Raw genomic sequence first — 1,000,870 nt, 5'->3', positions numbered from 1 at the left:
GGATATGTCTCCAAGTGCTGCCCGGGAGGGAAAGGTTAGGACAGCTGTTGTAGTTGGTGATTCGATCATTAGGCATATAGATAGCTGGGTGGCTGGTGGACGTGAGGATCGCCTGGTGACTTGCCTGCCTGTGCGAAGGTGGCGGACCTCACGCGTCACCTAGATAGGATTTTAGATAGTGCTGGGGAGGAGTCTGCTGTCTTGGTACATGTGGGTACCAATGACATAGGAAAATGTGGGAGAGAGGTTCTGGAAGCAAAATTTAGGCTCTTAGGTAGAAAGCTCAAATCCAGATCCTCTAGGGTAGCATTTTCTGAAATGCTACCTGTTCCACGTGCAGGGCCCAAGAGACAGGCAGAGCTCCAGAGTCTCAATGCGTGGATGAGACGATGGTGCAGGGAGGAGGGTTTTAGATTTTTCGGAACTGGGCAACATTCTGGGGAAGGGGGAGCCTATTCCGAAAGGATGGGCTCCACCTTAACCAGGGTGGGACCAGGCTGCTGGCGTCGGCATTTAAAAAGGAGATAGAGCAGCTTTTAAACTAGAAATGGGGGGAAGGCCGACAGTCGCTCAAAAGCGCATGGTTCGGGAAAAGGTATCTTGCAAAGATACCTCACAAACAGGGAAGATAGGGTTTCTGGATAGTGAGGTTACACAACAGACCGTGGTAGCCAGGTGCCCTTAAATACAACTAAAGATCAGACAAAAGATGTCAAATCAATAGTGTCAGGTACTAAGCATCATGCAATAAGAACAACAAACATACTCTGAAATGTCTATATGCAAATGCTAGGAGTCTAAGAAATAAGATGGGAGAGTTGGAATATATTGCACTAAACGAAAAATTGGATATAATATGCATTACTGAGACCTGGTGGAAGGAGGATAACCAGTGGGACACTGTCATACCGGGGTACAAAGTATATCGTAGTGATAGGGTGGACCGGACTGGTGGAGGGGTAGCATTGTATATTAACGAGAACCTTGACTCAGATAGATTACAAATTCAGCAGGACACAAATCACACCTTTGAATCACTGTGGGTTGAAATTCCATGTATAAAAGGGAAAAAAATGGTGATAGGAGTGTACTACCATCCGCCTCGCCAGGATGAGCAGGTAGACACAGAAATGATAAAAGAAATCAGAGACGCGAACAAAATGGGCAATGTGATAATAATGGGTGACTTCAATTATCCAAATATAGACTGGGTAAATGTAACATCAGGACACGCTACAGAGATACAATTCCTTGATGAAATCAAGGATAGCTTTATGGAGCAACTGGTGCAGGAGCCGACGAGAGAAGGAAAAATTCTAGACTTGGTCCTTAGTGGAGCGCATGATCTGGTGAGGGACGTTATGGTACTGGGGCCGCTTGATAACAGTGACCATAATATGATCAGTTTTGACATCGACCTTGAAGTAACTGTACACAGAAAGTCAAATACGTTAGCGTTTAACTTTAAAAAAGGAGACTATGATAAAATGAGAAGAACGGTAAAAAAAAAACTTAGGGGGGCAACTAAGAGAGTAAAAACTGTACAACAGGCGTGGACGCTGTTCAAAAATACCATCCTGGAGGCCCAGGCCATACATATTCCGCAAATTAGAAAAGAAAGACGGAAGTCCAAAAGACACCCGGCCTGGTTGAAAAGTGAAGTGAAGGAAGCTATTAGGGCTAAAAGAAACGCCTTCAGAAAATGGAAGAAGGAACCGTCTGAAAATAACAAGAAACAGCATAAGGAGTGTCAAAGCAAATGCAAGGCGCAGATTAAGAAGGCCAAGAGGGAGTATGAAAAAAAGATAGCATTAGAGGCAAAAAAACATAGTAAAAATGTTTTTCGGAATATTAAAAGCAGGAAGCCGGCAAAAGAATCGGTTGGGCCGCTGGATGACCGAGGGGTAAAAGGGGCGATCAAGGAAGACAAAGACATAGCGGAGAGACTGAATGAATTCTTTGCTTCGGTCTTCACCGAGGAAGATTTGGGTGGGATACCGGTGTCGGAAATGGTATTTCAAGCGGACGAGTCGGAGAAACTTACTGACTTCACGGTAAACCTGGAGGACGTAATGGGGCAGTTCGGCAAACTGAAGAGTAGCAAATCTCCTGGACCAGATGGTATTCATCCTAGAGTACTGATAGAACTGAAAAACGAGCTTGCAGAGCTACTGCTAGTGATATGCAACTTATCCTTAAAATCGAGCGTGGTACCGGAAGATTGGAGGGTGGCCAATGTAACGCCCATTTTTAAAAAGGCTCCAGGGGAGATCCGGGAAATTATAGACCGGTGAGTCTGACGTCAGTGCCTGGGAAAATGGTAGAGGCTATTATTAAAAACAAAATTACAGAGCACATCCGAGGACATGGATTACTGAGACCAAGTCAGCATGGCTTTTGTGTGGGGAAATCTTGCCTGACCAATTTACTTCAATTCTTTGAAGGAGTGAACAAACATGTGGACAAAGGGGAGTCGGTTGATATTGTGTATCTGGATTTTCAAAAGGCGTTTGACAAGGTACCTCATGAAAGGCTACAGAGGAAATTGGAGGGTCATGGGATAGGAGGAAATGTCCTATTGTAGATTAAAACTGGTTGAAGGATAGGGAAACAGAGAGTGGGGTTAAATGGGCAGTATTCACAATGGAGAAGGGTAGTTAGTGGGGTTCCTCAGGGGTCCGTGCTAGGACCGCTGCTTTTTAATATATTTATAAATGATTTAGAGATGGGAGTAACTAGTGAGGTAATTAAATTTGCTGATGACACAAAGTTATTCAAAGTCGTTAAATCACGACAGGATTGTGAAAAATTACAAGAGGAACCTTACGAGACTGGGAGACTGGGCGGCTAAATGGCAGATGATGTTTAATGTGAGCAAGTGCAAGGTGATGCATGTGGGAAAAAAGAACCCGAATTATAGCTACGTCATGCAAGGTTCCACGTTAGGAGTTACGGACCAAGAAAGGGATCTGGGTGTCGTCGTCGATAACACACTGAAACCTTCTGCTCCGTGTGCTGCTGCGGCTAGAGAAAGCGAATAGAATGTTGGGTATTATAGGAAAGGGTATGGAAACAGGTGTGAGGATTGTTATAATGCCGTTGTATCGCTCCATGGTGCGACCGCACCTTGAGTATTGTGTTCAATTCTGGTCGCCGCATCTCAAGAAAGATATAGTAGAATTGGAAAAAGGTGAAGCGAAGGGCGACTAAAATGATAGCGGGGATGGGACGACTTCCCTATGAAGAAGACTAAGGAGGCTAGGGCTATACAGCTTGGAGAAGAGACGGCTGAGGGGAGACATGATAGAGGTATATAAAATAATGAGTGGAGTGGAAACAGGTGGATGTGAAGCTTCTGTTCACGCTTTCCAAAAATACTAGGACTAGAGGGCATGCGATGAAACTACAGTGTAGTAAATTTAAAACAAATCGGAGGAAAATTTTTCTTCACCCAACGTGTAATTAAACTCTGGAATTGGTTGCCGGGAGAAAGTGGTGAAGGTGGTTAGCTTAGCAGAGTTTAAAAAGGGGTTGGACGGTTTCCTAACGGACAAGTCCATAAACCGCTACTAAACGGACTTGGAAAAATCCAAAATTCCAGGAATAACATGTATAGAATGTTTGTACGTTTGGGAAGCTTGCCAGGTGCCCTTGGCCTGGATTGGCCGCTGGTCGTGGACAGGATGCTGGGCTCGATGGACCCTTGGTCTTTTCCCAGTATGGCATTACTTATGTACATATGTACTTATATAACGTTGCACACAGAATAATGGGTCTCCGAGCCTAACTTTAGAATTTCCTTCAGAATACCCATATTCTGCTCTTGCTCTGCCCAGGTGCTATCTGGATAGTGTTAGGGCAGTCTGTAAGAATTTTCAGCAGCAATATCCATATACTGCCGGATTCTATATAGCACACCTAGAGTTCCGCGCTGAGATTTAAGCATAGTCCATAATAACATGCGTAACTTAGTTGGCTTAACAAGCTAATTAGTATTGATAGCAGCACTTAATCCTATATAATAAAAAGCACCTCCAACATTCTGAAGCTGATTCCGTGGCACTGTGGCAGTGTAGGGTTCGTAAGTCTGTAACTCAGTGTTTCATGGCTCTCACTGTCCCGCAACGCACAAGAACGAGGAACCAATCAAGGTCTGTAAAAAACGCCCCAACCTGCCTGCCCAGTCCATCATTGCCACCCAGCGATTCTCTCTCTCCCCTGCTCCCCCCCTCCAGGCACCCACCGAGCCTCCGTCGCTCCTTTGAAAGCCCTGCCCGTCTGTAGCCTTCCCTTCCAGTTCGTTCCCTCAGAGTCCTGCCCTCCCGGAAGAGGAGGAAATGACATCAGAAGGCGGGACTCAGAGGGAACGAAATCGAAGGGGAAGGCTACAGACGGGCAGGCTTTCAAAGGAGTGATGGAGACTCGGTGGATGCCTGGAGGGGGGGCAGGGGAGAGAGGAAAATCGCTGGGTGGCTACAGGAGGCCAGGGGACGATGAGAATTGCTGAGTGCCTGCGAGGGGGGCAGGGGACAGAGGAGAATCGCTGGGTGACTGGAGAGGGGGGCAGGGGAGGAGAGAAGAATTGCTGGTGGCTGGAGGGGGGGCAGGGGAGAGAGGAGAATCACGGGTGGCTGGAGAGGGGGGCAGGCAGAGAAGAGAATCGCTGGGTGGCTGGAGGGGGGCAGGGACAAAGGAGAATCGCTGGGTGCTGGAGGGGGGCAGGGGACAGAGGAGACAGTCTCACTCTCTCTCTGTCACACACACACACACACCTCGCACATTCACTCTCTCGCTCTCACACACAGTCACTGTCAAACACACTCTGTCAACATACAAACTCTGAGGAAAACCTTGCTAGCGCCCGTTTCATTTCTGTAAGAAACGGGCCTTTTTTACTAGTAAGCAATAATGAGCACTAATGGCAATAATTAGAATGTAAGCCTACAATGAACTGTGCCATAATTCCAAGGCATGCAATTCAAAAGGGGCATGGTCCTTGGTGGAGAAATGGGCGTCTCGTGGGCATTCCCAAATTTATGGACGTTGTTATAGAATATGCCCAGTGCATGTAAATCTATGTGCAGGGATTTATGCCATGTTTTCATTGGTATAAATGGAGGCATGTAGTTTTAGGTGCTGGGATGTCAACTAAGTGTATTCTATACACCACACCTAAATCTTATAGAATATGCTTAGGCAAAAATGTTTTCTGCACGGATATTTTTTAAGCACCATATAAAGAATCTAGCCCATGGATAGGACCCAGATAGGGCAGCCTCTATCCAATAATTGTTTTTGAATATCAGGCTGTTGGAGTTTAAGATTAAAGTCAATAGCAATGGAAGGTGATCAAAGTTTGAGATTAAAATGAGCTTGTGGGAAAGGTTAGTCTTAACTAAGGTTAAGTGTTAAATTCAGAAAAAAAAGAGAACAAGCCACTAGTAATAACCCCCATAATTCTATAAAAGCACTAAAATTGTGTGTGCAATTTAATTGAATAATGAGCCAATTAGTGCCAATAATTGGCTTTTTAACAAGCAATTATTGGTGCTAGTTGAAATCAATTAACATGTACATGCGTAAATTTACGTGCATGATCCGTGCCTAAATTTTACATACATCCCGGAAAAGGGGGCAAAGAAATGAGAGTGTCATGGGCATTTCAGGGTGGAATGCGGGCGTGGATTCCAGTTATGCATGCAATTATAGAATAAGGGGTTCTGCGAATAAATTTCGGTGCAGGCATTTACACCACATTTTCATTGGTGCAAATGGATGTGCCTAAATATACATGTAACCCCTGTGCTTAAGCGCTATTCTATAAACTGTGCTTAATTTTAGGTGTGGCTTATAGAATACCACTTACGTGTGTGTGTGGGGGGGGGGGGGTGTTCGGCACTGATCTTTTAGGCATCATTTATAGAATTCATCCCAAAATATCCTTTTGGAATAAGGACCTGTTGATCACAGATGTTTGAAAGGTTTAGTATCATGCTGCATCCACATATTCTAAGAATGGAAAATTTCATTAAAAACTCTCAGGTTAAGAGTTAAAAGTTCAGCTAGTGCATTTTCTTGATTGAATTTAATAAAGTATTAATGTTTTGTTTTATCACCTTTCATTTGTTTCTGAGCAGGGACCAAGTTTGGGCTTTACAATTGTGCAGTTATTGTTTAAATTCATGAGGCTTATGATTTCAAATGGATTAGCAGAGTTCCAAAGTTTGATTATCCGACTCACACTCTAATCCTCGGATTTCCTTCCTGATGGAAATGCATCCACTTTCCTCTTCTTTATTTCTTTTTATCAGCTTAACTGTGCCTGATGGTGCTTGTCGGCTGTAGAAAGTATAACCAGGCGGAAAAGTGCAAACACTTCTATCACATTTTATCTCTGCTAAATCAGCTTAAATTTTTTTTATAGATTTTATCTCATCAAAGGTGCAGGCTTACCATTTCCTATCCTGCTCCTGTGCTTTGAAATGTAGAATGGGCAGAGGAAGCAGTCACTTGCTGTCCACCATGGGCTGCGTTAGGCTCGAATCTTGTTGAATGAAGAGGTGGTAACATCTGTTTTAATGAAAAATAAAATCAAGCTGCAGAAAGTTTAAATGAAAGGCTTTAGGCTCTATCACAAGGGAGATGAAAAAAAAAATCACTAGAGAACAGAAGGGCAGCACGGATTTCTTTTTACCCAGGATGGGAAACATGTTGTTATCAAGAATAATATTGAACAAAGATGTTAAAATGGTGCTGTCTTGATGTCCCAAAACATAAAGAGACAAAACAGTGGGAGTGGCAGAAGAAAGTGAGATTGGAAGGGCAAAACAACCTCAGCAATCTAACTGAAGTTAGAGGGTCCTGTACTGTTAAATGCCACGTGGATTGAACCAGTCCTGGTTGAACTCTCTGTACCTTTACGTACATGGGGAGGTATCTGGTTTTCCTAACTTAAAACGCTTGTATACAAAGAAGGGCCAGATTTTTTGAGCTACAGGTTGTCAAAAGTAAAACATATAGAGCCAGATTCTATATGGCACCTGAAAAATCTGCATGGAAAACATTTCCGCCTAAGCATATTCTCTAAGCAACGCCTAGATTTAGGTGCGGTATATAGAACACGTTTAGTTGGTATCCTAGTGCCTAAAACTATGTGCCTCCATTTACACCAACAAAAATGTGGGTTAAAGCTCGGCACATACAGTATTGGAAATAAGTATTTGATCCCTTGCTGATTTTGTAAGTTTGCCCACTGACAAAGACATGAGCAGCCCATAATTGAAGGGTAGGTTATTGGTAACAGTGAGAGATAGCACATCACAAATTAAATCCGGAAAATCACATTGTGGAAAGTATATGAATTTATTTGCATTCTGCAGAGGGAAATAAGTATTTGATCCCCCACCAACCAGTAAGAGATCTGGCCCCTACAGACCAGGTAGATGCTCCAAATCAACTCGTTACCTGCATGACAGACAGCTGTCGGCAATGGTCACCTGTATGAAAGACACCTGTCCACAGACTCAGTGAATCAGTCAGACTCTAACCTCTACAAAATGGCCAAGAGCAAGGAGCTGTCTAAGGATGTCAGGGACAAGATCATACACCTGCACAAGGCTGGAATGGGCTACAAAACCATCAGTAAGACGCTGGGCGAGAAGGAGACAACTGTTGGTGCCATAGTAAGAAAATGGAAGAAGTACAAAATGACTGTCAATCGACAAAGATCTGGGGCTCCACGCAAAATCTCACCTCGTGGGGTATCCTTGATCATGAGGAAGGTTAGAAATCAGCCTACAACTACAAGGGGGGAACTTGTCAATGATCTCAAGGCAGCTGGGACCACTGTTACCACGAAAACCATTGGTAACACATTACGACATAACGGATTGCAATCCTGCAGTGCCCGCAAGGTCCCCCTGCTCCGGAAGGCACATGTGACGGCCCGTCTGAAGTTTGCCAGTGAACACCTGGATGATGCCGAGAGTGATTGGGAGAAGGTGCTGTGGTCAGATGAGACAAAAATTGAGCTCTTTGGCATGAACTCAACTCGCCGTGTTTGGAGGAAGAGAAATGCTGCCTATGACCCAAAGAACACCGTCCCCACTGTCAAGCATGGAGGTGGAAATGTTATGTTTTGGGGGTGTTTCTCTGCTAAGGGCACAGGACTACTTCACCGCATCAATGGGAGAATGGATGGGGCCATGTACCGTACAATTCTGAGTGACAACCTCCTTCCCTCCGCCAGGGCCTTAAAAATGGGTCGTGGCTGGGTCTTCCAGCACGACAATGACCCAAACATACAGCCAAGGCAACAAAGGAGTGGCTCAGGAAGAAGCACATTAGGGTCATGGAGTGGCCTAGCCAGTCACCAGACCTTAATCCCATTGAAAACTTATGGAGGGAGCTGAAGCTGCGAGTTGCCAAGCGACAGCCCAGAACTCTTAATGATTTAGAGATGATCTGCAAAGAGGAGTGGACCAAAATTCCTCCTGACATGTGTGCAAACCTCATCATCAACTACAGAAGACGTCTGACCGCTGTGCTTGCCAACAAGGGTTTTGCCACCAAGTATTAGGTCTTGTTTGCCAGAGGGATCAAATACTTATTTCCCTCTGCAGAATGCAAATAAATTCATATACTTTCCACAATGTGATTTTCCGGATTTAATTTGTGATGTGCTATCTCTCACTGTTACCAATAACCTACCCTTCAATTATGGGCTGCTCATGTCTTTGTCAGTGGGCAAACTTACAAAATCAGCAAGGGATCAAATACTTATTTCCACCACTGTAGGTTTAGGTGCAGAGGGCTAAATTCTATAACAATGCGCATACTACATAACCACCAAAGTTTGATCAGACACACCATACCTCATCAAACTGACTACCACCAAAACAAAGGAGGAACACCTACATGTGGACAATTTCAACACAAAGGAAAGAAAGGTCATAGCAAACCCACACCAACAAAAAAATCAACAATTGAAAAAATCCACATAGCACCAAAGATAGATGACCCTTACCAAAAAATTCAAGTAGGCTACATCAACGCCAGATCAGTAGTAAATAAAACAGCAATATTAACAGATTGGATTACGTCAGAAAACCTTGACCTGCTTTTCATCAATGAAACCTGGATCCATGATCAAAAGGACCCTATAATCCTAGACTTGTGCCCCCCCCCCCCCCACCGAGTTACAAAATCACTCACTGGACCAGAAAGGAAAAGAGAGGCGGAGGCATAGCACTGATCCACCAATCACACTTCACTACCATAACCACTGCTGAGTCCGTATCACCGCAACTTGAAATCGCCTCCATTAGAATCAACCACACCACCCTGCAGGATCACCTAAACTGTGTCCTGTTTTACAGACCACCAGGTAACTGGAACGAATGCCAATCACACTTCATGGACTTCATATCAAACACCTGTATTACCCACTCAACATACTGGTATTGGGAGACATCAACCTCCACCTAGAAGACCCATATTCGACTAACGCATGCGAATGCAAGGAATTCCTCCATTTATGGGACCTCAAGAGGCCACACACTCAGGCAACCCATGTACCCATGACAAAGGGCACACACTCGACCTTATTTGTCACAAACCGTCCTCAGACCAGAACCTAATAATATCAGATATCAAATGGACAAACACACCATGGTCAGACCACTACAAACTAAATCTATCCCTACTTTGGCGGAAAAAGGGTTCACACCGTACACAAGAACGCATAACCTACAGCACAAGAGGCCAAATAGATTTGAAAACATTCTGGCAACAGATGTATAATAATGAATGGACAGCACAAACGGACTTTACACACTATCTCTCTGACTGGGATATAAGATGTAAAAACATACTAGACAATATTGCACCCTTACAAACAAGAATCTCACGTAGGTGTAACTCGATACCATGGTACAATGAAGAACTGAAAAAACTAAAAACACAATCCAGGAAACACGAACGAGCATGGAAAAAAGCAAAAGATACACAAACACTCAATGCATGGAAACAAACTCAAAGAAAATACAAATACGCAACAAGACAAACCAAAAGGTTATACTACAAAACCAAAATAGGGCCTGAATACAAAGACACGAAAAAATTATACCAACTCGTGAACAAACTACTAGACACCACCTTGGTCACCGCAACTGCAGACAAACTTGCCAAATACTTCAACGAAAAAATTGTAAACCTACGTAACACACTACCTCAAAACATCACTGGCATTGAAAACTTCATCAAGTGTCTGGACCCAACCCCTGGTGAATACCCAGCAGACAGACTCTGGACAAGCTTCACTCCCCTTACTGCTAAAACAGTCAACCAAGCGCTTAAGAGGTTCTCAAAGACTCACTGTAAATTGGATACCTTCCCCAGTTACCTTTTAAAATCCACTCCCCATCGCTACATAGCAGACCTCACATCCCACCTAAACTACATGCTTCAACATGGTCTCTTCCCTAAGGAAAACGGCAACATCCTACTCACACCAATACCAAAAGATACCAAGAAAAAAACAGACGATATCACCAACTACCACCCAGCAGCTTCAATCCCACTAATAGTCAAACTGATGGAAAGCATGGTAACCAAACAACTTACTGACTACATAAGCAAATTCACAATACTACATGAATCACAATCAGGATTCCGCTCAAACCACAGCACCGAAACAGTACTAATTGCCCTATTAGCCAAATTCAAACAAGAAATTGCAACAGGCAAAAGCATACTTCTCCTACAATTCAACATGTCTAGCACGTTCGACATGGTGAACCATAACATACTACTAAACATCCTAGAATACTTTGGGATTGGTGGAAGTGTACTTAACTGGATCAAGGTCTTCCTAACGACTAGAACATATCAAGTGAAATCTAAATTGACCATATCATCACCATGGAAAGCAGACTGTGGAGTACCTCAAGGATCACCACTATCGCCGCTCCTTTTCAACCTAATGATGACCCCACTAGCCAAGTCCCTATCCAATCAATGCCTTAACCTTTACATATACGCCGACGACGTCACATTATACATCCCTTACAAAAATGGTCTAACAGAAATCACCAAAGAAATCAAACTCAGCTTGAACATCATGAACTCAGGGGCGAACACTTTTCAACTAAAACTTAACACAGAAAAAACACACTGTCTCATCCTCTCATCCCAATATAACACAATCAAACCTAACAACATAACCATCCCAGATTACACCCTCCCCATCTCAGACAGCCTGAAAATTCTCGGAGTTACAATCGACCGAAATCTCACACTAGAGAGCCAAGTGAAAGCTACAACAGAGAAAATGTTTCACTCAATGTGGAAGCTCAAACGAGTGAAACATTTTTTCCCCGAGGGAAATATTTTGCAACTTGGTACAATCCATGGTACTAAGCCATCTAGATTACTGTAATGGAATCTATGTGGGATGTAAAGAACAACTCATAAAGAAACTCCAAACTGCTCAAAACACAGCAGCCAGGCTTATATTCAGAAAAACAAGATTCAAAAGCGCCAAACCCCTATGAGAAAAACTACACTGGCTTCCAATCAAAGAACGCATTGCGTTCAAAATCTGCACCCTGGTTCATAAAATCATCTATGGCAATGCCCCGGGATACAGACCTCATAGACCTACCAACCAGAAACACAACAAGATCAACACGAACATATCTAAATCTCCACTACCCTAGCTGCAAAGGACTCAAATACAAATCAACCTATGCATCCAGCTTCTCTTATATAAGTACGCAACTATGGAACGCACTACCAATCGTTGTGAAAACAATATACGACTACCTAAACTTCCGGAGACTCCTAAAGACTAACCTGTTCGAAAAGGCATACCCTAACGATCCAACCTAAATGCCTTAACCCCGAAACATAACAATATATAAGATCGTACTGGACATAACCCAACTCTCCTTCCTCATGACCCTTAATGCGTCTATCATACTGAGCATTACTCTGTCATAACCTCACTTTGTATTTGTTCATACTGGTATTGGCGATCGCCTTTACTGTACTATGTAAGCCACATTGAGCCTGCAAATAGGTGGGAAAATGTGGGATACAAATGTAACAAATAAATAAATAAATAAATTTTGGAACGCCCATGAAATTCCCATTTCCCTGGCTATAAGCATGCCCATTTTTGCCTGTACGCATTAAAAGTTAGACGCATTGCATTACAGAATGCGCTTAGCGAGTTATACGCGTACATTCTAATTATTGCCAATTAATGCTCATTATTGCTTGTTAAGTGCTGTTAAAAACGCTGATTGGTTGTTAAGCCAATTAAGTTACAGTCGTTGTTATAGAATACGAATGGATTTTGGCATGGAACACTAGGTGCAATATATAGAATCTGGCAGATAGTGGGATGAAAGATAAAGGCTGAATATCCTATTCAGCCCACCTAGAGAATCTGGTCCATTGTGCTAAGAATACATTTCAGTTGCTAGCCATAGAAACTTGACCACTTGTAGCATTAGACTCCTCCTTCAGGTCAGCTTTTGATGCCTTTGTTTCTCAACCATCTCAGAAAGATGAGCAATACAATTTCATATATTTAATTCAACCCCCCCCCCCTCGTCCCTTCCCCCTCCCTGACCTACATTTTATCATCAAGTTCTGTAATAATTAAACAGGTAACCAAAATCAGAACCCTGAATATCTGGCTGCCTTGGTACCTGTAGCCCTGCTGGATTGTACTAGGCCACCACCATTGAAAGCGTGACTGAGCTGGGACCATGATCCAACCATCTCTAACTGCCCATCTTGACCATTGAATCATATCTGAAAAATGTACAATGACCTTATACTGACTAGGACTTGGGATGGCTCTTACTAGGAAACAAGACAAATTGATTTCAGTCCAATAAAATCTTTCCAGGATAGCACATATTGTCTATGGCTACATAGAAGGTTTGAATTAGGTTGTGTGTGTTTCACAAATGCCCAAAAATTAACTGATACAAACCTTGAAGGTATTCTGAACTCACCAATCCTTTCCTTGCTTACCTGTGAACTGTCAAGTAAACACATGGACAGTTCCCAGGCCACAGACAGTTCTGTAGGAAATATACATGCAGAAGAAAAACATCTCTAGTCTACATAGAAGAAGCTTCACAAACTTTGTACTGTGCATTTAATTGGAGATCTTACAATGTTTTGTGTTATCTAATTGCATAGTGATAGAAATGTTTAGACAAATAGCAAATGTTATATTTAAAAGCATCTTACACATGCAGCTGTTTATCCATTGGAAAAAGCTTTGAAAATTGTTCTTCCTTTTACTATCCAAGACCCAGATGCATGAAAGAAATGTAGAACCGAAAATGTAAAGGTTCATATTAGAAGATACTGATTATCAAAAAAAAATTGAATGCAAATGAGCCGCGCGGTAATCCAAATGTCGATGCATGAAAGTTTTGCTAACCTGTTGAAATCCATGGTAGCGGTGTAGCAAACACATGCGCAAAATAGTCATTCGCTAAGCACATGGTAAACGCTGTAGCTGTTGTACAGGCATCCTGGGCGTGTGAGATAGACATCACTAGTAAGCAGAGCCTTATAGGCCCCAATAATATGAAGGCAGCAATCCAACTGTTCGATAATGGAGGCAAGAGGAAGATGGGAGGGAGGAAGGGACAAAAAATGGTGAAAATATTTATAGATCTCAGGTATGAAGACTGCCTGTTGAAGAGGCACTGCAGCACCTCCCAGCCCTCGTCCATTCTTATTATGTTTCTTCTCTTCCCCTATTGGGGGAAAAGCACTTCTCATTTATAACTATGAGCTGCACAAGCCAGAACACATCCATGTCGGAGAAGTTGGGCTTTCGCCCACGGGGACCATGTGCAGCCATGGCTTCTCCAGCACGGATGTGCACGTAGGCATGCACGCATACACACATAAATAACACATCGATGACAGCGCTTATGCACGCACTTTATGGACGTGCTTATGTTGACAGCAGATGACAGCTCTCTGGAGTTACTGACAGCCCCTGAGCACCTGTTAAATATATCATGTTAAAGGTGTGCGGACCTTTCTGTGCATTGCCCGTAAACGGCTGTGCATCGTACTTTGCCTTCATTTAAATGAGAACCACATAATTACAATACATTTGCATAGCATTTTTGATGCGCATTTATGAGTGTGGTAAACAGGTTGCTGTAGGCTTTTGCGCATTCATCACTAGATACCGTGATCACTAAGCCAGTTCAAACTGGCTAAAATCAATCACTCCCAGCACAGTAAGTTTGATTCATCTGGCCCCAATTTCTTACCAGGCCAATAACTTCCACAAGGGATACAGTTAAGGGCAGAACTTTTAATTCATTATTATTTGTAAGAAGGTTATTCTCTTGCTAAGAGCCTTAGACAGTATTTTTTTAGCTAGATTATATAAATTGCACCTATAAAATCAGCGCCAAAAACACCTGCTTAAGCACTATTCTATAAGTCAAGCCTAAAGTTAGGTGTGGTTTATAGAATAGCAGGAGTTGAACATAAATCTAGGCACATCCATTTGCACAAAAAATGTGGTGCAAATGCCCATGTCTAAATTTACACATGGAAGCCCCATATTCTATAATTGTGTGCATAACTGGAATCCACATCCATACTTCTCCCTGAAATGCCCATGACCCTCCCATTTTCTGGGACACACGTAAAATTTAGGTTGATTTCAATTAGCACCAATAATTGCTGGTTGAAAACCCAATTATTGGTGCTAATTGGTCCATTATTCAATGAAATTGTGCATTATTCAATTAAATTGACGACTTTTATAGAATCAGGGAGATGTGGAGGGGCATAATCGAACGGAAACGCCTATCTCCATGGGCGTTTATCTCCAAGAACGAGTCCGTGAAGGGGCGGGCCGAACCGTATTTTCCAAAAAATGGACGTTTTTGAGCTGGGCGTTTGTTTTTTTTAGCGATAATGGAAACTAAAAACGCCCAGCTCAAAAACGTCCTAATCCGAGCCATTTGGTCATGGGAGGGGCCACGATTCATAGTACACTCGCCCCCATGACATGCCAGGACACCAACTGGGCACCCTAGAGGTCAGTGCGGTGGACTTCAGACAACGCTCCCACATGCATAGCTCCCTTACCACGGGTGCTGAGCCCCCAACCCCCCTCCCCCAAAACCCACTACCCACAAATATACAACACTACCATAGCTCTTAGGGGTGAAGGGGGCACCTGCATGTGGGTACAGTGGGTTTTGAAGGCCTCCCATTTACCAGCACAAGTGTTACAGGTAGGGGGTGATGGGCCTGGGTCCACCTGGCTGAAGTGCACTGCGGTACCCACTAAAAGTGATCCAGGGACCTGCATACACGCAGGCCTCTAGGACTTGTTGCTGCTGTATAACATTGGCACACCAGTTGACACCTGAAGACTAATCTCTCCGAAAACGTCCTTTATTGGAATATCCGCCTTTACTCACAGTTAACTGCAGATCAGAGGTTGTGCCCCACTGGCAACGAGTCTCCCTGGTACTGAGATTAGCAGTAGGTCAGAACTGGCAGAATGGTGTACAATGCCCTCTTTCAGCCACATTCAAGGTAAGAACTAAGTTCTGTAACATGGCTAACACAGGAAAGGGAAGTAAACTGGCTTACAAAAAACGGCCACTACCGCATGGACTACAACAGGAAACACAACAGGGCACACTCTGACCCAGTAGGCAGGGGGAAAAGCACCATGGGAGAAGAGCCTACCAACTACCAACATCGTGAGACTGTAACACAAGCTAATGAAATCACGAAGCCCAATACCCTACACCCACCACAATGTGATGCTGATGTGACCCTGTAGTGCACCCGAGAGCCACATCTGACCCAGGGAAAGGCTGTGAGAGGATCGAACATATTCTGCTGTCATGGAGGTGGGTACGGCATTTGAGGCTGGCATAGAGGCTGGAAAAAAGTTTTTAAAGATGGGTTTTTTTGTGGGAGGGGGTTAGTGACCACTGGGGGAGTCCGGGGAGGTCATCCCCGATTCGCTCCAGTGGTCATCTGGGCAGCTGGGGCACTTTTTTGGGACCTGTTTGTGAAAAAAAAGGGTCCAAAAAAGTGACCCAAAATCGCGGTAAAAACGCCTTTTTTTTCAATTATCAGCTAAAGACGCCCATCTCTCCTCGGCCGATAACCACGCTCCAGTTCCGCCTTCACCACGCCTCCGACACGCCCCCGTCAACTTTACCCGTTTCCGCGACGGATTGCAGTTGGAAACACCCAAAATCGGCTTTCGATTATACCGATTTGGGCGCCCACGGGAGAAAGACGCCCATCTCCCAATTTGGGTCGCAATATAGGCGTTTTTCTGTTTCAAAAATAAGCTGGATTGCCTACCAACTCAGCAGCTCTTTGAACATATGGACACCTCATTAGTGTTATTGACCCTTCTCCTTTCTTTTGGTTCTACCCCATAAGGCATTGACATAACTGCTCTACTGGCAGACCCTGAATGCATTATTATTATTATTATATTTGTATCCCACATTTTCCCACATAGCAGTAGGCTCAATGTGGCTTACAGGTTCCGGAGAGGAGAGTACCAACTCCGGAAATATATACTGAGTGGAAAATAGAGTAACAGTAGGTGCAAGGAAGCTGATAAGGTTCCGGAAAAGAGAGTATAACTCTGGGACGAATATATAGTAGCATATAGAGAAAAGTAATCCCAATGAGGCTGCTAAGTCTTAGGGGATGGGACTATAGCTTCTAGTGAGCAATACAGAGTAGGATAAGGGTAGAAGTACACTTAATATCACCTGAGTGGTAAAGTTCGTACAGTATGAAGTAATATGATTATGTGGAACCTTGGGTATTGTTCATTTCTTAGTTTGAAATGTTCATGGCAGGCTTTCCTGAGTATTCAATTATGTCTAAAACTTATTGTCAAGTTACTACAACTGATAAGTCACAGAATCTCCTATGGAGTTCACGCCAAGGTCACACCCTGTCTTAGCTAAGGCTTTTCCTTTCACACCATCCCTACTTCCTTTCACATACACTTTGATATTTGCCAAGTGGGCTTTGCACATCTCTTACATCCATCCAGAGTGACAAAATATAATTTGACTTGACGGGTGAAGAAACGAGCACAAGAAAATTATTTTATATACTCTTATCTCTGCATCAGCACTTTCCTGCATGTCACACTCAGCTAAAATCCCCAAGGGCACAGGCAGGTATGGAAAGGTGTTTTTCTGGAGGGGAGGGGTCACAGAAAGTTTGTCTCCATCCTGAACCCCTCTGCCCTCCATGGAATTCATTAGTACGCTGAGCTCTGAAATCAACTGCAAACCAGTTTCAGATGCACCATGGAGAGAATTAAATGTGGAACTGTGCTCAACGTTTGAAGTAAGTAGGAAAAGGAATGAGTGTATTTTCACACTTTTCTTATCCCTTCCATCCCACCTTTCTCACCTTTCCATTCCACACCTGTCTTTTGATATTTCTCTCTCCCCACCTCATTCAAGTCGAACCAAAGTGATAGTTTTGCCTCAGCTCATGCTTTTCTGTTGGATGAGAAATTAGAACTGTAACTTCATGTAAACAATGAGCAAATCCATGTCTGGATTTAGTTATTTGCCCAGATCCAGGTGAGATGGCAATCAATGTTCCATCTAAGCTGATTGGGAGGCCTCAAACTGCACTGTTGCCAGTGGAAGGCGGTGCTTTAATATTGTTTTCAGTCTCAGGAGACAGGCAGGTTCCTGGGGTCCTGCAGAGCTTGCTTGTCCCTCGTTATTGAAAATGTGATAGTGAAACAGCACCACCCACTGGCAGGAGTGTAAATGGAGGACTCCCGATCAGTGATGGCAACCTTACCCATATCTATCTCTCCATCTCCTTCCTTCATGTTCTTCACCACCTGGTAGAAGAGGCTGGAGGCAGAGAAGATGGAGAGGAATCAGTGGAACTGAAATGATGTAAAAATCCAGGAAGACTGGCACAGAGTAGTTATTTTAGATCCTAACATAACATACTTGTTCCAAATGAGGTTCTCACCAATATATGCAAAGACAGCAGCAAAACAAATCCATACAAATAGAACTCTGACTGAAATAGGATTCCCTTTGGAAACACCTTTGATTGAATATTCCCCCTGGAAATCTTTCATCATAGAATATTCCATTTCATTGTGTTTCCGAGGGCACTGATTGAAGTTACCAGCTGTTGCCGTTTTCAACTTCAGTTTTCCTTTTTGTTTTAAGTCATAATTATATTAATAGAGGCAACTGGAATTTTCATCAGGGAGCATCAAACATGCACCGTTACAGTGTTATTATCTTGCATGAAATGAGTGTTGCATTAATTTTGTACCATATGAATCATTTTCATGTGTGTGAAAGGAGTAATATGGCATCTAAACAACCCATAGAGTGCCAAAAACAAAACAGGTTTTGCAGTGCCAGTTCACCACCTTAATAATCTTCTAAAGTTACTTGATCGTTTAAGAATGGAATAACCTTGATGCAAAGAACTGAGATCATTAATGAGGTACTTTATGAGGGAAAGGATTTTTGGCTTGCCTACTAGGAACATGTATGGGGTTAAAAATTGTTTTCAGATGAGGACTTCTAGGCCTAACCAATCTAACCATAGAAATAGAGAAAAATGAAGGCAGATAAAGATCATGTGGCCTGTCTAGTTGCCCATCTATGCTACTATCTCTTCTTCTCCCTTAGAAATCCTATGTACTTGTGACAAGCTTTCTTAAATTCAAATACATTTTTTTGTCTCCAGCGCCTCCACTGGGAGGCTGTTCTATGAATTCACCACCCTTTCCGTAAAGAAGTAGTTCCTCAGCTTACTTCTGAGTTTTTCCCCTTTCACCTTCATCCTATGCCCCCTTGTTCCAGAGCTTCCTTTCAACTGAACGAGACCCTCTTCCTGTGCTTTTATGCCACGTAGTTATTTAAACATCTCTATCATATCTCTCCTCTCCCACATTTCTTCCAAAACCAGTTGCATCTGCATTCTGAGACTCAATCATCTCCATTGCCCATAAGTGTTTTCTATTGGGCAGTCCATGGTGCTAACTACACCTATATATCCAGTATAGATCTCTGCCTCCAACCTTCCCCTTAGTTAAAATCTGGGATCCCCATGTTCATATCCCATGGAAAGGAGCTTTAATATTTCCCCACCTTGTTCAGATCCTATTCGATCTCTAGTTATCCTCTTCCCTCTTCTTTATTTTTCCCAAGCTAAGGAAAATTTTTAATTATAATTAGCTGTTTAAGGACCGTGTTTATAAAGGCACGCTAGTGTTTTTGACGTGTGCTAAAAATTAGCATGTGCTAACCGAATAGATGCCCATAATATTCCTAAGATGCATAGGTGCCTACGTGTCAATTTGGAATTACCACCCGGCTACCACATGACCCAGAGAGTAATTTCATTTTTTATGCGCCAGAAAATAATTTTTATTTTCCAGCACACAACACTAACTGGGCGGTAAAAGGCATTCTACACACGCAGACCATTACCGCCTGGTTAACGCATGACACCTTACCACTAAGTCAATGGGTGGTGGTAAGGTCTCAGACCCAAAATGGATGCACTCCAATTTTCATTTTGCCACACATCCATTTTCGGCCAAAATTTTAAGAAGGCATTTTGTACAGTTGCGCTGAAAAAATGGATCTGCGCATGTCCAAAACATGCACCTGCGCAAAACAGGCCATTTTTCGGTGCACCTTAGTAATAGGACCCCTAAATGTTGAATAGCAGAAAGACTTCTTCAAAAGATTTTATTCCCTCTTTTCCTTCTGAAAAATATATATATATTCTTAGTCCACCTGTTTTTACAATTCGTTAATGTCTCATCACACACCCACATAAAAAATATAAATGAGTGTTGGACAGATGGATTCTTAGAAAATAGACTATTTAAAAAAATGTATTTAACAATAGAGATAAATAAACAAAAGAATATAATTGAATGTGAAGGTGGGAGGGAGGAGGCACAAGAGGGCAAGGGACAGATGGGGAATTATTTAAAAATTTACCCTGATGATCATTTTAATTAGACAAGAAAAGAAACAGCAGCCATACACTGAAGAACAAGAGAATGCTTGTTTTCACAAACAATATTTTCATTTTTATGGTGCTACTAGATGCATCGGGTACTATGTTCGCCTGCCTTAATGAGTCTCAGCGAGTCAAGACCTGATTTTGGACTTTTCCTTCCTTCCTCCTCTTTTTGGCTTTCATTTCCCTGCCTACTTATTTATTTGTTTTAAGAATGTATTTATATTCCCTTCCCTTCCTTCCTTTCTCTTTTCCTTCTACCCTCTCAATTCTCATTGTTATTATTTCTTTAGTTCATTGTAAGCCGCTTTGAGTCTGCTAAACTGCGGCAAAAGGCAGGGTATAAATGACCTAAATAAATAAATAAATAAATATTATGGAGATAAGCTCCCATTCTAAGAAACAGTGGTTTCTAAGGTGCACTGAAAAAATGGCCTGCACTGGTGTAGACATGTGTATTGGATGCACACAGGTCCATTTCTCAGCGCACTTGCAAAAAAGGCCTATATTTTTGCCGACAATGGACGAGCGGCAGAATAAAAATCATCGCGTGTCCATTTTGGGCCCGAGGCCTTGCCGTCACCCATTGATTTAGCGGTAAGGTCTCACACGTTAACTGGGTGGTAATTGTCAGTGCACATACACTGCTGATTACCGCCCGGTTAGTGCCACTCGGTAGAAAATAAAAATGATTTTCTGCCGCGTGTTTTGGATGTGCGTGGAAATTAGAATTACCACCAGGGGCACACGGTAGCCGGGCGGTAGTTATAATTTGATGTGAATTGTACGCGTGTAGGTGCCTACGCGTCTTAGTAAAAGGGCCCCATAAAGGGCACGTCTATAACAAGGTGGTCAAGGGTGTCCACTACTTTGTGTGCAAGCTGTATTCTGTAAGGCTCCATGCAAGTGACAGGAGGGAATTCAATAAATGGCACCCAAAAAATTGAGCACTAAGTACTAAATGTTAAGGGGCCCTTTTACAAAGCCACGGTAGAGCTACTGTGGCATTGGTGGGCACCAATCTGGCACTATCACTGGCCACCCCCATTATGCGCCATTTCCAGCATGAGAGAAATTATTTTAACAAAGGAGACATGTTGTGGGCGTGTTGAGGGTGCCACTAGGCAGGGCCACCGAGAGGGAGGGCAGGGGGGACAAAATTCTTCTGGCCCGGGCCTCCAAGGGGGGCCCGGCGCCAGGGTCAGGCCGCTGGCGCTGCAGTCTCCGGTTTCACCTGCCTGCCTCCCTCCTCGGCTCCAGGCCCCTTGCATTCGAAGCAACAGTCACAGATCACCTCCCTTCAGGCCTTCCCTCCCTGTGTCCCGCCCTCGTGGAAACCGGAAGTTACATCAGAAGAGGGCGGGACACAGGGAGGGAAGGCCAGAAGACAGGCGATCTGCGACTGCCGCTTTGAATGCAGGGGGCCTGAAGCCGTGGAGGCAGGCAGGTGGGACCGCGGACTGCAGCGACGGGGGGCGGCAGCGGCAGCGACGGGGGCAGCAGCAGCAGGGGAGCAGAGGCAGGGCGGCCTTGCCCCGGGCCCGGCCTAGTCTCTCTGTGGCCCTGGGACTAGGAAGGGCCCAAAATTTGGACATCCAAAAGCGATAACTGAATGGGAAGAAACATCCAAGTCAAAAAAGAAGGGCTTCCTAAGTTAGACCTGTTTCAATCACATTTAGTGTATAAAAAGGTGCCTTGATTGAGCAGCTGACCACTGGAGGGATTAACGCATGACACCTCCTTACTCCCCAGTGGTTGCTGTTCCCCTCTCTCTCCCCTGAAAGTGACACTGGAAAGGGAAACTTGACTCCCTGACATCATGAGGTATTATGGGCATTCTGAACATAGCAGCAAGCAGGTCTGAAGGTTAGGCTAATGGTTAGTGCAGTGGACTGTAAACCAGTGGCATAACCAGAATGCAATGTTTGGGTGGGCCAGTGGATAGGTTGGGTGGGCATGCATTTCCTCTTCCCTCCCCCCACCCCCAACCACCACCACCACCACCATACTTTAGCTGGTGAAGATCCCTAGACCATCGACCCATATTTAGAAAGGTCAAAGGCAACGCTCCAAGCCACAGACACTAGCATCATAGGCATGCTCAGTTCTCATGCATGAACTGAATATCTATGAGGACCGAGTATGCCCATGGTGCTGGTGTTAGCAGTTTGGAGCACCACCATTGACTGCCATGTTTTTCAACTGAGGGTTTGACAGACTGTGGATGTTTTCAGTTGGTGGGGGCTTGGAGATCCTCGCCAGCTATGTGAATGATGAACCTAAGGTTGACAACTTTTTAAAAGATAAAACCCAGCACCTGCCACAGCCCTGCTTCACCAATGTTCTGACCCTTACCGCATCCTATCCCAGCCCCCAACAAATAACTGCAATGAAGGCAGTAGTACAGGATTCAGCACCTGCAGGCCACGTTGAGGGCTGGGAGGGGATGGTACAACAGCTGCACTCTTCAGCCTCCAATTAACCACAGCTCCCTTCATATTCCCTTGACATACATAAACTTCCTCCATACAGTATTAAATCCAAAAATATGTTCTGCTTTCATAGAATCATTTGGCCTCTCCCCCAGCAATTGTTATATAGCAGAGCTAGGACATCTCCCCATAAAACATGCTGTACAAAACCAAATATTTGTTTCTAATACAATCTCAGTAACAGCAACGTAAAATTTGTCAGCATATTGTGAAGTAATACAAAACTGAACAAAAATTCACTTAGGACCTAGAACAAATGTACCATTCTGGCATAACCTACAACTCACATAACAAGGACCATAAAGAGCAGTGGGCTCTAGAACATCAGTACACCTACTGGGAATACTGAACAAGCCAGATTACCACAAATCTTTACATAGAAATACTATGTGAGTGACAGACCCTCACCAAATAGAAACTAGATGACCATACATTAATAGAAATATATAGACAAAATTCACCTGAACCCCCCCCCCCCCCTCCAAACCAGACTTGAATGCAGAACACCACCAGAAATTCCCCATGTACTGATGCAGAGATAGTAGATGTCAGAGTCAGCATTTTGGGGGAGAGGAGGAGGGGACTGGGGAGAGTTGCTACCAAGGCAATGGCACTAATAAAGTCTGTATTTTGAGCTCATTTTCCACACTGTTCTATACAATACAGTAACACATGGCTAAATTTCAGTGAGGCTATCCTGTTTCCTGAAGGGTTCGTCTTAACTGTTGTTGTAATGCCTTGGGAAGCCTGGTGTTATAAAGAAGGAATATACTGAAATTGAATTAAAATTAAACTCTTCTTTCATTGGGGCACATGGAATCACATCTTCACCTCATCTCTTTGAACAATTGAATTATTCTGTTTTGAACATGTTTCAGGGACAAGTGGTTTTCTTTCATAAGTCAAAATAATAACAATAAATATTTTCTTTCATGCAGATCTCTCATTTGTTTACATACATAAATGGGCTATAAACCCCTAATGTAGTCCATTGGTTTTCTTATATTTTGTCCTTGTGATGTCTTATACAATGCCAAAACTGGAACTACAGTGAGACAGAATAATAGATTTGTTCCTCCTTTGTTAATTTTAAACAAGAAGAAATGATTTACTCTGGTCTTACAACAAGGACATCCCATCAAGCTATGTATCACCATTTGGAAAACATAAATGTCATATTGGCTTCAACTGTTCTACTGCTGCTTTCCCTTAACTATCATTATTCCTGGGACTCATCTATATACAAATACACAACCAGAAGACAAAGATTACCCTCCTCCCCCCCACTCAAAAAAACATGCATTTTACAACCAAACAGACTTGAATAAGAAATAAATATATACCACAGAACTAGAAAATGCTGGAAAACTTAGACTGAATTTGGACTGCTCTATAAAGATAGCTCTGCCCTCATTATTCAATATCTCTCTTTTAGATAGTATTAATAAACAATATTAAGTGCATTTTTATAATATACCACTGCATTCCACAAAACAAAAGGAGTAAGTTCCCACAAACCATCTTGATCTAGGCACAGGAAAAAATATTTTAAATGCTCTCACGTTTCAACCTAATTCATGTGGGATTTGATATACTGTCTTTCTTTGGTTTATGTAACTACACTCAAAGTGGTTTACATAGTACATACAGGTACTTATTTGTATCTGGGGCAATAGAGGATTAAGTGACTTGGCCAGAGTTACAAGGCACTGCAGTGGGAATTGAACCCAGTTCCCCAATATCATAGTCTACTGCATTAACCACTAGGCTACTCCTCCACTCCCATGCCCTAAGTAAGTAAATAAATAGATTGTTTTAGTGGCTCTTTACCAGGCGAAAAAAAACCTCTGCACAAATACAATAGGTGCTAGGGTTTCCCTATAACCAGCCTCTCCAAATGACACACTGATTACGATTTATAACAAATTACTACTCTACCTATGAAAAGTTATTCAGTTATTATACTTTCTCTGTGTATCTTCGTAAGCTGTACAAGCTGGCATGTTTGAAAATATAAGTGAGATTAAATAAAAAATGGTACTAACAATATAAAATGACAACGTGGATTCAGCAGCTCATAGGTTTGTTTGCTTTGTGTGTATGGGGCAGACTAACCTCTGTGGCTTCAACTTTTTTAGGTCATGCCGTCTCCTGTTCTCACCATATCGTGCTGATGGCTCTGCAGCAATCGCCCACCCTTGCAGAAACAGTAAATCTGTGTCTTGGAGGTTGGGATGCTGCAGAGCCATCAGCACAATGTGGTTGGGGTTGGCTGTGTTGCTTTGTAAGGAGGATGTCATCGCTGCAGGCCCTTGAATGCAGACCGTGAGACCACGGCAAATGTGAAAGAGGGAGCAGGTCAGGAGAGAGTGTCTTGCGGTCTGCTAAAAACTAGCAAGTGGCCGATTTTTGTTTTGCTGGCCACTGATGGGTGTGGCTGGGACGAAGGTGAGTGGGCCCAGGTCTACCCATGGCTGCATCCCTGCTGTAAACCAGGAGATTCAGATTCAAATCCCACTTCAACTCTCTCTTTTTTTTTTAAACCTGTAAATTGTGAGCCCTCCAGAAACAGAGATATACCTAGGGGGGCTCATTTTGAAAAAGAAAAAAAAAGTGGCATAAAGCAGCAACTGGATGTTTTTCTCACAAAAATGTCCAAATCAGTATTTTTGAAACCTAATTCAGACTTTTTTTTCTATGCTGTTCATCTACAGTGTATCTAAATCTCAAGGGGGCATGTCGAGGCTGTGTTAAGGGCAGGATTTGAGTATTCTTGAGACTTGGATGGTTTTCAGCCGTAATGGAACAAAACAAACTGTCCAGGACTAAAACTAAGATGTTTTGAGCTAGACCTGTTTTTATAACGAATAAGGCACAAAAATGTGCCCTAAATGTCCACTGGAGGGAATCAGGGATGACCTCCCCTTACTCCCCCAGTGGTCACAGACACCCCAACCCCCCCCCCCCAACAATGTGAGTAAAAATATTACTTACCAGCTTCTATGCCAGTCTCAGATATTATACTCAGATCCATTTGAGCAGCATGCAGGTCCATGGAGAATCTAGTGGTGGGTGCAGTGAACTATAGATAGGTGAACCCAGGCCCATACCTCCCCCTACCTGTTACACTTGTGGTGGAAACTGCAATCCCTCCAACACTCACTAAAAACCCACTGTACCCACATATAGGTGCCCACTTCACCTAAGGGCTATTGTAGTGGTGTCCAGATGGGGGTAGTGGATTTTTTTTTTTTGGGGGGGGGAGGAGCTCAGCAGACAATATAAGGGAGCAATGGTGAGATGTGCATTTATTTGAAGTCCACTGTCATGCCCCCTAGGGTCCAACATTGCTCTTCTGGGATGTATGGGGGACCAGTCTACTAAAAATGCTGGCCCCCTTCTACATCTCAATGACTTGATTTCTACATTTTTCGCTTGGACCTTTTTTTTTTAATGGTTAAAAAAAACATGTACAAAGCACAAAAACTTGTTTGAAACAGTATTTTCAGAAGAAAAAAAAAGAGATGTTTTTCTTTTTCAAAAATGGCCTTCTTTCCTATTCAGATTTTGGACATTAGATGTCATATCAAAAATGCCCCTCCCCTGTACCTAATATTAAAGACACCTGCAAGCCGAAGGAATATTGAGGTGGTGAGCATTCAGACACAGTACGTAATTTCCCTGTGTCTGGAAGGATCACCATTTAAAATGACAGAGTTGCACTGAATATGAACCTGGGTGCCCTGGATTAAAGTCCACTGCACTGACCACTAGGCTGCCCCTCTGCTCTGCAGAAATGTCTATGTAACCATTTTTGTACAAATGCTGCTAGACAGATATCCTTGTACCTGGTTTTAAGGCATTCATAATTTGGACATTTTTATTGTGGAAAATGGCTGTTCATTTTGGACATTCTCATGTATTTTCAACATTTTTCCTGCTTGTAAATGGCTGTGAGATGAACCTTTTTTGTTTTTGGACATTATGAGCAGGATGTCCCAATTCTGATTTGGCTATCCTTTTGAAAATACCCCTTCATGCGTCTTTATAAAATAGGCCCAAAATAGGCTCCCACCTAGGGGTAATTTTATAAAATTTTGTTTCTACAATAAATCCCTATTTTATGCATATAAAATACTTTTATAAAATTATCCTATGGATTAACCCCCAGATTCAATATAGCTCACCTAGAGATCTGAGCCGAAATCCAAGAATATTCTATAACAATGTGCTTAACTAGCTAATCAGCGATGATAACAGCTCTTAATAAGCAATAATGAGCACTAATTGGCAATAATTAGAATTTATACACACAACTCACTAAGGGGTCCTTTTACCAAGGTGCGCTGAAAAATGGCCTGCAGTAGTGTAGATGAGTGTTTTGGGTGCGCAGAATTATTTTTTTAGTGCACCTCCAAAAATGCCTTTTATTTTTGCTGAAAATGGACATGCAGCAAAATGAAAATAGCCGATGAAGATTCCACCCCGCGTATTCAGATCTTAATATTCTGAACCTGGAACTCAGAGGCTTTTTCCTTCACAAACATATGTTGTAACAGCCACGCCACAGACAGCCATTCGTTAATAACTTCTAAATGTGCCCAGGCACAAAGGAGCATGGTTATGGGTGGGGAAATGAGCATTTTGTGGGCATTCTGAAACTTACATGCATAGTTAAAATATGGCCTAGTGCATCTAAACCTACACGCCAGGATTTGCGCCACGTTTTCATTGGTGTAAATGGAGGTGCATAGTTTTAGGTGCTGAGATATCAACTATGCATATGCTATATACTACGCCTAAATCTAGGTGCCGCTTATAGAATAGACAATCAGCATTGATTTCCATGCAGATTTTTTAGACGCCATATATAGAATCTCCCCCTATGTGCACATGCGCAGTGGTTCACGCATGCATGATAGTTCTTGCATGGGCAGTGAGCACCTCTTTCCAAACAATGCACATGCTCTCAACATAATGCACACTATTATTGACAAATGACACACATTTTTATGTTTTTTTTCTTCTTGTTTTCATTTGATAATGACATGCAATGACATGGAATATATCGTTGACTTTTCCCTTTTCATTGCAAATGAATTCCCATCCCTCATAATATATTTGGGCAGCTAACCCCTACTGCAGTTTTCCCTCCCAATTCTGTCATACTGACAGACAACAGCACTATTTATCCTGCCTGCCACATTGGCTCAATGTTGTGGCAAAAACACTCTAAGCCCCTAGACCAGCATCCTCCTTTTCCCATCCCCCACTGCCAGCCCCAAAGCTTCCTGAGACCTGCACTGGTGAAACAAATGGCATAAAGGCACAGTGCCACTCTCTAGTCCATGCCCTCTCTGGTATGGATTTTGTATTCCTGAGAGGGCAGAAATGGCAAAAGTCATCAGCAGCTCAGACTAGAGAGTGACCTTTATGCTATTTTTTCAGGGAGGAGTAGGGGAAGGAAGATATTGGATTGTGGGAGGAGGAGGAAGATGCTAGACTGGAGTGGAGGAAGGATAATGCTGGGCTGGGGTAGTGGGAATAAAGAGGCTGGATTAGGGAAGGGGGAGAGGCTGGACTAGGGGGAGAAAAAGAAAAATTTTGATGAGGGGAAAAGAAGATGGGTGACAGAGGGGAGATGCTGAATCAGGTGTGGGAAAAGTAAGTCTTGGGGAGCAGCTGGGGTGGGAAGAGTTTGGCAAGAGAAATGCTGGGCACAAGGGAAGTAGGAAGAAGAAAGGGAGATGCTAGACATGAATGAGAGGAATACAAATACAGAGGAGAGATGCTGGGCATAGGAGGAATAGGAAGACAGAGGGGAGATGTTAGACACAAGGAGGAGTAGGGAGTAGAGGGGCAATGCTGGATGGAGGGGGAGATAAGAGAGATGCTGGATGCAAGGGGGAAGAGTTCATGAAAGACTGGTGAATAAAAGGAAGGGGAATGAGAATGCCAAGGTGAGGGAAAGAGATGGAAAGCTGTTGTTAGGTACAGTAAAAAGAGGACAATTTAAGGCTGGATAGTAAGAAAGAATAAATGCTAACCCCCTGTTTACTAAGCCGTAGAGGCTGTCACACAGCAATACAGACACAGCCCATTCAAAGTGAATGGGGTGTGTTGGCATTAGCACAGCTTACTAAACAGGGGGGTAAGTTGACAGAAGCAAAACATTGGAGAAAGTTGAAAGGAAAAGATCAATGTCAGAGATGTAGGGGAGGAAGTGAAGCAAACAGGAGGAGAGAGATAAATGAGAAATGAACAGGAGACTCTGGAAAGAGAGTTAAGACAGAAAAGAATGCAGAAATCTGAAACTGAGACCAACACATTTAGAAAAATAAAAGGCCACAGGACTAAGGTTAAAAAAATAGTGATTGAAATGTGTCAGTTTTTGAAATGTAAAGGCTCTTCTTGGTATGTTTCTTTCTATGCTCTAGAAATGTTAAGTAGTAGTAGTAGTATTTCTCTAGTGTTGCACTGTATGCAGAGTCTATCTAGCTCCTGGGGTTTTAATTTTATTGTATTCTACATATTTCTATTGGTGAGGATCTATTAATGCTTGTGTAAGATCAATCTGTAGTAACCTGGTTTAGTTTTCCCAATATGTGCATTGATGTCCTAGTGCCCACTGCAATGTGTATGGTGCTACTTTTCCAAGGTAGGCACTCCTTGTGTTATGCCTTGCTCTATAGGTCCTGAGTGACTCCAGTACTTTCATGATGTTCATTTTACTGGAACTGTTACCATAGGAGCCAACCTTTCAAAATAATCTAGGAGGGGGATGGGAGGGTGCTAAACTCAACACAAATAACCTCTTCTTGGACACTGTGAAGGAGTTTGACCGGTGTGGGTTGGGGGGAGGGCTGGCTGCTACGATTTTTAGCACCTAAATGCTACAGTTTGCCCGAACCTCTCTAGCAATTCATTGGGGGGGGGGGGGGGGGGGCGGAGGCAGCACATGAAATACCCCACTATGGATCACAGACAGTGAAACAGTCTGCTCAGCATTAGGGGTGCTCAAGCCTAGCTCTTAAGGCAATTTACCTTTTTTTTTTTGTTACATTTGTACCCCTCGCTTTCCCACTCATGGCAGGCTCAATGCGACATGGGGCAACGGAGGGTTAAGTGAGTTGCCCAGAGTCACAAGGAGCTGCCTGTGCCGGGAATCGAACTCAGTTACTCAGGTCCAAAGTCCACCACCCTAACCACTAGGCCACTCCTATCTCAACGTAATCCCACTTAAACCATTACGGAAAAGGCATGAGCTAAAATAAATGTTTAAAAAAATAAAAAGTCTCCAGCACTATCTCTCTGTTATGATTTCTTCTGGAGGCTCCAGCCTTAGACCATGCCACTTTGCTTGACTCTCCTATAATTCAGCACACAGGAAGCCATTTAAAAAAAGATAGTTTAGAGGTCGGCCAAAAATATGTCGAGGCTATGCCGAGGGCTCAATGCCGCTCTCGATTATCATCTGCCCCCATCGCCTAGTTCATGCAAGCAAAAAATGCAAGGTATCACCTCTACGGGAGCGTCGCGCTCCGGGTAAACTTCCTCCAAAAAGCCCAGCCTTCACGGCTGACAGCTGCCCCGCCCCCTTTCCCGGAGAAACCCCACCTCTCTTGCTCCGCCGCTCTCATTGGCTGCCTCTGGGCGGAGGGGCGGAGCCGGGGGTTGGTGCTTGGGTTGGCTGGGATCACGCCGGCTAGTACCGCTGCTGAGGCTGGGAGGGGAGTGTGGTGCAGAAAAGCAGCGGAGGCTGTACCTCCTGCCGGCCGCGGGGCCGCTCCGAATCGTTGGACTTGTTGTCGTGCGGTGGCCTTTGGGACGAAACGGGCTCGTCCAGAAGGAGCATGGGGAGGACAGGATGCGGTCCCGGTACCGATCTCTGGGCTCTGTGCCTGCTGCCGATGTTGCTGGGATTCGGCTCTGTACTGAAAGGTAAGGGCGCAACAGCCACCTTTACAACGGGGTCACAACAGGCAAAACTTGAACTGAACAAATGTGTCCTTGCAGCACTTCGGTAACTCTGTGCAGTGCCGAGAGAATCCTTTTGCCTCTTTGTTTTATTCTGTTTCATTTTTGTACTTGCGGTATTTTGGTCGTTTCTCTCTTTCTGCTCGTGGAAGTTTCTGCAGCTTTGCCCTTCTGCATCCTACAGGTTGTATTCGCATAGATCCAATGTTCTGCTGCTTTATTTCTATCTCCTGTTTTTCTCGATTTGATGCTGAGCCGCAGTAATTCTGCATGGAGTCTGATTCTTGCTCGCATTGCTTCGAGCTGGTGAGAGACCCCGGGAGGTTCGGTAGAACTAAGCTGCCATTGGCAAGACAGGTAGGTTAAGGGTATTTCACGGGGAAGCTGTACTAAAAAAGGTTGATGAGCCTGCTACCCCTCTGCCTCCGTCTTTTTTTCCCCCTTTCTTTCTTTTGTGGAGCGCTTGCAAGCTTTCTCTCTTGGGAATTTAACTGGATTCTGCGAGATGCAAACGCATGGTTTGTTTTCTTAACAGCTTTATTTTACGTTTGTTGGACTTGATTCGGTTAGGAAACCATTGGCGACCCCTGAGAGAGAGTCTGAACTAGTACCCATCACTTTATCAAGCACTTCAGGTGGGACCTAGCTAAGAGACCTCATTTAGAGGCTTTTGGATTTTAATTGTGCTTTTTTATTATTATTATTATTATTGTTTTACAAAAGAGAGAATAGTACGCATAGCCTTTGGAGCCGTAAGTCTGAATACAAATATTACAGTATTTAATGAGGTGCTACTACTGCAACCGCCAAGCATTTCGCTCCCTTTCTTGATGATTCTAGGCTTTGAGTTTTCCCAGGCTTCGCTGCAGAGGGAGAGCTGTCTGGTTAGTATTTTCAGTAGTCTCATTAGGGTTAGAAGCACAACACCTGGCAGGGTACAGGGGGGGGGGCACGTGAAAATAGAAATCAGGCTTCATAAACAAGTTGTGGTCTATACGTGACATAAAGAGACACTTTACAAACTTCTGCCGTGAGATGCGGGAATCAACTTTTCAAAGCGATCGGAGATGGCTCATTGTCGGGTGAACCCTAACACAGCTGGCACCTATATAGCCTGCATCCTTTAGGTGTATAATTTAGTTGTTTCTCATACAGCTTTTACGCACAAGCTGTTTTCGCGCTCGTCTTCCTTGGTTTCAGTTTTCGTGGACCTCGGGAATAAGGCGTCAGTGTGCAGTTAATTGTACTTGACAATTCTCCATGGGTAGGCTCCCCATTCACATTTTTTTTTTTTTTTTGTGGCTACCTGTGTGAATCATTCAGTTCCTGCAGCCTAGCAGGCTAAGATACTGCATGCCTGCAAAGCTTTCGGCTGTCTTGGAAATGAGAGTTTTGTAAATACATCAATGGAACGTTGAATGCTGCTGTGTTTTTAGTGATTATCAAAAGTGAATGTGTATCTTGTCTTTAGAAAGAATGTAGACAATGAATCTGAAGGAGGAGGTGGGGTAGAAAATGCACCTGTTGAGAGGGGAAAGTGGAAAATGTGTGTGTGTGTATATATATATATATATATACACACACACACACACACACATACTTACATATACACACACATACATATACAAGGAGAGCTTTTGGGCACTGTAGGGAACCGAATTCTTATCAGTCATTCGAACCTCATGCATTCACGGTTTATGTTCTAAGACGTACGTGTATCTAGCGTAAAAAGATTTTGCTTTCAATCTAGTTTGCGTGTAAGTGTATATAGCGTAAAAAGATTTTATTTTCAAGCTAGTTTCCTAGCGGTGTTCCCCTCCCCTCCTTTTTTTTTTAAACTTTCCAAAATTAGACCCCCCCCCAGTGGTGGACGTCTCCTTTGCTAAAACTGCAAGGTGCATTCAGTGCTGAAACATTTCAAATCATCACCGGTGCAAGGTTCGGGAAAAAAAAGTGAACTTTGAACTAATGCTTAATTGTGAGATGTAGCCAGTATGAACTACATTTCTGTGCGCTAATATTATTTTCAGGAAGATCAGTTGTCAGTCTGGTACATTTCTTAAAGAGTAAGTCTCTAACCTCTTGTCCATGTGCAGTAGCGAGCGCTTGGTATCTTTAACTCGTTCACTGCCGTGAGCACTCATACATCAAACATCTAAGGATTAGCCTTCTGACCATTTGAGTTAAATCATCCCATTTAAGGCATTTTTTCCACTGACACAAAGGGAAAATGTATAAATTTAATTTGCGTATGAAAAATGATAGATGGAAGCTAATTTCATTGAAAGAGTCAGGTTGCCTAGAGAGAGAGAGAGATTGGGGGGGGGGGGGGGGGGGGGAGGTTATGGAAGAGTTCTTTATAAATAGTTGTTAATTAGAAGCGAGCAAATTACAAAATTGTGCCTGGCCTGTTCTTTAAGTAGGTCTTGCAGAGTTATGTCCGTTGACTTCCAGCCACAGAATAGGTGGGTCTAAAAAAATACTGCTGAATGGTCTTGGTTAGGCTGCAGAACTTTCTTTTGTTTGGGAGGGGCAAACACAACAACCGTACTGTGTCCTACCCCCCCCCCCCCCCTCACCATTCCCTATTTTTTTAATGTCAGGTGGGGCAAAAAGTTGGTTTGGTTACGACCCCAGTGCACATCTCATTCTGCTTTCAATATATTGATCTTGCAACATTTACAAACTGCTTTTCTTCACGTCCTCTTGGCCTGCTCCCCCCCCCCAGTTCCTTTTATTACCTCCTTTAGCCCCACTGGAACTAGGGCTGGGACCATTAGTCTTTATTCACAGCCAGTTGGGACTCCCTTCCCATCCCTCCATGCCTATCATAACGTTCCAGTTGACAGCTGCATCTACCGATGTGTAAAGCTTCATCCTTGTTGCTGACTGGCTTTAGTGAAGATACACAAGGGCCATCCTGATTTTTAACTCAACCTCAAAATTGGACCCTTATGCTGCCTCCAGATGGTACAGAAACCGAGAGACTTCTCCCTTTTGAATATTTGGGCCACGGAGCAGTACATTCTCAACCCAGTCCTCGGGGCATACCTAGCCAGCTAGATTTTTAGGCTATCCACAATGAACCTGCATGAGAAGATTGGCGTACCAAGGAAGCAGTGCGTGTAACTATCTCATGCAGGTTCATTGTGGATATCCAGAAAACCTGACTGAATGGGTGTGCCCTGATGGCTGGATTGAGAAGCACTGCTATAGAGTATTTTCACACAAAGCGAAACATATCATCAGGTCTGCTGAGTTATACATTTTTCATGTTAAATCTTTTTATTGTAAAAGTCAAACAGACAAATAAACAATGTTTCCTTCTTGTTATTAAACAGGAGATGTGCTAGAGACATTTAAATATCTCAGGGGCATTAATGTACAAGAAGTGAGCCTTTTTCAAATGAAGAAAAGATTTGGAATGAGGGGGGCATACGATGAAGTTACGAGGAAATAGGCTTAAGAAGAATCTAAGAAAGCATTCACGGAAAGGGTGGAAAGGCCTCCCGGTGGAGGTCATGGAGATAAGGACTGTGTCAGAATTTAAGAAAGCGTGGGACAAGCACGTAGGATCCCTTAGGAAAAGGAAGAGTTAGAGATTTCTGAGGATGGACCATTCGGTCTTTATCTGTCGTCATGTTTCTATAAATAACTCACACAAAAATAAAAAATAAAAACAAAGAGGGAGAACACAGAGGGGAGTAAACCTACACAAAGCGGTGGGTAGAAGCCTATCAACAAAGGGGGGAGGATAACCTGTACAGAGTAGCAGGTACAACCCTAACAAGAAAGAGGGGGTAATTTGCACAGAGCAGCAGGGTAAATCCTAGCCACCTTTCAGGGCAGACTGGATTGACCATGCTGGTCTAATCCCATTCTATTTACTTTGTTATTATAGACTTGTGAGCTGTAAATCAGGTGGAAGAAACACAACACCTTTTTGAGGTTGCAGAATGAGACTCTAGTGAGGTAGACTGAGACAAAACATCAGAACATTTCTTCACAGAAAGAGTGGTGGATGCTAGCGGTGTGTATATTGGAAATTTTGTGTCATTTCTGGTTTCTTTTTTTTCCTCATTGTTTTTGTTTTTCTTAATTCTTCATTTTGGGTTATCATGTCATCAGTAGCATGCAGTGTTCTTAAATAATGTGTACTATTGAGGACCCTCCACATTACATTTCATTTTATAAAATGATATGAAACAGCATCGGAAATGTCAGTTCAAATGAATGCAAATGCCCAGTGGATGCATGGAACTGCCTTCCGAGGAAACCATCTTTCTAAAACAGTAAAGGAATTTTGTATCATTTGGAAGAAACACAGGGGGCTGCTAGTTGGGAATAAATGAGGGGAAATCTGGAGATCAACTGAGGTTTAAGGTTTTGCACAAGCAAATAATAGAGCAGACTATATTGGCCCAATGGTTTTTAATTGCCATATTGCAGGGGTCCTTAAATCCAATCTTTGAGGTCCACCACTCAGTCTGGTTTTCAGGATTTCTACAATGAATATGTATGAGATCAATTTGCATTCAGTGCTTCCATTGCATGCAATAGGTCTCATACATAGTCATTGTGAAAATCCTGAATGAGGACATGTAAAAAGAACACTCCACTCTACAGGTTTTCACTTAGAACCAACTCGGGGGTAAGTTGTAGATATCTGTTTAGATGGAACAAGGCCGGACCCTTGGGCTGCGTCTCTCTTCGAGCCTCTCATGCTAGAGATGGAAGAGCTACACATGGTGAAATGTAGTTTGAGATTTCTGGCAAGCCTAATAATTCATGAGAGTAAAACCCTGCAGTGTAGAGCCCACCTCATGTGAAATAATGTTTTTCCACCACTAAGGCTGGACTCCCTAGTTCTTAGGGGAAAGCCCTCCATGACTCAAGTTCACATAAAGGTTGTTTATAGGTAGTCATGGTTTGATCCGTGAGGCTGCAGTCTTCATAGATTTTCCACTTGAATAAAATACGCAGATCTCTGAGCAGGAAACCCAGAAGGTTACTTACCATTCTTTGAGGCCCCCATTTATGTGCCTACAAGGCCATTCCACTAACAGAAGGATCAGCAGATAGCTGCTGACAGGGATGTAACTAAGGGCATAGGCAGAAAAGTTTTACCGGAGTGCGCCTCCTCCCCCCATGCCACCCCCCCCCCCCCCCGGTACCTTAAAATCCTGTATGCAGTGCTTCAGTCTTCAACCGAGCAGTGGCACTCATGGGCTGCCCGCGGCCTGCGCTGGGACTTCCTCGCTGAAAAGTCCCACACCTCAGGGCGGGACTGTTCAGGGAGGAAGTTCCGGTGTAGGCTACGGGCAGCCTTATGAGTGCTGCTGCCTGAATGAAGACTGCAGCACTACAGACTGGATTTTAAGGTGAAGGTGGGGGCCAGGTCTGACGGGGTGTGTATGCTACTGACACACCTTGTTTAAATATGCCACTGGTTGTAACCCTTCCAAATTAACATCGGTGCCCTTGAATTGAACTAACTCCTGGTAACCACACAGTAGGGGACCCCTCCTTGTAGTTTGCATGGTTTCATTGTCTTCTGTACAGTGTGAGCCACTGCTTTTGGCCAACGAGGGGGGGGGGAGCGTGACCCAGATTAGTACTGCTGCCAGAACCTGCCCAGCATCAGACCCATGGCAATGGGGGTTAAGTTACTTCTCAAAAGCCACAAGAGCTATCATGGGATTTGAACCTGGGCCTGCTAGTTTCTATAGAATAAAAAGCAGACTGATTGATTAAAAAAGGTTAAAAATATACAAATGTATTTTATTGAAACAGAACTCAAAGGTAGAGATAAAAACAATACCCACCGTGGCCACGTTTCGCCCTCAGGCTGCGTCAGGGGCAAAACTATAAGATAAAATTAAAATCATCACATATACTATTACAGTACATATCAAAACAAAACACATAAAATGAGAAGAACGGTAAAAAAAAACTTAGGGGGGCAACTGAGAGAGTAAAAACTGTACAACAGGCGTGGACGCTGTTCAAAAATACCATCCTGGAGGCCCAGGCCATACATATTCCGCAAATTAGAAAAGAAAGACGGAAGTCCAAAAGACACCCGGCCTGGTTGAAAAGTGAGGTGAAGGAAGCTATTAGGGCTAAAAGAAACGCCTTCAGAAAATGGAAGAAGGAACCATCTGAAAATAACAAGAAACAGCATAAGGAGTGTCAAAGCAAATGCAAGGCGCAGATTAAGAAGGCCAAGAGGGAGTATGAAAAAAAGATAGCATTAGAGGCAAAAAAACATAGTAAAATTTTTTTTCGGTATATTAAAAGCAGGAAGCCGGCAAAAGAATCGGTTGGGCCGCTGGATGACCGAGGGGTAAAAGGGGCGATCAAGGAAGACAAAGACGTAGCGGAGAGACTGAATGAATTCTTTGCTTCAGTCTTCACCGAGGAAGATTTGGGTGGGATACTGGTGTCGGAAATGGTATTTCAAGCGGACGAGTCGGAGAAACTTACTGACTTCACGGTAAACCTGGAGGACGTAATGGGGCAGTTCGGCAAACTGAAGAGTAGCAAATCTCCTGGACCGGATGGTATTCATCCTAGAGTACTGATAGAACTGAAAAACGAGCTTGCGGAGCTACTGCTAGTGATATGCAACTTATCCTTAAAATCGAGCGTGGTACCGGAAGATTGGAGGGTGGCCAATGTAACGCCCATTTTTAAAAAAGGCTCCAGGGGAGATCCGGGAAATTATAGACCGGTGAGTCTGACGTCAGTGCCTGGGAAAATGGTAGAGGCTATTATTAAAAACAAAATTACAGAGCACATCCGAGGACATGGATTACTGAGACCAAGTCAGCATGGCTTTTGTGTGGGGAAATCTTGTCTGACCAATTTACTTCAATTCTTTGAAGGAGTGAACAAACATGTGGACAAAGGGGAGTCGGTTGATATTGTGTATCTGGATTTTCAAAAGGCGTTTGACAAGGTACCTCATGAAAGGCTACAGAGGAAATTGGAGGGTCATGGGATAGGAGGAAATGTCCTATTGTGGATTAAAAACTGGTTGAAGGATAGGAAACAGAGAGTGGGGTTAAATGGGCAGTATTCACAATGGAGAAGGGTAGTTAGTGGGGTTCCTCAGGGGTCCGTGCTAGGACCGCTGCTTTTTAATATATTTATAAATGATTTAGAGATGGGAGTAACTAGCGAGGTAATTAAATTTGCTGATGACACAAAGTTATTCAAAGTCGTTAAATCACAACAGGATTGTGAAAAATTACAAGAGGACCTTACGAGACTGGGAGACTGGGCGGCTAAATGGCAGATGATGTTTAATGTGAGCAAGTGCAAGGTGATGCATGTGGGAAAAAAGAACCCGAATTATAGCTACGTCATGCAAGGTTCCACGTTAGGAGTTACGGACCAAGAAAGGGATCTGGGTGTCGTCGTCGATAACACACTGAAACCTTCTGCTCAGTGTGCTGCTGCGGCTAAGAAAGCGAATAGAATGCTGGGTATTATTAGGAAAGGTATGGAAAACAGGTGTGAGGATGTTATAATGCCGTTGTATCGTTCCATGGTGCGACCACACCTTGAGTATTGTGTTCAATTCTGGTCGCCGCATCTCAAGAAAGATATAGTAGAATTGGAAAAGGTGCAGCGAAGGGCGACTAAAATGATAGCGGGGATGGGACGACTTCCCTATGAAGAAAGACTAAGGAGGCTAGGGCTATACAGCTTGGAGAAGAGACGGCTGAGGGGAGACATGATAGAGGTATATAAAATAATGAGTGGAGTGGAACAGGTGGATGTGAAGCTTCTGTTCACGCTTTCCAAAAATACTAGGACTAGGGGGCATGCGATGAAACTACAGTGTAGTAAATTTAAAACAAATCGGAGAAAATTTTTCTTCACCCAACGTGTAATTAAACTCTGGAATTCGTTGCCGGAGAAAGTGGTGAAGGCGGTTAGCTTAGCAGAGTTTAAAATGGGGTTGGACGGTTTCCTAAAGGACAAGTCCATAAACCGCTACTAAACGGACTTGGAAAAATCCAAAATTCCAGGAATAACATGTATAGAATGTTTGTACGTTTGGGAAGCTTGCCAGGTGCCCTTGGCCTGGATTGGCCGCTGTCGTGGACAGGATGCTGGGCTCGATGGACCCTTGGTCTTTTCCCAGTATGGCATTACTTATGTACTTATGTACTTATGTAACATATGTATACATCTATAATAAGATACAATCACAAAAAAACCAATATGATAATAATAAAATCAATAAATATCAAACTAATTACATTAAGAATGACATGAATGAAACACAGTCAAAATGGTAAAAACAAAAACAACAACAAAAGTAAGAAACATTTTTTGTGTGGTGAAAAACCAAAACATATTACTAATATATGCCACTAATAAAAAAGAGAATTTTTAATGTCATGGCGTTTACACTCTCATAATGCCTATACTTAATCTCTTTTTTATTAGTGGTATATATTAGTAATATAGCATTTCCAAATGCCTGGTCCTAGGTTAGATGTACGTCAGATGTGACCACATTCAGAAAATGCATTGACAATCTGTTCTGTCTGCATTTGGATTACAAAAGCTGAATATCTTATCATGTGATATTAGCAGGTACCAATCAGTCACAGAACATCAGCATCCCAGCGCGTCAACATTCATTTTCACCAGAATCTTTGGGAAGTGATAAATATATAAGTACATAAGTAGTGCCATACTGGGAAAGACCAAAGGTCCATCTAGCCCAGCATCCTGTCACCGACAGTGGCCAATCCACGTCAAGGGCACTCATGGTGAGTTATGGAAAATGGTGTGCAGAAACTCTGCTATGCATCATTCCTGGGATAAAAATAGTTTTTGTGTTCTAGGGATGAGTCATGTTCAGGACGGTCACCAGGAAGAGATGTTGTACCGTAATGTATTTTGATAGATTGTGTTGGGCAGGAATGCATCTTTGGTCAGGTAAAACATGGTATTTGGTTATAAGGCAGCACAAGCTTATAACTGATAGAAGTGACTCCTCTGAAAAGTTTGATATTACTTTAGTTTTCTGAGTATGTGCATGCGTGGGTTCCCCCCCCCCCCCCCCCCCCATTTTGTCTTGCAGGGTTAATGGGTGATTGAAGCCTTAGAACTGAGTGTTATCTTCAGCGGCTGCTGTTTCTGCTGATCTGGATTCACATGCTGCTTCTGCCATGTGCAGCAAATGGCTGGATCAGTAGTGTTCCTCTTTTTTTGTAATTTCTTGGCACATTATTTCTCTATGGTCTCAGTTGTCCCCAGGCAGTGCACTTTTATTGAATAACTTGCGGATAGATCTATTAATAGGATAGGAGCCTCTCCATCTTCCCCCTATGGGTGTAACCTGAATGTGCCAAACTCCTGCCATTCCTTGAATGGCACTATCTCTGAGGCTCATATGAACTATGAATGCACATGCCACAACAGGAAAGCATGTATCCTTTTTACCTGTAGAGTGGCTGGATGGTGTTTGGAAGTATGGCTTAGGTGTGTATTCAAGCCATTTTCACACCTGGACGAACGACATAAAATGTGAAAATCTTTTAGAGGGACAGTTTTATATAAGGGGTTTTCTGCATGTAAAAGTCCGTTTTAAACATGTATGTGACAGAACAGTGTGTTTTAAACCTGTAAAATTGCCTTTATAATCTCTTGAAGTGCATTTCTCTAGTTTGGCCCGCAGGTGGTGCATGTTTTATGTTAAAGCTGTTATTGAAAAGTGCATGCTGTCTTTTAGTTTCACTCAGTGAAGAAGTGACTGTACAGTACTGTGAGCAGTATACTTTTAAAACTTGTTGACTGGGCTCTGATTGGCCTGGAGTTTTGAAATTACCCAGCAGTTGCAGGCTTTTGCTCCAGTTTCAGCCTGGGAGAAGAGGGAGAGAGATCACTTTGCTGAAGCTCTGTGAACAGCTGTATGCCCTGATCTCCCCAGGTACTTTGTAGGAAGTAAGCAAATGTTTGGATAGTGTTATAATTGATCCATATTTCAGTTACCTGTTATTGTTTGCTGATTGCACATTTTGTTTGTTCATTGTTCACTTTTAAGACAATAAACTATTTCGTTTGTTGACTTTGCCTGTCTGGACTGATAAAGAATCCTGGTGATTTGTGTGTTGGGTTTGTGAGTACTTTCTGGGACTGTGGGACCACTGGGAGTGTGGCCCCCAGTAACCCAGAAATCAGTGGGGATAATTTGAGAGTGGGAGACTCACCCAGAGGAGGTTGTGACCCAGTCGGTGGGAGGAGGGTGCTAGTGTAGAACACAAGTGGCAGGTGCAGGTGGACCTGAGCTGTGCTGGGGTAGATCATCTATGTGGCCGTGTTGTAACCCCAGGCGGGTGGATAGGTGTTTCGTGACAGACCTTGTTCTTTTTTTGTGGCAGTGGTGGGACTGTCAGACTCAGTGTGTGGCATGAGGGTCACCATACACTGAGTGGTTCAGAGTCTTTTTTTTTAATCTGTATCCTCCAGACACAGAGCACAGTGAACAAGTGCAACAATAACAGCCTGGATGGTATCAGTGAGGAGGAGATGCAGGACCGGCCTGTGCAGAGTTCTCCTGTGGGAAGAGCAGATCTCTTTTGGACAGAGGCCCATGAGTTGGCAGGGCCAAATGCCACACCAGCTGAGATTTGGCAGATCTATATGCTAGAGCAACAGCAGCTAGACCAGCTACGGCATGAGGACTGGGAACAGCAGCTGCGGTGAGAGGAATGGGAAGAATGACAGCGGCAAGAGGAACAGGAAGAGTGACAGTGGCAAGAGCAGCGTGAATTCCAGCTGCAGAAAATGAAGCTAGAGATGGAAATGGCTCATATCCAAAGCTCCAACCCAACCCCTGCACCAAGGTCCGAGGCAGGAGATACAGCTTGGATCGGGCCCAACTTGTTTTCGCAGTTTGGTGACATAGATGGATATCTAATTGCCTTTGAAAAAATTTGTCGCCTCAGTGAAATTCCTCAGAAAGACTGGATGCACTATCTGGGAGGAAAGCTCACTTGTAGAGCACTTGAGGCATTCCAAGGACTGTACATGGAAACATGCTCCCAGTTTGAGGAGGTATACAAAGCTTTGTTGAATCGTTATGCCATTACCCCTGAGAGACTTATAGACTAAAGTTCCGGACTTTGCAAAAGGGTGCAGATGATACAATGAATTTGTGATTCAGCTAGGATACCAGCATCAGTGATGGTTCAGTGGAGCTGAAGTTAATTAAAACCCTGGAGGACTGCCTAAACCTGATGGTCCTGGAGCAGTTTCTTTAGCGTTGCCGTCCAGAGGTGAGGAAACATGTTCAAGATCACCAGCCCCATACTCCATAGAAGGCAGCTGAGTTGGCTGACATCTTTATGGCTAACCGTTCCTGGTTGGCAAAGAGAAGCCATCCTTATCCGCAGCCAGGGCCCTAAGCCAAATATCTCTGCAACCTCAGAGACTGTCAGCAAACCCTCCAGTATACCCCAAAAACCAAAAGACTTTAGGCATGAACGTCCTTGTTTCCAGTGTGGGGGTGTACAGGACATTTCAAAGCAATTGCCCAGATAATACCAAGCCTGCACTATAGAGCATTCCAGTTCCTACATCAAAGCTGGCAGCTTTCGTGGGTGGTTCCATTACCATGAAGGAGACCTACGCAGTTGCCGCAGCACAAAATGTTATTGGCCATTCATCAAGCAAGGAAGCAGATGGGTTTCCACAACACTACAGCACCCCAGTAACTGTGAATCAGACCCAGGTAGCTGGGCTTGTGGACACTGGCTCTAGCATGACTTTGTTATGCCCAGAGCTAGTGCTGGAAGATGCAATTCTTCCAGGGCACACTTCCAAGGTAGTGTTAGCCATTGGATCCAGAGAGACTGTACCCATTGCTTGACCTCCTAGCAGAGGCATTACCAGAGGGATCTGACACTTAAGAGAGACCATCTAAATGTACAGACTGTGGAAAAACCTTCAGTCAAAACGTAGAACTAAAACAACAGAAAGCATGTATAAAAGACACATTTTACATGCTCTAAGTATGAGAAAGATTTCAGTATGAAGAAAGAGCTAATGCAGCCCCTGAAAAATAATAAAGAAACTGGAACATGTACAAGTAATAGAATATGGGAAAAACTGTATCAATAAAGGTGGAGTCCATCCTTTTGGAACAGGCTCCCCCTTCCCCAGAATGTTGTCCAGTTCCTAACAAATCCAAATCCCTCATCCCTGCACCATCATCTCAACCATGCATTGGGACTGCGGAGCTCTGCCTGCCTCTTGGGTCCTAGCGATCCTTACATCCACCATCCATCCGTCTATCTACATGCCTAATGATCAAATCACCAAGTACAGCAGCTGTTCTAACCCCTCCTGGGCAGAAGCTCCTGGAAGCACATCCTCAGTGTGAGAGAATATTGCATCCCCTAGTGGGCAAGTCTTAGCTACAGGATTCTTCCTACTTCACCATGGTGATGTTTTCCTTCTAGGAGATCTCCCTCCTCCAATGCAGCACAGGGGCTGCCAGACTGTAAGTGAGACTTCTCTAGAATGTCCCTGTAGGCCTCTTCTATGTACCTCTCTGTCTCCCTCATCTCCTCCAAGTATGCTACTCTAGCCTCAAGAGAATGGACTCATTCTTTGAGAGCTAGGCGCTCTTTGCATCAAGTACACTCATATAACCTCTCACCAACTGGGAGATGATCATACATGTGACACTTAATGCAAAAGACTGGATTGCACCCCTCTTGCTGCTGGACTGCTGTCTGCATCTTAGTATTATTGTGTTGTTTAAACTTCTTAAGGTACTAGGAATATTAGATTGATATAAAGAACCATAAGATTATATGGTATATTGTGTGATTTATTTAGTGTTTGCTTCTTAGAAAGTAATTAAGTGTAATTAAGACTCTAATGAAAACGCCCCTCTTGTTATTCTAATTATTTATTTTATTTTTTTATTTGTTACATTTGTATCCCACATTTTCCCACCTATTTGCAGGTTCAATGTGGCTTACATAGTACCGTTAAGGCGATCGCCAGTTCCGGTATGAACAAATACAGGGTAAAGTTCATGTGTAACAAACACAGTGGAAGATCGTAAGAAGGAGGAAGAGTTTAGTTATGTCCAGTATGGTTTTGGCTTTTGTTGTGTTGCAGGTTAGGAAAAAAAGGGTGGAGGAGTGGCATTATATGTTAAGAATAATATTAAAGTGACAGCATTGCAGGATGGGAAAGGAACTTGATATACTGCCTTTCTTTGGTTTTTGCAACTATTTACATAGTATATACAGGTATTTATTTTGTACCTGGGGCAATGTAGGGTTAATTGACTTGCTCAGAGATACAAGCAGCTGCAGTGGGAATTGAACCCAGTTCCCCAGGATCAAAGTCTGCTGCACTAACCACTAGGCTACTCCTCCATTCCAGAAGCACTGTGGGTTAAACTGTTTAAGAGGGAAAGGAAACTGTATTTACATTGGTGTAATACACAGGTCACCCTCACAGTCAGAGGAAATGGACAGAGATTTAACTGAAAACTTTTCACAAGATAGCTAAGAAAGGGGAGGTACTTATAGGCGACTTTAATATGGCAGACGTCGATTGGAGCGTCTCTGCTGCGGGGTCGTCTAGAAGCAAAGGGATCTTAGATTCTATTCTAGTGTTTACAAACGGGGAGAATGTTTCCGATGTTACGGTGGGAGATCATTTTGGCATCTAGTGACTACTAAATGGTGTGGTTTAATATTAAGACACAGAAGGAGAAGGCTTAGATTTCAAAAGAACTAACTTTGCTGAAATGAGAAATTTCTAGGGAAGAGTTAGTTAGATGGGCACAGCTGAAAGAAGTAGAACATCAGTGGGCAAAACTGAAAGGAGCTATTCTAAAGGCAACAACTTACGTTAGAAAATTAAATAAAAGTAAGAGGAAAAGAAGGCCACATTGGTTCTCGAACATAGCTGTTCAAAAATACCATCCTGGAAGCCCAGGCCAAATATATTCCGTATATTAAAAAAGGAGGACGGAAGACCAAACGACAGATGGCATGGTTAAAACGTGACATGAAGGAAGCTAGAAAATCCTTCAGAAAATGGAAGAAGGAACTGCATAAGGAATGTCAAGTCAAATGCAAAGCGCTGATAAGGATGGCAAAGAGGGACTTTGAAAAAAAGATTGCGTTGGAGGCAGAAACACATAGTAAAATTTTTTTTTTTAGGTATATTAAATGCAAGAAGCCGGCAAAAGAATTGGTTGGACCGCTAGATGACCGAGGGGTAAAAGGGGCAATCAGTAAAGACAAAGCCATAGCGGAGAGATTAAATGAATTCTTTGCTTCGGTCTTCACTGAGGAAGATTTGGGAGACATACCGGTGCCAGAAATGGTATTCGAAGCTGACGAGTCGGAGAAACTGAATAAAATCTCTATAAACCTAGAGGATGTAATTGGGCAATTTGACAAATTGAAGAGTAGCAAATCTGGATCAGATGGTATTCATCCCAGAGTACTGGAAAAGCCTCATGAGAACATGTGTCCACGTGGATAAAGGTGCACACAGTGAGCAGCATCAGAAGACAAGCTGGCTTTTAGGAACAGGTTAGGACAGCTGGAAACAGGGATGTGCTTTCTGTATGTCAGCTGCCATTTCTGCTCTGTTTTAAAGGAGGTGCCCTGGTTCTTTTCCTGTCTCTGTGAATCATCCAGGTCAGAGTTGCTGAGTATCTAGGTGGTACAGTTATTATTTTTAGGGTTGCCTACTGACTCCATGTCATACAGAATAGCCTAATCCAGTTCAAGCTTTTCCTCAGGTTTGTAATTCTGATTTTCCACGGGGAAATCCTATGGGAGAAATCAAAAGTACAAATCCATGCATGCAGTTCGGTAAAAGCAGGACTGAATCAGACTTTTATGACCTGGAGCCAGATGGCACCCTTACTTTGCTGCCTGTGACTGAGCATCAAAGACTGCTATGGCCTTGTACACTCTGCATGTTACACCGAGGAGCAGCAGCTAGCTGATAGATGATGCTGTGGGGTGTAAATAAATAGTCTGATTTCACTGCCCAGTGACTGAAATAGCAGAAGATAAGTGCATTCTGGCTTGCAAAACTAAGCAGATAAGGGCAGAGATTCCATCTCCAAATATAACAGCCACTGACAGGGTGTGATAATTTTTACAATTGGAATCATAAGAACAGAAGGCTAGGTCAGTTCAGCATCCTGCCTGTAAGAGTGGCCAAAGTCACTAAGGGGTCACCTTACTAAGGTGCGCTGAAAAATGGCCTGCGGTAGTGTAGATGCGTGTTTTGGGCGCGCGCAGAAATATTTTTTAGCGCACCTACAAAAAATGCCTTTTTTTGGGCTGAAAACGGATGTGTGGCAAAATGAAAATTGCCGTGCGTCCATTGTGGGTCTGAGACCTTACCGCAAGCCATTGACTTAGCGGTAAGGTCTCACGCGGTAACCAGGCGGTAATGGTCTACGTGCGTCAAATGCCACTTGATGCGTGTAGCTGCCGCGTGCCAGAAAATAAAAAATATTTTTCAGATACGCGTAGTGGATGCACACCAAAATTGAAATTACCGCAAGGGCCATGCAGTAACTCCAATTCGGCGCACGTTGGGAGCACGTAGGGCACCTACGCGGCTTAGTAAAAGGGCCCCTAAGAAATACCCAGCATATCCCAAAAAATAGATCTTTTTTTTTTTTTTTTGAGTAGCCTAGTGGTTATTGCAGTGGTCTTTGATTCTGGGGAACTGAGTTCAATTCCCACTGCAGCTCCTTGTGACTCTGGGCAAGTCACTTAACCCTCCATTGCCCCTGGTACAAAATAAGTACCTGAATATATGTAAACCGCTTTGAATGTAGTTGCAAAAACCTCAGAAAGGCGGTATATCAAGTCCCATTTCCCTTTCCCAGGAATGAGCGGTACCTTTCTACTTGGCTAATAATTGTGTAGACTTTTCTAGTAATTTCTCCAAACCCCTTTTCAACCCAGCTGTGTTGGATCTGTTCACCATATCTTCTGGTAACAAATTCCATAGCTTGACTTTTGATCAGGTAAATAAAAGCTGTTTTTTTCCCAGTTCCTCTTCTGCATGTACCTCAGAGAAAATAAAGGAAGCTTGTTGCACTGATATCTCCTGAATAAAAGGTGCTCATACATAAAAAAAAAACCCCAAATAAATAGAAAGGAAAAGTGTAAAGTACTATAGATAGATGAAAAGCTCCTGTATTCAAAACAGCAGAGGCATGTGTGAAGCTGAGTTGACAGAATCCTCTTTAAAAACCCATCTGTGGTTACCCTTCCTCGGAGGCTCATTACAGTCGTGTCTTGGGATGCTGCTGCTGGAGCCATGCAGAGATCACAGATGCTCTGGCATGAGATGGGGAACGTAAATGCATGTGTAAGGTTTGAGACTTTCTTTGTCATCTGAATAATTTTTTGTTAGACCCAATTTTGCTGCTTGTTTTGTCCTCTTGTTTAAAGGTGGGTAGAAAGCATATGAGGGGAAGGCACATTTTGTTTTCACAATGCAGGGCACTTTTCCAGAAGCATGAAGTTCATGCTATGGACACTAGGTGGTGTAGGTGTTAACACTGCTGCTTTGGTCAAAATTGGGATGACCAGCTCTGGTCCTGGAGTCAATAACCAGTCGTGTTTAAGGTTACATACAAGCAATATTTATGAGATTTTATATCTACTTGGGTTAAGATCTAGGATGTTTTCTGTGTGCTGGTTGCTCTGAAAACTGGATTTGTTTTCTGTCTGTGGATACCAGTATTGACTGGTTCTGTGATGATCCGGATGAGGAGTACCCTCATAGGCCAGTGCTCTGAAAACCAGGGGAACCAGGCTCAAGTCCTACTGTTGCGTCTTGTGATCTTGGGCAAGTCATTTAACCCTCCATTGCCCCAGGTACAAAAACTTAGATTGTGAGCCCACTGGGGTCAGAGAAAGTACCTCTATATAATATGTAAACTGTTTTGTTTGTACCACAGAAAGACAATATATTAAATCCATGACCTCTATCCTGCAGAATCCTAAAGTGGGCAAAAAAAAATGTTCAATAGAATAAAGCTCCATTAGGCACAGAGCCAGAAATATTGGGGTCTGTTTTATTTTTCCCCCGTAGATGTCCTCTGCAAACATGGGATCATATTAAAATAGAAGTGTTAACAAACTGAGGAGCCATTTTACTAAGCCGCTTAAGCGTCTATGCGTGCCCAACACGTACCAAAATGGAGTTACCATGTGGCTCTTGCGGTAATTTCATTTTTGGCATGCATCCGATACGCACGTCTGAAAAATAATTTTTATTTTCGGACAAGGGTATCAGATGCACGCCAAGTGCATTTGATGCGTGTAGGTCATTACCGCACGGTTACCGCGTGTCTTTACCGCTAGGTCAATGGCAGGCGGTAAGGTCTTAGACCCAAAATGGAAGCACGGCAATTTTCATTTTGCCGCATGTCCATTTCCGGCAAAAAAATGAAAAACGGCATTTTTTACAGGCACGCTGAAAAATAGATCGGCGCGCACCCAAAACCCACGCCTACACTACTGCAAGCCATTTTTCACTGCACCTTAGTAAAAGAACCCCTGAAAAACCTGTAACTTATGAGTTGTCCTCTTAGCCATGATAAGCTATGAGTTTATCTTGTTGGGCAGACTGGATGGACCGTGCAGGTCTTTTTCTGCCGTCATCTACTATGTATGTATGTTCAGGCCTGGGTTTCATAAATACTTTTCTATTGCATTCTGGGATTGGTAGTAGAGAATAACAAAGTCCTCAGAATACATTGTAGTGAGGATGGGACCAGATTTATCTGTTGGCTTGACTTAGGTCAGGCAACAGCCCTTATCAGTAATTTCTTTTTTCCATTTTAACACCCTAGAGCGAAATGGACTTAGGGGTTTTTTTTCCTCCCCTTTATAAATAGAAAGTTCCATTCTGGTGGTTTCTAGTTAGCGTGTGATTATTGTTGCAGTGCGAAGCTGCAGAGCGGATGCTGCTGCTTGTTCCATTGATCAGCAGCTTCTCACTGGTTTCTTCTTATCGCTACAGAGCTAAATGGCGGGGGATCTTTTTAATTAAATGCATACATATTTCAGACCACCTTATCTTCAGAAAATAACTGTCAGGAATTCCAGGTGACATGCTGAATTCTCTGGCTAATTCTTTCAGTAGAGGATATGGCCTGTGCTTTGAAGCTGGCATTGGAAAGCTTTTTAGGGTGGGGGTACAGAAGACTTCCTGTTTTTGGATACAGGCTGAACCACTAGCACAGAGAAAACAGAGGTGATCAGATGAGATGATGGAAAAAAAAAACATGTCACCTTGTTAAAAGGACCCAACACAACTGAGTTTTGGCAAGATTGCCTGCATCAGGGGTCTCTGTTTCTCACAAAATTTCAGAGATGCACAGTTAGTGTTTCATGAAGGTTGTTGTTATCCACCTTTGTTGAAACAGTGTTGAGCTGGGTAAAAACGGGTACGGGCTGAGCCAGTTCTGCTTATTACCATTACACATAGGTACTCAGTTTCAGGAACTGCAAGTCCACAACTGCAGAAGACAGTCTGTCCCCAGTGATTTGAAGTCCTGCCAGTCACTGGGGCTATGATGACCAGCTTGGCATTAGCAGGGACTTGGCAGTGTGCTCCTTTATGTGGAGGCCATGGTTGATGTGACGACAAGAGAGTATTTACGGAGACAGTACCGACTTCAGCAGGATGCCCTATTCCATTCCCCACTGTCACATCTCACCTCAGCCAACCATGTCCTAGTTGCATACATCAGAGTAAAATGCCAACAAAGACATGACTTCTGACTGCAGGTCCTGGGATGGTATTAAACTGCTTTACTTTATTTTGGTTTGAAAACTTTTATTTTGAGCCATTAGTTTACACATTATGAGTAGCGGAAATACATGAGAAAGTATACATTTAGTGATAACAGAAGGATTTGGGGTAACATGATAATGATAGAACATGATAGTATTTTAGCAAGCAAACATAATAAGAAATATATAAGAGATATATAAAAATTATATAAGAAAATATACATTTAGTAATAGCAAAAGGATCTTGGGTAGCATGATAATGAAAGAGCATGTTAATATTTTGGCATGTAGATATTCTGGAGGCAGTTCTGGATACTACTACTACTACTACTTAACATTTCTAAAGCACTACTAGGGTTACGCAGCACTGTACAATTTAACAAAGAGGGACGGTCCCTGCTCAAAGAGCTTACAATCTAAAAGACAAGTGAACGGTCAGTGTGATGGGGGCGGTCAAATTGGGGCAGTCTGGATTTACTGAAGGGTAAGAGTTAGGTGCCGAACGCAGCATTGAAGAGGTGGGCTTTAAGCAAAGACTTGAAGATGGACAGGGAGGGGGCTTGGCGTAAGGGCTCAGGAAGATTGTTCCAGGGGTTCATATGTGTACAGGGGTTCATATTTGTTGATCACTTGAATCATTTGGCATGCTCTACTCTTATTCTGCTATTGTCTGTAGTCAGGGCCGGTCTTAGCAATTGTGGGGCCCTGTGCAGACCAGTTCACTGGGGCTCCCCTGTCCCACCCCCACCCAGCCCTGCCCCTTGTTGACAAGATATGTTTTAAACATTTTCTTTTATTTCAAATAAAGACAAATCAAGCAAAACTTGTATACAAAAACTAATTCAAACATGAAAAATGCTATACTAGGAAGCCTTTGGGTTTAAAAAGCAAAACCATGTGCACGTAAGGACTAGATAAATGAATTAAAATGAATCCCCTTAATATGTAATACTTGGTAGCAATAATGAAACAGTGATTGAATATTCAGATAGCAAGCAGCCTGAGCCAACAGATTTATTTTCCACTGAACATAATTAACTGTATGAACTTGACTGCTAATAGTGTGCTGAACTGGACAATGTTGGCACATTTAGCCACACCCTTTTACCAACCATGGCGCATATAAACAGTAATCATTGAAAATATTACACCAGTACAGGAGAAGAAAATAACTTGTTTTTTTTTTTTCATTATAAATAATTTCTTTAAGCTGTTACAGCTCCAGTATACCTAAAATGACACAAACCAAATTAGCATACAGATTCTGTATGCAGCACAATACCAGGAAAAACAGAACATTATAATACATTGCAAAATAAAACAGCTGATGTAAATTCTTAAATTGGACATATTCCAAACACTAAAATGAAAATAAAATGATTTTCTCTACCTTTGTTGTCTTGTGACTTTGTTTTTCTGATCATGTTGGTCCCAGTCTCTGATTCTGCTGCTCTCTATCTGCTCCTTTCCTCCTTCCTTCTTCATTTCTCGCCCTACATCCATAGGTAAAAGCTGGGTCCTCCACAGACTTGACTGGAGGAGGTATAGAGTGGATTCAGTTTTTGCCTATTTTCTCCAGCCATGTGCAGTTTTTCTCCTCTTTTCCCTTTCCCTCATCTCCGTCAGTATGCATCTCCTTCCTCTTTCTTCCCTCCCCTCCATCCATATGCATCTCCTTCCTCTTTCTTCCCTCCCCTCCATCCATATGCATCTCCTTCCTCTCTCTTCCCTCTCCTCCATCCATGTCCAGCGATTCTCCTGCCCTCCCCTCCATCCATCCATGTCCAGAGATTCTCCTTTGCCCCCTGTCCTCACCTCTCATCCACATCCAGTGATTTTCCTCTGTCCCCTGCCCTCACCTCTCATCCATGTCCAGCATTTCTCCTCTCTCCCCTCCCCTCCACCCATGTTCATCTCCTTCCCGTCTTCCCTCACCTCCATCCATGTCCAGCATTTCTCCGGTCCTCTGCTCCTTCCATCCATGTCCAGCAACCCTCCTCTCTCTCCCCTGCCCTCCCTACCCATCTATGTCCAGCGATTCTCCTTTGCTCCCTGTCCTCCCCTCTCATCCACATCCAGTGATTTTCCTCTGTCCCCTGCCCTCCCATCCCATCCATGTCCAGCGATTCTCCTTTGGCCTCCCCTCCATGTCCAGTGAGTCGCCACATCTTACCCCTCTTTTCAACCCATGAGTTTCAGTTCCCAACCCCATCCCCAGCCCCACCTGTGCCCTCAGTTTTCCACAGCCCTCCTTTCCTCTCAGCCGCCCTGCGTTTAAAACGTCACAGCGGTGTCAGCGTCAGCGAAAAAGCAGGCTCGCCCTTAGCCTTTATCCTTCCCTTCTCTCTCAGTGTGCACTGTGCCGCCTTTGCGGAAACAGGAAATTGCATCAGAGACAGGCGGCACAGTGCACGCTGAGAGAGAAGGGAAGTCTTAAAGGCTAGAGGCGAGCCTGCTTTTTTGCTGCCGCCGCTGCAACTTTTTAAACGCCGGGCAGCTGGAAGGAAAGCAGCTGTCGCCCCTGCCTAAGACCTGCCCTGTCTGTAGTACAGAGAAGTCAGAAAACAGGTTTGCTGTCCCCCTAGAGACATCACTGCTTCTTCTTGTGTCCTCTAAATGCAGTGCCCAAGACAAAGCTCAGTGTCTCCATCTTAGTTGGGGCCTTGGTGGAAGACCCAGGTCCCTTCACATGACCATACATAATACTGCCAATAACCTACCAGGTTGTTCCCTGAAAGCTTTTAATGAAAAGATTTTCTGCAATGTCTGCAAAAAGCATGGATATTATTAGCTGTATTTTCTGTGCTTATTCCCTTGTTTTCATTTTTCTGTTTTTCCTAGATGAATTCTTATTACATTTTTGATAAGCAAAATTTCAAAGCCTTGTAAAGGTCAGAATATGTGGAAATAACCTAAAATCCTAGGCATAGTTTTTTATTCCCTCAACTTGCTAAGAGAGACATTCAGATTGGCATGGTGGGAGAGCGCAAAATTGTTTATCCACCATTGCAGGTGTCTTTTTATAGCTTGCATAGTTACGAGGGGCCTGATTTCAAAAAAAGGCTGAGCTCCCAAATTTAGGAGGCCATTTGAGAAGCAAACTAGACCTGTAATTGAATAGTTACATTGAATATATGGCTGTTGTGGCCTGTAGTTAGTGTTTGCATGTACAGAAATTCTATAAAGGGCTTCGTCGGCATTGCCGTGTGGGAATCGCTGGTGCGGTTTGGAAAAAGAGGCCCCTAGATTGCATAAAGATGCAACTAGCAATTTTTGAAAATCAATATCTGCACCTCTGTCCTCACTAGGATGCAGAAAGGATATGGTGGAGACATCGCCTGGGTGTACTTCTATGTGTGCTTCTCATTTTACAAAGGGAAGCAAAGTTTATATTTACAAAATCTTTGTTGGTTTTTGCACTTCCCCCAAGGCATGTGCAAGTGCAGTTCCCAGGGTGCATAAGTTGATGGAATACCCCTCCCCTATCTCCCAGACCAGCCCTGGCACCTCCAAGACGTCCCTACCCCCATACCCTGGACTCCCCTGCCAAAAGCCATGACCCACAGCTCACCCTTCTGGCTATCATTGGTGGTCTCCCTGATTTCCAGTAGGGGCAGAAATGATCCCCAGACACTCCAGCCCTTTCTGTGGCAGGGTTCAAAATGGTACCTCTGACCCCTTGGTAGTAGTCTCTCTGCACTGCTACTATGGGATCAAATTGCCACAAAGCAGGGGCGTAGCCATACCTTATGGTGGAAGGGGGCCAGAGCCCAAGGTTGGGGGCACATTTTGAGTGTCGCCGCTGCTTCCCCCACCGCCATGCCTTGCTTCGCCTCACCTCACCCTGCCACCGCCTCGCGCCTCCTCGCACTTCCCCCTCGCCTTGCACCCCCCCTCACCTTGCAGTCACAAATACCTTTGCTGGCGGGGCTCCCCAACCCCGGAAATAGCTTGCGCGGCAGTAACCCGGCAGTAATCTGGCATCGCTGCACATGGCCGTCACATGACCCGCAGCTTAGTAAAAGGTTCCCTCAATTTGTTCCTTATTTTTAGTGAAACATAGAAGCCTAAAGGCCCTGTTTACTAAGCCGCTCTGTAGGCGCAGAAACATTGTAGCATGCGCTAAAAGTTAGCACGCGCTAACAATAGAGTTACCCATTATATTCCTATGGAAGTCTCTAGCATTAGCGTGCGCTAATTTTTAACGCGGGCTAAAACGTGTGCACGCCTACAGTAAGGCTTAGTAAACAGGGCCCTATGATTTCTGCTGAAAATTCACCTACGTTTAGGAGCTTCAGTTAGGCTTATAAATTTGCCTACATTTAGGAGCCTACTGCCATATTCTATATATCGTGCCTTAATTTCCATGTGGAGGAAGAGAGTCATTTCGTTTATTAATAAGGACTGTTTTACTTAAGATCTCTTTTGGTCCTGTCTCTGGATACCCTGGTTTTTATTCCTACTCTCTTCCTTGACTTGAGTTTCTTCGTGGGATCTTCTCTTTGGTTTTTAATTTCCATGTGGAAATAGAAGTGTATTCTATAAAAAAAGGCGCATAACTTAATTGTTTATCAGCGCTGTCATTTGGATGTTCACAAGCAATTATCAGCATTAATTGGCAATATTTAAGATTTACGCACACAACTTGCTAAGCGTATTCTGTAACATGGTGTGCATAATTCTAAGTCACATAGTTGAGAAGGGGACATGGCCATGGGAGGGACATGGGCGTTTCTAAAATCTATGCATGTTGTTATACATCCTCTCTGTGCCTAATTTAGGCGTCTGGATTTATGCCAAGTAAAACATGGTGTAAATGGCTTTGACTGAATTTGGTCACGTGGAGAGGCGCTCGGCGTATTCTATATACCACACAGAAATTTAAGCCTACTCTATAAAATTTAGGTGTACTTTACAGACTACGCCTAAACGTGTCTTTTTTTTCCGTGCGGAATTTTCAGGCACAATATATAGAATCTAACCCCTAGTCATGAAATCAGTGCAAAGCTCCTAACTTTTTTCACTGCCCTAAATTTGCCCCTGTTGCCACCCACTGTATAGGGTCCTACATTTTGTCTAGTGAAATTTTGAGCATAAATTTAAGAATTTTGCCCTAGTGAATTTTCAAAGAGGACAACTCTCAAAGTTGTTAGGAGCATAAATTGAGTCTATTTCGGGCTAATGTGAGATATAAATATCATGAATACAAAAAATAATAAATAAATTCTTTGAATATTGGGTTACAGAAATTCCTGGCTTTGGAATGCCAGTTTATTTTCTTCTTAGAAAGGTTCAGATTTGGATTTTAGATTTATTTATTTACCTCTTCCAAATCTGAACTCCAGGTGAGTTTCATTCAAGGCTTATGATCTGATGAGTCTATAGTCTAAGTTACGTTCTGGTAACAATTTCTATCATTTGCCAATAAACAGCTTAACACAGGATTTGTACTGCAATGCATGTTAAATAATAATGAGCTATAAAACATGCAAATATATGGAAAGCTACTCATTATTATGCAAAATGAATATTGCAGCTTGCATTAAACAAGCTGTCTTATTCATGGAATGTTATCTGCTCGAGAGATGGTGTTCACTTTCCCCTTAGCTCCCTAACTCATGAGCTATGCTTCCGGTGAGCAAGTTTGAGGCCACCAGTAGTCGAAAAAAATTCCAACATACCTTGATCTCTTTAAAAATAAGAGTGTTCCTCTCCCCCTAATCCAAAACCCACAGCCCAATCCATATAGAAATGACAGTTTTAGTACTCCCTCATTGCACCTTCTGGGTAGCTGGGGACAGTGATTTTGGTGGCTGCCATTTTGCAAGTGGCAGCTGCTGAAGCAGGATTTCTGTAAATTGCTACCGTCTCTGATTACCCACCAAGGATACCCTAGTAGGTGCCATGAGGGTTGAGAGACTGGGACTTTTCCATTTCTTTGTGGCTCAGGGGACTGGGGGAGGGGGGCTATTTTTGAACATTATTGGTTGCTTCTTTAGTGGACCCTACTTGGGGCCTACTAACTTTGTGTTGTGTGGTCAGAACACAAATTCCCAGCTGCAGTAGTGCAAATCTTACCATGGAACTGATGACCCTTTGGGATAGTGAATGCTCTGTTAATATTCCTAAAGTAAGATAGTGCACACAGGAAGAAAGGGGGTCCACACCTTCAATTTTTACTTGGTCTCTGCCCCTATTTTATACTAGCACCTATATGTTGGTGCTGGTGCTCTAAACCATTGACATATTTTTCTGGCTGTACCTCTTAAGCTATGGCATTGCACCTATGTTTATATTACTGTAACATGGGGTTAGGGAAAGAAAAAAAAACAAAGTTGTAAAATGGGGATTTACTTGTGCTGGCGAACATTCCACCAGTCAGCAATGTAGCTTGGAAGTTTGAGAAGGGTTTGGAACCCCAAGCTAAAGCCAGTTTCCTAGGTGACCGAGTGAGTGGGCAGTTAGCAGAGTTGGTTAGGCAGCCAGATTGACTGGATGTGTTGTGGAGGGTGTGTGCAAGAAAAGAGGGCTAAAATGAAAGAAATAGGTATAAAGAGGGGTTTTTGAGTGACAGTGTCTAACTGAAGTGAAGGTAATAGTGAATGTATGGGTGAGAGGAGGTTTATTTAAAATTTTATTGAGTTTGGGGTTCCATTATATGTGTAGTGGGGTGGAAAAGGGAAGCAGGTTTAGAAATTTGTATGAATGAATAGTGGTGAGCTTGGGAACAGTAAGGGGGTGATTTTGGGAAATAAGATATTAGTTTAGGGGAAAAGGAGCTGAGTGATTTGAGTGTATTTAAAGTAAAGAGTGAGTTTGGCGGTCAAGGTGAGAGGTGGTGTTGTGAGTGATGGGAGTGTGAGAGTGGTTTAAGGGATAAAAGTTGAACTAGTTAAAGGGATTTAGGGATACAGTATTGAAGGGTAATGCAAGTGGGTTGGTGTGTGAGGCGTTGTGGTGATATTTGATTGGAATGATTGGTATCTGAATAAGTGGACTGAGGGTGTGTTCTGTTTAGGGGGATTGGGTTAGTGCAACAAGGTGGGGGGATGGAATTCTGGAATAGAGGCAGCGTCTGGTTTGAGGTGTGAATGTGGCTGCGAGTGTAGGACTGCTAATCTCTCTCCATAGTTTAGGAATAAAAAAAGTTTAGTTGAAGGATAGGATAAGTCTGAAAGATAAGGGAATCTTTAATAATTTTTATTTCATTAGATTATCCTGGCCACAGTATTTGTTAAATATATTCCCCTAGTGGAACTGGTTCCAGCTAATAGGAAGCTAGGGTTTTGCCTACCTTTGATTTGGTTAAGGATAGGTTTAGGAGGAAGATCAACAGCACGCCGTGGATGACAAGGGCCCCACCGCAAGAAAGGCTGCATAACGTATTGGAGAAAGAAAGAAAATCCACCATAGATAAGTGACTGGTGGGGGACACTGGGGTTTTGGGGAACACAAGGAAAGGAAGGGGAATAGTGAAAAGGGAAAAAAATAACACATACTTACCTGAGTTTTCCTGAAAGGTTGATGTGAAGGGAGGAGACCTGCAAGACAAAACAAATGACACAAAGAATCAAATTCTTGTAATATAAGAAGTAAAGAAAGTAAATAAGCATTCCTTGTTGTGTAATTAAATTTGGATTTGAAACGTAATACTTATCTGATTGTTCATCCAATTGAGGGTAAAGGTATCTACAGAGAAGGGAGAATTGTGTTATAGTTTGCATTATAAGCTTTATTTTAAGAAAACAATATTGAGCAATAATTTGAGTTATTTGTTGCATTTAAAAGGGTTATCTGTTATATATAAAAATTAATTGTTCTTTATAACCTATAATCGGAAAGGGGTTTTCAGGCAATATTATTACAATAAAATTGTTATCATTTTAAAGAAATTCTGAAGTGTTGCATTTCTCTACAAGGTAAATTTGGGAAAGAATTCCAAAATTAGTTTATTTTTTCCTCTTCCATTCTTTGAGAGTGGGAGATGTGGTTAGTGTCTCTGCATCACTCCCGGTGTTTTGCTGTGTAATTTCAGAACCTGGCCCGACTACAACCATCCAGTTCTGGGAGATGCACAGATTTCATCAGGAACACCGGGGGTGCATGTTAGATTACTATTACAGATTCATGTCATCATCACTAATCTATATTATCATCACAATATTATGCAAGAGAGCTGGACCACTTTGTTACACTGGTTTATTTGATCATGCTATTACCATATTCTGATGTGATCATCACTGTCCTACAGTTGGGATGGATTTGCTCATTATCTTGATGATACCTATAATGAGAACTCTATGTACACATTCATTTATGCTTTTATAGTTCTGTGTGTCATTATCAGTATTATCATACTTGATATTTTGTATTTTTTATAGTTATACATTTGTTTTTATTGTTGCTTTATGATTTTATGTATTTCTAATTTTGTATATTAAAACTTATTCCCTTAGACCCCTGAGGAAGGCTTCGTGCCGAAACACGGACCGTGTTTGGTCCTAATAAACTTTTTTTGAAGCTCTTACTTCCTTGTTTGGACTGGTCATTTGGACTTGGTTCTCTTCCACCCCTGGTTTGTTTTGTAAGATAGTGAACAAAGATGCTTGTACTTTAGGTTAGAAAATCGGCCCCTACGTTTGTATATGAGAAAATGGCTGGTGAAGTGATTTGCTGAAGCTAGCAAAGAGCATCACTGGAAGAAGTCAGATTTGAACCTTGGCTTGTATGTTTCTCAGGCTCCTGCTTTAACCAATGGTCTGCTCCTGCACTTCATAACCTTTTTTATAGCAAATTTTCTGTTCTATTTTAAAAACTTGTAGGCAGATGATCAAAAGCCCTGCGCTGTTCCAAACAGCGCTCTAAAATAGCACTGGAACAGAGTGGGGCGCTATTAAACCTATGATCAGAGATAATGCATGCAAATTTAAGCAGCGCAATTATCTCTGATCATGGGGTAGAAGTGCGGGCGAATTTTGCCGAGAATGCGCGCAGCACAATCCTCCCGCACTTGTTTGACAGGTCTGGGCTGTCAAAAGCCCAAACCTGTCAAACACAGGGACTGGAGGTCCATGGGACCACCAGGCCCTGACTACCCCTGCCCCGAGCAACGGGGACTGGAGGTCCAGCGGACCTCTGGTCCTCCCCGATGATCCCATCCCCCAAGGTTCAGGGAGGGCTAGAGATCCGGTAGGTCTCCAGCCCCCCCCAAACCCCAGAAAATGGTCCCAGGTGGTCCATTGGCCGCCAGCCAAACCCCCCTCTCTCCCAGCGAGCGACGGGGGTGGGGGGGTTGGAGGTCCGCCGGACATCCAGCCCACCCCAACTCCCCCCCTCAGTATTCTCTGTCGAATCCCTGGTGGTCCAGCGTAAATAAGAACCCCCTCCTGGCCCCCCTACCTTTTAGTTGAAGGAGGGAGGTAGCCTGCATCCCTCCTCTTCCTTGGGTTGACGACGCACAAAATGGCGGGGCTGGGCGTCACCATTTTGTGTGTCATCAACTCAAGGAAGAGGAGGGAGGCAGGCTACCTCCCTCCTTCAACTATAAAAGGTAGGGGGCCGGGAGGGGGTTATTTTTTACGATGGTCCACCAGGGATTTGACGGAGAATGCTGGGGGGGGGGGGGGTTGGCCCACCAGGGACCATTTTCTGGGGGGGGGGGGGCTGGAGACCCACCTGATCTCCAGCCCTCCCTGAACCAGACCTCCAGCCCCCTGTTGGCAGGTTTGCTTTGGGGGGGAACCGGGGCCTGCCAGCATGCAGCTCGGAGCTGGTGTAGGGTTTGCCGCGGCCAGCGACCCAAATTTTGGTGCACTGGCCGCTGATCATTGGCGATGAATGTGCTGAGCCCTGTTTAGCATGCATTTGCATGCTACTTGCGCAAAGAGCCCTCGAGTGTGTTTCACTTGCTCGAGGGCTCTAATCATGGGATGGTAGCAAACGCCGGCGCTAGTATGGCGCTAACAGCATCTAGCGTCGGCGTTTGCTTTTGATCATCTGCCTGTTTGGGTGGTTTGCCGTGAATGTAAGGCATGTACCAAAGTGCTGGTTGTGTCAAGCCTGACAGGCTTTGGATATTGCTGTGAAAGAAAACAAAGGTGGTGCCAGGAGCAGTTGAAATGTAAATGTACCGTGGATGGGTTTAGTGATAACTCTTCCTAATGGAAGCCACAGGGAGTCTGAAGCCTCCACTGCTGTGGTATAAATAGATTGCCTCCAATTCTGTCCGTTCTGCATGTGCATTGAAGCAATAATGCTGGGCTCCGGAGGGTGTGTCACTTCCAAAACACAGCAGCAGCAGAAGATCTGGAAAGAAAGAGCAGCCTTCTGGTTTATGTTTTGTTTTATTGGGGTGATATTTGATACTCCGAACCAAAGAGAATGTTCTGTTAGAATCTGTGCATTTTCATTGACGAATGCAAGGAGTTAGAATCATAAATATGTCTTGCTTCACTGACTCCATGTGTGAGGCTCTACTTACAGCTTTACAAAAATTATGAGTACAAAGGGAATTGATCTTTAAGAGGGCAACATTTTAACCTGTTGGTACTCATTGTGCCTCATCAGAGAATTTAAAACAGGAGTTTAAAGACCTGATGCGAAACAGACAGGGCATTCTCTAGCAGGAAACACCCTTCCCTTCTGAGGTTAGAGAAAATTAAATTGGCAACACTAAATAATAAGAATTATACAAGGAGCAGCATGATGTGCAGCTAGGGTTTTGGCTGTCCTGACCATGTACTAACATACGGATGATCAGAAACAAATGCCGGCGCTTGTCACGGTTGTGCCCATGTTTCGTGCTCTCCTTCTTCTCGCCACCTGGTGGCTGCAATGGACTGTCTGGTTACTATCACCCGTTCCAGATTTCTGTCCGGTCCGGATCTTCCGGGCTGCCAGACTTGCTTGTTTTGTTTGGACCTACACAGCACCCGTAGTTGCCTGGTGATTGCTGCAGCTGAGCCTCAGCTGCTGCTGGGCTTATTAGCCATTTGGAACCTCTTTGCCTTTGCATCGCCTAAGGCCCTGAGGTTTGTTGGGGTGCACTTCTGCTTAGTCTGGTTTCTTGCCCTGATTCTTGTCTATTTTAGTTAGTCTGTGGGTAGTTAGATTAGGTTATTGTTTGTTTGCTAGTCTTGTCTCTAGGTTTTAGTTTTGTGTTTAGTCTTTGTTTGTTTGTGTCCTAGTGGCTGCTCTGCAGCTTTTAGTTCTGTGTCTTGTTATTCAGTGTTTTGTTCTCTGTTTTAGTGGCTGCTTGCAGCTTCCTGTCCTGTCCTTTAGCTTATCCTTTCCCTGCCTTGCTGTCCCTGTATGTTCCTTTCCCCTCTGACCCTCAGTCCTGGTTCAGCCTAGTGGGTATCCAGTCCTGCCTTGCCCAGTAAGTCCTGCCGGCCACCTGCAGCCAGGGGATCAACTCCTTGTGAAAAGCGATCAAGCGCAGGTGAAGCCTGTTTGTCAAGAGTTCTGCCTTGTCTCTGGTGTGGGGTGGTTTTGCCTGCCACTGCCACTCCTCGGCAGTGGCCCAAGGGCTCACAAACCTAGTTCCAGTTTTGAAAACATGACAGAGCTAGAGGCTCTTAGCGCCATACTAGCGCTGGCATTTGCTACTGCCCCATGATCAGAGTCCCCGAGTGCATGAAACAACGCGCTCGAGAGCTCTGAATGCAACTAGCATGCAAATGCACACAAAACCGGGCTAAACCTATTCATCCCCAATGATCAGTGACCAGCGCGCCAAAGATTTGGTCGCTGGCGTTAAGGCTTGCAGACCATTGGGGAGGAATTGTGAGCCCTGTCCAGCATGCATTTGCATGCTAGCAGGCCCCCATTTCCCCCAATGAAGCAAACCCCCTGGAACCGAAGGCCCCCCCGATGACCCCCACCAGGTTCAAGGAGGGCTGGCGATCCGATGGGTCTGCAGCCCCCCTAACTCCCTTCAGCATTTGTAAAGGGTCCCTGGTGGCCCAATGGGCGACCGACCCCCCCCCCTAGCGACAGGGGGCTGGAGGTCCGCTGGACCTCTGGTCCCCCCGACAGCCCCCCCAACACAGTTCAGGGAGGGCTGGAAATCGAGTGGGTGTCCAGCCCCCCCCCCAAAACATTAACAAGGGATCCCTGGTGGTCCAATGTCAATCCCCCAACCCCCACCACCCCCACCGTGAGTTGGAGGAGGGAGGTAGCCTGCCTGTCTCCTTCCTCTTCCTTCAACGACAAGGGCTGCAAAATGGTGGCACCCAGCCCTGCCCAGTGTATCCTGGGATGCGCTGGGCGGGGCTTCACACCATATAAGGGAGAAATGGTGTGAAGCCCCACCCAGCGCATCCCTGGATACATTGGGCAGGGCTGGACACCGCCATTTTGTAGGTGACGAAGAAAGAGGAGGGAGGCAGGCTACCTCCCTCCTCCAACTCAAGGTACAGGGTGGTGGGGGTAGGGGGATTGACACTGGACCACCAAGGAACCCTTGTTAATGTTAGGGGGGGCTGGAAACCTACCGGATCTCCAGCCCTCCATGACCTGTGTCAAGGGGGTGTTGGGAGGACTGGAGGTCCGGCGGACCTCTAGCCCCCCTGTCTCTGGGGGGGGGGGTGGTCACCCACTGGGCCACCAGGGACCTTTTACAAATACTAAGGGGAGTTAGGGGGGCCTGGAGACCCACCGGATCTCCAGCCCTTCCTGAACCTGGGGGTGGGTCGTCGGGGGGGACAGGAGGCCCGTTGGACCTCCAACCCCCATTTTGCCTTGCTCGGGACAGGTGTAGTTGGGGTCTGGTGATCCCATGGACCTCCAGCCCCTGTGTTTGAGAAGTCTGGTCTTTTGACAGCCCAGACCTGTCAAGCAAGTGCGGGAGGATTGTGCTGAGCACATGCTCAGGCACAATTCTCCCGCACTTCTACCCCATGATTGCGAGCTTAAATTTGCATGTCATTATCTCTGATCATAGGTCTAATAACGCCCCGCGCTGTTCTAGCGCTATTTTTAGAGCGCTGTTTGGAACAGCATGGGGCTGTTGATCATCTGCCTGTAAAGGAGTTGCAAGTAGGTGCCCTAAACAAACACCTCATGAAGTGGTACAGAGCTGCAAGTGATCACGTTAGGTATTATCCAGCACTGGCAGACAGCTCTCTCCCTCTCCCCTCCCCATACGCACAGTTCAGTGACCTTCTATATACCTTTTGTATATACAGAAATATAGTGGAAAAAAGAGGCGAGGCACCCCAACCACAGGAGATAGAATCGAGAACAAAAGAGTGGTCGGGAGCAGCAAGTTCTTTTCTTGTCAAAACCAGATTTTATTAATGAAAAATACAATACCTAAGCAATACTGCATTAAATGGTAACAATAGTCACACTCACACTCGGCATGTACTACTGATGAGTAAGCTCAAGGCGAACTATTGTTGACATGGCTCTGTGTAAGGAGATAACATGTAAAGTGAAAACAGAGAATACTAGAACACACTGTACCAATATGATTCTTTAAGCCAGGACCAGCTTCAGACATGAGCTAAGTAAGGCACTGGCTCAGGGCACCAACAGCCTGCCTTATCAGGTCACTCTTGAGCATGTTTTTTTGCTCTCGTAAAAGTTGGGTCAGGGTGCTGCAACCCCTTGATCCAGCCCTGTTTCAATCAAACAGATGTTTTGCTGGATATTCCTATGGGCCTTCAAAGATGCTGTTTTAGTTGTTGTTTATATGATGTCAATACTTTACACATCCCATCTAGACTGCTTATCTTTCTAAGAGGAAAGCACCCAATGAAGATCTGTATTAGCCCAATAAGTTGACTACTGTCACTGTCAGCATTACATAGACCCACAAAATTGGCATGACCAAAGGCTTCTTTTGGGCCTACCCAGAAAGTTAGTTTAACTGTAAGTCTCTGAAAGTATTACTGTCCTGATCCCTGGTGATACTTTGTGATTCACATATTAGAGGACCTGGCTCCAAACTTTGGACTGGTCATTCACATATTACCACAAAGGACCCAGCTTGAATGTTTCAATTTCCCTCTGCATGACATATCTAAAATGGGGCTTTTAGGCTCCTAGGTTATACTAAAAAGTGTTAAGCCGTAACACGCAGTTAGTGTGCCAAAAACTGGCTACTTCATAACGTGTTAAAGCATTTTGCAGTATTTTGCCTATTAGCATGCACTAACCTGTGTGTTAACTATTTTCAAAAATATTTTTTGCAGGGGGGCGTGTCATGGGTTTATGAAAGTGCCAAGCCCTTACGAGAAAAACTACATTGGCTCCCAATCAAAGAGCGAATTGCGTTCAAAATCTGCACCCTGGTTCATAAAATTATTCATTTTCCAGTCTACATGGCAGACCTTATAGACTTACCAACCAGAAACACTACCCTAGCTGCAAAGGACTAAAATATAAATCAACATATGCATCCAGCTTCTCTTATATAAGCACACAACTATGGAATGCACTGCCAAGCGTCATTAAAACAATGCACGACCTAACAAACTTCCGGAAATCAATAAAAACCAACCTGTTCAAAAAGGCATACCAGAATGATCCAACCTAAACACCTGAACCCTGCAACACAATCGAAACTCATACCAGAACTGGACAAAACTTAACACTCTCTCTCCTTGAATACTTAATTTACTCTGTAAATTATGAACTTTAACGCAAGAACACTCTGTATTTCTCTTACCGGAATTAGCGATCGTCATCACGGTACTATGTAAGCCACATTGAGCCTGCAAATAGGTGGGGAAATGTGGGATACAAATGCAACAAGTAAATAAATAAATAAATAAATAAATAAATAAATAAAATGGGTAGAGAATGGGCCTGGAAGTATTATCTAGCTGGTGTATTTTATCCACTAGTGCATGCTAACTGGATAAAATGGAATTAACGCAGGAGCACTTTGCATTTCCTAAATAGGCGGTAGGAAGTGCTCCTGGTTTATTAGTTTGCAAGTACTGCACACCAGACCAAACGTTAGTGCATGACCTGCACATAAAAACAGAAATATCCAACTTTTATGCCACACTGAATCTGGGCTTAGCTCATGCTAATACAGGACGTAGATTCCTAAGGGGCCCTTTTACTAAGTAGCGTAAAAAGTGGTCTGCGGTAGTGTAGGCGCATGAATTGGGTGCACACCGGGCCAGTTTTTACCGCATCTACAAAAAAGGGCTTTTTTTTTAATGGGACGGGAAATGGGCCTGCGGTAAAAATGAAACGAGCACGCGCCCAAAAACGGCCTGAGCCCTTAACGCCACCCATTGATCTAGCGGTAAAGGCTCATGTGCTACACATGCGGTGACCAGTAGGCACACACTAAGTGCCGATTACTACCGGAACTGGCGCACGTAGGAGGAAATAAATAAATAATTCATCCGCGTGTTATGGGTGTGCACCAAATCTGAAATTACCGCCCGGAGGGTGCACTGGCTTGGCGGTAGTCTCATTTGGGCACGCACTGCACGTGCGTAGAGCCTGGCACAGCTTAGTAAGAGGGCCCATAAATTTGTTCCTTATATTTAGTGAAACGTATTAAAAGACCATAGCGCTCTATATCGAAAGACCAGACTTCCAGGCTCTGGAGGTCTGGGTCTTCGAAGAAGATCACAGCTACTTGAAAAGAGGTGCCTGTAATTCAAAAGCTCTATACAAGAACACATTTGGGAAAAGAGGCCTTTGCTGCAAAAAAAATTGTATTTCTTTCAGGTATAAAGAGACAGAGACTCGGAAACACAGGGGCCGATACTTAGACTGTGGGAGGCAGCCCGGCTAACTCCTGCAGTGGGCGGTGAGACCAGATGTTCAGGGGTCCTTTTATTAAGGCGTGCTGAAAAATGGGCTGTGCTAGTGTAGGCGCATGTTATGGACGCCTTCAGGTCCATTTTTCAGCGCCTGTAAAAAAGGCCTTTTTTTTTTTGTCCGTAATTGGGCCTGAGACCTTGGCACCACTCATTGACTTAGTGGTAAGGTCTCACACGTTAACCTGGCAGTAATTGTCAGCGTGCACTGCTGATTACCGCCCAGTTAGCGCCACGTGCCAGAAAATAAAAAAATATTTTCCGACGCATGTATCCGATGCACCTAAAAAATGGAATTACCTCCCGGGCCACATGGTAGCCGGGTAGTAGTTCCAGATTGACGCGCGTTGCACACGCGTAGGCCCCTATTCACCTTAGTAAAAGGGCCCCTCAATGCTGTTATTGAATATCTGTGGTTTTTTTGGGCCAGTTTAAACTTAACCGGCCAAGCCAATATTCAACACTGGCTGGTTGAGTTTAAACCGGCCAAAGACAGGCCTGCTATTTTGGCAGCCCGATCTGGCTGTCAAACTTAGCCGGTGATGCGTTGGATATTAGCAGATAGTCGGTTATATTGCATGATTTAACCGATTAGCCACTAAGCACTGACCGTGGATATTCAGCGGATAGCCGGTTAAGCGCCATTTAACAAGCTAGGAGCCATTACTGGCCGGTTAAATAGTGAATATCGGGAGGACATGTACACCTCTTCAGACACACATAGAAAGACAAACATATTCACACATACATGTACATTCAGAGATTCAGATGGACAGGCACACACCTGTACTCAGCCACACACACACAGACACAGAGACCCACACACTACGCCAGGTGCTATATATATTGTAACTAGCCGTTAAGCCCGTTAAACCGGGCGAGATTTCCAGCTACCCTGCTCGATGCCGCTCCCTCCCCCCTCCGTGCCGGGCCCCCTGCACTGACCTGACAGTGCCTCTCACCTCCGTGTGAAAGCGCTGCAGGCAGCAGCAGATCGCTCTGCTGCTGCCTGCAGCATTTCCACACGGAGGTGAGAGGCGCTGTCAGGTCAGTGCAGGGGGCCCGATACAGAGGGGGGCGGGAGCGGCGGTGGGGATGGGGGGGAGGGTGGAGGTTGGTGCGCGCGATGTTCGTTTCCAGTGGCAGCGTCCGACAGTCTGACTCTGTTTTTCTCTCTGTTCCGCCCTCTGACGTCATCATGTCTTGACGCGAGGGTGGGACAGAGAGGGAAGTCTGTACTGCGCATTTGCAGGTGAGTCGGTCACTTGCCATTTATATGTTTGATAAGCTTATTTTCCAGAAAAAACTATATTTTCCCCTGCAACATCTCTTGGTGTACTATTGTGCCTATAACCCACTGCCTCTCAGAGGTGAACCCTGGTCTAAAGAAAAAGATACTAATATCAGAAGATTACAGTAGTAATAATAGTTTTGTGCTCAACACACAATTTTAGTCTTTTAAACACCCTGAACCCTCTAAGGTTGAGTCAAACTCTGCGGTGGTCTGTAGGAGAAGCAATGTGAAATTCTATATAGACTGATTAGGGAGAAAAAGGACTGATGAATGGATAATAAACCTTTAAAAAAGACTGTAGACCACTTAGCAAGCTAGTTAAATGTGCATCAGATGTGTAAGCAAAGCCAGTTATCCTCCGCTGAATGTTCCCGGTTAGCACCTAGGAGATAACCGAGTATATCGCACAATATAGCCAGCTATCCCCAAATATTCAATTTATATCCGGCTATTGTAAGCGTCCACATCAGGTCGCTTAAATAGCTGGTGTATCTTTAGCCGGTTTAAAGTTAGCCGGCTATCTTCGAATATTGACTTAGCTGATTAACTTTAAACTGGCTAAAGATAAACTGGATATTCAGTACCAGTCGCCGGAAACAGCCGGCACTGAATATCCAAGCTGACCGCCGACCGCGGAAATTAGCCGGGCACCTTCCAGCTGTCTGAATATCACTCCTATAAAAGTTGCCAAAACTTGCGCGTGCATTTAATTGCATAACAAGGAATGATTGGCACTAGATTTAATTGGAATTTAGCTCATAAATTTAGGCGCGGATCTGTACCTAAGCTTTATGCACAAGTACGAAAAGGGGAACAGAAATGGGAAGGTCATAGGTGGAATGGGGGCATTCTGGCATTTACGTGCATTGTTATAATAAGGGGGGATACTTGCCGAAAATAGTCGTGTACATTTGCATCACGTTTCAGTTGGTGCAATGGCCATGCCTAAAGTTAGGCACGATTCCCCGGGTGTAAGCGCTATTCTATAAGCCATGCTTAACTTTAAGTGTGGCTTATAGAATAGCAACTTGTTTGACGCCATATATAGAATTCACCCCAAATATGTGGTAAGCTAGTATTCTGTAAAGGTTGTTCATGCGGAGTGCCCTTTACAGAATACTATCTTAACACACATCATTTTGGCGTCTTATCTTTCGGCACCATTTACAGTATCTAGCTCTTAAAGGAGCTCAATAGACTCAGAGTGAGCTTGGTCCAATACATCTAATTGTCCTCATTTAGAGAAGATAGGTCCATCTTTAGTTGAAGTTGAAGTCAGCTGTGGGTAAGGCAAGTTCCTGTCATTCTCTCATGCCAGTGACTTATAGATAATTTGCTGTGAGCGCAGATGTCTAGCATGCTCCATTCCCAAGGCACTGCCCTGGACTGCAAGCCTATAGCAGTGAAATGTGCCCTACTGTTTTGCTAACAGAGCGCTTCCAGCACTAGCTAAGGCAGGCTGACCTGTAGGGGAGCACTGCTGATCCACCGGTGCTTTCTAAAGATTGTTAGGGCCTTTTTCTTCCCCAGTTTTCAGTTTATTTCACATACTTGTGAAAATTTAACACACTTTAGAAATGTATAGTGCACACTACTTAGCTTAAGGTTTGTTAATTCATATATTTATTTATTTATTTATTTTATTTATTTATTGCATTTGTATCCCACATTATCCCACCTCTTTGCAGGCTCAATGTGGCTTACAATATATCATGGGTAGTGGAAATGATAGGAGAATTGACATTTAGTATTACAGAAGTGTTTTGAGTTGCGTGGTAATGGAAATCATGATAGTAATATGATATAGACATTCTTAACGTAGCTAGATATGTGTGGGAGTTTCACATGTATTGGTCTTTGTGGTATATTTTGTCGAAGAGATGGGTCTTCAGCAGTTTGCGGACGTTGGTCAGTTCATAGGTTGCTTTTAGGTTACGTGGCAGAGCGTTCCAGAATTGCGTGCTCATTTAGGAAAAGGTTGATGCGTGCATTAGTTTATATTTTAGGCCTTTGCAATTGGGGAAATGAAGATTAAGGAATGTGCGAGATGATCTTTTAGCATTCCTGGGTGGTAGGTCTATCATGGTCGACATGTAGGCTGGGGCCTCGCCGTGGATGATTTTATGTACTAGGGTACATACTTTGAACGTGATGTGTTCTTTGAGTGGTAACCAGTGTAGTTTCTCTCGTAGGGGCTTAGCACTTTCGTATTTTGGTTTTCCAAATATGAGTCTGGCTGCTGTGTTCTGGGCTGTCTGGAGTTTTTTGAGTATTTGCTGTTTGCAGCCAGCATAGAGAGTTACAGTAGTCTAAGTGACTGAGTACTAGTGATTGAACCAAATTCCAGAAAACAGTTCTTGGGACGTATGGTTTTACTCTTTTTAATTTCCACATTGAGAGGAACATTTTTTTGGTTGTGATTTTCGCGTGATTCTCAAGTGTTAGGTGCTGGTCGATGGTAACTCCAAGAATTTTCAGGGTCTCCGAAATTGGTAGATTTAGTTTTGGGATGTTGATGGTGGTAAATTTGCTCATGTTGTGTTGGGAGGTGAGTATTAGGCATTGGGTTTTTTCTGCATTGAGTTTTAACTGAAAGGCATCTGCCCAGGAGTGCATGATATGTAGACTTTGGTTGATTTCATTGGAAATTTCTTTTAGTTCTTGTTTGAATGGGATGTAGATCGTTACATCATCAGCATAAATGTATGGGTTGAGGTTTTGTTTTGATAGTAGTTTGGCCAGTGGTGTCATCATTAGGTTGAATATAGTCGGTGAGAGGGGAGATCCCTGTGGAACTCCACATTCTGGTGTCCATATTGCTGATGTAGTTGAATTTGATGTCACTTGATATGAGCGTGTAGTTAGGAATCCTTTAAACCAATTGAGAACATTGCCTCTGATGCCGAAGTATTCAAGGATGCGTAGTAGGATTCCATGATCAACCATGTCAAAGGCACTTGACATGTCGAATTGTAGAAGTAAAATATTCTTACCGGTTGCAATCGTTTGTTTGAATTTATTCATGAGCATAACTAGTACCATTTCGGTGCTGTGATTAGAGTGAAATCTTGACTGGGACTCTTGTAGTATTGAGAACTTGTTTAGATAGTCTGTGAGTTGTTTGGTAACCATTCCTTCTGTTATTTTGGTTATTAGGGGAATGGATGCTACTGGTCTATAGTTGGTTAATTCACTCGCATTTTTCTTTGCATCTTTGGGTATGGGGGTGAGTAGGATGTTTCCTTTTCCTTTGGGAAGAGTCCATTTTGTAGCATGAAATTCATATGTTTCGTTAGATCTGTTATAAAGTGTTGAGGGGCCAATTTCATAAGGTTATTTGGGCAAATGTCTAGTTTGCAGTGAGATTTAGCGAATCTTTTGAGCGTTTGGGAGATGAGATCTTCTGATAGTGGCTCGAATTCAGTCCAGATCCTATCTGCTGGGTATACTCCAGGGTCTGGGTCCAGGCAGTCTAGGAGTGCAGTGTATTCGATGAGGCTAGCAGGTATTTTTAGTCGCAGTTGTACTATTTTCTCTTTGAAGTACTTTGCGAGGTCATCAGCTCTTGGTGTGTCTTTGCTGTTGTTCGTGACTGATGTGGTGTCTATTAGATTCACATGTTAAATCAATTTAGCACACTAACAAAGGAATGGGGCCCTTTTACTAAAGCTTAGTGCATGTTGTTCAGCCCGTGGGAGGCAGCCTGCATAAGTGCCGCGATCAGTGCCGACCCCTGGATAATCAATGCTGAGGCTGTTTCCTTTGACCAGCATTGAATTTCCGGATTTTATTTGGCCAGCTCAAACTTAACCGGCTAAGGGCCCCCTTTTACTAAATGGTGGTAAGCCCAATGCGGGCTTACTGCTCACTAAACAGGAAGTTCCACCAGGCTACTGCAGCAGCCCAACGGTACTTCCCACCCCTAGTGCGCCGTCATATCCGGTGCTACAAAAATATATGCATTTTTGTAGCGCCGGGGTGTATCTGTGGGCTGTGCCATGTGCTGCCAGGTTAGTGCGGAAGCCCTTACCGCCACCTCAATGGGTGTTGGTAAGGGCTCCCCCTGAAATGGCCGAGCGGCAAGTGTTTTACTTTCCGCATGGCCATTTCTTGCAGGAAAGAAAGACTTACCTTTTTACCCACTGTGGTAAAAGGGGGCCTCGGCGCAAGTGAAAAACATGAACCAATGCCAGTGCAGGCCCTCTTGTGCCACAGCTTGGTAAAAGGGGCCCTAAGTGAATAGTCAGCACTGGCCGGTTGAGTTTATAGCGGCCAAATAGGACTGCTGTTTAGGCAGTCCAATTTGGCTGCTAAAACTTAGCTGGCTAATGCTTGAACATTCACGGATAGCCGGCTATATTGTGCTAACCGTGAATATTCAGTGGAGATAACCGGCTGTCTCCTGCTGAATATTAGTAGTTAGCTGGCTAAATGCTATTTAACTGGCCAGGAGCCATTCCTGGCCAGTTAAATAGCACTGAATATCTGTCAGCAGGTCCGCTAAGAGGGGGTTGGGGGGAAAATTCCATGTGGCAGAGTGAAGAGCAGTGCTGGAGGAAGACCTCTTCTGCTGGCCTTGGGATACTCGCCAGCCAAGGTATTTGCAGTTGCAGCAGGGGGGGGGAGGGGGTATGGCGATTCTGGGAGGGCAGCAGCGGTGGTGATCCTGGAGGGTGGCAGCCCGGGCCCGGCAGCGGTGGCCCTGCCTCAGGCTCGGCTCAGTCGCTCGGCCGCCCTGTCAGTCGGTAAGAACCTGACTTTTCAACATTTAATGCGTGTTGATTCTGTTAGCACTCACTAAGCTTTAGTAAAAGAGCCCCTAATGGGCCCGATTCTATATATGTTGCCTAAAATTAATGTGTGTTAGGCAATTACGCCTAACCATATTTTAAATACCGTGCGTAAATCTATGAATAGTATTTAGAATACGCTTAGGTGTAGTTCATCAAGGAGGAGTAGCCTAGTGGTTAGTGCAGCAGACTTTTGAGCCTGGGGAACTAGGTTCGATTCCCACTGCAGCTCCTTGTGACTGTGGGCAAGTCACTTAACCCTCCATTGCCCCAGGTACAAAATAAGTACCTGTATATTTGTAAACCGCTTTGAATATAGTTGCAAAATACCACAGAAAGGCAGTATATCAAGTCCCATTTCCCTTTAAATCTACGTGCATCCATTTACGCCAACAAAAAGCTGGTGCAAAGCGCATTGACCCATATTTTATAACAATGCGCATAGATTTTGGAGCACCCACGAAGTGCCCACATCCACACCCCTAAGAATGCCCCTTTTTGCCTGTGCATGCTAGAATTTAGTGTGCAGTACCTTACAGAATATGCTTGGTAATGTATGCGTGTAAATTTTTTTTTGTTACAGTTATACTCCATGCTTTCCCACTCATGGCTGGCTCAGTGCGGCTTACATGGGGCAATGGAGGGTTAAGTGGCTTGCCCAGAGTCACGAGGAGCTGTCTGTGCCTGAAGTGGGAATTGAACTCAGTTCCTCAGTACCAAAGTCCACCACCCTAACCACTAGGCCACTCCTCTACTCAATTCTAATTTTTGGCATATATTGCTCACTAGTAAAAGAGGCCCGTTTCTGGGCGAAATGAAATGGGAGCTAGCAAGGGGATTTGAGGGAAAGGTTTTGAGTGTCTGCACCGACTGCACCCCCTTTCCACTCCGATGCAGGTTGTGAATACCGCTGCTCCCCCCTTGTGTCCTGGCGACGCACCTAACATACCTGGGGAAACAGGATGAGCAGGTTTCGTTTCGTCGCGTTTTCGAAGGTCGTGGTGGGCGCCATTTGTGTATCGCCAGCGCACTGGGAGGTCATTGTGAGGCAGGGGGTTGCGTCCGCGACGTCACGCGTTCAGCGAAATGGGTCCGCCTGCCTTCCTGTTGTTCCTCTGGCTGTGGTTGTGACATCACGGTTTTCGCGAAATGGGTCCGCCCCCAACATAACACGAAATGGCTCCGTCTGCGTTCCTGTTGTTCCTCTGGCTCTGGTGGTGACGTCACACTTTTGGTGCAATGGCTCCGCCCCCGACGTAACGACGTTGTACGCAAGGGCGTGACAGACAGGCTTCACCACCATGAAGTTACGAACCCTTCACGGAAGTGGCAGGAGCTTGTGGCCTCAATGGAACGTTCAGGTAGAGAATTATGTCCGGGAGGGGCGTGGCTGGGGGGGGCGTGGCTGAGGGCGGGTGTATGAGTAACAGTGAGAGTGAGTGGTGCTGACAGGCAACAACAGTACAGGGCTTCAGTGTTTCCCTGCCACACTGTGAGCTTCAGAATTGGAGGTGAGAATTATTAATATAGATTATTGCTTGCTAAGAGCTGTTAACGCTTAACAGCTTGTTAAAACAATTAATCTACGTGCTTAATTATAGAATACGCCTAGATTTACATGCAACTCTAGGCGTGCTATATAGAATCCAGGGGAATGTGCACTTTAAAGTCCAGATAAAACGATGTTGGCGCTAGTAATGCTTTTGATGAATCCCATTGACCCAGTGACTGTTGCTAGCAGCCATGACTATGGGAGAGGAAGCTGTTGTGCGAACAGTAAAGCTTTGCCATCCACCGACTCAGTCATGCTGATGCCTGAACTAGAGGGTGAATTTGCCCATTCGTAGTGCCAGCTTATGCTATGTTGCATCACACTGTGCTGTCGTACTTATGTCCATATAGCCCTGCACTATATAGCATCCTCAGCACTGCACAGTACCACTGCACAGACCCTGGTGCTGCACAGTTCACTGAGATATCAATTTGCAGACACTCCCTTGTGCTCTATGTCATTTTCTTTTCTGATGAAAATGTTTTAGAGTGTACCCTGGCTTTTCCTGAGCTAAAGGCATGGTCAGTTCCTTTCCCAGGGACAAAGTGGAGCTTGTTCAGTGTGGAAAATGATTTGGTAAATGGAAAAAAAAAACTGCACATTAGGGAGTGGGGAGTGTGTGTTTTTTTTTTTTTAAGCAGTTGACCATAGAGGAATGAGTCTTTGTAAAAACAATCTTAGTTTGCTTTCGTCTCTGACGGTCTAGGCTGCTAAATTGCTGTTTAAAATTCATACGCTGTAGCCACCGTGGAGAAAATGCCTGAGACTCGTAAATAAAGCAGGCCTTTCCCTAATTTATTGCCTGCACCCTCTCTGCCCAACGAGCTTTTTTTTTTTTTTCTTCCCGGAGTCTTGTGCAATTGATGTGGCTTTACTCCAGTTATTCCTATTGAAAAATGAACTCTGCTTTATGCTGCACAAGCAAGGCTAATAAACCCAGCTACTTGCTGCTCATAGAAGAGGCAGGCTTGTCACCTGCTAAAATATGGAAGTGTCCTGGTAAGATTTAAAAAAAAAAAAAAAAAAGCCAAGAAGGAGAGTTTAATGGTGATGAACAATGTTTCAATGCATGTAGGTCCCTAGTTTTCAAAAGCTATTTACCCAGGTAAATTGGCCTGGCAGAAAACTGGCATTCTCTATCCAGCTTCCACAGCACAGGCACTTGTAGCTGATTACAAAAAATAATGGACCAGATTCATTATATGGGTCTAGATTCTGTATATGGCACCTGAAAATTTCGTGTGGAAAAAAAATTCATGGCTAGGTGTTTTCTCTAAAGTACGCCTGCATTGTATAGAATAGGCTTAAATTCCTGCATGGTATATAGAATATGTTGAGTGCCGGTACACGCGACTACATTTAGTAATGGTCAGTTATGTCAAGTAAAACCCGGTGTAAATCCTGACGCCTAAATTAGGCGTGGAACGGGTGTCTTCTATAATAACGCACATAGATTCTATAAGAGCACCCGTCATCCACCCATAATGCCCACTTTCAACTATTCGACTTAGAATTTACGCACACCACGTTACAGAATACACTTAGACAGTAGCGCACGTAAATTCTAATTAATGCCAGTTAGTACTGATAATTACTTGTTAACATCCAGTTATCAGTGCTGATTAGCTTGTTAACTAATTATGTTATGCACATCGTTATGGGATATGTTTTGATTTCTGTGAGGAAATCTCGGCAAAATATATAGAATCCGAGGGACGATGCCAAAAAAATAGATGCCAGAAAAACCTCACACTTAGTGTGGTTTATAGATTACGTGTAGCATCTGTCATGCAACTAAAATTAAGGCACAATTATTTACACCACTAAAACCTGGGGCAAATGTCCGCGCCTAAATTAGGCAAGGATCTGGCATATTCTATAACGGTGCGTGTAATTTTTCAGACCACCCATGCCCCGTCCATGCCCCTCCCTTGGCCACACCCCCTTTTAAGATCCACGTATTAGAATTTACGTGCTCCACTTTACAGAATACACAGAGGGGTATGCTTACTAAGGTGTGTTATCATTTTTAACATGCCTTTAAAGTTAAGGCACGTTAAATGCTAACGTTCCAATACATAGACCGCTATTAAATGGACTTGGAAAAATTCCGCATTTTTAGGTATAACTTGTCTGGAATGTTTTTACGTTTGGGGAGCGTGCCAGGTGCCCTTGACCTGGATTGGCCACTGTCGGTGACAGGATGCTGGGCTAGATGGACCTTTGGTCTTTCCCAGTATGGCACTACTTATGTACTTATGTACATTCCTATGGGCGCATTAGCGTTGAACATGCATCAGCCATTAACACATGTTAAAAATGCTAACACACCTATAGAGCGTCTTAGTAAACATACCCTTTAGAAAGTTGTGCGCGTAAATTCTAATTAGTGCCAATTAGTGCTAATAATTGCTTGTTAGTGGCCAATTATTGGCACTGATTGGATTGTAAAACAATTGTGTGTGCAAATTGGCCGCATGAGTAATTTGCACATGCAACTTTAGTCGCCATATAGAACATGTGCATGCATTTGAGGACACCAGTGTGCATGTATTTGATTTTCAAAAGCATGTGCATTATTTTACTTTCAATAGTCAGTGCGTACAAATAACCAGTTCAGAGTAGCTGAACACTTTTTTGGGGCTGTGCTTTACGCCAGGGGTTCTCAATGTAGTCCTCAGGACAGTCTTTGTTTTGAGAATATCCATAGTGAATATGCATGAGGTAAATTTGCAAACACTGCCTCCATTGTATGTAAATCTCTCTCATGCATATTCATTGTGGATATCCTGAAAATGGGCTGCCTGGGTGTGTCCCAAGGACTGGGTTGAGACACCCTGCCCTGTGGTGGCTCATTGTGAAAGAGAATCTGCCGAAAGCTATTCCCCCTAATTCTATAAACTTGTGTACACAATTTTACACTTAGGATGAAACGTTGCATGTGTAAGTTATAAACCACTGTCAGTTAACCATCTGTTCACAGTTCAGCTTTATTTAATATACTGCAAATAATAAGATATCTAAGTAGTTTACAAATTAAAATTAATAGGGTTAGAGCAATGGGTAAAGACAAAAGGTGAAATTAGGTTACATGGGGGATTTAATAAAATTTAAAGGAGAGTTGATTTTTCCACACTTGCAAGTTAGTGGTTGTTTGTGTTGAGTTAGAATTGGTTTGTGTATTAGTTAATTTTTAGATAATGAGTAGTACAATGTGTTTGTATGTTTTGCTTCTGTTCTGTAATTTCTCCAAAATGTTTCAATAAACATAGGGGTCCTTTTACTAAGGTGCACTGAAAAATGGCCTGCAGTAGTGTAGACGCAGGTTTTGGGTGTGCGCAGAATCATTTTTCAGTGCACCTGTAAAAAACGCCCTTTTTATTTTTGTCAAAAATGGATGTGCGGCAAAATGAAAATTGCTACGCATCCATTTTGGGTCTGAGACCTTACCGCCAGCCATTGACCTAGCGGTAAAGATTCACGCGGTAACTGGGTGGTAATGACCTATGTGTGTCAAATGCCACTTGGCGCGTGTAGCTGACGCGCACCAGAAAATAAAAAAAAATTGGGGGACGTGCGTAGCGGACACACGCCAAAGATGAAATTACTTCAAAGGCCACGTGGTAGCCGGGTGGTAACTCGGAATTGGCATAAGCAGCTTAGTAAAAGGGCCCCATATCAAGTCAAATAAGGAAGAACATGAGGTGGGGAAGGGAGAGTGAAAAGAAGAAACGATAGACATAGATGTGCAGGTTGTGATCTCGCTGAGAAGGGTGGTGAAGAGGGAGTTATAATCAATGCTTTTTTTGTGCCGGTACGGCATACTGGCACCTTTTTTGTGAGGTCCAGCTCACCTGCCCGCTCCCTTCCGTTCGTGCACCCGTGCTCCATGGGCGTAGTTTGACTTTCATTTGGGGGGCAAAGGATGGGGTGGAGCATATTAGCATATTCATTTGCTAATATGGAGGAGGGAAGGAAGAGGAAAAGAGCTGGCTTTTTTGGGGAATAACCATAATGCAAATCTAGCATTCCTTTACTCCAACTCTATACACCTTACAATCATCTCTAAATGCTCACTAATTCTGTGAGATCCGATCCTTTTTACCTCCCTCCCCTCTCTCTCTCGCCACTATTCCACTAAACGACCCTCTAACAACTTCAATCCTCCCCAACTACCCCTTTCCCTTTGCCCCTTCCCCCCCTTGTAAGGCACTGCCTACCCACCCAACAAAAACCTACATTAGACTAAAGAAAGATGGACCAACATAAAGAACGACAACGTGGGGATGCGATGCAGGCAGCAGCAGCTCATAGGTTTGCTTGCTGACTGTGTTGAGTGAACGGCGACGGCTGCGTGGGAGAGTGGAAAAAAAGATTTGATTTCATTTACCAATGGCGCCGCTTCTTCCTTCCTTACAGGGGACTAGGTTAGGTAGGCTGAGGCTCACTGGCTGGCTGGCTCACTTCCACAGTTCCACTAAAGAGCGGCGGCGAACTGGCGGTAGTTGCAGCGGCGGGGCACCAGTAGTAAAAGCACCAAACAGGCAGCTCGACTCTGTCCTTCGCTTCCCTGCCCTCTCAGCATTCTGCCCGCCTGAAAGGAAGTGACATCAGAGGAAGGCGGGACGCAGAGAGGGCAGGGAAGCGAAGGACGGAGTTGAGCAGCCTGTTTGATGCTTTTACTACTGGCGCCGGTGGCGCCCCGCTGCTGCGACTTCTGGTAAGATAAGAAGATAAGTCGTTTGGGGGGGGGGGCAATGCCCCCCTCACCCCCCCCCCAGTCTACGCCCATGCCGTGCTCTCTGCTTTTAAATCTTTAATTTACCTGAAGTCGCGGCCCCTTGGACATCTTTCCTCTGTCAAATATTTGCAGTGATTTCCTTGGCGTAAGCTAGGGGATAAAAATGAAACTACAACAAACTGAAGACCATGTACTTGTACAAATATTCAAAAAAAGTACTAAACAATATGTTACTCTATTAAAGAAATATAAATTAAAAAAATAAAAATAAAAGGTTCTTAGTGAAAAGTGCTTCAGTTCAATAAACTGACAATACTTTACAACTATGTTAGCACCTAATCCACCAAAAGCAAAGATGGTAAAAGTACTTATCTTGCTGTCAACGTCTCTTAAGGCTTGAGCCACAAGAAATTATAGTGCAAGGTTGCAAATGTCACCATTACCAGAAATATATCTAAACTAAATGTTCCCTATTAGACCCAGATGAACATCCATAATTAACTCCTCTTCTCAACACGAAATTGTGTTTTCCAAAACGCTTCTTCAGGATTATGAAATCTAAAAAATATTAATGACACAAAATAACAGCTATCCTCCAAAAATTTCTTAAAACTATCGAAAATTTATTACAAAGACTTTTTGACACTTTAATTACTTATAAATTAAAAAATAATGTAAAAAAACATAGACAAGAGTGCACACATTCATGGTCCTGCATGACTTCTAGAAACTTGCAGCCACTTTTCATTCCCGCTCTCTGCCTGCATGTGAGAATGCTGAAAATGTGTGGGGTAGTCCTGGTTCTCATGACGAATGAGATCAGTGTGGGATCTGGGCCTACCTGCAGGTTTTGAGCATGCTCATATGCATGCAGAGAGGGGGAATAAACATCAGCAGCAAGAGTCTACAGGTCACTGACATTTGCACCATGAAGCTGTGGCTGTCCTGCAGGCCTGCTTGGCCCTGTGACACAATGGCGTATTTAAACTAGGTACATAGGTAGCATAGTACCCCCTGTCAGACCCACCCCCTCCTGCTTCCACCCTAAAATCCTCTCTGTTGCAGGGGCACACATGGTCTGCCTGCATCTTGCACTGGGACTTCCTCCCTGAACTGTCCCGCCCCTCTGATGTAAGTTCCTGTTTTGTGAAGGCCAGGACCAAGGTTGCCAGATGGGCGGTTTTCCGCGACCCACTGAGGGAAATTTTTGCCCGCTGCGGGTTGCGGTTTTTTGGGCGGCTTTTATTTGGCCGGGCGTTTTTTTTTTCGACGTCTGCAGTTTTTTTCCAGTTTTTCGCCCCGTGGGAGGCGTGGTTTGTGACGGGGGTGTGGTTTGTGACGGGGCGTGGTTGATGATGGCGGGGGCGGGGTTGATGACGGCGGGGGCGGGGTGTGAAATTTTGGGCAGGTTTCAACCGGTTCAATCTGGCAACCCAGGCCAGGACAGTTCAGGGAGGAAGTCCTGCCTATGAGTGCTGCTGCCTGGGTGAAGACTGCAGCAGAGAGGATTTTAAGGTGTGATGGGGGCGGTGGCACAGGGGGGGGGGGGGAAGACTCACCCCCCCCCCCCTGTAAAAATGACTGGCTACATTACAGCTGTGACACACCTCCCTGATTCTCACATCAGTTGAGGAACCCTGATGTAGAGCAAATGAATAGAGTAAAAATATATTCCCTTTTTTATCATTAAATTTTTACTTGAAAAAAAACTAATTTGTCAAGAGAATAGAGAGGATTATATGTAATAAAGCAAAGATTGAACATCCATATATGAAGGGTTTCTTTCCCTTGTATTTTCCTGTATCAGTTTGATTGTATAATTCATATTCAGATACTCTCTCCCCAATAATGAGGGCTGTGTTTTTGTTCATTTTTTTCTTTGTTTCAAGTATTTGACTGATCCCTAGATAAGGGAACAGACTTTCAATTGTTAACAGTTTTCTTACTGATATTTCTGGAATTCTGTAATAACATGGTAAAAAATGCATTCCCTTTCAAAAAAATACTAAGTGCTCCTTTTACTAAGCGGTGGTAAGCCCAACACGGGCTTACCACTTGCTATACAGGAAGTACCGCCGGGCTACCTGGTTACCTCCAGGTTAACACAGGAGCCCTTACCGCCACCTCAATGGGTGGCAGTAAGGGCTCCCTCGAAATGGCTGCACGGTAGGCGCTTTACTTGCTGCACGGCAATTTCCTGCAGGAAGAAGAGACTTCCCTTTTACCAGCTGTGGTAAAAGGGGGCCTCGGCGCACATGTAAAACACACAACGACACTAGCGCTGGTCCCCTTTTGCGCTCAGGCATCCTGCAGTAGTTTTGGTATCTATGCACGCTTCCCTGGTGCTATGTCGGGTAGAAGTTCAGTTTATTGAAGCTCTGACTGTGGGAGGCAGTGATGAGTCATTCATCCTCATTACGATAAGTGTATATTGTTGAAAATCATACAATAAGTGAATTGTCCTTTATTCTCCAATAAGATATGAGCTGTATAAGAAGAATAAAATATATATAAGAACAGTAAGATATTTACCCCCTGTTTACAAAGCCAGCTGATTGAAAGTGAATGGGCTGTGTCGTTATTAGCCCACCAGCAGCCACTAGTGAGGCTTTGTAAAGGGGGAGGGGTGGTCAGTATTTTCATAGTATAATTTTTTATTTTAATGGACTGATGAAGATTTCAGTGCTGGTGAGCGAGTGTTCTGCCTCCCACTCTAAGAAGAATCACCCACTTTCTGATGGTCCACAAAAACATTATTTAAATATATAGTTGGAGGAGCCCTTTTTAGTTGTTATTGTTATAAGCTAGATAAGGTACAGCTTAGGACCTCACATTTTAACAAAGAGCTTCATGCTTCGCTAAAAAAGAATTAAGGGAGCCTCTTACTAAACTGCGCTTAGGACAAGATTCTATATCTCATTCCTAAAAAATCGGCGCCAAAATGAAAATCGCCTAAGTGTATTCTATGAAGTACGCCTTAATTTATGTGTACTTTGTACAGTAAACCTAAATTTCCACATGGTATATAGAGTAAGGTGAATGCCAGTCCACACAAATATAGTCGTGGGTAGTTACGCCAAGTAAAACTAGGTGTAATGCTGACGCCTAAATTAGGTGCAGTCTGGGTGTATTCTATAACAACGCGTATAGATTTTAGAAATGCCCATGACCCCACCAATTCCATGCCCATGGCCATGCCTACTTTTCAACTGTGCGACTTAGAATTTACATGCAGCACATTATAGAATACGCTTAGACTGTTCTGCACGTAAATTCTAATTAATGCCAGTTAGTGTCAATAATTGGCAATTATGGGTGTTGATTGGCTTATTAACTAATAAAGCTGTGTGGGCAAATACAGAATATGATGTTAGTTACGCTATATAGAATCCGGGGGTTAATGAGGGATAAAAAGGCTTACAGGGAGGAATTCTATAAATGGGGCTCAAAACTAGGAAAAATCCACACCAAGTGCTGTTCTGAAAAAAATCCTGCACCCAGCTTTGGGCGAGAGGACTTAATGCCTGTTGAAACCGGGCGCACAAGTTGGGCAAGCAATTCTATAACACTGCATCTAACTATTTGGAACACTCCTGACCCATTCATGCCCCTCCCATGATCGCACCCCCTTTTGGGTTGTGTGTGACACACCTTGGGTGCATGGCATCATAGAATAGCGCATAGGAAGATGTGCGCATAAATCCATTGTAGTGCCAATTACCTCTGTCAGTAGTTGTTAGCATTCAATTGACTAATTAGTTCATGTGCGCATCAGAGTTGAGTGCTGAAATTTGGGCACTCAACTTTGGGTGACCTATGTAGAATCCAGGGAAAATACGTTAAAGCAGTTTGGGGTAATTTCCCTGTCAGCATGCACTAATTGGCAATAATTAGAATTTATGTGCACAACTCACTAAGCATATTCTGTAATGCAGAGTGCCTAAATTCTAATGCGTGCAGTCAAAAAGGGGCATGATTATGGGCGGGGAAATTGGCTTTTCATGGGTGTTCCAAAATTTACGCGCTCTATTATAGAATATGCCCCTCTGTGGCTAAATCTACGCGCCAGTATTTACGCCACATTTCCTTTGGTGTAAATGGATGTGCGTAGTTCTAGGCGCTGAGATATCAACTAAGGGTATTTTACATACTGCGCCTAAATCTAGGCACTGTTTATACAATACGCTTGCGTGGAAATTTATTTCACGCAGATTTTTCAGGCACCATGTATAGAATCTGGCCGTATATATGCATTTGTACATAAAAATGAAATTACACATGCATCTTAATTATGATAATTAGTAGATATGATATGGAGCACATTGTTCTTGGTGGGTTTTGTTTGTTGATCACCAGTGTGGAGCTTTGTGGCAGTTTAAAAGAGGTTGAGCGCACACAGGAAATTTACAGACTGTCAACTCTTCAAGCACTAGCACTCTGAACTATGGCAGCCATTAAGGACCGGCTGTCCATGTCTCTCCTATTTGGAACAGTGAAATGTGTCCTTCAAGCAATTACACTCTGAGTATTGTGCCAGAGAAGGTTCTTGATTTTGACTTATTCTCTAGCAAATAAAGCTGGTCTCTTGAATACTGGGGAGCTCACTGTTTTGTGCTTTTAAACTAAGTCTGAAAAAAATATTCTGTGTTATTAGTTAAACTAATATCTAGGATATTCTGTAAATGGCACATAAAGTTAGGCGCCAATTCTGTGCTCAACTTTCGACGCAGAAACACGTTCTAATGGATGCAAGGTGCCGAAACAAGGCTGAAATGGCAGATCGGCAAGGAAAAACACTTACACAGCCAGTTATAGGATAGCGGAGGGCGGGACACAGTGAGGGAAGGCCCGCCCCGAGGCAATCTGCCGCTTTAACAGAGAAGGCGCTGTGCTGCCAATTTCAAGATTTTTTTTTTGTTTTTTTTAAATGAAAATGGTCGGATGGCAGACAGAAGGGAGCTGCGGGTAGGTAGGTGGAGGCTGGGGACTGCGGCGCCGGTGGCCTGTGAGCAGAAGACGGCAAGAGACCCTGGCGCCGGGCCCTCCTTGGAGTCCCGGGCCCGGAGAATTTTGCCCCCCCCCCCCCCTCAGCGGCCCTGGCTGTTACCACTCCTCCTAGCTTGTGACCATCACCTCTGTCAGGTATCTGAGAACATAAGAGGCGGAGATGGATGGGCAGACTGGATAGGTCAGCCATATGGTCTTTATCTGCCTTCATTTTTTTATGTTTCTGTATTCCCATGGGAGGGGCATGGGCAGGTCAGAGGCATGCTTGAAAATTACGCACAGTATTATAGAAAACTGCGGATGAACGCCCAGCTCGTGTGCCAGAATTTATACCTGGTTTCAGTTGATGTAAGCCCTCGTGCCCAAAGTTAGGTACAGAATTCGGTGCCCAATGCTATTGAATAAAGTTATTCTATTCTCATCCTGGAGAGCCCTTTATAGAATAGCTCTGAGCATTGATTTTTTTACTGAATTTGGCCCTATATATCCTATATAATAATTTGCACCTCCAACATTCCATGTCTGGCTGCCTGAGTTCGTAACATCTCCTGACGTCAGCCAGCCTCCAGCGTAACATTCCCCCTCACTGTCACCCTCGCGTCAAGACATAATGACAGAGGGCGGAACAGTGAGAGGGAAGGGAACGCTGGAGACGAGCTGACGTCAGGAGGGATGTTACGAATGGAACGGAAGCCAGCGCTAGCCAGCCACAGAACGTTCAGGTACAAATAGAGGGGAAGAGAGAATCGCGGGACATCGAGGGGAGGGAGGAAGGAAGGGCAGGGCAGAGGAGAATTAATGGATATGGATAGGATGGGAGGACAGTAGAGGAGAAAATCGCGGAACATGGATGGGAGGGCAGGGAAGAATTGCTGGACATGGAGGGGAGGGAAGAGAGAAAAAAAAGCTTACATGACAGCCTTCCTAGGGCCCGTTTCATTGTTGAGGAAACGGGGATGGTTCCACTAGTGTTTACATAAAATACCAAGTGCGAGTAAACTAAACAACCCTATATTGTGCTCACTGTTCCCTCTAAGTTGGGCACGTGTATGGGCACACACAGAAAGGGGCTCTTTTACGAAGCTGCAGTAAGCCCAATGTGGCTTACTGCTCGCTAAAAGTGAAGTACCGCTGGGCTACAGCAGCAACCCGGAAGTGGTTCCATCCCCCAGCACATGTCATTTCTGGTTCTCCAAAAAATATTTCAATTTTCTTTTGTTACATTTGTACCCCGCGCTTTCCCACTCATGGCAGGCTCAATGTGTCTTACATATACAGGTACTTATTTGTACCTGTATTTTGTAATGCCGGTGTGTATCTGGCGGTAATCGTGCAGTGCCATGCGCTGCCTAGTTACTGCAGAGTTAGCGCGGGAGCCCTTACCACTAACTCAGTGGGTGGCAGTAAGGGCTCCCTGTCGCATGGCCATACGGTAGAGTTCTCTTACTGCATGGCCATGTGTGCCTGGGGTCTTTTACCCACTGCTTGGGACCCCTTATAGAACAAACAGTCTATGCAACTCAGTGATTGGCTAGAAGAGAGAAACTGGCTAGATCCATGTCAATCTGTATTCAGATCCAGTTATGAAACAGAAACGGTCATATCCTACTAGATGATCTTCACAGAAACCGAGACAGAGGATTTGCCTCGGTGTTAGTACTGCTAGATTTCTCATCAGCTTTTGACACTGTAGATCATGATATCATGCTAGCACGACCGGCAGAAACAGGTATCAATGGAACAGTACTTGCGTGGTTCAGATAGGCATCAATGCTCATAGCTGCTGATACCCGTTGAACCTGACTTACCTACAACCCTGAATAAACTGATTACCTAACATCAATTCAAGAATGGGCTAAGCACAACAGACTTTGCCAGAATCCAAGTAAAACTGAGCTTTTCTGGGTTACTAACACAAATGGACACATACCTAATATCAAAATCTCTTTTGGGAAGTACAAACACCCCTCAGATCAGAAGTCAGGAACCCTGGAATACAGGTAGATTCAACTCTGATTCCCCAAATCCAAGCAACCTTCAAGAGCTGCTTCTACTATTTATGACAACTAAGCTGCCTCTCTCCTTACATCCAGAAGGAAAATCTTATCCCAGTTGTGCATGTCATGATAACATCAAGACTGGATTTATTGTAATGCACTCAACAATGATCTGACTACAAAGGGTCTGCACCAGCTCCAATTGATTCAGAATTCTGCAGCAAGACTCATAGAAGGTTGCAAGTGATGTGACCACATCACACCATTTTTGCAAAACCTTCTTTAGCTACCAGTACAATACAGGGCTAATTTTAAAACTCTATGTCTGACCTTCAAGGCCCTTAAAGGAAATGGGCCCGAGTACTTGAAGAGCAGGATGACCCTCTACACACCTCCAAGGACACTAAGGCCCTCCTAAGGGGTATCACTAACCACACACTCTCCAAAAGACATTACACAATGTGATATCCGCAAGCGAGCCTTCTCAGGAGTAGCCCCCACACTCTCACTCCTAGTTGAGATAACATTTAATCATCTCTCTGACCTCATGTGCAACTTTCTTTAAATTAGTCACCTTATTTTCTTACGCTTACCTATCTGTATGTTCCATCTTTGCTTATACCCTACGTCTACGTCTATTAGAATGTACATATTGTGTTGACGTTGTAAGTAGTGTACTATGCCATACTTTGTATTGTTACTTGAACAGTTTTACAGTTGTAATTGTCTGTTGATTATATTTGATTTACTCTTACTGTACACTGCCTTGAGCGAATTCTTTCTAAAAGGCAGTAAATAAATCTTAATAAATAAAATAAAAACTGCAGGTACCTAAAGTGGAGTATGTGATTTCTGGGGTTAATTACTTTTGTACTGATAAACATTTCTCATTTTTTAAAGACATAATTACTCCATACTTGAGGCTGAAATTTTGCAGGATTATGCAGTTGATAGCCTCCTATCTTGTGGTATAAATAAGTCACAAACCCCACTTTTGGTACCTTTTCACTCAGCAGGTCACATTTTTTTTTTCTGCTTAGCAACCCATTCTGTTCAGTACTATGTAAGACTCCACTACATCTGTGACATAGTCCACCCTTTGGTCTTGAGGATCAGAAGGCCATTTTGTTTGGAAGAAAGAATTAATATTAGTCCCTGCTCGTTGGAGTAGCTGGAAGAGGAAACATAATAATAAAAAGACTACACTTGCTTTTGCTGGGGGAGAGAGGGGTCTGTACTTTTAATGCAAGCATAAAAATCAATTTTTCACAGGCTGTAAATTGCTCCCAGCCTGCATCAGCCCTTTCAGAGTACAGATCTAAATTGGGAATGGTTGTGGCATGTTGTGTGTGGTGTGTATCAGAAACGATGAAGAACATGCTGAGCAGCAGACTGTAAAGTGTGTAAATCCATGTTTTCTGTCATCCTTTGGACCAGTTAATAACCAGTACTACCCTCATTACAGCCCAGCGCTGCTTGTTTCATGCTATTTATTTTTTTTTCCCTTTCATGTTTTGCAGAAACCGTTCCTCACAGTGACCTTGCTATATATCAGTTCGATGATAAACCAGGGTGAAGGCGTGCTGCAGTAGCTGCTAGCTTTTCCCCTAGGTAGAGCTCCCTGGTTCCCAATTAGCTGCAGAAGAAATCAAGTTGTCAGAGGGAGTTCATACAATCGAGGCATAAAAACAATACCTTGGGCCTGGCTGCAGCTGTTTGAACCTTTTGCTGCAGACAGCACTGGCCTGCCTCTGTCTCTTTTTGAAATAGTCTGTGTTGTCCAGTATCTTCAAACTCATTATGCCCTATACAACTCTTGGGCTACACCATGTGAGAGGGCAGGCATTGTTTTTAAATGGGATAATTGTTGGTTGTGATATCTGGTGCGGGCACAGCAGAGAGATTATGAAAAGCTGTATAATACATTGGCTTGTGAGGCCACATAAGTCCCCTCTTCATCTTTGTAATGGAAAATCAGAGTGTGTGACTAATATTTTTAACCCTGCTGAAAGTATTTGCCTTGATGGACACTCTGGGGTATTACTGTATAAACAAAAGGGGGCACTTATATTTTCTGTGTTATGTTGGTACACAAACCAGTAAAATATTAACAGCTGCATTAATTTGCTGATGAATGCATTAATTCAGCTGCTATTACTTGGGTGCTCAAACCCGTCCTGGGGGTCCATAGGCCAGTTGGGTTTTCAGAATATTCCTAATGAATGTGCATAAGAAAGATTTGCATTCCATTATATGCAAATCTCTCTCATGCATATTCAATAGTGATATCCTGAAACCGCTGACTGGCCTGTGGACCCTTTTGAGTTACCCCTGTGCTATTATATGATACTTGAATTTAAAATGCTGATGACGTACGTAAATGAGGCTGCAGAACTGGAATTTTTTTTTTTTGCTTGGCCATTGTTCCTTGGACTGCTCATTCAGAACCAGGACTAGAATCTGATGCCATGAGCCTTTACTCATAACTACTTAAGCTCCTTTGAGCAGGGACTGTCCTTCTTTGTTTATTGTACAGCGCTGCGCAACCCTGGTAGCATTTTAGAAATGTTAAATAGTAGTAGTAGTAGGTTATTACCCATAATTTTCCCCTCAACTTACGTTAGTCCAGTCATTGTAGAGATGGGTCTTGGCTGGTCACATACACACAAGGAGGGTTACTTCCAGAACTTTGCAATCATGGGCCCTAAATCCAGCCACAAGGTACTGCTCTTAATTAATGTCTGACTCTTTCCTCGGGGCTGCGAGTACTGCCTCTGTTACATCCTCATTGCCCACTGACCTGGAAGGCATATCATAGGCAGCAGAATGGGGTGGGCCAGTGTGGCCATGGTTCCACCAATAGTTTGCTCAACATAGCATCAGCAGTTGGAAAGCTTGGAAGTAGAACCGGTGATTGGTTTGCGTAGCCCCTTCAATCAAAAAGGTGTTCTGCTGCCCCTAGGGCATAAGATCTGATCGCAGTACCACTGAACTATTGGGCTCGTTCTCCTTTTGTTTTTTAAAAGTTGATTCTCATTGATGGCCGTTTTGACGAGCCACTAGGCATCCTTGCGTTAATAGCTTGGCTCATAACAGTCCTGTTGAAATTGTTCATGTTGCTTAAGAGGCTGCTGCTTTTGACTGAAGACCTGCTGAGTCCTGGGAATGTTGAAGGCAGGAACAAGGACAGAGAATCAAATTTGTAGAAAGTTTTGAGGTGGATATTGGAGCCATGACATGCAGAGGGTTGAGTTGTCCAGTTGGACCTACATAAGCACATAAGCACCGCCATACTCAGAAAAGACCAAGGGTCCATCAAGCCCAGCATCCTGTCTCTGACAGCGGCCAATCCAGGCTTCAAGAACCCGGCAACCACCCCCCCCCCCCCCTAAAAAAAATTAACAATGTTCAATGTACTTTTCCTTCAGGAATCTATCCAAACTCCCCTTAAACTCCGTAAGGCCAGCTGCTGTCACTACATTCTCCGGCAACGAGTTCCAGAGTCCAACTACACGCTGAGTAAAGAAAACCTTTCTCCTATTTGTTTTAAATCTACCATATTCTAGCTTCATCTTGTGTCCCCTGCTTCTATTATTGTTTGAAAGTGTAAACAAACGCTTCACATCTGTCTACTCTACTCTGCTCATTATCTTGTAGACTTCTGTCATATCACCCCTCAGCTGCCTTTTCTCCAAGCTGAAGAGCCCTAACCGTCTTAGCCTTTCCTCATAGGGAAGTCGTTTCATCCCTTTTATCATTTTTGTCGCCCTTCTTTGCACCTTCTCCAATTTCTTTATATCTTTTTTGAGATGCGGCAACCAGAATTGGACACAATATTTGAGGTGCGGTCGCACCATGGAGCAATACAACGGCCTTATAACATCCTCGTGTTTTCCATCCCTTTCCTAATAATACTCAACATTCTGTGTGCTTTCTTAGCCGCCGTAGCAGCACACTGAGTGATTATCAACGATGACTCCTAGATCCCTTTCTAGGTCTGTGACTCCTAACGCGGAACCTTGCATGACATAGCTGTAATTCGGGTTCCTCATACCCACATGCATCACTTTGCACTTGTCACGTAGTCAGGACCAGAGCAGTAATAGGTAAGAAATGGACGAGTTAAGAAACAAACAAACAACTGTGGAGGTTTTCAAGAGTTAGTGACAAAGAAGAAGAGAACCTAACAGTTCCTAATTCTTGGTCTCCTGCTTTTATTGACATCTTTGTCTAAAAGGGTTTGTCATTGAATTTATGCAATTGTAGTGAACATCCATGTGTCTCCTCAATACTTTCAGAAACTAATTTGTTGTGGCATTAAAAAATCAATATACTTATTAACTGGACTTCCTACTTCTGTTTTTTATATACTGGACCATTCATAGCAGTGTTCTGTAATAAAAATGATTTCTGTATCTCGTACCTGTATGGGCAGACTGGATGGGTCATATGGTCTTTATTTGCCTTCATTTTTCTATGTTTCTATACTGCTTTTTCACCAAAACAGGGACCTAAGTGACTTTTGCATCTCCCTTTATGGTAATTGAATAGTATAAATAGTTATATTTCGGACCCACTTTGGTTATGTGAATGCATGGGTAATTTAAATATTTTACATGATTTCAATCTTAATTGGCTGGAATATGGCTATGACAATCATTAGGGCCTACTCAGAGACAGGTGTTGGTGGAGCAGGGAAATGTCAAATGGGCAAACACTGAGAGAATATGAGCTGGAGCATGGATTTTTACCATTAGAAGGCATTTAAAAGGAAAACCTGCTGGCTGATCAATTCCTGGATTTAACCTTATGACACATATGGAATTGTAATGTCTGTTTCTTTTTTGTTTTTTTTAATTGGGAAATCTAAAATAAAAACCATGACTGCATCAGTTTTTGGTGGAAAAAACAAACAAACGCCAGCTGACATCTGTAGCTGGGGTAGAAAAGGATAAATACAGAAGAGGCCAAGAGGAAAGTTAATACTGACTTTGTGGGGGAAAATGAAGTTAGACATGACAGAGACCAGAAGACGATGCACAATGTATGCTAGATTACTAAATCAAAGTGAGGTTCTTGTGCCTGGGCACTCTAGCTAAGTACAAACTGAGAAAGCAGAATAAGTAAGCCAATTGCGTTTTCACCCCCTTCCTTAGTAACAACAGAGCTTGCTGTTTGAGGCAGGATTAAAATAATTTATTATAGTCCGAACATGTGTGGTTTAGGAATGTGACCCCCTGCGAGCATGCCCTTACAGGGCAGGGGCATTCCAGAGGTAGACGTGTCCAGTTTCTACATTGAGCCTGCAAATTGGTGGGAAAATGTGGGATACAAATGCTACAAATAATAATAAGAGGAAAATGTAAGGAAATTGAGATGGGAGTCACCAGATTTTTGTTAATTATCTTCTGCTGCATGCTAGAGACGTTTAGTTCAACTTCAGACTCTGAATTGTTCAGATCTGTCTGATTCATTAAAATTATTGGGGTGAACAATGTTGCATTCAACAGTGAAGATTTTCATCTGTTTTTAATCAAACTTGCTTAAAATATGATGGCAAGCACCAGACACCAGAGGCAGCAGTACACAAAGGGCCCTGTTTACTAAGCTGCGTTATAGGCGCGTTAACCATGTACGCGCCTACAATATCCCTATAGGCAGTTACACAGCGCATGTGCTAATTGTAGGCACGTTAAAAAAACGCTAACGCGCCTTAGTAAACAGGGCCCTAAGGGCCTCATTTTACTAAACCGCTCTTGTGATTCCTGGCATGGCAAATGTGATGCAGCCCAAATGGGCTGCCTTACATTTGCCTCATGGGAATAGCTAGCATGGTTCAGTAAAAGAGGCCCTAAGATGTCAAGAACGGCACGAAAACTCTCACAGAACCAAAAGAAAAGTTAAGGGTGCTAGCAATGGCATAAAGATTCCAAGCCATTGTCAGAGGGGCACAGCAAATGGAATAAAATTCCAAAACGGAACAAAGCTTGCCTGCTACTGTGTGTAGTGCAGCATGGAGTTGCTGGCCTAGGATATGCACACTCCCTTGAACCTAGCTCTAAAAGGTGATTATGCATATGGTGCATTACGCTACAGTTTGAAAGATGCCTTTTAGCTTTTCTTTGCTAATGGCCTTCTGACAGTACGTGCATTCTGCATTATTTGTGTACGGTGTACAGCGCTGCGTATGCCTTGTAGCGCTGTAGAAATGATAAATAGTAGTAGTAGTAAATGGACCCTCAAGCCCTTTGAAATGCCTTCACACCTCTGTTGTGTTATGGGACTTCCTGTCTGCTTCTGTGGGGGTTGCAGGTGTTGTTGGAACTGGGGCTGAGAGCAGAATAGAAGATGAAAAGCCAGAGAGCCTGAGAAATGTTTAAAGCTCATTTTCTCAGCCTCTGCAACAGATTGAGTACCACTTGTCTGTCTCTTGGAGGCTTATGGTGATATTTGGATGGTTTGTGTTTTAGACCTTTTGCATTTCAGCAAAGTAAATATGTTAAGCATCTGTTTGTAATTACCTTCTCTTTCTGAATGGAGAAGAGAAAATAGTGCTCTGCTGATGCTTCTTCTGCTGAGCTGCTGATATCATCAGTCATGGGATTTGGGAGAAGGGAGACAGGGATAGGCTTGTTCGGCTGCTTGTCAACAAGTTACAACATGATTTAGTGGAGTCATTCATGTTTCTGTCTTCTTTTTCCTAGCCTAGCTCCATGTCTGGTCTCTCTGGGCTGCCTTGCTGCCAAAAATTAATGGCATTTGAGTTCTTAGTTAATTCCAGTCCCTTTGTCATTCCTTTGGTTGAGCAGTATATGATTAAAAAAAACCCCCAAAATTTGTCACATCTTACTAATTTGTCTAAAAATGAATGTACATCCCTGTGGTGTGAGCAAGATGGGCCAGAGGGTGCCAGGTCCAAGTTGAGACCAGTGATGCAAGCTGCAGGAAGATGGACCTGTTTACCATGGCTACCTCTGCCTATCTTCCTTGTAAGATTATGCTGTGTTGTATTTACTGATTACGCTGATGATAGGTATGTTTTCATTGTCAGAATCAATAGGGGAGAAAACAAGGAGACGGAGAAAAAGATACTCATCATGGAACTGAGGGGACAAAATATCATATGTGTACAATCATCAAAAGCAGAATTAATGAAGTGTCCTATAAATGTTCAAATGAGAAAGGTCAAGGGATGAATAGTTAAGATAAAAGTGAACATGATAAAAGACTAAATATCAAGACAGACTACTTTTGTAAGAACAAGCAAACACTGAGAAACTGGAAACACTTATGAGAATAAGACAAGTCAAGTACCCATACTTAGAGCTGTTAAAACAAACTGTAAGTGGAATACTTGAAGCTGAGCTACGGGATAGATGTACAGAAAGGTGTGCACTGGAAGCCCAGGCAGCGCAGCAGAAGAACCTACTGCTGGATTAACGCTGAGGTAGGGGGGAACCAATATCCTATCTGGACAAGGGGACTGCCACGAAGGTTCAAAACTGCCAATCGGTTCAAAACTCTGCTGCCCGTCTCATCTTCCGCCAGGGTCGCTTTACTCATACTACCCCCCTCCTCAAGTCGCTTCACTGGCTCCCTATCCGTTTTCGCATCCTGTTCAAACTTCTTCTACTAACCTATAAATGTACTCACTCTGCTGCTCCCCAGTATCTGTCCACACTCGTCCTTCCCTACACCCCTTCCTATGCACTCCGCTCCATGGATAAATCCTTCTTATCTGTTCCCTTCTCCACTACTGCCAACTCCAAACTTCGCGCCTTCTGTCTCGCTGTACCCTACGCCTGGAATAAACTTCCTGAGCCCCTACGTCTTGCCCCATCCTTGGCCACCTTTAAATCTAGACTGAAAGCCCACCTCTTTAACATTGCTTTTGACTCGTAACCACTTGTAACCACTCGCCTCTACCTACCCTCCTCTCCTCCTTCCTGTACACATTAATTGATTTGATTTGCTTACTTTATTTTTTGTCTATAAGATTGTAAGCTGTTTGTGCAGGGACTGTCTTTCTTCTATGTTTGTGCAGCGCTGCGTATGCCTTGTAGCGCTATAGAAATGCTAAATAGTAGTAGTAGTAGTAGTAGTAGTAGTAGTAGTAGGACAGTCTATGAAGAAGATTGTAATATAGAAAGAGTAGAGAAGGGCATAGCATACCTGAGCAGAACCAATGTGAGTTTATTCCTGTGAAGTAAAGTTTTGTTTTTTTTTTGTTTTACTAGTTGCACATGTTCAGTCAGTTCCTGTTTTTAATTTTGAGCAATAATCTTCACAACAACCCAACTTACTGTAAAAAAAAAAATGGCTCCCCTACCCCCACCCGGTGCCTTATTTATCCTTTTAGCCAAATTGAATATCGTCATATGCTCACATTCATGCCATCTAATAACTGAAAAGAATGTTAGCAACAGTTCACAGAATAATTTAGTGCTCATCAGAGACAACTCATGAACACAGTAAATGTTAGTTAGAAATGCATTTGTGGAAGGAAAGAGGAGAAAAAAAATCCTCTAAGCAACTGCAAGGCGGCTGTGCCTGCCGTTTCTCAGCTTGCAGAGCCAGGGTCTCAAATGGATATGCTGGGCAGAGGGCAGAGATTCTGTATAGAGTTCATGTGATTGTATCGATCTTGGGGTCATAGGAGGCGCTCTGCTGACAGTTGCTTGTATTTCCGTTACGGCTGCATGGATAAGGCTGAAAAAAGTCAATGTCTAAACATTTTGTGACACCTTATGTCCTCCTTTGGATTTCTGCATGGTTAGCATAGTGCTTGTAATACAGGCAAAGTTACCATTAGGCCTCCCCCACCCTTGACTCTACGAAATTGAAGTTTATAATTATTATAGGCCTTAGTTTATTGGTTGCCTTAACCTTTGCTCAAAGGGTCCATTACCTGCAGATTACCCTCATATGTCCCCTCTCCTGGCATCTTGGCAGTCACTCGGCCTTCAACCACCTCAGTTTCAGTTTCTCTGAAGACATGCTTCTTCTTCAACAAGGCCTACAATGAGAACCAATAGCCTCACTAAGTCATCTCACCAACCTACTCAATTTTGAACGCTCAACTCTACAACTACCCTAATCTCTTTCTTCCTTCTTCTTTCTCCCCTTCCCAATCACTACACATTACTAAATGTATCTAATATCCTGAAATGAAAATGTTAACAAATCTGTGTGAGCCACATTGAGCCTGCAAATAGGTGGGGGAATGTGGGATACAAATGCAATAAATAATAATACCATCTATCAGTTATCCACCAACAAATCAGGCCACCACCCAGTATGGGGACCCATCCCTGAGGTGGTTCCCATGTCTAACTCCCCAACCTCCTGCACAGCCAGCATTTCTTTATCTCCAAAGACTACACCTTACTGCTAGTTCTTTTAGCATGACCGAGAAGATCTAGGTTTCTGCCAAAGGTAAGGGACAACCCTTGGCTGATCCTTGCCCACCCTACCGAAAAAAACACTGCAACCATAAACCAAATCATGTATGGTTTCCAAGGCCTCCTGGAGAGCATTATCAACAGATCATTTCCAGTATTTGGATAAATGCACACCACCTAATCAGTGAAGGTCCCATACTCCTCTGTGGCTCAATCATGACATACCCTAAAACCTCTTTGAACCCAGACCCACTTACCCATCTGTTTATTCAGTCTAACCGTTCCTACTTCCATAAAAGTTCATTCTTGAACTTTGGGCCTCATGATAATAATATAAGTACCCCCAGCTAGTCCTGGGACAAAGCAGCTTGATCTCACTTGGATCTTTCTGAGCCACCTCCAGTAATTCCCTGTGCATTCTCTTACCCAGATCTTTCCCTCCTGAGTGAACAGTTGCTGATGAATTAACCCTCTCAGATTTGGCATTCCAAAATGTATGTGCACTGTTATAGAATATGGCCTTCTGTGCCTAAATCTACGCGTCAGTATTTATGCCAAGTAAAACGTGGCTGGTGGATGTGACCAAATTTGGTCGAGTGGAGAGGCGCTCGGCGTATTCTATATACCGCACAGAAATTTAAGCCTGTTCTATAAACTTTAGGCGTACTTTAGAGAATACACCTAGGCACATTTTTTTTATCTTGCAGGTTTTTCAGGTGCCATGTATAGAATCTGGTCCTTAGTGCTGATTCCCAAGCCTAACTTTTGGTGCCAGACTTACACCTGCTGAAACCTGGAATAAATGCTGGTGCCCAAGTAAGGCGCGCTGAGGCAGTATTCTGTAAGAATGTGTGTATCTTTTCAGAACATCCCTGTTGTGCCCATGCCCCATCCATGGTCACACCCCCTTATGGAGTTGTGCGCTATCACAGTTAGGTGCCATACCTTATAAAACAGCACACAGCTATATATGCATGCATATTTTAATAGGTACCTATTAATGCCAACAATTAGTTGTTTGCACACAATTATTGACTAATTGGCTCGTTAGCCAATTACTTTGCATGTGTATTTCAGAAGTGTGCTGAAAAGTTTGACACACAAATCTTCGCACATATAGAATCTGGGGGATAGTGCATAAGTATGAGGGGGTGTAAACATGGGAGGGTACGAATTAAACATCCACGGAGTGGAGTGAGCTTTTGTTCCATGAGCCCTAATGAAGGTCGCAAAACTTTGGCCATGGTTGGCCTTGGAATAGAGTTACTTGATTGAGGAGTCAGCACATCTTTAAAAGTCAAAAGTTAAGTAAAAAGCTCTTTTGAATTGAGTATATTTATAGATGGGAAAGGGAAATGGGACTTGATATACCGCCTTTCTGAGGTTTTTGCAACTACGTTCTAAGTGGTTTACATATATTCAGGTACTTATTTTGTACCAGGGGCAATGGAGGGTTAAGTGACTGGCCCAGAGTCACAAGGAGCTGCAGTGGGAATTGAACTCAGTTCCCCAGGATCAAAGTCCACTGCACTAACCACTAGGCTACTCCTCTGAATAAATCTTTTTGGGGAGGTTTTTCAGCCAATGATGACCACATGAACTCCCAGAAATATTTGGTTTTGTAGCCATTAAGGAGTCAGGTGATGCTTTTCCTCCCATTTTTTATGAAAAATATAGACATAAAAAGTATATAAATTGAAAAATTATATGAATTTAATGATTGTTATATACTCATTTGGAGAGAATTAGTGTTTGGTTACATATGATATAGTTATCCTCGGGATTCCCTATCTACTAAGTTGCAGAGAGTACAAATCGGTCATGGGCGTGTCTCTAAGATTACATACGTAACGATTAGAATACTATAGGTTATGTATCCCTCAGGTAGGCACCAACAGTTACAACTGCCATTGACTTGGCGTAACCGTGTTGGTGCCAAACTTTAGATGCATCAATGCCGGATTAGGCTAGTATTCTAGAACAGAATCTTGGTGCCAAGATGCCATTATAGAATTGGCGCTAAGCACATGGCATTGGAGCACCTACATCTTGCTGCCAATAATTGCCATCAGTGTGTGTGTGTTTTTTTTTCCTGTGTCATCAGTCATGCACACTATTGTGCAATATTACTCAGTATTAATCCACAGGTGCACTATCTACTATAATAAAACTCACCCTCAACGTTCTGAAGACAACGTTCTGAAGTCACTCGGTCAGTCACTGAAGGGTTCATGGATTCATGGTGGTGAAGCCTCAACACTGACCATGTCTCTCTGCCCTGCCCTCACATGACGGACCAATCAGAAAAAACACCCTCAACATTCTGAAACACAAAGGACCATCACAACACCGTTCCCAGGCAACACTAGGCAACGTAAGACGGACCAATCAGAGGAAACTAAGTGACAATAAGGGAGGAGCATTCCCCAGCAGAATGGCTCATTATCTGTGCAGCACGGAGAGCACAGAACCACCGCTGGAACGAGAGAAGAATATTCCTGCTGTGGGTATGTGCAAAAATTTACATTTACATTTCACATTTACATTTCACCAACAGAAAGACCCCCCTCCACAAACCTCCTTGACAGACAAAACCACACACACACAATACAACAGAAACAGGCCCTCAAAGCCACACACCAATCCAACCCACTTTGCCAGCACAGCACAGCACATCCCCCAAGCCCCAAGCAAAAAACAAAACAAAAAAAGACACATCAACAACCTGCACACACACCGCACCCTCACTCACACTCACACACACACACACACACACACACAAAATAACTCTGTGACACATATACACACACAAAAAAAAAACCACATGCTAGCGCCCGTTTCATTGGTTTCGGAAACGGGCCTTTTTTACTAGTTGAAGAATATTACACACTAATACACCGGCCCTGAAACAAAGAAAATTAAAATAAATAAAATAACATGACACAAATGGCACGGGAAACTAAATAAAAGGAAAACTTTAGGCCTGCACACTCCTACTGTGTAAATACTTAAAAGCCTGCTCCTGGCAGGAGGTGGAAGGGCAGCAGAAGCAGAGAAACTCTTGTTACTTCTCTGCGTTTAACATTCATGAGACAACCGTGGCAATTGTTCTGAAGGCAAAAAGAGTAGATAAAAAATGTTCCATGCAAGAGTAGCCCCTTGCTAAATTATTTTTAAGGCTGGAGGTGATTGTAGAATAAAAAGAGACAAGAGCTTTGCTGTGTCTGTGGCTGGCAGCATCTCTGAATAAAGTGCTACTGTCAGAGGGAAGAGTAGCTGTCTCCTGAGCTGCAGATGTAATGACAGGTATGCTAAAGGGCTTGAAATTATGGAAGCAAACATGTCTTCGAAAGGAGTACCTGCAGAGATGTTTTAAATGTATAAACAATCATGGACGTGACAGAGGTTTGAAAGGTGATATGTAGCCAACAAAATAACGCCCTCCCTTCCGTGCTTTTCCTGACGACGGTAAAGGAATATAAAGTCGAAGCGCTATCAATGAACCTGTGGGAGCGGCACTCGCTGCCAGACGGAATGCCAAGTTTGAAACTACCACCTTGGGCTGATGGGGCTAAGAATGCAGTCAGGGCATGCATAGCTAGGGTTGCAGAGATGAGAGCCTGTGGGTTTGGCTTCATAGTACTATCGCATAGCTGTTTACAAGCTCCTCCAGGTAAGTTTGAGTGAATAATCAATAGAAGAGTGGATAAAAAAATTTGGTTGCCATGTTAGTCTACTAGAATGGATGCGTAAACCCTGGCAAGTATAGTGTCACTTTGTGCGGTCACCTACAGGCTTATTTTCGAAAAAGAAGGACGCCCATCTTCGACACAAATCGCAAGATGGGCGTCCTCACAGGGTCGCCCAATTCGGCATAATCGAAAGCCGATTTTGGGTGTCCTCAACTGCTTTCTGTCACGGGGACGACCAAAGTTCACGGGGGCGTGTCGGAGGCATAGCGAAGGCAGGACTGGGTTGTGTCCTCGGCCGACAATGGAAAGAAGAAGGGCGTCCCTGATGAAAACTTGGACGACTTTTTACGTAGTCCTTTTTTTTTCTTACGACCAAGCCACAGAAATGTGCCCTAAATGACCAGATGACCAGCGGAGGGAATAGGGGGTGACCTCTACTTACTCCCCCAGTGGTCACTAACCCCCTCCCACTCTCAAAAATTAAAAAAAAAAAAAATATTTTTTCCAGCCTGTATGCCAGCCTCAAATATCATACCCAGCTCCATGACAGCAGTATGCAGGTCCCTGGAGCAGTTTTAGTGGGTGCAGTGCACTTCAGGCAGGCGGACCCAGGCCCATTCCCCCCCTACCTGTTACACTTGTGGTGGTAAATGTGAGCCCTTCAAAACCCACCAGAAACCCACTGTACCCACATGTAGGTGCCCCCCTTCACCAGTAAGGGCTATGGTAGTGGTGTACAGTTGTGGGTAGTGGGTTTTGGGGGGCTCAGCACACAAGGTGAGGGATCTGTGCACCTGGGAGCAATTTCTGAAGTCCATTGCAGTGCCCTCTAGGGTGTCCGGTTGGTGTCTTGGCATGTCAGAGGGACCAGTGCACTATGAATGCTGGCTCCTCCCACAACCAAATGCCTTGGATTTGGTCGTTTCTGAGATGGGCGTCCTCGGTTTCCATTATCGGCGAAAACCGGGGACGACCATCTCTAAGGATGACCATCTCTAAGGTCAACCTAAATTACGCGATTTGGGTGTCCCCAACCGTATTATCGAAACGAAAGATGGGTGCCCATCTTGTTTCGATAATACGGGGTTCCCCGCCTCTTCGCAGGGACATCCTGTGAGGACGTCCTCAGGAAAACGTGGGCGCCCCTTTCGATTATGCCCCTCCTAGTGTTCACTTGAGAAAACAAGAGTGGGCTGTGTGCATAATATTTATTTTTATGGAACGTGAGCGGACAAGCCAGAGAGAAAAAAACAGCACAAGCCAAGTAGTAGGAAAAAGTGTGGTGGGCCTGGATGGGAATCAAAGGAATCAGCAGAGCCTAACTGGAGAAAGCAGAATTTATTAAGGACCCGCTACAGCCCGTGTTTTGCCTAAATGCCTGCACCAGAGGTCATACAGTAGTTGCTTCTTTATGTAGTTCAATCAGAAAATATCCAGATATAAGGTTACAAGCATAGTTATTTGTATACTCATCTCTTTCCAAAAACAGAAAAGCCAAGCTTTATCAAAGTGGTTTACAAAATAAGCTAAGGAGTAGGGAAAGGAGAAAAAGACTAGAGAGCAGAGGATAGAGCTCACATGAGAATGCTGATAACAGTGGTGTAGCGAGGTGGGGGGGCGGTCTGCCCCGAGTGTCAACGGGTGGGGGGGTGCTCCGTCCACCCCCACCCCCGGGATGGCACCCCCCCGGCATGGACCCCCCGGCGCAGCGCCTCTAACTCCCCCCACCCCATCCGACAGTCCCCACCTGCCTATCAGCTGAGCTCCGTGCACCCGGCACCTCAAATCTGCAGCGCTGCTGACTGTAAAAGAAGAAAACTGTCTCATCGTTGGCCCTTCACTCACTGTGTCCCGCCCTTGAGGAAATAGGAAGTTACATCAGAGGGCGGGACTCAGTGAGTGAAGGGCCAACGACGAGATGGTTTTCATCTTTTACAGTCAGCAGCGCTGCAGATTCGAGGTGCCGGGTGCACGGAGCTCAGCTGGTAGGCAGGTGGGGACTGTCGGGGGAGGGGAGTGAGAGGCGCTGTGCCACGCCGGGGGGGGGGGGGTGCGCGCAGCGGCGATCCGCCCCGGGTGTCAGCCAAGCACGGAACGCCACTGGCTGATAAAAAGAAGGACTGGCAGTTGTGCAAGTGGTTAGCCAGGGGCCAGATCCGGAGAACCTGGCAATGTGTTAGGGTGATGAGATTTGAAGGCAGTTCTAAACTTATGGTAGGACAAGTCTGATTCAGTGGTAATGGTAGTGAATTGCAGAAGTGTAAGGCAGTGAAAACAGGCAGCAGTGCCTTGAGTTAAGACGGGCTTAGGATATAGCTGGGAGGGTAAGACGTTAGTCATGCAATGAGTGTAGAGGATCTGGGATGGTGACAGAGTACTAGTGGTGGAGATGAAAACAGCAATGAAGTTCAAAAATGCATGGGGCAAACACAAAGGAATCCTGTATAGAAGGTGTGGAACCAGACAAGCTTAGCGGTGATTAAATGGCAACACCATAGCCAGATCTGAGCAGACTTCTATGGTATGTGCCCTGATCATGTCTGGACAGATTGGGGCAGACATCTATGGTCTCTGCCCTGAAAATGGCAAGGACAAATCAAGATCAAGTATACATATCATACCTTATACCGAGTTTATCCTGATGGGCAGACTGGATGGACCGTACAGGTCTTCATCTGCCCTCATCTATTATGTTGTTATATGTTACTGCAGAACAAAGATAAGAGAGAATACTAGTGTGTAAAATTTTATGCTTCAGGACCGAGGTCTTGAGGTGAATGTGATACTGCAGAAGGAACCAGTGGTGGGCATAACGTAATATGATAGTGATATAATTTTGATTGGACAAAATATGTTTTTTACGAATGAAAATGTTTCCCCAGGTCAGAACAAAATGACCAAAGATAGCAGTACTTCAAAATTATATAAATCATTGAAAGCATTCCAGTGATAGTTGGATGGGCGGTGGGGGAGGGGGTGAAGATGGATGATCAGATGGTGACTTAGTAGAGTTTTATTGCTTGTAATACATTAGAAAGCCCAGTCTTTTTAGGTCTTTTCTTGTTAGTTTCAAAGTCTGTGATCATTTTAACTTCAAAATCATATGTTCCTGGATTGTTGTAAAGTTTCCTTTGAGAATCCTGATCATAAGTACATAAGCATTGCCGTAATGAGAGAGACTGAAGGTCCATCAAGACCAGTATCATGTTTCCAACAGTGGTCAATCCAGGTCACAAATACCTGACAGGATCTCAAAATAGTAAAATAAACTTCATGTTGCTTATCTCAGGAATAAGTAGTTGATTTTACCCAATTCCACCTTAATGGTTTATTATGGACTTTTCTTCCAGTGCTGTGGTCTCAAAAAGTGCTTTCACACAGAGGTATCACCTTGGTCTACTTCTACTTAGTTTTGTCTGATCTTATGTCGGCGTGAATTTATTCTTGTATTTAACATCTGGCCTTTTAGAATCCTTCACATTTTGGGCCCCATTTTATATATGGTGCCTAAAATTATCACGCGCTAGGCAATTATGCCTAAGCGTATTCTAAATACCCCATGTAGGTTTATGCACAGTATTTAGAATACGTTTAGGCATAGTTAATGCCACTGAATCTATGTGCATTTATTTATGCCAATGAAAAGCTGGTGTAAATCCTTGCACATAGATTTACATGCACTGGCCCATATTTTATAACAACGTATGTAGATTTTAGAACGCCCACAAAACGCTCATTTCCATACCCCTAACCATTCCCCTTTTGCCTGTGTATGTTAGAATTTAGGCGCAGTACATTACAGAATACACTTAGCAATTTATGTAAATTCTAATTTTTGCTAATTAGTGCTCGTTATTGCTTGTTCAGAGCTGTTAACGCTTAACAGCTTGTTAAAACAATCAGTGTGTAGCTATAAAATACACCTAGATTTACGCAATGAATCGCATGTAACTCTAGGCTTGCTATATAGAATCAAGGGGTTTATACAGTAAATAACATGTAAAATATTGGAGAACGTGAATGTGGTCTTCTGATGTTGAATGGCTTTGCTTTGTGGGGTTTGTGTAAAATGAGCTGGAACAGTTTGCAGAGTGGTATGATGCAAGGACTTGTGCCATTGTTGTAGTAATAGTATTTATTTAGATTTTGCTCACACCTTTTTCAGTAGTAGCTCAAGGTGAGTTACATTCAGGTACTCTGGATATTTCTTTGTCCCAGGCGGGCTCACAATCTAAGTTTGTACCTGAGGCACTGGAGGGTTAAGTGACTTGCCCAAGATCTGAAGGATCAGCAGTGGGATTTGAACCGGCCAGCTGTGGATTGCAAGACTGGTGCTCTAGCCACTAGGCCACTCCTCCACTTTCTGCATTTACTTTCTGTGTGTAGAACAGCTTTGCATGAGGAAAATGCTTTGTACAATTACTCCGTTTAAGTCCTGAGTATAAACATCTATGAGTATAAAAATACCAGATATGATTGGTCTGTCAGGGTTTCTGGGTTCAAAGACTTCAGGTAGTATGTAGAAGGTGGCAGTGGAAGGATGGGTTGGTGTGAGGTTTTGCAGAAGAACACTGGTAGAGTAGGGAATTGAAAACCCTTAGCACGTTTCCAAAGCAAAAGATTACATGTGGTATGATTTTCAATTCTCTGCTCTGCTAGTGCTGTTCTTTTGGAGAGTCTTCTGTAACACTTGTTTGCCCAGTCAGCATCAAGCAGGTTGCTTAAAGTAGTTTAGGAATGGTGTACGAGATCAGAGCTGGGGCCAGCAAAGCTGGAAACCCAGAAGGCACTGTAAAGTCCATTTACTCAGCACACTTCCATCCAATAAGTTAGCCAAAACCAGAAGGTGCAAGTCCAACCAAAGGGGTTAACGTTTCTTGTGATACATTATCAATGTATGTACCTGAAGCACTGTGTCAAAGTTTGTTATATATTTATCTTTAACTACAACATTTTTAAATTCTTGAAGAGATCTACATCTTTCTGTATTGTGATTACCTTAGTTGTAAATTCTTGCTTTACTAGTTCTACCGTTTGTTTCACTTCCTCAAACTTCTCATTTAAGACGTGGACTTCACCTGATGTCTTTAAGAGAGTTTCACTGTCAAAAATACAGAAGAAACCAGTCTTCGCAATGACAACAGTAATCAAAAAACAGCGAAGATGACACAAAAAAGGAGAACCAAAGAAAAAAAGATAATTAAAAATTAAAATGAAGAATATAGAAAATATGAAAATCAAGAATATAGAAAATATGAAAATCAAAAAAAATCAAAAAAGGAGACGACACAAAAAAGAATAAAAAATAAATGGATTTATTAAGGTGATATGACTCGACACAGCTGTGTTTCGGCCCAACTGGCCTGCGTCAGGAGTCTGTTGCACCATATACCTGTTGTACCATATATGTCTTCTCTGGCAATCAAAAGTCCTTATAGAGTATTCAAATGAACACGCTTTTATTCAGTAACACTCTACCTTTAAAAGGCTGTGTGCACAGTTTGAACAAAATTCGTTGTGGAGGACTCTGATGTTGATAATATATATATATCTCTTAACAAGGAAAGTTCCAAAGATACTTGCGTACGCTGGCAAAAAGAGAGTTTCATTCATTTTATTCAACTTCGACCAAATCAGATCTAGATTTACCTCTGGAGTTTTTTCTGAGACAAGTCTCTAACCTCGGCGTCGTTTGTAGCAGCTCTAGTCCCTCTCTCGACGCCTCTCCTACCACACTTCCGGTGGTGAGCTGGGTCGTCCCTGGAACCGCTAACGCTGGCGGACACGGAGGAAGCAACTGCAATGGTGGAGAAAGGGAAACGTCTTCTACCCGTGGAGATTCCGCTTCTCTGGCTTGCTCCACTGCGGGATCGGCTTCCCTCAATAGTAGGGAGGTTGGTGCAAAGAATTGCTCCAAACTCTGTTGGGTAGGTGTCGAGGTAGCAGAGGGCAAGGGGGCCCTTTTCACGACCCCTTTCCTTTCAGTGTGAGGCATTTTTTAAGGAAAAACTGTTTTGCTACTCAAGTGAGCAGGAGCGGGGCTCACATCGTCTCTATGCAGCAGCCATCTTCTACAATAAATTGTTTAACCATCTACAGCATCGTCTACTCCCCCCCCCCCCCCCCCCCCCCCGAGTCATCTTCACTGTTTTGTTATATACTAAACATACATGGGACAATTCTATAACTAGGTAGTAGAAATTAAGCACCAGATCTGTTCCATAAAAACACTGATGTTTATATAGAATACTAGTATAAAAGGCCCGTTTCGGTAGGCAATGAAACGGGCGCTAGCAAGGTAATCCCCCCCTGCAGCGTCCTTCCTGTCTCCCCTGCCCCCCCTGCAGCCACCCATCTGGTCTCAAGACCCCCTCCCCACCAACCCTCCTTTGCCCCTGCAGCCATGCATGTGCAGCGGCCCTCCTCTCTCCCCTGCTCCCCCTGCAGCTACCCATGTCCAGCGACCCTCCTCTCCCCTGCCCCCCTGCAGCCCCCCATGTCCAACGACCCTCCTCTCCTTCTCCTTGCTCCCCCTGTAGCCACTCATGTCCAGCGACCCACCTCTCTCCCCTGCCCCCCCTGTAGCCACCCATGTCCAGCGACCCTCCTCTCCCCCTGCCCCCCCGCAGCATCCCTTCTGTCTCCCCTCTCCTCCCCTGCCCCCCTTCAGCCATCCTTGTCCAGCGACCCTCTCCTCCCCCCTCGGCGCATCACCCAAACCCCTACCCCCCCCCCAGCGCATCACCCAAGTCCCTACCCCCCCTCGGGCACATCAACCCCCTCGCCACCCGCAGCCGCCAATACTAACGCTGTCCGGCCGCTGCTGCGTCTCCTGTTGAGCAGTAGCGGCCGGTAAAAAAAGAAAAAATCCCAAAAAAGATTTTAAACCTCAAACACGGCTCCATAGACAGCCATCTGGCATTGGCTGTCATCTCTGCAGCTGCTCCTCCTCTCCCCTCTGACGTCGCTGTGCTTCTCCGGGGTCTTCCTGCAGGGGCAGTAACGTGGAGGGGAGAGGAGGAGCGGCTGCAGTGATGACAGCCAATGCCAGATGGCTGTCTACGGAGCCGCGTTTCAGATTAAAAATCTTTTTTTGGCTTTTTTCTTTTTGTACCGGCCGCTGCTGCTCCACAGGAGAAGCAGCAGCGGCCGGACAGCGTTAGTATTAGCGGCTGCGGGTGGCGAGGGAGTTGATGTGCCCGAGAGGGGGGGGGTAGGGGCTTTGGTGATGCGCCGGGGTAGGGGCTTGGGTGCTGCCCCGGGGCGGAGGGGCTTGGGTGTTGCGCCGAGGGGGGGGGGACACTGAGAGCTGATTGGTAGGCAGGGGGAGGAGTAGGGAAACACCCTCCCCTTGCCTTGGAATCAGCTGTCAGTGACATCACTGATGTCAGTGCATTCTAAACTGCCTAGCAGACCACCTCCGAGGGAGCCACGGTCCCAGGCACATTAGAACGTTGGAGGTGAGAATTATTATATAGGAAGAGGGTAAGTTCACAGAAACACATTACCCTTAGGCATGCCCACTTACACCGTGTCAATAGCAGATGGAAGTGCAACAATTTAGCATGTAACTTACAGTATTCTGGAAGCTACATGTGTAAATGTACACGCCCATGCCCCGCCCTTATGCCTCCCCCTGTGCACACCTTCTTGCATTTATGCACTAACCCCCGGATTCTGTATATGTCACCCAGATTTGGGTGCATGCAACATAATTAGCTAATGAGCGATAAACAATAATTGGATGCTAACAACAAATTATTGATGTTAATTGGCACGAATTGGGATTTGCACATGTATCTGGCTACGCGCTATTCTATAACACTGGGCACCCAAATCCCAATGCATGTAACTCAAAAAGGGGTGTGGCCATGGGAGTGGCATGGGCATGTCAGGGATGTTCCAAAACGTTGTGTACATTGTTACTGAATAATGGGCCAGTGTGCTCAGTTTGGGTGCCAACATTTACACTAGGTTTCAGCAGGCGTAAGTTTGGCACCCAAAGTTAGGTCATGGGAATTGACGCTAAGCACGAGTCTATAAAGGGTGCACGCCCTTTATAGAATCGTACTTAGCAATGATCTTTTTCGGTGCCCATTTTGAGCTCTATTTATACAATCCAGCCCTAAGTGAGTTGCGCAGTAAGATAGTAGATGATGGCAGAGAAAGGCCTGCACGGTCCATCCAGTCTGCCCAACAAGATAAACTCATATGTGCTACTCTACATGTATACCTGACTCCGATCTGTATCCGCCATTTCAGGGCTCAGACCGTAGAAGTCTGCCCAGCACTAGCCCCGCCTCCCACCACCAGCTCTGCCACCCAATCTCCGCCAAGCTTCCGAGGATCCATTCCTTCCGAACAGGATTCCCCTATGTTTGTCCCACACATTTTTGAATTCCGTTATCGTTTTCATCTCCACCACCTCCCGCGGGAGGGTATTCCAAGTATCCACCACTCTCTCTGTGAAAAAATACTTCCTGACATTTTTCTTGAGTCTGCCCCCCTTCAATCTCATTTCATGTTAGTAAAGTTACAGAATACCACATAGGACTACATTCTATATATGGTGCCTAAAAAACTAAAAAATCCACAATGGAAAACATTTTCGCCTAAGCGTATTCTAAAAATGGCGTCTAGATTTAGCTGTGGTATTTAGAATACCCTGTCGATATCCCAGAGCCTAAAACTATGTGCCTGCATTTACACAAATGAAAACGTGGCATAAATCTTGGCGTGTAGATGTAGGCACAGAGGTCCATATTTTATAACAACGTGCATAAGTTTCAGAATGCCAACAAAACGCCCATTTCCCCGCCCATAACCATGCCCCTTTTTGCCTGTGCACATTAGAAATTAGGTGCACTGCATTACAGAATATGCTTAAACTGTGCACCTAAATTCTAGTTATTGCCAATTAGTTCTCATTATTGCTTGTTAAGTGCTGTTATCAACATTGATTATGTTGTTAAGCCAATTAAGTTACACGTGTTGTAGAATGCGCCTGGATTTCGGTGCGGATCTCTAGGCGTGCTATATAGAATCCGGGGTATAGTTCTCAACTAAAACCGAGCATGCAAGCGACGTGAGAGGAAACAGGGCAGTCAATGCACAGAGAAAGGCTTCAGCTGGCAGGGTTTGGGGAACCCCGACAGTCAGACCAGGGGCCCTGGATCCAATTTGGGGGGCCCAGGCCCCCGAGGCCCCACCGTAGCTACGCCCCTGCCCCAAACACGCTCACAGTGCTAAAAAAATAAGTATTTTTTTAGTGTGTGGGAAGTGCACACAGATGCTAAAACAACTGCGGGATGCTTGAGCGTGCCCTGCAGTAGTGGTTTTTAACCTGCGATAAGCATGCTTTAGTGATTACCACATCTTAGTAAAAGGGCTCCTAAGTTACTCTTCCACTCCGAGGCTTTTAAAGTTTGGTTGCAACTGTTCCCTTTGATAATCTAATCTAAGACTTATTAACTGCTTTATCCCAAGGAAAAGATCCAAAGTGGTTTACAAATTAAGGGGCCCTTTTTACTAAGCTGTGTAGTCACCTATGCGCATCCAACACACATTAATTTGGAGTTACCGCCCAGCTACCACATGGCCCGTGCAGTAATTTCATTTTTTACTTGTGGCGCGCAGTGAAATTAGACGGTAACTCCAACTTGACGTGTGTAGGCAATTACTGCACGGTTAACACGAGAGACCTTACCGCTAAGTCAATGGCTGGCGGTAAGGTCTCAGACCCAAAATGGACGCGCGCCAATTTTTATTTTGGTGCACGTCCATTTTCGGCAAAAATTTTAAAAAGGCTTTTTTACAAGTGCATTGAAAAATGGATCTGCATGCACCCAAAACCCACGCCTACACTAGCGCAGGCCATTTTTCAGTGCATTGTAGTAAAAGGACCCTTAAGGACCCTGTTTACTAAGGTGCGTTAGTGTTTTTAGCGCACCTACACTTAGCGTGCACGGTAACCATGTAGGCGCCTATAGGGATATTGTAGACACGTACATGGTTAACGTGCGTTAAAAAAGTTAACGCACCTATAACGCTGCTTAGTAAACAGGGCCCAATGAAACATAGCCAATACAATCATTGGGAATTACTATTCAAAACCAAAATAAACACAAATTACAATGAAGAACAATAAATAAAAAAATGTAATTTGTTAGAAATTTTTTGAATTTTCTTGTGAAAGAATAAATGCCGTCATTCTTGTTTAATGATTACAAGTAGATTTTTCCAAACATATACCGCTTGATATGAAAACAAAGAAAAAAACTGATAAAACTGATTAAATTTTGAATAACATTTTAAAGAAAAATAATATGTTTCAACTATCCAATTAATCATTTATAATTTTATTGATTTGACTTTATTTATAGTTTGGATTACCCCTAATGCATCTTCACAGTGAAACATGGCAATGTTGGGTTGTAATTTCTGAATGTATTGTAATCTTTTAATAAAGATTATTTTGTTATTTTTTCCTTCACACTTTTTTGTCCCCCCCATCCCCCACACTTCTGCTACAGCCAGTGAATCCCCCTTTGAATCTGTCTGTGTAAGAGAGTTTGTTATGGTCTCAGTTATCCTGTGAACAGGGTCCCTGAAGTGGGCTTTTTATAGCTAATTATTTACAGTTTTGACAGGGTGTGTGGGGGGGGGGAGGGGGGAATAACTTCCTCCTTCATAATTAAGTATATCAATACATCAAAAGAGGAAAAGAGAACCCCTGAAACTGATCAATCTGCATGCAGACTGTTCTAGTTAATTCTGTAATAACTTAATTTGTGTCAGGCAGAATAAAAATTAATCAAATCTTAAATAGAAGGGAATTTTAATGAAAACAGAGGTGATCACCTCAGCAATGGACTCTGGGAAGTTTTGTCTATAATAAACTGCATGAAAACTCAGATGCGAAGAAATCACTTTTTTAATCACACTATCAGGCTTATTTTCGAAAGAGAAGGGCGCCCATCTTTTGACACAAATCGCAAGATGGGCATCCTTCTCACAGGGTTGCCCAAATCGGCATAATCGAAAGCCGATTTTGGGCGTCCTCAACTGCATTCCATCGCGGGGACGACTAAAGTTCATGGGAGTGTGTCGGAGGTGTAGCGAAGGCGGGACTGGGGCGTGCCTAACACATGGGCGTCGTCGACCGATAATGAAAAAAAGAAGGGCGTCCCTGATGAACACTTGGGCTACCTTACCTGGTCCTTTTTTTCTTACGACCAAGCCAAAAAAAGGTGCCTTAAATGACCAGATGACCACTGGAGGGAATTGGGAATGACCTCCCCTTACTCCCCCAGTGGTCACTAACCCCCTCCCACCCTTCAAAAAAATTTTTACATATTTTTCGCAGCCTCTATACCAGCCTCAAATATCATACCCAGCTCCATGACAGCACTATGCAGGTCCCTGGAGCAGTTTTAGTGGGTGCAGTGCACTTCAGGCAGGCAGACCCAGGCCCATCCCCCACACCTGTTACACTTGTGGTGGTAAATGTGAGCCCTTCAAAACCCACCAGAAACCCACTGTACCCACATATAGGTGCCCCCCTTCACCCCTAAGGGCTATGGTAGTGGTGTACAGTTGTGGGGAGTGAGTTTGGGGGGGGGGGGGGTTGGGGAGCTCAGCACATAAGGTAAGGGATCTATGCACCTGGGAGCAATTTTTGAAGTCCACTGCAGTGCCCCCTAGGGTGCCCAGTTGGTGTCTTGGCATGTCAGGGGGACCAGTGCACTACGAATGCTGGCTTCTCCCATGACCAAAGGGCTTGCAATTGGTCGTTTCTGAGATGGGCGTCCTCGGTTTCCATTATCGCCGAAAATCTGGGACGACCATCTCTAAGGTCGACTTAAATTTCGCAATTTGGGCGTCCCCGACCTTATTATCGAAACGAAAGATGGACGCCCATCTTGTTTCGATAATACGTCCTTTGCTGGGACGTCCTCAGGAAAACTTGGGCGCCCCTTTTGATTATGCCCCTCCACGTGGTGTATTGGATTTTTATTTTAATTTTTTAAATGTCAGTTCTGCCTTGTGTTTGTGCACCATCAGACTTTAAGGCTGCTATAGCTTCACTCTATTTCATTGACTGGGTAGGAGTTGTTTCTATCAATGTCATACATTGTATCTATGAATATTTGTAGGAAGACAGCAGGTTGGTCTCTTTCCAAGTTGGTTGTATGGGGTTTGTTGCTCTCCGTGCTACCTTTTTAAGAAAAACTGCAGGACCTGGAAGTTGTCAGAGGGAAGGCTCAGGGCTGCCGCAGGCAGATGGTATGAGTCGCAGCTCACTGCTGACCCAGCACTGAAGGATTTAAAAGGTACTGGGGGGGGGGGGAGGATTGGTTGGAGGAGTGAAGTTAAGGAAAACCAGACTATCGGGAGTGTTCAGCTGTTGGGGCTTGGGGATCCCCGCAACCAGTTATGTCATTCCTAGGTGGGCCTCAGCTCAAAGTGGGTAGGCCCGTGCCCACCCAGGCCCACCTGTGGCTACACCACTGATTTAAACAAACATAGTCAAACATTCCTCACGTGAGCTTCCAACACTGGAGAGTTAACCTTAGAATTCTCTAGGTTCTTTTGTCTTAACAACAAAGCATATACACAATAGACAGCACTAAACATTTCTTAGCAAGAAACCTTGGAATACAGTTAGATTCAACACTTACTCTGATTCCCCAAATCCAAGCAACCTTCAAGAGCTGCTGCTACTACTCACACAGCAACACTGTCTTTCTCCTTACATTGAGAAGGTAAATCTTATCCCAGTCCTCCCAAGGCCTATCACTAACCACTCCCTCTCCAAAAGACATTACAGGATGTGATACCCCTAAGGGAGCCTTCTCCAGAGTAGCTCCCACACTCTGTAATGCACTGCCTGAAAGGCTCCACTTAACACAAGACTATCTCTACTTCAGGAAGCAGGTGAAAGCTTGACTCTTCAACCAGGCCTTTAATGGAAGAAGTAACTAAATTGTTAGTCTCACACACACAAGGAATGACTTGGTCTACACATACTGCAGCAGGACATGTTTATCCCAGGGGTGTATCTGGCCTCCGGCGGTCGGGGGGGCCAGAGCCAGAGGGAGGGGGCACATTTTACCCCCCCCCCTGCCGCCACCGACCCCCCCCCCTCCGCCATTACCGGACCCCGTCACCGCCACCAACGACTCTCTCCACCCCCCCTCCCGCCGCCAGCCCTCCCCCGCTGCCGTTTCTTACTTTTGCGTCCGCTTCCTCCTGCGCCTTTAAAAATATTTCTTCAGCTGGCGGGGGACCCCAACCCCCGCCAGCCAACCTGAGGTGACAACTTGCAAGTTCTTCCTCCGCCGTGGCCAACATGCTGGAGTTGAGCGTCTGAATCCAGTTCGGAGTCTGACGTCGTGCTGCGACATCAGACTCCGAACCGGATTCAGACGCTTTCAACTCCAGCATGTTGGCCACGGCGGAGGAAGAACCTGCAAGTTGTCATCTCGGGTTGGCTGGCGGGGGTTGGGGTCCCCCGCCAGCTGAAGAAATATTTTTAAAGGCGCAGGAGGAAGCGGACGCAAAAGTAAGAAACGGCAGCGGGGGAGGGCTGGCGGCGGGAGGGGGGCCAGGGCGAAATATGCGGGGGCCCAGGCCCCTGTGGCCCCACGCCAATACGCCCCTGGTTTATCCACTCCTACCCTAGCTGAGATAATATTTAACCATCTCTTTGACCTCATGTGCAACTTTCTTTAAATCAGTAACTACTTTCTAAGTCGTCTTACTCTCTTACCTATCTATATGTTACATCTTTGCTTTACACTTCACTATCAATTAAAATGTTCTATTATGTATTGTGTTGACATTGTAAGTAGTATACCATGCCATACTTTGTTTTGTTATTTGAATATTTTTACTGCTGTAATTGCCTATAGTGCACTACAACGAGTGTGCACGGCACAACAGAAAAGAGCAGGGTAGGCAATGCGGCGAGACCAGCTCGGGACAAATGCTTCAGCTAGAGGGGGTTGGAGACCCCCACCAGCCAAACTAGGGGTCCCACAGCCAATTTGGGGGGCCCAGGCCCCCGTGGCCCCCAGTAAGTATGCCACTGGCTTCCTCAAAGCCCTCCTTACTCTTTTTGTGCAACCAGAACACTTTTCTTTAAAGATACTTGGCTCCCAACCAGGGGCGTAGCCAGACAACAGATTTTGGGTGGGCCTAGGCAAGAATTGGGTGGGCACCAAGTTTTCTCCCCCCCCCTCCCCAAAAAAAATGATCTCAGCTGGTGGGAAAATGCTTCATTCCACCTTGGCAGCAGGCATGCACTGAAAACTGAGCATGCGCAGGTGCCGGTGTCGTGGAGAGTAGCGTTTTTGTTACCATCAGGGGAAAATCTTCAGCTGGAAGAGTTTGGGATTCCCACCAGTTACCACTAAACATGTGCTACTGTTGGGTGGGCCTGAGCCATAAATGGGTGGGCCCTGGCCCACCCAAGCCCACCTGTGGCTACGCCACTGCTCCCAACCTTCATCAGGCTGTACCTTACTTCCCACTGCCTTTGCCTCTGTTCATCTTTCTGGCCTGGGGATTAGCTTCTCTTTCAAGCCCTCCTCCCACTTTGCAAACAGAGCACCTCCAAAGGACAGTTTACCTGACAGCTTTTCCTGGATTTTTACAAACAGCACCTGCTTCCTGGTGCAAGTTTCTCCCTGTTCCATCTGCAGGCTGCTTTGTATTAGAGAGTTGCACGGGGACAGAAATCTTACCCATCCCCACCCGTCCCTGCTGGAATCTTACCCGTTCCCACCCGTCCCCACTAGAATCTTACCCATCCCCATCCATCCCCACAAAAATTTGACCCATCCCAACCCGTCCCCACCCATCCCCGCCAGATTTGAACCCATCCCCACCCATCCCCGCAAGAATTTAACCCATCCCCATCCATCACTGTAAGAATTTAATGGTACATAAAAGAAGATTCCAGTCAGCTCCCTCAGTCTCTCTCTGGATATGAGCCACAGCACAGTAGGCAAGGAAGGAATGGAAGTTGAAACTTGGAACACTCTGGTGTGCATATGTAAAATTTGACTCTGATTTACTGGCACTGTGTGCTGAGAGGTCACCACATGCACGCGCCAGTAGGTCAGGTGACATCTGATGCTCATGCTTGTGTCAGAGCTAAGGTCTGCGCATCAGCCCGGAAGCACAGAGGATTAATTGTAACATAGTAAGTGACAGCAAATAAAGACCTGAATGGTCCATCCAGTCTGCCCAATAGTCACACTCATTATCAATTCATGATTAAATCAACAAGTGTGATATATACTTGATTATGGTCTTTCTTTTGTGTTTCTGGAACATAGACTGTAGAAGTCTATCTGGCCCTATCCTTATGTTCCAACTGCTGGAGTCGTCGTTGAAGCCCACTCCAGTCTATGCGTCTTCTCATTTGTGGGCCACAGATCGTAAAAATCTGTCCAGCACTGTCCTTATGTTCCAGCCACTGAAGTTGCTGTCTAAGCCCTTTCTAGCCCATCCTAAACCAGACTTCCATATATTAGACACAGACCATACAAGTTTGCCTGGTATCGGCCCTAGTTAATCACAGCCAGTTTCGCCATCTAAGCATTACTTCACACATCCACACACATGAAGCCATTTAAGGTTAGGTTTTTTATACCTTCCATTTTCTAATTAGAGTTCCTCTGTGTTCATCCCAAGCATTTTTGAATTCCATCATCATTTGTGTCTCTACCACCTCCTTAATGGAAGATTTTCCATATTTGTGCTGTTAAAGCAAGGAGGAGGAGGAGAAGACAGCACTCAAAGAACTTGGTACTCGGTAGATGAGAGCCTGGTGCAGGTGTAGCTTACACTACCAGGGGAACCCCGCAGAACTGCTTCCATCCCCGCGGGAACCCCACAGGAACTGCGTCTGTCCCCGTGGGAACCCTGCAGAACTGCTTCCATCCCCGCGGGAACCCCACAGAACTGCTTCCGTCCCTGCGGGAATCCTGCGGGTTCCGCGGGATTCCCGCGAACCCCGTTCCCGTGCAGCTCTCTACTTTGTATCTCCCAGGGCTCCCTCCTTCTCTGTCTGTAGCTTTCTAATACTGTGGTTTTGTGCACAGTGTCAGCCACGCCCCACTCTCTCTCTCTCACAGGTGGGCCAATTAGTCCTCCCCTGGTCTGCAGAGAGAAAGTCCCTGCTACTACAATTCCCAGGATCCTCATCTGCCTTCCCCAAGCTGTGGGACTGATCAGCTTCCTGGCTTTGTTTCCTTCCTGCCCCTACCCCCAGGGCTTCTGCTTGTTCCAGCTCCATGTATTTGCTAGAACTCTTAACAGCTGGAATTCATTGGTAAGGACAGTTTTTCTCCATTTGTTCCTGCTTTCCTTGGGGACAGGGAAAACAGCTCAACCTTTCCTGCCCTCTCCCCTCTCATTTCCCCCTCTTCTTTTTCCTTGACAGGGCCATAAAAGAATTAGCAGAACCAGCAAAGTTGTTGTTCCAGGGCTAGTGTGACTGCTGGAGAAGCCTTATACGATAGTTTGAGGCGATCTTAGGTGATTTCTGTCTGTGAGTTTGTGTCTCTGTCCCCTGGATTTTATATATGGCGCTCAGATTTGTGTCAAATTTGTATGTGTCTAAGTTAATTGAATAACGAACCCTTAACTATCAATTGGATGCTAACAACCAATTATTGATGCTAATTGGAACTCATTAAAATTTGTGCGTGCATCTCTGTGCACTATTCTATAAGGCATGATGCGTAATTCTACTAGCGTACAACTCAAAAGGGGACTTGGCTATGGGTGTGTCAGGGGCATTTTGAAAGTTGCATGTGTAGTTATAGAATACTGCCTCAGCGGGCCTAACTTGGGCATCTGCGTTTACACCAAGTTATAGCAGACATAAGTCTGGTGCCTAAAGTTAGGCACGGGCATAGCTGCCGAGAGGGGGGCAGGGGGGACAAAATTCCCCGGGCCCGGGCCTCCAAGGGGGGGGGGGGCCGGCGCTGCACTCACACCCGACCTCCGTTGTTGACCGTCTGCCCTCTGCATTGAAATTGCAGCGCCTCTCACCTCCGTGAAAGCAGCGCTGAAGGCAGCAGGGCAGCAGATTGCCTCCCTTCGGGCCTCCTTCCCTCCCTATGTCCCGCCCTCGTCTGACATAACTTCCACGACGGCGGGGACACAAGGAGGGAAGGAGGGATGAAGGGAGGCATTCTGCTGCCTGCAGCGCTGCTTTCACGGAGGTGAGAGGCGCAGCGATTTCAGTGCAGGGGGCCTGGCCCGGTGGCGGATGGAGGGGGGGAGCGTTGGCGGCGACGACCTTGGGAGGGGGATGGAGACCTCGAGGGGTGGTGGAGGGGGGAGCGGCGGCGGCAACCTTGGAGGATGGAGGGGGGAGCGGTGGCTGCGGCGATCTCAGGGGGGGGTGGAGGGGGAAGCGGTGGCGACCTCGAAGGGGTGGAGGGGGAGCGGTGGCGGCAACCTTGGGGGGCGGGGCAGCAGGGGGGGGGCTCCGGGGGCGGCCTTGCCCCGGGCCCGTCCCAGTCTCTCGGCGGCCCTGGGCGTGGGAATCAGCGCTACATGCGATTCTGTAAAGGGTGCACACCCTTTATAGACTAGTGCTTAGAACCTGTTTTTTTTCATCGTCCATTTTTCAACACCATTTATAGAATTTCCCCCTTCTGCAGGGCCATGAGCCAACTTTTGGTCTGACGCATTCTTATTGACGTACCACCCATTGGCATGCCCCCCAGGCCATCCTCACCCACGCCTACCTTTAAAGGCAGTTTCCCCCTCATGAATACCGACAGTGTTTCGCTTAATGCTACCCACATCAACCCCAGCGTCTTCCCTTTGCCGTGCCCCTGTGGAAGCAGGAAGTTATGTCAAAGGAGGGGTGGGGTGTGGTAGAAGGAAGACACTGGGGCTGGTGCAGGTAGCGTTAGGTGAATTGCTGTCTGTGTTTGGGAGGGGAAACCTGCCTTTAAAGGTAAGTGGGGGAAAAAGTGACCTTAGCACACCCTTTTGCGGGTTTTTCCCGTGCCCTAAGGCCTTTTTTACCACAGCTATAAAAATGGTCTTTTTGTATTTTTTGTATTATGTTACCATTAGCATGCAGCCATTAAAAAAAAGTTACCATGTGAGCACTCACTTTAAAGGGCTCGTACACTATTCCTGCACTAAACAGGTAGAGCGCGGTAATGTAGCTACACTAGGTGATTACCACTGGAATGCCCACTCTCTGCTCCCAATACGCAGTCTCATTACGACGTGCCATTGTACTGTTAACCCCAGTTATTAGTAACTAGGTCTTGTTGCCTAAAATGGGACTTGTGGTAAAATAACAGCTGTTAAAAGTAGGGCATGCTGTAACCATGCCCCCTCCACCACATTATAAAGCTCTTCAGGGAAAGAGAAATACGTAGTGTACCTGAATATAACTCCTTTTGAGTGACTACTGAAAAAAAGTGTGAGCTACTCCCCCCCCCCCCCCAAAAAAAAAAAAAACATTACTGAGCCACTTGATCAGCAACCTTAAGTCTCTCAGAGCCACATGGGAGCATTACTGTATTGCAGCCTTAAAATCTTCCGGTCAATATTCAGCCTGCAACGGTCAGCATTTTTGTAAACACTGACCTCCACAGGTCACTGGCACTGAATATCTGGGGCTAATTCTACATGTCCCAGCCGATATTCATTCGGGATTTGCATAAGTAGATGCCAGTGTTTCGATTCCTCCTGCTTCCTGAAGTCAGATGAGGCACTGACCCACGCCCCCACCCCTCTGGTCCTAATTCCCCCTCCCTGAAAACAGCTGAAGCAGCAGCCTGAGCCTCGCAAAGACAGCTGAAGCACTGGCACGGGGCAGCCCCCCCACCCTTGTAGGTATTCCCAGACTTTCCTTAAATGTCCTTCATGGTCTTTGGCAGGAGGGGGGTGACACATTCAAGCAGGAGTGACGCCCATTCATTCCTGTTTGTATGTGGTCTCAAAATTGCTGCTGCCCCCAGGGCCGCCGAGAGACTGAGTTGGGCCCGGGGCAGGGCCACTGCTGCTGCCACCGGGGCAAGGCTGCTGCTGCTGCTACCCCCAATCGCTGCCCCCTCCCCCGGATCGTCACCACTCCCGCAACTGAGGTACCTTGGGACTGGTACGGATTCTGAGGCCCCACCAGCGGAATTTCCGTTAGCAAGTACCAGGGACTTTCACCCACTTTATTCTTGCCCCCTTTCTGATATGCAACAGCAGGGTTAGACAACCTCAGGCCTGGAGGGACACAACCCAGTTGGGTTTTCAGGTTTTCCCCAATGAATATGCATGAGATCTATTTGCATACAGTGGAGGCATGGCATGCAAATAGATCTCATGCATATTCATTGGGAAAAACCTGAAAGATCAACTAGGTTGTGGCCTTCAGACCGAGGTTGCTCCTCCCTGTGCTACAGCTTGTACACATCTGTACTATGTCAAACAATTATTAGAATAAAAGCAGTCTATGCATTAGCTTTGGGACATCTGATTCATGTTTCCTGGATTCATTATAGCCTATGGAAATTGACTTCTGGAACATTCTAGAGCAGTTCCCTGGACACACCCAGCCAGTCAGGTATTCAAGACATCCACAATGAATATGCATAAATTAATCCAAGGGCTATCACAATTTCAATGTAGTTATTACTACTTCCACTTATTCCAAACAATATTGGTAACTATCAAAACTTTTACCTTATTAAAACTTTTGTATTAATACACCAAAGACACATTTTTATAAAGCACATACCCCATACTGCACATATTCATGATATTCAGGCTTATTTTCGAAAGAGAATGGTGCCCATCTTTCGACACAAATCGCAAGATGAGTGTCCTTCTCACAGGGTCGGCCAAATCAGCATAATTGAAAGCCGATTTTGGGCGTCCTCAACTGCTTTCCATCGCGGGGACGACCAAAGTTCACGGGGGCGTGTTGGAGGCATAGCAAAGGCGGGACTGGGGCGTGCCTAACACATGGGCATCTTCGACCGATAATGGAAAAAAAGAAGGGCGTCCCTGACAAACACTTGGACGACTTTACCTGGTCCTTTTTTTCCTACGACCAAGCCACAAACATGTGCCCTAAATGACCAGATGACCACCGGAGGGAATCAGGAATGACCTCCCCTTACTCCCCCAGTGGTCACTAATCCCCTCCCACCCTCAAAATTTTTTTAAAAAAATATTTTTCCACCCTCTATGCCAGCCTCAAATATCATACACAGCTCCATGACAGCAGTATGCAGGTTCCTGGAGCAGGTTTAGTGGGTGCAGTGCACTTCAGGCATGCGGACCCAGGCCCACCCTCCCCACCTGTTACACTTGTGGTAAATGTGAGCCCTTCAAAACCCACTGTACCCACATGTAGGTGTTCCCCTTCACCCATAAGGGCTGTGGTAGTGGTGTATAGTTGTGGGGAGTGGGTTTTGGGGGGCTCAGCACACAAGGTGAGGGATCTATGCACCTGGGAGCAATTTCTGAAGTCCACTGCAGTGCCCCTAGGGTGCCCGGTTGGTGTCCTGGCATGTCAGGGGGACCAGTGCACTACGAATGCTGGCTCCTACTATGACCAAAGGGCTTGGATTTGGTCATTTCTGAGATGGGTGTCCTCGGTTTCCATTATCGCCGAAAATCTGGGACGACCCTCTCTAAGGTCGACCTAAATTTCGCGATTTGGGCGTCCATGACCGTATTATCGAAACAAAAGATGGGCGTCCATCTTTTTTCAATAATACGGATTTCCACGCCCCTTCGCCGGGATGTTCTGCAAGGACGTCCTCAGGAAAACTTGGGCACCCCTTTCGATTATGCCCATCAATTAATTACAACATATTTATTTATTTGTGACATTTATATCCCAAATATAAAATATAAATTATAATAAACATATATAAATATAGCACTTGCACATTCAAATGTTTCAAAAGGTCACTGTTGGAAACTTAATTATTCCCTCTCATACAACACAATCTCCTTCTTGAACCTTTGTGTCATGAACACAATAAATCACAACAGTCCAGTGACTAAATAAATTAAAAGGCTTTATCTATTGGTTAGACTCACTGTTCCCCAGAGTCTGTGATGACAACTTCCAAGTCCCTATTAAACATCGGATCCAGCAAGAAGCTTCGAAATTCCACATCCAAAACTTTTCCAGTTGTAATGACACCTCAAAAAGACTTGATTGAAAAGTAACAACCACTGTTATGTTTTTCCCCACAAAACCTGACATAGGCTATGTTTCGCTATACAAGCGTCTTCAGGGGTTTAGATTTACTAAAGTTTTAAACAATTTTCATGGCTAGATACACTGGAATATCGAAATCAAGTGCACCATCCGGCAATGAATCCGGTCAAAAATGTTGTATAAGAGGGACATAATTAAGTTTCCTACAATGACCTTTTGAAACATTTGAATGTGCAAGTGCTATTTGTTGTAATTGGGGTATAATATCATGAATATGTACAACATGGGGCAATGAATATGCATGAGATAAATTTGCATGCTCTTCCTCCATTGTGTGCAAATCTGTCTCATGCATATTCATTGTTGGTATCCTGAAAATTTGGCTGGATATGTCCCAAGGACTGGGTTGAGAACCCCTTTTCTAGAGGTTTTGATGCACAACATGACGTATGATGCTGCAAAATAAACCAGACTTACTGCCCCACCTACTACGGATTGAGCTTACCTTGCAAATAATGCCAGGCATTCACATTTTGATGAATATCAAATACTATAGATTTTATGGTGCATATGTGCAGCTAAGCACAACCTGTAAAGTTTCTGTTCTTTTGTTTGTTTTTGTTTTCTATTTAAAGGCTAATGGCTACATGTGCTAAGGAGCTTTTCCCACTTGTCTGTCAGAAAAAATGCTTAGCACTTCTGGCCTAGAGCATGTATTGATAAACAAGAAGAAAGTGTTACAACACTACTACTATGTAAGTCATTTGAAGCAGAATCTTTACGGGGAAACCAGAGCATAGAGTAATAGGTTCTGATTGTTTAAACCAGTGGCTCTTCAGCTCTTGAAGTTTGTTGCAGTGATTCCTTCACTTCCCCCTTAGCGCTGATCAATATGAACATGTCCATCTGGAAGTCTTGTCAAGTTTCCTGTTTGTCTTCATATGAATGTTCTAGGCTCATTCGATAATTGGCAGGAGAATATTTGATGGCCATGGAAGACGTAGGAGAAGAGCTGCCGGCAAACATTAAGAATTTACTAGCTAGATGGTAACAACTAACTGTACAGATACTATAAACTGAAACATGGCAGGGTTTGTGTTAACACACCAAACCCTGTCCTTGTCTCTGAGGGTTCATGACCCCATAGCACCCTTACTTCAAAATACACAAAATGCCCTTAATGAGCACCATTTGGTGTGGAATGAGCAGAAATTCTGCCCTGTCCCGGCCCAAACCCATGAACTCTGTTAACCAAACTGACCGCAAGGTGGGAGGGTTGTAATGACAGTGCTGCCCACCTGAGTTCCCAAAGCCTACAACTCGCAGCCCGTCAAAAAAATTTTACCACACAAAATTCCCTCTTCTTGATAGGTTCGCTGTCTTAGCTTACTGCACCCATCACTGCTGCCCACTCCTGTCTCCTTGCTTCCCTCTGCCCTTCAGCCCTAAGTCTTCACTTCCCCTCCCTCTCCCCCATTAATCACTGGAAATTAAATTAAAGTGAAGGGAAAAGGGGAGAGATTGGCTCAGCAATGTTATGTGTTGACATTGTAAGTAGTATACTGTGCCATACTTTGTATTGCGATTTGAATTCTTTTACTGTTGTAATTGCCTGTTTCTCAAGTTTGATCTATTCTTATTGTACACCGCCTTGAGTGAATTCCTTCAAAAAGGCGGTAAATAAATCCTAATAAATAAATAAATAAATTATGGCACCCCCCCTCTATACATAGAGGGTGCCAGCCCTATGCTGTTTCTACAAACTGATTCCCACTGCAGCTCCTTGTGGCTCTGGGTAAGTTATTTATTTGTTTGTTTGTTTGTTGCATTTTTATCCCACATTTTCCCACCTATTTGCAGGCTCAATGTGGCTTACATAGTACCGGAGAGGCGTTTGCAGACTCCGGTGTAAACAAATACAAAGTGATATTGTGGTTAGATAGAGTTAATGTGGTACAGCCACATTATTGAATTGTACAACGGAAGAGTTGTGTTATGTCCATTACGTACTTTAGTTTTGTTGTGTTGCAGAGATCAGGCATTTATGTTGGATCGGTAGGGTATGCCTGTTTAAACAGGTTAGTTTTTAGTTTTTTTCCGGAAGTTTAGGTGGTCGTACGTAGTTTTACCCTCCATTGCCCCATGTACAAAATAAATACCTGAGTATAATATGTAAACCACTTTGATTGTAACCCCAGAAAAGCAGTATATCAAATCCTATTTCCTTTCCTTTCCTCCTTTCCTGACTGCATTCGTTCCAGGTCCAAGTAGTCAGAATGCTGATCCCTGACTCAGATACTGTACCTATATAATTCAATGCGCCTTCCTTTCAAAGCCACAGAGTGGGGCACTTAAAACACATGAGCTTGCCAGAATTGATTTATAGGTGGGCTTCCTGTAAGTTTAATAGAAAGGTCAGATCAGCGTTAATGGAAGTGATCATACATTTTAATCAAACCAGAGCCTAATTATACATTTTATTAAAGTCTTGATCTGAATTGCGGTCAGGCTATCCTCTTACATAGTTTTGATCTTGTCTTCTATGACCTCCAGTAAAGCTGTTGAATCTTGCATTGTGGATTGGCTTCTATCCGCTTGCAGGTGCACTTAAAGTGAAAGAATAAAGACATGGTTAAATAGCATATCGATGCCTAACCACAGATATTTAGCAGGAGATAACCGGTTATCTCCCACTAAATATCCACTGTTAGCAGGTAGCTTTGCGCAACATAGCCGGTTAGGTGCAGATATTCAGTGCTTAAATGACTATGTTCAGCGGTTAAAATAGGCCGCATAAATAGGCCTATCTTTAACTGCTAAAATGTTAACTGGTTAATATCGGCTTAACTGGTTAACTTTTTAGCAGTTAAAACAGCTCCGTAGATATTCAATGCCGGTTTACGGAAATGGCCCATCATTGAATATCAGGGGTTTAACACCGGTGGTGAACAGCAAAAGCACTTTCCACCGGCTAAATATTGGGCCTCTTATGTACAAGAACAATGAGCATATATCTGAAGGTACTGAAGGAACTTGGGGGAAGTTCTAGCAGTTCTGCTGCCTGACCTTTTCAGTGCTTCTCTAGAGTCGTGAGTGGTCCTTGAGGACTGGAGAAGCGCAGACGTGGCCCCTCTCCACAAAAGCAGAAGTAAGGAAGAGGTTGGGAGCTACATGCCAGTAAGCCTGACTTCTGTGGTAAGTAAATTAATGGAAACGCTTTTAAAAAAAGTGAATAGTACAGTTTTTGGAATCCAATGGATTACAGGACCCGAGGCAATATGGTTTCAATAGAGGCAGGTCTTGTCAGACAAATCTGATACATTTTTTTGACTGACCAAAGAGTTGGATTGAGGGAGAACGCTAGATGTGGTGTATTTAGATTTTAGCAAAGCTTTTGACATAGTTCCGCATAGACAACTAATAAATAAACTGAGTGCCCCCGGTATGGGCCCTAAAGGGGGGGATTCTATTTATGGCACCTAACAAATCCTTACGGAAAACATTTCTTCGTAAGCGTATTCTATAAGCGGTGTCTAGATTTAGGCATGGTATGTAGAATACGATTTAGTTGATATCTCTGCACCTAAAACTATATGCGTCCATTTACACTAATGAAAACATTGTGTAAATCTCAGCACATAGATTTAAGCACACTGGGCCATATTCTACAACCGTGTGTAAATTTTGAAACACCCACAAAATGCCCATTTGCCCACCCATAACCATACCCCTTTATGGCTGTGTGCTTTAGAAGTTAGGCACACTGCTTTATAGAATATGCTTAGCGAGTTGTGCGTGTAAATTCTAATTATTGCAATTAGTGCTCATTATTGCTTTTTAAGTTCTGTTATCAATGCTGATTGGCTTGTTAAGCTAATTAAGTTATGCACATTATTATAGAATATGCTTAGATTTTGGCGCGGATCTCTAGGTGTGCTATATAGGATCCAGGGGGAAGTGACTGACTGGGTTAGGAACTGATTGAGCGGAAGGCGACAGAGGGTAGTGGTAAATAGAGCTCATTCTGAGGATGAGGATGTTACTAGTGGTGTACCACAAGGTTCGGTTCTTGAGTGAGTTCTTTTTAACATTTTTGTAAATGTTATTGCTGAAGAACTGTCTGGTAAAGTTGGCTTCTTTGTGGATGATACCAAAAGCTTCAATAGGGTAGACACCCCTGATGGTGTGGATAAAATGAGGAAGGACTTAGCAAAGCTAGAGAAATAGTCTGGAATCTGGCAGCTATGATTGAATGCTAAAAAAAATGCAGGGTCATGCATTTGGGTTGCAATTCTGGAGACCGTACCTACAGGATGGAGTCAGTCCAGAGGGAGGCTACCAAATTGGTAAACGGCCTCTGTCATAAAACATATGGGGACAGTATCACGGACCTCAACATGTATACGCTGGAAGAGAGGTGGGAGAGAGGGGATATGATAGAGATGTTTAAATACCTCAGTGGCATTAATGCACACGACATGAGCCTTTTTCAAATGAAGGAAAACTCTGGAATGAGAGGGCATAGGATGAAGTTAAGAGGATATAAGCATAGGAAGAATCTAAGAAAATACTACTACATGGAAAGGGTGGTAGATGCATGGAATAGCTTCCCAGTGGAGGTCGTGGAGACGAGGACTGTATCGTAATTAAGAAAGCGTGAGAGAGGCACGTGGGTCCCTTAGGAAAAGGAGGAGCTAGTGGTTACTGAGGAAGGGCAGACTGGATGGGCCATTTGACCCTTATCTGCCATCATGATTCTATGTTTCTCTGTTTCTAAAAACCCAAGGGAACGGTACAGTTTAGGGGGTGAAGAACTTTTGTGCATGAAAGAGGAGTGGGACTTGGGTGTGATCATATGTGATGATCTTAAAGCGGCCAAACAGGTAGAAAAGATGATGTCGAAAGGAAGAAGGATGCTTGGGTGCATGGGGAGAGGAATGGCCAGTAGGAAAAAGGAGGTGTTTATGCCCCTTTTAAGATTCTGGTGAGATCTCCTTCAGAATATTGTATACAGTTCTGGAGATCGCACCTTCAAAAAGATATAAACAGGATGGAATCGGTCCAGATGGCGGCTACTAAAATGGTCAGTGACCTTTGTCATAAAGCATATAGGGACAGACTTAAAATTTCAATATGTATACTTTGGAAGAAAGGTGGAAAAGGGGAGATATGATAAAGACATTTAAAAACCTCCATAGCATAAATACACAGGAGGTGAGTCTCTTTCAATTGAAAGGAAGTTCTGGAACAAGGGAGCATAGGATGAAGGTGAAAGGGGATAGACTCAGAAGTAACCTCAGGAAATACATCTTCACGGAAAGTGCAGTGAAGGAGTGGGATGGCCTCCTGGTAGAAGTGTTGGAGACGAAAGCAGTATCTGAATTTGAGAGGTTGGGACAAGTACATACGATCTCTAAAGGAGTAATAAGGAGAGTAGATGGCATGGATGGGCAGACTGGACAGGCAGTATGGAATTTATATACCTACATTGTTCTCTGTTTTTATGTTTAGTACAGCATGGGAGAATGCTGACCAGAATGGGGGGGGGGGGGGGGGATTCTATCATCTTGGGAAGTGTAATGTGATGTAGTTAGAGGGCCTTTCTCACACCATGACTGAGTTCCCCCCCCCCTCCCCCAAAGGGTGAATTTATTGGCAGCACCAATATTTTTACACCGATAATTCAAATGTCTAGAAAAAAACAGCAGGTAATCTATGATAACCAGGTGACTGTCTCTTTAAAGCCAGTGTGCTGCTCCCATGCAGTCCAGTCCAAATTTTATGAGAGGCACAATGTCTTTTAAACTATCTCAGACATCTCTTAGCTCCAAGTACTGCTTCATTTAAGCAGCAAGGAAAACTGCCTTCACATTAGGGATGCATATAAGGAATCACCCTTTGCAGTAACAGTCATAGGAGCCGACTCTGTGGGTGCTGTAGGTGCTTGAGCACCCCCAATATTGAAAAAATTCATTGTGTGTGTCCAAGGAAGGGTTATTTCCACTGGGCTTAGCACCCCCAATAATTTTGAAAAGTTGGCTCCTATGTTAACAGTAACATAAAGCACTAGATCTTTTTGTTGTGCCCAAAACAAAAACCAAAGATAAGTACCTTGCCTGTTGGCTGTTAGTAAGACCTAGTATATTGTTCTCTCTCTCTCTCTCTCTCTCTCTCTCTCTCTCTCCCCCTCCCTCCCTTGTTCTTTGGAGCAGCAAGGTCTAGAATCACTGAATCCACATTCATACTTCTGTTGGAGGACCTTCCCCTCCTCTGGAGTGCTCTCGTATAGGGTTACCATATTTTCCCCTGTCACACCCCTCATGGCCCACCCCACTCCCGTCACATCCCTGCCCTGCCCCCTGCCACTTTGACACCCCCCCTAAGAGAGCCAGATTCCCTCTCTCTCTCCCCATGTTATCACCTCCCTAATTTTCCAGCTGCCCTCCCCTCCACCACATGACTCCATTCACTACCCATCCCCTCCTGTACCTTACTGTAGTGCCCTGGTGGTCTAGTGGTCTCTTTGGGGCAGGAAAGAGCCCCCCTTTTCCTGCCTGGTGCAGCTGTAGACCTCTCTTGCTCCTGACGCCGATTCAAAATGGCTGCCGAGAGTTCAAGCAGTGACCTTGCAAGACTTCTGCGGACGTCTCTCGAGGCCACCACTTGAACTCTCGGCAGCCATTTTGAATTGGCACCACACTAAGGTAGGAGAGGGGAGGAGAGGATAGGACACCCCTGAGGCCCGCCCACCACTGCCAGCCTGCCCATTCGTACGCAAATCCGGACAAACAGGCAGGCTGGCAAAACCAGCCCGGATGCCCAGCTGTGTCCTCAAAAAGAGGACATGTCCAGGTAAATCCGGACATATGGTAACCTTACTCCTGTGTATCCTTCATATGCTTCCAGGGAAACTGGGAAACTGTTGCTTCACCTCCCAATCTATATTGTCTTGGGATTTTGCTGTGTTGTGTTCTATTCTCAGAGCTTCACCTTCCCCATCTCGTTGAAGGTGCCTTTCCTCAAGGATATGTAACCCAGGTCTCACGCTCTGCTAGCTCGGCTCCATTGCACCCAGAATCCGACTCAGGTCAAAGCTAAACTTCCCGTTGCCACAGGTAACCACACACATTGCATTCACAGTTCCAGTTCACCAGTCATTGAGCTTGGGAGTGGGTCAGTGGTCCAGAATAACAATCTGGGGTATTTGGAGATCAGGATGATCTGTATGGTGGTACTTCTTTGTCTGAGAGCAAGCGTCCGCGCTGTAACTCCACAAACCACACAGTACTCCAAGAATTTCATTTAATGCAAAGTAGTTTTACTGGCAACTTCTGCAATGGGCAGCCAACACTGGCGGGGGGTACAGACACCAAAGACCTCATCTTCCGCACCCCTGCTGTCACTCACTACAAGGAAACACTGTATTTCAGCAACTGCTCTGCCAACCCCTCCCCTGGGCAGGCCTCCCAAACTCTCTCTCCGATCCACTGGCAGAGACTCCCCCCTCCCCCCAGGGCCTCTGGAAAACTCCACTGTTCTAGTAATACCCCTATCATGGGGTATTATAGATACAACAATCTCACCATTCTTAGCTGCTCTTTTCGGCTCTCCTCACTATCACAGTATGATCCAGTGTTGTCTTACAAGTGTAATACCCCATGATAGGGGTATTACTAGAGCCTACAGTAATAGATTTTTCCAGAGGCCCTGGGGGAGAGGGGGAGAGTTTCCTGCCAGTGGTCATAAAAGAGTCTGGGGTGAGGTACATGAGGTCTTTGGTTGCCTGTACCCCTGCCAGGACCCTTGGGAGCATTGGGGAATCCTGGATTAAAAGGACTAAGTGCAGGCTGAGTAAAGGAGTAGTTGCTGCCCCTCTAAGTGGCAACTGAGAAGGAGACAGAGCTTCAGGTGGATAGGGGAATCCAGCCTGTAAGTAGGACCAGGACAGGGGAAGCCTGTCCAAGGCTGGAGTGTAGCTTCAAGGTGCACTGCTGGAAGGAGGACAGCCTAAAGGGTCTGTGCCTGGGAAAGTCTGGATTTATGTCAGGAGTAACAGAAACAGCCTTGGATTTATTCATGACACAACAGAATGGGTAAAGGACAAGAAGTCTGTGTAAATATGTACAGTACTGAGTATCTACAAAGAGTAAAGTAGAGTGGCTAAGATTATCACCAATAATCTTGGATGGACAATGTATATAAAGAGTTTCTGAAGAGTAGATTTCTGGTTGCAATAGTGTCAGTAAAGTTGGTTTGTATTTCATCAAACTCCTGGAGTGCCTAGTGATTTTTGGAGAAAGAGAGAGCTTGTTCCTTTACTGAAAGCAAAGCAGCTCAACTCAAGCTCCCAATTCCCCGGATTGCTATTCTGGACCATTGACCCATTCCGAAGCTCAACTGCAGGCAATTTGGGATTCGAATGTGGTTGGTATGTGAGTCCCTGACACATCTGGTGAGAATAGACGAGCTTTATAGCTGTGCTGGGACCTGTGCTAGCGGGAACCGTGAGACCCGTGTTACATAAGAAATAGCAATTTAGATGTCTTCCACATAAGAAAAAGTCTACATCCAGATCACAGAGCACCTGACTGAAGGAGAAGAAAATTATTAAACAAAAGGGAAGGGGGACTAGAAAACTTTGAAGGACTTTCCACACCACCAACCAGGATTCCTAAATACCTTTCCATTTTAACCTTCATAGAATAGTTCTGCAAAAACACAGGAAACCATCTAAAAGCAGAGCCAGAAATCCGAAACTCACTCAGCCTGGTTAGCATGAGATCATGATTCAGTAAACTGAAGGTGGTGGAGAGATCCAACTGCATTACTACCCTTCTTGGTTCAATTAATAATGCTGCCATAACTGTTTTAACAGGTACGCGAAGTCGCACACATTCACCCCGGGATTCTATATATCGCACCTCGATTTTTGCATGGAAATCGAAGCATATTCCATAGCAATGCACATACCTTAATTAGTTAACAAGCTAATCAGCACTGATAATTGGATGTTAACAAGCAATTATCAGCACTAAGGAGGAGTAGCCTAATGGTTAGTGCAGTGGGCTTTGACCCTGGCAACCTGGGTTTAATTCCCAGTACAGCTCCTTGTGACCTTGGGTAAGTCACTTAACCCTCCATTGCCCCAGGTACAAAATACATAGATTGTGAGCCCCCTAGGGACAGAGAAAGTACCTGTATATAATGTGTACAGCACTGTGTACATCTAGTAGTGCTATAGAAATGATCAGTAGTAGTAGTAGTACTAATTGGCATTAATTAGAATGTATGTGCACTACTTGCTAAGCGTATTCTAAGTCACATAGTTGAAAAGTGGGTGTGGCTATGTGAGTGAGATGGGGGTGGGGGGTCATGGGCATTTAAAAAATCTATGCGCGTTGTAATAGAATGCACCCTCTTTGCCTAATTTAGGTGTCAGGATTTACATCCAGGTTTTATTTGGCGTAATTGACAGCAACTACATTCAGTTACGTGGAGCTGCAGTCGGTGTATTCTATAACATATGCCTAAATTAAAGTGTACTTTATGCTTTGATTTCTGCATTGAAATCGAGGTGCGATATATACAATTTAGCCCTCAGCGTGTTACACATGCATTTGGGTCCCTTCTCCAGCTCACACACTTACAGGGCCCAAACTCACACACTGGCTCTCTCCAGCTGTAATTTCCTTCTCTTCGTTTCAGCGATAGTAGGCTGCTTCAACCAATCCCAGGGACCTTCCTTCAGTCGTGTCCCACCCTTGAGGAAACAGGAGGTTGCTTCAGAAAGGGCGGGTGTGAAGAAACAGTGTGTTTTAAGCCTGTAAAATGTTTTGCATATTTTCCTGTCTTAAATATGTTTGAAGTGTATTTCTAATGTTGGCCAGCAGATGGTGCATGTTTATGCTTAAATTGTTGCAGAGGACTGACTTCTCTTTCTTTTAGTTGACACACAGATAATAGGAAGTGCCTGTAGTGATGTAACCAGTTTTTATTTGAAACGTTGACTGTTCTGGGCTGTAATTGGCCTGGAGTTTGAAATTGCCCAGCAGATGTTGGCTGTTGCTTCAGTTTCAGCCTGGGAGGAGAGAGAGAGAGAGAGAGAGAGATTTTTCAATTAGTTGTTACTGTTTGCTATTTGCACATTTTCTTTTGCCCACTGTTCCAAGTTCTGTCAATAAACACATTTGTTTGTTTGTTCTGCCTATCTGGACTGATAAAGAATCTTGGTGGTTTGTGTGTTGTGTCTGTAAGTGCTTTCTGGGAACTGTGGGACCACTGGAAGTGCAGCTCCAGTAACCTAGAAATCACTGGGGATAATTGGAGAGTGGGAGACTTGCCCAGAGGCGGTTGTGATACAGTCAGTGGGAGGGGACTGCTAGTATAGAGCACAAGTGGCAGGTGCAGGCGGACCTGAGCTGTGCTGGGGTACCTCTAAGTGGTAGCGGGGTAACCACAGTGTGTGTGTGTGGGGGGGGGGGGGGGTGGCTAGGCATTTCATTACAGTGGGACATGCTTGATGGATGGCCCCGTGATTGACTGAAGCAGCCTGCTATTACTGATACTGCCAGCAACTGCAGAAAGGAAAGAGAGGTACAAAATTGCAGGAGAGTGAGGAGAGGGCAAAGAGGGAGAGAGGTTCTGCAGTGGGGGGGGGGGGGGCAAAGAGGGAGAGAGGTGCTGCATCAGAGGGAGGGGGGCAAGGAGGGAGATAGATCCAGTGAGGGTGGTGAGGAAAAAGTGTGTGTAGAGGGAAAGAGGTGCTGGACTTTGTGGGGGGGGGGGGGGGGGGGATGAGAAAGAAAGAGAGATGCCAGGATCTGTGGGGAAAGAATGAAGAGGGAGAGGTTCTGGTCCTGCAAAGGGGAGACAGAACAGGAGCGAGGGAAGAGAGAGGAATACTTGCAGGACCCCTTGGGGGGGCAGTGGGAGGGAAGAGAGAGGGAGATAGGAGGGAAGGAAGAAAGAGAGAGATAGAGTGAGATGCTGGCATGTGGGGGGGGGGGGGGGGGGGGGGGGGGGGGAGGGGAATAGGAGTACCAAACAGTTATGTTGGACAGGGCAAAAATGAGGACACAGAGATGGGAGATGCTCAACATGGCGGGAAGACAGGGGTGATGCTGGGTCAGACAGATAGGGATGCAGAGAGACGAAGGATGGTGGACATGGAGAGAAAAGAAGTACCAAATGGACAAGGAGACACTGACAAGACAGTTAAGAGAAGAAAGAGGAAAACAGAAACCAGAGTTTAGTACCAACAGAATAAGAAAAATAAAATGACGAGACAACAAAGGTAGAAGTACATAAGTAATGCCACACTGGGAAAAGACCAAGGGTCCATCAAGCCCAGCATCCTGTCCACGACAGCGGCCAATCCAGGCCAAGGGCACCTGACTTTTATTTTCTAATTATTGATTGGAATATGTCAGTTTTTGGAATGTGCATCTGCCAGAACTAGTTTTAGAAATGGCTGGGGCCTGCAATAAATACCTCACTCACTGCCCTTTAATCTCCAGCATTTCGGTGGTAAATCTCCAGCTTTGGGATGGGCCACCCTTGGTGTCTCTGTTTCAGTATAATAAAAGCTCCTAAAGCCTAACTGTGATGGGTCTGACAAATCTTGCTTATTTAGATTATCCTGCAACTAAGCTTTTACTGTAGCCTCCAAAAATGGAATACAGGCAATGAAGCGATTACTTCAGCAAATTAGAATTTTTCAGGATAGCAGTGGCTACAATCTGACTCATGGATGGCAGAAAACAACCCTTTAATTGCCAACTTGTCAATAATTGCAATTTGCCCCCCAGCCCTCATTATTGTAAGCTCTTTTCTTCATATGCAGTATTGGGTATTATTGCAATGAAGAGTACATACAGTGGGGGAAATAAGTATTTGATCCCTTGCTGATTTTGTAAGTTTGCCCACTGACAAAGACATGAGCAGCCCATAATTGAAGGGTAGGTTATTGGTAACAGTGAGAGATAGCACATCACAAATTAAATCCGGAAAATCACATTGTGGAAAGTATATGAATTTATTTGCATTCTGCAGAGGGAAATAAGTATTTAATCCCTCTGGCAAACAAGACCTAATACTTGGTGGCAAAACCCTTGTTGGCAAGCACAGCGGTCAGACGTCTTCTGTAGTTGATGATGAGGTTTGCACACATGTCAGGAGGAATTTTGGTCCACTCCTCTTTGCAGATCATCTCTAAATCATTAAGAGTTCTGGGCTGTCGCTTGGCAACTCGCAGCTTCAGCTCCCTCCATAAATTTTCAATGGGATTAAGGTCTGGTGACTGGCTAGGCCACTCCATGACCCTAATGTGCTTCTTCCTGAGCCACTCCTTTGTTGCCTTGGCTGTATGTTTTGGGTCATTGTCGTGCTGGAAGACCCAGCCACGACCCATTTTTAAGGCCCTGGCGGAGGGAAGGAGGTTGTCACTCAGAATTGTACGGTACATGGCCCCATCCATTCTCCCATTGATGCGGTGAAGTAGTCCTGTGCCCTTAGCAGAGAAACACCCCCAAAACATAACATTTCCACCTCCATGCTTGACAGTGGGGACGGTGTTCTTTGGGTCATAGGCAGCATTTCTCTTCCTCCAAACACGGCGAGTTGAGTTCATGCCAAAGAGCTCAATTTTTGTCTCATCTGACCACAGCACCTTCTCCCAATCACTCTCGGCATCATCCAGGTGTTCACTGGCAAACTTCAGACGGGCCGTCACATGTGCCTTCCGGAGCAGGGGGACCTTGCGGGCACTGCAGGATTGCAATCCGTTATGTCGTAATGTGTTACCAATGGTTTTCGTGGTGACAGTGGTCCCAGCTGCCTTGAGATCATTGACAAGTTCCCCCCTTGTAGTTGTAGGCTGATTTCTAACCTTCCTCATGATCAAGGATACCCCACGAGGTGAGATTTTGCGTGGAGCCCCAGATCTTTGTCGATTGACAGTCATTTTGTACTTCTTCCATTTTCTTACTATGGCACCAACAGTTGTCTCCTTCTCGCCCAGCGTCTTACTGATGGTTTTGTAGCCCATTCCAGCCTTGTGCATGTGTATGATCTTGTCCCTGACATCCTTAGACAGCTCCTTGCTCTTGGCCATTTTGTAGAGGTTAGAGTCTGACTGATTCACTGAGTCTGTGGACAGGTGTCTTTCATACAGGTGACCATTGCCGACAGCTGTCTGTCATGCAGGTAACGAGTTGATTTGGAGCATCTACCTGGTCTGTAGGGGCCAGATCTCTTACTGGTTGGTGGGGGATCAAATACTTATTTCCCTCTGCAGAATGCAAATAAATTCATATACTTTCCACAATGTGATTTTCCGGATTTAATTTGTGATGTGCTATCTCTCACTGTTACCAATAACCTACCCTTCAATTATGGGCTGCTCATGTCTTTGTCAGTGGGCAAACTTACAAAATCAGCAAGGGATCAAATACTTATTTCCCCCACTGTATGTCTGAATTGAATTCTGCTTTGAAATCACTGCACCTTCTCTCGGCTTTCTGCACTTTTCCATGCAGAGGGTGTTACAACATCTGGGTAACGTGCGTGTTTGCCAGTAACATCACCACTTTCATCCTTTATTTGTATGTATTTGAATTTAGCCCACACGTTTTCAGTAATAAGTCAAGGTGCATTACATTGAGTCATAGTAAGTAGCTGTCATTGAAATAAACCTTGATGTCTTAAATATGTGACACATTTTTGTTTTCAGGGACAGGGAGGCTGGAGGATGAGAGCCTGATGTTTTTTTAAAATGTTTAATCTTAAAATAGAATATTAGCATAAGAGTTGAGCAGTGGTACCTACGCTTGACTCGCAGTAGAGGTAGGAAGTAGCCCATGGTATTGCGAAAGAAGGATGGAAATAACTTTACCCTTTCAGTCATGGTGTTTTGATAAATACAATAGATGCAAAAACAGCTCAGAAGGATGCTAAAAGCAGCAGTACAGGTTTAGCACATCTGAGTAGGATGATGATGGATATAGCCTGAGGTACACTGCTGTATTTTTAACATCGTGGAATATGTTATGCATGATGTAGTTGTGCTGCAGTCAGCTTCTCTTGAAGGCATGAACCCAACATCCCCTTCCCAGCTCTGAGTTTCAAAGGCAATGTAAATGTAACCGGTAACTGCTTGGGGTTGATAAAGGAACGATAGTGTTACCTCCAACAGAAGGTAACTTCTCCACTGAAGATCAATGCCAAGTGAACAAGTGAAGAAAAACAACCTCTCTCAGATGGTGTCCTTAAAAAAAGCTCTTTATTCAAAAACAGTAAGCAAAAAAATTACCCAACACGAGCCGTGTTTCGGCCCTACCAGCCTGCATCAGGGGTCTAGGAATATTGTGAAGCAGTATATTTTCCTAGAGTGGTTGTATTGCAGTCAAACTCCTATGTGGTACGTATATCACAAAGTCTTTCCGTCCAAAAAAGTGAATCACCTCGGTAAGATGCTGTGTAGCACTGTCTTACTGTTTTTGAATAAAGAGCTTTTTTAAGGACACCATCTGAGAGAGGTTGTTTTTCTTCACTTGTACGATAGTGTTACACCAATTCCTCGTGGTGTCTTTCACAATATGCCCGACACACATGTAATTTGCACACTGTGAGGGGAGCCTTGACCTTTCTTCTGTTTATGCGCCCAAATGCAAGATAAAGGAGTAGAGTAGGATATTTATTTATTTTATTTATTTATTAGAACTTGCTATACCACCATTAGCTAACTTGCAGATCAAAGCGGTGTACAATGCTAAAACAAAAACATACATATCCATAGGGAGAAGAGGAACTACAAAGTTAAATAGGATAGATAGCATTCAAACCAATAGAAGGCAACTAGCTAAGCCAAAGGGAGGCAAAACATAAAAGGTAAGGGGGGACAGTGAGAAATGAGTAAACCAGAACCTAGGATTGATCAAAGGCCTGACTGAAAAGCTATGTTTTCAAGGCAACTTTAAATTTTTTAAGGAATGGTTCAGCTCGAATAGAGAGAGGCATAAAATTCTAGTGAAAAGGCAAAGTACAAGGCATTGTGTCTGGTGGATTCCAATTGAGCATTTTTGGGACTTGGTAGAGAGAGACGATAATCGTTTAAAGAATGGAGAACCTGGGCTGCAGTACAGGGAACAGTGAGGTTGGAGAGATAAGGAGAGTGGCCAATTCTAAAAGCTTTAAAGGCCAGGACAAATAACTTGTAGGTAATCCGTTTGTCGATGGGCAACCAGTGGTGTTTAATGAATAAAGGGGAAATATGATCTGATTTGCGTGCATGACAGAGGAGTTGGATTGCTCTTTTTTGGAGTGATTGTAGTTTTTTGAGAAGGGATTGCGGGCAGCCCAGATAAGATATATTGCAGTAGTCAATTCTTGAGGTCAGTAATGAGAGGATAAGTGAGAGAAAGGTGTTATGGTTGAAATATCGTCTAACAGAGCAGAGTTGATATAAAATGAAGAAGCCAGTTTTACATAACTAAGATATCTGAGGTGCAAATGACAGCTGGGAATCAAGGATGATTCCCAAATAGCGAAAAGAGTCTACTGCTTGGATAGTGCTACCTAAAAGGGTAAGGGGGATCTTAGGGGTTGGGAGGCTTTGGGTGAACCAACATGTTATACTTTTGTCTTTGTTAAGGATCAGTCTATGCTTAAGCAACCAATGTGATATCAAGGATAGACAAATTTAGAGGGGGGAGGGCAAAGAGTAGGGGAAAAGGGGTTGGCGGGGTTGATTAGAAGTATATCGTCAGCGTAGAAGTGGAATGAGGTACCCATGGACTGGATAATAGTGACTAATGGTCTAAGTACGTAAGTGTTGTCATACTGGGACAGACAGAAGGTCCATCATGCCCAGCATCCTGTTTCCAACAGTGGCCCATCCAGGTCACAAGTACCTGATAAGATCCCAAACAAGTACAATACATTTTATGCTGCTTATCCTAAAATAAGCAGTGGATTTTCTCTGTCCATTTTAATAATGGTCTATGGACTTTTCCTTTGGGAAGCCATCCAACCCTTTTTTAAACCCAGCTAAGCTAACTGCTTTTACTAGATTCTCTGGCAACGATCAAGAATTTAATTACATGTTGAGTGAAGAAAACTTTTCTGATTCTTTTAAAATTTACTACTTTGTAGCTTCATTGTATGCCCTCTAGTCCTAGTATTTTTGGAAAGAGTAAACAAGCAATTCACATCTACACGTTCCATTCTATTCATTATTTTATAGACTTCTATCATATCTCCTCTCAGCCATCTTTTCTCCAAGCTGAAGAACCCTAGCCGCTTTAGCCTTTCCTCATAGGGACCTTGTCCCATCCCCTTTATCATTTTCGTTGCCCTTCTCTTTACCTTTTGTAATTCTACTACTATATCTTTTTTGAGATGCGGTGACTAGAATTGAACACGATATTCAATTGTGGTCGCACCATGGAGAGGTTTAGTCAGCACTAGAGAGTGAGTTGGGCGCGATTAGTGAACGAAAAATAGAGTAGAGTTCTTTAGACGGGTTAGGGGCAGTTTTAAGGCAAGTGGAAAAATATACAGCCTTTGCCTTCCTGAGATGGTAGTTATAGTTTTTAAGACTGAGTTTATAGATTTGTTTTACATTTTTTCCAGACCCGTTCAGATTTACGAAGCTGATTCTTTAGAAGACAAAGGCTATTGTGGAACCATGGCTTTCATTAATCTGTTTGAAAGGAGCTAAGGAATGGAGGACATCTGAAGGAACTGAGTGCAGGCAGTTTGCCTGCTCATCTAAGGGCAGAGTGGGGAAATCTAGGGGGAAAGTGAAAGAGGGAGAGAGATAAATCGTGAGGGTCAATTTTGGAAAGTTGTCTAGTCCATATCTGAACTTGATGGAAAGTAGGTAAAGGAATTGAGAAAGATACTGATAATTGAAGAGCCAAATGATCTGACCAGGGAACTTGTATAGGGACAGGGGTAGACAGCGGAAAAGAAAAGTGTGTTGGGGAAAGAATAAGATCTAACGTATGACCAACTTGGTGGGTAGGAAAAGGGACCCTCCTTAGAAGGTTAAGATCAGATAAAAAAGATTAATGGTGAAATGCGAAGGTGAGGTCCCCGGTGAAACGAGTCACCAGCTGAGGCTCCAATGTGTAATTTGCTCCTGTATGTTGCAATGACATGATTATAATAATTTAATTCAATACTTCATAGTGTTTGACTCTTTAATTAGAGCTTCAATTTTGCAAAGAAATAGAGTATATGTTTTCGGGACACTTCTTGTCATCTCCTAATCAGAAAGTGCCGTTGTTTTTTATGTCACTACTTAATCGACCCCTGATGCAAAACACGGCCTGTGTTGGGTCATCTAAAGAGAATTGATGCTCAAGTTCTATGATTAAAGAAATTGTATCCTGATTTTGAAGGCTCCTGGTGCTTTTTATCACTACTTGAACTTTGTTCTGTACTTTGGACCCTCTCTGTGCTGCTCTTTGGACACATAATTATAGATGAAATTACTGCAAAGATTCATTTTTACCCATCCCTGTGATATTTTCACAATGTTGCAATGCAGATCATCATGCAGGTACACATTAGTGGAGGAGTGGCCTAGTGGTTAGGGTGGTGGGCTTTGGTCCTGGGGAACTGAGGAACAGAGTTCAATTCCCACTTCAGGCACAGGCAGCTCCTTGTGACTCTGGGCAAGTCACTTAACCCTCCATTGCCCCATGTAGGCCACATTGAGCCTGCCATGAGTGGGAAAGCGTGGGGTACAAATGTAATAAAAATTAGGTTTAATCTGCTCTCTGCTAGGTGAGTTGGGCATGTTTTAAGGGACATAGAGATGCTATTTCATTACTTCATTATTGTATTATGATGCCTTTCCCTTTTGGTCTTATTTATTTTAATTTCTTATATACCACCTGCGTGCCTGAAAGCTATTGAAGCAGTGTACATTCAGGTTCCAGGAAGGTGGCAGAAAGGAACACCATGAACAGCCCCCACACTTCTCTCTCTGAATTTTTTAAAAAACTGTTTATTTATAGAATTTTAACATAATAATACAAGCAATACTCTTCAATAGAAAGTCAGTTGCAAGAAAAAAAAAGTCATACAGTATTCACATATAAAACTAAGGCAATACATTCTTACAAACATAGTCCAGCATTTTGAGGGAAAGAGCACACCCGTTCAGGAACTAATCAAGCAGAACAAAAATAGGAAATGGGGCACAAGATTTGGTGTAAATACACTAACAACCACTCTGAATTTTTTTTTAATAACACATACATATTTCTGCCTTAAGGAAGCAATTTTATAACTGGGTACCAGAATGTAGTGCGCTGAGCACGAATTCCATAACGGCACCTCGGTGCCAAGATTTCATTATAGAATATTAATGTAAATTAGCATCTTCTTGGCTACAGTTAGGCATGCCCGGGGTAGACTGACCACTGGGACAATAGGGCAGTGCCAGAGGGCCCACAACAGCAAGAGACCCACTCTCCTCTAGCCTCTGTTTACTTTCATAAACTTTTTTAGGTTGCCCATGACCATTATTGCCAGGGGACCCAGACCACTCTGTCTACCTCCTGGGCACGCCCACTTACACTATGACAATAGCAGGCATAAATGTAGGCACCTAAATGCAGCACTTTAGTGCGTAATTACAGTATTCTGTAAAGGGCCCAAGTGATGGGGATGAGAGAACAATGTTGCTGTAGCTGGATGGGGGCTAGACAAAGACATGCATAGTTGCAAAAATTGTCCCTATGGTAATTTTAGAAAGGAAGAAAATCCACCAAGGTGGAAGGATGCTGAAATCCCACGGGAGGTGCATAGAGAGTGATGAACAGTGGGAAGTTGACCATGGGTTCAAGAGACAGACAACAATGTGAAGCTTCTCAAACAGGTTTTATTGATCAGAGACTCAACACAGTACTGTGTTTCAACCACAGGCCTGCTTCAGGAGTCTTCACAGCTTGATCTGGTATACAAAAACTCCAATATGCAGTGTACTCGAGTGATAATGAAATGGTCTGGCCTTGAAAAAGACCTTAAGTTGAATGGTGAAGAAAGGCATGAATTGTCTGCGTAGCGCGTGCAAGTGGCAAAATGCATTTGAGAAGCTTCACATCTTTGACCTTGTCTCTTGAACCCATGGTCAACTTCCTACTGTTCATCATTTTCTGTAATTTTAGAAAGGCACGTGGAGGGGCATAATCGAACGGCGCCGGCCATCTCCGGGGCTTGCGCCGTAAGTGGGCAGAGCCAACTGTATTTTCGAAAAAGATGGCTGGCCATCTTTTTCTTCATTAATATGGTTGGGCCTGGCCAAATGTCACAGCTCGCTGGGTTTGAGATGGCCGGCATCGGTTTTCAGCCATAACGGCCATAATGGAAAATAATGCCGGCCATCTCAAACCCGGCGAAATGCAAGGCATTTGGTCGTGGGAGGAGCCAGCATTTGTAGTGCACTGGCCTCCCTCACATGCCAGGACACCAACCGGGCACCCTAGGGGGCACTTCTAAAAAAAAAAAAAATAGCTCCCAGGTGCATAGCTTCCTTCCCTTGGTTGTTTAGCCCCCAAATCCCCCCAAAAACTCACTCCCCACAACTCTACATCATTACCATAGCCCTAAGGGGTGAAGGGGGGCACCTACATGTGGGTACAGTGGGTTTTGGGTGGGTTTTGGAGGGCTTCCGTTTACCACCACAAGTGTAACAGGTAGGGGGGGGATGGGCCCGGGTCCACCTGTCTGAACTGCACTGCACTCACTAAAAACTGCTCCAGGGACTTGCATTTTGCTATCAGGGAGCTGGGTATGACATTTGAGGCTGGCATAGAGGCTGGCAAAAAAGTTTTTTGTTGTTTTTTGGGTGGGAGGGGGTTGGTGACCACTGGAGGAGTAAGGGGAAGTCATCCCCGATTTCCTCCGGTGGACATTTGGTCAGTTGGGGCTCCTTTTTGAAGCTTGGTCGTGAAAAAAAAGGGACCAAGTAAAGCCGGTGAAATGCTCGTCAAGTCAGGATTTTTTTTCCATTATCGGGTGAAGCTGGCCATCTCATGAGCACGCCCCCATCCCACCTTCACTACCCTACCGACATGCCCCCTTGATGTTTTGCCGGCTCCGCGACGAAAAGCAGTTAAACCTGGCCAAAATCGATAGTTGCCTATGCTGCCCTTTTAAAATAGGTGTAGCATATACCTGTGTGTTTTCCCAGCCTTGACACCTTGGGTCTGATATTCAGGAGAGGCTCCCACTGGGTTAAGTAGTACTAAATGGGCCTTACCCAGATTTTCAGCAGCACATAACTAGAAAGAGCCACTGAAAATCTGGGCCAACTACCGTGGCAATATCCAGTTAGTGCTGGGTGGTCCGGGGTGGGGTCTGGGTGAGGGCAAGAGTTACCCAGGCACAGCCAGTATTCAGCAGTGGTACCTAGGCAAGTATTTGGTTAACTTAGGACAGCAAAATGGCTGTTCTAAATTAACCGGATAGCTATCCAGCTGCCTCTGTTGAATATTGGGCGTACCTGGGTAACTCGTGACAGCTGTCATATGCTTGGATATTCAATGAGGGTACCAAGATAGGCACAGACACCATGTGGGCAGAATTCAGCTGGTGGTAGGCAGAGTTTATAAAATTTCTTTTAAAGTGTTTCCAAGTTAAAACAGATTTTCCTGTCACAGCTGGAGATCTTCATCTCTGTTAGTGGTAACCTGGTGACAGAAGCTTGTAACTTGATGTCATCTGTGTGGCTTTTGTTTCCAGAGGAGCCAATATTTTGTCTATTTTATTTATTTATTACATTTGTATCCCACATTTTCCTGCATAGCAATAGGCTCAATGTGGCTAACAGGTTCCGGAGAGGAGAGTACAAACTCCGGGAATATATACAGAGTGGAAAATAGAGTAACAGTAGGTGCAAGGAAGCTGATAAGGTTCCGGAAAAGAAAATACAACTCTGGGACGAATATATAGTAGCATATAGAGAAAAGTAATCCCAATGAGGCTGATAAGTCTCTGGGGATGGGACTACAGCTTCTAGTGAGCAATACAGAGTAGGATAAGGGTAGAAGTACACTTAATTATAACTGGAGTGGTAAAATTCGTACAGTTTGAAGTAATAGGATTATGTGGAAGGGGTATTGTTTATTTCTTAGATTGAAATATGTGATGCATTGTTCATGAATTAGTTTGGGTCTGCTGGGTAGGTTTTCCGGAAGGGGTGAGTTTTGAGGTCTTTTCAAAATTTTAGGTGGGTGTTCGCAATTCTGTTTCTAGGTAAAGCGTTCCAGAGCTGAGTGCAAATGTAGGAAAAGCTGGATGCATATGTTGATTTGTATTTTAGGCCTTTACAGTTCAGGTAATGCAAGTTTAGAAAAGTTCTTGATGATTCGATGATGTTTCTAGTTGGTAAGTTGATAAGTTCGGTCATGTAGGTTGGTACCAGACCATGGATTATTTTGTGGACCAGAGTGCAAATTTTGAAGGCTATTTGTTCCTTGATTGGTAGCCAGTGCAGTATTTCGCGTAGGGGTTTAGCACTTTCGAATTTTGTCTTTCCGAAAACGAGTCTAGCTGCCATGTTCTGCGCAGTCTGGAGTTTCCTTAAGATCTGTTCTTTGCATCCCGCATATACGGCATTACAGCAGTCAACATGTGATAGTACAATTGTTTGAATTATGTTACGGAAAGTTTCCCTTGGGAAGAATTGTTTGATCAATTTGAGTTTCCACATTGCATGGAACATTTTCTTCGTGGTGGCAGAGGCTTGGCTCTCCAGGGTTAGGTTGGCGTCAGTAATTCCAAGGATCTTCAGTTTGTCTGATATTGGGAGAGTATGTTCCGGGGTTTTTATGGATGAAGGGAGGTTTGTTTTGTGGTGAGAAGAGAGAATAAGGCAGTGAGTTTTTTCCTTGTTGAGTTTGAGTTTGAATGCCGATGCCCAGGCATCCATTAAGCTTAAACTAATCTTTATTGCAACAGTGATTCCTGTTGGATTAGAGTTGAACTGGTTGAAATGGTGACATCATCCGCATATAGAAAAGGATTAAGATTATGTTTGTATAGGGCATGAGCAAGGGGGATCATCATCAGATTAAATAATATGGGTGAGAGAGGTGAACCCTGGGGTACTCTGCAATCGGTACTCCATGATGGTGATATGTTTAAGTTTGCTTTTACTTGATAAGATCTCGTGGTTAGGAAACCCTTGATCCATTTGAGTATATTCCCTCTTATGCCTATCTTGTCGAGTATTCTTAATAGTATATAGTGGTCAACCATATCGAATGCGCTTGACAAGTTGAATTGCAAGAGGAGTATGTTTTTACCTAATGCGATTTCCTTTTTGAACTTGGCTAGGAGAGTTACCAGGACAGTTTCCGTACTGTGGAGAGATCTGAAGCCCGACTGTGATTCATGAAGGATTGAGAAATTGTCGATGTATTCAGCAAGTTGTTTAGCTACAATGCTTTCCATCAGTTTGGTTGTAAGTGGGATGGATGCCACAGGTCGGTAGTTGGTGATATCGTTAGTTTTCTTTTTGGTGTCTTTTGGTAATGGTGTGAGTAGTATATTACCTTTGTCTTTGGGGAATATGCCATGCTGGAACAAGAAGTTGAGGTGGAAGGTAAGTTCAGTGATGAATCGAGCGGGAGGGGTGGGGGGGTTCATTAGATAACTGGGGAAGGTGTCAAATTGACAGTAGGCTGTAGAGATCTTATTGGTTGCTAGTGCTATTTTTTTTCTTGTGTGATCTGGGCGAAATTTGTCCAAGTTCGGTCGGCTGGGTATTCTTCTGAGCGTGGGTCTAGCTCATTAAGGAAGGTATCAAGGTTGTTGTAGTCCTGTGACATATTTTTGCGTAGATCAACAATTTTGCCTTTGAAGTAGTTAGCAAGATCGTCTGCTGTTGGGATTCCTGATTTTGTTGAGGACACTGGTTTTGTGTCTAGTAATTTATCCAGTAGCTTGTATAACCTTTTCATGTCTTTGTAGTCAGAACCTTGTTGTTCATTATAGTAGTTCTGTTTGGATTTTTTTTATTGTATATTTGTATTTTCTATGTGATTCTTTCCAAGTGTTTAGATTTTGATAGTTTTTGTTTTTTCTCCAGACTAGTTCGAGTTGTTTGGTTCTAGATTTTAATTGTTTCACATTTTCGTTGAACCATGGGGTCCTGTTTGGTTTGTGAATGGTTTTTGTTCTTAAAGGAGCTAATTCATTTAGAATGGTGATACATCTCAATTCCCAATCTGCAAGATAGTTGATGGAATCAGATGAATAGACCAATTGTTGTCGTAAATTGATTGCCAGAATGCAGCTGTGTCCACTTTACCTCTGGTTTGGTAAGATTTTTTTCACCAGCTTTGAGATGCCCATTCTTCAGCCAATGTAGGGTCAGATTTAATTTGAAGTGATCTGACCATGGGATTTCCATCCATTTGTGGTCAATGACTTTAATGATTTGGTTTGATGCGAATTTATGGGTTAGCAGGTCAAGGGTATGGCCTTTTCTGTGGGTGGCACTTGGATGTGGCCATTCAAAATCCCATAGTTGGAAGAATTCCTTACAATCTTGGACATCAGTTGAGTTTGGGTCTTCTAAATGAAGGTTTATGTCCCCAATGACTAGTATGTTTGAGTTAGATGTACAAGTGGCCGATATGAAATCCATTAGGGTTATATATGCTTCACTCCAAGTGCCTGGCAGCGTGTAGAATAGGACACAATTTAGATTGCCGGCTACACTTTTATGTTGCAATCTGATTGAGGCAATTTCTAGTTGAGGTGTGATTGATTCAGCAGTGGTTTCTAAAGTGAGATGGGATCTGTAGATTATGGCAATGCCTCCGCATCTTTTACCTATTCTGGTCAAGTGTGTAATGTTGTATCCCGGAGGGGAAAGGTCCAGTATTATGGGATCTTTTTGGTCATGGATCCAGGTTTCACTGATGAAGAGTAAATCTAAGGTTTCCGATGTGATCCAATCTTTTATCATTTCTGTTTTGTTTACTGTTGATCTGACATTGATGTAACCTGTTTGAATTGTAAGATATGGATCTTCCGTAATGGTGAAAGTGGGAACCTTTATTAGTTGTCGTTTGTATGTCAATTTGGATTTATTATGTTGGTTGTGAAGTTTGTTTGTGGGATAATGATTTGTTATTGTAAGTTCTGTTGCCGGATTGGTTGAGGTTGATGTGTCTGGTAATCCTGAATTGGCTGTGCAGTATTGGAATGGTGTTATAATCATCAAGAGGTGTGGCAAACAGTATTTGGACCAATGTTAAGGAGTAGATTCCTAGGAGTAATTTCATTACGTTCATTCTGGCTCCTTTGTGTAATAGCAAGTGCTTTCGGTTTTGCACTTTCTCAGGGGATCCTTTGTGATCCGTTGCATGTTAAATGTTAAATCTGTTGTGTGTTTTTGTGTTGAAAAGATGCAAAACGTGAAGTCTAATTATTGCCAATTAGTGCTCATTATTGCTTATTAAGTCCTGTTTAAAATGCTGATTGGCTTGTTCTTATGGAATATGTTTAGACTTTGGCCCATAACTCTAGGTGCGATATATAGAATCTGGCAGCAAATGCCAACGTCACTCCTATGTCACTGCATACCATTACTAAACAAAAACAAGCTGAATAAAACACATTTTGCATTCTGTCATTTACCAATAATAGTGAATAATGCACACTACGGAGGAGATTATATGGCGCCTAAAAATTGGTGCAGAAATCAGTGCCAACTAAGTGTATTCTAGTTTTAGGTGCTGATTATAGAATATGCTTAGTTCAGCGCCGATACCTGTGCGCATCCATTTACACCATCGAAAACCTGGTGTAAATCTCAGTGCGCAGATTTAGGCGCACTGGGCCATATTCTATAACTAGGCGCCTACATTTTGGATTGGCCATGAAATGCTCATTTCCCCACCTATAACCACATTCCTTTTTGCCTCTGCGTGTTAGAAATTCAGGACACAACGTTACAGACTACGTTTAGCGAATTGTGCATCTAAATTCTAATCAGTGCCAATTAGTGTTCCTTATTGCTTGCTAGGTGCTGTTATCAGCACTCATTAGTTTTGTTAAGCCAATTAAGTTGCGCTCGATGTTAAAGAATCTGCGTCGATTTTGGCACCTAAATCTAAGCTCACTATATAGAATCCGGGGTATGTGGAAAGAGAATCTACAATTTCAGAAAGCGGGCGCACTCTTTCCCTATAGTGGCACCACTACACATACATGAGCTACTGTGCATGCGCAAACTTGTGTACACATGTGCACCTTATCGGGAACAGAGTGTGCTCTCTTTCTACTTAGTACGCACCATTTTCGAAGACAAACCTCCAGATTCTATATAATGTCATGGCGAGTTATGCATGTTAAATTGGGCATGCTCCCAGCAGTAGCGGCAGCTGCGACAATCATCATCGATCAATGACCGATTGCAGTGTCTGAACTCGACCCCCGCAGCTGCCAATCTGACATCACTTCCATTTCCAGAGCAGAGCCAGCAGCCACAGGTAGGCACATGCCCCATGATTATCCTGTACTAACTAGCATTTTAAAATTGTTTTTGCTGCTAGTTTGGAGCTGCAGCATTGGGGAGAAACAGAGAGAGGAGAATCTCAGAATGGAGATTGGAGGTACAGATACAGAGCGGGGAGATGCTGGATTTAGGAGATGGGGGGGCACAGGCTGGATGGAAGCAGGAGGGGGTATACATTGGATAGAAGGGAGAGAGAGGGAAAACAGTGGACGTAAGGGGCAGAGAAAGAGGGCAGACGCTGGATGAAAGGGGCAGAGAAAGAGAGCAGATGCTAGATGGAAAGGAGAGAAAGAGGGCAGCAGGCTTAGATTGTAAGCTCCTTCGAGCAGGGACTGTCTTTCTTCTTCATGTTCAATTGTAAAGCACTGGGTACGACTGGTAGCACTATAAAAGTGATTTATAGTAGTTATAGTAGGCACCATGTGGAAAGGGGGGAGAGGACAGATAGTGGATGGAAGGAGGGAGAGGGCAGACAGTAGATGGAAGGAGGAGAAAATATTATGGGACATGGGGCTTGGGGGGAGGTAAAGCTGGAGAAGAGATTGGCCCAACGTAAGGGGAGGGGATGGGACAGGTGGGAAGTGGGGCACGAGGGGTGCAAAAACAAAAGCTGGTCCGGGGCACTATATCCTTTTGAGTCAGCCCTGACTAGGGGGTTAATGTGTGGGGAAAGTCCCATGTTAAGATGCACTAAGCTCATATTTTGACTCCCTTTGGTAACAGGTCCCAATGTGCATTCATGCATGTTAGTGCATGGTAACATGGTCAGCTTCTTTTTGTAAATGTAGTATGTAGTTTCAGATGGCTGAAAAATCTTCGTATGCATGCAGGTTGGCTAGCTGTGTTTGATTCCTGACTACACTTGTACCCCTACATATATACATTTTTAGCTGTTGCGTGCCTTCTGTTTTTGTTTTTAAGAAGTATTTATTTTGCCAGTTTTACATTTCATAGCAGTGGGGCTTTGATGCAAGTTTTTGAAAGAAAAAAAAATGAAGAAATTGAGATTTGAGTGGAGGGGCTGTGCCAGTCTGAACACAAACCAGAGCTATGGTATATTTGTAATTTTATCTTGTCTGCAGTGAAAACCAATTACTGACTCTGAGATCAAAACAGTAAAACTTGACCTAGGGGAAGATGGTGGGTCACCATGCCCACTGATCTGTGTTTCGAGTTTCCAAGTAACCTTAGTCAATTATACTTATTCCTTAGATAAAATATCAACCAGACCATTGAATGGGGTGAGTTTGAAGATGAACTCCCTACATCATCCTCCTGCATTGGTTTCCAGCTGAGCATATTTTTACCCCAGGAGATTATACACCTTATTTTGAGCAAAAGATAAGATTTGTCATTATGAAAATATTGGTAAATGCCTTTTGCTCTGAGGGTGTAATTACAGATTACAAACAAAGAATTCATGAATTCAAAAAGACATGCAGGCTTGTTTTCGAAAGAGAAGGGTGCCCATCTTTCGACACAAATCGGTAGATGGGCGTCCTTCTCCCAGGGTCGCCCAAATCAGCATAATCGAAAGCCGATTTTGGGCGTCCTCAACTGCTTTCCGTTGCGGGAACGACCAAAGTTCATGGGGCGTGTCGGAAGCATAGCGAAGGCTGGGGCGTGTTTAACACATGGGCATCTTCGGCCGATAATGGAAAAAAGAAGGGCGTCCCTGATGAACACTTGGCCGACTTTACTTGGTCCTTTTAGCAGTGCATGGCAAAGGAATAGGAAACATCCCATGGCACTACTGGGGTAATTCTGTAAATATCTGTCTAGAGTTAGGTGGTAAGAATTGCATAAATGCTGTAATTCTGGTCATTTACATGCATTTATATGGACACACACGTGCAAATGGCCGTTTTTCATCTATACACTATTCTATAAGTACTCTTCAAAATTTGATGGCACGTACTTTACCGTTGGGTGTTCACATGAGTAGGTTTGGGCAGAGCGTGGACAGGGTGTACATTTATACACATAAATTATCCTCTGGATTCTATAAAGGCTGCCCAAATTTGGGTGCCCAAAATAATTAGTTAATGGGCTCCAATTATTGGAACTAACAACCAATTAATTGGATTGATGTCTTAGTACCAGAGGTGCTATTGTTGGTATGAAATCAAGTATGTATGTTCATAGAGGAGTAGCCAACATTCAGATCTCACCGACACTCCTCCATGACCTCTGGGTCAAACTTAAATTGTAACCCTTTGGAGCAGTGGCTTCCAAACCTGTCCTGGGGGAACTCCCAGCCAGTTAGGTTTTCCTGGCCATTTAACCGGCCAGGAACATCACCGCCTTGGGTGAATCTCTTCATAAAGGCGGTTAATAAATCCCAATAAATGATACATAACTGGCTATCCGGTGATATTCAACGCCAGTTAAGTGGCCAAATTTGGCCACGTGAATACCTGGTATATCCATGAGAAGATTTGCATGCACCTCCTCCACTTCAAGCAAAGTTGTCTCATGAAAATTCATTGTGGATATCTTGAAAACCTGACTGGCTGGGGGTTCAGGTTTTGGAACCACCGCTCTGGACACAGGATGATATCTACTGTAGCTGAATGTAACTCACCTTGAGCTGCTACTTAAAAAGTGTGAGCTAAATCCATATCCCCTTCCATGTGCTACTGGGTGTTGTCAGCCTTGAAAAGATGCAAAACCCGAATTGAGGGTACGTCAAGGGAGAGATGAGAGAGTAGAGGGGAAGTGGTGTTTATCCAATATACGCTTATTTTAAAATTTCTTTTTTAAATTGGTGGTGTTTTATCGGTGTTTATCAGGTGAAAACTAAAATCAGAAGCTCTAATTGTAATGTAGAAAACAGTTGAATATTTCCTTTTGAAGTGGGAGTATTCTTCACTGAGGGCCTCGCTATTGTCGAGGTTTTAGAAGCAGTGGCTGCCTGTTGAGGGTCTTCTAGCAGGAGACCTGTAGAAAACAATTCAGTCTTGCTTTTTGGTTTCTCTATATAGTAGAATAATTATATTTAATGGTAGGGTGTGATGTAACATTACAGATGGAAAAAAAAATCAAAGCCATGGAGAAGACTTGAAGTGAAATGTGCTAATTTTCTACATAGTCAGATGTGGTAGGCATGTGGCTATGTTTACAGACAGGCGTTACTATGATGTATTAATAAGTAAACAGTTCATTTGTTAAGGGTGTGCTGGGGTTCCACCTCTTGACCTGCTTGTGCTTTTAAACTGATTGGGGGATTAGCAGGAGTTTACTGCAGGTTTAAGGGTTCCATATTGGTAGAGACAAAAAAAAGAGGACACATACATAAAATGCCGCCTCACCCCCAGCCTTGCCCCCAGCCCCACCACACCTTGACTCCCCAAGAAAGCCAGATTCTATAAGCAGTGAAAATACTGGTAAAAGTAACAAATGCATGTACTCTGCTAAATACAAAATTAGAAAAAATGTACATTTCCAAAGAAAAACAAACATCCATCAGCAGTATGTCCCCCCTTGCCTCTCCATCCTCTTCTATCAATGTGCTATATTTCCCCCTTTTCCCTTCCCCCTCTCCTCTATTCCCTTCCATCACATGCAGCTTGTCCCCTTCTTCCCAGTCATCTGTGAGCAGCTTGTCCCCTTCTCTCCCTCCCATTCATGAGCACCTCGGGAGGTGGAAGAGACAAAAACAGCTTTTCTAATTCTGCCGTATCTTTTTTGAGATAGGGTAGTGTCTATAGCTTGGTGATGTGACTACAGGGCCGAGAGTGTGTAGGAACAGGATCTACAGAAAAACAATGCGTTCACAAATGGTTAATGGTGGAGCCATCCTCAGTGGATCACTGATCAAGCTGGACAGTTAGCAAGTGAAAATGTGGGAGATTGTAAGTTGGATCACATGGCCAGAGAGGCCAGTGACCACACAAAGTTTTGGCCTGGTTGTATAAGATAGGCAAGTCACACAAAGAGATCTGACTCAGGTTTGGGGCTTTTAGATTTTGTTTGCTTTGTATTTCTGTTGCTAATTAATACATTGAGGCCTTTTTGCAAAACAGTGTCTATCATTTTGATGTCAACGGACCGATGTCAGTGGAAGGGGTGGACGAAGGGTTGTTTCAACTGACAGAGTTAATGCATGGTGTTATCCATCTATCATAGGGGGTTGTTTACTAAAGCTTAGCTCGAGTTATCCGCAGCAGGGCCCATAGGAATAAAATGGGTCCTGCTGCAGATAACTCGACCTAAGCTTTAGTAAACAGGGAGAATAGTATTTATTTACATGGAGGTCAGTAGGTAAACAATGCAGTCAGTGTTTTTTAAATTCCCGCTGTGGCGTTTAAACTTATACCTGAATATTCAGTGATATCCTCATATTGGGGCTACCCTTGTGATCTGGACAACTATTTCCCACATAATTTAGGACACCTTTTGTGCTGAATATTGACTATTTCAGGGTAAATTACTACTACTACTACTTATCATTTCTATAGCGATACTAGACGTACGCAGCGCTGTACACTTGAACATGAAGAGACAGTCCGTGCTCAACAGAGCTTACAATCTAATTAGGACAGACAAACAGGACAAACAAGAGATAAGGGAATATTAAAGTGAGGATGATAAGATAAGAGTTCTGAATAAGTGAACAAGAGTTAGGAGTTAAAAGCAACATCAAAAAGGTGGGCTTTTAGCTTAGATTTGAAGACGGCCAGAGATTCTGGCTCCACTCCACACCACCCAGTGCTCTCTTTGAATGGTGTGGAACAGTCTAGCAATTTTCAGTTGGGTAATGCCACGGAATCTGTGGATGGCCCCAGTCAGTGGAATTTCTCCCTGGAGCAGGTGCTCCTATGCAGATAAATGTTTTTAAATATCAAGCTAATCGTGTCTTAAAACAGCACAGTTTTGCAGAACTCATATTTCACAGAGCTTAGTACATCATGGAGCAGAATAAGTTAAGGAGCATTCAGGAGGTCTGGGGACACAATAGCTCTTTTTTTTTTTTTTTTAAATATCAAATCAGGAGGGAAACAATCCCCTATTGACCTTTGTATAATGGAAGTGAGCAGCTGCTTGAATGTAGATTTCAGATTTAGTTATTTGCCTTTTTCATAACTCAGCTTAAGATGAGTTACATATTCAAGTACAGCTGGTAGGTTAAAGCCCAATTGGGCAGTGACCAGAGCTGTATCTGACTGAGACAATGGAGAAGGAGGTGACTTGCTCAAGGTCAGAGAGAGTGAAAATGGGGCGAACAGGATTTGAACCCTGGCCAGTCAATATTCAGCTGATGGTGGCCAGTTTTTTATTAAATGTTGACAGTCACGGGCTGATATAGAAAGTGTTGGCACCTATGTGGGTACCAGCACTGAATATTCAGGCCTCGCCACACTTTAACTGCACGTGGGATGGAACTGGGTAAATGTGGTATTCGACCTGCTATCTGGTTTACTAAATGGGTAGTGAGCAGAATATCAGTTTTACATATGTGGCTAATCCTACTTCAAAAAAAATGTCCTCCCTCAAGAGCTCCCCCATCCCCCCACTACCCACTAGAGCATCTTCCCTCATGACCCCTCCCCCATAAGATCTGTTCCCTATGACTTTCCCTTTCTCCAAGAAGACCCCCTCCACTCTAGTGATTCAGCAGATTGCTAGAGTAGGATCAATTGCCATTCGCTCCTGCCTATGCCCACTCTGGGTGCAAAATAGCTGTCATGATCTCTAGTGGCAATCTTACAGTGCTCGGTAGTACTATGAGACTGCAGCTAGAGGTTGCAGCAGCCACACGGAGTTGGCGTGGGCAGGAGCAAGTAGGGGTCACTCCTGCCCCGACTATCTGCTGGACCACCAGAAGCCCTAAGGTAGGACTGGGATCTTCTTGGAAGGGGAAAGGTCATGAGAGAGGAGAGATGGTCAAGTGGCAGGGGAGGGGCGTGCAGGGGAGAGCTATTTTTTGGATGAAGGTGGCTGCATTTGTAAAATATTCAGCCTGCTGGCCAGTTAGCAAACTGGGTGAAATCAGAACAGCCTTTTTACTGTCCTAATTTTATTTGGTTAGCAATTTGGGTAGTGGGCTGAATATCGCTGCCATCTGGTTAACTACTAACTCTGCCCCTGGACTGCCCCAGTACTAGAGAATGACATGGAGATAAGGTTTGTCCCCATCCCTGTGAAGTCTGTCCCCATGCCCACAAGCTCTGTCAGATCCCATCCGCACAAGCCTCGACCAGTTATGATTTTATATTTAAATCATTTTATTAAAGTATAAAAAGAAACAATATTCTGTACAACTGTTGTTTTATAAATCACAAACAATACAGAACAAGGATCAACAAAAACCCTTGTTTCCCCTCACAAACATCCTCTCCACTATCGGGAAAATTGAACAAGCCAAATTACTACAGAATGCTACAAAGGAAATTTATGCCAACAGAATACCTTGGTTACACACACACACAACACAAATGCCAAATACATAATAGCAGACCAAAAATGATAAACATAAATTAAACCGAAATCCCAAGAAGCCACACCAAAGAAATAGAAAGAGATGCATTTCCTCCTATACCGTGCAAAATATAAAGATGACACATAACAGGGATGGTGTTAGGAGAGTGCAACTAGGACAACTGTTCTCTGGCCAGAGAAAGCCCTAAGCCTGCTGGGAGCTGAAGAAGGCATAGGCTTTGGGTGGGAAAAAAATGATTATTCCAGATCATGGAGCACCTCTGTCCCCAGAAACTCCAACATCCCCCCTACTGTCTTTTTTTAAATTATTATTATTTCAAGCTTAAGGACCAGTTTCCTGGTCAACAATCATTTCTCAGCCAACAAATTTGTCAACTGCCGCAACCATACCAGGGCTCACCTACAAAGAAGTACAAACATTTACGGCACAGGCTACGGCCCTCACTTCACTTCAGCACCATATTCTTCTCTGTCTCTCTCAGGATCTTGGCTGTGCTCAAGCCAATCTCCTTGGCTGTGCTTGTACTCGCAGACACCAATGGCGTGCCTGGGTCTCACCTTCTAATGTACAGGAGCCCCGCCCATTATACATGTGAATGTTACTTATATGCATCTCCATGTATGACAAACAGTAATGAAACAGGCTAAGTCAGCATCTCTCTCTATGGAGACGCTTGCAAATAGCTTAACGTTTTCTGTGCATATGAACAGACACATGCATATGTCCTTATAGCTATAAGTTGTCCAGGCACATTGATTCGTTTGTACATTCATCTTACTAGTAAGATACTTCCCTGTATCCCAGAAACTCAAGGAATGCGATGGGACTCACAGTCTCGCATGTAGACGGACAGTAAATGACACAGCAGCAAAGACACCATATCCTCTACCGTATACCATCAGACACAAGACCCTGGGGATACAGAAAAGAAGATCAGCACTGCTTAGCTTAACCACTCTCTTTGGGCATGGGTGGCACGGTTCTCATATTTAGGTTTTTATTTCTTGAAGCAAATAAAAAAATAGTTATTTCAAATTCAGTTTTTAAAAAGAGGGCTCCACGGTAAACTGAGGAATGGGTTCAGAAGCAAACCACAAACCACTTGAAGGTGAGTCTGAAGTACCTCATTGATGAGGTTTCAAAATGTGGAAAAAAAAGCGTCAACGAAGGGAAGGCTGCCAAGAAGCGCTGGCTCTGAGCTACATGAGGATGCTGTGGATGTGCCCGTCCTCCATCACACTGCAGCTCTCCCAGGCTCAGCACACTCCGTCTCTAAATAAAGAAGAGAAAGCAACAAAAAAAAAGCTTGACTTTCCCCCTCTCTCCTGCCCAGCCTCTTCTGATTGGTCACAATGTGCAATTTCCTGTTTTCGCTAAACAGGAAGTTGTGTCAGAAGGCAGGACTGGGCAGAGAGAAGGCCTGGAGGAGGCCTGTGGAGATCACCCGCAGCTTTTTTTTTTTTTAACCGCAGGAACAAAGCTTTTTACTGTTCCCGTGGGGCGGTAAAACGTTTTGCTCCCACACCCGCTGTAAAAGGGCCAATTTGTTTCCCCTTTTACCATGGCTCCCTGTCCCCGTGTCATTCTGTACCCAGTACTAACCAGATAGTGCTGAGGTGGTCACAGGCAATAACCTGCTTAAGTGCTTCTGAATCTTCTCATATGACCAGCTCAGTGAGGTTTACCCAGGCGGGAGCCTCTCCTGCCTGGTTAAACCCTTTTGAATATTAGATGCTGCGTGTCTTGATTTTCAGCCTATTGATCTAACCACTAGGCTTCTCCCCCCCCCCCCCCCCACCCCTACCCCTCTGCCGAAGCTCATAATTTACATTTTGCCTCAATTCCTGATTTTACTGTGTGGTGAGGAATGTTCTCCGTTCCCATTAGAGGTGAGCAGGTATGTGGGCCATGACAGAGCTTCACACCCTTGGAGTGAAGGAGTAGCCTAACGGTTAGTGCAGTGGCCTGAGAACCAGGTGAAGTGGGTTCAGTTTCCACTGCAGCTCCTTGTGACGCTGGGCAAGTCTTTTAACCCTCCATTGCCCCATGAACAAAATAAGTATCTATATATAATATATAGTAACATAGTAACATAGTAGATGACGGCAGAAAAAGACCTGCATGGTCCATCCAGTCTGCCCAAGACAAACTCATATGTGTATACCTTAACTTGAATTTGTACCTGTCCTTTTCAGGGCACAGACCATATAAGTCTGCCCAGCAGTATTTCCCGCCTCCCAACCACCAGTCCCGCCTCCCATCAGCGGCTCTGGTACAGACCGTATAAGTCTGCCCTCCCCTATCCTCGCCTCCCAACCACCACCCCCTCTTCCCCCCAACTGCTCCGCCACCCAATTTCAGCTAAGCTTCTGAGGATCCATTCCTTCTGCACAGGATTCCTCTATGCATATCCCACGCATGTTTGAACTCCGTGGATGAATCACTTTGATTGTAACCACAGAGAGTTGGTATATCAAGGCCCAACCCCTTTCCCTTTCCCTCCAGGGACAGGGAAATAACCTAAATGTAACTCACCTTGAACTACTACTGAAAAGGTGTGTTAAATATAAGTAAATAACTGAATAAACAAACATTTCAAAATTATTGGGGTGCCAGACAATGCGAATTACCCCTCCAGGACTCAATGAAGGAGCTTGCTCAATTTTGGGGTCCTCAGCGTCCACTGGAACCCCCAGAGTTGGCTCCTATTAGTCTGCCAGTGGTGCTGCTTGATACGTTGCCCAGCAGTGGCAGAATAATAATGATATTCATAAGGAAGTAGAGATGCCTTTAAATATTGAGAAAATGCTGACTTTGACACATTGGGGATAATGATGCAGAAACACTCTGCTCCTTTGTAAACTGTCTAATGGCAACAATTTTCTAAATCAAAGCAATCTACACTTCTGCATTTACAATTTTATCTATAACTACTGGAGGCTCATAAAGGGCTTGCTGCATTGAATCTCCGGCCTCTGTGTGCAGATATGCTTCACCATTTTGATGTGATGACATTAGCTTCAAGGCTTTTCAATGTTATATCTTGGAAGTTATATTGAAGGGTCTGGAGGGTTTTTTTCTTTATTGTTGCTGTTGCACTATAATGTTGCCTTCGCTGATTCCAAAGTTTAGGTTTCTCAGAAGCAGAGTTCATTTAAGCAACTTGAATCTGAAGGTTTGCAGACAATTAAAGTCTTTTCCCAACTGAGCAATTCTTCGGTGCTCAGGATAAATACTTATGCATGCGAATAGGCGTATATGAAATAAAACACATTTTGCATTGATTTTTCATTTAATGACCTACTTGATATGTTTCAATATGAGTATAGGTGCTTAGTAACGTGAATGTAGTAAATGATGATTGAAACAGACCCTGAAATCAAATGATGGCAGCCTCAAGTCATTCCAGTGGTGTCTCCAGTCTGCCTGGTGGATATTCTTCCACTTAGGGAGGGGGAGGAATGGTAAAAGGTGGACTTTTTTCACACCTTGATTTACCACAGAAATCAGCAGTCTGCAGCCTATTACTAATCTTTTCTATAGTACTACTAGACGTACACAGTGCTGTACACATTACAGTACACCTCCTTGAGTGAATTCCTTCAAAAAGGCAGTAAATAAATCCTAATAAATAAAATAGGCAGGTACTTTCTCTGTCCCTAGAAGGCTCACAATCTAAGTTTTTGTAACAGGGGTAATGGAGGATTAAGTGATGTGCTTAAGGTCACAAGGAGCTGCAGTGGGAATTGAACCCAGGTTGCCAGGATCAGAGGCTGCTTCACTAACCATTAGGTAACTCCTCCACTCCAGGTTGTTGGGTCCCATGGTAAATGAATGATGCCACTTGCATGCCACCTTCCAGTGGCCCAGGAGCATTGAATGTCAAAACCGTAGCTCAATGCTTCCTAGCTGTATCATAAAGGGGCTGTCAGAGCTTCTTCTCCCTGATCAAGACCCCCCAACCCCTAATCACCATTCCCTTCCCTAATCAAGACCCTCTCTCCCCCAAAGAACCTCCCCAAAACTTGTGGATATACCAGCATGCTTGGGCTAAGCTCAATGGAAATTACCTCTGCTTGGTGGTCTAATGGGTCACCAAGTAGTAAACATGAATCCTAGTGGTATTACTGGAAGACTACTGCTAGGGACTGGTGTGCACTTAGTGTTCACTGCAATCTACGCTCTTGAATTTAAAGAGTAATGAACTTCTTTACATGCCATGGTGACTTGAATAGCACTGTGTTAGAGCAAGACAACCTGCATTAGTGTTAAGGGGAAAATAACTTTGGTTATTACCATAATGCAACTTGATAACTGTCCCTTTAAGCTAGATGCACGTATAAATTCCTATATGCAGCCCAACACCAATTTCCACATCCCTATGTGTTTACCTGACTTCTTAAAATAGTACTAACCACTGTCCTCCATTAATATATTGATGATGTGAGGAGCAGAGATGTTGGCACCTTGTTTGTTAGTCTTTCTGCAGTTACTCCCACATTCATTTTTGACATGTTCTAATACTTTTCTTTTCAAATGCAGCTTTATTGGGACACTCCAATGAATGAGCAGTGAAGGAAATCATAGGCCTATATTTTCTGCTATTACAGATTGGACAGCCAGTCAGTGTAACATACAAAGTAATGTGGGGGAGGGTAGTAGCAAGTATTCAGTGAGTCACACTGAAGGTCATCACAGGCATACAGGAAGGGGTCTGTACAGAAACAAAATTTGATGGTCACGTAGAAGTTATTTAAATAAAAAGGATGTGTCTTATGTAGAATACCTAGCACATAGTATAACCCTATCATACAAGTACAAACTGGTTTAGGGCAGAATTTGTTTTCCTCAAAAGTATGTGAATACCTGAGAGGTCAGGTATTGACCTCCTCAAGCTACCCCTTTGACTGACTTTTGCAAACTAGACATGTCTGGCCTGTATCATCCTATATAATAAAAAGCACCTCCAACATTCTGAAGCTGATTCCGTGGCACTGTGGCAGTGTAGGGTCAATTATATTCAGAATACAACCGTGGAAACATTAATGGCAAGAACTCATTACATTGCTAGCGCCCGTTTCATTGTGTTAAAAAACGGTCCTTTTTTACTAGTTTATGCATATTCTGCCAAAACAGGTAGTGCTAAAGGGCCCTCACTCATTAGTGAGAGGCAGCAAGATTAGCAAGTGTTATGTTATTAATCAGTATTACTTGTATGCACTAATGAGCTATGTATGTATTATCCTGGGTTGTATTTACGAAAATCACAGTATTTTAACACTATATAAGAGAGCACAAAGCTTGTAGCTCAGATAGAGAATCTGATTTCTGAATCTCTGTCTCTCAGCACTGATATCATAGACACTTTCTTATAATGCTATGAGAACTGGTCATTTAATTCTTTACTAGTGTTGGTGGATTAGAATCTGGAGACTTTGAATTGGACTGTTTAGAGTTGCTCAGGGATACCGGTTACCGTTTGTTCTTCCTTTATGCAGTGCTGTGTGTGGCTGGGTTTTCTCTCTGGTCCCTTTAGTACCTATTGATCTCTCACTTTTTTTTCCTCCTAATAGTACACAGTCAGTATACCATTATGGAAACTTTGAAGGTGGTTTATTTAACTGAATAATTCGTCCAAATACTTCTGCTTGCACTTTTGTTACTTCCATCTCGCAGTTGGGATTTTTTTTCTGTTCTAATCTCAGTGTTTCACTCTTAGGGTTGGTTTCAGGGATACCTTTCTTTCCAGTTTGAAGGATCCTCAAGCCCCCTCTGGGTGATGCCCCTCTTTCCTGGTTGAGGGGCTTTTCCATTTCACAGTTGGAATTTTTTTTTTTCTGTTCTAATCTCAGTGTTTCACTCTCAGGGTTGGTTTCATGGATTCCTTTCTTTCCAGTATGAAGGCTCCTCAAGCCCCCTCTGGGTGATGCCTCTCTTTCCTGGTTGAGGGGCTTCTGGGTCTTTCCCATCAATAGCAAGTGAATGTTTTGATTGCTGTGCTGGGTTTAGGTTGACTGGGACTGAGTATACTGTGAAAGCAGCACTTATGCCTCATGCAAGAAGGGAGTCTTAATATCCACATTGTGGTGAAGAGGGTCCATGTTAGCCAAGTTCTGAAGGGAGCTTCAGGTTTGTGATCTTTGGCTAATAACTTTGATGGCTGGGCTGAGCATGGTGGGGTGGAATATACAAATAAGGGAAAAATCCTTTCTAGTTGCAAATGAAGACTCCTGGTGTGAAATCTCAGGTCCTTGTTCTGATTCATCTGGAAGCCCAGAGGAGCAGATGGAAACACTGGGATCAAGAAAAAAAAAGCATCTCCACCTTCTTCAACCTCACCCCCACCCACCCACTTTGCTTGTAAGAGTAAAGGAATAGAGGGGGCTGAGGATGGTCATGCTCTCAGTTCCTGTGGAAAAAATTGCCCTGGAATAGTGCGTGCAGGCTTTTTGTCATGAGAGAGAACAGATGCTACGTCTTAATTATACTGGTTCTCTGTAGTCAGTGGATGTGTGAAAAGTTATTGGAGTTGTATATTTCAGTACAGAGTTTTAGTGGCTGTTCTGGTGCTGGGGGAAATCTGGATTCTTTGAGGGTCATGATTCTTTTGAGCTTCCGAGACCACAGAGGTTAACTCCTTTGGTTGTGTATGAAAGAGGTTTGAAGAGGGATGATTGAAAATAACTGATGTTGGTCTCAATAGCAATGTAAACCTGCTCTTTATACCCTTGGATTAACCCTGTAAAATTTAATTTGAATGTCCCAATGACATTCTTTATTCCACTTTCCCTTTTTCAATGGAATACAATATCCAGTAAGATAAGGTTAACATTTATGCTACTGGCCCAATTCATCGCAAAGACTGTCTGTATAAACTCTGCATTCCTAATGGAAGCCAAAAGTAAGTTGCATTGGATGTGCAGAGTCCCACTTCCTTATGATTTTTGTATTTTTTTTAGAAGCTGCATTTCTTAAAGCATCACTTAACCAACTGTTTACCCCATGCCCTAAACTCCTTGGGCCTGATATTCAAAGGATTTATGCTCCTAACTTTGAGAGTTATGCTCATTCATTGGCCTCTTTGAAAATGTTAACTCTTGAGATGAATTTTCAGTAGAAAATTTCAGCTCTTAAGTTTGGCTGAAAATAGAGCACAAATTTAAGAGCCTAACATAAGAGAATAAATGTAGGAGCTCAGCATATTCTGAATATTGGGCCCCTTTGCTTTCCATGCCATTTCTATATGTACTGGAGAACAAGTGCATGACAGTAGGTCTGCATGAGCCCATATGCAGATGGTCAAAGGCCTGTTGCCGTGGTTTATTTTCTGTTAATATGTAGGCACCATTCTGATGGCAGTTCAGGTAGGGCAACAGCAGCAGCAGTGGTGGCAGGGGGATGGAAATTTTGAGTGGTGGGGGCGAGATGCTGGACATCATGTTTGTCTCTGTATTGTCAATGGAAAAATCTATGGTTTGGCCACTTCTATTGAGAGGCATGGAGAGTTTTGCAGTATAGCATATCTGGAAATTGTAGAAGACGTCTACCTCATCAGTGATGATTTGATGGCATAGTCCAGATGTATAAATGTAATTTTACCAAGTGTCCCAAACATCCAAAACTTCATCACAAATTTCTTATAACTGTAATGAGATAAATAATTTTTTGTTTTTTATGGGGATCATCAGATCTAACTGCAGCTCACACCATATGAACAATCATGTTCTTTCTTCTCCGAGAAAAATGGTTGTGGTGCAAATCTTCATAAGATCACCCTTATTTTCTAATTTTCTATTTCCTTCTTTTCTTATTTTACATCTCTCACTATACCATAGCTTTGCAGTGTACCAGCATTCTTTAAATATAAGAAACGTGCATTCTTTCACGGACTTATCTTTGTAAGGTGGAGGCTTTTAACCGCAGGAGAACCTCCACCCCATAAAAAAAAACCCATAAAATTATTTATCTCATTGTAGTTATAATTTGTGATGAAGTTTTGGATGTTTGGGACACTTGGTAAAATTACATTTAGACGTTAGTCCGCACACTTTCTGTTTTTGGTGGGTTTCAATTAGAATAGTCCAGATGTAGGCATCTGCTGTGTGATTGTACTTCGGATCATTTGTTCCCTTCCCCCTACAATCCAGTCCTAATGACTTCAGTCGCAGTATAAAATCTGTACCTGCCTGGTATATAACACTTCAGCTTGAAGATTGGTGAGTACCAATAAAACTCCAATCCGTTTTTATTTGGTCCTCACTGCACACGCTGGATTAGTAGCTAATGCGTACAGGTTTTCCATTATTGTTTGGAGAGTTTTCATAGCAGGCACTGTTTTCTTGTTGTTTTATTTAAGTCATGCATTGAAGGAATTCATTAAGTCAGAGTTATGGAAGATCTGGTCCCTGATACCACACTTGCTGCAAATAGCAATTGTCTTAATAATACTGTTATTAACATACTTGGGATTGGGCCTGTGCCTGAGCGTTATGTAATCTGTCTTCTTTAATGCAGTGCCTGTGGGTTACCGTCATTATTGAGGAAGAAAATTGTTCTGGCTTCTGGTCTGTGTATTTATCTGCATTTTCACTGCAGTTTACCTATCTTATTTGTCCATGCTTGGTTTATTCTGTACGTCGATGGCTGTTTCAAGGACTGATTGAGAAAGGAGATACTGCTTTTCCTAGGTGTTCATGTGTTGTATAGGTCTGTATATGTAACAGAGGAGCTGTTTGTATTCTGAAAAGGATATATGCATGTAAAGTTTGGCTATTGTACTGTATATCTGGATGGATGACTTGAAAAGAGTGTACATGCAGTGCAGCCATGCAGCAGCATACAGTGCATTCTTGCTTTTTGTGCATTCGGTCTTCGCGATTTAGCTTACCTGCGACTATGTACATTGAGACCACTATTCGTGCTGCATTGTTTACGTATTTGCGTATATGCATGTTTCAAAACAGCCTTCTTTGCTTTCACTTTTGCTTTTCTCGTTTTGGTGTTTGCTTCTGGGATTGGCCACCAAGCGTCCAGGCAATGAGTTGCAATCTATCAATCCTATATGGTTTTCCAGAGCAGGAACCTAACTCTCATAGAGTTTTATTATTTGCTATCCGTGGGGTTTTTTTAATACCACAAGCATTTAAGTTTTGAGCATTTGCTTGAACCCAGACATTTTGAGGCTCATTTTCAAAGCACATTGACTTACAGAATTACAATACTTACACATGTATGACAAACACAGTTCCCTCTAAGCTAAGGGGTGGGAGTGGGGTGGGAGGTGCTCTTTCACTATATGTTTTCGGCAGGCCAGCTTTGCAGGACTCCAGGAAACCTGCCTGTCTCTAGTGATTGAAAACACAATATTGAAGCATTACCCACCCCTGCTGGCAGAAATGCAATTGGAGAACTCTCGCTCAGCTTAGAGGGAACAGGGATCACAGATTTATCTCACATGCTGGGTCGGCCCTACCACTTGGTAAACTAGGCATCCTCCTAGGTTGGCAGACTTGGGGTGGAGTGAGCTGACAGTGCAGCACTGGCAAAGCAGTCCTTTAAAACTACTGTCAGCAGCAGACCTTGAGTGTGTACGCAAATGATCAAAGCCCTGCTGCCATGGCTTATTTTCTGTTAATGTGTAGGCTCCCTTCTGATGGCAGTTCAGTTAAGGTGGTGGCAGCGGTAGCATGAGCAGTAGTAGCTGGAGGAAGGGAAGGAGGGGGAATGCTGGATATCTTGGGAAGGAAGGAAGGAAGGAAGGGGAGAGAGGTTCTGAACACTGATGGGGGGGAGGGAAGGAGGATACCTTCTGAGTTGATAGGAAAGAGAGAGATGCTAGACATCTGGGAAAAAAAGAAGTAGGGAGGGGGAGATGCTGAAGACAATGGGAGGAGGGTCTGGTGCAGAGAGGGAAGGGAAGGGGAAATGCTGAAGACCTGAAGAGAAGGGGGGTAGGAAAAGGGAAAGGGAGATGTTGATTATGGGCTGGGTGGGGTGCAGCACATGGTTGATGCTTTGCTTAGGCCGGGTGTCAGATATCCTTGGGCCATTGCACTGATTATTTAATTCAATGTCACACCTCCCTGTCTCAACAGGAGGTAAATGTGTATAAAATAGATACAGAGGATGTTCTCACTTTTATACATCCCTAGTATAGGCATGTTTGGGGGAGGAGTTTGGATGGAGCATGGGTGGAGTCAGAAGCATACTTCAAACACGTAAATTTACACAGGTGCAAATATACACATGTGATGGTTACAGGTTTTCTGAGGTTATTTTATAAAGGCGTATAGATGCCTATGTTGTCTTTATAAATTAGCTCCAAAATAGACAACTACTATAGGTGACCTATTATGAAATTACCTTCCATCCCGCAAATTCTATATAGTTTGTCTAGAGTTGCATGTGAAAATTTGGACGTATTCTGATTTGCACACAACTCAATTGGTTAACAAGCCAATCAGCACTGATAACTGGATGTTACAAAGCAATTATCAGTACTAATTGGCACTAATTAGAACTTATGTTCACTATTCGCTTAGCATATTCTAAAAAGTAGTCCACGTAAATTCTACCACGCAGATCTCAAAAGTGGGTGTGGTCATAGGAGGGTTGTGGACATTCCTAAAATTTACACGCAGTACTATAGAATAACCTGATCTACGCCCAAAGTTAGGTATGGGCATTTATACCAGCTTTTCATTGGTGTAAATGACTGCACCTAAATTTTAGTTGCGTGGATGGTACTGCGCGTATTCTATAAACCGTGCCTAACTTTAGGTGTGGTTTATAGAATATGCGTAGGCACATTTTCCTTTCCGCCCCAATTTTTTTCAGCACCAAATATAGAATCAGGCCTCAACTGCTGGATTCTATATAGTGCACCTAGAGATCCACGCCAAAATCCAAGCGTATTCTATGACAATGTGCATAATTTAATTGGCTTAACAAGCTAATCAGCATTGATAACAGCACTTAACAAGCAATAATGAGCACTAATTGCCAATAATTAAAATGTACGTTAACAACTCGCTAAACATATTCTGTAATCAACTGCACCTAAATTCTAATGCACGCAGTTCAAAAGGGGTATGGCTATGGGTGGGGGAAATGGGCATTCATGGGCGTTCCCAGATTTGTATGCATAGTTATAGAATATAGCCCAGTGCACGTAAATGTATGCATCAGGATTTGTGCCACGTTTTCACTGGTGTAAATGGAGGCACGTAATTTTAGGCACTGGGATATCAACTAAGCATACCTATATACTGTGCCTAAATCTAGGTACTGCTTATAGAATATGCTTAGGCTTTTTAAGTGCCTTAGAATCTGGCCCCATTTGTCTAAAGTGGATTCTAAATATTAACTTTTCAAGTTGAACAATTATAGAAATGTGTGTTTTATTTATTTTTTTATTTTATTTGTTACATTTGTATCCCGCATTTTCCTACCTAATTGCAGGCTCAGTGTGGCTTATATAGGACCATAAAGGCGATCGCCAATATCGGTTTGAACAAATACAGAGTAATGTTTTTGCAGAGTAGAGATCATGTGTGACAGACACAATGGGGAATCGTAAGGAGGAAGAGTTATGTCCAGCACGAGCTTTGGTTACGTTGTGTTGCAGATAGGACATTTAAGTTGGCTCGTTGGGACATGCCTTTTTGAACAGGTTAGTTTTTAGTAGTTTCCGGAAGATTAGGTGGTCATATGTTGCTTTCACGGCGTTTGGTAGTGCGTTCCATAGTTGTGTGCTTATGTAGGAGAAGCTGGATGCATAGGTTGATTTGTATTTGAGGCCTTTGCAGCTTGGGTGGTGGAGATTTAGATATGTTCGTGTTGATGTTGAAGTATTTCTAGTTGGTAGATCTATGAGGTCTGTCATGTATCCCGGGGCTTCGCCGTAGATGATTTTATGTACCAGGGCGCAGATTTGAACGCAATACCCTGGAGGAAAGGAGAAACAGGGGTGATATGATACAGACGTTCAAATATTTGAAAGGTATTAATCCGCAAACGAACCTTTTCCGGAGATACGAAGGCGGTAGAACGAGAGGACATGAAATGAGATTGAAGGGGGGGCAGACTCAAGAAAAATGTCAGGAAGTATTTCTTCACAGAGAGAGTGGTGGATGCTTGGAATGCCCTCCCGCGGGAGGTGGTGGAGAGGAAAACGGTAACGGAATTCAAACATGCATGGGATAAACATAAAGGAATCCTGTTCAGAAGGAAAAGATCCTCAGGAGCTTAACCGAGATTGGATAGCAGAGCCGGTAGTGGGAGGCGGGGCTGGAGGTTGGGAGGCGGAGATAGTGCGGGGCAGACTTATACGGTCTGTGCCAGAGCCAGTGATGGGAGGCGGGACTGGAGGTTGGGAGGTGGGGATAGTGCTGGGCAGACTTATAAGGTCTGAGCCAGAGCCGGGGGTTGGGAGGCGGGGCTGGTGGTTGGGAGGCGGGGCTAGTGCTGGGCAGACTTATATGATCTGTGCCCTGAAGAGCACAGGTACAAATCAAAGTAGGGTATACACAAAAGTAGCACACATGAGTTGTCTTGTTGGGCAGACTGGATGGACCGTGCAGGTCTTTTTCTGCCGTCATCTACTATGTTACTATACGCTCTTTGATTGGGAGCCAGTGCAGTTTTCTCATAAGGGTTTGGCACTTTAGAATCTTGCTTTTCCAAATATAAGCCTGGCTGCTGTGTTTTGAGCAGTTTGGAGTTTTTTTATGATTTGTTCTTTGCATCCCACATAGATTCCGTTGCAGTAGTCTAGGTGGCTTAGTACCATGGATTGTACCAAGTTGCGAAATATTTCTCTCGGGGAAAAAAGGTTTCACTTGTTTGAGCTTCCACATTGAGTGGAACATTTTCTTTGTTGTAGCTTTCACTTGGCTCTCTAGTGGGAAGAGACAGTGTGTTTTTTCTGTGTTAAGTTTTAGTTGGAATGCATTCACCCATGAGGTCTTATATCTTAGCTTTGTCTGGTTAAATTGCACTAGGCTGCCAGGAGCTGATATTCAGCACCTCTTAAGTAGGACAGTGCCACTGAATATTGGCTCTGACCACTGTGGCAGTCTGCAGTTAGTTCCAGGGCAATGCAGAGTCAGGGAGAAACCAAGAGTGATGAGGGTACCATCAGCATTCAGTACCAGGGCCACCCAGAGGGAGGGACGGGGGGGAGGGGCAAAATTCCCCAGGGCCCGGGGCCTCTCTCTCTCTCTTGCTCCTGACAGGACCCAGGTGATTGCTTCCCAACAGGAGAGCAGGAGAAAGAAAACTCCGGCACCAGTCCCTGCTTGCATTGCCTGCCAAGTGGCTGCTGGGCCTTCAGGCCGTGCATGCTCAGTTTTGAAACTGAGCATGCACAACCTGAAAGAAAAGCAGCTGCAGGGGCAGCAAACACAGCAGCCGACAGAGGAAAGAGCAGCTCTGCCTGGAGGAAGACTTCTTCTGCTGGCGGGGCCTCGGGATCCCCGCCAGCCAAGGTACTTGCAGTTCTGGTGGGAGAGCAGCAATGGCGGCAATCTTGTGGGGGTGGCGGCAATACAGGGGGACGGCGGTGATCCTGGGGGGGGGAGCGGTGGTGGCCCTGCCCCGGGCTTGGCCCTGTTCTGTACAGATGCCCGCATAGCTAACCTGGTATATATGGCCACATAAAAAGCATTCCTAACTAGGCCCGGTTAGCTATGCAGGTATGGCAATGAATATCGGTCGTACCTACATAGATTCTGGCCACTGCCAAAGATATGGATATTGAGTGCCAGTGCCTGGATAGGGTCCAGTGTTCAATATCCAAATCTAATTTAGCTGGCGACATTCAGCCTTTAAAGAAAAATCTGACTTCTGCCGGCTGAATATTGACAAGATTATTAACTGGCTGTTAAAAAAATTTAACATTTCATCTGTTACTTCACAGACAATATATGAACGACAAAAATAGAAAAAAGAAAATAATCGACATAGTTTAGAGGCTGAGATTTTAGTCCTGGGTCTTCTCTATTCACCACCCGCCAGCTCCTCAAATCCAGATCTGTCTGGTGGGTGTCAAAATATTAAATCATTTTAACTTCAAAAGTTTTATAATCCTGGATGATTTTAAAATTTCCTTTTAGTATTCTCACTATAATGCCATTAATACAGTTTTCTAAAACCTGGGCTTCCTATCACATTATAAACTATAAAATTGCATTATCACTCTCTGATCAGCCATCCATCTCTCCGTTTCTCTCCTCCCCACCCCACCCACTTCTACCTTTTCCCATGAAACAGTCATTGGAATGCTTTTATGTTTCACTTACATATTCTTATATAAGTCATTTCCTCATTTCTGATCTGAAGAAGAGGAAGGTATTGCCTTTGAAAGGTAGTCAAAAATGTATTACGTTAGTCCAATAAATAAAGGCATCTTATTTTTTTCCTTTATATTGTTTTCTCTCCATTTATTAATTTTAAGTGGACGAACAGTTTCCACACCATTTTACTTATATATTCTCTAAAATCTCTTGGCCCTTCCAATTAGGAAGCCAGCTAGAATATTCTTAGGGGTCCTTTTACTAAGCTGGGGTAAAAAGGGCCCTGCACGAGCAGCGTGGGCCATTTTTGCCATGTGCTGCGGCCCTTTTTACCACAGTGGATAAAAATGCCTGAAAATAGCCATGGCCATGCGGTACGATTGTTCTTACTGTGTGGCCATGTGAGGGGGAGCACTTACCACCACCCGGGTAGTGCTGCACGATTATAGCCGGATTTGCACCACACTAGAAAATAGCCAACTATTTTCCCTAGCGTGGCAAATGGTATGTGCTGGGGCTGGACCTTCTGCCGACGCCCGCGTTGGGTGGCAATCGTTCCAGATTAGCACGTTGGGCTTACTGCCACTTTGTAAAGGGGCCCCTTATTTACTGGAGCGGGTCTGCCAGAATGAGCAGTGCATTCACTCCATCTCAAACATATTGCAATTCACATTCAGATAACTATGGGGTCCTTTTACTAAGCTGTAGGAAAAAGGGCCCTGCGGTAATGGCGGGGGCTGTTTTTCCCACGCACCAGGGCCCTTTTTTCCTCAGCAGGTAAAAAGCCCCCCCCCCCCAAATAAACATGGCCAGGCGGTAAGATAACTCTTACCGCATGGCCAAGTGGCGAGGAACACTTACCACCACCCATTGAAGTGGCAGTAAGGGCTCCTGTGGTAACCGGGCAGCGCATGGTGATGCCTGATTACCGTCAGGTTAGCACTGCACTAGCCCAAAAAACTTTCCGGGGAGTGATGGAAATGGTGAGCGCTCAACCCGGAAGTACCGCTGGCAGTTGCGTTGCCCTGGCGGTAGTTCAGTTTTAGCATGTGGTAAAGCCCACATTGGGCTTACCGCCGCTTTGTAAAAGGGCCCCTGTATTAACGTAACAATATGTGTTGGCAAAAGTAGTACATTCAGCAGTTAAGGTAATAAAGGAGAAAAATAACCGGAAGGAGATTTTTTTTAAAATAAAGTAATAGTAACAGCAGTCAGATGAGAAAACACAATATACAGAGAGGCCAATCAGAAGAAAAATTTCCAGGTTCTGGTCCTAGTCTTTACTACCCCTGGTCAGGTCATATTTTTTGCCTGGTGGCAGGATAACTATTGGGCTGTTATAGCTGCTGTTTCTCCTCTTTCCCTCAGGATTATAGAGTTTTTCCTGCTCATTCTTTTGTGGGAAATCTTTGATTTTTCTCTGATAGTTTTGGGATATGTATGTCTCTGATGTCGTATTTTGCACAGTGTAGGAAGAAATGCATTTTTGTTTCTATTTCTCCAGCATTGCATTGCATACAAAGTCTGGCAACTTGGATTTCCAGTTCAGTTTGTGTCCGCATCTTTTTATTTCTAGTCTCTGATCACTTATTCTGTATCTAGTGAGGGTCTGTCTCCTTTTTTTTTTTTCATGTATGACCAAAGTTGGGTATTCTGTGAGTGTGTAGTTTCTATGCACTCCTTAACGTGAGGGTACTTGGAGCCCAGTTTTAGAAAGGATGTGGAGGTAGGAATTGAAAGATGCAGGTTGAGATATCTCTGCTGCCTTTGATACAATAAAACACAATATTTTACTTTACTTTGGGCCCTATTTACTAAGCCGTGTGCTGTAGGCACACAAACCTTTTAGCGTGTGCTAACGCTAGAGACTCCCAAAGGAATATAATGGGTGTCTCTATCATTAGCGTGTGCTAACGTTTAGTGAGTGCTATGTATTGAGAGCAAGATAACTTTCAGCCACTGTACAGCCAGGGCCCTCTGAGTTCCTTGAATTGCGTTCAAGATCTGCACGATTGTACACAAAATCATTCACGCAGATGCCCCAATCTACATGCTAAACCTCGTGGACTTGCCTCCCAGGAACGCCATAAGATCACCCCGCAAATTTCTCAATCTGCACTTCCCCAGCTGTAAAGAACTAAAATACAAGCTGATACATGCCACCACCTTCTCTTACATGAGCACGCAGCTGAGGAATGCATTACCTACAGCCCTGAAAGCTATTGACGAAATAACCAACTTCCGCAAATCTTTGAAGACACATCTCTTCAACAAGGCCTACAAAGAGAACCCATAACCTCACAAAACTACCTCACCAATCCTTCCAATTATTAAAGTCCACCTTCCATACTATCCTGCCTAACACCTTCCTTCTCTCTTCCCTTACTTAATCTCTATACAATACTAAGTGTATCTGATATCATGGCATGACTATGTCATAACAAACTCTGTAAGCCAAATTGAGCCTACAAATAGGTGGAAAAATGTGGGATACAAATGCAATAAATAAATAAATAAATAATAGTAATAAGACGTTTGGAGCTGGGGTGCCCAGAACTGCAACATGGATGACGTAAAATGGATATTCTTGGAGTGACCCAAGTCAGGATGTTCAGAACAGAGTAAAGTGGTCACTTTATCTCCAGAAATAAGGCCCCTGGCCAAGAGGTATAAACAAAGCATCTCTGGGGATCACCAGGCTATCTGATCACCCTGTCAGATCCCAGCTGAGACTAGTTCCAGTGCTGTTGCAGCTGGTATCCTCTGCTGGACATTTCTGCCTGATTCTACACTGCGGCACCACTTCAGAGTTCCTCTGCCAGCCTCCTCTGGACCTGCAGCCTCCCCAAGAGGGAGGGGATAAGGCTTCTCTTCACTGACAGGTTGTATGCAGCTCTGTTACTGCTAGAGGGTAACTTAGGAGGCACAGTTGTAAGGCCTGTAGGGAAAATTGTGTGTTCACTCTGAAAATAAGTGTTCTCTGAGGGGTCCTTTTACGAAGCAGCGGCAAAAAGGGGCCTGCGCTGGCATTGGCACGTGTTTTTGACGCACCCCAAGACCTCCTTTTACCGCAGAGGCTTTTTTCAGGATTTGGCTGTGTGGCAAGTGAAGCACTTGCTGTGTGGCCATTTCGAGGAGGAGCACTTACCATCACCCACTGAGGTGGCAGTAAGGGCTCCAGCACTAACCTGGCAGTGACTGGGCCGCGCACAGCACTGCCTGATTAATATCAGGTACACACACTAGCATTTCAAAATTAAAAATTTTTTTCCAGCGCCGTAAATGGCATGTGCTGGGGAGGGAAGTACCGCCGGGTTGCTGCGGTAGCCCGGCGGTACTTCCCTTTTAGCGAGCAGTAAGCCCACGTTGGGTTACCGCCGTTTCGTATAAGGGCCCCTCAGAGTTATAGAGAGGTGTATTGTGTTTCTCTGGGCATCCTAGCCGGTTCAGTGCATAAGTCTCCAGAGATGCCAAGGCTGAACCATCCCAAACAGTGATATTTACCATACCATGGAGTGAGATTGAAGGCCAAATAGTGAGATTTTTCAGAGGATACATCCAGGGTATAAGTCTAGAATGATTTTAAGTGTAGCATTGATTGTAAGCTCTTTGAGCAGGGACTGTCTTTCTTCTGTGTTTGTGCAGCGCTGCGTACGCCTTGTAGCGCTATAGAAATGCTAAATAGTAGTAGTAGTAGTAGCATTGCTTTGCAAATGAATCAAGGCAGCATTGAACGATATTGGCTTTTCTTTGGGCCTCTGAAAGAATACAGACAAAGTGGGGAGCAGTTTTTGGTAAATTTGTTTGAGCTGAAAATTGTCTTTCTCCCAGTTGTTACAAGTATGTTCATCAATTTCAGAGCACATGTACTTGCAGTAAAGGGGAAAGGAACAGGGAAAGGGGAATCAGTATGCAGGAAGGTGTGCTCAGATTTCTTCTTATTTATTTTTTTTATTTTGCTCACACCTTTTTCAGTAGTAGCTCAAGGTGAGTTACATTCAAGTACACTGGATATTTTTCTGTCTCAGGAGGGCTTACAATCTAAGTTTGTACCTGAGGCAATGGATGGTTAAGTGACTTGCCCAAGATCACAAGGAGCAACAGTGAGATTTGAACCGGCCAGCTCTGGAGTGCAAGATTGGTGCTCTAACCACTAGGCCACTCCTCCATTTCAAGCTTACTGATTGAACCACTTGGTTTACTTCTCTAAGGCTTGTCTGTCATGGAAATAGTGATTAAGATTAGCACACTGGTACTGAAGCTCTAACGAGTGAGAAATGGGGCTCAGAGTGTGAGAGTGAGAAAGCTTTCAAATGAGTGTGACATACTCCTAATGAGTAAGACTTGGCATCTCTGAGTCTCACATTCTAACTTCACTGGGGCCGATATTCAGCCGGCGGGAAACAAACCTCATGAATGCCGTGGTTGGCACTGAGCCTGGATATTCAATGCTGGGGCCATTTCCGGTGACTGGCATTGAAAATCTGTTTTCATTTTTGGCTGCCGGAATTTAACCGCTTAAACGATATTCAGTGGTGAACTAAGACTGCTATATATGCAATCCTAGTTAACCACTTAACCCAGCGCTGCATATTGGCACTAACAGGCTATATTGCGTGATATATCTGGTTAGTCACTCTATGAATATTCTGTGGGAGGAAAAGCCTCAACTGACTTCTTCTTGGCTACAGAAGCTGATCAATTTTGGGAGATCGTGCAGTCATCATTGGCTAAAAAACCTCCCTAAAATGTTACTTATTTTATATATAAAGTCCAATCAAACTTTTACTTAACTTTTTGGAGGTGCATTGACTTCTCACATCTCCATATCTCTCCATATATTTCTATTCCACGACCAACAATGGCCAAAGTTTCACAACCTTCGTCATGGTCCGTGGAACATAAGCTCACTCCACACTGTGGCTGTTCAACTCAGCTTCTCTCGGTTAGCCAGCTAAATGCTATTTAACCAGCCAGGAGCTGTTCCTGGCTAGTTAAATAGCGCAAAATATCAGGGGGACTGTTTTTTTTAATCTTTGGCAACTATTTGCTTTAAATATATTAACTTTTATTTTTATAATTATTGGCCTGTTTCATTGCTTGTCAGTATTATTGAAGAGTTAGAACTTAGATCTGCTTACAGGGGAATGTAATTAAAAAAAACAATAAATTCAGAGTGCTAAAATAAATATTCCATTACACACTTTCATGCTCTTCATTGCACTGTTCTCCAGTAGGAGGCAGTATCACTGTAATCCAGTCCTATTACAGTGCTAAAATGTAAGAAAGTGCCAAAATTGGGGTGAAACAGCAGTAAGGTGTCTAGCTGATGTTCATAAGAACATAACAACAGCCATACTGGGTCAGACCAATGGTCCATGTAGCCCAGTATCCTGTTTCCAACAGTGGCCAAGCCAGGTCACAAGAACCTGGCAGAAACCCAAAACATGGCAACACTTCATGCTACCAATCCCAGGGCAAGCAGTTGTTTTCCCATGTCTGTCTCAATAGTAGCCTATAGATGTTTACTCCAGAGACTTGTCCAAACCTTTTTTAAACCCAGATAAGCTAACCACTGTTACTCATCCTCCATCACTCAGGGGCCCTTTTACTAAGCCACGTAGGTGCCTACGTGCACCGAACGCACACCAAATTGGATTTACCGCCCGGTTACTGCGTGGCCCTTGCAGTCATTTCAATTTTGGCACGCGTCCCTTACCTATGCGCATCTGAAAAATATTTTTTATTTTACACGCGCCAAGTGGCATTTGACACACGTAGGTCATTACCGCCCGGATTCTTTACCACTAGGTCAATGGCTTGCCGGAAGGTCTCAGACCCAAAATGGACATGCGGCAATTTTGATTTTGCCACACTTCCATTTTCGGCAAAAACAGAGGCCTTTTTTACAGATGTGCTAAAAAAAATGGAGCGGCGCTCCCAAAACCCGCACCTACACTACTGCAAGCCATTTTTCAGCACGCCTTTGTAAAAGGACCCCTCACTTAGGAAAAATATTCAGCATAAGGGGATCCTACATATGCTCCTCTTCAAATGTGGTATATATCATCCAATGTAAAAAGTATGAAGAAGGGTGCTATATTGGAGAGACAAGCCAGATGGTAAAGACTAGAATCAATTGGTGTTTTTTGCGCTGTTCCAGCGATATGAGATCTGCGTTGTTGGCTTTACCACGGAAGTTCTGAGCATCGGCCTGTGCTTTTCTATAACTTAGCACCTGTTGTCTAGCACATAACTGCAAAGGGGGTGTTCACATGGGAGGGACATGGCTGGGTTATGAATATTCCAACCAGGGCCACAGAGGGGGGGGGGGGGGGGGGCGGGGGGCAAGATTCCCCAGGCCCAGCATCCAATGGGGGCCCGGTGCCGGGGTCTGTCTCGTGGCATAGCCACAGGTGGGCCAGGGCCCAGGTCCATACACTGTGGAGTCAGGCTCACCTGAAATCAGTGCTCCGTAGGTGTGGCTGGCGGGGATTCACAAACCCTGCCAGTTGAAGATCTCCTCCTAGCAGAAAGAACACTTATACCCCATCCAGCTAGCAGTGTCACTGAGCCGCTGCTGCTCTACCCCTCGGTCATGCACAGAGGCTGGCTATGTCAGTGGTTCCGGGACATTACCACCAACTGCACAGCAGTGACGTAGCTATAGGGGGCCTTTGTCTTTATAAAATGAGTTTACCTGGCTTTCACATATAGGTGACCTAGTATAAAATTACCCTCCGTGTGTCTGTGAAGGCTTCTGCATTGAAGTTTAAATCCGAGCAGAGATTTCAATTTAAAAAAACAAAACCCTGGAATAAGTCAGTTACTACCTGGCATATGGTTACCTTTTAAGATAAAGACAGAACAAGTTTATAAGAACAGATGGATGTGAGCTATATTTGGATCAGCTGATACTTTTTAATATTTAATTCATAATGAATCTCAAATACTGTATTTAGCCAGGGGTTTACTCACGTGCATTTCTAGAAATGGAGCCCTTTTTGAACACAAACATAATTACAGCTGGAAGGTTTTCTTTGCTTAAAATTAAACTGTCACTGAGAGGAAAAATAAATGTTATTACATAGAGTTTGTTCTCTGTATTAGTTGTTCCATTAATTTACCATATTCTGAGGCCAAGTTTCAAGGGTTGTAGTGGGGTAATTGCTCAGTTAGTCCTTGGCAGGGGCAGTAGAGCACACCTCCTTCCAGAGCCTGCACTTTCTGACTTCTAGGTAGTAATGAGCAGTGGCCAAGGACCCTCTCCCCCACTCTACCTCATGGCAAGGGGGTAACCAGACACTTAATTTTGGGTTGGCCTCAGCCCGTAGTGGGTGGGCACAACAACCTCACCCTCTGCCTGGCATCTCTCCCTCCACTCCTTCTCAGGTGACCAGGCCTCTCTGAACTCCACTCCCCCAAGTACCTTCTAAAACCTGCAGTTCTTCGCCAGCAGTGAGCAGCGATTCATATCCACTCCCTCTGACCTGGTCCCACCAATGCGGTAACAAGAAGTTGCACAGAAACAGGAAGTTGTGTCAGAGGGAAGGCTCGGGGCCAGTGCAAGCATTGGGTATGAGTCGCTGCTGGTGAAGAACTGAAGGCTTTGACTGGTGTGGAGAGGCGGGAGGGGAGATGAGAGACACTGGAATACCTGCAGGGAAGGGGACGGAGAGATGACAGGAGTCTTCAGCTGGCGGGATCCACATCACAGCTATACCACTATTGGGTGGGTCTGTGCCTACCAGTGGCTATACTACTGCCTCATTGTTGTAAGCACTATCTCCACAGCATCTCCAGTCCTGGCCAACATGGAGAATAAAAGATCTGAACTGGGAATCAAACCCATGTTCCCTCCCATAACAGTGTGTAGCACAACAGGGCTGGTGCAAGCATATTAGGCTTCCTAAGTGACATGTCAGCCTAGTGTTCCTCCCAATTAACTTTCATGCCCCTAGACCCTCCCCGAGACTTTGATAATTAAACTCACCATCCCTCCCGAAACAATCCTGTTAAAATCTATAGTTGGGAATCATACTTTGGAGTGGAGGAGTGGCCTAGTGGCTAGAGCACCAGTCTTGCAATCCAGAGGTGGCCAGTTCAAATCTCACTGCTGCTCCTTGTGATCTTGGGCAAATCACTTAATCCTCCATTGCCTCAGGTACGAACTTAGATTGTGAGCCCTCCTGGGACAGAGAAATATCCAGTGTACTTGAATGTAACTCATCTTGAGCTACTACTGAAAAAGGTGTGAGCAAAATGGAAATAAAAGAAAAATAGATATATAGTGATGCAGACATACCAAGTCACATGCATTTGGCATGTGACACATGCATTGAGCCCCCAACTCTGGTGTCTGGTCAGGAAGCAGCAATCCTCCAATTGCTGCTTCCTGTGCCAGCTCCCCAGTTTAAAATGGTGGCCACAAACTCTCATGAGATTACCACAAGAGGCCACAACCACCATTTTAAACTGTGGATGCAGCAGTGGCTGGAGATCGCTGCTGCTCAACAGTACCTTAGACCACCAGGGCCAGGACTGAGAGGTGCTACTTGCGCTAAGAGCACTGTTTTGCATGCATTTGCACGCTAGGTGCATTCAGAGCCCCTGAGCATGTTGTTTCACACGCTCAGGGGCTCTGATTATGGGGCGGTAGCAAACGCAGGTACTAGTATGGTGCTAAGAGCCTCTAGCGCCTGCGTTTGCTTGTGATCATCGGCCCATCAGAGACATCCCAAGGGGTTTAGCAGCACATGGAAGTTAACCCTGTCACTACTGACAGGGGCAGAGTCAGACCAGCAACGTCCTGTGAATTCCACTAGTATGGTCTAAATAAATCAGAGCTAGGTTTTGCCCAGGGTTGTGGAATCGGTACACCAAACCTTCAACTTTGACTCCAACTCCTCTATTTTTCTACTGTCCAACTCTGACTCCTATTGATATTAGGCTTTAAATTTTTTTGTCTAGGATCTAAAGTACTGGTATATATATCTTATATTTACCAGTACTGTAGATCCAGGAAAATATATCTATATCTGTACATCTAAGTATAAAATGATAAATTTACCATATATTATAAGGTGGGTTTTTATTTTGAACCTGGAGTCGGTACATTTTTTACTGACTCTTATCCCACCTAAAATTGCCTCCAACTGAGTCCACAGCCCTGTTTTTTGCCAATTAGCTGCTTGCAGACTTTGCTTGAGTCCCACTGCCTCTCTTTCTGTTTTTATGCCAACCAGGGAAATAAACCTTCAGTAATTTGGCAAGATTAATATGCAGTTCTTTATAAAGGGAAGGAGACAGGGTCCTCCTTTTTAGTGAGGCCCTCACACTAGCACTGCAACTGTTCTGCCCCCATATTTATGGAGAAAGGGTATATAGTTATGTATATTTAGTATGAGTACTAGTCGTATTCAATTGCATTGTCTGTGTAATAGCTAGCACTGTGTAGTAGGGCTATTATCCCTATAATTTGCAGTTCCTGTGATTGACTCCTTCTGAGCAAGTGTCCCTGGCCCCTGTGTATTGTGGGCATTCCCTATTGGCTCTTAGTTCTGGGCCAGAGCCAGCCCTCTCTCTTTTCACCCTGGGGGTTGTGGAGAGAGCCCACTTTTCCTAGCATACTTTTGTGATCAGCAGCTGTTCTAGGGGCAGATCCGTTTCTTAATCTATCTACTTATCATTTCTATCTACTGTGATTCTATCAAAAATTTTCACCACATTTATTCCCTTTGAGTTTTACAGCTTTTCCTCTCAGGTAGACTAAGGTTCTGGCCATCTCCTTGCTTCTGAGGTGGCTAGATATGGATTCTGTTTGCAGAAGGCAGCAATTCTTTCCAAGGAACTTATTTTCTTTGTTTGCTGTGATTACTACATTAAAGGACAGTTGGATTAAGAATTGAGAGTCTACAGGGGACCAGTTTATGCTATCTGTTGAAGCTTTGTGACCACACTTTGCCTAGAACAGCAGGGCAATTGAGCCAAAACTTAGTGGCATTGCTGAGTACCAAGATGCTGTACCCCATCATGATGGGGCTGACACCCTTATGTAGTTTCCTGTAATTACTTGCCTTGCATCTGCTAAAATATTTATCAACATTTCTTTAGTTTCAGATTTAAAATGGAGGTGGTAAGGAGGGAGAAATCATAAGTTAAAAAGCTTTCTGACATCTCTACCTGGAACAGCTGCAAAGTTGGGGTTTCTGCATCTTTATCCTGATTGTGACACCTGGGGCTTATTAGCTTTGCTGGGATGGAGGGAATTTGCAGCTGTAGCTTAAGTGTAGGCTTCACTCTCCACCTGGTGAAGGTACCTTCTTCATTAGATTTGATAATTGGTTAAAAAAACATACAGAGAGAATGCAGTGCTGGTATTTTCTGCTGAGTGGCCTGACTTTAAGAACAGGATCTGAGAATGTAGCAGGGCTCACGTAGGAAGGCTGGGCTACTAATTGACTGGAATTATACAGTAGAACCTCACTGAGCTCAAAATTTCCTGACAAAAGGAAAGGAAAAGATCTCATATCAGAAGATGGTTTAATTGCTGTCTTTTCCCCTTAGTGCACCATCCTATAGGTAAGCTTCAGAAATGGTCCATGCTGATAAAGGATGACCATCCCCCCTTTCAACATCTTAGTACAACAGTATCTCCCTCTCCTTACAGGAAGGTTTTAGAAGAGTAAAAGATTGGTTTACAGTTGCCTAGTTAGAAGTGGGTCTAATTGAGAGAAGAGCTAGAGGTCCACTGAGCCCAACCTTCTTCTGATTGTACTGTAACCCAGAGGAATATGAAAACACCCTATCTCTCTGTAGCCAATTCTGCAGCGAGTGAGACATTCCCCTTTGACTGCCAATTTGGCAAATGGCTCAGGAAAGCTGGATCAGCACTTTTTCCCAGTGTGTAATAGCTCTTTATCACTAAAACCACCTATATATTTTTTTTCTGTACCAAACCTTAGCCCAGTTTTACTTAGAAACATAGAAACATGACTGCAGTTAAAGGCCGAATGGCCCATCCAGTCTGCCCATCCTCTGTAACCCTTAACTCTTCCTTTTCCTAAGCAATCCCACATGCTTATCCCTTGCCTTCTTAAATTCTGACACAGTCCTCGATTCCACAACCTCCACCGGGAGGCCATTCCATGCCTCCACCACCCTTTCTGTGAAATAATACTTTCTTAGATTACTCCTAAGCCTGTTCCCTCTTAACTTCATCATATGCCCCCTCGTTCCATTAATGCCCTTGAGATATTTAAACATCTCTATCATATCTCCTCTCTTCCAGCGTATACGTGTTAAGGTACATAAGCCTGTCTCTATATTTTTTGTGTTCAAGACTGCTTAATAATTTTGTAGCCGCTCTCTGGACCGACACCATCCTGTTTATATCTTTCTTTAGGTGCGGACTCCAGAACTGCACACAGTACTCTACATGGGGCTTCACCAGAGACTTACACAGTGGCACTATCACCTCCTTTTTCCTGCTGGTCATCCCTCTTTTTATGCACCCAAGCATCCTTCTGGCTTTGACCGTCACTTTTAATAATAATAATAATAATAATAATAATAATAATAATAATGCTATAGCTGTGATGGTTTCAGTTGACAAAATGGTCCATATTTTCACCTCTTTGTGAATTAGAGAATCCCTATTGCACTTTGATCTGAGGGAGGAAAAGAGGGATGTCCCTTTATTTTATTGTTTGCTCTTGTGGATTACAAGCAAATTTCCACGTACCTATTTATGTGAAGAGTGTAATTAAATTGTCCACCAGTCATCATTTTTCAAGGTAAAGGAGCCTCAGCCTGCATTGTACAATCGTTTCCTATCGTAAACCCTTGTTTCTCCATTATGTAGACAACAAGGATGATCCTAGAGGTCGTACACAAAAGAAACAAAAGTGGCTGGCTGGTCTTTAAGTAGGAAGAAAATAGGGCATGGAACAAAGTGAATAAAGTCCTGGTTAATAGATGGAGGCTAAGATCAGGACCTAAGCTGGAATGACATTAAGGGGGGAAGTTATCAACAGGCTACTGTTAAGTTGGGTTATTTTACAAGTCAGTTCATTTTAGCATTGGGTCCCATTTTATTCAATGAGACCCTGTGCTAAAATAACCCAGCTTGTGGTAAAATAACCCGTCTTAACAGTAGCTCACATTGATAACTTCCCTCCTAAAAAACATAAAAGACAATTCTGTAAACTGGCAGCTATATTTAGATACTAATGAAAATTCCACCATAATATCTCTTATATATTATAATTACTCAGTTTTTCTATTTTTTATTAAGCAGTGCTCAGAATTTGCTCAAGTGCCTTTATACCATAAAGAATGGATTCGGCCCGAAGCAACCCACCATCATAGCACCGATCCTGCTTACCACCAGAGTTACATTAAACTCCGTTGCACTGTTATACTTGAATATAATGTGGATCACTTATCTGTAGGCGGTCTGCTAGTTCCTGCTTTTATTCTCGTATGGTTGGTGCCAAGCCTTCACCCTTGTGTTCTAGTGACGTGCAGCTGGAGTTGTATAGAACCCAAAGTTTAGCACAGCTATATTTAGATGCCAGTAGCACTTGTGAGGCTCATATTCTTCTGCATGTCATTGTGCATTTTTCTTTACAGATCCAGCATTTTGGAATTTGTTGCCCTTGCAAATTTGTAATGAGCTTTCTAGTAAGCACTTTGCCATTAAAACCTGTTTTTTTTTTTTTTCGGCAGGCTTATCCATATTATCTTAGAGTGGTGGTGGTGGTGGGGGGGGGGGGAGTATGTCCACTGGGCCTTGCATTTTGTGTCAGTACTTTTTATTCTTAGGTGTTTTGGTGCTTGAGTTCTTTACTGTTGATGTATAGTAGTTCTTTTCTAATCTGATTGTACACCGCCTTGTCCTGCATTGTCAAATAAAGGTGGTATAGTCGGTTGAAAATACGCATCGATTTCTACTTCGTGGGACCTTTGTGTTCTTTCCACTCTTTGTGGGGTTTTTGCACATGGCATGGATATGTCACCAACCAACTTGCAAAACTTATAGAATGCTATCAGTTGCATACATTGCATGATGCACAAAGGTTCACCAACCTACACCAGCCATTGACACGGCATAAGTTGGTGTGCCAAACCTTTCAGCACACCACATGTCTTTTTGTTCTTTTATAATGACTTTGGCACATCTAGAAGAAGCCTTTATAGAACTGATGGTAAGCGCCCCCCCCCCCCCCCCCCCCCCCCATTGTAGTACATACATCTTGGCACCATTGAATTGCCCAGAGAGGCAAAACAATTCTAAGTGAGCACCAAAGGATAAGTTCAATAAAAACATCTTTGTTATAATCCCCACAAATAAAGTATGTACAGTCCTCAACAGAAAAATCAAAAGCTTAATTGAAGTGAAAGTGGTCTTGATGTCTGATTCAAAGTCCATGGACTTGATGCCACATTCCTCCAGATCTCATTTTCTTCTCTGGTCTCCTGTAGGTCCCTGGGTGGGTACCTCACCGCTTTCAAATAGCTTTAAAGGCAGTTACTCTGGATATAGTAGACTACAGTGTATATATTCAGTTAGTATGGCACCTGTGATAAGCATTCACCCCCTAATTCCATATAGAGGGGCATAATCGAAAGGGACACCCAAGTTTTTCTGAGGACGTCCTTGCAGAACGTCCCCGTGAAGGGGTGGGGAAACCCGTATTATCAAAACAAGATGGACGTCCATCTTTCGTTTCGATAACACGGTCGGAGACGCCCAAATCTGGAAATTTAGGTCGTTCCTAGAGATGGTCGTTCTTAGAGTTGGTCGTTTCTGATTTTTGGCGATAATGGAAACTGAGGACGCCCATCTCAGAAACAATCAAATACAAGCCTTTTGGTCATGGGAGGAGCCAGCATTCGTAGTGAACTGGTCCCCCTCACATGCCAGGACACCAACCGGGCACCCTAGGGGGCACTGTAGTGGACTTCATAAATTGCTCCCAAGTGCATAGCTCGCTTACCGTGTGTGCTGAGCCCACCAAAACCCACTACCCACAACTGTACACCACTACCATAGCCATTAAGGGGGAAGGGGGGCACCTAGTTAGTAACATAGTACATGATGGCAGAAAAAGACCTGCACGATCCATCCAGTCTGCCCAACAAGATAAACTCATATGTGCTGCTTTTTGTGTATACCTTACCTTGATTTGTATCTGTCATTTTCAGGGCACAGACCGTAGAAGCCCAGCACTAGCCCCGCCTCCCACCCATCAGCCCTGCCTCCCACCACCAGCTCCGCCACCCAATCTCGGCTAAGCTTCTGAGGATCCATTCCTTCTGAACAGGATTCCTTTATGTTTATCCCATGCATGTTTGAATTCCGTTACTGTTTTCATCTCCACCACCTCCCGCGGGAGGGCATTCCAAGCCTCCACCACTCTCCCTGCGAAAAAATACAGTGGGTTTCTGGTGGGTTTTGGAGGGCTCACATTTACCACCACAAGTGTAACAGGTAGGGGGGATGGGCCTGGGTCCGCGTGTCTGAAGTGCACTGCACCCACTAAAACTGCTCCAGGGACATGCATACTGCTGTGATGGACCTGAGTATGACATTTGAGGCTGGCATAGAGACTGGCAAAAAATATTATTAAAGAATTTTTTTGAGGGTGGGAGGGGGTTAGTGACCACTGGGGGAGTAAAGGGGGGTCATCCCCAATTCCCTCTGGTGGTCATCTGGTCAGATCGGGCACCTTTTCTTGGCTTGGTCGTAACAAAAAAAGGACCAAGTAAAGTCAACCAAGTGCTCGTCAGGGACACCCTTCTTTTTTCGATTATGGGTCGAGGACGCCCATGTGTTAGGCACGACCAAGTCCCGCCTTTGCTATGCTTCCAACATGCCCCCAGGAACTTTGGTTGTCCCAGCGACGGAAAGCAGTTGAAGACGCACAAAATCGGCTTTCGATTATGCTGATTTGGGCGAACCTGGGAGAAGGACGATTGTACATTTAACAGTTACTCCGGAGACATAACCACATCTCCATTTCCACTAGCACGAAGGAAGACCAGCCCTAAGATAAGTGCACGATTTAATAAGTTGTTAGAATAGTGATTTGACAAACAGGTACAACATTGAGAAAGACAGAAATCATGAACGCATAAGGAGGAAGGCAGGGCTATAGTGCAGTGTTGTTGATTACTACATATTGCTAAGAGCATCCTAGCCGGAGTAATACAGTACTACTGAACACTATTATGTATGTATTAATAACAATAGAGAAATTCACCTTAAGAGCCAGTGGCGTAGGAAGGGGGGCAGTGGGGCGGTCCGCCCTGGGTGCACGCCGTTGGGGGGGTGTCGGCTCCGCTGGTTCCCTGCTCTCTCTGCCCCGGAACAGTTACTTCATGTTCCGGGGCAGAGAGAGCAGGGAACCAGCGGAGCCGATGCAGCTCCCAAAGACATGCACTCGGGGCGGTTCGGCCCTCCCACCTGGCCCTCGCCGCTTTCCCATGTAAGTACGCGCTTCGGGGGGGTGCGCTCCAGAGGGGGGAGGGCACGCTGTGCTGCACCCGGGGGGGGGGGGGGTGCGCAGCGGCGACCCGCCCCGGGTGTCAGCTGCCCTCGCTAAGGCACTATTAAGAGCATAATAAAAAAGACAACAAAAAGAAAAAATGGTTTCTTCTAGCTTTGATACGTTAGTTAAAATTTAATGCCAAGAAGTGTAGAGTGATGCACTTGGGGTGCAGAAACCCAAAAGAGAGATACCGAATAGGAGGGGAGAGATTAGTAAGTTTGACTCAGGAGAGAGAGACCTTGGGGTGTTGGTGGCTGAGGATCTAAAGGTGAAGAAACAATTAGACAAGGCGGCAGCCGTGGCCAGAAGGATGCTAGGCTGCGTAGAGAGGGGCATAACCAGCAGAAGAAAGGAGGTGTTGATGCCCCTCTACAGGTCGTTAGTGAGGCCCCACTTGGAGTATTGTGTTCTCAGTAAAAGGTCCCGCAGCATGAAATGGAACCTATGGTTAATAACGTGCTTTAATACTTGTTAGTGCACAGTAATGCCATAGCACCTTTTAGTAAATCTTCCCCTTATGTTTTTTATCAACTAATATGCTCGGGAGCAAGGCTATCCTGCCAGTAGGGGCAACCCCCCCCCCCCCCCAAGCTGCCTGCTTTGTTTAACACACCTCCAGCACTGTAACCTCCTGTCAGTCTGCAGATAGAGTCAGACATATTAGCATACTGGGTTTCTCCTGCATCTGCTTTATTTCAGGCTCTGCAATCCTCTAAAGTCCACCCTGCTAAGGACTTTTTATGTTAGCTAAAAGTGTCCTGATCAGATTGTATATTCTTTCTCCTTAGCTTGTAAAAATTAGATTTCACATGCTGCTCCTCTGCTTATTTGCCTGGCACATTTAATACCATCTGAAAAATCAGTCTGCCCTATGCTATGAATTATTTACAGTGTGACACGGTTTGGTGCCACCTGAAAAAAATGGCAGTGCTGCTGCATCCTTCTCAAGATCACTGATGAAAATATTAAATAAGAGTGGTCCCAGAACAGCTCCCGGTGGGACCCCATTTGTCAACTTATTTCAGCTGAAATTGTGCTATTAGTTATGACCTCGTGCTGACACCTCTTCTGGCGTTTGTGTGTACACACAAACAGTATCTTGAAATCCATCTTCCACATTTTGAAAAACAGCCCTTTTAGTCTATTTTCTGGAAGAAGAGTAGGCTTATGAGATCAGCATGTCTGTATGTGAACATGAGAAGATAAGCTTTGCCACCCGAAGACAGACCGAAAGTCCATCAAGCCCAGTATCCTGTTTCCAACAGTGGCCAATCCAGGTCACAAGTACCTGGCAAGATCCCAGAACAGTAAAACAGACTTTATGATGCTTATCATAGAAATAAGCAGTGGATTTTCCCAAGTCCATCTTAGGAAAATCCATCTCTTATTTCTTTCGTGTTTGGTTCTTTCATATCAAAATTTGAGGACTTGTCAGGAGATCCAGCAGGATCATGGAGGGTATTTTGGGGCATCTGCATATATATTGTGGACATGGGCATGTTTGCAAGGTCCAGGAAATAGGTGTCACTATTTGAAACTTGTTAGTATGGGACACTATCCCCTAAGTTCTATAAATGGCACCTAAAATTAGGCACTCAAGTGTGCACCTATTTACAGAATAAGGTCAATTACATGCATAACATAATTAGCTAATTGACATGGAATTGAAGTACTGATAATTGGCCTTAACAAGCACTAATTGGCAATAATTAGCAGCAGATACACAAATAGCTAACTCCCGCTTCCCCTTCTGTAAACTGAGGAGGGAATTCAACAAACAGAGGCAAAACTTAGGTGCCAAAAAAATTCCTATTCTATAAAGGGCGCACACCATATATAGAATAGCATTTAGCGCAGACCCCGTGCCTAATTTTGGGTGCCAGACAGTGACAATCCTAGGTCGACTGCCACCCGGGGAACGACCCCCTCGGTGCAATGACCCCCCCCCGGCGCATCGACCCCCCCCCAGGTGCATGTTTAGCTGCTGGGAGCAGCCGCGTGGCTCTTGGCTCCGCTGGCTCCCTGCTCCCTCTGCCCCGAAACAGGAAGTAACCTGTTCCGGGGCAGAGGGAGCAGGGAACCAGCGGAGCCGACAGGCGAGCGGCTGCTGTCTGCACCCCCAGAGCCGCGTGCACCTGGGGCGTACCACCCCCACTGCCACGCCCTTGGTACGCCGCTGGTGCCAGATTTATAACTGCTGAAACCTGGTGTAATGCCTGCACCCAAGTTAGGCAGGGTTAGGCAGTATTCTGTAATTCTGCGTGAAGCTTTTCGGAATGCCTATGTCTTACCTGTGGCCACGCCCCCTCTTGAGATACACAGCATGGGAGTGAGTTGCCATGCCTTATAGAACAGTACACATCTAGATGTGCGTGCAAATGTTAATGAGTGTGAATTAACGTCAATAATTGGTTTTTGCACCCATTTGTTGATGGTTTAGAGCTCTTCATTCAGTTTATTTGCACACTTATCTCAGAAGAACACTCACAACTTTTGGCACCATATATTGAATCTGGGGTGAGTACCTAGCTTCTGTTGCACACAACTCCAAAGGGAATGGCCAAGGGAGGGGCATAGGTGTTCCCAGGATATAGGCGTGGAGTTATAGAATATTCTACACCTATCTTACGTAGGCATGAGCATTTACACCAGTCTTTGGTGAAGTGACTTAAGCAAGTATTCTATGAAAACAGTTCTGTGTGAGACTTCCTTTATAGAATTTGCACTTAGCGCACATCATCCTGGCTTCTTACTTTGGGCACCATTTGCCAAATCTACCCCTATAACGGAAACTGTATAACAAGTCGCTTGCATTTATGAGCCAATTGTATACCTAAATGTACAGATTTCTGAAATTAAGGCACATAAGAGTACACTTACCTGTGAAAATGTGATTTGGGCACCTAAGTTGTAGTCCTGTGTCCTCTGATGCAATTTCCTGTGGGCGGGATGCAGCAGAGGGAAGACCTAAGGACTGGCCGAAGGCAGGCTGTCATGCTGCTGCTGCCACCTGTGACCAGTGTAAACTTTACAGAACCATGGGGAAATGAGAAAAGGGGCCGTGCTAGACCCATGGGGAAGGGGACAGAGAAGGGAGAAAGACTGGACCGTATGGAGGGGAGAGATGCCAGCCCAATGGAGGGAGAGATGCTGAACCTGTGGGGGGGGGGGGAGGGGAGGGGAGGAGGGAAGGGTTGCTGGAAGTGATGCAGTGTATGTGTAGGGGGGGGGGGGGCATGCCACCAAAGCAAGTTGGCTAAGGGCAGCACTAACCCTTGAGCTGGCCCTACCTGTAGGAATAACCAATCTCATAGATTGAAATCTGATTCAATAAAGATTTTCAACCCATTGGTCCATGAAATGTATAATTAAGCTAGATGGGTGGCAACATTTATTTGTTTGTATTTGTTTCCTTGATCTGCATAGATTCTGCTGCTTTAGCTTATGAACTGAACTAAGCAGGATAGTAGATTCAAATCATAAAATAAGCAGCAGGGTAGTATAATTAACTACTTTCTGGAGTCTGTGCTAACTGGCAGCTCATGGTCCAACAGAACACTCTGGAATCGCCATATGGTGGAAGAAGTCTCTCCAGGAAGAGCACATCAGGATTCGGTATTGCTGTTAGAAAATCTTTTTCCTGGCAGAAGACTGGATTTTGTTTTCTGTATTTGTTGAAATTGAAGCTACTTCTGCCAGTTTTGCCTCAGTGAAGAAACTCCTTTCACAGTACTGGGTTGGCAAATGGGGATAGTGGTTCTATACCAGGTCTCTGTGCAAATAGTATAGGGATCCTGAGTGTAACAGGAGATAATGGGCAATACTTTAAAACAAATCGGAGGACTACTACTACTATTTAGCATTTCTATAGCGCTACAAGGCATACGCAGCGCTGCACAAACATAGAAGAAAGACCGTCCCTGCTCAGAGAGCTTACAATCTAATAGACAAAAAATAAAGTAATCAAATCAATTATTGTGTACAGGAAGGAGGAGGGTAGGTGGAGGCAGGTGGTTACAAGTGGTTACGAGTCAAAAGCAATGTTAAAGAGGTGGGCTTTCAGTCTAGATTTAAAGGTGGCCAAGGATGGGGCAAGACGTAGGGGCTCAGGAAGTTTATTCCAGGCGTAGGGTGCAGTGAGACAGAAGGCGCGAAGTCTGGAGTTGGCAGTAGTGGAGAAGGGAACAGATAAGAAGGATTTATCCATGGAGCGGAGTGCACGGGAAGGGGTGTAGGGAAGGACGAGTGTGGAGAGATACTGGGGAGCAGCAGAGTGAGTACATTTATAGGTTAGTAGAAGAAGTTTGAAAAGGATGCGAAAACGGATAGGGAGCCAGTGAAGCGACTTGAGGAGAGGGGTAGTATGAGTAAAGCGACCCTGGCTTTTATTTTTTTCGCTCAAGGAATAGTTAAGCTCTGGAACTCGTCGCCGGAGGATGTGGTAACGGCGGTTAGTGTATCTGGGTTTTAAAAAGGTTTAGACAAGTTGAAAGGTCCATTGTCTGTTATTGAGATGGACATGGAGGAAGTCATTGCTTGGCCCGGGATTGGTAATATGTAATGTTGCCACGATTTGAGCTTCTGTCAGGTACTTGTGTTCTGGATTGGCCACTGTTGGAAGCAGGATACTGGGCTAGAGGGACCATTGGTCTGACCCAGTATGGCTATTCTTATGTTCTTATGTAACAATGTCCAATCTAAGATTGTGTTTACATTTTTAAAGCAAAACAAAAGCAGAAAAAAATCTACCAAATTAGGTCTCTGCTGAGTCCCATTAAGCAGAGCCTGGAGTCCCCCTGCTGAGATTGGAAATTCAAATTCTGCTTCTTTAAAGAAAGCAACAGATTCATTTTAAACAGTTGAGATATAAGAAGGAAATACAGCTACATATTTTATTGTTCCATGTTTGCTTTCTTGCTTTCAATAAAGGTAGCCAACTTCACCACCTCCCCCTTCACCCCACACGCCCTCCCCTCCAAACAATGGATTCTGCTCCTTTTTGACTGAAGCTGCACTTCCTAGAGCAGAAGAGAAATTGCTACACTTGCAAATTGAACTGGTACTATTTTGTAGCCAGTGTACTTTAGAAAATAGGGATTCATGGCTTTAATCCATCTTTTAAAAAAATGTAAAAATGTGTAATAGTTTTTTGGAATGGAAAATGTATGCTTTCATGTTTTAGTTTGATAGAAGAGCTCCATATGGCAGTCCCTCGCAGAACTGTGCTTTGTAGTATTAAATTGAATATGGAATGATAATTGTATTAAAAATAGTAGTTGTAAATTGGCTTTCTTCACACCTCATAGAAATCCACCCTTCCTCCTCTCATATAGTGAGCAGTAAACAGTCCAGAAAGTAGAATGTTTGAGTTGAGATGTGAAATATTGGATGGGAATTACAATAGCATGGTGCTCGCTGACGGAAAGCCTTTCATTATTCTGTGGCATGTTCCATTTCCAGACTTATTAAAAGTCATCATGCTATGAACGTCTTCTGAATGGAAGTCTTAATGACACCTTTTTGTTTTGTCTCTTCCCCCCTCCCTAATAAAATGAATTAGGTAGCTCAACATGGTGTCAAACTAATGGAAAACCATAAGTGCATCAACGAGAATTCAAAACAAGATCTCTAGTTTGTGCTATAGCCATGTTAAACGTTGGGAACAAAAAATTCAAATGAGATGTTCTGTACAGGACTGTATACCTGGGATAGATAAGTATAAGAATATATTGATAATGTTTATGTTTCTTATGAGACTTCATATATCGCCTAACAAGTCTAGGCGGTTTACAAAAGTATAAAATAACACGTATAATAATGAAAAGGAATGCCAGCAAAAATAGGGAAGGCACATGTACTTCAAGAATCAACCACACAGTTGCATATAGAACACATACAACAAATAATATGTAGTCACATTAAACTATACTATACTATAGTAACCACTGGGCCCAATATTCAGTCGCTGGCGGGCAGCACATTTGCTCTCTGCTGCCAATGTTAAACCGGGATATTCAATGCCAGGTCATATCTAGCAACCGGAATTGAATATCTGAGGAAAGGCTAAAGCAGCTAGGGCTCTTCAGCTTGGAGAAAAGACGGCTGAGAAGAGATATGATAATGGTCTATAAAATAATGAGTGGAGTGAAATGGGTAGACTTGAGTCACTTGCTTACTCTTTCCAGAAATACTAGGACTAGGGGGCACGCAATGAAACTACAAAGTAGTAAATTTAAAACGAATTGGAGAAAATATTTCTTCACTCAACGTGTAACTAAACTCTGGAATTCGTTGCCAGAGAATGTAGTAAAAGTAGTTAGCTTAGCAGCATTTAAAAAAGGTTTGGATAGCTTCCTAAAAGTCCATAAGCCATTATTAAAATGGATTTGGGGAAAATCCACTGCTTATTTCTAGGATAAAGTAGAAAAATAGAAAAGTGAGTGTCACACAGTACAATACTACATGAATTTTGGGGATGTCTCATAGATAATGATTTGGCTGTGTGTTATGACAAAATACTCTTGTCTATCAGCCATAACAGTCTTTAATCATTGACCACCCCCTCCATCCAAATTTTAGTAAAAATAAATATTCATATGAAAGTACTTAGGGCACACACTTATAATGGTAGGAAGAAAACTATTTAAACTACCACTTAATCAATTGTCAAAATAACTTATCTTATGTATCTTATATGTGTAGTGAGGAGCATCCAGGAACCTTCGTTATCCCGACAGGACCTGTTTCGCCAAATTGCTTTGTCAAGGGATAATCGGTTCCAGCTTCCTGGTATATCTTATGCTCGCTCTACCATTATCTATGAGACATCCCCAAAATTCATGTAGTATTGTACTGTGTGACACTCACTTTTTTATTTTTCTACTTTTTGCATATGTTTGCTGAGTTTTGATAACTTAACAAGTAGAACGCCTAATCCGTTTTGACAGTATTTCTAGGATAAGCAGCATTAAATGTATTATACTGTTTTGGGATCTTGCCAGGTACTTGCAACCTGGATTGGTCACTGTTGGAAACAGAATGCTGGGCTTGATGGACCTTCGGTCTGTCCCAGTATGGCAATACTTATGTACTTATTTTGGCCACTAAAAAGTTAATCGGCTATGATGATATTCAGTGCTAAACAGCTTTTAGCATTCAAAGATAGCCTGCTATTTAAGTGGCCTATTTTGACGGTTCAGTATCCATGCCTAATTGGCTAGCCACTAACTGGGATATTCCGAGGGAGACAACCCACTGAATATCTGCAGTTAGGTAAACCCTATTTAACTGGCCAGGAGCCATTCCTAGCTGGTTAAACAATTTTGAATATCAGGGGGGAAGAGGGATTGTGACCAAACCTTCCCTTCAGTTTGGAGTACAATACAATGCATAACTATACTAAATCCTTAATGTGTATGCACAGGGTGAAAGGGGGGGGGGGGGGAGAGATAGAGTTCATTTTCCCTATTGCATTCCTAAGAAAAACAAGACTACAGGTCCCTGCATGCAATGGGGTAAACCTAGGACTGCATCAACCCTGTTGGGCGAATCTGGATCAAGTTGGTAACCTTAAGGGAAGGTTGTGTCTTTGCTGAAGATTAGTCAAGGAATAGAACTCAAGGAGTTTCCTCTCGAGTATTTCCTTCTCCAACCACTTTCTCACAGATTAGGTTTTCTGTTCAGAATACACTTGACAAAGACACCCTTACCATTCATAACACACAGGCCAATGCTGCAAAGAATAAGAGTTCTCTGCCATTTTGTGCGGTGTTAGAAGGATTATTGGTATGTGATTAAGATTAAGCTTTAATTAGACTGTCCACTGTAATCCTTTCATTATTCTGTACATTTGTGTTGGAATAAATTAGACACTTTGCACATGTCTTGTTTTTTTTTTTTCCTAAGAAAAGGAAATTAATTAGGTGGAGAAATTATCAGCACACAGGTTAACTGTATAGGATGCAGCTGTTATCTTCACAATTTCTTACTAATGGACAGAATAACACCTTGGGTAAAGGACATGGTTCTGTAGCAAGTAATCCCAACATTATTGCTTTTGCCATGTTTTGAGAAAGGAAAGATGAAATTGTTTTTCTCTAGCACTGATGCTTGACTAGTGAGCATTGGAAGATGTGGTTTAAGTGGCATGCTGCTTTGGAATCACTGACCAGCAAGTCCGCATATGGTACAGTGGCATGTATATGAATACGATTAATGAAGATTTTGTTTTAAAACATACACATATATAATGGGGGGACCAGGAAGAACCAAAAACCGATCGCCGTCAGGACTTGAACAAAAGGGTAGGCGATGTCACAGTGCTATTATGAGAAATCATTTTAGAGGGGCCCTTTAAATTGTTTAATTCGTAAGACCTGCCATGTCACATTAGTGAGTTTCACATCACGAGATAATTTTATGCACCAAACACACTTCGGCTCTTACCTGCCAACAGTCTCCGGCACAGCTCTGTATGTTTTACACCATGCTAACATTTACAGTGCTGTCAGGTGTTCTGTCTGAAATAATGTACCATAGCGTTAAAGTAATGGGACATGCAGGTAAATCAATCTCTCCACAGAGAGGCTGGGCAGATCATTAGAATATCGCTCAGTCATCTTCACTTGATGAAGCTTTTCTCGTTTTTGCGTTCAGCCATGATGCTCTGTCATGCACAGAGTGGAAAATGGAATCCATGGACAGTAACAAATTCAGCTCTTGTCTCATCTGTTATTTAAGCTCTGTCACTAGTCAACAGATAATTGGTAAAGGAAAATTATTTTTCCACCTCCCGCCTCCCTGACCTGCTACTAAGAGGTAAAGCGGGTTCATCGCTCCTGCCACTCTGGTTTAGCTATTTTGCATGTGAAATATGCAGAGATTGCTAAGGTTCTTCCTGTGCAGCAGAATCAGAACCATCAGTACCAAACCCGAATAGAAGCAGTTCTGACTAGAGAATGACACGGGGACGAGGACAAACTTTGTCCCCGTGTCATTCTCTACTTTGAAGCCTGTTAATGAACTGGACCATTATTTATGTTTGAGTGATGCAGACAATGATATTTTGATTTTTTTGGAAAAAAACAAGCAAACATTCTGGCCACAACTGGCAAAATTTGCATGGGGGATCCTGTACCTTTGTGCTAGCAGCACATCTTTTAAGAAGACATTTTCTATTGCAGGAAGGACTGTGGCAGACAGGAGAGCTAGACTGAATCCTGAGATTGTTGATGATTTATTCATCCACAGATTAAAAAATGATAACAGTGCTTCATAGGACATATTTCTCCCCCACTAGGGCATACAGAATGGGTTGTGTTTTGTACCCCTGGACATTTTAGCAGGGTGGATTAGGGTTCCTTGGGGTAGTAGAAATCAGCTATTGTTGGGGTTGGACCATCTTTAAATCTAGATTGAAAGCCCACCTCTTTAACATTGCTTTTGACTGGTAACCACTCGCCTCCACCTACCCTCCTCTCCTCTTTCCTCTACACATTAATTGATTTACTTGCTTTATTTTTTGTCTATTAGATTGTAAGCTCTTTGAGCAGGGACTGTCTTTCTTCTATGTTTGTGCAGCGCTGCGTACGCTCTGTAGCGCTATAAAAATGCTAAATGGTAGTAGTAGTAGTAGTGGGGGGGGGGGGTATTATAGTTGCTCATCTCATCTGTTTTGTAGACGTTTACATTTTAGATACACAAATGGATTATTCTGTTTTGAACATGTTTCAGGGACAGGTGATTTTGTAAGTCAAAATAATAAAAATAAATATCTTGTTGCGTTCAGATCTCTCATTTGTTTAAACATAACTAAATGGAATATAAGCCCCTAATGCAGTCCATTGGTTTTCTTATACTGTGCTAAAACTGAAAATTGTTATCTCTTCCATCTGGTCGATAATAATAGGAGCTTGATGTGAACACTATCTAGTCTAAAAGGTTGCTTTGTGGCTGTACATGAGGAATTGTTACCTGATCTAGGGTCCACCTTAGGAGTCAGCACTCAAGAAAAAGATTTAGGTGTCATGGTAGGCAATAATCTGAAATCTTCTGCCTAGTGTGCGGCGGCAGCAGCCAAAAAAGTAAACAGGATGCTAGGAATTATTATGAAAGGGGTGCAAAATAAGACCAAGAATATTATAATGCCTCTGTATCGCTCCATGGTCACGTGTATCTCAAAAAAGATATAGTGGAATTGGGTTCAAAGAAGAGTGCCCAGAATGCTAAAGGGGAAGGAACTCCTCTCATATGAGGAAAGGCTAAAGAGGTTAGGGTCTTTAGCTTGGAAAAGAGACGGCTGAGAGGGGATATGACTGAGATCTATATGATTGAGATGAGTAGTGTAGAATGAGTAAAAGTGAATCGATTTTTCACTCTTTCAAAAAGTAGGGGACATTCAATGAAATTACATGTAAATGCTTTTAAAACAAATAGGAGGAAATATTTTTTCACTCTAAGTATAGTTAAGCTCCTGAACTTGCTGACGGATGATGTGGTAACAGCGTCAGCGTATCTAGATTTAAAAAAGTTTTGCACAAGTTCCTGGAGGAAAAGTCCATAGTCTGTTATTGAGATGGACAATGTGGAAATCACTGCTTGCCCCGGGATTGGTAGCATGGAATGTTGCTATTAATTGGGTTTCTGAAGCAGGATATGGGCTAGTTGGACCATTGGTCTGATGCAATATGTCTATTTTTACGTTCTAATTGTAATATTGAATAAATAAGTGTATGTTTGTGTTCCTAGTCATGCATCCAAATATTATATAATACTTTCCAGAAATCCAGTTAATAAATCCAGTTAATCATTTAACTTATTAATGGAACATAACCATAAAGGCATGGTATGGTCACATTTTCAATATGGTAATACTAGATCCCAGCTAAGGAACAGGTTGTTTTGAGTTAGTCTGCACTGGCTAAACTTCCTTTCCTTATGCCATCACCATCCAGCTGGATAGGCAGTGCCTTAAAAGGTGGAGGAGAAAGGATTTTATTTTTTGACATTTACATCTGACATTATCCCAAGCAAACTCGGGTTCACTGTGGCTTACATTTGAAAATGCAGTGAGACAGAATAATAGAATTCAATTATATCATGGGAGCAAATAAATGGATATGTCTGAAACGTTTAACAAAGTTGAGATTAGCATATATACCCAACTGAGCATTTAAAAGTCTGTCCTGTAATGATGCTGCATGTTCGAGTATAGACAGTTATTCAAACATTATCACATGCACACAGGCATCCATTACAAAAGTAAACAACAACTTCTACAGAGTAAATCCAAAACTTAATTTTTATTTTCTCATTTCCATCTTTCAAAATTCTAGACAGCAGATGCACAGATCAGTAGGAGTTAGTCCAAAACAAGTAAAGTCAGAAACAACACAGTTTATACCTAGTTGTTCAACCACTCTTAGGATTCGCCTTTGGGTTTAAAAAGCAATACCATGTGCATGTAAGGTCTGTATAAACAAATAAATTAAAACAATCAAAGTTTAAAGCAAATGCCCTTAATATGTAATACTTAGTAGCAATAATGAAACAGTGATGGAATATTCATATAGCAGGCAGCCAACAGATTTATTTTCCATAATTAACTTTGTATGAACTTTACGGCTAATAGTGTGCTGAACTGGACAATGCTGGCACATTTAGACCAACTCTGAACAGAACTTCTGCATGAAGGAAATTCTTCCCTCATTATTCAATACCTCCCTGTGAAATAGTAGTAATAAAAAAAAAGCAAGTGCATGTTTATAATATACCTCTTTATTCCACAAAACAAAAGGAGCTGTGAAAAGAATCCACGACCACTTGAATTTCAGGAAATCACTAAAATCCACCCTCTTCAAAAAGGCCTTATATAGAGTAAATAAAGTCTATTCTTCCGATATTCAGCCGGCAGCGGTCAGAATTTTTTAAAACGCTGATTGTTGCTGGCTAAATTATCCTCCACTATTCAGTTCCGGGCCATGTCAGGCACTGGCACTGAATATTAGGGATAATTTTGGGCAGCCTGGCCACCCGGAGCTTATGCAGATCCAGTCGATATTCAGCCGAGGCTGAATAAGATTTATGCAGCCATGGCTGAATATTGGGATGGGACCCACATAACCTTTTTCTTTTTTTAAAAAAAGTCCCTGAGCCCTGTCTCCTCCCCCCCATGTCAGTGTCCCCTCTTTCCCTCCTTCCCTCTCCCCAACCCACATTAAAATGCTTCCCCCACAAGATCCCCCACTCCCTGCCCAACCCCGGGCTCACCTACACCCCTGGTGGTCCAGTGGGGTCATTGGGGGCAGGAGCCCCCTGACTTCTACCCCTTGTGGCGCCTCTGTAAAAGGCTGCCATAAACCTCTCACGGCAGCTCACGGTACCATACGAAGTACCACAACAGAGGCGCCGCAAGGGACAGGAGTGAGGTGGCTGCACTCCTGTTCCTAATGATCTCGCTGGACCACCAGGGATGTAGGTAAGTTAACGGTTGGGGGTTCGGAGGGTCTTGGGGAGACTTGTCTTGATGTGGGCTGGGGGAGGGAAAGAGGGGGAACATTGTCGGGGGCAGGAGGGGGCTCGGGGTTTGGGTTTTTTTTTTTAAGAAAATAAAGTTATACAGGTGCCAGCCTGCTATTCAGGTGCTGGCACCTACATAACCTGGGGCTCCTCCCCAGTGCTGCCCCACAACACCACCCCTGACCTGCTCACTTTTTGTTTGGGTGATCTTAGGGGATATTCAGTGGCACTGTCTGGTTAGGCGGCGGGAAGCTATTTAAGAGGGTAGCACAAGCTCCTCCCCAATTAAATCGTTTTTAATATCAACCTCTTATTTCTTTAAGGCTAAAAGATTTACAGGCAGAGAATCCCAGAACACCTTGAAGTTCCCAGGCATCCTGCTTCTATTGCAGCTACTGATAATGAATCTCTACATGCGTTTTCTGGTTTTTGAAATTAACATATGGAATAAAATAAAAGCTTCTGAAGCCTTGAGTGTTAAAAGTGGCAGAGGTCAGGTGTGGCCTAAGGGGTCTTTTTACTAAGGTGCGCTGAAAAATGGGCTGTGCTAGTGTAGGCACGTGTTTTGGACGCACGCAGATTCATTTTTCAGCACGCCTGTAAAAAAAAGCCTTTTAAAACATTTTTTTGCCACAAATGGACATGCGTCAAAATAAAAATTGTTGCATGTCCATTTTGGGGCTAGGACCTTACCACCACCCACTGACATAGCAGTAAGGTCTCACGCAGTAACCTCGTGGTAATCATTTGCGCTTATAGAATGACGATTACCGTCTGGTTTCTGCCGTGCGCAGGAAAATAAAAATGATTTTCCGGCGTGCATAGCGGACATGTGTAAAAAAACTGAAATTACCGCCCAGGCCTTTCAGTAGCTGAGCGATAACTGAATTGACGCGCATTGGGCGTGTGTAGGCACCTATCCAGTTTATTTTCTAAAGAGATCGCCGGTCATCTTCCGACACAAATCAGGAGATGGCCGGCCATCTCCTGAAGCCGGCCAAATCGGTATAATGGAAAGCCGATTTTGGCCGGCTCCAACTGCTTTCCGTAGCGAGGACGGGGACGGGACAGGGCGTGGTTATGAGATGGCCGGCTTCAGCTGATAATGGAAAAAAGACGGCTGGCTCTGACGAGCATTTCGCCGGCTTCACTTGGTCCATTTATTTTTAGGACCAAGCTTCAAAAAAGTGCCCCAATTGACCAGATGACAACCGGAGGGAATCGGGGATCACCTCCCCTTACTCCCCCAGTGGTCACCAAACCCCTGCCACTAAAAAAAAAAAAATATTTTTTTTTTGCCAGCCTCTATGCCAGCCTGAAATGTCATACCCAGCTCTCTGACACCAATGTGCAGGTCCCTGGAGCAGATTTTGTGGGTGCAGTGCACTTCAGGTAGGTGGACTCAGGTCCATCCCCCCCTACCTGTTACACTTGTGGTGGTAAATGGGAGCCCTCCAACCCCCCTCCCCCACAACCTACTGTACCCACATGTAGGTGCCCCCCTTCATCCCTTAGGGCTACGGTAGTGGTGTAGAGTTGAGGGGGGGGGTTTTGGGGGGGGATTTGGGGGACTCAGCACCCAAGGTAAGGGAGCTATGCACCTGGGAGCAATTTTTGAAGTCCACTGCAGTGCCCCCTAGGATGCCTGGTTGGTGTCCTGGCATGTCAGGGGGACGGACCAGTGCACTACAAATGCTGGCTCCTCCCACAACCAAAGGGCTTGCATTTGGCTGGGTTTGAGATTGCTGGCATCGGTTTCCATTATTGCTGGAAACCGAATCCGGCCATCTCTAAAGTTGGCGAAAATGCTGAGATTTGGCCGGCTCCAACCGTATTATCGAAACGAAAGATAGCCGGCTATCTTATTTCAATAATACGGTTGGGCCACCACTTTACGGCGCCAGCCATCTAGATGGCCGGCGTTGTTCGATTATGCCCCTCCAAGTGGCTTAGTAAAAGAGCCCCTTATAAATTTGAACTGATATTGTGATCATGCTTATGGGCTTCCTCTGTCCAATTACAGATATTCCTGATTTCACGTGAGTCACTGAAAGGGTAATGAGCCCCAGGCATATTGTAATGGAACCTACCATTCTATACATTCTGGGTAGAGTTTCCTGGAGTTTCCATGTTCTGCGTTTGGGAGGAGTCTGAGAACTCGCATGTTTCTCCTTCTGATGCTGTTCTCTTCTCACATGGTAGAACAGATCCGTTCTTCTCTTCTGGTTTTGATTCTGGGGAGAACCAGACAGGTTATAATAAAACAGCTTCTTGTTCAGCAATACCTTGGTGGGAGAATGTTTTGCTGTACCGGTGTGTGATATTGCATCCCAGAGCATGTAGAATTTGCATAGTTTGGAACAAATATTTCATTAGGAGGGTAAAAGAGGTACAAAACCTGACTGGTAGCTTTGGGCGTTTTGCTGCTGTTCCTTCATATGGAGCACACTCCAATTTTTGGAGTTCTGTTTACTAAATCAACAGAAAACAATTCTGATGACCTTTTCCAGCTCTTCACAGCTGGAACTAGAATTCACCATGATACAAGCCATTAAGCCTGACAGACTGAAACACCACATCTTTCATTACTTTGTGATGTAAGCTGGAAGCAATAGCATTTAACATTCTTTTTGTCTTTCGTGTTGGCAAAATGTCAGTGGCTACCTTTATAAAATTACATTGTATGCACTTCATACATTCCCTGTAATCATTGTACATGTAATATATTTCATGTTTGGCTTTGCTGTTCCTTTTATGTTATTATTTAGATTTTGCTCACACCTTTTTCAGTAGCATTTCAAGTTGAGTTACATTCAGGTACACGGGATAGGGATATTTCTCTATCACAGGAGGGCTCATAACCTAAGTTTGTAGGTGAGGAAATGGAGGGTTAAGTGACTTGCCTAAGATCACAAGGAGCAGCAGTGGGGTTTGAACTGGCCACTTCTAGATTGCAAGACCGGTGCTCTAACCACTAGGCCACTCTTCCACTCCATGTTGTAATGGGGATTTTTCCTGTAGCCTAGCCATTTCTGTCGGTGTTTTTTCCTCCAGTCAGCTTGGTGCTCTGTCTTTGCTAGTGGGATAAACTCTCACAGGAAAGAACATTGAAGTATGTATGTGCTGGAATGAACGCTGGATACAAAACAGCATCACTGTACCTTCAGGTGCATGGTCTCTGCACTAGAACTAAAACATATAGGGGTCCTTTTACAAAGGCATTCCAAACAGTGGCCTGTGGTAGTGTGGGCGTGTGTATTGGACACACGCTGGACCATTTCTCCACTGCATCTGGAGAAAAAAAGGGGTGTGGGCCAGGAAATGGATATGCGGCAAAATGAAAACCAGCGCACATCTATTTACTGCTTGAGCCCTTGACTCTACCTATTGACTTAGCGGTAAGGGCTTACACGTTACCTGCAGAGTAACCATCAGGGCCGCCGAGAGATTGGGCCGGGCCTGGGGCAAGGCTGCCCCTGGGGTCCCGCCGCCCCCCCCCCCAGGGTTGCCGCCACCGCTACCGCTCCACCCGCCCCCCCCCCCTCTGTCCGCCACAAGGCCGGGCCCCCTGCATTGAAATCACAGCGCCTCTCACCTCTGTGTGAAAAGCGCTGCAGGCAGCAGATCACCTCCCTTCGGGCCTCCTTCCCTCCCTGTGTCCCGCCCTCGTCTGACGTAACTTTTGCGAGAGCGGGACACAGGGAGGGAAGGAGGCCCGAAGGGAGGTGATCTGCTGCCTGCAGCACTTTTCACACGGAGGTGAGAGGCGCTGTGATTTCAATGCAGGGGGCCCGGCCCGGAGGCAGACGGTTGACGACGGAGGGCATGTGGGACTGTGGCGCCGGGCCCCCCCTTGGAGCCCCGGGCCCAGGGAACCTTGTCCCCCCTGCCCCCCTCTCGGCGGCCCTGGTAACCATCCAGCATTCGCCAACTGCTGATTACTGCTGGGAATGACCCCGTGGTAGAAAATTATTTTCTACTACGGGTTTTTGCTCAGAATTACTGCCTAGCACACATGCTAGCCGGGCAGTAATGCCAATTGACGCATGCTGATGCTCGTAAACCCTTACTCGCCTTTGTAAAAGGGCCCCAAAATAAGCAAGGGATGCTTTTTCAAAAGAGCAACTTTACCAGCTAATTTTCAGCCAACCCTAGTGGATCTAGCACCAGGGTTAGACTCTATGTTCCCTCTAAACTGGCTGGACGTCCTCTCTGTGGATTATCTTAGGGTATGTTGCAATTCTTTCAGATTTTTAATGCATTATGAGTGAGAGAGAAATTTGAACCGGGCTCTAAGCTGGCTGGATGTTCCCTCCCTATGGTTCATCATAGGGTATGTTGCAGTGCTATCACATTTTAAATGCATATGGAATCTGCCTGCCCAGTATAGTTTGAACTGAGAGTTGCAGCGTACCTTGAGGTTGGAATGTAATCATGGGTTCCCACAAAGCTTAGAGCAGTCATGTCAAACTGCAGTCCTGGAGTGTCACAAACCAGCTAGGCTTTCATGATATACCTGTAACACGGCGTATGCACCGGCATTGTTCAGTGCAGAGCGTCATTGTTCACGCTGCCACACAGAGGTCCGCTTCAGTCTTGCGACCAAGAATATATTTAAGTTATAAGCGGTATGTACAAGTTTATGAATATGAGTTAGGGTTTGAAGGGGTTTACATTAATTAGCTCTTCTTATTAGTGTGTATATTATAGTTTAAATCCCTGAAGATGCCTTGAGCGAAACAGTGACTTTGTCGGGTTTGACTGAGAAGCAAAATTGATTGAGTAGCTAAGAGGGAAAAGAATCGACTGAATATAGTGATGAATCCTGATGGAAAAGATTGAGCTAAGTGAGTTTTGGATATACAGGAACCTTTTTGAAGGATATTCCACCTTTGAAGCAAGAATATTAATGAACTAGCCGTTGAGCCCGTTAAAACGGGCTAGAATGGGGTTTTTCCAGAGCCCCCTCCCCTCGCCGCAGGCCCCCCCCCCCGGAGTCGCCGCCACCGCCACCCCTCCACCCGGCCCGGGCCCTCTCTTCGCTATTGAACTTACGTCTCCGAAATGCAGCAGGCAGATCAGCAGAGCTCCCATCGGCCTTCCTTCTCTGCCTGTGTCCCGCCCTCGTGTGACGTAACATCGGTGAGGGCGGGACACAGGCAAGGAAGGAAGGCCGACAGGAGCTCACCTGATCTGCCTGCTGCATGTCAGTGATTTAAGTTCAATACCGAACAGAGTGCTTGGGCCGGGTGGAGGGGGGGCGGCGACTCCGGGTGGGGGGAGCGGTAGCGGCGACCTCAGGGGGAAGCTGTAGCAACGTCGGCGGTTCCCTCCTTCCCCTTCGCGCAGTTTCCCTCTCTGTCCCGCCCCCATCATCACGTATTGACGCGGGGGCAGGACAGAGAGGGAAGTCTCTACTGCGCATTTGCGGGTGAGTACGGTCACTCGCCATTTATATGTTTGATTGTGATGGTTAGAATGGACAGTAACAAAAATGAACGGCAGATATTTGATGTTAGATGTGTTACAAGCTGTATAGTTTGAATGCAAACTTTCATCGGAGCTTATAGAATGGTGAAAAGAATTACTCATGCCACAGGAGGACTATTATTTTATTATATATATATATATATATATATATATATATTGTTGAGTGTATTTTTGAATTGATTTTATGCAGTATGAGAGGTTAACCCACCACCATAAGCACCCCAGAATATTTCAGACAGCCTGAAAATTGTCGGAGTTACAATAGACCAAAATCTCACACTAGAAAGCCATGCGAAAACACAACAAAGAAAATGTTCCACTCAATGTGGAAACTCAAAAGAGTAAAACCTTTCTTCCCAAGGGAAATATTCTGCAGCCTAGTACAATCAATGGTGTTAAGCCAGCTAGATTACTGCAATGCCATCTACGCCGGATGCAAAGAACAAATCATTAAGAAACTCCAAACTGCCCAAAACACAGCAGCCAGACTCATATTTGGAAAAATGAAATACGAAAGCGCCAAACCCCTAAGAGAAAAACTACACTGGCTCCCACTAAAAGAACGAATTGCGTTCATAATTTGCACCCTGGTCCATAAAATCGTTCACGGTGAAGCCCCGATCTATATGTCAGACCTCATAGACCTGCCAACCTGGAACACAAAAAGGTCAGCACGCACATTCTTTAATCTACACTACCCCAGTTGCAAAGGACTTAAATACAAATCAACATATTTATCCAGCTTCTCCTACATACGCAGGCAACTATGGAACGCACTACCAAATGTTAAAAAACAATGCATGACCTAACAATCTACCGAAAACTACTGAAACCAACCTGTTCAAAAAAGCATACCACAATGATCCATCCTAAATACTAGAAACAAAACTTCACCAAAACTAGACAAAATGGAACTCTCTACACTTGACTGCTTCATTTACGCAGCCACTAATGAACGTTACTCACTACTCAATACCACTCTACTTCTTATGCAGGATATGAACTTTCTATATTTGATTGTCTAACTTACTCTATAATCTAGAATTTATGAACTTTAATGCAAAGCTACTTTGTAATTTACCTTATCATTTATGAACTCTAATGCAATATCACTTTGTATTTCTCAACCCGGAAACAGCGATCACCACTCCGGCACAATGTAAGCCACATTGAGCCTGCAAATAGGTGGGAAAATGTGGAATAAAAATGCAACAAATAAATAAATAAAATTAGTGAATGAAAGGTGTGCATGACTAATAAGAGCTAAGTAGCTTTGGTAGATATTTTATATGGATATTTAATAAAGGTTAATTTGTGACTAAGGGCTCTGTTTACTAAGCCGCACTATAGGCGCTAGCATTTTTAGCACACGCTAAAAATTAGCACGTGCTAATGCTAGAGACACCCATAGGAATATATGGGTGTCTCTAGCATTAGTGTATGCTAATTTTTAGGACACGCTAAAAATTCTAGCGTACCTTAGGAAACACAGCCCTCAATATTTTAGTAGTTACTTGGTATATTGGTTAAGATATGTTGTAACTAGATTGAAAAAGGGATAGTTGGTGAGTGTAAATAATGAATATTCATGAGATATATTTGTATGCACCACTTCCATTGTATGAGAATATATCCCATGCAAACTCTTCTTTCTTCTTGCTCCTCCTGTGCACTCCCGTGCAAAGGGGGCAGGCTGTGAACGTGGCTGCCCTGGAGACCGTGCTGAAGAAGGCTTCGGCTAGCGGGGGTTGGGGACCCCCACCAGCAAAAGTATTTGTGAGGGGGGCGAGGCAGTGGGAGGGGGGCGAGGCGTCGTGAAGCGGTGGGGGGGGGGGCGAGGAGGCGAGGTGTGGTGGGGGGTGGTGGGGTGGCACTCAAAATGTGCCCCCAACCTTGGTCTCTGGCCCCCTCCCACCTTGAGGTTTGGCTACACCCCTGATGCAGAGCCTTATGTAGGAAAAATACATGTGTAATGAACTTCTCAGATAATGGGGCTGAGGGATACACTGAGGCTGGTGTACAAACAAGTTAGTTAAGGTCCATGGATATAATACTTAAAATCTCCCCCTTCCCAAAAAACTCTCTTTCCCAGTGCCCACAGACTATCAAACGGTTCCCTTATGGCACGCTGTAATATTAATAATTAGTAATAAGTAGGCACACTAAAGTCACAGAAAGATGTAACAACGATTTTAAAAAGGGTTCCAAGGCAATCTAGGAAATTACAGACCAATAAGCCTGACTTCAGTACTGGGCAAAATAGTGGAACTATTAATAAAGAATAAAATTATGGAACACAAAGACAAACATAGTTTAATGGGACAGAGTTAGCTTGGATTCATCCAAGGGAGGTCTTGCCTCACCAATTTGCTTCATTTCTTTGAAGGTGTGATTAAACATGTGGATAAAGGTGAGCTGGTTGATGTAGTGCATCTAGTTGTTTAGAAAGCAGTTGACAGAGTCCCTCATGAGAAACTCCTGATAAAATTAAAATTACCACCGGGTTAGCGCGGGAGCCCTTATTGCTAACTCTTTAAATCTAGACTGAAAGCCCACCTCTTTAACATTGCTTTTGACTCGTAACCATTTGTAACCATTCGCCTCCTCCTACCCTCCTCTCTTCCTTCCCGTCCACATTAATTGATTTGATTTGCTTACTTTATTTATTTTTTGTCTATTAGATTGTAAGCTCTTTGAGCAGGGACTGTCTTCTATGTTTGTGCAGCGCTGCGTATGCCTTGTAGCGCTATAGAAATGCTAAATAGTAGTAGTAAATAGTAGGGTGGCATGGCCACGCAGTAAAGGTTATCTGTGTGGCCATTTTTTGGGGGTGGGGGAGGCTTTTACCGGTTGCAGAAAAAAACAACCCTGGCACATGGGAAAAATGATCCCTACAGCTAGCGCAGGGCCCTTTTTCCTGCAGCTTGGTAAATGGACCCCTCAATGAAGTTGCTTGGTAAAACTTCTAAAATGAATAGGAGGATATCATTACCAGAGGATGTGGTTACAGAGCTTAGCATACCTGGGTTTAAAAAAAGGTTTGGGCAAGTTCCTGGAGGAAAAGTCCATAGTCTGGTATTGAGAAATACACGGGGAAGTTACTGATTGCCCTGCATTTGGTAGGATGGATTGTTGTTACTATTTGGGATTCTGCCAGGTGCTTGTGACCTGGATTGGAGGATACTGGGCTTGATGAACCATTGGTGTTATCTGTGATTCAGAAATGGATGTTCAATAATCACTTAGGCCCCCTTTTACTAAGGCATGCTCACGTTTTTAGCTTGTGCTAAAATTGGGCGCGTGCTAAACGTTAGAGACGCCAATGCATTCCTATGAGCGTCTCTAATGATTAGCGCGCGTGCGCGCTAAATACCTGAGCGCACCTTAGTAAAAGACCCCTTTAAAATTGAATGTCACCAAAACGCAGGGTTTTTTTTTTGGCAAATCAGTTGGATTCTAGTTTTGCAACAGAGTTTGATTTTGAGGGAGAATCTATCCCTATTGTTAACACAGTACGCAACTTGGGCGTGATAATGGATACCACTGTGTTAATGATTATTGAACATGCATCCTACCAATCCTAGGGCAAGCAGTAACTTCCCCATGCATTTCTCAATAGCAGACTATGGACTTTTCCTCCAGGAACTTGTCCAGTGAGCACAAGGAAATTGTTTTGTTATCCATTATCACACACACAAAAAAAAAAACGTACATCATGAAAGATCGTCCATCTGATGCCCACGACACGCCCCTGAAACACCCACTCTCAAAATGTTTTTCTTTTGGTGAACATTGGACTTAAACTTTTTTTGTTTGTTTGATTATATGGTTTAAAGGTTTTCTTGTTAGAAACACATCCATCTGCCCCTTTTGCCACTTTTTGCACATTCTTTTCTCTTGAAAATGAGCCCCTTTCAGGCTTATTTTCGAAAGAGAAGGGCGCCCATCTTTCGACACAAATTGGGAGATGGGTGTCCTTCTCCCAGGGTCGCACAAATCGGCATAATCAAAAGCCGATTTTGGGCGTCCTCAACTGCTTTCCGTCGCAGGGACGACAAAAGTTCACGGGGGCATGTCGGAAGCATAGTGAAGGCGGGACTGGAGCGTGCTTAACACATGGGCGTCCTCGGCCGATAATGGAAAAAAGAAGGGCGTCCCTGGCGAACACTTGGCCTTTTTCTTTTACGGCCAAGCCACAAAAATGTGCCCTAAATGACCAGATGACCACTGGAGGGAATCGGGGATGACCTCCCCGTACTCCCCCAGTGGTCACTAACCCCCTCCCACCCTAAAAAAAATTTTTAAATAGTTTTTCCAGCCTCTATGCCAGTCTCAAATATCATACCCAGCTCCATGACAGCAGTATGCAGGTCCCTGGAGCAGTTTTAGTGGGTTCTGCAGTGCACTTCAGGCAGGCGGAACCAGGCCCATTCCCCCCTACCTGTTATACTTGTGGTGGTAAATATGAGCCCTCCAAAACCCACCGTTATACTTGTGGTGGTAAATGTGAGCCCTCCAAAACCCACTGTACCCACATCTAGGTGCCCCCCTTCATCCCTAAGGGCTATGGTAGTGGTGTACTGTTGTGGGGAGTGGGTTTGGGGTTTTTTTTGTCCTGCGAGGACATCCTCTGGAAAACTTGGGCGCCCCGTTTCATTATGCCCCTCTTTCTCATCCAGATTCTAGACCGTGATCCACCACTCAATATCTAACCACATGCATGTGACTAAAATACAACACCTTTTAGGCCCGTTCCCAATTTTCTGGCACTGCCATACCTGGATGCACTCCTTCATCTACAGGAAAGTGTCTGTAGGCTGAAGTCTGCCTTTGCTGTTTATTTATGTACTTTTCTTATCAGGTATGGCATGAGACGTCCGCCCTCCAAATTTTGAGCTCATGTAGCACCTGCTTCGATAAAGAAATCTGGTATTTATGTGTTTTAATGCTTTTTGTTGATGAAGGGAGAAGGGTTCATTATTTACTCAGGTGTGTTTTTTTTCAAACCTTTTGTTACATACGCACATCATTTCACTTTTTCTCTCTCTCTCACATCCCCCTCCTCCTTCTCCCCATCTATGCAAAGGGTTTTTTTTTTTTGATAGGGAATTAATACACTCTTCTGGTCTCAGTTGTGAATGACTGTTAAAGGTCACCACGCTGTCTGTGGGCCTTTGCCGCTTGGTTTTAAATACCAGCCACGACCACTTTTGATCCCTGGTCGTGCAGTGAAATGTTTCCTGTCTGGGGATTTCAGAAAGGTGCTGATTAATCCCTACTTTTCTGGAAAAAAAAATATGCCTTCCAAAGGATGCGTGCTGTTCTTCTGAACTGCATTCGTGAATCAGAGAGAAGCATTTTATTTAGTGTGACTGTTTTTTTTGTTTTTTTTTTATCTTTGTGGCTAGAAAGGCTACCTTTTTTGATGTGTTGTGGGCCAAAACTCTAATTTACACTGTTTTGGGCATATGAGGCTGTGCTGTTCCTAGAAATTCACTGAATATGATAAACAATACTGTCATATTTTTTTACCAGCACTTTACAAAACCAGAACACTGTACCAGTGATTTCATGGTAAGAATCCTGAAAGGGAACTTTAAAACAATACAGGAACGTAAGACCTTTGAAGTCAGAACGATTAAATATTTTGACACCCACCAGACAGGACTTAACAAAGATCTGGGTTTTCTAGCCCATTATAAACCATAAAATTGTACTGCTTTTTCACCCTCATATCTCCCTGTCCCTCATCCACCTGACTGCTCCTGTGTCTCACCTATCCACCCTCATCCTGTTAGACTGTCACTGAAATGCTTTGATGTTTCACTTATATATACTGTCATCTACCAACATTTGCTTATTTCCGATCTGACGAATAAGGGCAACCTTCGAAAGCTAATCAAGAAATGTATTAAGTTTATGTCCAATAAAAAAGGTATCATCTTATTTTCTTTTCCATGTTTTATTTTGTTTTATTTCTATTGATTACCTTTAAAAGTGGACTAACATGGCTACCACACCTCTCTTCTCATAACCTGGAAAGAGTTGTGTATACTGTCTAGAATTTACTTCAGCACTTGTTTGAGTTTTGTTCAGTAAATAGATGTTCAGTTACACACCAGGGTGCGCTATAGAGTTATTTTTAAGAGCTGGGGAGCTGTGGAATTCAGGATACTGACTGGGTGTGCACATGAAGGTCTCAGATTAGTCTCCCGGTCATGTGAAGTGGAGAAGTAGCCTAGTGGTTAGTTCTGTGGCTTAACTCTGGGCAAGTCACTTAACCTTCCATAAGTACACATTATATACAGGTAAACTGCTTTGATTGTAACCCCAGAAATGGGGTATATCAAATCCCACCCCCTTTCTAAACCCAACAAAGTAGAAACGTATTCTGAAGCCCTATGAATCTACCACTAATTTGAAAGCTCTCTTTCTCATTCATCCGAGCTTCAGTACCAGTGCACTCAGGGCTTATTTTGAAGGGATACTTGGGGGTACTGAGTACCTGCACCTTTTCCATTGCCTGCTAAAATTGACCCATGATTACGTTTTAATAAAAGACCTCAGGCTCTACACACCAATATTGCCTTGTCACAGATTCTATGACTGGTTGCAGGGGGTCTGGCTATTGTGGGGTGGGTCCCTCAGTGATCACCCCAAACCCGAAGGGTGGCCTGGCATTTGAGTACTGACACCTCTTTTGCTAGAAAAAATGCACTGAGTGCACTGATCTTCATCACTACTTTCATGAGAGGCAAGTCTTAGAGAAGTAAATCAAGTGGTCCAATCAGTAAGACCAAATCTCAGCACACCCTTTACTGCAAGTACATGTGTTCTGAAATTGAAGTACATACTTTTAACCACTGAGTAGAAGACACATTTTTAGTTCAAACAATTTACCCAGATTGCTCCCCACTTTGAGTGTATTCTTTCAGAGGCTCCAAAGAAAAGCCAATATCATTTAGTGCTGCCTTGATTCGTTTGCAAAGCAATACTACACTTAAATCATTCTAGATTTATACCCTGGTTGTACCGTGTGAAAAATCTCACTCTTTGGCATTCAGTCTTACTCTTTGGCATGGTAAATATCACTCTTGGGGATGGTTCACCCATGACATCTCTGAAATAGGGGGTTTGACGAAGATGCCTACAAAGATGACTGCTGAGCAGGGTCCTTTGGGAGAGGGCCTCAGTTATTGTTTGTCCATCTGGATACCAGCTGCACTAGTCACAGGGTGCAGCAGTGATCCCTCTCAGTTAATATGAGTGTCTGGTGTGTTACCTAATTGCTGTTGAAAACATTTCTGCCAGTCCCAGTGAACAAGAGAAGAAAGTTGGCCTGCAATAATATTCAAGTATCTCACATGGGTAGTATCAACAGGAGAAGCTGGCATTTTACATGCTCTCATTTTTGTATATATGTTTGAAATGCCCCCTTGTGGGAATCTCTGGGTCCTGTGCCCAACCTGGCTGGAGTCCTCCTAGGGCAGGCTCCATTGGTCTCTTAAGCTTCCACCTGGGGAAGAAAAGGGAAAATCCGAAAATTACCTATGTGTGGCCTGTGTCCCACCCTTACTCCTTCCTTGCATCTTTCCCTGGTCCTCCCCCACCAAATCTCCAAGTCTGCCTCTTGACCTGGGGCCCTCTTGGATCCCCAGGGTCTTCTGCCTCACCATGAGCTGCTCCCAATGGTTGCTGGTCTTCCCTTCTTACTGAGGTGCCTCTAGGGGTCCTGCTGTGGCCCAGAGTACCAGCTCTTAGAAGAGGTCTGCAGACAACAGTCCCAGAGTTCCCCTGTACAGAAACCCATAGGGTACTTTTCCGTGCTGTAGCCCAGAACACAAGCCCTTAACTCTGCAACCTACAGTTCTAGGATTTTCACAATTGAGAGCATAGACTTTCTGAGTAACAGATCTGAACATACAGACCTCGGTTATCAATCACTGCCAGTGTATTCCTCTTTTATTATGGTGAGTATATTCTCTGATTCCCCCCCCCCCCCTCCCCACCATTAACTTCCAACTATTCTTCCTTTGTGTTTATATTACTAAACTCACTTTACATTTATCCCTTTTAGGGGATAATATTCCCAAAGTGTGTCAATGTGATCCCATCAGTCTGCCTGTCTCGCCTTCAGTGAATAATTAAAATAAGGTACTGCCAGTGGCGTACCAAGGGGGGGGCGGTGGGGGCGGTCCGCCCCGGGTGCCAGTGGATGGGAGGTGCTCCGCTCCCGCCGCCTCCTTTAAACAAAAATCGGCGAAGCAGCGTCGCAGGCAGCGCCTCGTCTGCACTGCTTGTGAAAAAATCAAATCTCTCCTTCTGCTCGTCTTGACGTCGACTTGGGCCTTCCAATCAATCACTATGTCCCGCCCTCCTCTAAGGTAACTTCCGCGAGGGCGGGTGCCGGGCGGGACATAGTGATTGATTGGAAGGCCCGAGTCGACGTCAAGACGAGGAGAAGGAGATTTGATTTTTTTACAAGCAGCAGGGCAGATGAGGCGCTGCCTGCAATGCTGCTTCGCCGATTCAGACAGTAGTGAGAACGGGACTGAGGTGGGGAAGGAGAGGGGCGAAAGGGACTCGGGTGGGGGTGTTCAGAGGGGAAAAGGGGAGGGGAGAAGGGGACTGGGGTGGGGATCTCAGACAGGGGAGGGGAGAAGGGAACTGGGGTGGGGGTCTCAGACGGGAGGGGGAGGGGAGAAGGGGACTAGAGTGGGGATCTCAGACGGGAGAAGGGGAGGGGAGAAGGGGACTGGGGTGGGGTGTTCAGAGGGGAAAAGGGAAGGGGAGAAGGGGACTGGGGTGGGGATCTCAGACAGGGGAGGGGGAGGGGAGAAGGGGACTGAGTTGGGGATCTCAGATGGGAGACAGGGAGGGGAGAAGGGGACTGGGGTGGGGGTCTCAGACAGGGGAGGGGGAGGGGAGAAGGGGACTGGAGTGGGATCTCAGACGGGAGAAGAGAAGGGAAGGGGAGGGGAGAAGGGGACTGGAGTGGGGGTGTTCAGAGGGGAAAAGGGGAGGGGAGAAGGGGACTGTGGTGGGGGTCTCAGACAGGGGAGGGGAGAAGGGGACTGGGGTGGGGGTCTCAGACGGGAGAAGGGGAGGGGAGAAGGGGACTGGGGTGGGGGTGTTCAGAGGGGAAAAGGAGAGGGGAGAAGGGGACTGGGGTGGGGGGTGTTCAGAGGGGAAAAGGGGAGGGGAGAAGGGGACTGGGGTGGGGATCTCAGACAGGGGAGGGGGAGGGGAGAAGGGGACTGAGTTGGGGATCTCAGATGGGAGACAGGGAGGGGAGAAGGGGACTGGGGTGGGGGTCTCAGACAGGGGAGAGGGAGGGGAGAAGGGGACTGGAGTGGGATCTCAGACGGGAGAAGAGAAGGGAAGGGGAGGGGAGAAGGGGACTGGAGTGGGGGTGTTCAGAGGGGAAAAGGGGAGGGGAGAAGGGGACTGTGGTGGGGGTCTCAGACAGGGGAGGGGAGAAGGGGACTGGGGTGGGGGTCTCAGACGGGAGAAGGGGAGGGGAGAAGGGGACTGGGGTGGGGATCTCAGACGGGAGGGGGAGGGGAGAAGGGGACTGGGTTGGGGATCTCAGACAGGGGAGGGGGAGGGGAGAAGGGGACTGGGGTGGGGGTCTCAGACAGGAGAAGGGGAGGGGAGAAGGGGACTGGGGTGGGGGTGTTCAGAGGGGAGAAGAGGACTGGGGTGGGGGTCACAGACAGGAGAAGGGGAGGGGAGAAGGGGACTGGGGTGGGGGTGGGGGTGTTCAGAGGGGAGAAGGGGGCTGGAACTGGGGGCTGAAAAAAGGGGCAGAGAGAGAGGGGACAGATCCTAGATGGAAGGGGGAGCGAGAGGGAGGGCAGACCCTGGATGGATGGGAGAGGGAGGGCAAATGGTGGATTGAAGGGGCAGAGAGGGCAGACAGTGGAGTGGATGGAAGGGAAACGGCAGACAGTGAATGGAAGGGGCAGAGATAGAGGGCAGATGTGGATGGAAGGGGCAGGGAGAGAGGGCAGACATTGGATGGAGGGAACAGCAGAGAGGGCTGACACTGGATGGCAGAGAACGAAGACAGATGCTGGATGGAAGGAAGACGGTGAAAAGAAGATGAGGAAAGCAGAAACCAGAGACAACAAACTGTAAATAAAATATATATTTTTGTTTTTTGCTTTAGGATAAAGTAGTATTGTAGCTGTGTTAATAAATGTTTATAATAGAACATGTAAACAAGGTAATCTTTTTATTAGACTAATTTTAATACATTTTGATTAACTTTTGGAGAACAAAACCCCCTTCCTCAGGTCAGGATAGGATACTGTAACAGCACTATACTGTACTGACCCGAGGACGGAGGTTTTGGCCTCTGAAAGCTAAATGTATTAGTCCAATAAAATGGTATTATTTTACTTTCTATATTTGTTTTATTTCTATTTATTAATTTGTAAAGTGGTGATTGGTACTTGTTAGTTTTTTTCAAATTTACATCTGCTGTCTTTATATTTTGCACAGTACTAGGGGACAGTTTCTGTTTCTGTGGTGTTGCATTGTATGCAGTCTGGCATTGGGGGTTCAGTTTAATTTTTGTCTAAATAGAAAGTTTATGATTACTTATTTTATAGTGGATTAGGGTGTATCTGTGTTTGTGAAAAAGACATGGCTTTCAGTTGGCATTGACTGTGCAGGATCTACGATCTGTACTATTCTGTCTGGTTTTGTTTTACAATAGGTGAATTGATGTTCTAGTGTTCACTGTAGTGTTTAAGATGCTTTCCTTTTCCTTTTGTGACTCGTAGAAATGACTGCTTATGGTATGGTAGAATTGCTGTATAGGTCCTGAGTGTTTTGTATTCTCGGCATGCCTAGTACTGGATTTTGTTTTTGTGGGGGGGGTGTTAAAAAATGACCGGCCCCGGGTGTCAACTACCCTAGGTACGCCACTGGGTACTGCCCACCTCCCTCTCTGCTGAGCTCAGCCATGTAACATTTCATACAATGGATTCATTTCTACTGCAGAATAACTGTTAAGGCAAAGTGACGGAAACCTCTTATTCTCTTCATACAGTACAAAGAAAATCTGCTTTTGAAACTCACTGTGACCAAAGGTCTCCTCTCTCCCCTATTTCTCATTAAACCTGGGGGGGGGGGGGGGGGGGGGGGCTTGCACTGGGCTCCTTCCTTCTTACCTCAGATCCTTGTCTTCCTCCTTCCCACCCCCACCAGTCCAAGGTATGGCCATGATGGGAGGGGGAGGCTCAGGTACCTAGCTCTGATCAATATTCAAAACATGGACTAACTACACAGATACATTCAACCAACATACCCGGAGCTGATGCGCAGAGGGTTTATGATCCTGAGGCCCTCCACTGTAAAAAAAAAAAAAAAAAAACAGATGACGACCGTAAAGAAGGATTATAATTCAGAATACCTGAATGCTAAATTTTGTGCAGGTAGAACATGCAAATCAAACAAAATTAAAAGGAAAAAGCTAAGGGGAGCTGTGCTGTTCCTGCGACTTAGTCTTATGCTGCTTGGGTGGCAAAATGCGATATAATGGAGTAACCTGTGTCAGAATCAGATCTCTGGCTGTTCTTTATCAAAGTGCTTTTTTTTCCCCCAGTCCCCCTCCCCCATTAATTTTTAATGAAGATGCTGAAACATGCCAGCGGGATTGCAAAGGAAAAGTCATTAAGACGGCTCAGACCTTAAAGCAACCACCGAGACAGCTGCGGGGAGCCACAAAACCCCTCCTGGAAGAGATTATCCCTGTATAAATGAGTGAAATGTGCCAAGTGCCTGTAGCACAGCACAGGATCAGGTGACTTAAAAAAAACTTCCAGAGGTGTGAGGGGAGAAGGTGGCTCAGGAAGGGACAATACAGATGCAGAGGACCATGAGAGATTGATCCTAAGAGCTACCCCAAGTCTGCATTATTGTATTTCAATTGGATACACAGGCCAGAATAATACGATGTGCCAAGCTTAACTTACTATTTTAACTCTTATTTTAATACACCTTTTTTTGAGTTAAACTTTACTCATGATTTAATAATATTATAGCACACAAAAAAGGGTGATATAAAGCAAGAATAAAAATGTGCAGTAAGATTACTTCATCTCCATGTAAATCCTATTTAAATGAAGGGATAAGCCATTACTCCCCAGTGCAGGGAGGTGTGTTAAATTCCGGAAGGATTAACTTTTTTTTTTTAATGCTCGAAAATTTATTTCTAGGTCAGAAGTGGAGTAAAGCTAGCTCACATTTCTAGGCCGAGTCATAGTCTATGGTGCATCTGAGCCTGGTATTATTTTGTACAAGAATCCTGGTCTCAAATCTCTTAGGTCGGGGGGTGGACCACCACGCCCCAGCAACTCCACGCTTGGGGACCATGCTGGCACACTACCACAGACTAACACTAGCCCCAGAAATGTGAGTTAACTATTCCATCTGTGACACAGGAATTCCTTTCTCAAGCCGAAAATAACGGGCTGGGGAAAGTATGAAGGTTGCTGTGTGAAGATGAATCCATGGAGTTCCTGAGTTGGTGTGCTTTTTCCTTGTTCTTGCTTTAGAGATGCTTAAGAGGAAACAAAAGAAAGTTATCTACACAGCTGGCACGTCACCTGATGGCATGGGACTAATAGATAGGCATGTTCTGGTGATATTTATTTATTTATTGCATTTGTATCCCACATTATCCCACCTTTTTGCAGGCTCAATGTGGCTTACAGTATGGTATGTGGTACAGTATGGTCCCCTCCCACTAACTGAATTAGTGAATGAGAGGAAGCGCATGTGAACATACGTATTATAACTTCAATCCTTCAGTTTAGGAAACAGTTAAAATCATTTCTTTTTGCCCGTGCTTTTTCAGTTTAGCTTGAGTATTAGTTTTGCAGCCACACATTTCTAGTCATGGTAAGGGGAGTTAATTTGGTGATTCTTGTAGTTTTTGTGTATTCTGCTATGCCTTTTGTGCCTTATTGTGTGTGTTTCTGATGTACACTGCCTAGGACTAATGGATAGTGCGGTTTAGAAATATTTCAAATAAATACTGTAAGTTCCCATTCCTTTCCCAAAATGGCTGCTGCAGCCTCCAGCAGCAATCTGATGAGACTGCCGCTGGAACTTTTGGTAGCCATTTTTGCTACATTGAACACATGGGCATTGGACAGGACCATGCCCAGCTCGCCACTGAACCACCAGGGCTGTAAGGTAGGCCTGGGAAGGGGCCTATGTTAAGTCCAGGAAGGGAAGCTTCTCTGCACAGTGAGAGGGGGAGGAGGGAGGGAGGGAGGAAGTGTAAGTTTCTGATTTGAGGAGGAGGCAGAGATGGCAGTGGTGGGACAACTTGGTTAAGGGAGGAAATGGAAGGAATGCCAGATGACACAGGGAAGGGAGAGAAAGAAGAAGAAAGAGAAATACTTGAATATAAACCCTCGGGGAAAATGTTACCTCGGATAGGTTTATATTTGAGTATGTACAATAGTTAGTTGTCTAGGGAGTGGGTTAATAGATGGATGAAATTATTGGGCAGTTGGGTTAGTGAATACTTTGCAGGAGGGGGTCCTAAGCTGTGCCAAAAGGCCTCAACTTTCTTTAATTCAATCATTAGAGGTAGAGTTAAGAACATAAAAATAGCCATACTGAGTCAGACCAATGGTCCATCTAGCCCAGTATCCTTCTTTCAGCAGTAGCCAGTCCAGGTCTCAAGTACCTGGCAGAAACCCAATTAGTAGCACAATTCCATGCTACCAATCCCAGGGCTAGCAGTGGCTTCCCCTATGTCCATCTCAATAACAGACTATGGACTTCTCCTACAAGAACTTTTAAACCCAGATATGCTAACTGCCATTATCACATCTTCTGGCAATGAGATCCAGAGCTTAACTATTCTTTGAGTGAAAAAAATATTTCCTCCTATATTTCCATGCAATTTCATTGAGTGTCTCCTAGTCTTTGTACTTTTTGAATGAGTGAATAATCAATTCACCTCCACCCGCTCCACACCACTCAGGATTTTGTAGACCTCAATCATATCCCCCCTCAGCCATCTCTTTTCCAAGCTGAAGAGTCCAAACCTCTTTAGCCTTTTCTCATATGCAGTGGCGTACCAAGGGTGGAGCGGTGGGGGCGGTCTGCCCCAGGTCCAGGCAGCAAGGGGGTGCATGGAGCAGGTGCACGGTTGCCAGCTCTGCCAGTTCCACTGCCCCAGCTAACGTTACTTCCTATTCTGGGATAGGAGACCAGCAGAGTCATCAGCTGCGCTCCTGCCCTGCACACCCCCTGGTAGGTGGAAAGGTGGTGGGGTGATGCGCTTTGGGAGGTTGTTATGCTAAGGATGTCATTGTAGAAGTCTTAACATAGTAGATGACGGCAGAAAAAGACCTGCATGGTCCATCCAGTCTGCCCAACAAGATAAACTCATATGTGCTACTTTTTGTGTATACCTTACCTTGATTTGTACCTGTCCTTTTCAGGGTACAGACTGTATAAGTCTGCCCAGCACTATCCCCGCCTCCCACCACCGGTTCTGACACAGACCGTATAAGTCTGCCCAGCACCATCCCCGCCTCCCGCCACCGGCTCTGCCACCCAATCTCGGCTAAGCTCCTTAGGATCCATTCCTGAACAGGATTCCTTTATGTTTATCCCACGCATGTTTGAATTCCGTTACCGTTTTCATTTCCACCACCTCCTGCGGGAGGGCATTCCAAGCATCCACTACTCTCTCCGTGAAAAAATACTTCCTGACATTTTTCTTGAGTCTGCCCCCCTTCAATCTCATTTCATGTCCTCTCGTTCTACCGCCTTCGCATCTCCGGAAAAGGTTCGTTTGCGGATTAATACCTTTCAAATATTTGAACGTCTGTATCATATCACCCCTGTTTCTCCTTTCCTCCAGAGTATACATGTTCAGATCAGCAAGTCTCTCCTCATACGTCTTGTAACGCAAATCCCATACCGTTCTCGTAGCTTTTCTTTGCACCGCTTCAATTCTTTTTACATTCTTAGCAAGATATGACCTCCAAAACTGAACACAATACTCCAGGTAGGGCCTCACCAACGACTTATACAGGGGCATCAACACCCCCTTTCTTCTGCTGTATGTATTTGCACATGCAAATAGGTGTCATGTTTAAATGGCTCTATATATGTAACAATTTCATAAAAGCTGGTACTTACACATGTATACCTGAGGGCCAGCTCTCATTGTGGTTAGTTTAGGCTTAAAAAATATGCAATAGTAATACCTGCACACTTCAAGAAATCCGCCTGTCAGCATTTACACCTTTTTTGCGTTGCATGTAAGGGTCAGTTACCTCCTCGTGTGGACCTAGGTATTGGAGGCGTGATTGAGCAGGAATGTCCTGCATACACCTGTTACATTCACAACCACCTGTAAAAGCCCAACCTTGGATCTATGATTGGCTACAGTTGGATCTCTAGATCTGTAAAATATAGCACTCACGTGGAGGCTTCAAAAATCAACTGCTTACACATTTCGTTTATTATCATTTCTATACCGCTCTTATCCAGAGCAGGGTACAAATAGACACACATAGTAAAAATCATATCAATTACAAACATATAAATAAACACAAAATGCAATCATCGGAGCACTGTGTCTCTATGATACTGAAGTCAGATACCAGCCCGCATCAGAAGATTCTGTTTTAACAGTTTCTTAAACGAATCCAAGTTCTTCTGGCTTCTGAGGGAACCTGGGACCTGTATTAGAATAAATCCTCCTCCTTGTATATTCCAGTCGAGAAAGTCGAAAATCATGTAAGTGCTGCTCTTATGATGGATGTTTCTTGGTAAAATGGCCATTCCCACCTTATATACCACCAGCTACTCTACATGTGTTATTTTCTGTGGTCTTAAAGGCATATTGAGTGAACCTTTTGTAAAATAACTTGCAAATTTTGAACATCTTGACTATGATGCCCCTTTTTCTACCTCGAAGGCCTATGTGAAAGTGTGCTTAACGATTCAACCTGTAATCACAAGGTTTGAAACAGTAGTGAAGTTAGGGACTTTGCTACCATAATAGGGGTCACTAATCGCAGCACACCTTTATTTTACTGTGTAAGGCCGACCTGTTTGATGCTGCATTTGATTCCTAACTTGTCACCTGCTCATAACCTTTATCTTGTCTTCCTCTCTTCAATAGTCCCTTCTCCCTATGTGTCCTATCTGTCTGTCCTACCCTTATTCCTTATTTGTCCTGTCTGTCCTGATTTAGATTGTAACCTCTTTTGAGCAGGGATTGTCTTTCTTCATGTTCAATTGTGAAGCGCTGCGTACGACTGGTAGCGCTATAGAAATGATTTGTAGTAGTAGTAGTACTATGCGTAGTTTTCATTAGTCTGCTTATTGCATTGTGGGTGAATATTAATTGCCGAGCAAAAAATAATAAATTGCGCCAGGTTTTAGTGCACATATTATACTCATGTTTTATTATATCAGCCTCAAGATTAGCTTCTTAGGAAGAACACCACTGAGGGCCCGATATTCAGAGAGCAGCAATTAGCCTTTTGTTAAACACTGCAGGCATTAAACCTGGAAATTCAGTGCCGGGCCATGTCTGGGCACCGGCATTGAATTTCCGTGTTTCCAAAGCTAGCTAACTCGTAGCCGGTGAAGTGTGTAATTCAGCACCTAACTAACTATAAAGGGCCCCTTTTACAGAGGCATGCTAGCATTTTTAGCGCACGCTAAAAATAAGCATGTGCTAAATGTTAGAGATGCCGATATATTCCTATGGACGAATCTAGTGTTTAGCGTGCAATAAAAACGTTAGCGCGCTTTTGTAAAAGACCCCCAAAGATAGGGCTGACTTTTATGCAGTCTCATTTATTCAATTAACCAGGCCGGTTAAGTTCTGAATATCAGGACTTAACCGGCCAAATGCTGACTCTGATCTCAGAAAGCCCCCCAGATAGCTGGTTTTCATTTTTACGCTAACCGGTTATTTTCATAAGTACATAAGTAATGCCACACAGGGAAAAGACCAAGGGTCCATCGAGCCCAGCATCGTGTCCACGACAGCGGCCAATCCAGGCCAAGGGCACCTGGCGAGCTTCCCAAACGTACAAACATTCTATACATTATTCCTGGAATTGTGGATTTTTCCCAAGTCCATTTAGTAGTGGTTTATGGACTTGTCCTTTAGGAAACCGTCTAACCCCTTTTTAAACTCTGCCAAGCTAACCGCCTTCACCACGTTCTCTGGCAATGAATTCCAGAGTTTAATTATGCGTTGGGTGAAGAAACATTTTCTCCGATTTGTTTTAAATCTACTACACTGTAGTTTCATCACATGCCCCCTAGTCCTAGTATTTTTGGAAAGCGTGAACAGACGCTTTCCAGTTCTAACCAGTTAAGTGGCGCTGAAAATTAGCGGTGAGCCCTGAATAAGCAATTTAACCTGCCAGGAGCCATTTCTGGCTGGTTAAATCACTTTGAATATCGACCACTGAGTGTCTGTAAGGAATCTGTGTTACATTCACATTCTCTGCTTTGTTTAATCCCTTCTTTTTCAAAATAAATATTTATTTTATGAAACAATATAAAAGACTGAAAAAATGACAATGTGCAAAATACTTTTGGAATACTAAATAATGGCAATTATGTGCATAACTGCTAATTAGTGGCAATTAGCGCCAATCAGTACTGATTATAGCTAATAATTGGTTGTTAATTAGGGGATAGTATTAAACATGCAGTCTACAGACTTATTCTTTCCCTTGTGACCTCCACACATCCCCAAGAACACCTTTGAACGCAGCTTAAATGCATGGATATTGTGAAATATTGCCCAGATTTTTAGCTGTACTGAAGAACCGCTGTTTTTAGACAACTGCCTGCTTTGGGTAAAGTGTTTCTCATACCCATAATGGCTTTGGCAATTGTTCTCCATGAATACAACCAAAGGCTTCATCAGTGAATTGCTTTTCTTCTTGGCAAAATGCATTTTTAAGATAATCATAGAAACATGGCAATGTAGCTTCAGCAACAAATAGAAACAGACTGACTTATACATGGAGAACAGACATTCAATAAACTGTAGCACAATAAAATCCTACTGGATCAATACAGCTCAGTCTTTAGCTTGGTCGAGGTATCCAGAGCAGTGCAAGTCAACATCCCCATGTTTCATTAAAAAAATAGTTTTATTAGAAGCCGAGATGACTTCTAATCTCAGATCGATAGAATTTTCCTGTCTTGAGAACAGAAATGCTGACTTTCTTCTTTGAATCCAGAAACTGGTCTTCAGCTGATGAAGGGTCTTCAGCTGATGAGTGAAATTGAGCTTGGAGGAGGTCAGAGTTCACAGACTCTAGAGGATTACAAATATTCCATATATATAACTATTATGGTGTATGAGTAGCCCTAGTGGTTAGTGCAGCAGAGTTTGATCCTGGGGAACTGGCTTCAATTCCCACTGCAGCTCCTTGTGACTTTGGGAAAGTCACTTAACCCTCCATTGTCCCAGGTACAAATAAGTACCTATATATACTATGCAAACCGCTTTGAATGTAGTTGCAAAAACCACAGAAAGGCAGTATTGTTTGATTCAAGTTGTTTGATTTTTCTGGTCTACATCTCCAGAAGTGCAACCTTTCTGTTGGTCCCTGGCTGTTCTTGTAGGTGGTGTGTGGTGTTAATAAGGGGACAAGCCAGTGGCGTAGCCACAGGTGGGCCAGGGCCCATCCACTAAGGGCTCAGGCCCACCCAACAGCAGCACACATTTAGCGGTAGCTGGTGGAGATCGCAAGCTCTACCAGCTGAAGACTTCCCCCTGATGGCAATGAAAACGTTACTCTCCACAATACTGGCACCTGTGCATGTTCAGTTTTCAGCACATGCCTGCTGCAGACTGCCAAGGTGGAAAGAAGCATTTTCCTGCCAGCTGAGATGTCTTTTGGTGGTGGTGGTGGGGGAGAACATTTTGTGCCCACCCACTTCTTGCCTAGGCCCACCCAAAATCTGTTGTCTGGCTACGCCCCTGGGACAAGCATTCAGGTGGAGGAAAATCCAGGTCTTTGTTGCATTAACACTGATTCTGGTAAGCATGTGTAATGACGTTCGAAACAGCTTTTAAATAGCAATGGTTTGGCGAGCTGGGAGCAGTAATGCACTGTAGCCAGAGGGCAGCTGCCTCATTTCAGCTTAATAGAGTGTGGGAAATCCTTACTGTGGCATGGGAGGACCTTCATCAGAGACAGGGGTCCACGTAGGCAGGGCTTCAGGGAATCGTAAAAACTGCTCAGTGTGTCCAAACTCTTAGGAATGTAGAACTTTCATTGGTGAGGGGGCTGTTAAAAAACAAAACACAAATTTGATCAGAAAGTAGGGCTGAGGAGAATAACTTTTCCCCTGTGTGTTGACAGCAATGTGGCAGATCATTCGTTCCCCCTCCCCCTCCAAAATAAATCTCTGTGAAGCTACTGAGGCGTGCATTCCATTTTCACAATTCCTCATCAGTTCCTCTTTATGGATTAAACACTGATGCTCCCAGCCAGAGCCCACAGGCCCAGCTGACGAGTGTAATTGGCCTTTAATAGATTTTTGCTGCTGTTCATTGTCATCAAATCTGACAAAAATACCCTATCCAACTGTTTTCTCTGTCCATTTAGGGGAACTGAAGAAGGGGGGAGGGGGAGCAAGCAAAGCTCACTGGGTAATATTTGGAGCCTTTCGATCAGTCCAGAAGCACAGCGAGAGCCGGACATGTATTTTTAGCTGCTGAGTATTTGGATTTAGGAAGAGTAGGGTTTTACACCCAAACATGGAGCCCAATGGGTACTTAAGAGCTTAGAGACAGTCTGTAGCTGCCTCTGGAGGCGCCAGGGCCAGCAGCACCGATACCACCAACCAGCCTGTAAGAGAACAAGTGCAGAAGGGATAAAGGGGGTGATTCTGTAACATAATCGGTGACATGTACTCGCTGATTATGTGCATATATGGTTAGAATAATGGCATTTACACGCACACACACAAGGAGTACTCAGGCTGCATATACTGAAGCAGGACATGTTTATCCACTCCTACTCTAGCTGAGATAACATTTAACCATTTCTCTGACCTCATGTGCAACTTTCTTTAAATCAATCACCTTATTTTCTAACTGTTCCTACTTTCTTACCCTTCTATATGTTACATCTTTGCTTTACCCTTCGCTATCACCTATAATGTTCTATTACATATTGTGTTGGCATTGCAAGTAGTATACCCTGCCATACTTTGTATTGTTTTTGAATATTTTTACAGCTGTAATTGTCTATTGCTCATGCTTGATCTATTCTTACTGTACACCGCCTTGAGTGAATTCCTTCATAAAGGCGGTAAATAAATCCTAATAAATAAATAAATATGTGTGTAAATATATACATAACTGCCAACATTCCATGTAAGCACTATCCCTCGGATTCTATATACAGTGCCGAAGTTTTGGAGTGGATCCAAGATGCACACGCAACTAAATAAGGGGTCCTTTTACTGTGGTGCGCCGAAAAATGGCCTGCGCTGTTGTAAGCGCGTGTATCGGACACGCGCCGATCCATTTTTCAGCGTGCCTGCAAAAAAGGCCTTTTTTGGGGGGGCCAAAAATGGCATGCATCCATTTTGAGCCTGAGACCTTCCCACCACCCACTGACTTAGCAGTAAGGTCTTATGTGTTAACTGGGCAGTAATCATCAGCATATGTACACTGCCAATTACCGCCCAGTTAGCACCACGCGGTAGAAAATAAAAAAATTTTTGGATGCGCATATTGGACGCACACGTAAAAAATGGAATTACCGCCCAGGGCACAAATCAACATGTGGTGGACGCACGTAAGTGCCTATGCACCTTAGTAAAAGGGCCCCTAAGTTAAAGAGCTATTAACTATGAATTAATTGACCTTAACAATCTATTATTGATGTTAATTGACTTTACTGCCTCTATGATCAGAGATAATAGCATACAAATTTATGTGCGCTATTATCTCTGACCATAGGGTAAAGTGTGAGAAGATTGTGCCTGAGCAATCCTCCCGCACGTGTTTAACAGGTCTGGGCTGTCAAAAGCCCAGACCTGACAAACACAGGGGTTGGAGGTCCATGGGAACACCAGACCCCAAACAGCATGGCCCCTGTGGCCTAGTACCCCCACCCCAAGCCATCGACACGGGGGCTGGAGGTCCGGCAGACCTCCAGTCCTCCCGACCCCCCCGGACACAAGTTCAGGGGGGCTGGAGACCCAGTGGGTCTCCAGCCCCCCCAACCCCCCCTAGCATTCCCCCAAGTAAAGGCTGCAAATCAAACCCCCACGACCTGGTGATCTAGCGGCCCTCTTCCCCGCCCCCACAGTACCTTTGTTGGAGGAGGGAGGTAGACTCCCTCCTGTTCTAGCAGCACCGCCTCGAAAATGGCAGCACCCAGTCCTACCTAGTGCATCCTGGGATACGCTGGGTGGGGATTCACACCATATAAAGGAGAAAACTCCCTTATATGGTATGAAACCCTGCCCAGCACATCCCAGGATGCACTGGGCAGGGCTGGATGCCGCCATTTTCGAGGCAGTGCTGCTGGAAGAAGAGGGAGTCTACCTCCCTCCTCCTAAAAAAGGTAGAGGGCGGTGAAGAGGGCCACTAGGCTTGTGTCAAGGGGGGGATCGAGGGAATTGGAGGTCTGCCGGACCTCCAGCCCCTGTGTCGCTGGAGGGGTGGGGTTCCTGCTCCTGTGGGGGGGGGGCTGCATTGGGGGAAATGGGGGGACCTGCTAGCATGCAAATGCATGCTGGACAGGGCTCACCATTCCTCCCCAATGGTCTGCAAACCCTAATGACAGCTCCGAGCTGCCGTAAGGTTTGCCATGGACAGTGCACCAATGTTTGGCATGCTGCTCACTGATTATTGGGGAGGAATAGGTTTAGTACGCATTTGCATGCTACTTGCGCTAAGAGCCCTGTTTTCAATCCATTTGCAGGCTAGTTGCGTTCAGAACCTGTGAGCGCATTGTTTCACATGCTCAGGGTCTCTTATCATGGGGCGGTAGCAAACACAGGCGCTAACAGCCTCTAGCGCCTGCGTTTGCTTCTGATCATTGGACCATCAGATAGTGTTCAATAATGGCATCTGGGAGCCCAGATTCTGCTACAGAATAGAGCCTAAGTTGGCATTTGGGCGCCAATATTGAGGTTCCCACACTTATGCCATGTAAAAGGCAGATGTAAATGTTTGCACCTAAATGTCGGCCCTTGGTGTGCAGCTTACATTATTCTAGAACTTTAGCCCCTATCCGCTGGATCTGTATATCGCACCTAGGTTTCCACACCGAAATCCAACCATATTCTATAATAATGCGTGTAACTTCATTGGCTTAACAAGCCGATCAGCGTTTATAACAGCACTTAAACAATACTGAACACTAATTGGAAATAATTAGAACTTACACGCACAACTCGCTAAGTGTATTCTGAGCAAAAAATGGGCATGGTTATAAGCAGGAAATGGGCATTTCTTGGGCATTCTAAAATTCATGTGCACTGTTATAGAATATGGCCCTCTGCTCCTAAATCTACGCATTGGTATTTGCACCACGATTTCTTTGGTGTAAATGGATGCACGTAGATACTGCGTCTAAATCTAGGCACCACTTATAGAATACGCTTAGGAGGAAATTTATTCTGCATGGATTTTTAAAGCACTATATATAGAGTCTAGCCCTATGTGTGTGCCCCACCTATGCCCCGCCCACATGAACACACCCTTTGCAGTTACGTGCTAAAGCACTTAAGTGCTACCTTATAGAATAGCGCCTAAGTGCATTTAGGTGCCCAACAGCCATTTATCCATGGTTTGGTGCTTAACTCCCATTTCAGTGCCCAAATTAGGCACCTAATTGGCGCCTAACTTGTGGCGCATTCTATAGAATTGCCCCAGATATGCATATAATGATATGTTGAAACCCTCTGCTCAGTGTGCAGTGGCGGCGGCTAAGAAAGCAAACAGAATGTTAGGAATTATTAGGAAACGAATGGAGAACAAACCGAGAAGATTATAATGCTTTGTATCACTCCATGGTGCCACCTCACCACAAATACTGTGTGCAATTCTGGTCACTGCATCTCAAAAAAGATAGAGCGGAATTAGAAAAGGTACGGAGAAGGGCAACGAAAATGATAAAGGGGATAGAACGACTTCCCTTTGAGGAAAGGCTAAAGTGGCTGGTGCTCTTCAGCTTGGAGAAGAGATGGCTGAGGTGAGATATGATAGAGGTCTATAAAAGACTGAGTGGTGTGGAATGGGTAGATGTGAATCACTTGTTTACTCTTTCCAAAATGCTAGGACTAGGGGACATGCAATGAAGCTACTAAGTAGTAAATTTAAAACAAATCAGAGAAAATATTTCTTCACTCAGTGTGTAATTAAACTCTGGAATTCATTGCCAGAGAGTGTGGTAAAAGCAGTTAGCTTAGCAGGGTTTAAAAAAGATCTGGATAATTTCCTAAAAGAAAAGTCCAAAAGCCACTATTAAGATGGACTCGGGAAAATTTGTTTTACTGTTTTTGGATCTTGCCATGTACTTGTGACCTGAATTGACCACTGTTGGAAACAGTGTTCTGGGCTTGATGGACCTTCAGTATGTCCCAGTATGGCAATGCTTATGTTCTAAAATAACATAAGCCTATAAGTAAACATAAGTCTATAAGTAGAAATATGTATATACTATTTATGCATGTGATCACTTATAAACTTTCCTCCTGTTATGTAATAAATCACCTATTATGCCATGCACACAAGTAGATACCCTGCAGTGGTGTACTATGATAATGTATTCTAGTGTATACTTCATTGCAGAGCTTGGAGCCTTCTGCCTGGGGTGTCCTTTGTCACAGTCCTGTAGCAATCTGTGCCTTACCGAACAGAAAAGCACTTGAGATGTGCATGTGCTTAGCTTCTGAGATTGTTCTGTGAATTCAGACAGCAAGCACCAGTTTGCAGGCGTAGAGAAGTGTGTGTTCATTTAACAGATTTGTTTCTTCCGCAGATCAATTTGTTTTGTGTTTGAGCTTCAAGTCAGCTGGGAGCGAGTTTATTGTAATTTCTTTGTTCCTTTGCCGGCCCTTCCTTTTAAGCACTGCACTTCTGGAAGCCGGCATCCAGTGAGTCACGCTTTGCTGCACAGAAATTGTGTGCTTTTTATTGGGTCTGTTCATGGTCCTTTTCACTCATTCAAAGCTTCTGGTTTCCACTTTACATGATAAAGCTGCCATTTCCATAGACATTTGTGTACATGTGAGGTAGAATATTATTGGGGGCTGGCAGAAAAATGTCTGTTCAGCTCCTAAGCTTGCTGTAATCGAAAGTGTCTTTATATTTAAAAAAAGTGTTTAATGTACTTTTATAAAAAGGTGTTAAATATACTTTTGAGAGAGAAGGTGCCTGGATTTCTTCTTTAACAAGGAGAGATGATTATCTCTCTGAACAAATTTATCATTTCCTGCTGTTCCTTTTCTTCATTGGTGCCCAGGGCATTTTAAAATTATTATTTACATGTTGGGACAATGTCATCATTGTGCATATTTTGCAGTAGTGCACACTGTCTCACAATAGTGAGTATAGTGCTCACTATTGTGAAATAGCCTTACACTCTTTTTTGCTTGAATATTTATTTATTTATTAGGATTTATTTACCGCCTTTTTGAAGGAATTCACTCAAGGCAGTGTACAGTAAGAATAGATCAAACATGAGCAATAGACAATTACAGCTGTAAGAATATTCAAAAATAATACAAAGTATGGCATGGTATACTACTTACAAAGTGAACACAATACGTAATAGAACATTATAATTCATAGCGAAGGGTAAAACAAAAATATAACATATAGAAGGGTAAGAAAGTAGGAAGAGTTAGAAAATAAGGTGATTGATTTAAAGAAAGTTGCACATGAAGTCAGAGAAATGGTTAAATGTTATCTCAGCAAGGGTAGGAGTGGATAAACATGTCCTGCTGCAGTATATGCAGCCTGAGTGCTCCTGTGTGTGAGTGAGACTACCCAGTTAATTACTTCTTCCAGTAAAGGTCTGGTTGAAGAGCCAAGCTTTCACCTGCTTCCTGAAGTAGAGATAGTCTTGTATTAATCTCAGCCTTTCAGGCAGTGCATTCCAGAGTGTGGGGACTACTCCGGAGAAGGCTCGCTTGCGGGTATCACATCTTGTAGTGTCTTTTGGAGAGGGTGTGGTTAGTGAAAGTCCTTGAGAGGATCTTAGTGTCCTTGGAGGTGTGTGGAGGATCATCCTATTTTTCAGGTACTCAGGGCCATCTCCTTTCAGGGCCTTGAAGATCAGACATAGAGTTTTAAATTTAGCCTGTATTGTACTAGTAGCCAATGAAGGTTTTGCAAAAAATGGTGTGATATGGTCACATTGCTTGCAAGGAGTGGAGGAGTGGCCTAGTGGTTAGAGCACCGGCTCTTGCAATCCAGAGGTGGCCAGTTCAAATCCCACTGCCGCTCCTTGTGATCTTGGGCAAGTCACTTAATCCTCCATTGCCTCAGGTACAAACTTAGATTGTGAGCCCTCCTGGGACAGAGAAATATCCAGAGTACCTGAATGTAACTCACCTTGAGCTACTACTGAAAAAGGTGTGAGCAAGATCTAAATAAATAAACAAACTTTTATATATGTGCACACAACTATGAAAGTGGCTAGTAATGTAAAATAATACCCACTACTATTGACAGGAAAAACCTCAGAATTCTGCATTGATTCTATGCGCATGCCCGGAATAGCGTGTGTATGGACACGCCTCCACAGCGTTCTACTGCTACACACGGCTTTCGTACATGCATATAAGCAATAAACCATACGGGCATGAAAGTTTCTTTTTGTGGGGTTCCACACCAACTTTCATGCCCGGGGGTGAGGGGTAATTGTTTATATATGCGTGTATGAAAGCCATTTGTAGCTTTTTTTTTAAACTCTGGGTGATGTGAATGCGCCTCCACAACATGCTTTTTTATTCTAAGACACCTTCTTCACAATGCTGTTACATGTGGGGGACACACACGTGCAAATACTATTTAAAATATGATAGCAGACTGCTCTGCCGAGAAGCCACCATCATGCTACGACAGCTCTTGACCTCCTGTAAAATTTTTCTCATTAAAGGTAGGCGCCTCTTTCTGTGCAGTACTCGGAAATGGCTGTGCATTGCTCGGAATGCAAATTTAAATACGAACCATTGTAATACATTTGCATATGATTCTTGTTGGCTGCTATCGTGAGTGATCAAAACTACGCAGGACTCCTTTGTGTATTACTCACTGAATAAAGTGCATGCTAAACTGGATTGAACTGGTCAAAATTGGATGTTCCTAGCATGGTAAACTTTGTGCATCGGGGCCATAGTAGGGTGTTTTACTACAGGAGTCTTATGTGAGAAGCCTGAAAAGGTGTTTATTTAAGCCAATTTTATAAGGGCTCGACAAGGCACCGTGTTTCAACTAAATGTGCCTGCCTCAGGAGTCTACTGTAGAAAACTGTATAAGAACACTTGATTGAGAAAGCAGACTTGAAGTAATGGTCTTTAAAAAAGCTTTTGCTTAGTGGAATTGCTAACGACTTGTTTGCTGTGATATATTTAACAGGTCTTTTTAAAGACCATTACTTGGCAGGCACATTTAGCCGAAACAAGGTGCTGTGTTGAGTTGTTTAAAGCTACAGTCATTAAAAAGTGTTTATCCATCATTTGGGTGTCCCTTGGTTTGTTTCTGAAGAGCCATCATCTGTTTCCCACCCCTGGTTTTTGTTGTGTTCCTTTTGTGGGATTTCGATGTTCTTCCAATTCTGTGGACTTGGAGTTTTATAAGAGCAACATTAGGGACTAGATTCAGTAAATGGAACCCAAATTTGGGCACTGAAAAAATGCCTGCTGAGCGCTATTGTATAAACGGTGCTTCGAGTTGGGTGCCATTTGTAAAATTAGCTTGTAGCACCAGGATCCATGCCCAACTTTGGGGACAAGGATTTATACCTACTAAAACCTCATGCATAAATTAGGTGTGGATCCCCCGAATTCTATAATATTGTGTGCATCTTTAGTGAAGGCATCTGACCTGCCCATGCCCCTCCCATGGCCACACCCCCTTTTCAGTTACACGCTGAAAGATTTGCGCGGGCATCTGTAGAGAATAGCATTTAGCAGCATGCACGTGCAAATCCAAATTGATGCAAATTAGTGCCAATAATTTATTGTTCAAGTATCACCATCCCAGACACTATATAGAACTAATAAGTACACACTTAATAAAGAAGCTCACTTCTTAGATGTTGCATATCAAATTATCAATTAGGTACTGATTGGTGTTAACAATCAATCATTGGCTATAGTAAGAATTAATTGGCGCTATTTGTCACTAATTTATAGTTACCAGTGTAACTGTACTTAGTCGGTATTCTATAACCTTAGCGCATAATTTTCTTTACTGTGCAACTGCAGGGATTGTGGGCATGGGAGGGGCTTGGGCAGATCTGTGAGCATGCATCGCACATACATGTTAAGGTTACAGGATGCTGTCATTTACGCACCTAACTGACACAGTTAGGTGCAAGCATGTACACCAGCCATTGAGCTAACGTACGTGCTTATGTCTAAAGTTAGATGTGTGACTAGTGTAATTGTCATTACGGAATTCACACTGCAGTTGCCTAATTATGGGCAACCTTTTGAGAATTACACACTTTACTGCCATTTCGAAAGGATTCTGTGTCAGAGCATTGCACTGGCTTCCGATCAGAGAGCGCATCACCTTCAAAACCTGCACCCTGGCCCACAAGATCATCTATGGTGAAGTCCCAGGTTACATGACTGACCTGATTGATCTCCCAACTAGAAACAGAACCAGTTCATCACGGACTTACCTGAATCTCCACTACCCAAATTGCAAAGGAATTAAATACAAAACAACCTATGCGTCCAACTTTTCCTACATAAGTACACGACTGTGGAATGCACTGCCACAAGCTGTGAAAACAGTCTATAACCATCTACAATTCAGAAAATCACTAAAGACCCACCTGTTCGGAAAGGCGTACCCTAACGACCCAACATAAATGCCTCAACCCTGCAACATATCAACACCAAAGATCGTATTGGACATTATCTTACCCCTCCTATCCTCTACCCCCCTAAGTTGCCTGAATCTTATCTACCCTATTCCATCCTAACATCTAATTGTATTTGTTCCCTGCCGGACTTGGCGATTGCCTTTACGGTACTATGTAAGCCACATTGAGCCTGCAAATAGGTGGGAAAATGTGGGATACAAATGTAACAAATAAATAAATATGGTCAGTCACAAGAATTCAATCCCACCATCAGGAGATCTAATAAATACTTTTTAAATATGTAGTTTTTAAAAAACTTCAGCAGTGTAACTTGCTAGCTGGCTTTCACTGTTGCAAGATTTTACAACACCAACCTCGTCATCAGTTCTCAATTTTATCAATTTTTCCAATATTATTTTTTTATAACTTTTACACTTTTATATAACTCATAATTCAATACTCATCTTAAAAATCCATATAGATGTGAGATGGGGGGATGTAACGCCCAACATGATCATGTTTCACCCATCTAGGCTGTTTCAAGGACCGTCTTCCAAATCACCTAGGGGTCCTTTTACTAAGGTGCGCTGAAAAATGGACGCACACAGATCCATTTTTCAGCGCACTTGTAAAAATGCCTTTTTTAAAATTTTGACTGAAAATGAAAATTGATACGCGTCCATTTTGAGTCTGAGACCTTACCGCCACCCATTGACTTAGCGGTAAGGTCTCACGCGTTAACAGGGCGGTCATGGTCTATGCGCATCAAATGCCGTTTACCACCCGGTAGCACTGCGCGCCAGAAAGTAAAGATTATTTTCTGGTGCAGACACGCGCTATAAATGAATGAATTTACCACCCCAGGCCACGCGATAGCCGGGCAGTAAGTACAAATTGGCGTGTTGGGCACGTGTAGGCACTTATGCGGCTTAGTAAAAGGGCCTCCTATAGCGCCAGCTTAGCTCATTCTTACCAAGGATTTTTCCTGCCACATTTGCTGTATGGGACTGTTCGCGGCTAGCCAACAGCTGCCAGCAAAGAGAGTCTGGTATGATGGGGTGGTGGTACTGCTGCTGCTATTAGGAGTGACCTAGAGAAAAGTGGGATGGGACTAGAGTCCCAGACATAGTCACTCCTGACAAATTTCAGTCTTCAGGATGGTAGAAGCCAGACTGTGCAAACCCGGAATAGCCTACAGGCAGACCGAGTGGCAGTTGCTTGGTTTGTGGAGGACAGAAAAAAATCAGCTGCAGTCAAATCCAAACAGATACGGACAACCCTACAGACTAAAAGAACCCTCAGCGCTTACTTTAACACATTTATGCGATTTTCAGGATAGTGGTAGGAGTGATGGCATTGAGATAGTCATAATTGTTGAGTTTAACTATCAGAATGTCAGGGGGAGGAGTCTACAGGCCTTGAAGTTAATTGAGAGGACACAAGACTGAAGGTTCGCCAAAGGTGTCTAATACACTTACACTGGCCTGAGGCTATGTGTAGTGTATGGATCGATTCTGCCACTGGACCATTACACAAGGTGCATCCCTGGTCTAGGTAGCATTTGGCTGATCAAACTGGGCCTTTTCCAAGCGCAGCATCTTAATTGCGCTTAGAGGGAGAAAACAATTCAATTTTGATTCTGACTGAATGGTTCTTGTTTATAGTGAATCAAGCAAACCTGGCCTCACACATTGTTAAAACAAAGGCATCTCCAGTACTATTCTGTTCACTCCGAAATTGGCCCCCTGGGATAATCCTTTCCCACTCTCGCTAATTATGCAAATATTACTACCCGTTCCTGCTCTGAAATCTAACGTCTCCCCTGACATGGTACTGTTTCAAATGATCTTCTGTGAATAATGACCTGCATTTAGCTTTTTATATTGAACTGTCATATATATCTCATTTTCATTAATACTTAGCAGAAATGAAGAGCCCTCCTCCCATGCACTGTGCCACTGGCTCTTCACAGAATCTAAAGTGGAAACAACACAATTTGTAATTTGGCAACAACAAAATAATTGCATCTTAAAATCCAGTAATTTGCATTAGTTTAAGACTATAGCACCAGTCAATTAGTAGTGATCCTGTTTAGCAGCAGCTATTCAAATATTTCAAAGGTATTAATCTACAATCTACAAACAAACCTGTTCCAGAGACAGGAAGGTGGTAGAACTAGAGAACATGAATTGAGGTTGCAGGAGGGTCGACTTAGGAATAATGTCAGGAAGTACTTTTTTTCACGGAGAGAGTGGTAGATACCTGGAATGTCCTCCCGCGGGAGGTGGTGGAGAGGAAAACGGTTACGGAATTTTAAAATGCGTGGGATGAACTGAAAGGAGTCCTGTATAGAAGTCATGGAACCAAACACGTTTAGCGATGATTAGATGGCAACACCAATAATTGGGAAGCAAAGCCAGTGCTGGGCAGACTTCTATGGTCTGTGCCATGATCATGGCTAGACAGATTTGGATGAGCTGGAGTGGGGATTCAATGACAACTTCAGTAGTTGGGGAACAAGGCCCGTGCTGGGCAGCTTTCCACAGTCTGCGCCCTGAAAATAGCATGGAAAAATCAGGATCAAGTATACATATGTAGTATCACATCATACCTTATGTTATGAGTTTATCTTTTTGGGCAGACTGGATGGAATGTACAGGGGTTTTTTCTGTCATCATCTACAATGTTTCTAAGTAAGTCAAGAGCAAGAGAGAGATATTTTCTCATTCTCCACCTTTTACCTGCTGGGTGGACCACAGACCATAGCAAATCCATTGGTACGATGCTTCCTAGATGTGCTGTGTGCGATGGAAGGCTATTGTCAATCTGACACTGGAAAGGCCCGTGATTGGAATGGTGGGACACAAAAGAGATCTGTGAGACAGCAAATAGAAACGAGATATCTGTAAGTTCTGTCTGGAGTCTGAGGCACTTTTATTACCTTTTCCCAGCACACCTCCTGGCTAAGTGAGCAGTTTTCAACCTGCTAATGGAATTTAAGTTGTAAGAATTCATCCTTTTCAATCTACAATTTGTTTTCAAACATTTCCCCACCTCGGTTTCAGATGTATGCAACCTGTCCCCTTCCTGTTACATAAAAATATTGGTGTCGATGTTCAAACCAATTTAAACAGCCAGGAGAGACTTACTCTCAGATTCTATATATGGTGCTCAAAATTGTGCACGGGAAATTGGATACACGCCCAATTTCTGTGTGCACTTTAATTGATAAACCAATTAGTGCCAATAATTGGGTGCTAATAATCAATTATTGACTGATAGGCAAGTTAGAATTTACTTGCATATCTGGCTAGCTGCACACGTAAATTCTAGTTCACAGATCTGCAAGGGTGCACGGCAATGAGTGAGGCGTGGGCATTCCAAAAATTTGTGCGCACTTTCGTATAATATGTCTGATCCGTGCCTAATTTAGGCATGGGGATTTACACCAGGATTTCACTTGGTGTAAATCCTCCCACCTAAAAGTTAAGTGTGACTCCTGGCACTAGGCGCTATTCTATAAACAGTGCCAACTTGGAGCGCCATTTATAGAATAGCACTTAGCGCTTAGTTTTATTTGGCACCATATATGGAATCTAGTCCTTAATGGGCTATGCATTAGAACATTCTAATAACATAGATATGATGCTTGAAATGTCAGTACAATACAAAAGACACGGGGGAAGCCACTGCTTGCCCTGGGATTGGTAGCATGGAACGTTGCTACTATTTGGGATTCTGGAATGTTGCTACTATTTGGGTTTCTGTCAGGTGCTTGTGACCTGGATTGGCCATTGGAGGAGTGGCCTAGTGGATAGAGCACCGGTCTTGCAATCCAGAGGTGGCCGATTCAAATCCCCACTGCTGCTCCTTGTGATCTTGGACAAATCACTTAACCCTCCATTGCCTCGGGTACAAACTTAGATTGTGAGCCCTCCTGGGATAGAGAAATATCCAGAGTACCTGAATGTAACTCACCTTGAGCTACTACTGAAAAAGGTGTGTACAAAATCTAAATAAATAAACTGTTGGAAACAGGATATTGGGCTAGATGGACCATTGGTCTGACCCAGTATGGCTGTTCTTAATGTAATATCTTAATAAGCAGCTAAGGGTGCAGGTGCAGTTGGGACATAAACCCCCTCATTCTATAACAGGTCACCTAAAGTTAGGCACCAACTGCACACATGAGATAAAGAATGCTAGTACTTAATGCGTAGCTGTTACAGTTATGTGTGTAAGTGGTAGGTGCGCTCAGCAGTATTCTATAACTTTAGCGCACAACTACATAGGGAGGAGCATGGGTGAGCAATGGGCCTGACTCTTATGTGCATAACTTACAAAACGCTGTCAGTTACGCGTGTAAATGGCTTATGCTAGTATTCTATCATGGGAATTACATGCATAATTGCCATTATAGAATAGGCTCACAACCTGCATGACATTGGCGTAGCCACAGGTGGGCCTGGGTGGGCCAGGGCCCACCCATTTAGAGCTCAGGCCCATCCAACAGTAGCACACGTTTAGCGGTAGCTGGTGGGGATCCCAAGCTTGGCCAGCTGAAGACTTCCCCCTGATGGTAATGAAAACACTACTGTCTCTACGATACCAGCATCTGCGCATTCTCAGTTTTCAGCGCATGCCTGCTGCAGACTGCCAAGATAGAAAAAAGCATTTTCCCGCCAGCTGAGATATTTTTTGGGTGGGGGGGGGGGGGGAGGGAGAGCACTTGGTGCCCACCCGCTTCCTGGCTAGGCCCACCTAAAATCTGTTGTCTGGCTACGCCCCTGCTGCATGAACTGGGCACCTAAATTGTGGTGCCCAGTGACAGAATTGCCCCTAAAGACAGACAAGATGGGCGTGAGAAAGCCACTGGAATAAAATATAAAGCTGTCTGGATCTTAGGTAAAGGTTTAAAACTAGAACAAGCTAGAAAACAGATTTAATTAGCATCCCTTCTTTTTCCATGTGTCTCCCCCCTCTGCATCCCCATTTCATTCCTGCATTAATAATTCCTTTTCAGATGCTTCCTTGCATGCACATGTCATTTAGTGATTGGTATCTCCAAATGGCGGCTATGAATTTAATAGCCAAGGTGATTTGGTGGCTGCATGTTTCTTATTGCTAGGATCTTCACAATTATATCTGAGCCTGCTTTGGTTCCCAGTAACACAGGGAAAAACAGCTGGAGGAAAAATATTAATGTTTTGTTTTTTTTTTTTTAAATCATATTCCCCCCATACCACTAATGAGGTATCAGAAGAGCCGTTTACTGACAGTTTTAAACCCCACAAATAGCCTCACCTGGCATTTGCTTAACGTTCTAGGGAGAGGCACTTTTTGTTTCCTAAGACATCAGTCTTGGTGAACACTTAATGACTCACCCAAACACAAAAAAAAACCCAAGTTTGTGCTGCAAGGGAAAAAAGAAGAAATCAATTTTGAGGCTAGGCATTGATTTTTATAAACAGTATGAAGTAGTCCGCTGTTAAAATAATCATAAAACACACACAAAAAAAATTTCTGAGCTGGGCAGCGGGAGAAATTGGAAAGCAGGATACCACCAACTGAAGAGATATCATTGACAGGTTGACGCTGGTGTGAGTTATCATTGATCCAGAGTAGCACCTTTTCCCCCTAACTGATCAGGATTGCTAACTTTGCTAGAATATTAGAAATCCAGTAGATTGGACAGAAAATAATGTTTCATTTTAAAATTTAGAAAAAAAGGATTTTCAGTTAGCTTGGGCATTGTTCTTACTGCTAGAGCAGGGGAGGGCCACATGAATGTCAGCACTTTCCCTAGTGGGTCGCAACCAGAGATGGGTAGTAACAAAGTACTTGTACCTTCTTACAGTACTTAAGTACAATTGGCAGTACTTTTATTTGTAACGAGTTACATTTTTTTTTTTGCAATACTTTTTACTTGTAACGAGTTACATTCAAGCTGTACTTTTGCACTTAGTAACAAAGTATAAATTTGGAAAGTAGTTTAAAAAAAAGTATTTTCCATCCCTCTGCTTCTCCCCCTCTACAGGCTTTCCAAACAATGTTAGGCGCAGCTTGCAGCTGATTGAGCCTGAACTTCTGGTTCCAAAAACAGCGAGCTGGGACCGGAAATTCAGGCCCAATCACATGTATGTCAGGGTCTGACATCACCTGGAAATCCTAGTCCCCGCTCTCTACACCTGCCCAGAACAGCTGTTGATTGGCTATTAGTTTGTTGTTGTCAGGCTCAGCTGCCTCCCCCCGCCTGAACCACACCTTCACTGCATGAAGTGCCTGCTCCCTCTCCCCTCCCATCCCATCCACCATGGCTTTGAAGCTCAGTTTGCTCCCTCCCTCCCATTGCACTTCTTCCGGACTTGCGTTAATAAACTACCATGGAGACACATGGGACCTGGCTGTCTGCGGTGCCGCTAGTGCTTCCTGCCCTTGGTCTGACTCCTCTGATGTAAACTTCCAGGACTGGCACAGGAAACACTAGCGGCACTGCAGAAAGCTGGGTCCCGCATATAGCCTATGGAAGTTTATTAGTCCGGACCCAGCAAAGCTGCAAAGGGGGAGGGAGGGAGCGAGACTGTTCTGCATGGCCGCAGTGGATGGGAGGGGAGAGAGAGAGAGAGACAAAGAGAGAGAGAAATTCGGCAATACTGCATAAAATGGGGGCGGGAAGAGAGAGGCTATGGGCTGGGGAGAGAGAAATTGGGCAAGATTGGATAGGTGGGGAGGGAGAGAGAAACAAGGCAAAGATGGATGGGAGGGGAAGGAGAGAGAGAATGTGACAGAGAGAGAGAGAGAGAGATGGAGTGATACTGGATAAAGGAGGAAGAGACAGAGGCTATGGACGGGGGAGCATAAGAGAAATTAAGTATGACTGCATATGTGGGGAGGGAGAGAGAAATGAGACTGGATGGAAGAGCGAGAGAGAGAGAGAGAGATGGGGTGATATTGGATAAAAGGGGAGAGACACAGAGGATATGGGCTGGTAAGACTGAGAGAAATTGGGCAAGGCGTGGGGACATAGGAGTCATCTTTTCAAAATGATTGGGGATCTAAACAGTGGCGTAGCCAAGGGTGGGCCTGGGTGGGCCTGGGCCCACCCACTTTGAACTCAGGCCCACCCAGTAGCAGCACACCTATGATGTGGCTGGCAGGGATCCCCAAGCCCCACCAGCCTAAAACTCCCAATGACTGTCCCTCCTGCATACCTTGTAAATAGCAGATCTTCGCCTGCATTGAGCAGCGACTGATACATACTGCTCGCACCAGCCCCACTGCCTTCTCTCTGATGTATTCCCGCCTATGTGGAAACAGGAAGTTGCATCAGAGGGAAGGGTGTGGGGCCAACATGAGCAGTGTGTATTAGTTGCTGCTCACTGCTGGTGAAAATCTCCTATTTAAAAGGTATGCAGGAGAGGGGGGGATGTTTGAGAGACCATATGGCATACAGGCGAGAGAGGGAGAGATCAAATCACCTGTGGGACAAATGGAATTCATCTGACCACCCACCTTGGACCCAGGCCCACCCAAAATTGGGTGTCTGGCTACGCCCCTGGATCTAAACCTAGTAGAAATTACCCCTCCCTGTACACAGTCAAAGGGTTTGCTCAATATTGGAACAAATCAGTGTTGGAGTTGGTTATAGTGGAAGAGGTGAAGAAGACAGAAGAAGAGAAAAAATGACACATGGACAGGAGACCCTTGGATAGAAGTTAAAAGAAGACATGAAAGCAGTTACCAGAGGCTAGGATCAACACAATTAGAAAAATTAAATGGCCAGACAGCAAAGGTTAAAAAAAAAAAAAAAAAAAAAAGTCCATTTAACCGTATAAGCAGCCAGGCTTATATTTGGAGAAACACGTTTTGACAGTGCCAAACCACTCAGAGAAAAACTGCATTGGCTACCAATCAAAGAACATATCACTTTCAAAATCTGCACGACTGTTCATAAAATTATTTACGGCGAGGCACCGGGATACATGACAGACCTCATCGATCTACCAACCAGAAATGCCACAAAATCTACACGATCATACCTAAACCTCCACTACCCAAGCAGCAAAGGACTCAAATACAAATCCACCTATGCATCCAGTTTTTCCTACTTAAGCGCACAACTATGGAACGCACTACCAAAAGCAGTAAAAACTACGCTCGACCACCTAAATTTCCGGAAAGCACTAAAGACAGACCTGTTCAGAAGAGCATACCCCTCCGACCCAACATAAAATACCGAACACTTGTGACACAATGTAACCAAAGACCGTAATGGACATTACCTGACTCTTCCTCTCCTCTCCTCTCCTCTCCCTCTCTAAGTTCCCCCCAATTGTACCTACCATAAATGTACCCCATTCTACCACAATATCACTTTATATTCATTCATACCATGTATTTGTTCAGACCGGAATCGGCTAACGCCGGTAAAATGTAAGCCACATTGAGCCTGCAAAAGGTGGGAAAATGTGGGATACAAATGTAACAAATAATAATGATAATAATAACTTTCGGAGACCAAACCCTACTTCTTCAGGTTGGGACAGTATACTGCTGTAATAGTATTCTTGCCCTGACTTAAGGAAGGAAGTTTTGGCCACCAAAAACTAATCAAAAAATGTAATACGTTAGTCAAATAAAAAGGCATCGCTTTATTTTCTGCTTTTATTTTAGTTGTCAGTTTTTAATGTAGCAATTGAATATGTACGTTTTTTTTTAAATTTACATCTCCTCTCTTTATATTTTGCATGGTACAAGGGTAGGTGTCACTGTTTCTGTTTGGCTTCGCACTGTATGCAGAGTATGGCTTCTTGGGGGTTCCGTTTAAGCTTTGTCTACATATTTCTATTTTGTATACTTCATGATGGGCTACCTATGTTCATGTGTGAAATAGTCGGGATATTATCCTGCTTATTTTCGAAGGAGAAGGCCGGCCATCTTCCGACCCAAATTGGGAGATGGCCAGCCATCTCCTAAACCCGGCCAAATTGGTATAATCGAAAGCCGATTTTGGCTGGCTTCAACTGCAGTTAAGTGCCAATATTCAGTGCTTAACCGGATAAGTTAACCAGATAAACAGGACCACATAAAACACAGTACTACCTTTATCTGGTTTAACTTATCCAATATTGCACATAACAGGATATGTGTTATGGAAGAGGTCCAATAGGGGACCAAGGGAAAATGGAGAATTTGTGTTAGTGAGGTCCAGTAGGAAACAAGGAGAAATGGAGAGTTTGTGTCCGTCATATAAAGAAGAATTTTTAAACTCTTCTTTTGATGAGAGCTGTAACCAGGGCCGGTCCAACCCGGTAAGCGGGGTAAGCACCGCAGGAGGGCGCCTGCCTTCAAGGGCGCTGGCTCCCGTGGCCCGCCCAGTGGTTAGACGGCCTTCCCGCTTCCAGTTCTCACCATAACGCTGCACGCGGCGATGCGTGCGCTTTAAACCTCTGCGGTGCTGCTTGTCTCCTTCCAGCCTGGCCAGTGGCTCCTCCGCTCTCGACATCATGAGATGACGCCTCCTCCCCCTGCGGCACCCTGCGTGCATGCCAGTGCGCCTTGCGGTTGCGGCAAGTGAGTACCCTAACTGCCTAAGCGTCTCATGTCCTCCTCCGGCTGGCTCACTCCTCCATCCCAGGCGCTGAGGCTCCCAGCTGACTGCCTGACTCACTGCCTAAGCTTCTGCCCCTGCCCTGGCCTTTCCTGCACTGGCTAGTGCACTCCTCATCCACCCCTGCCGTCCATGGGACTCGCCACGCCACCAGTTGGGACTCGCTCGGCAGAGCAGAAGAGAAGAAGAATCTTCTCAATCAAGTTCTTTAAGCCAGGTAATGGCTCCGCGGGGGGGGGGGGGGGGGGCGCTGGGGGTGGTGCCAACTGATAGTCTACAGGGGGGCACCAGAGACCCTAGGACCAGCCCTGGCTGTAACCTTGGAGGGATTCACAAAATCATTCACGGAGATGCACCGGCCTATATATTAGACCTTTTAGACTTACCACCCAGGAATGCCAAAAGATCATCCCGCACATTTCTTGATCTGCACTTCCCTAACTGCAAAGTTCTAAAATACAAATTAATGCACGCATCAAACTTTACCTACTTAAGCACACAATTATGGAATGCACTGCCACGCAACTTAAAAACAATCTACGAACTAATGAACTTCCGCAAACTACTGAAGATCCATCTCTTTAACAAGGCTTACCACAAAGATCAACCAATGTGAATATACACAACTCATCCACACACAGACTGAACTATCATACAATTTCTGCTTCTTATACTACTATCATGTTTTTATCAATTTCATGTTGCACAAAATCCTTCTGTACACTAATTGTATATCTTCTAATATATTTCCACCACTTATGATGTATTGTAAGCCACATTGAGGCTGCAAAGAGGTGGGAAAATGTGGGATACAAATGCAATAAATAAATAAATACATAAATATTATATGTTTTTTTGTAATTGCTGAACCAGAATTACAGGACCTTGAGAAACAAGGTGTAAGGGAGGAAATGTGTATGTAGTCTAGCCAAAGAAGATAAGGTGGGCTGTAAATTTTGCAAGCAATGTGTGTGAGAGAGAGTATATTGTTCACCAAATTTGTGATCATGTGTAGAATGCGCAGTCATGCTTGATTATTGTTAATAAAAAGCCAGAGCTTAGAAAGGAAGTCAGAAGTTAGTTGGTCAAGGCTGCTAGGCTTTGCAGTTGTGACCCTGATCTCCCTAAGGCCTTATCTAACTTACAAGTACATTTGGTGATGTTGTGTCTTATTCCCTCTTACAGACCCCAGGTTCCGAGACACAAGGGCCAAGGATACACATATTGGGTACCCGGACCACAGTGTTATAACTGGATAGTCAATGCCAATGCCCGAACGTAGCACAACACTCAATATTCAGGGATACTGCAGGTGGTAGGCCCCCCCCCCCCACCCAAAAAAGATGCTGAATATTGACCCCTCAGAATCCATTCACACTTCCCACTTCTCAAAGTATGGCATTTGCGTCAATTTAGACTCACTGTCTAATCTCTACCAGTGCTTTTGAAGTTCAAATCATCAATCAAAAAAACTTCCTATCAATAAAGTTTCAATTGTGTAATAATACATTCAAAAAAGCCCACTGGTAGAGATTAGGCAGTGATTCTGTGTTGACTCAAATGCCACATTTGAGAAGTGTAAATTATGATTCTGAGGTTTTTCTTCTTTTGGACATTTTTCCTTGGTTCTCAACCTGCTGCTCTAATCACTAGGGCTACTGTTGCACTTTGGTGGTAATTCTTTCTAATAGGCGTTAACATTTATGTGCCAGTTACATGCAGAAATGATTAGAATATGAAGATGAAGCTAGAATATGGTAGATTTAAAACAAATATGAGAAAGTTTTTCTTTACTCAGCGTGTAGTTAGACTCTGAAACTCGCTGCCGGAGAATGTAGTGACAGCAGCTGGCTTTCCGGAATTTAAAGGGGGTTTGGACAGATTCCTGAGGGAAAAGTCCATTGAATATTTTTAATTTTTTTTTTTTTTTGGGGGGGGGGGGGGGGGTTGCCGGGTTCTTGAAGCCTGGATCGGCCGCTGTCGGAGACAGGATGCTGGGCTTGATGGACCCTTGGTCTTTTCCCAGTATGGCGGTGCTTATGTACTTACTGAATACTGATATGTGCATGTAAATGGCAACAATCTTCTCAAGTACTATTCTGTGAATACACGCATATCTTACGCAGTGAGCATTTGACTGGTTGGCACACACATGGACAAAAAATGGCTGGGACTTCCAGAATACCAAAAGTTATGTACATATCTCTGGCATTTGAGTGCGAGTACGTACACTAGCTTTATGAATGATGTTAGTGCTTGTGTCTAAATTATAGGACTGTGCTTTACCTGTTACCAGTGGCGTAGGAAGGGGGGCGGTGGGGCGGTCCGCCCCGGGTGCACGCCGCTGGGGGGGGGGGGATTGGCTCCCGCTGGTTCACTGCTTTCTCTGCCCCGGAACAGGTTACTTCCTGTTCCGGGGCAGAGAGAGCAGGGAACCAGCGGAGCCGACACAGCTCCCAGCGATGTGCACTCAGGGCGGAGCGGCCCTCCCGCCCGCCCTCTTTGGTAAGAATGCGCTCCGGGGGTGTGTGCGTGCGTGCGCTGAGGGGGGATGCGCCGTGCTGCACCCGGGGGCTGCGCAGCGGCGAACCGCCCCGGGTGTCAGCCGCCCTCGCTACGGCACTGCCTGTTACAATAGTAATCTATAAAGTAAAGAAGGCAGTACATAGATGCTAGAATTTCTCTCTTTTTGACTGCTGACTGTAAGTGTAGGATGGAAAGCTACAAATCCCACAATGCACTAGGAGCAAAGTTCAAAGAGCCAGGTCTGGTCTAAAAAGTTTTCTAAAAACTGGGTTCCATCACGTACCTGTATGTACCACATTATGCAGGCCAGATCATTCAAGTTGTTCATCTGTTACCAGTCCCCTTCTGTGTTTGGAGCTGTGTTTCAGCATTAAGCAACTGTATTTTGCTTTTCAATCCCTCCAGATGACTTTTTGAATAGGGCAGACTGCTGTGTCTCATTAAGTACCAGCATACTCCATACAAGGAGGGGGAAATCTGCCTCGTTAGTAACTCAGTTGGACGTGAGGTACCAGTTCTGAATCGCCCTTGTTGCAACAGAAAAATGCAAACGTTAGGAGATGCCTTCTGAGCCATCAAAGTGCTGAAGGGGGCAAACTCTCAGCTGGCTGTAATAATCCTGAACCTGGAAAGAGCATCCAGTCCCCCTCAGGTGCCACAGTGACACTGAGACAAGGCTGCTAATGAAGGATATTGGGGGAAGCAGCTTTTGTCTGAAGAAATCTTTTAATAATAAAAAGATCAATTCTTTTCATTCCTCTTCCCTCCAAGACTCCACAGAAACCTTTGGGGACTTTCAGACAGGCTAATATCCTGAATGATAGATCAGAAAAGGAGACCAAAGCAAAACCTGGATCCTTCAGGGTATACAGCATTATTCATTATTTAACTTAAAGACAAATCTTACTTTTCTTTGGTTGTAAACAAGGTAGAATGTGAATGAATCTAGCACCAGGGTCAGGGATGCAGAGCTGCATGTTTTAGGATGGGAGTCGGGTTGATAGTGGAATTCTTCTAGACGGATCCAAAAAGCCACTGGTCAGATCACACTGGAAAAGCCTTAGGGAGGATACCCTTGACCTTCACAGTACTACAAAGATTTCCTAAAAACAAATTAAAAAATGAAAAGGGGTGACATGTGGCATGCATGCTGCAGTCCCCAGAGTTGCAAACAGCTGCAATTAACCTTTAGCAGGCACTGTTCTCTGTTTCCACCTTTAGTAGCCGCCCACTTGCAGGAGGAATGCCCTGTCTCTGCTTCAGAAATAGTTCTTCCATCCTGGTGACAGCTTTAAAAAAAAAACAAACCCACAGCTATTAGTGATCCTTTAACCACCTCTGCCATAGTATACAAATTCAGAAAAATCAGAGTGAATATAGGCACAGCTGCTTTCTTCAAAAACCTTCAAAGATAATTGAGATTTATAAATACACTAGTAAAAAAGGCCCGTTTCTGGAGCCAATGAAACGGGCGCTAGCAAGGCTTTCCTCTGGCCCCCCCCCCACCCAACGCACCTTCGTTGTTAGTGACGCCATTGTGCCGGCGTGGTCGCCGTCGATGTGTGACTCTGGCCCCCCCCACCCAACGCACCTTCGTCATCAGTGACGCCATTACGCCGCCCTGGCCGCCGTCGATGTGAGTGAATTGCTCCGCCCTCAACGTCATAACGTTTGACACGAGGGCGGGGCCCCGAGACTGTGTTTTTCATGGCTTCAGAGCTTCGAACTTACGAACCTTGGCTTCAGTGATGTCAGACAATAGAACGTTGAGGGTGAGTTTTATATATATAGATATAACACAGGACTGACATGTACATACTGTATAGTGAATTCTAATAAATATATGTATATACTAAAGACAAAACATGAGAATTTGCTCTACCCTTGGGAGTCTGGATTTGGAATTACTGAATCGTCTTTCTTAAACCCTAGGTCAAAGCAAGTTATTTTCAAGCACAGTAGGTGTTGCTCTGTTCCCAGAATACTTGCAGTCTAAAGCCCATTTTTACCAATCCATGGTAAAATTACACATTTGTGCACTAATTTACCACAGGAAAATTTGCCAAAAGTCACTAATCCATGGTACCTCGGTACCACAGGTTAGTGAATTCTTTGGTCAATTTGTTTGGTGTTGCTGTGAACATTATGCAATCCCAACCTTGCAGGTGGAAGAAAGAAGCCCACATCATGGACCCACTGTCTTAAAAGAGCTGTGCATATATAAAAAAGCTTCTCTCTCCTCCCCCCCCCCCTCCACCCCACTCCAATGATCCCTTTCAAATAAGTTGTCCTGGTTTTGGGCCCACTCTGTTGCCAACATGTACTGTTTGTCTGGGGTCTAGGTGGGAACTGTTTTATCCCTAGCAATAGTATTGTGAGATTACCGCTGGGGACTTGGCCAATGCCTTTTGGGGGGTGCCCTTTTACTAAGCCACAAAGAGGGCATAATCGAAAGGGGCGCCCAAGTTTTCCCGAGGATGTCCTGGTGAAGGGGCGGGGAAACCCGTATTATCGAAACAAGATGGGCGTCCATCTTTCGTTTCAATAATACGGTCGGGGACGCCCAAATCTTGACATTTAGGTCATCCCTAGTGATGGTGGTCCTTAGAGTTGGTTGTTTCTGATTTTCGGCGATAATGGAAACTAAGGACGCCCATCTCAGAAACGACCAAATGCAAGCCCTTTGGTCATGGGAGGAGCCAGCATTCGTAGTGCACTGGTCCCCCTGACATGCCAGGACACCAACCGGGCACCCTATGGGGCACTGCAGTGGACTTCAGAAAAAGCTCCCAGGTGCATAGCTCCCTTACTTTGTGTGCTGAGCCCCCCAAAACCCACTACCCACAACTGTACACCACTACCATAGCCCTTACGGGTGAAGGGGGGCACCTAGATGTGGGTACAGTGGGTTTGTGGTGGGTTTTGGATGGCTCACATTTACCACCACAAGTGTAACAGGTAGGGGGGATGGGCCTGGGTCCACCTGCCTGACATGCACTGCACCCACTAAAACTGCTCCAGGGACCTGCATACTGCTGCGATGGACCTGAGTATGACATTTGAGGCTGGCATAGAGGCTGGCACAAAATATTTTTAAAGTTCTTTTTTAAGGGTGGGAGGGGGTTGGTGACCATTGGGGGAGTAAGGGGAGGTCATCACCGATTCCCTTCGGTGGTCATCTGGTCAGTTCGGGCACCTTTTTGTGCCTTGGTCGTAAGAAAAACTGGACCAGGTAAAGTCGCCCAAGTGCTCGTCAGGGACGCCCTTTTTTCCATTATGGGTTGAGGACGCCCATGTGTTAGGCACGTCCAAGTCCCACCTTCGCTACGCCTCTGACACACCCCCATGAACTTTGGTCATCCCCGCGATGGAAAGCAGTTGGGGACGCCCAAAATCAACTTTCGATTATGCTGGTTTGGGCATCCCTGTGAGAAGGATGCCCATCTTCCGATTTGTGTTGAAAGATGAGCGTCCTTCTCTTTCGAAAATAAGCCTGATAGTTGCCTATGAGCATCAATTTTGAGTTACTGCCCGACTACCGCGTGGCCCTTGCGGTAATTTCATTTTTGATACGCGCCGGAAAATATTTTTTATTTTTTGGTGCGCAGGCAGTAATTAGACAGTAATCATCATTCTACGCAAGTAGACGATTACCGCCCGGTTACCGCATGAGACCTTACCACTAGGTCAATGGCTAGCGGTAAGGTCTCAGACCCAAAATGGATGCACGGCAATTTTCATTTTGTCACACGTCCATTTTTGGCAAAAATTTTAAAAAGGCATTTTTTACAGCTGTGCTGAAAAATGATTCTGTGCGTACCCAAAACACGCGTCTACAGTACCGCAGGCCATTTTTCAGCATGCCTGGATGAGGGAGATGATAGGGCAGGAATAGCGGGTTCAATTCTGGCCCCCAACCCTTAATATACCCAAGGGATAAATGGTACGTGTGGTGAAGTTAGGGGAAGCTGGGACTAGCACAGCTTCATTGAAAGGGATCTGAGTTGGGGGGGTCAATATTTTCATATTCACTAGCCCCCTTAAGCTGCTTCCTTGAAGCAATGTGCTATGCGTTAATTGAGGTGGTGTTAATGTTCCTGGAATAACGCAGCTAACAAAAGCTGTTTACAAAATAATTAACCAGTTTGCATACATTTGTGAGCCTCATGGCTCATTTTAACAAGCATTGAGGTCAAATTGTTTGCATTAATCTGCAATTATGGGTAAATAAAGCATGCTCTTGTCAATCCACATGCATTAACTAGCCAGTAATGCACATTATTACCATGATGCAGCTTAGTAAAATGAGCTCTGAGTTTCTTACCTGCAGTAATGAAGGCTGAAGAGACCTTGCCAAGGTCACAAGGAGTGTTGGTTGGAGAAGCGGGATCTGCTGCTCCAACCATTGCTTTCTTTTTAATAGAGTACAGGGTGAAGCAACCGCTTGGAATTTCAACATGAAATTTTACTGCTTTATATGTCGTTACTATCTACATTTATGTGCTGAGTGGAATGAGATTACTTGTAAACACGGCGAAGTTACAGACTTTTTACCATGACCACCCAGTGATTTTTTTCCACGTTCAAAAATGTTTGTACTGTAAAGCTACCATTATTTGGAGAAAAACACAAAACAGGGTACCAGCTTAATGTTAAATAACATCACAATAATATAAACTTTTGTCTGGGAAACAATGTTAGAGGCCTATCACAAGCTCTACCCAGAGCTGCAAACAATCGCCAAAGTCAAGAAAACTCTACAGATGATCTTGCATAGCCTACTACAGGGACCAATTGACCTATAAAATAATGGGTGGAGTGGAACAGGTAGACATGAATTGTTTGTTTACTCTTTCCACAAATACTAGGGCTAGGGGGGGCATGTGATGAAGCTACAAGGTAGTAAAGTTAATACGAATTGGAGAACATTTTTCTTCACTCAACGTGTAATTAAACTCTGGAATTAGTTGCCAGAGAATGTGGTAAAGGCGGTTAGCTTAGTGGGGTTTAAAAAAGGTCTGGACACCTTCCTAAAGGAAAAGTCCATAGACCATTATTAAAATGGACTTGGGGAGAAATCCACTGCTATTTCTGGGATAAGCAGCATAAAATGTATTGAACTTTTTCGGAATCTTGCCAGGCATTTGTGACTTGGATTGGCCACTGTGGGAGACAGGATGCTGGGCTTGATGAGCCTTTGGTCTGTCCCAGTATGGCAATACTTATGACCTATCCAAGAATATGGTGTCACAGGCAATATTAGCCTGTGTGGTGGTGATAGGAGAATCTGAAGGATCCTATACCATGTAATAAATATCTTTAAATACCTTTGATTATAAATGTAATTAAGGACATTTTTGTGAGCTGGGTAACACTTGTGTGAAATACTTATGACCTGACACATCTCTGTCTCTCCTCCTCTCTTGACTCCTCTCTTCAGTCCTTTCCATCATACTAAGTCTCTCATTCCTTCATTTAAAGTTGGGAGTGGACCCTTTGAGCATTCACAGTGACTGTAAAATTATGACACATTCCCTCGATATTTAGCTGGCGATAGGCAGCATTTTTGCTGTCCGCCACCAGCGTTAAACCTAGATATTGAATGCTGGTCATTTCTGGCGACTGGCATTGAATATCTGTGGGTTTTTTTAACTGCTAAAATGTTACCCAGTTACGCTGATATTCATCGCTAACCAGTTAACTTTTTAGCGTTTGAAGATAGGACAGCTATTTATGCGTTCCTATTTGACTACTAAACTGACTGTCAGTGACTAACCGGATAAGTTGCATGATATTGCCGGTTATGTGCTAACCGGCAATATTCAGCAGAGATAACTAGTCATCTCCCACTGAATATTAACAGGCACCGATATGCTATTTAACCGGTCAGCGGCTGTGTCTGGTTATTTAAATAGCTTTAAATATGGGGGGAGGGGCGGGGGAAATGTTAATTGTATTGCTTGAATGATGTTATTTACTGTTTTAGCTCAAACATTTTTAATGTGGAAAAATTGCTAGGTAGTAACGCTAAAATGTCAGTACTATCAACATAGCTTAAGATAACATAAATGTTGTTTAATAGTATTAGTGCAAACCCCTACGAGAAAAGCTGCATTGGCTCCCAATCAGGGAACGGACCATCTTCAAAATCTGCACCCTGGTACACAAAATTATCTACGGCATAGTGCCTGGATACATGACAGACCTAGTAGACTTGCCAACCAGAAACAGAGTCAGATCATCACGATCATACCTAAACCTACACTAACCAAACTGTAAAAGACTAAGATATAAAATAACTTACGCATCCAGCTTCTTCTACATAAGCGCACAACTATGGAACGGACTCCCAAATGCTGTGAGAACAATCCATGACCATCTCAACTTCAGGAAATCACTCAGGACTCACCTCTTCAAAAAGGCCTATCCCACCGATCCAACATAGATCCCTGCACCATGCAACACAGCATAACTAATGATCGTACTGGACAACCTATAATCTCCCCTCCTTTGACCCCACCTCATCTGACCACAATATAACTTTGTATCTGCTAACAACCATACTGGCAAACTATGTAAGCCACATTGAGCCTGCAAATAGGTGGGAAAATGTGGGATACAAATGCAACAAACAAATATGTAAGTATGATGACTAAGTTCATAAAATTTCTCATTGAAATTCAAAGTTGTTGCTGAGAAAATGGCAACAAAAACTCTAGGAGGTTACCTTTTTTTTTTTCCTCACCCTGTATCTCTCTGTACTAATTCTGGGTGATTAATGAGAAGCTGTTTGTGGCGCCTTTGTAGTTTTAATTGCACTGGTCACTTCTCTGTATTTGACAATAAAACTAGAATTTATCTTCAAACTGTCATCAATGAAATATGAGAACAGTGTCCTAGTTCTAGAGGACAAATGAACTGAAGCTGAAGTAAAGAGTATATACTGATTTGTTCCACTTTTGTGATGTGTTTGCTTTGGTGCAGAAGTTAATTAGTTTGGTTAATGTTGCTGCTCTTATGAAACGTAGAAATTTTGTATTTGTATCATGCTTTTCAAACAAACAGGATTTCAAAGTGCTTTGTAAGTACAGCAGCTTTGAATCCTACGTACTGTCAGGGAATGGAAAGGAGTGCGAGGTGGCTTATTGGGCTTCTCCATAAATCCATCATGTATTTATTTATTTATTGAGATTTATTGATCTGAACATCAAGCTCTAGGTGTTTTACAACCATCAATAAAAAAATACACAACGAATACATAATTATCCAAACCCGCCCCACCATAATCCTTTGATGTCTATATTAGATTAGTTTAACTGGGTCACCAGCTGTGAACTTTTTGACTATGACTCACCTTTGATTCTTGGTTTAGTCTTTCATTCTGTTGAGACTGGATTAAGGAATTGGATTGGTGGTTAGGTTATGTGGAGGGGCATTTTCAATAAGACATATAAGTTGGACTTTGGACGTTTTGCGCGAAACATCCCAAATCCGAACAGAAACCACAAAAAAAAATTTTCAAAAATACCATTTGTAACAAGGTTTTGTGCTCTATGTGTTTATTTTTTGAGGCCATTAAAAAATGTACAAGTGAAAAACAAAGAAAATCAAGCCATTGGGATGTAGGAGGGGCCAGCATTTTTAGTAGACTGGTGACACAGACATCCCAGGAGAGCAATGGGGCACCCTAGGGGGACTGCTGTGGACTTCATATAAATGCTCACAGGTATACATCTCACGTTGCCCCCTTATCTGGTCTCCTGAGCCCTCCAAATCCCACTACCCCCAACTGTACACCACTAAAAAATAGCCCTTATGGGTGAAGGGGGCACTGGAGACAAATTGCATAGATCGACGTTTGCAAAATAGGTTTTGAAATGTTTGGCCGTTTTGAGAAGATTTACGTCCAAATTCTGCTTTGTCACTTCTTAAACGTTTTTCTCTTTCAAAAATGAGCCCCGTAGAAATATAGAAAATGACAGCAGATAAAGGCCATATGGCCTATCCAGTCTGCCCATCCATCTCATCTGCTGTCTCTTCCCCTAAGAGATCCCACATGACCGTCCCTTGCTTTCTTGAATTCAGATACAGTTCTCATCTCAACCACCTCCACCGGGAAGTCATTCCATGAATCTACCACACTTTCCATAAAGAAGTATTTCCTTAGATTACTTGTCTATCCCCCTTCAACTTTCTTATGCTCGCTTGTTCCAGGGCTTCCTTTCATTTGAAAGAGACCTGTCTCCTGTGCAGAGCTGGATTTAGGGCATAATCAAACTAGGCATCTGTCGTAGGCCCAAAAGTTTAATGAGGGTGGGGGCCGCGTCAGATGTGCTCAGGATTCAGGCGTGTAGAATTGCCATCTGCTAGAATTTCTTCAGGATTCTAAAAATTTGTACACTACTTGTCTCAAAGCCAGAAGGACAGCTAAGTGTATGGATATTTTTCAGAGTTTAGCCCACTATATCTCTCTATGCTCCCACCTTCCAGTGCAAAGACTGTGGTAGAACCCAGTCAATGGGAAGGCTTCTAGTCACAGGAAGATGAAGGTGAGGCTGAGTTGCAAGGGCTGTGGGAAGCTGACTGAGGTCTGCACAGGGTCTTTGGAGAGTACCAGTAGACCTAGTATATGTTCTTGGGGGAGGGGGAGATTGATGAAAAGGTGTAGGACTGAAGAAGGGGGAAAAGTGTAAAGGGGTCTGCTGTCAGCTGAGAGAAAGACCTAGCAGCAAATGCCAATATTTTACATGGTGCTAGGCAGACCTGGTGGGGAGTAGAGGCATTGCTATGATGAATACATGAGCAGTAGGACAGCACTAGAAAAGAGAGCTAGAGAGTGCATGCATTTGTTTAAGTTTCTGTATCCTTGGTGAGGACAGTCTCATAGAAATGAAGCTTCCCTTTGAAAATCTGGGCTGGAATGGAGACGTTCACTTGTACAAACCTACCTGTGCACATACTGAATGAAGGGAAGTTTTCAGCCCAGGGAATTTACCCCATGGAATGACTTGGGCACATTCCTATGAATACTGTCTCCATGTTATTGTGCTTTTCCATTTAGGAACCTTTTTTCACACTTAAAACTTGGTAAATTTATATTATGGACTCATGCCCCCCCCCCCCCCCCCGCCCGATATATTCAAAGCTACTTAACTGTCCAGAAATGGCTGCTGACCTGTTAAATAGCATTTTGGTGGCTAACCACAAATATTCAATGTAAGATAACCAGTTATCTCTGCAGAATATTCACGGTCAGTGCCAAAATGTTAACCGGATGTATTGCATAACTGGCAATATTCAGTGTTGACCGGCTAAGTTTAGCGGGCAAATTGGACCACATAAATAGCAGTTCTATCTTTGCCTGCTATTAACCAGTCAATTGAATATTTGCTTAACCGGTTAAGTTAGTGCCGGCCAACCCTCCCCCCCCCCCCTAAAAAAATATTCAGTGCCGGTCACCAGAAATGGCCCAGCATTGAATATCCAGGGTCAGCGCCAACTGCACTTATGCGGGCTGCATCCCGACGGCTGAATTTTGGCCCCATGGCCCTTAAATCTCACAGTGCACCTGTGTAATCTGATTTGTACCAGAGGGGATGGAGAGTGAAAATGACTTGCCCAGCTTCCCTGGTTCTTAGTTTACCTCTGCAGAGCTGCCAAGTTACCCACCTCCAGGAGGGAAACTTTTTGACCAGTCCTATTTTTGAACTTATATCCCAATTCAGTACTCTATTTGTAATCTCTGATGCAACCAGTAGAAATCAGCACATCCATACCCTTAATGTACCAGGTTGGGGTTGCCGCAATCCAGGACTGGCTCAGAATTTCCCTCCTGGAACTGAGTAACTTGGCGGCTCTCCAGCTCTAACCCAGAGGCGTATCTGGACTTCGGTGGGAGGGGGGCCAGACCCAGAGTGAGGGGGCACATTTTAGCCCCCCCGGCGCCGCCAGACCCCCCCCCCCCGCCATTGCCGGACCCCCCCCCACCGCCAACTTTGACCCCCCCCCCTACCGCCGACCCTCTCCACCCCCCTTCCGCCGCCAACCCTCCCCCCCCCACCATCGCCTACCTTTGCTGGTGGGGGACCCCAACCCCCGCCAGCCGAGGTCCTTCCGTTGCCAAGCTGTTGGGGGACCCCAACCCCCACCAGCCAAGGTCCTTCCATTGCAAAGCTGGCGGGGGACCCCAACTCCCGCCAGCCGAGGTCCTCTCTTCCGTTGCAGCAAAGCTTCCTTCAGTTTCAAATTCAGAGTCTGACATGTCCTCTTGTGATTTGGATGTTTTTCACGCATAATGGAACAAAACCGTGCCATCTAGGAGTAAAACTAAAATGTTTTGAGCTAGACCTGTTTTTATAACGAATAAGGTACAAAAAAAGCACCCTAAATGACCAGATGACCACTGGATGGAATCAAGGATGACCTCCCCTTAATCCTCCAGTGGTCACTGACTCCCACCCACTTCCCAATAATGTGATTAAAAACATTACCTACCAGCCTCTATACCAGCCTCAGATGTAATACTCAGGTCCAATAGAGCATCGTGCAGGTCCCCTGGAGTAGTCTAGTGGTGGTGCAGTGCACTACAGACAGGTGGACCCAGACTCCTACCTCCCCCTACCTGTTACACTTGTACTGGAAACTGTGAGCCCTCCAAAACTCACCAGAAACCCATTGTACCCACATATAGGTGCCCCCTTCACCCATAAGGGCTACTGTAGTGGTGTACAGTTGGGGGTTGGGGGTTTTGGGGGGGTTTCAGCAGACAAGATAAAGGAGCAATGGTGAGATGTGTACTTGGGAACATTTATTTGAAGTCCACTGCAGTGCACCCCCTAGGGTGCCCCGTTGCTCTCCTGAGATGTCTGTGTGGCCAGTCTACTAAGAATGCTGTCTCCTCCTATATCCCCAATGGCTTGATTTTGTGCATTTTTCACTTGGACTTTTTTTTTTTTTTTTCAAAAATGGACCAAAAAGATAAATGCACAGAGCATGAAAACATCTAGCAAATAGCCATTAAAAAAAAAAAAAACCTGACAGACGTTCTGCTTTGAAAATGGCTGTATTCCCCACTTGCATTTTGGACATTTTTAGCAAAATGTCCAAAGTCGGACTTAGACATATCAAAAATCCCCTGCCATATTTAGATTTTGCTCACACCTTTTTCAGTAGTAGCTGAAGGTGAGTTACATTCAGGTACTCTGGATATTTCTCTGTCCTAGGAGGGCTCACAATCTAAGTTTGTACCTGAGGCAATGGAGGGCTAAGTGACTTGCCCAAGATCACAAGGAGCAGTAGTGGGATTTGAATCCTCCACCTCTGGATTACAAGACCAGTGCTCTAACCACTAGGCCACTCCTCAACATTCCATGTAGAATCACCAATAATAGCAACATTCCATGTAGAATCTCAAATAGTAGCAACATTCAGTGTTCCACTGCACTAACCACTAGGCTACTCCTCCGCTAGCAACATTCCATGTAGAAGCCTGCCCTTGCAGATCAGCAATGTAGCCACGCAGGCTTCTGTTTCTGTGAGTCTGATGGCATGCAGGACGTCAGACTCACAGAAACAGAAGCCTGTGCAGCCGTGTTGCTGATCTGCAAGGGCAGGCTTCTACATGGAATGTTACTAGTGGAATAGCAACATCCCATGTAGAATCTCAAACAGTAGCAACAGAATCTCAAATAATTTATTTGGATTTTGCTCACACCTTTTTCAGTAGTAGCTCAAGTTGAGTTACATTCAGGTAAACTGGATATTTCTGTGTCCCAGGAGGGCTCACAATCTAAGTTTGTACCTGAGGCAATGGAGGGCTAAGTGACTTGCCCAAAATCAAAAGGAGCAGCGGTGGGATTTGAATCCTCCACCTCTGGATTGTAAAACCAGTGCTCTAGCCACTAGGCCACTCCTCCAAGTCTAAGTAGTTTGAGAATATGCCTCCATGTACACTAAATTATTTTAAAGAGCACTTCTGAGCCGAATCCACATCCTTATTTTCTAAAAGCCAGCTCGCTAGAACTAGGAAAGGATGGTTCTAGTCAGGTTGTGTTTTCAACATGGTGTAGCAGGGAGTCTGCAGCAGGAGCAGAAAGGCAGACATTGGCGTTCTCTGTTGAAGGAAGGCAGTATATGTATACAAGTTGAATTTTTTTTTCGCAGTGAATGGAATTGTCTACCTTTTGTGTCATTCTGTGCTGCAAGGGAAGGGAAACTTGGCATGGGAAGAGTTAAGCCTGAAAAGAGACTGTTGGCTGGAGTTACTGTGATATATCTTACTTAGCCCCAGCGGGACACTTTCCTTGGCAGTTGTAAAAGAAGACTTGCAGGTACTCCTGTATCTAAATGAAGAATGCAAGAAGGACACTGCAGTTTCCTTGCTATTGGTTCTTTACTCATTGGGGAGGAATTGCTGCTAGGACTTAGCATAAACATGAGAGATTCTCTTCCTTACTGTTTCCTAAGCAACCTCTTTGGTTAACCCAGAAATGTAGTTGGAGCCAGTTAGATAATCTCTAAACAAATATGGTTACCTTGTCCTCATGCTTGGATCTTTAGATCTGGGACCCTGCAGGTGTGAGTATCTAGGCATGTGCATTCATCTGAAATATTTCCCTTGCCCCTTCATATCATTTCTAGCCCAAGAGGGCATGAAAACCTCCCAAAACGAGGTTTGTTTGTTTTTCCCAGTGCTTTTAAATTGCAGTATTTTTCCCCCAGTCTTAACTGCTATCAGGTACCAGCCAGCCTTGAATTTATGACCTTTGTGTAAGAAGACAGCTACCTTCTAGGGAGAAAAAATATTCTGCCTCTTAAGTCTGCTATTTCTTCTGTCTTGTATTTCTTATCATCTTAGTTTCTGTCTCATGATTGGCTGTTTGTTTTCAATAGTGCTTTGTGCCCTTTTGTGCTGGATGTTCTTTTTAGAGGTACAATGACATTAAAACTTATGCATCAGTCCTAATTCTTGTCTTGTTCTAGTCTAGTGTTCAAGCCTCATGAGTCCCTGCTAGTGATTCTGTGAACGATTGAACCAGCCAAAGTAAAGGTACTGAAAGGTTGATTAAGTCACTTAGATTTAAAAAAAAAAAAAAAAAAGCTGATAGAAGAACTCAGCTAAATTTGAATCTAACCAAAAAGGACCACCTCCCCCCCACCCCCTGAAATGACAGTTTTTTCCTGGGTCAAATTTCAGCATGCCTTGAACCTATGATATATGAGTTAGAAGGCAGCTGCCCTCCAGAAAGATATATTCTTGAGAGTCCCCTGTAGCCAGCCCATGCCTAGCTGTGTCTTGTGTTTCAGGTAATCTTTGTTTCTGTTTCCTGATTGGCTCTTTGCTTTCAATAACCTTGGTGTGCTCTTTTGTGGTGAATTCACTTCTTGGATGTACAATGACATTAAGACTTACCTTGAACAATCCTAGTTCTTGTTTTATTATAGTATTCAAGCCTCAGGAGTCTCTCCTAATGATTCAGTGAGAGAATGAAGCAAAGTAAAGGTACTGAAAGATTGACTCAGTTACTTAAATAAAAAAAAGCTAACAGACTCAAATTTAGCTGAGTTCTTCTAACTGAAAGGCAAGACCCCCTCCCCCTCCAAATGATGGGTTTATTTCCAGTGTTGATTGTTATTATACACAAGCTAGCCTTGAAGCTGTGACCAGGGCCGTGCCTAGGGTCTCTGGCGCCCCCCTGCAGACTATCAGTTGGCGCCCCCCCCCCCCCCGTGAAAATGATCACGCCCCCCCCCCCCATGAAAATGATCGCTCACCACTTGCCACACTGAAAGGAATTGTCAGCAATATTCTTAGAAACAAATTGCTATACATTGCAAAATAAGATAGCAGATGTAAATTCTCAAAGTGGACATATTCCAAACGCTAAAATGAAAATAAAATAATTTTTTTCTACCTTTGTTGTCTGGTGACTTTCTTTTTTCAATCATGCTGGTCCAGTATCTGATTCTGCTGCTATATGTCCTCTTAACTCCATTTCCAGGGCTTCCTTTCCATTTATTTCTTTACTTTTCTCCTTTCTTCTTCATTTCTTGCTCTATATCCATTTCCAGCAATTTCTCCTCTCTCCCTGGGTCCTGCCCTCCCATCCATGTCCATTCTTGTCCCTCTCTGCCCTTCCCTCCTCCATCCATAGCCAGCAATCCTCCTCTCTCCCCTCCCCTCCATTTCCAGCAATTTGTCCTCTCCCTGGGCCCCCATGTCCATCCTTGTCCCTCTCTGCCCTTCCCTCCTCCATCCATAGCCAGCAATCCTTGCCTACTCTATCCCCTCCCCTCCATTTCCAGCAATTTGTCCTCTCCTTGGGCCCTGCCCTCCCATCCATGCCTCTCTGCCCTTCCCTCCGCACCCTGGGGCCTTTAAATCTTTTACTTCCGGTCGCAGCAGCGTCAGTGAAAGCGGCGCGCTGCCGACGTCTCCCTTCCCTTTGCGCTCTTGGTTCCCTCAGTGTCCGCCTTCTTCTGACATCAGAAGAAGGCAGGACACTGAGGGAACCAACGAGTGCAAGGCAAGGGAGACGTCGGCAGCAGTGGCGTAGCTAGGGTAGTTGACACCCGGGGCCGGTCATTGTTTAACACCCCCCCCCCAAATCCAGTACTAGGCATACCGAGAATACAAAACACTCACGACCTATAGAGCAATTTTACCATACCATAAGCAGTCGTTTCTACGAGTCACACAAGGGAAAGGAAAGCATCTTAAACACTAGTGAGCACTAGAACATCAATTCACCTATTGTAAAACGAAAACAGACAGATTAGTACAGATCGTCGATCCTGCACAGTCAATGCCAACCGAAAGCCATGTCTTTTTCACAAATAGATACACCCTAATCCACTATAGAATAAGTAATCATAAACTTTCTATTTAGACAAAAATTAAACTGAACCCCCGATGCCAGACTCTGTATACAATGCAACACCACAGAAACAGAAACTGTCCCCTAGTACTGTGCAAAATATAAAGACAGCAGATGTAAATTTGAAAAAACTAACAAATACCAATCACCACTTTACAAATTAACAAATAGAAATAAAACAAATACAGAAAATAAAATAATACCATTTTATTGGACTAATACATTTAGCTTCCAGAGGCCAAAATCTCCTTCCTCAGGTCAATACAGTATAGTGCTGTTACAGTATCCTATCCTGATCTGAGGAAGGGGGTTTTGTTCTCTGAAAGTTAAAATGTATTAAAATTAGTCCAATAAAAAGATTACCTTATTTACATGTTCTATTTATAAACATTTATTAACACAGCTAAAATACTATATCCTAAAGCAAAATAATAAAAATATATATTTACAGTTTGTTGTCTTTGGTTTCTGCTTTCCTCATCTTCTTTTCACCGTCTTCCTTCCATCCAGCATCTGTCTTCGCTCTCTCTCTGCTCTCCAGTGTCTGCCCTCTCTAATGTCCCTTCCATCCACATCTGCCCTCTATTTCTGCTCCTTCCATCCACCATCTGCCCCAGTCTGCCATCTCTCTCTCCCCCTTCCATCCACCATCTGCCCTCTCTCTCTCCTTTCCCTCTAGCATTTGCCCTCTATCTCTGCCCCCTTCCATCCACTTTCTGCTCTTTCACTCCCTTCTATCCACTGTCTGCCCTTTCTCTCTGCTCCTTCGATTCACCATTTGCCCTCTCTCTTTCCCCCTCCCATCCATTCAGGGTCTGCCCTCCCTCTCACTCCCCATTCCATCCAGGATCTATCCCCCCCTCTCTCACTGCCCCCTCTTTTCGGCTCCCAGTTCCCACCTGCGGCTGCCCCTAGTTCCAGATCCATTGATTCTCCCATCCACCCCTGCCCCAGGCATGACCCCATTCTCCCTCCTGCTCACTTTTCAGACCCCAGTTCCAGCTCCATGCCCCTTCTCCCATCTGTCTCCCACCCAGTCCCTTCTGCCCATCCGAGTCCCCCTCACCCCATCTGTCTCCCACCCAGTCCCTTCTGCTATCCAAGTGCCCCCACCCTCACCCCATCATCTGTCTCCCACCCAGTCCCTTCTGCCCATCCGAGTCCCCCTCACCCCATCTGTCTCCCACCCAGTCCCTTCTGCTATCCAAGTGCCCCGCACCCTCACCCCATCATCTGTCTCCCACCCAGTCCCTTCTGCCCATCCGAGTCCCCCTCACCCCATCTGTCTCCCACCCAGTCCCTTCTGCCCATCCGAGTCCCCCTCACCCCATCTGGCTCCCACCCAGTCCCTTCTGCTATCCAAGTGCCCCCCACCCTCACCCCATCTGTCTCCCACCCAGTCCCTTCTGCCCTTCCGAGTCCCCCTCACCCCATCTGGCTCCCACCCAGTCCCTTCTGCTATCCAAGTGCCCCCCACCCTCACCCCACCCTCACCCCATCTGTCTCCCACCCAATCCCTTCTGCTATCCAAGTGCCCCCCCACCCTCACCCCATCTGTCTCCCACCCAGTCCCTTCTGCCCATCCGAGTCCCCCTCACCCCATCTGGCTCCCACCCAGTCCCTTCTGCCCATCCGAGTCCCCCTCACCCCATCTGGCTCCCACCCAGTCCCTTCTGCTATCCAAGTGCCCCCCACCCTCACCCCATCTGTCTCCCACCCAGTCCCTTCTGCCCATCCGAGTCCCCCTCACCCCATCTGGCTCCCACCCAGTCCCTTCTGCTATCCAAGTGCCCACCACCCTCACCCCATCTGTCTCCCACCCAGTCCCTTCTGCCCATCCGAGTCCCCCTCACCCCATCTGGCTCCCACCCAGTCCCTTCTGCTATCCAAGTGCCCCCCACCCTCACCCCATCTGTCTCCCACCCAGTCCCTTCTGCCCATCCGAGTCCCCCTCACCCCATCTGGCTCCCACCCAGTCCCTTCTGCCCATCCGAGTCCCCCTCACCCCATCTGTCTCCCACCCAGTCCCTTCTGCTATCGGAGTCCTCCCCCACCTTCACGGTCACCCCATCTGTCCCCCACCCTCACCCTGCCTCGTCTTCTCCCTGCCACCCGTTTTTAAAAAGAAATTGCCGACGCGATAGCGAGCGCAGCACCTCGTGTGGAAGTAAAAGAAGCGAATCCGATCATCTCATTGGGCCTTCCTTCACTGTCCCGCCCTAGAGGAAATAGGAAGTTGCGTCAGAGGAGGGCGGGACAGTGAGGGAAGGCCCAATGAGATGATCGGATCCGCTTCCTTTACTTCCACACGAGGTGCTGCGCTCGCTATCGCGTCGGCAAATAAATTTAAAGGGCTGGTGCGGGGGGTGCCAGGATGAAGACAGCGGGAGCGGCGGCACCCCCCTTTCTGGTGACACCCGGAGCGACCAAAAGATTTAAAGGCCTCGGCGGGGCGAGGGTAAGCTCCGCGGCGGCGCCCTCCAGAGGTGGGCGCCCCCCTGCGGCGCTTACCTCGCTTACCGCATCGGCACGGCCCTGGCTGTGACCTTCTGGTTGGAAGGCAGCTATCTTTGAAGAGGAGCTGTTTTGCCTTTTGAGAGTCTGTCATTGCTAGCTCATACCTAGCTGTGTCTTGTATTTCTGGTAATCTGAGTTCCTGTTTCCTGATTGGTTCAGCAGGATAAGAGAATTAATAGGAGCCAGCTCAGGGCAGACTTGGGCATTTCTGCCCCATCTTTGAGTTTGCTTTCTGTTGATTAAGTGTTGTTCTTGTCCAGTTGTGTCCTAAATAAAGTCTATAAAAACCATACCAAACTAAACAAAAAAGCCTGCACAAAACACAGGAAACTAAACAACATTGTTTTTTGCCTGCACATCCCTATAAGTAACTTATTTGGTAAAAGCACATGCTTAGTCAGCCCCTGTAAATATGGTTCCCAAACTCTGTTTGCCACATATGTGTGACTTCCAAATGCAGACTGCAGTTTAGACTCCCATGTCATCTGGTAATTGTGGCAGTTGTGATCATCTAAGCCAGCTGATTAAGTGTACTTTGTTGGTGATTTCATTCTAAGATATCAACACTCTATTTTATAAGAGCTTATTGACCCCTGATGCAGGCACTGTTTTTGGCGAAACACAGCTGTGTCGGGTCATCCCATTCATGCTGGTTGGAATAAAGTTTGTTTGGTTCTAGAAGTTGACTGCAATTCCTCACTGTGTGTATTCTTCTTCCTATGCACAGATATGTGCCATTATTCTAAACATTTAGGTGCATAAATGTGAGTGTTTAGGTTATAGAATTGTTTTTTTATTGTGTATACATATATAAAAGAATCCAGCCCAATTATATGTGTACAGGATTGTTCTGGGGAGGGGTTGAAGTTCGAGTGATCATGATTGAGTTTAACTATCAAAATCTGATGGGGGGGGGGGGGCATGGCTGGGACCTAAAAGTTAATTGAGAGGGATGTAAAGCTAAAGGTTGAGGACTCCTAATACTCTTAAACTGGTTGTGACTGTGCACTCTAGTCTGTATGAATAGATTTGGGAAAACAGGGCTGGAAACAGAAAACTGAGTAGTTTTTAAGCCAGAGACTAAATAGAAGAAATGCCATGGTCGGGTGGTGCTGTCCAAAGATGATTTCCTTGTCCTGTAAACGTCAAATCAGCAGGTGGACCCTTTAGTATTAAGATTAGAGATCAGCATCTCTCATCTGTGCTGGTACAGACACCCAGTGTAGTGCAATTTCTGTGACTTCCCTGCCTTGTATTGATCCCTGTACCCTCTGTGGCAAGTATCCAGACAACCACTTAACACGTACGAATTGATTTCTCTGCGGTGGTGACCATAGCTGCACAGGTGGTCAGACATAGCAGAGACTATACTGTCTATGACCTGCCCTTCCCTCAGCTGTCAGTTTCCTGATCTGTCTCGGCAAATCTGAGAGGCTAAAAAGGGCTTTTGACCTCTGCCTTGGGTTACCATATTTGCGGAGACCAAAAAGAGGACACAGAAAATAAAAATAGTTGCTACTTTTGCTAAAAAAATATTTAATTGTTGCAAATGTGGAAATGGTTTTTACTTAATGAATTCACATCAGACAGTGGCTGAATTACAGTACATAAGTAGACAATAATCTACTTTTCAAAAACTTCAGGATTTGAGTTTGACCAAAACTGAGCCCAAACGTACTTATCAGAAGAGCAGATATCTCTCAACAACTTTGGTTGACTTCTCAGATATGTGTGAAAGTCTGTGCATGATATATGCTTTAAGTTGTGCTGCACAAACAAAATTAGTACATAAGTATTGCCATATTGGGACACACTGAAGGTCCATCAAGCTCAGCATCCTGTTTCCAACAGTGGCCAATCCAGGTCACAAGTACCTGGCAAGATCCCAGAACAGTACAACACATTTGATGCTGCTTATCCTAGCAATATATAACAAAATATTCAAACACACATGAATACAAGTATGTTTTTTGCTTTTTTTGCTTTTTCTTGCTTTATCAGTATGCAAAGTGGAGTAGTCTCATATGTGTCACACGAAAGAAGTGATTTTTTCACCCAATAACTGAGTGTATCATCCGTGTGTATGATCTAATCATTGACTTAACCTCCACCAACCTTTACTATTGACTTGCTTTTATATTAATACATCTCTCTTTAACAAATCGTAATCAACAATGTTTATGCAGCACTTAACTTGAGCAGGTTGGTGCACTCAAAACCCCGACAGGTCCCCGTTTCGTACTGACTTTGTCAAGGGGGAGTCACCAATTCCGGTAGCTGCCTCGAGTGCATGTGAAGCACCGGAATTGGTGACTCCCCCTTGACAAAGTCAGTACGAAACGGGGACCTGTCGGGGTTTTGAGTGCACCAACCTGCTCAAGTTAAGTGCTGCATAAACATTGTTGATTACGATTTGTTAAAGAGAGATGTATTAACATAAAAGCAAGTCAATAGTAAAGGTTGGTGGAGGTTAAGTCAATGATTAGATCATACACACGGATGATACACTCAGTTATTGGGTGAAAAAATCACTTCTTTCGTGTGACACATATGAGACTACTCCACTTTGCATACTGATAAAGCAAGAAAAATCAAAAAAAGCAAAAAACATACTTGTATTCATGTGTGTTTGAATATTTTGTTATATATTTCACGCTCGACAGAGTGTTGGCACAGTTTTTGTTTTGACAATTATCCTAGCAATAAGCAGTGGTTTTGCCCAAATCCACTTTAATAATGGCTTATGGTTTTTCTTTTGGTAAGCTATCTAAATCTTTTTAAACCCCACTAAGCTAACTGCTTTTACTATATTCTCTGTCAACGAATTCCAGAGTTTAATTTCAAGTTTAAATGTACTACTTTGTAGCTTCATTGCGTGCTCCCTAGTCCTAGTATTTTTGGAAGGTGTAAACAAGCGATTCACGTCTACCCGTTCCACTCCACTCATTATTTTATAGACCTCTATCATATCTCCCCTCAGCCGTCTTTTCTTCAAGCTGAAGGGCCCTAGCTGCATATCCTTTCCTCATAGGGAAGTCACCCCATCCCCTTTATCATTTTCGTCGCTCGTCTCTGTACCTTTTCTAATTCCTCTATATCTTTTTTGAGATGTGGTGACCAGAACTGCACACAATATTCGAGGTGCGGTCGCACCATGGAGCGATACACAAACATAACGTCATTTTTTGTTTTCCATTCCTTTCCTAATAACATTCTATTTGCTTTCTTAGCCGCCGCTGCACACTGAGCAGAGGGTTTCAATGTATGATCAACGATTCAACCAGCAGGGAAACAGAGAAATCAGCATTGCCTTTTTTCCTCTGTTTAGCATGTGTCCAGACTGACTAATACGCCATAATAGTTTCATTATGTGGGTAGGTGTGTTGGCCATAGGCACATAAAATAAAAAGGATATTTTCCTAAAAATTAAAAAAACCTGAAGGACATATCTGAAGAAGTCTAAAAGGAACATATGTCCTCTTAAAAGAGTACGTATGGTAACCCTACCTCTGCTCAACCTGCAGAGAAGTAGCAGTCACTGAATATGTGGTTTGCACTTTGCTATTCCTGTTGTGGTTTATAGAGATATTGGGCCTGATGCACAAAAGTCCCCTTAAAGCACTGATCGCTATTTCTACCTTGGTAAAAAATACCGAGGTGGAAATAGTGAGTGATGTACAAAAAGAAAGTTGCATGCAAATCAGCTGCATGCAAAAAACAGCTCGACTAGTCACGAAGCTGTGCATGCACAAAACAGCCAATCACTAAGCCTGGCTGCTCTGCGTATGCTCAGAACGGCATGTGCTACACAGCTTTTATACACATGTACAAGCTGTGTTTATGAAAGCCAGGTGTAGCTTTTTTTTTTTTCAAAAGTGCAGCAGCTTTTAAACTAGAGACTAGGGGAAGGCCGACAGTCGCTCAAAAGCGCATGGTTTGGAATAAGGTATCTTTTAAAGATATCACCAAAACAGGGACGATAGGGTACCAGATAGTGAGGTTGCAAGAGAGACCACAGTAGATCAGGTGTCCTTAAATAAAAATAAAAATCTGACAAAATATTGCAAATTAATACTGTCAAGTACTGAAGCATGATGTAAATAGGAACTACAGACATAGTTTGAAATATCTATATGTGAATGCCAGAAGCCTAAGAAATAAGATGGGAGAGTTAGAATATATTGCACTAAATGAAAAATTAGATATAATAGGCATCTCTGAGATCTGGTGGAAGGAAGATAACCAGTGGGGATACTGTCATACCAGGGTACAAATTATATCGTAGTGATAGAGTGGATGTATTTAACTTTTTGGAGATCTTGCCAGGTATTTGTGACCTGGATTGGCCACTGTTGGAAACAGGATGCTGGGCTTGATGGACTTTGGTCTGTCCCAGTGTGGCAATCCTTATGTACTTATGAGATGTGTTCCGGGGCTAGAGAAGCGATGGCTGATGGGTACTCCCCCCCCCCCCCTCTGGGAATGCCATTGATGCAGTGACCTGCTGAGGTGCTCGCACCAGACAGCCACCTCCTCCAAGGCTTTCTCCATATCTCTGCTTCCAGCGGCCTAACCAGAGCCGGAGCCACCGCTAGAACCATTGTCATCACTGAAGTTCCCCCTTCTTCTCCTTCACTGCCAGACACAATAGAGGAGAGCCACCTGCAAAGCACAACTTCCCACCTCTCCTTATACTCGCATTGTTGCCCCGGCTCTATTTAACAACCTTTCACCTGAACAACCTAACACTGAAGTCTACAGTATGGATATAATTAAAGGGCTCTTTCCAATATCTTTTTGGACTGAAGAGGATGGAAGCTGTTACTTGCAAACATGCCAGGCAGGCAGCCGGTGACTCCTTTCCTCCTGGGAAGATGCTGAAGAACAGCTATGACAGCTCTTGACTGCCTGCAAATATTTCCACCTTAAATGTAGGGGCTGTATTTTGTGCATTGCTCGTAAAAGGCTGTGTGTCGCTCAGAATGGACATTTGAATGCCAAACCGCTCATTTAAATATATTAGCATAGGATTCCCATTGTCTGCGGCCTCACATGGTAAAAAGCCAGCAGAGCCACTTTGTGTATCTCCTGCTGAATAGCGTGCTCGTTAAACCGGCAGAAATTGGTAAAAAAAAGTATGTTGCTGGTTATGCGCATCAGCTAATTTTCTTTTCACATACAAATATCAAGTGAGGGAGGTCTGAGTCTGATGATAACAGTCAAGTTACATGAAGGTGTGAGTACAGGATGGCTCTTTATCCTCTTCCCATGTGAATTATGTGGCCATTTATCAAGGAAACAAAGAAAATGTCACTTTGGCCAACTGTTTTAATTCCCTTTCTTCAGATGGACCGGTCCCCAGCAGTATATACTTTTTAGTTACACCTCTGCAGTTGTGGTTTATAGATTCTCATCTTGTTACCAAAATGAAGTTATAACCGCACTCGCTGATTGTCCTCCATTCAGATCCTACTATAGAAACCTAACTGTGACTTACCGATTCCTCCTTGCTCTTTTATTAATTTCATGTTGGGTTCATATATGAAGGCCGACACGTAAATGAGCAGCCCTGCATCTAAGTCAGATCTGATGCATTTCAGGTTATACTGATACTGGGCATCTAAAGGACAATTTCCAAAATGTTTGCATGCATAAAAATGTGTTTACAGGGCTTGTTCTACCACTAGGCAGAGTAGGCATCTGCCTAAGGCAGTATGCTTTGGGGGGGGGGGGGGAGGGCAAAGAAAATAGCAGCAGGTGAGCTCTTTAAGTGCCACTGTCACTTGCAGGCATTTTAGTCGCTTAGCATGTGCATGCACTCAAGACCTGCCATGTCTCACCCCTTCTGACAGCATACAGGGGGAGGTAGAATTTTTAGCTGGATTTTAGTGTGTACACACGTTTGGATGCTGAAAAACCCTCCACTCACAGCCAGGGCCAATCTTAGGCAGGGGCAACAGGGGTGGTTGCACAGGGCCCCATACTTCTAGGGGCCCCGCATCTCTGGCACATCTGTCCTCCTGTCTCGGAACAACTCCCTGCGCTGTACCTTAATGTGCATCCATATTGCAGTAGAGAGCATCAGGTTGTGGTAGCGATTTTTCATATCCCGTCAGCTGCCGAGCCCAGAGCTTCCTTGCTATTGTGTCCCAACCTCTTTTGATGTTTCTTCCTGCTTCTGCAAGGGCAGGATGCAGCAGCAAGGAGGCTCTGGGCTCGGCAGCTGATGAGATATAAAAATCGCTGCCGCTGTCTGCCGCTCTCTACTGAAACGTGCTGGATGCACGTCAAGATATGGGGTGAGGTGGGTTCCGAGAGCTCTAAACCTCCTTTTAAACTCTGATAAATTATGGCTTGTGGTGGACGGAGGCGGGGGGAGCACAGAGGGGTGGGTGGGGGGGGGGTGTCCCACTGAACTGGTCTGCACAGGGCCCCGCAATTGCTAAGACCGGCCCTGCTCACAGCAGCTTTAAAAGGGCTTCCCTGTGGCTATTTTTGCCGGCTGTGCACCCCATTTTCCGCAAGTTTTTATAATCCTCTCTTCAAGACACTCCACTCAACACCCAACCACCCTAATCACTCCCGATGTTACAATCCCAATATCCGACAACTTGAAAATCCTAGGAGTAACGTTAGACAACCATCTAACTCTAGAAACTCACGCAAAAGCCATGACGAAGAAGATGTTTAATATGATGTGGGTATTGAAAAGAGTAAAACCATTCCTCCCCCAAAAAACGTTCCACAATCTGGTACAATCCGCAGTGCTCACCCATGCTGACTACTACAACAATATCTTCATTGGTTGCCAAACCCAAATCCTAAAAAAACTCCAAACCGCCCAAAACACGGCAGCCAGACTCATTTTTGGCAAATCACAGTTCGAAAGTGCAACACCTCTCCTTGAAAAACTCCACTGGCTCCCCATCAAGGAACGAATAAACTTCAAAGTCCACACACTGATCCACAAGATTCTCCAAGTTACATGACCAAACTAATCGACCTTCCAGCCAGAAACGGGTCCAAATCTTCGCGAACATATCTCAATCTTCACCTGCCTAATTGCAAAGGTCTCAAATACAAAACTTACTGTAAATCCAACTTCTCTGTTATAGGCAGCCAACTTTGGAACGCCATACCAAGATTCATCCGAACAACAAACGAACATCTACGCTTCCGAAAGCTGCTGAAAACATACCTCTTTAAACAAGCCTATCCAAACGACCCAACTTAACTTATGATCCTAATCCACACCACTAACATTAAACATGCCTCAATCCTTCCACCACATTTCCTCCTCTTGTCCTTCTCAATACAATTGTATTATCTTTCTGATACTTTTTACCCACACATTGGATTACATCTATGATACTCTGTACCCATACTTTGTGTTATCTCTGTGATTCTTTGTATCCATACATTGTAAGCCGCATTGAACCTGCTATTGAGCGGGAAAGAGCGGGGTATAAATACTATAAATAAATATTTTTTAAGGTTCCTGTGGTATTAGGGTGGTAAGGGTGGAAGAGGGGTAAGATGTTTAATATCTTGTGAAAGGAGAGAGGGAAGGAGAGAGATATTGGACACCTTAGGGAGGAAGTAAGCAAAGGAAAGAAATGATGGACATGAAGATGGGGAGGGGATAAGGAAGGGGGAATGATGACTACAAGGGATCAGGTAAGTAGGGAACAGAGATGCTAGAGACCTGGAGATAAGGAAAGGAAGGAGAGAAGTTATATTATAGGCAGAGTAGGGGAGGGGCATGGCTGATGGTTTGCCTGGGACATCAGACACTCATGGACTGGCCCTGTGTGTTTATCAAATAGTATCAAAAACTGAACTACATTGATCCATAAAAGTACTTAACTCAGGAGGAAAAGACCTCAGATGTCTCAAAAAGGGAGTTATGCAGAGCCGGTAGTGGGAGGCGGGGCTGGAGGTTGGGAGGCGGGGATAGTGCGGGGCAGACTTATATGGTTTGTGCCAGAGCCAGTGGTGGGAGGCGGGACTGGAGGTTGGGAGGCAGGGATAGTGCTGGGCAGACTTATGCGGTCTGTGCCAGAGCCGGTGGTGGGAGGCGGGGATAGTGCTGGACAGACTTATACGGTCTGTGCCAGAGCCGGTGGTGGGAGGCGGGGATAGTGCTGGGCAGACTTATACGGTCTGTGCCAGAGCCGGTGGTTTGGGAGGCGGGGCTGGTGGTTGGGAGGCGGGGATAGTGCTGGGCAGACTTATACGGTCTGTGCCAGAGCCGGTGGTGGGAGGCGGTGATAGTGCTGGGCAGACTTATATGGTCTGTGCCAGAGCCGGTGGTTGGGAGGCGGGGCTGGTGATTGGGAGGCGGGGATAGTGCTGGGCAGACTTATACGGTCTGTGCCCTGAAGAGCACAGGTACAAATCAAAGTAGGGTATACACAAAAAGTAGCACACATGAGTTGTCTTGTTGGGCAGACTGGATGGACCGTGCAGGTCTTTTTCTGCCGTCATCTACTATGCTACTATGAGATGTGTCACTGTGATTGCAGTACTTGCATGAATAGAGCTGCTATGGTTTAAAGCTGGATTTTGTGAAGAACGAGTTTTTTTGCATAATTGATAAATTTGCACCAGTAAACAGAAGTAATAATTAAAAACATATTCTGAAAAAGATGTGGTTGAGAGAGGAGGTTTCGACCAATAATTACAGTAGTCGCTGAAAGCTAATCACCGGATCTGTCACAGACAGAGCCGGCAAGAATCCTTTGCCACATCTGAGGTCTTTTCCTCCTGAGTTAAATATTTATATGGATCAATGTAGTTCACTTTTGGGTACTGTTTGAGAGAACTGAGTGAACGCTATTCGCCATTTTTGTGGAAATTAAGTGTGTCCTGTGTGTTTATTTGCATAAAACAATAAATAAAAACTTCAAATGTTTCCACTCAGCAGCTGCTCAGTACTTGTCTTATCTCCTTTTTGCCAACACTCTTCCTAATGAACTCAGTTCCTGGCAAGCATCTCTTATTTGTGCCCTTTTCCTGCACTACTGACTCTCTCAACTTCACTCTTTCAAAGCTGCGAGAATGAGTCAGTGCTTCATGTTTCCACTCCAGCCATATTCAAACCTAGACTTAAAAACTCATCTTTGAGAGGTTGCTTTTGTATTTTGGCCATATTTCTTATCACATTCGAGCACAATCTCTTTTTGTCTCTCTTAAATGTGTCTTTACAGCACAGCGTATGCCTCGTAGAGCTTTATAAATAAGTATAGTAAGTGATAGTATAAAATGGCCCTTTGTAAATTGCCCACCTCATTGCAGAGCAGAGATAGGTCAGGTGAAGAAGTGTAAGTGAAAGGATTTTCATTTTGAAATCACCATGGGGCTCATTTTTAAAAGAGAAAAACATTCAAAAAGTGGCATAAATCTGTATTTGGACGTTTTTCTCACGAAAACGTCCAAATCGGTATTTTCAAAAACAATTTTTAGACGTTTTCTATGAAGTCTGTCAGAGGTGCATTCAAATCACAAGGGGCGTGTCAGGTGTATGTTAAGGGAGGGGGACCTGGGAGTTCCTAACACTTGAATGTTTTCCTGCCATAATGGAACAAAACAAAACATCCAGGGCTATAAATTGGATTATTTGGCCCACACTTGTTTTATTAACAAATAAGTCTCAAAAAAGTGCCCTAAATGACCAGATGGCCAATGAAGGGAATCAGGTATGACCTCCCCTTACTCCCCCAGTGGTCACTTACCTCCTCCCACCCCTCCAAAATGTGATTAAAAACATTACTTACCAGCCTCTATGCTGCCTCAGATGTTATGCTCAGGTCCATTAAAGCAGCATGCAAGTCCTTGGGGTAGTCTAGTCATGGGTGCAGTGCACTGCAGACAGGTGGACCCAGGCCCATTCCTCCCCCTACCTGTTACACTTGTGGTGGAAACTTTGCGCCCTCCAAAACTCACCAGAAACCCACTGTACCCACACATAGGTTCCCCCTTCACCCATAAGGGCTATTGTAGTGGTGTACAGTTGGGGGTAGTGGTTTCTGAGGGGCTCAGTAGACAAGGGAGCAATGGTGGAGCTATATTCCCCACTTGAATTTTGGACATTTTTTGCAAAATGTCCAAAGTTGGACTTGGACGTCATATTGAAAATGCCCCTCCATGTGCACTTGTAGATATTTCAGAAAGGACATATATAAATTTCAACTTTGCCCATGCTTTGCTCAGAATCCTCCGCAAACACGCCTGTAGGCTGAGTCACGAAAAAGTACACGCTTTCTTGAAATCACACATACTTTTATGTTACAGGTAACTTGATATGCAATATTCAAAGCATGCATCCTGATATATGTTCACACAAAAAGGCCTTTTACCTCTTTAGTTATAATAATGGGACTTGCATTATGTAATATGCATTAAATCAAATTAATGCGCGTTAGTACACAGTAGGAAATCTAGACCTCAGTTTCCTCATATGGCTTTTGGAGTGCCCAGCATCATTGTGGTAGCCTTTCTTCGGTCTTCCTTCAGCTTTTCAGACTGATGGAGGTATTAGCTTCAGAATGACACACAGCATTCTAGCTCCATTTTTTTGTACTAGTTGTGGCTCTTCTGTTGCACACTAACTCTCTCTACTGCTGTATCACTCTGTTTTGCTACCTTGAGTTTACTAGGTACTGTTATCCTGAGGCCCTATGCTTCCAGGGGCCATCTTGGCAGGCCAGCACATATTTGTGTGAGGCACTGAATAGATAATGTAGTATAAGAACAACTTTTCCTTTATGAAATTTTGAACATAAAAATAAATACTAAAAAAATAGGACCTCCTGACCCCTCTCGCAGAAGGCTCTTCCACCCCAACCATCCTGGAAGAAGACCAGCCACCCTCCAAAGACGATCCCAACCCCAACCCCTAGCAAATCTGTCATAGGCCTACCTTCCCAATCCCTGGTGTCTAGTGGTAGAGATGGGGGGAGGAGCAGAATTGATCCCCAGTTGATCAGGTGCTGAGCCCTAGTGGTAGTCTTGCTTGACCCCCTAGTGGTAGTCTTATGGTACTACCATTATGAGTCAAGCTGCCAAATAACATCCAATAGTCTTTCACTGGGGAGGGACGGAAAGGGGGGGATCTTATTTTGTGATTCAGACCCTTTAAGAAGCCTCCTCTAAATAGCCTGATGCTTCCAGGAAGAAAAATAATGGAGCTTACGATGTTGATCACAAACTGTGTTGTTTAGCTTGCAAACTACTAAAATGCAGTATTGATTTACTGCAGGTTAGTGACTCCTACTATACATTCAGCTGTGGTAGAAGGTGATATTTTACAGCAGCTTAGTAACTCCCCCCAAATATATTTTGTGTTTTCATGACCTTGGTGGAAAAAAATTGAAAAATATGCAGGACAGTTCTATAACTTGGCACCTCAAATTATGCACTTTGATGCCGCATGCTGAAGGCCAATTCTCTAATGGCATCTTGGTGTCAAGATTCCATTATAGAATACTAGCACAAGTCAGCATCCACGTGCCTACATATAGGCATGACCACTTATGGGAGATCTATAGCTTGTATAAGTTGGCATATCTTAAATGTGCCATGCAGTTAATGTAACTTATATTCCCCAATATTTAAAACCATTTATTCATCCAGGAATGGCTCCTGACTGGTTAAATGGCACTTAACCGGCTATCCAGCAATATTCAGCATGAGATAGCTGGCCACCTCCTGCTGAATATTGCCAGTTAGCGATTAGCAGATAGCTGGTTATATTGCGAGATATAACCGGCTATCCACCAATATTCAGTGCATCGCTGGCTAAATTTGGCAGCCAAATTAGTTGCAGAAATAGCTGGAATATCTTTGGCTGGTTTAAACTTAACCCGCCAGTGCTGAATATGGCCCAGCATATTGGAAACAGCCCGGCATTGAATATCTGGGCTCAGTGCTGACCACGGGAGGCAACCCAGCTACCTCCTGCAGTCTGAATATCAGCTCCATAGTATTCTATGAGTTAAATGTGTAAGAGCTTCTTGTCTTTCCCCCTAAACACACCTCTCCTCTTCCCATTCTCTCTCTCTCTCTCTGTGGATAACACTCTCATCCTCCCTGTCTCATCAGCTCGTAACCTTTGAGTCATCTTTGATTCCTCTTTCTGTACACATATGTAACAGACTGCTAAAATCTGTCGTTTCTCTATAATATCACCAAAATTTGTCCCTTCCTTTCTGAGCACACTACCAAAACCATCTTCCACATTCTGATCACCTCTTGCTTAGACTACTGCAACTTGCTTCTCACAGGTCTCCGTCTCCCACTAAGCCATCTCTCTCCCCTTCAATCTGTTCAAAATTCTGCTGCACGACTTATATTCCGCCAGTGCCGCTATGCTCATATTAGCCCTCTCCTCAAGTCTTCATTTGCTCCCTATCTGTTTCTGCATACTGTTCAAACTCCTCTTATTGACTTACAAGTGCATTCACTCCGCAGCTCCTCAGTACCTCTCCACTCTTATCTCTCTTTACACTCCTCCCTAGGAACTCCACTCATATGGTAAATGTCTCTTATCTGTACCCTTCTCCTCCACTGCCAACTCCAGACTCTGTTCCACCATACGCCTGGAATAGACTTCTTGAGTCAGTACATCAAGCTCCATCTCTGGCCCTCTTTAAATCTAGGCTAAAGGCCCACCTTTTGTGGCCACTTTTAACTCCTTACTCCTATTCACTTGTTTGTTTTATCATTCCCACCTTAAGTAATTCCCATATTCCTTATTTGACCTGTTTGTCTTTCTTGATTAGATTGTAAGCTCTGTTGACCAGGGACTATCTCTTATATGTTTAGTGTACAGCACTGCGTACGTCTAGTAGCGCTATAGAAATGATAAGTTGTAGTTGTAGTAGTAATCTTTGGCAAAAGCGTAGCCAGGTTTTGACGTCAGGGGGAGCATACTTATTTAAAATAGGCACCAGTCAGTGTCAGCCAGGCAGCGTGCTGATGTTTTTGCTCAGGTGTGGTGACTGTGGCCAGTAATGATTAACATAGGCTGTCTCTGCTGCACCCCGCCTAGAGGAAACAGGAAGTTAAATCAGGAGGCAGGATCCAGCAGAGGTCCTGTGACTGGCTGGAGCAGGCAGCCTGTCTTCTTAACTACAATTAAAAATATTCAGATTGTGACCATCACCTCAGGAACAGTATATACACTCCTTCCACTGCTAGACACTTTGTTTAAATCAGATGGGCTTTTGTTTGTGTGGTGACTCCTCTACAGGATGTGGAGACCACTAGTCCTGAAATAACACAAAACCCTGCAAAAAGACACTTAAAACTTATACAGAAAACTTACCACACTGTAACAGCCCTAACCCACCTATGAAAAAACAGTGCTATATAAATTTTGAACTGAATCATAGAGCACCAAACTTACCCATGTGTACATGCTCCTACACTATTGTGCCATAGCTCTTCCATACTACCTTGTAGAATATCTTGTATTACATTTGGGCACATAAGTGGCATTAATCGGTACTTTTATTTATTTATTTTACACATTTATACCCCACGTTTTTCCCAAAGTTTTGCAGGCTCAAAGTGGCTTACAATATACTGATAGGCTATCGCCAGATCAGCGGTGATAACGGCTACAATTAAATCAGATAGAATAGTAGAAACAGGGAAAGAAGAAAATAGGGAAAGGAACCTGGCACAAGGTTAGCATAACTGCACATACCCGATTAGAGAATTGCCTTTTTATAGTATTTCAACACTTGGGGATCTTTTACAAAGGCGCACCACTGTTTTTAGTGCATGCTAAAAATATGCACGCTCTAAGGGGTCCTTTTACTAAGATGCATTGAAAAAATGGCCTGCAGTAGTGTAGGCGCATGTTTTGGCCACGTGCAGAATCAATTCTTAGTGCACCTGTAAAAAAATGCCTTTTATTGGGGGGGGGGGGGGGGGGGCAAAAATGGACGTGCGGCAAAATGAAAATTGGCGCGTGTCCATTTTGGTTCTGAGACCTTATCACCAGCCATTGATTTAGTGGTAAAGTCTCACGCATTAACCGGGCAGTAATGGTCAATGCGCATCCAAATGCCGATTACCACCCGCGCACCAGAAAATAAAAATATTTTCTGGCGCGCATATCAGACACACATCAAAAATGAAATTACTGCCTGGGCCACGCAGTAGCCGGGTGGTAACTCAGAATTGGCGGCGTTGGGCGCACGTCGGCACTTACGCAGCTTAGTAAAAGGGTCCCTAAATGTTAGAGTTGCCCACATATTTCTATGGGTGTTGCTAGCTTTTAGCGCACACAAATGATTAGCACGCCCTAAAACTGCTAGCGTGCTTTTGTAAAAGGACCCCTAAAATTATTAATAGTTAGAAATGTTACATTTGAAAAATAAAACCATCTTAACGTAAACCGTAGTCTAAAATAAGCAATCTCAGTGTTAAGCCTACAGAATCAAAACCTTTTTTTTTTTTAAGATCACAGATTTGACCCAGGTGGCAGCAAAATACTTGAGCTCAGTAATTTTACATTTATAATGGATGGTGTGGAATAACACAGTTGCAAACATTTTGTCTGTTTGCATTTGCTTTTAGTGAGTGCAGTAAAACAGCTGAATGGGCTAATTGGAATTCATTTTGTAGACCTGACTAGAAAAATCAGCTTCCAGATTTGTTGTCTTCTTGTTCATTCAGACAGTATCTAAGGGTCAGCAAGCTCAGGGTCACTTTTACCGATGGATATCAGAGAGAGAGAGATGCATTCTGCATGTATTATGGAGAGAAGTTGTGCAGCACAGAGGCAGTAAATGCTATAGGTAAAAAGATAGGTGGGTAGATTGATAGAGCAGATGTGATAGAAAATGTGCATGTAGATCATCTGCTCTGTAGCTGAATAAAGTTTAAGCTGAGCGGGTGTCCTCCAACTGCATTGCCACCAATAATGGGTGGTGCTTCAGTATTATGTTTTCAATCTCTTGGGTCAGGCAGGTTCTCTGAAGTTCTGCAGAACTTGCCTGTCCCTCACTATTGAAAATGTAATAGTGAAATAGCACCCCCCACTGGCTGGACTGTAGATGGAGGACACCCACTCAACTTAGAGGGAACAATGCTTGTAAGATGTGTATACAAAATCCTGGTGTTGTTACACTGATGATTTCAGGTGAAAGCTGAGTGCAGTGCTGGCAGCTTTTGCCAGACCATAACTGAATGAGCCTCATATAGGTAGATGGCAGGGATGTGCATTTACGTACATAGAAACATGACGACAGATAAAGGCCATATGACTCATCCAGTCTGCCCATCCTCTGTAACCCCTAATTCTTCCTCTTCCTAAGCGATCCCACATGATTATCCTATATCCTCGACTCCACTTGAAACAACATAAATGTCAATGACATTTCCCATGTTGTTTCATGTCACTTTTACCCCAAAATAGGAAAACCATGACATTTTGAATTTTTTCCTGTGTTGTAAGGAGTGTGCATGTCCTATGGAAGAGCGTATACTGTTCTGAAAAAGTAAGCACTATTTGCGAAGAGGGTCCACTATAGGGAAAGAGTGTGACCTATTCATGAATAGCGTGTGAAACCCCTCTGGAGAGAGGGAATGAGATGGGTTTTGTTTGTTGAAGGCATACTGACAGTTGGGCTAGTTCACTGGCAGGCAGAGAAAATGTTATATTACATCCTGAATCCTTAGTGTGGAGCTAGGATCAGAGCCATATGCAAATTATTGAACGTACTGTGGAAAGAGGAATCAGTAACTGTGATCATTTGTACATGTAAAATGATTATAACTTCTAAAGGTAAAGGGTCAGAATATGTTCAAAGAAAGGCACATATTGTACAGGAGTTACGGAAATGGTACGACACTCCTGAAGAACCAAAAAAAAAACCAACTTTATTCCAAACTGCATCGGTGGCATATACAACAGGACCCGACAGGAGTAACGGAAGCATTCTTTGATGGCAAGACAAATGCCTCACCCTGCCTGATAAAGAGGGCAGTTGAGGTGGCCCTAAGTGATCTGTTTAGCTTTTGGGTGATGGATATAGGACAGTGGTTTCCAAACCTGGTCCTGGAGACACCTCAACCAGTCAGGTTTTCAGGATACCCACAGTGAATATTCAAAAGAGAGATTTGCATGCTCTGCCTTCATTGTAGATATCTTGAAAACCTCACTGGCTGAGATGCCTCCAGGACCAGGCTTGGGAACCACTGGATTAGATTATTACCAGAGCAGATTTTGGTTGCAATATCGCTAACCACACCCTCTCCAAAAGACATTACATGATGTGATACCCGCAAGCGAGACTTCTCCGGAGTAGCCCCCACTCTGTGGAATGTACTGCCTGAAAGGCTCTGCTTAACGTAGTACTGTAACAGCAATCGCCAAGTCCGATAGGGAACAAATACAATTAGATGTTAGCATGGAATAGGGTAGATAAGATTCACCACAAAATACCAGACATATAGCTCAGTGCAGTTTATGATAAAAAAGAGACCAGGCATTTCCCAGGAGTTACATTTCTATTCATTGTTTTTGTGAGTGATATTGCTGAAGAGTTCATATGAAAAATATGTGTTTTTGTAGCGATTGGAAAGCATGAGAAATGATGCACAAAAATGAGAAGCTTGGGCTAATGTTTGGCAGTTAAGCTTTAATGTAAAGAAATGTAGAGTGATACTTTTTGGGTTCAGAAATCTAAAGCAGCTGTATACAATAGGAGGAGAGAGGCTGATGTGCAGAGACCAGGAAAGGGTGATATAGTCTGACATTCTCGAAGTTTATATAGGCCCAATTTAAACAGCAGGAGTAAATATACAGAAACAGATAATATCCCAGTGTATATCCACTGCTTCGGGGCTTGACCCTTTATACGGCATGTCCTTCTACTTGTTCACAACTTCATCTTGTAATTTTGAATAGAAATGAAGTTGTGAACGCGCAGCGACTCATGCAGTCTGACAGACCACACCCTGAAGCCCCGACTATTGGAGCGAAACATGGCCCATGTCGGCAACAGGTCCTTTTGAGCTAAGTCCAACAAGTTGACATGGTGATATTAAGAAAAACAAAAATAAGATGTTTGGCAGTATAAGCTGTTACTGAAATCTGTGACGATTTTGGTGAGACACGAGGCTGTGATTCCTTGTGTGAAATGAGTCAATAGCATAAGTTTCTGAAGATAAATATGTGTAAGAGAGATATGACTGTGTGCTTGATAGAGCTTTGTCATTAAATTGTTTGAAGAAATAAGCGGATATTTGCTGGGATATTATCTGTTTCTGACATCTCCAGGTGGCAAAACCGTGTGAAAAGGGGTGGCTAAGACCAAGGCCAGGAGGATGCAGTGAGAGGAGCATAACCAGGAAAAAGAGGGAGGTGATAATGCCCCTTTCGTGAGACCACATTTGGAGCATTGAGTTCAGTTTTGGAGGCCATATCTTCCAAGGACATAAGACTCAATGTTGTTCAGAGTGTACTCACCAAAATAGTATGTGGTCTAAACCAGAAGACATATGAGAAGAGACTTGAAGACTTCAACCTGGAGGAGAGGAGGGACAACGGAGATATGATACTGACATTTAAATATATGAAAGATTAATGAGCAAATAATCCTTTTCCTAAAACAGGAAGGCTAAAGAACATGAAATGAAGGTGCCAGAAGGGAAACTGGGAAGCAGAGAGTGCTCGTCTACGGGAGGTTGTGGAGACAAAAATAGTGATGGAGTTCAAAAAGGCATGGAATAAACAAGGATCCCTAATGGCAAGAGGATGGAATGAAAATATAGAGTATTTTCACTGAAAGCAAAATACAAATGATTTTTGCATTTTATTTTAAAAGATATGTGTATGCGTGTGTTGGGGGGGGGATAATCTTTGCAGAGTACCAGTTACAACCTTAAAGATGCGGGGGGTGGGGGGGGAGGTTAAATGCAAGGGGCAGCAGGTGTAACCCTGGTTACTTTTCTGGGTAGAGGTGGCCTGTTCAAATCCCACTGTTACTACTAAAAGAGCTGTGAGCAAAAACAGTTTTGATTTCCCCGTTCAGGGAGAAAGACGGCCATTAAGGGAAAGTGCACGTCAGGGATTTTTAAAATTTGTATGAAGTCTTTATTGAACATTTCTCAAAACAGTATCACAAAATAGAGCACTCCAGTACAAGTAAGTCATAGGATAACTGATCAGCAAGATCTAAACATCCAGAAGTACCAGTGCACTATGAATGCTGGCCCCTCCCACGGCCAAATGCCTTGGATTTGACCAGGTTTGAGATGGCTGGTTCCAGTTTCCATTATCGCTTAAAAACAAAGTCGGCCATCTCTAACCCGGCGATCTATGGCATTTGGCTGGCCCCAACCGTATTATCGAAACAAAAGATGGCCAGCCATCTTTTTCGATAATACGGTTCCGGACAGCTCTTTGCGCCGCCGCCAAAATAGATGGCCGGCCATCTATTTGGCCAGCGCCATTTGATTATGCCCCTCCATGTTACTGTGAGCCATATTTTCAAAGCACTTAGACTTACAAAGTTACATAGAGGGGCATTTTTAATATGATGTCTAAGTCGGACTTTGGATGTTTTGCGCTAAACATCCCAAATCCAAATAGGAAATATAGCCATTTTTGAAACAGCAAAACATCTATATTTTTATTTCAAAAATGGCCACATGCTAGATGGTTTTGTGCTCTGTGCGTTCATCTTTTCAGTCTATTTTCGAAAAAAAGGTCCAAGTACCAGGGCCGCCGAGAGGGGGGGACAAGGGGGACAAATGTCCCGGGGCCCGGGCCTCCAGGGGGGCCTGGCACCGCCGCCTGGCCCACTCTCTGTCACTCCCAGAACTAACCTTAAGCCTCCTTTCACTTTGCAGCAAGCAGCAGCAAGGCAGGCCATTTCTTCCTTCCATGTCCCGCCCTCACCTGATGTAACGTCCGCGAGGGCGGGGCACAGAAGGAAGGAGGAGAGGTCTGCCCTGCCGCTGCTTGCTGCGAAGTGAAAGGAGGCTTAAGGTTAGTTCCGAGGGCCCGGCCCAATAGCGGGTGGAGGGGTGGCAGGGGGGGCCCGGCGATCTCAGGTGGGCGGCGACCTCGGGTGGGGGGGGCCCGGGGACGGCCTTGTCCCGGGCCTGGCTCCGGCTCTCGGCAGCCCTGCCAAGTACAAAACGCACAAAATCAAGCCATTGGGATGTAGGAGGAGTCAGCAATCTTAGACTGGCCACACAGACATCCCAGGAGAGCACTGGGGCACTGCTGTGGACTTCATATAGAAGCTCACAGGTGCATATCTCACCGTTACCTCATTATCTTGTCTGCTGAGCCCTCCAAAACCCACTGCCCTCAACTGTACAATAGCCTGTATGGGTGACAGGGTCACTTATATGTGGGTACAGTAGTGAGTTTTGGAGGGCTCACAATTTCCATTGTAAGTGTGACAGGTAGAGTGAGATATGGACCTGGGTCCCCTTCTTTACAGTGCATTGCATCAATCATTACACTAATCTGGGAACTTGCTCGTGCCTCTAGTAGGACTGGCTATAACATCTGAAGCTGTCATAGAGGCTGATAAATGCTATTTTTATTCACATCTTTGGGAGTGGGTGGGGGTCAGTGAACACTGGGGGAGTAAGGTGGATCATTCCTGTTTTCCTTCAGTGGTTTCAAAAATGCTTTATAACACTTTTTGGACATTTTTCTCTTTCAAAAATGATCCCCATAGTAACCTATGGAAGTCTAAGTGCTTTTAAAATGAGCCCTTATGTAACTTTAAAAAAATATCCTAAGCTTAAATGGTGCAAATGAAGTTATCCTAAGCTGAAAGATATTCCAAAGTAAAATGTAAAGGCAGTGTCTGATCTGCATGACCTTACCAGAGGTCACTGGAAACAGCGAAGATGACTCAAAAATAAGTCTCTTGACAATGCTTAATATATCCAGGTTTTATTGTGTCACTGTAGAGACTCGACACGGCCGTGTTTCGGCTCACTGGCCTGCTTCAGGAGTCTGTACAATCTCTCAGAGACGTATTAATGGAAAGAGCAATATAACTTGCAAGAGATGAAAAGCCAGTGTATAAACTGGTATGGTAGAGTTGTTATGTGAAATGCTGTCTTTTGGTGGGAAAAAGAGAAGCAGCCAAAATACACGGCACAAAAGCTCAGTCAAAAGTGCTGTTCTGGATAAACCAACAATTGTCTCACACACAAGTTTTAGGCATGCGGAGTCAGATCACACAAACTGAGCCATATTCAGCCCATAATGGTTGGTGGTTTTAACAGCCGTGGGCTGAATTAGTCCTGGATATTCAATGCCAGTCCATGTTTGAGCACCAGCATTGAATATCTGGGTCCTTGGTACTGTTACCCACCTATATAACTGGGCAAAGATAGGACCGCATAAAAAGCAATTCTGTCGCCCAGTTAGGCTCATGCCAACTTCGAAATTACCACTGTGTAGGTGCGCTAACCGGGCGGTAGTGTCAATTTGGCGCATGCTACACACGCAGTAGCCCTACTGCCGCTTTGTAAAAGGGCCCCTTAACCCTTTATTGCCTACATATAAAAGGGTAGATATTCAAAATGAATTACCGTGCAGTCAAATCGCTATGGCTGGCTCTGCCCCTGTATCCAGTTAGTGGTGGGGCAGCCCAGGGGCAGAGTTAGGGTGAGGCAATGACTTACCCAATTAGTGCCAATTTTCAGTTCACCAGGGTGGGTAATTGCCCAGATAAAATTAGGACAGCAAAACGGCTGTGCTAACATTATTTGCTTATTATCTTTGCTTGACCCAGATATTTGCTGACAGGGCTTGGATTAGGCCCATCATTGAACATAGAGTTCCAATACAGCAGCCCACTGCTGTCAGTGCTCACTCTTGGGGGTTGAATATCGGAGGGGTGGGGGGAAGATTGTAAGCTCTCCAGGGAAGGTTCCTTCTACCTATAGTACCTGAAGTCTAACTCATCTTGAGCAGAGGTTTGGAAAGGCAGGTAATTCAATCCAAATCCATCCTCTCTCAGGTTATACAGGAGGCTGCTGGCAGAACTGAAATTCAGATTTGGCAGTTCTAATGTATCCACTCGATATTCAGCCTGTGGGAGGCAGGCCGGCTAAGCCCTGCAATCAGCACTGAACCCGGATATTCTATGCCGGGCTGTTCCCGGTGAACAGAATTTAATATCCTTTTTTTTTTCTGGTTTAAGCTTAACCGTTCAGTTAATATTCAGCGCTAGCTGGTTAAGAGGGTCTTTTACTAAGGCGTGCTCACGTTTTTGGTGCGTGCTAAAATTGTGGGCGCACTAAATGTTAGAGACGCCAATGCATTCCTATGGGCGTCTCTAACGTTTAGTGCAACTACAATTTTAGCGTGTGCTAAAAACGTGAGCGCACCTTAGTAAAAGACACCCTAAGTCTACAGCAGCCAAAGAAAGGCCTGTTATGTAGGTGGTCCAGTTTGGCTGCTAACAGCTGGCGAAGCACTGAATATTTGTGGCTAGCCAGTTATATCATGCAATGTAGCCAGTTAGCCTCTAAGCTCTAATATTCAGTGGAAATAATCGGCTATCTCACACTGAGTATTAGCACTTAACCGGTTAAGTGTCATGTAACCAGCCAGTAGCCATTCCTGGCCAGTTAAATAGCGCTGAATATTGGCCGGCATATATTTTATTTGGATTTTTGGCTCATGCTATTCCAGTTGTAGCTCAAGGCGAGTTACAATTCAAGTAGAGATATAATTCCGAGTCTCCACCTTCTCAGCTATGTAATGGGTGATATAAAACCTTCAGGTTGCTATCCTATTACCAAAGAGGCTGCTGTAAGATGCATGATAGGCCTGGGGAGGTGTGATAATGTGACAGGAAGAAGCTAGAGTAAGAAGCAGCTACAGACACGTGATGACCATCTCATGTGTCTGTAGCTAAGCAATGAGGCATAAAGCTGAGGGTCAGACAGTTTCAGCCATCCAAATGCTAAAATGAACCATTTAACCACAAGCCCTGAAGGGTTTGTGCACTGCTAGAAAACAAAATGTTGGGGCATTTCGTTTTTACAGCTGTGCTGTGTACGATCTGATAGGAACGGTTACAGCCCCAGCAAAAGAACAATGGCAACCTATCAGACACACAGAGATTCCCAAACTTTTTTTTATGGCGGAACCCCTAAAATATTTTCGTACACTGAGGAACTCCATTCCCTCCTCCTCCTCCTGTTACCCTGGCACAAGGAGCCCCCCCCCCCCCCCCCCCCCCCCCGGGCCTACCATATTGTTGTTGGTCTAGAGGGAGCAGTTGTGATCCCCAGTTGCTCCTGCCCATCCTAGCTCCGCTGACAAAATGGCTGACGGGAACGCCCACAGCAGTCTCATGAGACTGCCGCTGGAGGACCTGTCAGCCATTTTGAGATTGGATCCAGAATGGGCAGGAGCAACTGGGAATTGCTGCTGCCTTGACTGACTTGGATCCCCTAAAGAGAGTTCACAGAACCCAGTTTGGGAATCACTGCTGTAGCATCTAAGAGCAAGGCTGTCCTGAGGGATGTATGAGTGGTGCGGACACATGGTGCAACAGAATGGGGGCATCAAAATTGCTTCCTATCCATTGTCTCCTCTGTGGTAGCTGTGGTGCAGTGGGCAGGGTGGAGGTGCTAGGGGGGCATTCTGCAAATGGTATGATTCCGGCTTGAAACATTCCTTCCTGGATTCCTAAAGGTTCAGGTTTCACTATAGAAACATTTCTGTATTTTAAGAGCCAACTGGAAAAATTTGACTATAGTAGCTGCTGGAATAATGGGGATGGACAGAGATTATGTACTAAAAATAAGGAAGTGGTTAATACTGGGGCGTGTTTGGATTTCTCAGCTTTTGCTCCCAGATGTTATTTGGAACCCACTTACGAGCTGCAAGAAAAATGATGAATCACCAAATGAAAATACAATGCTCGCAATGAATTATAAACCGCAGTCTCTTGTACTTATTTTCAATCTTGATTTTCCTGGTCAAGGTCGTCCAGTGGGGCTTCATCTTGAGAGCTTCCCTCAAGCCTTCTGAGCACCACTAACTGATGAAGACCAATAGTAAACAAATTTGTTTATTACAGCACCAAGGAAGCCAGCTTACTGCTAGCCAGTGGATGGCTGATCAGATGGGAGTGTTCAGTCTGTGAGCAAATTCTGAGATCTGTGATTTATAAAGGGTACTACAGTGGTGCATTGGCATGGAATGCTTTTGTTAGGCAAATTCACAGCAACTTGAAAAAGAAAAGGCCAGGAACAGAAATGTGCGTTAGTTGACATCTGTAGTTCCCCCAAAGGTCTGGATTTCAGGGTATCAAACTATGCTAATTAACCTTGTTCTTACATTCTGACACACAGCAGTGCATCTTGTAAGGATGTCCTGAAAACTAGACTTGACTGGTGGGGTCCCCAGGACCACATGTGGAAACCACTGATTTCTATATATTGAGCATCACTAGTTAATTTCATCTGTCTCTGTTTTTGTGATTGGTCTGTGAAAACATCCTCCAGCTGAATCCATCTGACCCTTGAATGCAGGCATGGCATTTATTATCTATCCCCTTCAAAAGGTTGAGAGGATGAATTTAAGGTTTAAAAAAAGCACTCAAAGCTTTCAAGTTCTGTTCTAAATGTAACAAAACAGAATTATTTTCTCTTAGGGAATGGGGAGGAAATTGGTTGCTTGAGGTCAGTGAAAAAGAAGCCAGTGGCACCAGAACATAGACGTTGGCGTCAATACCATTGATTTAAGGAGAATAACAATGTTATGCTCAATGAACCACAGAGAGAGTAACGGGTAGATTTATGTTTGACTTAAATGAAGAAGCATTCTTCTTTGATGCCTTGGTTTATCCAGGGGTTAGAAATTAAGGTTATTTCTTTTTGATTTCCTCTCTAGTTTTCAATATAGAAAGACCAATTCTGCATAAGTTGTCTAGTTAGGAAAAGAGATACCCAAGTTGGGATGTTCACAGTTTGCAATGTATATTATAAAAAGCTTGCTGAATGTAAAGGTGTCAATTCCACAAATTGGCACCATAAATTAGGTACCACAAAAAGCTGTGCTTAGTGCCAATTCTATAATGGTGCTTGAGTGTGCCTGAGCTGTTATATAATACTGACTTAAAGTGGTATTGGGTTCACCAAAGTATAGGCATGGCCACTTATGTCAACTCAATGGCAGGTGTAAATGGGCACGCCTAAATGTGCCATGCCATGTGCATAACTTGTCTTATTCTACAAATTGTGTGCATCACTGGGTGAAACACCCATGACATGCCCCTGCTCCGCCCACATTAAGGACTAGATTCAGTGAATGGCACCAAAAGAACATCCATTTGGAGCACTATTCTATAAGGAGTCCTTTTATTAAGGTGTGCTGAACAATGGCCTGTGCTGGTGTAGACACGTGTATTCGACACGCACAGGTTCATTTTTTAGCGCACCTGCAAAAAAGCCCTTTTTTTGGGGGGGGGGGCGAAAATGGACATGGCGGCAAAATAAAAATTGGCGCACATCCATTTTGGGCCTGAGACCTTATCACCACCCATTGACTTAGCAGTAAAGTCTTACGCCTTAACCGGGTGCTAATCATCAGCACCCTTACTGCCAAGTAAATGAGTGGCGGTAAGACTCAGGCAGTAAATAGCTGCATGCTACTTTTAATATTAGCGCTCGGCCATTTACTGCCCCGTTAAAAAAAAAGGCCTTTTTATCCACAATGGTAAAAAAATGACCCAATGTGCAGTAATTTCACACGTTCTGCTAATTTCACACATCCAAACTAGCGCAGGTCACTTTTTACCACAACTTAGTAAAAGGGCCCCTTATAGAATACTGTAAATTGTGTTCCTAGGTGCCAACTTTTAGGCTCCTACATTTACACCTGACTTTTACATGGTATAAGTGTGGGTCCTTAAAGTTAGGTGCCTAAATGTTGATGCACAACTTAGTTTCCATTATAGAATAGGGCATGTGTGCAAAGATACTGTTAAAAAGCACTATTTTAGCACTCAGATTTTGGGCACCTAATTTTTAGCTCCCTTTATAGAATTGCCCCATTATGTCCCCCAACATGCAGCGGGAACATCTATTTTATAAAAGATATATATACCAAAAAAGAGTGCTATCACTCAGCAGCTTCTACTTACGTGCATGGGCAAGTGCCGGATTACACGCATAACAGTCACAGCAAGCAGTTAGCTGACACTCAGAGGAGATGCAAAAGCCACTAGAATTTTTTTAAATATTCATACCTGCATTCCCATGGAAATTTGGAAGTATATGTATATTTTTGTATGTTACCTAAACCGTGCCCAGAACACACCCCTTAGAATCTGTACATCCTTTGACTTTTGCAGGTATGAATAAGGTCAAGGCATCAGCATTTTCATGTGTATGTCATCTATACATGTAACTACTACCCAAGGCTGCTAAAATGATGTAGATATTTCACCCTACTCTGAGAATAAATCCTAAATCAATTATTTTTTTGTGCATCCAATTCCTTGAGGTGGATAGTTATGGGATTTGTCCTGTTTGTCTGTCCTAATTAGATTGTAAGCTCTGTCGAGCAGGGACTGTCTCTTCATGTTCAAGTGTACAGCGCTGCGTATGTCTAGTAGCACTATAGAAATGATTAGTAGTAGTAGTAGTATAGTCATGGATTTAACTTCTCTAGCTGTCCTATAGCTAACCTTTTTATATAGATAGATAGATATACACAGTGCAATCCGCTTAAGTGCAAGGGTCTGGGACCAAAGAAATACATGCAGTTAACCGGAGCATGCACTTAACCGTTGTGACACAAAGAAGCTTGACATATGATAAACATATATACAGTAATGTTTATTATACGTACAGTATACAGTCTCCGTTAACTGACGTTATATAGTCTCTGTTAACTGACATTAGGCTTACTTGAAGTAATCAGTCATAGTCCTCTGTACACTCTTGTGTCTGTGAGTTCCATAGACTACGTCTGCCAGATGGTAAAAACTGTCATAGCACTGACATCCAGTGGCCTCCAGATAGGCCCGCACGGTGTTGAGACTCTCCAGCGCTCTTGCAAAAGTGACAGGAGGTTGTTGAATTTCGTCAGCATGTGCCTCGCTGCTCATTTCATCATCTGTTTCATCGTCAGCCGTTGCCTGTGTGTAGGCACATATCTGGACATCAGTGCTGTCGTCAACTGTTTGTAGATCGTAATCAACAGCTACGTAGTGATAAAACTCCTCTTCAGTAACACAGGCTGGGATGTCAACAGCCTGTTCATCTGACGTGTTTGCAACAGCTGCATCTGTTTCGTCCCTCTCCACATCCCTAACAAAGCTTGCCCACTTGTAGCAGTTCACAATGGTTGCCTGTGTAACATGATTCCTGGCTTCTTTCTACATATGTAGGGAATCCAACAGTGATAGATTACTAGCCAGTTCAACAGCATGTTTATCCTTGCCAGTCTGGTCATCCATAACGCTCATCAGACAACGTAGCACAAGAGCCCGATAATATTGTTTGAAATTGGCTATTATACCCTGATCCATAGGTTGGATCAGAGAGGTAGTATTTGGTGGCAGGAAGACCACCTTGACATTAGACAGCCTGACATCATCACTGTGTGCAGCACAGTTATCACAAAGCAACAAAATCTGACGCTTTTGTGCCCGCATTCTAGTGTCTAACTTCTTTAGCCACTGCTTCCAAATTTCCCCAGTCATCCATGAATTTGCATTAGCCACGTATGACACAGGAAGTTGCTTAACATTCTTGAAGCAACGGGACTGTTTGCTCTTTCCAATGATGAGGTGTTCCAACTTCTCATTCCCATCCATATTGCAGCAAAGGAGGATCATCAGTTGGTCCTTCGACGTTTTACCTCCTGTAGTTTTGGCTTGTTTGAATGCAAGTGTTCCATCAGGAATTGCTCGCCAGTAGAGACCATTTCCATCAGCATTGAAAATGTCAGGAGGTGCAAACTCGTTCAAGATGGTAGGAAGAACGGAAACAACCCAATTTTCAGCACCAAAGTCATCAGCGTCTTGTTTTTCACCATGCTGTTTCTTGAATTTTATGTTGTTCCTCTCCTTCCTTTGAATTCAGTTAGTCCAAGACTTTCAGCTAGCTGATTAGCTTTCTCCATAAGCAGTGGACCACTAACAGGAAACTGTCTGCTCCTGACTTGAGAAAACCACCAAAGAAGAGCATCTTCTACTTCCTCAGCTTTTCCCGCATGTTTTCGTTTCCGTTGTGGATTTGTATTGTTTTGCCAGTCTTCCAGAAGCTGGTCTTTCTGCTTCAAGATACATGAAATTTGACTGGGATTGATACCATATTCTTTAGCAGTAGATGCTTGACTTTGAGGCATATTTTCAAAGCACTTTGGGAGGCTAAGTTCCATATGTTTCTATGGAACTTTGGGAGGCTAAGTGCTTTGAAAATAAGCCTCTTTGTTTGTTTACTGATTTTTTAAGACCTTCTATTCATTCAGCCAGTTTTAAAGTCTTACAGTTGCTCGACGACGACAACCCCAGTGTACACTCTAACAACATTCTTTCACTTATTCTGCCTGTGACAGTTAAAGGGGCGATAAATCTGAAATCTCGTCGGTTGTCACGCACCAATCGTCTTCCATATTCCATGTGCACACTTATACGGAGTCTTTCCTGCAGAGGAGCGGTCTTGAACCATGCATATAAACGAATCTTGCACTTATCAGTGGTGCACTAAACCAAAGTTTGTCCCCATAGAAATTGATGGCGCCAAAAACGGGACCGAAGTACGGCATGCAGTTAAACAGAACATGCGCTTATCTGATGTGCATTTAAATGGAGTGCACTGTATATATATAAAGAAGATTAGCATGGAAAAAAAAAACAATTTTGTGTGGAATAAATGAAGGTCTGCGGCAAACTACTTTATTTTCCTAAAAGTACCAGGTCAGTAAATTGTTTATTTGTTTAATTATAATAATCATATGTTGGAATTTTCATGCTGCTGCAATAATTCAAACATTCATTCTGCTCAATTTTTGATTCAGTTGTTGTTCTGATTGATGTACTTTCTATTCCTTTGGGATGAGGTGTGCATTTTCAAAAGACCAACGCACAAGTTATATTTTTGTTCATATTTCATCTCAAGTACCAAATCAAGAGCTAAAAGATTTTTCTTCTATTTTTCTTTTTCTTTTTTTTTTCCTCTTTATGATCAATATCTTATTGAGCACGGAACGGAGAATGTTTTTTTTTATGTACCATGGCATGACTGAGTGGATTAAATTGGATACACTGTAAGCCGTGGTAATTTTCTTTTTTTAAAGGTCACATGTCAGAGCCAGCTAGTGGTGGAGGTGGTGGTTGTGGTGTGTGTGTGTGGGGGGGGGGGGGGGGGGGGAGAGGGGCCATCTTTCATTCCAGCAGCAATAAGGAAAAATAAGACAGTTCAAAAAGTTTCCTGGTGAGTGACCTGATACAAAATCGTGGCTGAATAAAACTGCTTAATATTTCACCTTCTGTTCTAAGGCCATTTTATTATTGGATGTCGCACAAAAGAGAGGATGTTTACTGCTAATAATCTTGCAGGACCTCAGTTCCAGGCTTTTATATACAAATATATGGAGTCTGTTTTCCAAGAGCTGAAGCCCACTGGACCCTAAAGCCCTGAACTGCTGTTGAAGCCAAATTGGTGGACCTAGGGGTGGCTCCATTCTCAACCCATCTGTGTTTCTAAATGTCACATCTACACATTCTGTAGGACAACTGGCTTGCACCTTTTATGGGAGTCAGAAAAAAACAAGTTGACTAGTATCTTGGGATGACATGGAATTAGATTGGGTACAGGCACATGATTTTGTGCAGGCTTTCTCATGATCATGGTATAGGTTCCAAACTTCATTGTGCTTCTCAATGCTGTACTCTATTTATCTAGCTAAAGACCTCGGGAGTTGAACCTGCAATCTTTAGCTCTGAATTATGGGTACTAATGAGCTAATAAAGCAGCTCTCCTTCCTCAGGTGGAATGAGAGCTCATGCTGACTTTTGTTTTTCCATTTGCATTCTATTTTTTTATTACTTTTTCCTCTTAAAGAACAATACAGAGTAACAGGAAAAAAAGAAAGGAATACAGCAGCGTGCTCAATGTACAAAAAGAATAATAAATCAAATATACTGTTTTACCTATAACAACATAATAAACAACTAAACCAACTCCATGTGTGCATCTATTGTTCTACCAGTACAGTGAAAAATATACCTACTCATCGGGGAGAAGATGAGACCCAGACCACCCTCCTAAAAAAGAGAGAAGGAAAAGAACACAAAACATGTAGACATAGACTGTAGGATAGTGAGGGAAGTCATTGAAAGAAAAGACGATCGTCCAAAGCATCTGTAAGAGGTTTCCAGTTTTTTTTTCCAATTGCGTAACTATTTTAGTAGAACAGCCCTGAAACATTTACAGTTTGTTGAAGTTTTGTAATACATTCCATTGTAGTTGGATTCTTCCATTTAGCAGCAATGGTTAATTTTGCTGCAAGTATCGAAAAGCCAAGGAATGTAAATAATTGCAGGAAGACCTAAGGAAATTGGAAGACTGGGCATGCAAACATCAGATGAAATGTAATGTGGACAAATGCAAAGTGATGCGCATTGGAATGAATAATCCAAATTATAGTTACCTGATGCTAAGGTCCACCTTGGGGGTCAGCACCCAAGAAAAAGATCTAGGTGTTGTTGTAAATACACTGAAATCTTCTGCTCAGTGCGTGGTGGCAGCCAAAAAAGCTATCAGGATGCTAGGAATTATTAGGAAAGGGATGGTAAATATGACCGAAAATACTATAATGCCTGCGTATCGCTCCATGGTGCGACCTCACCTTGAGTATTGCATTCAGTTCTGGTCGTTGTATCTCAAAAAAGATACAGCATAATTAGAAAAGGTTCAAAGAAGAGCAACCAAAATGATAAAGAGGATGGAGCTCCTCTCAAATGAGTAAAGGCTAAAGAGGTTAGGTCTCTTCAGCCTGAAAAAGAGACAGATGAGGGGAGATATGATTGAAGTGTACAAAATCTTGAGTGGTGTAGAACGAGTAGATGTGAATTGATTTTCCACACATTCCAAAAGTACAAAGACTAGGGGACATTCAAGGAAGTTATGTGGAAATACTTAAAAAAAATAGTAGGAAATATTTTTTCACTCAACGAATAGTTTAGCTCTGGAACTCTGCCAGAGGATGTAGTAACAGCAGTTAGCATATGTGGGTTTAAAAAAGGTTTGGACAAGTTCCTGGATGAAAAGTCCATAGTCTGCCATTGAGACAAACTTGGAGAGCTACTGCTTGCTCGGGAATTGGTAGTGACTTGGCTTTGGCACTGTTGGAAACAGGATATTAGGCTAGATGGACCATTGGTCAGACCCAGTATGGCTATTCTTATGTTCTTATGTTGAGGTTATATCTGTCCAGTATTGAAATACCAGAGTCTGTATCCAATAATACATCTGCCCGACCACTGTCCAAAATAGATGTAGTTTTGAGCAGTCCCACTATATGTGTTTAAAACTAACAGTTTCCCCACAAATTCTCCATCATTTGTCAGATTGAGATTTACAAATCTTAGGAAGTTTCAGGGTGTGGCCTAAAATATAATATAGTACTTTATATTTATTGGGATTTATCAACCGCCTTTATGAAGAGATTCACTCAAGGTGGTGCTGGTCCTGGCCAGTTAAATGGTTTTGAATATCGGGGTGATTGTGGATATCCTGAAAACCTGACTGGCTGGGAGTTCCCAAGGACAGGCTTGGGATATTGAGAATCTTGATAAGAAGTAGAAGTTGCAATCTTCTTGTAGTTAAGGCTGATCATTTCCCATTGATCCTGTGAAAGAGAACTGAATGTCCTGTTCCCACTGTTGTTGAGTGTCATCTATAGGACCTGGGTGAGAAGTTAGTAGGACCTGATGAAATAGAGCAGTTAACCATACATAACTGTCAAGCTAAGTTATGTTATGTTATATTTATTGTATGGAGAAACTGAAAGCTATTAGGCATAACTCCCTTGAAAATGAGAAAAAGTGTGGAGTCCCCTACGAGGTATGGACTTTACCAGAATTAACCTCTGGACCCTTGTTTGGTACCAATGCCATCTTCATAGGCTGGGGGGGTGGGGGGGCTTGTTCCTTATCTTAAATTGTTAAACACTGTAAGTTTCAACTGTTGAGATGTTTGTGTGAACATATTGCTTTTATTGCTCTATGTATTTGTTAGAATTTTAACTGTCTCGTTGATATTTTGTCAATAAAGATCTTCTATAAAATAAAAATAGAACAATTAGGCCTTTGGATGAGTGACCCTTCTATAGGATACATTCTATTTGATTTAGAGCCCTCAAGAAGTCACTTTTATGCATTGCCAGAAAATGTTTCAGTTGGAGCATGGCAAAAGAATGCAGTCTAGAAGTTCATCATTCCAGAACCTGAGATCTAGTCAAGAATTTCCCATCTTGTATAAAGTCTATTACACATCACGTGTTATTTTGGGCTAGCCATCCAAATGTGGTATGACTGTCAAAACCAGGAGGAAATAAGGAGTTTCCTGGTATGCTCATCAATGGATAAAGTTCAATATTAAGTTTATGTTGAGTGATGATTTTGTTCCACACGCACCAAGTAGCTGTAAGTATTGGATACCTCTGCATCAGAGAGGAAACTTGGTCACTGTTGGAAAATGGGATAGAATGGATATCATTTGGGACAAGCAGAAACTGTTCCAATTCTAGCTATTGTTGATACGGATGAGCCCGCCTCAGAAGTAGATAGTGCACAGGTTTGAAGCTCAGTAGTACTACTTCAAACCTGGAAGAGCCAAACCTCCATGATCAAGTGGCAACATCAGGGTCTTCAACTTAAAGCTAGATAAATATCCTCAAAGAATTTATCAGGTAGTATACATGGTACTGACTGAAACAAATACAGTAAGTGTGGAGCAACATTTATTTTTATCACATTACCCCTGGTGTTTAATGACTTTGCTACAATTTCCACTTATTCAAATTAGCTTGTACGTTTTCTAACATTTTAGGATAATGTACTTTATAAAGCATTGTAATGTGAGATGGGAGCATAATGCCCAGGTATCTCATTCCCTGAGTCTGCCATACAAAGGGCAGCACAGGTCTCAACCATTCAAGTATGGGATCCGGGGCATTAATTGGCATTACTATAGATTTGGTACCATTCAGCTTGTACTCTGACACATAACTGTAGGTTCTACATACTTTCATAAATTAAGGGAAGGACTATTCTAAGGCATCATCTGCATATAAACTTAATTTATGACAGGAACTATCCACCACAACTCTATGGATGTTATCTGCCTGTCTAATTGCTTGGGCAAAGAGTTCTAGAGCGATCACAAATAGTAAAGGGGAGATGGGTATCTCTGTTTGGTGCCTATCTTCAAACTAAATTGCTGTGTTAAATGCCCAATTATTCCGATCCTGGCCAAAGGGTTGCTGTACAGAGCTTGAATAATTCTCAGGAAATTGGGGCCACAGTTCAGCTGTTCTAATACCAGATGCAAGAATCACCATTTCACCCTGTCACCCTGTCAAATGCTTTTTCAGCATCTAGGGCAAGACAGGCATCTGATTTCTGCTGCTCCAGATTCAAGTGCTGGAGAACATTCAGAACTCTATGGATACTATGAAAGGCCAGTTTTCTGTAGATGAACATGAGGCAAAAGTGGGTTTAATCTGTTGGCAAATACTTTGGCCAAGATTTTGCATCCTTATTAATGAGTAAGATTGGCTGATAAGAACCGCATAATGTATTATCTTTCACAGGTTTTGGTAAGATTGTAATTACTGCCTGAGAGAAAGTATCTGGCATCCTGCCTGAGTTGAGAACTTTATTATAGACCCTGGTAAGCAGAGGAGTAAGTAAAGAAGAAAAGGTTTTGTAAAACTCTTGAGGGAAGCCATCTGGGACCGCTGCTTTTCATAGTAACATAGTAGATGACGGCAGAAAAAGACCTGCACGGTTCATCCAGTCTGCCCAACAAGATAAACTCACATGTGCTACTTTTTGTGTATACCTTACCTTGATTTGTACCTGTCCTTTTCAGGGCACAGACCGTATAAGTCTGCCCAGCACTATCCCCGCCTCCCAACCACCAGTCCCGCCTCCCACCACCGGCTCTGGCACAGACAGTATAAGTCTGCCCAGCACCATCTCCACCTCCCGCCACCGGTTCTGCCACCCAATCTTGGCTAAGTTCCTTAGGATCGATTCCTTCTGAACAGGATTCCTTTATGTTTATCCCACGCATGTTTGAATTCCGTTACCGTTTTCGTTTCCACCACCTCCCGTGGGAGGGCATTCCAAGCATCCACTACTCTCTCCGTGAAAAAATACTTCCTGACATTTTTCTTGTCTGCCCCCCTTCAATCTCATTTCATGTCCTCTTGTTCTACTGCCTTCGCATCTCCGGAAAAGGTTCGTTTGCGGATTAATACTGGTGAAATAAAGGAATGACCCCCCCTTACTCCCCTAGTGCTCTCTGACCCCACCCACCCAACCCCAAAGATGTGAAAGAAACAGTACATACCAGCCTTTATGACAACCTCAGATGTTATAGCAAGTCCTATTAGAGCAGCAAGCAGGTCCCTGGAGTAGCCTCAGTAGCGTACCAATCCTACATCTGACATTACTTCCTGTTCCGAGGCAGGGAACTGGTGAAGCCGACAGACACACGATTGCTCCATGCACATCCTTGCTGCCTACACCCAGGGTAGACCGCCCCACTACCCCACCCTAGGTGCGCTACTGAGGCTTGCTAGGAGGAAGGGTGGTGGGGGTGATGCATTTTCGGGAGGGGGGTGATGCACTTTGGGGGGGTGACATAATGGGTAAATGTATGCTAACATTTACACATTATGTTTTTATCTAGACCTGTTTCAATTATGTCCAAGTTTAAAAAAAGAAAAGATGCTTTGAATGACCAGCTGACCATTGGATGGATTACTGCTTGACCCCTCCTTAATCCCCCAGTGGATGCTGTCCCTCTCCCACCCCCCTAAGAACTGGAATGGAAAGGTGATAACCAGGCGCTAGGACAACATCAAGTATTATGGGTATACCCAACAGAGCAGCAAGCAGCTCCCAGGAGTAGCCCAATGGTCAGTGCAGTGGACTGTGAACAAGGGGATCCAAGTCCAAATCACACTCCCCTTAGTGCATTTGTGGTAGAAATTGTGAACCCTACAAAAACAAAAAAATCACCTATTGTACCTAAATAAGGTGGAAGGCGATTCTAATGGTGTACATTTAGATATAGTAGGTTTATCCTGTTCCTGAAGGGCCCACATTACAAAAGAAGGAAGTTATGTTGGAAATTGTACCTGGGTGCCATTGTTTAAAGTCCACTACACTGACCACTAGGCTGCCCCTCTGATTTGCAGGGACATCTGTGTGGTCATTTCTCTCAAAATGATGCCAGACAAGTGATCTAGTGCCTGTTTTTTTGGCATTTATAAATTGGAAGTGTCACTTGGAAAATGGCTCTTCTTTGTAGATCTCTTCTGTGCAAATACATCCATCTTAAAGCCATTTTTGAAAGGGAAACCCAGATGTTTTTCCTGTTCGAAAATGGCTCTAAGATGAATTTTTTTGGGGGGATGTAATGGACTAAATGTCCCAATTCTGACCTGGACGTTTTTTCAAAAATGCCCCTCCACGCAATATATGCCAGAGCAATACAGGTAGAAATAGGTAACAGAAACTCTTAAAATAAACCACAAGCAAGCAGTGAAATATTCAGAAAGAAGTAAGGAAAAATTTCAGTTTAGCACAGTGATCAGCTCCACTTGTGTGTGTGACTGCCTGACTGAGGGGTCCATGCACAAAAGCTGCCATTAAATACAGCAGCTGCAGGAGAGCTTACCAAGTCACAAACAGCACAAAGGGGATGGCATGCAAATGAGATGCATGGAAATCCCTTTGTGCATTGGTCGCTATTTGCAACCTTTTTTGGGAGTGTGGGGGGGGGGGGGGGGGGGCAAATGAACTACAAACATTGGCTCTGTCCCCAGCTAATCTTGTCTTGCTACAGAAATTTCATGGTACTTTGCTGATTTACATTAATTAGCAACACATTATTCAACTTGGCACAGCACAGGTCAGCTTCTGCTTGCACAGTGACACCTCACTAATGAGCTCCTCCTTTCCTACCAGTAGGTTTCTGAAAAGCTCCTACAATGCTAGATTAGACTGCCTAATGCTGGTATTTTTAGCACTGGCATGATCCCCATTTGCTGTTAAATGTGGGGTGATCGGGAGGCAGAGGTTGGGGGAAGAAGATGGCCCCGGAGTTGCCAGTGTGGATGAAGAGGGCTTCTCTCCGACACCTCCTTACCTGCCATAAAATCCAGCTCTTTAAAGTTAGGTGCTGCTTTCTGTGCATTGCACAGAATGCTCATTATAATTCTAATGAGCTGCTTGTAATACTCTTGCATAGGGTTTCCCTTAGCTGCTATGGCAAACAGTAAAAAGGACAGCGGAAACCCTTTGTGCATTAGACACTAAATAACGTTTGCTTTAGCCTGGTTACTGTGGCAGAGGAGCAGAAAATTTAGCCTGTGTCCAGCACCTCTGTTTATTTTTGAACACATGTCCAGAACTTTTGTGAAGACAAAGTATATCCCCTTCCCACATCGGAGGATCCATGCCAGGTTTTGGTTGTGGGAAGGAGTGAAAAGTAGAAAACAAAGTGGCTCTCTATTTATGCCCAAGAGCTAGATTGGGTGAGGGGGGAGATATATTTATTTTTCTTTCTGCATTTTTTTCCCCCATTCCCATTTTGGATTCTTTTGCTCTATGCTTCTTGCTGATGCTTTGCTGTGTTGCTATGCCCAGGGGTTCTTGACAGGATGGATGAATCCTTTGCATACTGCACTGTGCAGCAAAAATAAAAAAGATGCGTGGAAGTGAAAACTTATGGGGTCTTATAATCCCAGTTAATTGGGATATAATTAGTGCAGAATCTGCAAGAAAAGGAGTTCAGTAATGAAGAACAGATGGATCTGAAAACACCCTGTTTTCTCTAAGGATCCAGCCCAAGCCCCCCATTCCCTACCTTCTAAAAATGTGTGAGATAAATATATATGTCTACCAGTCCTTCTGAAGTACACTGTGCTAAATAATTGCGGAAAGTAGCATCCACCACTGTATTCTTTTGAGTTTCTCTGCAAAGGTTAGAAGGTTATATGCACAGAATCTTCCAGACTGTAGGATGTAGCATCTGGCTGTCCTTGCCATCTGTTAATCTTATTCTCTGTCTAGAAGAAATACTGAAATAAATGACTTAGAAAAACATGCCAGCCTGAATGAGCAGCGATCCCTTGAAAACATATGGAAGCAGGGAGGCTTTAATGCTGTTCTATAAGTTGGTGCCTTAATTTTGATGCCAATAGTGTACTTAATTTATTGAATAGTTGTGCTTACAGGTGTGATTGACACCAATAATTGGCAGTTATAGAAACAGAAAAATGAAGGCAAGTAAAGACCATATGGCTTATGCAGTCTGCCCATCCATTCCATCTACTCTCCTTTCATGCCCTTAGAGATCCTATATACTTGTCCCAAGTTTTCCTTAAATTTAGATACTTTTTTCATCTCCACCACCTCCACCAGGAGGCAGTTCCATGAATTCTGTAGCCTTTCTCTGAAGAAATATTTCCTCAGGTTTCTGAGCCTGTCCCTTTTCACCTTCATCCTATGCCCCCTCGTTCCAGAGATTCTTTTCAAGTGGAGACTCACCTTCTGTGCATTTATGCAACATATGTATTTAAACTAAGGCTGCAAGTCAATTGCAGTTAACTATGCGATGAATGCAGCATTAATCATCAGCCGTGATATAAAAAAATTAATTGTGATTGAAAAGAATTTAATTGCACTGCGGCATCTCCTGTTTCCTCCAAATGTCTCTTTGCTGTCTTCTACTCCCAACTCCTGCCCTCAGCATGATGCATCATCTTTCCCTTCAACCAGCGGTAATTGGGCAATGGGTGGCGGTAAGGGCTCCCCACTGAAATGACCATTTCTTTTTCCCAAAAATGGACAGCTTTTTACCCTCTGGTAAAAGGGGGCCTCATCGCACATCAAAAACATGTGCTGATGCCAGCCCAGGCCCCCTTTACCACAGCTTAGTAAAAGGACCCCTAAGTGCTTCTGCATTAATTGGGAACAGGTTTCATGCATTAATCTGAATGTAAACACGTGAGCCATGATAGAAAAGAATAGGAACGCTCCAATAGGTGCTGCATTAAAAAAGATGCAGCTGCTGCATGGTACAATCCTGGGTTAAGTCACGGTAGCTAATAATTTACCTCAGTTTAGTAAAAGTGCCCTTTGGGCACGTGGTTACTGTACTCTTATAGAATACTAATGCATCAGCACACCAAAATGTAGACGTGAACATTTATCAAAATACAACAGTTCTCAAAAACCAAGCTAACAAGAAGTTCACAAAAAGAAAAAATAGAGATTGTATATTTAAAAAATTCTACCAAAAATGTTTATTTTCAGTTAAATAGTAACATATTTTAATGTGCTAAATGCCTCCTAAACCCAACCCGGTTATTATTCAAGGCCTCCTGCCAGTTACATTGCCTGCACCTGCCAAACCTCTGATATTCAGTGGCAAGTAACCAGACAGGGTCGCTGAATACCAGCATGGGATTTTTTTTGTGTGTGTGTGGGGGGGGGGGGGGGGGGGGGGGGCTCTCAACATCTCTCTAACATTACCTTTTAAGTATGAATGACTAGCTTTTCTATTATTAGTTTGGCATTCTTTTTCTCTTTCCTAACTTTATATATGTTATAATTATATGTAAACCGCTCTGCTCTGCCTTGGCGGTTAGAGCAGATACATCAAGTTTTAATAAACATAAACAAGCACTAATCCCCCCCCCCCCCCCTCTCTCTGGTTGGTGCTGAGATGGCCATTGGACAGAGCCAGTACTTAACTGGTTAGTGGCTAAAGTTAGGACAACAAAAAGGTTGCCAAGCTAACTGGGTACCGGCCTGAATATTGGCCACTGCCCCATTAACTTTTGGGTAGTGACATCAGAGGTTTCTGGTCCCCAGATACAGATCCTTCCTTCCTCCCACCCTCAAAGACAGGAAACACCCAACGATGACCCCACCCCCATAAGTCCATCAGATCTACCTTGCATAAACCTGATGGTCTAGGAGGACCTATAGGGATGGACAATGCCCACTCATTCCTGACCATCATGGCTTTGGCCTTAAAATGGCTGCTGCGACCTCTAGTGGCAGTCTCAAAGTACTTGCTAGTACTGTGAGGCTGCAGCTAGAGGTCGCACTGGCTATTTTGAGACTGGATCCATGATGGAAAGGAGCACGTGGGCATCATCTTCTGATTTAGGAACCTCTAGACCAGTGTTTTTCCCAAGTTCGGTCCTGGAGTACCCCTTGCCCAATATCCACAATGAATATGTATGAAAGAGATTTGCATATAATGGAGGCAAATCAAGTTCATTCATAGTCATCATGGATATCTTGAAAACCTGACTGGCAAGGGGTACTCCAGGACTGGACTTGGGAAACACTGACCTAGACCACCAAAGTTATCCAAGGTATGTCTGGAGGTACCTACAGGGATAGGTGGGGAGGGGGTGTTTGGGGGCTCTTCTGCCTTTGAGGATGGAAAGAGGGAGATCCAGATTATATTATATATAATTATATATAATATATAATTATATTATATATAATATTATATATTGCCCTTTAGCTTCCCGTTGTTTCCTTCCAAAGTTTCACTGTTCTTTTCCATTGCTATATTCCTTAAAGATACTTGATTTGTCTCGTATAACTCTTCACAATGTAATCCATACCGAATTGTAACAAATTGTACTTCTATCACTCATAATGTATTGTAAGCCACACTGAACCCGCAAAAGGTGGGAAAATGTGGGATACAAATGCAACAAACAAATAAATAATAAATAAATAAATCATAGGGCAGGGAGAGGGGACTCAGAGGTGCTGAGAGCACCTGCTTCTCCTTGTATGAGTCCTGGCTGAATATTTGCCACAAGTTTGGGACCCACATAAGACCTGACAGGCCTCAAATATTCAAAGTCGGTACCTGGACATGGCCCAGCATTGAATATCCGAACCTAATTCTGCCTGTGGCAATCAGTGATTAAAAAAACGGGAACATTTTTTGAAACTTTATGAAATTTATATTTTATTAATTTGTCGATGCTTCCGCTCCTTTCCTTGCTAAACTACAGTATTTAATTATCCATCCATTATTAATTCTTCTAGTAACATGTACTTTAAATTATTGCAAACCACATTTGTTTTGGAATAATGAAAGTAAAGCTCAGATAAACAGCCTTACAGCTGTACTCTCTTGTAATTGGGCTTTCATTCATCATCACTCATTCCTTAAGTGATCACTTTTTCTGGTAATATTTCAAATCACACACCAAACCTCCCAAATCTCCAAAGCACACACTTCTCTTGAATATAGTATCCCAAGAAAAGGCTCCTTCATTAAAAATTGGCTAAGAGATATGATGAGTCGTTGTAACAGTCACCATATACCCCACTCAGTGAAACTATATGTTGTCCAGATATCCAAAACCACAATATTTAAGATCTTCTGACCACAGCCAATAGGTTTTTGCACTCCTCAGGCTTCTTCAGTGGTACTCGCTCAGGAGCCCTTTTACTAAAAGGTTGCTGTGCATCAACAGGCTTGCCACATGCCAATCCGGAACTACCACCGGGCTACTGTAGAAGCCTGGCAATAGTTCCTACCCCCAGCGTTTGCCATTTCCAGCACTACAAAAATATTTTCTATTTTTCTAGCGCTGGTTCTTACCTGGCGGTAATCGATTACTACCGGGTTAGCGCAGGAGCCCTTACTGCCACCTCAGTGGGTGGTGTTAAGTGTTCCCCCCAAAATGGCCGCATGGCAAGTGGTTCACTTATCGCACAGCCATTTATTTTTCCAGAAAAAAAAGACAGCCTTTTACCCACTGTGGTAAAAGGGGCCCTCAGCTTGCGTCAGAGTCATGTGGTGACGCTAGTGCAGGCCACCTTTTACCACAGCTTAGCTAAAGGACCCCTCAGAGCACTCACCAGAGAGCTCCTGTGTATGAAAGATAGATCTATGACTCATGTAAAGGCTTATGCCTAATAGACAGTATTCTATAACTTGCTCACATAAATGCATCATTTACATCAGCCAACAACTCGGCAATTGCTATTCAGCGGTTTTACAAGACAGAGGATAACCGAAGGATTTTGATTGCCAGATCCATGTATTAAATTTCTCCGTTGTAGAGTACTATACTGCAACACCAATCAATTTATTTAAATATTAGCTTTTATTTACTGCCTTTTTGAAGAAATTCACCCAAGGTGGTGTACCGCAAGAATAAGTGTAGCATTTAATTTTTTTAATTTTCAAAACTTTATTGAGGGGCCATTTTACTAAGCCATGTAGGCGCCTACGTGTGCCCAATAAGTATCAATGTGGAGTTACTGCCCGACTACTGCGAGGCCCGGGTGGTAATTTTGTTTTTTTACGCGCGTCATTTTTATTTTCCTGTGTGTGGTGGAAACCAGGAGGTAATCATTCTATGCACGTAGACGATTACCTCACAGTTACCATGTGAGACCTTACTGTTAAGTCAATAAGGTCTCAGACCAAAAATGGATGTGTGCCAATTTTTGTTTTGCTGCACATTCATTTTCGGCAAAATTTTTAAAAAGGCGTTTTATACAGGCGTGCTAAAAATGGATCTGCGTGTGCCCAAAACACGCGCCTACACTAGCACAGCCCATTTTTGACGCACGTTAGTAAAAGGAACCCTGAAGCAGAGTGGCAGAGTGGAGTGGCCTAGTGGTTAGGGTGGTGGACTTTGGTCCTGAGGAACTGAGTTCGATTCCCACTTCAGGCACAGGCAGCTCCTTGTGACTCTTGGCAAGTCACTTAACCCTCCATTGCCCCATGTAAGCTGCACTGAGCTTGCCATGAGTGGGAAAGCAAGGGGTACAAATGTAACAAAAAATAAAATCATAACATCACAAAACTTCAAGGAATCATCTGATATTGCAGGTTCAACAACAGACAGAGGAAAATAAACCTAAATGGTTGCAGAATCTATTTCTGACAATTAATCCCCCATGAACTCTGTGCAATAGAAAAGTAAAATACTGTATGCATGGCCATGAAGATATCATTAAGGTACAAACTCATAGAGGTGGACATACATCAGAATTATAAACTCTAGTGTTGGCATCCATATCCAATTATGTATCTCCAGTGGGCAACAATAAAAGAGGAAACAGCAAAACAAAGCAGAGACCTTATTCAAAATAATGCAAAATGATAGCCTTCCCTAACTAACCTTCTCTGCCTGAAGGCCTAAGAGGAGTTCCCATTTCCTTATGTTCCAAAGGGCTTCTCATATTCTGTACTGGGTAATAATCCTTAAGAAGGCAAGACATTTTTTCCATTGCAAAGCTTTCCCAAAGATTGCTAGTCCAACGTATATGTGAGGGGTGATGTGTGTTTCCAATAGCGTGTAATTTTACTGCATGCAGGAGTGGAGGAGTGGCCTAGTGGTTAGAGCACCAGCCTTGCAATCCAGAGGTGGCAGGTTTGAATCCCACTGCTGTTCCTTGTGATCTTGGGCAAATTACTTAACCCTCCATTTCCTCAGGTACAAACTTAGATTGTGAGCTCTCCTGGGACAGAGAAATATCTAGTGTACCTGAATGTAACTCACCTTGAGCTACTACTGAAAAAAGGTGTGAGCAAAATCTAAATAAATAAATGCTGTGTTCAATAAATAGTTTAATAATCTAGTCCTACTCTTTCTCTCAGTTTGATAAATCCTTAACTTGTGACCCAGTAGTAGCAGAGCAAGAGAATATACCCAGGACAAAATGTCTGATCAGTATGTTTGAATAACTGAGCATGTCCATCATCTATGAATAAAACAAGCAATATTCCCACAATATTTTCAGCCATAGGGGTCCTTTTTATTAAGGCACACTAACTGATTTAGCACATGCTAAATGCCATGTAATTCATTGGAATACAATGGACTGTGCAATGTTTAGCACACGCTAATCATCAGTGCATGCTAAATTCGTTAGTGTGCCTTAGTAATAGGGCTTCTTGGGGGTGAATTCTATAAATGGCACCAAAATAATTGGCACCAAAAAAACTTGCTTGAGCGGTATTCTATAAGCCACACTTAAAGTTAGGCACGGTTTATAGAATAATGTTTAAATGGAGAAGTCATGCATAAATTTAGGCTCCACCATTTGCACCAACGAAAATGTGGTGAAAATGCCTGCACCTAAATTTATGTGTGGAGCGCCCATATTCTATAGTTACAGACGTAACTCGAAACCATGCCCCTGATCTGCCGCAAAATGCCCATGAGCCTACCATTTCCGTGCCCCCTTTTTTGGGCGGCATGTAAATTTTAGGTGCAGATCCTGTTCCTAAATGTATACACTTAAGTCCCGATTAAATCTATATAGTGTCAATAATTACTTGTTAAAAGCCGATTATTAGTGCTAATTGGCTCATTATTCTATTATGGAAAAGGATTGGGACTTGATATACTGCCTTTCTGTGGTTTTTTGCAACTATAGTACAAATAAATACATGTATATATCAGTGGCGTAGCCAAGGGTGGGCCTGGATGGGCCCAGGCCCACCCATTTTGGGCACAGGCCCACCCAGTAGCAGCACACCTATGATGTGGCTGGCAGGGATCCCCAAGCCCCACCAGCCAAAAACTCCCAACAACTGTCCCTCCTGCATAACAGCCTTCCTTCTGATGTATTCCCACCTATGTGGAAACAGGAAGTTGCATCAGAGGGAAGACTTTGGGGCCAACATGAGCAGTGTGTATTAGTTGCTGCTTGCTGCTGGTGAAAATCTACTATTTAAAAGGTATGCAGGGTAGGGGGATGTTTGAGAGACTATCCAGCTTATAATCGAACGAGAATAACGCCCAAGTTCCGACCTAAATCGGGAGATGGGCGTTCTTCTCACAAAACAAATAAAGCGGTATAATCGAAAGCCGAACTTTGGACGCTTTCAACTGCACTCCGTCGCGGGTGCGGACAAAGTTGACGGGGGCGTGTCGGAGGCGTGGTGAAGGCGGAACTGGGGCGTGGTTATCGGGCGAACAGAGATGGGCGCCCTTCGCCGATAATGGAACAGTTTTGAGCTAGAATTTAGGACACTTTTCCTGGACCCTGTTTTTTTCACGAATAAGGCCCCCAAAAGTGCCCTAAATGACCAGTATGACCCCCAGAGGGAGTCGGGGATGACCTCCCCTGACTCCCCCAGTGGTCACTAACCCCCTCCCACCACAACAAATGATGTTTCACAACTTTTTACTTTCACCCTCAAATGTCATACCCTCCTCCCAAGCAGCAGTATGCAGGTCCCTGGAGCAGTTGTTAGGGGGTGCAGTGGACGTCAGGCAGGTGGACCCAGGCCCATCCCCCCCTACCTGTTACAATTGTGCTGCTTAATGCTACTAGTCGTCCAACCCCCCCAAACCCACTGTACCCACATGTAGGTGCCCCCCTTCACCTCTTAGGGCTATAGTAATGGTGTAGACTTGTGGGCAGTGGGTTTTGAGGGGGATTTGGGGGGCTCAACACCCAAGGGAAGGGTGCTATGCACCTGGGAGCTCTTTTACCTGTTTTTTGGTTTTGTAAAAGTGCCCCCTAGGGTGCCCGGTTGGTGTCCTGGCATGTGAGGGGGACCAGTGCACTATGAATCCTGGCCCCTCCCACGAATAAATGTCTTGGATTTATTCGTTTTTGAGCTGGGCGATTTCATTTTCCATTATCGCTGAAAAGCAAAAACGCCCAGCTCACACCTTGACGAATAAAACATGGGCGTATTTTTCTTTTAAAAAATACGATCCGCCCCGCCCCTTCACGGACCCGTTCTCGGAGATAAACGCCCATGGAGATAGGCGTTTCTGTTCGATTATGCCCCTCTATATGGCATGCAGGCAAGAGAGTGAGAGACCAAATCACTTGTGGGACAAGGTGGAGTTCTGCCCACCTATCTTGGGCCCAGGCCCACCCAAATGTGGGTGTCTGGCTACGCCCCTGGTATATATTATGTAAACCACTTTGAACTACATTCAAAGTGGTTTACATTGTATATACAGGTACTTATTTGTACCTGGGGCAATGGAGGGTTAAGTAACTTGCCCAGAGTCACAAGGAGCTGCAAGTGGGAATTGAACCCAGTTCCCCAGGATCAAAGTCTGCTGCACTAACCACTTGTGCATGCAAATCGGGGGCACGCCTAAATTTGCACACACAATTTTTGGCGACTATAAAATCAGGGGGTTACTTTCTAAGAGCCCAGACATACCACAATTGAGTTCAGTGTTAAAGATAGAAAACAGCACAATTTAAATATTAAACAATAAATACAGTCCTTTCGAAAAAAAAAAAAAACATTTAGCATATTAAAAGCAGAGAACATAATAGATGTCCCCCTGAGGCCATCATTATAAATACAAATAGCTCATGAATGATAACTCTGATGTTCACTTAAAAATTGCTGAAACAGCATAGTTTTCCGCAAATACCTGAATCTGGTCTAATTGAGCTCTCATCTAATAATCGTTAGGAGTGAATCCCATTTCCATGCCCTAAAACTAAATAATTTGTCTAAAGTGGTCTTAAAATGAGAATTTGTAAAAGAGAGATTTCATTAATGTATTATAGGAAAAGAGTGAAGAGATGTAGAAGAGACATAAAAATCCACCGAAACAATCAAGTAGGACTGTTACGAGACAAAACTCAAACGTTTAAACAGAATTGTGACATAAATGGGCATCCAGTTTAACTGTCTCAAGAAGCCTGCCCACCCCTATCCCCTGAATTCTATGTAGTGCGCCTAGAGATCTGCGCTGAAATTGGTGCAGATTTTATAACAATGCACGCAATTTATCAAGCTTAGGGGCCCTTTTACTAAGCTGCATAAGCATATACGTTTGCCCAACACGTGCCAAAATGGAGTTACCGCACAGCTACTGCATGGCTCTTGCAGTAATTTCATTTTTGACATGAATCCAATATGTTCAGCCGAAACATAATTTTTATTTTTGGCCACCCATATCGGATGTGTGCCAAGTGGCATTTGGCGCGCATAGGTCATTACTGCCCGATTATCGCATGAGACTTCACCACTAGGTCAATGGCTGGAGGTAAGGTCGCAGATCCAAAGCTGAAAAATGGATTGGCACATGCCCAAACCCCATGCCTACACTACCGCAAGCCATGTTTCAGTACAAGCTAATGAGCACTTAACAAGCAATAATGAGCACTAATTGGCACTGATTAGAATTTAGGTGCACAACTCGCTAAGCACATTCTGTAATACAGTACACCTAACTTCTAACTCGTGTAGACAAAAAGGAGCATGGCTAGGGGTGGTCGAAATGGACGTTTCATCAGCATTCCAAAATTTACGCGCCTAGTTATAGAATATAGCCCAGTGCACCCGAATCTACACGCAGGGATTTACACCAAATTGATTCAGAAAGGGCACATGGGTGCTGAAATATGAACTAAGCCTATTCTATAATTGGCTCCTAAATCTAGGCACCAATTATAGAATACGCTTAGTCAGAACTGATTTCAGCACCGAGTTTTTTAGGCGCCGTATATGAAATCTCCTTCCATGTGCCCTTTCTGAATCAATTTGGTGGCTGGGTTCTTTAGTACCCATAAGTTAAATAACAGCTTTACTAGGTTTTCCCCAAAGAAAGAATATTACAATAACCCAGCACAAGCAGAGTCTATTTGTCATATTTATTTTTGTTACATTTGTACCCCGCACTTTCCCACTCATGGCAGGCTCAATGCGGCTTACATGGGGCAATGGAGGGTTAAGTGACTTGCCAAGAGTCACAAGGAGCTGCCTGTGCCTGAAGTGGGAATTGAACTCAGGGCCAAAGGCCACCACCCTAACCACTAGGCCACTCCTCCACTCTATGTCATAGCATTTAAAATATCTAAGGGGTAAATATTCAGCCGCTGTTGGTCAGCATTTTTTTTTGGCCTCTGCAGGCATTATACCTGGATATTCACTGCTGGGTCATTGAATATCCGGGTTTGTGTGGCCAGCTACCCCTTATCTGATCAAGTGCAATATTCAGCATAACCACCTAAGTGAATCCAGATAAAGATAGGACTGTGTTTTTAATGCAGTCCAATTGGTCCGGTTAATCTAGATGGTTAAATGCTGATTATTGGCACTTAATCAAAAAGTGTCCACTCTGCCCCCAGACTGCCTCAAAATAGTTGGCTACTGCTTTCGTGGTTAGGATGATTGGTTAAGTGTTGTTGAATACCAGCAATTTAACCAGTCAAGAGTCTCTCCTGGCCGGTTAAATTAATTTGAATATTGACCCCTAAGAAAATAAAATAAGAGTTGCCATACTGGGTTAAACCAATGTCTATCTAGCCCAGTATTCTCTTTTCAACAGTGGCCAGTCCAGGTCACAAGTACCTGGTAGAATCATAAGAACATAACAATACCATACTGGGTCAGAGCAATGGCCCATCTAGCCCAGTATCCTGCTTCCAACCATGGCTAATCCAAGGTCACAAGTACCTTGCAGAAGCCCAAATAGTAGCAACATTCAGTGCCACCTATCCCAGGGCAAGCAGTGGCTTCCCCCATTTCTATCTCAATAGCATGCTATGGAGTTTTCCTCCAGGAACTTGTCCAAACCTTTTTAAAATCCAGATACATTAACAGCTGTTACCACATCCTCTGGCAAGAAGTTCCAGAGATTAACTATTCTTTGAGTAACAAGATTCCACGCTACTTTCCTTCTTCAAGCCCCCAACCAACTCCTATCCAGCATTTGCAAGCACACTCAAACCCACTGCAACAATCACCCCCTATCACACCCTCATTCCCACTCTGGCTACCTTCATCTTCACCCTTTCTACAACCTCTTTTGATTCAAAGCCCCTACTCCCTTATTTCCCCCTCTGCTATCCTCCAAACCCAATGTCTCTCATCACCCATCAACAGAGCTAGCGCTGACCCCAGCTCAGCACACAGCTGCACAATAACACTGACCTGATCATCCATAGTTAAGCAGAGTCTAGAATCACACCTGACACCTCCTCTGGCTGTAGGTGGGCTGTCCCTTTGGGAATATATTGGATCTGAAGCACAGATTGGGCTACTCCCATTCTTCGATGGATGGGGTGGGCCCTCTCTAATTCTATGATGCTACTTAGTAATTTTGTGGGTGACTACAGTGGCAAGGTAATCTTGGAAGGGGCCATTGATGGCCTATCATTAGGCTTGGCCACCTTGGCGGGTTATAATCAGGCCGGAGCGTCTTCTGCTCAGTTAAACCATTTTGAATATCAAGCCTCAAGAGATTATCCTGTTCCAAAGGATTAACTCATTCTGGGGCCCTTTTACTAAATTGTGGTATAAAATGGGCTTAGCACATCCCAATGCGGGACTTTCCCATGTGTTAAGCCAATTTTTACCACAGATATAAAATAGGCTGAATTCTTTTTGGTGGTCTTGTGCTAATTTTTCCATTAGAACATGAGACCAGTAAAAATATTAATGCAGGAGTGCTTTACTGCCTTCCATTTAGGCACTGTATACAGAATCTGGCCATAACCCCCAGATTCTATATAGTGTGCTTAGAGATCCGCGCCAAAATCCAGATGTATTCTATAACAATATGCGTAACTTAATTAGTTTAACAAGCTAATCAGCATTGATAATAGCACCTAACAAGCAATGATGAGCACCATCTCCCCTTACAAAAAATAAATAAATAAAAATGTTAAAATACTGCTAGATTAACATGCGCAACCAGGGAAATTACCACGGGACGTTTTGGTGTGCTTAGTGCACCTTATTAAAAAGGGTGCAGTGTTGAGAAGTTAATCTACTTCTCAATATTCAGCCACCATGGTCTTTTTTTTTTAAATACCAACTGAAGAGTCAAAACCTATCTGGCTATTCTGTGCTACTGGATAGTGGCTGATGCTGAATATCTCAGTAAGGTGTTCAGTGCCGGAACATATCCAGAAAGTGGCAGTAATCTGCCTGCAATCTGAATAACTTTTCTGGACAACCTAGGATGGCATTGAGGGGCAAAATTGAACGTGGCGTCCTCACAGGACGGCCTCGTAAAGGGGCGGGGCAACCCGTATTATCGAAACAAGATGGCCGTCCATCTTTTGTTTCGATAATACGGTCGGGGACTCCCAAATCATGATTTAGATCGACCTTAGAGATGGTCGTCCTTAGGTCGTTTTTGAGATGGTCGTCCCCGGTTTTCAGCGATAATGGAAACCGAGGCCGCCCATCTCAAAAATTACCAAATCCAAGCCATTTGGTCATGGGAGGAGCCAGCATTCATAGTGCACTGGTCCCCCTCACATGCCAGGACACCAACCAGGCACCCTAGGGAGCACTGCAGTGGCCTTCAGAAAAAGCTCCTAGGTGCATAGCTCCCTTACCTTGGGTGCTGAGCCCCCAAAACCCACAACTGTACACCACTACCATAGCTCTTAGGGATGAAGGGGGGTTGCCTACATGTGGGTACAGTGGGTTTCTGGTGGGTTTTGGAGGGCTCACATTTACCACCACAAGTGTAACAGGTAGGGGGGGATGGGCCTGGGTCCGCCTGCCTGAAGTACACTGCACCCACTACAACTGCTCCAGATACCTGCCTACTGCTGCGATGGACCTGAGTCTGGCATTTGAGGCTGGCATTCAGGCTGGCAAAAAATATTTTAAAGATTTTTTTAGGGTGGGAGGGGGTTGGTGACCACTGGGGGAGTAAGGGGAGGTGATCCCCGATTCCCTCCGGTGGTCATCTGGTCAGTTCGGGCACCTTTTTGATGCTTGGTTGTGAAAAAAATGGACCAAATAAAGTCGCCCAAGGGTTCGTCAGGGACGCCCTTCTTTTTTTCCATTATCGGCCGAAGACGCCCATCTCCTAAGCACGCCCCAGTCCCGGCTTCGCTACTCTTCCGACACGCCCCTGTGAACTTTGGTCGTCCCCGCGACGGAAAGCAGTTGAGGGCACCCAAAATCAGCTTTCGGATATGCTGATTTGTGTCAGAAGATGGGCGCCCTTCTCTTTCGAAAATTCACCTGATACTCTCCTAAGTTATGTGGATAAGTAACCCAGATAGTAGACTGAATGTTGCCACTATTTGGGTAAGTTCTGGGACTACCCATGCTCTGCCCAGCACTCTGCATCGTGCAAAGATGATCTGTAAGGACGTTCAGTGGCACTGTGGCCCTGATATTTAGACCACGGGAGATAGGCTGAACCTGGATAATGCTGGGCTATTTCCAGTGACCAGCATTGAATATCCGGGGATTTTTTCAGCCATTTTGAAGATAACCATCTATGTCCATATTCAGACATAGCTGGTTACCAACCAAAAATATACTAGTGTTTGACACAGTCAAATTTGACTGCCAAACCCGGTTTAAAAATCGGCAGATAGCCAGTTATATTGCGTGATATAACCGGTTATCCTCCAGCCGCTAACCATGGATATTCAGTAGCGGATAGCCGATTGAGTGCTATTTAACTGGTCAGCATCCGTTCTGGCCGGTTAAATAGTGCTAAATATCGGGCATTGTCCATTTAATGCCTCTGGATATTTATTTATGATCATTTGTATACATTTTCCTTGGAAGCATCCAATGAAGATGGCGCACATATTAAAACAAAGGAATACAAAGGAATTAAAAATGACGCACAGCACAGGAAAGATAAATTACTCATTTCAAAAGCACGATAATGTCACCAGCTAAAAACAACTCAGGAATAAACAGGCAGCTTAGAAATATTTCATAGAGGGGGCCATCCGTCATGCACTGAATAGAGAAAAAAAATTGATTTCAGACCTTTTCTGAATTGCAGTAGTGAGGATTCTCTGTGCAAACTCTCAGAAAGCTTATTCCAGTCCTCTGCAGCTTTTACTCAAAACGTCTTTTTGCTCCACTTTTCATACCTTATCATTTCTCTGCCAGTAAGACCAACAGGGCTTATTCCGAAGATCGTAGATTTCTCCTTGGCATATACTGTACTCTCGTTTAACTTAGCATCTTTGAGGAATTGTAATTTGCAATTTTAAAAACTGTATAGAAATAGTTTAAAAAGACTTTTTCTCTTATGGGAAGCCAGTACAGCTGCTGAAGTAAGAGTGAGGCACTATATTTCCTGGGGCTCTTTATTAAAAACTAGGAAAAAATGCCCGTTTCAGAACACAATGAAACGGGCGCTAGCAAGGGGCCCCCTCCCTCCGTCCCTCCGAGCTACTTGCCTTGTTCGCCACAGTTTCCGTTTCGGCCCTCGAGTGTCATAGCTCCGCCCTCGACGTCATGACGTTTTGACGCGAGGGCGACTCCAGGGCACACCGGATATCTCGGGCGCCTCAACTTCCATGGAGGCTTCAGAACGTTGGGGTTGCCTTTTATATAGAGAGATCTGGCTCTTGTAGTCTTCTTAATAAATCACTAGGAAGTTCAACATATCGAGCATTACAGTAGTTCGTTGATTTAGGATCTAATTGCTAAAATACTATACAAAATGCTCCTTCTTGTAACTATGGACATCATTTTTTAAACTAGTTTTCATTTCAAATAAACTTGAAATACTAAAGAGATGTACTTTTGATGAACTCCACCCTCTTCTAACGTAACTCCTAGCACTTTGGAGGATGTCTACATGTGATAAGATGCCATTCCCCACAGCTATTTGTATTCCAAATTTTTTTTATTTATTTTCTGCATTTACATCCCACATTTTCCCACCTCTTTGCAGGCTCAATGTGGCTTACAAATACCGTAGTGGCAATCGCCATTTCCGGAATAGTATATTAGAGTAAATTAGAATAAAATCGGTAATCAATACATTTCAGGTGCTGAAATCAAGGGTAGTGAAAAGCGTTCAATAATGACAATGTGATAAAGTAACCAAAATAAGAATAATTCAATGTTAACTAATTCTGGTACAGTTCTGATAAGTCTCTCTGAACAGGTTCATCTTTAATAGTTTCCCCTGCCCACACCGAATTCTGCATTTGTTGCACAGAATTTGGCATGGGGATCAGGAGGTAGTAGTAACCTTAAGCATGGGACAGAAGAGGAAGAGAATGTTTACATCGGACCCAGCTTACACAGACCGGAAAAGTTGAGAGCAGCGACATAAGGCTGTATGAATGGCATCTGCCCATGTGGGCTAGAAGAAGCGAGGGGGGAATAGTGGGGAGTCTAATGGAGCATGGAAAAGGTAGACAGCAAGCTGGGGAGGGGAGGGCCAGGGGGAAGATAGGGGAAAAGTGGGAGTTTTGCTAAGGTGGAGAGTAGAAGAAAGGGAGAGAGCTGGGGGCAGTGGTCAAACCTAGGTAGTGAGATGAGTTCTTGTTGTGGTGTTGGGAGAGAACTTAGGGGCCCTTTTACAAAGGCATGCTGAAAAATGGCCTGCGGTAGTGTAGACGCGTGTTTTGGGCACCCGCAGAATCATTTTTCAGTGCATCTGTAAAAAAAATACCTTTTTAAAAACTTTCTGCTGAAAATGAACATGTGGGATAATGAAAATTGCCACATGTCCATTTTGGGTCTGAGACCTTTCCGCCAGCCATTGACCTAGCGGAAAAGTCTCATGCGGTAACCAGGCGGTAATGACCTACGTGCGCCAAATGTCACTTGACGCACATCCAATACACGTGTCCGAAAATAAAAATTATTTTTCAGACGTGCGTATCTTATGTGTGCCAAAAATGAAATTACCGCAATTTTGGCACGCGTTGGGCACGCGTAGACACACGCAGCTTAGTAAAAGGGCCCCTTAGGAAGCAGAAAAAGTCTGGGGTGGTGATAGAGAAAAATGGGGGTCTTTTTGGGAGCTGAGGAAAAAGAAAACTGAGGGGAAGGGGGCTGAACTATGGGAGGAGGGGGCAGAAAGTGAGCTGATGGTCTTCCTAGGGTGGGGTGGGAGAGAGAACTGGGGTGGGAGAGTGTGAGCCCATAGGCGCTTACATAAAGCTGGGACTTGAGCCTGAGCAAGGGGAGATGGCAGGAGACCCAAAAGGAAGAAGAGATCAAACCTGGGGAACTAGTTCCAGCCAAAAAAAAGAAAGATGGCTGGGTGTGGGGGTGTCAAACTTGAGGAGGGCAGGTGCAGTCTGGATAGAGGCAGATTTTATGATGGGGATAATTCTGCACACAAAATAAAATCATATATTTTTGAGAAGTAACTTTTCTGAATTGCCTTATAAATTATTATAGGAATTATACTGTTTTATCTGAACATACTACAGAATTTTAAAATATTGTCTATAGAATCTTTCATTTCTGTTATTGCACCAAAGTCTGTCAGGAGTAATTAGACCTGCATTTCTCCATGTAATGATGTATGTGTCTGTGTAATCAGAAGGACTGAGTGGGAACATAAAATGGTTTTTGTGGTTTTATTTTACTTTATTTTTGCCGCTGTGGTTTTGTTACCCCCTGTGTACCTAACTTTTAATGCTAGGAATTAAACAGCATGGGGACTTTGGCTGAAATGTTTCTAAGCTTTGATTCTGAGTTCATTTTGGCTCTGCATCCCTGAAGGAGCTCTTAATCCACGCCACTGCCTGGGCCCCGGGGTGTGCGGCCAGTGGAAAGCATTCATGCACAAATGAAAAGCCCAGCGAGCAAAAGCGAAGGGAATTATTCAAAGCGCATTTATTGACTCCTGTCCTTGCTACCATTTGCTAAATTTCTCAGTGATGGAGGATGATGAACCAGCCACCTCATGCAGTCTGTTAGCTTCCCACTAGGTGAAATAAACCTTCCAGGATTTATTCCCAAGACTGCGGTGGAGCAGCACTTAGTGAAACCTGAGAACAGTTTGAATCCAGCATTTGTCAACCTGCTTTATTTTGCTTGCCTGCTTTCCTGTCAAGCCATTCAAGGCCATTTTTTTAAACAACCTGCCAGGTTTAGTTGGACTGCAGGACAGGTTTATGTATTTTCGATTGAATGGCTTGTGATTTGCATTATTTTAAGGTATCAATGCAGTAAAAAGAGATGAAATGCCAGACTGAGTTGGATCAAGATGCAACAAGCCCAGCATCCTGTCTGACAGTAGCAAAGCCAGGTCACCCTGATGGATCCCAAATTAGACCCCAATTTGTTATAGATCATTCTAGGGACAGTGAATAGCATAGATAATTAATTATGGGGCCCTTTTACTAATCTGCATTAGGTATTAACTCATCTTAAAATGGTGTACCATGGCATGCGCTCAAGCATCCTGCAAATAACTGCAAAATTTGTGTTCGCTATAAAATAGTTCAAAAATTATTTTAGGGGGCATGTCAGGGGTGGAGAGTGACCGTACTTGTGCTAATCAGTGCAACTTCATTACCGCATGCTAACTAGTTAGTGCACGAATACCATGTGAGCACCTTCCACCTACAAAATGGATGTTTATAAGTGTTCACACGGCAAAATATTTTAATGGCTGTATGCCATAGTCATTAATACAAAAAATAGAATTTCTGACCACCATTGATCTCAAGGAGAAGTATTTGCATATGCCCACATGGCCACCACATCAGAGGTTTCTATGTTTTGCTGTGTTGAGCTATCACTTCAAGTTCAGGGCTTTGCCCTTTGGTCGTGCCACAGCTCCAAGAGCGTTTAACAAGGTTATGGTGGTTATGGCGTCCTTCTTTTGGCACCAGGAAATCAGAGTTCACCTGAATCTTGACTACTGGCTCATTCTTCGTTTGTCCTATTTGGACAGTGTGGCGGCGATGGACAAAATTGTCCGTCTTCTGCAGTCATTAGGTTGGGTGATCAACTTACAGAACAGCAGACTAACTCCATTGCAGACTGGAATATCTGGGTGTTATAGTCGACACAGCACAGGAAAGGATCTTTTTCACAGAGCGCAGGAGGTCGCAGCTGGTTCAACAGATTTATCTTCTCCTCGGTCAAGGCTGGCCCAGGTTCTGGGACTATGTCCAAGTTCTGGGGTCAGTGATGGTGGCGATGGAAGTGTTGCCATGGGCAGGGGCTCATATGCGGCTGTTATAAGAATCTGTTCTCAGCTGCAGGTCTCCGGTGTCACAGAAGTACAGCCTTCATCTTCTTTGGACACTGGTTGCCAGATGGAGTATGCAGTGGTGGTTGTCACCCAGGAATTTGACCTTCGGAGCTCCCTTTCCAACAACACAATGGGAGGTGGTGCACTAACCAGTTAGCATATCTATTTTACCAAATGCTAACTGGTTAGTGCACATTTAACTCGGGAGCCTTTACTATCTCCGAAATAGAAGGCATTAAGTACGCCTATGGTAATTTTTTAAAATGGCAGCAGGCTAATTGTAACAGCGCACAGCCATACATGAAAATAGAAAAAAAGTTGTTTTTTATAGCCACCATATAAGGGCGCACTAAGGCCAATTTTTACCACAGCATAATAAAAGGGCCCCTAAGTTTCTTCACATACACTAATGTCTTGACTTTAATGGCCAGTTAAATTGATAAGTTATAATTCTGTTTGCCCATTTCTGTATGTCTGACCATTCCCTATCCTGTTTCTCTAGCTCCAGGTTCACTGTTGTCCTGTCTTCTGCATTAATTATCTGCAAGTCTTATGCCGAACATTATAGTATAAAAAAATCCACATGCTTCCCAGATATCCAAAATCTCATAAATCAGTGTGTTGAACTATCAGAAGCGTTGCTCAGAGACCAACTTGTCTAGAGTGAGACTGATGCACTATAATCCTCATCAGTTCAAATAATATTCTATCTTCATAATATATTTTCAAAACTCAAATCCAATCTTTTCAAACTTTAATCCCATTTGCAAGCAAACTTATCATTTTAATGCTAAATACTCATCTTAATATTTAAGCGGCATGAGGATTGACATCCGACATGAAATCATGTTCACGAAATGCTGTATAAAGGAATGTCTCCTTTAAAAATTAGTAGAAATGTAAGGGTTTCAACAAAATAAACCTGGTGTGAGCAAATCAACAATTTCCATCAATTCCACCAGACTAAAAATATAGACCAACTAAATAACTTTTTTTGTTATTTTTAAATTGCAGTGCTCAGTAGTGCTGTAGTGTCCTTTAAACCAAATATCTCTGGATTGGAACTACAGCCGTCTCACATCATAGCACTCGCCCTCCCTGCCTTCCAATTCTCACAGCATTAAGCACTCCCTACCGGGAAAACAAAGATGTAATACTGATGACACTTAGCTGTTTGTGGGCAAGTGCTCGGTCTGCAGTGCCTCCAGAGCACCCGTGATTAGTGCATAGTGATTAAAACAACCGGCTCTCTGTCGTTATCCCCACCGCTCCGAGAGGCCACAGTTTCCTAAGGTCTTCCTGCAATTTTTCACGATCTGCATGTGTTTTGACAACTTTGAATAGTTTTTGTCATCTGCAAATGTTATCGCCTCACTTTCATTCCAATTTCCAGTTCATTTATAAATATGTTAAATAGCATCAGTCCCAGTACAGATCCATATGGTACTCCATTATTCACCTCCCTCCATTGAGAAAAATAGCCATTTAACCCTATACTCTGTTTTCTGGCCAATAACCAATTCCTAAGCCATAGAAGGACATCGCCTCCTATCCCATGACTTTTTAAGTTTCTCATGTGTCTCTCATCAGGAACTTTGTCAAACGTTTTCTGAAAATCTAGATATACTATATCAACCAGTTCACCATTATCCACATGTTTATTCACGCCTTCAAAGAAATGAAGCAAATTGGTGAGGCAAAACCCATGCTGACTCTGTCCCATTAAGCCATGTTTGTCCATGTCTTCCATTTTATAAAGAACAAAATGGGGTAATATGATCATATTTTGACATTTCATATAGTAAATGAACAGTTGAAATTGCTGATGACACAAACTTATTCAAAGTTGTTAAATCGCAAGAAGATTGTGAAAAATTACAAGAGGACCTTACGAGACTGGGACACTGGGGATCTAAACGGTAGATGACGTTTAATGTGAGCAAGTGCAAAGTGATACATGTGGGAAAGAGGAACCTGAATTATAGTTATGTAATGCAAAGATCCACATTAGGAGTCACTGACCAGGAAAGGGATCTAGGCGTCATCGTTGATGATACATTGAAACCCTCTGCTCAGTGTGTGGCGGCAGCGGCTAAGAAAGCAAATAGAATGTTAGGTATTATTAAGAAAGGAATGGAAAACAAAAATGAGGACATTATAATGTCTTTGTATCGCTCCATGGTGCGACAGCATCTCAAATATTGTGTTCAATTCTGGTCACCGCATCTCAAAAAAGATGTGGAAGGGCATTTTCGAAAGGGATGTCCAAGTTTCGATTTGGACGTCCTTGCAAAACATCCCAATCCAGGGGCGGGGAATCCCTTATTTTCAAAACAAGATGGACGTCCATCTTTCATTTCGAAAATACCGTCAGGGACATCCAAATCCTTAAATTTCGCCGTCCCTAGATTTGGATGTCCCTAGACATGGACGTTTCTGATTTTCGGCGATTTTTCGAGACCAAAGATGTCCATGTTAAAAACAACCAAATGCAAGCCATTTGGTCATGGGAGGAGCCAGCATTTGTAGTGCACTGGTCCCCCTGACATGCCAGGACACCAACCGGGCACCCTAGGGGCACTGCAGTAGACTTCATAAAATGCTCCCTGAAAGAGTTTCTATATGGTCCGATGGCGTCCCCCACTGGTTAATGCAACTATCTGCAGCACCATACTGAGTAACAGTAGTGCCCTATGCGACTCATCCATTGGTGTTGTCCGCCCTGCTTGCTTTGCTACTGCCAATGAGAAGAGATGGTGGGCTGGGAGCAATTTTTGCATTCCTCCATATGTCTGTCCTGTGCGGCTTCATCGCTTGCACAGCCCTTGGTATTGTGCTGCCTATTTTATATTTCCTAGGGATTGAGAGTCAGAAAATTTTTGTTTTGTTTCATTTCCCATGTCATTTCTGAGAATGTTGGTTTTATTTGTTTTTATTTGCTCCCATGATGTAAAAATGGCCAAACTCATTGAGTATAACACAAACTCTATGTAGAAGGAGTGAAGTGTATCTATCTCAAAAATAAAAAAACTTCACTTATTATGTGTTCAGTATTCCAACAGTTCTCAGGACTTCTACTCGGATAGGAAGGAAAAGCTTCGGTTCTAACACAAGGAGATCATATATTTGTGAAGGAACAGTGAGGCCCTTTTACTACAAATTTCTAGCGTATTTTCAAAGCACTTAGTCTTCCAAAGTTCCATAGGTTTCTATGGAACTTTGGAAGGCTAAGTGCTTTGAAAGTATGCCTCTACCATAGTAACATAGTAGATGACGGCAGAAAAAGACCTGCACGGTCCATCTAGTCTGCCCACGATAAACTCATATGTGTATACCTTACCTTGATTTGTACCTGTCTTTTTCAGGGCACAGACCGTATAAGTCTGTCCAGCAGTATTTCCCGCCTCCCAAACACCAGTCCCGCCTCCCATCACCGGCTCTGGCACAGACCCCGTATAAGTCTGCCCTCCCCTATCCTAGCCTCTCAACCACCAACCCCTCTTCCCCCCCACCACCCAATTTCAGCTAAGCTTCTGTGGATCCATTATTTTTTGGATACACATATTGGACGCGTAAGCATCTGTGCACGTCCAACACGTGCCAAAATGGAGTTACCGCCCAGCTATCGCGTGGCTCTTGTGGTAATTTCATTTTTGGCGTGCGTCCAATATGCGTATCCAAAAAATAATTTTTATTTTCGGACACACATATTGGACGCACGCCGTGTCAGTTGATGCGCGTAGATCATTACGCACGGTTACCACATGAGACTTTACCGCTAGGTCAATGGCTGGCGGTAAGGTCTCAGACCCAAAATGGACTCGTGGCAATTTTCATTTTGCCGCACGTCTATTCTCAGCAAAAATTTAAAAAAGGCATTTTTTACAGGTGCGCTGAAAAATGATTCTGTGCGCGCCCAAAACACGCGTCTACACTACTTCAGGCCATTTTCAGCACACCTTTGTAAAAGGACCCCAGTGTGTTGTAAACCTGTAAAATGTATTGGATATTTTCCTGTACTGATTGTGTTCTGAAGTGTATATCTCCTATTTGGCCAACAGGTGGTATTTCTTTGCAGTAAAGTTGTTACAGAGAACTGAAGTGTTCTTTTCGTTAGTTTGACACAAACAAGAAGCAAGAAGCAGTATATATTTGAAATCTAGTTGACTGGACTCTGATTGGCCTGGAGTTTGTAATTACCCTACAGTTGTTGCTGGCTGTTGCTTCAGTCTTAGCCTGGGAAGAAAGAGATAGAGACAGATCTCCTTGCTGAGATTCGGTGAATTATATGTCTTGACCTTCCCAGGTACTGTTTAGACAGTATATAGATGTTTAGTTAGCATTACAATTGATCCATATTTCAGTTACCTGTTATTGTTTGCTGATTGCACATTTTTTGTTCATTGTTCCAGTGTGACAATGAACCTGTTTAGTTTGTTGACTCTGCTGTCTGGACTGATAAAGAATCCTGGTGGTTTTTGTGTTGGGACTGTGAGTCCTTTCTGGGAACTGTGGGAACACTGGGAGTGTGGCTCCAGTAACCTAGAAATCACTGAGGATAATTATAGAGCGGGAGACTCACCCAGAGGCGTTTGTGACCCAGTCAGTGGGAGGAGGGTGCTAGTGTAGAGCACAAGCGGTAGATGCAGGTGGTCCTGAGCTGTGCTAGGGATAGACCCTCTAAGTGGCCATGGGGTAACCTCAGGCGGGTGGCTAGGTGTTTCGTGACACCACCTGTTTAAACTTTTTTTAAAAAACCTACTAAACTGAAGTTATTCATATTACTATAAAATTGGAAGGTGGAAGGTTTTTCAGCCAGTGATGGAAGTTTAAAAGGGTGGAATATATGATCTCCCTGCGATAGAACTGAGGCTTTTCCTTCCTACCTGAGGAGAGGTCTTGAGAACTGTTGGAATACTGAACACGTAATAAGCAAACTCATTGAGTATTCACTTGTGCAAGAGGGCATACTGTTTGCGCTTGTGCAATGGGTAACCTCTTTTCAAATAATTTGCACTCTCTCGAAAGAATGTGCACTGTTATTGTCAAAAAATAAACTATTAATGTTCATGTCTTTTCTGCTTGTTTTTGTTTGATAATGACATGCAACAACATGGGATATGTTGTTAACAAATGAAAGCCCATTCCTAGTACTTCAAGCATCGGTCATATTAGTGCAACTGTGGAGAAGGTACAGTACCACTTTCCTATTCTTCAACTCCTGCATGATATAAAAATATTGAGTAACGTCTTAGATTTTCTACCCAAATTTCCTGTTCTATGCAGGAAGTCCTAGATATATCAGAGCCAAAACTGATAAAGCTAGGCCTGCAAAATGACATTTTCAGCAACTAGAAGAAAAAGTCCTTTCTCCCACTGCTCTGGAATCTACTAGGTTTTTGCAATGAGAGAATTCAACAGTGGAGGATGGTTTATCTTTCATTGGTCATTGGAGATTTAAAATGGATTCATTATCTGCACACTTCTTGCGTGTGACGGGTAAGGCAATGCTTTGTTTGTAGGCTTCTGCTTAAACGGTATCAAGGGGCCACTTGTGGGCAGTCAGTTCTGTGAATGCAGCCAGAAAACCAGCTCTTTCACATTGTGTTGGTACCGGGAATTGCAGTGTGCAGATTTGGAGCTAAAGGCTAAATATTTGCCTTGCTGATGTGTGGGGACCTGTAGCATGTTGGTCTTTTGAAAGGAAACAGTGTGAGGATTGAGATCACAGAAAAATGTAGAATTTTGTTCCCATGCTTGTACCTAAAAAAACAGACATGTTAGACATGAAAAGATCAATCAATCCATACCTGAAGGAAACTCACATGTGCTGCTGCTCCACCTTTTAAAGCTGTGTTTTATATTCTTTGCAGTACTCTTCCAGCTTCTCCTAGTGCAACAGGTAATGCCAGCCTCATGAGGCAGACTCAGATCATATGGATCTAATATTGAATCTTGGTTTATAGATCTATTTCCTGATGCCTGAACTTGCCTGAACTTTTCATCTTTTCATTATTGTTTGTTTTTGTTTGTGTTATGACATTGTAGAGTTGCTTCACGAGTTTGAGTGGGAGGAGGGTAAGCGATATATTGGAGGGTTTCTTGGTGGGGTTTGTGTGAAGACTGTTGGGTGACAGTGGGTGAGGGAGTAGGTGGTTATTGTTGGTGTATCATTTTGGGTGGTGATATATTTCATTTCATTTATTAATGTAAATATATATCGTCCTTATCCATAACGGTGCACAGATAAGCATACATAAGAAAGAAAACATCACAAAAAACCTCAGTACTTCAAAATAGACATGCTTGCACTATATGCTGTGTCCTCTAGCTGTCAAAGTTACTGATTAACCAGCAACAACAGAAGCTGTTTCAGTAGTTTCTTGAACAATCCTGACTTCTTTTGAGTCCTAAGGGATCCAGGAAGTTTATTCCATGATGTCGGGCCTATAATAGAAAAAAAACTCTTCTCCTCATGCCCTCCAATCAAAAAAGGGGGATCTCCAGCAAACAAGTATCTGACCGAAATGCTTGCTTCGGACAGTACACATGAATACAATCCAGTAGGTATTGGGAGGAGTCATGATGTACATAATAATGAACCGTCATCGACAGCTTAGAACATAAGAGTAACCACCATCTAGCCCAGTATCCTGTTTTCCAAACAGTGGCCGAGCCAGGTCACAAGTACCTGGCAGAAACACAAATCGTGGCAACAGTCCATACTACAAATCCCAGGGCAAGCAGTTGCTTCCTCATGTCTGTCTAACAAACTATGGACTTTTCCTCCGGCAAAAAGTTCCAGAGCTTAACTGTTCATTGAGTGAAAAAATATTTCCTCCTATTTGTTTTAAAAGTATTTCTATGTAACTTCGAGTGTCCCCTAATCTTTGTACTTTTGGAAAAAGTAAAAAATTGATTTACTTCTACTCGTTCTATACCACTCATGATTTTGTAGACCTTAATCATCTCCCCTCAGCCATCTCTTTTCCAAGCTGAAGAGCCCTAACCTCTTTAGCCTTTCCTCATATGAGAGGAGTTCCATCCTCTTTATCATTTTAGTTGCTATTCTATACTGCATGGATAACCAATTCAGTTTCTGAAAGCATGGGGTAATATGATCATATTTTGACATTTCATATAGTAAATGAACAGTTGAATTCACCACCACCTGCAATAACTGCAATAACAAATACTACAGTAATCCAAACCTGATAGAATCAAACATTGTAGCACCTGCTGATAGTCACTCTGTGGAATGAGTGTTATGGAGAGTGAGGGGTATATTTGAGAAGATGGTGAGATGGGGGGGGGAGGGGTTCCTGTTTCAGTTCTGGGTTGGGTGTAGGTGGTGACTGACAGAGGGGAGGGGATAACAGATGGTGTTGTAAAACAATTGAACCCCAGAGGGACTGAATTTTGGTCCCAGTTTCTATGATGAAGCCTAATGAGGTGAGGGAAGAATATGGTTGCTGTGGAAGGGGTCATATGAAGGGGCATAATCGAATGGGGGCGCCCATCTCTAAGGGCGCCCATCTCCGGGGATGGCCCCAGGAAGGGGTGGAGCCAACCGTATTATCGAACATGATGGGCGGTCATCTTTTGTTTCGATAATACGGTCGGGGACAGCCAAATCTCCACGTTTGAGTCAACCTTAGAGATGGCCGGCATTGGTTTTCGCCGATAATGGAAACTAAGGGCAGCCATCTCAAAACCGGCCAAATCCAAGCCATTTGGTGATGGGAGGATCCAGCATTTGTAATGCACTGGTCCCCCTTACATGCCAGGACACCAACCGGGCACCCTAGGGGGCACTGCAGTGTACTTCATTAATTGCTCCCAGCTGCATAGCTCCCTTCCCTTGGGTGCTGAGCCCCCCAAATCCCCCCAAAAACCCACTCCCCACAACCGTACACCACTATCATAGCCCTTAGGGGTGAAGGGGGGCACCTACATGTGGGTACAGTGGGTTTCAGGTGGCTTTTGGAGGGCTCACATTTACAAGTATAACAGGTGTGGGGGGGATGGGTCTGGGTCCGCCTACCTGAAGTGCACTGCACCCACTAAAACTGCTCCAGGGACCTGCATACTGCTGTCATGGAGCTGGGTATGACATTTGAGGCTTAAATAGAGGCTGGAAAAAAATGTTTAAAAAAAATTTTTTTGGGTGGTAGGGGGTTGGTGACCACTGGGGGAGTATGGGGAGGTAATCCCCAATTCCCTCCGGTGGTCATCTGGTCAGTTTGGACACCTTTTTGAGGCTTGGTCCTGAAAATAAATGGACCAAGTAAAGTCGGCCAAATGCTCGTCAGGGCCACCCTTCTTTTTTCCATTATCGGCTGAGGGCGCCCATGTGTTAACCACGCCCCAGTTCCGCCTTCACTACACCTCCAACATGCCCCCTTAAACTTTGGCCGCTCCTGTGACGGACTGCAGTTGAGGGTGGCCAAAATTGGCTTTCGATTATGCCGATTTGGCCGCACCTGAGAGAAGAGCGCCCATCTCCCAATTTGTGTCGGAAGATGGGCGCCCTTCTTTTTCAAAAATAAGCAGGATGGTATCCCATGGTACGAGGCTATATCATGTTCTGATACCCATTCTTCCCACTTTGGGGATTAGGGCTAGGGCTGGTGTATTGGAAGAGAGTTTTCTATTGATAAATGCACATTCAGTAAGGAATAAGGCAGAGTACTTAGTGGAGCGAGTGAAGAAGAATGTTTTATGTATAGTATATATAACTGACATTTGGTTGAACTAGGGTAAATCAGAGGGGTATGTGTGATGGTTGTAGTCATAAGATTGCTAAGCATGATGGGAAAGTAGCCTTGTAAAGAATTTCCTGGGCTTGGTACAAGTTCCTCTTTCAGAGTCTTTGGGGATGGAATGTTAGTTAGTAAACAGGATTTTTAAATTATTATTATTATTATTTATAGGGCTTCATATTCATCTTTGGAGCAGATGGAAAGATTCTTACAGTTGATTGATGAGGTTGCAATTGAGTTTGATAGATTGTGCTTGGGGAGTTTTGGCCTTTGGTTTTGTACAGCATGTGACGGAAGAAACTCATGTGGTTGTGGTGGTGGTGGTGGGGGGGCAGCATACGTAGGATTTGATTTTTAGTAAAGGTGTTGGAGGTAGTAGTAGAGGGTTGTATCTAAGAGGTTTTAGTAATAGAGTGGTTCCTTGGTGAGATAATCAGGTGTGGACTTTTTGGCTGTGTTCAAGGATGGAAGAGCATATATTAGGTAAGACTTGGTGTTTGGTGTAGATTGCTTGAGACATGATTGTGGAGGAAGTGGTTTAGAACCTATGGCCATGACCATTAAAGGAGTTGACAGTGGATGGGTTTGTTTGTGAGTGGAGTGGGGGGATGTCAGAGATGTATGCCTACTCTATACACCACTTTGACCTGCCAGTCCATAAAGGTGATATAGCAAACATGAATAAACTGTAAACTATCTTTTAGCTCCAGTAAGTGGATATGCATGGTGCAAGGTCATGTTAGATCTTCACCCTGATCTTAGAAAATTAATCATAGAAAGATAAGGAGCTTGGGGCCTGGAAGATACAAGCTGCACAGAATGGAGAACAGCTGCAGGCTGCTAAGAAATATTTCAGTAAGCAGATTCAGTCTGCCTTATATAATCCCTGTGCTTTGTTTGCAGTTTGTGTGTTCCTTGACTGAGTGTGGGAAAGTCTGCCATTCATCTATGCTGAGTTGCATGGAGTATACTGTTTTTTTTTAAATCCAAGATCTTTTGAATGATGGAGCAATTTGAGGGGGCTTAATATGGTGGTGATGGTAGAAAGTAAAACAGGAAACCAAAGCTAGTCCAGATAATCAGATCTTTATTGCTAAAATGTTGTAAGCCAAGTTTTGAAAGGGCCGACATGGCCATGTTTCGGCTGGTATGCCTTCGTCGAGAGCCTTATGTAACATAAAAATAAACAAATGCATTTAAATATAGTCATCTGTAAGATATAGTGCAGTACACCAATGAAATACAAAGACAAATCAATAAATAAAACCGCTACTAAAAATCATTTAAAGTTAAAAAATATGCATAAAAGTAGTAGTAAAATGGTGCATGAGAGCGGATACACTAAGAATAGCGGAAATATGAACAAATGCTGATAATACTATTGTTACAAAGCAAATAAAATGTGAAAAGCACTATCATTGAACATACATACCTTACCAACCACAAAAACATCTCTATAACAATGAAGACTAGTGCAGTATTTTTCATACTTTTGTTCTTTTCTGTTTTTAGTGTATCTGCTCTCGTGCACCATTTTGTTCTTTTACATATTTTTTAAACTTTAAATGATTTTTAGTGACAGTTACTTACCAATGTTTGCTTTCAATTATTTGTTTATTGTCTTTGTATTTCATTGGTGTACTGTATCATACAGGCAACTATATTGAAATGTATTTATTTATTTTTATGTTAGATAAGGCTCTGACAAAGGTATGCCTGCCGAAACATGACCATGTCGAGCCTTTCAACACTTGGCTTACAATATTTTAGAAGCAATAAAGATCTGATTTTCTGGGCTAGCTTTGGTTTCCTCTGTTTTTGGTTTCCTTACCCTTGGTTGTTGGCTTTATATGCATTCGTGAGGTTTGGAGTTTCTTCTCCTTTTTGTTCCTGATGGTACAAAGTAGGAAGAATTTGGAAGTGGATGGTGATCTCTAGCCATTGGTGAGTGATGGTAGTGGTGGTGGTGGGTGGTTGGGACCTGATTTCCTGGACTGTAACTTGTTCAGAGGACATCCATAGGATGATTAAAGGGCATTTCTATTACACTGTGCCTATATATAGGCGCCCAGAGGGCACCTGTCGGATTCTTATTCTATAAAGGAAAGTAGATAACTACTTCCTTTATAGAATACTAGTGTAACAGAGTATATACGTGTATACGTGCTTGGGTGTGAACACTTCAGCCAGTTTCATTTCATACTCACCTTTTGTGGAATGCCCTTCCTGAGGGGTTAAGGAAAGAGGAGGAACTGGGCTGTTTTAAGAAGAAATTGAAGACCCATCTTTTTAAGTGCACTTATGAAGGGGTTAGGTGACTGGGAAGAGGGTTGTGGCTTTGTAGTAAACTGTCTTGGTATATTTTTGAGTAAGGGTATTTTATGTGTATATTTTTACATTTTGTGTGATTTCTTATTTTACAATAATACTTAGAGCAAAATTTGGAGATTTTAATTATAAATGTGACTCACATAAATTAAATATATCAATAAATAAGTCTTATTGAGATAGCTGTCACATATAAGTGCAGCCTTTTATACTTGGAATGGAGAAGTAGCCATAGTATAAATCCTGCTGATGTTTTATGTGACCTTGGATAAGTCATTTCATCTTCTATTGCTTCAGGTATAAAATTAGTGGCCTATTTACTAAGCTGCGTTAAAGCAATAATATATGTTAATTGCTCATAACATGGGTTTTTTTTAAATTACAACACATATTAAATGATAATGAGCTGCAAATTCATGCAAGGCAGCTTGTTATTATGCGAAATGAGTAATGTAGCTTGCATTAAATCTCACAAACTACATTATTAATGGAAAGTTAACAAAACCTCAACTTTCCTCCCAGGGAGCATTAGGATGCTAATACATGGCTTAGTTTTCCTGGGGAAAAATAACTGGCTGATGATTTTTTTTAAATGGTCCCCCCCTCCCTTCCATCCCCAGAACCTCCCTGGCACCTACCAAGGTTTTCCTTGGTAAGTATTCACCAGGCTCCTGCCATAGCAGCTCCCTCTTTTGGGGGTCCTTTTACAAAGGAATGCTGAAAAGTGGCTTGCAGTAGTGTAGGCGTGGGTTTTCGGCATCATTTTTTAGCATGCCTGTAAAAAAGCCCTCTTTATTTTCCACGAAAATGGACATGCGGCAATTTTTGGGGTCTCAGACCTTACCCCCAGCCAAAGAGTAGTGGTAATAAATTTGAGTGGTAAGGGCCTACGCACGTCAGATGCCACTTGGCACACGTCCGCTACACGTGTCCAAAAATAAAAATTATTTTTCAGACCCGCGCCAAAAATGAAATTACCGCAGTAATTACCGTAGTTGGGCGGTAAGTCCATTTTGATGTGAGTAGGCACCTTTGCAGCTTAGTAAAAGGGGCCCTTAAAATGGCCACCAAGAAGTGTGAGGCCACCCTGATAGGTATTGAGGTAGTGATGATGGTAGGGGGGTGGATGTGGGTGGAGGGTCCATCTCAGCTGCAACAGTGCAGGATTCACTGCTAAGGTACTGCAGATCAGTGAATTCCATATTAAACTTTTGCATAGTAAAATAGCACTACAGCACAGTAACTAGGGACCTCAACAAGCCATAAGCTAAATATGATAAATAATTAAATTTAACATATACATATAAGCTTCTTAATCCAGAAGAGCTCAAGGTGGCAAACAGTAAAAGGCAATGGAAGGCCCGAGGGGCACCATTGTTGAGATGTGGTTAGGGCATCAGGTGGCTCAAACGCGTAAAACCATTCTTCCCGAGGGAAATATTTCATAACCTGGTACAGTCCATGGTACTAAGCCATGCAGACTACTGTAATGGAATCTATGCGGGATGTAAGGATCAAATCATAAAGAAACTTCAGACCACCCAAAACACAGCAGCAAGGCTTATATTTGGAAAAACACGTTTTGACAGCGCCAAACCACTCAGAGAAAAATTGCACTGGCTACCAATCAGAGAACGCATCACTTTCAAAATCTGCATGACTGTTCATAAAATTATTTACGGTGAGGCACCGGGATACATGACAGACCTCATTGACCTGCCAGCCAGAAACACCACAAAATCTGCATGATCATATCTAAACCTCCACTACCCAAGCAGCAAAGGAATCAAATACAAATCCACCTATGCAACCAGCTTTTCCTACCTAAGCGCACAACTATGGAACGCATTGCCAAAAGCAGTAAAAACTACGCTCGACCACCTAAATTTTCGGAAAGCACTAAAGACAGACCTGTTCAGACGAGCATACCCCATTGACCCAACATCTGACACAATATAACCAAAGACCGTTATGGACATTAGCTGACTCTTCTTCCCCCTTTCCCTCTCTAAGTTCCCTCCAACTGTTTCCTGCCATACATATGCCTCATCATACCACAATATCACTTTGTATTCATTTATACTATGTATTTGTTCAGACCGTAATCGGATAACATCGTTAACGGTTATATGTAAGCCACATTGAGCCTGCAAAAGGTGGGAAAATGTGGGATACAAATGTAACAAATAATAATAATTAAGCCAAATATTAGTGGAAAATCCAGGTTTTTAAACCATGCCTAAAGGCAAGATAACTAGATAAAATTCACAATTCAGTTGGAAAAGCATTCCAAGCCACTGGGTATCTGCCCACTATAGTTCAATCTGTTGTTTCTATCAAACAACATCTTTTTATATTTAACACTGAAAGTTTCAAATATTGAGTAGAGCATAAACCTTTCATTGAATTAGAGAAGTAAAGGAAGAAAAATATTCAGAACTAAGATCACATAAAATTTTAAAAACCAAAAATTTTAAAAACCAAAAAAAGAATAAACTTAACTCTAGCCTTCACTGGATGCCTGTGAAGCTTAACCAAATATGGAGTTGTATGATCAGGATAATCTTTATTCCAGCTCAAGATTACAAGGAGCAACAGTGGGGTGTGAATCAGCCACCTCTAGATAGCAAGCCCAGTGCTCTAACCACTAGGCCACTCCTTCCCTTTGTATTAATACCATGTGCCAGGTGCTCTATAGGGTTTAATCAGGCAGGAGCCTCTCCTGCCCAGTAAAACACTTCTGAATATTGGACAGATTATGTTTAATTTGTATTAAATTATTAATGTGAGAGGGTTTATTGGATGGGAGTTTGTGTATGATGCAGTTGTTTCAGCTTTGTGATGCAGTCAGTTGTTATCCCTAGTGTGAGTAAGGAGTGGATCAGTCTGTGTTAAGAATTATTAATTATACTGTAAGCGTATTGGGTTCCATTTTTTGGGAAAAAAAAGATGGCATGAAAAAGATGAGATGACATGAAAATGAAGTAAGGGGACTGTAAGGCCCAACTACTTAACCAAATTTATTTCCTGCAGTAGACCTGGCTCTCTTATAATGTAGATAATATGCGTGCTTTTTATTCTGTTTTTGACATTTGCACATCTTAAGGCACTATATTACCTCCCTGCTGCGAATTGTTTTTGTTCTTTCCCTCTTCCTTCCACGTTGTACATCACTTTCACCAAACTTAGAAAGATCGAGTGATCTAAAATGTTGAGACGTGGAAGACTGCTCCTCACTATGCTGCCAGCTGGAGCTGCCGCGTTGGTGATGAATGACTGCAGCTCTCTTGAACTTGCCACATTTTCCGTTATGCACTTATTGACTTGCTCGACTGTTTTATAATTAATAGCACATTAATGAAGGGAGTCTTAGAAAGATATTTATTAAATTTAACATGTTCTTAATGAGTGCGGCACAATTCGATGTGTTCCATGCTCCACAGGCACTCCATTTAAAGCCATGTGGAAGTGGCAGAGACAGGAGTAAAATCCTGCATGGATATGATAGTACCTGCTATGGTGAGGGGGGGGGAGGGGAAGGGGGAATTCAATGTTTACCACAAAACAGTCACAGCACTGCAACTCTATAGGGTTATTTCTCTCATTGAAGGGAGTAATTGCTAATGTGTATTAAGGGAATTTCACTTTTAACACGTTAAACATCTAAATCGTGTGGTATTTTACTGTAATATAGGCAATATAATAATGCGATGCAAAACACCTCATTATTATGTAATATTAATAACACAACTTGCATTGAACTTCACAAGCTGCTTTATTCCAGGAAAAAAATAATGACACTGTTGCCCTTATATGGCAGCCTTAGCTGTAGTATTGCAAGACTATGGCCAGGGGTTGTGGGTGCCATTTTGAACCTGGCAGGAACGACTGAGGATCATTCCTGTCCCATACTCCTGGACCTGCACAGATTGCTGAATTTGTTGAGGTAGGCACCGGGAGGTGGGGTGCTACAGGGGATGGAGGGGTTTTGCTTGGTGTGGGGAATGAGGAGTGTGAGCAGGGCTTGAACGATGCATATGTCATGTTTGGGGGGGTGATATTTGCTGGGGTGGGGGGCAGAGGGGGGAGAAGGACCTAGAAACCTTGAACTATTTAGATTTCACAGTGCCAGCCCTTTTAAGAAGGGATCTCCAGAAGTATCAGGTCATGTATTCATAGCCTGATGCTCCCGGGAAGTAGAATAACGCATTTTGGGAAGAGCTGTGTTAACTTAGGTTAGTGACTCCAACAGTAAACTAAGCTGTTTAGTAATCCCCCCCCCCCCTGCCCGCTTAGTAGGAACACTAGGGCACATAGAAGACACTGAAGTATGGGTCTCTCCAGTGCATTTTTTCTAGCGAAAAAGGTGCTGGTACTCAAATGCTGGGCCACCCTTCAGGGTTGGGGTGATCACTGAGGAACCCATTCCACAATAGCCAGGCCCCCTGCAATCAGTCACAGAATCTATGACAAGGCAGAATTGTTGTGTAGAGCCTGAACTCTTTCATTAAAACTCGGGGACCATGGGTCAATTTTAGCAGACAATGGAAAAGGTGCCGGTACTCAGTACCCCCAAGTACCCCCTCAAAAAAAAAGCCCTGGGTCTCTCGGTCCCAAAGATACTGTGGATCACGATACAGAGTGCAACCTGTACTTCCTTTAACTGTGACTATCCAAAGTACAAAGGAGGACAGGTGACAAATTACTGCATGGGAATGCTGTTGGGCAGCAGTACATTACTATGCTAGTTCATGAATATGATGTAGTTGGTTTCTCTATGCTAGAGTGCTCTTAAAATTTGACAAACCAAACCACGATAACTGAGAAATGTGACTTGTATGACAGCTTATACTATGCAATTAGTAGTCATTTTTATTGAGAGGGTTACCTTGCTCGCCATTAGCATTTCTTATGTCTCCTTGACAGTGAATAACTTTGAGGTTTCCCATGCTATCTTTTCTCTCAGGAGAAAACAAATTACAGACACTCGTTCATCCTTCTATGTCAAAACTTATCAGGTAGGAGGAGAAGTAAGAGCATCCTACCCTGACCCAGGCTGACCCTGGAGAGATCAATTGCTGCATACTCACATTTTGACAGCTTGCAATATATAGTATAAATTGTGAACATCTGCCTTACTCCACCAATCACAAACATCCTTCAAACTCTGAATGGTTGCCCGATAAATATTAAATTGTTGTGTGTCTTTTCTTCATGAGGCGCATAGAAGCAGAAAATACAAAGTACAGTTCTATCGTATACTGGTCATCTTTGTGCACTATGAATGCTGGGGTATGGTATCCTGCTACTGGTGCTGGTCATATCATCTAACATGTAAATAAGACAATTTTCAAAGGGGCCCTTTTACTAAGCCACGTAAGTGTCTATGCGCGTCCAACGGGTGCCAAAATGGAGTTACCGCCTGGTTACCGTGTGGCTCTGTCAGTGATTTCATTTTTGGCGCGCGGTTGAAAAATGTATTTTCAGGAGTGTGTATCAGACGTGCGCCAAGTGGCATTTGATGCATGTAGGTCATTACTGCCCGATTACCATGTGAGATGTGAGACTTTACCACTAGGTCAATTGCTGGCAGTAAGGTCGCAGACCCAAAATGGACGCGCGGCAATTTTGATTTTGCCGCACGTCCATTTTTGGCAAACATTTTTAAAAGACCTTTTTTTTACAGGCGTGCTGAGAAATGGATCGGCGTGCGCCCAAAACCAGTGTCTACTCTACCGCAAGCCATTTTTCAGCACACCTTAGTAAAAGGACCCCAAAGTGATTTAAAAGGACTAAAAACATCTTCCCCCATGAAATGATCTTTCTGAAAATTGTTCTTCTCCAGAGCCTGAGTATTTTTTTAGACAGAATGGCAAAAGGATTAGTAAATCAGACCCTAAATACATCTAAAAGCCCATATATTCATAATGTATGTACTTTTAGTTGCATTGGGGAGGTGTTTCTATAGGTGTAATTAAGTTAGGGAGAGAGTAGATAATACGTATAGATTACATTGAGGCATATTTTCAAAGCACTTTGGGAGGCTAAGTTCCATAGGTTTCTATGGAACTTTGGGAGGCTAAGTGCTTTGAAAATATGCCTCATTATCAACTCAACAAAAATCAGTTTCCATGAATAAAGTACCTGCAGAATGTACACAGGTAATTTATACTGATGATAGATTTCAAAGCAGACATATATGCATGTTTTCCAGTTGAAATTTGGCTCAAATGCCGTGGATTATAACTACTTGAGACCTTGTCCTAATGTAGACAGTTGCCCCAAATATATATTGAGAAGATTTGTGATTATGATGGAGAAAAAGAATGATCATGCGATTTTGTTTAGTTGGTGTTCACGTGATCAAGCATCATATTGTATATACTGAGAGCACCAAGGGGCCTCAAGCCAGTGGCAGGATATCTTCAGCAGTGCTTGATGACATCACCATGTGCTGTGCCTTCATTGAGGTGTCATGGAAGTCAGCTGAATCTACAGTGGTTTCACTATACATCACAAAATGGCTGCAGCAAAATTAGGGTAGGTTGGAATGGGTTTACTGTGATTCACAGCTAGGGATGTGCTGTTTTACAATGGTAAGGAAATAATGACATTCGTATTTTGGGTTGATTTCCATCCAAAATGACGTTTTAGGAAATGCAAGAAATTCATACAGGAGTGATGCTTGCATTAAACCTTCAGGGTTTTCTTTATAGAATGCAGCACAAATGTACTAATTCCCCTGATGAAGCCTTATGGTGAAACAGGAAGGCCGTTGGGATTCAGATAAGTGTTTGAAATAATTCAGACAAGTGCAATTGAATGCTGCATATTGAATATTCACTATCAAGATTTTATATAAAATAATAATAATAATAATAATAAATAAAAAAAACATATAACTGAATAAAGTTTAATTGGGTAGGACACGGAGGATTTTTGACCGATGATTATGAATAAGTCTGTTGAGACTATAATGTAGATATAAGCCCGCAGACTACTTATGAGGTCTTTCCCTCCTTTTTTTTATAAATTTGATTACACCATTCTACACTATTGTGTCCAGCACATTTTTCATTCAATGAGGTTTTTGTATTTATCATACCTTACACATTCCCAGAAGAGTTCATCAAAAAAATCTCCACTTGGTAATCACTGAAGAAATAGAAAAACAATGCATTGGTTGAACGCACCATACATACATACATTTGACCTAATGTATGCTGCATTCAACCAGTGCATTGTTTTTCTATTTCTTCAGTGATTACCAAGTGGAGATTTTTTTTTATGAACTCTTCTGAGAATATGTAAGATATGACAAATTCCTAGACCTCTAATGCAGGCCAGTAGGGCCGAAACACGAGTCGTGTCGGGTCTCCTTTATTGGTCTTGAAGTTTACTGAAATAAAGAAAGTTTTTTTGGACACCGTCTAGGAGGAGGAGTTTCTCTTTTTTGTTCCTCTACTGTTGTTTACCTGGTGCATCCTATTCGTGGAGGTTTTTCTTCTGTTTGTGACTAATCTCATTTACAAGTCCACAAGGAAGAAAAAGATATTCTATCAGGGAATTAACCCAGGTGGAATAGAAAGTCAAAAGAAAAGGATCAGCACTGGAGGATCCTACCAATAAAAGAAATAAAAGCAGGACAATTTAGAAGAAAATTGAGTCAAATTCTCTGCCTCTGAAATTCTGCTTTTCCATTTTTAGGCACATTTCATTGAAGTGATAGTGTCTGTTGGGAGGGTGGTTCCATTTGTCTCTCCATCACTCCTTAGACAAAGCCCTATGTGTTTTGATAAAGGTAGGGCAAGTCATCACCAGGGTGGCAGGGAATCAAGCCCTACCACTAGAAAAGGCATGGGTAATCTGAATAATTGCTATTGCAGGGACTGTACCTATTGCAGTAGTGCTGTATGAAACATGTCACCAGGAATCCTGACTGCAACTGGGCAGAAATAAGAAAGCGCTGCTTCCACAGCTGAAGTGCCACGGTATGTGCCCTGCTGGCAGGAGGAGGAAGAAATGAGCTGCCATGGACGAAATGCCATAATATGTGCTGGTGACAAGATCAACCTTCACCCTCAAAAAAGAGGAAGAGAGAGATGCTGCCCTTGCAGCAACAGTCATACTGCAATGTCTACCACCAGGAATAAAGCAAGAGCGTTAGTGAAGAAAATGGAAAGCTGGGAGAAAAGGTAAGGGGAGAATGAAACAGGGAATGTGAGGAGAGAGGGGTGAAAGCATAGGCGCCCGGGATAAGAGGCTTGAGGAGGCTATGCCTCCCCAGCCACAGAAGGATGGATCAGCTGTTTCTATAGAAATGCTAAATAGTATTAGTAGTAGTTCTCCTGTGAGTCCTGCTGCTCTGGGGGGTTTAAATAGAGTGTCTGTATGTTAATCTGCATTCAAAAAGAGCTCTCTGATTGGATGAGCAGCTCCTGTTAGAAAATCTGCCCGGGAACAGAGAGGAGATGAGACAATCAATGGGTGGGTGGGTGTGGATGGCTGGAGGGGGGGGGGCAGGGGAGAGGAGAGAATCAATGGGTGGGTATGGATGGCTGGAGGGGGGGCAGGGGAGCGAGGACAAGAAATGAAGAAGAAAGGTAGAAGGTAAAGAAATAAATGGAAAGGAAGCCCTGGAAACGGAGTCAAGAGGACAGATAGCAGCAGAATCGGATACTGGGCCAGCATGATCAGAAAAACAAAGTCACCAGACAACAAAGGTAGAAAAGATCATTTTATAGTGTTTGGAATATGTCCACTTTGAGAATCAGGTGCTCAACATTAAATGTTTATATTTATTTACTTATGTATGGCATTTTATCCCACATTAAACATGAATTAGGATGTTTTGTGGCTCTACATGAGAATTGTGATATTATGATCCTTGTTTCATATTGTTGACGGTCTGCATTTTCCGTATGGGTGGTATATTGGTGTATTGGGTTCTGCCCAGTGTAATATTTATGGTACAGTAAGGTTCTGAGTGTATTTTTGCACAAAGTTGTGCATAGTGTTTTATAGTTGAGTGATTGTGGTTAGTATATGCTTTGAGCAACCACTTTATTCTTTGACATATGATACATATCTAATATCTAAATTTAATAAAAGGTATTAATTGTGACTTTTATTTTTATTTATTTTTTCTGTGTGTTATCAGACAATTATGGATTTAAGCTCCACCCCTGGCCCCACCCCTAACCCCGCCCCCTTTAGCCTCCCCAAACAGTTGGGCCACCGACCGCCTATGGGTGAAAGGAAAAAAAGGAGAGTGGGAAATGTAGAGTGTAGATGGAAAGAAGATGGAACAGTAGATTGAGAGGGGCAAACAACTGCAAGGTTCGACCCAGTGACCTTAAGATGAACGTTCTGGATACCTGACCTAAATCATCTAGGTCACACACAGTAGACATTGTTTGCCAGTTCATTTCAGTTGAATATGTTTCTCAGGCTGAGGAAAGAGCTATAGAAAAAGCCTGGCCATGATCAGACTATGATTGCCCTCCACAAATCAAGCTGAAACTACAACACCTGAGATCTGCAGCAAAAACAAATCTGACACAGACTGCAATCCAAAAATAGATCCGTACCTAGAAAATATTCCAAGCAGACCCGAAAATGAGCCCAGCTGCATTTAGGAGTCTTGTGCTGATCTACATTGGAGAGAAATTAATGTTGAATGACTCCAATTCAACTATTACTGTCACTGACCATAAGATCTTTCTACCTGCTAATGAAATTTTTGACAGGTACAGTGGGGGAAATAAGTATTTGATCCCTTGCTGATTTTGTAAGTTTGCCCACTGACAAAGACATGAGCAGCCCATAATTGAAGGGTAGGTTATTGGTAACAGTGAGAGATAGCACATCACAAATTAAATCCGGAAAATCACATTGTGGAAAGTATATGAATTTATTTGCATTCTGCAGAGGGAAATAAGTATTTGATCCCTCTGGCAAACAAGACCTAATACTTGGTGGCAAAACCCTTGTTGGCAAGCACAGCGGTCAGACGTCTTCTGTAGTTGATGATGAGGTTTGCACACATGTCAGGAGGAATTTTGGTCCACTCCTCTTTGCAGATCATCTCTAAATCATTAAGAGTTCTGGGCTGTCGCTTGGCAACTCGCAGCTTCAGCTCCCTCCATAAGTTTTCAATGGGATTAAGGTCTGGTGACTGGCTAGGCCACTCCATGACCCTAATGTGCTTCTTCCTGAGCCACTCCTTTGTTGCCTTGGCTGTATGTTTTGGGTCATTGTCGTGCTGGAAGACCCAGCCACGACCCATTTTTAAGGCCCTGGCGGAGGGAAGGAGGTTGTCACTCAGAATTGTACGGTACATGGCCCCATCCATTCTCCCATTGATGCGGTGAAGTAGTCCTGTGCCCTTAGCAGAGAAACACCCCCAAAACATAACATTTCCACCTCCATGCTTGACAGTGGGGACGGTGTTCTTTGGGTCATAGGCAGCATTTCTCTTCCTCCAAACACGGCGAGTTGAGTTCATGCCAAAGAGCTCAATTTTTGTCTCATCTGACCACAGCACCTTCTCCCAATCACTCTCGGCATCATCCAGGTGTTCACTGGCAAACTTCAGACGGGCCGTCACATGTGCCTTCCGGAGCAGGGGGACCTTGCGGGCACTGCAGGATTGCAATCCGTTATGTCGTAATGTGTTACCAATGGTTTTCGTGGTGACAGTGATCCCAGCTGCCTTGAGATCATTGACAAGTTCCCCCCTTGTAGTTGTAGGCTGATTTCTAACCTTCCTCATGATCAAGGATACCCCACGAGGTGAGATTTTGCGTGGAGCCCCAGATCTTTGTCGATTGACAGTCATTTTGTACTTCTTCCATTTTCTTACTATGGCACCAACAGTTGTCTCCTTCTCGCCCAGCGTCTTACTGATGGTTTTGTAGCCCATTCCAGCCTTGTGCAGGTGTATGATCTTGTCCCTGACATCCTTAGACAGCTCCTTGCTCTTGGCCATTTTGTAGAGGTTAGAGTCTGACTGATTCACTGAGTCTGTGGACAGGTGTCTTTCATACAGGTGACCATTGCCGACAGCTGTCTGTCATGCAGGTAACGAGTTGATTTGGAGCATCTACCTGGTCTGTAGGGGCCAGATCTCTTACTGGTTGGTGGGGGATCAAATACTTATTTCCCTCTGCAGAATGCAAATAAATTCATATACTTTCCACAATGTGATTTTCCGGATTTAATTTGTGATGTGCTATCTCTCACTGTTACCAATAACCTACCCTTCAATTATGGGCTGCTCATGTCTTTGTCAGTGGGCAAACTTACAAAATCAGCAAGGGATCAAATACTTATTTCCCCCACTGTACCTCTGGATGGTCCCCAGCCTCCTTAGATATCAATACGTTAAGACAGTGGTGCGGTTTAGTCACATCCATATCACTGTGTGTGGTTTTTTTTTTTTTTTTTACATCTAGTAAAGCTCCACTTCTCTTAGCAGTTGAGGGATTGAATTTAAACACTATGTTTGTGGTGTCTGAAAGGCTCTGGTTTTATTGCCGTGCTGTGCAGTAAATTTTCAGCGCATGCTGGGCAATTGAGGACAACTAAAGGTTTGTGCCTGCTGTATAGTGGATATGGACTGTCAAGGTTTGTGAGGCATACAGCTTGGGGAAATAAGATGTTACCCTGTTAGTCCTTACTTGGCTGTACAGAGAGATAGGGTATATGCCTTCAAGGGTCAACCACAATGACTGCTTTGTGCCCAGTGGAGGTTACCCAAACTGGGCAGAACTCCCAGCCCTCACACTTTAGGTACTAGTGCATTATGTCTGTCACAATGTAATATCTTTTCTGATACAGGAACAGGATCAATATGGTTTTGAAACTTGATGCACTGCATTATCTCTGGATAGTTTTTATGTACAATGAAATTTGTAATAGTCTTTTGTGCACCGTGGTCCAAACTCAGAGAATTGTACCATGACAAACAGCAGAACCACTAGGTCTCAGAACTAGGGTTACTACATGGCTCCCGAAAAGAGGGCAAATTGAGTCAGTCCAGAGTTTACTTCCATTGAAAGCAATGGCAGTAAAACCCAGACTGGCCGCCAAAAAAAAGAGGACAGATTGAGCCAGTCCAGATTTTACTTCCATTGAATGCAATGGAAGTAAAACCCGGACTGGCTCCCAAAGAAAGAGGACAGATTGAGCCAGTCCAGATTTTACTTCCGTTGCAAGCAATGTAAGTAAAACCCGGACTGGCTCCCCCAAAAAAGAGGACAGATTGAGGCAGTTCAGATTTTACTTCCGTTGAATGCAATGGAAGTAAAACCCGGACTGGCTCCCAAAGAAAAGGACAGATTGAACCAGTCCAGATTTTACTTCCATTGAAAACAATGGAACTAAAACCTGGACTGGCTCCCCCAAAAAGAGGACAGATTGAGCCAGTCCAGATTTTACTTCCATTGAAAGCAATGAAAGTAAAACCTGCACTGGCTCAATCTGTCCTCCTTTTTCTGGAGCCATATGGTAACCCTACAAGAACTACCTACTTATATATATAGCATAATCAACCATCCTAGTGGTTAGTGCAGTGGACTTTGATTATTATTATTATTAGCATTTGTATAGCGCTACCAGACGCACGCAGCGCTGAACACCAGATACAAAGAGACAGTCATTCGAGACAGAGTCACAGCAACTCCTTGTGACTCTGGGCAAGTCACTTGATTTAACCCTCCATTGCCCCAGGTACAAATAAGTACCTGCATATAATATATAAATCACTTTGAATGCAGTTGCAAAAACCACAGAAAGGTGGTATATCAAGTCCCATTTCTCCTTTCCCCATTCCATGGCATGAAAAGCATAGGCACCCAAGCATGACATTTTCAGTGGAAATAGGAGGGAGAGGATAGGATATTATCAACTACTTCAAGAGATCCAGTTTTATTGTGAAGAGGCCTCCATGTCCGGGAGCTCTCTAGTTAAAACCAACCCTAACGCTTATCTTTAATGTTGTTAAGAATCTGATATTATTATTTTCATTGTGTAGATGAGTGCTGCTTCATTGTTTACTTTTCCAAAATACTAGGACTAGGAGGCATGCAATGAAGCTACAAAGTAGTACATTTAAAACGAATTGGAGAAAATGTTTCTTCACTGAATGTGTAATTAAGCTCTGGAATTCGTTTTCAGAGAATGTGGTAAAGGCGGTTAGCTTAACGGGGTTTTAAAATGTTTTGGATGGCTTTCTAAAGGAAAAGTCCATAGGCCATTATTAAAAAGGACTTGGGGGAAAATCCACTGCTTATTTCTGGGATAAGCAGCATAAAATGTTTTGTACTTTTTTGGGATCTTGCCAGGTATTTGTGACCTGGATTGGCCACTATTGGAAACAGGATGCTGGGCTTGATGGACCTTTGGTCTGTCCCAGTATGGCACTACTTATGTACTTATATATGTACCTGTGTTACCTTGTGACTTATTCCCATATCTGGGATCATGGCCTGTGCAGGTGTCTGCAGAGACAGGAATATCCTATCTGCTAAAGTCCTGCTCCTCTCCCTAACCTTTAGCACTGGGAATCTACCCCCTCCCCCAGGCTCTCAGATGTTGAGGATTTAATTAATGACATTAAAAACAAAATGAGTATAGAACAGTGCTAACTTTCAGTACTCCACTGCATGCTGGCAATGTAATGAGAAATGTGTGCTGGTAATTAACAGTTTCCCGTAAACTGCTAACTTCTGTATTTCACAAATTACAGTCGGCAAATCATTAAATAATATTTACTCTTTATTAATAATGAAGGTACTACAACAGCTAAATCTAATTATCATTTTACTCAGTAGGTATCCAGATAAGAAACTTGCATAATGATGTTGACAGAACCTGAACGGAAGTTGGAAGAGAGCTCATCGGTTAAGGGGTTTCAAGAATGTGTCCCCTTTGAGGCAATTTAAGAGTTTGTGGTGTTCTCATAGGACGAAAGCCATCCAAAGGGAGCCGTGTTATCACTGTACAAATATGGGAGAGGAACCTCAATACATTCAGTGCAAGAATTGTCTAAGGCAGATTTAGAAATAGATGAAGTAGGAGCCCTTGTCAGAGCTAAGCAATAATTCTTCTTGGGCATTTATTGGTGATCGAATGGGCCTTTAAACACTTAGATAGTAGTGATCAATCAGGGCCCTGTCCTTCAGTGAATTATTTCTAATAATAGCTTAAGAATGTTTTGTGTCACAGAGCGATGGAACCAGACTATCATTCTGTTAAATATGCTGCCCCACATTCTACATTTTTGTCCACGTTTTAAAACAAAAAACATTCCAGAGTTCACCAGCCCTGCAGGAGTGTATTACTTATCTAAGAAGAGACTGGTGTTTTTGCATGTTCAGTTTGATTTTTGCAGCACTATCTTGCAAATTCTGTATATTGTGACTAGAGTTGTACAAATCTGGGCCTATTCTGATTTGTATGCACAACTCCATTGGTTAACAAGGCAATCGCTGATAATTGGATGTTGTTAACATGCAATTATCGGCACTAATTGGCACTAATTAGAATTTACATGCACTACTCGTTAACCCCAAAATTTTATATAGTGCACCTAGAGGTCTGCGCCGAAGTCTAGGCGTATTCTGTAACAATGCATGCAACTTAATTGGCTTAACAATCTAGTCAGCATTGATAACAAGCAATAATGAGTACTAATTGACAATAATTAGAATGTACATGCACAACTTTCTAAACATATTCTGTAACGAACTGCGCCTAGATTCTAATGTGCGCAATTCAAAAGGGGCGTGACCGTAGGCATTTTATGGTTGTTCCAAAATGTACACGTGCAGTTATAGAATATGGCCTGGTGCGTGTAAATCAACGGGCAGGGATTTGTTGATCTAAATGGACACATGTAGCTTTAGGTGCTAGGATTTCCACCTAAGTATATTCTATATACACCGCACCTAAATCTAGGCACAGGTGGAAATATTTACTGCATGGATTTTTTAGGCACCATACATAGAATCTGGCCCTAAGCGTAATGTATAAAGTAATCCACATAAATTCTACTGCACGGACCTCGACATTGGACATGGCCAAGGGAGGAGCATGGGTAGATTGTGGGCATTCCTAAAATTTACACACAGTGTTATACAATAACCTGTTCAGTGCCTAAGTTAGGTGTGCTAAAACTTCTAATTGGGCAGGGACCTATATATATATATATAACAGTTATCTAATTCCCAAGCAGCTATTGTCTCAAAATGTCAGCAGAGTAAACATCACTTCAAACAAACTTGCATAAATTACTCAGCATGTTCTCAATATGTCTAGATGCATTTTCATAAATTTTTTAAGGATCATCAGAGTTAACAGCTTGAACGTTGCAATCTAGACTTTCCAAAGCAACGGTATGCAAATCTTCATCAATCCACGTTTTTGGTTTTTTTTAATAGTTTTCAAATAGTTATTTCAAGTTTTCAACTAAATTCACTTGTTGAAATATTCAAATGTCCATATAACTCCATAGTTCGTAAAAAGCTTTTGTTTGTTAAATAATATTTAGAGAAAATCCATAAACCTCTCAAGTTTAAAAAATGTCACTGGCAATACTTAACTTGCAGCTGTTTTCCACAGTGTGAGAACCTCCGCAGACATGGCCAAGTTTCGAACCTTCCTCAGGGGAGAGGTTCAATTTTCTGCAGCTAACACGTTCTCTACTACTACTACTACTTATCATTTCTATAGCGCTACAAGGCATACGCAGCGCTTTACATTGACAGCCTAACTAAGGCACGGTTTATAGAATACTAGCCGTTAAGCCCCTATGGCCTCCCCCTGTCCACCAACCCTGCTCTCTCCCCTGCCCTCCCCCCATGTCCAGCAACCCTCCTCTCCCCCCTCCCATCCGCTCTATCCGCCCATGTCCATCAACTGTTCTCTCCCCTACCCTCCATCCTCGGGCTCCCATCCATGTCCACCCATCTCCTAAGTGTACCGCGATCGTGACCTCCTCTGCCCTGCCGTCCCCTCCGCTGCCATTTCACCCCCCCCTCCACCTTAGCCCCCCCCCGGCATCGCCCCCCTCTTTCCGCCGTCGTCGTGTCCTCCATCTGCTTTCGTTACCTCCCGTGATTCCTCCTGTCGTGTCGTCAGTTCTCCTCCATCGCTGCGTCCGTTTCCCTCAGTTCCGCCCCTCCTTCCCTCCCTGCTCCCTCCTTCTCCAATTTCCACGCCCATGTCCAAGCCCTCCTCCCTATTTGGCTGTACTGCTGATGGAGGTGGGGCTTGAACTTCTGCACTCTCAACATTCGGTCTCTACTGCGCATTTGCGGGTGAGTCGGTCACTTGTCATTTATATGTTTGATGCATAGGCCAATTTTTTCAGCGACAAGTATAGAATCAGGCCCTATCTGGATAGTGTTGGAAAATTATCCGTCTAACCACCTCGGTGCTATCTAGATAATGCAGGGGTGGAGCAATGGCGGAAACATTAGCTATATGTTTAAGGCGATGATCTTGGGTGAATATATGTACTTTTTCAAATGCTGCAGTTGGCATTTAAATGAAAAGACAATCGCTGCTGCTGCTGCTGCTGCTGCTGCTGAAAATGACCTGTGTGTCGTGTTCTCGAGGGCCTTGGCATTCTGTCAGGCTTCTTCCCCGGGAACCCTGGGTACATGAGTCCTTGGACCACGGCCGAGGAGCGGCAGTGGCAGGCAAGATCACCTTCGGAGCAGAGAAGAGACAAGGCTGGACTGGAACCCCGGACTGGAGTCCTGCACTGGAACACTCGGGACTGGAACGCACCGTACCGGAACACCCTGGAGTAGGCTTCACCTATGCTTAGCTGCCTTTCCCCGAGGGTTGAGCCCTCAGGTTCGAGCAGCCGGTAGGGCTTACAGGAAACCCAGAACTGGAACCAGCAACAGGAACAACCGGAGTCAGGATCCAGTGGTGCTCCCAGGTACCTAGGCTAAAGCAAGGCAGACAGGCAGGGAAGAGGACACAGGAGCTACATACAAGCTAAGCTCAAGGGAATGGGAATGACAGCTACGCTTGCCAGAGGAAGGGTTAGACTGGAGCTTCAGTAGCTAACAGATAGAAAGGAGAGAAATGGCTGCAGCATCAGCCGCTGACCAACCACAGACAGGGAGCAGCACCACTGCACAGGGATAACAGAAAGGCTAGAAGCCCACAGAGAATAATAAACACAGAAAGGCTGAAAGCCTGCAGGTCAGAGAGATACACCCAGAAAGGCTAGAAGCCCACAGAAAGGCTGGAAACCCCCAGGCCGCAGTAATACCCCCAGAAGGCCTGGAAGCCCACAGGTAAAAGGGATATATGCAGATAGACTGGAGGCCCTCAGAGCAATGGGCACAGAAGAGCTGGAAGCCCACAGAGCAATAGACACAGAAGAGCTGAAAGCCCACAGAGCAATAAACACAGAAGGGCCAGAAGGCCCACAGAGCAATAAACACAGAAGGGCCAGAAGGCCCACAGAGCAATAAACACAGAAGGGCCAGAAGGTAAGGCCCACAGGTGATAGTAACTCGCAAAGCAGAAGGGATGGAAGCCCACAAGAAAAGACAAGGAAAGCTAACTGTGCAAACAGCACACTAACCTCGGGACCTAAGGCACTGCGGAGGCATTGGCAATGCAAAAGCTCAGAATGCCAGCACAGCACTTCCTTATGAAGGCTCTCACTGATGAGGTTACCAGCAGCAGGACAGAAGCAGGAAGTACCTTCACCCCAAAGAGAGGCTTGACACACATAGAAAGTGAGCCCACAGGAAAGACAAGCAGGAGCCATCTTGGAAGCTGGCATAGAGCTGGTGGCAGCCATCTTAGATGCTGGCTCCCCAGAGAGACATAGCACACACAGGTGAGGTCTAGTGAAGCAATCAGCACACAGAGCCAGAGACAAGACTAACACAAAGACAGAAGCCAGCAGAGCTGCTGACCCCCAGAAAGAAGGTAAGGCTGAGGGTGGTCACAGCCACAGACGTGACACTGTGTTTGTCCTACCCACATTAAGGGGGTAGTTGATAATGAGGGGCATAATCGAACGCGAACGCCTATCTCCATGGGCGTCTATGTCCGAAAACGGGTATGTGAAGAGGCGGGACAGACCATATTTTCGAAAAAATGGACGTTTTTGAGCTGGGCGTTTGTTTTTTTTAGCGATAATGGAAACTAAAAATGCCCAGCTGAAAAAAACGTCCTAATCCGAGCCATTTGGTCGTGGGAGGGGCCACGATTCGTAGTACACTGGCCCCCCTGACATGCCAGGACACCAACTGGGCACCCTAGGTCAGTGCAGTGGACTTCAGGAAAAGCTCCCATATGCAGAGCTCCCAACCCCTCTCCCCCAAAACCCACTACCCACAAATGTACAACACTACCATAGCTCTTAGGGGTGAAGGGGGCACCTACATGTGGGTACAGTGGGTTTCGGAGGCCTCCCATTTACCAGCATAAGTGTTACAAGTAGGGGGGGATGGGCCTGGGTCCACCGGGCTGAAGTGCACTGCAGTACCCACTAAAAGTGCTCCAGGGACCTGCATACACGCAGGCCTCTAGGACTTGTTGCTGCTATGTAACATTGGCACACCAGTTGACACCTGAAGACTAATCTCTCCGAAAACGTCCTTTATTGGAATAAGCACGCTTACTCACAGCTAACTGCAGATCAGAGGTTGTGCCCCACTGGCAACGAGTCTCCCTGGTACTGAGATTAGCAGTAGGTCAGAGCTGGCAGAATGCTGTACAATGCCCTCTTTCAGCCACATTCAAGGTAAGAACTAAGTTCTCTAACGTGGCTAACACGTGAAAGGGACCTAAAACTGGCTTACAAAAATGGCCACTACCTCATGGACTACCGGAAACAAAACAGGGCACACTCTGACCCAGCAGAGGGAAAAGCACCATGGGAGTAGAGCCTACCAACTACCAACATCGTGAGCATGTGGCACAAGCTAGTGGAATCACGGAGCCCAATACCCTACACCCACCACAATGCATTGCTGATATGCCCTTAACAGAAAAGGTGTCACACTCACCCGAGAGCCAATCAGAACCAGGGAAAGGCTGTCAGAGGATAGAACACATTCTGCTGTCATGGAGGTGGGTACGGCATTTGAGGCTGGCATACAGGCTGGAAAAAAAGTTTGTAAAGTGGGTTTCTTTTGGTGGGAGGGGGTTAGTGACCACTGGGTGAGTCCGGGGAGGTCATCCCCGATTCCATCCAGTGGTCATCTGGTCAGTTGGGGCACTTTTTTGGGACTTGTTTGTGAAAAAAAAGGGTAAAAAAAAAAGTGACCCAAAATCGCGGTAAAAACGCCTTTTTTTCGATTATCAGCTAAAGACGCCCATCTCTCCTTGGCCGATAACCACGCCCAAGTTCCGCCTTCACCACTCCTCTGACACGTCCCCGTTTCTGCGACGGATTGCAGTTGGAAACGCCCCAAATCGGCTTTAGATTATACCGATTTGGGCGCCTAAGGGAGAAAGACGCCCATCTCCCGATTTGGGTCGCAATATAGGCATTTTTCTCTTTCGATTATAAGCAGGAAAGTGCACTAAGACAATAATATACAATATTTACCTCTTAATATGCAACAAATGACACAATTTTGACTTATAACACACATTAGTGTATGTCACCATGGGCTGCATAATAATGACATACAAAGAATGCAAATTCTTGCAAAGTCCTCATTATGCAGTTCGAGTAATGTACCTTGCACTGAACTCCACAAGTGTGCTTGTGTTATTTTTCTGCTCTCGTCTGATGTAACTTCTGCGAGGGCGGGACACAAGGAGGGAAGGCCCGAAGGGAGGCAAATCCGATCTGCTGCTGCTACGCTTTCAGTCATGGAGCGAGATGACAGGTCAGGCGCTGTGATGATTTCAATGCAGTGGGCCCAGCCCAGTGGCAGACGGAGAGGGGTGGGTGGGGACTGCGGCATGGCGGCCTGGGGGGGCGGCGGCAATGACCTTGGGGGCGGGCCCGGCCCAGTTTCTCGGCGGCCCTGTCAAATATGAGTGTAACTGATTAAAATACTGACATATAATATGCTTATTTATCAATTAGGGTTTATACACTACATTTTGATAAAGTTCACCCAAAGCAGTGTACAACGAGAATAAGTTGAACATAATCAACAGACAATTACAGCAGTAAAAATATTCAAATAACAATAGTATTCTACTTAAACTGTCAACACAATACACAATAAAAAATTTGAATAGACATATACCCCCTGATTCTATAAAAGTTTCCAAAAATTGAGTATGCAAATATAGGCATGTTCCTGATTTGTGTGCGCAATTTAATAGAATAATGAGCCAATTAATGCAAATAATTAGCTTTGTAACAAGCAATTATTGGCACTAATTAGATTTAATTGGGACCTATGCACATAAATTTAGGCACAGGATCCACGCCTAAAATTTACACACGGTCTGAAAAAGGGGGCATGGCAATGGGAGAGTCATGGGCTTTTCAGGGTGGATCGAGGGCGTGATTTTGAGTTGCACACAAAGCTATAAAATAATTATAGAATAACGGTGCTCCATGCGTAAATTTAGGCACGGGCATTTGCACCACGTATTTGTTGGTTCAAATGGCACCTAAACTTATGTACGCCCTCTCCGCTTAAGCGATAATTCTATGAACCGCCCCAAACTTTAGTCATGGCTTTAGTCGTGGCTTATAGAATACCGCTTAAGCATTTTTTTCGGCGCTGATATTTTAGGCACCATATATAGAATCTTGCCCATAAGGTACAAGCATATGTGTGTTCATATCAGGGGTGTAGCCAGACTTCAGCGGGAGGGTGGTCCAGAGCCCGAGGTGAGGGGGCACATTTTACCCCCCCCGGCGCTGCCGACCCCCACTCCATTGCTGACCCCCGCCACCAACTTTGACCCCCCCCCGCTGACGACCCTCTCGACCCCCCTCCCGCCGCCAACCCGCCGTCGCCAACCCGCCGTCGCCTACCTTTGCTGGCGGGGGACCCCAACCCCCACCAGCCGAGCTGAGGTCCTCTTCTTCCCAATCCCGCGCAAGGCTTCGTTCTAGTATGATGTCCTGCACGTTGTACATGCAGGACGTCAGACTCACAGAAACAGAACGAAGCCTTGCGTGGGATTGGAAAGAAGAGGACCTCAGCTCGGCTGGTGGGAGTTGGGGTCCCCTGCCAGCAAAAGTAGGTGACAGTGGGTTGGCGGCGGGAGAGGGGGTCGAGAGGGTCATCGGCAGGGGGGGTCCAGGGGCAAATCTAAGGGGGCCCAGGCCCCCGTGGCCCCATACTGGCTACGCCACTGGTTCATATGTACATAAATGCAAAAAATTGGCTTAAGCACTCTTCTGTATATATGCACATAACTTACCTAACATATATTTGACAGGTGGGCGTACACATGGGAGGAGCATGGGTGGGACTCATACTTGTATAAGTAGAATGCTGTAAGGGGGTCTTTTACAAAGGCAGTAGTTTTTAGTGTGTACTAATGATTAGCGCACGCTAAATGCTAGATACACCTATAGGAATATATGAGCATCTCTAGCGTTTAGCGCATGCATATTTAACGCACGTGCTAAAAATGCTAGCACACCTTTGTAAAAGGACCCCAAAGTTATGTATATATTTCTAGTATTTAGGTGCTAGCATTTACACCAGCTCTATGGCTGGTGTAAGTGCTCACACCTAACGGCATAGACACGAATATACCCAATTATGCTAGTATTCTATAAAGGAAAGTAGGTATCTCCTTTCCCTTTTAGAATAGGCTTCTCATAGGTATCCTCTAGATGAGGGTTTCTCAATCCAGTCCTCAGGGCACACCAAGTCCCATTGGGTTTTCAGGATATTCATAGTGACTATGCATGAGATGGACTGGCATGCACTTCCTCCTTGGTATGCAAATCTATCTCATGCATATTCATTGTGGATGTCCAAAAAACCCAGTGGGATTTGGTATGCCCTGAAGATTGGGTTGAGAAAGCCTGCTCTAGGTGCATATATATAGTACTTCTGGGGGAATTCTGTGCAAAATGATTGAAAATTCTGCAAAATTCTGTGCTGTTTATTTGTAGCATTTTGCAAGAATTTCCCCATTCTAAGGCTTGGAATTTCCTCCTATCCTATTTCCCTCTTCAAGCTCCAGCCTTCTCCATCCTTCCCAATTGCACACTCACTCTGTCAGCCCCCTTCCCTCCCCAATGGCACATTCGCATTTGTCTTCCCCCCTCCCACCCTCCCTAGTGACACATTCACATTTCTCTGCCCCCCCCCTCTTCATTGTGCTCCTAGAAGTGGCTCTCCCTCTCCCCCACAGAGATTGTGTGGCAGTAGTTGGAGGAGGAAGCGAACTGATGCACATCAGGTCACTTCCTCCTCCTGTGCCGGCTTAGACCAGACTGTTTATGTGAACTGCAGGGGTCCTGCGGTTCACATAAACAGTGTGGTCTAAGCCGGCCAAGGTTGCCAGGTTTAAATAAATTTTCCGACCCCAAACCAGTTGAAAACCCGCCCAAAACCACACACCCCCGCCCCCACCATCATCAACCCCGCCCCCGCCGTCATCAGCTCCACCCCGCCATCACCAACTCCGCCCACAACGTCACTGAAGTCATTAACACATCGTTAACACGTCATTGACACATCGTTAAACACACCCACCGCGGGGCAAGAAAACCCACAGCCAGCGAAGAAAAAACAACCCGCCCAAAAAAACGTGACCCGCAGCGGGCAAAAATTTCCCACAGCGGGTCGCGGAAAGCCGCCCAATTGGGCGGGAAAACCGCAACCCTGGCAACTCTGAGCACAGGAGGAGAATTGATATACAGTGGTTCACTTCCTCCTCCTCCCTCTGCACAATCTCTTTGGGGGAGGGGGAGAGAAATCCGATGCCGGCACGGACCAGAATTCTGCACATTTTGAACATTCTGTGGGACGGGATAATTCTGCACGGTGCAGTTGCATGGAATTGCCACTGGAGTAATACAGGTACATTGATACAGAATTGCTGTCCTAGGGTGTCTCCTGCTTTCTCAAAAAGGTGCAATATTATGGAGCAAATCCTATATTCAGTCCAAATCCAATGGAAACTAGGATTGTGGACAGGACTAAAATTTTTGACGCTTTTTTTTTTTTCTCTAATTTTTGAAACTTTTTTTGGTTCATTTAACTGATTCTATATTAAAACATTTTTTTACATATGCAAGTCAACCTTTCTGGGCTGATTGACAATTCACATTAATTTGAAGGTTTTACACACATTAAATCAATTCAACACATACCAAGGGCTAGATTTATTAAAGTGCACTACTTCATTAGCATGTGCCGTTAAGGCAAGTTATTAATAAATAGCTCACAAACAAAAAAGCAACACTGGGCCTTCAAGACTGAGACAACAGGAGTGTTTTATTAGTAAATGACCCGACACGGGCTGGGTTTCGGCGTAAAGCAACGCCTGCCTCAGGAGACTAAAACAGGTGGTTTCTTTTAAATCACTGCTGTCCGTTGTGACAGGCTCTCTTGGCTTTAAAGGTTCTCTCCGTTTAATCTCGGAGTCATTGGATACATATATACTTCACATAATTTATGCCCAAACCCTGACCCCTGAGGCAGGCGTTGCTTTACGCCGAAACACGGCCCGTGTCGGGTCATTTACTAATAAAACACTTCTATTGTCTCAGTCTTGAAGGCCCAGTGTTGCTTTTATGTTTGTGTACTTTTTATGTATGCTGGTTACCCTCTCTGTTTGGCTTGTTATTAATAAATAGCTGCCATCTTATTGCTAACTTCTCTTTCTTTTGGGGGCCGTTTTACTAAGATGCGTAGGTGCGTACGTGCGTCATACGAGCATCAATTTTGAACTGCCGCCTGGCTACCACGTGACCGGGGCAGTAATTTCATTTTTTACGTGCTCCAGAAAATTATTCGGCGTGTGTTGCTAACCGGGTGATAATCGTCATTGTATGTGCGCTGGCGATTACTGCCCGGTTAACGCGTGAGACCTTACTGCTTAGTCAATGGGTGGTGGTAAGGTCTCAGGCCCAAAATGGACATGTGCCAATTTTGAATTTGCTGCACATCCATTTTTGACCTCCAAGAAAGGCCTTTTTTGCAGGTGGTCTGAAAAACGGAACTGCGTGTGTCCAATACACGCGTCTACAACAGAGCAAGCCATTTTTCGGTGCACCTTAGTAAAAGGACCCGTTAATTTTTTTGTAACCCACTCTGAGCGATTGTACTGGGAGTTGGCGGGCTATAAGACCCATTGGCCTAGTGGTTAGGGTGGAGGACTTTGGTCCTGGAGAACTGAGGAACTGAGTTCGATTCCCACTTCAGGCACAGGCAGCTCCTTGTGACTCTGGGCAAGTCACTTTATCCTCCATTGCCCCATGTAAGCCGCATTGAGCCTGCCATGAGTGGGAAAAGCGCGGGGTACAAATGTAACAAAAATAAATAAATAAATATCACATCATATCTGAATGGAGAAGTGGTTAGAGCCCTAGATTTGATATTCCAAGGTTACTGGTTCAAATCCCACTTCATCCTCTATTACATTAGGTACAAAAAAAAAAATAGACAGTGAGCCCTCAAGAGACAGAAAGGTAACTCTCCTTTAGCAACTAGTAAAAAAGTATGAGCAAAAAAAAAAAAAGCCTGCAGTAAATAAGGTATGAGAATGCAGTAGTATCAAATTCTTTAAGGCACCTTAATGAACTGAATTCATGCTAACAAATACACAGCCCTAATGGATAATGTGTTACAAAAGGCTGTTCAGTACAATCTTGAGAGACTTGTTACCATGCATGTTGTGCTGCCTGCATTCAGGTTTAATGATGTTTGTTGGCTGTTAAAGTTGCTGTTCCTTAATTCTAGACATTATAAGACACCAATTGCTGCTGAGCTTGTATTAATTTGAAATTTGTAGCAAGTTCAATCTTGTGGTTGCCTTTTGCTGCGCTCGCTACAGAGCCTTTCGACACTTGGGGTCAGAGGTTTTGCATTACTGATTGGAAGGTTGTGTCATGCATTAGACAAGAAAGAATTAAAAGGATGCTGACTCCATTACAACAGACAGAAGCTGCTTGCTAACCTGCCCCATCCTCTTTCTATTATTCATCATTTGCAAAGCAGAGAATTCTCTTTTTTTGCCAGACATTTTGGGGTAAATGGCACAATAATGGCATATACATGCTCTTCAGCTTGGGAAAAAGACAGCTGGTGGGGGGGATATGATTGGGGTCTACAAAATTCTGAGTGGTGTAGAATAGATAAAACTGAATCGATTTTTCACTCTTTCAAAAAGTACAAAGGCCAGGTGACACTCAAGGCAGTTACATGGAAATATTTTTAAAACAAATAGGAGGAAATATTTTTTCACTCAAAGAATAGTTAAACTGTGGAACTTGTTGCCGAAGGATGTGGTAACACTGGCTAGTGCATCTGGGTTTGAAAAAGGTTTGGATGAGTTCCTGGAGGAAAAGTCCATAGTCTATTATTGAGATGGACTTGAGGGAAGCCACTGCTTGCCCATGGAATGGTAGCATAGAATGTTGCTACTATTTGGGTTTCTGCCAGGTACTTGTGACCTAGATTGGCCACTTTTGGAAGCAGGATGCTGGGCTAGATGGATCATTGGTCTGACCCAGTATGGCTATTCTTATGTTCATGTGTTGTATGTTCTTATGATAATAAAAATAATATTTATATACCATCTGAACCACAAAGGTCAAATGGTTTACACATAAAAGTAAGAAAACCCACAAAAATAATTTGCCCAATTCAGCAATACAGTAATTAACTAAGGGGCCCTTTTGCTAAGGCGCACCCAAAAGTGGTCTGCGCTGGTGTAGGCGTGTGTTTTGGACACATGCTGATCCATTTCCTCAGCGCGCCTGGAAAGAAGGCATTTTTCTGTGCCAGAAAATGTACTTGTGGCAAAATGAAAACCAGCACATCCATTTTCGGCCTGAGATCTTACCTCCACCCATTGACTTAGTGGTAAGGTCTCACGCGCTAACCGAGTAGTAAGCATCCAGTGTGCGTCAACTGCTGATTACTGCCGGGTAAGCGCCATGTGGTAGAACATAGAAAATATTTTCTACGACGTGTTTTGGGCGCACACCAAAAATGGAATTACCACCTGGGGCACCCGGTAGCCGAGCAGTAGTGCCAAGTTGACACGCGTTGGATGTGCATAGGTGCCTATTTGCCTTTGTAAAAAGGCCCTTAAAAAATTTAGAGAAACTTGTTGCAGGAACCTGTAAATGGGCTAAAAATAGACACCTTCCTATTCTGTCAACCTATAAATTTGCCCTCAGATTGTATAAAATCAGGCATATCCTTTGCATGCATATGCTTATGTGTGTGTGTGTATGCTCTGGCTCACATGTCTCTAAACAGCTATCCATATTTTGTGCAGTACAAAGAAATTTGAACGAGTCACACTGCTTCTTGCCCATCCCCAATGGCCACCTGTTTGGTTTAAGATACAGTTCAAACTTCTGTCTCTTACCCATAACGCAGATTACTTATAGGTCGCCCTCAGTACCTCTCATCCTTGATACTTCCTTATGCTTCTTCATGTCTTTTTTGCTCTGCACTTGGTTTCTACCTGTCTATCCCCTCCCCTGTCTATGCCTATCTTGATTGTACGAGAAATAGTGCCTTTTTCTGTCTGTCTCCTATACTGTGGAATCATCTTCTACTTCCTGTTCAATTAGAACTATCTACTGTAACCTGTGGGTAGAGACATTTTAAAAAATATTTTATTACCTGTGTCCGGGGTACTTGGGTCCGGGTCCGGGTCCTGGGATGTTCCTCCCATTTTCAGGCCAGTTGCAACCCTTTGAGAGTTCCTGGTGGCCAGTGGCTTCATTGGTGGCCAGATGGTAAATTGCCTGGGGGTGCGGAGGCGTTTTGGGACCCCCAGGGAGGAGATTGCATTAGGCATGACCTTACTCTTCAAAGCCTGGCTGGGAAATGAGCTTTCCTGGGCTGGTAGCACTTGGAAAATGACTGGCTTTGGCCTAGGCGTGTCCCTGGGGCGTGCATGTGTTTTTTGCACATGTGAGGTGAACAACGGGAATATGACTAGGCCCAAAACTGAGCCAGAGTTCCAGAATATTTTGTGGAATTCGCAGTTCTGAGGAAGGTGGCTCCAATTTTGCTGGGGGGTCTGTTGGGACCCAGTTTGTTGATGGTTGTCAGGTGAAGGAACCTCAGGAATTAAGGTAAGGGGTCTAGTGGCCCAAGGTTTAATTTAGTTTAGTTTAGTTTTTTTTAATTGTACTTTTTCGGTCCTGTTTGGCTGGGCATTAAGGGGTTAAGTTTTGCTTTAATGTAAAAATAGTTATGGGGTCCTGCGAACCTCCTGAGGTGGGATGATACTTTTATTTTTTTGGAAATATTTGTTTTGTAGGGGAAACGAGAAGGTTTGCATTTGAGGAATTTCTGCAGTTTTTTTTTTTTAACAGAAGTCGTTTAGGGATGTATGTGAGGCTTTATTAAATATTACTGGAAGGGACGCCTGTGGTTCTTTGGGGCTTTTGTGGTAAAATTTGAGAAAAATGTGCTAACATCTGAATATGTGGAGTAAAATTTATGAAAAAAAATGTGGAATATAGCATTTGATGGCCTCTTGGGAAACAGGTCTTTTTTTTTAGTGAATTTTGTGGAAATGTTCATGTTAACTTTGATAAAAGTATCTTTTCTCCATTTATATTGAAACAAAATGGAGACTTTGGACCTTGCAGTTCAGTTCCATAACTTTAAAGGTTTTGTGGAATGTGATTTGATTGGCCAGTGGAGGTCAGCTGGTGACACTGAGTCCCTGTCATCCTTAGCAACAGCTGATGAGAATGTTGTCAGAGGGGCTGAAGATCTCAGTGAGGTGGAATGCATGTATGAGAGCTCTGTGTGTGAGAGAGCATTTTTGAGGAAAAAAGGCTATCAGATGGTTCTAAATTTAATTTTTCTGACATTGGAAATTTATAAAAACACTGCCAATAACTTTAGAATTAATTTTCTTTAAAAGAAAAATATTTTTATGTTGTCACTTTGAGGAATCCTGTGTGTGTGAGAGAGAGAGTGATTGGAACTGGGCAAAAGTGATGCCTTAAAAGCAAGAGTTCGGTCACAGGAGAGAAAAATAAATTATTTTATTTCCAAATCTGTAATTTTTGAGGTGGGCTTATAAACTCTAGGTTCTGGCCTACAAAGCCTACTATATGTTGGCTGGCTTAATAGTATAGCAGTGACATAGAATTTATAAGATGTGAATGGGAAAGTGCTAGATTCTCATTTAAAAACAGAAGTGAAATCCTGAGAAGAAAGGATTTTGTTTTAAAAAATATTTCCTTCAGTACAAATGTTTGTAATTAAATATAGGGCCTGGACCTGAGTGTAAAGGCTTAAGGTTAATAAATATAGGAGTTGACCTTATAATAAAATACAAGAGCGTATAGACAATTTGATGGGTAAGCATGAAAGTTTTTTTAAACCACCTGTGCCCTTCCTAGTATAAGGAAAACAGTGTCAAGACAGGTGTTTTAAACTAAGGACCTCAATTATTGTGTGTGTGTGTGTGTGTGTGGGGGGGGGGGGGGGGGGTTAATAGGACCAAGTAACCCTTTCCTTTAGAAAGAGTAACCTGAAACTAGTCAGTAAGATAGACTCTCTTTTTAATTATTTAAAATCTAGAGTAGTATGATAAAGTTCCTGAATTTCTATTGAAGCAAGTGAGAATTCAAGGACCTCACCGTTAAAGCAAGATGAAGAAAGAAGACTCAAGAAAGACCAAATCTTCCACAGATAAGTGTATTCATACACATAGATCTGAAAAATTAAAAAAAAAGACACAAAGAATCAGTTCTTAGATAAATACATTTTTATTAGGCGTCAAAGTTAACAGAAAGACTGAAATTAGTTAAATAATAATACTTATCTGATGTTGGGACTTCATTCTATTGTTAATGGGGAATGTTTAGTTGTTCCTGTAAAAGACGTGGAGGGACATAATTGAATGGGGCACCCAAGTTTTCATGAGGACATCCTTTCAGGACGGCCCCGCGAAGGGGCGGGGAAACCTGTATTATCAAAACAAGATGGGTGTCCATCTTTTGTTTTGATAATACGGTTGGGGACGCCCAAATCTCAACATTTAGGTCGACCTTAGAGATGGTCGACCTAAATGTTGAGATGGTCGACCTTAGAAATGGTCATCTCAGGTTTTCGTCCATAATGGAAACCGAGGATGCCCAGCTCAAAAATGACCAAATCCAAGTCCTTTGGTCGTGGGAGGAGCCAGAATTTGTAGTGCACTTGGCCCCCTGACATGCCAGGACACCAACCGGGCACCCCAGGGGGCACTGCAGTGGACTTCACAAATTGCTCCCAGGTGCATAGCTCCCTTACCTTAGGTGCTGAGCCCCCCCAAAACCCACTCCCCATAACTGTACACCACTACCGTTGCCCTAAGGGGTGAAGGGGGGCACCTACATGTGGGTACAGTGGGTTTCGGGTGGGTTTTGAAGGGCTCACATTTACCAGCACAAGTGTAACAGGTAGGGGAGGATGGGCCTGGGTCCGCATCCACTGCATCCACTAAAACTGCTCCAGGGACCTGCATACTGCTGTGATGGAGCTGGGTATGACATTTGAGGCTGGCATAGAGGCTGGCAAAAATATATATTTTTAAGTTTTTTTTTTTAGGGTAGGAGGGGGTTGGGGACCACTGGGGGGAGTAAGGGGAGGTCATCCTCGATTCCCTCCGGTGGTTATCTGGTCAGTTCGGTCACCTTTTTTAGGCTTGGTCACAAGAAAAAGTGGACCATGTAACGTCGGCTAAGTGCTCGTCAGGGACACCCTTCTTTTTTCCATTATCGGCTGAGGACACCCATCTCTTAATCACGCCCCAGTCCCACCTTGTTAGTTTAATGTCCCTTGCTATTCAGTTTGTCTAGTGGTTTGAGGTAAACAGCCATTAGGCTACAATAAATGGTAATCTGTAAAGTCACCAGTACAGGCTTGAATCAGCGAGAGGTTACATTACATTAAATTTAGGTCAGCACTGAAGACCTATCTTTATGCCCAAGCTCTTCAGCAGCAGAAGATTTTAGCAGCTGGTAGTCCAGTTCAGTCTGCACATCCCTTTGCACTTTGCTATATCTTTTCCTTTTCTCCTATTGATGGCATTTCTTTCTTTTCAGCCCGATATTCAGCACATTTATGTTAAACCCAGATATTCAGTGCTGGACTGTATCCAGTGACCAACATTGAATATCCAGATTTATTTTGGCCGCTAAAAAGTTAACTAGCTGTGCTGATATTCATCCCTAACCAGTTAACGTTTTAGCAATCAAAGATAGGCCTATATTGACCACTCAGCATAGCCAGTTAGGTGCTGAATCTCTGCACCTAACCAACTATTTTGCATGATATAGCCAGCAGCTAGCCTCTAACTGGGATATTCAGCAGGAGATAACTGGATATCTCCTGCTGAATATCCAGGGTTAGCGTTTAAATCCTATTTAACTGACCATGAGTCGTTCCTGGCCGGTTAAATAGTTTTGAATATCAGGGGGTTTGTCTATAATTTTGAATATTTGTAAATCACCTTTTAATCTGGACCTGTTTCAGTCATAGTCACAAAAAGGTGCTCTAATTGACCAGCTGACCACCGGAGGGATTAAGACATATCCCCCCTCTTAATCCCCCAGGAGTCACTGATCCCATCTCCCAACCTCAAAGATGTGACAATGACAGTACATACCAGAATCAGTGACATCTGCCGATATTATGGCCATTCTTATTAGAGCAGCAAGCTAGCCCCAGGAGTAGCTTAGTGGTCAGAGCAGTGGATGACAGAGAAAGGGACCCAGGTCCATTTCCCACTATAACCAGCACACTTGTGGTGGAAATTGTGAGCCTTCCAAACTCCACAAAATACCAACTGTACCTATAGATAGGAGACACCTGAGCGCTTTTGTCGTGGTGTACAGTAGGTTTTTTGGTGTTCCTGAAGGGCTCATAATACAAAATAAGGGTATAAGGTGAGATTTCTACCTGGGTCATTTTATGTAATGCCTACTGAACTAACCACTAGGCTGCCTCTGTGCTCTGCTGGGATGTCTGTGTGGCCAGTTTACTAGGAAGGGTGCCAGACAGCCATCTCTATGGCTTGTTTTTGTGCACTTTTTTTTTGAAGATTTTTTTTTTTAAATGGTACCTAAAGAAATACATACAGAGCACAAAAACATCTGGAAAATAGCAGTTTTCGAAACAAAACAATAGATACTTTTCTGGTTCAAAAATTGCTATGCTCAAGATGAAAACTGTAGACATTTTCAGCAAACGTCTACAATTACATTTGGACGTCATATCGAACAGCCCCTCTAAATTTGTGCCCCATCCTAATTTTGTCCCCAGACCAATTGTTTTTTTGGTTAGAGAGGATATTGAGCAGCACTCTCCAGTTAAGTACCCCTGAATATTCCCAGATATCCCTACACAAGCAATTAAACAGCCAGGAGCCTCACCTGGCCATTTATATCGCTTTTGATATCAACTCCTAAACTCCTAAATTTATGACCCTAAATTAGCCTCCTAAATTTGTGCTGCATTTTTAGGCAAACATAGGAGCATAACTTTTCAGCTGAAAATGCATCTTAATTTAGGAGCTTAAAAGTTATACCCATAAATTTAGAGTAGATTTAGGAGTCTAATTTTTTGAAGCTAGTACTGAAAATCAGTGCTAAGCTCCTAACTTCTTTCCCCGCCCTGAATCTACTCCAATGCTCGTAAATGTATTGAAATTTTGAATAAAATGTTTTGCTCTCACCCCTAGTAAATTTTCAAATAGGCCAATTTATGAGCATAACTCTCAAAGTTAGGAGCATAAATCCTTTGGATATTGGGCTCAGTAATTATAACCTAAGCCCTAGAGAATGGTTATTATCTTGGCATTTTGTTACGAAAACATGTAGGATTGACCATTTGCACATCAGGTGTTAATGACTTACTATGTGAGTGTTTTGAATTTGTCCACACAGCCATAATTACCAGGGACATTTGTTGGTGCTTTAGATATAATGGACTCGGTATTCAAAGCGATTTAACTGGTCGGCAACGTCCGCTGACCAGTTAAATTGCACATAACCAGCTATCTGTGAATATTGGAAACAGAGAAACATGATGACTGGTAAGGGTCAAATGACCTATCCAGTCTTCCCATCCTTAGTAACCACTAACTCCTCCTTTTCTTAAGGGATCCCACTTGCCTGTCTCATGCTTTTTCTTAAATTCTGACACGGTCCTCATCTCCACGACCTCCACCGGGAGGCCATTCCACGCATCTACCACCCTTTCCTTGAAAGAATATTTTCTTAGATTCCTTCTATGCCTATTTCCTCTTAACTTCAACATATGCCCCCTCATTCCACAGTTTTCCTTCATTTGAAAAAGGCTCACCTCCTCAACATTAATACCACTGAGGTATTTAAACATCTCTTTCATATCCCCTCTCTCTCACCTCTCTGCCAGTGTATACATGTTGAGGTTCTTAAACCTGTCCCTGTATGTTTTATGATGGAGACCACTTAGCAATTTTGTAGTCACCCTCTGGACCACCTCCATCCTGTTTATATCTTTCTGTAGATCTGATCTACAGATTATCTCTGCTGAATATTCACGATTAGCGCATAACTGGGAAACAGCTATCTCGGAGGCAGTGGCGTTCCTAGGCTGGCTGACACCTGGGGCAGATCGCTGATGCGCCCCCCCCCCCAGGTGCAGCGCGGCACCCCCCCTGGCAAAATTACACCCCCCCCCCCCGGGTGCAGCGCGACCCCCCACGCAAAATTACACCCCCCCCAGGGTGCAGTGCGACCCCCCCGGGTGCATTTTTACCTGCTGGGGGGGTGCCGCACGCCTGTCGGCTCTGAGTTCGCTCGTTCCCAGCTGCTCCCTCTGCCCCAGAACAGGAAGTAACCTGTTCTGCGCAGAGGGAGCAGTAGGGAGGGAACGAGCAGACTCGGCCAACAGGCGCGCGGCACACCCCCAGCGGCATGCACCCAGGGCGAACCGCCCCCCCCCTTGGTACGCCACTGCTCGAAGGCATTCTGGGGGCAGGTCACACTTAGGACCGATATTCAGTGCTAACCAGGCAAGGTTAGCGCATAAATAGCTGTCCTATCTTTATGCGCTAGCTGATGTCTGGTTAGCACTAAATATCGACTGGCAGACAAAAATGAAACCAGATATTCAATGCTGGTTGCTAGAAATGGCCCCGGCATTGAATATCCAGGTTCAGCGCCTGTGGCAAGCTTTAACTGCACTGCCCGCCGCCAGCTGAAAAATCGGGGGGGGGGGGGGAGGGGCATTTCTATATAAGGGGTCCTTTTACTAAGGTACACCGAAAAATGGCCTGCGCTGGTGTAGATGTGTGTATTGGTCATGTGCAGGATCATTTTTCAGCGCACCTGCAAAAAAGGCCTTTTTTTTTTGGGGCCGAAAATGGACGTACAGGAAAATGAAAATTGGCATAGGTCCATTTTGGGCTAGACCACCCATTGACCTAGTGGTAAGGTCTCACACGTTAACCGGGCAGTAACGGACTACACGTGTACAATGCCGATTACCGCCCGGTTAGCGCCGCGTGCCGGAAAATTTCCGGCACGCATAGTGGACATGCGTGAAAAATGAAATTATTGCTCGGGCCACGCAGTAGCCGGGTTGTAGTTCAAAACTGATGCAAGTAGGATGCGCGTAGGAGCCTAGGTGGCTTAGTAGATGGACCCCTTAGTGTCCAAATCTATGTGTACATGGAGATTAAAGCACAATACCTGTGTGTTCAAGTCGTGCTATAAAAGATGTGTGCAATTAACTGTAGAGATTGTGATCATCCAAGGATTGATCAGAATCCTTGTGGTCTTGAGCCTTGGTAATTAGGATTCTTTGCAAGCTTCATTGTTCAGCAGCTGGAAGTCCCATACAGCAGAAAGATTCGTAAGTCTTTATCAAGTGTAATTTATTAAAAAAAAAAAAAAAGATCAAGATAGGGATGCATTCAGGATTCTAAAGCTTTAAATGCAATCTGTCTTCTTAATTGAGCACACAGTATAATTACCATAACCACAAAGCTCGGAAACATGGTCATTTGTCAAAGCGCAGATCTCGCAATCCCCATGACTACATCCAGTCTATGACAGAAAAGTGCTCCGGATAGGTTGCTGGACCACATCTTCAAATATTTCATATGTTCAATGCAAGGGACTGTAGATACCAATTATTTTAACTGCAGAGATAGGGGAAGAAAATAGATTTCACCAGGGCAGGAGCCTCTCATTGCTACTGAGTACCAGCACACTATCTGTTGCCTAATAAAATTGACCAATGGTCTCCATAGGATAAATAATGTCTTCAGCGAATCCCCGTAGGCCCACAGGGGAACATTGTGGATCTGTACCTGTCCACAGGAAAATGTGGAAACGTATGCCTCAGCCCAGCCCCTATAAACCATGGGAGTTGCAGGCTACAGAAGTCAAACTGTCCAGACTATCAAGATAGAAAAACAATGTCATTTTTGTTTATTGAATTGAATAGGTCAGCTTATTTGATCTTTCTATTGTGCAAAGTATAAGAAGAAATGCAGGTCTGTTTAGATGGTTTAGCAATGCATAAAATGCAAAGGCTGGCTTGATGGAGTTTCTGGTGCAGATATTGTCTGCACATTTCTAATATCTTCTATATTTGTTGAAGTTCTTTGTTCTCTGTGTATGACCAGAGTGAGGTATTTTGAGAGAGTGAGGTTTCTGTGTACGAATTTGTAGCAGTCCATTAAGAGGTATGTTCTAGGGACTGGTGCAATGTTTGCAATGCTGCATTTTCACAGGTTATATGGCTGGTTGCAGGAAATGTGGATATTGTGGGGGCTGATGTGCATAACATTTTTTTAATCATGTGTAAATCAGCTTTATGTGCATTAATTTAGAGATTTTATGCGTGACGTTGCTTTAGAGGGATATTTTCAATATGACGTCAAAAGTCCGATTTTGGACATTTTCCACAAAACGTCCAAAATCCAAATAGGAAAGAAGGCCATTTTCAAAAAAGAAAAATGTCTTTTTTTTTCTTCAAAAATACTGTTTTGAACAAGGTTTTGTGATTTGGACGTTTTATTTTTTTGGTCCATTTTCAAAAGAAAAAAAAACCCAAATAGGTACAAAACCTAGAGATTCATGCCATTGGGATGTAGAAGGAACCAACATTTTTAGTAGACTGGTCCCCCAGACATCCGAGGAGAGCAATAGGGCATCCTAAAGGGCACTTCAGTGGACTTCATAAAATGCTCCCAGGTACACATCTCACCTTTGCTCCCTTATCTTGTCTCCTGAGCCCTCCAAAACACACCCAAAATTCACTGTCCCCCACTGTACACCATGACAATAGCCCTTATGGGTGAAGGGGGAAACCTATATTTAGGTACAGTATGGTTTTGATGAGTTTGGGAGGGGTCACAGTTTCCACCACAAGTGTAACAGGTAGAAGGAGATAGGGACCTGGGTCCCCCATTGTGTACTGCACCAACCACTATATTTCTCCAGGGATCTTCATGCTGCTCTAATAGATCTGACTCTGCAGCTGTCATAGAGGCTGGTAAGTCATATTTTTATTCACATTTTTTGGGGGTGGGAGGGGGGTCAGTGACCATTGGGAGGGTATTGGGGGGTCACCCCTGATTCCCTCCACTGGTCATTTAGGGCACCTTTTTGTGCCTTATTCGTTCTGAAAACAATTCTAGACCAAAACATCTTGGTTTTAGTCCTCAACATTTTTTGCAGTGGGGGGGGGGGGGGGGGGGGTCTGCCCCAGCTGCATGCTGCAAGGGGGTGCAGGGAGCAACCACACATGGCTGTCTACTCCGCCGGTTCCCTGCCCCAGAACAGAAAGTAACATCAGAGGGAGCAGGGAACCGGCGGAGCCGACAGCCACACAGCTGCTCCCTGTACCCCCAGGAGGTGATGCACTGGGGGCTAGATGTGATGCACCGGGAGGGTGGGTGGGTGAAGATGATGCGCTGGGGTGTGAGGTGGCAATCCGCCCCAGGTGGCAGCTGACATAGGAACGTTACTGTTTTTTTTGTTTTGTTCCATTATGGCTGTAAAACGTCCAAGTGTTAGGCACACCCTAATCCCACCTTTGAAACGCCGCCACTCCCCCCCCCCCCCCCCTTGTGATTTAAACGCACTTCTGATGGACTTCATAGAAAAACATCTGGAAAAGGTTTTGAAAATACTGATTTGGACATTTTTGTGGGAAAAAAATTTTCCAAATGCTGCTTTATGCCACTTTTTAGAAGGTTTTCTCTTTTGAAAATGAGCCCCTTAGGGCATCTTCTTTGTGCACATACAATTTTCCAATCTGAAATGGAAAACTGAAATTAGGTGGTCACCTCCTGGTCGATATTCAAAACGATTTAACCAGCCAGTTAAATTGCTTGTTCAGGGCTATCCACTAATTTTCAGTGGCAGCTGTTGCCGCTGAAAATGAGAGGTTAGCACCTAAATCAGCAGATCCCAAACTGTGTTCCACAGCGCCCCAGGGTGCAGCAGTGAACTCGCAGGGGTGCCGCAGCATATTTTTCTCTCCTCCCTCCCAGACTTGCCAAGTCTCCCACATTCATCAGGAGACTCCCGCTTTGGCAGGTCATCTCCCGTACTCCCGCCAAAGCAGGAAATTCTCCCATGGAAACACACTAACACCACCGCACCGCCACTGCTGCTTCTTCTGATGAGCAGCAGTGGTGGCAAAACAACAGAAAGCAAACATGGAGCCACAGTCTTCAGGAATGCACTGTTGGCTCTGCCAGTCTTCTAGCCCCGCTGACATCAACTTCCCATTCTGGGGCAGAGGACCAGCAGAGCTGACAGCGCATGCCTGAAAAGGCTGCAGCCCTGCGCTTCCTATTTGTTGTTTTGATGGGGCTGCTGCTGCTCATCAGGAGAAGCAGCAGTGGTCAGGAAACAGAAGATACCGGGTGGAAGGGAAAAGGGGGAATGGGGAGAGAGGCAGGAGATGCTGAATGGAGAGAGGGGAGCAAAAATGATAGAAGAGTGGTGATGCTGGATAGAAGAGGGGTAGAGAGAGAGAGAGATGGATAATGAGTGGAAAGATGAGGACAGAAAGTGGGGAACACGCTGGATGGAAAAGGCCTGGAGAGAAAGAAGATGCCGGGGAGAAGGATGGGGAGACCATGGAATGATGGAGAGAAAAGGGGAAGATACTGGATGGAAGGAAGGAGAGAAAAGGGAAGATACTGGATGGAAGGGTAGTGAGAGAGAGGACACACTGGATGAAGACACTGGAAGAATGGGAAGAGAAAGAGGGAAGACCCTGGATGGAAGGGGGGGAAGAAGGTGGGCAGAAGCTAGATGGAGAAGGGAGAGAAGGAGGGGCATAAGGTGGATGGAAGGGGGAGTGAAGATGGGTCTGAAGCTGGATGGAAGGGGAGAGAGGTGGACAGAAGCTACATGGAGGAGGGAGAGAAGGTGAGCAGAAGATGGATGGAAGGCAGGACTCAATACCATCAGCAGCAGCGATGACGGGGGAGAGGGGGAGATGAGAGAAAATGTGTAGCCTAGAGGTGCCTTGACCTGAGAAAATTTGGGAACCACTGGCCTGAATGAAAACTGGCTATTTTGGGAACATTCCAGGTGTGGAGTCAGACTTGGCAGGTTAAGTGCTGAGCCATGTCTGGACTCTGGCATTGAAGTTTCAAGTGCATGGGAGGGGGCGTGACAGCAAAAACACAGGTGGATACATGCAATATTTAGCACTTAACTTGCTGTGATGAACTGCATAAAGATAGGACTGACTTTTATGCCATCCCATTTATGTACTTACCTAGGCCAGTTAAATGCTGAATAATGGCCCTTAATGGGACAAATGCTGACTCCGCTCCCAGAAAGCCCCTGGTTTCAACTTGGGTGCTAAGCGGACATTTTCAGTGGCACTATGCGGTTAAGTGATGCTGAATATGTCTAGTAAGCCCCGGATAGACAACTGAAATGACCAGGAGTTTCTCTTAGCTGTTTAAATCATTTTAAATATTACACCCAACATTTTGAAGTATATTTGACAAAGATAATATAACCACAAAAACAAAAAATCTCTCTTCTACAAACTGCAAGGTACTTAATACAATACTATGTTCCAGTGAAGTGCAAAAAAATTAGAAAGGGAAAAAGCCTCTGCACCCCAACCTCCACCCAATATATATTTTTTAGGGTGTGAGGTTTTTAGCAATAGCAAAAGAGAATAGGGTATATTATGTCGATGAAGAAAGTTTGACCCATGTTATTTCCTTCATACTCTAAAAATTATATTGGGTGAAAGTTGGGGTGCAGAGGCTTTTTCCCTTTCTCATTTTTTTTTGCACTTCACAGGAACATAGTATTATATTAAGTATTTTGCAGTTTGTAGAAGAGAATTTTTTTTCTTTTTGTGGTTTTTTTTTATTTTTATTACATTTGTACCCCGCGCTTTCCCACTCATGGCAGGCTCAATGCGGCTTACATGGGGCAATGGAGGGTTAAGTGACTTGCCCAGAGTCACAAGGAGCTGCCTGTGCCTGAAGTGGGAATCGAACTCAGTTCCTCAGGACCAAAGTCCACCACTCTAACCACTAGGCCACTCCTCCACTGTGGTTCTATAATTAGACACTCTGTTATCCTCTTGTTGATCGACAAAGTTATATAACATTTGAAGATATCTTATTGGATCTTGGACCCTTGTCCACTGACTTTTGTAGCATAGGAATGTTTGATGTTTTTATGCTGTACTTGTATAGAGACAGCTAGGGTTCTGCTCCACTGAGAATTGCAGAGACCTCTACTGACTGCTAAAGTGATGGAGTTTGAACACGCCCAGAGCTTCTGGAACAAAATACAAAGACTAGGGGACACTCAACATGGTACTACTTTTAAAATGAGCAGGAGAAAATATTTTTCACTCAACAGCTGTGGAACTCATTGCCAGAGGATGTGGTATCAGCGGTTAGTATATATGGGTTTAAAAAAAAAGTTTGGACAAATTCCTGGAGGAAAAGTCCATAGTCTGTTATTGAGATTGACATGGGGAAAGCCACGGCTTGTCCCTTGGATCAACAGCATGAATCTTGCTACTACCTGTATTTGGGATTCTGTCAGGTACTTGTGACCTGAATTGGCCACTGTTGGAAACAGGATACTGGTCTAGGTCGACCGTTGGTCTGACCTAGTATGCTATTCTTATATTCCTAAGGGGAAGGCTGTCCTGGCTAGTGAAGTAATAGCTGGAGGAGATCCTTCTTGGCTAGTATAAAACTCCAATCTCTTTTGAATTCCTTTATCTTTGGCTTCCCCTGCCATTGTACCTTACAGCAAAGGAAAAAGGGTCTTTGGTTAGCCTTGAAATTATACCTGGAGGAGACAAGAGGGGAAAGCAGTGACAGAGTAGCAGTGGCTACTGCACTAGCCATTTGGTGTAAGCTGGAATGGGAAGCCAGCCCACCACCACTCTTGTAAAGGATGATAAAGAGAGAAATGCAGAGGATCCAGCCTTGAGGAGCAGGAAGGGACAAGAAGGTGGTCCCTAAGATCTACCAAGATAAAATAAAGGAGTTTCCATCTGGGGAAGAATCCCCAAGTAAGAATACTGTATCTAAAGACTTTCCTAGGATCCTCCAGAAAGCAGAGAGCCCTCAATGACACTTCGTATGTATACCTAGTCTTGATTTGTCCTTGCTATTTTCAGGGCATAGACCGTAAAGTCTGCCTAGCACTGTTTTTGTTCTAAAATTTCTGAAGTTAACGTCAAAGCCCCTTTCCATTAAAGAAATGCATCATGTGTAGATAAAACCAATGCAGGAAATCCAACAAGAGCTAGAGACATTGTGGTTCAACTCACCATTTCTCAATAGAAGCTGGAAAGCTTGAAATTTTGAAACTGCCTCTTGGAAAATCAAATATAAAGTATAGAAGCTCAATCCAGCACTATTTAGAAACTCACTGATTTGGATGACCTAGCCAGCAGATACCACAGGATCTACATGTGAATATTGGGGGGTTCCGAGGGCCCTGAGGGCACCAATATGATATCTTTTAGAGAATCACTAATTCCTCAGCTTCTTGGGATCACCTTTTCAAAGTCCTTCTGTGGTACCACCAGGTACCATTGAGACCATTATCAAATACAAAACATCCGAGACCAGTGGTTACCTACAAGTGCTACAAATACTGCTAGTGCCTAAAGAAAGACAGGGCACAAGACCCTGGTTGTACCAGATCTGGCAAAAACAACTGCAATGCAGCAGAAAGCTTTTCTTATGTGTAAGGCACTTAAGGAAGTGGGGGCTCAATATGATCTCATGTACCCTACAAAAATTAGGGTTATGCACTATGATAAGACTACCATATATGCAGACTTGTCTCATCCTGCAGGCATTTTTGGATTCTTTAACAATGGTCTGATTAAGTTCAGCAATTTGTCTGGCCTCTTTGGATGTACAGTTGTCGCTCTCCAGTTTCCACTTCTGCAGCTCTTGCAGCAATTTACATTTAACATAGTAGATGACGGCAGAAAAAGACCTGCACGGTCCATCCAGTCTGCCCAACAAGATAATTTCACGTGTGCTACTTTTTGTGTATACCTTATCTTGATTTGCATCTGCCATTGTCAGGGCACAGAGTGTACAAGTCTGCCCAGCACTAGCCCTGCCTCCCAACCACCAGCCCCACCTCCCACCACTGGCTCTGGCACAGACCGTATAAGTCTGCCCAGCACTATCCCCGCCTCCCACCACCGGTTCTGCTGTCACCACACTGGTTTATCTGGATTCTACCTGGTGGTAGACTTTTGAAATATCAAGGTTCTGTTAACATTTTGGATTTGTATGAAAATTATGAGAGACACTGTAAAAGTGACTACGAGTATAGTGATTGTGTGAATTTGATGTATATTGTGTGAATTTGATGTATGGGTGTGAAGATGGAAGGGTTATGATAGAATATGTATGAGTTTTCAGTGAATGGGTGTATGTGTGCTACTCTGGAATCAGATAGTTATATGCCTGTTATACTGGTTCAATACTTATTCTATCTGATGTTCATGAGTTGGGTGATGAGAGGAAGTGGAATAATGAGCGTTAACTGTTACTTTTATATATGCTAAGGTTGCAGTTTCTTAGGTTGCAGTTTTTTTTTTCAGCCTTGCATTTTGGCAAGGTTACTGTTGGGCATCAGAAGATACCGGATTTTAAAATAGGTTCCTGGAATGTTAATGGCCTAGACAACCCCATTAAGAAAAAAATGATTTTTGGTCATCTGCAGCAAATACGAGCTGATATAATTTTGTTACAGGAAGCACATTTGATGTGGACTGCTTAAAGGCCGTGACATCATGGCTGACAGGGCATATTTATTTCCCATGCACCTCACAAGAAAAAGGGAGTGTCTATTTTAGAAAATCGTTGTCAGCACAAATATTGCATCAAGCTTGTGATACTGATGGTCAATGGGTGTTGGCTGTGATGACTATGGGTCAGAGGATGTTTCTGGTTATGAATGTTTATGTACCCACACTTGACTCCCCAGACTGAATTATTGATTGACAGAGATTTTAAGCAGGCATTAGGTCTGATCTTGGACCATCAATCAGCCTGTAAACCTATAGACACCAAAATATGGAGTAAGTTGCATATACTTTTAGATACTCTGGGATTGGTTGATCCATGGATTTGATTCCCACTGCAGCTCCTTGTGACTCTGGACAAGTCACTTAACCCTTCATTGCCCCAGGTACAAATAAGTACCTGTATATACTATGTAAATCGCTTTGAATGTACAGTAGTTGCAAAAACCACAGAAAGGCGATATATCAAGTCCCATTTCCCTTTCCCTATTTGAGATTCTACATGGAATGTTGCTACTCTTTGAGATTTTGTTGCTACTATTTGAGATTCTGGAATGTTGCTACTGTCTGAGATTCTACATGAAATGTTGCTAGTGGAGGAGTAGCCTAGTGGTTAGTGCAGCAGACTTTGATCCTGAGAAATTGCGTTCAATTCCCACTGCAGCTCCTTGTGAGTCTGGGCAAGTCATTCAGTGCTCCATTGCCCCAGGTATAAATAAGTACCTGTATACACTATGTAAACTGCTTTGAATGTAGTTGCAAAAGCCACAGAAAGGCAGTATATCAAGTCCCATTTCCCTTTCCCTATTTGAGACGCTACATGGAATGTTGCTACTCTTTGAGATTCTGTTGCTACTAGTTGAGCTTCTGGAATGTTGCTACTGAGATTCTACATGGAATGTTGCTAGTGAAGGAGAAGCCTAGTGGTTCGTGCAGCAGACTTTGATCCTGAGGAACTGCATTCAATTCCTACTGCAGCTCCTTGTGACTCTGGGCAAGTCACCCAACCCTCCATTGGCCCAGGTACAAATAAGTACCTGTATATACTATGCAAACCTCTTTGAATGTAGTTGTAAGAACCACAGAAAGGTGGCATATCAAGTCCCTTTCCCCCTAGACTATCAAGAGTCTCACCATGATGGACTACATATTCTTTTCTGCTCCACACCAAACAGATTTATTTCCTGGTATCTAAGTCCTGTTTGCCTCATATCTTAGAGGCAAAAATAGAGCCCATCTTAATCTCAGATCATGTGTTTGTGTATTTGTTTTTATCTCCACTGACATGGGGGCAACAATAGAACTGTCTGGAGATTTAGTAATAGTTGGTTGGTTAATGATGACTTTTTACAGAGAATCAGGGAGTTTACTAAGGACTTCTTTCAACACAATGAGGAGAAATAATCAGCTATGTGAGTGGAAGAAAAAGAAGGACAAGGCTGCTATGCAGTCTTTGGAAGCAGATATACACAGAAAGAACAGTGCGAGCAAGGCAAAGCAAGATCTTTGGAAGTCTACACAGTTAAAATATAATACCTGCAAGATCTTTGGAAGTCTACACAGTTAAAATATAATACCTTACTTAATCAACATGACAGCCAAGAAATTTTCATACAGAAGACGAAGCAATATGTCAGGTCCAATAAGGCTGGGAAGCTGCTGGCTAAATAGTTAACTGTGAAAAGGCAAAAGTAGTAGCAGTTATAAGAAGTCAGTCTAAGGGCAATTTGTTAATTATTGTCAGCAATTATTTCAGTACGAAGTGTCTGATATAGGTAATCTGACTGAGTCCTTTCTTAACAAACTGCTGAGGCTTCAGTTAACTAGGACTGGCTAGATCTTTCTCTGTGTTTGAAATATATGATGGTCCTGGCAGCTATATAGCAGAATTTTTTTTTAAGTTTACCACACCCACTTCAGATATATGAGGGAATGGATCTCAATCCTTTGAATAAATAAAGCCAGTTTGGAATGGCCCAGTTTGTTTTAATCCTTAAGCCTGGAAGAGACCCTGCTGCGATGCAGAATGAAAGGCTTATTTCACTGCTCAATTTAGACTGACTGGTTAACATTCTAGGCTTGATCAAACACCTGACTCAAGTTGGCTTTAAGTCAGAAGATACGTAGGGGACAATGCCCGGTCTTCCCAATCTGCATGCCATCACAGCCAAATCAGCTTTACCTGCATTAGCTATTTTACTGGATGCTGAAAAGGTGTTTGATCATATAGACTGGCCAAACTTATTTGCAGTGCTAGGTTGCTTTGAATGTGGTGAGGAATTCATTCAGTGGGTTCAAATTTTATATATTAGTTCAGCCTCATGCCTTTTATTGAGCAATACCCTAAAGATTAATTCTAGTTAGGTAGAGGAGCTAGACAAGGTTGTCCCTATCCTCTCTTTTGTTTAACCATGCCCTAGAACCATTTCTCACACACATTAGAGACACACCTGCTATTAAGGAGATATGATTCAGACTTTGTGAATGTAAACTCATGGCATATGCTGATGACCTCCTGTTTTTTGTGACGCAACCAGCATATCCAGAAGGCGGCTATAAAATTGATCAGTGGTCTCTCTCATAAAGCATATGGAGACAGACTTAAGGCTCTCAATATGTGTACGTTGAAAGAAAGGTGTGAGAGAGGGGATATGATAGAGACATTTAAATACCTCTGTGGCATTAATGTACAGGAGGTGAGCTTCTTTCAAATGAAGGAAGACTCCAGAATGAGAGGGTATAGGATGAAGTTAAGAGGTTATAAGCTCAGGAGTAATCTGAGGAAATACTTTTTTCACAGAAAAGGTGGTGAATGAGTAGAATCGCCTCCTGGCAGAGGTGGTGGAGGACTGTGACTGAATTTAATAAAGTGTGGGACAGGTATGTGGGATCTCTTAGGGAAAGGAGGGGATAATGATTTGCTTTGGATGAGCAGACTGGATGGGCCATTTGGCTCTTATCGGCCATCATGTTTCTATGTTTCAAAATTTCTATTCTACCTCGGTCTTGATGGATTTATTAGCCAATTATTAACTTTTTCAAGGTATAAGATTACCTGGACCAAATGGTTACCATTGCATTTAACCTGGTGGGATAGAGTGCAGCCAATAAAAATGGTACTATCTCCACAAATAATTTTTCATTTCTGTATGTTACTCTCTGCTCCAAGATTTTTTTTCATGAAATTTGATAAGAGTTTGTTAAAGAAGATTCCTAAAATTACTGTAAAATTGCTCAGAGAGCCCCAAAAGCAGTGGGTGTTGACGGGTTTCTGGATTTTTGAAATTATCATTTAGTGGCCCTACTTTGGTATGGCATGTTCTGGCTTCTGGCAAATTCGATGTCCTGGCAAAGCTATATTGGCCTTATATATGCGCTTTGCTATTCCAGGTAATGTTACAGGGATGACACTTATATAGCTTAATCTCTAGCTATATAGGTGTCATCCCTGTAATGTTATGGAGACCATCATGGATTAACAAGGGTATTTAGACCTTGGAAGAGATTTGTGACATTTTTGGAGGGGAGGGGAAGTTTATATTTATATTTATTGCATTTGTATCCCACCTTTTCCCACCTATTTGTAGGCTCAAAGTGGCTTAGAGTGTGGTTATGACATAATCATTTCGTGATAACAGGTACAGTTCTTATAGTTTGAATGTTGGTAAGAGAAGATAAGCATAGTCGTTTCATGATAACAAGTACAATTATTACTGTTTAAAGATTGGGTAAGGGAGGATAGACAGGAAGTGTTAAGTAAGTTAGAGGTGAGCTGTGGTGATTGTGTGATTTGTAGAAGTAGTTTGAAGTTACCAATGTGGGTTACTATTAAGATGTGTTATTTTGCTGTGCTAAAATAGCTTGAGTTACTGGTAAAAATAACACATTTTAACAGTAGCGCAGATTGATAACTAAGCTCCTTAATGGTAGCCCACGTAAATAACTATACCCTCAGTTTCTAAATGCAATCTGCCGACCAGACCTATATTCAAATTGTTCCAACTACAAGATGGTATGTACAATAGCTCACTTGACCACAGTAAGTTCCCTAAGGATGTAGAATTTATTTATTTATTTGTTACATTTGTATCCCACATTTTCCCACCTATTTGCAGGCTCAATGTGGCCTACATAGTACCGTAGTGGCATTCGCCAGTTCCGGCATGAACAAACACAAGGTGTTATTGTGGTAAAATAAGGTTCATGTAAGGTAGGTATAATGGGAAATTTAGGGAGGAAGAGGGAAGTTGGGGTGTGTCCATTCCGATCTTTGGTTTTGTTGTGTTGTAGGTACTCAGGCTTTTATGTTGGGTCGGTGGGATATGCCTTTCTGAACAGGTGTGTTTTTAGTTCTTTCTGGAAATTTAGGTGGTCATACGTTGTTTTTACTATTTTTGGGAGTGCGTTCCAAAGTTGTGCACTTAAATAGGAAAAGCTGGATGCATACGTTGATTTGTATTTGAGTCCTTTGCTGCTTGGGTAATGAAGATTTAGGTATGTTCATGCTGATCTTGTTGTGTGTCTGGTTGGCAGGTCTATGAGGTCTGTCATTTATCCCGGGGCTTTGCCGTAGATAATTTTATGAACCAGGGTGAAGATTTTAAAAGCGACACGTTCTTTGATAAAAGTCTTGCTTGGTAATTATGATGGAGGGATATTCTATCTCTGCTTTTTGTATATTCTCATTAAAAAACTGTTACTGCTTAAACCATGGACTTACGAAAGTGTGGGAAAAGGACAGTAATTGTCAAGATTGTGGACTCAGTGTGGAAATTGTTCAGGATTAAAATAGACTCTCTCAATCCATAAGCCTTATTCAGTTGTTGACTTTTGTGACTCATAGAAGCCTATGGTGTCCACTTTGGAAAGCAGGTCTCTTAGAAACCGAGATACGTTGGTGCTGCTGTATAGATCAAAGTGACCTTATGCACACGTGTTACAAATACCCACTGATTAAGAAATAGTGGGAGGATATCTGGATTTATATTCAGGATATGTTGTCTTCTCCCAACCATTGACTTTTGATGTAGTGATATTTAGATCTCTTGTTCTGAAGGCTCCCCTTGAGAAATGACATCAATCATTGTTTGATCTTATGGTTGCAGTAGCTTTACAAATGATCCTCAGCAATTGGAAAGAAGCAGAAGTTTTAAATGCAATCTTTTGGTGGCATTCTATTTGTTTACTTCACAAACATGAGTTAAAATCAGCTGAAAAAACTAATCATCGTAATAATATTACAGAGATGTGGGATTCAGTTGCAACCTATATAGAGATTTGCACAAACAGTGGCCATTCCAGGCATCCTTTATTAAGTCGATTTCTGTGCACTTTGAGTTACCTCTCTCACAACTGTTATCTGGTGGTATATATGTCTTTATTTTTCTTACATAAATAAATAAATATAAAACACACAGGCTGTAGATTAGTTAAGATCCTCTAGGGAGATAGACTAAGAGGTGTTGAGAAATTGATGTAAATCTGAACCAATTTATACTTGATGCAGGACAGAAGGTTCTGAACATATTATTCCACTTTGAAAGAATAAAAATCCAAAGTCATCTGCTTAATAGAAACCAAGCAATGGAAAATAGCTGTGGTGGTTGGCCTATTTTATGAAAAGGAAAGGAATAAACTGGGAATAAAAGTTGTGGGGGGGGGGGGGGGGGGAGGGAAAGAAAAACACTTAGAAGATCATTTCTGCAAATGCTTATAGTCTATCTGAAAAATAAAAATCATTGATCTAGAAGTTTCTATGGGTAGATATTGATATGGTTGTCCATGGATACTGCAGGGTTGGGAGAGGGGAAAATATAATATCAGAAAGCACAGGATATATTTTAAAAAGGAGAGAGGAAGATCAAAATATTTATAGATGAAATAAAAGTCATTATAAAAAGTAAGCCAGGAACAGCTAGGCCAATTTGGGTTGTCTTGAATAAATTGAAGGCCCATAAGCATTGTCTCCAGGCTGATATCACAAGAGGAAGATGTAGACAAAAGAACATTTAAATAGCCATACTGGGTCAGACTGATGGACTACCTTGCACAGTATCCTGTTTCCAATAGTGACCAATCCAGATCACAAGTACCTGGCAAAATCTCAAAGGGTTTCAAGATTCTATGCTATCAACCCCAGGGATAAATAGTGGCTTTCTCCATGTCCGTCTTAATGACAGATTATGGACTTTTCCTCCAGGAATTTGTCCAAATCTTTTTCAGATCCTGATACACTAAGGGGGTTGTTTACTAAAGCTTAGCTTGAGTTATCTGCAGTAGGGCCCATTTTATTCCTATAGGCCCTGCTCCAGATAACTCGAGCTATGCTTTAGTAAACAACACCCTAACTGTTATTATTACATCCTTCAGCAACGAGTTCCAGAGCTTAACTATTCATTGAGTGAAAAAAATATTTTCCTCTGTTTGTTTTAGAAGGATTACCAGCGTGACCTTCATGGAGTGATCCCTAGTCTTTGTACTTTATGAAAGAGTAAATAATTGGTTTACATTTACCCATTCTACTCAACTCAGTATTTTGCAGACCTCTATCTTATCCCTCCTCAGCCATCTCTTCTCCAAGCTGAAGAGCCCTTGCTTAAGCTTTTCTTCATATAAGAAGAGTTCCATCCCTTTAATCCAGTGGCGTAGGCAGACTGCCAATTTTAGGTGGGCACAAAATTTTCTCTCTACCCCCCTCCCCCAGCAAATTTTAGTCATACTGATCAGATGCATTTGTCCCACAGGGGTAAAATGCTGCTTTTCAGTGCATCAGGTTTCAGAAAATAATTTATTTAATAGCCTAACACCCTTTTCAATGAGCTTTCAGAGGCCAAAACCTCCTGCCTCAGGTCAGTATAATGCTGTTATGGAATCCTTTCCTGACCTAAGGAATTATTGGTCTCTGAAACGTTATTAACACAGGTACCATATTACTTGATCCTAAATTAAAAATAAAATTATTTTCTTTACCTTTGTTGTATGGCCATTTACTTTTTCTCATTGTGTTGCTCCCAGTCTCTAGATTCTGCTTTCCTTCAGTTTTGCTTAACTCTTCTGCGCCATTTGTCATTTTTCTCTCCTTTTTCTTTGCTTTCTTCAATATTTTTCAGCCTCTCTCTCTCTGTCCAGATTTAATTCATTCTTACTATCCATTCTTTAATTTCCTTCTTTTTCCTTCATCTACTTATGGCTTTTCATCTTTTTCTCACCCTTGTTCTCCCCATGCCCCTTCCTCTTATTCTCCAGTCTTTCTCTACGCCCCTTTTCCATCCAGCAGCTCTCATCTTTCTCTCCCCATCCTTCCAATGTCTCCCCTCTTTCTTTCTGCATCCTTCCATCCAGTGTCTCCTCTTTCTCCCTACCCTTCCATCCAGCATCTTCCCTCTTTCTCTCCCCATCCTTCCACCCACCTACCCTCTCTCCTGATTCTTCCATCTAATGTCTCTCTCCCCTCCTTCTATCCAGTGTCTCTCTCTCTACCCTTTTCTAATCAGTGCCCCTTCTCTCTCCACATCCTTCCAATCTCTCCCCTTTCTCTCTGCATCCATTCATCCATCTCCCCCTTTCTCTCCCCATTCTTACATCGTGTCTTTCTCTCCCCATCCTTCCATCGTGTCTTTCTCTCCCCATCCTTCCATCTGTTTTCCCTCTTTCTCTCCCCATCCTTCCATCCATCTACCCCCCCTCCCGATTGTTCCATCCAGTGTCTCTCTCTCTCTCTATCCCCTTCTTTCCACCCAGGCCCGCCCACCCAACACAGACCTGCCAAGTCTCCCATGAAACACGTGGCGCCAGCTCCCATTTCCGGCCACTGCTGCTTCTCCTGTCGAGCAGCAGCGGCCGCTACAAAAACAAAAAGAGCTAATTTAAACAAAATAAAATGTTTTTAAAAAGCAAGTTCGGCACCGCAGGCAGCCATCAGGCATTGGCTGTTGGCTCTGCAGCTGCTCCTCTCGCCTCTCACGTCACTGCCCCTGGAGCAGGACCCCGGAGGAGCGCAGCGACGTGGGAGGCAAGAGGAGCAGCTGCAGAGCTGACCGCCAATGCCTGATGGCTGCCTGCGGTGCCATGCTTGCTTTTTAAAAATATTTTTGGTTGTTTAAATTAGCTCTTTTTGTTTTTGTAGTGGCCGCTGCTGCTCAACAGGAGAAGCAGCAGTGGCCGGAAATGGGAGCTGGCGCCGCGTGTTTCGCGGGAGACTTGGCAGGTCTGTGTTGGGTGGGCGGGCCTGGAGGGAAAGTGGCTGGGCCTGGCTATGCCCCTGCTTTAATAATTTTGGTTGCCCTTCTTTGAACCTTATCTAATTCTGCTGTGTCTTATTTGAGATATGTCGACCAGAACTGCACATAATACTCAAAGTGAGATTCCACCATGGAGCAAGATAGAGGCATGGTAATATTCTTTGTCTTATTTTCCTTAAGAATTCTTAGCATTCTGTTTGCTTTTTTGGCTGCCGCCATACAGTGCAGATTTCAGCATATTGTCCATGATGACACCTAGATCTTTTTCTTGGGTGGTGACACCTAAGGTGGAACCTAGCATCAGGTAACTATGATTTGGATTAGTCTTCCCAATGTGCATCACTTTGCACTTGTCAACATTAAATTTCATCTGCCATTTGGATGCCCAGTCTTCCAGTTTCCTAAGGTCTTTCTGCAATTTCCCATAATCCACATATGTTTTAACAACTTGATATTCAACTTTGAATAGTTTTGTGTCATCTGCAAATTTAATCACCTCACTTGTGGTTCCCAAGTGCAGATCATTTATAAATATGTTAAATAGCATCGGTCCCAGATCAGATCCTTGGGGCAGTCCACTATTCACCTTTCTCCATTGAGAGAGATGACTATTCTGTTTTCTATCTAATTACCATCTCCCAAAGCCACAACAGAACGTTGCTTCCTATCCCATGACTTTTGAATTTTCTCAGCAGTCTCTCATAAGGGACTTTGTCAAAAGCTTTCTGAAAATCTAAATATACTACAGCAATCAGCTCACCTTTATCTACAAGCTTATTCACACTTTCAAAGAAATGATGCAGATTAGTGAGGCAAGGTTTCCCTTGGCGGAATCCATGTTGACTCTGTCCCATTAAATCATGTTTGTCTATGTGTTCTGTAAATCTGAACCAATCTATACTAGAACAAGAGTCCTACATTTTCAGAAGGGCTTAGTTCAATAAATTAAGGGGTTCATTATCAAAACAAAAAAAGTCCAAAAAACATCATAAGGTGGCAGATGGATTTTATCTCTCAAAAACATCCAAGTTGTGATATTCAATACTCTGATTTTAGGTGTTTTTCTCAACAGTTTTTCCAAATTTCAAGTGGGCATGTTGGGGATGTGTTTTGGGTTTTGGGCAGGACCTGGCCGGGGCATGAGCAGCACCAAAATATAGATGTTTTTTTCTGCAATAACGAAAGAAAACAAAAACATTTAGGGCCAAAATTAGGATGTTTTTGGCTGCACCTATTTCAATCATGAATAAGCGATCAAAAGATGCCCTAAATGACCAAATGACTACTGAAAGCATTAAGGCATAACTCCCCCTTACTCCTCCAGTGGTCACAGACCCCCCTTTCCACCCCTTCCACCAAGATGTGATAGTGACAGTCCATTCCAGGCCAGCTTCACATATGATGGCCACTCTTGTTAGAACAGCAGGCAGATCCCAGGCGTAGCCTAGTGGCCAGTGCAGTGGACTGTAGAGAAGGGGACCCAGGCCCATATCCCACTTTAACTTAACCTCTTTGCTATTAATGATCAAGCACTACCACTTTATACCTTATGTTGATTATGTTCTCTCTATAACCTAATGTATGTTACAATTCAATTTATTATTCAGGAACCTTCATGCAATACCATAATGTATTCTTCTTTACCATGTATGTTTGCACATGGTATATATATATATATACACCATGATCTGTTCCATATATATGATGTTCCATGTATGGTACCATGTATGTATGCACCTTAACGCAATACCATTTGTAATTCTGCTACCTGGAAATGGCAACCGCCATTACGGCAAATGTAAGCCATATTGAGCCTGCAAATTGGTGGGAAAATGAGGGATACAAATGCTACAAATAAATAAATACACTTGTTTTGGAATGTGTGAGCCCTCCAAAAATTATTAAATACCTACTGTACCTACATATAGGTGACACCTGCAAACTTGAGGGCTATTGTAGTGGTATACAGTGAGGTACAGTAGGCTTTTCTCTGTTCCTGGAGGGCTCACCATACAATATAATGGGGGTTATAGTGAGATGTGTACCTGGGACCTTTTATGTGAATCTAGTAGGAGAAAAAGTATAAATAAATAAAACAACTAGGTTTCATAAAACACAAAGGAGGATAAGCAATATCAGAAATAGAAACAAAGTGGGGAGAGCTAGAAAAGCAATTAGATAGGCAAAGGCTCAAACAGAGGAATATATTATCCAATTAGTGAAGGCAGGGGATACAATTGATTTAGGTATATAATTGGAAAGGGAAAGACTATGATTTATGATCGCTGTTTCATTATATTTGTTACGTAATGCTATTGATTTTGTCTTTGCTCTGTGCCACCTAAAACTGTTATTTTGAATTAGATAACTTGGAAATAAAATTGCATACAGTAAAGATGATAGTAAGAAGTAAAGGGAAGAGTGAGATTAGTGAAGAAAATGATAAAAATAAAGCAGAGAGTCTTGAATAAATATTTTTGCTCAAACTTCACATTAAAAAGAAGGGAAGATGAATCAAAGGTTGAAAAAAAACAAAAAGATATGGGACAGTGAAGGGAATACAGCTATTTATTGGAGAGAACGTACTGGAAGAATTGAAAGTAGAGAAGGTTGTGTGGCCTGATGGGGTAAATCCCAACATATTGATGAAGCTAACAGGTACTGAATGTTCTCATCAGAGCTATCTTCAACTTATCACTTGAAACAGGAGAGGTTCTAGGATTGAAGAAGAGCAGATGTTCTTTTCCACAAGGGCAAAAACAAAGAGGATGTGGAGAGCAATAATCCAAGGATCTGGAAAAGTAGCCTAATCCTTAGATCAGTAGGCTGATAACCAGGGAAACCTGCTTTAAATCCCACTGCTGTTCCTTATGATCTTTGGCAAGTCATTTAATTGCCTCAAGTATAAACTGAAATTATAAGCCCTTTGGGGACAGGGAAATACCTAGCATATCTGGATGCAACTAGCCTTCAGGCAAGCTAAATCCAAAATCTCCTCTCATCCTCATATGCCAAATAGCATTTGGAGAGGAAAGAACTGGCAGGTTACCAAACAAGAGATCTGAGGGTAATCTGTCACCTTGGGATGGCCATTCGATGTGACAAAGTAATTGAAAAGGCTAGTAGTGTACTGGGATGTATAAAATGAAGAAGAAGGAAGGAATTATGCATCTAACAAGTCTTTGATGAAACCTCACCATGTGCACCATGTTTAGTTCTGGGGACCACATTTGGAAAAAGGCTATGAAAAGGTAGAGGCAGTTCCAAACAGGGCCGCCAAAATGGTGCATGGCCTGCACTAGAAGGAATGGATGGATTGTAGAAGAGAGAGGAGATATGATCCAAACTTTCAGATATCTAGCAGACATCAAACAAGTGTCAGTAGGTAGTATTTCTGATAGAAGACTAAACTCAAGGAAAAGAGGTAAGAATACAAAGCTCAAGAGAGGAACAGACATTCAGTCTCACTGCTTCTCATCCTTTGAAGCCCACTCCATCCGGCTATTCCACCCGCTGCCACTCAGAGTTGCAGTCATCTACCGCCCCCCTGTAAAATCCTTCTCTTCCTTCCTCACCGACTTTGATGCGTGGCTCTCTGTCTTTCTTGAACCCTCATCTCTGTCCCTCATTCTCGGAGACTTTAACATTCACGTTGATGACCCATCCGACCCTAACGCTTCTAAGTTCCTCACCCTAACATCCTCCTTCAGCCTCCATCTGTCCTCCACCACCCCCACTCACCGTGACGGCCATTGTCTTGACCTAGTCCTCTCCTCCTCCAGCTTACCCTCCAATTTCAACGCTTCTGCTCTCCCTCTCTCCGATCATCACCTGATCACGTTCACACTTCTTCACCCCCCTCCGCCCCGTCCAACTTTAACTACTACCTCCAGGAATCTCCAGGCTATTGACCCCCCCCCCACTCTATCCTCTAGTATCTCTAACCTCCTCCCCTCCATCATGTCCTCCGAGACGGCAGACAAAGCGGTCTCCGCTTACAATGCCGCTCTCTCCTCTGCTTTGGACACCCTCGCTCCATCCACCTTCCGTCCCACGAAGCATTCTAGTCCCCAGCCTTGGCTGACCCCTTGCATCCGCAACCTTCGCTCCTGCACCCAATCCGCTGAATGCCTTTGGAGGAAATCTCGTACCCATTCAGACTTCCTTCACTACAAATTCATGCTATCCTCCTTCCATTTCTCCCTATTCCTTGCAAAACAGGACTACTACACCCAATTGACCAATTCTCTCAGCTCCAATCCTCGTCATCTCTTCACCACCCTTAACTCCCTCCTCAAAGTGCCCCCCGCTCCAACTCCCCCCTCACTCTCTCCTCAATCACTGGCTGACTACTTCCGCGACAAGGTACAAAAAATCAACCTTGAGTTCACTACCAAGCCACCTCCTCTTCAGCCTGTAGCCCTATCCAACAACCAACCAACCATTGCCTCTTTCTCCTCCTTTCCTGAGATCACCGAGGATGAAACCTCCTGCCTTCTTTCCTCCTCAAAATGCACCACCTGTTCCTCCGATCCCATCCCCACCAACCTACTTAACACCATCTCCCATACTGTCACCCCCTCCATATGTCACATCCTTAACCTTTCTCCACTGCAACTGTCCCTGATACCTTCAAGCACGCCGTAGTCACACCTCTCCTAAAAAAACAATCACTTGACCCTACCTGCCCCTCCAATTACCGCCCCATCTCTCTCCTCCCCTTCCTCTCCAAAATACTTGAACGCGCCGTTCACAGTCGCTGCCTTGACTTTCTCTCCTCTCATGCCATCCTAGATCCACTTCAATCCAGCTTTCGCCCTCTACACTCGACAGAGACAGCACTCTCTAAAGTCTGCAATGACCTGCTCCTCCCCAAATCCAGAGGCCACTATTCCATCCTCATCCTCCTCGATCTATCCGCTGCATTTGACACTGTCAATCATGATCTACTTCTTGCCACATTGTCTTCTTTTGGGTTCCAGGGCTCTGTCCTCTCCTGGTTTTCCTCCTATCTCTCCCACCGCACCTTCAGGGTGCACTCTCATGGATCTTCCTCCACTCCCATCCTACTATCTGTTGGAGTTCCCCAGGGATCTGTCCTTGGAAACCCTTCTCTTCTCAATCTACACCTCCTCCCTAGGCTCACTGATCTCATCTCATGGTTTTCAGTATCATCTTTATGCTGATGACATCCAGCTATATCTCTCCACACCAGACATCACCGCGGAGACCCAGGCCAAGGTATCAGCCTGCTTATCCGACATTGCTGCCTGGATGTCCAACCGCCACCTGAAGCTGAACATGTCCAAAACTGAGCTCCTCGTCTTTCCACCTAAACCCACCTCTCCTCTTCCTCCACTCTCCATCTCAGTTGATAACACCCTCATCCTCCCCATCCCATCTGCCCGCAACCTCGGAGTCATCTTCGACTCCTCCCTCTCCTTCTCTGCGCATATCCAACAGACTGCCAAGACCTGTCGCTTCTTCCTCTTCAACATCAGCAAAATTCGCCCTTTCCTATCTGAGCACACCACATGAACTCTCGTCCACGCTCTCATTACTCCTTGACTACTGCAACTTACTCCTCACCGGCCTCCCACTTAGCCATCTATCCCCCCTTCAATCCGTTCAGAACGCTGCCGCACGTCTAATATTCCGCCAGAACCGATATACTCACATCACCCCTCTCCTCAAGTCACTTCACTGGCTTCCGATCAGATACCGCATACAATTCAAGATTCTCCTCCTCACCTACAAATGCACCCGATCTGCGGCTCCTCACTACCTCTCCTCCCTCATCTCCCCCTATGTTCCCACCCGTAACCTCCGCTCACAGGACAAATCCCTCCTCTCAGTTCCCTTCTCCACAACTGCCAACTCCAGGCTTCACTCATTCTGCCTTGCCTCACCCTTTGCCTGGAACAATCTTCCTCAACCCCTACGCCAACCCCCTCCCTACCCATTTTCAAATCTCTGCTTAAAACTCACCTCTTCAATGCTGCTTTCGGCACCTAACCTTTTGTGAATTATAGTATTCCCTATCAGACGGACTCTATACTCTATACTTGTTTTAGATTGTACACCTGTCTTTTAGATTGTCTTTTAGATTGTAAGCTCCTTGAGCAGGGACTGTCCTATGTTAAATTGTACAGCGCTGCGTAACCCTGGTAGTGCTTTAGAAATGTCAAGTAGTAGTAGTAGTAGTAGTAGTAGTCAGTGGAGATTCTAGAACTGGAACTTGCAGAATTCAAACATGCATAGGGCAGACATAAAAGAAACTTTAGTAGCAGGTCAACTTTACATTGGGTCAGTGGTTAATATTTGTGGCATAGTCATTGAGAGGTACAAATGGACAGACTTGAGGGATTAAGCATTGGGAAAAATAATGCAAATCATAGTTACCTGATGTTCAGCACCCAAGAGAACCAAAAAAGCAAATAGAATGCCAGGAATTATTAAGAAACTGATAGAAAATAAGACAAATAACACTATAATGGCTCTGTATCGCTCCATGGTGCCACTTCACCTTAAATATTATGTGCAATTCTGATCACCATGGAGCTGATATTCAGACCGCGGGAGTTAGATAGCCTGTTATCCCCTGCTGAATATCAGCTGATAGCCAGTTATGAACTATTTAACCGGTCAGTAGCTGTTAATATCGCTGAATAGCACTGAATATCGGGGGGGGGGGGGGTATCTCAAAAAAGACATAACGTAATTAGAAAAGGTTCAAAGAAGTGCAACCAAAATAATTAAGGGGATGGAACTCCTCTCATTTGAGGAAAGGCTTAAGAGGGCTTTTCAGCTTGAAAAAGAGAAGACTGAAAAGGGGAGGATTATGATAGAGGTCTACAAAATCATGAGAACGGATAAAGCTGAAGCTACTGTTTATTCTTTAAAAAAGTACTAAGACTAGGGGACACTCAATGAAGTTACATGGTAATAGTTTTAAAATAAATAGAAGGAAATATTTTTTCACTCAATGAATAGCAAAGCTATGGAACTCTTTACCAGAGGATATGGAAACAGCGGCTGGAGTATCTGGGTTTCAAAAAAGATTTGGACAAGTTCCTGGAGAAAAAGTCATGGTCTGCTATTGAGATAGAAATGGGGAAAGCCACTGCTATTCCTGAGATTGGTAGCATGGAATCTTGCTACTATTTGGGATTCTGCCAGGTACTTGTGACCTGGATTGGCCACTGCTGGAATCAGGATACTGGACTAGACGGACCATTGGTCTGCCCCAATAGGGCTATTCTTATGTTCTAAGCTGTTCTCCTGCCATCATTTGTTTGTATGCACCAAAAGGGATATGGTGGTAGGTACAGCATCTGACTAACTAAATATCACTGACCTCTTTATGGTGATATTGGAGGATTACAAACAATTATGCACAGGAATAAATGTCCATGGGAACGAGCCAGATATTCTGCAGGCTTCTTGATTATCATTTATGCAGGTCAGGCCTTTTGCAGATGGAAAGGAGTATCTCATAATGAATGGGTAAAATGTCAAATGTCAAGTGTCTTTTCTGTATGTTTTACGTTTGAGAACACCCTGAGAGAAATGGGTATGAAGGGAATAGTTATGCTAATGAGCAAATATCAGTCATGTCAACCATAAGAAGCTTGAATCAGACTGCAGGTTTCCTGAATTGATAATGAATCATGGTATGCACTAATTAATATTTTATTCACATTTGCTATCTATCTATCTATCTATCTATCTATCTATCTATCTAGGAAAAGCATATGATAGTGGAATTCTTTCCAAACCCTCTAACCTTCTATCCCCAGGATTCTATATATAGTGCTGGGAATTAGGTGCTGAAATTTGATACATGTGCAAATTAATTGGATTACGAGCCAATTATTTGCAATATATTGATGCTAACAATCAGTTATTGCAGTAAATTGGCAAATGTTAACAATTGCATTCTATTCTATAGCCCCACACAGGGGCATTACAAAAATTTGCACATGGAGTTATAGAATTGCGCCATTCCTGCGCCCAAATGTCTCTTAACGTCATCCTGTGCCCTCTCATTTCTGAGTTTTCCTTCATTTGTACATTAATGCCACGGAGATATTTGATTTACAGGGTCTTACAGTTGAACTGGCCTTTGCTATTGCAGGAAATGCTATCCTTATATCAACCTTCAAGTGCCCTTTGATCTCAGGGCCATGATTTGTTACACATTCCATCTCTTTTTGGTAACCAGGAAAATATTACCAGAAATCATTCAGTTTTAATTTTTGAACAGAGATTATGGAATACATTGTCATCTGATATACAGTTTCAGAAGGACTATAAACTATTTAGAAAACTAAAGACTTTTAATATAATTGATGTCTCATTTGGTCATGATGTCATTTATGTTGCCAGCCCGATATTCAGAATAATGAGATTGGTGATATATAATAAGATTGGTAATATACCTTTTCTAATTCCACTATACCGCATCTCAAAAAAGGTATACTGGAATTAGAAAAGCTACAGAGAAGGGCAACAAAAATGATAAAGGGGATAGGATGACTACCCTATGAGGAAAGGCTGAAGAAGCTAGGGCTCTTCAGGTTGGAGCAAAGATAGCTGAAGGGAGATGTGATAGAGGTCTATAAAATAATGAGTGGAGTGGAGCAGGTAGGTGTGAATCACTTGTTTACTATTTTCAAAAATACTAGGACTAGGGGGAACACAATGAAGCTACAAAGTAGTAAATTTAAAACAAATCAGAGAAAACATTTCCTCACTCAACGTGTAATTAAATTCTGGAATTTGTTGCCAGAGAATGTGGTAAATGCAGTTAGCTTAGCGGGGTTTAAAAAGGGGTTGGATAGCTTCCTAAAAGAAAAGTCCATAAGCCATTATTAAGATGAACTTGGGAAAATCCACTGCTTATTTCTAGGATAAGCAGTATTGTACTGTTATGGGACTGCCCCAGTATGTCAACACTTATGTACTTAAGCAGATATAGGAGTATAGCAATGGGGGAGAGGTAAGGGGGAGGTGTTGTGGGAAAAACATGTGAGACATACTTCATGGAATAATTTCCAGCCCCTCTGCATGTACGATGTTTGTGTATGTGTGCATCTGTTCTTCTCCCACAGTTGTGTGTGCATATTTACATTTTGTAGTGTAGTTGAAGCATGTTGAGCCAAGCTAGCAACAAAATAGAAACTTCATAGAAAGAGCCATCAGAACTGTAGGTGGGTCATCAGTGAAAACCTGGCACCACCAGGGAACTTCAATATTAAAAACTTCCAGAAGAGAAAATATGGTCCTTGTGCCCCATGAAAACACATGTCCCCCAATATTCAGCTGGCGGTGGTCAGCGTTTTTGTAAACACTGATTTTTGCCAGCTAAATTATATCCCGGTATTCAGTGCCGGGCAATGTCCAGGCACCAGATTGAATATAGGGGATAATTTTGGATGGCCTGGCCACCTGCAGTTTTTACGGGTCCTGACGATATTCAGGCTAAATAGCTGGCCGGGCCTACATAACTTTGTTTTGTTTGGAAAAAAAAAACCCTGAGGTCCCCCCCCCCCCCCCCCCGACACTGTCCCCTTTTTTCCTTCCCTCCCTCTCGCAGCCATGCAGGTAGGCCCTCTCCCAGGTCCTACCTGCATCCTTGGTAGGCCAGCAGGGTTGTTGGGTGCAGGAGCACAGCCCTTTCGCTTCTGCCCCTTGCGATGCCTCTCTAAAATGGCTGCCACAACCTCTCATGGCAGCTCATGGTACTACTTGCATGACATGGGGGGCAGGGAGGGTCTTGACACGGGCTAGGGGAGAGAAAGAAGGAATATTGTCATGGGGGAGGCGGGAGGGAGCTTGGGATCTTTTTATTTGAAAGAGAAAAAAATGTTATGTGTGTGCCAGCCCGTTATTTAGAGCTGGCACCACATAGCGAAGCTGCCTTATTTAGGACAGCTGAATATTGCCAGCACCCACTTAACCTGAGGCTCCTCCCCAGTGCCTCCCCCAGTGCCGACCCAAACCTGCCCACTTTTTAGTTGGACAGTCTGAGGGGATATGCAGTGGCACTTTCTGGTTCCCCACTTAGGCAGCAGGAAGCAATGTAAACAGGCAGGAGAAGCTCCTGCCCACTTAAATCACTTTGAATATCGGCCTCATGAACTTTATAGACCGCCGTCCACCTCAGAAAACTAAGGACTTACTGGCCGATATTCAGTGCTATTTAACCAGCCAGGAACGACTCCTGGCTTCTTAAATAGCACTTAACTGGATATCCGTGAATATTCAGCGGGAGATGGCCAGTTATCTCCTGCTGAATATTCGCAGTCAGTGCATAGGGCCTTATTCTATAAAGGTTATGCTCCTAAATTTATACTTTTAAATTTATGCTCCTAAATTAATGCTTAATCTATTTTGGAGCACAGATTATGTTCATAATTTAGGAACATAAATTTAGGAGCGTAAATTTATGAGCATAACCTTTATAGAATATGGTCCATAGTGGCTAACCGGTTATCCTGCATGATATAACTGGTATCCGCAAATATTCAGCATTTTACCAGCCAAGTTAAGCAGCCAAATTGGGCCACGAAATAGCAGGCATATCTTTGGCCACTGGAAACTTAACCAGTCAGTGCTGAATATTAACTTAACCAGTTATGTTTATAGCAGCCAAAAAAAACAAATGGATATTCAATGCCATTCACCCGAAATGGCCCAGCATTGAATATCCGGCCTCTGCGCTGACCGACAGCCCTCCTATCCATTCCTTTCCCCACCCCCCATGTGTTTAACCTTTTTACTTTCAGTCACAGCAACAGCAGTGAAGAAGACAACACAGCGGGCTCGCCTCCATCTTCTCCCTTCTCTCATACAGTGTCCCGCCCTCGCGGATACAGGAAATACATCATCGCAAAAGGCGGGACACTGTGTGAGGGAAGGGAGAAGCTGGAGGCGAGCCGCTGTGTTGTCTTCTTCACTGCCGTTGCTACGACTGAAAGTAAAAGAGTTAAACACGGGGGGGGGGGGGGCAGGAAGGAAAAGAGAGGAGGGCCGCGCCTTAGTAAAAGGACCCCTTATAGAATGTAGTATGTTACGCGTGTAAGTGCCACATTTTGGTATGCTCAACTGTAAAATAAAAAGGTCCAAACACTTCATGAAGAAGGTGAGAAGAACAAACGGAGTGAGGAGATGCATCTCCGTTTGTTCTTCTCAGAGTGCCCAACTGTGCCAGCCTTAGGTGTGGTATAAGTGGGCACACCCAAATGTAGGTGCATTGATTCCAATTTAAATATGCGTGTATGTATTCTTATAGAATAGGACCACAGTCCATGTAAAGTGAGCACCTAAATTGAGGTGTCCAGTTAAAGAATTGTCCCCATAGTACGTATTTGTTATGTGTATGTATCATTTTCATCACCAGCTGCTGTTCCTACTTAACTGGCCCAAGAACTAGCCTCATTAATATTCCCTTTGTCATGAAGGAAAATAACTTGATTTTCTTAAGTTCATGACTGGACTATATTTCTGATGGCATGTGGTACCAAATTTGGAACAGTTTATTGTTGTTTGACTTCTTTAATAATATTCAGTAAAATCTGCATGAATATAGAGGAAGAGAGATGTGCATAAAAGAGAGAAAGTGAGAGAGAGAGAGAGAGAGAGAGAGAGATACAGGCAGACAATATATTTTATTAATTGCCCAAGCAATTAGCTGGAAAGAGGCTGCAGAACTATTATTACATTCTGTAGTAAATGTGTCCTAGATTTATGTACCTTTTTATTTAAATTTTAGTGATGTTGAAGGCAACATTATAGTAAGTCAGCATCCTCTTTGTTAAAACCATGGGAGTCCCTCCGTTTCCCTCCACCACTGTCTTCAGTATATGCCTCATGCCTCTCTTCCCTGTTCTCTACCTTCAGCTAAGGCTTAATTAATGCTTTGGGCATCAGTTATTCTTCCGTGATACAGCAGACTGCAACTGCACATGGTTTTCTATTTGTCAGATTAATTGTGCCCGTGGAAGGAATAACAAGCACAACACACTGCTTTATGCAGGCAGGCAAAAGCTCCCTACTACTGCCCTCCCTTCTGGGTTTCCGTTGAGCTCCACACAGAGACCTAGCTCAGTCTTTCAACTATCAGCTCAAACAAGGGCACAAATGCTGTAATAATACTCTGGTACTATTTTAAAATCTAATTTTGAGTTTTCACATAAACTTGAAAGGCAATATTCAGCCTACCACAAAATGTATAATTTTACCCAGATAAATTATCAGCCAGCTGAATATACAGGTACAGGATAACTCCAAATGGATAATTTATCCATATAAAGTTATGCCTGCTATTAGCTGTGCTTCCTGGTGTTGTTCAGGTTGGTATATTAGAAAATAGTCAAACAATTTGAAACTCTGTGATGCGCTAGGTGGCTCATCGTGGTTATACAGCAGTTCACCATTAGACAAGAGTTCAAGAGAACATATGAAAGCTCTAAAAGCAAGCGAGCTTTGGTAGTTCTGGGAGATGTAGTCCAGGAAGGTCTTGAACTGGCAGGAAGTGAACTGATATTGGAGATGGGCAGAACATTTTCATTTTTTATTGTTTCCCATAACATTACTGGGAATTTTTGTTCTAGTTGTTTTCATTTGGCTACTTTTCAGCATGGTTTCAAAATCACTGAGGGGCCCTTTCGCTAAGCTGTGGTAAAAAGTGGCCTGAGGTAGTGTAAGCACGTCTTTGGGGCGTGCACTGGGCCATTTTTTACCAAGGGGCCAGAAAATGGATGTGCGCTAAAATTGAAACCAGCATTCGTCCGTTTTCAGCCTGAGACCTTACCGCCACCCATTGACCTAGCAGTAAGGTCTCATGTTCTACCCGTGCAGTAAGCATGCAGCGCGTGCCAACTGCTGTTTACCACCAGGTAAGTAGCCCGCGGTAGAAAAGAGAAAGTCATATTCTACCACGGGATTCGACGCACACCAAATTCAGAATTACTGCCCGGCTCACGTGCTAGCCGGGCGGTAGTGCCGACTTGGTGCACGTTGTACACACATAGGCCCTCCCGCGCTTTTGTAAAAGGGCGCATCAGTACGCTTTCTTTTAAAAGAGGGTGCACTATGTGCAAAGAGAGCACGTTTTTTTAGTAAAAGAGTTTGTCAGTTCCAGACCATTACGTGAAAAACTGCACTGGCTACCTGTCAAGGATCGTATAACATTTAAAATTTGCACCCTGGTGCATAAAATCCTCTACAGCGAAGCTCCAGCTTATATGGATAATCTTATCATCTTACCACCCAGGAATTCTTACAAATCTTCTCATTCTTACTTACATCTCCCCTACCCCACATGTAGTAGCCTCAAGTATAAAACCAGCTATGCATCTACCTTTCCCTATATCAGCACACGATTCTGGAATGGTTTACCAAATCAGTTAAAACTACTTCCGAACAACAGGCTTTCAGAATATCACTGAAGACCACCTTATTTAGAAAAGCTTACGCTACAGTCCGTCATTGCATTAGTGACTCCTGAACTGTTACTGTTATGCGGCCGTATTGAATTCTTCTGTACCTTTCTCCTTTCTGCCCCTCTGTCATTACTCATCAACTACTTCACCCTTATTGTATCTGATTGTTTGTTACTAGATTGATGTAAGCCTTTTTACACTGATGTTAGCCTTTTTGAACTAATGTAAGCCACATTGAGCCTGCCCATGGGTGGGAAAGTGTGGGATATAAATGCTTTAAATAAATAAATAAATATTATGTACACGTGCCCAGTGGTACACGCATGAGCAATGAGCACCCTCTCTGCAAATAGTGCGCACTCTGCTTATTTTTGTTTGATAGCATACACAGTAACACAATAAATGATGGCATACAAAGACCTGTACAGTCCATCTAGTCTGACCAACAAGGCGGCTAGAGCCGTGCTTGCCACTCTGCGTGAGGCCCAGTCACCCATGCTTAAACACACCTTCCCTGGGCTCCCTGATCTCATCTCATGGTTTCCAATATCACCTTTATGCTGACGACACCCAGCTTTATCTTTCCACACCAGACATTACTGCAGAAACCCAGGCCAAAGTATCGGCCTGCTTATCCGACATTGCTGCCTGGATGTCCAACCGCCACCTGAAACTGAACATGGCCAAGACCGAGCTTGTTGTCTTCCCTCCCAAACCCACTTCTCCTCTCCCTCCATTCTCCATTTCAGTTGATAACACCCTCATCGTCCCTGTCTCATCTGCCCGCAACCTCGGAGTCATCTTCGACTTCTCCCTCTCCTTCTCTGCGCATATCCAGCAGATAGCCAAGACCTGTCGCTTCTTCCTCTATAACATTAGCAAATTTCGCCCTTTCCTCTCTGAGCACACCACCCGAACTCTCATCCACTCTCTCATTACCTCTCACCTTGACTACTGCAACCTACTCCTCACTGGCCTCCCACTTAGCCATCTATCCCCCCTTCAGTCCGTCCAGAACTCTGCTGCACGTCTTATCTTCCGCCTGGACCGATATACTCATATCACCCCTCTCCTCAAGTCACTTCACTGGCTTCCGATCAGGTACCGCATACAGTTCAAGCTTCTCCTGCTAACCTACAAATGCACTCGATCTGCAGCCCCTCCTTACCTCTCTACCCTCATCTCCCCTTACGTTCCTACCCGTAACCTCCGCTCTCAAGACAAATCCCTCCTTTCAGTACCCTTCTCCTCCACCGCCAACTCCAGGCTCCGCCCTTTCTGCCTCGCCTCACCCCATGCTTGGAATGAACTCCCTGAGCCCATACGCCAGGTCCCCTCTCTGCCCATCTTCAAATCCTTACTCAAAGCCCACCTCTTCAATGCCGCCTTCGGCACCTAACCACTTTACCTCTATTCAGGAAATCTAGACTGCCCCAACTTGACATTTCGTCCTTTAGATTGTAAGCTCCTTTGAGCAGGGACTGTCCTTCTTTGTTAAACTGTACAGCACTGCGTAACCCTAGTAGCGCTCTAGAAATGTTAAGTAGTAGTAGTAGTAGTAGTATATAGGCAGCCAAACATGATGTAGTCTTGGTTATAACCACATATCCCCTGCTGACAGGGTTTTGTGTTACCTCATGCTGTGTCTGACAGTGGAAGGAATTTGTGTTGATATCACTGAGTTCTACTTTTACTCTGTAGCCATTGCTGGGGGAGTTTAATTGGTGTGCCTGGGAAGTTTCCATGTGAATGAATGACATTCTATCAGACCAATATTAAAAGGCAATTATGTGTTTACTGGCAAATACATAATTAGCCAGTGGGTTGAGGGAGGATTGAGGACAGGCCAAAACATTATCCAGATTAGCCCCTAATATTCTGTGCTGAGCCATGTCCGGGTACCAGCACTGAATATTGGGGGCTAATTTCTGTACGGCTGGCTGCAAAAGACAGTTATGTAGGCCCAGCTGAATATCGGCCAGGACCTACATAACTATTTTTTTTACATGAAAGCCCACATGATCCCCTTCCTGGCCTCCAAATGGCCCCCCTTCCTCCTACCCCCAGCCCCCCCCCCCCGAGCTGTAGGTAGGGCCCCCTCCCCAAGCTGTTCAGCTGTCCTAAATTAACCCACTTAGCAAGTGGATCCTGGAACTAAATATTGCCAACACCCCCATAACTCCCTGGCTTCTCCCTAACGCTGCCCCCAGTGCCGCCCCTAACCTGCCCACTTTTTTATTGGGTGGTCTGTGGTGATATACAATTAAGTGCCATGAAAATCACCACTTAGGCAGTGGTAAGCGATTTAAGTGGACAAGAGAAGCTTCTGTGTGCTTAAATAGCTTTGAATATGGCCGGTATGTTTTTTAGAAGGAGAGAGAGAGAGTCAGAGAGAAAGAGCTAGAGAGAGAAAACATATGTTTCTCAGAGAGACCTAGCTAGATAGAAAGTATAAGTCTGACTGAAACCTATAGCTCAGAGAAGGCATGATATTTTGGGTCAAAAAGCAGCCCATGACCGTCTTCAGAATGACATTTACACCAATGGTTCCCACATGCAGAAAGAATAAACAAACATTCAAAAATATTTGTGTGGATTACTGTGGCCAAACTTTTATGGATAGCGGATGAATTTTGTCACAATTGGGGGAAGTGTGGGAGTCATCAAATGGATCAATTTGATCTGCAGGGCATGGAGTTAGACCCTGTCAGTTATAGCTAGGAATGGATTGCTCAGGAGATGTGAGAGGAGATGTGTGAGTTTTAAATGTGTGTTTACCATTCGGTAAGTTTATAGGGAACTTTCTACTCAGAAAACTGGGTTAAAAAAGAACAGTTAAATCCTACAGTATTTTGGGAATGGGCCTTACTGCCCCAGTAGGGACCAGGTGATGGGATGTACAACAGGGTTTCTCAAACCTCTTGTGGTGACCCCGCAGCCGATCACATTTTCAAGAAATTCACAAAGAAGTTGCCTGAGATAACCTGTATGTACTGCGTCCATTATATGCAATTTTATCCTGAAAACCTGACCGGCTGTGGGGTTCCCAGGATTGCTCTGGGAAGCCCCGTTATACAGGATCTCAGTCTCAGCCAAAAGACCAAAAAGGGATGTCATCCGCTCACACCTTGTGCTTGAGCCTTAGCAGAAAAGCCAAAATGCAAGAGCTTTACAAGAATGGCATTATGTATGAATGTTATCATAAATTCTACATTTGCTCTTGTTTCTGATAGTGAGGCCATTCCTCTGATGTCCCTCATGGCATTGTTTCTTCTTCACTGCTGTCCTGAAGTCATTGATAGGCCGATGATCAGAAGCCCCGCGCTGTTCCAACCAGCACTCGGAGGAATGAGGGAGACCCACTGAAGAGGTTTGACAGGTCCAGGATTTTCTCCCGGACCTGTCAAACCTAAGCCCGCCCAACCCAAACACAATATCGGGAGGTCTGATGGACCTCCAGAACCCTCACTCTGAAAACACAAAATCCCCAACAACCCACTTCTCTCAGGATGCACCAGGAAGGGCAGGACATTTTGAGAAGGCTCCCGAAGAGGAGGGAGGTAGTGCTAGTCCCTCCCTCCTCCAACTACTACTACTACGGAGAGGTAGGCCACCAGGGGGAGTGAGGGAGGCAGGCTAGTTAGATAGATAGATAGATAGATAGATAGATAGATAGATAGATAGATAGATAGATAGCAGTCCCATTGGACCACCAGGGTGTTTTTGTTTGATGTGTGTGTGTGGGGGGGGGGGGGGGGCAGGGAAAGCTAGCAGTCCCACTGGACCTCCAGGTCTTGAGTTTGGAGGGTGGGACAAAATCCCGGACCTGTCGAACCTCTTCAGTGGGTCTCCCTCATTCCTCCCTCACTGACAAACCCTAACACCAGCTCCGAGCTGGCGTAGGGTTTACAGTGGTAGCAGCGCCCTTGTTTGGCACGCTCATTCAGAGCTGTCAAGTGCGATATTGCATATGCTCGCCAGCTCTGATCATCGGGCAGGAGCAAACGCGGGTGCTAGTATGGCACTATTGGCCTCTAGCGCCAGAGTGTGCTTCTGATCATCGGCCCCTGATTAAGGATGGGGGAGGTGCAGAGAAGTAATTTAGAAGACAGTGCCCTTTTTCATAAGACACTGTTGTTTCTCTGGCTGTGAAGGGTTTGTGGGTTTCATTTTAAATTGGGTTTCATTTTAAATTAGGTGCTTTTACCTGATAGGAATCATGATCCACAGAGAGGAGTCAGGTTGCATGCTGGGTATAACCCTGCCCTGTTACCTGTGGGCTGAGCAGCTGCCAGACCCTTGTCTTCCTTTGAAACCTTGATTAATGGAAATCTATACCCCATTGTTTTGCTGCTTCAAAGGCAAGACACCATCAAGTTTTCCTGTTGTTCTTATGTGTCAATGACTTTCTTTTTCCTTTGATGTTTTTGGAGGAGAACTTGTGCATACACAAGCTGTTAGCAGGCTTCCTTTTCAGAGAGCCATATGTCTGTGTACTGTCCACTTTTAAATTCTAAAACTAGGATACAGGTTACTTGATACTCAGGTAATGAAGGGGCATCATGTGATGGACCATCAGCATTTCCATGTCTCTGTTTGGAGGAAGTGATGGATCAGCTGCATTATCCCTTTCTAGAAGAACATGAAAAGCCTTGAGCCCCATACCTTTGTTACTACGTTCAGTACTTATTGATAATGAATATCTTGTTTAAATCATTAAGGAATCTATTCTGAAACAGCCTACTTAATTACAACCTACAGATGTTCATTTGTGAGCATGCATTCAGTTTTTCGGGTGCTTAAAGATTTTAAATATGTGCAAATCACTTGTTTGTGCATATACTTACTAATTAACAGACTAACAATTGCATGTAGTTAAAAGTTATTCTTCACGTGCAATGAATACCGTTAAAATAAAGAATAGGTCAAAGGAACCCACAAAATGCCTGTAATCAGGAGATAATGTGAAGGAAGCATGAACTGAACTTTTTTTTTGGTATGCACATCTCTATTACAAACTATGGTGGTGGTTCTTTGTGCAGATTTTCAAAGAGAGCCCACCCCTGTCATTTCTAAAAAAAAAAAAAAAAAAATAGGCAGGTGCTGAGTGTGTGCATTGAAAGCACCTTCTGAAGTAGTATCAAGTGTGCCCTTTCCCAGCACACCAGATCCAAAGCTGCTGCCATGAACCTCATCACTTGAAAGTAGTTCCAGGCCGATAGTGCTGCTGCACAAGCAAGGAAGTCCCGCAATTGTGCCTTCAATTTGCTGACTCTCTCCCTTGGATCTAAACACTTTGCTAATCAAAGTGTCAAATGGAACCCCTGAGTATTCCAGCTGTTGAGGTGGGACCAAGGGGCTTCCAACAACTGAATTACTCAGGAGGTCACTCTTTATCCTTCCTCTGGCAACTTGGCTATGACAAGCTAGTCATCCAAACCAGGGCCATGTGTGTGTGTGTGTGTGGGGGGGGGGATTCCTTGGGCTCGGGCTCGGCCTCTAAGGGTGCTGGCAAGCTTCTTCCTGCCTGCCTGCTTCCGGGTCTGTCCGCTCCTGCTTCTGTGTGCTGCCCAAGACCCAGATGATTGCATTAGCATGATATCACATTAATGTAATCATCCGGGTCCCGACTCCCGGCAAGGACAGGAGCAGGAGAGGACAGACTGTGGGAAAAGGCAGGCAAGAAGAGGTTTGCTGGAGCCAGCCCCCCCCCCCCCTTGCAGGCAGAGACAGAAAAGTAAGGGGGCGGGAGGGAGGGAGTGGTGGCATGAATGGGGGGGGGGGTGCGGCACACGGCTGTCCTGTTCTGCCCCGGGCCCGGGTGTGTCTCTTGACGGCCCTGATCCAAATAGGTGTGCACTAATATGCCTTCTGGTCTGAGTGCTGCCACTACCACAACCATTACTTTGGAGAACAATCCTAGGCACTGTAGCCAGACTAAAGGAAAGAGTCTGAAACTGGAAATGTCTTCCCAGTACTGTGAAGCACAGGAACTTCGGATGATCTTCCCTGATCAAGATGTTGAGATATGCCTCGAATAAATCCAGGGAAGACAAGAACTCCCCATCCTTATAGTGGCAATGACTAAGCACAAGATCTCCATTCAGAAGAGGGTCACGTGTTGACTGCCTTCAAATCCAGAATAGGCAAAAAGGTGCCCTCCTTCTTTGGCACTAAAATAGATGGAGTACTGGCGTCGTTTGACCTCACTTGAGGAAGCCAGGACGATAGCTTCAAAAAGTGGAAGATTCTCCAAAGTGGACTATGCGACCTCTCTTGAGACCTCCAATCTGTGCAGGGACTCCAAAAAGATGTCTGGGATTGGGGAAACTAGATTCAGAGTATAGCCAAGCTGAATAACTTCTATAACCCACTCCTGGTAGAATTCCCTGAGCCATTTGCCCAGGGGAACTACCACAGAGGGGGTCCACTGCCCCTCATTGAGTCTTTCTCAAGACTTCCAAACCCTGCACTGTGGAATTTTGTAATTCATTGAAAGATCAAATGGACTGAATCTGGAAGCTGCATCTGTTGACTGGGTGGATGGCATGGAGGGACTTGGCCAAATCAAAGAGTTGGATATCAGAAACATGTAGCAGTATGGTGAAGACACTTTACTGATAAACTGCCTTATGCAGCCATGTTCTGGCGTATGCCTGGGACTGGGGACAGGACTCTCTAGATCTCATCAATTTATTCTGAGAGGGTTTGGCTTCCCCTAAATCCTTGACCAGATTTTCCATTACTTCCCCAAACAAGAGCCTTCTCCTAAAGGGCAGCCTACTCAGCTTCACCTTAGAAGCCAAATCCTCCACCCAGCGACAAAACCAGAGCCACCTTCTTGCCATCAATCAAGTGCCTAGGACCCTGGCGGACATGCGGCTGAGGCTGTACATGGCATTGCTCTTGAATTCTAGCATCTTGGGCTCCTCAATCTCCCGGAGCTGCTGCATCCAATGAAGAATCACTGGTTCTTTTATAGCTGCAGACTTTGAACTAGTTTTCAAAGAGAAATTATGTGTGTGTACTTTCACTCTGAAAATTGTCTTTGCATCTGTTCTTTGTGGCGAGTACTTTTCCACAGAAAATAAAATATGTAGAATTGAAAATTAAATCTTCCCATGTTATTTTTCTTTCCCCACCAAAACCCATAACTGGAGAGCAACACAACCTACTTGTGGAAAAAAGTATGTGTCTTGTGGCACACAGCAAACACTTGTCACGCTTTTTCAGACAGCCAGTTTTTTTTATATCAACACTACTGTCTTTTAGTAAACAATTACAAATTCAAAGTCAATGCCAATAAGTACCGGTAAATGTCTAGCCAATTATAGTGCTAACATCAACTTAACACAATATAGTAACTGTCTTGTAAACATAGTATAATTATAAGAAATAAAAAGTTTAAATCTTACAATTTGTGTACTTTGTGTGATGAATTACATGACCAACACTAATCTCTCCCCTATTACTACCCCCTACCATCATCTCTTTACTAATGGCTAGTTCTGGTGATAAGTTCTGCAAAACCAGATAGCTGTTTATGAAGCAAGCAACTCGTATTAAAATATAAGTGGCCACCATTATCAATATTTGGGGTTTTATTAGTATCTAACAAATTCATACATTGAAAAAAATGGGGCCCAGTCCTTGTTAAAGACATGTTTTCAGTCTCTGAATTAATAGGTTATTTGTATAGTTCTGGCAGCTTATGTGGGTAATTCACCTAAAGCACTTTGAAAATTGTCATCTTAAACATTTACTGCCGGATTGTATATATTGCGCCTTAATTTCGGCGTGGAAATTATTCTATAACAGTGTGGGAATTGGTTAGATAATCAGCACTGTCAGTTGGATGTTAACAAGCAATTATCAGCACTAATTGGCATTAATTACGATTTATGCACGCAACTCGCTAAGTGTATTCTGTAACTTGATGTGCATAAATTCTAAGTTGCATAGTTGAAAAGGGGGCATAGCCATGGGCGGGGCAGGGTGTTTCTAAAAGCTATGCACTTTGTTATAGAAAACACCTGCTCTGCGCCTAATTTAGGCGTTGGTATTTACGCCAAGTAAAACACAACATAAATGGCAACAACTAAATTTGGTTGCATGGAGAGGCACTCGGCGTATTCTGTATACTGTGTGGAAATTTAAGCCTATTCTATAAAATTTAGGCGTACTTTAGAGAATACGCCTAGGTGTATTATTTTTCAATGTGGAATTTTCAGGAGCCATGTATAAAATCTAGCCCTTAGGGGCTCTTTTACCAAACTGTGGTAAAAATTGGCTGTAGTGCATGCTTACGCGGGTCATTCCCACACACTAAGGCTATTTTTACTGCATTGGTAAAATGGCAGCATTTTTGAGTTTTTCTATTAATGGCCACACACTAATTTTCCCATTAGTGCATGAGCTCCTATCACAACCTATTTTGTAGGTGATAAAAGCTCATATGCTAAACCACATGCTAATTGGTTAGTACATGGCAATGTAGCTGCACTAACTGATTAATACAGAACATTCCTACCCTCCACTTCCCGACCCACCCCCAGCACTAAACAATAAAATCTATTATTTAGCGCGTGGGAAGCATACACAAATGCCAAAATCATAAATAAGCTGAGAGGGCTGGACTTAGGACCCAAAGTGGTGAACTGGATAGGAAACTAGTTGACCGACAAGTGACAGGAGGTGGTGGTAAACGGAATCCGCTCAGAGGAAAGGAAGGTGAGTAGTGGAGTGCCTCAGGGGTTGGTGCTGGGACCAATTCTGTTTAAAATATTTGTGAGAGATATTGTTGAAGGGTAAGAAGGAAAAGTTTGCCTTTTTTGCAGATGAAACAAAGATAGCCAATAAAGTGGATATCCTGGAAGGGGTAGAAACCATGAGAAGGGATCTCAAAATATTAGAAAAACGGTCAAGGGTCTGGGAATTAAAATTTAATCCTTCTAACTTATCACCAGTGAACTGCCAGATGCACTAAAACCCCCACAAAAAGCTCTTACCTTAGCAATCCTCGTTGCTGCGAACTGATTTTGAAAAAGCCGGGCATGAATGAAGGAAATCGCATGCAAATGAGCTGCTCGCTGTTAGCTCATTTGAATGTGATTTCCTTCTTTGGGGGGGGGGGGGGAAGCCAGTCGGTCAGCTGAGTATGCGCAGATCAGCCAATCGCTAAGTGCAGTTGATCTGCGCATGCTCAGAGTGTCTTTCATACAGGTACAGGAGCTGCATATATGAAAGCCGTATAAAACATCTTTTTTTCCTTCTTTGTTCTTGAAAACTGTGTCGAGCAGCATACAGCAAACAGACGAGGCAGTAAATCACTCCTCCAGTTACTATGTGAAGATCCTGCTGCCAGCCAATCACAGCGAGTTTAGTTGACACCAGAGAAGCTAAACGCGCTGTGATTGGCTGCTGGAACACGAGGAGGTGGAACAAGCAGGGGAGCTCCGGAGTCGGGGATTTGTAGCTGAATTCGCTGTGATTGGCTGCTGGAACACGAGGAGGTGGAACACACAAGAGAGCTCCAGAGGGGGATTTGTAGCTGAGACATGCAAAACTTTTTTTTTTTAAATGTGATGTGTTTGAGGGGCAGCAAACAGAAATGCTTGCTACACTCACGTGGAAGGCAGTCTTTAGCAGACATTTTTATCCCTCCGGGCTCCAAACACTTCACTGCCTTCCCTGCTCCTTCGTGTCTCCTCTCTCCAGTGTCCTTCTCCTCCTGCAAAGCGGCAAAGGTGGCTGTGGAACTGTCAGGACCGATAGTTCCAGAACTCACGTTAAGATTTCAACGCTGAACGTAGGGTTTGCTTCTGTGCATCCGGTCGGAAAACGGCTGTGCATTGCCTTGCTAGCACATTTGTATAGTAATTAGCTCATTATAATAGCTTTACATTCCGTTTTCGTTAGCTACTACCGTGATAGGAGAGAGCCCTTTTGTGCATGCCGCGTTTAATTCCTTGCTCACTAAACCGGATAGAACTAGTTTAAAAACCACGTTGCTGGCTCGTTAGGTTCAGTGCATCTGGCCATGAGAAAAAATAGGTCAAAAATTATAGCTTGCACCAGTCGGAGAAGAGAGAAACAAGCTGAGTTATTCATCTCTTCTAACCAAGAGCACAGATTTAAAGTGTTTTACAGCTATGGATTTCCCACTGTGCAGTTGTCGAGTTTCTGAGGAGTAATTTACCTGAATTAACCGTCTCTTCAGTGCCATGGTCATTTTAGACAAATAACATACATTTCTCATGATTTTACTTTTCACTTGCTATACTTAATAGTTTTGACTTTCTGGAAGATGGACCATCAGGTTGAGTGGAGGAGTAGCCCAATGATTAGTGCAGCGGGCTTTGATCCTGGGTTCAATTCCCACTGCAGGTCCTTGTACTAAAACTTAGATTGTGAGCCTTCTAGGGACAGAGAAAGTACCTGTATATAATGTGTACAGTGCTGGATATGCCTAGTAGGGCTATAGAAATGATTAGTAGTAGGTTGAATATTTACAAGGCAGGCCAGTATCCTTTTAGTGACGGAAGTTTTTTGTCCGCTGGGTTTTTTTTCCCATAGACTTTACAGTACTCTTGTTTTTAATTATTTATTGAAGATCCTGAGTTCTAAATACTCAGCTGCCATGCGCATTCTCCCTAATTCTATAAAAGTCACCAAACATTATGTGCGCCCAATTTGTACATGCAATTTAATTGAATAATGAGCTAATTAGCACCAATAATTGTTTTTAACAAGCAATTATTAGCACTAATTAGATTTAATTGGAACTTATACACATACATTTAGGTGCTCCTTCATTTTATGCTTCAGTAAAAAAAAAGGTGCGTAGAAATGGAAGGGTTATGGGCAGAATGGGAGTGTTCATAAAATTATTGCGTATTGTTATAGAATATGTGGATGTAGGTGCATACATTTGCACCACGTTTCAGTTGGTGCAAATGGCCCCGTCTGAATTTATGTGTGAACCCTGGACATAAGTGCTATTCTATAAACCACGTCTAACTTTAAGTGTGGCATATAGAATAGCATTTTTTTCGGCACTAGAAATATAATCTAGCCCATTATGGCATCTGCTTTCCTTTATAGAACAGTACCCACAAAGAGGCCTAAATATAGAATTGCCCTCTTACAAGGGCAGTTGTGTAAGTGGATGCTTCCTTTTACGTACTCCAATGCCATACGGTGAAATCCTATTCAATAGCGGCATCTGGGCGCACAGATTTTGAAATAAAATACTAGAGTAACCCAGTATTGACATGCCTTATATTTAGACATCCGCAGTTACACCAGCCATAGAGTCTAAACCAGGGGCGTAGCTATGTGGGGCCACGGGGGCATGGGCCCCCACGGATTATGCCCCCTCTACATTTGACCCCCCCCCCCCCGCCGCCCGCCCTCCGCCGCCGCTGCATCTGGTACCTTGTTTCTGGCAGGGGTCCCCAATCCCTGCCAGCCGAAGAGTTTTCTTCAGCACCGGTCTACTCTGGTACCTTCGTTGTGGGATCATCTGTTTCTGACGCCTTACATCCTGCACTGTGCATATAGCCCCATGCAGGATGTAAGGCGTCCGAAACAGATGATCCCACAATGAAGGCACCGGAGTCAACCGGCGCTGAAGAAGACTCTTCGGCCGGTGGGGATTGGGGACCCCCGCCAGCAACAAGGTACCTGATGTGGCGGCAGGGGGTTCAAAGTGGTGGGGGGGTCGGCGGCGGGGGTAGATGGCTAAACAGTGCCCCCCACCTCGGGCTCTGGCCCCCCCTCCTGCCGAGGTCTGGCTATGCCCCTGGCCTAAACACAGCCAAGGTGCATATAACTTGCTGTATTCTGTAAGCTGTGCCTGTATGTGGAAGCACCACCCATGCTCTGCCCATGTGAACACCCCCTTGCATTTACATGCTATGCCACTTACACACACCCTTACAAAATAGTACTCAGTTGCTTTGCTACCATATACGCGTAAGTGCTGATTTCCTGTTCATAATTGTAAATGCTCTGTTATAAAATAGGCCTTCAGAAGGAATGGATCCTCAGAAGCTTAGCGGAGATTGGGTGGCAGAGCCGGTGGTGGGAGGCGGGGCTAGCTAGAATTTAGGGCACTTTTCCTGGACCCTGTCTTTTCACGAATAAGGCCCCCAAAAGTGCCCTAAATGACCAGATTACCCCCAGAGGGAATCGGGGATGACCTCTCCTGACTCCCCCAGTGGTCACTAACCCCCTCCCACCACAAAAAATGATGTTTCACAACTTTTTATTTTCACCCTCAAATGTCATACCCACCTCCCTGGCAGCAGTATGCAGGTCCCTGAAGCAGTTGTTAGGGGGTGCAGTGGACTTCAGGCAGGTGGACCCAGGCCCATCCTCCCCCTACCTGTTACAATTGTGCTGCTTAATGCTTATTAGTCGTCCAACCCCCCAAACCCATTGTACCCACATGTAGGTGCCCCCCTTCACCCCTTAGGGCTATAGTAATGGTGTAGACTTGTGGGCAGTGGGTTTTGAGGGGGATTTGGGGGGCTCAACACCCAAGGGAAGGGTGCTATGCACCTGGGAGCTCTTTTACCTTTTTTTTTGTTTTTGTAAAAGTGCCACCTAGGGTGCCCGGTTGGTGTCCTGGCATGTGAGGGGGACCAGTGCACTACGAATCCTGGCTCCTCCCACGAACAAATGCCTTGGATTTATTCGTTTTTGAGCTGGGCGCTTTCATTTTCCATTATCACTGAAAAACAAAAACGCCCAGCTCACAAATTGTCGAATAAAACATGGACGTCTATTTTTTGCGAAAATACGGTTCGGTCCGCCCCTTCACGGACCCGTTCTCGGAGATAAACACCCATGGAGATAGACATTTTCGTTCAATTATGCCCCTCTATATATGTTACTAATATGTGAAATAGCATGCACTTACTGTAAGTGCTTGGCTGCTGCAGCAGTTACCAAACTGGCATGACAATGTGTGCTAATTAAAATACTAAGGACTAGGGGTCCTTTTACTAAGCTGCAGTAAAAGGGGGCCTGCGCTAGCGTCAGTGCATGTTTTTGATGCACACTGAGGCCCCCTTTTACAGCAGCAGGTAGAAGGCTGGCCATTTTGGGGGAAAAGAAATGGCCATGTGGTAAGTGAACCACTTACCGCACGGCCATTTCTGTGGAGAGCCCTTACTGCCACCCATTGAGATGGCGGTAAGGGCTCCAGCGCTAACCCGATGGTAATTTCCAGTGCTACAAAAATCTAAAAATGACTATAGCGCCAGAAGTGGCATGCGCTGGGGGTGGGAACTACCGCTGGGCTCCTGCAGTAGCCCGGTGGTAATTCCGAATTGGCGCGTGGCAAGCCTGTTGCAGCATGCCAACCATTTAGTAAAAGGGCCCCTAGATTCAATAAATGGTGCTCAAAAAATGACACTGAAAAAATCCACACGGAGCGCTATGCTATAAATGGCGCTTTCAGTTGCACGCCATTTATAGAATAGTGCAAAGAGCCGATTTCTGTGCCAAACTTCGGGAGTGAGGATTTGCACCAACTGAAGCCTGGTGTAAATCTTGGCACATAAGTTAGGTGCGGATCCCCGGTATTCAGTAATACCGCACGTATCTTTAGTGAACGTCTTGGACCCGCCCATGGCCATGCCCCTTTTTGAGTTGCACGCCGTAAGATTTGCGCCTGGATCTTTATAGAATAGCACTTAGCAAGACGTGCAAGCAGATCCAAACTGTTGCCAGTCAACACCAATAATTGATTGATCGCGCCCAGTTATTGGTGCTAATTGGCTCTTTAGCCAGTTTAGTTGTGTATGCTTCTCAAGATCACGCGCAATTTTGCACAAGTAAATTTGGGTGCAGTTTGTAGAATAGCTCTTTAAATCATTAATTTAATTTAATTTAATTTGGCATTTATAACCTGCTTTACCGACAAGTTCTAAGTGGTTTACATTTAGCAGTATGTTATCAAAAGATTAGCTAACATTAATTAGTAATAACTTACAGTGAAATTGTTCAGTATACAGTAAACAATATTACATTACATCTTATTAGCTTGTTAGAAGCGGTTGAGCATAATTGTTTATGTAAGGTCGTATTTAATATGAAACTTCATAGTCTTTGCAACTCATAGTCTATAATGTAGACCCTTAGCAGGAAATTGGTGATTATGGTAGGGAATGGGCACTATGGTTTGGATAGCTTCCTAAAAGAAAAGTCCATAAGCTATTATTGGGGAAAATCCACTGCTTATTTCTAGGCTAAGCAGCATAAAACGTATTGTACTGTTTTGGGATCTTGCCAGGTACTTGTGACCTGGATTGGCCACTATTGGAAACAGGATACTGGGCTTGATGGACCTTTGATCTGTCCCAGTCAGGGGCATACCCAGACATCGGCCGGAGGGGGGTCCAGAGCCAGAGGTGGGGGGGGGGCACAATTTAGCCGACCCTCCCCCGCCACTTTCAATTCCCCCTCCCACCGCCGCCAACCCACCGCTGCTGCTGCCTGGTACCTTTGCTGGCGGGGGTTCCCAACCCCCACCAGTTGGTCTTCTTCAGCACCGGTCTCCGACACCTTTATGGAATAGTGCTTAGCATGGATTTTTTCCAGCACCCAAATTGGAGTGCCATTTCCTGAATCTGGCCCTAGATATATTCACTAAATTCTATGGTAGTATAGTATATTCCACAGCATGATTTATTTACTTATATTTTGTTCACACCTTTAGCAGCTCAAGGTGAGTTACATTCAGGTACACTGGATATTTCTGTGTCCCAGGAGGGCTCACAATCTAAGTTTGTACCTGAGGCAATGGAGGGTTAAGTGACTTGCCCAAGATCACAAGGAGCAGCAGTGGGATTTGAACTGGCCACCTCTGGATTGCAAGAGCAGTGCTCTAACCACTAGGCCACTCCTCCACATTGTTTGCTAGGTGAAAAGATACTTCCTCTAGTTTTCTCTAAATCTGTTACCAGTCAGTTTCATGGAGTGTCCCCCAATCCTGGTAGTGTGAAGGTGTAAATAACTGCTCCCCATTCCACACCCTCAGGATTTTGTAAATGTTTCATATTGCCTTTCAGTCCTCTCTTCTACAAGTTGAAGAGCCCTGATCTGTTCATCTTTTCTTCATATTGGAGTTGTTCCATCCCCTTTATCATTTTTGTTAGTTATCTCTGTATGTCTTCCAATTCTGCTATATCTTTTTTGAGGTGGGGTGACTAGACCTGCACACATTATTCAAGATACGGCCACACCATGGATGTTTACAGAGGCTTTATCCTGTTGTTGTTTTTTGTTTTAATTTTAGCTTACAGTAAGCCAGGCTGGGGAATGAGGAAAGGAATTCCTTTAAATTTTGTTTTGGCATTTTAGAAAGAGCACGGATTATCTCATTATAAAGGTAGAAAATTTTACACCAAAGACACTGACCTTTGTCCACCCTATAGTCAGTTTTGCTTTTTCATGACTATACACTAGAGAATGACAAAGGGACAAAGTTTGGCCCCGTCCTGTCCCCGCGAACTCTGTCCCCGTCCCTGTGAGCTCTGTTTGATTCCATCCACAGAAGCCTCGAACAGTTATGATTTTATATTTAAATTATTTTCTTAAAGTATGAAAAGAAACAATATTCTGTACAACTGTTGTTTTATAAATCACAACCATTATAGAACAAGGATTTTAAAAAAACACTGTTTCCTCTCCCTCTTCACAAATATCCCTTCCACTATTGGGAAAACTGAACAAGCCAAATTATTACAGATTGCTACATAGAAAATTCATACTAATGGAATACCTTGGTCACACACACAGAACACATGCCAAATACATAATAGCTGGCCAAAAATGATAAACATATATTAAACCAAAACCCCCAGAAGCCACACTAAAGAAATAGAAAGAGATGCATTTCCTCCTATACCGTGCAAAATATAAACATCACATAAGCCAGGGATGGTGTTAGGGGAGTGCAACTAGGACAACTGCCCCCTGGCTAGAAAGAGCCCTTAGCCTGCCAGAAGCTGAAGAAGGCATGGCGTGGTAGTGGGCTTTGGGGTCCTCTCCCAAATTTCTGCCCTGGGCCCTAGCCACATATAACACCAGCTTTGGCAGGATACACATTTCAAATCTGACATATTCTAATCACAAAATAGAAAATGAATTTTTTTTCTACCCTTTGTTGTCTTTTTTTTTTTTTTTTCAAATCATGTTGGTCCCAGGCTCTGGTTTCTATTTCCTCTGTCTTCTGAACTCACTCACCAGAGTCTCCTGTCCATTTGACATTTCTTCTTTCTCCATGCTCACCATCCATCTTCCATCTCTGTGTACCTATCTTTCCCCATGTTCACCATCTTACTTCTGTGTACCCTATGCTTCCCTAACCAGCATCTCCCCTGTGCCCTTCCCCCCGTGTTCTTCATCACCACTCTCTGTCCCTGTCCCATCCACCTGTGTCCAGCCATCACTCCTCTGTCATTATGCCCCCCAGCATCTCCCTTCTATGTTCCTATTCTCTTCCATGTCTATCATCATTCCTCTGTATCCATGATATACCCCCACACATGTCTGGCAGTGTCCCCTCTGTGTACATATACCATCTGCAGACAACATCTCACCCTCCCTTTTTTTCCTCCCCTCCAACACTGCCTCTGTCGTCTTCAGTTCCAGTCCTCCCTCCTTCCCGCTTTGCTTCTGTCCCCTTTAACTCCAACCCTGCTTCTGTCCCCTCAGCTCCTTCCCTCCCGTGCTGCCTCTGTCCTCTTCGGTTCCCTCTCTCCAGCAGTGCCTCTGTCCTTTTCAGCTCCCTCCCTCCAACACTGCCTCTGTCTTCTTCAGCTCTCCTCCTCCAGCGCTGCCTCTGTCCCCTTCGGCTCCCTCCCTCCAGTGCTACCTCTGTCCCCTTCAGCTCCATCCCTCCAGCACTGTCTCTGTCCCCTTCAGCTCCCTCCCTCGTTCCAGTTTTGCCTCTGTCCCCTTCACCTCCCTACCTTTCTCCAGCACTGCCTCTTGTCCCCTTCAGCTCCAGCCATCTCTCCCTACAGTGCTGCCTCTGTCCCTCTCAGTTCTAGCCCTCCCTCCCTCTACACTATCCCTCTAAATTCCAGCCCTCCCTCCAGCACTATCCCCCTTCCCCCCTGTGGGTCCAGCACTGCCCCCCTTCCCCCATGCAGGTTTGGCATTGTTTTCACCATAAAGAAGATCCCCCACATGCCTGCTCCAGGTCCTCTCCTCTGGCTCCCACCTTCTGAGGAAACTTCCTGTTTCATGAAAGAGGAAGTTACATCAGAAGGCGGGAGCCAGCAGTGGAAGGAAGACCCCGGAGCAGGCCTATGGGGGATCTTCTTTGCAGTTCAAAAATGTAGAAAGACAAGACGCGACGGGGAGGGGAGGAAGGGAAGAAGGAAGATGGGAGGGAGGAAGGAGGTGCCGGACCTGTGGTAATAGCACAGTTTTTTTTCTTACTGCGGGAGCAAGGCTTTTTACTGCTGTTTTACCACAGGTACCTGTCCCTATGTCATTCTCTGCACCTGGACTAGCTTGCTGCATGCACTGTAACTTAGATCAGTTCCTTGTACCTTGTTTAACTGTACAAAGAACTGCCTTGAGTTTAGTCACCCATCTATTGATCCCAACTGACTCTGTTCCACCCATCTTGTTCCTATCTATGTATCTGCACGGCCCCTCAGCTACATGGTAAGCTGTATTGTAGAAAATCATTAACATTATATCTATGTTATTTGAATGTTCTAACTGTGCTTATTAGGTGTTTCATTGGTATTATGCTGACATCATATTATATCTCTGTTACTTGAATTTCAGTGCTCTTAAATGTGTATATTTTTGATACTGTTTCATGGTAGTCCTACCATTAGGTTTTAATTTGCTGTTCTTACTTTTACCTCGTTATAGTATTTATATTTGTATTTGACCATTTTTACTATTTTTATGCTAAACTGTACCTTCTTTACACCGTCTTGGGTGAATCTCCTCATAAAGGTAGTTAATAAATTCCAATAAATAAATATGTGTTGCAGAGGTATCCTTGGCCCTGCTATATACTTGAAAACCTTCACTGCATAATATACTATCAGTGCAATCTATAAATACTGACAAACCAGCTTTTGATATCAGAATATTAGTTACAATTAACTTATTTTTCCTGAATACATCAACTTCCTGTGCCTGCACTGTAATCCTCCCCATCAAGATATTTCAGGTGACAGTTGGAAAATTGTTCTACTTACTGTAGGAGACAAAATTCATCCCTTCTGGCAATTTCCTTCAAAGAATAAAAAAAACCTGTGAAATAAATGAGCAGTAAGTTGTGTAAATAATTCTTCAATATTATCACAGAAAAGCAGGCTGTTTTGAAATGTCTGGCTTTTGAGCTAACTTCTGCTTATCTGAGTTCTGAAATGTGATTTCCTCAATATGTTGATATGTGCATAATACCAGTTTATAGATATTAAACTGGCTTTGCTTTCCATCACAGTCTATAACTAGTTATAAAGTGAGTGTGGAGGCATATGAGCCTTCACCAGCTCTTAGTGTTGATTAAATTGCATGGGGATGTTTGGTTCATTGACAGGAAGACAGACAGGCTGGATGGTCCCAGGGTTATGGAGCCAATTTAGAACCAGCACAGGTCAGTAGTGGCTGACACATTGCTGTCTGAAAGTCGTTGGGTGGCCTGTGTGAAATAAGTTGGTAGACTTAGGCCTGTGGGGGAGTAGCCTAGTAGTTAGAGCACCAGCATAACCAGGGGTGCCTAGTTCAAATCCCACTGCTGCTCCTTATGATCTTGGGTCAGGGAAATACCTAGTGCAGTGGTGTAGCAAGGTTGGCTGCCACCCGGGGCGGATCGCCGCTGTGCACCCCCCCCCCCCCCGGGTGCAGCGGCATCCGTCCCCCCAGAGTGCAGCACGACACCCCCCCCCCCGGCACAATGACACCCTGCAGCGCATCAAGCCCCCCCCCCCAGGCGCAATGACACCCCCTCCCCGGCGCATCAAGCCCCCCCCCTCAGCGCAATGACACCCCCCTCCCCAGGTGTGTTCTTGGCTGTTGGAGGGTGCAGAGAGCAGCCGCGCACTGGCTCCCTGCTCCCTCTGCCCTGGAACAGGAAGTAACTTGTTCCGGGGCAGAGGGAGCAGGGAACCAGCGGAGCCGACAGGCGCGCGGCTGCTCTCTGCATATTCCAGCAGCGTGCACCCGGGGCGGATCGCCCCCATCACCCCGCCCTTCCTACGCCACTGACCTAGAGTATCTGAATGTAACCCACCTTGAGCTACTACTGAAAAAGTTTTGAACAAAATCAAAATCCTAAATAATAATTCTCACCACCAACGTTCTAATGTAGGACTGACTGCCTGTGTCCGTGGCTCCTGGAGTTGCTGAGCTAGGCTCCGTAGCCAGGATGACATCACTAACAGCTGATTCCCAGGCAGGGGGAGGAGTAGGGAAACACTTTGGAGCAAGTGGCAGGGAGCGGCGCATCAAAAAACTACAAGCGCAGCACCACAGAACCCCCCCCCCCCCCCTTGGCGCATCACCCAACCCCTCCCAGCACATCAAACACCCCCTTCCCCCCAAAGCACATCAAACACCCCCTCCCCCTACCCGAAGCACATCAACCCCCCCCCCCCCCCGGCGCATCAAACCCCTCGCCACCCGCAGATGCCAGTAGTAACGCTTTCTGGCCGCTGCTGCTTCTCCTGTTGAGCAGCAGCGGCCGCTACAAAAAGAAAAGAAGCAATAAATGTTTTTAAACCCAGCCCAAATCATTTGCAAATGCCCGAGTCTTACAACGCAGTCTCTGCAGCCGCTCCTCCTCTCGCCTCCACGTCACTGCCCCTGGAGTAAGACCCCGGAGGAGCGCAGTGACGTGACAGGAGAGAGGAGGTGCGACTGCAGAGATTGCGTTGTAAGATTTGGGCATTTGCGAATGATTTGGGCTGGGTTTAAAAACATTTATCGCTTCTTTTCTTTTTGTAGCAGCTGCTGCTGCTCAACAGGGGAAGCAGCAGCAGCCAGACAGCGTTACCACTGATAGCTGCAGGTGGCGAGGAGGTTTGATGTGCCAGGGGGGGAGGGGAGGGTAGCTGCAGGGGGCAGGGGGAGATGAGGGTCGCTGGACATGGATGGCTGGAGGCGGGCCAGGGGAGAGGGAGGTGGGGAGGGGGTCCTGAGACCAGAGAGGTGGGGGTGGGGCCCTGCAAGAGGGGGGTGGGGGCTCACACTCACTCACTCATTCACTGTCTCTCACATACACTCTCTTTGACACACTCCCTGTCTATCACACTCTATCTCTCACAGTCTCACACACACAGACACTTTGTCTCTCACACACTCTCTCTCACACAAACACACACACACACTGGCTCTGTCTCTCTCTCATTCTCTCTATGACACACACACTCCATCTCTCACACACACTCTCTCTCTCAAACATATACACTCCGAGGAAAACCTTGCTAGCGCCTGTTTCATTTGTGTCAGAAATGGGCCTTTTTTACTAGTAAATAAATAAACTCCCTTACTTTTCCAGTCCTGAGAACGTCGCATATTAGTATGCATGCACCTCACTTCTGTCTTGTGGCACCCCTGCTATTCAATACTGAGAAACCCATTCACAGCTCTGCTGGTGCACCTCACTTCTGTCCTATGGCACTCTTTGCTATTCCAAAGCTGAGAAACCCACTTAAATTTCTGCTGGGGCACCTCATTCCTGCCCTGTGGCACCCCTGCTATTCCAATACTGATAAACCCATTCATAGCTCTGCTGGTGCACCTCATTCCTGTCCTGTGGCACCCATTCCAATACTGAGAAACACACTTGTAGCTCTGCCAGTGCACCACACTCCTACCCTGCTGTACCCCCTCTGAGACCAGCACCAAGAAAACCACACACAGCTGTACAAGTGTACCTTGTGGCACCCTTTCCAATGCTAAAAAATCCACTTACAGCAGTGCCAGTGCATTCAGCCCTTCCCTGTGGCACATCCTGCTGTCCTAACACTGAGAAACCCAACTCACAGCTGAAACGCCAGGCCGGCTGAATACTGGCCAGCTGGCAACCCTACTTGCAGCACCCCCTTCTATTTCAATATTGAGATCCCCTCCCTATAGCTCTGCCACCTCAGTCCCCTCCTTCCTATTCAATTAGCTGATTATGTTGATTTTTAGAAAATGATTAGTCTTTTATGATTGGAGCATAGATGTCCCAGGCTTGTAAGATTTGTTAGAGCTATTGTTGATAGTATCTCCAAATCTGCTGGAAAATGTAAATGTAGAGTTTGCTTATTGCCCGTCTCTGCATAAGATAAAGGGACAGCCAGCATGGCACTTTGCAGTCCGCTGTCTTCATGCCACCTGCTCTGCAAGGATTCCTGTGATGCACTTTCCCCGGCTCTAATTTTGGTTTGCATATTTATGGACAACATTGTGGCTAATTTCCCAAACAATATGGCAGTGTCTCGCAAAGCTTTGGATCCTGCAATCTGTTGGTCTGAAGCTCGGCAAACAGAAATGCGCTTGTGATATTAATTTGGGAGCCTGAAGTGCTTCTAGTGAGGGCGATGATAATGAGGGGAAAGCAAGATGCTCTATAGAGTACCAACATCTGTCTTTGGGCTTTTGTGTTTTGTGTGTGTGTGTGTGTGTGTGTGTGTGTGTGTGTGTGTGTGTGTGTATTGGGGGGGGGGGGGGGGGCGTCATACTGTTGATGCAACATCCAGCAAAATCTCAGCGTGTGAAAACATTCAAGGCTGTTCCATTTCCTTACCTGTCTTTCCCCTGAATGTTTTTGATTCTAAACCAGCAGAGAACAATTTGCATGACCAGATTGGAGCTTTAAGACCATTTTATGAGTAATTTCACATGGTTGCCATGTCTGTCCTCTTAGATCACAGAGAATTAATGGCCAGCAAACAAGCTGCAGGTGAGATCAGAAGCAAACGCTTGTGAGCACCATACTAGTGCCCACATTTGCTACCACCCCATGATCAGAGCCCCCGAGAAAATTAGCATGCAAATTATTCCTCCCCAATGATCAGCAGGCAGTGCACCAAACATTGGCATGCTGCCTGCGGCAAACCCTACGCCAGCTCGGAGCTGTCTTTAGGGTTTGCAGAACATTGGGGGGGGGGGGGGGTGGGGGAATGGTGAGCCCTGTCCAGCATGCATTTACATGCTAGGAGGACCCCCATACCCCCAATAGAAACTCCCCCCCAAAGGAGCCCATGAGCCCTCCCACAGGAACCCCAACCCCCCACCCCAAGCCAGTGACATAGGGACTGGAGGTCCAATAGACTTCCAGTTCCTCCAACCCCCCGACACAAGTTCATGGGGTGCTGGAGATCCACTGGATCTCCAGCCCCCTTAACCCCCCCTCGCACCCAATAAAAAAAGCCTCACCCTATGCTTGGAATAAACTTCCTGAGCTCTTACGCCAAGCCCCCTCCCTACCCATCTTCAAATCTTTGCTCAAAGCCCACCTCTTCAATGTTGCTTTCGGCACCTAACCTTTATACCTTTCAGGAAATCTAGACTGCTCCAATTTGACTGACTGTACATTTGTCCTTTAGATTGTAAGCTCCTTTGAGCAGGGACTGTCCTTCTATGTTAAATTGTACAGCGCTGTGTAACCCTAGTAGCGCTTTAGAAATGTCAAGTAGTAGTAGTAGTGATGTCCCAGAAGGCTGGGAACAAGAGCCCCCCAACCTGGTGGTCTAGTGGCCCCCTTCCCTGCCCCCCTGTACCTGAGTGGCAGAGGAGGGAGTAGTACACTCCTTCCTTCTCCAGCACTGCCTTGAAAATGATGGTGCCCAGCCCTACCCAGTGCATCCTGGAATGCACTGGGCGGGGCTTCACCACCATATAAGGGGGCCGTTAGACCACTAGGGGGGCCGCTAGGTGTTCATGGCCCACCAGGGCTTTTTCTTTGGGGTGCGAGGGGGGTTAGGGGTCGGGGGGACTGTGTCGCTGGCTTGGGGTGGAGGTGTGTGGGATCGGGGGAGGCATTAGGCCACCAGAGCCTTGCATTACAGGGGGTCCCACAAACCCCTAGACCCTATGTTTGACAGGTCTGGGCTTTTGACAGCCCAGACCTGTCAAACAAGTGTGGGAGGGTGCACTCAGGCACAATCTTCCCACACTTTTACCCTATGATCAGTGAGAATAGTGTGCTTAAATTTGCATGCTATTGTCTCTGATCATAGGGTCTGTAAAGCCCCACACTGTTTTTAGAGCACTGTGCAGGGCTTTTGATCATCTGCACCTTAACTTACCATTCTGTTGGCATTGATGGCCGTGTGTGACCCAATACATCCACAGTAATATATTTGTGTTGTACTGTGGCATATAATTTTTTTGATGGGGGACTGGAGGAATAGGTGGAGGGCAGTGAGTTGGAACTAGGACATGGGCTAGTATTAAGCAGTAAGACACACAGAACACTGTTCCCTAGCATGAAATGAACTACTTTCAACCACCCATGCTATAACACAGCTGTTCTCATCTCTGACCTGGAGTCATATAATGAATATGCATGAAATACATTTGCATAGCTTAGCATTCCAGCAACCCCCCCTCCCCCCCCCGAGGTAGAGTTAACTCTTCTGTGTTAACTGGCCTTCATTAACCTTTTAAGTACAATTAACTCTAGCACTGAAGACCTAATGAGGCCAGAAACATACATTTTTTTAATTGGGTAATTCGTATATGAGGTTACACTAACTACAGACAAATGACATGTGTTGTACATGGGTATTAGGTAGCACCAGCATTAATGTGCATGAAATCTGGATATGAAACTGTATTTTTATTGATTTATTTATTAGGATTTATTTACCGCCTTTTTGAAGGAATTCACTCAAGGCGGTGTACAGTAAGAATATGCACAGCAATCCAAAGTATTATTCTTCACAAGCCCATTGTGAGAAGAACAGAACTTGCTGCATCTGACCAGTGTTTCCACTGTTGATTTGCTGTTAGACTGATCTATAATCCACCCATCCTGTTCTCACTCCCAGTGTTGCATGAGTACATGAGCATGTGCTGTGATCACAGTTCTTTACATACAGAAAAGCGAGGCACCCTTCTGCTCAGTAATAAATGGGAAACTGAGATGCCAAGTTACCCAGTTCCAGGCTGGAGACTTTTTGGCCAATCCTACTTTCCAAAGCAGTGTGACATTTGTAGTGCCCGATCCTGCCCATTGAAATCAGTGCTGCAAGTCCCATAATGCACCAGGATAGGGCGGTCAGAAATCCAGGAATGTCCCATAACCTCCAGCCTGGAATTGGGTAACTTGGCATCTCTATGTGTGCAATGCCTGATGTATACAGCAGGTAGGCCTGTTCGGTTTTGCTGTGCTCCCATCTGTCTGAGCCACATGGGGCTTGGGCCTCCTAAGCTAGGGAACGCTTGTTTAGTAATTGGGTTTCCCAAAGACTGTTTCCTTTGCATACCATAAATAAGCACCAGTGTGAAAGGTTTCCCCTAATGCAAGCTGGACAGTCTGTCAGGATAGAACATTAAGTGAGGTTTTATGTCTGATTTTGGAACCACTTGGAGCTCTTCCAATGAATCAGATTACTCACTCTTCCTTCATTACACATAAATATAATTATCTCAGCCTGTCCTCTCTTTGGAGACAGAAATGGCCATCCACCTCTTTCTGCCTTGATTGGCTTTCTCTCACAGCGCGTCTCCCAGCTCCCAGAGGGCTGGACACAGCAGCTAGTACTGAAGATTGCCTCTTCTCCGCTTTCATTACTGCACACCCAGAAATTGCTTCTCAGTCCTGCAAATGATAGAGTTCAGATAAACCTCATAGTCTGGAAATGCGGAGGAGCAGAGCTAGGAAAGCTGCTACTTTCACTTGCTAAGTACCGGGGCTGATGCAGAAAAGTGTTCTAGGCTTTCCATATTGGCTAACTCGACTTTAGCGCACAATTTTGTGGGTGCCCAGTGCAAAAATGGGTTGCAGATGAGTTGAATTGTGCACAAAGTCTGCTGCACACATCGGAGCACAATACACTGAAATTCGTGGTAATGAGGCTCTTGGCTATTCAGCACAGTTGCAGAGAAGTGGGCAGAAGAGCAAAAGACTGAGCACAGCACAAGGGCTTTAACGCCAGGTCTGAGGTGGCATAAAAGGTTAGCTCAGAGTTTCTGCACTAGCATCAGTGAGGATTTCATGCCTGTTTTTTTTTTTCACTGTGAGCATAATGATCCACCACTTTTTTAGAGTATGTGGTAGGTGTGCTGGGGGGGGGGGGGGGGGGGGGGGAGAAGGGCTTTCTGTGCTACAATCAAACTGGTTTATATATTTTGTATATACAGATACTTGGTACAAACCACATCTGTGCCAGACTGTGGGATGACATGGGTCTACACACAGCTCTGAGCTAAATTATATCAGCACCCAAATTCCATGTGCTGCAACCTATTCTGTGCATAAATATTGGATTTGCACAATAATCAATATGTATGTTATCAGAAATCACTTAAAAACACATATGTTTGCAAAAGCTACACTAGATACATGTTCTTGAAAAATATATCCACATGTGCACAAATATCCAACAGAGATTCTTACCGACAGGCATTAAATCATCCCTTAGAGTAGGGATGTCCAACCTTGGCCCTCGCCAGGTCGAGTTTTCAGGATTTCCCCAATGAATATACATGAGACCTATCTGCATACAATGCAGGCAGTGCATGCAAATAGGATCTCATGCATATTTATTGGTGAAATTCTGAAAGCCCGACTGGATTGCGGCCTTCGAAGACTGAGGTTGGACAACCCTGCCCTAGAGGCTTAAAACTATTAAAGGGGCCCTTTTACAAATGTGTACTAGCCGTCTTAGCGCATGCTATCCATATAGATGCCCGTAAAATTCCTTTGGGCATCTACACAGCGTGTGCTAAAAATGCTAGTGCACCATTTTAAAAGGGTCCCTAAGTGCTAATTCGAACTTAACCTGGGAAAAAAAGGTTTACTGCTAATGCATAAAAGTGTGCAGTAATTTGCCTGTTAGTGCATGTTAATCACACGCTATTTATTTATTTTTTTAAATTGGGGGAGGGGGCATGTCATGGATGGGGAATGATGCAAAAAAACCAGAAGAAACCAGGCTTTGCAAAAAACGTCAATGAAAACAAAACAGCGAAGGTGACTCAAAAATAGGAAGGACGACATATCGAGTTGATATCCAGTTAAAAAACAAATGTATTAGTAGCTAGACAAACATCACTAAAATCAGAAAAAGTAAAAATCATACTCGCGATTAGACGTTATCCAAGAGAACTTTGAGAAGTTGCCTACAAAGATGCTCCAGTACGATTATATTAACCATCTTTGAGAGACAAAAACAAAGATTGCTACATTAGAAGTGAGCTTACCTATGGTGAAAAGACTCCTGATGCAGGCCTAGCCGAAACACAGCTGTGTTGAGTCTCATTCACCGACCTTCTTATTGTATTGTTTATTGATTTTTACTTTTTCTGATTTTAGTGATGTTTGTCTAGCTACTAATAAATTTGTTTTTAACTGGATATCAACTCGATACGTCGTCCTTCCTATTTTTGAGTCACCTTCGCTGTTTTGTTTTCATGGATGGGGAATAGGCATTGAAGAATTCTCCAGATAGCACATCTGCATTAGCGTGCACTAACTGTATAATACTGAATTATCTCGGTAACACTTAGTCTGTCTTAAATAGGAGGCACTAAGGGGGAGATTCTATTTATGGTGCCTAAAAAGCCAGCATGGAAATCAGTGCCGACTAATCGTATTCTATATGCGGTGCCTAGATTTAGGCGTGGGATATAGAATATGCTTAGTTGATATATCAGCACCTAAAACGATGTGCCTCCATTTACCCCAAAGAAAACATGGAGTAAATCCCAGAGCGTAGATTTAGGCGCACTGGGCCGTATTCTATAACTACGCATATACATTTTGGAATGCCCATGAAATGTCCATTTCCCTGCCCATAACCACGCTCTTTTTTACCTGCACACATAAGAAGTTAGGTGCACTGCATTACAGAATGCGCTTAGCGAGTTATGCGCCTAAATTCTAATTATTGCCAATTTGTGCTCATTATTGCTTGTTAAAAGCTGTTATTAACACTGATTGTTAAGCCAATTAAGTTATGAGGGTTGTTATAGAATATGCTTGGATTATGGCACGGATCTCTAGGCATGCTATATAGAATCCGGAGGTAAGTGCTTCCAAGTTAATATTTTTGCAGGTCTTATGTGCTAATGGAAAAATTAGGGGGCCTTTTACTAAGGGAAAACAAAGGGGGTGGGGAAGATAGGCTCTTTCCAAGCAATGGAGACGACGTATGATTTTAAGTAAAAAGTAATGTTTATTACAACAAGTTGACTCAACACAGCCGTGTTTCAGCTATGAAAACAAATATAAAACATGAATAGTGCAAACAAAAGGCAATCAATAATAAATATTAAAAACATTTTATAAAAGAAATATAAAAAAGTAATGGAAATCATCATGATGGGAAAATATAGAAAAAAATGGAGATTCAGTTGTGCTGGACAACATTCCGTTGGTCAGCAGGAGAAAATTAGAATCTTGGAAAGAGCATGTAATTGGTTAAGGGCTACCGGAATGACCAGCCGAAGTTCCGTATCCTAGAAAATGGAGTCACTGGCAGTTGCCAGAGTGGTTCTGACAGCTGGCGTGAGAGGAGGTGCTACACTGAGTGGGAGAGGCAGAAGTGAATTTGAGGTCAAAATAAGTTTTTTTTAGAGTGAGTTTGGGGGACAGTAAGAGTATTGAGGTGAGTGTGTGAGTGAAGGTGTGACTGAGGTGAGGTTTGAGTTAATTTCTCCTAAGTCTGGGAAATTTGGGTATCTGTGGAATGAATTTCAGAGGGAAATAGGTTGAAGTGTTTAAATAAAAGCCAGCTGAGAACAGGGTGATTGTGAAAAGAGAATATTTTAAGAAATCAAATAACAGGAAAAAGGGAAACAATTTTGGTGTGATAGGTAAATGTATGGGAAATGATTTGAAGAAATGTGATGGAATGTTGACACAGGGAGCTGATGATGGAATGTTGAGAGTGGTATAGATGATTAAAGGCTGTCAGTCACTCTTTCACAGCTTAGGGAAATAAAAAAAATAGTAAAGGCCTGGAAAAGAAGGGAATTTTGGTTAATTTTATTTTGTTAGAGTTAGTTGGCCACAGTATTTGTTAACACTTCCCGATAGTTGGAAAAATGTTTAAATCAAAACAAAGGGAGGCAGGGTTTTGCTTCCATTTTAGTTATGTAAGTGAAAGGTTTAGGAGGAAGCCTTGTACTGGAATGGACTGACGGATTTCCAGAGAGCAACACGGGCCCCCACGCAAGAAAGCCGGCACTTCAAAAAGAAGAAAAAAAATCCACTTCAGCTAAGTGACTTTAACATTACAGGGAAAAAGTACTTGGGAAAACACAAGACTAAAGTCTAGTAAGAGAAAATAAAGAAATACCCAAATCCTCAGTGGGGGAGGGGGGTATCTTAGCTGAAAGCAGGATCTGTGAATAGATAAAAAAAGGAAAACAGACACAAAGAATCAGATCCTTGAGGAATCAAATGTAGAAAATGAATAATAAGGTGGCAAATTTGTATTAAAATGGATATTTAGGAAAAATACTTATCTGATGATACTTTCAGGTTGTTGTAAATAAAATTCCTGGTTGAAACAAAGAAGTTACAAAGGTCACTTAAGAAGTATTACTCCAAAGTGCTATATAGTTAAAATTGAGTTCTCATACTTGGTGAAGGAATGTTTCAAAATAAAACTGGTTAATTGTCTCATAAATTCTAATTCGTGAGATTGAGTTTATTATCCTCAAAGGAGGGAAAATCCTGAAATTAGTTTAAATTTCCTCTCCTATCCTGCGAGGGTAGGCGACAAGGTTAGTTCTTGTTGCTTTCCCTCCATTCCTGTGTGCTGGGTTTCCCCTGGAGGCTGCCACGATTACCAACACCAGGCTAACTGTAACCCTGCTCTTACCTTACATCTCACTCAGGCGTGAGGGGAAAGGCTACAGTATTTTTTCATGGAGAGGGTGGTGGATACTTGGAGAACTCTTTTATTGATAAAAAAATGGAAAACAAGAACAATAACAGTAGTATCAAAAAATACAGTAAAAGAGTATCAACATATGTACAAATATTCAAAAACCACCCAATCCCTCCCCCCCCCAAAACCCAAATAAAACCAGACCCCACGAAAACAAATTATTTATGGCGGTTTTAACCGAACATGCTTCCACCAGCAGGAAGTACTACCAACCCCTACCCCCGCCCGTTCCCACCTTGCCACCTCCTGAACTGCCCTGACCACATCCTAGCTAACCCTTTCCACAGACCTATATTCCTGGTACAAGGAGACCCCGCAGTGGATACTTGGAATGCCCTCCTGTGTGACGTGGTGGAGATGAAAACGGTAACGGAATTTAAAAATGCATGGGATAAACACAAAGGAATCCTGTTCAGAAGGAATGGATCCTCAGAAGCTTAGCAGAGATTGGGTGGCAACACTGGTTGTTGAGAAGGGAAGCTAGTGCTGGGCAGACTTCTACAGTCTGTGCCATGAAAATGGCAAGGACAAATTAAGGTCAGGTATACATATAAAGTAGCATATAGAAGGCAGACTGGATGGACCATAACAGGTCTTTATCTGCTGTCAAAAATATGGAGGATAATATTCAGCCCATGGCAGTAAACCGTTTCACTGACTCAGAAGTTAACTGGGGATGAGCTGATATTCAGACCAGTTTCCAGTTAACTCAGCAGATAAAGTTAGGACAACCTTTTTTTTCTGACCTAACTTTTTTTTACTAACCCATGGCAATAAATAATCTTCATGTGCCCTTACATGGGTCATTCTTGCACACTAAGGGGTCCCTTGACAAAGACGTGCTAGTGTTTTTAACAGGTGTATTAAATATGTGTGTTCTAAATGCCCATATATTCCTACGGGCGCCTCTGGCGTTTAGCGCATGCTAAAAGTGATAGTGCACCTTTGCAAAAGGACCCCTAAGGCCATTTTTATTGTGGCCATAAAACCCCTGATTTCTATTTATTTCATTAATGGCTATGCGCTAATGTTCCTGTTAGCATGTGGCCATTTAAAAAAATTACAGTAGGAACACTTACCGTCACCTATTTTGTAATATTAGCACATGGTAATATGTTCTAACTGGTTAGCACAGGATCATCCAATCTCCTCGCCTGGAATAGCCCCTCCAAAAAAACAAAAAAAAAATTAGTGCATGGTTAGCATGTGCACATCCCAAAATTAACATGGAATGCATTAGCTCATCCTGAGTTAGGCTTTTGTTGCTGCATTAGAGGTCCTTTTCCCAAGCTGAATGAAAAAGTGGCTGGAGCTGGTGTCAGCGTGTGGGTTTTCTACCCACTGTGACCACTTTTAGAGTGGTGGTAAAATGTATTTATTTAGATTTTGCTCACACCATTTTCAGTAGTAGCTCAAGGTGAGTTACATTCAGGTACACTGGATATTTCTCTGTCCCAGGAGGGCTCACAATCTAACTTTGTACCTGAGACAATGGAAGTTTAAATGACTTGCCCAAGATCACAAGGTGCAGCAGTGGGATTTGAACCAGCCACCTGTGGATTGCAAGACTATTGCTCTAACCACTAGGCCACTCCTGGGTGCTGTGCCATATTTTATTATAATGCCCATGTGCTAATTTCCCCATTAGTGCATTGCCATTACCACAGAAGTCCTTACTGCCACCTATTTAGGAAGTGGCATGCTCAGTTTCATTACAACGAGCATGCACACTGACTGAAAAAAGAACAGGGCACCAGGCAATGTGAGACCAGCGTAGCTGGCGGGGGTTGGGGACCCCCGCAAGGTAGCCAAGATACCTTCACAGTGGCAGTGGGGGGGGGGGGGCAGTGGTGGGTGGGGCGGAAGTGGCTGTGGAAGGGCGATGGCGGGGAGGCAGGCCAAAATGTGCCCCCCCCACCTCGGGCTCTGGCCCCCTTCCTGTCAAGGTCTGGCTACGCCCCTGACTTACTCAGCAGGCACGCTTTGCTGCTAATACTGGCTCTCCTGCTCATGATCAGTTAGACTTGAATAGCTTTGAACATCTGAGCTTCTGCTCATGATCACTGTGGGTTGAATATTGGCTCCATAAGCACCCATGAATCTTCAATAAGATAGACTCTCCTACCTGCTTAAATTACTTTGAATATTGGCTTTCGTGTGTTTATAACTAGTTGCGAATATATGGGCTGGACAGTACACGTATGCATTCTGGGCAGACAGGATGGACCGTTCAGGCCTTTATCTGCCGTCATTTACTATGTTACTATGTTGCTATGTTCTCTTCAGTGCCCTATTGAAAATCTACACAAGAAACCCCACACGCTGTTGGTGTCTTCTTTTTTGGAGGGGCTTGGGTTGCTAGCATCTGATTATTTAAATGTGGCAATGAGAAGGTAATAAAGATAAAGGTAAACACTTATTTTAATATGTTTCTAAAAAAAAAAAGTCTTCCCTACCCTCTCTTCCCCATTTTTAATAGCTTCATTGTAAAGAAAATTTGTTCTTTCTTGACTTTTTCCTGTCATGAAAAGATTTAGAGCCCCCCATCGCATTTCTTTTTGTGCTGCATAAACTCCACAGTTGTTGTGTGCAAAGTGAATTCCCAGAAATGAAAGAGACAAGAGCGGTGTTTGATAGCTTGATCTTCGGTCATAAAACCTGTATCTTTGTGATAAGCAAGCAGTCTCTAGTCCTTGAAACTGTCTTCAGCCTTTGACGAGTGATTAGGAGAATGAAAACTACCAAAAAAAAAAAGAAGAAGAAATTCCAGATTTCAGAGGTGTTCAAAAATTAGAATCTGCAAGAAAAAAGTATCATAGAACCCAGCAATCATAGGGGCCCATTTACAAAGCCACGGGAAGGCTAATGCATGAGTAGCATGTGCTAAATTGGCTCTACCGCCAGGGTAGCACATGCGCCCAGTGGTAATTCCATGTTTGGCGTGCACAGAGAGAGGTGTAACCAGCAGAAGAAAGGAGGTGTTGATGCCCCTGTACAAGTCATTAGTGAGGCCCCACTTGGAGTATGATGTTCAGTTTTGGAGGCTGTATCTTGCTAAGGATGTAAAAAGAATTGAGGCAGTCCAAAGAAAAGCTACAAAAATGGTATGGGATTTGCGTTACAAAACATATGAGAGACTTGCTGACCTGAACATGTATACCCTGGAAGAAAGGAGAAACAGGGGTGATATGATACAGACATTCAAATATTTGAAAGGTATTAATCCGCAAACAAACCTTTTCCGTAGATGGGAAGGCGGTAGAACTATAGGACATGAAATGAGGTTGAAGGGGGGCAGACTGAAGAAAAATGTCAGGAAGTATTTTTTCACTGGAGACTTGAGTCCAACAGTCTTTATTATATCAATAATAAAGACCCGACACAGGCTATGTTCAGTATTCTTTGATGTGAGTTACGTATTCAGAAGGTTGACAGCCCACACACCAGTAGGATTTTTGATTTTGTGTTACTATTTGGTGTAACTTTTTGACCCCTGATGCAGACACTTTTATGTGTCGAAACACAGCCTGTGTCGGGTCTTTTATTATTGATATAATAAAGACTGTTGGACTCGTCTCCAGTGGTGAATCGTCTTTACTTAGTCTCTACTTTTGCCTTCTGTGATTCGTTATCATAGAGAACTGTTTCTGTTCTGTACTTAGGAAGTATTTTTTCACAGAGAGAGTGGAATGCCCTCCCGTGGGAGGTGGTGGAGATGAAAACGGTAACGGAATTCAAAAATGCGTGGGATAAACATAAAGGAATCTTGTTCAGAAGGAATGTGTATATGTCCTTGTAACATTTTGTAAGCCACATTGAGCCTGCAAATAGGTGGGAAAATGTGGGATACAAGTGCAGCAAATAAATAAATAAATAAAAATGGATCCTCAGAACTTAGCAGACATTGGGTGGCAGTACTGGTGGTTGGGAAGCGGGGCAAGTATTGGGAAGACTTCTATGGTCTATGCCCTGAAAATGTCAAGGATAAATCAAGGTCAGGTATACATATAAAGTAGCACATATGAGTTTATCTTGTTGGGCAGACTGGATGGACCATACAGGTCTTTATCTGCCATCATCTACTATGTTACTATGTTATGTTACTAAATCCCGTGGTAGAAAATATTTTTCTATTTTTCTGTTTTCTACCACGGGGGAGATTCCCGGCGGTAATAGGCAGCTCGGCCATGTTGGCACGCGCTGCATGGTTACTGCGTGGGTAGCACTTGAGCCCTTACTACTACTACTACTACTACTATTAATAGAATTTATATAGTGCTACCAGACGCACACAGCACTGAACACTTGACATAGAGAGATAGTCTCTGCTCAAAGAGCTTACAATCTAGGTAAAATGGACAGACAATACATTACGGGCAAGGGAATTACAGGGTAAAGAGGAACAGGGAGGAGGTGGGCAAATGAGTAGTTAATGGCTGGCTGTAAAGGTTCAGGCTATAAATAGGCGCATGCTAGTTTTAATTTTTGCGCACGCCCATTTCCTGGCCCATTAAAAAGCATGGCCTTTTTCCCCAGCCATGGTAAAAAGTGGCCCAGCGTGCACCCAAAAGATGTGCCCACACTACTGCAGGCCACTTTTTACTGCGGTTTTGTAAAAGGACCCTTGAATGAGATTAGTGGGTGCAGGAAATGAATATAGGAGGCAATTGTATAAGAGGGTGCCTCCATTTAGGCAGCTGAAATAGCACGGGTGGTGAGCCTGTACTGAAAGGATATTTGCACAGGCAGGTGTTCTTATAGAATACTAGTATAAACCCACTTCAGATAAGTCAATGGCTCATAGAAATGATTGCACCTAAATCCAACCTTATTAACAGTATTCTTTAAGTTGCCTGTATAAATGTTGGCCCGCCTATAGCCTACTCATGCCCTTCTAAAACTTACGTGCTATCTCCCGGATTCTATATAGTGTGCCTAGAGATTGGCGCTAAAATTGGCGTGGATTCTTTAACAATGCATGTAACTTAGGTGCACAACTCACTAAGCGTGTTCTGTAACAATATGCGCTGAAGTTCTAACACACAAAGGAAAAAAGGGGGTGTGGTTATGGGCAGCAAAATGGGCGTTTCATGGGTGTTCTAAAATTTAGGTGCCTAGTTATAAGCCGCATTGAGCCTGCCATGAGTAGGAAAGCGCGGGGTACAAATGAAAATAAAATAAATAAAAATAAATATGGCCCAGTGCACCAGGATTTACGCCATGTTTCAGATGGTGTAAATGGATGCACATAAATGTAGGCACTGAAATATCAACTAAGCATATTCAATAATTAGGCACCGATGATAGATTACGCTTAGTCGGCACTGATTTCAGTGCAGATTTCTTAGCCACCATATCTAGAATCTCCTCCTAAGCCAACATGGATTTAGTGAAGGGAAATCTTGCCTCACAATCTACTACATTTCTTTGAAGGGTTGAACAAACATGTGGATAAAGGTGAGCCGGTCGATATTGTGTATCTGACTTTTCAAAAGGCGTTTGACAAAGTACCTCATGAAAGACTCCAGAGGAAATTGGAAAGTCATGGGACAGGAGGTAGTGTTCTATTGTGGATTAAAAACTGGTTAATGTGGATAAAGGTGAACCGGTCGATATTGTGTATCTGGATTTTCAAAAGGCATTTGACAAAGTACCTCATAAAAGACTCCAGAGGAAATTGGAAAGTCATGGGACAGGAAGTAGTGTTCTATTGTGGATTAAAAACTGGTTAAAGGATAGAAAACAGAGAGTAGGGTTAAATGGTCAGTATTCTCAATGGAGTAGGGTTGATAGTGGGATTCCGCAGGGATCTGTGCTGGGACCGCTGCTTTTTAACATATTTATAAATGATCTAGATATGGGAATAACTAGTGATGAAATTAAATTTGCCAACAACACAAAGTTATTCAAAGTTGTTAAATCACAAGAGGATTGTGAAAAATTGCAAGACAACCTTACGAGACTGGAGACTGGGCATCCAAATGGCAGATGACGTTTAATGTGAGCAACTGCAAAGTGATGCTTATGGGAAAGAGAAACCCGAACTATAGCTAAGTGATGCAAGGTTCCACATTAGGAGTCAGTGACCAGGAAAAGTATCTAGGAGTCATCACTGACAATATTTTGAAGCCCTCTGCTCAGTGTGCTGTGGCGGCAAAGAAGGCAACTAGAATGTTAGGTATTATTAGGAAAGGAATGGAAAATAAAATTGAGGCTGTTATAATGCCTTTGCATCGCTCCATGGTGCGACTGCACCATGAATACTGTGTTAATTGTGGTCACTGCTTCTCAAAAAACATATAGTGGAATTAGAAAAGCCTGTAAAATTTGTTATTTTTTATTTAGAGAAACTTTTCTGGGGAGAGGATTGAGTGGTGGGACCGACCTCAGCCTTTATACCTGTACTTCCAGCAGGCACTCATGTCGGCCTCTGGGCAGGTGTATTCCTCTTGTATTTTGGGGAATACATGTTGGTATTTTCAACCTGCCCAAATCAAGCCTTCTCCACATCCTAACCACACCCTAAACATGGTGTGGATCACTATTATGTGTAAACAGCAGCCTTCTAAAATTGCTATTTTCATGTGTACCCGATCAATATATTTAAAAGTCACTATTTACCTATAGGGATGATTCTAATATTAGGGCCTTTGGTCCTAATTTAAGACTGCACCCTAGTCTGTGTTAATGTGCAAATTAGACTCTTAGAATTGATTATTCCCTCTTCATCAACTCAACGCAGAATAAACCTGATGAAGGGCACACAGTTGTCAGAAGCTTATTACACTTGCATTAAGTAGGCTAAAAGTCTCACTTGCAACTCATTTAGTGACCCTTATTGCTATGCATCCAAGTGGACTTGCCCAGCAACTGTTTGACTTTATTCAAGCTAAGTGTAACAGATATTTGCTCTCCCTGTCCTTTCCTCTAATGTGTAGGTCCACTAGCCCAAGATTGCAACATAGCAGAAAATATAGATGGACAGAACAATCACAAGAAATGTTTGTTGATGGGGTGTGGAAAATAAATACTGTTTCTCTAGTGCATTTTAATTTGGGACAAAAGATGTGTAAACAATAAATTACTCTGTTCATTTATTTCTAGCAGTAGATAAAGAGTTAGTCTAATAGCGTTCCCTAATAGACTATTCAAGAACTGATATGAGTATTCAATCGCTCTTGTTTTAGGAGCACAAGGGAGTGAAAACCTGGAGTCTTTCATCTGAAGAATCTGTCATTCCTAGTAATTTGTCTTGATTGTATGGCAATCTCTTGTACTGAAACAGTATCCCAGTGCATAAAAATGTCCAGAAGTATATGTAAGGAACTCATGAGGCTTTTGACCATGTTATCTCCTAGTTCCATGTAGAGAGCTGCATGGAAATGGGGATTATGGGAATTCTGCAGAGCCCACGGATATGAAAGAAGTTGCCACTGGATTCATGTGAAAATGGAAGAAGTTGCCACGGGATTCCCACGGGGGATGGAAGAAGTTGCTGTGGGATTCCTGTGGAAGCATAGTCAAAATCTTTGTTGACTCCAGAATGAGGCTTGGAATTCACTGGAAGAGGCAGTTGGAGTGCCAGAATGAGACTTGGAATGCCCAGAGAGGCAGCTGGAACACCAGACTGAGGCTTGGAACACTCATTAGTTGAATAGTTGATACCATACAAAACAAAACAAAACACTGAAGGCTGTTGGGATTGGGAGGAAACAGAAGGCTGCGAGCAAGTAAATAGTGGCATTGATTCCTACTGGTATGGGTGAGGATGGAGTGGATCTTAGTGGGTATGGGTGGATGTAGGTTAAATTTCATTGCGAATGGGTGAAATTTCTGTCCCCATGCAACTCTTTAGTTCCATGTGGGTGAATTGGAGACACTTAGAAGGAAGGTGACTTGTCCAGTTTGGTATAGTATCTGTGGAAATTAGACTATGAACCTTTGATACAAAAGAGACTATCAACCAGTTTGCATTTCATCCCTTAAACCTCAGTGCTTCAGCATAATTCCTGTAAGAGAAAATCAATAGAGATGGACTTTTCATGTTTGAGTTCATATGATTTTTTTTTTCATTTACCAATGAATGTCTTCAAGAGCATGCACCATACACATATCCCCTGGATTATATATATATATATAGTGGCCAAAATTGTGTGCCCAAGTTGCATGCACAACTTGAGTAATAAGCTGTTAACTAGCAATAATGGGATGCTAACAACCAATTATTCCAGTTAAATGGCTCCAATTGGGATTTAGTTACGCTTCTTGCTAGGTGCTATTCTATAAAGATCCGCATGGAAATTTTATAGCACACAACTCAAAAGGGGGCATGGCTTTGAGAGGGGCTTGGGCTGGTCATGGATGTTCACTAAATATGCACGCCTAACTTACGTGTCAGGATTTGCACCAAGTTTCAGTTGGTGTAAATCCTCACGCCCAAAGTTTGGCGCAGAATAGCACTCCATGCCCATTTTTTTTGGCGTCCAAATTTGGGTGCCATTTACTAAATCTAGTCAATAGTGTGCACAGTCCTTAAACAGTATGTACTTTTGTACATAGTGCGTGATCTGTTCCTGATGCACCGCGCATGTGTGAACTAGTATGCATGCATATGCTTACGTGCAGTATTAAGAAACTGTGATCAAATAGTGCACACTCTTTAGGGAGAGCATGCACTGTCCCCTAAATTGCTCAGAGTTGGGTGCAGCTTCCAGATCCTTGTATAAACTAATTAGGCAATTAAGCACTAGCAATCAATAATCAGTGTTAATAACCATTTAATTAGCAGTAATTAGGACATATGGAGATCTGTCCTATGCTCTGTTCTATAATATGCACACATAAATTTCATAGCATGCAACTCAAAAGAGGGCATGGCCATGGGAGGCCACCAGTATTCAGTGCCGAGCCATGTCCAGCCGCCGGCACTGAGTACTGGGGGCTAAATGTGGGTGGGCTGGGCAGCAGAGCTTATGTGGGCCCAGACAATATTCAGCCTGGGCCTGCATAAGAGTTATATGGGCTCCAGCTGAATATCGGGCTGGGACCTGTATAAGTTTTTTTTTTCTGTTTTCTTTTTTAATTGAAGCCCCCTCCCCCCCCCCCGTGCCCCTGACATGTCACATCCCTTCCCTCTCCCTCTCCCCCACCCAACCCATGGCCACAAGTCACTTCCCCGCCCCCAAATGTCACCCGTCCCGACCCTAACCCCCCCCAACCCCTCTATAATTCATGTAAACCTCCCCGGCCTACCTTAATCCCTGGTAGTCTAGTGGTGGTCGTTGGGTGCAGGAACAGAGCCCCCTCGCTCCTGCCCCTCACGGCACCTTTGCAAAATGGCTGCCACAAGTGCTCACCTGAATATTACCAAACCAACATAAAATAGTGTCACTGTAAAAATGATGTAAAGTGTTGTTAAATTTTTTTCTATCTATCTATCTATCTATCTATCTATCTATCTATCTATCAATAATGGAGAAACCCTCAGATGAAATTATCACCACTAGTCAGCCTTAATGTTTGCAGCAGTTACTCGGGTGAACTCTTTCACAGGGCAAACTTCGGTGCACACCCATAATTCAAAAAGCGCTAGATTCCATATATGGCACCTGAAAAATCCACATGGAAAAATTTCTCCTAGGCGTATTCTCTAAAGTACGCCTAAATTTTATAGAATAGACTTAAATTTCTGCACGATATATAGAAGATATCAAGTGGCTTGCCACATGACCAAATTTGTTCACGCCCATTTAGGCCATGTTTTACTTGCCGTAAATCCCAGCACCCAAATTAAGCGCAGATTGGGTGTATTCTGTAATGATGCGCATAGATTCAGTGCATTTTTTCTAATGAAGAAGGTGCTGGTACTCAAATGCCGGGCCACCCTTTAGGGTTGGAGTGATCACTGAGGGACCCACCCCATAATAGCCAGGTCCCCTGCAACCAGTCACAGAATCTATGACAAGGCAGAGTTTGTGTGTAGAGCCTGAGCTTTTTCATTAAAACTTGGGGTCCATGGGTCAATTTTAGCAGACAATTGAAAAGGTTCCAGTACTCAGTACCCCTAAGTACCCCCTCAAAAAAAGCCCTGGATTTTAGAAACACTTGTGCCATGCCAATTGCCATGCCCTCTTTTCAACAATGCAACTTAGAATTTAGGCACACCACGTTATAGAATACACTTAGCAAGTTGTGCGTGTAAATCTCAATGCCAATTTAGTCCTGATAATTGCTTGTTAACATCCAATTAACTGTTCTGATTAGCTAGTTAACCAATTAAGTTATGCACATTGTTATAGAATACGCTTCGATTTCTGTGCAGATTTTCAGGCACCATATATAGAATCTGGAGGAAAGTGCTTAATATTCAGTGCTATACATATTCATAACTTCAAACATCCAAAATATATTAAAGAAGCAAAGCACTTATCTGCCCACAAACTATGTGCAGAGGCATCTCATTCACATGAATCGTTTAACAGGTCCCCTCCATGCCCAATGCTGCAGGTTTTGTCTCAGTGACTGCCTTAGGGACTCGGGTGAGCTCACTGATTTCAAAGACTCTTCCAGAGAAACAGATGTCTCAGCTGCATAGATTCCCTCTGCTCAAATATGGTGTCTAGGCTCCTGGCAAGTTTAAACACTTCCTAGAATAAAATGAAACTTTAAAAACGTTATTGATACTGCCCAGCCGATAGCACAAAGCAGACCCTGCATAAAATGTTAAAAGAATGTATTACAAAAATGTGTTACTAGAATGGGTAACAACTATGCCAATGAATGTAAAAATAAACATTAATATAAAAGATTAATACAACAAATAAACATTTTAATACGTTTTTACAGTGACACTATTTTGCCTTGGTTTGACAGTATTCACCTTTCTAAAGCAGGGACAAAAATCAGTATTTTTTTTGTCATTCTTTGTTGATGTCCTGTCATAAAATCAAGAGCAAAAGAAGCTGGTCTTTATTGCAACATATTTAGCAGGCAAAGAAAAACAAAGTAGCATGACTTCTACATTCATTTGTTAAATCTGTTTCACCTGTTCTCTTCCTGTGAATCTGTAACTCACTGCCTTTCTCAGGTGCCTTCTCATGGTGTCACTGCTCTCTTGAATGTGGCAGTGGATTGAAGTGGATTTTTTTTAATAGTCTGATGAAGGGCCCCTAGGTCCTCAATTGCTCTTTGTTGAATTAAATTTTGTTCTGGCCTAGTAAGTTTTATCACCAGTGAAGACTGATAATTTTGTATTTCTTTCCCCAGGCGCTAGAAGCGAGAATGGTGAAAGCCTTCCAGAGTCCATGCCATCTGCTCCGGGGACCCTGCCGCACTTTCAGCTAGAGCCTGACGATGCCTACATTATTAAGAGCAACCCCATCAGCCTACGATGCCGTGCCATGCCTGCTACACAGATCTTCTTCAAGTGTAATGGGGAGTGGGTTCATCAAAATGAGCACATGTCAGAAGAGAGCGTAGACGATGGGACAGGTGAGCAGAAGATAGGGGGCACCATTGGCCAATTGATATATACACTCATGAGCACTCATAAAGTGTGGTTCTGGCAAGAATGAAGGGTGGCAGATGGGAAATTTTACAAACAATTTTATCCAACAGAAAGCAACAAAAATCCAAAACAAACTTCTTGTATAGATCTGACCCAAACATTAGGCAAGTCTGTTGCCGGCTCCTGCCTGGTTAAATCACTTGTTTGTGGCTATCTGCTAATATTCTCAAACAAACAAACCCAGCTATATCACACATTTGTTTTGTTTCTTTGCTTCTCTTTTCAAATTCCAAACTAGGTTCCAACCAACATGACAAAGTTCTTGAAGAATTCAAATATTTATTATCACAAAATCCAATACACGTTCTTGACTTATATAAATATTTTTCATCTGTGGAAACACTTTAAAATGTTGTAAAGTAGACTTTAATAAAAACATTTTCATCTTTCGCGGTGCACGGATGCCTCCACCAACATGCGGCATGTTTCTCAAATTGCTGCCTCAGGGTGTGGTCCACCGTAACTTATACATGAGGAATCACATGCACTGCATCATTTCACAAAGTGCATGGATTTCTTTTTATTTCATAAAGAAGTTTTGTTGCTGTACACGGTATCTATTTTACATCAGAATATGTTTGACCCCTGACTCAGGCGCTGTGTGCCGAAACACGGCCTGTGTCAGGTCCAGGTTCTTTTCAGTTTTACTATTAAAAGAACTGTGTCCTGGTTTCGAAGGCTCTTGATGCCCTAACTGCTAAAAGCATAGTCAGCAATTTTGTGGGCAGTCCAGGGGCGGAGTCAGCACTTAACCACCTAAGTTAACCAGACAAATCGGAACACATAAATCCCAGTCCTGTCTTTGTCTGGTTTCACTTAGGTGCTTAAGCTCTGAATATCGCACTTCAGCAGATAAGAGAGAAACATCCACACAAACCTAGATATTCACTGCCAGTGACTGGATATAGCCTGGCACTGAATATCCTGGTGACCAAAAAAATACAGACTGTTGCCGGCTGAATATTTACCCCTCTAAGTATAAATATCCGCATTTGCAATATAGGCACAATTTCTGCTACTTATGCTAGTATTTTAGAAAGATAAGTTGGTGTCCCTGTTTCTATAAAATTGATTTCCAATAGGCGCCTGAAAATGCTCTTACACTAGGCACCCTTCAATAAAACTATCCCCATTAAGTTAATTGCCATTGCTTTAAATGGAGCCACACTGACTGAAAATCAGACTACATATAAGAATATTCAGCAGGAATATGGCTTTTCTGCAGGATTCGTTTCCAGAGCTTGTAATTATGGTGTTCCACTGGTGCATGAAACTGTAAATGATGGGAGAAACCAAGTATTGAGTGAGGGTCAAAGATCTGAAAAGGTGTCAGGACGACAGCTATAGGTTACCAAGGAGTGGGGTGGGGGAGAGTTATCAACATGGGCTACTGTTAAGACGTGTTATTTTACAGTTAACTCCAGTTAGTAGAAACGAGCCCCCCACCCCGATATTTAGCCGGAGGTGGTGAGCGTTTTGCTACCCAGCGCCAGTGTTATTCCTGGATATTCAGAGCCAATGAGCTGGCTAACATATAGCCATTTGAGTCAATATTCATCCCTTGACCACATAAGTCAAACCGTTTAACGATAGGACTTCTATTTATGTATCCCGATTTAAGCGGTTTACTTATGCGATGAGGGACTGAATATCGGCACTTAACCCAACTCTACCCCTGGAATGCTCACGAGTTAACTGCTTTTGAATTCGGCGCTCACTGGCCATTTTCAGCAGAGATAACTAGTTAAGTGCCACTGAAAATGACTGGGTAGCTGCGATCAAGCGATTTAATCAGTCGGCAGCTGTTTCCGGATGGTTAAATCATTTTGAATATCGACCAGTAGGTCTTTTTACCTAAAATGGGACCTGTGCTAAAATAGCATGCGTTAGTGGTAAAATAAGTCATCTTAACAGGAGCCCACTTTGACAACTACACCCCTAAATGCAGTTCTCTTTTGGATTTTACCACAGGGTTTTCTTTTACCGCAGGATAAAAGGAAACATTGGTTAATATCACCATCATTAACTTAAACATATATCTCAGCTGTAGCTTTTGCTAATTAATCCTGTTCCCTCAACGGGTCAGGTCCATGGAGTTCATAGTCCTGTCTGGGTCAGATTCTAGATTCAAGACATTCACATCAGACATATTCAAACAGGGTTGCACTGATTCAAATAGATGGTTCAGGAAGGTAATAGATCATCACATCTAGCACCCTCAGCTTGGGTCACAGCCCTCAGTCATCAAGTTGCCAGAAATGCAATGGTATACTGAGCACCTTTTAAATCTCTGAGGACCAAGTGTTTGCTTGAGTTGGCAAGCAGATCTGTTCTGGGTTGCTCAGCTTTTGCTGAAGGGAGGCAACTCCCGACTCAGAGACAAAGCTTGAAGTGGGCTGGGCCTCAGTTCAAAACCAGAGTTCTTTTTGCCCTGACAGAATAGGAGTTCAGAGAGATGAATCTAAAACTTTGTAGAGGAGTTGAGAATGTGGCCATTCTGAATATCGGGTGGAACTTTGCTCCAGTGGAAGAGGCCCAGAAGAGAAAGCACATGAAAACAAGATGATGCCCGATGACATTTAGGTACTGCCAGACTAAAGAAGATGAAGTGTGATGGAGTCAGACATAAGATATTCCAGTGATGGGAATATAACAGATGGTCCGCGTATGAGTGTGGGGAGAGAAGTGACATAAGATGAGCTCCCTCCAGGCTCTTCTACTTCCCTTTCTCTTAGCACTTGACTGAATTGTAAATAACCTTTGCACTTTGAATCCTCCTATCTTCTTCCCTAGGAGGAAACCCTCTAGAATTAGCCAAAGATTCCTCCTTCGGCACTGCTTGCATTTTTCTCGCTTAAACAAATCAATTTGACAAGACCAGTGTTCTTTGCTTTTCGGATATGCTTAGCACATCCAGTGCAATTAATTCATCTGATGCCAGCCTTAGTTTGTCTGTAACAAAATCATGTGGCGGTGCTCAGCTCATCAGCATATCACAGCCAGAGCCAGAAGGTCCTATTTTGTAAGACTCCCCAGCATAAGGAAGAACACAAGCTTTGATTTCCACTGTAATTTGGGAGGCTGGAACTTGGTGCTTGATACAAGTGTACTACACCTGGTTATGATAAGTCTCTGTAAAGATGGAGCTGCAACTTCACATGTTAAAGAGCATCTTCCTTACCAGCCCCTGCTCATTCAATGTAACACATTGAGTGACAGTTAATATAGTGCACAATGCACTTGTGAAATAGATAAACTGATCTGTAACCTCTCAGATCCTCTGACCATGATCTTTCCTTAGTTGTCCTGTTTATGTAAACTCTGCCATTTTTATAAATGCCATGGTGGATGGTAATTGGTGAAGGGTTGGGGGTGTCACCAGTAAGCATGGAAACAGTGGCTCTGATATTCATTTATCAGCAGTCAGCATTTTGGTAATCGCCACAGGTGTTATACCCAGAAATTCAGTGTCGGGTCACTTCCAGGCTCTGGCATTGAATTTCCAGGTTTATGGAGCTGGTAAAATCATAGCTGGTTAATGTGCAGATGATCAAAAACCTTGCGCTGTTTCAAAAAGTCCTCTAAAAATAGCACTGGAACAGCGCGGGACTTCACCACTCCTATGATCAGAGATAATAGCATGTAAATTTAAGCACGCTACTATCTCTGATCACAGGGTAAATGTGTGGGAGGATTGTACCTGAGCATGCACTCAGTCACAATCCTCTCACACTTGTTTATTTATTTATTACATTTGTATCCCACATTTTCCCGCATAGCAGTAGGCTCAATGTGGCTTACAGGTTCCAGACAGGAGAGTACCAACTCTGGGAATATATACAGAGTGGAAAATAGAGTAACAGTAGGTGCAAGGAAGCTGATAAGGTTCCAGAAAAGAGAATACAACTCTGGGACAAATATATAGTAGCATATAGAGAGAAGTAATCTCAATGAGGCTGATAAGTCTCCTGGGATGGGACTACAGCTTCTAGTGGTAAAATTCATACAGTTTGAAATAATAGGATTATGTGGAAGGGGTATTGTTCATTCTTAGATCAAAAGATGTGATGCATTGTTCATGAATTGGTTTGGGTCTGCAGGGTAGGCTTTCCGGAAGAGGTGAGTCTTGAGGTCTTTTCAAAATTTTAGATGGGTGTTCACAGTTCTAATGTTTCTAGGTAATGCATTCCAGAGCTGAGTGCAAATGTAGGAAAAGCTGGATGCATATGTTGATTTGTATTTTAGTCCTTTATAGTTTGGGTAATGCAGGTTTAGAAACGTTCTTGATGATTAAATGATGTTTCTAGTTGGTAAGTCGATAAGTTTGGTCATGTAGGTTGGGGCCAGACCATGGATTATTTTGTGGACCAGAGTGCAAATTTTGAAAGCTATTCGTTCCTTCATTAGTAGCCAGTGCAGTATTTTGCATAGGGGTTTAGCACTTTCGAATCTTGTCTTTCTGAAAATGAGTCTAGCTGCCGTGTTCTGTGCGGTCTGGAATTTCCTTAAGATCTGTTCTTTGCATCCCGCATATATGGCATTACAGTAGTCAACATGTGATAGTACCATTGAATTATGTTATGGAAAGTTTCCCTTGGGAAGAATTGTTTGATCCGTTTGAGTTTCCACATTGCATGGAATATTTTCTTTGTGGTGGCAGAGGCTTGGCTCTCCAGGGTTAGGTTGGTGTCAGTAGTAATTCCAAGGATCTTCAGTTTGTCCGATATTGGGAGAGTATGTTCCAGGGTTTTTATGGATGAAGGGAGGTTTGTTTTGTGGTGAGAAGAGAGAATAAGGCAGTGAGTTTTTTCCTTGTTGAGTTTGAGTTTGAATGCCGATGCCCAGGCATCCATTAAGCTTAAACTAGTCTTTATTGCAACAGTGATTTCTGTTGGATTAAAGTTGAATGGTATGTAAATGGTGACATCATCCACATACAGAAAAGGATTAAGATTATGTTTGTATAGGGCATGAGCAAGGGGGATCATCATCAGATTAAATAATATGGGTGAGAGAGGTGAACCCTGGGGTACTCTGCAATCGGTACTCCATGATGGTGATATGTTTGAGTTTGCTTTTACTTGATAAGATCTCGTGGTTAGGAAACCCTCGATCCATTTGAGTATATTCCCTCTTATGCCTATCTTGTTGATTATTCTTAATAGTATATAGTGGTCAACCATATCGAATGCGCTTGACAAGCCGAATTGCAAGAGGAGTATGTTTTTACCTAATGCGATTTCCTTTCTGAACTTGGCTAGGAGAGTTACCAGGACAGTTTCCGTACTGTGGAGAGATCTGAAGCCTGACTGTGATTCATGAAGGATTGAGAAATTGTTGTTGTATTCAGTAAGTTGTTTAGCTACAATGCTTTCCATCAGTTTGGTTGTAAGTGGGATGGATGCCACAGGTCGGTAGTTGGTGATATCGTTAGTTTTCTTTTTGGTGTCTTTTGGTAATGGTGTGAGTAGTATATTACCTTTGTCTTTGGGGAATATGCCATGCTGGAACAAGAAGTTGAGGTGGGAGGTAAGTTCAGTGATGAATCGACCGGGGGGGGGGGGGGTTCATTAGATAATTTGGACAGGTGTCCAATTGACAGTAAGCTGTAGAGATCTTATTGGTTGCTAGTACTATTGTTTCTTCTGTGATCTGGGTGAAATTTGTCCAAGTTCGGTCGGCTGGGTATTTTTCTGGGCATGGGTCTAACTCATTAAGGAAGGTATCAAGGTTGGTGTAGTCCTGTGACATATTTTTGCGTAGATCAACAATTTTGCCTTTGAAGTAGTTAGCAAGATCGTCTGCTGTTGGGATTCCTGATTTTGTTGAGGACACTGGTTTTGTGTTTAGTAATTTATCCAGTAGCTTGTGTCATGTCTTTGTAGTCAGAACCTAGTTTGTTTGTTTTTTAATTTCCATTTTGCTCACACCTTTTTCAGTAGTAGCTCAAGGTGAGTTACATTCAAGTACACTGGATATTTTTCTGTCCCAGGAGGGCTCACAATCTAAGTTTGTACCTGAGGCAATGGAGAGTTAAGTGACTTGCCCAAGATCACAAGGAGCAGCAGTGGGATTTGAACCAGCCACCTCTGGATTGCAAGACCGTGCTCTAGCCACTAGGCCACTCCTTGTTCATTATAGTAGTTCCATTTGGATTTTTTGATTTCATATTTGTATTTTCTATTTGATTCTTTCCAAGCGTTTAGATTTTGATCATTTTGGTTTTTTCTCCAGGATCGTTCGAGTTGTCTAGTTCTAGATTTTAATTGTTTCACATTTTCGTTGAACCATGGCGTCCTGTTTGGTTTGAGAATGTTTTTTTTTTCCATAAAGGAGCTAATTCATTTAGAACGGTGATACATCTCGATTCCCAATCTGCAAGATAGTTGATGGAATCAGATGGAATAGACCAGTTGTCGTAAATTGATTGCCAAAATGCAGTTGTGTCCACTTTACCACTGGTTTGGTAAGATTTTTTTCATCAGCTTTGAGATGCCCATTCTTCAGCCAATGTAGGGTCAGATTTAATTTGAAGTGATCTGACCATGGAATTTCCATCCATTTTGTGGTCAATGACTTTAATGATTGGTCTGATGCGAATTTATGGGCTAGCAGTTCAAGTGTGTGGCCTTTCCTGTGGGTGGCATTCAGATGTGGCCATTCAAAATCCCATAGTTGGAAGAATTCCTTACAATCTTGGACACCAGTTGAGTTTAGGTCTTCTAAATGAAGGTTTATGTCCCCAATGACTAGTATGTTTGAGTTAGATGTACAAGTGGCCGATATGAAATCCATTAGGGTTATATATGCTTTGCTCCAAGTACCTGGCTGTCTGTAGAATAGGACACAATTTAGATTGCCGGCTACACTTTTATGTTGGAATCTGATTGACGCAATTTCTAGTTGAGGTGTGATTGATTCAGCAGTGGTTTCTAAAATGAGATGGGATGTGTAGATTATGGCAATGCCTCCGCCTCTTTTACCTATTCTGGTCCAGTGTGTAATGTTGTATCCCGGAGAGCAAAGGTCCAGTATTATGGGACCTTTTTGGTCATGGATCCAGGTTTCCGATGTTAGCCAATCTTTTATAATTTCAGTTTTGTTTACTGTTGATCTGGCATTGATGTAACCTATTTGAATTGTAAGATATGGATTTTCTGTAAGGGTGAAAGAGATGGGAAGGCGGTAGAACGAGAGGGCATGAAATGAGATTGAAGGGGGGCAGACTCAAGAAGAATGTCAGGAAGTATTTTTTCACGGAGAGGGTGGTGGATGCTTGGAATGCCCTCCCGCGGGAGGTGGTGGAGATGAAAACGGTAACGGAATTCAAACATGAGTGGGATAAACATAAAGGAATCCTGTGCAGAAGAAAGAGATCCTCAGGAGCTTAGCCTAGAATGGGTGGCAGAGCTGGTGGTTGGGAGGCGGAGCTAGTGTGGGCAGACATATACGGTCTGTGCTGGGGATGGTGGTTGGGAGGGGGGACTAGTGCTGGGCAGACTTATACGGTCTGTGCTGGGGCTGGTGGTTGGGCGGCGGGGATAGTGCTGGGCAGACTTATACGGTCTGTGCCAGAGCCGGTGGTGGGTGGCAGGGATAGTGCTGGGCAGACTTATATGGTCTGTGCCAGAGCTGGTGGTTGGGAGGCGGGAATAGTGCTGGGCAGACTTATACGGTCTGTGCCAGAGCCGGTGGTTGGGAGGCGGGAATAGTGCTGGGCAGACTTATACGGTCTGTGCCAGAGCTGGTGGTTGGGAGGCGGGGTTGGTGGTTGGGAGGCGGGGATAGGGCTGGCCAGACTTATACGGTCTGTGCACTGAAGAGGACAGTACAAATAAAAAAAGTAGCACATATGAATTTATCTTCTTGGGCAGATTGGAAGGACCGTGCAGGTCTTTTTCTGCCGTCATCTACTATGTTACTATGTTACTATGTTTGTATGTCGATTTGGATTTATTACAGCTTTTTTGTGTTGGTTGTGCTAGACCTGTCAAACACAGGGACTGGAGGTCTATGGGACCCCAGACCCTCTGCAATTGCAAGGCCTTGGTGGCCTAGTGCCCTCCCCCGAACACTCCCACCCAAAGCTGGTGACGTGACTGGATGACCAGTGGACCTCCAGTCCGCCCCCAGCACAAATTCACAGGGGGCTGGAGATCAGGTGGATCTCCAACCCCCCTAACCTCCCCTTTCACCTTCCCAAAAAAAGCCCTGGTGGCCCAGTGGCCACAAATGCAAGCCCCCCTAACCTGGTGGTCTAGCGGCCTCCTTGCCCGCTCCCCCGTACCTTAGCGGTGGAGGAGGAAGTAGCACACTACCTCCTCTTCCAGCGCCACCTTGAAAACGGGAAGGGCTGGGTGCCACCAGGGCTGGTGGGCCACGTTCTTGTTTGCTTTGTGTATGCGCACAGGAGCTGGGCTTACCGTAAAACTCTTCTGCGTACGTGCCAATCACGTTCCCCCTCCTTGCTTTCTCTTTAAGAGCACGCATTTAATTTGCATACCATTTCCTTTGAGCATTGGTGAGCTAATTTTCTGTGCTGTTCTGGCAGTATAGTTTTGAGCTGTTGGCTTATCGTGGGAGCTCTGAGCATCGGTGCCTCAGTGTGCATAGTCTGACAACACAGCAATGAGGTGCTCTTATGTCAACGTAAAAAATCTGTAAGACACCTGAGAATTCAGCACTTCATCTGTATGCATCAGATGTTCATAATCAGAACAACAGCAAAACACTCGCCACAGCTGTTCTTGGATTTAAAGTTTCAATAGGAATTTAGTGTACTTTAGGAGCTATTATAAATACCATCTTGGTGTTATGTTGAAACTAAAGTTTTCTCCAGGGTGGGGTGGAGGAGTAGTTTAATAATTAGTGTAATGGGGTGAGAATCTGGGGAACTGGGTTCAGTTCCTACTGTGGGTCCTTGTGATCTTGGGCAAGTCATTTAGGGGTTCTTTTACTAAAGTAACTCATGAGGATTGTAAATTTGAGAAAAATACCTGGTCCAGGCACTTTGGGAGAGGGAGGTAGGTCTGGGGCTTGTGCTGGCTGTAGTTTCTCCGGGACTGGAAGGTTGCCATGGGTGCTGTGAGGTTGAAAAGTGCTGGGAAACCAGTGTTTGGGTTCCAGGTCTGTGGGGCAGGCTGCAGGCCATGTTCTGTTGGCAGTGGCAAGAGCCACTGAAGAGGTTGGAGGCAGGGAGAGCGAAGGTTGCAGCAGCGCTGATCATGGGGGTGCCAGGAAATTGAGTGGTGCGGTGGCAGCTTATATCAGGGAAGAGTGCTAGGGCCCGGTCAGGAGAGCTTCTGCGCATGCTTATATAAGTACATAAGTAATGCCACACTGGGAAAAGACCAAGGGTCCATTGAGCCCAGCATCCTGACGGCAGCCAATCCAGGCCAAGGGCACCTTGCAAGCTTCCCAAATGTACAAACATTCTATACATGTTATTCCTGTAATTGTGGATTTTTTCCAAGTCCATTTAGTAGTGGTTTATGGACTTGTCCTTTAGGAAACCGTCTAACCCCTTTTTAAACTCTGCCAAGCTAACCGCCTTCACCATGTTCTCCGACAACAAATTCCAGACTTTAATTATGCGTTGGGTGAAAAACAATTTTCTCTGATTTGTTTTAAATTTACTACACTGTAGTTTCATTGCATGCCCCCTAGTCCTAGTATTTTTGGAAAGCGTGAACAGACGCTTCACATCTACCTGTTCCACTCCACTAATTATTTTATATACCTCTATCATGTCCCCTCAGCAGTCTCTTTTCCAAGTTGAAAAGCCCTAGCCTCTTTAGTCTTTCTTCATAGGGAAGTCGTTCCATCCCCGCTATCATTTTAGTCGCCCTTCGCTGCACCTTTTTCCACTACGCATATGTGGTGGTGACGTTGTGATCTGAGCATTCTCAGAAGGCCTCACACGGAGGCCTTTCATTCACTGTCAGGGAAATCAGTTTTTTAAAACCTCCAGGGAGATGAAAGACCATTTGGGAAGTGAGGGAGAGGTCCAGAAGATGCCAGGGAGGATTTTGGGCCCAGGGTTGGCAGCCAGCATTGGCAACCCACGGCTGAAATGCAATTGGTTGTCCAGACTCCTTCTCTTTCATTTGACATTTTAAATTTGACTCAGACTTTGAAAAAAATAATTTTTAAAGCATTTTTTAAATTTAGGAAAGGGACTTACTAGACGCAAATGCAATGAAAGAGAATTCCACAGTGTTGAAGCCAAATAACTCTGACCTGGAGTGTAACTGAAGAAATGGGGTGGGGGGGGGGGGGGGGAGAGAGAGACTGCTAGGGAGTAGGATGGGACCAAAGAATACAAATAAAAAGGCAGACCTGTGTGCAGTACCCGATAGTTAACAATAAGGATTTTAAATTTATGTGATAGAAAAGAGGGAACCGGTGGTGTTGAAAAAGCAGCAGGGCAGCGTGGTCCTTATGCTTGGTATTACACAGGAATTTGATGGCAGTGTTCTGAACAAGCTGGAGGCATTTTAACTGTAAAGAGTGCCTGCCAGCAAAGAATTACAGTAATCAAGGTAGCTCAAAACTAAAGCATGGAGCACAATCTTAATGGCTTTGGCATCATCTGTAAAGTAAAAAAGAGCAGTTGAGGACGTCCAGAATGTTTGAAAGAAGGACGCCCACGCCTTCGTTATACCTCCGCTGACACACACACACATACTCCCCCCCTCCCCCAACAGGGATTGCCAAATTTCAAGGGAGTGGCCTAGTGTTTAGAGCACTGGTCTTGCAATCCAGAGGTGGCTGGTTCAAATCCCACTGCTGTTACTTGTGATCCAAAAATCCAAATAAATAAATAAAGAGGGTGTCAGAGGCATGGATGTCTTTCTTACAGAAGCATCTACATTTTGGACGTCCTCAACTGCCTTCGCAGGGACAGAGGTATAGCAAAGGATATACTCTAAAAAAAAAAAGACAAAAGTTTTTGAAGTTGTTTTTTTCAGGGTGGGAGGTGGTTAGTGACCACTGGGGAAGTCAGGGGAGGTCATCCCCGATTCCCTCCGGTGGTCATCTGGTCAGTTTGGGCACCTTTTTGATGCTTGGTCATGAAAAAAAATGGACCAAGTATAAAGTCGGCCAAATGTTCGTGAGGGACGCCCTTCTTTTTTCCATTATCGGCCAAAGACACCCATCTGTTAACCACGTCCCCATCCCACCTTTGGTACACTGCTGACACGCCCCCTTGAACTTTGGTCATCCCCATGACAGAAAGCAATTGAGGACGCCCAAAATCGGCTTTCGATTATGCCAATTTGGGCGACCTTAGGAGATGGACACCCATCTCCCGATTTGTGTCGGAAGATGGGCGCCCTTCTCCTTCAAAAATAAGCAGGATAGTGACCTTATCCCACACAACTATACATATATTACAACGCTGGCATTGGTTACCCATCACCTATAGAATAGTAGTAAAGGTTAAGATATTGGTCTTGGCCCACAAAGTTCTACATACAGGCCTTCCAGGTTACTTGGCTTCACACGTTGTTCCATATGTTCCAATGTGGTTTTTTATTTGTGAGTCATCAATGATCATAGGTTAGTTCTGCCTGGTCCAGCCAGAGCAAGCTGGGAAAGTACTAGAAATAGCTCTCACCCTTTGGAATAATCTTCCTTTAGAAATTTGCTCAGAGCATACCCAGACCAGTTTAAAAGTGGCCTTGAAAACACACTTTTAAACCACTGCCTTCAGGAGACTGCCGGGGTCCCAGATGAGAGATAGAATTGATTGATTGATGTTTTGACGATATCTGATTTTCCTACCACAGAGTGCTATGATTTCTTTTCTTAATGTATGGCTCTTGGTGTTACTGTATCTTTCCTCTATAATTTTGGAGTTTTTTCTTTAATGTATATTTTATTGTATGTAAATCGCTTTGACTTGCCTGGCAAATTAAAATGTATAAATCATGCTAATTAACAAGTGAAGCTGCAACATTTTTTTTGTTACATTGAAGTAGCATTAAGAAATACAGGATTAAGGAATATTACCCTGATTAAACTTTGTTTAAATCCCTAGACCTCATGAACACCTTTATATCACCTATTTGCACCTCAGAGCTGATGCAAACAGGGAAAATGTTCTTAATTATATGTGAAATCCCACTGTAAAATGAAAAATGCGACCCTTTTACAAAGCTGCGGGAGGGCTAATGCATGGGTAGCATGCACCAAATCGGCATTACCGCCGGGGTAGTGCGTGCATCCGACGGTAATTCTAAATTTAGCGTGTGCCGAAATCCGCAGTAGAAAATGTCTTTCTGTTTTCTACTGTGGGGGCATTCCTGGCGGTAATCGACAGCACAGCCACGTTGGCGCACGCTGCATGGTTACTGCACGGGTAGCGCATGACCCCTTACCACCAAGTCAATGGTTGTCAGTAGGGGAAGAGGCCATAAATAGGGGCACGCTAGTATTAATTTTTGCACACGCCCATTTCCCAGCCCATTAAAACATGGCCTTTTTCCCAGATGTGGTAAAAATGGCCCAGTGCGTGCCCAAAAGACGTGCCCACACTACCGCAGGCCACTTTTTACCGTGGCACTTTAAAAGGACCCGATACATTTTGGGCCTGCCTTAGCCACACCCAGAATATATCCCTTTGAAATCTCTGCATATAAATAGTGGCTTTCTGAAATCTCTCTTCACATATGTAAATGCTGCCATTTACGTGTGCAGAGTTTCTAAAATGGCCTCCTTATTTTGTGGTGATGGAACATTCCCCTATTCTCATGGTCTTGCCCACATAGAGGGGCATAATCGAACAAAAACGTCTATCTCCATGGGCGTTTATCTCTGAGAACGGGTTCCGTGAAGGGGCGGACCGAACCGTATTTTCGAAAAAAATAGACGTCCATGTTTTATTCGACAATTTGTGAGCTGGGCGTTTTTGTTTTTCAGTGATAATGGAAAATGAAAGTGCCCAGGTCAAAAACGAATAAATCCAAGGCATTTGTTCGTGGGAGGGGCCAGGAGTCGTAGTGCACTGGTCCCCCTCACATGCCAGGACACCAACCGGGCACCCTAGGGGGGCACTTTTACAAAAACAAAAAAAAAGGTAAAAGAGCTCCCAGGTGCATAGCACCCTTCCCTTGTGTGTTGAGCCCCCCAAATCCCCCTCAAACCCCACTGCCCACAAGTCTACACCATTACTATAGCCCTAAGGGGTGAAGGGGGGCACCTACATGTGGGTACAGTGGGTTTGGGGGGGTTGGACAACTAAGCATTAAGCAGCACAATTGTAACAGGTAGGGGGGGGATTGGCCTGGGTCCACCTGCCTGAAGTCCACTGCACCCCCTAACAACTGCTCCAGGGACCTGCATACTGCTGCCAGGGAGGTGGGTATGACATTTGAGGGTGAAAATAAAAAGTTGTGAAACATCATTTTTTGTGGTGGGAGGGTTAGTGACCACTGGGGGAGTCAGGGGAGGTCATCCCCGATTCCCTCCGATGGTCATCTGGTCATTTAGAGCACTTTTTTGGGACCTGTTCGTGTGAAAAAAGGGTCCAACAAAAGTGTCCTAAATGTTCGCTAAAAACGCCTTTATTTTTTCGATTATCACCCTAACGCGTACATCTCTCCCTCGGCCGATAACCACGCCGCAGTTCCACCTTCACCACACCTCTGACACGCCCCCATCAACTTTGTCCGCATCTGCGACGGAGTGCAGTTGAAAACGTCTAAAATCGGCTTCGATTATACCGATTTATTCGTTTTTGTGAGATAAACGTCTATCTCCCGATTTGGGTCGAAATATAGGCGTTTTTCTCTTTCGATTATAAGATGGATAGTACATTAAGCATGCCATCACAGAAGGCACTAATCCCTCTTACCCAATGCCAATCCACTGATAGCTGCTCTAATTTAAAGGGAAAGGGGTATGGAAAGGGGACCACTTTGGTTGTACCTCCTTTCTGTGGTACAACCAAAGTGGTTTACATTATTTATATGCAGGTACTTAGTCTCTAGTTGGCTCACAATCTAAGTTATTTTTGTACCTGAGGAAATGGAGAATTAAGGGGTGTTTTTTCTAAGCTGCGGTATAAAGTGTTTTTTCCCCCGTGCGCTAAGGCCAGTTTTACCGCAGCAGTAAAATGGCCAATTTTCCATTTTTCGCATTAATGGCCACGTGCTAATGTTGCTTTGCTTCTTGTTGCTCATCGTGTTTTCTTGCCTGTTTGTGTTTAGGCTGAACAATTTCCAGGACTGTACTCTGCCATGTTGTCAGTATAACACTGAGAAATGAATAAATAATAAATAAAATCATGACAGGAGCAGTCTGGCAGGGAATAAAAATAAGGCCTGTTGTTCACCTTTTCATGCAAATCTACATGTTGGGCCTTCTCTGTGGAATTATTGGATAATTTAATGTTGTGTGATTTTATGCTATATTTTGTTTGTGTACTGCCTTTCTTAACCAAAGTTCAACACAAGGCAGTTTACAAGCAATGAAATACGCAAAAAAAGTACAAGTCTGATATTCAGCAGTCCGCAGTCAGTGTTTTGCTGACTGCTATTGGCATTAAACCCAGAAATTCAGCGCCGGGCCATATCCAAGCACTGAGTTTCCAGAGCTGATGACATGCAGAAAGATAGGACTGACTTTTATGGGGTCCTGTGTATGTGGTTACCTTGGCTGGTAAAGTTCTGATTCCATCCCGAAACGCAACCAAAACAGCCAGTTCACAATTTGGCGCTAGCCAGTTATTTTCAGTGGGACTAATCAGTTAAATGCCACTGAACCATGACAGGTCAGCCCAAACAAGTGATTGAACTGGCCAGGGGCCGTTTCTGGTTTGTTAAATCACTTTGAATATCACCTCCAACAATTACACTCACTTTAAAATGTAGTGGATTCTTTGTCATATTAATTTTTTTACAAATGTGTATTCAGGCTAATTCTTCACATTTTTAAATGGTCTCCTCTGTCTAGCAGAGATACTGCTTCAGTGCAGCTGATTAAAAAGTAATCCTGATGATGGATTGGAAGCCCATTCAGATTTTGTATGGCTATTGCTATTGAAAAGAATGATAAAGTCGTGGCAGTGAACAAAAAGCATGCACGGAATAATATTACTCTTTCTTGGTACTCCCTTCAGCTTGCACATTCTGACCTACTCAGCTGTTAGGATTTTTTTAAATTAGCAGTGTATTTTGTTGTCCATGCAATTAAAGCTTTACCTTGATAAAGAATGGAACTGTTAATTAAAACCAGAATAAGATTTGCCTCAAACCTTCTTTTGATGCTGGAAACAGAACCTGCTCGTCAGCTAATTTGTGTGTGTGTGTGTCTCTCTCTCTCCCTCTCGCTCTTTCTCGTAATATCTACAGTGTTTAAAGGTTCGAGAGGTGTTTATCAACGTAACACGACAGCAAGTGGAAGATTTCCATGGCCCAGAGGATTACTGGTGTCAGTGTGTTGCATGGAGCCATCTAGGGACATCAAAAGCCGGAAAGCATCAGTGCGCATAGCTTGTGAGTGGAATCAGTTGTTAGGTTTTACCAATTCAATCTTCTTTTAAATAAATAAATAAATTAAAAAAATATATATATATAGAAATCTGTAATCAAAAAACGTTCAAGAACTGAAGTCTGAATCCCTGGTGTCCTTAGGATAATATGGAATAGCAAGGAACATAATGAGAACTGTGTAATTCTATATCCTTGGCAAAGTTCTGCATCCCAGGTTATGATCTGTAAGATTGTGTCTGGTACATGATTAGTAAATTCATGTCTTTCTTCTCTCTCTCTCTCTTTCTCTCTCTCTCTCTCACTCTCTCTCTTTCTCTCTCTCTCCCTCTCTGTCTTTGGCATAGAAATTCTCATTAGATTGCACACAATGACTTTTTTCAACAGTGCAGTAGAGAATTATTGAAAAAAGAGAAGCTTACACGGCAGCTCTGTCATTGTGACAGTTTTGTCTATTGTACAGTGTCGACCTGTTGGCGCACACAGCAGTAAAACCTGCAGAATTCAAGGTTCAATCCTATTTCTCCGCTTTCACAATATGACCTTGTTATTGGACCTTCTGTCTTCTCTTTTAGGCACTGTTTTGTATATATATATTTTTTTCACACACACATACCATCCTGCCTCTGAGTTAGTTACTGCTGTACTTGATTCTGTATTAGTTCATCCCTCCACTTCCAGTATTTTATTTTTTATAGGTATCTACAGTATTTTTGTTAGTACACATTCAGGGGTGAATTCTATAAATCATACTTTATTGGTGCAGAACCCCTCCCCACTTAAACGCTTTCTATAAACTGCACCTAAAGTTAGGCATGGTGTATAGAATCGTGCTTAAGTGAAGGGTTGGGTGCACATTTAGGTGTCATTTGCACCAATGAAAATATGGTGCATATACCTACATCTACATTAACTTGCAGAACCCCCTTATTCTATAATTGCTTGCATAACTGGAATCCACACCCACACTCTACCCCAAACGCCCCTGACCCTCCCATTTCTGTGCCCCCTTTTCCAAGACGTGTGTAAATTTAGGCATGGATTATGCACATAAATTTACACATGTACATGTGAATTGATTTCAATTAGTGCCAATAATTGCTTGTTCAAAAAGCCAGTTATTGGCACTCATTGACTTGTTATTCAATTGATTAGCCCGCACAATTTTTGATGACTTTACAGAATGAGGGGGTTAATTCATTAATGTGCCTTTAAAAATGTAGTTGAAGCTCTAGTGACCTAACTTGCACTAACCTGTGAATTAGCAAATGTTATGTCGATCACTGTGGGGGCCAATTGTATAAATTGATACCTCAGTTTAGACCCCACAATGCAATGCCCTAGCGCCAATTCTGTAAAGAGCATCTCGGCACCAAGAAGCCATTATAGAATACTAGTGTGAGGTCAGCATTGACACGCTCATGTTTAGGTGCACTCCCTTACTTCCACATCAATGTCAGGCAAGCGAGGGTACCTAAGTGCATCAAGTGATGCGTGTAATGGGAGGCATGCCCATGGCTCACCCATGCTCCGCCCATACGTATGTCCCTACGGCACTTATACATCACTTTACAGAATAGCACCTGGTACATATGGAGGGGCATAATCGAACGGCGCCGGCGAAATAGATTGCCAGTGATCTATTTTGGCGGCGCCGCAAACAGCTGGTCGGAACCATATTATCGAAAAAGATGGCTGTCCATCTTTTCTTTCGATAATACGGTTTGGACCGGCCAAATGCCAGAGTTCGCGGGTTTGAGATGGCCGCTTTTGGTTTTCAGCGATAATGGAAACTAAAGCGGCCATCTCAACCCCGGCTAATCCAAGGCATTTGGTCGTGGGAGGAGCCAGCATTTGTAGTGCCACTGGTCCCCCTGACATGCCAGGACACCAACCAGGCACCCTAGGGGGCACTTCTAAAAATTAAAAAAATATATATACAAATAGCTCCCAGGTGCATAGCTCCCTTACCTTGGGTGCTGAGCCCCCCAAATCCCCCCCAAAACCCACTCCCCACAACTTTACACCATTACCATAGCCCTTATGGGTGAAGGGGGGCACGCTTTAGAAATGATAAGTAGTAGTAGTAGTAGTACATGTGGGTAGAGTGGGTTTTGGGGTGTTTGAAGGGCTGAACACTTACCACCACAAGTGTAACAGGTAGGGGAGGATGGGCCTGGGTCTGCCTGCCTGAAGTACACTGCAACCAACATAAACTGTTCCAGGGACCTGCATACTGCTGTCAGGGAGCTGGGTATGACATTTGAGGCTGGCATACAGGCTGGCAAAAAAGGTTTTATTTTTATTATTTTTTTTTTAGTGTGGGAGGGGGTTGGTGACCACTGGGGGAGTACGGGGAGGTCATCCCCCATTCCCTCCGGTGGTCATCTGGCGAGTTGGGGCACCTTTTTGAGGCTTGGTCGTGAAAATAAAAGGACCAAGTAAAACCGGCGAAATACTCATTAATGCCATTTTGTTTTTTTCCATTATGTGCTGAGTCCGGCCATCTGTTAGCCACACCCATGCCAGCCCATGTCACGCCTTCTCTATGCCGCCGACACGCCCCCTTGAACTTTCGCCGGCTCGGCGATGGGAAAGCGACGATGGTGTCAAATAATGGGGGTTTTGTTATACCGATTTGGCCGCTTTTGAGAGATCACCGGCCATCTCCCAATTTGGTGTCGGAAGATCGCCGGTGATCCCTTTCGAAAATAAGCCTGATAGGAACCTTATAGTCAATTAATGGCATCTTTGACAAGTCTAGGTGGCACGATGCTGGCATATTTCCCAGTTGAACTTGTTCTTGTTAACTTTGGGGTCCTTTTATTAAGCCATAGTAGGGTTTTAGCTTGCCGTAGAAATCAGTTGGTGGTAAAAGCTGAGACGCCCATAGGAATTTAATGGACATCTTGGTGTTTACCGCCAAACTGATTTCTACCATGAACTAAAAACGCTACCACAGCTTAGTAAAAGACCCTCTTTGATGCTAGGTTTTCTATAGCTGCAGTTTGCTCTGACTTTGACAAAAGAAGGCTTTGTTATTCCAAAGTATCCACACATCGGAGTAACGGATTATATGACTCCTGAGGCAGGCGGTTATCCGACAAAACATGACTCTGTGCTGAGTCTTTTTTGAACTCTTCTTCAGTAAATATAGAGATTGCTACAATTTTCTGGGACTCTTCTTCTCTTTTGGATTGACATTGTCTAATCCCTGCTTTTTGTGGTGTTTTTTAATGTACCTCTAGGTGCCAGCTTATTGAAATGTCCCATGTACGTTAAAATTCTATATCATATATTAAAAATCACTATTAAAATAAATGCGTGAAACTAAGGGACACAAAAAAAAAAACCTGAAAGATGAAACTAACCATTTTTTGTTGCCTGTGCACATCCCTATTTACATCAGATGTCTGAACTCAGAGTATCTGTCCCCAGTCCTGTGCACTTCCTAAAGACAGAAGCAATCAGATTCACTATGCAGTCCAAACTGAATGTGATGACTTTATCTACCAAGACATAGCTCTCACAAGGACTTTCCTTCAAAGTCACATGTAATCCAGTTTCCTGAGATGTCCTGATGCCAGATAGCCATTAATGAACTGCTGAGGGCTATGATTTAATGAGCAAATAGAGCAGTGACATTCTTTTTTCCCTTCAGTGGTGACATCCGTATTATCAGAAAATGGGAGAAGCTCATCACTTCTAAGATCCATCTCCATTGTTGGGAGATTATGTTGTAACTATCCACTATCATAGCATGAAGGCAGAAATTTGCAGAGGCATTCATCTGCAAATCTAAGATCTTCAATTAGACAATAAATTAATCATGTGAAGTTTATATGCATCATTGAGACATAACAGCTGCTCTGCCTTCCTTATAGATTTACGAAAAAACTTTGAACAAGACCCACAAGGCAAAGAAGTTCCCATAGAAGGCATGATTGTTCTCCATTGTCGCCCTCCGGAGGGAGTGCCAACAGCTGAGGTAGGAAATGAATTAAAGATCCTTGCACACTGTTCTGTGACATGGTTGCCATTGAGAATTCAATCTTGATTGAGGTTGTTCAGAGTAGTGGCCTGCTCAACTGATTTGCACAGTCTCCTGGTGTTTGGTTGCTATGTGGATTATGGCAAATCTTGATGACTAGACTTGGTAGGAGGCTTGGATGCTGGATTAAGTATTGGACTTGTAAGAACCAAAGAGGAAGGTAATAGTAGTGGAACAGCCTATTAGTGACGATGGGTGGCCATCTGTGTAAATAGATGTTTCACCAAAGGCAGTGGTAGGAACAGGATTGGAAGTTTGGAAAGAATAGGAGAAGCTGGTGTTGGGAAATGTATATGCATGAATATGGAAATGTATATGTATAGTAGTGGGGAACCAAATGAGATGAAAACTAGGGACGTCATTTGGTCCAGTTAGGTGTCTTCAAACAGTGTGTGCTGCAAAATCAGTTTTCTGTGGTGTCTTTTAGAAGGCCATTCTATAAACCGGCACTCAGATGTTTATCATGCATAGATCTAAATTCTGATTTTGAAAAGCTGAGATATGGATGTCTAAAACTGAAGAATGTCAAAACAGTAAGGGAATGTGATTTGGGTGCATTTTAGGTGGGACTAGAGTGGGTCCAAAAGGTTTCATAAGGGAAATGAACGTCTGTGTCTAAAAAGATGAACCCACGGGGGGGGGGGGGGGCAGAGGTCGATATTCAGACTGTGAGAGTTAGCTGGACTGCCTCCCATGGTCGTGACAAACCTGCAAATTCAATGCTGGGCCATATCCAGTGACCAACATTGAATTTATGGGGTTTGTTTTTTTTGTTTTTTTTTTGGGGGGGGGGGGGGGGGTCTGAACATAGCTGATTAAACCAATATTCATTGGCTGACTGGCAAAGTTATGGCGGCCAAAGATTTATGTGGGTCTATCTGGCTGCTAACTTAGCCGGTCAGCCAATGAACATTGGCACTGGCTCACGTTGTTCAAGCAAGGTCAGGGAGTATCCACAGATGGACAATGAAAACTCTTGAGGAAGCTGCACTCTTAGATGTGGCTGTAGTGTAGTGGTTATACACCAGTTTGAATTCCAGTGGTGACTGGTTCAAATCCCACTGCTGCTCCTTGTGATCTTGGGCAAGTCACTTAACCCTCCATTGTCTCAGGTGCAAAATTAGATGTGAGCCTCCAGGGACAGAGAAATACCCAGTGTACCTGAATGTAACTCACCTTGAGCTACTACTGAAAAAGGTATGAGCAAAACCTAAATAAATAAATGGAGCCAGTGACCAGGCTAGCCGCTGGATTCTATATAGCATGCCTAGTATTCTGTGCTGAAATCCAAGTGTATTCTATAACTATGCATGTGGTGTAACAAGCGAATCAACGTTGATAACAACACTTAACTGGCAATAATTAGAATTTACACACACAAATCCCTAAGCATATTCTATAACACACTGTGTCTAAATTCTAATGTGTGCAGTTCAAAGGGGGGCAGGGAAATGGGCATTTTGTGGGTGTTCCAAAATTTATGCACGTAGTTATAGAATATGGCCCAGTGTGCATAAATTTACACGCAGGGATTTACGCCACGCTCTCATTGGTGTAAATGGACGCACATAGTTTTAGGCGCTGGAATATCAACTAAGCATATTCTATATATTCACGCCTAAATCTAGGTTGCCCCTTATAGAGTATGCTGAGGCTGAAATGTTTACCAGGCGGATTTTGTAGGTGCCATATACAGAATCTGTCCCTAAGTGCTAATATTGCCGAGATAGCTGGCTGTCTCATGCTAAATATTAGCATTTTGCTAGCTTTAGGCTATATAACAGCCAGTGAGCCAATACGGCAGTTAAATAGCGCTGAATATCAGGCAGAGAATGTCCTGGTTCAGAAAAGTGTTCCTATTGAGTGGTGTTGCCACAGGAGAAGATTAGAGGACGTCATTTCCTTTCTCCTTCCAAATGCGAAACTGGCAAGGGATACTGGGCTCTGTGACAGCTTCAGCCGAAATAGACATCTCTGTTTCTAAAATGTGTTCCAGCCACATAAATGTCTAAGTTGCCATTTCATGACATAATTCCCATATGCTGCCACAGAGACGTCTAGTTCCTGTGTGCCGCATAAATATTTTAGATGCCTCTTTTTCTAAAACGGCTGTTCATGCTGCATGTCACTGGCACATAACTGTCCATTCACCGTGCATTTTTGCAACAGGCTCTATGGTGCAGATCGTGTTCTAAGATAATAGAGGAACATCAGGCATCCTGTATTGGACATAATTTGACAAACCTACAAATTACCAAATATGAAGTTAATTTCTGCCTGTTATAAAGTTCTAATACAAGCTCAATTTTTACTAACAAAAAATTTGAAACAAAATGCTAACATGTCTATGAATTATGTATTTATTTATTTTTAAAATTTCTAAGGGGCCCTTTTACTAAGCCACTGAAGCGTCTATGTGCGCCCAATGTGCGCCAAAATGGAGTTACCGCAGGGCTACCGCATGGCTCTTGCTGTAATTTCATTTTTGGTGCGCGGCCATATGCATGGCCGAAAAATTGTTTTCTGCCACGCGTATTGGACCCGCGCAAAGTGCCATTGGCGTTGGTAGGTCATTACCGCCAGGTTACCGCTTGAAACTTTACCGTTAGGTCAATGGCTGGCGGTAAGGTCTCAGATCCAAAATGGACAAGGTAATTTTCATTTTGCCGCACGTCCATTTTCGAAAATTTTTTAAAAGGCCTTTTTTACAGGTGAGCTGAAAATGATTCTGTGCGCGCCCAAAACCCGTGCCTACACTACTGCAGGCCATTTTTCAGCGCAGCTTAGTAAAAGGACCCCTAACCCACTTATACCTAAGCGAGTTACACAAATACATACATAATAAAAGAATCATAAACAAAAATCACACCAATTAAACTACTCTCCCAACCAGCATCCTACATCATCAGTACTACTCATAGAGGGGCATAATTGAACGAAAACGTCTATCTCCATGGGCGTTATCTCAAGAACGGGTCCGTGAAGGGGCGGACCGAACCGTATTTTCGAAAAAAATAGACGTCCATGTTTTATTCGACAATTTGTGAGCTGGGCATTTTGTTTTTCAGTGATAATGGAAAATGAAAGCGCCCAGCTCAAAAACGAATAAATCCAAGGCATTTGTTCGTGGGACGGGCCAGGATTCGTAGTGCACTGGTCCTCCTCACATGCCAGGACACCAACCCGGGCACCCTAGGGGCACTTTTACAAAAACAAAAAAAAGGTTTAAAAGCTCTCCAGGTGCATAGCACCCTTCCCTTGTGTGTTGAGCCCCCCAAATCCCCCTCAAAACCCACTGCCCACAAGTCTACACCATATTATAGCCCTAAGAGGTGAAGGGGGGCACCTACATGTGGGTTTGGGGGAGGGGGGTTTGGACGCCTAATAAGCATTAAGCAGCACAATTGTAACAGGTGGGGGGGGGGATGGGCCTGGGGTCCACCTGCCTGAAGTCCACTGCACCCCCTAACAACTGCTCCAGGGACCTGCATACTGCTGCCAGGGAGGTGGGTATGACATTTGAGGGTGAAAATAAAAAGTTGTAAAACATCATTTTTTTTGTGGTGGGAGGGGGGTTAGTGACCACTGGGGGAGTCAGGGGAGGTCATCCCCGATTCCCTCTGGGGGTAATCTGGTCATTTAGGGCACTTTTTGGGGCCTTATTCGTGAAAAAACAGGGTCCAGGAAAAGTGCCCTAAATTCTAGCTACAAACGCATACTTTTTTTCCCATTATCGGCGAAAGGCGCCCATCTCTCCCTCAGCCGATAACCACGCCCCCATTTCCACCTTCGCCACGCCTCCGACACGCCCCCGTCAACTTTGTACGCTTCCGCGATGGAGTGCAGTTGAAAATGTCCAAAATCGCCTTTCCATTTATACCGATTATTAGTTTTTGTGAGATAAACGTCTATCTCCCGATTGGGTCGCCAATGTAGGCGTTTTTCTTTTTCAATTATAAGCTGGATAGTCTGTCTCTACCCTATAACTGACTATTGTGCCTTATTCCTCACTCAAATCCTCTGGATCTTACCAAAAGGCTTGCATAAAAAATGAGTCTTTAACAGTCTTTTAAAGTGGGTCTTATTTGCACAGAGCTGCAATTGCCCTGGCAGCACATTCCACAACAAAGGGCCACTGAGAATGCCAGGGCTTTTGTACTTGCATAATGTATTTTAGTCATTGCTTCCGCCATTTAATCACACAGCAGATTGTGATAAAGTTCTCCCAGGTTCCTAAACAGTCAATACCTCATTGAAAAGAAATGCTGAAAAGCAACAAATACTTTTTTCGGGTAATCTCTAAAGACCACTGATCAGTTGGTTTTTATCTGTTTTGTATGGCTGGTGTCCTCTGCTCAGCTGCTGTCTTTCTTTGCACCATTTTTGCAAAGCAAATTGGCGTGTCATTTGTCTTGATACTCTAGCGATGTGGAGTATTGAATAGATGCATCACTGAATCTCTGTGTAGGGGTTGAAGGTCACTGGCTCACCAGTACACCACACAGCACATTCATAAATTTAAATGGATGACTGATTAAATGACTGGTTACATAGTCTGGAATTGTATACATGTCTTAAAACATTAATAATGTCTGAAAATAATAAATACAGGAGGAGGCAATTGTGAAAAAAACAAAATGGCCTGGATAATTCAGCAGTTACCCAGGTAAATTGTCCTTGCCATAGCCGTCAGACAGTACATGCACTGTTTTACAGCACTTTACCATGGCAAAAAGGGTTGGTGGATGGAAGGAGAGGTAAAATATGCACCAGAGAGTCAATATTCAAAGCAATTTAAGTGGCCAAAAGCAGCTCTTGGCCGGTTAAATCACATGTTTATAACTAACCACTCGTATTCAATGGCACTTAACCAGATAGCGCTGTTGAAAATGTCCGGTTAGCGACAAACGCAAAACAGCTATTATGTGGGCACTCCAGGGGCAGAGTCAGCACTTCGCTGGTTAAGTGCCAATGTTCAGCACTTAACCAGCCAAGATAACCACATAAATAGGACTGCATAAAAGTCAGCGCTATCTTTATGCGGTTTGCCATAAACGTTTAAGGGCCCCTTTTTACCAAGCTGCGGCAAAAGGGTCTGGCACTGGTGTTGGTGTGTGTTCTACATGCGCGCCGAACCCCCTTTTACCGCAACTGGAGGAGATGGTAAAGCACTTGCCGCATGGCCATTTTGTGGCAAGCCTTTACCGCCACCCATTGAGGTGGCAGGTAAGGGCTCCCGCATTGACCCGGAGGTAACCGGGCAGTGCGCAGCACTGTCTGATTACCGCCGGGTACACTCCAGTGCTACAAAAATAAATAAATGACAGAAATGATGGCGTGCTAGAGGTGGGAAGTACTGCCGGGCTGCTGCAGTAGCCCGGCGGTACTTCCTGTATAGCAAGTGGTAAGCCCATGTTGGGCTTACCGCCGCTTAGTAAAAGGAGCCCTAAGTACTGTAAATCACAATTAACTGGCTATATTTTTGCTAGTTCTGTATACCTGGAAATTAAGTGCTGGACCTCGGATATGGCCCCGGCATTAATTTTCCAGAGATAATGCTGACGGCGGTCAGCAAAAGGATGATCACTACCAGCTGACTATCATTTTGGAATTCCCACACACGTTTTACCGTGTGTACATTGTGCCTGCTGTAAAGAAAGTGCTACGTCTCCATCGGTCCTGAGATGCCTTCTGAAAATTAACTTCCAGGCCTTCAGCTAAAACTGCACAAAGACCTGTTAGCTCACCACCTGATTTCACAATTCCCTTCCCCCCTACCCCCAAATTTATAATATAGCAATTACAACAGACAGAGGCACAGATTGCTAATAATGGTGCTCGACCTAGAGAGTGAGGCTCAGTGAGTCTCTCCATTCAGGGGATGTGATATTTCTTTAAAACAAGGCAGGAAATTTGTGATAGCAATGCAAGCTATCAGCCATACCTTCTGCATGTGTAAGCAGAGCTCAGTTATACACAGCACAACACTTCTAATGAGAACTGTTATCAATTCATGGGACCGAATGTGCACTTTCTCTCCCTCTAGCTCTCTCTCTATAGCGGTGGATTCATTAACACACATTCAGTTCAATAATGCACCTTAAAAAGTGTGTGCAAAATTGATTTAAAGTGTGCTAACCTATGACTTATATGCATACTGTATATTCAATTTACATTTTGTTAAAGTTCCAATCTGCATTCAATTTTTAGTCACATGAAAGTGTGGTGTTCTTAGTGTTTATTGCTGCCTTCCCCTAGGATCTACCTAGACAGCTGTGCAAATACTACATGTAACTTGCTTTAACCTTTGTCTCACTGCTGGTTTTCTGCCTGTTACCACTCAGGGTTTCTTCTATAGGCATGGAATGTATGTGACCCCCACCTGGATTCCTGGGCACTATAAGGGCAATTATAACCTAGACAGCCCATTTTCACACGTTTCACATGCATAAGTGTTTAGAGTACTATCATTTATCATTTATTCAGGCTTAATACACCACCTAGTATTCAGACATGTCAAGGCAGTTTGCAATGTATAAAATAAATTTAAAAGAATGAAAAGAACACAGTAAATAAATAGGAAAGATCATAATATCTGCAAGAGCACAGCAATCAGTACAGACACCGTTTATACTCTGGGACAAAGATCCTGGACTCAGCTAGTCACCAACATGTCTAACCACTTTAACTGTTCTTCTGAGTTAGTTGGGAAATGCTGGTTGAAAAAATGGTTTAACTTGGGAGGGAGTGCAAGGAGTATACTAGTCTAAAATAATTTATAGAATGAAGAAAGTTGGTAAGAACATAGAGGATGGTAAGGGATGATAGATAGGTAGAAATACCGGTATACAGAGCTTTGTATCTTAGTGATAATATTTTACATTTAATTCCATTACACAGCTTCCTGCTATTCCAGAACCTGTGGGACAGTTATGTCCATCAATCAGCAGGTGAATATAGAGAACTGAAAACTGAGCTGAAACATACCTTTCTTGGCATCCAGTTCAGCTCCTCAGTATTTTCTGTTTCCAGCAGGTGGATGGACACAGTTTTCAGCCTTTGGTTATGAGTGATTGCTTCTGGTCTAGTTGGTCAACTGGTGTCGTGTTGAGCTTTTCAGGTGGCTCGACTCTGCAGAGTCATATCTGGAGGTCTTCAGATCCTTGTCTCTGGTGCCCTGCAAATTTACTTTTTCCCTTCTTTCACCTCTCCCTGTTTCCTGTGAAGCTCTCCTTTTCCTGCACAGAAACCTTAAATAAAAAAAAGAAAAGAGAAGGAAATGAGTTTACTGAAGAGCATAGGTATGAGTATCAGTCTTGATCCTTTCTCATCTGAGGTAAGACTTGTGGAGACTGTGAGCTTGGGGGAGCAACTGGCAGTGATAAGTCCAACTAAAGTTTGACCCAGAACTGCTTGGAAGGCTGCAAGTTCTACTTGGTGCAGGGGAGGGATCCTGATTCACCACTTGAGATTATGTTGTACTGCACTTCTGACAGTCGGAGTGAATAGCAACTCCTGTGGAGGCAGTTAAATGGTGTTCCCACTGTGGGACGAGGTGTTGCAGTGCGTGCAAGTCAAAATCCTGCAGGACACGGAGTAAAAGGTTGGCGGCAGTAAATCTTCGGATTTGGCACAGCATCCGAATATAAAGGGAGCTTTGGGCTCTCTAGCAGGGCCGGTGTGCAGTTTAATGAAGGAGAGCACGGGAGCAGGCCCCATTTTGTTGGGGCTCACTGGCAGTGAGGAACAGCCTCTGTCTGATCACATGCAAAGCACAGCTGCCGTTTTCCAGCCTCAGGGCCCAACAGAGCATTCAGTTGCATTGGGATCTTGTTTTCTCTGGAGTTTATATTGCTGCAAAGATCAGTTGCCCTCTGGCTTCTAAGAGATCTTGTTTTGGCCTCCAGGAATAGACAGATGAGGCTAGCTCTGCTTCTCCCTCCTTATCTGATGAGACCTTGGTCTGTTCAGAGGAGCCATGATTGAAGGAGCTGTTAGAGGAGGGAGAGTTCCCTCCTGAGGGGGATGATCTGAAAGTACTGAGATTGTTTCATAAAGAAGAGCTCGGTACTCTTATTTCTGAGGCACTGGTGGTGCTTTGCATTGAGGAGCCTTCTGCTTTGGCGTCAGGAGTTCCATCTTTGTTGATTATGAGCGGACTTAGAGGAAATTATTACAGCAGAATGGGTTTCACCAGATGTAGGGCTAAGAGTGGGATGAGCCAGTACTCGCTTTTACTTGTTGGTTCTGGGGAAGAAAGATAAATTGCATCTTCCCAGGGTAGACTCCCTTGTTACAGTGATGACTAAGAAGACCACCTTGCTGATGGAAAGGGGCATTGCCCTAAAAGATCTACAGGATTGGAAGCTAGAAGGCTTACTGAAATAAGCCTTGGAAGTGTCCTCTTTGGGCCTTTAAGCGACAGGGTACAGCTTGTTCATGGCAAGAACATGCCTGAAGTGGCATCAGCAGTCTGCAACATAAGATGGGTGCCATAATGCCCAGCTGAAAGTGGGATTGGCCTACTTGGTGTATGCTATTTATGACATGTTATTGGGTATGGCCCGCAGTATGTCTTTGGCTGTCACAGCACATCGTCTACTCTAGTTGCGTCATTGGGCAGCGGATGCAGTTTCAAAGTGATGTCTAGTAAAACTGCCCTTTCAGAGAAAATGGCTATTTGGAGAAGATTTCAATAAGTTGGTAAAAGAACTAGGGCAAAGTAAACCACAGTGGTTGCCTGAGGATAAGCTATAAGCATCTGGTCATCTAATTTCAGGGGGCTCTCGATTTCAAGATAGTAGACGGTATCAGTCTGGTTGTCATGGTCAGAAAATCCTCCTTTCAGTCAGCTAGAGCACCCAATGCCTCCCAAGCTTCACAATGATGCAAGGCTGGTCCACTCTTTCGCTGGTGGGAGGATGTCTTCAGGAGTTTCGAGAAGAGTGGACCAAAACCAAGTCAGACCTGTGGGTTCTAGATAGTCTTACAAAAGGTTACAAGTTAGAGTTCTCCTGCCTGGTTGCTCCTTTCTTCATGCAATTTCCTTGTCAAAAGGGAATCAAGATGGTCGAGGTTTAGGCCACCATAGATTCTTTGCTGGCACTCGAGGCCATTGTTCCAGTTCCCTAGGCTGAACAGTGACAAAGCAAATAATCCGTCTACTTCATTGTCCCAAAGAAGGAAGGCATATTTTGCCTGATCTTAGGTCTAAACCACTGCCTCCAAGTGTCTCACTTTCACATGAAAACACTAAGAGCAGTCATGGCCTTGGTTCAAGCAGAATTCTTACCACCCCTAATATCAAAGGTGGTCTACTTGTATATACCCATATAGCCATTGCATTAGAGGCTTCTACATTTTGTGGTGCTGGGCCATCACTTCCAGTTCAGGGCTTTGCCCTTTGGTCCCACCATGGCACCAAGAACATTTACAAAGGTTATGGTGGTGGTGGTGGCCTTCCTTCGGCACCAGGGAAACAGAGTTCAACAGTATCTCGATGACTGGCTCATTCATGCATCATCCTATTTGGATAGCATGGTGGCAACAGACAAAGTTGTCCATCTTCTGCAGTCATTGGGTGATGAATTTCAAGAACAGCAGACTAACTCTATCACAAATGCTGGATTATCTGGGCATTCTATTTGACAGAGCAAAGGAGAGGATCTTGCTCACCGAACATAGGTGATCGAAGCTGATTCAACAGATTTGTCTTCTCCTTAGTCAAGGCAGGCCCAGGATTTGGGACTACATGCAGATTCTTGGGTCAATGATGGAAGCAATGAAGTGGTGCCATGGGCAAGGGCTCATATGCAGCTATTACAGACGTCTCTTCTCAACTGCTGGTCTCCTGAGTCACAGAATTACAACCTTCATTTTCCTTGGACACTGTTTGGCAGACGGAGCATGCGGTGATATTGTCACCCAGGAATTTGACCTTTGGAGCTCCCTTGCTGATAATACAATGGGAGGTGGTGACGACTGATGCCAGCAAGTCAGGTTGGGGAGCTCATTGCAAGCTCCATCTGGCACAGGGCACCTGGATGGAATAGGAGTCTCAGTGGTCAATAAATTTCTTGAAACTCAGGGCAGTGCAGAATGCCTTACGTGACTTTTCTCCCTTTCTGGCTAGGACCCGTGGTCCGAGTTTTCTCAATAAATGTGATGGAAGTGGCTTATATCAACAAGCAAGGCAGGATCCAAAGTCATCTGATAGCAGGGGAGGCAGTTTCCTTCATGAGTTAGGTAAAGAAAAATCTTCTCTGTTTGTTGGCAGCTCACATTGCTGGGTCATGGAATGTGGAAGGTGGACTTTTTCAGCAGGCACTTCTTGGACCTGGGAGAATGGAAACTATCCAGACAGGGTTTTCAGCTGAGAGTGGACTGATGGGGGTTATCTGCTTCAAGACTTGATGCAATGAAAAGGAATGCTAAAGTGCCCAAATTCTTCAGCCGTTGCAAAGAACTGGGCTTGTTGGGAATAGATGCCCTACTGTAGCCCTGGCCAAAGATACGTCTACATATGTCTTCCCTTTTGGCCCATTGTAGACCATATATTGAAAAGGATCACATTGCACCGGGGTTGAATAATTCTCATAGCCCCATATTGGCCACAGAGGCTGTGGTATACGAATCTGATTCGACTGCTGAATGGGGATGCTCTCCATTTTCTGCAGGTGCACTGTCTACTGAAGCAAGGTCCAGTGCTTATGGAGGATTCGTGCCCCTATGGTCTTATGGTTTTGCATAGAACCAAACATATGAACATAATATAAGAACATAAGAATAACCATATTGGGTCTAGCCCAGGGTCCTCTTTCCAACAGTGACCAATCCAGATCACAAGTACCTGGCAGAAACCCAAATAATAGCAACATTATATGCTACCAATCCCAGGGCAAGCAGTGGCTTCTTCATGTCTTTCTCAATAGCAGACTATGGACGTTCCCTCCAACTTTTTTTTTAAACCCAGATATGCTAACCACTGTTACTACATTCTTTGACAAAGAGTTCCAGAACATAACTTGTTGAGTGAAAAAAACATTTCCTCCTATTTGTTTTAAAATATTTTCATGTAACTTCATTGAGTGTCCCCTGGTCTTTGTACTTTTTGAAAGAGTAAAAAATCAATTCACTTCTACTTGTTCTACACCAGTAAGGATTTTGTAGACCTCAATCATATCTCCCCTCAGCCATCTCTTTTCCAATGTGAAGCTAACCTCTTTAGACTTCCTTGTTATGTGAGCAGTCCCTTATACAGTCTTCAGGCCTATACAAGGGACTTGATATATATGTCTTTATAGAGTAGCCTCAAAATAGGTGACTATCCAGCTTATTTTCGAAAGAGAAAGTCACCCATATTTCGACCCAAATTGGGAGATGGGCGTCTTTCTCCTGTGGGCGAACAAATCGGTATAATCGAAAGCCGATTTTGGTAGTCTTCAACTGCACTCCGTCGCAGGAACAAACAAAGTGGATGGGGGCGTGTCAGAGGCGTGGTGAAGGTGGGACTAGGGTGTGGTTATCGGCCGAGGAGAGATGAGCGTCTTTAGCTGATAATCAAAACAAGAAGGGCGTTTTTGACGAGAATTTGGTCCGTTTTATTTGGACCCTTTTTTTTCAGGTCCCAGTCCCCAAAAAGTGCCCCAACTGACCAGATGACCACCGGAGGGAATCGGGGATCACCTCCCCTGACTCCCCCAGTGGTCACTAACCCCCTCCACCAAAAAAAAAAACACTTTACAAACTTTTTTCCCAGCCTGTATGCCAGCCTCAAATGCTGTACCCACCTCCATTACAGCAGAATATGTTCTATCCTCTGACAGCCTTTCCCTGGTTCTGATGTGGCTCTCGGGTGAGTGTGACACCTTTTCTGTTATGCGCACTGCAGAGTCACATCAGCAATGCATTATGGTGGGTGTAGGGTATTGGGCTCCGTGATTCCACTAGCTTGTGTTAAATGCTCACGATATTGGTAGTTGGTAGGCTCTACTCCCATGGTGCTTTTCCCTCTGCTTACTGGGTCAGAGCGTGCCCTGTTTTGTTTCTGGTAGTCCATGAGGTAGTGGCCATTTTTGTAAGCCAGTTTTAGCTCCCTTTCATGTGTTACCCATGTTACTGAAAGTGGGCATTGTACAGCATTCTGCCAGCTCTGACCTACTGCTAATCTCAGTACCAGGGAGACTCTTTGCCAGTGGGGCACAACCTCTGATCTGCAGTTAACTGTGAGTAAACATGCTTATTCCAATAAAGGACGTTTTCGGAGATATTAGTCTTCAGGTGTCAACTTGTGTGCCAAGGTTCTACAGCAGCAACAGGTCCTAGAGGCCTGGAGCACTTTTAGTGGGTACCGCAGTGCACTTCAGACAGGCGGACCCAGGCCCATCCCCCCTACCTGTAACACTTGTGCTGGTAAATGGGAGGCCTCCAAAACCCACTGTACCCACATGTAGGTGCCCCCTTCACCCCTAAGAGTTATGGTAGTGTTGTACATTTGTGGGTAGTGGGTTTTGGGGGAGGGGGTTGGGGGCTCAGCACCCATGGTAAGGGAGCTATGCATGTGGGAGCTGTTTCTGAAATCCACCGCACTGACCTCTAGGATGCCCAGTTGGTGTCCTGGCATGTCAGGGGGGCCAGTGTACTATGAATCCTGGCCCCTCCCACGACCAAATGGCTCGGATTAGGACATTTTTGAGCTGGCCGGTTTTAGTTTCCATTATCGCTAAAAAAAAAAAAAAAAACGCCCAGCTCAGAAACGAACAAATCCATGGCATTTGGTCCGTACAAACCATATTTTCGAAACAAAAAAAAAGACACCCATTTTTTTCGAAAATATGGTCTGTCCCTCCTCTTCACGTACCGGTTTTCGGACATAGACGCCCATGGAGATAGGCGTTCACGTTCTATTATGCCCCTCTATGGAGCTCATTTTCGAAAGAGAAAAATGTTTAAAAAGTTTCAAAGCAGCATTTGGATGAAAATCTTCTCAAAACATCCAAATTTGGTATTTTCAAATCCTGTTTTGCAAACGTCCATCCATGCAATTCGTCTGTAGTACATCCATACCACAAGCAAGGGGGCATGTCAGGGGAGCTTCCAATGTGGGACCAGGGTGGGCCCAGGGCACGCACAACACGTGGACATTCTACAGCCAAAACCTAAGGGGTATGGGTATTCTGATTCAGTCATTGCTATGCAAGGGTGTGGAGGACATTCGAGGGCTGTTGTTCTTAGTGCAGACTTTCTCCCTTCTCTGCTCATATCACACACATCCTTGCACTGGATTCTCTAAAATTCAAGTTGCGGCTTTGGTCTGTTTCAGGGGACAACTAAAGAAGATGTGTCTTGCAGCTCACTCGGATATTGTTTGATTCTTGCGGTGAGTGGGCCACTTGCAACCTCCCTTTTGTATGCCTTGTCCATAGTGGAGGCTTAATTTAGTCCTTTGGGCTCTTCAGAAGCATCCACCACTCCAGAAGGCTTCCTTGAAAAATCTTACACTAAAGACAACGTTATTGGTGGCTGTTGCTTTGGCACATCTCTTGTTGGGATCCATTTCTCCACTTTTCATAGGCAGGGAACTCCATGCATATGGTTCATTCCTTTCTTCCAACAGTGGTATCAGCATTTCATCTCAATCAATCAATCTGTGGAGCTTCTGTCCAGTCACAGAGAGTATGAGGAGGCTCAGTTTTCTTCCTTCAAGGTATCTGGAAGTCCTGAATGAGTTTTTTAAATTGGACAGACTGTGCTTTTTCGTAAACAGAGGTTTGACCTCATGGCTTCCAAGCACTGAAAATGGTAGATACAAGTACATACGTATTGCCATACTGGGAAAGACCAAAGGTCCATCAAGCCCAGCATCCTGTTTCCAACAGTGGCCAATCCACGTCACAAATACCTGGCAAGATCCCAAAAAAGTACAAAACATTCTATACTGCTTATCCCATAAATAGTGGATTTTCCCCAAGTCCATTTAATAATGGTCTATGGACTTTTTCTTTAGGAAGCCATCCAAACCTTTTTTTAAACTCTGCTAAGCTAACCGCCTTTACCACATTCTCTGGCAACAAATTCCAGAGTCAGGTATACATATAAAGTAGCACATATGAGTTTATCTTGTTGGGCAGACTGGATAGACCATACAGGTCTTTTTCTGCTGTCACCTACTATGTTACTATGACTGGAACAGGCTGGACTGGAACTAGGAGGACTGGACCTGAAGCTGAAGGCATGCAGGACTGGAACAAGCAGGGCTGGAACTAAAGCTAAAGATAAAGCAGGACTGTAGCAGGCAGGACAAAATACAAGCAGGGAAGGACCTGGAGCAAAAGCAGAAACGAGATTACAGACCAGAGACAAGCAGGAGCAGGCTGAGAAACATGGAAAAAGCAGTCTACAGCAGCCATAGGGCCTAGTCACTGGGAGGAGAGATGAGTATAGGCACGGGGCATGGCCACAACCGTGACACCAGTTTTAGGGTGTCAGTCCTCAGGGCAGTCCCAGGATCCCACCCACTCTAGGGATTGCTTATAAACATCCCACAGGTTCTGGAATAGTGGGGAGCTACTTAATGGAAGGAGAAATTAGGGCTTACCTCATAATTTTCTTTCCATTAGTCCTTCCCATTATTTCAGAGTCCCGTCCAAAGTTTCTGAAATGTTTAGTCAGGACACACTTATCCCACAGGTTCTAGAATAGTGGGAAGAACTAATAGAAAACATTATCAGGTAAGACCTAATTTATCCTTCTGAATTCAATGGTTAACCAACAAAGTTGTCAAAGTAATGGTGAAACATGCTCTCTGCATTTGGCTTGGCATAAAATGATAGCATTTAACCCTGTATTCTATAAATGGTGCCCAAAGTTGTGTGCCAAAATATGTGCACGATCCTGAGATCTGTGCACAAATAAATTAGATAACAAGCAATTAACAATCAACAATTGGCTGTTAACAAACAACTATTGATGTCTGCCTCGCATCACCTTATGCCTGGAACAGACTTCCTGAGCCCATACGCCATGCGCCCTCCCTGCCCATTTTCAAGTCCTTACTCAAGGCCCATCTCTTCTCCCTTGCTTTTGGTGCCTAACCACCTTCCCATTCCTGATACCTACACTGACTACATAGTTTTTACCTTTAGATTGTAAGCTCTCTTGAGCAGGGACTGTCCTTCTCCATGTTTAAACTTGTACAGCGCTGCGTAACCCTGGCAGCGCTATAGAAATGCTAAGTAGTAGTAGTAGTAGTAATTTGCATGTTGATGTGACTGCATGCAATTTTATAAAGATCTGTGCCCAAATCCTTTCATACACAATCCTAATAAGGAGCATGGGAGAAGCATGGGTGGGTCAGGGGCATCCACAAAAGATGCACACAATTCCAGGGATCTGCACCCATTGATGATTCCCCACTTAGTGCTATTCTTTGAAGGGTGTCATCCTGGAGCGTTCCATATAGCACAGTGCTAAGCACTGACTTTTCCTGGTGCCTATTGTTTGGTGCCATTTACTGAATCTAGCCCTTATTGAATCCAAAAATATGAGCATGTGACCCTCTCTTGCATCAAGAACATTGGCTCCTGGTACACCACTGGATCACATATATAATCCTGCTTCTTACACTCAAGATTCACAATTTTGGACAAACTCCATACCTTTCAAGGCTCTTGACTCCTTTCATTCCTACACATAATCTCTGGTCCTCACAACAAAGTCATTTAGTGACTCTCTTTTCATTATATTAGGCCCTATACTATTTGGTCCCATACAGTATTTGTTCCCGGACCTTTAGGGTTACAGCCACTACCTTGTGGAATTCCGTACTCTTATCTCTCAGTTCAGAGCTTTCCCATTCCATTTTTAAATTGTCCTTAAAGACATTCTTATTCCAAGATGTTTTTTTCCACTTAGTGTAGATTTGTAGACACCTTTTTAATTTGGACCCTTTCATCCTCTGGCCACCAGCAATTTGTTTTGTTTTACTTGTACCTTTGTTTTAATACGTTTCCTTTCTTTCCTTTTCTCTCCCTCCCTTTTTAATTCTTCCCTTCTCTTATGCCTCTTTCTTTCTTTCACTGCTACTGTCTACCATTTCTATCCACATTTGTAGTTCTTTTCATTTTCTCTCACTTTGATTTTATTGTATTAGAAACTGTCCAAATGGTATATTCCAGGGTGATATATCAAGAATGAAATGAAACATGAAATAAACTTAATGTACATATGTGTGCACATACCCGCTATTTTGCCAATACTTATATAATGCATATTTGGAAGTGGGGCATTCCCATGAGAGGAGCATGGGAGGGATGTAGGCAGGGCATCAAGAACAGTGGAAGAAAGGAGAGCTTGACTGAATCCCGATGTTGTGGATGACTTACTGTTCATCCATGGATTAAAAAACCAGAACACTAATTCAAGAGTATAGGGACTGTTTCATATTTGCTGAATGCAAGGGCATTTCTTGTAAGAGGGGCAGGGAGGGGATCATTTGTGAAAGGGGAGGAGGGAGGGAAGAAGGGGGATGCATCTTCTAGTTTTGCGTTATTAATGACAGTTTAGAATATTTTTGTTCATTTTTATACTGTAATAAAAAGATTTAAATATTAAATCAACTGAGGCTTCTGGATGGGGACAGAGCTCTTAGGGATGGGGCAGGGATGGGGACAGAGTTCAGAAAGACAGGGTGGGGACAGGGTCAGGGCGGGGACAAACTTTGTCCCTGCATCATTCTCTAGTATGGACACCTAGATTTTCAGCAAGGCAAAGAGCCTGTGAGAGGTTCAGCACCATAGACAGCAACAGCACATTGATTGTCAGGCAGGAGGTAATCTCAAAAAACCTTGGCATACTGGCATATCTATAGATGCAAGAATTCAGGGACTTTGAGACAAAATACAGTCTCTGCATGTACCTCCCTCATGCGAAGTGACGCACAAACGTTTGGCTTCTGAGAGCAAGGTAATTGTCAGGTTAGTTACTTGGGAAAATCCTTTTGAAAACTGCCTGCTGGTTTCAGATTCTTTTGTTTTCTCCCAGAACTCATAGGGATCTATTTACTAAGGCCCATTATTTGTTGACATATACATGGGTGCCATGCCAATGGCTAATGTAGCACCTTAACAGTTAGTGTACATTCATTTCGTATTAACTTCCTAATGTGTAAAGGGTTAGGGAGCGTGCCTTACAGTAAATACATACTTAATTATCGCATTAACTGTTAGCATGGCAGATCGTACAGTGCAGTCAATGCCACCTAAATAGATGTAACTAAATGCAACACATTAACTGCTATTCAGTTAATGCACAATAAAGATGTTTTCTCAGCATTCCTCAAATGGCAGAATGTTAAGAACATTCTCGGTAGACACTGGGCATTAATTTTGGCCATTAATCTATGGTAATTGCAAAATCTTACTGCTGTTTAGTTAATGTTGTTTTGTGTGTATTCTAGATTTTCACTGACTTGCTGGCATTTTTATATACAATTTCCATTTCCTGAATATAATAACAGCATCCAAGAGGATGATACCACCTTCTGTGCACTGTTTTATCTTTATCGGTAAATCACAAAATGTGCTGTGGGAATTTTAGTATTCATGTAATATTCTAGGAAAATAAATGGCAATGGATTTGCAGAAGAATGACATGTGGAAGGTGAGTTCATAAAAGGCTGTCTAAGTGATGAAGGCACATAAGTGCATATGTTGGTAATATGTAATATGTATTTTATCATTAAAATCAAGCATGGTACCAGAAGATTAGAGGGTGGCCGATGTAATGCCAATTTTTAAAAAAGGTTCCAGAGGTGATCTGATGAGCCTGATGTCAGTGCTGGGCAAAATGGTAGAGACAATTATAAAGAACACAATTACAGAGCATATTCAAAAGCATGGATTAATGAGACAAAACCAACATGGGTTTAGTGAAGGGAAATCTTGCCTCACCAATCTACTACATTTCTTTGAAGGGGTGAACAAACGTGGATAAAGGTGAGCCAGTTGATATTGTGTACCTGGATTTTTAAAAGGCATTTGACAAAGTGCCTCATGAAAGAGTTCAGAGAAAATTGGAGAGCCATGGGATAGGAGGTAGTATTGTATTGTGGACTAAAAACTGGTTAAAAGATAGAAAACAGAGAGTAGGGTTAAATGGTCAGTATTCTCAATGGAGAAGGGTAGATAGTGGGGTTTCCCAGGGGTCTGTGCTGGGACTGCTGCTTTTTGAAATATGTATAAATGATCTAGAGATGGGAGTACCCAGTGAGGTAATTAAATTTGCTGATGACGCAAAGTTATTCAAAGTTGTTCAAATCGCAAGAGGATTATGAAAAATTAGAAAATGACCTTATGAAACTGGAAGACTGGGCATCCAAATGGCAGATGACGTTTAATGTGAGCAATTGCAAAGTGATGCTTGTGGGAAAGAAGAACCCAAACTATAATTACGTGATGCATGTTTCCACATTAGGTGTTGCTGACCAGGAAAGGAATTTAGATGTCATTGTTGATGATACGTTAAAACTCTCTGATCAGTGTGTGGCGGTGGCAAAGAAAGCAAATAAAATGTTAAATATTATTAGGAAAGGAATGGAAAACAAAATGTAAAATTGCCTTTGTATTGCTCCATGGTGCGACTGCACCTTGATTACCGTGTGCAATTCTGGTCACCAAATCTCAAAAAAGATATAGTAGAATTAGAAAAGGTACAGAGAAGAGATGCAGTGACCAGAATTGCCCACAGTATTCAAAGTGCAGTTGCACCATAGAGCAAAACAAAGGCATGATAACATTGTAATTTGTGTTTTCCATTCCTTGTCTAATAATTCCTACTTTGCCAGTAGGCATGTGTAGGAGCAGAGTTTGGGAGGATCATGAGCAGAGTGCACAGGTATGCATGCAATTGTAGAATTCTTTCATTTACATGCATATTTGTTAGCATCTAAGCACAGATATAAAGTGATTGCATCTTCATTAATGGCTACTTATGCTAATATTCTATAAAGGAAAGTCAGCACCTACTTTTATTTATAGAATAGAGTTGAAATAAGCATCATAACTAGTGCCTAAAGCAGGGATTCTCAACCCAGTTCTCCGGACACAACAAGCCACTGTGGTTTTCATGATATCCACAATGAATATGCATAAAATAAAATTCTTTATTTACACTTGTTGTATCACCGTGTGGCCTGGACTAGGCTTCAATATGGTTCTCAAAGTTAAAATGGGAGAAGGGAAAGAGGGGTGGACAAAGAGATTAGTCAGAAGCTATCTGAAAGGATTGGGTGAAGAGGTGAGATATGAGGAGCTTCTTGAAGGCAGATAGGGTAGGTTGGTTCCTAATGTGTAGTGGGAGCTTGTTCCATAATTTAGGACCAAGGTAATGGAAGGCAGTATCCCGGGAAGAGGTCAGGTGGAGTTCTGACATTGGCAGTGGTGAAAGAAGGTTTTGATCAGCAGAGAGAAGGACATGGAGGGGAGTATGGGGGATGAGGAGCTTATTGAGGTAAGCAGGAGTGGTCAGTAAATGTGATTTATAAACCATGGTGAGGAGTTTGAGCATGGTGCGAGTTTGAATGTGCATGCACTGCCTCCATTACATGCCAATCTATCTCATGCATATTCATTGTGGTTTGCAGAAAACTTGACTGGCTTGGTTGAGAACCTCTGGCCTAAAGTGAATACCCTGTTAAAAAATCCCCCTCCATTTGAATAAGTGCCCTGTCCATGAATTTTCAGTGATAGTGCTGCAAAAAAGGCTCTCCTAAATTAATCCTCATAGAGGTAAATATTCAAAAGGGTTTAACTGGGCAGGAGATGTGTACTGCATTACCCACTAAAACTGCTCCAGGGACAGGACTTGTTGCTGCTGTATAACCTTGGCACAGCAGATCACACCGTAAGACTAATCTCACTGAAAACGTCCTTTATTTCAATAACCGCGTTTACTCACAGTTAACTGCAGGTCAGAGGTTGTGCCCCACTGGCAACGAGTCTCCCTGATACTAAGATTAGCAGTAGGTCAGAGCTGGCAAAATGGTGTACAATGCCCTCTTTCAGCAACATTCAAGGTAAGAACTAAGTTCTGTAACGTGGCTAATACACGAAAGGGATCTGAAACGGACTTACAAAAATGGCCACTACCTCGTGGACTACCGGAAACAAAACAGGGCACACTCTGACCCAGTAAGCAGAGGGAAAAGCACCATGGGAGAAGAGCCTACCAACTACCAACATCGTGAGACTGTAACACAAGCTAGTGAAATCATGGAGCCCAATACCCTACACCCACCACAATGCAATGCTGATGTGACCTTGCAGTGCACCCGGGAGCCACATCTGACCCAGGGAAAGGCTGTGAGAGGATCGAACACATTCTGCTGTCATGGAGGTGGGTACAGAATTTGAGAGTGGCATAGAGGCTGGGAAATAAGGTTTTTGCAAGTGGGTTTTTTTTGGTGGGAGGGGTTAGTGACCACTGGGGGAGTCAGGGGAGGTGATTCCCGATTCCCTCTGGTGGTCATCTGGTCATTTAGGGCACTTTTTTGGGACCTGTTCGTGAGAAAAAAGGGTCCAAAAAAAGTGTCCTAACTTCTCGCTAAAAATGCCTTTCTTTTTTCCATTATCGGCCGAGTGCGCCCATCTCTGCTCGGCCAATAACCATGCCCCAGTCCCGCCTTCACCATGCCTCCGACATGCCCCATCAACTTTATTTGTTCCCGCCAGGGGCGTAGCCAGACCTCACCGGGAGGGGGGCCAGAGCCCGAGGTGGGGGGGCACTGTTTAGCCGCCCCCCAAGCCTCTGCCACCGCCACCACATTGGACCCCCCTGCCGACGACCCCCTTGAACCCCCCTCCTGCCACCAACCCTCCCCCACTGTCGCCGCCCATCCCGCCGCCGCATCAGATACCTTGTTTGCTGGCAGGGGTCCCCGAACCCCGCCAGCCAAAGAGAGTGTTCTTCAAATCTTCAGCACCGGAGTAGCACCTTCATTCAACCAAGTTCCTGGTGTGATCAGCTGTTTCTGACGCCTTACGTCCTGCATGGGGCTACATGCACAGTGCAGGACGTAAGGCATCAGAAACAGCTGATCACACCAGGAACATGGTTGAACGAAGGCGCTACTCCGGCGCTGAAGATTTGAAGAACACTACGGCTGGCGGGGTTCGGGGACCCCCGCCAGCAAACAAGGTATCTGCGGGGGAGGGTTGGTGGCGGGAGGGGGGTTGAAGGAGATCGTCGGCAAGGGGGTCAAGGCCAAATCTACGGGAGCCCAGGCCCCCTCAGGCCCCACGTAGCTATGCCACTGGTTCCCGCGACGGAGTGCAGTTGAAGACGACCAAAATCGGCTTTCGATTATACCGATTTGGCCGCCCACGGGAAACGGACGCCCATCTCCCGAACATGGGCATTTTCTCCTTTCGAAAATAAGCAGGACAGGCACCTAAATATAGGCACCGCTTATAGAATACACTTAGGCCAGCTAAGTGCTATTTAAATGGCCAAGAGCCATTCCTGGCCGGTTAAATAACGCTGAATGTTGGGTGGTATGTATATTCCATGCCACTTGCTGTGAAGATAGCAGGACGGAAGATATGTAATGTATTGAAATGCCCTCGCTGGTGTTTTTGAAAAAAAAAAACTGACTGTGTGGGGTTTAAATGTTAATTTGCTCCGTGTATCTTTCTGAAAGGTAGGGTGCTGTGTTTTCTGAGCCCGACTTGTATTCCCACACTAGAGAATGACACGGGGACAAAGTTTGTCCCCGCCCCGCCCTGCCCCATGGGTTCTGTCTCCATCCCCACACCGTCCCCGCAGGCCCTGTCTCCATCCCTGTCCCGTCCCCGCAAGTTCTGTTCCTATCTCTGCCCCGTCCCCGTGGGCTTTGTCCTTATCTGCAGAAGCCTTGAACACTTATGATTTTATATTTAAATCTCTTTATTAAAGTATAAAAAGGAACAATATGCTGTGCAACTGTTGTGTATAAATTACAAATAGAAAACAATAATAACAATGAGCAGCTATAATAACCCTCCTTCCCACCACCACCACCCTCTACTCTTCCAACCCCAACAATAGGTGATTTCTACTACACCAAGGAATCCTAATTCACACTGTTAAAATGTCCAGGGGTATAAAATATAACCCGCTCTATATGCCCTAGAGGGGAAAAATATGCCCTATGAAAAACTGTTATGGTTCAACAACAATCTCAGGATTCAGTCTAGCTCTCCTGTCTTCCACAGTCCTTCCTGCAATAGAAGATGTGCTGGTAGCAGGATGTACAGGATCCCCCATGCAAATTTTGCTAGTTGTGACCAATATGTTTGTTTGTTTTTCAAAAAAAAAATCAAAATGTCTTTGTAGGCATCACTAAAACATAAATAACAGTCCAGTTCATTAACAGGTTTCAAAGCAGAAAATGACATGGGGACAAAGTTTTTCCCCGTCCCTGTGGGCTCTGTCCCCATCCCCGCCCCGTCCCCACGCATCCCTGTGGTTACTGCGGTTACCCATCCCCATGTCATTCTCTATCCCACTCTCCCCCAGACAATTTTCCCAAGAACCTACCTGAGTACATAAAACTCAGTTCTACATTCTCAAGTCACTTATAAAATTACTCCCATCGCATGTTTATTTAGTCCCCATCTATTGCTAGAATTTCCGTGTTCACTGGTAGCTGAGACGTGGAGTTCTTTTGGCAGTAAGTGCTAATTGTGTGAATTAAGTCACACACATTGGTCTGTAGAGGGATACTGATTTAAATGGTAGTATTTTGCTGTGAAATAATTAGGTGATAATTATCCCCTGTCCTGTCCTGACAGCATCCTCCTCTCCCTCCCCTCTGTGTCTTCTCACTTATTTACAACACTTATTTCTGTTCCTGTTCTGTCTGCTCCTCTTTATAGCACCTTCTTTGCAACTTATTGTTTTTATTTCCACCTTTTTATACTTTATAATTGCGTTTCGAGGAACTTTTATGGGTCACAATTAAAAAACTAGCAAATCAAGGCATTTTGCCAGAGAAAGGAACCTTAATCAGTAAATACAGATGTTTTTGATCCTTCTAAATCATGTGTAAAGCTCCTGAATTCACTGCTGATGGATTATCAAGGCTCTCCTGCCCAGGGTACCTATCCACCTGTTCCCTTTCAAACTGTTCAGGGTTATATCTGCATATTCACGTGTTCCTATAGTCTTACTTTGTAGCTGCTTGACTGCTGTTGGGACCAGCTTTTTCTGCATCTGGGATAGATATTCAGAATTACTTGATGTACTAGTGGCCCATCAAGGACAGCACTCTGTTCCTGGCAGTGGAGGCACCTGGTGCATAGCCAGACCTGTTATTTTGGATGGGCTCACAGTTAGATTGGGTGGGCCTTCCCAAACTAGACCCTCCCCCCCAACTTTATCCTACATTTTACTCACTCTTCTTCACTCCCAGATTTGGCATTTGCCACCACAGCCACCCGCCCATCCCCAATCCCCTGTGTACCTCAGCTACTTCACTGGTGGCGGCAGCAACACGCATTCACCACCTGCGCTGGCTCCATAGACTTCCCTCTGCCATGTTCCGTTCTTACTGACATTGCTTCTTGTTTCTCTCTGGCGGGACGCGGCAGAGGGAAGTCTGCAGGGCGTGTGCAGGCAGCGGTTGCATGTTGCTGCTCCCGCTTGTGAAGTTGATGAGGTATACCGGGAAGGGGGAAGTTTAGAAAGGGAGGGGGAGTCTCCAGGCCATGGGTGAGTGAGCAAGTGGAGGCAAACACCAGATCTGGATAAGGGAGAAAGGGAAGAAAGGTGGCCTCTGCTGAATTGTCTTGGGTGGGCCTGAACCAAGAATGGGCGGGCCTGTGCCCACCCAGGCCCACCCATAGTTATGCCACTGCGAGGCACAGCTCTTCCTGAGATTGCAGTGGCTCTATTACAATACCTTCTTCTGCCCACTTTCTCTCTCTCTTCCTACCCAGCGTCTACCTTTTCTCCCCCTCTGGTCATTGTCTCACATACCTTTCTTTCCCTCCATTACTGCTAGCCCTCCATTCCCTTTTTCTCTCCTCTATTCCTTGTTGAGCATCATCTCTCCATGTTTCCTACCCACCTTTAGCCCATTAGCTTCCTCCCTTTTTCCTCATCTCCCCCTGCCCACTATGAGACCCTACTCTTTTCCTTCCTTATCCCACTGCTCAACAGCAGCTCCCTCTGTCCTATTCTCCAAACAAAAAATTTGAAGGGCCCAATATTCAAAGAAATTTAAGCAGGCCGGAAGTTAAATCACACTCAGCAGACCGGACATCAATATTCAGTGGCACTTAACTGGCCGGTGCTTCTGAATATTGGCTGTAATCATACATTATCAAACCAGGAAGTGGAGGAGTGGTCCAGGAGTGGAGTCGGTGAAGAACTGGAAGTTATACAGGAATCAGTGAAATTCAGTGCTCGTGACTGCATAGTGAAGCGACCAAATAAGACTTCACAATCTAACGTACCAGTACTGAATATCGGTTGGCACCCACGTAACTTTCAGGTCACGCCTACTGGATTGATGAGCCAATTCTGACCCCCCAAACTCCTCAGTCTCCCCTCTCTGATTTCCCTTACCCTCACAGTCTTATCTGCCCTCACCTGAGACCACCTCTCCATCCGATCCCCCAACCTAGCTGCCAGATCTCCCCTATCCAGTCCCCGACTGTACCAATCCCTCCTCCATGTTCTGATCATTCTCCATGGTTCCAATCTTCCTTACCCTCGTAGTCCAATCCCCTCTCACCTGAGACCCCTCATCTGATCCTCCCAACCAATGTTTGTCTCATAGGATGGGATAGGATTGGTGCTCCTGTGCTCCCACCTAGACTGACTTCAAATTCAGAAAAAATGACTACAAATTAGAAATCTAAATATAACAAAAGAACCCAGAATTTTTTTTTTGCTATACTGTCTACTGCAGCATCTCCCCACTTGCTTCTGTTCCCTGTAGAGACAAAGAGAGAGCGGAGCAAGGGGGGGGGGGGGGGGTAAGGGTCTGGATTAAGTATGGAGTGGCTGTTCTTTGGCCTGCAGTATCTGCTTCAGGGTCACCCCATCCTATATCTTCTCATACTTGTCCCTGAATGGCAGGGGAGGGGGGCTGGATTAGAAAGTGACTTGGTCCATCTAGTGTACCTAGGGCGGGACGATGGGGGCAGTCCGCCCCAGGTGCCGGCAGTGAGGGGATGCGTGGAGCAGGTATGCGATATAGGTTCTGCTGGCCCTTTTGCCCCGGAACAGGAAGTTGACATCTGAGGGGACAGGGGACTGGCATAGTCAACAGAGTGCACCTGCTTTGTTCATCCCCTTGCGCTGCCTATGGGTGCGTGTGTGCTCCACCCGGGAGGAGGGTGTGTGCTCTACATACCCAGGTGCCATACAAGTTAGGTACACCACTGCTTGGTCCTTCTTTGATCTGCTCTATGTTCTATATGCTGCAGTCTCCAATGATGTGCATGACCAAAAAGATCAGTTAGTCGTAATTTCACATGAAATGTTAACAATTTTCATGCAAGAACTTTTTTGCACCTGCATTTTGATCTATCCTGAGGGCTGTGCAATCGGTGTGGCTGCACAGGATGCAGGGGGATGGGGTGCAAAAATCACTGCCCGTGCATTGTCTTCAATGCGGTGGATATGGCATAATGGGTGAGGCTGGGACCCTAAGGGGCATGTCACACAGTGTACGATTCCAGCTCAAGATGCTCCTGATTGAGTGTTAATTTGTAGGTTTGCATATACACCAATGGTGTGCATGTATTCAACTAAATGTATGCTGTAAAAAGGATCACAGTAGACGTCGTGTCCCTCGACTGACTGACCTCTGGAACTTGACCGCTCCCGCTATCCTCATACCGGGGCCTCCTCTGGAGACGGACGCCTGCTCCACTCAGCTTTCTTTTCGAGTTCTCTAGTCCTCCAGAACCTTCCTGTAGTCAGTGGGCCTTTCTGCACCCTTTCCTGGGGGGGATACAATTATTGCCTGTCCTTGTCTTCCTCGGGGTTATTCCACCCTCAGGACTCTCTGGGCTAGTGCCCTTTGTAAACCCCCCCCCACGGGAGCCTTCGCTGGTGTGCCTTGGTCCTCTAGGGGCTCCTGCCTGGCCTCACCAGCCTTTTACCACAGGGAACCACCTTGAAACCAGATTTCTATGTGGTTGCATTCATTCCGGCCTCTAGGTTTGGTCTTCCCCTTTTCCTCAGGGTGACCTCTTCCTATATCGGCAGTCCTGGTCCTGCCTCTCCTCTGTATCCCCTGGTAACCGCCCCTCCCCTTTTCCAGCTCTCTAGGTGGGGCCCCCCAGGTCCCTCTTTTCTGGGGAGATAGCCCAGCTTCTTCGGCTGGCCCAAAACAATATGCAAATTAGCCAGTTACATGTAAATTCAGTTTATTAGCTCGGTTACAGTCTTTTCTTGGAACCTGGCTTTCCCATTCTCATTCTGACTGAGATTCACCCCCCCCGAGACCATTCCCTGAGGACATCTGGGTCGCAGGGTACAACAGCCTCCTCCCCTGGATGGAACCTTCTTTTATTCACCTTAACCTTACGGTCCCATCCTCCACCCCACGGCTGTTGGTTCTTCTAAACACTTTCCCAAGCTTAAAACAGTTCTTCCAGCTTATAAGTTCACTTCTTCCTACACAGGGCAATCTTCCATTTCAAACTTTTCTCCTTGCCCTGTTGCCTAAACACATAGTCTATACTTCTTATCCTGGGACACACAGTACCTCTGGGTTGTTCTTGACTCCCCATCTTTTCCTTTGGGGACACACAGGGCCATAGGGCACAGCCAGGCTTTCTCCTGGGGGGAGAACCCTCCTCTCTTTTGGGCAAACCCCCTCCCCTCTGCTAAGGGGAAGCTATTTATGAGGTGTCCAATAAACCTCCCCACCTCTTGAAACCTCGCCCCTCTGGTTCCAGAAAGATCTGGCCTAGAAGCCTCTTCTCACTCCCCACAGCTATCTCTCTGGAGCTCCCTCTACTGGCCCATACATGCCCATACTCAGCTCAATCCCTGGAGCTCCCTCTAGTGGCCAGAATGGGCATTTTCCCAATTTCAGTGGGCGAGCGCCCTCTGGCGGTCTCCTCCTGTAAGGGCAGACACTGTGGTTATCACAATGCTCATGAATGCACATCCCTACCGGCCTTATTCTTTCCTTCCTGTTTTCTGGAAGCATAGGGTGAGTGGCCAGTGGAGTCCTATGATCAGAGCCCTGTGTGCTCATGCAGTGGATCCCAGTTTGGACTTCATGCCCCTCCCCCTCCCCATTCAGCTCCAGCACTTGCTTGACACATGTTACTTAGATGACACCAATTTGCTGGTTTCACAATTCATTATTGTGAAGTCTTCTTATCAGTTCAATGGGGGAAAACGTCTATCACAAAGTTTAGGAGTTATAACCAATGAAGTCCAGACATCTTAATGGGCTTTTTTGCAGATTAAAATTGTGGCGTTCTCAATGAAATCTGATTTACTGGTGCTAGTTGTAAAACTTTTATTGCTGTTAATAAAACTAGTAAATCTTGACAGGTCCGATTTGACTTGGCTAGTAAAATTTCACATAAAACCCTGCTCTGAAGTAGCATGTTATATCCAGATCACTTGGAAAAACCTACACAAAGTGATGCAGCATCATGAGATCCTAGATGGTAGATTAAGAAAAGATAGATTGTCAGGTCACCTCCCTGAAACTACTGACTGGATAGTGCTCAGCATGGGGCTGAGCGCTTGGACTGGACCATGCAAAGTCTGAGAAGCACACAGGAATCAAGAGCTAGATTAGGGCAGATAGTGACCCAGATTTGGGATGTGCAAGTTTAAGGAGTTGGAGCAGGTCTTGGTGAGGAAACAGAGGCTGCGGTGCTGAACTAGAGTCTGTAAACACATCACCAAGTTGAAGCAGGGACTAGAACAAGGGTAGGCAGTCACGGTCCTTGAGGGCCTCAACGCAGCTGGGTTTTCAAGATTTCCACAATGAATATGCATGAGATTGATTTGCATGTACTGCTTCCATTGTATGAAAATAGTTCTCATACCTATTCCTTATGGAAATCTCAAAAACTCAACTGGATTGTGGCCCTTGAGGACCGTAATTTCCTGCTCCTGGACTAGAAACACATTGGAATTGTAAGCCTGTAAATTGCAGGGAACAGATCAGCCTAAAGCAGCAAAGTGTAGAGGAGGTTCTGTAGGAAATGGGCTGTTCAGCCTTCAGGTTACTAAGAGCAGCTTCCTGTTTCCCATCCTGAGAATCCCTTTTAATTGAGTATCATCCAATACCTGATACCTAAGGGTATAGCGATAATGAAGATGATTATTATGATTATTATTATGCCTAGATTTGTCTGATGTCACCGAAGAATTTGAGCTTTACCTGGAAGCGTTGGAATTATGCATGTATCTTCACAAAATATAGCTTGAAGCCAGAAAAATAGATTTTTGTAAGTCCGCGGATGTCAAATCTAAGTCTTTTACAGCAATAGGTATGACCTAACGTTTCCTTCAGATTCATGCCAATTTTATTGTCAGGTGTTGGTATTTTGTTCTTTTTCCAATTTCCCCCCCACCCCCTCCATATTCAGCTAAACTAGCTCTCAGTACTCAGTGCTGGACCATGTCCGGGCAGTGGCACTGAATATTGGGGGATACATGAGGGCGGGCATAGCAGTGGAGCTTATGCTGACCCAGACGATATTCAGCTGGGGCCCACATAAGAGTTATGCAGGCTCCAGCTGAATATCGGGCCAGAATCCACTAATTGTTTTTTAATTGACACCCCAATGCATCCCCCTCCACCTACCCCCAGCCCATGGCCACAGACCACTCCCCCTCCTCCCTCAAACGTCCCCTGCCCCAACCCTCCCAACCCCTCCACAGTTCAGATAGGATACCTCTGGGCCTACCTTGATCCCTGGTGGTCCAGTGGTGGTCGTTGGGGGCAGGAGCAGAGCCTCCTCACTCCTGCCCCTTGTAGTGCCTTTGCAAAATGGCTGCTGTGATCTTTTGCAGCAGCTAGCAGTACTACACTCCTGTCCCCAACGTCCAGGGCTCAAGTTAGGCCCAGGAAAGCCTACATGAACTATGGAGGTGTTAGGGGTTGGGGGCATTTGGGGGGAGGGGGAGTGGCTTGTGGCTGTAGGCTGGGAGGAGGAGGAAGGGGATGCATCAGGGGCTCAGAGGTAGGACTTCAATTTTTTAAAAAAGTTTATGCGGTTCTGGCCTGATATTCAGCCAGGACCCACATAAGCTTAAGCAGGTGAATTTAGGACAGTTTTGAGCTGTCCTAAATTCACTCACTTAAGTAAATGTGGTCTTCAACTAAATAGCGCCAGCACCCGCAGAAACCCCAGCTCCTCCCCAACATGCCCCCTGGCTCGCCCCTGCTCAAAATGGGCGCATGGCAAGTTCTTTACTTGCCGCATGGCCACTTCCTATTAAAAAAAAAACTGCCTTTCACCCGCTGCAGTAAAAAGGGGCCTCGGCGTGCATCAAAAACACACATCGATGCCAGCACAGGCCCCCTTTTGCCACAGCTTCGTAAAAGGACCCCTCAGTTGGGTGATCTTACTACATCCAGTGAGTACTATAAGTGGTCCATAGTTTCATCCTTTTCATTACACAGTCTGTATCTGCCGTTGGTTGAAATACGTTGAATGTCCGCTGTCATTCAATTTTTCTTCTCGTGCTGCAAAAATTAATCCTCCTGTCTCCTTTTTGACTGAATCTAAGCACAATCATTTCTAGCTCCTGGCATTATCCATTATGCTCTCGATTTCCCCAAGGTATTGTCTATGCAAGGCCTTGCCTTTCTAGCTTGCAACATGTTTTCTGTTGCTCATTTCTATATTCATTTTTTGTCTCTGTCACCTTTATGATGTTTTCCCTACAAACTTTGATTAACACATGAGGCCTCCCCCACTGGGGGGCGGGCATGGAGGGTCTTCATGGGAAGGAGACTGGTGCTACCTGGGGGGGTGGGGGACAGTTTTTGGGAGACAGTTCTCAGCAGAGAGTTAAGGTACTGTCAGGGGGAAGTTTATTTATTTATTTTGTTGCATTTGTATCCCACATTTTCCCATCTTTTTGCAGGCTCAGTGTGGCTTATATGGTGCCGTAATTGGCGTTAACCGATTTCGGTATGAATAAATACAAGTTGCGATTAATATCAAGGTGATATTATGGTACAGTGAGATACATGTAAGGTAAAGACAATTGGGGAGAGCTTAGAGAGGGAAGAAGAGTTAGGATATGTCCGTTACGATCTTTGGTTAAGTTGTGTCGCAGATGTCCAGGTTTTTATGTTGGGTCGGTGGGGTATGCCCTTCTGAACAGTTCTGTTTTTAGTGCTTTCTGGAAATTCATGTGGTCGAGTGTGGTTTTTACTACTTTTGGTAGTGCGTTCCACAATTGTGCGCTCAGGTAGGAAAAGCTGGAAGCATAGGTGGATTTGTATTTGAGTCCTTTGCTGCTTGGGTAATGGAGGTTTAGGTATGATCTTGCTGTTTTTATGATGTTTCTGGGTGGTAGGTCGATGAGGTCTGTCATGTATCCCGGTGCCTCGCCGTATATGATTTTGTGAACTGTCGTACAGATTTTGAATGTGATACGTTCCTTAATTGGAAGCCAGTGCAGTTTTTCTCGGAGTGGTTTGGCGCTGTCAAAACATGTTTTTCCATATATAAGCCGTGCTGCTGTGTTTTGGGCGGTTTGAAGTTTCTTTATGATTTGTTCTTTGCAACCCGCATATATTCCGTTACAATAGTCTGCATGGCTTAGCACCATTGATTGTACAAGGTTGCGAAATATTTTCCTCGGGAAGAATGGTTTCACACGTTTTAGTTTCCACATTGAGAGAAACATTTTCTTTATGGTGAGTTTAGCTTGGGATCATAGGCGCTGACTCTGTGGGTGCTGTGGGTGCTCGATCACCCCCAATATTTCACCCACTGGAAGTTCGTTCACCCACCGGAAGTTCGTTCCCTCCCTCCCTCCTCCCTTTGAGTTCCAGGCCCCCTCCCTCCGAATTTTAAAAGTCATCTATCTTACCTCGTTGGGGTTAGTGAGGCAGCAGCGGTAAAAAGCATGCAGGCTCGGCTCGGTGCTTAGTTGTTTTCCCTTCTCTCTCTCTCAGCTCTGGTCCCGCTCTCATTTCCTATTTCTGCAAGGGTGGGACCAGAGCTGAGAGAGAGAGAAGGGAAAACAACTAAGCACTGAGCCGAGCCTGCATGCTTTTTACCGCTGCTGCCGCCCTAACCCCGACGAGGTAAGATAGATGACTTTTAAAATTCGGAGGGAGGGGGCCTGGAACCCCGAAGGGAGGGAGGGGGCCCTGGAACTGGGAGGGACGGAGGGAGAGAGGGGGGCCCTGGAACTCGGAGGAGGGGGGAGGGAAAGGAGAGAGAGAGGGGAGGGAGGGAGGGGGCCTGGAACTTGAAGGGAGGGGGGCCTGGAACTTGGAGGGAGGTGGAGGGTGGACGAGGGAGGGAGGGGGAGGGAGGGGGACAGAGGAAAGGGAGGGGGAGGGGGGAATGCACCACATGTAAAAAAAAAAAGTTCAGCATCCCCAATCATTTTAAAATGTTGGCTACTATGCTTGGGACTCTAGTTGGAGGTTGTGGTCGATTGTTACTCCGAGAATTTTCAGGCTGTCAGAAATAGGGAGGGTGTATCCTGGGGTGTTAATGTTTGTGTTGGGTGTCACTGGGCACAGTAATGTAGTAAGGGAAGACAACGTTTGAGGTGGAGGGGGAGGATGGCACCCCCTATTTGTCTCCACTCTTTCCCCCCTGGTGTGCATCACATACTTGATCGTCAGGTTCCCTAAGCCCCACCAGCAGAAGGCCTCTTGCCCACTCGCTGTCCTGTCCATTCCCTCCCCCACACAATGCTGGGTTTTTGTACAACCGAGCATGCGCGAGGGAGGGCCCCCCCCCCCCCCCCCCGCACATGTGGCAGTGCTAGCAAAATTTGTCTGCAAAGCTTACACATGAATAAATAAGTCTGGTAGCTCTTACAAGAAAAGGAATGATGACCTTTACTTTGACAACATGCCAGTATTGGGTGGTCATGACCAGATTTGGCATTCTGTACTGTTCCTGTTGGTTGTGGATCTCTCCATGGTGCCATCAGAAAGGGTTAAATTGAATGCTGCCTAGGGTCTCCTGATCTGTAAGTTGTAAGTAAGTTGAAGAGGTGCTTGAGAATACAAGCTGGAGCTTTGTCTCCAGATGCTGGCTTTGGTAGGAAGTTGTAAATAACAGCAAGAATTAACAGTACGGATAACCCTTATAAGAGGGATCTTTATAATCAGCCCTTGAATGAGCTCCATTCGATTAGATTGCTTAATGTTTTAATAGAAACCTAATGGACTCTAAAATGGATACATTTGATGAGTTAAATAGTAGTAATTAAATGTCATTAAAAGTCTTTTCTGAGATCAAATGATTTCAAGTATTGTTACTGTACTGAAGGAACATAATGGGAAAAGGGTTAATATTAATACAAATTACTTAGCACATCTCCTTTTAGTAACTTCTTCAACAAGAAATCTAAAAGAAAACATAAAACATGAAACGTACACAAAGTTATACCACTCACAACCCAATATAGTTTTATGCATTAAATCGGCCAACATCCAAGGGATTCCACATTTTCTGAAAGGATTGCTTTTGATTGAATTTCTCTGTGGCTTCTATACGTTACACACAATCTTAACCACTCCATTTGCATATGTTATGCCCCTTTTAAATAAGCCTTAAATGCATCTTATTGTAATGTATGCAATGCTTCTATTATTATGCTGAAGCCAAAATACTCCTTAATATTGCTTAAACAAAGGATTTTCTAAGAGTTGGGAATTAAAACACCAGAAATTCTGCCTGCATTCTAAAGGGTAAAAATTACATTGTTAAAGTGATTGCTGCATGATTTATGATTGTGATAGTGTTTTTACTAGCAACCAACACCATAGCCATAAGGATTGAGATATTAAAAAATAATATATCCTCTAAGATTAGTGAGGAGCTGAAAAGAAAGTATAATCCCTACCATCTGAGTGCAATAGCCTCAACGAGTCTAGGAGATATAAAGACACACCAGTCTGCCTTCGGAGCAGAAAAATTGAAAACAGTAAGTCCAAGACCAATAATTGATGACACAGAAATGCAACACAGAGTAGCTTAAAAGTTATTTGCTCCAGAAATGCAATAAGCACTGCAGGAGCCTCAGAATCATATGTTTTATTATTCAGCATGACCCTCATGCAAGCTTGGCGGAAAAGACCATAGAGGTATCTTGCTTGAACCTTCTGTAGACAGTGAGATAAAGCCAAAAGTTGCTTGCACTGCTGTACAGTGCTCTTGTGCACATTTTGAACAATAGCTATTTTCCTTCCCCATACACCGTAGTAGGGCCCATTGCTTGGCCTTATCAAGTATCTGCAGGATTTGAGAATATCTCAAAGCTTACACCACTATGGGCCTGGGAAACCTCACTCCCTGGATCAGTTGGATTGAAACTCATTGTACCTTCTGAGTATTAAAGGGCATAGCAAACTGGAGGTCAAAGAACTTGGACACAAATGACTCCATAAAAGAGACAGGATCCATGCCTTCCAATCCTTCTTGCACACCTAAAAGCCGAAAGTTGCTATTTATGCCCTCTAGCCCTGTCAGTGTCTCCAAGATATAGATGGAGTGCAGCTTGCGCTGGACTCGGCCTAGTTCTTCTGTTGTATCAGTAATACGCTCTTCAAGCAATGCCAGTCAATTGTTCTTCCTTCAGTAGGGATTTGGCTTTCACTTCCAAAGTAGTATCATGGGTATCCTTAATCAGATCTTTAGACAAATGGATTTCTCTTTGATTGTAGCCAAAGTAGACTTCTCCAGTGTTGTCACCCTGCCATCTTGTGTGAAGAGTCTGGCTCAGGTTTAGATCATTTGGCGGTCAAACTGGCAGCTTCAGAGGATACTGAATTGGGCTTAAGCATACCCACTTAGTAAAATCACTAGGATGACTTGTGAACAGCTGCTATCGAAACAAGTTGAGAGTGATTTAGTGAATTAGAGGGCTCTGTTCACAGAGCAAGTCACACTACCATTTTGTTTCTATGCAAATTATTTCAATAAAGTTGCAAGCTATCCTTCGTGTGCTGATACTCGTGTTAAACAGCATCAATGATTTAAAATCTTGATATTACAGTCTTACATGTTACAATTTTACTATAAGTTCACAGATTGTAAGATCACTTAAAGCATGAGGAAAAATACAGTGGGGGAGGGGGGCAGGGAGACGAGGACCACAAGTACCAACAGTTGTCTTTTTACAATTCAGTGTCTTATGAAGGCTTCACACCTTTGTATGTTTTTGACATTCTGATATCTAAAAACTACAGCTCAAAATGCGTTGAATAGAAGTTTGTTTCTCTTATTAGACATCACACTGCACTTTCAGTCTGAAAGAACAATTGTAGAAATGTTCAAAAACTAATAAAGAATAAAAAGTCTTGATTGCATAAATCTTCACACCCTTTGTCATAGCAAACCCAAATTAGCTCTGTTTCTAAAACGTGATGTAATAAGGCCCCATAATAAGTTAACTTGAGCCCATGTATGTCCAGGCACAGTAGTTGAGCTTATTCAAACAATCCTGGATGAAGTATCAAACTCTTTTTATTATATGAAGTGACTTTGAATCAAAGGTCTAAACATGCAGATCAAGATGCTGTTGAAAGAATCCTGGGATAAAGTTATTCAAAGGTATAAATTGGGGGAAGACTAAAAAAAAAAAAAATCAGTGAGTGATTGTCCTTGGGGCACTGTCAGGTCCATCATCCTAAAGCAGAAACAGTTGGCACTACCAATATGCAAACTCAGTCAGGCTGTCCCTCCAAGGTCACTAGCTGTCAATTAAGGAAACTGCTGAGAAGGGTAACTGTGAGAGGTAAGAGTATTTGAAAGAACTGCAGAGGCCTCAGAAGTCTAGATGAGTTTAGGAAAAGTCACATGTGCCAGATAACATTTGCAGAGAAAAACTTAGGGGTCCTTTTACTAAGCTGCGGTAAAAGGGGGACTGCGCTAATGTCAACACGTGTTTTTGACACGTGCTGAGGCCTCCTTTTTACCGCAGTGGGTAAAAGGCTATCTTTTGTCTTGGCCAAGAAATGGCCGTGTGGTAAGCAAAACACTTGCTGTGCGGCCATTTGGGGGGGGGGAGCACTTACCATTACCCATTGAGGTGGCGGTAAGGGCTCCCATGCTAACCCCCTCCAACAAACATTTTAAAAATATTTTTTGTGTATTTGAACCCTCAGGATTCCTGAGCATGTCCCACGGTAAGCCATGTTAAGTATTTGTAAGAACACGCAATCGTTACTGCAGCTACGTAAAAGGGCCCCTATGACTTTTGTGGACCCTAGGCACATTGGGGTCAATATTCCAAATAATTTAAGTGAGTAGGGAAGCTCCTGTTCGCTTGAATCACTTGTTGCCACCTACACCCCGATATTCAGTGGCACTAAAGTAGGCAGAGCCACTAAATATCACCTCTGACCACCGCTAAAAAAAGGGGCAGGTCAGAGGGGTACAGGGGGCAGCGTTTAGGAGGAGCCCAGGGTTATGCTTGTGCTGGTAATATTCAGTGCTGGGACCAGTATAGCTAAGTGGCCAAATTTAGGACAGCTCAAAAAATATGCGGGTCCTGGCACTGAATATCGGGCCATGGCTACATAATTAAAAATAGCCCCCAAGTCCTCTCCCCCCCCCCCCCCCGGACGACCCTCTTTTTTTCCCCCTCCCCCTAACCCATGGCATGACCCTCCCCAAAGGGCCCCCAGCCCACCCCAGCCATCCATGTAGGCCTTTTCCCTGGGCCTACCTGTAGCCTTGGTGGCCCATGGTACTTAAGACAGGAGCGCAAGCCCCTCATGTGATCACTGAATGAAAATGGCTGCCGCAACCTCTCATGGCAGCTCGCAGTACTGTATTACTGCGAGAGGTGATAGCAGCCATTTTACTTCAGTGGCCGCACGGGGCAGGAACAAGGAACCTGTGCTCCTGCCCCCGATGACCACCACGAATCACCAGGGCTACAGGTAGGCCTGGGGGGAGGGCTTTCTGGGGGGGGGGGGTTCATGCTGTGGACTGGAGGAAAGAGAGTCATTGTCGGGAGGTGGGAGGAGGCTCAGGAGCTTTTTAAAAAAAAAAAAAAAAAAAAAAAGTTATGCGGCCCTGGCCTGATGTTCAGCTGGGGCTGCATAACTCTTACGTGACCCCGGATGAATATTGGCCAGGCCCGCATAAGCTCCGGCATCCTGCCCTCCCCAAATTATCCCCTGATATTCAGTGCCAGTGCCAGGACATGGCCCAGCACTGAATATTGGGGTATAATTTAGCTGCTGACAATCAGCATTTAAAAAAAACACTGATCGCCGCTGGCTGAATATTGGGGGGGGGGGGGGGGGGGTTGGGATTGCCTTCATGGGTCCCTCTCTCAGTGGAATTTAATGTATGACTGAGCTTTTAATTTGAATTGTATGTATATTTAATTTGTATTTTATGTATTTGTAATGTATTTATTGTGTATTTTTTCAAGGCCAAAAGGCAAGGCATAAAAATAAATAATTTCTACTTCATTTTTATTCTTTCTGATAAAAAAAATAATAAAACATTTTCATGGGCCCTAGGCACTGTCCAGATGATATTCAAAGCGAGTTAACAGGCCAGGAACAGCTGCCGACCGGTTAACTCGCTTATCGGCTGCTATCTGATCATTTTGAGCAGCACTTAAATGGTTATTTTGACTGAAAATGAATGGTTAGCACCAAACTGCAAGCTGGCTATGACTGGGGCGTTCCAGGGGCATTTTGGGGGTGGAGTCTAGTTAACTCTCAATAGTCAGAGCTAAGCGTCCAGTGTCAGCACATAAATAAGGCCGCATAAATAGCAGTCCTATCTTTATGTGCTAACGAATGGCCAGTTAGTTCTGAATATTGAGATAACCAGGCATGCGCTAGTCGGGTTTAAAAAAAGGATGTTTGATGCCAGCAGCCAGTTATGGCCTGGCATTGAATATCCGGGCTCAACGCCAGCGGAGAACATTAACAGCGCTGCCTGTCACTGGCTGAATATTGGGGGGGGGGGGGGGGTGCCTAATGGTGGCAGCACTATGTTGGGGAGTGGTTTACAGTAGCGATGACAAAGGAGTCTTGTGAAAATTGACAGAATTATAGATGGTATAAAGCAGGCCTTGACAAATTTAGGAGCCAGCAGCGGACTCCTCTCTTGCTTCTCCCTCCCCATCCTTCCAACATTGTCCGCAGTAAAATGTGTGTGTGTGTGTGTGTGTGTGTGTGTGTGTTGGGGGGGGGGGGGGGGACGGGGGAGAATCCCCTTCCAGATCAGCAATAGCTCTTTTAGAAACTGGCTTACTAAGGGTTATTTTCCTATTTTGTGTCTTTGGGCAAAGAAACTTTAGTAAATCAGTTTCTCACAGTGCCTCTGCAGATCATTAGCAAAAGCCTGTGTTCTCCCTTTCTAAAGCATGTTGTCAGCTGTGTGACAGCACCCTCTAGATAGGTGAAATGAAATAAAGAGGCAATTGCCTTTGTTTCACATGTTACCAAAACCTTGGTCCCCACCAGTCTCCCTCTTTCTCACATTTGCCCCCCCCCTAAGGACTTCACTCAGTCTCCTTCTTGTTCACATATATCCCCCCCCCAATCTTCATCCAATCTCTCACTCTCTCATACTTGCCCTAGCCTTCACCCAGTCTCTCATTTGCTCATACCCACCCCCTGCCTTCACCTAGTTTCCTGCTCATATCCATCCCCCAGGCTTCACCCAGCCTCTCTCAACCACCCAGTGGCGTTCCTAGGGGGGCGGACACCCTGGGCGGCGCTCTACCCCCCCCCCCCCCGGGTGCAGCCCCCCCCCCCCCGATGCAGCGCGGACACCCCCCAGGTGCAACACCCCCCCGATGCAGCGCGGAACCCCCCCCCCCCGGGTGCACGCCGCTGGGGGGTGCCGCAGCGCGCGCCTGCTCAGAGTTCCCTGACTTCGCACGTTCGCTGGAGCTCCCTCTGACCCGGAACAGGAAGTAACCTGTTCCAGGGCAGAGGGAGCTGCAGCGAACGCGTGAAGTCAGGGAACTCAGAGCAGGCGCGCGCCGCGGCACCCCCCAGCAGCGTGCACCCGGGGCGGACCGCCCCCACCGCCCCCCCCCCCTTGGTACGCCACTGCAACCACCACCCCCAGCCTTCATACTAGCTCATACCTGTCCCCCAGCCTTCACTCAGTCTCTCTCAGCCCCCCCCACCTTCACCCAGTTTCTCACTCACTCATACCCGCCCCCAACCTTCACCCAGTCTCTTGCTTGCTCGCACATACCCGCAGCCTTCACCCAGTTTCTCTCTCAACCCTCCCCTTAGCCTTTACCCAGTCTCTCTCTCACCCCCAGCCTTCACCCATTCTCTTGCTCTCTCGCACATACCGTCACCCAGTTTTTCTCTCAATGCTCTCTTCAGCCCTTACTCAGTCTATTTATCTCAACCTCCCTCAGCCTTTAACCAGTCTCTCTCTCAAACCCCCCTTAGCCTTCATTCACTCTCTCTCTCTCTCTCTCTCTCTCTCTCTCTCTCTCTCTCTCTCTCTCTCAAAGACCCTATTAGCCTTCACCCACACTCTCTCTCAACCCCCCAGCCTTCACTCATTTTCTCTCTCTTTCAAATCACCCAATCTTTCATCCACTATCTCTCTGAACCCCCCTCAGCCTTCACCAGTTCTCTTGCTCACTTGCACATACCTTCATACAGTTTTTTCTCTCAATGCTCCCCTCAGCCTTTACTCAGTCTATCTCTCTCAACCTCCCTCAGCCTTTACCCAGCCTCTCTCTCAAGCCCCCCCATATCCTTCATTCACTCTCTCTTTCAAAGCCCCTATCAGCCTTTTCCTACACTCTCAACCCCCCCCCCCCCCTCAGTCTTCACTCATTCTCTCTCTCTCAAATCACCCAACCTTTCATCCACTATCTCTGTAAACCCCCCTCAGCCTTCACCCATTCTCTCTGTCAAAACCCATTCCTCAGCCTTCACCCACTTTCTTCCTCTCAAACCCTGCCCCTCAGCCTTCACCCACTTTCTCTTGGTCTCTCAAACCCCCTTCAACCTTCACTCACTCACTTTCTCTCTCTCAAAGCACCCAACCTTCACCCACTCTGTCTGTGAAACACCACCCCTCATCCTTCATCCACTTTCATCCCCTTTCTCTCAAACCTTGTCCCTCAGCCTTCACCCACCTTCTCTCTGTCTCTCAAACCCCCCACCTCAGCCTTCACCCACTCTCTCAAACCACACCCCTTCCCTCCCTTCACCCACTCTCTCTGTCCCCTTTCAGCCTTCACCCACTCTGTATCTCAAAACACCACCACCACCCACATAACCTTTTCTCTCTCACTACTGCCTATTCCTTTCACCTTGCAGGCTGCCTTTGCAGAGGGAAGGGAAATGGGACTTGATATACTGCCTTTCTGTGGTTTGCAGTTTACATAATATATACAGGTACTTATTTCTACCTGGGGAAATGGAGGGTTAACTAACTTGTCCAGAGTCACAAGGAGCTGCGGTGAGAATCAATCCCAGGATCAAAGTCCGCTGCCCTAACTACTAGGCTACTCCTCCAGCATGCTTCCTAGCCTCCGCTACAATTCAGCTCTTGTGGAAACTTGAGTTGCATGATACAGGAAGTTTGGGTTGGACTCCCAGTTTAAGTCCCGTGAGACTCATAAGTACATAAGTATTGCCATACTGGGACAGACTGAAGGCTCATCAAGCCCAGCATCCTGTTTCCAACAGTGGCCAATCCAGGTCACAAGTACCTGGCAAGATCTCAAAAAAGTACAATACATTTTATGCTGCTTATCCTAGAAATAAACCGTGGATTTTCCATGAGACTCCAGAGCTTCCTGCACCGTGCGGCTCAAGCTTACATAGAGTCGAATTGCTGTGCCGAAGCATAACAGATGCCAGATAGTGTTACTACCCCCCCCCCCCCAAAAAAAAAAAAACCCTAAAATTTGCAGGGGCATTAAATCCTGGGTACCAGTGTGCAATTTCTAGGCACCATGGCAACTTGGTGCCCAGGATTTGCCGAGCCCTGGTGTAAAGTATAATAAATCAATTACTTAAGACACAATAATTACTCAATACGTGGTGAGGGTATATATATATACACCATCCATTAAAAAACCCAGTGCACAAATATAGAAGTATATTAAATCCTGACATGTAGGTCAACATTAATTATTCAAGCCATTCATCAACTATACATATCATAGCTTGATTCAAACTTACTTTCAATAAATCTCTTTATTATTCAATATTATACTTTATATGCAAAGTACAATATGGAATAATAAAGAACTTTATGGAAAGTAAGTTTGAATCAAGCTGTGATATGTATAGCCAAAGATGATTTAGGCGAGCCACAGGGTGATATACCTTGTATGATACGAATCACTACAGAGGCTATTTTATCGCTTGAATAACTAAAGTTGACCCACATGTCATGATTTAATATACTACTATAGTTGTGCCTGGGTTTTTTAGTGGTTGATGTTATGTATAGGCATATCTTGGAGGATACCCTGTTCCAGTCAGCCATAGATTTATTAATTTATTTTAATTATTCATGCTTGTATCCCACAATTATCCCAAAACGAGTTTTGGTTCAATGTGGCTAACATTTAACTGTTGTTCGATATTACATTGATTCAATTACATTTACAAGGTTGTATGCTGTGTTTTACAGTGGTTGGCAAGATAACTATTAGTGTGTATAGAATAGTCATTGGGGGCTTCTTTTACTAAGGTGTGCTGAAAACTGGCCTGCGGTAGTGTAGACACGTGTTTTTGGCGCGCACAGAATTATTTTTCGGTGCACCTACAAAAATGCCTTTCTAAACATTTTTGACAAAAATGGATGTGCGGCAAAATGAAAATTACCATGTGTCCATTTTGGGTCTGAGACCTTACCGCCAGCCATTGACCTAGCGATAAAGTCTCACGCAGTAACTGGGCGGTAATGACCTACACGCATCAAATGCCATTTGGCACACATCCGATACTTGCATCCAAAAATAAAAATTATTTTTCGGACGTGTGTATCGGATGCATTCCAGAAATGAAATTACCGCAAGAGCCACGTGGTTGCCAGGGGGTAACTCCATTTTGGCACTCGTTGGGCATGCGTAGATGCTTACACGGCTTAGTAAAAGGGATCCCTAGGTTTCTTGAGAAGATATGCCTTAGTTCATTTCTTAAATGTAAAGATTCATTACAGTTAGAGGTTGTGTTGTATATTGTTGTTTCAGAATGATTAGTGAATATTTTACTCATAGAATTTCCTGAAGAGGTAGGTCTTTAGGTCTTTTCTGAACTGGAGGTAGTTTGTGATGCTTCTTAGGATTATGGGAATTGAGTTCCACCATTATGAGCCCAGGTAGCCAAATACTGCCATGTAGGTGGACTTATGTAGTACGATTTTGCATTTGGGCAGGTGAAGTAGTAGGTAACCTCTGGTTCCTGAGTTTGCATTTCCTGGTGATAGTTTGATCATGTCTAGCATGTAGTCCAGTGACATGCCAAACAGTATTTAGATCTAGCACTGGGGAGAAGATTCACCTTTTAGCAGGAAAATGATCCTAAATACAAAGTGAAAGCAAAAGTGGAGTGGCTTAGCAAGAAAAAATGAATGGACTTGAACAGCCCAGATGTGAATCCACTAGAAAACCTGTGCCAAGACTTTAAACTTAAAGACTGCAGTTCATAGATGATGAACAGCCAACTTGAAAGAGTTTTAGCTATTCTGCCAAGAAGAATGGAGAAAGCTATACCATCTAACTTTGTTGAAGCTGTTAAACATCCATCTTTAATCTCATTACCCCATGGCATTGCAGCAAAAATGGGTATCACTAAGTACTGAGTGAAGGGAAGACTGGAGATTTTTAAACATTTATATTTTGAATATTTCTATAATTGCTCTTTCATTTGAAAGAATAGAGAGTATGCTGTGCTCATCATTGAAATAAACTCCTGATTTAATGCCTTTTGAATTGTATTTGTCAGACAGCAGAATGTAAACATGTCCAAGGGTGTACAGATGTTTATAAGGCACAGTATATAACAGAGCAGGAGCTTGGCATTGCCACTGCAGACGGCCATTGCAGTGATGGGTCAGAGGGCTAGTGCCTGTGCCCCCGCTGTAAAAGTAATTACTGCCCATGGCCTTCAGAGCAGGATGCTGTTGTACTGTGTCACCAGTCAGCAGGTGTTCTTATCAGATCATTACTTCACTCCTCGCCCTTCATCTGAAACTGTGGCCACTGCTGGCTTTTTCTGATTGTTTTCTGTTTTTCTTCAACCTGACGCGCCAGGTTTTTGTTCAGAGGAAGCACACTGACTGAGTACAGCTGCTCCTGATAGCTGTCTTGCCATGAGTTGGTCTTGTCAGATACCATCATTGCCAAGCTTGCCTGGGAAGAGTTGGCACCTGTGAACAGTACAAATCAGGTGCAGATATCTCTTGCAAAAAGAAACATTTTCGGCATAATAATACTCTTAACGCCTATGTTTGTGTCCAGCCCGTACCCTTTTGTGGGCTGCTGCATAATCACTGGAGGGAAGGATTGTTGAATTAAGTGTGGGAATGTGGGTGCGGGAGAGACTGAAGGGATCTTTTACTAAGGCATGCTAGTGTTTTTAGCACGTGCTACATAGGGCATGCTAAAAGTTAGAGATGCCAATAGGAATATATGGGCGTCTCTAACCTTCAGCACGCCCTTAATATTAGCATGTGCTAAAAATGCTAGTGCACCTTAGTAAAAGAGGTCCTGAGTGTTTGATTAAGCATGGGAATATGCATTCTTGTCTACCATTAAGGTAGAGAAGAACCAATGAGGATGATGATAAAAACTGACTGAAGGAGTAATAGTCTTTAAGCAATCAAGCTTCTACAAGGACAGGTGGAATATGTCCTTAGCAGTGTGGACTGTAATAACTGAATGTAATTAGTCTTTGTACAGTTATGTACATACTCAGCTGGCAGCAGTGAGCATTTTGCTGACCACCATCGGCGTTAATCCCAGATATTTCAGTGCCCGGCCATTGAACATCTGTTTTATGCAGAGCTGGCTAAAGCATAGCTGGTAAAGTTGATAGATTCTTCCTTGACTTATGGCTCACAAGTTAACCATCTATGGAGGAAGCCATTGTTTAAATTAAGGCAATTGAGATCGAGTCAATCTTTTTTTTTTACAAAAGAGACATTTGCTCTTCTAGTTCAGGCGGTGATCCTTTCTCAACTTGATTATTGTAATGTACTGCATATTCAGAAAACTGCTGTAAGGTTAATTTTTAAAATAAATAGATAGTAGTGTTTCAAGTTATATGATGAAGTTACGTGGAGGGGCATATTCGAACGCGAACGCCCATCTCCATGGGCATCTATCTCCAAGAACGGGTATGTGAAGGGGTGCGACAGACCGTATTTTAAAAAAAAAAATGGGCGTCCATCTTTTTTTCGATAATAATGTTTGTGCCAGGCAAATGCATCGGATTTGTGCGGATTTGAGCTGGTCAGTTTTGTTTTTCAGCGATAATGGAAACCAAAGGCGCCCAGCTCAAAAACGAACAAATCCAAGGCATTGGGTCGTGGGAGGGGCCAGGATTCATAGTGCACTGGTCCCCCTCACATGCCAGGACACCAACCGGGCACCCTAGGAGGGCACTTGTAACAATTAAAAAAAAAAGTAAATACCTCCCAAGTTCATAGCTCCCTTCCCTTGGGTGCTGCTGAGCCCCCCAAATCCCCCCAAAACCCACTGCCCACAACTCTACACCATTGATGATACGTTGAAACCTTCTGCTCAGTGTGCTGCTGCTGCAGGTAAGAAAGCAAATAGAATGTTAGGTATTATTAGGAAAGGAATGGAAACAAAAATGAGGATGTTATAATGCCTTTGTATCACACCATGGTGCGACCGCACCTCGAATATTGTGTTCAATTCTGGTCGCCGTATCTCAAAAAGATATAGTGGAATTAGAAAAGGTGCAGAGAAGGGCGATGAAAATGATAAAGGGGATGGGACGCCTTCCCTATGAGGAAGGCTCAAGCGGCTAGGGCTCTTCAGCTTGGAGAAAAGGTGGCTGAGGGATATTGATAGAGGTCTATAAAATAATGAGTGGAGTTGAACGGGTAGGTGTGAAGCGTCTGTTTTTACGCTTTCCAAAAATACTAGGACTAGGGGGCATGCGATGAAGCTACATGTAGTAAATTTAAAACGAATCTGCAAAACTTTTTTTTCACCTCAACGTGTAATTAAACTCTGGAATTCGTTGCCAGAGGGGGCGTTTAACCTTAGCGGAGTTTACAAAAAGGCTTATATGGCTTCCTAAAGAAAGTCCATAGACCATTATTAAATGGACGAGGGGAAAATCCACTATTTATGGGATAAGCAGTATAGAATGTTTTGTACTTTTTTGGGATCTTGCCAGGTATTTGTGACGTGGATTGGCCACTGTTGGAACAGGATACTGGGCTTGATGGACCTTTGTTCTTTCCCAGTATGGCAATACTTATGTACATTATGATTCTCCGCCCAATCTCTTTCTGTAATATGCGGTTTCAAACTATATTTAATACAATTTTCTTGGTTATATCTGGCCCCACTATGGAATTCTCTCCCATGATGTATTAGAATTGAGAAAATGATCTAACCTTTTGTAATTGCTAAAGACTTATTTGTTTGAGCGCTGTTATTAATTATTCATTCTGGTATTATTTCCTTATGTTAAGCAGATAGTCGGAATGGTTTGGTTATATCTACATTGTGCATCGCATTGAACCCTCTCTTAGGGAAATTGTGATTAATAAGACTACATTGACATTGACACTTAACCGGCCGTGGGTTACCACATAGATAGGACTGACTTTTCTGTGGTATGATTTATGTGGTTAACCTGTCCGGTTAAGCGCTTAACATCAGCCAAGTGCTGACTCTGCCCCCCAGAATGTTGATTTTGTGTTAGGCGATAACCATTTAAGTACCGCTGAAAATTAGCCCCCACAAGGTGACACAAATCAGTGAACGACTGTTTCTAGCTAGTTAAATTGTTATGAATATTGACCAGTATATTAACATACAACTCTGAGATATAAGAAATGTGGACTAATATGCATAAACTATTACACTACCCTAGAATTTGTGGAACAGATTTATCTTCTTTGTATACCGACATGACACAGAACCTGACCACTGTTCACACAGAATAGCATATGAACATTCATTATATTGTGGTATACAGGAAGAGAGTTTCTAATGGTTAGCCTGGAGGTTTTATTGGTATTTTCCGGACATTGCATCTACTGTGCTAATGAGAATTATGACACCATCATTTCGGACAGATGGAGCTTTTGTTAATGCTGAGTTCCTGATTGCCACTTTTATTAACAATTGCTTTTGTGATGTTGAAAGAACAGCTTAGCAATAGGGCATGATTGAGAAAACAGCCCTGGTTAGTTTAAGGATAGTACTGTAACACAGGGCACCTATATTTAGGCACTAGAAAAGTGCCTATTCTTTATAGAATACTTTTCTTTATAGAATATTAACATAACTTGTGTTTAAGGTGAGATCGCTTACACCAGCCATAGAGCTATTATAAATGCTCATGGCTAGGTTGCAAAACAGCATGCATAAATTATAGTATTCTACAATCTAGGTACTTACTTCACAGCGCATCTTGCCCATTCTCTAGCCAAGCTCCGCCCATGTGAATACCCACCTGCCAAATACGCAGCATTGAATAATGGTGTGTACTTACAGAATAGCACTTAGCTAGTGTATGGGCATTTACATGCATTCTGGCCGCCAATCTAGACAGTTCCTTACAGAATTGCCCTTCTCTCCCCTTCTCCCCAGGTATAAGGTCATGTACAATGCTCCAGCATCCTGAGATGCCCTGGGACAAACACTAAGTGGTCTTTTTATAAGCTGCGGTAATGGGGCTTGTGTGGTGTTTTTGACATGCGCTGAGGCCCCAGTTTACCGCAGCGGGTAAAGACTGTCTTTTTTCGGGAAAAGAAATGCTCTGTGGTAAGTGAACCACTTGTTGTGGCAAGCCATTTCGGGGGGGGGGGGGGAATTTACCACCACACATTGAGTGGCGGTAAGGGCTCCCACGCAAACCTGGCATTAATGCAGTTCCCAATTACCACCGGTAAGCACCGGTGCTACAAATTGAAAATATTATGGCGCACACTGAGGGTGAGAACTACCACCAGGCTCCTGCGTATAGGAATCGCTGCCGGGTTTGGAACATCACCGTGAGGTAAAATATCATGAAGGGGGGGGAGCATCTTGGCCCAGGAGGGGGGTGGCATCTCGGCCCAGGGGGGCAGCATGTTTGCTCTGCCTCAGGTGGCATCTTGCCTTGGGCCGGCCCTGGCCATTAACAAACATTAGCACGTGAGCACTTACCGACACCTATTTTGTAGGCAGAAAAGGCTCACGCACAAATCCTACGCTAATCAGTTACTGCGTGGTAATGCAGACACACTAAAGGGTCCTTTTACTAAGGCACAGTAGCATTTTTAGCGTGCGCTAATGATTAGTGCATGCTAAATGCTAGAGATAAATATAGGAATATATGTTAGTTCTCAATATGCTCAGTTTCTTCACATTTATATCTTATACAAGTCAGTAGGATCGGAGAATCATAATAGGATCTGTCAGATTTAGCGTATCCGCCCCTCCATTTTGGCTGAACATATCAATGAGCCAGCATACTTTTAGGGGCGGCACCACAATCCTCATCAATTTTGCTTTTTTTTTAAACTTTTTTTTACTGCTTTTTACTATTAATCCTTATTTTGGTATCAGAACGATTTTTTTTATATTTTCAGTTTTCTTTATAATATGCATTTACAGAAAATTTAGCATTGATACTTAGCTTTTAGGCTATGTTCAACGATATGTGATGGAGACCAGTTGTCACCGACATAGATCCATGTTTCGCTTACGAGCTGTTTCAAGGTAGTCTCCTATAAAAAATCATATAAGATTAATTCTTGACTTCTGTCAGGGCTATTATGCACTGATTCACATCTTGACGGTTGCTAACCAAGAATACTTCTAACTGGCGGCGTCTAAGATGGCCGCCAACTCTTTTCAGGCAGGCTTTGTAGCCAATTCTCATCACGTGACAGAAAGCACCAATCAAAGCTCCAGGGCTGAACAGCTGATATCCAGTAGACAGAATATTCAAAACCACAATATTTAGCTACAATACTTTAAACAATCTCAAATAAGTGTTGACCACTCAATTTCACGATTGACCCATGTGGTTCCACAGTATTTAAGGTGAAAATCCACAATTGTTCTCTGAAGTTCAGTATTTTCTCTAAGTCTAGTAAAAAAACAGTAAAAAAAACTGGATTGATGAGGATTGCGGTACCGCCCCTAAAAGTATGCTTGGCTCATTAAAATGTTCAGCCAAAATGGAGGCGGATATGCTAATCTGACGGATCCTATTATGATTCTCCGATCCTACTGACCTGTATAATATAAGATATGTGTGAAGCTGAGCATATTGAGAACTAATTGATAGTGAGCGCCCTTCAATTCTTAAAATTGTGTATAGTGCCTGATTGTTGTTGGTATAGGAATATATGGGCATCTCAAACATTTAGTGTACACATAGGCTAGCTTGCCTTTGTAAAAGGACTCAGTGCACGCTAAATGATAAGGCGCCCATAGGAATATAATGGGTTTCTTATCACTTAGCACATGCTAATCATTAGTGCACACTAGATCTGTTAACGCACCTTAGTAAAAGGACCCCTAACTGATTAGTGCAGAAATCCCCATTCTCAGCCCCCCAACATGCCCCCTCTGTGAAAAATAAAAATTATTTTTAGCACGTGGTTTGTACATGCACATTGCAGAATTACCACGGAACGCCTCAGCGTGTTCCATACACTAGTACTTACCGTAGCTTAGTTAAAGGAACCTTTAATGTTATGCATCTGAGAAAATATCTTGACCACGTTTGACAAATGTCGGCAGGTTGAGTGGTGGCTAATATTCCTTGAGAAAGCAATTCAGTGAAACACATGCTATGTCGGAGAAGAGTGCCCCTAAGCCAACTAGATTAAAGTTACACTTCAAAGATGAGCATCATGCAACGTGAAGATTATAAGATTATTGATTAAGTTTGTTACTATAAAAAGCTCACTGAATAATATAAACAAAATAGGAAGGTGGCGGCCATTGAACCAATGAAGATCTAAGTATGTAAGACACTGTATAAGCGGATGTAAACACAGTGCGCTACCACTGGGCCAACACATTTACTTGAGCTGTTTTGCTGGATCCTGTGGGTATCTGTGAAGAATATCGGGTGTCCCCGAGTGTGTTTGTTATGTAAATCCAACATTCATTTAAAGTGGAGCCATATTTATTTGGTCTGAGAAAATATGGCCATTTCCATAATTTTTTGACATTCAAAAAATAAAGGGTGTTTGAATTTAAAAAATGATGAGAGGAGCCCAAATGGTCTGTGGTTCTGAGGATGTGAGGTGAAACTGCAGATCGAATGGGGTCCATAGAGGTACAGCAGGAAGAGAGGTCCATATAGCCGCTGTGCTTTTCATGTCTAAGTATAAAGAGAAATAGGTCAGGAATGAACTGTTGTCAACTTTGTTGAGCGCTGCACCTGTAGTCTAATTCAGCTCTCACATGAAATCTGAGATCGAGACTGCAGAAAGGCGAGAAAAAAAATTAATTCACACAACTGTACTGTGATGGTAGTGCAGCACAGCGGGGCAGCAGCAACGAACCCAGCCCAAATCAATTCAGCTTCATGAGAGTTACACATCAAACCGTTAGCAGGCATTCAAGGTAGAATATCTGATAATCCCCCTGCTGTGATGCATGCTGAATTAAATATAACAGTCTCTTCTGACTGGAGCTTCATGGACTTGAAACAGTTCCTTTATCCTGTCTTACCACTCCAATAGGAGAAAGAGCTGCAATTGGTACTGCAGAGGCACTAATTAAGAACCACAGAAGTTGTTTACTGAATTAATCTTTAGGCACAATCCAACACAAATGGAGTCTGCGCAAAGCAACAGACCTGAACTCTGTCAGATTATTCTTTCCAATGTGCATCACTTTGCATTTCTCCACATTAAATTTCATCTGCCATTTGATTGCCCATTCTTTCAATTTCCTAAGGTCTTCTTGCAATTCTTCACAGTCCGCACATTTTTTTAACAACCTTGAATAGTTTTGTGTCATCCACAAATTTAATCACCTCACTTGTCGTTCTGATTTCTATATCATTTTTAAATATGTTAAATAGGACCGGTCCCAGTACTGATCCCTGTGGCACTTCACTATTCACCCTCCTCCACTGAAATAAATGGTCACTTAACCCTACCCTCTGTTTTCTCTTCAATAACCAATTCCTAATCCACACCAGAACATTGCCTCCTATCCCATGACTCTTCCATTTTCCCTGGAGTCTCTCATGAGGAACTTTGTCAAAAGCTTTCTTAAAATCTAGGTACACTACATCAACCGGCTCACCTTTATCCACATGTTTATTCATGCCTTCAAAGAAATAAAACAAAATGGTGAGGCAAGACTTCCCTTGGCTGACTCTGTCCCATTAAACCATGTTTGTCTATGTGTTCTGTAATTTTATTCTTCATAATAGATTCCACTATTTTACCCAGCATGGACATCAGGCTTACCAGTCGTAATTTCCCAGATTACCCCGGGACCCTTTTTAAAAATTGGCATTATTTTTTGTTACATTTGTACCCTGTGCTTTCCCACTCATGGCAGGCTCAATGTGGCTTACAGGTACTTATTTGTACCTGGGGCAATGGAGGGTTTAAGTGACTTGCCCAGAGTCACAAGGAGCTGCCTGTGCCTGAAGTGGGACTTGAACTCAGTTCCCCAGGACCAAAGTCCACCACCCTAACCACTAGGCCACTCCTCAGGTACTGCAGACGATTTTAATGACAAGTTACATATTACTGGGTGAGCCAGGGTAGTCCTTTATCTTATCTGAATAAAGGTAATATTTGGCTTGCTCTCTGGATAACTTATATTGGTAACATAGGACAAATAAATGGCTGACCTAAGTAATATGGATGTTATCCTGATACCAGACTGACGCCTATGTTTACTAAGGTGTGCTTTAGTTGCATTAGTGTGGTTAACGTGCATTAATGGTTAACGTGCATTAAACATTAATGTGCCCATAGAAATGTATAGGCACGTTAGCCTTAACTTTAAAGGCACGTTAAAAACGCTAACGCACCTTAGTAAACATACCCCTGAATGTGGTTAATGTATAAAGTGGTTTAATCAAGCTGGAGAGGATCCAGCCTGGTTAAATTGTATTGACCAACTCAGGAGTTGTTATTTAGCAAACAATACTGCTGAATATCCCATCTGAACCCCATGGCACTTTGCAGTTAGTTCTTTGGCAGGCTAGGGGCACAGTAAGGGCAGAGCTGTGAATTATGCCACCACCTACAATATGTGTTGCCTAAGGTGCTTTTGCCTAGTGGTGCTGGCCCTGCAAGAGAGAGATGGAGTTTGGAGGGAAGGGAGAGAAATACTGGACCTGCAGGGGGGCTGTATGGGAGAAATGTGCTGGATCTGCACAGGGGGCTGGAGGGAAGTTAAGAGGTGCTGGACCTGTACAGTGGGGCTGGAGGGAAGGGAGAGGTGCTGGACTTGCAAAAGGGGGAAGGGTGCTGGAAGGAAGGGAGAGAGGTGCCAGACCAAGGGGATGAAGGGGGGCTGGAGGGAAGAGTAGAGAGATGCTGAACCAAGGGGATTAAGGAGGGGTTGGGCTAGAGGAAAGGGTACAGCGGTGCTGGACCAAGGTGATAAAGGGTGGGTCAAATGCTGAACCCACAGTAAGAGACTGAACCAGATATTGGAAGGGGGAAGGAAGAAAGAGAGGGAGAGAAGTTGGATGGGGTGGGGTCAAAGAGTAGAAGGACAGATTGATGTTGGGGGGGAGAGAGAGGAGAGCTGGAATCACGTGGTATGTAGAACAGAGGGGGATGGTGAGCATTTGGGTGAGAGAATACAGACTGAGACACAAAGGAGAGATGCCCCTCTTTGTCCATATGCCATCCACATACAGCAATACCCAACATTGGGGGGGGGGGGGGGATATGAGAAATGGAGTCAATGTTGTATACTTGGGGGGGGTTATATGAACATGGAGTGGAGATATTAGACATGGGAGAGAATAGGAGCACGGAAGGGAGATGCTGGTCATGGGGGGGGGGGGGGAAGGAACATAGAGGGATGGTGACGGATTTGGGGATATAAACATGGGAGATGCTGGACAAGGAAATATAGGGATGCAGATAGATAGTGAACATGGAAATAGAAGAAATGTCAAAAGGACAGAAGACCCTGGTAAGTAAGTTAAGTGAAGACAGAGGGAAGCAGAAACCAGAGACTAGGACCAATATGATTTGAAAAATAAAATGACCAGACACAAAAAAAACCATAGAAAAAATAATTTTATTTTCTATTTTGTGAATAGAATATGTCAGATTTGGAATATACATCTTGCCAGAGCTGGAGTTAGACATGGTTGGGGCCCAGGGCAGAAATTTGGGAAGGGATTCCAAAGCCTATTACCAGGCTGTGCCATATTCAGCTTTTGTCAGGCTTGGGGTTCTCTCTGGCCAGTGAGCCAAGGACCATTGCACCCCCTAACACCATACCTGTCATGTACTATCTTTATATTTTGCATAGAAACAAATCCCTTTCTTTCTTGTTTCTCTGGTGCAGTATGACATGCAAGTCTGGCTTCTTGAGGTTTTGGTTACTTTTAGTTACGAGTTTTGGTCATTTATTCTGTATTTGGCATTGTGTCCCGTGTGGTGTGACCGGGTAATCTGTTGCATAAGTTTTTAGTAGGCAGAAGTAATTTGGCTATTCAGGTTTCCAAATTGCAGGGCTGGCTATGCCCAGAGATAGATCCCGTTGTTAAAACTTTCCCAACACCACTGGTACCGACACTGATATTGCCCAGCACAAGATAACTTCTGGGGGCTGGATCTTCAGTGCCAGGTACCTGGACTTCGCTCAGCACTGAATATCGGAAAGCAATTCAGCCTGTGACGGTCAGTGCTTTAAAAGATGCTGGACCACTGTGGGCTGAATATTGACACAGTCAATGCCAGTCACTCAATGATAGTGGTGCTGAATATCCAGCTAGTTTTTGACTCACTGCGGCCAGCTTAAAAAAATAAGAATAAAACAAAACAAAACACTGCCGTTATATTCCTAGTACTATATCTCTTGTCTAGAGTTTAGCATCTGCAACAGTGATAAAGCTTGTGTCATCCTCTGGCAATGGTAAATGATGACATGGCCCGTTCAGTCTGCCCACCAATGTGAGTAGGGCTCCCTATATATTATCCCTATGCAGAATTATTATTGAAGAGTTACCCAGAGCTTTATTTCTATTCTGTTGCACACCAGAGTGCACTTCTCTGGCTCTGGTGTTTTGTTTTATTTTTTCTCAGATGGCTGCCTACATTAGCATTCTCCTCAAGAAACTGTTTTGTTGAGTTAGTTCTTGTCTTTTTAAGCTCACTCTGCTGGAGCTCTTTCCTTTCATGTCGTGCTCACCTTGCACAGGGATTGGTTGGTTTGTTTGTCTTATCTTTCAGCCTCTTCTTGCCTCAGTTGGTTACAGTATGTCTTTAATGTTGTTATTGTCTCTTAGGTCTTTTTGCTTCCGTACACACACTCCTTCCTCTATTTTTCGCTGGCTTCTTTTTTTCCCACTTGTTTCCTATGAGACACACACAGAGACACACACTTTCTCCATGGAATCTCTTTTCTCTTCATCATATATTCTTCATTGACACAAAGATTCTGAAAAGTTGTCTTTTGCTGACTGAGATAGTCGGGGGTACATAAGAATAGCCATATTGGGTCAGACCAATGGTCCATCTGGCCCAGTACCTGCTTCCAACAGTGGCCATCTAGGTCACAAGTACCTGGCAGAAACCCAAATAGTAGAAACAATCCATGCTACCAATCCTGGGACAAGCAGTGGCTTCCCCCATGTCCATCTGAATAACAGACTATGGACTTTTCCTTCAGGATCTTGTCCAAACCTTTTTTAAACCCAGAAATGCTAGCTGCTGTTACCATGTCCTCCGGCTGCACGTTCCAGAGCTTAACTATCCTTTGAGTGAAAAAATATTTCCTCCTATTTGTTTTAAAAAGTATTTCCATGTGATTTCATTGAGTGTCCCCTGGTCTTTGTACTATTTTAAAGAGTGAAAAATTGATTCACTTTTACCCTTTCTACACCACTCAGGATTTTATAGACCTCAATCATATCCCCTCTTAGCCATCTCTTTTCCAACCTGAAGAGCCCTAACCTCTTTAGCCTTTCCCCATATGGGAGAAGCTTCATCCCCTTTATCATTTTGGTCACTCTTCTTTGAACTTTTTCCTAATTCCGCTACATCTTTTTTGAGATATGGCGACCAGAATTGAACACAGTATTCAAGGTGAGGATGCACCATGGAGCGATACAGAGGCATTATAATATTCTTGGTCTTATTTTGCATTCCTTTCCTAATAATTCCTAGCATCCTGTTTGCTTTTCTGGACACCGCCACACACTGGCAAAGATTCAGTGTATTGTCTACAATGACACGTAATTTTTTTTTGAGTGCTGACTCCTAACGTAGACCCATCAGGTAAATAAGATTTAGATTATTCTTCCCAATGTGCATCACTTTGCATTTATCCAGATTACATTTCATCTGCCTTTTGGACACCTAGAAGGGCATAATCGAACGGGGCGCCCAAGTTTTCCTGAGGATGTCCTCGCAGGATGTCCCCGCGAAGGGGCGGGAAATCCATATTATCGAAACAAGATGGGGGGCCATCTTTCATTTCAATAATACGGTCGGGGACGCCCAAATCTCAACATTTAGGTCGACCTTAGAGATGGTCGTCCCTAGAGATGGTCGTCCCCGATTTTCAGTGATATTGGGAACCAGGGATGCCTATCTCAGAAACGACCAAATCCAAGCCATTTGGTCGTGGGAGGAGCCAGCATTCGTAGTGCATTGGTCCCCCTGACATGCCAGGACACCAACCAGGCACCCTAGGGGGCACTGCAGTGGACTTCAGAAAAAGCTTTTAGCTGCATAGCTCCCTTACCTTGTGTGCTGAGCCCCCCAACACCCCCCCCCAAAAACCCTCCCCACAACTGTACACCACTACCATAGCCCTTAGGGATGAAGGGGGGCACCTAGATGTGGGTACAGTGGGTTTCTGGTGGGTTTGGGAGGGCTTACATTTACCACCACAAGTATAACAGGTAGGGGGGGATAGGCCTGGGTCCACCTGCCTGAAGTGCACTGCAGTACCCACTAAAACTGCTCCAGGGACCTGCATACTGCTGTCATGGAGCTGGGTATGATATTTGAGGCTGGCATAGAGGCTGGAAAAAAATATTTTACTTTTTTTTTTTAGGGTGGGAGGGGGCTAGTGACCACTGAGGGAGTAAGGGGAGGTCATCCCCGATTCCCTACGGTGGTCATCTGGTCATTTAGGGCACATTTTTGTGGCTTGGTTGTAAAAAAAAAGGACCAAGTAAAGTCGTTCAAGTGTTCATCAGGGACGCCCTTCTTTTTTCCATTATCGGCCGAGGACACCCATGTGTTAAACACTCCCCAGTCCCGCCTTCGCTATTTTTCCGACACGGCCCCGTGAACTTTGGTCATCCCCGCGATGGAAAGCAGTTGAGGACGCCCAAAATCGGCTTTCGATTATGCCGATTTGGGCGACCCTGGGAGAAGGACGCCCATCTCCCAATTTGTGTCGAAAGACGGGCGCCCTTCTCTTTCGAAAATAAGCCTGCTAGTCTTCCAATTTCCTAAGATCTTCCTGCAATTTTTCACAGTCCACGTGTGTTTTGATAACTTTGAATAGTTTTGTGTCATCTGCAAAATTAATCACTTCATTTGTCATTCTGATTTCCAGATCATTTATAAATATGTTAAATAGCACCAGTCCCAGTACAGATCCCTGCAGCATTCCACTATTCACCCTCCTCCATTGTGAAAATGGCTATTTAAACCCACCCTCTGTTTTCTGTCCAATAACCAATTCCTAAGCCAGAGAAGGACATTGCCTCCTATCCCATGACTTTTTAATTTTCTCAGTAGTCTATCATGAGGAATTTTGTCAAAAGCTTTCTGAAAATCTGGATACACTACATCAACTGGTTCACCTTTATCTATGTGTTTTATGCCTTCAAAGAAATGAAGCAAATTGGTGTGGCAAGACTTCCCTTGGCTGAACTCATGTTGACTCTGTCCCATTAAACCATGTTTGTCTACTTGTTCCATAATTTTATTCTTTATAATAGTTTCCACTATTTTGCCCAGTACTGAAGTCAGGCATACCGGTATATGGCACTGTTATAGGGCTGTTGTATACCAACAACCTAAGAGACTTTTTAAATGCTTAAACCTTCCTCCCTGAGTCATGCTTTCCTGTCTGCAACTAGAAAGGGTTTGTCAAGGAGCAGGTGGAAAGTAGCCCAGGCCTTGCTTAAGAAATGCAACATTTCCATTTGCAGCTTGCTCTAGATAGCAGTCAAAAGTTTCTTTACTATCTATATTAAAGAGCTCTCCCCAGTCCCATCCCAGAAACCATGACACTATTTCTGCAAAGCCTCTTGCTGCCGTTGCTGGAGATTTAGGCTTATCCCTCCGAGGCTGTAAAACAGCTGTCATTTTCCACCCGTCAGAGACACACTCAGTTACTCTTATGAGTCCATGAGGAATGTGAATGGCTTGATGCTGTCATTCTCTTTCAATCAAGGTGGGACATCAAAATCTGTAACATAGTAAGTGATGGCAGTAGAGAGAAGCTTGGTTCATTCAGTCTGCCCAGAAAGGTGGCCAGGGTTTTACCTGGTCTATGTAGGTTACATCTACCTGCCTACTGTTCTGTCCAAGTTACTTCCCTCTATTATCTCTCTTTATTTATTTATTGATTGATTGATTGATTGATTTTTGTATTTAGTAATTAATTTATGCTTTGCTTTGTGTTCAAATATTCTCTAGGACAGCTGGAGTCCATGTGACAATCAGTACAGAGGATCTAGTTTCTCATCATTTCTTTTTCAGTGCTCACTTTGGGACATAGACATGTTCCCTCAGGTAACTGCTGTCAAGACATATTCAGAACTTTTTGAAGCTGCTTTTATCTCTTAACTCTTATTCACCTGTTCAGTACCCATGTCTTTTTTAATCATTCCTACAATAAATAATTCCCTAATCCCTTATTTGTCCTGTTTGTGTGTCTTGAATAGATTGTAAGGTCTGTCGAGCAGAGACTGTCTCTTACATGTTGACTTTACAGCACTGCATACATCTAGTAGCACTTTAGAAATGATAAGTAGTAGTAGTCTGTGGGATTCTGGAATCTTGCTACTCTTTGGGATTCTGCACAGAATCTTGTTACTCTTTGGGATTCCGGAATCTTGCTACTCTTTGTCCTTATCCCTTTTTGGCCTGCTTGTATCTATAGAATAGGCTGTAAGCTTGGTCAAGCAGCAACTGTCTCTTATGTGTTTGTGTACAGTGCTGCTTATGTCTAGTAGCGCTATAGAAATGCAAAATAGCAGTAGTAGTGTTTAGCCAGTCCTGACCCATGGGTTTAAGTTTTTCTTGTGTTTTCTAAAGGATATTGCCCTTGTCTTCTTACTGGAGGCTGGCATAGCTCTACCCCGTTGATAAAACTTCAGGAAAAGGGGTATGAAAAGGAAGAAAATAGGATGATGTAATTAGCAAATTAAAACCAAATTAGGTATATCCCAGGTACTGGTATATGCATAAAGTGGTTGTGTAGGGCATAATTTGAATTAGTCCTAGGGTTTTTTTTACTGATTATATTGTTGTGATTTAAGTATAGTTTAAAGATGGTAGTGTATATGAGCTTTGAAGGTCACATAAACCCGTCCTTCAGATGCTCCTGTACTACACTGTCTTTGAATAATCATTACATTGACTGAGTACAAAGTATATTGACCTAGCCAGTTCTTAACAGCATAATACAGCTCTTAGAACACTGTGGGAGAAATTCTATATAGATCACCTAGGCACTAGGATGATGCACACTAACCCCTGAATTCTATAAAAATTGTGTATGCAAATATGGATGTGTACTGAATTTACCCACAGTTTAATTACTTAATGAGCCAATTAGTGTCAATAATTGGCTTTTTAACAAGCAATTATTGTCATTAATTAGATTTGATTTAATTAATTAATTAATTTATTTATTTATTTATCGCATTTGTACCCCACATTTTCCCACCTTTTTGCAGGCTCAATGTGGCTTACAGAGTATTATTATAATGTAGTCATTATGAACTTGTGTGCATAAGTTTAGGCATGACCCAAAAAAGAGAGCACAGAAATGGGAGGTGTGACGAAACAGTGGGTTTCTGAGCCTGAAAACTGTATTAATAATTTCATGAAGTATATTACTCCTAATTGGCCATCAGATGGCGCTTGTTTAGAGCTTTAATGCTGTTGCAGAAAAAGACTTTCTCCCTTCCTGTTTCAGCTTATGGAAAGGCAATCTGCAGTACCAGTGGGCAGCTACTTTCAAAACTGTTACTCTGGGCTCTGATAGGCCCTGGATTTCAAATCTAGCCTGAAGGTACTGGATTTTCCCCAGTTTTAGCCAGGGAGCGGAGAGAGAAAAATCTCTTTACTGAGGCCCTGTGAGCAGTTATATTTTAAAACCTGTGAGCAGCTACCTTTCCTGAACTCCCCAGGTACTACCCAGGTAGTAAACAAATGTTTAAATAGTTTTATAATCGATCCATATTCAGTTACCTGTTATTGCTTGCTGATTTCACCTTTTTCTGTTCACTGTTCGAGTTCTGTGACAATGAACCTTATTTAGTTTATTGACTCCACTGCCCTGGACTGACTAAGAATCCTGGTTTGTGTTTTTGGGTCTATGGGTGCTTTCTGGGAACTGTGGGACCCCTGGAGTGTAGCCCCCATGTCCTAGAAATCACCAGAGAATAAGAGTGGGAAACTAGCCCAGAGACAAGTGAGACCCAGTCAGCGGGTAGAAGATGCTAATATAGACCACAATCTCAAGTGCAGGTGAGGCCAGGCAGTGCTGGGCAGAACCTTCAAGTGGCTGCAGGGTAACCCCAAGCGGGTGCTAGGCATTTTGTGATAGGAAGGTCATGGGCTTTGAGGCGGATATGGGGTGTGGTTTTGAGTTACATGCATAATTATAAAATACATGGAGGCTCCAACTGTAAATTTAGGCACGGGCATTTGCACCACATTGGTGCAAATGGCAGCACCTAAAGTTACATGTGACCCCGGGTGTAAGTGCTATTCTATAAACTGTGCCTAACTTTAAGCCCGGTTTATATAATAGCACTTTTTTGTGCCAATTTTTTTGCCTCCATATGTAGAAGCTAACTTTAATCCCCAATTCTATAACAGCAGTTGTGTGTATAATTTTTGTTATAGAACACTAGTAAAAGTCTGTATTTACTTGCCTGATTTTTGGCACAAGCATTTAATGCAAACTCAATGGCTGGCATAAATGCTAGTAATCTATAACTCATGTTTGTAAATGCCTGACCCTCCCATGCCCTCCCAGGTCCACACCCCTTATGGAGTTGTAAACTCAGGAATTTGAGCGCACAACTTAGAGAATAGCAATTAAGGGCAGTTACACATGTAACAACTAATTGGTGGCAATTAGCACCAATTAAGGCCAATTATAGTCTATTGCTTGTTAATACCAATTACTGGCTCATTATTAAATTAAGTTACACACACAACTGACTTTATTCTATAACTTGTGTGTGCAAATTTGTGCACACAACTTACTAAAACTAGGACATGCATATCTAGGGCTTTGCTTTCCTGCAGGTCTGTGCTGCAACCAAATCTTAGAGATGGGAGAAAAAAAAGAAGTTACAGCATATTGTGGTATACAGTAAAAACAAAAACACAAAATCTCAATGACATGGGGAATAATATCCTCTATGCTGATCCATCTATTTTTATGTGTGCCTGTCTCCAGATATTTTGCCGGTGAGGTGACTTAAGAATCTTACAGCCTAAGAGATGTAGAGAAATCCCTTACTGCATTCAGTTCTCTCCCTGCCCGCTGCCTTTCACTGAAGATAATCTTTATTAGCATGGAGAAAGAGCTGCAGTATGTTTATTTAACATTAACAGCTTTCTATTGGCTTTTTTTTCACTAATCTCAGGGCTCCCTCCATTATACATACCTTTATTAAGATTAAGGTTTATGCTGCATCAAATATTTCTTCATTAAATTTCGAAAGAATTCATTATAACTTCTGCCTGTGGCTGATAACAAAATTCAGCTAGTGCCCTTGCTTTTGTCTTTTCATTTTGCTTTTTTTTTTATAAATAGAATTCCCCCATGTATGAAAGATTTGTCCGCTATGTGTAGTTTTTGTGAGATTAAAGGCATACCATGAATGCAGTTGTTTGTGTTGTGCCCTCCTATCTAAGGGCACCCACTGTTTCCACCGGCAAATCGATAGTAATAGAACAGTATAGTCTGAATGAAGAACTTCGGGTGTGTTGGAAAGTGTATGACTATTCAGGAACAACGGTAAAAGACTGCCATCTCATACTCGTAGCCATCCCCACTTCTCACCCTGTCTCTACCAGGCTCTTTCCCCTTCTTCCCTTTTCCTTGGTTTATACATCCTCTCCTCTCGAGTTGAGTAGAGTTCTGAATTTACCTATCTGGGAATCTTCCCCCCCCCCCCCCCACCCATGACTTATGCAGCAAGGGTTGTCAAGAACGTGGTTTCTGTATCTAGAGAATTGTCACCTGCTCTAATCACTCCACCATCATGCATAACTTGCTCTTCCCTTCTGAGTCAGCAACATGAGATTTGCAGCTCTTATCTAGAGTTTCAGAAACCGTTCGACAAAGTTCCTCATGAGAGACTCCTGAGAAAGTTAAAAACCCATGGGATAGGAGGCAATGTTCTGTTGCGGATTAGGAATTGGTTGATGGATAGAAAACAGAGGGTAGGGTTAAATGGCCAATTCTCTCAGTGGAAAAGGGTGAATAGTGGAGTGCCCCGTGGATCTGTACTGGGACAGGTGCTATTTAACATATTTATTAATGATCTGGAAATTGGAATGGCAAGTGAGGTGATTACATTTGCAGATGACACAAAGCTGTTCAAAGTTGTTAAAACACATGCGGATTAAGACTGGGCATCCAAATGGCAGATGAGATTTAATGTAGACAAATGAAAAGTGATGCAGATTGGGAAGAATAATCCAAATCATAGTTATTTGATCCTAGGTTCCACCTTAGAAGTCAGCACCTAAGAGAAAGATCTAGGGGTCATCATGGAAATCTTCTGCCCGGTGTGTAGCGGCAGCCAAAAAAGCAGACTGCTAGGAATTATTAGGAAAGGGATAGAAAATAAGACAAAGAATATTATAATGCCTTTGTATTGCTTTATGGTGTGACCACACCTTGAGTATTGTGTGCAGTTCTGGTATCTTAAAGATATAGCAGAATTAGAAAAGGTTCAAAGAAGGGTGACCAAAATGATTAAGGGGATGGAACTCCTCTCATATGAGGAAAGGCTTAAGAGGTTAGGACTCTTCAGCTTTGAAAAGAGATGGTTGAGGGGGGATATGATAGAGGTCTATAAAATACTAAGTGGTGTAGAATGAGTAAACATGAATCGTACTTTCAAAAAGTACAAAGAATAGGGGACGCTCAAGGAAGTTACATGGTACTAATTTTAAAACAAATAGGAGGAAATATTTTTTCACTCAACAAATTGTTAAGCTCTGGAACTCATTGCCAGAGGATATGGTATCAGCAGTTAGTGTATCTGGGTTTAAAAAAGATTTGGACAAGTTCTTGGAGGAAAAGTCCATAGTTTGCTATTGTGATAAACACGGGCAAAGCCACTGCTTGTCCCTAGGATCAGTAGCATAAATCTTGCTACTATTTGGGATTTTGTCAGGTACTTGTGACCTGAATTGGCCACTGTTGGAAGCAGGATAGTGAGCTGGATGGACCATTGGTCTGACCCAGTATGGCTGCTATTATGTTCTTATGTAGCACTGGGGTAGCAGGAGAGGACATCTGAGCAAGCACTTCTCCTGCTGTGCTGCCATCTCAAGAGAGAAAGGAAGGGTGTGTGTGTGGTAGGGAAGAGGTTTGGAGTAGACAGTGCTCCAAGTAGAGACACCGCTTTCCTGATGGCACAAGGCTGCAAGATGCCCAGGGAAGCTGCCTCCTTGCCCCCTCTGGGGGCCCCATAGTACAGAGATGGTCCTATACCTTATGAATGAAATCCTTGCTAATTTGTATCTGTGCAAGGATGTGATTCTCATCCTTTCTCAGCCTTTGAACTTGTCAACCACAATCTGTTTTATTTTCTGCCTTCATGACTTGGTCAAAGGGTAATGTTCTAAGGTGGTTCCGATCTTTTAAAATGGGCCACATGTTTTCAGTGAGATGGAGATCTTTTTTGTCCGCACAATTCCCCTTCATGTGTGAAGTCCTGGATCCTCACTCTTAATATGTTCTCATCCCCTTGGCTGCTATGATCCAAAGTGGCTGGTTTAGAATATTTTTGATGTCGATGATATACAACTAGTAACGTATGTGGATCACTCCACCCCTATCTTACAAGTTTTAGTTCTTTGGTTGTGGTGGTCCACTAGCTGCATAACAACATGCTACAACTTAACCTTCAAAAATCAGAGGCATGCAGTCGGTGTATTTATTTATTTATTTTGCTGCATTTATATCCCACATTTTCCCACCTATTTGCAGGCTCAGTGTGGCTTACATTATGCCATAATGGCGATCGCCATTCCGGAATGAGAGATACAGAGTATTATTACAATTAAAGTACAGAAAATAAAATAAGTCATAAGAAGTAAATATACAATTCGAATCAGGCATTAAAGATCAAGGGTAAATGTAAAACCTTCAACATTAATAATGTGAGTAAAGTAAAACAAAAGAAAAGAGTTCAATGTTGACTTATTTTGGTAAGTTTTGATGTCTGGTCGATTATGAAGGATCCTTTAGGTAAGTCTCTTTGAACAAGTTAGTCTTTAGTAATTTACGGAAGTCTGTGTATTCTATAAACTGCCCAGATTTAGGCTTATTCTATAAAGTACACCTAAATTAAGGCGTACTTTATAGAACACGCTAGGCGTTTTTCATTTCGGCACTGATTTTTTTTTAGGTGTGCCGTATAGAATCTAGCCCAAGGCGCTGTTCTATAAAAGTTGTGCGCCTTATGTAGAGTATCATTTAATGTGGATCTCGCATCTAACTTTTGGGCGCTGAACTTGTGCCTGCTGAAACCTGCTGTAAACGCTGGCACCCAAGTTAGGCAAGATTAGGCACCCAAATACACCCTTTTAGAGATATGGGAGTTAGGCGTTGTGCTTTATAGAATAGCGCACATCTAGATGCACGCACAAATTTCAATGATTGCCAATGAACATCAATAATTTGTTGTTAGCACACAATTACTGATGATTCAGAGCTCATTATCCAATTTATTTGCACGCACAACTTTGGGTACCATGGACCCTGTTTACTGAGGTGCACTTGTGTTTTTAGTGTACTGTAACACTAGAGACACCCATATATTCCTATGGGTGTCTCTGGTGTTAGTGTACGCTAATTTTTAGCATGTTTTAAAAATGCTACCGCACCTATAGTGTGGCTTAGTAAACAAGACCCTAAATGTGGAATCAGGGGGATAGTGTGTTTCAGTATCCTTGATCACAGCATTTGTCTGGATAGTAGGTGTTGCTGTCCAAATAAGTGCTTTTGATTATTGACTCGTGTGACTACAATGGGGGTATTTTGGGTTCCTGCTTTAATTTCATCCCACGTGTCTCTCAGTTCATAAGAAAATTATTCTTTCTCCTTCACAGAACTTGGCTTCTGCAGAATATTTGGACTGGTTTCAGGCTCTTAATCTGAATCATATTGATTCTAGAAATGAACTTTCATGTTCTCTCTGAAATGGCTACAATTTAGAGCACTGTTGTCAGATTCCATTGCCACACCTGTCTCTGGGATCATGACACACTACTGCTGTATCTGTCATTTCCTCACTTCTACTGCCTGGCCTGCAGCTTGAGGTCATCCCAACAAAACTTAATGGCCATCCCCCCACTATCAGAAATTCATCTTGCCTGAGCTCTTATCTACCAACTTTTCCTATCTGGCTCTGGTGCTCTGGATTCTGGAACTCTATCCCACTGCATCTAAGAAGTGGGTGTATTTATTTTGCCTTTAGGAGGGGAATTAAACATGCTTCTAGGTACCAAATGTTTGCACTTAATATTTTCCCCGGAGTCCATCCTGACTTGTTGCTTGTAATTATGTTTGTCTGCTCTTATTTTAGTCCTCTTAATTTTCATTTTGGGATTGTATTTTTCTCCCTGCTTGTCTGTATCCTGCGGTTTTGTTCTTCCTTTAAATTCCAAATAATGTTTTTCCTTTCTAGTCCACTCTGATGCCACTATGAAAGGCTATATATCAAACAAATAAACCACAAACCATACATTTTACCAGAAAAGTCACCAGTACAGTTTTTTTTCAACATCCAGAATAGGGGGTTGGAAAAAGTATCCATGGCATGACTGTGAATGGCCAGCCATGAAAAGAAATAGCTGTGGAGGGGCATAATCGAAAGGGACGCCCAAGTTTTGCTGAAGCGGCAGAAAAGGCAACAAGCAGGCAGGCTCGCCTCCGTCCTTCACTTCCCTGCCCTCTCAACGTCCCGCCTTCCTCTGATGTCATTTCATTTCCTCGAGGGCAGGATGCTGAGAGGGCAGGGAAGCGAAGGACGGAGGCAAGCCTGCCTGCCTGCTTGCTGCCTTTACTGCCACCGCCCACCAGTTTGCCGCTGCGATTTCGGTAAATAGAGAGTGGAGTAGAAGTGAGCCTATCTAGTCCACTGTAAGGAAGACATTTGATTAATCCCTGTTTCCACTCCCCTGCTCAGCCGTCGCCGTTCACTCAAAACACAGCAAACAAACCTGTGAGCTGCTGCATCCATGTTGTCGTTCTTTATTGTCGGTCCATCTGTAACAAGTCTAACATTGTTTTTGTTGGATAGGCAGTGCCTTATGAGGTGGAGGAGAAAAAACATAATTGAATATCACTAAAACAACTTCAAAAATTATTGTAGCTAGTAGAAACAGCAATTATAAATTCTGTAGTTTGTGCTCATTTTTCTTCACTGTGCTTCTAAACAATTCAGATGGCCAGATGTCAGTGAGAATATTCTGTTTCCTGATGAGTTTATCTTAACTGGTTGTAATCTGCCTTGGGAAGCCTGGTGTTTATAAAGACGATGGAATATATTAAAATTAAATGGCAGTAGAATTAAACTCTCCTTTCATTGGGGCACACGGAATCACATCTTCATCTATTTTGTAGAAGTTTACCCTGGACATGGATGGGAGGGGAGGGCAGAAGAAATGCTGGACATGGATGGAGGAGAGGGAAGGTCCAAGAAAGCACAAAGGCAGATGATCTGCAAACTCCATCATGGAGGAGAGGGAAGACAGGAAGGAGATGCACATGGATGGAGGGGAGAGAGGAGAAATGCTGGACATGGATGGAGTGGAGGGCAGGGAAGAGAAATGTTGGAGGGAAGGAAAGACAGAGGAAGGAGATACACACGGATAGAGGGTTAGGGAGAGAGGAGAAATGCTGGACTTGGATAGAGGAGAGGGAAGACAGAGGAAGGAGATGCACATGGATGGTGTAGAGGGGAGAATAAGAAGGAGATGCATACTGATGGAGATGAGGGAAAGGGAAAAGAGGAGAAAAACTGCACATGGATAGAGAAAATAGGCAAAACTGGATCCACTCTATACCTCCTCCAGTCAAGTCTGTGGAGGACCCAGCTTTTACCTATGGATATAGAACAAGAAATGAAGAAGAAAGGAGGAAAGTAAAAAATGGAAAGGAATCCCTGTAAACAGAGTTAAGGGAACAGATAGAGAGCAGCAGAATCAGAGACTGGGACCGACATGATCAGGAAAAACAAAGTCACCAGAAAACAAAGATAGAAAAGATCATTTTATTTTCATTTTAGTGTTTGGAATATGTCCAGTTTGAGAATTTACATCTGCTGTCTTATTTTGCACTGGGTATACTGGAGCTGTAACAGCTTACAGAAATTATTTATAATGAAAAAAAATCACGTTATTTTTTTTTCTCCTATACTACTATAATACTTTCAATGATGTCTGTTTATATGCGCCATGGCTGGTATAAGGGGTGTGGCTAATGTGGGTGTAGCTATCATAGGGGTGGAGCCATGAGTGGTGACCCCGCTCATAATGAGTACCGGCACCTTTTTTTCTACAAAAAAAAAGCACTGAGAATAGGCTTCAATTTCCATGCAGAAATGAAGGTGCAATATATAGAATCTGGCGATAAAGCTTATGTACCATCAGATTCTGTTACTGTGCCATTTCAATCTTTGTACCATGGAATGCATGTTCAGAAAAAGTACCTTTCCAGCTCATTTTCGAAAGAGATCCCCGGCCATCTTCCGACACAATTCGGGAGATGGCCGGCGATCTCCTGAAACCAGCCAAATCGCTATAATCGAAAGCCGATTTTGGACGGGTTCAACTGCTTTCTGTCATGGAGCCAGCGAAACTTCAAGGGGGCATGTCGGTAGGGTAGTGGGGGCAGGACGGGGGCGTGCTCATGAGATGGCCGGCTTCGTCCGATAATGGAAAAAAAAGCCAGGCTTGACGAGCATTTCACCGGCTTTACTTGAGCCCCAACTGACCAAATGACCACCATAGGAAATCGGGGATCACCTCCCCTTATTCCCCCAGTGGTCACCAACCCCCTCCCACCCAAAAAAAAAAACACCCCCCCCCCTTTTTTGCCAGCCTCTATGCCAGCCTGAAATGTCACACCCAGCTTCCTGACAGCAGCATGCAAGTCCCTGGAGCAGTTTTTAGTGGGTGCTGTGCACTTCAGGCAGGTGGACCCAGGCCCATCCCCCCTACCTGTTACACTTGTGGTGGTAAATGGGAGCCCTTCAACCCCCCCCCCCCCCAGACCCACTGTACCCACTTGTAGGTGCCCCCCTTCATCCCTAAGGGCTATGGTAGTGGTGTACAGTTGTGGGTTGTGGGTTTTGGGGGGGGATTTGGGGGGCTCAGCACACAAGGTGAGGGAGCAATTTGTATTTTTATTTTTAATTTTTAGAAGTGCCCCCTAGTGTGCCCGGTTGGTGTCCTGAAATGTGAGGGGGGCCAGTGCACTACAAATGCTGGCTCCTCCCATGACCAAATGCCTTGGATTTGGCTGGGTTTGAGATGGCCGGCATTAGTTTCCATTATCGCCGAAAAGCGATGCCGGCCATCTCAAACCCAGCCATCTCTGACATTTGGCCGGGCCCAACCAAATTAGCGAAGAAAAAGTTGGCTGGCCATCTTTTTCGAAAATACAGTTGGCTCCGTCCATTTGCGGAGCCGGCCACGGAGATGGCCGGCGCTGTTCGATTATGCCCCTCTTTGTGTACCTGTTACTTCCGAATGTATAACATTGGTAGTATTTTGTGTAGACTTACCATGTCCAGTAAAATAATTAAGTTTAAAAAATAATAATTCGTTACTAAAATCCCTGCATCACTTGAAAATATTGTGATTGTGTTTTAAAGAGACCACTTTTCAATGGCTTAACACAGTTCTTGGCATTTTAATGGACTGCTGTAGATGTTCATTTATCTACATAAACTTTGATGGTTTATTTACTGCTGTAATATTTCAAGAAATTCTATGATAACATCTCAGGCAAGCATTTTATGGTAGATGTGATGGCGCGACATGCATTTCCTGTGAAACATCCATGCCTGAAATCTTAATTTAGGTTTGGTGACTTGTGGCTGCACGATCTAAAGTGACCAACGCATTTTCTGGAGGTTTGGGCAAATAAATAAGTTTACATGGCTTGATGCAGGCTGCAAATGTAAAAAAAACCCAAAAATAAAACCAATGTCAAATGGTTAGTGAGTTATTGTAGTCAATGGCGCTCGTTTCCAGTTATTGAATAAAAATGTTGATTGCTAAATGCAGGCAGGGTGCATTTCATATGTTCCTTTATAGATCGTGGTTTTTTGCTAGTGTCTGGAATACCAATATGTGTTTGATTTGTAAGATACAAATATATTAACAAAGTTGCATTGTTTATTCAGCATAGACTCTCATCACAAATCAGAGGGGATTATACATCTTAACAGAACTGACTGTAAAAAGGCACTGATGTCCCTCCCACTCCCTGAAAATAAAAGCAATTGTTTTTTTTTTTCTAAATTTGATGGGAAGCATCCTGAGAAAAGACACATTTTCTGAAACCCTTCCAATCCTACAAGAATAGGAGCTTAATTACAGTGGTGTCAGTGTTGCCTCTGTTTTATTATACTGAATTGTAACATGGTGAGGTGCTTGGTGGGGCTCAGGGACTGGCTCAAACCTTGCAGCACAGTTGCATCTTTCTGACCCCCTCTGGCTTTGACATATATCAGGAGGCATGTTAACAGCCAGTGGCGTTCCTAGGGGGGCTGACACCCGGGGCGGATCGCCGATGCGTCCCGCCCCCCAGGTGCAGCGCCCCCCCCCCCCCCCGGATGCAGCGCGACCCCCCCCCCCCCCCGCGCGAAAGAACCCCCGCCCGGGTGCCTGTCCGTCAATCGTTCCATGCTCCCTCTGCCCCGGAACAACCTGTTCCGGGGCAGAGGGAGCATGGAACGAGCGACAGACAGGCGTGCGCGGCACCCCCCCAGCGGCGTGCACCATGGGCTGACCGCCCCCACTGCCCCCCCCTAGGAACGCCACTGTTAACAGCTCACCCGTATGCCAGGTTTAGGTCAGAGCCACTTAGGATTTTAAGTTTTTATCTGCAACACCATATCTTATTTGATTTTATCCATGTTTTTAGTTTTGCTAATTTGTATTTGCTTTTGTGAAAACATTTCATGCATTTTTGTATTTATACCGTTATTTAATGTTTTTTTTCTTGATTATAATCTATACTTTTATAGATGTCCTTTATGTTAATATATCTATAATATTCTTTTACGGTTATTGTTGTTCATCGTTTAGTTATATTTATTTATGTTTTACATTTGATTTTGTAGACTCCTGAAGAAGGCGCTACGGCGTCGAAACACAGCTGTGTTGAGTCAAACCTGCTATAATAAATATTACATTTTATTATAATATACGTCTCCCCTATTGATTGGAAAGAGCCTATTTCCCCCCACTCTTCTTTTTTTTTTCTCCTTATTTGTTTCGTGGGGATTAAGTGCACCTCCACACTTCTTGTGGCCTTCTTTTTTAGGTCAGAGCCACAACAGAATATCCAGACTAGGACAGGAGTGGAGATGAATGGTTAGTTGGGCTATGACAGGGCTGCTGAAAAGGAGGGGGGGGCAGGGGAGGCAAGATTCCTTGGACCCAGCCTCCAAGGGAAGGGCCTGGCACCGGGGGTTTGTCTCTCTCCTGCTCCTGTTTGTTAGGACCCGAGTGATTGCGTTAATGCCATAGCCTTTGTCCCAGCACACAGGAGTAGGAGAGTGACAGGCCGAGGAAGGAGCAGACGCAGGAAGGTAAGGGGGCGACAGTGGTCCGAGTGGGGGGGGGGGGCGACTGCGGCCGCCCTGTCCCAGGCCCAGTTCTGTCTCTCGGCAGCCCTGAGATATGAACCTGGGGAACTGGGTTTGGTTCCCACTCTACTGCTTGTGACCATGGGCAAGTCATTTAACCCTCTATGGCCCCAGGTACAGAAAGATGATTGTGAGCCCACTAGGGACAGAGAAATTGCCAATATATAATATGTAAGGTGGTATATCAAAAGCACGACCCATATTTCATTTAAAATAACATCACTCTATATTTGTTTCTTCACCGGAGGAGGCTTTCGCCCCACGGCGCTATGTAAGCCACATTGAGCCTGCAAATAGGTGGGAAAATGTGGGGTACAAATGTAACAAATAAATAAATATACCCCATATAAGGTCTGATTGTCTATGACTCTGTTTCTGAAAGCAACATGGTTCAGATACTTTGGGGAACTGGGTAAGAAACAAGCCCCCCTATATTCAGCAAGTGGCGGGCAGCACTGTTAATATTCGCTACTGGCAATGAACCCAGATAGCATTGAATATCCATTTTTTAAAGCCAGCTAGCGCATGCTTGCTTAATTCGATATTCAGAGTTAACTGGCTATTTGTTAGCATATACTACTACTACTACTACTACTATTTAGCATTTCTATAGCGCTACAAGGCGTACGCAGCGCTGCACAAACATAGAAGAAAGACAGTCCCTGCTCAAAGAGCTTACAATCTAATAGACAAAAAATAAAGTAAGCAAATCAAATCAAAGATAGGACAGTTATTTATGCGGTCCTATTTATGCGCTAACACTGGCCGTTAGCTCTGAATAGCCCTGAATATCAGAAGCTAACCAGATTCTGCCTTGAAAAGCCCCCAGAATGCCCCTGACATCGCCAGCTTGTACTTTGGCGCTATCCAGTCATTTTCAGTGAAGATAACTGGTTAAGTGCAGCTGAAAATGACCGGATAGCTGCTGATAAACAAGTTAACTGGTTGATGGATGTTCCCAGTCTGTTAACTCGCTTTGGATAGGTGTATGTAGAGGTATCCCTGCACTTTCAGACCCTTCCACTTTACAGGAGTTGAGTTAGGGTTTCACTGCACCTAACTGGTGCCCTTGACTGTTACATTGGTCTTTGATTGGGTTTTCTGGGCCTTTTTTTATGATGTACTGTATTTTATTTTGTTTTGCTATTGATGTTGTTCGTTTTGTGTGTGTGTGTGTGTGTGTGTGTGTGTGTGTTTATATATGTTTGTGACCAGCTCATGTATTATATAGTGGTGTAGCTGGGCCAGGGCCAACCCAATTTAGGCTCAGGCCCACCCAAAATTTCATCTCCCTTAGCGTGGCTGGCGGGGATCCCCAAACACCACCAAATGAGCTTGCTTCTCAGGCTGCCGCCAGCACTGTCCCCAAGCTGCTGCTGCCAGCCGTAGGCCCCTCTACAGTGCGCATGCTTAGTCTTCATGCATGTGCGAAACTGAGCATATACAGAGGCCGGTGGATGGCAGCAGCAGCAGCTTAGGGACAGTATCGGCGGCTGCCCTAGAAGTAAGCTTATTTGGCAGGAAGGAGGTCTTCGGCTTGCGGGGCTTGGATATCCCTGCCAACACAGGTATTTCATTTACTTGGGGGAGGCATCAGGAGGGAGGCAGAAATTAGTTGGGAGGGGCGCAATGTGAAATTTTTGGTCCACCCATTTTGATCGCGGGCCCGTCCTAAGCCGGTTGTCTGGCTAAGTTACTGGTATAATTTTACTCCTTGGGGATTTCTGCGCAACTGTGCAGGACAGAATTTGCACATAATTCCCCCCCCCCCCCCCAAGAATACAAGGAATTCTGCCAAGTGCCAGCATCAGGTCTCTCCCCCCTCTCCCACAGAGATCGTGTGGTAGAAGTAGGAGGAAGTGAAACTGCTGCACATCGGGTCACTTCCTCCTCGTCTGCCAGCTTAGATGTGATTGTTTAAGTGAACTGCAGGGAAAGAAGAGTATGCCTTCTTTCACATAAGAAAAATGTAGATATAGGGCTCAATTCTATAAATGGCGCCCAAATTTGGCGTCGGAATCCATGCACAATTTTGGGCGTGAGAATTAATACCTGGTAAAACCTGGTGTAAATTTTCATGCCTAAATTAGACGCGAAATCTCCCTTATTCTGTAAAATTATTTGCAAATTCCAGGAATGCCCCTGATCCACCCATGTCCCTCTGGTGGCTGCACCCTCTTTTCAGATTCACATGTAAAATTTACATGCGGATCCTGGCACCTAAAGATCTGCTTGCAAATTTTAATAAATGCCTATTAGCACCAATAATTGATTATCAGCATTCAATTTTCAGTGCTAATTGGCTTGTTTATCAATTTAATTGCATGCAGAAATTGAGTGCGTGCCCAAATTTGCATACAATTTTGAGTGCCATATATAGAATTAGGTCTATACCCCTCCCCCCTGATATTCAGTGCTATTTAACCGGTCAAAGTGGCTGCTGGCTGGTTAAATAGTTCTTAACTGGCTATCTGCCAAAATTCAGCGGGGAATAACTGGCTATCCCCTGCTGACTATCCCCGGTTAGCAGCTAGCAGGTAGCCAGTTATATCACCTGATATAACCAGCTATCCACCTATTTTAAAAGCCGGTTCAGCGGCCATATTTGGCTACGTGAAAACATGGGATATCTTTGACCGGTTTAAAGATAACCGACTAAGTCATCAACTTAGCCGGTTATCTTTAAACCGGCCAAAAATAAACCGGATATTCAATGCCAGTCACCAGAAACAGCTCGGCATTGAATATCCGGGTTCAGTGCCAAAAGTGGGAATTAACTGGTCAAACTCCCACGATCTGAATATCGCCCCATAGTGCATACTCCTTTGCAAAGAGTGCACAGTCTTGAGTATATTTGTTCTGAAATGGAAAAAAAAACCCACAAAAAATGTTTTGATTGCCCATCCCTAAAAAATACATGTATAGCTTTATGTAAAACTGTCTGTAGATTGCTAGGCTCTGCTCCGACTTTGCTCTTGGTACCACCGCCGTGCTTTATAGGTAAAGAGGCAGGTGAATTGGCAAACATGCATATTTTTACCCGCAGACAGACTGGACAGCGATCAAAGATCCCACATGCACAGGTAAAGTAACATTCTACCTGCAGAAAGGGCTTTGATCATAATTCCCAAGATGTCACTGTTATGCAGTGATATAGATTCCCACACTGCTAGGGGCTGTAAGGGAAATATTTTAATTTGCATAACAGACAGTAGGACATATTTTTGGCTGGAAGGGCCAAACAGACTAATCTCCAGCCCTGTCTTAAACTTCTCTAGTTGCTGATCCTGTGTGGGGCAAAATATTGGTCAGTCTATAACCCTAGTGGCTCACTCTGTTTTGCTGTCTACATCTCACCATGAGTCCAGTAGTCTCGTGGTGAGATGTAGACAGTGAATTTTGCTACTGTCTGTTTCTTTCTTTTTGTGTCAGCCTGACTATCTTTCTCTCTCTCTCTCTCTCTCTCTCTCTCTCTCTGTTCTGCATCTCATTTGTAATGGCAGCTGTTTGAAAACAAGAAAACTGTGCAAGTCAGGACCTTGTCCCACAGGAGCAACACATTAATCATTGCAAAAGCTTTCTTGAATAGGACTCAAGGTGATCATGCAAGTGAAATAGAAAGTCCAGAATGGTTAGCACACTCCATAAAGCCAATGACTTTTGGTTTACAATGGAAGTACTCAGCATCTCAGCAATGGAAAAGCCTGCTTTTATTGTGTATCCTGCGTGCAACTCAGAAGTGTATAAACCCAGCTTAATATTCAGATTTGAAAATATACTTCTGCTAAGACATTAACTTAGTTTACAATTTCTGGTGGCTGCTGTGTGTGTAATTTATACCATTCTTTTAAGCTTTATTTGTTTTTAATGATAATTTACTTTTTTCCCAGGCTGTAGCGGCAGATAATCAGATAGAATTTCATAAGGGGTTGGTTTAATCACATGTATTATAGAGTGATCTGCATTTCAGCAGAGAGGGACGGGGAAGAGAAGAGAGTACACACTCAATGGATATAGTGTAAATAATACGAGCTGGTTGAACCCCATGAGAATCTCTCTTGCAATGAGCGGAGCCAACCATCTACACTTTCAGCTATTTTTCCATCCTTGCAGAGGGAGTGCAGTTTAAGGGAAACAAATGTGGATATTTCTCCCATTTTAACCTTTTTATTTTTGTAAATTATTGAAATCTTGGTAGATGTCATCTGCCACTGGAAAAGTCCACTTAGAGTTTTCTGAGGGGACTACACTGTGACAGCTGGTTTGTAAGGTGAATGTTATGGAAAGGAAAGGGGATGGGATGGGATTTGATATACCTTCTTTCTGTGGTTACAATCAAAGGGTCCTGTTTACTAAGCTGCGCTAGAGGTTTTTAGCATGCGCTAACCGTGTAGATGCCCATAATTTTCCTATGGGCGTCTACACGGTTAGCATGTGCTAAAAATGCTTGTGCACCTTAGTAAACAGAACTCAAAGTGATTTATGTATTATATACAGGTACTTATTTTGTACCTGGGGTAACAGAGGGTTTAGTGACATGCCCAGAGTCACAAGGAGCTACAGTGGGAATTAATCCTGGTTTCCCAGGTTCTTAGGCCTCTGCACTAACCATTAGGCTAGAGAAATCTTGTCTAGTCTGCAGTGCTGTCCCCACTGTCCTATGAATCTCCTGACTGGGCCCACTGGCTGCACTGGAACCATGTGTGTTTTTCATAGCAATCATCTACATTTTCCCTCAGGCCACAGATTAATGGCAGGATTACATATGCGCCCCCTTATAAGCTTCCCCAGCGGCATATTCAGCAACTGTCCCGGGCTACCGGTATATAGCTCTCTCTCCTCTCCCCCTCCCCCACCCCCACTCCACGGCCTGCTGGTGCTGCTAATGTGCCTTGATCGCTGCTGGTAGAGGCACCATAGCAATCGAAAGGAGTCACCTTGGAGCCTTGTTCTTTCCTTTGACACGTTCTGCCCACACAGAACAGGAAGTTGCATCACAGGAGGCGGGATGCATCATAGGGAAGACCGAAGCTCCAAGGGCAGATGATGGCACCAGAGGAAGGATAGGGACAGGGACATAGAGGGGAGATGTTGGACAGGATGGATAAGCATGCAGGAGGAGGATTTGCTGCTCTTTTCTCCTTCTTTTATTAGCCTGTACGCTGCCCAAATGGTTTGTCTGATAGGCGGGGTAGTAAGTTCTCAAACTTCTAAATTGCCAAATAGACAGAAGATATTGCAAAGACAAGAAAAAAAAAGAGAAACACAGAAAAGAGACACTGGGACCAAAGCCAAATGAAAAATAAAATGCTCGAACAAGAAAGGTAGAAAAAAGTATTTTTTATTCTAAATTCATTAATTGGACTATGTCAGATATGGGGAATGTGCATCTGTGTTACCTTGCATTACAGTTTCTATTTTTCTAGTATTATTGTAAGCCAAATCTGACTTTGAGGTTTCCAGTTCATTTTTTGACTTCATATCACTTATTGATCTCTGGTCCCTTGTGTTATATTTGTTGTGTTATGTGTTTTTCATATGATACCAAGGTGCTGTATTCTTCTAGCATGTAGTATCTGTGTAGAAATCTTGTAGTCCTGTTTGTTTATTTTTATCTTTTTTTTTTTTTTTCACTAAGTAGTGTATTGGTGATTTAGGGCCAGGTGTAGTATTTACAGTGCTGCTTTTCATGCGTGAGGTTGTAGCTCTTCCTGTCCTGGGAGTTAGTGCTGTTATGGTATGGTAAGATTCTGCGTGTGTTTTGCTCCATTTATGTATATAGTGTTTTGCAGTGGTGGGATTGTGTTTTGGCCTTACTGAAGTGACATCAAAACTTTAATATAATTTTTGTTTGTCATAATATCAAACAAAGTTTTAGGGTATAAATCCCTCTCGAGGGATTTTTAAATACATTTGTATTGTTTCCATAGATGTGTTGGCTCAGGACAAGTGAGATGTGTAGAGAGAAAAGAGGCATACTGGCTGCAGGCCTCTATGGAGGCATAATCATCATCTACCAGCACTTTTTCCAATCTGCTTTAATTTAATTGTCTAAGAGACCTCTAATTATCTATCTATCTATCTATCTATCTATCTATCTATCTATCTATCTATCTATCTATCTATCTATCTATCTATCTATCTATCTAAGAAAGCTAAGAAAGCAAATAGAATGTTAGGTATTATAAGGAAAGGAATGGAAAACAAAAATGAGGACTTTATAATGCCTTTGTATCACTCCATGGTGCGACTGCACCTCAAATATTGTGTTCAGTTCTGGTCGCCGCATCTCAAAAAAGATATAGTGGAATTAGAAAAGGTGTAGAGAAGGGCGACGAAAATGATAAAGGGGATGGGACGACTTCCCTATGAAGAAAAAATAAAGCGGCTAGGGCTCTTCAGCTTGGAGAAAAGGCGGCTGAGGGGAGATATGATAGAGGTCTATAAAATAATGAGTGGAGTTGAACGGGTAGATGTGAAGCGTCTGTTCATGCTTTCCAAAAATACTAGGGCTAGGGGGCATGCAATGAAGCTACAATGTAGTAAATTTAAAACGAATCGGAGAAAATGTTTCTTCACTCAACATGTAATTAAACTCTGGAATTTGTTGCCAGAGAATGTGGTAAAGGCGGTTAGCTTAGCGGAGTTTTTAAAAGGTTTGGACGGCTTTTTAAAGGAAAAGTCCATAGACCGTTATTAAATGGACTTGGGGGAAATCCACTATTTCTTGGACAAGCAGTATAAAATGTTTTGTACATTTTTGGGATCTTGGTGGGTATTTGTGACCTGGATTGGCCACTGTTGGAAACAGGATGCTGGACTCAATGGACCTTTGGTCTTTCCCAGTATGGCAATACTTATGTACTTTATCTATCTATCTATCTATCTATCTATCTATCTATCTATCTATCTATCTATCTATCTATTTACACTGTTTAATTTTTATGCCTCTTTATTCTGTGGCATTTGATACATATTTTTAGATTCAGGCCTCACTCCCAGCCCCACACTCTTTAGTCTCCCCAAACAGCTGACCCACCCACTGCCTATGCAAGGTTGAATAACCAGCCTTGTGTCAGCTAATTGGAAGGCCTGGCAGTTTACAGCTGAGTTGCAATGTTTGCAGTGTGTGTGTGTGTTGTGGCAGCCTGACACAACTTCACTGATATGGCTTTTAACTGGAGCTCCTAATTGCCTTCTTTGCTGTTATCTTAAGATCCTTATGTAGCCTTGAGGTACTGTGTATGTAGAGCTCAGGGTTGAGAGGTGGACCAGTGCAGGCACTCCACTTCCCTTTCACTCCACTGTCTTTCAGCTTATGGCACACTCAGTTCCAAAGGTCCATGGTCCAGTCTGAATGGCACCTTGAAAGAAAAGGAGTTTTACTGGAAAGTTTCTTCTAAGCAAAAATAGACTTCAAGTCAGGTGTTGGAAGCACAGGGAAAGTAAAGTAGATCCTTTGGTTTCTGGATTCTGTTTGATTCTCCTCTGTATCTCCAACTCTTCACACCACGGAATGGCAAGGCATGTCTTAAGTCCAAAAATGCAAAGTTACTCCTGATGCATTATGGGATCAGCAGCACTGATTTCAATGGGTAGAATCAAGGACTACAAATACCACACTGGTTTGGGATGTAAGTATAAAACTGGGACTGGCCAAATAATCTCTCTCTTTGAACTGGATCACTTGGCAACTCTGTAAGTTTCTGAAGTCTTCACATTAGAAGCCACACCTGTGTTACCAGTCTTCTCCTATCTCTCCTCCGTAGACTCCTCAAGTCACTCGTCACACCTTAGACACCTCAAGCCCAATCCTGGGACCTGTTGGGAGACAGTCTCTCTCTCCCACCCCCCATCAATACAATGGATACTTCTTTTTTGATCCCTAGACCACCTTGGCCTTCAGGATCCTCTCCTCAGAGCTCTGGCACCCGCCATTGAGCTCTGGCACTTAAAGGAAGGATATTCATGAATTGTTTAATTAACCCTTCCCTTTCAGGACACATTATTTGCATGAACACACTCACCATAACTTGCTGCTAGCAGAGACGGAGTTAGTGTTTGATGCCACTAATGCATAGTTCTAGCTTGGGTAAACTCTAATGATGCATAATTAAAAGGGGGGTGTAGTGGTCCTGGAAAACCTAACATGCAGGCTGGATTCAGGCATAGGTGACAATAGGCATCTGCTTAGGGCACCAAATTCTGAAACTGGAGGCTCTATCTCCCCCAATCCCCATTATGCTCTGATCCTTGAGGGGTCCCCTATCCACCTACAAGAGGGACCCCTCCTCTGGCTGTGTGTACCAAAATGTATTGTTTGACCTAGTTAACACTCATTTATTTTGCTCCATGTTGTTGCAACAGGTCACTATTTTCATAACATTCCAATAGCCTCCCATGGTAGTCAAGTCAGACTGCAGCGTGACATGGGAACGTCCATGGCACAGAGGCCACAAGAATGCATACCAGGGGATTGTTAGGAATGAATTGCAGAGGCTCTCACATTTTACTCTTACAGGAAGAAGTGTTGATAAATTGAGCACTTTGTCCTCTACATAGCTGCTCTGCATATTAATCAAAATGGCAGGCAACAAAAGTGGTTTTGAATAATTCAGACGTGGGAGATACCAGGCTGAAATAACCACTGACATTCTGTCCCCCTTCCTTGTCACATACTCGCAGATAACCTATGAAAAACGTGACATTTCAGAAATGACATTCTTAAATGGACATTGACTAATTATGTAAATTGTTTTGTTATTCGAGAAACTTGTTTTTCTTATCTTTGAGGTTTTGACAGTACAGTCTTTCGCTGCCACATCGGAACATACAAGACCAAGGGATTGAATTTTTCACGTCAAAGCCACCCTGTGTCTTCTGCCGGTGCTCCAGTGCCTGTATTAACCACAAACTTTTAGTGCCACGCTGTTGCAGATACCGTGACAAATCTAACTCTCTGAAGTATTTACCTACCATTGTAGGTGTGCAGATACATATTTCTGTGCTGAACACTCAGCTTCTTAACATTTTTCCTGGCTTCTACATTCCTGTCTCAAAGGATTCTGAGATCTTTATTAACAGGGTTTTTTTTTACCAAAGACTTCACGGAAAGAAGTGGAAATGTGTTTGTCTCAGTAGCACTAAGCCACAGAAACTCCAGTGGTTGCACATGAGCAGCTCAGACACAGAAACATTCTGTATTGTGCAGTCAGACTAAGGGGCTGATGAAGAACAGCTTGTGGTAGAGCTGGTTTAGCATGCCGGTTCTACCATGAAATTAAAGTGAAAAAATTCTGCTAGTACGCTATATGTAATGAGCATGTAAAATACAGCTGTAATCTACAATGCACTGCAAAATGTCTCTCTTCCTGTCAGTATGAGAGTAGTAATTGACTCATGCAGTGACAGAAAGAATGACATTAACAAAGGGGAAAAAACAGCAAGGTGCTGGCACCCCAACCCAGCTTTCTGCACTGACCCCTATCCCTGGTAGTCTGGTAGCCTTCTCCCTCTACCAGACCTAATCCAACCAGATCCTAACTTCCTCCTCTGCCAATATCAAAACATAAACATATCTGGTAGTCTAGTAAATAATTCCCTTGTATGGCAGACTGCTATGGCTCGGTTCATACCAAGATGTACCACCATTTTGTAGATGATAGCACCAAAGGCAAGAAAAACTGGGCATCATTACTGCCATGGGTGGGGGGTTTGGGAGGGCATGTAAAATGGGTCAGGGGTTATAGGGTGCCAGTAGACACCATGGAGTTGTTGTTGTTTTTTTGTTTTTTTTTTACAATCAAGGGCAGGTCAGGGTGTAGGAAGGAAGGGGGCCGGAGTTTGTGTCTTGATAATGGGGGTGGGGGAGGGTTGTAGACCATCAGGTATTTTATGTTGGGGGATAGGGAGGTTAGGATCTGGTTGGGTCGGGTCGCGGTGAAGGAGGCCACTAGGCTACTAGGGATAGGGGCCAGTGCAGAAAGCAATTTGGGGCACTGTGGTCAGGTCAGAGGGAGAGAGATAGTGCCCCAGACCAGAAACCTTTTTTTATTGAGTGGCTGTTGAATCTATAATGACAAAACTACCAAGCATTTTAATGTTGTCTGTAGTAAGACTTTCCACGTGAATTAACACCCGTACTGAAACGCTTCTTGCATTGCTCGGCCAGTAAAACCTGTGGTTTACCCACATTAAATCGATTTTTATTCTGTTCCAGTCTGCACCCTCACAACAAAACTTGTATATAAGTTAAGACTGATTGGTTTCTGGTTGGCCTCGTTGTAGTCCCTGTTGTCCTTGGTTTGTTGCTTTCAGTGAGCCCGGTAGCTAAGAATTCCCATATGTGAGAAACAATCTCCTGCTTGATCTTGGAGAAAGCAAAGTTAATCTCACATCCCCTCCCACCTATCCTAGCAGTTGTATTGTACTCCTTTAGCTTTAATATTGTACTGCTGGTCCCATGCTGGGCAGGAAAAGCACTCACTCGTGCGTTGTGCGATTCTGTGAAAAGCTTCTTAAAGTAATAGAAAGCTGGGTAGCATCCACACTGGGCTGTGTTGGATAACTTCACCTGTATGTGAGAATATATATCCTGCTGTCTTTGGAGGAAAATCTACTACAGGTAACTTCACTTTTACATGGCCAATGCGTGAGAAATGTTTAGAATACTAGCCTATACACGCGGATGTGCACAGTTATGTGCATGTATGCTGCCTAAGCACTATTCTGTAAATACACAATTATCTTGCATAGTGCAACTTATGTGCGTAACTTACAGAATATTGTAAGTTAGGCGGTTCCCTGCCACATTTAGGTGCCACACTTTTTCCAGCTCTATGGCTATACTGTAAATGCTGGTACCTAAAGGTTAAGTACAAACATAACCAGGAAAAGATACTAGATATAATGATTTATCTTGATAATATAATATAATGAGAGAAGCGTCCTCAAGAGTTTTAAACACCCGTTAATGGTCTTGAGTGACTACCACGTGGGTGTCAAGACAAATCATCATATCTAGCACCTTTTCCTAGTTTTGTTTGTTCTATTGAAATTCTCTACCAGTGAAATAAGGGATTTTTCGATTTGAGTAAAGGTTAAATACAACACAAAGTAGAGGGTGACTCACGACTCTCAAGACAGAAGTTATCAGATACTAAGTGTTTATTGAGGCACCACAGGAAGACCTGTGTGTCGGCGGATTAACCTGCTTGAGGGGGTCACAGGACTGATTGTAATTGCAAAAAAAGTTACAAGTATCGTCTCAATATGCGACAAAGCAATGATATGGTGCAGTCTTTAAAAATAATCAAAGCACACTTCAAAGCAGATTTTAATCAATTTGTGGCTTTCTCCCTCTTTCTCTGTGCCATTAAGATCCCCTTGGGGGCAATATTACCACTGGGTACCACAATTTAGGTACCCGAATAATGCATATGGTGAGCCTATTCTGGAAAACATGTATGTATCTGTGTTCTTATAGAGTACTCGCACAAATCAGTATCAATGCACCTACATTTAGGTGTTCCCACTTAGGCAGGTCTATGGCTGGGTAAATGGGCACACCTAAATTTGGCACAAAGTTAGATGCATAAATGTTAGCCCCGCCCATGCTCCTTCCCAAAGAATACCCTCTTACATTTATGCGCTAAGGGGCTGATATTCAGACTGAAGGATTTAGCCAGGCTGCTTCCCGCAGTTGGTGGTGAGCCCAGAAATTCAATGCTGGGCCATATCCAGTGACCGGCATTGAATTTCCGGGGGTTTTTTGGCCGCAATGCACTTAGCTGGTTTAGCTGATATTCATCGGCTGACCAGCTAAGTTATAGCAGGCCAAAGGTAGATCTGCCATTTATACAGGCCTATCTGGCCGCTTAACTTAGTTGATCAGCCAATGAAAATTGGCGCTAACTGGCTAATTCATGTGACATAGCCTGAGACTGCGCTAAGCGCTAATATTCAGCTGAGATAGCTGGCTATCTCGTGCTCAATATTAGCACTCAGCCAGCTTAAGGCTATTTAACCGGCCAGGAGCCATTCATGGCTGGTTAAATAGCGTTGAATTTCGGGCGGTAAGGCATTTGTATGTGTATTTTATAGAATACCACGGTGCACTCTGCTAGCACATACATAACTGTAATTCACCTGCACAACTGTAGTATGTAAATGTAAGAACGCATATGGTGCTAAATGTTACAGAAATTGGAGGTTTGTGTTTATCCCATGCATGCTTGAATTCTGCCACTGTTTTGGTTCATTTAACCTCAACTGAACCTTTTGCTGAAAAAAGTAATTTCTCGCATCCCTTCTGTGCTTCTCTCACCCTTGTCTTTGAGTTTTTCATTCAATTATAGCACATTCAAAGTTCATCTACTCCAGAGTTGGTTCAAGATTGGCTGGAAAATGAGTCACAAACTTGCTTTACCCCCCCACCCCCTCCACCCCTACCCTTTTGATATTTAGATCAGTCTTTAACACATTTTAATCCAAACATGCCATATGGTTGTTAACATTTGTTGTTTGCAAATAAGTGAGGCTGACACAAGTAGATTTTTGTTTCTTTACCTTAAAGAGGTGGAAAACTAACCATTCTGTTCGACCAAAGCAACCTCAGGACCTGGAATGACAGTTAGCTATTACAGTAAGGGTATGTTTCCCTGGAGGTATTTGCTGCATTCCTCATTACTCGTTTTCTTAAATTCTTTTCCATTTCTAAGTTGCTACCTTTGGACTCGTAAATCCTGCAGATTCAAACAACATTTTAGCAGCCTGCCCACTGCTTGCTATACGGGGAGAAATAGAGAGAGGTAGAAAGGGGTTCCCAGGGAGGCTGTTAATTTTATGACAGTAAAATGTGTCTCGCTGCATGCAGCCATGCCAGTGAGAACCCCAGGATAAGAAACTGGCAGCGCATCATTGCAAGGGGCTAGTGGGAACTCATTAGTCTTTCTGCACTTACAGGAAACATTGTCGCTTTTTCTCTTCCTCACAGGGTGTGCAATTCTTTAGACTTCCACTGTACATGAGGGAGATTCAGTTTTTCAGTGACCGTGTGGAGGAGTAGCCTAATGGGTAAAGCAGTGGGCTGAAATCCAGGGAAACCAGAGTGCAAGTCCCACTGCTTCTCTTTGTGATCTTGGACAAGTCAATTAACCCTCCATTGCCTCAAGTTCAAACTTAGATCGTACATTTCCAGGCAGGGAAATACCGACTGCACCTGAATATAATAACTTGCCTTGAGATGCAGCTGAAAATATGTGAGCTAAATCCAGTGGCGTTCCTAGAGGGGCTGACACCCGGGGCGGATCGCCGATGCGCCCCACTCCCCGGGTGCAGCCCCCCCGGTGCAGCGCGACCCTCCCCCCCGGCGAAAGGACACCCCCCCACGCCAGCGAGAGAACCCCCGGGTGCACGCCGCTGGGGGGGGGTGCCGCGTGCCGGTCAGCGTCGTTCGTTTCCATGCTCCCTCTGCACCGGAACAGGTTACTTCCTATTCCGGGGCAGAGAGAGCATGGAAACGAACGATGCTGACCGGCGCGCGGCACCCCCCCCCCCCCCAGCGACAGGCACCTGGAGCGGACCACCCCCATCGCCCCCCCCTTGGTACGCCACTGGCTAAATCCAAATCATCTGGGCATTCAATGAGGGTGTGTTTGAAGTGACAGGGGAAATGTCAATAAAATGACAGGAACCCCCAAATTTCTAAAACAATGTGCAGGATAGATATAAACAGCCTTACAGTTTTCACAGCCTACTTCAGAAATGCAGCCCCAATATTATTGTGTGCTCATATATGAATACTGGAACCACCAGGTATGGAAAACAGGTGTGAGGATGGTATAATGCCGTTGTATCGCTCCATGGTGCGACCGCACCTTGAATATTGTGTTTAATTCTGGTCGCCGCATCTCAAGAAAGATATAGTAGAATTGGAAAAGGTGCAGCAAAGGGTGACTAAAATGATAGCGGGGATGGGACGACTTTCCTATGAAGAAAGACTAAGGAGGATAGGGCTTTTCAGCTTGGAGAAGAGACGGCTGAGGGGAGACACAATAGAGGTATCTACTATAATAAAACTCACCCTCAACGTTCTGAAGACAACGTTCTGAAGTCACTCAGTCACTCCCTGAAGGGTTCATGGATTCATGGTGGTGAAGCCACAACACTGACCATGTCTCTCTGCCCCGCCCTCGCATGACGGACCAATCAGAAAAAACACCCTCAACATTCTGAAACACAAAGGACCATCACAACACCGTTCCCAGGCAACACTAGGCAACGTAAGACGGACCAATCAGAGGAAACTACGTGACAATAAGGGAGGAGCATTCCCCATCAGAATGGCTCATTATCTGTGCAGCACGGAGAGCACAGAACCACCGCTGGAATGAGAGAAGAATATTCCTGCTGTGGGTATGTGCAAAAATAGACTGGGGGGGGGGGGGGAGAAATTTTTAAATGCCTAATGCCAGTACTGAAGAGTGCCAGAGGGCCCATAGCAAAGACTATATTTGGGATGGCTTGACATGGAGTCAGAGGAGCCGGAAAACAACGTGCCCGTCACCATCTGGGACGTGGGCGAACAGGACAAGCTGCGGCCCAGCTGGAAGGATTACCCGCGACCCAGCCAGCAGCAAACAGCGACCAAGGAAGGGGGAGGAGTATTTTTCCCTACTCCTTCCCTGCCTAGGAATCGCTGGAGACTGGCTGCCAAACTAACAAAACAACCGCACACCGACGCACCACCTCCATCATTCAAAAGGCATCCACTCTTTCTTCAACAGAAATGCAAACTAATAATACAAAACAAAGAATACCCGTTTTCTCACGCAGCTACAGGTAACTCCCCACCCCCTTCCTTCCCCTTTTGCCAAAGCGGCCGTGCCCAACCACCCCCAGCCTCAGGCAAGCCGTCTCCCACCTCGGGGATTCCCCGAGCACCCGGAAAAAGACAGCGCAGCTTCCCGCAGCGCATGTTCCAGCATTCCCCTGCAGCCGTCCTGAAATGGACCGAACATACCGGATCACCACCCGATGGCCCGAGACCGTGCTCCTCTCCCTTCCGTCAACTTAAAACAACCATCCCCGTCCTCAGGCAAGCCGTCTCCCACCTCCAGGATGCCCAGAACCACAGCCCAACGGAAAAAGACGGCGCTGCTTCCCACAGCACATTTCTCTTCCAGTGTTCCCCTACAGTAGCCCTGAAACGGCCAAAAAATACCGACAGACCAAGAACGTGCTCCTCTACCTTCCGCCCATCTAAAACAACACTGCTGCCTCAGCACAACACAAAAAAAAAAACAGAAAAAACAATCCACCACTCAGCAAAGGCTGACCCCCCTACAACCACATTTACATTTCACCAACAAAAAGACCCCCCCTCCACAAACCTCCTTGACAGACAAAACCACACACACACAATACAACAGACACACACCCTCAAAGCCACACACCAATCCATCCCACTTTGCCAGCATAGAACAGCACATCCCCCAACCCCCCAAGCAAAAAAACAAAACAAAAAAAAAAGACACACATCAACAACCTGCACACACACCCCACCCTCACACACTCACACACAAAATAACTCTGTAACACATACACACACACAAAAAAAACCACATGCTAGCGCCCGTTTCATTGGTTTCGGAAACGGGCCTTTTTTACTAGTATAAAATAATGAGTGTAGTGGAACAGGTGGATGTGAAGCGTCTGTTCACGCTTTCCAAAAATACTAGGACTAGGGGGCATGCGATGAAACTACAGTGTAGTAAATTTAAAACAAATCGGAGAAACTTTTTCTTCACCCAACGCATAATTAAACTCTGGAATTCGTTGCCGGAGAACGTGGTGAAGGCGGTTAGCTTAGCAGAGTTTTAAAAGGGGTTAGACTGTTTCCTAAAGGACAAGTCCATAAACCACTACTAAATGGACTTGGGGAAAATCCACAATTCCAGGAATAGCATGTATAGAATGTTTGTACATTTGGGAAGCTCGCCAGGTGCCCTTGGCCTGGATTGGCCGCTGTTGTGGACAGGATGCTGGGCTCGATGGACCCTTGGTCTTTTCCCAGTGTGGCATTACTTATGTTCTTATGTACTTATGTACCACAGATCCAAAAATGACCTTGAAGTTATGCAAGAACTAGCCAATATTAGAGCCGGCACCCACATAGCTAAACAGGCTGATAGATGTGCTTTTTGTGCTGTTAGATATGCAGCAGTGCCACTAATTATAACCAATGATCACATAACTATCAGCAACTGTTTCCTCTAAGTTGTGCAGCCGTGCACCTTTTTTATACTCCAGTGCAGCAAAGGGAATTCCCACATCTCTCTCCTGCCACCATCTCTGCTGCTGCTGCTGCTTCTCCAAACGAGCAGCAGCAGCAAAAAAGTATCCATCACAGTCGCGGGGCTGTAGTCTAAACACAGATGCTGGTCACGCCCCTTCCGATGTCATCTTCCTGTTCTGGGGCAGAGCCAACAGCCATGCATCGAGAGTCCGGTTTGCTGGCACAGCTGCAGCTCGTTTGGAGGAGGAGAAGCTGCAGCAGCGGCGGCTGAGATGTCTGGTGGGGGAGATATTAGTGATGGAAGAGAGAAGAGAGAAAGCTAGATGCTGTATGGAAAGGGGAGAGAGAAGGTGCAGACTATAAAAGGGGGACGAGAAAGAGGGCAGATGGGGCAGAAAGACAGAGAGGAGGCAGATAATGATAGAAGGGGAGGAGGAGATAGATGGCAGGGAGAGAGAGGAGGCAGATGTAGTATGAAAGGGGAGAGAGATGGAGAGGAGTGAGATGTTGATTGAAGGGGAGATACTGGATGGAAGAGGGGAGGGAAAACGGACAGATACTGAGGATGAGAGACAGAAAGGAGGGAGATAAAAATGGAAGGTGGAAGAGAGGGGGAGATACTAGATGGAAACAAGAGAGGGGGCAGATGCTGTATGGAACAGAGCTATGGAGTTGGAAGTAATTTTAGGTGGAGTTGGAGTCAGTAAAAATATACTGATTCTGATTCCAGCTTTAAATTAAAAATTTACTACATTATAATATATGGTAATTTATAATTAAGTACTTATATACATTTTTTTGTCCTGGATCTAATATGTTACTTTTTACCAGTACTTTAGTTCCAGAACAAAATATTTAAAGCCTAATAGCAGTCAGAGTCAGATAGTAGAAAAATAGAGGGGTCGGAGTTGTAGTTGAAGGCTTGGTCAAACGACTCCACAGCCCTGGTATGGAAGGGAGAGAGACAGAGAGGAGAGAGATACCGATGGAAGTGGGGGGATAGAGAGAGAACGAGAGACAGAGAGAGAAGACACTGAATGGAAAAGGGAGAGAGAGAGGGGACAGAAGCTGTTTAGAAGGGGGAGAGAAAGAGGACAGATGCTGGATGAAAGGGAGAGAGAAAGAAAGAGGGAAGAAGACAGATGCTGGATGAAAACGGATAAAGTTAGTGAAAGATTGGGGAATAAGGGGAAGTGGAATAGGAGAGCTGGGGTGACGGAAAGAGGTGGAAAGCTGCAGGTAGACACAGTAAAAAAAGAGGGAGATTGAAGACTAGATAGTAAGAATGAATTAAATCTGGACAGAGATGCAGAAAAATAAATTGAAGAACGCTTTAAGGAAAAGGAAGAGAGAAAAATACAGGACATCCTGACAAGAGAGTTGAAAGAAGATGGAGGAAAGCAGAAACCAGAGAATGGGATCAACACTATTAGAAAAAAACAAGTGGCCAGACAACAAAGGTAGAAAAAGAAATGTACTTTTAATTTAGGATAAAGTACATAAGTATTGCCATACTGGGAAAGACCAAAGGTCCATCATGCCCAGCATTCTGTTCCCAACAGTGGCCAATCCAGGTCACAAATACTTGGCAAGATCTCAAAAAAGTACAAAACATTCTATACTGCTTATCCCAGAAACAGTGGATTTTCCCCAAGTCCATTTAATATTGGTCTATGGACTTTTTCTTTAGGAAGCCGTCCAAACCTTTTACTACATTCTCTGGCAACGAATTCCAGAGTTTAATTACACGTTGAGTGAAGAAATTTTTCTCCGATTTGTTTTAAATTTACTACATTGTAGCTTCATTGCATGCCCCCTAGTCCTAGTATTTTTGGAAAGCGTAAACAGACGCTTCACATCTACCCGTTCCACTCCACTCATTATTTTATAGACCTCTATCATATCTCCCCTCAGCCGCCTTTTCTCCAAGCTGAAGAGCCCTAGCCGCTTCAGCCTTTCCTCATAGGGAGTAATGTGGTAGTCATGTTAATGAAGGTTCATAAATATAAGTAGAAAATGGAAATAAGGTGATAACATATTGTTGAACTAATTTAAATACATTTTTGACTGTCAGAGACCAAAACCTACTTTCTCAGGTCAGGACAGCATACCATAACAGCAGCTTACTGTCCTGACCTAAGGAAGGAGGATTTGGCCTTTGAAACTAATTGAAAAATGTTTTAAGTTGGTCAAATAAAATGGTATGGGTATCATCATTTATTCCATTTTTTAAATTTTATTTACATTTCTTAATTTGTAATGTAGATTGGAATATGTCTGGTTTTTTTTTTACATTTATGTGTTCTATATTTATATTTTGCACAGTACAGAGTAGAGACCTGCACGGGAACGGGGTTCACGGGAATTCCGTGGAATCCACGGGATTCCCGCAGGGACAGAAGCAGTTCCTGCGGGAATCTCATGGGGACGGAAGCAGTTCCTGCGGGGTTCCCGTGGGGATGGAAGCAGTTCCTGCGGGGTTCCCATAGAAATGTATGCTGCACTTGCGCCAGCCTCTCACCTACCGAGTACCAAGTTCTTTGAGTGCTATCTCCTCTTCCTCCTTTTTGATTTGACAGCACAGATGTGGAAAGTCTCCATTAAGGAGTTAGTAGAGACACAAATGGTGACAACATTCAAAAAGGCGTGAGATGAACACAGAGGATCTCTAATTAGAAAGTGGATGTGTTGAGTGATGCTTAGATGGCAACTGCCTGTGATGAACTAGGGTCAATACCAGGCAGACTTGTACGGTCTGTGTCTCATATGGCAATCTGGTTTAGGATGGGCTAGAAAGGGCAACTTTAGTGGCTGGAACATGAGGACAGTGCTGGACAGACTTTTACGGTCTGTGTCCCGCAAATGAGAAAATGAATAGGCTGGAGTGAGTGTCGAGGGCAACTCCTGCAGTTGGAACATAAGGATAGGGTCAGGCGGACTTTCATTGTCTATGTCCCAGAAACACCACAATCAAGTATATAATATCACATTCATTGTTGATTTAATCATGAATTGATAATGAGTGTGACTACTGGGCAGACTGGATGGACCATTCCAGTTTTTCTTTATTTGTTGTCACTTACTATGTTACTATTAATTCTCTCTGCTCCTGGGTTGATGCGCAGACCTCAGCTCTGACATAGGCACGAGCATCAAATGTCACCTGACCTACTGGCAAGTGCATGTGGCAACCTCTTAGCACACAGTGCCAGTGAATCAGAGACAAGTCTTACATGTGCGCACCAGAGTGTTCCAACTTCCGTTCCTTGCCTGCTGTTCTGCGGCTTGAACCCAGAGAGAGACTGAGAAAGCTGACCGGAATTTTTAAAAATGTACCATTAAATTCTTGTGGGACTCGATGGAGACAGGTTAAATTCTTGCAGGGATGGGTGATTCCAGTGGAGATGGGCAGGGATGGGTAAGATTCCAGCGGGGATAGGTGGGGACAGGTAAGATTTCTGTCTCTCTCTGCAATTCTCTAGTTTGGAGGGACATATCTCACTGTTTTTCTGGTGTTTACTGTGTGCAGAGCAGTAGCGAAGCCAGATATGACATTTTGGGTGGATCCAAATCTAATATGGGTGTGCACTATGGGCCTGATATTCAAAACTATTTAACCGGCCAGGAATGGCTTCTGACCAGTTAAATAGCGTTTTAGCACTTAACCATGGATATTCATCAAGAGATAACCTGATGCAGATGCAAAGTAGATGATACTACTGGAGAAATCCTATTTATTAAAACTTTAAACACAAGTAATAAAACCTTAAAACAAATCTCATGTTCAACCAGTAACCAATGTAATGCTATCAAAGTAGGAGAAACATGTTCATTTCTAGAACATCCTGCAATCAAATGTGTAGCAGCGTTCTATGAAATCTGCAGAGATTTTAGTGATCATTAGGGACACCCATCAATAGACTATTACAATAGTCAAAACACGTAACAACACTCTGATCTACCATTCTAAAATTATAATCAGTTTAGAGATTTTTCAAGCGTCTGACAACCTTCAATTTAGAAAAAAAATCATTCTAATAATGTTACATACATGTTCTTGCATTAATAGTGTTAAGAATTACATCTAACGATCTGATTTTCTGACTGAAGGGTGTTTTGACTCCACATCAATCATGCAAGTCTTAGGAAAAGATGGAACCGGATAGCTAGATAGCAACACAATTTGGGTCTTACTTATATTTAGTTTAAGATGATTAGTCTTCATCCATTGCCCAATCATATCTAGATACAGATTGAGAAAGTCTAAAGTCATAGGGGCCCTTTTACAGACCGGCAGTAAGCCCAACACGGGCTTACTACTCGCTCTTCCGGGAGTACCACTGGCTCAACATGGCCGCCGGTGGTAGTCCAGCCCTAAGCGTGTGCCATTTCTGGAGGAAAAAAGAAAACCCCCGGAAATGGCTTGCGTGGTGATAACCTGGCAGTAATCAGGCATCGCTGCGCACTGCCCGGTTACCACCAGGTTAGCACGGGAGTCCTTATCACCACCTCAATGAGTGGTGGTAAGGTCTCCCCGCTGCATGGCTACACGGTAAGAGTTATCTCACCGTGTGACCATTTTTTTTCGGAGGGGGGTTACCATTTGCGGAAAAAAATGGCCCTGGCACATGAGAAAAATGGCCCCCACTAGCGCAGGGCCCTTTTTCCCGCAGCTTGATAAAAGTACCCTCAGGGCGTGCTATATGATAAGATGTTCATAGGAATGTAATGGGTGTCTTATTTAGCGCATGCTAATCATTAGCATGCAGCACCTTAGTGAAAGGACCCCTTTGTAAAAGGTTTTTCTACTCAACAGAAACTAAATATAATGAACATAAATTCTATAATCCAAACTCAATTTGCTCAGTAGGATACATAACGATTTAAGAGTTACGATAAGGCAGACCCTTGTGGAACACCTGAAGAAATGTCCATTAATGTAGATCGCTCCTGATCTTGTATTACACAAAACTGCCTCATGGATAGATATGAGACAAACTGTTGAAAAACAATACCATCCATCCCAATTGATTTTAACCGATGTAATCTTCTTGTCTCTCACCTATCCACCCCCATCCTGTTAGACTGTCATTGAAATGCTTTGATGTTTCACTTATATATACTGTCATCTACCAACATTTGCTTATTTCCGATCTGACGAAGGGCAACCTTCGAAAGTTAATCAAGAATGTATTAAGTTATGTCCAATAAAAAAGATATCATCTTATTTTTTTTCCATATTTTATTTTGTTTTATTTCTATTGATAACCGATGTAATAAAATCTCATGATTTATGGTATCAAATGCAGCAGATATATCCAATGATACCAGAAGAAAACAGGATCCTTGATCGAATCCAGCATGAATTGTATTTAATAGAGACTGAATATCACCTCTTCGTTTTTAGCTGAAGCCCAACCAGTATTTATTTATTTATTTGTTATATTTATATCCCACATTTTCCCACCTATTTGCAAGCTCAATGTGGCTTACAAAGTACCGTAAAGGCGTTTGCCATTTCGGTTGATAACAAATACAAGATTGTGTTGTGGTCAGATGAGGTAGAAGGGAGTCAGACGTTAGGGGTCAAGGGGAGAGGATAGTATGTTGTCCAGTATGATCTTTGATTATGTTGCGTTGCTGGGTGTGCTTTGCTGCTGAACTCACTTTTTTTGAGGGACGGGAGAAGGAGAAAGAAGAGATTCTGATAGTAGACACACTAGATATGGAGACAAACATAGGGTCCCTTTTACTAAGCCACGTAAGTGTCTACGTGCACCCAATGCGTGCCAAAATAGATCTAGCGCCTGACTACCGCGTGGCTCTTGCAGTAATTTCATTTTTGGCACGTGTCTGATACACGCGTCTGAAAAATATTTTTTTATTTTTGGGCACACAGAATGGATGCGCGCCAAGTGGCATTTCATGCATATAGGTCATTACCGCCCGGATTCTTTACCGCTAGGTCAATGGCTGACGGTAAGGTCTCAGACCCAAAATGGACGCGCGGCAATTTTGATTTTGCTGCATGTCCATTTTCATTTTTTAAAAAAGGCCTTTTCACAGGCACGCTAAAAAATGGATCAACGCGCACCCAAAACCCGCGCCTACACTATCCAAAGCTATTTTTCAGCGCACCTTAGTATAAGGACCCCATAGTGAGGGAGAGCAGAATTTTTCTTCTGAACTAGAGCTCTGTGACTGACTGACTCACCATGTCTTCAAAGACTTTCACTGATTGCATCACTCTCTGTGTATGTCAAGTCTCAGCATGCTGTGTCAGTGGTGTACCCAGGGGCAGACATAAAAGTCAGACTAGTAGTGTAGGAGTAGAGAGATAGATACCGTATTAGCTGTAAAGAGACAAAGAAATACCTGGTTCTACTGCAGTCAGGACAGGGAGGATACGTACAGCTCACACCAGATAATAATTGCAACAAAAACAACTTTATTGTAGCACCAGTTGATGAAGTACAGGAATAATGAAGAAACACAGTGGACAACTTATACACTACTCCTCACTTTCCAGCCCTCGGTCTAAGTTGTTACAGTCTTATTGCGATTCCTTGATGTTTCCCAATATAAAGAGCTGCAGCAGCTTAAATTACAGTTACTCATGGTACTTTCTGTTGCCTTATAAAAACATTTCTCCTCAAGAGTGCTTAGGGGATGCCTGGATATAATGGCCAGCTTTTCTGAGTTCTCCTCTATCCTCCACTTCGGACTTCACAGGGTGAGAAGGGTCCTCACACCTTCTCACTGGAAATAAGCCAGCAGCCTCTACAGTTATGATACTTGCCCCGAACATCCAGGAATCATCGCATTAGCAAGTGCCTTTAGTGCCCCACCGATAGGGTATGAGCTGGCTGATTCTTTCCCTCAGAAGGGGAAGAAAAGTGTTAGTGGGTGGGATTACCCTCTTCTCTCCCCCCCAGGAAAAATCCAAAAGACTGCTGGGAACAGGGCTGGCTATAATAAACAGGTTTTATTGAACTATTCACAAAGTCTCGTACCTAACCCACACCACAACCTAAACCCACACTCCAATTCCTTCCCCAAATCTGATACTATTGTCCACTCTTTTTAACTGTGTTATCTCCATGACACTTTGTACTATACTTCGTATTATCTCTATGATACTAAGTACCATACTTTGTATTATCTCTGTGATACTATGTACCATACTTTGTAAGCCACACTGAACCTGCTATTGAGCGGGAAACAGCGGGGTATAAATGCCACAAATAAATAAATAAATCTCTATATGCACTGTCTTATGCATCTAAGAAATGAGGATTTCTTAGCACATCAGCTCAGTTACCATAAACAAACACCAACAAATGTCAGCAGTCTTGGTACTTAATCCAGTATTTGTGCACTGAAACCAATAGCATTGATCTATAACTCAGATCTTTAGAACCAGTAATTTATAGTCTTGCTCACCTTTGAAACACTTTCAGTCTTGCTTGCCAAGGTAGCAGCTGTATCTTCCCAGTTTCTTAGTTTTATTATTTATTTATTTATTTATTGGGATTTATTAACCGCCTTTATGAAGAGATTCACCCATGGCAGTGTACAGTAGGTACAGTTTAACATCAAACTTACAATTTTGTTAACAGCATAACAATAGTAAAATGTACAAGTATAAACATAAATACAATGAAAGAGGAAAACTTGAAAACACCAAACTGAAACCTAATAATAAGACTTACTATGAAACAGGATCAAAATATACACATTTAACAGCACTGAAATTCAAATAACTGAGATATAATACGATGCAAGCATAAGAGTAATGGAATATCTAATAAGTACACAATTGGAATATTCAAATACCATTGCTATGATACTAATGCTTTTCTACAATACTGCTTACCATATAACTTGCATCTAACTTCCCCTACCTGGGATCCCAACTCTGGAATGCTCTGCCCAGATACATTCGGTCAATTAGTGAATATCTTCCCTTTAGAAAACTATTGAAAACCCCTCTATTCAAACAGGTTTACCCGAATGACCTGACATACTATAAGTAATCATAAGCAATCCATCTATTTACCGGTTCAACTAATTATTAACAACAATGACTCAGAAAACATCTCCTACCAACCTTCTTACCCTCCATGCTCTTCCCAACTTCTCCTTTATCGCCCCACCTCCTTACCTATCCCTATCCTTTCTCTCACATCTCTTCTATTCCATTTACTCCTTTCATTTGTCCTATCACATACCTCCTTTGTTGATTCTGATACTACAGATTGTATTCTCTTGTTACTATGTAAGCCGCATTGACCCTGCGATGAGCGGGAAAGCGCGGGGTACAAATGTAATAAATAAATAACTGAGGGGCCAAATGCAGATATATAGATGAGGACAAGATGTGTGGTACAGAGTCAGTTGGGATAAATAAATGGGTGGCTAAACTAAAGGTAAGTCCTTTGTACAGTTAATCAAGATATAAGGAACTGGTCTAAGTTACAGTGTATAATAAATAAATGTATCTTAGAACAGGCTCTGTGTTAAATCAGTGTGTGGCATGGCTGTGTTGCCTAGGTCCTTCCTTTCCTTTCAAGTCTACCCTCTCCCAATCCTCTCAGATCTCATCCCTCCTCTCAAGACTTCTGGGCTGGGGCTGCTGTGCTGGACTTCCAGGCTGGCAATACTTGTGCCTGCTGTGGCTTCCTGGAAGCCTTCCCTGAGATCTAAGGACTGGCTGTCCTCCCTCACTGAGCTCCTACTGCTTGCCACATCCAGGGAGCCTTCTCCCTTTCCTGGGCCCCTAGTGCCGACCACACCTTGGAGGCCTTGTCCCTTACTAGAACCTCTGGGGTTCTCCCTGCTGAGGTTCAGGCCTAGAAGCCCTTAACAGGACTCTGTAATCACCAGTACCAGAGTTCCCCACTAAAGCACTACCTCTGCTCTTCTCTGTCCCAGGCAACGATAGTGCCCCTGCAGGCCATTTTATTCTGCCCTGAGCTGCTGCTCCCACAGGCCTCCTTGCCTTGAGCGATGCCCCCAAGGGCTGGTGCATAGGCGCCCGGTATAAGAGGCTTGGAGAGGCTAAGCCTCCCCTGCTGTGCTCTGAGGGGTTTAAATTGTTGATTTACCTCCATCCTCACAGCAGGAGCTGCAGTGAAAGCCCTCTAGCCTTGTGTAACCAGTTGTAGAAATTGGTTTATGGTTTGTTTACATTACTGCTGGGAGAGCAAGGGGGGTTGGCTGGAGGCATCCTGGGTTGTCAGGGAGATATTTAACGAGGATGACTTCCTGACCTGCACTGAGGACAGATGGCCCAGTATCCGATTCTGCTGCTAGCATGATCAGAAAAAGTCACCAGACAACAAAGGTAGAAAAGATCATTTTATTTTCATTATAGTGTTTGGAATATGTCCACTTTGAGAATCAGGTGCTCAACATTAAAAGTTTATATTTATTTACTTATTTATGGCATTTTATCCCACATTAAACATGAATTAGGGTGTTTTGTGGCTCTACATGAGAACTGTGATGATATCATCCCTTGTTTCATATTGTTGACGGTCTGCATTTTCCGTATGGGTAGTATATTGGTGTATTAAGTTCTGCCCAGTGTAATATTTATGGTACAGTAAGGTTCTGAGCGTATTTTTGCACAAAGTTGTGCATAGTGTTTTGCAGTTGAGCGATTGTGCTTAGAATATGCTTTGAGCAACCACTTTATTCTTTGACATATGATACATATCTAATATCTAAATTTAATAAAAGGTATTAATTGACTTTTATTTTCATTTATTTATTTTTTCTGTATGTTATCAGACAATTATGGCTTTAAGCTCCACCCCTGGCCCCACCCCTAACCCCGCCCCCTTTAGCCTCCCCAAACAGTTGGGCCACCGACCGCCTATGGGCTGGTGCTCCTTCTTCTGGCCTGAGCTGCTCTCAAATAGGCCTCTGTATCTCAAGCAACGCTTACAGGGGCTGCTGGTTTTTTTTTTTTTAATCAACAGAGCCTTTAAGGGTACTTACAGGGGTTCAGAATAGTGCTGTACAATTCATGATTCGATTTGATCCTGATTCAGGATTTCCCCACCTCCCTCCCTCTCACCCACTGTCACCCAAGCCGCTGCTTCCCTCCCTACTGCTGTCACCCAAGCCGCTGTCGCCGCTTCCCTCCAGGGCTGGCAGAACCTGGCACGCGTAGTAAGCATGGCAGGGGGGTGCTGACCTCTGGAGAGTGCCACAAGCCGTGCTTACCGCCACCCGTGCGGCTCACCTGCAGGCAGCTCTCAGATCCCACCTGCCCGACCTCAGCTCCCCGACAACCCTCCTTTCATTCCTGCTGTCCTGGGGGGGGGGGGGGGTTAAATCTTTTATTACTACAAGCCATAGCAGTGGCAGTGAAACCAGCAGATTCGTCTCTATCCTTCCCTTCCCTCTCAGTGTCCCACCTTCCTCTGATGTAATTTCCTCTTTCTGCAAGGGCGAGACACTGAGAGGGAAGGGAAGACTAGAGACGAGCCTGTTGGTTTCACTGCCACCGCCGCAATATGAGGTAAAATAAAAAATGTAAACCCCCGCAGGGCAACAGCAATGAAAAGGGGATGTTGGGGGAGAAGAGGGTGGGCAGGTGGAGCTGGGGTTGGAACTAGAACTCGAGGGCTGAAAAGGGGGGCAGGTGGGGGCTGGGGTGAGTCACTGGACATGGATGAGAGGGGAGGATAGGGGGCAAAGGAGAATCACTGGACATGGAGGGGAGGGCAGAGGAGAATCGTTGGACATGGATGGGAAGGGATGATAGGGGCACAGAAGAATCACTGGACATGGATGGGAGGGGAGGAGAGGGCAGGGCCCAGAGAGAGAGAGAGAAGAAATTGCTGGACATGGAGGGGAGGGCAGGGGAGAGAGGAGAATTGCTTGATATGGATGGATGGAGGAGAGGGTAGGGGAGAGAAGGAGGGTTGCTGGATATGGGTGGATAGATGGATGGAGGGCAGAGGAGAGGAGAGTTGCTGGACTTGGATGGATGGAGGGGAGGGCAGGGGAGAGAAAAGAGTTGCTGAACATGGATGGATGGAGGGGAGGGGAGGGCAGGGGAGAGAGGAGAGTTGGTGGACTTGGATGGAGGGGAGGGCAGGAGAAATTCTGGACATGGATGGAGGGAAGGGAAGAAAGGAAGGAGATGCACATGGAGGGGAGGGGAGAGGAGAAATGCTGGACATGGACTGGAGGGGAGGATAGGGGGCAAAGGAGAATCACTAGACATGGATGGGAGGGGAGGGCAGAGGAGAATCGCTGGACATGGATGGGAGTGGAGGGCAGAGGAGATTCATTGGACATGGATGGGAGGGGATGAAAGGGGAAAAGGAGAATCGCTGGACATGGATGGAAGGGAGAGGGCAGGGGAGAGAGGAGAAATGCTGGACATGGATGGAGTGGAGGACAGAAAAGAGAGGAGATATGTTGGACAGGGATGGAGGGGAGGGAAGACAGAAGTAGGAGATACACATGGATGGATGGAGGGGAGGGGAGAGAGGAGAAATGCTGGACATGGATGGAGGGCCAGGAAGAGAGAGGAAATGAGATGAACATGAATGTAACAAGTCTAAAGCTGTTTCATTTGGATAGGTAATACCTTAAAAGGTGGAGAAGAAAAGAAATAGCAATTAAATATCACTAAAACAGCTTCACAAATTATTGTAGCTGGTAGAAACAGCAATTATAAACTCTGTAGTTTGTGCCCATTTTTCTTTACAGTTCTTCAATTGCTGCTGCCTGGTTTTGTTTTTTTACCCTTTGTGATATAATATTTGCATGTGGACCTCACTATTTCAATCTAGTTAAATCGAATTAAACCAATTTTTTTGAAAGTATCAAATCGTACCGAATCAAAAATGTTTTAGCTGAATCGGACAGCACTAGTTCAGAATTACCAGCGTTTAGCGTGGCTCTTTAGCTACTAGTAACAGGGTTTCCTCTCTAAAGGACTGTATCCTATCTTAACCAGAAGCCAAGACCATTCACCACAGAACCAGCACACCATAGTGAATTCCTAACCATTCCACTGATCTCCTACTCCCCCACACCCCACACTCGAGGTGAACAGGCTTTCCAATTATCTTATTCTGATCTAGCTATCTCCATTCAGAGTATGTGCAACATTTCTTCCACAAGCTTTATTCACTTTAATGAATTAATCCACTCATAATGTGCAACAGATCTCCCAGCATTCTGTCTGTCACCATTTATATGCAGAAAGAGCTGTGGGATCCACCCTCTTCTGTAATTGTAACACTGTGCTTGTGCACTCTGCTAAGGCAAGCAAACTGACAGTTATGATCTCAGAAAGAATAAACCTGCTTGTGTTTTAAAGCACTTTACCAGGATTTCTTCTCTCTCCTTATTCTCAATAAACCCACCCATAGGGGGGATTTCAGATAGATAGATTTTTTTTTTTAACATTAGCCATATTTCGTCCAATATAAATGCATCGAACAACATCACAGCCAGTGTCATTAGAGGTTTAAAGTGAAGGGATCACATTTGATCAGTGATGTTCTTTACTTCAAAACACTGGCTGCCTAAAGAAGAGTTTGTGCAGTTTAAGGTTTAAGTCGAATGCTTCTCAGGGCCTGCATGAGTTGAGGCCAGGTTATCTTGCGAAAGCCTGTTCCATTAGAACCCTAATCAGCCAGGACGGAGTGAGTTGAATGTTCATTTCAAAAATATAAATCTGTGACTGACTATGTGAGATGTCAATTCTGGTTTCATAGTGGGGTAGAATTGCTGGTTGACTCTTATTAGTAGATATGTGTGAGAGAAAAGAGAGAGAGGTACATAGGCAGAAAACTGAGTTATATGATGAACCTGTGGCATAGCTACTGAGGGTCGCGGGGGCCTGGGCCCCCCAAATTGGCTCTGGGGTCCCTGGTTTGGCTGGTGGGGGTTGGGGACCCTTGCCAGCTGAAGTGTTTGTCCAGCACTGGTCTCCGCCGCATTGCCTGCCCTGCTCTTCCCCTCATGTCACATGCATTCTCATTTCACAAAAATGAGCATGAGGTTTTGAGCTGTCCTGTTTGGTTACTGTCAGGGTAACAGAGAAAGAAAGAAAGAGACTTGGAGAGGGAAAGGAGGAGTAGGGGAAATTTCAATGGGAGCTGGGTTAGCACTCCCAGGTACTCCAGAAGAAGAGGGGGAAACCCCCAACCAAGGGAACTCAAGACAGTCTTTGAGTTGGTCCTTCTGGCAAACTGCTTCCTGCCGAGACCCTGATGCTCCATCCAGAGAAGAAGGCAGCTCTTAAGTATTGCATGACATATTCTTTGAAAAAGCCCAAGTAAAAGAGATTGGCAAAACGGGACCCCGTCGGATGAAAAGATAAGTGCTATACGGCTCTTGTATATAATAGTATAAAAAAATTTTAAAAAAGAAAAGATATACACAAAAAGGAGAATGAAAGCAACAAAATGAGGAGGTAATTTCAGCTGATGAAGAGTGTGGTTCTGTGAGTCTAAAATAACATTGACACTACAGACATACAGAGGCTTTTTCCTCCTAAAGAGTCCTGCCTCTTTCTCTAAGTATAATTTGAGTTACATATAAAGGAGAAGATTAGAGTTCCACAGTTAATTACCACATTTGGATAGTGAAAGTACACCAGTGGAATGAACATAATCTACTTTCAGTGGAAGACGTGAAGTGGCACTCATTTACTCCAGCTACTTTCCCCGAGCCAGAGGTGCCTTGCTTTCTTCTTAAGATCCTGCAGCTTACAAGAATGTGGGGTTTTCTCACTGAACCACCAGAGAAGGACATGCCAGGAGCTGCTCAGACTGGTGTGACTCCTTCCAGATGAAAAGAACTTCCCCCTTCTCTAGCAGGAACAGGTGAATGAGAAGTGGGGCCTCCTGGACCAAAATTGTTTCCCCTCAGTTTCCATCCAAAATAGCAAATATATGGAGCTGCAATGAAGATATACCCTTCCTTCACTTCATGTACAAATCTAATTCCTTTCTTTCAGAACCAGGGCCAAAACCAAAACAGATATTCACTGCAGTATCAAAGAAGGGACTATTGTTCCTCAGTTAGTTCCTTAGATCACAACAGGGGCCAAGAAATGGAGTGATCCCTTCATTAACAATGAAATGAGTGTGTTGGGCAAATTTTAGGCATGACAATTTCAGTTATATTTATGTTTATTAAAAACTTGTCATGCCACCCTTCACATGGAGCATTGGACTGGTTTATATATATATATATATACTTAAAAATTCCCCTCTTGGCAGAGACTGTGGCCTGTGCATTCTTAGTGGCAGGTGCGAAATTATGGAATGAGTTATCAGGTTATGTTAGGGAAAGGGGACTTGATATACTGCCTTTCTGTGGTTTTTGCAACTACATTCAAAGCAGTTTACCTAGTATATATAGATACTTATTTGTACCTGGGGCAACGGAGAGTTAAGTGACTTACCCAGAGTCATGAAGAGCTGCAGTGGGAATTGAACCCAGTTCCCCAAAATCAAAGTCCACTGCACTAACCGCTAGGCTATCATTGCATCACATTAATAAAGCACTTAAGACTCATTTATTTGTGTAAGCACTCCCCACTCTTGGTATCAATTAGATTTTCTCATGCTTGACTGTGTACTGTATTTGTTTTAAGAAGAGTTTGATTAATTTGTTGCTTGGTATTATTTTATGTATGCTTTTAAAATGGAAACCCCCAAGCACCGCCTGCTACCCCAAAAGCCGCCATAGTATATCTCTCAAAAGCTTGAACAAAAGAGTACGCCTAAGACTTGACTTGAACTTAATAAGGGAGGTCTCACAGCCAAGATATTTTGACTAATAGATTCCAGGTGAACTTGAGAAGGTGGTGGAATAGTCAGCAGTTTATCATCCTGAGAATGAAGCAGACATATGGATATGTTGCCAAAGAAGTGCAAACAAAAATCATGATAGAAGCAAAAATAATTCTTTGCAGAGACTGCCATAAGCACCCAGAAAAGCACTGTGGGCTGGTGCAAGGGTATCTGTAGTGGGAATGAACTAGTGCACTAGATAAAGGACTCTGGTGAAAATTGTTGACTTACAGATAATGATCACAAAATAATAATAATATTATAATAAATGATATATATATCCTGTACTGTTGCTGTGGCACATTGGCAGGGCTTGTACTATCACTCAGTTTGATCCTCATGATTTTATAGCAAGACTCCTGTGTGGAAGGGCAAAAAGAACACCTGCTTTAAGTCTATTTTATAAACATTTTCCAATTATTAATTTAGATTTTGCTCACACCTTTTTCAAAGTGAGTTACATTCAGGTACACTGGATATTTCTCTGTCCCAGGAGGGCTCACAATCTAAGTTTGTACCTGAGGCAATGGAGGGTTAAGTGACTTGCCCAAGATCACAAGAAGCAGCACTGAGATTTGAACTGGCCATCTCTGGATTGCAAGACTGGTGCTCTAACCACTAGGCCACTCCAAGGGGGGGCCCGGCGCCACAGTCCTACCATCCCGCCCTCGGCTCCGTCGACCGTCCACCACCGGGCCGGGCCCCCTCTATTCAAATCACAGCGCCTCAACACCTTGCTCCGTGTGAAAGTGCAGCAGCGGCAGTCTGCAGATCGCCTCCCTTCGGGCCTTCCCTCCCTGTGTCCCGCCCTCGTCTGACATAACTTGCACGAAGGCTGGACACAGGGAGGGAAGGTCCGAAGGGAGGCGATCTGCAGACTGCCGCTGCTGCGCTTTTTTCACATGGAGCAAGGTCGAGGTGAGGCGCTATGATTTGAAATCAGGGGGCCCGGCCCTGTGGTGGATGGAGGGGGGGCGGGTGGATGGGGGGGCGGCGGTGGCGACGACCTCGGGGGGCAGCAGCAAGGCCCTGGGCCCGGCCCAGTCTCTCGGCGGCCATGGGAGGGGGAGAAGGAAATAGGAAAGGCTATACCAAATTGCTACATAAGGTGTCATGACAACTGCAGCCAGAAAACAAAAATTCTTCAGATTTTCATAGATGTAGCTTAAGTGATAATAGAATTCCTGCAGCTCAGAATCTCATAAGCCTGTAATTGGTGAGAAAAGGACAAGAAAGGTTTGTCACTGCTCAGGGCTACAGAAGTGCAGACCAGGTCCTTGCCTAGCCCCGCCCTCACCTAACCCCACCCTCTTTTGACAAGATGCTTATCTTTTTTATTTATGTGCACTGCTCTAGAGAAGAAAAGAGTCAATGGGTCCACTTGGCAGTCTAAATCAACAGGAAGAGAAAACCAATGGAAAATCCACAAAGCACAGGTAGTAGCAAAAAACAGTGGGGAGTACCAGGCACAGGAGCAAATAATCCAATGATAACAGCTCGCCACTTCTCTCCACACCACCACTACACAAAGGGGAAAAGAGCCCGTGCTGTATCCAAAGAGGTATGTGTCCTGCTGCAGGAGGTATGTGAGCAACACAGAAACGTGCATACAGATTAGAGTGTGCTCTGTGTGCCTGCATAATCTGTGTGCATCTTTTTCTGTTGCTCACATACCTCGTGCAGCAGGACTACCACACTGGCACAGCACAATAAACTAACAATAGTCCTAGAACAGTGAATTAACTTGGTCTGTAAAACGCCACTGGTAAGCACAGCAGATCTTAACACAGCTCTCTCAGCTCTCTGCATTGGGTAATAGAATCTAATGCTTATATTAATTAATTAATGTGGAATTTACATGGAAAGTGGGCTAATTTTTGTGTACTTCACTACACCTGTTTTAACTGCTAAAGGACATTATTAATCGGTAGTAATTTTTTTCGTTTAAAAGTGGTAGTAAAGATATGCAGAGGCTCATTTTCAAAGCACATAGCTGTGAAGGAAGTTCTTCAGAATTTGGTTGACTCTTTTCATCTGTCCTTTAATCTGGGGATGATAACCAGATGAGAGGTTGAAGTTAATACCCAGGGTTTTACACAGGATGCTCCAGAATCTTGAGGTGAATTGGGCTCCCTGATCAGAGACAATGGATTCAGGCAGTCCATGTAAATGGAAAAGCTCCGTGAAGAAATGATGAGCCAGAGCAGGTGCAGATGGTATGTAACAGGGGGTTAAGGGTTAAAGGGAGGGAAAAAAAACATACCTACTTACCTGGGGTCCGTTTTTGGGGAGGCTCGGGCTCTGGGGGAAACGTTGCTGTTTCGGGAGGTTCAGGGCTGTTCGGGGCCGATCTTGGGCCCGATTTTGGGAGCGGAGGAGGTCGGGCTTGGAGAGAAACACAGCGGGAGGAAGAAAAATGCTGAGGAGACGCTGTGGGAGTTTATGGAGGCCTGTGACGATTGCGCACATTCCAGGCCTGGGGGGGGAGTGTAAGCGGCGAGGGAGACGCTGCTAGGGGGAGCGCTGTTCTTTTTTTTTGGCTCCCGGAGATGATTAAGCAAGTCTGCAGAAGTGAAGAGGCATCCGGGGCCTAAACGGGACCAGATGAAGGAGGAGACGTCAGCGCTTTGGTTCGCGGGTCTCTTCTCGGGCCGTGTTTGGGGCCTGATGGGGAAAGAAGAAGCACTGAAGATGACCGGGGAAACGTGCGGGCACGCTCCCCTGGGGCGCGCGCCTCATGCACGAATCGGGAGCGCGCCTGCTCGCATTTTGTCCGGAGCTCTGGCGAGGCCTAGAAGCCTGGGCCTCGATTTTGAACTGGAATTCCAGGCAAATTGGCAGTTTCTTGGCGTTTTTTAAACATTTTAACTCCGATTTTGCGTGGAGAGGGTCGGAACCGGAATGGAGGGAAGTCAAAACGTGTGCAGAAAATCTACTTTCAGGTAAGAGGTCGTTTGACCCAAAATTTTAATGAGTTTTTTTTTTAATGTGAAAATTGGGACTTTCTGTTTTCAGATTTGGGGTCGGGGGTTTTTTTGTGATTTCTCTGGTGATTTAGTTTTTGAATTTTAATATTTTGGAGGGGTTTTTTGGAAGGGGTCTGCTTTTAAGGGGTTGATTAAGGGTTAATTTTTTTTTTTATTTCGACGTAGCAGGTAGAGGGGAAGGTGTTTGAATTTTTAATGTAGATTTTAATTAATTTTGGATTTTTTTGAGGGGTTTAGGGGGAATAATTGTAGTTGGCCTTTAAAAAAATGGGTATTTTTAAAATTTAAAAACATGGCTTAATAGGGGATAGGGATTTTTACTAGTATGAAAAATTTGGGGTGATTTGTTTTACGTTTTAAGGGATTTTATTTGAATTGAGAATATTCCCATTAATTCCTATGGAAAATATTAAATTAAAATGGAGTTGGAGCAGTGCTGGCCAGAATTCCGAAGGTCAGTAAAAAAAATTGGAACCTTGAAGATGGCTTGGGATTGGCTTGGAGGGTTTAGAACCCCAAGCTCAAAGCCAGTTTCCTAGGTGATGGAGTCACTGGCAGTTGCCAGAGTGAGTTAGATGGTCAAGATGAGAGGAGGTGCTGTGGTGGTGTGAGTGAGTGAGGGTTGATTGAAGGGTAAAAGTTAAAGAACTTGAAGGGAATTAGGGTGGACATCAGTATAGGAGGGTATTATAAGTGAAAGAGTTTGGTTTGGAGGAAAGTTACATTAAATTCTCCAGAGTTTGGGGAATTGGGTAGATGTGAAAGGAGTTGGAAGTGATATCTGGTATGAATGGTGTACAGGTACCAGTATAAAGATGCTATGTGTGTGCTATAATTTATTTCCAGAAAATAATACACTTGAAGCTGGAAATTTGATCAAGGGAAGTTAGGTTAAGATAAAGGTGTAGGGAGATGGAATGTTGATTAAGGGCTGCCTCTGGAATGTGGTGAGTGTGTTGCATGGAGTGAAAGTCTGTCAAACACTCTTCTTAGTTTAGGGATAATAAAAGTTTAGCTAAAGGTAGGATAGGCTTGAAAGATAAGGAGACCTTTAATTACTTTTATTTTAATAGATTCATTTGGCCACAGTCTTTGTTTAAAATCCTCCTCTTGCATAGAACCTAATCCAGCAAATTAGGAAGTTAGGGTTTTGCCTACTTTTGATTTTGTTAAGAGGAGGTTTAGGAGGAAGAGCTTCGGAAGGCAGATCCGCAGCACGCCGTGAACGTCAAGGGCCCCACCACAAGAGAGTCTACACCCCATCTTGAAGAGAAGAAAGAAATTCTACAGTAGATAAGTGACTGTGTGGGACACTGGGGTGTTTGGGAGAGAGAGAACAGAAAGGGAATAGTAAAAAGGGAAAGAAAAACATACCTTATTTATCCTGAATGGTCGATGGTGAAGAAAGGAAACCTGAAAGACAGAAATAGACACAAAGAATCAAATTCTTGTAGTTTACAAGGAAAGAAGGAAAATAAGCATCCCAGGTTGGGTTAGGAAATTTGGGAATGAAAGTGTAATACTTATCTGATTGTTTCTCCGGTTGAGTGAAGGGGTACCTAAGGAAGAGAGAGAATTGTGTTAGAATTTCACCAAAAGCTTTGTTTTAGGAAAAGTGTACGGGGCAATAGACTGAGTTATTGCCTACATTAGATGGGTTATCTGTTATATGAAAAGTTTAATTGTTTCTTGCTTACAATAACTGAAAAGGGGTTTCAAATAACATCACTACAATAAAATTGTTATCCTATTTAAGGAAATCTGGAGTGTTGTTTTTCTATATAAAGAAAATTTGGGAAAGAATTCTAAATTTAGTTTATTTTTCCTCTTCCGCCCTTTGAGGACGGGAGACATGGTTAGTGTTTCTGCATCACTCCCGGTGTTCTGCAGTGTATTTCCAGAACCTGGCCCAACTACAACCATCCGGTGCTGGGAAATATGCAGATTTCATCAGGAACACCGGGGATGCATGTTAGAGGTAAACCAGGCAACAGGATGAAATGGGCCATTTTAGAAAACTGGTTGATGACTACCTAAATGGTAGTGAATCCTCTTGAATCAGGAAGGTCAGTCACAAAATCCATGGTGATGTGGTCTATGGATTCGAAGAGACTGGATGAGGTTGAAATAGCCCCAGGGACGAGATCGAGAAGGCTTACAGGGCAGGGAGACACAAAATCTATTCTCATTTGGGGCACCATTAAGTCCATAAAATGAGTTCCAGAGTCTGTTGTACCACTGGATGCCCTGCCAACTTGGAGTCATGCCCCTAGTTGCTTCGGTACCACGTTCTTGCCTAGAGACACTGGTAGACATACAGAGGCCACAATTTTGGCAGGGTCCAGGATGGGCTACCAATGAGGACTTTCATTGCAAGGATTGAGAGAGGGCATCTGCCTGGACATTCTTCTCTGCAGGATGAAAGACCACCTTGAATCAAAGCGAGAAAAGAAGAGGGATCATTGAGCCTGGCGGGGATTAAGCCTGTGAGTCTCCTGGAGGTAAAGAAGATTCTTATGTTCTGTGATTACCATGAAGGGGAATTTAGCCCCTTCCAAGAGATGACGCCATTCTTGTAATGCGAACTTGATAGCTAGCAGCTCCCAGTCCCTAATAGTGTAGTTCCTGTCTGCTGGGGAGAACCTTTTAGAGACTTAGGCACATGGTAATAATTTTCCCATGGACTCAGGCTGAGATAAAATGGCTCCATCTCCGATGAAAGATGCATCAACCTCCAACATGAAAGCCTTCTCTAGGTATGGATGGCGGAGCACGGGTGCAGACATAAATGCCTGTTTCAGATGATCAAAGGTGAAGCCTGTCTCTTCGGACCACTCTCGAGTATTCACTCCCCTCTGAGTAAGAGGAAGAGGAATAGCCCTGTATAAATTGACAGTAGTAGTTTGCAGAACCCAAAAAATGCTGGATGGCTCATAGCCCTTGGGGATAGACCAGCCACAAATAGCCATTAAGTTCATTGGATCCATCTTGAGACCCTGTTCTGACATAATGTATCCCAGAAAGCATAGCTAACTCTGTCCAAAGTTCAAGGTTCCAAAGTTGTTTTTCCTGGAGGCGTTGCAGGACCTGCTTCTCATGTTCTCAATATTTTGTAAGTGTCCTAGAGAATAACAATATGTCATCCAGATACACCAGCACACAAGTCTGGAGCAGGTCTCTAGTATTAAAGGCCGTTTTTCACTCATCCTCCTCCCGGATGTGAATCAAATTGTATGCTCCTGTCAAATCCAACTTAGTGAAAATGCAGGCACCCTGAAAACAATCAAACAGCTCTGATATCAGCAGAAGCGGATACTTACTTTTAATAGTATGGCATTAAGCCCTCACTAGTCGATACAGGGGTGTAAGGTACCATCCTTCTTTCCTACAAAGAAGAAGGCTGACCCAGCCGGAGAAGTAAATGGTCAGATAAACCCTCTCTCTGAAGGTTCTTCTTCATGTAGTTGGACATGGTCTGTGTCTCGGGTATGGAAAGAGGGTACACTGTTCCCCTAGGTGGCATTTTGCCCAGCTGGAGTTCAGTGGGTCAATGAGGGGGGAGAGTCTCTGCCTACTTCTTGTAGAAGACATCAGCATAGGCTGCATAAGAAGCAAGGACAAAAATAGGTACTACAGCTTCTAAACAGCGTTGCTGACAGGTATTTCCCCAGGCTATGAGCTGTCCCGTCTGCTAGTCTAGGGTTAGATTATGTTTCTGGAGCTAGGATAATCTCAGGATAACAGGATTTACTGATGTCTGTAGAACATGAAATATAATGGCCTCTCTTTGGAGTACCCCTATCCTCAAACGCATGGGGACCATTTTGGCTTTGATATATCCCTGCATATTCCTGTAGACTGAAGAGACCGGAATGGCCTTAGGAAGATTCTGGGTAGGAAGGTGACTCATCCGAGCTCATCGTTCGAACTGTCACACTCTGGGGTTGAAGAGCCCTTGGCTACAGTTGGATTGGCTCTGCCTATCCAACCTGGGGTTAGAGAGGCCCCAACTGGTGGTAAGAGAGTCACTCAAATGAAGACTGACAGGAGAGAAGAACTGGGGAAGAATGAAGCTGAAATTGGATATCAGGAAGCAGGAGGCTAGAGCTGTACCAGAACACTAGAGCTGAAGCTGAAGCTGGAATGGGATGCTGAGAACTGTTGCAAGTCCAGGAAAAAATGACAGTGGACCTCTTAAATAGTACCTGGGGCATCTGACGTCATCTCAGGGGATTCCTGGAGGCACTGCCAGTGGAAATCAACAAAGCGGCCCATGCCCAGTGGGAATGAAACCCAATGATCCTGCGGTCAGCCATGGGATGTCATGGACCCTCGCGCCAGAGAGGGAGAAGGCTGTGAAACCTGACCTCAGTGTGCAGCAGAGGAAGTAGGTGAGCTGCGACATAGAATACTGCAATGTGTGTCACCACCATGTTTAAGAATGTTATTATTGAGTTGGAATATTTTTGATTCATTTCTTCCTTGTGTCACCACAGGTTGGAGAATTGACATTTTGTTTTGCCTATAAGATTTATGAGTAATATGACATTATCTAGTCACTGGTAAGCCTACAGAGGTGATAGAAATTACCTGTTACACTGTTTAATTAATGAAATTGTTATGTGAAATAAAGCTGGGACTAAGTTTTTTGCCAGTACTTTGATTATGTGTAATTTTATTTATAAGTTTGTGGAGAATGGAGTGAGGAGTGCAAATGCCTAAGTTCTGTCTCTGACATTAGCAGATTTCTCTAGATAATCAAGCAGCTACAAATTAGATCTAGTGTATCATTAAATAGGTTTTATGGTTCCCTTCAGCTGCACCTGTGCACTGTGATTCAATTTACAGAGCTTTCTTCAGCACTGAATCCTAAGGACTTAAACTTTCCTGCTCATTTCTCAAATACCCAGCTTATCTTGCAAGGCTACAATTACTGTTCCTTACTGATTGTAACTTACTGATATAGGATACTCACAGATTTGAGGATCGGGGAAGACTAGAAAAATCCATATGAACTTACCTCCCCCCCCCCCCCCCCAAGTTGGGCAGTTCTTTACATACATAAGGCACTCACTAGTCCAAGTTCTCATCCACTCCTCAGCTTTGGAAAACTGGGTGTGGATTCTATGAATTGGGAGAGGGAGGTAAGAAGGCAGAGGAGGTTGAGGAAGAGAGCTATTTCTTTAAGGCCCTAAGCATAGGTGCACTTCCATAAAGACTCTCACTGACCCAGAGGTGGTTTTCCAAATAGCACACTAAATGTATTGTAGAAACTGATGCAAGTCACAAAATTAATTTCACTTCTTATGTAGCATAGTCACATTCAGTCCTGACAACTCGTGTGCCTCTGGGTCCTTGCACCCTTCAGGCACTTTCTCCAACTACTTTACCTTGTTGTTTTAGGAGTAAAGTCACCACTTTGATGCATAATTTGGTTTTCTATATTTACCAAGGGTCTCTGGTGTTGTATATTTACATCCACTCTGTCTCCTTTGTCATTTTCATTAACCTTTTCCACACATTTGGTGTCAGCACCATGGTGGGGGGCTGCTATATAGGATCTCACATGGGTACTCCAACTCCTCCTTTGTACTCTTCTGGAGCTGCAAGGCACCTTTTCCCTGGATACTTCACTACCCTGTCAACCAGACTCTCCCTCTTATGCCGAACGCTTCCTCCTTTCTCACTCTAGAATCACAGTGAAAATGACTGCTATGGAACACAGAACAGGATGTCCGGCTCCTGTTCCTCATTCTCTGCCTTTTCTCCTTCTTCTTCTTCTTTTTTTCTTTTCTCTTGACTTTATCTCCACATGCCCCATATTTATCAAATTGGGATGTGTGCCACACAGGTCTCTTCAATGAGACAGCATCTACTACACACTCTTAAAAGAGCATGCTCCTTTTAGACACACCTCAAGGTGGTAATTTCCAGTTCATTCAGCTATGCAAGACACATTATAAGTATGATGGATCAACGGATGCCCATACATGTAGTATTTCAGTTTCCTTTTGCAGCCAGCTGTGATGTGAAGCAGCCAGAGGCAACTCGCTATGCTGGTGGAAGCAGGAAATTCTGCTGTAGAAGCCAAGAATGGGTTTGGATGGTTTACTGACATCAAGAAGCAGGGAAGAGACAACACAACTGAATTACATTTCCAGGACTTCAATTCAATGCTCTAGTCCTTCAGATCTACAACCCAGCCTGGTTTTCAGGATTTCAACAGTGAATATGTATGAGATCTATTTGTATTCACTGCTTCCATTGCATGCAGATAGATCTCATATATATTCATTGTGGAAATCCTGAAAACCAGACTGGGTTGTGAATCTCGAGAACTGGATTTGAGGACCCCTGATCTAGATGTGTGCTCATCACCCAGATACATGCTTGTCTTATTGATGTACATGAGCCACACGTTTCATCGCATGGATGCCAATAAACTAGGTGCTAACTTCAGATCTATTCATTCTGCCACATTTCCTACTAGGGAAAGCTGGGGCAAAAGTAAATATTTTTTTTCTTTGTATTTTCTCAGTTGATTGGAACTGAGCCCCAATCAACATATTAATCATGAAGAAAACTGATCTCTTTGCAGTCTGCAGTAACATGAACTTTCAAGATCATGTTGATCTTGTAAAAAGAGGTGTTCCATGGTCTCCAGACATCACATGCTGCAGCATCATTACATAATTATTGCAATGGCTATATGGAAGATCTAGCTCAGTTGGTAGGAACTGAACTCCAGTCAAAATATTGATCATGAAGAAAACTGATTTTTTTTTTTTGCAGTCTACAATAATATGTGAACTTGCAAGATCATGTTGATCATGTAAAAAGGGGTGCTGCATGGTCTCCAGACATCACATTCTGCAACATCTTTAAATAATTCTTATAATGGCTACATGGAAGGTCTTGGTTGAGAAAGAATGCTGAGCTTCACGATTAATAGGTTTCTAAAGCACTGCTGTGTCGGTACTCACTTGTGTCTCATCACATTTGAAGAAGCTTACAGCGATCATCTGGCTATAGGGCAAAAGTAACTGAGAAGGTGTTTTCCTCCTTGTTTTCTCAAAACTAATAGAAGTATACTGTAAAAAAATAACTCTAGAGAATCCGGTTTAAGTAAGAACAGACAGAAATAAATTATTTCAATTATCCCCATCAGCTGCTACACAGGTTGTAAACACAAATAAAAAAACATCCTTTAAATTGTCTGGATGTGAATGCCTGAAGCCTAAGAATAAGGTAGTAGGGTTAGAACGTATGGCAGTAAATGAAGAGTTAGAAATAATAGGCATCTCAGACCTGGTAGAAGGAGGGCAACCAAGGGGATGCTGTGAATCAGGGGTACAAAAATATATTTCCAAATAAATTTAAGGGAGGATCAAACTGGTAGAAGGGTGGCATTATGTGTTAAGGATAGCACAAAGTCTAAACAGGATAGCAGTTTTGAAGGAAACAAAATGCAATGTGGAATCTTTACAGAACCTTTATTTGAATACTTTGTGTATACTTTTATTGTACCCTATGGATAATAAGTATTTCTATAGCGCTACTAGATGTATGCAGCGCTGTACACATTATAGTATAACTGTGGGGTTATACTACCATCTATCTGGACAGGATAAACCAACTGACAGTGAAATATTAACAGAAATTAAGGAGGCTAACAATTTGGGGCTCCATTTACAAAGCCATGCTAGTGATTCTGGCACAGAAAATGTGATGAAGCGTATTCAATTCCTGTGGGCTTCGTCGCATTTGCTGTGCCAGAATCACTAGCTCAGCTTTATAAAAGGAGCCCTTGGTAAACACAATAATGAGAGATTTCAATTACCAAAGTCAAACACACAAATTCTGCCACAATCTTCATGAGGCAAAACAGGTATAAAATAAACTAATCCGCTCTAAAAAAAAAAAAATAATAAGGGTGTGGTGTCACCTCTGTATTATTCACCCTGACAGAAACTGCATATGGGTGATATGTAGAACTCAATCGATCACAAGTACCAAGTGGAAAAAAAAAACACAATGAGAAAAAATACCCCCCAAACAAAAAACCTCTACATAAAACAAATTTCAAAACCCACTAAGCTTCACGATCAAAAGTGTGACCATGCTTGTCGCCATAGCTCACACATCTGCAAAAGTATATATATCCAAAACTGTTTACAAAAAACAAGTCTCAACTTATCTCAGATGCATCATGTTTCTTCTGCCGTCATAGATGGGTGAGCCCTTGGGCTGCAGCCAGACCCCGACTGCGTAGACAAGTCCCCTTGGCAGGCACAAAGCAAGCTGATCCCAGACAAGAACCAAGGCAAGGCAAGACTAGACAGGACAAGGCTAGACTATCCAAGGCTAGAGGTAGACAAGACTAGGCAAGACTAGGCTAGGCAAGACACAGCGGAACAAGGCAAGACAGACAAGACAGGAACCAGATTCAGACGAGGCAAGGAAAAGCAAGGCAATGGGGCTAGAACTGGAACCCATACAGAACAAGGCCAGACAAGACAAAGCACTAGGCTATAACTGAGTCCAGACAGGCAAGGCAAGAAATGAATCTGGACGGGACTGGACAAGATAATGAGCAAGACAGACAAGACTAGGACTAGACGCAGAAGGCAAGGCAAGAAGGAAAGCAAGGTCTAGGCAAGATAGGACTAGTCAGGGCAGGAGCAAGAGTCCAAGGCAAGACTGACCGGGTTCAAGGTAAGGCAGTCTGGAAGCAGGGCAGGAGCTGGGCAGGAACTCTGAGACAAGGCAGAGCTGGAGTTTTTTAGGAACTCGAGACAAGGTAGGGCTGGAGCTAGGCAGGAACTCGGAGACAAGACAGGACTGGAGCTAAGCAGGAACTCGGAAACAAGACAGGAGTTTGGCAAGGCAGGAGCTCAGAGACAAGGTAGGACTGGATCTTGGCAGGAACTTGGAGACAACGCAGGGCTGGAGCTTGGCAGGAACTCAGCAAAGCTAGGTCCCATGCAAGATCCAGGATCAAGACAAGGTAAGGCTGGAACAGGAATAAGTTAGGACCTGAATCATAGCAGGAACACAAGAGAAGGCAGAAGACCTCAAAGCAATTTTCATGTAAATGTTTAATAAAATTTTCTGATAAAAATTATGTTTTCCTGGACCCAGAACATTTGAAACATTTTATAACATCTAGGCAACATCCAGTACTGCTGGTTATATCAACTCTTTCCAATGTTTCTGTTTAGTTGAATAAATTTATACTACTACTACTACTATTTAGCATTTCTATAGCGCTACAAGGCGTACGCAGCGCTGCACAAACATAGAAGAAAGACAGTCCCTGCTCAAAGAGCTTACAATCTAATAGACAAAAAATAAAGTAAGCAAATCAAATCAATTAATGAGTACAAGAAGGAGGAGAGGAGGGTAGGTGGAGGCGAGTGGTTACAAGTGGTTACTTGTCAAAAGCAATGTTAAAGAGGTGGGCTTTCAGTCTAGATTTAAAGGTGGCCAAGGATGGGGCAAGACGTAGGGGCTCAGGAAGTTTATTCCAGGCGTAGGGTGCAGCGAGACAGAAGGCGCGAAGTCTGGAGTTGTCAGTAGTGGAGAAGGGAACAGATAAGAAGGATTTATCCATGAAGCGGAGTGCACGGGAAGGGGTGTAGGGAAGGACGAGTGTGGAGAGATACTGAGGAACAGCAGAGTGAGTACATTTATAGGTTAGTAGAAGAAGTTTGAATAGGATGCAAAACGGATAGGGAGCCAGTGAAGCGACTTGAGGAGAGGGGTAGTATGAGTAAAGCGACCCTGGCAGAAGACGAGACGGGCAGCAGAGTTTTGAACCGATTGGAGAGGGGAAAGGTGACTAAGTGGGAGGCCAGCAAGAAGCAGATTGCAGTAGTCTAAACGAGAGGTGACAAGGGTGTGGATGAGGGTTTTGGTAGAGTGCTCAGAAAGAAAGGGGCGGATTTTACGGATGTTGTAAAGAAAGAAACGACAGGTCTTGGCGATCTGCTGGATATGATCAGAGAAGGAGAGAGAAGAGTCAAAGATGACCCAAGGTTTCGAGCTGAGGAGACAGGGAGAATGAGAGAGCCATCAACAGAAATAGAAAACGGGGGGAGTGGGGAGGTGGGTTTGGGGGGAAAAATGAGAAGCTCAGTTTTGGTCATGTTTAATTTCAGGTGGCGTTGAGACATCCAGACAGCAATGTCAGACAAGCACGCTGAAACTTTGGTTTGGATGCAAGGTGAGATATCAGGGGTAGAAAGGTAGATTTGGGAGTCATCAGCATAGATATGGTAGGAAAAGCCATGGGATGAGATTAATGAACCAAGGGAAGAAGTGTAGATAGAAAAGAGGAGGGGACCAAGAACAGAACCCTGAGGTACACCAACAGGCAGAGGGATAGAAGTAGAAGAGGATCCACCAGAGTGAACACTGAAGGTGCGGAGCGAGAGGTAGGAAGAGAACCAGGAAAGGACAGAGCCCTGGAATCCAAGTGAGGACAGGGTATCGAGGAGTATGCTGTGATCGACAGTGACAAAAGCAGCGGAAAGATCAAGAAGAATGAGGATGGAATAGAGACCTCTGGATTTAGCCAGTAATAGGTCATTGGAGACTTTAGTAAGCGCAGTTTCGGTTGAGTGGAGAGGGCGAAAACCAGATTGTAGTGGGTCAAGAATAGCATGTGAGGAGAGAAAATCAAGGCAGCGGTGGTGAACAGCACGCTCAAGTAATTTGGAGGGAAAAGGGAGGAGGGAGATGGGTCGGTAATTAGAGGGACAAGTAGGGTCAAGTGAAGGCTTCTTAAGGAGAGGTGTGACCACAGCATGTTTAAAGGCAGCAGGGACAGTCGTAGTGGAAAGTGAGAGGTTGAGAATGTGACAGATAAAAGGAATAAGAGCAGGTGAGATGGCATTAAGAAGGTGGGTGGAGATGGGATCAAAGGAACAGGTGGTACATTTTGAGGATGAATGGAGAAGTGTAGTTTCCTCTATAGTAACTTCAGGAAAGGAGAAAAAGGAATGAGGGGAAGGAGAGAGAGGGGAACGGACTAGTGGAGGGAGATGTGGCGAGGTAGAGAATTCAAGGTTTATCTTTTGAACCTTGTCGTGAAAGAATTCAGCAAAGGTCTGAGGAGATAATGAAGGGGGAGTTGGGGGAGGGGGCACCTTGAGGAGAGAGTTCAATGTGGTGAAGAGCAGTCTAGGGTTAGAGCCAAGAGAGTTGGTCAGTTGGATATAATAATCCTGTTTGGCGTGTAAAAGAGCAGATTGTGGTAAACAGAATTCTGTTTATTCTCCACTGAGAATATATTTCCTGTGATATATCTTAGGATATATTTCATTTGGTTTTTCAGTGCTGTTTTTCATGTGCAACTGAATTTCTGTATTTCTTGCCTCCCTTTTTTATTTTTCTTTTGGTTAGGTTATATGTAATACTTATTACCTATTTATTTCCTGCATTTCTTCTCATGTATTTTTATTTCTTAGGTCAAAGCTATTTTTCTTGTCAAGTGTTAAAAGGCTTTTGTGTAAATTTATAATTGCAATAAATAAAAATTAAAAAATCATAGCTACATTGGCTACCTTCCAATCTTCAGGTACTACGTGCAATTTTAATGACAGGTTACAGATCACTAAGAGCAGATTAACAATTTTATGTTTGAGTTCTTTCAGTACTCTGGGGTGTATACCATTCAGTCCAGGTGATTTATTAATTTGTTGATATGGCTCAGTACTTCTTCCAGGTTCACCATGATTTCTTTCAGTTCCTCTGCTTCATCACCCTTGAAAACCATATCTAGTACAGGTAGCTCTCTTACTGTACATCTTCATGAAAGAAGACCTAAACAATGAATTCATTCAGTCTCTCTGTTATGGCCTTGTACTCCCTGAAGTGCCCCTTTTATTCCTTGATGATCTAATAGTCCCACAGATTCCCCTCACAGACATTCTGCTGCTTATATACCTGAATATGTTATTACTATGAGTTTCCGTCTCTGTAACGAGTTTCTGTTCATATTCTCTTTTAGCCTTCTTCATCAATGCTTTCAGTCTAACTTGCCAGTGCTTATGCTGCTTTTTCTGCTCTTCATTCAGATCCTTTTTTCCATTTTTTTGAAGTTTGTACTGTTGGTTCTAATAGCAAGATGAATCTAGTCATAATTTGGACACATACTATAGAAGTCATGCTGGCATTAGCCTTACTTCCCAGCTACTAGATTTGCTGCTTAAGCATTGTTAAGTTGTTTTGATTCCATTCTCTTTCCATATAGGAAGCCTTTGTGCTTATCCCATTCATTCTTGAATTCCTTTACCATTTTTTTTCCTACCACCTCCTGTGGGAAGGCATTCCAAGAATCCACCAACTTCTCTGTGAAAAGGTACTTCCTACCATTACTCCTAAGTCATCCCTCCTGAAACCTCAATTCATACCCTCTAGTTATTCTACTTACCTTTCTCTAGAAAAGGTTTGTTTGCATACTAATACCTTTTAAATATTTAAATGTCAGTATCATATCACTCCTATGTCTCCTTTCCTCTAGGGTATACATATTCATGTCCTCAAGTTTCTTCTCTTATGTCTTTTGCCTCAACCCCCTTATCATTTTTTGTCACTTTTCTCTGAACTTCTTCAAGCCTTAAGGCATTAGTAAGGTTCTGCCTCCAAAATGGAACACAGTTCTCCAAGTGGGGCCTCACCAACAACTTGTAGAGGAGAATCAACATTTCCTTTCTTCTGCTGGTTATACTTCTCTTTGCAGCCTAGTATCCTTCTGGCTACAGCCATTGCCTTGTCACATTGTTTCATTGCCTTGAGATCCTTAGACACTATCACCCCAAGGTCTCTCTCCTGAACTGTGCTTATCTGCCTCCAACCCAAGTGCATCACTCTGCACTTCTTCATATGAAATTTTAACTGTCAAACCTTAGACCATTTTTCTAATTTTTGTAGGTCTTTTCTCATGCTCTCTACTCTCCCTGGGGTATCCACTCTGTTGGTAATATTTGTGTCATCCGAAAAAAAAAGGCAAACCTTTCCTTCTAACCCTTCAGCATTGTCACTCACAAATATATTAAAGAGAATATGCCCCAGCACTGATCCCTGGGGCACTCCACTACTCCCATTTCTTTCTTCCAAGAAGATTCCATTTAATACCACCCTTTGTTGTCTGTCAGTCAACCAGTTTCCAATGTAGTTCTCCACTTTGGGTCCTTACTTCATCCTGCTCAGCTTATTTGTGAGCCTCCTGTGAGGAATTGTATCAAAGGGTTTGCTGAAATCCAAGTAGACTACATCTAGCATGTGTCCATTACCCAGCTCTTTGGTCATCCAGTCAAAGATATGCTGCCTTGGATCCTGCAACCTGTTGGATTTCAGGAAGTTCACTATCCTTTCCTTCAGCAGCGTCTCCATTAGTTTCCAACCACTAAAGTGAGGCTTATCGGCCTATAGTTTCCTACTTCTTCTCTGTCTACACTTTTGTGAAGCAGGACCACATCCACTTGTTTCCAATCCTACAGAACCTCTCCCGTCTCCAAGGATCTAATAAATAAATCCCTCCAGGATTTCTTTAAGTTCCCTCAATATTCTTGGGTGTATCCCATCAAGATGGAAAACAGACCCTTAATGAAATAACCAGAGATGAGCACAAGTGCTGGCAAGTTAGATGTAAAAAGGTAATAAGGCAGACCAAGAGATACTTTAAAAAGAAGCTTCCTATGGAGGCAAGAACTAATACTAAGAACTTTTTCAAGTACATATGAAGCAAAAAAAAAAAAAAAAACCTTGAGAGAGTTGAATGGACCAAGAATTGAAAGGAATGTTCAAGGAGAATAAAGAAATAACAGAAAAACTAAACATTTTCAATGTTTAGTATTTACTGAGGAGGATGTTGTGGTCATTTCTACCATAATTTTCAGACTTTCAGTTGCTACTGAGTATTAGTCACAGGAAGAGAAAATTAGAAGCACTCTGACAAAGTTAGTACATAAGTTGCTGTTGAATATAAGTTGCATACCACGTGTTTCCAAAACCAAAATTGAATGACTGCTTGAGCTTACCTCTATAGCACCTGCACTAGCTCTCAAACAAAGTTGTTTTATAAAATTAGACAGATGGGGTAATTTTCTTCCCAACCCAGAGATCTACTTGTCAGGTTATGGTCATTAGAGCATCTCAGAAATTCTATTAGGTACATTAGGATTATAATTTGCTTTAGATATGTATATGACAAGTATTCCTTGCTGATATTTGTTTACAAGTAGCAAATTTTGAGATTTGGCACACCTGTTCCTATACATGTAAAAAAAAAAAAAAGTATACTGGAAAGCTTCTTTGATTGTGATGATTTAAAGCACCTAAAACATATCAATGTAATTCTAGAAGATGTAATAGAGCAAATTGATAACTCAAGAGCAAAAGATCTCCAGGACCAGATGGCATTCACCCCAGAGTCTTGAAACAACCCAAGCATGAAATTGCAATTGTTACTAATAATCTTCAACCTATCATTGAAAAATGGCCACAGTACCAAATGATTGGAGGATGGCCAGTGTAATGCCAATTTTTTAAAGGACTCCCGTGGTGATCCAGGAAACTATAGACCTGTGAGCTTGACATTAATGCCGGGCAAATTGGTGGAAGCTATACTATAAAAATAAAAATTGACCATTTAGATACATATGGCTTAATATGAATGAGTTAGCATGGGATCAACAAAAGCAAATCTTGCCTTCCCAATTTATTAGATGTTTTTGAAGTCGCTAAACAAGTGGATAATGGTGAGTCAGTTGATGATAATGTGTGTGGATTTTCAGAAGGTGCTTGAGAAAATCTCTCTTGAAAGCTCTTTTGGAAATTTGGGATCTTGCCAGATATTTGTGACCTGGATTGGCCACTGTTGGAAACAGGATGCTGGGCTCGATGGACCTTTGGTATTTCCCAGTATGGCAATACTTATGTACTTAAAACTTCATGGGTTAGGAGGCAGATATCTACAGGAACTGAATGCAACTTGTCTTGAATCGCCACTGAAAAGGCATGCACTAAATCCAGTCCCCTTTTGTGGATAATAAGTGTGGTTAAGACAGAAAAAAGAGAATGGACTAAGTGGTCAAATATCTACACGGAAAAAGGTTACTAGTGGAGCACCACAATGGCTTGTATTGGGGCTTGTGCTGTTTAACATATCTGGAGATAGGAGTGACACAGGGCCAGTCCTAGGGTCTTTGGTGCCCCCCTGCAGACTGAATTGGCGCCCGCGCGTGCCCTCACCAGCATCTCCTTTCTCTCTTCTCCCACCCTGCCCCTGTCCAGTGATTCTCCACCCCCATCCCCCGCCATACCGCGCCGCCCTTGGTGCTTTAAATCTTTAATTTACCTCCATTCCAGCAGCCACATCATTTGAAAGCCCTGCCCCGTCTCTAGCCTTCCCTCCCTTTATGAGTTTGTTCCGAAGTCCCGCCCTTGAGGAAATGACATCAGAAGGCGGGACTGCGGAATGAACTCACGAAGAGAGGGAAGGCTGGAGACAGGGCAGGGCTTTCAAATGACACCGCTGCTGGAATGTAGGTAAATTAAAGATTTAAAGCACCAAGAGCGGCGTGGTATGGCGCCGCAGTGGCGCCCTTGAAAGCAGGCGCCCCCCTGCGGTGCTTACCCCGCTTACTGGGTTTGACCGGCCCTGGAGTGACAAGTGAGGTGATCAAATTTGCAGGTGACACAAACATTGTTCAAGGTCTAAAATGGCTGAGAATTTGCAAAAGAATCTTGTGGACTGAATGGCAGATGAAATTTAATGTGGACAAAAAAATGATGTACATAGAGGCATATTTTCAAAGCACTTTGGGAGGCTAAGTTCCATAGGTTTCTATGGAACTTTGGGAGGCTAAGTGCTTTGAAAATGAGCCTCATAGTGAACATGAGGAGGAATGGGCTTTATAGAGATATATTATTCATACAGAGATACCATCATAGGCCTCCAAGCATATTTAACACCATCAACAGATCCAAACACACAAAAAATGGAGATATATGAGTGCAGGGTCTGGAATCTAGTTCCATCTTTAAGCTTGGATAGGCATTCCAATGAGCAGAAGGAATGAGTGAGAATCTACCTGTACATACAGAAATTGAACCAACAAAATATGCAAAGCAGGAGAAAAAGCTCTTCACAGAATTAGATCAGAAGGAAAAACAAGTGCAAAATGCAGAAATACAGTGGTAAATATCAATTGTTACTCTAGGAACTGTATGCGGATCAAGCCTGGACACAGGAATGGTTAAGGAGAGGTGAACTGAAACCTAAAGATGAGAGATTGGTAGATGCAGCCCAGGATAGCGGATTACAGGTGTGATGGTTAACAGCAACAATAGAAAAAACCAGTATAACAGACATTAGTAAATTCTGTAAGAATGAGATGGAAATGATTACTCATCTTGTAGCTGGCTGTGACGAACTGATGATGGAAAAGTTTTATGCAGAAAGCACAACAAGGTGGTATGTTTGATTCATAGGAAACTCTGTAAACTGTACAACATTACTATACTGGAAAAGCACCCTAAGGGATTATTTTACAAAGCCGTGCTAGCGATTCTCGCATGGCAAATGAGAGGAAGCCCATAGGAATTGAATGGGCTTCCTTTCATTTACCACATAGGAATCGCTAGCGTGGATTTGTAAAAGAGGCCCTAAGAGAATTGTGGAAAGTGAAAAGGTTATGATCACCCGGAACATCCCTATCCCAACTGATAAAAAGTTGCTTGCAAGAAAACCGGATATATTGGTAAAAAGGAAAAGCTTCAGAACTGCATTGGTCTTAGAAGTGTCAATCCCAAGCAATTACTCTATGAATCACATGGAGAGAGGAAAGATCCTCAAGTACCAAGAAATACAGCCTGAGATCAAGAAAATGTGGCAGAAAGATACAGAAATATTTCCCGCCCTTTTGAGAGCCACAGACATGATCAAAAAGAATTTTCAAGCACACCTGGAAAGGATACCTATACATTTTACAGCTTACAAACTCCACAAGGAAGCTTTCGTTGCTACAATGCCAAGGTCTGTGGTGAGAGTTATTAGTAACGTTGAGAGACTGAGATCATACTCCACATACTCTGGCTTAGGAGTGAGATTCAATCCTGTCACGATATTCACAAACTCATCCATTTGGAGAAATTGCCCCCCGAGATAAAAATCCCAATTACAGGTACAAAATGCTTGGTTCTGAATTATGAGTCACCACAAAAGAAAAAAAAAAGATCTTTGTGGATAATACATTTGAAAGTTTTAGTCCTGTGTACCTGTAACCCCCCTCCCCCCCCAAAAAAAAATATATTTTTAACCCCTTGTGAATGGTATGGCCTATCCAAAAAGAGATGGATAACAAATACTGAAAATAACATTATGGCTCTCTATAGGTCTTTGATGAATTCATGCATTGAATACTGGGTCTAGTTCTGGTTGTCCATCAAAGGATGTACAGCGGAGCACCGTTAGTACATGGTGTTCGGGAGGCATGGTTATGTAACCGTGTACTATCAGTACGCTTATTACCGGAACAATAAAGAAATACTATAGCATCAAAGACCAAGTGTGAAAAATTTTATTTACAGCACTGCGTGTATTTACAGTATTTTTGCAACAATCATCTAAAAAGTAAAATACAAAATAAGTACCTGTAATGTGTTGTATAGCCATTGCACATTTTTTAATGTCTGTCATCTTTAGCTATCCAAATTTTTCAGCTTGTGCTTGGAGTATCGGGCCACTAAGAGATGTTCTTTTATCTCGCTTTTGTGCAGCCCACATGCATAGTGCTTTGTCAAGCTCAGGTTTGGCCACATAGTTCACACGCTTTCGTTCGAGTCCTTCTGAAGTTTCAGTTCCAAGCCAACCTCTGAGCGTTGATTCTGAAATGTTGAGGTCCTTCACTATTTTAGCTTGCGACTCTCCTTTGAATACTCTATCCACGGCCGATAATTTTTCATTGACTGAGTGACAGCGCTTGTGCTTCTTTAAATCCATACTGAATATAAAATATTCTGTATAAAGCAGAAAGTAGGCAGAAATACGTCTCACATGGCCTGGAAAGCAAGTTTCTTGTAGCTACCACCAGGTCGTTTCTGGTACAGCCTACTGTGTATTATCAAGCACCGCACATTAATTTTATGATTTTGGGGGGCAGGATATTACCACGTATAAAGCGATCAGGTGCTGTAATGGTGCACGTAATAACAGTGCTCTACTGTAGTACAACTAGAAAATATTCAAAGAAGAACAACAGAAATGCCAAGGGGGAGAGGGGTAGACCACCTGTTCATCTTGGAGAAAAGATGATCGAAAAGGGATACGGTAGAAGTTTATAAAATTATGCGTGAATGGGATATTAAATAGTGAATGGTTTTTTAACCTGTCAAACAAGACAAAAACAAGAGGACGTGCCATGAAACTAACGATCAGCAGACTGAAAACAAAGTCCTAGAGAATTTTTTTTAAACAATGCATAATTAAGCTGTGGAATCGATTACCAGCAAACATGGTCAAGGTGATCTTCATAGTGTTAGTATGTTAGCACATATCTTGGTATTTTGTGAATTCTAGCTGTGCCTTTTCATAAGTACATAAGTATTGCCACACTGGGAGAGACCAAAGGTCCATCAAGTCCAGCATCCTGTTTCCAACAGTGGCCAATTCGGGTCACAAATACCTGGCAAGATCCTAGAAAAGCTCAATACATTTTATGCTACTTATCCCAAAAATAAGCAGTGGATTTTCCCCCAAGTCAATTTAATAATGGTCTATGGACTTTTCCTTTAGAAAGCCATCCAGACCCTTTTTAAACTCCGCTAAGCTAACCGCCTTTACCACATTCTCTGGCAATGAATTCCAGAGTTTAATTACATGTTGAGTGAAGAAAAATTTTCTCCAATTCGTATTAAACTTACTACTTTGTAGCTTCATCGCACACCCCCTAGTCCTAGTGTTTTTGGAAAGAGTAAACAAATGATTCATGTCTACCCGTTCCACTCTACTCATTATTTTATAAACCTCTATCATATCTCCCCTCAGCTGTCTCTTCTCCAAGCTGAAGAGCCCTAGACGCTTTGGCCTTTTCACATAGGGAAGTCGTCTCATCCCCTTTATCATTTTCATCACCCTTCTCTGTACCTTTGCTAATTCCACTATATCTATTTTGAGATGCAGTGACCAGAATTGAACACAATATTGGAGGTGCAGTCGCACCATGGACCAATACAAAGGCATTATAACATCCTAACTTTTGTTTTCCATTCCTTTCCTAATAATACCTAACATTCTATTTGCTTTCTTAGCCGCCGCAGCACACTGAGCAGAGGATTTCACCGTATCATCAACAATGACGACAAGATCTCTTTCTTGGTCGGTGACTCCTAATGTGGAACCTTGCATTACATAGCTGTAGTTCAAGTTCCTTTTTCCTACATTCATCACTTTGCACTTGCTCACATTAAACGTCATCTGCCATTTAGACGCCCAGTCTCCTAGTCTAGTAAGGTCCTCTTGTAATTTTTCACAGTCCTCTTGCGATTTAACAACTTTGAATAACTTTGTGTCGTCAGCAAATTTAATTACCTCACTAGTTACTCCCATCTCTAGATCATTTATAAATATGTTAAAAATCAGCTTTTCTATTGCATTGTAGAACATGAATACTTGCAGGTTGAGAGTGAGGTCCAGGGGCCTCGGGCACAATCCAAAAAAAGCAGCATGCCAGAGTTCAGCAAGAACAACCAAGGCAAGAAAAAATGCTCCAAGCTTTAAAATGAAACAGGAAATTGCGTTTGGGGGATGATGAAAAAAATGTTTAACAAATTGGATTTCTTTGCGTGAAGGTATTGAAAGAGCTCTATTAATGGCATATTGATTATCACAGAGGTAGGAGTTCTATCAGACATGGTCAAAACATTATATGTTATAGTCACTGAAGCCCAGTTCCCAGAAAAACAAAGCCTATCCAATGCACCTTTCAGGTTAGGGTTGTGGGGGGGGGGGGGGGGGGGGGGAAAGCACAACCTGTATACAGATGGAAAACCATCAAAAAGAGAAAGAAACGGTAAATTCACTTCCAGTAGGAATGCGTTTGTGTACTTCTGCCCAAGGACATCAGAATGTTTACAGAATATTAAACAAGACAGCTGCTAATGGCTACAGTATATATTCAAAAATATAATAATACACACAGGGGAAAAATCATTTGCTAACTGTCTCATCTCATCAGATCTTTAGGTCATGTCCCATGAAGGGCCTGTGCTACCACCTTGTGATCGCATAGTGAAACAGCGGGGAAGCCTTTCCTATGCAGAGCTTTTGCTGTGGATAGCACACAATGTGTCAGAGATGGAAGAGATTGACAGGACACTTGTTGTGTGGCATCGATAGCCCCAAAAAGAACATCCTGTGCTATACAAATGAGATTTAGACTAAACCAAGCAAGTGTCCCATTCTGTGAGATATCCTGTGGATGCCCATTGATGTTTTAGCCTGGGCGATACTTCTCGAATTGAGTAGTCCTGATTGCCTCAGGTACAAAATTAGATTGTGAGCCCTCCTGGGATAGAGAAATATCCAGTGTACCAGAATGTAACTTACCTTGAGCTACAATAACCCATGTCACTGTAGCGGCATCAGCCAAAGGTCAGGGTGTTAGAAGATCTGTTTATACCTTATTAGGCATTACCTGAATACCCTCCCAATACAATAGTTTATACAAGCGAGAGGTGCTTGGTGAATATAGCTTTGCTTGGGAATTAATGTATGGCTTTTATTTAGCTCAATGTTTCTACACAGAGTCAGTACCACATATTTACTCTAGCTTAGCCCCAGTTTGGTTAATGGTCGTAGATTGTGCCAGTTGTTGTCAGGGCAGTACTGTTCCAAAAACCATCTGATTTTAAAATCGAATTTCACTTTAGTAGCATTTCTGATGCTAGCTGAATCTGAATAGGAATGTCTCACCTTTTCCTAGGGAGAGATCCTTGTTCTCCCCCCTTGGCGAGACATTTTTCTCCATGGCATATCTCTCCAGTCCCTCTGCTAGGCTGGAGTCCATCATTTTTTCACATACTCCAACTCACTCTCATTCACTCACTCTCTCACTTACTCGATCCCACTCAATCTAAATCATATCTAAGATATATCATTTTATATAGGATTTGTCTCCATAGCCATTAATAGTATGCCCTGTCATTGGCTGTTGACAGGCTAATATGGAAGTAATGGAGCTTGGCAATTCATGATTGGTCCAACTTATTGAGGATCATGTCATGGAAATTGGTCCTATGATGCAAAGGCCTAGTCAGCTTAGGCATATACAACCCTTACTTTGATAGGCCCATCAAAGGGGGTGTTTCTATAGATCTACACTCTGACCACCTTCGTGGGCAGGCATAATTATCTGAGATCATCATGACCCTACAGACCTTGCATCACGGTTCTTCTATCCCATGATCCTCTCCTAGAGTAAATAGTCCAGCTCCAAGTTGCAATACTTTTTGGTACACCAGCCTGGATCAATAATGCCGACAGCTTAATTCTCCTAAAAACACAGTTCAGGCCTGGTCTGGACAGCTAGGAAGCAAAGCCTAATTTAACCTAACTTTCCTATAGCCTACAGGCCCCCAAACTACCCCCAAACTAACCATAAAAGGGCTCATCCAGGCAGTGATATAATACTTGTAAATGCAGAACAGATGTTAAAGAATGTGCTCACTATATGCTACAACATGATGAAGAACATTGTGATTTATTGGACAGCATCATGGGGTCCTGAGAAAAAAATTCTTTTAGTAAATGGTTGCTCCTAACACCCTCACCAGTGTTTAGGGCAGTGCCAAAAGTGCCTGGTGATCAGGGGCGTAGCTAGACAGCAGATTTTGGGTGGGCCTTGTCAAGAAGTGGGTAGGCACCAAGTGTTCTCCTCCCCCCCTCCCCCAATGCGACGAGGCCAGTATCAGCAGCTTAGGAAGCTTAGACTGCTGAAGTGGAAAGCAGTGTTTTCAGCACCATCGGGGGAGGTCTTCAGCTGGCAGAGCTTGGGATCCCCACTAGCTAGCACTAAATATGTGCTGCTGTTGGGTGGGCCTGAGCCCTAAGTGGATGGGCCCCGGCCCACCCAGGCCCACCTGTGGCTATGCCACTGCTGGTGATAATACAGTTTGCCAGACCAACAAGCAAATTTCAGCTAAAAATGCAGGAAAAACTGGATTGGAAAAGAACATACTGGGACCATACTCATAACATGCATATATGCAAACATCTCAGATTGTTTTTGGTTCCCGAGTGCTTTATAAATTATGGGCATCAAGGGATTTTGATAGAGCTCCCATGGACTATCCCTGTACCATGTTGACTCCCCTCAACCCCCTTCAACATACTGTTATATATTACTAGTTTCTTAATTACATACACAGGTAATGAAAACCTTATCCCTGTTAATGCCCTCTAGATCCTCCACATGAAACTTGTGGCAATGTGTGCAAATGCTTGAGGCCTGGGCCTTTGACATACAGCCAGACAACAATTCAGAGCAAACAAAAAGATTAATTCTTGTAGTCAAAGGTCAAATATAAAGATACCCATTTTTCTCACAGGCTTTTCCAGCTCACAGTTTTCCATCAAAAGGGGGTCTGGTCTCATATCAGCCAACAAATGAGTATACAGTTACGAACAAGGTATAAACTTAGCTCTGGCAAAGTACAACCTTTATCTTGCCCTTCATTGCAATAGCCTCTGCAAGCCTCTCTTTAGGTCCTTTACAGTCCTCTCCATATATCCCTGGCAATCCTCTTGCTGGCAAGGCACAAACTTAGCTTCCTACCGTGCAGGATAGCAGTGGTAAACCTCTTACTAGGTCCTTGCAGTCCTGGAGGCTCCTTCTCTTCCCTCTGGACCTCACCTATTTTGTCTCTATTTTGGTGTTTTTTTCTCACTGGCTGAACCACATCCTCCCTTCTGAGCACTCTAGAGCTAGGCCTCTTAAAGTGACCCTGTGAGGGAGTGTGCTTAAGGGAGTCTGGCAGTTTCCTATATACTCCATCACACTTATATTATGACAAACAGTTACATGGTCATTAAAATGGATTAAGCCTTGTTTCTATTTGGTCTTGTCCATTTCCTGGCTGCATAAAGCAACTGGCATGACTTCACCACTGTTCCCTCTAAGCTGAGTGGGAGTCCTCCAACTGCATTGCTGCCAGTAGAGGGTGGGGTATTTTCAGTCACTAGTGACAAGCAGGCTCCCTGGAATCCTGCAGAACTTGCTTGTCTCTCACTATTGAAAATGTAATAGTGAAACAGCACCCCCCATTGGTAGGACTGTAGGTGGAGGACTCCTACTCAGCTTAGAGGGAACAGTGGATATCACCATATCCATTTCTTCCTCATGTGCAAGTGGATTTGGGTATTTTCCTTCTAAAACAATCTGTTGCTTCTGTCTTCATAGTATTTGGATCCTTCTGCTGTAGCACAAATCTCACAGCTATGTGCTGGAAGCATAGTTCAGGTTTGGGTATTTATCGTGAACTCACAAGTGCAAATACTTCAGGCTGTCAGTTGAATGGTCAAAATGATGGATGTTCTGTCAGTTAGATCCAGCATTAGCACAGTAGTACCGACTGGCTGATGTTGCAAGATGTGGGAAAGAAAATACACTTTGATAGTATCTTGTTGCAGTTATTATAAGCACTTTAACTGTGTTTTAAAATTTTTGGTATTGAATAATTAGTTTTGTGTGTGTGTGTTTGTGTACTGCGTGTGCACACACATTTGTGGGGTTTTTTTATGAGTCTCGCACAGTATGTCTTAACACCTTACCTTCTGTGCATAATGTATTCCGGAAAATATTGGCATTTCTGGGTGTCTACGTGTAACAGTATTAAATTGTGCGCTGCTTTTAGTACAGGAATCGTGACTATTTCATGAGCATTAATCCCTTCAGAGTCTGTGGATTGGAGGTCAAGGACTGAGATAGTTATATAACTAGAAGTCGCCATGCTTAGATGCTCCTTACCACACCCTCAGTTCTGGAGTGGTTGGAAAATGGATGTACCCCTCTCTTCTGCTGAAACAGTAATAAAAAAATGCTGAGAGGCATCACAAAGTTCTAGCTGAGGGATACAATGCATATACAGGGCTGGCCTGCCCCTCCTGCCACCAGTTATTGATGTTATTTTTTTATTCCGTTGACTGTTTATGGGGTGGTGCAGGTTGAAGCATAGGCAAATGATGCTTGTAGCCAGAATGTTAGTGTACATAGAAACATACTGGTTGATATTAGGCCTGCGGCACTTAGCATTTTTTTCACATGCTGACCATCATAGGTATAACTAGTCCTGGATTTTCAGTGCCAGGCCATGTCCAGGCACCGGCAGTGAATATCCAGAGCTAATTACAGTTGTGCTGCCTGCCAGTATTCAACTGGGGCCTATGTAAGACACTTATGTGGGCCCCAGCTGAATATTGGTAGGGACCTGTATAAGGGATGCAGGTGCCCTCTGCTTCCCCAATCCCCCCCTCAATCTTCTCCAAAAGCACACAGCCTCCTTTCCAATCCCCCTCTTTCTCTACCCCCCCCCCCCCCCCCCGGGAAGCACACAACTCCCTTCCGAACCCTGCTCTTCCCTCCTATCCCTCTCCTGAACCAAGACCCCCCCCCCCCCCAGGCCCCCTGGTCTCTACCTCCTCCCAACCTCCCTTCAGGATAGCCCCTCCCCATTGGTCTACCTAAAGTTCCTTGTGGTCCAGTGGGGGAATGGGGGCAGGAGCGAACCCTACTTGTTCCTGCCTCTAGTGGCTGCCTCTGGAAAATGGCAGTTCGCTCCTGCTCCCATCACCCCCTCTGGACCACCAGGGACTTTAGGTAGGCCCGGGAGGGGGCCTATCCTGAATGGGGGAAGGATTGGAAGGGGGTATAGACTTGGAGCTTGGGGGAGCTAGAAGGCGGAGTCTTGCATCTTCAGTGAGAAGGGAAGGAAGGAAGTGGATCAGAAGGGGGCTTTATGCTTCCAGGAAGTGAAAGGGAGGGAGGGGGATGACAACACATTTGGCCAGGACCTAGAAGTTAACTGGGTACTGGCTGATATTCAGACTGGTGCTCTAATTCCCTACGTAAAGCAAGGGTGGCTTTTTTTCTGTCCTAACTTTATGTGGTTGCTCAGTCAGTCAGTGGTCTGAAAATTACCATTAACTGGCTAAGCTTCCGCTCTGCCCTAACTCTGCCCACAAACTAGTCAGTTTCAGCATAGGTGGTTAGAGAGAATATTCAATGGTACTATCTGGTTTAATGTTGCTGAATATCTCTGGATAGCCTCACACAAGTGATTTAAAACGCTTTGAGTATCTACCCCATAGAAACATAGAAAAATGAAGGCAGATAAAGACCGTATGGCTTATCCAGTCTGCCCATCCATACCATCTACTATCCCTTCCTCTCCCTTAGAGATCCTATGTACTTTTCCTAAGTTTTCTTGAATTTAGATAGTCTTCATCTGCACCACCTTGACCAGGAGGCCTTTCCATGTATTCACCGTCCATTCAGTGCAGAAATATTTCCTTAGGTTAGTCCTGAGTCTGTCCCCTTTCACTTTCATCCTATGTCCTCTCATTCCTGAGCTTCCTTTCAACTGAAAGAGACTTATCTCCTTTGTATTAATGCCATGGAGATATTTAAATATCTCTATCATATCCCCCCCCCCATCTTTCTTCCAGAGTATACATATTGAGATTTTTAAGTCTGTCCCCACATGCTTTATGACGAAGACCACCAGGGCTGGCTCAAGGGACCATGGTGCCCTGAGTCAACTTTTGGTTTGGCGCTCTCCTGTTGATACGCCCCATCTCAGGCCAACCTCCCCCCAGCTTGCCTTTAAAGACAGTTTCCCCCTCCTGAATACTGACAATGTTTCACTTAACGCTACCTACATTGGCCCCTGAGGTTTCCCTCTACTATGCCCCACCCCTCCTTTGACATAACTTCCTGTTTCCAGAGGGGTGCAAAAGAAGGAAGATGCTGGGGTACTGATGCAAGTAGCATTAGGTGAAACACTGTCTGTGTTTGGGATGGGAAAACTGCTTTTAAAGATAGACAGGAGAAAATGGCCTGAGACAGAAAGAGGAAAGGGGTTGCTTGCTCTTTTTTTTCCCCCTGCACACGCAATGCCACCAGGTACGCTCTGGGCCAGCTTAACCAATATGTCCAGTCACATCACAGGTTCAGGCATGTGGCGTATTTTATCTCCGGCACTCTGGGCCAGAGCATCATCTGGTCCATAGGTTAAGCAGGTCCTGAAGACCACCGACCATTTACTAGCCGCCCTCGGGACCGACTCCATCCTGTTTCTATCTTTTTGAAGGTACAGTCTCTTTAGAATACCACCATTTAGGTACCTTCTTGCTGCCTAAAACTAGGCAAGTTCCTTACAGAATTACACCCATAGGGCCAGATTCAGTAAATGGGACACAAAATTAGGCGCTGGGAAGAAGCCACGCTAAGCGCTATTTTATAAAGGGCTCTCTGGGCTGAGCCCCCTTTATATAATAGAACTTAGCATGGATTCCCACACTCAACTTTGGACCTGAGGACTTACGCCCACTGAAACCTGGTGCAAATCCTGGTGCACAAGTTGGGTGCGTAACCCCGGTATTCTATAACACTGCACCTAAATGTTTTGGAATGCCCCTGATCTGCCCATGCCCCTCTCATGGCCATACCCACTATGGTTTGCATGCAAGATAATTTAGATGCGCAGTGTTATAGAATAGCATGCAGGCAGATCCAAGTGCAAAACCTAATTAGTGCCAATTATCATCAATAATTGATTAAGAGCTCATTAGCTAATTAGTTTGCATGTGGATCTGAGAACCACGCTCAAATTTGGGGGAACCTTTATAGAATACAGGAATAATGACCAGAAATAGATTTCTATTATAATAGTCCAAGGTTTTTTAATGTCTCGGATACTGGCTTTGTTGCTTTTCAGGGTGGAACAATGGCTGGCAGGTCATATTTTTCTCAACAACATATCTGTTGGTGCTCCATTACAATTTATTTACCTCTGGCATTCCACCGAGCAATAGTGTAGCTTCACAGAGCAACTTACTAGAGGCTCCACATTTCCTAGTAAACGCTGGCAAAATGATTTCATTAGGAGAACATAAAGAGATGTTTATTGGCACTGACTCACTAGTTTCATACAGGTGACATGTCCTTCTCACACAAAATAGCTAAGTGAAGGTGGAAAGAAGTAATCTATCCCTTCTGCATTAAGCAGGTTCCTTGAAAATCATATGCATGGTTCCTCTTACTAAGATGCTCACTGCAAGAACATTAAAAAGCCTGCTGAAGTCTGTACTAAGACCACACATGCAAGAGGAGTAATTTATTGCTTTGGCAGACGATACATTTATCACCACGCTCACCGTGGCACGTGAGCTGGCAGGCGCAGGTGTATGTAGGTCAAACTGTGTTTGAATAACTATTCCCTGCTTGCCCTCAATTCTGCCTATACTAGCATCTGATGCATGATAAGACAGCCCATACTGCGATAATTTATAGACCATAGCAGCAACATTGTAGGACTTTTCTCCAGCAAGACCCATAGGCTAATTTGAGCAGAATTTCCAATTCAAGGTATATCTCAGTATTGGTAATAATAATTAGCAAGTTCAAATATTTTTATTAGAATTTGTGCAACAGAATAACAAACTAAACACCAGAAACATAAACAATTGGCATTGAGACATAGGATGAAAAGAGAAAATTATCCAGCTGCACCCAATAATTCTTACCAAGATGATATTTGTTCATAAGGTCTCCCTCATATTTGCAATAAAGGCAAACTATATTCCACCAATGATATACAGTAAGAGTAGAGGTGCCTTTCCATTACAGGACAATCAATTTAACCGCAATCAGTAGTAACATATCCAGTAAGCATTGCATAGCAGAAAGCGACAAATTTAACAAGCCCAGCAACTTCCAAACTATAATCCGATAGGTAAGTGGTTCAGAGAATCCAATGATATCCGATATTCACGTCCAAACATCATCCCAGAGGTCCTTCTGAGAACCACATTCATACAAAATAGGTGACCATGTCCGAATTTGAGTCTTACATGTCCAACAACAGTTGCCAATCTCTGGGTTGATTGGTAATAGTAATTTGACTAACACTGACCCTAAGGTCAATATTTGAGAAACGTATGCACCTAGATATAACTTGATGCCTCAGACTAAGTGCCTCAGTGTTGTGCACTGTGCACCAATTCTTTAATGGTATCTTGATGTCAAGATGCCATTATAGAATACTGGTGTAAAGTCGTCATTGGTGCGCTCTTGTGTAGGCACGTCCTCTTACATTATTGTCAATGGCAGCTGTAAGTTGACACTTGTAGTTTACAGTATTCTATAAATTACACGCCTAACTCAAACCACCATTTATAGAATAATGCTTAGTGCTTATCTTTTTGGGCACGATGTGGTAGATTTAAAACAAACAGGAGAAAGTTTTTCTTTACTCAGCATGTAGTTAGACTCTGGAACTCGTTGCCGGAGAATGTAGTGACAGCAGCTGGCCTTACGGAATTTAAAGGGGGTTTGGACAGATTCCTGAGGGAAAAGTCCATTGACAATTATAATTTTTTTTTTTGGGGGGGGGAGGGGTGCCGGGTTTTTGAAGCCTGGATTGGCGGATGCTGGGCTTGATGGACCCTTGGTCTTTCCCAGTATGGCGGTGCTTATGTACTTATGTACTTATGATGTACAAAATCTAGTCCGTTATGTGTGCATTATATCATGTAAGCAATGTTGTTTGAATTACAATTTGAAAAATACTTGAGCTGATATTCCTTTTATAAGAATATACCTTAGGGGCCTTTTTACTAAGCCATGGTAAAAAGTGGCCCACACTAGTTATTTCATGTGAAATTGGCACCTGCTAGGTCACATTTTACCATGGTGGTGAAAGGGCCCCTAAGGTATCTAATATAATCGCACCTCCAACGTTCTGAAGCTGACTCCGTGACAGTGAAGTCGTGTAGTGTTCTTAGGGTTCATAATCGCACTCCCGATCACCGCCCCGCCCTTGAGGGAACTCTGTATAGTTGCCAGGGAAAGAAACGCAATGTCAGAAGGAGAAGGGACCAATCACAGGCAATCGCACTCGCTCTCACTGCCCCGCCCTCGGAGGGAAGGGAAGGCTGCATAGTAACGCCATGACCAGAGAACATAAGACCACGGTGGCAGGAAGCACACAAACCGCCTGACAGGACTCTCACTTTCAAGAAAGTTGAACTCTGAGGTACAGACAGTGCACTACAAATGCTGGCTCCTATCACGACCAAATGCCTTGGATTTGACTGGGTTTGAGATAGCCGGCATCGGTTTCCATTATCGGCAAAAACCGATGCCGGCCATCTCAAACCCGGCCATCTCTGACATTTGGCTGGCCCTAACCGTATTATAGAAACGAAAGATGGCTGGCCATCTTTTTCAATAATACGGTTCGGGACCGCGCTTTGTGGTGCCGACCATATAGATGGGCGCCCATATAGATGGCTGGTGCCATTCGATTATGCCCCTCCATGTGTATCTCTCTCTTCCACTCTCTGAAAATGAACTCCAAGGTACAGACATCAAAGGAGGAGGCAAGTGGAGAGAACGGAAGGGGTGACCCATAAAAACATTAATGGCAGAAGGTCATTACCTTGCTAGCGCCCATTTCATTTCAATGAAAAACGGGCTTTTTTTTACTAGTATACTTATAAAAGGAATATCAAGTATTTTTCAAATACTTTTTAAAAATGGGTCAGTAAATGGCCGTGCGCTAATATTAAAATTAGCATGCGACTATTTACTGCCTGAGTCTTTACTGCCACCTATTTAGGAGGCAATAAGGGCTCATGTGCTAACCCCACGGTAATCAGACAGCGAGCGGCAATGTGGCCACGCTTCCAATTACCACCGGGAATGTCCCCCCGTGGTAGAAAATAGAAAATTCTTTTCTACTGTGGGAAATTGAGCATGCCAAATTCAGAACTACCTCCAGGCTCCCGTACAGCCCTGGTGGTAGGGCTGATTTGCTGTGTGCGACCCGCATGGTAGCTCTACCACACCTTTGTAAAAGGACTCCTTAATCTTTTTGTTTTAGTGCATACGGGCAGATTGTTATTTATTTGGATTTAGTGTACAGTAGTAGCTTGAGGTGAGTTAGATTTAGATAGCTAGGTATTTCTCTGTCCCTTCAGGGCTTACAATTTACAAAGACAGTTCTAGAAGATACACCTAACCCCTAATTCTATAAAAGTCACCAAAAATTATGTGTGTAAATTTGGGCATGCACCCAATTTGAATGCACATTTTAATTGACTAATGAGCTAATTAGTACGAATAATTGGCTTTTAACAATCAATTATTGGCACTAATTAGATTTAATTAGCATTTACATGCATGAATTTGGGTGCAAGATCCACGCCTAAAATTTGTGTGTGTGATCTGGAAAAGGAGGTGCGGAAAGGGGAGGATCATGATCCTAACAGCGGTGTTCCTAAAATGAATGCAGGTTGTTATAGAATAACTTGGATACACGCTGAATTTAGGGGTCCTTTTATTATGCTGCGGTAAAAGGGGGCCGGTGTTAGTGTCAGGACATGTTCTTGACATACACTGAGGCCTCTTTTTACTGTAGCGGGCAAAAGGCTTGTCTTCTTTGGTCAAAAATAAATGGCTGTGTGGTAAGTGAATCACCCGTTGAGGTGGCGGTAAGACTTCCTTGCTAACCCGGCTGTAACCACTGCCCGATTACCACCTGGTAAGCACCAGTGCTACAAAAATTAGGTGCGCTAAAGGATTTAGCGCATGCTAACAATTAGTGCGTGTTAAATGTTAAGATGTCATAGGAATATGATGGCTGTCTTAGCATTTAGCACATGCTAATTGTTAGCTTGTGTTAAATCTGTTAGCGTGCCTTAATAAAAGGACCCCTTAGGTGCTTACGTTTAAACCACCTCTCAGTTAGACGCGATTTCCGGGCAGAATCACTATTCTATAAACCGATGTGACCAGCGTTTTGCTACATGTAAACACACAAAACACATTTACAAAACATTGGCAGTGTTTTGAGCCAAAGAATGCATTTTGTAAATGTTTTTTGAATTGCAACAGCCTCGGGTTTTCCTGAAGCAGGGGCTTATGGCCCACAAAATGTTGGCCACATCGGAACAGGCTGGTTTTTTTTTTATTAATATGTAAAAAGAAAAATATATAAAAAGAGTAAAAGAAGAAAAAAGATAAGGGATTTCCGCTTGTAAAATTTTTATAGAAAGTGAATATAAGATATATTAGAATTTACTTTTCATAGTGTATAAGAAAAGGAATGAGATTTTTTAAGAGCCTGTGATTGAATTGTTGACAGCCTGAAGCAAGTGAGCAGCTTATTTTGTTCTGAGGCTTTTTTTTTCTTTGCGGAAAAAAATGTAATTAAGTTATAGAGCTTTTTGTGCACATTACAGTGGATATTTTTCATATATTTATTTTTTAGATTGTATTCCACTGTCCTCTGCTCTATTTGGTATATATACCTTAATTGAAACACTGCCACCTGCCTGAGGCAATGAAGAGCTAGTGACTTGCCCAAGATCAGAAACAGCAGCTACAGCAGGATTTGAACTTGGCTTGCTGGTTGTTACTTTGTTGCTTTTACCACTATGAGGAAAGGCTGAGAAGGTTAGGGCTCTTCAGCTTGGAGAAAAGGCGGCTGAGGGGTGGTATGATAGAAGTCTACAAGATAATGAGCGGAGTAGAGCGGACAGATGTGAAGTGTTTGTTTACACTTTCAAACAACAACAAAACCAGGGGACACAAGATGAAGCTAGAATATGGCAGATTTAAAACAAACAGGAGAAAGTTTTTCTTTACTCAGCGTGTAGTTAGACTCTGGAACTCGGCCGGAGAATGTAGTGACAGCAGCTGGCCTTACGGAATTTAAAGGGGGTTTGGACAGATTCCTGAGGGAAACGTCCATTGAACATTATTCATTTTGGGGGGGGGGGGGGGGTGCCGGGTTTTTGAAGCCTGGATTGGCCGCTGTCGGAGACAGGATGCTGGGCTTGATGGACCTTTGGTCTTTTCCCAGTATGGCAGTGCTTGTCTTATGTTCTTAGGCTACTCCTCCTCTCAGTTCCCTATACTATGTGATCTGCAAGACTGACCAAAGATATGTAGTGCTGACCATACTAACATATCTTTAGGGCTCTGCCCTCTTGTGATAGCTACAGAAAAAGCCTGTTTGTCAAAAGAGTTTTGCTTTTGCAATATGTGTATTAGCAAATCCATACACATGGAGGGGGGGGGGGGGGCACCAACTTAATACAGCATTTTCCCACATGGAAAGCATTTTTGACATCAAGAGAAAGCATATGTTTACCCAGACATTGTTGGAAGCATAATTTGTGCAAAACAGGGGCCTGAATTATAAAATATAGACATGCTGACATATAGAGCTAGATCAGTAAATGGCACTTAAAAATGAATACGGAAAAAGACTGGGTCTGGAGCGATTCTTTAAATTGTGCATGATCAACAAGACACTTCCAAAAAGGCCAAGGAGACGGAAATTGTGCAAGCTGTTTATAGAACCGTGCCTAAGCACGGATTCTGTGGTGCCCTTTGGGCACCAGACTTACACCTGCTGAAACCTGGTGTTAATGTTGGCGCCCAAGTTAGGGGGTCCTTTTACTAAGGTGTGCTGCAAAATGGCCTGCGGAAGTGTAGACGCGTGTTTTGGGCGCACGCAGAATTATGTTTTAGCTCACCTTCAAAAAATGCCCTTTTTTTCGCCAAAAATGGATGTGTGGTAAAATAAAAATTGCCGTGTGTCCATTTTGGGTCTGAGACCTTACCACAAGCCATTGACCCAGCGGTAAGGTCTCACGCGATAACTGGGCAGTAATAGTCTATGTGCGTCAAATTCCACTTGATGTGCGTAGCTGCTGCACATCAGAAAGTAAAAAATATTTTTCAGACACACGTAGCGGACTTGCGCCAAAATTGAAATTACTACAAGGGCCATGCAGTAACTGGGCGCTAACTTCAATTTGGCATGCGTTGGGCACACATAGGCACCTACTCAGTTTAGTAGTGGAGTGGAGGAGTAGCCTAGTGATTAGTACAGTGCACTTAACTCTCCATTGCCCTGGTACAAAATAAGTACCTGAATATGTGTAAACCACTTTGAAAGTAGTTGCAAAAACCTCCAAAAGGTGGTATATCAAGTCCCATTTCCCTTTCCCCTTAGTAAAAGGGCCCCTAGGTGCACTGAAGTGGTATTCAGTAATTGTGCACATACCTTTTTGGAATATCCCTGGCCATGCCCCCTTTTCAGATGCATGCTATGAAAGTTAGGTGCTGAGCCTTATAGAATAGTGCGCAGCCAGATGTGTGTGCAAATCCTAATTGATGCCAAGTAGTTGCACTAATTGTTTGTTATCACCCAGTTATTGCAAGTTAAGGGCTGTTAATCAAGTTGCACACGCATCTTGTGCTCACACTCAAATTTAGGCATGAATTTAGGCACGCAACTTAGCGCACCATATGTACAATCTAGGGTATAGTGTGCATTGAAAGTTGCACCTGACTCAGAGCAGGTGTCACTTGTACTAGTACATTTTTGCACTATTAGACAAAGCTTCCAGAAGTATTTTGGAAAGCCATATATACGCCTGTGTTTCTTCTAGAAAATAGGCACATTTTTAAAAATTTGTTTGGGCCTCCTCTTATGAATTACTCCTCCCCCTAGTGAGGTGTCTGTGGGGAAAACAGGCTTAGTAAATTAGCCCCTGAACCTAGCTTTACCAATCAATGAACTGAAGAATAAGTGAATATGCAGTTTTTATCATTTGAAAAGCAAGACAGAAAAGAAAGGCTAAGGGCTAGAGTCGATAAATGACGCTGAAACATCGGCACTGAAAAAAAAAATTGGGTTTCAACGCTAATTGTACAATGAGCACTCAAAGATGAGCACATATTATGAAATAGCATTGAGTGCCAATTTCGGTGCCCAAATAAGGGCACCAAAACTCATACCTGCTGAAACCAGATGTAATTCCTGGTGCCCAATGTGGGCACACATTCCTGGTATTCTATAACTGAGCGCAAATTTTAGGAAAGCCCCTGATCCTCCCATGTACCTCCCATGGCCATACCCCTTTTTCAGTTGCATGCCATAGGATTTGCGCACACATTGTTATAGAATAATGTGAGTAGCAAGATGTGCGTGTAAATCTAAATTGCTGCTGATCAGCACCCAGTTATTAGCACTAATTGGCTTGTGAGCCAATTAAGTTACGTTCACATCTTGGATCACGCCCAAATATCTGTGCCCAATTTTGAGTGCCATATATAGAATCCGGGGTCAAATGTCTTTGAACATAGAAATGAGAAGAGCTTATTTTCTTAATGCAAACCTGCCACTGTATCATTTTTCCAAATGATCCAATTTTCCATGCAGGTTACAATGTCTTTCTCTTGACATAATGATATTCTAAAGGTGATAACATAACAATGTGCTCTTGAAGTCATACACAGAAATCTAATGAAAAGGAGATATGCTTCTCAGCCTAGTGGTGGCCTAGGGATTACAACAGCAGGCAGCAAGTCAGGGAAATTTAGGTTTAAATCCATCCTGTCCCAGTGATGCTCCTTGTGACATTGGACTACTCACTATATCCTTCACATAGGATGTCTTAGGGAGAGGAAGGGATAGTACATAGTATGGATGAGCAGACTGGATAGGCCATATGGTCATCTCACTTTTCTATGTTTCATTGTCTCAAAGGCTAGGGAGCCCTTTTACTAAGTCACGTAGGCACGTACATGCATTCTACATGCATCAATTTTGAACTACTGCCCGGCTATCACATGGCCCAGGCAGTAATTTCATTTTCTATGTGCGCCCACCAGGGGCGTAGCCAGACCTCGGCGGGAGGGGGGGCCAGAGCCCGAGGTGGGAGGGCACTGTTTAGCTGACCCCCCCCCCCCCGCCACTTTGGACCCCCCTGCTGCCGCAACCGTAAACCCCCTGCCACTTTGCACCGCCTCCGCAACCGCAACCCCCCCCCCGACGCCCACCCGCCCCGACGCCGCATCAGGTACCTTTTTTGCTGGCACGGGTCCCCAATCCCCACCAGCCGAAGAGTCTTCTTCAGCGCTGGTCGACTCCGGTGCCTTCGTTGTGGGATCATCTGTTTCTGACGCCTTACGTCCTGCACAGGGCTATATGCACGGTGCAGGACATAAGGCGTCAGAAACAGATGATCCCAGAACGAAGGTGCCAGAGTCGACCGGCGCTGAAGAAAACTCTTTGGCTGGTGGAGATTGGGGACCCCTGCCAGCAAACAAGGTACATCATGTGGCGGCAGGGTGGGGGGCGGGCGGCGATGGCAGGGGGGTCAAATGTAGAGGGGACCAGGGTGTAATCTGTGGGGGCCCATGCCCCCGTGGCCCCACGTAGTTATGCCCACTGTGCACCTTGTAAAATTTCTGGTGCGCAGCGCTAACCAGGCGGTAATCAGCATTGTACATGCGCTGACAATTACTGTTCAGTTAATGCATGAGACTTTACTGCTAGGTCAGTGGGTGGCGGTAAGGTCTCAGGCACAAAATGGACGTGTGGCAATTTTTATTTTGCCACACGTCCATTTTTGGCTTTAAAAAAAGGTCTTTTTTGCAGGTGCACTGAAAAATGGACCTGAGCGCATCCAATACACGAGTCTACACAAGCGCAGGCCACTTTTCAGCGCACCTTAGTAAAAGGACCCGTCAATTTGCTAATACGTATTTAGAGGTATTACAAAAAGAAAAGACATAAGTACATAAGTATTGCCATACTGGGAAAGACCAAAGGTCCATCAAGCCCAGCATCCTGTTTCCAACAGTGGCCAATCCAGGTCACAAATACCTGGCAAGATCCCAAAAAAGTACAAAACATTTTATACTGCTTATCTCAGAAATAGTGGATTTTCCCCAAGTCCATTTAATAATGGTCTATGGACTTTTCCTTTAGGAAGCAGTCCAAACTGTTTTTAAACTCCGCTAAGCTAACCGCCTTTACCACAAGACAATATAGCCCATGAAAGAATCAGTCAAATATCTAAAAAAAGAATCCATGGATATATTTCATTTACAATATGTTCTTTTTCCTCTATATAGTTTTGAATGTCTTATTTTTTAAAGTTTTGTTATTATAGTAATATATTAAAAAGTTATTTAGTATTATTTATATATACTATAATCAAACTATTTTATATCAACACCCAGGAAGCCAGTCAATATGGTATACATAGGAACAGAAAATAATGGCAGATAAAGACCACATGGCCCATCAAGTCTGCCCAACCATACTGTCTACTAACTCTTCCTCTCTCTTAAAGATCCTGCATGCTTGTCCCATGATTTGTTTGAATTAAGATACAGTCTTTCTCTTCACTACATTTCCAGGAAGCTGTTCCACACATCCACCAGCTTTTCTGTAAAAAAAAGTATTTCCTTAGATTACGCCTGACTCTGCTCCTTTCACACCATATGTTACATAGACACCATATGAAAAAAAAAAATCTGAGGTATCTATTCTATTGCATATTTTGTTATCCACAAAGAGGCAAACCTTACCAAACAACCTTTCCACAATACGAATTTCAAAAGTGTTTAAAAAAACTGGGCTGAAACTGATCTTTGCTGCACGCCACTGGTATCAACCCTTTCCTCAGAGTGAACTCCATTTACCACTACTCTTTGTGAAGTTTCTAACCCAGTTAGAGGGGCATAATTGAACGAAAACGTCTATCTCCATGGGCGTTTATCTCCGAGAACGGGTCCGTGAAGGGGCGGACCGAACCGTATTTTCGAAAAAAATAGACGTCCATGTTTTATTCGACAATTTGTGAGCTGGGCGTTTTTGTTTTTCAGTGATAATGGAAAATGAAAACGCCCAGCTCAAAAACGAATAAATCCAAGGCATTTGTTCGTGGGAGGGGCCAGGAGTCGTAGTGCACTGGTCCCCCTCACATGCCAGGACACCAACCGGGCACCCTAGGGGGCACTTTTACAAAAACAAAAAAAGGTAAAAGAGCTCCCAGGTGCATAGCACCCTTCCCTTGTGTGTTGAGCCCCCCAAATCCCCCTCAAAACCCACTGCCCACAAGTCTACACCATTACTATAGCCCTAAGGGGTGAAGGGGGGCACCTACATGTGGGTACAGTGGGTTTGGGGGGGTTGGACGACTAAGCATTAAGCAGCACAATTGTAACAGGTGGGGGGGATGGGCCTGGGTCCACCTGCCTGAAGTCCACTGCACCCCCTAACAACTGCTCCAGGGACCTGCATACTGCTGCTAGGGAGGTGGGTATGACATTTGAGGGTGAAAATAAAAAGTTGTGAAACATCATTTTTTGTGGTGGGAGGGGGTTAGTGACCACTGGGGTAGTCAGGGGAGGTCATCCCCAATTCCCTCTGGGGGTAATCTGGTCATTTAGGGCACTTTTTGGGGCCGTATTCGAGAAAAAACAGGGTCCAGGAAAAGTGCCCTAAATTCTAGCTACAAACGCATACTTTTTTTCCATTATCGGCGAAAGGCGCCCATCTCTCCTCGGCCGATAACCACGCCCCAGTTCCACCTTCGCCATGCCTCTGACATGCCCCCATCAACTTTATACGCTTCCGCGATGGAGTGCAGTTGAAAACGTCCAAAATCGGCTTTCCATTATACCGATTTATTCGTTTTTGTGAGATAAACGTCTATCTCCCGATTTGGGTCGAAATCTAGGCGTTTTTCTCTTTCGATTATAAGGTGGTTAGTCACTTTAGGGCCCATATCAAAGGCACTCAGTTTATTCATACAGTGGTGGAAATAAGTATTTGATCCCTTGCTGATTTTGTAAGTTTGCCCACTGACAAAGACATGAGCAGCCCATAATTGAAGGGTAGGTTATTGGTAACAGTGAGAGATAGCACATCACAAATTAAATCCGGAAAATCACATTGTGGAAAGTATATGAATTTATTTGCATTCTGCAGAGGGAAATAAGTATTTGATCCCCCACCAACCAGTAAGAGATCTGGCCCCTACAGACCAGGTAGATGCTCCAAATCAACTCGTTACCTGCATGACAGACAGCTGTCGGCAATGGTCACCTGTTGAAAGACACCTGTCCACAGACTCAGTGAATCAGTCAGACTCTAACCTCTACAAAATGGCCAAGAGCAAGGAGCTGTCTAAGGATGTCAGGGACAAGATCATACACCTGCACAAGGCTGGAATGGGCTACAAAACCATCAGTAAGACGCTGGGCGAGAAGGAGACAACTGTTGGTGCCATAGTAAGAAAATGGAAGAAGTACAAAATGACTGTCAATCGACAAAGATCTGGGGCTCCACGCAAAATCTCACCTCGTGGGGTATCCTTGATCATGAGGAAGGTTAGAAATCAGCCTACAACTACAAGGGGGGAACTTGTCAATGATCTCAAGGCAGCTGGGACCACTGTCACCACGAAAACCATTGGTAACACATTACGACATAACGGATTGCAATCCTGCAGTGCCCGCAAGGTCCCCCTGCTCCGGAAGGCACATGTGACGGCCCGTCTGAAGTTTGCCAGTGAACACCTGGATGATGCCGAGAGTGATTGGGAGAAGGTGCTGTGGTCAGATGAGACAAAAATTGAGCTCTTTGGCATGAACTCAACTCGCCGTGTTTGGAGGAAGAGAAATGCTGCCTATGACCCAAAGAACACCGTCCCCACTGTCAAGCATGAAGGTGGAAATGTTATGTTTTGGGGGTGTTTCTCTGCTAAGGGCACAGGACTACTTCACCGCATCAATGGGAGAATGGATGGGGCCATGTACCGTACAATTCTGAGTGACAACCTCCTTCCCTCCGCCAGGGCCTTAAAAATGGGTCGTGGCTGGGTCTTTCAGCACGACAATGACCCAAAACATACAGCCAAGGCAACAAAGGAGTGGCTCAGGAAGAAGCACATTAGGGTCATGGAGTGGCCTAGCCAGTCACCAGACCTTAATCCCATTGAAAACTTATGGAGGGAGCTGAAGCTGCGAGTTGCCAAGCGACAGCCCAGAACTCTTAATGATTTAGAGATGATCTGCAAAGAGGAGTGGACCAAAATTCCTCCTGACATGTGTGCAAACCTCATCATCAACTACAGAAGACGTCTGACCGCTGTGCTTGCCAACAAGGGTTTTGCCACCAAGTATTAGGTCTTGTTTGCCAGAGGGATTAAATACTTATTTCCCTCTGCAGAATGCAAATAAATTCATATACTTTCCACAATGTGATTTTCCGGATTTAATTTGTGATGTGCTATCTCTCACTGTTACCAATAACCTACCCTTCAATTATGGGCTGCTCATGTCTTTGTCAGTGGGCAAACTTACAAAATCAGCAAGGGATCAAATACTTATTTCCACCACTGTATGTTCAAATCTTCAGCCCAGTATGTGACAGTGGCCAAAAATGCAAGCAGGATGCTAGGAACCATTAAGAAAGGGATGCAAAATAATACCAAGAATATTATAATGCCTCTGTATCATTCCATGGCGCAACCTTGAGTGTTGCATTCAATTCTGGTCGCCATATCTGCAAAAAAGATATAGCGGAATTAGAAAAAGGTTAAAGAAGAGCGACCAGAATGATAAAGGGGATGGAACACTTCCTGTATGAGGAAAGGCTAAAGAGGTTAGGTTTCTTCAGTTTGGAAAAGAGATGGCTGAGGGGGGAACATGATTGAGGTCTACAAAATCCTAAGTAGTATAGAACTGGTAAAAGTGAATCGATTTTTCACTCTTTCAAAAAGTACAAAGACCAGGGAATACTCAATGAAATTCTACGGAAATATTTTTAAAACAAATGGGAGGAAATATTTTTTCACTCAAACAATAGTTAAGCTCTGTAACTCGTTGCCGGAGGATGTGATAACAGTAGTCAGCGTACCTGGGTTTAAAAAAGGTTTGGACAAGTTCCTTGATGAAAAGTCTTCTAATTTGTTGATTGTATATATAAATAATGTTAAGATACTGTTTAACATGATATTACTAAAACAATAATTTAAAGACTATACAGTGACAAAATATATTGGAAACTAAGACGTTAAGACACATTACTGCACATTAAAGAGTGTGGTATGATGGAAGCCTTATTGTCAACTTGCATTAATCACCTTAATCCATGTTAAACTCAAATTAACATGGATTAATGCAGGTTAGTTTATCTAATCCTTAAACTGGAAGTTACCTTGGGCAAGATCCCACCTAATTTACCTGAACTGTAGCTCAACTTCAGCTCAAATTTAGAAAGGCAAATTATTAAATATAAAATCCAAATCAATATAAATAACCACAACTCAGCCCTTTTCAGAGTTAAATTGAAACAATGCTAGAGGTAACATAATCCTCCTCTCCCCCCTCCCCCAGCTTCTTTTCTAAAACACACTGAGAATACATTTTCTACAGAGAAGATAAATTATTTTTGCTGATTTAATGAAATAAATGTGAGCATAAAGGTGCATGAAACAAAACAAATTAACAAACCTTTTGTTTAGTTTGGTTTTGATTAATCACCTAGAATGTGTTTTATGCTGACAGCAGACTTCTCTATGCTGCTAGGTTTGTTTATTAACTAAATCAAGGAAAAATGGAAAAACAAAACTCGATACTAGTGTCACACCAAGTAGTTACTGGGTGTGCAGAAGGCTCTCGGTAATAGAATCTGCTGTTCAGCCACAGAAAATTCTCCTGTGTTGAGAAAATGTTACTTGAATTGGCCTGGGAGAAGGGGGGGGGGGGGGGGGGTCGACTCTTTGTTCATTGATACAGGGAATAATAAGAACTTTTTCATGCAAGATTTCTCCATGTTTGGTGTTGCACGTGATTCAATTAGTTTTACTGCCCAAGCTCAGAATGTGAGTACAGTGTTGAAGCTGTGCATTGTCATGAGAGTAATCAGTGGTGTGTACAAGAGAGAGAGATTTGACAAAGCATCAAGATGCACAGTGCCTGCTAGTCTGTTTTCTAGACCTTATGGTGTCCCGCTGTTTCTTGCTTACTGCTCGGTGTCGAGTATTACATGTACTGAAGACTGAATATATTAACAGCACACCTTATTACAATAGCGGTGAAAAATCTTGAATAATCCACCCATAACTTTTAACTCATCCACTGTAAAGCTATGAAAAGCTTGTGGTAAATAAACCAACAACTGTTTGCTCACGGCCAACAGGATTTATGGCTGAACTGCAGTTCAGATCACAAATGGCTCTAGTGCATCATGTCTGATAAGCTATGTGCAGTAGCCTTATAATGATATCTACATTAGAGTCAATTCTCAACTGGAGCTGGCTGGCTAAAATCCTTTGGAAAAAGAATTCACCCATTGAGGAGGGGATTCTATATATGGCACCTAAAAAATCTGCGCTGAAATCAGTGCTGACTAAGCGTATTCTATAATTGGCGTTACGCTTAGTTGATATCTCAGCACCTAAATCTACATGCATCCATCTACACCTATGAAAATGTAGTGTAAATCCTAGCACGTAGATTTACACACACTGGGTCATATTCTATAACTATCGCGTGTAAATTTCGAAATGCTCACGGGACGCCCATTTCCCTTTATATAACAGCACCCCTTTTTGCCTGCATGAGTTAGAAGTTTGGCACACTTCGCTACAGGATACACTTGGCGAGTTGTGCTGCTAAATTTTAATTAGTGCCAAATTAGTGCTCATTATTACTTGTTAAGTGCTGTTATTTATTTATTTGTTGCATTTGTATCCCACATTTTCCCACCTATTTGCAGGCTCAATGTGGCTTACATTATGCCGTAATGGCGATCGCCATTTCCGGAATGAGAAATACAAAGTGGTATTGCATTAAAGTTCATAAGTGATAGAGTAGATTAAGCAGTCAGGTATGGAGAGTTCATTGCCGGAATGAGAAATAAAGTGGTATTGTGTTAAAGTTCATTAGTGACAAAGTATATAAGCATTCAAGTACAGAGAGTTCGGATTTGATCAATTCTGGTAAAGTTATTAGTGACAAAGTATCTAAGCAATCAAGTATAGAGCGTTCGGTTTTGTTCAGTTCTGGTGTAAATTTCATTGTCTGGTATTTAGGATGGATCGTTGTGGTAAGCCTTTTGTTATCAGTGCTCATTAGTTTGTTAAGCCAATTAAGTTGCACACGTTGTTATAGAATCTGCGTCAGTTTCAGTGTGGATCTCTAGGTACGATATATAGAATCCGGGGAAGAGTGGCTAGACTTATGTGCATCACTTTTCCAAATGGTTAGATAAGTAGATGGCACTAGGAGCATGCCTGGTACTGGGAGACTCTTAGGAGCCATTTTACAAAGCTGCTGCAAAAAGGGGCTTTAGAACACCCTTATGAGAGTCTTTTCAACACACTAAAGCCACTTTTTACTGCGATTGGAAAATGGCTTTCTTTTTTATAATTTAATGACCATGCACTAATGTTACCATTAGCACGCCACTGTTAGCAACAGTTAGCATGTGAACCCTTACCACCACCTATTTTTTATATGGTAAGGGCTCGTATGCTAATTCTGTGTTAATCAGTATGTCGTATTGTAGCTACACGACACACTGATTAGTGCAGAAATGCCCACTCTCTGTCCCAGACATACCCCTCACTGAAAAAATAAATGTCATTTTTTAGCATGCCAGTAGCGCGCACACATGTCAGAAGTGCCAGGGCATGCCTCAGCATGCATTACTGCTTACCATATTTGGTAAAAGAACCCCTTAGCCAGGTGGACTGTGGCTAAAAATGAGCTTAGCTTTGCTGGCTAAAACTTAGTGGGGGGCATTTCTCATATAAGGGAGATATGGTGTGAAGCCCTGCCCAGTGCATCCCAGGATGCATTGGGCAGGGCTGGGTGCCACTATTTTTGAGGCGGCACTGCTGGAAGAGGAGGGAGTCTACGTTCCTCCTCCAACAAAGGTACAGAGGGCAGGGAATAGGGCTGCTAGACCACCAGGTCAGGGGGCTTGATTTGCGGCCCACTGAGCCACCAGGGCTTTTCTTGGGGGGGGGGGATGCTAGGGGGATTAGGGGGGCTGTAGATCCACCGGATCTCCATCCCCCCCTGAATTTGTGTGTGTGTGGGGGGGGGGGTTGGGGGACTGAAGGTCCGCTTTACCTCCAGCCCTCGTGTCGCTGGCTCGAAGTGGGAGGTCGGGGTTCCTGCGCCTGCGTGGGGGGGGGGGCTGCATTGGGGGGGGAATGAGGGGCCTGCTAGCATGCAAATGCATGCTGGACAGGGCTCACCATTCTTCCTCAATGGTCTGCAAACCCTAACGCTAACTCCGAGCTGGCGTAGGGTTTGCCACAGACAGCATGCCAATGTTTGGCACACTGCTCGCTGATCATTGGGGAGGAATACATTTAGCATGCATTTGCATGCTACTTGCGCTAAGAGCCTTGTTTTGCATGCATTTGCATGCTAGTTGAATTCAGAGCCCACGAGCACGTTGTTTCACACGCTTGGGGGCTCTGATCATGGGACGGTAGCACATGCAGGTGCTAGTATGGCACTAACAGATTCTAGTGCCTGCATTTGCTTCTGATCATCGGCCCATTGGTGATTTGGGTATTTTTTTTTTTTTTTTACTCTGAAAGTCAATAATTACTGATAGAAAAATAATCACTAGTTTGTATATAGAGGTGTTACAAACCTGCTAATTTTAAGATTGCAAAAACTGTAAATCTGCTATGACTAACAAACTCTCCATTGACTTTTGCTCTAGTATGCTGGCCAGTGCCCAAAGCACTTACTGGTTTTACGTTTAAGAGGAGCCAGCGTTCAAGCTCCATTGTATTGCTGTTAATATGTGTAGGCATACATTCTAGTGGCCATATCAGAGAACTAAACATCATACTTAAAGGAGGTAATAGCTTCATACAAGACCAAATCAGCAAAGTTCTCAGTCTTCCGAGCTATGCTGTTGTATATCTTGGCAAGAAAACCAGTGCATGCATCTTCTGTTTTAATTGCCATTTAGGTGTCTCACTTTACTGAGTGAGGAAGGTCAAAAAGATGAGACGTTCTGTACTGCAGTGTTTCTAATCTAGTCCTTGAATTCCCCGTAGGCAATCTAGTTTTAAGGAGATTATAAAACTCCTATAATCTTGCCCTGTGTGGTTCTAACTGCAGACAAAGCAGCAGCCCATAAGAAGCACTGCTCACCAACTTCTAATTTGAGAGTAATGCACAGAGGTGAGGGAATAGATTGACCTCTGTAGATGGTGGTGGCTCTGGATTCCCATATTCCCCCCCCCCCCCCCCCCCCCCCACACACACACTCTTCTTTCTTCTAGCTGTGGTTTCCCAGTGCAAAAATCAGCCTTGGGAACCATTGAACTAATGCGTCTGAGAGAGCTTCCTCTACATGTAACCCTTGCTTGCTCAGGTGAGCATCAGGTAGCTTGCTTTAATATAATTTAAGTTTTGTAGGGAGGTCAAGGCCGGGACCAGCTTGAGCTGGAAGGCCAATGACATAATAATCCACTCACTCAGCACTCTCAATCTGATAAGGCAGTCCAGGCCAGAATTTATGTTCTCAGCCAAAGGGTTTCCTTAAACTTGGATTAATCAGGTAAAAATCAGTGGACTATGCTCAGCAGTAAGTATATATCTCTCCATAGAATAGATAAAAGCTGTTTCCAACACTCCTGAGTCTCTGTTGTTCCATGGGAGATTCCTGCTTTTGGACAGGAGATGGCCGTCCTAAGAGGAGTCTCTCTCTCTCTCAATGTGGGAGACTTGGCAGGTCTGGTATGCCTTAATCCTGTTCTAATTGGGCTCCTGCTTGTATTTCAGAATCACTGACTACATGCCACCCATAACATTTCTGGTTTGCCAGAATTATATTGGCCATATTTTAGGAGGCTAGGTCTTGTGGTGTATTGAAAAACCATTGGGCCAAAACTAGAAATATCTGAACTTTAAAGATCATGTGTTACTGCTTCAGATGTCACATAGGACAAAGGGGGCATGGTGTAGTTTCTTATGGTCATAAGTAGGTCCTGCAGAAGGCATCACAGTCTGCTGAGACTCCAACTTTCTTTAGGGCCAGCACAAGAGCATAAGAATAGCCATACTAGGTCAGACCAATGGTCCATCTAACCCAGTATCCCGTTTCCAACAGTGGCCAATCTAGGTCACAAGTACCTGGCAGAAACCCAATTAGTAGTAACATTCCATGCTACCAATCCCGGGGTAAGCAGTGGCTTCCCCCCATGTTCATCTCCTTAACAGACTGTGGACTTTTCCTCCAGAAACTTGTCCAAACCTTTTTTAAAGCCAGATATGCTAACCAATGTTACTGCATCTTTCGGCAATGAGTTCCAGAGTTTAACTATTCATTGAGTGAAAAAATATTTCCTCCTACTTGTTTTAAAAGTATTTCCATGTAATTTCATTGAGTGTCCCCTAGTCTTTGTATGTTTTTGTAGACTTCAATCATATCTCGCCTCAGCCATCACTTTTCCAAGCTGAAGAGCCCTTAGCTTTTTAGCCTTTCCTCTTATGAGAGAAGTTCCATCCTCTTTATCATTTTGGTCACTCTTCTTTGAACCTTTTCTAATTCCACTATATCTTTTTTGTGATATGGCAACCAGAACTGAACGCAAGGTGAGATCACACCTTGGAGCGATACAGAGGTATTATAGTATTTTTGGTCTTATTTACCATCCCTTTCCTAATAATTCATAGCATCCTGTTTGCTTTTTTGGACACTGCTGCCGCCACATACTGAGCAGAAGATTTAAGCATATTATCTACAACGACACCTAGATCTTTTCTTGGGTGCTGACTCCTAAGGTGGACCGTAGCTTCAGGTAACTATGATCTGGATTATTCTTCCCAATGTGCTTCACTTTGCATTTGTCTACATTAACTTTCATCTGCCATCTGGATTCTCAGTCTTCCAATTTCCTAAAGTCTTCTTGCAAATTTTCACAGTCCCAGTGTGTTTTAACAACCTTGAATAGTTTTGTGTCATCTGCCAATGTTATCACCTCACTCTTTGTTCTGATTTCCAAATCATTTATAAATATTTTAAATAGTACTGGTCCCATTACAGATCACTTTGGCACCCTCTACCTTTTGTCCAATAACCAATTCCTAATCCACACCAGAACCTTGCCTCCTATCCCATGACTCTTTAATTTTCTCAGGAGTCTCTCATGAGGAACTTTGTCAAAAGCTTTCTGAAAAACTAGATACACTACATCAACCGGCTTACCTTTATCCACATGTTTATTCACACCTTCAAAGAAATATTCACACTTTAAACATTCACACTTCCTAAATCACTGTATACTCATTAGCTTTCAACTGTGATCATGGGTATTGGAGCATGGCATCCCCTCCCCTTCCCCAGTTTCTATGGGCCCTCTCAGAGCAGTGAGTAGGATACTGCATTCCCCCACGTTCCTTTTTAATATGTGGAATGGTTTACTCTAAATCGGCATGATTTTTTTTCTCTTTTTTTATGTGTGGTTTCCATCCATAACTGCCTGCAGCGTACATGAGTGGGCAGAAAAGATGGATGAGAGAGAGGATCCTCCATTAACCTCGCTAAACCTATGCAGAATATGGTGCACACACAACTGGTTTCTTGCCGAGAAAGCTGCAGAGATGGGCTCTGATAATTACCTTCTGTAATTGGAACAAATGCACGATTATGCTAATTCGTCCTTTGCCAACCTGTGCATGGAAGCCGAGCTAATCCATATTTGTCCTTGCATTACCTTTAGAGATTATTATGTGCTTACCCTTTGCTTTGTTTGACAGGAGCATTCTCATTCTGAGCAGGCTTGGTTTCTGGCAGGGAATTGTTTTTTAATGTAAGGAGCATTATAGACAGGAGGTTTTCAAACTCAGTTCATGATATGAGCATTAGCAATTTTCACAAGCTTCTAATCCACACAGTGCTGCTATTTTGAGCATGTTTAAAGCAATTGTACAGCATATGCTGATCAGACATATTAAAGTGAATTCTAATGATACTTAATCTCAGGCTTTGCAGACCCGGAGTGAAACTCAATGGGCTATTTCGAAAGCAATGTGAAAATATTCTAATTCATCTTTTAGACTTTTCCTAATGCTGGAGGTATGTTTTATGCTGCTAAAGTGTACACCCCCTCCTAAAAAAAAGGGTTCAATAAGGACTGATCTCTTATGGAAGCCATTTTAGTATTGGGTAATGGGTAGTACACTTGATATATCACCTTTCTGTGGTACAGCCAAAACATTTTGCATATTAGTTGCAGGTACTTTGTCTCTAGTAGGCTCACAATCTAAGTTTTTGAGCCTGGAGCAATAGAGGGTTAAGTGATTTGCCCAAAGTCACAAGAAGCTGCAGTGGGAATTGAATGCAGTTCCCCTGGTTCTCAGCCCACTGCGCTAACCATTAGGCTACTCCTCCATTCATGATGATATACCTTCTCTGATTAAAAGAAGAATACACATTTTAGCCATATTATCTTTCTGCTGATTTTATTGCCCATAGATTAGAGGAAACAGCAATACTGGCCTAAGGGAAATGTGATGTTGGCAGATACTGCACCAGCTTCCAGTGCATCTTGCCCTGAACTGCTTGGCCTCCCTGTAATTACGCCACTGGGTTAATGGCAGAGCAATCAGAGCCATCCCAGACCAATTGCTGATGACCAATCAAGTATGATGTAAACCAGAAAAAAAGATGATAACCTCTGCAGCAGAATAGTCTGATCAAGAGTATCAAGTGCCACAGAGATATGAAGATGGACCATAAAATAGTGTATACACTGATCAAATCCCTCCTCCATTGGGTCAAACTATGGAATCTGCGGAACCCATGTTGATAAGGATCTAATAATTACATAAGTACATAAGTAATGCCACACTGGGAAAAGACCAATGGTCCATCGAGCCCAGCATCCTGTCCACGACAGCGGCACCTGGCAAGCTTCCCAAACGTACAAACATTCTATACATGTTATTCCTGGAATTGTGGATTTTTTCCCAAGTCCATTTAGTAGTGGGTTATGGACTTGTCCTTTAGGAAACCGTCTAACCCCTTTTTAAACTCTGCTAAGCTAACCGCCTTCGCCACATTCTCCGGCAACGAATTCCAAAGTTTAATTATGCGTTGGGTGAAGAAACATTTTGTCCGATTTGTTTTAAATTTACTACACTGTAGTTTCATCGCAGGCCCCCTAGTCCTAGTATTTTTGGAAAGCGTGAACAGACGCTTCACATCCACCTGTTCCACTCCACTCATTATTTTATATACCTCTATCGTGTCTCCCCTCAGCCGTCTCTTCTCCACATGTTTAACCCCCTTTGATAGCTAGGGCAGAGGCCTTCCAAAACACTTAGGGGTCCTTTTACAAAGGCGCGCTGAAAAATGGCCTGCGGTAGTATAGGCATGGGTTTTGGGCACGCACAGGATCATTTTTCAGCACACCTGTAAAAAAGGCCTTTTTTTTGCCAAAAATGGATGTGCGGCAAAATCAAAATTGCCGCTCCTCCATTTTGGGTCTGAGACCTTACCGCCAGCCATAGACCTAGCAGTAAAGAATTTGGGCAGTAATGACCTACGCATGTCAGATGCCACTTGACGCGTGTCCGCTACATGCGCCAGAAAATGACACGCATGGCAGACATGCGCCAAAATTGAAATTACCGCAAGGGCCACATGATAACCAGGTGGTAACTCCAATTTGGCACACATTGGGCGCGCATAGACGTCTACTTGTTTTAGTAAAAAGGGCCCTTAATAGCCTGGGAAAAAGAAAGTACAATTGCTTTTTCAAACAAGCAAGCACACAGCCCTCAGTGATACATCATTTTAATGCATACACCCAAGTCCATTCACATTTGCATCTGATATGTTTAATGGTGTTTTCCCTTATGTCTGATCATCATTCTTTTCAGATGCTCTGAAGCATGATCATTTTTCATTATCATTGCTTCAGTGTCTTGGTAAAGCCATGGATCAGTCCTCTCTTGTTCACAGAGACTATTCAGCCAGCTGGGAAAAAAAATTACAAGTAAGTCATAGATAATTTTCCTAAGTGAAGCTGAGACGATTAATGGAAACCCAGCCAAAATTGTCCACTAGGTAAATGCAATATTGAATGAAGGCCAGAGCATTCTGGAAGTGTTCACCATCTGACTCAATTTTAGGTATTCTTCCTGTTCTTATTAAACTAAGGGCCATATATTTATTTCACAGGCAGATGAAGGACCGGTCCTTTACTGTATCCAGCCATAATTGTTTGGTCATCTCAGTTACGGTACAATTATACTAGATGCAGTCAGGACCAAAAAGCATACACATTTTACAACTGTGAACTTTATTTCTTGTATTTAAGGATAAGTAAAGGAGGAAGAACATAGCTTAATTTATATGTAATTAGTCATGTTGACCCTACAAGAGTTTCTCAAGATAGCAGAAATTCTGGTTAACCCTATACAAGTTCTACAAGATGGCCGAACTATGAATCAGTCATTAAGATATGGTTATTCCACAGGACACTTGGATTTGATAGCATGGTATAGATGTATACATGCATCTATCTGTATACAGCCTAACATTACTGAATTCCTCTGTTGTTCCTCTGTGTACCTGTATCTTTAAAACTAGTAATTGTTTATCCAGATCCTTCTTCCACTTGATTGAGTAGAGTATGACCTTCCACCATATTACCATTTATGTAGTGTCCTAAAACAAGGTAGGAGCATCTTTTGTGTCCCAGAAATCCCTCCCATTTCTCCATGAGATATACAGAGACATGCTAATCCAGGTGAAGATGTACAGAGATCCTCCACTATTACCGTAGCCTGTCTCTGCTCTGCCACAGTAAGAGGCCCTTTTGCAAAGCGGTGGTAGGGCTACCATGCTTGTAGTGCATGCCAAATCGACACTACCGCCCGTTTTTGCGCCCATCCGGTGGTAATTTCAAAGCTGGCACACACTGTTTCCTGTGATAGAAAATATTTTTCTATTTTCTACCATGGCAGGCATTCCCGGTGGTAATCGGCAACATGGCCATATTGGCGCTTGCTGCATGGGTACCACACGTGTGGTACGTGAGCCATTACCACTAGGTCAGTGGGTGGTGGTAAGGGCTCAGGCAGTAAATAGCCGCATGCTACTTTTAATTCTAGCACAGAGCCATTTACTGCCCACATTAAAAAAGCCTTTTTCCCAGCTGCGGTAAAAAAAAATGGCCCAATGCATGCCAAAAGCACACATCCAAACTACCGCAGGCCACTTTTACCACTACCCCTAAGTTGGACCAACTCGGTGCATCACTGTGGGGCCAGTTTTTTTATCTGTTACCTTAGAGAAGATCTTGCTTTCTATCAGGATGTGGTCTATTCTTGATAAAGTCCCATTCACTGGTGAGAGCTTGGTATAGCTTGGTATAGCTCTTGGGGATGCAGAACTATCCACACATCCAGTAGATCTAATCTGTTACATAAAAGGGAGCTCTCATATGTCAATTATACCATTTCTCTTGCTGACTGACTAGACTAGAAGTTATTGCAATTTTTAAACTACATGTGAAAGGCAATTCTATAAGCTCTTGTGCACCTGGTTTATAGTAGTGCTTACACGCGTGATTGGCACCAATAATTAGCAGTTTCACACATAATGCTAGGCGCTGTTCTATAGAAAGCAACACAACCACAGGAATGGAAAGAACAACCAATGTCCCACGAAAAGTCTCAGGAGCAGGAGGACAGTAGGAACAGAATCAGGCTCTTCAAAATACAGACTGAGGACATCCAATGTAGAAATAAAGTCTATTGAAGTCCTCTTTCAATAAACTTTATTTCTACATTGGTTGCCCTTGGTCTGTTTTTTTGAAGAGCCTGATTCTGTTCCCACTCTCTTCCAGGCACTGTTCTTTAAACAGTCCCCCCTGATATTCAGGCAGCGGCAGGCAGTGTGATTAGCTGCCGCCAGTGGCACTGAACTTGGATATTCAATGCCAGGCTGTATCCGGCGACCATCATTGAATATATGGTTTCAGTTTTGGCTGCGGCAATTTAACCAACTAAGCGAATATTCAGCACTAACTGGTTGAGGGGTCTTTTTAATAAGGCACACTAGCATTTTTAGTGTGCCCTAAAAATTAGCACACTCTAAATGCTAGAGACACCCATAGGAATATACGGGTGTCTCTAGCATTTAGCACATGCTAAAATTTAGTGCACAATACAAATGCAATCACGCCTTTGTAAAAGACCCCCTAAGTTATTAGCGGTTAAGCGGCCTATTCTAACTGCTTAATTTAACCGGTTTAGCGCTGAATATTTACACTTAGGTGGCTAGGTCGCACAACATAGCTAGTTAGCAGCTAACCACTAAGTGCTAACCAGCTATCTCACGCTGAATATTAGCGTTGAGCTGACTAAGTGCTATTTAACTGGCCATGAGCTGTTCTGCCCTTTTAAATAGTGCTGAATATTAGGCTTAAATCACTAAGGGCTCCTTTTAATAATCTATGGTAAGCACTAGCGTGTGCTTATCGCAACCAAAAAGAGCTGACCACAGGTTGCACAGAGGCATCACACAGAGAACGTGCGCACACAAATCACGCACTAAAAATATTTTCTTAATTTTTCTCTGAGATGGCATGTCTATAGGTGGAGGGTGGGCATGACAATGCAAATCAGTTAGTGCAGCCACAATACTGTGCTCTGATTAGCATGGGATTAGCGCGTGAGCCCTTACTGCCTCCAAAATAGGTGGCGGTAAGTGCTCACGTGATAATTTTAGGTAATGACTGTCTGCTAATGGCAACATTAGCGCATGACCATAAATATGGAAAATGGAAAATCGGCCATTTTTTTGTTGTAGTAAAAACGACCTTAGCACACGGGAAACATCCACAGAAGGACACGCTAAAGCCACTTTCTACCTCAGCTTAGTAGAATGACCCCTTAGTGCACAACTGTCAGGGGGCGTCCATGTGAGTGGAGTATGGGCATGTCATAGGTGTGTCACCAAGTGACGTGCAACTTGTAGAATACTGTCAATTTGTGTGCATTGCATGGCACACTTAGGTGCATCCACTTATGCCAGCCATTGATCTGTAGGCATTCCAATGTGGTTTATGCTACTGTTCTGTAATGGCTTAGGCGTGCCCTTAAATTGTTGAAGAATTGGCACTAACAGGCTTATTTTCGAAAGGGAAGGACACCCATCTTCCAACATAAATCGGGAGATGGGTGTCCTTCTCTCAGGGTCGCCCAAATCGGCATAATCGAAAGCCAATTTTGAGCGTCCTCAACTGCTTTCCGTCACAGACACAACCAAAGTTCCCGGGGGCGTGTCAGCAGTGTACCAAAGGCGGGACTGGGGCGTGGTTAAGAGATGGGCGTCCTCGGCCGATAATGGAAAAAAAGAAGGACGTCCCTCATGAGCATTGTGTCGACTTTACTTGGTCCCTTTTTTTCACGACCAAGCCTTGAAAAGGTGCCCAAACTGACCAGATGACCACCAGAGGGAATTGGGGATGACCTCCCCTTAATCCCCCAGTGGTCACCAACCCCCTCCCACCCAAAAAAAAATTATGAAAAAACATTTTTTGCCAGCCTCAAATGTCATACCCAGCTCCATCACAGCAGTATGCAGGTCCCTGGAGCAGTTTTTAGTGGGTGCAGTGCACTTCAGGCAGGCAGTCCCAGGCCCATCCCCCCCTACCTGTTACACTTGTGGTGGTAAATGGGAGCCCTCCAAAACGCAAGCAAAACCCACTGTACCCACATGTAGGTGCCCCCCTTCATCCATAAGGGCTATGGTAGTGGTGTACAGTTGTGGGGAGTGGGTTTTGGGGGGGTTTGGGGGGCTCACCACACAAGGTAAGGGAGCTATGTACCTGGGAGCAATTTCTGAAGTCCACTGCAGTGCCCCCTAGGGTGCCCGGTTGGTGTCCTAGCATGTCAGGGGGGACCAGTGCACTACGAATGCTGGCTCCTCCCATGACCAAAGGGCTTGGATTTGGTCATTTTTGAGATGGGTGTTCTTGGTTTCCATTATCGCCGAAAACTGGGGCAACCATCTCTAAGGTCGATGATCTCAGCATTTAGGTTGACAATCTCTAAGGTCGACCTAAATGTTGAGATTTGGGCATCCCCGACTGTATTATTGAAACAAAAGATGGATACCCATCTTGTTTCGATAATATGGGTTTCCCCGCCCCTTCGTGGCACCGTCCTTACAGATTGGCGCCCTTAGAGATGGTTGTCCACGTTCGAAAATGCCCCTCTAAGTATGCCCCTTTGTGACCCCTGAAATGGAGTGCCAGTTTATAGAATTGCCACCATTGTTTTTACATTTCAATCTGTCCACCATATTTCAAAGTGAAGCACTTGTGCCTCTTCTGTACAATTTATCCTTGAGACCTATTATTAGAACCATCTTATTTAACATTTAAGAAGGGTCTTTCTCAAGCTTTCTAGATGGTGTAGGTGCTCTTCTGTGTTCTTTGTGGTCCTGCTGAGTTTGGCTTGTACTGTTCATTAGTATATATTTTTTGGTGGTGGTGGTGGGTATTTTACAATGTTTTTTATTTTGGACCAGCTTTGTTGTTGAGATGGAATTTGTTTTGTATTAGAGAGAAATTTTGTTTTGTTATACTTTATTAGAAATTGCTGTGATGTTTATTATGAATGGAGAGGTATATCAAGAAATACTTGGCTCATGAACTGAATAAAGATCTCATAAGTAGCCAAATGCTTAAAAACTTGATCATTTTTGTTTGGAGCATAAATATTATATAGTATAAATCCTTTTGATCCTAGAGAACTGGGTTAACCCTCATTGCCCCAGATACAAATAAGTACCTGTATATACTATGTAAACCGCTTTGAATGTAGTTGCAAAAACCACAAGCGGCACATCAAATCCCATTTCCCTTTCCCTGTCCATATAACTGTTCCACCAGAACTTTATACCCACTCTGTACCACCCACCCCAGCCCAGGAAGGATCATGATGATTCATCATATTTCAAGCAGATCCATTTGTGTAGCAAAAGCCATAAACATATGATGAGGGAAGCCCACCAACTTGGGGCTTGGCCTTACCAATTCTGTTACAATTAGAATTGCATGTTTGAAGCTTCCTCCTGCCTCAACCGTTCTCCCCTAATATGGCAATCTCTCATATCCGTACCCCTTTCCCCCCTCAGCCAAGCCATTAAACTGTATCAGAGTGGGCCCACACCATTCATCTCCAGTATAACTCTTCAACCCATCAAGCCACACATGTATGTCAACCTTCCTTTAGTTCCTGTACTAATCCCCACATGATTTTTGATTTAAAATATATAATGTTACTGGGAGGTTGAGTCATAGACACCACAGATTAGAAAAGAAAGGAATTTACATATTCTTCCTACCGTTTAAACAAAGATCCCAGCATGCAAATCACTTCTATCATTAAAAGTGGGCTAACAAGGTAACATGAAATGAGAACCAAGACAAAGATTTGCACAGGTGTACTTTCAAAGGAAGCATTTTCTGTACTTAAACATGTCGAGCTGTCAAGAGAGAAAGTGAGAGAGAGAGAGAAAATCCCAATGGAAATGATCACTAAAAACTGCCCATTTCATACTCAACAATCAACTATCATTACAAAATCTCAGTTCATCAGCAAATCCATTTTTTCAGTCATTTTCTTTCACTGCTAGAACCATCACGTTCCCAGATTCTCTTTTTCTGTGTGCCTGCCCTGCCTTTGTGCTCTATTAAAGCATTTGGCTGTAACTCTGAATATTCCAGCCACAAACCAATATCGTCTGTCTCCAGCTAACCAGAATGACTGATGATACTGGAAGGATTTGCTCCTCTGGCATGCCATCTAATTGGCTCTTCATGGACTTCTTTTACAGATTTTTAAAAATATAAACTGGAAAAATTCATGAAATTGCAAACCATCTGCAGCTGGTTAGTATGTGAACAAATGTGTGTTTCCAGTCCATAAACTCATTACTGTTAAGGCAGTAGCCTTAGCACAAGCTCCAGCGTAAGGTTATCCAATTATAACGTTCTATTACGTATTGTGTTGTCATTGCAAGTAGTATACCATGCCATATTTTGTATTGTTACTTGAATATTTTTACTGCTGTAATTGCCTATTGCTCATGTTTGATCTATTCTTACTGTACACCGCCTTGAGTGAATTCCTTCAAAAAGGTGGTAAATAAATCCTAATAAATCAATCCATCTGATCTGAATGGTAGAAGGTTGACTTCATGAAAAAAAAAAAATCAAAACTATTCATAGCTGAAAATTCAACACTAAAATGAGATATGTGGTGATTATAAGGCAAGTCCACTTATTCTGTATCTTCTGTGTGCTTATCCTATCAGTAATTGCTTGAATGTCACCTTAGCAGCTTTCGTTAGGTACCCTACAGTGTGGTATAGGTATGCCTTGCTTCTAAGACAGTTTTGCCAGCAATACAGAATCAAAAAATCCTGCTTTAAAACGTCATTTGCTCAATGAAGTTGAACATTGTGAACTCATGTGTTTCAACCTCAGCATATAGAGCTCAGGGCACGGAGGGGGCAGCTGTCATCATGGCTTGATACATTTTTTTTTCCCTTTGAAGAAGTGATTTGGGTGCTAGCAGCATGGCCCACAAGCTGCAGTTTGTATACACATTGGGTTTGCTATCACAGTGAATAGTTAATGATATGCTTTCGTTATGCATATCATTACAATAAAACAAGCTGTTGAATTCTGCTAAGGGAACTCTTCCGTTAGTAAGCTTTGTTTTGATTTGGATCCATCAGTCTGGGGCCACCCATTCTTCCTGTTGCTCTCCTCCACCCTTCTATACCCGTCTCTGAAGGATAAATAGATGTTTTATACAGCCATGTGCTTAAATGAGTAAAACAGTGAATCAATAACGATCAAGGAAGGAATTGAACAAAAGAGCAAAGCTAAACCTTAATCCCTGCAGGAAACAGAAGGCTGTAATAAAGAATTTATCTTCAGAAAATGTAAAGTCAAAGATTTTTTTTTTACTGGGGAGAGGAAGGGAAGAGGCTGGCACAGCTGTGGATGGAAAATGAACTATCAGAAACCAGTGAAGTGCATTCACATCTGGAAATATGATATTTTAGCTCTTCCAGTTGGGTCTGGTTTTCAACTTTGTTGATGGTTGTGCTCAGAATTCTTAGTTATCATCTAAATGTTTGAAAAAAACTGAGACCGAAACTTCACCTGTATCTCACCAGATTTGTTTTTTCAGCATGCATCTTCCTTTCTTGTTGACTAATTCCTGGACATCCCCTCCCCCCCAACCCTTCCTCTGCCTCTTCCATAGGTGGAATGGCTAAAGAATGAAGAAATCATAGATTCAATCGTAGATGAGAACATTGACACCAGAGCTGATCACAACCTGATCATCCGCCAGGCTCGTCTCTCTGATTCTGGAAACTACACGTGCATGGCCTCCAATATAGTTGCTAAGAGAAGGAGCAACTCTGCCACTGTTGTGGTTTACGGTAAGTAGGATCTGATGGGGAAAACAGAGCTACCAAATCCATCCCTTCCCCCTACTACCATCTTGCTATTGAATATAATTATTGAATTGGGGATTGGCCTTTTGCTAACAAGGTGGATGTACATTCAAGATGGACTTTTAGAACTTTTTCGAAAACACAGTTGTTTGCTTTTCAGAGGCACATAACAGAAATAAATTTATGAGCTGGCCTGGTATCTTGTATGTAGGGTTTATGATTTTAGGTTTCACCAATACATACAGTGGTGGAAATAAGTATTTGATCCCTTGCTGATTTTGTAAGTTTGCCCACTGACAAAGACATGAGCAGCCCATAATTGAAGGGTAGGTTATTGGTAACAGTGAGAGATAGCACATCACAAATTAAATCCGGAAAATCACATTGTGGAAAGTATATGAATTTATTTGCATTCTGCAGAGGGAAATAAGTATTTAATCCCTCTGGCAAACAAGACCTAATACTTGGTGGCAAAACCCTTGTTGGCAAGCACAGCGGTCAGACGTCTTCTGTAGTTGATGATGAGGTTTGCACACATGTCAGGAGGAATTTTGGTCCACTCCTCTTTGCAGATCATCTCTAAATCATTAAGAGTTCTGGGCTGTCGCTTGGCAACTCGCAGCTTCAGCTCCCTCCATAAGTTTTCAATGGGATTAAGGTCTGGTGACTGGCTAGGCCACTCCATGACTTCTTCCTGAGCCACTCCTTTGTTGCCTTGGCTGTATGTTTTGGGTCATTGTCGTGCTGGAAGACCCAGCCACGACCCATTTTTAAGGCCCTGGCGGAGGGAAGGAGGTTGTCACTCAGAATTGTACGGTACATGGCCCCATCCATTCTCCCATTGATGCGGTGAAGTAGTCCTGTGCCCTTAGCAGAGAAACACCCCCAAAACATAACATTTCCACCTTCATGCTTGACAGTGGGGACGGTGTTCTTTGGGTCATAGGCAGCATTTCTCTTCCTCCAAACACGGCGAGTTGAGTTCATGCCAAAGAGCTCAATTTTTGTCTCATCTGACCACAGCACCTTCTCCCAATCACTCTCGGCATCATCCAGGTGTTCACTGGCAAACTTCAGACGGGCCGTCACATGTGCCTTCCGGAGCAGGGGGACCTTGCGGGCACTGCAGGATTGCAATCCGTTATGTCGTAATGTGTTACCAATGGTTTTCGTGGTGACAGTGGTCCCAGCTGCCTTGAGATCATTGACAAGTTCCCCCCTTGTAGTTGTAGGCTGATTTCTAACCTTCCTCATGATCAAGGATACCCCACGAGGTGAGATTTTGCGTGGAGCCCCAGATCTTTGTCGATTGACAGTCATTTTGTACTTCTTCCATTTTCTTACTATGGCACCAACAGTTGTCTCCTTCTCGCCCAGCGTCTTACTGATGGTTTTGTAGCCCATTCCAGCCTTGTGCAGGTGTATGATCTTGTCCCTGACATCCTTAGACAGCTCCTTGCTCTTGGCCATTTTGTAGAGGTTAGAGTCTGACTGATTCACTGAGTCTGTGGACAGGTGTCTTTCAACAGGTGACCATTGCCGACAGCTGTCTGTCATGCAGGTAACGAGTTGATTTGGAGCATCTACCTGGTCTGTAGGGGCCAGATCTCTTACTGGTTGGTGGGGGATCAAATACTTATTTCCCTCTGCAGAATGCAAATAAATTCATATACTTTCCACAATGTGATTTTCCGGATTTAATTTGTGATGTGCTATCTCTCACTGTTACCAATAACCTACCCTTCAATTATGGGCTGCTCATGTCTTTGTCAGTGGGCAAACTTACAAAATCAGCAAGGGATCAAATACTTATTTCCACCACTGTAAAAAAGAAAGAGGCACTTTTACAAAGCCTCAAGAGGGCTAACACGTGGGTAGAGCATGCCAAATCAGCACTACCGCCGGGGTAGCATGTGTGCCCAATGATAATTCTGAGTTTGGCATGTTGCCGAATCCTGCGGTAGGAAATACTTTTCTATTTCCTACCGCGGGGGACATTCCTGGAGGTAATCAGCAGGGTGGCCACGTTGGTGCACGCTGCGTGGTTACCACGTGAATAGAGTGTGAGCCCTTACCGCCAAGTCAATGGCTGGCAATAAGGGCTCAGGCTGCAAATTTTTTGTGCACGCCCATTTCAAAATGGTCTCTTTCCCAGCCGCAGTAAAAAGTGGCCCGGTGCGCTCCAAAAAGACGCGCCCACATTACCACAGGTCACTTTTTTACTCTAGCTTTGTAAAAGGACCCCTAAAATAGGTGTTTTTTTTTTTTTTTTGCATAAACACCAGAAAAACACCACTTCCTCTAGTACTCTGTCACCCCTTCCCTGTCTTCTTTTATCATCCACTCAGTTTTTATGCCTTTTCTACACTGATGACTCCTAAGTGACACAAGCATACATATATGATTCAGTGCAAATCAAAAAATCCAGATGCTAGAAATCCAGACCACCTGCGAATATGGAACCTTTGAAACTGAGAAATCTGGACTCTTTGAAACCCAAACCTTTTCCAGTAGACATAGCTATAAAGATGCAGGCATGGGACCATTTTCGTGTACGCATCACTCCCAGGTCTACTGGTTCCACTACCTGTGATGTAAGAAGCTTACAACATAGGGGGTTAGACTTGCAACCTAGCAGCAATACGCACAGGGAAATGGTCCCAAGCCTGCATCTTTACAGCTGTGTTTACGAAGCTGATTGAGCACAGCAACAAGAGGGTAAGTGGGAGGGAGGGGAAATACTGTAGATAGGATATTGGAAATTGGGATGCAGGAGAGTACCCTAGATCTGTGCTATTAAGGCTGAAAACGGTTAGAATCTTGGATGGAGATTCGAATATACTCTAGAGGAGGGGGCGAGCAGTTTTGTTGAGGCCAGCAAAGTGCTATGACAATCAGTGTAAGTCAGATTTCTCTGAGACACAAGCCATGCTGGATGGAGAGAAATGAGAAAGACAGGATGATGGCGGATGGAGAAGAGAGAGAGAGGGAGAGGGAGAGAGAAAGAAAGAAAGAAAGAGAGAGAGAGACGCTGGATGGGGAAGAGAGAAAGACAGAGAGGGGGACTGGATAAGAGAAGAGAGGCAGAGATGGGGTAATGCTGGATGGGGAGAGAGAGAGAGAGATGAGGGTAATGCTGGAGGGGGGAAGAGATACAAGACAGAAAGAGAGAGACACTGGATGGGGATGAGAGATGGATGGGGTGATGTTGGATGGGGGAAAGAGAGAGAGAGAGTGATGCTGGATGGGACAAGCAAGTCTAGTGGGTGTGTACTAAAATCCTTTTACAGTACCATCTTCCTTTGATTTTTTATTCTTAGTCCCCCTCTCCTAATGTGGTCTAATTCAATGAGATATACTATTTCAGTTTCTTTGTATGTTTTTCCTGTAAATATACCCATTTTAGTAAATGAAGCATTCTGTATTTATTAATGAATAAATGAACACAATTTGCCTGTTCTTCTCTTCTTTATTCTTCCTTAAATTTTAATTTTTAAAAGTACTGCCTGAGAATCCAGAAAATCCAAAAATCTGAATTGACCCAATCCCCAATCAGTCTGAATTTTTGGACTTGTACTGTAATACTGGAAAAGATACTCAGTAAATAGAATCCATGGCATGAAAACATTGATTTTTATTGTACCATTAAAGAACTCCTAAGTAGCTGGAAAGAAAATAAACACCTAATTGTGCATTATAAATGCCTAAAAATAGAAATCCTACATATATGGCAAGTCCTGTACATTACCATTTGGAAGGGCTCTGGTTCAGTTCCCAGGTCATGACCTCTGCTCTCTGGGTCAGCTGGGACTGGGGTTGCTGTGAAAGCCATGTTTACATGTAGAGGGGCATGGTTGTGGAGGGGTTGTGGTTGTGGTCATTTTGTATGGGGATGATCCCTGGATGCTCAGAATCGGGACACCAGGTTGTAATGTTCTGAAGGGGGTCGGGCTACCTGACTCAGACACAGGATGCTTTGCTGCAATGATCCAAATAAAGTTGGGGTCATGGACATATAAAACACAGGAGTAAAATCCCCAGGTAGCAGGAATGGAGGTTTGTGGTGTCAGATCTTAGTATGAGACTGATTTGAACTGGAGACTGAAGAAGTAGGAGAGAACTGCAAGGTCATGAAACAAAAGAACACAATCTAGGTGGCCTCTCTAGGGCTTCTTTCCATGTTGTCAATAATTTTGTCTCTTCTGATTATACAGACAAACAAAACTATTCCACAGCCCTGAGCTCTTTTTTTATAAAGGCAATATAGGGGGTAATTCTGTAAAGAAGCTGCTAACATTTACATATGGAAAGTTGGGGATGACCAATAAAAAGTAAATAAAAAAAATGAAATGGTATTACATCAAGGAATGACAAACAAAAATGTTATTATGTTAAAAACTAGACCAACGAGCCTGTAAGAAATCAATTCCTCAGAACGTGGAAGTTCAGAAGAAGGACTCGACATGGTGCCATACTTCATCAGGAGTCACAACAATCTGGGACCATAAATAAAAGTACAATCAAAAGACATAATATACCATACAGTTTTCAAATACAAATATAATGGGGCTGATATTCAGGCCACAGGAGGCAGTCCGAAGAACTCCCGCGGTTGGCGGTGAGGCTGAATATTCAATACCAAGCTGTTTCCGGTGATTGGCATTGAATATCTGGTTAAATTTTGACCAGTTTATTTATTTATTTGTTACATTTATATCCCACATTTTCCCACCTATTTGTAGGCTCAATGTAGCTTACTTAGTACCGGAGAGGCGTTACAGACTCCGGTGTAAACAAATAGAAAGTGATGTTGTGGTAAGATAAAGTTCATGTGGCACAGCCACACTAAGGTTTAAACTTAACCAGCCAAGTTAATATTCAGCGCTGGCCAGTTAAGTTTATAGCGGCCAAAGATAGGACAGATTTTGAGTGGCCTGATTTGGCTGAATATTCAAGGCTAGCCAGCTATATCACGCAATGTAGCCAGTTAGTCACTATGGGGGAGATTCTAAATATGGCGCCTAAAATATTGGCGTGGAAATCAATGCTGACTAAATGTATTCTGTAAGTGGTGCCTAAATTTAGGCTCAGTATATAGAATGAGCTTAGTTCATATCTCAGCACCTAAAACTGTGCACCTCCATTTACACCAGCGAAAGCATGGCATAAATCCCGGCATGTAGATTTAGGCTCACTGGGCCATATTCTATAACTATGCACATAAATTTTGGACCATGAAACTCTCATTTCCCTGCCCATAACCATGCCTCTTTTTGCCTGCATGCATTAGAACTTAAGCGCACTGCATTACAGAATGCGCTTAGCGAGCTGTGCATATGAATTCTAATTATTGCCAATTAGTGCTCATGTTTGCTTGTTAAGAGCTGTTATCAACGTTGATTAGCTTGCTAAGCCAATTAAGTTATGTGCATTGTTGTAGAATATGCTTCGATTTTGGCGTGCATCTCTAGGCACGCTATATAGAATTTGGGGGTATGTGCTGACCACGATTTTTCAGTGGGAGATAGCTGTCTGTCTCCTGCTGAGTTTTTGTGGCCGGTTAAATAGCGCTGCCTATTGGCCAGAATGGATATAAATGTTACATAAACAATTACAAAAGGTTTCAAGTCTAGACATACTAAATCACTGTATTATTACACAAGTAACTAAAAAAAAATGATGTACTATTTTAAATGAATTTGAATATGTTCCTTTTTATTTGTTTTTGTTATTTATTTATTATTGGTCCTCCTCTACTTTTCCACTTGTATTTTATCGTAGGAGATTTTTTTTCTTCATTTTGCTAACATTTACATGTCAGTTATGCATGTAAATGTTCATGACACTAGCATATGTGTACATATGTAGACACCGTATATGCCCTATGGTGTGGATATTATATATATATGTGTGTCTATGCGCTATTCTCTAAAAGGACACCCATCTGTGATAGCACAAGGGTGACTCCGATTGGAGCGTGGGCGGGACACACATTAACATGGGTAACTTATAGGGCCCAATATTCAGACCACAGAAGGCAGCCCGCATAAGTGCCGCGATTGGCGCTGACCCCGGATATTCACTGCCTGGCCATTTCCAGTGACCGGCATTAAACTCTGGAATTCGTTGCCAGGGAATGTGATAAAGGCGGTCAGCTTAGCAGAGTTAAAAAATAGGTTTGGACGGCTTCCTAAAGGAAAAGTCCATAGACCGTTATTAAATGGACTTTGGGGAAAATCCACTATTTCTGGGATAAGCAGTACAAAATGTTTTGTACATTTTGGGGATTTTGGCGGGATTTGTGACCTGGATTGGCCACTGTTGGAAACAGGATGCTGGGCTTGATGGACCTTTGGTCTTTCCCAGTATGGCAATACTTATGTACTTATGAATATCTGGGATTTTTTTTTGTCCGGCTCAAACTTAACCGGTTAATGGGGTCTTTTACTAAGCCCTGTAGGCACCTACATGTGCCCAACAAGCGCCAATTTGGAACTACCACCCGGCTACTGCGTGGCCCGGGCGGTGATTTCATTTTTTTATGCACAGCCACTACGCTCGCTGAAAAATGTCCGGTGTGCAGCGCTAACCAGGTGGTAATCGGCAGTGTATGCGCACTGATGATTACCGCCCAGTTAATGTGTGATACTTTACCGCTAAGTCAATGGGTGGCTGTAAGGTCACATCCATTTAGGCCATGTTTTACTTGGTGTAAATCCCGACGCCTAAATTAGGTTCAGATCGGGTATAGATTTTAGAAACACCTGCGCCCCACCCATGGCCACTCCCCCTTTTCACCTATGCAACTTAGAATTTAGGGGCACCACGTTATAGAATAACACTTAGCGAGTTGTGCGCGTAAATCTCAATGCCAATTAGTGCTGATAATTGCTTGTTAGCATCTAATTAACTGCTCTGATTAGCTAGTTAAGCAATTAAGTTATGCACATTGTTATAGAATACGCTTCGGTTTCCATGCAGATTTTCAGGCGCCATAGTTAGAATCCGGGGGTATGCGCTAACCGGGAATATTCAGCTGAGATAACCATCTATCTCCCACTGAATATTGGTGGTTAGCCAGCTAAATACTATTTAACCAGCCAGGACCCGTTCCTGCTCAGTTAAATAGCACTGAATGTCGGCTGGATAGAATTCGGTACTATGCCTGCCATAGACATGGTGTAAGTATGTGTGCAAAATTCTATATTGCACACATACTTACACCATGTCTATGGCAGGCATAGATGCTTGCATTTAAGCACATACCCGCATATACACCTGGGTACACTTGTATTCTATAAAAGAAGGTAGACACCTACTTTCCTTTGTTAACTATGTGCCTACTAGGCACCCTCTAGATCAGTGGTTCCCAAACAGCGTGGAACAGCGTGGAGTATTAACACCCATATGATCAGAGCTAATAGCATGCAAATGTAGGTGCATTATTAGCTCTGATAATGGGGGTACTTCTGCAGAAGGATTGTGCCTGGGTATGTGCCCAAGGCACAATCTTTCCACAGAAGTTGCTTGACAGGTCCGGGCTGTCAAAAAAGAAAAAAAAGCCTGGACCTGCCAAACAGCAGAAGAGATTTAACAGGTTCAGGATTTTCTCCTAAACCTGTAAAACCTAAGGCCTCCCCCCACCCCCCAAACACAAGGCCTTGAGGTCTGGTGAACCTCCTGCTCCCCACCAACTCCCCAACATTATTAAAAAAGACGTGGTGGTGGTCTAGTAGGGCCACTAACCCTGATCCCCAACACTAACAAGACCCTGGTGGCTCAGTGGGACCGCTAGCCCTCCACACCCGCTCTGGCACACCCGTGGCGGCCTACCTCGAAGTTGGAGGAGGGGTGGGACTAGCACTCCCTCCCTCCTCTGCGGACGCCTCCTCAAAATGGTGGCACCCTGCCCTGCCTGGTGCATCCTGAGATGGACAGGGTGGGGTTTAACTTCCATATAAGGGGTGCAGGCAAACAGGGGTGCTAGTCCGGTGCTATTGGCCTCTAGCGCTTGTGTTTGCTTTTGATCAGGATATTCACAATCAATATTCATGAGAAAGATTTCTCTCATGAATATTCATTGTGGATGTCCTGAAAACCTGACTGTCTAGGGTGCCTCCAGGACCAGGTTTAGGAACCTCTGTTCTAGGCGCTTATATATAGGTGCACTGTGCTTATTCCCCTCATTCTATAAACTTGCGTGCTCAACCTGACGATTAGTGTGCAAAGTTGTGCTCCCAAGTTACAGAATAAGGTCAGTTACATTCATAATTTAATTGAATAAATAGATTCTAATTGGCTTTAACAACCAATTAAGGAAAATAATTGATGTTAATTGGGGCTAATTGGTATTAATTAGTGGGTATGCATATATCTTCCCTTAGTCAGTATTCTATCAAATGTGCATGTAATTACCACAGTATACAAGTTGTACTTCCTTATAATTTCTTATCAGAATCTCCCCCAGTTGTATTGTGGACTTAATAGGGGGTGATTTTCTTGTTATTTATTTTTCTTTTATTTAAATTGTGTTGTATTTCTTTTTGTGATTTATTACAAACTATCACTCTTTTTTGTTCAACTTTATATTTGTATTATTGTCTAAAATTCAGTAAATATATATTTTTAAAAGTAGGTGCTGTGCTTCCTAGCACCTACTTTTGTGAATGTATAAAACTAGGCAATTTTGTAAGCACTTACGCATTTAAAATGCTGTTCTACCTGCACAAGGGGCCTTTCCTAAAACTTAGCGTGTGCTAAAGGACATTATCTATATTTTATACCTATAGGCCACATAGCACTTAAAGGACATTAACCCCGGATTCTATATGTGGCACCCAGATTTGGGTGCCTAAATTTGGGTGTGATCCTGAGATGTGCATGCAACTTAATTGGCTACAAGCTGCTAATGAGCAGTAATTGGCTGCTAACAACCAATCATTAGCATTAATTAACACCAATTAGGATTTTCATGTGCTTCTGGCTGTTTCCTAGTCTATAACGCTTGGCGCCCAAAGTCGCCAAAAATTGTGTGCACAAATTTGGGCGTGTGCCTGATTTGTATGCACAATTTAATTGAATAATGAGCCAATTAGTGCAAATAATTGGCATCTTAACAAGCAATTATTGGCACTAATTGAAATCAATTAACATGTTCGCACACAAATTTAGGTGTGTGATCCATGCCTAAATTGTACATACATCCCGGAAAAAGGGTCACGGAAATGGGAGAGTCATAGGCTTTTAGGGGTGGCGTGTGGGCTTGGATTCCAGTTTCGTGCACAATTATAGAATAATGGGGTTCTGTGTGTAAATTTGTTCAGGGGCACTTGCACCACATTTTCATTGATGCAAATGGATGCGTCTAAATTTACGCACGACCCCTACACTTCAGCGCTATTCTATAAGCCATGCCTGGGCATGGCTTATAGAATAATGCTTAAGCGGTGTTTTTCCATGCTGGTTTTTTTTAGGTATGATTTATAGAATTCACCCCATTGTGTGCAACTCAACAAGGGTTGGGCCATAGGAGGAGCATGGACCTGTCAAGAGCATTCCAAAAAATCATGCACATAATTACAGAATAATGGGTCAGTGAGCTCAATTTACACCAGATTTCAACAAGTCTAGTGCACAAAGTTAGGACACGGGAATCAGTACTAAGCTCAGTTCTATAAAGAGTGTGAGCCATTTATAGAATCATAATTAGTGCTGATCTTTTCCAGCACCCATTTTTGAGCATCATTTATAAAACCTAAGGGCTAGATTCTATATATGGCGGCTAAAAAATCTGCGTGTAAGAAATTTCCGCCTAAGCGTATTCTACAAGTGGTGCCTAGATTCAGGCATGGTATGTAGCATACACTTAGTTGATATCCTAGTGCCAAGAACTATACACCACGGAAATGTGTCATAAATACTGGCGCATAGATATAGGCGCAGAGGGGCATATTCTATAAAAGTGCACATAAATTTTAGAACGCCAATTTCCCCACCCATAACGACGCCTGTTTATGGCTGTACGCATTAGAATTTAAGTACTGTGCATTATAGAACATGCTTAGTGAGTTGTGTGCATAAATTCTAAATTATTGCCAATTAGTACTCATAATTGCTTGTTAAGTGCTGTTAAACATGCTGATTAGCTTGTTAAGCCAATTAAGTTGCATGCATTGTTATAGAATATGCTTGGATTTCAGCACGGAATACTAAGCGCAATATAGAGAATCCAGGGGTAAAAGTCCATTAGCGCAAGATAAGCTTATACAATTACCTCAAGTCGCTTATAAAATTACCCCCAAAATTGTGTCCCTATGCAATGGAAAAGTTCCACAACATTTTCAGTGAGAAGAAGAATGTTTAGCACTTAAAAGCTTAATTGTACATTGCCATAATTCTTTGGCAGTGAACGGAGGCTGGTCGTCTTGGACAGAGTGGTCATCGTGCAACGTGCGCTGTGGCAGGGGATGGCAAAAACGATCCCGGACCTGCACCAACCCCGCTCCACTCAACGGAGGTGCTTTCTGCGAGGGAATGTCTGTGCAGAAAATCACTTGCACTTCGCTGTGTCCTGGTGAGATATGTACGGTTACCTACGGCAAAAAGGTAGACAGTATAAAACCACATCATGCAGTAATGAAGAAAACCGCTGGGCTTCGTGCACTGTATGTCAGGACATCTGACCCACAGATGATGTACATACATCTACAGTCTTCAGACTCTGTTTTCAAAAAGCCATGAAACAAATATTCATTCTTATCTTTATATATATATATATATATATATATATATATATATATATATATATATATATATATATCTTTATTAACAAACAGGTAAAGCATACATTCCAACTTTCAAAAGAAAGCTCATTCAACGTCAATATCCAATCAGTAAAACATGAGAAATAGCAGAATAAAGGCCAACCAACACAGTAGCCAATCAACTAAGTCATACAGCTCTCCTGTTTTTTTTGTTTTTCTTATTTCACATCCCAGGGTATGGGTTGGGTGATAATAGAAAAAGCTCAATCTTTTAACAGAATTCTGACTCGTCTCAGCACCTTGCAGGTTCATTTTTGACTAAGTGGTAATTCTTACATATAGATATCCAGAGGGTGCATGATTGGTGCATGTTCTATAAAGGAAAATAGGCACCAATTTTCCTTTATAGAATGTTAATATAGTTGGATATATGTGCTTACGAGCTTAGGCATGAACGCCAGCCATAGAGGTGGCATATATGTATATACCTATATTCAGGGGCAGCCAAAGGCAAGATGCCGTCTGAGACAGGGATGAGATGCCGCCTCCTCCCCCGGGTCAAGTTCTGGCATCTCCTCCCTTCCTCCTTCCACCCCTTTCCCTGAGCTTAACTTTTTTTCCCATTTTCCAAATGCCGACAGCAGCAACAATTCTCATATGCTGCCCTGCTGCGGCCTGCCTCTAAGGAAACAGGAAGTTACATCAGAGAGGCGGGCTGCAGTAAACAGAAGAAGTTGGTGCCGGCAGCAGGGCAGTGTATGGGAATTGCTGCCATAGCCGACTTTGGAAAAAGAAGGTAAACTCATGAAAGGGGGTGGAGGAAGGAAGGGGGAGATGCCGCTCCAGCAAGAGTGCCGCCTGAGGCCTCCACCTCAGGTGGCCTAATGGTATAGCCACCACTGCCTGTATTCCAGGGATACATTGGTAACTTATAGTATTCTATAAGATACATGCACAACTTGCTCCCCACCTACCCTCCACCCTGAGTCCACTCATATGTATGTCCATCTAAGCACTAGTGGAGATATGCACATAGTTACGGAATAGTGCTTAGGTGGCACATTAGCATATATGCCATTATTCTAATGATTTACATGCATAGGTGGTGCCTAAATGTAGACAAAAGAAAAACAAAACAAAAAGGAGGTAAAATCCTTACGGAACCGTGAGATATAAAAACAAAAAGTGAGGAGAGTGGACGAGGATACCAATTAGTTTATTCATTCACATAAAAAATGACGTAATTAACATTAAAAGTGACCCATAAAAAATGACGCAATTAACATTAAAAGTGACCCACTTTTAATGTTAATTACGTCATTTTTTATGTGAATGAATAAACTAATTGGTATCCTCGTCCACTCTCCTCACTTTTTGTTTTTATATTAGACAAAAGAAAAACACACAGGCCTCAAAAATGGGTATGAAGAATAAAGGTTGTTCTTTGTGCCCATTTTTGAGGCCTCTGTGCTTTTTCTTATGCTGCACAGATCTCACTGCACCATTGAATCCCTCTGCTCTGCTTGCCTAAATGTAGGCAGCCATGTTATAGAATTGTTCCACAACTGCACGATTTTACTAGGTGTACCAGCCTGATTTTAAATGCTGTGCATTTCTGAAAATCATGAGCATGGCCAGGGCTTCTCAGGCATTCACTGTGCTCAGTCCTTTGGCCATGGATGCCCACTTATGGTTGCAAAATCAGATTATTGTTGTAAAAAGATACAAACTGCACCAGCCGACAAAGCTGATGCGTGGCTGTTCAGAGCATTCCTTGTGAACAGATGAAAAGAAATACAGAAATGGTAGGGTGTCTTCAGCTCTATGATAATTTGCTTGCATTACAATAGGATAATAGTAGAGGGTTTTGATGATGGAAGAAATTGCTTCATCTGTCCACTTTACTTGGCTTTGCAGTGGATGGCAGCTGGGAAGTGTGGAGTGAGTGGTCTATCTGCAGCCCAGAATGTGAGCATCAGAGAAACCGGGAATGTATTGCCCCACCTCCCAGGAACGGTGGTAAATTCTGTGAGGGCTTGAGTCAGGAGTCAGAGAACTGCACCGAAGGACTTTGTATTCAAGGTAAAAAAAAAAAAAAAAAAGCACTACTCCAGGAACACAACCCAGACAACCACTGTTAGAATTATTTTGTGCTCTTCTGAGTGAAATCAGCTCAGACATCTCACATGCTTTGCATAGGCAGATCTGTTCTGCAGTTTTCGGAGTTCCCTTTCCTCTGAGGGAAAATCAAACTTAACAGCTTTAGGATTAATGTAGAGCGTTAAACTCTACTTATGCCACAGAAAAGTGTATCAAGAATGGTATGTGGCATTTTGCCAGCCCTTACTGTGAGATTGTCTGTCTAGTCTGTTATGCCTCTCAGAGCGTGTTTACAGTGTAGCCTTAGAAAGGTAAAAGATGGTATTGGAAGCACCTGTCGATGAAGCTGGTAATGATCAAATCAGTAATTTATTCATGCAAGCTTAAAAAATGACAGTGGATGACAAAAGTAAGAGCAAGGGAAGAAGACCAAAAATTGAGTGGGCTAGATAGTCTTTGTCTGTTAATTACTGCAATGTTTCTGAATCAGGTTTCCTGTCCTAGTGTGGCTAGATATGGCACTGTGTCCTTCATATACTAATTAGTATGGCGCTTCAAAGCCATATGTAGGCAAGTTTCTTTCCCCAAATAATGTATTATAATGCAGATTAGATTGATTTGCTTCAGTTTACTGGAAGGAAACAGGAAACATTACCATAATTCCCCAAACACGAAGGAGTGGATCTGTTTCTTAATGCTGTAACTTGTAAAGGCCGGAGCTTCTGTTGAATCACACATGGACATTGTGGGCAATGGGGATAGACGGGGTTCTTTCAGTGTAACCTGCCTACGGTGGCCTCAATGAAACAATGGCGTTCTTTGTGGCGTGTCAATGCATATCATCTGCGATGATGACTGACTGCAGGACAAATGTGTGGTACAGAATGAAATCTTACTTTGGTCTCCAAAGTAAACCAAGGAGCTCATTATTTTCCATTAAAGTCAGCCTTTAGTGCATTAGACTAAGTACTGCTGTGGATGAAAAGAAAATTAATTTTTTTTCTAAACTTATAACATGAGTTCAATACATAGGTAAGGTGGTAAGAGCTAAGCACAAAAAAGATGATTCTATATGCTGACTGTACCAAGCTACTGTTTTCTTACAGAATTTCAGAATTCTCAGACTTTTTTTTCTCTTTTATTGCTGTTTTTTTTTGACAGTCACGATGACACTGCAACACTGAGAGATCATTAGCAAGTGTACTGTTAAAATGGAGTATAGAAGGAGTCTTGTAGGAGAACACTTCATTGTATACATTCTGCTGTTTCAACTTATATGGTTGCCTTTGTAGCATTCTGTTCTTTAATCGTTATGGGATGTTTCTTAAAAACAGCCTTTTCCGTTCTCCTCTGAAGTTTCAAGAGATGATCTGAGGTTATATTTGTGACCAGCACAGTTCCTTGACCAGGTCAGTGTAAAATGAACAGAGTTTTTCACAGACCTAAGGAAGGAATGTACAGTGCTCAAAACAAGTTACAAATATCCAGGAAACAACCAGTACCACCAGCAACTTTTGCTCTCCTTTGTTAAGGTCCATTAAGGTTGAGAAGCAGAGTGATCTCATTATCTCTTTAGTGTTTAGAAATACAGACTTTTTGTAGTCACACCTCCCCTGCTATGGGTTAGTATTGTCTCACTATTAACTATTAACTATTTATACTTTTGTACTAGTTCTTTTCTGTAGGCCAATGCTTTTTTAAAGACTAAAAAAAACACACATGCGTATTGCAGTGGTGTAGCCATACCTGACCTTTTGGGTGGGCCCAGAGCTATTATGGGTGGGCACTAAGTATACAGGTATGAGTAGTGTTTCATTGGATATTACATAATAATGCCTTAGAGCGCACTTGATGAAGGATAAGTAAATAATCCGCCCAACAGTTGTCCTGTGTCAACATAAACCGCCTACATACTTTATGGAACACCACCATTTTCAAATTTACCTTAAAAATTTCTATCCTGCACTATCCCACAATTGTAGGCAATTACTAGACAAACAGCACTTAAACCCGACCAGACATAAGTCTACTATAATGGCAAACATCTCAACACACATCACAGAATCCTGCAAAATAATTATAGCAATGGCACATATTCGTCAAACTTTGCTTTATAACAAATGTAAATGCCTGATTAAACTGTGTTAAAACCACCTTTTTTAAAACGTTAGATAAAAATGGCAAATTGGACACTGGCCTAAAAATATTTGGCAGATCTGTCATAGTCCACAGCTAAGATGTTTCCTCTTACAGTTTTCCACTGAAAAAAAAAAAGTGTATTCAAATCCTGGTAGGACCTCAGTAATAGCAACATTGTCAAAATCCCTTCCCTGACAGATTCTTTGTGAAGTAACATTAAATCTTATGAAGCTTCTTAGAGCCTATGTAGCAAACCTTAACACCATCAATTCTGAACACACAAATATCAATAACAGTACCTTTAAAAAGGCAGCAGTGAATATACACAAGAGCAATATATGTCCCATTGTAAAAGCCAGACAAGTCAGATTGATATAGGTCCCCACACAAAGCACTTGCCAAATCACAGAACAACTCTCACCAATTACAGAATAAAGGATCAAAAATTAGGAACTGTCCTGTAGCCCAGCAGCAACCCCCAAGATGTCAAGTTAACCAGTTCCAGGCTGGAAATTTTGGGGCTGCCTGCATTTCTGCCCACTCCATTCTGCTGCATTATGGGACTCAAGGCACTCAACGGGCACTACAAATCCCACACTGTTTTGGGATATAAGTTCAAAACCAGGACTGCCCCAAAATCTCCAGCCTGGAACTGCATAATTTGGCATCTTTGCAGCCCTGCAAACTAAAAAAAAATAACACCAGAGCTGCAGGGCTCAGCTCACCAGATTTCTTTCACTACTTTCTACACATGGCTGACACTGAGCTAAGCGATTGGAGCAGCGGCGATGTGATGTGCAGGGCCCACCCGTAGCTATGCCCGTAGCTATGCCCCTGGCATATAGCATACCTATGCTGCCCCACCCCACTCAAGGAATGATGACTGAGCACCACCAAAAGCAGCTTACGGTATTGCTTACACATTATTATTCTGTTCTGAAGAGTCAATGAAATCAGTTCATATTTACTGTATGAAATCTTTCAAGTGCTTCGAAAATAGACTTCAAAGATCTCATGAACACTACCAGCTCCTGCAAGAACTGTTGATTTTTAGGACAATTTTGAAAGTTGTTTATGCAGGTAAATAGGCATATAACCAGGCTAAAATAACCTGACTAAATATTGTAACCTATAGTCGTGGCCCTTCTCCAGCTTTCACCCACCCTCTCTCGTGCCCTCTCCCCAGCCTTCACCCAGTCTCTCCTGTGTCCCTTCTCCAGCCTTCACCCAGTCTCTCTCGTGCCCCATCCCCAGCCTTCACCCAGTCTCTCTCATTCCCTCCTTCCCAGCCTTCACCCAGCCTCTCTCATGTCCCCTCCCCAGCCTTCACCAAGCCTCTTTTGTGCCCCAGCCTCTCTCTTGCCCCATCTCCATCCTTCACCCTGCCTCTCTCATGCCCCCTCCCCAGCCTTCACAGCCTCTTTTGTGCCCCCTTCCCACCCATCACCTAGCCTTTCATGCCCTCCCAAGACTTCACCCAGCCTCTCTCGTTTGCCCTCCCAGCATTTACCCAGCCTTTCTCATGCCTTTTCTCTAGCCATCACTCAATCTTTCTCATGCCCTCCTCCTCAGCCTTCACCCAGCCTTTCTCATGCCCCCCTCTCCAGCCTTCACCCAGTTTCTCTCTTGCCCCTCCCCAGCTTTCATGCAGTTTCTCTCATGCACCTCCCCAGCCTTCACCCAGCCTTGCTCGTGCCCCCTTCCCAGCCTTCACCTAGTCTCTTTTGTGCCCCCTCCCCAACCTTCACCCAGCCTTTCTCGTGCCTCTTCTCCAGCCTTCACCCAGCCTTTCTTGTGCCTCTTCTCCAGCCTTCACCCAGTCTCTCTCATGCCCCACTCCCCAGCCTTCCATGAGTCTCTCTTTTCTGTCCCCTCCATCCATTACTCACAGCGCTATTTCAAACTCCTTCTCTTCCCCTGCATGGCAATCATGCTCTGCAGATAGTTAAGTTCTGCGATGCAGGAAGTTAGGGAAGTCTCACTGTTTCAAGTCCTGCAAGACTTCCCCAACTTCCTGTACAGTGTAAATCCTGACACCTATATTAGGTGCAGAGCGGGTGTATTCTATAATAATCCACATAGATTTTTTGAACACCCACTGCATGCTCATAACCACATCCACTTTACAGAACATGCTTAGGGGGTCTATTACAAATCAGCGGTAAGCCCAACGCAGGCTTACCGCATGCTAAAATGGAACTACCACTGGCTCAATGCAGCCACCAGCGGTAGTTAGAGCAGTTTTAACCCAGTGGTAATCAGGTATCACCATGTGCTGCCCAGTTACTGTGGAAGCCCTTACTGCCACCTCAATGGGTGGTAGTAAGTGTTCCCTGCCACATGGCCACGTAGTAAGAGTTATCTTACTATGTGGCCAGTTTTTGGGGGGCATTTTACCAGCTGCGGTAAAAAAGGCCCTGGCGCACAGGAAAAATGGCCCCTGCCACTACCACAGGGACCTTTTTTCCCGCAGCTTAGTAAAAGGATCCCTTAGTGAGTTGTGCATTTAAATTGCAATTAATGCCAATTAGTGCTGATAATTGCTCATTAACGTTCAATTGACAGTGCAGATTAGCTAGTTAATCAATTAAATTACACTCATTGTTAGAGAATATGCTTCGATTTTTGTGCAGAAATTAAGGTGCAATATATAGAATTTGGAGGTTAGTGTATCTTGACTTCAGATGTTAATGCATGTTAAACGTGAAGCCTTTACTCAGCTAATTAAATGGGCCCCCTAAAAGGAGGCATTTCTGTGGGCTTGCATTGTAGGTTGAAGGACGGTTGATCACATTTGTGAACTAAGTAAAATAACAGCTCCAGTCTATCCCGAACTTACTTAAATTTGCATTATCCAGACTGCAATGGACTTAGATACAAATCAATTTATGCATCCAGTTTTTCTTACATAAGTACACAACTGTGGAACGCTTTGCCCAAAACCGTGAAATCTATCCACAACCATCTTAACTTCAGGAAGTCACTGAAAACCAACTTGTTTAAGAAGGCCTACCCCCATGACCCAAATTAACTTTCTACTTCCTGCGACACAGCAAAACTATGGACCATATTGGACTTTTACCACCACCCCTTCTTTATTTCTTTATTTCTTTGTTGCTTTTATTTATGTTTCTTATATGCCTACTACTATATTGTGTATTTGTATTTTACCGAACCAGAGCCTGCCTCTACGGTATTGTGTAAGCCACATCAAGCCTGCAACTAAGTGGGAAAATGTGGGGTATAAATGTGTTAAATAAATAAATAAAATAGATCAGAAGAGGAAAATAGCACATGTGTATGAGAATTCATAAAGTGTAAGCACTGTTTTGGTCATACCCCCTGTCTTCCCACCCCAAAAATATTATTAACTGATTCAAAGTGTATAGAGGCTTGTAACCCCTGGCACCTGCTTGTTTTTTTAAGGGAAACAACATGGGTAAGTTAGATGTAAAATATTGATAAGCAAGGCTAGAAAAGAATTTTAACTGCTTGCTGTAGAGCAATCCTGGTCCTCGAGGGCCACAACCCAGTTGGGTTTTCAAGATTTCCACAAGGAATACGCATGAGATAGAGTTGTATGCACAGCCTCCATTGTACAAAAATCTATCTTATGTATATGCTTTGTGGATATTCTGAAAACCTTTCTATCTAGGTGTGCCCCATGGACTGGGTTCAGAAGCCGTTCACCAGAAAGAGAACTCCTGCTTTTTAGAAGGTTTAGCTTCTATTACAATCTCAAGGTTAAGTAGGTGGAAAGTATCCATTTAGAACATGGGTGGGCAACCATAGCCCTCGAAGACCACAAACCAGTCAGGTTTTCAAGGTTTCCACAATGAATATGCATGAGATTGATTTGTATGTACTGCCTCCATTGTATGCATTTAGATCTCATGTATATTCATTGTGAGACTCTTTAAAACCTGACTGGACTGCAGCCCTCATGCACTGTGGTTGCCCACCCTTGCTATAGAGGGAAAAACTGATAATACAACTTTTTCAGGTATATTAGAAACAGAAAGCCTGTTGATGGGGATCCAAGATGGCTGCTTAGCAGATGCTGTGGTAAAGAGCTCTTGTTGTAATTCCTATTTCAGTGGGGAAGCACAAGGATAAGGTGAGATATGGAGCACCCTGAACCCACAGGGAACTTACCCAAATGACTATTACTCATTTCACGGTAGCATCCTAGACCACTGCAGCCAAGCTTTCCTTGGGACCTATTGAAAGGCCAACTTTGGGCTTGTCTTCTTGGTGATCTAGACACCTCACTCAGTCCTGAACAGTGTTCATCTCCCCCAATGCTGGGGAAAGCCTCAGGGGATATGCTGCAGCTACTGAACATGGAAATAATGCAGGTTGAGGCTGTTGTGTTGGCAGCACTGAAAGATGAAATGTGAAAAGTACAGGCTCCATTACAAAAAGCCTAGTTTGTTGAGAAGTGGAGAATGTTTGAAGATGAGACCACTGCCTCATTTCTATCGGAGGCCTCTGGAGGAGAGATGCAAGCTGGTGGTTAGAACCCTAAGGAGGACATTGCAACTTATATGGCTGGTGTGTCTGCACAGCCTTCAGTAATAACTTTAGATTTAATCTGGCTGCTGTACAGAAAATGGAGAATTCCCTAGCTTCTCATATAGATTTTGTATGGAGCCAGTTAGGTCACTTGTCTCAATGTGTCCCAGAATACAAATCTACTGAATTGGAATCTAAGATTTCAAATGCGGAAACTCAGATGACCGAACTGAAAAATATTCATAATATTATTATAAAGGATGGTTCTGCTCTTCGTAGGAAGCTGAAGTCATTTGAGAACTTATAAAAAAGGCTTACTTTGAGGTTCTTAAATTTTTCTAAGAGTTACTTTGTTTCTCCTTTAGAGAAGTTCTTAAAGTTCCTTCCAAAACAGTTGCCAAAATGTTTTATACTCCATCTCGTTCTGGGGAGAAGAATAGCGAGGAGCAAAGTATTGAAGCAATCTCTGAAGACAGTTGAATGTTACTGCTATGTTGGAAGACTCTCAACTGGGGAAGCTGACATGTGGAATTCTTTTAGTAACTTCTGCCTTAGAACCTGATAAGATCTAGACTAAAATGTTTTTTTGTTTTAGGAATAGAGATGTCACCTTTCTGGGGTAAGCAGTATCTGTTTTTCCAGACATTTCTAAGGCCTCACATTAAAGGTGTAAGGCCTTTGACTGTGGGGGATTCTGTTGTTTTGAAGAGCGCAACTTCTTTGATGCATTTCCCTTTTCTCTGTGTGGTAAGATATGTATATGATCCCATTCAATTGAAACATTTCTTAGAAAATAGATTGGCCCAGAATTTGGGGCATAGTTATCAATTTAGGCTACTGTTAAGACTTGTTATTTTATCACTAACTGATGCTATTTTAGCACAGGAATGATTTTGTGCAACGAGACCTATTTACCAATACATGGGGTTAAGAGTAATATATCTTAACGGTAGCCCACACTGATAAATGCCTCCCTCAGTTTCCTAAATTTGTTTTTGCTGGAAGTTTGGCAGTGAGCAACCATGGGGGCCTTTTTACTAAGCTGTGGTGAAAATGGCTCTGTGCTAGCAGTAGGGGCCATTTTTGCCCCAAATTGAAGAATAGCAAATCAATTGGACAGATGGTATGCACCCCAGACTACTTAAAGAATTGAAAAATGAACTTGGAGAGCTATTGTTATTAACATACAATTTATCTTTAAAATCAAGCATGGTACCGGAAGATTGGAGGGTGACCACTTTAACACCAATTTTTTAAATGGGGTTCCAGAGGTGATCTGGGAAATTATAGACCAGTGAGCCTGATGTCAGTTCCGGGCAAAATGCTAGAGACTATTATTAAAAAAACAAAATTATACAGCATATACATACATGGAGTAATGAGACAAAGCCAACATGGATTTAGTCAAGGGAAATCTTGCCTCACCAATCTACTACATTTCTTTGAAGAGGTGAATAAACATGTGGATAAAGGTGAGCCGGTCGATATTGCATATCTGGATTTAAAAAAAAAACGTTTGAAAAAGTACCCCATGAAAGACTCCTGAGGAAATTAGAAAGTCATGGGATAGGAGGTAGTGTGCTATTGTTGATTAAAAACTGGTTAAAGGATAGAAAACGGAGAGTTGGGTTAATGGTCAGTATTCTCAATGGAGAAGGGTAGATAGTGGGGTTCACCAGGGTTCTGTGCTGGGACTGCTGCTTTTTAACATATTTAGAATTGATCTAGAGATGGGAATAACTAGTGAGGTAATTAAATTTGCTGATGAAACAAAGTTATTCAAAGTTGTTAAATCGCAAGAGGAATATGAAAAATTGCAAGATGACCTTACGAGACTGGGAGACTAGGCATCCAAATGGCAGATGATTTTTAATGTGAGCAAGTGCAAAGTGATGCATGTGGGACAGAGGAACTCAAACTATAGCTACGTAATGCAATATTCCACATTAGGAGTCACCACCCAGGAAAAGGATCTAGGTATTGTTGATGATATGTTGAAACCCTCTGTTCAGTGTGCAGCGGCAGCAAAACAGAAGTAGAATGTTAGGAATTATTAGGACAGGAATGGAAAACAAAAAAAATGAGAATGTTATGCCTTTGTATGGCTCCACGGTGTGAATACTGCGTGCAGTTCTGGTCACCGCATCTCAAAAAAGGTATAGCAGAATTAGACGGGGAATGGAAGGGAAGGGAAATGGGACTTGATATACTGCCTTTCTATGGTTTCTGCAACTACATTCAAAGTGGTTTACATAGTATATACAGGTACTTAGTTGTACCTGGGGCAATGGAGGGTTAAGTGACTTGCCCAGGGTCACAAGGACCTGCAGTGGGAATTGAACGGGGTGACAAAAATGATAAAGGGGATGGGACAACTTCTCTTAGAGGAAAGGCTAAAGAGGCTAAGGCTCTTCAGCTTGGAGAAGAGATGGCTGAGGAAAGATAGGTCTATAAAATAGTGAGTGGAGTGGAAAGGGTAGACGTGAAACACTTGTTTACTTTTGCCAAAAATACTAGGGGCATGCAATGAAGCTACTAAGTAATAAATTTAAAACAAAGTGGAAAACGTATTTCTTCACTCAACGTGTGATTAAACTCTGGAATTTATTGCCAGAGAATGTGGTAAAAAGCACTTAGCTTAGCAGGTTTTAAAAAAGGGTTGGATCATTTCCTAAAAGAAAAATCTTAAAAGCCAATTTTAAGATGGACTTGGGAAAATCCACTGCTTATTTCTAGGATAAGCAACATAAAATCTGACTCACTGTTTGGGATCTTGCCAGGTACTTGTGACCTGGATTGGCCACTGTTAGAAACAGGATACTGAGCTTAATGGACCTTCAGTCTGTCCCAGTATGGCAATGTACATTACAACAGCACAGTACAGCATTTGTATAAGAGAAATATGATAAAAGTTAACTGAATACAAATGATACACTCCAATATGTAGTGAGTTAGAACATTCTTATAACATAGATATGATTATTAATGGTATCAGCTGTATCAGATGACAATTAGGCCACATTATTCTAAGCTGGTAATTGTTTAACAGTTAATAAGAAGTGATGAAACTATTCTTGCACTTGTGTCTGAGTGTGCCTTTGCAATTGCCATTTCCAACCTAATTATTGAGGAAATTTAAAAATAAACCTAAAATGCTGCTTTAGAAACATAGGCCCTGCTGTTCAGCGGCAGGCCACCACTAGATGAAGGCAAGTATCAGCGTAAGAGCTTTATTTTATGGATATATTTGGTGGCGCTCTCTGTTTAATTAGCACTACTAAATAAATATATGTGAGTGGCAACTTCTCCTAGTTTTTTTCATTCTAGTCATGTTGTGAAAATAGCAAACCTAACTTGCATATTGCAGCTAATGAAATAATTGCTGGTAGGGCCCATTGACCATCCTGAAACCTACCTCCCTGTATACACATAACATTTATACATCAGGGGCATAGCCAGACATCGGCAGGAGGGGGGTCCAGAGCCCGAGGTGAGGGGACATATTTTAGCCCCCCCCCCGCCATTGTCGACCCCCCCCCCCCGCAGCCGCCGCCACCATCAACTTTGACCCCCCCCCTGCCGATGACCCTCTTGCTCCCCTCCCACCGCCAGCCCTCCCCCGCCATTGTCTACCTTTGCTGGCGGGGGACCCCAACTCCCGCCAGCCGAGGTCCTCTTTTTCCTTCGTTCTGTTTCTGAGTCTGACGTCCTGCACATTGTATGTGCAGGATGTCAGACTCAGAAACAGAACAAAGGAAGAAGAAGACCTTGGCTGATGGGGGTTGGGTCCCCCACCAGCAAAGGTAGCAGACGGCGACGGCGGGTTGGCGGCGGGAGGGAGGTCGAGAGGGTCGTCGGCAGGGGGTCCAAGGCCAAATCTACGGAGGCCCAGGCCTCCGTGGCCCCATGTAGCTACAACACTGTTATACATATACCCCGGATTCTATATAGCATGACCAAAATTGCATGTGTCAATCTGGTCATATACTGGTTTTGCACGCACTATAATTAACAAGCCAATCAGCGCCGATAATTGCCACTTACTACTACTTATCATTTCTATAGCACTACTAGACGTATGCAGCGCTGTACACTTGAACATGAAGAGACAGTCCCTGCTCGACAGAGCTTACAATCTAATTAGGACAAACAGGACAAATAAGAGATAAGGGAATTACTAAGGTGGGAATGATAAAATATGGGGACTGAACAAGTGAGAAAGGGATAGGAGTTAAAAGCAGCATCAAAAGGTGGGCTTTTAGCCTAGATTTGAAAACGACCAGAGATGGAGCTTGACGTACTGGCTCAGGAAGTCTGTTCCAGGCATAAAGTGCAGCAAGATAAAAGGAACGGAGTCTGGAGTTAGTGGTGGAGAAGGGTGCAGATAAGAGAGACTTACCCAGTGAACGGAATTCCCGAGGAGGAGTGTAGGGAGAGATGTGTGGAGAGGTACTGAGGAGCTGCAGAGTGAATGCATTTGTAAGTCAATAAGAGGAGTTTGAACTGTATGCGGAAATGGATAGGGAGCCAGTGAAGTGACTTGGAGAGGTCTAATATGAGCATAGCGAAACTGGCAGAATAGAAGTTGTGCAGCAGAATTTTGAATAGATTGAAGAGGAGAGAGGTGGCTAAGTGGGAGACCTGTGAGATGCAGTTGCAATAGTCTAATCGAGAGGTGATAAGAGTGTAGATAAGGCTTCTGGTAGTGTGCTCAGAAAAGAAAGGGCGAATGTTGGTGATATTATAGAGAAAGAAATGACAGGTTTTAGCAGTCTGCTGAATACGTGCAGAGAAGGAGAGAGAGAAATCGAAGATGACATTTAACAAGCAATTATTGATACTAATTGGCAATAATTCAAATTTATGTGCACAACTTGCTAGGCATATTCTGTAAAGTGGTGCATGTAAATTCTAAAACATGCTGCCAAAAAGGGGATGTGGCCATGGGCATGGAATGGGCACAACATGAGCGCTCCGTAAATCTATACGCACGGTTATAGGATACACCTGCTCTGCACCTAGCTCAGGAGTCAGAATTCACACCACATTTAACTTAGTGTAAATAGATGCACCTAAAGTTAGGCACAGGCATGGTCGCTAGGCGTATTCTTTAAACCGTGCCTAAATCTAGGTGCTGTTTACAGAATACGCCTAGGTGGAAATATTTTCGGTGTCGATTTTTTGAGCGCCATATATAGAGTCTATTTCATAGGGGCAGATTCAGTAAATAGTATTCAAAATTAGGTGCCAGAAAAAATCTGTACCAAGCGTTATTCTATAAAGCTCGCGCCAGGCTTAACACATTTCAAAGAATAGTGCTTAGCGCAGATTCTCGTGCACAACTTTGGATGCAAGGATTTACACCTGCTGAAACCCGGTATAATTCCCATTGCGCAAGTTGCGCATCCAACCCCAGTATTCTGTCACACTCTGCCGGATACTCCTATATCGCGCCTAGAATTCTGTGCTTGAAATCTAGGCATATTCTATAACAACATGCATAACTTAATTGGTTTAACAAGCCAATCGGCATTTTTAACAGCACTTAACAAGCAATAATGAGCACTAATTGGCAATAACTAGAATTTATACGCACAACTCGGTAAACATATTCTGTAATGAACCATGCCTAAATTATAGAGTGTACAGTTGAAAAGGGATTTGCCATGGGTGGGGAAATGGACTTTTCATGGGCGTTCCCAAATTTATGCGCATTGTTATAGAATATGGCCCCGTATGCGTAAATCTATGCGCCAGGATTTATGTCACATTTTCTTAGGTGTAAATGGAGGGGCATATATTTAGGTGCTGGGATATCAACTAAGCGTATTCTACATACTGTACCTAAATCTTATAGAGTACGCTTAGTCGGAAATGTTTTCCCACACAGATTTTTAAGTTCCATATACAGTGGGGGAAATAAGTATTTGATCCCTTGCTGATTTTGTAAGTTTGCCCACTGACAAAGACATGAGCAGCCCATAATTGAAGGGTAGGTTATTGGTAACAGTGAGAGATAGCACATCACAAATTAAATCCGGAAAATCACATTTTGGAAAGTATATGAATTTATTTGCATTCTGCAGAGGGAAATAAGTATTTGATCCCTCTGGCAAACAAGACCTAATACTTGGTGGCAAAACCCTTGTTGGCAAGCACAGCGGTCAGACGTCTTCTGTAGTTGATGATGAGGTTTGCACACATGTCAGGAGGAATTTTGGTCCACTCCTCTTTGCAGATCATCTCTAAATCATTAAGAGTTCTGGGCTGTCGCTTGGCAACTCGCAGCTTCAGCTCCCTCCATAAGTTTTCAATGGGATTAAGGTCTGGTGACTGGCTAGGCCACTCCATGACCCTAATGTGCTTCTTCCTGAGCCACTCCTTTGTTGCCTTGGCTGTATGTTTTGGGTCATTGTCGTGCTGGAAGACCCAGCCACGACCCATTTTTAAGGCCCTGGCGGAGGGAAGGAGGTTGTCACTCAGAATTGTACGGTACATGGCCCCATCCATTCTCCCATTGATGCGGTGAAGTAGTCCTGTGCCCTTAGCAGAGAAACACCCCCAAAACATAACATTTCCACCTCCATGCTTGACAGTGGGGACGGTGTTCTTTGGGTCATAGGCAGCATTTCTCTTCCTCCAAACACGGCGAGTTGAGTTCATGCCAAAGAGCTCAATTTTTGTCTCATCTGACCACAGCACCTTCTCCCAATCACTCTCGGCATCATCCAGGTGTTCACTGGCAAACTTCAGACGGGCCGTCACATGTGCCTTCCGGAGCAGGGGGACCTTGCGGGCACTGCAGGATTGCAATCCGTTATGTCGTAATGTGTTACCAATGGTTTTCGTGGTGACAGTGGTCCCAGCTGCCTTGAGATCATTGACAAGTTCCCCCCTTGTAGTTGTAGGCTGATTTCTAACCTTCCTCATGATCAAGGATACCCCACGAGGTGAGATTTTGCGTGGAGCCCCAGATCTTTGTCGATTGACAGTCATTTTGTACTTCTTCCATTTTCTTACTATGGCACCAACAGTTGTCTCCTTCTCGCCCAGCGTCTTACTGATGGTTTTGTAGCCCATTCCAGCCTTGTGCAGGTGTATGATCTTGTCCCTGACATCCTTAGACAGCTCCTTGCTCTTGGCCATTTTGTAGAGGTTAGAGTCTGACTGATTCACTGAGTCTGTGGACAGGTGTCTTTCATACAGGTGACCATTGCCGACAGCTGTCTGTCATGCAGGTAACGAGTTGATTTGGAGCATCTACCTGGTCCGTAGGGGCCAGATCTCTTACTGGTTGGTGGGGGATCAAATACTTATTTCCCTCTGCAGAATGCAAATAAATTCATATACTTTCCACAATGTGATTTTCCGGATTTAATTTGTGATGTGCTATCTCTCACTGTTACCAATAACCTACCCTTCAATTATGGGCTGCTCATGTCTTTGTCAGTGGGCAAACTTACAAAATCAGCAAGGGATCAAATACTTATTTCCCCCACTGTATAAAATCTGGCCCAATGCCCCTGACTCAGCCATGCCCCTCTCCATGGCAATGCCCACTTTTGGGTTGCACACAAGACACTTTGGGCACTCAGCATTATAGAATAATGCGTTGGCAGTTACATGTGTGGGCAACCTATACAGAACTTGAGGGATAACCCATGATGGCACACTCTACACATAAGTTGTGCATATAACTGCCATCTTATAGTTCAAACTGTCATGACTCCATGGTAGAAATAGCTTTGTATAGATTCAAGCAAATCTTGCAAACTTCAGTCTGGTGTATAACAAAATCCCAAATGACCCATAGTTATTTTGCACTTTTATAGGGCATTTGGGATTTTGTTAAACAGCAGATTGAGGTTCCCAGGTTTTGGTCGAAGGAGTCATCGTGATCGTTTGAATCACAAATCTGGATAAGATATCTGGTGCGTGCTCAGGTAGGATTATATGATATGCCTTCCCATCATTTTAATCTGTAGGGTTTTCTCGACATTGTGACTGGGAAAGAGTGAGGCTTTAAATTTAAAAGAAGCTTGATAGGGGTAATTTTATAAAACATTTTCCACATGTAAAGCATGTTTTCTACTCAGAAAAAGGGTGTTGTAAAATGAAAAGAAGGTAGACGTGTAACAATTAGACTCATAGAAAGATGGCATCTTCTGGGGGTGTTTGGATGGAGCGGAGGTGGGGAGGATGTAATCACTGTTCCCTCTGAGCCAGTGGTTCTCAGCCTTTCTTCTGCTGTGACACTCCTGAAAGACAATACTCACATGTGTGACACCCTAACCCCGGATTCTATATAGTGTGTCTGCTTGCCCTGGGATTTGTAGAATGGAGTGTTGCCACGATTTGGGTTTCTGCCATGTACTACCCTCCTCTCTTCCTTCCCGTTCACATTAATTGATTTGATTTGCTTACTTTATTTATTTTTTGTCTATTAGATTGTAAGCTCTTTGAGCAGGGACTGTCTTTCTTCTATGTTTGTGCAGCGCTGTGTATGCCTTGTAGCGCTATATAAATGCTAAATAGTAGTAGTAGTAGTAGAAGACCTGGCTTGGCCACTGTTTGGAAAAACAGGATACTGGGCTAGATGGACCATTGGTCTGACCCAGTATGGCTACTCTTATGTTCTTATGTTCCTAGTTGTATTCTGGATTTGTGCACACAACTTAATTAGTTAACAAGTCAATCAGTGCCACTTAACAAACAATTATTGACACTAATTGGCATTAATTAGAATTTATGTGTAGAACTGTCTAAGCATATTCTATAATGTGATGCACGTAAATTCTAAGCCATATAGTTGAAAAAGGGGGCATGAAATGGGCAGGTCGTGGGCATTTCTAACATCTATGTGCATGGTTATAAAATACACCTGGTCCATGCCTAATTTCGGTGTCAGCATATACACTTGACTAAATGTAGCCACGTGGATGGCATATTCTATAAACCACATGGAAACTTAGGCTTATTCTGTAAAGTACTCCTAAATTTAGGTGTATGTTATAGAATACACTTAGGCGTTTTTCGTTTAAGTGTGATATATATAATATATATATAATCTAGTCCTAAATATTACAATTTGCATCTGAACACAGGGAAAAAAAGCCTATATATCATTTAATTGTTGCTAACAATAATATAAAGTAAATACAAATGCAAAGGTGATGTTTGCCAGGGTGGAAGAGAGAGGTGGGCTACAACATTTTCATTTGGGGCTGGTAACAGAAGTAGGGACCAGTTATGGAGATTTCAAGTATCTAATTTCCTGGTTCTCAGCTCTCCCCAACCTGCAACACACGTAGTTATTAAGAAAAGCACAAGCATGCTGTCTGTCAATTTTTTTGTGACACACCTCCCAGCTCTTGGTGACACACTAGTGTGTCCTGACACACTGGTTGAGAACCACTGTTCTAAGATGCGCAGATGTCCTCCACCTACAGTCTGCCAGTGGGAGGTGCTGTTTCACTATCACATTTTCAATAGTGAGGGACAGACAAGCTCTACAGGACTCCAGGGAACTTGCCTGTCCCTAGTGATTGAAAACCCAATAGTGAAGCACCACCCCCTACTGGCAGCAGTGCAGTTGGAGGACTCCTGCTTAGAAATTAGAGGGAACAGTGGTTGCATTGTACACATATACATACATGGAAGTAGGCTTAGACAGGAGTTTTCACATGTATTTGCCAGTATACATGCATAAAATGTTGCTTATAAAATTACCTCGTGTACAAGCACATGAGGTGATGAACATGGTTACTTCTTTGCGACTCTGGTGTAGGCATGTTCGGGGTAGAATTTGGGCAGTGTGGGTGGAGTCAATATTTCAACATGGTCTTTATAAAATAATGCATATTTGCACATACTGGGCCAGATTTAGTAAATGATACCCAAAGTTAGGCACTGTTATGATCTGCACAGCGGTGTACCAAGGGCTGGGCGGTGGGGGCGGTCCACCCCGGGTGCACGCCACTGCATGCCTGTTCCGGGGCAGAGGGAGCAGGGAAGCAGCGGAGCCGACAGGCGCGCAGCTGCTCTCTGCACCCCTCCAGCGGCGTGCACCCGGGGGGGGGGGGGTTGTGCTGCACCCGGGGGAGGGGGGTGCGCCATGCTGCACCTGGGGGGGGGGGGGTGCGCATTGGCGATCTGCCCCGGGTGGCGGCCGACCTAGGATCATCACTGGATCTGCACTAAGATAGTATTCTGTAAACGTGCCCTTTACAGAATACTAGCTTGGTGGGTTTCTCAAGGCTACCTTTGGGCTCAAGCACTGAAGACTTTCCAAAAGCTGGTGTAAATGTTTGCGGCTACTGATGATAGGCATGCAAATCCATGTAGTCTATAATATTGTGTCTAATTTCTGGGAATGCCTCTAACCTGCCCCGCCCAAGGCCATGCCCCCTTTTGAGGTGCGCTATGAAATTTAAAGAATAGGGTGTAAGGCAGTTACATGCTTAACTCCTAATTATGGCCAATTAAGTGCTTGTTAACACCAATTATTGATCGTTAGCACTTAATTGGCTAAGTAGTTCACATGTGAATCTGGGATCCACACCCAAATCTGGGTGACCAGTACATAATCTGGGGGACTGTATGTGTGTACATTGGCACAAACTCCTGAGCTGGAGTAAATAAATGTATGAGGCATCATTATAGCTGTGATTTCTGCAGCTTTTGGGACAAGTTTATAAAAACATATAGATGCCTATCAGGCTCATTTTCGAAAGAGAAGGACACCCATCTTTCGACACAAATTGGAAGATGGGCGTCCTTCTCCCAGGGTCATCCAAATCGGTATAATCGAAAGCCGATTTTGGACATCCACAACTACTTTCCATCGCAGGGATGGCCAAAGTTCAAGGGGGTGTATTGGAGGCGTAGCGAAGGCGGGGCTTGGGCGTGCCTAACACATGGACATCCTTGACCCATAATGGAAAAAAAAAGGTGTCCCTGACGAGCACTTGGACGACTTTTCCTGGTCCTGTTTTTCTAACGACCAAGGCACAAAAAGGTGGCCAAAATGACCAGATGGCCACAGGAAAGAATTGGGGATGATCTCCCCTTACTCCCCCAGTATTCACTAACCACCTCCCACCCTCAAAAAACATCTTTTAAAATATGTCCTGCCAGCCTCTATGCCAGTCTCAGATGTCATACTCAGGTCCATCACAGCAGTATGGAGGTCCCTGGGGCAGTTTTAGTGGGTGCAGTGCACTTCACAGGCAGGCGGACCCAGGCCCATCCCCCCTCCCTACCTGTTATGTTTGTGGAGGAAACAGCGGGCCCTCCAAAACCCACCACAAACCCACTGTACCCACATCTAGGTGCCCCTCTTCACCTGTAAGGGCTATGGTAGTGGTGTACGGTTGTGGGTAGTGGGTTTTAGGGGGGGGGGGTTGAGGGGCTCAGCACACAAGATAAGGGAGTTATGTTCCTGGGAGCATTTTATGAAGTCCACTGCAGTGCCCCCTAGGGTGCTCGGTTGGTGTCCTAGCATGTCAGGGGGACCAGTGCACTACAAATGCTAGCTCCTCCCAAGACCAAAGGGCTTGCATTTGGTCGTTTCTGAGATGGGCGTCCTTGGTTTCTATTATCGCCAAAAATCAGAAACCACCAAGTCTAGGGCGACCATCTCTAAGGACGACCTAAATTTCAAGATTTGGGCATCCCCGACCGTATTATCAAAACGAAAGATGGATATCTTGTTCCGATAATACGGGTTTCCCCGCCCCTCCATCGGGATGTTTTGTGAGGACGTCCTCAACAAAACTTGGGCGTCCCTTTCGATTATACCCCTCCACACGTTTTTTATAAAAATAAATTCAGCTTAAGTTACTCTCAGAAAGCACACCTGCATTTGTACCTTCCTCAGAGCATGTATAAATCTGAGCCCCAGAACATTTCTGTGCTCCCTGGAATAGGCATCTATGTTGCCCTTATAAAACAAGCGTAAAAGATACATATTTGGACATTTTTTATAGGCAACCTGTGATAAAATAATCCCCAGCAGGTGAGAATTTAAGTGGTACTTCAGGGCTGAGCCCAGTTTGAAAATCAGTCAGCAGCTGTTTGTGTTTTTCATATGCAGCATATTTTCACATCTACGAGGAGGAAACCTGTCATGTCATATAGGAGGGAAAAAAGGCAGGAAGAGCTTGGGGGAAGGGGGATATTTTCAGAACGAGCATAAACTTTGTTGTGATTAGTTCTGAAGACGGATCAAATACTGGTTTGCCACTGCTTATAGTAATTAACATTAAGTTTGTATGTAAAATGATCTCTTAACTTCACAAATACTGTGAAGTTCTGATCGCACTGTGGTACTCAAGAATCAGCACTGCCTGCCCTTATGCACTGGGGTGCCAACTGCTGAGCTTCACTCTTTGACCATTGTTAGCTTGCTGCCATTTTCATGCTAGGGAGATGTTCAGTTGTTAATGCGATAGGGGTAGAACCAGTAGTGTGCTGGTAAATTTTTAACAATGGTCTCTCTTTCTATCTCTGGGCGCAGCCAGCCCTGCAATTAAGGGGGGATCCCAAGGGTGGACTGGGGGGGGGGGGCAACTCACTCCCCCCCCCCAATGCAGGTGTGCTACATACCTTTGCTGGCAGGGCTGCCAAGCTCCGCCAGCCAAATAAATGGACTGCCGCTCCTCTCTGCTGCTTGTTTCTGACTGAGCAGCATGCCGGCCGAGGACTTGTCGCGCATTCTCAGAGCATACATGAGAAATCCCGGCATGCTGCTCAGAGCCAGAAACAATCAGCAGGGAGTCATGGTGGTAGGGGTGGGGGGGCTGCTTTAACAATGAGCTCCCAGAATTCTTAAAAAAAAAAAAAACTTAACAAACTGGTCTCGCAAGCCAGTGTGAGCCGGCTGCAGAACACCACTGGGTAGAACTTTCCCCCCAACCCCAAGAATGAGCTGTGTTCTGATTGCTCTATACTGGGGTCTTAATAGCATTATCCTTCTTTTGCCATGTAGCAATCTCACACATTCAAATGCAGCATTGTCAGTAAGTTTGCCCTGGTGCTCTCATCTGTGTTTTCTTCCCCCTCTGCATGATTTTTTCTGTATTCTCATAAGAATCTCTCTCCTTTTGAATACCTCCGTCATCTTCCTGCCAAGCACTCTTATTCTGGCCTTTAAAGCTAATTTCACCAGATGCTGTAATAGGTAACATGTTTCTGGTGCACATATGCATGCTCTCATTATTATCACTATTTTCAATAGATTTCACAAGAAGTTTGATAATGAACATACCTTCATTATTCATTTTTCATATTTGATCTGGATTATTGTGTATGTTCAATACAGACCCCGGACGCAGGTGCTGTGCGTCGAAACACGGCCCATGTTGGGTCATTTTGGAAAGACGTTGATATTTAAGTTATATGATTAAAAGACATTGTCCCGATTTTGAAGGCTCCTGGTGCTTCTTTTCGCTGTTTGCATATTTGACATGGACATTTGCCTTTTTCACCTATTTGCACTCCCTATTATTCTCTGTGTGGAAACGTAACCCTCTTCCAACCCTGATATCTATTGAATGTTTCTCTGGCATATTGTGAAAGATAATGAAAGTAGCTTGTTGGAGCTTTATAGTCTCGGCCCATTTTTAGATTTTTGTTCTTAAATGGGTATTTTTTTTTCTCTGAGTTAGAAGTGTGATGACACTGAGTTTACATAGTGCTGACTAGCATCGATGGTGATGCATAACAGCACTCTACTGATAGAGTGTGGGTAGAAACACTGAATCTAGATTATTAATAGCAATCTAAGTATAACCATACATCTAGCTATTAGTTTCTTACCATGGTGCTTTTTGGCAAGCATCGAAGCACACACTTTTTTCACCTTTCTTGAAGGGACTAGAGAATAACCCTGCCAGCCTATGAGGTCTTGAAAAAGTATTGACCAACATAGTATCTAGATATTTCTATCAAGTAGTTTAGATTGCATTGACGCCACCAAAGGTATTTCTGATCTGTATTAATTTAAGTTGTGCCCTGTTCGTACTCCTGGAAAAGGGCCAATTTTTTAAAGATGTCGTGTATCTCCTAGCGAGGAGTTTCGGCAATCATTTGCATAATCATGACTTCCTCTTTATCTCAGAGATTGATTTTGGGGTGTCTGTATATCATATTCTAGTTTCTTAAGCTCTTCCTTCCCAGTCAAAATAATAATAATAATAATAATCCTTCTGCTAGATAAAAGTATGAACAGCTGGGTTGGGTTTTTGCATCTGAAGGGTCATTGCATTCTCTCTCCTTCGCATGAAAGAAGGTTCTAGTGTATTTTATTAACAAAAATAGAGGAAGGTGAAGAAGACTAGCCATTCTCTGAAGGCAAAAGGTCAATAATGAAAAGGGAAAAGCAGTAAAAGCAGCTTCAGAATAAAGTTGTAAAGACGAGAGACCAAAAAATACTTACGTTCCGCTACATGCAGTTAAATCATCTGTAGAACTGGGTTAAAAACCTGATTTATATGTAGCTATAGATTAGTCCTATATAATCTACAGCCGTTCCACAGAGAAACCTTATTAAGTACAACTTTCTTTCTCTGTCTTTTTCTTTTTCTGTTTTTTAGATAAAAAACCTCTCCATGAAATAAAACCTCAAAGTAAGTTACTTTTCCTTTTGTAAGATATAATTTATTTAGTAACGTTTTATTTTGCTGTGTATAAAGAGTTGGCAGCCTCTTGTACCAGAAGAGATGATAGTGCAACTTTGTTGACTTGCCCCAGAAAAGGCACAGTGACTACATTCCTATTACACATGTACTTAGCTGTGTATTCCCAAGTTAATCAGCTTGCAGGAGCATGGAATTATAATATGACTGCCTATTATTCAATGAACAGCACCCTTCTAGTTACCTGGGGAAGAAGGAAGTCTAAATGTGGACCAATGGCATTCTTCACCTAGCAGTAATAATACGATTGCCTCTCACTGTTCCTTGCCTGTTTATATTACACCTCATGAACTGCAGGAGGAGCCTGTTTAGAGCAATGCAAAACTGGAGACAAGCATTAACATTCAGTCTTAGGAGCTATGACAATATCTAACACACCATGGCATGGGGTGAGGTTCATGCCTGTCATGATATGTGCAGAATTAACCCATGTCCTTATAAGCAGTAGCTCTGTCCTGCCTTTAGTTGACTGGTCGTATTGCATTACTGTCCATGCTACTACACAATATCCCTTTGGTTGGACCCAGATGCCTGTTTATACAGTTCATCACTGGGAGCTAAAACTCTGGAAAGTAACAATGAAAGAAAGACCCAGAAACAGCACAATTAGTATAAATTAATAATTGCAATTAATAGTTTAATTATAAACAATATTTAAAAAATATACAGAGTAATTCAAATAATATGCAAATTGATACAAACATAGTTGACAGTACATGGGTCAATATTCAACCAGCAGAGGTCACTGTTTATTTAAATGCTGACCACCACCAGCTAAATTAGACCTTGATCAGGGCCGCCAAGAGGGGGGGCAGGGGGGCAAAATTCTCTGGGACCAGCCTCCAAGGGGAGGGGGGGCCCTGTGCCAGCATTCTTCTTCCTGCATGCATGCTTCCAGGTCTGACTCTCTTGCTACTGTTTGCCAGGACCCAGATGATTGTATTAACGTGATAACCCGAGTGACCCGGAAGCATGTAGGCAGGAAGAAGAATTCTGGCACTGGGTCTCCCCTTGGAGACCACAGACCAAGGGAGGGGCAGTCAGACACAGAATGGTAAGGGGGCGGGCAGGGGCCCAAATGTGGAGCGTGGCCCAAGGGGTATGAGTTGCGACGGTTCAGGTGGTGGGGGCGGCGGCAGTGGTTCTTCCCCGGGCCTGGCTCTATCTCTTGGTGGCCTTGACATGGATATTCAGTGCTGGGCCCTATCCAGGCACCAGCACTGAATATTCCAGTCTTTGGTGGCACCAAGAAGTTAATGCAAGTGTAGCCGATATTCAGTGCTGTACCCACATAGTGACTGGGGCAACATTAAAGCTGCCTTTTGTGGAGTCCTACATACTTGCTTCACTATATGACCACCAGTGCTGAATATCACCATTGGCTGAATTACTCCCAGCACCTCCCTGACTCCCCACTTAGACCACCCCAGGACTAACCGGCAAGTATCACGGCAGTCAGAACTGGTATTCAGCAGCACTGTCTGGCTCCTGGGCTTCCCAGAACAATTTAACTGGGCAGAAGACTCTCCTGCTCAGTTAGATCACTTTGAATATCAACCCCATAATTCAGGCTTGTCCAACCTTTTTTTGTTGGGGGCCGCGTTTTATATTTGGTAAGGACCAGAACATGCACTGTTGTATTTTGCCACATGTTTCATCAAATAATGGCAAAATATGATGGTGAATCATCCCCACACCAGCTTTCACTCAGTCTTTCTCTCGCTGATTTACCCCCTAGCTTTCACCCAATTTCTCTTGCTGATGTAACTGCCCCCAGCTTTTACCTAGTCTCTCTCACTCATGTAACCGCTCCCAGCCTTTACCCAGTCTCCCCCACTCATGTAACCCCCTCCCCAGCATTTTCTCAGTTTCTTTTTCCTCACTGTGCTGTGCTTCAGCGGCAGAAAAAAACAGCAGGATTCCTGCTTCTCCATCACAGCTTGGCTGTCTGCAAGTTTTAGCCACATGGTGCCGGAGGTTCAGGTCAGTCTTTTGGTTTCAAGTCTCGGGAGATCCAATTTGAACTTCTGGCACTATGGGGCTCCTGAGCTGAGTCATGATGAGGAAGCAGGAATCCTACTATAAGTGCCACAAGAATTGCCAAGCTTCTAAGGGTCAGAAAAAAAGCACTTGGCGGGCCAGATTCTGGCCTGTGGGCCGTAGGTTGAACAAGCCAGCCATAGTTCTTTGCATTCTATTATTTTTTACAATTCACATGGAATTCTGATGAGTTTTATGTTGATTAATAAATCTAAAATCACATGATGACTACATCAGATGTTACTACAGTTTTACACTACAAAATAAAGCTGTCCCAATTATTTTTATACTCCTTGAAGTGTGTTAAGGAGCTAAACTGAATCAAAGATTTCATGAGGCTGTAAGTGTACTTTATACTATGGATACTGAAATAACCTTTCTGTTTAGCTGCTACGACTCAAGCCTAGCTTTGTTTCCCATCATTGCTTCTCTTCTGATAGAACTGTGAAAAGCAAACATTAAAAAATGATTTGGGGCCTAGCCTTATAACGTCTAGAGAACCAGCATTTATAGCTCCCAGTTGGATGGGAGTCCCAGTCATCATAAAACATTGACACAAAGTAGATAATTACAGGGCGTCTATAAAATTCTCCTATTTTATCCCTATTTTAAAAAAGGTGATGTGAGTTACCTATGTGTCTAGGCTCCTAAAATGATCATCAGTAGTAAACGTGTGGTTGTACTCTGTGCATGCACATATATTTATGTACTGTATACTTTGGGTTAGATTCTATATATGGCGCCTGAAAAATCCACGCAGAAAAAAATTATGCCTAGGTGTGTTCACTAACGTAAGCCTAAATTTTATAGAATAGACTTAAATTTCCACGCATTATATAGAATATGCCGAGCGGCTCACCACACGACCAAATTTTGACATATCCATTTAGGCCATGATTGGGTATATTCTATAATAATGTGCATAGATTTTAGAAACGCGCACACCTCACCTGTGGCCATGCCCCCTTTTCAACTATGTGAATTTAGGCACATCACGTTATAGAATACAGTTAGAGAGTTGTGTGCATAAATCTCAATTAATGCCAATTACTGCTGATAATTGCTTGTACACATCCAATTAACAGCACTGATTAGATAGTTAACCAATTAAATTATGTGCATTGTTATAAAATACGCTTTGGTTTCCATGCAGATTATCAGGCGCCTTATATAGAATCCAGAGTTTTGCAACTCTAGCCAAATTCTGCTCTCAGGAATCCCTACACACAGATTGCCTAAATGTGCATATGCTTTTGTCAGTACGTGTACTAGCACATGCATATATACCTCCATGCTGGACTTGTCCGGGTAAGAATTGCTCCAACTCAGATACGTCCTACTAAATATCGATCTCTTGGTTGCTTACTAAGGGGTCCTTTGACTAGCCTGTGGTATAAAGTGGCCATAGCCCACCTTTACATGGGTTTTTCCTGCACGTTAAGGCCATTTTTACCGTAGCAGTAAAATGGACAGTTTTTTTATTTCTCCCATTAATGGTCATATGCTAATGTTGCCATTAGCATGCAGCAGTTGGAAATCATTAGCCTGTGAGCACTAACCAACACCTATTTTGTATGGTAAGGGCTCAGGCACTAACCTGTTAGCACACAGCAATGTAACTGCAATGATTAGCCCCCTCTTAATCTACCAGTGGTCACTGATTCCTTCCCACCCCTCAAAGATGTGACAGTGACAGTAGATACTAGACTCTATGACAGCGCCAGATATTATGGCCGTCACTAAGAAACCAGCAAGCAAGTGGACGGAGTAGTCTAGTGGTGAGTACAGTGGACAGTGAACAATGGGAGTCAGGTTCAATTCCCACTATAATTCTTTCATTTCAGTACAAATATTTGAGCCCTTCTGGAGCATAGAAATACCTCCTGTACTAAATATATGTGACCTGCAAGCCTGAGAGCTATTGTGGTGGTAGACCTTTAGGTACAGTAAGTTTTCTCTTTCCTGGAGGGCTCACCATATAATATGAAGGGGTTTAGGTGGGATTCGTACCTGGGGCCCACTGCTCTGACCACGAAGCTGCCCCTCTGCACTGCTCGGTTGTCTGTATGGTCAGTTCACTAGGAATGCTACCAGACAGACTTCCATATGGCTAAGTTTATAGAATTAAACTAATTGCACTTACATGCATAATTACAAATTAGTGCCAATCAGCATCAGTTACCTCCAATTATAGATGATTATTAGTAGTGACAGTTAGCACCTAATTGATCAAAAAAATTACATGCTTAACTGGCATTCAATAATTTCTGCGTACAAGTTTATATGCTAAGCACAGAATTATGTGTATGAGATAATAGAATGAGGGGGACAAAGTATATTATCTGCAAACAAATGTAGTTCAGTATCAAACTTTATAATACAGGGGCAAAAAGTCCCCTGTGGAACTTCACAGCAATGCAACATACCATGGGAGAAATTACCTTTTCTAGTTTACACTAGTATACTATAATGGAATGAAAGTGCCCAGATGTTGTTATAAAATAGGCACTTCCTATACTGCATTGGGGGGTTATAGAATTTCCTCCTAGTGACTAGATTTAGGGCCATTGATTTTTAACATTCTGAAATGAACCTAGTCCGTGACCCCTAGCAAAGGTTTGGCACTCTGATGATTAGGTAGATGTGTTGGAAAGGAATATAAAATAGTGGAAAACATTCCTGGGCACTAGTAGGTAAAGTCTCATGGTGCCAGGTCCCAGACTCAGTTCCAATTGATCTGAGAGCCCAAAAGAGTAGGAGGAAACTGCCCCTCCCACTGATAGTTTTCACCTGGCATTGTCAAATATCCGCTTTACAAATAGAAACCATTAGTCAATTTTTAAATTTTTTTTCAAATGCTCTTTAAACTCATATTCATTATATATATATATATATATATATATATATATATATATATATATATATATTAATAAATACTACAGTGCTCAGTTGTGCATATTAGCAATCACTCCGCATGATTGACTATAATATGTAATCCTTCAGACATCATTGCACTGTGTCCCTACCAGCCTCCAAAATCAAAGAAAGAAAATTTTTGTATCGCATATATAGCAATCAATTATTGAATTTCAAAGTACTTATCTGGAGACGGTTTTCTAGGGCACAGCTCGTGACAGCATGTTTCAATCCATATCCAATGTACAATCCATATGTCGGAGTGAAAAAATAAATGTGAAAGTGCACTTGTGTATTCATAAAATAGTCCTTTCCACTTCTGATTTCTCCTCAACCACTCAAATAAGCATCTTAACAATCTTCCCGACACCAGCTGTGTTTCGCAACGGTGTTGCTTCGTCAGGGGAATTAACATAACCTGCGGTGAGGCATTGTCCCTGCCCACCAAGTTGGGAGGGGGATATGATTGCTCCACTTGCTGGTCAAACACCAACAAACTGTCAGGCTCATTTTCGAAAGAGATGGACATCCATCTTCCGACATAAATCGGATTTGGACGTCTCTCAGAGACGTCCAAATCGGTATAATCGAAACCTGATTTTGGACGTCTCTGACTGAAATCCGTCGCAAAGATGTCCACATTTCAAGGGGGTGTGTCAGAGGTGTGGTGAAGGCGGGACTTGGGCGTGCCTAACACTTGGACATCTTTGAGCCGTAATCGAAAAAAGCAGGGACATCCTAAAGTAAAACTTGGACGTTTTCACCCGGACATGTTTTTTTTTTTTTACGAATAAGGCACAAAAAGGTGCCCAAAATGTCCAGATGACCTATCGTTACTCCCCCAGTGGTCACTAACCCCCTCCCACCCTAAAAATACATCTTTAAAAATATTTAGTGCCAGCCTCTATGCCAGCCTCAGATGTCATACCAGCCTCAGATGTCTTTCTCAGGTCCATGACAGCGTATTTAGGTCCCTGGAGCAGTTTTAGTGGTGCACTGCACTTCAGACAGGCAGACCCAGGAACATAACCTCCCTACCTGTTACGTTTGTGGAGGAAACAGTGAGCCCTCCAAAACCCACCACAAACCCACTGTACCCACATCTAGGTGCCCGCCTTCACCCATAAGGGCTATGGTAGTGGTGTACAGTTGGGGGTAGTGGGTTTTGGGGGGGGGGTGGGGGCTCAGCACACACGGTAAGGGAACTATGTACCTGGGAGCAATTTATGAAGTCCACTGCAGTGCCCCCTAGGGTGCCCGGTTGGTGTCCTGGCATGTCAGGGGGACCAGTGCACTATAAATGTTGGCTCCTCCATCCAAATGGCTTGCATTTGGATGTTTTAGACATGAATGTCTTTGGTTTCAAAAATCGCTGAAAGTCAAAGACGTCCATGTCTAAGGATGTCCAAATCCAAGAACGCCCTTGGTATTTTCGAAATGAAAGATGGACATCCATCTTTTTTTGAAAATACGGTTTTCCCCGCCCCCGGATTTGGACGTTTTACAAAGACGTCCAAATCCCAACTTGGCCGTTTCTTTCGAAAATGCCCCTCTTTGTCACTGAAGTCAAGTGTAAGATCTCTTCCATGTGCCTAAGACTGGGTGTCAAGGCAGGTACCACATCACAGCAAACTGCATTCACAGGTGAAGGACCATAATAACTCAAAGCAACATGTCCTCTCTTTCATGAGTAAATATAATAATGTCTGAAGCTATTAAATCTAGAAACTAAATAGACACCTTCAGGTTATCTGTATCAATATCTATCCTGTGTGCTAAAGCACCTCACAGGCATCATGTAATACAATGGAACATTAGAATAAATCTCATGGAGAGAGAGATGAGAGTGAGAACGGAGCACAGTGGAGGGATGAAGGAAAAGGTTAAGTACCACACTGTGAAAATAGCTGCTCAGTGAAGGATCAGAGACCAGAAGGAAAGCATGTTTCACCAAGCTCTTTATGTGGATAAATAACAATTGATGGCCTTTAATTGACTCTGAAATTGGTCCTTCCTCAATACAGCTAAAGCGTATACAGTGTTCCCTAGGACATGTTTTGGTTGTGATTAGAAAGGTTTTATTTTCCATCTATTTGAAAGTAAAGCAGGTGCAGGTTTAAAAAAAAACCAGTTGCTAATAGATTATCAGCCATTTGGCTTTATCCCTAATCTTCCCCATTGTAAAGGCAAAAGGAGCCCAACTTTAAGTGAAAGATGACAAAAGCATGGGTTGGATTTAGGCTTAAACCATGTAGGCATGTGTCTAGGATGCCAAATTGTGAAGGCACCCAGAAATTGGGTCTCAGGCCCGCCACTCTGCAATCTCTGAGGGACTTCTTTCCCTATTGGCCCTCTGCCTGCAATGCCAAAATCTAAAATCTAGCCCTTGTACCTGCAGCAAATCGAAGATTGGTTCAAAATGTGTGGGTCAAAGGTATCCATGGAGTTTGCAGTATGCACAGTTTTAAGACTACCCCCCCCCCCCCCCCCGAGTTGATTTTGGCATCTTCCATTTAAAGCTTGGCACTCTTTGCCTTTGCAATGAGGAGGACTGGGGATCATGCCAAAATGACTGGCAATTATTAATAACTAGGGTTTGGGTTTTTTTGTTTTTTTGCTAACCCCCTTCATTTTCCACCCTTCCATCACATCAGCGGTTTTGTCTATGGCAGAGATGTGATGGCATGATGGGATCCTTATGGAAACTTATCCCCTAGTACCTCTTGCCTTTCCCATCAGGAAATATCAATATATCAATAGAATATCAATGATATGCTTTGATGTCCCCATGCATACCTCCGACCCACCCCCATCCTCCCACCCTGTCAGACTGTCATAGTAATGCTTGAATGTTTTCACTTATATACACTGTCAGCTAGCACATTTGCTTATTTCCGATCTGACGAAGAAGGGCAACCTTCGAAAGCTAATCAAGAAATGTGTTAAGTTATGTCCAATAAAAAAGGTATCATCTTATTTTCTTTTCCATGTTTTATTTTGTTTGATTTCTATTGATAACCATCAGGACTAAAACTCCACCCCTAACTGGGAGAGCTCTGATGGCAGAGGCAGAAGCCTGCATGGAAGCATGGATGGGGAAACAAAACCCAATGAATCGGTGCAGTAAGAGAAACTGTAACCATGCTGCACTTCAGTCTAATAAGGTTCTTCATTTAACACTATATGAATCAACGCGGAATTAAAATCAAAGGCAATTATGAAGATAATTGAAAAACAGGCTGTTCTAGTAAACAGCCGTACACCTTTTTATAGCTCTAATGGAGCCAAGGAAGCAGTCATTCAGCAGAGAACAAATAACAAGAAGACTGCAGGAATTCCCCCTCCCCCTCCCCCGCTCCCAAGAAGTTACCAAAGGAAGAAGAGAGAGCAGCAAGATGGAGGAAAAAGAGAAGCAGAGAGGAAAGGGAAGAAGGAAAGAGAAAGCAAAAAAAAAAAAAAGGAGAAACAGAATCTCTTTCTAGTAGCACAAATGATTAACCAATGGGGGAGGGGGAAGTATGTGCCCTGTATGGCTCATGAAAGCACTTATTGTAAATGAGATAATTTAATCAATTATGTTTCCTAATGCACTAAACAGAATGTTTCATTTTCTGCTACTGCACATCTTAAATTATCTTCAGGTGCTTTCTGAAATATAATCATATTTAATAGAAACTTCATTACCATTTAATATGCTTTCCATAAGTGTTGTGTAACTGTGGCAGGAGCTGAATTAGGCAAATAGACTCAACATAGTCTGCTGATAATGGGGTGCTGTTACAACAGACTGTCAGTTCCAGAAGATGAAAGAGATTTTCCAAACCAACCACAGTGCATCTCTGGTAGACAGAGACTTTATTTTTTATGGGCATTTGATGGTCTTATTAATGTTGTCATAGCTCTCATTCTGTCCTTTTACTGATGGTGTTGCCACATGTATATGTCCTGGACCAGATGTTATGTCTCAGGTCTGGCTCTCTTTGAATCTGTCCTTTCCCCTTGATGCTTATACTCATTCATTTGTTACTTCTCCATATGTTAATAAGCATCAATATGACTAGAAGTACCATTCATGAAAACATTCCTAGATAGAGAGAACATCTCTTTGCCCTACATTTCCCCCCAAATTCTATAAACTTGAATGTCCAACTTGACGCTTACCCCCGGATTCTATACATCGCAACCAAAATTCTGTGTGCCAATCCGGTTGTATTCTGGATTTGCGCACAATTAATTGTCATTAATTAGAATTTACATGAATTACTTGCTAGGCGTATTCTGTAAGATGAAGTGCATAAATTCTAACACACGCTGCCAAAAAGGGGGCATAGCCACGGGCATGGAATGGGTGGACCGTGGGCATTCCAAACATATACGCACCTGCTCCATTTACTTGGCGTAAATGAACATGCCTAGAGTTAGGCATAGCTATGGCTGCTAGGCGTATTCTATAAACAGGCTAGGCATATTCTATAAACCATGCCTAAATCTAGTTGCGGTTTACTGAATATGCCTAAGCGGAAATATTTTCTGTGCCGATTTTTCAGGTGCCATATAAAGAACCTAGTCCTTAGTGTGTAAAGTTGAGTGCGTAAGTTATAAAATAATCAATTGCATGTGTAACTTAATAAAATAATGAGCTGATGATTGATGTTAACTAGCACTAATTGGCACCAGTTAGCACTTACGCATGCAACTGTCCTGAATCGGTAATCTATAATGTGTGCACACAAATCTACTTGCTACTGCAAGGGGAGTGTGGACTGGGGAGGGGCCACTGTTCCCTCTAAGCTGAGCGGGAGTCTTTCAACTGCATTGCTGCCAATAGAGGATGCTGCTTCAATGTTGTGCTTTCAATCACTAAGGACAGGCAGGTTCCCTGGAGTCCTGCACAGCTTGTTTGCTTGTCCCTGACTATTGAAAATGTGATAGTGAAACAGCACCCCCCGCTGGCAGTACTGTACATGAAGGACTCTGCTCAGCTTAGAGGGTGCAGTGGGAGGGGCATGAGTGAGTCAGAGGCGTGCCCACAATTTACACGCACAGTATTGTAGAATACATGCAGTTACACAATTAACTGCTAAAGTTAGGCATGTCAGTATGGATTTACGCTTGAACTCTGAAATGGTTCCATGTGGATCTGCCACTGTAGAATTGATGCTTAGTTCTCCTGTGTGTTGGTGCCTAACTTTAGGCAAATTTACCCCTTCATGCTGAAAGCACTTTCTGATAAACTCCCTATCCAGCTTTGTTTCTTCTGTTTGTCTCCAAAGTTGCATGTGACTTTCATATGCATGTTATTAATGGTTTCCTAAAAATATGGTTCATGGTTTACTACCCTTAATATACTGTCGTTCCTGGCTACATAGCAAAACAGTGTACAGACTAGAACAAATAGAATGGGATGGCAAATGTAGATAGGAAACAGGAAAGAGGAAGACTCTTATCCAAAAGTACAACAATCAAGCAAACCAGACATTCCAGTCGATAGTAATCATACATATCAGATAGACAGAGAGTGGAGGAGTGGCCTAGTGGTTAGGGTGGTGGACTCTGGTCCTGGGGAACTGAGGAAGTGAGTTCGATTCCCACTTCAGGCACAGCTCCTTGTGACTCTTGGAGGCATATTTTCAAAGCACTTAGCCTTCCAAAGTTCCATAGGTTTCTATGGAACTTTGGAAGGCTAAGTGCAAGTCACTTAATCCTTCATTGCCCCAGGTACAAATAAGTACCTGTATATGTAAGCCACATTGAGTCTGCCATGAGTGGGAAAGCACGGGGTACAAATGTAACTAAAATAAAAAAAATAAATCCCTTCTATCATACTACTATCCACTTGATCACCAACTGCCTTAAAGAATAAATGGGTCTTTAAAGGAGTTTTAAATTTCTAATACGAGAGTTATTGGTGGATTGGGGCAGGCAGAGCATTCCAGAGGGAAGGCACTGTACAATAGAAACTGTAGTTCCTAATTGAATCAAGTCTCAGAATAAACTGATGGGATGTGTAAATGATGATCTTTTAAGTGAGCTGAGCAATGGTATGAGACTAAATTCCAGTGGTTACTCATTGGAGGAGGGTGACATCTGGAGAGCCTCACATACCAATGCCCATAGTATGGTAAACAAATGCCTAGATCTAGAGACTACAATGATAGAAGCCGACTTGGATATAGTGGCGGTCACAGAGACGTAGTTCACGGAGAACCATGACTGGGATGTAGTTATACCTGGCTATAAGCTATTCAGGAAGGACAGGGTAGGAAAAAAGGGTGGAAGAGTGGCATTATATGTTAAGAATAATATCCAAGTGACAGAACTTCAGGACATATGGGGTAAGGAAAGAAGCTCTGTGGGTTAAACTGTTAACAAGGAAAGGAAAACATATTTACAATGGTGTAATATACAGATCAACTTCACATTCAGAAAAAGTGGACAGAGACTTAATTGAAGATATCCATAAGATAGCTAGGAAAGGGGAAGTACTACTGAAGGTGATTGTAATATGCTGGATGTCGATTGGGGCGTTCCTGCTGTGGGGTTGACTAGAAGTAAAGGGATCTTGGATTCTCTACAGGAAGAATTATTTCTGCATTGGGTAACGGAACCGACGTGGGATGGATCTATTCTAGACCTTGTTCTTACAAAGGAGGACATTGTTTCTGAAGTTACAGTGGGGGATTATTTGACATCTCGTGATCACCGAATGGTATGGTACAATATTAAAACAAAGGGGGAGAGGGCTTATTCAAGACTGAATGTCTAAGATTTCAAGAGAACTAACTTTGCCGAGATGGGGGAATTTCTCAAGGAAGAGCTGATTGGATGGGAACAGCTGAAGGAAGAAGAACAGCAGTGGACAAAACTGAAAGGAGCTGTTTCAAAAATAACTAATCTTTATGTTAGAAAATTACATAAGAATTCGAAGAAAAGAAGGCTGCTCTGGTTCTTAAACACAGTAGCTGAAAAGTTAAAGGAAAGAAGATTAGCCTTCACAAGTTACAAGAGGACTCAGAAAGAGGAGACAGGCAAAAGTACCTAGAAGAGCAAAGAGAAGCTGAAAAAGATGTCAGGAACAGGAAAGTGAAGAGACAAATGAAAGAAAAGATGTTTTCCAGATATATAAGTGACAGGAGGAGGTGCCAAAATAGCATTGTGAGGCTCAAGGCTGAGGGGGAGAAATATATAGAAGCCGATAAGGATAAAGCTGAACAGTTTAACAATTATTTCTGTTCTGTGTTCATGGATGAAAGACCGGGGATATGTCACATTTACAAAGCTGGAACCTAGGTTAGTGAGCCCTTGGGCCACTGCTGAGGGGCAGCAGCAGCAGGCAAAACCACCCCACACCAGAAGCAAGGCAGAACAAACGTACCGGCAAATCCAGGCAAGGTCTCTTAGGCAGGCAGCAAGAATAGTCCAGTAACAATCTGGGTCTAGGCAGGCAGCAGGCAGAAGAAAAGTCCAATAACAATCTGGGTCTAGGCAGGCGGCAGGCAGAAGAATAGTCCAGTAGACAAGCAGAGTCAAAGCCAGAATCAGGAAATCAGACTAGGCAGAAGTGCAGCACAGCACCAACAAACCAGGGACCTTAGACGCAATGCAAAGGCAAAGCAGAAATGTTCCAAGATGGCTGATAAGCCCAGAAGCAGTTGGAACTCAGCTGCTGCAATCACCAGGCAGCTACGGGTGCTGTGCAGGCTCAAACAGCAAAAGCAAACCTGGCAGCCTGGAAGATCTGGACTGGACTAGGCTGAAATCTGGAACGGGTGACGATCCACAGCAGCACCGGTTCTGGCCACCGAGGGCGAGGTGAACACTGACGTAACAGATAGGACAACAGAAAGCAAATGCTAAGGGGAATGGATGCGTGTTAGACTGGGACCAATTCTCAGAAGACTGTGTTCGTGAGGAGCTAGCTAAACTAAAAGTAGACAAAGTGATGGGCCCTGATGGGATACATCTGAGGGTGCTCAAGGAACTTGGAGATGTTCTTGTGGCTCTGCTTTCTGACCTCTTCAATGCCTCCTTAGAGTCTGGAGTGGTCCCAGAGGACTGTAGAAGGGTGGGTGTGGTCCCTGTGCACAAGAGAGGAAGTATGGAGGAGATTGGGAATTACAGTCCTGTCAGTCTGACTTCGGTGGTGAGTAAACTAATGGAAAAGTTTCTAAAGTGAAGGATCATGAGGCTTCTCAAATTGAATGGACTGCAGGACCCGAAGCAGCATGGCTTCACTAGAGACAGGTCATTTCAAACAAATCTGATTGATTTATTTGACTGGGTGACCAAACAGATGTGGAAGGAGCGCTAGATGTGGTGTACTTGGATTTTAGCAAAGCATTTGAGACGGTTCCGCACAGGCAACTGATAAATAAACTGAGTGTCCTTGGTATGGGTCCTAAAGTGACTGACTGGGTTAACAACTGGTTAAGTGGGAGGAGACAGAGGGTAGTGGTAAATGGAGCTTACTCTGAGGAAAGGGATGTTATCAGTGATGTGCCACAGGGATCGGTCCTCGGGCTGGTCCTTTTTAACATCTTTGTGAGTGATATTGTGGAAAGGCTGTCTGGTAAGGTTTGTCTCTTTGCAGATGATACCAAACTCTGTAATAGGGTGAACACCCCGGAGGGTATGGATGACATGAGGAAGAATCTAGCGAAACTTGAAGACTGGTTTGAAAATTGGCAACTAAGATGCTAAGAAATGTAAGGTCATACACTTGGGTTACAATAATCCAAGGGAATGTTACAGTATTGGGGGTGAAGTGCTACTGTGTATGGAAGAAGAGCCGGACTTGGGGGTGGTTATGTCCGAAGACCTTAAGGAGGCCAAGCAGGTAGAAAAGGCGACATCAAAACCAGAAGGATGCTTGAGTGCATAAGGAGAGGGATGACCAGCAGGAAAAAAGAAGTGATAGTACCCTTGTATAAGTCTCTGGTAAGGCCCCATTTGAAGTACTGCGTGCAATTCTGGAGACCGCACCTATGGAAGAATATAAACAGGATGGAATCAGTCCAGCGGGCAGCTATCAAATTGGTAAATGGTCTCTGTCATAAAACATATGAGAACAGGCTCATGGACCTCAACGTGTATACACTGGAAGAGACTCAAGAGAGAGGGGATATGATAGAGACATTTAAATACCTCAGTGGCATTAATGCACAGGAGGTGGTGGATGCATGGAATGGCCTCCTGGTGGAGATCTGGAGACAAGGACTGTGTTGGAGTTTAAGAAAGCGGGGGACAGGCACATGGGATCCCTTAGGAAACAGAGGAGCTAGTGGCTACTGAGGAAGGGCAGACTGGATGGGCCATTTGGCCCTTATCTGCTGTTATGATTCTATGTTTCTACGAATAGTGGAGTGCTGCAGGGATCTGTACCGAGACCGGTGCTATTCAACACATTTATAAATTATCTGGAAATCGGAACAACAAGTGAGGTGATTAAATTTGCAGATGACACAAAACTATTCAAGGTTGTTAAAACACATGTGGACTGTGAAAATTTGCTGGAAGACATTAGGAAATTGGAAGACTGGGCATCCAAATGGCAGAAGAAATTTAATGTAGACAAATGGAAAGTGATGCACACTGGGAAGAATAATCCGAAACACTGTTACCTGATGCTAGGGTCCAACTTAGGGGTCAGCACTCAAGAGAAAGATCTAGGAGTCATTGTAGACAATACGCTGAACTCTTCTGCCCAGTGTGCAGCAGCGGCCAAAAGAGCAAACAGGATGCTAGGACTTATTAGAAAAAGGAAGGTAAATAAGACCAAGAGTACTATAATGCCTCTGTATTGCTCCATGGGGTAACCTCACCTTGAGTACTGCGTTCAATTCTGGTCACCATATCTCAAAAGAGATATAGCAGAATTAGAAAAGGTTCAAAGAAGAGTGAAGAAATGATAAAAGGGGTGGAACTCCTCTCATATGAGGAAAGGCTAAAGAGGTTAGGGCTCTTCAGCTTGGAAAAAAAGGTCTACAAAATCCAGAATGGTGTAAAACAAGTAGAAGTGAATTGCTTTTTTACTGTTTCAAAAAGTACAAAGACTAGGTCACACTCAAGGAAGTTGCATGATACTACTTTTTAAATGAACAGGAGGAAATATTTTTTCACTCAACAAATAGTAAAGCCGTGGAACTCGTTGCCAGAGGATGTGGTAACAGCAGTTAGCGTATCTGGGTTTAAGAAGGATTGGACGAGTTCCTGGAGGAAAAATCCTAATCTGTTATTGAGATAGACATGGGGAAGCCACTGCTTGCCCTGGGATTGGTAGCATGGAATGTTGCTACTATTTGGGTTTCTGCCAGGTACTTGTGACCTGGATTAGCCACTGTTGGAAACAGGATATTGGGCTAGATGGACCATTGGTCTGACCCAGTATGGCTATTCTTATGTTCTTATTGCTCAAATTTCCTAATCATCTTCAGTGATTATTCATGAAACATGCAACTCTGGCTGGAACTTGGACAGATTTCATCCAGAAAGTTAAATGTTGTCATTCTGTAGTTTATGGAGATCAAAAAACACTTCTCTTTATATTCAGTTCTTTGGCAATTGATTTAAAGTCTTTCAGGAGTACAGTAAATACAAGTGTCATTTCTCTGTCAGCCTTATCTGACAGAACCAAACAGCGGTGATTGTTCTTCCCAAAGCACATGCAAAGACTGTTGTTTGCTATGGTGGCATACACTCTAATCTCCTAAAGTGGATTTTTTTTCTTTTATACACTTTACATTAAATATGGAAATTATGGACGTGCTAGTATTGGACACTGTAAAATATTAATGAGATCCAGCTGAAACACAAGGGACCGCTGCTGTTCCTTATTATGTAAAATCAAAAAGAAGATGCTGGTTGAGTAAAAGCAAACCTTGACTGACTAAAGTAACCTCCGACTGTCAGCAAAAATTAATGGGAGATGAGTGCACGGGTGTTTGCACAAGTAAATTTGTTTGCTAAATGACTGCCTGGCCCACCTTCCCTACTGTGAGAGTTGTTTTTCCCTCCCCCTTCTTCAGTTTATTTTCATGCTTTTTAAAGTCCGCATTCTCTGGCATACGAGTTTTCATTTTTCCTCATAACTGGATGGATCTGTTGTGCATGGATGTAATAGTCTAATGAACCTTACAACTTAGATTAATGATAGTAATTTCATATTTTGCAAACAAAACCCGTAATAAAGAGGCATGCCTGGGCAGCCAAAACAAGACTCAAGAAAGTGATTTGTTTATTTACATCATGCTGTGTGTCTTTGGATATTTATTAAATCAACTGAGTCTCTTTGTCCCAGATGGTAGATAGAACAGAGAAGTGTGAAGATACTTCTTTGTGAACAATGCAAACTCTTCCCTCCTGTTTACTGACAAGGAGTAAGAATTCTTCTGTCCGTGGGGTACAAATAGGAGGTAATTTTAACACAAAAAGGGCCAGATTGTATATAAGGCACCTAAAAAATCCACATGGTAAACATTTCCGGCTAAGCGTATTCTATGGATTGGAATTAGAAAAGGTGCAGAGAAGGGCGACAAAAATGATAAAGGGGATGGGACGAATTCCCTGAGGAAAGGCTAAAGTGGCTAGGGCTTTTCAGCTTGGAGGAAAGACGGCTGAGGGGAGATATGATAGAGGTCTATAAAATAATGAGTGGAGTGGAACGGGTAGACATAAAGTGTCTGTTTACTCCTTCTAAAAATACTAGTACTAGGGGGCATGCGATGAAGCTACAAAGTAGTAAATTTAAAATAAATCAGAGAAAATGTTTCTTCACGCAACATGTAATTAAACTGTGGGATTTGTTGCCAGAGAATGTGGTAAAGGCGGTTAGCTTAGCAGGGTTTAAAAAAAGGTTTGGACGGCTTCCTAAAGGAAAAGTCCATAGACCATTATTAAAATGGACTTGGAGAAAATCCACTGCTTATTTCTTAGATAAGCAGCATAAAGTGTTTTGTACTTTTTTGGGATCTTACCAGGTATTTGTGACTTGGATTGACCACTGTTGGAAACAGGATGCTGGGCTTGATGGACTTTTGGTCTGTCCCAGTATGGCAATGCTTATGTACTTATGTAGATTTAGGTGCAGTGTATAGAATACATGTAGTTGATTTCCCAGCGCCCAAAACTATGTGCCTCCATTTACACCAACGAAAACGTGCTGTAAATCTCAGCGTGTAGATTTATGCGCACTGGGCCATATTACTCGTGTAAATTTAGGAATGTCCATGAAGCACCCATTTCCCCGCCCCTTTTGAAATACATGCTTTAGAATTTAGGCGCAGTACATTTAACAATATGCTTAGCGAGTTGTGTGCATAAATTCTAATTATTGCCAATTAGTGATCATTATTGCCTGTTAGGTGCAGTTATTTACATTGATTAGCATGTTAAGACAATTAAGTTATGCGTATTGTTATGGAATACCCAAATGACCCAATCTAATCCTATGAACCCCATCTACCCAACACATATCCAGAAGACAACGACAATGACTCAGACTACATCCCCCACCAAATTTTTCCTATGCTTTTCCCGTGTCCCATCCCCTCCCCCTCCTCTACCCCTCCTCCAATGCTCACCTACCCCTTGCTCGTACATCTTACACTCTCTTCTCCCTTCCCCATCTCTACCTACCTATCTCTTCTAATACTTTGTAATCTTTATTATTATGTAAGCCACATTGAACCTGCTTTGAGTGGGAAAGCGCTGGGTACAAATGTAATTATATATATATATATATATATATATATATATATATATATATATATATATATATATATATATATAATCTGGCAGAAAGGGCCAGATTCTATAAATTGTGCTGAAATATAGGTGCTAGAAACAAACTGAGCGCTAAGTGCTACTGTGTAAAGTGGGGGCACTCTCTTTATAGAATAGTGCTTCAGCTCAGATCTCGCACCTAACGTTGGGCACCAGACTTACGCAGGCTGAAACCTGATGTATATGCTGGTGCCCAAGTTATGTGACCTGAACCCAGTGTTCTATAACTATGCATGCAAATGTTCAGAACACCCCTCCCTGACATGCCCATGGTCCTCCTATGACCACACCCCCTTTTGAGATCCACGCTATTGGAGTTAGGTGCACTGCCTTCTAGAACAGCGCACAGCCAAATGCAGACGCAAATATTAATGAGTGCTCATTAACATCAGTAATTTGTTGTTAGCATCCAATTACAGTGGAGCACCGATAGTACACAGTACTTGGAAGGCAAGGACCTTGAACTGTGTGGTATCGATGCCTGTGTAAATGAATCATCAGGCCTACTCAAATGGCGAACCGCGGTCTGCAGTTCGGAGCCCGAGAGTGCCACATTTTTTTCACTAACACCACATTATGGGGCAGACTGACTCCCTCCCTCCCTCAACCCCCTCCTCTGGCCCCAGGTCTGGCACTCCCTACCTTAAATTATTTCTCTGCCCAGGCTTTTTGGCAGCCTCAGTGATTCACATGGGCTGTCTGATTGAGCTCGGAGATGCTCTCTACTGTGCCCTGCTCCCTTCTGGTCAACTCAACCAGGCAATACTAACTGCTTTAATTGCTCACAATGCAGTGACTCATCACCATGAAAGTCTGTACTATAATCAAAAACAATTCCTAGTCCAGATCAAGATTCTACACAGAGCACGCCAAAAAAAATCTCACAAACTAAGTGCCAGAAGGGAACAGCTGTACAACTGAGACTGTAGGCATCAGAGTAAGTTGAGGGCAAGGTAAGGTAGAGAGAGAGAGAGACTTTTTGGCATGATCTGTGTAATGTCTTGATCTGCACTAGGAACTGTTTCTGATTATAGTGCGGATTTTCATGGTGATGAGTCACAGCATTGTGAGCAATTACTCAAGCCCTTTGTGCTTTTTTTCTTTGGACTATTGGCACGTCCACTTATGCCTTGTCTACAGCAGGTGTAAATACACAAGCCTAAATGTTGGCACTTAGATGTGCAACATACAATATTCTGCAATTTTCAGACATAAGTATATAACTTGCCCACAGCCTGCCTACGCCCCATCCACTTGCACAGACTCTGCAATTATGCACCATAGCGCTTAGGTTCCTGCATGCAGTTATGCTGAATTTCAGCGATAAGCGTCGAAAAGTTATATATATCGCGAGATAACTGGCAATATTCAGCACTGACTGGCTAAGTTTAGCGGGCAAATCAGACTACATAAATAGCAGTCCTATCTGTTCCCGCTATTAACGTAACTGGCCAGTGCTGAATATTCACTTAGCTGGTTAAGTTAGTGCCAGTCAAATAAAAACAGCCCAGAACTGAATATCCGGGGTCAGCGCTGACTGCTGCACTTTTGTGGACTGTCTCCCAACGGCTGAATATCGGCCCCAAGGAATACAGAATTCTCCCAAATTTATCCCCTAAACAGGAGGTGGATATTCATCCCTTGCTTGGACGACCATATACAGTGTTCATGTTTGCAGTATCACACAGTTGTAGAAAGAGATTCTGCACAATTTTTATTGCCATGAAAGCTCGGTGCCATTGATTGAATTTAGAGAATGACTGGTTCAGTAAATTTTGTTCTCTATTGCATCAAAGGTGCTTTTTTTCCCCCTCTTACTACACCTTGAGTGAATTCCTTCATGTGGGTTTAATCGTGCCCTAAGGCCAGTTTTACTGTAGCTGTAAAATGGTCACTTTTCTATTTTTTCTATTAATGGCCAGTCGCTAGTTTCCAAATTAGCATGTGGCTATTTGCCTTACCGGCACCTATTTAGTAGGCAGAAAGGGCTCAAGCATTATCCATGCACTAATCTGTTGGTGTGTGGTAATGTAGCTGTGCTAACCAATTAGCGCTGGGTACACCTACTCTCCGCCTTCCAAACATGCCCTGGCACTAAAAAATACTCAGCCGGCAGCGTGTTTGCTCTCCACCACTAGCATTAAATCTGGATATTCAATGCCAGGCTGTTTCCAGCGACTGGCATTAAATATCTGGGTTTATTTTGGCCACTAAAATGTTAACTGGCTATGCTGATATTCAGCACTAACCAGTTAACTTTTTAGCAGTCAAAGACAGGCCTGCTATTTAAGCAGCCTATTTTGACCACTCAACATGGCCGGTTAATGGATATTCAGCGGGAGACAACTAGTTATCTCCTGCTGAATATTCACAGTTAAATGCTATTTAACTGGCCAGGAGCCATTCTTGACCAGTTAAATTATTATTATTAATTTAGATTTTGCTCACACCTTTTTCAGTAGTAGCTCAAGGTCAGTTACATTCAGGTACTCTGGATATTTCTCTGTCCCAGGAGGGCTCACAATCTAAGTTTGTACCTGAGGCAATGGAGGGTTGATTGACTTGCCCAAGATCACAAGGAGCAGCAGTGGGATTTGAACTGACCACTTCTGGATTACAAGACTGGTGCTCTAACCACTAGGCCACTGGTGAGAAAGTCAAGCCTGACATGTTCTTACAGTGCTGATAAGGCCTCAATTGTGATTCTGCCTCTTATGACTCAAAATAGTTTTGAATATCAGGGAGAATGTATATTTTAGCACCTGAAAAGCATGTGCAGATGCCTGAACTACTGCCAGGTACATGAGCACATGCCACGGCCGTGCATTTTGGTACACAGAAAGCATGTGTTAGTGCATATTGCCACTAAGTAAAGGATCCCATAGTCATTTTCAACAATATTCAGGCTTAAACTATAAGGAGTCACTGAGAGAGCTGGCACCCAAAATTCAGCAGCACTTAACCAGTTATGTTGCTGAATATGTCTGCAACTGACCATCCACTAACAGGATAGATTAGGGGCGGACTGGAGGTAGAGTTAGGAAGGAGCAAAAACTTAGCCAGTTAGGAAGAGATTCTATAATTGGCGCTGAAATCAGTGCAGACTAATCGTATTCTATAATTGGTGCCTAGATTTAGGTGCCGATTATAGAATACGCTTAGTTCATATTTCAGTGCCTAAATCTACGTGCATCCATTTACACCAATGAAAAACTGGTGTAAATCCCTGTGCGTAGATTTAGGCACACTAGACCATATTCTATAACTATGCGTGTAAATTTTGGAATGCCCACAAAAAGTCCATTTCCCGCCCATAATCATGCCCCTCTTTTCTGTGCACTTTAGAAGTTCAGTGCACATCGTTACAGAATAATCTTAGCGAGTTGTGCACCCAAATTTTAACCAATGCCAATTAATGCTCATTATTGCTTGTTAAGTGCTGTTATCAGCACTTGTTAAGTTACACACATTGTTATAGAATCTGTGTCGACTTCGGTGCAGATCTCAAGGCACACTATATTGAAATCCAGGGGTTTGCAGCGATATTCAGGCCGCTAACTGGTTAAGTAACCACATAAATTTAGGACAACAATAACAGCTGTGGCGAGTTAATTGGGCATCAGTCTGAATATTGGCCAGTACCCTGTTAACTTCCAGATTGGCATATATACCCAGATATTCAATTCCGGGACCTGCACCTGCCCCCAACATTGAATATCCGGGGTTAGTTCAGCCCATGGCTAGAAGCAGCTTACCAGACACTTACCACAGTGGGCTGAATATGAAAAAAAATCTACTAGTAGGGCAACTACTCTAAGGGGTCCTTTTACTAAGGCACGCAAGTGGATTTAGCAAGCGCTAAATGCCATGCAGCCCATTATATTCCTATGCATGGCATTTAGCCCACGCTAATTGTTAGCTTGCATTAAATCTGTTATTGCACCTCAGTAAAAGGCCTCTTAAGTGAGGTTATCAGCAAGATAGAGTACGAGGTGTCTAGAAGACACTGCATTGTAGAAACACGATGGCAGCACAGCTGTGTTGTTTTACTACATTTGAAAGGACTTCGCATTTGAAGCCTGTTTCTGTCTATACCGAACAGTAAAGTCTACAGACATCTAAACTCTACCAAGGCAGGACTGGCTGTGCAAGCCTTGCCCATGTGCAGTTTTGCTATCCAAGAGACATGCCTCTAAGTTGCTACCCAATCAGCAAAAGACAGGAACCACATATTGTAAAAGGAGCAAACTTGTAGTGGAAGCCAGGCTCCTCTTAGCAATAATAATAATAAAAAGTCCCTGACTAACCCCCTTTCTGTTACCTTCAACTGTCCTCGCAGTAATGGGCACAAATGCTTGTTCCTTGCCTAATGTGATTTAAAGCTGTACTCTGATAGCCACTGTAGCCATTTAATAAGCCTCTTCATCCTAGCTCTAGAACAGACCTATTGTCAAGTGAGATGGGTGGGGGGGAAACCACAAGAATGTAGGGAAGGCAAGTTGACAGCCAAAATTGCATAGTTGCCAAGCCATGCCACAGCAGAAAAGTGCAGCTGCCTGATTGTGTCACCATTATTTCGGAAGTTGCCCAGTAGATATACGGTTCAGCATAAGATACTTACGCTGGAGCATTTGGCGTTCTTTAGGGGAATGTCCAGTTATCTTTCTGGCACTTGGACTTTGTATGTTCCATCTAGGTTTTTATGTTTTCAAGCATTGGGCAATTTAGTGGTTCCTTCCTTGACTGGGGCATGGCTGGATGTTACCTATGATACAGCTTTTATTATTTTTTTTTTTTACTTGGTTCTTGTGTTGTGGAATGCATTCCCTCCTTACCTTAAGGTTAAATCTAGCCTTAGAAAAATTAAGGCTAGACTTAAAACTTACTTTTTTTTCACTAGCCTTTTTGGAAGATGGTAATGAGATTATAAAGGCATTTCATATTTGGTGAAGGGTAAGGCTATGGGCTGTGGGACAGAGATAGCAACACTGTTGGTTTTTGTTTTATTTTAGTTTGGATTATTATTATTATTATTATTATGCTATCATTATATTGTACATTTGATTAGTTTTGTTGTAAAGGTCTTTGATTTTGATGCAGCTGTGTAGTGTATATTATGAACCATTCTCTACACTTTGGTTCAGGGTATGAAAAAGACAGTAGAACTTACACTAAGTTGAACTCCAGCACTGGAAAGAGTTGAGACACCCTTGTGCTGATGAGAATGAGGAAGGGGGGTTGGAGGTGCAAGGCCTGTAAGTATGGATTAGCGTTGTGTAGCAACCTGGTGGTGCAGGTGTTCCGGAGAAATGCAGAACTGGAAAATTCCCCTGAAGGATGACTGTGCTTACTGTTCCAATTTAGACTTTCTCAGAAATAATAACCAACATATTAGCCTAGCCAATTAGCAATAACCACGATATTATACTATCCAATAAGTACTAACCACAGCATTATAATATGTATTAACTGTTACCTGTATAAAACTGCATGTACCAGATCTTATCGGGGGGACTCTCAGACGAAAGCATCACGGCTGTGTTGTGGCTCTGAAGCCCCCTATGAGAAATTAACCTTTTATAATTGTACTTTTCTCTTGGTAAGTAATAAAATTTCTAACTCCACTTTCTCATATATGTGGCCTTGTATTTTATCTCTCTAAGGCTATTATATTATATGTGATAGTTTAGAGAGGTGATAAAAATACTAAACACCACTGGTCTCTCAGCACTCCACAATACTGAGTAGTGGATATTTGGAACACTGGAGTGAGAGTGGAAAGACAGTGCTATTTCTAGAGTGGTAAGGGGAAGCCCATTATTAACATTTTGGTGGCCAGTACAGGGATCGAACCCGCGACCTTGGCGTTATCAGCGTTAATAACAGTAGCAAATTCTTTAACATAAACCATGCAAGGTCCATGCCTGGAAATAATAGCAGAGTGCTTCCTTCTCCTCTTCTGCCTCTTCCTGGTGAGCTCCAAGGAAGATTTGGACAACACGGTTGTGGCAGGTGCCTAACCACCACCCAGATTATACCTCTCCTTTCTTTTTGGAAATCAACCTGTTCCTTAATAGTTAAAATGTAGCACATAAGTCCCTGGATTCTATATATGGTGATGATGGTGATCAAAATTGAATGCAATTTAATTCAGTAATGAGCCAATTAGTACCAATGCTTCGGTATAAACAATCAATTATTGGTGTTAAATTTATTTATTTGGATTTTGCTCACACCTTTTTCAGTAGTAGCTTAATGTGAGTTATAGTCAGGTACATTGCGTATTTCCCTGTCTCTGGAGGTCTCATAATCTAATTTTGTTCCTGAGGCAATGGAGTCTTAAGTGACTTGCCCAAGATCACAAGGAGCAGCAGTGCAATTGAACTGGGCACCGCTGGATATCAAGGCTGGTGCTCTAACCACTAGGCTAGACTTCCACTCCTTGCCACCAGTTTGGATTTACGCATACATCTTGCTAAGCGCTATTCTATAAAGATGTGTGTGTAAATCATTTAGGGGCCCGTTTACTAAGCTGCAGCAAAAAGCGGCCTGTGGAAGTGCGCTAGGCCAGTTTTTACCACATCCTGGAAAAAGAACCCTTTTTTTAAGGGGCCGGAAATGGACGTGCGGCAAAATAAAAACTAGCACGCATCCATTTTCAGCCTGAGATCTTACCACGTTACCCAGGCGGTAGACATGCAGTGCTCCCCTACTAATGTTTACCACTGGGTAAGTGCCACGCAGTAGAAAATAGAAAATATTACCGCTTAGGGCATGCGATAGCTGGGTGATAATGCCGATTTGGTGTGCACTGGACGCATGTAGGCCCTTACGTGCCTTTGTAAAAGGGCCCCTTAGTGCGCAACTGAAAGGGGGTGTGTGTCCATGGAAGGAGATGGGCATGGCTGGGGCGCTCACCAAAGATGCACACAGTATTATAGAATTTGGGGAATCTGTACCTAATTGAGGCATGAAGATTTACACCAGGTTTATAGAATAGTGCTCAGTGCTCATTTTTTTTATGCCCAAATTTGGGCACCATTTATAGAATCTGGCAAGGAGGTGTAATTGACAGGAGATGGCAGGACAGTGCTTGGCCCATTATCTGGCCTGAAGCCAGTAGGCGGATCTTACCACCATACTGAGTCACCCAAAATAATAGCCTATGTGCAGTTTGGCGTGGACCAATATTTTGCATTGGTTTGAGTGTATCAAGATGGTGGCTATGGCTTTAGCCTTGTCACATGACGCCATCTCCTGTCAATTAAACCTCCTTGGAATCTAGCCCAAAGGGACTATAATTAAAAACAGTAAAATCAGAAACACTGCGAAAGAATTCCAATATAAGTTTACAGTTTACAGTTCAAACACTGTTGATAGTAGGATAAACATGATAAAATGAAGCAATAAAAGATGTCTAATATTAGATACATGTAAGATTAACTTCAGAATAAGGGTCTGTAAAATTTAACAAGTTTAATCAAAGGCCTTTCCATTTTCCTAAAAATCTGACTGTATTAACATAAGCTGTCTGACTAGCAATACAGCAGCCTAGTATCATTAGCAAATGGCAGGACTCAAAGCTTCACTTCTGCTAAGCACAGAGCTTAGGTGTCTTTCTACTCTACAAGATGGTACCTAAGATACTTTGACGTCAAATCAGTTAGACCTTAGTGTGATTATTAAAACTTGGAGCAAAGCTTTTACCCACAGAAATACCTTTTAAAATTGTCCTTGTAAAGGATAACCCTACAATTCAGTGCCTAGGCTGTTAGTGCACATAGGTGCATATTTTGGGCTCCTTTTACTAAGATGCGCTAACAAATTTAGTGCATACTAAATGCTAAGAAGTCCATTTTATTCTTATGGGCATCTTAGCATTTAGAGCTAGATTCTATATATGGCGCCTGAAAATTCTGCACGGAAAAAATTCACCTAGGCGTATTCTCTAAAGTACGCCTATATTTTATGGAATAGGCTTAAATTTCCACATAGAGGCTCATTTTCAAAGCACTTAGCCTCCCAAAGTTCCATAGAAACCTATGGAACTTAGCCTCCCAAAGTGCTTTGAAAATATGCCTCATAGTGTATCAAATATGCCAAGTGTTTTTCCACGCAACCAAATTTAGTCCGTGGCCATTTACGCCATGTTTTACTTGGTGTAAATCCTGACACCTAAATTAGGCACAGAGCAGGTGTATTGTATAACAATGTGCATAGATTTTAGAAATGCCCACACCCTGCCCATGGCCATGCTCCCTTTTCAAATATGCAACTTAGAATTTAAGCGCACTACAGAATATGCTTAGCGAGTTGTGTGCGTAAATCTTAATGCCAATTAGTGCTGATAATTGCTTGTTAACATCCAATTGACAGCACTGATTAGCTAGTTAACCAATTGTTATACACATTGTTATAAAGTAGTTCCTTCTCTCTTCCGATGTTCCAAAATAATTTGTTATATTTCTCTATTTTTTTTATTATGTTGTGGTGAGTTTTTGATGGGGGATTCAAATTTTCTTACACTTGAGTGGAGTTTTGCATTTGACATTATTTTGTAAAGACAATATATGTGCCTATGTGGCTTTATAATGTAAACAGAGAAAATGATGACAGGTGAAGCCCATATGACCTATTCAGTCTGCCCATCCATACTTTCTACTATCCCTTCCTCTACCTTAAAGATCCTGTGCTCTTGTCCCATGTTTTCTTGAATTCAGTTACAGTTTTCATCTCCACCACCTCCATCTGGAGACCGTTCCACGCATTCACCACATTTTCCATGAAGACGTATTTCCTCAGGTTATTTCTGAGACTGTCCCGTTTCACCTTCATCCTATGCTCCCTCATTCCAGAGCTTCTTTTCAGTTGAAAGAGAATTTAGGTATTTAAATGTCTCCTTCATATCTCCCCCTCTCCTGCCTTTCTTCCAAAGTATACATATGAAGATCTTTGTCTGTCTGTATACACTTGGGACCAAATTCTATAAACAGTGATGAAAAATTGGTGCCGTAACGTGTTAAGCACTATTCTATAAACGATGCTGAAAGTTAAGTGTTATTTATAGAATATGCTTACCTCGGATTCTATATAGCGCACCTAGAGAATTGCGCCGAAATCCAGGCATATTCTATAACAGCATGTGTAAACTAATTGGCTTAACAAGCTAATCAGCGTTGATAACAGCCCTTAACAAGCAATAATAAGCACTAATTGGTAATAATTAGAATTTACACGTACAACTCGCTAAGCATATTCTGTATTGAACTTTGCCTAAATTCTATTGTGCGCAGTTCAAAAGGGGCATGGCTATGGGTGGAAAATGGATATTGTTTGGGCGTTCCAAAATGATGTGCGTAGTTATAGAATATGGCCCAGTGCACGTAAATCAATGCACAGGGATTTATGCCACATTTTCACTAGTGTAAATGGAGGCGTGTAGTTTTAGGCACTGGGATATCAACTAAGCATATTGTATATAACACGCCTAAATCTAGGCACTGCTTATAGAATACTCTTAGGCAGAAATGTGTACTGTGTGGATTGTTTAGACGCCCCAAGTTAACAAACCTTGGAAAAATGATACAAAATTCCCCGGCTTCCAACTTGAGCCTTTCATGCAGCCACACGTGAAATGATTTTTCAGATACACACCAGATTTCTAGGTGGTCCATGTAAAATCGGTAAGGAGTCTGAATGGGTCCTTCAGTGAATAAAATTCTCAGAACAGAGTTAATTCCAAAAAAACCTGCATCGCCAAAAAAACTGCCTCTAATCTTCACCCACTTTTGCTTCTACATCCAGATGGCACATGTGTGTCTGAAGGGAATTTTATGATTTTTAAGGAGACAACCTTGTGGCAGATAGGCTGGAAACTTCCAAAAACCTACCAAATCTACAATGAAGTTCTGAAGAGTTTCCAAACAAACCAATGAAAAGACTTGAGAGATTAGAAACCCAGTGAAAATCACATTACTCCATATATAACACAATGGTATTTTCTTACAATAGACTCAAGTAACTTGCTTATGTGCCTCTAGCCAATAGGAGTTTTTTTACTCTCCCTCAGCAGCTATATGTTGCCTAAATTTTCTGCCTAATACACTGAATTATCCACAGATTGTGATACTTTTTACTGACACAAGAAGGGATTTTTCAAACTTGCTATACAGGAGCTTCTGAGAGCAGGCAAGACTCTTCTTCAGACCACCTAGGGCTTCCTACTACTGAGATAAGCAAACAAGGATCCTATGTGGTCTCAAGTAGACATTATCTTCTGATAATTCTTATGTTTGTCTAAGAGGAGATAGCAATATCTACAAAACAGTTTTCTCTGCTATCAAAATGGCCACTTGAACTTGGCACAGCCTACCAGAGTCAGAAAGCAGATTCTGCAAAGTGTGAAGCTTTTAATCTGTAGTAGGCTAGTGAGGTATCTAACTGTCTGGGTCTAACCTCAGCTGGTCCAGTTTTCAGAAATGACTTACGAGGAATTAAAAGACTTACCATTACTTTTGTTTTGTTTTTCCTTCAGATATTGAGAGCTCCAGTGATATTGCTCTGTACTCTGGCCTGGGGGCAGCCATTATTGCCGTAGCTGTGCTCGTGGTAGGCATCACACTCTACAGAAGGAGCCAGAGTGAATATGGTGTGGATGTCATTGACTCATCTGCTCTCACAGGAGGCTTTCAGACTTTCAACTTCAAAACCGTCAGGCAAGGTTAGCCTGCTTTTCCCCAGACATTTCTCCCCTAGGACTTTCATGATTCCTCCTTCAACTCGATTTCCAAAAACAACCAAGATGATTCAAGAGGGTCTAGAAATAACAGTGCACCTCTACAAGCTAGTCTGGCCTAGCGATGGAAAGACACAGGCCCTAAAGTTCACAGATGTAACATTTTTATGTATACCCACTTACTGAAGATGACCCAAACCAAGATCTATTACCACGGGCCAGAGCTGTTTCAGAGGCTATTCACCAGCATTAAAATAATAGAAGCTGTAGCCGCTGCCTTGTGATTTCTTAGTGTAGTTACTCATTATCCCTTCCCTCTCCCAAAAAGCACTATTTATGTGTGCACTGACAGAGTGATACCCCATATGAGTGAAGCCCGTTGTAAGGTGATAGTGCAGTATAGCTCTTTATCTTTCTTAACCAATGAAGTTGGAAATCTCTTTCAAACTGGTCTTAAATTGGAAAATGAACTATCCAGGGGGGTCCTTTTACTAAGGTGTGCTGAAAATGACCTGCTGTAGTGTAGACGCATGTTTTGGGTGCACACAGAATCATTTTTTAGCGCACCTGTAAAAAATGCCTTTTTAAAATTTTTGACGGAAATGGACGTGCAGCAAAATGAAAATTGCTGCACCTCCATTTTGGGTCTGAGACCTTACCGCCAGTCATTGACCTAGTGGTAAAGTCTCACGTGGTAACTGGGTGGTAATGACCTACACGTGTCAAATGCCACTTGACGCGCATAGCTGACGCACACCAGAAAATACAAAATATTTTTCGGACACGCGCAGCGGATGTACGCCAAAAATGAAATTACCACAAGGGCCACATGGTAGATGGGTGGTAACTTGGAATTGGCACACATTGGGCGCGCGTAGGCGCTTACACGGCTTAGTAAAAGGGCCCCTAAGACAGCTTGGAATATAAAATGAAACAGTGCTTGAGTTTCATTTATAATGAATCTTAAGAAGATTAAATGAAGGTTATATGTCTTGAAGTTGGGAATCTCCTCTAAAAAAATGTAAATGTTCTTAGCTATGAAGACAATCTGTCATTTATTGTAAAGTGGTTTATTTTAATGTTTTAAAATATACAATTGGGTGATACTCACTCATGCATAGTGTGGGAAAACCCAAAATGCAAAATTGCATCTCATTCCAGGCTAACATTAACCCCTAGATTCTATATATGGCGCTTTGAGTTGCGTGCACAAATTTGGATGCTCGTCCAATTTTAACGTGCAACATAATTGTTTATCAATAATTGGCCAGTAGCAAGCAATTATCTGCATTAATTGGTAATAATTTGAATTTACGTGTGCATCTTTTTAGGCATATTCTATAAAGAGATAAGCATAAATGGGGATGGGCGGGTCGGGAGCATTCCTAAAATGTATGCGCATTGTTACAGAATTAGCGGGATCTGTGCCTAATTTACGTGTGGGGTTTTACACCAGGTTTTAATTGGTGTAAATGGTTGCGTCTAGATATGGTCACGGTTTCCAGTGCAAACCATTATTCTATAAACCGTGCCTAACATGGTTTACAGAATAGTGCTAAGCATTATTTTTTCCAGCACCAATTTTTTAGGTGCCATGTATAGAATTTAGTCCTAAATGTATTTATTTATTTATTTATTGCATTTGTATCCCACATTTTCCCACCTCTTTGCAGGCTCAATGTGGCTTACAAAACATCATGAATAGTGGAAATATATAAGAACATAGACATTTAGTGTTACTGGAGGATTTTGGTAGCATGATAAAGTTAAAGCATTATAGTAGTAAACGAGCAGATAGCATAATACAGTTCTGGATATATGTGGAGGAGTTCACATATGTTGATCTTTGTGGCATGCCTTGTTAAAGAGATGGGTCTTCAATAGTTTGCGGAAGTTGATTGATTCATAGGTCGTTTTTAAGTTACACGGCAGCGCGTTCCAGAATTGTGTGCTCAAGTAGGAAAAGGTTGACGCTTGCATTAGTTTATATTTTAGACCTTTACAGTTGGGGAAGTGAAGATTGAGGAATGTGCGGGATGATTTTTTAGCATTCCTGGGTAGTAAGTCTATCAGGTCTGACATGTAGGTTGGAGCATCTCCGTGAATGATTTTGTGAACTAGGGTACATATTTTGAACGTGATGCGTTCTTTAAGTGGGAGCCAGTGTAGCTTTTCTTGTAGGGGTTTAGCACTTTCATATTTTTATTTTGTTACATTTGTACCCCGCACTTTCCCACCCTGGCAGGCTCAATTCGGCTTACATGGAGCAATGGAGGGTTAAGTGACTTGCCCAGAGTCACAAGGAGCTGCCTGTGCCAGGAATTGAACTCAGTTCCTCAGTTCCCCAGAACCAAAGTCCATCACCCTAACCACTAGGCCACTCCTCCTAGCTGCAGCGCTCTGGGCTGTCTGAGGTTTTTGATTATTTGCTCTTTGCAGCCTGCATAGAGTGCGTTGCAATAGTCTAGATGACTGAGTACTTCCGCAAAGTACTGAAGACTCATCTCTTTAACAAGGTATACCACAAAGATCAACAAATGTGAACTCCTACACATAAATCCAGAATAGCCCTATGAGATTTGCTTGCTATACTATTATCATGCTTTATCATTATCATGTTACCCAAGATCCTGCAACACTAAATATCTATTTTCTTATGTACTTCCACTATTCATAATGTAATGTAAGCCACATTGAGCCTGCAAAGAGGTGGGAAAATGTGGGATACAAATGCAATAAATAAATAAATAAAAATTGATTGTACCAAGCTCCGGAAGACGGTCCTTGGGAAGAACGGTCTTACCCTTTTTAATTTCCAGTATTACTGAATCCCAATCTACAGCATCCGCTGCTATTATGCATTTTTTTAGATATAGCTCACACCTTTCCAGTGATAAGGCTATTACATGCTACTACAGTAGATATCCCTGTGTCCCCAGAGGGCTTACAATCTAAGGTGTCTGTTTTCTAAACTGCATTATGGCAAATAACATTTGTTATTTGCAAATAACACAGCTTAAACAGGATTTTTTAACACATTGTAGTTAAATAATAATGGGCTCTAAAGCATGCAAATGAATAATACAATTTGCATTAAACCTTTCAAGCTGTGTTGTTCATTGAATGTTAACAATTCATCAAAAGTTGCTATCTTTTCCCTGGGAGCAACTGAAAAGGGCCAGTGATGTATCCAAAATAGTCCCCATCTCCAGATCCCTTCTAGAAATGTGAATTACTCCACTTAGCCCCAACTTTTGATCCCCCATCCAAGTCCAATCTCCTCAAACCCACCTCCTCCCTCAATCCATATTTAAAATGTTAGAATAACCATATTGGATCAGACCATTAGGCCATCTACCCAATATTTTGTTTCCAACAGTGGCCAATCCAGGTCACAAGTACCTGGCAGAAACCCAAATAGTAGCAACATTTCATGCTACCAGTCCCAGGGCAGAGTAGTGAGTGAGTGGATGGGGGATTATGAATGGCAGGGAGCTCAGTGAGTGATGGAGAGCTCATTCCTTCACTGGATGGGAGATTATGAGTGACAGTGAGTCAGTAAATATGGTTTTATAAGTAGCGGTTGGGCTAAATAATTGAGCAAGTGGATGGAACACTTAGAAGTGGAGGGAGGTCTGACAAACTGACAGGCAGATGGTCAAAAGCAAACACCAGCACTAGAGGTTGTTAGCGCCATACTAGCGCCTGTTTGCTACCGCCCCATGATCAGAGCCCTCGAGCACGTGAAACAACGCGCTCGAGGGCTCTTAGCGCAAGTAGCATGCAAATGCATGCTAAACAGGGCTCTTAGCGCAAGTAGCTTGCAAATGCATGCTAATCAGTGCTTAACGCATTCATCCCCAATGATCAGTGACCAGCGCGCCAAAGATTGTGTCACTAGCTGCGACAAACCCTATGCCAGCTCCGAGCTGGCGTTAGGGTTTGCAGATCATTGGGGAGGAATGGTGAGCCCTGTCCAGCATGCATTTGCATGCTGGCAGGCCCCCATTCCCCCCTACAGCAAACCTGCCAGCGAAGGCAGTTCAGCATGTCCAAAATTTGGACGTTTCTGTGACAGGCCAGTTGAGGACGTCCACATTTTGGACATTTCTGCAATGGGCAGTTAATGACGTCCAAAATTAGATGTTTCCCTGAGAAAGACGTCTTTCTCATAGAAACATCTAATTTTGGACATCCTTAACTGCCCATTGCAGAAACGTCCAAATTTTGGACGTCCTCAACCTCCTCGTTGCTATACCTCCGACACCCCCTTGAAATTTGGCCATCCCTGCAACAGGGCAGTTGAGGACGTCCATCTTCTGATTTAAAGATGGGCATCTTCAGCCCAGACCTGTGAAACAAGTGCAGGAGGATTGTGCTGAGCACATGCTCAGGCACAATTCTCCCGCCAGGGCCGGTCAAACCCGGTAAGCGGGGTAAGCGCCGCAGGGGGGCGCCTGACTTCAAGGGCGCCACTGTGGCGCTGCGCTGCCATACTGCGCCGCCCTTGGTGCTTTAAATCTTTTAATTTACCTCCGTTCCAGCAGCCACATCATTTGAAAGCCCTGCCCCGTCTCTAGCCTTCCCTCCCTTCATGAGTTCATTCCGCAGTCCTGCCTTCTGATGTCATTTCCTTGAGGGCGATTCGGGCGAAGGAGAATCGCTGGACAGGGGCAGGGTGGGAGAAGAGAGAAAGGAGATGCTGGGGGGGGGCGGGGGTGCGCGGGCGCCAACTCATCGTCTGCAGGGGGGCGCCAGAGACCCTAGGACCGGCCCTGTCTCCCGCACTTCTACCCCATGATCAGAGATAATTGTGCTGCTTAAATTTGCATGTATTATCTCTGATCATAGGTCTAATAGCGCCCCGCGCTCTTCCAGTGCTATTTTAGAGCGTGGGGCTTTTGATCATCTGCCTGTAAATGAGCAGATTTGGAGAGGGACTGAATATGGGCAGAGAAGTGAGTACAGGGAAATGTGTTTGACTCACCACTCTCCCTTCCCTCTGTCATTCACCCAGCCTTTATTGTCCTTGCCTTTGTACCTTTCACCTGACCTCCCCTTAGGGTCTTGTTAATGAGGGTCTAACTGCACTTTCTGCTAGTGGGGAAAGGGGAATGGATGGCTCTTGAAGTTGTTTGCTGTGCCCCTATTTCTTTCTGCAGCTTTGCACTGCTTATATCCTGGTTTCTCAGGGTTTCCATTTTCAGATTTTGTCTGGATATTTGTTTCTAATTTGTGGATTCCTCTTCTGTCTCATGCATATGTGGCTGAGGTAAAGGATTGAACTAGCTTGTAGTATTTTATAAGTTTCTATAGCAGTCTCTTGTATTGGTGCTCTGGGGCTTGATGTAATATTTACTGTGCTATCTTTTCATAGGTAGAGTTGAGATCTTTAAGCGTGTCTCCTTACGCTAGATGATGAAGACCTCTGACCATTTCGGTACCTATCCTGCTCACATCTTTCAGCTGCGGGAATTAGGACAGTTGTAGTTTGATAAGTTTGCTAAATCGGTTCTAAGAGTCCTTTTGTAGGGTTTGTGTTATTTCACAAAGTGTCTGCATGCCAAGGAAAGTGTCTTGCTGTTCCTGGCATGATGAATTGTAAGCACAAAGGTCCTAGCTACAGTTAATCTAGTTCTGCATGTAATTCAGACTTCACTCCCATGTAGAAGGCCTTGTTGAATGATGCTATCAATTGTAACGGTAGTTATATTGGATAGATGAAACTGGTTTGGGCTGGAATATAATCAGAAGTGGCCAATTAAAAGTGCATACCCAGTCAGAGCTGGGTATGTACTTCCACTGAGGAGCGGACTAATGCCCTGTGCTGTTTGCTGGGGCTAGAACTATCAAGGAGCTACTTTGTTTATTTAGAGGGTGAAAATCTGTATTCTAAATTTTAGGTCCAGAAAATGTATAAGCAATGGCTCATACTGCAAAAGCAAGAGTTGATTCAGGTTGCCTTAATCTTTTGAGTCATCCCTTCCTGAGGCAGTGGAGAGTGAAGTGACTTTCTGAAGGTCACAAGCTCTGCTTTCCTACAGTAGTCCCTGCTGTACCTCAACAGTTCCGAGACCTCCCCACAAATCTGCCAATGCACCTCACTCCTGTCCTACATCACTCAAGCTATTCTAGCGCTGAGATTTCACCAAATAGGTTTGAAATACAACTCACTCTTGCCCTCTACCATGCCCATTCTTGCCTTGTCTCCATGGAACAGCGACCCTAGGATGTGGGCAGTGTCCCCTTTAAACAGTAGCTCCAGTAGCACGGGATTAGTTTGGTCTGAACAATGTATTTTGCTATCCATGGCCTTCCAGAGATAGTTGCATTCTATTTCTGTGCAATAAAATACATGTCATCGGTAGCTTTTTTTTTTCTTTTTTCTTTTTTTTTTGCTGACAGTGCTCTCTATACCTTGGAGGCATCCAAGATGAATTTACAATCAAATCTCTGGAGGAGGAAAGCAAGCCTACAGCCTCCCCTCTGTGACCTAGCCTCCAAAAACATACATAAACATCAGCATATATTATTAAGCACCTTCGCCCACCTGTAACTAATCACAGATTTACAGCCCCCCCCCTGACCCCCACATTCAGAGAACTCACGCTTTCCTGCTTTTTTTCAGTTAGGTACGGAATATTTATACGATTTAAACTTTCATTGGTAAACACTGGGGTCCTGATTGCCAATCATTAAGGAAAGAGCTGCAGTTACACAGTGTACTTTGGCAAGAGGGAAGAATAAATAAAATATCACACTTCGAGAAGCCTAGAGGCACAAGATAGTTAAGAGAAATTTAAAAGGGAGGGGGGTGGGGTTGGTATATTTTGATAGGCCAATAGGCCAGCTCAATGCCTGTGATGTCCCAGGAGACAAAAGGGATTAAGATATAGGGAGAACTCATCCCCCACTCCTCATGTTTAAAAATTCTGATGTCCCCATCTTTTGTCAGAGCGCTCTGCCGCACTCTCGAGCAACTAGATAACGAAGTTATAACTTGATAAGCGTGTGCTGAGTTTTCCATGACAGGGAAAGGGAAACATTTTGAAGGCTGCCAAATGACCTCTGGTCTGTTAAATCATTTATAGCTGGGGGGGAAATACAGTTTTTTGTTATTTTGTTTTTCTGGGTTTTTTTTTTTTTTATTTGCTTGTTTTTATAAAGCAGCTCAAAATTACCTTTGGAAACCTTTCAGAATTCAGGAGCTGGTTGGAAGGAAAGTAAGTGGAGTACAGTAGATTTGATATTAAACAAATCAAAACTTTTATAAGCAGTGCCCAGAATGGAAAGTAGAGAAGCGACATGGTGAATCCAAACTCGTCTACATAATAACATGGTAGATGGTGGCAGATAAGGCTGAAATGGACTTTTTATTTTGCTTGTTAATTTGGTTAGTTTTGTACCCGTCACTCTGCAGGTAACCCCTGTGCCTTCATTTAGGGTTGTCAGTGCTCTTTGCAGGTTACGCCCACCTCATCTTTTTAGAAGCACAAAAAAAGATCATGCTATTGCTGTTTTGACTGAAGTATTGCCTCAGTTTTTGGTTACCATCCTTTCACTTTTAATCCACACCTTCATATCACATCCCTATAATTCTGCAGGTTCCTTTCCTTTGGGAAGGGTTTGATTTTTGTACATTAGTACCTTCCTGGTATTTACACAACTGTGCCATTTTTCCATGTCTCTCCTCTAGCCTATACCTAAATCACGTATCTTCTCTTAGATTTTTGATATGGCACCATTTTAGTTTCTTTCCTCTGTACTGACTCCGGCCTCTTGATATCCTTACTGAGGGCCAGATGCACTAACCCCACGTAAAGAGCCCTTTCCTTACTGATCCCTTAGCGAGTCGATAAGGAAAGGGCATGCATGAAGGAAATCACATGCAAATGAGCTGCTCGCTGTTAGCTCATTTGCAAGCGATTTCCTTCCTAAGGAGGGGAAGCCAGTCTGCCAGCTGAGCATGCGCAGAGCAGCCAATCGTTATGCTGGCTGCTCTGCGCGTGCCAAAGACGTCCTTCAACAAAAAAAAAGGACGTCCCTGACAAGCATGGATGTTTTTTCTTCAGCTTTTGTGATGGGCGTCCTCTGCATAGTCCCGCTCAGCAGCCCCAATGTGAGGTGCAGACCTCACGTTAGGTTTTCCATGGTGCATGGAGTTGGAAAATGGCTGTACATCTGCTAATTAGCTCATTATAATAACCTGTAGATCATTTGCATTCAGTTTTCGTTAGCTGCTACTGTGACAGGAAAATGGCTCGGGGAACCTGTTTGTGCATGTCCTGGTTTAATATTTGCGTGCTGAACGGGCTAGAACCAGTTTAAAAACCACGTTGCTGGCTTGTTAAGTTTAGTGCATCTGGCCCTGAGATATGGTACCACAATATTCCAGGTGAAACCTCACCAACAACCTTGTAAAGGGGCATTTTCACATCCTACTTTCTGCTGTTCTGCCCTTTTGTATGCAGTCCACTGTCCCTCTGGCTTTGGCTACCACCTTATAACACTGTTTAGCTATCCTGAGATTATCAGAACTTGAGGTCTCTCTCCTGGTTCATGTATATCAGCTCCCCCCTCCCCCCAATCTCAAAAAGCTCCTTGGGAGTTCTGTACCCCGACTGCATCACTCTGCATCTCTTTCCATTGCAATTTCTGCCAAGCACTTGATAAAACCTCTAGCTTTTATATTTTAGATCACTTCTCATTTCTCTACTTTGGCCTTGGGTATTGAGTTCCACCATTTGGAGCCCAGATAACTAAATCCAGCCACGTAAATGGTTTTGTAAATTATATTTCTGCACTTTGGTAAATGAAGAAGTAAGTTACCTCTGGTTTCTGGGTTTGCATTTCTTGAGGATAGTTCAATCAGATGTAGCATATATTCAGGAGTATTTTGAAAATGAGGGTGCTAGTCTTGAAGAATAATCTTGCCTTGATTGGAAGCCAGTGTAGCTTTTTGAGCAATGGGGTTGTTCTTAATAAGTACATAAGTATTGTCATACTGGGACAGACTGAAGATCCATCAAGTCCAGCATCCTGTTTCAACAGTGGCCAATGCAGGTCACAAGTACCTGGCAAGATCCCAATAATGGTCTATCGACTTTTCCTTTAGGAAGCCATCCAAACCTTTTTTAAACCCCACTAAGCTAACTGCTTTTACTACATTCTCTGGCAATGAATTCCAGAGTTTAATTACACGTTGAGTGAAGAAACGTTTTCTCTGATTCTTTTTAAATTTACACCTTTATAGCTTCATTGCATGCCCCCTAGTCCTAGTATTTTTTGGAAAGAGTAAACAAGCGATTCAAGTCTACCCGTTCCACTCCACTCATGTGCTTTTTATATGTGCTTTGCTAGCCATTTCTGACCCTTCTCCAGGGTTTTCTTCTACTTCTACCTTCTTTTATCATTGCTAAAGTATGCATTCCAGAGAAACAACCAGCATATGATGGGAAAAACTGTCATTATAGATCCTAAGTGCCCTCTATCTTGCTTTGCAGCTATGAATACCGCATTCTTTATTTACAATTGCTTCGCTGTATATATGTCCATCCAGAGTTTATCTTGTTGGGCAGACTGGATGGACCGTACAGGTCTTTATCTGCCATCGTCTACTATGTTACTATGTCATTAGTCACCCCCTCATATATCATAAAAGTATCCCCCCCCCCCCCCCCCGTGCATTTTGGCAGTCCCAATTAGCTCTGAGATGTTCAGTGGAAGACAGTCAGCTGACTTGGTGTTGGAAATGTAGCAGAGTCATTTCTAGAGGTGAAAATAAGTGTGTGCATGCTGGGAGAGGGGGCGGGGTCAAGAGAGCATAAGAAATTGTAGATTGCAGTATTTTCCACTGCCCTCCCAAACTAACTTACCGTATAATGAAGAAGGAGGGCAAAAAGACTACCCATCATAATCACTTTATTTAAGATAATCTATGCAACCAGCAGAAATGGAGGATAAGTTTCCTGCTGCTCATTATAACACATTACCTTCCCCCTCAGGAAATACAGTGACCTGTATATTCACTTTGCCACATGAGGCATGCACAGAATTTGACCATATTTATTATATATGGAAAATATGGATGGCAAAATAATTCATCCTAATTCATGTGATCCCAGAGACTGCTAAATGAATAATTAGCAATGTGTTATGCATGATAATTATTGTGTTATGTTAGATTATGTCATTCAGAGGGGCAGACTTCTGTTCCTCTCTTGAGGACTACAAGAATAATGATTTGTTTAGGTCAGAGAAGTTTCACTGCCACCAGTTACTGGCAATATATGAGATAAAGTACACAAAGGACTCATTTCTAGCGTTAAAGACTTTGGCATGACAAGCTGAATTCGTTTCATAGGTCCTTTAATAGGACAATTATTTACTTTCAAATTTTGTTTTTTTACTTTACAAAATAGTTTCTCATCAAAAGGTGCAGTGGTATCAAAGAGAGGCATCGTTTCTGTCAATGGCAACTTCTTTGGTAGAACTGAAGTGTGGGTGGGTGGTGAGAATCACAAATCCAGATTAACATTTCATGATCTATAGAGATAGAGAAACAGCAGTTGGCTGAGGCTTCAAAACCCCTAAAGGTGATCAGAGTATAGATGAATCCTTTTTATAACAGTGGATGCTGTGTAGCCATTTTTCATGTTTTCTAAAAACTTGACTGAAATAGCAAAGGTAACTTCAAACTGATCTATGATGGCAACAAGTTTGGTTAAAAACTTTTCACAGGATCTTTAGGTAAAGGATTGCAATTTCTTCCTGCTGTTTCTGTCTGGATGTGAAGTTTATCCTATCAGTGAACCTGTTTTTCATGCAGAGGGAGAAGGAGGTTGGTGGAATAGAAAACTATGGAATCCACTTGAACATTTCTTACTTGGTGCTACACAGTGGCGTTCCTAGGAGGGCTCACACCCGGGGCGGATCGCCGATGCGTCCCGCCCCCCGGGTGCAGCGCCCCCCTCGGAACAGCGCGACGGCCCCCCCGGTGAAAGAACCCCCAATCCCCCGGCAAAAGAACCCCCCCGGGTGCACGCCGCTGGGGGGGGGGGGGTGCCACGCGCCTGCCGGCTCTTCGTTTTCATGCTCCCTCTGCCCCGGAACAGGAAGTAACCTGTTCCGGGGCAAAGGGAGCATGAAAACGAAGAGCCGACAGGCGCGCGGCAACCCCCCAGCGGCGTGCACCCGGGGTGGACCGCCCCCACGGCCCCCCCCCCTTGGTACGCCATTGGTGCTACAAAGAAAAACAAAAAAGGCAACAGTCTACTTGCTACATAAAAGTCTATTATAAAAAAGTAGACCGATACACATATTTAAAAACAAAGAAATAATTTATTCAAACCAAGATAAAAGCAGTACCTGACGTGGCCACATTTCGCCCTCAGGCTGCGTCAGGGGTAAAACTAAAAATCAGGGGTGATCAACATACCCCTTCAAAAAAAGCTGGTTTGAATAAATTATTTCTTTGTTTTTATATATGTGTATCGGTCTACTTTTTATAATAGACTTACTTGGTGCTACTACAGTTGCATATAGCGATGAATTCCTAAAACCTCTAAAACAAATTCAATACCCATAGGTTCTCTGAGGGCTTTCTTTGTACAGTGCAATACAAAACTGAATTTCAGCTCACAAAATTCTTAACAGTTCAAAAGAGAAGTCTAATGATTTTATGTAAAGTTCTCAATTGATGCATAGCGTGTATGATTGTGCAGTTCTGAGATATTGCAAAATAGTATTACACCAGCCACAGATGAGAGGGTCTAGCGAGCAGGGTTATGGAGTCGGTATACCAAACCTTCGACTCTGATTCTGACGACTGTGTGTTTGTACTGTCTGACCCCCAACTCCAACTGTGACTCCTACTATGTATAGTAAATTTAAGAGAAATTTGATTAATTTACCCAGTTGCAAGAATGTAATTTACAGAACCATTCAAGCAGCTGGATTTAGTTATCAGGGTTCCAAATGATGGAACCTTGTTCCAAAAGAAATTAGAAGCATCAGTAATTACTTATAATTCCGTAAAGAACTACCGTAATAACTCATCTGTTCAAGAAATGTTTTAACTGAACTTAAATAGCCATTGTACTCTATGTATGTTATTGTACTATCATTGTTAATTGTAGACCACATTGAACTGAAACTAGTTTTTGGAGAATGTGATCTATAAGAACAAATAAATAAATAATATATTTTTTTAATGTTCAAGATTAGGACTAATAGACCACAAAATATAATAAACCACATAGAACTGAACAAAAAAAAAACATGCTGTCAGTTTTTATTTTGAAACTGGAGTCAGAGTCAATACATTTTTACCAGTTCTGACTCTGATTTCACCCAAATTGCTTCTCTTTGTGATTCTGCTTCCACAACTCCGACTCCAGCTCCAATTCCACAGCCCTGCTAGTGAGTGATGATAAAGAGATGGCTACTAAATCGGTATTTTCCTTTTGACAGGTAATTCCCTTCTTCTGAACTCTTCCATGCAGCCAGACCTAACAGTGAGCAGGACATACAGTGGACCCATCTGCTTCCAGGACCCCCTAGACAAGGAACTGATGACTGAGTCTTCAATCTTCAACCCCTTGTCAGACATCAAAGTAAAAGTGCAGAGTTCATTCATGGTTTCCCTAGGAGTAACAGAGAGAGTGGAGTATCATGGCAAGGCACACTCTGGAACATTCCCCAACAGAACTAACCCAGGTTTTGGCACACTGCACACCAGGAATAAAACACCATACATCCAAAATCTCTCATCCATCCCATCAAGGCCTGACCTGAGGATATCCAGCATTTTTGGTCACCATGGGGGGAGACTGGTGATGCCAAACACAGGTGGGTCTGTAAAAACTTTGGCCTGATGTCAACTTTCATGGAGTCTTTTTGTCAGTCTATCTAACTTTGTAGGCAGGGTTGCCTATGATAGACTAGTCCAAGGAGATTTAATAAGACAGGAGACAGCATGACATCAAAAAGTTGAAGCCGGTTTCCCCCAGCAACTGCCATGTTGGTGTATCTAAAACAAACCCCTCAAAAACTCCTCAAACCTCCCCCCAACTCCCCTCCTAACAGAAAGAATGCAGAACCAAGGAGGTTAATTATAACAATATAAACCTCACAAGTTTGCTATTGTTTTTTCAATAGCGTCTGTGAATGTTTTGGGTCACTCAATATGGTGGCAAACTTCAGCTGAGTCGAGGCATATTTTCAAAGCACTTAGCCTTCCAAAGTTCCATAGAAATCTATGGAACTTTGGAAGGCTAAGTGCTTTGAAAATATGCCTGGCCAGATAGGCTCATCAAGGCATAAAACAGCAAGTAAATATTTAAACTCCACTGAGTGTTTTCATAAACAGGAGGAAAAGACCAGCCGCTCAGCTACCCATGCAATACAAGCACAATTTCACTGAGGAGCTTCTTCACAAGTCTAAAAAGCCTCCTATTCGATTTTATTTTAATTATATTTCAATAAGTTTTTTTCATTAAATTTTCATTCCATTTAAAGTATTGTATTTTCATTAAACTTGAAACAGAATTGTTGAAATAGAAGACCACTTATCTGTCAAAAAGATGTGCTGAACAGAGCGCTGCTGTTTCACCAGTAAGCTTCATCAGGAGCAACAACAGTGGACTCAACATAATTCATGGAGAAAATCAGTTTCTTTTTCCTGTATTTTCACCATATCTTCACCGAAGAACGCAGCTTGCTTAATTTTACCGCCGCTGCTATCTCCTGTCTTATTAAATCTCCTTGGACTAGTCATGCAAAGACACCTTCACATTCAAGGCGGGAAACTGCTGGTTCACTTAAGCTACCTGCATTTTGTTTCTAGAAGTTTAGGCTACACTCACCATGCCACAAAATATTCAGCCCCTGCTTGCCCTATAATTGGTATATAGCATAAAGTAGCAGACACGTGCAGCTGGTATCCATTTAGAGACCCTTTTACTAAGATGCATTAAGAAATGGGCTTAGCACATTTTAACATTTAAGCTTGGCTCTTCACCTAGGCCTTTAATGGAAGAAGTAACTAACTTGTTAGTCTCACTCACACGCACAAGGAGTGACTCGGGCTGCACATACTGCAGCAGGACATGTTTATCCACTCCTACCCTGGCTGAGATGGTGTTTGACCATCTCTCTGACCTCATGTGCAACTTTCTTCAAATCAATCACCTTACTTTCTAACTCTTCCTACTTTATTACCCATCTATATGTTACAACTTTGCCTTACCCTGCACTGTCAATTGTAATGTTCTATTGCGTATTGTGTTGACATTGCGGATAATGTACAGTACCATACTTTGTGTGGTTGGTTGAGTATTTTTGTTGCTGTAACTGCCTATTGCTCATGTTTGATCTGTTCTTACTGTACACCGCCTTGAGTGAATTCCTTCAAAAAGGCAGTAAATAAATCCTAATAAATAAATAAATAACATGGGACTTTCCTTTGCAGTAGGCCCATTTCAAGCACATCCTTAAAATAGAGCTTTTTTCTTTTGTATTTTTTCAGGACCCAAGCAAATTTTTCCATTAGTGCACAAGACCTGCAAAAATATTAATGTGGGGGCACTTAGCACCTCCTGTGTAGGAGGAGCTAAGACCTCCTGCGTTGTCAGCATTATCCAGTTAGCACATGCTAACGTGAATGTGTTTGCTGGATAATGCATTCACGTCTATTCCCTGCCCATGATATAACTCCCTCCCCCCCAATTTTTTTTTATAAATTGCTTGCGATAAGCCTTTCTTCCCTTGTTAACCCCCCGGATTCTACATACGACACCCAAATTTGTATGTCCAAATTTGGGCACACTGCTGAGATGTGTACATAATTAAATTGACGAGAGCTCTTCACCGTCAATAATTGGGTTTTAACAAACAATTGTTCATAATTGACACTCATTAAAATTTTCACATGCGTCTGGCTGCACACTATTCTTTAAGGCATGGCACCTAACTCTAGCAGTGTGTAACTCAAAAGGGGGCATGGCCATGGGCATGTCAAGGGTGTTCTAAAAAATTGCATGCGTAATTATAGAATACTGCCTCAGCGCGCCTAACTTGGATACCAGGTTTCAGCAATCATGAGTCTCTAATTCTAAAGTTAGGCATGGGAATTAGCACTATGCGCTATTCTATAAAAGGCATGCACCCTTTATCAGTGGCATAGCTAGGGTAGTTGACACCCGGGGCCGGTCATTTTTTAACACCCCCCCCCCCCCCCCAAATCCAGTACTAGGCATACCGAGAATACAAAACACTCAGGACCTATAGCGCAATTCTACCATACCATAAGCAGTCATTTCTACAAGTCACACAAGCATCTTAAATGCTACAGTGAGCACTAGAACATCAACCTGCTTATAATCGAATGAGAAAAACGCCCAAGTTCCGACCTAAATCGGGAGATGGACGTTTATCTCACAAAAACGAATAACGCGGTATAATCGAAAGCCGAACTTGGACGTTTTCAACTGCACTCCATCGCGGAAGCGTACAAAGTTGACGGGGGCATGTCGGAGGCGTGGTGAAGGCGGGACTGGGGCATGGTTATCACCCGAACAGAGATGGGTGCCTTTCGCCGATAATGGAAAAAAAGTATGCGTTTGTAGCTAGAATTTAGGGCACTTTTCCTGGACCCTGTTTTTTCACGAATACGGCCCCAAAAATTGCCCTAAATGACCAGATTACCCCCAGAGGGAATCGGGGATGACCTCCCCTGACTCCCCCAGTGGTCACTAACCCCCTCCCACCACAAAAAAAATGATGTTTCACAACTTTTTATTTTCACCATCAAATGTCATACCCACCTCCCTGGCAGCAGTATGCAGGTCCCTGGAGCAGTTGTTAGGGGGTGCAGTGGACTTCAGGCAGGTGGACCCAGGCCCATCCCCCCCCACCTGTTACAATTGTGCTGCTTAATGCTTATTAGTCGTCCAACCCCCCAAACCCACTGTACCCACATGTAGGTGCCCCCCTTCACCCCTTAGGGCTATAGTAATGGTGTAGACTTGTGGGCAGTGGGTTTTGAGGGGGATTTGGGGGGCTCAACACACAAGGGAAGGGTGATATGTACCTGGGAGCTCTTTTACCTTTTTTTTTGTTTTTGTAAAAGTGCCCCCTAGGGTGCCCGGTTGATGTCCTGGCATGTGAGGAGGACCAGTGCACTACGAATCCTGGCCCCTCCCACGAACAAATGCCTTGGATTTATTCGTTTTTGAGCTGGGCGCTTTCATTTTCCATTATCGCTGAAAAACAAAAACGCCCAGCTCACAAATTGTCGAATAAAACATGGACGTCTATTTTTTGCGAAAATACGGTTTGGTCCGCCCCGTCACGGACCTGTTCTCGGAGATAAACACCCATGGAGATAGACGTTTTCGTTCGATTATGCCCCTCCACTTCACCTATTGTAAAACGAAAACAGACAGATTAGTACAGATCGTCGATCCTGCACAGTCAATGCCAACCGAAAGCCATGTCTTTTTCACAAACACAGATACACCCTATTCCACTATAGAATAAGTAATCATAAACTTTCTATTTAGACAAAAATTAAACTGAACCCTTGATGCCAGACTCTGCATACAATGCAACACCACAGAAACAGAAAATGTCCCCTAGTACTGTGCAAAATATAAAGACAGTGGATGTAAATTTGAAAAAACTAACAAATCCGATCACCACTTTACAAATTAACAAATAGAAATAAAACAAATATAGAAAATAAAATACCATTTTATTGGACTAATACATTTAGCTTTCAGAGGCCAAAACCTCCTTCCTCAGGTCAATACAGTATAGTGCTGTTATAGTATCCTATCCTGACCTGAGGAAGGGGGTTTTGTTCTCTGAAAGTTAAGTCAAAATGTATTAAAAATTAGTCCAATAAAATGATTACCTTATTTATATATTCTATTTATAAACATTTATTAACACATAAACACAGATACAATACTATACCCTAAAGCAAAAAATAAAAAATATATATTTTATTTACAGTTTGTTGTCTCTGGTTTCTGCTTTCCTCATCTTCTTTTCACTGTCTTCCTTCCATCCAGCATCTGTCTTCGCTCACCAGTGAAATCCAGTGTCTGCCCTCTCTAATGTCCCTTCCATCCAGTGTCTGCCCTCTCTCTCTGCCCCTTCCATCCACCATCTGCCCTCTTTCTCTCTCCCCCTTCCACCCACCATCTGCCCTTTCTCTCTGCCCCTTCGATCCGTCTGCCCTCCCTCTCCCATCCATCCAGGGTCTGCCCTCCCTCACGCTCCCCCCCTTCCATCCAGGGTCTGTCCCCTCTCTCTGCCCCCTCTTTCCACCTGCACCTAGTTCCAGTTCCAGCCCACATCTCCCACCTGCCACCCTTTTCAGCCCCACTATCCCACCAGTCCCCAGCCCTTTTCTTCCACCAGTCCTGGGCTTCAGCCCCCAGCCTCTTCTCCCTGTCCCCTTTTCAGCCCCTAGTTTCAACCCCAGCCCTTTTCTCTCACCAGTCCCGAGCTTCAGCCCCAGCCAGTTCTCCCTGTCCCCTTTAAAGCTCCCAGTCCCCACAGTTTCAGCCCCTGCCCCTTTTCAGCCCCCAGTTCCAGTTTCAGACCCCTTCTCCCATGAGCACTTCGCTCCCCAGACCCCTTATCCCCTCTGAGCACCCCCACCCTCCCCAATCCCCTCTGAGCACCCCCACCCCTCCCCAATCCCCATTCTCCCCTCTGAGTACCCCCACCCTCCCCAATCCCCTTCTCACCTCTGAGCACCCCTCCCCAATCCCCTTCTCCCCTCTGAGTACCCTTCTGAGCTCCCCCACCCTCCCCAATCCCCTCTGAGCACCCCACCCCTCCCCCATCCCCATTCTCCCCTCTGAGCACCCCTCCTCTGAACTCCCCCACCCCTCTCCAATCCCCTTCTCCCCTCTGAGCTCCCCCCTGACCCAGTCCCATCCCCCCTCCATTGACAGCCACAGAGCCCTCTTCTCCTGCCACCGCCTGCCTTTTTCTTTTTTTTTTTAAATCCGTGCAGCCACGTAGGCAGCGCTTCACGTCTGCCCTGTGTGTGCTGTGAAAGAAGTACATCGCTAGCACTGGCGTCGGGCCTTCCCTCGATGTCCCGCCCTCGAGGAAATAGGAAGTTACCTCACAAGAGGGCGGGACGAGGGAAGGCCCGACGCCAGCGCTGGCGATGTACTTCTTTCACAGCACACGCAGGGCAGACGCAAAGTGCTGCCTACGTGGCTGCACGGATTTTTAAAAAAGGAAAAAAAGAAAAAGGCAGGCGGTGGCAGGAGAAGAGACACGACGGAGCACCCCCCACCCGCGGACACCCAGGGCAGACCGCCCCCACCGCCCCGCCCTTGCTACGCCACTGCCCTTTATAGAATAGCATTTAGGGGCAGATTCGGTATATGGTGCCTAAAAAATCCGCACAGTAAATATTTCCACATAAGCGTATTCTATAAGCGACACAGTATATAGTATTTGCTTAGTTGATATCCTAGTACCTAAAACTATGCACATCCATTTATACCAACGAAAGCATGGTGTGAATCCCTGCACGTAGATTTACGTTCATGGGCCATATTCTATAACTACGATCATCAATTTTGGAATGCCCATGAAACGCCCATTTCCCCGCCCATAGCCATGCCCCTTTTGAACTGCACACATTAGAATTTAAGGGTAGTTCATTACAGAATATGCTTAATGAATTGTGCATGTAAATTCTAATTATTGCCAATTAGTGCTCATTATTGCTTGTTAAGTGCTGTTATCAACACTAATTAGCTTGTTAAGCCAATTAAGTTACGTGCGTTGTTATAGAACATGCCTGGATTTCGACGTGGATCTCTAGGTGCGTTATATAGAATCTGGAAGTTAATGCCTATTTTATCAGTGTCTATTTTTGAGCGCCATTTACTGAATCTGGCCTTAAAGTGCTTTAGCGTTTAATGCAGTTTAGTAAAATGTCCCCTTAGTTCTTTGTTGCATCATGCTTTCCATGTTCAAATCGATCCACTGTACTTCCACCAAACAAAATTGATAATACTTGGTATATGCCAACCAAGTTTTTCTGATGCGATAGTTAAATGGCCAGTGCAACAAGTCATGATGTAACATGATCTTCCATGACTTCTCTCCACAGCAGTAACTCAGCCAGCTCTTTCTCTAGGTCAAATAGTTTGAGATTGATTAGCAGTTATCAATTTAAATAAGTATTATGCTCATTGCAGGATATTCTGTTATGGTTATGTTTTTTTTATAGCTTTTCCCCCTGTATTGTTATTAAATGAATTCAAGAAATTATCATGAACTGCAACGCGGACCCCTTTTCTACCGTGCGGCCTTTTGTTAAAAGAGAAAAAGCTGATGCTTACCAGCACAAGTGTGAAAAAACATCCCTGAGTATTTGCCTTTCCTGATTTGTCTCCTCCATCCCATGCCCCTTCTTGGGTCATCACCCATCACCTAGTGCCACCCTCCTTTCATACTTCATTTCCCATTGCCCTTTCCTGGGTCACCTTCTCCCATCTCCCCTCTCTTCAGTACCCCTACCTGGCTTCACCTCCTCCCACCCCACCTTTCTTTAACCCTCTTCTTACCTGGCTGATCTTGGAATAAACCAGGGAATGGTACATCATAGCAATCTTTTAGCAACGATGATAATGAGCAAAAGAGTGAACGCTTTCATTGTCCCCAGTCCTGGTGTTCTGTATTATCACTATGGCTAAAGGTAGAGAATGACACGGGGACAAAATCTGTCACCACCCACACCCCCATGAGCTCTGTCCATCCCCTCAAGCTCTGACTCCATCTGCACAAGCCTCAAACAGTTATGTAGTACAACACCAGAGATATAGATAGAAATGCATTTACTCCTGTAGTGTGCAAATAAAATGATGGCACATGCCAGGGATAGTGTTAGGGTGACCCCTGACCAGGAAAAGCCCCATGCTTGCTGGAAGCTGAAGAACCAACAGCTACCTGTGCTATCCTGAAAAATCAGAAAAGGGAAATGATAAATAAAAATACACGATTGTAAATTAAATTGTAAATAAAATACAGCCCCTAGAAAAGAACAAAAAAATGCATAGCCACCTCGATCAACGGCCAACCGATGTTTCACGGCACCATGCGTAAACCCGCGGTTAGACCCGCTTTTCGACAGGACGCATTTTATGACAAAACGACAAGCACCCCCTACGCACATGCGTGCTGTTTGTAGCTTAGCGCGTCTGATTAGTGCGCATGCGTCCCGACTACTTAGCTTCATTTTACTACGCTGTCTACAGGGATGAGCGCCGCTACATCGCTGCATATTTTTGCATATATTAACTTCTGATCATGCTACACCGCTACACCGTGCTACTACGGCGTTGGATGAGCGGTATTTCCAGAGCGCTATCTAAAATAGCGCCGGGGTTTGATCATGATCACCTGAGAGAGCACAGCCTATGCAACTGTAAAAAAAAAAAAAACTTCAGCTCTCAGCCACCAAATGTAATATGTCCTGAGCAAAGTTTTAACTTGCTTTACCTAATTACCTGCTCAGACAGCTTTGCATAAAACTCTCTATCACAGAGAATGGGCTGCCTAAAACGGCTCACGCTACTTGAGCTGCTTATGTCAAGCTATGGCATGCAATAATGAAAAATGGGACTTAAATGGTCCCTATTAATATTATGAAATACATGGCTTTGTCACTATGGCACACAATAAAAAATGCATTCATCAAACTTGTACATAGGGGGGGGAAAAGCACGCAGGAAAGAAATTGGAATTCAATGTTCTTGAAAATGATGTGTCTGAAGCAGGGCTGCTGCAGCTGTCAAGGGGATGGCAGCAGTGTGCCTTGTTGTTGTGAATATGGTATATCTTCTATAACCCATATTTAATTTCTGGCAATGAGTTGACTGCTTAACTCTTAATGACTAGGGTATTAATTTCCTTGCTTAGTGCTTCTCTCCCTGCCCTTATTGAAAAAATATGCATTTGGTCCCATGATTGTTCACTAGACCTAGGGGCTTATTAAACCAAACTTCTTAGGCTGATGTAAGGTAGTTCAAAATGGAAAACCATCATGTTACTCTGCTGTTCACCATGCTTTGTCGAGATCTTCCAGTTTGGGGGGGGGGGGAACAGAACACATCATGGACAGATTAAAAGGTTTTTGTAACGTGCTAAATAAATTCTTATAGCAGCATGATTCTGGTTATAATACTATATTCAAATGCAATTGAATGTTGCATGGTGTTTGTATGTAACAAATGTGATGCCCTTGTACTTGACAGTTGGAACAGGTCAAAAGAGAAGGTAGAGTTGTTGGGTGGAAAGGCAGTACACTACCATGTAGACAAGAACCCCTAGCAGCGTCATACATGTTTTTCAAAAATGAAACTCTGAAATCATGTTGTCCTAATGAACAGAAAGAGGAAGAGCCTAAAGACTACATGACAACTGTGTGAATCTACTGCAGGGTCTCCCAAACTCAGCTTTCAGAACTATTGGTTAGTTACAATTTTCAGAATAACAAGAATTTTCCAATTAATCTGATCTTGGACCAAATCAATGTCTAACTCAGGAATATTCCTTGTGGATATCCCAAGAGTCAGACCTAGTTGGAAGTCCCAAGGGCTCATTTTGAAAAAACCCAGATATCCTGTATGCTAGTTATCTAACTCCAGAGATTTTCAGGGTCGGTCCATCAGAAATTCAGGACCTTGGGAACTTTGAATGCATTTGTTATGCAAAAATGTACACTAGTGTCATATTCAGCAAAAGTCTGGTGTGATAGATGTTATTACTCCTCTTTATTCGAGTTCTCCTAGTAGCATAACACAAAGAAAATCATAAAAGTTCTTCTAGTGGAGGTTGAAGCTATCAGTCTGTTGTTTACCATTTGAGCTTCTCTCTAGAGAACATGCAGGTTCTGTCTTCTTGGGTGTCTTTTGGTGTAACTTTACAGACTGATTGCAACTGTGAGACAGGGTTGAAATGGTTTGAGGTAGAGTCTCCTGAATGCGTAATTCACCCATGTACATTTATGTCTGCTTTAGAGCAGGCGTAAATGTATGCAGGTGCATTTTAGAAGAAGAAGAAGTGCACTTTTACTTGACTTGAGTGTAAACACATTCAGGGGCAGAGTCTGGGCGGAGTGCAATTTGCAGATTTTTTTTTTATAAAATATACAAGTTTCAAGTTTCTCCTTGTTATACTACTCAAGGGCAAATCATCCAAGTGCTTTACAATATCTAATAACAATCTAAAAATTATCAAAGAAAGAAATACAATCAAAACAGGACAGGATAGAAAGAGCAAAACCATGCTGCGGCCACAGGACACTATGCCTCTGACGCATTAGGCCTTTGGGCATCACCAAGAAAAAATCAACAACCATAAGCCTCACGAAAAAAGCGTGTCTTCTAAAGTTCCCTAAATTTCTCAAAGAAGGCTGTAAATGAAGGGCTAAAGGGAGTCTATTGCAAAGGTCGGGTCTTGCCATTGAGAACATACAATCTCTGAATTTATTATGAAACATTGAATGGAACGAAGGGAGGTGTAGCAAATTCTGTTCAGATGAACAAAGAGGATGGGGAAACGTAAGACATCAATAGAGAAGACAAAAAAGATAGTATACCAGAGGATCTAATGGTATATATCAACATGAGAACTTTATAGTTTATATTTTAAATGCCTGTTTCTGAGCAGGTGTAATGTGACTTCAATCTATATATATATTTATATATTACTTTATCTTTAATATACTTTATATATCATCCTTCCAGGCTATACATGCCCTGTCCTAATCTTATCATTGTATTATCTGCCTCCTACGCCCTTCGCTGTAAACCCTCTAAGCTGAATTGTTTGTAACTTCAATTCTTTAAAATGTAAACTAGCTCCTTTCTGTTTCTTCAATTGTTAGTGATATTTAACCAAACCTGTTTGGAAAATGTGGGATATAAATTCTGTTATAAATAAATATATCTAGGTACAATTTCTGCTGTTTTTCCCCCAAGTATTTTATAAAGACACATGGCCTTCCCATATAGAATTACCCTCCACATGTGCATCCAATTTCATGTTATCCATTAAAAGGGAGATACATTTGAGAAGCATTTAATCATTTCACTGGTGCTTCACAGAAAGCTTCATTCTGAATATACCTCTAAAGACACAACTGAAATCTGTTGAATGGTTTGGGATTCCATGTCTTCCTGCCTTGCACTGTCTCCAACACTTGCAGAAATGACTACTAAAGTAGAGATTTTGAAGTCTATGTGCACTGGGCAAGAAGCCAGCAAATTAATAGTAACAAGGATCCAATTTTATTCACCACATAAAAGTTAACACATGTAAAACTGAAATGCCCGACATGGCCATGTTTCGCCCTCTCAAGATTTTGGATCGTGCAGATCCTTTGCCCTGAATCTGTTTTCTTGAACCTTTTCTATCTGCACTGTATGTAAGGACTGTATTTTTTATCAGACACCAGGATAGGTTGATATCTGTATGCACTGGTAAAAAATAAATATTCACATTTTCCTCTGGATGGATTTCCGCAGATTTTCAAACCAAAGCTACATGCATATTTCTGTTCTAGAAGTTTACCCCAGGAAAACAATATGTTTACATTTCTACCTGCCCTCTAGGGAAGCCTAATTTTCTAAGATTGCATGCAAGTGATTACATTTAGAAAAGCTTATTTAAAAGTGCTATTCAGGTTTTTGATGTGCATAAGAACATAAGAATAGCCATACTTGGCAAACCAATGGTCCATCTAACCCAGTATCCAGCTTCCAACAGTGGCCAATCCAGGTCATAAGTACTTGGCAGAAACCTAATTAGTTAAAGCATTCCATGCTACCAATCCCAAAGCAAGCAGTGGCTTCCCCCGTGTCCATCTCAATAACAGACTATGTTTTGTTTCCTCCAGGAACTTGTCCAAACCTTTTTAAAACCCAGATATGCTAACTGCAATTGCCAGATCCTCCAGCATCGAGTTCCACAGCTTAACTATTTGTTGAGTGAAAAAATATTTCCTCCTATTTGTTTTAATAGTATTTCCATGTAATTTCATTGAATGCCTCCTGGTCTTTGTACTTTTTGAAAGAGTCAAAAATCGATTCACTTTTACCTGTTCTACACTACTCAGGATTTTATAGATCTCAGTCATATCCCCACCTCAGCCATCTCTTTTCCAAGCTGAGGAGCCCTAACCTCTTTAGCTCTGTAACACACTAAGGGGTGAATTATATATATGACGCAGAAAAAGTGCAATTCTATAAGCTGCTCTTAAAGTTAGGTGCAGTTTATAGAATAGTGCTTACGCCCCGGGATCGCACCAAACTTGAGGTGCAGCCATTTGTACCAAGTGAAACATGGTGCAGATGTACATGCCTAAATTAAATGTGTATCTGTTATGATTGTGGTCATAACCCCTCTCAAACTTACCTTTTTCCTGGTGGTCAGCTTCTTAGCTGGCATCTGTTTCCTGTGTCTGTCCTTTCTGAGCTAGCTCTCTCTCTCTCTATGCTGGCAGCTTCCAGCAGCATGGCTCTAATTGTTTCACTATACTGCACCTGTGTGTGTTGCCTGAGTTGCTCTACCTCTCTTTGGGTGTACTGGCTTCAAGTGTTTCATGGTGCTGCTTTGGTGTGGGTTGGGCCTCTCTGGGTTTCAGTGTGCTCTCTGGGCCAGTGTGCTGTTGCCTGGGTCTAGGGAGTGTGACATCATCAGGGAGGGCCTTGATAAGGAAGTGGTGTTGTTTCCTTGAGAGCCTTTTGCAACAGTGGTGTTTGCTTTAGGTAGGGTGGTGCAGTGTGCACTTCTGACTTTGTGTCTAGTTTCCCTGCTTGCTTTTGCTAAGGGCCAGGTTAGTGTTAGTGCAGTGTGCACTGGTGACTGTGTGTTTAGCTTTCCTGCTTTTCCCTTTTGGTTCCCCTGCTTTTCCCTCTTGGTTTTGGAAGCATTGCTGTGTGTAGGGCTTTCGAAGCTCTGTTGTTGATAGAAGTACTCCTGGGTTTGGTGTTGTTAGGAACACTACAGAGTTTGCTGTTAGAAGAACTTCTGGTGTTTGTGCTATTGGGAGCATTGCAATCTTTGCTGTTTGTGTTTGGTGCTTTAGCAGCACGGTTGGGTCTGGTGCTTTAGAAGCACTTTTGACTTAAGTGTTAGCTTCCCTGCTTTTTCCTTGTGGCTCCCCTGTCTTCCCTTTCAGTGCTAGGAGCTCTTCTGGTTGTTTGGTGCATAGGAGCACCTTAGTTAGTTTAGAGTTGTAGAGCTCTGCTTGTAGCTTGGTGCTTAGTAGCACCTGTGTTAGCTTTGTGTTTAGTTCCCTGCTCTGTTAGTTTAGGGCTTAGGAAGTCCCTTTCTTGAGCAGGGCTTAGGAGCTCCTGTTTAGTATAGGGCTTAGGAAGTCCTTTTGTCAGTTTACTGTTAGGAACACTCCTGCTGGTTTAGGGCTTGGGAGCACGTAGATCAGTTTAGGTTTAGGAGCACTTCTGTTTCCAGTCCTGGTCCCTGTGTCATCCGGTATCCAGTAAGCCCTGCCGGCTACTCGAACCCAGGAGCTCAACTCCTGGGGGGCTTAGTAGCTAAGAGCAGGTGAAGCTGTGTGGACCAGTCTGGTGTGCTCCAGTCCGGTGTTCCAGTCCTGTGTCCTCCAGTCCGGGGGATTCCAGTCCATGTGTTCCGGTTCACTGGGCAGTGCCTGCAGTCCCTGCCGGTGTGCTTGCCCAGTGTTGGTTGGTGGGTTTTGCCTGCTGCTGTCGCTCCTTGGCAGCAGCCCAAGGGCTCACGTTTGCTCCAGAGCCCGGCCCCCCGGGCTCTGAACCTGAGAACCTGACAGTATCCCCCGTATTCTGCAACAACACACATAAATGCTAGAAATGTCCCTGTTCAGCCCATGACACTCCCACTTATGCGCCTCTTTTTTTTTTACTCGCATGTAAAGTTTAGGCTCGGATCCCGTGTTAAAAAGCCAATTATTGGTGCTAATGAGCTCGTTATTCAATTAAATTATGTGCCCAAATTTACATTTTCAATTTTTGGTGATGTTTATAGAATTATGGGATTTACTACTACTACTACTACTACTACTACTACTTAACATTTCTAGAGCGCTACAAGGGTTACGCAGCGCTGTACAAATTAACAAATAAGGACAGTCCCTGCTCAGAAGAGCTTACAATCTAAAGGACGAAATGTCAAGTTGGGGTAGTTTAGATTTTCTGAGAAAAGGTGTAGTGATTAGGTGCCGAAGGCGACATTGAAGAGGTGGGCTTTGAGCAATGATTTGAAGATGGGTAGGGAGGGGGCCCGGCGTATGGGCTCAGGGAGTTTGTTCCAAGCATGGGGCGAAGCGAGGCAGAAAGGGCGAAGCCTAGAGTTGGCGGTGGTGGAGAAGGGTACTGAAAGGAGGGATTTGTCAAGAGAGCGGAGGTTACGGGTGGGGACATAAGGGGAGATGAGAGTAGAGAGATAAGGAGGGGCTGCAGATCGAGTGCATTTGTAGGTGAGTAGGAGAAGCTTGAACTGTATGCGGTATCTGATCGGAAGCCAGTGAAGTGACTTGAGGAGAGGGGTGGTATGAGTATATTGGTTGAGGCGGAAGATAAGACGTGCGGCCGAGTTCTGGATGGACTGAAGGGGGGATAGATGGCTAAGAGGGAGGCCGGTGAGGAGTAGGTTGCAGTAGTCAAGGCGAGAGGTAATGAGAGAGTGGATGAGAGTTTGAGTGGTGTGCTCGGAGGGGGGGGGGCGAATTTTGCTAATGTTATAGAGGAAGAAGCGACAGGTCTTGGCTATCTGCTGGATATTGCAAACCATACAAGGAGAGACTTGCTGACCTGAACATGTATACTTTGGAGGAAAGGAGAAACAAGGGTGACATGATACAGATGTTCAAATATTTGAAAGGTATTAATCCACAAACAAACCTTTTCTGGAGACAGGAAGGTGGTAGAACTAGAGGACATGAATTGAGGTTGAAGGGGGTCAGACTCAGGAGTAATGCCAGGAAGTATTTTTTCACGGAGAGGGTGGTGGATACATGGAATTCCCTGGCAGGAGGTGGTGGAGATGAAAATGATAATGGAATTCAAAGATGTATGGGATAAGCAAAAAGGAATCCTGTTTAGAAGGAATGGATCCACAGAATCTTAGCGGAGATTGGGTGGCGATGCTGGTAATTGGGAAGCAAAATCAGTGGTGAGCAGACTTCTACGGACTACGCCCTGATCATGACTGAATAGATAGGGATGGGCCTGAGTGTAAATTTTAAGGGGCTTTGACGTTAGCTTCAGAACTTTTAGTACAAGAAGAGTGCTGGGCAGACTTATACGGTTTGTGCCTTGAGAATGGCAAGGACAAATCAAACTCGGGTATACATATAAGTTATCGCATATCAAGTAAAATGAGTTTTATCTTGTTGGGCAGACTGGATGGACCTTACAGGTCTTTATCTGCCATCACTTAATATGTTACTATTTAGGGGTTAGTGCTAATGCATTAAGTCTTCATTATCTGGTTAGTGCACGCTAATCAGAATGCACTAGCCAGAGAGCACAGGAACACCTGCTCCCCACCCATGATACGCCCCTCCCCCAAAATATATATTTTTTAATAGTTAACATGTGCTTAGCACACAGAAACAGACAAAATATTGCAAAATTCATTAAAGCATTTACAGGGTTTGTGGTAGGCTGTTTTCCGTGCTAATGCTGCATTAAGGGCTTAATGCCCTGAAGCAAAAGGGCTCTTCTGTTTCCAAAATGGCTGACATAAACATTTATGATCTGGCACAGAAACTTTACTGTTGGCGTTTCATACCATAAGCGTTTATATGCCCATTATCACCCATTGATATATATTTTAGATGTTTATGATTCTAAACTGATACTCCTACCACATGTAACTGGTGCAATAAACACCCAACTCTCCATGTATATTAGAACAGGCTCTATATTTGCAGATCTTGAAAAGTCCAAACCTGGAGTGTCAGTTCCAATTTGTACATTCTGAAATAACCTTGTGTTTCACACTGGGATTTCCTGTATCTGTGTGCCCCTGATGCAACCTGAGGGCAAATCATGGCTATGTTGAGTTTTTAATAAAGAATTGCAATGTTCGAGGACGCTGTTTATCTGCAGGAAAAAGCATGTACATTTTTCCACAATGTGACTATTTTTACTTCCATTAAGCGGAGACATTTCCTAGAGGGAGGAAGGGAAGGAGGCTGAGATTTCAACAATATGCATCGTTTTCATTTCCAAAATTATTCGTGGTGTTTAGTCCAAATAAATATATGCGAACGGGGAAAAAATAAAAGCAATGCAAGTGTGTGTGGGCACCTTTTCAAAAGTGAAATCTTACCCATGCTTTCATTGCAGAAATCAATGCAAAATCTAGTAGAGGAGTAGTCCTCTGGTTCAGGGGCGTATCTGCGTGGGGCCACAGGGGCCTGGGCCCCCACAGATTTTGCCCCGGACCCCCCTACCGCCGTTAACCCTCCCTCCCTCGCCTACCGCCGTCACCTACCCCGAGGTCCGCTTCCTCCGGCTTTTTAAAATATTGCTTCAGCTGGCGGGGGACCCCAACCCCCAGCCAGCCCAGCCGCAATCTTTAACTTTTTCATACTCATCGTGCAGCGTGCTGTGAAAGCTGCATGCAGCTTTAGATCCAGTTGGATGGAGTCTGTCTGACATCGCAGCACGTTGACGTTACAACGTGCTGCGACGTCAGACTCCATCCAACTGGAACTAAAGATGCATGCAGCTTTCACAGCGCGCTGCACGATGAGGATGAAAAAGTTAAAGATTGCGGCTGGGCTGGCGGGGGGTTGGGGTCCCCCGCCAGCTGAAGCAATATTTTAAAAAGCCGGAGGAAGCGGACCTTGGGGTAGGTGACGGCGGTAGGCGGGGGAGGGAGGGAGTGTTAACGGCGGGGGGGGGTGGGGTTGACGGCGGTAGGGGGGGCTATAATGTGCCCCCTCACTCTAGCCCCTGCCCCACCTACCGCCGAACCTCAGATACGCCCCTGCTCTGGTTAGAGCACTGAGCTGACAACCAGGGAAGCCCAGTTCAAATCCCATTGCCTCAGGTACAAACTTAGGGGTTGATAGAGAAAGCTTCGCAATAGACTTATCTCAGTGGATGGTTCTCCCATGAAATTAGCAATCCAAAAATACCGCAGCATGCAGTAAGAAATGAGCATACCAATTATATTGCCTTACAATTGTGGTAGTAATTGAAAGTTCATTGCTAAATGTCACCTGTCCTGTCGGTGCCAGCTACCAAATAAAGAAAAAAATTCCCTTATATGGCAGATTGACCACACCCAGTCCATCCCAGGATGCACTGTGTGGGATCGGGCGCTGCCATTTTCTACGATGGTATGCCAGGAGCAGGAGTTAATGGGCATCACTCCTGCCTCTAAGGTATGACCTAGAGGAGGATCAGGGGGACCTGGGAGAGGGGTCAGGTGGGTGGGGGATGCCACTAGACACCATGGAATGAGCTTTTTTTAGTGGGAAGAGAAAAGGGGGTTACGTCAAGTAGGGGGTGCCCTTGACATCAGGGATTTTTTTTTTAAGTAATGGGAATGGGATGGGGTGGGGTGGGGTGAGGATTAGTCAGGGAGGCCTTAGACACTGGGTAACTTTTTTATTAAGCTGTGGGTGGGGGGACAATTCAGTAAGGTGGGGGGGGTTACACTAGACATCAGGGAAAGGTTTTTTTTAACTCGGGAGGGAGGGTGACGGTGGTTAGATCAGGTCAGATAAGGGTTACTGGTGCAGAGAACTGTAGGAACAGGGATATCAGGTCTGGCTACACTGCCCTGTACCTTTTGAAAAATTTATGGTGGTAACCATACGTCAGAAGCCACTGTTTCCTTTGTGGCATTGCTGCGTCATACTTAATAGCCTCATATGCATTCATTTCAATGCAATGTATGGCCATATGTGCTGCATGAATTAAATCCATACTCAACCCCAGTACTGAATTCCTTAGTCATTAATGTGCATGTATAACCTACAATAACTGTGCGGCTGAGCTCTCAGTAGCTTTCTACTTCAGGCCCCTTAGATTGTAAGCCCTGGCACCCCAACATACTAGCCCTGACCCCCCCCCCCCCTGACAAAACAGCCTTGTAACAAAATAGCCCTTGACAAATCAGCCCCTAAGAAAATAGCCCTTGACGAAATGGCCCAGAACAAAATTGCTCTAGACAAAATAGCCCCCTAGAAAAAAGTATCACATCACAAAAAAGATGATAAACTACAAGTTAAATTTTCACTGATAAAGGCTCCTATCAGCATTGCATTGTATTGTATAGCTACCAACTGGTATATATGATCTGTTCTGCTGTTTAAGGAAACTATTCTTCCATCAACATGCTAATTAAAAACAACAACAACAATATTGTCATCATTTTCATAGTCTTATCAACCTTATCTTGTTTGGCAAGGTAAGATTATTAGGAAAAAAATGCAGTGTGCCGCAAGATAAGATCTCCCCCTGTCTGGCACTGTTCGAGCTACTTTGTCAGAGTCCATATTCTGGGCAGCCTAATCAGGCCCTCTTGTTGGGGGGCTAATTTGTCAGGGGCTATATCGTTTTGACAGTGGCTGTTATGTCAGGAACTTTTTTGTTCGAAGCTTTTTTGTTGGGGCTGTTTTGTGTGGTGCCTTTTTTTAACCGGGGCTATTCCTCTGAGGGCAGGAAAACACCTAATGTACTCAAGTGTAACTCACCTTGAGCTACTAATGAAAAAGATGTGAGCCAAATCTAGATAAATAAAATAAAATAGTGGTAACATGTACCCGCAGACTTCACAACCGTTTGGGCAGTGTGAAAAGTGCCCTCTATAAGGATTTGGCATGAGCTATGTCCCCATGTATCCAAATTCCCCTCAGCATGCATTTATAAGGATCGTCCATCTATCATCTCATGATGAGACCCTTTTACTAAGCCATGGTAGGCCTACAACGGGCCTACCGCATGGTAAAAAGGCACTACCGCGGGGAGCACCGAGTCATCCTGCAGTAGTTTTTATTTTTTGTTACAGGAGGCATGTCTGGAGGCAGAGAGTAGGTGTGCCTGTGTTAATCAGGTACAGTAGGCATATTACCACAGACTACCCAATTAGCGTGGGAGCCCTTACCACCTCCTAAATAGGTGGCAGCAGTGACGATCCTAGTCGGCTGCCACCCGGGGCGGATCGCCGATGCCCCCCCCCCACGGATGCAGCACGACACCCCCCCTGGCGCATCAAACCCCCCCCCCCACGGGTGCACGCCGTTGGAGGGGTGTACAGAGCAGCTGTGCGCCTGTCGGCTCCGCTGGCTCCCTGCTTCCTCTGCCCCGGAACAGGAAGTAACCTGTTCCAGGGCAGAGGGAGCAGGGAACAAGCGGAGCCGACAGGTGCGCAGCCGCTCTCTGCACCCCTCCAGCAGCATGCACCCGGGGCGGACCGCCCCCACCGCCCCGCCCTTGGTACGCCGCTGGGTGGCAGTAAGAGCTGTTATCGGTAATGGCCATGAGCTAATGGGGAATTTAGCACATGACCACAGCTGTTTTTTCTGCCATGCTAGAAAGTGGCTGGAGTGCACAGCAAACCCATGTGCTAACCGCAGCGCCAACCATTTTCTAGCACGCCTTAGTAAAAGGACCCCAATCTGAAACAAATTCTTGTATTTTCTGCTCTTCTTAAGGTATGAATGGCTCTCAAGCTTTTAAAGATTGCAGCATTTCTTGCTGTACATAAAGTGATCCCAGTCCATTTTGGAGCATAGCTGTGTGGGGGAAGTTACCTAAGAATATATTGTAAATTTCAAATGTTTCTACATGTTTAAGTATTCAAATATTATTTCTCACCTAGAGCCAGATTGAAGTTTCCAGTAAATGTCAGAGCTCTGCAGGTTAGTTTACCCTTAGACTTTTCAATCTGCAGTCCAGGATATCATTTTCTACAACTTTTTTCAAGGTAGGGAGGAGAGAAATCCACAGGGGAAAAAATGTACATGTAAAATCATCTGAAAAATACACCCAAATGTACTAAGGGCCCTGTTTACTAAGATGTGCTATAGGCACGCTAGCGTTTTTAGCACGCACTAAACAGCACTCGCTAAAGACACATAAATTCCTATGTGTGTCTCTAGCATTTAGCATGCGCTAATTTTAGCGTGCAGTAAAAACGCTAGCGCACCTTAGTAAACAAGGCCCTAAATTTACGGGTGAAAAAGATGCAACTTTTTGTTCAATATTTTGAATGTATGACTTCTTAATTTTTTTCCATTTCTATATATGGGCAACAAATCTGGTTTTTCATCTCTTGTATTGTATTGCATTGTATAAAGCCATTTCTATTCCGCTTTTAACCTAACAGTGCAAAGCGAATTACAAAGTAAAAAGAAGAACCCCAAATGGGTTAATAAACATCAAAATGAGTAAACAATACACTATCTTAATTTATCTATTTAAATTAACATGCATTAAAATCACTGAAATGAAAACAAATATGTTTTAAGAGCTTTATGGAAAAGAATATAAGGCATAATTAAATGAATCTCACCAGGTATACTGTTCCATATTTTTGCTCCCTGATACTTAAATGAATGCTCCCACATTGTCTCTTCTGATAGTAAACTAGCTTTTGATAAGTAAAGTCAGTCACATATGAAGAACTGTGTGATGAATAATTTCAGTCTTAAAACATTAACTTGTGTTTTAGGGGTCAGCTTGCTGATACCACATGGGGCTGTTTCAGAAGAGAACTCCAGAGAAATCTATGTGTCCATCATCCAAGGAGAAACCAGGTGAGATGAGATTTGAACATGCAAGATTAAATGTGAATAATATCCTTTTTATGCGTGAGTATATCTTTAAAGCTATTATCTCTTACATAGGGTTTAACTATTAAGGTATCTGGGAGAGTCAATTAGGAGAGTCAATCATTTGAACTGAGATGAGCAACTTTTCCTATTTGTGTCTGGAGAAATTGGGGTCATCAAACTAGATCTAGGTGATTTTTTTTTAATTATTCTTTCTCATCCAACAGATAGAACTTGAATATTAAGGGGTCAGAAGATCTCTCCATCTGGAGCAAAATTAATCTAAAAATTTAACAGTATTATTCTGGTGATTCCAGAGTAATATGCTCACCCTCCCCCTACCCCCCATGAAAAAAATGGTAGAGTGTGTTTCTGTGAGAGAAACAGTGCCAAGCTTCTGCAGTATAAAAACTTTGATACACTGAAATCGATGCATTCAAACTGCCCCCCCCCCCCCCAATTTCTCTGCTAGTCCCAGTCCCAGGCACATACAGAGCTCACACACATGTACACACAAACAAAACACAGGAATGGGCATATAATCTGTATGCTTTCCTCACTATTCTCACCAAGTACCTCCTCCCCCATCCCCTGCCTCCTTCTTTAAATTGTTGCCATGCTGTCATCCTTGCTAGGCTGGCTGTTAATGATTCAGAGGTGTATTTTCTTGTTCTAACTTCTACTGTGAAACCTAGTGACTGAACCATATGGCTTTCTTTATGGTGGTTGTGCATGTTTTCACCTTCATGCATATGTTATTTTACATCTGGATTATTGGAACTCTACCTAAGTAGATATCACCAACAGACTTCTTAAACGACTACAATCTGTTCAAAACAGCATAATCCGTATTCTCTATTATGTTTCTAAATTTGATCTTATTACCCCACCTCATATTCAGTATCACTAGCTACCTATTAATTTTTGATACACTTTAAAGTTCTTACACACAGAACGATCTATACTGGCTGACCTCCACATTTAGCATCTCTCATCATTCCCTATACATCCTCTTGTCTATTACACTTCCCAACTGGTTTTCGGCTAACAGTCCCTTCTGTCCCCATCTCTTGTCTTGATGCTACATGGCACAGTGCTTTCCTTCCTTCTTTCTTTTTTTTTTTTTAGCTCCTACGCTATGAAGTGCCCTTCCCCTGGCCTTTTAACTAGAAACCTCTTATGCATGATTTAGATCTGCTTTGAAAACTCATCTTTTTAGTCATGCCTTTGGTGTGCCTTAGATCTGAAGTGCTCTGGCTCAAATCTTCCCCTGCCTTCTTTGCCGTTTGCCATGCCTTAGTTCTCTGCTTCTCTGTCTCTCTTTCCTGTCTGTATTTGATGGGGTTCTTTTCAGCCTTTTAACTTTATATTTTTATTGTATATTGCTTTGCTCTGATATTGTATGAAATGCAGTTTATTAAATCATAATAAATAAAAACATACAGTTTACTATGGTGGAAATTCTATAACTGGGTGCCAACATCTATTTTTCTATTTAGGCACCGCAAGGCCACTCTTCCCTCTAAGCTGAGCATGAGTCCCCCACCTACAATTCTGCCAGTAGGGGGTGCTGTTTTACTATCATGGTTTCAGTAGTGAGGGACAGGGAAACTGCAGGACTCCAAGGAACCTGCCTGTCCCTAGCAATTGAAAACACAATATTGTGAAGCACCACCCCCTACTGGCTGCAATGCATTTGGAGGACTCCCGCTCAGCTTAGAACAGTGCCCAAGCCTACATAATAGGTACCTATTCTATAACCGGGCCTAGGCGCCTACGTATTAACAAGTCTAACATTTAGGCACCCACAGTTACACCAGCTAAAGAGCTGGTGTAGATACAGGCACTTGAAAGCGGCAGGGACACATATAACTTGTAGTATTCTGTAAGTTGTGGACCAGAGAGCCCCGCCTATGTCCTGCCTGTGCTCCACCCCTTTCTGCGCTCCCTTGCAGATCCCCGTTCTGTAAGTTAAGTGGGTATTTGCAGAATAGCACTTAGGCACCATTAACATTTTTGTGGGTATATGGGCACATAAGCATGTAAGTACTCGTGTTTTATATACCAAATAATTTCTTAGAGGAAAGAAGAGACCTTATGCATAAATCCAATACTCTCTTCTTAGGGCTGACAATTAATTACCACTTGTAAAAAAGCTCTTTCAAAGAAGTATAGTGTGATTGAACATAAAGGGGAAAAGCCTCAGAACCCAACCTGCATTTCCTTTTGTATAATAAAAGGATTTATAGGGTGGTTCCAATCATGATTTAGTGATTATAAGCATTAAGGGTTTTTGTTTTTCAGCCCATGACTGGAACTGTGCTGCTTTGAAACAGCTGTTTTACAAGTGGTAAATAATTGTTAGCCTTAAGAAGAGTTCTCGTGTTCTAAATGTTGACGGATGTAGCATGCACATAAAGCGCTAGATTCTATATATGGTGCTTGAAAAATCCACACGGTAAAAAAACATGCCTAGGCATATTCTCTAAAGAATACCTAAATTTTATAGAATAGGCTTACATTTCCACGCTGTATATTGAATAACAACGAGTGCCTCTCCACGGGATCAAATTTGGTTACAGAATGCGCTTAGCGAGTTCTGTGCCTAAATCGTAATTAGTGCTAATTGCTTGTTATCACCCAATTAACAGCACTGATTAGCTAGTTAACCAATTAAGTTACACACATACTTTGCCAACAAAATTAAAAATCTCCACCAGGATTTACAGGCAATCCCACCCAGTGCTCAACCAGGGGTGCACAAACTTGCCCCCTCCTAACAGAGACAGATGGAACACTTTTAACCTAATGACAGAGGAGAGCCTTGACAAAATCCTAAGAGACCTTCGACCAACTACCTGCTCCCTCGATCCCTGCCCATCAAAGGTAGTGCAGCAGGCAAATATGGGCCTTATAGAAGGCACCACAAAAATTGTGAATGCCTCTTTTTCTAATGGACAACTACCAACAGCATTAAAAAGGGCAGTGGTTCGCCCTCTCCTGAAGAAAAACAACCTTGACCAGGACAAACTTGAAAGTTACAGACCAGTATCCAACATCCCATTTCTAGGGAAACTCATAGAACAAACAGTCTGTGTTCAACTTAATGAATGGCTAGAAAATAGTAACTGGCTAGATCCATGTCAATCTGGATTCAGACCCGGTTATGGAACAGAAACGGTCCTCGTATCCCTGCTAGATGATCTTCACAGAAACCGAGCAAGGGATTCACCTCGATGTTAGTACTGCTAGATTTCTCAGCAGCTTTTTGACACTGTGGATCATGATACCTTGCTAGCACGACTGACAGAAACAGGTATCAATGGTACAGTACTTGCCTGGTTCAGATCCTATCTATCAGACAGGCAACAATCCATAGTGTTTGGCAGCAACTCATCACCACCATGGACACTGACCTGCAGGGTACCACAAGGATCAATACTGTCACCTATTCTATTCAATATGTACCTCAAGCCACTAGCTGAGCTGATTCGGTCAATGGACACTCAGTTCTACATCTATGCGGATGATATGCAGCTACTCATACCCATTGAACTTGACTTACCTACAGCCTTGAATAAACTGATTACTTGTCTAACATAAATTCAAGAATGGGCTAAACACAACAAATTTTGCCTGAACCCAAGTAAAACCAAGCTTCTCTGGGTCCCTAACACAAGTGGATACATACCTGACATCAAAATCCCTTTTGGGAAGTATGAACTCCCCCTCAAATCACAAGCCAGGAACCTTGGAATACAGTTAGATTCAACACTTAATCTGATTCCCCAAATCCAAGCAACCTTCAAGAGCTGCTTCTACTATTTGCGACAGCTATGCTGCTTCTCTCCTTTCATCGAGAAGGTAAATCTTATACCAGTTGTGCATGCCATGGTAACATCAAGACTGGATTACTGCAATGCACTATACAATGGTCTGACTACAAAGGGCCTGCACCAGCTCCAGCTGATTCAGAATGCAGCAGCAAGACTCATTGAAGGTTGCAAGCGACGTGACCACATCACACCATTTTTGCAAAAACTTCATTGGCTACCAGTACAATAAAGGGCTAAATTTAAAACTCTATCCAGCTTATAATCAAAAGTGATCGCCGGCCATCTTCTGACACAAATCGGGAGATGGCCGGCAATTTCTTGAAAGCGGCATTTTTGACAGCATCGCTGCTTTCCTGTCGCTTCGCCGGTGAAAGTTCAAGGGGGCGTGTCGGTAGATTAGGCAAGGCAGGACATGGGCGGGCATGGGCGTGGCTACCAGATGGCCGGCTTTCGTCGATAACGGAAAAAAAAAGCGGCGTTAAGCAGTATTTCGCCGGGTTTACTTGGTCCTTTTATTTTCACGACCAAGCCTCAAAAAGGTGCCCCAACTGACCAGATGACCACTGGAGGGAATGAGGGATGACCTCCCCATACTCCCCCAGTGGTCACCAACCCCCTTCCATACTAAAAAAATAAAACTAAAAACCTTTTTTGCCAGCCTGTATGCCAGCCTCAAATGCCGTACCCACCTCCATGACAGCAGAATGTGTTGTATCCTCCGACAGCCTTTCCCTGGTTGCGATGTGGCTCTCGGGTGAGTGTGACACCTTTTCTGTTAGGTGCCCTGCAGAGTCATATTAGCATTGCATTGTGGTGGGTGTAGGGTAGTGGGCTCTACTCCCATGGTGCTTTTCCCCCCTGCTAACTGGGTCAGAGTGTGCCCTGTTTTGTTTCCTGTTGTAGTCCATGCGGTAGTGGCCATTTTTGTAAGCCAGTTTTAGTTCCCTTTCCTGTGTTACCCACGTTAGAGAACATAGTTCTTACCTTGAATGGTGCTGAAAGAGGGCATTGTACACCATTGTGCCAGCTCTCAGTAGGGTTACCATATGGCTCCAGAAAAAGGAGGACGGATTGAGCCAGCCGGGTTTTACTTCCATTGCTTTCAATGGAAGTAATTGAGCCAGCCAGGTTTTACTTCCATTGCTTGAAAGCAATGGAAGTAAAACCCGGCTGGCTCAATCCGTCCTCCTTTTTCTGGAGCCATATGGTAACCCTCTGACCTACTGCTAATCTTAGTACCAGGGGACTCTTTGCCAGTGGGGCACAACCTCTGATCTGCAGTTAACTGTGAGTAGACGTGCTTATTTCAAGAAAGGACTTTTTCAGAGAGATTAGTCTTCAGGTGTGAACTGGTGTGCCAAAGTTATACAGCAGCAATAAGTCCTAGAGGCTGTATGCAGGACCCTGGAGCAATTTTAGTGGGTGCAGTACATTTGTGGGTAGTGGGTTTGGGGGGAGGGTTGGGGGCATAGGCGGTCGGTGGCCCAACTGTTTGGGGAGGCTAAAGGGGGCGGGGTTAGGGGTGGGGCCATGGGTGGAGCTTAAATCCATAATTGTCTGATAACACACAGAAAAAATAAATAAATAAAAATAAAAGTCACAATTAATACCTTTTATTAAATTTAGATATTAGCTATGTATCATATGTCAAAGAATAAAGTGGTTGCTCAAAGCATATACTAACCACAATCGGTCAACTGCAAAACACTATGCACAACTTTGTGCAAAAACACACTCAGATCCTTACTGTACCATAAATATTACACTGGGCAGAACCTAATACACCAATATACCACCCATACGGAAAATGCAGACCGTCAACAATATGAAACAAGGGATCATAATATCACAATTCTCATGTAGAGCCACAAAACACCCTAATTCATGTTTAATGTGGGATAAAATGCCATAAATAAGTAAAAAATATAAACTTTTAATGTTGAGCACCTGATTCTCAAAGTGGACATATTCCAAACACTATAATGAAAATAAAATGATCGTTTCTACCTTTGTTGTCTGGTGACTTTGTTTTTCTGATCATGCTGGCCAAGTATCCGATTCTGCTGCTATCTGTCCTCTTAACTCCGTTTTCAGGGCTTCCTTTCCATTTATTTCTTTACTTTCTGCCTTTCTTCTTCATTTCTTGCCTTACATCCGTAAGTAAAAGCTGGGTCCTCTGCAGACTTGACTGCCCAGTGGATCCAGCTTCTGCCTATTTTCTCCATCGATGTGCAGGTTTTCTCCCTTTTCCCTCATCTTATCTCCTTCCTCTCTCTTCCCTCCCCTCCATCCATGCCCAGCATTTTTTCTCTCTCCCTTCCTCTCCATCCATGTGCATCTCCTTCCTCTGTCTTCCCTCCTCTCCATGCATGTCCAGAATTTCTCCCCTTCATTCATGTGCATCTCCTTCCTGTCTTCCCTTCCCTCCATCCATGTCCAGCAACCCTCCTCTCTCCCCTGTCCTCCATCCATCCAAGTCCACCAACCCTCTTCTCCCCTCTAGCCACCCATGCCCAGCAACCCTCCTCTCTCTCCCCTGCCTCCCCTCCATCCACCCATGTCCAGAAACCCTCCTCTCCCCTCTAGCCACCCACCCATTTCCAGCAAATCTTCTCTCCCCTGACCTCCCCTCCACCCATGTCCAGCAACCCTCCTCTGTCCCCTGCCATCCCCTCTATCCACCTATTCCAGCAACCCTCCTCTCTCCCCTGCCCTTCCATCCATCCATGTCCAGCAACCCTGTTCTCTCCCCTGCCCTCCATCCACCCATGTCCAGCAACCCTGCTCTCCCCTCTAGCCACCCACCCATGTCCAGCAACCCTCCTCTCTCCCCTGCCATCCCCTCTATCCACCCATTCCAGCAACCCTCCTCTCTCCCCTGCCATCCCCTGTATCCACCCATTCCAGCAACCCTCCTCTCTCCCCTGCCATCCCCTCTATCCACCCACCCATTCCAGCAACCCTCCTCTCCCCTGCCCTCCATGCACATCCAGCAATTCCCTTCTGTTTCCTGCCCCACTCCATCCATACCCAGCCCGATCCTCCTCTCCCCTGCCTCCATCCATCTGGGCCAGCGGCGCCCTGGGTCTCCCCTTTCCCTCCCCTTGCTTACTATCTGCCCCGTGCCATCTTTAATTTACCCTCTGCTCCGTCCCCAGCGTCGACTCGGCTGCATCATTTCAAAACCCACCCTGCTGCCCGTCTCTATTCTCCCCTCGTTCCCTTCGCGACGTGATTCGTGCTGCAGACAGAGTCCCGCCTTCTGACATCATTTCCTCGAGGGCGGGACTCTGTCTGCAGCACGAATCACGTCGCAAAGGGAGCGAGGGGAGAATAGAGACGGGCAACAGGGCGGGTTTTGAAATGATGCGGCCAATGCTGGGGATGGAGCGGAGGTAAATTAAAGATGGCGCGGGGCAGATAGTAATTAATGGAAAGGGAGGGAAGGGGACACTCACGGCGCCACTCGCCTGGCTGGGGAGGCTTAGCCTCCCCAAGCTTCTTATACCGGGCGCCTATGGTTGGGGGGCTCAGCTCCCAAAGTAAGGGAGCTATGCACGTGGGAGCTTTTCTGAAGTCCACCGCAGTGACCCCTTGGGTGGCTGGTTGGTGTCCTGGCATGTCAGGGGGGCCAGTGCACTAAAAATGCTGGCTCCTCCCACGGCCAAATGCCTTGAATTTGGCCGGGGTTTGAGATGGCTGACATAACTTTCCATTATCGCTGAAAAACAAACCCAGCCATCTCAAACCCGGCAAACTCCATGGCATTTGGCTGGGCTAAACCATATTATCGACAAAAAAGATGGTCGGCCATCTTTTTCGATAATACGGTTCCGGCCAGCTGTAGCGCCGCCGCCATCATAGATCGCTGGTGATCTATTTGGCCGGCGATGTTCGATTATGCCCCTCCACGTCTGATCTTCAAGGCCCTGAAAGGAAATGGCCCTGAGTATTTGAAGAATAGGATGATCCTCCACACACCGCCAAGGACACTAAGGTCCTCCTAAGGACTTTCACTAACTACACCCTCTCCAAAAGATATTACACAATGTGGTACCCGCAAGCGAGCCATCTCCGGAGTAGCCCCCACACTCTGGAATGCTTTGCCTGAAAGGCTCCGCTTAACACAAGACTATACTTCAGGAAGCAGATGAAAGCTTGGTTCTTCAACCAAGCTTTTAATGGAAGAAGTAACTAACTTCTTAGTCTCACTCACACACACAAGGATTGACTCGGGTTGCACATACTGCAGCGGGACATGTTTATCCACTCCTAACCTAACTGAGATAATATTTAACTATCTCTCTGACCTCATGTGCAACTTTCTTCAAATCAGTCACCTTACTTTCGAATTCTTCCTACTTTCTTACTCATCTATATGTTACAACTTTGCCTTACCCTTCACTACCAGTTATAATGTTCTATTATGTATTGTGTTGTCCTTGCAAGTAGTATACCATGCCATATTTTGTATTTGTTACTTGAATAGTTTTACTGCTGTAATTACCTAGTGCTCATGTTTGATCTATTCTTACTGTACACCGCCTTTAGTGAATTCCTTCAAAAAGGCGGTAAATAAATCCTAATAAATAAATTGTTATAGAATATGCTTTGATTTCCACGCAGAAATTAAGGCGCGATAGAATCCTGGGGAAAATGGATGCCAAGTTCCTAGAATTGGCCTTCCTGTGTACAGTTTCCTAGTGGTGGAAAAGCATGGCAGTAAATATCAACAGATTTCAAAGGATGGATTTTACGCCATGGTGTGGTGTAAAGTCCATCCTTTGAAATCTGTTGATAGTGATATCTACGGCCAGATTCTATAAATACAGCTGAAAATGGGCCCTCTCCCTTGGGAGGGGGCAAAACACGGCAAGCAGTTCCAAAAAAACCAAACCAACACAGTTCTTGAGGCTTCAGCACACAGCTCAAACCCCTTCAGCTTCTTTTAGGCTTTTTAGCCACAGTTCACACTCCACCTTCTTCCTGCTGGGCTCAGCCCACTCCGAGAAAATCTCTCATCCCTCTTCAACCAGAACTCTTTAAACTCAAAGTTCATTCACAGCCTGAGCTCTGGAAAACGAAAAGGCCCCACCCATCTGGGTCACTCTCTCTAAGCACTGACCCATTCTCCCACATGACCTTTCCTCTTTCCTCTCTTAGCCCAGTTACCATACCATGAAGTTACCTGGTCCCTTATTTTGTTACCTAAGGAGTGAGCCCAGGCTGAGAGGTCCATAGGCTCTTCCTCGCTCTCCTCTCTTTCTCTCTGCCCAGCTTCTTGATACTCCATGGGCTCCCCGTTCCACCCACTTTGCAGCTGTTCCTCTTTCCCTTGATTACCCTGCAGGGGCACCACCCTTTCCTTGTTAGAGTTCTCCCCCTGTTCCTGCTGGGGAAGGTAATCTCTGTACCAGGCTTTGCCCCGAGGTTGCTGGGAAATGTAGTCTCTTCCTCTCCTCCATTTTACAGGGGTCACGAACCTTTCTCTGCTCTCTCGGGGGATGCTGGGTAATGTAGTCCTTTTTCCTCCACCCTTTTCTAGGGGGCATTACTACTTCTCTCGCTCTCTGGGGATGGAATGGAGGCAAGGCTCTGTTCTGCCTGTGTCTGCTCGTGAGCCGCCTCCCTTCTTCCTCTTCCACTTCCATCTTATCTACCCCCAGGTCCTCTCCTTCACATGATCTAGGCATTGCCCCCTGCCCCAGCATACCTCTAGATAGCAGGGAGGAGAGAGCAGGCATCACTTCCTCCTCCCGGGTGGCATAATCAAAACGGGATGCACTGGCTGGGGTCTAACACTAAATATTACCTTATTTAGTAGTTAGGCTATGCCCAATGAATCCCAGAATGCAGTGGGAGGGGCAAGGTGCTACCATTTTGATGACGCCGCCTGGGAGAGAGGAGTGAAGGAAGCCTGCTCCCTCCTCTCTGCTATTTAGAGGTATGCTGAGTGGGGGCGGGGCAACCAGGCCTGACCTCGGGGTGGGGGGTCTAGTTAGACCAGGAGTCCCACTGGCCCACTGGGGCCTTGACTACACTTTTTTTTTTTCTGGGGGGGGTGGGGGCTCATGGTCCACTGGACCACCAGGGCTTTTTGTGAGGTGGGCCAGGGTGCCTGGATCACTAGGGCTCCTTGTGAGGGGTGAACAGAAAGCCCGTTCAGGGCAGGGTAGTTGGGTTGGTGGGAGAGAATGGTGTCCTTAGACAATCCATCTTTCAACCAACACTTCTAACGCTGCCTTGGACCTGGCATTGTTTTTGCTGGCGCTAAATGTGCCTGACAGCTTTTTTTTTTTTTTAGCACACTGCGGAATACGGAATTATCTTATTTAAATGCATTTACATGTATTTAAATATGATCTACAATAATAGTTTCAGCGTGGGTGCTGAAAACATTAGAGCACTGGCGGCACACTAATACTGGCGCCACTGTTAGGTTTTGAGCATCGGGGCCTCTGTTCTTTAATCCAGCTGCTTCTGCTGTTTCTGCCCTAGTTTATATCCACCCCCCTCTTCCAGCTCCACAGTTCCACTTCCTTGTTGTCAACAAATTTAGCCCTAGATTTACTCAATACATTTATTACTGTATTGAAAAATCTTGTTTTATTGAAATGGTGCTGTGTCAAAATTGGCTTTGTATGCTTGCTTCCATACCAGCAGGAGATTAATGCCTCACACCCAGTTTTCCTTGGTGAGAATAGTGGAGGCTATTCAGGCCCAGAACTTGATGAGGTTGGCAGCTGAGATAATTAAGTCTGGCCCAAGATGCCTTGACAGTAGAGAAAAATTAGTCTGGGAGTTTGATGAGAGTCAACTATCTCCCTGGTTTGATGATGCTGGTGGCAGTGTTGAAAGGAAGTGTGGTGAGGCTCTGAGGGAAAGAGTAGCCTGAACAGCCCACTACTATGCTAACAAGTCCATTAACTGGGTATGTTGTGTGAATTTGAGCCTCATGTTCTAGTCTCCCTCCGCCCATTCCTGTCATAAAGTACACAGAGTTCACCTTCTGCTTCCCTGCTGTTTTTCAACAGATATTTTTTGTCACTGTAATAAAATGCTTGAAGCTGTAACAGCCAGTGAAACAGATGGTTCAAACAGATTTGGATTGCTGTTTCCTTAAAAGAATTTGTTGATTTGGAATGGCTTTCACTTTACAAAGGGGATGGAAGGAAATCAAACTGATATAATCGACCTTTAATTTCCTGTGGATGGGCTGGGTGCATAATTTTCTTTCCCGCTGGTTGTGAAAAGCTTGGGGGCAGGTTGTGTGTAGTTTAAGTGAAGCGGCAATGAACATAGTATAACATGAAGTAGGCAAATGTTCGTATAATACATATCAGTATAGTAAAAGAGATATCTATCTCTGGTTATAAAGAGATTATGTGTGCCTGTGCTTGTTTAGGGCTTCTATGATGTGTCAGAACTGTATTCTTTTGCAAGAGGCCCTTTTACAAAGCCGCGGTAAAGTGACCTACGATAGTGTGGGCGCATTTGGCGTGCGCTGGGCTACTTTTTACTGCGTCTGGGGAAAAGGCCCTTTTTAAAGGTCCGGGAAATGGGTGTGTGCAAAAATTAAAACTAGTGCTCCCCTATTTACGGCCTGAGCCCTTACCGCCAGCCATTGACCTAACGGTAAGAGCTCACACGCTACCCATGTGGTAACCACGCAGCGTGCGCCAATGTGGCCGTGCTGCTGATTACTGCTGGGAACACCCTGCACTAGAAAATAGAAAAAATGATTTCTACTGCAGGATTTGGTTCACGGCAAACTTGGAATTACCACCAGGCGCATTCGCTACCCCGGCGGTAGTTCCAATTTGGCATGTGCAACCCGCATGTTAGCCCTCCCACGGCTATAAAGATTATGCTCCTAAATTTTACGCCCCTAAATTTATGCTCCTAAATTATGAGCGTAATCTATTTTGGAGCACAGATTAGGATCATAATTTAGGAACATAAATTTCATGGCGCGTAAATTAAAGAGCATAACCTTTATAGAATAAGACCCCTCATTTAGGAAAAATTGCCTAAAGCAGGATGCACTAAAGCGTTTTCTGTTAGTTTTGCCTTTTGCGCATGGAGACCACACAAAATGTATTTATTTTTTGGGAGGGGGTGTATCAGGGGCAGAGAATGGACATGGAAGCACTTTTGAGCTAGCTCACTGATGTTAGTGTGTGCTAACTGAATATTGCTGACAATGTGGGAGCCCTTATCCCCAGATTCTATATAAGGTGCGGCGAGTAGTTCGTGTTAAATTGTACGTGTGGCCAACTTATGTGCATTAATTAACAAGCCAATTAATGATGATAGTTGGCTGATAACCAATTATCATCACTAATTGGCAATAATTGGAATTTACGCATGCTTTTTAAGTATAAGTGTAAATTCCAACACATGGAAATGAAAGGGGGTGTGGCTATGGAAGGAGTATAGGTGTACCTGAGGTGTAAATCACATTTACGTGCATTGTTATAGAATTTGGGGGAATGCTTGTACATTTTGGTGCAGATATTTATACCACTACTACTACTACTACTACTTATCATTTCTATAGCGCTACTAGATGTACGCAGCGCTGTACACTTGAACATGAAGAGACAGTCCCTGCTCGACAGAGCTTACAATCTAATTAGGACAGACAAACAGGACAAACAAGAGATAAGGGAATATTAAAGTGAGGGTGATAAAATAAGGGTTCTGAACAAATGAATAAGGGTTAGGAGTTAAAAGCAGCATCAAAAAGGTGGGCTTTTAGCTTAAATTTGAAGGCGGCCAGAGAAGGAGCTTGACGTATCGGCTCAGGAAGTCTATTCCAGGCATATGGTGCAGTAAGATAAAAGGAACAGAGTCTGGAGTTAGTAGTGGAGGAGAAGGGTGCAGATAAGAGAGATTTACCCAGTGAACGAAGTTCCGGGGAAGAATGTAGGGAGAGATAAGAGTGGAGAGGTACTGAGGAGCTGCAGAGTGAATGCACTTATAGGTCAATAAGAGGAGTTTGAACTGTATGCGGAAACGGATAGGAAGCCAGTGAAGTGACTTGAGGAGAGGGCTAATATGAGCATAACGACACTGGCGGAATATTAGTCGTGCAGCAGAATTTGTAACAGATTGAAGAGGAGAGCGATGGTTAAGTGGGAGACCTGTGAGAAGCAAGTTGCAATAGTCTAAGCGAGAGTTGATAAGAGTGTGGATGAGGGTTCTGGTAGTGTGCTCAGAAAGGAAAGGGCAAATTTTGCTGATATTATAGAGAAACGACAGGTTTTAGCAGTTTGCTGAATATGTGCAGAGAAGGAGAGGGAGGAATCGAAGATGACCCCAAGGTTACGAGCTGATGAGACAGGATGGATGAGAGTGTTATCCACAGAAATAGAGGAGAGGTTGGTTTAGGGGGAAAGATAAGAATGCGTAAATGATCACGCCTAAATGTAAATGCATTCCCTCGGCCTATGTGCTAGTCTATAAATCGCGTCTTACTGTAGATGTAGTTTATGGAATAGTGCTAGGCATGTTATTCCAACACACCTACATTTTGGATGCCTTATACAGAATGTTGCCCTCAGTGTCTCCTAAATAGGAGATGGTAAAGGCTCCTGGGTTCATGGTTTTTTTTTTTCTACTCCCACAGGCTAATGCTAAAATCAGTGTGCAGCCAGAAAATGAAATAGTTGAAAAAATGCCAAATGTACGATGGTGCTAGAAATGGACTCAGTGAATGGGAAAGTCCCAGGCTAGGTCGCGCTAAGCCCATTTACTAGCACAGCTTACTAAAAAGACTCCTAAGGGCAGTCAATTCTGGTTATTTATTTATTTGTTACATTTGAATCCCACATTTTCCCACCTATTTGCAGGCTCAATGTGACTTACAAAATACCATAAAGGCGTTTGCCAAGTCCGGTATGAACAAATACAGTAATGTTGTGGTAGAATAAGGTTTGTGTGTACAGACACATTAGGGAATCGTAGAGAGGAAGAGTTATTATATGTCCATTATGAGCTTTGGTTTCGTTGTGTTGCAGGGTACAGGCATTTAAGTTGGGTCGGTAGGGTATGCCTTTTTGAACAGGTTAGTTTTTAATGATTTCCGGTAGTTTAGGTGATCATAAGTTGTTTTCACGGCGTTTGGTAATGCGTTCCATAGTTGTGTGCTTATGTAGGAAAAGCATAGGTTATTGGATACACAAATGATAATAATTTTTAAAAAGTGACAGCAAACACATTTTCCCCCAGATTCTATATAACGCATCTAGAGTTATGCGCAGTTATGCATGTAAATCTAGGCGTACTCTATAACTACACACGTAGATTGTTTTAACAAGCTGTTAAGCGTTGTTAGCGCATAACAAGCAGTAACAAGCGCTAATTGGCAAAAATTTGAATTTATGTGCATACATTGCTAAGTGTATTCTGTAATATACTGCACCTAAATTCTAATGCGCACAGGCAAAAAGGGGCATGCTTAGGGCCATGGAAATGGGCATTTTGTGGGTGTTCCAAAATCTATTCACATTGTTATAAAATATGGGCAGGTATGCATAAATCTATGCGCTACCAGCTTTTTGTTGGCATAAACGGACATGCGTAGACTTAGTCACACGAACTGTGCCTAAGCATATTCTAAATACCGCACGTAGATTTTCATGTGGTATTTAGAATACGCATAGGCGTAATTGCCTAACGTGCATTAATTTTAGGTGCCATATATAGAATCAGGCCCTTTATGGGAGTAATTTCATAAAAGGATGCCTATGTGAGAAGTCCAAAAAGTCACCTATTGAGCCTATTTTTAAAAGGCACTACATGTGAAAATTCCAAACTGAACTAAATATATATATATATATATATATATATATATATATATCTATCATCAAACTTCAACCAATATAATGGATTATTAAGCTTCATGTGAAGCCTTAGAATCCAGACAAGTTACCTGATAGTAGGGTCCACCTTGGGACTCAGCACCCAAGAAAAAGATCTAGGTGTCACTGTAGACAATACGCTAAAATCTTCTGGCCAAAAAAGTAAACAGGATGCTAGGAATTATTAGAAAAGGGATGGTAAGTAAGACCAAGAATACTATAATGCGTCTGTATCGCTTCATGATGCGACATCACCTTGAGTATTATGCAGGGGCATATCTGCGTGTGGCCACGGGGGCCTGTGTCCTTGCAGATTTCGCCCTGGACCCCCCTCCCGCTGTCAACCCTCCCCCGCCGAGGTCCACTTCCTCCTGCTGCTGCCTTTAAAAAAAGAGATTGCTGAGAGGGGATATGATTGATGTCTACAAAATCCTGAGTGATGTAGAACAGATAAAACTGAATCGATTTTTTTTAATCTTTCAAAAAGTACAAAGACAAGGGGGCACTCAATGAAGTTCCATGGAAATACTTTTAAAATAAATAGGAGGACATATTTTTTCACTCAAATAATAGTTAAGCTCTGGAACTTGTTGCCGGAGGTTGTGGTAACAGTGGGCAGCATATCTGGGTTTAAAAAAAGGTTTGGACGAGTTCCTGGAGGAAATGTCCGTAGTCTGCTATTGAGATAGACATGGGGAAAAACCACTGCTTGCCCTGGGATTGGTAGCATGGAATGCTTCTACTATTTGGGTTTCTGACAGGCACTTCTGACCTGGATTGGCCACTGTTGGAAGCAGGATACTGGACTAGATGGACCATTGGTCTGACCCTGTATGGCTATTCTTATGTTCTAATTAAGTTCCTCAAAACAACATAAGCAGTTATTTTCTTATGAGAGTGAGTGCAAGACTTTTGTTGGCTGGGATCCGTTTGCTCTCTTGGCCCGATGCTCAGAACTCCTGTGGTAAGCAGAAACTATACTGCCGGAACAGCACAGAAAATTAGCTCGCCAATGCTCAAAGGAAATGGTATGCAAATTATATGCGTGCCTTTAAAGCGAAAGCAAGGAGGAAGGACATGCTTGGTGCCTGCACAGAAGAGTTTTGTAGTAAGCCCATCTCCTGTGCGCATGCGCCAGGCAAACCTGAATGTGAAGTGTCTGTTGTCTGCACCTTTAAATATAAGCTTTTCCATTTTTTTTTTAAACTTGGAAGGTCTATATTTAAATGCAGGAAACACGCACCAATGTGTGCTCTTACTGGCTAACTTAGCCCCAGATATTCAGTGCCAGGCCCTGAATTTCTGCAGGTACAGCCGATATGCAGTACCATACCTACGTAGCTAATTCCTTTTGTGCAGTCCAACTTGGTCTGGTTAACTATGCAGGCGGCTAACATGAGTATCACCAGTACCTGCATAATTCCTGGTTCCTCCTCAGCTTCACCCTCAGACTGTGTTGGCTCTATCCGGCAAGGGCCACAGCAGTCAGACCAGATTTTCTGCAACACTGTGTGGTTAAGTTCTGATGAAAATCTCAGGATGGCCCCTCACTGTGATTTAACTGGGTAAGGAGCCTCTCCCGACTCGTTAAATCATTCCGAATGTTATAGCCAAGGCAATGGGTGGTTAAGGGATTTGCCCAAGATCATTAGTCTACTCTTCCACTCATGTTTAGGTTGGAGGAGGAACCAATATGCATATAATCTATTTTGCAATCTATTTTATTTATTGATTGATTGAGTTGGATTTATTAACCACTTCTATGAAGAGATTCACCCAAGGCAATAAATTATTGAAGCTCATTTGCACTAATTTGCACGCTTACCTCCCTGTGCACTATTTTATAATACTGGGTGCCTAAATCTTATAACACACTACTCAAAAGGAGTGTGGCCAGGGGAGTGGCATAGGCGGGTCAGGGGCATTCCAGAAATGTGCACGCAATGTTATAGAATAGCTCATTTACACACCAATGTGCCATGATTTGGGCACTGGCATTTACACCAGGTTTCAGCTGCCATAAATACGGGCACTCAACTTTGGGTGCAGGAATTGGCTCTAAGTGCTATTCTGAAGCGCCCTTTATAGAATAGTGCATAGCGCCAATTTATAACCACAATTTATAGAATTCTCCCTATCCCTCAGATTCTGTATAGTGCAACTTGAATTGCGTGCGCAATTCAGGTCATATTCTGTATTGCACACGCAACTTAATCTTAACGCCAATCAGCACCGATAATTGCCAATTAACAAGCAATTATTGACACTAACTGGCTTTAATTAGAATTTATGCGCACAACTTGCTATTCTATTAAGTGATTTGCATAAATTCTAATATGCATTGATGACAAGGGGGCGTGGAATGGGCGGAATGTGGGTGTTTCTATAAATTATGTGCGTTGTTATAGAATACACCCACTCGGTGCCCAACTTAGTCACTTTACACCAAGTTTTACTTGGCGTAAATTCCCGCAACTACATTTAGTCGCGTAGACGGGCCCTTGTCGAATTCTATAAACCACTCCTAACTTTACGTGTAGTATATGGAATACGCCTAGGCGTAATTTTTTTGGTGCTGATTTATAAGGCGCCATATATGGAATCTAGCTCTGTATCTGTTACAGGGTACTTTGCAAATATGTGAACGGTTTGAAAATCCAGCCCCCCCTCCCCACATGTCTTTTTGTTTTTTCCTTCCCTTTTGTTTTCCAAGCATATACCCTGACATGAACCACAATGTGTGAGACATTTTGCAACAACTTTAGCCCCCCTGTTACAAAATCGCATGGTAGTGCCAACACAGCCCATTCTTTGACTGGGCTGCGTCAGCATTACCACAGCAGCAACCACTTAGCACAGCTTTGTAAAATGGGGGGTTATTTTGATATGAAAATCAAAACAAAATGAGTAAGGAATATGTATTTTTAGAAGAATATTTATATAGTTTAATTTGTCTTCATCTCAGCAGCTGCTGTTACCATCCCGTCATCTGTGTTTCCCTGTTTTATGAGGTTTTTTTTTTGTTTCTGTGTGCCAGAACACGACTGTTAATTTAATAGATGTCTGGCTGAGTTTCAGTGAATGGTGCCTGATGAAATGAGAAATACATTTTATTATCAGATTTGTTTGCCCTCCCCCCTCCCCCCCCCCTTATTTTTTTAAAGCCTTTTGTTGAATTGAGATTACCAGGTTTCTTCACACCTGGAACACCTTCGGGAATCAGTCATTATAGCATTTAAAATAAAGTAGAAAAGAGAAGGGAAAAAAGTATTTAAAAAAACTGAAAATCTGGTGCTTGTTGAAATAGCAACTGTGCTGTTGTAAATTATTTTTAATGAAATGACAGCTAAATAAATCTTGAAAACAATATTTTCATAACTATATAAACATGTTTGTCAGCAGTGCAGTATTTAAGAACATAAGATGTGCCAGGCTGGCTCAGACCAGTGGCTCATCAAGGCTAGCAACCCAGTCTCTGACGGTGGCCAACATGGCTTGCTTGGAAGACAAAAAACAACCAATCCTTTTAACTAAATTTAAAATTCTATATTTAACACCAAGAAATGAATAAAGAAACTGTGATGACACATTGAGGGGCATTTTCGATATGATGTTTAAATCCAATTTTGGGCGTTTTGCAAAAAATGCGCAAAAATCAAGTGGCAAACATGAGGACGCACTGAGCAAAAACAAATCTAGCAAATGGTCATTTTCGAAACAAAATAATAGATGTTTTTCTAGTTCAGTTTCGAAAATGACCATTTGCTAGATTTGTTTTTGCTCAGTGCGTCCTCATGTTTGCCACTATCTTTTAGGACCAAAGTTCAAGGGAAAAACACACATTGGAATATATTGGTGGCCAGCTTTCTTAGTAGGCTGGCCACACAGACATCCCAGCAGAGCAGTGGGATGTCTGTGGACTTCACATGAAAGGTTCCAGGTACACATCTCCTCATAATCCCTTTATATTGTATGGTGAGCCCTCCAAAACCCACCAAAAAGCCTACTATAGCCAACTGTACACCACTACAATAGCCATTATGTCTGCAGGTGTCACCTATATGTGGGTACAGTAGGGTTTTTGGTGGATTTTGGAGGGCTCACCCTTTCACCACAAGTGTAATAGTTAGAGTGGGATATGGGCCTGGGTTCAGTTTGCCTGCCAGATGTTTGACCTGGGGGTGGGAGGGAGGAAGATTATCATTCCATTAAGGAAGGGAAGGGGGTGGTATTTGATATACCACATTTCTGTGGATACAAGAAAAGCAGTTTAAGCGAATGCTACATACCTGTAGAAGGTATTCTCCGAGGACAGCAGGCTGATTGTTCTCACTGATGGGTGACGTCCACGGCAGCCCCTCCAATCGGAATCTTCACTAGCAAAGTCCTTTGCTAGTCCTCGCGCGCCCGCGCGCACCGCGCATGCGCAGCCGTCTTCCCGCCCGAAACCGGCTCGAGCCGGCCAGTCCAGTATGTAGCAAGACAATACAAGGGAAGACACAACTCCAAAGGGGAGGCGGGCGGGTTTGTGAGAACAATCAGCCTGCTGTCCTCGGAGAATACCTTCTACAGGTATGTAGCATTCGCTTTCTCCGAGGACAAGCAGGCTGCTTGTTCTCACTGATGGGGTATCCCTAGCCCCCAGGCTCACTCAAAACAACAACCATGGTCAATTGGACATAACTGAGATTGACCTAAAAAATTTACCAACTAACTGAGAGTGCAGCCTGGAACAGAACAAACAGGGCCCTCGGGGGGTGGAGTTGGATCCTAAAGCCCAAACAGGTTCTGAAGAACTGACTGCCCGAACCGACTGTCGCGTCGGGTATCCTGCTGCAGGCAGTAATGAGATGTGAATGTGTGGACAGATGACCACGTCGCAGCTTTGCAAATTTCTTCAATAGAGGCTGACTTCAAGTGGGCTACCGACGCAGCCATGGCTCTAACATTATGAGCCGTGACATGACCCTCAAGAGCCAGCCCCGCCTGGGCGTAAGTGAAGGAAATGCAATCTGCTAGCCAATTGGATATGGTGCGTTTCCCCACAGCCACTCCCCTCCTATTGGGATCAAAAGAAACAAACAATTGGGCGGACTGTCTGTTGGGCTGTGTCCGCTCCAAATAGAAGGCCAATGCTCTCTTGCAGTCCAATGTGTGCAGCTGACGTTCAGCAGGGCAGGAATGAGGACGGGGAAAGAATGTTGGCAAGACAATTGACTGGTTCAGATGGAACTCCGACACGACCTTTGGCAAGAACTTAGGGTGAGTGCGGAGGACTACTCTGTTATGATGAAATTTGGTGTAAGGGGCCTGGGCTACCAGGGCCTGAAGCTCACTGACTCTACGAGCTGAAGTAACTGCCACCAAGAAAATGACCTTCCAGGTCAAGTACTTCAGATGGCAGGAATTCAGTGGCTCAAAAGGAGGTTTCATCAGCTGGGTGAGAACGACATTGAGATCCCATGACACTGTAGGAGGCTTGACAGGGGGCTTTGACAAAAGCAAACCTCTCATGAAGCGAACAACTAAAGGCTGTCCTGAGATCGGCTTACCTTCCACATGGTAATGGTATGCACTGATTGCACTAAGGTGAACCCTTACAGAGTTGGTCTTGAGACCAGACTCAGACAGGTGCAGAAGGTATTCAAGCAGGGTCTGTGTAGGACAAGAGCGAGGATCTAGGGCCTTGCTGTCACACCAGACGGCAAACCTCCTCCATAAAAAGAAGTAACTCCTCTTAGTGGACTCTTTCCTGGAAGCAAGCAAGATGCGGGAGACACCCTCTGACAGACCCAAAGAGGCAAAGTCTACGCTCTCAACATCCAGGCCGTGAGAGCCAGGGACCGGAGGCTGGGATGCAGAAGAGCCCCTTCGTCCTGCGTGATGAGGGTCGGAAAACACTCCAATCTCCACGGTTCTTCGGAGGATAACTCCAGAAGAAGAGGGAACCAGATCTGACGCGGCCAAAAAGGAGCAATCAGAATCATGGTGCCTCGGTCTTGCTTGAGTTTCAACAAAGTCTTCCCCACCAGAGGAATGGGAGGATAAGCATACAGCAGGCCCTCCCCCCAATCCAGGAGGAAGGCATCCGATGCCAGTCTGCCGGGGGCCTGAAGCCTGGAACAGAACTGAGGGACTTTGTGGTTCGCTCGAGATGCGAAGAGATCCACCAAGGGGGTGCCCCACGCTTGGAAGATCTGGCGCACCACTCGGGAGTTGAGCGACCACTCGTGAGGTTGCATAATCCTGCTCAACCTGTCGGCCAGACTGTTGTTTACACCTGCCAGATATGTGGCTTGGAGCCCCATGCCGTGACGGCGAGCCCAGAGCCACATGCTGACGGCCTCCTGACACAGGGGGCGAGATCCGGTGCCCCCCTGCTTGTTGACATAGTACATGGCAACCTGGTTGTCTGTCTGAATTTGGATAATTTGGTGGGACAGCCGATCTCTGAAAGCCTTCAGAGCGTTCCAGATCGCTCGCAACTCCAGGAGATTGATCTGTAGACCGCGTTCCTGGAGGGACCAGCTTCCTTGGGTGTGAAGCCCATCGACATGAGCTCCCCATCCCAGGAGAGACGCATCCATGGTCAGCACTTTTTGTGGCTGAGGAATTTGGAAAGGACGTCCCAGAGTCAAATTGGACCAAATCGTCCACCAATACAGGGATTCGAGAAAACTCGTGGACAGGTGGATCACGTCTTCTAGATCCCCAGCAGCCTGAAACCACTGAGAAGCTAGGGTCCATTGAGCAGATCTCATGTGAAGGCGGGCCATGGGAGTCACATGAACTGTGGAGGCCATGTGGCCCAGCAATCTCAACATCTGCCGAGCTGTGATCTGCTGGGACGTTCGCACCCGCGAGACGAGGGACAACAAGTTGTTGGCTCTCGTCTCTGGGAGATAGGCGCGAGCCGTCCGAGAATCCAGCAGAGCTCCTATGAATTCGAGTCTCTGTGCTGGGAGAAGATGGGACTTTGGGTAATTTATCACAAACCCCAGTAGCTCCAGGAGGCGAATAGTCATCTGCATGGACTGCAGGGCTCCTGCCTCGGACGTGTTCTTCACCAGCCAATCGTCGAGATATGGGAAGACGTGCACCCCCAGCCTGCGAAGTGCTGCTGCTATTACAGCCAAGCACTTTGTGAACACCCTGGGCGCAGAGGCGAGCCCAAAGGGTAGCACACAGTACTGGAAGTGACGTGTGCCCAGCTGAAATCGCAGATACTGTCTGTGAGCTGGCAGTATCGGGATGTGTGTGTAGGCATCCTTCAAGTCCAGAGAGCATAGCCAATCGTTTTCCTGAATCATGGGAAGTAGGGTGCCCAGGGAAAGCATCCTGAACTTTTCTTTTACGAGATATTTGTTCAGGGCCCTTAGGTCTAGGATGGGACGCATCCCCCCTGTTTTCTTTTCTACAAGGAAGTACCTGGAATAGAATCCCAGCCCTTCTTGCCCGGATGGCACGGGCTCGACCGCATTGGCGCTGAGAAGGGCGGAGAGTTCCTCTGCAAGTACCTGCTTGTGCTGGAAGCTGTAAGACTGAGCTCCCGGTGGACAATTTGGAGGTTTTGAGGCCAAATTGAGGGTGTATCCTTGCCGGACTAGTTGCAGAACCCACTGATCGGAGGTTATAAGAGGCCACCTTTGGTGAAAAGCTTTCAACCTCCCCCCGACCGGCAGGTCGCCCGGCACGGACACTTGGATGTCGGCTATGCTCTGCTGGAGCCAGTCAAAAGCTCGCCCCTTGCTTTTGCTGGGGAGCCGCGGGGCCTTGCTGAGGCGCACGCTGCTGACGAGAGTGAGCGCGCTGGGGCTTAGCCTGGGCCGCAGGCTGTCGAGAAGGGGGATTGTACCTACGCTTGCCAGAAGAGTAGGGAACAGTCCTCCTTCTCCCAAAAAATCTTCTACCTGTAGAGGCAGAGGCTGAAGGCTGCCGGCGGGAGAACTTGTCGAATGCGGTGTCCCGCTGGTGGAGATGCTCTACCACCTGCTCGACCTTCTCTCCAAAAATATTGTCCGCACGGCAAGGCGAGTCCGCAATCCGCTGCTGGAGTCTATTCTCCAGGTCGGAGGCACGCAGCCATGAGAGCCTGCGCATCACCACACCTTGAGCAGCGGCCCTGGACGCAACATCAAAGGTGTCATACACCCCTCTGGCCAGGAATTTTCTGCACGCCTTCAGCTGCCTGACCACCTCCTGAAAAGGCTTGGCTTGCTCAGGGGGGAGCGCATCAACCAAGCCCGCCAACTGCCGCACATTGTTCCGCATGTGTATGCTCGTGTAGAGCTGGTAAGACTGGATTTTGGCCACGAGCATAGAGGAATGGTAGGCCTTCCTCCCAAAGGAGTCTAAGGTTCTAGAGTCTTTGCCCGGGGGCGCCGAAGCATGCTCCCTAGAACTCTTAGCCTTCTTTAGGGCCAGATCCACAACTCCAGAGTCGTGAGGCAACTGGGTGCGCATCAGCTCTGGGTCCCCATGGATCCGGTACTGGGACTCGATCTTCTTGGGAATGTGGGGATTACTTAATGGCTTGGTCCAGTTCGCAAGCAATGTCTTTTTCAGGACATGGTGCAAGGGAACAGTGGACGCTTCCTTAGGTGGAGAAGGATAGTCCAGGAGCTCAAACATTTCAGCCCTGGGCTCGTCCTCCACAACCACCGGGAAGGGGATGGCCTTAGACATCTCCCGGACAAAGGAAGCGAAAGACAGACTTTCAGGAGGAGAAAGCTGTCTTTCAGGGGAGGGAGTGGGATCAGAAGGAAGACCCTCAGACTCCTCGTCAGAGAAATATCTGGGGTCTTCCTCTTCTTCCCACGAGGCCTCACCTTCGGTGTCAGACACAAGTTCACGAACCTGTGTCTGCAACCTCGCCCGGCTCGACTCAGTGGAGCCACGTCCACGATGGGGGCGTCGAGAGGTAGACTCCCTCGCCCGCATCGGCGAAGCTCCCTCCGCCGACGTAGTCGGGGAGCCTTCCTGGGAGGTGGCCGCAGTCGGCACCGCACGCTGGTACCGACGTCGGGGACCTCACCCCGGGCGATGGGCCAGCCGGCGCCACGCTCGACGGTACCGGAGGCGCAAGCACCGCTGGTACCGGAGGGGTAGGGCGCAACAGCTCTCCCAGAATCTCTGGGAGAACGGCCCGGAGGCTCTCGTTCAGAGCGGCTGCAGAGAAAGGCATGGAGGTCGATGCAGGCGTCGACGTCAGAACCTGTTCCGGGCGTGGAGGCTGTTCCGGGCTGAACAGAGGGTGAGCGGTCCTCTCGGTGCCGATGCCTGCTGGGTGCCGACTCCCTCGGCGACCCAGAGCTCTCGGTGCCGACGCGGGGAGGAGACCGGTGTCGATGCTTCTTCGACTTCTTCCGAAGCATGTCACCGGAGCTCCCCGGCACCGACGAGGAGGACGTAGAATCCAGCCGTCGCTTCCTCGGGCCCGAGGTCGAAGGAGGTCGATCTCGGGGGGGCTGTACCGCAGGAGCCCTCAGGGTAGGGGGAGACCCACCCGAAGGCTCACCGCCACCAGCAGGGGAATGGACAGCCCTCACCTGCACTCCTGACGATGCACCACCGTCCGACGACATCAACAGACGAGGTCCCGGTACCACCGACGTCGATGCAGCTATCCGATGTCTCGGCGCCGATGCAGAGGGCCGATGCCTCGATGCACTCGATGCACTGGCGGCCGAGGATGAAGGTCTGGACGCTGACGACGTCGATGCACTCGATGACCTTGGTGTCGATGCCGACGAAGAGCCCGAGAACAAAACGTTCCACTGGGCCAATCTCGCTACCTGAGTCCGCCTTTGTAACAGGGAACACAGACTACAGTTCTGAGGACGGTGCTCGGCCCCCAGACACTGAAGACACGACGAGTGCCTATCAGTGAGCGAGATTACCCGGGCGCACTGGGTGCACTTCTTGAAGCCGCTGGAAGGCTTCGATGTCATGGGCGGAAAAATCACGCCGGCGAAATCAAAATCCGAAATGGCGAATTTGAGCACCAAAAAGTTTTAGGGAGAAAATCTCGACCGAGGCCGAAAAGAGGCCTACCCCGACGACGAAAGAAAACTTACCGGGGCAAAGACTGAAAAATACGGGAAGGGACAAACGAAGCCCGGGGGGCTTCCGGAGCACTTCCCAACAATTTTTTTAAGATTTTCCGAAGAAAACACACGTCAACGAAAAAAGGACGCGCGAGGTCGACTTTCCGGGGCTCGACACGGCGAAAACACGACCGTACCGAGTGCGGACAAAAGAAGACTGGCCGGCTCGAGCCGGTTTCGGGCAGGAAGACGGCCGCGCATGCGCGGTGCGCGCGGGCGCGCGAGGACTAGCAAAGGACTTTGCTAGTGAAGATTCCGATTGGAGGGGCTGCCGTGGACGTCACCCATCAGTGAGAACAAGCAGCCTGCTTGTCCTCGGAGAACATATTATATACAGGTACTTATTTTGTGCCTGGAGCAATGGAGGGTTACGTCACTTGCTCAGATTCTCAAGGAACTGCAGTGGGAAATAAATAATAAATGAAGAAAATACGTTGATTGTGTGATTAATCACGATTAAAAAATGTTTAAATGGATGAAAATTTTTTAATCAAAATGCAGCTCTAGCTGGTATTCTATAACCTTGGCCCTTAGATACTTTAGTGTTTAGTGTGTTCCTTCTAGGGGTGTGGATGTGGGAAGTACATGGGTGGGTCAGTGGCATGCCTAGTACTGACAGCAGTTAGGCGCAAGTATTTACATCAGCCATTGAGCTACTCTTGCGCCTAAAGATAGGTGCGTTATTGCAAAATTACACTAGTATTCTATAATGGCATGATTACGTGCACTTTAATCACTCAGGGGCCCATTTACTAAGCTGTGCAGGTGTCTATGCATGCCCAACATGCGTCAATTTGAAGTTACTGCCCGGCTACCGCATGGCCCTTGCGGTAATTTCATTTTTGAAGCGCGTCTACTACGCACGCTGGAAAATAATTTTTATTTTCTGGCGCGTGGCAGAAACCGGGTGGTAATTGTCATTCTATGCACATAGACGATTACCGCACAGTTAATGTGTGAGACCTTGCCGCTAAGTCAATGGCTGGCGGTAAGGTCTCAGACCCAAAATGGACACACGCCAATTTTTATTTTGCCGCACGTCCATTTTCAGTCAAAATTAAAAAAGGCCTTTTTTACAGGCGCACTGAAAAATGGATCTGCGCGCGCCCAAAACACACGCCTACAGTAGTGCAACCCGTCTTTTGGCGCACCTTAGTAAATGAACCCCTTAAATTTAGGCTGGATATTCAAAATTTTGACAATTAAATTTCAGATTCGCCATCAAAGTAATATCAGAAACAGCCGCAAATCGAAACGTGGCTGTGTCAGACAGGTGATTTTTGTACCAGGAAAAATCATTATTAAAGAATTTTGTAACCATATTGCTTTGTTTTCTTGATTTTTTTTTTCCAACTCTATTTTCTGACTATGGACTGTATGTTGGTTTTTTGCCTTTGACGTTTTTTTTTTTTTAACTTATTTATGCAATATATCATGTAGCCTTTCTTGATATCTTTCTTGGACACTGGGAATTATTTAATTTTGTTTTTTAATATTGGTGTTTCACAACTTGTTCATTGAGACAAAAGAAGTTGGTTTGTCAATATGCCCATAACAGTTTAATGCTTTTTCCTTTTTGTTTTTTCCCCTTCCTTTTGCAAAATATAAGAACATAAGAATAGCCATAGTGGGTCAGACCAATGGTCCATCCAGCCCAGTATCCTGCTTCCAATAGTGACTAATCCAAGTCACAAGTACTTGAAAGAATCCCAGATAGTAGCAACATTTCATGCTACCAGTCCCATGGCAAGCAGTGGCTTCATGTCTGCCTCTAGCAGACTATAGGCTTTTCCTCCAGGAACTTGTCCAAACCTTTTTTAAACCCACATACGCTAACCGCTGTTACCACATTCTCTGGCAACGAGTTTCAGAGCTTAACTATTCTTTGAGTGAAAAAATATTTCCTCCTATTTGTTGTAAAAGTATTTCCTTGTAATTTCATTGAGTGTCACCTGGTCTTTGTACTTTTTGAAAGCGTAAAAATTCAGTTCAATACTACAAGTTCTACACCACTCAGGATTTTATAGACCTCAGTCATATCTCCCCTCATCCGTCTCTTTTCCAAGCTAAAGAGCCCTAACCTCTTTAGCCTTGCCTCATATGAGAGGAGTTCATCCCCTTTATCATTTGGTCGCTCTTCTTTGAACCTTTTCTGATTTCGCGATATCTTTTCTAAGATACGGTGACCAGAATTAAATGCAATACCCTAGAGGCCCTGTTTACTAAGGTGCGCTAGTGTTTTTAGTGTGTGTTAAAAATTAACACACACTAACTGTGTAGATGCCCATAGGAATATTATGGGCATCTACACGATTAGCTCACGCTAATGCTTAGCACACGCTAATAACACTAGTGCACCTCTAGCACGGCTTAGTAAGCAGGTCCCTTGGTGAGGTTGCACCATGAAGCAATACAAAGGCATTATAGTATTCTTGGTCTTATTTACCATCTCCCTACTAAAAAAATTCAGCATCCTGTTTGCTATTTTGGCTGCTTCCACACACTGGGCAGAAGATTTCAGTGTGTGGAAGCAGCCAAGATTTCTACAATGACACCTAAATCTTTTTCTTGGGTGCTGACTCCCAAGGTGGACAATAGCATCAGGTATTTTTGGTTCTTAAAATTTTTAAGCACACCTATTTTATTGCTTTCACAGTTCAGTGCCATGATGTCGTGTTCACAATTTTTATGTCACATTTTATGAGACACTTAGCAACAATCTTTCATATAGTGCACAGATATTGATGTATTAATTTAATATACATTTATCACTTCAGTAGTTTTTCGGCATTTCATTTTTCTATATCTGTTTATGTTAGTTTACCATCTTTTATACTGAATCAAGTTTTTTCAGTCTTGTTCCACACTGGTTTTAATTGTGTCATCGATCCATAAGGTATGTTCTTGTACTTTCAAGACATTTTATGGTGAACTTGTGGCTTTGTATAAAGTGTACTTACCTATTGCCTTTCTTTGAATCATTAATAGATTTACATAGGTATTTGATTCCTTTTGCTATCTGTTCCTTCTTCCAGTTCTTCTTATTGTATGATGAATCTCATGGTGTTTCAGTGCATTTATTCTTGGATTTATGTTTAAAACTGATTTTGTGCGCATATTGATGTTTTTTTTTTTTTTAGTTAAATCTGTTTATTGCAGTTGAAATAATAATAGAAATGTGAACAATACAGATGGTGATCTGACATTTTTATGGGTATCTTCATATATTTATTCATTATATTTTTATTTAAATGTATATACTTTCTATAAGTCATGCACATATATTAATATTGTACTCTAATATAGAGTTTATTTTCTTTTTAGAATTTTATTTCATTTATTAAGCCATGGTGCAGGCCATGTTGGGCTTTATTTCTGATTAATAAATGACTTTTACTGATTTCCATTAAGAGGCGACATTATCAAGGTGCTTTCAAACCACAGCCTGATGCTTCTGAGTTGTCTCTTAAAGGGGAATCACCTACTTGCACAGACCCCTCTCCTCCCATCAAGGTCTCCCCAACAGGGCTTCCAATATCCCCCCAAGGTGCCCCATGTCTAGAAAGATACCCATACCCCCCCATGACCCACCCTCATTCATATCTTAACAAATTAATGGTGGTCTAGTGCACTGACAACCCCTAGCAGTAGTCTCATGTTACTACCACAAGGTGATCAGCTTTCCATGCAAGGGCATAGGTAACCCTTATATAGAAAGATGACCCCTAGTGGTAGTATCACAAGACTACCTCTAGGGGTGCCATCTCCATTTTTTTATACCTCCCCAGCAGGGCAGGAGTGACTGGGGATGGTTCCTACCTGCTCCCTAGACCACTATAAGTGTGTTAAGGTATGGGTGAGTGTGTGTCATGGGGTTATGTGGGTGTCTTTATGGACCTTGAGTGGGGGGGGGGGTGGGGGGGGGGGCTGCAAAGGGGACTTGTACAAATAGATGATGCCCTGGCTACAACTAGAAGAGTTGATATATAAATACAAAATATTATTTAAGATATTATCAAGTAGCATTTTTTCACCATTTCTGGCTGTCCAGGGATTCGAGAAAAACCACACGGAGTGTGGAGGTGCACTTGATCCCCACAGGGGATCCACCAGGGAATCTAGGAGAATGAGTATATGACTACATCCCAAGAACAGAAGGATGAATAGATCTTAAATAAATATACATTTATAGCTGCTATCATAGGCTTCCAGGGAATCTTAAAGAAAGAGTGTATGCTAAGACTGTACATCCCAAGAGCAAAAGGAGAAGTAGGCCTTATATGGATTATGCATTTAGAGCTACTGCCATAGGCTTCCGGCCTCAGTAGATTCAGATACACCAAAAATGTCGAAGTATGAAGGCAAACATCCAGAACTGGTCTCCATCCTTAAGCTTGGACAGACATTCAAATGAAGAAAGGAATGAGTGGGAATCCACCAGTACAGGAAGGGGAGGAAGCAACAAAATTTGCAAAATGAGAGAAAAAAAACTGTAAAGAATTAAGGGGCCCTTTTATTAAGCTGCGTAGGTGCCTACCCACATCCTACGTGCGGTAGTTTTGAACTGCTGCCCGGCTACCGCGTGGTCCGGGCAGTAATTTCATTTTTTACGCACATCCACTAAGCGCGCCGGAAAATTTCCGGTGCGCAGTGGTAGCTGGGCAGTAATCAGCATTGTACATGAGTATTACTACTACTACTACTCAAAATTTCTAAAGCACTACCAGTCTTACGCAGCGCTGTACAGTCAAACATGAAGAGAGACAGTCCCTGCTCAAAAGAGCTTACAATCTAAAGGACATAACAACAGAGACAATCAAATTAGGACAGCATAGTACATCTGATTACACAATAGTTCATAGGGACAGACTAGTAGATCTAAACAGCTAAAGACAATTAAGGTATGCAAATGCATAATATAGACAGATTGGTAGTGGTATTGAATAGAGGAGTAATGGTTAGGTTAAGTGCCAAAAGCAGAGTCGAAAAGATGGACTTTGAGCAAGGATTTGAAGATGGGTAGGGATGGGGCCTGATGTATGTGTAGACCATTACCGCCCGCTACCTTTGCTAAAGAAATATTTAATCGTAGCCTTTAGTTAATGAACACACATCAAACAGTGACTTACTTACAGTACAGCAGTAGACAATCTACTTTTCAAAAAATTCCAGATTTGAGTTTGACCGAGTTTGAGCCCAAGCGTACAGATCAGAAAAGCACTTATCCCTCAACAACTTTGGCTGGCTTCTGAGATACGTATGAAAGTCTTTGCATGACATATGCTTAAAGTTGTACTGTACAAACAAAATTCCTTTGACAGATTCAACCAGCAGGGGAAGAGAAAGGGGGTCAGCAATGCCTTTCTCTCTCTTTAGCACTCTGATCGACTAATAAGCCAGAGATGGTTTCTGTCATTATGTGGGTAGGTGTGTAGGTCATAGGCACATAAAAGAAAGAGAGGATATTTCCCTAAAAATTAAAAATCCTGGAGGACATATCTGAAGATGTCCAGTCCCCAGTGGCATAGCTACATGGGGCTATGGTGGCCTGCCCCCCCCCCAATTTCCTCTGGGCCCCTGGTTTTGCTGGCGGGGGTCCCCAACCCCTGCCAGCTGAAGCCTTGTCCAGCGCCAGTCTCCGGCACTGTCACGTTGCCTGCCCTGCTCTGTCTTCCCCTCACGTCCAGCACGCTCCTTTTAGTGAAACTGAGCATGCTCAATTTCACTAAAAGGACCGTGCAGGATGTGAGGGGAAGACAGAGCAGGGCAGGCAACGTGGCGGCGCCGAAGACCGGCGCCTGACAAGGCTTCAGCTGGAGGGGGTTGGGAACGCCCACCAGCCAAGGTATTTGCTGTGACAGTGGGTGGGGAGTGATGGGGGGGGGGGGCAGTGACAGGGTGGCAGACCAAAATGTGCCCCCCCCCACCTTGGGCTCTGGCCCCCTCCCACCATGGGATTTGGCTACACCCCTGATGTAACCCATTTGTAGACCTGCCCATTCTGTGAACAACCCTGATCCCCTTCCTATCTCTTCCCTGTGTGCTGCCTGCAACAGAACTGTCACCTTTCCATCCTGATCTGCTTACATTCACTATGTGTGTTCCAGTCTCCATGCTATTTCCTCAGCTCCCCTTTTTTCTTTACTCTCCCACACACACATCATTTGGCTTCAGTGTGGCCTGTTGAAATATTTATTCATTCCGTCTGCGCCTGCTGTGGGACCTGTGCAGCGCGATTCGGCTGCAGACGACAGCAATTTATAACAGAATATTTCTCAGGCCTACTGTTTCTCAGCTAACTTGCCAGCCATTTGCATAGAAAAATATACTGTGTGTTAATATAGATGGATGTGAAAACTGATACATCATGAAAGCAAAGACCCTACAGGATCTGGATAAGGGAGTTACAATACCCGTTTGAAATTTATTAGGAAGAATGAAGTGAGGCTGACATTTGCTCTGTAGTCACCGATGTTTTACATCAGAGGCCCTGAGTAAGCTTTTTATCAATTAAAATTTTAAAAAGCAAATCTGTTTCAAAAGAACAACATAATGTTTCTCTAGTTAGAGATTTTAAAAAATCTACGTATTTGGCATTCACCAAGCCCTTTAGACAAACTAAGATATGAAGCTTTTTGAGTAGGTCTACTACCCCCCCCCCCCCCCAAATTTAGATATGTCCTTAACCTGAACCTTAGAGTTTCTATTTTTTAATTTTCTTTAACAGCCAGATTAGAAGGAAACACACTAGAAGGATTGTGGACTATACAATTATCAGGGGGGTTGGATTAGGGTTACCATATTTTGTCCCCCCAAAAAGGAGGATATGCCCCGCCCCGCCTCACCACACACCTCACCCCACCCCCTTTCACACCCTTGATCCGCCCCCCATCACACCCTCGCTCCGCCCCTGTCACATTTTCCTCTTCACCCCCCTCCCCTTACCTTACTATTGCCCTGGTGGTCTAATGACCTCCAGGGTAGGAAAGAGCCCCCTCTTTCCTGCCCGGAGTGCTGCCCTGCATGCAACCTTCCCGTTGCTGATCCTCGGCGCCGAGTCAAAATGGCCGCCGAGATTTGAAGTCTCTTGAGGTCACTTCAACTCTCGGCAGCCATTTTGAATCCGCTCCGAGGATCAGCAACAGGAAGGATGCATGCAGGGCAGCGCTCCGGGCAGGAAAGAGGGGGCTTTTTACTGTCCCAAAGGCGGAAGAGGTCACTAGACCACCAGGGCACTAGTAAGTAAGGGGAGGGGAGGCTAGCAATCTGCTTGTTTGTCCAGAAATCCGGACAAACGGGCAGATTGGCAAAACCCGTCCGGTTGCCCGGACATGCCCTCAAAAAGAAGACATGTCTGGGTAAATCCGGACATATGGTAACCCTAGGTTGGATGAGGCCTACACCATTTTGCCTAAATTAGGCGCATATCCCCCAGATTCTATAATAGTGCGTACATCTTTAGTGAACACCCCTGACCCACCCATGCACCACTCATAGCCATGCCTCCTATTCAGTTGCATGCTAAAATGTGACACGCACATCTTTATAGAATAGCGCCTAGCAAGATGCAAGCATTAATTCAAATTGTTGCCAATTAGCACTAATAATTGATTATTAGCACTCAATTTTTGGCTCTAATTGGCTTGTGATTCAATTAAATTGCACACACAAATTGGGCATGCCCTAATTTAAGCACACAACTTTGAGCGCTATTTATATAATTTGGGGAATACCTGTTCTGTTTTAAGGTAGTGAGCCCTTGGACCACAACCGCAGGTCTGACTCTGGCAGACAGATCACTGCCAAGGTCCATGAAGGGAAGCAGCAGCAGGGAGCTGGAATGGCTGGAACTCCCGAGCTAGACCACGCAGGATCTCAGAAGCAAGTCTCTGGCAGGAACCAGGAATAAGGCTTGTCTTCCAGGAACCAGGAACAGGAGCAGGGTTCACAGGAGCAAAGCATTCAGGAACAGGGTTTGCAGGAGCAGGGCTCACAGGAACAATGACCTCAGGACAGAGCCGCCGAGGGGGGGCATGGGGGGACAAAATTCCATGGGCCCTGGCCTCCAAGAGGGGCCCAGCGCCGGGGTCTCTCTCCTTCTCCTGCTCCCAGGTTGCCGGCGCTGCAGTCCCCGGTCTCACCTGCCTGCCCTCGGCTCTGTCGACAACCCCACCTCCATCCGCCACCAGGCCCCCTGCATTCAAATCGGCAGCGCCTCACCTCCGTGTGAAAGTGGCAGATCGCCTCCATTTGGGCCCTTCTTCACTATGCCCCGCCCTCACGGAAACAGGAAGTTACATCAGACGAGGGTGGGGCACAGTGAAGGAAGGCCCGAAGGGAGGTGATCTGCCGCTTTCACATGAAGGTGAGGCGGCCCAGTAGCGGACGGAGGGGGGCTATCGACAGGGCTGGGGGTGGGCGGGTGGAGACGGCGGCAGCGGGTGCCCGGGGGCGGCCTTGCCCCGGGCCCAGCTCAGTCTCTCAGCGGCCCTGCCTCAGGAACAGGGTTCGCAGGAGCAGGGCTCACAGGAGCAAGACCCTGAGGAATAGGGCTCGCAGGAGCAAAGCTCCAAGAACAAGGCTCTCAGGAACAAGGCTTTCAAGAACAAGGCAAAATTGTTGTGAAGGCTCTGGAAGCGGGGCTGAGTTTTCTTAAAAGCACTCAGCCCCCATGATGTCCAGGTGCACCCCTCCTCTGGCGTACTGCTCTCCGCCCAGAACCAGGAATTGCTGTAGTCACACACTCCCCAGGAGCAGGGCATGCGCGGATGCAGAAGGACACTGCCACTGCAAGTCCACAGGATTGATGCCAGTGCCCCATCATGACCATGACAAGCGGCCGTGGAGATGAGAAGCATGCCGGACCTGGAGCAGTCACAGTAGGGCCGTGACAATAGTGGCCACTGTTAAATACCTGGGGTTATTTTTAAAAGACACAGATGACCTTAGAATTTAAATATCGACTTGTACATGTACTTCCCATTTTACAGAAAAATATGTGTACATTTCCAAAAATTCCCCACTCAACATGTATACTTCCTCCAAATCATAATAAGGGAGAATTAATTGCTTTTCGTGAGTGAGGGAGTAAGTGTACTTATCCATATGCCCTTAATCTTCCTAAAAAAGCCAAAACTTTGAGTTTAAAGCTTGGCTGCTTGCCACCTCTTGTATGTGTAGTTTTGCAAGATCCGTTACTATTATGTATATTTACTGGAGCATAAGCACCCAACTTAATTTCATAGCAGTTTACTTCATCACAGTAAGTCTAAAGTACACTGCTATGAAATTAAGCTAGCGAGTGCTTACATTTTTTAATGAAGCTGCTCCTGAAATAGCTATAATGTGAAACTGACAGCTCCGCCAAGCTTGAGACACATTCAAATACACTGACTGAGATATATATATATAGGGGTAAATTCTATAAATGATGCCTAAAAAAAATCAGTGCCGGAAAAACCCGCTTAAAGTGTATTCTATAAGCTACGCCAAAAGTTTGGTGCAGTTTACACAATACACACTTAAGCGGAAAGTCATGCTTAAATTTAGGCTCGGGCATTTGCACCAATGAAAATGTGATGCAAATGTTTACACCTAAATTTACGTGTGGAGCTCCATTTTTTTGTAATTACATGTATAACTCAAAGCCACCCTCGTTCCTCCCTGAAATGCCCATGGCCCTCCCATTTTCACACCCCCTTTTTTGGAATATGTGTAAATTTTAGGTGTGGGCCCCATGCCTAACTTTACGCTCATTGGTCCCAATTAAATCTAATTAATGTCAATAATTGCTTGTTAGAAAGTCAACTATTGGAACTAATTGGCTTGTTATTCATTTAAATTGTGTGCGCAAATCGGGAACACACCTAAATTTCCACGCACAATTTTTGGCAACCTTTACAGAATCAGAAGGACATTGTGCAGTTGCTCGCTGCAATTTATATACAAGACAAGAAATCATTAAAATATCTTTGCAGTATAGCTTTAAGAAAAGTTCAGCTATATATTTGCAAATAATTTGAGGAGGTTTTTTTGGACTAATGATTGAAATGCTGTATGGTCTACATCACCCTTTTTTTTTTTGTGATAGAGGGCCAAGGAGGTCTATTTCCTCCTTGTTGCAAATAACCAATTATGTATTGGTTTCTAAGTGAAGTGTGGTGTTTTGGCCTACCATACTGATTGGTGTGGGAATACATTTTTGAGTAGGTCACTGTTCCATCAATTTTTGGTTGTTGGTTATTCACAATTTACTGGAACATACACATGCTAGGACTGCCATTTACACATTTAACACTCTGAGTGAAGCTGCTCTTTTTTCTTTTTTTTTGTATGCTTTTTTTGTAAAATGGCTGTTCCCACTGTGAATCCTCAAATGTAAAAAATAGCAAACAAACTTAAAATTACCAATATCACAAAAAATCATCAGTTTGAATAAACACATAAACAGACAAGAAGGCAAATCAAAAAATTATAAAAACAAAACCTCAAAATCTCCCAGTGAGGAAATTCAGCTTGAATATACAGAGATACTCAACTGATAATGGAGCCAGTTCTTATCATTGGTTTCTAATGTGAGTCAGCAAATGCATGTATTCCCTGCTTATCCTTGTATGTATTTTACAAAAGGCTCCACATTAATCAAGTTTTCTGTAAAATACCCAGGAAATTATGAGTTTCCTAACTTGAATGCCTCTTTGCTGTCCTAGACATTTTACGTAAAATGAAACTTCATATGTAAGATTTTGAGATGAGTATTAATAAGAGTGCTTCCTCCTATCTTTCCTCAGTCTGTGCTCCTCCTAAACTGTTTGAGGCTATCACTCACACACAGTCATAACCACCGACTTGCATGTCCTGTACATCTACAGGAGGAGTAGAGTGGTTAGAGTAGCAGACTGTGAACCACAGAGCTGAAGTACACAGAACCTAGGTAGTACAGGTACCCTAAGAAAAAAAATCACTAGTATTACCACAAAATCGAATAACCAACACTGTTAAAAACCCAATGCATCCACATATCACCCTCGGTTTACATCAGGGGTATAATTAGATTGTAGAGTCTAATGTAATTCAGCAAATATTTAGAACAGAGATCTCATAATCATTCAGCAGTATTATCACACAACTATCCTTGTTAGTCAAAACCAGAGAGACCAGGGTTCAAATCCCATTGCAACTCCTTCTGGCCTTGGCCAGGTCACTTAATCCTCCATTGCTTCAGGTACAAACTTAGATTATGAGCCTTTGGACTGCCACTGACTGGAAACACTGGAAATGAGAGCAGTTAAGAACAGGTCAGCTCTATTTAGATTCATTCTCTTGATAGAGGTGCATATAAAATTTCTAAAGGAGACCCACATCTTTCACTTGACCTCTCAACACTCTTCTGTCCCATGGATGACCAAAATATATCAGTGTTAGTCTTCCAGTACATTTTTGGAGCCCTCATACAATTGTCAATCTGCTGTTTATGGTTGCACCTGCCATTCATTGCAGGTTCCCTCATGACTTGATGTAGCAGTTATACTGCTGCAGTTTGGAGTTTAAGCCTCACCCATCCCCCACCACTTGTCCCAAGCATTCATGGCCCATGCCAGTGGCGTAGCCAGAAGACAATATTTGGGTGGGCCAACAGATTGGATGGCAGGGCACTTAGAAAAACCTGTCACCTGATCCACCTGTGCCCCATCCCTGTCCCACTTTTACCCCACTCCCAAGGGTAGCAGTGCAGGCTTTAGTGGCTGCAGACCATGTTGAGGGCTAGGAGAAGTACAAGAGGCTGCACTCTTCATCCCCCATTGATCCACGTTCCACCAACATAGATATGCTTCCCCCAAATGCTCTGCATCCAAAGAATCCCCTGGCCCTCCCCCAAAAGTGGATGCAGAGCTAGTAAATTTACCCGTAAAACTCACCATACAAAAAAAAAAATGTTTCTAGTGTTATCTCGATAACAGGCATATTGAGAAGTAATGCAAAAATCTATCAAAGAAAAAGTCACTCAGAACCTAGAGCAAATCTATCATGCCAGCACTAACACCCAAAACAAGGATCCTACCTATTATATTTTAGGGCCCTAAATATTACAGTGAGGCCCTAAGATATCATTACATCTATCAAGAAAACTGTACAAGCCAAATTACTACAGAAAATTAATGCTAACAGAATACCTCGGCCACGCACACACAGAACACAAATGCCAAATACAGAATAAGTGACCCTAAACATAAATTAAATCAACACCCCCAAGAAGCTAGATCTTGCATGTAGTACAAGACCAGAGAAATAGAAAGAGAGGTCTTTCTTCCTACACCGTGCAAAATATAAAGATAGCATATGCCAGGGATGGTGTTAGGGGGTAAAACTAGGGCAACTCTCCTTGGCCCTCTGGCCAGAAAGAGCCCCAAGCCTGTCAGAAGCTGAAGAAGATGCAGCCTGGTAGTAAGCTCAGGCAGGATGCCCATTTCAAAACTGACATATTCTTATCACAAAATAGAAAAAAATATTATTTGTACCTTTTCTTGTCTGGTCATTTTCTTTTTGAAATCATGTTGATCCCAAGCTCTGGTTTCTGTTTCTCTCTGTCGTCTCTTAACTCACTCACCAAGGTATCCTGTCCATTTGGCATTTCTTCTCTCTGCATGTCCACAACTCATGTTCTTCTATCTCTGTGTCTATCTTCCTCAATGTTCAGCATCTCCCTTTCTCTGTGTCCCTTTATTTCCCTGTCCAGCTTCTTCCCTCTCCTCCTCCCCCATGCCAATGTGTCTCTGTCCTCTCTGACCCCACCCCATCCAGCTTCTCTCCCCCCTTTCAGCATCTGGCTTACTTGCCTGCCTGCCCATTTCCCCTCCCTCCTGCTGTGGGTTCAGTATTTGATCCCCACTTCCTTCATCCCCTTGGTCTGGCATTTCTTTCCCTTCCCTTCCCCCTTCTGTAGGCCTAGCACCTCTTTCCCTTCCCTGCAGCCCCCTCCTCCCACAAGTCCAGCCCCCTCCTCCAACAGCAAATGTAGCACACTTCTCTCTTCCCTGCAGCCCCCCTCCTCCCACAACAAGTCTAGCACACCTTTCCCTTCCCCGAGTCCATCCACTCACTGACAATCCAGCATCCCTCACTGACTTTCCTCCCTCAGTTCCGGGATTGTGGCTGCTTCCTTCTCCTTCCCTTGCCGCCATTGCAGTGCTTGCAGCTTACATTTTCAGGCCGCTTGGCAGCGATTCACACTGCATCACCTTTGAGTGGGCCTCGGGCAAAGTGGGTGGGCCTGGGCCCTCCCAGGACCACCCGTGGAGAGGGTGTATAACATTTTCTGGTATTGCTTCTTGAATCTCTGATAACACGATAAAGACTGACATAACAAGCAGGGCACGTAATCAAGATAGAGCTTGGAGCAGATTTTGAAAAGTCCTTTTATTCAAAAATTGCAGCTGGGAGTACAAAGATATGAAGCATTAATATCTTACTTATTAATCATTTGAGCAGTGAGGTGTGATCTCATTAAAAGATTAATCTGGTTGATTACTAGCCTTAATCACTGTGGCATGTAAAAACACCGTGTAAATTCAGCACATATATCTGGATAATGCTTGCCAAAATGGCACTGGGATAATCCACACAAACCGCAAATTCGATATCCACAATTATGTGTGTGATTGCTGTTATAAAATACTAGTGTAAGCCAGCAATGACACACCTAACTTTAGACACAAGCACTTATGCTAGTTCAGTGGCTGATGTAAATTCTTGCACCTAATTGTTGGTAGTTAGGCGTGTAACTGCTAGTATTCTAGAATCCTCACATGCAAATGATAGACACACCTCTGACCTGCCCATGCCCCTGTCCACACCCCCTTGCAGTCATGCTGTGAATTTTACATGCACAGTTTGTAGAATACTGACTAAGGACAGTTACACGTGGAACTGCAAATCAGTGCCAATTATCACCACTTAATACCTATTAAAGCCAATTATTCGTTGTTAATGCCAGTTAGCAGCCCATTATTAAATTAAGTTACGTGCATAGCTGACCCTATTCTATAACTTGCATGTGCATCTGTCCATGCTCAATGCAAACTCGTTCCCACAAGTTTATAGAATTATGGGTATGAGGGCAATTCTGTAACAGGGCACCTGGTAGGAGCCTGTTCTATACCAAAACATAGGCGCCAACTTTCCTTTCTAGAATGCCAGTCTAACCAGGTATATACATGATTAACATTTAGGCGAAAAAAAGCATAAAAACAGAAAAAATAAGGCAGATAAAAACCATATGGCTTATCCAGTCTGCCCATCAATGCCATCTACTCTCCTTATCACTCTCTTAGAGATCCTATTTATTTATTTATTTGTTACATTTTTATCCCACCTTTTCCCACTTATTAGTAGGCTCAAAGTGGCTTACATAGTTCCGGAGAGGTGGTTACAGACTCCGGTGTAAACAAATACAGTATAGGGGTACTATTACAGTGACAAGTACAGTAAAGAAGTATCGGTAAATAGGTTGGGGTGATTCAGACAAAATGTTAGGGTGTGATTATGCGTCGGGGTTGAAAACTGTCCGTTTCCTGATTAAAATGCCATATTTCATTATTCGTTGTTTATGTCAGATACTGTGGGGTATGCCTTCTTGAACAGGTGAGTTTTAAGGTTTGTTCGGAATTCTAGATGATTATTCGTAGATTTCAGGCGTTTTGGTAGAGAATTCCAGAGCTGTGTGCATATGTAAGATGTGTGCATATGTGCTTGTCCCAAGATCTCTTGAATTCAGATATTGATTTTGTCTCCACCACTTCCACTGGCAGGCCGTTCCATGAATTCACCACCTTTTCCATAATCTATACGTTACGTGCATAGTATCATTTAGATGTGACCATTTACATCAGCTCTATGGCTGGCCTAAGGGCTCATGTATATATTCCCGGTTCTGCCAGTGTATCTATAAAGGAAAGTAGGCACCTGTGTTCCTTTATAGAATAGAATCCTACCAGTTGCCCTGTTATAGAACTGCTCTGATCAAGCCCCATGTAATACATCCTTCAATTTGTGAACTCAGGATTTTACTGAAGATTTTCAGAAAGAAGGTGTGCTTAAAACTGCTGCATGATCCAGGCTCTTTTCCTTCTTCATCTATTACTGAAATAGCTGTATTATAGGAGCCAGGAAGTTTATCCCGCACTTTAATTTGGTCCATTTGGATCATTGAACCCATTTTTTAAAATGTGTTTTTATTTATAAACCCGCCTTTATCCAAGGCAAGTAACAAATAAAGAAACACAATTAAAATAAATTCAAAGGCAACTAAACAAGCACAGATATGCAGCAGAATCACGGTCAAAAGGCACAAGCAAATCATGGCAATTCATAGGTTTGACTTAGCAAATAACGCTTCAGTATCGATTTAAAGGATGTGACATTCTGCTGTGACTTCCATACTAAAGGCAACTTATTCCACTCAATAGGACCAGCTACAGAAAATGTACCAGTCCTTGTAATGAATAGGCACAAATGTCTTAAATTCGGTACAGTTAGGGGTCATGTTTGATATGATGTCTAAGTCTGACTTTGAATGTTTTGCTTAAAACGTCCAGAATCTGTATAGCAAATATAGTGATTTTTGAAACAGCAAAATGTCTATTTTTATTTTTTCGAAAATGGCCACTTCTTAGATGTTTTTATGCTCTGTACGTTTATCTTTTTGGTCCATTTTTGAAAAACAAAAGTCCAAGTGAAAAATGCACAAAATCATTAGGATGTAGGAGGAGCCAGCATTCCTAGTAGGCTGGTCACACAGACATCAAAGTAGAGCAGTGGGGCACGCTAGGTGCCACTGCTGTGGACTTCATATAACAGGTCCTAGGTACATATCTCACTGCTACCACCTTCCTGCTTATAATCGAAAGAGAAAAACGCCTATATTCCGACCTAAATCAGGACATGGACGTCTTTCTCACGCGGGTGCCTAAATCGGTATAATCGAAAGCCGATTTTGGGCGTTTCCAACTGCACTCCGTTGCAGGAACGAATTAATTTTAGTTTAGTTGGTGCTGCGCGGGACCCATGCAGAGAGGAAAAATCGGAAGAAAAAAAAAACAACAAGCACTGGGAAAGTAAGGGGGGGTCACGCCTTTATTCCTCCAGTGCTCATCTGGTCATTTAGAGCACTTTTTGTGAAATAGTTGCTACTAAATCAGCTCTAGCTCAAAAACTTACTTTTAGTCCTGGATGGTTTGGTTTTGTTCCATTATGGCAGAAAAATGTCCAAGTGTTAGGTAAGCCCAAATCCCGCCCCCAACGTGTCCTCTTGTGATTTGGGCATACTGCAGACAAATTGCATAGATGAACATCTGCAAAATAGGTTTTGAATATACCGATTTGGATGTTTTGAGAAGGAATTCAACCAAATGCTGCTTTATGACACTTTTTGGATGCTTATGTCTCTCAAAAATGAGCTCCTAAGTGTACAAGCACTTACTGAATGCAATTGCCTTTGTGCCACAGGAAGCCAGCGCAGTTGTTGAAGCAAAGGAAAAGATGTGCTCAAATTTTGAAAATCCATACAAGTGCATCGCAGAATTCTGTACTATCTGTAGTGTTTTCTTGAAGCAAGCTGTCATCAGATCAATGAAGTTACTTAATTGTCAGCCAGACTAAACTGTCCTGTCCATCTATACCTGGAATTAATCCTAGAAAGTGGTAGTAGAGCAGGTTAATTTGAAGACAGAGTATTTATGTATTTGTTTTTTTCTCACAACTTTTTCAGCAATAGCTCAAAGTGAGTTACATTCAGGTACACTGGCGTTTCCCTGTCCATGGAGGGTTCATAATCTAAGGGGCCCTTTTACCAAGCTGCTGGAAAATAGACCCCGCACTGGCGACGGAGGCTGTTTTTCCCGCATGCCAGGGCCTTTTTACTGCAGCGGGTAAAAAAAAAACCCAGCACACATGGCCGTGCAATAAGAGATTTATTACCGCATGGCCATGCTACGGAGCCCTTTCCGCCATCCATTGAGGTGGCGATAAAAGCTGCAACACTAACCCGGTGGTATTTGGGCAGCGGGCAGCAATACCTGATTACCACCAGGTTACCGCTGCGCAAGCCATTTCCGGGGATTTTATTTTTTCCCTGGAAATGGTGCGCACTCAGGGCAGGACTACCGCCAGCGGCCATATTGGGCCAATGATAGTCACGAAAGAGCGAGCAGTAAGCCCGCGTTGGGCTTACCGCCATTCTGTGAAAGGGCCCCTAAGTTTGAACCTGAGGCAATGGAGGGCTAAGTGACTTGCCCAAGATCACAAGGAGCAACAGTGAGATTTGAACTTAGCTACCTCTGGATGCCGAGACCGGTGCTCTAACCACTAGACCCCTCCTGTCCTGCCTTATTTCATTGGAATCCAATGAGATTTGTACTAAATTCAAAGCCTAGCAAATGTGAGCTCTGGTGATCATATAAAAAAAGGGTTTGGTTTACAAAGATTCCCCCCACATCTAATTGGCTTTAGAGATCTGGGACCTTGCTATAATTTTTAGTAAATGTTAATGAGAAATGAAGCTTACAGTATGTATATTCAAGGGAGTAGAACATTTGGGAAGTTTCTGTACCCAGAGTAGGAAAAGGGTGTCTGCTAATCCAAAGTTACATTCAGCAATATTTAGTGATCACTAACCTAAGACCAAATCCTCCCCGCTATGGGTGCATGGGCATACGAGAAGACCAACCATGACCCGTTGAGTAAAGCACTAGCAGCAAGCAGCAGTTGGATTTTGACTCTGCAGCTCTTGATTGCAAATACCGGGCCAGGTTGTGCCAGGTATTTGCACTGAGAAGTTAACAAAGATCCATTCTAGCTTCCACATTGCTCAGCACTGCTGCCTTTCTTGAAACAGAATTCAGCTTTGTTTTGTCTCCCCCCTCCCCCCCCAATATTCCCCAATCATGACTTCCTTATTCTAGCCAAAACCCAGCCGTCCCTTGCAATAGGAGGAGGGGATAGAGGGAGAGAAGAGGTGGGTAGAATTATAAGTGACTGTCATTTTGATCAAATACATTGTAAAACTGTCCTGCTTACAATGTGAAAGTGATTAGAAGCACACAAATGAGCCTTAATTAAAGATGCCATTGAAAAGATAACAATGATTTGTGAGTGTTTGCTAATAGATTTGAATAGTGCGTGTGTCTTGTTTCACCGGCGGTGTTCACGCTGATTTGATTGCATATTGTAAAGGAATGCCATATAATTATTTTTATTTGTATGCACCATTTCTTTTATTACCAGCTCTATTAAGATGTTTATAAGGAATCATCGTCTCCACTCTGGTTAATTACCGCGTAGGAGCAGTGTTCTGCGAAAGTAGTGTCGGCCATTATATGCCACAGTTATGCCTCCTTAAAGAAATGTATGGAGACGACAGGCAAGAAGGTACTGCCGAGCAGTTTAGCATTAGTTCCTGGGGCTCCGTGAATATTCCTCATGCATGATTCTGTAGAAGATAACACTTGAATCTGGTTAAAGCCTGACTTCTTATTTTGGATTTATAATCTGCCTATCCGCAGGACCATCTATTAAGGATTATGGGAGTCCTGCAGATTAGCTCATCTAATCGCCCCATAGACCTGGCTCATTTGCACTTGGAGTTATCTGTGAATGTGGTGGTTTGAGAGACCAGGGTACAAATTACTATGATACTCCTGTGGCCTTGGGTGAGCCACTTAACCCTCCATTTTCTCAGGTACAAATTTAGGGGCCCTTTTACAAAACTGCGTTAGGTGCTGCTACTGTGCGTCTGACGTAGCTTAAATGGCGCATTATAGGACAGGCTCAGGCATCCTGCGTAACTGCCAAATTAGCAGGCGCTAAAAAATATATAGATATTTTTGGGGAGAGGGAGTGTCATAAGGGCAGAGAGTGGGCATTCCAGTGCTCACATGATCATTTATTTTAGGGCCATGCTATAATGGCAACACTTGATCAACACTTGATCATTTTACGGCTGCAGCAAAAATGGCCATAGCACACCGCAAAAAGCTGTGCAAGCTTTTACCAAGCTGCCACTTTTTGCTGCAACTTAATAAAAGGATCCCTTAGCTTATAAGCCCTCTGGGGACGGAAATACCCACTTCACCTGAATGTAACTCACCTTGAACTACTACTGGAAAGAAATGAGCTAAATTTTAAAATAAAAATCCAATTTCTACCGATACGCAGATAGAAATTGCTTTATCCTGTCAGTGGCATAGATTTATTGATTTATTTGTTACATTTGTACCCCACATTTTCCCACCTATTTGCCGGCTCAATGTAGCTTACACAGTACCGTCAAGGCGTTCGCCAAGTTGGTTGAGAACAAATACAAGGTTGTATAGTGATCGAATGAGGTAGTTGTGAAGGTCAGGAGGGATGAAGATTGTATGTTGTCCTGTACGATCATTGGTCATGCTGTGTTGCTGGGCAAAGGAGTTTACGTAGGATTGTTGGGGTAGGCCTTTTTGAATAGGTTGTTTTTAGTGATTTTCTGAAGTTCAGGTGGTTATGGATTGTTTTCAAAGCACACACACAGTAAAACTCTAGGGTAACACATCCATGCTGGAATGCTGGAATTAATTATACGTCTCTGGAAACTTTAGTAACTGCTTTGGTTATCCACAGCAGTGGTTAGAACTGCTGCCTTTTACGCTCACGAAAATATGTCCATTTTGAGACTGAAGCCCCATTCCATCTCTATGTAGTGAAATCCTGTGTTCATTAGAATAATAAGTATGCACAGAAAAGGGCAGGATATTCAGCTGGCAGAGAGCAACACGCTTGCAGTCCAGTCCTGGCGTTAAACCTGGTAATTCAATGCTGGGCCGTATCTGGTGACCAACATTGAATATACAGGTTTGTTATGGCCGCTGAAAGGTTAACAGGCTATGCTGATATGCAGCACTAACCGGTTAAATTTTTAAGCAGCCTATTTTGACAGCTCAACATTGCCAGTTTGGCGCTGAATATACGTGCCTAACCAGCTATGTTGCACGATATAGCCGATTAGCGGCTAGCTGCTAATCAAGATATTCAGCAGGAGGTAAGCATTTATCTCCCGCTGAATATCCATGGTTAGGTGCTTAAATCTAGTTTCAAATATCGGGGGAGGGGGAGACAGTAGGGCATCAGCCCCACTTTCAGCTCTTGCAATGAGGTTTGAGTGCTAATCTTGGGTGCATGAATCTGACAGGTGATGTGGGCCCCAGCTGTGGACTGGATACAGATTTCCTTGTGTCTGATTCAGCTGCCTTCAGGTTGGTTGAAGTAATGGTTCCTAACTTTCCTTTCCTGGAATCTCCAATAGACCAATATGGGTGTTTCCTCAAAGACCTAGTCAGCATGCCACTGTATGGGTCTTGCCAGTTTTGAGAGATTACCCCCAATTGCTACCATTTTTGTATAAGGTGAACTGTAGTCCAAATCCAGGGGCCCTTTTGCAAAGGCACACTGAAAAATGGCCTGCAGTAGTGTAGACGCATTTTTGGGGCATGCGCAGAATCATTTTTCAGCACACCTGTAAAAAAATGCCTTTTTAACATTTTTGCCGAAAATGGATGTGTAGCAAAATGAAAATTGCCTTGCATCCATTTTGGGTCTGAGACCTTACCGCCAGACATTGACCTAGCGGTAAGGTGTCACGCGGTAACCGGGCAGTAATAGTCTACACATGTAAAAGGCCAATTTCTGCCAGATTAGTGCCCTCGCACCAGAAAATAAAAATATTTTCTGGTGCGTGTAGCGGACATGCATCAAAAATTAATTTACCGCAAGGATCACATGGTAGCCAGGCGATAACTCAAAATTGATGTGCGTTGGACGCGCATAGGCGCCTACGCGGCTTAATAAAAAGGCCCCTTAGTAAGCTATTGTGGAGAATTAAATCAATGCCACTACCTACTCATGTATACAACTTTTTTTTTTTAAGTAAACAGGGTTATATCAGAATTGGCTTTGATGCAGTGCCTAGCATTCAGAAATCACATCCTTCCTTCACTTTTGCCCAAATTACCAAAAAGATCTCGGTTTGCTTTGCTTAATACTGCTTTGCTTTGTTTAATATTTAATAAATGTTTGTTTTCTGCCTCTTGGATGCAGTCAGATTGTTAAGGAGAGAACAGAGCAGTGCTGTGAAGCAAAGCAAAGGCAGTGAAGTGAATTGTGCTGGTGTAACTTAAGCACCCAAAACAGGCAAGGACAAAGCAGCCCTTGGGAAGAAGATAGCCTCGCCTGCTACTTTTTTCCTTTTAATTAGAGAACAACGCCGGGTACCTGATGGTAAAGATAGTAAAATGTAAGGCAAGTTACATTCCCAGGAAGAAAGCTAGAGAAATCTCAGTCAGGTTTCTTTCTTAGGGGCCCTTTTACTAATGCTTAGTGCATGCTAACAGATGGCATCTGCAAAGTGCCACGTGGCCCATAGTTATAAAATGGGATGCAAAACATCTTGCGCATGCTGATGTCCATTAGTGAAAGGGCCACTTATTTATTTTAAAATTTAAACTACAACTGCCCAATATTCGGCGCTATTTAACTGGCCAGGAATGGCTCCTGGGCGCTTAAATAACGGTTAACTGGCTATCCGTGAATATTCATCGGGAGATGGCCAATTATCTCCTGCTGAATATTCCTGGTCAGCGCTTAGCGGCTAACGAGTTATACTGCATAAGAACATAAGAATAGCTGTACTGGGTCACACCAATGGTCCATATTAGCCCAGGATCCTGTTTCCAAAAGTGGCCAATCCAGGTCACAAGTACCTGGCAGAAACCCAAATAGTGGCAACATTCCAGAATCCCAAATAGCAACATTCCATGCTACCAATCCCAGGGCAGGCAGTGGCTTCCCCATGTCTGTCTCAATCGCAGACTATGGACTTTTCCTCCATGAACTTGCCCAAACTTTTTTAAAACCAAGGTACGCTAACCACTGTTACTACATTCTCCAAGGAAGAGTTCCAGAGCTTAACTATTCGTTGAGTGAAAACATATTTCTTCCTATTTGTTTTAAAAGTATTTCCATGTAACTTCCTTGAGTGTTCCCTAGTCTTTGTACATTTGGAATGGGTAAAAAATATAACCAGCTATCCACTAATGTTCAGAACATCGCCAGCTAAGTTTGCTGGCAAAAATTAAACTGGATATTCAATGCCAGTCACTGGAAATGGCCCAGCATTGAATATCAAGTCTCACCGCCAACCACCAGAGTTAGCCGGGCTGTCTCCCGCGGTCTGAATATCGGCCTCTATCTGTTTAGCGGTAGGACTTGCTGAATGTACAGCAGTAATAGCAATCATTGCAATCCACATATATTCAGTATCCCTGTATATAATTATTCATTTAAACACCTGAACCAGCCCCTGCTGCAGAAAATGGGCCTGTCTCTTTTCACTTCAGGCAATTTACTTGGGTATTTTAAACCAATGTCAGATCCACAGAGCTTAGAATAGACCTTGCTTTATAGTTTTAATGCCTTTTTTTTTATTATAGCTTTATCTGTCAACCCGTTTGACATTTTAAATTATCTTCTGTCTGCCTGCACACTAGCACATCATTCAACACTTCTGTGCAAGGAAGGTGTTAAAGTTAGAATGAACTGTTAAGTAATTAAGAATGAAAATGAAAAAAAAATGAGTAAGTTTTCTCTCTGTCCTGACTACCTTAGCAGGAAGGGACAAGAAATGCAGTTTTACCCCTTAAATCTTAAATAGCAAGTTAAATACTTTTAGCAATACTTGGGTTATAACATATAGATTCCCTCCGGTGGTCATCTGGTCATTTAGGGCATATTTTTGTGGCTTGGTCGTTAAAAAAAAAAAGGACCAAGTAAAGTCATCCAAGTGTTCATCAGGGACGCCCTTCTTTTTTCCATTATCGGCCGAGGATGCCCATGTGTTAAGCACGCCCCAGTCCCGCCTTCGCTATGCTTCCAACATGCCCCCATGAACTTTGGTTGTCCCCACGAGAGAAAGCAGTTGAGGATGCCCAAAATCGGCTTTTGATTATGCCGATTTGGGCGATCCTGGGAGAATGACGCCCAGCTCCCGATTTGTGTCTAAAGATGGGCGCCCTTCTCTTTCGAAAATAAGCCTGATAATGTTTAAATCTGACTTTGGATGTTTTGCTCAAAATGTCTCAAATTCATGTAGCGAAAATAGCGATTTTAGAAACAGAAAAACATTTAATGTGAGGAAGTACAAAGTGATGCATGTGGGAAAGTGGAACCCAAACTATAATTACGTGATGCAAGGTTCCACATTAGGAGTCACCAATTAGGAAAACGATCTAAGTGTGATCATTGATAATATGTTGAAACCCTCAGCTCAGTGTGTGGCGGTGGCTAAGAAAGCAAATAGAATGTTAGGTATTGTTAGGAAAGGAATTGGAAACAAAAATGAGGATATTATAATTCTTTTGTTTACTATATTGTTTACTGTATACTGAACACTTCCACCATAAGTTATTACTAATTAATGTTAGCTAATCTTTTGATAGCATAGTGTTAAATGTAAACCGCTTAGAACTTGTCGGTAAAGCAGGTTATAAATGCCATTAAATTTGTATTGCTCCTTGATGCAACCACATCTCGAATATTGTGCGCAATTCTGGTCACCACATCTAAAAAAAGATATAATAGAATTAGAAAAGGTACAGAGAAGGGCGATGAAGATGATAACATAGTAACGTGGAGGGGCATAATCGAAAGGGGCACCCAAGTTTTCCTGAGGACGTCCTCGCAGGACGTCCCAGAGAAGGGGCAGGGAAACCCGTATTATCGAAACAAGATGGGCATCCATCTTTCGTTTTGATAATATGGTTGGGGATGCCCAAATCGCGAAATTTAGGTCGACCTTAGAGATGGTCGTCCTTAGAGATGGTTGTCCCCGGTTTTCGGTGATAATGGAAACCAAGGACGCCCATCTCAGAAACGACCAAATGCAAGCCCTTTGGTCGTGGGAGGAGCCAGCATTTGTAGTGCACTGGTCCCTCTGACATGCTAAGACACCAACCGGGCACCCTAGGGGGCACTGCAGTGGACTTCAGAAATTGCTTCCCAGGTGCATAGCTCCCTTACTTTGTGTGCTAAGCCCCCCAACCCCCCCCCCCCCACAAACCCACTCCCCACAACTGTACACCACTACTATAGCCCTTATGGGTGAAAGGGGGCACCTAGATGTGGGTACAATGGGTTTCTGGTGGGTTTTGAAGGGCTCACATTTACCAACACAAGTGTAACAGATGGGGGGATGGGCCTGGGTTCGCATGCCTGAAGTGCACTGCACCCACTAAAACTGCTCCAGGGACCTGCATACTGTTGTCATGGAGCTGGGTATGATATTTGAGGCTGGCATAGAGGCTGGAAAAAATATATTTTTTAATTTTTTTTGAGGGTGGGAGGTGGTTAGTGATCACTGGGAGAGTAAGGGGAGGTCATCTCCGATTCCCTCCAGTGGGTATCTCGTCATTTAGGGCACATTTTTATGGCTTGGTCGTAAGAAAAACAGGACCAGGTAAAGTCGTCCAAGTGCTCGTCAGGGATGCCCTTTTTTTCCATTATGGGTCGAGGACGTCCATGTTTTAGGCACGCCCCAGTCCCGCCTTCACTATGCCTCCGACACGCCCACATGAACTTTGGTCGTCCCCATGACGGAAAGTAGTTGAGGACGCCCAAAATCAGCTTTCGATTATGCCGATTTAGGCGACCCTGTGAGAAGGACGCCCATCTTTCGAAAATAAGCCTGATAGTAACATAGTAGATGACAGCAATGAAAGACCTGCCCGGTCCATCCAGTCTGCCCAACAAGATAAACTCATATGTGCTACTTTATGTGTATACACAGTGGTGTGCTGGAGCGGGCTCTCACAGGCTCGCGAGAGCCGTTTGTTAAGTTTTTAAGAATTTTGGGAGCCGGTTGTTAAAGTAGGCCTCCCCATGGCTACTTTAACAACTGACTCCCAAAATGTGGGCTTGGGCCCCTCTTGAATTCTCTTTTACTTTGCTGGCAGTGATGCTGGCCCCACCAGTTAAGTAAATAGACTGCTGCTGCTCCCTGCTCCTTGTTTCTGACTCTGAGCATCAGGCTGGGACTTTTCATGCAAGCACAAGAAGGTTCCATCATGCTGCTCAGAGCCAGAAACAAGCAGAGAATGGTGGCAGTCCATTTATTGGCTGGTGGGGCTCGGCAAAGTTATGCCTAGCGTGCCCGCACAAGGGAGGGGAGAGAGAGGCATGTATTGCCCCCTCCCCCCAAATTTTAGGGCTGGGTATGCCCGGAGAGAGAGCCCGTTGTTAAAAATTTACCAGCACACCCCTGTGTATACATGACCTTGATTTGTATCTGCCATTTTGAGAGCACAGACTGTAGAAGTCTGCCCAGCAATAGCCCTGCCTCCCACCACCGGTGCTGTCACCAAATCTCTGCTAAGCTTCTGAGGATCCATTACTTCTGAACAGGATTCCTTTATGTTTATCCCATGAATTTTTGAATTCCGTTACCATTTTCATTTCCACCACCTCCCACGGGAAGGCATTCCAAGTATCCACCATTCTCTCCGAGAAAAAATACTTCCTGACATTTTTCTTGATTCTGCCCCCCTTAAATCTTATTTCATGTCTTCAAGTTCTACCGCCTTCCCAGCTCCGGAAAAGGTTAGTTTGCAGATTAATACCTTTCAAATATTTGAACGTCTGTATCATATCACCCCTGTTTCTCCTTTCCTCCAGGGTTTACATGTTCAGGTCCGCAAGTCTCTCCTCATACGTCTTGTAACGCAAATCCCATACCATTTTTGTAGCTTTTCTTTGCACCGCTTCAATTCTTTTTACAGCTTTAGCAAGATACGTCCTCCAAAACTGAACACAATATTCCAGGTGGGGCCTCACCAATGACTTGCACAGGGGAATCAACACCTCCTTTCTTCTGCTGGTCACACCTCTCTCTATACAGCCTAGCAATATTCTGGCTACGGCCACCACCTTGTCACACTGTTTCGTCGCCTTCAGACCCTCAGATACTATCGCCCCTAGATCCCTCTCTCCGTCTATACATATCAGACTCTCACTGCCTAACACATACGTCTCCCGTGGATTTCTACTTCCTATTTTCATCACTTTGCATTTCTTCGCATTGAATTTTAATTGCCAAACCTTAGACCATTCTTTTGGCTTGTGCAGACCCTTTTTCATGTTTTCCACTTCCTCCGGGGTGTCAACTCTGTTACAAATCTTGGTATCATCCGCAAAAAGGCAAACTTTACCTTCTAACCCTTCAGCATTGTCACTCACAAATATATTGAACAGAATCGGCACCAGCACCGATCCCTGAGGCACTCCACTACTCACCTTTCCCTCATCTGAGCAAATTCCATTAACCACCACCCTCTGTCTTCTGTCCATCAACCAGTTCCTAATCCAGTTCACCACGTCAGGTCCTATCTTCAGCCTGTCAAGTTTGTTCAAGAGTCTCCTGTGGGGAACCATGTCAAAAGCTTTGCTGAAATCTAAGTAGATTACGTCAATAGCACGTCCATGATTCAATTCTCCAGTCACCCAGTCAAAGGGGATGAGATGACTTCCCTATGAGGAAAGGCGAAAGTGTCTAGGGCTGTTCAGCTTGGAGAAAAGACGGCTGAGGGGAGATATGATAGAGGTCTATAAAATAATGAGTGGAGTGGAACAGCTACTGAAAACTGATCTATTCAAGAAAGCATACCATTAACATTCAACCTCAACACTAAATAATAAAACCACACATGATCTAGAAAAATCGAAGTCATATCACATGACTGACTAACCTCTTTCACTTTAACCCTATGTTGAATATGGCTTCTCTACAGCCGATGATCTAATGTATATTACAATCCTATCTATCACGCAGGAACCAATACACACTACCACAATATACCCTTCTTTACCATGTATGTATGCAACGTAATGAAATGCCGGTTGTACTCTTCTTTTGTATTCTTTTGCAATCCTCTTTATCATGTACGTGTACACCTTAATGTAATGCTCTTTGTACTCAGTTACTCGGAAATGGCAACCGCCACTACGGCAAATGTAAGCCACATTGAGCCTGCAAATCTGTGGGGAAATGTGGGATACAAATGCTACAAATAAAATAGACGTGAATCGCTTGTTTACTCTTTCCAAAAATACTAGGATTAGGGAGCATGCAATGAAGTAGTAAATTTAAAACAAATTGGAGACAATATTTCTTCAGTCAATGTGTAATTAAACTATGGAATTTGCCAGAGAATGTAGTAAAAGCAGTTTGCTTAGTGGGGTTTAAAAAAAGTTTGGATAATTTCCTAAAAGAAAAGTCCATAAGCCATTATTAAGATGGACTTGGGAAAAATCCACTGCTTATTTCTAGGGTAATCAGCATAAAATATATGGTTCTGTTTTGGGATCTTGGATATAACAAAAGAGAGGGAACGAAGTACAAACTAAAGTCCAGACCAAAAAAATAAAACAGCACCATGGGCCTTTAAAAATGGAACACAGTTCTTTAATGAATGAGCCTTGACAAATAGACCCGACACGGGCCGTGTTTCGGTGACTAGCACCTGCGTCGGGGTCACAGTGATGACGTGGAAAACTTTGGGAATAACTCGAATATATTCCTCTACAATATATTATTCCTTACCCCACGTCTCATATAGTAAAAGCTACAAAGCACCAAGGCACTTTCACTTTCTGTATCCAAACGGCGAGCAGGAGCCTCTCCTGTCTGCTTAAATCACCTGTTGCCACCCAACCACTGATAATCAGTAGCTCTAAAGCAGGGACTACCGCTGAATGTTGCCATTGATTGACTCCCAAAAAAGTGGGCCAATCAGGGGCAGTGCTGGGAAGGAGCTGGGGCTTATGCGGGTGCCGGCAATATTCAGTGGGGTATCGAGAGCAGGAGCGAACATACCTCACACCTGCAAGTACCACAAGAAGTAGCTGGCAGCCATTTTGAGGAAGCTGTCGCTAGGGGAAGGAGCAAAGGGGGTTCACTCTTGCCCTTGATGCACCTGGGGGGGGGGGGGGCTTATCCTTACCAGGAGGTGGCGGATGGGGATGGGAGGAGGATGCTGACCGGGGAGGGCTTTTGTTGGGGGGTGCCGCCACACATCGGGGGGGGGGGGGGGGTGGAGGCAGGTGGGCGGCCTGCAGACCTCGTCATGAGGGGTAAGAAGGGGGAAGAGAACTTTTATTTATACGGGTCCCGGCCCAATATTCAGCCAAGGCCCACATAACTTTATTATGTGGGTCCCGGCTGTGAATCGGCTTGGCCTGCATAAGCTCCGGCAGCCAGTCTGCCCTCATTTAGCCCTTGATATTCAGTGCTGGTGCTCAGACATGGTCCAGCACTGAATATTGAGGGCTAAACTAGCCAGTGATGATAGGTGTTAAAATAAAATGCTCACGACTGCCTACTGAATATTGTGTGTGTGTGTGTGGGGGGGGGGGGGGGGGGGGTTCTGTCCAGTATCTCATGTGTCACAGTCTTCAGGAAAAATTCAGTTGCTGCATTTAGGGACATTTGTAAATCCTCTTTGCCAACTATCCTTGTGGTTTAAGTCTTTGAAACAACCTGACCATGAGCTTAACTTGTCAGTAGTGATAGAAGAGCTACAGAGATTGCTGAGTGGGGAGAGGTAGAGTGAGCATATGTGGCTTTTTCTTCTTTTCACAGCATCAATTTCATTTCATTTGCTATACATTATTACGTATTGTGTTGACATTATAAGTAGTATACTATGTGCCATACTTTGTATTGTTATTTGATTATTTTTACTGCTGCAATTGTATATGTGTCACATTTGATCTATTCTTACTGTACACTGCCTTGAGTGAATTCTTTCAAAAAGGCGGTAAATAAATCCTAATAAATAAATAAATAATATACCTCACCCTGACATTTTTTTTCACCTGCTCTTCCTTTCTGCATTGACGCCTTGCTTTGTTACTGTAGCTAGAGTCCTCTGCTTTGCACATGCCCTGAATCAAGCTCTCCATCCATCTCACAATTAGCTTTTCTTATTTAAAGTCTACAGCTGGAAGCAACCGAGGTTCTTCTAAGCCCTGAAGTTAGTTGTGGGCCTCTGGATGTGGCCTTGACCACACCTACAGCCTTGACGATACCACACTGTGCCGAGGTTAACGCAGAACACTGGACCTACAGATTGAAAAGGAGAACGCAGCAAGGAAAGTGGGAGGTAAGTTAGATTCCCATACAACTTGTTGAATTTTGCCAGTTGAAGGGTTTGAGATGTACATGCTCAGGTAGGCTGAGCTCCCTTGGAGACCCAGGAAAAAAAATCATTCATTCCAGTATTATTCTATGGTGTGTTTACTTCAGCGGCTGATGTGAATAGCACAAAAGATGTACAAAAGTATCACACATTCCATGGGGGCAAAATATTAGGAACCCTTTTTCCTACTGCATCACTCTATGTGTAGAGGCCAAATTTTATAATACCTAAATAGTTTATAGCTTATGAAAAATATTGCTATACTGCTCTAACTGACAGGCAGAACAGAGAAGTGTACAGAATAATGAAAAAGGAGGAAAAGGAAGGAAACCCCTTTGCTCCTTCCCCTAGCGACATAATATAAATAATATATGTTCATGTTGGACATAACCTAACCTACTCTTCCCCTTGACCCCCAATATGTCTATCAAATCTGATCATTAGCTTTTCTTAACCTCACTTTGTATCTGTTCTTGCCGGTATTGGCGACTGCCAATACTGCACTATGTAAGCCACATTGGGCCTGCAAATACGTGGGAAAATGTGGGATACAGATGCAACAAATAAATAAACTATATTGTGAAGAGGATAGTGGCAGGTAAGAGCTAAAAAGAAAACATGAAAGAGAGGGAAACACTTAAAAACAAACTACAATGGTTAAAATACAGCAAAACAGGCACCACAGGTGAACTGTGGCTAGTTTGAGATATCATAGTTCTGATTAAACAGCCAAGTGTGGATTTTTTAGACACCATATATATATATATAATCTCTCCCTATCCAGCACTGACTGCCTTACCTAGATATTAACTCTCGTGTTTACTAAGCCACGCGGCAATGCCAACACATCCCATTCAAAGTGAATGAGCTACAGTGGGGGAAATAAGTATTTGATCCCTTGCTGATTTTGTAAGTTTGCCCACTGACAAAGACATGAGCAGCCCATAATTGAAGGGTAGGTTATTGGTAACAGTGAGAGATAGCACATCACAAATTAAATCCGGAAAATCACATTGTGGAAAGTATTCCCCTCAAAATGGCCGCCCGGAAATGCAAACTTACCACACAGCCATTTTTTCCCACCTTTTTACTGGCCGTAAAAGGGGATTGTGTGTATGGCAAAAGCTCACGCTACCACTAGCACAAGTCTCCTGTTACTGCAGTTTAGTAAGAGGAGCCCTAACTGTGGTATATCAAATGTAAATAAGCATAAACAAAAGTTGACCTTCTGTTTTCTGTGGCACATTTCTTTCCACAGGACTTGATGTCAACAGAAGATGAAACTGCTTCTTGTTACTGTCTGCTAGACCCCTATGTTTGTCACATTCTCCTGGACAGTTTTGGGACTTATGCTTTAACCGGCGAACCCCTCATGGACTGTGCTGTGAAGCAAGTGAAGCTGGCGGTCTTTGGCTGCATGTCCTGCAACTCACTGGACTACAACCTGAGGGTGTATTGTGTGGATAATACACCTAATGCATTTCAGGTTAGTGAAGGCCATCACATTATATTGCCGAGCTCAGTAAATGTTGTCCGGCCAATATTCAAAATGAGTTAACTGGTTGGGAATGACCGCCAACCAATTGTCTCGCTTGTTCGCAGCTATCCTTTCGTTTTCAGCAGCCGAAGCCCAGACAGTGTCTGGAATTGAATATCTGGTTTTAGTGCTGGCAATGGACAAAAAAAATGCTGTCCGACACCGGCTGAAAATCAGGGGGTATAAATTTTGAAAGCATAGCACTCAATATATTCATGAACGTCTTAGATGAGGCATAACTTAAACATACAATACAATACAACCCACAAAATTCCAATAATTAGTACTTGCAGATTTCAAAAACAAAGAAACTAGACATTTCTAGGATTTATAGTAGAACGAAACAAAATAACATATTAGCTATATAATACATATCGTTACACCTAAAAGATCTGATTTAGCATTAGGTATCAACCCCTGAATATTTAACACTATTTAACCAGTCAGCAATGGTCACTGACTGCTTAAATAGCGTTTAACTGGCTAACCGCGAATATTCAATGGGAGATAACCAGTTATCTCTGCTGAATATTCACAGTTACCACATAGCGACTGACTGGCTGTATTTTGCAATATAGCCATATATTGGTTAGCACCGATATTCAGCGCTGGGTTTAGCGGGTAAATAGGACCACATAAATAGCAGAACCTATCTTTAACCATTAGGAACTTAAGCGGTTAGCGTGGAATATCAGCTTAACCAGTTAAGTTCCGGCGGCCAAAAATGAACCTGGAAATTCAGTGCTGATCGGTGGATACGATGGGGTATTGAATTTCCAGGTTCAATGCCAGTGGCGGGCTTTAACTGTGCTGCCCGCCACCGGCTGAATATCAGTCCTATGTCTTTAAGGGGCCCTTTTACTAAAGTGCGCTAAGCCCTCATATTGTCTTAGCGCACAATAATTTCCCTCTTTGCACATGCTAATTGCATGCTATTTATTTTTTTGAAATACTTTTTGGGAAGGTGCGTGACATGAACGGGAAAGGACGAGGAAACGCTAACTGGCTAGTGTGTTCACATCAGCGTGCTCTAACTGGTTAATACAGAATCCCTTAGTGCCTGCTAAATAGGAGGCAGTAAGTTCTCCCCTGTTAATTATTTGCAGTTGCCATGTGCTAATGACAACATTTTATTTAGGAGATGCTAAGGACTCTCATATTAAGTCAGTGATATTTACTTAGAGTGCGCTAATGTCCACGTGCAGGTTTAATAGCGCTTCCATGCCCATTCTCTGCCCCTGACACACCAAAATATATAAATAAATACAAAGTGGCTACCACGTGGAAATGCCTTATCCCAGTGGTGTAGCTACAGGTGGACCTTGGTGGACACAGGCCCGCCCATTCTTGGCTCAGGCCCACCCAGCGGCGGAACCCCACATCAACTTCTCTCCTCCTCCGTGGCACCCTGGCATCTGCCTGCTCATCGCTGAACCCCTTCACTCCACGGTGTACCTTACAGGTATCTCCGGCGCCTGCAGTGATCCATTATTTCTGCCTAAGCCAGCCCCGCAGGCTTCCATTGCCCTTGCTGATGTCATTTCCTCCTTCCTATCTGGTGGGATCCAGCTGATGGAAGCCTGTGGGGCCGGTGCAGGCAGCAATAATGGATCACTGCAGGCGCCGGGGATGCCTCTTCTCCTCTTTCCTCTACACGTTAATTGATTTGTTTGCTTTATTTTTTATCTACTACATTGTAAGCTCTTTGAGCAGGGACTGTCTTCTATGTTTGTGCTGCGCTGCATACACTTTGTAGCGCTATAGAAATGCTAAATAGTAGTCGTAGTAGTAGCAAGGTACATCGAGGAGAGACGGGGTTCAGGAATGGCCAGGCAGATGCCAAGACACCGCAGGGCAGGTGCAGGCAGCAATAATTGATCACTGCAGGTATCAGGGATGCCTGTAAGGGACGGGGTTCAGCGATGGGCAGGCAGATCCCGAGATGCCAGGGAGGAGGAGATATATTGATGAAGTAGGTGAAACAAAACCCTATATATTTTTTAGATCTTTGGGGGGGGGGGGCATAGTATGGAAGGATCCATCTAAGTTAACTCTAGGTCCATCCAAAATACTAGGTCTGGCTACGCCACTGCCATAACCTGTGTTAGGCCATTAAGCCCAGGATTCAATATAGCTTGACTTAAAGTTCTGCACTCAAATGCAGTCATATTCTGGATTTGCGCATGCAACTTAATTATTTAACAAGCCAGTCGGCACAGATAATTGCCACTTAACAAGCAATTATTGTCACTAATTAGCATGAATTAGAATTTACGCTCAGAACTATCTAAGCGTATTCTAACGTGATGTGTGTAAATTCTAAGTCACATAAGGGGGCATGGCCATGGGTGTGGAATGGGTGGGCCGTGGGTGTTTCTAAAATCTATGCGTGTTGGTATAGAATCCACCCTGTCCACACGTAATTTAGGCGTCAGCATTTACACCAAGTTTTACTTGGCTTAAATGCCCGTGACTAAATGTAGTCACACGGATATGCGCTCAGCATATTCTATAAACCGTGTGAACATTTAGGAACCGATTTTTTAGGTGTGATATTATATAGGATCTAGTCCTAAGTGTGCATTAGCTCTTAACACAGTATAGTAAAAGGGCCTTAATGTGAGATGCCAAAAATGTCTTATTTTTTTCTTTCATTTTAAATACAAAGAAATACTTTAAAAACTGGCTTTTTCTTCTCTCTTGTGAGAAATGCTTCTGTGCCCTCTTTTTTCTTGGAGCAGCTTAACCTGTAGTCCATTAAGGTGGATTTTCTCAGCATCTGAGCATCATTACAGCAAGGAGCTTTATCTAAAATTCTTGGAGCTTTTAAAAAATGATTTTTGCTTTGTTGGTTTTAATCGGCTTGAAATGGGTGAACGCTTTGGGTCTCTTCAGGGGTCGCCTTGGCCCGTTATCTGATTTTTCTCCCTGGGCCAGATGGTCAAGCTGAGAATTATATTGCACAGGTTTTTCTAAAGATAAAGAACATTGTGATATCTCTGGCACACAATGGCAACCGCATGACGTGTTTCTTGCTGGGACGGGGGGGGGGGGGGGGGGGAAGGGACATCTACAATACTCCTCCTGATGCTATCAGGAATATCTTGTGTTGGGGGTGCACATAGTAAGAAGGGATGAGAGAGGCAGGGAGAAAATCTGTTGTAGTAGCAATCCAACATGGATACCCAGAACCAGGGCTTTTTTTGAGGGGGTACTTGGGGGTACTGAGTACCGGCACCTTTTTCATTGTCTGCTAAAATTGACCCATGGTTCCCAAGTTTTAATGAAAGAGCTCAGGCTCTACACACCAATTCTACCTTGTCATAGTTTCTGTGACTGGTTGCAGGGGGCCTGGATATTATGGGGTGGGTCCCTCAGTGATCACCCCACTCTTGAAGAGTGGCCACTCATTTGAGTACCAGCACCTTTTTTGCTTGAAAAAGCGCACTGCCCAGAACTGAAACAGCGACAACCCAGGCCATGAAAAGGAGGCAAATGCAATGCAAAAAGAGGAGAGATGGACAAATGGCCTCCCACAGAAATCCAGAAGACACACTCAGTAGTCGATAAAACAATGACTTTTATTGGTTTGGACTCATGATATAAAAGGACTTGACACGGACTCATGTTTTGGTTCCAGAGCACCTGTGTCAGGAGTCATACAATCTTATAAGAATCCTATCTAGAGAATGTCACTAGGACAAAGTTTGTCCCTATCCCCACCCTGTTCCGCGGGCTCTGTCTCAGTCCCCGCCCATCCCTGTAGGTCTGTCCTCATCTTTAAAAGCGTCGAACACTTAATGATTTTGTATTTAAATCTTTTAATTAAAGTATAAAAAGGAACAATTTTCTGTGCAACTGTTGTTTATAAATCACAAATAGAAAACAATAATAACAACAATCAACTATAATAACCCCCTCCCCACACCACCACCCTCTACCCTTTAAACCTCAACTTCTACTACCTCAGCTTGCATCACCATCTATGCCCCAGAACACCAGTGGACCTATCGGGAGGTGCAGATGCAGAGACAAAACGAGCTGGATTGTTGGGATGTGTACGATGCAAATGCTTTTAGTTTATTTTCAGTTTGTTTGGGCTTTTTCACAATTTTCAGAACTTTTTTTTGGTTCATGTCACACATTTGTTGTAATAAAAAAATTGTTAACATGCTTTAAAACCTTCCAATGCACACCAACCCCCCCCCCCCCCCCAAATCAGTATAGGTCACCCACATTTTGCACATTAGGTGCTAACAATCAAATTGTCGGAGTAAACAATCACATAATTAGCAGTAATTAGGAGTTACGTATGGATCTGCCCTACGCCCTATTCTAAAACATGCGTGCCTAAATTTCATAGCACACAACTCCAAAGGGGACGTAGCCATGAGAGTGGCGTGGTCGGGTCAGGGGCATTTCAAGAATTTAGGCACGATGTTATAGAGTACCTGGATTTTCATGCCTAACTGCCATCAGCTGGGCATCAGAATTTACATCAGCCTTTGACAGGCATAAGTGTTCGTGCCCAAAGTTAGGCTTAAAATGCGCTCTAAACCAGTGGCGTAGCTACGTGGGGCCACGGGGGCCTGGGCCCCCTTAGATTTGGCCCTGGACCCCCCTGCCGACGACCCTCTCAACCCCCTCTCCTGCCGCCAACCCGCCGTCGCCAACCTTTGCTGGCTTCGTTCTGTTTCTGTGAGTCTGACGTCCTGCACGTACAATGTGCAGGATGTCAGACTCACAGAAACAGAACGAAGCCTTGCGCTGGGAGAAGAGGACCTCGGCTGGCAGGGGTTGGGGTCCCCCGCCAGCAAAGGTAGGTGACGGCAGCGGCAGGGGAGGGTTGGCGGCAGGAGGGGGGTTGAGAGGGTCGGCGGTGGGGGGGATCAAAGTTGTTGGTGGTGGTGGCAGCGGCGGTGGCAGCTGTTGGCAATGGTGGGGGGGTTGGTACCACCAAGTAGGGGCTAAAATGCACCCCCTCACCTCGGGATCTGGACCCCCTCCCATCGAAGTCTGGCTACGCCCCTGCTCTAAACCACTATACTAATGCTGCGCTCAGAGGGCCCTTTATAGAATAATAACTTAGCACAGAACATCCCGGTGCCAAATTTGGGGTGCCATTTATTGAATCTAGTCCAAATTGACTTAAAGCATCTTAATTCATAGCTTAATGTGCATTAAATTGACTTAGTGCGCAATCGCGGGTCAATGTTCAGCCTACGCCACTCAGTGTTCTTTAAAATACCGTTATAATCAGAATTAGCACTGGATATTTAATGCTGGACCCTTCTGGGCCCCAGCATTGAATTTCCAAGGCTAATTTGGCATGTGTCCATCTGCCGGGTTTTATGTGCGTCTTGACTAGGTAGGGTATACATAAAAAGTGCCGATACTCAAGATATGAGTTTATCTTGTTGGGCAGACTGGATGGACCGTGCAGGTCTTTTTCTGCCATCATCTACTATGTTACTATGTATTCACTTGGGATCTGAATAAGACACTTAATGCAGGTCCAGCTGAATATTGGCCAGAACCTGCATAAGGGTATCTGGCCAGGTCCTGATCCCCTCCCTCCCCCACGAAATTCCAATCCCCCTTTCCACTACCTAGAAGATCTAGAACCCCACCCCTTCTGATCCCCCTCCATCTCTCCTACCTCCAGAACATCAAGAACCCCCCCCCCCCCCCCCCCCCCCCCCCCGAATCCCCACCAGCCAACCTGCCCAATCCACTTAGGCTGCCTTATGTGAATTTCTTCACACAATCCCAATAAATAAATAAATGGATAAGTTATCCTTTAGGGTTAGGACTACAAATTCAGTGGATAGAGGTCCTGAGTACCAGGCTTAAAGATAAATTGGTAAGTTACCTCGCAACTACGGCTTTGAACAGTGACCCCTATAATTTTATTTACTGTTATTACCATTGTCGAAATATTTTTCCCCTTTGGGAGTGATATCAAAAGCATTTATGCAGTGAGCATCGGATGTTGACTGCATAAGTGCCTGTCTTTAAATTTATGAATGTGTTTATGTATCTTGCCTTAGGTGTTTTCAGAAAAGCAGGTCAAATATTGAAATAAATGAAATGGAATGAAGTTTGCCAGACGACAAAATGGACAGCTACAATTAGGCCAGGGGTTCTCCACAGTGTCATGACAGTAAGCTGCCATGTGGATAAATTTATCTGCGTAAAGAGGACTCCATAAATAGCAGTCTTCACCTTTAATAAGGATAACTTAGCATATTTGTTTTTCAAAGGCATAGCCAGCAATTCAGTTTTTACAGATATATTGGCAAAAAATCAGCATCAATAGATAACTTACCCAGAGTTCTGTATGTGGATTTGTCCCTGTGGTGGGGCTTCACAGACCTGTTGTGGATGTCTCACCAGTATCTGAAACTGAACATAGCCTAACGGAGTTTCTTATCTTTCCCCCTAAACCCATCTTTCCTCTTCCCCAATTCTCTGATTCCATGGATAACACTCTTATTATCCTTGTCTCCTTAGCTTGTAACCAACCGTAGGGTTATCTTTCACTCTAGTTTCTCTTTCTTTGACTCCAGTCTCTCTTTCTCTGCACATATCCAACAGACTGCTAAGACCCATGCATGCTGCAAGTTGCGTTATTGTTTTTACATAGTAATAAGCTGCTTTACATGTATTTCCATGTTTAACATCTCAGTCATTACTAGGTAAACTGTAGGGACCTAAATATTGCCGTGGTACAGCAAAATAAGCTTTTTTAGAGCCCTTTGAGTCATGTTAAGGAGGAAATAACGTGACTTTAGGCCCTCATGCAGCTTGATAACTTCCCCCTTATTATTTAAGCTTGTCTATGGACTATAGAATCGACAATATTGATTGGAATTGTTGGAATTGTGTGTCTGTATCTTTGATACCTGCCTGTGCTTTTATACCTTTATCATTTTCGTCTCCCTTCTCTGTACCTTTTCTAATTCCACTATATCTTTCTTGAGATGCGGTGACTTGAAATGAACACAATATTCGAGGGTCGGTCGCACCATGGACCGATACAAAGGCATTATAACGTCCTCACTTTTGTTTTCCATTCCTTTCTTAATAATACCTAACATTCTATTTGCTTTCTTAGCTGCTGCAGCAGCACAATGAGTCCACTGCAGTGCCCCCTAGGGTGCCCGGTTGGTGTCCTGGCATGTCAGGGGGACCAGTGCACTACGAATTCTGGCTCCTCCCATGACCAAAGGGTTTGGATTTAGACATTTTTGAGATGGGCTTCCTCGGTTTCCATTACGGCCAAAAACCAGGGACGACTATCTCTAAGGTCGACCATCTCAACATTTAGGTCGACCATCTCTAAGGCCGACTAAATGTTGAAATTTGGCAACCGTATTATTGAAACGAAAGATGGACGCCCATCTTGTTTTGATAATATGAGTTTCCCTGCCCTTTCGCCAGGACGTCCTTAGAGATGGGCGTCCCTGTTCAAAAATGCGCCTCTTTGTGTTGTCAACAAATTTAAGCAAATTTAATTATCTCACTAGTTAATCCCATGTCTAGATCATTTATAAATGTTAAAAAGCAGTGGTCCCAGAACAGACCCCTGGGAAACCCCAATATCTACCTTTCTCCATTGAGAATACTGACCATTTAACCCTACTCTCTGTTTTCTATCTTTTAACCAGTTTTTAATCCACAATAGGAGACTACCTCCCATCCCATGACTTTCCAATTTCTTCTGGAGTATTTCATGAGATACTTTGTCAAGTCTCTCATGAAATACTCCAGAAGAAATTCTTTGCAGGTTAGTATTTATTTATGTAAAATTTAGCCATAAGGTGTAAATGAGTTCTCTGTGTCCCTTAATCATATTACACAAGAAATATTTTTTGTATGTTGCCACAGCCAGGTACTTTGCACATTCCTGGCAATTATAAAACGTTAAAAAGTAAAAAAAAAATAAAAAAAACAAAACAACTGAAAAAAATTTAAAATACTTCATGTGATGGCAGCTGCTATTTAGTAGGCCCTCATGGCTGAAATTGGTGGCCCCTGGCACCCTACCTGGGGCCTCCATGCTATGGTGGGACAATGGTTCTCACAGCCTACTCCCCAGACTCAACAAAAGGCTAAAATATGAAAAAGGAGACCCACACACTTCCAGTACCCTGTCCTTCTAGGCCTCATCCACTAAATCAAGAAATGTGAGCTGGCCCTGCTTCCTATTTCTCCTTCACCCTCCCAGGATCCTGACTCACCATTGGGTATGAAGTAGTATAACTTATCTTCCCTTACTCCCACTCAGGTGACTCTACCAAAATGGTGGCTGGTGACTCCTAGCAGTAGGGTTGGCGTGAAAAAGTCATTTCTGAAGAGAGGGCAACTGGGGCTAGAGTGCTATCTCAGCAACAGCTCATTAATGGTAAATTTTAATAAACATTTATGTGGAAGTTTAATACAGTGAAGTATATTTTTATGAAGTGAATTTGCAGGTGTACATCATATGGAAAATGCATCATTTTTTAAATTTAATCTTTTGTGTTATCAATTTCAGTTTAACAATAGAATAATAAAACAACTTATACAAAAAAAAAAGCATTCAGATATATCAGAAATCATGAAAAACATGCAAAAGGAAACCAAAATATCTGAAAAGAGCTAAAGCCCACAATTTTATAGGATCCAAGACCTATGGGTGAATAGAAAAATTAGATATATCAATCAAACAAGGAAAGCATCACACCATTGACCTGGGATGCATTATATTTCTGAGAGCAAATTATGTTTCAGATGGAGTTGAACCCTTGGGACAGTAACACCTACTATGGATCCTATGATTATGGCAAACTATAGACCTATTTCTGTAATTCCATTTGTGGGGAAAGTAATTGAGAAAGTTGACTTGAAACAATTAGAAGTTTTTGTGGAAAAGAATGATTGGACTATTTTCAATATGGCTTTAGAAAAGCAAAGCCCCTTTTGATATCTACAGTAGATGTTTTAAGAAGTGGAATGGTCAATGTTTTTGTTTGATTTTTCTGGATGTTTCATCTGCTTTTGACTCTGTAGATAAAGATATGCTGTGATATAGATTAACAACAAGTCTGTTAGAGACAATATAGATCACCAATTCCTAATACTCTTTAAAGAGATTCCTATTTATTGCTTTGTGGAAAATATGATTCAAACCAAATGAAATGTTTGAAGTGCACGAAATCACTCAATGTGTCACCAAGCCCTCGTCTTTAATGGAATGATGTTTGTGATGGTGATTTAGGAACTGAATACATCATTCCACTGAATACGTTTTGGCTGCAAATATAATTCCTGATGAAGGGATAGGAAACAGGATACCTCATAGAACTGCAGTCAAGTACAGAAATGCCACAGCTAAGTGCTTATGATATTGATATCGCGCTATGTAGCCATTCATGATTATGTTGCATTTCAGGGCACAATTAATACACATTCTATGGTATTGCTTATACATGTTAGTTCAGATTTTCAACACTCATTTCTTTATAATATTTATCACGTTCACATAAGAAATCACAGGGCTGTGTGAACATAGCATTGTTATCAGAAGTAGCACATAGCTCTTTTCTGCTGTAATGACGCAGTGGTGTGTGCTTTGGTGACATGCCGAGCAATTTCTTACACTTCAAACATTAATGGGTCCTTTTACCAAGCTGTGGGAAAAAGGGCCATGTGCTAGCAGTGGGGGCTGTTTATCCCATGTGCCAGACCCTTTTTACCACAGCGGGTAAAAAGCCCCCAGACAAACATGGCTATGCGGTAAGAGAGCTCTTACTGCGTGGTCATGCGGCAGGGAGCCCTTACCTCCACCCATCGAGATGGCGATAAGGGCTCCCACAGTAGCCTGGTGGCAACTGGGCAGCGTGTGGCGGTGCCCGATTACCACCAGGTTACCACCACGCAGTGGAGGAGTGGCCTAGTGGTTAGGGTGGTGGACTTTGGTCCTGGGGAACTGAGTTCAATTCCCACTTCAGGCACAGGCAGCTCCTTGTGACTCTGGGCAAGTTACTTAACCCTCCATTGCCCCATGTAAGCCACATTGAGCCTGCCATGAGTGGGAAAGCGCAGGGTACAAATGTAACAAAAATAAAAAAAATTTCGGGGGGGGGGGGGGGGTTGTTTTCTCCCCAGAAATAATGCATGCTTAGGGCAAAACTACTGCCAGCAACTGCATTGGGCCAGCAGTAAGCCCAATTTAGCATTTGGTGAGCTCGTGTTGGACTTACTGATGCTTTGTAAGAGACCCCTTTAATTTGCTTTGCATCATGTTTTCCACAAAGCAATACATACGAATATCTTTAGAGAGTATTAGGAATTGGTTATATAGGTTAAAGCAGTTGGGCAAAGTTAGTAAGATGCATGATAGGTTTGCCTGTTATTTGACTGGACATGCTATGTGTGTTCAGAGTGGGGGGAATGTATCACAAACTATTCTGAAACAGATGGGTTCCACAAGGAGCTGCCTTGTCTGCACTCTTAGTTAACATTTATCTGGTCTCCTTGTGCAAGGTGTTTGATTTACTGGGAGTGATCTATCGATTATATGCAGATGGTGTTCAGTTCTTTTTCCCAGTGACATCGTGGGGGAGCCAAGCTCTCTAATCAAATAACAGAATACATGAGGGAAATAGGCAAATGGATGTGTTTGAATAAACTTGCATTGCATGTAGAGAAAACAGAAATTATGATTGTGGGGAGGGTGATAGATGATAGTTGGCCTCGGACCATACGTGTGGAGGAAGTGGATGTGCCTAAGAAAAATTAGAGAAAATTGTTGCGGATAGTTTTGGATGTTCAGCTCACGATGAAGAATCAAATTGTGAATGTGATCCAAAAATCCTTTCAGCACCTGCATTTGTTGTATAGATTGAAGCCTACATTGAGTCCAAGTGATTTTAGGAATGTGGTACAAAAAAAATGGATTACTGTAATTCTCTTTATTTGCCGGATTAAGATCCTACAAATTGTGCAGAATGCTGCCGCAAGGTTTGTTGCAGGAGTCTCTACATTTGCCCATATCACACCGGTATTGAAACAGCTTCATTGGTTGCTTGTAAAATACTGGATACAATATAAAATCTTGTCCATTATTCATCGATCTTTGTATGTTAGGGTGCCATGGTATTTCCAGTCTGTAATTAAGATTTTTTCATCTGGTAGGGGTTTAAGATCTGACTTTGCAGTGCGGTTAGCTTTGGATTTGGTAACAACTCCACGTAACGCAGTGATAAGAGCTTTTGGTGTTTTGAACAGCAGGGTCTTTGATATCGAATGCTTTACCTGGCCAGTTGCGCTTATGTACAAATGCTTTGCAATCTAAGAAACTGTTAAAGGCACAGCTGTTTGTTCAGACATTTGTTACTGCATAATGGTGGTAAAAAGAAAACTGATGGAAAATGATTGTGGAAGCATGTTTCTATTATGGTTTTTATCTTGTTTTTAATTTTTTATTATGCATGTTTATATGGTAGCCAAAAAGACAGTCAAGTGAGCAGGCTCAAATAGAATGGGTTGATATTCAAAGCAACTTAAGCAGGCAGGAGAGGCTCTTGCTGACTTAAATCTTGCTCTACGGGCTGGCCAAAGATATTCAGTGGCACTTAACTGGGCAGCGCCACTGAATATCGGCACTAACCAGCCATTTACAATGTGGGCAGGAGAGAGGCATTCCAAGGGCGGAGTCAGGGAGGAGCCGGCAGCTATACGAGTGCTGGCAGTTTTCAGTGGTGGAGCTCGAATAGCTAAGCAACCAAACTGGACTGAATAGCAGTTCTAACTTTGGTCACTCAGGGGGTCTTTTACGAAGCAGCGATAAGCCCAATGCAGGTTTACCGCTCGCTAATCCGGAACTACTGCCGCCGACAGTAGTTCCAGCTGGAGCATGCGCCATTTCCGGCACTCCGGAGATTTTTTTTCTCTAGCGTGGCCTCTAACCTGGCAGTAATCGGGCATCACCTTGCACTGCCCAGTTACCACTGGTTTACCATGGGAGCCCTTAACACTATCTCAATGGGTGGCAGTAAGTTCTTCCTTCCACACGGCCATGCAGTAAGGGTTATCTTACCGTGTAGCCTTTTTTTTCGGGGGGGGGGGGGGGGGGGGGCTTTTTACCACTGTGGTCAAAAAGGCTCTGGCATGTGGGCAAAACAGCTACCACAGGTCCCTTTTTCCCACAGCTTAGTTAAAGGACCCCTTAGCTATGTAGGTGCTGTCACTGAATATTGGTCAGCACCCACATAGCTTCTGGGTAGTTGTTGAAGATGTTGGATGTGTTCCCCTCCCTCTCCCATGATCAGACCACCCATCCCAACCCTCCCATAATCACATGCCCCCATCCTGACCCCCCCCCCCCCCCCCATTGTCAACCCCCCCCCCCCCCACCTCCCTTGCATCCTTGGTGGTCCAGTGGGATAACCCAGGCAGGAGCAAGCCCCACTCGGCAGTGGGGTCTGATTTCAGGGGGGAATTCAGGAGGGGTAGGTCTGATAACGGAGGGGTCAGAAGAGGAGGTCATGAAGGGGGATCAGAATCAGTGGGGGGAGAGGGAAAGAAGCTAATAGATGCAGTTATGTTGGTCTCAACTGGTAACACTGAGTGGAGGAGTAGCCTAGTGGTTAGTGCTATCAACTTTGATCCTGGGGAACTGAGTTCAATTCCCACTGCAGCTCCTGGTGACTCTGGGCAAGTCACTTAGCCCTCCATTGCCCCTGGTACAAAAATAAGTGCCTGAATGTATGTAAATTGTTTTGAATGTAGTTACAAAAACCTTAGAAAGGCGGTATATCAAGTCCCATTTCCCTTCCCTAATCAACTGGGACATAAATATCTTATACATATCCCTGATCAATATCAACTGAGATTCACATAAGTTCAGGCAGCCAGTAGCAGTCCAGTCAGACCCAGATGTAAAAACATGCTGACTGCCACTGGCTGAATATTGGCTGATATATATTTAACACCCTTCAATTAAAAATACATTTGCAGGGAATTTTTTTTTTAATGACCCCAACTGCAAAACCCTAAGACACATCTACAAAAACTGTTGCCTCTTCCTCTGAGTTTCTCTGGCCAAATCTTGAGATTCATAAATAACATAACGATTCTTGAAGAAACATTTAAACAGCCATTCTCTATCTGAAAATAAAGTCAAAGTCACCAGTAAAGTTACAGCAATACATTGGTCAGAATCTGAAATTTCCAATATGGCTATAGCATCCAAGCGATCCATTTCAACATCCAGAACTGCCTGCCATCCTATTGGGGGATTCTGTTTCTTCACTGGAAGGTAGTACTCTAAGAGAATGATAGGAAGAATAGATGGCATGGTTGGGCAGACTGGATTTTTCTGTATTTCCATTGTTTAAACATGTCTTTCAAAGAAAACAAAGGTAATCTTGGGAGTTCTCCAGATTTTTCACTTTTAATCTTAATGCAGAAATATCTTCAACAAATGTTGCTTGCAAATCCTTAATTGAAGCTATAGATTGCTCAGTATGTTCTATTCGATTTTTACACTAAATCGCTTCCTGAGAGTTTTGAGCCACTGTCTTTCACATGTGGAATTAATAACTTAGGGGCCCTTCTACTAAGGGCTCCTTTTACAAAATGGTGCTACTGATTAGCACGCGCAGAATACGAAGAAGCTCATTCAGTTCCCATGGGCTTCTTCACATTCAGTGCATGCTATTTGGTAGCGTCGCTTACAAAATTAGATTTCCCCATGCGCTAAGCCCATTTGTACTGCATTTATAAAATAGGCCTTTTTCTTTTCTTATTTTTGCCAGTTCCATGCTCATTTTTCCATTAGCACATGGAACCAGCAAATACATTAACACGGGAGCACTTAACGCTGCTGCGTTAATCAGTCTGTGCTAATATGAATATGCTAGATATGAATATGCTAGCTGGTTACCACTTCATTGCCTAGTCTGCATCCATGCCATGTTCCCTACCACAAAAAAAAAATCACAAAAATAAATAATGCTCAATTAACACGCACAACCAGGGAAATAACACTTTATTGTATCCTGCAGTAAGCCTTTTTAGTGTGCTAAACCCGTATTAGGGCTTAGTATAACTTAGTAAAAGATCTCCTTAGTAAGTTCAGAGATAGCTTTCCAAATTGCCTTCAAACTAACCACTGAAGGATGAGACAACGAAGACTAGGACCTGTGATGGTTCTAGGGAATTGCAAATGCGGTGATGCAACTGCCATTGATAACTGACCCGGCAGTCCTACATTCTGCTGCTCCAGGTCATACTCCACCCTACTACCAGCATCCTCTGAGACTGGGACTGTCAGTAATAGTCCGGTGATCAAAGCGCCTCTCGTGCCAAACACACTTGTATCTCCTCATGGTACGATTCTGGGATTGGTGAGTTATGCGCTTGCAGTTGTGTTGGATTTGATCTGTGATCCAGGCTCAGAGTGACTTTCCTAAAGGACATATCATGGGCACCCTCCACCATCAACACCCAAGCTGGGGTTTCCTCAGAGTCTGCTTGCATTCCCCCTTGCACCACAAAAGAATCCATGGGGCCAGTCACAGGAGATACCACTGGCTGAGTGAGAAGAAATCCCAATGCCATAAATGTGGTATATCAAGTCCCATTCCCCTTCCAATACAACTTAAGCCAAAAAAAACAAAAAAGGCCTGCCTCCTGCCAGAAGGGATCTGCTTATGGTTTTGACCAGTGGGGGGAGGAGGGGGGAGATTCAGTGATCAGAACTGGAATTCTTTCCTCAGGGAATGGCTTGCTTTCTTCCTCCGGTTTCTTCCTCTCTTTGTGACAAAGGTCCTGTTCAAAATGATTCAGCCTGTCATGCTTTGTTTCCATAAGATCTGAAAAAAACATTTGAAAGATACAGCTGAGTCTAAATTTTGATGGATTGGAGCCAAAATACTTTACATCTGTTCATGTTCCTCTGATAGGCCCTATAAACTAGGGGACACAGTTCACTGCCTTCTTCCATTCCTGACTGAATGGTTAACACTTTGCATGAAGGCATTTTCTCCACAGTAAGAATAATCTGACTTTCTGTAGAGCCTCTCATGTAAGCAGAAATACAGTCTCCTTTACAATTTCCTGCTTGAAAGATTAGCTTGCGGTCACCACTGGCGTGAATGGCCTGGCTTTGACATTTCTCGTGACTGGACTGCATGAAGGTAATCACAGAATGAATGAGAAAAGGACCATTACCCAGATATGACTGAGGACATTTGACGCATCGGAGATTACAATTTGCCTAGTATCAGAGAACATAGGAAGCAAAAGGCCTTTGAGTTTGTATCCTTACAAGTTCTCCTGACTTCTTAGTTCATATTCAAAACATCTGGACTGCACCATCTCCTGTCATATTGCTGTGTGAGATATATTTCATTTTTCAAAAAAATCAGTATGTACTTACAAGACTACTTTTTAAAATACTTGAGCGTTAGACATCCAGGGATACTTTTATAAAGTTTATTCCATCAGTGAACCCTGTTATTCCTATGGAAAAGAGTTTTTATAAAACTACCTCAAGCTATAAGGGGCCCTTTTAGTAAGCTGCAGTAAAAAGGGCCCTGCGTTAGTGGCAGGGGCTGTTTTTGCTGTGCGCTGAGCCTTTTTTTACCGCTGCAGGTAAAAAAGGCCTAAAAGAGACATGGCTATGTGGTAAGATCGCTCTTTCCGCTTGGCCATGTGGGGGGAGCACTTATTCATTGAGGTGGCGGTAAGGGCTCCCTCGCTAACCCGGCAGTAACCGGGTAGCGTGCAGCACTGACCGATTACTGCTGGGTAACCCCCCTGGGGAAATATTTTTTAAACATTTCTGCTAGTGCTGGAAATGCCAAGCACTGGGGGTGGAGCTACCGTCGATGTCTGCGTTGGGCCGGCGCTAGCTCCATATTGGAGTGTGGTAAGCCTACGGTAGGCTTTTTGCCGCTTAGTAAAAGGGTCCCAAGTAAGTAAAAGTACTCACGGTGAGAAGAGGGCACTGACTTTTATGCAACCCATGTGTAGGCAAAGTTGGGGGGGGCATAGTTTGGGCAGAACATAGTCAGAATCGAGTACGTACAAATACCTGAGCAGGGACAAATGTACTTGGCTGCATTTTAGCTACTTTTCTGGGGCTATTTTATAGATCCATAGGTACCTAAGTTGTCTTGATAAAATATCTTCATAATAAGCGCCTACTTTGACTTGGAGTGGAGGAGTAGCCTAGTGGTTAGTGCCGTGGCCTTTGATCCTGGGGAACTGAGTTCAATTCCCACTGCAGCTCCCTGTGACTCTGGGCAAGTCACTTAACCCTCCATTGCTCCTGGTAGAAAATAAGTACCTGAATATATGTAAACCGCTTTGAATGTAGTTGCAAAAACCTCAGAAAGGTGGTATATCAAGTCCCATTTCCCTTTCCAACCTAGACAATGTTATAAAATTACCTCCCAATATTTAAAAATGTACATGAAAAGCTACAGAAAAAGAACACACACAAATCTTTCAAATCAATGTCCAACATACACCTCATCTCATGCAAAGAGGGATGCACTTTCAAGAGATTAGGCATTTGTTAAATATGGCAAGATGGATCTTGCAGAGAGTGAGAAATTTCCAAAGACACATGCTGAGCTTCTAAATAGAACAACAGAACTAAACCACTTTGGAACCACAGAGCAAATTGTTGTAAGTGTAAATTGTCCGTACATTATTGCACCAGGTACAACAATGTTTAATCAGATCCCCACTCAAGCATCCAGTCTCATACTGCTGATTTGAAATATGTAAATTGTTTGTAAAATCTCTCTATGTTAACAATGCTTGATCACATTATGATGCTAATGAACATTAATTGTGCTTTATGGAGATCACAGCACCTTTAACAATTAGAAGCACTTTACAGATACAGGGGCTCATTTTCAAAACAGAAAAACATCCAAAATATGGCACAAAGCAGCTGATGGGCTTTTTTTTTTTGCCAAAATGTCCAAATTGCTATTTTCAAACCCCTATGCAGTTCATATGCAGTGCATCCAAATCACAAGGAGGCATGTTGGGGCTTGGATTTTCTCCGGTTTGTTTTAAATTTACTGCTTAGTAGCTTCATTGCGTGGCCCCAAGTCCTAGTATTTTTGGAAAGAGTAAAGAAGCAATTCACCTCTACCTAGTATTTTATAGAAGTCTATCACATCTCTTCTCAGCCATCTCTTCCCCAAGCTGAAAAGCCCTAGCCATTTTAACCTTTTCTCATAGGGAAGTTGTCCCATCCCCCCTAGAGCTCATAAAATGAAACATATTGAAAAGAACTTGGACGTTTTTGTCAATAATACATTCCTTAGCCAAACACAATCATAAACTCATTGACGAGAGAGCCATTGACACTTATCACAATATTACAGATTCCAGAAGCTATGTTTTTCCTGTTTTCTTCCTGTTTTTCCTTCCCCTGTACTTCACATCCATTCTCTCCCCTGTCCTCTCCCCTCCCATCCTTAATGCTCACCTACACCACAAATATGCATATATTGGGACTAAGGTCATTCTTCAAGTCAAAGGAGAAGCAAATTACAATTCACAATTTTTGTGTGTCACCAACTTTTCCTATGATAATACAGAAGGATCTATATTTAGTCATGCCCATGTACTCTATAAAAGTTTCCCAAACCTTTAAAGATGTTTTCAGATCTGTCATTTTGCAAAGCAGGAAGTGCTTCCAGCAGATGAACCTTCCATGGCCTTCCATGAGGGAGATTTTGGAGCATTAAGGGGAGAATTGTGCTTGGGCATGTGCTCAAGAGCATACCCAGGCACAAATCCCCCTGCGAAAGAGTTTTGACAGGTCTGGGCTTTTCTCCTATACCCCCTGGACCCACAAATATGTAATCCCCCCCCCCCCCCCCCAAATAAATAAAACCCTGGTGAGACCCTTAGCCAGAACCCCAACCTCCCACCTGAAGGCTAGCCCTAGTGGTCTAGCGGTGGCCCCACTGCCTTGAAGATAGGAGGAGGAAATAGGACCCTTCCTTCTGCCGGATGCCTCCTCAAAATGCTGGTGCCCTGTCCTGCCCGGTGCATCCCTAATGTCAGCTCCGAGCTGGCATAGGGTTTGCCATGGGAGGAGCGCCCATGTTTGCTGTGCTGCCCGCTGACCATTGGGGAGGAATATGGGAGACCCTCTTTTGCATGCATTTGCATGCTAAATGCGTTCAGAGCTGGCGAACTTGTTATTTCACGTGCTCACTGGCTCTGAACATTTGGCGGTAGCAAATGTGGGTGCTAGTCCAGTGCTAATTGTCTCTAGCACCCACATTTGCTTCTGAGCATCAGGGCCTGTATAATTAATATATCATTTATTTATTTATTTTTATTTATTTTGAGGGATTTATTAACCACCTTTATGAAGAGATTCACCGAAGGCAGTGTACAGCAGGTACAGTTTAACATAAAACTTATAATTTTGTTAACAGCGTAACAATAGTAAAATAACCAAGAATAAACATAAGTACAATAATTGAGGTAAACTTGAAAACAGAAAATTGAAACCTAATAATAGAACTACCATGAAACAGTATCAAAAATATACACATTTAACAGCACTGGAATTCAAACACCAGAGATATAATATAATGTTAGCATAATACTACACCTAATAAGCATGCATTGGAACATTCAACTAACATAGATATGATGCTAAAGATTTTCTACAATACGGCTTACCATATAGTAACCAAGAGCAGATATATTATAGGACCAAGAGCAGATATATTATAGGAACAAGATGCGTGGTACAGAGTCAGTTGGGATAATTGGTTAGCTAAATTCAAGACAAGCAAGAGATAAGGATCTGATCTAAGTTGCAGTGTGTGAAGCAAGCTAGTCCAGGTGCAGGATGAGTGTATAGTCAGTCACCCTGTGCATTAAAGGCTTGGGACAAGAGCCAGGTTTTCACCTGCTTCCTGAAGTAGAGGCAGTCTCGAATTACACGTAGCCCCTTTGTGAGTAAATTCCAGAGCATGGGGGATGCTCCTGAGAAGGCTCGCTGGCTGGTGGTATCACATCATACAATTTCTTTTGACGAGGGTACAGATAGTGATGATCCTTGAGGGGACCTTAGATGTCTCAAAGGTGTGTAAAGGGTTAACGTATTCTTTACGTACTCTGGCCCATTTTGTCTGAGGACCTTGAAAATCAAACATAGAGTTTTAAATTTAGCCCTGTAAGGTACAGGTAGCCAGTGTAGCTTTCGTAGGAAGGATGTTATGTGATCACGCCAGTTTGCAGCCTTCTATCAGTCATACTGAGCATTCTGAATTAGTTGGAGCTGATACAAACTCTTTTTGGTTTGGCCAGTGTACAGGGCATTACAGTAGTCTAGTTGAGATGTTATCATGGCATGGACCACTGTGGTCAGACTTGTCCTCTCAATATATGGAGAGAGATTTTGATGATATTCCTATGGGTGACTGAGGGGGGTCTTTCATTAAGGCGCGCTCACGTTTTTGGCATGCGCTAAAATTGTAGGCTCGCTAAACGTTAGACAAGCCAATGCATTCCTATGAGTGTCTCTAATGTTTAGCGCTCTGACAATTTTAGCGCGCGCCGAAAACATGAGCGCGCACCTTAGTTAAAGACATCCTTAGCATTTAGCGTGTGATTATCATTAGCATGCACTAAAAACACTAATGTACCCTTAGTACTGCTTAGTAGACAGGGCCCTTAATCAGTTGAAAACAATTCCATGGTTGAGTTAAGTACAGTGACCCTTCTAAACTCTCAGCTGGTGTTTTCTATTCTGTCAACTTTTGACAACTGTGGTTCCTCTAAGCAGCTTTCTGATCATTTGAAAGCGAAGGTAATTAATTCTTACAAAGCAGGGGAAGGCTTTAACAAATGTCTGAACACTTTTAGCTAGCAATTTCAAGAAATGATAACTGCCGAAAATCTGGCTAGATCTGTAAAACTGAACTCATATGTCACTGCAGATGAACTGCTGAAATAGTTGACACTCGAGTAGATATCCACAGGTCTATGGTACATTGTTGCTTGTGCAAAAAAATGAGTTGCATGGTAGAGCAAGCAGAAGGAAACCTTGTCTACAACTTCATTGCAAAAGTTAACATCTAAAGTATGGAATAGAAAATCTCAATAAGCCTGGAAATATTTTCAAAAACTCTCTGGCCACATTTCATTTGGAGAAGCAAGGGTGACGCATTTGAAGAAAAGAACCCTTTGCCAACTGTTCAGCATGGGGTTGGATCTATTATGCATTGGGGTTGGGTAGCCTACCGTGGCACTGGAAATATTGTGCAAGTGGAAGGAAGAATAAATTTAACTAAATAACATACCTTAGAAGCTAATGTCCCACAGTCAGTGAAAAAATTGAAGCTGAAAAGAGCATGGGTATTTCAGCAAGATAATGATCCGAAACATACCTCAAAATCAACCATGAAGCATTTATAAGAAAGAAAGATTAAGGTTTTGGAATGGCCTTTACAAGTCTCCAGACTTAAATAATATTGAAAATCTATAGAGAGATGTAAAGCAGGCAGCGTTTGCAAGAAAGCCTAAGAATATTTCTGTGCTAGAAGGGTTCAGGAGAGTGTGTGTTTGGGGGGGGGGGGGGGGGGGGGGGGAGAGAGTCTAAAAGCAAGAATTGAAAAACTCCAGGAACATTCGGAAGCTGTTATTCTGCCAATGGAGGTGTCACAAAGTACTGACTACAGAGGTACACAGACTTCTGCACCACCTGTATTTATTGTTTTATTTGAAATCAGTAAAGCAAGTGTGTGTCTGATGTTAGGTGCCAATTGGTCATATAAATTTTCATGTAAAATGGCAGTTACATGACTGAATGGTGGGAAAATACCAGTTAAGTACAAAATTGAACTTAGGCATTATTCTATACTTCATATCTAAGTGTTCTAGCACATTACTGCATGGGGCGTGGACATGGGAGGGGCATGAGTGGATCATGAGCATATCCAGCAAGTACGCACTAACTTATTAGTATACTGTCAGTTAAGCACGTAACTACCAGCATTTAGACATAAGCATTTACACCAGCTATTGATATGGTGTGTCGTGTGTCACACCTAAAGTTATGTGCATAAAAGCAGACTACCTGCCTTGGTGCAAAGTCCATGGCATTTTTCTCCATGGGTTTTGTACACTCTAATCACCCCCCAGGTTGCCAACATCTCTCCTGGTCTCTACCCCCCAGCCCCAGTTGGCCAGCATCTCTGATTTTCTCTCGTTACCTTCTCCCAGGTGGCCAGCATCTTCCATTCCCCTCTCTAGTCCTCTCTCCCAGTTTGCCAGCAGCTATTGGGTGGCTTGAGGCCATAACACCTCCCCTCACATAGTTCAGCATCTCCACTTCCCTTCTCACCCCTAAGGTCCAGCATCTCATTTCCCCCTCCATATTCCCTTCACCAGGTTGCTAGCAGCATCTCCTTTTTCCCTTTTCAGGTGGCCAGCATCTCTCCTTCCTCCTCTACCTTCCTCTAGGTAGCTGCCAGCCCACCTTCCCCTCTCTACTCCTCCCTATCAGGTTGCCAGCATTCTCTTTCCCCTCTGTGCTCCCCACCAAGATGGCCAAGCGACTTTTCTTCCCCTCTGTCTGCCCAGAGGTGGCCAGCTTGTCATATCCTCTTCCCTACCCTCACCCTATGTCCAGCGTCTCCCTCCACCACACCACTTCCCAGCTGCCATGGCCATATCTCCTTCCAGTCTGGCCTGAAACTTAAGGAAGACTGAACATTAAGCAGGCCCTAAAAGTACAGGCCTGCACTCAGGTATTGCCGTGTTCTACCTCCCTCCGACTTGAAATCTGCCTCATACAGGGGTTGGGTCATGGCAGGTCTTGAGGGCAGACTGTGCTTAAAGGACCCATGCAGCACTCAGTCTTGTTTAAGCTTTAGGCTAGACCAGGAGGAGTTAGGGGCATGGTGGTGGAAGGAAAGCGGTGGGATGATCCCTTACATAGCAGAGCTGCCCTAGGTGGATACCTAATCCACCTACTGACAGGGCTGGCAATGGGTACAGTGCACATATTTTCCTTTCATGGAGGGTAGGCATTTTTCCAACTGCCTTATAGTTAATCCGATAGGAAGGAATTACCTGGAACATTTTTCAGAGGTAAGTAATAAGCTGGAAATCCCAAATCTCCTATATGATTCCAGCAGACAGATTTGAAGATAGGAGCTGAGGACCATTAAGAGAGTTATCCTCAAGGCTTCTGCAGCGGGCAACTTTTGAAAATAAGTTTGTCAGCGGACGGTAAAACTGGGGACTGTAGCCAGCACTTGCTGCTTTGCTTCATTGATACGGGACTGAGTGTCTCATTCTTGTTTTTCTATATAGGAAGTCGTTGCAGGTGAAAAGCTTCACGGAGGACAGCTACTGGAAGAACCAAAGTTGTTGCACTTCAGAGGGAATGCCTGTAGCCTTCAGATCTCTGTCCTGGATATCCCCCCATTCCTCTGGAGAATAAAACCATTTACAGCTTGTCAGGTAAGGGCCTTCACCATCTCTCAGGCATACAGGCTATGTTTAACCAGCCCTGGCTTTGTGTAAACAGCACAACAAGCCCAGTCAGCCTAGAAAAGTGCAGCTCTAATCTTTTCAGCTATTCAGACACAAGGGAGCCTATGGACTAAGCATTTTCCTATGGGGTCAAAATGAGAAAATCCCTTTCATACATCGGGTCTATTTTATTTATTTAATAATTAGCTCACCCCTTTCCAGTGGTAGTTCATGGTGAATTGCATTCAGGTTTTGCCTTTGTACCCAGAGGGCTCATAATCTAAGCACTAGACTACTGTTCCAGTCCTTTTTGAACTGGGTAACTAATTAGATAACTAGGACATAGAGTAGCCATGGTAAATGTGTCTGATAGTATAATAGTAATGAGGACTTTCACCCAAGGATTCAGGATTGTAAGTCCAAGAATTCAACAAGGGAGAAATTTTAACAAGGGCTCCAGAACTAGGAACAGGGCAGAAGAAAAATCTTTGGAAAATCCCAGGAGGAAAATGTGCAGTTACATACACATACATGCACACAAAGATGTATGCACATATAAACACACAGATGTACACAGACACACACACATATGCACACAGATGTACACAGACATATACACACACACACTCACAAAGTTCTATGCGCACACATGTACACACAGATGTATGCACACACATATGAACACAAACACAGATGTACACAGACATACACACACACACACAGATGTACACATACACATATGCATACAAACACACAGATGTAGAAAGACATACATACACACATAAAGATGTATGCATACACACACATATGCACATATAAACACACAGATGTACATAGACATGCATACACACACAAAGATGTATGCTTACACATATATATGCACACATACACACAGATGTACACACACACAGATGTAGAAACACACACACATAAAGATGTATGCACACACAAACACACACACACATGCACACATTAACACACAGATGTACACAGACATACACACACACACACACACAGATGTACACATACATACTGTACATATATAAACACACGCACACTGCAATGCTTTTACTGGTCAATATTCAAAATGATTTAATGAGCCAGAAACGACCACTGACCGGTTAAATCGCTTGCTTGGAGCTACCCCACTCATTTTCAGTGGCTAACTGGTCATCACTGCTGAAAATTACTGGTTAGTGCCTAAGTGAAAGACGGTTACTTTGGGGGCGTTCCGGGAGGCAGAGTTGGCACTTGGCCAGTTAAATAATGATATTCAGCACGACTAGCTAGGATATCTGCATAAATGAGACATATAAAACACAGTCCTATCTTTATGTGGCAACCAGTTGCCAGTTCAGTTCTGAATATCGACTTAACTGGCCATGTGTTAGCCAGTACTGCATAAACCGGATATTCAGTGGTGAAGCCCAGACATGGCCCTGCATTGAATATCCGGGAATAACGCCAGCGGTGGTCAACAAAACACTCACCCCCACAGGCTGAATATTTATTTTATCTCGCCATCCTCTCTTTCATGCTTTTTATTCTGACGATTGAGAGGGGATATGATAGAAGTTTATAAAATTATGAGTTGGATGGAACAGATGAAAAGGAAATGGTTGTTTAACCTGTCAAACCACAAAAACAAGAGGACAAGCCATGAAACTAATGACCAGCACATCAAAAGTTACGTAATAATGTAGTGCATAACTCAGCTGTAGAATCTGTTGCCAGAGGATGTGATTAAGGCAACCAACATGGCGAATACCATGATTCAAAAGAGGTTTGGACAAGTCCCTGGAGGAAAAGTCCATTAAAAAATTGGGAGAGCCACGGTTCATCCCTGGAATGGATCTACTTTTGGGGATCTGCCGGGTACTATCAAGCCCTAAAAACACTGCCATTTTCAGTTGTTAGGCCAACTCATTAGGGTTACTCAGTTCCTGCCTGAGCTTTCTGTTCTCCTACATATACAACTTCTAATGCCCCTACTGTTTTTCCTGCTTCTCCTACTTTCTATTATTTAAAAAGAGTTCCTTTCCTTTTTTTCTGATTTTGAATTTGTAAATCACCTTGCTATTTAATAGAAAATGCAATACATTAAGCTCAATAAACCATAAACCCGGACTGGCCACTGTTGAAGATAGGATGCTGGGTCCAGTAGACCCTGGTTTACCTCAGCTTGGCTTTCCTTATATTCTTATGTGCTTTGCTTTGTTCCCCCACACAGGGCCGGCTCAAGGGATAGTAGTGCTCTGAGCCAATTCGGTTTGGTGGTGCCCCCCCCCCCCCCCCCCAACCATCACATCACTTCTGGTATCTTTTCCCTCCCCCCTCCCCACTGGTTCAGCATCTCTTCCTCCCTTGAGTCGGTATCTCCCCCAACTCCAGCCAGTCTCTCTTTCCCCCTTCTCTGTCTTCCTTCCTGTGGATCCAGCACGTCTCCCTCACGTCTCTCACTCTTCAATGGTCCTGTAAAGTGTACTGTATGTCGGTCACTAGTGGCAGCAGCACGACAGGCCAGCTTCTGGGTTTTCCCTCTGCCGTGTCCCACCCACAGGAAGTTGCATCACAGTAAGCTGGATGTGGCAGAGGAAAGACCCAGGGGCCGGCTGAAAGCAGCATGTCATGGTGCTGCTTCTGCTGCCAACTGACCTAAACTTTATAGGACCGCTGGAGAGAGACCTGAGGGAGCAGTGCTGGACCCACAGAGAGGGGGAAGAGAGAAGGGGGGGGGGGGAGACCAGAACAGGAGGGGGAAGAAAAGGCTTATCTGTAGACCAGGTGGTGAGAGGCTGGGTATTTTGGTGCCCTTAATTGCTAGCACCCTGGGCCATAGCCACACCTGGTCCAATGGTTAAGCTGGTCCTGCTCTCATATTTCCTTTCAACTGTCTTCTGTTCTTTCAAAACTGATGATTGAATCATACTATTGCTGTATTGCCTCGTAAAACTTAATGTATGTGCTTTTCAAAACAGCGTTATTCAGCGCTGCTGAGTTATACATTCAAATCATGACACCAGTGATGTGGTCAGGATTTGGAGTGTTAGCCGAGCAGTGAATTTTACAAGTCCGGATGCTGCAAGTAAGGACAAGAGAGCTTTCAGGCACTAAAGAGAGATGGTAAGAGCAGAAACCACACAGCTAGAGCAATCTTTTGATTACCTGAGTGGTGCAGAATCACCATAAAGCCTGAACCAGGGAAACCTGTTATTCTGCAGGACTGGAAGCCTTTGAATAGCTTTCCAGTTGGGAGCAAGGTGAGGTTTACTTCTCCTTCCCTTTGTGTAGCTGGTAAAAGGCCTCTGCAGTTTACATTAAGATATAAAAGATGTGTCATTCTTCCCATCAGCTCTTGGAGAAGAAACAGTAATAATATAGTAAACAGAAATGGTGCTTGAATTTGCCCCCAAATAAAGCAGAGTTTTTTTCAAAGAAAGCCAATGCCGTTATCTATTGAAGGACACTACAAATGCTTGCCCTCTAAAATATTTGCTGACCTAATACAGGCACTATCCTTGTAGTAAAGCTACCTTAGGTCTAGTCGATGTTACGTTTACCCACCCAGTTTACTGTACTGGAGCAGCTGGGATTAATTTTGACTGCATTCTGATGTAATGACACAATGGATGGCGATTTCCTCGTTTCTTGTTGATAACACTTCAGTACCTACCTGCCACTGGAATTGAGCATTGTCTGTCCCAGCATTGTCAGAAAGCAGCAGCTCTTTCAGCTCCGTTTTGTCTCCCTGCCATAAAGTTTAACCGCCAGCACACTTAAGTCTGGAGCTATATTTATATCTGCTATTCATCTAATGCCTGAGGTTCCACTTGACTCTACACAATTTCATGTTTTACAGAGAATGTCTTCTTGGAGTAAGCTACTCACTAGGAGTGCTCCAAAGCCTCACGTTCCACTATGTCCTTGGGCCCGAGAACTGAATACTTGTGTCTCCCGAGATCAGGTGCCCAGACGCACCAAAAGTCTGGTAAAGCATCGATTGCTATTTCCACCTTGTTAAAAATTACGAGTTGGAAATAGCAAAGGATGCTCAAAAGAAACAGGATGCAAATGAGCTGTTCGCAAAAATAGTTACCAGCTTGGTGGAGGGGGGGGAGGGGGAAGCCAATCAGTCACCTGAGCATGCGCAGAACAGACAAGCGTGGTTGCTCTGCGCATGTTACAGACATCTTTCATACATGCATACAAGCTGCATGTATGAAAGCAGTGTGTAGCTTTTTTTTGTTTACAAACTTTTTTTTATTGCCGCCTGCTGTCTCCTCTGTAGCACTCACTTTCCTGCAGCCAGACCTGCCTGATTTTATCTGACCCTCTGCAGCAGTACAGCCAGAGAGTCGGTGTCCACTCTGCAAGGCTGCAAAGTGTGTGTGGGGGGCTCTCGCCTCACCCTATGCTTGGAATAAACTTCCTGAGCCCTTACGCCAAGCCCCCTCCCTGCCCATCTTCAAATCCTTGCTCAAAGCCCACCTCTTCAATGTCGCCTTCGGTACCTAACCTTTATACCTCTATTCAGGAAATCTAGACTGCCCAATTTGACTGCCCCTATTTGACTGACTGTACATTTGTCCTTTAGATTGTAAGCTCCTTGAGCAGGGACTGTCCTTCTATGTTAACTGTACAGCGCTGCGTAACCCTAGTAGCGCTTTAGAAATGTTAAGTAGTAGAGAAGCTGCAGCTCTCCTCAGCCATCCAGACTGCTGTTATTAGCTGTAATGGGAAGAAAACAGCCGTACCGGCAGCTCCTGAACACCTGTAAACATTTAATCCTAAAGATAGGCAGTCCTTGCTGTGCATTGCTAGGAAAACGACTGTGCATTACTCGGAATGCACATTCGAAAAGCTCATTACAATAACTTTGCATAAAATTATCGTTAGATTTTTCCATGACAGGAAAAGAGCCCGCAGAACCCCTTTGTGCATGTCTCGCTGAACTCTGTGCTTGCTTAACCAGCTACAACCAGTATAAAAAGCACGTTGCTGGCACGTTAAGTTTTGTGCATCTGGGCCAGAGCCACATACCATCAGCTTTGTGAGCCATGAGGAGCCACATGTGGCCCCCCTAACTGTAGGATCCAGAATAAGCTTATATGGACTTTGTTTGAATCCTTGTTTTGCCTGTAAGCTATAGGAAGAGCCAGATGGGGGGAGGGGCAATTATATAAAACTAGCACAAATTTGGGCACTGAGAGTGAATTCTGTAATGGCATCTGGGCACCCAGATTCCATTGTAGAACAGAGCATAAGTTAGCGTTTCTATGCCAGCATTTATCCCTGATTCTATAAAAGTCTCCAAAAATTGTGTGCATAAATTTGGACGTATGCCCAATTTGTGCACACAGTTTTATTAAATAATGAGCTAATTAGCATAATTGGCTTTTAAACAAACAATTATTGGCACTAATTAGATTTAATTGGAGTATATGTGTGTAAATTTAGGCACGAGAAAGGGGGCGCAGAAATAAGAGTGTCATGAGTGGAACGGGGGCGTTCATAAGTACATAAATGTTGCCATACTGGGACAGACCAAAGGTCCATCAAGCCCAGCATCCTGTTTCCAACAGTGGCCAATGCAGATCACAAATAACCTGGCAAGATCCCAAAAAAGTACAATACAATTTATGCTGCTTATCCCAGAAATAAGCAGTGGGTTTTCCCCCAAGTCCATTTTAATACTGGTCTATGGACTTTTCCTTTAGGAAGCCGTCCAAACCTTTTTTTAAACCCCGCTAAGCTAACCGCCTTTACCACATTCTCCGGCAACGAATTCCATCTTACATCTACGTACGTTGTTATAGAATGAGGAAGGATACACGCCTAATTTAGACATGTACATGTGCACCATGTTATTTGGTGGAAATGGCCATGCCTAAAGTTAGGCGTGAATCCCGGGCATAAGTATTATTCTATAGACCACGCCTAACTTTAAGCGGCGTTTATAGAATGGTGCTTTTTCAGTGTCTTATATAGAATTAACTCAGCGCATAACTTAAAGCATTCTATAAATTATGCATGCAAATATGGGACCCTCCCCTGCCTCATCCATGCTCCGCCCATATGTACGCCCCCTTGCAATTGCATTTTATGCTGTTTGCATACTAAGCTTGCAGAATACTGCTTGCACCCAACTGGAGCTTACATACATGAATGTTATATTCACTTGTATAAGTGCTTGCATTCCATAATCTTAGCTCACAAATGGCGCTTACATTTAGGTGTCTTAAAAATGTAAATTATTGCAGTGAAAAACATACAACTTTATATGAAAATAACTGCCCACTCTTAGCTAATGTCTGCAAAAAATGTATTTTGGTGGGGGAGGGGAAATTATTTTGGAAGGAGAAGAGTTTAAAAAAAAACTCTCCTTTTTTGTAACCTATAAAGGCATATATTTTTTTTTTTAACGCAGGATGTTCAATTACAGAGGCTAAAAAGTACAAAGCACCACATCATGCAAGACAATAATTATAAAACAACCACTTCAAGATAAATTGCACCTGCACTCAAAAACCACTAAAATCAAATACACCAAAATGATTAGCTCTGATGGTCCATTGAAATCATTTCACAGTCTGATTTTTGAATGCAAGTGCAGGTTGATTAGGTGGTTGTTTTACTCTTATCAGGGCTAACATAGTAACACAGTGCACCAAGACATGGTACTGTTCTGAGGAATGAACAACAATAAAAGCAGAATGCGATTCTTACAGAAAACACACACACACATAGCTTGTTCCCGGAATCCTCCACTGCAGTTAGGTGAAGAGTCTCTCTCTTGCTTAGAAATGATTTGCATTTTTCCCCATCTGCCAACAGCCTAATTATAATAAGAATCAAAATAATAACATTTCCCGACTACGTTAAGCACTCATCGCTCTGCTCCGCTTTGTCCTATCATATTGCCTTTTCCATCATTCTTCTCGGCTGAGCGAACGTTTGCAATAGAAAGCGATGATGATGGTGCTGGGAAAGTGCTAATTATGGTTGCCTGACTGTTATTACTTTTAATGCCACATGCACTCTTCCTGCTATCAGTGCTGTTAACTGACAACAAGCATTAATGCTTGTACAGGAGTTACTTAGCTAGAGCAGTGCCGGGGCCGATGGATAAATATGACCACACTGGAAAGCAGTATTGGACCTGCTACAGACGTGAACCTTGTGGCAAATAAATAAAAATGTCATGGGGGGACGGGGACGGGGGGGACGACGACAACAGAGGAGATGAGTATCAACTGTTTCAACCTACTGATTTGGGCTGAAATGTAGCAATCTGCATGTTCTAGTCATTTCAGATATTTAAACAGTGATAAAATTGAGTAGGCAGGGAAGGGTTCGCTTTCCCTGTTTGATCAGACCCTCACACCACTACACATCTCAGTGCATGACAGGGGCGTAGTTACGGGGGGCCACGGGGGCCTGGGCCCCTGTAAATTTCATCCAGGCCCCTGGTTTTGCTGGTGGGGGTCCCCAACCCCCACCAGCCGAAGCTTTCTTCAGTGCGGTATCTGGCACAGCCACATTCGCTGCCTGCCCCTGCTCTTATTTCTTCTTGCTCCTCTTGTGCACGCTGACGCTCAGCGGTCTCCGGTGCAGCCGCGTTCGCTGCCTGCCCCCTGCTCTTCTTTCTTCTTGCTCCTCTTGTGCACACTGATGCTGAGCGTCAGCAGGCACAGGAGGAGCAAGAAGAAAGAAGAGCAGGGGGCAGGCAGCGAATGCGGCTGCGCCAGAGACCGCGCTGAAGAATGCTTCGGCTGGTGGGGATTGTGGACCCCCGCCAGCAAAGGTATTTGTTTTTGAGGGGGCGAGGTAAGGCAGTGGTGGGGGGGGGGGGTGTGAGGTGTGGGCAAGGAGAGGCGTGCCCTCAACCTCAGGCTCTGGCCCCCTCCCACCGTGAGGTCTGGCTACGCCCCTGGTGCATGACTTCAGTTTTGAATTGGAAAACATCTTTAATGAGGTGGGAAAAAAAGAAGTAGAGGGTTGGTTCTCGGCAAGGCAGTTCGAAGGGGTGGGCTAGCAAAGGGACTGTCCTGAGTGCTCAGTCAGGGAGTGATGCGGCCACACTGCCTTTTGGAATCAGTCTGTAATCTGGAAAAAGGATGAGAGTCATTGAAATCAACCTCTTCCCAAGGCACTGTTTTGTCCAGCCAGGCTGGTTTTCAGGACATTCATAGTGTATGTGTGTGTGCTAGAGATTTGCATATACGTTAGGGGGGAAATTTTCTATAGATCACCTAAAGCTAGGTACTGGGATGATGTTGTGTGCTAACCCCCTAATTCTATAAAAGTCGCCCCTACCAGGTCCATGCTCCCCTTCAAGTTTCATGCTCTGGATTTTGCATGAACAATTTATAGAATACCAACTAATGCCAGTTATGTATGCAATTGCATCAGTTTAGAACAATTATAGCCAATAATTGGTCATTAATGCCAATTAGCAATGAATTATCAAAAAAAGTTATGTGAACAAATACACTATTCTATAATTTGTACATGCATCATTGAGTGTTAGGTATAAATTATAGAATGCTATCATTTATATGGAAATTTTGGCGACCTAGGCATGAGAATTCTCACCAGTTTTATGAATTCTCACCAGTGTTCACATTTAAAATATAGGCACATATTTTTCTTTATAGAATAGACTCCAAATAGATGTCTAAAAATAGGTTCTCTGTTATAGAATTACTCCCATATATCCCAGGCATATTCATTTCAGACATCCCAAAAACCACACTGGATGAGCAGGTCTGGAAGACTTGTTTCAGAGCCACTGAACATGGCAACCTAGGGTGACTCCATGTTTCTGCCCAAAAGTACACGACAAGGAATAAGCAGGCAGAGACCTTCAGAGTGGAAGAGTAGCCTATTGGTAAGCTGAGAGGCAGTGAAGCCAGGGTTCAAATCTCCCTCAATGAAGGGTTCCTCGTGACCTTGAGCAAGTCACTTAACCCTCCATTTCCTCAAGTTCAAACTTGCTAGTCCTCTTGGAAAATGCCTAGTTTACCTGAATGTAACTCACCTTGAGCTGTTACAGAAAAGATGCGAGGTACATCTAGATAATAAAATAGTGTTGGAAGTTTCCATCACATGTAGTTTTATTCTACCATAGTGATTACAGATGGGAAAACCATGCTTTTACCTCCTGAGATCAGGATTAAAAACCATGGATGGACATTTCTAAAGCTTTTTTGCCCTCCTATGCACAATGCACTGAATTCTCTCATCCTTCCAGTTCTGACCAGGGATTGTGCTCTTTTCTTTACGTGTCACAGGAAATCCCCTTCTCCCGCGTGTGGTGCAGTAACCAGCAGCCATTGCACTGTGCCTTCTCCCTGGAGCGCTACACCCCTGCCACTACACAGCTGTCCTGCAAGATCTGTGCACGGCAGGTCAAAGGTCACGAGCAAATTCTCCAGGTGGAAACATCCGTCATAGAGGTAGGTCATGCGTTTCCAAAGCTCCTCTGTGTTGTGTTATAATGAGGAAATTGAGGGCAATACACAATTATTTTGAGACTGTGAAGTTCAGACTACCAGTGTAGGCACTGATCCGATCTAGGATAGATTACTGTAACGTTATTTATGATGGATGTTCAAAAACTTTGATTAAACGTTTGCAACTTATTCAGAATACAATGACACGATTAATCTATTTGGCTGGTTGGTTCGATTCAGTTACTCCGTTGCGAAGAGAATTGCATTGGCTCCCTGTGGATGCCAGGGTACAGTTTAAACTTTGTACTATCATTTTTAGAATCAGGTATGGTGATGCAACTGGGTCACATTTCCACATTATGGTTACGCTGGTAGAACTCGATTATCAGATTCTATGTTTTCCTCTAGTAAGGTAGATCAAATTACGGAGACTATTAGATTCTTCTCTCTGTTACCAAGCTGTTTTGGTGTGGAATTCGCCACCACTGCAGATTCGTGCACTCACAAACTATCTGGTTTTATCGAAAGACCCTTAAAACTAAAAATAATGAGTGAAGTGGTAGACGTGAATCGCTTGTTTACTCTTTCCAAAAATACTAGGACTAGAGGGCACGCAATGAAGCTACAAAGTAGTAAATGTTAAACGAATTGGAGAAAATATTTCTGCACTCAATGTGTAATTAAACTCTGGAATTCGTTGCCAGAGAATGTAGTAAAAGCAGTTAGCTTAGTGGTGTTTAAAAAAGGTTTGTATGGCTTCCTAAAGGAAAAGTCCATAGACCTTTATTAAAATGGACCTGGGGAAAATCCACTGCTTATTTCTAGAATAAGCAGCATAAAATGTATTGTTGTTCTGGGATCTTGCCAGGTACTTGTGACTTGCATTGGCCACTGCTGGAAACAGGATGCTGGGCTTAATTGACCTTCGGTCTGTCCCAGTATGGCAATACTTATAACTTTGTTATTCAACAAATATGTGCTATTTAAGAGCTAGTTAGTATGAGGGTTGTAGTTTGTAATTTAAAATCTTTGTTACTTAGTACATTATATTACTTTAGAACTAAATAGTATAAGGCTGGTAGATTAAGGCTCCTGGATAATTGTTTCCAATTTTGTTTAATTTGTAATCTGCACTGAACTAATTATTGGTGTGTGCAGAACAGAAGACTTGTATAACATAACATAGCCGAAGAACAGGGACAGAGCACCTACATTTATGCATTACTTGAGTTCAAGTGTACAGAATACTGTCACTGTAAGTATACACGCATGCGCATAAGTGACAGGAAAAAGATAAGTACTATTCTGTAAGGACATGCATAAGTCACATAGGTGGAAATTCTATAACCGTGTGCAAAACGTTTCACTCAGCATGCAACGTTGTGCGGTCAAGTTACGGAATGAGGTTAGTTGCTCGTAACATAATAAATAATGAGCTGATAATAGTTATAGGGTACATCTAGTTATGTGTTTAACTGCTAATGTTGGGTGCAAGCACTTACGCCAGCCTCTGAAGTGGCGTAACAGCTTGCGCCTAAGGTTAGGCGTGCCGATATGGATTTGTGCTAGTATTCTGTAACCACAGTTCTGCGTGCAACTGGCATTATAGAATTGACACTTACCCCCAGGTTCTATATATGGTGTTCAGATTTATGTGCCCAAATTTGTGTGCATACCCAAGATGCATGTGCAAATTAATTGAATAACAAGCTCTGAACCATCAATAATTAGGTGCTAATAACCAGTTGAGATTAACTGGTGGCCCATTAGAATTTGCGCACACATATGGCTATGTGCTCTTCTATAAGACATGTAACTCAAAAAGTGGGAGTGGCCATGGGCATATCAGGGACATTTTGAAAAGTTGCACGCGCAGTTATGGGAATACTGCCTCAACGTGCCTAACTGTGGATTTACACCAGGTTTCAGCAGGCGTAAGTTTAATGCCCAAAGTTAGGTACACACTCTAGCATACCTAGGATGGGGCGGTGGGGGGCGGTCCACCTGGGTGCCAGTAGAGAGGGGGTTGCACAGAGCAGGCGCAGGCAGTTGGCTCTGCCGGTCCCGTGCCCCAGAACAGGAAGTTGACATCTGAGAGGACAGAGCCTACAGTGCACGCCTGCTCCATGCATCCCCTTGCTTGGAGGATGGGGTTTGCACTGTCTGGGGTGGGGGTGTGTGCATGCTTTGTCTGGGGGGTGTTCTCTGCCCCACCCCAGGTGCCATATAAGTTAGGTATGCCACTGGGTACACATACCCTTTCAAGAATTTTGTATTTTAAGTCTCTTTTCACTAGGGTTCACAGTGCATACACCACATGATTTAGGCAACCCTCCTCTGAACCACTGCTATGCTACCTATATGTATATATTTTTTTTTTGTTACATTTGTACCCCGCGCGTTCCCACTCATGGCAGGCTCAATACGGCTTACATATTATATACAGGTACTTATTTGTACCTGGGGCAATGGAGGGTTAAGTGACTTGCCCAAAGTCACAAGGAGCTGCCTGAAGTGGGAATTGAACTCAGTTCCCTAGTTCCCCAGGACCAGAGTCCACCACCCTAACCACTAGGCCACTCCTCCAAAATTAGACAGAGTATCCAGGAGAGGTCTCTTACCTTATACTAATGATCCTATACTATCCTTTCTTTCTACTAGTTATGCCTCTCCTCATGCAACTTATCATCCCTCTGGCTCTGGCCATTGCATCGCTTTCCTACCTTGAGATCATCAAGTACGATCAGCTTAAGATCTTTCTCCCAAATGGTGCCCATCACCACCTCACCCATCATTCGCCACTCGTGTGGATTTTTGTCCCCAAATGCATGACTCATTTGCTGATAACCTCTTGACCATTCCTTGAGCTTTGCCCTCCTATCAGAAACTCTGAACTATCATATCTTAAATACAACCAGACTCAGGACTGATCCCAGTGTAGAGGATCACAGAATAATTACGCTAGAAGACGTGTACCTTCTAGAGAAGGCTATAAATATTTTGAGTGGGAGAAGAATAGAGAATGATGAATGCCATGGACCTAACCAAAAAAAAAAAGAAAGAAAGAAAGAAAATTGAACTGTACCACTTTTGCTAACTTTGACAATTGCAGTGGAGTGGTATTTAAAGTGCCGACAAGATAACAAGCATGACAGTCTGAAATGGAAGTGATGATCGTGCCAAAGATATCATTATTATTAAGTGTCAGTCTCTGCTGTTGCATCCTAGCCAAGTGCGAGCTCAGAATTACTGCTGAGAGCAGCTAAAGGCAGACATAGCCTGTCCCTGGTGATGCTGTGCTGTGTGAACTTTACACCGTGATCTTCCCCAGAACCTACACAGCCTCTCCCACCTACTGCTGCTATAGTTCACAATGTTCCTTTATGAACAGAATTTTTTTAGAAGAGAAATTGCTTCAGGAGGAATGCGTTGGGACTTATAAGAGCATCAGCATGATGGGATAGGTTGCTAGGTGCAGAATAAAGAGCTCAAGAAAACGGGACGATATTCAAAGCGATTTAAGTGGGAAGGAGAGGCTCCTGTCCTCTTAAGTCGTTCGGGGATGCCCAGCTGCCGATATTCAGCGGCACTTAACCAGGCTGTGCCACTAAATATTGGCTCTGACTAACCATCGAAAAAGTGGGCAGGTCAGGGGCAGTACTGGGGCAGCATTGAGAAGGAGCTGTCAGTTATGCGGGTGTCGGCAATATTCAGTGCCGGCAACCATATAGCTAGCCAGGCAAATTTAGGACAGCTCAAAAGCAGTCCTAAATTTTGGCCAGTTAGCTATGTGAGCCCTGGTTGAATATCAGCTGGGACCCACATAAAAAGTGCCCTGTGCTCCTGCCAATCTCACCCCCCCCATGACTCCTTGCATGACTAGCCCCCTCCTCCACAGGGAGGTCATGGCGAGGGTCAGGGGGTCTAAATTGGTGAGGAGGAGTGCACGAGTGGGGGCTGGGGATTGGCAGCAGCACAGGGCACTTTTTTTTTAATGTGGGCCCTGGCTGAATATTGGCTGGGACCCACATAGGCTCCGGCGACCATCCCCACCAAATTTATGGCCCTGTTTACTAAGTAGCGTTATAGGCGCATTAACATTTTTAACACACATTAACCATGCATGCGCATTAACCATGTATGTGCCTACAATATCCCTATAGGCACCTACATGGTTGGCGCGTACACTGTGTAGGCGCACTAAAAACACTAACGCGCCTTAGTAAACAGGGCCCTTAATGTTTAAAAAATGTGATAACATTTTATAGAACCAAGCAGTTCACAGTACAAAATACATAAAATACAAAATCAAGATAGGAAAGACCTATTAATATTCATTCAAGACCAGTGATTCCTTACTAAAGTCATCAACACTACAACTGTGTAAAACAGAGGTGCCAAATCCAATCCCATCCAAAACAAATATTAACCAGTGAAAGTTTGAGTAAATAAATAGGTTTTTAATGCAAATTTAAACCTTTTAAGATCTGCCTTCCCTGAACAACTCTAGTCTACTCATTCCATAAGGATGGAGCCAGGTCTCACTGAATGTTGGGGCCTAATCTAGCTGTTGACCAGGGCTGGTCTTAGGCTGAGGCGGCCGCATAGGGCTTCGTGCTTAAGGGGGCCCTGCGCGGCGCACCTCAACTCTGTCTCCTCCACTCCATCCCGCTCCCGCACTGGCGTTCACAGTCCGCTGCCAACCACCCGCAACCCAGACCCAGCCAGACTGCTCTGCTGTGCGTGAGCCGGCTGCCTGCCAGAGACTTGCAGCAGCCGGGCTCCAGCGCTCCCTGGCCCTACTCGCCCAGTCGCCGCACCGGACTGTACTTCTCCTCCTGAGTCTGCACCTCTGACCCCCCAGAGCCACGTGGCGTGATGGTCACGACGCATGCTGCGTGCGTGAGCGCCGCAGACTGTCTGCAGCAGAGCAGTAGATCCGTCCTGCTCGGCACTCCTGAGTGACAGACAGTTGTGGTCTGCCACTGATGATGCGGCCCACCCCCGCGACAACTTCCTTCTTCAAGGGCGGGCCGCGCGGGACGGGCAGAGAGAGTTGAGAGAGTTCCAGTTCCAGCTTGAGCTTCCAGCCGCAGCCAGTCAGAGACAGAGTGACAGACAGAGTCGGAGTCTTCTTGAGTCAGAGAGTTGTGGTATATATTTTAAAACAATTTTAATACCTTGGTGGTCTATATGTTTTTATATTGTACATTATATTTTACACATCACTTTATTTTATTGTATATCTTTTCATTTCATTTTTATTTTATTGCATATATCTATATTATTTTTGCTTATCAATGGGGTGGTGCTAGGGTGGGGCAGGGGCTGGGGCAGGGCTAGGATGGGGCCCCACCAAATTGGTTTGCACAGGGCCCCGCACTTGCTAAGACCGGCCCTGCCGTCGACAGTATGTGTTTAAAAAAAACAATGACTGCCACCAGCTAAATATCGACTGAATAGTATTCCTGGAGTCTGAACTTGCTACTGTAGGGTTTACAGAATAGACTGCTGAAGACTAGGAAGGGGATTTCTTTAGTAGCCCAATTACTAGAGATGCACATCTATTAACATGCATTCTAGTCTTTCAGGAACCTACAAAAAAGTGAGCACAAAATCGATTGTATGCATGTAAATCTGCAAATCTATGTGTACAGCTGATGTGCCTGTTTTAGAAAAAATTCTAACATTCTTAGGTTTTTAAAATTAAAACAAGCATGTAAAATGAACCAAAAACACCTCAAAATCAGGATAGAAATGGGAAAAATCTGAAAATGAGTCAAACATTTTTTTGGCTGTGCTTATCCCTTCCATTTACTAGTGTCAGACTGTCAAACTAGAATTCATAACTTAAACCGTGTGTCAATTTGGGCTTTCAGAATGTTTGCAATATGTTTTCCTCATGAAATCTTACCACTTGTTTAAGCGACGATTATTTTAATGTGGAACAGGTGTGGCAGCCCTTTGCAGATAGGATATATGGATGTATGGAGTAGCTTTCCAGAAGAGACAGTCTTATGTCATTTTGAATTCTCTAATGTAGCATTTCATATGTTTTACTGTAAGCCACTTAGGAATCTGAGGATTAGTGGTGTGAGCATAGTTTAAAATAAATATAAGGGCAGGTAGAATAAATGGACAGGGCCTAAGCATTTGCATAATCATGTGAAATTTAGAGGGGAGACTATAAATCAGTGGATAAAGACTGGCAGATGGCTGAGTTTAATGTACAAAAAAGCTATGGTATTCTACGAATAATGCGAAAAACACAAGGGAGTAGAGTACCTCTTCCAACCACGAAACACAGGAATCTTCAGTCCAAAACAAGGAGTTTATTGTAATATTTGCACCATTAAGACTTGACACAGTGCCGTGTTTTGCCCTTTCCTCCTGCGTCAGGAGTCTGTAAATGTGCAGCCTAATAAAGCATGAGACGGTTTTATCGCAACAAAGTGCATTCTTTGATTTAAGGCATAAACATTGCCTTTAACTTTGAAGAGTATATTGATTACTTCATACTTTATTAGGCTATACATCTGAAGAATCCTGTTTTTCGTGGTTGGAAGGGGCCATCATATACCTTACTCCCTTCTGTTTTTCCTGTGACTGATCGTAGGGGTGGCTTTGTTTCTTCACCTTTGGGTGGTTCCTCCACAGTCTACGAGTAGTGGCCATGGTTACTGCCTTAACAATAACGGTACAGTGGCATCCAGCTTTCAAGATGGCTGTGGTAACCTGTCCTGCACAGAGCAGTCATGGTAATAAGCATGGTATCAGTGGACATGCTTGGGATAAATATAGCGGGCAGTGGTAAGAACAGGGCTTAGAGAGTGCATTACACCGTTTTTGCTGTTTTAGATGTGCATTAGCGCCTAACACAGCTTAGAAAAAGGGCCCCATAATCAATTATGCATTAACCCTCAAAAAACAGCGCTGAAAAAAAATTCACTTGGACCGCTAGTCTAAATGGCACTCCAAATTGGGTGTCCTTTATAGAATCGCGTTGAAAGCCAATTTCCATGCCGAACATCAGGGGTGATTATTTACACCAACTGAAACCTGGTATAAATCCTGGCGCATAATTTAGGCATGGAGCCCCAGTATTCACTAATAGTGCGTGCATCTTTTGTGTCTGTCTGACCCACCCTTGCCCCTCCTATGGCCATGGCCTCTTTTGAGTTTTGCATGAAAAGATTTGTGTGCAAATCCAAATTGTTGCCAATTAATGACAATAATTGATTGTTAGCACCTAATTATTGGTGCTAATTAGCCAATTTAGTTGCATGCTCATATCAGGATAGTGCACAATTTTGCATGCAGAAATTTGCATGCCGTTTATAGAATCCAGGGGTAAGTGTGCATTTATATTATTGAATACTTGCTCTTATACATGTAACTGTGATAATTATATGCATAAATGCTAGTTGGGTCCTAAGCAGTGTTTTTTAACTGTAGTACACAACACACTAAATGAATAACTAGCTAATTAGTAACTTAACAAGCAATTATTGGCACTAATTAGATTTTAATTGGAATATATCTGTGTAAGTTTAGGCACGAGTTCCCCCCAAAAAAAGGGGTGCAGAAATGGAAGGGTCATGGGCGGAATGGGGCCTTCCTAAAATTAACTTCATGTAGTTATAGAATAAGGGGGAAATGCACGTAATTTAGGAATGAAGATTTGCACCACATTTCAGCAGAAGCAGTGCCTAACTTTAACCGTGGCTTATAGAATAGTGCTTTTTTTGGTGCCATATATAGAATTCTACTACTACTAATAATTTCTATAGCGCATGGCCTCATGATAAGAGTTATCTCACTGCGTGCACCACCACAGGCATTTGTACTGCAGTCACCGCATTACATATTCAGGGCTGTAGTGCAGGGACCCTGCACTATAGACCCAGGCATGTAACATGGCTACTGTGCATTAACTGCCTTCCCTGTGTGGTAAATGCAAAGCAGATGCTTGCCACGCCCCCTGCCTTTACTGCACTGGCTTCACGCTTACTGGCTATTAATTTGTATGGTTAATATGCAGTAAATGCAAAACTTCGTACAACGTAGTAAAAGGGCCACTTATGAATCAAATACACATGCACAAATGCCACTCCCTATGAATCACTTCCAATCCCAGCACAAAGGATATTCCTACACGCATAATGCATCTGTATGATGTGTTCCTTAGAAAGGTTACCATTTGCCATGATGCAATAAATGTGGTGGAGGTAGGGGAGTTTGGCACAGGGTGTAAAAAGAACCTAAAAGTCTTTCAATGATACTAGTTCATTATTAATTCTGAGAGTAAACCCTTCCTCTGGAAAGGAGTAGAGAGATGTGGTAGCTGTGTTACTCCACTTTTAAAGGTAATCAATAGAAATAAAACAAAATAAAACATGGAAAAGAAAATAAAATGATACCTTTTTTATTGCACATAACTTAATACATTTCTTGATTAGCTTTCGAAGGTTGCCCTTCTTCATCAGATTGGAAATAAGCAAATGTTGGTAGTTGACAGTATATATAAGTGAAACATCAAAGCATTTCAGTGACAGTCTAACAGGATAAGGGTGGGTTAGGTGAGAGACAGGGAGAGTCCGGTGAATGAGGGACAGGGAGTTATGCATGGAGATAAGAGGGTGACAAAGCAGTACAATTTTATGGTTTATAATGGGCTAGAAAACCTAGATCTTTGTTAAGTCCTGTCTGGTGGGTGTCAAAATATTTAATCGTTCTGACTTCAAAGGTCTTACGATCCTGTATTGTTTTAAAGTTCCCTTTTAGGATTCTTACAATAAAATCACTGGTACAGTGTTCTGTTTTTGTAAAGTGTTGCCCCACAGAGGTGACATCCTGGTTGGTACTAGCATTTTTCATATGGTGTCTGTGTAAATTAAATCTCTTCTTTAGTATCTGACTTGTTTCTCCAATGTAGCACCCTTCATCGCATTTTATACACTGAATGATATACACCACGTTGGAAGATGAGCATGTGAAAGATTCCTTAATGTTGAATATTTTTCCTTTGTGAATGACCGTGGGGTCCTGTGAAATGTTTTGGCATAGTTTGCAGCTGGATCTATTGCAAGGATGTGTGCCATTCTCTTCTTTTTGAGTCTGTGTTGGGAGTTTACTTCTTATTAGCTAGAAAGGAGGAAACCCTGCAGCCATTTCCCCCCTAAAATTGATTGGCAAACGCCATTCTACCCTCTTCTCCCCTACCTCATCTCTCAAGGTGAAGCAAAATACAAAGGGGCTGTTGGACTGCAGAAGACAACAGCTTGCTTGCTTCACAGTTCCCCTGAGGCAGCAGCCAGCAGCATTCCACAGTTGTACAGATAATAAAAGTCATTGTTCTCTTGTGGATTTAATTTGAACAATCAGAAAACTGTGATGCATCTTCAACAGTTCCATTACCTTTGGATTGATGCTTCAGGGAGATGGCGAAAGGCAGAGACAAATTATTTGACTAATCAGAAAGGGGGTGGAGTGGGGAGGGGGAAGAAGCGGAGAGAGCTATCATGAAGCAATGAACTTTTTTAATGAAATGAATATCGCCTGAGGGAGTCCAAAGAGAGAGATGAGAGAATCTCAAACGCTGTGGAGACGGGACCCGGCTCTTTGTTTGATGGAAAAGCAGCTCTAAGAGATAGGGTCCAAGTATGAAGCTGAAAGACTGGAGTAATATCAAGAAATGTTTCTTCATGGAAAGGGTGGTGAATATACGGAATGGCCTTCGAAGATGAGAAACAGTGGTTGAGTATGAGCTGAAAAACTCAGTGTAATAGAGATGTGCACAGGCTGAATATTTTTGATTTGTTTCTGGGCATTCCGTATTTTGAAGTGTTTTTACAGTCCATCTCACACATTCATTTTAATGAAAATGTTTAAATGTGTTAGTTTTTATCACTTACTAACGTACCTACCACACATTTATTAATCAGTGAGTGAATGTTAAGTTAATTTAGGGGTCCTTGTACAAAGGCGTGCTGAAAAATGGCTTACAGTAGTATAGGCACGGGTTTTGGGCACACACCAATCCATTTTTTAGCGTGCCTGTAAAAAAAAAAGGCCCTTCTAAAATTTTTGGCGAAAATGGACATGCGACATTATCAAAATTGCTGTGCATCCATTCCGGGTCTGAGAACTTACCGCCAACTATTGACCTAGCAGTAAAGATTCACATGGTAACCGGGCGGTAATGACCTACGCGCATTAAATGCCACTTGGCGCACATCCGATACACGCGTCCAAAAATAAAAAATATTTTGGCAGACATGCGTATCAGATGCGCGCCAAAAATGAAATTACTGCAACAGCCAGGCTGTAACCGGGCAGTAACTCCATTTTTGCGCATGTTGGGCACTCGTACACGCTTATTCGGCTTAATAAAAGGGCCCTTTAGTGAGCACTAAAATTTTTAAGATGCACTAACAAATTGATTGCAATCTAGCAGATGCACTTCCCTTAAATCTTAACAGAGTATTTTTCAGCAGTGGTACCTATGCTATTTGGCAAGAACATCCCTACAGTTAAATCTTTTAGATACCTTGGGGTTATAATTGATTCTGCTCTGACTTTCGAGGAACAAATATCTGACGTAGTGAAAAAATCTTTTTTCCATCTTAGGAGACTTCGGTCAGTTAGGAATTCAATTAGTAAGGATTCCCTTAAAACGTTGACATCTGCTTATATTACCTCACGCTTAGACTATTGTAATATCATATATTCAGGGATCACTCAAGCTAGCTTGAAGCGACTACAAAGAATACAGAATACTGCAGCACGTATGATTTGTAGGGCCCGGAGGGATGACAGAGTAACACCTTTGCTACATCAACTGCACTGGCTTCCGGTTGAAGCAAGAGTTAAGTTTAAAGCTTTAGTTTTGACCCATAAGGCTTTTTATACACTAAATCCTGACTATCTGTCAAATCTAACTATTCCTTACACTGCCACACGAACCCTTAGATCCCTGACAGACAACAGGTTAGTGATTCCTCCTCTCACTAGGGCTAGATGGGAATCTACACGGAATTCGGCTTTTTTCTATTTGTCTCCCTCTCTTTGGAATGGCCTTCCAAAAGAGATCAGACTTGAGAAATCTTACTTTCATTTTCGGAAACTTTTGAAAACCTTCTACTTTATCGAGTATGTAGATCAGAATTTAGAATAATGGAAGAAAGGTTATAAATTGGGCATCTGTAATATATACTAAGTCAAAACTGTATTATCTGTCTGTGTAGATTATATTATGTATTTAATTTTGTATTTGCGGTGTTCTCCTGTGTACTAATCATGAGTTACATTGTTTTCATCTTATGTAGCTAGTTTGTGGGTTTGCTGTGCTTTCCTGTAATGATTGGAGTTCTAATGTTTGTCCAATTTGTACTTATTGTATTGCTTCTTTTTATAAATTGTAAACCGTTCTGTCTTGCAGTAGCAATAAGATACGGTATATAAATTGACGTAAATAAATAAATAAATAAATAAAGTATTTTTTTTAAAGTACTGCTTTTGTGAAAATATAAAATAAAATCTGGGATCCTGCTTTCCTGATTTCCATAGTGTTTCTCTTCTCTTGTTTAATACTGGCAATCACAGAAGTAACCTATTACAGGTCCTGCACTTTAAGAATACTGAAGATGGGATCTGTCTACTAAGCCGCGTAAGCGTCTACATATGCCCAATGCGCACCAAAATGGAGTTACCACCCGACTACCGTGTGGCTTTTGCGGTAGTTTTTATTTTTGATGCATCTTCAATTACAGCTAGGTCAATGGCTGGTGGTAAGGTCTCAGACCCAAAAATGGAAGAGGCAATTTTGATTTTGCCGCACGTCAATTTTCGGCAAAAAAAAGGCCTTTTTCACAGGTGTGCTGAAAAATGGATTGGCGCGTGGCCAAAACCCGCGCCTACACTACCGCAGGCCATTTTTCAGCGTGCCTTTGTAAAAGGACCCCGATATGATTAGAGAGAGCAGGTTTTAAGAGTAGATAATTCTCCAGGACATGCCAGAGTAGTCACCACTTTGAGAAGATTGGGCCTAATAATCAAAGGATTTATGTTTCCTAACACTGAGAATTATGCTTATAAATTGTCCTGTTAAAAAATTTATTAGAACTAAGTCCAAAATGTTTACTGAAAATTGCAGTAAACTCTTAAATTTAGAAGCGTAAAAATTGGATGGTAACTGGGGCGGATTTAGGACAGCGAAAAGAAATTAACACTGATTTTCAGCACTTGCCTCATAAATTAGATTTATTTAAGCTCCTGAATTAAGATGACATTTCGGCTGAAAAGTTATGCTCTTATGTTTGATTGAAAATAGGGCGCAAACTTAGGAGCATAGATTTAGGAATGTAAATTTAGGAGTATAAGGGCCCTATCAGTACCTCTCCACTCTCATCTCTCCCTACATTCCTCCCAGGGAATTCTGTTCACTGGGTAAATCTCTCTTATCTGCACCCTTCTCCTCCACTGCTAACTCCAGACTCAGTTCCTTTTATCTTGCTGCACCATATGCCTGGAATAGACTTCCTGAGCCGGTATGTCAAGCTCCATCTCTGGCCGTCTTGAAATCTAGCTAAAAGCCCACCTTTTTGATGCTGCTTTTAACTCCTAACCCTTATTCACTTGTTCAGAACCCTTATTTTATCATCCTCACTTTAATATTCCCTTATCTCTTGTTTGTCCTGTTTGTCCTAATTAGATTGTAAGCTCTTTTGAGCAGGGACTGTCTCTTCATGTTCAAGTGTACAGCGCTGCGTACGTCTAGTAGCGCTTTAGAAATGATAAGTAGTAGTAGTATTTGGTAAGCTAGAGGCACGCTAGCGTTTTTAGTGCGCACTAAATTCTATAGACACCCATAGGAATATATGGATGTCTAGCGTTTAGCGTGTGCTAATTTTAGCACGCACTAAAAACACTAGCGCACCTTAGTAAACAGGGCCCTAAATTTGGGATCATAATTTAGGAGTATAAATGTAGGAGCTCATTATTTTCTGAATATTGGGACCACTGAATAAAACACAAATTCTAATAAAATGAAATAATAACCATACAAAGTACTAAGAAAAAAAAAGTTTCATCAAATAACCTTTACATATACTGTTCCCCCATCTATAAAGTAAGATATACAAGTACATAAGTATTGCCATACTGGGAAAGACCAAAGGTCCATCGAGCCCAGCATCCTGTTTCCAACAGTGGCCAATCCAGGTCACAAATACCCAGCAAGATCCCAAAAATGTACAAAACATTTTATACTGTTTATCCCAGAAATAGTGGATTTTCCCCAAGTCCATTTAATAACGGTCTATGGACTTTTCCTTTAGGAAGCCATCCAAGCTTTTTTTAAACTCTACTAAACTAACCGCCTTTACCACATTCTCTGGCAACGAATTCCAGAGTTTAATTACACCCGATATTCAAAAAACTCCTGCTTGGTTAAATGCTGCTGAACGTTATGGCACCTGATATTCAGCAGAACTTAACTGGTTAGTGCTGCTGCATATAGCTGTTAACTGGCCATCTCCTAAACAGTTAGTGGTGGTCTGGGGGCAGAGCCTGGATGGTGTGCTTACTTAGCTGGTTAACAACAATGTTTAGTCTGCCAACTAACTGTGTAAAGTTAGGACAGCAAAAAGGTTGTCCTAACTTTGGGGCCCTTTTACTAAGCTGCGTAGGTGCCTACGTGTGCCAATTTGGAACTACTGCCCGGCTACCACGTGGCCTGGGCAGTAATTTTATTTTTTACTAGTAAAAAAGGCTGGTTTCTGACACAAATGAACAGGCACTAACAAGGTTTTCCTCGGAGTGTGTCTGTTTGAGAGAGAGTGTGTGTGTGAGAGATGGAGTGTGTGTGTCATAGAGAGAATGACAGAGAGACAGAGACAGCGTGTGTGTGTGTTTGTGAGAGAGAGAGTGTGTGAGAGACAGAGTGTTTGTGTGTGTGAGACTGTGTGTGTGTGTGACAGAGAGATAGAGTGTGATAGACAGGGAGTGTGTCAGAGAGAGAGCGAGTAGTAGTAGTAGTAGTAGAGAATGTATGTGAGAGACAGTGAGTGAGTGAGTGTGAGCCCCCACCTCCCCCTCTCGCAGGGCCCCCTCCCCACCCCACCTCTCTGGTCTCAGGACCTCCTCCCCACCCCCCTCTCCCCTGCCCCCCCTACAGCCATCCATGTCCAGCGACCCTCCTCTCCCCTGCCCCCCCTTAGCTACCCTTGTCCAGCGACCCTCCCTCCCCCCCAGCGCATCAACACCCCTCGCCACCCGCAGCTGCCAATGGTAACGCTGTCTGGCCACTGCTGCTTCCCCTGTTGAGCACCAGCGGCTGCTACAAAAAGAAAAGAAGCGATAAATGTTTTTAAACCCAGCCCAAATCATTCGCAAACCACGAGTCTTACAACGCAGTCTCTGCAGCCGCTCCTTCTCTTGCCTGTCACGTCACTGTGCTCCTCCGGGGTCTTACTCCAGGGGCAGTGACGTGGAGGCGAGAGGAGGAACAGCTGCAGAGACTACGTTGTAAGACTCGGGCATTTGCGAATGATTTGGGCTGGGTTTAAAAATATTTATTGCTTCTTTTCTTTTTGTAGCGGCCGCTGCTGCTCAACAGGGGAAGCAGCAGCGGCCGGACAGCATTACTACTGGCATCTACGGGTGGCGATGGGGTTTGATGCGCCGGGGGGGGGGGTGTTGATGTGCTTCAGGTGGGGGGAGGGGGGTGTTTGATGTGCTTGGGGGGGTGTTTGATATGCCGGGCGGATTGGGTGATGCGCTGGGGGGGGGGGGGGGGCTCTGTGGTGCCGCGCTTGTAGTTTTTTTGATGCTCCATTCCCTGCCACTTGCTCCGAACTCCGAAGTGGCAGGGAGCGGCGCACTGACAGCTGATTCCCAGGCAGGGGGAGGAGTAGGGAAACAAGCATGTTTCTAGGAAGCAAAGCTTCAAAGAAAGTGCATGAAAGTGGAGAAAAACCCTCAGAAACCTGGGACAAACTGTCGCAGGTTTAGAGCGAGGTTACTGATAACAGAAGTAACACACGCCCAGATTCTATCACTGGGTATAAAAAACTCCACAAGCTAATTTTTTAGAATTTTTTCAAACATTTGCTTTAACTAGAAATGTGATTCTTAATTGCTAAACTATTAAGTTTACAGCATCACTTAACTTAATAGTGAGAATAAAGCACTCTTATCTTTATGTTCGAGGGGGGCCACCTCCGTTTCACCCCAACATCAAGGCTTCATCAGGAACAGAGCGCTAAATCATGATGCTGAAAATAGCTGAACTGAGTCATTGTATATTTTGTATCATACTACGAGCCTTTTGACTCTAGTCGATACTGCAACCTGTGCTGTCTTTTCGAAACAAGCGTGTTTCCCTACTCTTCCCCCTGCCTGGGAATCAGCTGTTAGTGACGTCATCCTGGCTACGGAGCCTAGCTCAGCAACTCCAGGAGCCACGGACACAGGCAGTCCCACATTAGAATGTTGGTGGTGAGAATTATTATATAGGATGTGCATCCAGTATGCGCGCTGGAAAATTTCTTGCATGCGGCGCTAACCGGGCGGTAAGCGGCAGTGTGCACGCACTGACGATTACCACCCGGTTAACTCATGAGACTTTACCACTAAGTCAATGGGTGGCGATAAGGTCTCAGGCCCAAAATGGACGCACTCCAATTTTTATTTTGCCACACGTCTATTTTTGGCCCCAAAAATAGGCCTTTTTTGCAGATGCGCTGAAAAACGAACCAGTGCGCATCCAAAACATGTGTTTACACCAGTGCAGGCCATTTTTCAGCACACTATAGTAAAAGGAATCCTTTATGCGCTAAAGTTAACCGGGCACCGATCTGAATGCCGACCGGTGCACAGTTAACTTCCAAGTGACTGCTGAGATCTGGATATTCAATGCCGAGACCTGCGCATGCCCTAGCTTTGAATATCCGGGGTCAGTTCAGCCCGCCCCTGTGAGCGGCTCAGACGCCACTTACCGCTGCAAACTGAGTATCAGGAGGAATATTCTTAAGTAAAGAAACACTGCTGAACATACCAGCAGGAAGGGAAAATGGGGCCTTGTATTCCTTGACCTCACATGATATTCTCTTTTCTGTGACTTCATCTATCCTGCATAAAAGTGATATCCTTCTAAATGGCTTACAGTTCAACTCCAGTCCCTAAGGGGCTGATAGACCGCAGGAGTTAGCCGTGGTCACTGCTAAACCTGTATATTCAATACCGGGCCATTTCCGGTGACCAGCATTGAATATCCGGTTTATTTTTGGCCGGTTAGAAGATAATCGGCTATATTGATATTCAGACTTAGCTTGGTATCTTCTAACCGACCAAAGATATCCCACATATTCACACGGGTAAATATAGCTGCTAAAGTGGGGCTGAAATTAGTGAATAGCCGGTTATGTCAGTTGATATAACCAGCTATCTGCTAGCCACTAACCAGCGATATTCCGCGTGAGATAACCAGTTATCCTCTGCTGAATATTGCCAGATAGCAGGTTATGATCCTGGCCAGTAAATTGCTTTTGGATATCAGGGGGGAGGGGGGATAATGGAATATGGGTCCAGGATACTTACCCCCCTCCCCCATATTCCATTTTTTTATTTGGCAAAGTAGAGGAGTGTGGTAGCCGTGTTAGTCCACTCTTAAGGTTATCAATAGAAATCAAACAAAATAAAACATGGAAAAGAAAATAATATGATACCTTTTTTATTGCACATAACTTAATACAGTACATTTCTTGATTAGCTTTCGAAGGTTGCCCTTCTTCGTCAGAAACAACCCTTTTTTAAAAAAAAAACCCAGACTGTTACTATTTCTCTTTATCAAATCAGTGGGAGAACTTAAAAACTAACGGGTCCTTTTACTAAAGGGTGTTAAGCCCTGGATGTGTGGTTAACCTGTGGAAACAGGTTACCGCGTGACTGTGTGAAAGAGTTTTGCAGTGGTTTGGATGTTTCTGTGCATAGTACTTCATATCATCAATATTCACATTTTTGATAATAAACTCAGTATCAAAAATGTGAATATTGATGGTATGAACTTTCCTCTGGAATCCACATTAAAAATTCTGGGTGTGATATTTGATAAAAAAGCTCACATTTGAGCCACAGCTAAAGGCAATTACGTTCAAAGTGTTTGGGTTATTGTGGAGACAAAGAAGAATTTGACATAATTTTTTTCTGGATATTTGTAGAATGGTGGATAAACTATGGTCTTAGCCCATTTTATTCCTATGGGCCCTGCTGCAGATAACTTGAGCTAAGCTTTATTAAAAGACTCACGTAGACTATTGCAAATAGTATCCTTCTGGGCTGTAAGTTTTGCAGCAAGTCCAAATGTTATTAAATACTGTGGCTTATCTGATTTTTATATGTCCAAAATTTGAAAGAGCAACACCTCTTTTGAGATGTTGACACTGGTTGCCAATTCATTCATGCATGATTTTCAAAATATGTTCCCTGAACCCGCATCCTCTCACCAGATCTCATGCCCAGGTATTCAGAAGAGATATAGTTTGACCACTGTGGTAAATGGGTGTGGCTTTGGTTTCTGCCTGTAATAATTGCTTTAACTGTCTTCTTGTATTTTGGTCCAGAATGAAAAAGACACCGCAGCTTTCTTTGCACAGGATGAGAGCACTTTCCCGCCACAGACAGGCCCGAAAGCCTTCAAAATCCCTTACTCCATCCGACAAAGGATATGTGCCACGTTCGACACACCCAGTTCCAAAGGCAAAGACTGGCAGCTGTTAGCACAGAAGCTCAGCATAACCAGGTACTAAAAGAGCGGGAAGAAAAATACAAAGTAGTCAGGGAGAATGTCACAATTATATATTAACATTATTGCATAAGAAATTCACTCCAGCTCAGATAGGGAGTGGGTGGGGTGTTCATGGAAGAACTAAAATCTATGCAGTGAAAAAAAAAAAATTGAAGAATGTAACCACATGACCTCTCCTGCCATAGGATAAAGGGTCATGGATTTGATATACCACGGTTCTGAGGTACAAGCAAAGCAGGTGCTTACTCTGTCCCTTGTGGGCTGTCAATCTAAGGGGAAGGGGCAATGAAGGGTCAAATGACTTGCCCAAGGTCACAAGATGTTGCAGTGGGAATTGAACCTGGTTCCCCAGGTTCTCGGCCCTCTGCCCTATTAGGCCACTGCCATCCCAGTATCTTTCCCAGATCACTTTTACAAAAGATTCTTTCCGTAGATGTAAAGTGGCAGGAATCCATTGACTTCTGCAATTAAAACCGAAGTCTTGTATCCTCACCTCATTTGCTCAATTCCGTTATTCTGAAAGTAAAATTCTATATATGCCCATATTTGGCGACTTGACCCCCCCCCCCCCTAAAGGGAGTACCACAGGACTGCTGCTACAGGTTGAGGGCTTTATTTGAACCCAGGACTTCGATGAAGCAGAAGCAACTGGGGATCACTCCTGCTCCCCACTAGATACCAGGTACCCTCGGTAAGAGCTAGGGGTGGGGGTCTTTGAGGAGAGGAAGGAGGGAATCCTTGTCTGGGGGGAGGATTGGAAGAGGGGTTATTAGAGTCCTTGGGTGGGTGTCAGGTGTGAGGGTATGGCTAGTGTTGGAGGCAGCATTTTCAAAAGGCTACTCCCACATACAAGTGGGGTACGATAGTATGTTTTTCCCCATGTGCAGCTTTTTGAAATTGCTGCTCCCATGGGATTTAGAGTGGCACAGATGTACATGCCTGCACATCCCTACACACATTTTACACAACACTCTGTAAACTGCTTAGCTAGGTGACTTATCACTTGCCTACCTGCTTGGTTACTTAAAGTTTACTATACAAAAATCTAAAATCCTATGGTTCGGTAATATTCTGGATGGAATTCCTATAGAGTTGTCTTTCTATTCAGGAATAAGTTTTCCAGCTGACAGAACATCTAGGGTTTTATGGGTTATATTAGATAGTATATAATATACTCTCATCTCTCCCTGGGAACTCCATTCACTGGGTTAATCTCTCTTATCTGCACCCTTCTCCTCCACCGCTAACTCCAGACTCCATTTCTTTTATCTTGCTGCACCATATGCCTGGAATAAACTTCCTGAGCCGGTCCGTCAAGCTCCATCTCTGGCCGTATTCAAATCTAGGCTAAAAGCCCACCTTTTGATGCTGCTTTTAACTCCTAACCCTTACTCACTTGTTCAGTACCCTGATTTTATCATCCCCACCTTAATAATCCCCTTATCTCTTATTTGTCCTGTTTGTCTGTCCTAATTAGATCATAAGCTCTGTCGAACAGGGACTGTCTCTTCATGTTCAAGTGTACAGTGCTGCGTACATCTAGTAGCGCTATAGAAATGATAAGTAGTAGTAGTAGTATATCGAAAAAACTAAACCATAAACCATAGTATGGGAATTTTCCATGTCCCGACCTGGATGTCTTAATTCCCCTTCCCTCTTCCTATCTAAAACAGATCTGTATATACAGTAAATTAAAATTATTACAATTGAAATAAGTATGAAATGAAAAAGAGGTGGCTTCCTGTGTGCGCTCATAAATCGAGCTAATTCTGAGTTCAAACTGGAGGCTCAGTGGCACTGCTGCGTGGGAAACCTGGGCTCCTTTCTCAGCCTGAGCTTCTGCTGCTGGAGTCTGTCAAGGTTCTGCTGAGGCAGCGCTCACAGCCCCTGAGCAATTGGCGGAACTTCAGCTTTCATGCAATGGTGACACCTTGTGGCCAGATCTAGGTTGCATGCTTACCAGGAAGGAAGTGTGATCTTTACAGCCCCTTCCTGAATGAGGAGAGGGTTATAAAATGGGGACAACCACCCCGAGTGAATGCAAATGAAAGCTCATAGTGGCATAGCCCAGTAGAAAGGCTGGTTCAATTTGGAAGCCTTAAAACAGAAGAGAAAACTGCAAGGCAAAACACCACTCTCCATCCCTCCCCCCCCCCCCCCCCCCCCCCCCACCTCACACACACAATCATGAGAACTTAGCCTCAACCAACCTAACAATCCGTTTGGGCCAAATGGCCTCAGGCACATTTTGATGCTTAATGGAATCCTCTCTGTGCATCTGTGACTTCCCTTTTTATTTATTTTCCAAACCCTGACATAAGCTTGTAGCTTGAATTGTCTTTCATGTTTTCCATTTACCAAAATTGTTACATTGTATTACTTGTTTTCATTTGAACAGTCCTGACTTTGAAAAAATGTCCCTGAGATATTGCTAGTAGGACTCGCTGGCAGGTTTTTGAAGTGTTTTCCACGTCGCCTTTAGATTCTATTATTTCTGATGATTTGTTTGTCACTGTATGAGCTTTTATGGGAAATGGGTGCTACAGCTGTCGTCCTGTGAGAACTGGAGGATGGGTGTATGCGATGTCTGCATTTGCGAGATATGACGGGCACGCTGTCCTTGCCTTTTGTCGTGGTGTACTTGAGGCCAGTTGATGAAACAGTAACCAGACTGTTTGTTGGCTTAAATGAAATCCTGGAAATTGAGGAGGGGGACCCCCACTGGTAGCTCAGCCAGCTGGTGGCCCTCCACTGGTGCTGTGGTGGTGGAATGGCACACTAGTGCCATTGGTGAGTGCTCAACTTCCCCTCCCCCCTTCAGGCCCTAAACCAGCTAGACATCCTCTGCTTTTAATATTTAAGTGATTATGATACACACCAGTGGCGTACCAATGGGGGGGGGGGGTGGTGGGGCGGTCCGCCCCGGGTGCACGCCGCTGGGGGGTGCCATGCGCCGTTCAGCGTCGTTCGTTTCCATGCTCCCTCTGCGTCGGAACAGGAAGTAACCTGTTCCGGGGCAGAGGGAGCATGGAAACGAACGACGCTGACCGGCGCGTGGCACCCCCCCCCAGCAGCATGCACCCGGGGGGGTTCTTTCGCCGGGGTGGGGGATATCCCTTCGCTGGAGTGGGGGGTCGCGCTGCACATGGGGGGGCGCTGCACCAGGGGGGCGGGGCGCATCGGCGATCCGCCCCGGGTGTCAGCGCCCCTCGGAACGTCACTGATACACACAAAAATAAACATTAATAGCATTGGCTCGAGCAAGGCATAGTGTCAACAGCGCCTGCTAGTTCATTTTTGCAAACAATTTATTCAGTGTCAGTGCACACATGAACGCACACACATGCCAAATACATCACCCTCTCCTGCACCAATACTGAGACCCACAAACACAGTTCTGCCAGTGCAGCTCACTCCTGCCTTGCAGTGGCCACATGTTGTTTTAGTACTGAGAGCTCCTAATGCATAACTCAATACACCTCACTCCTGCCCAGGAGCACCCACCTTACCTACTCTTCTAGTACTGAGACCTCCATAGACAAACACACACACACACACACCCTTCTGCCAATGCACCTCACTCCTGCCCTGCAGCACCTACCTGCTGTTCTAGTATTGAGACCAGTAAACAGAGAGAGAGAGAGAGAGAGAGAGCTCAATACCGCCCTGAACTATACCTAAAAAGAACCACAGAAGTCAGATCTGAATCTCCTGCCTCTGCATTAGATGCAAAGATGCGTTGAAGCTATTGTGAATATACACAATAATTCTCAACTGGAGGGATGTAGTGCCTGTAGAATTGGGGGGGAGGGGAAGTTTGGTACCCAGGAGTGCAGGAACTCTTTCCACTGCCTCTCTTCCTTGTTTACATCTGCTTTGATTCTGAGAAATCTAGTTTTCCACAGAGCTCAGGGTTGAATCACTCTTTATTTTAGACTCAAGCACTCATGCCTCACAGATAATTATTCTTTCTGTGTGTCCACGTGCATGTGTCTATAGATGCACGCACCCCTCCAGGCTCCTGTATTACTGTAGAAATCTCTTGAGGGGGAACCTCAGTGGTGGGGGAAATGCCTTCTCCTTTCCTGAATGGTAAATAAGACCGAGAATACTATAATGCCTCTGTATCGCTCCATGGTGTGACCTTACCTTGAATATTGCGTTCAATTCTGGTCATCATATTTCAAAAAAAGAAATAGCAGAATTAGAAAAGGTTCAAAGAAGAGCAACCAGAATGATAAAGGGGGTGGAACTCCTCTCATATGAGGAAAGGCTAAAGAGGTTAGGGTTCTTCAGCTTGAAAAAGAGACGGATGAGGGGAGATATGATTGAGGTCTACAAAATCCTGACTGGTGTAGAACGAGCAGAAGTGAATTGATTTTTCACTCTTTCAAAAAGTACAAAGACCAGAGGACACTCAATGAAATTACATGGAAATACTTTTATAAGCTTAGTCCAAATATTTTTATTGATTATATGAAAAGATATTTGCAAAATACAAGGTGTAAAACATAAACAGAAATATGAAACATAAATGAGGATCAACATGCGGATAGATTGCCAAAAAAGAGAAAATGTACATATGGAGTAGTGTTTACTATAAAGCATTTGCAAAGATAGAGAATCTGCTGGTTACACTAAAATGTCATACATCTATTAAACAGTTGCAGAGGTAGTCTGTTACAAATATTTTTTCATGAAACCCCTTTTTGTTCACTCAGGTAGTGTCTAACTCGGTGATATATTTTCTAATATAAGACCATATATTTGAAGTTTGTTGTAAAGGTTACATGGGCTCATAACATTAGTTTAATATTTATATATCAAACTACATATTAAAAGGATTGAGTTCCACCAGAAGTGAGTGATGAGCATATTCACATGGAAATACTTTTTAAACGAATAGGAGGAATATATTTTTACTCACAGAATAGTTAAGCTCTGGTACGTGTTGCTAGAGGATGTGTGCATTGGGGTTTAAAAAAGGTTTGGACAGGTTCCTGGAGGAAAAGTCCATAGTCTGCTATTAAGATAGACATGGGGAAGCCACTGCTTGCGCTGGGATTGGTAGCATGGAATGTTGCTACTATTTCGGTTTCTGTCAGGTACTTGTGACCTGGATTGGCCATTGTTGGAAACAGATTACTGGGCTAGATGGACCATTGGTCTGACCCAGTATGGCTATTCTTATGTTCTTATGTAACTTCCCATGTTGAGATGGCAAGGTATAAAACCTGTTGTGGAGACAGTGTCTGAGATAACTGTGTGACCACTACTCAGAGCACTTGTATCATCCTTTAGGTATCTTTGCTGTGTTACTGCACATTGTAGGCATCTGTTCCCATCACACACTGAGGATGCTAACACTTTCCACTAGGGATGAGTTATTGTTGCATTTCGTTACATGAATATAAGCAAGAAAAAAAAGATCTTCCCCCTAATTCTGTACAGTTGGGTGCTCAACGTTACACATAGGATGCAAAGGTGTGTGCACAATTTATAGAATAAGGTCAGTTACACACCTAATGTAATTATTTAATTACATGCCAATTAGCTTTAACAACCAAAAATTGACAATTATTAGTGTTAATTGGTGCTAATTGGCAGTTAGTTGTGTAACTGACCTTAGTCAGTATTCTATAAACTGGGAGCACAATTTCCATAGCCTGCAACTACAAGGGGACGTGGGCCTGGAGGGGGGGGGGGGGGTTATAAAAGGTCAGCAGTGTGCCTAGGAGTTATACACGTGGGTTCTAGAATAGTAGCAGCTATGCACCTAATTACCTATAGATTGGCATGAGCATTTACACCAACCATTTGGCAGGCATAAGTGCTCACGCATCTACTACTACTACTTATCGTTTCTATAGCGCTACTAGATGTATGCAGTGCTGTACACTAAACATGTAAGAGACAGTCCCTGCTTGACAGACAAATCAAGACAGACAAATAGGACAAATAAGGGATGAGGACAAAGAGTAGCAAGATTCCGGAATCCCAAAGAGTAGCAAGATTCCGGAATCCCAAAGAGTAGCAAGATTATGTACAGAATCCCAAAGACTACTACTACTACTACTACTACTTATCATTTCTATAGCGCTATTAGATATACACAGCACTTTACATCAAACATGTAAGAAACAGTCCCTTCTCTATAGAGCTTACAATCTAATCAGGACAAACAGGACAAATAAGGGATAAGGGAATTACTTAAGGTGGGAATGATAAAACAAAGACATGGGTACTGAAGAAGTGAATAGGAGTTAGGAGTTAAAAGCAGCATCAAAAAGGTGGGCTTTTAGCCTAGACTTGAAGACGGCCAGAGCTGGAGCTTCATGTACTGACTCAGGAAGTCTATTCCAGGCATATGGTACAGCACAAGAGGCACAAGGAGCTGCAGTGGGATTTGAACCTGGTTCTCAGGCCAGCTCACTAACTATTAAGCTACTCCTCCACTTCTAATTATGATAAGTAGTAGTAGTAGTAAAGGTTCAGGGTGGACATCACATAGTCTTGAGCATGGTCACCACCTTACATTATTACACCCTTACAGCTGTGGGAATCTGGGTTGGTTAGCCTTGCAGTTTGCTTCTGCACCTGTAGGATTCCCGCTCAGTCAGACCCAGCCTGCATTGTGGTTATAGGAATGTGAGCTCATGTTTGCCACACCCTTGGCATTTTTTTCTCCTGTCATATGTTTAGCCCCCTTAACTGCAAAGGAGGCCAGCCATTACGGCATCAGCCCTGGGTAAACACCACTGACTGCAGTTCTTTGGAAGCTGGCACAATACGTACTCAGGTCAACACAGATGCATCCAGAATCAGGTCACAGGCACGTCAGTGTTCAAAAGATCTAGGTGCCTTGTGTAAATGCTGAATGTAGAATGTGACAATTTATATGTAGAATTGTCACAGGACATGGGGCACAGGTGGCATCCTCTTGCACAGCCTTCAGTGGTCCACTAAATCCAGTGCTTTTTTTGTGCCGGTACGCAACGGTACGGCGTACCGGCACCTTTTTTTTGCTCCCCCCGCCCCGTGACGGACGCAGTGCCAGCCCCCATTTCCGGCCGCTGCTGCTTCTCCTGTTGAGCAGCAGCGGCCGCTACACAAAGAAAAAGATTAAAAAAAAACTTCAAACCTGGCTGAAACGCGGCACCCCGGCACTGTAGACAGCCATTAGGCATTGGCTGTTGCCCCGCAGCCGCTCCTCCTCTTGCCTCTACGTCACTGCGCTCCTCCGGGGTCTTCCTCCAGGGGCAGTGACGTAGAGGCAAGAGGAGGAGCGGCTGTGGGGCAACAGGCAATGCCTAATGGCTGTCTACAATGCCGGGGTGCCGCGTTTCAGCCAGGTTTCAATTTTTTTTAACTTTTTCTTTGTGTAGCGGCCGCTGCTGCTCAACAGGAGAAGCAGCAGCGGCCGGAAATAGAGGCTGGTGCCGCGTGCGTCGCGACTTCGCGCCGTTCGCGGGAAACTTGGCAGGGAGAGGGAAACCAACAGAGGGAAGGATTGGGGAGAGAGAAAAAGAGGGAATCCAACAGAGGGAAGGATTGGGGAGAAAGAGGGAAACCAACAGAGGGAAGGATTGTGGAGAGAGAGAAAGAGGGAAACCAACAGAGGGAAGGATTGGGGAGAGAGAAAAAGAGGGAATCCAACAGAGGGAAGGATTGGGGAGAAAGAGGGAAACCAACAGAGGGAAGGATTGTGGAGAGAGAGAAAGAGGGAAACCAACAGAGGGAAGGATTGGGGAGAGAGAGAAAGAGGGAAGGATTGGGGAGAGAGAGAGAAAGAGGGAAAACAACAGAGGGAAGGATTGGGGAGAGAGAGAAAGAGGGAAACCAATAGAGGGAAGGATTGGGGAGAGAGAAAAAGAGGGAAAACAACAGAGGGAAGGATTGGGGGGAGAGAGAGAGGGAAAACAACAGAGGGAAGGATTGGGGAAAGAGGGAAAACAACAGAGGGAAGGATTGGGGAGAGAGAGGGGAAAACAACAGAGGGAAGGATTGGGGAGAGAGAGGGAAAAACAGATGGAAGGATGGGGAGAGAGAGGGAAAACAGATGGAAGGATTGGGGAGAGAGGGGAAAACAGATGGAGGATGGGGAGAGAGAGGGAAAAACACAGATGGAAGGATTGGGGAGAGAGGGAAAAACAGATGGAAGGATGGGGAAAGAGAGAGGGAGAATTGGGGAGAGAGAGGGGAAAACAGATGGAAGGATGGGGAGAGAGAGGGAAAACAGATGGAAGGATTGGGGAGAGAGGGGAAAAACAGATGGAAGGATTGGGGGAGAGAGGGGAAAACAGATGGAAGGATGGGGAGAGAGGGAAAAACACAGATGGAAGGATTGGGGAGAGGGAAAAACAGATGGAAGGATGGGGAAAGAGAGAGGGAAAACAGATGGAAGGATGGGGAAAGAGGGGGAAAACAGATGGAAGGATGGGGAGAGAGGGGGAAAAACAGATGGAAGGATGGGGAGAGAGAGAGGGAAAACGGAAAGATGGGGAGAGAAAGAGGGAAGACGCTGGATGGAAGAATGCAGAAAGAAATAGGGGAGAGAAAGCAGAGCTGCTGGATGGAAAAGGGGAATAGAGAAAGACTGGAGAATAAGAGGAAGGGCATGGGGAGAACAAGGGTGAGGAAAAAATGAAAAGCCACAGGTAGATGAAGGAAATTAAAGAATGGATAGTAAGAATGAATTAAATCTGGACAGAGAGAGCCTGAAAAATATTGAATAAAGCAAAGAAAAAGGAGACAAAAATGACAAATGGCACAGAAGAGTTAAGCGAAAACAAAGGAAAGCAGAATCACAGACTGGGACCAATATGGAAAGAAAAACAGTCACCAGACAACAAAGGTAGAAAAAAAATCATTTTATTTTCATTTTAGTGTTTGTAATATGTCCAATTTGAGAATTTACATTGGCTGTCTTATTTTGCACTGGGTATACTGGAGCTGTAAGAGCTTAAATTGATTATTTATAATGAAAAAAATCACGATATTTTTTTTCTCCTATAGTACTGTAATATTTTCAATGATGTCTGTTTATATGCGCCATGGCTGGTGTAGGGGGTGTGGTTAATGTGGGTGTGGCTATCATAGGGGTGGAGCCATATGTGGTGACCCCGCCCATAATGAGTACCGGCACCTTTTTTTCTACAAAAAAAGCACTGACTAAATCTACAACTATTTCCCATTTTATAATAGAAATACATGTTTATTTTTTTTTTAAATGTCCTCATCAGCATTTACGAGCTGCTCAGAGGAACACATAAATGTCAGCTACCTGCTCATTTGGACTTTGGTTCTTCACATTGATTTGAGGGGGGAGGGGAGAATTGTACTTATCTCTGTGGTGTCTAACACAAAGTAAATATCCCCCCCCCCAAAAAAAAAACAACAGATGTGTCATTTCAATTGGCCCCATTAATTGGCAGCTATTATTTATATATTTTTGCGAAATATGGCTCTTTACCTGTATAAGTACCGGCTTCCATATGTAAAGCCCTGAGTTACATTGCTTCTCACATGTATTTCTTTGTGAAATCAGTGCTGTATGCTCCGGCAAATACTTATATGGACTCCAGAAAGTATACAAGTATTTTATAAAAGGCTCAACAGTCAGCAGAGCCTTTGATAAAATATTTGAGGAACTGTGAACTTCCTGACCAGGATGCCCCAGTTCCTACCTAGGCATCCTGGGGTCGATATTCAAAGCGATTTAACTGGCCAGAAATGGCTCCTGGCTAGGGTTACCATATGTCCGGATTTATCCGGACATGTCCTCTTTTTGAGAACATGTCCGGGCAACCGGGCGGGTTTTGCCAATCTGCCCGTTTGTCCGGATTTCTGGACAAATGGGCAGGCTGGTGGGCGGGCCGTCCTATAGGACAGCCCGCCCACCAGCCTGCCCATTTGTCCAGAAATCCGGACAAATGGGCAGATTGCTAGCCTCCCCTCCCCTTACCTTACTACTGCCCTGGTGGTCTAGTGACCTCTTCCGCCTTCGGGGCAGGAAAGAGCCCCCTCTTTCCTGCCCAGAGCGTTACCCTGCATGCATCCTTCCTGTTCGTGATCGCGGCGCCGATTCAAAATGGCCGCCGAGAGTTGAAGTGACCTCGTGAGACTTCAACTCTCGGCGGCCATTTTGAATTGGCGCCGAGAACACCAACAGGAAGGATGCATGCAGGGCAGCGCTCTGGGCAGGAAAGAGGGGGTTCTTTCCTGCCCCAAAGAGGTCACTAGACCACCAGGGCAGTAGTAAGGTAAGGGGAGGGGGAGTGACAGAGTGTGTGTGACAGAGGGGAGGGGAAAATGTGACAGGGGGCAGAGCGAGGGCGTCAAAGGGGAGGGCTGGGCGTGAAAGGGAGCGGGGCATGTGTCCTCCTTTTTGGGGGACAAAATATGGTAACCCTACTCTTGACTGGTTAAATCGCTTGTTAGGGGTTAACTGGTCATTTTCAGTGGCACTTAAGTAGTTAGTGCTGCGGAAGATGACCGGTTAGTGCCTAAAGCAAACCCAGCTATTTTGGAGGCGTTTTTGGGGGGGAGGGCGGAGTCGGCACTTTGCCAGTTAAGTGACGATATTCAGCAGTTAATTGGCCAGGTTAACTGCATAAATAGGACTACATAAAAGTCAGTCCTGTCTTTATACGCTGCTCCATACCAGTTATGAACTGAATATTGCACTTATGGGGTCTTTTACTAAAGCTTAGCTCGAGTTATCTGCTGTAGGGTCCATAGGAATAAAATGGGCCTTGCTGCAGATAACTTGAGCTAAGCTTTAGTAAAAGACCCCCTTAACTGGCAATGTTATAGCCATAAATTCAGTGCCGGAACCCAGACATGGCCCGGCATTGAATTTCTGGGCAGAATGCCAGCAGCAGTCTGCAAAATGCTGAGCACCACTGGCTAAATATTGCCCCCTCCCCCCCAAATCAAAAAGGGGCTTTTTTTAAGATAGTGTGAGCAAAGAGGAAGTGTTTAGCATGGGTGTCATGGTTTCAGTTTCTGGCATTTTTTATTCAATGTAGATGTAAGTTTTCAGTGGTGCAGCCTTCATTTAACTTTAAAGGTCTAATTTTTAAAGATAAAAACTGAAAGTTGTATGTATTTTCAAAATCCATATAAATGCCAGCTTTGAAAATCCATGTATAATTTTAAGAGAGTCATTTGATGAACTTTCAATCCACATAGAAGGCCTTTTATAAAGTTAGTTCACAAAAGTACATATAGGGCTAGAGTCTATATATGGCCCCTGAAAGTGAAGTGTATGTCCAAACAAAATTAGTAAAACCTGTTGGTGTAACTTAAGGAACCCTATGAAATATGGTGTAACTTAGGTCACTAAGACCACATGATTACTGCAAAATAGGCACTGGAAAACAGACAAAAGGAAACCAACCTTGTTTGGACATACACTCAGGTTACTTCTGAGTCAGTCCCCTTTCGCCTTCATCCTATGCTCTCTCATTCCAGAGGTTCCTTTCAATTAAAAGGGACTTGCCTGCTGTGTGCATTTATGTCATGTAGGCAGTGCCATAGCGAGGGTGGCTGACACCCGGGGCGGGTCGCTGCTGCGCACCCCCCACCCCCCGGGTGCAGCACGACGCACCCCCCCCCCCCCGGAGCGCATTCTTACTGCCATATGAAAGCGGGGGGGGGGGGGGAGAACGTCGATCCGCCCTGAGTGCACGTCGCTGGGAGGTGCATCGGCTTCGCTAGTTCCCTGCTCTCTCTGCCCCAGAACAGGAAGTAACCTGTTCCGGGGCAGAGAGAGCAGGGAACCAGTGGAGCCGACACCCCCTCCCCCAGCGGCGTGCACCCGGGGTGGACCGCCCCACCCTTCCTACGCCACTGCATATAGGTATTTCAACATCTCCCGTGCATTATTTTCTAGCAAAAAAGGTGCCCCTACTCAAATGCCAGGCCACTCTTCAAGGATAGGGTGATCACTGAGGGACCCACCCCACAATAGCTAGGCCCCCTGCAACCAGTCACAGAATCTATGACAAGGCAGAATTGGTGTGTAGAGCCTGAGCTCTTTCATTAAAATATGAGGACCATGGGTTAATTTTAACAAACAATGGAAAAGGTGCCGGTACTCAGTACCCCCTCAAAAAAAGCCCTGAACATCTCTATCATATCTCCTCTTTCTCACCTTGCTTCCAAAGAATACATACTGAGAATAGAAAAAAGGTATTTTTGCAGCTGGACCACATAAGCATTTTTTTTATAGCAGCCTACAAATCTTTCAGACACTGATGTACTTATGAACATCTGAAAATCATTAACAACTGAAAACAGCCGAACTACAAAGAAAAATAAAAGTACAGGAGTTATTCAGCACTTCTTACAAGAACAAAAGGGTATGTTATTTAGCAGTAGACCTGCATGAGTGGGATGTTCTCTCTGCATTCATTCCTGAAAGCACACTGACAGATGTGTGTTACAGTCAGCAAGCATATATCGCATTGCCAGCCCCACTCCCCTTCCACATCTACAGTGGGCTAATTAATCTGAATCCTTTAGTGCAGCCTCTGCAGAAGTAGTCCAGGACTGCAAAACAGCCCTATCTACAACATTTTCCATATTCCCCCACTCTATCTTCATAGTTTGATTGTTTGGTGTTTATTAACCAAGCAGGTGTGTACATGATCTTTGTATGTATATGTCTGTGCATTATCTGTGTTTGGTGCATGAAACATAAACATTTAAGACTTATAAAGGATGAAATGGGATAATATAATGCTGAATCTCAGCCAAATGTCTCTGAAGAGTTTCAGATAAGGGGTACTGGGGATCCAGTTTAATTTGTGCATTTATATAAAAGCAATCAATCATGCAGGACTCTTAGTATTAGGAGGGGTATAAATTATCCATTCACAAACAAAAATTAAAACTCAAACATTAAGAACCAAAGGCATCACAACAGAAAACAAAAGCTGTTTGCTGAAATAATGTGAAATGTAGATTTCAGTAGATAGATTCAAGATAGGGCACCAAAAATTCAGTGGAAAAATATGGTTGCTAAGCAGCGTGGGGCCGATATTTAGACCACAGGAGGCAGCGCTGCTAACTCCCATGGTTGTTGACGAACCCAGGAATTCAGTTCCGGGCCATATCTGGTGATTGGCATTGAATTTCCATAATGTTATGGGCGGTCTGAATGTAGCCAAATATGCCGATAATCATTGGCTGACTGGCTAAGTTATAGTAGCCAAAGATAGACCTGCTATTTATGCGGGTCTGTCTGGCCTCTAAACTTAGCTAGTCAGCTGATAAATATTGGCGCTAACCGGCTATGTTGCACGACATAACCAGTGACCAGGCTAGCCGCTAACTGCCGGATTCTGTATATTGTGCTTTGCATTCCGCACCTAAATCTAAGCGTATTCCATAACAATGCGCATAACTTAATTGTCTTAACAAGCCAATCAGTGCTGTTAACAGCACTTAACAAGCAATAATGAGTACTAATTGGCAATAATTAGAATGTATGCACAGAACTCGCTAAGTGTATGCTGTAACTCACTGATCCTAAATTCTAATGCGTATATCCAAAAAGGGGCATGGTTATGGGTGGACAAATGGGCATTTCATGTGCATTCCCAAATTTATGCGCCTGTTATAGAATATGGCCCAGTCCATGTAAATCTATGTGCATGTCTTTATGCCATGTTTTCATTGGTGTAAATGGATGTGCATAATTGTAGGCGCAGGGGTCTCAACTAAGTGTAATCTATATATCACGCCTAAATCTTACAATAGGCTTAGGTGAAAATGATTTCCACGTGAATTTTCCAGGCATCATATTTCCACCTAAGTGCCAATATTCAGCTGAGCTAGCTGACTGGGAGGGGCATAATCGAACGGGGGTGCCCATCTATAAGGGCGCCCATCTCCGGGGACGGCCCTGAGAAGGGGCGGAGCTAACCGTATTATCGAACAAGATGGGCGGCCATCTTTCATTTCGATAATACGGTTGGGGCCGCCCAAATCTCAACATTTAGGTCGACATTAGAGATGGTTGACCTAAATGTTGAGATCGCTGGACTTAGAGATGGGTGACTTCGGTTTTCGCCGATAATGGAAACCGAGGCCGGACATCTCAAACCTGGTGAAATCCAAGGCATTTGGTCGTGGTAGGAGCCAGCATTTGTAGTGCACTGGTCTCCTCACATGCCAGGACACCAACTGGGCACCCTGGGGGGCACTGCAGTGGACTTTATGAATTGATCCCAGGTACATAGCTCCCTTCCCTTGAGTGCTGAGCCCCCCAAATCCTCCCCAAAATCCACTACCCACAATTTTAAACCACTATCATAGCCCTTATGGGTGAAGGGGCACCTACATGTGGGTACAGTGGGTTTTGGGGGGTTTGGAGGGCTCAACACCACCACAAGTGTAACAGGTAGGGGGTATGGGCCTGGGTCTGCCTGCCTGAAGTGCACTGCACCCACTAAAACTGCTCCAGGGACCTGCATACTGCTGTCATGGAGCTGGGTATGACACTTCAGGCTGGCATAGAGGGTGGCGAAAAAATGTTTGTAATTTTTTTTTTAGGGTGGGAGGGGGTTGGTGACCACTGGGGGAGTAAGGGGAGGTCATCCCCGATTCCCTCCAGTGGTCATCTGGTCAGTTTGAACACTTTTTTGAAGCTTGGTCTTGAAAATAAATGGACCAAGTAAAGTTGGCCAAATGCTCGTTAGGGCCGCCCTTCTTTTTTCCATTATCGGCTGAGGGCAGCCAAGTGTTAACCACGCCCCCGCCCCACCTTCGCTACACCTCCAACATGCCCCCTTAAACTTTTGCCGGCCCTGCGACGGACTGCAGTTCAGGGTGGTCAAAATCGGCTTTCGATTATGCTGATTTGGCCGTACCTGGGAGCAGGGCAGCCATCTCCCGATTCGTGTCGGAAGGTGTCTGCCCTTCTCCTTCGAAAATAAATAGGTTAGTCAGCTTAACACTATTTAACCAGCCAGAAGTCGTTCCTGGCTGGTTAATAGCGCTGAATATCAGGTGCCAATTCTAGAACAGAAATCATGTGCAAAATTGCCATTATAGTATAGAGCTTAAGTCATCATGTTCACGCCTAACTTTAAAGTAACAAAAGAGAGGATAAAACGGCGCACAAACACAAGCAACCAAAAAAAGAAATACAAGTTGACCTCCAAGACTGAGACACACACTTTTATTCTGAAAGACCCAGCATGGGCTGTGTTTCGACGTTATGACGCCTGCCTCAGGGGGTCCAAAATCACAATAGGGTCCTTTTACAAAGGCACGTAGGCACCTATGCGTGTCCAATGCATGTCAACCTGGAACTACCACCTGGCTACTGCATGCCTCAGGCAGTAATTCCATTTTTTACGCATGTCCGATACGCGTGGCAGAAAATATTTTTTATTTTCTACTATGTGGCGCTATCTGAGCGGTAATTAGCAGTGTATGTGTACTGACAATTACCGCCCAGTTAACGCGTGAGACCTGCACATCCATTTTCAGCCAAAAAAAGGCCTTTTTTGCAGGCGCGCTGTGTGCATCCAATACACGCTCCCACAACAGCGCAGGCCATTTTTCAGCACACTTTAGTAAAAGAACCCCATTTTTCTTTAAGACACAGAAAAAAAGGAACACTGTAAAAGCAGGTTCCTTGCAGTGGTAATGTCTCCTAAAGAAAAGCAAACGTTTGTACTCAAGCTTTCATGATCAACGTTGTTGGTTTTTATTATGAGACATTGTTGGTTTTTATTATGAGACATTACCACTGCAAGGAACCTACTTTTACAATGTTCCTTTTTTCCTGTGCCTTTAAGAGTATTGTGATTTTGGACCCCTGAGGCCGGTGTTATTACCTTGAAGCACCGCCCCGTGTTGGGGAATAAAAGGACTCTTGTTTGTCTCAGTCTTGAAGGCCCAATTGTGCTTCTTTTTTTGGTCACGCCTAACTTTAAGCATCAGCACTTCTGCCATGTCAAAGGCTGGTGTAAATGTTCACACCCAAATTTGGCATTTGTGTTCACAAGTGATAGTACTTTATAACTTACGCGTGCATCTGCAACACACGTACACATCTTCTTTGTAGTTGTGCACTATAACGTTTTAGCACTAAGTTTATAGCATACTGTCTAAGTGCAGTTACATGCGTAACGTATGCTATATGCGTAACTTCAAATTAGTGCCAGTTATCACCAATTAATGTCACGTAAGGGCTATTATTGGTACTTTAGGCCAAAATTTTTTTTTTTTTACATTTGTACCCCGCGCTTTCCCACTCATGGCAGGCTCAATGCGGCAGGCAATGGAGGGTTAAGTGACTTGCCCAGAGTCACAAGGAGCTGCCTGTGTCGGGAATCAAACTCAGTTCCTCAGTTCCCCAGGACCAAAGTCCACCACCCTAACCACTAGGCCACTCCTCCACACAATTGGCTCCTAATGTAACAATTAAGTTAGCCATGCAACTGGCACTAGTCTATAAATTGTGAGCAAATTTGCATGCTAGTTATCAATAGAAATCAAACAAAATAAAACATGGAAAAGAAAATAAGATGATACCTTTTTTATTGGACATAACTTAATACATTTCTTGATTAGCTTTCGAAGGTTGCCCTTCTTCGTCAGATCGGAAATAAGTTAGAAATTTGGGCACCTAACTTTATAGAATGAGGGGACTGTAGAGCAGATCAAGTCAAAGTGCTGAAGTTAATGATATGAACATTTTAGGTTCTGGAGTAGTGTTCATTATTTATTAAGAAATGCTGAAAAGCCAGGGAAAGAGGAAGTCCCATCCCTTAAAGGGCCAGCAACTGTATCCGCTAATCCAAGACTTCCTGAGACTAATTCCCTCATTCTGTCTCTTTTTCTTTCAGGAACTTGGCTTACTTTGCTACACAGAACAGCCCCTCGTCTGTTATTTTGGACCTGTGGGAAGCTCGACACCCCTATGATGGGGACCTGGATTCTCTAGCTTGTGCACTGGAAGAAATCGGAAGGACACAGTCCAAAATCTCTCTGCTTACAGAGACACGGACAGAAGAGTCCGACTTCAGCTACAACCAGCAAAACCCACTCTAGTGAAACATAAAAATCTCTCTGTACGTGAGAGTCTGGGGCCAGCAATCAGACTTTGTGCTCAGAGCTGAGCTTCTGGGAGAGAAAGGAAGCCGTGTTCCATGTGTTCATTGGGTCTCAAAGAAGAAACGCTTCCACTGAGGAATTTTTTTGTGTTGGAGAACAGAGGGAGCTCACTGAATGGGACCAGCAAACACCTTTGCCCCTTTTTTCTGCAAGATGCAGGGGTTCACTTGAGGTGATAGTTTGTCGTGTTCAGAAATTAACATACACCTCTCTGTGTAATAGGAAGTTCAGTTTTGTCATGAATGGTTTGCGGCAGGGGTGAGAGCACGTGTGGTGGCTCATGGGGCTATGAGCTGACAGTTAAGTTGACGACTGAAAATTCAAGGAGCGTGGATGGACCCATTTGTGGTTGCACGGCCAGGTGGAACCTCACAGTTGCTTTCACCTTCAACAGTTGAAGCCACCAAAAAGGCACTGATGCGATCTGCAAGTACAATTGGACACTTGCATGAGAGGTAGAGGTTATGGCCATATAAAGATTTACAGGGTTTAGGTAACTTCTGTTGAGGTGCATATAATCCCCTTAACACCAAACATTTGCTGACTGGATGAGTTTTAGATGTGCGGTATTTTAGTACAGCTCCACCCCAACTTTCCTCTTATGTTTTGTTGGAAGTGATTGTAAGGATGCTCTTAATACAGCTTGATGGCACCACATCAAGGTTTGTGACATGAATGAGAACTGATCCTTACTGTACTGGCTGCGTTTAAGCAGTTAATTCTTTGCCAATTTAACTTGTTATATCACAGTCATCCTAGTGATGGCACAATCTCAGTAGAAAGGCAGCTGGGAAGGGTCCTCAAGAAATTATTGCATTCCTGGAGGTTCTACAGCAACCCGTGTTCCACTACACCTGTTTGCTTCAAAGGACCATGCTCCCCTTCCCCCATTCCTTCTGCCATACTGTCCGTTATTAATAGATAAGCTCTCCTAGTGCACAGCAATTTAGGCAGCTGTGGACTAACCTGCCAGTCCTGCCTCCAAATTTAACATCTGGGAGTATAGGTAGGGAGCCTTTCATTCTGCTGCACCAATTGTAAAGAGATGAGGGTATTAAGGGAGGAAGGTCCCATTGTGTTTATCAAGGGCCCTGCCCAGACTATCTGGTTCCACAGGAGTTAAGGTGCCATATTTGAGGTCATGAGGTATGTGGAGATACCCAGGTTCTCACAGCCTTTTTCAACCATTAATATCTCTCTCACTGGGGCTTTCTGGCTATCTCAGACCCATCCTTTATTAAGGTGTCTAAAAATAATCCTGGAGCACTGCCCCTCCCCCAATGATATATCCTGTTTCTCTTTCCTGTAATACGTAGCTTTCATTTTTCAGTCAGAAATGTCCCCAGGAGTTATGTATTTATTTTTTTTGTTGCTAAAAGATTAAAACGAATTGTTTTGTTTTCCAGAATTACTTAAATGTGCATAGGGCTATACACTGAAAAATGCAGAAGGAGTAAGAGAAGGCCATTGAAGGTTGTGCAATGTACCTGAATCACAGGACAAAAGGCACAGCTTTGGGGATTCAGTCTCTAGAATCTAGAGGGCTCTCTGTGGTCACAATGTCTCGTTTCTTTGAACCTAGTTAAAGCCTTTTTCCATCCTATGTCTATGGGGGGAAAAAGCTTATTAAAAACAGGCCCTTAGCTGTGACTGTGAATATGGTGTGTTGCTTTTGCTAAGATTTTTTTTATGGTTTGTAGCTGGAGGAGGGTTGCCTAACCATGTTAAGGCCTCATGTCCTCAGTCGATGTGTCTGCTGACAGATTAAATGGCATGTGGAGACTTGGTAGCCAGGTGTGTTGCATTGTCCTTCTTTAGAGGTCATAAAAATAGCCAAGCAAGGTTTTTGAGGAAACTGAGATACAAGGTTTGGAGCTGCTTATAGGAGTATTTCATTGTAGAACAGTGGTTCTCAAACCTGTCTTGGGGGAAACCCCAGCCAGTCAGGTTTTCAGGGTACCCACAATGAATATTCATGAGAGAGATTTGCTTGGGAACCACTGCCTTGGAAACGCATGTCATAATCAGTGTCTGTTGAGTTGATGCTTCAATGTACCAGGAGCGTTCTCCTGTTGAGGAAGGCTAGTACCATCTTTCTTTGTCACATACAACAAACAGTCTTTCCAAGGGTTAAGAAAATCCCTTTTCCAGTGCTGGAGGACAAGTCTTAGCCCAATAACATCACTATTTTGAATAACCTTGATCTGAAATGTCACCTGCATGATATTACACCGAGAAGAAAGTCCAGGGGTCACAACAGTGCCCATATGACCTTAGTACATTTCTCATTTTATAGAGACATATCCCAGCAGAACAGGATCCCTGTAAACCTGGCACCTGCAGTAATGTTGTTAAGAGCTGGGCTGCACAGGAGATATATATATTTTACATATTATAAGAGGAAAGACACTAAGCATCTGCCGCCTGCTCCAGCATCCAATTATAATAAAAAATTCAATTTACTGTTACATCCCCAAGTAGAATCTGTTCTCTGCATTGCCCTGTCAGATTGTTTTCCCTGGATAGGAGGACGTCAACCAGGAAGATAAGTCTCTATTGTGCTATAGTGCCACATGATCACACACTATATATAAATATAATTACATTTATATAGCACCCTGAAACAGTGTATTTTGCAAAAAAGATCCAAAAAACCTACAGGTATGATTATCCCCCAGAGAGCTTAACCCCGGATTCTGTTTAGATCACCCAGATTTTGCACATGGATCCCAGATCTACCCCGTATATTAGTCAATTAGGTGCTAACAATCAATTATTGGTGTTAAGCAGTTAATTGGCAGTAATTTGGAGTTATGCGCAGATCTTCCCTAAGCCCTATTCTATAACATGTATGCTGAAATTTCATAGCGTTCAACTCCAAACGGGGCAGGGCCAAGGAGAGTCAGGGCATTCCCAGAATTTAGGTTCAATGTTATACATAACCTGGATTTTCACGCCTAACTACCATCATCAGCTGGGTGCTAGCATTTACACCGGCTCTTGGCAGGCATAAGTGCTCGCGCCCAATGTTAGGCATGAAATGCACGCTACACTAGTATTTTACAAAAGGTGCTCCGCGTAGATCACCCTTTGCAGAATGCTAGCTTAGCGCGAATCATTTTAGTAGCTAACTTTGGGTGCCATTCACTTAATCTAGCCCTTACTGTCTAAGTGGGCACTCAAAACAGTGGGAGATAGAGACTTGCCCAAAGGCCACAATGAATAGCTCAGGCAGAATTTATACCCAGGTCTCCTTGACCACAAGGCCAACTGCTTCACCTAAATCACCATAGACTGCATAAAGTTAAGTGCCTGGAAATTAACTCCATTGCTTAGTCAGGACCTCTTCCATTATGCACAAACTTAATGTTTCCCAGATAAAAGGGCCTGCATTTTGGGGGAGAAGGTGGGAACAAATATGGCTACCCTAGCATCACAAGGGGCTCCTTAGCAAAGCTGAGTGTTGTCATTGAGGCAGAGCTTCAGGGTGTCTGGCACTGGCTGGCAGTGCAAGCAAAGGGTCATGGGTCAATGGGTTGGACAAGGAATGGGTCAAATAAGTCATGGGTCTGTATATTCAAAACATGATCCATCTATTTTAAGTAGGAACCTACCTATTCAAGCTCAATTTCTAATATTATTTCACAGTTATCTTTTACAGTAGACATTTCAAGGGGGAACATGTGGGAATGACATTCCAATGTTACCAAGGTAGTAGAATGCTTGGGAACAGCGTATTCCTTGTTAAAGGTTTAGGACTCTTAAGTAGTGCAAATGCTGAATTGTCATTGATTATATTCAGTATATTGTGGGTGGGTTGTGGATAATGAGTCACTGGTAACATGGGTCAGAGGTCAGCATTGCTGGCTGGCTTCTATCCTTAGTTTCTACCCTGAGTCCCAGTATGTTTAACACTGGCCTTCCCCAAGCTATCAGATTCCATGGCATCATGCGCCTGAAGACCCTTGTAAACAAGTCACCCAACATTAATTCTTACTACTGTAGTCTAATTTGCTCCACAATATCTTTCAGAAATCATGCTAGCAGCCTCCAGCCATGAACTGTCATGTTAGTGATGTTGACAGTATCGCAACATGTGACTGATGGAGAAGAGTAGTGACTTTGGCTACATTTTCACTTGTAACTTGTTCACTTCAGAAAACTGTATGTGCCTAAATGCATACTAAATTGATGATATGCACATAAAACCTCCAATTTAATGCACATGAAGTTAATTTAAACACATTAAAACATTTTTACATGATTTAATCAAATTTTGCTTGCATTAATTTCTGAATCAAACTGTAAAATGGCAGAAAATTGCCCCCCTCCCAGAGTGATCCAAAAATAATCTAAAAATGTTTTCCATGCCCATCCCTATAGCTTGCGGTAGTGAGGATAAACATGAAGGAGTGAGCAGGGTAGAAGAGCACAATTTCTGTCATATCATTCTCATTCCCACCCAGTGCTGTCAGAATAAACAAACCTGTATGGCACCTAGAATGCAGAATTTTTCAGTAATATAGCAGATGATATGTCCTGCTATAAAGCTATGTCCGAAAAATGACCCAGTCAATACCAAAGAGCAAATCCTCTGAAATTTGCATTCACTCCCCTCCCCCAAATTTTCTTTGTCCTGTTTTACTGGGCAGACTGGATGGACCAATTGATCCCTGTCTACAAACCTCTGCTACAGTAAATTTAAAACAAATCGGAGAAAATATTTCTTCACTCAACATGTACATAAATTCTGGAATTCGTTGCCCGAGAATGTGGTAAAAGCAGTTAACTTGTCAGGGTTTAAAAAAAGGGTTGGATAACTTCCTAAAAGAAAAAGTCCATAAATCATTATTAAGATGGACTTGGGGACAATCCACTGTTTATTTCTAGCATAAGCAGCATAAATTGTATTGCACTGTTTTGAGATCTTGCCAGGTACTTGTATCCTGGATTGGCCACTGTTGGAAACAGGATGCTGGGCTTGATGGACCTTCAGTCTGTCCCAGTATGGCAAAGCTTATGTTCTTATGTGAATCCACTGATTGGTTATATAACCTGTTCCCAGATTACTCATTGCTACAGTGTTTCATTTGGATGGCATTGTGAACCCCGAAACAACAATGACTCTGAGACTGTGCATGTTCACCACATCTAGTTTTATTGACCATGAAGTAGTCAGGCATGGTCAGGTGTGGTTTAACTTTAAGATAGGTGTGGAGGGGGTACTTTTAAAAGTGAAGGTTCTAGACTTTAAGAAAATAGCTTTATTCAGATGGGGGATTACCTCAAGGAATTGCTGTCTGGATGGGAACATCTGGAAGAAGTTGGAAAGCAGTGGGCAAAACTGAAAGGAGCTGTTGTAAGGGCAATAAACCTTTTTGTAGGGAAAGCAAATAAAAATAAGAGGAAAAGGAAGCCGCTTTGGTTCTCAAACGTAGTAGCTGAAAAGGTAAGGAAAAGGAGGTTAGCCTTTATAAAGTACAAGAGATCACAGAAAGACAAAGACAGGCAACAATATCTGGAAAATCTAAGAATATGGTAAAGTAGTTAGGAAAGCAAAATGGTAAAATGGGGGGGGGGGGGGAGTCAAGACATTTTTTTTACACATATGTTAGTGATAGGGGAAAGTGCAAAAGTGCCACTGTGAGACTCAGAGGTGAAGGGGGGGGGGGGACTATGAAGAAGCTGATAAATATAAGGTGGAATAGTTTAATATTTCTGTTCTGTGTTCACAGCAAAAGGGCCTAGAGCAGAACCACAGAATACAATCACAAATACAAATGGGGGGTAGTCCCTGAACGACTTTCATAGGACTGTGTTCATGAGGAGATGGCTAAAGGTGGACAAAGCAATGGGGCCAGATGGTACTGAAGGAACTTAGGAAAGTTCTAGGGTCTTCGCCGGCTGACCTTTTCAATGCTTCTCTAGAGTCAAGAGTGGTCCCAGAGGACTGGAGGAGAGCAGATGTGGTGCATCTACATAAAAGCAGAAGTAAGAAAGAGGTTGGGAACTATGAGGAAAGGCTAAAGCGGCTAGGGCTCTTCAGCTTGGAGAAAAGGCGGCTGAGGGGAGATATGATAGAGGTCTATAAAATAATGAGTGGAGTTGAACGGGTAGATGTGAAGCGTCTGTTTACGCTTTCCAAAAATACTAGGACCAGGGGGCATGCGATGAAGCTACAATGTAGTAAATTTAAAACGAATCGGAGAAAATGTTTCTTCACTCAACGTGTAATTAAACTCTGGAATTCGTTGCCAGAGAATGTGGTAAAGGCGGTTAGCTTAGCGGAGTTTTAAAAAGGTTTGGACGGCTTCCTAAAAGAAAAGTCCATAGACCGTTATTAAATGGACTTGGGGAAAACCCACTATTTCTGGGATAAGCAGTATAAAATGTTTTGTACTTTTTTGGGATCTTGCCAAGTATTTGTGACCTGGATTGGCCACTGTTGGAAACAGGATGCTGGGCTGGATGGACCTTTGGTCTTTCCCAGTATGGCAATACTTATGTGCTTATTAAGGCTGGTAAGTCTGAGTTCTGTGATAGATAATTTAATGGAAACACTTTTAAAACAGAGAATAGTACAGTTTTTGGAATCCAATGGATTACAGGACCCGAGGCAACATGGTTTCACTAGAAGCAGGTGTTGTCAGACAAATCTCATTAATTTCTTTGACTGGGTGACCAGAGACTTGGATTGAGGGAGAGTGTGAGATATGATGTATTTAGATTTTAGCAAAGCCTGTGAAACAGTTCTGCATAGACGACTAATAAATAAACTGAGTGCCCTCGGTATGGGCCCAAAAGTGACTGACTGGGTTAGGAACTGGTTACGTGGAAGGAGACAGAGGGTAGTGGTAAATGGAGCTCATTCTGAGGAAAAGGATGTTACCAGTAGTGCACTGCAAGGTTCGGTTCTTAGGCCGCTACTTTTTAACATTTTTTGTAAGTGATATTGCTGAAGGGCTGTCTGGTAAGTTTTGCCTCTTTGCGGATGATACCAAAATCTGCAATAGGGTAGACACCCCTGATGGTGTGGATAACATGAGGAAGGACTTAGTGAAGCTAGAGAAATTGTCTAGAATTTGTCAGCTTAGATTTAATGCTAAAAAATGCAGGTCGTGCATTTGGGCTGCAAAACCCTGATGGAGCAGCACAGTTTAGGGTGTGAAGAACTTTTGTGCATGAAAGAGGAGCGGGACTTGGGTGTAATCATATTTGATGACCTTAAGGCGGCCAAAGAGGTAGAAAACGTGACAACAAAAGCTAGAAGGATGCTTTGGTGTGTAGGGAGAGGAATGGGCAGTAGGAAAAAGGAGGTGATGAGACCTCATTTAGAATAGTGTGTACAGTTCTGGAGACTGTATCTTTAAAGAGAGATAAGACGGAGTTGGTCCAGAGGGCGGCTATTAAAATGGTCAGTTGTCTTCATCATAAAACATAAGGGGACAGACTTTAAGATCTCAATATGTTACTTTGGAAGAAAGGCAGGAGAGGGGAGCTATGATAGAGACATTTATACATCTATGCGGCATAAATGCACAGGAGGCAAGTCTCTTTCAATTGAAAGGAAGCTCTGGAACAAGGGGGCATAGGATCAGGGTGAAAGAGGATAGACTCAGAAGTAACCTGAGGAAATACTTCCTGGAAAGGTGGTGAATTCGTGGAAAGGCCTCCTAGAAAAAGTGGTGGACATGAAAACAGTATTAATCCAAGAGAGCTTGGGACAAGTACATGGGATCTCTATGGAAGTTTGATAGGAAAAGTAGATGGCATGGATGGGCAGACTGGATAGGCCATATGGTCTTTATATGCCTACATTTTTCTGTTTTTCTATGTTTCTTATTTCTATGAAAGTGGTCCATTGTCTGGCAGGGCTTTTTTAGAACTTTTTTTGAGTTTGAAACGTTTTCTGATGAGCTCCAGTTCTCCTCTGCAGAGCCATAAATGCTGAAAGCAACACAAGTCAGTTGGAACGCAAAAGACCCAGTGCCACCAGCAGAGAAATAAATTATGGTTGGAATGTGCTGCTGTTCCCTGAAATACGTAATGATAGGTTTGCAGCCGTTAAATAACATGTTATTCAAGGTTCTAACCATTGGGGTGGTATGTTTTTTTTTTCTCTTGATGAATTCCGTTTTTCTAATTGCTTTAGATTCATTAAAAAAAAAAAAAAAAGTTTTTAGAAGCTTGTTGAATTTGCCATACTGTGTTTAAGTCATTAGTGGACTTCTGAATGTGTTCTCCCCATCACCCAGTCATCTGCAAATCTCATGTGTGCAAAGCAGGTGCAAGACAGAGGATGAACGGCTCAGATGCGTGCAGAAGGCTTGTGTTAGGACTGCCAGGACCTGCCTGACTGTGGGCGTAATTCATAGAGAGCAGTTGGGCCTACGTAGCTTGGGGGATGGTAGAGGGAAAGACACCTAAATAAGAGGGATGAATATCTTGTCAACAGAAGAGACAGCAAAAATAGCTTGAAGGCAAAAAGTTGAGGAAAGCTGATTAGTGGTAAGGGCACATCTGCTGAGCTGTCGCTAGATATTAAGGAAGTTCAGAAAACAAAACTGAAATAAATTGGTGTGACTCACAGCTTCTGCCATTTTTAATTAGATGGAAATTTGCAGTTGCTTCCTTTGCTTGCAAAGTCATTATGTACCATAAAACCTTACAGTAACACCCCTGGCTTCTAATGTCCCTTGAAAGAGAAAGACACAAATGAGGCCAGGCTACATTTTACTGTACCTCAGAGGGTTTCTGCTATCCATGAATGCAGAGTAAGATTGGTGGTGTGTATTTTCATTTGGTGCTGATGACAGAGTATAGAAGCCCATTAAAGGTTGTGCTTTGTAAAGGGCATCAAATGGTTTCAGGAAAGAAAGCACCTCTTGATGAAAGAAAAAAAACATTTAATTATTCGACAAACGCAAGAGAAATTGCAACTATTGAACCTTAATACATCTTTTCCATAGTCATAGTTTGGAGGGGGCACTGTCTTCCTTCCCCCCACCAACATGTTGCTGGTGCTAATACAACATTGGTTCTCTCCCCTCCCCCCCTTCATTGCCAATGTGACATTCTAACCCTTCTCCCCCTGAAAATGGCCAGGTAAACTATTAAGGGTGTGCAGCTAAACAATGTTTGTATCATGCTAGTTGCCATGTTGTTTACGTGAATGTTTATTTTGTTCAAGTTCTTTTTGGGGGGTGAGGGAGGCATTTTTTGTTATTTGATTACAAGTGTGTGCTCTTTCAGAAAGCGTGTGCCCTCTTTGCTAATGCTGTGCATGTTCAATGAATAGTGTGCACTCTTTGTAAAAAGTACACAAACGTTTGGAAAAGCGTGCACTATTTATGGCACACATGTGCAAAAAGAGAAATGTTGGGGGAGTTTCCTGTGATGTTCGTTTGACAATGACATGGGGACTAACACTATCTCAGCAAAAATGACAAATGATGCTAAATCCAACACCAAGGTGTAAAAATTAGACTTTAATTGATAGACAGAATCAAGACTCTACATGAATCATGTTTCAGCCATAGGGTCTTCCTCAGGAGTCTACAAATTAACATGAAACTGCAGAAATAAATGAATATATAAAACAATAAATAAAAATAGATACTAAAAACTAACATAATAAAATAAGAAATACATATTCAAAAAATCATTAACAACCAATATTTTAAAAAGTATATACAGTATTATGTTATAATTGCCACTTAGGCAAAAATGTAAAAAAATGCAAAGAGAACAATACATCTAACCTAAATATGCAATCAATGAATAATGAATACACAAAAGGCAACACTGAAAAATAAGTTTAAAAGAAAATTAATACTAAAACCAGTGGATTTTTCTTCTTGTGTCTTCTTTGAATGACACTGAGGGGCATAATCGAACTGTATTATCGAAAAAAGATGGCCGGCCATCTTTCATTTCAATAATATGTTTGGTGCCAGCCAAATGTCAGAGATGGCCGGGTTTGAGATGGCCAGCATTGGTTTTCGCCGATAATGGAAACTGATGCCGGCCATCTCAAACCCGGCCAAATACAAGGCATTTGGTCGTGGGAGGAGCCAGCATTTGTACTGCACTGGTCCCCCTCACATGCCAGGACACCAACCAGGCACCCTAGGGGGCACTGCAGTGGACTTCAAAATTTGCTCCCAGGTGCATACCTCCCTTACCTTGTGTGCTGAGCCCCCCAAATCCCCCCAAAACCCACTCCCCACAACTGTACAACACTACCATAGCCCTAAGGGGTGAAGGGAGGCACCTACATGTGGGTACAGTGGGTTTTTGGTGGGTGTGGTTGGAGGGCTCCCATTTACCACCACAAGTGTAACAGGTAGGGGGGGAATGGGCCTGGGTCCACCTGCCTGAAGTGCACTTGACCCTCTAAAAACTGCTCCAGGGACCTGCATACTGCTGTCATGGAGTTGGGTATGACATTTCAGGCTGGCATAGAGGCTGGCAAAAAAATGATTTTTAATTTTTTTTTTTTGAGTGGGAGGGGGTTGGTGACCACTGGGGGAGTAAGGGGAGGTGATCTCCGATTCCCTCCGGTGGTCATCTGCTCAGTTGGGGCAGTTTTTTAAGGCTTGGTCCTAAAAATAAATGGACCAAGTGAAGCCGGCGAAGTGCTCGTCAGAGCCAGCCTTTTTTCCATTATTGGCCGAAGCCGGCCATCTCATAACCACGCCCCTGTCCCGCCTTCCATACCCTGCAGAAACGCCCCCTTTAACTTTGGCCGGCTCTGTGACGGAAAGCAGTTGGAGCTGGCCAAAATCGGCTTTCGATTATACTGATTTGGCCGGGTTCAGGAGATGGCCGGCCATCTCCCGATTTGTGTCGGAAGATGGCTGGTGATCTCCTTTGAAAATAAGCAGGACTGTATCCCATGTCACTTCAGATGAATTCTCAACCCTACAAACTGTCCCTATGATCTTTTCCAGTGCTTGCCTATTGATTAAAATCCAATCCCAATCTTCACCGAGTCATTCTTGACAAAATGTACAAGCACAAGAATCATGGCATCCATCTTCATCATAAATAAATAAATAAAACTGTCCCTCTGTAAGCAGGACCAGTGCCTGCCTAGAGAATTTGCATTAATTTCCTTCTCCCTCCTTCTGTAACTGCCGCAAAGGATTTACCCCCTTGCTCCCACCGCCCTTTCCCCACATTTATATCCCTCTGCCCCTCTTGCCCCCTTTCTCCCTCCCCCCCCCCCCCCCCCCCCCCCCCCCCGCTGATCCCCCCTACCCCTTTTCCACTCCCCCCTCCCCTACTGGCTTCACCATGCCCCCTTTCCCCCCAACCCCTTCATCCCCAACCAAACTTATTGCTGCACAGGTTCCTAAACCTTCCTTCTGCACAACAGCATTAGTCAAACAAACCTTCCCTAGAATTCTCCTTATCTTTTAAACAAGCCCCATTGTCCCATCTGTGCCTGGGCTGAAGAAGTGACGGTCTGCTGCTTCTGCCAACTGTGCTGCACCTTCTCCTGGCTCTCTGCACTCTGTTATCTGGAAGAAAGCAGGTCCCGCGCGAGGCTCTGGTTGGACTTTAAACCAGAACCTCCTATCTCTGCTTCTGGATTGGACCAGCTCTCCTGTCCATTCTTCCCTCCAAGACACGGTTCCTCTGATTCCATCTGCACAGCTGCACACTCTTCTTGATGAGGAGAAACTGCCACTGCACTCAAGGAGCTCACTGTTTGCACCTGAGCCAGCCTGCCTGAGTCCTGCAACCCTCCTGTAATCTCAGCACTGGCTGATCCCACTGTGTGCTCCTCCTTTCTCTCCTCAGGTAAACTGTCTTCCTTCTCACTGTTGGGTACTGTAACAACCTGTGTGAAAAAAAAAAAAGGCTGCCCTCTGAGTCTCCTTTTTCAGTTTCAAGAATGTGAAAATGTTTAAAGCATGGTTTCTTTTCTACTTTTTTCCCTTTAGACTGTATGGCTGACTCACAGGCAGCAAGTCCACCACCTTCCTTGTCTCTGGAGCCTTCCTTTTCAGGAAGCACTCCTGGCTGGCTTGCCAAGTCTTTCATCAATTGTAATGTTTTTGTTTGACTGCTGGTCCCTGGTACCTCTTCTCCTATAGGCTGGCGAGTAACCAGTACTGCTGAACCAGGCTCTTAATTCTCCTGAGTTAAATGTGCAGCTGTAACATTGTTTGATGCCATTCTTTCTTGATTGATATAAAGTTCCCTTAAGGGATTACCAATACTTTTTTTAAAGGAAGCCAGCAGTTTTTCCTTGCGCTGAAGCTGCACTGCCAAACACACTTCCTCCTTCTGGTATGCTCTCCTATGTTCTACTGGGGCTAACTTCCCCATGGTCCTGGTCAATTTCAGCCTCTTCCCCAGCTCTGCTGATTCTTTCTCCAGGCCCTTGATCTTCCTCACCCTCTCCACCACTCCACTAGCTGGATTTTCCGGGTCCCAGCTCACCCCTTGGTTGTCCTCCTCCTCCTCTTCTGACCACTCCTCCTCACCCTCCGTCTGGTCTGGGCCCGACTGCACCTCTTGGCCCAACTCCATCACCTCTTCTCCAGCCGTCCCCTTACGCTGCTTCTCAGGGGCCTGTACCAGCTTTCTTCCCCGTCCGCTGTCTGCACACCCCTCTTCCAGGAACTCGTGCGACATGTCAGGGGGTCTCCCTTCCTCCTCCTTCGCTCTGGGAGCCCTCTGGTTCAAGGGACTCCTTTCTCTCTTCCCCGGAGCAGTGCCGGGCTGGGAACTGCTCTGCTTGGCCTTAGATTTTCTCAGCCCAGTAGGCCCCATAGCCGGGGACTTTCCTGAGGAAATGTCCCCAGGGCCTTGCCTCCTGGCTGGGGAAGGAGCCAGGCCTAGCTCCCTTCCTTCCTTCTAGGCCCAGAGCCTCCGGCAGCACTCCTTCCTCTCTCACAGTCTGGAATGCCTTCTCGCGGGAGGTGGTGGAGATGAAAACAGTAACAGAATTCAAAAATTCGTGGGATAAACATAAAGGAATCCTGTTCAGAAGGAATGGATCTTCAGAAGCTTAGCGGAGATTGGGTGGCAGAGCCGGTGGTGGGAGGCGGGGCTAGTGGTTGGGAGGCAGGGCTAGTGCTGGGCAGACTTCTACAGTCTATGCCCTGAAAATGGCAGATACAAATCAAGGTCAGGTAGGTATACACATAAAGTAGCACATATGAGTTTATCTTGTGGGCAGACTGGATGGACCGTACAGGTCTTTCTCTGCCGTCATCTACTATGTTACTATGATTACAACAGAAACTGTGTGTGAGCTCCTACGGCCTACAAAATGGGTGGCGTAAGTGTTCACACGGTAATTAAAAAAAAAATAATAATAAGATGTTCTATTCAATGTGGAAACTAAAAAGGATAAGACCTTTCTTCCCAAGGACCATCTTTCATAACCTGGTACAATCACTAGTGCTTAGTCACTTAGATTACTGCAACGCACTCTACGCCGGCTGCAAAGAGCAAATCATCAGAAGACTGCAAACTGCCCAGAATACCGCAGCTAGACTCATATACGGAAAAACAAAATATGAAAGTGCTAAGCCCCTGAGGGAGAAACTACACTGGCTTCCACTTAAAGAACGCATCACGTTCAAGATATGTTCTCTAGTTCATAAAATCATCCACGGAAATGCCCCAGCATACATGTCAGACTTGATAGACCTACCACCCAGGAACGCTAAAAAGTCATCTCGAACATTCCTTAATCTGCATTTCCCCAGTTGTAAAGGCCTAAAATACAAATTAACGCATGCGTCTAACTTCTCTTACCTGAGTACACAGTTGTGGAACGCATTGCCGCGCAGCTTAAAAACTACATATGAATTAACCAACTTTCGCAAATCCCTGAAGACCCACCTATTCAACAAGGCATACCAATAAGAGCAGCAATTATAAAGTAACACATCGCAACCTTACCTGTTATCTACAATGCTCTTGCATATATCTACTAGTTTGAATTCCGATCACGCTATTTTCTATGATTCTCCACCTTACCTATTATCAGTAATGTTTTATACTTATAATTGCATGTTTAAATTTCAGTGATACTACTTTCTATGTAACACTAACTGATATATCCTAATCTACAACCTACTAACACACTGAGCTTGCAAAGAGGTGGGAAAATGTGGGATACAAATGCAATAAATAAATAAAAATAAATGCCCACACGTTAATGACAATATTAACACATGGTCATTAATACAAGGAATAGAAAAAGGCCATCCATATTGCTGCGGTAAAAATGGCTTCAGCGCACAGGAAGGGTGTGCTAAAAGCCACTTTCTACTGCAGTTTAGTAATCCAGGCACAGGGAAATTACCTACTGTACACGAATATAACTCAGGTTTGTGCTACATCTTGAAAAGCTCACACGTACTGTAGATTTGAAAATACCATTCTGTACGTGTACTTTACTGACCTAAGTCTTTAAAATGAGCAAACTAAATGATACTAATACTGTAATCTAATATAATCCTTAGTATTTTACAAAGCGTGCATCTTTATTAGTTTTTCTCTTGGAGGAAAAGCCTCACGTATCGTGATGTATCTCCGAAATTCGCAGTTATGCTGTCAGTTGTTCACGGGAGTACTCACTGCATCGTTGGCATAAAACCTCCCACGTATTCATTTTAATAAGTTCTGTCATAAATTCTAGCCGCTCTGATACAGAGTCAAGTACATCGTTTAAATGGTTTGACTTATCTGAGCAGTCATGCAATTGTATGCTGTCCGCGGCCAACTGTGGCCAGAGTTTCGGGTTCTTCTTCAGGGTCCGTGGATACAAGACTGTTTGCTGCTGTTACTCTTGCTCTTCTATTCGATTGTAAGTACTCCGTGAACAACTGACAGTATAATTGTGAATTTCGGAGATACATCACGATACGTGAGCCTTTTCCTCCAAGAAGAAAACTAACAAAGATACACGCTTTGTAATATAGTAACATAGTAGATGATGGCAGAAAAAGACCTGCACGGTCCATCCAGTCTGCCCAACAAGATAACTCATATTTGCTGCTTTTTGTGTATACCCTACTTTGATTTGTACCTGTGCTCTTCAGGGCACAGACCGTATAAGTCTGCCCAGCACTATCCCCGCCTTCCAACCACCGACTCTGGCACAGACCGTATAAGTCTGCCCAGCACTAGTCCCGCCTCCCAACCACCAGCCCCGGCACAGACCGTATAAGTCTGCCCAGCACTATCCCCGCCTCCCAACCACCAGCCCTGCCTCCTGATCTTGACTAAGCTCCTGAGGATCCATTCCTTCGGCACAGGATTCCTTTATGCTTATCCCACGCATGTTTGAATTCCGTTACCGTTTTCATTTCCACCACCTCCCACGGGAGGGCATTCCAAGCATCCACTACTCTCTCCGTGAAAAAATACTTCCAGACATTTTTCTTGAGTCTGCCCCCCTTCAATCTCATTTCATGTCCTCTCGTTCTACCATCTTCCCATCTCCAGAAAAGGTTCCTTTGCGGATTAATACCTTTCAAATATTTGAACTTCTGTATCATATCGCCCCTGTTTCTCCTTTCCTCCAGAGTATTCATGTTTAGTTCAGCAAGTCTCTCCTCATACATCTTGTAACGCAAATCCCATACCATTCTCGTAGCTTTTCTTTGCACCGCTTCAATTCTTTTTACTGACCTAAACATGCACCCAGAAATGCCTCTTTTTTTTTTTTGACTAAAAGCAGATGTGATGTAAACCCTACAGATATTTTTTTAGTCACTGATTCTCAGACAAGTAAGTTTAGCCAGCTAATGATTTCTAAAACTGGAAAAAAATGCTTAGTACATCAGCTGCTTAATTTCAGGAGCAACAGCAAATTTAAGTTAATTGCTTCCACAAGAAAGAATTATAGACTTGTCTTACTAATTTAAGACTCAATCTAATTATTATTATTTTTTTCATCTAAGACTCGAGTAATATAGAGTGAGATCCGACTCTGCTGGGCTTTCGCTGTAACAAACTACTCTGAGATCTTTCAAGCTCTGTTAATCATCATCTGCGTTTCACTTTCTGTGCTATAATAGTATCAGGCAGTGGTGAGGACAGCAGGGAAGCCTGTGTTCAACTCCCACTGATGCAGTTTGTGATTGTGGCAAGTCAGTTAGGGGTCAATTCTAAAACGGGGCACCTACAATTAGGCATTTGGAGGATTCTAGGTAGGAACCAGTTCGTTTATATAATACTAGCGTAATCAGGTTTTCAAGTGTCTAATGTTTATGTCAACAACCAAGTAGTGAGGCAAAAACAACAAGGATTTCCAAAGTTTGACTACGTCTCTGGTCTTTTCCGGAGCTGTCTTAGCAAGCAGAACACGAGTGTCCCATTTTAAACGGGCACAGCGATTATTAAGCATTGCACCACACTTTTTCAACATATATTATTATTATTATTATTTGTTACATTTGTGTCCCACATTTTCCCACCCTTTTGCAGGCTCAATGTGGCTTACATAGTACCGTGATGGTGATCGTCAATTCCGGTATGAGAAATACAGTACGGTATTGCGTTAGAGTTCATCAGTGACAGAGTTGATAGGTAATCACCAACATATGCTCACAAGTTTGTTGACACCTGAGGCAGGCTCACACGCTGAAACACGGCCATGTCAGGTCTTATATGTGTTGAACTTGTGACTGCATTAAAGGTCCTCAAACTTTGGAAATTCTCGTTTTTGCCTCAATACTTGGTTGTTGTCTACATGTCCGTGAGGTTTTGGATTTCTCTTCCTGTTGTGTTTTCCTTGTTAAACTTTATGCCAGCCTAAGTGTGGCAGTTATCTGAGTATGTGAGTGCCTAAGTGTGGCAGTTATCTGAGTAACTTACAGTATTCTGTAAGTTACAAATGTAAATGGAAGTCTCACCTATGTCCCACTCATGCTCCGCCCATGTGTACATCCCTCCCTTGCACATACATGTTAGGTAAGTTAACCCCCTAATTCTATAAAAGTCGCCAAAAATTGTGCACACAATTTAATTAAATAACGAGCTAATTAGTGCCAATAACAAGCAATTATTGATACTAATTAGATTTAATTGAAATATTCACAAGTAAATTTAGGCGTGATCTGCGCCAAAATTTTACATATCAGTTGAAAGAGGGGGCATGGAAATGGGAGGATGAAAGGTGGAACAAGGACATTCCTTACATTTATGTGCATTATTATAGAATGAGGGGGGTATGCGTCTAATTTAGGCCGGAACATTTGCACGTTTCAGTTGTTCTAAAGTTAGGTGTGATTCCCGGGGGGTAAGTACTATTCTATAAACTGTGCCTAACTTTAAGTGCAGCTTATAGAATAGCGCTTTTTTTGGCACCAGTTTTTTTTCAGCACCCAATATATAGTTCATCCTAAGTAAGTATTTGCAGAATAGCACTTAGGTTGCATGCAGGCATATAGTAATGTACGTGCACACACAGAGATATGTACTAGTATTCTATAGGCCAAGTATTCAGCCAGTGGCGATCAGCAATTTGTTGACTGCTGCCGGCGGTTAAACCCAGATATTCAATGCCAGGCTATGTATGGACACCAGCATTGAATATCCAGTTTTGTGGAGCTGGCCACCGCATAGCCCAGTGGTTCCCAAACCTGGTCCTGGTGGCACCCCAGCCAGTCAGGTTTTCAGGATATCCACAATGAATATTCATGAGAGAGACTGACACGCAGAGAAAGGAGGGTATGCAGATCTCTCTCATAAGTAGATACTGTGGATGTCCTGAAACCTGACTGGCTGGAGTGCCTCCAGGACCAGGTTTGGGAACCACTGGCATAGCCAGTTAAGTCTGCTATTCCACACTTAACTGGCTATGGAGCACCGCATAAAGATAGAACTGACTTTCATGTGGTCCTATTTTTCCAGCTACCTTGGCCGGTTAAATGCTGAAAATTGGCACTTAACCAGATAAGTGCTGACTTCACCCCCCACAATGCCCCCAAAATAGCTGGTTTTGAGTTTGGCACTAACCAGTCATTTTCTGTGTCAGTAACCAGTTGAGTGCCACTGAAAAATGGCAGTTAGACCCGAACAGGTGATTTAACTGGCCAGGAGCCATTTCTGTCTGATTAAATCATTTTGAATATTGACTCCCCCTCAGCACCGGTGGTAGACATGATGGGGCCCAGGGCAGATGCCAGGGAGGGGGCCCCAAAGCTTGCTTGTGGGCTGTATCTTTTTCAACTTCAGGCAGGGCCCCTTTGACATGGGGGCCCAGGGCAATTGCCCTGGCCCTGGACCCCTATACATTTGCTTACATAACATACATGTAAATGTTAGTGTCTAGTTTATGGAACAGCCCCATAAACCTTCTTCTACTCCTGCCTCAAGTACTACCTTAGATTGCAAGCCTTCTGTGGATAGGGAATTGCCTACTGTACCTAAATGTATGAAAGTACATAAGTATTGCCACACTGGGACAGACCAAAAGTCCATCAAGCCCAGAATCCTGTTTCCAACAGTGGCCAATCCAAGTCACAAATACCTGGCAAGATCCCGTAAAAGTTCAATACATTTTATGCTGCTTATCCCAGAAATAAGCAGTGTATTTTCCCCAATTCAATTTAATAATGGTCCAGACCTTTTTTAAACCCTGATAATGCTAACCACCTTTACCACATTCTCTGGCAACGAATTCCAGAGTTTTATTACATGTTGAACCTAAATCCTAATAAAGACAGAAGAGTAAATGCGAGCTTTGGTCAAAATACAAAGCATACCTGAATTATGTTTCTTACATGTTCTGGCCAGAATTTGGAAAACTCTTGTGTGTTGTTGTTTGCTTAGATAAGAGTAGTGCACTCTGAGATTAACCCCCCCCCCCCCCCCCCGAAATATCCTGTTGAGGATGCAGCAGTTATTTTCCTGAATACAACCTAGTTTTGTATTAGTTTTAAGTTTGAAATCGCAGCACCTACTGTCTGCTGCTGTTTTGTTCTATGGAATAGCCAAGCTGTAGTTCACCGATGATCCAGCAGGTCTGGGAGATTGTCATGTTAACATGATTGTCATGTTAAACCCTTTCCTCCCACCCCTCTCTTAGTGAAGGGTCAAGGATGAAGTCTTGGAACTACAACGGCATGCTATGGCAGAACAGGGATGTGTGCGGACAAAGAAGCCTGCTTGGCATCCTTATTGGGTTTCAGAGGATGACGGTTGTGGTGGTGAGATTGTTATGCGCAGATCTCTGCAAGTGAAATGTCATGCCTAGGCTTCTGCTGATGTAATAATTGTAAGGCTAAGAATGCCAGGTTCTTCCACAAGTTTGGAAGTTTGAAGTTTATTTTTAGCCAGGTATTCCCAAACTGTGGGTCTTGACCCTAGGTGGGGTTGAAAAACCTGTGTTTCATTCTACGCCTCCTGATGAGCCTGCGCTATAATTAGGACTGAGCAGGCTCCCTGGAAGGCATGGGAAATTGGCAGCATCACCTGTGATGCCACAGAAGGGCCGGGAGCCGCAGCATAGACAGATTGATAGGCCTCCAGGGGTCATGTGCTTTCTGTGGTCGCTATAATAATGTTGTGGTGATAGAAAGATTGATAAGCACTGTTCTTAGCCCTAGAAATAACCGATGCTAACAAAGACTTCCTGCTGCTAGGGAGAGCTACTGCTACATGAGTTGTTTCACCGTTCTCAGACCGAGCCAGATGTGACTTCATCAAATGTTTCTAGTTAACATTGTGAGTAGAAGCAGCTGTCCTACTTGTAGCTGTCTCCATCTAAAATAGCATCGCTGCTGTCAAATTATATTTTGAGATTATAAGCAGCTAAAACCCAGTGATATGCACTACTTGCTACTTCCCACCGTCCCTGGTATTTAAAAAAAAAACCTTCATAAAACAGATTTCAGCTCTCTTCAGTTTTGTAGTGCATTACGGGTTTCCTGAGTATAGTGGTCCAACACTCTGAACCCAATGATGGGGACACGCTGAGCCAGTCTGGTTTTCAGTACATCTGCAATGAATATGCATGAGATAGATTTGCATATATTGAAGGCAACACATACAAATTTATCTCGGGCACGTTCATTGTGGATATCCTGAAAACCTGATTGTCTGGGTGTGCCCCGAGAACTGGGTTGAGAACCCCTGCTCTAGAGTACACTGTCGAGCGTGGTTAGACTCCCCCCTCCCTGGTTCAGACTAATTGCATTTAATTATACAGTCTCTGCAGTGTTTGGCAGTCCATCTCTAAGCTACCACATTATTTTATTCAGAAAGGGGAAATGGTAACTAGACTTTCCTGATACACAAGATAGAAATGTTTCCTTAGCTGAACCTCTTAGAGGGCAATATTCAGAGCTAGTTAACTGGGTAAGAGGGCCTCCTACCCAGTTAACCAGCACTGTTCAGGTCCCAACAGGATATTCAGCTGCACAGAACTGGATATTGCTTCTGAATATCCTGACTGGCTGCTGTGGCACTATCCAGAAAGTGATGTGGTTGTCCAGGGGTAGAGTCAAGATGGAGCTGGGAGTTATCTGAGCCAGGGGAGGACTGACAATGTTCTGAGCCCTTGGCAATAAGGGCCACGGGCCCCTAACCACCTATCAAAAGTGATTAAACTAGATGGAAGCTAGGGGAGAATGGGCTCCCTACTGCTATGGGCCTTCAGGCACTGCCCTATAGTTCCAGTGGAAAGTCCGCCCCTGATCTGAGCCAATACTCAACAGCAATACCCAGCAAAAAAGGTACAACACTCGGTTAACGTCTGGCAAGTGCCCTAGTCCTTGATATTCAGTGCAGTATCCAGATAGGGGCTGACATTTGGTTGGTGTTTAAGGAAATGCTGACTGTTGTCGGATGAATGCTGCCTCCTTAATTCTTAAGACAGGATATTATTTCATTTTACCCTGGGCCGTTTTTGCTTCACTAGTGCTGACCAATGTCTTCTCTATTGCAAGGTGAATCGTAGTAAACCATTTGTAGCCAACATTTGTTGATGCATTTACCCTGTGTTCTATGTATGGTGCCCAAATTTGGATGCACTTTTGAGATGTGTGCGGAAATTAGTTGGTTAACGAGCTCTTTTAACCATCAATAAACAGTTGGGTGCTAACAACCACTTATTGATGTTAATTGGCACTCATTAAAATTTGCGCACGCATTTAACTGAGCACTATTCTATAAGGCAAGGCACTTAACTACCATAGGGCGTCTTCTAGTACGGCACGCTAAAATTGGTGCACTAAACATTAGAGACACCCATAGGAATGCATTGGTGACTCTAACGTTTAGCACTCTCACAATTTTAGCGTGTGCCAAAAACGTGAGCGTGCCTTAGTAAAAGACCCTCTTAGTGAGTATTCCAAAGGGCGTGACCATGGGGGGGGGGGGAATTCTGAAAAGTTATATGTGCAGTTATAGAATCCTGCCTCAGTGCACTTGAGTGGCAGCATTTACAACAGGTTTCAGCAGGCATAAGTCTGGCGCGGGAATCAGCGCTACGTCTGATTCTATAAAGGGCACCCTCCCCTTTATGGAAGAGCATTTAGCGCTGATTTTTTCTCAGTGCCCATTTTTTAGTGCTATTTTTAGAATTCTTCCTTTTAACCATAAAAAAGAACGACGGCAAACAACCACACAGTGGAGCAGCTGAAGAGAGACATTTTTTTTCTATTTTTGTTTCTAATATTAATTTGTTAGCAAAAACTGGATTTTTTTTTAACAGACTGGGATATAAAGTGAAGAAGAATCCAAAGATGATGAGCCACAAGGGAGTTTGGGAGCACAACATGCTTTTTCTTCCTTTGAAGGAGGAACCTTTGTGACCTCTAAAATTCATATACAGCATCATTGTCCTATGATGATACAATTAAAGGTATAAAAACCTACATACAGTCCAGATTTCTCAAAGACCAAGATAGCAACACAAACTATGCCCTTGACAAATTCTGATATTTTCAACTGCTAGTTCCATCCTGTACTTGATTTATACATTGGCATTTTTTTAAAATTGGAAGACAGCTGTGTTGTGGACTTGTTGCAGTGTTATCGCTGTAGCACTTTTGTTGATCTGGTGTTTTTTTTTTCTTTTAAATCTGTGAATATTCTGGTCTTTCCCATCTCTGCACCCTCCAGATTTACTGAATACACATAAAAGAAAAAATAAATAAAAAGAACCGAAAAGCAAATATATTCTGTAATTTTCAGTGAAAGGAACAGGCAAGCCTGAAGAACATTCAGACAAATCACGGCCTTGGCTTTGTACCACACATTTTGTGCCTTGTACTCTTGATGTAAATTCTGAATGTTGTACATTAATATTTGGATGGGATCCTTGTAAAAGGCTGCACTAGCTGTCCTTTTCTCTCTTTTTTTTCCAAAACATGTACATATATAAATATATGAATATATTTGGTAATGCCAAACAGCTGTGTTATATCGTATTGAAGAAAACAAAATAATGGACAGTTTGGATGTCTTTCTGTAGAGTTTGCAAAATCTGTATGGCTGCAGCCGTTTCAAAATACATGCACAGAAGTCAATGAATGCATATCAGTTATTTATGAATAAAAGGGTCTTTTGGTGAAAGAGAATTATTCAGTGAGTTGAATGCTTCATTTTGGAGAGCAAGCGTGATGTTCTGACTTAAGTGGTGCTCATTCCACAATACAATCTCGCTCGCTTTCTTTTCGAAATTTAACAGAGAACTATACAGTTGATTATAATGTGGTCTTGGATGGTGAAAGATGAAAAGTGGTGGCAACATGAGTGACTTGAAAAGTTAACTTTCAAAACGCAGTGTTGGCTAATAAAAAAAAGCACTGAACTCAAATAACATTGCCTGTTCCCACCCCCACTCCCACCTGCTCCCATACTTCAGATTCTATTTGATTGCCAGTGGTGCCCCTGGAATCTACTACTTCCAATACTTATCATTTCTAAAGTGCTACTAGACGTACGCAGCGCTGTACACTTGAACATGAAGAGACAGTCCCTGCTCGACAGAGCTTACAATCTAATTAGGACAGACAAACAGGACAAACAAGAGATAAGGGAATATTAAAGTGAGGATGATAACATAAGGGTTCTGAACAAGTGAATAAGGGTTAGGAGTTAAAAGTTGCATCAAAAAGGTGGGCTTTTAGCTTAGATTTGAAGACGGCCAGAGATGGAGTTTGACGTATTCAAGTTTACAACCCAAGTTCCCATCCCATGTTTTTTTTTTCATTTTTTAATTGGTTTTATTCTGAGGGACAATGTTGTAAATAGTGTGCATTTTTCAGAATAAGTTATATCCCATGTCGTTTAAAATGAATGCCTATCCCTACTGGCTACCCCACAGCTGAGGATCCTTTGTGCCCCTCCTAGCCCCTTCTGAATTCTTTCACCCTTTTGCAGCCACAACCCTTTCTATGAAGAGGTGCTTTCTTATATTTAAGAACATAAGAATAGCCATACTGGGTCAGACCAATGGTCTATCTAGCCCAGTATCCTGTTTCCAACAGCAGGGGCGGACTGATCATTGGGACTATAGGGCAATGCCCGAGGACCCAGAAGAAAAGGGACCCCACTTTCCCCCTAGGTCCATCTAGGTTTAGTCACTTTTGATAGGGGGCTAGGGGCCCATGACCCTTACTGCCCGGTGACCCAGGTCACTGTCAGTCTGCCCCGTCCAACAGTGGCCAATCCAGGTCACAAGTACCTGGCAGAAGTACAAATAGTAGCAATATTCTGTGCTACCAATCCCAGGGAAGCAGTGGCTCCCCCCATGTCTATCTCAATAACAGACTATGGACTTTTCCTCCAGGAACTTGTCCAAACCTTTTTTTTTTTAAACCAGAAACACTAACTGCTGTGGAGTTCACTTCCACAGCCTCACTGAATTTATGTAGTGATCATAACTATATAAAATCAGTGAACGTTTAAAGAATCAAGAGGTCAAAACTGAGTAATGTGATTTTTAGTTGAAAATAACTTACCTAGTGGCTTTTAAATGGTTATTTGAAAAAAAATCCTGTTAAGTTGGGCTGATGAAAACACCTGTCTAAAGAATACTGGTGTTATCTTGTTACCTTTAAACAATGATTTTTATAATGAGGCTAAATGTCAGGTTAAACTTTAAGCAGTGCCTGAGATGGAAATTTTAGAAGAGAAGGATCTGTTTGGTTAACTCTCAAAAATTAACTGGGCAAATGTTTTTAAAACTGAGCCCAAATTTTTAGGACTGCTAAGAAACCACTTGCCTGCGAGCTGAAACATTACTGATATACCGCGTGGAAACAGAATTTTAAGATTTGTCACAGTCATAGAAACTAGAAAGACTGCACATTCCTCGCATACAGGGTACTGATAAAGGGGAAGCTGTGATAACTGCACAAGTATTTAAAAGGAGTTTACAAAGATTTATGCACCATAACAAACTGTTCAAGGTACTGTCTTTGTGATAGAAGAGACTGCAGATGACCAGATTTGAAGCATATAAAGAATGTGTTTACTTCAAAATTGTGGGCTGGTGCCATGCAGAGTGACCTGGATTCAATGTATTGTTCTGGTCAGGGCTGAGGATGCTGCTGTTATCACACAACAACTAGGGGGTAATTTTATAACTGGGTGCCTCCAGTTGGGTGCCCTGAGGGTGTGCAGTAGGAGCCCTATTCTATAGAGGAAAGTAGGTGCCCACCTTCCTTTAGACCAAGGCTTCTCAACCCAGTCCTTAGGGCACACCAAGTCCCACCGGGATTTCAGGGGATCCACAATGAGCATACATGAGATAGGTTTGCATACCAAAGAGGAAATGAGTACCAATCTATCTCATGTATGTTCATTGTGGATGTCCATAAAACCAGCTGGGGCTTGGTGTGCCCTGAGGGATGGGTTGAAAAGGCCTGCAGAGGATACTAATGTAACCAGCATTATCACGCCTAACATTTCAGCATGCGCACTTACATCAGCCAGTATTCTGTAAGTTACGTGCATAAGTGAGTGTCCCACCTATGTCCCAACCATGATCTGCCCCCTGGGTACTCCTCCCTTGCAAATATGCACTAAGTTAAGCAGGTATTTTCAGAATAGCGTTTAGGCACCATGCTAGCACTTCTGCTATATGTGCTTACATACGAGTGTAAATACTAGCATTCTAATCAGTCAATGTTCAGCTGACGACGGTCAATGTTTTTTAAGCACTGACCATTGATGACTAAATTAGCCCCAGATATTCAGTGTCTGGGCACCAGCATTGAATATCCAGGTTTGACCAGACATCTGCTGACCACCGGGATTTATGTGGGTCCTGGCCTTGAGCTGCATAACACATTTGTGTAGGTCTCAGCTGAATATCAACTAGGACCTGCATAAGAGAATGTCAGGTCCCTGCCCCAACACAACCCAATACCCCCTTCTGACCTTCCCATTCAGACAAGCCCCCTCTCCAACACAGCCAACCCGCCATACGTCCCAACCAGACAAGCTCTCTCTCCAAACTGAACCCCCCTCCCACATCTCAGTAGGCCTCTGTCCATCCCTGGTGGTCCAGCAGGTGATCGACAGGAGTGAACCCCACACACTCCTAGTAGCTCTGGAGGCAAAATGTCTGCTGCAGCCTCTAGTGGTAGTCTTGTGGTACTACTGCAAATGCACTACTAGTCTAATGTTGGGTCACCCTACTCAGGATTGAATGATCTAACCACTGGGAGAATATGTAACACATGGAACAATCATAGCCATCAAATGTACATTCTAACTAATCTGGAAGTTTAAAGGAGCAGGAGAAAACACAAGACCTCCTACAGTGGTAATTCCCACCCAGAGCTATATCTAGAAGTCACGTTGAAAGGAGGGGGAGTCCTATGTGGTCTTCAGAGCTGTTGTAATGTGATTGGTTTTTTTAATGCTGGTTCAATAAAAAGTAACAGCAGATTCAAAGATTTCAGTTTTAAAGTCATTGTAATTATATTTTAATAGTATATGTGATAAGTTTCTAGACGAGTACACCCTTTAATGAATGTAACTTCAATAAAGCTTTTCAGAAGATAAATTGGCCCTGTTCGAAGCAGCAAGGAATGCAACCTGATACAGGGTTATTTAACAAACATCCAAAGCACTTGGAGCCTAGGACTGCTAAACACATTAACAAAATGCCCATCTGCTTTCTAAACATTCCAGGCAGGCAGAAACACACTGTTACCACATTACTGGGTGCATGATGTAGAAATAAAGTTGCATGTTAGAGATCAGGGCACAGAATATAAAAATGAATCGTAATGAAGCTATTAGTTATTCCACCACAACGCACAGAAGATTTTAAGGTGAGCTCAATGCCAGAAATTTACCACCAGGTCTGAGGAGGTGTAGAATGGTTAGTTGGCAGCATTATTCTGTGACCCAACTGCTCCCCAACACCCCCCCCCCCCCCCCATCCCTGACACACAAAATGCCTTGGTAATCTGGTGGACTTCTGGCCTGACCACCCTTACCCTGACATTAAAAAAAAAATCCCTGGTAATCTAGTGTATCCTCTCCTCTCCATGAACCCACGGACCATCTCCACTCACCTCAAAAAGCTGAAAGGCAAGAGCAATGCCCATACGCTTCTGTCTCCAGCGCCATCGTTATTTAAAATGGCGGTGCCTGACCCATAGTGGTGCATTGCCAAATTTAGTAGACTGACCCTTAAAGGGTATCCAGATGAATTGCCGGGGCAGCCTACCAAATAAGGTAATGCTTATTACCTTATTTGGTAGACTGATCCTTAGCAATGTATCAGAATGTAGCACCAGGGGTCAGGTGCTGCCATTTTGAATGACAGCAGTGTTGGAGGCAGGAGCAATTGGACATTGCTCCTGCCATTCAACTTTTTGAGGTGGGTGAAGAGGGTCCAGGGGTTTAGGGAGGGCGAACAATAGACTACCAGGGCATTTTGTATGTCGGGGTGAGGATAGGGCCACTAGACTACCAGGGCTTTTAGTAATTTTTGTGATGTTGGGGGGTGGGTAGGGAATGTAGATCTGGTGACTTTTTTTTAATGTCCCCTTTCCTGTCAATGCATGAGACAATCCAGCTTATAATTGAACGAGAAAAACGCCCAAGTTCCGACCTAAATCGGGAGATGGGCGTTTATCTCACAAAAACGAATAACGCGGTATAATCAAAAGCCGAATTTGGGTCGCTTTCAACTGCACTCCGTCGCGGATGCGGACAAAGTGGACGGGGGCGTGTCGAAGGCATGTCGAAGGCGGAACTGGGGCGTGGTTATCACCTGAACAGAGATGGGCGCCCTTCGCCGATAATGGATGCGTTTGTAGCTAGAATTTAGGGCACTTTTCCTGGACCCTGTTTTTTCACGAATAAGGCCCCAAAAAGTGCCCTAAATGACCAGATGACCACTGGAGGGAATCGGGGATGACCTCCCCTGACTCCCCCAGTGGTCACTAACCCCCTCCCACCACAAAAAAATGATGTTTCACAACTTTTTATTTTCACCCTCAAATGTCATACCCTCCTCCCAGGCAGCAGTATGCAGGTCCCTGGAGCAGTTGTTAGGGGGTGCAGTGGACGTCAGGCAGGTGGACCCAGGCCCATCCCCCCTACCTGTTACAATTGTGCTGCTTAATGCTTATTAGTCGTCCAACCCCCCCAAACCCACTGTACCCACATGTAGGTGCCCCCCTTCACCCCTTAGGGCTATAGTAATGGTGTAGACTTGTGGGCAGTGGGTTTTGAGGGGGATTTGGGGGGCTCAACACACAATGGAAGGGTGCTATGCACCTGGGAGCTCTTTTACCTGTTTTTTGGTTTTTGTAAAAGTGCCCCCTAGGGTGCCCGGTTGGTGTCCTGGCATGTGAGGGGGACCAGTGCACTACGAATCCTGGCCCCTCCCACGAACAAATGCCTTGGATTTATTCGTTTTTGAGCTGGGCACTTTCCTTTTCCATTATCGCTGAAAAGCAAAAACGCCCAGCTCACACATTGGCGAATAAAACATGGGCGTCTATTTTTTATCGATAATACGGTTCGGTCCGCCCCTTCACGGACCCGTTCTCGGAGATTAACGCCCATGGAGATAGGCGTTTCTGTTCCATTATGCCCCTCAATGACTGCTCATATACTGTCAGGAAGGGGGATATTTTAGCAATGAGCTGCAGATTACTACCAGGTATGTACTGTGGGTTTTTTTTTTTCTCTGACAGATACATTTTTTAATTGGGCAGTAATTTGCATGCTGATTGATTACTGCCTAGATGCAGTCAACCTTTGCGCAAAGCTCGTGTTAGAAGCCATGTGCTCAGCGGCTCTTGGTACTTTTTCTGTAAAATGTGAAGCAGTAAACCTCTGCAGGGCAGAAAGGAACATCCTGCAGCTGGTCTGAAGATGCAGAAAAATTAAATATAAAATAATAAAAAAAAAAAGCTGTGGACCGTCCTTCCCCAGAGACAGTCATTTCAGCAGCTCAGGAATTTTGCAGACCAGGGGAGCTTATTATTGCAGCACTTAGAAAATTCTTCATGAAACCCTTGCTGCTCTGAGATAAGGTGGCAGTATGGACAAGTTTCCCTGCATGACCCAGTAGTCTTTGGGGAGGTGGATTTTGTTTTCTGTAATTCTCTATATCTCTGCATGGAACTGAGAGCTACGAACAGTACCAGAGAAGTGAAAACAGAAAGGCAGGATGAGAATACCACTATCTTATTTCTCAGTTGTTTTCCCCACATGTGTAATGCTGCTATTATAGGAAAAAGTTCCAAAAATATGATGTCTGAGTGTTCTTCCATGCCTCTGGTCAGGCTTTAGCAAGGTAGACATTGAAACTAATGCCTTCCGCAGAGTCAGGGAACAACTGGATCTCACTGTTGGTAATAGGCCTGTCCTTCCACACTGTCCTGCCATTGCATCTGTCCAAGAACAGTTTCCATATCCTTACATCCTCCCTCTATTCCTTAGTGATTCTGATGAAGTTAAATGCCATATGTAGTCCATGCTATACTCTGTATAAACGGCCTACCCATTTACATTATTTTACTACTCTAAACACATGCAGAGTGAAGATAACGTTCAAGGAATAGAATGTACAACCCTAAACAAAGGGGGCAATTCTATAAAGGTTGTCCAGATTTGGGTATTGTAATGCAGGGTGCCGAGTGTGAATGCTAATAATGGCATCTGGGCACCCAGATTCTGTTATAGAATAGATCAGAAGTTGGCATTTATGTACCAATATTTATAGGGGTGGCCTGACCATTAGACCTCAGGCAGCACTCTTTCGGGAGTGGCATCACCCCCCTTCCTCCACCCCATTCACCGAGTTTACCTTCTTTCTTTATGTCCCAAAAGCAGGTGGCAGAAGGTGCAATTCCCATGCGCTGTTCTGCAGCCAACACCCACCTCTTCTCTTTACTGCGGCCGCCTCTCTGGTGTAACTTCCTGTTTTCTCAGAGGCAGTTGCAGTAGAGAAGAGGCCAGTGTTGTTTTAATATTAACCGTACTTACAGAACACAAGCTGCAAGGATAATGTCCCGTAGGTAAGTTCCTGACCGATTGTGTAGTGTCAGATAATGCAGATGTGGCTCGTGTTCTGTATGTATGGTTAATATTAAAACAACTTTTTGTATAGCAGCCTCTAGGGAAAAGTTTATTCTTAAACAATTTTCTAATTGCAAGACTGAAAATGTAGTCTATGCAGCTGTGTGCCCATGTGGATTGGCATAGATAGGGAAAACTAAGAGGAAGCTTAATGTCAGGATTATTGAGCACAGAGGAATTTACGGGATAAACCATTGGTTGAACATTCTATGAAGTTATGACATAGGTTTGAAGACTTTTGTTTTTGTGTCTTGTTTATATCAAAGAAAACATGGAGAGGTGATGCTGTTGATAAACAACTGTTAGGTAAGGAAAAACAACTTATTTTTGACTTTGGCACTGACGTCAGTTTTCACAGCATTTTTGTTTTTTTGAATTATTCTTTTTTTGTTGTTTTTGAATTATTCTTTTTCATTTTTAATTTTCTACAGACATTAGGATTTTTGAATGTACATACAGATTTTGATTCACTCATTTTTTAGTGATCTGACATTTTTAAATAATCCTTCAGTTTCTCAGTTTTTCTGTGTCACTTTGCAGACTTATAACAGGCAGTGTAATAGTGCTGCTCTTTTCCATATATTTTTTGGTGTACAGCCACAAAACTTGGCGGCACACTTTTGACCTTTGACTCCTGCAACAGTATATAAGACATCAACCTCCCAGTTCAGCTTTCTCCAGCGAGTCTGAAGAGCGTAGCCATATGCTGTCACGCTGGAGCGCGGTAAGCTGTTGCCTTTCTATATTTTCACTTTTAACTTCAGGCTTAATTTTTAATGATCTCTTTTAGTTTATAGACTCCGTTTTGGAGGAGGTCTATTGCTGTTTTTTTGTCCTGCTGTTTTACCTCATTCAGGGGTCCTTTTACAAAGGGGCGCTGAAAATGGCTTGCGGTAATGTAGGTGCGGGGTTTGGGTGTGCGCCTATCTGTTTTTTAGCTCGCCTGTAAAAAAGGCCTTTTTAAACTTTTTGCTATTGGGTAATGATTGCAAAGGGGTCCTTTTACCAATCTGCAGGAAAAAAGGGCCCTGTGCTAGCAGCAGGGGTTGTTTTTCCCACACGTCAGGGCCCTTTTTACTGCAGCGGGTAAAAAGCCCCCGGCACACATACGCCAGGGAGCCCTTACCGTCACTCAATGAGCAGTGTAGCCAGCAGGGCTGTTCCAAAAACAACAGGAGGACGAAGATAAAGATGCAAAAGTACTTAGGAATAAAGTATTTTTGCATCTTTATCTTCGTCCTCCTGTTGTTCTTGGAAGAGCCTTGCTGGCTACACTGCTCATTCTTTGAGTACTTCTACACAAAGTGAGCTACAGTCTTCCGCTTCTGCGGTTTCTTCTCTAGCCCTTACCGCCACCCATTGAGGTGACGATAAGGGCTCCCACGCTAACCCGGCAGTAACCAGCCTGATTACCATCGGGTTATCACCACGCAAGCCATTTCCAGGGGTTTCCTTTTCCCCCCAGAAATGGCACAAGCGCGGTGTCTATGTTGGGCAGGCAGTAGTCCCGGAAGAGAGAGCGGTAAGCCCGCGTTGGGTTTACCGCCACTCTGTAAAAGGGCCCCTATGTTTCTAAGTAAAAAAGACTTTGTACTCCTGAAGTATGCAGGTTCGTTGTACGCAATTTCTTCATTTCACATTAAGAGTTTTGGTCCTATGCACCATGTCCCCACTCATGAAACCCGTGGGCTGCCCCAGCATGAAATGAGAGGAGGGCCAATGGGAGACCCCAGACCAATGATGGTAGAGCCAAGAGGGCCCATGATGGACCAGAGGGGACAACCTATGGATAACCGAGCTGGAAGAGATCCTCTCATGTCTGCCGCCGGAAAGGATCCTCTCATGTCTGCCGCCGGAAGGGATCCTCTCATGTCTGCCGCCGGAAGGGATCCTCTTATGGCTGCCGCCGGAAGGGATCCTCTCATGTCTGCTGCCGGAAGAGATTCTAGAGCTATGGGACCCAGAGGATTAGAAAACAGAGGCCCAGGGCCAGGCCCTTCTCCTTGGGGCCCAATGCCTGTTGGAATGCAGGGTCCTGGGCCCCTTAATATGGGGGCTGCTGGTCCTCAGGTTCCCAGACAGGTTCCTGTGATGCAAATAAGAAGTCAAGGGGGCTTCAGTCCTGGACAGAACCAAGTCACCCCTCAAGACCATGAGAAGGCTGCCCTGATCATGCAGGTCCTGCAGCTGACTCCGGATCAAATTGCTATGCTGCCTCCTGAGCAAAGGCAAAGCATCCTTATTCTGAAGGAGCAGATACAGAAATCCACAGGTGCACCATGACAGGTTACATAGAATAAGCTTGGATACCTGAGGGAAGGATAAAGAAAATATTCCCATTAAAATCTAGCTCAAGCTATCTTCCCAGAAGAGACGACATATGACCATCTTGATCAGTGCTGCCATCGATTTGTTCCCTTTTCCATTGAAGACCTGGGGCTCCCATCATTCTTACACTGAAAAGACATTTTTTTCATCCAGTGCATGTTTCCCTTGTTTTATTTCTCAGATTTGGTTTGCGTGCTGTCATGGTGGTTAGGAATAAAATTTCAACATTTAAAAAAAAAAAAAGAGTTTTGGTCCTTGGGGATGCTTTTTCTTGAAATTTCTTTCCAAATGTTTAGTTGCTTTTTCTGATACTAATTATGTCTTATTTATTTATTTATTATTACATTTGTACCCCACACTTTCCCACTTAAAGCAGGTTCAATGCGGCTTACATAATAATAATGCGGCATACATAATAATATTGATTACAGAGTATTGATAGAGAAAATATGTTAATTATAGCAGACTAATAAAAGAGATAGGTAGTTAGAGAAGGGGAAGGGTGATGGGAGTAGGAGAGGTATGAGCAAGGGGTAGATGAGCATTGGAAGAGGGGTAGAGGAGGTTGGATGGGGATGGGACATGGGAAAAACATAGGGAAACTTTAAGGGAGATGCAGTCTAAGTCATTGTCGTTAGAAAGACTTCTGTTAGATACAGATACACAATAGTTTAATTTTTAGGTGATATGGTATTAGATCATCTTAAAAATTTGCCGGGTATAGGGGCCCTTAACAAAATTTAATTCTTTTGTAGCCTGATGCTCAACAGAATGTCTGGTTTAACTTCTGTCTCTTCTTACCCTACTCTGGAGCATGGATTAAGCTTCACTCATTCAACTAAAATGGTAATTATTCTCATCCCCCACACGTTGTACTTGCTCACTGAGTTTTGTGGTATTAAGGCTGATTAGAGCATATGTACTCATAGGACACCTGTTTCTAGCACGTGTGGGATGTCAGGAGACAGGCTGAATCATGGTTGATGCCACACTGATTTGTCTACAGACAGCTGGAACGTGGCCTATCTCAGGTAGTACAAAAAAAAAGAGAAATCTCCTCAAACGAAAGGAAGTTGAAAACTTAAATGTAATTGCTCTATAGAAATAAGCAGCTGCATTTAAGGCTCACTTGTGCCAATTAATAAATATAGCTTAACTGTTGATAGAGTCCCTGTGGACCTGCAATTCATTTTCAAAAGAAAACACACTGTGGACCTTCACGTTTAAAATGCAGCCACGTGTACACTGTAGATATAAGATCACAGCAGGTGCAAAGGATGAGTGTTTAAAAAAAATGAATTTACTGCAACTGGCTATTCATCTCCTGACCTGATCTCCTCCCCACCACCACCAGAGATGAAAAGTATGCAGATTGGGGGCTATTGTATAATGACACTTAGTTGTCCATAAGAAATTATAGAATTCTATCACAAACTCTCAATTGCTGGTGTAAATGGGTGTGTCTAGGTGTGATGGTATTAGCAGGTTCTTCTGTTTTAGATGTCTCTGAATCCTTTTATTTATTTATTTATTGCATTTGTACCCCACATTATCCCACCTTTTTGCAGGCTCAATGTGGCTATTTTGCTGGGTTTGAAATTAAGATTGAACAGAAATTATGTACTTTAGGTGTTATCCTTGATTTATCTCTAAGTATGAAAGAACATGTTACGTGGAGGGGCATTTTCGATATGACGTTTAAGTCCAAATTTGGATGTTTTGCTAAAAAAACATCCAAAATTCAAGGGGAAATATAGCCATTTTCAAAACAGAAACATTTCTTTTTTTTTTTTTTTTGAAAATGGCTATTTGCTAGAAGATTTTGTGCTCTATGCATTTTCTCTTTTTGGTCAGTTTAAAAAAAAACCCCAAAAACGTTCGAGTGAAAAACGCACAAACTCAAGCCACTGGGATTTAGGAGGAACCAGCAATCTTAGTAGACTGGCCACACAGACATCCCAGGAGAGTAATGGGGCACCCTAGGAAGCACTGCAGTGGACTTCAAATAAATGCTGCCAGGTACCCATCTCACCAGTGGCATACCAAGGGGTGGGGGCGGTCTGCCCCGGGTGCACGCCGCTGGGAGGTGCCGCAGCGCGCGCCTGTGGGCTCCGACTTCACGAACTTTGCTCGTTCGCTGCAGCTCCCTCTGCCCCGGAACAGGTTACTTCCTGTTCCGGGGCAGAGAGAGCTGCAGTGAACGAGCGAAGTTAGCGAAGTGGGAGGCCACAGGCGCGTGCCGCGGCACCCCCCCAGCGGCATGCACCCGGGGGGGTGTCATTTCGCCGGGGAAGGGGGAAGGTGTCATTTCGCAGGTGGGGGGGGGGGGGTCGCGCTGCACCCAGGTGGGGCGCATCGGCGTTCCCCCCCCCGGGTGCCATCCACGCTAGGAACGCCACTGCATCTCACTGCTGCTTCCTGATCTTGTCTGCTGAACCCCCAAAACCCACTACCTCCAACTTTACACCACTACAATAGCCCTTATAGGTAAAAGGGGGCACCTAGATGTGGGTACAGTGGGTTTCTGATGAGTTTTGGAGGGCTCACAGTTTCCACCACAAGTCAAACAGGTAGGGAGAGGTATCGGTCTGGATCCATCTGTCTGCAGTGCACTGCACCCATCACTAGACTACTCCAGGGACCTGCATATAACATCTGAGACTGGCATAAAGGCCGGTAAGTAATGTTTTTAATCACATTTTTGAGAGTTAGTGACCACTGAGTAAGGGGAGATATCCCTGATTCCCTCCAGTGGTCATTTATGACACTTTCTGTGGCTTATTTGTTAATAAAACAGGTCTAGACCAAAACATCCAACTTATAGCCCTGGGTGTTTTTATTTTGTTCCATTATGGAAGAAAAACATCCAAGTGTTAAGAACGCCCAGATCCCACCCTTAACATGCCCCTGACATACCCTCTTGTGATTTCAATGCACTTCTGATGGACTTCATAAAATAAATATCTAAAAACTGGTTTCAAAAATACCAATTTGGATGTTTTTTTGAGAAAAACATCGAAATACAGATTTCTGCCACCTTTTGAATGCTTTTTTCTCTTTTGAAAATGAGCCCCAAAGATGATTTGCACAATCTTTATGAAATAGAAGTTGGTTATTTATTTCTTTATTTCAGAGATTTATATCCCGCTTTAAAATCAAAACGAGTTACAGTACAAAACACTCACAATCAAAATGCACTCAATAAACACTAACAATTACATAGAACTATAATTCTAAATCATCATTAACATAAGAAGAACTGCCAAAGAAACAGAACCACTTTATCCATTAGTAAATACTTTTACAAAATAAAAACTTTTCAACATTTTTTTAAATTGTTGATAATCAGTACAGAGTCTTAAACAACCTGGAAGATAGTTCCAAAAATTCCCCTCAGCTATTGAAAAAGTATGATTCTGTGTTTCTGCTAAACAACATACAGACACCTTTAACTGTATCATCAATATATTTATTTATTTAGATTTTGCTCAGTAGTAGCTCAAGGTGAGTTACATTTAGGTACTCTGGATTTTTCTCTGTCCCAGGAGGGCTCATGATCTAAGTTTGTACCTGAGGCAATGGAGGGTTAAGTGACTTGCTCAAGGTCACAAGGAGCAGCAGCGGGATTTGAACCAGCCACCTGTGAATTGCAAGACCGGTGCTCTAACCACTATATGTAGAATGTAAATCACATTGTGGTTCTAACCACAATATAGAATGTAAATCACATTGTGGTTCATACATATCCATAGAATCAGTGAAATATTAAGGAATTTTATCATATATACGTTGATGAATCAAAGTCAAAATTTTATACTGTACACAAAATTTTACAGGCAACCAATGTAAGCATTTCAATATGGGAGAGCCATACTCAAATCTCTTCATATCCATGAGCACATGAGCTGCTGCATTCTGAACAATCTGCAGTGCCTGAATCTCAGTAGAATTCAAATAAAAGGAATTACAATAATCTAATCGAAAAAAGTACCAGGCTCTGCAGAATAGTACAGAAATCGCTCGCCGTTATCATTCTCTTTAACTTAGTACTTGTAACTGAAAAAAAGCATTTGATATCACCTGATTTATCTGTTTGCATAATTAAACCATGATCTAGCATCACACCCAAATTCTGAATAACGGATTTTACATGTAAATGAGTACCTTCTTATGTCAAAACTGTAAGCAATGAAGGGTCCAATTTTTTCCCCACATAAGTTCTGTTTTTTTTCTTAAATTCAACGAAAAACCATGATATTGCACCCAACCTGAGATAGCATCCATGTAAGTACCCAGTGTTCTTGTTAGACTCTCAGGATCATCAGTGATAGGAAAGAAAATCTGAATATCATCAGCATGCATACATACGAAATGAAACATCCAATTGTTGAAAAACCTCACTCAAAGATGCCTGCAGCGCTTTCACACGGAGGTGAGAGGCGCTGTGATTTCAATGCAGGTGGCCCAGCCCGGTGGCGGACGGAGGTGGGCAGTTGGAGAGGGGAGCGTTGGCGGCGACCTCGGGGGTGGTAGAGGGGGTGAGTGGCAGCGGCGACCTCGGGGGGGGGGGGGGCAAAGGCGGGGGCGGCCTTGCCCTGGGCCCGGCCTGGTCTCTCGACAGCCCTGCACGGGGATGGGGTGGAGATGGGGACAGAGCCCATGGAGATGGGGCGGGGTGAGGACGGAGGCTATGGGAACAGAGATGAACTTTGTACCCATGTCATTCTCTAATATAGAATCTAGTCCAATACATGCATCACTGCCGATTATTGGTGCCAATGCTGCATGAAAGTGGTACATACTTCTAGGCATCTGTTTGTAGAACCACCCCAATTGCTTTTACCCACACTCTCACACTAAGGGTGAGGGATTTTTAAAAGGCAGTTTTATTGACTAAATATATGTTTACTCCTGAAGAAGACAATCCTCAATTACCAAGAATCCAAGAAGATATACAGAAATATTTGCTTTCATTTTGGATGCTGCAGGCCTGATCAAAAGCAACTTCCAAGCAAACCTGGATAGGTTGCCTGTAACTATTACAGCCTATGAACTCCAGAAAGAAGCTCTCTGTGCCACAATGCAAGAACGACAGCAAGCGAAATAACCAATGAAAAAAGACTTGGATTGCACACCATGCTAGATTGGGCCAACTCATTTAAATTCAAACTCATTGCCTTATTCTCTCCTCTCCCTATAACAAATTCTCGCCCCCAACATTAATCACTCCTGAGCTTGCCTTGCCAATCTTTGAGACCCTAAAAATATTAGGAGTGATTGTTGATAGAAACTTGACACTGGAGCAACAAACGACCTCTACAACCAGACAAATGTTCTTCTCTCTTTGAAAACTAAAACATATAAAACCTTATTTTCCTAGAGAAGTATTTCGCAAATTAGTTGAATCACTAGCCATAAGCCGCCTTGATTACTGCAATGGAATATATGCAGGGTGCAAAGGTATGCTTCTAAAAAAACTACAACCTGCCCAGAATACAGCTGCAAGGCTTATTTATGGTAAATCAAGATTCGAAAGTTCAAGCCCACTGCGTGTGAAACTGCACTGGCTTCCTGTTAAGGAAACTGTGGAAACCCAGGACAAAGTATCGGCCTGCCTATCCGTTATTGCTGCCTGGATGTCCAACCGCCACCTGAAACTGAACATGGCCAAGACCAAGCTTCTTGTCTTCCCACCCAAACTCACTTCTCCTCTCCCGCCACTCTCTATCTCAGTTGACAACACCCTCATCCTCCCCGTCTCATCTGCCCGCAACCTCGGAGTCATCTCCCTCTACTTCTCTGTGCATATCCAGCAGATAGCCAAGACCTGTCGCTTCTTCCTCTATAACATCAGCAAAATTCGCCCATTCCTCTCTGAGCACACCACCCGAACTCTCATCCACTCTCTCATTACCTCTCGCCTTGACTACTGCAACCTACTCCTCACTGGCCTCCCACTTAGCTATCTATCTCCCCTTCAATCCATTCAGAACTGTGCTGCACTTCTTATCTTCCGCCTGGACCGATATACTCATATCACCCCTCTCCTCAAGACACTTCACTGGCTTCCGATCAGGTACCGCATACAGTTCAAGCTTCTCCTGCTAACCTACAAATGCACCCAATCTGCAGCCCCTCCTAACCTCTCTACCCTCATCTCCCCTTATGTTCCTACCCGTAACCTCCACTCTCAAGACAAATCACTCCTTTCAGTACCCTTCTCCACCACCGCCAACTCCAGGCTCTGCCCTTTCTGCCTCGCCTCACCCCATGCTTGGAATAAACTCCCTGAGCCCATATGCCAGGCCCCCTCCCTGCCCATCTTCAAATCCTTGCTCAAAGCCCACCTCTTCAATGTCGCCTTTGGCACCTAACCACTATACCACTATTCAAGAAATCTAGACTGCCCCAACTTGACATTTTGTCCTTTAGAATGTAAGCTCCTTTGAGCAGGGATTGGCCTTCTTTGTTAAACTGTACAGCGCTCCGTAACCCTAGTAGCGCTCTAGAAATGTTAAGTAGTAGTAGTAGACCAGATCACTTTTAAAATTTGCACTCTGGTGCATAAAATCATCTACGGTGAAGCCCCAGCTTATATGGACACCCTTATCAACTTGCCACTTAGGAATTCTCACAGATCAGCTCGTTCGTGCCTAAATCTCCATTACCCAGTATATTGTGGCCTCAAGTATAAGACCACCTACGCATCCACCTTCCCCTATATTAGCGCTCATTTGTGGAATGGTCTACCTAAATTGGTAAAACTTACTCCTGATCACCCAACCTTCAAATAACGCCTCAAGACCTTTCTATTTGGAAAAGCTTACGCTCAAATCCCGTCTAGCATCTCTTACTTCTGAACTGTACCTGTCAAAGCGACATATTGATTACCACTACTCTTTCTCCTTTTTCCCTTCTTTGCTATTACCCTTTATCTCTTTAACTTCTATGAAATTGGTTGTTTGCTTGCTGAATTGATGTATGCTTTTAAAGACTGTTGTAAGCCACATTGAGCCTGCCCGTGGGTGGGAAATTGTGGGATATAAATGCTATAAATAATAATAATAATAATAATAAATCTGAAAGACTGAGATCATAGTTAGCATACGCTGGCTTAGGCGTGAGGTTCATTATTGTCATGTAATGTGCAAAACTAACCCAATTTGACAAGCGCAGATAAACTTATATAGTACATGATCAAATTGTTATACATAATTGACAGTACATATTGCCTTGAAAACCCTCATATTATTATCAGCATCAGATAAACATTGACAAGTTAGCTGCAAGAACGTGTGAGTTAGTTTAAACAAGGCAGAAAGGGGGCTTTCAAATTATTCCCCCCCCCCTGGATATTTGTCCACAGATTATGTATAGGTTGCCCAAAGCAGTGGTGCTCAATTTTGGGCATGGATGCAGCCCCCCATTACCTCTCCACTCTCATCTCTCCCTACATTCCTCCCCATGAACTCCACTCACTGGACAAATCTCTCGTCGTCCCCCTTCTCCTCCACTGCTAACTCCAGGCTTCGCTTCTTTTCTCTCGCGGCACCTTATGCCTGGAATAGACTTCCTGGACCTATACGTCTAGCTCCATCTCTACCTGTTTTCAAATCTATGCTGAAAACCCACCTTTTCACTGCTGCTTTTTAGCTCCCATTACTTCCCTCACCCGTAACTGTCTTGTCTGTCTGTATTATTTAGATTGTAAGCTCTTTTGAGAAGGGACTGTCTCTTTGTATCAGGTGTTCAGTGCTGCGTGCGTCTGGTAGCGCTATACAAATGCTAATAATAATAATAATATGTGCATAAACTAATTAGCAAATTATGAGATAACCATCAATTATTGGTATTAACAAACAATTGGCAGTAATTAGGAGTTATGCACGGATCTGCCCTATACCCTATTCTATAACATGTGTGCCTAAATTTCACAGCATGCAAAACCAAAGGGGTGTGTGGCCATAGGAGGAGCATGGGTGGGTCAGGGGCATTCTCAGAATTTAGGCATGGTTTTATAGGACACCTGCATTTGCATGCGTAACTGCCATTAATTGGACACAAGCATTTATATCAGACTATCATATCCCAAGGTTAGATGTAACTTAGACATCAACACAAAACTCAGTTTAACTACAAAACACCCAATGATCCTCATAAAAAAACCTCAAAAAAACAAATGGAGGAAAAATACCTCATTAACTGGAAAGCAGCAATAATTATTTTCTGCTTAAATCAATGGTTCCACATTCATCACACGGAGGTGAGAGGCGCTGTGATTTCAATGCAGGGGGCCCGGCCCGGTGGCAGATGGTCGACGACGGAGGGCGAGTGGGACTGCGGTGCTGGGCCCCCCTTGGAGGCCCGGGGAATTTTGTCCCCCCTGCCCCCCCTCTCTGCGGCCCTGCACATGAATAGGACCACGTAAATGTCAGCCCTATCCAGGGCTTTTTTTGAGGGGGTACTGAGTACCGGCACCTTTTCCATTCTCTGCTAACATTGACCCATGGATCCCAAGTTTTAATGGAAGAGCTCAGGCGCTACACACCAATTCTGCCTTGCTATAGATTCTGTGAGTAGTGATCACCCCACCCCTGAAGGGTGGCCTAGCATTTAAGTACTGGCACCTTTTTTTACTAGAAAAAATGCACTGGTCCTATCTCTATGTGGTTTGCCATTGCCAGTTAAGTGCTGAATATATATATATATATTTTTTTTTTTAATTTTAGTTACATTTTGTACCCCGCACTTTCCCACTCAATGCGGCTTACAGGAATATCGCATTTCAGGTCCTTTTACCAGGTAAAAAGGGCCCTGTGCTAGTGGCGGGGTCCATTTTTGTGGGTAAAAAAGCTGAAAAAAGACATGGCCATGCGGTAAGATTGCTCTTACCGCATGGCCATGTAGGGGGGGACCATTTATTGCCACTCATTGAGGTGGCAGTAAAAACCCAGCAGTAACCGGGTAGTGCACAGTGCTGCCTAATTACTGCTGAGTAACTCCCCTGTGTAAATATTTTCTGAATATTTCCGCTAACACGGGAAATGCCGCATGCTGTGGGTGGAACTATCAGCGGCGCCTGCGTTGGGCCAATTGTAGCTGCAGATTGGCACATGTTAAGCCCACGGTGGGCTTACTGCCGCTTAGTAAAAAGGCCCCTTAACCATCTATGTTTTCACTGGCTCCGAATACTCATAAATTCAATGCTGGAGCCTGGACGTGGCCCGCCATTGAATTTCCAGGGATAAAGCTGGTGGTGGTCAGCAAAACACAGATTACTTCCAGCTGAATATCTGGCCCTAAACTTTTTCAACTCTTGAATTTCTTGTAAAATAGCACCAAAATTATAGCTCAGCAAAAGTGAAGGCCATGTCATTCTGAAGGGCAAGATGTAATTAAAAAACATTTTGGGAACAGACCAAGTTTTAATCAGATCCGTAATATTCTAATTATGCAGGTTGGAATCTTAAATACTTCAACCCCACTGCAGAGCTTGAAATGAATAATCTATAAGTGAATGAGGCTTTTAAGAGTGTGCATGTCCTGTAAACCCCTATCAATGACATAAAAATTAATGGTTGCAGTGGAGTTTGTGGGCACCTTCTTCCTTTGTCTTTTCTCTTCCTAGAAAAAGGTATGGGAGCAGCCCTCTCCTCCCCGCCCCACCCCCAAAATGGGACACTATAAGAGGAAGGTATTGGATTCTGTCCTAGTTGATTGGTGATTCTTCTATTGAGATGGCATTCATATCTCTAGGTTAGACACTCGTGCAGTGTTTTACATTGGATTTCTTGTTGTGAAACCTCTCAGCATGCATTTAATTGAAGGTCTGAAGTATCTTTCTTTGGTTATCAGTTGTTGTCCATAAAGTAACTGTAAAGTAGGTTTGCTGCTGTGTTATCATCCACCATTCTGTCTGTTCACTGGATAAACTGTTGACTATAATTGCACAACTATGTTTGGGTTATAAACATGTACATAGGTGCCACCTTTGTGGGAGCTTCAGTAACATCAGTATTGTCTCCTGTACTCTTCATGTTCAAGAGCTGAAAACTCCAAACTGCAGGGCCACACAAGGAGGTTGAAAAAAGCAGGAGATGGGATGATGTCAAAAAGTTGAAGCCAATGTGGTTAGTCGCTGTTTCCCCATTACCTGCGAGCAGTCGTCACCTGGCACACTCATAACAAAACAAGCAAACCTATGAGCTGCTGCATCCTCATTGTCGTTCTTTATTGTTGGTAGCATTTTTATTTAATCTCACTTATATTGTCAAACATGGCAGCTTGTGCAACATACAGATGTACACAGAGGAAGTGTTGGTTTCATTGATTAGAGTACTAATTTGGTCTACATTGTAAATCATTGTGGGGTCTTTTTACAAAGGTGTGCTGAAAAATGGCTTGCGGTAGTGTAGGCGTCGGTTTTGGGCGTGCACCGATCCATTTTTTAGCGTGCCTGTTAAAAAGGCCCTTTTTTGCCGCAAATGGACTTGCGGCAAAATCAAAATTTTTGCGCATCCATTTTGCGTCTGAGATCTTACCGCCAGCCATTGACCTAGTGGTAAAGAATCCAGGCGGTAATGACCTACGCACATCAAATGCCACTTGGTGCGTGCGCGTTCGTTACGCATGCCAGAAAATAAAAAATATTTTTCAGACGTGCGTAGCAGACACGCACCAAAATTGAAATTACCGCAAGGGCCATGTGGTAACCAGGTGGTAAGTCCAATTTGGCACACGTTCGGCATGCGTAGGCGCCTACGCAGCTTAGTAAAAGGGCCCTGTGTCATTTGGAGGGGCTGGCTATAGGGACTCCCTGTATTCATGCAGAGATATTTTCACCTAGTAAAGGGCCACCAAAACAGACATCATGTTATGAGAATCAGGTACTTAACAATCAGACTTACTATTTATAAGTACAATTAAAAAAAAATTAAGTTGAAACTTGGAGCATTTAACATCTTTTTTTTTCCTCTGCCTACATCAAAAGAAAAAGATGGCATGTGGGAACTTGCTCCTTTTTGTTTTGTGGAATGCACTTGCTTTTTTTTTTTTATTACTACTATTTCACAGATATGTATTGAATAATGAGGTAGGGGCTTCCTTCATGCAGAAGTTGTGTCCAGAGGCAGTCTAAATGTGCCAACATTGTCCATTTCAGCACAGTATTAGCAGCCAAGTTCATACAAAGTTAATTATGTACAATGGAAAATAAATCTGTTGGCTCAGGCTGCTTGCTATTGGAATATTCCATCATTGTTTCATTATTGATAAAAAGTATTACATATTAAGTGCATTTGCTGTAAACTTTGTTTTAATTCGTTTAGCCAGTCCTTACATGCACATAGTTTTGCTTTTTAAACCCAAAGGTGAATTCTAAGGGTGGTTGAACAATTAGGTATAAACTGTTTTGTTCGTTTGTTTTACTTTACTTGTTTTGAACTGCTTTGGGTCCTGCTGATCTGCTGTCTGGAATTTTAGAAGATGAAAATGAGAAAATAAAAATTGAATTTTGGATATGCTCTGTAGAAGTTGTTTACTTTTGCATTGTGTGTATGGATGCCTGTTCTGGTGTATGCATGTGATAATATTTGAATAACTCTCTATACTTATGGGTGTGATTACTGAACATGCGGCATCATTAAAGGACAGACTTTTGAATGCCCAGCTGGGTATATATGGTAATCTCGTCTTTGTTAAATGTTTCAAACATATCTATGTACTTGATTCCATGATATAACTGAATTCTTGGCTCACTGTATTTCCAAATGTAAGCTACATTGAAACCGAGTTTGTTTGGGATAATGTGAAACAAAATGTAAAAAAAAAAGAAAGAAAAATCCTTCATCCTCCACATTTTAAGCCACTGCCTTATCCAGCTGGATGGGGATGGCACAATGAAAGCAAGTTTCGTCCAGTGAAGACTAATTCAAAATAACCTATTCCTTAGCTGGGCCCTAGTATTACCATATTGAAAATGCGACCATGCATTGCCTCTGTGGTTATGTTCCACTAATAAGTTAAATAATTAACTGGCTATCTGAAAAGGATTATATAACCTTGGATCCATGACTAGGGACACAAATATACACTTATTTATTCAATATCACAATTCCTCATGTACAGCCAGAAAACAACCTTTTAGGGTGGATAGTGTTCACAACGAGTTCCTTTTATTATTGACCAGATAGAAGAGTTTTCAGTTTTGGCACAGTATAAGTCATCACAAGAAAATAATATAAGAAAACCAATGGCCTGCATTAGGGGCTTATATCCCATTTAGTTAATTTAAAGAAAAGAGATCTGCATGGAACAAAATATGTGTTTTTATTTTGACATAAAACCACTTGTCCCTGAAACATGCCTTAAAACAGAATAATCCATTTGTGTATCTAAAATGTAAACTTCTACATAACAGATGAGGTGAAGATGTGATTCTACTGTATGTGTCCCAATGAAAGGAGAGTTTAATTTTACTTCAATTTAATTGCAGTCTATTCCATCTTTAGAACACAAGGCTTCCCAATGCAGATTACAACAACATTTAAGATGAACCAATCAAGAAACAGGATATCCTCACTGAAATTTGGCCATCTGTATTTGTATAGAACAGTGTAGAAAAATGAGTACAAAATGCAGAGTTTATAACTGTTGTTTCTACCAGCTACAATAATTTTTTTAAGCTGTTTTAGTGATATTCAATTTTTATTTCAACATATTTATAGGTACATAAGGGAAGCTTTCAAATAAATTAAAAAGCTGTCAAATAAGTAAAAAAAAAAAAAACAACATTTTTTTGTCCACCTTTTAAGGCACTGCCTATCCAACTGGATCAGGTTTAGACTTTTTACATATGGACCACACATAAGCAGTCGGCTATTTCTAATAATCTTTTGCTATTGTTTTAGTGTGAACTAAAATGGCGGCAAGCTCTGCCTACTACCAACAAACTCCACCTACTGGCTTCAGCCCGTATAATGGACTAGATAGGAATACCTCATCTCCTGTTTTCTTCTACCTCCTTGGACCACAGGAGAAGGCAAGAAGGAATGGTGGGCCTCTTCTACTACTGCTCCTGCCTCTCTCTATTGCCTATTGGCTGGCGAAGAAGGACTATCTGCCCAGTAGACTGCAGGGGCGCAAAGAGAAGTAGCAGTGTTTTTGGTATGTACAAAGAGAGGAAAAGGTGCTGGAAAAGGGAATAAATTGCTGATGGGGCAAAAAGGGAATGAAGAGCCTAGAAAAGGGCGGAAATCTTGTGAAAGGAGTCGGGATAAGGTTGAGAGAGGTGCTGATGGAGTTGCTGACAGAGGGGCTAGGAGAGAGGGGAGGCTAGTTCTGAAAGGAGCTGCTGCCCGGAAAAACTAATATTACCATAATGTCCTAGGAGAAGTGGTGAAAGATGGAATCCTGCCTGGCAGAGAAGGAGAGGAAGTGAAGAAAAGGGAACGAAGAGAGCAGCTTTGAATGATACTGTGTCTTTATTGATTGCCAATTCTTTAAGAATTTATAGACCTTCCCATGTGCTGAGATCAGCCGATAAAACGTTGCTTGATATTCCATCCTTATCAGATTAGATTAAATGAGTATCAAGTCTCCATTTTCTATATATATATATATATATAGAAGGTGTTTCTCTATGGAATGCCCTTCCAGTGTCCTTACACAAGATTACTTCCATTACTACTACTACTACTACTACTAGTAGTAGTAGTAGTAGTAGTACTCAATCTAGAAAAAGTTTGAAAGCTCATTTATTTACCATGACCTTTATTAACATATAGGTACTGTTGCTTTGGCCTTTATTTACCAATGCTGGCAAGTGAGTTAACTCTTTTTTTCTGCTATGTGTTAATTTGTTTTGGTTGCTGCAGCTGTATTTGCACGGTTTTCTGCGTTTGTATTGCTTTGCCTGCTGTTTTATTTTAGATTGTTATTGTTAATGTGCTTTTATGTGAAGTTTGTCTTATTTTGTTATATATGTTTTCATGTGACCTGCCCAGAAATGTAAGATGGGTGGTCTATAAATAATTTTTTAAATAAATAAATGAGCAATACAACTGTGAGGGTTGAAAGAGAAGAACATAGGTGTGAAGGAAAGAGCGACCATGAAAAAGAGAAGAAGTCGAAGAGAATATAGAAAGGTATAAAAGCTTGGAAAGAGACAGTGGAACGTGAAAGCAAGATGTAGAACAAAGTATTGCCTGTCTAATTTTGCCTCTCAAACAGCTCTTAGCAAAACAAAATTACAAATTACAAATGATCAATTCTAATTATCAGTTCTCCCCCACCCATATTAAACTAATCTAAGTTACTAATTTACCAACATGTTCCCTCTTTTAGTCCCAATTGACAGAACTGACCCAGGGATTGAAAATCGGATCTATATAATTGCAAGAGAGATACATGCACTGTAATTTGCACGGGTACAAAATTGATTCCGCACCAAAGAGAAAATAAAAGCCAAATCACTGTAAGGAATTAAATAAAAACCCAATAGCTTTTATATGCAATATCAAGATAACAGGATGTTGCAAAAAAAGTGTGGGGGGGGGGGGGGGGAGGGAACTGTCTGGCTTCCCTGCTTGATTGCCTTCAGTTACATGTATAGTTTTGTGACATGGTGCCACAATGGAGGTAATTTTGTAAGTGGAGGAGTAGCCTAGTGGTTAGTGCAGTGGACTTTGATCCTGGGGAACTGTGTTCAATTCCCACTGCAGCTCCTTGTGACTCTGGGCAAGTCTCTTAAGCCTCCATTGCCCCTGGTACAAAATAAGTACCTGAATATACGTAAACTGCTTTGAATGTAGTTGCAAAAACCTCAGAAAGGCAGTATATCAAGTCCCATTTCCCTTTCCCTATTTCAGATTCTAAATGGAATGTTGAGATTCTGTTGCTACTATTGGAGATTCTAGATGGAATGTTGCTACTATTTGAGATTCTACATGGAATGTTGCTATTCCACTAGCAACATTCCATGTAGAAGCCTGCCCTTGCAGATCAGCAACGCGGCCACGCAGGCTTCTGTTTCTGTGAGTCTGCTTGCAGATCAGTAACGCGGCTGCGCAGGCTTCTGTTTCTGTGAGTCTGACATCCTGCACGTATGTGCAGGACGTCAGACTCACAGAAACAGAAGCCTGCGCGGCCGCATTGCTGATCTGCAAAGGCAAGCTTCTACATGGAACGTTGCTAGTGGAGGAGAAGGCCTAGTGGTTAGTGCAGTGGACTTTGATCCCGGGGAACTGAGTTCAATTCCCACTGCAGCTCCTTGTGACTCTGGGCAAGTCGCTTAACCCTCCATTGCCCCTGGTACAAAATAAGTACCTGAATATATGTAAACCGCTTTGAATGTAGTTGCAAAAACCTCAGAAAGGCGGTATATCAAGTCCCATTTTCCTTCCCCTTATAGGTGTTGCAATGATGCACAGTGATAGCAGGACCTAGGATTTGAGCACCTAAAATCTAAGTGCTTGCAGTTACATCAGTCATAGATCTGTGGAAACTGCAGGCATCTGAATGCAGTAAAGACCACCATAGACGGTTAAGGGGTCCTTTTACAAAGCTGCAGCAAAAGGGGACCTGTGCTGGCATCGAAATGCACTTTTGACATGCACCAAGGTCCCCTTTTACCTCAGCAGGTAAAAGGCAGGTTTCCCTTTTCTTAAAGGAATGGCCGTGCAGCAAAGTGAACTACTTGCCACGTGGCCATTTCAGGGGGAAGCACTTACTGCCACCCATTGAGGTGGCGGTAAGGGCTCCAGAACTAACCCGGTGGTAACTGGGCAGCGTGTGGCACTGCCCAATTACCATCGGGTACACACTTTGAGCAGGGACTGTCTTTCTTCTGTGTTTGTACAGCGCTGCGTACACTTTGTAGCGCTCTAGAAATGTTAAATAGTAGTAGTAGTAAATATTTTTGCAGTGCTGGAAATAGCGTGCGCTAAGGGATCGAGCTACTGCTGGACAGTGCGTTTTGTCTAGAAAAAAAGGTGTCGGTACTCAAATGCTAGGTCACCCTTCAGGGGTGGGGTGATCATTGTGGGACCCACCCCACAATAGCCAGGCCTCCTGTAACCAGTCACAGAATCTATAACAAGGCAGAATTTGTATGTAGAGCCTGAGCTCTTTCATTAAAATATGAGGACCATGGGTCAATTTTAGCAGACAATGGAAAAGGTGCCGGTACTCAGTACCCCCAGGTACCCCCTTAAAAAAAAGCCCTGCTGCTCGACTGCTTCAGTAGCCTGACAGTACTTCCCTTTTAGCGAGCAGTAAGCCAGTGTTGGGCTTATTGCTGCTTCGTACAAGGGCTCCATAGTGCAATCAATATTCATTGCCTGAAAATTCAATGCCAGGCCATGTCCGGGTACCGGCATTGAATTTCCGGGTTTGGTGAACCAGCTAACACAGACCTGTTTAAGGCCCCCTTTTACCAAGCTGCGGAAAAAGGGGGCCTGTGTTGGCATTGGCGCAGCTGGTAAAAGGGCTGGTCTCACTTTCCTTCAGGAAATGGCCGGGTGGCAAGAAAAGCACGTGCCGCGCAGCCATTTCGGGGGGGAAGCCCTTACCGCCACCCATTGAGGTGGCAGTAAGGGCTCCTGCGCTAACCGGGTAGCGCACGGGACTGAAGATTACCGCTAGGTAGTATCCGGCACTACAAATTTGTGTAGCGCATGAAATGATGGTGTGGTGGTGGGGGTACTTCCTAAATAGCATGGGGTAAGTCTGTGTTGGGCTTACCACCGCTTAGCAAAAGGATCCATAAGTGCGATATTCTGCACTTAACCTGCTATGGGTTACAGTGCAAAGCTAGGACTGACTTTTATGTGGTCAATTAAGTGCTGAATATCGGCACTTAATCTATCCAAATGCTGACTCCATCCCCAGAAAGCCCCCCCAAATAGGCAGTTTTGAGCTCAGTGCTGTTATTTTCAGCAGTGCTAACCAGTTAAGTGCTGCTAAAAATGACCAGTAGGCCCAAACAGGCGATTTAACTGGTCAAGAGCCGTTTCTGGAAGGTTAAATTGCATTGAATATCGACCCCTTTGTGGCTATTTAACTGCGAAAGTGACATTATTCTGTACCTTTATGCAAGTACGTTCTGTATATTTATGCTTGTAAATGCAGGCACCCAATTACAACTGCCCTTTATTGGGCAAATTCTATCAATGGCGCTGAAATTTAGGTGCCAGGGTGATGTGTGCTGAGCATGAATTCTATATGGACAATTCTATGTAGAACTGTCATTATAGAATACTAGTGTAAGTCAGTGGAGTAGCCATTCAAAGTATGTGTGTTGCATATTCAACCCCTATCAGTCGATTACTTTTCATGGTGCCATGCTGCATTTCCCTCCCTTGTCCCTCCTGCCTTCCACACGTGGTCCAGCATATCTCCCTTCCCTTCCTGGTCCTGGAAAGTTCTCACAATTCCCTCCCTCCCCCTGCTCCCCCATACCTTAAAATCACCTCCACGCAGCGCCAGTGGCACTCATAGGCTGCTTGTGGCCTGCACTGGGGCTTTCTCTCTGAACTGTCCTGGCCCTTCTGACACAACTTCCTGTTTTCTAAAGGGCAGGATGGTTCAGAGAGAAAGCCCTGGTGCAGGCTGCAGGCAGCCTATGAGTATTGTTGCCACTGGTGCTGCCTGGGAGAAGACTGGAGGTGATTTTAATGTATTAGGGGGAGGGGGAGAGGAATTGCGAGAGCTTTGCAGGCCAGGAAGGGAGAGATATCGGACTGAAAATGGGGTGGGGGCAGCAGGGAGGAAATTGTGAGAGCTTTGTGGACGGGAAGGGAACAGAGAGATACCTGACTCTAAATAGGGAAGTGGGAGGGAGGGAATTGCAAGAGTTTAACAGGACGGGCTAGAGACGCTTCCTCTGTTGAAAATATCTGGCTATGACAATAGTGTAAGTTCACTGTTTTGTGGCTAGCTTTAGGTGCGAGACTTTCACTGTGTCAAAAGCTGGTGTAAGTGCTCATGCTTAGCTGTTGAGAATAGGCTTAAATTTACATGCTGTATATAGAGTACGCTGAGTGTCTTTCTATGTGATCAAATGTAGTTTCAGCCATTTACCCCATGTTTAACTTAGCAGAAATCCCGATGACTAAATTAGGCACAGAGCGGGTGTATTCTATAACAATGCGCATAGATTTTAGAAACGCCCATGCCCCACCCATGGCCATGCCCCCTTTTCAACAATGCAACTTAGAATTTAAGCATACCACGTGACAGAATATGCTTAGGAGTTCTGTGCGTAAATCTTAATTAATGCAAATTAGTGCTGATAATTGCTTGTTAACATTCAATTAAGAACGCTGATTAGCTAGTTTACTACTTACATTACGTGCACTATTATAGAATAAGCAATACATAGAATCCTGGGGATAATGCCTAGTATTCTATAACCTGCACACATAACTCAGAGCCATACCCCTGAGCCACCCATGCCCCTCCCATGGCCACGCCCACTAGAAGTCAAACACAGCAGATTGCACAAACAGCTTCTAGAAGAGCGATTAAGGCCAAATTGCACGTGCAATAGTCAACTGGTGCTAATTAACACCAATTTGTCAATAATTGGCAGTTACCTCCAATTATTAAATGAGGTTGTTCGTGCAACTGGACATTATTATTCCTGATGGATTTTATATTCTGGTGTTCTCTCAAACAATTGTTAGTGTCTGGGATGAATAATGCAGGGGGAACAGTACTGCTGCAAATATTTATTGAACAATAAAGAAACAGCATTAACCATAGACCACTGGGTTCATGACCAGGGACCGATTGTGTTGTCTCTTCAAATAAAGTCTATCAGTTTATATTCATTCATGAGTGCTTGGGAAAACAGGAATGAGGGTGTATATCAGGAATGCAGAAGCTTTCACAGCTCGGTTCTGAAGCAGACTAGTCTTGGAAATGTACATAAATTTCACTTGTTTATTTGTCAGTATAATACTAACTTCTGTTTTATTGCAGACTTTTTAACCTTTTATTCATATAATAAGGTCACCTATTTTATGAGGGTAATATTGTAACAGGTCACTTATGTTTGCAGGTTATATCGGCACTTCCTATAAAATAATTCTCACCTCCAACGTTCTGACTTGACTGGGGTCGTGGCTCATTACGAGTTGGTCTGCTAGGCTCTGTAGATCAGGCTGACATCACCGTAGCCATTATGATGTCAACTTCAGAACCCGGGGGTGAAAAAAAACATGCCTCACAGCTGATCCATGTCCAGAGGAGGGTCGCTGGACATGGGTGGCTAGAGGAGGGGCAGAGGAGAGAGGAGGGTCACTGGACATGGGTGGCTGGAGGGGGGGCAGGGGAGAGAGGAGGGTCACTGGACATGGGTGACAGGAGGGGGGCAGGGGAGAGAGAAGGTTCGCTGGACATGGGTGGCTGCAGTGGGCGCAGGGGGAGAGGAGGGTCACTGGACATGGATGGCTGCAGGGGAGCCGAGGAAAACCTTGCTAGCACCCATTTCATTTGTGTCAGAAACGGGCCTTTTTTTACTAGTATTTTATAATGACACAGGGACCCTTTCACAGAGCACTGGTAAGCCCAACGTGGGATTACCAAATGCTAATCTGCAACTACTGCCGCCCAAACACAGGGGTCCTTTTACAAAGGCGTGCTGAAAAGTGGCTTGCGGTAGTGTAGGCGTGGGTTTTGGGCATGCGCCGATCAAAGATCAAAGCGGTGGACAGTAATACTATTATGTAAAACAACTTAAGAATAGAAAGGAATTCCATTTAAGACACCCTCTTCCTGTGAGACTGTCATTGGAATGCTTTGATGTTTCACATATATACTGTTATTTAGCAACATTTGCTTATCTCTGATCTGAAGAAGGGTTACTTTTGAAAGCTAATCAAAAATGTATTAAATTAGTCCAATGAAAAAAGGTATCATCTTATTTTCGTTTCTCTGTTTTATTTTATTTCTATTGATTACATTTAAGACAGGAAAGATCGTATAGATGACCAAGGAGTAAAAGGGGCAATCAGGGAAGACAAAGCCATAGTGGAGAGATTAAATGAATTCTTTGCTTCAGTCTTCACCGAGGAAAATTTGGGTGAGACACCGGTGCCAGAAATGGTATTCAAAGCTGACGAGTCGGAGAAACTGAATGAATTCTCTATAAACCTAGAGGATGTAATGGGGCAGTTCTACAAACTGAAGAGTAACAAATCTCCTGGACCGGATGGTATTCATCCCAGAGTACTGATAGAACTGAAAAATGAACTTGCGGAGCTATTGTTAGTAATGTGTAATTTATCCTTAAAATCGAGCATGGTACCGGAAGATTGGAGGGTGGCCAATGTAACGCAGATTTTTTAAAAAGGTTCCATGGGAGATCAGGGAAATTATAGACCAGTGAGTCTGACGTGCTGGGCAAAATGGTAGAGACTATTATAAAGAACAAAATTACAGAACATATTCAAAAGCATGAATCAATGAAACAAAGCCACCAGATTTAGTGAAGGGAAATCTTGCCTCACTAATCTACTACATTTCTTTGAAGGGGTAAACAAACATGTGGATATAGGTGAGCCAGTTGATATTGTGTATCTGGATTTTCAGAAGGCGTTTGACACAGTACCTCATGAAAGACTCCAGAGGAAATTGGAGAGTCATGGGATAGGAGGTAGCATTCTATTGAGGATTAAAACGGGTTAAAAGATAGAAAACAGAGAGTAGGGTTAAATGGTCAGTATTCTTAATGGAGAAGAGTAGTTAGTGGGGATCCCCAGGGGTCTGTGCTGAGACCACTGCTTTTTAACATATTTATTAATGACCTAGAGTAACTAGTAAGAGTAACTAGTGAGGTAATTAAATTTGCTGATGACACAAAGTTATTCAAAGTCGTTAAATTGCAGGAGGATTGTGGAAAAATTACAAGAGGACCTTACGAGACTGGGAGACTGGGCATCTAAATGGCAGATGACGTTTGATGTGAGCATGTGGGAAACAGGAACCTGAATTATAGCTACATCATGCAAGGTTCTACGTTAGGAGTCATAGACCAAGAAAGGGATCTAGGTGTCGTCATTGATGATACGTTGAAACCTTCTGCTTAGTGTGCTGCTGCGGCTAAGAAAGCATATAGAATGTTAGGTATTATTAGGAAAGGAATGGAAAACAAAAATGAGGATGTTAAAATGCCTTTGTATCGCTCCATGGTGCGATCACACCTCGAATATTGTGTTCAGTTCTGGTCGCCGCATCTCAAAAAAGATATAGTGGGATTAGAAAAGGTGCAGAGAAGGGCAACAAAAATTATAAAGGGGATGGGACGACTTCCCTATGAGGAAAGGCTAAAGTGGCTAGGGTTCTTCAGCTTGGAGAAAAGGCGGCTGAGGGGAGATATGATAGAGGTCTATAAAATAATGAGTGAAGTGGAATGGGTAGACGTGAAGAGTCTGTTTATGTTTTCCAAAAATACTAGGACTAGAGGGCATGCGATGAAGCTACAAAGTAGTACATTTAAAATGAATATGAGAAAATGTGTAATTCAACTCTGGAATTCGTTGCTGGAGAATCTGGTAAAGGCAGTTAGCTTAGCAGAGTTTTAAAAAGATTTGGGCGGCTTCCTAAATGAAAAGTCAATAGACCATTATTAAATTGGACTTGGGGAAGATCCACTATTTCTGAAATAAGCAGTATAAAATGTTTTGTACTTTTTTGGGATCTTGCCAGGTATTTGTGATCTGGATTGGCCACTGTTGGAAACAGGATGCTGGGCTTGATGGACTTTTGGTCTTTCCCAGTATGGCAATACTTATGTACTTATGTACATCCAAAGCATGCACAACAGAAAGAATGACAAAAATTATGAACAGCTTCACCATTTCACTAGAGACTGTGCAAGCTGTCCAGTACACTTGGTCACTCTACAGTTAGATGAAATGCAGAGTTAAATTTTGGTAAGGACCCGGGGGGGGGGGGGGGGGGGGGGTCCATTCCAAAGTCTTGATGGTCTTGTGAGAAAGGAGATAAAGCTGTTGGAGGTGACAATGGATTCTCAGCTACAATGCAGTCACAGATTGATAATGTGATTCAAGCGTCTTTTCATCATTTACACCTGTTATATCGATTGAAATCGATGTTGACTTTCTTTGACTTTCGTAGTGTTGTGCAAAGCATGGTATTATCCAAAGTGGGTGGCGGTAAGTGCTACCCCCCTGCATGGTCTTGGCTATTTACAGCCTTTTTTACCCGCTGCAGTAAAAAGGGCCGTAGCGCCGGGTCCTTTTATTGCAGCTTGACAAAAGGACCCCATAATTTGTTTCTTTTCCCACTCTTTCATGTTCTCTGTGCTAGAATTCAGGGAGTGATATACTAATGATTAGTCTGCCACAGAGTCCATTTAATTCCTATGGACCCTGCTAGAAATAACAAGGTCCTTTTACTAAGCCGTGGTAAAAAGTGGCCTGCGGTAATGTGAGTGCAACTTTTGGACGCGCGCTGGACCATTTTTTTACCGCGTCTGGGAAAAGGGGCCTTTTTTAAGGGGCCAGAAAATGGATGTGCGCTAAAATTGGAAACCAGCGAGTGTCCATTTTTAGCCTGAGACCTTACCACCACCCATTGACCTAGCAGTAAGGTCTCAAGCGCTACTCACACAGTAAGCATACAGCATGTGCCAAGTGCTGTTTACCACCGGGTAAGCAGTCCGCAGTAGAAAATAGCAAATTATTTTCTAATGTGGGATTTGGCACGCGCCAAATTCGGAATTACCGCCCAGTTCACATGCCAGCCGGGCGGTAGTGCCGGTTTGGCATGCGCTGTATGTGTGTAAGCCCTCCCATACCTTTGTAAAAGGGGCCCAACATGCGCTAATCGTTACTAAAAGACCTGCTCAACTTGGAACAGAGTTATTTTAATTTTCTGAAAACTAGCCTGGAGGATTTATTAATATGTATTTTCATTTAACATAATTTAAATATTTCATCTTTCTAACTCAGCATACATTCACAAAACAACCTGTTTGAAATGATTTTCAGAAAAGGAAGCAGATGTTTCCTGTTGATAAACCATACTCCGTTGGAGAGTTAAGGGGGAGGTTGAACATGCTTGATTTTAAATTGCTGTGTGTCCCCAAAGCCCTTTTAACTAACACATGATGATTTTTACCGCCCAATTCCCTTAAAAGTTTATCTCAGAATTTATTCTCTAAAGATATAGCACTTAAGAACTGGTAAAATCTGATAGCGAGTACATACAGGTTGCTGAGAAAAACCCTTACCAGGTGCTGAACTTCAGGTTAGAATAATCATGTTTACAGCTTCTCAGCAACATTGCCTCTTTATGACTGCTGATATTCGCACAAAGAGCCTTCGAGAGTAGAGGTGTCAACTCAGAATTTTATTGAACAGACTCAACACGGTCCATGTTTTGGCGAAAACGCCTGTGTCAGGGGTCTATCGAAGTGGATGGTATTCCAATATGTCAATATATGTCATATGTCAATATGTCACCATAAAGAAAATGTTTCTCTCAATGTGGAAACTAAAATGTGTGAAGCCATTCGTCCTGAGGAAAATATTTCGCAACCTTGTACAATCAATGGTGCTAAGCCACGCAGACTATTGTAATGGAATCTATGCGGGATGCAAAGAACAAATCATAAAGAAACTTCAAACTGCCCAAAACACAGCAGCATGGCTTATATATGGAAAAACATGTTTTGACAGCGCCAAACCACTCCGAGAAAAACTGCACTGGCTTCCAATTAAAGAACGTATCGCATTCAAAATCCGCATGACAGTTCACAAAATCATCTACGGCGAGGCACCGGGATTCATGACAGACCTCATCGACCTACCACCCACAAACACCATAAAATCAGCAAGGTCATACCTAAACCTCCATTACCCAAGCAGCAAAGGACTCAAATACAAATCCACCTATCCTTCCAGCTTTTCCTACCTGAGCGTACAATTGTGGAATGCACTACCAAAAGTAGTAAAAACCACACTCGACCACATGAATTTCCGGAAAGTACTAAAAACAGAACTGTTGAGAAGGGCATACCCCACTGACCCAACATAAAAAACGTGGACATCTGCGACACAACTTAACCATATCCTAACTCTTCCTTTCCCTCTCTAAGTTCTCCCCAATTGTGTTTACCATACATGTATCTCACTGTACCATAATATCACCGTGATATTAATTGCAACTTGTATTTGTTCATACCGAAATCGGTTAACGCCGATTACGGTACCATGTAAGCCACAAATAAATAAATAAGTCAATGTGAGTTAAAAAAAACCCCATGTCTGGGGTAGTAGTCTCAAGACATTACAAGGATGCCAAAACAACCCAGGTGCAACAAAGTTGTTTCGTGAGCAGAAACCCGCATTCATTATAGCAGCCAGGAACTGGCAGAATAACACTTCTGAAAACTACCACCCCAGACATGAGGGTTTTTTTAGACTTACATTGACTTATATTGACATATTGGAATACCATCCACTTTGATAGACTCTTGGCACAGATGTTTTTGCTGACACGGACTGTGTAGGGTCTGATCAATAAAATTCTGAGTTGATGCCCCCACTCTCAAAGGCTCCTTGTGTTTTTATTTTTGCTCCTGTGTGAGTGTACTTTGGTCTCCTGTGTTTCTTGCTGATATTCGCTAACATTTCATGCAGTAAATGGTCACTGTCTTGATCTCATCTTCTCCTCCAACTGTTCACCCTCTAGTTTCCTTGCCTCTGATCTTCCCCTCTCTGATCACCATCTTATAACTTTCACACTTAAATCTCCTCCCTCCCAGTCCCGTCCTATCTTATCTAATTTATCTAGGAATCTTCACAATATTGACCCTTCATCTCTATCCTCCCATGTTTCTAACCTCCTCTCTACTGTGGCACCATCCACGTCTGTCAACGAGGCTGTTTCTTCTTACAACAATACTCTATCCTCTGCCTTAGACACTCTTGCACCTTTGATGACCCGCCCCATAAGGCGTACAAAACCCCAGCCTTGGCTGACTTCTAATATCCGCTACCTACATTCCTGTACCCGCTCCGCCATACGCCTCTGGCGGAAATCTCGGGCCCTTGCTGATTTCTTACACTTTAAGTTCATGCTGACCTCCTTCCAATCTGCTCTTTTACACGCCAAACAGGATTATTATATCCAACTGACCAACTCTCTTGGCTCTAACCCTCGACTTCTCTTCACCACATTGAACTCTCTCCTCAAAGTGCCCCCTCCCCCAACTCCCCCTTCATTATCTCCTCAGACCCTTGCTGAATTCTTTCACGACAAGGTTCAAAAGATAAACCTTGCATTCTCTACCTCGCCACCTCTCCCTCCATTAGTCTGTTCCCCTCTTTCTCCTCCCCCTCATTCCCTTTCCTCCTTTCCTGAAGTTACTATTGAGGAAACTACACTTTTCCTTTCTTCCTCAAAATGTACCACCTGTTCCTCTGATCCCATTCCCACCCACCTTCTTAATGCCATCTCTCCTGCTCTTATTCCTTTTATCTGTCACATTCTCAACCTCTCACTTTCCACTGCGACTGTCCCTGCTGCCTTTAAACATGCTGTGGTCATACCTCTCCTTAAGAAGCCTTCACTCGACCCTACTTGTCCCTCTAATTACCGACCCATCTCCCTCCTTCCCTTTCTCTCCAAATTACTTGAGCGTGCTGTTCACCACCGCTGCCTTGATTTTCTGTCCTCACATGCTATTCTTGACCCACTACAATCTGGTTTTCGCCCTCTCCACTCAACCGAAACTGCGCTTACTAAAGTCTCCAATGACCTATTACTGGCTAAATCCAGGGGTCTCTATTCCATCCTCATTCTTCTTGATCTTTCTGCTGCTTTTGACACTGTCGATCACAGCATACTCCTTGATACCCTGTCCTCACTTGGATTCCAGGGCTCTGTCCTTTCCTGGTTCTCTTCCTACCTCTCCCTCCGCACCTTCAGTGTTCACTCTGGTGGATCCTCCTACTTCTATCCCTCTGCCTGTCGGCGTACCTCAGGGTTCTGTTCTTGGTCCCCTCCTCTTTTCTATCTACACTTCTTCCCTTGGTTCATTAATCTCATCCTCTGGCTTTTCCTACCATCTCTATGCTGATGACTCCCAAATCTACCTTTCTAACCCTGATATCTCACCTTGCATCCAAACCAAAGTTTCAGCGTGCTTGTCTGACATTGCTGTCTGGATGTCTCAACGCCACCTAAAATTAAACATGACCAAATCCGAGCTTCTCATTCCCCCCCCCCCCCAAACCCACCTCCCAACTCCCCCCATTTTCTATTTCTGTTGAAGGCTCTCTCATTCTCCCTGTCTCCTCAGCTCGAAACCTTGGGGTCATCTTTGACTCTTCTCTCTCCTTCTCTGATCATATCCAGCAGATCACCAAGACCTGTCATTTCTTTCTTTACAACATCCGTAAAATCCGCCCCTTTCTTTCCGAGCACTCTACCAAAACCCTCATCCACACCCTTGTCACTTCTCGTTTAGACTACTGCAATCTGCTTCTTGCTGGCCTTCCACTTAGTCACCTCTCCCCTCTCCAATCGTTTCAAAACTCTGCTGCCCGTCTTGTCTTCCGCCAGGGTCACTTTACTCATACTACCCCTCTCCTGAAGTCACTTCACTGGCTCCCTATCCGTTTTCGTACACATTAATTGATTTGATTTGCTTACTTTATTTTTTGTCTATTAGATTGTAAGCTCTTTGAGCAGGGACTGTCTTTCTTCTATGTTTGTGCAGCGCTGCGTACGCCTTGTAGCGCTATAGAAATGCTAAATAGTAGTAGTAGTAGTAGTAGTAGTAGTAGCTTATCAGTGACCAAAAGGGGCAACAGTCGTGCATATGTTAAGATGGTCAGCATGTTGGTAAGGATTAGGAAACAATTTTGGTTCGTTTAGGCTTTTTTTTCCCTGACTTTCTATATTTCATTGCAGTGTGTTTCACTCATTCATTTTAATTAAAAAATGTTAACATCTATTAAAACGTTTTAGCACATACTGATTGACTTCATGCATGTTAAATTATTGGTTAGCACGCATTAAATTGATTTACTGCACACAAAATATTTTAAGCAGTACTAACAAACCAATGCACAGTAGCAAATGCATATTTCTAATAAGGTCAACAGACTTTTAAATCAAAGAAGCCATTTTTCCAACAATATCTACAGGTCACGGCAGGTAGAGACAAGGGGGTAAGAAGGATGGGAATCTCAAAAAACAAAAATTACAGGATTAGAATAATAGCTTAGTACATGACGGCAGAAAAAAAGCAAGTGCTCTATCGATTTGTCTCAGTATTTCCTTTCCACACAGTCATAAAACACGGCCACCTGTAGGATAAGACTCCTTAATCATGGCAGTTTTTGTTACCTTTCTTCTTTGTACTCTTGTCATCTTTGCCCCAAAGATCAAAGGTTAATGTGGGCGCTAGAGGCCACTAGCGCAGGACTATCTCCCACATTTACCAGTGCAGAATGATCAGAGGGGTCTGGCACGGCAAACAATGAGCGTACCAAGGAATACCGCAAAGCTCATTTAAATGACATTTAAATGAGCTCTGCAGTATTCCACGCTTATGTTCAGAGCACTGTGCTCTGATCTTACCGGAGGAATAATGCCTTAATCCTATGCCAGCTTGGAGCTGGCATTAGGGTTAAGGTTCCTCTTTTCCTCCCCCCCAAGCCAGGCCGCCCCCCCCCCCCCCGGATCCCCAGTCTGATGGCTAAGGCCTTCCAACCAACCCCAGGCCTTCCAACCAACTCCCTCCAGGCCTTCCAACCAACCCCAGGCTCTCAGACCCCCCCCCCCCCCCCCCCACGGACACCAATACAGAGAGCTGGAGGTCCAGTGGACCTCCAGACCCCACTACCCCCAATACAAAAAACATACCTGGTGGTCCAGCGGGACACTAGTTGAAGTCACTCCAAAGCCCCCTGTCAACTCCAACCCCAACCCCCTGAACCATAAGGCAGGTGGAGGGAGTAGCACTTCCTCCTCATGTGAGTACCGCTTTCAAAATTGCGGCATCCTGCTATGCCTGGTGCATCATGGGATGTGCTGGGTGGTGTAGGGGACAAATCACATACCTCCTTGCACTGCTTCTTGAGTGCAGAATTTGGAGGCGTGCCTCCAACCGCCAACACTGAGATTTCTCATGCATGCTCAGTTTGCACAAGAACTGAGCATGCTCAGGGAGTCCTGAAGTCAATGGTTGGAGGCACGACACTGACTTCTGCATTCAAGAAGCAGCACAAAGAGGAGGAGAGCAGTTTGGAAACTCCATTTCTGTGGCTGGTGAGGTCTCAGCATCCCCGCCACCAAAGGTATGTTGAGTGTGTGCATGCAGATAGGGGGAGGGAGAAATATGTTGCCCCCCCCCCCCAGTGCACATCCCAAATTGGAGGGCTGGCTAAGCCCCTGGACTAAATATATAAATATTAGTCAGGGGAGAGGACTGGAAATAAAGCTATAAGAAGTGTTTTTAACTGAGAGAGGCAGAGAACTGTGAGGGGAAAGCAGAATGGAAAAAAATGAGGGACTGGTGATGGAAGGAAGGGCTAGGAGTAGAACCATGAGATGGTGAGAGAGAAGAGCAGTTTAGCCACAGGGATGAGATGGGAATATAGAGGAGCTGAGAGGGCTGGAAAATGGAAACACTTATACAATATGACAGGGAGAGGATCTGAGGTAGGAGATGGGTTGAACTGCTAGAAGGGAGCTTAAGAGGAAGAGAGAGGATCTGAGAAAAGTAAAGAAGAAAAATGGAACTGTGTGGAAACTGAGAGAGAAAGGGAACTGATAGGATAAGATAGCTTTAAGGAGGGGATCCATAGTGGAGGGACGTAGAATGATGGGATGAGTAGAGGGAGGGAAAGAACATAGCAACAGAACTTAGTGTGCAGACACAGAAACATAGGAAATGATGCCAAAGACCTTACGGCCTTTCTAGTCTGCCCATCCATACCAATCTCTACAATCACTTCCTCTCCTGAGTTCCTCTGTGCTTGTCCCATGACTTCTTGAATTCAGATACAGTTCTCATTTCCTCCACCTCTGTGGGAAGGCTGTTCCACATATCTATTACCTTTTCTATAAAGAAATATTTCCTTCAATTATTCCTGAGCCAAACCCTTTTCACCTTCATTCTATGACCCCTCATTCCATAGCTTCCTTCCTTTCAAGTCAAAGCGGCCTGTCTTCTCTGCATTTATTTAATGGAAGTAATGACTTTTTCATATATTTCCTCTCCTATTTTTCTTTCAAAGTACAGACACAGTTTAGATCTTAAAGTCATTAAGACAAGTATATTGCATACATATCTAAATCTCAATTTTAGAAAGCTGGGATATGCATGTCCAAATTGTTAATTCATGCATATGGCAAGAGAGCGTGGTCAGGTTATGTTTTGGGTAGGACTAGAATGGGGCTAAAATATATATGTGAATTACCCATTTCTGAAGGCATAGAATAGGAAATTATAGTTTAATCAGTACACTAAAGCTGGCAGCAGAGTCCAGTAATGTAGAAATGAGATAATGTGACAAATTAAAACCTTGGAGAGCGTAGGTGGCAGCAAGTGGCATTTGGTAAAAGCAGAGAAAGAAGGCTGCAAAGGTGTCTAAGTCAGGCCTGATCATCATGGCATTAAAGCAGTCAGACAGTGTAGCAATTGCATCAGTTACTAGCTGCTAAACATCATAGTTGATCCAGTGCACTCAATTAACACTTGAGTACAGGGGTTGGGCTATCATTGAGTGAGTTCAGCAAAAAGCGTGGGGCCACTCAATGGTAGGTGTTACCTCCTCCATCCAGACTGGTGATCAAAAGAAGACCTGTCCTGACCACCACTCAGAAAAGCCCACCCTCCTCCCATGCACCAGACCAATGAAACAGCAGCGCAGGACCTTGCAGCCCATGCATGTGCTAGGCAACTGCTGGTCCTGCCCCCTCTAACATTAGATGTCACATCTGAAGTGGTGGGACTGAAAGGCACTGAGCACGTGTTTGGGCTCCAAGGTCCCTCACTACAATTTTGTGTTTCTCCTTCAGGGCTCAGGGTGTTAGTGCAGAAAGTGATGTGGGGAGAAATAATGGACATGGGGCTGATGGAGGGGACCATCAGGAGAGCAGGTAGACATGGAAAAGGTAAGAGATCAGTGGATATGCTAGGTATGGGAGAAGTGGAAGGGGTGATCAGGGACCATGATGGACATGGGGAAGGTAGAAGGGAAGATCAGGGAGATGCAAGAAATGGAGGAGGTAAAAAGGGAGACTGGGGACATGATGGATATAGAGGAAGTGGATAAAAAAGAGATGGAAGGGATTACTGGGGGATATACAAGATATGGCAAGAAAGTGGAAGAGGAAATAGAAGGGGAGATGCTGGACATGGGGAAGGTAGAAGGATTGACTGGAGGAGTTGCTGGGTGAGGTGGAAGGAGTGATTGGCAGGATATGCTGAACCTTGGAAAGGTGGAAGAGATGATTGGCAGAACATGCTGGACATGGGAGAAGTGGAAAGGGTGATTATGGGAAATGCTGGACATGGGGGAGCTGAAGAGGGTGATTGGTGGCCACAATGGACATGGGGGAGGTAGAAGATTGGGGGAGATACTGAACATGGGGAATGTGGAAGGGAAGAATGGGTGACATGCTGGAAAGGAAACAGAAAGGTACAAGAGGGGAGTTGTAGGACATGGGGGAAAGGAACAGAGAAGATATGCCTGACATGGATGAAGGGGAAAGGAAGAGAGAGGCCAGATGTTGGACATAGTTATGCGAGAAATAGAAAGCTGTAGATAGACGCAGTAAAAAAATGAAACTTGAGGACTGTATAGTGAGAATGAGGGATGAAATCTGAGTAAATACAAAAAAATTGAGCATGAAAAATCAACAGGAGGAGAGAAAAGAACTGGCAAGTTGACAGAGGCCCTGGGCAGCCAGTGAACAAAGAGGTCAGAGGAAAGAAGAACCAGAGACTGGAACCAATATGACTGGAAAACTTAAATCACCAGACAACAAAGCTAGAAAAAAAATATTTTCCATTTAATGATTGGAATATGTCAGTTTTGGGAACTGACATCTGCTGTCTATATATTTTGCACAATACAGCGGGAAATGCATATTTCAATTTCTCTGGTGTTACATGGGATTTCAGGTACATTTTTGTCTCCATATTTCTACTTTGGTTGGTGGTCACTTATCCTGTATTTGAAGAGGATCTGTGTGTGTTATGCATGTGTGACTGATGCCATAGATTCTGTTAGCACTGGGTATCAACAGACATCTCTCGTAATCCAGCTTGTTCAATTTTCCCAACAAGTGCCTGGGATAAACAGAAAACGGTAACGGAATTCAAAAATGCGTGGGATAAACATAAAGGAATCCTGTTCAGAAGGATCCTCAGAAGCTTAGCGGAGATTGGGTGGCAGAGCCAGTGGGGGGAGGCGGGGCTAGTGGTCGGGAGGCAGGGCTAGTGCTGGGCAAACTTCTACGGTCTGTGCCCTGAAAATGGCAGATACACATAAAGTAGCACATATGAGTTTATCTTGTTGGGCAGACTAGATGGACCGTACAGGTCTTTTTCTGTCGTCATCTACTATGTTACTCTGTTACTATGTTCTACAGCTCACTACAATATTTAGTGTTGCCTTTTTCTAGGAAGGTCCTTGTTGGTGCTGTTATGGAATGATAGAACAAATCTATAGGTCCTGAGTTATTTTATAGGGGTCTATATTAATTCATAATATACCTGATACTGGAGAGGGTTGTATTGCTGTTCTGGACTCACGTATGGGACAAAATAAGCAGAGTGCAACATCTACGAGAACCTTTGGTCTATAAATGGTTGATTTGTTTCCCTCTTGTTGGAGTCCCTGGTCAGAAGATGTTATGTATAAAATATACTCTCTAATGATAGCAACTGTGATGTAGTCTGTTACAAAATGTTGGAAGCGTGCCTTCCTTTTGAATGTTTCTTTCTGGTGGAATACACTGTGCATGTTTTATAAATACAATCATGTCATTGAAGAGAGGCCTGGACAACTAGAACATCATCTCAAAATTTGGGTACCCTTGAAGGAATATATTGAGACTGTAAATTGATTATTTCTCTAATGACTTGTATTTGACTCTGCTGGGGAGAGGGGTTTTGCTGTTCTGCATAATTTGTTTGTTTTTATTCAGATATTCATGTTTATACATTTATTTATTAGGATTTATTTACCGCCTTTTTGAAGGAATTCACTCAGGGCAGTGTACAGTAAGAATAAATCAAATATGAACAATAGACAATTACAGCAGTAAAAATATTCAAATAACAATACAAAGTATAGCATAGTATACTACTTACAATGTCAACACAATTTGTAATAGAACATTTTAACTGACAGTGTAGGGTATAAGCAAAGATGGAACATATAGATAGGTAAGAGAGTAAGAGGAGTTAGAAAATAAGGTGACATTTAATGAACGGTGCATATGATGTCAGAGAGATGGTTAAATATTATCCCAGCTAGGGTAGGAGTGGATAAACATGTCCTGCTGCAGAGCTTAATACAGGTTTGAAACTTAAGAAAAAAATATTGAACTTAAAAAAAAATGGTGATTGCTGCCATTTCAATATTGACCTGTACCTTTCTTGACCCTCTCTGGCTTTCAGGGTTATAGTACACCACTACCAGTCTACTGCCCTGAGCCTGTCACTATGAGGACGCATGGCATACCAGAAAGTTACATAAGTACAGTGGGGGAAATAAGTATTTGATCCCTTGCTGATTTTGTAAGTTTGCCCACTGACAAAGACATGAGCAGCCCATAATTGAAGGGTAGGTTATTGGTAACAGTGAGAGATAGCACATCACAAATTAAATCCGGAAAATCACATTGTGGAAAGTATATGAATTTATTTGCATTCTGCAGAGGGAAATAAGTATTTAATCCCTCTGGCAAACAAGACCTAATACTTGGTGGCAAAACCCTTGTTGGCAAGCACAGCGGTCAGACGTCTTCTGTAGTTGATGATGAGGTTTGCACACATGTCAGGAGGAATTTTGGTCCACTCCTCTTTGCAGATCATCTCTAAATCATTAAGAGTTCTGGGCTGTCGCTTGGCAACTCGCAGCTTCAGCTCCCTCCATAAGTTTTCAATGGGATTAAGGTCTGGTGACTGGCTAGGCCACTCCATGACCCTAATGTGCTTCTTCCTGAGCCACTCCTTTGTTGCCTTGGCTGTATGTTTTGGGTCATTGTCGTGCTGGAAGACCCAGCCACGACCCATTTTTAAGGCCCTGGCGGAGGGAAGGAGGTTGTCACTCAGAATTGTACGGTACATGGCCCCATCCATTCTCCCATTGATGCGGTGAAGTAGTCCTGTGCCCTTAGCAGAGAAACACCCCCAAAACATAACATTTCCACCTCCATGCTTGACAGTGGGGACGGTGTTCTTTGGGTCATAGGCAGCATTTCTCTTCCTCCAAACACGGCGAGTTGAGTTCATGCCAAAGAGCTCAATTTTTGTCTCATCTGACCACAGCACCTTCTCCCAATCACTCTCGGCATCATCCAGGTGTTCACTGGCAAACTTCAGACGGGCCGTCACATGTGCCTTCCGGAGCAGGGGGACCTTGCGGGCACTGCAGGATTGCAATCCGTTATGTCGTAATGTGTTACCAATGGTTTTCGTGGTGACAGTGGTCCCAGCTGCCTTGAGATCATTGACAAGTTCCCCCCTTGTAGTTGTAGGCTGATTTCTAACCTTCCTCATGATCAAGGATACCCCACGAGGTGAGATTTTGTGTGGAGCCCCAGATCTTTGTCGATTGACAGTCATTTTGTACTTCTTCCATTTTCTTACTATGGCACCAACAGTTGTCTCCTTCTCGCCCAGCGTCTTACTGATGGTTTTGTAGCCCATTCCAGCCTTGTGCAGGTGTATGATCTTGTCCCTAACATCCTTAGACAGCTCCTTGCTCTTGGCCATTTTGTAGAGGTTAGAGTCTGACTGATTCACTGAGTCTGTGGACAGGTGTCTTTCATACAGGTGACCATTGCCGACAGCTGTCTGTCATGCAGGTAACGAGTTGATTTGGAGCATCTACCTGGTCTGTAGGGGCCAGATCTCTTACTGGTTGGTGGGGGATCAAATACTTATTTCCCTCTGCAGAATGCAAATAAATTCATATACTTTCCACAATGTGATTTTCCGGATTTAATTTGTGATGTGCTATCTCTCACTGTTACCAATAACCTACCCTTCAATTATGGGCTGCTCATGTCTTTGTCAGTGGGCAAACTTACAAAATCAGCAAGGGATCAAATACTTATTTCCCCCACTGTACATAAGTAATGCCATACTGGGAAAAAAACAAGGGTCCATCGAGCCCAGCATCTTGTCCACGACAGCGGCCAATCCAGGCCAAAGGCACCTGGCAAGCTTCCCAAACATACAAACATTCTATACATGTTATTCCTGGGATTTTGGATTTTTCCAAGTCCGTTTAGTAGCGGTTTATGGACTTGTCCTTTAGGAAACCGTCCAACCCCTTTTTAAACTCTGCTAAGCTAACCGCCTTCACCACATTTTCCGGCAATGAATTCCAGAGTTTAATTACACGTTGGGTGAAGAAAACTTTTCTCCGATTTGTTTTAAATTTACTACACTGTAGTTTAATCGCATGCCCCCTAGTCCTAGTATTTTTGGAAAGCGTGAACAAACGCTTCACATCCACCTGTTCCACTCCACTCATTATTTTATATACCTCTATCATGTCTCCCCTCAGCCGTCTCTTCTCCAAGCTGAATAGCCCTAGCCTCCTTAGTCTTTCTTCATAGGGAAGTCGTCCCATCCCCGCTATCATTTTAGTCACCCTTCGCTACACCTTCCGGCTACTAGAGCTCCTTCATTCTACTAGTCCTTCTAGTTATTGCTGTACTAGCTGGTAGTTAATTATATCACTGCATTAGATGTGAAAAAGAAAGGTATGGGCATGTTACTTGCTGCCATGTGGGAAATTTCTCAGCCTGATTCGTGCTTCTCTGGTCAGGCAGAAGTGAGGGAGGAGTCACCAATGCTATTGACAAGTTCTGAAAGGAAGTATGCTCCATACTGGTCAACCAGGAAACTGTGATTGCAATGGTTGGATTTGATGGGAAAGAACAAAAATTGGAAGCTGAGAAACCCAGGTAACCGACAATAAAAGTTTACCATGCCTTAAGTATCTCTCTGAGGGGTCCTTTTACTAAGTTGTGGTAAAACGTGGCCTGCAGTAGTGTGGGCATGTGTTTTGGGCATGTGCTGGGCCACTTTTTTACTGCGGCTAGGAAAAAGAGCTCTTTTTAATGGGCAGTGAAATGGGCGTGCACTAAAATCATAGGCGTAGTTTGACCGTTTCATTTGGGGGGGCAAAAAATGGGCGGAGCATATTAGCATATCATTTGCATATATACATATGCAAATGAATATGCTAATATGGAGGAAGGAAATGAAATTTACAGGCAAAATATCACAGATGCACATTTCAAAAAGCTGACACATTTCAATTAATAAATTATGAATAAAATAAACTTTTATTTACCTTTGTTGTCTGATCATGTAGTTTTTCTATTCGCTTTGATCCCAGTGTCTTCTGTTTTATGCAGTGTCTTCTTTCCAGTAGGCTTCCCTCTGCTCCCCACCCTCCCAGTCCCATCCATCTCTTGCTCCTTCCCTCTGCTCCCCACCCCTCCCAGTCCCATCCATCTTCTGTTCCTTCCCCTCTGCTCACCATCCCTCCGTCCCATCCATCTTCTGCTCCTTCCCTCTGCTGTGCCTGACCTCTCCCAATCCCATCCATCTCCTGGTCCATCCCTCTGCTCCCCACCCCTCGCAGTCCCATCCATCTCTTGCTCCTTCCCTCTGCTCCCCACCCCTCCCAGTCCCAACCATCTCTTGCTCCTTCCCGCTGCTCCCCACCCCTCCCAGTCCCATCCATCTCCTGCTCCTTCCCTCTGCTCACCTCCTTTCCCAGTCCAATCCAATTCCTGGTCCTTCCCTCTGCTCCCCACCCACCCCTCCCAGTCCCATCCATCTCTTGCTCCTTCCCTCTGCTCCCCACCCCTCCCAGTCCCATCCATCTTCTGTTCCTTCCCTCTGCTCACCATCCCTCCGTCCCATCCATCTCTTGCTCCTTCCCTCTGCTGTGCCTGACCTCTCCAAATCCCATCCATCTCCTGGTCCATCCCTCTGCTCCCCACCCCTCGCAGTCCCATCCATCTTCTGTTCCTTCCCTCTGCTCACCTCCTTTCCCAGTCCAATCCAATTCCTGGTCCTTCCCTCTGCTCCCCACCCACCCCTCCCAGTCCCATCCATCTCTTGCTCCTTCCCTCTGCTCCCCACCCCTCCCAGTCCATCCATCTCCTGCTCCTTCCCTCTGCTCCCCACCCACCCCTCCCAGTCCCATCCATCTCCTGCTCTTTCCCTCTGCTCACCTCCTTTCCCAGTCCAATCCAATTCCTGGTCCTTCCCTCTGCTCCCCACCCACCCCTCCCAGTCCCATCCATCTCTTGCTCCTTCCCTCTGCTTCCCACCCCTCCCAGTCCCATCCATCTCCTGCTCCTTCCCACTGCTTCCCCCCCTCCCAGTCCCATCCATCTCCTGCTCCTTCACTCTGCTTCCCACCCTCCCAGTCCCATCCAATTCCTGGTCCTTCCCTCTGCTCCCCACCCACCCCTCCCAGTCCCATCCATCTCTTGCTCCTTCCCTCTGCTTCCCACCCCTCCCAGTCCCATCCATCTCCTGCTCCTTCCCACTGCTTCCCACCCTCCCAGTCCCATCCATCTCCTGCTCCTTCACTCTGCTTCCCACCCTCCCAGTCCCAGTCCCATCCATCTCTTGCTCCTTCCCTCTGCTTCCCACCCTCCCAGTCCCATCCATCTCCTGCTCCTTCCCACTGCTTCCCACCCTCCCAGTCCCATCCATCTCTTACTCCTTCCCTCTGCTCTCCACCCTCCCAGTCCCATTCATCTTCCCTCTGCTCCCCCCCCCCCGCGAGGTCCAGGATCGTGACTCCGTTTACCCCCTCTCTTCCTCCCTCCCTCCGGTGCAGGCAGCAGTCTTCTTCAACCTTTCTGTGCTCCTGGCAGCAGTAGCGACGTATACACGCTGCCTTCGGTCTGCCCCGGAAGCCTTCTCTTCAAGTTCCTGTTCCCACCTATGCGGGAACAGGAACTTGAAGAGAAGGCTTCGGGGCAGAGCTGAAGGCAGCGTGTACGTCGCTACCGCTGCCAGGAACAAGAAAGGCTTAGAGAAGATTGGTGCTGCCTGCGCCGGAGGGTAGGAAGAGAGGGGGTAGATAGACACGCTCGTCTCCGTCCGCTTCGCTGCTTCCCTGACTTCTCTGTCTGCGTCCCGCCTTCCTCTGATGTCATTTCCTTTCGGGCGGGACGCAGACAGAGAGGGCAGGGAAGCAGCGAAGCGGACGGAGACGAGCGCGTGCCTGCTTGTTTTTTTTTTTTTTTCATTCTAGCGCCAGTCCACGTCCTCGTCGTTTGGGAGGGCATTGCCCCCCCTCGCCCCCCCCAGTCTACGCCTATGACTAAAATTAAAACTAGCACATACCTATTTACCACCACCCATTGACCTAGACGTAAGGGCATCACGTGCTACCCGCGTGGTAACCATGCAGCGCGCGCCAACTGCTGATTACCACTGGGAATGCCCCTGCGGTAGAAAATAGAAAATTATTTTCTACCGCAGGATTCGGCGCATGCCAAACTCAGAATTACTGCCGGGCGCACGTGCTAACCCAGTGGTAGTGCCGATTTGGTGTGCGCTACCCACACGTTAACCCTCTTGCACATTAGAAAAAGGGTCTCTAAGCAAGCTAGGTTTTGCCCCGACCTACATGCTAGACCTAGTGGACCAGCCACCCAGAAATGCTTAAAAATCTTCCTGCTCCTTTCTTAACCTACACCTCCCCAGTTGTAAAGCATTAAAATACAAACTAACACATGCGACCAGCTTTTCTTATATGAGTACGCAGCTGTGGAATGCACTTCCAACTCACTTGAGAACAATCAACGATCTAATTTACTTCCGCAAATCCCTGAACACTTACCTCTTTAACAAAGCCTACCACGAGAACCCATAACTAACTATAACACAACACCTATCCAACTTTATTCAGAATGTATCTTTCTATAACTGCTTGACCAAATCCTCTTGTCTTCCTTGACTTCTTTGTAACACCAATTGTATTCTTCATCCTGGTATGGCGACGCCATAACAGGTCTTTGTAAGCCACATTGAGCCTGCAAATAGGTGGGAAAATGTGGGATACAAGTGCAATAAATAAATAAATAAATAAATAAACCAAAGCTATCAAATACTCTGTGGAAAAGAGATGAATAAGATTCAAAGGGATCATAGCTGGAGGAAAAGCCTGAAGGACCTGGGAGCAGAGGAGTCAGGGTGCCATAGAATTCATGTTCAGGATCCAGATGTGGTGAATGGGAGCTTACATAAGTACATAAGCGTTGCCACACTGGGACAGACCAAAGGTCCATCAAGCTCAGCATCCTGTTTCTAACAGTGGCCAATCCAGGTTACAAGTACCTGGCAAGATCTCAAAACAGTATAATACATTTTTTGCTGCTTATCCTAGAAATAAGCAGTGGATTTTCCCTAAGTCCATCTTAATAATGGCTTATGTACTTTTCTTTTAGGAAGCTATCCAAATCTTTTTAAAACCCCGCTAAGCTAACTGCTTTTACTACATTCTCTGGCAACAAATTCCAGAGTTTAATTACACATTGAGTGAAGAAATATTTTCTCCAATTTGTTTTAAATTTACTACTTTGTAGCAGTGGCGTAGCTACGTGGGGCCTGGGGGGGCCTGGGCCCCTGTAGAATTGGCCCTGGACCCCCCTGCCAATGACCCTCTCAACCCCCCCTCCCGCCGCCAACCCTCCCCCGCTGTCGCCGTGGGCTACCTTTGCTGGCGGGGGACCCCAATCTCCGCCAGCCGAGGAGGTCCTCTTCTTCCCGCGAAGGCTTCGTTCTGTTTCTGACGTCCTGCGGTGAAGATGAGTCACAGATGCCTCACACCGGCCTTAGGAAATAACACAGAGGAAAAGAAGAAAAACTAGTGTTGCTGCTTCAGCTCCAAGTACTTTGAAGCTTGTCTTCTCTTGCGATTTGAGTTACTTTACCCATTACTGATTTCCTGGTTTATTTTTATCTTGGATCATAGTTACGTTAGCTATTGGGAATCGCCAATTAATTAAGTCTCTTTGGAATGTTTGTCTTTTATTTCACTTCAGTTTCGGCCCTGAGGTTTTGCCTTCTCCATCTACCCTTACTCTTTATTGTATTGCACTGATATCTTTCTTTCACTGTGTTCCCTCATAGTTTAGTGCCAGCTGCATACTTATCTTCTTTTACATAGGCCTGCCGACGAATGTCTTCACTCCGTTGTGAGATGTCCCCTGCAGATGGAAAGCTAGAAGCCCGAAAGAAGAAGAAGGCAGCTTCTGGACCAAAAATCAATCCTTCCCCCTCCACCAGCAACAACTTCCCCACAAATAACCTAAGAAAGGTTCATTCTTATTCATTTTATTCAGGCTGTAGAGGCTTGCTTGTTGGAAGTTGTTCAAACTTTAATACCATCGGATATAGCTTTGAGCAAATATGGTAATTGAGCTGTGTTGCTTAATAAGGACAGCGATACTGTCAGCCACTCAGGTCCTTGATCTCATCTCTTGAAACGGATGCACATTGTGCAAAAATCCATGGGAAACTTGGGATAAGAGGCTCCCCCTGCCTCTTTAGAGGGATAAATAGCTCATTAAATCGCAGTGCGAAGGGTGTTTTTTTATTTTTATTAGGAAATGACAGATCTAAAGATTTCCCTTCGCATTTAGTATAATTTTTATCCATCCGCTTATCCATTTGTATTTGTTAACAGCTTTTTCTGTGGTTATATAATCCTGTTAAGGATATAAAACTATCACTTCTTGCTGATGGTGTGGTCTAAATCATTAGTCTTTACTGTGTGACAGGCAGCACTCACACACACTGTGTCACGTGAAGCAGGGATACGGGCCGCGCTGGGCTCCATTAGTTATCAGAATATGCTCAAAAACTGTAGGATTTAATGAGAGGATAAAGCTGGAGTGAGTGACATGGGATGGTGTAATAAATATTTTTTCACTAGGATTCGGGATACTTGGATTCTTTAGGGATAATACATTTAAGCTGTTGAACAGTAAGGGCTTGTTTGGTTATTCAGATGTACAAACCTTACAACTGACCCACAGTGCCCACGAATCAAGTCAGCTGCCAACTACAGATACAAAAATGGTTCTGAATACATGAAAAGGGGCCTCGCAGAACAAACCAGCAAGTAAGAGCAGGGTTTGCCCACACTGCATTAAACAAATCATGCTAAGCAGTGCTAGAAAGTGGCCAGCGTTATCCCCAGCGCAGGTCTTTCCCCTGTGCTGAGGTCACTTTTAGCGTGGTGGTAAAATGGCCCCATTTCCCATTATTCCTATTAATAGCCACGCAGTAGTTTCCCCATTAGCGCATGGCCAGTAGAGCATGAGCACTTCCTGACACCTATTTTCTAGGTGGTAAGGGCTCACGCTCTAACCACATACTAATTGGTTAGTGTGGCGATGTAGCTGCACTAACTGATTAACGTAGAACACATCTATTCTCCACCCCAAACACGCAAATCCCCAACCTACCACGGTACGCCTGAGCATGGCCTGCGGAAGTGATTTTTACCTAGCGTAAGGACACATTAGTGCTTATCACAGCTTATTTATTTATTTTATTATTTAGATTTTGCTCACACCTTTTTCAGTAGTAGCTCAAGGTGAGTTACATTCAGGTACTCTGGCTATTTCTCTGTCCCAGGAGGGCTCACAATCTAGGTTTGTGCCTGAGGCAATCGGAGGGTTAAGTGACTTGCCCAAGATCACAAGGAGCAGCAGTGGGATTTGAACCCGCCACCTCTGGATTGCAAGACCGGTGCTCTAACCACTAGGCTACTCCTCCACTTGCAGTGTTCTATGTAGAAGCCTGCCCTTGCAGATCAGCAAAGCAGCCACGCAGGCTTCTGTTTCTGTGAGTCTGACGTCCTGCACGTATGTGCAGGACGTCAGACTCACAGAAACAGAAGCCTGCGTGGCTGCTTTGCTGATCTGCAAGGGCAGGCTTCTACATGGAATGTTCCTAGTGGAATAGCAACATTCATTCCATGTAGAATCTCAACTAGCAGCAACATTCCAGAATCTCCAATAGTAGCAACAGCAACATTCCATGCAGAATCTCAAATAGTAGCAACAGAATCTCAAATAGTACCAACATTCCATGTAGAACCTCAAATATTTATTTAGATTTTGCTCACACCTTTTTCAGTAGTAGCTCAAGGTGAGTTACATTCAGGTACTCTGGCTATTTCTCTGTCCCAGGAGGGCTCACAATCGGAGGGTTAAGTGACTTGCCCAAGAACACAAGGAGCGGCAGTGGGATTTGAACCGGCCACCTCTGGATTTCAAGACCGGTGCTCTAACCACTTAGTAAAAGGTCCCCATAAATTCTAAAGTTCTACTGTTTTAGATATTTTTCTGTGATGGTGGTGGTGGTTGGGGTGGGGGTGGGGGGGGGGGGAAGGATTAATATTTAGCCTGCAGTGGTCAGTGTTTCTTTTGTTTTTGTTTTTTTAATTATGTCAGCCTTGAGATTTTTTATACTCAGATATTCAGCTCTGGGCAATACTCAAGATATCAGCACAAAATATCCCAGTGTAAAGCAACTGCTGGCATTTATCCACCACGTATTGGTGATATTTAGACCAGTACCTGGATAACTATCCAAATAAAGGATCCTTTTACCAAGCTGCAGTAAAAAGGGCCTTGCCCCAGCAGCGGGGGCCATTTTTACTGCAGCGGGTAAATAGGCCAAAAAATGACATGGCCATGCAGTGAGGAATCTACGCATACAACTCGCTAAACATATTCTGTAACGCACAGCGCCTCAATTCTAATGCACGGAACCGAAAAAGGGCATGGTTATGGGCAGGGAAATGGGCGTTTATGCTTCTCTGCACCTAAATCTACATTCCGGTATTTATGCCATGTTTTCCTTGGTGTAAATGGATACACGTAGTTCTAGGCGCTGGGATATCAACTAAGTGTATTCTATATACTGTGCCTAATTCTAGGTGCCACTAATAGAATATGCTTAGGTGGAAATTTATTCTATGTGAATTTTTCAGGAGCCATATTCCAGTGGCGTAGCTACGTGGGGCCTGGGGGGCCTGGGCCCTCTCAGATTTGGTCCTCGACCCCTCCCCCGGTGTCGCCAACCCTCCCCCTTCGCCGTCAAGTACCTGTGCTGGCAGGGGTCCCCAATCCCCGCCAGCCGAAGTTTTGTGTCTTCAGCCCGTCTCTGGGCCAGCGCGTTTCTGGGCCAGCCGATTCTCTTTGCGTGGTATGAATCGCTACGTGCAGGACGTCAGGACGATTCATACCACGCAAAGAGAATCGGCTTCCTGCTTGCAGAATCAGATCAGCTGCTGCAGCAGTCTGTAGCAACACGCTGACCCAGAGACGGGCTGAAGAGTCTTCAGTGAAGACACAGAACTTTGGCTGGTGGGAATTGGGGACCCCCGCCAGCACAGGTACTCGACAGCGATGGCGATGGGGCAGGGTTGGCGACGCCGGGGGAGGGGTCAAAGATGGCGTTGGCGGCGGGGGGGTCAAAAATGGCGGCGGGAGGGTTCAGAGGGGGGGGGAATGTGCCCCCTCACCTTGGGCTCTGGTCCCCCCCTCCCGCCGAAGTCTGGCTATGCCCCTGCCATATTCAGAAACTAGCCTAAATGCTAAGAATCCCATAGGTATAAAATGAGCTTCTAAGCATTTAGCCCACGTTAATTCCCTTAATGCATGTTAAGGCCCTAAGGCCTGTGCGAAGACCCTGATGCTGATTGATGAATTCCCCCCTTAAGTGGTTTATCCTATACAATAATACTCACCTCCAACATTCTATGAGCCTGGCTGCCTGTGTCTGTAACTTTGGGCTCCGAAGCCCCAGCTGATGTCACTGGATGCATTACGCTGAAAACCCAGGGGACGTGATCAAGTTGGAATCCGTTTGTGTGCTTGCGTCAGACATCAGACGCACGAGCACAAACTGATTCAAACTTGATCACGTCATTCGTCCACACCGCACGGCCGAGGAGACTTCGGCTGGCGGGGGTTGGGGTCCCCCGCCAGCACAGGTACGTGACGGCGGCGGGGGAGGTTTGGCGGCATGAAGGGGGCTCGAGAGGGTCACGACAGGGGGGATCCAGGGGTCAGGAACTCTGAAGGGGGGTCTGGAAATCGTAGGGAGGGGGGGTCTGCAAATCAGAGGGAGGAAGGCAGGGAGGTGGGCTCTGCAAATCGGAGGGAGGGAGGCAGGGAGGTAGGGTCTGGAACTCGGAGAGCGGGAGGGAGGGGTCTGGAACTCGGAGGGAGGGGTATGGAATTCAGATGGAGGGAGCGGGGTCTGGAACTGGGGGAGGGAGGGAGGGGTCTGGAACTCGGAGGGGGTCTGGAATTCGGAGGAGGGGACGAGAGGGGAGGAGGGGAGGAATGCACCAACTGTACAAAAAATAAAAAATTAAAAAAAAAGGGGGGGGGGAGTACCCTGGAACTCGGAGGGAGGGGGGGACACTGGAACTGGGTGGGAGGGAGAGACCCCAGGCACACACACTCTCTCTCACAGACACACACTCGCACACAGTCTCACTCATTCTGTCACACACACACTCGCAAATTCACTCTCTCTCTCACACAGTCACTCTCAGACACACTCTCTCAAAGTAAAACCTTGCTAGCGCCCATTTCATTTGTGCCTGAAACAGGCCTTTTCTACTAGTAATATAATAAAATGAAAACAATCATCAACATGAAAAGGAAATAACAATCCTGAAGTTATAAAAAAAAAAAAAAAAAAAAGCAACCATAGATCAGGGTCAATGAAATAGGAATAGGAGAGAGGAAAGCTATTTGAGGAAAGAGTGGCACAGGACACCAGGGGACTTGGGAGAGGGAAGCACAAGAAAACTGATACAAACGTTTGAACATTTCATATGATATTGCAGTACGGATTTCCATGGGCACAGAGTTTCAAAATTGTGGCCATTTAAGAGAATGCAGTTTCCCAAGTGACATCCGTACCATATACATGTGTGGGGAGGGAGGGCAGGAAGAGAGGCCTGAGAGGAGTGGAGAGCGCAAACGGGAGCATAAGGAATGAGATAGGTCAGAGTTTGGGGAGATAAGCCCTTGAAAACAAGCACGACTACCTTGAATTTTAATCAAGCGGTCACTGAGGAAGCCAATGCTCAGCAGTGATTAGAGGGGTGGCGTGATCAGAGGAGCAATTGTTGTGGAGCAGCTTCGCAGCTGTGGACTGTATGAACTGCATTTTTAAAAATAATTTGAGAGGTAAGCCATTATAGAGTGAGTTACAATAATCAGTTTTTGAGATATCAAGAGATAGTAAATGAATTGGAATTAAGGGGCCCTTTACTAAGCCAAGTAAATGTCTACGCACATCCAACACACACCAAAATGGAGTTACTGCAAGGCTACAGTGTGGCTCTTGCAGTAATTTCATTTTTGGTGTGCGTCCGATACGTACGTCAGAAAATTTTTTTTTTTTTCGGACGCGCAGAATGCACGCGCGCCAAGTGGCATTTGGTGCGCATAGGTCATTACTGCCCAGTTACCGCGTGAGTCTTTACCACTAGGTAAATGGCTGGTGGTAAGGTCTCAGACCCAAAATGGACGCGCGGCAATTTTCATTTTGCTGCACGTCCATTTTCGGCAAATTTTTTTTTTTTTTTAAAAGGTGTTTTTTTACAGGCGCACTGAAAAATGGATCGGCGCACGCACAAAACCCACGCCTACACTACCGCAAGCCATTTTTCAGCATGCCTTTGTAAAAGGACCCCTAAATGAGCTGGGAAGAATGACTTAATTGCATGTACAGGATGCAGAGCGCAGAATGCTGAGGATATTAATGAGTTGACTTGTGTTTCCTGTGTGCTACGGTGCTGTAAGGACTCGGCAGTGTGGGTTTTGCAGAATAAACAAACAGGTTTTGACAGTGATGTTCATTGCAGAGAAAACCTCACTAGAGTACCTGGATAAAAAATGATTTTCTATCTTGACACTGGTTGTGCACTAGCTACAAAATATGAGCACACCAACAGACTGAATCCTACGGAGGCGTACAAATACCCTTTATCCAATTTTTTTGTTGTTCTTGCTGCTGTTGCACAGGAAAGGAGATTTTCTTCCCCCAAGTAACACTGTGTATTTTATAAAGGTCACCCTCAAGCACAGCAGAAAAGGCTAGCTCACACAGGCAGCACACAATGAAACCTTTCAAAAATGCATTGTCCAAAGAATCAAATTATCAGAACGCAGTGACACACCGAGGGGCCAAAATGTTATTGTTCCCTTTGTCATCTGCGAGTTCTGGATGTATTAAAATAGTTCAGAGTGGAGTCTCTTTAGAGCTGGACAAACGTCTAACTGGCATCCTGTCAAGACAAGTGTCACGTTTTCTTTCCAAATCTGTTTCCCCAGTGAGTAAGAAAGAAAAAACCCCATACATATATATATGTATATTGCTGTATAAGGATGTTTCTTTGTGAGAAACTGTGCTGCCTGATGTTGACAGGCTTTCAGAGGAATAAAGTCTTGGTGGCCAGTTATTCATGAAGTAGTTGTATGCCTCTGCTCCCATCTGTAAATTGCAAATGTTGTGTAAAGGAAGCAATATAACCTCCTTAATATTATGGCTTCAGGGACCCCACAACCCCTGGCAGTAATTTATTCATAACTAGTAAAAAAAAAGGCCCGTTTCTGAAACCAATGAAACGGGCACTAGCATGTGGCTTTTTTTTGTGTGTATGTGTCACAGAGTTATTTTGTGTGTGTGTGTGTGTGAGTGAGTGAGTGTTTCTCCCCCCCCCCCCCCCCCCCCCCCCCGGTCTATTTTTGCACATACCCACAGCAGGAATATTCTTCTCTCGTTCCAGCGGTGGTTCTGTGCTCTCCGTGCTGCACAGATAATGAGCCATTCTGCTGGGGAATGCTCCTCCCTTATTGTCACGTAGTTTCCTCTGATTGGTCCGTCTTACGTTGCCTAGTGTTGCCTGGGAACGGTGTTGTGATGGTCCTTTGTGTTTCAGAATGTTGAGGGTGTTTTATCTGATTGGTCCGTCATGCGAGGGCGGGGCAGAGAGACATGGTCAGTGTTGTGGCTTCACCACCATGAATCCATGAACCCTTCAGGGAGTGACTGAGTGACTTCAGAACGTTGTCTTCAGAACGTTGAGGGTGAGTTTTATTATAGTAGATGGGAGGAACATGTTCCATTTGCCTGTGTTGAAGGAGGAATTTGTGGTTAACCAAACTCATTTCTGGGGTTTGGGATGAGTCCTTTCCATTCCTCTCTACCCTTTCTCACCGATCCTGGAGATTGGCTGCCACTTGTCCCTAACTAGAGATTCACCCTGAAAAAGAACAAGCACTGAAAAATCCCAGGATGCAACATAACTGATCCAAATTTTCTTATTTTCTAAAGATGTCCTTTTACTAAGGTGTACTAGCAGATTTATCACACGCAAAATGATAAGACGCACATAGGAATATAATGGGCATCTTATCATTTAGCGCATGCTACTCATTAGAATGTGCTAAATCCATTAGCACACCTTAGTAAAAGGAGCCAAGGCTGGCTTAACCACTGGACCAGGCGAGGCTCTGGCCCAGGGCACCGGCGATTAAGGGCACCAAAATACCCAGCCTCTGACCTCACCTGGTCTATAAGTTAAGCCTTTTCTCCCTCTCCCTGCGGGACTGGCACGGCTCCCCCACCTCTCTCACTCCCCCGCAGTCCTGTAAAGTTTACGTTAGTTGCTGGCAGTAGCAGCAGCATGATAGGCTGCTTTCAACCAGCTGCTGGGTCTTCCCTCAACTGAATACCACCCTCAGGAAATTGCAGAGGAGGTAGGATGTGGCAGAGGGAAGACCCAGGGGCTGGCCGACGGCATCCTATCATGCTGCTGCTGCTGCTGCTGGAGACCAACATAAACTTTACAGGACTGTGAGGGAGTGAGAGAGGTGAGGCAGCACTGCCAGACCCATGGGGAGGAACAGAGGAGAGGGCAAGAGAGACTGGCGTGGGGAGATGGAGAGATGCTGAACCCATGGGGGGAAGGACGGGGGTGCCAGAAATTATGTGATGGGGGGGGGGGGGGGGGGGGCGCCAAAGCAAGTTGGCCCAGGGCACCACTATCCCTTGAGCCGCACCTGAAAGGACCCCTTAGGTTGGGCTAAGTTAGAAACTGGTTTGTGTTTTCTTATCCGATGTTGGACTTGAAACTACAAAATTCATCAGTAAAATCTGACACAACGTTTATTCTTTGTAATGCCTTTGATTTCATCTGGATGTGGTGGTGTGAGATTTACACAGGAAGATCCAAGAAAACTCCCCCCCCCCCCCCCCCAGCTAAGGGTGTTGATATGTGATAAGTGTCCTTAACACCCTCATACTCTGGCCCCATAAAGACAAAGTATCCTCTGGTTACAGATAATTATTTATTTATTTAGATTTATCTCACACCTTTTTCAATAGTAGCTCAGAGTGAGTTATATTCATGTACAGTAGGTATTTTCCTGTCTTCAGAGGACTTACAATCTTGGTTTGTTCCTGAGGCAAATGGAGGGTTAAGTGACTTGGCCAAGATCACAAGGATCAGCAGTGGGATTTGAACCAGCTCTAACCACTAGGCTACTCCTCCATCTATCTGCTCAGTGCTTTAGATCCTGGTGGCTGCAGGTTGTCACCAGTCATGGAACGTAAAGCAAGGGAAGATGTCCTGGGAATCATAGTGACAATAATAATTGAAAGCATCACTCCAGCCATCAAAAGTCATCAGGACCTCGTCACCCCCATGCCTCGCCAATAGTAGTTGGATATATGAAATGAGGGTTCTTCCTGTCCACAGCTTCCAATTTCACCTTAAAGTAATTCTGTGCTGGAGGAGGTGGCTTCAATGAGATATTTAGATAGTTATTGAGAGTCATCTGGACTGTGAACCAGATAAGAAGCTAAGGAGATGAAAAAAAGATTGCAAAGCCATTACAAAAGTGTGTAATATATGAGAAGTCCAGAAACCCCTGTTCAAAGCTTGGAGGGATATGAGAGGAAAGAGGGGTAGGCCAGAAACCCAGCTCAAATTTGGACAGATGACAGAGAGTGAGAGACCTGACTCAAAGTTGAGGGGAGAGAGACAAAAACTGAGGATACTCGTTGAAGATGGTGCTAGGGATGATGCCTAAGCCTGGAAGTGCAACATTAGTTCTGATATGCAAACAGTATCACAAACAGGCTCTGGCAGCATTTCATCAAGGCTCCTTCTTTAACTCAATAAGCAGAACAAAAACAAAAAGACTGTCTATTCGCCGTAAACCCAACACATGTCATACTGGTAGTATTAGAAGATTCTGTTGTTTTAAAGGCAAATATGCAGACAAAAGAACCTGCAAAGAGTGCACACTATTTACATAGTAAGCACACTATTTACAAAGTAAGCACACTATTTACAAAGAGAGCACAGTATTTGCAAAGAGTGCACACTGTTTACAAAAAGCACACTTTTTACGAAGAGTACATACTATTTGCAAAGAGTTCACACTGCACAGAGAGCACACTATTTGCAGTGCAAACATTCTTTTCTGGATATTGCATTCATGAGTGAACCATTACAAATGAATAACATCGCCTATGTATTTGCATGTGCTCACTATTAGTAAAAGATTGCACACTTTTTGCAAGTACTGTGCACTCTAGGTAGAGTGCGCTTTCTCGATAACATAGCTCCTGTGATAAACGAATGTCTTAAACAAACAAACAAAGTGAATATTTCTTGAATAAACATGAGAAACAACAGAAACCATAGGGGCCCTTTTACAAAGGTACGGTAGGTTCTAAATAAGACTACCGCCAGGCTAGCGCGTTCCCCCCCCCCCCCCCCGGCTGTGGTTTCGGATTTGGCGCATGAACATAACTCCTGGACAAATTATTTTTTTATTTCCTACCACACATGGTGTTTTTGGCATTAATCAGCAGTTGGTGTGCACTGACCGGTCACTGTGCGTGTAGTGCGTGAGCCCTTACCACTAGGTCTTATCTCTTATTTGTCCTGTTTGTCCTAAATAGATTGTAAACTCTGTCAAGCAGGGACTATCTCTTTATGTCCAGTGTACAGCGCTGCATACGTCTAGTAGCGCTATAGTAATGATAAGTAGTAGTAGGTCAGTAGGTGGTGGTAAGGTCTCGGGCCGAAAATGGACGCGCGCTGGTTTCAATTTTAGCGCACGTCCCTTTAAAAATGGTCCTTTTTCCTAGCTGCAGTAAAACATGGCCCAGTACGTGCCCAAAAGGTGTGTTTGCACTACTGCAGGCCACTTTTTACCGCAGCTTAGTAAAAGGACCTCATAATTTTCCAGCTGTCCTCCCTACTCATCAGTACATCCATCTATTCCTCCCCTTGTAACAAAGGCCAGAATAAAGCAAACCTATTCATTCTTTAAGATGCATCACAAATGTTTTGCTTTGTTTTGGTTTCTAGTTCACAGTTCCTCTCACTTGGGCCATGAACCCTCATTTCAAATTACCAATGGTTTTTCACCCTTTTCTAAGCTGTTACTTCCTGCCTAGTTCACAGAGATGTCCATTCTGTTTGTTAGCAAACCTTAAACAATTTAGTCAAGCAAAATCAAGTTAATAGGCATTAACCAATGAAGTAATGTGAGTACAAACAATTTGCATGTATTAACATTTTCTAATGCATGGAAAAAAAAATTTTATTTGGATGAATGTGTGAAAAAAAACAAAGCAAAAGAACAAAATTGAGAACCGATCTGAAGACACTGAAAATGAACCAAATCTTTTTTGGTTGTGCACATTTATACTAGCCCAGCCACTGCTTGGACTAGTGACAGTGCTTGATCATGGGCCAGAAATGGCAACTCCTCTACAGCACAGTATGCACACCTTGAATTTGTCCAAGTTGTTGACTTTCTAATATATAGCCTGCTCTGTAGCTGTGAATGTTACCTCCCTAGGTGTGACCAGACAGAGGAGCAGACACTGAGCATTGAAGCCATATCTTCTGCACAGACCTGCCTCTGAACCATTGGACTTGAGAATGTCACTCACCATGCACTGTGTTAAACCTCAATCATCCATGTGGTAACCAGCGAAGGCTCAGTTTGTGCCAACTGAAAATTCTACTATTGTTTTTTTTGTTTTGATATTCTAAGATGCTCTACCTACAGTTGCCCTACCATCCTCAGAAACTGCCCCATCAACAGTGTCCCATGGAGCGGCATCTGATTGGTCCAGATTATCTTATAAGGATTGCCATACTGGATCCATTGAGTCCAGTATCTTGTTCCCAACAATGGGAAATCCAGGTCAGAAATACCTGGCAGGATCACATGACATCACACGCACAGTGTGAACCAATCAGCAATTCGTAGTCCCCTGGATTCTTTATATGGGGCCTAGATTTGCATGCCAAATTTTGAGTGCACTCATGAGATGCATATGCAAATTAATAGACTAATGAGCTAATTAACTTCAATAATTGGGTGCTAACCAATTATTGATGTTAATTGACATCCATTAAAATTTGTGCCTGCATCTGGCTGCATGCTATACTATAAGCATGGCACCTAACTCTAATAGCGTATAACTGAAAAATGGGCATGGCTATGGGAGGGGAATGGGCAAGGCAGGGGCTTTCCAAAAAAAATTATGTGTGTTGTTGCAGAATACTGCTTCAACATACTTAACTTGGGTACCAGCATTTACCCCAGATTTCAGCAGGCGTAAATCTGGCGCCAAAAGTTAGGACACGAGAATTGGCACTAAGAGCAATTCTATAAAGATGTGCACTCTCTATAGAATCACGCTTTGAGCCAATTTTTCCCAGCACGATATTTTGAGTGCCATTTAGACAATTCCTTTCAGTATGCTCATGGCAATAGTTTACTTGCTTGGGATGAAAGGGATAGGGAGGTCAGATTAGCTCAGGAGAGGGTGTTTCATTGGGTTGTAACACTATAATAAAGATTGATTTGCATCACTGACTGACCTGCTTTGTTTGTTTCCACATTGGATTTTGCGGATCGTCTGCCTTGCTGTTTTTTGAGGGGGGACTTTCTCCTCAGATTGACTTGGATTAGCATTGTCTCATTCCTGTTACTCCTCCCCACCCCACCAACACTCATTGGGACCCTTTTACTATGCTGCGGTGAGCACGCTCAGATGTCTCGTGATACTTTTTGCATCTGCACTTGCTTTCTATTTTTTAGCGCTGGGGGCGTGTTTAGGGGTGGAGAGTAGGTGTGCCCAGAGCTAATCAGTTAGCGCAGCTACATTGCCACGTGATAACCAATTAGCACATGGTTAGGGCTCCCTAGAAAATAGGTGTAAGTAAGGCTCTAATGGCCACACACTAATTGGGAAATTAATGTGTAGCCATTAATTGAGGAAATAGAAAATGTTGCCATTTTACAGCCATGCTAAAAGTGGCCTCAGCACGTGGGAAACCCACACGCTAGTCATAGCGTAGGCTACTTTTTAGTGCAGCTTAGTAAAAGGACTCTTTAACTCTTTCACACATAGTTACTCACTCATGCTCATTTCAGGGCCACCGACAGACACAGCCGGGCCAGGGCAGAACCTGACTGCTGCGAACTGCCCCCCCCCCCCCCACTCATGCCACCGCTCCTTCCTGACTGCCTCCTTACTTTACTCTGCCTCCAAGAGGGGCCTGGGCCTGGCAAGCCTCTTCCTGCCCGTCTGCTCCCATGGTCTGTCTTCTCCTGCTCCTGTCTGTGCCGAGAGTTGGAACCCAGATGATTGTATTAATGCAAAATTGCGCTAATGCAATCATCTAGGTCCTTGGCAGCACACAGGAGAGGACAGACTCAGAAACAGGCAAGCAGGAAGAAGCTTGCCAGTGCAGAGCCCAGGCCCCCCCCCCCCCCCCAATGGAGGCCAGGCCCGGGAGAATTTTGCTCTACCTGTCTTGGCGGCCCTGGCTCATTTTATCTCACTCTCCCCAGGCCTGACTCCACCAACTTTAATCCTGTCACCTGATCAACACAGGCTGTTTAAGAGGAAAAAGCACACATGTTTTCTCACTTTCCCTCTCAAAAGTACCAACACAGATTTGCACCTGCTCTTTATATGGGTACTTTTTATTTTAGGCACAACTATGCCCCCCCACCCCTTATTCCACCAGGGATTTTAAGGAAGTGTGGGCCCATGAGGGTGAAGTTTCAACAGGACTTTTGCCTAAGGAAAAAGGGGGGGTCAGGAAGAGGACCAGAACCTTTCACACTAGCCCACCAGGGATTACTTCTAGCCAGGGGAGGGGAAGAGGGGGAGGAGTCTCATTTTTTACCTTACCGGCCTCTTTACGACTATCGTTCGGATAATTAATTTTCCTGTAATAACACAGATTGTAATGTTTACTGCAAGTTGCATTATTTCATTAGCATAATAATGAGCTCATTATCTTTTCTGGGTCTAATGTGTGCCACATTATGGCAAAATAATAAGTGTCTATAAATGCAAATAATGTGCTTTATAGACATTTAACGTCTGTTATTTGCCCTTTAGAGTAGGTTAAAGCCATAGTGCACTGTAGTTTAGTAATGCCTATTGTAAACCTATTCAAGCAGAGAAATACCTATTGTACCTGATTTTTAATTTGATTTGCACTTGGATTTGGAAAGATGAGAAATGACATCTAAAATCTAAATCCAAATCATTCAAGTGAAGGGACCTACATTGATACAAACACTATAGAGGGTCCCTATATGGGAACAGAATGCAGTACAAGTATATATAAAGTAGCATTTACACTCAAACTTTTACATTTTAATAAAGGAATTGGGGGGGGGGGAGGGGTGTAACCTGCACAGAGCAGCAGTTACAACCTTAAAAACAAAAAAAAAAGGAGGGGATAACCTGTACAGAGCTGCAGGTACAACCCTGTCCACTTCTCTGGGCAGATTGGATGAGCCATTCGAGGTTTTCTCTGCTGCTGTTTTTCTATGTGCCCCAGTATTCAGCCCACACTGGTAAGTGACTTGTAAGCTATTCACAAGCCTGGGCTGAATTAACCCCAGTTATTCAATGCTGGGGCATTTCTGGCCTGCAGCATTGAATATCTGGATTAGTGCAGTAACCCAGAAGTTAAGCAGACACTTGCTGATATTGAGACCAGTAACCAGATAACTCATAAAGTTAGGACAGATTTTCAGCAGTCCTAACCTCATCTTTTCACGTAACCTGTTAGCAGATAAATATCACCACTGACTGGGTAAGTGCTGGCTCCAGCAATGCTCTGCCCCTGTACCACCTCTAACCTAAAACTCTAATGGAGCAATATGAAGGATAATGTATAGTACTATCAAATCTCACAATCTAGCCCTTCCTACTTTTAATAGCGTGTTGAAGTATTAATTGAAATTGGAGGAAAAGCCTCACGTGGCGTGAAGAAACTCCTTGTTTCGCAGTATACACTTATGTCATATATCTAAGGAGTACTCACTCGCATCATTGGCATAAAAACCTCCAGTCAATCAGAATGTGCACTATGCTATGTAAACATTCTCAATCCAGCTTAAGGCTCGCTCAATTTACAATTCTGTGGTGTTCAAACCAGTGGCGTAGCAAGAGGGGGCGGGAGGGGCGGTCCGCCCCAGGTGTCAGCTCGGGAGGGGTGCTCCCTGCCAGCTCCCCCCTCGGCGCATCGACACCCTCCTCCCCCCAGTGCCCACCCTCCTCCGTCCAACCAGCTCCCCCTACCTTTAAAAAAATATCGGAATTCGAAGCGAGGCGCAGCGCCTCGCGCCTGCACGTAAAAGAAATGTGCAGCGTCTCATCGGGCCTTCTCTCGCTCTGTCTGTCCCACCCTTGCGGAAATAGGAAGTTGCGTCAGCGGAGGGCGGGACAGACAGAGCGAGGGAAGGCCCGATGAGATGGTGCACATTTCTTTTACGTGCAGGCGTGAGGCGCTGCGCCTCGCTTCGGATTTAGATATTTTTTTAAAGGTAGGGAGCTGGTTGGACGGAAGATGGTGGGCACTGGGTCGGGGGGGTGTCGATGCGCCGAGGGGGGTATGTTATCGTGCTACACCCGGGGGGGGGGGTGCAACGGTAAACCGCCCTGCCCCGGGTGGCAGCTCCCCTTGCTACGCCACTGGTTCAAACTCTATGGGACTTATCTTTTGCGGTTCTACAGCCCGATTCCTTTCAATGGCCAACTGTGGCCAGAGTTTAGGGTCCTGCTTCAGGGTCCGTGGTTGCAGCTGTCTGTAAGAAATGTAGAAATCAAAGCTGGATATCTAGCTTTCACACTTCTTCCCCATGTTTTTTATGTGCAAAAACTTAACTAAACCTCACTTCTTAGCGGCAAACTTTCCTGCTTCTTGTTCCAATGTTACCGGTTAAATTGGCGCTGCTTCTTATAAGGTGATGACAGAAGCCTTTCGTCTGTGTCCACCAATGAAAGGTCTCGATTCTATAATCAATTGGCGGAGCTCCACCCTACAGAATCTTATTCCCTTATTTATTAGAAAAAATGGTGCCATTCAATTTTTAAGTTAAGCCCTCCCGGGTGTACTGTGTTTAATCTGTGGATCCATTTTTGTTCTTGTTGTAGAAGCATGAGTTTTCTGTCACCTCACTTTATATTGAATTTCACTTGTTGTAGAGCCAAACATTTTAGATCTTCAAAGACCTTTCACTGGTGGACACAGACAAAATGCGTCTGTCTTCACCTTATAAGAACCAGCGCCATGTTAACCAGTAACATTGGGACAAGAAACAGGAAAGTTTGCCGCTAAGAAGTGACTGGAGGTTTTTATGCCAACAATGCGAGTGAGTACTCCTTAGATATATGACAGTGTATACTGTGAAACAAGGAGTTACTTCACGCCACGTGAGGCTTTTCCTCCAATTTCAATTAATACTTCAACACTCCACCTCTAACCTAGACAGCTAGTGCTTTGGTGATCATTTATTTATTTTTATATCCCACAGTTATCTAAAAACAAATTTTGGTTCAATGTGGCTTACAGTTAACAGTTAGGAGAAATTACAGTAATGTTTTACAATTACAAAGCAGTATAGAACATTAGTAACACATATAATTAACAATAATATTTCTTGAAAAGGTAGGTTTTTAATTCTTGTCTGAATTGAATATAGTTTTTTAATACTCCTTGTGTCCTTGAGAATTGAATTCCACCACTTAGAACCCAGATAACTAAATCCAGCCGCATAGATGGATTTGTAAATTATGCTTCCGCAGTTGGATAAGTGAAGTAATAAGTAACCTCTGTGACACGATATGGTTAAAGTGCTGCTGAATATCCAAGAATAGCCAGCTCAGCAGGGTTTAACCAAGCAGGAGCCTCTTCCCGGTTAAACCCTTTTGAATATCGACTCCTATGTTACTAGATTACTGTGAGGTTGCACAGCAGAAAAGATAACTCTTGTTTGTGAAATGCTTTTTTTGCATAGGATTGACTGAGGTCTGTAGACAATGGATTTAGAAACTGCACCCCAAGAAAGTATATAATCCATCAATCAATGTTCCACAGACTGTTTCTAAAAACACACACATGAAGAGCTATCCAAGGTGCTTGCAAGCTTCTCTAAATCAAGTGTCTCCTCCTCTTTGTCAGATGTGGCCTCCTGCTCTAGATGCACCGTGGATTATGGGGTAGCCAGGTTAGTAACACCAGGCAACAAGTTCCCACAAAATAAGTGGGGTGGTACTGGCAGTCTTGTAGTAACTAGGCAACATCTGTTAATATGTCGGCCTGTTAATCTATAATATGTGAATGTTTTCCATATAATCTGCTATATACTGTAGAACAAATGCACAGTTAGATTTTCTCTAAATGCAGTGGGGCAAATACTCAAAAGATCTATGGGGTTAATTCTCAATAGATTGCCTAAAGTTAGGTGCTGGGATGATGCATACTAAGGGGGGGGGGGGGGATTCTATATATAGCTCCTAAAAAATCCAAGTGGAAAACATTTCCGCTTAAGAGTATTCTATAAGAGGCGTGGTTTAGGCGTGGTATATAGCAGGGGCGTATCTGCGTGGGGCCACGGGGGCCTGAGCCCCCGTAGATTTAGCCCTGGACCCCCCTGCCGACGACCCTCTCCACCCTCTCTCCTGCCGTCAGCCCGCCGTCGCCATCGCCTATCTTTGCTGATGGGGGACCCCAACCCCCGCCAGCCGAGGTCCTTCCATTGCAAAGCTGGTGGGGGGACCCCAACCCCCGCCAGCTGAGGTCCTCTCTTCCGTTGCAGCAAAACTTCCTGTTCTGAGTCTGACGTCCTGCACATACAATGTGCAGGACGTCAGACTCAGAATTTGAAACTGAAGGAAGCTTTGCTGCAACGGAAGAGAGGACTTTGGCTGGCGGGGGTTGAGGTCCCCCAGCAGCTTTGCAATGGAAGAAGAGAGGACCTCGGCTGGCGGGGGTCCCCCGCCAGCAAAGGTAGGCGATGGTGGTGGGGAGGTTTGGCGGCAGGAGGGGGGGTGGAGAGGGTCGTCGGCGGGGGAGGGGTCAAAGTTGGTGGTGGGGGGGTCAGCGGCACCGGAGGTGTGTGGCTAAAATGTGTCCCCTCACTCTGGCTCTGGCCCCCCCTCCTGCCGAAGTCCAGATACGCCTCTGGTATATAGAATATGCTTAGCTGATATCCGAGCGCCTAAAACAATATTCATCCATTTACACCAATGAAAACATGGCGTAAATCCCGGTGCATAGATTTAGGCACACTGGGCCATATTCTATAACTACACATGTACATTTTAGAATGCCTAACGAAATGCCCACATTAGAAGTTAGGTGCACTGCATTACAGAATATGCTTAATGAGTTCTGTGCGTAAATTCTAACTATTGTCAATTAGTGCTCATTATTGTTTGTTAAATGCTGTTATCAATACTGATTGGCTTGTTAAACCAATTAAGTGGTGTTGTTACAGAATATGCTTGGATTTTGGCGTGGATCTCTTGGCACACCACACAGAATCTGGGGGTAAGGGCCAGATTCTATATAAGGCGCCTAAAAAAATCCACACGGTAAACATTTCTGGCTAAAAGCATATTCTATAAGTGGCCCCTAGATTTAGGTGTGATATATAGAATATGCTTAATTGATATCCCAGTGCCTAAAACTACATGCCTCCATTTACACCAACAAAAATGTGGCATAAATCCCTGTGTGAAGATTTAGGTGCACTGGGCCATATTTTATAACTACGAGTGTAAATGGCTATTTCCCCATTCATAATGGAATACGCTTAGATTTCAGCGTGGAACGCTAGGCATGCTATATAGAATCCAGCAGTAAGGGGTGAATTCTGTATATGGTGCCGAAAAAATTGGCGCTGAAAAAAAAAGCCACAATTAGCTAGGTACAATTTATAGAATAGCACTTACACCCGGGAATTGCGCTAAACTTTAGTTATGGCCTGAACTATGGTGCAAATGTACACGCCTAAATTGGGTGCATATCACCTCTTATTCTACAACAATGCGTGTAGATGCTAGGAACATCCCCATTCTGCCCATGACCCTCCCATTTCTGTGCCCCCTTTTTAAACTTGCATTTAAAATTTAGGCACGGATTCCACACCTAAATTTACACGTGCAAATTCCAATAAAATCTAATTAGTGCCAATAATTGCTCATTAAAAAGAAAATTACTGGTGCTAATTAGCTCATTATTCAATTAAAGCATTCCGCGTCCCATTGTATCCTTGATGCCTGTCCAAGTAGTCTTCTGAAGAGTACCCCAAGATTATTAATTGAACTTCTCAGGCAACATATATCTTGCTTGTTTACTCAAGGCCTCTTCCCAGTTGAGAGGGGGGTTCTATAATTTTAACCTCTATTCTTAAAACTTTCTCATTGAGTGACATTGACAACTACAGGCCAGTTGCTTCCATTTCCTTGTTGGTCAATGTGATGGAAGGAATTGTAGCAGACCAGCTCTCTAACTACCTTTCCAGTCTTCTGCACATGTCCCAGTCTGGCTTCAGGCCATGTTATAGTACTGAGACTGTTTTAACCACTTTAGTTTCTGCCTTTAGGGGAGAAATTTATTTAGACAACAAGGTCCTGGTTATGCAATATGACATGTCAAGTGCCTTTGATGTGGTGGACCATGATTTTTTGTTAAATGTACTAGACCAATTTGGGATTTGTGAGAAAGTCTTGTCGTGGTTTCAGGACTTCCTAAAGTCTAGGTCTTGCAGAGTAAAAATATCATTGCCTTGGTCTCCAAATTGTGGTGTGCCACAAGGCTCACCCCTATCTCCAATATTATTTAATGTCATAATGGCTCCGCTAGGGGGGAGACTTCAGTCAATGGGATTCCATCCTTTTATCTATTCTGATGATGTCACTATTTACATCCTCTTTTGAGGTGACATCAAGGGAATTCTATATAGGATTAAAACTGGCCTTGATTTAATGGGATCCTGGGCCTCTGATTCAGGCTAAAGTTAAATCTGGAGAAGCCTACATTTTTGGTAAAAACTAATTTGTTTGACCATGATCCCTCCAGCAATTTTAGCATTGACTGTATTTCTTATCATTTGGAGTCCACTCTAAAACATTTAGTGGTTGTTGTTGATCGGCCCTTAACCTTTGAATCTCAGGTGTCCTTGGTAGTTACTAAGGGACTCATTTTTGAAAGAGAAGGATGTCCATCTTTCGACATAAATCGGAAGATAGATGTCCTTCTCCCAGGACGTCCAAATCGGTATAATCGAAACCCAATTTAGGATGTCTCCAACTGCACTCCTTCGCAAGGACGGCCAAAGTTCAAGGGGGTGTGTTGAAGGCGGGACTTGGGCGTGCCTAACACTTGGACGTCCTTGACCTATAATTGAAAAAATAAGGACGTCCCTGATGAACACTTGGGCGTTTTCACCCAGACCTGTTTTTATTATGAATAAGGCACAAAAAGGTGCCCAGATGACCACAGGAGGGAATCGGGGATGACCTCCCCTTACTCCCCCAGTGGTCACCAACCCCCTCCCACCCAAAATAAAAAAATAATTTTTTGCCAGCCTCTATGCCAGCCTCAAATGTCATACCCAGCTCCTTGACAGCAGTATGCAGGTCCCTGGAGCAGTTTTAGTGGGTGCAGTGCACTTCAGGCAGGTGGACCCAGGCCCATCCCCACCTACCTGTTACACTTGTGGTGCTAAATGTGAGCCCTTCAAAACCCACCCGAAACCCACTGTACCTACATGTAGGTGCCCCCTTCACTCCTTAGGGCTATGGTAGTGGTATACAGTTGTGGGGGAGTGGGTTTTGGGGGGGGGTTGTGGAGCTCAGACCGAAGGTAAGGGAGCTATGCACCTGGGAGCAATTTGTGAAGTCCACTGCAGTGCCTCCTAGGGTGCCTGGTTGGTGTCCTGGCATGTGAGGGGGACCAGTGCACTATGAATGCTGGCTCCTCCCACAACCAAATGCCTTGGATTTGGTCATTTTTGAGATGGGCGTCCTGGTTTCCAATATGGCCGAAACCGGGGATGACCATCTCTACGGTCGACCATCTCAACATTTAGGTCGACCATCTCTAAGGTTGTCCTAAATGTTGAAATTTGGGTGTCCCCAACCGTATTATCGAAACAAAGATGGAGCCCATCTTGTTTTAACAATACGAGTTTCCCCGCCCCTTCGCTGGGACATCTTTAGAGATGGGCGCCCTTAGAGATGGGCGTCCCCGTTCAATTATACCTCTCAGTGTGACCCCTGACGAAGGTTATCTGAAACTTGGCCATGTTGGATCTAGTTTTCATTAAAGTTACCTTTGAGTGAACTTATGCTGTCTCATCCTTCCTTGGATCACACATGTGCGGGAGGGCGGGCCTCCCCCACACACATACTCAGTTTCATGAAAACTGAATATGAAGTGCGGAGGGGGGGGGGAGTCTGGTATGGTCAGTTAGACTGTCAATCCCAGCAAACTGGCACGCATCTGCTAAGGCTGGACCTGTCTGTTGATCTTGTCATCTTGAAATGAATTAGCAGACTGTATGACTGTATATCTATATCTTCATTTGTTGAGTCACTAGGGGTCCTTTTACTAAGGTGTGCTGAAAAATGGCTTGCAATGGTGTAGCTATGTGTATTGGACACGCGCAAGTCATATTTTTCAGCGCAACTGCACAAAAAGGCCTTTTTGTGGGGTTGAAAATGGACGTGCGGCCAAATGAAAATTGGTGCGCATCTATTTTGGGCCCGAGACCTTACTGTCACCCATTGACTTATCGGTAAGATCTCACACGTAACGAGTGGTAATCGTCAGCGCCACCACAATGCTGATTAGTACCTAGTTAGCGCCTTGCGCTGGAAAATTCCTGGCGTGCGTAGCTGATGCACGTAAAAAATGAAATTACCGCCCGGGCCATGTGGTAGATGGGCGGTAGTTAAAACTGACACGCATAGTAAAAGGGCCCCTAGATCTTCCTGCAACTAGAAAAGATTTCACGCCGCCAAGGCTGATGAACCAGGCCTTGTTACAGGCTGTGGATTTTTTTTTTTACTTCTCATTTTGTTTACATTACACTTTTACTTTTGAATTGAATTAGTAAGAGCCTTAACATGCATTCTGGTAGTCCCACGATTGCAAGCTCTGCATTGGATGGACTCCTGTTTCACTAAGGTTTCCTTTCATTATGCAATTCACCTTAGTTTTTCACTTCTTTGCTTACTCTATCGATCTAAATGCTTTTGTTCTTAATGCCATACAGATTAGTATTAAACTCTAATGACACTTGGCTCGTCCCTTCCAGGCTAGGTGCACACAGACTTCGCAGATAACACTTGATCATCTTCTTTCTCTGTTTGCATGAGAATGCCAAGCAAAAATACCATTTAATACCATTAAGCACCGGCATAGACAGTATTCTATTTACCCTTAGAAAGGCATGAAAAAAATCTTTAAAACTGTTTTCATCCACCTTAGTCAATAAACTGCACTTAGCTGTAACCACCAGGGCTTTCAGCTCAACTTCAGGTTTATAATTACTTAGTATAGGCGGTGTAAACTACCCAGAGAAAATGCAGAACCTGAACAAAAAGAGAACGAGGGAACATTATGTCAATTCTGCCTGGTTCTGGCAGCAAGGTACAGTGAAGTACACAGTAACATAGTAAATGACAGCTGAAAAAGACCTGAACGGTCCAGTCAGTCTGCCCAACAAGATAAACTCATTTTACATGGTATGTGATACTTTATATGTATACCCGAGTTAGATTTGTCCTTGCCATTCTCAGGGCGCAGACCGTAGAAGTCTGCCCAGCACTATTCTTGTACAAAAAGCTCTGAAGCTAACGTCGAAGTTCCTTAAATTTACACTTCAGCCCATCTACGATCAGGGCGTAGACTGTAGAAGTCTGCCCAGCACCGTTTTTTGCTTCCAAATTACTGGCGTTGCTACCCAATCTCCACTAAGATTCCGTAGATCCATTCCTTCTAAACAGGATTACTTTGTGTTTATCCCACGCAGGTTTGAATCCATTACTGTTTTCATCTCCACCACTTCCCGCGTGAGGAGATATGAGCTCCCTTATAAATCTCCTTTTTAATCTGGCCCCACTGACATGACTTCTAAATGTAAACGTAGCAGAAGCAGGCGATACCACATACGTTGCATGATACTGATGAAGCACTCTTAACTATAGTTCAGCCACATGGGTATTCTAGTCAAGATACTAAAATATAGCTAATGCCTACACAGCCCTATGAAACAGCTTCCCTAGGGGGTCCTTTTACTAAGCTGCGGTAAAAGTAGCCTTAGCGCAACCTTTCAGGGGTCTTTCCCATGCACTAAGGCCATTTTTACTGCAGCTGTAAAATGGTCGATTTTCTTTTCTTTGCATTAATGGCCATGTGCTAATGTTCAACCAGTACTGGACACCAAAAGTTCATCACTCTTATTGCTTGGGGAGAAAAAGAACCTCAGACGTTGCAAGACCAATATGCCCAAAGACCTTAATTGTAAGGGGCACGGGGAAACTGCCGCCCTGTTTCGCCAAATTGCTTCTTCAGAGCATCTTCCATTGTAGTCACCTAAAACAATGCGTCACAATCAATACCATGCAAATCAAAAAGCGTGAATCATAAAACAATCTGGAACCAATCCTACTGCAATATGAATGCTGAACATGCTGCCTCCCGTGTGAAAACCAAAACCAAAATGGCACCTGCCTTAAAAATAAGACGCAGACACAAACTAGCCTATCAACGTAGGCACTGCTGATGTCACAGACAACTGCAAGAAGCTGATAGGATAATGACCAACCAGAGTTACAAAAAACTTCCCCAGTCAACGTTTGTGTTTAAACCCTGTGGGTCTAAGGAATGCAAGCGGTAAATCCATTGTTGTTTGCCTTGAAGAAGTTTTCTTTGCTAATGTTGCCATTAGTGTGAACCCATTACAAAAACAAATGACTGTGTGAGTACCCATTTTGTAGACAGTAAGACTCACATGGTATTCCTGTGCTAATCAGTTAATATGTGCTGATGTGGTAACTGGTTAGTGCAAGAGCGTCCTCTCTCCACCCCCTGACACCTCCTAAAAATGCAGATATTTGCATTTACCGTAGGACACTTGAGAGCCTCCTGCAGTACACCATTAGCACCTAACACAACTAGCAAAGGGTACCTAAGGGGTCCCTTTACTAAGGTGCACCGAAAAGTGGCCTGCGCTACTATAGATGTGTGTATTGGACGCACGCAGGTCCATTTTCATTGCGCCTGCGAAAAAGGCCTTTTTGGGGCCAAAAATGGACGTGCGGCAAATAAAATTGTTGCGCATTCCATTTTGGGCCTGAGACCTTATTGCCACCATTGACTTAGCGGTAAGGTCTCGCACGTTAACCAAGCGGTAATCATCTGCGCGCGTACAATGCCGATTACTACCCCATTAGCGCCATGTGCTGGAAAATTTTCTGGCACGCGTAGTGGATGCACATAAAAAAATGAAATGACTGCTCGGGCCATGCGGTAGCCGGGTGGTAGATCCGAATTGGCGTGCATTGGGCACGCGTAGGCGCCTACACGGCTTAGTAGAAGGGCCCCTTAGTTAGTAGGTCTTCAATTTAAAGGACTCTTCATTGTGTCTGTACTGAACTGTAATTATAATATCATAAATTCTTGGCTGCAGCAATCTTGAATCTGATTGACTTTTGGATTTTTAGAGCTGCTCTTTCCACCAACACTATAACTAAAAGCAAAGCCCCACTGACTTCTCAGATTTAGGTTTGCAACTTAAACTGCAGTTTCATACCCCTGTATATGACCTTGGAAACCTAAATGTAACATAAACACAGTTCAAGCAAATCTCTTAGAGGAACACATCCCAGATTGGTCCTTGACTGCCCCCTAGCTGGTTGGGTTTTCAGAATCTCTGTAACTAATATGCACAAGACAATTGAAACGGTGCTTGCAAATCTCTCATGCATTTTCATTGCATAGATTCCAACAATCAGACTGGCTGGAGGGCACTCGAGGGTTGGGTTGAGAGCCACAACCTTACAGAAACAGGAAAGTCTCACAAGCCAGTGGTGATACTGGCTGATGTCTTCAATGTCAGTAATATTGAGCATGGTGATTTTATAAGAGCACAAAATAATCACTAAACTGAGCAAATAAAAAGGAAGCAATGATAGCTTAGAGAAATCAGATTAGTTCAGCAAGAAGAAGCACAGAGCCAATGCATGTATTAGGCTGACATATGCTTTCTTTCTTTTCACCTCGGAAAGAAAATGCATTTATAATAACCACCCAGTCATATCTGATTAACACGTATGAGACAAAAGTCTAATTACACACTATTGGGTCAATATGAGCTGGTAGCGGTTAGCTTTTTTTGCAATACCCAGCAGTCATGTGGGTATGGCTGATAGTCAGTGCCTAGTTAACTCAGTAAAGACAGGATTGCTCTTTAAGTGGAGCTACTTATCTGCTTTGCTATATTGGCACCAGCACTAGCTCCCAGCTGTGCCCAGACTAGGGTTATCATATGTCCGGGTTTACTTCGGACATGTCCTCTTTTTGAGAGCACCATGGGGCATCTGACCGAGTTTTGCTGGCCTGCCTGTTTGTCCGGGTTTGTGGGCAGCCTGGCTGGCTAGCTAGCTAGTGGGTGGACCTCAGGGTGCCCTCACCTCACGTACCTTATCGTTCCCTGGTGGTCTAGTAACCTCTTCGGGGCAGGAAAGAACCCCCTCTTTCCTGCCTGACACTGCCGCTGCAGGCTCGCTGCCAGCACCGCTTCAAAATAGCTGCTGAGACTTCAAGCGGTAACCTAGCAAGACTTCTGCATTTTGAAGCGGCACCGGCAGCGAGCAGTCAGCGGCAACACTGGGCAGGAAAGAGGGGTTTCTTTTCTGTCCCAAAGAGGCCACTAGGCCACCAGGGCACATAAAGTACAGGAGGGGAGGGGAGGGAAGGGGAATGGAGTCATGTGGGTGAGGAGGAAGGGAGCCTGTAAAAACAAAGTGAGTGGAGGGAGGCTGGAAAAAAGATTGGGGAGAGGACATACATGGGGGAGGGAAAAGACAGAAATATATAGAAGGGGATGGAGAGAAGAGGAGAGGGGGATATGCTGCTCATGGATGGGAGGGGAAAGAAAGGGGGACATGCATGCTCATGAAACGTATATTTCTAAACATTTCATGAGCATGTCATGTACGACTTTTCAGAGTATGGAAGAAAATGCATTTCTGTTACTTTACCAGCATTTTCACTGCATACAGAATCTGACTTTCTTGAGGGGGGGGGTCAAGGTAACACTGAGGCACAGGGGTGAGGTAGGGGTGTGGTGGGGCAGGGCAGAGCTGGGGCATGACACAGGTGAGGCTGAATTTTATTTTGTGTCCTCTTTTTTTGTCACTGTCTTCTTTTTGAGTTTTGTTAGTCTTATAGACCTGAGCCATTGATACCAAACTGAAGAAGGAAATGAGTTCAGAGAAAAATGTCATTTTCTGCTTTATCTAGTCCTCCACTCACTCCTAGGGGACCTTGCTCTGGTATCTCAGGAGGGCTCCAGGCTGAGCTCTGCCGTCTAGTGACAGTCACTAATCAATACTTCAAGGCATGCTGAAGATCAGATAGAAATGATTGATCCTTCACAGCAGAACAAATCTGACTATTAGCAATTAATCAAATATGGGACCAATGAAAAGACCATCCTTTTTAATGAATTTGCTTGAGCAGAGAAATGGCTGATTTTAGATTTAGTAAAGTATGCTATTGTGTTAGCATATTAATGTAGTTAAAGGTGCTTAATTAGTAACTAGGTCTCATTATGTAAAATGGGTCCCACAGTAAATAACATACACTAATACATGTTAGCATGCATTAGCTAAGTAGCACATGTAGAGGTAGATTTTAGATAGCACGTGGAGAGGCGAATTCATACGTCCAGGTCGGGATGTGGAGAATTCCACAGTATTTTACAAAAGGCTCTGGAACTCATTGCTGGAGAAGGTAGTGACGGCAACTGGCCTTGCTGAGTTTAAAGGGGGTCTGGACAGATTCCTGAAGGAAAAGTCCATTGATCATTATTAAATTTGGGGGGTTTGCCAGGTTCTTGGGGCCTGGATTGGCCACTGTCGGAGACAGAGGGCTGGGCTTGATGGACTTTTGGTCTTTTCCCTGCGTGGCAGTGCTTATGTACAGATCAGCTCATGGTTCTATCTCTCCACATACAGTTGCAACAGTGATTTTGAAAAGTTCCAGGTGGGGAAAAACATGGAAATACTCCCCACATATGCATGGGAGTTGCTTTTCAAAATCATTCCTGCATACCCACATATTCCATGTCAGCACAACTTCTTTTCTGGCCCATCCCTTTCCGTTTATTACACCTGCCAGCTTCCATTCCCTTCCCCATACCCCTCATAATATTTCTGATCCCTACACCCTTCAAACACATCCAATCCCCTACTCAACCCCCCACGAGATGCAATCTCCCAACCCACCCCCTTGAAAGCATCTGATCAATCCCTGACTAGAGTTCTGAAGGGGATCTGCCCCCCTGGACTACACTACCTTGAGAAATATGGTTTTTCCACCTGGGGCCAATTCAGTTCTGCCTACACCATTGCAACTTCAATGAAAAATAAGGGGAAACAATCCTCAATTAGGAATGCCAATTAATGTTCCTCACAAACAATCGTAAGTGGAAAGGAAAAAAGGGAACTTGTGATGTTGAGAAAAGAAACGTAAAGAAAAAGGAGGAAAAAAGGAACCGGAGGCATCAGATTTATATCAGTGCCCAGGCTATTAGGTCTCCCATAGCACTCAGCTATCACAGACCCTTGAGCCTACTGCATAACATCAATCACTTGCCAACTGGGATCAAAACCTCCAAAGAACTACTGTTCATACTTTATTAATGAAGCTGAAAAATTATGCAAAAATATAGAATAGAAAATCTCATAGCAATCTTATAATAAACTTACAACATATTAAAGAATGTGTAAATGGCGACTACTTATCTACTTTAGCAGACTCAGCGCTGATCAAAAACTATCCACTGCCCGACATTAAAACATATGTGAAACACGGTGTTTCGGTCAAACAACCTGTTTCTGGGGATAGTGGATGTCGCACGCACTGAAGAATAAAACAAAAAATCTTTAAATACTGTGTGTGGATATCAACAACACAAAACTTAACAAAACTGATCTTACCCAAAGTGTGTCCGGCAAACAATGCGAGGCTTGGCATCAACTCACACTTAGAAGGGTTGACATAACGTGATGACATATGCACATTTAGACACAACCAACGAAATGTATATGTACATATATTTATATATCTAAATACATACATGCATGTCTCTAATGTTAAAATCCTGCAAGCTGCAAACAAATATAGAGTCCAAGCAAGAATAAACATCATCTGAGGTAATATAGCATTCCCAGACTGAACATTTAACATTTAACATTTAACTATTAACATCCTTAATTGTCTAACTTCTTCTCACAGAGAGTAACATGCTAACTAATCACCACTCTACTGCTATCTATAGCGGGAGGCACTGAAGATTCCAGCTTCAAATGTCTGTGGTGCGGTTCAATCCTCGCGGTGTGATGGTATCTAAAAAGTAAATCCACTGGCACCTACAAACAGGCGCAGGCCATTTTTTGGCGTACCTTAGTAAAAGGTATTGCATAAATGAGATCTTTGCTAAATAGCAGGAGTTAGTAGTAAAAGAACCTAAATTTAATAGTAGTCCATGTTCATAAATTCTCACTAATGTGCTCTCGGTGGTTAACACACTTACCCTATTTAATCAATGTGGGGTAAATATTTAGAATTTTTGGCTGCTGCTGGCATTATGCCTCGCTATCCAACGCCAGGCCACGTCTGGGCACTGACACTGAATGGTTATGTGTGGCTGGCTATCCCTTGTTCAGTTAAATGTGATATTCAGCACTTAACTGTATAATTGCAACTGGATACAGATAGGACTGTGTTTTATGAGGTCCTGTTTAGTTAATTAATTAATTAATTAATTAATTTATTAATTTATTTATCACATTTGTATCCCACCTTTTCCCACTGATAGCAGGCTCAAAGTGGCTCACAAAAACATTGTAGTAAGTTACAATGCAAGAAGTACAATTTTTCAAATTTAGCAGAATAAAAAATAACAGTTAAACAGCGATGGGTATTGAAGTAGGATATGAATAACAATTAATCAGTAGTAAATATGAAAGATAAGATGTAATTAGAGTCTATTGGATCTTATAATAGTAAGGGATAATTCTGATTATGTTGAACCTGGGGAGAAAGCCTTCTTGAACAATACTGTTTTCAATGATTTCCTAAAGTTTAGGTAGTTCTGGGTAGTTTTTGTTAATTTGGGTATGGCGTTCCACAGTTGAGTGCCAATGTAAGTGAAGTTTGAGGTGTAAATTGATTTATACGTTAAGCCATTGCAGTCTGGGTAATGTAAGTTCAAATAAGATCGCGATGAACTGGTTCTGTTTCTAGGTGGTAAATCAACCAATTCAAGCATGTATTCTGGTACCTCACCATAGATTATTCTGTGGATTAATGTACATATTTTAAAGGCTATTCGTTCTTTTATAGGGAGCCAATGCAGAATTTCTCTGAGTGGTTTTGCAGTTTCAAATTTAGATTTTCCAAATATCAGTCTTGCCGCAGTATTTTGGGCTGTTTGTAATTTCTTGAGCAGTTCTTCTTTGCATCCCGCATATATAGAGTTGCAGTAATCCATCTGGCTCAAGACCATGGATTGTATCAAATTGCGGAAGACTTCACGGGGAAAAAAAGGTTTTATTTGCTTGAGTCTCCACATTGAATAGAACATTTTCTTTGTGGTGTTGGTCACTTGAGACTCTAGTGTTAAGTATCGATCTATTGTGATCCCTAGAAGTTTCACATTATCTGAAATTGGCAGTGAAAGGTTTGGGTTATTTAAAGTGGTGGGATTATAATTGTTATATTGAGATGATAAAATGAGACAGTGGGTTTTTTCGGTGTTTAGTTTCAGATGGAAGGAATTTGCCCATTTTTCCATTGTGGTCAGTCCAAGAGTAATTTGATTGGTAATTTCTTCCAAGTTCTTGCTGAAAGGTATATGTATTGTTACGTCAGATTTAAACCTAGTCTGGATAGGGCATTAGCTAATGGGGTCATCATTATATTAAATAGTATAGGGGATAGTGGTGATCCTTGAGGGACTCTGCAGGCTGCATTCCATGAGGGTGATAAGGTTGAGTTTATTTTCACATGATAGGATCTGAGAGAAAGCCCTTGAACCATTCAAGTGCAAGTCCACCTATTCCGAAATAGTCCAAAAGATGCACCAAGATGTTATGGTCAATCATGTCAAATGCGCTGGACATATCGAATTGCAAAAGGAGTATATTCTTTCCAGCAGCAATTTGTTGTTTAAACTTGGATATAGGGGTAACCAGTACCGTTTCAGTACTGTATAGGGAGCGAAACCGGATTGAGAAACATGTAAGATGGAGAATTTATTCAAGTATTCCATGAGTTGTTTGGCTACCATGCTCTCCATTAACTTTGTTAACAATGGTATGGAGGCAATTGGGCAATAGTTAGTAATGTCACTTGATTTTTTTTTATTATCTTTGGGAATAGGGGTAAGGAGTATGTTTCCATAATTTCTTGGGAAAAAGCCAGATTTAAGCATAAAATTTAGACTTGATGTGATATCTTGAATAAAGCAGGGAGGGGCAGATTTAAGTAGGTAGTTCGGACATATATCTAATTTGCAGAAGGAGTTTGAAAATTTCCTAATTGCTTTGGTGATTTGTTGTATGGAGAGAGGATTGAAATGCAGCCAAGTGCGATCTGCTGGGTGGTCTTCAGAAGTTGACTGAAGGAGATTAAGGAAGTCATCAATGTCAGAGTTTTGTAGGGTGAGAAAGTTGCGTAATTTTAGAATTTTTTCTTTGAAGTAGTTAGCCAATGAATTTGCTGATGGAGAAGCTGAGTTTGGGGATGTTACTTGGTTTGTTTCTAGGAGATTGTTTACAATTTGGTATAATTTCTTTGGGTTTGAGTAATCATATATGATTTTTGATTTATAATATAGCTTTCGTGCTTGTTTTGTAGCATATTTGTATTTCCTAAGGGCTAGTTTCCATTCTGTTAATGTGAGTTCATCTTTGTTTTTTTTCCATTTGCGTTCCATTTTCCTGGTTATTGATTTTAGGGACTTTAATTCTTCATTATACCAAGGGGTAGGATTTGGTCTTTTTTTTCTTCTTATTTTTTAAAGGAGCTATTTCATCTAATATATTTTTGCATCTTTTGTCCCATTCATCAAGGAAGTGAATGGAGTTTGCATTAGTAGTCCACTTATTGTCATATAGTTTGGACCAGAGCTCCTTTGGATCTATTTTACCTCTTGTGGTGATGGTTGTGTGTTGTTGTGCACATTGATGACCTTTTTTTAACCATAACATTGATAGCTTTAATTTAAAGTGATCAGACCATGGGACTTCGGACCAGCATGTGTCTGTTATTTTAAAATTCTGGTCTGTGATTTTTCTGATGGAACAAAAGTCCAGAGTATGACCTTTTATGTGTGTAGGTCTGCAATTGGACCATGAATAGTCCCATGACAGGAAAAAAATCTTTGCACTCTTTTGTTGATGGGGAATTCACATTTTCCAGATGTGGTTAAGGGCTGAATATCAGCATTTAACTGCATAAGTACTGATTCTTCCCCCCCCCCCCCCCCCCCAGACCATCCACAAAATGTCCTGCATTGAGTTTCATGGTTGGAGGGAATATTCAGTGGAACTATCCAGTTGTGTCGCTGAATACCCCCAGATAGCCTTGCACAAACGATTTAACTGGGCGGGAGTCTCTTTACTTGGAATTACAAAATTTGTCTTAAAATCTAAGAAGACGTTACATCTAAGTAAATTTGAGCTGCCATCTGTTTCTACTTTTAGAAGCCAATTTATATGAAAAAGATTTGTAGGTACTGTAATATCAAACTTACGGAACTCTTTGCCATGCAGACTGAGATGCGAACTACAGTACCTGATGGCAGTTGGTTGGTTTGGAAAATATCTGCATTATTATTTTTTAAATTTTCGATTTAGCTATTGTAACTGCTGAATTGAGCAAATTAGTTCTGTGGTCTTTCCATTCATATGTAAATCGTTTAGAGCTCAGTGGTTAGCACAGTATGTAAATGTTATGTTTATTATTTTTCAACATTTTATTGAGAATTTTTTATAAACAGTGAAAAACATACAAGCATGTGAATAAATGAAGGGCTTCCACACTTTGAGGAGTAATAGTTACAACAAGCTGCTTAGAGAGTAAGTTTAATAATAATAAAGTAAACGATAAGTAGCCAGTTATATTGTATTATATGGTAAAAAAGCGTGTTTGCATGTTGGGAGAGTCAAAGCAAAAAAGAGTGGACTCAATCACAAAGTTAGATATTTGAAATATTAAAGCCAAAGGAGTCTAAAGGGGCCCAGTATCTAAGATGGGACCCCAATTATGATAAATCACTTTGAATATTGGCCCCTGTATTTTCAAGTTTCCATGCAGGAGAATAGTGTGTGCTTCTATTGTGTGACATTTTCACTATCAGCGTGTTTTCTCGCCTGCCTGCTGACTCCATATAATCCCGCTCATTCTGGCCACTCATCGACACAACAACGTTTGATCACCCCTACAATCAGAGATATCACTCATGCTAGAATTAGGCGCTGTATTTTTTTAGTGTAAGGCCCTGAGTTCTGGAATCAGCTTCCAGATCATCTCAGATCTCAGTCATCCTTGGGCCGGTTTACAGTTGACCTCAAAACTTATTTTTTTGTGATGGCGTTTTGCTGATGCTAGACACAGGTGTCACGGGGCTCTGGGTAGGTCCCCCCCTCTCCTTGTGTGTATTCCTCGCCCCCTTGCTTTCCTATCAGGATTATTGTAGCTCTCCCCCTTACTTTTCTACTCTGTCTTATTTCTACTTCCTTCTTCTTTTTCTGTTTACCCAGTCTGTAAGCCATCTAGCTGGCATTGCTGATAGACGAGATGTAAGCTGTCAATAAACTTGAAACTTAAACTTCAATCATAGGTGCCAGCTCTGTGGGTGCTATGGGTGCTTGAGTTCCTCCAATATTGATAAAATTTTTTGACTGCATCCAGTGGCGTTCCTACCCTCGATGACACCCGGAGCGGATCGCCGATGCGCCCCCCCCCCCCCGCGTGAAATGACACCTCCCCCCTCTCGCGACATGACACCCCCGGGTGCACACCGCTGGGGGGGGGGTGCCGTGGCGCACGCCTGTCGGCTCCGAGTTTGCTACGCTAACTTTGCAGGTTCGCTGTAGCTCCCTCTGCCCCGGAACAGGAAGTAACCTGTTCCGGGGCAGAGGGAGGGAGCTGCAGTGAACCAACGAAGTTAGCGTAGCGAACTCGGAGCCCACAGGCACGCGCCGCAGCACCCCCCAGCGGCGTGCACCCGGGATGGACCGCCTCCACCGCCCCGCCCCCCTTGGTACGCCACTGACTGCATCAGGGGAACAGTAATTTCTGTTGGGTTTAGCCCCACCCCCACCCCAAAATCATTTTGAGAGGTTGGCTCTTATCAGCATGCTGAATCCTTTTGCATCATTTGTCAAGTGGGTTTTTAACAGGCCCATAATTTTTTTTTACGCAAGCCTATACTAAAATTGTTTTTCCACAGGTTTTGCTTGTACTATTGCGTAGTATGACATTAATATGACAATCCTGCTGCCTTACCTGTCAATATAATGCAGGTAAGGCAACAGAAAGGTCAGAAACAATTTCCTTTGCATCTCTCCCAGATGCCAGACCCGATGATTGAAATCTGGATGAAAGTTTGAGAGTCAAGTAATGCTCTGTTGTAAAGTGCGAACACCTCAGGTTTAAAAAACAACAACAAAAACAGCAATTAAGCAAAGAGCAATCATTATAATGCCCCAGCTTGCAGCTTGATTGCTCCAGCAAAACTGCTGAAAAAAAAATCTATTTATATTCAACAGATTGATTGCTGGGTATTTATTTAATCAATCCTGGCCCTTAGGTCTGAAGAGAGGGTTAAGTCAGGTGTTGCACAGGATCTGTCAGTTTTGACACGGAGGCAGCAAGAGGAATACAAATGTAACCTCTCCGTGCCCTGATCAGCATAAGTACTTATGTAAAATTTCTTTTTTTTGTTGGTGAGTCCAACATGGGACCGGTAATCACTGGGAGGCCATTGCCAAAATATCTACACAATCCAATCTAATATTACACAATAACTTGGTCCAGGCTAGAATTGGGATGCTGAATCAACAGGGTTTACTTAAAAGAGAGTCTTTAAACAAAAGGAACATATATTCACAAAGCAGCAAAAAACCAAAGGAAGAGGCAGAAAAGCAAAAATACAATCACATTGTATTTCTTTCTTTACGACTCTCTCAACTCATCTTTATACCCTGTATTGCTGTGCCCCCTCTGAGTTGATGACTGATGCTCTCAGTCTTTTTATCTTTGTTGAGTCCAGGGATGTCATCTATGTCCCCTCCTGCTTCTCAGGACCAGGGCTGCCAAGAGACAGAGCCAGGCCTGATGCAGGGCCACTGCAGATGTCCCCCCACCCCCCTCAGGATGCAGCTGCTGCCTCTGCCCCTCACTCGCTTGCTTGTCCGCCACTGCCCCCTGCCCCCCCCCCCCCCCCGGCATCTGATCCTCCCCTGCCTCCAAGGGGAGCCTGGTGCCAGGGTTTGTCTCTCTCCTGCTCCTATTTTTATTTTATTATTTTATTTCCATTTTGCTCACACCTTTTTCAGTAGTAGCTCAAGGTGAGTTACATTCAAGTACACTGGATATTTCTCTGTCCCAGGAGGGCTCAAAATCTAAGTTTGTACCTGAGACAATGGAGTTTTAAGTGACTTGCCCAAGATCACAAGGAGCAGCAGTGGGATTTGAACTGGCCACCTCAGGATTGCAAGACCGGTGCTCTAGCCACTAGGCCACTCCTCCATTCCACTATGTACTGGGACTGTGTTATCACATTAACATAATCACCCGGGTCCCAACACACAGCAGCAGGAGAGAGACAGACCCTGACACCAAGCCCCCCTAGGTGGCTGGGCCTGGGAAATCTTTCCCCCTCTCATCCCCCCTGTTGGCGGCCCTGCTCAGGACCAGGATCTTCTGTGGGTTTTTCCATTTTCTCTAGTTTGCTCTACTCCTTTACCCTTTTTCTTCAAAGTGGTGGTGGGCTGGTTACACATTCTAGCTTACACCTTCAGGCACGTGCAGAACCCTCAGCAACCCTGTCACTGCTCACTACTTCTTTTTATCTCATGGTACAATGGCTGGGCTAGCCAATGGCCTTTTTCACCATACTCAGCAGAAGATGACCGAGGAAACAGGAGCCAAACACAAAGAATTCACCCAAGGATGGGATTTACACCATTCATAGTTTCCTTCCAAAAGGGGTCTCCTCCCACTATTATTTCACTGGTCAGGAGATCCTTCCTCTTGTTCTGGAAATGGTGGAGGTATTTGCATATCAAAGACTAGTACTTTAATATTGCCACTAGAGGTCTCTCCTATCCTCACAATGCAAAACCTTAGAGGTCACTACACAAATATTGGGGTTTGCAGATAACAGGCTGCAACTTCCTGCTCCAGACCAAAATATATTTCTGAAGACAAATATATCAGTAGAACAGCTGATCTACTATGAATCATTGTTACATGATGTTCTGAATAAATATATATGTATACATGGACTTACATGCAGATTTCAATTATTTATATTAGTGAGTACATATTCATTTCAAACACAAAAGAAAGGAGAAGACCTCAGACATGCCAGAGGCCATTGAAATTATGCTCTCCACTCACTATAAAGTCATTTTACTGAAAAATCTAAGAAAAGTTCCTAAAATTTCAACTTGTTCAAATCGAAAAACCTTATATTGTATGAGATCCATCTGCAGTTAGCAGACAATTTACACTCCAGTCCAACATTTTGCCTAGAGTTGTGACAAGGATTCAGACAGGTGCTTAGTTTTGAAGCATCTCCCCATGCAAATGGCAGCTTATAAGCATCTGGAGAGGTCCAAGGGCCATTCACACAGAGGGAAGCACACTATATTTAGATGGCAAGGGAGCGTGGGGAGGGTAAGGAAAGGGACTGGTTTGGGCTAGCCTAGAATACAGACGTGCATTCTCTACTTCATATAGAGAACTCATGTCTGTATGTCAAAGAAGTCATAGTTTACAACTACCCTGCGGCATGGCCTAAATGCGTTCTGTAGAGACAGCTGTAAACATTAATTTCCAGGTTCCCTGCAATGCCAGCTCCCCCCCCCCCCCCCCACCGATCAAACTACCTGCCCCCCCAGCAACTGGCCTACCCCCAGCAGTATCCATATATGGAAATCTGACCTCTAGCAATAATACCACAATATTACTGCTAAAGGGCCTGCTGGGGGTGGGGGAGGGGTGCAGGGATGCTGCTGTGTGTCAGGCTCTTGTCCACAGGTGGGCTGCCTGGGGTGGGGGGTGCAGGCCATTATTGGGGGGGGGGGGGGCAGTCAGGTGCTACCAGAGAGTCAGAGATTGTCAGGGAGTCAGGTGCTGTTGGGTGGGGCAAACTGGTATCAGAGTGGGGGCAGTGATGCTGTGATCAGAACCGTTTGCACAGAGAGCAGAGATTTTAGAAAGCCGCTGCTATGTCTGTGTAGGGAGAAAGATTATGCCCCCCCCCCCCCCCCCCCAGTGTGTAGGTTTCTAAAATTGCTGCTCCCTCTGGATATGGAAGGGCTGGGATGTGCAAACCTGCTCCTATATCCACATGTCCTGTCTTGGATGTGTGACTTCCCTTCTCCATGTTCTATTTAAAATCTGCCTCCACATATCTTCATTTCAACTGCTTTCTGGATTCCTTTATAATCTTTTAACCAGTGCCTACATGGAAGGCAATTTCTAGGTGGAATCAGGGGTAGAATGGGTGGGCCCACATATTTCCTCACTGCCCCAGCTTCCCACCATCTCTCTCTCTCCCCCTGCTTACTCATCCACCACACATTAAAAGTTAATAACTTGGCTGGCAGGGCTCCTCATGCCCCACCAGCTAAAGATCTCTTTCACTGGAACCCCTGGGCCATCTGAACGCTGTGGAAGTCAGTGTTTGCCCTCAGCTATCAATGTTGGCACCCTCTTGCCCCTGCATATGCTCAGTTTTCACGCATGAACTGAGCATATGTGAGGGGAGGAAGATGCCAGCGTTAGCAGATGGGAGGGTGGACGCCGACTGCCACATTGTTTAGAGGGCCCAGAGTTTCTGGTGGAGGTTCTTCTGCTGGCAGGACATGGGGATCCGTGCCAGGTATACAGATGCTGTGCTCTGCTGCTGGGTGGGTCTGAGCCAAAAGTGGATGGGCCCCTGCCCACTGATGGCTATGCCATTGCTTTTAACATACTTCAGCTCATTTCTCAGAGAGAAGCATTACTAGTGCCACAGACTCCAGGCGAGGTCTGACTTCTTTCCTCTAAAATTAACAAATATTTCTGGGAGGACTCGCCTACTACAGTGGCTAAATTGGCTATAGAACATCTCTGCCGAATTCCAAAATGTTCACCTGGAACTGGAAGTAAAATACATTAAAACAGTGCTTGTTTCATGTTTCCATGCATCCTACTGCATGACAGTGAAGTGAAAAATATATTCCAGAAACCCTTAGAAATTGAAGTAGAAGGTCACCTTCTCAGATGGACGCTGGAGTGCTGAGCTTCTTTTCACTTGCTTCACTTGCTTATTTTCCTTTATAATTAGTTGAAAATAGTGATCTTCTTTCATAGATGACCAGCTTCTCTCTTGAGTGAAGAGGTTGGGGCTGATATTTGATCCTGTGCATGCCTGACGGCTGAGATGGGAATCACAGTGATGACCAGATAGTGATTCTATTCCATTCCATTCAATTCTCAACTTTTATATCCTGCAAATTTCCCAATAGGAGTCGTGGAGGGGCATAATCGAATGGGGCGCCCGAGGACGCCCTCACAGGATGTCCTGGCGAAGGGGCGGGGAAACCCATATTATCGAAACAAGATGGGCGTCCATCTTTCATTTCGATAATATGGTCGGGGACGCCCAAATCTCAACAGTTAGGTTGACCTTAGAGGTGGTCATCCTTAGAGATGGTCGTCCCCGGTTTTCGGCGATAATGGAAACTGAGGACGCCCATCTCAGAAACGACCAAATGCAAGCCCTTTGGTCACGGGAGGAGCCAGCATTCATAGTACATTGGTCCCCCTGACATGCTAGGACACCAACCGGGCACCGTAGAGGGCACTGCAGTGGACTTCAGAAATTGCTCCCAGGTGCATAGCTCCCTTACCTTGTGTGCTGAGCCCCCTAAAACCCACTCCTCACAACTGTACAACACTACCATAGCCCTTATGGGTGAAGGGGGGCACCTACATGTGGGTACAGTGGGTTTCTGGTGGGTTTTGAAGGGCTCACATTTACCACCATAAGTGGGGGGCGGGATGGGCCTGGGTCCACCTGCCTGAAGTGCACTGCAGTACCCTCTAAAACTGTTCCAGGGACCTGCATACTGCTGTCAGGGAACTGGGTATGACATTTGAGGCTGGCATATAGGCTGGCAAAAAATATTTTTAAAGATTTTTTTTAGGGTGGGAGGGGGTTAGTGACCACTGGGGGAGTAAGGGGAGGTCATCCCCGATTTCCTCCAGTGGTCATCTGGTCAGTTCGGGCACCTTTTTGAGGCTTGGTCGCAAGAAAAAATGGACCAAGTAAAGTCGGCCAAATGCTCGTCAAGGACACCCTTCTTTTTTTCCATTATCGGCCGAAGACACCCATGTGTTAAGCACGCCTCAGTCTCGTCTTCGCTATGCTTCTGACCCACCTCCGGGAACTTTGGTCATCCCAGTGACGGAAAGCAGTTGAGGACGCCCAAATCAGCTTTCGATTATGCCGATTTGGGCGACCCTGGGAGAAGGACGCCCATCTCCCGATTTGTGTCGAAAGATGGGTGCCTTTCTCTTTCGAAAATAAGCCTGTTAGCGGATTACAAAAAAATTCAATAAAATTTAAGATCTCATATGTCAAGATTCTTATCACATAAAAAAGTTTTCAGAGCTTTCCTAAACTGAAATTAATCTATAATACTTTGAAGTTGAGTTGGAATTAAATTCCATCATTTAACTGCTGAAAAGCTAAAGGAGCTATCACATAAAAATGATGGAATATTTAAATTCAAAGAATAATTATATCTAGAAGGCCGACAAGATGATGGATAAGACACTAAGGGGACCTTTTACTAAGCTGCATAAGCGACAATGCACACCTAATGTGCGCCAATTCCAAGTTACCACCCGCCTACCACGTGGCCCGGGCGGTAATTTCATTTTTGACGCACATCCATTACACACGCCAGAAAATAATTTTTATTTTCTGGTGTGTGGCGCAACCAGCCAGCAAAAGGCATTTGACGCGGATAGACCTTTACCACCCAGTTAACGCGTGAGACCTTACCGCTAAGTCAATAACTGGTGGTAAGGTCTCAGACCCAAAATGGACGCGCGTCAATTTTCATTTTGCTGCACGTCCATTTTCAGTCAAAATTTTAAAAAAGGCATTTTTACAAGTGCACTGAAAAATGGATCTGTGTGCATCCAAAATACGCGCCTACACTACTGTAGGCCATTTTTCAGTGCACCTTAGTAAAAGGACCCCTAGCGGCCCTGTTTATTAAGACGTGCTATAGGCGCGCTAGCGTTTTTAGCGCATGCTAAAAATTAGCACATGCTAACGTTAGAGACACCCATAGGAATATATGGGTGTGTCTAATGTTAGTGCACACTAAAAATGCTAGCGCACCTTATTAAACAGGGCCCTAAAGATACATGGTCTTCTGGATCAAGCAGACCATCTTAAAATCAGTTCTAGCCCTAACTGGCAACCGATGTAGATCCCTCAATAAAGGTGTAACATGCTCAAACTTCTTGCAGCAAAAAAATTAATCTAGCTGCTTAAATTATTAATCTGATGTTGCATTGTTAGTTGTGAGTCTAATATGAAACCCAAGATCCGGGATGAAGTTTCTAAAGCTAAACACTCCCCTGTCTTGAGTACAATGTTATTTGGAACATTAACCAGGGATGTACAAAAGTAGAGCAATTTAGCTTTTGCTGTATTAAGTTTTAGCAAGTTTTATGATGCCCAAAGAGTTTTTTTCCAATACATTGACACCTATGTAGAGATGCAATGGTATCTGCCCTCTGCTTTGGCACAGGAACTGGCTGATGATGAGAGTTGGACAGTATATAGAACTGAAATGAGGCAGTGGGTTGAGGAGATCAAGTTGGCAATAGCAGCAGTAAAGACAGACCTCCATACTAGCCTCATAGAAATTTGCGCTAGGTTATCTGAGGTAAGCCAAAGGTTACAGGTTTCAGAGGAAACATTGAAAGATCATGATGAGGACTTACTGGCCTTGCAAAAATCTTATCAAGAACTAATGGTGAATCTCTCAAGTGGGATGATTATAAAGGTAGATCACGCCACAACAGTTTAACAATGCGGGGGGGGGGGGGGGGGGGCAGAACTATCACAGGAAGGTATGCAAGTTGATTTTTTTTCTATAGATCTGCACCAAGCTTTTGAAAACTCTGGAACATCAATCTGATACCATCCGTATTAAAGTAAAATGGGTGCACAGAGCGCTAGGTCCTAAACTGCCTAATCGACTACATGATATTATAGCCTGCCTCTTGCATTACCCAGTAAAGAATCAAATTTTACAGACTGTAAGGAAGGTAGGATCCGTTGAATGGGACAACATTAAAGTGGAAATCTTTTCAGATCTTTCAGCAGTAACCCTTTGCAAGAGATGTGAATTCAAAGTTGTCACCCTATGTCTAAAAAAAATTGATATTGATACCGCTGGGGATATCCTTTCAGCCTCTCTGTCACTGTTAATGCTGAAACACATTAATTCATCACATTGCAGTGGCAAAACAAATATTGAGAACAGCAGGTTTACTTCTGGATCCACAAGCCACAAACACCTCTGGATCCACAAGACAGAAACACTTCTTCCCTGCGTTCTAAGGAATCTTTGCAGAGATGGCATAGAATTACACAGCATAGCTCCCATCTGTAACAGAAATCAAAGGACCCTTCTGGCTCAGCGGATTACTCAGCTTGACTGAAAATTTACTTTCTCTTCCCTACCACTCAGAAGTAACAATACGAGACTTGGTCTCGGCATCAGGCTAGGGAAAGCTCTTTTTTGGTACTAATATTTACAGACATTTAACTATTTTGCAAATTGTTATTTAATTATTATTCCCTTTACTCCCCCTCCTTATTTTTCTGTCTCTTCCCATTTATTTATTTATTTACTTGTAGTATAGTTTTTATGGTCTTTGGATTGTGAAGACTAAGAGTGACTACAACTTCTATCTTACTCCAGTGTACTGTCCAGATGTTTGATGAATGGGAGGGGGGGGGGAGGGGGGAGGTTTTCTTACAGGAGTTAAATTTGGATATTCTGGTTTTCAACTGGTGTTTAATGTAATGCAATCTAATCTAATCTAATTCATGATTTATAGACCACACTAGTCCCAGCAGGAGGTTCTAGGTGGTTTACAATATAAGAGCCCGTATAAAGTTGAGGTATAACAACTATAAAAACGTATATTCAAAGTAGGAAAAGAATTTTAAAAAATCGGGAATAGAAAACCATGTTTTCAGCTTCTTGCGTAATTGCACACAATTTGATTCCAAGTGGATAGAAACAGGTAATTCATTCCAAATAACAACCACCTGGAAGGAAAACATGGTGATAAGCTGACATTTAAATCATATACTCTTAAATACCGGAAATTTCAGTAATAGACTGTCTCGAACTCAAGCAGAGATACAAAACCAGTGGAAAAAAAATTGAACCAACAATTATGTATTTCCATGCAACACCTGAAAAACAAGACAAGTAATCTTAAAAATAATATGCATACAGACATGAAGTCAAATCAACTCTTTAAAGTAAGCTGAAACACTATCATATTTTCTTAATTGATAAATCATCCGCACCGCCATGTTATGTAATAGTTGTAATTTATGTAATAGCTCATGACTCAAACTGGAATATAAAGAATTACAATAGTCCAGATTAGATAACACTAACATCTAGACCAAGAGAATAAAATGGGAGTTATGGAAATCGGACCTAATCAATTTTAGTTGTCGCATGCGGAAAAAAGATCTTTTCCAAATCTGATTATTTTGTGATTCAAAAGTTAAGGAATAATCCAATATAATGCCCAAAACTCTTGACTCTCTTTCTACTTTCAAGATGATCCCATCAATCAATGTAATTGTGGAAGGAATATTCTCCAGAGAATTAGCAAACCACAAAACCTTTGTTTTAGTCTAATTCAATTTCAGCATATTTTTATTAGCTCATTTCTGAATCTTGTTCTTAGAACAAGATATTCTGTTATACGTTTCTCTCAAGGTGGTACACGTAGGAACCAACAATAAAATATCATCAGTGTGAGAAAACAAACATTCCCTATCATCCAAAGCAATATGAGATAGAGAGCTCATGAAAAGATTGAACAACACGGGCGACATAGGTGATCTCTGAGGGATCCCACAAGTTGACAACTGGCTATTTGACATTTTTTCACCACCCTTCCAAACGCTATAAGACCTATTGGCCAAAAAAAGCTCAGAACCAGTTTAGTACTGAACCAGTCAGACCCAGTTCACTCAGTCTTATAAACAACAATCCGTGCTCCACCAAGTCAAAAGCAGCTGAAATATTGTATTGAAGTAAAAGTATCTGTCTAACTGTACTTAAATATTCTCTGTTGGAATTAATAAAAGGGATTAAGTGCTTATGTTGAGATCTAAAACCAAACTGTGTAAGATGATGGCATGAGTGTTTATTAATATATCTAGATAGTTCTTTGCTAACAAGCATCTCCAGTAATTTGGTAAGCAAAGGAATTCTTGCTATTAGTCTACAGCTGGATGTAAGGGATAGGTCCAAGTTCTGGGATTTAGGTATGAGAGAAAGTGCAATGCAACCTATCTCTAATGGAAGTTTCCCTAGTATCAGCAAATTATTGAGGACTGATGCAAGCCAAAGAATAGTGGTAGGTGGTGTATTAGATACCTGAAGGACAGGTATCTAATACACACCGACAGGTTGAAAATTTTGGAAGCAGGGATTGAAGATCATTTACAGAAATTGATTCAAAAGTATCCCATAACTGATTAACAGCAATACCTGTCTCTAAACTTATATCAGGTTCTAGAGAATGAGGGGTTATTATCTGTAGCTGATAGCTTTTATTGTAATTAGGCGACTATATTTGAATTACATGTGGTTCACACTTCTCGCCGATGGTGTGGGAAGCTAATGCAGGCTCTTAGGGGCCCTTTTACAGAGCTGCGGTAAGCCCAACGTGGGCTTGCCGTTCACTCTTCCGGGACTACCAGTAGCCCAACACGGCTGCAGATAGTCACTCCCTCAGTGCACGGCATTTCTTGGGGAAAAAGAAAACCCCCAGAAATAGCTTGCATTGCGATAACCCAACAGTAATCGGACATCTCCATTGGGTTAGCGTGGGAGCCCTTATCGCCACCTCAATGGGTGGAGGTAAGGGCTTCCTGCCGCATGGCCATGTGGTAAGAGTTCTCTCACCAAATGGCCATGTGTGCTGGGGACTTTTTTATCTGCTGTGGTAAAAATGGCCTGGCGTGCAGGAAAAACGGCCTCCGCCACTGGCTTGGTAAAAGTACCCCTTGACTTGTGTGATGAACAGTACTCTTGAGGTTTAAATTCCCCATATAAAATACACTTACTATAGAGAGCTAGTTCGCCTAATGGCTGATATTGGATTTGTGCAAGATTTATAACGGTGAAATTAAGGATGTTCGTTATACATTTGTTATTGTTTACACTCCCAATCCAGATCAAGGGGCTTTTGTTGATGACTTGGGAAATGTACCAGAGAAATTTGGGGAGGGGAAACTTATTTTAGGTGGAGACTTTAATCTTATGATTAACCCCTCTCTGGTGAGAACTGACAGGGTCTTAAAGCTCAAACTAATATTCAGACACTATTTCAGCAAAAACTGGGCATATATAACAGATCTATGAGCTGAAAATTCCACTGTATTTGTATACCTCTTGTCTTAAATCCAATTCAATATAATGTTCAGGTTCTTTTGAACATCATAACTATTGGAGGAAAAAGACCTCAAATGTCCCGGCTTGGCAGCAAGTATAATATCTTAGTGCCAACTCATACTGGACTCCAGTCTTCTCATCGGTCTAAAAAACCTTCAAATAATATATTTTTTTAATTTTATATATATGTATCGTGCACTCATACTTCTCCAAGTGTCTTGAAGTGTTTGAAGTGTTTGAAGTGTCTTCAAACTTTGTAATTCAAATACTCATATAATATTGCTTTTCCAATTCTTCATAAACTATTGGAACTTTAAGTAAAGAAGCACTTAGCTTAATTCATGTGCCCAACGGTGCTCTCCATTTCACTATTTGATCAAGCTTCATCAGGGGACTAAGTGCTCAAATCACTTCACCTAAAAAATATATAGCAACCTTTTAGTGTCTTCGAAATACATTTCCAGCAATAATCACAAGAGTGTACAAACTTACTGTGCTCTAGTCCGCACCAGACTTCAAACATGGAGCTTGCTAGCTACAGGACCTTTTCCATAACTGAAAGCGGAACTGAACCCTTTAAATAGCTTTTGACTTTCTATCATATCATGTTTAAACTAAAACAAATGAAATCACTAACTACCGTCCAGTAGCATCCATCCTGTTGTTAGTCAAACTGATGGAAAGCATGGTAGCCAAACAACTTACAGATTATATAAACAAATTATCAATATTACACGAATCACAATCAGGTTTTTGCCCCCTCCACAGCACAGAAACAGTACTACTCACTCTTCTAGCCAAAATCAAGCAGGAAATAGCAATAGGCAAAAACATCCTCCTCCTCCAATTCAACATCTCTAGTGCATTCGACATGGTAAACCATACTATATTAATAAAAGATTACTAGATAAGTTCGGGATCGGTGGAAACATACTTAGCTGGATCAAGGGTTTCCTAACCTCAAGAACATATCAAGTAAAATCAAACTCAAACATATCATCACCGTGGAAAGCAGACTGTGGAGTACCACAAGGATCACCGCTATCACCGATCCTCTTCAACCTAATGATGACCCCACTAGCCAAGTCCTTATCCAACCAAGGCTTTAACCCTTTCATCTATGCAGACGATGTCACAATATACATTCCTTATAAATCTATCCTGACAGAAATCACCAACGAAATCAAGAACAACTTGAACATCATGGACTCTTGGGCTAATGCATTTCACAGTGCAAACAACCCCACAATCATCAACACTCCAGATTACACCCTCCCTATCTCAGACAGCCTGAAAATCCTCGGCATTACAATGGACCGCTACTTAACACTAGAGAGCCAAGTGACATCCACGACAAAGAAAATGTTCCACTCAATGTGGAAGCTCAAACGCCTGAAGCAATTCTTCCCGAGGGAAACATTTCGCAACCTGGTACAATCAATGGTACTAAGCCATATAGACTACTGCAATGGAATCTATGCAGGATGTAAAGAACAAACCTTAAAGAAACTTCAAACCGCTCAAAACACGGCAGCTAGGTTTATCTTCAGAAAAATGTGATTTGAAAGCGCAAACCCCTCCGCGAAAAACTACACTGGCTCCCAATCAAAGAACGCATTGCTTTCAAAATCTGCATTCTGGTTCACAAAATTATCTACGGCAAAGCCCCAGGATACATGACAGACTTGATCGACCTACCAACTAGAAATACATCCGAATCAACACGAACGTACCTAAATCTGCACTTCCCAAGCTGCAAAGGACTCAAATACAAATCAACCTACGCATCCAGTTTTTCCTACATTAGCACACAACTGTGGAACGCATTACCAAAAGTCTTGAAAACTATGTACGATCACCTAAACTTCCGGAAAACACTAAAAACTAACCTGTTTAAAAAGGCATACCCTGCCGATCTAACATAAATGCCTGATATCTGCAACACAACAAAACTAAAGTACGTAATGGACATAACACAACTCTTCCGTCATACGATTCCCTAATGTGGCTGTGCCACAACATCACTTTGTATTTGTTCACACCGGAGTCTGCAAACGCCTCTCCAGTACTATGTAAGCCACATTGAGCCTACAAATAGGTGGGAAAATGTGGGATACAAATGTAACAAATAAAAATAAATAAATATATTGCTCGATAAGCACTAGCCAAAAGGCAATGGATATCATCCATAAAGTTCAAAGAATACTGCTGATTTTAATCAACCAAAAGAGGTCAGAAAAAAGCTGTCCATTCAATTTGTGATTTTAATCTGCATGGTTCCAGGGATTTTAAAGTGTGTATCTAACGTTGTTCATGTCTTACCAGAACTTTGTTGCGATCACCTCTTCGAACATTAAAAACGGAACATGATCGATAGCAAAACATTGAACTGACTCAAATCCATGATCTTTTTCCAGACAATGTGTTCTGTGATGCGTTGGTGTAAACTTCTCATAGTCTTGCCTACATATAGTTTTTGACATCACAAAGGTAGATTGACAATTCATATTCTGTTTCAACTTGAACACTCTCCCATTCACTGGGTTATTAAACTCTTTAACCTTCGCAATGATGAAGCACGTTTTACAGTGACCACATTTCTCATGACCAATTTAAGTGTTAGAAATTTCCTGCTGGACTTAATATTTCTTTTAAATTACGTGACCTGGAAAAAGCTACTCTTACTTTACAGCCCTGCCCCTCACATGTCTGTTGTGTCTGTTCAAGTTCACTCACGTTTTGATCTGAATAGTCCTGCTGAACCAGCATCTTGCTGTCTCTGGTCCAGTATTGGCATCATCTAAACCTTACCTTCACCTTTCTCTGGTTGGATCCTGGACCCTGTTCTGCTCTTGCTGCCAACTGCTTCCTCTACCATCTCACAGACCACACCATTAATTGCACCATGCCGAAACACCACACAGCTCCACAAGCTCACATTCAGCAAGAGCATGGCAGATGCAGCAATTATGTTACCAAAGTAAGAAATATGGCAAGAGGCCCTATCCTTTTGTATCCCTACTCCCTTGGTCTATGAAGTTCCTTCTTCCTCTTTGCCTTATCCGTTCTTGCTGTACTGAGCCGTTCTCTGAACCATTGTGCCTCCTTCTTTCCCTCCTCTTTACTTTGTCTCTTCTGGCATGGAATGACTGAGGTAGCAACCCAAGGGCCCATGAGACATATAAAAACAGCTGGGCAGAATATCCATCCAACCTTGCCTCTTTACTTTGCTAATAACACCACCAGTGCCACTCTACCACAGCTGGTCATGCTGTTTTATCTTGCAACCTTAGACTAAGATTCTACTGTTAGCATAATTGGCCGACATGGGATGGTACCCATCCATATATTCTCCTAATTAATAAAACTGGATGAACACAAAAGGTGTGTTAACAAGTGAGCTCCTGGGTCATTAACTTTAACAGTGCCCATGTGCTTGCTGCATCTCATTTCCTTAATTTAGCATGTGGCTTATTATTTAATAGTATGCTTCATGCATTGGGGTTTCATTGGCATAGAAAGGGTGGGGGCATTTACATGAGACTCTAAAGAAAGAAACATAGAAACATGACGGCAAATAAAGGCCATATGACCCATCCAGACTGCCCATCCTCTGTAACCCCTAATTCTTCCTGCTCCTAAGCAATCCCACATGCTTATCCCATGCCTTTTTAAATTCTGGAACAGTCCTTGACTCCACCACCTCCACCGGGAGGCCATTCCACGCCTCCACCACCCTTTCTGTGAAATAATACTTTCTTAGGTTACTCCTAAGCCTATTCCCTCTTAACTTTGTCGTATGCCCCCTCATTCCAGAGCTCTCCTTCATTTGAAAAAGGCTTTCTTCCTGTACATAAATGCCCTTGAGATATTTAAACGTTTCTATCATGTCTCCTTTCTCCCTCCTCTCTTCCAGCGTATACATGTTGAGGTTCATAAGCCTGTCCCTATAATTTTTGCATTCAAGACCGCTTACTAATTTCGTAGCTGCCCTCTGGACCAACTCCAATCTGTTTATATCTTTCCGTAGGTGCGGTCTCCAGATCTGTACGCAGTACTCCAAATGAGGCCTCACCAGAAACTTATACAACGGCACTATCATCTCCTTTTTCCTGCTGGTCATGCCTCTTTTTATGCACCCAAGCATCCTTCTGGCCTTGGCCGTCGCTTTTTCTACCTCTTTCAAAGCTTAAAGGTCGTCAGACACAATCACCCCCAAGTCCTAGTCTTCCTTCGCATGCTGAAGCACTACACCCCCTATACTGTACCGTTCCCTCGGAGTTTTGCGACCCAAGTGCATGACCCTGCATTTTTTAGGATTTAACCTTAGTTGCCAAATATTGGTCCATTCCTCTAGCTTTGCTAGGTCCTTCCTCATATCATTCACACCCTCCTGGGTGTCCACCCTCTTGCAGAGTTTAGTATCATCAACCTTACCAGCCAGTCCTTTCGCAATATCGCTCACAAAGACGTTAAAAAGAGCCGGCCCTAGGACCAATCCCTGCGGTACTCCACTGACGACAGATCTTCATTTGTTCTGTGCTAGGGATGGGAGAAAGCATGTAGCAATGAGGAAGACTGATCTGCAGAAATGCAAAAGCCATCATGCATGGCAAGCAGCTCGGTTGCCTAGTGTCTGGTCTGATAAACTAGAAAAGAAGGCTTTGTGGGGAGTAAAGATATGTTATGCACTTAAATAAAACAGAGGAGATGGACTATAAAAGCAGTAGATGAGAAGGAGGACATTTAGAAGTTAGGACACAAAGAAGGCTCCCCATGTATACAGAAAACAACCAAAAACAGGCAGAACCTTGTTTGACATTTCAACACATAGAAGCAAGAACCAACAATGGAGCATTGTCTGGCTGCTCTTTGCTTTCATATATTTTACTGAATTCATGAGTTCCATTTAGGAGACTCATCCAGAAGGATACTGCTATCATATTGTACAAAAAGAGTTCAACTAATGATAGCACAATAAAGACTGCAGTTACAGCATGCGGTTATAGAGTAATCTATAGGTTTCCAGAATTTCTGACCTTTGGCTGAGTTGAGTGCTCTTACATTTAAACTGTGATGCTATTACCACTAAGAATATACACACTGCTATACAATAGTAGTGTGCATGGAAAAATTGTGCTTCATTTTTTGTTTAGCTTCCTCTTTGGGTTTTTCTGTTTCATTTTCTATCATTTTAACTTGTTCTCAATGGTTTCAGTGCATGCCAAATAACAGTAGGACTGCTTCAACAATACTTCATTGTTTTTTTTGTATTGTTTCACATAGGAAACAAAATAAATGTGTTATTTCCTTGTCATTTTGAAAATACAGGACATCCATATTGAACATAAGAATATAAGAATAGCCATACTGGGTCAGACTAATGGTTCATCTAGTCCAGTATCCTGTTTCCAGCAATGGCCAAGCCAAGTCACAAGTACCTGGCAGAAACCCAAATAGTGGCAACACTCCATGCTACCAATCCTGAGACAAGCAGAGGCTTCCCCATGTCTGTCTCAATAGCAGACTATGTACTTTTCCTCCAGGAACTTGTCCAAACCTTTTTTTTTAAACCCAGAAACACAAACTGCTGTTACTACATCCTCTAGTAAAGAGTTCCACAGCTTAACTATTTGTTGAGTGAAAAAATATTTCCTCCTATTTGTTTTAAAATTATTTCCATGTAACTTCTTTGAGTGTCCCCTAGTCTTTGTACTTTTGGAATGAGTAAAAAATTGATTCACTTCTACTCATTCAACATCACTCAGGATTTTGTAGACCTCAATCATACCTCCTCTCAGCCATCTCTTTTCCAAGCTAAAGAGCCCTAACCTCTTTAACCTTTCCTCATATGAGAAAAGTTATATCCCCTTTATCATTTTGGTTGCTCTTCTTTGAACCTTTTCTAATTCTGCTATGTCTTTTTTGAGATAAGGAAGACCAGAACTGAACGCAATACTCAAGGTGAGGTCACACCATGGAGCAATACAGAGGCATTATAGTATTTTTGGTCTTATTTACCATCCCTTTCCCAATAATTCCTTGCATCCTGTTAACATTTTTGGCTGTCGCTGCACACTGGGAAATAAGAGCCAGATTCTACTGATACTTGGTGCAAATGTATGTGCCTAAATTAATCATAAGTACATAAGTACATAAGTAGTGCCATACTGGGAAAGACCAAAGGTCCATCTAGCCCAGCATCCTGTCATCGACAGTGGCCAATCCAGGTCAAGGGCACCTGGCACGCTCCCCAAACGTAAAAACATTCCAGACAAGTTATACCTAAAAATGCGGAATCGCTTAATTTAGGCATGTACATTTGCACCAAGTTTCAGTTGGCGCAAATGGCTGCGCTTAAAGTTAGGCACAACTCCCAGGCGTAAATTCTATTTTATAAACTGTGCCTAACTTTAAGCGCGGCTTACATAATAGAGCTTTTATGGCACTGATCTTTTGTTCAATCCAATGTACGTACTCCTCTTATAATTCTCTCAAAAACGTTATTATGAATAGCATAATAATAACATAATAAATTGTTATTCATAATAACGTTTTTGAGAAAATTATAAGAGGAGTACGTACATTGGATTGTGCATGCAGGAGTGTACTTCTAGTTAATTTATTTGATCCCTGTTGGATATATAGTATACTGATCTTTTGGTGCCATGTATAGAATCTAGCCCTAAGCATGATTCTATAAAGGGTATGCAGCCTTTATAGAATCATGCTTAGCACCAATTCCCATGCCTTAAGTGTGGGGGCTAGAATTACGTCTGCTGAAACTTGGTGTAAATGCTGGAGCCCAGGTTGGGCGTGCATATGGATACACATATGTGCATAAGTGTCAAAATTCCACCTAAGTGCTATTCTGCAAATATGCACTTATATTAGAATAACACATTTTTTACAGGTAGGTGAAGTTTAGGTGAAGCATGCGCAGGACCCACACTTATGCATGTAACTTATAGATGCTATATAAGTTACTCATGTTATCACTTGAACTTAGGTGCACACACATGCCATCTCTATGGTTTGCTCCTAAATTATATGCACATATTTTTGCTGTTGCAGTCATAATCTATAAAGGAATGTAGACATCTATGTTTCTTTATAGAATAGGCTCCTACTAGGCATTTTCTGTGCACCTATTTATAGATGCACAGTCATAAAATTGTAGAATGCTTAGAGTGGGTGCAGGGTTTGCCAGTGGAGTTGACGCTTGTGTTTTGAGTTTGCTGTGTTGCTTGGAAGGGGCTGGCTTTTCCCACTGATTGTCAACAACGATCTAAAAGTGACAGATGCCTATAAGCCCTGCATGTCGATATTCAGCAATGTCGATGTGTACAAGGTCTGTACTATCCTATCAGTTCACTAGAGAGAAAATTAAAAAAGAAGAGAATATACCAAGACGTTTCTACTACAATCATGCAGTGAGCCATCCGTGCCTCATTTGCTCATTCATTCGTTTTCCGAGAGTCCTGCTACAGCCTCCAGCTTGTGCGTGACATAGAGAACTCAGTCAAAGCGACATGGTAATTAAGTGCCTCAGTTGGAGCCTGTGATTCATGAGATTCATATATATATATTTTGCTCAGTGCTTCGGCTTTGTCGGTCTGCAAGCTGAGACATTCCCCAAAGACACAGACCAGCTGGCTGGAGAAGTAACCTCTTTGCTGTTTGCTTTTGCCAGCAATACATGCATGGTGAGTCTGTCAGTTCTGCAAGTGAGACATATCGGATCTGCTTGTTTCTGATGCTGACTGGAGAACAGTGGAAATCAGTATATCTTCCTGTAATCCTTCACTTATGAGGCAAGGCCAAGACCAGCTCTGCATTCCAAAAGCTTACCAGAGTCAATCCCTGAGTAGTAGGGTGCTGAAAATGGAAATTCAGACAATCGGATCTCGGCTTTCTGTCTGTCAAGGCCTTTTAAAGCGTAGTATCTTTCAAGCTGTAATATCCAAGAAGTATAAACTCGGCACACCAGCACACACCTGAAGCCTCCTTATTTTCTGAAATTTACTTTATTGAATAAATGTAGCCAATTTACTCACAGCAGATCTTCAGAAGTATTGCCCCGAGGCAAGAGACTTCGTAATTCTGATAGCTATATCAGTGGTTGGAAATAGAAATCTGAAGAAAAGAAGCTTAGTACAGAGGTGGGATAGTGGTTGGGTAGATGAAAGCAGTTCAGAGATGGAGTGCTGGGTTTGTGCAATATCTTGAGAGAAAGAATGAATGAAGTAAAAAATGAGTTCATTGTGGGAGGGGGGTAGCAGGACAAGATGGAGAATGTCTGATGGAGAATGGGAGGTCACGAAAGGGCCCACACAAGCCCGGGGGGAGGGGGGAAGTAAAGGGTCCAATAGGGACAGAACCTGCCAAGCAGGTGTGGTCCCAGAGAGCAGTCTTCAATTGGAGGGAAAGCTCATACCCTAGCTGACCTCTCACGACAGAGATAGGAATGACCGGGAAATAACAGTAAGTAAACAAAGGAGCCAAGCTTGGCTGAGAAGAGGAGGAGGTCTAGCAGGAGAATAGACCACTAGTAATAGACTTTATACAAATAAGCAGGGATGGCTGCATTACATGTAAGACTACATTACACATAATGCATTGCTTATATATCTTTGCAGTGAGGACTGCAGCAGTGAAAATCCTTAGAAGTGAGTATAACAATAAAAACATTAAACACACTTTAGGGCTACACTATAAACTAATGTAAGGCTGCTGAGGAGTCAGAACACTCCCCGCCTGGTGTTGGTAGATACCACTATCATTACTATCACAATTTATCACATTAATAGTATGCAAATTCCATTATGTGCATTTCTGTGAAGTCATCTTCTTCCTCTCACAGGAGCTGAAATGGGAGACAGACAACAGCAACACTAGACAATACAATAAGAGAGAGAGAGAGAGAGAGAGTCTCTGGTCTTCATGAGTGGATGGCAGTTCACAGTGCTCATGCTTCTTCTTGCGGCATGAGGAGCATGATCTCGGTGATGGATCTGCAGAAGTTCTTTGCTGTTCCTTGTTTCTCAGTTCTGACTTCAACATTTTGGATGTTCCCGTCTTCACTGGGGATGGTTTTGGTGACCAATGTCATGGCCCAATCATTGTGTGGAGTCTGGTTATCCTTGAGTAAGACAAGATTGCCTTCATGGATGTTAGCTTTAATGGACTGCCACTTGTTGCGGGTCTGTAGGATTGGGAGGTATTCTCGCCTCCAGGGGCTCCAGAATATGTTGGCATGGCTTTGGACTTGTCTCCATTGCCATCTGCAGAGATCTTTCTTGTAAACGTTTTCTGGTGGGTTTGGAGCCACACCTGTCTTTTGTGTTAGGAGTGTGGCTAAGAGTGTGGCTGGAGTAAGGATCAAAGATGACTCTGGATCAGAGGACACTGCATTGATAATGGAAGACACCTCTGCCAGGAGTGTGGTCAGAACCTCATGGGTGAGGCGGTTAGCCACTGTTTCTGATAGCATAGAGTTAAGGATGCGTCGAGCAATCCCAATCATGCGGTCCCAAACTCCTCCCATATGTGAAGCATGGGGAGGGTTGAATACCTCCGCTCACAGGACAAATCCCTCCTCTCTGTTCCCTTTTCCACCATCGCCAACTCCAGGCTCCGCCCTTTCTGCCTTGCCTCTCCCTATGCTTGGAACAAACTTCCTGAGCCCATACGCCAAGCCCCCTCCATGCCCATCTTTAAATCCTTGCTCAAAGACCATCTCTTCAATGTCACCTTCGGCACCTAACCATTTCACCTCTATCCAGGAAATCTAGACTGCCCCAATTTGACTGTCTGCACGTTGTCCATTAGATTGTAAGCTGACTGCACATGTTGTCCTTTAGATTGTAAGCTCCTTTGAGCAGGGACTGTCCTTCTTTGTTAAACTGTACAGCGCTGCGTAACCCTAGTAGTGCTTTAGAAATGTTAAGTAGTAGTAGTAGTAATACCCAGGTGCAGTGCTGGTCACTCAGCTATTATTCGATAGTAGGACAGTTAATCTTCTCCGAGTTCATTTTCAGCTCCTTGCAGGTGCTCATGAAGTTGGATCCACAATCAGAGCAGATCTGCTTGGCTGAACCATGGATTGAGAAGAACCTTCTGAGGGCATTCATGAAGCTTGAAGTGTCCATGGACTCCACTACTTCAATGTGGATAGCTCGTATGCTCAAGCACGTGAACATAACAGCCCATCGTTTGCTATTCACATATCCTCCTCTGGTCCATCTCAAGATGACTGGCCATGGCCCAAAGATGTCCAGCCCCACATAGGTGAACGGTAGGTCAACACTAAGCTGTTCATGTGGCAGGTCTGTCATGTTTTGGTCTTGATATTTGCCCCACAGTTTGAAGCATTTGATGCATCTATGGATTGCTACAGTGATACAATGCTTTGCTCTAAAGATCCACACTCCTGCGGTTCTGATCACTCCCTTGGTAAAGTGTTGACCTTGGTGCTTGACTTGCTCATGGTAGTGGCACACAAGCACGGTGGAAACAAGGTGTTGACCTGGGATGATCAGAGGGTTCCTTTCGCTCGTCTAGCTTGGCATGGGTGAGATGGCCGTCTACCCTCAGCAGACCATCCTCATCCTTGAAGGGGTCTAGCTTCCAGAGGGAATATTCTTCCCATTGTTAGTGCACTGGAACTCTGTGGCATATGTTTCTTGCTGCACACAGTGCAGGATGACCTTCATTGCTTAGAAGAGTTCTTTTACTGTCAAGGGCTTGGTACAGAGGTGCCAGTGATGACACATGCTCGTTTTTCCTTCAGGCTTTTGCTGGAAAGAACATGTGATGTGGATGAGGTGGGCTATGGCTCTTCTCAATGTCATCCACCTTGAAAATCAGTTAAAGCGGTGTGCACCCAGGTTATTATTGATCAAGATGTTTGTGGTTAGGACCATCACTGCCAGGTGAAGTTCAACATCACCTTCTGGATTCACCAGTTCAAAGGCGTCTGTAGTAGTTAGAGAAGCGCTTGTTGGTTTTCTGAAGAAATTTGGCCCTGTTAGCAAAGTTGTTTGTACTAAGTGAGTTGCTCAGACAGCTCTTGTGGCATGATCTGCTGGGTTCTGGTCAGTTGGCACATAGTGCCATTGACCAGGTCTAGTAGATTTTCTGATGCATTCTACTCGGTTGCTTAAAGCCCACCTCTTCAATGTCGCCTTCGGCACCTAACCTCTACACCTCTACCCAGGAAATCTAGACTGCCCAACTTGACATTTCGTTCTTTAGATTGTAAGCTCATTTGAGCAGGGACCGTCCTTCTTTATTTTGTACAGCGCTGCGTAGCCCTAGTAGCGCTCTAGAAATGTTAAGTAGTAGTAGTAGTAGTATATACATAGAATCTTCTACTTCGGTTGTATATGTAACTGAACACGACCTTGCTGTCTGTGTAGAACTTTATTGAATCTGGCTGGGTGCCCATCTTGCTTACAACCAGTTCTGTTATTTCCACTGCCAGAACCACTCCATACAGTTCTAGGTGTGGGACAGTATGATTGGGCTGTGGAACTAGCTTCGTCTTGCCAAAGATGAATCCCATATGGACATTGCTGTGTGCATCTGTGGTTTTCAGATAGGCCACTGCGGCTATGGCCTTCTCGGAGGCATCCGAGAAGATACAAATCTCCTTGTGGCAAGTGTTTTTGAGGGACATGGAGGCATATGTACATGGGATGTGTTCTTCAAGTGTCTTTAAGGAATTTCTCCATGTGTCCCATTCTTGCCTCTTTTCTTTTGGTAATGGGGCATCCCATTCATTTGAGCTTGAAGAGAGTTCACGCAGTAAGAATCTTAGGGTCTTCCTTGGATGGTGATTGGTGCCACAAATCCTAGTGAGTCATACAGGCTGTTCACTGTAGACAAGATGCCTCATTAGGTGTACACTTTCGCTTGGGTGGAAACCCAGAAGATGAAGATGTCCTTCTTCAGGTCCGCTTAGGCCAAGGCTGTGTTGTAGCGGAAGTGTGTCCACTCCCAAATCTAGGTCCTTCAAATCTTTAGCATGGTCTACTGGAGGGCATGCTTTCATCACAGCGCTGTTGGATGCTATTTTGTGGATCCTCAAATTGACTTCCGCTAACATAATCTGATTCTTTTCAGCAGGTCAATGGCTTCTATTTCAGTGGGCAGGGACTTCAACCCATCATCCACTTAGAAGTATCTCTCTACAAACTGCCTGGCATCAACACTGTGCTCCTTCTCTCCTTGTTGTGCAATTTGTCAGAGCCCGTAGCTAGCCACTGCTGGTGCTGGGCTGTTCCCAAAGACATGAACTCGCATCCTGTATTCAACGACATCTCCACTGATGTCAACTTTGTAGAACCACAGGAACCTTAAGTAATTTCTGTAGTCTTCATGGATAGCAAAGCAGTAGAACATTTGCTGAATGTTGGCTGTTATGGCTGTGGGCTCTTTCTGAAGCAGATTAATATCCCCAATAGACTGTTGGTCAGGTCAGGCCCAGTGAGTAGCACATTGTTGCAATGCTCACTGGGCGCTAGAATCAAATACGATTCAGATTTGCCCTGGCTTCTGTGGGTGATTGACCCCGAAGGTGGGTAAGTACCAGCACTCTTTGTTTTCCTTCAGAGGTGGGACAAGCTCTGCATGGCCATTGGCGAGAATGTTCTGCATGAAGGCCATGAAATGCTGCCTCATCTCTGGCTTCCTCTTCAAGGTTTTCTGCAGTGAGGTGAGCGGGGAGAGGGTATGACTTCTGTTGTTTGGTAGTCGAGGCCTGGACTTATGGAATGGGAGAGGTGTCACCCAGTTGTTCGACTCATTTTTACTGAACTCTTTGTTCATGAAGTTCAGGAACTCTTTATCTTCTACAGATAAGGCAGGTTTGTTGTCATCTTTGGTGGTCTGGAAAACTGAGCTTCCCAGGTGTTCTCCTAAGTCTGCTGAGGAGAGTGTTTTGTAGAGTGTTGGATCAATGCTCCATTCCTTGTAAGCGAGAGGCTCCTTGGTGGTTAGGTGGTTGGTACATGGTTTGACCAGGGAAGCACGCCCACTTTCTAGGACATTGGTAGAAAGTACATTGTCACATAACCTTCTTGTTCGATTGAGGCAGACATCACCTACTACTGTCCAACCCAAGTCGAGTCGGTGTTTGTGCCCCAAGGTGTATCTAGCTTGCTGAGATTTGGGAATCTCTCCTCAGCCTTGTCTGCTTCCAACTCATGAAGAAGGTTTCCTAGCTTTTGCAGCTTATAGTTGTCTCTAGCGGATATTGCTGGGAATCCGTCCAGCCAGCTGAACAATTAATTTTTTTATGGCTTCTGGGCTGTCAGAGTACTCTTGAGTCTTTTCCACATCTCTTTTAATCAAGTGCAGCTACTTCCTCCTCTTGCTGGAGCACCTCTATCATAATGTTCAGCTCAGCTGTTTCATGTGCAGCCTCAGCTTCCATCTTGGCAGCCTCAGCCTCCATATCAGCCCTTTTGCGTGTAGCCTCAGCCTCCCTCTTGATGATCTCAGCATCTATTTCAGCCCATTTTAGCTTCTGGGCTGTTTCTTGTTCAATATGGCAATGGCAAGATTTAGAATACTCATAGCACCCGTTCCCGTGACTAAAATTTAGGTGCGACCATTTATGCCAACTAAAATCTAGTGTAAATACTCACAGATCAGGCTTATTCTATAACAGTGCATGTTACTTTTAGAAATGCCATGACCCACCTATGTCCCTCCTATGTCCACACCCTCTTTTGAAATTCCTGTGTTACAATTTATGCAGTGGCGATCCTAGGTTGGCTGCCACCCGGGGCGGATCGCCGCTGCGTACCCCCCCCCCCCAGGTGCAGCGGCATCCGCCCCCCCAGGGTGCAGCACGACACCCCTCCAGCGCAATGACACCCCCTCACCGGCGCATCAAGCCCCCCCCCAGGTGCATTCTTGGCTGCTGGAAGGTGCAAAGAGCAGCCGCGCGCCTGTCGGCTCCACTGGCTCCCTGCTCCCTCTGCCCTGGAACAGGAAGTAACCTGTTCCAGGGCAGAGGGAGCAGGGAACCAGCAGAGCCGACAGGCACGCGGCTGCTCTCTGCACCCTCCAGCAGCGTGCACCCGGGGTGGACCGCTCCCACCGCCCCGCCCTTGGTACGCCATTGAATTTACGTGCATCAATTTATAGAATACACTTAGAAAGTTGCACATGTAAATTCTAATTAGTGCCAATTAGTGCTGATAATTGCTTTTCAGTGACCAATTATTGGCACCGACTGGCTTGTTAACCAATTAAGTCAAACGCACAATTCGGCCACACTGCCAACTTTAGGTGCCATATATGGAATCTGGGGGATAAGGGTCTCTTTTACTAAATCACGCTAGCAATTCCCAGCATGGCAATTGTGTCGCAGTCCATTCATTTTGAATGGGTTGCATTGCATTTGCCGCACTATATGTGGCTAACCTAGGTCATTTATGCCCATGCAAGTACAGGGCTGCCTCTACTGTTGAGCAACTCTGTATATTTTCCACATGGCCCCGCTTTTCAGCTATAACTGGCTTATGCAAATGAGGCCTTTCAATGGAGCCTTGCACATGGCCCCGCATCCTTCCACATTTCCTACAGACCACCTCTGTGCTAATGTGAAAAGAGGCTTTGTACTCTTTAGTAGGTCTTTGCTTTTCCCAATAGAGAGCATATGAATAGAAATAAGAGTAAGTTACGACTGAACCATGTGAAATGGTGCTGCCTCCTGGGAGTGACCACAGGAGATTGATCAGTGGGTCCATAAGGAGATTCAGTGAAACTTCTAGAACAGCCTTGAAAAGGAGCTTGGGTGTAAGAACAGGATGGATGTTGAGAAGAGGAGAAGATCATGATGGTACACAAAGGATGTGTTGAAGAGAGCTCAATAGCAGGCAGCAGCAATAAAATAATATTCCTGGCCATAAACACAAGAAAAGTAATAAAAATATCTCTGAAGGCACCTACAAGGAAGTCTGTGCTCCTGGAGACACAAACAAATGAGAAATATATGACTAGAGAAATGAGGAGCAGAGAGCAGAGGAACTGCAGTTGCCACTTTCTCCCTAGATGGTGGTTCTGGCAGAGGAAATGGACACTGAAATGGAGGTAGGAGAAATAGCAACAAAATAGTCTGACTTAATACTACAGGCCATAAAAGACTGTCAGCATTCCCTGGGAGAAAATACAGATTCCTTTGTAGCAGATATATTCTTCATAAGGCAAGATATAAAAAGAAAGTGCAACGCTGGAGAATACTGAAAAATAGATAGGCATCTTGCAGGATAGAGTACTGGAACTAGAAGAATGCAAAACGAAAAAAGCAACCAGGAACACAGTCATCTACAGAATTGATTTAGAAAGAACACAGTAGACTAGGAGGCTTGAAGGTTCAGAAGGCCCAGAAATAGAAACGTCTGTGACTGATTAAAAGATCTTTGAAGACCACACTATCTGTGACGCTTCTGTGGTAGAACATGTGCACAAATATCCTTTTCTACTCTTTTCCATCAGGAGCTCTAATGCAGTCTCTAATCATATAAACCCCAGGCCTGTGGGTCCTCAAGGTGTACTGATTTCTTACTGGGCAAACCTGAGGTACATGCTTCAAGGTGGGACAGCACCCTCAGACTTGGTACTACTGCCACCTTTGAGTTTACAGGGTTCTAGAACCGGATCAGCTAGGGCTGGGAGTACGTTGAATCCCTGGGATTACTGACCTTGCCACATGCTGTCACTTTCAATAACTCATTTTGATACACTGCTGCATGTTGGAAAAGCTGTTTTTCAGCACTGCTAAGAAAAGGCTTGTTTTCTATGTAAACTGGTACATTTTAGAAGGTATATAGATATAGATATATAGATAGATTCAAAATACATTTGAAATTTGCCCCTGACACAGATGCTGTGACGCTAAAGCATGTTGGGACTGTTTTAACAATTGTATATGAAGTCTGGAGATACGTGCACCTGGAACTACCTTTTATCTTTGAGTAATTTTAAATAAAATTTCTTTGGAGTTGATTTAGCTGCCCTACTGCTCTTGTTTTCCTTGAATTCTGTATTACAGTTGGTTATCGCCTCCCTTTTTTGATGTGATTTCCAGGACCTTACAGTCCACTCTAAACATTGTTCTGAACCAAGAAACAATTTACTGATAGGATGTATTAAGCAGACAATGATCAAATCAATACCGATGTTGTGTAACAAATAAGTAGACAAAATACAGTTCACTTTCTATCTACCCTGGAGTAAGGAAACTCGTCTTCTCCTTGTTACTGCCAGTAGCATTCTATTCTAATGATTCTGTTTTTCACTTCCTTTTCTCACTTTTAGCTCTTCTCTATTGGGTGCTGATCTCAGACACAGGCTGCCACGGCTTCCCTTCAGATCAGGTGCCTCCTCCTGGATCTTACTCCAGTCAAACTCGCTAAATCTCTGGACACAATATAGCTGCAGGTATTCACTTCTGTTGAACCTTGGCCCTCTTTGTCCCAACTCCTAGACTGTCCTCTGGATCCTCCTCTTTACTCCCAGAATCAGTAGAAATCTTTTATTCTCTTCTTTTCCCTTCTTTGGCTTACCTAAACAGTACATTACTGTGAAGTGGTAGCCTATGCAATCCCTGCCACTCCACCTATTTTGGTTCAATGTCCGATACAGCCAGAGACTACTACTCTCTCTCTCAGTATGGTACAATGGTTGAGCTAACCAAAGACAAAAAAAAGTGCCTTTGCCCATGATAATTATATCAGGTTTCCCTCCAGGTCAGCTTCCTTCCCAAGTTCTGGAAACACTGGGTAGCATAAAAAGGTCAAAATATAATACTTTATTAGGACAACTAGAGGTCTCTGCCATCAAGACATGGTAGAACTTTAGGGACCTTTACACTTAATTTTAGAAATAAAAATACAATAATAAACCTGATAAGAAAAAAAAAGATTGTACTTTAACTGCAAAAGTACCAGTATTCTTGTACTCTTCCAAGTCTGAAATGCCTTGCCTTAAATTATAAGACAAGAACCCAGTTACTTGACCTTCTGTAAATCACTGAAGACCTGATATTTGGGCAAAGTATCTTCATTTGCTCATTTCTTTCTTTTTTTTTCCTTCTGCAGAAAAACTGGTTGTCATCTATGTAAAAGAGATTTTTCACTGGGATTTTCAATTACCTGAAGATAAAATTGTATTGGTTTTATAGTTGATTAAAAGGATTTCATTTACATAAGAACATAAGAGTAGCCATACTGGATCAGACCAATGGTCCATCTAGCCCAGTATCCTGTTTTCCGAACAGTGGCCAAGCCAGGTCACAAGTACCTGGCAGAAACCCAAATCGTGGTAACAGTCCATACTACAAATCCAAAGGAAAGCAGTTGCTTTCCATGTCTGCCTTAATAGCAGACTATGGACTTTTCCTCCAGGAATTTGTCTAAACCTTTTTTAAACCCAGATACGCTAACTGCTGTTACCACATCCTCTGGCAAAGAGTTCCAGAGCTTAACTATTCGTTGGGTGAAAAAATATTTCCTCCTATTTGTTTTAAAAGTATTTCCATGTAACATTCTGGGGAAGGGGGAGCCTATTCCGAAAGGATGGGCTCCATCTTAACCAGAGTGGGACCAGGCTGCTGGCATCGGCGTTTAAGAAGGAGATAGAGCAGCTTTTAAACTAGAAATGGGGGGAAGGCCGACAGTCGCTCAAAAGAGCATGGTTCGGGATAAGGTATCTTTCAAAGATATCACCATAACAGGGAAGATAGAGTATCCTGATAGTGAGGTTGCAAAAGAGATTGTAGTAGATCGGGTATCTTTAAATAACAATAAAAATCAGACAAAAGATTGCCAATTAATACTGTCAAGTACTAAGCATGATGTACTTAGGAACAACAAACATAGTTTGAAATGTCTATATGCGAATGCCAGGAGCCTAAGAAATAAGATGGGGGAGTTGGAATATATTGCACTAAATGAAAAATTAGATATAATAGGCATCTCTGAGACCTGGTGGAAGGAGGATAACCAGTGGGACACTGTCATACCGGGGTACAAATTATATCGTAGTGATAGGGTGAATCGGATTGGTGGAGGGGTAGCATTGTATATTAACGAGAGCCTTGAATCAAATAGATTGAAAATTCTGCAGGAAACAAAACACTCCTTGGAATCACTGTGGATTGAAATTCCATGTGCAAAGGGGAAAAGGATAGTGATAGGAGTGTACTACCGTCCGCCTGGCCAGGACGAACAGACGGATGCGGAAATGTTAAAGGAAATCAGGGACGCAAACAAACTGGGCAACACAATAATAATGGGGGATTTCAATTACCCGCATATAGACTGGGTTAATGTAACATCTGTACACGCAAGGGACATAAGATTTCTTGATGAAATCAAGGACAGCTTCATAGAACAGCTAGTTCAGGAGCCGACAAGAGAAGGAAAAATACTAGACTTAGTCCTTAGTGGTGCTCATGATCTAGTGCAGGGGGTAACGATACGAGGGCCGCTTGATAACAGTGATCATAATATGATCGGTTTTGATATTGGCATTGAAGGAAGTGAAACTAGGAAATCAAGTACGCTAGCGTTTAACTATAGAAAAGGTGATTACGACAAAATGAGAAAAATGGTGAAAAAAAGACTGAAAGGAGCAGCTCGCAGAGTAAAAAACTTGCATCAGGCGTGGATGCTGTTTAAAAACACCATCCTGGAGGTTCAGGACAAATATATTCCACGTATTAGAAAAAAGGGAAAAAAGACTAAACGTCAGCCGGCGTGGCTAAACAGTAAGATAAAGGAAATCATTAGAGCCAAAAAACAATCCTTCAGAAAGTGGAGAAGAGAACCAACTGAAAGTAACAGGATAGATCATAAGGAATGCCAAGCCAAATGCAAAGCGGAGATAAGGAGGGCAAAAAAGGACTTTGAGAAGAAATTAGCGTTGGAAGCAAAAATACATAGTAAAAATTTTTTTAGATACATTAAAAGCAGGAAACCGGCCAAAGAGTCGGTTGGGCCGCTGGACGAAAATGGTGTTAAAGGGGCGATCAAGGAGGACAAAGCAGTAGCGGAGAAATTAAATGAATTCTTTGCTTCGGTCTTCACCGAGGAGGATTTGGGGGGGACACCGGTGCCGGAAAGAATATTTGAAGCGGGGGAGTCGGAGAAACTAAACAAATTCTCTGTAACCTTGGAGGATGTAATGGGTCAGTTCAGCAAGCTGAAGAGTAGTAAATCACCGGGACCTGATGGTATTCATCCCAGAGTATTAATAGAACTAAAAAATGAACTTGCGGAGCTACTGTTAGAAATATGCAATCTGTCCCTAAAATTGAGTGTAGTACCGGAAGACTGGAGGGTAGCCAATGTTACTCCGATTTTTAAGAAGGGTTCCAGAGGAGATCCGGGAAATTATAGACCGGTGAGTCTGACGTCGGTGCCGGGCAAGATGGTGGAGGCTATTATTAAGAATAAAATTGCAGAGCATATACAAAAACATGGACTGATGAGACAAAGTCAGCACGGATTTAGTGAAGGGAAGTCTTGCCTCACCAATCTAATGCATTTTTTTGAGGGGGTAAGCAAACATGTGGACAATGGGGAGCCGGTTGATATTGTATATCTGGATTTTCAGAAGGCGTTTGACAAAGTGCCGCACGAAAGACTCCTGAAGAAATTGCAGAGTCATGGAATCGGAGGTAGGGTATTATTATGGATTAAGAACTGGTTGAAAGATAGGAAGCAGAGAGTAGGATTGCGTGGCCAGTATTCTCAGTGGAGGAGGGTAGTTAGTGGGGTCCCGCAGGGGTCTGTGCTGGGTCCGTTGCTTTTTAATGTATTTATAAATGACCTAGAGATGGGAATAACTAGTGAGGTAATTAAATTCGCCGATGACACAAAATTATTCAGGGTCGTCAAGTCGCAGGAGGAATGTGAACGATTACAGGAGGACCTTGCGAGACTGGGAGAATGGGCGTGCAAGTGGCAGATGAAGTTCAATGTTGACAAGTGCAAAGTGATGCATGTGGGTAAGAGGAACCCGAATTATAGCTACGTCTTGCAAGGTTCCGCGTTAGGAGTTACGGATCAAGAAAGGGATCTGGGTGTCGTCGTCGATGATACGCTGAAACCTTCTGCTCAGTGTGCTGCTGCGGCTAGGAAAGCGAATAGAATGTTGGGTGTTATTAGGAAGGGTATGGAGTCCAGGTGTGCGGATGTTATAATGCCGTTGTATCGCTCCATGGTGCGACCGCACCTGGAGTATTGTGTTCAGTACTGGTCTCCGTATCTCAAAAAAGATATAGTAGAATTGGAAAAGGTACAGCGAAGGGCGACGAAAATGATAGTGGGGATGGGACGACTTTCCTATGAAGAGAGGCTGAGAAGGCTAGGGCTTTTCAGCTTGGAGAAGAGACGGCTGAGGGGAGATATGATAGAAGTGTATAAAATAATGAGTGGAATGGATCGGGTGGATGTGAAGCGACTGTTCACGCTATCCAAAAATACTAGGACTAGAGGGCATGAGTTGAAGCTACAGTGTGGTAAATTTAAAACGAATCGGAGAAAATTTTTCTTCACCCAACGTGTAATTAGACTCTGGAATTCGTTGCCGGAGAACGTGGTACGGGCGGTTAGCTTGACGGAGTTTAAAAAGGGGTTAGATAGATTCCTAAAGGACAAGTCCATAGACCGCTATTAAATGGACTTGGAAAAATTCCGCATTTTTAGGTATAACTTGTCTGGAATGTTTTTACGTTTGGGGAGCGTGCCAGGTGCCCTTGACCTGGATTGGCCACTGTCGGTGACAGGATGCTGGGCTAGATGGACCTTTGGTCTTTCCCAGTATGGCACTACTTATGTACTTATGTACTTATGTACTTATGTGTCCTCTAGTCTTTGTACTTTTGGAACGAGTAAAAAATCTATTTATTTCTATTCGTTCTACACCACTCAGGATTATTTAGACCTCAATCATATCTCCCCTCATCTGCCTCTTTTCCAAGCTGAAGCACCCTAACCTCTTTAGCCTTTCCTCATATGAGAGGAGTTCCATCCCTTTTATCATTTTGGTTGCTCTTCTTTGAACCATTTCTAATTCTGCCATATCTGTCTTGAGTTACGGCGACCAGAACTGAACGCAATACTCAAGGTGCGGACGCACCATACAGCAATACAAAGGCATTATAGTATTTTCAGTCTTATTCACCAACCCTTCCTAATAATTCCTAAAAAGCATCTCGTTTGCTTTTTTGACTGCCGCTGCACACTGAGCAGAAGATTTCAGCATATTATCTACAATGACACCCAGATCTTTTACTTGAGCGCTGGCCCTCAAGGTAGACCCTAGCACCAGGTAACTATGATTCAGATTATTCTTTCCAATGTGCATCACCTTGCATTTGTCCACATTAAATTTCTTCTGCCATTTGGATAACCAGTCTTCCAAATTTCCTAAGGTCTTCCTGCAATATTTCACAGTCCGCAGGTGTTTTAACAACCTTGAATAGTTTTGTATTATCTGCAAATTTCATCACCTCACTCGTGGTTCCGATTTTCATATCATTTATAAATATGTTAAATAATACTGGTCCCAGTACAGATCCCTGTGGCACTCCACTGTTCACCCTCCTCCATTGAGAGAAATGACCATTTAACCCTACCCTTTGTTTTCTGTCCAATAACCAATTCCTAATCCACACCAGAACCTCCTATCCAACGACTCTTTAATTTTCTCAGGAGTCTGTCATGAGGAACTTTATCAAAAGCTTTCTGAAAATCTAGATACACTACATCAACCGGCTCACCTTTATCCACATGTTTATTCACACCTTCAAAGAAATGAAGCAAATTGGTGAGGCAAGACTTCCCTCGGCTAAACTCATGCTAACTCTGTCTATGTGTTCTATAATTTTATTCTTTATAATAGTTTCCACTATTTTGCCTGGCATTGACATCAGGCTTACCGGTCTATAATTTCCTGGATCACCCCTAGAACCCTCCAATCTTCAGGCACTACAGACAATTTTAATAACAGGTTACAAATTACTAACAGCAGATCAGCAATTTCATGCTTGAGTTTTTTGAGTACCCTTAGATGTATGCCATCCAGTCCAAGTGATTTACTACTCTTTAATTTGTCAATTTGGCTCAGTACATCTTCCAGATTCACCAAGATTTCTTTCAGTTCCTCTGCATCATCACACTTGAAAACCAGTTCCAGTACAGGCAGATCTCTTACATCTTCTTCCGTGAAGACAGAAGCAAAGAATTCATTCAGTTTCTCCGCTATGGCCTTGTCCTTCCTGAATGCCCCTTTTGCTCCTTCGTGATCTAATGGTCCCACAGATTCCCTCGCAGGTTTTCTGCCTCTGATGTACCTGAAAAAGTTGTTACTGTGAGTTTTAGCTTCTGTGGCACGTTTCTCTTCATATTCTTTTTTAGCCTTCTTTATTAATGCTTTGCATCTGACTTGACAGTGCTTATGTTGTTTCTTATTTTCTTCATTTGGGTTCTTTTTCCATTCTTTGAAGGACAAACGTTTGGCTGTAATGGCCTCTTTTACTTCACTGTTTAACGATGCTAGCTGACATTTTCTCTTCTTTCCACCTTTGCAAATACGTGGAATGCATCTGGACTGGGCTGTCAAGATGGTATTTTTGAATAATGTCCATGCCTGATTTAGTGTCCTAATCTTTGCAGCCAATCCTTTTAGTTTCTTTTTAACCACTTTCCTCATTTTATTATGGTCGAACTTTCAAAAATTAAATACAGCTACAGTAGATTTCCTTTGCGGTTTCATCCCAGACAGTAGCTCAAACTTGATCATGTTATGATCACTGTTTCCCAGGGGACCCAACACCGCCACCTCTCGCACTATGCCCTGCATGCCACCAAGGACCAGATCCAAAATGGCTCCTCCTCTTGTCGGTTCCTGGACCAGCTGCTCTAAGAAGCAGTCATTTATTACATCTAGAAATTTTATCTCCCTGGCACTCCTGATGTAACATTTATCCAGTCAATATTCGGTAATTGAAATCACCCATTGTGATAGCATTGCCCAATTTGCCAGCTTTCCTAATCTCTGTAAACATTTTTTCATCTGTCTGTTTGTTCTGTCCCGGCGGACAGTAGTACAGCCCTACAAGAATACGCCTTACCTTGACACATTGAATTTCTATCCATAATGATTCCACACTGCTATCTGTGTCATGTGAAATGTTTATTTTATTTGACTTGATTTCCTCTTTAACATATAGCGCAACCTCCCTCCAATTTGATCCTCTCTATCATTAGGATACAATTTGTACCCTAACACAGTGTCCCATTGATTATCCTCTTTCCACCAAGTCTCTGAGATACCTATTATATCTACCTCATCATTTAGTGCTATATATCTAACTCTCCCATGTTATTTGTATACAGGCACTTCAAATTGTGTTTTTTCCTCTGATCTACAAGCTGCTTAGAAGTTGAAGGGGATAATGCACATCCTTTACCCTGATCTCTCATTAAGCACACCTGGTTTACTTTTAGCATTGTTGAAACCTCTCTACTGGGATTCCCTAAATGTTCTGTTTCAACAGTATCCTTCAAGAATGCTCCACGCCGAACTATGCGCTCCTGGGCGACTGTCGGCTCCTCCCCCCCCCCCCCCATTCTGTTTAAAAGCTGCTCTATCTCCTTTTTAAAAGTTAGAATTGTTTAGAATTGTGTTTTAATTCATTATGAGCTCATGAGGCTTGAAGTGGAATATAAATGCGTTTGTAAATTAAATTCAATTATTTACTGGAGGTTTCAAAACAACAGAAAAATTTGGGGAAGCAAAAAAGCTATTTACATAGATTGAAAATCAATTAAGCAAGTGAAATTTGAAAGTAGAACACAATTTTTTGCTAACTGAAGTCGAGATCCCAGTAGCAAAGTCTTCTTCAAACCTAGATTCCTAAAATCTAAGAAGAAATATTAATGTACATATGTGAAGCCAGAACTAACACAAAATAGCCCCTATGGGTGAAGGGGTCATCTAAATGTGGGCTTTCAATGAGTTTTGAAGGGCTCACAGTTTCCACCACACGTCTAACAGGTAGGGGGAGGTATGGGCCTGGGTCCACCTGTCTACAAAGCACCTACCAGCACACTACTCCAGGGACCTGTATGCTGCTCTAAAGTACCTGACTATAACATCTGAGGCTGTCATAGAGGCTGGTGAGTACTATTTTGATTCACATTTGGGGAGGGGGGGGGGTAGGAGGGGTCAGTGACCACTGGGGGAGTGAGCATTTAGGGCACTTTTGAATGGCTTATTCATTAATAAAACAGGTCTGGACCAAAACATCCAACTTATACCCCTGGATGTTTTTGTTTTGTTCCATTATGGTAGAAAAGCATCGAAATGTTAGGAATGCCCAGATCCCACCCTTAACACGTCCCTGACATGCCACCTTGTGATTTGAATGTACTTATTTATTTATTTATTGCATTTGTATCTCACATTTTCCCACCTATTTGCAGGCTCAATGTGGCTTACAGAGTTTTGTTATGATATATTCATTACAGGATATCAGATACAATTGGTAGTGTACAAAGATTAAGTAATGGAAGTAATGTACTTCTGATGGACTTCATAGCAATGTTTCTAAAAATTGGTTTCAAAAATATTGGACATTTTTTTGTGAGAAAAATGTTCAAATGCAGATCTGTGCCACTTTTTGGACATTTTTCTTTTGTGAAAATGAGCCCCGTAGTAACCTATGGACCTTTGTAAGCCTACATGTTTTGAAAATGCGCCTCATAATATTGTAATGCCTCTGCATAGCTCCATGTACGACTTCACTTTGAGTATTGTGTGCAATTTTGGTCACTGAATCTCAAAAAAGATGCAATGGAACAGGAAAAGGTAAAAAGAAGGGAAATCAAAATGATTAAGCGGATAGACTTCCTCTCATATGAGAAAAGGCCTAAAAGGTTAGGGCTCTTCAGCTTGGAGAAGAAATGACTGAGGGGAATATGACAGAGCTCTACAAAATGCCCCCCCCCCCCCTAGTAAAGTAGAATAGGTAAGAATGAATCAGTTGTCTACTCTTTCAAAAAATACAAAGACAAAGAGACACTCCACCAAGTTACGTGGTACTTGGTCCAGGGATTTTCAGAGGAGAGATTCAAGCTTTAGCATATCATGTTCTTAAAATCAGGTTCTTGGGAGTCTGTGTTCCATCTCAACTTTCTCTGGATGCCATCAACACAAAAAAAAGGTGTCTCAAAATGGTCTACAAGAAAGGATTTAACCTCTATTCTGCTTTCTATACTTGCATATTGCATTTGCATTGAAACCTGCTGTCACTTGGGAGTCTGGGCTCCATCTTGACTTTCTCTGGATGCCATCAACACAAAGAAAGGGTGTCTCAAAATGGTCTACAAGAAAGGATTTAACCTCTATTCTGCTTTCTATACTTGTATATTGCATTTGCATTGAAACCTGCTGTCATAAAAAAAAATTTAGGTTCTCTTTATTGGTGAACAGAACACGCTACATCACAGAAAGCTACCCTGAAGGATTTTATTTAGGAAATTTGTTCTGCCTACTATGCATGTTCTTTAGAGGGACTAAACTAATATGGCTTCTATGCTGGATGTAGAGGTCATTTTAGAACAGTGGTTCTCAACTTAGTTTTCAGCACACGCCTAACCAGTCAGGTTTTCAGGATACCCACAATGAATATGCATCAAATAGATTTGCATACAATGGAGGTTTTAGAAGAATTAGGTACCATCTGGACTTCGAAAATGCTGGTTTACACTTGTGGCTAAGAATACCGCTCTAAGTTGTGATTTGGAAAAAGCTGCACTTGCATGTGTGCAAGGGAGCTTGCTGTAGGTATGGTTTAGATGTATTTTCTATTTTGCAATAGTTGTATACTTCAAAAAAGTTTCCAATCAGTACTGGCATCTGTTCCAAGGCATGCACATGCATCAGCTAACTGCTAATTTTGTCCTGGACTTTGGAGGAATGATTAAGGGGCCAATTGTGCTGCTCTCATCGGTGTTTAAAACCATCTCAAACATCCCACCCTTGCAAAAAAAACATACTCCTCCTTAGTATTTGAACACTGTGGTCAGCAGTGACATCAAATTCTGACCGCATTGTTTAAATTTATACATAGGCATTCATCACCACACCATACCCAGATACTGGCACTGAATATCAGGGTATAAGATGGCTGCCAGAAGTTGTTCAAGTACTGCTGATGGTCAACCTCAGTACCCGGGTAACTAACCAGATAAGTTAGAACAGATATTTTACAAAGTACAAGTACATACTAGATTTTGCAAAACTGCACTCCAAATAAGGTCAACTAGGGAGCTAAGCTCCATAACTCTAAGGCTGCTTTCCCAACCCAGTCCTTGGGCTAACCTAGTCCCATCGGGTTTTTCAGAATATCCACAATGAATGTGCTGTTTGGTGCTGTTCATTAAGCAGACCAACTGAGGTTAAGTTGGTGATTGAAAGTTGGTGATGCGAAGCACATAAACTAGACATTGAGACGTTAAGGGTCTGGAGTGACATGGGAATGAAAGAGAACATTTTCAGCAAGCACTAGCATGAATTGAAGATTTTTTGACACAAGGTCGGAGGTAGTATACAGAAAAGAAGATATATCAAAGAAGAGGACAGTGTGTACCGAGTATTAATCTGGACTGATATAGAACTTTGGATTTTGTGCAGAATCCCCTGCTCATAAAATGATAACAAGATAAGGAGTTTTGAACCCATGCACTTTGGGCCTCAATGGGTCAAATGTAATAGAGGAATATATGGTATATGAGTGAAAGGAGAGAGTGGATTGGAAGAGTGATAGAGGAAAGGATGGATGCAGAAAAACCATTAGGCAATATATGTATTGAAATGGTTTATTAAATACTTGTTGATATAAATAAAGGGAAAAATAAACATATACAAGTAGTTAATTAAGGGTCACTTTAAATATAAATTGTAACTAGGGAGGAAAAGGAGGAGCTCATAATTGGGAGTAATACAATGAATATGCATGAGATAGATTTGCATGCACTGCCTCAATTGAACGCAAATCCAACTTATGAATATTTATTGTGGATATTCTGAAAATCCAATGGGACTAGGTGTGCCCTGAGGTCTGGCTTCTCTAAGGGGGTCCATAACCAGCATCTCTCCTCTGGGTAGGAGCTGCTCTTAAAAAGAAGAAATTCGCCGGACGACGGAGAACTCTCCCACTTTTTTTGTTGTACTGTAGGAGCTGCTCTTACCCATATAACTGCCATTCATCAGGGCCATCCACCGATTTTCATGGCATTATCTGGATAATGCTGCTGAAACTTTTCACCGACTGCCCTGGCTCTTAAATTAATGCAATTTCTGTATAATATAAAATGGGTACAAACACCCAACCCTGTTTAATACCATGTGCTGTGAGAAAGGCATTAGAGCAGTTAGCGCCAACTAATGCATATGCCTACATGTTGTCATGGAAGCCTGACTAATTTACCTGAACAGCAGATCTTTGCAAGGAGATGCCAGTGGTCAGAGCATTCAACAGTACTGAACACCTTGCTGAAACTGTCAGACTCAACATATGTTCAACAGCTTTCTGTTTTAATTGGTGCAATGTGGAGATCCTGTTGGCAGTGCTACATGAAGGAAAAACATTTATGCGATTCAGAAATTACATCATCTGCAATAATCTGGAACTCTTACAGCAATCGGGTCTAACCAGCAGTAGAAGGAAACAAGACGCCACAAAAACTGCCGCAGTCCTGTCTCCTTTGCACTTATAACTTGTAATTATTTAGGCATCTTTGAATTCCTGAAATAAAACCTCACTCTGCAACAGGTCTGATAAAGCTTGGTAAAGTGTAAGAAAACCCTGTTTAAGGATTTCTGCAGGGGTTTCCCCAGTGGCGTACCAAGGGGGGGGCGGTGGGGGCGGTCCACCCCGGGTGCACGCCGCTGGAGGGGGTGCTGCGCGCTGGTCAGCTTTGTTGGTTTCCATGCTCCCTCTGCCCCAGAACAGGTGTTCCGGGGCAGAGGGAGCATGGAAACCAACGACGCTGACCGGCGCGCGGCACCCCCCAGCAGCGTGCACCCGGGGGGGGGGCGCATCGGCGATCCGCCCCGGGTGTCAGCGCCCCTCGGAACGCCACTGGGTTTCCCAAAATCTCAGCAGTCTCAACAGAAAGAGTTTGGAAAAGAATAACTTCTAAAACAGTAACAGTTATTTTGTAGGAAGAAAATAATAAGTTAATCTACTCTTCACAGCAAGAGCATTCCTTCACAGTCACATCACATACTAGCTTTTACAGAATGGTGTAACCCATTTCCATGAGGCACCATGAATGAACAGGACTAACTACCAAATCAAAGTAATATCATTCAACTTTCACTAAACACTCTTCCTCTCTATGAAAATTGTGACTGGCTCAGATATACATATGGTGCAGCTAATAAGATTGATATTTTTCTATAAAGTGACTAAGGGACTGTGTTAAGGGGCCCTGCTTTTTGTTCTCCTCAAAACAAGAATAGGAATATATAAGAATCTAAAGTGCTCCAACAGTAAAAAAAACAAACAAAAAAAAAACATAAGGTTTCTCTTCTAGAGAACCAGCCAATGACAACTGGTACAGAAACATGCTGAAATGGAAAGGAATCAATAACTGCAGCATGAGACTGGAAATGCTTAATACATTTTTTTTTTGTTTTTAATAACCTGAAATGATGCCTATCATCGAATTCTACAACATCAGGAATAAAATTCCAGAAAGCTCATGGACAGAGCTAAAGACAAAATAACATAACCAACCAGTGATCTCTGACGGAATGGTACTCAATAATTGCAAATTCCCAGGAAAGAAAAGGAAAAAATGAGCAGGATTGGGGAAGGACAAGAACTCTGGACTACCAAACTTTCCAATGACCTGACTGCTGCACTTTACAGAGCATCAATAATTCCTTGTGCAGGTAGCACCCCTCCAGAAATGTGCCCTCTATGTCAACAAAGAGGGAATATTCTGAAGTCCCTGTTCCTAAATAGAACCCTAATCAAAAATCCCAATATCCACCAGTATAAAATCAGTACACAAATAGAACCGGGGAGTTAAGTCAAACAATGTCATTTAACAGATTACAACAGTGACTAGGAAAAATAATTGTAAATAAACTAAATTAAAGAAAACCCTCAGAAATTAAACTCACCCATGCAGCTGGCCAAGAAACTTGGCTGCTATAAAGGGTGGATAAGCACTTTCATTCACTGGGTCTTCACACTGCCAAGATGAGGCCCTTTATTCAAAATATACCTTCATAAGGCAGTGTATCAAAATAGTACTTAAATAACAAATTCCTAGACACTGTGAACTCAATAAATAACATTCATACATCATTATTTTAAAAGAGTATTACAGTCTGTAGGTTTTCGATACACAGTAACTCCAACCTGATTACCCTCTATATAAACCCACGTATCCAGCCCCTTAGTATCGCACTGCATGGAAAACCTTAGATGACTGTCCAAAGAATTTAACCACTGCACAAACAACTCCAGTTGTTGATGAGATGATGTCCAGATAAAAAAGATGCCTACAATAGAACGATACCACAAGTAACATGTTGAAACCAACTGGAGGTATATAAATAAGAACCTTCAAATGCCCTCCACAAACAAATTGGCAATACTAGGGGCAGCAGCTGTGCACAAGGCAACATCCTGGACCTAGAGATAGAATTTTGAGTCAAACATAAAGTAGTTCTTCAACCGCACCAACTCAGTTAACTGCATCAAAAATCAAGTACGGAAACAGGCATCAGATGGTCTACACTGTAATTTTTCCTGAACAATATTCAAGGCATAGCTCTGAGGGATGTTGGAGTACAAAGACTCCACATCCATTGTAACAAAAAATGACTCGACACTGACCCTGTAGTAGGTATTTGATGTAAAAAAATGTGAAGTATCTTTTATATAGATACAACAGAAGGTTGAAGTTGAAAATCCAAAAACAATGTGACAAAGGTTCCAAAACAGTGTCCCGAAGGGATACAATCGGGCTTATTTTTGAAAGAGAAGGACGCCCATCTTTCAACATAACTCTGAAGATGGACGTCCTTCTCCCAGGGTCATTCAAATCGGTATAATCGAAAGCCGATTTTGGACGTCCCCAACTGCTTTCCGTCGTAGGGATGGCCAAAGTTCAAGAGGGCATTCGGAGGCGTAGCAAAGGCGGGACTTGGGCGTGCCTAACACTTGGACTTCGACCTTTGATAACAAGGGAAGAGATAACTAAGTATCCATTAAGGATGGGCAGCCAGAAAATGTTTCATTTTGTATCATTTCCTGTGTCATCTAAGGAAATTTCACTCCCCCCACCCCTTTGTCTTCACAGAAAATGACACACAACAAAACTTTTCTGGCTCCCTTCCCACAGTACCCCCACCCCATTCCAACCCTGTAGGCCCCAAAGAGGGGTCCATTGGATGAGGAGCAATGTCCACTCACTCCTGCCCATGGCTGTAGCTGCATCCAATATGGCGACTGCAACCTTTTACTCTAGTCTTGCATACCGTCAGGGACTTAGTTAGGCCTGGGAAGGGGAGCAAGCTGTTATTTCCAAATCTCTAATAGGCAAATGAAACCCTGTCCAGTTTCATTTGCCAATGACAGGAAATGGCTGCACATCCCTAATTTCTATCTGTAAGGAAGACGAAAAGAAGAAAACCACTCAGAGATGTGAGGGGGATCTGCTGCCCAGGTGCATCCCTGTATCTAACTGTAGCACACAAACTTCCTCTGTTACCAGATACGTTGTAGAGTAATATAAAATCCTGCAAAAAAAATGGATTATTGCAAATGTATCATTCCAAAACATTATTTCCTAGGATTCAAAATTGCAGGAATCTTGTTTTAAGATGTTACACTGCAAATATTACACTGTCGTCTTCCAACACTGAGGGGTCCTGAAATGGTGGCTGGAGCCGCACCAGGCAGCCGCTTGTTTGAAGTCTATGTACAAAGTGACTGAGAATGCTGCCTGGTGGGAACTGAATTATAAGTTTATTCTCAGTCTACATATATCGCCTCACCGAGCTTTCAGAGCATCTTTGAGAGAGTTAGATGATTGCCCCAAGTGTGCGGGGGTGGGGGCTTCCTTGGGACACATGTTTTGGTTTTGTCCAGCAGTGCTTGCATTCTGGTCGGCCTTGAATAAGCAGTTGTCTGTCATGTGGAAAGTGCAATGGAAGCCCTCACCCAGACAGTTGTTTGATGTTTTTCTTGTGAGCGGGCAATGGCCGGAGGGTCTGAGAGCCTTTTTAAGACGATCTGTCTTGATGGGGAAAAGGACTATTTTACAGCTGTGGTTAAGCAAGGAGGCCTCCTGTATCTCCCATTGGCGTTGGGCAATGATGCAGTGTTGCTCACTGAAAAAGCGAAGAGTCAAAGACCTGGCCTCCAAAGGAGGAGACATGTTTTGTAGAGCTTGGTCACCACTTTGGGACTCGCTCACTCCAGTTGCAAAAATCCGTATCCTGAACTGCTGAAGGGAAGGGGGAGGGAGGGGGGTTTGGGAGGGGAGGGGGATGGGGAGGTGTTATAGTTGGGGGGTAATATATCTAAAAATGTTTGGCATTCCTTATCTTAATAGCACGCTTGTTGTAATTGTTATATGGTTTACCTTGTTGAATGTAGTGTCTGCCCTGGAATGCTTTTATGCCAATAAAAAGATTTATAAAAAAAAAAAAAAAGGTTTGGACAATTTCCTGGAGGAAAAGTCCATAGTCTGCTATTGGGATAGATATGGGGAAGCCACTGCTTGACTTGGGATTGGTAGCATGGAATGTTGCTACTTTTTAGGATTCTGGAATGTTGCTACTATTTGGGATTCTGGAATGTTGCTAATCTTTGGGTTTCTGCTAGGTGCTTATGACCTGGATTGGCCACTGTTGGAAACAGGATACTGTGCTAGATAGACTATTGGTTTGACCTAGTATGGCTATTCCTATGTTCTTATGTTCACCAATCTCCAGATTGGTGGACATAAGACATATCCTGGCCCCTAAATATATAGATAATATCTAAACAGTGTGATATTATTATTTTTAAAAATATATGGATAGACCAATTATATATTAACATAATGCTGGCTGTACAGTGTTTGGTTACAAGGAGTAACCAGACACTGCAATATGCCAGGCATGGCCCAGGTTCTACCCTTATCTCTGTAGCTCCGTCAGCTTATGTGGTTTTTCTTAAGAAAGTTGGATGAAAACAGAAGACAAGGTAAGCCTATCTAGTCCATTACATGGGCTGATCTAGATTGTAAGCTCTTTGAGCAGGGACTGTCTCTCTATGTCAAATGTACAGCGCTGCGTGCGTCTGGTAGCGCTATATAAATGCTATTAGTAGTAGTAGTAGACGGAGCTTGCTGCCATTTTAGTTCACCCAAAACAATAGCAAATACTATTGAAAACAATAGCAAAAGACTTTTAGATATAATGCACTGTCCATGTGTGGTCCATCTGTAAAAGTCTATTCCAGTTGGATAGGCAGTGCCTTAAAATGTGGCCAAAAGATTTTTTTAACTTATTTGGCTGGTTTTTAATCTATTTGAAAGCTTCCCATTTCTAGATATAAATATCATGAAATAAAAACTGATCACTAAAACAGATTTTGTGCTCATTTTTTCTATACTGTTCTATATAATACAGCTAGCCAAATTTCTGTGAGGATAACCTGTTTCCTCATGGGTTCATCTTAACTGTTGTTGTAATCTGTCTTGGGAAGCCTGGTGTTATAAAGATGGAATGTATTGAAATTAAATGGAAGTAAAATTAAACTCTCCTTTCATTGGGGCAAATGGAATCACATTTTCATCTGTTTTGTAGAAGTTTACATTTTAGATACACAAAAGGACTATTCTGTTTTGAACATGTTTCAGGAGCAAGTGGTTTTATAAGTCAAAATAAAAATACATATTTTGTTTCATGCAGATCTCTTTTCTTTAAATGTAACTAAATGGGCTATAAGCCTTTAATACAATCCATTAGTTTTCTTATATTTTGTTCTTGTGATGACTTTTACAGTGCTAAAACTGAAAACTCTTATCTCTGGTCGATAATAAAAGGAGCTCATTGTGAACACTATCCACCCTAAAAGGCTGTTTTGTGGCTGTACATGAGGAATTATAATATTGAATAAATAAGTGCATGTTTGTGTCCCTAGTCATCATGCATCCAAAGTTTATATAATCCTTTCAAGAAAGTCAGTTAATCTTTTAACTTATTAGTGGAATGTAACCACAGATACAATGTATGATCACATTTTCAATATGGTAATTCTAGGGCCAAGCTAAGGATAGATTTTGAGTTAGTCCTTCACTGGATCAAACGTTCTTTCCTTGTGCCACCACTGTCTAGCTGAATAGGCATTGTCTTAAAAGGTGGAAGATAAAGGATTTTTTTTTTTACATTTATATCCCACATTATCCCAAGCATAATTTGGCACAGTGTGGCTTACATTTGAAAAGACAGTGATACAGAATAATAGAATTCAATTATATTATGGGAGCAAGTAGATGGATATGTCTGAAACATTTAATAAAGTTGAGATTAGCATACATTCCCAAATGGGCATTTAAAATTCTGTTCTTTAATGAGGCCACACATTCAGAAATCATAGCCATAAGTATAGACAATTTTTCAAACATCATCACATGCAAACACTAGAACAGGCACATTGCAAAAGTAAACAATAACTTCTAGAGTACATCAAAACCTTTTAATTTTCTCATTTCCATCTTCCAAAATTCTGAACAGCAGATGTACAGATCAGCAGGACTCAAAGCAGCCCAAAACAAGTAAAGCCAGAATCAATACAGTTTATACTTAATTGTTCCACTACCTTTAGGATTTACCTTTGGGTTGTTTTAATTTCCCCTCTGCTAGACCTCTATCTGACTCCTTCACACGGGGGACTAATAGTACCTATTTCATATATCAGGTTCTGTATAGTTTCTCTAACCTCCATTGTCACCCAATCATAAGGGGGTCTGTTCTGGGGTGGCATTAGGAGCCGTAATTGAAAACTAATTCCCATAACTACTGCTTTCTGTTTTTCTAGATCTAGGTATATTCTGGACCATTTATGTTCCCACATAAATCTTATTAAACATCTGTCTAAGTTTCTGCAAAGACTGAGTGTCACTTGTATATGATCTACCTTGTAGGCTAAATGTTAGGTAAAGAGAAGACAGAATCTATAAAAATAGAGACAGAGATAGGTTTAGATAAATAGATACATTTTATTTCTTACCCAAAGACAAGTCTTCAAATTGGTACAAATACAGACATCAGATTCTGGTTTCAACCGCACAGGGCTTCGCCGTCTGACTGAAGCCTTGGAGAAGAGACTCTCAAACTGAGCCAAACTCTCCCCTCTTTTATACTCTATCTTCTCCATAGAAGTGAATGGTGAGATACCTAGCTCCTAATATGTCTCAACTTCCGGAGATCATACTTTCCCATGTGATCTGCTATCTGATGTGCCCACCTCCTTCCGTTCTCAGCTACTGCTAATTATCAACATGTTTTGGGAAGCGTTGAGATAACAGTTTCACATCTTCCGGCTGCAATACTTTTCATACCTTTCTCATGAACTCTGTATTACCTCTGTATCATTGTATACCAAAACTAATAAGCTCCATTTTATTCATCTGATCTTTCATTACAGGTGCTATATTTGAATTAAAAATTGTACCAATTTGTGGCAGAACTCATTGTTCAGACCTGCTTTTTGCAGATTCTTCAAATATTACATCATTTACTTGTTGTTTGGCCTGGTCAGTACTTTTTCAGTTGTTTTTAGGCTGCATAGCTCTGGCCAGCAATATTCCAGTGGTAGCCTTAAAGCTAGGCCATATATTAACAGGGTTTAAGATGTAAAACCATGTGCCAGTGGCATAGCCAAGGGTGGGCCCAGGCCACATTGGGCTCAGGCCCACCCAGTAGCAGCACACCTATGACGTGGCTGGCAGGGATCCCCAAGCCCCCCCATCCGAAAACTCCCAACTACTCTCCCTCCTGCATACCTTCTAAATAGCATATCTTTGCCTGCAGTGAGCAGCGACTGATACATACTGTTCGCACTGGCCCCACAGCCTTCCCTCTGATGTATTCCCGCCTATGCGGATACAGGAAATTGCATCAGAGGGAAAGCTGTGGGGCTAACATAAGCAGTGTGTATTAGTTGCTGCTTGCTGCCAGTGAAAATCTGCTATTTAAAAGGTATGTGGGGGAGGGAGGATATTTGAGAGACCACATGGCATGCAGGCGAGATGGGGACAGACCAAATCACTTGTGGGACAAGATGGTGTTCTTCTGCCCACCCATCTTGGGCCCAGGCCCACCCAAAATTGGGTGTCTGGCTACGCCTCTGGTGCCAACACTGAATTTTGCTGGCACCCATATAACCAGTGGCGTAGGAAGGGGGGGCGGTCCGCCCCGGGTGCACGCCGCTGGGGGGTGTCGGCTCCGTGCTGGTGCAGTGCCCTCTCTGCCCCGGAACAGGTTACTTCCTGTTCCGGGACACAGAGAGCACTGAACCAGCGTGGAGCCAACACACCCCAGCAACGTGCAGTCAGGGCAGATCGGCCCTCCCGCCCGTCCCTCGCCGCAGGTATGCGCTCCGGGGGGGGGGGGGGGGGGGGGGAGGTATGCGCTCCGGGGGGGGGGGGGTGCACTCCAGCAGGAGGAGGGTGCGCAGCGGCGACCCGCCCCGGGTGTCAGCTCCCCTCGCTACGGCTCTGCATATAACTGCCAGCTCCTCTCCAATGGCTGCTCAGAGCTGATATTCAGCTGCACTGCCTGGTTAAGTGCTGCTGAATATCCATGGCTGGGTGCCCAGAAGCCTCTCCAGCCTGCTTAAATCGTTTTGAATATTGGGCGGCATGTTACATTTATAACAATAAACTTATGTTATTTCCTATCCTTAGGTTCATAGGGAACTGTTACCTATCATTCTCTGCACATGCCATGCAACACTCCCTCCCTCCTTCCTCCTTCCATCCAGTTATAGTCTGTGGAACTGGAAAAATTAGCAACCACAAACCTGGCCCATTTTCATTTCATTTACTAAATCTATGCTCACCTATTGTCACAGTTGTGTGTGGGTTATAGATAAACATTCACGGTAATTCTCATAAAGCAAAAGGATTACATAAAACAGGAAAAACAGATGTTAAAATAAAACAGTTTATTTTTTTGTTTGTTTTAAATTAATCTTTATTAATTTTTCATAAAACACAGACAACAAAAAATTTACAATCAGAATAACCAGCAAGAAGATGTACATTGAATTATCTCACAAACTAAGGGGTTCTTTTACTAATGTGTACTAACAGATTTAGTGCACGCTAATGATTAGCATGCGCTAAAGGATAAAATGCTCATAGGAATAAATGGATACCTTATCATTTAGGGACCCTTTTACTAAAGGGTTGGCACGCAGCAATGGGCTTGCCATGCGGCAAGCTGGAACAACTGTAGGCTTAACGCAGGCACCTGCAGTAGTTCCGCCTCCAGCATGCACCATTACCGGTGCGACAGAAAATCAGGTCTGATTTTCTAGAGTAGGGGTTACCCAGTGCAAGGCCACTGAGAGGGGGGGCAGGGGGGGCAAAATTCCCCAGGCCCGGGCCTCCAAGGGGGGCCCAGCGCCGGGGTCAGGCCGCTGGCACTGCAGTTCCTGGTCTCACTTGCCTGCCTCCTCAGCTCCGGGCCCCATGCATTCGAAGCGGCAGTCACAGATCGCCTCACTTCGGACCTTCCCTCCCTGTGTCCCGCCCTCGCAGAAACCGGAAGTTACATCAGACGAGGGCGGGACACAGGGAGGGAAGGCCAGAAGAGAGGCGATCTGCGACTGCCGCTTTGAATGCAGGGGGCCCGGAGCCGTGGAGGCAGGCAGGTGAGACCGGGGACTGCAGCGGCGGGGGGGAGCGACGGGGGGCGGCAGCGGCGGGGGGGGGGGGGGGTGGAGGTGGGGCGGCCTTGCCCCAGGCCCAGCCTAGTCTCTCGGCGGCCCTGACCCAGTGCTAATCAGGCAGTGCTGTGCGCTGCCAGATTACCGCCAGGTTAGTACGGGAGCCCTTACCGCCACCTCAATGGGTGGTGGTAAATGCCCCCCTCCCCCCCCCTAAATAGCCGTGCAGCAAGTGTGGACTTATCGCACGGCCATTTCTTTTTTTGGCCTTTTCACCCACTGCAATAAAACAAAAATGGCCACCACCGCTAGCGCAGGGCTCCTTTTACCGCAGCTTAGTAAAAGGGCCCTTTAGTGCAAGCTAATCATTAGCATGCACTAAATCCATTACTGCACCTTGGTAAAAGGACCACTTAGCAGGATAGAATAAAGATAATGATTACTCTGGTAAAACAATAAACCATTGATAAGATCAAGTAACATAGTAACATAGTAGATGACGGCAGAAAAAGACCTGCACGGTCCATCTAGTCTGCCCACGATAAACTCATGTGTATACCTTACCTTGATTTGTACCTGTCTTTTTCAGGGCACAGACCGTATAAGTCTGTGCAGCAGTATTTCCCGCCTCCCAACCACCAGTCCCGCCTCCCATCACCGGCTCCGGCACAGACCCCGTATAAGTCTGCCCTCCCCCATCCTAGCCTCTCAACCACCAACCCCTCTTTCCCCCGCCACCCAATTTCAGCTAAGCTTCTGTGGATCCATTCCTTCTGCACAGGATTCCTTTATGCCTGTCCCACGCATGCTTGAATTCCGTTACCGTTTTCATCTCCACCACCTCCCGCGGGAGGGCATTCCAAGCGTTCACCACCCTCTCCGTGAAGAAATACTTCCTGACATCTTTCCTGAGTCTGCCCCCCTTCAATCTCATTTCATGTCCTCTCGTTCTACCGCCTTCCCCTCTCCGGAAAAGATTCATTTGCGGATTAATACCTTTCAAATATTTGAACGACTGTATCATATCACCCCTGTTCCTCCTTTCCTCCAGAGTATACATGTTCAGGTCAGCAAGTCTCTCTTCATACGTCTTGGAACGCAACTCCCATACCATCCTCGTAGCTTTTCTTTGTACTGCTTCCATTTTTTTAACATCCTTCGCAAGGTACGGCCTCCAAAACTGAACACAATACTCCAGGTGGGGCCTCACCAATGTCTTATACAGGGGCATTAAAACCTCCTTTTTTCTGCTGGTCACACCTCTCTCTATACAGCCTAGCAACCTTCTCGCTACGGCCACCGCCTTGTCGCACTGTTTCATCGCCTTTAGGTCCTCAGATACTATCACCCCAAGATCCCTCTCCCCGTCCGTGTCTATCAGGCTCTCCCCACCTAACACATACGCCTCCCTTGGATTTCTACTCCCTAAGTGCATCACTTTGCATTTCTTCGCATTGAATTTTAATTGCCAAACGTTAGACCATTTTTCCAGCTTCTTCAGATCTTTTTTCATGTTTTCCACTCCCTCTGGGGTGTCCACTCTGTTGCAAATCTTGGTGTCATCCGCAAAAAGGCAAACTTTACCTTGTAACCCTTCGGCAATGTCACTCACAAATATATTGAACAGAATGGGCCCCAGCACCGATCCCTGAGGCACTCCACTACTCACCTTTCCCTCCTCCGAGTGAACTCCATTCACTACCACCCTCTGGCGTCTGCCCGTCAACCAGTTCCTAATCCAGTTCACCACTTCGGGTCCTATCTTCAGCCCTTCTAGTTTATTCAAGAGCCTCCTGTGGGGAACCGTGTCAAAAGCCTTGCTGAAATCTAAGTAGATGACGTCCATAGCACGTCCTTGATTTAATTCTCCTGTCACCCAGTCAAAGAATTCAATGAGATTCGTTTGGCACGACTTCCCTTTGGTGAAACCATGTTGTCTCGGATCTTGCAACTTATTGGCTTCCAGGAAATTCACTATCCTTTCCTTCAGCATGGCTTCCATTACTTTTCCAATAACTGAAGTGAGGCTTACCGGCCTGTAGTTTCCAGCTTCTTCCCTATCCCCACTTTTGTGAAGCAATTCAGGAAACAAAAAGAAAATTAAATAAAGGAACAGAAAGAATAAACTATATGAAAGATCAAATACAAAGGATAAAGAAGTAAAAATAAAAAGTTAAACCAACAAAAGGAAATGGGTCACTAGGAGACAAATCAAGGTGGAGTAATGAAGAAGCAATATAGGTTTTTAAAAAATAGAAATCAGCCCTTCAAAATCCAGAAGAAGTCATATCTATTATCAAACCTGGTCTAGATCTGATGGAGAATTGGACCTCCACCTTTAAACTAAAATTGAATAGAGAGAAAACAAAACTTCTCTTATCTAACCCTCACCGTGTCATAAACTGTCAAAACTTCACAGTTGATAATGTAACTTATCCATTGGAGTCCCAGCTAAAGATACTGGTATAATAATTGATTCCTACATGTTATTTGACATTCAAGTCCAAGCAGTCATCACAAACATTTGTACAGCAATGTGGAAACTGCAAAGAATCAGGCATCTCTTCCCTAATGATATGCTTAGAACCTTAGTACAAACATTCGTATTTATCACACTTCGATTATTGTAATGCCATTTATGCTGGCTGTAAGGAATCTTCCTTGAAAAAACTGCTCAAAATACAGCAGCCAGATTAGTCTACAAGGCCACGAGATTTCAAAGTGCAGCCCCTTTGATTACAAAGTTACACTGGCTCCCGATCAAAGCCAGAATAACATTCGAAATATGTACATGTGTTTTCAAAACTCTATATGACTCAACTCCTGATTATATGCAGCCTTTAATTGATCTCCCCCTTCACAACGGTCTCCCTGGTTCAAGAGATTATCTAACCCTCCACTATCCCAGCTGCAAAAATGTGATCTACAAGTCAATCTACATGTCTGAATTCCTTTACCTCTGTTTCAAATGGTGGAATTCCCTCCCAAAATTCATCAGATGGGAACCCAATTATTTGATATTCCGGAAACATCTTAAAGCCTCTCTGTTTAAATAATTTCTCACAGATGATCATAATTAATTTAAACCCCTAGTTGTACAATTATTCCAGTTTCTCAGTTCCATTCTAATTGTTATTATACATGGATAGCCATAAATTGTTACCTTTTTCTGCCTAGCATTCGTTTCCATATTACATATTGTAATACTCAATCCTCATTTACTATGTTATTACTACTTAATGTACATTACCCTGCATCACTTTTTGCACTGTTAATTACAATAAGTTGTTAGCCACATTGAACCTGATCTATTAGGATAAAATGGGATATAAAATGAATGACTGAATTAATTAATTAAGAGAACACTCAATTTCCAGACAGCCTAGATGTGATATCAAAGATAGTAACAGGTAACCATATTTGTTTAAAGAAAGGATGCTTATTATTCAGATTAGCAGTTAACATTTCTATAGCATAAACTGTTGTAGAGCTCAATTTATATTATTGAATAATCAGAACAGAATAATCAGGCCTTCAATTACCTAAAAACCCCTCCTTTTCCTTAGCTCAGAGGAAGGTTTGGATTCAGTCTAAATCAGGTACGCCTATCCATCAGCAAAAGTCCAAGAACTGGCCTATAGGTATCAGCTCTGTGGGTGTAATGGGTGCTTACCCCCAATACAAAACAAATTGTTGTACTGTGCCCAGAGAGGGGTAATTTGAGCTGAGTTTTACTCAATCCTTTTGAAAAGTTGCCTCCTTTGGCTGGGAGTGAGGTTAGGGGAGGGGAAACAAGACAAGGCGGGCTGCTGAGGTGCAGCAAGAGCATATGTTGCTCTGTACACATGATTACCAAGCAGACAGACAACACAGCAGCTCATGGTGTTAGTACTGTGAAACTGTTATGATTGGGGTCAGAACCCCTCTCATAACTTACCTCTTTCCTGGGGGTCAGCTTCTTAGCTGGCTTCTGTTTCTTTTGTCTGTCCTTTCTGAGCTGCTGGCTCTGTCTCCCTGTGCTGGCAGCTTCCAGCAGCATGGAGCTAATTGTTTCACTTTACTACAGCTGTGTGGGTGGGTGGACTGAGTTAGCTCTACCTCTCTTTGGGTGTACTGGCTTCAAGTGCTTCACGGTTTTGCATTGGTATGGGTTGGGCCTCTATGGGTTTCAGTGTGCTCTCTGGGTCAGTGTGCTGTTGCCTGGGTCTAGGGAGTGTGACATCATCAGGGAGGGCCTTAATAAGGAAGTGGTGTTGTTTCCTTCAGAGCCTTTGCAACAGTGGTGTTTGCTTTGGGTAGAGTGGTGCAGTGTGCACTTCTGACTTTGTGTCTAGTTTCCCTGCTTGCTTTTGCTAAGAGCCAGGTTAGTGTTAGTCCAGTGTGCACTGGTGTCTGTGTGTTTAGCTTTCCTGCTTTTCCCTCTTGGTTTTGGAAGCATTGCTATGTGTAGGGCTTTGGAAGCTCTGTTGCTGATAGAAGTACTTCAGGGTTTGGTGTTGTTAGGAACATTGCTGATAGAAGTACTTCAGGGTTTGGTGTTGTTAGGAACACTGCAGAGTTTGCTGTTAGAAGTACTTCTGGTGTTTGTGCTATTGGGAGCATTGCAGTCTTTGCTGTTGGTGTTTGGTGATTTAGAATCACTTTTGGCTTATGTGTTAGCTTCCCTGCTTTTTCCTTGTGGCTCCCCTGTCTTCCCTTTAAATGCTAGGAGCTCTTCTGGTTGCTTGCCAGAGTAGTGCTTAGGAATCTCCTTGTTAGTTTTGTTTCTAGCTTGCTAGAGCAGTGCTTAGGTAGCTTGTTAGGAAGTCCCTTTGTTGAGCAGGGCTTAGGAGCTCCTGTTTAGTATAGGGCTTAGGAAGCCCTTTTGTCAGTTTACTGTTAGGAACACTCCTGCTGGTTTAGGGCTTGGGAGCATGTAGATCAGTTTAGGTTTAGGAGTACTTCTGTTTCCAGTCCTGGTCCCTGTGTCATCCGGTATCCAGTAAGTCCTGCCGGCTACTCGAACCCAGGAGCTCAACTCCTGGGGGGCCTAGTAGCTAAGTGCAGGTGAAGCTGTGTGGACCAGTCTGGTGTGCTCCAGTCCTGTGTTCTCCAGTCCGGAGGATTCCAGTCCATGTGTTCCGGTTCGCTGGGCAGTGCCTGCAGTCCCTGCCGGTGTGCTTGCCCAGTGTTGGTTGGTGGATTTTGCCTGCTGTTGTCGCTCCTCGGCAGCAGCCCAAGGGCTCACGTTTGCTCCAGAGCCCGGCCCCGAGGGCTCTGAACCTGAGAACCTGACAGAAACATTTATCCCTTAAAGTCTCAGCAGTTCTGCCTCAGACCGGCATCTGGCAGAGATGATGGGAATGAGGTGGATGAGAAGAAATGTCTGACAAGCGAGTGCTAGTGCAATGTAATAATTTATTTTCTAACAGGGGACTGAGAATACCATTAAACATCAAGTACTACATTCACAGCAAAGAAAATGGAACTCTTGAACTCCTTCTTTGACCTCTGTGCTCTTATCACTGGTAGGAAAGAGGTTACATCCAGACCCAGCAATTATCTTCTTTGAACTTAAATGTTAATTATACATGATCTCAATTAGAAAAGGAAGGACCTCAGCAGCGACTCTTTTCATATGAGCATACAAGCCCATAACTCACCTGCCTCCTTGTCGGTCTTTTTTTTTTTTGCCCACATTCACATATATTTGACATTAAACTTTACTTCAATATAAAAAGCCACAAAGGCAACAATTATCTTTATCGATGCATAGGACTCGGATGCTAAATCACCAACATGCAGCATGTTTCGCAGCTGCTGCCTCAGGGTGTGGACTGGTATTGCTTAAGCTGCACTCAAACATTGTGCTGAACCCCTGACAGACTTGGTTGAGAAGCACTGGCCTAGGGTACAAGACTGAGTTATACCAATGTCTGGCACTACAGGAGAATGGCACAAGTTGGAAGCTCCACATATAAAAAAATTGGTCTTCCAGTTTTAAAGCGATAGAGTTGTTAAATATTGAAATGACACTTTAACAAAGAATGTCATGCAATGAGAAGGCATATGACTTAGACCAAAATATAAATTCTTGATTTCACATATCATATCAGTGTTTTATAGCACCCCAGAAAAGGTCAATATGCCACATCAGAATAAATCAACATGCTGTATGTCTGTTCTGTGGTGAAACTGGTGGAGCATCTGCTCCAAAAATATGCATTTAGGAGCTGACTTTGTTGCTGGCTTAATGCTCCTGCCTAAACTTCATTTCCCCTGCATCATATGATCAAGGAAAATATTCTGCTCGTGTATTTTCCATCCAATGGTAAGTTTTTCTTCTATTAGGAAAAAAAAATGATGGGTCAGCCAAGGTTAATATCTTGGCTGCTAGCAAGATGTAGTTTACTCCAAACCCACATCTCCTACAGGTAGTTTCCCACATCTTCAAAACAAATAGCTACTTCTTTTTTGTTTTGTTTTCAGAACAGAACAATTATTTTCTTTAAGTTATAAGAGTGGAAAACAAGAGAGGCTGGATGGTGGAGGAAAATGGAAAAACCCTTTGTCTATCTAGACTTCTAGAGTACATGGGTCCAATTACATGAACTGGCCAAAAAACATGAGCTGTAGTGTTCCAGCAATTACTCTGATATACGTTTCATTGATTTTCTTTGCACAGTCATAAACGGTACTGTACAAAAAACACTTTTAGCTTAGTATTCAATCTTTTCCCCATTCTCTGATCTTTTCTTTTCATGTTTCTTCTTCACCTCTGCTTTCTTGTATGCTCAGCATCCTTCTCTCCCTTTCTACCTCTCTCAAGCAACAGTCGGAATATCGGCAGGTGCTCGGTTAACTTCCAGGTTGGTGTTGGCACCTAAAATCAGGCTTTTAAAGTTAGGCACCAAAATGTTGATGCCCAAATGCCAAATTAGAGTCTGCTCTTTACCAGAATATACATCCTCCATTCTGTCATTCTTTCCTCCAGAGGCAACTGGTATTGCATTTAACAGTGTAATCACATGACCAAAAGAACCAGAACTGGTGTTAGGGGGGTGGTACAAACAGGGCAATTGCCCTGGGTCCTCATACCAGAGGGGGTCCCAAGTCTGCCTGAAGCTGAAGAAGGCACAGCCTGCTAGTGGGCTTCGGGGGGCCCCTTCCTACTTTCGACTCTGGCCACCAGCATGTTAAGCACAAGCCCTGAAAATACCTGTTCTTAAAAATGGAAGAATCTTGAAGTGCAGTTCAGGTCTTTCTAGCTCTTAACCCCTTGTTGGAGCAATGGTGATGCATTTTCTCTAAATCGTTCTGTGTACAGCAGGTGGAATGGGAGAGGAACAGCAGTCTTTAGTCTAATAGTGGCCTGGTGGTAGCAAGATCTTTGAATATGACTCAGTCACTCTGTGTACAAACTAGGGTTATACCGAATATTCATATTTGATTCGATTTGGTCCCGAAAAGTGCCCTGAATATATTATCCGTGTTCTGTTGAATAGTAATTTACATTTGAATATGAATAATCCAGGGCTCTACAGTGGTAAATCCTACTAAAATAAACACTTGATCTCTGATTTCACATTGCTACTTTTATTATTTGTTATGTTAAAGTTCAATGCCCATTATTCATATTCGGTATTTGTATTCGGCTGAATAATATTTTTCATTATTCGTATTTGGCCAAATAGTAAAATATCCTATTCGGTACAGCTCTAACATAGGTATGGTAATTTTATTACAAGCTACCTGGCAGGCAAGTAGGCATCACCTTTATCTTTATAAACAGCAGAAATTGCACCTATCTTACAGCAGGGGTGTAGCAGCCAGACTTTGGCGGAAGGGGGGTCCAGAGCCCGAGGTGAGGGGACACATTTTAGCCCCCCCCCCCCCCGCCCGGTGCTGCTGTCACCACCACCGCCAACAACAACTTTGACCCCCCCCTTCTGCCAACGACCCTCTCGACCCTCCTCCCGCCGCCAACCCTCCCCCGCCGCCACCTACCTTTGCTGGTGGGGGACCCCAACCCCCGCCAGCCGAGGTCCTCTTCTTCCGGCGCAAGGCTAGCCTTGCAGATCAGCCAGCAACGTGGCTGATCTGACATCAGACTCACAGAAACAGAACGAAGCCTTGTGCCGGCAGAAGAGGACCTTGGCTGGTGGGGGTTGGGGTCCCCCGCCAGCAAAGGTAGGCGACGGCGATGGCGGCGGCAGGGGAAGGTTGGCGGCAGGAGGGGGGTCAAGAGGGTCGTCGGCAGGGGGGTCCAGGGCCAACTCTATGGGGGCCCAGGCCCCCGTGGCCCCACATAGCTACGCCACTGACTTACAGTTGTGGATAATTACAGTCCATTAACTGGCTAAGTAACTACATTAAGGTAGGACGGCAAAACAGCTGTCCTAACTTTGTGGTGAGTTAACCGGGCACTGGTTTGAATATCCAGAGCTGCCAAGAGGGAGGGGCAGTGTGGGCAAAATTCTCCAGGCCCAGGCCTCCAAGGAGGGCCCAGTACCAGGGTCTCTCTCTCTCTCTCCTGCTTCTGATGGGACCCAAGTGATAATGTCCTGACAGAAAACTGCGGCACTAGGCCCCCCTTGGAGGCTGAGAAGGACCCGGAGGAGCACCTCCAGCGCTGCTCTTCTGCCCAGCTGAGTGGCTGCTTTTCCTCTCAGGTGCGAATGCTCGGTTTTAAATTGACCATGCCCTGAGAGAAAAAGCAGCCGCAGGGGCAGGCAGTCAGCACTGGAGGAAGACGTCTTCTGCTGGCGGGGCTTCAGGATCCCTGCCAGCCAGCAAGGTATTTCAATTGCAGCAGCGATCTGGGGGGGGGGGGGGTGCAGCAGCAACGATTGTGGGAGCGGTGGCCACGATTCCAGGGGGCGGTGGCCCTGGGCCCGATTCAGTCTCTCGGCGGCCCTGTGAATATCTGCTGGTGTCCGGTTTACTTCTGGGTCAGCAGACATACCTGGATATTCAATGCCAGGAACCGTCTCTATACATACCTACTGCCCAAACTCTGCCCCTATACCCATCTATAGACAAAGTTCACTTTATCATGTCATGGCACATACTTTTATGCTGGTCAATATGCACTAAAATGACTTTATAACATTACCTCCTTAATGTAAAAGCAGAGCTAAGCAAGGGAGGGGGGGGGGGGACCAGTTAGGAGCAGGACAGCTAAAAGATCCATCTATCAGAGACTTTTCCTAGTTGGAAACTGCAGAGCTCTTGCTGCTTCTGCTAGTCTGGGACGCAATGGTAAGACAAAGCCTCTACTGTCACCGAGCCAGAGAAATACCAGTTGAAAGAGAGAGGAGAGGGCATAAAGTGGAAGCTCTTGGCAGAGGACAAGGGAAGAGAGAACACTGGAAAGAAGATGAGAAGAAAGAAGAGTGTCACACTGTTTGATTTGTGACCCTCTAATTGCCGCTGCCTTTCTCACTAAAAGTTGTTGGCACTGGTTCAGTGCTGGACTCAGAACCTTTGAATATCAGCTTCCCTTTTTTTTAACCATTCCGAGTGCTTTTCTGGAAATCAGAATAATTAAACAAAAAAGGGTATGAGAGGCAAATTGAGAACTGGTCTGGGTTAAATTCAAACCTACTAAATGGGCAGGAAGCCAGGGTCAGCTGAAACCTGATGTTGAATATCTCTGGCCCAGCTCTCATGGGAGTATTTGCAAATGCATTTGTACATTTAAAGCATCTTCAAAAGGCTTGTGTTGTCTTTGTAGAGTTCAAATCTCTGAATATTTGCATAAATCAGCAAACTGTTTCAAAATAAATTTTGAAAAAAACCCCATTGAATTTGATGCAAAGTACAATTTGAATTCAGATGTAAAGATTCCTTCAATGCACTGTTCTTCAAAACAAGACCTATGGGCCAGTGGCAGCTGCTGGGAACTTCTAGGGCAGCCTCCATCATCATTCTGCAACCAGGCCACCATCATAGGCTGTTGAAAGTGAAGCCTGCAAGCACCAAAGAGGTTTTATGTCAGGAACCTATCTCACCCATTCTGTGGGCTGAAGGCAGTGGGTGGAACTTGCCGCCATATTGTGTGACCCTCAAACATTTGCAGATGCTTTGTGAGGGTTATGACTGCCTAAGTGTCATAACCCTCACAAATATGAAAGTTTCCCATATGTAACCAGAGGGTTTTGTTTTTAACCTCTGGGGGGTCCTGGGGTGTGAGTCATAGTCCGTGGGTGCTCTGGAGTGGCAGACTTGTTTTTGGAGCTGCGAGAGGCTTAATTTTTGTAGGGGGGGCAGCTTTAACATAGTAACATAGTAAATGACGGCAGAAAAAGACCTGCATGGTCCATCCAGTCAGCCCTACAAGATAAACTCACATGTGCTACTTTTTGTGTATACCTTACCTTGATTTGTATCTGTCCTTTTCAGGGCACAGACCGTGTAAGTATGCCCAGCACTATCCCCGCCTCCCACCACCGGCTCTGCCACCCAATCTCAGCTAAGCTCCTTAGGATCCATTCCTTCTGAACAGGATTCCTTTATGTTTATCCCACGCGTATTTGAATTCTGTTACCGTTTTCATTTCCACCACCTCCCGCGGGAGGGCATTCCAAGCATCTACTACTCTCTCCGTGAAAAAATACTTCCTGACATTTTTCTTGAGTCTGCCCCCCTTCAATCTCATTTCATGTCCTCTTGTTCTACCGCCTTCGCACCTCCGGAAAAGGTTTGTTTGCGGATTAATACTTTTCAAATATTTGAACGTCTGTATCATATCACCCGTGTCTCCTTTCTTCCAGAGTATACATGTTCAGGTCATCAAGTCTCTGCTCATACGTCTTGTAACGCAAATCCCTTACCATACCTTAAGAAAGGCCCTGGCTCTACCTGAGCCTTGGGACTCCTCCAGAGGTTAAAAAAGTGTCAGATTACATATGGGAAGCTTTCAAATAATAAAAAAAAGCTGTCAAATAAAAAGAAAACCACACATAGGCAGTTATAAACCTCACAAATTTGCTATTGTTTTCAATAGCGTCTGTGAATGTTTGGAGTCACACAATATGACGGCTGCTTCAACTTTTTGACATCTCATCTCTTCATAAAAACTCCTTGGCAAGCACTGTGAACACTTTCATCTTCACGGATAGGACTTCCTGTTGCTGACTAGCACTTTCAAAAGACAGGGGCGTGGCAGGAAGCAGACATTCTCAGCCTCACTGTTTCCTGAAGCTTATACACCCAGCTTGCCCAGCCTGCAAGGCAGGGCCAGTTTTAGACATGGTGGGGACCAGGGCAGAAATTAAGGTAGGAGCCCCTGATCCCCTCTCCTTCCCTCCCCACCTGCATTTCTACTGCACAATCCAGGTATCTCTTACCCTTCTCACCACCATGGTCTGTCTCCCTCCCTTCCCCTTACCTTGTGGTCTTCTTTAAAAATGTATTTCCCTTCTCAGAGGGGCCCCGGCACAGCAGCCATCCTCACAAGCTGTCTCCAGCTGCCCCAAAGCTTTCCCTCTCTGCCGCAATCTGCCCAGGCAGAAACATGAAATTGCGTCAGAGGGGGGTGGATTGTGGAAGAAAGGGAAAGTTTCAGGGCAGCCGGACGCAGCTTGTGAGGATGGCTGCTGTGCTGGGGCCCCTCTGAGAAGGGAAATACATTTTTAAAGAAGATTGGGAAGGTGAAAGAAAGGAAGATGGAGACGGACTGTGGTGGGAAGAAGGGGAAGAGATGCTTGGACTGCAGGGCCCCCTGGAGCTGTGGGGACGAGGGCAGCTGCCCTGTTTGCCCCCCTCCCCTAAAGCCAGCCCTGCTGCAAGTTATACTGAATCTCCAACCTGATGCTCCTTGACCAGCCACAGCTTCTTGGGGCCACAGTGCTCCTGCTGTCCTTGCCCCATAGGGGGCACCAGCACAGCAGTTTAAGAAGGTGCAGATTTTATATTGAGATTCTCTCTAATCCTGTATAAAATTCACACTTTACTCTCATATAGAATAATAATTTGAATGTAGCTATTAGCTATAATGGTAGTTTTATGGAATGGCTGATGCTAGATGGGGGGCTTCTTTATGCATAGATGAGTCTTGTCTTTTTAAATTAATTTAAAGGGGGGATGTTGTGATGTGGTGGTAGGCATGATGTATAGAAATGTCAGTTTGGTTTGCTTCCCCTATTGCAGTGGTGTGCTGGAGCCAGCTCGCACCGGCTCACAAGAGCCGGTTGTTAAATTTACTGGCATCTTGCGAGCCGGTTGTTTGCCCGTGCGAGCCGGCTCGCCTCTGCTCCCCCGCTCGTCCATCTTTCATCTGCCCTCTGCAGATCTGCCGATAGTAGCCCTGGTTTCCTTCTTGCCCCGCCGCCCTGCCTTTAAAATTTTTATTTTCCCTCGAGGCGCACCAGCGTTGAAGCGAAGGCAGCAGGCTCAGCTCGGTTCCAGCCTTCGTTCCGTTCCTTCGCATCATGGCTTCGCCCTCGCACAAACAGGAAATATGTCAGGGGAGGGCGGAGCCATGATGCGAAGGAACGGAACGAAGGCTGGAACCGAGCTGAGCCTGCTGCCTTCGCTTCAACGCTGGCGCGCCTCGAGGGAAAATAAAAATTTTAAAGGCAGGGTGGCGGGGCAAGAAGGAAACCAGGGCTAATATCGAGGAGCAGAGCTGCAGAGGGCAGACGGAAGATGGACGACCAGGGGAGTGGGGAGGGCTGGAAGAAGGCAGATGGAGGAGAGGAGGGCAGGGGGGAGACGAGGGTTGCTGGACATGGGTGGGTGGATGGAGGACAGGGGAGAGGAGGGTTGCTGGACATGGGTGGGTGGATGGAGGAGAGGGGAGAGGAGGGTTGCTGGACATGGGTGGGTGGATGGAGGAGAGGGGAGAGGAGGGTTGCTGGACATGGGTGGGTGGATGGAGGAGAGGGGAGAGGAGGGTTGCTGGACATGGGTGGGTGGATGGAGGACAGGGGAGAGGAGGGTTGCTGGACATGGGTGGGTGGATGGAGGACAGGGGGAAGACGAGGGTTGCTGGACATGGGTGGGTGGATGGAGGACAGGGGAGAGGAGGGTTGCTGGACATGGGTGGGTGGATGGAGGAGAGGGGAGAGGAGGGTTGCTGGACATGGGTGGGTGGATGGAGGACAGGGGAGAGGAGGGTTGCTGGACATGGGTGGGTGGATGGAGGACAGGGGGAAGACGAGGGTTGCTGGACATGGGTGGGTGGATGGAGGACAGGGGAGAGGAGGGTTGCTGGACATGAGTGGGTGGATGGAGGACAGGGGGAAGACGAGGGTTGCTGGACATGGGTGGGTGGATGGAGGGCAGGGGAGAGCAGGGCTGCTGGACATGGGTGGATGGATGGAGGGCAGGGGAGAGGAGGGTTGCTGGACATGTGTGGAGGAGAGGGAAGGGAGAGAGAAGAAATGCTGGACATGGGTAGAGGGGAGGGAAGAGTGAGGAATGAGATGAGAAGAGAAGAGGGAAAAGGAAGAGAGGAGAATAACTGCAAATGGATGGAGAAAATAGGCAGAAGCTGAGGACCAGAAATGAAGAAAAAAGAAGGAAAGAAATAAATGGAAAGGAAGCCCTGGAAACGGAGTTAAGAGGACAGATAGCAGCAGAATCGGATACTGGGCCAGCATGAGCAGAGAAAACAGTCACCAGACAACAAAGGTAGAAAAAAACTCATTTTATTTTCATTATTGTGTTTGGAATATGTTCACCTTGAGAATCAGGTGCTCAACATTAAATGTTTATATTTATTTACTTATTTATGGCATTTTATCCCACATTAAACATGAATTAGATTGGAACCTGGGATCATTTAATAGCTTTTTCCTGGAGAGAGTAATGCATTGCCCCCCCCCGGCTATAGCCAGCTCTGCAATTTAGGGGGGCGCAGAGGTGGATGGGGGGGCGCCGAGGTGGATGGGGGGGGGGCGCAGTGGTGGAGGGGGGGGGCGCCGAGGTGGACCGGGGAGAGAGCCTGTTGTTAAAAATTTACCAGCACATCTGCCCTATTGCCACCCCAAATTCTTCTGTCCAAAGCACCATTGGTCTGCTGGCCTTCCTCCCCATCTTGGCTGACAGATCTGGTTTGGGCAGGTCCTGAGGAGAACCACTGCTCAATTGCTCCATGCAACCCCCACCCACCCAGCAACTAAAGCAAGCTTGAATGAAAAAGAAGTGTGTATGTAACTGTCTCTGTTCTGGAGCAGTAAGCTTATTTCATTGGGATATGCAAAAGAACCATTCCACAAGACTAGGGCCTTGAATGAACCAGGGAGCCGCCGAGCTGCCAAAGAACACCTGCATTTGACCAAAGCAAGGGATCTTCTTAACCAGTAATGACCAGAGAAGTCAACTGGGGTGTGGAGAAGGGTCTTGAAATCTGAGTCAATTTACTAAAACTTTCTAGACAGAGAGAAAGCAGTTATTAGGACATTTATTGGTAGTATAACTGTATACTACTGTAATTTTAGTGACAAGTTAGCAGTTAACACTGTTAGCTACTAACAGTGACACATATAGCTGTCGGTAGTCACTAGTGAACAAGTGGTTTAGGAAGGGGGTACAAGGGTTTCATTGATCTGTTAAAGGGGTGCAGGAACCAAAAAAAGATTAAGAACATTTGGATTAAAGGATAGAGCGGGGACCGCTGGAAAAGATCTCTCATCCTGTCTTTCTTCTGACTCTTAGCCAGGAGATGCAATCTCATCAATATACCATTTCTCTCAACATACTGCTTTCAGGGCAATGAATAAAATGGATCATACTCAACCCAACAGCTCCCAAAATCTCATTCACTTTATTGCTTTCCACATAAAAGACAATCAATGGTTATTTTTAGCTAGTTAATATCCCTTGAAATTGGGAATTATTATACAGCCTTACTGTGCTCTCTTAACAGACCCTTTTGCTAGACTGAGCTTCCAAGGGAAAATATTTAGACTAGAACTTTTTATGAGGCATGGTTCCCTACAGTAAACATTTTATTGGTTCATTTCTGCCTTTATCACTGGCTGTTGTTTACTGTGGTCATGATTAGCTGTCTTTATGCAAATGTGCTCTCTCCCTCTCTCCCCTCCAGCCTCAAACATAAACACAGCCATTTCAGCAAAGCTGTCCTATATGGAGTTCATTACGGTTAGTGGATTTTGTGTCTATGCTGCATTAGCAATTGTGGGGAAAAAAAAACCCTGTAATAAAAATACAGGTAATGACTGCTTAGTTGAATTCACAGGGAAAAAAAGTCACTTTATTGGCTATTGACTTAAAAAATGACTTCTTGGTGGCACATCTTGTATCTGGCTAAGTCCTGCTAACCTGGAGATAGTCATCAGTGAAGTAATGAGGCATTCACAATACAGATTATATATTTTTCAAGTCATATACAATTCATGATGAACAGTATACTATTTGAATTCCAAGGCCATTTGGTAGATGCTTCTATGCATGAAAATGTTTTGCATGTTGTTGATCAATAAGTACCAATAAGTCTTTTTTTAATGCCCATAGGCCAGTTGAAGATAAGTAGTTGAGAGCCAGTTTTCTTTTCATTAAAATGTTATAATGGATTACAAATCTGTTACAATAAGATATTCCTTCTGTTCTTGTATCTGTGGGAAGAATCTCAATATACATGACTCGGTGGAACAATAGCCTAGACAAAATGGCAGTGGTATAAAATAGATAAGTAGTATAAAATCTGTTTTACTCTTTTGGGACCTTGCCAGGTATGGATTGGCCACTGTGGAAACAGGATACTGGGCTTGATGGACCTTTGGTCTGTCCCAGTATGGCAATGATTATGCTCTTATTATTAAAAGTTATCAAAACTAATGTCAAGGCTGAAATACAGATGTTCATAAACCTAAAATAAACTCATAGATAGTAACTAGCTTATGAATCAAGGCCTTAAAAATATTTTGTTTTGAAGACCTCAGCTGGGAGATAAGGATGGATAATGTTTTTTTACTCCATCTAAAATAACTCTCCAAAATCGTCACTGGTCTTTGTTTTTTTTTTTCTTTTGTTAAAAGTCTCTTAAATTAACATGCTATATTTCACTGAAGACTTTAAAGCTCAATCCAAAATTTATTTTAATTGTGTCGGCTCCAGGGGTATTTCTGGTCAGACATGAGTCATGTTTTGCCATCTGGCTGTGGATCCACCCCCTAGGCAAAAATAAAATCGCAAAAATTAAATATAATCCCAATGTTCACAAATCAGATTTTTAATATCTATTTTTACCTATGTGTCTCTCACACCATCCTTTCTGACTTTACTACCTTCTTGTCCTCAAGATGGCGGCGGTGTTTTTCATATGGTAATTTATATGACAGCTGACTCCTATGTCCACCAATCGGGATCCAATAATTAAATTAAGGTTATCTATTCTAATTCTGCATTAAGTCCTCTAGGGGTCATTATTCGCAATGTAAAAATCCAGAATTGTTCTCTGTAATTTAGTTTCTGTTCTAGATTACCTCCCTCCCACCCATTGGGTATACATTCTATCACCTACCATTGTAAATCCTTCCATTCATGCTGTTCTTTCCAATGGCCTGACAGCAGAGCTAGTACATTTTCTGTAAGGATACGAGATTTATGTTCATTCAAACGCATCTTGACTGGGCGGCTACTACGACCCATGTGACATTCAATCATGTTGGTACTATTGTAGGAAGTGTTCGAGCTTGATTTCAGTAGATTTCAGTGTGTGACCCATCCCAGGATCAGTCTAAACTGGTCCTGGGTTGGTCAAAACACACACCACTGTCATCTCCGGCATTGTTCACATGAATCCCCCAAATTTAAAAGGGGCCACCTCACCATATCGCTAATTAGATAAAATCTCATCAATGGTTTTCCCCCTCTTATATGCTATCCTCGGAAAGTCTTCGAATCCCGGGTATAGTTGCAACACATGCCAATGAGATCTCAAAGACTGTACTATCATATTTTAAAAATTAGAGAATGGCAACACATGTGATTCTCTCATGTTGAACAGGACTCTTCTCCTGCAAAAGTAATTCCCATTGAGCGAACCTCGCTCTCAAATATGCTTGCTTCAGATATTTTCTCGGGTAGCCTTTTTCTTCAAATCACCTAGTTAATAACTGAGCATGTTCTTTAAAATCCTCTAAGGTGGTATAGATCCATCTAAGGCATAAATATTAACTAATTGATAAGTTAAATTTCAACCTATAAGAATGAAAACTATTAATTCTTAAAAGGCTATTTCGTTCAACTGGTTTTCTTTGTAGTGTGGTCAATAGTCTACCCCATTCTTTCATAACCCAAACATCCAAAAATTCAAGCTTGTCACGAATGTATTTTAATGTAAATTTCAAATTATTGTCCCGTAAATTGATCCAGGTTTAAAAATTCTTTAACATTTCCTCTGAGCCATGTCAGATGAAAAAAAACATCATCCAAGAATCTTTTCCAAAGTATCACAGATTGATACTGTACTAAAGAATATAAATATTTTTGTTCAAACTTAGCCATATATAATGTAGCTACTGATGGGGCTAATGTGGCTCCCATGGCCACCCTCCTTTTTGCTTATAAAACCCACCACACCAAAAATAATTTTCCGTAATAACTAATGTTGCCAAAGATATCAAAAAGGACGTAGAAATCTGTGTAGGTTGTGGTCTGTTCTCCAGTGTTTGGTAAATAACATCTCGGACTCCCATTTGTGGAATTACACTGTACAATGCTGTCATATCAAATGTAGCCAATAACATATCCTCCTGCCATACAGATGGAGGTAAAGATTATATTATATTTAGAAAATGTGTAGTATCCTTTAGATATGATGGTATTTTTGATACCTCCAATCTCAAAAATTTGTCCAAAAATATGGACAAAGGCTCTAATATTGAGTCTCTAGTTGATACTATCGGTCTTCCCAGAGGCTGTTGCACATTCTTGTGTATCTTCAGGACAAAATAAATCTTTGTTGTCCTCGGTTGCTGTTCCATCAAAAATGCTGCTTCTTTTTCAGTTAACATACCACTCTTTGATACAGGTTGTATTATATTTTGTGTTTATGCATGGGATTGTCTTCTAATTTTTTAATATGTTGTATCACCTGACAATTGTCACTGGCTCTCATCATCATAACTTCTTTTAGATTTTTTTTTTTGGGGGGGGGGGGGGGATTTTGCTCACACCTTTTTCTGTAGTAGCTCAAGGTGAGTTACATTTAGATACTCTGGATATTTCTCTGTCCCAGATGGGCTCACAATCTAAGTTTGTACCTGAGGCGATGGAGGATCAAGTGACTTGCCCAAGATCACAAGGAGCAGCAGTGGGATTTGAACCAGCCACCTCTGGATTTCAAGGCCAGGGCTCTAACCACTAGGCCACTCCTCAACTCCATTGCCCCACCTTTGTCTGCATACATAACTATTAACTCATTTGAATTATGTAATTCACAAAGTCCCCTATACTCAGCTTTTGTGAGATTTCTGCGTTGACCCTGTAGATCCATATTCAACTCAATACTGTCTGAATTGTGTACTACATGGCTTATTATAAGAGCATATGCATTACCATACTGGGAATAAAGGCCCATCAAGCCCAGTATCCTGTTTCCAATAGTGGCCAATCCATGTCATAAGTACTTGCAAGATCCCAAGTAAAGCAGATTTTATGCTGCTCATCCTAAAAATAAGCAGTGGATTTTCCCAAGTCCATTTTAATAATGGCTTATGGACTTTTTTTTAGGAAATTGGCCAAACCATGTTTAAACCTTACTAAGCTAACTGCTTTTACCACATTATCTGGCAACGAATTCCAGAATTTATTACACATTGAGTGAAGAAATATTTTGTCTGATTTGTTTTAAATGTACTACTTGGTAGCACCATTGCATGTCCCCTAGTTCTTGTATTTTTGGCAAGAGTAAACGTGATTCGTGTCTATCCGTTCCACTCCACTCAGTATTTTATAGACCTCAATTATGGTATACCTGATGATCTCTTGTACAATCTCTCTGTGATTTTAAATAAGGTACATCCACCATATACTCAAAATCACACACCATGGGCTTGATTCAGTAAATGGCGCTGAAATATAAGTGCTGGGAAAAATCAGCGCTCAGTGCTGTTGTATAAAGGGCACTCCGGAACGAGCATCCTTTATAGAATAGCGCCTAGTGGGGATTCTCATGTCCAACTTTGGGCATGAGGACTTACGCCAGCTGAAACCTGGTGTAAATCTTGGCATGCAAATTGGCCGTGGATCCCTGAAATTCTATAACAGTGTGCATAATTGATTGGAACGCCCCTGAGATTCCCCATGTCTCTTTTTGGGTTGCATATAAGAGGATTTGGGCACGGATCATTATAGAATTGTGCATAGCCAGATTCGCATGCAAATCTAAATTGGATCCAATTAATATCAATCATTGATTGTTAGCTGCCAATTATTGATTGTTAATGGCTCGTTAACTAATTTATTTGCACATGGATCTCAGGATCATGTGCAAATTTGGGCACGTTTATAGAATCTGGGGGAGTGTAACCATAAGTGTTATTTTATAACACACCAAAGATAAGAACAAATATTAGTGATATTAATGGCATCGTTATCTATATTATAGCAAAACTAAAAAAAAAAAACACTTGCATTATTGGAAAAGAAGGAGAAGCAAGACTGCCACTTGATCAAATACGCTTAAAGTCAAAGACCTAGCAACAAAGAGGTTATAGGACTTGTTCAAGGTCACCCACAATGAATCAACTTATGGTTTCGGGGTTTGTAGTTTTACAATAGAGTTGCAACGCTAAACTCTCAGCCTTGAGAAGAAGAAAGCCAGGTCTTGTAACCTCATGACATGATCAGGGAGCCTCTCGTATAGCAAGCGTGCTATGGGAAAGAACAGCATTACAATAATTATATTCACTTTATCAAAATTAGACTGATGTACTTTGTGTGCTAATCAAATATTTCTGTGACCTGTGAAATATGGCCTCCCTCTCAAATTTAATGGTCAAACTATATGGACTCATTCACAAACCCTAAAAGTGTCCCAAGCTAGAAGAGCACAGATCAGAGTTGGCCACTTCAAATAATCTTCCATCTTCGGTGCACTTTGAACAAGTGTTACTGTATATTTTTGAGTTTCTGATTCCTGGTGCTAGTTCTCCCTCTTTTAACATCTTTATTTTATTTGGTGGTGATAACATAGAACCAGATAAATATTTCATACTGATGGCCTTAGTTAATAATTTAACTGCCCTCTGAGTAGCAAAATGCCCGTAGTGATGACAACTTATACTGAGGGCTCCTTTTACTAAACTGCGGTAAACACTAGTACGTGTTTACCAGAGCTTAAAAGGACTTACCACAGGGAGTGCTCAGGTGTCTATAAAATGTTTTATTTTATTTCTTCTGAGAAAGGGTATGTCTGGGGTGGAGAGTTGGCTTTGCTGCGCTATTCAGTGCAGCTACATTGCTGCACACTAAGGGGCCCTTTTACTAAACGGCGGTAAGCTCACAGCGGACTTACCGCCTGCCAATCTGGATATACCACTGGCCCAACATGGGCATCGGCGGTATTTCCTCCCCAACATGCAGCATTTCCAGCGCTAGCAGAAATATTTTTAAAATATTTCCGCAGGGGGTTACCCGGCAGTAATTGGGCAGTGCCATGAGGCACCCGGTTACTGCCGGGTAAGCGCAGGAGTCCTTACCTCTACCTCAGTGGGTGACAGTAAGTGCTCCCCCCTGCATGGCCACATAGTAAGAACATTCTTACCGCATGGCTACATCTTTTTTTTTTAATATATATAAAATTAAATAAATCCCATCAATTAAGGATAGACACAAACCTGAGATGTATACCTCAAGGATATCCTAAGTTGTTGATTTACTATTTTTTTTTGTTACATTTGTACCCTACGCTTTCCCACTTATGGCAGGCTCAATGTGGCTTACATGGGCAATGGAGGGTTAAGTGACTTTGCCCAGAGTCACAAGGAGCTGCCTGTGCCTGAAGTGGGAATTGAACTCAGTTCCTCAGGACCAAAGTCCACCACTCTAACCACTAGGCCACTCCTCCACTGTTGCTACTATAGATTCTACATGGAATGTTGCTATTCCACTAGCTGTAGAAGTCAGCCCTTGCAGATCACCAATGTAGCCGCGCAGGCTTCTACATGGAATGTTGCTAGTGGAATAGCTGGAATAGCAACATTCCATGTAGAATCTCCAATAGTAGCAACATTCCATGTAGAATCTCCAATAGTGTCTCTTTTCTTTTTGTTACATTTGTACCCTGAGCTTTCCCACTCATGGTAGTCTCAATGTGGCTTACATGGGCAATGGAGGGTTAAGTGACTTTGCCCAGAGTCACAAGGAGCTGCCTGTGCCTGAAGTGGGAATCAAACTCAGTTCCTCAGGACCAAAGTCCACCACCCTAACCACTAGGCCACTCCTCGATTATAAAATGTGATAAGAGGGAAAAAGGCCTCAGAGAGCTCAAGGATACTTGAGGTATACATCTCAGGTTTGTGTCTATCCTTAATTGATGGGATTTATTTAATTTTATATATATTCTAGCAATTTATTAATCCCAACCCTATTGTGTATGATTTAGTACATCTTTTTTGGCCTTTTTACCCGCTGCGGTAAAAGGAGCTTCAGCACGTGGCAAAAAATGGCTCCCGCTGCTAGCACAGGCCCCTTTTTACCGAGCTTAGTAAAACTGCCCCTGACTGATTAGTGTGAAATTAGCACTTGAGCTCTTACCACCTAAATATTAGGTGTTGTAATGGCTCACATGCTAATTTTTAATAACAGCCACACACTAATGACAACATTAGCGCGTGGCCGTTAATTTGGAAAATGGAAAATCAGCCATTTCCTGGCTGTAGTAGAAATGGCCTTAGCACGTTGGAAAGACCTGTGTAAGGGCGCACTATGGCCACTTTCTACAGCAGCTTTGTAAAAGGACCCCCGAGAATAGCATCTTCCTCTCCTCTTGATTTTGTGCAACCAAAAGCTCACTGAAGTGCCTGCTTCTCTTCTCAGAAATACTAGTAGAAAAGGACTGTAGCATATTGCCACCTTGCAACATGACACTTGATCCCCCACACATTTGAAAGTAATGAAGAATTAATGAGTTGAGATGTAGCCTGTCTGCAGTGAGTAGATGTTAGCTCCACAGGCTATTTAGAATTCCCAAACGTGTGCCATAAATAAGAGGAAAAACAGGGACTGGAATGAAAAAAGATAATGAAAAGATAGCAGAAAAGGAAGATGTCATTCCCGAGTAGGGAGGGGAACCAAACAGCTGAAGTCACCACAAAAGGAAAATACACTTCATCTGCAAGTACCAGCCATTGCAGAGAGGAGTCACAGATCCCCAATCATTGTCCAAATGATTCGTTGCCAGAAGAATGTGGTAAAGGCGGTTAGCTTAGCAGGGTTTAAAAAAAGGTTTGGACGGCTTCCTAAAGGAAAAGTCCATCAACCATTATTAAAATGGACTTGGGGAAAATCCACTGCTTATTTCTGGGATATGCAGCATAAAATGTTTTGTACTTTTTTGGGATCTTAACAGGTATTTGTGACCTAGATTGGCCACTGCTGGAAACAGGATGCTGGGCTTGATGAACCTTTGGTCTGTCCCAGTATGGCAATACTTATGTACTTATAAGGGATTTCCCACCTCCCCCCACTAATGAGCCTACCTCAGTTGAGAAGAGCAAGTAGAGATGAAAGAGATTTTGGCTAGTCCAGCAGAAGCAGACCAAGCGGTGGTGCCAGTCAAGGCCAAGGTAGTGAAACTGATCCACACTGCTGGCTTGAGTGAAGAACGTAAACCTGCTTTGCCTGCCAAGCTGAGTTCCTATTGGGGAAAAGAGATAGGCAGAACCACAACCACCTACCCTACCGGTCTGTCTCTCCAAGTGGAAATAAGCCATATATGTGATGCTGAGGTTATCACAACATAAGTGAGACATAGAGATGTACCAAAGTGGATTCCTCTCCCACTGACACAGAAAGCCTCGCAGTTACCCTTGTGAACTGACTGCATGGAGGCCTGGGAGGTGGGATAGTGTCCTGTCCCAGGCCCCTACCTGTGCTCCCGCGGGGGGGGGAGCGATGGTCGTCGGGCCGCGCGGTGTCCAGGGCGGCAGAGACGGACCGCCGACGGAGCCGACGCTACCGCGGGTCAGACCGAGGCCGGCGACCCGCTGGAGCGAACGCCGGCCTCGGAGAAGGGAGCATGCCGGCCAAGATGGCGGCGCTGGCGTCGACATCTCCCTGGCCCGGAGAGGACCAGCGAGGAAGCTCCGCCTACTCGCGCCGGATTGGCGCGCCGAAACTAAGACTCCGCCTGCAGGGCAGGCCGGCCAATCCAGGTGCTCCTTGCCTGCCAGGGCCAGGGGGATTGGCTCCTTTTCCGGGGAAGGGGCGGACTGGCGGGAGATTTAACAACGGAACTGGAGGGGTCCAGTGCTTCCGTTTCAGATGTCAGAAGCCGACACAGTGGATCTCGGAGTGCTGTTCTTCAGAGACTGTGTTCCTCTTCAATGCTAGCCGTCCTTGCTAGCTGCCTTCAGAGACTGGGTCCATCTTCAGTGCTAGCCGTCCTTGCTAGCTGCCTTCAGAGACTGGGTCCATCTTCAGTGCTAGCCGTCCTTGCTAGCTGCCTTCAGAGACTGGGTCCATCTTCAGTGCTAGCCGTCCTTGCTAGCTGCCTTCAGAGACTGGGTCCATCTTCAGTGCTAGCCGTCCTTGCTAGCTGCCCTTCAGAGACTGAGTTGCTGACTACCAGCCAGGCCGGCCGTCACCCCGCGGTTTCCAGCAGTCCTGCTGGCCGCCTGCAGCTGGGGGCTCAACCCTTGGTGAACGGCGGTCGCCGCGGGTGAAGATTCGGGGTGCGCAGCTGTCCTCTGAGGTCTTGCGGGGCCTCAGGGAACCTAAGGGCTCACCTATAGCAGAAACAGGACAGATAGTCTGATCTCATTACAGACTTTTTTTTTTTTTTTTGAACCATTGGGCTCTACTGACAAAATTACCGATGTCACATGGGTCATGATCACATTTCGTTTGTGCAGTGACTCCAGGACAACACTCACTCCTCAGCAAGAGGCCAGCTACAGGTACTTCAAAAGTTGCATGTAAAAATTAATTCTAGAAAAGGAGGCTTAGACCTACGCACCACTTGGGCCTGCAAATGTACAGAATAATGCCAGTTATGTGTGTAAATGGCAGCAAATCGACTGAGTCCTATTCTGTAAGTGTGCGCTTAAGTGGCAAGGGGTGTTCACATAGGTGTAACATGGGAGAGGCATGGGTGGGGCTGCCAATTACACATACAATTTACAGAATACAGTAAGTTACGCATACCCATTTAGGTGCCCACAGTTATGCCAGGTCTATGGCTGGTGTAATTGAGGGCATGTAAATGTAATGTTTGCCTATACCCAGTTATGCCAGTATTCTATAATGGAATCTGGGTGCCCAGCACTGTTCCCTGTAAGCTGGACAGGAATCCTCCACCTATAGTCCTGCCAGTGGGTGGCACTGTTTCACTGTCACATTTTCAATAATGAGGGACAGGCAAGTTCTGCAGGACTCCAGGGAATCTGCCTAGCAATTGAAAACACAATATTGAAGCACCACCCTCTACTGGTAACAATGCTGTTGGAGGACTCCCACTCAGCTTAGAATGAACAGTGATGCCCAGATGCCATTATAGAATAAAGATCTCACCGCATGGCATCATGGCACCTACAGGAAGGTGCCCACTTATAAAGAAGTTAGATTTGCACTTTTAGAGCTTGGGACTGCTGAATGCTCCCACCCTCATAAAAACCCAAAACAAAACTTTTCAGTAAACTGTTTTAGTCACATGCAGCCTGTTGGCTAGGTTACTAGAAAGAACTTATTCCAATCATTACTTTTTCAAACACTAGTTCTATCACCGCAAGCTATGTATTCCCAATAATAAATGTGCACTGTGGTAGGGTCAATGAGGAAGGTGTAAATTAATAAGTCTGTAGCAGAATAACATGGTTGTAAAGTTTTAGTAGAGCACCGATAGTTGACCAACATCTGCAGAAATCCTAGGACCTGAAGTAATTTTCTTTCTAGCGGTGATGTGCACGTTAACAATCTTCAGGTAGTCAGCACATCTAGTCAGCTTTGATTTGTCAAATGTTACCTTCCATGTAGGAAGGGAAACAAATTCTTCCCAATCTGAATTTGTTGAGGGTCACTGGTAAAAAGGTGTAAAGTCGGAGGCCTGGGTCAAGAGATGAACGTTTGGGGGAAATGGGATGACAATGAGAGGGAGGATCGCAGAAGTAAATGACTAGTGACGGGCAGCCCACGAATTTCTATTTCATTTCCTTTCTAATGTCATTTGCAACCCTGTTCATTTTGTTTTGGTTTAGTTAGTCTTCATTTTTGCTTCGGGGCAATGTCATTAAGGACCCTGTTTACTGAGCCACGCTAGAAGCGCATGTGCTAAATATTAGCGCGTGTTAACGCTAGAGACACCCATAGGAATATATGGGCATTTCTAACGTTTAGTGTGTGCTAAAAACGCTATTGCACCTTAGTAAACAGAGACCTAAGAGTGCACACAATTTGCACTAATGCAGTCTATTATTGGCAAATGAATGAAACAAAAATTGCTGTGTGCTTTCTGCTCATTTTCATTTGTTAATGACATATAATGACATGGTATATGTTGCTGACATTTCTTATGTCATTGCAAATGACAGCCCATCCCTATAAATGGCTGGTGCCAGACCAGGAGTTGCTCATTCCTACTCAGTCAGCATGGGAATTAGGGTTCTCACCCCACAAACTACCTTCCAAGACTAGTTCTAGTCACTAATAAGAAAAATCCTTTATCTTTAGTGCAGTGACATCTTTTGTCTGCCTTCATCCGTGTCTGCCTTCATCAAGCGGCACTTTTTTGTTCTCTCCTGGTCTGGAATCTAATGCATCTTGTGCTGGATTATTTTTATCCCTCGGACATGCATGCCCAATATGGTGCGTGCACTTTTAAAGCTTTGCAGATAAAGTGGTCCCTGTCAGTCCATGCTTGTCATGCCTAGAGATGGTTTTACTGCTTTATAAAACTCTTCAGTGCCCTAGTGTTTAAAAAAGATCTATTGCTCCATCAATGGGTCTTTATAATCTCTGTGAACACCGAGCAATCTAAGAACAGCTCTTCAAGCAAGAAGTGACAAAGATGGATGCGTTGCTGTCTGCTAATGAACATCAACAGGAGAAGGAGGCCTCATCTATATTCAATCCATTGCTTCATTTTAGCTAGTAAAGAGAACACAGGGGATGATCTTTTCCCTTATACATTTCAAAGTTTCCTTCTCTTCAGTGGTGATGTCAGATCTG

The 1,000,870-nt window shown here is 43.7% G+C and overlaps 1 protein-coding gene and 1 long non-coding RNA gene across 2 annotated transcripts; one reads left to right on the top strand and one right to left on the bottom strand.

Annotated features, from left to right (window-relative positions):
- Nucleotides 1-10,966: 10,966 nt before the first annotated feature.
- Nucleotides 10,967-22,062, bottom strand: LOC115468246. Its single transcript, XR_003941836.1, has 3 exons — nucleotides 21,982-22,062; nucleotides 13,090-13,097; nucleotides 10,967-10,978 (listed from the first exon to the last, which is right to left on the bottom strand). It is a non-coding gene; the product is annotated as an uncharacterized LOC115468246 (long non-coding RNA).
- An 8,319-nt stretch (nucleotides 22,063-30,381) lies between these two features.
- Nucleotides 30,382-824,442, top strand: UNC5D (unc-5 netrin receptor D). The gene is given in 19 exon segments (XM_030201960.1): nucleotides 30,382-30,521; nucleotides 425,165-425,389; nucleotides 431,188-431,195; nucleotides 440,831-440,930; nucleotides 440,933-440,965; nucleotides 444,844-444,947; nucleotides 604,484-604,664; nucleotides 615,085-615,252; nucleotides 617,360-617,524; nucleotides 638,791-638,823; nucleotides 667,163-667,348; nucleotides 679,835-680,212; nucleotides 700,103-700,187; nucleotides 754,075-754,243; nucleotides 755,538-755,765; nucleotides 778,179-778,328; nucleotides 787,634-787,798; nucleotides 805,417-805,595; nucleotides 822,470-824,442. Coding segments are annotated over 19 exon segments (2,850 nt in total). The 5' UTR covers nucleotides 30,382-30,433; the 3' UTR covers nucleotides 822,675-824,442.
- The last annotated feature ends 176,428 nt before the right edge of the window (nucleotides 824,443-1,000,870 follow it).

Source organism: Microcaecilia unicolor, chromosome 4, assembly GCF_901765095.1.
Source record: "Microcaecilia unicolor chromosome 4, aMicUni1.1, whole genome shotgun sequence".
NCBI classification, from domain to species: domain Eukaryota; kingdom Metazoa; phylum Chordata; class Amphibia; order Gymnophiona; family Siphonopidae; genus Microcaecilia; species Microcaecilia unicolor.
Note: the sequence above shows the minus strand (reverse complement) of the source record. Positions and strands in the feature narration are given on the sequence as shown.